Below are 1,153,433 nucleotides of genomic sequence, written 5' to 3'. Positions count from 1 at the left end.
AAGATTCTTCTTCTTTTCCTTCTTCCTCTTCCTCTTCCTTTTCCTCTTCCTCTTCCTCTCCTTCTCCTTCTTCTTCATTCTTCTTCTTCATTCTTCTTCTTCATTTTTGTTTTGTTTGGGTTTGGGGTTTTCTTTTAAATTTGTTTTTTATTTAAAGGGAAGGTTGCAAGGGGAGAGGACAGATGCAAGGAGATGGGGAGATAAGTGGGATGGGAATGCATGATGTGAAATCCACAAAGAATCAATAAAAGCAAAAAAAATTAAAGCTACATGTGCATATATAACTATTATATATATATATAATGTACACATGTCTTAGGGTTTCTATTGCTGTGACAAAACACCATGACCAAAAAGCAAGTTGGAGAGGAAAAGGTTTATTTAGTTTACCCTTCTACAGCACTATTTTTCATGGAGAAATTCAAAATAGGAATTCAAGCAGGGCAGGGACCTGGAGTCAGGAGCTGATGCAGAGGCTATGGAGGAGTGCTGCTTACTGATTTGCTCCCCATGGCTTGTTCAGCCTGCTTTCTTATAAACCCAGGACCACCAGCCCAGGGATGGCACCCCTAACAGTGGGTTGGGCCCTCTCCTTCTAATCACTTAAGAAAATGCCCTAAATTTTATGGAGGCATTTTCTCATTTTAGAGTCCCTCATTTTGGATGACTCTAGCTTGTGTCAAATTGACATAAAACTAGCCAGGACAGCACATATATAGTATAATATGTACAGTAATATAACCTTAATACCTCTGTGAGTTTTTCCTAAATACAAAATAATATTATTCTGCATCTTATTATGTCCATAATCCCTAACACAATTGTATCATACATGATCAGTATGTGCTGATGGAAACCTACTGATTGCCTGTCGTACATGACTATTGAGTTATTTTACCATTCAGCTTCATTTGTAGTCTTTAGGACAGTTGCCTTTCACCTTGAACTTCTGACTCCTGATCACCAATCAGAACACTGTATCATATCACAAGAATAATAATGATACATTGCCTAATAACAAAAATAATTATAGAAACAATAAAAGGAGATAATAATTGAGAATTAAGGAAGATTTCAATTTTTGTTACTTGGGGTTTCTACAGTGGTCTGGGCTTTGTGAAATACAGAGAATTTTACTGATGTATGTATAGGATATAGGACTCACCTATATACACATTCAATACAACTGTCCAAATAGTCTATCAATGTAATGCCTTCTATTCAGCAAAATATTTAACTCAGGAACACCAAAAGAGAATGGGCCTTTGCTCCTTAAGACAATATACAACTTGTATGTAATCAAGAATCTGGATATTTTTACTTCACTGTCATAGAGTATCAACGGTTGCCAGAGAACTCATTAAATTGAAGGCAAAATCCCACTGATTAGAATTTTAGCTAACATTTCAACATACTCCCCTGTGGAATGCAATTAAGGAGCAGTAATAATGAGCCACAATTTATCTCAATATAAAGACTTCTGGCTCTTATTAAAAAAACAGCTATTAAAGAGTGAGAACAAGAGCTTTCTTCTTAACAATTAATATTTACTAAGTCTCCAGGGCTGAAATGACCTCAGACTTGTTCTTCAAGTCTACATTCACAGCTGCAGTTTTTTCTCATTACTATAGCAACCACAGGAATGCAAGCATTGTACTTCCTTCTCTATCCAAAACACATAAAGTTGGGCAAAGTAGCAACAACCACCAGGAGAAGATAAATACCTTAAAAATTATCATAATTAAGAATTTGTATTTATGCAAGTATTTTGAAAGCACATCTGACTTCAGAGTGCTTAGATCACTCAACTATGGCAAAATGCACATTCATTCAAGTTTATTGAATCAAGATTCATTAGTTTCACTTACAAAGACTTTCTACAAAGAAATCTGAAATGGACTAGCTTTGTCTCTTTGTCTAAACAAATGGTTGAAAATAGATCTCCTCATTTAGGTTACAGAGAACCATACTGCATAAAATAATACCTTATTTATCCCCAAAGGGAACTAGAAAATGGCCAAAATATAATGTTAATGGCTTGATTCCCAATTTTGTTATTTATACTTCAAAACTATAGTAATAACAAAGACATTCCATCATGATTATGCCCATATCTTTAGTCTAAGTTAATTTTAATGTAACACTAGCATGGAATTTTGTAAAGAACTCAGTAGATATTGTTAATGTCTAACTCCCATTCTATAGGTCTGTGGTTAGAACTCAGGGTCATGGCCTGACTTAGCTACATAGAGTGAATTTTCAGGTAAAATATCTGTGGCATTCTTCATTATAAATGTAATAGTGTTGGGTTGGAGGCACAAGTACATCAATAGTGTTGTTTGATATAGTATGCATATTTGGAGAAGGGGGAATTTTGAGTATTGCACTCTATAATCTTTACAGACTTTTTCCTACAAGGAACTAGTATAAGGTAAAGTAATAGGAAATGTGAAGGATACATAAATACATAGATTGATCTTCTTTCTAATAAACTAGGTTTCTTTTAGTGCTTATTGTTGTTTTAAATGTCAAAGTGAGATAGTACTGCATTTTTTGAAGAAATACATATTGAGTTCACCAGTTTTTTTAAGCTTTAGGATTCTTCCTTAGAGGACAGGGCACTCCACCAATCTGTAGAATGTGCTGATGCATCTCTGTGAGCAGATGTACTGACAGCAAAGTGAATGCACACAGTACAAGCCCCCCTTTACCTGGAGCAGCTTCAGAGCAGCTTCTGTTTATCTCATTTAAATCACATTTTGCTCACCAGTACAGAGAGAAGTATTGAGCATTAGCCTACCTTGGGAAGGGTCTGGGCCATCACTCCCAGGAGTTCAGATGACTGTGAATTGCAGGAAAGTTTATCTTCAGCAAGTCGGTGACAGATTTAGAAGACTTGCTAAGCAAAGGACAGCAGTGAGGGGACTATAAAGCAGAAAGGCTGATGATCTGAACCAGGAAAGAAGTGGAATGGAAAAGTCACAGTAAGATAACAGGAATCAATTATTGAGATATTTAAGAGGAAGATGAGCAAGTACAACAACAATCAGAAGATAAGCATGAAGCTTCTGACTGGAGGACTGTGAGGGGCAAAACACACTGACTCATATAAAAACTTCTAAATTTGTCCACAAAATCACATGTGTATCAGCTTTTCTGCTTTGAAACAACCTCCATGCACTATGCTTTATGTCTATCTTCAGATCACATTTGTGAACTTAAAAGACAGTCTTTGCTGATCTTCATCTCCAGATTTTAACAGAAAACTATTATTCATGCAAAATTACTATTAAGTACCTTTCAATGTTTTTGAGTTTGTAAAAAATAAAGACTTTAAATATTTTGTGATTGATTTTTTTTTATCCTTTCATCCTCAAAACCTTCCTCAGGAAGAAAAAAGTCATATTATAAGGAACAACACAACAACACCAGCTTTGACTGTTAAGCAAAGGACAGCAATCCTGTTATCTCACAGCCATACTGCTGTGGGATGGTGTGTATGTCAAATTGCTCTGATTGGTCAATAAATAAAACATTGACTGGCCAGTGGCCAGGCAGGAAGTATAGGCGGGACTAACAGAGAGGAGAAAAGAAAGAACAGGAAGGCAGAAGGAGTCACTGCCAGCCACCACCATGACAAACAGCATGTGAAGATGCCAGTAAGCCACGAGTCATGTGGCAAGGTATAGATTTATAGAAATGGATTAATTTAAGCTATAGGAACAGTTAGCAAGAAGCCTGCCATGGTCATACAGTTTGTAAGCAATAGAAGTCTCTGTGTTTACTTGGTTGAGTCTGAGCGGCTGTGGGACTGGCAGGTGACAAAGATTTGTCCTGACTGTGGGCCAGGCAGGAAAACTCTAGCTACACCATACCTTAGGGGGAATTGTTGAGACCAAGACTGGAAAAAGCACAGGGACAAATAGTCAAACCAATGGAAACACATGAACTATGAACCAATAGCTGAGGAGCCCCCAACTGAATCAGGCCCTCTGGATAAGTGAGACAGTTGATTAGTTTGATTGGTTTGGGAGGCACCCAGGCAGTGGGACCAGGACCTGTCCTCAGTGCATGAGCTGGCTGTTTAGAGCCAGAGGCTTATGCAGGGACACTTTGCTCAGCCTGGGTGAAGGGAGGAGGGGACTGGACCAGTCAGGACTGAATCTACCAGGTGGAACTCAATCCCTAGGGGAGTCTTTGCCCTGGAGGAGATGGGAATAGGGGGTGGGCTGGGGGGAAGGTGGTGGCGGAGGAGGGGGGAGAACAAGGGAATCCATGGCTGATATGTAAAATTAAATTAAATTATAAAATTTAAAAAATAAATAAAAAACATTTCTCACTTCTAATAAATTCATTTATATGTCTGGCTTCCTAAGAAAATAACTGTAGTTTCAGAACTTTATATAATTACAATTATATAACTATTTTCCAATGTGCTACCAGACAAGATAATCCATAATCTTATTATCTCATTGTCGGTAGTGGATAGGCATGAAAATTATATATTAGAAGGTACATGTTATATTTTACTTCTCACTTTGTAACCCAATATTATGTGTTGACGATTTATTCAGTGTGTATGCCATGGGTTCCATTGCTTCCAACTCTCATGTTATGGAGCCCACACCCACTATGTTGCTTGTTTATGACTCTCCTGTCATACTCCAGAGGCCACAGTCACTATATTTCTTGTATATTTTGCTCCTGTCAGAGAAGCTTCAACCCCCACCAAGAGCAACACTTTGAGAAGCAGACTCAGCTTTTCTACCATGTGTAAGATGACTTTTGAGAGCTGTGTTATCTACACTTCCACTGGCAGTGCAAAAAGCAGCATCTCTGCCAGACCTCAGTATTTCTGCCAACATTCTGCATGTTAATTGGATGAACTAAAGTTGTATTGATATCTTGAGCATCTCTTGCATTAACAGTGAGTTTGAGTTTCATTTTAAATACTAAAATGCTAGTTAGCTTTCCGTTGTTATAGTCTTGTAATATAAACTAATCTATGTTTAAAAATTACAAAACATATTTTATGCTGATAGTTGAGTGGTTCAGTATTTGGCTATGTAAATAAAACACCTGCCTGCAGATAACCGTATAACATTACTACTTTTGTTTATCTTGATTTAAGCTAACAGTTATGACATTATTTATTGGAAATCTCACATTGAACTAATTACATTTCCTGAGAACTTACATGAGGCAAAAATTTAGACAAATCTACATGAAGAGTGATTGAAAGTGCCCCAAGTTTTTTTCCAGTAAGAGAGTAATGAAGCAAATTCTAGCAGAAGACTGTGGTAGAGTATAATGCTATGCAAAAGTTATATAATTTTCAGCATTTGTATAATAACTCATTTATGAAATATTAATCAAATGCTTATAGAACAGATAATACCAACTAGTTGCAGGGAATCCAGACAGTCATGCCATGCTCTACACAAAGAGTTCATTGTTTAGCTCATAAAAGCATACATGAACAATAATCACAGGTTACTTGTCTACTGTATATATATATATATATATATATATATATATATATATATATATATATATATATATGCTGTTGGAGTGAAAACAAAACCTCTACAAGGAAAGGGAGAGTATGTTGGAGAAGGTTCTAATAGTAAACTGTAGGGATAAACACTTAACAGTTTCCCCAGTGGGGTAGAAGGAAAAATGTGGAAGAGCAATGACATACAGAAGAGTATAGCTTGTTGAGAGAAGACCCGCTGTGTTTTACGGGTACACCTTGGGTAGATACATCTTGGTGGAGTGAGATTGAAGATTGCAGTAGGAGGAACAGAGACTCTGGATGCTGAGTATAAATGTATAAAAGGATCAGCAGCCCAGATATCACACCTTGAGATAAAATCTGGGAATACCATGTAAATCATATGGACCGGCTTTGTTGAAGAGTGTAAAGTGAGGAACCAATGTCCTATTTTATGTTTACAATGATTTGTCTAGATGTATGTAGTAAAAAAAAAAAACAGTAATTTAAGTATAAAGGCTAGTTGTGCTGCTATGAAAATTATCCAGGCCTCAACTAAAAAAGATATATTTACAGGAAATAAAATGTATACAAAATTGTAATAATATGATGATTCGAAGAGCACCCCACAGTGTTAAAATTTTCAAATACAAAGTTGCATGAACTCTTACAATTGTTTTCAGAATATAATAGTCTCTGTTTTTATGGAGTCTGAGTGTCATGAACAAGGAAAACAGAAAACTAGCAGAATGGGTATACAAGTCACTCGATTTTTTTCACATCTATAATCTCCAAACCAATAAATAAGTTATATGTTACAGACACCATCTATGATCTGAAGGCTAAAGTCCTAACAAAATTGAGCCTTTCTCTTTGGACAGTTTGCATAAAGGAGGTATGGCATAGAATAGGCAATGATGTATATGAGATAGTCTGATGGGACAGAATCAAGCTTGCTGGCATATTCAGAGTTGTGTGAAGCACTGTAGAGCCATAGGTCAAAGCAAAATGAAAACCATTTAAGAGTGGCACAGCCTGAGGATCGGTGTGTTTCCTCATAGTCGTTGGATGTTGTTTTCATGGCTCATTTACAGTATGAGAGCCTGACGGCAGATAAGGAAGCGGAACTAGGCAGCAAGCACAGTGACCATGACTCAGGACAGCTATCGCTTCCTGCTCACAAAACTCAGAAGTAAATGTACAAATTGCAAAGACATAGATGTAGAATTTTCTTGGATTTAGAATTCAGTATTTAATAACCAATGCTAATAATAAAATATTAAGAAGTAGGTGAGTTAGATCAGATAATACTCTTTTCTCTAAATTACAAACAAGTTGAATTGGACTGAATTGCCAATGTAGGAAACACCAAATTAAACTGAGTTTTAGAAAACACATAAATATATTTTTTATAATGCATGATGACATATGATCTCCAAAGTGGTCAAGTCAATTAAAAAGATTTTTTGCTTATTAAAGATGAATATGAAGATTTGTGGTTTAGGGAATTAGGATAAGGAATGGTTATAAGTACTGCCTGGGAGAGCAAGCTATTTGATTTGTTATTGATTTCACTGCCTAAGTTTTGTTATCGACAATATAACACATTGATCATTATTAACCTGGCTATATCTGAATCTGAGAGGTAATATCTTTGTGCTTTTGATGAGACTGTGTTGATACTGGAAAGAGATATCTGAAACTAGAAAGTTCACATCTCTGTTCTACCTCTCTTCAACTGTGTGTGCTTGATCACACCATGTAACAGCTCAGAAATCCTAAAACCTCAGAAAACTTTACATAAAGTTATTGTGGTGTTTAAATAAGGTAAAATGTCCCAGTATTTGAAAAACAATAAAATTCCATATAAACATCAAGTATTTATCACAGTAGGTATAATTTTAGAAAACATTGTTAAACTCTAATCAAAACCAAAGTAGAGCTAAGTAAAAAAGACAGAAGAGGAGAAGGAGGAGGAAGAGGAAGATCTTGCCCAGAATCAGACTCTGCTTTCACTAACTCGTCACCTCATAATATCTATTTCAAAATTCTTTTGAGATGTAGAATCATAGTTGATGGACTCTAACTGAACACAATCCAGGACCTTGAAATAAGCAAAAAGTTACGGTTTTTCAAATAGTACAGGGAAATGTAATCTTTAAAGAATACATTTTTTTTTTTAAATCTTCATGCTCACAATCCTCACATCACTTCTGTGTCTTCTTGAATTAGGTGAGCAATTCGATCCTCTTCTTAAAGGAAACATGAACAGTTCAATGGCTGATACAAGATCGCACTGGCAGCAGTGCTTAGAGGTTCCGGCTCAGAATCCAGTCTGCATTTGCTGTCACCCACAAACCTGTCAGGTGGCCATGGAATCAGATCAAACCTTCGCATCAGCCTGCGTGTGCCGTTGGTCCTTCATCTTCTGTCTGCACTTCCACAGCACTGTAGTAGACGGACCTGATGGCTTAAAGCCAGTCCACGGTTCTCCCAGGACCACTTCCACACCTTGAGAGACACAAGCCACATCTCTAAAGCCTCAGTGAGAAAGTCCATGTGAAGATAAGGATAAATACAGTACTTGGAAACACAATGTGGAGAATTCTTAGAAGCTGCTTCTTACGGCACAGATCACCCTGGGAAGGGGAGGTGTTAGAGGTGACACCAATTACTTCCTTGAGTTCTCCTGGGACAAGACTATTTCAGGAAGAAATACATTTCCTTTTTATTAAATTTCCAGACAGCATGAGAAATAACAGGTTTCTTTATGGCATTTTCATGCATATATCATTGTACCTTGTTCTTATACACCCTCTACTGCATACTCCCACCTGTGGCCACTTCTACTCTTTTCCCAAATAGTTTCCCTTTGACACACACACACACACACACACACACACACACACACACACACATGCACGCACGCACGCACACATGCACACATACATAAACACAGACAGAGATAGAGTACACTCCCTGTTCTTCTTTGATGTTATATGTGTGTATATACACATGTGTACATATATGTATATATATCTACATCACATATCAGAGAGAATGTGCTGTGTGTCTTTAAAAAATCGACCTTATTTTGCTTAGCATGATGATCTTCATCAAAGGCTGGAACAAATGGCACCGTGTTTTCTCTGTGGCTGATTACACTTCATTGTGCTGGTCTAGTACATTAAGATAAAAACCGTTCTCCATAATGGTTGTGTCAGTCCGGCTACTGTGGTGTCAAAGTGAAACGATAATCACGGCACCATCAACCCCTTTTCAGGACACCGTGTTTACTGTGTCATTGTAGTGTCCGCTGACTTTTATATATTAACTCATGGTGCCTATACAGTCAGGTTCAAAAGGTGACTGGTATTTCACCCCACTGTTACTGTCAGGTAAACAACAATATCATATAGAGTTAAAACCACTTCCTTTACAGACACTCAAGAAAGATAAGAGATCATCATCTCTTCTAGCACAGTTCAGTGGTTTTAGCAATAAGAAGATATGCTGAGCAACAATAGCTGTGAGTCAGATAAAAGGAAAACCATCTCCCAAGTAATACTTATGTTAATGTTGGGGTCTAGAGAAAACAAGCTAGGACTGGACCTCAGGCAAGCCAAGTACATTCTACGGCTGGGCTGCAGCTTCAGCCCAGATGTGCCTGTGTATCTTTTCTCTGTCTAAACTGAGTGAGGTCAACACAATCCCACTAACTCAGTGCAAAAGACCTTGGTAACAGTGGGTTTTTTAATATTAGTAGAATCACTCACAGTGAAAAAAAAAATCTGTTTCCACAATTTGCAGTTATTTGTGACATAGCAAACAGCCAGGAGAAACACAGACACAACGCTACACACATGCATTTGAGTAGCTGCAGATGTAAACACAGCACTTTACAATGAGAATGGGACATTAGTTCAGAGAACAGAGTAGGGCATGGATCTGAGATGTAGGAAAGAGTGAAGACTCTAATCACTACGGGGGTCAGAGGGGATCTTAAATGTCCAGGTGCTCCATCAATATTCTAAGTGGGCAGATAACAAACATTTTATTTTGTTCTTAACTTAAAACTGAAGTCTGACTCTTCAAGATGAATTGCACTCATACTATTTAGCATTCTCAAGCCTTTCATCACATTTATCATGTGATTCTGTCATTTTGTCTCCATGAGTTGCTAGGGAAAAGACTTTTCCAACCAGTTGTAATTAGCCAAGAATATGTCTACTATGTCCAAGGCCCAAAAAGGACAGAGCCAGGAGCAACCCTGCTACAAAAGGTTGTCATTGTACCAACACACACTTCTCACTTATATCCTAAGCACAGCATAGAAAAGGAGTATGATGTACCAACCTCATAGCCTTTTACTAAGAAATACTCATCTATCACAACATAAAAAGCAGAGATCTATCTGAATTCTGAAGCAAATTTAATGTTTAAAGAACTTATAGACTAAATCTACAACAGCACCCAACTCTAATAGCGTTATAACTTCAGTTCTTTTTAATTTCATACAGATATGCTAATTAGAAAGAAGGGACACAGCAAAGTTTGTCTATTGGACTAACCAATTAGGATAGGAGAATAAAAATGATTTTAAACAGTAATTATGGTGCTCTCTCTAGTCACTAATGACTATCTGAATAAATGACTGCATAAATCCAGTTATTTGATTTCATTAAATATCTGCTTCATAAAGCTAAATGCAGGTGAAGCACATTACTGCTGTCAGGTAAAGTGAGATGAAATGTTAAGCTCCTTAGGGAATAGGAAACAGCAGAGCCAGGTTTTCACACTTAAACAACTCAGTACGACTGTGTCTATAGAGTAAGTATCTGGCTGCAGTTGTGTATCATTTAAAAGGCCCTCGAGTTTCCTTCCTGGCTCCCTTCTCACCTCCCAGTGTTAAAGCACATTTCCTGACACAGCTCTGATGGCGCCAGCTCCTGTCAATGAAGGGTAGAAACGAGAACCTTGACACAACAGCCACCAGCAACTCCCCATGGACCACCACTCCTTGGAGCCCGTAACTCTAGGAGGAAGCATCTTGTTGGTCCACTGCCTCTGTGGTTGGTTCTACATCGTTTTCCAGCAATAGACTCTTTGTGGGAATTTAAAAGACTCTAAATAAACCATGCAATTTGTCTCCACTCTTGGTGGAATTTAGTTTTGGAGCATAAAATTATTTCCTGAGATTATCAAGCACAAAGCCTTCAAATAATTATTTTCTAACATTCTTGTAATTAATCAGTGACTGGAAACTTAAGAAAATTCACATACAATGGAATTATCTCACCCGAAAGTATGATTCTTAGTGGAATCTTAAAAATGAAAGGCTACTCAATAGAAAATAAAAATATGATTAATATTAACAATGAAAAGAAATTATTTTAACTTTCTACTCTATTTAGCATAATCAGTGTTCACTTATTTATGGCAACTAGTCATAAGTACTTGATATTATCCTTCATAGTAGTAGGATTCATTCATACTAACCTGGACATCTATATATCGATAACAGCTGTGAAAACAAAGAAAAGAATATATATATATATATATATATATATAATTTTTATATATTTATTTATTATATTACCTTATTGCTACTTTATCGGTAATAATTATATACATATGAAGAGAGAGAGAGAGCAGATAGTCACTCTTAGGAGACATTGCTTGGAAAAATAATACTACATCAAAAAAGAACTCTATGAAGAAAACTCTGCCTTTTTGTTCACTGTGAAATCTGAAATGGCAAAATCTATGGAAGATGCTATCAATCAAATTATTAAGGAATGAAAAAATTCAGTGATAAATGTGATCATTCATAGTTTAACTCCCTATAGAATTAACAATACATACATACTCAAGTGCCCTGCTACAAAGAAGCCACCTTCATCTAGGGTTTTAAGCATTTATGTGACATAGAATATTTTCTCCCAGGAGAGAAGTTATTACTATTTAAAGGAATCTAACTGCTTGGAAAGGTACTTTTAGAAACTAAAATTTGGAAATATTCATGCTGCCTTAGGTGATGCGAGTCAGAATATATAGCCTCATATCCTCGAACTCAAGTCCATGAGGCTACAGATATATGTGTAACTCATAGTGAAAGACCAACAAAGATGCTATATTTTAAACTACATTCAAACAAACACATAGATTTTATATTATTTATCACTATTACTTCTATAATAGTATAATATACTAATGATAGCTATTGTATTTTAATGTTATAATGTGTCAAAATATGTTAATTCTGTGACTTCATGTTATGATGTATGTAATACATAAAAATATTATAAAAAATTTGAAATTTTGACAAGGACAAGAATCAGTTGTAATAAAGCTAAACACAAAAACAAATGTAAGTAGAACACATTTTTTAAAAATATACCTTTGTACAAGATTATAATACATAAAATATTTGAAAATAAAATTGTTTTCTGAATATTTTCTCAATATTCTACTGTATGAAAATAGCTTAGACATAAGTTTATTTGAATGGATATGTTCTCACATTCAAATAAAGATGTCTTGCTCTTGATTTTGTAGAAACAAACATCAATTAATACTAATCTCTATTCTCAAGAGGATAAAAAATTCTTTGCTCATATTATACATAATATTGTTCCAAAACCTAATTCAGAATATTTCACACAGTCTCAATAACATTCACAAACTGGTACAACATCATTATTAAAATATATGATACATATTTAGAGAACAACATGACAATTTTTGAATTTTCTTACCCTTTCCAAAAAATAGTGTATGAAATCCTTCAAGTGGAGATGGAGTATGGAAGAATGGAAGTCAGGACTTTATTGTTTTTTGAGGAGGGTCTCACTATGTAGCCCTGACTGGCTTGGAACTCTCTATTGTAGACCAGGAAATCTGCAACCTCAGATCCAGATGCCTTTGCCTCTGGAGTGCCGGAATTAAAGGCATGCACGACCACACTAGGTTAGTGGAAGTATTATATAGTGATCTGTATGAAATTCTTCAGGTGAGAACGTCAATATGAGAGTACAGAGAGCTGAAGGTTCTTTAAAAGTTTCATAGTTTATATCATGAAGACTATACCAAGAAGATTCATTCTCGACTCTGTAGCCAATCATGAAGAGTGGCACATTCTGACCCTCACTCTATGTAATCACTATGCAGCTAGGTAGGCAGACAATATGGGCAGCACTTGGTACCAAACACACCAAAGAAAGTCAGTGTAGAATAATGGGTGTCTTATGATTTTCTGCAGTACTTACTAAGAAACAATACAACTTGCCTAGAAATGGTATTTTTCGAAATCAAGAAATATTAGAGCTTTTATCATAGTAGAGATGGTTTTCTGAAAAGATAAACAAGACCCATGGTGGTGGGGGTGAGTAAATGAGGATAGAAAAAAATTTGGGAACACACAGGAAGTATAAATATCTGTATAGTACCAACACTACACATTTCTGTTACCCATAACCTAGCTTACCCTTATCTAGTTTCAACAGCTCCTGGATTAAGTGACATGAAATCTTTAGTATTTCACCTACAAATTATTATATAAAATATATAGATTAACAGCATAGAAAATCATTATTGTTTACACCAGTATCATCACTTAAGCACATCACTGCCATACAGTCCTGAATTACACTCAGGTATTAGTTTTCAGATGTGTGGGCTGTATGAATTCTACCTCATCTCCATAATCATATTTGAGGGCCCAGAGCCAACCACAGAAGTTGTTACAATCCTTAGAAAATATGCATTGGCTGCAGTGTTTCTGCCACCATGTGATATGCATAAAACACCTTGACTGGTTAAGGAAGAGAAGCCGGAGTTACAAGCAAGCAGGTAACGACATGAACAAACTTGTCTTCACCCAGTAAACTATTAGGGCAGGAGCTGAATGGAGGATCTGTTTCCTTGAGACCATTTCTGCCATTGAGCACCCTGTCCTCTTCAGACACTTGCTGAATGAAGCATTAGCAGTAGCTACAAGGATTGCATTGTTTCAACCCAAACCTGTTCTACACTTTGATTCATATATCACACGTGCTCTGTTTCTTACATTTCTGTTTTCACACCCACTACTTAAGTGCAAAGGGATTTGAAGACAAGCATCTTGGTCCCTAACTTTCAGCTGCTCTGGCTGTATTGATTGTGGAAGTTATGCAACATGTGGAAAATAGAATCAAGATTAAGGAGATCATATTTCTGTTTTATTCCCTGTGATAAAGTGCACTTCACCGAGTAACAGTTCCTGGGAACACTCCTTTTGGGTAGGGCATTCAGCTTTCCTAGCAGTCCTTTAACCTGGCAGATAAAAAAGAAAGGAAAGATTGTTCAAAGGAAAGCAAAGAGAGCACAGCAAGAATAAGTCACTGTGACAGAAAAGAAACCAATGAGCATTTCTCCATATTGTGAAAAATTTTAAATGAGGTCAATTGTAATGACTCTACAGATGTTTATTCCTAATGAATTTTCTGAAATATAAAAATATCATGAAGATATGATACATGATTGCATGATTTGCTTTGTGGAATTTTAAAACATATATACAGTCCAATATTGAATGCTGAAATTTTCAGTAGTTATATTTCCTAGTGATTTAGGATTATTAAATATAAATTTAAGAGATAATGCTAGTGAGTCCTGTCTCTTCCTACTAATTCATGTTTTATAAATGAACATAAGTAATTCCTGATCCAATAAATGAACAAATAGGTAACAGATGTTCAACTCCCTGTCTGTAGAGCTACATTTAAAATAATAGAACTAATTTTACAGTGTAGAGGACTCTATGGAATACAACTAGATCCTTTTATATAGAAATCAGGTAATGCTGGAAAATATTACAAGCTTGTTCAGTACTGCATAGTAGTAACAATTCTGAAGCTCAGAAATCCTGATCCAAGTCCACACTTTTGGCAATTTAGTTAAAGAACCAATTTACCAGGATGTGCTACTGCTCCTACATCTCTCTTCTAGAAGTAACTCTCCCACACTCTCCAGAGAGTCTGAAAAGAAGATGTTTGTTTTTCTTAAAAGAGATCTTAATACCTTTTATTGTGACACAGCACAAAGGCCTTTCTCCTGTTTTCTTGGTAACTACCATGGAGCATGTCAGGGAATCAGTAACAGCTGGTCTTTGATAGTGCTACAATGGGAGACAAGGGTAACATTGTATAAGCATGACAGGGTGACAGAGCCACAACTCAAGTCACATTTATGAAAGAAAAATGAGAATGATTATTGGTGACAGAGGGGAATCATGTCTAAAATGTAAGAAGCACATAATAAATGTCCTTACATAAATTAAGAAGGAAGGCATAACTAGCAACAAGGTATTGGGGAAAATTATAAAGGCCACTCCACGTAGTTAAAAGGAAGATTTATTTAGTGGATGACTTACAAATGAAGGAATGGATAGGTCGCGGGGGTCTGGGGAAGTCGTATAGCAATCCAGCGGTGTTCTCTGGAGCTCTGCACAATCAATCTCCACCATCCAGGGTCCAGGCGCAGAGAGCGCGCCCAGAGCCAGCGCTTGCCCATCCAGCTCTCAGGTTTCCAGCACCTCCCCTCGCCCCGCCTTGTAGGCGTGACAGTTGCCAGAGTCTCAATGGGGGTTGGAGCTTCCAGATCCAAGCTGGAATGGCTACCCACTACATCTCCCCCTTTTTGTCTAAATAAGAAGGTTCTAAACTAATACAAGACTATATACAAAGGAATGGTTATCAAATATTGTCCAGAAATAATGAGGGATAATGACCTAGATAAGATGTAACTACAACCAATGCAAACAATATCAAGCAAGAAACACATTCTAAAATCCAGAGAAGTATAGAGCATAGGTAAACGGCATGTTATAAAGATCATTCAAAGGTGTCCTATCCTAAAGAACCTGAATCTAATACTTAATATGTTCTATCTAAGATATTATATATACTAAGTTGTAACTATAACTGCTAGTCTTCAATCCCATCAAAGACCTGAGAAGGAACATAATGGTACTTGAGAAATGGTGGACGGATGGAAGCAACTTCGGGAGTCTTGCAAGAGTAGACCAAGACAGCTGGCAGCCTGGACAGTCACCTAATGTTTCTCAGCATTGTTGGTGCATTCAAATTGGCTACAGGCCTAGAGTATCTGACAGACCATTTTCAGAAGCAGGATTTCTGAAAGACCATCTTACCCTGTCTTGGCAGAGTACAGTGGTCACTTTCCTTGTGTCCCACTTGTCCAGAAAGGACAGCATTGCATTTGTACTGTCAGCCATCAAGGCAAGGGCAGTTCTTTGCCCCGTAGGCCATTTTGTGCCAAAAAGACAAACTTCCAAATGGAAATGTCTTAGAAGCCCAACATTCTCTCGGGATCAATTGGTGCAGCCAGGAGCAATTGTGCCTCACGTCAACAGAATTCTAAGTTATTTAAATGTCATATTCTCTAGGTCTATGAAGTGTTTGAAGATTACCTGTCCATCTGACCTATGTATCTGTAAATCTAGATAACCTAACTAACGTAACTATAGAGATGACAGGCATAGGCGACTATAAATCTATAAATCTTATCTACCAAAATAACCTAAGGACTAAGGCTTCACGTAAATAAGGTAAACAGTCTATAAGCAAATGTATGGTGAAGAACGATGACTTCAAAATTGTGACAATACACAAGATATTTATAACAGAGGTAGGAATATATAGTGCGATATGCAATATGACAATAATCTTAAATATATCTCAATATACCAAATATCCTAACAGAAGTAGAATATATATAAAGTATGACAGATATAAATTTACATTTGTATCAATATAAAAATGTTTCAAATAAGAGTAGAAATATATGTACATTATAACAAATATAGTTCTGTATTTGTATCAATATACAAATTATCTTAAACAGGAGTATAAAAATAGTTTACATTTGTATCAACATATAAGAATCTGTAACAGTACAAATTACAGTGCAAATTGTCTAAGGTTGCTATTTTACCAAGTTTGTTTACTAGTATATACAATGATTTACCATCATATCTTATACCTATCCGTTCCATTTCTTCCGCCCCCCCTTTTTTTTTTACAATACTGAGTTAATATTTTCTTCAACCCCCAACCCTACAACCGTCATCCATAACCCTGAGAATTATGAAACCTAAGGGAGAAGGGGCGTCGTTTTCTTAGAATTGCTTCCTGCCGTTTAGGGGGTGATGTTATCTCTGTTGGGTACTATGAGAAAGCTCAGATAGTTAAATCTCAGTTAGACTAACTGTAGGTTCTGCAGCAAGTTTTAGAGTAATGGGTAAGATTGTCTGAAATTCTGGCAAGAAGTGTAGTATGATGATGATTACCATGGCATCATTCTGGATTGGGTAGAGTTGTTGTTGGGGCCCCATCTTCCTTCTGGTGACTTCTGAGATTGCTATTGGAAAAACTTATTTGTTATCAAAAATGGGAGGTTTGGATTTAAAGAGGACATAGCATGTAAGAAAGGATTCTGAGAAATCAAGAGTAAGCATGGAGAGAATTAGAATTTAGAAGACAATGGTCCCTTTTTATTGGTTTCCTTCTGTCTCACACCAGAGGGCTCTTCTGATATGGGACTGAAGAATCTCTTAAACTTTTCTTTTAGCAATATGCTTGGGTTTAGAGAAGGAGTGAGCCAATTCCATCTCCAAAGCCAGCTTGGCTATAATTGAATTGGAACCACAACTTTTCTAGATTGATAGAGAGAAAGATGTTAGACAGTGAGATTTTACCATGTGTAGATTGGTACCAATAGATTCTTCCTTTCTGCTGTAAACATCCGGATATCCAAGGCCTTATGAGTTTTGGAAGATGGGTATTTCCATTATCCTGGAAAGACAAAAACAGAACCCTACCCCACCCTTTGATTGTTAAATTTTTCTTACAACTTGTAGAGATGTCACATTGGTGGATGATCTTTTACTTCTCTTCATCAAAGGGTTTTTCCTGTTCGAATCGGATTTTTATTAATTTTGTTGGTATCCATAGCTTTTCTTCTCCTGCAGAAACAAAGGCAAAACCCCTTCCCCAACGTAGAACATATCCAGGTTTCCATTCTGAGGTCAGCACATCCTTGAAATAAACTGGTTGGTTTAGCTCAGGAGTTTTGTCTATCGTCCAATGTCTCTCCGCAGCTGTTGTTCCTTTCTCATTAGCATTGAGAAAATTCAAGGTTAATAAAGCACTATGCAGTCTATTTCTAGAAGTCATTGTTACCTGTTGCTGTTTATTTAGCATATCCTTTAAAGTTCGATTGGATCTCTCTATGACTGCTTGGCCTGTGGGATTGTGTGGTATACCTGTAACATGCTTTATATTATAATAAGCAAAGAACTGTCTCATTTTATTGGAGACATATGCTGGGGCATTGTCTGTCTTAATTTGTACAGGTATTCCCATGATGGCCATAACTTCTAACAGGTGTGTAATCACAGAATCAGCCTTTTCAGAACTCATAGGAGTTGCCCATTGAAATCCTGAATAGGTGTCAATGGTATGATGTACATACTTTAATCTTCCAAATTCTGCAAAATGAAACACATCCATCTGCCAAATTTCATTTCTTTGTATACCTTTTGGATTACTCCCTGCAGGTAATGGAGTTTGGTTATAGATGGAACAAGTAGGACATTTTTTCACAATATCCTTAGCCTGTTGCCAAGTGATGGAGAAATCCTTCTTCAAACCTTTGCTATTTACATGGTGTTTCTTATGACATTCTGAAGCTTCTAGCACATTACCTATTAGTAACTGATCAATCTCATCATTACCTTGTGCTAAAGGTCCTGGTAGACCTGTATGGGATCTGATATGTGTTATATATATAGGATGTTCCCTTTTTCTGATGATTTCCTGCAATTGTATGAATAATGAAGTTAATTCTGTATTATCAGGAATAAATTCAGCAGTTTCAATATGTAAAACAACTCTCTCTGCATATTGAGAGTCAGTGACTATATTGAGGGGTTCTGTGAAGTCCATCAGTACCATAAGAATGGCATACAGTTCTGCCTTTTGTACAGAGCTATATGGACTTTGTACCACTTTACTTAAGTCTCCTGATTTATATCCTGCTTTCCCTGATTTATTTGCAACAGTGTAGAATGTGAGGACTCCAGAAATTGGCTTTTGTCGTACAATGTGAGGAAGGACCCATTCAGTCTTCTTTATGAATTCTATTCTCTTGCTTTTGGGATAGTGGTTGTTAATCTCTCCCAAAAAGTTACTGCAGGCTCTCTGCCAGTATTCATTATCTTTCCATAGTGATGAAATTTCCTCATTAGTTAATGGTACTACAATTTCTGCTGGGTCCATTCCTGTCAATTGGCGAAGTCTTAATTTACCCTTTTGAATCAAATCAGAGATCTTTTCTATATAAGTCTTTAATTTCTTATTTGGTTTACGCGGTAGGAATATCCATTCCAATATAATATCTTCCCTCTGCATCAAAATACCTGTTGGGGAATGTCTGGAAGGGAATATGACAAGAATGCATTTAAGTTCTGGATCCACACGATCCACATGTGCTTCTCGAATTGTCTTTTCTACTAGAGCCAATTCCTTCTCAGCTTCGGCTGATAATTCTCTTGGACTATTTAATTCTTTGTCCCCTTCTAGAGTATTAGCCAAATTTTTTAGTCCATCTTTGGGTATTCCCATGATACCCAGTAAGTTGGAAATGCTTCCTAATAACTTTTGAAAATCATTAAGAGTCTTCAATCTATCTCTTCTTAGTTGTACCTTTTGGGGTCTAATTTTTTGTAGCTCTATCTTATATCCTAAGTAATTAATAGAATCTCCTCTTTGTATTTTTTCAGGAGCAATTTGCAGTCCCCAGCGAGGCAAAACTTTTTTTTACTTCTTCAAACATGCTTTCTAATGTATCTAACTTTGGATCAGCTAATAGGATATCATCCATATAGTGATAAATTATGGATTGTGGAAACTTTACACGAATTATCTCTAATGGTTTCTGCACAAAGTATTGACACAAAGTAGGGCTGTTTAACATTCCCCTGTGGGAGGACCTTCCATTGATATCTCTTGACTGGCTGAGAATTATTATAATTAGGTACTGTGAAGGCAAATTTTTCTCTATCATTTTCCTGTAAGGGTATGGTAAAGAAACAGTCTTTTAAGTCAATAACTATTATAGGCCATTCTTTTGGTAGCATAGAGGGCAAGGGGATCCCAGTCTGTAGGGAGCCCATTGGCTGAATTACTTTATTAATAGCTCTCAGATCTGTCAGCATTCTCCAATTACCAGATTTTTTTTAATAACAAATACAGGAGAATTCCAAGGGCTGGTAGATTCTTCAATGTGTTGAGCATTTAACTGCTCTTGAACCAGCTGTTCTAAAGCTTGTAGCTTCTCTTTTGTCAAAGGCCATTGTCCAACCCAGACAGGTTTATTAGTTAGCCATTTTAAAGGTAAGGCAGTTGGTACTTCTGAGAGTTCAACAACAGTCGTGCTCTGTTTGTGAACAGCCTGAATGGTTGGTGACTGATTTTTATAGCATGTTATGATATTATTCCTAGAAACATGCATTGGTCTGTATTCCTTTTCTGAAAGTGTAGGAATTTTAATCTGTGTATTCCACTGTTGTAACAGATCTCGGCCCCAAAGATTTACTGCTACATTTGCTACATATGGCTTCAGCCTTCCTCTCTGTCCTTCTGGCCCTATGCATTCAACCCATCTCGAACTCTGTTTTATCTGAGATAGGGTGCCAATCCCTAACAGTTGGACATCTACCTCTTGAAGAGGCCAATTCGGATGCCATGATTTTGGTGTAATTATAGTCACATCTGCACCTGTGTCTACCAGGCCCTCCAGAACCAGGCCATTAATTCGAATTCTAAGCTTTGGTCTTTGTTCATTTATGGAAGTCTGCCAAAATATTTGTTTTACGGTGTTCTTTGTAAACTGTGATCCATCTATCAAAGCTGTTTTATCATCCATTGCAGTATCGGTTTTTACATTAAGCATTGGTTTATTCAGTTGTCCTGGAGAGGAATTTCTTCCACAGTGGCTGGGAATGTTCGTACTACATTTGATTTGGGGGCCTGCAAGAGGCCCCCTGAGGCGTTTCCCGCCAGTAAAGGGTTGCCTCGTATATCTATTTTTGATCTGCACTCATTGGTCCAATGTTGGCCTTTGCCACACCTTCTACATAATCCAGGAGGTGGTTGGGGTCTCCTGTTTAGGCTATTCCTAGAAGGAGTATTACTTCTAGGAGTATCCCACGTACAGTTTTTACTTATATGCCCTGGTGTACCACACTTAAAACATTTGGTAACACGGGGCCTTCTTTCACCTCTGGGATTTGTCTCTCCTATCCAAGCCTCATTACTGTAGTTAAGAGACTGAACACCATTAGTGTACTGAATCCATTCTTCCAAAGGAGCTGATCTGATCTTTAGTGGTGTAAGTATTCTTCTGCATTCTGCATTAGCATTGTCGAATGCCAAGGACTCAGTTAATACTTTTCTTAATTCTTTATCTGATATAGCTTTTGTTATAGCCGTGTTCAGCCTTTGTAAAAAATCAGTGAAAGATTCATGTGGTCCCTGAAATATCTTTGTGTATACCTCAGTTGGTTTTCCAGGTTCTGGAATTTTTTCCCAAGCATTTAGAGCTGCTGTACGGCATAGGGATATTGTATGCTCATCATAAGTGGCTTGTACATTCCTGTCAGCAAAACATCCCTCACCAAGTATTTGATCTTGGGAGATCACAAAACCTCTGAGTTTACCTTGTTGTTCTAAATTTTTTGCCTCTTCTCTCAACCAGCTCTTCCACTGTAGCTGCTGGCTATATTCTAGAACAGCTGAAATTAACTGATGCCAGTCATCTGGGATGATTCTATGTGAGGTAGACCATGAATTTAACATCTGTTTTATGTATGTGGAATGTATCCCATACGTAACTACTGCTTCCTTTATATTTTTAAAGTCCCTTGTTGAAATTGGTTGTAATGTATATGTCATATATGGCTCGGGGTGTGTGTCATCTGCTGGCTTCTCATGGACGATAACAGGATAAGCCATTGTATGAGAGCTGTTTGGAGATGTTACAACCTCTATGGTCTTGACCTTCTGCTTATTAGTTCCCTTGTCATGTTTACTGAGAGTTTCTTCTAGGGCTTGCAAACGAGCACCTAGGGTCTGTTCTAGGGAGTGAACCTCCTCTCTTGCAAGGGACTCCAGATTTCTCATGGAATCATAGACATTTTTATTTTCCTCAGAAGCACATGATTCCATGGACCTTATCTTATCAATTAATGATAATCTTTCTTCCTTATGCAATGTCTGAGTAGCCATAACTTCACTCTGGAGAGTTAGTGTTCTATCCATTAGATATTCATATTTATTATCAATAAAATCAATTTTGGGTACAAGCCTGTTTTGTAAATCCTGATTAGCAGATTCTAGAGAAAGAATCTTTTCCTGTAAGCCTTCATTACTATCTTTTAAAGCAGATTCCAGAAAGAGAATCTTTTTCTGTAAGCCTTCATTGCTATCTTTGAAAGCAGATTCTAGAAAGAGATTCTTTCTCTGTAAGTCTTCATTGCTATCTCTTAAAGCAGATTCCAGAAAGAGAATCTTTTTCTGTAAGCCTTCATTGCTATCTTTGAAAGCAGATTCCAGAAAGAGAATCTCTTTCTGTAAGTCTTCCTTGCCATCTCTTAAAGCAGATTCCAGAAAGAGAATCTTTCTCTGTAAGCCCTCACTGCTATCTTTGAAGGCAGATTCCAGAAAGAGATTCTTCTTCTGTAAGTCTTCATTGCCATCTCTTTTTTTTTTTTTTTTTTTTTTTTTTTTGGTTTTTCGAGACAGGGTTTCTCTGTGTAGCTTTGCGCCTTTCCTGGAACTCACTTGGTAGCCCAGGCTGGCCTCGAACTCATAGAGATCCGCCTGGCTCTGCCTCCCAAGTGCTGGGATTAAAGGCGTGCGCCACCACCGCCCGGCCTTCATTGCCATCTCTTAAAGCAGATTCCAGAAAGATAATCTTTTTCTGTAAGCCCTCACTGCTATCTTTGAAGGCAGATTCCAGAAAGAGACTCTTTCTCTGTAAGTCTTCATTGCTATCTTTTAAAGCAGATTCCAAAAAGCGAATCTCTTTCTGTAAGCCTTCATTGCTATCTTTGAAGGCAGATTCCAGGAAGAGAATCTTTTTCTATAAGCCCTCATTGCTATCTTTGAAGGCAGATTCCAGAAAGAGATTCTTTTTCTGTAAGCCTTCATTGCTATCTTTTAAAGCAGATTCCAGAAAGAGAATCTTTTTCTGTAAGCCTTCATTGCTATCTTTGAAAGCAGATTCCAGAAAGAGATTCTTTTTCTGTAAGTCTTCATTGCTATCTTTTAAAGCAGATTCCAGAAAGAGAATCCTTTTCTGTAAGCCTTCATTGCTATCTTTGAAAGCAGATTCCAGAAAGAGATTCTTTTTCTGTAAGTCTTCATTGCTATCTTTTAAAGCAGATTCCAGAAAGAGATTCTTTTTCTGTAAGTCTTCATTGCTATCTTTTAAAGCCTGTATCAGTCCCAATAATGACTCATCTTTGTTCTTATTAAAGCAGTGTTTGAACACTGTGTGAATTATTACGATGAATGCCAAAATGGTACAGGCCAAATATGCCTGAGGAAGGTCATATATTTCCAGGAGAATGTCATTCATCATACAGGCAAAAAGGTTTTTAAATTCTTGTGAGGTAATGTTGTCAGCCATATTACAAGAATTACTCAAAATTTGTTAGTCAATTTTAAGATGTAAAATTATCAAGTACTTTTACTTGAAATAAAATGCTGGTTTGCTTATCTTACCTTTCTGTGGTATGGGGGGTGTAGTAGCGCTTTTCAACCAGCAGGCGGTGCTGGTACAGCTCCAAAGCAGGGCCTGCTGGCGACCTTGGCTGGCGGCAGCTGGAGACAGATGGCGGGATGGCCGGGAGCCGGGTGCGGATACCTCACTCGCAGCAGTTTTTCACTGGTCTCGGGGCTAAGCTAGGGAGCTGAGACCGGACTAGCTGCTCCCCTTTTCGGGAATGGACTGGTTATATGGAACTTTGCAGGCGGGTTTAGGTACCCGCCAGCCGGGGAACAGGCTGAGAGCAGGAGCCGCCCAGACCTTTGGAATTTGACCCACGTGGGCGCCAGATATTGGGGAAAATTATAAAGGCCACTCCACGTAGTTAAAAGGAAGATTTATTTAGTGGATGACTTACAAATGAAGGAATGGATAGGTCGCGGGGGTCTGGGGAAGTCGTATAGCAATCCAGCGGTGTTCTCTGGAGCTCTGCACAATCAATCTCCACCATCCAGGGTCCAGGCGCAGAGAGCGAGCCCAGAGCCAGTGCTTGCCCATCCAGCTCTCAGGTTTCCAGCACCTCCCCTCGCCCCGCCTCGTAGGCGTGACAGTTGCCAGAGTCTCAATGGGGGCTGGAGCTTCCAGATCCAAGCTGGAATGGCTACCCACTACAACAAGGTAAATATGTAGATTCTTGACCACCTTTTTTGATCTTCCCACCCTGATTTGCACTTCTTTAACAATACTTCCCACCCCACTAATTATCACCTGTCCATCATCCTACTCTGCTCTCCTGAAACGTGGCTTAGTGTTATGATCTTCATTCACTTACACTCATGATTATCCTTCTGAAATTTGTTTGTTTGATAATTTCATACATGTATATACTGTGTGTGGTGATATTTTGTTTGTGCTCTAACAAATAAAGCTTGCCTGGAGATCAGAGTAGGGAGCTAGCCACTAGAGGCCAGGCAGTGGTGGCCCACACCTTCATAGCACTTGTGATCTCATGCCTTTGATCCAAGTACTTGGGAGGCACAGGCCTTTAATCCCAGCACTTGGGAGGAAACAGCAAGAGATGTGTCTGGGTGGAGAGAGGAAGGGATAAGGCAGGTGGAGACAGGAGCTCGGCCCCTTTCATTCTGAGTATTCCTAGAGGTAAGAAGTCTTCCTAGTGATTGGCTGCTCTGCTTCTCTGATCTTTCAGCTTTCACCTTGATATCTGACTCTGGGTTTTTATTATTAAGACCAATTAGAACTCATACTACAACTATGCTTTGATCAAGTGTCCTTCTCAAGTTCCTCTCCTATACCCATCCACAACTTTTTCCTCCTAACTTTATTCACTTAATTTTTAACCCCCCTGAATCCGCTTAGTGATGCATGCTTGTAGAATCATTTACTGGAGGATATGAAGCCTCTCTTGCATCACATTTCTGAAAAGAGCTGGTTCCTGCTCTACCAGTAGCCAGCTATTGACAACAGCTTCCCAACTAGGGGTGGATCTTCCTGAAACTTGCACACCCATGCCAAAATTTTGGATGACTTGATCTTCAGGTTTTGAGTTTGTAGTAATACCTGCTCCTTACAAAATATTTTAAACTCTATCAAAAATCCCAAGGAGTCTAAAAGAAAGACTATTAAAGTAAAAAAATTATCTTTAAAACTAATTACTATTGTGTAGATGGGATTTAATGTCTAAAACATATTGCCTTTAACATAATATAAATTCTACATAGAAATTCATTGAAATCTTCAAGAAGTAAGGCTAAGTCCTTGCTTGTGTGACTCATGGAATCTTTAAAGCATTTTCTAGACACTGCAATTAAAGATATCACCAGTGCTTTCAAGCCATGGGTAATTACCATTTGGCAGAGTGGCAATACCACCACTCTTAAGTGGTAAAAACCTGACTTCAGAGAGAAGCCAACTGAGAGCTTTAAGGATGTGTCTGGAAGGATGCTGTAATCCCAGGGCAACATGACTCAAACAAGCAACGCTGTCATGATTTTGGTCTCTTGAACTATTAAAACATATTTCTAAATGAATTTCAACATTGCTCAGAAAAATCAAATACAGCATGTTGTCTCTTGGCATGTCACACCAGGGAAACCCGGAACTCAGAGCAGCCTCTGTAGCTACACAGTAGGACAATGATGAGACAACCATGACACCAGGGCCTCCTGGACAATGTGTGCCTTAGAAGACATGAACAGACACCAATACCCATGTCTCTCTTGTAAATACTGACTAGAGACCCTGTGCAGTCTTCCTAGCCAATTCAGGTTTATTATTTAATTAAAGAGACATCTATTGCTGCTGGGACATTTGTATTAATTTATATACATCTTTTTATAATTGTATTTGTGGAAGAAAGCAACTAATAAAAAGAGAATAATAGAACATTTACTAAAGGGTCACAATAAACCCCATTACTCCGTATACTAACCTAAATAGTTAGAAATATATAATTATGCTTGATAAAAAACACATTTAAGTTCAAAGAAATTTTACTCCTGTCATTTGCCAAAAGCTAAAATAATTTAGTAAGAGAGACACATTTTTCTTTATACAGAATGGCATACACAATTGGAGAGAAATAATTGTTATTCCATGTGCAAAATGTCTTTACATATTTAAAACAAAAGAGCATAATTTTCACTGGAAAATAATCTAACTAAAAAAATGAAGAGATAATCTAATTACAAATATAATTTATAGAATTAAGTGACTTCCCACAAAGTAGTCACTGTTTGAATCCTTGACAGGTATCCTGTATCAAGGGGCTCCAAACTGGGTTTTGTGTAGTCTCACAAATAGTCAGACTATAACTTTCTTGTAAACAGACACAGAAAAGCATCTGAATCCTACCTAAAAATACCAAACACACATTTGACATACATGCTCTGGCGAATGAAAATAATTTAAACCATATTTCTATGGAGGAATACATAAACTCAAAAGACTTATAACAGTGCCCAAGAAACCACTATAATGCAAGCATGGGGTGTGATGTTCAGCTTAACATCATAGTACAAATATCTAAGACAATCTACTTAGCAGAGGGAAAAATCACTTTCGCTCCAAGGTATTTGGTGTATTTGTTTGCTGTTTCTGGACCTGTGATGAGGCAGCACCTCATGGTAAGAAGTGCACAATGGAGTAAAGCTGCCCACATCGTGGTGATTAAGAAGCTAAGAAAGAAAAAAGAATGAGTTGGATGGGTCATACTAATATACTATTCCCCAAAGATGTACTTCCTTCAACTAGGCTTCATCTCCTGAAGTTTCCAACACTTTCCAAGAGTGTCATCAGCAAGGGACTGGGACCTCAACATGTGAGTCTGAGGGGTAGGGCACTTCGGATCCAGTTCATAACACTGGATTTTCCATGACTTTGCTGTAATTACATAAGACATTCAAACATCAGGTAGAAAAACAATTGCAACCCTTATACAATCTCTATTTTATACCCCTCAGTATGTGAGAGCCAGGTACAAAGTCAGACCACTGACAAAGTGAAAAGAATCCATAGAATCAAGACAACACAATGGGCTAGAGAGCTGGTGCAGCAGTTATAAATGTTTGCTGATCCTTAGAGGACTCAGATGCCTAACTTCAACTACAGGAGCTCCAGCACCCACTTCTGGCCTCCATGGACGCCTGTAAACACATGACATACATACTCAAAGAGACACATGAATAAAAATAAATCTTTAAGAAAAAAGAAATCTTTTGTTCACCCATATCCAATCCCCCAATCTCTCCCCAGCTCTGCAGCAGAACTCCCGTAGCAGACTTCCTTCTCACCATCCCCATCTACTATGGATTCTACAAATCTTCCTTTTCTAATTTTACACACACACACACACACACACACACACACACACACACACACACACACTGCTTTGTCCAGCCTCTAACCTCAGTAGATACCCCCCCCCCCCGGCTAACCAATGGGCAATCTCACCCAGAGCAACAAGTAAGCTGAGCGCAGATCCACGTTCTCCATTTGCTCCTCCAATTCCAACCCAACCCAGTCTCATCCCCAGCTCTGTTGCAGAAAACTTGCTGCTGTCTCCCATTCCTATCTGACCCCATTCCCAACAGATCACAAAGCTCTTTTTCCCCAGCCTTCCTTCCCTCAACTCATCCTACCACCACACTCTCCAATACCAGCAGGCATTAACTAATCAGGTGAGCAGGACAGCAAAACAGAGGAGCCAGCTGAAGACCGTCACCACTAACGCCTGCCCTCCAAGGCAGATCCCCGTCTCACCCCTAGCACTGCAACAGAATGCTAGCTGCAGCCTTTCTTGTCCTCCCTCGGTCTGCATCTCCTGTAGATCCCATGGGCCGTGCCCGGGCTCACTTGATGTTTTATCCCAGCCCCCAGCTCCAGCGGGCACTCCCTACTAATACAAGAGATGGAAGGGAAAATCTCCAGCATTAAAGATATAATAGAAGAAATAGATACATTGGTCAAAACTAATATTAAATCTAAAAAGTTCCAAAAATTTCAGGAAATCTAGAACACAATGAAAAGACTAAAGCTAATAATCATAGCAATAGAGTAAGAAGAAGAATCCCAACTCTAAAGACCAGAAAATATATCAATAAATAAAATCATAGAAGAAAATGTTCCTAACCTAAAGGAGATGCCTATAAAGGTACAAGAAGCATACAGAACACAAAATAGATTAGACCCAAAAAGAAATTCCCCTTTATACATAATAATCAAAACATTAAATGTGGATAACAAATAAATCATATTAAAAGCTGCAAGAGAAAATGATAAATGTAACCTATAAAGGCAGATCTAACTGGCTTTGCAGTGAGGACTCTAAAAGCCAGAAGAGCCTGTACAGATATGCTGCAGACTCTAAGAGATCACAGATGCCAGCCCAGACTACTATATCCACGAAAACATTCAATCACCATGGATGTAAATAAGATATTTCATGATAAAGCCAAATTTAAACAATATCTATCTACAAATTCAGTCTTACAGAAGGTGATAGAAGGAAAACTCCAACCCAAGGAGGTTAATTATACCAATAAAAACACATGAAATAATAAAATTCTCAGACCAGCAAAATCAAAAAAAGGGAAACATACACACATACACACATACCACCACCAACAACAACAACAACAAAATAACAAGAATTAACAATCGTTGGACATTGATGTCTCTCAATATCAATGGACTCAATTCTCAAATAAAAAGAGACAGATTAACAGAATAGATTGAAAAACAGAATCCATCTTTATGCTCTATCCAAGAAATACATGTCAATATCAAGAACAGACATTACCTCAAGGTAAAGGGTTGGAAAAAGATATTCCAAGAAAATGAACCTAAGAAGTAAGCTGATGTAGCCATTTTAGTATCTAACAAAATAGATTTCAAACCAAAACTAATAAATGAGACAGGGAAGGACTCTACATGCTCTTCAAAAAAAAATCTATAAGCCCACCCTGCACCAATTGGGAACAGGTAAGACTTCATCTCTGGACTGGGAAGACCAGGTCCAGAGCCCCTAGGCCCCGGGTGCACATCCTGTGTCCCTCCCCCAAGTCAATGGAGCCCCAGGGACCTGCCAGCTGCCTCTTCCCCCACCACTCACCAAGAAAACAGATCCCACTCTGCACCAATTGGGAATAGCTGTTTCCTGAGACAGAGCCCACTGGTGCCCATTGGACTAAGAGGTGGAAGAGAGAATCTCTGGCATTGAAGATATAATAGAGGAAATAGATTCATCAGTCAAAGAAAACACTAAAGCCAAAAAAGTCATAACATAAAACCTCCAGGATATTTGGGACACCATGAAAAGAACAAATCTAAGAATAATAGGGATAGAAGAAGGGAGAAAAACACCAACTCAAAGGCACAGAAAATATATTCAACAAAATCATGGAAGAAAACTTCCCAACCTAAAGAAGGAAATGCCTATGAAGATACAAGAAGCTTACAGAACACCAAATAGACTAGATTGAAAAAAGTCCCCCTCCCCACATGATAATAAAACCACTAAACATTCAGAATACAGAAAAATATTAAGAGCTGCAAAGGAAAAGGGTCAAATAGCATATAAAGGCAGACCCATCAAAATAACACCTGAACTCTCAGTGGAGACTCTGAAAGCCAGAAGGTCCTGGACAGACATAATACAGACACTAAGAGATCATGGCTGTCAACCAAGGCTATCATATCCAGCAAAATGCTCAATTGCCATAAACAGAGTAAACAAAATATTCCATGATAAAACCAGATTTAAACAATACCTATCCCCAAATTCAGTGCTACAGAAAGCACTAGAAGGAAAAATCCAACCTAAAGAAGTTAGATACACCCATGAAAACACAGGCAATAGATAACCCCACACCAACAAAAACCAAACAAGGGAAACACATAACACTACCACCAAAAAATAACAGGAATTAACAATTACTGGTCATTAACATCCACTAATATCAATGCTCTAAATTTGCCTAATTAGATACTGAAAAACCTTTGACAGAATCCAACACCCTTTCATGATAAAGGTCCTAGAGAGATCAGGAATAAAAGGAACATACTTAAACATGTTAAAGGCAATTTACAGCAAGCCAACAGCCAACATCAAATTAAATGGAGAGAAACTCAAAAAGATTCCACTAAAATCAGGAACTAAGCAAAGCTGTCCACTCTCTCCATATTTATTCAATATAGTACTTAAAGTTCTAACTAGAGCAATAAGACAACAAAAGGAGATCAAAGGGATAGAAATTGGAAAGGAAGAAGTCAAACTTTTACTATTTGCAGATGATATGATAGTGTACATAAGTAATCCCAAAAATTATACCAGGAAACGTCTATAGTGGATAAACTCCTTCAGTAATGTGGCATGATACAAGATTATCTAAAAAAATTAATAGCCCTCCTATATACAAATGATAAAAGGGCTGAGAAAGGAATCAGAGAAACATTACCCTTATAAAAGCCACAAATAATATAAAATACCTTGGGGTAACTCTAACTAAGCAAGTGAAGAACCTATATGATAAGAACTTAAAGTCTCTGAAGAAAGAAATTGAAGAAGATATCAGAAAATGGAAAGATATCCCATGCTCATGGCTTGGTAGGATTAACATAGTAAAAATGGCAATCTTATCAAAAGCAGTCCACAGATTCACTGCAATCCCCATCAAAATCCCAACACAATTTTGCGTCTTGGAAAGACAATACTCAACTTCATATGGAAAGACAAAAAACCCAGGATAGCTGAAACAGTCCTGTACAATAAAACAACCTCTGGAGGCATCAAGATCCCTGACTTCAAGCTCCACTATAGAGGTACCGTAATAAAAACAGCTTAGTACTGGCATAAAATCTGACATGTGGACCAATAGGACCAAATTGAAGACACTGACATTAATCCCCCAGGTATGAACACCTAATTTTTGACAAAGAAGCCAAAACTGTACAATGGAAAAAAGAAAGCATCTTCAACAAATGGTGCTGGCATAACTGGATGTCAAAATGTAGAATGCTCCAAATAGATCCATATCTGTCACTGTGTACAAAACATAAGTCCAAGTGGATCAAAGACCTCAACACAAATCCAGTTGCACTGAACCTGATAGAAGAGAAAGTAGGAAGTAGTCTTGAACACATTGACACTGGAGATCATTCCCTAAATATAACACCAGTAGCACAGACACTGACAGCAACAATTAATAAATGGACCTCTTAAAATTGAGAAGCTTTTTTAGGGCAAAGGACATGGTCAATAAAATAAAACAATAGCCTACAAGAATGGGAAAAGATCTTCAACAACCCTACATCTGACAGAGGGCTGATCTCCAAAATATATAAAGAACTCAAGAAACTGGACTTCAAAATACCTAAAATCAAATTTAAAAATTGGCTACAGAGCTAAACAGAGAATTCTCAACAGAAGAATCTCAAATGGCCAAAAAACCTTTAAGGAATTGCTCAACATCCTTAGTCATCTGGGAAATGCAAATCAAAACGATTTTGAGATAACATCTTACACCTGTCAGAATGGCTAAGATCAAAAACTCCTAAGAAAGCTTATGTTGGAGAGGATGTGGAGCAAGGGGAACACTCCTACACTGTTTGGTAGGAATGCAAACTTGTATAGCCACTTTGGAAATCAGTATGTGGTTTCTCAGAAAAGTGGGAATCAATTTTCCTCAAGACCCAGCTACACCACTCTTGGGCATATACCCAAGGAATGCTTAATCATACCACAAGGACACATACTCCACTATGTTCATAGCAGCATTACTTGTAATAGCCAGAATCGGAAAATAATCAAACGAACTGAAGAATGGATAAAGAAAATGTGGTACATATGCACAATGGAATACTACTCGAAAGAGAAAAACAATAGCATCATGAAATTTGCAGGCAAATGGATGGAACTAGAAAATATCATTCTGAGTGAGGTAACCCAGACTCAGAAGGACAAACATGGTATATACTCACTCATAGGAGGATACTAGATGTAAAGCAAAGGATAACCATATTGCAATCCACAGCTCCAGGGAGGCTAGCTAGTAAGGAGGACCCTAGGAAGGATGCATGGATCACCCAGCAAAGGAGAAATAGATGAGATCTACATGAGCAAACTTGGGTTGGGGTTGGGGGTAATAGAGGGCAAGGGACGGGGGATGAGAACATAGGGAAATGGGAAGTTTGAACTGGAACAGGGACAGAATGGGAGAGCAAGGAAAGAGATAAATGAAGACTTCATGGAAATAGGGAGAAACAGGGTGCTAGGGAAGTTCCCAGGAATCCACAAGGATGACCCCACCATAGACTACTGCAGTTGTTAAGAAGGTGCCTGAGCTGGCCTACTCTGATGATCAAATGTCTGAATACCCTAACTGTCATCATAGAGCCTTCATCCAGTTACTGAGGAAAGCAGATGCAGAGATCCATGGCTGGATGCCAGGCCAAGCTCTAGAAGTCCAATCAATGAGAGAGAGGAGGGATTCTATGAGCAAGGGACATTGAGACCATGATGGGGAAAAGTACAGAGACAACTAGTCAAACTAATAGAAATGCATGAACTGTGAATCAATAGCTGAGGAGCCCCCATGGTACTGGACTAGGCCCTGTGGATAGACAAGACAGTTGTTTAGCTTTAACTGTTTGGGGGGCCCCCAGTCAGTGGGATTGGGACCTGTTTCTAGTGCATGAGCCGGCTTTTTGGAGCCTAGTGCCTATGGTGAGACACTTTGTGCAGCCTTGGTGCAGGGAAGAAGGGCTTCGACCTGCCTCAATTGAATGTACCAGGCTCTGCTGACTCCCCATAAGAGACCTTGCCTTGGTGGAGGTGGGAATAGTGGGGATGGGTTTGGGGGGAAGTCTGAGGGGTGGGAGGAGGGAAGACAGAGGAATCTGTGGTTGGTATGTAAAATGAATAGAAAATTTCTTAATTAAAAAAAAAGAAAGAAAAATCTACTCAAATGATATTTCAATTTTTGACATCTATGCCTCATACACAAGGGCACCCAAATTTGTAAAAGAAACACTAGTATAGCTTAAATCATATATTGACCCCCACAGATTGATAGTGGGAGACTTCAACACCCCACTTTGAAGAATGGAAATGTCATCCAGATAGAAACTGAACAGAGAAATACTGGAGCTTACAGACATCATAACCCAAACCAAATTAACCTAACAGATATTTACAGAACATGTCACCCAAATGGAAAATAATATACCTTCTTCTCTGCACCTTATACTCAGACACAAAGCAAGTCTCAACAGATACAAGAAAACTGTACTTGCACCCTGTCAGACCACCATGGAATAAAGCTGGGTGTCAATAGCAACAAAAACAACAGACAAACTCATGGAAACTGAACAAATCTCTACCTGAATGAAAAAAATGGATCGACAGAAATAAAGAAATAAATTTAAGACCTTCAAGAATTTTTGGAAAATGAATACACAGCATAACCAAACTTAAGGACACATGAAAGCAGTTTTCAGAGGCAAGTTCATAGTACTAAGTGCCTTCATAAAGAAATTGGAAAGATCTCATACTGTGAACTTAGTAACACATCTGAAAACTCTAGAACAGAAAGAAGTAAGCAGACTCAAGATGAGTAGACAGCAAAAAATAATCAACTTGGGACTGAAATTGATGAAATAGAAACAGAGAACAATAAAAAAGAAACAATGAAACAAAGTTGGTTCTTTGAAAAACAAGGTAGACAAATCTTTACCCAAATTAATTAAAAGGTAGAGGAGGAATATTCAAATTAACAAAATCAGAACTGGAAAGGGGGAGGCATAACAAGAGACATAGAAGAAATCCAGAGAATTATAGGGATATACTTTAAAAACTTGTGCTACACCAAATTGGGTGATCCCTGTGTCTTTCTTAGGGTCCTCTTTACTAGGTAGCCCCCAGGGGAGTCCTTGCCCTGGAGGAGGTGGGAATGGGGGGTGGATTGGGGGGAGGGGGGAGGAGGGAGGACAGGGGAATCCGTGGCTGATATGTAAAAAATTAATTATTATTTATAAAATTAAAAAAAACAAATTGGAAAAATCTAAAATAAGTGGATAATTTTCTCAATAGGTATCACTTTCCAAAGTTAAATCAAGATCAAATGAACGATTCAAAGAGACCTACAGCCCACAGTTAAATAGAAGTGATCAATAAAAGTCTCCCAACCAAAAAAAGCTCAAAGCCAGACAGTTTTAACACAGAATTCTACCACATTTTGCAAAGAAGAGTTACTGCCAGTACTCCTCAAATTGTTCTACAAAATAGAAACAGAAGGGACATTGTCCAATTTATTTCATGAGGTTATAGTTACCCCATGCCCAAACCACATGAAGACTCAACAAAATAATAGAATTACAGACCAATTTTTCTTATGAACATAGATGCAAAAAAACCCAAAAATTCAATAAGATACTTGCAAACAGAATTTTAGAACACATCAAAAAGATCGTTCTACATGATCATGATCAAGTAGAAATTCAAAAATGGTTCAATACATATAAATCAATAAATGTAATCCACCATGCAAACAAACTGAAAAAAATCTCACATAATCAACTCATTAGATGCAGAAAAGGACTTTGAAAACTCCAACACCCCTTTATGTTGAAAGTCCTGGAGATATTAGGGATAAAGGGACTTTTCTCAGCATAATAAAGGGAATTTACAGCAATCCCATAGCCAGCATTAACTAGAAGGGGGAGAAACTCAAAGAAATTTCAATAAAACCAGAAACAAAACAAAGTTGTCCAGTCTCTCCATATCTACAAACTACAGTACTTCAAGTCTTTGCTTGAACAATAAGACAACTGAGCAAGATCAAAGAAATCTGAACTGGAAAGAAAGAAGTCAAAGTATCTTTATTTGCAGATGATATGATAGTATACATAAATGACTTTAAAATTTCTACCTGGGATCTCCTACACCTGATAAACAACTTTCAGCACAGTAGCTGGACTCAAAATTAACTTGAAAAAATCAGCAGCCCTACTATATGCAAATGACAAATGAATGAGAAAGAAATCAGGGAAACAACACCTCAATATTATTTGAGAGCCTCAAATAATAGAAAATACCTTGCTATAACTCTAACAGAGCAAGTGAAAGATCTGTATGATAAAAACTTCCAGTCTTTAAAAAAAATTGAAGAAGATATCAGAAGATAGAAAGATTACCCATGCTCATGGATTATCAGGATTAGCATAGTAAAAATAGCCATCTTACCAAAAGCAGTATACAGATTCCATGAAATCTCCATCAAAATTCTAATATAATTCTGCACAGACCTTGTAAGTACAATTTATATGGAAAAATTTTTTAAAAAAAGGAAATCTAAAACAATCCTGAGCAATAAAATAACTACCAGAAGTCTCCTCATTCCTGATTTCAACTAGTAATGCAGATTTTACTACTATGCTATAGTAATAAAAACCAAATGGTATTGGCTTAAAAATAGACATGTTGATCAATGGAGTAGAGTTGAAGACCCAGACATAAATCTACATACAAATAGACACCTGAATATTGATTTTTAAAAAAAGCCAGCATCTTTGACCAATGGTGCTGAACAGAGTGGATGGCTCCATGTAGAAGAACACAAATAGATCTATTATCTATCAACCTACACAAAACTCAAGTCCAAGTGGATCAAAGACCTCAACATAAAACCAGATACACTGAACCTGACAGAAGAGAAAGTAGGAAATAGTTTTGAACACATTAGCACAGGAGACTACTCCCTGAACAGAACATCAATAGCACAGGCACTAAGATCAACAATTTGATAAATGAGATCTCATGAAACTGAAAACCTGCTGTAAGGCAAAGGACACCATCAATAGGACAGAGCACCAGTGCATAGAATGGGAAAAGATTTGTACCAACTCCATATCCGATAGAGGACTAACTAATATCCAAAATATATGAGGAACTCAAGAAACTAGTTATCAAAAAAACCCAAATAATTCTATCTAAAAATGGAATGCATATTTAAATAGAATTCTCAATAGAGGAAACTCAAATGTTTGAGACATACTTAAAGAAATGTTCAACATCCTTAGCCATCAGAATAATGCAAATCAAAATGACTTTGACATTCCACCTTATACCTGTCAGAATGGCTAAGATCAATTAACACAAGTGACAACTCATCCTAGCAAGAATATAGAATAAGGGAACACTCATCTCTTGCTTGTGAGAGTGGAAAATTTTATAGCCACATGTCAGTCAACAGAAAACATGTCAGTCCTCAGAAAGTTGGGAAACGATCTACCTCAAGACCCGGCTACACCACTCTTGGGCATATACTCAAAGGATGCTCCATTCTACCACGAGGACATTTTCTCAATCTTGTTCATAATCACCAGAAACTAGAAACAATCTAGATGTCCCTCAACTGAAAAGTGGATAAAGAAAACGTGGTACATTTACAGAAAGGAGTATTATTCAGCCTTTAAAAAAATGACATTGTGAAATTTGCAGAAAAACTGATCAAAATAGGAAAAAAAATCATCCTGAGTGGAGTAACTCAGGCCTGTAAAGGCAAATATGGTATGTGCTCCCTTATAAGTGGATATTAGCCATTAAGTCAATGATAACCAAACTACAGCCCATAGACCTGGAGAAGCAAGGTATAGAGAAATGGTCTATGAGGGACACATGTATCTCCCTGGGAGGGGAAAACAGAATAGATTTTATGGGTGGACTGGGGGCCGAGAAAGGGAAGATCACATGGAAGAGAGAGGGGATATAGGGTAGAATGGGAGAACACAAGGAGAGATGACTGGAATTGTGGGGCATTTGAGGAATGATATGGAAATCTAGTGCAGTGAAACCTTCCTAAAATATATGAAAGTGATACTAATGAGGTCTCCTAAGAACAGGAGATGTAGAGTCCCAACTGGCCATCTCTTGTCATCAAACAAGGCTTCCAGTAGTGGGACTGGGTTGCATTCAATTGAGCTGTTGGTCAAGAGGGTTCCATGGCAATCCCCAAACACCCCAGGCTGTGGATAAGTCAATGGGTTTCTCTCAGCAAGCCAACAGCATCCCCATTGCTCAGGACAGCACCCACATAACCCATTAAATATAGAGAAGTCCAGCTGGTTCCTACATGGAACCTTCACTGCTATGTTAGAGTGCCTTGGGTTCAGGAAGGTACTCTTCAGGCTTCCAAAAAAGGAAGGTAAACACCAACTCAGCCACAAAACCTTGGACCTACAATCTCTCCTGTCTACAATATATTCTAGGGCAAAGGTGGCACAGAACTCAAGGGGGTAGTCAGCTAACGTCAGATTTAACGTAAAGCCCATTCCACACGATAGAAAGCACACACAACAGAGACTAGACAGCCCAGAGACCTAGGGGAAAACAAATACAATGGACTGTAGCTAGAGTTTTCCTGCCTTGCCCACAGTCAGGACAAATCTTTATCACCCGCCAGTCCCACAGCTGCTCAGACCTGACCAAGTAAACACAGAGACTTATATTGCTTACAAACTATATGGCCATGGCAGGTTTCTTGCTAACTGTTCTTATAGCTTAAATTAATTCATTTCCATAAATCTATACCTTGCCATGTGGCTCGTGGCTTACTGGCGTCTTCACATGCTTCTTGTCATGGCAGCGGCTGGCAGTGTCTCCCTCTGTCTTCCTGTTCCCTCCTTTCTCCTCTCTGTTAGTCCCACCTATACTTTCTGCCTGGCCACTGGCCAATCAGTGTTCTATTTATTGACCAATCAGAGCATTTGACATACAGACCTTAAAAAAATTATCAATAAAATGACTCCTAATGATATTCTTCTATATTCATACATTTGTGCCTTATTCAGTCATCATCAGATAAGCTTCCTCCTGCAGCAGACAGGAACAGATGCAGAGACCCACAGCAAGACATTTATACAGAGAGAGAGAGAGAGAGAGAGAGAGAGAGAGAGAGAGAGAGAGAGAGAGAGAGAGCTTAGAATACCAGTTCTAAATGAAATGTCTTCATCAAGTCCTTCCCCTCAGAATTCAGGGAACCCCACAGAAGAGGAGGCAGAAAAGTGTAAGATGACCCCAGGAGAACAAGACTCTCTGAGTCAACTAAGCAGCGCGCATCTGAACTCACAAAGACTGAAACAGTAAACACAGGGCCTGCATTGGTCTGTACCAGGTCCTCCACATAATACATACTATAGCTTTTAGCTTAGTGTTTTATGGGACTCCTGAGGGTTGGAACAAGCGGGTCTCTGATTTTTGTTCCAGATCTTGGAACTCTTTTCCTTATGTTGTGTTGCTTTGTCACACTTTAATATGATGGCGTTTGCTTTGTCTTATCACTTATTTTGTCATGTTTGGTTGTTATGTCTCAGAAACCTATTCTTTTCTAGTGAGAGACAGAAAGAAAGCAGATTCAGAGGGAAAGGAAGGTAGGAAAAATTGGGAGGACTAGAGCGAGAGGAAATACTAATCAGGATACACTGTATGAGGAAAGGATCTATTTTTAGTAAAGTGAAAACAGAAATCACAAGGGCTTCATTTTTATTTATGCATAAAATACTTTTACATACTTAAATAACATGGCATAATTTTCCTTTGAAAATGATCTAATAGAAAACAAGAAGTGATCCCCTACAACAAAGGTTTCAAAGGTCTTATATGATTTCACACCCTCCATTTTAATTTGCAAAAAAAAAATACGTTACTCGCCTTGGTGCAGACCCAGAGTCCTCTGCTTCCCCTTTGAGCATTTCCTTCTAGCTGACTTCCACTCCTTTGAGACTCGCTGCCCATCCACAGAACCACTGTCTCCCAGAGACCCATAGCCACCACTCTGACTGGGACCCAGAGAGGCTACTTCTATCCCCCTTCCCCTGCTCCATTCATGTCTCTCCAGACTACTCTTAGACCTCCTATTGCTTGCTGGCCTGTGCCTTCCTCCTAGCCCACCTTCATCCCTTCGGGACTTAGCCCCAAGGTCCTCCCGTATCTTCCTACCATACCTGTCAGCCTGTCGTTCTGGTCCATATCCATGGCTTTTTTTTCCCACTTCCTGCTGTCCTGCTAAACTACTCTGGGATTCACAGCCTCCACACTTGGCCGAGACCCACAACCACTCACTTCCAGGTCACCACACTTGGCTAGGACTGAGCAACAGCAACTAAATTATAGAATAGCCACCCATCAAAGGCAAGACAAGATATCTATACCAAGAAACATCTTAAACATTATAACTCCAGATGCCTAGATTCCACTACAAAAACACAAACACAAACAACTGAGACAATATGCCTCCTAAAGAATCCAGGAACTCGGTTGTAATAGGCCCAGAGAAAAGGAATTTAGGTGAAACACAAGACAGGAAATTAAAAATAGCAATTATGAATATATTAAAAGACAAACAGGATATGAATAAATGCCTTTATGAAGATCATAAAAATACAAACAGTTGAATGAAATAATGAAAATCATTCAAGGAATGAAGTAATTTAACAAAGAAATAGAATCATTAAACAAAAGCCAAACTGAAATAAAAATAAAAATTCAGAAATTCAAACAAGAAGATCAGAGGTAAGTCTCTCCAGCAGATTAAGAGACAAGGAAGAAATAATCTCTTGTCTTGAAGACAAAGTAGAAAAAAATAACTGAGTCAAATAAATGTGAAATCTAAAAAATATATATCCAGGCACAAAACACCCAGGAAATCTGGGACACTGAAAAGATCAAACCTGTGAATAATGGGCATAGGGGAAGGAAAAACCTGGGTCAAAGGCACGGAGAAAATTTTTAACAAAATCATAAAAAAAAATTTCCTCATCAAAAAAATAGATGCCCATTGAGATATGAGGTAAAACACCAAATAGACAGAACCAGAAAAACAACTTCCCACAACACCTAATAGTTAAAACACTAATGTACAGAACAAAGAAAGGATATTAAAAGCTTCAAGGGGAAAGGACCAAGTCACATATAAAGGCAGGTCCATTAGAATAACACCTGACTTTCCAATGGAGACTCTGAAAGCCAGAAGGCCTAGGTGGATATTCCACAGTATCCTAAGAGACCACATATGTTACCCCGGACTGCTATACCCAGAAAAACTATAAAACACAATCAACAGAGGGGAAAAAAACATTCCACACTTTACACAAATGTAAGCAAATTCTGTCCACCAATCTAGCTCTACGGAAGGCACTAGAAGGAAAACTTCAGTCTGAAGAGAAGCGTAACTACACTCAAGAGGACATAAGGAGTAAATAATCCTAGAACAATTAATCAAAGTGGGGAAGAAAGACCACCACAGCAGAATAACATGAATTAACAAATACTGCTCAATAACAACTCTAAATATTAATTATCTTAACTTCCCAATGAAAAAGACACAGATAGTAGATTACATTATAAAACAGGACCTATCTTTCTACTGTATCCAAGAAACACACCTCACCATAAAAGACAGATACCACATCAGGGCTAAAGGGTGAAAAAGGTGTCCCAAGCACAGGGGACCCAGAAGCAAGGCAGCATAGTTATTTTCATATATGACACAGTAGACTTCAAACCAAACTAACCAGAAGAGATAGGGATAGGTACTACGTACTAATCAAAGAAGAAAATCCATCAAGAACATAGTACAATTCGAAGCATACATGCACAAAACACAAAGGAATTCAATTTCATGAAAGAAACACTACTTCAGCTAAAATTACATACTGACTCTAACACATTCATAGTAGGTGACTTCAGCACCCTACACTTACAAATAGATGGATTATCCAGAGGGAGTTAAATAATATTATAAATCAAATGGCCCTAGCAGACATCTACAGAATATGTCATCTAAGCAATAAAGAATACACCTTTTTTCTCATCAGCCCATGAAACTTTCTCCAAAATTGACCACATACTAGGATATAATGCAAGTCTCAACAGGTAGAGAAAAACTGAAATAACATCCTGTACCATATCTGACCACTATGGGCAAAAGCTGGATATCAAAAATAACAGAAACAGCAGAAAGTATACAAACTCACAAAAGCTGAACAACTCAATTCTGAATGAAATGAAGTCCAGTCTGAAATCGAGAAGGAAATTGAGAATGTTTTAGAATATAATAAAATGAAAACACAAACCGATGGGACACAATGGAGGTCATTCTAAGAGCACAGTTCAGATCTGGAGAAATGGCTCAGCTAACAACCAAAACTGTAAGAGGAGAATTCACAGCACTATGTGGCCACACGAAAAAACTGGAGAGATTCCATACTACCAACTTAGTAACACTCGAAAGCTCTAGGGAAAAAAAAGAAGTAATATCCAAACAGTATAGACCAGAAGAAATAATAAAACTCAGGGCTGAAATCAATGAAGTGGAAACATAAAAAAAATACAATGATTCAATGAAATTAAGATCTGGTTTAATATTTAAGATTGATAAACCTTTCGCTAATTTAACCAAAAGTTGGAGAGAGAAGATTTAAATCAATGAAATTATGGATGAAATGGAAGACATTACAATAGATGCCAAGGAAATTTGGAGACTCATAAGCACACACTTTAAAAATCTGTATTTCACCAAAATGGAACACTTTAAAAATATGGGTTAATTTCTTGACGTACATAGTCTATCAAAGTTAAATCAATAGATCCTGATCCCCTGGTGCATGAGCTGTGTTTCTAGAGCCTATTATCTAGGGTCGGACGCCTTGCTCAGCCTTGATGCAGCAGGGAGGGAGTTGGACCTGCCTCAACTGACTGTACCAGGCTTTGCTGACTCCCCATGGGAGGCCTTACCGTTTTGAACGAGGGGTGAGTTGGTGTATGGGGGGGTCTGGGAGGGAGCAGGAGGAGGGATGAGAAAGGAATCTGTGGTTGGTAGGTAAAATGAATAAAAAATTTCTTAAATAAATTTTTAAAAAGAAAAGCAAAAAAATTAAATCAACATGAAATTAACAATTTCACAATCCCTAGTGAATTAGAGGCAATAACTAAAAATCTGCCTCCCAAAAGAAGCCCAGAGCCGGATAGATTCAGTGCACAATTCTACCTCCTGTAAAGAACTAATGTCCATATTCCTCAAATTACTCTGCAAAATAGAAACTGAAGAAATGTTTTCTGATTCTTTTTGTGAAACAAATATCCTGATGTCAAACTATATAAGGACTCAACAGAATAGAAAATTATGGACAAATATCCCTTATGAACATAGATGCAAAAGTATCAATAAAATGCTTTGAAACTGAATTTAAAAACATATCAGAAAAGATTATCCACCATGTCAAGTGGACTTCATCTCAGAGATGCAGAGATTGTTCAATACATGTGAATCAATCAACGTAATCTAGCACATAACAGATTAAAAGACAAAAAAAAATGATCATCTCATTGGATGCAGAAATACTTTGCCTTTGATAAAAATCTAATATCCTTTCATGATAAAAAGCCCTAGAGGGACTAGGAATACAGGGTATACCTCACCATAATAAAGACAACTCAGAGCAAGCCCACAGCCAACCCTTCTCCAATTATTACAAGGTATTTCCAAGGCTACTTGTTACTCTCCATAACCTGGTAATAAGGCCCTATTGCTGAAGACACAACTTACTTACGTCATTGAACAAGGGAAAATTGAGCTGGTGCCAAACTAGGAGTTACACCCTTACTGGCCAGCATTCAAGCTGCTTGAAGGTACTTTACATACTATTGACAGAAAAATGTAATCATTGATATCACCCAGCTAAAAACCCTTCCACCTAAAAGACCTATAACAGCAACCTGTCTTCAAGACACCCTGTTGCACAATACAATATTGGCACATATGTTATGGGACTAAACACCATTGTTTTTAATTGGATTTAATGCCTACATGAGCTAGAACCCAGACATAATAGCGCTAAAGTGGCCAACAGCCTTATATGAGATAAGTCATGAGCCCTAGGGGAAAATCTAGTACTATCATTCTGGTAAAGAAGCATAGCAATAAAACAACTCCTGTTGACATGTTGTCATACCCATATATCAGTGTATCACTTAGACCTCATTACAGAAGCTTTTTCTTGCAGTAGGTGGTAATTAACACAGAGATTTGCAAGAAGTCAATGTGCAGAGAATGAGAGACTTTGGAGCACACAGCCCTAAATGGGATATCTTCATCAAACCCTCCCCTTAAGGCCCAGGGATCTATGTGGAGGAGGAAGCTGAAAAATTGCTAAGAGCAAGAGGTGGTGAATGACTCCAAGGAAATAGTATCTTCAAGATAAACAGTGTGGGTTGATACACATATGGATTCACAGAGACTATGAGAACATGCATAAGACTTGCAAAAGTTCAAATCAAATACCAGCACTGAGGTGTAGTTCTTATAGTGATAATGTCCTCCATAGGCTTAAGCCCTTGGTTTCCAGTTGGTAGAACTCTTTGGGAAGTATTAGGGGGTATGGCCTTGTTGGAAGAGGTGTGGCCTTCTTGGAAAGGCTGTGCCATTGAGTAGGCTTTGAGGTTTCAAAATCCCCTGCCCTTTCCACTTACCACTCTCTCTCTCAGTCTCTCTCTTTCTCTCTCTCCACCTCTGTCTCTGTCTCTCTATCTCTCCTTTTCCTTTTTTTAATCTATCTCTATACCTATTTATCTCTATATTTATCTCTTCTGTCCCCTTTCCATTCATCTCTATCTCTATCCACCTCTATCTCTCCTCTCCCTTTTCTATCTATCTCTATCTCTACTCATCTCTACCTCTACTATCTGTCTTACCTTTATGGATCAGAATTAATCTCTCAGATGGTTTATGTGCATGTCTGACTGTCTGCTTCCAATCCTCCTGTCATGATGGTGATAGACACTACTACTCTCTGGAACTACGAGTCCCAAATTCAATTATTTTCTACAGGTTGCCTTGTTTGTGACATTTCTTCACAGCAATAGAAAAGTAACTAAGACAGCAATGCAAGTGCAAACAAAGTCCTACCCCTTACCAAGAACCTATTTGCAATTGGTAACCTCTGGGAAAGGGGGAAAATCAGGTTTTTTCCAATAGGGTACCACTGGGTATATCAGTCACACTCAAGGGCAGGCCTCATTTCAAGGAAGAGTTGCGCCAACACTAAATGGACTTCATGTTTTTATGAACTTTTGTTTGTTTGGGTATTTTTGACATATTGGTTTTTATGTTTTGTTTTTGTTTTTCTTTGTGAGAGAGATAAAGAGAGGGAAAACAAAGCTGGGGTGGGTAGGGTGGTGGGGAGTATCTGGCAGACGTTGTGGAAGGATAAATAACATGATCACAATATGTAGTATGAAAAAATTAAATCAAAATTTAAAGGGATATGTATCTTGCTGTATTATGTCTGTTATTTTCATGTACAAAATTATGATTTTGTGATTTAATAATACTTAATTTATGTAATACTGTGTTTTATATTTTTTTACTCTTCTACATAGAAAATACAGTTTATATTTTCTTGTGAGTGTGCTAGCATTATCTATATAACAAAGGTTATACATTTACCTCACAGCAATAAGCAGTTAGACCCCAACTTTGCCCTCATAAAGAATGATGCCTTTTGTTTGGCCATAATCCCTAAAAGGATACCTTTAACCAGAGGCTACCTGCTTTGTCCCTGCTAAGCATCACTGTGTGGCCTAAACCAATAGATAGAACAATTTTTAAAGGCAATGTTTAAATTGCACCTCAATCCTAGCAGGTACATAATATGCAGGTGTAAAGACAGTCTGAAGGCGGATGGCTAATATTTCATCATTGATAAGCTCTATGATGCTGCACTTACTTTTATAAGACTCCTTGATACATTGTTCTAGAATAACAGTTTCAATGCTTTTAGGAAAAGCCCCACCCTTTCTTACTTGTTTCTTTCCTCCTCCGAGTCTTTTTGTCCTGTGGTCTTTGTGTCATCACTCAGTGAGATTCCTGATCTTGTTTCATCTTTTACCTACAACCTTTTTACTAGCTTTCATCTGTATTTACAATGAGGATAAAGTAGAACTGTGGAAATAAAGTGAAAATCCATGCTGATACAAAGATCACCATGTCTACGGAAACTTTGAATGTACTAGAATGGTTTCCTTTATTTTAGACTTTTCAAACACCAAGAAATCCCAGGTCTTCATGTAGGACGGAAGAGTAGGATGAACTCCAGAGTGTGGCATGGAGCAACTGAAGCAATGACAGAGTTGATGCAGAAAACAGATGAGTGTCCCCAACCCCTCAAGCCCTACAAAGAGTAACTTCAGTTTTGATGAAATAACATCTTGAACTTACAATATGAAATGAAAATATACTGACAAGATTGACACATATTAGGAACAATACAAAATGCATCTTGATTTAATAAAGAACTTAGATCTATTTAGCTATGCCAAATTGACATGTATCGACAAAGTGAGCTCTGGTTTCCTTGTACTACAGTTTAGATGCGTTAAAAATTTAAGTAGATCTCACACTTTAATCAATTTGTCATATTTTTCTAGTTTAAGATTACTGCTACTTTTGTGCATAGACAAAAGACATTGAAGTTAAGAGTATTGTATATACTTAAATTTTTAATAAATTTAGAACTGTGAAAATAATTTTTCTATACTTTCTCTCCTTTTTATCCTTCATCTCTTCAAATAATGAGAATACTGTAGGTGATTATTGTTTACACGATTTGCTTCAAACTTAAGGCCTAGAAACAAAATCTGATCATCAATTATAGCATGTATCTACATTAATACACATACATAAAGGTGACTGATATATGTGCATCTATGTGCATGTTGTGATTCCTCATACCCTAAAGCATTCTCAGCTTTCTGGTAGCATGTGTGTGTTAATAGAGAAAATTCCTCTATTAAAAATCATTTCTGAAAATAATCACACTTGGGCTGAATTAGAATACTGAAATTTACTACAAAGAATTTCCTTTTACTGTTTCGGCTTTCAATTTTCTGTATTTGTTTCAGAATAGGCTCAATTTTTCATGAGCAGCATGGTGGTTACAAACATGATCACACCTACAGACACAATAATGTGTTTTGTGATTCTTGCTTGCCATGTCATGTTGCTGCACAAGCAACCAGAAGTTACTACTGTCACTAGAAAAACCACAAGACCTGGAATCATGCCCTCTGTGGCTGCTGCAGAATGAGTTCTGGTATCTATTCTCTTTCAGACACTCATTCATGACCCAGCCCTTGAGCCCGGCCTTGATGTAATGTGATGACCACAAAGAAGAAAACAAGGTTCCCAAATGAATGTCCTCCCATGTTCACAAGCTGACATCTCTCCAGTTATTCGAGTTCAGTATTCACACTGGGATAATCTCACATGCCTCTGACATGCCACACACACTCTCTGAGAGGTTGATAATCGAAAGGTGCCAGGTACCCCCTTCACTGAGTAGGCTCTGCCAGCCCCCTCAAAATTGCCATGTTATATTATATAATACTTCCTTAGCCAGATTCTGAGGATTCTACAGGCTGTAGTTTGATCTTAAAACACACGCGCACGCACACACACACACACACACACACACACACACAACTGGAGGATATTAAGTGGTATAAACTGCCTTAGCCAGAAATCCCTGATTTGACTGCCCTTTGAAGTTTGTATCTGAAACTTTTTGATGTCTTAATATTATTTTAGAAATTGTAGGGGAAAGTTGACTTTGTAAATCATTTTAGGATTGCAAAAATGACATTATGATGATGAATGGCACAAGGCTTTTTTAAAGTTTCCCTGAATATTAAATTAATCATAAACCAAGGCTGTCTAACATTAGTTCCTGATAACGCAGAGGTCTTGTGGCCTGCCAGACGCTCTAGGAAACCAAAATACTCCATCTGCATTATGAGCACCTTGCCACATCTGCAATTCTCTTATACAATAAAGTCTTGTTCTTTTGTTGCAAAATTGCCCTGGTTCATTTTTTTTATTATTAATTTAAACCATGTGGGTAAAGGGTAATCCAGTAAGCCATAGGATTTCAGATCAGAGCCTTCATACAATCTCATGTAACATCAAACATCTGGATATTTAGATGAACAGGAATGAAGTTTCTAAAAAATGTCAGGAACTAAAGCATTGTCTGAATGAATCAATTTTAATTGTATATGAATCCATTCATGTTCAGTATATTTTCTTTGTCTGTTTCTTTTAAATAATAGCCATTCCCATTTTAAAATTTTAAAAACTTCATTTAAGAAAAAAACACATAACAAAATAGTTTTAATTAACAACTAAAGATAATAATGATATGAGTTGCTTTAGTAACCTACAATCAGTTTTACAGTGTGACTAGAGAATGGTTTAACAGCCTATGAAAACACAACAGGAACAACCGGTTTTCTCCCAGCAACAAGTTATGTGGTTGGCTGTCTACCGTACAGCCTTGCCCCAAAATATTTGCCTTTCAACCCAGTCTGTGGATTTGAACATGTGTGTGTGTGTGTGTGTGTGTGTGTGTGCACGCATGTGTGCATGGACATGAACGTATAGTTATTAAACAGCAAATTATTTCCCTTTGGTGTTTTTCATTTAATTATTTGTTCATTTGGGGGCATGGGGTTTTTTGTTTTGCTTGTTTGTTACTAATTCTTGAACTATTTCTAACCCTGTTTCCATAAAAGCTTTAGGAGAAAGATGTCATGATGACAGACAATTGGAAAAATAATTTACCTTGTTCAATTTTATGTTCTCAGATACCTAACACTTGCAAATAGTAAATAACATAATGAAAATACAGTTCCTTGCTAAAGAATCTTGCTTCTCTGTGATTTAAGGAGCATTTGGAGAAACAGAACGCTCTCCAGAAACTTCACAGACAAAAGCTGGTCATTTTTACTAAATGAAATGTTCACTAGGTGAACACTGTTTAGAATTAAAGTGACATTAAGAACAGTCAATATATCTAGAAGGACTAAAAGGAGGAACACAGTGAGTGCATGCAAGACAAAAAAAAATGTTATAGTTGGCTTATTGAATCATACAAAGCTCTACTACAGTCCAAAGCAATTTATTCCCGAGCAATTATTCTTAGAGAGCTGTCTGAGTGTGTGTTGTTTGTACTCTGTAATCCAGATGCAGTGTATTTTACTGCAGATGCCAGGTGTAGACATTCAAAAGTAAAAATCTTGAGATCAAAGAAACAAAGGCTGATCCTGTTGAAATGTTTAGCCACAACTCACTCATATGACTGGAAACTTTACATTTCATGAGGTGCTTACATACTTTGTTGTTAAAACTATTTATTACCTTTGAAAATAGGTCACCTTCCTCTTCAGAATATGATAGAGTGTGATGTGGTCTTAACTTGTGTTAAGGGAGCATCCATGTTTTCAATGAAAATTTGATTATTCTGGCTTAAAAATTGTTTTAAGGTGAAAGTATTGCTTTAGAAAGAGGTAACTAAAATTCATAATATTTGCTGTCAAGTTGAGCGGCATGAAAACACAAAGGCTAAAGGTAAGTGACAGAGGACAAAATACCTATATATAAAATTAATTGTTAGGGGAGATAGAAGCCCTGCTGTCCGTTTGACAGCCGTGGTAACATCAGTGGAGCTGACCACCTGACAACAGGCACCTCTGCAATCATTGTTTATAAACATTTACCAAGGATCTTCTGAATTCCAAGCAACCCACACACCAATGAGAAAGCAGCGCCTTCCCACAAACTGTTTATAATCTACTGGAGGACACAGAGGCTCTCAGGCACTAACTGGAGGGAAGTACAGCTAGCTGCAGAAGCATTAAAGAAAAGGGTGTCTGCTCCAGCAGAATGAAGAGATATGTTCAGGGAGGGAAAAGAAACCAAGGAGGAAAGGGAACAGCCTGAATCAGAGGAGGAGAACGAGGTGAGGAGGTAAGCCTGATAGATTTCCAGATTAAGGAAGGAGAGTAAACATGTTACCTACACACAGGAAGTGAGGACTTGCAGGCAAACAATGGCATGGGCTAAATACTAAATCAAAACTACTCCAGATTATGAAGTGGTTTTCTCTTTTCTCGTCTTTGCTATTCCAAAGGAAATACTATTTCAGTTGGATCCATGCTTTCAATTACTGATCTAGGAATTCCTCAGGACTTTTCTCATCATCTAAGCAATGGTCCATACTACACTGTTATGTTCTTTGAAAATGTGGCTATCCTCTAGTAAAAAAAAAAAAAAAGTAGTGCACAGTAAATGTTCAAGATCAGTGTTCCAATGTTTACTACTTTACAAGAACTCTAGAACTTACAAATAGCAACAAGGAAGGATTGATATTCGAGTAGGTCTTTCACCTGACTGAAATTTATTCATTCAAAAGTGGTGGACCTGTGGACTTACTCCTTTTGTCAACAATCTTCCTCCCTCCTGCTACGTTTTATGTTCTGAATCAGTTATACTGTATGATAATGGTCATATTTATTTAATGAGCTAAGCATATGGTATCAGCTAGGCATTCCCTTGAGTTTTTCACACACTTATTCATCATAATAAGGAGTCAAGTAATGGTGGTCATCGTCACCTTCATTACTTCATAGGGTCAGTGGTATAGGTAAATTGCCTGAGATCTCGAGCCTTAAAGGCCTGGCTCAAAAGTTCAAGAGTATGGCTCTTGAAAGCATATGAACAGCACCAATAAATTTTTCTCATAACACACACAGTTCCAAGGAGAGATGAGAAAAGACTGCTTTAAAAAACAAAAACAAAAACAGGTCTGTATGGTCTCTCAAAGAGATGCTGAAAGTTCTCTGAAGAATGGTCAAAGAATTCTTGGGAAATGAACCCTTTAGCTTTTTGGAGCTGAATCATGTTCAGAATAATGACATTTTCCCCTGGTTGCAAACACATTTGATTTTTTATTCTTCCTGGGGTTCTTTAGCTAATATATCACTGCAATAATCTAATGCATCAATATTTAACACACTGTGTCTCTGCTTCTTCCTGATTTTTCTCCTAATTATTACAGATAGAAAGAAGCTATGCTTAGGAAAAGGAGGGCATGCTACCGACACATTTTATGTTAGCATAACTCCTGTACATTGTACAACCTTGAACTACAATTTAGAGATCAAGTGTTTATGTCATTAAATGTTGTGTATACTCAGATTTAAAACAAGAATTCATTGTCTTGTACATTCTACAGGTTGATGAACACAGCCAACTAGCTCTTATTTAGAGTCTCACAGTCACATAACTGAGGCCATATGATCATGGAAAGGCTTCTTTACCTATGTGGCTGTTGCCTATGCTAAAATAGCTGTAACTGAGATAGACTGACAAGCCATCCCTCTGCCTAAGTTGTTCTCCACATGACTGGCCTGGTCTAGCATGTCCTTCCACCTTAGCACGGTCAGGATTCTAATATAAAGGTTCCCAAACTGAGAGCTGCCATTCCTGAAAGGTGAATGAAAAGTAAAGATGGTATGGGGTGTACTGATGTCACATTGTTATATTCTGCTGGTCAAAGAAGTTGCAAGCTCATTTAGCTTGCAGTGGAGCACACAACTTATCGCTCAAGGAAAAGAACGTCAAATAATTTCTGGTGATCTTTAATCTACCATGCTAAGATTTAGGCTTGGAGGAAAGACAACCTTTTTTTTTTTTTTTGAGGGAAAAGATGTTTGACTTTCCAAATTTCTAAATGTAAAGCATAGTGAAACTCAATGGGCTTGATAATTATGCATTAAAAATAATTTGCAATCATTATAAATTTACATTTTAATAAGCCTACACGTAGTACATCATATTGACTGGTACCCAAGTGTGCTTATTGTTCATGGTAGCCACTGACTGGAAATATAATGGGTGATGTTATTTATGGATAATTTCAACAACCCTTTTGAATTGTCCAAGATGGCAAAATTCGTGATTATAGGGCAGAAGATGACAATTCTTTCATAGTGCTAAAAACATCTCTAAAGCAAAAAGTTATGACAGACTTTACAGCTGGTCATGTGGTATTTTCAAATGACTTTATAATGATAGCAATGATTTTCATATACTTTATGACACATTTTTTTCTTTCCATAAGTATTTTTTAATGACTATTAAGAAGTACTTGATATTCACAGAGAATTTAAACTACACTATAATGGCTTGATTCACTCCATTAGTAAGTCTGTGGAAAAATCAGTAGCACCTTAATTTGGGATTAAAAGACTTCTTCCTTTGACATTTAATTTAAATTTCAAGGGGAAAACAAAGGATATCAGTCTTCGAAGTTACATATATAAATGTAGACAATCCCCAATACAGCATTTACAGACCTCCAATGAAGACTGAAGTTCCTAAGTGCAAGGGAGTTGTACAGGATTGTTTATGATAGTGCAGTGTTAGAAACTGGTGTATCACTAGGGAAAAAGATGGAATGTGAGTGTGCAATGGGAAAATTCAATATCCTATAAATCTAATGATAAGTAGAAAAAATCTAATGAATAACTGGTTCTATACCCAAACATATGTTTTAAAAGAATTAATCAAAAATGAAAATGGAACAAATTATCATGAAACCCCAAATCTGTTCCTGTCACATGCTGTTTATTATAGTTGTTGCAGATTTGCAAATGAGAGTCTCAAGATGTAGGGATGTAGTTCAGTTGTAGGGGACTTGCCCAGCATGAGCAGTGCTCTAGATTCAATACTATTATAAAATAAAATTCTTATTGGAAAAATTATACTGCAATGTGAATTTGGTGCACATTCAGCATTTAAGTAAATTTAGTAATATTTAGTTGTTAAAATTGGGGGTCAATGAAGACTGATCCAGCTAGTGAGTTTGGAGTGCAAGGTGATTTTTAAAGAATATCTGGGCAGAGGAAGATACCCCAAATATACAGAAGCAATGAACCTTGGCAGACATAGATGTTCTGCCAGGCACACTGACCTTCATACTCCCCTCTCTGGACCAAAACAACTGCTTGATTTCAAACTCAATCACCAGATGTGGGCTGCTAAAGAAGGAATGTGGTATCAGCTAAAATGGGTCTCGATGATGTCACATACCCTGGAGGAGCTAAGGGCTTAAGGCTCTCTGTTGATAATGTTTCCCCAAACTGAGTAACAAAATCTCCTGAAAATGGATTCTAAATGGTGCTTTTCTGTGTCTAACACAAATAAATAAAAATACAAACACAGATGCACATAGATATTCGTGTTTACATCAATATGGTGCTATCCATACAAGAAGAAACACACGGCATTATGCTCAGGTTTTCTTTTACTGCTTAACAAAATTCACCAAAATTTGGCAGTTAAAAAAAATTTTGTTCATTAGAATGCAATTTAATCTGTTCTGTAAAAGGATAGATAGTCTTTGTTTCATCAAACCTAATAGTACTCATTTCTTAATTATGTTAATTACTTGCTTTCTTGATATATATATATATATATACATACATACATACATACATATATTTGTATTTTATATTTTAGATATTAACCTTTCAGATGTCTAGTTGGTTAAAAAAAATCTTATCCCATTATGTAGGTTGCTGCTTTGTCTAAATGACAATATCCTTTGATATACAGATGATTTTCAGTTTCACGAGGCCTCTGTTATTAATTGGTGATCTGTGTTGATGGTATTCTTCAGAAAGTCTTTTCCTGTGCCAATAAGTTCAAGGTTATTCTCCACTTTCTCTTCTATCAAGTTTAATATCTCTGGTGTTTTATGATGAGGTCTTTAATCCATTTGGAGCTGAGTTTTTGCAGGGTAATAAGTATAGATCTATTTGAATTCTTCTACATGCAGACAACAATTTGACAAGCACCAATTGTTGAAGATACTGTCTTTTTTTCCAGAGTGCATTTCCAGTTTCTTTATAAAAAATATCAGGTGTCCATAGGTCTGTAAATTTATATCTGGGTCATTGATATAAGTTGATGTTGCCTTTTGTGCCAAAACCATGCTGTTTTTATTAATAGAGCTCTGTCCTACAGTTTGAAATTAGGACCAAAGCAAGAACCAAACCCAGCTGGGAAACCTCCAAACTCTGCATCTTCATGTCTGATGTCAAAGCATGCTTAAGATCTCCATCTCTTTTCAGCTCTGTTCACTGTAACACACTTCTTTCTCTTGAGCTGGTTCTACTCCCTGTTTGCAGCTTTCCTCAGCAGGTATCCCATGAATCTGACATCTCCAACATTTTGGGTCTCAATGCAATCCAGGCTTCAACTTCACAGCTTACTGCAATGGCCTCTCTAGGCCTCCATGCAGGGACACCCCTGACATATGCCTGGCCTCAGTGGCTTTCCTTAGTTGTGAAGGGAAATTCCATAGTCCCTTTCTTCTATTCTTGACTATAAATCCAGAACCACATCGCTGAAGCAGCCAAGTTCTGCTGCTTGCAGGGGCTGGAACATGGCTCCATTGTTCAATTACATCTTCACCAACCTTCCATTTTCCATGGTTTCCTTCACTATCTTAGCTTGGCCGACCTGGAACTCACTCTGTAGACCAAGCTGGCTTCAACCTCAGATATCTGCCAGCCTCTGCTTTCTGAATGCTGGAATTAAAGGCAAGCATCACTGCTGTGGATATTGCTCTATAAAAATAAAACACTGATGGCCAGTGACCAGGCAGGAAGTAGGTTGCCAGGCAGGAGGTAGGTGGGACAAGGAGAGAGGAGAATTCTGGGAAGCAGAAGGCTGAGAGGGGAGACACTGCAGCCACCGCCAGGAGAAGCAGCATGTAAAGACACCGGTAAGCCACCAGCCACGTGGCAAGGTATAGATTTATAAAAATGGGTTAATTTAAGATAAAAGAACAGTTATCAAGAAGCCTGCCATGGCCATAGAGTTTATAAATGATATAAGTATCTGAGTGATTATTTTATATGTGGATTGTGGGACTGCGGGGCTTGGGGAACCTGGAGAGAAGCCCTCCAGCAACACATCACCGCATCCAGCCCCAAGCCTTTAAAAAATTCCTTTTAACAAATTGGAAGCTAAGCTGGGTGGGGTCTTTCCCAGAGGTCACTACTTCCTTTATTCCACTTCACGTCAAGCTTTTCATTAGTCTGTTTATCTCTTTGAACACATGACTTCACTCCATTTCACTCCTGGGGCTTCTTTTCTCCTCCAGTTGTGTATTTTGTATTTGTCCTTGCTCAGCTTGCTCCTTTTTGTTATGGATCTGCATAAGACTGTCTACTAATAGCTGCCCAACATAGTCAGTGCTAGGTTGTTTGGAAATGTCCTCTGCAAAAGCCATTAATCCATAGCTCTTTAGCTTTAAGTGCATTTTTTTGAACAAAGGCAAAAAGCAGCCACATTATCAAAAGAACACATACTAACCACATATCTAGACCACATACTAACATTCTTCTCCTCTGAAACCTCTGGAGCCAGAGCCCTACAGTTCAAGTCACCCTCAGCACCACTGTCTACCTTGTGCCTACTGCTGTGGTCCATTATGCCCCACTTAAGCATTCAACTGCTTTTCTAATCCCAAATCCCAGTGCATTCCATATTTCTCCTAACAAAGGCATGGTCAGGCCTATCACAGCAATTCCCTAGTTCCTGGTACTAACTTCTGTCTTAGTTAGGGTTTCTATTGCTGTGAAGAAACACTATGACAAAGGAAAACATTTAATTGGGGCTGGCTTACATTTCAGAGGTTTAGTCCATTATCATCATGGCAGGAAACATGGCCAGTGCAAGCAGATGTGGTGCTGGAGAAGGAGAGTTCAACATCTGGATCTACAGGCAGAAGAGAAGAGAACTATTAGGACTGGCTTGAGCTTCTGAGACCTCAAAGCCCACCCCCTGGTGACACACTTCCTCCAAAAAGGCCACACCTACTCCAACAAGGCCACACCTACTCCAACAAGGCCACACCTACTCCAACAAGGCCACACCTACTCCAACAATGTGACTCCCTATGAGTCTATGGTGGGCATTTTCATTCAGACCATTACACTTGAGTTTGGTGCATACATTTTAAGAATTGCCATGTCCTTTGATGGACTTTTCTTTTGAGGAGCATGTAGTGTCCTTCCCTATCTCTTTTAATTAGTTTTGGTTTAAGTCTATTTTGTCAGATATTAAAATGGTTACACCAGCTTGCTTCTTGATCCATTTTCTTGGAATATCTTTTCAACCTTTTGCCTGACATGATGTTCAATGGAAAGATGTGTTTCTTAGATGCAGCCAAAGGATGGATCCAGTTTGTCTTTCATTGGAGATTAGAGACCATTGAAGTTGAGTGATATGAATGAGCAATGCTTGTTGATTCCTGTTACTTAGTTGTTGTGTGGGGGGTGGGGGTGGGGAGGTTGTCATGTGTGTTTCCCATCTTTTGATTTGTTAGTTTTGTTCCTAGATTTGCTTTAGTTTCTCTCCATTGAAGTCTATGTTGGCTATGGGCTTGCTAGTAATTGCCTTCATTATGTTGAGGTGTTGCCTCCCTGATATCTCCAGGACTTTTATCATTAAGGGGTGTTAGATTTTGCCAAAGGTCTTTTTTGCATCTAATGAGATGGTTATGTGGTTTTATCTTTCAGTTTGTTTACATGGTGGATTGCATTTATGGATTTGTATATGTTTTGTGGATATACTTAACTTCTTCAGATTGATGTTTTCCTTCAAGTGGCCTCTGTGGGGCTAGATTTGTAGATAAATATTGCTTAAATTTGGTTTTATCATAGACTGTATTTTCTCCACCTACTGTGACTAAGGGTTTTGCTGGCTATAATAGTCTGGGCTGGTCTTTGTGGCCTCAAAGTCTGCAGCACATCCATACAGCCCCTTCTGGCTTTTAAAGACTCCATTTAGAAGTCAGGTGTTAATCTAATAGATCTGTCTTCATATGTTCCTTGCTCTTTTCCCCTTATGGCTTTAAATAGTCTTCCTTTGTTGTGTATATTTAGTGTTTTGAACATTATATGCCAAGCAAAATTTCTTTTCTAGTTCAATCTATTTACTCTGTATGTTTCTTGTACATTGATAGGTATCTCCTTTAGGTCAGAAATTTTCTCCTATGATTTTTTGGAAAATATTTTCTGTGCCTTTAACCTGGCTTTCTTCTTTAGTCTTTTCATCGTGTCCCAGATTTCCTGGGTGTTTAATACCTGTAAATTTTAAATATAACATTTTCTTTAACCAAGGTAACCATTTCTTCTGTCATGTCTTCAGTGCCTGAGATTCTCTCTTCTACCTCTTACACTCTGTTGGTGATGCTTGCCTCTGAGGTTCCTGCTTGAGTTCCTAAATTTTCATTGTCAGATTTCCTTCAGTTTGGGTTTTCTTTATTGATTCTATTTCCACTTGCAGGTATTGAGCTGTTTTATTCATTTTCCTCCACTGTTTGTTCATATTTTCATAAATTTCTTTCAGGTCTTTATTCATTTCCTCTTTAAAGAACCCTATCGTATTGCTAAAGGCTAGTTTAAGCTCTTTCCCAGGGCCTTCTGTGGTAGAGTTTCTGGATTACTTTCTCCTCAGCCTTATTATTCTATGATATATCTGTCTTCAATTTATTTCCTCTGAGTTCTAAAATCCCCATCAAGAGTCATTGATCATCCTGAGAAACACCCAGCCACAACTACCCACAATCCCTTTCACTAATTATTTTGTGCTATTTAGTGACTGTGGATCATGTGAGGTTGGCAACCTTTCTGCCAACCATGGGCTGAAATCACTAACTTTCCTTTTCAGGAGAACTCCTTCCAAACTTACCTTGCTTTGGCTCATTTCTCCCTAGCCTGGGATACTTTTTAGAGTTCTTTATGTATTGTCATAGTTAGCACTTTACATCTGTCATTTTCCCCCTTAAACACCCCCTTTTAAATCATTGTGTGATTTCCATCTCCTAGTTGGATTCAGAATATGTCACATTATAAATACAGAAGTAATTTAATTCCATACTTCGCTTGCAAGTCACTTCCATTAGACGATTTTTCTTTACAGCATGTACCTAGAGGAGGGAGGGATAGGGAAGGATAGAGAGGATATGGGGAAGGAAAAAAAAAACAGCTGGGCGGTGGTGGCGCACACTTTAATCCCAGCACTTGCACTCGGGAGGCAGAGCCAGGCGGATCTCTGTGAGTTCGAGGCCAGCCTGGGCTACCAAGTGAGTCCCAGGAAAGGCGCAAAGCTACACAGAGAAACCCTGTCTCAAAAAACCAAAAAAAAAAAAAAAAAAAAAAAAAAAAACACCAAAAACAGAGATCAAAGTTGATTATGTTTAAGTAAAATTACAAATAAAAAATTAGCTCAAGCTATATTGTTTGTAATAGCCAAAACCTGGAAACAACCTAGATGCCCTTCAACTGAAGAATGGATAAATAAATTGTGGCACATATACACAATGGAATACTACTCAGCAGAGAAAAACAATGACATCATGAGGTTTGCAGGCAAATGGATGGATCTAGAAAAAACATCCTGAGTGAGGTAACCCAGACTCAGAAAGACAAATATGGTATGTACTCACTCATAGGAAGATGCTAGATGTGGAACAAGGATGACTGGACTGCTACTTACATCACCAGGGAGGCTACCTGGAAAACAGGACCCCAAGAAAGACACGGGTATAACCCAATGATGGAGAAATGGATGAGATCTACATGAACAGCCTGGACATGAGTGAGAGCAATGAAGGGCAAGGGTCGAGGGAAAGAGAGCGGGAGATCCTAGCTGGATCAAGAAAAGAGAGGGAGAACAAGGAATAGGAGACCATGGTAAATGAAGACCACATGAGAAGGGGAGGAAGCAGAGAGCTAGGGAGGCCCACGGAGATCCACAAAGATACCCCCGCAAAAGACTGCTGGCAATGGTGGAGAGACAGCCGGGACTGACCTACTCTGGTGATGGGATGGCCAAACACCCTGATAGTTGTACCATAAACCCCATCCAAGGACTGAGGAATCTGGATGCAGACATCCACGGCTGGGCCCCTGGTGGAGCGCTGGGAGTCTAATTAGTGAGAAAGAGGAGGGTTTATATGAACGAGAATTGTTGAAGCCAAGGTTGGATAAAGCACAGGGACAAATAAGCAAATGAATGGAAGCACATGAACTATGAACCACAGGCTGAAGGACCCCCAACTGGATCAGGCCCTCTGAATGGGTGAGACAGTGGATTGGCTTGATCTGTTTGGGAGGCATCTGGGCGGTGGTGCCTGGTCCTGGGCTCGTTGCATGAGTTGGCTGTTTGAATCCTGGGACTTATGCAGGGACGCTTGGCTCGGTCTGGGAGGGGGGGACTGGACCTGCCTGGACTGAGTCTATCAGATCGATTCTGGTCCTCGGGGGAGACCTTGATCTGGAGGAGGTGGGAATGGGGGGTGTGCTGGGCGGGGGGGGGGGGGGGGGGAGAGCAGGGGAATCTGTGGCTATTATGTGGAAATGAATGGTGTTGTAAAATAAAAAAATAATAAAATAAAGAAAAAAAGAAAAACAAACAAACAACAACAAAAAATTAACTCAAGCTAAAAAAAATTCAAAACAAACAAACAAACCAGATAAATTGATAGTTCAAAATGACCCTGAAATACAACTCTTTCTACTGACAGCAGGATTCTAGAAAAAAATCTTGAAGAATCTTTGTCTCATTTACAGATAGTTTAAGTCCAAACCATATCCATAGAAAACAGTAGTGAAGAAGAGGCTTATCAGATAAAACACAAAATCTAAACTGAACTGGGAGACCTTAGAACAGAACAGATACATTTGGGAAAGACCAGTATAATGCTGAGAGTAGCACCAACTTGTGCAATTAAGTCATTAAAATATTTAATATTTGAAAAGTATTTTTTGTGCTTCTTACTAACGAAAACTGCTTACTCATCTAGATTTTAAGCAGTAAAAGTGAACACAGCCTAACCCGTGAAATGAAGCCATGTTTTGCTGTGGTAATTTGGTTGTATGTAGGTAAAGCTATTCAACCCACTGCTTCTAAAGCTCTAGGGCTGGACAGATGACTCAGTCCTTAAGAACACTTGCTGCTCTGAAAGAGGATCTGGGGTCAGTTCCCAGCACCTTTATGCCCACAATGGTCCCTAACTCCAGTTCCAAGGGATCTGATAGCCTCTTCTGGTTTTCATGGATGCTGCACATATGTGGTACTTATAAATACATACAGGCAAAACACTCATACACATAAAATATTTTTAATTAAAAACAAAAAAGCACTGCTTAGGAAATTATCAGTGATCATACATTATTAATAACTCCCCACCAAACTGCTGACAGACTGCTAGTTAGAAAGGCAGTAACTAGCACTGTCTAGTTATAATAACACTGATTTCATAGTTGGTGCAAAACATATCTATTACTATGTCCTAGTTTTTAAAAATCCAATTAATTTTGGTATATCTGGCATAAATACCTAGCTATTTAAAGATTTTTCTCCACCATAATAGAATAATCTGTCTAATAGTAGAGATATATTTTTTAAAAATCCATTATCAAAAACAAAGTTTAGTGAACAGCAAATTCACAGCAGTTCTAAAGTATAAACAAGTGCTTTCCAACTCTAATTTCAGGCATACAAGGGCCAGAATATTAAGCCATCAAAAAATAATTCATGGGAAAACTGCTGATTCCATGTACTTTGGACAAAATATAGCCCTAAAAATATTTTTCAGAATATTTTTTAGTATTGTATAACTACTTGAGTTATGTGGTTTTCATGTTTTTTCATCTATTTACTAAACCATTGGTACTATATTTAATTGCCCACCACACAGGGGGGCTTTCCAAGCTCCCAAATTCATAGAACCACATTAAATTCTATTGAAGATTAGGGTGAAGCTTGCATGAGGTTACCTCCTCATAACATGAAAACAAGACTTTTTTAAAAAAAAACTGTTCAGTGTGTGTGTTCTATTCAAAATTGTATTTATATAAACTTTCATAAAATTATTGCCTAAAGTCTTTGCCAGAGCTAGCAGAAGCAGTTGCGACAATGGCAAACCAGGTCTCGAGCAGTTCTGCTTGTTCTGGCCATGCACGATTAGAGCACCTTACAGAGCATGCCCAGAGACCCACGTGACAGACTGTGAGCGTGGACTGCAGAAGAGCACCGTTGGATCACAGACTAATTCTCAGCTGATAGCAATGCCTGAGGTTTGGGGGATCTCAAGTCTGTCTCTAAAGAACTCAGATCCTGAAACACCTCTGTTAAGGATTCCCAATCATCTTGCCACGGTATACAGAATTGTGCTTTTCATCGACTCAAGATTCTCAAACAGTGCTTAATAACTTCAGTAGTGCTCGTTCTCTCTCTCTCTCTCTCTCTCTCTCTCTCTCTCTCTCTCTCTCTCTCTCTCTCTCTCTCTCTCTCTCTCTTACTTTCTTTTCATTTACTCAATGTATCTTTCATATAATGTATGTTGATCCCATTCATTTCCCCATCCCTTCACATCTGCCCACCACTCCTGTACCCCCACCCCTCCAAATAAGGCAAAAAAAATAAATAAATAAATAAGATAAAAAAAAGAAGAAAATTAAAAATCTCATCATGGAAGCTACAGTGTGACACAGTGGGTCATGTGGTAAACTCCTTTGCACATATGTCTTTACTTACAAGTGTTCAACGCAAAGAGTCATTGGTCTGGTTCTAGGCCTCTGGTTTCTGTTACACCATCCACACTAGGCCCTCACTGGGACTCCTCCTGGATATCCTGTTGCTGTCCTGTGTTGTAGAGTTCCTGCAGCTTTGGGTCTGCAGGTCAGGTCACTTCACATGCTCCGGCAGATCACAGATGGGGTGGATACTGGGGTGGGCCAACACATAATCTTGGTTCTAGGCCTGGGCAGGTACAGGGTTGGTCCGCCTGCCATTGCTCCCCTGTCCTCACCACCAGGGGGAGCTCTTCACCACTGCCCTGACTAATTCACCCCTGCAGCAGTGAGAAAGGGGCGGGGCCAGTTCTGCTTTCACGCCCTCAGTCTGCTCTACCCCACCTACACCATCAGCATCAGTGTTGCCCAGGTGAGGTTCAGGAGCCACTCTCCGGAGTGCTGCAGCTGGTGAAGGGCAGGAACAGCCCTCCTGCTCTTATGACCGCAGGGCCAGCTCTTCCATCTGCCTCAGGCATTGATGCATGGGAAGGGGGTATCTCTCCCCAGTCAATGCTGCCGTAAGACAGATGAGCAATGGAGACGGTTCTTCCATGCTCACGGATTTGGAGCTGGTCACTCACACCTTCGCTAACTGAGTTGGCTCTATTGTGCTGCCCTGGTGAGGTGCTGGGCCTGTTCTTCTGATTGTTACAGCCCAGCCGGTGGAGGTCAGGGACAATTCTCCCACTCCTATCACCACAGGGTCAGCTCTCCCATCTGCCTCAGGCATTGACAGGTGTAGAGGGTAAGGGCATCTCTTCCAAGCCTATGTCTCCATACGGCAGATGAGAGGTGGGGCAGGTCTCCAAGCTCAGACCTTCAGGGTTCACTCATCCACTCTTAGCCAACAGGATTGCCTCTACTGATGTTGCCCAAGCGAGATGCAGGGCCGGTTCTCCCAAGTGTTGCAGCTGGAGGGCGGTGGGCAGAGACAGCTCTCCAGCTCTTGTGGCCTCAGGGCCTGTTCTCCCATATACCTCAGGCATTGATGGACAGGACGGGGAAGGCATCCCCCCCAACATGCCACCACAAGACAGATGAGAAATGGGGACAGCGCTGTCATACTCACAATCTCGGGGCTGGCTCACCCACAGCTCCGCTGACAGGATTGGCTCTATTGTGCTGCCCAGGCGAGGTCAAGGGCCCGGTCTCCCAGTGCTGCATCCCAAGGGAAGCGGGGATAGTGCTCCATTCTGTAACCCCAGGGTCACCTCTCCCACCTGCCTTAATGGGCGGGGAGAATGCCTCCCCAGCCCATGCCACCATATGGCCCATGAGGGGAGGGGCTCGGTCTCCCAAGCTCATGTTCTCAGGGCTGGCTCACCTCTGCCCTTGTCAGCAGGGTCTGCTCTGCTGTGCTGCCCAGATGAAGCGCAGGGCTAGCTTTCCTGAGTGTTGCAGCTGGAGGTGGTAGGGGCAAAGGGGGGGGCATCTTTTCTTCCTCCCCACCACCTCACTGCATCCAGGAGAAGTGGGACCAGCCATGCCTCTCTTACTCTCGGGCTGCTCTATTGCACCCATCTACAGGGTCAGCGCTACTGTGGTGCCTGGGTGAGGCGCACAGCCTGTTCTCCCGAGTGCTGCAGCTGATGAGGGGTTGGGTCAGGTCCCCCACCTGCTGCAGGAGGCAAGGAGGGAGGGGAGGAGGACATCTTTCCCTCACTCATGCCACCACTTGGGATTTGAGAGGGGTGTGACCCGCTCTTCCATTCCCATGCCCTCAGGGCCACTTTGCCCATACCCCTGCACACTCTATTGTGTGCATAGCTCTATTATGCTGCCCAGGTAAGGTGTAGGACCCTCTCTCCTGAGTGCTTGAACCAGTGAGGGGTGGGACCATTTCTCTCTAGTGTTGTAGCCAGTGGAGTCAGAACATCTGTATAACCCTACCCCCTAGGCTTTTTGGTGGTACAAGGGACCCAGGGACATCAAGAGACAGTGGCTGTGTCAAGCCAGGAACCTAGACGTGGGTCCCCGCAGCAGCCCTGGCTTAGACATCACCTTGGATAGCAATCGAACCAGTCACCTCAGCCTGCTCTCTTCTTCTCTCATCTCTTCAGATATGCCTCTATCTATATACCATTCTGTTCATTCTGTTTCTCTCTCTCTCTCTCTCTCTCTCTCTCTCTCTCTCTCTCTCTCTCTCTCTCTCTCTCTCTCTCTCTCTCACCGCATTATACCTCTGCTCACTGTAATAATACCCATCTGCTGGTCCTGCATGGTACTGGATGGGTTAGTGTTTTCTCCTTGGAGCGAGAGTGGACCACCCCAGGCCTGGGTGGGGGTCTCCATGTCCTGCTTAGGTGGCCATGATTCAGGGCTGGGCCATGCTTCCTCGTCATAAAGAGATCATTATAGTGCCCAGCAGCCGGGCTCTTGGTTGGTGCTGAGGTGCTGCTGGAGTCCTGTGGAGGGTTTGGGCTAAAACCCTTGGACCACAGTTGGCTGCACTCTACCTGCCCTGTCTGCATGGCGTGGGGCTGAGGCTAATGCCGCTCTTAAAAATAAAAAGCAAATTTTATTCAGGTATAACATATTTGATAAATAATACACATTTAAATACAGTTTAATAAAATCTATACAAATTATACTTGAAAATAATATCGACAATAAAAAGAAAAGCATATCAGCCAACAATTTTCTTGGGCTACTCCAGAATTCTTTCTCAAGCATATAACCCATTTACCCACCACTGGCCTGATTTCACTCACTATAGGTTAATTTGCATTTTCTAGAGCTGTAATTAAGTGAATAAATATGTTCATTCTCATTTTCATCTGTTTTTTTTTGTTTTTTTTGGGGGGGGTGTTGTCCTTGGTATAATTTGAGACTTTCTATGTGCATCGGAAGTTCCTTCCTTTGTTAGTGGTGAGTACCATTCCATTGTTTAGATATCCTACATACGGCTATTGATAGGTGTTGAGTTGTATTTAAATTGGAGCTACTATAAGCAAATCTACCATGAACATTTGTGATCAGCTTTCATCCCTTGTAAGGAAACTTTCCTAGTCTTTGTTTGATTTGTATACATACTTTTGAAGAACAAAAATTTCATTTTTTATTTTTATTCTTGTCTCATGTATTGCATCCTCACTGCAGTTTTTCTCCCCTCCTCTCTCAGTTTATCCCCAGATTCCCCTTTCCTCCAGATCCGTTCCTCCTCCTTTCCCTTCAGAAAAGGGCAGGCCTCCCAGGAATATCAACCAAACATGGCATAACAAGTTACAATAGGACTAGGTACATACACTCATTTTAAGGCTGAACAAAGCCACCCAGTAGGAGGAAAGGGGTCTGAAAAGTAGGCAAAAGAGTCAGAGACAGGCCCCTCTGCCACTGTTAGCAAAACTACAGGACAGTGAAGCTACACAACCATAACATATTCAGAGGACATAGCACAGGCCCATATGTGCTTCCTGATTGTCACTTCAGTCTCTGTGAGCCACTATGAGCTCTGGTTAGTTGATTCTGTGGCTTTTCTCATGATGTCCTTGACCCCTCAACTCCTACAATCCTTCCTCATCCTCTCCCACTGGATTCCCTGAGCACCATCTAATGTTTGACTGTAGGTCTCTGCATCAGCTCCCCTTAGTTGCTGGATGAAGTCTCTCTGAAAGTGATTGTTAGGCTCCCAGCTAGGAGTATAGTAGACTATCATAAGGAATCATTTAATTGACTTTCTATTTATTTATTTATTTATTTATTTATTTATTTATTTATTTATTTATTTGCCTGTCATATTTGTTTTTATCCTAGGTCTCTAGGCTATCCAATTTCTGGTCCCTGGCCTTCCAAGCAGTGTCAGGCTTGGGCTTCCTCTAGGGTCATAGGTCTCAATTTGGAACCAATTTTCTGAGAAACTGCCATATTGATTTCTATAGTGGCTGTACAAGTTTGCACTCCCACCAGCAGTGGAGGAGTGTTCCTCTTGTTCCACATCCTCTCCAGCATGAAATGTCACTTGTGTTTTTTGCCTTAGCCATTGTGACAGGTATGAGATGGAATCTCAGAGTCGTTTTGATTTGTATTTCCCTGATGGCTAAGGATGAAGTATTTCTCAGCTGTCTTAGGGTTTCTATTGCTGTGAAGAGACATTATGACCATGGCAATTCTTACAAAGGAAAACATTTAATTGGGGTGGTTCACTTACAGTTCAGAGGTTCAGTCCATTATTATCATGATGGGACATGGCAGCATGCAGGCAGTCATGGAACTGGAGAAGGATCTTACATCTTACAGGCAACAAGAAATCAACTGAGACACTGGGCAGCGTTCTGAGCATAGGAAACCTCAAGCCTGCGCCCACAGTGAGACACTTTCTCCAGCAAGGCCATACACATCTTGATTTGCAGGCAACAGGAAGTGAACTAAGACACTGGATATAGCTTGAGCATATATGAGACTTCAAAGCCCACCTCTGTAATGACACATTTCCTCCAACAAGGCCATGTACCTACTCCAACAAAGCCACATTTCCTGATAGTTCCACTCCCTGTGAGGTTATGGGAGCCAATAACATTCAAACTACCACATTCTACTCCCTGGTCCCTGTATGTTCCTAACAGCATCATAATGAAAAATGCATTTGGTCCAATTTCAAAAGTCCCCATACTCTATCACAGTCTCAATAATGTTTAAATGTCCAAAATTCATAGTTCATGTGTTTCCATTCGTTTGGCTATTTGTCTCTGTGCTTTTTCCAACCTTGGTCTCTACAATTCTCGCTCATACAAACCCTCCTCTTTTTCGCCAATTGGACTCCTGGAGCTCCACCTGGGGCCTGGCCGTGGATATCTGCATCCAGTTCCCTCAGTCATTGGATGGGGTTTTTAGCACAACAATTAGGGCGTTTGGCCATCCTATCACCAGAGTAGGTCAGCTCAGGCTGTCTCTTGACCATTGCCAGTAGTCTATTGTGGAGGTATCCTTGTGAATTTCTATGGACCGCTCTAGCACTTTGCTTCTTCCTATTCTCATGTGGTCTCCATTTACCATGGTCTCTTATTCCTTGTTCTCCCCCTCTGTTCTTGATCCAGCTGGGATCTCCAGCTCCCCCAAGTTCTCTTTCCCTCGACCCTTGCCCTTCATTACCCCCACTCACGTCCAAGCTGTTCATGTAGATCTCATCCATTTCTCCATCATTGGGTTATACCCGTGTCTTTCTTGGGGTCCTGTTTTCCAGGTAGCCTCCCTGGTGATGTAAGTAGCAGTCCAGTCATCCTTGTTCCACATCTAGTATCCTCCTATGAGTGAGTACATACCATGTTTGTCTTTCTGAGTCTGGGTTACCTCACTCAGGATGAATTTTTCTAGATCCATCCATTTGCCTGCAAACCTCATGATGTCATTGTTTTTCTCTGCTGAGTAGTATTCCATTGTGTATATGTACCACATTTTATGAACCAATGGCTGAGGGGCCCCCAGCTGGATCAGGCCCTCTGGATAATTGAGACAGTTGATTATCCTGATCTGCTTGGGAGGCATCCAGGCAGTGGGACCGGGACCTGTCCTCAGTGCATGTGCTGGCTGTTTGGAACCTGGGCCTTATACAAGGACACTTGGCTCAGCCTGGGAGGAGGGGACTGGACCTGCCTGGACTGAATCTACCAAGTTGAACTCAATCCTCAGGGGAATCTTTGCCATGGAGGAGATGGGAATGAAGGGTGGGCTGGGGGAAGGAGAGGGGGTGGGAGGGGGAATCTATGTATGATATGTAAAATTAAATTATAAAATAATTTTTTTTAGAGTCCAAAAATTCAAAGTCTGTTCTGAGATTCAGACAATCTGTAATCACCTAGAAAATCAAAATCAAAAAACAGGTCACATACTTCCAACATATAATAGCACAAAATATCCATTACCATTCCAAAATGCTCTTCAGATTTCTAACTCCTTTCAGTTTTGTTGACTGCAACTCAATTCTTTCTCTTGAACTGGTTTCACTCCATAGTAGCAGATCTCCGCTATAGGTATCCTATGGCTCTGGAATCCCCAACATTTTGAGGTCTCCAAAGCAATACAGGCTTCACCTTCAGAGCTCCACACAATGACCTCTCTAGGCCTCCATTCAGGCAAACCCCAGATGCATGCCTAGTTCATTGCTTTCCTTAGTAGTAAAAGCAAATTCCATAACCCCTTTCTCCTATCATTAAAGCCAGTGCCATGTTTTAAAAGCTACTAAGTTTTGCTGCTTTCTTGGTCTGGAACATAGCGCCCTCTTTCAGTTACATCACCAACTTTCTTTTTTCCACATTTTCATTCACTGCCTAAGTTTGGATGTCCTGAAACTGAATCTGTAGACTGGGCTAGCCTCAGACTCGGAGATCTGCCAGCCTCTGCCTCTGGAGTGCTAGAATTAAAGGTGTGCACCACCACACCTGGCTCTAAGTCTTTCCTTAATTCCTTTCACAATTGGAAACTTCTTGGGTGGGGTCTTGTCCTATGGTCACCACTCCCCTTATTCATTTATTAATCTGTTTTTCTCCTTGAACATAAGACTTAGTGCTAATCCACTTCCTGGTATTCCCTTTCTCCTCAAAGTTTACATTTTTTATTTTTCCTTGCTTGGTTTACCCCTCTTCACTATAAATCTTCATTAGAGTTACCACTAATAACCACAACTCAGAGTCTCTACTAGGAGACTCTGCCAATGGAATTAATCCAAAATTTACTCTGCCAATGGAATTAATCCAAAACTCTTCAGTTTAGCCTCAGGCAGACTCTTCAGACAAGGGCAAAATACAGCCACATTCCTCACCAAAATATCACAAGAACAATCTCTAGGCAACATGTTACAATTCTTCTCCTCTGAAAACTCTTGATCTGGGCCCCCATAGTGCATCAAATCACATTCAGCACCACTGTCTTCCATGTTCCCATTAGTATGGACCATTATGCAGCACTTAAAGCATTCAACGTTCAACTGCTTTTTTAATTCACAGTCTCAAAGTCCATATTCCTTCAAACAAAAGCAGGGTCAGGCTTATCACAGAAATATCCTTGTTCCTGGTGCAAACTTCTAGAGTTTCTGTTGGTGTGAAGAGACACCATGAGCATGGCAACTCTTATAAAGGAAACCATTTAATGGAGTGGCTTATAGTTTCAGAGGCTTAGTCCATTATCATCATGGTGGGATCATGGCAGTGTGCAGGCAGAGATGGTGCAGGAGAAGGAGCTGAGAGTCCTACATCTTGATTCTCAGGTAACAGAAAGTGAACTGAGACACTGAAATTGGCTTGAGTACATATGAGACCTCAAAAATCCACCTCCGTATTTCCTCCAATACAGCCATACCTACACCAAGAAAGCCAAACCTCCTAATAGCTTATGGGGACCAATTTTATTCGAACTACCACATCAATATTTATGACTCTCCTGTTGAGAATTCTCTGTTTTAAATTGTGCCCAATTTTTTTTAGTTGGATTATTTGTGTGAGACCAAAATGAGCCATCTTAGAAATAAGACCAAAATGCTTTCACCCTAAAACTAAGGCCTAAGATTTCTCCTTTTAGGTATAGGCCATGAGTTACTGGAATAGGTCATGAGTTACTAAAACCAGTCAGTTCAGATTCCAGAAACCAGGAAATGTAAAAGTACAGAGTCACAAGGTAGTAACAAGGTAATGACTACCTGACTATGAAATGTCCTCTCGGGCCGGACGGTGGTGGCTCACGCCTTTAATCCCAGCACTCGGGAGGCAGAGGCAGGTGGATCTCTGTGAGTTCGAGGCCAGCCTGGGCTGCCAAGTGAGTCCCAGGAAAGGCGCAAAGCTACACAGAGAAACCCTGTCTCGAAAAACCAAAAAAAAAAAAAAAAAAGAAAAGAAAAAAAAAAAAAGAAAAGAAAAGAAAAAAAAGAAAAGAAAAGAAAAAGAAATGTCCTCTCCCTGGTTTCCAGGATAACTGACCATAAAAATGTCTCATTGGCTGTCCCCACAACTGAGGGCAGCCAATGAGAAATGGTGGCTGGTAACCAACCACTCCCTTAGAAGTAAGATTAAGCCATGATTTCTAGGGAGTCCCTAGAAGCGAGCCAATCAGAATTGTACTCATACTAGCACCCCTAAATGATGTAACCTTGTGGCTTTTGCCTTTAAAAACTGAGCTTGCAGAGAGACGGACACTTCCTCCAGCCTCCACTGCATTGGATCTGTTGGACGAAGTCCCTGCCTAGGCTTGTATTGCTCTTTTAGATATCCCAAATTAAACCTTGCTTTTGCATTCCAGCATGCTTGTCTTTGGTGGTCTCTCTGGGGGTCGCAATCTGGGCACAATAATTTGGTTTCTTGATGTCTAGTTTCCTGAGTTCTTTATATATTTTGGATATTAGTCCTGTGTCAGATGTGGGGTTGGTGAGGACCTTTCCCCATTCTTCAGGCTGTCGCTTTGTCTGGTTTATGGTGCCCTTGGCATTACACAAGTGTGTTAGTTTCATGAGGTCCCATTTATTGTCGATCTTAGTGTCTGAATTATCAGTATTTTGTTTAGGAAGTTGTCTCCTGCACCAATAAATTCAAGGCTATTCCCCACATTCTCTTATCTTTCAGATTTAGTATATCTCATTTTATGTTGAGGTCTTTGATCCACTTGGACTTGAGTTTTGTTCAGGATTGACAAATATAGAGCTATTTGCAATTTTTTTTTATTATTTCCTGCCAATATCATGCAGTTTTTATTACTAGAGATCTGTAGTAGAGCTTGAAATCAAAGATGTTGATACCTCCAGAAGTTCTTTTATTTTACAGGATTATTTTAGCTATACTTTTTTTTGTTTGTTTTTTCATATGAAGTTGAGTTTTGTTTTTTCAAGGTCTGTAAAGAATTGTGTTGGGACTTTGGTAGGGATTGCATTGAATCTGTAGAGATTCCTTTTGACAAGATGGCCATTTTTACTATCTTAATCCTACTGATCCATGAACATGGGAGATCTTTACATCTTCTGATATCTTGTTTAATTTCTTTCTTCACAAAAATTGAAGTTCTTGTCATACAAGACTTTCACTTGCTTGGTTAGAGTTACCTCAAGATATTATTGTGACTATTATGAAGGGTGTTGTTTCCCTGATTTCTTTCTCAGCCAGTTTATCATTTGTATATAGGAGGGCTACTGATATTTTTGAGTTAATCTTATATCCAGACACTTTGCTGAAAGTTTTTTTATCAGATGTACAGGATCCCTGGTAGAATTTTTGGAGTTGCTGTGAATACTATCATATGTGAATAATGATAATTTGACTTCTTCTTATCCAATTTATATTCTTTTGATCTCCTTTAGTTGTCTTATTGCTCTAGCTAGAACTTCAAATACTATATTGAATAAATATGGAGAGAGTGGGCAACCTTGTCTTGTTCTTCAGTTTAGTGGAATTGCTTTGAGTTCCTCTCGAATTAATTTGATGTTGGCTATTGGAATGCTGTATATTGCTTTTATTGTGTTTCTTGCATCCCTGATCTCTCCAAGACTTTTATTGTGAAGGAGTGTTGAATTTTGCCAAAGCCTTTTCAGCATCCAATAACATGATCATGTGGTTTTGTTTTCAATTTTTCTATGTCTTGGATTACAGATTTTTTTTAGATATTGAAGCATTCCTGATTCTCTGGGATGAAGCCTATTTGGTTATGGTGGATGATTTTTTTTTTATATGTTCTTGGTTTGTGAGTGTTTTATTGAATTTTTTTGCATCAATGTTCATGAGGAAAATTAGTTTTTAATTTGCTAACTTTGTTGCATCTTTGTGTGGTTTGGGGGTATCAGGACGACTGTGGCCACTTAAAATGAATTTAGCAATATTCCTTCTGTTTCTATGTTGTGGAATAATTTGAGGAATATTGGTATTAGCTCTTCTTTGAAAGTCTAGTACAATTCTTCACTAAAACTCTCAGTCCCTGAGCATTTTTTGGTTGGGAGATTTTAATGACTGCTTCTATTTTCTTAATGGTGGCAGGTCTATTTAAATTGTTTATCTGACCTTAATTTAACTTTGTTAAATGGTATTTATCAAGAAAATTGTCCATTTTTTGAGATTTTCCAGTTTTGTGGTGTGTATGTTTTTGAAGTATATCCAGTTTTCTGGATTTCTTCAGTGTCTGTTCATATGTTCCTCCTTTTTCATTTATGATTTTGTTAATTTAGATATTATCTCTCTGTCTTTTAGTTAGTTTGGATAAGGGTCTGTCTATCTTGTTGATTTTTTCTAAGAATCAACTCTTGGTTTCATTGATTCTTTTTTTTTTTTTCCTGGTTTTTCGAGACAGGATTTCTCTGTGTAGCTTTGCACCTTTTTTCCTGGAACTCACTTGGTAGCCCAGGCTGGCCTTGAACTCACAGAGCTCTGCCTGGCTCTGTCTCCCAAGTGCTGGGATTAAAGGCGTGTGCCACCACCACCTGGCCTATCATTGATTCTTTGTATTGTTCTTTTTCTTTCTTTTTTATTGATCTTAGCCCTCAGTTTGATAATTTCTTGCCATCTACTCCTCTTGGTTGTGCTTGCTTCTTTGTGTTCCTGAAATTTTAGGAGTGCTGTTAAGTTGTTAGTAGATCTCTCCAATTTCTTTATGAATGCACTTAGTGCTATGACCTTTCCTCTTAGCGTTGCTTCCATTGAGTCCAATAAGTTTGGGTATGTTTTGCATTTGTTTTCATTGAATTCTAGGTAGTCTTTAATTTCTTTCTTTATTTCTACCTTGACCTGGATGTTTTGTGTCAGGAAATTTTTAGGTTTAATATTTTCTTTGATCAATGTAAACATTTCTTGTACTGTATCTTCAACACCTGAGAGTCTCTCTTCCATCTCTTGTATTCTGATGGTGATGTTTGTGTCTGTAGTCCCTGTTTGCTTACCTAAAGTTTTCATTTCCAGAATTCTCTTCATTTGTTATTTCTTCAATGCTTCTATTTCCACTTTCAGGTCTTAAACAGTTTTATTTGTTTCCTTTAACTCCTTGTTTATGTTTTCCTAGATTTCTTTAAGGGATTTATTCATTTCTGTTTTAAGGATCTCAACCATCTTCACAAAGTTCATTTTAAGGTCTTTTTCTTGTGCTTCTGCTGTGTTGAAATATTTGGGGCTTGCTGTAGTAGAACAGCTGGATTCTGGTGGTGATATATTGCCCTGGCTGTTGCTGATTGTGTTCTTATACTGGCCTCTAGGCAACTGGTTTTGGGGTGTTTATAGGTCTAGGTGTTTATTTGTGAATTTGTCTTTGTTGGATGGGTATTTTGTTCCTGGGGTTCTGTTCTATCTCTGGTCTTCTGGTTGTTGTGCCCTTTAGTTGAGCAAGGGGTCTCCCCTCGAGTTGGGGCCTGGACTTCTGGCAGCAGTCCTGACCTCAGGCAGAGCAGGGAGTCTCTCCTCCATGTTTGGGGCTGGGGCACAGAGACTGGGAGTATGCAGGTCTGAGAGCGGGCAGACACTGAGAGAGTGGGAGAGTGGGGGAGTTTGGCAGGCAGGCAGCCTACTGAGACTTCAAGTATTCTGTATGGTCTCTGAACCCCAAATATTTTGAGCCTCTACAATGCTCTTACATAGTTTATGATACCTTAACTACATTATTTTGATTTTTGTCTATATGAAACAAACAATTTTACTACAGTTATATTATTATTTCAAATATGTTCATTGTTTGAGAATTTCACATATGTATGTATTTTGATCAAATTAACCCCTACTCCCTTCCCAACAACTCCCAGAACCCCCCAATCGTGTCTCCTTCCCAACTTCATGCCATTTCTTCACAGTCCACTAAGTCCAGTCAATGCTATCCTTATGTATATTCTTGTAGGTTATCCACATGTCTTCATGCCCTTATGTGCACTCATGTAGGCTATCTACATGGACAACCTAATTAGGGCCACTTCCCTGAAAAAAAAAATCTGACTTTTTCTATTCTGGAAACCTTCACCTGCCAAAGCTCCTCAACTAGGGGTGGGGCTGCAGGAGCTCCTCCCTGTCTGTGCTGAGTTTCTGAATGGCTTGATCTCATGTAGGGCTTGTGCAGGCAGGTGCCAGAGCCTTTTAAGTTCACGGATACAATGAATCTGTCTTGTGTGGTGATATTTTATTTGTGCTGAAATGTGATATTTTATTTGTGCTTTAATAAATAAAGCTTGCCTGGAGATCAGAGGAAATAGCAAGCCATTTTAAGTAAACAAAGAAGTCAGGCAGCTGTAGCACACACCTTTTTGTTTTAATAAAAGAAAGTATTTAATTGAGCATATGGTTTCAGAGAGTTAGAGTCCATGATGGCAGAGCAAAGGCTGAGAGCTCCCATCTTTTACCTGAAAATAAGAGACAGAGGGCACATTGGGAGTGGCATGAGTCTTTTGAAACCTCAAAGCTCACCCCCACTGACATGCATTTTCCAAGAAGGCAGTACCTCCCAACCCCTCCCAAACAGTTCCACCAACTGGGGACGAAGTACTCAAAGATATGAGCCTGTGGGGGACATTTCCACGAATCCACCACATCCAGCATGGTCCTCATAACCTGACTTGAAAGAAATACTCTGCATTTTTGTGGGATGTGCATCCAAAAGCAGACGTGAGATCTGTTCAGCATTAGAAGATACACAAGGAATTTAACTTTCATTCCTTTCTCATCGTGGGACTCTAGGAAATAAAAGGATGGCATCTATATCTCCTCAGTTTCATCATGTTTATGTCGCAGGGGTTGAAGCTGTGTGGTGTAGATGAGCCTGGCAGTAAGGTAGGTGGGACTGTTAGTTCTCAGTGAAAATCCATTTCTCTCCAGGTGTCTCTGATGAGCAGGACCTCCCCTCCCTAATACTCTTGGATCAGAACTAGTGCTGATTTTGAGTGTGGCAAGATCCACCCGGGTGTTTTACATTTGTTTAATTAAGGAACATGTGTGGGCTGGGGAATTAAATGAAAATATTTGCAAACCTGTGTTTCTTTGTGCTAATAGAGTCTGTGGCTGGTGACTAGCCTCTCTCTCTCTCTCTCTCTCTCTCTCTCTCTCTCTCTCTCTCTCTCTCTCCCTCTCTCTCTGTGTGTGTGTGTGTGTGTCAAAGTGTGGCTCCGAGTGTCTCTTCTCTTTCTGACTGTATCGGTGCCTTTGTGAGCAGCTCCTAAGAGACGCTCTGTGTATTATCCCTGCTCCCATGCTAGAAGAAACAGTGGTCAGATTGCTTTTGAATCATTTCAAAAAGAAATGAATGAAAGTTAAATTCCTTGTGTATCTTCTAATGCTGAACGGATGTACACACTCTTAATCCTATCACTTGGCATGCAGGATCTCTGTGTGTTCAAGGCCACACTGGAAACAGAGCCAGGTATGGTGGTACATGCCCTCAATTCCAAAACTAGTCAACCATGGAGGTCTGTAGTTCTGTACAGACAGACAGGAAGTGATAGAGCTATGTAGAAAGAGGAAGTGATGTAGCTGAATGGAGAGAGCAAATTAGATGACAGAACAGCCAGAAAGTAGCTCGCATTTTGGAAGCTGCAGAGTTGGTGAGGTAAGGTGGGCTGGTGGCTTTCCCTATTTCCCTGTTCTCTCTAAGGCTTTCACCCCTACATTTGGCTCCATATTTTTTAATAAGACCATTTAGAAATTCACTTACAGTCTTGTCTAAAATATACTATTCTGACACAGTCCTCCTTAGCTTCTGACTCTTACAATATTTTTACCTCCTCTTCCAAAATGTTTCCTGAGCCATGTGGAGAGTGTGTGATACAGATGTCTCATTTAGAGCTGAGCATTCCTCAGTAATTCTCTGCATTCTGAGCATCTGTGTCATTCTGTATTAACTGACATCTGCTGCAAAAAAGGAGGGCATCCTTAATAAGGAAGATCTATAAAATTTTTATTAGATTTAGTATTTTAACTACACAAACTCTCTTTGTGTATTGATTTGTATCCTAATCTGTTTGAATAGTACTTTCATGACAACAAAGTTATCCACATGTCAAGCAAGTGACCATCTTAATGGGCTTTGACAATGAGGGCAACACTAGAGTAGATGGGTTGTGTGCTTCCCTGCCTTTCCTGCATAGTCTTTACAAGCTCAGCTCTGTGACTGAGGAAACATACTGTGTGTGCTGCAATTTGAGGGTAGGGTTTTGAATACTTAGTTCAGAAATTGTACTATATAAACTCACACTGAGTTTTTCCTCTTTCTATAAATATCTTTGATCTACTACATAAATATTTGATAGACAAGCAAGGTTAAAATTGCCGTATTCAAGGAAGATTTAGAACAAAGTAAATCCTGAAATATATTGCTTTGTCTATAAAATACAAATTAATTGTTAGAATCTTTAAAAACTACTTGTTATATTTTCCCCAATGTTTTGTGTGTGTTATATTTTTGTATGTCTATGCATGCTCACATGTGTGTAGGTGCAGGTATATGAGCAGATGTCTGAGGTTGATAGTGAGTGTCTTCCTCTATCATTCTCTACCTACAGGGTCTCTTGTTGAACTGAGAGATCACCATTCAGGCTGGTCTGGTAGCCAGTTTGATCTAGGGATTCCTGATTCATCCTCCCAAAGGCCAGGATTACAGGAAAGCCTCCTCATCCACACAGTATTTATGTGGACACTCGAGAGCTGAACTGTAGTTTTCATAATTGTATAGCAAGGATTTTGCCAATGAGCCATATCTCCAGTCTAAACTTACTGTCTTAAAATGTATATTTATGTTTACATTTGCATTAAACCGTCTCTGCCATTTTAGTGTGTCTAACATCTTATAACTTGGCCTTTAAAAAAATGAAATTACAATGTAAAAACTACATAGAATAAAAAGTAAATTTTATTAATAAAATAAGAAAGATCTTTTTTAAAAAGGAAAAGGAAATTGACCATATAAATAGCAATTCAGCATCACAGCATCTGTAAGGAACTTCAAGAGGTGAAAGATTGTAATTAACCAAACCAATCTGCCAATAATAATCCAAGGAGCTACTTCCACATCAGCTAGCCATGGGGAGTAAGGCAGATCAAACAAGGGGACTAGAATCTTAAATATAGGTAGGAAAAATACAGTCAAGTTTGAAGTATTGGGAGAAACTCAAGTTTGGGAGACTGGATGCATGTGTGAGATATTAACAAACAGGCAGGAGATTCCAGAGCAGTTGCACTGATCCAGCCCTGTGGATCCAGCCACCCTAACTTCTAAAGAGTCTTCAAATCAACAATGGATGGGGCAGCCAATGTAGATGGAAGTGATTTACTCGGATTTGGATCTTAGAAGTGTATTAAATCACAAAGGAATGTGTGGAAAGAGGTCAGCCTCTAAGGTGTAGAAAACAAAAAGTTATCAAACAGCTTGAGCAAATAAGATGACAGGACACCTAATGTGAAAGGAGCAGAGGAAACTTAGCTTAAACCTTAGAATTTTCTCGTGGCATGTAGCATGCTTGAGAATGTGTGCCTGACAGTGACCATCCTTCAGGGCACACACACACACACACACACACACACACACTTCCTCCATGATAATGGTCTGTGTCCATGGTACTAACCAGTATGGAGATGCTGTAATCCTCAAATGACAGCTATGCAAAACCACAGAGAGGCTAAAGACAGTAGCAGAATAACCCAAATCCCTGTCCAAAAGCTGGTGATTCCAAAAGCAGGAAACAGTCAGGCAGTCTTGCCCTTCAAAGCTGTTGGTTCTGGTAGAGCCAGCATTTTTAAGCTTAAGTAAATCACTTAGGTTTAGACGAAATAATAGAGGATAGAAATAAATCTAAATAATATCTTTGCCATCAATACCTAAGCTTCTTTAACAAAAAATATTGGATGAACCTAATTTGCAATATTATTCACTGAAGTTGATAGTTTCCAAAGAAAATGAGAATAAAATTCAAATTTTAAAAGGCTTCCAAAATGGTTGAAGAATTATCATGCAAGGCTCTGTGCTGATACCACAAAGATGACATGTTTTCAAGAAAGCAGTGTTGGGGACCAAACCCTAGAGGTGTGGTTGAACTCTGACTCAACCATTTGGAGTCTCACTTGAAAAATGGGAAACTGGGTGACTATTTCATTTTATTGAGGCATCAAATCAGAAAATGCATGCCATACACATTTAGAACATAGCAAGTCAGTAGTACCTGTTACCTTTATTACTACTGTGTCAGTCTTGGGTAGGTCCCAAAGGAGAAGAAAGTTGATCATCAAGTATAATTCTGATTACAGTTTCCAAAAAACCTGTTTACTCAGTGCCTACTAGGTGTTGGCAAATAATCTGAAAACTAAAGATAAACCATCCAAATTAATTCATAATCCCTTCAAATGAAACATTTTTGTCCACCATCTCCAATGAAACTTTTATCATATATATTATTATATCTAGCAGGGACTGTCTGGCTCCACAAATGGCCCAGGATGAGGTTCTTGATGTCTGCCATGTATGGAGTCAACTTCCCAAATCTCATTCAGTAACTCAGTCTGAACACTCCTAGCTACAACTCTTTTAGCTCAGATACCAAATATCAAATCAAGAATGTCGGAGAGTTTAGGGCAATAGGAATAGCAGGATGGAGCCGGGAGGTGGTGGCACATGCCTTTAATCCCAGCACTCGGGAGGCAGAGCCAGGCGGATCTCTGTGAGTTCGAGGCCAGCCTGGGCTACCAAGTGAGTTCCAGGAAAGGCGCAAAGCTACGCAGAGAAACCCTGTCTCGAAAAACCAAAAAAAAAAAAAAAAAAAAGGAATAGCAGGATGGTAACTTGTGTAAAAGACAAAGATGAAAGATTGATCTGGGAAAAGCTTAAGACCTTAATCACAAAATCTGATAGCTGTGAAAGGAGATAGAGGCCTGGTCAGGATGAAATAAGAAGAGCCCCAGACTATGATACAAAGTCGGGGGTGGAGGGGAACCTCAACATAAACCATGGGGAAATGTCTATAGAGAAGTTCCTCAGTGAGCAGAAAGGGTCAGGTACTGTGGTGCTATTTTGTGTACACTCTAACAAATAAAGCTTGCCTAAAAATCAGAGGGCAAAGCCAGCCATTAGTCAGCCATAGAAGCCAGGCAGTGGTGGCACACACCTTTAATCCCAGCACATGAGAGGCAGAGGCAGATGGATCTCTGTGACTTCAAGGTGACCCTGGGCTACACAAGATTGATCCAGTCTAAAAGAGAAACAGGGCCAGGCAGTGGTGTCATACACCTTTAATCCCAGCACTTGGGATCTCAAACCTTTAATCCAGCACAGGAAGTGATATGGCTCGTTGGAGAAAGGAATATAAGGCAGGAAGAAAAAGGAGCTGAGTCTCTTTCAGGCTGAGGATTTGGTAGAGGTAAGAAATGTTTCTAGTAGCTGGGTGCTCTACTTCTCTGATCTTTCAGCCTTTACCCTGATATCTGGCTCCGGGTTTTTATTAAGACCAAATAGGATTCGTGCTACAAGGTCCTAGTACTCTAATGCTCTAGGGATGTAGTGAAGACCACTGCCTTGGCTTGTATGGTATATGGGCTTAACTGCAGTAGAGATAGCTTAATGTAATTATTGAAGTTGAAAAAGAAATCCAAGACATTTAATTCCATGGCTAACATTTGGAGTTCAAACTGTGCTGAAGGAATCTCAAAGTTAAGAAGTAAATATGTTTTGTGTCTAGTCATTTATGAGCTCTGGAAAAATTAAAACAAAGTAAGGATATCTAGGAACAGGAAACAGAGGAAAAAGAGTGCTTAGTTTAAGGCAGTAAGGAGACTTCTTATCTATTACAGAGTGATCCTCTGGTGATCTGTGATTATCAAGACACTTAAAGGACGTGATGAAATCATCCATGTGAGTATCTGGGGTAACGTTATCACAGTCAGATATGGAAAGGTAACTGAGGAAGATAAACCAACTCGGCCACAGAGGGGTGAAGAAGGAGACTAATAAGTTCTTATATGCTAAAAGCATAGGGAAAAAAATAACAACATAGAACAGGAAGGCATTGTGCCTAGTAAGAGTAAGTCTGGCACAAGCTAAAAAATACTGTGTGTTCTCTCTTGTATGTGGAAACTAAAATATTAAACTTAAAGAAGTAGGAATAGTGTAGTTGTATCTGCACCTGTACAAGGTGTCTAGGAGGGAGGATTGGGGAGAGGACGGACAATGGGCGGCCAGGTAAGTTTGGTAAGAAGGGCTGCTTTTCATGTTCTACAGTCAGCATGAACTGTGGTTTTGTAGAGGATACCTGTTCTATCTATGAACTTGAAGCACCGCCCTAGAGATGTAGCAGGTAACTGTCCCATCTACTTATGACACTGAAGTAACTGCCCTGGGCCGTGGCTCAGGGCCACCCTTAAGACCCGAGATGCACTTAGGCCGCTCTTTTTGCTCCCTTGTGGGACTTGGTTGCAGGGACATTGTCAGGCGGAAGAACAGCATGGGACTGTGCCTCACCTTTCCAGGACCCTGTGACAATTCCTGTGTTCTGTCTTGTGAGTTCTCCTTTCTTAATAAATCCCTTTGCCCTTTGAAAAAGGAAAGAAAGGAAGGGAGGGAGGGAAAGAGGGAGGGAGGGATGGAGGAAGGAAGGAAGGAAGGAAGGAAGGAAGGAAGGAAGGAAGGAAGGAAGGAAGGAAGGAAGGAAGGAAGGAAGGAAGGAAGCATCCAAAGTGATACACTTACTTAGTCTCTATTTGGCTGTCTAATACCCATACTAAACTCATGATGTTCAAAACTGACCTTATCTTTACCCTCTCTGAAAACTGCCCCTTCCTGAGACCCCAGAACTTGAGATCATCTCTGACCCCTCTTCTTTCCTTCACACTCCACATACATCCATGTTCTTTAGAACACATACTGAACACAGCCATCCAACGTCACTACAACTCCCCACACCCTGAAAAGCCGTGGCAGCTCTGCAGATTTCCGTATTCCCTCTGTCTTGTTCAGTTTCTCTATATATTTGCTTAACGGAAAAAAAAAAAAGCATTCTTAAGTTCCATCTTGTTTAAAGTCAAACTCAAGGTCCTTAAATGACAGAAAGGCCTGTCATAGAACAATGTTGTCTTTCATCACACCAAACTCAGCCCCTGCCCCTCCTTCCTTCACCCTCTTGTTTCTGGGGCAGTACATCCCATGATATTCCTCCAACATCCGAGTCAGCCCACACCTGTCTTCTTGTCTCTGTGTCAGTCCTCCTGCCAATGAGGTTGTTCCTAGATCTGCAACTGAACCAAGTTCATAACTGCCTTCAAGTATTTATTCAAATACTGCTATTTTCCTTAATAACCTCTTAAGAGTAGTAAGGTGCCTCCAACTTTCCAGTGCTCCCCAACAATCCCTTCACCTTAATATTTTGCATAGCTCTTCCCACCCTCAGTATTACACAGAAAACTTTCAATAAGTTTCTTCTCCTGTTCAGTGACTCACATTTTGAGATCCATGCCATGGGGATCCAGCACAACATTAGCATTCAATAAACCTTTTAACTGGATACTGTATTATTAAGTGTACTGCATAGTACATTTAGACTATAACAGGATAATATGTTACCTATTCTGTTACATATTGATACAAAAATTATGTTAATATTTGATTGACTACAATATTTTTAATTTTATTTTTTATTAAGTAGTTATATCTTCAAACACATTAGGTTAAAGCAAATGAAACTATCCAATTTTTGTCTAAAAGTGAATCAAAGTGGGCAGTTTCATATGTTTTAACTTAATTCTAATATTTTTCCTGTATCATAAATAGTACAATAGTAAAACTCTTTGAAATGTATTAAGTTACAAAATCACACAGCATTTAATCTACAAATGTACAAAAATATTTAACTTTAAAGATGAACACAAGAGCTATAAATTTTATTACAAAGGAAAGTCACTATTAAAAAATAATGTAAAAAAATACAGTATAGGAAATGAGAAAAATGGAAATTATTTGAGGGTACTGGTTTATAGCAACCTGGGGGATATTTTTTTCCTTCACACTTCTCTAATTTCCACATTTTCAAACAGTGAAGAATTTGGATAGGGTTCAATCAATAACTAAGTACTAATATAGTTGAAAGTTTGGAAAAGATTTATCCCAAAGGCTAACAGAAATAGCTTTATTGCATGTGAAGAAGAAAAGCCTGAGGCAAATAATGTGAGAACTTATTTGAAGCCATTTCAGATGATGCATTACAAAGACGTCAGAAGCCTGTCTGTTTAAACTTTCAATCAGTTGCTCCTGATGTTTCGTTTGTTTGCTTGGTGCTGATTCAAAGTAGAACATGTCCAAACAGTCTACTTCTAGCCTACTGCTTCTGGCCTACTCTAGAGGAACTCTGTCCTGGTCTCCTGTTACCCCACCCTCCCCTAGGGGAAGTGTCAGGAAACACCCTGATGCCCACTTCCATACATGTGCACCTTCGTGGATGTACTGCTGAAGCTTCCCTACAGTGGCAGAATCGAGTCATCGTGGCAGAGGCTGCACAGGCTGCAAAGCCAGTGTCTGGTCCTTTTCAGGAATTATTTCCACACTCCCATAAAGTGAAGTTCCATCTAGATGGCTAATTCTAGCTCAGAAAGACACCCACACCCTGTCTGGAGACAGAGGAAAAAGAAAAAAGGCCATGTACGGGGACCTGTGGAACCACTTCCATGGTACACACCATGACTCCTCACCTTTTACTGACATGAAGGGAAGGAACCAGAAATGTGCTGACCTCAGACATAGAGATAAATCCATTTCCAGAAGGCAGTGGCTTTAGTGGACCGTGGGGAAAATGAGCAATGTTCGCTGTGATTAGCCACAGCAAAAGCAGGTGGTGTTGGTGGAAGGAGGAAGCCCCACACAGCCGCCCAGGTCACTAAGTTTAGACAAATGAGACAGCGAGGTTTTTGAGACTGAGAAGCACTTCACAAAGCAGCTGGCTTTAGGACTGAGCCTACTCTTTTCTGACTCCTAGTTATCTGTAAGACAGTCGGAACTCTGTAACACTAATAGACTAAGAAGCAAATCATTAGACTCTGCATTTGTAGTCAGCGGCTGAAAAATGGTTGTGCATCTCTCCTGTGCAGTTTCCTCTTCTGGTCTGTACACCTCCAAAATCTGACAGAAGCTGCAGATTCAGCTGTTCTGAGCTCACTGTGCTCCTCCTCCAAGCCTCTCTTCCTGTGCTCTACCTATGTAAACAGAAAGAAAACCGACCCTGGACAGTTCCACATTCGACTTATATTTCTAACTTCCCTGTCTTAAACCTACATATTAGGTATGTCAGGGAATACAAACACAGGCTTACCACCTGACAAGAGGGAGCAAACCTAGGCCACTGTCAAATGTTGTATACAAAGATCTAGAGAATTCACCTATGTTGGTCATCTTTATGCTACTGTAAAAAAACGCCTGAGACAATTAACTTACACAAAATAATGGTTTAGAACTGAGGTTGTGCAACACAATGTGGAGCAAATGATAGAAAAAGTTTGCCCATCTCATGTTCAATAATGAAAAAAAAAAAGAAAGAAAGAAAGAGATGGGGCCCACCATGAATCCACTTCAAGGCCACATACCTAATGACCTAAAACTTTCCATAAGCTCTTAAATTTTCTACCTCTTAAAATTTCTACTACCTCTCAAAAGTACCAAGCCGGAGAAGAATCTTACATACATGAGTCTTTAGGACTGCGCAGACCCAGACCACAGCAGCAGCCAGGCTTGTGGATGTGCATCAGTCTGTTGCACTCTTGTTTCCATGTTAAGAGGTGGCAAAAAGAGACTGTGTGGCCTAGAAAACCTAAATTCCTCCCCACTGAGGACAAATCTCGCCAATTCTTCAACAGCGGCATAGTAAGGAAGCTTTGCATGATTTGAACTTACATCATATTGGGGGGTCTTGCCAACAGCTAGAGAAGACGGAACGTTGCAGAGCTGACCCCAACACCTTAGTCACCAGACACGCCTCTAGTCTGAAATTCTTAAGAATGCCGTCCTTGTTTCCTGTAGCTGATCACCAAGCACACATGGAGGAAAAGAGCATAGATCTGGATGCTATGTAACACAGGATTCCAGTGAAATTAAAGAGGAGGTCAATCTGCCCTCTGCTCAGCTTCTTACCTGGAGCATTAGATTCACAGACAGGAAGTGGAGTGGTGATTGTCAGAGCTTAGGGCTAGGAAGGAATGTAAAACTGTTTAATGGATGTAGTTATTTTCATTTTTCAAGATAAAGAGTTCTGGAAATGGTGGTGATAAGATATTTAACACCATTGAGCCACACTCCTGAAAATGTGTGACTTGTTTAATTGTATGTTTTGTTTATGTAACTATTACAAACACTGGGAGGATATAGACATTTTTAAATATAACCACAAAAGCAGTTCTTTCTTTTTAGAAAGAAAAAATGAAACACAACAAGGAAGGAAAAGAAGGTCATAGAATTGTGAGAGGATTTTTGCAGTATCTGACAAAGAACACATTAAAATTGACTTTAAAAATAAACAAAAGTAAATAAAGAAGGAGGAAGTTAAAAAGCAGCAATGAAACACCACCCCCACCACAAAAGCCAAACAGGTACTTTGTGCATGAAGCCAAGTAAGCAACAGGGGTGTTCAGCTGTGTCCATCACCAGAAACATGCGATCCAGCTACAGTGTACTGTTCAGACACATCTTCCAATGAGTTTAACTAAAAAAAAGAAATGGAAAAAATTGATGTTACCATGATGAGACTTGAATTCCAATAACCAGTGACAGTATCAATTGTTACAACTGTTTTAGCACACTAACTTACCAATAACTGCTGAGGCTGTCCTTACCACAATCTCTTGGCTTTTAAGTGTATGACAGATAGGAATAACTAAGTATACTAATAGAAGATGAATAACAGCATCCATCTCACTGCTATTGATAATAACTTGGAAATGAATACTTAACACCCAACATACCATATGTCCACTAACAGTAGAAACCATAAATGATGGAATGTTCATACAACTAAATACCATTCATCAATAAGAACAATATACATGAATTTCCGAATAAATAATGTACAGAATATAATTTGTTTTTATTTAACATTCTACATTTAGCTAAATTAATCTCACAAGTCAGACACTCATACTCAAAGTCATTAGTGGTTAGACTGAGGCACAAGACTGTAGAAGAGACCTTTCAAAATGCTTGTAATATCCTGTGTGCCTTGAGTACTTCTGACACAGGTGCCTTCATTTGGTAAATAATGAATGCATTTCCCTTTACACTGTCTGGAACTATAATAAAGTAACTTTATTTTGTCATTCAGACACTGTTTTCATGAGTATGTTCACTTCCTAAAAAGTAATTAGCATATACATATATAGTTCATTAATTTTTAAGGCATGTCTTCTAAACTTCAGAGCAAGCTTATTTTAAATATAACTAGCTAGAATATAACTAGGAATGTTATATAATACATATTATATAACTAGAATACTCTATTTATATATAATTAGATAATATAAAATATTACTAGAATGTAAATATAAACTACATAAAATATAACTAGAAAAATATATAAACATGTCTACCTATAAATCAGTCATAGCCACAGTGATACAAATTTGAAATTGAATAGAAAGGGGCATACAACTCTTCTCCATGACAGCTAGGAAATACAGCTTTTAGAACATTCTCCTGGCATCAGGACAAATGTTTCCCTTTGTCCTATTTCTTGTCATTTGACTATTTATCAAGTGAACAACACTTAGAAATATAAGGGAATATAAAAAAAAGAGGGAGGGAGAATTTGTACCAGTTTCAGAGAACTCTGTATTTACTTTAGCCCTTGGAGATTGTTTTAAATCTATTTTTCTTTACTTGCCATTTTAAAAGCCTCTCTAGCCCCCTTGAGATTATTGTTCAAGTAGCTTGGTCACTTTAATTTCGCTTTGATACTGAATTTACAAAAATAGTACAAATAAAATGTTTACTAGAGATGCTCAATAAAGATAAGTTGTGTACATAAACAAAACTGACTCATTTTCATGTTGACTCCTTAAGCAGTCTGAGCTAAGCTTCCAGCAGTACTTATATAGATTTTAAAACGATATTCACTTTACTCCAAGAACCCAGATAAGTCAGCCTAGTAAATTTAGATTCTTTTCAGCAACAGTCAGGGTGTTTTATTTCATGTTTCTTTATTAACTTTAAAGTCTTGAATAAAAGAGAAATACTCTTTCCTCTGGGATGAACTATTTTAAATCACTCAGCCTTTTATTAATTCACAGTCTGCTGTGCAAATTTACTGTTGGTCACATATCCACAAAGTCTCTAAAAGTATTTCAAAGTAAGCAGGAAAAGCCCATTGTGTCTATTTGTACACTTTATATTTGTATATATAAAAAACTCAGTCACTATAACATGTTCAGATACTAATTGTATCCGCATGATTAGAGTCTCACAAGATAAATGAGTGTGTCATAAACCAAGAGTTTCACTTGAGTTTGGATTGATAAAATGAAAAATATATTAAACTGTTGCTTTAAATATATATATGGCTTTCCAAATTTCTAGCATTTTAATTCTAGTGTTTCAGCCCAGTGTTGGATATTATATGATTTTTGAAATAGTCATTCTCTTGACTAAAGAATTTTAGTGAAAAAGTCTCCTTGGAGTTGCATACGGCTTTGGATTTCTGTATCATTACATTTAAGTAGAATTTTTTGTTATATTTCTGTTTTTGCTTAGGGACTGACTCATTCTTGGGTCATATATGATTACTATAAGAAAACTCATAGACAATAAAAGGTCAGTAACAAATTTGCACAGATATTTAATAACATGCTAAGTAAAGCAGGGATCAGAAGAATGTAATTGTCAATATGAAACTCATTTCTCTCATTTACTAATTCCTTAACCACTGTTGTATTTCTATGTCTTCTCCTCCTTCTGGGTCTCATGTATCTCTAACTGGCTTCCAGCTCACTATGCAGCTGAGGATGATCTTGGACTTCTAATTCCCCTGCTTCCACCCCTCATATGCTAGTGTTTTAGCTTTGGACCACCACATCCAGTTTATGTGGTGCTGGGAATCAAGCCCAGGGATTCCTATGTACGAGAGAAGCTCCCTAGCACCTGAGCTACACACTTTGTCCCGATGTTTTCTTCTTCATTCATTCTTTTAGTAGAATAGGAATAAACCAAGTAGGCAATCATAACAAAAACCCTTTTCCCATTAGCATGTCTCAGGGGAACTTACATTCTTACCAGGATTATCACAATATCAGTAAAGGAATGAAGAGTAAATTCAAACAAGAGAAGAGGGAAATCTATTAAAGAAGGACACTTTGAAGTAGAGCCTGGATCTGGGGATCAAAGAAAACAAACAAAAATAATTAAAGATTATGCTGCATTTTAAAAACGTATTTTAAATGCTATATAGGGGCGTAAGACCTGGGAATACTGAGAAAGTAGCATGTAGTGGCCCTATACATGTAATATACTAACATTTAAACCATGATAAGCATGTTATCTCTTTAAGAATTTGTTTACTTTTTGTGGTGGAAACTGAAAACTTTTCTTTTAATATTGCTGTTGTCTATAATCCCCCTGCTGTGCACACTAGAAACTCTAGCTTTGGTTACAGCCTGGGAAGTGAGGCAGGAGCAGAAGTGTGCTGGTTGGAAATGGGTGGATCTGGGAGCTGTCCAATGTACCGAGTAAAAAAATGTACCCTTTAAAAAGAACCTAAGTCATTCCCGATTCTCTCTGAAATCAGACAGTCTCCATTTACATATTTCCTGCTGTTTCTTCTGATCTACCTTTGAAATTGTTTTTCAGTGTGGGTGTTTTCACAGATCTCTACACTGCCTGATTAACTACAGCCATCAGTAAACCAAAAATTGGACAATAGGCTTTCCGTGTGAAGACTCGGGATACACATAAATCAGTAAAATTTCATTCATAGTATATCAAATTTACAATCTCCTCTATTTCCGTGGGTAGCCTCTAACTTCCCCGTAAGAAGAATTCAGTAAGGTATAGCTTTCCCTCTTAGACTTTACTGCAGATGCCAGCCAAAGAGGAGTCGCACAGATCAAAGTGTTGGATTTTTCTTTGTTCAAGAACAAATACTTGATTGGCAATTTGAAAGTCCGAAGACTGGCTCCTCAGGAGAGGGTTAGCTGTTCTCTGGATTATTGAAGCTAAATCGTATTTTTCAAAGGAAGCTTGTGGGTTCAGGAGGAAGGAGGACAATACAACGGACGGGCGAATGGTGTTGCTTTGTCCCTTAAGGAGTAATATACAGTAAAAGCATATGCATAAATGTCCCGAGTCTCCATTTTTTATTTCATTATCGCCATAACCTTTTCCCTCAACTGTAGAGGATAAGGCCAGGGAGAGTAAAGTCAAGTATCTCAATTGTCAGGCTGATTGTGTCCAATCCGACTTTAGAAGTCAGGGTCTGTAACCAGGCAGTGAGTTGTTTGCAATGCCCTAGAAGGAGAAAAAACACCGGTTCCAACAGAGACACTGGGGAATGCGCTCGGGCCCCCTGGCCATGATTACTTAAGCTAATGGAAGGTCTTGCCTTTCAGCAGCCGCTGCACTGAGATACCAGACAAACAGCTTCCCTCGACCCCTGACTGGAAGGGCCCCTCTTCTGGACATCATTAAAAGCGCATGCACTTGTTTCACATCCATTGGCAAATGGCGGCAAGATTCAGGACTCCTACCCTGAAGCCAAGGAGAAACCATCCCAGTGGAAAGATTTGGGCTTTGAAGTTCCAAACCGAAATTAAAGACCTACATGGGATAAGGAACCAGGAGAACATTGGTTGGATACAGGGATGAGAGCAGATACACAAAAGCACAGCAGGTAAGAACTGAGGGTTGCTGCCAAGAAGGAACAGCCCTGCCTGGTGCTGCAGGGGCAAAGCGCTCTTAGAACCTGAAAGCCAGTTGCCTTGAGCCTTCCATGAGTGCTCAAGCTTGTCATCTCCTATCAGCTTTCGGAAAAGGGACGTTGCCCTCGCCTTCCCTCTCCCTGAGAGTAATCCTTTCGGCTTGGTTATAAATACTAATGTCTCCCGGTGTTTGGTGATGTTGCGCCGCAGAAGGAGCCAAGGCCATTAAGAAGCCTCATCCGCAGCTGTACCCTTCCTTCCTGCACGAAAATCGATGACAGACACTGAGCGATGGCCACCTATCCTGAGCGCTGCTTGGACGCTACCATGCTGAACTTTGTCGCAGATCTCTCTTTGGCCTCTCCGAGACACCCTCTTCTCTGCGACTTCCCACCTGGGGTCCCTTTTGGGGACCGAACATTGGGGTTTAGAGAAAGAAGACCCAGGAGGCTGTCGCAATTTGAGGAAACAGACCAGGAGGAAGAGGTGGGCGAAGTGGTCTATGAGGACCGGGAGGAGGACGAAGAGGAGGGAGAGGGACGCGAGAGAGTAGTTTCCTTGCTGGGCCGCCCCAAAAGGAAAAGGATCATCACCTACGCCCAGCGCCAGGCCGCCAACATTCGGGAAAGGAAGAGGATGTTCAACCTGAACGAGGCCTTCGACCGATTGCGCAGGAAGGTGCCCACCTTCGCTTACGAGAAGAGGCTGTCTAGGATCGAGACCCTCCGCTTGGCCATTGTCTATATTTCCTTCATGACGGAGCTCCTGCAGAGCAGCGAGAAAAAGGAGGCCGGCTAAGCGTGGAGGGGAGAGCCGAAGAGGACCCCCCCCCCTTGCTTGGAGGGGAGCGTTTGAAGGGCAGAGGGACTGCTGGCCTTCTGAGTCTGGGGTTGAGATAGTTAAATTCGCACTCGTGGCAGCTCTGCAGCCAATTTTTGGGAATCACGCACAACCATAGGGTACATCTGAGAAAGTTGGGAGTCCGGCTGTCAAGGTGCTAGAGCTTCTGCTTGGAGCGGGCGGGAAACTGGTCTGCTCCTCCAAGGACCTTTTCTGAGCTTCCCTAGAGATCTCTCCTCCTTGCTCCTTTCAGAAGTAGAGATAATAAAACAGAACTTTTTCTCATGCACGATTTGTTGCTGCCCCGTCGCCATCTCCAGCAGGAGCTTCACTGTGGCCAGTGAGGGTGAGCTCACCTCAAGCCAGACCCCGGAGCGGCCTCCCTGGGTTCTGAAAACTCGGAGGGGGCTCAATACTCTCAGACTAGTTAGGGGGAGGGGGAGGCAGAAGGGACGGGAGTGTAGTAGGGAGTAAGGGCACTAGACCAATTCACAAAATGCAACCTCTGAGAAGGGTCGCTCTCTCTCCCTAATTGCCTCCTCCCCAACCCCGGGTGCGGTCAGGCGAACCCGACTCTCTTGTCACAAGGCAGAGTGTCTCAAGAGTTAAAAGCAAGCCATTCAGTGAAAATCGCCAAGCTGCCGTTTGCTCAGAATTAAACCCTTTTCCTTGGGCTCCTGCTCGGGGTGGGAGAGGTGGGGGAGGGATCCTCCGGCTGGGTGCACTTCCCACGCTCGGCGGCCTTGGGGTTAGCGCTTCTAACAGTCTCCAAGGGGAAAGCGCCAGAGTAACCCTGCACGCCTGAAAAACAGTCTTAAACCGTGGGTAGGAAAGTTTCTTTCAGTCTTTAAGCCGTCTAGGGACTATTGGGAAGGCAAACAGCCAAAAGGAGAGACGCGTTTTAATGCTTTGAAAATGCCTGCAGGTGGAGGTGAAATTGAAACCGGTTTGTTCTGGGAAGCTACCTTCCCGGACCCTCTGTTATTCCACAGTTCTTCCTTCAGAGTGACTTGGTAGCACGGGAAGCTGGGTCTTTATGACAGATGTGAGTAGGTGAAGAAAGGAACATAGGAGCTGGAGCACATAATTGTCAATCCATTCACTCCAGTGAAATCCCAAGGGAAAAAATGCCTGGTTTCACCCCACAATTATGCACGAGCAAAATGAAGTCATAACAAGCTTGCACAGTGCAATGCTCTGTCATACTCGAATACTAATAACATGGGAATCTTATATATGCTCATCCTAGAGAAATTGCAAAATGTAGGTTTTAAAAACTTAAAAATGAAATGGACATTTAAATGAGCCCCCACTGCTAATGCTACTAGACTCTTCATCTATTTCTTTCTGTTCTTTTATTTCCTACGCAGTTAGAAATTCAATATATGTAACAAATACGGGATACTCTGGACATTGATTCTTCTCAGAATTATGGAATGAGCACTTCATTCACTTTAAATACTAGAGGGGATTTCCATTACTGTATATTACTGCCATGCCAATGTATCATAATATAATCTCATTCCTCTACAGATGGCTAGCTCAGCACTTCCTTTTTTTCAAAAATGGTAGCATTGCAAACAGTGTTCTTATAAATGTCTTCTCTGTTATAATCACCTGGTGTTAGACACTTACAGTCCCTACAGTTCACAAATGTAGAATTCCTCCCTGGCTCTGTCAGTTGACAAATGGTATCAAGGAACTTCTAAATGGAAGGCCATTTCACCTACACTGCAAGGAGCACCTCCTGTTAGCACCCAGAATATTTTTTCCCAAGCGAGCTTGTCATTCTTTTAATAGTACATTTAATTCTCTTTGATTCTCATGGTGGTTATATACGCGTCTAAAGAAAGCTTACTACACGTTACTGAGGTTGATATTAAGGCTCAAGTATTTTTGAGCACTTACATAAACTCAAGCACAAAGCCATACAAAGCTACCAAATGTAAACTAACTGCACTCATTTTACCTTTGAGATAAGTACTGGCATCCCTGGAGTCTATATGACAGAAAACAGCCTTAAATTGTTACTGATGCTATATGAATAGGATGAGAAATAGACTGACTGATCGTATATGTCAGTAAATCATAACCATTTCAATATTATTCTATTTTAGTGAATAGTAATTGCTTCATTGTTGCTTTTTTCATTTTGTTTCAATGCACTCCATATTTTTTTTAGCTGAATATACTTGAAAAGTTATCTTCTGGGCTTCCAAGAATGATTGAACAAGGCTTGAAAGGCAAGAAGTCCAGACACGGATATTAATTCACATTTAGAATTACATGGATAATGGAGATGTAGCTAGGAATAGATTAAAAATTCTGCAAAAGACCTTTAAAAATAGAATATATAAATTTAGCATCAATGTGTGGCTAATATCATTGATACTATATTATGAAATATAATCTACTAAGTAGTAGTACAACTTTTTAGACACATGTAACATAGTATTGCATATATTGTGTATTTATATGCAGTTAAGTGTTATTCATGCTGAAATCTTCCTTCTATTTCTTCCCCTGGGACTAGGTAAGATCTGCAATTAGCCCCTTTTCCCAATAGCCTTTTAACTATGTCTTTCCACCAGGTATTTTCTACCTCTGCTATGAGAATGTTAGAATACACTGAAAAGAGAAAAACTATAAATAGCTAAGCCAAATATTAACAAAACCAGGGAGGGTAGTTTTTCTAATGCTCTAGAACCTTTATTAAAATGAACTGAGTCAAAAGGCTGAGGTAATAGCTAGTACTAGAGTGCTTGCCTAGAACATACAAGGCCCTGGGTTTGATTCCCAGCAGTTCTAAAATGAAATGAGTCTTGAAAATGACTTTATATCACATTTATAAAGTAATGTTCTTAAGTTCCTCTTTGTAATGTTTTCATTACCAAGGCTAGTGCATGTTTTAAGATACTTTTGTAATTACTCATTTTAATATATGAAAGGAAACTAGCTAGTTATTTCTCAACTCATCATACAGTATTGCTCATATGATCTACTGGGTTAATAAATACCCATACTTAACTATTCTTTGTTTAATCAAATGTTGACTTTTTTTTTACAGATCATGTGGATGGGTTCAAAATTGAAGAGCCCTTAGAATATTATTCATTCAGGTCCTTCTGGGGAACAAAGTTTTTTTATATAAAGTCTGAGGCTGGAGAGATAGTCCAGTGGTTAAGAACACTGTCTGATACTCAGAAAGCCCAGTTCCATTCCCAGTACCCACATGGTGATTCACAACTGGAGGTCCAGTTCCAGCGAACCTGACACCCTCTTCTGGCCTCCATGGACACTGCATGCACACGATGCACAGACAGAACATCCATACACATAAAGTAATACAACAAATAAATAGAAATAAAATCTACAAGTGTTGAATAAGTAAAAAGATATACAGAATTCAAATTTTATATGTTGTTAAAAAATTTTAATTCCAGAGGAAGGGGGAAATTCTATGTAGTGTAAATGCCATCAACACCATTGGGTCTTAATGAGTACAGTCAACCATCACACTTCACTTAATCATTTCCACTATTCTAACACTCTCTGCTATGATCATAGCAAACACATGCTATTCCTATGTAGAATTTCTCTTCAGAAGTAAATGGTACCAAGGAACTTCTAAATGGAAAGCCATTTCTCATTATTACTAAAAAAAAATTACATCTATTACTTAAACTGTTACATTTTATAAGTATTTGCTTTGTAGATTTCTACATGCCCTCAAAGGAAATGTCTTTCAAAACATTTTCATAATCACTATGCTGATGATATGGTTTAAACCCTTGTAATGATCACATACTCTGAGAAATGGAACGACTTAATCGTAATATCAAATCATCCTTAGATATATGACAAAATTATCCATAGCCCAACATTAAAACCAATGTGCCACCATGTGTGGACACTCTAAATGTCCAAACAATGTGCTCTTATTTTGGTTTTCTCTGTGTATGATATTTACAGCCAATGTACTTTCAACAAAAATTTCATTGATATGTTATGGACACACAGTATGTCAAAACTGCTTTATTTTTATTACCTACATCAACATTAATAAAATATCATAGGACATTGGATCTTAATAACTCCTACTAACTTAAAAGGGCCTAATGGTGTCAGTTCTAAAATACTGCAATGATCGGTTTTTTAAATCTTAAAGTTATTTAATCATTTCAAATCTAAATATCATTTTAGATGTTACTTGGAGGCAATTTATTCATATACTCTCTACAGACTAAAAACTGACTTTTGGTCTCAAGCTCAGTTCTCCATGAATATCAGATTACTATTAGTATTCAGACATGTTAACCATAAAAAGATCTAAATGAAATCATATTTGAAAGACATAATTAGGCTTTCCAAGAAAAGTAAAAATAATCAAGAGGCTTTTCCATCAACAGAGAAATGTTCAGGCTGAGCAGCCTTACTGTTCGCTACCCAACTCAAAGGCAGATTCTGGCAAAATTAGCACTAAAAATCAAACCAAATATTCAACTATTATGCACAGCCTGTGCATGAACATACAGTTCAGACCATTGCACTGGTGTCTATTGTCATATATGTCAGCATTTCCATTAAGAAAAATACTTCATAGAAAGTTTATAATGAAGTTCTAAAAAAACTGAGATTCAATTTAATAAGCAAAATCTTAAGACACCTTTTCTTCTAATGACAGATCTTCAAGAGGAACTTCAAATGCAATGAAGCCACAGCTACATTTTACATACGTTGCTTCACAATGTACCTACATGTTAAAATGCATAGGAGCCACTCAAAAATATAAATTAGATCACTATTTTATTTTTACCAAATAGATATAGCAGAAACTTATTAAATGTTAACTACTCCACAGATGGTTTAAAGTCGAGACTATTTTGTTAAATAATATTTGTTAATGCTTTTTCTAGATATCTATAGCTTGGATCACATTCATTCAGTGTTTCTTGATCTTTGCCAGTATTTTAAGGGAATTCAGACCCACATCTGGACAGCACCATCTCTTCCTGTGAATACTGGATTTTAAAAAAAATGGTTACAGAACAGGAATCAGCAGTTCTGACCATTTTGTTTTGACTTTGGGGTTTCTCTGAATCTGAAGCACAAAACCAAATGTGGGGGAGGAGGAGATGGAAAGGAATGAAGCAGAGCAAAGTGGCAGGGATAAAATAGCAGAGGGGTGGAAGAACTTCAAGTCTCTGCAAATGGAAGCCAGTACGTTTCCACAATATTCTAAATGACACCCAGTTTTTCTGTGTCTGTGATATATTCCTTAACAGAGCATATGAAAATACAAAGAGAGTGTGACTCGTAATCTTAACACGGCTTATCGTTCATATTTAGTAAGACCTCAATTTAACAAAAGGTAATTAATATTTAAAAGTTGGTGGAGTCAAAATTTGACAGATATGGCATGATGGAAATGAACCTATAAAAATCCTCATGTCTGACTAGTGTGATGTGTTTTTTCAAAGCACCGTCCACATACCTTCTCTCAATCAACCTTCACAGTTGGACTGCCACAAGATCTAAGGTCTCTCGATTAAATTGAACCATCATTGTACCATCTTGAATATTCCTTCTACCCATCATTGAAAACAGCAGGATACTAGATTTAAACCCCCCCCCCCAAAAAAAAACCTGATGGCTACACATAAGCACCACATCGCTTTGAAAGATATTGCTGTCAAAGATCAAAAGAACCTTGACATGTTCTGTGGATGACAAATTATACAAAAGGCTGGTATGGTCTGGCTCCCTCAAAGGCCACATTTTACAACCTTCTATTTAGGGCTCTGTGAAGGAGATTTCCACCTGCAACCAACAAGTGTAAATGACCTCAATGCAGCTGTTATGGACAGGGTTTTCTTTTTTATGATTTCCAGTCTTCAAAAGGGGAAAAATCCCTATGAGGATATGGAAATGGATCAAACAACTGGTGAAGGGTGAAGTCAAGAATATCAGGCAAACACGTCCAAGTGAAGCGATGAATCACCGTGCCATTGTACCACAGGTAACACTGGGGCTTCTTCCAATGGTACTAAAATCTTAATCGATATTTGTGATGGGTCAGATTTTTGAGTTAGATGATTATATTGATTCTCACAGTGTTTGGATAATGCATGTTCTAAACACTGTGTTGAGTTCCTTATATAACTATTTAAAGGTCACAGAGTAATATTAGAATGTAGATAGTATTGTTTATTGAATGCTAAGGAAACACAGAACAAAGGAGTTTAACAATTTTTTCTAGTTCAATCATCTACTAAAAAGTAAAGCCAAGGTTTCAAAGATTTCAGTGACCAAATAGGAGGGACTGAGTTTACGAGGAAAGGGTGAGATTATCCTTATAATTAAGCAGAGCTGCCAGGGCAAAAATAATATTCTGTTTTTATGCATTGTCCTGGAAACCTACAGTTACTTCAAAATTGAAATTTTCAAAAATGTAATTATTACTCTAGCATCCTTTTACCTTGTAACTACAATAAAAATGTAAATACTCAATTTTAAGAAATCATTCACAAATACCTTAAACATGCTTTTTTTCCCTGTAATTGTTCAAGTGTTTCATGAATATGAGCTGTTACTTTGTTACATTTAGTATGAACCCCGAAATAACCATTGGGATATCCTTGTACAGCAAAACACCGAGTGTCTGTTTCTGCATTTTTTTCATCTGAGATGATTTGCTTGCTACAGACACATTCTGAAATACAGCGTCGAAAAGCATTGGTGCATCTTGGTCCTGATCCTGAGATCTACCTTGTTCTATAAAGAGAAGCATAAACACAACATTATTTAAAGAAAGGGGAGAGACAGTACAAAGAACTTACTGCTTTGCTCATACAAAGTAAATATTTAGTCAATACTGCTATTCTGCTGCTCTGCTTTTCTAAGATAAGGTGAGAGTCATCTAAATACCACAGCAATTTGTGTCCAATTAAACTATTAACATGATGACATTCTAAGTGTAGAAACTTTGATGCAGTGCTTGACATATAAAATCATAATCTGTGGTCCCTAGGAAAGCTATTGTAAACCTTACACTCCTAAAATTATCTCTAAGATTTGTATACAGGAGTTTTTATGTGAAAAATAGAACATTCATACATCACAGGACTGTGACAGTTGAATTGTGATACTTTCGGGAATCTTTTAGAAACATCATCTGGAAGTGGTGCTGCTAATGATCATTGAGGAAAGTGGGTTTTCCAGTGCCAACCACTTACATGCCCCTGTTACAAACTGATAACAAAATCTCAAAACTGAAACCCGCTCCATGCAGCCCACTGGAAACAGGAGTAGTATTGCTATGTTTTGCTTTAGGTTTTTGAGATGCTGAAGTGGCACCCTTCGTCTTTTTTTTAAGAAAGGACTGGGGATTTACAGGTCAGAGACCTCACTTTGAAGCATCATGAGGGGAACATGGGTCCCAAATCACATCCTTGGCCATCCTGTGTCACATTTGCTGTTTATAGTGTTTTTAATTCTAATGTCATGATTCTGTGTTCATTCACATAGACCTTTGCATCCTGACATGAATTCTGAAAAAAAGAAGTTGCTTGTACTCTTTAGCTCCTTTTCAAGCTGAGTAACAGCCTTTATTTTTCTTTAAAATAAGGTTGACTTTAACTTATAAATAATCTTTCAACATTTAAAAATGGGAAACTATTTTAGATGTAGCATTTTATATAATAATTTGCCAAGAAAGAAGAATTTTAAGTATCCTGTTCCTCCAAAATCTTTGATTCATCCCCATTTGTCACATTTGAGGGCTGATGATAAATAGCCTTCTGAAATATGGTAATACTTTCCGGACAGAAAACATACCAGTTTCAGATATCCGAATGATGGATACATAGTTTTGGCCAAAGAATTGTTGTGACTCTACTTAATAAGCGTGTGACAAGTAGTGGTTTTGTTCACTGAAGACATTATCGAACATGCCTCATCATCTCTTTCATCACCATTCATTTACCTGATCTCACCAAAGCCCATCAAAATTGGAGCATATGAGCTCAGTTATCATATATGTATTATATGATACCGCTTTCCTTCAGAATAACAGGACCACAAATTAAATATCATACCCTTTATTATTATACTACATTTCATCAAATATAATGAACTGCTACTAAAGTTAACATGAAACAGGCTGAAAAATGCCCCAGACTCAAAAACATTATACAAAACAACAAAAATCTCTCCAAATTGCATCCACATGAAACTATGCACCATATCTCAGTTCAAACCTCAGAGAGTGTTTACCCTGAACACTCTCAGGTTTCTGTTTATTAATTCAAACCCATGATCCATTGTATGGTTTACACATGTTAATATGCATATGACCAAAACACATTTCCACCAGAATACCTTCATATATATTTCAGAATGTATCGTGAATATTTTACTCCTAACTAAAACCTCTAAAAAATTTGTTTTCCTTCCTTTCCCACAAAATTTTGGTAGCTCCTGTCTATTTTATTGCTGGTATCTTTTTCTTGAAACTTTAGTTGTGTTAATGATTATTATTGAAGGTTTCCATCTTTTGTCACAGAGTAGGTTTTTAAGCTAGTGCCCATGTCTTTTCATATATTAAAAACAGTCATAGGAACACTGTAGTTCTTCCCCAAGTGGCCCCACACAAGTGTATCAGCCTGAATATAATTACTAAGACCAGCAACTCAGACAGTGGTAGAAAAGAAGGCGTCTGGAATTGCAATCCGGGAAACCTACAGAACACTCATTGATTAGATGAGGGTCATTGGCTCAATGAGAAAAACAGAATTTTCCCTGGGAGCACAACTCCTTCCTCTTGAAGATATTCAAGAGTTGCTGCAATTCAGGCAATTTCCATGTCAAGAAAGGGGTTTGAAAGGATTCATGAACACTTAATAAACCTTGGCTCTGATCAGGAAGACATAGGCAGTATTTTACAATATTATAAAATTTTGTCGATTCTTACAGCTTCCTGTAAAATTTCACTTGCAAAAATTGAACCTATAGAACTCGGAATACGAATGCCTCAGGATTTGATTACAAAATATGTAACAGTATTGTTTACAATAAAATAGAAAAAATAACCTAGATGTCTAAATTGTGAGATCTTATTTAAAACATACAGTTCTTAAAAGTATAAATACATAACAACAACTTGTTCTACAGATAGTAGAGTAAATAATAATAAAATATTGTATAAAGCAAGATGTAAAACATGATTTTATTTCAGTTTCATCTAGGATGTTATGCATATATATATACTTGTATTTATAAATATACCAGAGGGGGTATTATTTTGTGCTTATTTGCATTTACATGTTTACTATATTGCTTTTGTAACCAGAAAACTCTAACACAATTTGTGAGTAGCATTCTTAGTTTGAAGAGCAGAACTGAGAAGAATTTCTGCTTCTTAATTCTAAAACCTGTTAATTCAGTATTTAAAATTCTGAGCTAACGGATTCTGCAACATTCTTCTGTGGCCCCTGGAAAAGAGGCAGCTCTTCTACATTCTGGAGCCTCTGATCACTGCCCATGTACTGCTGCAAGGACGTTCACGATCTTGCTTCCAGCAGCTGAGTTTAGCTTAACAGATCTTTTAAAAACTATTTTATGCTAAAGAAAACTGTATTCTTTGGGCAAAGACTAATTCTCATTTTCAAATGTGCCTTCAATAAAATATATGTTCTAATGGTTCTCCCCCAGAAAGATTGTTGAAATTAGGAAGATAAGGGTTAAATTCAGTATTAAACAAGTGTTCACATTTTTTTAAAGAATAAGAATTTATGAATACACCCTTTAGTTCTAATGATATTGAAAAGGAAAATTTAGCTAAAATGTGAGGGGACTTCCTTTTAAAACATAGCTGAGTTCACCCACTACTTACACACACACACACACACACACACACACACACACACACACACACAGAGAGAGAGAGAGGAGAGAGAGAGAGAGAGAGACATATTCAAAATAACTGTCAATAATCTATACTGATATTGAGTCATTTATTAGTCAAGAATGTACTTACCATTTCAAATAAAACTCCATATTTTTAAACAATCCTCTAGGTTTGGTTCCTATTAGACCCGAGGAAACTACAGTGATTGGGAAGCAGGAACAGCTATATGAAAAGTGGGTAACACTCAACATTTATTTTTTTTAAAGGATATGCTAGTCTCTGGAAATATAAGCTCCCAAAGCTTTACATATTCATATTCACTTTTTTACATGCATATTTACTTTCATGTAATTTGCATATTCACTATTTGAAATTTTTTGCCATATACCAAAAGCCAACCTCCCCACACGTTTCTAATGTAATTTATAAATATTTAAAATGTGCACTGCTTTTAATAAGTTTTATTGTTTTTAACACGTGACATTTTATCCCCATTAGCAGTAACAGATGTCTAATGCATTAAAAAGGAAAATCCTGCACACGTGTTGAAATAGTGGACTTTACTGAAAGGAAAAAGCATGTGCTTTGATTTATATTAGTCAAAATTTAGATACTGTACTTGGTGCTATTTCAGGAAATGAAAAGGTGAGGAAACAGTTATATGCCAGTTAGAGCAAAAGTCTCTATAGAAAAAAAAGTCTAAGCGTGAGCCACTTGAGCAAAATTAATGCCTAGAATATGGTCATATTAACCCCAAGAGAGCTAATTCCAACAAAACAAAACTGACCATTGATAAATGCAAGTCACATAGTATTTATAATTCTACTTTGGTTTTCCATCAATTGAACATTCGGGGGAAATTTGAAAAGATCACAGGGGAAAAAAGACTGTTTACTCACTGTTCTCAGTGAGACTCCATTTTTTTTCACTATTGATTAACAGGAGCACAAAGGGCAAATTGAAAAATAATGCAGGACTATGAATATAACTCAGTGATAGAATCCTTGTCTATCATGCATGAGACCCTGATTTCAATCCCAGTATTTTAATAAATGAATAAATAAATGAATAAATAAATGAATAAATAAATGAATAAATAAATAAATAAATAAATAAATAAGAACTTTAAAAAGACAGCAATACAACCATGTTTGTTTCCTTGGGTGATTTTATGCCTCCACTTCCATACTTGCCTTCTCTTCTGCTGACTCCTCATGGCATTGCTGTGAACTTCCTGCAATGTCCCGTTATACACAGTGTAGAAATAGAGTCCCCAAGCCATGGGATAACAATTATGTCACTGGACAACTCTAAGTACTGAAGTCTGAGTTATGTCATTCAAATATCCCAGATGTACTGAGAAGGATATTAACACATATACATCACAGATAAACAATTTCCAATCAGTTAAAAAGAGTTTAAGCAGTTGTGAAGCCAGACTTTTAACAAGACTGTCTCTTGTTCATGTTCATGCCATGGACAGAGAGGTTTGCGCCTAATCTTCATGAAGATGGCTGTGGAGTCATTGTTCAGAAGGCCTGACTGATGTGCAATCACAAGGCCAAAGCATAAGCTCCTTTGTAAAATGGCTGTCAGTACCTTTGATTTGACCAGAGAATATTTGATTCTATCTTATATAACATATAATGCATATCGTGTTTCCTGTCTCATTTTAGCTACACTGGTATTGTTTCATGTTCACACAGTGAGACAAAATAACTTTTGAATGGAAATTGGGATATTGTCTTAAATGCTTCAAAAGCGTGTGTGTGTGTGTGTGTGTGTGTGTGTGTGTGTGTGTAATATACATGCATCCTACCACCTGGTGTTATAATGAGATATTCAGTCTTCAGATTTTCTTTCAGGTGATGCATCTCATTAAAGTCCCTGCTTCATAATATCCTGTCAGCTAAAGACCCTGTTTCAGACACTTATCATATTCATGATGCTTGAAACATGAGGGGGAGAGGGGAATAAATCACTCTTTGTTCAGTTTTCATTCCGTTTTCCAGCCCAGACCTACCCTACTACCATTATACTGGATCTCAAAATCTATGTCCCACTAGTCACCGCTACTCTTAGGACTTTTTATCCTCCCACCTCCACTTTATTATCTTGTTCTTGAACAAAATTAAAATCAGGTTGAGATGAATTCTCAAGGTAAAACTTAACATGAAAACAAGGAAAATTCTTATGTAAAGACATTTGCTTTGTCATCTCAACAAAAGCAGAACACAATCTGTGGGTTAAACACTGTTCATAGTCATGTACAATGCTTTTACAAGAAATGCTTGCTAAATTACATTGTCACCACCAAGGATACCGAATCCAGAGGTGCTAAGAGCTCTGGATAGGAGAGTGATATGGAGGGACTGTGGAAACCCCTGACTGACAGGAATGGTGCTTCTCACAGGGTCATAATTAATTTATGAGCAAATGGATCAAATGACAAAATGAATATAATTCTCTGATTTATGGCATTTAATTCAGAAATAGAAGTTCTTTCAACAAACTTATAACCATTGGAATAATTTGCAAGCAACATGTGATTTACAACATTTTCTTTATCAGCCTGAAGTATGGCATTGTACCACTGGTTTTATGAATATTCTTTAAAGTACTTCAGTCTTTCATAAATTAACATTTCCTTATTACCCTAAACAAATTGTTACAATTTAGCTATAATTTATTCTGTTAATACCTCTGTATCATTAGTAATTGGAGCATTGTAGGTTTATTTGTTATTTATTTATTAATAATATAAGTAGCTACATGTAACAATATAAAAAAGTCATATAAATTTCTTGTGATTTCTTTTATCCCTACTCCCATTCCATCTCCTTTTTCCTAAAAAACAGGTTTTTTTTTTTCTTGTTAATGCTGACATGGCCATTTGAGTTCACTGCATTTCACATGTGACCATATAAAATCAGAAGTTTTTTTCCCCAAGATTCTTTCCTCCTGTAAAAAACATGCAAATTGAATGCTTTCTACAGAAATTATACAAAAAGAAAACATGAAGATATACTGTAGCTCAGCTTAGGAAAGTTATTGGGCTACATAAATGTCTCCTTTGGGAAAGAGGGGTTGACAAAATGATCAAGAAGGTGAACAATTTCCTGACTTCCCTTTCTCAAGTCAAATGTTCATGGTCATTCTTATGGGTAGCCCCAAACTAAACAAGCACATAAATGTCATGGTGAGGAGAGAGTGAAAAGGAGCAGTAAGGCAGGCTCGGTTTACATTTAAATTGGGCTGGATCATATTGAGTTTTCTTGCTCTGTTCAGCATCCAATTCTTGTGCTAACTTTCATTACCAATTTAATAAACATCTATCAAATATTTATTGGATGGTTACTGTAGACTTGGCTCTGTTCTCAACAGTATTCTAGCTTGGTTAAGAATCTTGGCCTATGAGGAGCTCCAAGTAGAGTAGAAGCTATACATTTAACCGATTTCTGTAGATGCTGAACAGGAGATGATGGATAATTAGTCATTTGAGTTATGGGAATAGAAGAAATACAGTTAACATGTAAGTTCTGCATTACTTTGAATGACTATTAACTGAGACAATCATAAAAATCAACAACAATAGATTGGATAAAATGGCCCCGTAGCTATTATAAGACGCAGACTAAGTACAGACAAAGGACTAAATCCTAGATTCAGAGCCCAAAGGCAAAGGGCCTGCTGCTCAGTTTACTAGCCAAAACTGCTAGTTATCTACCGGTACTACTTCCCTCTTTTTCTTTGAGAACTAGAACCTGCAGAAGTGGTGGTTGATGTTAGTCACCCCTCCAGTACTATAACAAAGAAACACCAAAAATGACGCACTTATGCATCTAGCTAGAAAGGTCACGTTGAAACTGGCATGGGGAAGGAGGTGTTATACACAATGCCTTTCCCCCCTGCGGTGTGCCGCACACCCCAATTCATTTCTGTACCCTAGGTTTACCTCACAAAGCACTGTTCTAATGCTTCAGAGGGTGACAGCAATCTAATGATATAAAATAGTGACAAATTTAACTTACCGCAATCATGTATGTAGTGATTTTTCTCTCCTTGGCAACACAGATCTAGATTATTACTGCTGAACTGTCACTGATGGTGACTGGATGCCTTATTGTTACACCCAGCCTCCAATTGGGGCAGGAAAGCTTTCCAGCTGAGTGTATTTTCCATTTAAGGTTTTTGAGGGCTTAGTGGTTCTCTCGAGAGAATATCACTTCATTTACAACCTAACTGATCATATTTTTTTATCAACTTCCAGATTATAAGAATCTCAATTTCCCTCTCAACAGCTTTACATTTCTCAGCTTAAAAAATATATTTGCTGAAGATCATCAAAAGAATATATATTGTCTGAGATGTTAAAAGACTACAAAGCATTTAACCATACACCACCAGAGAGAAAATTTCCTTTCATGAATTTTTCTCAGTAAATCATTTTACCTACATAAATGAAAGTATGTTTTAAAAAAGAACAACTCTGTAAAATAATTTGATATGTATTTTATCAAATTAAAGCTATCCCTCAGATATTTGGTGTTTCTTCCCTCATGAACCTAAGTTAAAAAAAAAAACTTTCAATTCACATGTCAGTAATAATTGGGCTTCCTCTGGTCAATGTGTGTGTACATGTGAGTATGTGCATGTGTTATTCATGTTTGTGTTTCCTTAGAAACACCATCACTCTTCTTTCCCTATCATTTCCAGAACAAAGTATTAGCACATGTTGGGAAAAAACAATGCCTTTCTTGACCATATTTTCATATCCACATGTACTGCATTTCATTTTTTTCACCCTAATTTCCTCCCTTGTCCCCATTCTCCCATCTCGCTGATCCTCTTCCTCTTCCCAAGTAACCCCTCTTCTAATTTCATGCCTTTAAAAAAAATCTAGATGCTGGGCTGGAGAGATGGCTCAGCCGTTAAAGGCTAGGCTCACAACCAAAAAAAATCTAGATGCTACCTATGACAGAAGACGTGGAGTATTTGTCTTTATGGATCTGGCTCATTTCATTTTACCCAATGATTTCTATCAGTTTTATCGGATAATAATATATTCTGATTATTTATATGGGGATAATACTCCATTGTATGTATGCAGCATTTTCTTTACTCATTGGTGGCACCTAAGTTAATTCCATAGCCTCACTACAGTGAATGGTGTTTGAATAAACATGGATATGCAATGGTGTCTTTGCAGTGTGATGAATCAGATGCCTTTATATAATATACCCAGAAATGGTATCACGGAATCATACACCAGTTACATTGGAATAGAGGTGGAGGCACCTCCATTCTGATTTCCATAGTGGCACCACATTTACATTTTCATTAAAGAAGTACAGACGACATTTTCTCCTGATGACCTCAATAGCACTTTCAGGAATAATTTTGAAGATTAAATCAAATCAAGTTTGTGAAGAGCTTTGTGAAATCTAAAGCATGACAGAGTATCTGTGCTCTTGTCTGTCTTTATTTTCTACAGTGGAACTGTGTTTTGTGAAATCCACCTGAATTTATATGCCATGTTTTGTCCAGTCTTTTCTCAGATTCTCAGCATGTAACACTTTTAGATAGAAAGTGGGGGGGGGGCACAGTGTTTGCTTCCCCATGTCCTTGCCAGTACTTTTTTGTTTTGCTTTTGTTTTCTTTATGACAGGAATGTTGATCTGGGTAACAAAGAATCTCAGCATAGTTTTGATTTTTGCTCCCCTGATGATTAAGTTGTTTTGCATAATGGCCCTAAATTCCATTCTTATTAAGGAGGTCCAAAAGAACCTTTTCCCTTTTGAATTTTTTCTATTCAGTTTGTTTCCTTATGTATGTATCATTTGTTATTTTGGTGTTTAGTTGCTTAGATTGTGCATCATGTCAGTGTGTAGCTGTCCACTCTTCACTCCCATTCTGCCGGCTGTCTCACTGCTCTGCTGGGTTCCTTTGCTGTGGAGAAACTTTATAATTCCATGCAATCTCACTTGTCAATTCCTGCTATTATTTGCTTAGCTACTGAAGTTCTTTTCAGAAAGGCATTGCCTACCTACATCTAGATCGTCAAGTATCTCTCTGTTTTCCTCCAGTAGTTGAAAAGTTTCCGGTCTTACCTGAAATTCTTTGAGCTGTTTGGAATTGGTTTTCCTATGATGTGAGAGAGGGGATCTGGTTTCATTCTTCCACATGTGGACTTCCAGTCTTACCTGCAGCATCTGTTAAAGAAGCTGTCCTTTTTCCTATGTATGCTCTTAACCTCTTTGTTGAGAATCAGATGGCAGTAGCTGCATGGATTTGTTTCCGGTCCTCTGTTCTATTCCTTGATCAATCCATCTATTTCTGTGCTCAACCATGCTGATTATGTTATCATATTTCAGTAGTGTATTTGATGACAGGTATTAGGATGCTTGAAGCTTTGCTCTTTTTGTCCGGGATTTCTTTAACTATTCAGGGTCTGTTATATTTCTGTATGGATTTTAGGTTTGTTTTTCTATGTCTATGATCTATGCCATTGAAAACTTGATAGGAATTGTTCTGAACATCGAAACTGCTTTGGTCAGTACAGCCATTTCCACAGTATTAGCTTTGGTGATCTGTGAAAACCCATCTCCTAGAGCTTTCTCTTTCTTTCTTTTGTCTTCACTGTGTGGGTCTCTCACCTCCTTGGTTGGGTTTGTCTGTCCTTCTATTTTGACAGTATGAGAATAGGATTGTTTTCCTGGCTTTGTTTATTTCATTTGTTAAAGTAATTTTTATTTTAAATGTTTCTGTGTTTTGCCTGAATGTATGTCTAGTCATCGAGTGCACATCTGGTGCGTATGAAGTTCAGAAGATGCCATCAGATGCCCTAGTATCACAAAAGGTTGTAAGATGTCACTGGAGTGTGAGAAATCCAACCCATGTCCTCTAGAAGAGTAACAAGTGCTCTTAACTGCTGAACCATCTCTCCAGTCCCAAGTATTTATTTATTTTACCTGTATGTGTGTGTGTGTGTGTGTGTGTGTGTGTGTGTGTGTGTGTGTGTGTGTGTGTGTGTGTGTGCCTATGTGTATATATGTATATCACATGTAACAGAGGCCCAAAAGGTTAGCAGAGTGTATCAGATCCCTTGTAACTGGTATTATACACAATTGTGAGCTACCATGCAGGTTCTGGGACCCAAATCTAGGTCTTTTGCAGAAGCAGAAAGTGCTTTACTTTCTGAACTCTCCTTTTTTTTTGGCTTTGGTTTCTTGAGACAGAGTCTCACTGTGTAGCTCTGACTGGCTGGCAACATACTGCACTGATGAAGCTAGCCCCAAATTCACAGTGATCCACCTACCTTTACCTCCCAAGTGCTGGAATTAAATGCATATACCACCACACCCAACCTAATATTTTTACTAGGTATACCCCTTGTTGGTATACAGAGAAGTTATTAGAGTTTGTTATCTTGATCGCCAAATTTCCTCATCAAGTCTGAAAGTTTTCTTATTGACATCTTAGGATATTTTAAGTACAGAATCCTATCACATGGAAATAAATCCTAACAATGATTAAGAATATAAAAATCACTATATATTTGCCCACATTTTCTATTAGATGTCTTAGGGTCAACATCTGATTTATCAGTACAAAATATAAAGGCAATTGTATGCATATTTTGCTGCAAATACAGCTAAGTCTTTACGAGTGTGTTTTCTTTCTTGGTTAACCTTACTTTAAATACACATCTTCCTGATAATTTCCTTCTTCAACCCAGAGAAGTTAAGTACACAATTAAAAGAAAATATTTTATATGATCTTTCTAAAGATGCCTTGTTTTCTTTGTATTTAGTGTCATTTTTAACAATTAGTGAGATTTTAATTTCTATGTTTATCTCACTGCTCATCACAGTCCTTGGAAGTGTTTTCCTTGATGCTAGAAAAATGCCTTTGAATTTTTTAAAGTTTGTTCCTTTCCCATTTGTTACTGATGCAGTACTGTGTAGTCTTGGCTGGGGCACAACACTGTGATACAACATCCATTTAGCATTTGCTCTGAGAACATCTAAGTTGCTTGATTTTCTTTCTTTACAGGCAGTTTTCTCTATTCGGATGTCTTTAGAATAATTAATCTTTAATGGTATTGAGATCATGTGTGGCTATAGATCTGCTTTCACCATCTTGACCCAGGGTGCTGCACAGTCTTCTATTTCATGAATGCTGCTGCAGTTCTAACTTTGAATAACTTTTTCTATTATATTTTTTATTATTATTACTTCTCAGTTTGTTCTTGTTTGCTCTTAGGAAAATAAATTTTCTCTAATTTCATGACTATTACACTGCCTAAAATTATACCCTCTCCATTAACTCCTATGACCTTCTCTGCATAATTTTTCCACAGTAGGAATCAGAGTACTCCAGTATTCTCAGCCCTCATTTTTTCTTCTAACAAGTCACTCCCATGACACTCTCCCAGTTGCATAGCTTAAAATGCTATTTCTATGCTAATGAATTCCAAATTTTCTCTAGTCCAGACCTCTCTCACAAACTTCAGACTCATATGTCCAACTGCCTGCCCAGCAATTCCACTTGGATTTCTAGCTGACAACTCAAATTTAACATGTCTGAAATTGAAATCTCTCCCTGAAATGCATTCCATCCACAGCGTTCTCTATCATGGTAGTTGCCAGCTCCTCACTTTCTATTGCTCGGATCTAAAGTCCTGAGTTTCCTTTGATTCTTCTCCCTCACGTGGTTTATCTTTAGTGGATCCTATTGGCTCTGACTTCAAAATATACCGAGAGTCGAACCAAATTTGGAAAAACTCCAATTCTACCACTGCCACTCAAGTTCAAGTCGAAATCATTTCTCACCTAGATTATAACAATGGCCTCCTAACCTGGATCATTGTTCTCACAAGAGGAAACTCATACCTGTCACAGAAGTGGTCTGGTTACTACATCAGCATTATTTTTGTTACACTAAACTGTTGTGGTCTACCACATATTCGGGGGCTCTGAAACTTCTGAAGGAGTGACATCTTCATATTATGTTCAGAATGGACTGCCCCTTAGATGATCACGATCCTGAGAAACCAAAAAGAGCAGAATTGGTGTTTTAGGGCTTAAAGAACTGCTCTCTTACTCTAGTGACCAAAGCCTCTAAAGCGGATGCTTCACTTAGGATTGCTTCCAATGTTTACTGCTTTTTTGTTGTACACAGTATAAGGTTGTTTTTTGCGTGTGTGTTTGGTTGGTTGGTTTTAACTACACAGTTGAAAAGACTTTCTTCCTTTTCTACCCCACAGCCAACGACTTTAGCTTCTTCTCTGCAAAGAACATGATGGATTGATAGACTGTTCACTCTTTATTGTAGTTCTTTTTCTCCTCCACAGTATTTTCCCTCTGAGATATCTTTCTAGTGCTATGACACAAAATATAGTACTGTCCTAGTCATTCGTGACAAAAAAAAAAAAAAATGAATGAGCATGGCCAGATGTTTTTTCCTGAGTCACTCAGAACGCAGATAAGGAACACTTTCAAAGTTAATGTCATTAAATTGGGAAGAAAATTCTTACATGAATGGAAGTTAAAATTGCTATGGAAGTTGCTTCTCACCATTGTGGACATCTCGTTTTCCTAGTCTACATTGTATATGATGCCTAGTCCCTGGAGAGATGACTCTCTAAGCATAACTACATTTAAATAGGCTCATTATAGTAAAACAAAGAAACTACTGACTAGTGCTTTGCTCTTAGTTCACATCTGATAGTGAAATCAAAGCGTATCCTGTATTTGAGAGGGACATCTGAAAGCTCTAATATCTTTCTTTCTTTTTTTTCCTGGTGTATACTGAAGACTAGTTGAGACCTTCAGCCTTGTGGAGTGAATAGCAACTGAATTCTTTTATTATTGTTATTATTTAAAAAATTTTTTTTTCCTTTTACATACCAACCCCTGTTCTGCCTCCCTCTTGTTTTCCAGCTCCCCATGAAAGCTCTAATATCTTTCAATCAACACAAATAAAAACACTGAGACAAGACACCGAGTTCTTATTTGCTCACTATCTCACTGCCCTCTGTTTAGAATAAATTCCATAACTCACGTAAACAAACAGCTTCAGTCACACTAAGTAAACAGTGCTGCGAGGCCTGAACGGACCCGAGGCCTGGGGACGCTTGTAACCTTCCTTATCCACTTTCTCCCCTGCTTCTTAGTCTGACATCTCCGGTAGTTTAGACCATCTCAGCCTCCTTCAGTAGCCCAGAGACTCTCATCTCCAGAGTAATGTGTCATGTGATTTAATTAAATCATGTGGGCTGGAGATAGAATGCAGCACTTACTGTTTGCCTAGAATACACAGGCCCTTGGTTCAATCCCCAGGACAGAAAAACAACAACAAAACAAGAAAGCAACCCCAAACAAAACAAAACTTAATTCACTCATGGTCTAGAGACCCCCGAGGTTTACCACACCAAGCATTCTTTATATTTAGATGAGAATACTAGACTGAGAAAAAGCAGCACCATGTTAGTAAGTTACCAGTGATAGATTTAAGGCATGGGCCACGGAGAGAAACCTCCTTCTGCCCCAATTCAAGCTGCTTCATTGCCTATTTTACTCATGTCTGGCACAAAACTTTAAGCTCATCTGGCCAAAAGCAGTGTCCACAACTTGAAGAAAGCTAGTTATCATTAATTTGAAAAATGCTTTCAGGTTCCAGATGTGGACAAGTCATAGAGTTAGAAACAGTCATTACAAAACGTCCTATGCAGACAAGATATTTGTGAAATCTTTCAAGTGAAATTAGCATTTCTCAAATCATCCAATTGTTTCATCTTGCATCCGGAGGAATGATATGTTGAATCTCACCACACCCAAACTCAGTTCCAGTCCTATCCAACCATCCATGAGAAAACATGGATGCACAGGTCCTGCTTCATATCTACCCATCCCTCAAAACTAAAGCTGTCTTTCAAGAAGACTGAAGTGTTTGCTTACTACACTATTTATGAATAGCAGTTTCTGCTAGAGAAGGCACACAGGATGAGTGATAAAATTGAATACAGAAACAAGAAGCTTGAAGAACATCTTAAGCAGTGGGAGCTAGGGGCTGGGGGTACGCAAAGAAGGAAGGGAGAGGAAGACCAAGGGGCATCAAATAGTCATCAGCTCATAGCAAACCTTTATTGAAGAGGAACTCGTATAAGCACAGGGTCACAGAGTCTTGTAGGGCCATGTCAAGCCCCAGCTGTAGGTAAGCTTGTCTACCTTGTCTCTGCAGAGCAACATTAGCTTTAGTCACACCTCATGGTTGCTTACCCTCCACTTTGGACCTCTGGAAAGGCTGATAAAGAGAAGATAGAGGCAAAGCCACACATATGGTCGTGTAGTCCTTTCTGCCCACAGCCTACCCTAGAATACTCATTAACCATGCTGTAGGTCCCCCTTCATGCTGTATGTTTCAAACTGACTCAATAAGCCATGTGTCACGCCATTTGTATTTCAGTTTGGTCTCTGAGCTTTTCTTTACCTTTCTGGGAAAGACTTCCTAGGGCGACCGCTAGCACATGAAGGAAATTTCCAAGTGCACAAATCACCCTTATCACCTCAGTACAGGCTCAGGCCTCTTTCTTGGCACTCTTTGCAAATACATATCAGAACCCTTTTACTTCCTCATTTGCATAAAATACATTTTATTTTCCATTGTTCTGTGGCTTGCTTGATGTCATGGATTAAATCTTCTAAGAGTATCTAGCATAACTAGAGTCATCAACAGTTACAGAAGAACCAACACCAACACTGCAGTGAATTGGTGCCAGTGGGAACCAGAATCCACGTCTAGCATGTACCTTTAAGAGAACGAGAACCTGACAATGTCTGATGTCATCCAGTAGACTGAATGGGAATAAGCCTCATCTATTAAGCTCTGTCTAGGAAGGTGAAGCTACTGAGCCCCATTCACTACCAGAAGAAATATCCAGCTTTCCCTTATAGTAGTGTCGGTCCAATGGAAAATAACCAAGGACCTAGGGTTCTAAGCAACTGCTATGGGCATTCTAAAATTATATCATGGTTAATAGCATTTTCAATGAAATAATGACATCAGTATTCACCCAAAAGAAATGTGTCCTGAGGTTCAGTAGTGACAACATATTAACAAGTTCATTCTAATATAAGAGAAACCATACCCAGTAGATGAACGTCACCAATAATTAAAAGTTTTATATCCTTTCAACCTGTCTTTATTATGTCTTCAACAATGATTGGGATTTTTATTTAACTAAGTGGCTCTACCAAAGATAAGAAAATACTTGAAACAATACCTTTGAACAAATACAAGTCTACTTTAATAATACTGGTGTTCTACTATATCAAAGTATCAATTCTTTCCTTGTTCTTTGGCCTTTTGCACTCCCCTTCCACATGGAAGCTTTGGTCTGTTTCTCTTCATTTTTCTTTTTCCTTTGTCCAGATGTCATTCTACCTCCGCTTTCCAGATTCTGTACCATCTACCTGGATTTCTTCCTTATTCTTCTTATTTGCTTTCCTCTTCTCTTTTTCTCTTATTTTCTAGATCTTTGTTCCATTGCTCAGTGCCCAGAGCAGAGTATCAGTAATATTATGAGGCATGTATCTGTAGAAAACACAAATACAAAGGAAGAATTTAACAGTGACCAACTCAGGATTCCCCAGCCCTGATGTCATCGAAACACACCAAAATGATGCAATTCTTAAAAAAAAAAAAATCAAGAGGCATTCATTTTAAATTACAAAATAATCAAACTGCTATAAAAACCTTCAAAGACTTGGCTTCTCTCTGTCCTCCCAAGGTATTTTTAAACTTACAACCCTCTTGTCTCCACTTCCTAAGTGCAAGAATTATAGATGTGTGTCACTCATCTGGTTTCAAGTCCTCTTCAGAGAGGGGAGGGGAAAATAGGAGGAACAATCTTCAGCCAAATATTGTGTATAATCATTTTGAAGAAGTATAGACAGTGAATATCCTAAGTAATCCTACAATCTCTGCAAAATAATTTTATTTAACACGTGCATTCAAACATATTTGACAAATTATAAAAACAGTTTTAACGTACCTTCCTATGTGAAGACATTGCAAATGCCCAGATTCAGTCAGGGGAAAGTTCTGTTGAGACAGTATTTCACTATGTTCAGTGCTGGCCTAGCATCCGCCGCGGAGCTCATACAGGCTTGAATTCTAAGCAATCCTACTGTCTGAGCCTGGAAAGTGTTGGAATTTTAAACACACACCAACACTCCCAGATAAGAATCTTGAAATGCTCATGTGATTCTTAAAACCCCCTTTTTTGTTATTAAACATTACTCTAAAATAGAAGTCATCAAGAGTTTTGCACAAATTCTGTCAAATATGAACATTTTTCCTTAACTACAACATTAGGCTTTCAAATTTGTCATAAATATATAATTTCCTCCAAGTTTCACATAAGGGGGAAATAGTTAAAAAAAAAAAACCCAAATGTTGGAGATTAGCTTATTTTTATGCTTTTAAAAATCAATAAAAGTGACACAGAAAAACTAGACATCTCTAAAATGACATTCACTAATTGCTATTTTTGCTATCTTGTTACTCTTTCTTCTTCTGTAAACTTCTTTTTAGGCAAAGTTCCTAGGAAATTGTGTCCTCTTGTGGTCACTGGCAAAAACAACATGTTTTCTTCAGGAAGAATCAAATCAAATAATGTGAATGGGATTTAAGGGTTCAGAAAAAGCCATCTGTAGGTGGGGGAATCCCCGGAGAGAAGAAAGGTAAAAGTTATGGATAGCCAAAAAAGGAAAGCTAAGCTGGAAAAACAGTAGAAATTGTCCGATTTCTACTTGAATTGCTGAACATCAGATGGCTTAAGATATTTAAATAGTACACAGCAGGACTGGATCATGTGAAATGTACCGATGAGGTCTGTCTTTCATGGGGGGTTTTCTTCAGTTATGAGAGCAATTTGAAAATAACTAGGGAGTTAGGGAGTGTGTATTTCAGTCAGGTCCATCGGCAGTGAGGGCAGTGAGATGTGATACCAACTCTCCAAGCTGCACTTACCACTTTTTAGAATAAAATAAAGTCAAGGGGGGAATGTAGGACGCTTATCCTTTTGCCTTGCTCTTGCCCTTTCCAGAGTATACAAGTCTTAATCTCATCCTCATCTCAAATGCAGAATGTCAGATATTCTAATGATTAACTGATTTCCATTTTTATTTGCTCATTTAAGGAGTCCTTCAGTTTCTTTTTCCTTTTAATTTTTTGTCCTTACTTCTGGATTGAAACATTTACACTGTATAACTTTAGTTCAGTATTATTAAAGGAATTCAGAAAGATAAAAGCGATTCAGATTCACGAACTAGAATATCCGCAGAGGGTCAAATATGCTCAAACATCACCAAGGCTGCCTGCAAACCAGGAGTGATCTGAGTCACTGGTGCTGATGTAGACTTTATATAACACTGCAATGAAATTATCTCTTTGTAACACCAAACTGGGAAATCCTGTAGAATGTCCAAAATTAGATGAAATCTAAGATGCACAACCTTGTCTGAGACCTGTTCAACTGCAGCCTTCTAACACGACCCCCCCCCCTTCTGCAGGAGGGTCCTGTGTTTCACCTAAGCCATTCAAAGACCCAGTAACTTGTCATCTGAAGACCTAGGAGAGTCTTTGTGGAGTAGAAAGCTTTTGTACAAACCCAACTCTAAAGCCTACCAGCTCGCTAACAATTTTTACAGTGTGTTTCCTTTCCTGGTCTCAAAGTATTTGTAACTGACTGCTAAGAAAATGTCAGTGCACAATGAAAGTGTAAGAATAATTACAGAAACACTGTGTGTGCCCAGCATGAGATTTTTCTTTTTCTCATTGCTTTCTTTTTATAAGCACTGCTCAGGAAGAACTGCAAACATGCCAGGTTTGTAGCCCGAAAGCAAAGCTCCTCGTGAATTCTCCAAGAGCACAAGGCATTTGTTTTCAGTGAACGTTGTTTAGGGGATCTTTCCTGCTTCCGAAGTAGACAAAGTGAGTTAGATCCTAATTAACCTATCATTTCCCAGTCCCCAGCTGATGTCACATTGACAGAAGCCTTAAAGGGGAAGATGTCAAACTGTTGTACTTAAAAGACCAAAATCGGGTTTTGAAAATAAAGGGAACTCTCTGATGTGAAGCTGAAACACTGTGCAAATCACAATCACGGTCACGTCGATGAGATAGCCAGAATTGTATCAGACTTGTGGGCAAATAGAGAAGGGCTCAGCTCTACCAAGCAATGGCGTTAAGGAAACTGACAAGGAGCTGCATGCAACAGACAAGGCTTGTCACTTTTGCACAGCCCACATTATCAAGGCTAGATACTGCTGAGCTAACTCACTTGGGAATGTACCACCACCGTTTGCTCAAAATGTAAATCTCAGCACCACTTAACAAGTACTTCCATCCCCCACACCTCAGAAAGCGTTTAAGAGGAATTTCTACTCAGAATTAAAATGATTCGTTGTGATCCTGTTCAAAAGCTCCCAAGCTGGAGATGGCTCTGGTTAGATCATTCATTTCAAATGCTTTTTAAGCACTCTGGTTTCAAGAGCTTTCCCTAAGCGCTGAGGAGGGTGTGTGGGGGGGGGGGCGGGGGGCAACATTGCAACGCCAGGACTAACTTGCAGATTGGAAGCCTTGCACTTGCTAATGACCCTGGCTAGGCAGAGGTGTGAACTGTTTCTCCTCACCTAGTCCAACCCTTCTCCTCAACATTTCCGCTCTCTAAAGTAGCCTCCCCCACTTCGCGTCCTCCCTCAGCATCTTCCTTGGCCGTGTCCCCAAGGGAAGAAAAGGTTCCTATCATTCGTTCTCTTTGTATTATTTTTAATACTCAGCTAAAGGAAAAATAGCTTTTGAGACTGATATTAATAAAGGGAAAATCGAGATAGCTAAAATGGAAAGTTCTCGAGATTTCCGCAGCCACCTTCTAAAAGATAATTGCGGGATACTCTACAATTCATTTTTAGAAAGCAGAACGCTTGATAGGGAATGAGGCAGAATTTCTGCCATGTTTTGTTTCCAAGAGATAAATTCTTGTCGGTGAAAGATGCAAATACAAGGGTGCAGGAGTGGCTTTATTTTGAGAAGAATTGGCTACGAGCTATTAAAATTAAGTGGAGGTCAAGTAGAATCTGGTTCTCAGCCAGGCTGTCATTTTAAAATATGGCAGCAGCGGGCGGGGCGGTCCAGTTGGCACGCTGTGGTCATTGTCTCTGGGTATCAGTACAACGGTGCAGGGCAACCCCAGAGAGGGCTCCACTCTGGTGAAAGCGCAGTCAGGTTTACTGTGCTGGAAGAGGTAGCTCTCCCCACAAAGGCCGAGCCGAGTACCAGCCCCAGGCATTCCACACCCCAGCGTTTCCGAGACCCAGCTGAGAGCTTCAGCAGGACGCAGCCACGTGGCCTGCCCTGCCTCGCAAGGGCTTCGGCCTCCAGCTTCTCAGGAAGTCGCTGGCCGCGACCTTTGGTCCAACTCAGAGAGGGGCGCTTGCTGAGCTAGCATTTCCCCAGGGGATTGACCCGGGAAGTAGGGGCTGGGAGCCTGGGCCAGGACCTCAGCCTGTGAGCCGCTAGGAGCTCGAGGCTCTCCTCTCCGCGACTGTAAACTCTGACCCTGAACTCTGGCTACTTACAGCCTTAGGTCCCAGATTGTCTTTTTGAATAGTAAGAGATCATCTTGAACCGACCCCCTAACCCCTCATCCTTGGGGGCGTGGGGGGAAAAGTCCTGCAGGCTTCTCTCTGATAGCCGCTCCCCTTCTTGCTCATCAATCTCTCAGCTTGCAGTTTGCCAGAATCCTCTTTGGAGCCCTTGGGTTTTTCACGGTATTAGGTAGAAATGCTTGCATCGCCAAACATGGCTGAATGGTCAGAATGCATCTGAGTCACTGAGAGCATAACTACTCACGCGACCTGCTAGGAAGACGACCTGGGATGGGCCACTCGGACCAAGCAGCCCTGTAAATGATACTGAGTTCCCCGTACACACACCTTAACATTTTATGCACTGACTACCCAAGGTTACTACTCGGGGCCTCATCTGGGAGTCCCGGCGATGAAACGTCACAGAGTCCTCCACCTTGGGCTCCAGCGTGGGGCACTGGGGCCAACACGAAGGCAGCTCTACCCTCCCCTTGCTTGGCTCTCTTCCTAAGGAAGAGGCTTGTCTCTGTGGCGGAATGAACTTCAGCCTCGGCCCAGCACCTTTCGAGGCTCAGTCTTTTGAGAGCAGGGGAACTTTAGACTGGGTCACCATAGCAGGAAAGGGGAGCCCAGCTGTTTCTCCGGGAGGGGTGAGACGGCAGGCCGGGACACAGATCCACAGTCCCCGCGCGCGGTGTGGCCACGTCTTCGGCACCGCCCTCGACCTCGGGGCCTGGCAGCCGCGGTGACTCCCGGGGGACTAGGGGTTTCCTCTACCTGACCATTGGATAGGCTCAGCGGTTGACACTTACTTTTGCCACCCAGCCTGCGCCCCAGCCACCCCCAGCAGGCCCCAAGGACTCTGAGAGATCCCGGGCGGGATGAGACATCACCCAGTGCGTCGAAGCCGCTGGCCACTGCTGCTGTCACAGCCACCTCCCCCCACGGGGCACTGGGTGGGGGGACAGCGTCCGGGACAGGCCCCTCCGCCGGTCTGCGGGGCTGCGTTCGGCTGCGGGGGCGCTGGGGGCGCTGGGCGCGCGCTCGGACGCGGAAGGAAATCGCCCCGCATCGCCTCCAGCGGAGGGGGAGAGCTTGCGGGGCGGGGGAGGCGGGCGCAGGGGCCGGCCGCCCGGGCCAGGTCGGTTTTGAATGGTTCGGAGGACGAATTGTTAGACCCCGAGGAAGGGGGGCCGGGCCGGGGGAGGGGGCTGGAAAGCGGAAACTTTCCTATAAAACTTCGAAAAGTCCCTCCTCCCCACGTCAGGCCAATGACACCGCTGCCCCCAAACTTTCCGCCCGCACGGAGGTATAAGAGCCGCCAAGCCCGCAGCCCGCGCCCAACTCCCAGACACCTCGCGGGCTCGCCAGCACCGGCACCGGCTGCGCCAGGCCGAGCAGGGCGCGCGTGCGGCCGTCGGGCGCCTTCTTTTTGGACCTCGGGGCCCTCCACACCGTCCCCTCCCCCGCCCGCCTCCCTCCCCGCCTCCTCCCCGCGGAGGTTCCCCCCATCCCTCCTCCCTGCGTCCTCCGGGCGGCCCGGGCCGGCGCCGAGCGCGGGGAAGCTGGCGGGCTAAGGCGCCCCGCTCCTCTGCTCTTCCCCTCCTCCCGGCTCCGCGAGGCCGCACGTCGCCGCCCGCGAGATGATGCAGGACGTGTCCAGCTCGCCCGTCTCGCCGGCCGACGACAGCCTGAGCAACAGCGAGGAGGAGCCGGACCGGCAGCAGCCGGCGAGCGGCAAGCGCGGGGCTCGCAAGCGGCGCAGCAGTCGGCGCAGCGCGGGCGGCAGCGCGGGGCCCGGCGGGGCCGCGGGCGGGGGCGTCGGAGGCGGCGACGAGCCGGGCAGCCCGGCCCAGGGCAAGCGCGGCAAGAAATCTGCGGGCGGCGGCGGCGGCGGTGGCGGCGGCGCGGGCGGCGGCGGCGGCAGCAGCAGCGGGGGCGGGAGCCCGCAGTCGTACGAGGAGCTGCAGACGCAGCGGGTCATGGCCAACGTGCGGGAGCGCCAGCGCACGCAGTCGCTGAACGAGGCGTTCGCAGCGCTGCGCAAGATCATCCCCACGCTGCCCTCGGACAAGCTGAGCAAGATTCAGACCCTCAAACTGGCGGCCAGGTACATCGACTTCCTGTACCAGGTCCTGCAGAGCGACGAGCTGGACTCCAAGATGGCAAGCTGCAGCTATGTAGCCCACGAGCGGCTCAGCTACGCCTTCTCGGTCTGGAGGATGGAGGGGGCCTGGTCCATGTCTGCATCCCACTAGCAGGCGGAGCTCCCCACCCCCTCGGCAGGCCGGAGACCTAGGTAAGGACCCCCTCGGGGTCGCTCGGGCCAGGCCTGGGCTCCCTGGCCACCGCGCCGCCGCGCTGGGTGACCCCACTCTCCTCGCTGCCCTCCACCTAGCCAGGCACCGCCACCCCATCCCACCCGTGTCCCTGGCAGGTAGTTCAGTCCCCACTGGGGAAACAGGTCCGAGTCGGGGAGGGGTGAGCGTGTGCGGGAGTGTGCGTAACAGAAGACTGAGAAGCCGAGCGGGCCTTGTGCCCAGAGCTAGCCCTCCCCCTTTCTTTCGTCTTTAAAATTCCCTTCTTCTTAAAACAAATGTTTCCAAATTCCACCCCCTCCTTTCCGCCCACCCACTTCCTCTTGCCCTTGGGCTGAAATCCTTCCAGGTTGTTCAGCGAAAATTCTCGCTGGTAGTGATAACAAGGCTCAGTGGTCTTAGAGAACAGCCAGAGACATACACAATAACCAACTTTCCCCTTCTGGGTTTTTGCAGATGTCATTGTTTCCAGAGAAGGAGAAAATGGACAGTCTAGAGAACTCTGGAGCTGGATAACTAAAAATAAATCTATATGACAGAGATTTTCTTGGAAATTAGAAGAGCAGAGCCCAGATGCAAAAGAATCAGGGCGTGGGGCACACTTTTAAAAGAGAAAGCCAGACAGGCCGGTGGACCGAGATTCCCAGAGGCAGCGGCACCAGCCTCACACCTCTGCATTCTGATAGAAGTCTGAACCGTTGTTGTTTGTGACCCCCCCACCTTTTGACGAAGAATGTTTTATTTTTTTTCATGCATGCATTCTCAAGAGGTCGTGCCAGTCAGCCACTGAGAGGAAAGGCATCATTGTGGACTTTCTCCATTTTAAAATGGTAACAATCAGAGGAATTTTAACAACACCTTTAGAAATAAAAACGCTGGGATCAAACTGGCCTACAAAACCACAGTCAGTGAATTCCTTAAAAAAAAAAATTACTTCCTCTGAGGGAAAAGAAAAACATAAAATACAAAAGACAACATTCTATTTATTTATTGATGACCCATGGTAAAATGCAAATAGATCCGGTGTCTAAATGCATTCATATTTTTATGACTGTTTTGTAAAATATCTTTTGTATATTATTTTTCTGCAATAAATAAATATGATTGAAAAATTTTAAGAACTTTAAAGTTTGGTCTATATTTTTAAAACTCAGAATGAAGTTGGTGGTAAATACTTGTTTGTTTAACTCTAGGGATATCCAGGAGGGAGTGGGGGCGCTAATATAAACAAAGGAGTGAAAACCTCAAATAAACCAGCTACCGACAGAGACAGCCATGCTATTTAAGGGACAGCTCTATTATTATTACAGCTTGGCCTTCAGCGGGGTTCACTGCCTCTCCACCTCATAGGTTGAACTGAACAGATTTGCTATCACGTACCTCTTGCTTACAGTCTGAACTAAAGCATTCAGATAAGCAATGTGAAAGCAGTATTATTTTCTTGTTACTATGCATTTTTGTCCTTCCCTTTATTTCCGTGAAGATTCCTAAAAAGGCTTATTTCCGTGAAAGGCCAGTGTGTTAATGAGAACAATACATACATTTTATATATTATATTTCAAATGTGTAGAAAATTTTAATTCAGAGGGAGATCGTTGTGTGATTTATTTACCTCTTGAGTGAATGAATGATTCCCAGTGCTATGTTGATTAAAAAAGAAGAGGGTTTGCTATATTAATATTATCCCCCTGGGAAACATGCTCCTGATATGTACGTAAAGAAAATGCAACTGAGCAGTAAAAATAAATACTCAAATCTGGGGTATCCTTGGGAATCACTGGAACAATTATAATTGTTAAATGCTACAACTCTTCAGTCAGTACCATGTCCACACACACACATACACACACCTGAAGCTCTGTAAAATGAGGACAAATAGCGCTGGATTTTTATTTCATTCAGGATTTTCTGGGACAAAAACTCAGTTGTTTTTTTTTTTTTTTTAAACAACTAAAATAGTGATTTTTAAGAGTTGCCTTTAAATTTTCATCAGCTTAACAAGTCATATGTAAGTAGGGGTGTTTTCAAGCTGGGAATTATTGGTGCCTAATTCACAAACTAATTCAAATAAGCTAATGTCTCCAAATAGGTTGCATTTACTTAGCTCAGGTAGAGATTGTTTTATTGCCTGGAGGTTTTTCTTTCCCTCTTCATACAGCATTCCCAAATGCTAACACAACAGCATTATAAATGAATTATTATGAATATTTTAGAAACATAATAAGGAACCTGTAGCATTGAGTTATATTAAAATATTAGTAAAAGCATAGAGAGCTACTGGTTTTTACTTTTCTATTCTGTTTTTAAATTTTTGGTTATCATTTACCTTATAGTGAAAAGAAAAGGCAATTTTGTGTGGTATATCTGTGGGGTGTCTGTGGATTGTATGTGTTTAAGCTAAAGTATCCTAAAAGGATGGGGGAGAAGACCAAGATGGCAGATCCCTCTTGCATGAGTCATCCCATCATGTCCATTTTCCAGATGCTTTTGAGGGAACTTCCATGTTCACTAGCCTGGTCTGATTATTGATGTTTCTTGAAGGACACCAGGATGGAAGTCACGTCATGACTGAGAAGGTAAATGCTATCCTAACTCTGGGTATATAAGCTAGACACTTCAGAAAAGAGTGTTTTACATTCTCTTCTGCATCTCCACTTCTTTTTCATAGAAAGAAACTGGGAAAGGCAGTCATCATATTGACACTCAGTAATAGAAAAATGAAGATAATATTTTCTCCTGGGTTTTCATAAAATAGACAAACTTTTTAAAAAGCTCATAAGTAACTTTATTTAAGTGAGGCAACTTGGTGGTGGAAATTGTTACCTGGAATGTAATTTCTAGCTTGCAAGGTTATGTCTATAATCTCACCTCCACTGATGGGACATAAAATGCCCCACTCTTCATAGTGGAAATGACTTACTTGTTCCCCTCCCCGTTAGTCTCATTTTATTCCAGTGCTTTATTTTAGTTACCTTTGTTTAAAGTACATGCTGGATAGATTACCCGTTTCATGGTTTCATCACGGAGACGCTAAATCTTATCATGCAGTGTCCCTGGACTCCTGTCTTTGTCCCCAACCACAATGCTTTGGCTAGGAGGAAGAACTGGGTTAAATGGTCTTCCATCTGAAGAACTGAGTTTGTTTTTACCGTGAAGATAGTTGTTTTGTCTTGTGTTTAACTTCCTCTAATTGATAAGCCTTTGATAACAGCAGCAAGTGTGCTCATGCACACGTTTCTGGGTCCCGTGCGTGTGTGTACCATTAAGCAATGCACAGATAATCCAGGCACCAGGCACCGTTGCAGATCCCTACCCAGAGTGCAACACATTAATAAAATAACCTCAAATAGAAACGCACACAACCTGTGTCCTTTCTTCCTACATTCAAGATTGGCACACGCTTCCTGCCCCTGGGGTCTTTGGGCTCATACTCATAAGGGAGCTTTTTAAGGGACATTTGGCCTCTTACAAAAAAGTCGAGCATTTTGCACATTCCACGGTTTGGCAAAGTCAGAACTAGTTATTTTCTCTAGACCAGTATCAAGTTCTTCTCAGGCATATGATTTCACTTGAAGTCCTGCCCAGGAATCCTTCAAAGTGAGCATTTGTCCCGCTCTCATGATGTCAGGCGGTTTTCCCTGCATCTGTAATTTGAAGAAAAACAAACAAACCCGCGGGGGGACAAACGCCACGGAAACCCAAACAGAGCTCCGTGGGGAACGAGGGTCTCACCTGCGCGGGGTGCACCCGAGGGGCAGCTACGAGGCTCCCCTGCCTGGGTGGCAGTCCATGCTGTGGAGAGTGTCAATGTCGCTGCTCTGGGATGCCAGGGACCCATGCTCGGGGCCTCTCCCTGGCCGCTGCCAGGGGCCGCCGCGCCAAGTGTCAGCGGTAGCACGGCTAAGCGGCTATAGACACAGGCAAAGGCCCAACCTCAAATTCCCAAAGACAGGCCCGCATTAGTGACAAACTGGGGGTCGGGAAGGGAATCCCCAGGGGCCACTTTTCCAGAAATTTCTGTTAATGTGTCATAAGGAGTGCCCCACCCCCAGCTCCAGCGAAAGTGGAAGGAAAGAGCTCCCGACAATGGAAGAAGTCGGCTTTTTCCTGATTCTTAATAGCGACAACTGCACTATTTCTCAGACCATCTTTGGAAAGTGAGCATCGGAAATACAAACAGAAGGATTAATTTTCTGTGTTGAGAGGGCAGCAAAAAGCAGACCTAGTAAACCGGGTACTGTGTGCGTTTTTTACATTCTCTTTTGTTTCGAGGCCTAAGACGCAACCCCACTTAATGTTCATAGCAATCAAAGCACGCTTCCTTTGAAGAAGGTGTGTAATTGGAGTTTGAGGCATGTATGGAATTCCCAGATGTCTATAAAGTAAGAAGGAGCCTGTGGCAGGTCGCTGGAAGGTGGGACGAGTTACAATCACTGGGACACGAGGGGGAACTGCTTTATTTTCTGTCCCTCGATAAAGGCCGGAGAGGGAAGGGTCGGGATGTGAGCCTCGTATATACTTCGCATCTTCTTGTATAAAGTCATAGCAACACGGCAAAAAGCACATGGTCAGAAAACCTCAAGGAAAACACTCAATTACAGTGGGGATTTCGTGGGCGCCCTGCAAGGAGTCATTTGGGGTGTGCTGCAGCGAGGGCCTTCGGTGGCTTCTTCATTGTTTATGTGGACTATTTTCTTTCCTTCTTTTCCCTCTTACCCAAACTGGCAACTGTGTCGTCGTTTTTGCTACATGTGATTTAGGCTGAAGCCAGAGGATCAAAACTTCAGACTAGAAAAGGCAACAGCAGTGCTAAAAGCATTCCTTCCAGAAGGCAGCCTTCCTGGGGGAGGAGAGCTTGGGAGCGAAACGAGAAATAACGTTTCTGTAAACCATGCGGCCTAAAGGTCTACCGGATAGAGGGAATGCAGAAAAGACACCAGCATCCGTTACCCTTTTTCTGGTCCTGTGGAGGAATGTGAAGAGGAGTGAGATCGGGCTGACGAGGCTGAATGCGAGTGTGAATGTTGCTTACAAGGCAGGTTTTGTTTTGTTGTTTTGTTTTGGGTCTGTTGCCGGAATCGAAATAAAACTTTTCTCCCTGGGTTCAAGGAGTTCCCTCAGCAACCTGCAGGGTGGAGCCCCAGGCGCGGGGACCTTTGGGCGTGCTGAAGAAGTGGGCTTTGGCAAAGCCTGGCACCCAGAGGGGGCATTTGGCATTTTGACTGGGGGCTGGAGCAAGGGGAGCAGCTAGAACAAAGGAGAGCAAGGAAAGGCTCTTCTAAGGCAGAGGGGAAGGGACTCGCTGGGGAAGCCAGTGTGACAAGTGGAGAGTTGAGCAGGTACCTGAGGAAGTTTATCTTGCCCAGATGTTAAGGCTTTTATGAAATGTCACGTGAAGAGAACAGATGTGCAAGTTGCAAGTGGAGCCACGCCCTTAAACACAAGGAAGGCTTGCAAGGGAATCCAGGCATAAATCCACAACCTCCTTTTTCTCTCTTAAATACTCACAGAAATCGAAGGCTCATCCTAACAGCATCTCCCTGGAGTCACGTCTCTTCCCTGCCCAGCAAGGCCTTTGTTTCTCTCAGCAGTCCTGTGTCCCTGCCGCACATCCCCACCTCCCATGTTTCTCTCCCTGCTTCTCTGCATTTGATCCTGAGGAGAGTATCGGGTCTCGGTTTGGAAAGCTGAAACTAATCAATTGCCTATTTGAAGGGGTAGAGAGCGATAAGAAGAGAGCAGGAATGCCAGATTTGACAGACCCCAAACCTCCAAGATGCTTGCGTGGGCTGAAAGATGAGCGGGTGATCCCTCCCTCCTGGGGCTGAGAACCACTGCTCTGGGGACCCCTGAGTCCATAGGGAAGGGCGTTTACCAAGATAACGCCCGCTTTGATTGAAAAGGGACCCCCCCCCAAGACTTGTACGCATAAGACACTTTTCCCTATCTGAGAGGGTAGCTTGGCCTATAAACAAAATTAAAATGAAATAACAGTTACCCAGTTTGGGAAATGAGTATGATTTCCTTTTCTGTGCTTAAGAGGGATGTTCATGGAGGGCCTTGTTAATGCTAACGTGTGGGCAGGCAGGCCAGGATCGCCACACATAATAAGAGTTTAAATGTTTGCTGCCCATACAGTAAAAGTGTTTAGTAAAGTAACTGCACTGTGGCTCTTCTTGTAAATGCAACACTGTCCCCAGATCTTTCTTACATCCATATTGCATCTGTCTTACTCACTACACAGCCTTCCGCCGGCCTCTATGCTTTAAACTAAACTTAAGAAGTTAGAGTATTTTCATCTGTAATATTAAATCCAAGTTTACTGCCAGGGTTTATCTTATTCTTGGAGTTTCTTGAGAGAGAGAGAGAGAGAGAGAGAGAGAGAGAGAGAGAGAGAGAGAGAGAGAGAGAGGGAGAGAATGAGTACATTCAAAGTGATGCCATTAACATTAAAGGGTAGCCAAAAATTTGAATACCCAGAACCAGATAAACAGGCAGATCCTCTGTAGCATTTAGTCTCGATATACTTCAGCGTTATCTAAGCCTGATTTGTATCATAACATCTATCCCCAGCCCCCAAACACCCTGGATGCTGACCCTGTAGCCAGATCCTGCCCCTTTGGATTTGCCTGGTCTTCCAGGAATCATTAGATTGGACCCCTTTACCTCAAGTGTACAACTTTCTTTGGGGGGCTTCCAGGTCTCCATTTTCTAAAACCCATCACCATACACCACAGTCTACATTTCCTCTCTCCCTTTCCATTCTTTCCATTCTGCTTCCCTTCTTTCTCCTTCCTTCCTTCCTCCCTTCCATTTTTCCTCTTCAACTTAACACAAAATTCTGGGGCTACTGTTGAGAGCAGAGACCATTTCCCTACTGCAAATTTAGCAGCAAGATGAGATCTTTAGAGTTCGTGGGTGCACCCCTGAGGCAGCGTGGTGCTCCACTCCTGGGGGCAGTCCTGCCTTCCCTAACAGTACTCCTTCAAACGTTCTTGTAAATCCCATTTGTACTTTGAAGGGAATTTCTGCTAGCCTTCTTGCTTCGTTCCACCCCTGACTTCTCCTGCCACTCTCCATCATCACACACCTTTTAAAACTTCTGAGTTTTGTAGCACAGAAAAGAGACCCAGGATGGAGGAGAATCCTTCCTCTTCCTTCTTTCTCTGCAGACTGAGTGAAATTTAAAACACATCTCATAGATCAGTTTTCCTCCTCTGATGTTAGGCACAGTCCACGACCCGGATTTTCAAATAGCCAGGCAGGAGTCTGCAATATTTAATCCAGCCAGCTATTAAATGTCTTCAGGCTAAATCAGGAACACAAGAAAGAATCCTTACCGGGATAATGATACCAAGACCAGTTGGGGGGAGGGAGGGGGAGGGGCACGTAAGGGGCAGACAACCCCAGGGATATCTTTGACTTGAAAAATCCTGTTTTTAGAACTCCTGTCAGAATAATAACAAATCTAAGAAACATGAAAGAAACCTCTTTGTTCCAGGATATGGTTTTAATGAACTACTACAAAACACACACACACACACACACACACACACACACACACACACACACGCACACACAGAGTGCTTCAGAGACTCCGCTTTTCCTTTACCTATTAGGGACTAGGAGGGTCGGTAATGTGATCCGGTCCCTTTTCCTGCCGCCCCCTTCTTCCCCCAATTAAGCCAAAACGGTTGTTCTGAGGAGTCCTGGCCGGCGCACAGAGCTGCTTTCCACATCCCAGCTCCTGCCCCAGTGCTCACCGTCTCTGCGAAGCCAGGCCTAGTGAGACCGGGCCTCCAGGGTCTCTCCTTCTTACGAAGGCAGACCCCTTCACCTGGAAGCCAACTCTCCTGGTATCGACCAGGGGCAATTCTTAGAAATGCAACAAATGTACTACCAGGCAGATGGTGCTCCCCAACCCCTCCTGCCACGGCTCCCCACTGACCTGGCCCAAGGGTTTGTGTTGATTTAAACCTTCGGGAGGAATTGCTGCTAAGACAGCAAACGGGTTGGGGGGAGGGGAGTAAAGCCAGGAGGCCTGGCTGGAGCTCACCAGAAAAAAATGCAACAACATTTGCGGCGGTGGGGGTGGGGTGGGGTAGGGAACCTTTTAGACGGCAAGGACTAAGCATTTTGGCAGCCGCATCTGTCATTTGTAGTAGTGGATAGATAAAACCATCCCTGATCAAAGAGGTCCGTTCATAAATCACCCCTAAGAAATGGATTGTGAGGAGCAAAAGACACGTGTCCAATAATCTCGACCCCGGAGTAGGCTCCCCGCCACGCGGTTCCCGCCGCCCCTTCCCTTGGTTTCCCGGTGCTTTGGCTCCCAGCTGGGAATGGGGGCGCTCTCCTTCCTGGCCCTCCCCGCCCCAACCCCGCCGCCCCCTAGCCTCCGCCTCACAAATTCTCCGGGACCAGCCAGGTTCGGGTTCGAGATTTCCATATGATCTTGACTCTGGACTGACCACGCAAACATCAGGGCAAAGCCGACGGAGTCTTTATTTAACTCTGAGGAGACGAGAGAGTTGGTCTCTCAAAATCGAAGATATTTCGCTTTCAGGTCCTGTCCTTCGATTCTTCTTTCAACCCTTTTCATGGTTGTTACCCCACCGCTACCCCAACCTCATTGATCTTTATTCCCAGAGAAGGCAAATCTGCCAAGTGTTCTGGGCAAAGGATGCGCGGAGGGGAGAGTTCAGTGGGAGCTGAAAGGGGCCGGACGTGTGCTGCCATCCGGAATATTTGGGTTTGGAGGCTCAGTGTTTAGCTCGCAACTCAGCCGCCTCCCTAGCGCACTAGGAGTAATCTCTGTCTTCCACACTTTCCAAGGCCGGGACTGTCGGGCCAGCACCTGCTTCCTCTGGTTGACACAGAGCAAGCAGGAAAAGGCGAAGGTCCAGTTCGTGCGCTGAGCACCCGGCTAGTTGTTGAAGGACTCCGGGAACGCGTGAGGGGAGGGCTGAGAGGCTGCTGCTGCCTCGGTCCCCAAAACGGTTGGCCAAGCTAACGGACTTCGTGAATCTGTGCGCAGGGTTTACAGCAACAGATGCCCCTGGCTTTTCTCCTGGCTTCAGCGTCCTGTAGATAACCGAGATTTTGCATATAATAGGTGTTTATGGTTCTGGAAACTGCTCTTTGATCTAGGATTTGAGGGGTGGAGTGTCTGAAGGGTCTCTAGACGCTTGTCTGATTTGAATGCTTTTCAGGATGATTTATGGCAAAAGGCTCATTTCTGACACTTCCAGATGCCAACACTCTTTCTGACTTGCCAGAAAGGGCTAGGAAACCTGCTGCCAATGGCCATTCTCAGAGGTACCTAGACCTAAGGCTCCTTCTTGCCTCTCATCCCAAACTTACAGTGTTCTCTGGTCACCTAAGGAGGCCGATTGCCTTCCCTGCCTTCTGGGAGTGGGGTGTGATCTGAGATAGCTAAACTATGGCGTGAAACGAAGCACCCGCCTGCGAAGTTAGGCTTCCGCAGTAAGTCTATTTTGTGCAATTAGCCACCAGCTCCCCGCCCAGTTGGTGGTTTGGCGTTAATGCGATTTGACCGCCCCCCCCCCATGTGAAGTAGGGCAAAAATAAACCCTCCACTGGGACCCCTGGCAGTTTCAGCCTCCTGCCTTGGTCTCAGGCCGGAGGCAGAGTGGTTCGAGGTCCTGGTTCCCGCGGGGCGGGGAACCGGCAGCGTTCAGAAGCTGCTCAGACTTGAGGTAGGGGGGAGGCGATGTCTTTCGGAAAGCTCCCTGCAGGCTCGGTACAGCGAAGTGAGGCCAGGAAAAATAACCCTAGCGACTCATTTACTGCAAACTGCACGGTGAGGTTGGAAAGCTGGAATGCGCACCGCGGCAGGGGGGCAGGTCAGACGTAGCGGACTGTTGCGCGATTTTAGGGGACCCCTAGGGCCAGCGGAGCTGAGTAAGTGCTGAAGGCATTTGTCAACTGGAAGCCAAAGGTGGGCCCGACCCTTAGTAGCCTCCAGTGGATGCCTTTCTCTGTGGAGATACGTTTCCCACTAATTTATTCTGTGTAACAGACAGGGATGGTGAGGGGGTCTCACTCCTTTCCAAGGACAAAGAGGCAAAGTACGGAAGGAATGAACCTTGCAGGCTCGCCTGAGGCTTGAGAGCTGGTACTGCTGGTGGTGTCTGCTGATAGAGAAGTTTACCGGAGAGGTGCTGTGTGCCTTAGAGTCTTCCAAAACGGGAGTCTACCCTCTGGGGGAATCTGTCCCATTGGGGACCGGGATATCTGCAGCATTTGGGGAGAATCTCACTAGTTGGGGCAAATGGCACTATTTGTGGGAATCCATACTGTGTTAGGGAATCTGCACTATTTGGGGAACAATACCTATTTGGTCACCTTGGGTGTGGTCTTCAATCCTCCTTTCAATATTAGTGATTTGAAGGTTTGTGGGTTGTAATCTTAAGTGGAAAAAAGAGGGTTCGTATCCTGGGTGACAGAGAATATATTAATTAATTCATCTGTCCTGATTGGAGAAACTCAATTATAGGCCAAAATTGCATGTTGACCAGTTCCTCCTATCCCTCCAAGAGCAACTGGAGAATTGTTCAAAAAAATCATTGCTCAAAAAATCATTGCCTCTATTTTTAGAGTTTATTTAGTACATCAAAAGATCTAGCTCACATCTTGTCATATATATACATACATATATACATACATATATATATGAATATATATACATACATGTATGTATATATATTCAAGAGCACGGACTCTTAAAAAAAGCACTTTGCCGACTTCAAACCTATCAAATGTTTAACAGCTGAAGGATATTCATCTTTCGGAGGCTTGCCAAAATGTCAATAAAAATTTAATTATTTCTGAAACATATGGGAGTACTTACAAGACCCAAAAATGTGATACCAAGTATTGATATTAAGAGGAAACTGTATGATACACTTTCATATTTTCTGGTCAATACTTTATATCCCTGAAAGATTCTACAAGCCACAGACATATTTATTTTTCCTGACGAGGTCTCCAAAAACATCATGAAAGACAGGTTGGTGACTATCGAGGTCACCTGTGTTTTCTGTGAGAAGAAACCAGAGTGGCATTCTTATATATTTGCTGTTTGTTTTCTGTAGCAACCTCTCTACAAAGTCTATAACAGCAAAGATCATGTTGCTGTAGAAGAAGGGACGGTGTCCATGGCTATAGTCATTGTGACCAGCTAACATGAATTGCCATCCAAAATGCTCTATCTAAATATTCTCCCTAATCTATAATTTTGTCTGGCTGCAAGATGAAAGTACATCAACAGGTGACCTTTAACTGGCTGTAATGAACAAGACTGATGTGTGCCTTTGGATAAAGGCAAAACTTGAGTAATCTTTTTTTTTTTTTTTTGATAAACTACTTCCATTTAAAGGCTGCTGCTTTCCAGAAGACCCTCGAGATTCAAAGCAAAACTTAATAACAATACTTGGAGCTCTGGGACCATCCCTCTGAAGTCCTGAGAGTTGGTCTGACTTTCTTGTTGCCGTTTCCAGCTCTCCCTGGAGTTCTCCAAAGTTGCTTGAGTCTTGGTTATCTTCACCCAGAAAAGGCAGGTTCCAGAAGCAATACTGCTCTGGTGGTGCCGCTTTGCACACCTTCTTGGTAGATTTCAATAGGCTCTCAACCATTGGAATAATGTTTCTGTTTCCCTCAGTTTTTAGATGCATTTAACTGAACAATTTAATCTACTGGAAGGACTCAAAACACAAGTGTTAGAGGCATTTCCCTAGAATGTTACTCTTTCCTCTACTCAGACATGCAGTTTTCGGATTTTAAGAGAGATAGTAAGCTCCAGACATCACCTATACCAGAATAACCAGAGAAGCTATTCCCCAAGGCTCACACTTTGTCTTCTACTGTTAAGTTTTAGGTAAACAGAGCAGATAACAGGATCCTGACTGTCTTTTAATGAATGAAACTGGAAACTACTCCTCAAATCTACTCAACAACTGGCAAGTGGCAAACAAAATATAGAAATTCCGTCTTTTCATTCATACAGAATAAAACAAGTGTCTTTACTGAAGTTAAAATTTGTCTTGTAACATTTTGAATAGATGCAAGTTTCTGGGTACTCTATCTTTATTTTGACTTTCATGATTTTTTGACACCCAAGCTTCACTTGTAGAAAGGTGTCCTGAGACCATTACTTTTGCATTAATAAGCATGGGTGCCACTAAAAATGCTCTTACGTATCAAGAGTAGTGGGAAAAGGATGACATCACCAATATGTGCAGAAAGTGCTGGGCAGACTATCTGGGAGCTCATTTTGCCCTGTGGAGTAATTAAGGAAAGGGGCAGAACCCAAGAAGTGTGATCTGAAGTGGATTTTCCTATCCCATGCAAAGGATCCAGAGACCTTTTCTGTCTGTGCCCTGAGTACAGTTCTTAAATTCATCATGCTCCTCTGGTGGTTTTTGAGTTACAATTACAAAGAACACTGTATAATGATATTTTAAGTAGCACAGAAAGATCGCACCCTAAGTGAGAAGTGAATGAAGCTGGTAAAGCATGTGGTCATCGATAACTCTCACTTACTCTAGCAATATGACTTGCTCATTTATCAGATGGTCCAAAAAGAATTTTCAATTTTTTTTTTAAATCAACAGAAGCATTTTCAAAATATTTGCTCATCCCCAGGAAGTTTTCTCCAAGTGTCAGGCTGCATGGGTGGCCGTTGTGACTGCTTTTAGCTAAATGCACTAGTACTCAGTCGACAAGCATTTCCTAGAGGCTTTACTAAGGTCTAGGGCTGTGCTGCATTGGCCATGTAACAGTAAAATGAGAGACTTCTCACTGCCAACCTCATGCCACCTGAGCTCTGAATGGAATCACCTGCCACGGCCACTTTACTTGTTTTTTTATGATATTTTGGAATGGTGCAGAAAATTAGGGACCTGCTATTCCTAGAATCTCAGAGGAGACAATCAAAGCATTTTTGCCTCAGCATGCTGAGAATGTGTACTCCGTGTGTCAGTGGAAGCCCCAAAGCTCTTCTGCATTTATTGTTATTTTTTCTCATCAGTCTGTGCCAGCATCCCACAGACTGATACCCACTACTGACCCATAGGCTTCTCTGATAGAGGCATGCCCAGTTCTCTGAGACAATTCCAGCACCCTGCCCAATCAGCTCCAGTACCTGGTGCTTCTGAACATCTGAACTAACAGTATCTTTATTCTAACAGAAGGTCCCAAGACAGAGAGGCCATAATCCACATCTACGGGGACAGAAAGTCAAAGCATTGAAATTTCTAATACCTCTGTGTCCAACACATTACATTCTTGTGTTAGTCCCAAATTTATGTTTATAATGAAGACCCAAGTAAGCACAAGTGACGTTTCAAAAGATATTATTAAAGCACAATGACTCAAACATTTGTTTTCCCTTAAACATTTTATGTTTTAAAACAGTTATGAAGCCCATAGCTGTCACTTGCCTACAAGATCTCTTTGTTCAGATAAGTAAAGGGATATGTTTGGAGAACTCGTGGCTTAACCTGCAGTTGAGCATTAATTTCCATCCCTTGGCAAAAAACTATCCCCAGTCAGTGAGCATCACTTGCAATCATATGTGGAGCCTTCGCACCCTAAAAGCAGTAACAGTTTATATATATATATATATATATATATATATATATATATATATATACACACACACACATATATGTGTGTGTGTGTTAGCTTATTTTCAGAGCATTTTAATGTCTGTCAAAATGATTTTATTTGATTGTTTTGTGTTTTTTTTCGTTGTTTTGTTTTTTAGCTCTAAATAAACTCTCCACATGTGCTTCAAGACTAGCCCTGATCAACCTGCTTAGAGGATTCCACCCTTCCCCTGGATCAACCATTTAGAGATTTGTGTTCTCTATTCCTGTGCTGTAAACATCCAGCATGGCTTTGTCACCTTCTAGAGTAACTTAATTGCCCGTAACTAAACAGTGCATGTCGATCAATAATTGTGAACAACCCAAATTTCAAGTTATTTATTGAATATATGCCCATGCTATTCCAAAGCCAAGAGTGGTGGTTTAGAGGCCATAATGTAATTAATTGTGGATTGAAAAGAAGTATTCTGAAGAGAGTTTCAGTTTGGTATGACTAGTATGAATGGAGAAAGCTGCTTCTCCACCTCGACTTCTGCTCTCCCTCTTGACTCTAGAGATGTGGTGAATGTGCGTAATTTAAGGCAGGTGGTCCACATAGTGGGCTGACCACAGAGGATGAGAGAGTGTGCATTTGATACCCTGACGGCTGCTCTTTAATAGACTTTAAATAGATCTGACTATTATTTGGCTTTTGGCTATAACATTTATTTTCACTTTCTTTCAAAGGCTTTTCTCTTTCATTTTGTCATTTTCCACACACTGAAATGTAACCCTGGTCCAATAAGACCAAACAGAGGATTTATCTATATTGTCATCAAGCTAAATGCAAATGAAATATCAAAGGGGAGCAGAAGGCACCACTATATTTGGATCTTGAATGCTGACAGAAAATGCATGCATTTTTCTTTGCCTAGGTAATAATAACACGTTATTTTTATATAAAGCCTTTCATCTGAGAATCTCAAAGTCCTTCGAGGTGTCATTTGGGTCTGGCGTTCTTCAGGGAGACCACCTTGATGTTGGATGTGGTTTCTCAGCAGAGCTGCACTTGGCACTGCGTATCCAGAGGTCCAAGGGCATTGGGTGTTTCTTGAATTGATCAAACAAATGATAGTTATGATCTTTTCAAACAGCACTTAGAGGAAGATGGGTGGCAGAGGTGATTATTGAATTTGCAGGTGGAACAGGTGTGACAGGGCAGGGTTAAGTGACTCACCTGAGGGCACACAGTGGAGCCTTTGTCTGGACTACAAATAGGAGCCCATGCAGCAGACCCTCAGCCTGTGCCTGTTCCTGATACCCTGCCTACCTGTGTCTTCTCCTTTCCAGCTCATCACTCAGAGAGGAGGTGGAGTTGGCATCTGAGTTAAAGGTTTCACCACAAGGGAGAAAAGAGCAAAATTTTAGGAAATATGCAAGATTAATAAATGTATTATACTGAGCCTAAATTAAAATAAGGATACAGTGTGAATATAAAAGAGGTAATGTAGATTTTAAGTTCCATCCCTGAAAACTAAGGGAGTACTTGCTTTGGATGGTGTTAGGGTTTTGTTGTCCTTGTTTGATTGCTTTGGTTTTTGGAGACAGAGTCTTGCTATGTAGCCCTGGCAGGTGTGGAACTCATGTATATCTGACTGAACTCAAATTTGGGGGTGATCCTCTGATTCTGCTTTCTGAAATCTAGAATTATAGGTGTACACCAGCCACACTCAGCTGAAAATATTTATTGATATAAAGCAAGAAGCAAAGACACAGTATTCTGTTACTGTCATACATAATCATCAAAATTTTAAAATTAATTTATACATTTATGTTAATAATTTTAATTTATACACATTATAATTATCTTACACTTTGCTGCATTTTGTTTTGCCTCATTACTTCAACATCATGGTTGTCAGGATGAAGAACTCTGAAGTCTGGCCTGTTTCTTCTTGGCATCATTATCATTATGTGATTAACTGTTAATTGGTGTTTCATAATTTGGGGTTATTCCACTTAACATTTATGGCTTAATATACTCCTGGGACAACACATCATGATCTACATTTAATTTTAAAATTCATGGAGAAGCTTGGGCCAGGGATCTCTACTTTTAAATATAAGACAGCTCTAATACTTTATTCCAGTGAGAATAGTTAATAGAAGGAATATGTATACTTTTCATTAAGAAGGCTTCAAACAGAAGGAGACTAGATTTCATCTGAGAATAATTATATATTTGAAAGAAAAATATTGAACAAAAATATTTGTTTTTCTTTTCATTTCCTTTATTTTGTATTTAATTCAAGCTTTTGTATTTGAATTCATCTTTCATAGTAAATAATTGTTACATGCGGCCAGAAACAAAACTCTTGAACAATATTAACATGATACATACTGACACTGCATTCCATCACTCTTATAGTCGCTTTTCAAAAGGAGACACCCTAGATGTGTGTCTTCTAATTTTCTAAGATCAGGAATTCTTGGGGCCAAGTGATGTGATTTAGGTTAAGAGAAAGCCCTCCACATAGCACATTAATTTCACCATGTCTGGAACAGAAATCTCAGCATGATATGCCATGTTCTTTATCTGTGCATACCATCTGAGTCCCAAGCTCGATTTTGATCAGCCCCAGAAGAAATGTGCATAAACAAGCAAGAGTAATGATGAAAACAGCTTAAGATCTTGATCATCTCACTCTGTCTGGACTTGAGAGTTTAGAGTCTGCATTGCATTTGGTGCCCTTAGTCCCCCTCGTCCTCAAAGTCTTCCTTGCTTTGTGCTTCCTCTACACATGGGCAGACTTTGAGAAAAGTGATGAGCAGTTCAGTTAGCAAGGAAACTAAGGAAAGATGGTTAGGAATGTTTCTTTATTAGGAAATCTATGGGTTTGCTTTTCTGTTTCTTCTAGGCAGTAGTCAGACCTGCCTTTTGGATTGGCATCTCTATTCCTGTTTTGAACTTATAAGATATTCTTACATTATTCATTTTTCTATAAACAAGAAATTCCATTTCTGATGTGTAGTTGAGTCAGTTTAGGGTATTAAAAGGAGAAGTCTCTTCCTCTGCCTCGTATTACTGTGTCACTTAGCATATAACTGAAGTGATCTGGGTATCAGGTTATCTGTAAATGAGGAATGGATGTATCACTGATATTTTCCCTCTGTCATTCCATGATCTAATAACTTTGGTTATCCTTCAATAAAGTGCAATATAAAATATTTTAGAGATATGTTTCTCTGTGATTTGACAAACTTTAAATTTATAAAATCAATTAAAATGTTGATTTTTTTTTTCAAATGCTAGCTTAAAAGTTGTAAATTGAAGGGCTATTTAAAATTCTCCAAACTCTGAACCTACAGTCACTGTAGTTAAAATTAGGGGTTAAAAACTCGAGATAAGAGTAAATACAAAAATGGCTATAAATCAATCCCATCTCCCTGATATTAAAAGTCATTTTGCTAAGAGTTTCACTTTTCTATTTTTCTTGAAAAGAAAGTTGCTAATAACTTGAACCAGTAAGTTAAAGTGTTTCTTAATTCATCCTCAGGATGCCTTAGCCAATGAATATTAATCTCCTTCACAGCTGACCCTCATGTTATATGTCTTGAGAGCCGGCAAGCACGTACATTTACATAACAATTAGCGTTCTCCCCATTGATGATAGAATGGTAGGTACAGGGATGACTGTATTCGTCCCCATCTTCACCACAGTGCCTTATTTTCACATCTGGTATCAAAGTTAGGGTCTAAAACTTAAACTTTTCTTAGGATTCGTGTTCTGCAGTGTTTCTACTTCTTGTTTTGTTTTGTGGTCACTAACCACAAAGAAATTTGTCTTTTTTTACGAACACTGGAAATAATTTACTGGTTTTAGAAATATTAAACCGCAAGGAAAAAAAAAAGTTTGAGAAACATTACGGGTCTGCCGTAGCCCTCCAAAAGCCAGGAAATTGAGAGTTAACGCAGAGGCTCTGATCTAACTGTGTCTCAGTGAGTTAACAGCCCCTGTAGAATGACAGCTTGTGCCTAGTCCACAGACATGGAAACTTAAAAATCAGCATTGTGTTGTCATAGTGATGTGGCAGCGGGCACCTATGGCTATGACAGTTTATCGGAGACATTAGTATTTATGTTTACTTACTGTAGAATAACATATGAGCATCTCCCCCTGCCCAAGTTTATTACGTAGATAAGGTTTGCAAGTTCAAAGTTGGTTAACATAACAAGTTTATTTTACTTTGAGGCATAGATGTAGTCAATGGTCAGATTTGACAAAAATGAGATTCTCAAATGAGGTTTTAGTGATAGTCTTTTGAATAATTTATGCTCCTGGCATATGGAAGAAACAATGCTTTTCCTCGATTTACTTTACTAGTCACACTGAAAAGGCCAGAAGAGAACTCAAAAAACTAAAATCCCCATGTGTTTCTAACACAGAAGACAAACCTTTATTGGCAGTAGAGGATGCACTTCAATGCTGCTTTTCAAAAACCATCTTACGCGTTGCTCATATAGAAACCATAATTCTAAAAGCAGTCAAGAAAGAAAATCTCTGCTAATAAAATCATTTAGTCAGAATTTCTATTATCTTGTATTGAGTTTACTTAAAATTATGCCGTTTTTAACTGGTGCCAAAGTAAAGAAGGAGCTATTTCACCTTGCTATATAATAAAGATATGGTTTGTGAAGATTTGGGGCATGTCAGTGTTCACATATGGCATCCTACCAGGTTTAGAAATCTGAAATGTCTAATTTGAAATCTTTAATTAAATTGAATCTAATTTTACATAGACAAAAAATCCACACACATATAACATTACATATTTTTCCTTAAGAACTTAGCATTGTTATTTCTGTTCTAATAATTACTATGTAGTATAGAAAATATATATTGAATTTTAATAGGAATATTTATATTTAAATCATTTTACTTTTAAATAAGTTATTCAGTATATTATTATAATTAAGTTAAATTTGTATCAGAATATCTTTCTGAATTGAATTTAATCCTTTATATCTCTTTAATTTGTAAAACTAAAAATATTGAAATTATTTGATTTATAGACATATTTTTGAGAGTACTTAACTGTGTCACCACAACAAGATAAAGTGCAATATTAAAATAATTGCTTTTGAACTGGAATTTTATGAACTGAACTGTGACTGTTAGTTGATGGATGCTGTATCATGTCATTTGGAATGCACTGTTTCCTTTGGTGTGAAAAAAGAGAGAGGTGACAATTTCCATATGGACCAGTTACACATGTAACCAGAAAACCAAATTTAGGAAGTCACAAATAGACTGCTTTTAACTTAAATAAAAGAAAAATAACTTTTGTTTGGGATCACTTTACCTTCCCAAATATATATGTTTTATTTTAAAAAGAGCTCTGTCTGCTTCAAAAGCAAACTAATCATGAAAATTAGGCATATTAGATTGTTGTACTTAAGAAATACCCATTTGAAACATACAGTTGTATTTATTGAAAACTAATAACTTGCTTGGATGCACTAGTAATTTCAGAAAACAGCAAAATAAGAAGCATGTAATAATCTATTAGCTATCAGTTGAGATTGTTATAGGTAATAAAGGATTAGGTCTTTGTATCATAGAAATATTTTTCATCTGTCTTAGCAACTAAAAATGTAGTTTTCTATGCTTTAATATAGAAATGTTTAAAATGTTGGTGGATAAATATACATATTCATATACAATGAAGTATTTCCAGATTCTAGAGCTAAATTACAATTTCTCACATTACATATTCCGAATCTCAGGTTGATAGGGTTAATGTTATATGTGTGATACAATTATTAAGCCTATAATGCCCACCCCTTTACCCCACTACATGGACATCACATTACCAAGGACAGAAAAGAGTACAGGACCCAAAGATGTCATTAACACACTTCTAATACTTTAACTATAGTTGCTTGAAAAGGGCCTCTTGACCAATAAGGAGTCTGTTTTTCTATTCTGAACTGAAAGATCATTTGACACATTTACATAGCAAACTTAGTCAGTGTTTGGAAATGCTTTGTAGTGGCCAAAAGCTGTGCATTTCCTTCTGTTGACCTGATTCTTTTCTTCAAATAAAGCAAATTAATAGAAGATGCATCACGCAGGATCACTGCAGATGTGCACACTCTGCAGAGCTAATTGCTTTTATTTTGCACAGTCCAATCCTGCACATGCTTTAATTTACATTTGCCTGAGTTAGCTTTTCAGTGAATTAGCGGCACTCTGCCACACACTGGATAGTAATGTGCTTGCATCACCCGATTATCTCAGATACATTATTGCTTTCAATCCATGCTCCTAATTTCCTTCCCACCCACACCCATCCCTTCCTCTCTTTGGAAGGCTGATTTGTGTTAAGAAGGGACCACCAAGCCATTAACTCTAGGACATAACCAGCATTATGTGTGGAGGATGAAGCTCATGGTCATATCACATTAGCTCTTCCTCTTGCACTATCCTGGTTTCTCCTAGTGCTTTCAAGAGGCAATAACTTCAAATACCTCGCATGGAAATGATAAACTGCCTGTTGTGCCTTTTCTTTGAAGGCGTTCTCCTGCGGAGTATCATATTTAAATAAATTGCCATTGAGTTTAGCAAGCAGCACAATCATGCCCATTGAGGTAGAGTCTTTTGATCATATTTGGTAATGCAATCAAGGATCACATGAGGATTCTCTAACAGGCTAGCCTTGCTGTGTGCTAAATAGGCGACAGGAGAGAGGGCATTAATTGCCCTGAATCCCATTGACATAACAAAGCACACCTGTGTTCCATATACTCTGGCCCCTAAGGCAACGGTTATATATACCACCAAAGAAATTCTTTTCAGTTGATTGATCAGTAATTTCATAACAACTATTCAATTTTTAAAATGCAGGTATACTCTTGTTAAAAACAAAGAGAAATGTACATAGGTACACATCATTGTTGTACTTTTATGCAAGGGAATGCTCTAAATGGGACAGGAACCATAACCTCTTTGCTACCATCTCCACCATTGGTCTCCCTTTTTTCATCCCTACTTAAGGAAACAATAGCTGCCTATCTACTGAAACAATTTTCTTGAGGATCATAGCAGATAATAGTTAAGAAGATCCTTGAAAACAAAGCTTTCAGAGCACCTTAAGAAGAACTGTTCTTACCAACTGAGTGGGTGTGTGCAGCACACACTCCACATGAACAGTGAAGAGGAGTCGGCCTCATCGTATCTTGGCAAGTGTTCTTGTGGCGTAAGTCCTGCTGAAAAAGAATCAAGCTTCGGTATCTTTCATCTATCAGAAATACAGGGTTGCTAGTGGGGACTTGCCTGCTAAAAATTAACTGAGGAAGCGTGGGGACAATATTGAGCTCCAGCAGATGGGTTCAGAGAGAAGCAACAGATGTGGAAGAGGGGGCTTGTGAAGAATTTCCTGCTCTACAGTCCAGCATTCCGACTTTCTGTTCCACTCCGAAATATGAATGAGACAGCTAACTGATGGCATCCTGAATCATTTCCTGCTGGCAGACACTTTGATGACCTCTTACCCTGCCTAGCCCCTGTCATCCATTTTTGATAATTCAAGAAAGTGAAAGAAAAATTTAAAAATGGAGAAAGCAACTAATAAAGATTTCTTTTCAATCTCTAGCTCCACCAGTTTGTGGAAATGTCGTTTCCTCCAGAATGATTCAACTTAGAACATTGCTCTTCCATGGAGAGGAGCTGTGGAAGACTAGTTCCAGGCAGATTCCTTGATCGTCTGTCAAAAGGACAAAGAACCAGGGGAGCTGGGCACAGAAAGCACATCTTTGCTTCTAGGCTGAGGGTGGTGACTCAAGTTATCGAATGTTAAACAGTGATTATTATCTACACATCCTTACTATGAACAGAATATTATATCATATATATAGATAGATGCCTATATCTCTATCCCTTAAATGGTGTGAAATATGTAACCTCCATTTTACAAATAAGATAATGAAGGTTAGAAATATTTGACTCATTTACCCAGAATTCCCCATCGTTAGTTGACAAACTCAAATGTTCAGTCCGGGTCTGTCCAGTTGAAAGCAATATGACCCCATTCCTACCCAGAGCCGTAGTCAACATGGCCCCTATAACGGAGTTGGGTAAACCAAGTAAACTGCACCCTGAGAGCATTGGTATGTATTCCACTAGAAAAATTATCAAAATTCCACTCTTCTTAAAGTGGAACAGAACAATAAGCATTTGTTCTAAATACAGCATGTGTAATGAGAAACTGGGTGGTATTTTTTAAAAGGAAAGAAAAGTTAGTCTTTGCTCAACTGTTTTTCTCATAACCTGACTTCAACTGACCTTAATAATCAGGACAATGAGGAAAACTTCACAAGGCCCATGAGTCAGCCCTTCCAGATTCTCTGTGTCAGCAAACAGCCTGGCAGCACAGTGACAGCAGTTTCACACGGTGCATCTTTGACTGTTTATTTCAAGGGAGGCAGAAGGAAGAAAGGCTGCCTGCTTTGTTATGCATTCAAGAACAGTTAAAAGTCTTTATCCCCAGGGGCTGCTGGGCAGTTTTTGGCTTGGTGCCCACATTGTTAAAACTATGTTTGTTCTCAAGTCTCTAGAAGGAGTTTTTAATATTTTAAATATTCGTGTTTCTTCATGTTCCTTCTCTATTCTCTAGAGAAATTGTTTAAATCATTTGATTGATCTATTTTTAGGGAACAACTCAGTTGTAACTCATTAGCAGAGAGACTTGCTTTCTTTGAGCTTTCCAGTACTTTCTGTAGGATCTGTTATTCGTGTTCATATAATTTCTATCAATTCACAGTCCCAGTCTCACCTGATGCTTAAAAATGCCTCATGAATTAAACAGTTTGTACATTACTGAGAGCCTTTCTTTTCAGCTGCAACATAATAAATTTGAAAAATAAGCTAATCATTGTTCTTTTCTCTTTATAGTCAATTTTAGTTATTGAATTTTAATGTTGGAGTTTATGATTCTTATTGTACACAGAAGGCTATAAACGGTTGGTGAACTGACCTGGCATGCAGGCTGTGTGCCTTGTTTCACTCTGACACCCACTTTCACTGTAGGCATGGTTTCCTTGGGACAGCTAAGTCGTGTGCTGTTATGGAAGGAATCAATCCTTCTGCAGTTTTGGCACTTGCTAAGGGCATTTTTAGCAGAAGATATACATGTAAAAGAGATAACCTAGTTCTGCAATGAATTCTGTTGTTTTATTAACTAGTCTTATTGTGTTCCCTATTATCTAACCTCTGAAAATGAGACGACCACCTTTTGCTTTTATTGAAAAGAAGGGACACCGTTTATCTGAACTATTTCACTAAGTTCTTTCCCAGGCACATTCAAAGGTACAAAGTGCATGCGCGCGCATGTATTGTGTGTGGTAGGTGTGTGTGTGTATGGTAAGTGCATGTGTGAGTGTGAGTGAGTGTGTGTGTGTGTGTGTGTGTGTGTGCGTGTGTGTGTGGTGAGTGTGTGTGTGTGTGTGGTGAGTGTTACAAGATTGGAACTGTAAATAACGTTGGTTCTCTGGGATGAATGATTTTCTTCTTTGGCTCTACCCTTTTACTTGGTACTTCTGACTTAACATGTGATGATGCATTTCAAACACCCGGGGACTCAGGGTAGCTGCTCCTCAAATAAGAAAGGATGTAGTTGATTCTGATTTAATAATAGTTGGAAGGTTTGTATTAGGTCAGAAGGGAGCTTGCCTGGACCACCTCCTTTACATTTAGGGACAAGCAGGAACCTGTTTGTTTCCACTGTTGCTGCTTCAGGTTGTGGTGAGTGTGTGAATTTTAAGTTACTGAATTCTCCAGGATTTTTAGGCTTATAAAATATAAACCCTTATACTTAGGAGCAAATCAGTCTCTGGTTTGACTTAAGAATCTTGGCAAGTTTTAACAAATGTTTTGTAATTGTTAACATGAAGTAAAGACGTAGAGGAAGAGAAAAATAGAAGGCTTTGGAATACATGGTGCGTGTCACTCATTTCAAGCCGGGACACTTTTGTTGGCTGGCAACATTCCTGGTACGTTTGTACATTGACTCCACACTGTAGGCCCAGTCAGGAGAAGCCCTTCCAGTGACTGTCCTTCTGCCCGGCTGGGCAGTGCCCGTGCGCCCCCGCTTCTCTCCCTGCAAGTGCCCCGACACTGCAGATTCGTGCGAAGCATGCTTTGGGTGCTATGATTGCTTTACATACGGCCCAGACTCCAGGCATTTGAACTCGCTATCTCACTCATCAGTGTCACATGTAATCTGTTTCATCACTCAAATCACAGGAAGCAATATGTTCCGCATTTTTACAAAACGTAGGACTCCCCTGCAATTCCCGAGATCTGAGTTTAGAACTGGAAATGAACCTTTCCATAACTAAGTTAAAACTAATGTTGTCAAGCACAGCATCATGATTCAGAGGGAAAAGAGAAAAACATCCGACCAACATCCAGCAAAGAAAAGATTTATCAGCCCGCTTCGTCGTCAAATGCCTCCTTAGGAACCACATTGTTGAATCACATGTCAATGAATCAGAAACAGGGATAACTAACCTGAGTCTTAAAGGGAGACACATTTGACCGTTTATTCATTCATGTTTTGTAGATCTTGTTAGATTCTGTAGTGATATGTTGAAAAGCCGGATTTTTTCTTTTCTTTTTTACAGTTTTATGGAGAAATGGTTTACATACCTTAGAGTTCACTCCTTTAAAAATGTACAAGTCAGTGGTTTGTAGTGTATTATCAGTCAGTCTCAGAAGAGCTTCGTTGTCTCAAAGCCAAATCTTATACCATTTAACTATCAACTTCTGTAATTCAATTACAGGTGTCAGTCTGACTGGATTTCCTCGATAGTGAGTAAAGCATTACTTCTGGGTATGTCTATGAGGGTTCCAGAGGAGATCCACACAGGCATTTGTGACCTGAGCGAGGAAAATAAGTCTTCCCTGAGAGCATTACCATCCCAAAGGCTGGGGACCCTGACAGAACAGCCAGGCAAATTAAAAGGAGAATATACTCTTATATAGTATCCCCCATTTCCATCTGAATATCCTGCGGTAGCCCTGAAAAATCAGAACTTGAGAACAGCGGGTCTCTGGATTGGCTCCTGCTCCAGCCATGCCCTGTGCCTCCTCCAAGAAGACTTACACCATCGGCTATCGGCTGTCCTTGTTCTCAGACTTCCTCACTCAGAGCCACATTACTGACTTTGTGCCTTTCAGACTGTGCAAGGCCTATCTTGAAATTTCCTATAGTAAATAACCTCTGTCTGTCCATCTAACCACCTGCTTTCTGCATTTTGACATAGAACCCTAATACACACTCATGTCTCTGTTCTTCCCAACAATAAGCATCAATGCCTATTTTGATTATTACTCACAAATGGAATTGGAGAGAGGGAGAGAGAGAGAGAGAGAGAGAGAGAGAGAGAGAGAGAGAGAGAGAGAGAGAGAGAGAGAGAGAGAGGAAAGCATTGCAAGGTTGGGACTGTAAATAATGTTGGTTCACTAGAGATGAGCGGTTTTCATCCAGTGTTCTTTGGCAGGTCTCCTCACAGCGTGTTTCCAGCTCTGTCAGTGCCCCAGTGTGTTTCCAGCTCCGTCAGTGCCCCAGTGTGCGAGGTCCTGCACTGTTTGTATGCCCATCGCTTGGGTGGACCATCGTTTGCTCCTTCCTTCAGTCGGTGCTACTCAGCCGTCCCGGCAGTGCTGCGGCCAACATCTGTGACCTGTGCTTTTAGCCCTCCTGGGTGTATGCTTAGGCGTGGGATGACTGAGTCAGATAACCTCTCTATGTGTAACAATGAGAGAACCTGCTAGAGCGTCTCTCAAAGTGGCATACGAGGGTTCCATCCCTGCTCATCTCCTTACTAATTTTTTTAATGTGACTTTTTCTATCAATTCTAGTAGCTATGAAGTGGTTGAATATGCAGTTGGTGGCCTATGAAATAAAGCCAGATTTCTAATCTTTACTGACTTTGTGTCATTGGAGAAACGTGTTCAAATCCCTCAGCCATTTTTCAGCTATGCCACTTGCCCTATTGTTGGGTTGTATGTCTCCGCATGTGTTCTAGATGTCAATCTCTAAGCACTATGTCCAAAAACAGGAGCAGGTGGCCTAGATTGCACATGAATGTTTTTTTCTAGTTCTCTGTTTCTTTCTCTTGTCTTTATAACATCTTTTAACGTATGAAAGTTATTAATTTGGAGCAAATATAATCCATCTCTATTTTGTTGTTAACACTTTTGATATTACATATTATAATAATTACAAATTTAAGGAAAATTTACTCATAAAACTTGATTTAAAAGCTTTTTTTTTGGGGGGGGGGTTATGAGACAGGGTTTCTCTACGTAGCTTTGTGCCTTTCCTGGATCTCACTTTGTAGACCAGGCTGTCCTTGAACTCACAAGGATCTGCCTGCCTCTGCCTCCTGAGTGCTGGGATTAAAGGCGTGAGCCGCCGCCGCCGCTGCCGCCGCCACCGCCGCCACCACCACTACCACCCGGCCTGATTAAAAAGCTTTATTCTAGCTCTGATACTAAATGGCATTTCCTCCATTTTGAGTTACATTTTACATATGGTATGAGGTGTAGACCTACAGTTCACATGCAGCTATCAGGTTGTGCCAGCACAAATTGTCTAGTAATTATTATTTCCCTATCAAGTGACCTTGAAACTCTTGAAAACAAGTTGACCACAGCCAACCTCATTCTACACTCGCAGGTTGACTCATTTGATCAATATGTTTATACTTAAAGCAACATCACACTGTCTTGATTAAATGCTTTGAGCAAATGTGAGTCTTACCCTTTTGATCTTGTTTTCAAGATTCTTTTGTCTGCTCAAGCTTCTTGACAAACATTGCTGAAAGAAATTAAAGTATATTTAGTAAATGGGGGAAATCTCATATACTTCTCAGTGATGTACAGATTTTTGTGAATAAGTTGTTAGAACCCTAGATGGCTTCTTGGTAGGAATTAACAAGATGATTATAAAATCTCTATGGAAATTTTGGGAAGCACAATAGACAAAATAACCTTAGTTGCTTGACATGGTGTGGATTCTAATTGCACACACACACACACACACACACACACACACACACACACACACCAAGAAGAATTTGAGGTGATTGATAGCATCCTACTAACACTAGGTCTGAATTATATAATGCCACAAACTCAAGTTGCCCAAGCATGGTATCTTCTGTGGATGAAACTATAGTCAAAACTGAAATGTTCTAGGAAGTCTTGGATTTATTTTTTTCTGGCTTTTGTTTTGAATAGGATAAGAAAAGTCATACAAAATGTGAAATTTACCTTTTGGTTTCATGGAGTAGCAGAGGAGGAAGGTAAGAGTATACTTTGTGGTTTTTTTTTTTTAACTTTACCTATGTTATCTCTTAAATAGTTATACAACTTATAGCATCTATGAAATATAATTGTTTTGATATCACTTTTTCTGGAAGGATTGTCTCCTGGAAAGATTTATTTTTATAAAACCATAATAAATCACAGGTGGTCCGAAATTGTGTGGAATATTACAAAGACTTTCAATACTAATTATTAACTGGGTGGATTGTTCTGAATTAACAGATGTTATGAATCCCTGGATTTTATTCAAAGGACACCATTTGTGAAATGCTAGGAGCTGCTGCTTCTTTCTCCTCCTACTCCTTCTTCTTTTACCACTTCTAGTAATCTTAATTATTTCCACAAAGAAGTCAAGTAACTCTCCATGAAATGAATTGTACTTATTTTTAGTGTTCATATCACAAGAAGCACAAATGATCTGCTCAGCCTTCAATTTAGGTAAAAATAATACTAAAGGTGATTTAGTAGGCAGGAAAAATAGGTAAACTAAGAAGACATTGGGGATTCTGTAAGCAAGGAAGACAGTCAGACAGAATGGTTAATAGGTAGCTTTACAAAGAGTGAGATGATCTTACCATGATGTGTGCAGCCAGCAACTGGAGAAGTCCATAACTGAGATCAATAGAATATAAAAATGTGAGTTTATGAATAGAATGGAGTGACCACTTGGACAGTCAGAGTGTATGAGAAGGTTAGGGAGGTATGAACTTGAGACTCAGTTTTCCTAAATACCTAACGTGTGTTTGACAACATCAGTGGGAGCCTAAAGGATCAATGCAAAATATAGAACACACAATTGTTCTTTTTCATATTGTGACTATAACAGTGCTTATTCTTGGAAGGAAGCAAGAAATCAGTATCTTACTCCTTCTATATGACTTATTAAAACAGTAAGCCAATAGCCAGCAGAATAGTACAGTAGTCTATATTTTAAGTCTATTTTAAAGATGAAGAAAACAAAATTTCACAAATCTGAATAAAGTGGCTTATTCTAACATATGAGCAGTTATATTAATCCACTTTCTTTGGTGGCAGATGACAAAAATTGGAAGATCAAAGATTTTAGTTTCTGGCAAGAAAGAACAGCCCCATTCCTGCCTCACTGCTATGGACAAGCAGAGAACTGTAAAAAGTACAAGAAGCATTCATTGTCAGATACTGTCCAGAGTCAGGGCAAGACTGTGGTCTTCAGAAAGCTAAATAAACAAAAGGAGCCTTATGGCAGTTCCAGCATTCTGACTGAAGGGATTCAGGATCTTGGGACAGGGACGTGGTACCCACAAGGGGCACAGTCCTCTTGCTGATTATAGGGAGAAGGGAACTAGTGTCTGCATGGGATGTCTGCTGTTGTGGGCAATTACTAAACTGTGCGTATGACATGACAATGAAGTCAGGCTAAGCAGCAATTCCTAGAGATAGCAGAGGAGGAAGAATATTTGAGTCCCGTCTAACCAGGGAGGGAAGGCCTGTTGAGCATCTGGGGATTCAGTAGTAAATATTATAAACAAGTAAAGATAAACTAGATGTTGAGTAAAAAGTATGACAGAGTCTCACTGATATAATTTAATACTAATATTTGAAGCTGATGTGAAGGTTATTCTATTACCAATAAAATTATAGTTCAACACTACATAAAGGAAGAGTGTGTTCATCAGTGAAACAGCATTTGCAATGGGAGGGGAAAGTAGAAGCACACAGCTGTAAATATTTTACTTTCCATGTGCTCCGTTACAACACGACTTGAAGACGGATGACAATATGTTAAAGATGTCTATTGTAAACTCTTGAGCAACTGTTGAAAAAAATCAAAGAAAGCAAAACCAAGGAGGTATTGCTAATGAGCCAAACACACAGATTATTTTTAAAGCTGAAAGATAATTGAAAACAAATTAGGAAATAAAAATGAATGAATAAAAGATAAAATGAGAAGAGATGATGGGTGCAAGTCCCACCGTACAGGTAGTTACGTTCACTAGAGATATTCCCTCTTCAAACAACCAGACTCTGAGCTTCAGCTAAATACACGAGAGCCAACTGTGTGTTCACTCTAAGAAACTTCCAGTAAAGCCTCCATGGACCAGGGTCTTGCCTGTTAACATTTAGTCTTTTAGCCTTCATTGTTACCTTCATATTGTTAATACACAATTTTATGAAATATATATATATATATATATATATATATATATATATATATATATATATATATAATTCAGTAGAAAATTGGCATTTAAATTAATTAGTAAGTACTTCCGATGAGCTCCTGGAAATCAATAAGTCTACCATTTCCTTCTTAATCTTTAATTAGTGTGTATTTGTTGTACATAGTGTTAGGTGTCTATAATTTTTTGAAGTATATCAAGTTGTTTGAGCATGTTCACCCCACCCAACCATTTCTTCCTTTTTGCCCTCCCAATTTTCCTATCCACTTTTTATTCAGTTCACTTACCTTCGTCCCCCTTCTTGTCTCTCTCTGTTACACACACATGTGCAGACATATGCACACACACACACACACACACACACACACACACACACACACACACCATAATGTGCTCTCTAGATATTTCTATTTTCTAGCAAAGAACATAGTGTAATTCTTTCTTATGGTAGAGGATGTCTCCATTCTGTATATGTGCTATGTTCTCTTTATCCATTTATCTGTTGATAAATATCTATAGGGTTCCATTACTTGGCTGTTGTGAACAGTGCTCCAATAAACATGGACATGCAGGTATCCACATGAATATGTTACCTTCAGGCATGTACCTGGGACTGGTTTATCTGGGTCATATATTCGTTACATTTTCTTTTTCTTTTCTTTTCTTTTTTCTTTTTTTTTGAGGAGACACCATGCTGATTTCTAGAGTGACTGGGCCAATTTACACTCCCATTTGTGTGTAAAATGTTTCCCTCTATTTCACATCCTCCCAGAAACTGTTATTTGTTTTCTTAACTGTAGCTGTTCTAGTTGAGGTGAGAAAGAATCTTAATAGAGCTTTAGTTCACATTTCCCTGATGGCTAAGGATGCTGAACATTCTTGTGATATGTTTATTGGCATTTGTACTTAATTTTTGAAAATTGTTGAAAAGCCGTACAAGTTGAAGAAAATGGGCCTTTATAGTGGAGTTTTAGGTTAACTTATATAGATGTCAGGAACTTAATTCCTCTAGTGTCCTTGTGTTCTCATCTCCATTGTCAATTTTGTGCTTCAGTCCTGCTCAGACAGCCTGTGCCTTGCAGCTAATGTATCTGTTACCCACCATCTTGCATGGTGTAGGGTAGAATGGGGGAAATTAAGTGTGCTGTTCCCCCTGCAATGGACTTGTGCACCTGAGCAATGATGTCATGGGACTCTCTCAGTGGCATCTCCGTCTTCTAGGCATCTCCTTAGGCAAAACAAGAAGTAAATGGGGTGATAGAGTGGTGAGATGCCTTTCTCTCAGTCAGAAAGAGAGTAGGACTCTTTTATATTCAGAGTGTGTTTCACAAAGGTTACTATTAACCTTCTCTGCCAGAGTCGCAGGGGATGCAGAGACCTTTCTCTGCTTTCAACTGTGAAAATATGGTAGGGCTCCTGGGACTAAGCCCACAAAAATGATAGGATGCCCTAAGACTCTGGTTCCCACGATTTCTCACCCTCATGCTTCACCATATTCAGACCCTAGCAATGCATCCATCTTGTCACTGAAGTTTGACCAGAAGTTCATGCTCCAATAGCTTCTGTTTCTGATATGGATATACTGGCTGTGACTTCTGTGTTTTAACAGATTTAGTTGGATGCTTTACTTTTAGACCACAGTTCTACAGTGAGTCCAGGAAAAGTCACTGATTTTCAATGTGTTCACTTTATTTTTCTTTGTTTTAAAGGCAGGAATGATGATTTACAGTCTCTTTGCATATTAAATTTTTTGCAGTTATTATAGTCTTTAGTTATAAAATTACTATTTGATTCATCTCCTTTCACTGCATATATTTTTACCTATAATATGGTTCAAAGATATGTGCAATTGTTTCTATGATGAGTAGCTTAAAACATTTGGTTCCAACACCTCTTACTTTGGGGTTCAGTTTTCTTGTTAAGTTTGAGATACCCTGATTCTTTGCATGACAATGGAGAAGTGACTGAAACCTGAATATTTTGGTTCCATTATGTTATAAAAGTCAGAATTTTATTTAACCTTGTGTGTTTTTTAAAAGATAGTTTATTGGTATTTGTATGATTGTTTTGCCTGCATGCACATTTGTGCACCACATGCATGCAGTGGCTATGGAGGCTAGAAGAGGGTGTCAGAGTCCCTAAAACTGGAGTTACAGACCTTTGTGAGTTGCCATGTGGGTGCTAGACCTCACACTTAGGTCCTCTGGAAGAGCAGCCAGTGCTCTTAGCCACCAAGCCACCTCTGCAGCCCATATCTTGTGTAACAGTGAGCCTCCTGTATTGCAGCTCATCAGGAAAGGAGGGACCTCATCATCACTACCAAACGTAATGGAAATCAGGGCTTCACTTGCTTACTATTGATGGTAATCTCAGAGATAGAAGGTCCACACAGATTGCAGCTACAGTGACGCGGCATCGCTTGGTGCCTTGTGTCACTGACTTAATTGCCTTTCTCGTATATACAACACCCAGACTTTTCAATTATTTAATTTACCCCCAAACAAATGTTGCTAACTTGATCTGACCCTGAGGACATGAAATCAGGAGAACTGGCCCCACCCCTTGCTCATCCCTGCAATGGGTGAACTTGCCAAGGCAATTCAGAAGAGCTCACCCTGGTGGTGAGGTAAGGAAGAGCTGGTGGGCTGACCAACCCTGCAACTACCCAGACCCCAGAACCAGGGTTAAGGGTTGGCCCACCCAAATATCTCCTCCATCTGTGATCTGCTGGAGCAGGTGAACAGGCCGGTCCTGCAGATCCAAAGCTCCAGGATCTCCATGACACAGAGCAACAGCAGGACATCCAGGAAGAGTCCCAGTGAGGGCCCAGCCTCGATAGTGTAGCAGAAACCAGAGGCCTCGAACCAGACCAATGACTGTAAAGAACACTTGCAAGCAAAAATGTATGGATAAAAGGGTTTACTGTGTGACTCACTGTGTCATACTACAGCTTCCATGACGAGATCCCTCTCTTTCTTTCTATTTTTCTCTTAAATTTTATGGGAGGGGGTGCTACAGGGACAAGAAACGAATGGGATTGAGAAGCACAATGTGAAAAACACAAAGAATATATAAAAAGAAAGTTAAAAAAGTTTCTGATTTACTTATGAATTCAAAAAGACCACAATAACAGAAGGTATTATGAGAAATAACAAAAAGGTATTATGAGAAAATTATATTCTTATTATCCATGAACACAGATCCAAAAATCCTTTATAAAGTATTAGTAGATTGGTGTATAGAAATAGTAATACATCACTAAGAACTGTAAAGTTAATTTTATGTTTGAAAAAAATTAATCAATATACTTTGTGTTGTAAGTAGATATCTCCAAAAATCAATATGATTTTCTCAGACTATACCCCCCAAAATCCATTTGAGAAAATTAAATGTTGTTCAATATATATTATAAAAAAAACCTTCAACAAAGTGGCTATAGGAACTCCTTCAACCTTATAATAGTGTGTTACCAAGTTGTAGCGAATGTTCTGGTCACTTTTCCACTGCTGTGATAGGCACCGTGGTCACAGCAGTCGACAGAAGGAATGGTTTGCTGGACTTACAGCTCCAGGGGGATAAGCAGCGGTACGCCAGCGGATGTGGCAGCGAGCAGCAGACATGGCAGCTGCAGCACACGCTGAGGGCTTGCATCTTGAACCACAAGCAGGAACCAGAAGGAGCACCCTGGGCATAGCTTGAGTCCTTCGTCTCTCAAAGCCCACCTCCATTGACTTCTCTCCTCCAGCAAGGCCGCATCTCCTAAGCCTCCACCCACAGTACCACTAACTGGGGACCAAGCATGCAAATGTCCAGGATTATGGGGGACATCTCATTCAAACCACCACAGGAAACAAGCAGCGATCTCTGCTTTCAGTAATGCCATCCAAGGTTATACCCAATGTCTTAGAGACTGAAAAACACAAGAGAATGAAGCAGGACGTATCATTTAGAATAAAAGATTATCACTGAATAAATTAACAAGTCACAGACTGAAAGAAAATATTGCAGGCACATATAGATAAGGCATATATATTTAGAATGCAAATAACTTGTATACTTAGTAATAAAAAGTCAACACAAATTGGAAAGAAGTTGAACACATTTACAAAAGATTTGCAAATCTTGAAATTCATAAAAGGAAGTTTGTTAGTTACCAAGAAAATAAATACAAGTTAAAACTCCAACAAAACACTTCACTTATTCACTAAAATGACAGAATTTGAGATGTACTTTTATGTTTTTATTTTACTTTGAGAATTTCATATATATATATACATATATACTCTGATCATATTTACCCAACTCTCCCCGTGAAGCTCCTCCCAGTCCACCAGACCACATTGCTCTCCCAACTTTGTCATCCTTTTAAATTAACATTTTAAATAATCCACTAAGTCCAATTAGTGCTTTCTGCATGTACATGGGTGTAGGGCCATTCACAGGAGCCATTTTCCTGAAGAAAACTGATTCTCCCTCCCTCAATGTCCATAATCTGGCAATAGGTCCTTAGCTAAGGATGGGGCCTTGTGGGTTCCTACCCCATCTACCTGGGAACTTGGATGGTTTGATTTTGTGATGGTCTTGTTCAGACAATGGCCTGCTGTGAGTTCTGGAGTCTCATGGACATGCTATGTCCAGAAGATGGGGATTCCAAGCAGTTCTCTCCGACCTCTGGCTCTTACAATCTTTCCTCCCCCTCCTCCATGATGTTCTCTGAGGCTTGAGGAGAGGGGATGCAGAGGAATGGAGCACAGTTGCCACATTTAGGACTGTGCACTCCACCATTGCTCATTCTCTGTACTTTGATCAGTTGTGAGTCTATATAACCTCTCATCCACTGAAAAAAAGAAGCTTCTCTGATGAGAGCTGAAAACTGTAGTACTACGGTTTGCAATGATAGCATGCAGTAGATAATATTAAAAACCCCTAATATTCATATATGGGAAAGCGTAGACACATCTCAACTCCAATTGTACTGGCTAGTTTTATGTCAACTTGACACAAGCTACAGTCATCAGAAGAGGGAGTCTCAATTGAGGAAATGTCTCCATGAGATCTGGCTGTAGGCAGGCCTGTAGGGCATTTTCTTAATCAGTGATTGATATAGGAGGGCCCAATCTATTGTGGGTGATGCCATTCCTGGGCTGGTGGTCCTGAGTTCCATTAGAAAGCAGGCTAAGCAAGCCATGAGGAATAAGCCTGGGGAAACAAGCCTAAGTAGCACCCTTCCATGGTCTCTGCATTAGCTCCTGCCTCCAGTGTAGAAGTAACCGTCTTTTAAAATAAGAAACACAAAGCCAATGCAGAGATGAAAGCCAAGAGGTCAGAGCAATAGCTAAGAACTAAAAACCTTACCCTTCACTGCCGCTGTTGTCCTACCTCTCTGAAAGAGAGCTACTTCCTGTATGTTTGTCTTTATAAAGACTTTCTGTTCTGCCTTCTCATTGGTTGTAAACCCAACCACATGACCGCCTCATCACTGCCTGTTTGTACAGACCTCCAGGTCTTCTATGGTTGGTATTGAGATTAAAGGCATGTGTCTCCACTGCTGGCTGTATTCTTGAACACACAGAGATCTGCCTAGTTCTGCCTACCAAGTGCTGGGATTAAAGGTGTGCACCACCACAGCCCAGTTTCTGTGATGGCTTTCTATTAGCTCTGACCCCCGGACAACTTTATTTATTAACATACAAATCACATTTTAGTACAAATAAAATATCACCATATTTCCCCTTTTGTATTTTAATAAAAAGAAAAAAGGAATAGGTTATAACTAACATAAGAAAAACTATATACAAAAGAACAATAACTATATACCATATATACAAGTAACAAATACCTAAACAATGTCTAGTCCATTTGTATTTGACAAATTCAGATAAAATAATTCCATTATCTATCCTATTTTGGTAAGTCCAAAATGTACCTAATTCTATCCTAACTAATCTTCAACTATAATTAACTAATCTTCAACTCCCTCAGAGACCCAAGAAGGAAATAATATTACCTAATAAAAAATAAAAACAGGAAGTGCATGCAAGCAAATTCCAAAAAAATTGTGAGTTGACAGAAACAACCAGCTGCCTGGACAGTCACTGAGGTTTCTCCGCAGTGCTGGGGCATCATCTTCAGCCTATATGCTTAGTGTATCTGACAGACTCATTTGTGAAGTAGGATGTACACAAGGTCAATAGTTCGATCTCACATTGAGTGAGAGCAGTCCATGTACCAGAAACACCTGAATTCCACTAGTGTCATGTCATGATTCAGTATTTTAAATTCTGGAAATTGTTGATTTTTTTTAATTCAGCTATCCATTCTTCTTGGCTATGTGTGTGTGTGGCTTCATCTCAGCATCCCATTTTTCTCCATATCCTTCTATTAACTGCCAGTCTAATATTGAGAGGTGTGAGCTTAGTTACTCTTCAAGAATAACTGTTTCAGTTGCTGTTCCATTACACATCAGAAGCCATCGGCCCACTGCCTGTTCAGCTGCCTTCGAAGAAAAGGGCACTGTACCTTTTCTGGATTGCTTCAGGGATGGTGCCATATTGTCCTGGCCTCAGAAGATGCCTTTTGATAAAGCCACAACCACACTTGTTTTGGCAAGAATCTGTAGTCCTTTGTTTCACATCCTGTCTGTCCATTTTGTCCTGTTGTCAGCAGTTGATTCTAGGATACTTTGTTGTCCAGTGGCTAACTTTTGCCAATGAAAGTTAACTCCATATGCAGTTTCTTCAATGCCCATATTTTCTCTGAAGTGGATTGGTACTGCCAGGAGCTGACATGTCTCATAGTTATGACAAAAAAGAAAAATTTTCTAAGTTATTAAAACATTTTAAATGCCATATTCCGTAGATCTCTGAAGGGTTTGAAGATGACCTGTCTAACTAAAATATATCTGCTCAATCTTGAAAACATATTTAATATGACTACAAGTTCTATTGTAATGTCTAACTACTAACTTTCATTTCTTTTTATCCTAATATTTGGTAATAATAACATTCAAGAATCAGCAATTTGCATTACATTGTTAAATGAATGGTATAAGTACAATATCTTGAACAAGATTAAAAATATGTATGGCATTTTCTAACAATATCAATCTCAATATATATATTTTGTATACAATATAAAAAAATCCAATCCAATGTAAAGTATTTAAAACTAGTAATTGTCTTTTTCTTTCTTTTTTCTTTTTTTTTTAAAAACAAGAACCTTAAATCTAATCCCCTTTGCTTAGCCCTTTCCTAACCCTTGACAGCAACTTGTAACCAACCCCCCTAAACAATGAAAATTATCCCACACTCAAAACCCATTAAAAAGACCAAAAAACCACCCACCCCACATCATCTCTTTGGGAATGTGGGCGTCATATTCTTAAAATTGCTTCCTGCTGGTTATGGGCGAAGTTATCTTTTTCCTGAAAGAAAAAATGATGTAGCAGGAATCTTAAAGAATCTTATTAATTAAAAAATCAAACCGGGGTCAGTTATTGGGGTGAAATGCTGGATGGTCAGAGAGATAGAACAAGCCACAGCTAACCTCACCTCGCCAAATCCCTTGCTGGTCTTGTTTCCTCAGACTGGAAGCCTCTGTGTCTTCATATCCTAATGGCACTCAGATGAACTGTGCTGCTCAAAACCTAAAAGCTTAACCAGCCAAATGCTTCTAGTTTCTGGTCCTCACGCCTTATATACCTGTATGCTTTCTACCACCACTCCCTGGGATTAAAGGCTCACTTTCTGGGATTAAAGGTGTGAGTCACCATGCTTGGCTGTATCCTTGAACACATGGATTTCTGCCTCTGGAATGCTAGGATTAAAGGCATGTGCTACCACTGCCTAACTTCTATGTTCAATATAGTGGCTGTTCTGTCTCTGACCCCAGATAAGTTTATTAGGGTGCACAATATTTTGGGGAACATAATACCACCACACTCCAGGCTCCTGCTCTGCCCTCACTGATTTTGATGATGAACTGTTATATGGAATTATGAGCAAAATAAACACTTTCCTCCCCATATTGCTTTTGGTCATGGTGCTTCATCACAGCAATAGTAACCCTTACTAGGACACCAATATTTTACCAAAAGAAGTGAGGCCCATTCATCAAATGCTGGAGCAGGCAAAGCTAACCTAATTTGACAAACAAAAGTAAGAAAGAACGAAAGAATACCAAACCCAACAGTGGTTACTAGAGCTTTGGGAAGGAGTTATTGAGTATAATGGAACATGAGTGATTTTTTTGTTTGATGGAAATATTCTATGCCTTGATTATAAAGTTGATCAAATGACTGAGTATATTTATCAGAATGTGGAGTCTAACACTTGGAAAAGCTACATTTTGTCATGCATGATTAAATTATATCTCAACAAACTTGATTAAAAAAACCCAGCAACTTTAAAAATAAATTATCATGATGTATATATAGATAGAATGAAAAATATTCATTGTTGCAAAATATAATAACAATTGATTAATATCTTGGTAAAATTGTATAAGTAAAATTGCTCATTTTTGATAACATCTGATATAATGATATAATACTTTGTATTCAAATAAGTTATTTTGCGACAATTATTTTATAGCAATGTTCAATATGGTGTGATTATGATCTTAAATTTAGAGTAAATAAAATAGAAATTCCTTTGAGTTGTTAAAGGATAAATTTCATGGATGTATTAAATACCTGGTTAGTTGAACATGCCTGGTATATTTTCATGTTATTTTTGAAAGTTGTTTTGAATTTGGATGTGCTAAAAATTAAAAATGAATTTCCTGAGTTGCTTTTCTCTCCAGCACTGGAGAACATAAAGTCTTCCAATGTGAAGCAAACAGGAAACTTTTCGGAATTATCTTTTCAAGATGACAAAATTTATTGTTTAATTTTTTTGTGGAGATTTCATTGGGTAGACATTGCTTAAGAGCTATTCCACTGCCAACTGTCACTTCTTGATATTACTTTCTTTCCTCCCCACCCCTTTAAAAATCTTAGTCGATAGTCAGTATGGAGAGCAGTTTCTGTTTATCTTTCACATTGTGGCATGAAGTTCCTGCCTGTGGGGAGAGTTCTCTAGACTGTCACTACAAAGAATAAATTTAAATAAAAGTCAGGGTTGGAACTGATGAAAACACCCAGAACAAATGAAAGACAATACTTTAAACATATTGAAGTGTTCAAATATTGTCTTTAGTATTATTGGAGAAGAAGGCATTATAAAGAACATGAAATATCACATGAGAGTTTTAGAAGGAGGATACCATTTCCTTTGAGTCACTATAGCTTCAGAGACCTTTAAGTATTATTATTTACATATGAAATGCTACTTACTATAGAAGGAAAGGATAGTGAATGAAAACATCACAGATCTTCTGAGGATGCATGGTACTTTTCAGTAAAAAAGTCAAAATCAAAAAGAAGATGTACACACCAGTAATAAGCACTATTCTCCAGGCGTTTGTCCTTTGCCTGTCAATGTGGCCTGCAAATGGGCTGTCTGTGCCTAGTCTCCTACTGTCGGGCACCAGAGCTGACACTGTTAATCACTGGCCAAATCAAGGGTGTCAAACACAAAATGAAAAGTCCAGAAAGTACTCAGTGCTTTGCTATTATTTTGCCTAGAATGGTTGGACCTATCGGGAAAGAATTCCTAGTTTATTCATGAGTACATGAGCATCCACTCTGGCTGTTGAATAGAATATTAATTCCTATGCTGATGATTGAATATCCATTGTAATTCCATGCAAGTGTCCATCTGGATGCATTCACTTTCAGGTGTAAACATTCAGTAATAGCCTGTTTCTCTGATGATTTAATAGTGGAATTAATTGTAATGCTTATCAACAACATGAACAGCAAAATGTGAGCTACATGTACGGTAGCAGGAGATGGTAGAAAAATTATGGTTCATGAAATACAAATCACAGTTCTTTTTTACTCATATCATTAACTTTGTGCAAAATAACCTCAGTAACTTTTATCTTCTTTGTAGTTTATTCTCATCACAACTGCATAAAGTGATAGATGGATGATACCAATTTGAAAGTATTCAAGTTTTGGGGGTGATAGTGTACACCTTTATTCTGAGCACTTGGGAGGCAGAGGCAGGTGGATTTCTGTGAGTTTGAGGCCACCCTGAAATACATAGCAAGTTCCAGGCCAGCCAGAACTATACAGTGAGACTTTCTCTATAAAAAAGGACAGGAAAACAGGTATAAATGAAGTCATTATCTGCTATACCTCCTCAGGTATCAGGTTCTTCGTGTTTCTAAAATAAATCATTCTCTTGGAGATTTTAGATGAAACTATTATGAAATATAACAAAGAGAAGATATGCAATTGGATGGGGATAATTAATCTAGAGCAAAGCACAGTGAGTCAATTAGAAAGTGACTTCATTTGTTTGAAGAGAGTGTTTAAAACATAATGATGTCCATGTTTAACATTAACAGAAAGTGAACTGAAAATTTAAATGGTTTTTTGATTACTCACCACTTTGACTAATCTAAAACCTCCTTCTTCCTCTCATGTGGACAATCAAGAGTTTCCCTGGATTACATGACTGTGACCTTGAGCACAGAAATAGATTAACATGATGATATTTAAGAGACTGTATTGTACATGTCATAAACAAGGAGTAGCATAAATGGAGGGGAAACATGTGACCTGTACAGTATAGGAAAAACAAGAATAGTTGCTGATAGAATTAATGAGCTAGGATTTAGGCTATACATACAGATGTTTGATAGTTCTCTTTAATATATGTTGTTTGGAAAGGCACTTTGTTTTGGATAATCTAGATATGACATACTCAGTGAACTCAAATCTAGCTTGCAGAAAATTCAAAGTGGAATAAGCCATTCTGACCGTGTGTGTGTGTGTGTGTGTGTATGTGTGTGTGTGTGTGTGTGTGCGCGCGTGCTTGATATATATATATACACACACACACACACACACACACACACACACACACATATATATATATATACACATATATATTAACACACATATCTATGTACATAAAACCTTATGACTCAAAAACTAAGCAGCCAGGATTCTTCTGTTAGCTTTGTCACTGTGTAGATAACTCATTTTGTCACTCAAGATTTTGGTGTCTTTGTCTAAAAATAAACTGAGTCACACAAATGTTCTTTCCTCTTCCGATCTTATCACAAGCTTCGGTCACCTTGTCGTTTGCAGGTAGGGAATAAGAGAATCCCATGAAGGCAGGAATATAGACCCCAGTATAATCATATAGACTTTAAAGAAATCTGGGATTACATACAAAATAATTTATAGATTACAATGTCTCCACTAACGTTTGGATGCATCTGAGAGTAGAGCCAGTGTTTACCAGCTTTCACCTCCACAGTGTGCTGCCTTGTGCCTGTGATGGTCTGGGAAGAAGCCACAGAGAGCAAACATGTCTTGCTCGTCCTGATTTATGCTACTCCTATTTATTTGGCTAAATGAATTGAACCTTTTCCAAGGCTATGATGGATGAGAAAGGCTTTAGAAGATGCATCTTCACATTTTTCAAACCCTAGAAATGATCGAGTTTCTTTAGGGAATACACACAATAGCGAAATAACTGTGAATAACCTTACCCTGAACATTATTAAATAATTTTGGACAGGGGCCACATTCAAGCAGGAGCCACTGGCCCAACCTGAGCCTGAACTGGTGATGGACATGACACAGCCAAGCAGGAGCATGAGATTCTGACCCTGGCCCTCAGTGGATCTCTAGCCAAGCCAACACTATGCAGCCAGAGTGGACAGAACACAGCCAAAGGCACCAACCAGGAGCCCTCCCATGGCACTGGAGATTGGGCACTATAGTGATCTCCTTGTGGTGAGGAACCATGGCCCAGCCCTACATCACAGCCACCTAAGTGAGACAGAGAGACCCACACTCAGGCCTGGGGCTTCCCACCCTGACCACCCAGTACCTTGCAGCACCAGCCAGTAGGCTACTATTGGAGTGAGTAGAGGTACAGTATGACATCTTATAGGAGAGAGGAGGAAGGGAGGGAGGAAAGGAGAGAGAGAGAGACAGAGAGAGAGAGAGAGAGAGAGAGAGAGAGAGAGAGAGAGAGAGAGAGAGAGAGAGAATGGTTCAGGGTTCAGGTCCTGTGGACAGAGACACATCTGAAGAGACGAGAGAGGAATGGAGCAGGCTGAGATGGTGAGGGAGCTGACCTCTTGACCAGTGGCAACACACTGGAAAGCAAGCCCTGCACTTTGTCTGGGCACCCCAGCAGAGATGACCCTGTTGATGGGAGCCCAGGTGAGCCAACCTTGAGAACATGATCGTGGGAGACCTAGCCCCACCCCTAATTTGCCACATAGTGACATGGGCTGGGGAGAGATGCCCTCACCAACCCCCTCACTCCTCTACCCGCCCCAGCATCCCATCAATGCCTGGGGCAGGTGGGAGAGCTGGTCCTGTGGTCATAAGAACCGGAGAACTGTCTCTGACCCTCACCAGCTGCAACACTTGGGAGAGCAGGCCCTGCACATGGCCAGAACAGCACAACAGAGCCAACTCTGTCAGTGCAGGTGAGGGTGAGCAGAAGAAGTGAGCATGGGAGATCTGTCTCCATTTCTCATCCGTCTTGTGGTGGCATAGACTAGGAAAAGGAGCTCCTCCTCCCATCAATGCCTAAGGCAGGTGGGAGATCTGGCCTTGAGGTCACAGGCACAGGAGAGTTGTTCCTGCCTCCCACCAGCTGCAGCACTCGGGAGAGCAGGCTCTGCACCTTCTCTGGGCAGCACAATAGAGCCAACCCTGTTGGTGGAGATGTGGGTGAGTTAGCCCCAAAGTAGTAAAAAAGGGATAGCTGTCCCCATCACTCATCAGCATCTGGGGCAGGTGGGAGAGCTGGCCCTGTGATCATAAGAGTAGGAGAACTGTCCCTGACCCCGCTCTGTACCTCATCAGAGTGGCACAATGGAGCCAACCCTGTTAGCACAGGTATGAGTGAGTATGGGACACCATCTGCCTTGTGGTGGTACCGGTAAAGGACAGTTGCCCCCACCCCTGCCCATAAATGTCTGAGGCAGGTGGGAGAGCAGGCCCTGTGGTCAGAGGTGTGGGAGAGCCATCTCTGATCCCCACTGGCTGCTACACTCTGGAGAGCTGGCCCAGCACCCCCCCCACCCCCAGGGCAGCACAGTAGAGTCAACACAGATGTAGGTGAGCCAGCCCAAAAATTGTGACCATGGGAGAGCTGTCCCCATTTCTCATCTGGTGGATCAACCCTACAGCTGCCCAGGCCCAGACCCAGGGTTAGGACTTGGCCTGCCCCAACATCCACCTCATCAATGATCTACTGGAGCACATGAACAGATTGACCTGCAGACTCAAAGCTGCAGGATCTCCACAACACAGGGCAGCAGCAAGACATCCAGGAAGAGTCCTATTAGAGGTCCAGCATCAAATGTGTATTGGAGACCAGGGGCTTCTAATCAGACCCATAGCTCTTTGCAATGAACACTTGCAAGTAAAGATGTATGGGCAAATGGGGTATCTGGCATGACTTCTTAGGTCACAGTGCAGCTTCTATGACAAGATTTTTAAGTCTTTCCTTTTTTAAATTTAGTTTTTTCCTTTTTTTTCCTCTTGAATTTTATTTTATTGGGGGGAGGGCATGGTACAGGAGTGGATGGCAGATGTGAAGGGATGGGAACGAATGGGATCAGGATACATGATGTGAAAAACACATAGAATAATACAAAAAAGTAATTTTGGCAAAATTCTAAGAAAAGATCATAAGATAATTTTATCATTCATATCTTATCATGCAGCCAGAATTAAAAAAAATACAGTCACTTTAAAAAATTTTATTATAGAGTCACATAATAATGTTCTTCATCATTAAATAGAATATATCAATATTACATGTGATGATAGCATTCTTTTAAAAGTACATTTTATTATTTGAGAATTTCATACACATAAAGAATGCATTTTGATCACATTCACTCCCCACTCCTCAATTTAACTCCTCCTAGATTCTCTCCCACCCACCCACATTTTATTTCATCTTTTGAAAAAATAACCCACTTAGTCCAGTTTCAACTGCCTCCATACTCATGGGTGTGGGACCATCAGCTAGAGGATGGTCAACTTGCCAGGGGCCATACCCTTAAAGGAAAAGAAGTCTCGCTTTCCCAGAAGCAGTCAACTGTCAATAGCTCCTTATCTAGAGGTTGAACTTGTAAGTCCCTCCCTATCTGTGCTACAACACTGACTCACTTGATCTTGTACAGGCAGCCACAACACTTGGGAGATCACCAGTGCAGTCCTGTTATATCTAGAAGACATTGTTTCACTCAGGTCCACCTCAATTTCTAGTTTTTACAGTTTTTCCACCACCTCTTCCATGATGGTCTCTGAGCCATTGGAGGAAGGAGTTTTTGTAGTTGAGCACTAACCTGACATTTATTTCATTTATTTTCTGTATTTTGACCATTTGTGAGTTCCCATATTAACCACTGTCCACTGCATGGAGCTACTTCTCTAATGAGATCTGAGAGCAGCACTAACGTATTGGTCTAGGGATACAAACTTAGAGGGAGTTTGATATTATGTCCATTTAGCAAAACAATAGTAGTAGGTTTTATTTTTGAGTGTATGAGTTTCCCAACCATGGTTCTTAACTACATTTATAGTATCAGACATGTTTTTTTTTTTTTTTCCAGTGAGATGGGTCTTAATCCAATCAAAAGCAGAGTGTTACCTTCCTAACATTATGGCACCATTGCATCCATGAGCAAATTTACCCATGCTGCTTATTGTCAACTCATGGAGTCCACGGTGTGTAGGACTGCTGATGACTTTTCTCTTCAAGCAACCTAAATGACACCTTCTGTGCCTGGGAATGCCAGCAAGCAGGGAGGAAGCTCCCTGGTCAGGATCAAGTGGACTTTTTCATGTACAGTGGCCAAGTGTGTGGTATCTTCAGCCATATTGGATTCTGAAGTTAAACCTTTGTAATTTGAGTGGTTAACTTGGAGTATCTATAGAATACAATAAACTAGAAAAGGACCACTGGTTGGGGACAGGGAAGAAAGATCTTAAGGGTAAAGGTACAGAAGAGCATGATGATATGAAAGATAAAGGCTAACAATGGGGAAAGAGGTTTAAGTGGGAGAGGGATGGGGAAGGGGGAAAATAACACAAAAGAATATTTTTAAAAGCCATGCAGAAATCTACTGTTTTGTGGGCTCTATATATGTTTATATAAAAAGTTTAATTGAAGTCACCCAAAATAGGGAACAATGCTCTCTCTCCCCACAGCCATAGGCTGCCAAATAACAATCCCAGTGTCCCAGAGACCCCCAAAACAATACAGGCTATTGCTATTGCTCTTGGCTCCCTACTAGATCTTGATGGCAAGACAACACCAATCTGTATTTCCTTTATTTCTTGGGAGTTCAAGTCTGAGATCTTTGGCTTCATTTTTATACCTTTTAGTTTGTGGCAATACTTTTATACAATCTGTAGTTTTTTTTCTTACACTGTTGATGCCATTTTTCAGAATAAAGAAATATGAAAAATATTTTGCTTCTTTTTTGTTTAAATTTAGGGTTTTCTTATTCACTAGATAATTATTATATATTGGCACATAGCTTCTTTGTCAAAATATATACACATAGACACATTTTATAAAGAAAATCTAAATAAAGAATAGTATTGCATGGCTTATGAGATTAAAAATCCTATGTCCTGGGGATAATTGACTCTTCTCATTTTCTGGCTCAGATGATAAGTGACCCTCCCCAGTACTTAAATGGAAACTTCAGAGATGTGAAATGTTAACTAAAATCCAAGCCTCTACCTTCTGACTTGGAATTGTGGTCTACAGAGTACATCCAGTGGCACTGTCCATATAGCCTAACACGAGTTTGGAAATCAAGAGAAATGGATATTCACTTCTTAGACCTTATGGGAGCACATGCTTCCTGCCTGTCAGCAGGCAACCTCCACAGCTCAGCCCCTTCATGGTTTACTTTAGCTACAGATAATTGCTTGGCCTGACGTCACACTTTGTCAGGCACATGGCATCTAATGGCTGGTACAGGTGGGATTAGAAAAGATTGTCCATTTCAGGTCCAGTTACACAATTCTGAGACCTCACTGTGGCAGTGGCCAAAGGTTTGTAGAACCTGCATTTAGACTTCCCAGTTTCTTACTGCCTCATCCCAGTCCTTTATATAGGTCTTAATCCCTAAAAACCTTATCTCAGCTTCTGCTTCCAGAGAACCCAATCTTCAAAAGCATAATACGAGTGTGCTGATGCTCTGGGTGTCTCCGTTGCTCTTTCACTCTGATGGTTTCTTCATTTGTATTTAAAGGTTTCTGTTAGACACAGTGTAGAGTATCTTGAGATGCTATTCTTTGTCCTTTAACACGTTTGACAAATCTTATGTTCTAAGGCCAGAAGTTTGGTTGTACAGCATCATTATCAGAATCTCACTTTAGAGGACTTGTATATAAGTTGTACTTTTGATTAAATCACTCTAAAAATTACTTAATCTTTTTTTTTGTGAGATGGAGTCTCATATAGCCCAGGCTAGTTGTGGACTGTGTATGTAGACAAAATAGCTGTGGATTATGTGGCTGTGATGGATTTGAAATCCTAATCCTTCTGTCCTATGTTCTTAAGTGCTGGGATTACACATGTCTGCCACCATGATCAGCTTTTACTCACTTTACAGAGAGGAGTTTTACTATATTTAAGGGTTAGAGCTACACAGTCTTTTGCTTAACATTCTAAAGAATCTGGAATGAAGCTACCTGTATATCCAGGGCCTTGCACATCCTAAGCAAATATTCTGCATTGGAAGAGCTGTACCTCTAGCCCTCATTCAACTATAAAGTAGAACAGAAAGATACAAATATCAATTACAAGAAAATAATCTTTAAAATTAGAGAGAAAGAAACCAATGTAGGATATAAAATACAAAATTGGCATTGAAATATATCCAAATGTATAAAGTGGATTAAAGATCTCTATCTTACATTTTCTATTGCTATGATGAAACACTATGACCAAAGCAACTCAGGGAAGACAGGGCTTATCTCAGTGACACTTCCAGGTAACAATCCATCAATGAGGGAAGTCAGAGAACTCAAGCACAGCAGGAGACTGGAGGTGGGAACTGGGGAGGAACCACGTAGGGATGCTCATAACAGCTTGCCACAGCTTGCTCAGCCTGCCTTCTTATAGAACCAAGGAACACCAGCTGTGGGGTGGCACCACGCACAATGGGATATGCCCACCCAACATCAATTATCAATCAAGTAAGTACACTCTTCAGGCTTGCCCACAGACTCATCTGGTTGGGGGCATTTCCTCAATTAAGATTCCCTTTTGTCAAATGAATCTAGCTGGTGTAAAATAGACATAAAACTAGCCAGGATAAGACAGAAGAAAATGCACAACTACATTAGAAAATTACAATTCACTTTTCTCAGTAATTTATAAAAAATTTGAACAATAATATATCACCTTTAGTATAATGCTCATGTATAGAACTCTGTGTAGTAAAAGAAAGATAGTTTTCATACTCATTTGGGAAAATAAAAATAACTTTCAAAAATAATTATTGGATCATAATGAAATTAATTTAGACAAATTCAAAAGAAGTTTTAAAAATTTGAAATGAGACATATCATTAATAAATCAGGCATTAAAGGGGATATATAGAAAAAGAGAAATATTTATAAATAAACATGGTGAACTTTTATGTATCAAAACTTGTGGGATTCCAGTAGTGAACTGTACTTTAAATTTTTTGTAATAAATTAAAGAAGAATAAAGTCAAAGTTAGTGAGTTGTGTATGAGGTAGGAGGTCCAGGGAAAACCACAGAACCTTCTCAAGGAAAATACAAATACGTTGAACATAAGAATTAAATGAAATAGTAGATAACAGCAAGTTATTGACTGTGAACCAGTTGTCTGCTTTTATAAGTAAAGTTTTACTGATATACAGTCCCACACATAGCTGATTTTATGCTATAATATCAATGTTTAGAGACCACATGGTTTGCACAAACATCTAATCCTTTATAGAAATGTAAATGACTATGATTCAGAAATATGAAGAAATATACTTTAATCTCTGAAATGGCTAATAATTATTAAACTTTTAGAGAGACTAGTAGAAAATTAGATAAGGCATAGATAAAGATTATTAGAAATAATAATATATAAACAATGATAGTATGAGACTATTATGAAGAAGTAATATCATTAAATTTGAAAAATTAAGATTGAAGAAAGCTCTAGGAAAGTATAAATAATTTAACATATACCTATAGTCTGGACAAGTATGAAAAAAAAAACTGAGCTTGTAGTTAATTTCTCCCATGTAGAAAGTACTAAGTCCAGATGTGTTTCACAAGTAATTTCCTGTGAATAATTAAGATACAATACAGTATCTAAACAATTTTGTATACATTATTCCAGAGTAGAAATAAACAGAAAACGCTGTTTACCTTCTTTTTAAAATGTTTTTCTTTACACATTTATTTATTTCAATTATGTGTGTGTTTTGGGTAAGAGCAGGGTGAATGCAGTGCCCTCCAAGACCAGAAGAAGATGACGACAGACCCCATGGAGCTGGAATTCTAGGTGGTGTGAGTGTTGGGAAGCAAACTTAGGCACTCAACAAGAGGAGCATGTGTTCTTAACTGCTGTGCCATTGTAGCTGAAAGTTTTGTCTGGTCCTGCCTGGCTCCCACAGCCCCACAGTTCCATAGTCCCACAGCCGTTCAGACCCAAGTAAACACACAGAGGCTTATTTAATTATAACTGCATGGCCAAGGCTCAAGCCTTTTTCTAGCTAGTTCTTATATCTTAAACTAGCCCATAACTAATAATCTATGTATCGCCACATGTTCCATGGCTTTACCTGGGTCCCATTACATGTTGCTCCTTGGGTAGCTTGCTGGTGTCTCTCTTCTCCTTCTTCCTGTCTCTCTCTGCCTGCCTCTAAGCTGCCTCGCCATAGGCCAAATGGCTTTATTTATCAACCAATCAGAGCAACACATATTCTCAGCATACAGAAAGACATTCCCCCATCACTTCCCCTTTTCTGTCTAAACAAAATTAAAGTTTTATTTTAATATAGTAAAATTACATATAATAAAACAGTTATCAAGCAAGAATTACAGTTACAGTATCTAGTCTTCTGTATTTTGTAAAATTAAAGAAAATATTTTATCATCTATATTTGTGAGTCTAAGGTTTCAAATCTAATTTATCTTTTATCATAACCGAGGAAAATTGCAATTATAACAATCTAGTCTTCAACTACATCAAAGACCCCAGAAGGATATATTACCTAAATAAACAGGAAATGCATTGTAAGCAACTTCTAAAATTCTGGAAATGACAGAGATAGTTGCCTGTCTAGACAGACATCCAAAGTTCCTCTGCAATGTTGGGGCATCCATCTTCAGCCAATAAATAGGCTATGAGGTTTTTAATGGCTTCTCTGTGTGTCCTGTAGAATGTCTGGCAGTTTCTTCTGCAAAGCAGGAACCTGAAGGACCATCTCACCTTGCAAAGTTCGGTAGTCACCTTCCTGTGGCTCCTGCATGTCCAGTCGATACAACATTTTGTCAAGCAGTCCAGGCAAGAACAGTTTCTTACCCAAATGGCTATTTTTGTCAAGAAGAAGATAAAGTCCATATGGAGTGTCTTCGACACCCATCTTTCTCTTTGAAGTAAATGGATGCTGCCAGAAGCAGACGTGTATCATTGTCCAGAAAAATTTAAGTTTTTAAAACATTTTAAATGCTATATTCTGTATGTCTTTGAAGTGTTTGAAGATTACCTACCTAACTGAAATTTATCTATGTATACCCAGAAAACTTAACATGACTATAAGTTTGACTATCATAGAAGACTAATTATAATCTGTATTTCTTAATTATCCACTTCAATTTCAAATAACCTGCACAAACATAATACCTTAAACAAGAGTAGAAATATACATGCAGTATAACAAAATTAACTTTAAATTTTTATCAGTAAACTAAAATCCATAGCAATACAAAACATTCCAAATAAGTTGTTGCTCTTTAAACGTAGATTCAATAATCTACCCTTTTATTCTATCATATCTATATCCTCTATTTCTATATCATATCCTTCTTTCTTCTTTTAGAAAGATATTGACTATGATCAATAACAACTTGTAACCAACAACCTAAACAAAGACACATATCCATAATCCATTTTTTGGGAGTGTGGGCGCAGTTTTCTAGGCTACTTCCTGGTAATAAAGGGCACTGTTTTCTTATGGGGATCCTGAGAAAATTAAGAATTATGGTCCAGTCATGAATGGATTAGTCTGTGAGGCTGCATTGTCTGGGACAGTTGTCTTGAAACCATTTTGGATGTTGGATCATCTGGGTCATGATGTCATCAGAGACATTTCAGGGAGTCTTGGCTGGTCAAACCATATTAGCCTGGAAGCAATCCACAGGTTCTCATCCTCTGTGGAATCAAAAGTAGAACCTCTTTTCCAAAGCAACCTATCCTTAGACATAAATTTTGAAATCGAGATACCTTTAAAATATACATTTTGATTTAACTCAGCAGTTTTTACAATCAAATGTCTCTCTGCAGTTAAAAATCCCAAAGACAATATAATCCAGACTCTCTGTGTAATATCCATCTTTACGTGTCTTATTTTTTACATTACCTTTACTGTACCTTTAAAGACTTTATTTTTTAAAAAAACTATTTCTTTATATAACTGTCAATATTCATTTTCTTCTCTCTTCCAAGCCTATGTGCATTTTTACACACACTGTAAACCATTTAAAGTCTTATTCCAACTGAATCTGCCTTATTGTGAATCTACTGCTTTAAACTGCAGTGGTTAGTACTGAGGCAGCAGCCTTGGATGTTGGCTTCACTCATCTCAGCTTTTCAACATGGTGGAGATAATTCACCACCAGCTCTGGGAGCCATGCTCTCTGCTGACTCTCAAAACAGCATGTAGCCCAGAAACAACTCCTTCTTCTTCTTCTTCTTCTTCTTCTTCTTCTTCTTCTTCTTCTTCTTCTTCTTCTTCTTCTTCTTCTTCTTCTTCTTCTTCTTCTTCCTCTTCTTCTTCCTTCTTCTTCCTCCTCCTCCTCCTCCTCCTTCTTCTTCTTCTTCCTTCTTCTTCTTCTTCTTCCTCCTCCTCCTCCTCCTCCTCCTCCTCCTCCTCCTCCTCCTCCTTCTTCTTCTTCGTCTGTACTAGCAAAGGCTAAATCCACCACGCAGCATGTGTGGCTTGAAGAAACCTCTGTGTAACTTGGCGGGAATCCACCATGCTGTAGCTCCAGCCCACATGCCCCGAACCCACCACAGCCAGCGGACACATCATTGTACCTAGGCCCACCATGAGCAACATGAACTAGGAAGGTGCTCTTAGCTACATTTATAATCTCTTCTTAAGCTCTCTCAGGTTTTAGGTGGAAACCTTTGCCACCACATGTGGCCACCATTTGTAGTTGGAAGATTTCCTGTGTTCTGGCCATCCTTCACCTTCTTAAGGAAATCAAAGAAGTATTTACCCAATATAAATCAGAATACATGAACAGTAAATTACGAGCAAGTCCACTTGGTAAATTTAAAATACTAGCAAAATTCATGCATACAAAGGTAATCTGAGGTAGAATGTAACATTAAAATCAGTTACATGGAAGAATGCAGGAGGCCTTCTGTCAGAGCCGCTTCTCTTTACAGCAAACACCGGTTAATAGAAAGACTCAGAACTGGTCAAAGCACTGAGAAAAGGTGAGTATGGACCAACTAGCTCTAAGCAGGACATGTTTGTCAACTTTCTGGGGTTCAGAGAATATTGCAACAAGAGGGAGAAGACAGTATAAGAGCCAGAGACTGGGGACGAATGCTGCAAACAGGCTCTTCTGGAGATGACAGAGCCATTGTGTCCATGAACTCACTTTAGCCATGGTTACCTGTACAAAGCCTACAGAAGACTGAACTCATCACTACCTCATCATGCAGGGGAAGGAGATCTTGAATCCAGGGCCTCACTGAGGGACCATGTGCAGTTAATAGATATTAGGAGGATAGCCATCTTCATCAGTGGAATATCCACTGATAACTTACCCTTATTCTACTAAAAACCCCACTCATGCAGTTAGCCATAATTAAACTCAGCATATCACACAGGCACAAAAGATTTCAAACCAGGAGGGAGACGTTTTAGGAAGGAGGGTTTCAATAGAAAAATAAGATAGATAATAGAAAGATATAGGATACGAGAATGACCAAACTTCATCATATACACACATGAAACTATCAAAGAGTAAAAATATTAACAACATTTTTAAAAGAAAGTGAGTTGCTAGCAATTGTATTAATACATGACAACAGAAAACCCAGATCATGTAAATAGATGGATGGGTTGGTTAATTTGGTGTGTCAACTTGACTGGGCTATAAGTTACCAAGACACTTGTCAACCCTTCTTGGAATGTCTATGAATTGTATTTAACACTTATAAACTTAATAAAGCATATTGCTCTGTGTTTTGTGGAAGATCCTCTTTTATTCTCTGGAAAGGTCTCACCCTTCTTCAAATAAGAATGAACTCTCCTGTTTACAGCCTATGAACTGAAATATAACCTTTTAGTGTCTAATGAAATTCAAACTGAGGCATGGCTTTTGCATATTTGGGCTTTTCAACCTCCATCCATGTGAGCAAACTTCTTAAAACAAATGCCTCTGTACATGGAGAGATTATTTATATACACATTGTTTTATTCACAATAATAAAACATCTGCGGGCAGCTCTAAGGTCTATGAGTTTGAGAATGGATTCATGGGATACATTCACACACTGGTAAAATACTTAACAGCCCAAACAAATGAATTCTTCAAACATAAAAGTATTTGTATGGATCTCTAATAACAGTTTAGTAAGTGTCTCAAATAGTAGCACTTTGATTATTTAAATAAAAGACTAAATATATAATTAATAAAATATACTTTTAAAGGATTATATGTAGGTACTCTAAAATTATTCTTAAAAACTAAAACAAGGGGAGAATAAAACATAATTAAGGAAAAAATTTATATAGAGGGAGTCAGGAAATCAGGAAATAATGTAAGTCACACAGGTTACATGAGGCATTTTTTAAGATGCCAGTATTTTTAAAGACTTGAAAAATTTGTGAGTATGTATGTATATGTACTCATGTGTGTGGGTGCTCACATAGGTCAAGAAAGGTTATAGGATTCTTGGAACTGGAGTTACAAGAAGCTCTGAACCACCCAATTTCAGTGTTGGAAATGGAATTTGGTTTTTCTGGAAGAGCAGTGTCTTAGTCAATGTTCTGATCCTGTGAAGACACCAGGACCATTGGCAACACTTATAAAAGAAAGCATTTAACTGGGTCTTGCTCACAGTTTAGAGGTTTAGTCCATTATGATTATGGTGGGGAACAGGGAGGCATACAGGCAGACATGGTGCTGGAGAGTAGTTGGGAGTTCTACATCTGGATCTGCAGGCTGCAGGCAGAGAGAGAGAGAGAGAGAGAGAGAGAGAGAGAGAGAGAGAGAGAGAGAGAGAGAGAGAGAGAGAGAGAGAGAGAGAATGTGCCCTGGACTCAGCTTGATCTTTTGATCTTTTGAAACCACAAGGAAGCCCACCCCCAGTACATTTCCTCCAACAAGGCAGTACCCCCTAATGCCACTCCCTGGTGACCAAGCATTCAAATCTATGAACCATTCTAAGTCAAAGCACCACAAGCAGCAAGCACTCTTAGATACTGGGCAAATATGTGCATCATTCTAGTACCCAATATCTTAATTTAGTTTAGGGTCTGGATTTAACATGGAGAAGCTTATGAGTGTTAACTGTCCAAATAAACGCAGACTATAAAATATTAAAGATGTATTATAAATCATAATTATGGAGAGAGTCTATGTTGTGTCAGGGACTATGGGGGTGGATTTCCCGAGGAAGGGGAAATAGAATATATAGTTATGGAAAGACAGGCAAGGGACTGAAGAGGGAGGATTGAATGGAGAGGCAGATGGAATGAAGGGAATATGGGGAGGAACAACTAAATAAGGGCCATTTGAGGGGCAATATGGAAACCTACTACTGTAGAAGATTCCTAAAATGTATACACATATGAAAGAAGTCTGAATGGAGTCACCAAATATCAGGGGAGACAATGCCCCAACTAGAAATCTTTCACCATTACTTGAGTTTTTAATGAATAACAAATTAAAATATTTAAGAGAAATATGATTTTAGAATAATCATAATGACAGTAGGTACACCACTATCAACCAAACATTAATATCCACAATTAGGATGTTAATTATTATTCCTGGATCTTTCTTTATTAAGATGTGTAAAAACCAATTCTGAGAAAGAACTACAGTTCAGTATGAAGTGGTGTTAAATCCATATTCTGTGTACTTCCTTCTTATATCTTCCCATCACAGCTTTTCTCCAGCCTCCTCCCTTTGCTCCCCTTCTCTTCATCATGTGGGGCTGATGGGCACCTTGACTAACTCTTGCTTCTTACCTACATACCTTGGGCCTTTTTCTCTTGGGGTTTTCATCCAGTTGTCTGGCTCATAATTGTATCCATATTTTGTAACTCTAAGTTCTGTGGACCTAACTGAAATCTTCCTCTGAAAGTCCAGATTCAGAGTTCAAGCTGTCTCTGCACATCTGCACACATCTGTACATCGACACATCTATACACATATATCTACTGGCCGTTTCCAGAGACCAGCTGAAGGATATGCACTTACGTCCTTCTCCATCTAATTTAACAGTGACTAACTCATATTTCTTCTCAGCTCCTATGCTTTGGCTTCAGCATTTGGACACCATGCTCGAATGCTACCTCCCTCCCACTAGACTTCCCATCTAAGAGGAAAGGCGTATGGTTCTGATTTCACAGTTTGCACAGAATCTCTTCTTCTCTGCCATCCTGACCTAAACAACCACCTGGGTCAGCAGCTTTGTTGCCAAGCTGATCTCCATGTTTCTAATATTTTCTCCTAAAATCTGTTCCCAACTAATTATGCTAAAGGATCCTTTGAAAGTGTAAGTCACTTTCATTGCTCTCATCCCCTATCCCCTACCCTCTATTCATCCCTCACCCCCAGTCTACTCAGGAGATCTCATCTCTTTCCCCTTCCTAGGGCAATCAATGTATCCCTATTAGAGTCCTCCTTATTTCCTTCTCTAGAGCTGTGAGTTATAGTCTGATTATCTTTTGCTTTACATCTAGTATCCTCCTATGAGTGAGTACATACCCCGTTTGTCTTTCTTTCTGAGTCTGGGTTACCTCACTCAGGATGATTTTTTCTAATTCCATCCATTTGCCTGCAGATTTCATGATATCATTTTTTTTTTCCATTGTGTATTCATTCCACATTTTCCTCATCTATTCTTCGGTTGAGGGGCATCTAGTCTAGGTTGTTTCCACATTCTGGCTATTACCAATAATACTGCTATGAATAGAGTTGAGCAAATGTCCTTGTGGGATGATTGAGCATTCCTTGGGTATATGCCCAAGTGTGGTGCCATTGGATCTTGATGTGGTATTGTATTCCCCCCAAATATTGTCCATGCTAATAAACTTATCTGGGGTCAGAGACAGAGCAGCTACAATATTAAACATAAAGGATAGGCACTGATAGCACACGCCTTTAATCCTAGCATTCCAGGGGCAGAAATCCATGTGTTCAAGAATACAGACAGGCATGGTGACTCATCACGCCTTTAATCCCAGAAAGCAAGCCTTTAATCCCAGAGAGTGGTGGTAGAAAGCATACAGGTATATAAGGCGTGAGGACCAGAAACTAGAAGCATTTGGCTGGTTACGCATTTGGCTGGTTAAGCATTCAGGCTTTTGAGCAGCAATTTAGCTGAGGACTCAGAGGCCTCCAGTCTGAGGAGACATGACCAGTTGAGGATATGGCGAGGTAAGGTAGCTGTGGCTTGTTCTATCTCTCTGATCTACCAGCATTGACCCCAATAACTGGCCTCGGGTTTGATTTCATTAATAAGAACTTTTAAGATTCATGCTACATCTTGAGGTAGCTTGATTCCCAATTTTCTGAGGAAACTGTCATACTGATTTACAAAGTGGCTATACAAGTTTGCACTCCCACCAACAGTAAGGAGTATTTCCCTTGTTCCACATCCTCTCCAGCATCAGTGTTTTTGATCCTAGCTTTCCTGACAGGTGTAAGATGGTATCTCAGAGTCATTTTGGTTCGCATTTCCCTGATGACTAAGGATGCTGAGCAATTTCTTAAATGTCTTTGTGCCATTTGAGATTCTTCTGTTGAGAATTCTTTGTTTAGCTATGTAGCTCATTTTTAAATTGGATTGTTTGGTATTTTGATGTCTAGTTTCTTGAGTTCTTTATATATTTTGGAGATCAGCCCTCTGTCAGATATGGGGTTGGTAAAGATCTTTCCCCATTCTGTAGGCTCTTGTTTTGTCTTATCACCATGCCCTTTGCCTTATAGAAGCTTCTCAGTTTCAAGAGGTCCAATTTATTAATTGTTGCTCTCAAGCTCTCAGTGTCTGTGCTACTGGTGTTATATTTAAGAAGTGGTCTCCTACGCCAATGTGTTCAAGGCTACTTCCTGCTTTCTTTTCTATCAGGTTCAGTGTAACTTGATTTATGTTGAGGTCTTTGATCCACTTGGACTTGAGTTTTCTTGAAGGAGGGAGACATCATGGGGATAGGGAGAAACCTGGTGCTATGGAAGTTTCTAGGAATCCACAAGAATGACTCCAGCTTAGACTATTAGAAATAGTGGAGAGGGTGCCTGAATTGGCCTACCCTGGTATTCAGATTGGTGAATACCTTAACTGTCATAGAGTCATCATCCAGAAACTGGTGAAAACAGATGCAGAGATTCACAGCCAAGCACCAGGCCTTCAGTCAAAGAGAGGGAAGAAGGATTCTATGAGCAAGGGGCATCAAGATCATGTGGCAGATACAACCGAACCAAGCTCATAGAAACTCATGAACTTTAGACCAACAGCTGTGGAGGCTGCATGGGCCTGGATATGCCCTCTGCATAAGTGAGACAGTTATGTAGCTTGGTCTGTTTGAGGGAACTGTTTTGTTTTGTTTTGTTTTGTTTGAGCACATTACCTATGGTGGGACACCTTGCACAGCCTTGATACAGACAGGAGGGGCTTGGACCTGCCTCAGCTGAATGTACCAGGCTCTGCTGAGTTCCCATGAGAGGCCTTACCTTTCTGGAGGAGGGGGTTGGGGGGTGGGCTGCAGGGGAAGGCTTGAGGAGAGCAGGAGGAGGAATGAGAGGAGGATCTGTGGTTGGTATGTAAAATGAATGAAAAATTTCTTAATAAAAAAAAAAGAAAATGTAAGTCAGAGAAGAGTGCCTTACAACTGAAGGCTCTGGAGCAGATTCCTTCTCCATTAAGGTACAAATGAAGTCCTTGCAAAGATGCAAAAGCCTTTTATCCTCTGGGCCCTTCTCCATCCTCACTCCTCTCTCTTGCTCCAGCTGGGCTTCCTGCCTGTTGTTCTTCAAACAATATCAAACTGTCTTTGCAGCATCTGTATGACTCTTTATCAAGAATTTGCTTGGCTAACACCTTCATTTCTTTAAGTCTTTGCTCAAATTTTGTGTTGGACTCTGTATTTATCAATGGGGGACAAATATTAAGTATTTAGTAAATTTACAAACCATTTTGTGATTCTTTGGTAACTTGAAAATGACTATGGTAGAAGTATTTATAGCACAACATAAGATCTCCTTTGTTATTCATTTGAAATTCCAGTGTTCAAATTCTGCCTGCTTCCTTCCTGATGCTCTTCATTATTCTCCATCTTTCCTTTCCCTGTTTTTCCCATGTTTTATCAAATTACACTGGGTAACTTATTTATTATCTTCACTATTTATCAGACAACTCTGCATATAGAAAATAAGGTTTAGTAGGATAAGGGATTTTGAATTAACCCAAGATTCTACCTAGTACATACTAAACATTCAATGAATGTAAAAAAAAAAAGGAGAGGTATTATAAATCTACAATACTAATATATTATATATTACTATGACATAAGTACTAAGTAAAACAAATAACAAGTAACAGTGTTTTTACATCAGTAACTAACTTACTTGAGTTGACAAATAATGGAGTGAGTGATACAGATAATAATTTCAAATTTGGAATAATGGCAAAAATTATTTTTAGCAAGAAATGCTCACTAATTGTAAGTAGTTGAGAAGTATTGAGATTGTTTCACAAAGACAATATTACTAATAAAATTGTCAAATTTCCCAAAACTCTAAATAAACAATGTAATGTATACTTAAATGATTATTCCATACATAGACTTATGTACTTAGTTCATAGTGGCATACATATAATAAAACTAACCTTTTAACAACTATATTTTATTTGTTATTTATATATCCTTTAAAGCAAATGATTTTCAACACCTGTAAGCTTTCTTGGTTTTAACTATTCCAGATTTAGAGACTACTAGGATTAAAATAAAACCAATTGTTTCATTACTTCATTGCTGGGGTTTTCAGAAGCAAAGACAGGAACAGATGTAATGTTCAATGTAGAGAATTTCATGTAGAGGCTGCTGAATGTGTGTGTGTGTGTGTGTGTGTGTGTGTGTGTGTGTGTGTGTGTGTGTGTGTACATATCTGAAAATTCCATAAATTTCAACAATCCATCCTCAGTAGTCCTCAGTTTCAATTTGTCTAGGTTACACACCTTAGTATTGTCTCTCAGTGTCTTCAACAGGTCATTTAGCTTTTAAATGACTGTGGGCATGTAGATATGACTAAGAAAATGAAAAGTGTAAAAGGCTGGTGAAATCCATATGTACTTTTAAAAGGACAAAAGAAATAACAACAATCCGTCTATATTACTATTTCTTGACTGAATGTCATTAAGATTTTTCTAAGCTAGTAGAAGTGACTTTTCTTTGAAGTATACTTATAAATGTTCCCTATTTGTCTTGTGTATGCTCCTTCCTGAAAGTATAGATTAAAGTCTTTTAATCTGTAATTTTAGGTGTCCTAAAGCAGCACATTATACTCACTTAAATGACTAACATTTCTGTACCTACAAATGAGAAAGCAAGCACACTAAACTTACCCACTTTGCTTGAATCCACACTCATGTCTTCTTCAATGTCAGGCTTGGGGATTTTTAAGCATTCAAATTAACATTTCCTTGTCGAATTTGTTTATATAAGCTAAGAGTTTTACACAAAAGTGAAATGGCAAGATGATCTTTGAAGACAACAGACATATATGAATGTACCTAGCTCTAACTTCTAGATGTAGTAGGAAGATAGTCCTGGCCTGCCAGTGGTCAAGACAAATGTCTCTCACTCACATTCTCCAAGTAAACACACAGAGGCTTATATTAATTGTAACTGCATGGTCATTAGCTCAGGCTTATTACTGACTAGCTCTTACACTTAATTTAATGGATAATTCTTAACTGTTTAGCCACATGACTTGGTACTTTTTCTCAGTTCTGCCTTGTCATCTTGCTTCCTCTGTGTCTGGCTGGAGACTCCTGACTCAGCCTTCCTCTCCCCAGAATTCTCCTTGTCTGCTTATCCCACTTATACTTCCTGCCTGGCTACTGACCAATCAGCATTTTATTTATCAACCAATCAAAGCAACACACATTCACAGCATAAAGAACGACATTCCACAGCACTTCCCCTTTTCTGTCTAATCAAAAAGGAAGGTTTTAACTTTAACATAGCAAAATTACATATAACAAAACAGTTATCACGTAAGAATTACAGTTATAATATCTAGTCTATTTGTATTTGGCAAAATTAAAGAAAATATTCTATCTATCCTACATTTGTGAGTCTAAAGTTCCATATCTAAGTTATCTTTTACCATAATCAAGGAAAATTATAACTATCGATTCTTCAACTATATCAAAGAACTCAGAAGGATATAATATTACCTAAGTAAACAGGAAGAGCATTGTAAGCAACTTCCAAAAATAAAATGACAGAGACAGCTGCCTGCCTGGACAACTGATGGGAATGTCTTTCTGTATGCTCTGAAGTAGTCTAGAAAACTATACCCACGTTTCCAAAAAATGGATTCTGAATGTTTGTCTTTGTTTAGGTTGTAGATTACAAATTGTTATTGGTCATAGTCAATATATTTCTAAAGAAAAAAGGGGGATATGATACAGATATGATAGGATGAAAGGATAGATTATTGAACCTACTTTTAAAGAGCAAGAACTTGTTTAAAATGTTTTACATTGCTACAGATTTTAGTTTATTACAAATTTAAAGTTAATTTTGTTATACTGTATGTATATTTCTACTCTTGTTTAAGGTATTATGCTTATGTAACTCATTTAGATTGTAATGGATAATTAAGAAATACAGATTAGCCGGGCGGTGGTGGCGCACGCCTTTAATCCCAGCACTAGGGAGGCAGAGGCAGGCGGATCTCTGTGAGTTTGAGGCCAGCCTGGACTACCAAGTGAATCCCAGGAAAGGCACAAAACTACACAGAGAAACCCTGTCTCAAAAAACCAAAAAAAAAAAAAAAAAAAAAAAAAAGAAATACAGATTAATAATTAATCTTCTATGATAGTCAAACTTATTGTCATGTTAGCTAAGGTTTCTAGGTATACATAAATATATTTAAATTAGGTAGGTAATCTTCAAACACTTCAAAGACCTACAAAATACAGCATTGAAAATGTTTTAAAAACTTAGACTTTCTGGACAGTGAGACATGTCTGCTCCTGGCAGCACCCATTTACTTCAAAGAGAAAGATGGGCATCGAAGACACTCCATATGGACTTTATCTTCTTGGCAAAATAACCATTTGGGCAAGAAACTGTTCTTGCCTGGACTACTTGACAAAATGTTGTATCGACTGGACATGCAGGACCCATAGGAAGGTGACCACTGAACTTTGCAAGGTGAGATGGTCCTTCAGGTTCCTGCTTTGCAGAAGAAACTGCCAGACATTCTACAGGACACACAGAGAAGCGATTAAAAACCTAATGGCCTATTGGCTGAAGATGGATGCCCCAACATTGCAGAGGAACTTTGGATGTCTGTCCAGACAGGCAACTATCTCTGTTATTTCCAGAATTTTGGAAGTTGCTTACAATGCATTTCCTGTTTATTTAGGTAATATATCCTTCTGGGGTCTTTGATGTAGTTGAAGACTAGTAGTTATAATTACAATTTTCCTTGGTTATGATAAAAGATAAATTAGGTTTAAAACTTTAGACTCACAAATATAGGATAGATGATAGAATGTTTTCTTTAATTTTGCAAAATACAAAATAGACTAGATATTGTAACTGTGATTCTTACTTGATAACTGTTTTGTTATATGTAATTTTACTGTGTTAAAGTTAAAACCTTCCTTTTTGATTAGATAGAAAAGGGGAAGTGCTGTGGAATGTCGTTCTGTATGCTGTGAATGTGTGTTGCTCTTACTGTTTGATAAATAAAGCTGTTTGGCCAATGGTGAGGCAGAATAAGGTTGGGTGGGACATTCTAAAGAGAGAGAGAAGAAGGAGAAGGACAGAGCAGAGGAGACACTGCCAGCTGCCACCAGAAGAAACAAAATGTAAAGTACCTGTAAGCCACAAGCTACATGGCAAAGTATAGATTTATAGAAATGGGTTAATTTAAGATGTAAGAGCTAGCTAGCGAGAAGCCTGAGCCATTAGTCCATATAGTTTAAAAATAATATAAGCCTCTGTGTGTTCATTTGGATCTGAGCAGATGCAGGCCCAAGCAGGATTAGAGAAAACTACAGCTTCATCTAGATCCTTTGAAATCCAGTGAGATCTCAGAAGTCTGTCAGGAATCTTAAACATGTCTCTCAGCATGGTTTTGCTTTCTTAGCTTTCCTAAATATAGAGACACCCCCCCCATTGTTATGTTCTTGGCCTATCACAGTCATTTTGAGAAAATCCTCCAGATGAATAAAGTCAATCCCAGTGTGTAAGGAGATTCACACCTACCAGGTCATTACTCAGAAGTAAAATGGAATAGTTAGGGATAAAGAAGCACATTTTTCATATATTCTCCCATATACCAAACATTAGTGGGTTATACTCTGCATAAAACTTCACTCCAGGAGTTTGTTTACAGAATTCTGCAGCTGAAAATTCTTCCTTTGATTACTCAATATCTTTCCTGCCAGCATTACTATGGACTCACATTCTAGATATTTATTGCTCTAAAGTGTATCACAAAATCTTAAATCCAGCCACTATCCTGGGATCTACAGGATGTTTCATGACTTAAATAGGTATGCCTCATTGTTAGAAGTTATTGCTTTGACCTTTCTTTGCTCTGTATCCTAAGGCAATGAGTCTAGCCTACGACTTAGGCTGAAGGACATAAAGTTTGTTGGTGCCCATGAGCAGGGTCAGCAAGTATGTTTAGCAGTTTGTGGATTTGGAGTGTGATAAATATATCAACATCATGCCTCTGTTGTAGGTCATTTTCTGAGAATGATCAATTAGCAGCCAAATCTGCTGAAAAAAAGTGAGAACACATCTGCTATAGCTTAAATGACTACCCTTCCTGACACTGCCAACCTTGTAACATAAACAAATAACAATTCTAGGTGGCTTAGAGTTGATGCTCACCAACTGTGTCAGGGACACAGGCTCCATCTGCATCCTTTGGACATTACCATTATTCCCATGTTTTTTCATTTTCATGCTTCTCATTTCTTGGTTATACATAGGTGGTATATCAGCAAGGATTATGTCCACATACTGGGCAAGAATAATGAAAAAAAATGCAGAGACTTGTGCTGGCTATTTTTTCCCTTTTATTGAAGTCCAGCATAGCTGAATCACTTTCTTCTATCTTCTGCCACAAGCCTAATTCCAACGAATGAGACCTGACCAGAGAAAATGAGAGAGTCAGAAAAACATTGAGACAAACTCTCTTGCTGCAAGTACCAGTCTCTGAGGTCAAAATACTGACCTCAATTGGTCAATATCCAAACAACCTCAGTTAACAAAGAACAGTGTTGGATATTGTGCAGGCAGTTAAGGGATGTTTTTTCTTTACAGACATGCTTGATTCCTCTCGAATCATTAATAGCACATAGCCAATGGCACATAAAGGCAATACATAAGGTACCACAGTGATTGGATGGAAACATACTTCAAGCTTTACCTTCATCAGCTACTTGATTTTGAGGTATGATGGAATATAGATAACACACAAACATTGATAACTTGATATAAATGAAGTATAATATCAAGATTTTGGCTTTGGCTCTCAGTTCTGGCATCTTTGAGCTATGGGACTCTCAGGAATGTTAACTAGAGCTCAGTGTTCTCATTTGTGGAGCGGGAACATTGTAATGTACTGAAAGGACCTGTGCCATGGTATGATTGTAAAGATTAGGAGCTTTAGGAGCTAAGCACAGAACCTGGCATTTTAAAATGCCCTATAAATGTTTGTAATTGGTTTTTCTCACTCTTTATTACCATGGCTATGTCCAGGCTGAATAGATGACTAAAACAACCTCAATTTATTAAATGTGTTGTATGTAAAGTGAAAGGAGTGAGAAGCCATAGCATGTCCTGTTAAGAAAGTCTGTCTTTAGTTAAAATAGTAGTTAAATTTAAAAAATGACCCCACAGCTCATCTGTCATATAATCATGGACCTTGGGAGCCAGTCAACAGACATTTCCAATAAATTTGAGACTTTATAGGAATGAAGACTATTTCAGGAAATTTTGCAAAAGCAGAGGGAAATAGTTCTTCTCACAAATGTTGTCAAACAAGTGCACTTAAAAATTAAATGTGAAAGCAAAATCCTACAGATAAATCTGTATTGATACAATTATAAACTATTGTCTCTAAAGACAGGGCCATTTCTCTCTCTCTCTCTCTCTCTCTCTCTCTCTCTCTCTCTCTCTCTCTCTCTCTCTCTGTGTGTGTGTTGAGAGACTTTGTATATATATACAAGTACACTCATGTGTGTGTACCCATGTGAAAACATGTGGAAATGTCTTCCTGTATTATTTAACACCTTCCTGTTTGAGACAGGACCTCCTATTGAAACCAAAGCTTTGTTTTTCAGTACCTGTAGCCACACCCAGCTTTTATGGGGGTACAGGGATTTGAACTCATATCCTGTTCCTTTCATAACAAGCACTCTTACCCACAGCCATTTCCCCAGCCCTGATGGAGTTTATTTCTAATGATGGTTTTAGGCAGTCATGTTATAGCAGACCCCTACCTTTAGCTCAGTTTTTTTGAAAGGTCAGCCACCATCTCATTTCTAAGTTAACATATTCAAGAGCTCAGTAGTATCCACCCCGCATTAAAGCAAATCACAGAACTATTCACAGATGTAAGATTAAAAGCAAAAGGATTGTTTAAAGAGCCAAAAGAGTTCTGAGTTATATTCAGAGAGCCATGTAGTGATTTGAGTTGAGTGACATGTGATGTATCTTGTCTAAGTTCTTTATCTTTTTCTTATGTTCCACTTTTTTTATTATATAATAGTGTTGGCACTGTAGCTCAGTGGCAGGGTACTTTTTTTGCATGACTGACGTCACCTATTTAATGCCCAGCAATGTAAAAATTAGTTTGGAAAACATGATAAAATAACCCTCCAATTAAACATACCATATTATAGGAATTTTATTCATTAACACACACACACACACACACACACACACACACACACACACACACACACACTATTGGAACAAGAGCTTAAAACAACCAGGAGGTCATCATATAGCAAAATTTGTGAATACCCTTTATGAATAAAATACCATGTAAAACATATTTTATTTTTAAACCAATATTAGGTAGTCTCTATTTGAGGCTAAAAGGTAAAGTCTGCTGAATTTTTCTAAAAAATTTCCAGGGGAGTATAAGGAGAAAACATTTGAAGGTCCAGAACACTGAAAGGATAGAAGAGAACTTGCTGGAATTTTATTAAAACTAGAAAAAAATCTAATTTGTAGATGGAATTTCCTGTCCCAGCAGCCCACTCCCAAATTAACACACAGAGACTCAATATTAATTACAAATGCTTGGCCAATAGCTCAGGCTTGTTACTACTAATTCTTACATTTAAATTAACTCATATTTTGTATCTATGCTTTGCCACATGGCTTGGTACCTTTTTTCAGTACAACATGCTCATCCTGCTTCTCACTGTATCTGCCACTGATTTCCCATTATTTTCAGTTTGGCTTTCCCACCTAATTTTGTGCTGTTCAGCTATTGGCCAGTCAGCTTCTTTATTAAACCAATCACAGCAATGAATCTTCACAGTGTACAAAAGGATTATTCCATAGCACTAATTATTATACATGAGGGAAGATATGTGCATATTGTGGCATGACTTTACTGCATCCATTACTTAGCACAATCACATATCTTTATATAAATTATATTCTTCACATAATCCACAACACTCATGTAATTCCTGCTATCCCCAACTGGAAATCTTTCAACTTCTTGCCTTTTCTGTATGAGTGTTTCCAAGTCATACACATATTTTTGATGCCATATTACTAGTTTATTTTATCAAGAGAAGTTATTACCACTTTATTGACATCATCTCTCTTCAATTTCAACCTATCTAAACCATATTTGCAAATCTTTTTTGGGTAAAGAATGACAGCATTTAGGATAACTTTAGTCAAAAGTTGGTCTTCAAATCCCTTCCACATCCAGCAGTTACTGCTTTCCCTACACAGAACCCTGAAATCAATCAGTTCTGTCAACCCATGCCTGTCCAGCATCCTGTTCCCAGTTTCTTCATTTCACCATCATGCTAAAGCTGATTTTTTCCTTATTTGTGTTAATAATTCTTATTGACTTCATAAGCTATAGATTATCTTTATCTTCCCTATGAGGTTTTAAACATTTTTTTAAAATTTATATTGGATTGTCATAGCTTAAGCACAAATTAGCTTTGCTCTAGATACCATGCAAGGCATTCAGTTTTGAAATGATAGTTGATAGCTGCCTGGTGGCCGAAAGTTGTAATCCTACTTACAGAATTTTGAACAAGATAAAAAATACAATATTCAAGGAGAGTTTAATGATTTATCAGATTTTCAGTCATACATAATTATTTTCAGATACTTGCTTACTATTAATATTGCATTAATATTGTATACATTTAATAAATGTGGGGTTTTCAATCAATTCTTAGTACTAGGGCTTAGTTGGTGTGGTAGGGATCCTGTACTGAATATTGATAGTCACCCCATACTGACATAAATAATTAAAGTTTTGATGGTTTGGAAAGATGGCTCAGTGGTTCAGAGAACTAACTACTGTTCCAGAGAGTCTAGGTTCAGAACCCATGTGACATCTCACAGCCACCTACCTGTAAGTTTAGTTACTCAAGACCTGACACCTTCTCTTGGTCTCAGAATACATACAGGCAAAATATCCATACCAAAAAAACCCCTAAAAATAATAAAAATTTTAAAATAAATATAAAGATTTGATTTACTTGGTTTTTTTTTGTTTTATTTAACATTTTTTACTTAAATATCATACTGCATTTCTTCCAGGAAATTTAAGGTTTGTCAACACTCTATGTGAATACCTTTTAACAAGTGTACGGGACATGGCAATTCAAATTCCGCAAGAGTCATGCACACTGAGCGGAGATGGGGTGTGTTTAAATATCCTCCCCATCATTCCTGTTCCTTACCAATGCCTTCTTACAAAGGCAAAGTATCTTTTTCAGATTTTTGTCTTGAGATTTCTGTTGTGCTTTTCTTTTTTTAATTTTATTTATTTATTTTATTTTACAATACTATTCAGTTCTACATAATAGCCACAGATTCCCTTGTTCTCCCCCTTTCTGGCCCCCTCCCCTTCCCCCCAGCCCACCCCCCATTCCCACCACCTCCAGATCAAGGCCACCCCCGAGGACTGAGATCGACCTGATAGACTCAGTCCAGGCAGGTCCAGTCCCCTCCTCCCAGATTGAGCCAAGTGTCCCTGTATAAGTCCCAGGTTTCAAACAGCTATCTCATGCAGCGAGCCCAGGACCTGGTACCACTGCCTAGATGCCTCCCAAACATATCAAGCCAATCAACTGTCTCACCTATTCAGAGGGCCTGATCCAGTTGGGGGCCCCTCAGCCTTTGGTTCATAGTTCATGTGTTTCCATTCATTTGGTTATTTGTCCCTGTGCTTTATCCAACCTTGGTTTCAACAATTCTCGCTCATATAAACCCTCCTCTTTCTCGCTAATTAGACTCCCAGCGTTCCACCCGGGGCCTAGCCGTGGATGTCTGCATCCAGATTCTTTAGTCCTTGGATGGGGTTTCTGGCACAACTATTAGGGTGTTTGGCCATCCCATCACCAGAGTAGGTCAGTCCCTGCTGTCGCTCGGCCATTGCCAGCAGTCTTTTGTGGGAGTATCTTTGTGGATTTCTGTGTGTTGCTGGAGGGCTTCTCTCCAGGTTCCCCAAGCCCCGCAGTCCCACAATCCACTTATAAAATAATTACTCAGACGATTATATCACTTATAAACTGTATGGCCGTGGCAGGCTTCTTGCTAACTGTTCATTTATCTTAAATTAACCCATTTTTATAAATCTATACCTTGCCACATGGCTGGTGGCTTACCAGAGTCTTTACATGTTGCTTGTCCTGGCGGTGGCTGCAGTGTCTCTCCCCTCAGCCTTCCGCTTCCCAGAATTCTCCTCTCTCCTTGTCCCACCTACATCCTGCCTGGCCACCTACTTCCTGCCTGGTCACTGGCCATCAGTGTTTTATTTATGTAGAATGATATCCACAGCATTTCCCCTTTTCTTTTTTTTTTTAAAAGGGTTTTAACTTTAACATGGTAAAATTACATATAACAAAACAATTATCGAGCAAGAATTACAGTTACAATATTAAAGAAGATGTCCTATCTATCTTATATTTGTGAATTTAAGGTTTTATATCTAACTTATCTTTTAACATAACTGAGGAAATTACAACTATCTAGTTTTCAACCACATCAAAGACCTGAGAAGGAACATAATGGTACCTGAGAAATGGTAGATGGATGCAAGCAACTTTCGGGAATCTTGCAAGAGTAGACCAAGACAGCTGGCAGCCTGGACAGTCACCTAATGTTTCTCAGCATTGTTGGTGCATTCAAATTGGCTACAGGCCTAGAGTATCTGACAGACCATTTTCAGAAGCAGGAATTCTGAGAGACCATCTTACCCTGTCTTGGCAGAGTACAGTGGTCGCTTTCCTTGTGCCCCGCTTGTCCAGAAAGGACAGCATTGCATTTGTACTGTCAGCCATCAAGGCAAGAGCAATTCTTTGCCCAGTAGGCCATTTTGTGCCAAGAAGACAAACTTCCAAATTGAAATGTCTTAGAAGCCCAACATTCTCTCGGGATCAATTGGTGCAGCCAGGAGCAATTGTGTCTCACGTCAACAGAATTCTAAGTTATTTAAATGTCATATTCTCTAGGTCTATGAAGTGTTTGAAGATTACCTATCTATCTGAAATATATCTATGTATACCTAGAAGACTTAACTAACATGGCTACAAATATAATTATCATAGATGACTAATTATTAATCTATTTTTAATTATCCATTACAATTTTAAATGAGTTAAACATAATACCTCAAACAAGAATAGTATAACAAAATTAACTTCAAGTTTGTATCTATGAACTAAAATTTATACCAATGTAAAACATTTTAAACATAAACTAAAATCTATACCAATGTAAAACATTTTAAACAAGTTGTTCTTTAAAAGTAGGTTCATTAATCTACCCTTTTATCTTGTCATCTCTATATCCTCCTATATATCTATATCACATTCCCTTTTCTTTTTTAGAAAGAGATCACATTTATAATCAACCTGTTTTAAATAAAAATTTTTTTTTCTCTGTCCCACACCAGAGGGCTCTTCTGATTTGGGACACAAAATCCTATTAACCATTTTTTTTAAGCAGTATGTCTGGGTTTAGAGGGGGAGTGAGGCAATTCCACCTCTAAAGCCAGCTTGGTATATTTGGGAATTTGGGCGTAGCATCTCTTACTACTTCCTGCTGGAGGGGGGCACTGTATCTTATGGGGACGCAAAGAAAATTTTAGGCCTATGGGGTAGTCCGTGAGGCTGTATTGTGTGAACCAGTTGCCTTGAAACAGTTCTGGATGTTGGATCATCTGGGCCATGGTGTCATCGGAGACCTTTCAGGGGGTCTTGGCTGGTGAAACCTGATGTATCTTAATCTGGAACAAATCCACAGCCTCTGGCTTTCTGTGGAAACAAAAGCAGAACCTCTTTTCCAAAGTAACATATCCTTAAATCCAAATTTTGAAGTCAAGGTACCTTTAAAATGTACATTTTGGCATAAGTAAACAGCTTTTACAATTAAATGTTTTTCTTTAGTTACGAATATCAAAGACAACATAATCCAGATTTTATGTGTGATAGCCATCTTTACGTGGCTTATTACCTTCACTGTTTTTTTTAAACACTTTATTTTTAGATACTATTTGTTTATATAACGGTATATATTTTTTTCTTTTAAGCCTATGTACATTATAAACTATTTCATCTGAATCAGTCTTATTGCGAACCTATTGCTTTAAACTGTAGCCTTTTAAGCCTGAAAAGGCACTGTGGCTGCTGGCTCCGCCCACTTCAGCTTCCCAACATGGTGGCGGTGGTACGTTTTCCGCCAGCTCTGGGAGCCATCAATTCTCAGAAATAGTGGGTCTAAGCTTTTATCAAAGCAGCGTTTAGCCCAGAAACCTTTTTTTTTTTTTTTTTTTTTTTTTTAGATACTAGTAAAGACTAAATCTACCACACAGCTTAGTGCCGCTGGCAGACGCCTCATTTCCGCCATACTGCCGGTCAAACACACACGCCAGGAACCTGCCAGTGTTCAAACCCGCGTTTTGCGGCGTCTAGCTGCCTGTATGAGACAAGAAGCAGGAACCTGTTTTTGGCTCTGTTTAGAATTGGTTATTATATATTTTCAGGTTTAAGGTGGAAACTCAAGCCGTTGGGCGCCATTTGTTGCTGGAGGGCTTCTCTCCAGGTTCCCCAAGCCCCGCAGTCCCACAATCCACTTATAAAATAATTACTCAGACGATTATATCACTTATAAACTGTATGGCCGTGGCAGGCTTCTTGCTAACTGTTCATTTATCTTAAATTAACCCATTTTTATAAATCTATACCTTGCCACATGGCTGGTGGCTTACCAGAGTCTTTACATGTTGCTTGTCCTGGCGGTGGCTGCAGTGTCTCTCCCCTCAGCCTTCCGCTTCCCAGAATTCTCCTCTCTCCTTGTCCCACCTACTTCCTGCCTGGCCACCTACTTCCTGCCTCTTCACTGGCCATCAGTGTTTTATTTATATAGAATGATATCCACAGCATCTGTGGGCCTCTTTAGCACTTTGTTTCTTCCTTTTCTCATGTGGTCTTCATTTACCATGGTCACCTATTCCTTGTTCTCCCTCTCTGTTCTTGATCCAGGTGGGATCTCAAACTCTCCTTCCCTCGACCCTCGCCCTTCATTGCTCCCACTCATGTCCAGGCTGTTCATGTAGATCTCATCCATTTCTCTGTTATTGGGTGATCCCCGTGTCTTTCTTGAGGTCCTGTTTTCCAGGTAGCCTCACTGGTGATGTGAGTAGCAGTCCAGGCATCCTTGTTCAACATCTAGTATCCTCCTATGAGTGAGTACATACCATATTTGTCTTTCTGAGTCTGGGTTACCTCACTCAGGATGATTTTTTCTAGACCCATCCATTTGCCTGCAAACCTCATGATGTCATTGTTTTTCTCTGCCAATGGAATCGAATTGAAGACCCTGACATTAACCCACACACCTATGAACATATAATTTTTGACAAAGAAGCCAAAAGTGTACAATGGAAAAAAGAAAGCATCTTCAACAAATGGTGCTGGCATAACTGGATATCAACATGTAGAAGGCTGCAAATAGATCCATATCTGTCACCGTGCACAAAACTTAAGTCCAAGTGGATCAAGGACCTCAACATAAATCCAGCTACTCTGAACCTGCTAGAAGAGAAAATAGGAAGGAGTCTTGAATGCATTGGCATAGGAGATCACTTCCTAAATATAACACCAGTAGCATAGGCACTGAGAGAAACAATCAATCAATGGGACCTCTTGAAACTGAGAAGCTTTTGTAGAGCAAAGGATACAGTCAACAAGGCAAAGCGACAGCCTACAGAATGGGAAAAGATCTTCACCAACCCCACATCTGACAGAGGACTGATATCCAGAATATATAAGGAACTCAAGAAATTAGACATCAAAACGACCAACAGTCCAATTAAGAAATGGGCTATAGAACTAAACAGAGAATTCTCAACAGAGGAAACTCAAATGGCTGAAAGACATTTAAGGAATTGCTCAACATCCCTAATCATCAGGGAAATGCAAATCAAAACAACTCTGAGATACCACCTTACACCTGTCAGAATGGCTAAGATCAAAAACACTGAGAACACTTTATGCTGGAGAGGATGTGGAACTCAGGGAACTCTCCTCCACTTCTGGTGGGAATGCAAGCTTGTACAACCACTTTGGAAATCAATATGGCGCTTTCTTAGAAAATTGGGAATCAATCTCCCCCAAGATCCAGCTATACCACTCTTGGGCATATACCCAAGAAATGCTCAATCATACCACAAGAGCACTTGCTCAGCTATGTTTATATCAGCATTGTTTGTAATTGCCAAAACCTGGAAACAACCTAGATGCCCTTCAACTGAAGAATGGATAAATAAATTGTGGCACATATACACAATGGAATACCACTGTGCTTTTCTTAAATGAATAACTTTTTTGAAAACCTACTTTTAAATAGAAATATGTATCACCTGCTCTGGTAATATGCCTGTCTGTCACATCCAGGCAGTCACAGTGCTGTTAGTCCTGGGGATTGAGACCTGATGTATTGTGTAACCTACAAATATCTGCGACATTTTCAATAAGGTCAGGCTCCTTAAGATGATGAGCATGCTTTATTTCCACTCCAGGGTGCTATCTGTTTCAGAGGAAGGGCCAATTGACCTTTGGCCAGCCATATAAGAAGTCCCACGTGGAAACTTCAGTTCACGAGGACTGTTTTCTAGTGCCTTTTACACTGGGCTTTTAGGGCAGCACTCAGGCCAGACTGTACTCAGCATTATTTGGCTCACAGCAATCACAACTATCAAGTTAACATTCCAGACAGCACTTCCTTCGAGAGGCAGGAAGGCTCCCTGTGTCAACTGTCAAGCGAAGAAACCTTTTGTAGTTAAGCCCCCAACTAATGGGCAGTGGTCTTCTCTTAGTCACATATTTGTCTGTTCACTGTTTCTGAGAACTTGGGAAAATGACCTGCTGCTTTTCACTGAGGTCTTCTTTGAGAGAAATCCATACCTTCTTCTTATCCTGTGTGAACAGATGGAAGTGAGGGTTGTCTTTCTATGATAGTTTTTCTAGAGTTTGGTGAAGTTCAGCAGGAAGATACAAATTCCAGTTTCTAACAGGAGAGAAAGGTATACCTTGTGTCACAGGGACACAGTTTCTGCAGTAGATGCAAAGGAGGAGCATATTTTATATTTTTTCTTCTCTTCCATAATATTTTATGATCTACTTGTGACTTTCTTTCAATAGTCCTTATACAATTTTTACCTTGAAAATTCTGCTTGCTCACATAATACTGCAGATAGGTATGTTTTCATTGGATGTATGGCTTTTCCTAAAGATATTTGCAGTGTTGTTATAGTATACACAATTTTCTTTGTGGAAATGCACATATCCTATGTGGCTGAGCACACGCTGGGACAAAGCGCTGGTGGCTCTGAGTTTAGGAACTGCTTTGACATAGAGGACTGTATGAATTATCAGCCTTGCCCCGTAGACTCTCAGGATCACACCCAATGGGGAAACTTCATCCAGAGAAACAATGGGGCAAAACAAAAGTGTTTAGAGTGTGGTGAGACACTGAACATAGAATCCAGATCTTCTTAGCACTTCCCACCAGGTCTGCTAGCCACATCATTATGGACTGCTGCTTTATTTATGTTCCCAATACCATTTTTAATGATCCTCGCAATGTTTACAAACATTTTGTGTAGGATAATGGTACAACAATTATATTCCATGAGGAGTACAAAAAAAAAAATTGGTTTTCACCTTTTGAACTCTCAGTTCGACACCTTAAAATGTTGAATGTGTTTAGGAAAGTCAAGTTATAACTTGAGCAGATATTATGTTAGTAAGTTACATGCAGATGAGTTTTTCCAGGTCACATACCTACAGTTCCCCACTGCCTTAAGAGTTTTCTAATTTCAAACATTTTTGAAAAGTTTCAGTAAAACATACAATTTCAATTTTCCAAAATATATGCAACATAAAATTTAATTTCATAAATTTAATACTGTACATATACTGTTTGATGGCATGAAATGTATTTAGGTTGTTATGCAACCATTATTACCGTTCATCTCTAGGTTTTTTCATTTCTCCCGATTGAACTTCTTTATGCATTCTACTTTAACTTCTTCTTATAGCTCTTGGCAACAGTATTTCCACTTTTGTCTCTGTGAGGTTGGCTACTCTACAAATCACTCACACATTCAATTATACCGTATGCATCTTTTTGTGACTGGCTTACTTAATTAGGCTTAATATCATTAGGAAGCATCTATATCTAGTACATGTCAAAATGTTATTCCTTATAAGTCATTTTTCATTCCTTGTAGAAGCCGAATAATAATCCACTGCATATATCTACCACTTTTTATTTACTCATTCTTCTGCCTATGAACACTCTGGTTTATATATATTAGCTACTATGCATAAGAAAGATGCTATGAACATTGTTATATGACGTCTTTGAAATAACTTTATTGAACTTGTTTCCTACATATAAGAAGTGCACTCTGATTACTATTACACCACAACCTCCCTTCTGTCCCTAATATACACAGACCCTCGCTACAAGGTCCTTTCTCACATTTACATCCTTTTGGTTTTGTTTTCTTTTTTTCAAGATTGTGCTTTCAGATGTTTTAGGTCTATATCCAAAAGTGGATATCATCGAGTGTTTTTCACTGGCTCCCCAAGGCTTTATTCCTATCAATGCACAAGGCTTCCAGTCCCTACCCACTTCTTGTCATTACTTAATACTTTCTACTTTGAGGTTTTTGTTTTCAGCAATAGCTGCCCTAATACCTGCAAAGTGATTTCTTATTGTGGTGTTGATTTGCTTTGCTTAGATGGATACTAATGATGAATTTCTTTACATGTGTATCTTGGCCATTTTTACACTTTATTTGAAGAAGTATGTGTTTAATTAAGCTCTGTGCCCATTTTTAAAACAGGTTCTCTATTAATTTTTGCATTTGCTGCATGGACTTGTAGAAATCTCTACATTTGGGAATATTAATTCCTTATCAGATATTAACAGGACACAGGCTTTCAACTACGACTAATTTCAGCAGTCCCTAAACCACTGTGTTATACCAGTCAGAGTGAGGGGTTATGGTGGTCTGTGTTGACTAATGGAGATTTAGCTCATCTCCTCCTCATAGTGATTCATAAATTGAATGAATATACTCTAGTATAGACAGAAGGTTTCTCTGGTCCCGCCCAGCCTCACGGTCCTGCAGCTGCTTATAAAATAATCACTCCACCAGCCCCAGCTCCCATCTGGCCCAGAACTCTCATCCGGATCAGAGGTGAGTGTCTGGGGTCATACCCAGGGAGGCCTGCCCCTAGCTTCCATCCCTGGGCACCAGCCTTTCCCAGGGAAGATCAGCCCAACTTGGCCCCAGTTGCCAGCCAGTGGGCAGGGATCCCGCAGGAAGGTTCTTCTCCAAGACCCTCCCCCAAGTGGACCCTGCAATCTACACACCCTGACCCCACACCCATCTGCCCAAGATCTCCACCACTTCCTGAGACCAGCACCCAGCTCCCATCTCGCCCAGAGCTCCCATCTGGCCCAGAGAGCCCCCATCCAGCCCAGAGAGCTCCCATCTGGCCCAGAGAGCTCCCATGAGGCCCAGAGAGCTCCAATCTAGCTCAGAGAGCTCCCACCCAGCCCAGAGAAAGAGAGAGCTCTCATTGGACAAAGAGCCGTCATTGGACCAAGAGTAAATTCAGGAGACAGGGAATCTGCCAGCCCTGATTAGAACAAGAGTGGCTTTCTGAGAAGTAGAATCTGCCACCTCTCATTGGACCAAGAGAGGCTTCCTGAAATGCCGAATCTGTAAGCTCTGACTGGACCAAGAGCCCTGATAAGACCAAGAATGAATCCACAGGGAGATGGGCAGATGTCAAGGCAGAAATACATACAACAACATAAAGAGCAATACAGCATCACCAGAACCTACCCCTCCCCCAACAGCAAGACCTGAACATCACAAAGTGAAGAAGCAGAAGAAAGCAACCTTAAGAATAGCATCATGAAGATGCTAGAGGCTTTTAAAGAAAAAAAAATGAAAATTGAAATTGAGGAAAAGATAAACAAAGAAGTGGATGAAATCAATAAGGAAAATGAAAAATCAAACAAAAAATGGGAAGAACTCTATAAAAAAAACTAGAAGAAAAGACAAATAAAGCAGAAGAAAACAATAAATCTCTTAAAGAAAATCATGGAAAAAGCAATGAAACAGGTAAGGGAAACAGTTCGAGACCTGGAAAGGGAAATAGAAACAATGAAGAAGACACAAACAGAGGGAATGCTGAAAATAGAAAATCTGAGTAAACAAACAGGAAACACAGATGCAGGCATAACTGCATAACCAACAGAATACAAGAGATGGAAGAGAGAATCTCTAATGTAGAGGATACAATAGAGGAAATGGATTCATCAGTCAAAGAAAATACTAATGCCAAAAAAAAAATATAACACAAAATGTCCAAGAAATCTGGGACACGATGAAAAGACCAAACCTACGAATAATAGGGACAGAGGAGGAGAAGAATACCAACTCAAAGGCACAGAAAATATATTCAACAAGATCTTAGAAGAAAACTCTCCCAACTGAAAGAAGGAAATACCTATGAAGATACAAGAAGCCTATAGAACACCAAACAGACTAGACCCCCCCAAAAGTCCCCTTGCCACATAATAATTAAACAACTAAATGTACAGAATGAAGAAAGAATATTAGGAGCAGCAAAGGAAAAAGGCCAAGTGACTTATAAAGGGAAACCCATCAGAATAACACCTGATTTCTCAATGGAGATTTTGAAAGCCAGAAGGACCTGGACAGATGTAATGCAGACACTGAAAGACCATGGATGCCAGCCTAGACTAATATACCCAGAAAAACTTTCAATCATCATAGACGGAGTGAACAAGATGTTCCAAGACAAAGCCAGATTTAAACAATACTTATTCACAAACCCAGCCCTGCAAAGCACTGAAAGGAAAATTCCAACCTAAGGAAGTCAGATACACCCATGAAAACACAGGGAGATATAACAACTAACACTGAGGAAATCTAGAAAATCATCAGATCATACTTCAAAAACATCTACTCCACAAAAACTAGAAAATCTAAAAGAAATGGATAATTTTCTGGATAGGTACCACATACCTAAGTTAAATCAAGACCAGATAAACTATTTAAATAGTCCAATAACCCCTAAGGAAATAGTAAAAGTCATTAAAAGTCTCCCAACCAAAAAAAAAAAAAAAAACCCAGGACCAGATGGTTTCAGTGCAGAATTCTATCAGATCTTCAAAGAAGAGTTAATACCAATACTCTTTAAATTATTTCACACAATAGAAACAGAAGAAACATTACCAAACTCCTTCTATGAGGCTACAATTATCCTGATTCAAGCCAAACAAAGATACAACAAAGAAAGAGAACTACAGACCAATCTCCCTCATGAACATTCATGCAAAAATACTCAATAAAATACTGGCAAACAGACTCCAAGAACACATCAAAACAATTATCCACCATGATCAAGTAGGTTTCATCCCAGGGATGCAAGGGTGGTTCAACATACAAATGTCTGACAATGGAATACACCATATAAACAAACTGAAAGAAAAAAACCACATGATCATCTCACTAGAAGCTGAAAAGGCATTTGACAAAATCCAACATCCCTTCATGATAAAGGTCTTGGAGAGATCAGGAATACAGGGAACATGCCTAAACATAATAAAGGCAATGTATAGCAAGCCAACAGCCAACATCAAATTAAATGGAGAGAAACTTAAAGCGATTCCACTAAAATCAGGAACAAGGCAAGGGTGTCCCCTCTCCTCATACTTATTCAATATAGTACTTGAAGTTCTAGCCAGAGTAATAAGACAACAAAAGGAGATCAAGGGGATACAAATTGGAAAGGAAGAAGTCAAACTTTCACTATTTGCAGATGACATGATAGTATACATGAGTGAACCCAAAAATTCAACCAAGAAACTCATACAGCTTATAAACACCTTCAGCAACATAGCAGGATACAAGATTAACTAAAAAAAATCAGTAGCCCTCCTATATACATTTGGCAAACAGGCTGAGTAGGAAATCAGAGATACATCACCCTTTACAATAGCCACAAAGGATATAAAATACCTTGGGGGTAACTCTAACTAAGCAAGTGAAGGACCTATATGACAAGAACTTTAAGTCCCTGAAAAAAGAAATTGAAGAAGATATCAGAAAATGGAAAGATCTCCCATGCTCATGGATAGGCAGGATTAACATAGTAAAAATGGCAATCTTACCAAAAGCAATCTACAGATTCAATGCAATCCCCATCAAATCCCAACACAATTCTTTACAGACCTCAAAAGAACAATACTCAACTTCATGTGGAAAAACAAAAACCCAAGATAGCCAAAAGAATCCTGTACAATAAAATAACCTCTGGAGGCATCACAATCTCTGACCTCAAGCTCTACTATAGAGCTACAGTAATAAAAACAGCTTGGTACTGGCATAAATACTCACATGTGGACCAATGGAATTGAATTGAAGACCCTGATTAATCTGCACACCTATGAACACTTAATTTTTGACAAAGAAGCCAAAAGTGTACAATGGAAGAAAGAAAGCATCTTCAACAAATGGTGCTGGCATAACTGGATGTCAACATGTAGAAGGCTCCAAATAGATGCATATCTGTCACCATGCACAAAACTTAAGTCCAAGTGGGTCAAAGACTTCAACATAAATCCAGTTACTCGGAACTGCATAGAAGAGAAAGTAGAAAGTAGTCTTGAATGCATTGGCACTGGAGATCCTAAATATAACACCAGTAGCACAGACACTGAGAGAAACAATCAATCAATGGGACCTCTTGAAACTGAGAAGCTTTTGTAGAGCAAAGGACATGGTCAACAAGACAAAGCGACAACCTACAGAATGGGAAAAGATCTTCACCCCACATCTGACAGAGGGCTAATCTCCAGAATATATAAAGAACTCAAGAAATTAGACATCAAAATGCCCAACAGTCCAATTAAGAAATGGGCTATAGCACTAAACAGAGAATTCTTAACAGAGGAAACTCAAATGGCTGAAAGACATTTAAGGAATTGCTCAACATCCCTAATCACCAGGGAAATGCAAATCAAAACAACCTTACCCCCCTTCAGAATGGCTTAGATCAAAAACCCTGAAGACACCTTATGCTGGAGAAGGATGTGGAGCAAGGAGATCTCTCCTCCACTGTTGGTTGGAATGCAAGCTTGTACAGCCACTTTGGAAATCAATATGGCGCTTTCTTAGAAAATTTGGAATCAATCTCCCCCCAAGACCCGTCTATACCACTCTTGGGCATATACCCAGGGAATGCTCAATCATACCACAAGGGCACTTGCTCAGCTATGTGCATAGAAGCATTATTTGTAATAGCCAGAACCTGGAAACAACCTAGATACCCTTCAACTGAAGAATGGATAAATAAAATGTGGTACATATACACAATGAAGTACTACTCAGCAGAGAAAAACAATGACATCATGAGATTTGCAGGTAAATGGATGGATCTAGAAAAAATCATCCTGAATGAGGTAATGCAGACTCAGAAAGATGAACATGGTATGCACTCACTCATAGGTGGATACTAGATGTAAAATAAAGAATGACTAGACTGCTATTCACAACTCCAGGGAGGCTACCTAGAAAACAGGACCCTAAGAAAGACACAGGGATCACCAAATGACAGAGAAATGGATGAGATCTACATGAGCAAACCAGGCATGAGGGGAGGTAATGAAGGGCAAGGGTTGAGGGAAATAGAGATTAGGGGAGTGGAAGATTCCAGCTGGATCAAGAACAGAGAGATAGAGAGAGAGAGAGAACAAGGAAAGAGAGACCATGATAAATGAAGACCCCATGGGAATAGAAAGAAGCAAAGTGCTAGAGAGGTCCCCAGAAATCCACCAAGATACCTCCACAATAGACTACTGGCAGTGGTCGAGAGAAAGCCCGAACTGACCTACTCTGGTGATGGGATGGCCAAACACCCTAAATGTCGTGCTAGAAACCCAATCCAATAACTGATGGAAGCTGATGCTGAGATCCACGGCCAGGCCCCAGGTAGAGCTCTGGGAGTCCAATCATCGAGAAAGAGGAGGGACTGTATGAGTGAGAGTTGTTGAGACCATGGTTGAAAAAAGCACAGGGACAAATAGCCTAACTAGTGGAAACACTTGAACTATGAACCAATAGCTGAGGAGCCCCTAACTGGATCAGGCCCTCTGGATAAGTGAGACAGTTAATTAGCTTGAACTGTTTGGGAGGCCCCCATGCAGTGGGACCAGGACCTGTCCTTAGTGCATGAGCTGGCTGTTTGGAGTCAGAGGCCTATGCAGGGACACTTTGCTCAGCCTGGGTGAAGGGAGGAGGGGTCTGGACCTGCCTCAACTGAATCTACCAGGCTGAGCTGAATCCCCAGGAAAGTCCTTGCCCTGGAGGAGATCGGAATGGGGGGTGGGTTGGGGAGAGGCCAGGGGTAGGGTAGGAGGAAGGAGGACAGGGGAATCTGTGGCTGATATGTAAAATTAAACTAAATTATAAAATAAAAAATAAAACATTACTTAAAAAAATAATCTCTCAAAGGCTTAATATTATTTACAAACTGTGTGGCCTGTTGCAGCCTTCTTACTAGCTAGCTCTATCATCTTAAATTAACCCGTTTCTATTTATCTATGTTTTGCCATGTGGCCATGGCATTACTGGTCTGTTGGCATCTTGTTTCTCCTTGGGTGGTGGCTAGTCATCTCCTCCTACTCTCCTTTCTTCTTTCTGTATCTTTGCTTGGATTTTTTGCCTTCCTCTAAGCTGCCTTGCCATAGGCCAAAACAGCTTTATTTATTAGCCAATGGGAACAACACATATTCACAGCATACAGAAAGACATCCCACAGTACTCAAGAGCTGACCAAACCTTGATATTTTTTTCCTGATTTGTGGAGTGCATGATATGGAGAGAGAGGCATATGAAATCTCAGGAACTGTACCCACCTCCAAGGGTGGAGTGCGCACTATGCTGTATTCCTCGAGGAATACCAAGACCTGAAAGATGCAGAGGTAGTGACTCCCAGTGGAAGATAGACAGTGGGTTATTTTAACCTCAATTAGGTGGTGACTCCAACTACACCCACTAAAACAAATGTGGCCACACTGGTTGAGCACACAAATTTATCTCTTAATTTGGTATGTATCTATTGACGTATCTTTCTTCCAATAAAGAAAGACCTCCTTAAGTTGTCTTTCAGCCAACAAGGCAAGTAATACACACTTCAGTAGTACATGAACTCTCTAGTTTTACCTCGTAATTTATATTGTAAGCTTTTTGACTATCTTTTGTTTCTGTAATCTATCATATTGATCCGTTACATGATAATGATATATATTCATTGGTTCTACACAGCACTACATAGATGCTAACTAAATCTATCAGGATTGCAATGAGATAGAGAGAAAAATAAATCTAGTGAAAATTCAGAGCTTTGTATCTCAGTGAAATTCCTGAGAATTGAGTGAGATGGGACGAGTAGCAGCTCCAATGTGATTAACAGTCTCATAAGAAAAGGGGAAATACTAGAACTTTCTGCTACTCCTTCATGCAAAGAAACAGCAGGATCATAGCCATTTGTAATTCAGCAAGGGGATGCCCACTGTAACTTGGCCAGGATGACAACTTACTAGCTCTATGGCTATGATAAATACACGTCTATCTGACATTTAAGTCAGCCAGTTGATGGCATTTTATAACAGCAGTTGAACAGATTTGAGATACCACTTTTGTCTTCAGTGTATGTAATAGTGGGGAGGTGGGCATGTGTAAATACACCAGGGAATAAGGCTTCCCTTCCCATATCCACACCAGCATTTGATGTCATTTGTTTGTTTGTTTTTGTTTTTTATTTTAGCCATTCTGATTGGTGTAAGATGAAATCTCAAAGTATGTTTTAATTTGCATTTTCCTAATAACTAAGGACATTAAAAAAAATAAAAAATATTTTCAGCTACTTACACTTTATTTTTGAGAACTCTCTGTTTAATGCCACCCCCTTTTAATTGTTTTGTTCTTGATATTTAATTGATTTAATTCTTTGTGTATTCTGGGTCCTAATCCTTTGTTAGACATACAGCTGGTAAAGTTGTTCTTTTTTTCCATTCTGTAGGCTGCTTCTGAACTCAATGATAATGTCTTTTGCTGTTCATATGATTTTATTTGTCAATTGTTGGTCTTAATTCCCAGGCATTGCTAGTGAGAGTGCAAATAGGTACAAACAGTCTGGAAGTCAGCTAGGAGAGTCTTCAAAAGCAGGAAATAGATCTAGGACATGATGTAGTCATAATAGTCTTGAGTATATACCCAAAGAACCTTATATTGTTCTACAGAGATGCTCTTTCATGATCACTGCAGCTCCATTTACACAATCAGAAAATGGAAAAGTCTATATGTCCATCAAATGGTGTATGTAAAATGAAAATGTATATTTATACAATGGAATATTTAGTTGTTAAGAAAAACGAAGTTATGAAGTTCACAGAAAAATGAAGGGATTAGGAAACAGTCATCAGAAGTGAGATAATGCAGACCCAGAAAAACAAAATGGCATCTCTTCTCTCAAATGTGGATGCAGCTTTGGTTATTTAAATATGTGCATTTGATTTAGAATGCCCATAGATATTTAAAAACAAGCAAGAGGCCATAGGGAAAGAGTGGATCTTCCGAGAGGGGAGAATACAAGGCTATAAAGCAGTCTGGGGAGAGAGGGAACAGTATAGCAGGAAGGATTAAATGGAGCAGAAGATAGGAAGACAGGGGAGGGATAACTAACCACTAAAGATCTTTTGAAAAAGCCATATGGAAACTAAACACAGTAGAGACTTCCTAAAATATAAACATATAAATACAAAGATACATACATCTGTATATAAATAGTTTTAATGTAGTTACTTTACAATAGTGGTGACAGGGACAATACCACAACTAAACACTGCATATTTGTGCCATAAATATGTACAAATCAAGCTGGAAGCTTCTTCCCTCCTGGTTAGCTTTCAAAATGCTGGAAAGTATCTACACATGTTACTGGAAGAGAAAAGTAATGAGTCTCACTCAGTTGTGAATCCTGGGAGGTACAATAATAAATGACATGAAAAGATATACCCCTGGTAGGGTGGCATGGATATTATGGGATGACCCAACCACTTTCTGATAAAATCTAAGGCCCAGTCCATCAGATGGAACCTATTACTGGCACCACTTTGGGGAGAATAGATAGGTAGTAGACCACAGGAGAGAACCTAAAACTGTTATTCTGCTAAGTGGATATACTTTTAAAACAACTCCTAATGACTTAGGGCTATACCCATACATCAGTGCATCCCTCAGCCCTCATCAGAGATGCTTCTGCTTGCAGTAGATGGCAATTAACACACAGACCCTCAACTGATCAACATGGAAATAATAAGTGGCTGAAGAAGGCTTAGCTCTAAATGGTACATTTATATCACACACTTTCCCAAGCCTCAGGGATCTTTGCCAAAAAGGGCCAGAAGGAATGGAGGAGCTTCAGGTGGTGCAGAACTGAAAGGAGACAGTAGTTTCTGGGCATGCCAAGGCAGATGCATGTATGAACTCATAGCAACTGTGACACAAACACAAGACAAAAATCTCAGCAGATGATGCAGGGCGAGAGCATTAATAACTACCACTGGGTAGCTAGTGGCATTTGATAGCTGCTGGGAGAAGAAGAGCCAGTTTTTCTCTGATGATGTGATCCTGGTAGGTCAACTGCATTCCAGGCCAGGCTCTACTACCAGGAAAACGTGGGCAACACATATTTGCTTGATGTGTTTAAAAAAAAACAATGAAGAAGGAAACTTAAAGTTCGGTAGGTAGGAAGCTGAGGCTGGCTGTGGGATGAGTTTCAGGAGGGAGTGAATATTATCAAAACAAATTGTTGAAATTCTCAATGACTTAATAAAATATTATTTTCATCTTAAATAAAACACCACATTTCCGAACACACTTTGTTAGGCACTCACTTGCCTTCTGTAAGTCTTTGATTGTTCTTTAGAACAACTATCAAGTTGTCTTCATCCATCTGCTGTTGTTTATTTCGTATGTGTGTAACAATTTCCTAAAACACCTTTCTCTACCAAGCTTATGTGACTTTCCCCCAAATTTAAAATGTTCATTTTTAGAAATAAGTGGATGATGCATAATAATTCTGTATGGTCCAATGTAAATCCAATTCTTTACCCGGAACTTCAGTCAAACATTTAATGAATACACTTGACAAATCCCAGAAATATAACTTTATGGAAATGTTTAATTTCTGCCAGTTCGTTGATTTGACTCCACATACAAGTATATTCAGTCTGGTATCCTGAAGTGTGTGTGGTAATGCCAAGTTTTATGCCTAAGTCTCTGTACTAACCATGCATATAGAAACATTCTTAAGTAATTATAAAAGACGATATTTTAACAAACATGTTATTCATATGTAACAAGTGCATTATTTCCTTGTGCCCAAAATGCAAAGTTGCAAATTACATCCAGGAACTCATCAAATCTGCTAGATGAATTATGTAATTCAATTTGGCAAAATTTTTGCACACAGCACAAATAGTTTTCTTTGGTTTTCTTGGATTCTGTTCTAAGAAGGAGGTAGCTGGAAAAAAAGTGAAAAATTACAGGATATGATTCATAAAAATCCCACATCTTTTTTGTGTGCTTGTACATTCTTTTTTGAGGGGAAATATTTTTGTCCCACAGCAATGATTCTTCTTCTTTTCCATGAATTCATTTAGTCAAAAAAGATATCCATACACAATCTATACATAACATTAAAAAAAAAAAGAATAGCTAGAAAGAGTGGAGGATGCAAGGCATTTGACAGATCGAACATGCAGAGTATTCATTAAATCTCATTTTCAGCAGAACGGAATGTGAAGCCTAAACTTTAACATGGCCACAGTACGTAACTCCGAGCAAAGGAAGGAAACCTCAGCTGCGTGTTCCTGCCAAGCTTTGGCCCGAATCCTCTACTCTCCAGCAAGGAGTGGGTAACTGTTTTCCTGTCGAAACTGGAGGAAGAAGAAAGTGGTGTCCATGTAATCGCACCCTCCTTTCTGAGCTTCAGACCAGAAGCACTGTCGCCACCCTTCCTTTCCTTCGCTGCCCACAGGAAGATCAAGCTCCCCTTCTCCATCCCCCAAAGGAAGTCGACCCAAAGGATGCCATACACATCAAATAATTAGGAATCCAATCTCGGCATTTGCTTAGCTTTTGAGTTTCTGACCCTTGGTCTCTCTCTGAACCTCTTTTCACTTCGGGTTTATGAAGAACTGTTTAGAAAAGGCTCTTCATCACCCAGTTAGAGGGACTCTCTTAGTGGGTCAAGGAACAGTTTCAGAAGCTAGGGTACAGTTTTAGTGCTTATGATGAGTTCACCAACTATCAGAGATAAAGAGATTCACAGAAATCAGGTATTCAATCCTCTAATTCCTTGGAATGAGACTCAGGTCATATGTTTCTACAACATCTTTCAAGTTCTGGGATCACAGATGTGTACTACTCCACCACATCTAATGCAATCATTTGCTTTAGAAAACATTTTAAATCCCATAAAGGTTCAACACACAAAAAAGGTCAAATCTGCTCACTGACAAGAGATGTAAAGAACTGGGGTTGGGGGGATAGATTATATCAAAAGCAACAATAATTAATGTATTAACTACTTTTGTGGTGCTATAATCAGAATTACCTAACAGAAAAAAAAAAACTTATGGGGGATTTATTTTGGCACATGATTTTAGAGATTTCAGTCCATCATAGTGGGGAAGACATGATCATGCGGCTCAGTTCACAGCAGTGGGAGTCTGAAGGGCTGGGTGTGTGTGTGTTCATCTCACAGTGAACCAATAAGCAGAGAAAGGAACCTTATAAAGACCATAGTGACCTACTTCCACCAACAAGGCCTCATTTCCTGCGGGTTCTTTGCCCTCCCCACATACACATCAAGGCTGTAGGGGACATTTTAGACTCAACTCATGATGATAAGACAATTACAGATTTCATAAGCTAGTCTTCCTTTCCTCCATATGTGTCTTTGAGTTTGGACTCTGTCTTCCAGGCTTGAGAGCAAGTGCCATATCATTGATTTGATTAATTGATATTATTGTCACAAGTAAAGTATATTAACAATCACCTATCAGTTCCTCTGGAAAAGTAGCTAGTGCTCTTAGCCACTGAACTATCTCTTCAGAACTAATAGTAATACATTTTTAAATGAAATAAAGGTTTAGAAACAACATGAAACTACTGTGATAGGTAAAGATGAAACATGAGATAAAACAGAGCATGGAAGAATTAGTACATATGAAGGTTCTTGTATTCCACAACGTAGGGTAGAGATATGTAATTGAGACAATTGACTTTGACATTGAGGCTGCATTTCAGTAGCACGAGTAACCACTGCAACAGTTGGAAATATTACACACACTTTTCTTAACAACAGATGTAGATGTTTGAACTATCAAATCATTAAAGAGGAAACAAGTAGAAAAAACATTAGAATATGATTCAATAATGGACTTACCAAATGTCAGTGAGGCTGCTAGAGAAATCGGCTTGGGAATAGGAGGGCCAGATTCCAGGGCCTGCATTCTCTTCTCTGAAGATCCTCTGCCAATACATCGACCACACTTGAACATCTTGGGGCATAAATAAGATTGCTATCTGTGGCTGTATTTAAGATTGTTTTTAGGGTCAAATAGCTCAACAGATAAGATGTTTGTTCCATAAGCAGGTAGCCCTAACTTTAGATTCCAAGAAAAGCTGGGAGCGATGGTGTGCACTTGCAACCTTGGTGCTAGTGAGGGAGGCTGGAGGATATATTTGCTGTGACTGGTGTAATAAAAAGCTGAATGGCCAGCAGGTAGGCAGGAGGTATAGGCAGGATTTCTGGGGAGAAAAGAAAGAGGAGGAGAAATATAGATGCACTGGAAATGCCAGGAGACACAGAGAGGAAAGAGGAGGTGCAAGATGAAAGAGAGGTAACACCATGTGACAGGACATAGATTAATATAAATGGGTAAATTTAAGTTATAAGAACTAGTTGGGACAAGTCTAAGCTAAAGGCTAAGCTTTCATAGTTAATAAGAAGTCTCTGGGTGAGCTGATGGCTAGAGAAAATCTGACTACATTTTTTTGTGTGTGTATGTGTGTGCACCCACATACATATATAGATATATGATGTATATGTATATTCATGTTTATATGAATTTATTAAGTCAATTTATGTTGAAATAGCACAATAGCTGAATCACACCTGGAGTCGGGGTGGGCTGAAAACCGGGTAGTTTCTCGGTCCTTGAGGCAGAGTGCTCCGCAGTTCAGGGACTGGCACATTGCTGGTCCTTCACCAGGGAGGCCAGCCATGCTGCAGTTGTCTGGCCCACAAGGCTGCTGTATCCACAATCCCAATCTGGCATTGAACATTGGGAAGATACCTGGAGAGCCACTGGTCCTTAGTCCAAAATGGAAGCTGGGACATGCCTGCGCTGATGTAAGCAGAGGAGAGGGGAACAATAGTGTAAATCAACTCCCAGCTGGCAAACGCGAAGCCAAATAATCTTCCTTTTTCATCTGGGATACTACCAAAAAGGGCCACCTAGTCCAGGCCGTCCTCATGAATCTGTCAAAACAATCAAGAGAGTTCTCCAGGCGAAGCTCCCTATTCAAGTGATCGTAATCTGTGTCAAATTAACCTTAAAATTGACCATAACAATACTTGAAGTCAAGCTCTGGACTCCATACATATGTGGGCAAGTGTGGCCACATATACACCACATACATGCAAAATATTGTTTAGGTTTTAAACAGCTAACTTACGTTGATCTCAGCACAGGGAACAACTATTTTGTTTAGAAAGCAGTAATCATGCTGATATGAACATAGCTGAGCAAGTGCTCTTGTGGTATGACTGAGCATTTCTTGGGTATATGCCCAGGAGTGGTATAGCTGGATCTTGGGGGAGATTGATTCCCAATTTTCTAAGAAAGTGCCATATTGATTTCCAAAGTGGTTATACAAGCTTGCATTCCCACCAGCAGTGGAGGAGAGTTCCCTGAGTTCCACATCCTCTCCAGCATAAAGTGTCTTCAGTGTTTTTGATCTTAGCCACTCTGACAGGCATAATGTGGTATCTCAGAGTTGTTTTGATTTGCATTTCCCTGATGATTAGGGATGTTGAGCAATTCCTTAAATGTCTTTCAGCCATTTGAGTTTCCTCTGTTGAGAATTCTCTGTTTAGCCAAAACCTGGAAACAACCTAGATGCCCTTCAACTGAAGAATGGATAAAAAAATTGTGGCACATATACACAATGGAATACTACTCAGCAGAGAAAAACAATGACATCATGAGGTTTGCGGGCAAATGGATGGATGTAGAAAAAATTATCCTGAGTGAGGTAACCCAGACTCAGAAAGACAAATATGGTATATACTCACTCATAGGAGGATGCTAGATGTGGAACAAGGATGACTGGACTGCTACTCACATCACCAGTGAGGCTACCTGGAAAACGGGACCCCAAGAAAGACATGGAGAAATGGATGAGATCTACATGTACAGCCTGGACATGAGTGGGAGCAATGAAGGGCAAGGGTCGAGGGAAAGAGAGCGGGAGATCCCACCTGGATCAAGAACAGAGAGGGAGAACAAGGAATAGGAGACCATGGTAAATGAAGACCACATGAGAAAAGGAAGAAACAAAGAGCTAAAGAGGCCCACAGAAATCCACAAAGATATCCCCACAAAAGACTGCTGGCAATGGCTGAGAGACAGCCGGGACTGACCTACTCTGGTGATGGGATGGCCAAACACCCTAATTGTTGTGCCATAAACCCCATCCAAGGACTGAGGAATCTGGATGCAGACATCTACGGGTAGGCCCCGGGTGGAGCACTGGGAGTCTAATTAGTGAGAAAGAGGAGGGTTTATATGAGCAAGAATTGTTGAGACCAAGGTTGGATAAAGCACAGGGACAAATAGCCAAATGAATGGAAACACATGAACTATGAACCAAAGGCTGAGGGGCCCCCAACTGGATCAGGCCCTCTGAATAGGTGAGACAGTTGATTGGCTTGATATGTTTGGGAGGCATCTAGGCAGTGGTACCAGGTCCTGGGCTCGCTGCATGAGATAGCTGTTTGAAACCTGGGACTTATGCAGGGACACTTGGCTCAATCTGGGAGGAGGGGACTGGACCTGCCTGGACTGAGTCTATCAGGTCGATCCCAGTCCTTGGGGGAGACCTTGATCTGGAGGAGGTAGGTATGGGGGGTGGACTGGGGGGAAGGGGAGGGGGGCAGGAAGGGAGAGAACAAGGGAATCTGTGGCTATTATGTAGGACTGAATAGTATTGTAAAATAAAATAAAATAAAAGAAAGCAGTAATCATGCAAAAAATACAATCTATGACATTTTTATACAGGTATATTGTAATTTATGCATTTGTCCCTTACCAACCTTTATACTGGCCTCTGTCAGCTGGTGTCTTGTGTTTTCCAAATAATTCCCTTCTCCTTTTATGTACCCTGTACACACACACACACACACACACACACACACACACACACACACACACACACACACACTCGGCAGGGGGGCTGTTTTATGATCACATTCAGGCTTGTTTTCTCATCACAACCCTTAGTTCCTCCCATTTTCCTGAAAAATGACACATTTTTGTTATTCATCCATAAACCACATGTTCTCTATCCATTTATCTGTTGGCTGGCACATCTAGGCTGGTGCTGTGTTTTGCCTACTGTGAACAGCGTGGCAGGAAGCATGAATGTGCATGCCCCTCTATGGACTGCTGACAGACTCCCTTGGGTATGTACTCATGGGATGTGTGAATCGTATGGTTGTTCTTCTTTTTAACCTTTTGTGAGGAATCTCCACACTTCTTTCTACAATGTCTGCTGCTTTGCACCCCTGCAGCAGTGAGTATAGTGTCTTCCCCTCATACCCTCGTCAGGACTCAATGTCACTTACTTTGCCGATGATAGCCCTATTGACTAGGGTATTAAAGAATCCTAATGTTAATGCAGTTTGAATTTCTATTTTCCTAATATTGGATGTTTTTTCATGTATTTTTTTGTTCATTTGCACTTATTTTTTCTTTTGAGAATTGCCTGTTTAATGAATTTACCCACTCACAGATTTTTATTTTGCTGTTTAACATTTTTAATTATAGATCTCTTGCTAGAAATTTCCTGTTATATTTACAGTTAGTAAATGATTCCCCATTCTATAGCTCATGTCTTCTTTTGCTGTTCAGAACTGCAATTACAGTTGACATCAACTGCGGTTACTTACTGAGCTGCTGGAAGACTTTTCCGAATGCCTCTGCTTATCCCTGCACTGCATTTTCCTGATACTTCCTTCTAGCAGTTTTAATCTTGCAGGTCTTAGTATTTTTTATCCAAACAGATTGTTATAAAGGGTGGAGGGTAGGGATATAGCCTCATTCTTTCACATGTGGGTATCTTATTTTCTACCACCATTTCTTAAAGAAGTTGTCTTCACTCCAATATATGTGTTTGATATCTCAAAATGTGATGATTAGAGCTATGGGGGTTAATTTCTGGGCCCTTTTCTCCATTTATCTACAAGTCTGTCTGATGTATGTGTGTGTGTGTGTGCGCGTGCGTGCGTGCGTGCGTGTGTGTGTGTGTGTGTGTGTGTGTGTGTGTGTGTGCCAGTTATCTCTTGTATGACTTTTCCTGGGGTGAGATGTACACATGTCTGTTTATTCAAAATAGGACAACAATGATAGGCAAAATAAAGGTTTCACCAAACTTCATTTTTGAAGTATTTTTTACATGGGGCTAGCAAGATCACTGAAATTGTCCCACTATGCTCAGTCCAAGCTAGTATCACCTGGTCTTGTAATTCAGCACCATAGGGGATACATTTAAAGAGTTAATAAAATCCAATATAGCACAAAAATATCTCAACTGTATCAAAAGAACCATGTTGATGGAAGATACTACTACACCATCTGGCCTGCATTGTTCTATAGTCATTTTCTATAACTCATCTTATCTTCAAATCGTAGGACCGTGTTACAGGCTGCTTGCTCTACGTCTCCCCAGTCCTGGAGGGCTCAACAGGGACAGCTGGCACTCTTACTGCTCCTTGGGAAAAAGGGGGTGGTCAGTCCATACTCTTGCTTTCTCTACCTGCCACTGGAGCTAGTTTTTCATCTAGCAGGCTCTGAGGCAGCACTGTCCCTCTCTATCAACCACGCCTGGCTGCTGAAAAGACTGCGGACTGGACAAATGATCTCTGACTGTGGATGGATAGAGAGTCACTCTTCTTTAGGGAACTGGTCACTGTAAGGGATGTATTCGCTTGTGGTTGGCCCCATATGCGCGAGCATATGGGTCACACTAATTGGGCTCAGGGAGTATTGAAAACCACCACCAACAAAGGTTCTGGGTCTTGGACCCAGGTCACCAGGCTCGAATAGAAATGCTGGTACCTGTTGAATCACCTCTTGATGAACCATCTCCAAATTCCCCAACTGAATCTCAGGCTTGAGACCTGTGGACTTGTTCTGTGCTAAGTACTGACCCCCAGTTTCTTTTGAAACCAATGTCACTTGATTTACCGTGTGGAAAAGTTTTAAACTCCTTCTCTCTGTAGGGAAGCCAGGAGGACTGGTTCCTCCTCCTTGCTGCATTACTTGTTCTTATTTACAATTTTTTAAAATTAGTTCTTTGAGAAGTCTGAACAATGCATTTTTGATTATATTCAACCCTCTCCCAATTTCTTCCATCTCCTTCACCTTCTCTATATAATTTACTTTTTGTCATCACACACACACACACACACACACACACACACACACACACCACACACACACACACACACACCACACGTACCAAGACAAACTGGAGCTGCCTATTTCTATGTGTGACCTTCCACTGGAGCGTAGAGCGATGACCAGAAGCTGTCCTCCTATGGAAAACTGATTCTTCCTCTCCCAGCAACTATCAATTGCTAAGAGTGCCTTGACTGGAGTGGGACTGCCAGCCACTTCCCCCCTTCAAGCTGGGGTCTGCTCTGGCTCGAGCTCGTGCAGATCTGGGGCATGCAGTCACAACTGCTGCATTTTCATGTGTGCGGTTATCTCGCTGTGCCCAGATGACTCAGTTTCCTCGTAATGACCACCATTTTCATCTCTTCCACACTTCCTGCCCCCTGTTTAAGTAACCCTTGAGCTTTATGAGGGTGTGTGTGACATACATGTCTCACTAAGGCCGAGAATTCTGCAGTCTCTCATTCTCTGTGCCAGTTGTGGGTCACTGTGCTAACCACCACATTTTTATGGTTATAATTTATGGGTATAATAAGTCATCAGGGTTCTATTAAATCTATGTTAACTCATTTAGCACAGTGTTACTAGTTAGCTCTCCCATAGGGCTTATGACCGGTTTAGCCACAGGTTCTTCTCTCAACAGTGATGCCTGGTATGGGTTTCATCTTATAGAGCAAAATTTAAATCTAACCAGAAATGTTTGGTTACTCCCTTGATATTCATGCCTCTATAGTACTAGTGGGGATATTTTCCAGGCCAGTCATTGTTGTAGCTCACAGGGTTCATTGCTGCATAAAAGTGATGACTTGTTTTCCCCTGCACTAGTCCGTGTCCCACATTTCAGTCCTATAAAGTGATCCAGTAGAGACAGATTTTCCAGGTTAGTACTAGCTTGGAATCTCCAAATAATATGACTTGAGTATGTGAGGCCTTCAGCAATAGGCTTTTACTGTCAAGCTCTGAAGGGTAACCATTGGTATTGGCAATTGCCTGTTACCACAACACAGTCCAAGTATAGAGTACTGTGAGAAGAATTCTGAGTGTCTGTGAGAAAACGAGGCATGAGTCTTGTGACCTCAGTTTCATCAAAACACAGAATTGTTCTTGGAGTGTCCTTCCGTGCCCATCCCAGGGGTATCAGACAGGAGTGAGTTTCCTTCAGGTTATTCATTACACCAACTCTTGTTATTTGTTTATCTGCCACCATGCAAAGACATGTTCCTGCCGCTTGACTGACACACGTGGCCAGCCCCCTGATTGTACACTTTACTCCCCTGACTGCTCTTAACTTTTAGAGTAAAAAATTGTCTGATGCTCTGAATAAAGTTGACTATTGCATGAGACTTTAGTCGGCCTCATTTATTGCCTCCATTCTCCCAGGTCCCACTGTCTCTGAAGCAGTGACAGCCTGAAATGTTTGGTTGGGAAGCTATGGAACTTCATTGGCCAATAATTCCAAAAGAAGTAACCCATTCCTGGGACTGGGCTTTGTGATTTGTTAGCCTCTAGTGTCTTAGTAGGGGTAGTGTCACCCTATTATAGGATAATGCTATATTAACTGTTTATATACATGTGGGGTGTGTGTGTGTGTGTGTGTGTGTCCTTTTTCTCTGTATTTTGCAACCCTATAATCTATTTTGTGATTTTTGATGCTCTTGCTCTCTTCAGTATGTTTCATCTTTTGTTTCTAGACTTATCTTAGTCCAGGCATTTACATAGAAGTTGCAGAAATATGTACTAATTGAAAAATAAATGGTTTTTTGGCTGTGTGTGACTTATGGTTTGAACTTAAGTCTAGTGAAAAAGATTAACATGTACAAAGCCATACAGAAATAAGGATAAAACTGGTTAAATATAAATTAGATTTCACAGGGGATTTAAAATATTAAACTTGTGATATCATTTCCATGGCACAGAAACAACCTCTAAAAGCAACCTGTTGGCTGAGGATGTTGCAGGCTATGCCTGTTGAGGATCTGATAAAAGAAAAAAATAACTATCTCATACCAAGATCATTATTTTAAAGAGTAAATGATACTGGAAGTTGTACTGTATTAAGTGAAGTAAAGTTGATCTGGTTGTTATAGAATTTAATTATTGTAATCTGACCCAACCAAAACTATAATCACACCCTTTGAAAAAACAGAACAAAACAAATTGCTAGAATTAGAAGCTCTTTCTAAGGTCACTAATCTTTCTCATGCTCAACATTAATTTCTTTTGTATCATTTATTTTGTTTTGTTTCTATTGTTGTAAATATTCAACCCACAGCCTTGTGAATGTTAGGAAAGCAGTCTATTACTGAGCTACCTCTCCAACTCTTTCTAGGAATTATAAACTTTCCATCAAATGTTTATCTTTGTATACATTAAAATGTGTGTGTTTGTAGGTCATTAAACCAGAAAGATGATCGTGTGAAGGGCAGAAGAAATCCTAATGGAGGTACGAAATGAGGTAAGAAATAATGGAAGGAAGGAAGGAAGGAAGGAAGGAAGGAAGGAAGGAAGGAAGGAAGGAAGGAAGGAAGGAGGGAAGGAAGGAAACAAGTAGGAAAGAGTCAGGCAGTAGGGAAGGGACTTATTTAGAACAAAGTATAATGATTCATATGTATGAAGACACTGTGATGAAACTCAATACATTGTATGCTAAACTACAAACAAAAAGAAAAATACATTTTAAAACTGAATTTAATTAAAAAGAATTTCAAATGAGTTTCATTTGTCATTTAAGTTTTGATGTGCAGATATTTTCTATTACTCGCCTAGCAATATTAAAAATTTAATACTTTAAATGAGAAAACAAGGGGAATGTTAAGTGTCAATTACTCCTACTTTATTTTATTTTTGCAATGAATAGTCAAGACAAAACATGAATAGCAAGGAAGAAAAAATAAACATAATGCACTAAAATGTGCATTCTTAAAAATGATCTCATTTGACATGGATATACAATTGGGAATAAATCATAAATACAATGTTACCATGTTAAAATATTCACTTTTTATTATGTCACTAAAGGATTCACTGTGATCACATCTTAAAAATTTAAACTTTATTTTTTTAACTTTCTTTTTATCTATTCTTTGTGCCCTTTACACCATGCTCTCAATCTCTTTCCTGCCATGCCCCAGATTAAAACAACAACAAAAAATCAAGGAACAAAAGGGTGGAAAGGGGAAATTTCATCATGAAAGCTAAAGTGTGACACAATGGGTTTTAATTTTAAACTAATTAGTTTTTGCAAAATGATTAAAGGAGACACGTAAGTGGGCTCATGCTATATTTTACTATTATACTGCATACTCTTTCAATATGGAGATCAATCTGGTTTCTTAGTTTTTAGATATACTGAGAACTTAAATCTTTTTTCTTCTTTTTAATTCTGCTTCCTACAGTTCAAAAAAGAAAATTTCTTGGTCTCTTCTCCTGAATCTTGTGTCCGTATTCTTAAGCACTTGCCAAAAGAATTTTCTTTTTTCAAAATAATTACTAAGATATATATGGACTGATTTGTTTGTGACCAACCAGGAGAGCAGAAAAAATTTGTCCCCTTGGTATCACAATTCATGGGGAAATGACAATGTTTGGAAGCACTTTGTGTTCACCAACACTAAATGACACAGATACAACAGTGCTGAGTAGTGAAAGACATGTTTTAAGCTTGTATTTTCAATTACAACCACTCACCGGTGAACAGGACATTCCAGCCTACTTTTCCACTTACCCTTCACTTTTTCAGTTGGCCTCTTTCACCACAGAAACTTAAAAGAAACAAAGGATCATGAAGTAACACTTGCCATTTGACAAATCTGATTAAGACAAAGGTGTTTACCATTGAAATCAACTCTACTCACACACTCCAACTCAAGTTTACATTTTGTTAGACAAAATACGCCTATCTTTTCCCAGAAGGAACCCAAACCATTGTCCATTGGAAACATTTATGTTTTAAAATGTTAAATATTGCAGGGGGTTTTAAAATACAAAAATAAGTGTTGGTCTTGGACTAGATTTCAAAAGATTTGGAGTATGTGTTCCAAAGACAATTTAGAGTTCCTGTCTCAATTAAAGTAAGATTTTTGTATATGGTAAGAAATAACTGTTTTGTAAATTACTATGCTAACCTAGCCATGACGACCAGCTCCATTTAACTCCAGAGTTTAATAAAACCCCAGGTTAGCGGAGGCTGCCCATACAGTCCACGCTAAAGGTTAGGCATAGATTGTTAGTTGAAGTGTACTTAGTGCACCACCTTTTATGGGTAGTAGATGTCATTTGGGAAGAACACTGACTTTTTAAAGCTAGACAGATGTATGCATCTCTTCCTGACTATAATGATAGTGAGCGTGTTAAATTTATTCTCATCTGTAAATAGTCCATACAAGTAAATAGTGATACAAGACTTGTGTGAGAATTCTAGTATAACACTCTGTAGAGAATTGTGCATTTGACAGGTTTTATTGCTCTTTATTCTGACAAGCAAACTACAGTCAAATCAGTAACTGTAACTTGTTGTTTGAGACAGGTTCTCTCAGGTTGACTTGAAACTCACTATACAGCCAGGTTGGCCTTGAACTTGTGGCAACCTTCTTGTTGCAGCCTCCAAAGTTCCGGGACTACAGGCATGCACTAACAAGTCAACTTGTAACTTTGTTTTGATTGATAATTTTTTTCAGTTGTTAATTCTCATTTCATCCCAAGAGATACTTTTTAATTAAAAAAGATTCATTTTTATTTTATATTTGTGAGTATATTACCTGCATGTATATATACCACGTGTGTGCCAGGTGCCTGTAAAGGCAAGAAGAGGTTATCAGATCCCCTGGAACTCAAGTTACCGATAGTTGTGAGCTGCCATGTGGGTCTTGGGAAATGAACCCTGGTCTTCTGCAAGAGCAGTCAGTGCTTCTAACTCTGGTCATCTCTTTGGCCTCAAATATCTACAGTTTTGAAAAGTAGAATAGTGTATATCGTCCTACCTCACAATTTATACTTGTTTATCACAAAATATCTGTCATGTGTTTGTGATACAGAGTCTAAGGGCAGGCACATAGGATGTAGAAACTTTAGGACACAATTATTTCAAATAGCTTTTATTCACATAGGGCTACAGGAAAATCTAATCAGTAAAAAACACAAGACAAAAAGGGCATCGTTATTCTTTTTAAGGAGTAGTAACACTAACAACATCAACAATCCTTTGGGGCATGATACTGTGTTTCCAAATGCAAAAGAATAAGAAGCAGAGAGAAGGTGAACACTTGGAAAGCATGTTCAACAATGGTGCTGTTTTTAGCTATGACACCTTTATTAGGTATTACCTTGCACATCTGGGAACACATCACTGGCAGAACAAATTCATGTTTGGCAATGTATACTTTTCTTTGCAGTTCTGGGTGACAGATTTTGATGAAAGCCAAAAAATTAAGGGCAAAACTACTTGGTCACAGAGGACAACCAACTGATCTTATTACAGTAACAGATACAAGACCACAATACAAAAGACACATTCACATTACAGGAATGAACCAGAAAGTCCACAGTATCTGCACTCACTCCAATAATCATGGTCTAGCATTCAACCAAAAAGAGTAATAAATTATATATATATATATACCCAATTGAGTTATAATATCAGGATGTTTGTTTTGAATGACACAGATTGCCAACAAAAAGGTCACCAATTTTTGACAGCACACTTGATAAACCCTGCCATCACTGAAAGGGCAATTTCATCTCACCCAGCTCGTGGGAGGTCTGCACAGAGTCATCCAAAAAGAGTCTGAGAATCTTACAACTTAGCAAGCGATAAAGAACTTTTTCCTTTCTAAAAATAACCTTTTCATACACACAGAATTCTCTTCAGATTATAAAACTTTCAATTCTTTTGTGATTTTTGTTATTCCATTTCTACTAAATGTTAGTTAATAAAGAGCTCAATCCAGATATGACTTTATCATTGATACAAAGTGCCATCTTCTTGAAAGGGCAAAGGACCTGGCCACAGTATCCCTGAAGACAATTAACCATATACATGTGGCACTGTAATGTGCCCTAATGTGCTTAAGGACCAAATAGGAAAATTAAAAGCAGTCCATTTCTTATTTAATATGTCAGGCTTTTTTATTGCCAAAATATGTAATCCCTTAGGTTCTCCTTTGCCATTTTTACTTCAGGTGGTCATGTGTACTTCTTGGTTTGTCTCGTGTGTCTTCCAAAGGGCATGGAGAGTGTGCACAATCTTCCCTGTGTGACAACGAACATCACTCAGTTGATCGGAGCAAAAATGGTGGAAGATATTTGACACAAAAATAAAGTGCTGCATTAATAAAATAAAGTGGCAAGCCCCGGGTACAGACTAAACCCAAGCTTGGGTATCATTTTGGGTAAAGCTAGGTAAGTCGGGTGTCTCTAGATAAGGAATAAGTAAAAAAAAACACAATCAAGATTATAGACTAGGTTTAGAAAAAGTGCATGAAGGCACATAAGCCAAGTGGGATCTCAGAAGAGAAACTTGCAGGGTAGCCTCTGCTTAGGGAACATAGAGTAGAGAGGATTCACAATTATTCTGATTGTTTAAATATGCCAAATTTGTATTGGCAGGCAAGCAAGGGGGAAAGGAAATAATTGGTTAGAAATACTGGCACTGTACAGTGTATTATGTATTTTCTAAATGTTCTAGTTTGAGACTTAAGACAGTTTTAGAAATTATAACCACTCTAATACCTTATCATAGAGATAAAGTCCAATTAGCCTTAGATCAATGGTCTAAGATGGGTCTGATGGAGTTACTCTCAACATACTTATTAATAATGGACACACTCATTCCTTTATATATTTCACAAGAGCTGGTAGGGATGTTGTAAGTGGCATGTATATGTACTGTGACTGGTCTGGAGAATGGAAATCCTATGGTCTTGGTATATAACAGGAACACAGAAGGGCTGATGGTGAGTGTGACCACAGCCATGGCCAGCTTTGCAAATAACGGAAAGCCTTTGTTCTCTGCCTCAGATAATCTGTTTTTCATTTCTTTTGGAGGTAAATGGCGTCTTTTTGGAAGTAGTACAGCAGACAGGTCATTCGTGCTCCTCTCTCTCTCTCTCTCTCTCTCTCTCTCTCTCTCTCTCTCTCTCTCTCTCTCTCTCTCTCTCTCTCTCAGCAAGCACATGATTTCATTTCCAAAAGCAGGAACAGAACGTTAAGACAGATAAGACTAGAAAAGACAATGTCACACTTGACAGAATTCCAAGCTCAGAATGAATAATTTTTATGAGAGAAAATTTTGGCTTCTTTTTGGGATTAGATTTCAACACTTGTGTCCACTGAAACAAATAGAGAAAAAATTTTGAAGAGAGAAATAGTAAAAAAAAAATTAAATAAATAAATTAATTTTTTTTTTAAAAAAAAAGCTTAAAAGTGCTGAATGGAGAGTTTTCTTCTAGCTGCCTCTCAGGACCATTCTCCGTTACTCCCCTAGGGAGTCTGTAAAGATATCAGTAAATTTACAAAGCTTCATGATTGACCTCTAGAAATAAAACAGGTCTGAACTATTGGGAGAGGCTAGTCCCATATTTTTTGAAATCTTTGTGGGAGGAAATGGCCCGTTTTCCAGGCTCCTGGGTCTTCAGTTAGATGAATGAAAATGGGCCTAATGGGTCACAGTTGACACCGAAGGCGCCATTTCTGTTCCGAGGACTGTAGATGGAAATGTCATTTGTGGGAGTTTTTAGACAAATACATCTATTATCTCCAAAATCTGAGCTCTCTCCCCAGTATGGATAATTTAAACTAGACTAAAATATTTAGAAATATTTCTCCTCCAATATTTTTCCCCATTTGCTAGTCAGTAGTAACAAAGCCTAAATTTCCATTAATATTCATACTTGCCAATTCCTTATTAGGGTTGCTTCATTCAGTTGAAAATAAAACATGAAATTATGTAGAAAACAAAATTGATTACAACATTTCTCTTTGTTACTGTCATTTAAACTCAGTATTTTTAGTCATATATTTCTCAAAAATCATTATTTTATTTCAACGTGTGTGTGTGTGTGTGTGTGTGTGTGTGTGTGTGTGTGTGTGTGTGTGTGTTGTTAGACTGTGAGGGAATTCATGGAGTCATCTTTCAAAGGGTGGGTCAGAATGAGACCCATGAGCCATAATGCTTTTCCATTAGCTTGTCAATGGGGACCATTGGGAACAATAAAAACTAAATGTGTGGGTGAAGAAAACTATACCAGTTGAACTACTTGTTTAAAAGTGCTGGTCAGCTCCAGAAGAAATGTTGGTATTTTCTGCCCTTTGGGGCCACACTTCATCTTTAAGGGTGCATGTAATCAGGTGCAGTATCACTCAGCTCTTCACGACTAAGCTCAGCTGCAATCATTCCCCACCAGGGTTTATCTGTCTTTCCTGAGATTCTAATAATTTGCATTGCAATCAGTTAGGTGTGCTGTCACATGGTGGAAAGGAAGTGCATGATTAACTCTTTCAATAAGTATTTTAAAAATCTAAATTGCACAGAGATGTCCTAGTGATTCGGCTTCACCAGACTGACAAGTCACCTCAGGAGGTCATGTTATCGCAGGAACATCAGTGAATTGGTATACTTGTGTGACCTTGTTTTGTCTCATTAGCCAGCATCTAATATATATTCTCAAGGATAGGGAAGTGTAACTCTGAAGTTGATTTTAAAGCTTCACAACTATATAGCTTTTTGAAGTATGGTAACTTTCCCCCTTTTTAAAGTGAGAAGGTCTTTTGTAAGCTTTTAAGCCTTTGGTTTTCTTTAAGTAAATTTCCTCAATTACAAAAAAAGAGAGGAAGAAAAGAAAAAAGAGCTAGCAAATATAATTGGCATGAATTTCTCTAAAACATCAAGAAAATGGAATTTACAAAGAAATTTATTACAATTATGAGTCTAGATTGACTTAACCCTTATGCAATGAAAGTAATTTTTACCTAATACTGAGTTACATTCAATTTCAGATTTCCTATTTCAAAGGGTATCTCAAATTTCTAAAATGTTAAACCAAGTACCAAGCCATTTTTGTATATATAATAAAAGTCTTTAAAATTAAAATGGTAATCCTAAAAAAAACCAAGTGCATGAAAAATGTGGTCTGAGTGTCTAACAAAGGGGAGTTATGTAATTCTACGTGAGTGAGATCTTTCATCTTTGATTTACAGGTTGGAGTCCTCCCTAACTAAAACCACATTGTTCCATGGCTTTCATATCTCGGCCTTCTCTAAAACCTTGTTTTAATTAAGGTCTCTTTCAGATTTCTGAATAAAAGCATGACAATCTTCACTTATGGCTTTAATATATCCTTTGAGTTAGGAAAATATATAAAAAGAAACATCAATGTTCAAAAGCATTGTCAGATACTAAATATGTGAGGTATTTTACCTCACTGTCTTTAGGTGTTGGAGTTACACATTGAAACACAGTTTTCAGAGGCAGCAGCTAACTTGCTTATATTTTACTTAGTAAGCTGTTTTTAATCTCAGAAATAATTGTCCTTTATTTTGAACCTTTGCTAGAAAGACTACCTGTGCAAAGGTTAAATGCTGTGTTAGTTCCTATGGGAAGGCACGACTCCTAGTTAGCCCCATGCAAAGGGACTCCAGATCATTGTCATCTTTGTTGATGTATTTCTACAATCTGGAAAACTTGGTGGCATCACTTAAGCCATATGCACTAAAATAGTTTCACAGAAGAATCAGATAACAAAAAGTGGGTGAATCTGAAAAGTAAATAATGTAAATCAAATACTAAAATCCCCTGAGTATCAGGGAGGTTTGTAATTTTTCTAAAAGAAGGAGGGAGTAGTGGGACCAAGAAAGAAAGCTGAGAAAAGGTGTGCTAGGTAGATCAGGAGCAGACTACAGTACTTGAGAAGTTGTGTGCTTTTCACAGCCTGCACATCCCAAGGGATGCACCTCCAGAGCCACTGTCCTCAAGATGGAGTTGCATGGGGGTGGAGAGACTTCACTCCCAGACAAAACTGCAAGTCCCTATCCTGTGAGAACTTGAAACAGATGTAAAATTCCAACAAGGTGCCCCACTGCACACTGTAGGCACAGTGTGCAAGTTCCTTTGGACTGTCAGATCCATTGTGATTTTTTTCCACTAGAACAAAGCCTCATCCCAGCTCCATCTTGAACTCTTACCAGAAAGGATGGAAGTATGTTAGAACAAAGACAAAAACAAAAACAAAAAAAAAGAAAGAAAGAAAGAAAAGAAAGAGAAAAAAACCCAAAACAAAACAAAAGAAAAAAATCCCTCAAACCCACAGAAATCTGTCTGTAATTCCCATCCACTCATAGCTGGAAAGAAACCCTGTAAACAATTTAAGTCTACTTGACAGTAAACTACACAATAAAACACTGATCATAATGTCAGGAATGAATATGTCTCAGGTTCTGCCTCGAATTTCACTGGCTGTCACAGCTTCTGAAATGGACAGTACCTAGCACTGTATTGAAGATTTCTAGCTCACACCGTGTCTGCCTGCGAGTGGGTCACCAGCATAAAAGCATGCTGGACGCAGATTCTTCCAATCCTGGTTACTGTAACTTTAGAATCACAGTGGTTACATTTCAGGAATCTGTAATACCCTTTCAAGTCCATCCAAAGAAGAAGTGAAGCTGCTGTTCAGAATTCTGTGCCCAGTGTTTATGTTCCATCAAACCGTGCCACCCAGGCAGCAGACATGGCTGAGGGTGCTGGGGTTGGGGGGGATACACAATGATGTCACACACAGGAAATATCAGGGGAGACTTGGCACTTCACAGGGCTGGGTCCTCTTCCATGGGCTCACCAGCCGTTCTGTAAAAATAAACAGGCAATCAGAATACGGCACAAGAGTACACAATGGCATTGTAGACTTTCATGCACAATCAAAGCTGATTTTTCAGCTCTCTCACATGTTTATTTGTGTCATTCAGTTATCCATAAATAGAGTTTCTTTCCTAGGCAGTATAAACAAATGTCAAGTGGAAAAACATTTTAGATCCAGGCAATCATTGGAAATGTTCCTGTTTATATTAAAACATGTCAGAATATTTTATAACTCTAGATTCCAAAATGTACATGTTTTGTGTCTTGGACAGTCCAATAATTTATTGAAAAAATTAGCTATGATATCCTATTTTAGGAACAATGCAGTGATTTCTGGAACCATTTTTGCTAAGGAGAGTGAAGGATTCAGCTAGCTTCTGGAGCAGGCTCATCCAGGCTCTGGGTTTTGCTTCTGTTTTTTTCATAACTGGATTGGCCTTCTGCCGGAGGCATTCAAATCAAATTCTGAATTTGATTAGCAAATCACTGCTACAGACCTAACATTTTTATAAGAAACGCACTATGGTAGTATATAAATCGTTCGTATTCAGCATTATAAGTGGTGTTCTGCTCAGCTCAAAAACCAAAGCTAATTGCTTGAAAATTATACTTGAGAGTTAACCTTAATTTAGTAACACACTGAAAGTGTTTTAAGGCAGACTTTTACAATGATTTTTAATTCAGTCTAACGTACAAATTGTAGCAAAAATCTTAATACATTAGGTAGTTGGGTTGTCTTGGGAAGTTGAGGGATTTGAGATGCTGGGATGATTGAGGTTGAGTCTGAACTCTGCAGGCTAAAAATGTAGTGACTGCTTACTACAGCAGTAGGCTCTGTGAAGCCCAGCGTCAGGTATGAACCATGAGGAGACAGAAGCTCCTGACAGGGTTAGTGAAGAAAAAAGTAGTAATAATGACAAAGAAGGGTGTACAAACGACAAACACTGGAATACGCTGGATCCATTCCTTCATTATCTGTCATGTACATAGAATTATGTCAAGTGACACTTAAAGGCAGTGTTGTGCTTATGTTGCCAGTAGGGGCACAATACACAGGCTGCAACTCTCTCCAGGGGACAGCACAATGGGTAGATAGATGATTTTCACTTCGTGGTGTCTACTTGAGCCATTCTGTAATGGATCACTTTCATATGAGAAACCTTAGCACGCAGGATGTGCAGCAATTGTGGAGACAAGCAGGCTAGATAGGCATGCTGTTTTACAGGCTTAAAAGGAAGAGAGCCAAGATTCCAATTAACCTTCAATTAAAGTGATTCTTAGTCAATGTAGCATTTTTTAATAATAAATTAAAAACACAAAATACATTGTCTTGGAATTACAATAGAAAGATTTTAACATATCTTTTAGAAAATGAAGAGTAAAAATATTAGGCATTCATTACTCAACGTTGTCTAAAATGCAGAGTCCTAAAAGATTCCATGAGTAGTAATTTTTTAAAAAAAGGAAAAAAGAAAGAAAGAAAAAAGTATTTCTTAGGAATGTCCAAGAATGTTCAAAATATAGGAATGAAGGATGTATTTAGGCTTCATCTATTAAAGAGAAAAACAATTAAGATGATTCATAGTTAAGATTTGTCTCTAATCATATTGATCAGTGTTTGAAAAAGAAAAATCAAATTTAAGAAAACACTTTCATTTAAAAAATTACATATAAATATACAAACTTATTTATATCTGATAATATGTGGATCAAAACTTGAAGAAAAAGCTAATGGACACCAAATCATCCCATTTCTAACCTAAAGCCACCACAGAATAATCTTTCCAGACACAGGCATCCCAGAATCAGTGTGACTGGAATTCCACAGAAACGACCCAGTCATCAGATGTGAAGGATGCTTGCTGACTCTTGGTGGAGGAACATGCATTCTCCACAGGCACAAAGGAGGCTTTGACTTCTCTCTTGAAACATATGCGGGTAGAATATAAAACTGTCTATTCCAAGAGTCCTGTCCCTGTGTTCTCTATAGAATCACTATAACTCTATGGAATCTCTACAGCATCTCAGCTAACTCAAGCCAAGCAAGTGAAAGACCTGTATGACAAGAAGTTCAAGTCTTTGCAGAAAGAAATTAAAAAATGGAGTACAGATCTAAACAGAATTCTCAACAGAGAAATCTCAAATGGCTGAGAAACACTTAAAGAAATGTTCAACATCCTTAGTCATCGAGGAAATGCAAATCAAAAGGACTCTGAGATTCCATTTTACACTTGTCAGAATGGCTAACATCAAACACTGATGACAGCTTATGTTGGAGAAGATGTGGAGCAAGGGGAACACTCCACTACTTGTGGGAGTGCAAACTTGTACAGCCACTTTGGAAATCAATGTGGTGGTTTATCAGAATATTGGGAATTGATCTACCTCAAGACCTAGCACTACCTCTCTTGGACAAATAGCCAAAGGGTGTTCCATTCTACCACAAGGACACTTGCTCAACTATGTCCATAGTAACTTTATTTATAATAGCTAGAAACTGAAAACACCCTAGATGTTCATCACCCACAGAATGGATAAAGAAAATGTGGTACATTTACACAATGGAGTAATACTCAGCAGTTAAAAAAAATAACATCATGAAAATTGCAGTCAAATGGATGGAACTAGAGAAATTCACCTTGAGTAAGGTAATCCAGATCTAGAAAGACAAGCATGGTATGTACTTACTTATAAGTGGATGTGGTAGTTTGAATGTAATTGTTGTTATTGGTCCCCATAAGCTCATAGGGAGTGGCACTATAAGGAGGTGTGGCCTTGTTGGAGTAGGTGTGGCCTTGCTGAAGGAAGTTTGTCACAGTGAGGGTGGGCTTTGAGGTCTCCTATGCTTAAGCTATGCCCAATATGGACACAGACTCTTTCTCCTGCCTGTGGATCAAGATGTAGAATTCTCAGCTCCTTCTCCAGCACAATGTCTGCCTGCAGGCTGCCATGTCCCACCATGATGATAACCATCTAAACCTCTGAACCTATAAACCACCTCAATTAAATGTTTTCCTTTATAAGAGTTGCCATGGCCATGGTGTGGCTTTACAGCAATAGAAACCCTAATTAAGACAGTGGATATTATCTTGGAAGTAAAGGATAATCATGCTATAATTCACAGACCTAGAAAGGCTAAGTAACAAGGAGGGCCCAAGGAAGGGATGCATGAATCTCCCTGGGAAGGATAAATAGAATTGATATCACAGGTGGACTGGGGGTGGGTGGAGATGGGAACATGAGGGATCAGATGAGGGGAGGATGGGGGGAGAGAGTGCAAGAGGAGGCAACTAGAAGTGGGGAGAACTTCAGGGATGAGGTAGAAAACTAGTGCAATGAAAACTCCCAGGAATCTATGAGTGAACCCACCTAAGACTCCTACTAATAGGGGATACGGAGCTTGAATCAGCCTTCTCCTGTTACCAGGCAAGACTTTCAGTAGAGGAATCGGGACACCAAACCAGCCACAAAATCATTGACCTGCAATTTGTCCCGCATGCAAGATGTGCTGGGATAAAAGTGGCACAGTCCTGTGGGAGTGGCCAGCCAATGACTGGTCCAGCCTGAGACCCATGCTACCAGAAAAGCGCGTGCCAGATACTGCATGGAGAACCAGGGATCAGAGGCTGGATAGCCCAGAGACCTAGGATAGAACCAAAAATGACTGGAAAAAAAAAAGACAATGAAATGAGTCTTAATGATACTTGGTCATACTTGTACATTGAAACCTAGCATAATCATCCACCAGAGAGGTTTCATCTGATGGAAACAAATGCAAAGATTCCCAGTTAAACATTAGGAATATCTTAGGGAATCCTGAGAAAGATGGCCAGGAAGTATTGTAGGAGCCGGAGGGGTCAAGGACACCACAAGAAAACCCACAGAATTGACTAACCTGGACTGATAGGGGCTTACAGAGACTGAACCAACAATCAATGCACCTGTATGGCTCTCACCTAGGTCCTCTGTACATATGTTCTATGTTATGGCTGTGTAGCCTGGTGTTTTTGTGGGACTTCTAACAGTAGGACTGGGAGCTGTCTCTCTTCTGATTGCTCTTGGGACCCTTTTCCTCATACTGGGATTGCCTTGTGCAGCCTTAATATGAGAAGTCTTACTCCAAATTGTTATGCCTTGTTTGTTTGATATTCCTGGAAGGCCTGCCATTTTATGAAGGGAAATGGAGGAAGGGTGGATCTTGGGGAGAGGGAGGTGGGGGGGGGGAAACAGAGGAGAGAAAGCAGGGCAAGCTGTGGTCAGAATGTAATATGTGAGAGAAGAATAAATAAATAAAAATAAAATAAATTGAACTACACCCGCACACATATTACCAAGGTAATCGAGAAAGATAGCAAGAAAGAAAAACCACACAGAGTTGCATACATATGCAATCTACCTACCTCACAAAACTCCTCAGTTCTGTGGAGTTCACACAGATTTTCTGTTTTAAAAGGTGTGTGTGTGTGTGTGTGTGTGTGTGTGTGTGTGTGTGTGTGTGTTCATCCATGTGAAGGTCAAGTCAACTTTCTTGAGTCAGTTTTCTCAGTGTTATGGATATGGAAGTCTTGTCGGGCTTGGCCAGAAGGGACTGTTGTTTCTAGTCCCTCACGTTACCCAGTTCTACCTCACATCACTTCTTCCTTTTATTCCCTTTTATTGTTAATTCTACAACACAGCAAACTCTTTTTACTCTTTTAACTGATAAGAATTATCGCCGGGCAGTGGTGGCGCACGCCTTTAATCCTAGCACTCGGGAGGCAGAGCCAGGTGGATCTCTGTGAGTTCGAGGCCAGCCTGGGCTACCAAGTGAGCTCCAGGAAAGGCGCAAAGCTACGCAGAGAAACCCTGTCTCGAAAAAACCAAAACCAAAAAAAAAAAAAAAAAAAAAAAAAAAAAAAAAAAAGAATTATCATCTAAATTACTCTACTGCTCTTTAAAAAATAGCAAAAGCAGAAAGTGGGGTAAGGAGAAAGAGAGACATTGAGTAATGGTGATACAGTCTGTGCTTTGAAAAAAGGAAGTTCTTGAAATGGATGAAAGATTATGTTTCTGTTGTTCACACTCCTGTATGGCACATTTAAAAACCATTAACATGGTAATTTTACTTTCAGCATAAAAAATCAAAATTGTAGCAGTTTGATCCATATTAGCCCAATATTGGATACAAGCCAAGCACCAATCCACAGGTAAGTGGATAAACAAATTAGGATATGTTAATATACTTGGTCTAATTAGTAATTACAAATGGGCAGAATACTGACTGTGAGAGACATAGACAGATGTCAAAAGTATTATGCTTAGTGCAGTGAGGGAAGCCAGATTACCAACCAATATGTAGCATACAATTCCATTTAAATGAAATTTAAGAATGAGCAGATGAATGGGTGGTGTTAAAAGGTGGTTGTGCCTTTAGCGGGGCTGATGTTGACTGAGAAAGTGGACCAGGGCTTTGTGGAGTGGTTTACATGTTCTCCATTGAGCTCACTGTGGGTGTTGCTTACTTGAGAGCGGTGTAGGTGAATAGCACCACGAGTGCAGTTACCACAGGAAAGGTGTGTTCTAGTGAAAAACGAATGAGGTAAGCAGAGTTCAAAGAGAAGAAAGTTTTCAGAGAGAAGCGGGGACCTCAGGGGAGGGAAAATCACATGGAATTTGTTCAGAGACAGAAGCACAGAGGCTTTCAGCAGAGTGCGACAGGGCTTGTTCTTACAGCTGGCTTTTTCGTTTGGTTGGTTTTGGTTTTGGTTTTTTTTTTTTTTTTTGGTTTTTCGAGACAGGGTTTCTCTGTGTAGCTTTGCGCCTTTCCTGGAGCTCACTTGGTAGCCCAGGCTGGCCTCGAACTCACAGAGATCCGCCTGGCTCTGCCTCCCGAGTGCTGGGATTAAAGGCGTGCGCCACCAACGCCCGGCTTGGTTTTGGTTTTTTGAGACAGGATTTCTTTTCTCTGTGTAGCTCTGGCTGTCCTGGAACTCACTCTGTAGCAGAGGCTAGCCTTGACTCACAGAGATCTGCATGCCTCTGCCTCCCGAGTGCTGGGATTAAAGACGTGCACCACCAGCACCCTGGCTGCAGTTCTGTTTCGTTTTTCTATTTTATTTTATTTTATTTTATTTTATTTTATTTTATTTTATTTTATTTTATTTTATTTTTATTTTTATTTTTATTTTACACACCAACCAAAGTTCCCCTTCTTTCCCCTCCTCCCTCTATCCACCCCCCAACTCCCCATCTACTCCTCAGATAGGCTAAGGCCTCCCATGGGGAGTCAACAAAATCTGGTACATCAAGTTGAGGCAGGACCAAACCTGCATCAAGGCTGAGCAAAGTGTCCCACCATAGGGAGTGGGCTCCCAACAGCATTTTCATGCACCAGGGATAAATCCTGGTCCCACATGTACAGCTCTATTTTTTAAAATGGCTTCCTGGTTACAGAATAGAAAAATGATCAGAACAGAGATTTGAGAATAAGGAAAGGCTATTAATATTTGAATAAAAGATTAAAGTAGGTTGTCATGTGTATTTGTAGTACAGATGTGGGGAAAAAAACATGCGAGTTATTGCCTCTATCTTGAATGTCACTCACATAAGCCTTTTCCCACAAAAATTCTTGCTTGATTTCCGTCAGAAGGACTTTGGTGACTGAAGAAATGTAAAGGAGATATGACCTGCTACCGGCTCTCAAGACACAGGATGAAGCTCTGAGCTCCTAGACGACGGGGAAAGGGGACAGATTCCTCCCTGGAACATCCCCAAAGGAAGGAAGCCTACCAACATGAGCTGAAACCCACACCAGGATTGGACCTACAGAATCTCCATCTTGGTTTAAGTAGTTAATTTTTAATATTTTTTTAAATAGAAGCAGTAGAAGACTGCAAAGTAAGTTGGTGACCTTGGCTGTGAGCACTTTGTTAGGCATGTGGGAAATAAATTAAAGGTGTCTAAGGATTGAATGGATGTGATGTTCCTCCTGCTCATTCTACACATCAGACAGCAGTCCTGTAACTACCTGCTCAACTTCCATTTTCCCCTTTGCCCTTAAATGCAGTTCTGTTAAATATGACTCTTGAATTACTCTAACTCTCCATTCACAAAGATATTTCATACACTATCCCTACTATATTTTCTTAGCTAAACCATCTTTACGATGTAAGACTAATACAGAGTTGGGCTCGCCAACATGCTCTCAAAATGGGGATTGCCAACTTATACCAAGAAAAAGTGCAATATTTATTTCCTTTGAAGTCATAGCAAATAGAGAGACCAGTATCATCCAGGTACCACTATGAAATGCTTTAGTATTTTAAAGGTGTTTGTCTTCCAAAAATACTCTTTTGCTTATTCAGGAAATTATATAAAATATATAATATTTGTACGCTTTTGGAGATGGGTTAGCTAACTACACAATATGTAATAAAGTCAACTTACTACTAAGTGGTTATTCAGTGTTGATCTCCTGGTTTTTAACCAAGAATAGTAGAGTATTATATAGAATACACAGATGTCTAGGTATTGTTTCTATATTCTTACAGGTCACTGGATCATGAACAACTTCTTAGGGGAAGAATAAGTACAGTAGAATAAAATAAAACTGAAGGGAATAGTCTGATGCAACCCATATTGGGAACTTCCTGTGTATCAGGTGTTTGGGCTGTGTTCTTCACATATGTCCTTTAATTTCATGTTCATAAGAATCAGCTGCCCTCTCCTAGAGCCAAGTCTTTCTTCCCAGAGCAGTGAGGATCAGAATGATCAGGAAGAAGAAATGGGACACTAAGCTCTTGAGGCATCCCTGTCTCCTCAGAGTTCTATTTAATTTTGTCACCTTTCAATAAATTAAATGCTATTTTATAACGAATGTAGACAGGCCACTACAGGATCATTGAATGTATCAGGTCAGCTTTCACCCCTGCTCTGAGACTGTATTTTGTACTGAAAACACATAACGTAGGTGTTCCAAGAAGATGAGAGGCAGAAGGACATGTGCAAGGACCTTACCCCTTTTCACTAGGAAACTTCCAGATCTGAGCCAGCTTTTCAGCTAATGCTTTGTTGACACTGAGAGAAAATTAAAAGTGAAATTATTTTGGAATGTTAGCCTACTTAGATAAACCAGTGCTTAAAATAATGCTGCACAGAGTAACACCAGAGAGTTGCACAATTTGTAAGTCAATTCCTAGCAGCCATAGACACATACTCTCAATGTCCAGGAAATTTGAACAACCATGTTTCTTTGTGTGTTAGATATGAACATGCATTAAAATGGCATATGCTTTTATACAAGTCATCATATTCAGAAAAACAGTACCAAGGTCCTAAGGCTCTGTGGATTAACTATTCAAAATGAAGACCTGAGATTTTAGTAAGCTCTCTGCTTATGATACCTTATCTTCCCAAAAAGGTAGCTATTCCACAAACTCCAAGCCTCTGAAGCAAATCTTTCTGCAAGCTTTAAAGATGATACAAAGGCTTGAAACCACCTCTTTTTTGAGAAAAGACACCAAAAGCCAAAAAGTTAAATGATTAAGGACATAAGAGATGTATTCAGATAATCAAACATGATTCACCCTTCTGTAGACAGCTCAGAATGATATGGGAACATTTAACTTTCACTTTTTGTTTCCTACTGAAAAAGGAAAGGACTTAGCAAAGAAGTCTGGAGTGCCAGTGTGCTCCTAATCCTTAATGGTTGGTCATCCTGAAGTCACAGGCGCAGACTGGCCTTTCCTCTAGGAGGAAATTGAAGTCTGCTACCAACTTTCCCAAAATGAAAGCTCAGAGGCACAAACAGCTACAAACGCACAGCACAAATCTTCCAGGAATGCTGTCCTAACAAACAAGATAGAAACAAACACTACAGCCTGCCTCTAAACAATCCGCTGTCTATAACCAGTCTATACTCTTAGTTTCCTCTGACTCCCTCATGTGGGCATGCTCTAGGGTTTGTTTTCCTCTTTCTGCTGATCCACCCGTCACTCCCTTCCCTTTAAGTCCTTTACCACCGAAAAATTACACGTGACTGTGGTATATTTGGGAACGATCCCTAGCATGAGTTCCCACTGGCCAGTCTTTCCCTAGCACTGTGTTCTTCGAGGCCCATCAGTGTGGTCATAAAAATGAAATGACTGTTACCCCACCCCCATTCAAGAAAACGAACAGAAAATACTTAAAATGGTTCTTAGCCAGGAGCATTTTATCCCTTATTCACTAGTGGTAAATGAGTCAGATATGAGTTGGCCAGGAAAAGGGCCGCCTTACCCAGAATCTGAGCATGAAATGAGTCATCTCACTCCAAACACCAATATATCCTCCAAAATAACTGGCAAGAATTTCCTATAAAAAGAATTTGCTTTTGCTCTTTCCATCCATTTAACTCTGATTTTTTTTTTCTAATTTTTCAATTTCCTGTGTGATTACAATATTGCATTCACAACAAAGGCCCAGGGGCCTCGCCTTTATCTTTGCCTGCTGTGCCGGGGGACCATTCTGATAGCAACCCCTGGGTCAATCTCTTGCTTTCTCTCCACCCCCACCCATCCATTCTCCATCATCCCTTTCATGAAAGTCATATGCAGTTTAACTAAAACACAGGCTCTGTTTCTAGAAGATTTTTGTCTGCCCTTTTGTTGAAGGAAATAAAAAAAAACCACAGAAAATAGTTCAAGTCAAACCATTTTTTCCCCTCAAGAATGAAACAATCACAATTGGTATAATCTGTCTAAAAAAAGATAAATAGACATGAAACCAGGCTTCCACTCAGCCTGTTCATCAAGACACTGCTATTCACATTCCCTACATGCCATCAGCGGAAGATTAGAGTCACTGGGAACTGAAGCTGGGTTAATTCTTACAGATTATCAGGAGCCAAGCACATGATTTACCACAGAATAAGCAAATACGATTGTAGAGGCAGCTCCTGCCAAGGGGCTGAGATTTTTATATCGGTTGGGGTTCACAACATCTCGTATTATTGTTAATTATTCCAAGCTCTGCAATTTCATGGGCAGAATTACTTAGAATTCACTTTACCCAGGGTGGAATTCACCTCATTTTTCTGTATTAAATGGATTCTAAAGAATAGCTTTGCTCTTTTATATCCAACACTAACAGATGTTAGTTTCCTCAGTTTTATGGCCCTCAGATGACAGACAGCTAACTGGTTTTGGCCTTGGGAATAATTGCAACACCTTTGGATTATGAACTTGGTTCAGTTCTTAGCTGGGAACAGCAGGGGGCTAGTTCATAATATCAAAGATGTAAAATACGTTTTCCCCCTTTCTCCAGATACTGCAAGAAAATGTCTTCTAATTCAGTAACACACAAGTACTCTCCCCATTGATAATTTTCTCCTAAACTGGTTAGAGCAAGAGAAAACAGAGGCAGAAAGATGAAATCTCTTATTCAGTTTATCAACTGTTTAGGCCTAAACAAGATGTTAAATCCATTAAATTGGGAGTATCCAGCTAAGGTAAGAAAGCCAGAACCGCTCACATTCTCGTGTTTGGCAAGTGGAAGGCTCTGTGTAATGTTACTGATCCAGAGAGTGGAAGCTCCTTCTCAGAAGCAAGACCCAGAGCTTCTGCTGAGTCTGGAGTGACATATGCCCAGAGAGATGTGACCTTGCAGTCCTCTATGGAAAGCCCAGTAGAGCCGGTCACAGTGGACTATAAAGACATATTGAATGTAGTGTTTTCATCAGGATAAGGAAATGGGCAGGAAAATGTACAAACTGACAATGGTTTCTTAAAGGGTAAACAAGCAAGCATAACCTGAGGCTAGCATGACCCGCCCCACCCCAGTCTAGATACATATGAAGAGAAATGAGAACACTTTTCTTGTGTAATAGAGAATAAAACCAGGCTCATTTTTCCTACTCTTTCATGCACACTTGTATCTCCTTGGCAAGCATCTTCCATCTTTATCCATTTAGACTCAAGGAGACTCACGTATGTATGCAATTGCTGGCCCCTGACCAGCATCCCATGCAGCTTCACCTTCCTCTGCTCCCTTTGTTATATCAGAAATTTCAAATGATGAGAGGAAGAAAGAGAACATCTGGGAAAACAGAGATAAGGAGGGGAAGAAGTTAAGTCCCCAAGCAGCTCTTTCCACAGTGATCGGCACTAAATTACCCAACAAGGAATGATTCTTCTCACCATCTATCTCACATTCTCTCTTTCCCTGTGAGTTCTGTGCTCCAGACCTGCTTTTCCCAGGAAGAATGAAACAATTGAGTTCTCCACAGCCTATAAGCATATACTCTGCCATCCGTCGCTTTGGAGAAAACAGATGGAGGAAGTAGAAAAGACAGGTGAAGAAGAAGCAGGAAGAAAGTTCCAGAATGCCAGCAATGAGTCTGGACATTACTGAACACGTGATTCCCCCATACTGGGTCCATACCTGCCATCTTCCTGAGCAAATGGCTGTTCCACATCTACTGTCAGAGAGGCTAGTGCAGAAACGGTCTCTGACTCCTCTTGCAGTTGAGAACCAGGCAGAGTACAGCCCCTCGTAAAAGCCACCACCTTGATCGACTTCCAGTACTTGCCTAGAAAAAAAAAATCCACATGTTTTGTAGGAATTTTAGTTAGATCAATAGTAATCACAGTATGATTACAGGTTCAAGTCCTTTTGCTATTCAGTTGTAATTTGGTTTCTGAACTGCTGTGATTAAGTCCTTTTTGGGGGAATCTAAGGATGCCAAGTTGTGAAGTACTCATGTTCCGAAGCCAAGATCTCTGCCTTGCTTGGAAAGCAATAGAGCAAGGAATAATCCATGCTCTAACAGGCTTGCTCACAGACTGACAGATGTCCCTACAACTGAAAAGCAAACCCTAGGCATTGTGCCCTTTGGGAAAGCCTCAAGAGACCCAGGTAGAAGTCCTCTGGAGAAAAATGAATGAAACAGCAATGTTAAAAGTCGCTACTTGAACCAACTTGCTTTTTAAAAATGAAGTTGGAATACTGAAGAAAAAGAAAACCCGGAGATGCCAGCATGAATTGAACGGCATCTTTGCCAGAACAATCAGGTTTGTTAGTCCTGGATGTTCTTTCGTTCTCAACCCCAGGGTGTGTACTAGAACAATAATTGATTTAAAACTTTAATATATGCACTGGCTGATGTTGGAATTCGTCCATATGTCATACTGATCTTTCTTCTTTCCTCCTTTCCCTCTTTCCTTCCTTCCTTCCTTCCTTCCTTCCTTCCTTCCTTCCTTCCTTCCTTCTTTCTTTCTTTCTTTCTTTCTTTCTTTCTTTCCTTCTTTCTTCTCTTCCTTTTTGCTTTTTTGGCACATAAGAAGAATGGGAGGAAAGTGGGTTGTTTCTTGTAGAAATGTCAATTGGAGAAATATCCTAGAGCAGAGGCAAAGGTTTTATAGCCACTAAGACTCGTTTTATTGTATTTATTTATGTTTTTAATTGTTAGTTGTTGAGTGGTCTCAAAGACTATTTCTAGACTCTGACAAGTCTGTGCAGTTTCAAACTCTCTCTGTGGGCTCACCAACAAGGAAGGAATTTGGCATGCCAAGAGTATGCTTATTTTAAAACGAAGTATTGCTTGAAAGCAGAAGGCAGATCTACACTGAACAGCAAAGTAAAATCACATCCCTGGGTCCAGGTTTTAGCCATTTTTATCTTGTGTGTAACTCTTATTAGGACTTTGTCCTTTCCAGCTCTAACATATAAGAGAAGAGTCAGTCTGTCCATCCATTCTTTCACCAGCACGATCTTCAGATGTAGGTGCCCACTACCACTACCCTTACCGTCATCACAATTCTGACTATAGTCTAGGACTCTCAAAGCTTTCAAATTTTACCAGAAAATAAGTATGCCAATGAACTCCCAAACCTTTTTGAAAATTAATGCTGCACCAGATTTTACTGACTTCACGAAAGGGATGACCCTGTTGAGGAGCTCTATTAGTTGATAATATCAGTTCTGTAAGGTAAAAGCCTCAGAGATCTCAGAGAAGAGAGGAGTAGCATAACTTCTTATGGTGATGGCAACATAAGAGAAAGTTGCTAGGGGCAAAAATGATGCTTGAAAAACAAGCAAAAACCAATCAAACTAAAATGGAAGGAGGCACAATGCCAAGTGCCCCCGGCAGAGGAAACAGTATGTTGCATGGGTTCTGACAGCTCTGTGGCTCATTGAGGACCATCGACTGCTGGGCACAAGTATGACACAGGGTGAACCTGGAGTGCAGTTTGGTAGGCAGAGGCTAGTTATCATGCAGTTTTGAATCAGAGAGAGAGAGGAAAGTTTTCTTTTTAAAAGTTTGCTCTGGAGAGACCACAAAAAAACAGATTGACAGGTGATATGAGTGGAAACAGAAGACCAACTTCATATCTTGCCTAAGTAGAGGTAGAAAGGATGCCTGTCTAAAGTTGAAGAAGCTTTGGAATAAGACTGAGGAGACAGACAGGGGCTCAGGAAGGGGTATGTCTGGGCTTGTTCTTCAGCATCCCTACTGTCTTTCAACTTTGAAAGTTATTCCGATTAACAGTTCCATTCTAAGTCTTAAACTTTTCTAGATAACAATGCTGTTATTATCTCACCCAAGTCAGAATTATATACTCCACCACCAAGTAGATAGATCTGTATCAGGCCTCAGGAGGTATCATTATCAAGCATTGTTTTAGCACAGGATATCCATGAACCTAGTGCTCTACACATTTACTTGTAGACATATGGCATATTTACAGCATCCATAGGCTTGGCTTCCCTTGCCAAGCACTGCATATGTTTCCTCAAGAAGAGAAGTCTTGACCATAAAAGAAACAGATGTATTTGTATCTTCCAGATGATGAGGAAAGACAACATGAATTATAGGTAACAACTTTTAAGGGGAACGGCTAACAGTGATGGTCCTTCAAATGTTACTACATGTGTATGAGTATCAGGAAAGCCTTAAATTGGTGAAGGCTTTTTAAGATATAATTTAACATGTATAAAATATACTGCAAAGTTAAGATTAAAGTTTGACTTTTATCCAAATATATGACTTACTCATTCAGAAATAACCCAAAACTTTAAGTTCAATCTAGGCAAAGACTATCAAAACAAAGAAATAGTCAACATTAGTAATACAATGATAGGCCACTATCTGTCTTCATAAAAAAGAAAAATTTAAATGGAGGCAGGTACAACCCAGACTGTGAAATATATAGTCAGCTCAAACCTTGTAATTTATGGATTATGTTTTCACATGACATGTAGATTTTTTTCTTTTCAGAAACAGATGTGCAAAAAAAATCATATCTAATGGCTTGGCAGTGATAATATCATTAGCATATAAAAGAAATGATCCAAGATTTGTTATTGGAGTTCTTAGGGACTGCTATTCATAAAGTAAAATAGTAGTAACTTGCCACTACTAGGGTGTCTCTCCTATGGCAATAAAACTGGCAGAGAAGATGGGTTCTCCATTAAAACTGCACGAACACCATCTCTCTTCAGTCATGTCCTTTATCCTCACTCATTTTTCCACCATGTAAATTTTCCCACTTTTCAGCACTTTTTAAAAGAAAAGAACTATTTACCCTTCATCATTCTGCATTTTTGTTTTATCTGGCAAAGGGAGAGTGAAGAATGAATCTACAATAAAAGCACAAAGTAGATAGTGGAATACAGCCAGACCAGAGCGGGAGGTGCGAAGTGTAGACAGTTTTCCTGGGTCAGAGAGGATGCCAGGAAGGGTCTTACAGGGATTGTCAGGCTGGAGGCAGAACTAGATTACTCTTTTGAATGGCCAATTAGAATAAACAGGAAGCTTTTGACTTATGGAGATTTGGGATGGAAATCACCCACTGACCTTGAAGTTTCTCCTTTCAGAGCCCACTGTCAGTTTGAAACTTCTGGCCCTGCCAAAGCTCTCCTTCACCATTGTGTTAGAAACCTTGGAGCTACTCAGTCAGAGATTTATAGATTTCCCTTTCTTGCCATTTGATGAGACCCCTTCACCTTTACACACCACGTTCTCCAGGTGGAAGACTAGCACTGACTTCCAACCACATCCACACTCGGGAGTTGTGATAGGCCCAGACCCATGCAGCTTCTTCTATTTGCAAGTTCTCTATAACTTCTTTTTTTTTCTTTTCCAAGACAGGGTTTCTCTGTGTAGTTTTACGCCTTTCCTGGATCTCACTTTGTAGACCATGCAGGCCTCCAACTCACAGAGATCTGCCTGCCTCTGCCTCCTGAGTGCTGGGATTAAAGGCTTGCTTCACCACCGCCTGGCTTCTCTTCTTTAATATTTGCTAAAGTCCACTTGTTATAGATAAATGGAGAATTTTATGAATATCCAAAATATTGCATAGATATAAAAATAAAGATACTCTTAAAATTTGACATATGATTCGATTCGTGTGTTTCCATTCATTTGGCTATTTGTCCCTGTGCTTTATCCAACCTTGGTTTCAACAATTCTTGCTCATATAAACCCTCCTCTTTCTCGCTAATTAGACTCCCAGCGTTCCACCCAGGGCCTAGCCGTGGATCTCTGCATCCAGATTCCTCAGTCCTTGGATGGGGTTTCTGGCACAACTATTAGGGTGTTTGGCCATCCTATCACCATCACCAGAATAGGTCAGTTCCAGCTGTCTCTTGACCATTGTCAGCAGTCTTTTGTGGGGGTATCTTTGTGGATTTCTGCGGGCCTCTTTAGCACTTTGTTTCTTCCTTTTCTCATGTGGTTTTCATTTACCATGGTCTCCTATTCCTTGTTCTCCCTCTCTGTTCTTGATCCAGCTGGGATCTCCCGCTCTCTTTCCCTATGAACCAAAGGCTGAGGGGCCCCCAACTGGATCAGGCCCTCTGAATAGGTGAGACAGTTGATTGGCTTGATCTGTTTGGGAGGCATCTAGGCATTGGTACCAGGTCCTGGGCTCATTGCATGAGTTAGCTGTTTGAAACCTGGGACTTATGCAGGGACGCTTGGCTCAATCTGGGAGGAGGGGACTAGACCTGCCTGGACTGAGTCTACCAGGTCGATCTCAGTCCTCGGGGGAGGCTTTGCCCTGGAGGAGGTAGGAATAGGGGGTGGGCTGGGGGGAATGGGAGGGGGGCAGAAAGGGGGAGAACAAGGGAATCCGTGACTGTTATGTAGAACTGAATGGTATTGTAAAATAAAATAAAAGGAAAAAAATTTGACATATGAATTGAGTGACCGGTTAATGTTTTCATACAAATTGGAACAAGTTCACCATTAGTGGGGCAATTTTTGAAGCTAAGCAGGGCTATAATAAAAATCCTATTTCATGGCTCTAAATATTTGTTGGCGAGTAAATTATTTTTTATCTGAAAGACCAATAAAGTAGTGTTATTCAAATTCTATTTTGACAGCTAAAATTCATTTTATGAAATAAAACTTATGTAAGTCATATATATCGAAGCACAATAACCAATTTCTTTATATTGACAGTCTGAATATTAACAAATAACATGAGCAAAATGTGGTACTTCAAATGAGAAATGGTTGAATAGACTGTGTATTTGAACAGATGCTGTGGACAGTGGTGCCATGGTTACAGATGCTGTGGACAGTGGTGCCATGGTTACAGATGCTGTGGAGAATGGTGCCATGGTTACAGATGCTGTGGACAGTGGTGCCATGGTTACAGATGCTGTGGAGAATGGTGCCATGGTTACAGATGCTGTGGACAGTGGTGCCATGGTTACAGATGCTGTGGAGAATGGTGCAATGGTTTATCAAGAGTTTATAATAAAGTTTCCATAAGATCAATAAATCCCACCCCAGGTATTTACTCCAAGGAAATTAAAACTGTGCCTACACCAAATCTGCATGTGAATATTCATGAAATTTTATATAGAGTTGCCTGAACTAAAAATGATCCTGATGTTTCACATTAGGGAAATGGATAAGTAAACTGTGGTTTATCCAGACAACAGACACTACTCAACAATAAAATAAGTAAACTAGTGATACAATCAGAAGGGGTTTGGGTTTTGAATGGATTTTGCCAAGTAAAACAAACCAGGCTCCAACAGACACATATTTTTATTATTCCATTTATATATCTTGCTGGGAAAGCTGAAACTGTAGACTAGAGAAAAAGTTAATGGTTCCCATGAATTGATAGTGATGGAGGAGATGACTGTACATAGGCAAGACTGGGGAGATTTTCACAGAGACAAGCTGAGTTCCACCAGGATGGCTCCATCTCTCTCTGTGTGTATTTAGGTGCAAGGCCACCTGCTTTGTCACTCAAACTGTGTTTGGAAGTTAGCAAATGTCAACATCCTGTCCTCAATAACACTCCTAGTTGAACATTTTGTTTTAAAATCAGGATCTGGAATTCAGTAGAATAATCTCCATCATGCATTACTGTGTGATCAATTATCTGTTTGCCTACAACTGTCCAGATCAGTGTTTGGGAACATTGAATACAAAAATACATAAAATACAGTTTTCACTCCACACAGATATAAAGAAAATCCATGTTGGTGGAGATATGATTCTATACATTTCCAGGTAATAATTATGTATATTTATAGTCATACAACTATTCATCAATAAAAATAAAATTTACGGTTTATAAATTTCTGAAAATAACTAAGGTGTGGGGAAACCCCAAATGGAAGACAAATGATAAATAATGAGAATAATTGTATCATAAAATCTTAACATTTGCATGCTGAAAGGAGGAGAGTAAAGAGCTAACCTAAATAATTAAAAAATTAGTTTTGACTAGATGATATAAGGCTAGTAACACAAAGACTAGTCTCTTGTTTGCATCTGCTTCAGGTGGTATGGATTAGCAACTTTGAGACTGTTTCATGGGCATATGAGTTAAAGATAAGTAAATATATGATAGATGATGAGAGACATATTGCTCACTTTTAGGAGAAGATATAATAAATAAGGAAAGGTAGAAGGCCAGAATGAACCCTGCAGTGTTGGGTTTGTGTCAGAGGTATTGGTAGGAAATATGTTCTACAAACACATATATTTGGCCCCAGTCATTGAGAAAGTGTGGAAGCAATGGTGCCCCAGTAGCAAGGAGAAGTACCTCAGTTTCCAAATACATTTTACTTGGAAAGGTCCAGAGCTCCTTGGAGATGAATGTAAATCCAGGATAGAGGCAGTATAATGATGACTCTCAGTGTCAAACTGAAATTTGATATCGTGACCCCACATTTCCTTCAATATTGTTTTAAGAGTATTTCTGGATGAGACTAATATTTGATAAAGTAGACTCAATAATCCCCAATGTGAGTGTTTATGGAGAACACAAGGCTAACTAGGGAAGTTCTATCTGTCTCTGAGTGGGGACATCACTCTCCCACATCTGTCTTTGGACTTTATCTGGAACTCACACCAGTGAGTCTTCTAGTTCTCTGGCCTACAGACTCAGCTCAAGACTTTTACCAATTCTCCTGGCTCTTCATTTTGGCAAAACGATGTTTTGGGGATCCCATGTCTCCACAAAAGTAGAACAGACTGCTATTTTTCCTCTGGAGAACTTAGACTAATACAGGCAGGAAAACTAAACTAGCATGATGAGTTCTGACTAGTCTGCAAAAAGTAGGTTGACACCCAAAGCAGATGGACCTAGGTCATGGGAACCAGTCTGAAGGAATGCTCTTCTAAAGAGACAGAGAGCTAAACTGATTTGAGTTGAGGGGATAATATTATATTGTAACCCAGAGAATAAATAGCTATGGATTTAGTAAAAATTAGTTTTTAAATAGAGTGGTATAAATGTTACTAGTGACTAGATATGATGGCATCGGTGCTGGGGTGGTTCTGTCTAGGGATGTAGGAATAAGACAATAGAAATAACTAGTGTAGAACATTGGGAGGAATTATATAGTGTGTGATTGTTGCTGGAAGAATGGCTGTAAGAACACAGAATGGCGACTACTGTTTATTCTAAGCAAGGTTTGTTGCTGACATTTGAGAAATGTGAAGGGAGGTCAGAAACAAGGAGAATGAAGTTGGAAAAGGTTGTTTGAAAGGCAGAGAAGACTGACCTGAGACACACCAGGATTGTAATGGGCCCATTTGAGTTCCATGATCAGAAATGTACAACTCAACCTCTGTGCTTTGCATCGTATCTTGCGGACCTGTTTGTTTGGGTCTAGTGTTGCAAATAGTTATTTGTAGACTTTACCCTGAGTTTACATATTCTTAGATTATTAACAGAGATGGGCAGGACTGTGGCAATGAGGATTGAAAAGCAGAAATTCGACTAATTTTAAATATTATTTCATTACTTGTAAATGCAGAACTCTGCAAAGGAGAGAACTGGATGGTGAGTGAGAAGAAAAGAGGATTTAAAAACTAGAAAAGAACCCAGAGACCTCCTTGTGTATGTCAAGCATGGTAGGCATATGGCTAATACAGTCATGCATCTATCCTTGCAGGGACGGGTTGGCAAGGCCAGTTTATAATTCAGTTTTCATCCTTCCCTCACATCTGCTAAGACAATAACAGATGCTCATCTGCTGTCCAGGCTCCTCTTGATTTCTTTCTTATTCTTTATTTCTGTGTTTGTCTTTTGAAAGAAAAAAAGAAGGGAGAGCCATATTATTATTTCAGTAAAGTTTTATGCAAGACTGAAGGTGAATGACCATTCTTCATCCATTGTTACTATTATACCCTGCATATTTAACCCTAAAAATAATCTCTTTTCTTCTGCCTATTCTCCCTAGTGGTACATGCCCTTGTACCAATAAAAACCAATAAAATTTGGATTTTATTCATTTCTCTAAATAGGTTATTTATTTATTTGTTTGTTTGTTTGTTCATTTATAAAGTCCATATTTTGTTGACCCAGTTTTTCTATACACTGAAGATTTAAGTTAGGGATACTTTTCTCCAGAAAGGAAGTTCACTGGCCTCTTCTTGAACCTAAGAGTTAAATAACAAAAACTTCTTTAAGACCCATCAAACTTCTATGCTGACTTTCAGGCAGGTCTTCAGCACATGTGTGCATACCAGGCTCCAGCATGCACTTCTGGATCTTACTCTTCCTGTTGATGTCACTGCTCACTGCTCCTTAGGACATTTCAACTTACTTTTCTCCATTCTGTTTCTCCATTCTGTTTCTCCACATCTTAGTGAGCTCAGTAATATGATAAAATTCATTTTTTGTACATACACTAAATCTCTTTGCTTTTAGGTGGGGCCTGTTGAAATTTCTGTCCAGCTGCATCTAAAACAGGAAGTTGGTGAGATTCTGACTTTACTTAGTAAATAGGGTGGAGACAGAGATACCTAGATAAAAAGGAAATGGACTTTGACATCACAGCCCTATAGAGGAGCAAAGTCTTAGTTTTCCTGTTTCCCTTTGAAAATACCTTCAGCAACAACATACCTGGCCTTGTGAGGTCTCCAGTAGCCATGGATGGTTTGCATTGCAGAGGTATGGGGGAACCAGACAAAATATATGCAAATACACAGCAAGTGTTCTTCCCCTAAGCTTGGCCTCAGCTTATGGGGCTCTGCAGGTGTAAGAAACTCACCTGCTGGGTGGCATTTAGGATGCTCTCCTTCCCAGAGCACTCCTACTGCCCAAGAGCTTTCAGGCTCAGACAATGAAATACTTATTTATTACTTTGGTTTGATTAGTTTTGGCTTGGAAGAAAAATGAATGAAAACTTTGTAACTGCAGATGCAATTGGAAAAAATAAATTAACTAACCAAGCAAAATCTCTAAGGAGATGGGAGTTTTTTGCTTTTATTTGGGTGTATTTTAGAGTTGGGGCTCCTCCACACAAGAGTCAGAGTTTTAGTGTTTCAAGAAAATGGCTAATTAGAAATTCAGAATCAACCCTGAAAGAGTCATGTGTACACATTTGACTTGGCTGTGATACAAGTGAGGGGTGGTGGGGTTAATAGTGGGAGAATGCCTAGTGCTGCTTTTCTTCACTGAAGGTCTGCCTGGCTCAGGGCGCTAACATCAAGGCCTCTGACTAAAGCCAAAGGCTCCATGACAAATCACAGCTCACACCTGACAACAGGGCAGAGACTTGAAATTCTGCCAACCCTTGCATTTTTTTCTGATTAGAGTTGTTTTACAAGTTTACAAGGGGCTCTAGAGTGGACTCAGAGCTCTGTGGCTCCTTGGAATTTGGCACTGGGCTTCCAGACCAGACTATGGTTCAACCTCAATTAGTCTGGACAACTAAAATTCCAGTTTTTAAATCAAATTGATTTTTTCCCCTTAAGTATTTCACCTTTGAAACAGATGGGAAAATGGGGAAAAGACACATGGAAAGCACAGCAGGAGTGAGTTTACTGGTGAACTGCCAGAACCCAGTGGCTCGGTGGGAAGACCTGGAGCAGATCTGATGGGTTTATGAGCTTGCTCTCCCTACTCATTAGCTGTATGGCCCAATGGAACTTAAGTAACCTGATGTCCCTCAATTTCCCTAAAGTGGCCATGAGAATAGACTCTCTTTATTGAGTTGTTGGGAAAAGTTAAAACTGTTAATCGATATTAGTTAAGAGTCTGAAGATATAGCACATTGTAGACAATTAGCACTTATTGATTGATGTTTGGATATTCATTAATAGCTTACAGCATTTGTCTTGTATGAATAATTCCATTCAGTGGCCCTCTGTAACTTCACAGTAGAACATAGATGCTGAGAACAAAGCTGACATTTCGCCAACACTCAAGATTCTTAGCAAAACTTGTTCTGAAGTCCAATTTTCTTATTTCCTTCCAAACCTCTTTTTCTTTATTGACTTCAGTTTCACAAGGCAAATAATTTTATTTTCCATTTTCAAAAATCAGAAAACTGCTTGGGATGTCTTTCTGTATGCTGTGAATATGTCACTCTGATTGACTGATAAATAAAACACTCATTGGCCAGTAGCCAGGCAGGAAGTATAGTAGAGGTGGGATAAGTGAAGAGGAGAATTCTGGGAAGTGGAAAGCTGAGTCAGGCGACACTGACAGCTGCCACCACCATGAGAAGTAAGATGTAAAGTACTGGTAAGACACAGCCACATGGCAACTTATAGATTAATAGAAATGGGTTAATTTAAGATATAAGAACTAGATAGCAAGAAGCCTGCCACGGCCATACAGTTTATAAGTAATACAAGACTCTGTGTGTTTACTTGGGTCTGAGTGGTTGCAGGCCCCAGCAGGACCAAACCCTGGTCCTCTGGAAGATCAACTAATGCTCCTAACCCTTGTCCAACCTGTCTAGCTCCCACAATGATCTTCTAAATGGAGGCCTGATGATACTTCATTCTTGCTTGAAGCCAAACAATTCATTTTTGGAAGTAAAAAGTCCCTTTCTGATACTGTACCCTCTTACACTTGCCCCTGGATCTCAGTGGGATGGAAATGGAGGAGAGAGAAAAAGAAAGATCAGAAAAAGAAAATCAAAGTGAAATAGTATGGGACAAAAACTCAGAGGAAAATTTGAGTTTGTGTGGGCATGTGGGTATGTACTCAAGTCAACTACAAGATGACTAAGTACATGTTGAAATATAGAGAAAATGGCACTTTTAACTGTGTGCATGGGCCCTTGAGGTAAAATATTAAGTAATTTCTCTCACATCAAGAGTCCTATGCAAATTCCTTGTAGATGAGAAGCTATCTGGATTTTCCCCTGGTCTGTCTGATCTAAATGCCTCTTCCTGGTGGTGGAAGAAGTACAGTATCTCAGGAATGGGAGTGGGCAGCTGGAACTGCATTGCAGATGAATGAAGAGAGTGGTTGTTACTTTCACAGCAAGTCTTATTCTAATTTAAATAGCCATTTTCATTCATCACTATCCAGATCTCTTTCACACTAAGAGACCTGCATGGCTCATATTCCGACCATTCATTCTCATGCAAGATCATCAGTGTTTATCTTGTTTTGCCAACTGGTTAACTCCTATAGGAAATAGAGTATGAATAAAATCACTAAAACTAGCCTTCCTTCATCTTTGTTTATTTATTAATGTCAGTGTTTTCTTCAAAGGATAGTTTTCAGAACTAGAGGTTGGCCCAGGATAAGAAAGAAAACAGAAAAAAGAGAAAAGGGAAAGAAAAACAAAAAACAGTAAGAGCAAGAGGAAGTAGGAGACATTCACTCAATAACACACATGCCAAGCAGAGGGCAGCAGCAGTCATGAGGGAGAGCAGGCATCAAACTTGTCTCTTCATAGGAAAGTCTGTTTTCATTCTTATTTTCATAAAATAAGGAGGAGTGTACTTGAGGCTTGTTTTCCACACTGTATCCAAGTACATTGCATCATTCGCCCATGTCAAAGGAAAGCATCTCCTTTTTCAAACTGGCTTAAAAGTTGGGTATACTCAGAGAACTCTATACGTATTTGTCATCCCTGAGCAATATTCCACAAGTGTGTTTTTAAAACAATAGTAATTAATGTCTTAGTTACTTTCTGTTGTTGTGATAAGATTCCATAACTGAGGCAACTTATGGAAAAAAGAGTTTATTCAGACTTGTGGTTTTAAAAGGTGGCTCAATGAACGTCACAGCAGGGGGCATGGCAGCAGGCAGGCATGGCACTGGAGCAGTCGCTGAGAACTCACATCTCATCCACAAGGACGAGGTGGGGAGAAAGAGCTAACTGGAAATGGCATGGGCTTTTGAAACCTTTTAACCCCCAGTGACACAGCTCTTCCAACAAGCTCACACCCCCAACCCTTCCCAAACATTTCCACTGACTGAGACCAAGCATTCAAACACATCTGCCTATGCGGGGCAGTCTCATTCAGACCAAAGCAGCAAGATATACATGTAGGAGACATGGAGGTTTATCTTCTTTCTATGTGATGCATTTGACAAGAACATAGGATGAAACTGCAAAGACTGTTTCTTCCTCATTTTGACTTAGGTTATCATTTTGCACTAGTTGGAAAAATAAAGAATTCTAAAAAAAAATAAATTATACAACAAAAGAAAATCCTTATAGTGGAAAGAAGACAAAAGTGAGGTTCCGGTGAGAAATTTCCACATTTCCTGTATAATTTTGCTCCTTATCCCCTTGCCCCTCTCTCCCTGACTGCCAGTAGCACCAATTTAGAAAGCAGCGTGGTGGTGCTTGCTTCCCTGTTCATTCTGAAAGCTGAGAAAGTGGTTTGCTCAATGGTCATATGGCTTGGGAACAGAAGAGAGGATTATAGAGGGATCCATATCATTTTAAAGTTTGCCACTTGGTGTTTTTCAACTTGTCAGCTCCAAACCACTACTAGATGGTTGCAGCAATTTAAAAAAAAAAAAATTCTCAAATCTTTGGGCACACATATGCTTTCTTGATCTTAAAATCAAAAGATACTATGATTATCACATAGGAGGTCTACAAAGTTGGTTGTCATTTATAAAGTATATTTTCACTAAAAATTTAAATGAAGGGAAACCATGTCTCTGTATTTAAACCTCTCATATTTTGAGGTTTCACACATGAAAATCAGTATCATTTGTTACATGTTTTTAGAACTTAAAATTTTACTCTTTCAAGCTGAATCACTTTAATTTTATGAAAAACTCAGTTCATGGTTCTTCCACCCTAGTCTCAGTGAAGCTGATACCATGGACCAGCACTGGTATAAGAAGAATGGCTAGAAGATCTTGCTTCCTACCATGGGATGCAGAAGCGTGGGGAACATCAGGGTCACATGGAAACTCTGAGCTGTAAGCATGGGTTGTAGGAAAAAATGCACACACATGAGGGCCCTTCTTCCTGCTCTGGGCTGGCACTTCCCTGGCAACACTTGTTGCTGATTACTGCTGTGCCATGAAGTCCTAGACTCAGCTGTGAAAAGCATCTCTTCTAAGATTAGCAGGGGAAATGGCAGCACAAAAAAGTAGTTTTGTGTCTTCCTAGAAGAACTGACTCCTCCTTGTGGGCTGTGAAGTGGGAAGAAACATGCTCTCGTGTGGATTTTTGCTCTTCTTAAATCCTCTGGATCAAGGATGCTTGGCAGGTATACTTACATTAAGCTAACTTTAAAAAAGCAATCTAGTCTAAATGATAAGGAAATAGGAGCCGGGCGTGGTGGCGCACGCCTTTGATCCCAGCACTTGGGAGGTAGAGGCAGGTGGATCTCTGTGAGTTCGAGGCCAGCCTGGGCTACCAAGTGAGCTCCAGGAAAGGCACAAAGTTACACAGAGAAACCCTGTCTCGAAAAAACCAAAAAAAAAGAAAAAAGAAAAAAAAGAAAAAAAAAAGAAATAGGACAAAAGATTATTAACTTATTTTAAAATATTTACAAAGCACCTATGCATGCCAGTCACTGTACAAAAGTTTCAGCAATTAAGAGAAAACAAGCAAAAATATCAGTAGAACAACTTGTGGTGTGAAAAGATGTAAAACTAAATGAGCACATGTTATAGGGCTTCCTCTTTAAGACTGAATACTATTCCGTTGTCTCTATATATCACATTTCTTTATCCATTCTTCCACTGATAGACACTCAGGTTTTATTCTGAATAGTGTTGTGATGAACGGTAAATGTTAATATTTTTAGATATTTTTAAAAAATATTTTTTAAAATATCCAGAAGATGACTAAAATAATCTGTTAATTTTACTTTCAACTTTTAAAGGAAAAATAAAACTTTTAAAAATATATTGTTTGCCATACACTCCCACTTCTTCAAATAGACAGTTGATCCCTATATACAATTCATTATCATGAGATGTAAGTAGCCTGTAATATATCAGGATGGGGGTTGCTCCACCTGCCAGGAAAAATGACTGCCCTTCTGAATCCTTATAAAGCTTTTCTCTTGAGCTGCATGAGAAATCTAAGCAAGAATAGGACCATAGGGATGATCCTGCTGCAAAATACAAAAAGGCATGTGTCCAGGCAGTGGGCCAATGCTAATCACAGCGTCCAGCACCTGCATACCCTCAGCTGGGGGGCTCAGTTCTCAAGAAGAAATTCACAGAAGGCCTGTCAGCACCTTGCTGTGTGTCTGGGGACAGAACTCTCTAGGAACGTGCCTGAATGTTTCCCACATGGTAAGGCCTACTTTCCAACATTTACATAGCTCTGAACTGCAGCACAGAAGAATCCTTCAGAACCTGGGCTAGGAGGTGGGCTAAAACTCAAACACCTCCTTGAGCTGAAAGGGGGCCCCTGTGGTGCTCAAAGGCACCTATGGAGAAGAATACACTTGTTAAAGAAAGGCTACTTTTAGGGTCCACTTCCTAGGCGTGAAGTCTGTGGACTCAGAAGGATCCCTTACTTGGAGCACTTTTCTGCTGTGGACTCAAAATTCTTAGCAACATTCTAACAAGGAAGGGATCATGTGTTTCATGGTTTTTTTTTTTTTTTTAATCCCAAAGCTATGCAGCCAGGTTTGACTATTTTCCATGTAGAACCAGATTGGAAAGCCTGATCAAGGTTCTAGAGTCATCCAGGGCACTTAGCTTGGAAAAGTGTGTTTGGATCAAGGAGAAGGAAAGGAAAGAATACACCATATTTTGTAAGAGAACTGAGTATTGTGTATCAAACTCGAAGCCCATCCTTTTAATTTCCCCAGTTAGTACGAAGTTTCAGACTCTAAAATACACACTTTATCTGTTGGTCCATGGGCATTCCTCATTCTCTTCTCATTCCTTTAGTTTGAAAGAGCAGCCTAAAAGACACACACAGTTAGAACCGATAGAAATGCAGCACAGTGTGAGAGCCAGTGTGGAGGGACCAAGTCTGTGCTGGCTTTTACTTCTCCCCATGCTAAGACGTCACCTCCAGACTTGGTTACTACCTCATTCCAACACCGTTCACTCCCACTAAACCATGATTTAATTCCAGTGTGGATGATACTTCTATTACTCTTATTTTTATCATCAGAATTTTGTCAATGGAACTGGTTATGTTACTTGTTATGTTACTTGAAAGGCACAGGGGAAAATGTGGGCCTCTTATTAAAAATGCTAAGAATTCTAAGGCAGCAACAGCAAGAATACTGACATAAACATGGGCCATTCCAAGAATGGAGTCTACATGACCCGAGGCCAAAGGGCCATGAAGCCTAATTCTCTCTGGCCAGATTGTGAAATACACCCTTTCTTTTTATTTATTTTTTCATTTACTTTACACACCCACCACAATTTCCCCTCCCTCCTCTCCTCCTATTCTCCCTTTTCCTCCTACCCACCACTCCACTCCTCCTCCATCTTCATTCAGAAAGTGGCAGGTCTCCCATGGGAGTCAACAAAGCATGGCACATCAATTTGAGGAAGGACCAAGCTCCTCCCCTGCATCAAGGCTGGGCAAGGCAACCCAGCTTGGGGATTGGATTCCCCAAAGCCAGTTCATGTGCCAGGGACAGATCCTGATCCCACTGCTACACAGCTGTCACCACATGCAGAGGGCCTAGGCTAGTCCCGTGCAGGCTCCCTAGCTGTCGGTCTAGGGTCTGTGAGCTCCCACTAGCTCAGGTCAGCTGTCTCTGTGGGTTCCCCTGTCATGACCTTGACCCCTGCCCTGGCAAGCTCTGGGAGTCCTGTTGAAGAGAGAGAGGAAAGACTGTACACCCTTTCCTTAAGCAACAACTATCTGGCTTGGCCTAAGACTAAGAACAGCTCCCATGAAGCCAGGGCTGAGTTAATCTTCCTGGACTTGCATGTTATTAGGTAGTAAGAATTCATTAATAAATCCAGGCTGAATAGGTGAGAGGGCAGACCATGAGCTCTTCACTAAGAGCTGATGCAAGCATTGGTTCATTATAGCAGAAGACTGGTTCCAGAAGCAGCTCCTCAGGTCTACCTCCTCTTGAGTCTAAGCTTGACATCGCAAGCCTCTTCTTTGTTGAAGAAAGAAGCTTCCCCTTTGCCATGACCTCAGTGCCTCCAGAGAGCCCTGAGCTGGAGTTAGACATTTTAGACTCCTTCACCAACTGGAAGGTAAAATCCCTGAAGCCAGAGACTCTTCCACCACTGTTCTCCTCTTCTTTGTCTTCCTTCTCCTCTTCCTCTCTCCCCTCTCCTTTTTCCTGAACTTTATGGCTGACCAACTCATAACAAAGCCATTCTTAAATGCATGTTGTAGTGTCAGTGTTATACTATGAAGATACACAGGGAGAATTTTGTACGAACACTCTGAGTATAATGGCCAAAGTCCTTAGAAAAAGAAAACTACACACATGAAGCCTGAGCCCTCTTTATACCGCCAATATCCTGTACAGGGACTTTGGATAAGATCTGGATGAGCAGGAGACGCCTGTCAGAGATCACCCAAAGAGTCCCTCTAAGTGACCTGGGGTGGCATTCACATGACCCTCCTTATCTTCTCTCAAAACAAGAGTCAGACATGAGCAAGCTTTTTTACCAGAGCAGATGAGCATCCCCAAGCTTGTCTTTGGAGGCAGCCAACTCCAGTACTTTAGCTTTATCCCAGTAACTTTCCTCTCTAGTATTTAAACATTTATTTTTCTGTTCTCTGAAAATATTTGAAATTCATCACTTTGAAATTCATTCCACAGTTACATGTAGTCAATAAGATTTAGTAAATACCTATAGCACACATTCCAGGCATGTGTGAGATTTCAGTGAAGGTTTGTGTATGATATTCCTGGTACCAAAAGAATGGTAATACAACACCACTAACACCCTCATCTCCTGGTCGCTGCTGTGCAAGAGAAGACCAACTCTAAGATATGGCAAAGGTTTTTCAGTAGTGTGGAAACATGCATCCATGGAAAATTGGCAAAGCTACGGGCTTCCGTGATGATCCTTAGAACTCACTTTTGCAATTTGGCATTTGTCTTTGTGTTAACCTTCCTGTTAATCTATAGTGGGGAATGTTGATGTCTATGAAGGTAACTGCCTAATAAAAAGACCATCTTACCATGTTTGCCAAAGTAGGACTTTCTCATAATGAGACTTTCTCATTAATTTTCCTTCTATGCCAAATGTAAAGCTAGGGCACGATTGCCAAGTCCGAACACATTTAGGAGATGACTTACTCCTAGTTAAAACCACTACACAGTCTACACAGTCACAGTTTCTAAATTTAGTTAGTTGCTCTAGGTCAGTGCTTGGTGTTTGAAACAATCTTAAGTACGTAGAAAGTATGAGAAAAACAAGATTCTAAGTCTAGATTCTGAGTTATGACACCAGTGCAAGATAAGACTATCACAGGCAGTAAATCAAGACATTTCAATAAAATATATGTGCAAATTAAAATGATTATGTTTCTCTGTGCTTTAATTCACAATATAATCCCAATAAACGTGACCTAGTTAAGGATGAAAAAGAAACTGAAGACGTACTTTGGATTTCAGTGATCCTCTGTAAAGAAGCAGCAGCATTCGTGTTTGGGATCTGGTGGAGGACATCTTCCTCAAGAGGGCCCAGCTGCAAGAACAGGAGGAAGAACATGGGCAGAACATGACTTAACAGTGAGTAGCAAGGAGCAAAGCATGTGAACAAGCTCATCCTCAGGAACCTGCTCCAAGAACTGCTTAACATTTTGCTGACATCAGGTCCCTAAGTGTAGTCAGCTATATTTTGTGTCCATATGATTAAATTCCAAGGAGCTTTTCTATTGGTCACAAGATTAATGCATGAAGGCCCCGAAGCAGGTGCACATCTGTGTGTCAGTCATTTAAAATCTGAGTTATTTGTGTAATTTTTTTGTAGCTTTCTCACAAACCAAATTCCATCATGAGGGTCTCTGCAGCTGGGGCCAGCGAGCAAACTCTCAGGGAAGTTTCATCAGAGTGGACAGTCTATTATTTGTGTTTCAGCAGTGCTTTTACGTGTAATCGTCTTAAACACTAAACACTTCCTGGTGGATAGTCATGAGGCATTTTTTCTTATTCGTTGAATAAAGTAGTAGTAGAAGCTAGAGGTAAAAAAAATAACACAGTTCCACTTAACATGAACTTTATTGAAAACCACGCTCATGTCAGCCTCAAGCATGGGATAAATTCCTTCCGTGCAAATCTATCATGATCTTCTGGAATTACACTGATTTTTCATGGAGGAATTCAGCAAACATTGCAAGAAATGCATCAGAGCTTCTGATAATTTATTGAGTATCTCTGTTAGAACCAAGTCTGGTGACACAGATCCTAGACACATGGTGATGAATGTACCGTGGGGTAGGGTAGTCGCAAAGAAAATAACCATCTAGTCTTGGGAACCCAGAAAGCAAGCAAACAATAGTTGTGAGACAATGAGTCCTAAAACAGCTGTTTTCCTAGAAAACTTCAAGTTAATAGCCTCACATAAGAAGTGGTGGTTAAATAGAGTGGCATGAATGACCAGGACCTGCTGTCAACAGAGGACCAAAGCACACTCATCCAAGTTTCTTCATCTGGAGGAAAAACTAAAAAAAAAAACCTAAGGAATTATAAATTTCCACAGCATATGTGAGTGAATCTCACCCCCAGGGTCTCTTGGAGTTGATTATTCTATACTTCAATCATGGGATTGAAAACAATAGCACCTTTCTTCCAGATGCCACAGGATAACAGAGTAGCTCGGGGATATTTATACATGAGTAAATTCACTAAATATAACTTTGTAGAGTGTTTTTCTTAGCTGCCAAAGAAAAAGCTTTAAAACAACAAAAGGTCTGTATGCAATACAGTTTAGTAAGAGGAAAAACACCACTGTACCAACTCAATGTCAATGAAAGGTTGTGAAAGCTTAAACACTTAAACTTAGCTAAAGTCATTTTTTAAAAAATCAGTACTTCAGATTGTGTCTTTAAGAATATGTCATCCTGGTGATGCCCTCTTGTCTCAGAGGCAGACTGAACCATAAGCGCAGGCTTCTTGGAAAATGTTTTCTGAAGTATGACAGGGTTGAGAGAGACACTTTTCTCATACACAAACCTTCCTCCCACTCACATCTTTCTCAGGACCTAGAGGGAAATCAGTTCTAATAGCAATAAAATATTTTGGAACACTGCTTCACGTTAGAATGTATGCATAAGATTGACAGTCAGTTCTTTCAAAAAAAAAATTCCTTGTGACTTCAGATTAAAAAACATGCTGACAAACTGATGGTGTTGGATACTGGAGAGAAAACTAGAGGCAGATCACAAATGCAAAAACCCCAATTTTGTAACTGGAGCACACTGAGGTCTGTGGGCTTGTTTTTAAGTCCTGGGTAATATAGAAAGTATATGTGGTTCAGCATGTTGAGAATGAAAACACAAACACATCTAAACCCACAATTTAGAGTTTTCAGTGTGATGGATAAAGTTGTGCCTACTTCTAAAAGCAACTCAGAGAATTAAGGAAATTAAATTGATCATTTAAGCCTCTCAAACCATTTCCCTACATGTTTTAGGTGAATGTCATTTGAGGGTTTAACCTTCAGTAAATTGCCCCAATTTGTTTCATTTTGAGTGTGTACACACAGACAGGGCTGGATTCAGAGCATTCTCAATGTGGGCTCTTTATTTTCCATCAAGTAGCAGTGCAGAGAAGGCAATGGGCAGTAGTCTTTCCACTGGCAAAAAAGCAGGCAGCATTTACGGGCTGTTTTCCTAAAATTAAAAACTTGTATGAAGAGACCAAAGAATTGAAGTGAAGGGATGTGTGTGTGTGTGTGTGTGTGTGTGTGTGTGTGTTTTCTCTTTTTAGAGAATTTGTTGACTTAATCACTCAGAATTATGGGTAACAAAACCATCACATTGAAGTATCTACTTGATAAATATTGATGAGTACTGGTCATTATTAGTAATGTAATAACTAAGTAATGAAATAATACTAAGTAAATAGTCATTTTTAATAAGTTTAGAGCAAATATGAGAATACATGGTAAAGCTATATTAGGTATTTAGTTTGGCCAATAAGATGTAGCAACAACATTGGCTGTTGAGACCAGTTAGAATTACTAAGAGATAAAAAAGAAATCTAAGCACACAGAGTGCTTTTGCATACAAAGGGTTACAGTAAGATAAGGCAGATCCAGATATGAGAACTCTTACATGCCCATCATTCTGTCTGCTGAGAAACTCCATTAAATAAAGATAATTTTCATGATGTTATTAAGATAAATTATATAAGTTGAATGTAACCCATGGACACAAAAAGCTAACAAATGATCATTTTTTCTACATGTAAAATATAATCATAACCATTTCTTACTCTGATTTAGGCTCTGTGATAGAGAAACTTATTCTTCATATCTTCTACATAAAATCAAGGTGTTGTTCTACATAACAACTTCAGATGCTTGTTCAGTGTCACCTGTCACGTGATTTCCAAGGACTGCAGCGATTTTAAAACACCAGCTAGAGACAATTACTAGTGGGAGAGGGAGACTTAGAGGCCAGGAATTTGAGAGGTGGTGGAGAAAGACTGGGAGAACGTGGGAAGGGTGGGAGAGAAGACTGGGGAAATGATGTAGTCATATTTTAATTAAAAATAAATTAATAGAAAAGAAAATTCAAAAATATTTTAAAAGCAGTAGCAGGAATACAAATAGAATGAGATTTGTTTTAAACTATAAAAATTAAATTTTAGCTTAATTTGGGACAAATATGTGGTGATATATTGTGTACCCTAATAAACCTTGCCTGAGGATCACAGGACAGAGCCAGCGACTAGATTAGACATAGAGGCCAGACAGTGGTGGCACACACCCTTAATCCTATCACTCAGGAGGCAGAGATCCATCTGGACCTCTGTGAGTTCAAGGCCACACTGGAATCAGAGCCAGGCAGTGGTGGCTCACACCTTTAATCCCAGTGCTGGGAAGCACATAAACCTTCAATTCCAGGAAGTGACAACAGGGTGGAGAAACGTATATAAGGCATGAGGAAATAGGAACTCAACAGTTCAGCTGAGACCCTTTTGTGTGAAGATTCAGAGGATTTCAGTCAGAGGATTCGTGGAATTAGTGGGGTAAGAGTTGGTGGCTGTGGCTTGCTCTGTTTCTCTGATCTTTTAGCCTTCACCTTGATATCTGGCTCTGGGTTTTTTATTAAAAGTCCATCTAAGATTGGAACAACACAAATGAAATCTTCACCATGTGTAATACTGAATACATAGATATAGGTAGACACTTGCTAATGTGTCCAAAAGTGTTTAAAGTTTTAATGTTTAGGTTCATGCATTGAATTATTCTAGGTATTTGGTATATTTTATGATATGTTTATAAATTATCTATGTGTGTATATTTATTATTAATTAATTGATTGATTTTTTTTTGGACAGGGTCTCAACAAAACTCAGATTGACATTGGATTCATGATTCTTCTACATTCATCTCCCAACTGTTGGCAGTATAGGTTTGTGCCACCATACTCAGAAGTAAATTTATTTTAAAGAGATTTTGGAGTTAATGTTAGCTTTCAGAGACTTCTAAAGATAATTCAGAATTTTCACAATATGGAAGCACTCATCCAGGTTCTCCTCATTTTAGGTAGTTGTAGAAAATCTGCATAGACTTCAACTTTATTCCCTATTCTATTCTTGATATAAAGAGATATAGTTGATTTTTACCAACTTTTCAAATAAATTTTAAATTTTCATAGATTTTAGTTGAATTTTAATTGACTATTAATCTTGCTAAACAAGTATTAAACATACGTTAATGAAAATAATTTAATGGATTCTCTGCATATACAACCATATATAATAGTAAGATGCTCCTCATTCCTCTCTAATCTGTACAGTCATCTTGTTATCTCATTGTACTGTCTAATACCCACATTGTAATGTTGAAATGAAGAGTGAGAGTATCGGATATTTTTTATTTCAGAGAAAAAATTTTATATTCCACCATTGAAACACAACTCAAAAAAAGTCCTTATCTATCAAATATAGTATATTTGAAAATAAACTATAGTGGTCTCCTAAAAATTCTCTTTTATGAAATATAAAACCATAAAATTGTAAAGAATGAATGGGCTTTAGTTGTGTACAATGACAGAGAGTACCCCCACAAGCAGATATTCAGAAATGGACATCAGATACAAAAGTATATATATATATATATATATATATATATATATATATATATATATATATTTCCTCTTTATAAAGTTTACAGATTATGGTGTTAGAAATCAGAAAATCAGTTACTTTCAGAAAGCAGCCAATGGGTACCAACCAGTAGGAACTTAGATTCTCTTGACGGACTAATGGCTACACATGTGATATCCTTGTAATGCTTCCTTGGATTGTTCATATTTGCGCAAATTTCTGTGTGTGTTTTATATTTTCTACTTAAAAACAACTTTGGAAATGTTGAAATTTCTTTCACATACTGAATAACGGAAAAGATCTCTGACACAGGCAAGTGGGGACAGAGACTGGGCCTTCAGACCATGCGTGTTTCACTGTGTGATGATGCCCCTTAGAAACAAAGTGAGAATGTCTTGCTGTTACAGTGCTCTGTTCTTAGATACAGGCCATAAGTTCACTGGCAAAGAAAACTGAAAGTCCGCCTACAACAGTCAAATAACTCAGATGCTATCCAAAAAGTGTTTAGTTGTAAGGATCAAAGGGATTGTGAAAGAATATGGTGGCCAAGACCAAGAGGGAAAGGAGGCAAGGAAACCCACTTGACCTTCTACGATGACAACTATTTATTATCAATTCCCTGGTGAGGAGGGATTGATACTTAAAACCCTACTCTCATCTAAATAATTGCCCAAGAATGACTACAATTAGTTGTATATGTTTAATTTGATTGCATAAGCAAGTCTGGTTATAATTTTATCCATACTGTGAATCATGAGCCAGTCATTCCTAAAATATCCATTGTTATTAGTTCGAGGTCACTAACATTCTTCACCAGATAGAGTTGGAGGGGCAGAATCAGAGTGGATTGTGTTGACAATCAAGTCACTAGGCTGAGGTTATTGCTCTTATGCTTGTCTCTTGCCTCTGCATGGACAGTGAAGGATGATATCAACACAGCACTAAAGAAACAACTCTGAACAGCAGCAGAGGACGAGCAGTCTTTTAGGAGTGAGTAGGACCAAGATGGAAAGGCACAGTTGTGGCTGTTCAGTTTTGATGCCAGGAGTGCTCTTCCACATAACAGGAAGCAGCAGAGGACTAAGACTCATGGTGGCAAATTTTTGTGTTCTTTTCTTTTTTCTCATTTTTTATTTTTAAAGGTTTTGCTAGGTAGCGCAGGGTAGTCTCAAACTTGTGATAATTCTCTTGCCCTGTTTCCTGATTACAGAGTTCATAGGCACTAGGCACTATAATATACTATACTATACTATATTAGTTTCATTGAAAAGATTTACACAAAGATCTGTTTCCCATCTCACACCAGTGATATGCTGGTAGCATTCACTACTGAGATGCTTCCTATGGCAAGTGATGACAGCTGTGGGGTGAATATTCACCGTGACCTGTTTCAACCTGGCTCTGAGATGCTGCCGAGCCCACAGTGGAGGTAAGCTACCCACAGCTGGTCTTGAGGACCTGCCAGGGTATGGCTGCAGCAGCACTGAGGAGGCACATGGACAGACTGAGCAAAATTGCTCCTATGAGATGCTTTCGTCAGCAGCTGAGCTTCTACCGCCTCTAAGTCTTGCGTTGGTCACCTCCTCTGCTGTTCTCATTGCAGTGATTGTCATGTTACTCCATTGAAAACTTCCATACTCTTCATAGTATTGACGGTACTCTGTTTCACTTGCCCAGACATATTGCCTACTTTACTCCTCTCCACTTGGGCTTTCCACTATCAGAAACAAAGCAACGACATCCAGCCAGAGCCACCTGCAGTTCCAAGGAGCCTCACTGTCCTCATTTATGTTTTCATATTATATAACGTATCTTTTCCTTAGATACTAACTTGTCAAAGTCTTACTTTGTACCCAAGATCAAGGTTAAATGCTACTTCTTTGTAAAAATACTCCTGCATTCTGATTGATAAAACAAATATCCCCACACTGCACTCCTAGGATCTTTAACAATATCCTCATTACTCTTGCTTGCCATAGAACTTTTCGTCACACAATAGATGCCCAATACACAGCAACATAATGGATGGACAGATAGAAACATTCTATCATGTTTGCTTCTTTATAAAAAATTATTTCTTTCTTTTATTGGTAACTATAATCCATGATGTGGTCAAGGTCACAATCTATATTTCTTTTAACTCTATCCGAACAGCCCTGACAGAAATAACTCAGATGATTTGCAAGTAGTTTTGAGTTATCTGGATCATGAAGCATTTCCTGAAGCAGATGGTTTGACTTCTCATACTCATCACTGAATATAAGAAATCAGCCTCACAGGTCATATCTATACTGGAAAGAATATTCAAAAAATATGTTTCCAAAACAATTTTACTCCCTTTAGGTTCTCCATACAACTACTTTTGGAGTAGACAGGTATCAAAATCTAAAGGAAGACTGGGGTAAAATGTCATTTTGGCATATCATAAACTTTCTTTCATCCCTCATCCTCTACTCCTGAATCCTAACTACTTAGAATACTGTAAGCGTTCCCAGATTCACACTAATTCCCCAGGGGACCAAGCCTCAGTCATACATAATCTAAAAGATGAAAAAGATAGCAAAACAATGTCTCTATGTAAAATTCAATGCAAACACTCTTCGTCCCACAAGTGAACAACTTGGACAACAGTATCCCAAGGGTTCACCTCGGGGGTGTCTGTCAACACACACCAGGAATCAGTTAAAGAGTTTTTTTTCCCCAGCATCTTTAGAGCACAAAGTCATCTTTAAAAACAGACAGTCTCCACGTTCAGCCACAGTCTGTGGAATCCCAGTCCAAAACAAAAAAAAAAAAAAAAAAAAGAGCTGGGGAACTTTAGGAGAGACAGTAGGAAGGAGAGGAGAAGGGGAGGAAAGGAAACACAGAGGGAGTGGGGTAAAAAGAAGAAAGGATGGAGGGGAGTGATAAAGCAAGGGGGAACCAAAAAAGATTTTTAAAAAATGGAAAGAAACCAGAAATCAAGCATTTAATGAGTAAGGGCAGTCCAGAGGCTGCAATACCACCTTAACAGCTTCCATAGCTGTGAAAATACAAGTCTACCTTTCAAAAATCCTCCTTTCTTTCTACAAGCTTGAACCCATTTTTATTCTTGTTGGGTCTGTGACCTTTGCAATCTCATGTTCTCAACACATGACTCAAACTTTCTGCTCCTGTCTGCTCTTCTTTTCTTTTCTCACTAGAAAGTGTGTTTTCAGATTGGATTCCATAAGGATGGGAAATTCCTAAAGCTTTTCTCACCTCTAAAGAAGATTCCCTTCAGAGGAAGCAACCCGAGGTGCTACTAATTGGCTTTGCAGAATAGTCATTGAATGTGGCCTTAAAGAAACTGTATGTTTGCTAAGCCAGCTCCAATACAGATGACCAAAATAAAAGTCTCCAGGGACTTCACATGTGTTCCTGTCACTAAATCTTAAACTCACGTGGCAGTTCACAGTACTGTACCTGATGCTTTTCCAATCAATGTCAGGATTTGTCTCATTTAGGTATTTAATTTCTCAAATTCCAAGTTAGAGTTTTTAAGGGCTTCAGTGAAAATGTTAAAAAATAGTCATCATAATTTGATTGAACTGATAAACTCCAGTTCTACACTTGGCCAAGAATAAATTAAAAATAAAAACTTCTAGTATGATTTCAAAAAAATCAGTCTCTTCCCGGAATTTCCTGTACCATGCTCAGGTTAGTTTCAACCCAATGGTATATTATTTTGACCGATCTTGTACTTATTTCTTAAAAGAACAGTTAGATGTTTCGCTAAGTAGATCATTTTAATGCTGAAAATGTTTAAAAAGAAGAAAATTCCTGTTTAAGGTGCAATGTTTAGACAGCATTTTTAAAAATAGTGGGTTTTGGTACCCATCTATGTGTCTACAGAACATGCAGCCAATGGTGCCTGCTGATCCTACAATTCTTTGGGGTTATGAAATTTATATTATTTTGCTAATAATGAGTTAGAAGAAGAAACAGCATTTTTCTATATTGACAGGCCTGGCCAAGACCAACAAGAAAAAGAAATAGCAATAGCATTTAAAAAACTGGGAAATTGTTTATGAATTCTAATCCCCTACACATGAATAAATACATCTGACGAAGTCCAGAGGCCCTCACAGAGGCCCTCTTGACCTTTCTAATTTGAGCTCAATTGCATGCTCATGGTTGGGAAGCTAGGTGGTTCTGTCAGTGTTTTAAGCTCCAGCTTCACTACATTTTGTTATTTGTAGAAGTGAAATCCCAGATAATAAGTCATAATTGCTCTCTATTAATCACCCGCAAGGGGGGTTGGAGGGAAATTGGGATTTTTAAATTGCAGTAATTGGTATCTGAAAGATGTCGTTTTTATTTTCTTATCCACAGATTACCACATAAAACTGCTGTGGAAATTGCATGTGGGTATTTTGGTTAAATGGTGAGGTATAGGCAATATGCCTTATATATGTATTTTTTTCCTGCAGGAATGAAATTTAAAACTTGAATGTGGTTGCAATGACTTTTGACCTGGAAAAAGTACCCAAAGGCAGGCATTGGATTATAAATTATATTGTCAATGAAAGTGAGAACTCTTTGTTTCTTGAGTTGTTTCAAGCATTACACTTTCATTTCCTCTTTCCGAATGAATTATAATGTACAGCACACTTATATTTTTCTTCCACTTTTCATTTTAAAAACTCCCATTTCTCTTTGCTTTGTTCTTCTGGGTGTAGAAAGATCTGCTGCAACAAAAGTTACCTTTCAGTGTTCAATATACCAACTACATCTGTCATTCCTAAAGTATTGTGTAGGAAATCTATACTCCTGTCTGCATCTCCAGAATCTTTAGCAGGAAGAAAAACTGAGACAATGAGATGAAACTCCCCTTTCTTTAGATTAGGATGAATAAATTTTAGGTTTTGCTTATTCAATTGAAGACAGCCAGTCAAAGGAGACAAGATGTTAATTAATTATTATAATTGCAAGATAAACCTTACCAAAAGGTAGCCAGAGAATTAAAGTCAGTTAAATAATCAATATATCCCCCAAATAATCTTGGTTATTACCACCTGGGTTGTCTTTATTCACAATTTCCTCACCCCTGCAGACTGACTAAGACTAGTGAATGATGCTTTTATCCTCCATGTCACAGCCCGGTCTCCTTAAGATATAAGGTCACCAGAGAGATTATGCCATCTTCACTGGAGATGCTCTTTGGAAGTGAGATTTCAGTGGAAAAAAGACTCATCTTAATTATGTCATTGAAGGAGCCGCTAGATCTGTAGTTTCCTTCCAGGTACTTGGAAATGTAGTTTGCTTATGTTGCTGGGTAAAGTTTCTTTCTAGGCAGGACAATCATCTGCGAAGCCAGGATGCCCAGCTTATCCTGGTTTTCTGGTGTAAGCCACCATTCCGCTTAACTAAAACACTTTCAAAGTCTTTAAGCTTACAAAAGTGATTAAAGGCCATACACAACTGGTCCAAAATGTTATCTGGTAGGCAAGCAGAGCATGTTACAATGAATCCCCCAAAGTAGATACAGCATTTTGACACTCCTTTGGTGCTGCCCCCAAATAATCCCACATTGTGTTTAGCATTATTAGTTTACAACAATCACAGAAAGACTGTATTTTTAATCATTGATACTGTGAATGATGTGTGAAGTGGAAGAGTTGTGGTTGCTGATCACTAAGTTGTTACAGTCTCCTAGCTCCTTGCCAGGGTGCTGATCACTAAGTTGTCACAGTCTCCTAGCTCCTTGCCAGGGTGCTGATCATTAAGTTGTTACAGTCTCCTAGCTCCTTGCCAGGGGGTTTTAGACAGTGCTGTCTAAAGTTATATAACAGTGGCAGGCAGACACTCGTGCTGCAATTATCCTTTCAAATTAAAAAATATATGTACGTATTCAATAAATATGCAAACTAATCATGTTGTAGCACTTCAGATTCATATGATAATGACAGCAGCAAAAGTTTTGCACTCAGTGTACAGAAGGAAAGGTACAATTTTCCACAAATTTATATGCAATATCCTAAGTTTTTGTTAAAAAACATGAAAGGTAGGTTTCAAAAACAATTTTATGAATAAGAAAAGATATCTTTCCAGTTCAAGTTCACAAGAGAAAGGTAAAATACTCTCCCGAACTAAAAAAGAAAACCAAAAACTAACTCCTTAAACTGCCATACATTCAGTATAAAAACCTAAGGAACTTGATGATTCTAACCAATACATACCAGCATTGAAACAGTTGCTGAGCTTCAATGAATTGACCTGAAATCTTGTCCCGACCTAGACCCAAATGTCAAGTGACTGGACATGAAGTCTGTGGAGTGATGAACAATCTGCACTGCAACTTAGATGTGCGTTGTGGACCTTTCATCCTTTGGATTCAAGTTCCAGTCTTAGATCCCATGCAGTGTAGCTGCAGGGCAACAGTAGAGTCCTCAACCTTGAGGAGATTCCTCATCACTCTCAGGAAGATAGGACACTATCTTTACCTTAGCAAAAAAACATTCTCAAATGATGATGAAAAAAAAAAAGCTTAAGGATGTTTTTGAAATGGCTTTATTTTTCTGACTTAGCAATCCTACAGAAAACCTCAAAAACTTTAAAGATTTTAATCTCATGTTGAATGAGTTGATGTTCATTTGATTTGGTCAACAGACAAAACATTCTTCTTTCCAAGCATTTTCACTACTCAGTTTTCGGCTGTGTAAATAATTTGATTGGTGGGAATGCTTTGTGGATACACTACCTGGGAAGACAATACAGCATGTCACATCAAAGCACAGAAACTTCTAGTGGCAACATCCTTCATGGTGAAAGCTATGTAGAATTTCTACTTTCTCTCAGTTTAAATAATAAAATGTACATGCATGCATCCTCTCTCTTTCACCCCCACATTGTGTACTATTCGTCTTTACCTCATTTCCTAGAAGGGCATTTATGCAGGCTTCAGACGCATCACAGATGGCTGTCAGATCATGTCCTCCTTCTAGAGCCAATGCTACGCGTCCATCAGCCAATGTCATCAGCTGCTTCGTCAAATGACCAAAGCCTACCATAATAAAAACAGAACATTTCAAAGTATTAAATCAAGTAAAAGTACTAGCACATAACAGTGAGTGGGCATTTATTCTGTTAGAGTAATTTCTCAGCATTTTCTAGTGCTGCTTCATTTAACACCCATATTATTAGCTCAGTGTTTCAGACAAGTGCATGAAAGCCCAAGATCCCACATATAAGAAATACTACAAGACTTGCATTCTCTCACCAATCTACAGCAAAGTCTCACCTAACAGGATTTGTAACCACTTGATGACAAACTTCAAGATGCTGTACGTGTAAATCAGTGGTAGAGTGCTTGATTAGGATGTAGATGGCCCTACATTCCCTTCCCTAGAAATGTGCACACACACACACACACACACACACACACACACACACACACACACACACACAGAACTAATGTTAATGAGGTAAACTATTCCATTTGTTTACCCTGTGCTTCTTGTCTCCATCATTGATCCTAATTATAAAAGGAAAGTTTGTAAAGAGCACTACTATTATGTATGATTCAATTTTTATAGTCTTTTGTTATAAAATATTTGATAAATGCAAAAACATATAAATAACATCTATACATTAATAGGCTACAAGCGAATTCATAGCAATCTCACTGCTTTCTTAAGGAAAATATGCTAGCACTTCTGGCAAAAACTGGTATGTGCTGTTCTGCAATAGCATCAGTTCCGTTCCATGTGGGAGTCAGGAGTCTGAGTTAGCGTTTAAATTCTATTGGTTTTCTTTGTTTAATTTGCTTTCCTTTAAACCTTACAAAAGCAGCTTCACATGTGTGCAACTTGTTCTCCTCACGCATCGGGTTTTCTCAACTCTGCCGATGCGTGGAGCTACAGTTCTTTGCTGTATAGTAGGCCAACTCAAGTCTAGAGGATTTACTTGCCCACTTTTCTATCTATAGATATTTGATGTTGTTGTTACAAAACTTTTAGCTTTTGTTGTTGTTGTTGTTGTTGTTGCAAAAAGTGTTGCCGAGAATATCCTTATGAAAGTCTTCTGGTGCACATATGTGAGAATGGAATAAAATTGTGAGTTAAAATCCATTAAGTAATGCCAGATTACTTCCAAAGACCCATCAGCAGCCCCCACACTTAGAAGCAGTACACATGAGGATTCCAGTTCTGTTCTTCCACAACCTTGCCAGACTTTGGTGGGATTTGCTAAGCAGGTGGATGAACAATGCCTTATTATTATGGTTTTATTCTGTATAAGGGAAGAGCTTTCTGTTTCTAGTTTCAGTTGAAGTTACTATTAAATTGTTGTAGAATTTGGTTAAATTGTTCCTCTACATGGACTGAGTTTTTTCCTTCAATTTGGGAATATTATGAGTTAGAATGCATTCACCAGTATTTCTAATGTTAAGCCATCTTTGTACCTAGGGCATAAAATAAGCTTTCTTCTGATGCATTATTTTTTTTTTTGCTCAATTCATCTAACCAATATTTTCTCAGGATTTTCTATGTATGTTCACAAATGGGGCTAATATTTGATTTTCTATTCTCGTGTTGATTTTGATGAAATGTGGTATAGTTAGAGCTCTGTCTTCATTATCTGACCCAGAATGTTGGATAAGTATTTCCTCTAGGCTTTGAATTCTCTATGACAAAGGTTTTTGACTATTGATTCAATTTTTGGAGGATTATAGGACTATTCATGCTATGTATTCTTCAATGATATGTTTCTAGGAATTCATTCTATTATTTATATGCTCAAATTTATTGAAAAATTATGTATTTTAATCTTTTATCATTTCCAACTCCAATGAGATGTATATAAACTTTATCACCAATATCTCTTAAATTCCTTCATATTTTCCAGTTTGATTTCTGTGCTATATTTTCTCTCTTTACATAGTTTTTTTTCCTTCAAAACTATCTTTCAAACTTTCTTTTCATAAATTTCTAACCCATTGTTTAGGACCATTGTTAACTTTAAGTGACTGTATTGTTTAATTGCAGCATTTCTATTTGTTTATATTTCATATTTCCCAAGTATTTTTGTCGATTCTTGTCCTATGCTTGTGACTTTTATGCATCCGTTGTATTTCCAGCAGGCTTCACTTATTACATCTTATAAGTCCTTCCAGTTGAGCTGGCTCTTTACATTCTGTGTCGATTCATCTCCACGGTTCCTTTAAGTTTCCTGTTTCTGTTTTGTTTTCTTTTGTTTTTATTTTTTGTCTCTCAAGCTCACATACAGTTTATAGAAGAGAAATCTTTGAAGCCTGGTGCAATGGACTGTGTCTGTGGCCACACCCCCACTTTCCTGGAGTTGGCATGTTGGAATCCTAACTGCCTCAGGGAGGGTATCCACAGGTGGGCCTTTTGGTAATTAGGTGATAACCTTGTGAATGAGATTAGGGCCTTTAAAAAAGGGAACCCCAAAGAGTACTCAAACCATTTGTTTGGTTTTGTTTTTTCCTTTCTTTCTCTGGCCCATGAGGCTACTAGAAGTTGTAAGCATGGAACCATTCACTAGAACTAACCTTGCTGGACTTCTGCCACAGGCTTGATGGTGGTGAGGAAAGCTTTGGCTGTTTCAGACTTAACTAGGACACCTAATTGAATGCAGTCTGTCTTTCAAGCCCAGCAGAGTGTAGTTTGGTTTCTTCTGCTAAATGTTTAAGATGCTGTCATCTAGATTCATTTTACCATCTCCAATTGCAGGGTTGGTTCTGCATATTCACCATAAATATGGATTGGATAGCTTGATCACATCCATAAACTTGATTTTTTTCCACCTCTTTCCTTTCTCTTTCCTTTTAGCTTCCTTTTCTTCTCTTCACAATGATAAATCAAACAGGCTTGCCATTTTTCAGCAGCACTTTCTTCTTTTGAGTTGACCTTTTGTTGTTGTTCTTGGTCTTCAGTCAGATCCCCCCCGCCATTATAGGATCATGCTTTAACTGCTCTAGCAGGCAAGAAACAATGTTCAGAAAACGAAGATTTTGAGATGGATACTCTAAAATAACCAACATCTATAATATCTGTTCAACTTCCTTCATCTTTCCATATGCCATCAATAAATCTAGAAGTATTTTTTTATATTTACCTTAATGTTTTAAGATATTTTAATGCCAGAGTACTTGAAGACACCTACTTTTTCATATTGCCAAATTGGAACATTCTTCTTCAATTTTTTTAACTCATCATATCATATAAACTTGTCCAATTGCAGGAATAATTGCATAGTAAATACATAAAAATAAAATAATTGCTTCAGCACAATATTTTATTTTTAGGTTTTCTGAACTTACAGACGGAATGCTTAATTTTAAAACAAATACATTTTAAATAATTAATAAATTTTATTTTTCAGAGTAGTTTGGAAGTTACAAAGAACAGGAAGTAGATTGTAGTCCATATCCTTTTCCTATTACTAGTTTACATTAGTATTTTACATTTTCTATAATTTCTAAGTTAATAATGATGCATTATTATGAACTGAAGTCTACACTCATGCTTCATACTCTATGTTGTACAAGTGCATGGAGTTTGACAAATGCAGAGTGACATGTGTCCACCATCATAGTACCACAAGAAACAGTTATGACTGCCCTAAGACTCCATGTGCTCAACCTCTCCAGCCTTCTTTCTGCTCAGTTCTTGTCAATCAATGGTCTTCTCGCTCTTCAGTTTTGTCATCTACTTGATGTCTTCATGAACTCAAATTTTAATTTATTTTATGAGTCTTTCTAAATCAGAGAACACATGATTCCTTGTCCTCTTATTTATATAGCACACATTGAAAACACTTGTACGTATCTGCACTTATCAAAGATTGACACTGCAAGAATAAATTTGCACACAGAAATGCATGCTCTAAAGACATGCCTGAGCTTCTTTCCATCTAACGCTTGCTTTTCTCTGAAGTATCACAGTGTCACTCATGAAAAGGAATCCCCAGAATCTAGTCGGTAGAACAAAGCTTGAATGATGCAATGGTCAAGTGGTAAGAACATGAACTGAAGCAAAGTTGCTTCCATGTGAGAACAAAAAACATATTGAACAATATCGTCTTAAGTTTTGGAATGAATTGAGGTACTCACCCAATAAACAAGTTCAGGGTTTTCCACTGAGATCCAGCATTTGATCTTAGCTATGAGCCCTATGAGATGGTTTCCTCACTACTGTCCTAAAGCACTGTGATGTCAATCTTAACCACTTAACTACTATTTGGGTGGAAGTCAAAATTGTCACTTTCTAAATGTCCCGTATTCTTAAATGGTTGGTAAAAATTATTTTTAACAGTACATGAAAAACAAGTAAAAATGGCTTTCTAGCTTTTCGGTGCCTCTCACTTCCTGTGGAGCTGCTGATTATTTTACACGGAATACTTAAGACTGAGATGGATGAGAGTGAGCTCCATCTTGTTACCCAATGAGTAGGAAAGGAGAATAGATATTCAGAAAACAAGTGATACAAGGTGCCCAGAAGTGCCCTTTGCTCCAATCAATATCAATAGCATGTAGTAGTTCATTTCATTGTAGGAAACAAAGTATCCCAGACAAGGTCACAGTTAATTGTACTGTTAAGTATTCTAAAAAGCTTCTTCTGTAACTTAACCAGGGCTATAGTGACCATTTTCATAACAGAATTCAAAAACAAACCCATGCACTACGTATTTCATACTGAATGCTCTTAGAAATCAGGAATGCAATGATGAAACACCCATCCAGCACATCAAACTGGATGCATTTCTCCAGCAGAGGCAGAGGAGTCCTGGATTGATTCAAGTTTAGTTTTACCTTTGAGAATAAAAGAAACATCTCATAAAATGCCAAATTTAGATGGGATAGTAAAAAGTCATAGGAAACAGTGGAATGAAGCTAATCTTTGATCTCAGTCCAAATTCCTCCTTCTTTTACCTACAGGCTTTTTTTCCACTCACATGCTGCCCATGTGACCCCTGGAGTCAGAGATGGCGGCAGCTGAACATGCTTGGTTAAGTGTGGACAAAACACCAAGTACAGCAAAGAAATTAAGGTTTACAAATCCCCTTTCTAATCTAAGTCAGCAGTTCAGGAAGAAGCGCCCAGTCTTATTATTCCAAGTTCTTCTGCGTTCATTTCTGCTGTGCACACATGAAGCATTAAAATGCCAGCTGAACAGTGTAATGGCAAGACACTGCTTTTCAGGATAAGACAGTTTCAGTAGAAGGAAAGCCTGGGTTCGTGTCTATGCGTCTGATCAATTGGAGGCTCGGTACCTAGGTTTAAAAACCATCAACGCAATTTTCATGCCAACATGCTACTTCTAGATTCACAAATAACACAAAAAGCCTTCCTCACTTTTCACAGCCTCAGGGAAGAAACAGTGCCCTGTGTATGAGGTCTGGTGGGTTGAGTGCTACAGTGAAGAAACTTGTCTTCATAACACAAGGTATAGTGGGCTCAAGTCAGCATGGACCGCAGAGATGGACTGGAGTCCCAAACGGACCTGGCATTTCGGAAGCGTGGATCCAGAACTGCAGAACTGAGGGAGTAACAACCCTGTGGACAAGCCCAAGTATTGATGCCAAGTGACTGGAAACCACCCTCGACAGCTCCCCTGTTACTTACAGTTTCTACTGTTGAATTCAGTGAGAAATATAGTACATGCATGCCTCTCTCTCTCTCTCTCTCTCTCTCCTCTCTCTCTCTCTCTCTCTCTGTGTGTGTGTGTGTGTGTGTGTGTGTATTTTCCAAGACAAATTTTCCATTATTTCTTTTGAGGTAATCTTATAGACTAAGGCATTATTCAATACTGCCATGACTATAGTATTTAAAAAAATACTATGCTATATATTAGATTATAGCACTATACTGACTGTATACATTATAGGCTGCATGTATCCTGGTTGTTGTTGTTTTTTTTAAAGAAAGAAATTACATAGCATCAAATTATAAATGCCAGAGTGAAGGTACAATGAAACAAAGCATTACTCTTGCTAACCAAACACATCTGAATTAGTTATCACTCATCATTGACAGAATACCTGACAGAATAACATTAAAGGAAGGAGCATTTACTCTGACTCATGATCCATCACAGCCTACAGCCAGGTTAGTAGGACTGGCTTACACAAGGCAGCTGTTTATGTGTGTAGACTGTCAGGAAGCGGACGATTCTTGCTATAAGGCTAGCTCACCTACCATCATTTAGCTCTGCTCCCATTGCCTATGTCTGCCCACCAGGGTCTGTGTCCAATATGTCCCACAACCTCCCCAAACAATGTCATATGCTGGGGACCAAGCATTCAAATTCATGAACCTGTGGGAGACACTTCTCATTCCATCTTTAACAGCTGAACTGGAAAACTATAGAAACCCAGACAAGACTACTGCAGAGATCTAGAGAAGCATTTGTAATTTAAAATCCTATTCTATTCTGTTGATTTAGTAGGAGAAAACGCATTTTTTTCTTCTGAAAACGTATCATATGAGCTGTAGATAGGGAAAACCTTTGAATTATCAATTTCAGGGAGATTTCCTGACATGCTATGACTTTTTCGCTTTGCCAAAAAAGTCATTTTGTGTTAGCATTCTTAGGAGTTCAGAAAAGTTGCATGAAATGGAAAGTTTCTCTTAGAGATCTCAAAGATTAAACCTTATATGCATAATTAATATAAGCTTAGTCATAAGATATCAAACAAGTCACCTCTCCAATTGGCACAACTCAAAGACTTCACTTGAAGGCTTCCAGATCATTCTCAAAGAGTAGAGGTAACAAGAGGAAATAGCTACAACTAGTTTTATTTTAATTTTTTAACAGAAAATCATTTTGAAAACCAAAATCAGTACATTAATAGAAAATCATTTGACAAATGGTAAAATAATAAATGTCATTGTATAGCAATGTAATATATGAAAAGCATGCCATGTGTTATTATATATTATATAAGTATTTGGCTTTCATTTAATAAATAAGCTAAATAAACAACATCAATAGAGTAACTTTATATAATAAGAAACCCACAGTTCCATCAACCAGTGATAATCAATTCTGCTTTTATATATTTCACTGTTGTTTACTTCATAAATAAAAGACAACCATGTTAGATTTTTTAAATTTTAGACATGTTAAAATGTCACTATAGTGAAAACATGCCTCACATCCTCAATGTCAATTTAAATGCATTAACATACCAGCCAATTATGTTTTTATATATTTTTTATTATTGTTAGGTTTTATATCAGATTAAAAGGACATTTATATCTTGTATAATAAAAACAGCCATTCTATGGTGATTCCTGAGTTGTTGTGTATTGTTAGGGATAGGTTTCTGTTCTGATTAGTTACCTCTCTTTTTAAACTAGAACATGGCACAGCTATAAAGGCTGAAGCATTTCAAGCAAAATAAGAACGGCATGCAGTCAGCATTTTTAAGCCTGATTCTTTAAGAACCTATGTTTGGTGATGTCTGTTGTAAACAACTTAAATATTCTTGTGAGAATTCAGAGGTGTCCAAGAGCCTCCCCGAAAGTTTGTTTTTAATATGAAATTGCAAATGGTGCTGGAAGTCTCTATGGGAGCTGAACCTGAGGGAACTCTACCACAGGCTGAAGATGGAATTCTCTCCAATCTGCAACTTAGTTTCCATTTCTTTCTTGCCATAACACAGATATGGTCGAGAATCACCAGATGAATCCCAAGGAAACCTACCTGTGCCATGACTGATTTGATTAACACAGAAACAATGACACAATGTTATTGCTTACACAAGTCACCTCACTTGTATTTGCTGACTTCCGTCTTCCATTCACTACAGGTCATCCTTAGGCGTTGTTTTCTGTGTCTCTTCTACAAATATACCAAGGAGAAAATCCAAACCAGAAGTGCTACCACAGCCAACCTTCCCCATGCCCACTCTGCCATCCATCGGGGGCTCTAGAGTGAAAGTCAGCAGTAGTGGGGGTCTCCTGAAATATTTGCACCTATTATCTTGTGGTTCCTATCGTTTTTGTGACTCTTTTTTGCACAGCTAAATGACGCAATATCAGTGTGTTCATTTAGTAACAGATTAGTTTCACTGGGGCCTGAATGTTTGTAAAGACCTCATTGTATATTCCATATAGAAAAGATCAAAGAAGTAAAATACTCTTGCCAAAATTGATTTGAAATTTAATGTTGCACATCAACTGTCATAGTCTCTATAGTTTTATCTGGAACAATTACTGAGGAATGTTTCTATAGTGAAGTCTAATTATAAAAACTGTAGCCTTTTCCCTCTCTAAGCCCATTGGTCATTAAGCTACCATGTCGTTTTTCAGAAAAACACAGTCAAAATGCAGTTGAGAGAGAAGCTGGGTAGCATGTGGCAGTCTCGTGTACTGCGAGGCTCTCAAGCAGGACTTCAAAGCAGAATCTGATTGTGCAGATGGGAGGAATGCGTGCCACAAAAATACCTTTTTAAGACTCACGGTGCTGTAATTCATATGGTAGGCACTTGTGATTCGTTCCTGATGATGTTGGGATCATTTAACTCACAAAACCATTGTCGCTACCATAAAATCCTTTCATCTGTAGCCAAAAAGTTCTATTTCATGTAAATGAAAAAAATTTCATTAAAGTATCACCTTAATAATGGGAAAAGATATATATTTTTTCTGGTCATGTTTAAAATGCAAATCTATGGACATATACTGAAGATTCATTTCATGTTAAGATCTTTACTTATTTGATGTCTCAGGACTCTTTCCAAGATCATTGAAACCGGAAATCAATTTTAGAAGAAGTATGGAGATTATTATCATTAAATCTTTCAGCTGGCTTACTCCAAGCTGCCCTATAAATATTACATATGTTTTAAAGAAGGTATTTCAGATACAGTAAAAATTCTTTTACTCTTCTAGTTGGTGATGCTCTGTGAAGCAAATAAGTTTCCATTCTTAGTACCTTTGGAAAGAAAATGAATATTTGGACTAGATTTTAAGCAAAGTCTGAAACAATGAAATATTCCACTGTTTTATTTCTGAACAATAAAAATTAATACTTTTCTTCTCAAGAATAAGAATAGTGGGAAAGGTTGAGTGACATTTTTACTGCACACCAACCCATCCACCCATGATCTAAATATGTCACTTGCCAATTACTGTAGTAATAGCTACTGAAGTCTTTAGTTTTTCACATAAATCTGATAGGTCACGTGGCACATGATGACACAAATTCTGCTTCAGACTCAGTGGTCTCACTCACAGACATAACGAAATTGTGTTCATTCTGGTTCACAGGTTTGAAATGAGCATGTAATCAGCAGACTCTACAAAGTTAGACGCGGGCTGTATAAGGCAAAGCCTGAAAGAGTAGGTCCCTGGTGTCTGAGCTTTTCTGTTTCATTACAGCATTGCAGGTTTAACTGAGGGCCTCTCCCATGCTGTGTAAGCATTCCATCACTGAGATACATCCAACGGCCTTTCACTTCTAATGATGAGTTGTTAACTTGGTAATTTCAGATTTAGAAATCAAGATTATGTATTACCCAGTTTCTCATTTTAAGAGTGAGAAAACCAGGCACTAAGAGTCAATGATGAAGGCAAGCAGCAGCAGCAGAACTCGAGTTGGATCCGGATCTCCAGGGAGCACAATTCTCACTGTCCCTTTCAACAACATTTACATTAATACTGGCCACGTTCTCAGCTAAGACTTCCATCTCAAAGATGGTCTCTCTCTCTGTGTGTGTGTCTCTCTCTGTATTTATCCCTTCTTCTTCCTCCTTTTCCTCCTCTTCTCTGTTTACAAATTGTTTCCTTGCTGTGTTAAGTACAAACAAAACAGGACACAGAAGCATTTGAACTCAATTTCCATTAAAATATGCAAGTACAAAACCAGTAAAGGAAAAAAAAATCCCTAGAAAACCCTACTAGATGTTGACTTTTGCCAAACCCCAATTGCAACTTAATTTGTCAATCACTAGTTTTTACTTCTGTTTCCAATAATTAATCAAATGCATGGGGTCGATCCTTGCGTTGATGCCCCTGTACATAATGCCCCTGTACATAATCAAGTGACATTGAGCAAAACCAGATCATGTTAAGCAATGCCATTTCAGTAGTTTGAATGGCTCAAATGGAAATGGCAACTCCTGAATTTATCTCTAAGAATAACCATGATGTTACTAGGGTTCTGGCTTCCAGGAACCAAAAATATTGGAGTCTTGTCCACAGACAAATATCAGTTGACATAGAGAAAATTAGTATCACAGAATAAATGAAGGGACATAAGTCTCAATAGAGAAAGTAAGCGCATACAGAGGACACATGGAGGCAGCATTACATTTGTAAGCCTTTGCTTAAGTTTCCATGTCTAACATGACAGTAGTTATGCTGCTTGGTTCATCTGAGATGACACATGCAACATGTCTCACTGAGCTCGTGGCACCAGGGCAGGATCAATAACTAGTATTGGTTTATCCAAGCCATGGACTCATTTATGGTTCAAAGCACTGCTAGACAAATAGGTTATATCTTCTAGATAGCATCATTATCTTAATTTATTAAGGGATTCTTTTTGTAAACGTAGCTCTAAGATCACTCAGGCCAGTATAGGATCACATACATTCCATACCCAGAGAACAATGTAGGGAATGTATCGATAAACTTGGTAAGTAGACACCTGCATTTCCAGACAGTGCTCTTTGAACATTACTTTGCAAAGATAAATTGCCAAAATCTGAGCAATATTCTCAAATGCAGTGTGGAATTTGGTCAGAGTAGGTGCTCAGTATAGTTTATTGATAGCTGCTCATTTGGAGTGTGCTTATACAAGCCCACACAATTTCATTTCTATTACACACTGTAGTAGGCAGATCTATGGAGTATCCCCAGTGATGCTGATTTTGGGCATCATATGTAAACAGCATGAGTTGTTGATTCAGGGAATGGCAAAAGATTTTTCTGTTGAGCTGGAGAATAGCAAAGAGCTGCTTGAGAGGCACTGTTGATGGTGAAGTGAAGGATACTCTGACAATGCAACCATTTTAACCAAAATCTCACTAACCAGTCACAGAAGAGGAAATTTAAGAGATTTGAAGCATAAAAATGCATGGAGAAGGATCTGAAAATCGAGGAAAACATGTGGAAGGAATGTGGGTGGCTTCTAGCCAGCATGGGGACTTCAGATTTGTACCTACCATGGACTGAGTTTTGCCCAGCAACCTGAGCTCAGAAGAGGATTCTTCCCTGGAGGCTTTTGATTACAGTCTAGCCTGGCTGGATATCGAGTTTGTGAGACCCAGGGCTGAGAACATAGTTGAGTCTGTATAGACTCCTGATCGACAGAACTTTGAGATAAGAAATGTAAGCACTGAATTTCCAAACTTCTTTCACTGTACTAGAGGCTAAGAAACACCAGATCTCCCACTGTACTTCATGAAATAAGTTGTTGGGAATATAGAGAAACAGCAATAAAGGTAGCTCTAATACTGAGTGACGCTAAAATGTTTGTCCTGTACAAGTCCTTGGCTTTATAAACACACTTCTTTCATCCAGTCTTCATGCTGACCTCATGAGGCAGTTATGAAAAACACTGTATGTGGTTTTCTATGGAGGAGCAAATGAAGAGTAGAGGGAGCATTAGAAGTTTCTCAGATTCACAGAAATGGAATGCAGAACAGGGGTTCACGTCAAGCTTTCTGACTTTAGAATCTCAGGTCTTCACTATTGAACAGTCTTCCTCTTTGAAATGAAAAGTGAAAATAGCCCCTAAATATTTAAACACACACACACTCATCATTTTAATTTTCACTTGGAATGAGATAGAGTAACCACTGCCTGAACTGATTAACGGTTGGCTCTGTGGAAGTGAACTACTGGAAGAAAATACAATTGTGATGTTTTCTGTTGTGAAAAGATTCTCTGAAAAGTCATTGCCCCTCTCCCCAGCTTCTCCATGTCTCTGAACCAGGCCAATATCTATGGGTTACTTTGTGATAAAGAACACAGCACATTACTCCCGGATAAGTATCAGTTCATGGAGAAGAGGAGACCATTGTCAAGCCTAGAAACATATTGGTTTCTGAGCTCTCCCAAGGCTCTGCTAAAGAGACATCCTCACTGCAGCAGGGTGCATGCTGCAAAACCTTTCTAACCAATACACCTTGTTCTTGATGAGATTTCAGAAGGCTAAGATGGCATGTAAAGTAGAAAACCCTGGATTTTGTAGCAGGAAAGTCTAGGCTTAGTATACAGCACAGTGAGTTCAACACTTTAACTGCTTCTCACATTTTCAGGATCAAGTTCAAGTCCTTCAAGACACATCTTCATCTCCTCTTCCCACATTCCACCACACCCACTCTTAATTTGCACATAGCCACTATGTAGTTTGTTGAAAATATTTTCGTTAACTTGTAGCCCATACTTTGAGCTTCTACTTATGAATCTCCCATCCATCTTCAAATTAAATTATAACCAATTTCCTGTCCTCTCTGTGAAATCTTCACACCCATGTCTTTTCTTTATAGTTCTTAATGTGTCTACCACTCATGAGTTTTAAACCCCTGGAATTTGAGACCAAATCTTAGTACCTACCACAGGGCTGGGCAAGCACAACATAGTGACTAAACCATTAAGCATTGGCTGACTGTGCAATGATGGCTAATGTTTCTATGGAGTTCATGACAGGATAGCTACTCTACTAACAATTTTGCAATGTGTGTTTGCAAAATTTTGCAAACTGGAGTATTTTGCAAATACTCATTTTAGAGTTAAAAAAACCCAAGAAGTTAAGCGTGTTGTTTAAGAGGAAACAGCAAAGGTAGGAGCTGAAGTCGTGGACTCTGGTAGCACTACTTTAACTACAGCTCCCATTTTGTCATTCAGGATCCATAATTACCTCTCTCTCTCTCTCTCTCTCTCTCTCTCTCTCTCTCTCTCTCTCTCTCTCTCTCTCTCTGTGTGTGTGTTTAGAAAAAAGTAAATAAACTAAAAATAATGAAAACAGCATACTCTTTTGGTATGCCTGTTATAAGATATATTCTTTTGTGTTTGTGTGAGTTATATGTGTGATTGTGTTATGTACATGTGTCCAGATTAATGTGGTGTGCAGGTACATGTGTGCAATGGTGTATATGTGTATATGGTGCATGGGGATAGAGTCGGAGGCCAACCTTGAGTGTCATTCTCCAGGAGCTGTTTGTCTGTTTATTTATTTACTATTTTTGAGACAAGGTCTCTCACTGGCATGGACCTCACTAGATAGAGGCAAGACTGGCTTTCCAGAGAGCCTTGGTGTCTGCCTGCTTCCTCCCTCCCAGAACCGTGACACTAATTCTATGCCACCACATCTGACTTTTGAAAAAAAACATTGTTGATTCTGAGGGTCAAACAAAGGTCTTCTTACAAGCATTTTAATGATAAAGGTATCTTTACAGCCCTATTTTCTATAAGAATATTTTTTAAAAGATACTGTTGAAATGTAAGTAAAAAAAATCTTTCTCAGGGATTGAGCATGGGGAATGAAGGATAAAAAGTATTTAAGGAAGAAATTTAAACCAAAGAAACACAATATCCCAAAGAGAAAAATCAAACCTTTCTTGTCTCAGACTGTTAGTAACATAAGCCCGTAACACAAGGAATTCCATTGATTTTGTTTCACGTAGAGTGAAAAGTAGAACACTATGTTTTCGAAGGGACTCAGTCCAACAATTGTGAGGATTCCATTCACAGAAGGAATGTTTGTTGAGTACTGACTGTGTGCACCAGTAAATGTGCTGGGCAATGATAATTCACCAGGTCAAGGAAAGAAAGTACTTGTGCCATCATTGTTTACAAGCTAAAGTTTGTCAGAGGCAACAGGCACCGTGTTACATTATCTTATCTAAGCAACACATAACTGACCAACCAGAGAATAAGAAATACGAAAGGTCATTCATCCTACCAGCCAGGTCAGTCTGGCCAGACTGTGGTAACATTTTTCAGTTGTCCACAAGACTTTCCATCAAGTCACTTTACTAAATCCAGAGGCTGCTAGATTCGAAGTGCCAGTCTTTTCTGACTAAAACTCCTTATACATCCATGACTAGACCATCCTTGTGCCTGCTTTCAATTACACTAATAGTCATTGAGAAACAACCCACTTGGAGTATTTTGTATTTTTTGTTTGATATACCACCCCACTCCCTCAAAATCCTCTCATTGTTTTCGAACTAACCTTCGGATCTAAGTTTACATTCCAACTCCAGCACTGCATTCATTCATGGCAGTACCCCCAAACTCAGCTCACAGAGTGCCCCTTGCAATGGACTATTCACAACAATGTATCTATTAGTCTGCTCTAGTCTTCCTGTGGTTACTGAACAATACTCACTTTAAAAGATATTTCCTGTTTTCAACCCATGTAGTATATAACATATAATGTCAAAATTATTTATTCTTTCCTTTGAAAGATGCATCATTGAAAATGTCACTGTTGGGTCTCAACACACATGTTCTTAATGGACAGGTGATAATTCATCTTCGGAATGTCAGGTAAGTATCAGCTCTGTTATTAAGGTTTGGGGAATGGTAGTAAAAAAAAGCTAAGTTATTCCCTCTATACCATATGGAGATGTATGTCTCTTTGCCAAAAGCATTCTTTGGAATTGCATTTCCCAAATGACCTTGGTTTTTAATTTCAATACCCAAATACCTGATTTTAAAAGATAAGTATCTACCCTTGAGGCAAAACTGATGATTTCTTATTTTTTCTTCCTTAAAAAGCAGCTTAGGAACCCTCTAAATTGTAGGTTTCAAGCAACCATTTAATTTAGATTAAATTAGACAGCAATTGTATGTTAAATAAATATGAAATAGCCCTGGATATTTTTTAAAGATCAAGAACTCTGTAATATATAGGCTACTATTACATATTCGTTATTGCTAATTTAAAAAATAAATAACCATTTAATTGAAATACTTAAGGAACATTTGCAAAGGAAAGCACAACACTTAGCAAGCCTTGAGAGAATGTAATAAGCCCAACAAAGTCGTTATAAAAACAAAGCTCAGTAGAGTCCCGAACAGAGTAGAAAATGTGCCATGTAAACACGGCCAGAATTCTTCCTACAGCATCTTTATAAATGCTCGGTTCATCCTTTCCATGTGAACAAAGTAAAGGCTTTGCTTCTAATATTGATTATCCAAGTGATTTTGTTCTGTTTTAGGCTGTTTCTCTTTGTCCTTTTTTTTTTTTTTTTTTCCCGAGACAGGGTTTCTCTGTGTAGTTTTGCGCCTTTCCTGGGACTCACTTGGTAGCCCAGGGTGGCCTCGAACTCACAGAGATCCGCCTGGCTCTGCCTCCCGAGTGCTGGGATTAAAGGCGTGCGCCACCACCGCCCGGCCCTTTTTTTCTTTTTGCATAAAAATAATGATACCTGAAACAGGAAGTCCCTCTAATACACTTTATACATCAGATGTTTTAACATAACTATCATAATTTGAAGAAGTGTAAATATTGCCAAGCACATTCTGCCAGGCCTTTAGTTCACACTGCTTTATGCTTTTCCAAGTTAGAGGTATAAATGTGAAAATAACTCATTCTAGTGGTGTAACACCTCAGCTACGGCTTCTTTGTGAATAAAGCCCAGGCTCCAACTTTTGTTACATAAGATGCCATAAAACTTGCACAAGGTTAACAGACAAAGTATTTCATGAAGTAAGGCAACATTGCATCTCAAATACTTCAAAACATTTAGGGCTCTGAAAGACGATGGAGCTATAGAATGAATGTTCAGAGAATGTAGAAGAGGGTCCAGTTCAGGATGCTTAGATCAAAGATAAAAGTTGTCAGGACTTCAATGACTAGCTGGGTATGTCCTGGAATAAATAAAGAAGCATGATCTGCTAGCCATTCTAGAATCACTGGAACAAGGAAGTCATGAATAGAGTAATGAGATTAGGCAATTGATTTTCAAACCAAAACTGCCCCCAGATGCTCTAGGCTGGAAGTCAGGCTGAAGTATACCAGGATGAGTAGCTGTTGACACTGCTGCTTGAGAATGTCAGCTCAGATTTTCAAACATACTTAAAATTTCATAGACTGGCTATTAGCAGACATATCTAGAAGATGGAAAATGTTGGGAATTTATTAAGGTGTGATTATCAACATTTTTTAATCAAACCAAAAGGACAATAGTTATTGGAAACAAAAATGACAAGCGGATGTTTAAAATTGTCTAATTAGTCATAAATGATGTCAGAAATTTAAAGTGACTCTTACAGGAATTTAGCTTTTATCATAACTATTACATCTCAAGAATTATGTAACTCTTCATCATCATTCTCAATGTCAGACAAATTCATTAAAGAAAAATTATTTTTCTTAAGAGACACCCAGCTGTGCTCCACCAGCTGCTTAAACTCTCCCAAGACATTTGTCGATTGTTATTTCCTAAAAATTGTTAGCTGCTAGAAAAGATTATTTTCTCTGCTTGCTGACCTTCAGCCACAGAATCAGAATAGAGCCACGACTGGTATTGAGTAACACTGATGAACAATTACAAAGTATACAATCTACTGAATTCTAAGGGTGAAGCAGGGTTCTCAGACCAGCTAGATAATTGGACCTGTCAATTTTCCCCTTAAGGTTTCTTTTTGTTTTGTTTTCTCAAGGAATCAAAGACAAGCATTGGACTAAATCAGTATTTCTTAAAGTGAGGTTAACCTCTTGATTAATCAAAATCACATGGCAGTGTCTTAAAAATACAGTTTTGAACACCATCCCAGACCAAGTAAAATTTGAATTCAAATCTCTGAGAGAACCAGAATACATCTAAAATGTATCCTGCGGAGGCCAGCTCCTTCTGCATTGCACACAGCTTGAAGAGTCATCTGACTTTTGAAGGCTTCTAGACATGACATCTGGGCTCAGTTTTTGCTATCTCTGTAGTAGTCAAGAATGCAAGCTACCTAAGAAAGAATCCAGAAAACTCCAAACAGAACTAACCCAGCTTCGTTTTATTAATAAGATATGTAGGCGTTACAATGATAACAGCAGAGGGTACTGCACCTGCCTATTGGGATTTCCCACACCAGCTGTATGCCAGCCTCCCTTAGCTCCTCCCTTCTTCTTCCCTCTTAAGCCCATGAACTCTGTATTCTCAAGTGCCCCTGGCACAGCTCATCTGTGTGAATAGGTCATTGTTATCCAGAAGCTTTGGACTTGAGGGCTTCATCCTAATAGTGAAATTTCTATGTATAAGAATCATAGAAAATTATCAGAGTTCTGTATCTGTATGTTAACCTGGAGTAGTACGAACCTGTCTTTTTCTGTTAGGGAGACTCCTCCTGATTCTTGCCTTCCACAAATTATGTATTGAAGGAAATAATTTATTCATATTTAAGACAAAACTTGCTTACTATGTTAGCTAGTCTTGTTGTGAATTATGAAAAGTACAATGCTGGTAGGCAGATAACCTTCCTTTAACTGTAAATAAATAGTTTTAAGATAATGGCCATCAAGCCGGGCGGTGGTGGCGCATGCCTTTAATCCCAGCACTCGGGAGGCAGAGCCAGGTGGATCTTTGTGAGTTCGAGGCCAGCCTGGGCTACCAAGTGAGTTCCAGAAAAGGCGCAAAGCTACACAGAGAAACCCTGTCTCGAAAAACCAAAAAAAAAAAAAAAAAAGATAATGGCCATCTATTTCCTATAAACAATGACTCCAAAGAGCTCAAATGCCTTTGTGTTTTTAAAATGTACATTTTTTCTATAATAACATTGAAATTTCTTGATTATCAGGCCTTTAATCATAATTTATCTTTTAACTAAAGTATTTGTTGATGAAACTTCTATGTTGCAGTTACGTGTTTTCTACCTTAGACTTAAACAGGCAGATAATCTGAATAGAGGCATGGGACAAGGTCAACGAGGAGGATGCAGGCTGTGTAAGACCAGCCAGAGAAGTGCATTACCAAGCTGCTTAAAAAAAATAAGTCGCTGGGATAAAACCAAAGTTTATTACAAGAAAAAGGAAGTCTGTTTTGTTTTTTGTTTTGTTTTTGAGACAGGGTTTCTCCATATAACAGACTTAGCTATCCTGCAACTCACTCTGTAGACCAGGCTGGCCTCGAACTCACAGGGATTCACCTGCCTCTGCCTCACAAGTACAGGGATTAAAGGCATTTACCACCATCACCTGGCCTGGTTATTCTTAATACACAAGGGAATGAGTGTATTCAGGATAAATCACTATTGGATTTAGTTGCTTCAACAAAATCCTTTGAATTGATAGAAGTTTTGTTTCTAGACTCAAGAACAGAGGTGGCGGCACTTCCAAAGACGTATAGCCAAGGTGGCGGTGTGTGGCACACACTCCAGGATGCATTCAGCCTTTAGTGGAGCAGGCACGGGTAATGAGCATGATGAAACAGTAGTAGCATGCTTATTTGGTGGCTCAAATTAAGGACAAATTTCAGTGATTGCTTCAAAAAGCCTCCAGTTCTTTTAAAGATTGTTTAATTTATTATTGTGTGTATATGTGCATCACATGTATGCATGAGAGTAGGCACGCATGTGCCGTGGTGTGCATGTGGAGGTCAGACGACAATTGTCAGGAATCATTCCATCTCTTCCGTCCTGGGATCCAGGCATCTGATGCAGGACGCTAGGCCTGCCTGGAAAACACTTTTACCCGCTTGCCCATTTTTTCCAGGCCAACCTTTGTGCTCCACTTCACTAAGGCAAACAATGAACCCGTCAACTTCTCCCACATTCCTTTCCTAGGCTTGTCTTCAGTCACACAGTACCAGGAGAAAATTTCTTTGTAGACCCACTATCAGGAGTGGCCAAACTTTTGGGTTACATTCATAGTAATTCTGGGACGCATGCAGCCTGCGGGTTGTAGGCTGGATACATCAATAACAAGACTCTAAACATATATAAGGAGTGCACTATCCATTATAATTTTATCCATTTCCTCAGTTTCTGCCAGTGACATCCTTATATCTTGCTTACAAAGCTAGTGACAAAAGAGTGAGGTTAGACTACTTGACCAATAAGCTATTGCTGTCAAATGGACTCTGTAAATAAACAGCTGAGACTTTGGGAGTCGGAAGTCCAACTCTTTCCCTACCGTCATTGACATCAAGTACATATTCTTTAAAATCTCCGAATCTCCAATTTTATTCAGTAGGTGGAGAAATAATATTTGAGGATTAGAGTGAATGCCCGGACAGCACCAGCTGGTAGCACTATGCCAGGGTACAGGAAATGCCAGGGAAACATAGGATCGCTTCTTTTACTCTTTCTGTCTCTGTCAGCCTCTCCTGTTCTTATTACCTATGGTCAGTTTACCATTCAAGACAGCTCTGGCTGGGCATCTTGGCACTTGCAAGGCTGGGATGGGATGGCTGCAAGTTTGAGCCTGTTTTAAGAAAGCCTGAACTGTAGAACGAAATGTCCAAAAATTAAAAGAAAAAATTTCCAGACTCCAAAAACCAAAATAGAAGGAAAAAAGAAAGGGAGGGACAGAGGGAGGAGGGAGGAGGGAGGGGAGGAGGGAGGGAGGAGGGGAGGAGGGAGGGAGGAGGGGAGGAGGGAGGGAGGGAAGGCAGGAAGAATTACCTCTGCTGCCTTCCCCAGCCACTGGCCACTGTATTCAGATGCATTTCTCTTGGCACTCCATACTCTGCTAGCAAATTTACTTTAATAAGATGCTGTCTTTTCTATTACATAGTTCAGTTATTATTTTTAATTTAACTGTAGGATTCCCGTTTGTAGCATACTAGCCAGCAAGGCAGCGTAGTCAGAGCTAGTGAAACTTGTGATGCCTGTTTGTCTCCTCACAATGACATCCAGAGAGACATCTGGATCAGATGGTACCAGTGCAGGAATCTGAGTTCTTTCTCATAATGGATTGCACCATCCTGACTATGCCTGGGTTGGGAGATCATCACTCTGGTGTCTCTTTGTTCTTTCCTGAGGAACATAGGAAGATTTTGTGTGGGCACGCTGTGAAGGCATTCCTGCTAACTTTTACTCCTTTCTCTTCAACTTAGATGCTTACAGAACAGGGAGTGTGAACACTGCATGTATCATCTGCACTTGGACATGATATACTCTCACAATATAATTTAGCATTAACCAACATGGAGTCTACCCCACACTTGGGGAAGTGTCTCAAAGTCCGGAAATAAACATTCTGGGATGCTCTGCAGGCCAGATGTGCAGGCTGTTAGATGGCATTGTGGGAGAAAAGAGAATGAACCCAAGCCGTTAAACTTAGAATATTCCCAGAGCGGCTTGCTTTCTTCCCCTGCTCTTTGCAAAGTTGCAGCACAAAGTTCTTTACCCGCTGCTGGCTATTTATCCACATTCTGTTAATATTGATTAAAACAGGAAGCCTGGAGTATGTTTCAGATCAATGATGTGACACAAAGGTAGCATCTTGCAGCTAAACACAGGTATTTATGAATGTGTCCCTCCCTGAAGTCCAGGAACTTCTCTCTTCTCCTGCAGCCACATCTCACAATTCACCTCAGCTTCACCCCACATTTACTAATTGTAGTTTTGTTCACAAACTGCACTGGCACCGTGAGATTCTGTGTCCTTCCTAACTTGGTCATTTGGAAGACTAAGAAATCTCTGTAGATGACAAGAAAGCTATTTTCCAGTGATGAGCCTGACTTACTCGAAAAACAGCGCTGTGGGTCAAACTCTGATCACCCTCCTCCATGCGCCAAGAAACGACTGCCACATTTCTGGCTAGTGACTGACGGTTCATATTCACGCTGGTGCACTTTCAAACACAAACCATCCCCAGCCCGGCTTTGTTCTTTTTGAGATGTCTGTTTCCATCATCCTAAGAAAATGCAAGAACAGTCGAATGCAGGTGTGTGGGCGTGGCCTAACAACTAAGGTTCATTTCTTTTTTTCTTTCTTTTCTTTTTTTCTGTTTTTTGGAGGGGAGATCTGTTTTAAAGGACAGAAAAAATCACAAAGGCTGATCCCAAAGCTTTGACATACTCTAGCTGTCTGGCATTCCTTCTAAAGTCTATGAGAATTTTGCACTACGAAGAGCCTGGACCCTAATTGCTAAATGATGAAATATCCACAAAAAAATAAACTTAAAGTTAACTCAGGAGTAGGGAGAGACCTAAATGCAGAAAAAGTGATTTTGTTGTTGTTGTTGTTGTTGTTGTTATTGTTATTGGAAAAAATAGGAGTTTAAACAGCACATTTATTTCGTTTTAATTTCTGGGCTGTCAGACATCAGCTCTGGAGCCTTGATTCAGAACACATGCGGGGCCCCTTTGAAGTTCTGCTTGCTCTTTAAAAATTTTTTTTAACAATGGCAGAAAGATATAAAGAAATTAAACTGCAGCATAATCATAAAACAGAACCTCTGGGCTCCTGATGTACAAATTGTCCTTTTCTCCAGGTTTCCCAGTCTTTGTTTGCAGTCTTATTATGAAACATAACTTTAATACATTTTTCTCTCCCTCAGCTTAATATTCATCTACTGCCTCAAAAGCCAGGCATTTTACTTTTATTTTATTCAACTGAAAAGAAAAGCTTATTATGTCTTTTTAAAGCAAGATGGGAATAGGAAAATCCAGAAAAATTTACTAAATGGTGTCTTTTATATTTTTTTAATAAAAGCCATAGAAATATTATGTTTAGCTTTTAAAGTATCCAAATTCTCTCGGTATAAGGACAAAAATGTGAAGAATTTTGAATCAGGCCAAAGAAAATGTCTATCTGGCTTTCGTGTTCTAATGATAAAAGCTTCAGATTTCAACAGTACTTAATGAAAGTGTGCCCACATTTGCACATTTAAAGCACATAACCCCATATATGCATGTTTACATAATGTAAACTGGGTGAATATTGATCATCAGTTTATACACACACCTGATAGATCTAAATGTGTGTGGGGGCTTAAACACCCAACCCATCATTTTCATCCTCTAGCATTACCTAGAATCTCTTGTAGGCTTTGTTATTTTTTTTTTTTTGAAGCAATTGTTTGTAACCATTCCAAATGCTATTATACTTTGTTCAACCTCTTTCCCTTTTGATAGTGAAATTCCTATACCAGAGGTTCCTTTTGTCTCCTACATTCTAAGTGAGCATTTCTGAAAACACTATTCCCCAATAGATCATCCTCCAGTGCAGCTATCATGGCCACTTGTCACCTTTACTGTTAAGTTCCACTCTACGGCCAATGTGAGCTGTGATGTTGAAATAACTATACACAGCACTGTTCTGCCCAGGATGTCTCAACTGACCCTTTAGAACTGACCGCTGAACTGTTAGAAATTTTTTTATACCAGGTATATTACAACCATCACTAAATATTATATTGCATAAGCTAGAAGTTTACAGATTATATTTAAAAGGGCATTACAAAACCCCAAACTCATCACTTCTTGATTGTAGGAGTATATTTACTATTATTTATGCTCTTGGGTTATTTGTGTTTATTGTGTCCATGTGGAGGAAATTCTGGCTTTGTCATTGTACATTACTTCTAAACTAACGCCAGTTACTTGTGCGTTGGCAGCTGGGCACTGGCTGGGTGCGTATCCATCTATCTGTGATGACAGAGACAAGAACTTACTTCTCACAGTTTAGGAGAATGGCAAGTCCAAGATGAAGATGCTGAGGTCTGCTGTGTAGAGACGCTCCATTTTCTGGCTCATGGTGACAAATCCTTCTGCCGCCTTCGCACAGAAAGAGCAAGGCAGCTCGTGGGGAACTCTTTTACATCAGGGTACCAGCTCTATTTCCGAGGGCCCTCTGTCCTTTGTTCTTTCATCTGTCTAAGGCTCTACCTTTCAGTATTTGTCATTAGGTTTTAACATGTCAGTTTTTGAGACACACAAATACTCACACCACTTTCTTTCCTTTTTTTTCCTTATCACTGGAAGAATTGATTTTAAATTGTTTACCTGCACCAATCATTTACTAAAGTCTACCACATCCAAAATATTTAGAAGAGCGCATCTATAGCTCACAGTGATCATCTTATTTTAATGTCATCACCTGGGTACTTCAAGTAAGAGCTGCAGATAAAATTTATTTCCATTTGCATCCTTTCTGGCAGATATGAAATAGGCTCACTTAGATGCACTGGACTCTTTCCACTTGCTGCAGCTTGACGCCACTCAACTTGTCCAGTTGCACATCTTTCTTTACTCCCTTCACTGCCAGTCAACACAAGGTCTTTCTTTTCAAAGTCTCGTTTTTCTCATCTTCTATGATCTTAATTTCTCTTTTACCAAGGATAAAGTTGTATTTTCACATCTCTGAAAACCACCTCTCATAGCTTTAATGAAAACATACATAACTGTGTGACGTCAGCAGTAATTGGGAAAACTAACATAACATTCTTCCTCCGTCTGGCACAAGATCAGCTAGCTACATGTGGTCCACGTATAACAGGAACAAAATTATACCTATTATCTTCTTTGAGTAAACTGAGGATTTTCATGTCATGACCCTAGAATTTGGGACTGGTGTCTAGAAGGGTGGTGTCAAGCATGTTATACAGCCTAATCCCATGAGCATTAAATAATCATCACATGGACTGGCAACCTCCTACCATTCTACTTAAATAACAGCCTCCATCTAAAAATGAAAAATATTGTTATGCCAAGTGTTTCGATGATGTTATTTTGATGTGAGTGACTATCTTGAATACAAACAGACTTTAGACATAATAAATTAATACATGTTTCTCTGGAAGGGATTGGATCTAGACAAGATCTAGATAAGAACTGCAGGAAGTCTGAACATGGACAACAGCTATGTGTTGAAAAGATTGAATTTGTACATTTTTTCATAGTCTTTGGTCTAGTCCTTAAGATGGCTAGATTCCTATCATGCTCAAAAGAGACACACACAATTTTAAGGAGAGAAAATATGCATTTGTCGGTATCTCTGAACAATACTTACTACTGAAAACTCAATTTTAGCTTTCCTTTTGTTTTAAGACAGGGCGTTACCCCATGGACCAGAAGGGTCTTAAACTCTCTAAAATCCTTTTGCCTTGCAATTAAAGACCTATAGTGTTCTGCCTGGCTCTAGGCAAGTGGTTCTTGGCCTGTGGATCACAACCTCTTTGGAGGTCAACTGACATTTTCACAGGGGTCACATACCAGATATCCTGCACATCAAATATTTGCATTATGATTCATAACAGTAGCAAAATTAGAGTTGTGAAGTTGCAACAAAATAATTTTATGGTTGGAAGTCACCCACAACATGAAAAACTGGAGTCAAGAGTCAAAGCATTAGGAAGGCTGAGAACCACTGGTCTAGACAGTATTCTAATAATTAAGGTTTAGTGTTATTTGTGGTACAGGAGTAAAGAAATTACTAAGCATATTTTCTAAAATCTGCTATAGCATTTTCTGGATACATGAGCATAACTTTCATGAGCTGTAATTGTATAATAGCTCTACTTTAAGTCTCCTTGGGTTGAACACAAGCCTGTGAGAGTGCAACTCCCACGCCATAGAAGAGAACTTTAGTAGTCGCTAGAATTGTTACTATCAATACCGTATACCTCATTTCTCTTGTCAGACTAAGACATGAGCAGTGTTTCTGAGTCTCCACCTTACTGACATTTAAGACCAGACACTGTGTTGCTGTGGAGAAGTGACCATGCATTGTGAAGTCTCCACTCCGTGCCCTTCTCCTCCCACTGTGTCCCAGGAGCACCCTCTAGTTGCAACAGTCACAATCTTCCCAGAGCTTGTTGCCAAATAACCCTGGCGTCCACAATTTACCTGTAGCTGAGAACCACCCAACAGGACTAATTTTCAAGAAAATGTTAATTTGATACACAATAACTTTTCATGTTTCCTTTAAATCAAAGAAGAAAAATATGATAATATTTTCTCTACTTACTGTGCATTTATAGTTCTCACATTTTAAAGCATTACCTCATGTGATTATCATTAAAAATCCATGAATATGGGGTTTTATGTTCATTTTCACAGATAAAAAAAAACTAAGCATAAGAAAGGAAATTAATTTCTCAAAGATTACAAGGCTATAATGATCTAAGGCTGATATTTAAACAACATATACAATGCAAAGTTAAGCTATGACTATATAAAGGTACCATAAATATTGAGTTTTTTATTCTGTATGTTATCTTTACTTTAAGAATATTAAAATATGCCTTTAATCCCAGCACTCGGGAGGCAGAGGCAGGTGAATCTCTGTGAGTTCCAGACCAGCCTGTTCTACAGAGTGAGTTCCAGGACAGGCTCCAAAACTACACAGAGAAGCCCTGTCTCAAACACACACACACACACACACACACACACACACACACACACACACACACACACACACACAAGAATATTAATCCCAAGAATCTATTTATGAAGCACCAGCATTCTAAAGTGGTTTCTGTATAAAGTTTTTCTGTATAAAGTGTTTCTGTAAAAAGACAATATAATCAACTGGCTCCTATCCTTTAAGATAAAATAGAACAGCAAAGGTCAGAGCAAACAATATACAATTAAACATGCTGTGCACATACAGTAAAATACACGGTGTGGTAAAGCACAACTGTGAACTTGATTGTAATCAATCCCATGGAAGTTTCCCTGAGCACATATCTTCCAGGTTGATGGTCATGTGATGACACTAAACATGACTAGACCCTATCCCCCTCGATACCATTACTCTACTGATGTTTCACTACTCTCCTAAGAGTGTGATGGGCTGTAAGAATGCCACATGCAGTTTTCTTGTTCTGCTGTGCTGAATTCTGGGGTGATCTGGTTGCATATCACTGGGCAGCATAACACAGGATTGTTCGTCCACGAAAGGCTTTTTTCCAAAGTGAATGTCATAATAACATCATAACTGGATTCTGCTGGGTTTTTCCAGGTTGTGAGAGAACGTACCCCTCATTAAGTTTTCTCTATCTAATAACATTACAAAAGGTATAAAGTGTCCTTATTCACAACCAGGAGTGAAAGTCAGTGACGTAATGAACACTTCCAGTGTACACTAATTTCCAATTGACAAATAGTAACTGAACGTGTTTAGGCAACAGGGAGTATAATGTGACCATTCAATGAACTCTTAGTGTGACGGTGGTTCTGACAACAGTCAACTGAATATTTCCAAATAGCTAGTAAAGAAGAATCTAAATGTTCCCTACCAAACAAAACAACAACAGCAACAAAAACTCGGTTTATGTCAGCAACTCTGACCTGAACTTTTATGTATTACATCATAATATTATGTATTATAATATCAACAGAAGCTGCTCCTCCCATCCAGCTGAGCACCTTGTGTTTGTTTACCATGCTATCTCCATCCTCCACACCATCCCAGGCTCTGGGAACCATTTCTCTCTTATCTACTTATTTGAGGTGAAGTTTTTAGCTCCCAAACATAAGTGAGAACATGTAGAATTTTTCTCCCTGTGCTTCACTTACATTTTCCATCCATATTGCTGCAAAGTACAAAATTAGCTCTGTTTTCACAGTTGGATAAATTCTACTGTGTTTACATACCACATTTTCTTTATCATTTCACCAATGGAAATCTGGAGTAACAAAATATTGAAACATATCCTAGCATCATGGCGTGTGCGTTCCCTTCCACTCTCTTCAAACAAACCTTCCACACTTCGGCTTCTGCACTTTGGAATTCCCGTTGTTGCTTGTGCAGCGACAGAGACACTTGGCCGTTATCCTGCACACTGTTCTGTTGTGCCTGGCAAACTTTTTCCCAATCACGACCTTCTAGTAAGTTAGATGAAAGCTTCCTTCTTCCTCTGCCCTGGAATGATTGTTTTTCCATTTTTAAAATTATGAAGAAAAAATGCATCTCCATGCTCTGAATGGATCACAGTGCTGTAAGACAGGTCCTGGTGGAATTCGGTTGACTTTTTATTGAAACTGTGTATAACTGTGCCTCTTGTGATTTCCAAGATGCTAAATGCACATTCCATGGTTCCCTCCTTTCTCGTGAAAATGCTCTTAATATGAAGAGAAAATATCTTCCTAACATCCTATGTCCTCTCTTTTCCCAAGTTTACATATAAACTCTCCTATTTCGGGGTCATAAATTCCTAGGTTGTCCTTGCTCCAAGTGAAAGTTTTCATGAACTTAAAAACTTTTGTAAAGATGCAGTGTAGTTGTGGTCGTATTAGCTATACTTTCCTCATTACTACCTACAGCCCTTCAAGTTCACTATATGTATCCACTGAAGAGTGGGAAGAGTACAAGTTTTGGCAGTCAACATGAAGAAGCTGAGTGCCAACAGGTTAGTTACCTCTAGCTGTTTGTAAACCGAGGCCGAAAAATGAGACCTTAAGAAGCATCTGGACACGGTGGGAGCTGTGAAGCAACAGGCAGATGGGGCTTCCTTCTCGGTGCTTGTATCTGTTATTTTTCCTATTTTGCCTCCTTTTCACCACCAGGAGGAAATCCTATTTAGAACTGAACATCCTTGGATCATTTTTCTTTGCCAGTTCATACATTTGTAGCAAGGAATAAAACTGTATTTTCTTCATAACTTAAACTACATTTATAAAATTACATCTAAAAGCTACTTGGGAGTCAAAAATTACATCCAGTGGCTATCTCTACTAAGACAAACAATTACACATGAAAAAAAAATCACCATAATTCAGGATGGTGAAAGATGAACTATGGCTACAGAAGGAGGCCCAGGAGGCTGAGTGACAGGCCGACCAAATGGCTGATCTTAAAAAGCCAATGGCAGAGTGCTTCACCATTGGGAGCTTCATGCCTCATTCATTTATGATGGGAGCCTTTTCAACCTCATATTAAGTTATTAAGACTTCCACAAGCAGTATGTCAGTTTCTTCATAAAAATGAGAAAGAAGAAAAAAATTCAGATTATACTTTTATATTACAGTTGGTTTTCCTCAAGGTATGAATGAGATTATAGCCCTCTCTTGAGTGGCTGACAAGATATAGTAAAGGGCTCCCATTTGCTTATGTTAAATGTCTAGCAAGTGAGATGCTCAAATAATCGAAATTCCGGTGCAATATTTTAAGGATCAATGGATTTTAGAACAAAATCATTCCTGCTACACATTTGCAAATACATTTTAACCCCTACCAGGGTGAAGACCACATCTTCCATAATGATACTTTCTTCTGACAGTGTGCTGACATCATACACACAAGGTGTGCTTTTGTTTGGTAGCTACATTGGCTGTTTATTCTTTTGAAATTCATTAGGTATGTGAAGAAAAGTAGATATTTTGTAATCATGTTCTAATTTTATTATATGGATACATAAAGTAGAGAAGTCACTGCTTTAGTAAATTCCTACTACTTCACCCCAAATTATAAATTATAGATATGCATGTTTTTATCTTGGTATTTTTAAAGCTTGTGCTTGTTCCAATTGTTAGGTGTTTGGCGAAAGATAGGAATTTTTCTTTCTGCAATTACGATCATTGAAACTATAGACATTCACCAGAATCTCTGATCCCAGCAGGAGCCGACACTGTTCTGGTAATAGAGCCTTGGCCAGTTGTATGAAGGTCATGTAGAGGTGAACAGAATATGAAGTATCTGGCTCCAATTCCTTTTGGAACTTTAAAGAGACTCCAGATTAATAAAATGGAGAGATGGAGAAAGAGACGGTAAACCTGACTACGAAGCTCTCTAGCCAGACAAGCCCAATGGTACATTCTTGACTGATGGTAGCTGACAGTGATGGAGAAGAAGGCTGAGGAATGGAAGCTTTGTTTTATCAGTCAAGAGAATAAATGAAAACATTTGGCAGGAAGATAACTAAAAACATGGGAATAAATACTTGGCCAATGGATGAAAGTAAGAAAGCCCTGTTATGTTCTTTGCGGATATGAAAACTCAGCCTTTCCATGGTCAAATCCTGGCAGCCAGTGAGATAATGACAAGGAAGTAAAGGAGCTGAATACAGCAACTCAATGGTTGTTCTCAGAAAGTGCAAGGCAGGAAATTCCAGCATAGATCTACTTAACACTGGCCAGAAGAACATGAAACAAAGAAGTTAGGGAAGGTGAAAACGGACTAAAAGTTGAAGGACAATTGCTGACTGATGTTGCTCTAACATGTACCATACTAGGATACCATGGAAAGTACTTTCTTTTGATTACATGTAATTGTTTATGTGTACACATGTACATGTCACAGAGCATGTGTGAAGGTCAGAGGACAACTTGCTGGAGACGCTGTCTCCTTCCATCCTGTGGATCACAGAGATTGTGTCACTAGGCCTGATGACAAATGCCTTTGCCCACTGAGCCACCTCACAGCTCGCCCTGCAAGTATTGTGCATAGTAGGAAGAAGAAGCAGAGTTGTTCTATCTTTACAGAAATGAGGAGACTCGTGATTTGAGAAAGTGACAACTGCCTAGAGTAATGTCACTAATAAAAGGGTCCAGTCTTGGTATAGCTGCCGCCAGGCTAGCGTGACGTCAGTCCTCCGCGTCCCTCTCCTCACACGCTGATCCATACACCTTTCCTCTGACTGCAACAAGAACACGTAAATTGTTTGCAAAGTCCTCATGCAAGAAAATGCTGGAGTATATTTGCTCAAATTTCCCTAACAACGGGATCACGTTTTATTTTATCAGACCGACCGACCTTTCCTCTAAGACCTGGACATTTTCTGTGCAGCGTTCTGTTTAACTCTGAGCTCGGCACCACCTGTAAATCAGGGTTCCCTTACCAGTGATCACACTCCTGAGAAACGCTCAAAGGAATGAGACTAGGGGGAGTTCTGGAATCAAAGGCTTCTGTATCCAGGGCAGAGGCACATTTAATTATCAGCAGTGTGAAATTTCCTGCTCCCAACATTTTCTAAGCCTTGGACACTAAAATTGAAAAGCAATGTGCTTCTTTTGTTTCTGTGTAGATTTGATTACTTGGCAAAGTGGTTACATTCTAGAAAACAGAAGGCAGTGCTTGACTGAAGTAAGCATATTTGTATTTGTTTCTACAGTTCACTCCATCACTGCCCCTGCCCACGTCAGTTGCTGGAGCTGCTCACAGGCAATTCTATTAGAAATGAAACATTGTCAGAGGGGGTTCTCAAAAAGTGCTTTATCTTCATTATATTGAAAATTCGATTCCAAATGAAATCTTTGGGGAAATCTTTTTACTGAAACAGTTTTCTTTCATAGTTTTCTTTCAAACGCGGGGAAGTTTTCCTGCCAAAACCTCATTTCTCTCTTTCTTTTTGGCTAAAGGCAACCTTCTGCAGACTTTGTTTCTCCCCACCCCTTGGTGGGGCTCACCATGATGACTCTCATAAGGACAAGGCAGAGGGGCTTTGCCCTAATCCATATCCGAATGAGCTGGCCTGGGGCAGGGGGTGCTTCGTGAGCATTCCATTAAACTGTTCTTAAAGCCCTCACTGAGTTGAGAGCCTTAAGAGAGGGCAGCAGCCTCTCCCCACCAGGCCAACATTCCACTTTTTAGTCAACCTCCAGGAACACAGTTGGGAACACAGAGGATCCTCCCAGATTAGTTCCAGAGGCCTGGCCCTCCAGGGGCTCTCACCTTGAGTCTCTTTATTGCATAGCTCGGTACTGCCGAAGCTGAAGTCCCCACACAAACTGGAGCAATTTCTCGTGTAACATTCTTCTGCCACTTCATATGGTTATTGAAAGAACAGCGAGAAGCAAAGCAGGTGAGATCAGACAAACTGTGATGAAATTGAATCCGGCACCGAGGAACATGACCCCTCCCACACACACCAGGAGAGAATGGAAGAGAAGGGCAGGAAGGCATAGACGCAGGTCTGAACCTTAGCACTAAATTCAAAATATTTGCTTGATATGTGGAACCTCATTTTTATGATTATTATGAAAGCAATCTTATCAAAGGTGCACAAAAATGGCCAACACAAAACAAGTTGGTGGAAATATAGTATATTCTTGGTCATGCTATCATAGCAAGTGAAAAGGAATCTGACAGTCAAGTGACTAATTCGGTCATTTTCCTTGATTACAGATACTAGTTTGTTGGGGGTGTGGTGTACCTACAAGGCAAAAACAGCCTTTCTAAAAACAAACTGTTGTAAAACCTCTGCTACACTGCATGTTCAATAGTCTGATATCAGGCCTTGCTTTTTTTTTTTTTTTTTTTTTTTTACTAACGCCAATAATACATTCAAATAACAGGGCTTCGGAAAAAGAACATTTTTATTTTTTAACTTTGGGATATTTTAATTCTGTCCCAGCAGAGAACAGAATATATTGTTCACAGGCTCACAGAGGGAAACACATACACATTATGTACACATGTGTGTGTAGGGCATCTGATCTGTCGTGGTATTGGAGCACTGGGAATTATACACTTGTGGAGAATCTCTGCCGGTTTTTATTAGATGATCATGATTAATGTCACAGAACTTAAGCAATCTTTGAAAAGAAGTCAGAATGTGCCACAAAAATTCACTTGATTGTGCCAGTGGGAATATTTCCTAACATAGTCCTAAACTTCAAAAACAGTATAAGCATGTGAACCGAGTGAGGGCGGACCCATCTATTTCTTCCCAAGTACATTTAATTTATTCAACAGAAAAATGTTGGGAAAGTTGTGGCTCTCATTAGCATGAGAAAAGAGCGTCTGGAGGTGTCTATGCTCTGGCCCATCCACATGCTGATTTTCCCAGGCAGGGTGGTATTCCTGTTTCCTATGGCTTCATGTCACTAGTCTGCAGCTCAGATTGTAACTCCAAGATGTTATCTCTTGGCTGCTCAGATAAACAGCCCATTATGTTTTTATGGTGGGCAGTTCTGAATCCTCAGAGGATTAGAAGATACTGACTAGAGTTTGTGGCTCCCTGCTGGACTATCAAGGGGTCCATGGAATCTTGTCCGGACTATGTCTCTAAGCAAACACCTCTCTCATAATGGTATTCGCACCCTGCCTTCTTGGCCATGGACTTCAAACACTGAGGGCCAGAAAGGCAATACCCTTTAATATAACAGAGCTAGCCGAGTGGGGACAGACAGGGCAAAGGTAAGGCGTCTCGAGGTTGGCATTTGTGTGTTTAGCCACATGGGGTGATTGGGGCCATCTGTTCCTCAGTTAGCTAATGTGCTTCCAATACACCATCCCAGGATTCCACACCATCCCAGGATCAAGAACACTTCATGCTGACTGGGGCAAGCTCTCCCGATCAGAGTGATGCAAGTTTTGTTAGTTTACATTTGATCTCTAAAGAAAGAAAGGATATGTAGGTAATTGAGTATGATATATATATATATATATAAAATATATATACACTCTATATATATAGTGTGTGTGTGACAGAGAGAGAGAGAGAGAGAGAGAGAGAGAGAGAGAGAGAGAGAGAGAGAGAGAGAGAGAGAGAGAAAGAGAGAGAGAGAGAGGAGTTAGGAAATTGGGTCTGAACTTGAAAGTATGACAAAGCAACCCAGCTATAACCTTTTGTTTATAACCCTTTGTACAGAAGAAATCTCCCTGGAAAACTGTGCAGACAAAGTTTTTTATTTTTTGAGCAGTTTATTATTTGTTAGTTAGAGAAACACTGTTTGAGAGTCATGGACAAAAGAATGCCTTTCTCTCGTTTTCAGGCCATCGTGTGTGTACTATACACTCTTTCAAAGAAATCTCACTTCAAAGAGTATATGTTTTCAAACTTTGAAGTTTGGAAATAAGAACTAGAAGCTTGATTTTTCTTTTTTCTTAACATTTTCATGCTTAAGATAAAGTTAGCTCTTGTGTTTCAGGTCATGAAAAATAAATTGTTAAAATTAGTTATAATTAATGTGGATATCTGTCTTTATCCATACAGCACGTTAAAGAACAAGCTACATCAAATTATTAATGGCTTACACCATGATAAGAGAAATTTTCCCACTGAACTTATGCCATGTATTCTGTAAGCAAGGTAGTCATCATGGCTTCCAAAGGAATAATTAAAACACTATTAATTTTAATTTGGCAAAACACAAAGATTAAACTTTGTATCTACCGGATCCTATGAAAAAATTTAAAGTTTGGTGCCGGTGGGATGACTCAGAGGCTAAAGGCACTGATCACCAACCTGAGACCTGAGCTGGATCCGTAGGAACCACATGGTGAAAAGAGAGAATGAATTCTAGCAAGATGTATAGCAACCTCCACACTGTCAGATTCGTGAGTCTCAGCACAAGTCATGGAAAAGAGTGGAACAGGGCGCACGTTCAGATTAGGGGAGAGTCGGTGACTTTCACGGGAACTGGTGCTGGCAGGAACTGGAACCCCGGGGGAGTTCACTCAGTGGAACCTACAGCTCTTTGCTTCAGTTCAGCCTAAACTCTGCACAGGGCACAGGAAGGGTCGTCTATTGATGGGACATCCAATTAGCATTTTGATTGTAAGGGAGAAAAATCTCTATCTCATCCAAAAGTTATGTTTTCAATCAGTGAAACCATAGCAAATATATTCTGAGATTAAAACATGTTTTTTCATTAATAACCGTTTACTTTGTGGGAATTCCAAACCCAAAGCCATACTTTGGAAACGTTCCCCACAAAATAACTTACTAACACAGCAATCTTCATATTTCTTGGAATAATGATCTTTTTTTAATTAAAATTAATTTTACCAGCTTCATAAAAACCAAAATTGTACATATTAGTGGGGTACCATGTGCTTTTTAAATAGATGCACACATTATGCAGTGTTTATAGTAGGTCAACTCTATCTCCGCAAACACTGAACTGTTTCAAAATCCTTTCATCTCACTCTGAACCCCACAGCTCATGGTTGTTGCCTGTGGTCTCCCTGCTGTGCATGAGCACGTTAGAACTTCTTGCACCATCTACCATCAGTTGGCCTTTCTACATTCCCACACCCTTCCTATTCATACCAACCTCTAGCCCCCTGAATTCTACTCTTAACCTCACAAGTGCAACTGTTTAGACTCAATGTGTAAATGAAGTCACATAGTAGTTGTCTTTTGTGCCTGGTTTATTTCACTTAACATGATCTACACTTCTATTTTACTCTCTTTTATCCTTCAAATGTCGAGAATCTGAATTGCAATGTAAGGTCATTGAGAAGGTGTGGATGGATTGGCAGGTAGAAACAGACACATGCATATGTACGTGCATAGAAGTACACAACCACTCTCTCGGTGAGAATCTGCCTCTCTCAACATTTCTTATAATAGCTCAATCTGTTTTCTTGTCAAGAAGCTTCCTCAGAAAAAAATACACCTTTTACTATGTTTCGCATGCCTAAAACATTACTCACACAGTTCACTTATTATTCTCACTGAACATACTATGTACTTGCAGAATCTGTTCTTTTGTTTCTTTTGACAAAGTGCCACTTTTTTTTAAGTTCTACTCAAGCAACCTTGTTGATGATGCCTTCCTCAACCAGGAAAACTGGCATGCTTTTTGTTGCAATTGGGTACATGTTTCTGTTAATAGGTTATGTGCTTTTCATGTGCTGAAGAACCAACAAATGCTTTAAGTGAAATTAAGAACTAGTCTCACTGAGAAATGTCTAAAGCAGCACACTGTAAGGGCAATAGCTGTGTAGAGATGCATGCTCCAGAGGAACAGTTCCCTTAGCAGCATGCACCAGGCAAGCTTTCCTAGTTCCTGTACATATGTGAATATTTGCTATTCTCCTTCTTTGTTTCTGGAAAAACTGACTAGGCAAAGCAGTAACTGGAATGGTGGGCACGGGCTTTTGAAATCATTGCACAGTGCACGTGCCCTTGTACACAGACCCTTTGCTAAAATCAAGGAAACAATGCTTTAAAACCAAAAATTTTACCAGGCCAAATGAATAAGGAAAATATAGCATTTGTTTTTTAATCAATTTCAGCATTTAATTATACCCATTGAACACATATAACAACTAGCAAATAAAAATTGAAATGAGACTAATTCTAAATGTACGGAGAATGATAGCCCACCATTCACCTCATTACACTGCCCAGTCAGACAGCCTAACCAGACCCCTTTCTAGAATAGCAAGGTCAAACTCAATTTGACTGTCAAATTTGATTATTCTGTTTTCTGCCGATGAGGGAGGCATGGGGCAATTAAAGAGCAGCAGCTACATATTGTGGCCTTTAAACAGTTTGTTGGTGAGGTATCCATAGATGTTAGGAATCGTGTTATGAACACATTCTCTTCCAACTATATACTAATACAGAGGGAAAGGGTGAAGTCCTAGCAAAACACAGGTTCCCTCTGATCCTTGAGTATTATTCAATAAGTCATCATTTGGGAGGCATTCTTGCCTTTCATCCAGTGACAGCCAAGTTCCCTTTATATAAGCATGTACATGACATATTTTCACATTTGTTTATCATACTGCTGTAAATAAATGTGCAGGAAACTGCACTACACCCATTTTAGAACTAGTTAGTCAGGCAATGTTTTCCCACAATTAACTTTAATGGAAAATGTTAGTAGAAAGATGATTCAAAAAATTACAAAATGGTTGAAGGTCATGATTTTAAACTTGAGGAATTTAAAATTTTTAGATTGAAAAGCATCTGGTAGTCAAACTGAATGAAGTCTTTAGAAGGTTACTGTCTCTAGAGATAACTCAAAACCCCTTCTTTTTCCTTCTTTTGTCCTGGGAACTGAGGATGAATTTTCAGCATTAGACAGATTAGAGTTTATCTCTCTTTCCTTTTCATGTTTCTGTTGATGCCCTTCGTAGAGAAAGTCTCAATAACAGAACTTGCAATTTTACAGTGCTGGGCTTAGCCCATGCTCTCCTTTCTCCTACAAGCCACAGGTCTTCAGGAGTGGCACACGACGAATATTCACCATCACTAACAGAATGGTTCTCATATAGGAAGATTTTTATACCTAAAAGTAAAACCTTAAGACACACTGGGAAGTGATTTGTCTGCCTCAGGAGTTTATTGTACTTGGTCTGATTCATGAGGGAGACCAAAGAAAGCCACGGAGGGCGGGCGTCTGGGCAGTTTTAGCAGCACAAGTGAAACACAACACCCAACAGGATGTCTCTGTTCCCTTTGAACTTGAGGCTTCCCATAGACCAACGCTACTGATTCTTTGTTAGTTATGTGGTGCCCGACATCCAGGGCACTTAGTGGAGATAAGCTCCTACCTTGTGCTTTTAAGGGTGATGGAGAACAAATCCTGCCTGACCTGACTGAGTGCTTTATCAAAGTCATTGTAAACCTTGGGGAAATAGACACATTTTGCTTGGGTCTCAAAGCAGTTTGTCCTTTTTTTTTTCCTGATTTTTTTTCCCTATGATTGAATGTTAATAAATCTTCACCCCAGGAAACAGAGATTTTACCCATTTGTATGTCAAGACTAATTGGGATTTTAGGAATCGTATTACAAATGAATTCTTAAATAGGGGTTATAAATGCACCCCATTTGTTCATTTATTCTGGAAAAAAATATGTGAAATAAGCTTTAAATTTAAACATCAAAACTAATAATATAATAATTATATATTATAATATATAATAATATAATAATAACTCAGATGGGATACAAACTTACTATTCAGCCTCCCAGGGGAAAGAAGACCCGAGGTCCTGCTGGAGCAGAGGGAACGTGCTGACCTGCTGTTTTCTGATATTAAATTCGAATGTCAATTAGTTGTAGCTCATCAAAACTGTCCCACTTCATGAAGCGATGAGACTCACTGAGATAGCTAGCATCCTTCACTCTTCGTCACTGGCCGATCTCTCTAGTTTCTGTGCTGCATGGCTACAGTTATCCCAGGAACCACACCCCACAACCCACAGCCTGTCATTTCTCAGATGCTCCTCACTTCCTCCCTTTCTTCAGTCAAGTTAAAACTCACGATTCCTCACCTAAGTGGTTCCTCTTCCGGGCTTTCTTGTTCCTGGTTGCATCCAACCCTACCTAGTAGGCACCAAGGCCCTTTGCTGAATGCGGCTGTGGCAATTACATTACTATTCTGACTGCAGACTGTTAGGTGATGTTCATGAAATTTACATTGGCCCTTGGAATTGTTCCAAGACATTTTTCTCTAGTGGATTCCCTTCTCCAACCTCCTGAGTAATCATGAATATCTTCCCTCTTCAAAACTTTAAAATTCTCTCTCCACTTTAGTTCACAATGATCACTTTCTTATTTACTGAGGAAGAACCTAATCAGAAACATACTCCGTCCATTGTCAACCACTGTGTCCACCACAGACAGGCTGCCATCTGGACCAAGTGCTCTGCATTTTCCACTGTTAGTATAGATAAAGTTGCCCACATCCATGGCCAAAGTTTCCATCTTTAAGAGTAGCTCTTGCGACCCTCACATGTTCAAGGGCAATTCTACAGCCATTTTCTTCTGTTCTCATAGCAGCATCAGTTTTCCTTTTATAGTAGGTCACAACAAGCATTCTGTAAATACGTTGTTATTTAACTAATATTACTTTTTAAAACACTCATTGGACCACTCAGCTCCCTCTGCTCATTGCTCCGTGTACCTGCTCCCTCCACAGCAAAATTCCTCAGAACAATCCAGTTGTGCAGTCTACTATTCTATTCTACAATGATCTCTTGTAACTAGGCTTTCCCCACCAAACAGCATACCATTGTGGTCAGCAGTGGCTTTCCTGTTAGGAAGTTTAATGATCAATTCTCATGGTACCAGATCCATCAACAACTCTTGACAGAACTCCTTTACACAATACCTGCTTCTGCTGGGTGGCCGGAGAGTACAGGCAGGGTAGTGAGCCCCGGTGCTTTGTGTGGGCTCCTCCTCAGAGCATTGTTGTTAATGTAGGACTTCCTGAAGCCTCCACCCCTAAGTCTCTTCTTAGTCTTCACATGGCCCCTAGGTCATCTCAGCAGGGCTTATAACTTTAAGCTTTTGGCTTCATGTCTATCCTGAAGTCAAAATGTATCCAATTGCCTTCTTGATATATCCACTTGGATATCCAAAGAACATCTTAGATCTGACATTTTCAAAGATCAACACCTGATCATCAGATTCAATCTGATTCCACACTTCTTCCTGATTCAGTCATCAGCAGCTCCTTCCTGAGCAGTACATGGCCCAGTCCTGAAGTGAGCATTTACTCTCTCCAAGCCCAGGGGGGTTGGTCCAGTCCTACTCAGTCACCTTTACAGCAAACCCGGGCAGATCTTCTCCACACTCTTAACCCTTTCCTCTGTCACTCCACCTCATGCTTGTTCCCAGGGCCCTCAGTCACGGTTGGTCTCCGCGGCTCTCTGCTCTTGCCTTTCCCTAAGTCTGGATCCTAAGTCTGGAAGGATCTTCCCATGATGATTCCAGCTTCTTGCCTCATCATCTCCAGCTTTGCATGCAGATGCCATCTGTGAATGAAGCCATCTCTGATCACCTCTTATAAAATTAGGAATCTCACTTCTGTAATATAAGCTGCCCTATTCTTGCTTTAGTCTTGTTAACAGAACAGCTTTCACTGAACTCCTTTTGTTCATTCTGTTTAGGGTTTAATCATTAGACTTCTCCAAAAGAACTCTCTTCAATAATGCAAACTGTTCTGCATCTGTGATTTCTAATATGGTAGCAGATACATGGCTATCAAGCATTTGAAATCATTTGTTTTAATTTAAATGTGCACATGTGGCCAATATAAGCTTCATTCAAGCATAGCCTTTTAATTTTTATTTTCAGACTGATGTAACTCCGCATCTACCAGTTCTTCAGGCATACAGGAGATACCCACTGCATATCTGTGGAAGGACTTACTCATTTTCTTTTCTTTTTTTTTTTCTGGTTTGATTCACTCAAACATCATCACAAACAGTGGTATTTAGGTGATAAAGGAAGTCCAGTTTGCAATTAACTCCTCATCCTAAATCCCATTATACAAATGCCAACTGCAAAGCTATCCAAGTTGTGGCTCTGAAGTGAGAGGTTTTCAGTCCACGTTTACAGTTGCAGCTTTTCCTCTGCTTCCTCCCACCTCCACTACCACTGTGAAAAGAAAGGCAGGAATACAGAGGCCTGGCACTGGAGACAAAGTGTGGGAGTCTCTTCTGCACTACCCCAATCACATAGGTAACAAAGCAATAATTGTATTGTTGTTTTCATCTTTTCGCCCAGAGTCACTACCCCAATCCCGTAGGTAACAAAACGATAATGTTGTTGTTGTTTCAATCTTTTTACCCACTTGAAACTCTGTGTTGACATTCAACACTCAACTTCAGAAAAAAAAGGGGGGAGTAGATAAGAGGAGCATGAAGTGCAGTCAGGACACAGGAGAATAGCAATGGTGTTTAAAATCAACAACGACAGTCTGACGTGAACAGGCTTCTTAACCTCATTCATCTGATGAGCCCTAATCAGGCGAAGAGAAGCTATGAACAGCAGGAAAGTCGCTCTGGGGCTGGAATCCCCATCTGTCTGTTAAGATGAAAGTTTCTTCAGCCATCCTGGGCCACTGTAATAGCCCTGTATGGGCAGTTCAAAATCTGATGACCCTTCCTTGGTCTTCTAAACCTTCTGAATCAACACCCTGGCCCCGACATGGGCCATGACATCACATGGTAAGTAAGCGCTTGACCACTGAGCAAACCTCCAGCTCTCTTGTTACTTTTTTAAATTTTGTAACAGTCTCTCAGTTGTTGACTTTGAACTCACTCAGTGGTGTAAGCAGCCTTGGGATTTGTAGTTCTTATGTCTCAGCCTCCAGAGTAACTGTTTACAGGCCTGCATCACTAAGTCGGGGTGGACTTCTGACTGCGCTATCATTCTCCTTCTCCACATTATTTGCCCTTTATTAGCCTTTACTAAGTCACTGAGAGAGAGAAGATGCTAAGAGCAAATTGGTGCTCAGGGACCAAGTTACCTCTGTATGATTTTGTAAGTGTCAGGGCCTAGGTTCTTCGAGGGGGGTGGGGGGTGGGGGGGTGGATTTATGCTCCCTATATACAAGATGTCACTCTGGGACAGAGGAGTATCAGTGGAAATATGAGAGAGAGAGAGAGAGAGAGAGAGAGAGAGAGAGAGAGAGAGAGAGAGAGAGAGAAGGAGGAGGAGGAGGAGGAGGAGGAGGAGGAGGAGGAGGAGGAGGAGGAGGAGGAGGAGGAGGAGGAGGAGGAGGAAAGAGAATGCTGGCTCCCTTGTGTGTAAGGTCTACTTTGTCCTGTGAACATAAATAAAAAAGACATTCTACTTACAGTCCCTAGCTGCTCCTGCCTCTGGCCGTTTCTTATCATTTTATACTTCTGTTTCCTCCTTTGTAAATGGGGATCATAGTAAAACTGCTAATCTGATGGCCTTGTTAAAAAGAGGTGGATTGAGGAGTGAGTTGTGTTTACTCTTGATTAGAAGCCTTTATGATCAGCCCTTGTGTCCCCTGCTCCTCTAGAGAGGGAATTTCACCATGCTGCATTAACCAACCAAACACTTCTTTCCCTCTGAAGATGACCAGATGGGTTCTTCAAACAGGTAGATCCTTGGTGTCTCAAGAAAACTGAAAAGAACAATATCTATGATTTCTTAATCCTTAACACCAAAGGGCATGCTCATCTAATTTCCTTCATTTTTACTTTCTTTCTTTTTTTTTTCTTTCTGAGACTGGGTTTTATTGTGTAGCCCTGGATTATCTGAACTGGCTAAGCCATGTAGGCAGCCTGGCCTTCAACTTGCTGTGATCTGCCTCTCCTTGCCCAGGCTTAGAGGCAAGGATGATACAAACAGAGTTACTGTTCTTATCCTCTCTTCACTACATAGGGGTCATCAAACAGATCCCTGGAAGAACCCACATACCCAGAGGCAGTGTTCCCGCCTCCCAGGACCCCTCCATGTTGTCACAGCACCAGAGTCTGTTTTACATGCAGGTATCTCTAGGGCCAGACTAGACAAATAGATGTAGCTCATGGAGTTTTTCCATTTCTAGGGGATGAATGTTCTAAACATTTGGTGATCGATTCTGTTGGCCTGAAAAGTTGGTTGAAATTACCTTTCTACTTGCCAAATACCTGAGAGCACCCCTGGAGGCAGGGACAGCGGGAGCTGGACCAGAACCACTGGAAGGAAGAGAAGCCAGACTCCCCAGAATCCTTAGGCTATTACACTGGCCTGGTACTGACACTCTGTGAAGTCTGGTACTCAGTGATTTACTCAAGTGCCTGCAGTGGTGTCTTTCCCTAATTGCTGAGCTCATTTTGCACCCTAGTGCCAAATAGTCCCCCAGAGACTACTGAGTAAAACAACAGGCAAAGTTCCAGTGACCATCACAGATCCTTAATGAAATGCAGCTTTTAAAAGCAGACGACCTTCCTGGAACGGCCCCAAGGAGCCGGACACTCCCGTTTCTTTAGGCACTTCGTGGGTCTGTCAGTAACTGAAATAGCTTCATTTAATAAAAGATTCCTCTGCTGGCTACTTAGGCAATGAAGTGTTTTAGGGACTCTCCTGTGTGCCTTATTTAGATAATTGTACCGGAGCAAAGAGGAGACTATTGTATAGACAGTGCTATGGGGATACTTTAGACTAGAAATCTGAACATCTGAGAAAGCTGCTTATGGTAGATCCAGAAAACAGCAAACAAGTGAACAGAGCTAGCAACCTACTCTGAACCTGAGATAAGAGACTCAAAAGGGCCCACTGGATGTGGCAGAGTACAAGAATGTGCTAAGAAAGGCAGATCAGAGAGACTCACTGAAATACCACCGGGTCAGAGCAGGGAGCAGGTTGACTAAACACAGTAAATCCTGCCCGGTTACTGGGGTCTGACTGTGCTGCTGTGTGATCTCTGCCTGTCTGTTACTGCTTCCGTCAATCCTTCCATTTTTCTCCTTTCAACCTTCATTTAAAATTGTACCACAATTCTGCCAAAGAGAAATTCACATATGTATGCACATACAAATAAAATCTCCTTGAAAGACTCCAGTAAATGTCCTTACTTTATAGTTTCAGAAAGCCGCTTTGGAAAAGTTCATGAATTATGTTGGCCAGAGCATAATCCCATTCTCAGCGGCATGGTTCCTCTCTTTTATTCCTTGTTTTTATCTCAAGCAGCTCCGAGAGGCTTGTTTCCCCTACATGGAAAACTTTGGCATGTCTGTAGCCATGTTTATGAAGTGAGGAAGTCTGCTGTACGCAGGGCCTATCACTAGGCTGTACTGTTTGTATGTGCTTGTCCAGCTAGACTGATCCCCTCTTTTGCAAAATTCTGAGAGAGCTATGCCATGGACAGACAAAGGCGTCCAAACACAGCAAACTCAGGTCGTTCAGGCATCAGTCAACAGTTGTTAATTACTTCTGATTTCCCCTATAAGTTATTTTGAAGAATTTAAAAATTGGATAAGTGGGGCATGAGAAGTTGCTCACTGGTAGGACACTTGCTCAGCATGTCCAGTCACTGGCTTCTAATAGGTTGATTTCAATACACAAATGTGTTCAGCATGGTAGCACATGTCTCTCATTGCAGCTACTTACATGGCTGAGGCAGTAAACTGCAAGGTTGAATCCCACTGGGCTACACAGTGAGTACAAGACCCACTTGACCAACTTAGCAAATCCATCTCTCAAAAGAAGGTCTCTTATTCAAATCCGAAAGTAGAGCTACATGACAGAACACTCGCTTAGCTTCTAAAACACTGGGTTCTCTTCCCAGTACAGTAGAAACAAACCAAAACAACCCAACACACAGGCTTGGACTTCGATGACTCTGTTGTGATGCAGGCTGCTGTGCCTGTGTTACCCTTGTTATGACCCAGATCCAAAGCACTCTTGAGGCACATGAAAGTGTCCAGACTGTTTAACAATGGCCAATGTTTGTTGAGTGCTTGCTAAATGGCACCTTTCCAGACTGACACTTCTCGATGGGATGTCTTATCTAATCTCCACAAATCTATGCAATAAATAGTTTTATTTGTATGTGAGGAAATTCAAGTGACTAAGTAAGGCTCACGAAAAGGCAAAGCACTTTGTGTAAGGTCACACAATTGGAAAACCATCAGAAGCAAGTCCTAGAAAAATGACTCACTGGAGCCTGCTTTAAGAAATTAACTAATCAGTTTAAAGCCAACCTGGTCTACAGAGGGAATTCTAGACCATCCAGAACTACACAGTGAGACCCTGTCTAAAAAAAAATATTAGTAATGCATTTCAGCTAAGAAGAAAGTCAGGAGAAAGGGCTCTGGATTGGAGGAGCTCCCTGGGTAGACGTGATGTAAGCCCGCTCTTCTGTGGCATAGCAAACCTTGCCAGCCTAATGAAGGGAGAGCAGAAGAGGGAGCCTGGGGTGGACTGAGGAGGTTTGATGTGGTAAGAAGTGTGGAGTGCATGTTGTTGCAGGAAAAGAATATGAAGCTGTGTATGTGTGTGTGTGGGGGGGTGCTCAGTTGTGGGTCATCAGTGGACAGTAACACAGCTTTGAAAGTAAGTATTTTATCCTGTTGAGAACTTTTACCAAAGCAGAGTGAAGAAAAGTGTAGCCATTAAAGACCATATGTACGGATTATACTATTCAATATGTCAAAATGCAAGCTTTGTAATAAAACACATGTTACAGACTTCAGCATTCTTATCCTAAACGTTTCCGTTTTGCTTTCATTATTAACATTATAGCTACTTTACACAAACAATACCTATATGCTAAGAAATCCCACACATTGAGACGTGATACTGAGGGAAATAAGAATTTATATTCCTTCTGAGATGATCTAGTAATAAAGTCCTTAGAGGGTGAATCTGAAAGATGGAATAAGCAATTGTAAAAGAGGCCTTGGATTTTATGTCCGTATCCATTATTTCTCTAGGTTCCCTATGAGAATGGATTTCACTGGTTCTAATAGAAATAAATTGCATTAATCCACGGGATTGAGTGATAGCTCTGATTTGTGGTAAAACTTGGAAGTACTCAGCTTTTTTGGCTAGCTTGCACTGCTTTGTAATCTCTCCTTCGTGTCTGGGCTTGTGCTGATTCTTTTTTTTTTTTTTGGTTTTTCGAGACAGGGTTTCTCTGTGTAGCTTTGCGCCTTTCCTGGAACTCGCTTTGGAGACCAAGCTGGCCTCGAACTCACAGAGATCCGCCTGGCTCTGCCTCCCGAGTGCTGGGATTAAAGGCGTGCGCCACCACCGCCCGGCTTGTGCTGATTCTTGAAGTGGGTGAAACATCAATAAAGTGTTCATGAACTTCCACACTGACAGTGTTAATTTTGGTGGAAGTGATGGTGACAAATTTCTGGTAAGTTCTGCACATAGGAACTCAAGCAAGAGGAAAGCCCCAGCAGATAGCGGGCTGCTATTGAGTGGCCTCAGAAAAGCCCCAGGCAGGACAATGGGACAGTCCCAGTGCACACGAGCTCTCCGGTTCCTCATATGCTGACTGCCTGGCTTTGCTCAGTGCCTCACCAGTTCTCAGTGACTGTCCTCACTAAGATCATATCTAGGTTAGGTAACTGGAGACCTGGCACCTCCATTCTTGTCCCTTCCTCCTGTGTGCGGCCTTTGGAGCACACAGCAAACTGGAAGCACAAACTGGGATCACCTGTGGATCCCTCTGTGGAAGACCAGTCAGCTGCGGAGCTGACATTTCTTCTGTTTTTTAGATTTGAGGATTCTCTTTTTCAGCGTGGTCCTGGCATGCTTGGCTTTAGGCTTTTCTTCTTGTCTGAGAGCTCAGGCCTCTCAGTTGTCATCTTGCAAAATGATAGAGAGCAATGTCTTGCCTTTCTTGAGCAATGCAGACTATCTCATAACTTTTCATATTGTGTATTAAGATGCACCCAGTTCTAAGTGCAGAGAAAGCTCATTTCTACAGAGTTCTTTGTGCAAGGGGATCAAAAGATCAAGCGCAGTGTACGGTATTCGGCCCAGTAATGGTTTGGGTTTTGTGAGCCAAAAGATACAGAAACGATTCTTGATTTGAACTTTGATGGGGAATCTTTGGACAGAGTAGTTTAACTATCTAGCATTCTCAGAATCATGACAGTGGCTGGCATGAGAATTGCCACAGTTCCCAGTGATGTATCTGTGGCCACCGATCCCAGCATTAGAAGTGACGAACTGAAAGAGTCTGTTGGGCAGACCTAGGGAGAGGAAGTTCCCCTCATTAAGAATAGTTACAAGTAAGTGTTTCAAATATTTTTGCATATTTTCAAATACTGAAATGTCTTCAACATTTTGATAATGTAGTATCAGCTTTCCTATAGGATTATGAAAGGACCTTGACACATGAATTCTGACCTTAACTTCTTTTTTTTTATTATTATTATTATTATTTTACAACACCATTCAGTTCAACATAATAGCCACAGAATCCCCTGATCTCCCCCTCTCGCCCACCCCTCCCCCCAGCCCACCCCCCATTCCCACCTCCTCCAGATCAAGGTCTCCCCCGAGGACCGGGGTTGACCTGATGTGGAACAAGGATGACTAGACTGCTACTCACATCACCAGTGAGGCTACCTGGAAAACGGGACCCCAAAAAAAGACACGGAGAAATGAACGAGATCTACATGAATAGCCTGGTCATGAGTGGGAACAATGAAGGGCGACAGTCGAGGGAAAGAGTGGGAGATCCTAGCTGGATCAAGAAAAGAGAGGGAGAACAAGGAATAGGAGACCATGGTAAATGAAGACCACATGAGAAGGTGAGAAGGGGAGGAAGCAGAGAGCTAGGGAGGCCCACGAAGATCCACAAAGATACCCCCTCAAAAGATTGCTGGCAATGGTCGCGAGACGGCAGGAACTGACCAACTCTGGTGATGGGATGGCCAGACACCCAGATAGTGGTGCCATAAACCCCATCCAAGGACTGAGGAATCTGAAGGCAGACATCCACGGCTGGGCCCCTGGTGGAGCACTGGGAGTCTAATTAGTGAGTAAGAAGAGGGTTTATATGAGCGAGAATTGTTGAAGCCAAGGTTGGATAAAGCACCGGGACAAATAACCAAATGAATGGAAGCACAGGATCTATGAACCAAAGGCTGAGGGGCCCCCAACTGGATCAGGCCCCCTGAACGGGTGAGACAGTCATTTGGCTTGATCTGTTTGGGAGGCAGCTGTGCATTGGTGCCAGGTCCTGGGCTCGTTGCATGAGTTGGCTGTTTGAATCCTGGGACTTATGCAGGGACACTTGGCTCGGTCTGGGAGGGGGGAATGGACCTGCCTGGACTGACCTTAACTTCTATGCATGGAAATAAAAGGATCCCAAAATTGAGTGTGCTTAAAATCATTCATCTCTCAGCATCCCAAGAGTGTCACATTTGAATTTTCTCAAACCCTTATCTCACAGATACTTAAATTGGCTATTTTGTGTTAATTCTAGTTGAGAAAACAGAAATGAAAACACAGGAGAGTGAGGTTTTTAATCAATTAGGCCCAACTGCAGACCATTGAACTGCAGACCCACGTCCTTTCTCTCTGTGAGGAGCACATTGGTACTCAAAGCACGTCCTCCGGTCCAAGAGCATCAGCAGTGCCTGGGAACGTGGGAATTCTCCATCCTGAGTGAGAAATTCTGGGACAGGATAGTAAACTGTCCACGAAAGGCAGATGCCTGCTAGTCTGAAAACCCCTATACCAATTCATAGAAGCTCTAGCCCATGAGACCATTGAGAAGAAAATGTCCTTTGGGTGCAAAGAACCCATTCATTCCTGATAACTTCCTTGATTACTCAAGAGCTGCACCGGTTGGCTGGTAATTCTTGGTCACATAGTTACAACTCACTGACATATTACTGACACCGTCCTATGACATCACTTATCAAACTGCCAGACTGATTCTTTGGGTACTGATCCAGTTTGTAAAAGGAAATAGAAGCAGTTATAATGCTTCAATATGGAGTATTTTCCAAAGGGTCTTGGATTGAAGACTTAGTTTCCAATAGAGTGTTGGGGGAGGGAGTTTTAGGGAAGTGATTGGATCATAAAAAACAATGATGTAAGCAATTAATTAATTTATTAGTGGACTCATAAGTGAATGGACTATGGGGCATACAGAGAATTAAGCCTGGCTGGAGAAGCGGAGCACTGGGAATGGTCTCCAGGGACATCTTTCCCCGGCACCTTTCTCCTGGTCTCTCTCTAAAGCAGGATGAACACAAGCGTTTGTGCTCTGCTGTGCCTCCACAACATTCTGTTTCTCCACATACCTGCAGTAACTCTGCACATAAACATGCACTGAAATCTCGAAAACACCTCATTTTGTGGGTACTTGTCACAGTGATGGAGAAAGATTAACAGTGAAGCCAATCATTTTACTGATAGTAATCATCAAAATAAAGAGTTACAGCCCTTTCTTATGGAACTTTTGAGAAAAGGAGGAACAAATTTTGTCTGAGCTAGTAACAAACTCATAGTAAAACATATATCAATAAATTCCCCAATAATATTATTACTTTCAATTTTCTTCAAAATTGAATCAATAGGAATCTGAAAAGGAAGTATAAAATTAATATCTAAGCTATAGTTTTAGCATGGCTTTTGGCTGAGATTTTAAAAAGTATCTCAAAGAATAAAATATTGTACTGCATTTAATATAAGATACCATTGATCATGACACAAAATAATCATAATCATTTTATATGCCATGCTATCAAAAATAAGAATACATTGCTGGTCTGACACTGAATGCCACTGAATGTAAATGGTATCCCAATTTCAGACATGGTAAAGTATGAAAAAAGCACACATTAATATTAATGAAATATTATATACATTTGAGTATAGATTGCAGTTGGAAACTCCTTCAGGGTGAACTCTGCTTATGCATTTTCTTTTCATAAACAATGCTAATATGGCCTCAGTTACGGTAATTTTGGTCTTTAACGCTAAGCAACATCATCATAGGCTAAGGATGGTTTTATGACACCAGTAACTAAACATTACAGGCAGAAAATACTCCTCTATAACCTGGTTTTTGAACTGTTATATAGTGTAAGGGAACAGGCAATTGAGGAGAAGTCAAGAAAAATAAGATGAAACACAGGGAATTCATTCACTTGAGTAAATCTTTTGGTTGTCATAACAAAATTATTCACAAATTTAAGATATGCTAGTTTTATGCTGATATTTTCCTTAATTAGCTACATTGTTTATTTACATCTGTTCTTCTTACATGTAAGTGGATTGTGCTGCATACATTTAAAAATGTCGTATAACTGCACTTCCATGTCTTTGCAGGGGATTGTGCCTTTGTTTGAGAATTTAACCATGAGATCCTGCTGCACAGCAGTGTTGAACCAAACACCAAAGTCTGACATCTTATTGCAGAAAACTCCATGTTAACCAGGGAGCACTACCTGCAAACTGGTGTCTTAGCAAAGCAGCTTTTCTGATGTGGAGAATTCATTCAAATAAGAAACTCATTATTGTGAAGATTTTATTTCATTTTCTATATTTTCACAATTCTGAATAAAGTTATAGATTGGAGATATTTTTAGTAACCCTCTAAACCTAGTGGAAAATACATGAAGCTGGAAATAAAGAGACATGAGATCAGGTTATGTTTTGTTGTTCTTTGGCAACATAACTTTCACAAGGCACTTAACTTTTCTAAAATTAGAAATGTAAATGACTGTTAAATTCTTGTTTAAAGATTCCAGGGAAATAAAATCTAAGGCTATAATAATGATAATGATAATAATAATAACATAAAATAAAAAGGTGTGCTTTAAGCTTATTATCTTATCTAATCATAAAAAATGAAATTAGGTAATTCAGAGAGTCATTAAGCACAGTTCCTTGCACAAACATTCAGCGATTCCTAGCAGGCATTTTGTTGTAGCATCAGTAATGACCACACTACCAAAATGAAATGAGTGTTCTTGCTTTAGTCATGAAATGATCTTTAAGAATTTGTGGTCATCTGAGTGCCCAGGGGCATTGACTTTGGATTATTTTTTTCATTTCTTTTTTTTTTTTTGTATAGTTTGTTGGTTTTCTATGGATGTATTATGGATTTTTTTGATAACTGGAAACTACAATTTCATTGTCTTTATTTATCAGTCCTCACATTTTTTCTGCATTCCTTAGGATTTTATATACACAGAAGTATATCTTCTGCAAACAGAGAATTTATCTGTCTCCTTTCTCATACAGATGGCCAATGTTTCTTTTTCCTGTCTCCTGATTAGTCTTTCCAGTTCTAGGTTGAACAGAAATGTTAAATGTGGCATCCTCATTTTTTTTCCTGTCTTAAAGGGAAGGCCTTTAGCTTTTCACCATTGTATATGAATTTATCTGAGTTGTTGAGTTTGTATGGTTTTGTTTTGTTTTTACCATAAAAGAAATGCATTTTTGGCATCTAGTGAGGTGATCATATGGTTTTATCCTCTATTCTGTTAACATGGTGCATCACATTTATTTGACTGTATCGAACTACTTATGCATCTGTAGATAAACCCTACTTCACCATGGTGAAACATCTTTTTAATATGCTATTGACTTGAACTCCAAATGTTTGACTCAGGCTTTTTTTCCTGTTTCTTGACTGTGTTTAGATAGTTCAGTTGTTAAAAATGCAGAACAGTAAAGAATTTGTTCTGTATCATATTAAAATGTCAAGAGTAGATTTCCTTTCTCAGTATAGCAAAACAAAATGCAAAGTATTTAAGTAGGCAAGGACTAATGTATCCTTACCACAAAGAAATAATTGTTTATTTTCTTTTAAAGGCATGATATCTGTCCAATTGCCCCTAGATTTATCACAAAGCAGTCATACACACAGATAAGGAAATGTGAGATTCAGGCACTTCTCTTGTTTAACTTACTTTTGTTTTGTTTGATTTTCTTTCTTGGACACAGTGTCTCATGTATCCAAGTCTGTCCTCTAACTCAGCATGTAACCTGGGGTGATCCTGCCCTTCTGACCCTCTTCCCTCTACTCTGAGAGCTGGGTCCATAAGTATGGACTTCCATGCCTCGATTCTAAGGATTGAACCTAGGGTCTTGTGCATGTTAGGGAAGTACTCTAGCAAAAGAGCTGTATTCAGCAACTACAATGATTCACAATTGAACCAATAACCACCTACTATTTATCTAGAACCTTGAACTGCTTTCTGGGACTTCTCACTATTCTACTACATTGTTTATAGGAACTTACACCATCTACAAGGAAACTATAATATCTGTGTTGTGTATTTGGTCTTCCTATAGAGTACTTAAATGACAAGATTTAATTTTATGTTTAGAATGTTTGAAATGAGGTCAAAAATAAAATCAAAGATTATAAACTTACAGCAGTAAGTTATTTATTCTTTTTAGATAATATTGCTCTTGATCCTCACTAAACTGTTTTACTAGTTAAGAAACAACTTATCTAGACATAATGGAATATGCTTATAATGACAGGTTATGTAGAAGGGTCACATATTTCAGTCCAGCATGGCACAAAGGATCCTATCACACCACACACACACAAACACACACACACACACAGACAAACACACACACACACACACACACACACACACACACACACACACACACAGCTCCTCTGTAGTAATTATTCATGTTTAATTAAAGTTTAATATTTACAGAACTGAATAATCTTCTAGTCCTGTTTCTCCCAGTAAGGGTGAAAATGAATCTTTTGTGCTAATTAGAATCTAGCAGGTGCTAATAACTGGAGTAGGCATGTTGTCTAAGGACAAGAGTTACAAGGAAATCATAACTTCTTCCTTTAATTACTAGAGCTTTTTTTCAATACTTTTCACAAGAGAAACCATTTAAAAGTCACAACTGAAGAATAATTTTTAGAACTACAAGTTTGTGTTAATTAAAATATTGTGAGAGATATGTATCTGTGGTTCAAAACAAAAAGGAGGTGGTAGTGATCAGAATAACATTGAAAACATAATAAATTCCTCCTTGACAGAGCAGCAAATAGAGTAGATGTACACCATCAGCCTCACTCCTTTAAACGCGAGTGTAGACAATGTGCCAGACACTGGGCTGGTATCTGACAACAGTGTGTGGAATCGTACAAAGCAAGCTTCTTCTCAAGATAGCTTGGTGGTGGGAAGCTTTGGAGAGTCAATGCTGATCCCTTTCCTCCAGGTTTTCTTGTTGTTGTGTTTGTTCTTATTTTTAAGACAGGTTCTCACTATGTAACCCTGGCTTATCACTATGTAGCCCAGGCTGGCCTCAAGCTCATCTGAGACCCTCCAGCCTCTGCTTCCAGAGTGCTGATATTTTAACAGCAAGTACCACCACACAAGCTTGTTTCCTTGAAGTTTTACCCTAATATAAAGGAACACAACAGAGAAGTTTGGGGTCAGGTTAACCCTTCAGGAAGTGTTGGTATTAACTGTTACAGACATCGTTCTCTCCATCCTTGTTGCCCAGGGGCTGACATTCTGTCTTTAGAAGTCATGACACAGATTCCTTAGTTACAGATAACTAATAAGACCCAACTGGTGGATAGACTTTTCTCAGAGACGAAAATGCACTTTCCTTTAGAAAAAAAGGAAGAATCATGCAATAAAGAAATCACATAAGTAAATGCAATCAGAATCTTTATACATTTTAAGTAATGAGAAGAAAATCAGAGATTTAAAAAATGGACAATTTAAGATAGATATAGGACCACTGGGGAGAAAGATGCAGTAAAAAGGGAGTCAATTGCACCATAATGTATTTGTTCTGGCTCAGTCTGTCTTCAGCTCTGGATTTGTAAAGTGCATAGATGGAGGGCACTCTAAACTTTGGCCATCCTCATGCATATTGGTACCAAGATACAGCACACACAGACATTACGGGCAGAGGAGATGGCCAACACAGTCATCCCAAACAAATTTGTTTTCTTTGCACTTATTTGCTGTTTGGATTAGTACTCAACTTTTTTTTAGAGATTTATTCTTAAAGGGAAAACTAATAAGGAAACATTTGTTCTTCCTTATTGAACTGAAAATAATTCACATTAGCTAATGAGTCCATTTAAGCAGGTGCTTGTCTAAAACCATACTTTCTCCCTACCATATCCACATTCCTAGTAGTAGGGAGGAGATTTACAAACAGTAGAAAAGTAGCTCTCAATATGAGGAACAGTAGGAAAGCAATTATCTAAGATATGTTACATGATTTTTCCTTTAAAAATTAAATAAATAGAAGTAATGCTGCATTATCTGGGAAAATTGTCTCTATCTCAGGAACTACAGAATGTTATTAAAGTAAAACTTGTATATGGTTTTAGAATAATATACATTTTATCAGACATGTCCATCATTTTTTCCAAAGGAAAAAGATTCTTATCTATATGGCATAAGCAATAAGCCTATAGGGATTCACTGGAACACAACAAGGAAATCAGAGAACATGCACATATATAAGAAATAGAAAAGCGTGTTTGTTGTGCGAGTGAATTTGAACTAAAGAGCTTTTGTCTTCTGAGGTGATAATATCACAAAGCCAGGAACCCTGTGATGTAAAAAGTCAATTTTATTCTAGGACATGGATGGAACTGTTGTTGCCATGGTAATCTTCCTAAACTATAACAGGAAGACAACTAGATGCAAACCAGAATATTTAGAAAGGTAAATGGATACTTTCAAGGTCACATTGGTTCTGGGCTTAGGGCAGAACTTGCTTATTAGGTTGGAACTTAATCTGGGCCTTGAATTTAAAGAAGAACAAAATTTCTAAATAAATATTTAAAATGTTTTCAACTTTAGCACAAACAAAACCTGACATTTATGTTGTAGTTTCATAGCTAAGACAAAAATGTGAAGAAAGAGGAGAGAAGAAAACAGCAGTTTAGGAATCACCTTGATTGAAAATCACCTCTCTGTTTTTAGGCTGAAATGTTTGTCATAGAACCAGCCTTTCTTTCTTCTTTTAAAGTCAGACAGCTATTTAGATGTTTAAAATGAACAAAATCCATTGTTGTTTTAACTTGATCTTTCTTTTCCTTTCAAAAATATAAAATAAAATACTGTAAAAACTCAATTTGATGTGCCAAGGAAGTAAATTTTCAGATGTCTGAAATGACAGTATCCTCAAATCGCTCTCAGATCAAATCATCCAATGTTTTATTTGGAGCAAGAATGAGTATCACCAAAATTGAAAAAGTTTAGTAGAACATTTGTTTTCATATAGTTTAGTTACAATTTCCTTTAGATTTGTACCCCATTTTCAACTTTGTGTTGGGACTCTCCACACTTGCAGGATGACTTCTGGCATGGAGCACTGAGATCTCAATTTTAATCGCCTGTCTGTCAAATTGAAGAGAAATGCATCTGCCTGGAGCATGCCAGCGGAGAACCACTGGGGAGTCTCTAGAAGGGTGAGCAGCAATCCCAGGTCCTACCCAGTTAGGGTGGTGATGTCTGTGGCCAAAGTAGCAACACCCTGCAGCCTCCCTGAGATGATGCATGTGGTTGTTCAGAAGTGGGTGCTGGTGTTCATGTTATCACAGACAATTTTTTTGGGTCTTTGACCCCAATGTGACCTTTTGAATGCACATTCCAATGCTCTATTCTTTTGTATATAATGACATGATTTTTTTCCTTGGTGAAGAAAAATCCAGTACATAGCTCATTCCATTTCAACTAAGAACAAATCCATAAACACTTTATTGTAATCCCAGTTATGAAATCTGTGACCTGTTCAGAACAGCTTCTCCCACACTCTGCATTCTAAGATCCTCTCTCCTCATTATGAATCTTCCTTTTAAATGGCCAAGTGTTGACCGAAGAGTAGTTATTAATACCTGATAACGCCCTGTGTGGCAGCTTCTTTTAGGCAATAAACACTAACAAGGAAGTACATAATCTCTTGAGTAGAAAAGGGTCCAGGAAGAGACAGATTTGCCAGGACTAGGACTGATGAAGGGATGGCAGGACTATTTTAGAGTCAAATATATTTGGGGATAGAAAACAATAAATTATCTCCTATATAAATACAAATACATTGGTAGATTTGCAATACCAAAGATTTCATTGCCTGTGCTTGATAAAGCTGGGGTCTGAGGTCACCACATTAACAGCTCAGTGCCCGGGATGAGCATGCTACTATAGGGAAGATGCAGAAATGTAAGAGGTGGGATCTAGTGGGAGGTTTCGGGTCATGGATGTGCTCCTGAAAAGAGCTATACCATTCTAGTATTCTGCCTTCTCTTTTGTCGCCACCAATGAGATGAAGAGTTGTACTCCGCCACTTACTTCTCACCATAATGTGTGGCTTCATTACAGGTTCTTGAACAACAGCCCCACTGGCCATAAACTCAAAAACTGTCAGTGCCAACAAACCTTCCCCATTGTATAAGTTGATCATCTCAGCTCTTTTATTATAGCACCAGAAAGCTGACTGGCGTTACTGAAGCCAAAGGTGTTAGAACAATGTTTCCTGTGCCTATAACCAAAAGAGACCACATCACTATCATCTTTGATTCTACTTTTCAGTGTGACATTTGAGATTTGAAACTCATTTGTCCAAAATTTAACACAAAGATTAGTCCCTTCTACTTTTGAGAGATGGACATATTGAACATCTACCTCTTGGCAAGGAGAAAGGCTCAAAGACTAATGTTCCCCAACTCCTGAAGGAGCTGTGTGGATTTCAGGAAAAGGGTCACCTTTCCCAGATTTTTGTATTTCTCTCCATGTGTTTTGTATTATTTGGGTTTTTCTTTATTTTGGGGTAAAACTTTACTTTTCTTTATTTAAAGTAAACCAGTCACCAACCTTGACTCAAATGAGGTTTATGTACAGTGGAAAGACTGACTTTTATTTGAGGTGAGTTCCATGAGAAACATCACGAGAAGAATCATAAAGAATGCAAGACTATGCCTCTGTATTCAATCTTACCACAGCTATGCATTATCTATTTTTTATTGTTTCTGTGGGTTTGCCTGTTTTAATATGTTTTCGATAGACAACAAGGCACCAAGAGCCCTGGGTAAATAATAGATGTTAAAAATAGCCATTACCTAACAATGTTACTGGAATAATTAGAGTGCAGAAATGCTCTCACATGAGCAGCCAACTAAAAACAAAGGTTGGCATGAAGCTGATTCTTTGGTTCTTTTCAAATTAATACAGCAAACTCATTCCAAACTCATCTCTCCCACTTAAAACTGCTTGAGTTGTTTTCCCCTTGTTTGCCTTCAACTCCCCCAAAGCACACAACGCTGCATGCCGCCCTCTGCGCAGTTTTACTGTCTTTTGTTGTTTATTAGGGACGCACAGTGCCAATGGATATTGATGTGCACGCACTATACAGATGCTTCGCTTTCATACTTAGAGTAAGGAAATTGTTCTTATAGTCATGGAGTCATATTCTTCCAATGCAATAAAACACAAAATTCATTTCTTTTCTGGGTAGCTGGCTGATGTGGAACACAGCCAGGAAGTGTGTCCTTGCAACCCAACACAAGACCAGCACACCAGGACCCTTCAGATTGCTGTAGCACGGTGGAGCCTGTATTTGAACCAGGAAGCATATTAACATTATTGCCAAATAGCTATTTCTAGCCCATGTACAATGGAATAAAACAACAACTACATTCTTCTTGCAAAAAGCCCAGTAGCTTCTCTAGACTTAGGACTTCTTGGATCAGTTAATACATTGTAAAGAGAAGCCATATCAATTAACTCTTTAAATGAAGACTATGACTCCTAAAATGCATGAAGGTCCCGACATGTCCACCGTCCACCACAGGAAATCATTTTGCTTTCATTCAATGAAAATTTCCACAGAGATAGGAAACTGACAGAGCTATAACTACTATGCCAATCATTTTCAAACACTCCCCAAAGTTGACTGAACTCATGCAAAAAGTATTGTGTATCTTAAAGAACTAAATGGTGTGTGATGTCATAGCATTTCATGAAGTCTTGAAAGAGATACTTGCATTTTGCTGTCACTTTGTAACCCCCTAGGGGAGGGGTGTGGCCTTCCAATGCATCAAATCCAGCAGAAACCAGGACCATGTCTGGATCAAATTCTTTGGCCACAGGCATCACGACAGTCCTGTGTGGTGAAAAGGCAACAGTCACTAATGGGAAAGCTGGGTATCTGTAAAAACTGCTTAGTAAAAATGACTTGGCACAGCTACAGTCACTTCCCAAGAAAAGAAGGAGAAGGAAATGCTAACTGCGTCAAAAGCTTATCATTTCCTTCATGTATGAACACTGTTGTTTTCACATCCCAACACAGTCTTTTTCCTTTCATCTTTTTTTCTCCAGATTGAAAACCACCATACTCTGCAGGTACATTCTACAGCCTGTCACAGTAGAGTGCATCTGTACTGTTTTATTCCATTGCCTATAAAAAAGAAAGCCCCACTTTTTCCAAAGGAGACTAATGTTCTACAGGAGAACTGAAGCTTTAGGGAGAGGCTAGCTTGCTCTAGTTGGTAAGAAATTGGTATAAATTTGAACTATAAATTTCTTTTGGGAAAAAGTTTGCTTTCCCAACTTAAAAATTATATTTAAAAATATTTGTCATGGTAGGGGGTGACTCTTGCAAAGGAAAAACACAAAATTCCCTTAATAGAATCCAGATTATAATGTTAAGTGAGTCCAAGGCCAGACACACCAGGAATGTGGCAGTCTTGTCTCTGGCAGCAGCCTGGGCCAGCCCCACTTAGACACATCAGCACTCACCTCTCAGCCTCCTTGGGGCTCCGAACCTTCCCATCCCTGTTAGTTTTGAGAGAAAATGTCTGCAGGATCTCAGAAAAAAAATTTATGAGGGCTTCAAGCTCAGAGCTTCAAGCCCATCATAAAAATTCAAATACCAAAGACTATTTATTAAAACAAGGAAACAGCTCACTGTTATGAATTTTACTAGGAAGACTTCTGTCTGTGAGAAGAAACTGAAGCAAGTGTTCCAGGAGTAATCCTTCAGTAGAAAACTAATTAGGCTCTTTGAGTTTTCTTCAAACACTTTAGATTTTCACAATGATCACATACCTTCATGTAAAGAAATTTTGAATGAATGTCAGAAACAGAAAGTTGAAATTAGAAAATAACTGAGTGAAACTTATCATAGATACATAAATCAACTCAACACTTTTTCTGATAACTCTTCTGCTAGCATAAAATGCCAGCCATCAAGCTTCCAAACATATGTATACATTAGATTTCCACAGCAGCTCTCTCAGCAGCTAGAAAACCTCTAAGCCTGAATTACTCACTAATGAAACTAAGAAAACTATACTACCACTCACTATGCATAGCTTGCTTATGGTTTTTCTTCAATAATGTTATGAATCTTTAGTACAGATCCATGATCTGAAGAGATACAAGATTCTTTCAACAGTATTAGCTCTGACATTGTCATTTGCATAGAAATATCATGTATAATCAATCATTCACTGATATTCATGAATGAAATGCCCATGTGTTATTGAGATATTGGAATACTCTCTCAAATAATCCAGAATATTTTCTAAAGATCCTCTCTTTATTTTGGTGGGTACTAGATACTTTCTAGCAAACAACTGTAAAACAATCAACACATTCCCTGTGCCAATCATTTCTAAATTTGCAAACAATGGGTTTTCGATCAAGCTCCATCGTAGGGAACTCAATCTATGCAGGTGAATTTACTCCAAAAATAATAAAACAACAGGAAAGTTTTTGGGAAAAAAAAATCTACCACACATCCCAGTAAGCTTTAGATGTAAGCTTGTCATAGCCTGGAGACAGCAGAGAGAAAAGCCTTGATGGAGGAATTTCCTAGATTGGCCTAGGGGCATGTCTATGGGGACTGTCTTGATTATTAATTAGTGTAGGATGACCCAGTCCCCATCGATGGCACCATCTCTAGGCAAATGGTCCTGGGGTTGAGCAATCCAGCCAGCAAGCAGCATTCTTCCACAGTTCCTGCGGCACTCCCTTGGCCAGAGGAAACACGACACAAAGAGTCGGCAAGCCTGCCTTCTGATTCCTGCCATGACTTTCCTGAGGAAGGACAGTGGCCTGAAAGTCTAAGATGAAATAAAGCCTTTTCTCTCCAAGTTGTTTTGATCGTGGTGTTTGTTACACCAAAGGAAGGGAACTAGAACACCACATTTTCTAGTAGAATTTCCCTTTCAAAGCACACATTCTTAAAACCCGGGTTCCTCTTCACAGCAATCCTTACCTTTAAAAACGATGCATTGTTAGAATTTTGTCCAGATGGCAATTGTTTGCTGAATAAACTAGCTGTGTGTGACTATAGAAAGTTTGTATGATGTTCTAATACAAAATATTCTGCAATTTTTTTTTTGTTAAACTAGACAACTATATGGCAACAACTGCTTATAAATAAACACTGGTGATGTTTTGTTCATTGACTTCATCTAATATACATTGTCTACTTTGTTGCAAATACTGCCTTGGCTAAAGCTTGTTCAGTTTCAAACTGAACCTTAATTATTTTCATATGTTGACATAAACTCTTCTTTGCCTACATCTCAAAAACATTTAGAATTAATATTCCCCAGATCTTATTATTTTGGCAAATTAAAAAAAATATATTCTGTGTGCACAAGTGTTTTGTGGGCAAATACATCTGGTCATCTCTACATGCCTGGTGCCCAGAGGCCAGAAGAGGGCATTGCATCCCATGGGACCGGATGATTGTGAGACACTATGTTTATGCTGGGACTAGAACCCAGGTCCTCTGAAACAGCGGCTAATGCTCTCAACCGCTGAGCCACTCTTCCAGCCCCAGACCTGTTAACTTTTAAAGAGACATCACAGAAATCTTTGAGCTCTTTTATTTATGTTGGCATGGATCTAGAATATCCACTACAGCCTGAGTCTCCTTTGCAAAACTCATATTGGGATTAAATACCATTGCTACAGTATGGATCATTGCCATTGCTGTGGGAGTGAGCTCCTGAGGCAAGGATGAGTCTGCCACACTTCCTCTCTGTCCTATGCCTGTTTGTCCTTCAACCACGTTATGACACTGCATGGTGGTCCATACCAAACACCAGCACCACAATCCTGGACTTTGTAGCCTCTATAACTGTTTTCCAAATAAATCTATGTTCTGTATCAATTATCTAGCTTTAGATAATCTGTTACAGCACGTAAAATAGACTAGGACCATGTATGAGAGACCAAAAGACTGTTATGAAAATACTAAGTAGAAAAGCAGTATAATTTTTCTTGAACAAATTCCTCCAAGGCATTCGTAGGATTTGTTGTTAAAGAAAAAAGCAAAACACGCATGTTTGCTTAGGTTATCATGCACTTCCTAATAACCATGACACCCTGATAGCAAAAACCTGTGATTGAACAGCTAGTGTTCTATTGTCAGTCTCTGATAAAAGAGTACAGAGGTCCTTGAAAAGTGATCGACTCTAGAACATTATCACCAGAAATACAAAGTAACTCAGGAGCACTGTATGGTGGCAAAGACATAGTCAGATGGGATGAGGATGTGCTCACCAGGCATATGGACTAAAGCAGAAAAGCCAGGGATGGTTGAAATTGGAACAATTCCAGAAACACAGAAAGTGATGCTAACAGAGGATTATAACCCATAAAATCAGATAAGTATCCATGAATTAATAGTATAACAGAGATATAACTTAACAGAGAGAAAACAGCTCTTCCAACAGAATAAACTATCAACTGACGATTGTCCAAGAATCCAAGAACTTAAGGAAAGAGAAAATCACAATTTGAATAAGATGAAAAATAACAGAAGGAAGCAAGATTTACAGATGCTATGTGTTTGTCACATCAGGAGACACAAGATACACACAAAAACTTTACTATTGTGAAAACTTCTGAAACTCCAATAATCTTTCAAAATACAAAGTATCAGATAAGAAGTGTTACCAACTTAACAATGGGAATGTTATCAGCAAACAGACTTTTCATTTTTTTCTTTTTAAAAATGACTCACTTGTTTATTTTACTTGTGTATAGATGTACTTGCACAAGCTTGTGCGCTCCACACACATGCAGTACGCAATGAAGACAAAAGAGAGTGTTGGAATCTCTGAAACTGGAGTTACAGACGCTTGTGAGCCACCATGCAGGCACTGGCAAGGCTGGTTCACTTGTGAGAGCAGCCAGTGCTCTTAACCACTGAGCCACGTCTCCAGCCCAGCCAACAGATTTTTAAACAAATTTTGAGCAGAGAGAACTTAGGAACCAACAAGGAAAATGAGCTAGAAAAGGAAGCTACTGCCCAGAATTCAATATAGAAGGAACTAGAGAAGAGATGAGGGATATTTGTCCCAGGAAACCCTCAGTAAGGAAACAGGTCCAGTGGAAGCAGAATGCAGAACTGAAAACAAGATATTAAAGAAATGTGACCAGCAAAGACCACTAGAAGATGCCCAAACATCCTAACAGCCTCTCTTCCTGCTAACAGCCAGACTAAACATTCGAATGGTCTCCTCCTTACTGACAAGTATGTGTGGACAAAGCCTAAACTCTTCATGTGGTGTTGGTGACCTCCAAATATAGTTCTCTTTGTTTTGTCCTAAGGGCATTCAGAGACCACTAGCCCCCTTCCAAAACGTTAATCCTAAAGGAGAGCTTGGAGGGGTTAAACATACTAGCTGATTCAGACTCTCATTTGACTTATTTATGTACTCATTAAGAAAACTGACACCATCTACTGCCTTCTTAAATATCAATGGAGAATAAGAGAATTCCCTCACTCATGAGAAGACCAAAGAGTATAGAAAAAACATTAAAATAAACATATAAACAACTGGAAAAGCTGGGGCAGTGGTGGCACAAGCCTTTAATCCCAGTACTCTGGAGGCAAAGACAGGAAGATCTCTATGAATTCCAGGCCAGTCTAGTCTACAGAGCAAGTTCCGGGACAGCGTGAGCTGTTGTTACACAGAGAAACTCTGTCTCAAAATAAATAAATAAATAAATAAATAAATAAAACCAACTGGAAAAAAACAGATATAGTTCAGGCAATAAATATATTCTCAAACATAGTATATATAAATTAATATATCATATGCAAAGCCATACAATATATGCAATATATATAATAAAATACATTATATTTTATGTATTTAAATATATTTTTATATGTGGATATATATTTAAATATAAATGCATATATATTTCAGTGTATATATACGTATGAACATAGATAGAGAGATAGAGAGATAGAGAGATAGAGAGATAGAGAGATAGAGAGATAGAGAGATAGAGAGATAGAGAGATAGAGAGATAGAGAGATAGAGAGATAGATAGATAGATAGATAGATAGATAGATAGATAGATAGATAGATAGATAGATAGATAGATAGATTTCCCTATGTACCTCAGGCTGGTCTGGAACTCATGATGTATATCATTTAGTTTTCTCAGTGCCATGACCAAACACCTAACAATAAACAATTTAAAAGATGGATTGTATATCTTAGCTCACAGATGGAAGATGTAATCCACTATAGCAAGAATGCATGAGGACAGCATCTTGAGGCATCTTGCTCACATCTGTGAAAATTAAGAGGAAAGACTATTCAGGAAGCCAGGCTAGGCCATAAACCCAAGGCCAGACAGCTAGAGATCCACTTCCTCAAGCTAAACCAGATCTCCAAAGAGCTGGTTGAGGCAGTAACACTGGTGTGCTCCATTTACCTTCTTAAAAATCAGCCTTCCTCTTCCTTCCCTCCCTACGTATCTCCAGGTATGACCCATGCAAAAGAGAGAGCATTGTTAGTAAAGGAAGACGTGGCACACTCTCATTCATACCTACCTATGCATGCACACTCGGACACATATGCACATGCACGTGCATGCACACACACAGACACACACACACACACAGAAACACACACACTTCTCAGGCTGTAGAGCTGAGCGTATTTCTTCTTTAAAGCCAGAACGGTGTTCCTTGAGTTGGTGTGTGTCAAATGAGTGGGTGGTGTCTTTCACTCACCACTCGGCATGTGCCACAGGAAATTATTAATGGGGTTCAGCTTAAAAACAGTGCTTCACCTGACTCACTGTCGGTGTAGCCAATGGGTTGGCTTTGACCTGACAGGAACTCATCCCAGAGGTCTGAATCTAACTAAGGAATCACATACTCCTAAGCCATTGCTCCAGTCTCCTGGGAAGATATTCCTAGCATTCTGCTCTGTGTTCCGTATTTACTGTCTGGACACCTGGTCCCTGTCTCCCTGTACCTCTGGCTTCTATGTGGAACTGAGGATTCCCACTCAGGTCCTCACACAAACCTTCCGGGTCCTTTCGTTCACTGAGCCATCTGTGCCACTCCAGTTTCAAAGCATCTGAATCCATAGACATGAATTAATCCCAAATACTGCTTTATTCTTTGAGAAGCCATTTATTCAACTCTGTTCTGGGGGAAGCATTGGGGTAGATGGAAGCTTGGGACAGAAAGGAGTTGAAAATCTGCCCTTAAGGAGATTGCAGATTATAGGAAGGCAAGTGGAAAATATGTCTTTGTAGTATTATAAGTTAAGCCTCAAACATATACAGTGTGCCCAGAGATACATGAGGCAGAGTAACCAGGAGGAACAAAACAGGAAGAAGAAAGCCCAGCAGAAATAAAGAATGAATGTAGACATTAGTGGAGAAGGTTGACAGGAAACAACAAGCAAACAAAACCTAAAGCAAGGAAGACACTCGGGGGAGCATGCAAGAGTGTAGCTGTGGACACGGAGAAAGGCGTGGGGAGTGGGAAGAGTGCTGAGCGTGGACTACAGGGCAGCAATGGCAGAGAAGGACGAAAGCAAACAGATCTAAGCCTCTGCCTGCTGTTCAGGAGGAATATGGCAGTCCCTTGTGAGGCAGCCATGGTTGTACCTCCCCACAAATTTGGAATCCATTGCTTCAAATCTCATGGAAAGATATCCCCAGTAGGGTTCTCTTCTCTGCTTCGTCCAGACACATGGTCTGTATCTCCCTTGACAATCAATGTCCTCTCACCTGAGCTCTTCAGAAGCTGAAGAGTGTGTGACTGCAGGAATGCATGCCACTCACGTCTTTCAAGTAATGAATTTTTACCACCCATCTATGTCATCAGCCAGGTTCACAGACAGTCTGGACCTCTCGACTTCATAGACTTCACATCTTAATTGAGAAGAAGGAGTTTATGAGCAACCAAGCAGTCTATAGCCTTACTACCCTGAAGACACCTCATTTTATCGGAAGAAGCAGGATCTAGGGTGAAACATAAATTATGCAGGAGGCCACAGGAGTGACTGATACAGGTTTAGACTGACTGATACTGACAGTGCATGAAGTGATGAAGGTCATGTGCAGTTAGAGGGAAGAACAGCTGCCAGATGGGAGAGCATGTGCAAATGTCCTGAGAGGGGCTTGGATGTACTCGGAGACTCGTGAGCTGTTACTGTGGTTGACTCACAATGTTAACAGACAGTGGAAGACTGTTGGAAATGGCCAATCAGATAACTGATAATGAAGCCAGGGCAGCTGGAGCACTAGAGACCATTGCAGTGCTCTGAGTTTAATTCTCAGTAAATGAGAAGACCCTGAAAGACTGGAGAGGGCTATGCCATGTTCTGATTTATGTCACCTCAAACAATGGATTTCAGTCTCCTGCATGACTGATTAAAAATGTCATATTATAGTCATGCATATGTGAATTATAGGTGAAAATCATGTCTACATTTTTCTGTATGTGTAATTGTAGGTCATGGCTTAAAGGCATCAGATTATGAATTAAACTGTTCCAAATGGTACAAGGGGTTCTGTTCTTTTATGCTTTTTTTTTTAAAACAAAACAAAGTACACATGATATTATGTACATTTCCCTTCCTGTACCCGTATTTGTACATGAAGTACAAGGGACAACATTCCCCTGGAAAGCTATTCATAATAGTCTACTCTTGGACTGGCAGAGAACAGCACTGATTCACACCCAGACAGCTGCTTGAGACATTCCCAACATCTCTATCACTTTTGGACCACTGTGAAAGTGCTAAAGGGCATCTGTGTGTGTGTGTGTGTGTGAGGGGGATCTATGCTGGGGTCACTGAGCACAGCCCATAAGGTTGGTGTTCACAATCAGTTACACAAGCCCTGACTTCCATCCTATTTGTAGTCTCATCTTGCATCTCATTGTATAACCACCACAAACACAGACACACACATCCTAAATATACCCCCACAACACACACACACACACACCAAATACACACACCTCCCTAAACACATAGTTGATGCCCTCTCAAGCACACACTATACCTACCCTCTACTTAGTGCACACACACTCAATATATGTACCCTAAATGTCACCCAACAATCCCTTGCACATCTACATGCTTAGCACACATTCTTTTTGCATATACATACTCTTGGGTATGTACCAATATACCAGTTCCAAACAGATACCTACAGAGCACACATATATACCAAATACACAGAGATGCCCAATGTATACATATAAATATGCCCAACGCCCCAACAGTCACACCCCAACTGCCCCCCCATAACAAGCACAAGCATGTTCTAACATTAATTCCCAACACACAAACACCCAGAGTATGTGTAAACTCACACATATGTACCACACACCTGATTTTTTCTCTCAACTTGTAAGTCATGTTAGTTCTTTTCTAACTTCCTTTCTATCTTATGCAACTCTCACTTTTCACGCTTTCACCCATAACCAATGCATCAAGAGATTTCATTGTCTACACTTTAAAAATACCTCTAGAAACTTCCCCTCCCCAGGACCGCTCACCCCAGATGTAGTTAGCATCATCGTTGCCTCTTGTGGACAGCAGCAGGCCAGAGCAGCATGTTTTATCACATCCCCATCATCTCCCTCAGGAAAAAGCAAGTTTTTAATGCCCTACGAGTCCCTGGACAGAGAAGTTGTTCAACACATCTTTGACTCTGTCTTCCTATTCTTTGCCAGGACACTAATCACAAATATGCCTGACTCACTCTGGCCAAAGGAGTGTTTTAATAACCTAAATATTTTTGTGGTAATATGTACGTATCATAAAATATGACACTTGACTGTGTTAAAGGGCATGATTCAATGGCATTAAACACACTGTTATGCAACAACCATTTAGTTCCAGAACATTTCTTGTTCCCAAGCAAACACTGCATGAGTCAAACATTTGTTTAATAAGTTCCCACCCCCCACCCCACTTTGTGACTGGCATTCCCCTTTGCTGTCTATGAACACAATGGCATCTCTGATGTAAAGGTAGTACATTCATTTCATTTCATCCTTCTGGATTAAGGCTTCTTGCCACACCTCTCTCTTCCCTCCCTTCCATTCTTCTTTTCTTGTTTTTTTCCACTATGGCGAGGACACTCACTGTTAAAGTCACCTTCTCAGTGAGAACTGGAACATGCAGTCCTACCCTTTGCAGCTGCAGTATTTTACACTGGTCTTTAGAAGTTATTCACCTTGTCCAGCTGAAATGCATCCCCTTTGAACATCTCCTCCACCCTGTTGCTGGCCCCTGACACTCACCGTTATGTGTTCTGGTGTTGTTAGACTAGCTTAGCTACTCCGTCCAAGTAAAAGTCTGCAAATTTGTCCTTCTGTGGCTTGCCTATTACACTTAATAATCTTTCTTCAAGGTTCTGCATTGTCAATGATGGGTGTGTCATGAGGCACATGCGGAGGTCAAAGGACAGCCTCTGACGTTAGTTTTCACCTCCAAATTCTTGAGATGGTCTGTTTGCTCTTTTTCTGTTCCATACAACAGAGTAAGTAACCTACAAGCTGCCAAGGATTTTTTTTTTAAATCTACCTCCCATCTCTTGGTAGAAATATGAGAACTGCAGGTACTAGTGCTGTGCATTGGCTTTTACATGGGTTCTAGAGATTTGAACTTGGGTCCTCAGGCTTGTGCAGAAAGTGCTTTACCCAATGAGTCATGTTCCCAGGACCCCCGGATTTCTTTATAAAGTCTCAATAATATCCCATTGGATATAAGTCTCACTGTCTTTTTCATCTATCTATCTATTTAAAGATAATTAGGTTGCTTGCTATGAAGAGCTGGGGCTCTGCACACCAGCAGTGAGAACACCAAACGGCGCTGACATGCTGTCCTCCAAGATTGAATGCCTTGTTTTACTCTCCTCCATACCACTCACTTCCCCAAGTGACATGCTATCTATCTATCTATCTATCTATCTATCTATCTATCTATCTATCTATCTATCTATCTATCATCTATCTATCTATCATCTATCTATCTATCTATCTATCTATCTATCTATCTATCTATCATCTATCTATCATCTATCTATCTATCTATCATCTATCTATCATCTATCTATCTATCTATCTATCTATTATGATGTTCATGATTTATTTCTGCTTCCTTTACTCACTTCAAGATCTAGTTCATCACAGACAAATGGCTAATTCTTAGTCACCAAAAACCCATTTAACACATGTGAAACATTCAATAAATAGTCACTGAACAAAATCTCAAATGAAATTCCTTCTGTCGTGTTTGGGTTCTTTTTTCATTTATTTCAGCTGAAGTTTTCTTGATTTCTCACTGTTCCTCGGGCAAGATATGTCACAGAGACATTTGTAATATGTATACAAATACATGGCTGATTTAGTGAAGGCCATTGCCTTTTCTTACGGTGTCACTGGATTCCAACATTTATTTTGCTATAAAAATCAGAATTGTAAAGCTCTACAGAAACAAAGCCAGAGTAGGAATGACAGCTGTGGGGATGCATAAATGCTCACTCTCGTCATGTTATCTGTAAATTGCACTAAGGGGGAGCGACACCAGTAGTCTCACAGCTTCTAATTCTTGTATGCTGCATTTTCTAGATCAGCACCACTTCAGTGTTTAACAACAGCAAAATACATGTATTGTTGTATTATCACTGTGTTTACCTATGTTAATCAGACAAAAGATTCTTTATAGATAAGCAGTCATATAATTTTGCTCAACTTTCTACACTCAAGTATAAAATTTTACAGAGAGCTGGCATCATGTTTCATTCAGGAGAATACCAAATATGTTACTGTAAATATAATAATATTGTACTCGCTGACAATATCCTAGAGCCAGAGAAATACTGTTGAGAAAGTATTTATCTTTCATTCATCATCTGGGAGGAATATTAACTAATATTTCTGAATTAGTCAAAGTTATTGACTACATGGCACATTTTGGGCAGGTAAAACCCTTAATCATTTCAGCCTACAGAATGGGAAAAGATCTTCACAAACCCCACATCTGACAGAGGACTGATATCCAGAATATATAAGGAACTCAATAAATTAGACATCAAAACGACCAACAGTCCAATTGAGAAATGGGCTTTGGAACTAAACAGATAATTCTCAACAGAGGAAATTCAAATGGCTGAAAGACATTTAAGGAATTGCTCAACATCCCTAATCATCAGGGAAATGCAAATCAAAACAACTCTGAGATACCACCTTACACCTGTCAGAATGGCTAAGATCAAAAACACTGAAGACACTTTATGCTGGAGAGGATGTGGAACTAGGGGAACTCTCCTCCACTGCTGGTGGGAATGTAAGCTTGTACAACCACTTTGGAAATCAATATGGCACTTTCTTAGAAAATTGGGAATCAGTCTCCCCCAAGATCCAGCTATACCACTCTTGGGCATATACCCAAGAAATGCTCAATCATACCACAAGAGCACTTGCTCAGCTATGTTTATATCAGCATTGTTTGTAATAGCCAAAACCTGGAAACAACCTAGATGCCCTTCAACTGAAGAATGGATAAATAAATTGTGGCACATATAAACAATGGAATACTACTCAGCAGAGAAAAACAATGACATCATGAGGTTTGCAGGCAAATGGATGGATCTAGAAAAAATCATCCTGAGTGAGGTAACCCAGACTCAGAAAGACAAATATGGTATGTACTCACTCATAGGAGGATACTAGATGTGGAACAAGGATGACTAGACTGCTACCCACATCACCAGTGAGGCTACCTGGAAAACAGGACCCCAAGAAAGACATGGAGATCACCCAATGATGGAGAAATGGATGAGATCTACATGAACAGCCTGGACATGAGTAGGGGTAATGAAGGGTGAGGATCGAGGGAAAGAGAGCTTGGGAGAGTGGGAGATCCCAGCTGAATCAAGAACAGAGAGGGAGAACAAGGAATAGGAGACCATGGTAAATGAAGACCACATGAGAAAAGGAAGAAACAAAGTGCTAGAGAGGCCCACAGAAATCCACAAAGATACCCCCACAAAAGACTGCTGGCAATGGTCGAGAGACAGCTGGGACTGACCTACTCTGGTGATGGGATGGCCAAACACCCTAATAGTTGTGCCAGAAACTCCATCCAAGGACTGAGGAATCTGGATGCAGAGATCCACGGCTAGGCCCCGGGTGGAGCGCTGGGAGTCTAATTAGTGAGAAAGAGGAGGGTTTATATGAGCGAGAACTGTTGAAACCAAGGTTGAATAAAGCACAGGGACAAATAGCCAAATGAATGGAAACACATGAACTATGAACCAAAGGCTGAGGGGCCCCCAACTGGATCAGGCTCTCTGAATGGGTGAGACAGTTGATTGGCTTGATCTGTTTAGGAGACATCTAGGCAGTGGTACCAGGTCCTGGGCTCATTGCATGAGTTAACTGTTTGAAACCTGGGGCTTATGCAGGGATGCTTGGCTCAATCTGGGAGGAGGGGACTGGACCTGTCTGGACTGAGTCTATCAGGTCGATCTCAGTCCTCAGGGGAGACCTTGATCTGGAGGAGGTGGGAATGGGAGGTGGGCTGGGGGAAAGGGGAGGCGGGCAGGAAGGGAGAGAACAAGGGAATCTGTGGCTGTTATGTAGAACTGAATAGTATTGTAAAATAAAATAAAATAAAATAAAAGCAAAAAAAAGAAGCTGTGAGACACGCTGATCTTAGAGTTTCCAGCAGTCCTATAAGAGTTAATATTGAAATAAACTTTCTTTTGCTGAGAAATGTATAATCTAAAGCATTTCAATACACATGTAGATATAAACTATTTGTGCTGTGTATTTCCCTTTCCAGGCATTATTGAAGAAAAGCACATAAACATCATGTACTTTAATATGCCAAAAACATAGCAGTAATTTTTCAACAGTGCTTCTTAAGAAGTATTTTGTTATGATTCCAAATGTGGGCCCAGTAACTTAGAGATGGTCTTACACAAATAGTTTTGTAAGCATTCCTAAATCAATTGTTCAAATCTGTAAAGGCAAAGACTGGAGAGGAATGGGGATCCATCCTGTGTTCTTACACAATCCACTTAAAACAGCTTGAGTCCTCAGTCACAGTTGGTGAACATGACAGGTGAGGGCCAAGGGTTTTGACCATTTTTAGTTCAATTCCTTATTTTTTAAGAGAAATTGATTGATTGATTATATGTGGATGGGTGTTTTGTCTACATTCATGTCTGTATATTATATATTTCTAGTGCCCTCAGAGGTTTTACATCTGCAATTACAGGTGGATGTAAGCCACCATTTGAGTATTGGGAATTAAACCACAGTCCTCTGGCAGAATAGCTAGTGTGCTTGATCACTGAGCCATTCGGCAGCCCCTAGATTTAGTCTTAAATGGCATAAAAAATGTAAGATGCCTCTAGAAAAAATATTTACAGAAATCAAAATGAAAATTTCAAGTTTATTCCCTTAAATAAATATCAAATATAAGGCAAGGGAGAAACCATGGGTATGTTCACAAAAGAACAGAGGCTACCTGACATGGGCAAGACCAGAGTCCACATGACATGGGTAAGAAGAGAGTTCACATGACATGGACAAGAACAGAGTTCACATGACATGGACAAGAACAGAGTCCACATGACATGGACAAGAACAGGGTTTATATGACATGGACAAGAACAGAGTCCACATGACATGGAGAGAACAAGCTGCAATGACATGTATCTTTGCAAATCTTTGCTTATTTCCATTTCTATAGCAACATGATGACTATAAAGCCCAGCTGTAAAGAACAGAAATTAAAACAGAAATGACAGTGAAAACTTCTTAACTGAAATAGCAGAGTACTGTTCAGAAAACCTAAAAAATCTGATTGATTGTTTGTTTGTTGAAATGGGGCTCACACAGGAAAAGTGTCTACTGTAGCAGAGTTTCTTTACAGGGAGACAATGAGATGACTGTGACACGTGAACTTTGGAAACTTAATTATGTGCCCATTTCTTGTTATTACTTTCTTTATCCAAAAAATCCCTACAGAGATTTTACTACCATCCAATTGGTCATAGGATTTCTCTGCCTTTGGTGGGTGCAATGTGGGGCTTAGTACACTTATTGCATTTCCCATCACCCCAAGAACAGCGCAGAACATTCTTTTGTAAAGTTTCAAATAGGCCTCTTTTTAGTCTTTCCACAAGTGATTGCATTCCATAAAGTATTATTACATGAAGCCAAAGACCCTGGCTAAAAATTAAACTCAGGATTTCAATAAAATTCTCTCTCTCTCTCTCTCTCTCTCTCTCTCTCTTTCTCTCTCTCTCTCTCTCGTTAGCCTTTATATTTTTTCTTAAAGAAAAAACTTTGTAGACAGAAAAAGAAGGAAAAAGAAAGGTCAGACTTTGCTTTAAGTAAATGTTCTGTGGTTTACAGAATTCACAAAATAAATTATGGCATGACATCCTTTTCAAGGAACTGTTTGTGTCTTTGGAAAAAGTGTGTATTATTTTTGGTGAACTCTACCTTTTGATGTGGCCTTTCTGAGGGAGGCAGCATCATCAGGTTTTTAAAAAAATGGAATAACAATGTGGGATGAACAAGACAAAAGGCAACCTCATTTAGTAACTAAAATCCTTCTTGTTCCCTGAGGCACAGCCAGAAAGACAGCAAGAAAGAAGACAAAACTTGAGGCCTGCCTGGAGGTCTGAAGTTCAGAGAAAGGCTGCACCCTCAGTCTGGAGACCAGGCCAAGACCAGAGGCCTTGGACTTCACACATAGCTAAAATGGCCAGGGGGATAGAATTAGTATCCGCAGTAAAGAAATGGTTCGTTTTTGATGAGGGTTAGTTCTAGCAACAAGAAGCTTATCAGTAACTTTGAATGGTGCTATGTGGCAGGCATGGAATTTTGCAGTCAGTATAGTCTTTCCAATATTGTCATAGCCTCAGAAGACTAGGAATCATGTGTTTCATTTGAAAATATGCATTTAATTCAACTATATAGGTGAATAAATTGTGAATATATGTGAAGAAAATTATATGTAAGGAAACTGAAACTATTATAAGGCTAAAGCATTTGGTTAATTTAATCAATTATCTGGTTGGATTTTGATTCAAACCCAGATTTATATTAATGCAATGGTTGTATATTCTGAAATGTGATGATTTCACTGACTTTTGACTGAATTTCTGGATGAAAATGTAATGCTTCTACATGATGGGACTCGGGGAGGCTGGGAAGGCATGTGTTCCTAATTAAGCACTTCAGTGCTTCTACAAGGGTAGGTGTGCAGTTTCCTACTTCCTGGGAGACAGCAGCCATGAAGGCCCAATTTATTCTGAGGTACAATAATTAAGAGTTTTCCATAATGCTGGGGTAAAGTAGTTGATGTTTATTCTTTTTAAGATTTTTTTTATTATTGTGTGTGTGTGTGTATATGTGTGCATGTGTGCATGTGTGCGTGTGTGCGTGCGTGCGTGTGTGTGTGCGTGTGTGCGTGTGTGTGTGTGTGTGTGTGTGTGTGTGTGTGTGTTTATGTGCCCACAAGTACTGGGGTCCTCAGAGCCCAGAGATATTGGATTCCCTGGAGCTGTAGTTATAGATAGTTGTGAGGTGCCCAATGTGCATTCTTGGGTCCTTTGAAAAGTCAGTAAACAGGTGTTTTAAGCCACTGAGACATCTCTCTTGCCCCTGATATTTACTATTTTGGGAAAATATAGAAATATTAGTAAGACTACAGATTGCTAATTGGTTTCCTACAAAAAAAAATTTCTAAATACACTTGATCACTCTAGATATAAAAGTTATTATTCATTATTTTAACAAATATTTAGATGTGTGGCTTTCAATATCTATTTTCAGATTTTAAAAACTGGATGCTATAGTTGTTCAATGGTGTCATGTAAAATAACCAGTCAAGCAGCCGCAGAACACGAGGCCGCAGTGGACAGAGAGCCGAGCTAATTTTCCTGTGTGTGCCTGCTCCAGTCTCAGGAAAGCCTCACATCAATACAAACAAGGAGGACTGGGAAGGCGGCTCGGTCAGCAGAGCACTTGCTGTGCTAACATGAACACGAGTTAAAGCTCTGTGTGGTGACACACATCTGGAACCTCAGTGCCGGGGAGGCAGACACAGGTAGACAGATCCACATCTGGAACCTCGGTGCCGGGGAGGCAGACACAGGTAGACAGATCCACATCTGCAACCTCGGTGCCGGGGAGGCAGACACAGGTAGACAGATCCACATCTGCAACCTCGGTGCCGGCCGGGGAAGCAGACAGAGATCCCCAGAGCCAATGTCACGCCACATGACTGGTGAGCTCCAGGGTCAATGAGAGCCTCTGTGTCAGAAAATAAGGAGGAAAGCAACAGAGGAAGAGACCTGAGCACTGGCCTCATGCACACCCACATGCACGTGTGTATGACACACACAGACGCGCACACCCATACTCACTCATTCACCCACACACCCATGCACTCACACACTCAAGCACAAGATTTCATTTGCTTTAAAATTTTCACAAGAAGCAGAGTAATCAAAGCCAACTTTGACAAGTTTGTCTTATTCATAGATGTTTGTTTATTGGTGAGTGTGTCCCCAAACACTCCTCACACATCTCACTGAATCTCAACGCCAGTGTATGAAGTGCAGGATTTCATTGATTAAGGAAGACTGCCGTATTCTGGAAGTTTACATGACATTTAAGAAACAAACTTGAAAACAACTTTTTTCCAGTGCAATGTGGTATCTTCTCACTCACATTTCCATAGATGTCACTGTTTCCAGTTCAGAAGGGTAATCACTTTAAGAAACAGAGCTACACATGCAGACACAGAGAAGGAAGTTACCGATTTTCCTCAGAGAATGGAGAACAGGCTTCCCAGATAAAACAACAATTTGAATTGTCTGTTTAAACAATGGCTTAGAAGGTTTCAAATTTTTCAAATCACAATTAACAAAACAGCGCACTTTTCACCCCCTGAACCAGTACACAGACATACAGACACATGTGTCTGTGCACATACACACACATGTACAGACATGATTTGTGAAACAATATTTATACTCTTGTCTTTTCTATTACTCCCTAATACATTCTATTAATAATATCAGACTTGACCCATTAAATTGACTTTAAAAGGTGATGAGCTTTTAATGAGTTTCAAGTCATAGCTAAAGAAAACATGACTTTAAAGGAAGAAAAGCAACCACCTACTGAAAGAAAGTAATTACAGACAAACAGAAGAAATATTTCAATCATGGAATTACTGAAGCTCTGAAGGATAGAGGAAATGGTAAGTTTAGGTGGAAATGAATCATGACAGTGAAGGGTGAAGAGTTGGAAACTGGATTGAAGAAAAAGAAAAGAAAAGAAATCAAAACTGATGATGGGGAAGATATGGGAGTGGATTGTGAATGCAGGTCATGTCCTTCCATGAGTTCCAGAGCAGGTTGACAGTGACCCAAGGAAGTTCTGTAATCCGGGGAACAGAAGGTCACCTTCATTTCAACAAAGACAGCAGTGTGGATGGAAAAGAAGAATACACTAACACAGTCAGGAGGAAAAGTCATGAAGTCCTCAGACAAGACTAGATCACTTGGAATGGGCAGAAACGGACAATTTCAAGCATTGTTCCCAGGAAGAGATTCAAGGTCAGATATCCAGGGAGAAAAATCCCAGTAAAACAAGGAGAAAAAAAGAAAGGTGAATGTTGAGGAATATTATTTTAAGGTGTATTACTTTTGTTTATGTTGCATTTGTGAAGCTGTGTTACTTTGTCTGTCTAAAACACCTGATGGTCTAATAAAGAGCTGAACAGCCAATAGTGAGGCAGGCAGAAGAATAGGTGGGGCTGGCAGGCAGAGAGAATAAATTGAAGAAGAAATCTGAGAGAAGAAGGAAGAGCAAGAGAACAAGAAGAGGAGGATACTAGGGGCCAGCTACCTGGCCAGCAATGGAGTAAGAGTAAAGGTAAGATTGCAGAAGTAAGAAAAGGAAAAGGCCCAGAGGCAAAAGGTAGACTGGGATAATTTAAGAAAAGCAAGCAAGAAACAAGCAAAGCTAAGGCCAGGCATTTATAATTAAGAACAAGACTCCGTTTGTGATTTATTTGAGAGTTGGGTGGTGGGTCCCCAAAGAACAAAGACCCAAAAGAGTAAAAGAGTAAAAAGCAACCAACAACAGGTGCAGATGGAAAAATACACAAATTATTTCCATCTCCCAAGTGGAAAACATTTATTTCAACAAAGTCATGGGGCTGGAGGAATGGGTCAACAGTTAAGAGCACATACTGCTTTTGCAGAGAACCCAGCACCCATGTGGGGTGGTTTACAAACATCTGTAATTCCAGCTCTGGGAGATCCAGTGTCTCCTGCCCTCAGCAGGCACCCACACTCAGACTCCAACAGATACACACACACACACACACACACACACACACACACACACACACACACACCACAACACACACACAGAGGGGGAGGGAGAGAATTAAAAATAAATCTTTTTAAAGTCATTTATTTAAGTGATTTTTCTGAAGAAGTCAAGTCATTCTTTCAAATTACAGTTACAAGTGGACATCACCAGGTTTGCATGATTGACTATTAAATATTTGAAAAAGTATTCAATTTATTAGTAACAAGAGAAATATAAATTACCCTAAAAGAATATTCCAATATTCATTTACCCACTGCTTAAGATTAAGAACTTCAATATTTGATACTGGTAAAGAAGAATTGAAATTAGTATGCATATATACATTACTGGTAAGATCACATTTTTGTGATCTTTTGGAAATCAAATGGACCATTCACACCAAGAAACTTAAAAAGGTTATCACAATTGTTGACCAAATACTTAAATTGGAAATTATTTCTTTGGGGTGGATATGGGGGGAATTTAGATGATAAAGAACTTGCATCTGCTCAGTATTCCAAGTAGTGGGGATTGGAGAACATTTGACATGCCCACCAATAAGTAAACCACAACATGAAGCTAGTGTGAAGCATTTCATTTGGCTGAAGTGACAGGGAGCTTTGTTCTCATACTTTGATAAAATATGTTGAAAAAACAATCAATGACCGAAAGATGTATTAATTTTGATTTTAAAATTCAGGAATCAAAACAAAGGTAAAACATAAAGGAAATGCCAGAAATTGTAGAGTTATAAGTAACTTTTTATTTTTTAATCTTTTCTGTATTTGTCATCTGTTTACTAATGATTATGAGCACAACCTTTGAAATTTGATGTAGTAAAAAATAATTATTAAAGATAAAATTATAGTCATTTATCCATTATTCACAAATGACTAGAAATTCCTTTTTAAAATTTCATGTATGGATATTTTACCTACATGTATACACATACCTGGTGCCCACAGGGGCCAAAAGAGGGCATTAGATCCCTGGGACTAGAGTTACAGACTGTTGTGAGCTGACATGTGAGCATTAGGAATTGAATCAAGGTCCTCTGGTATAACAGACAGTGCTCTTAACCACTGAGCCACCTCTCCAGGCCCCCAAAAATTCTTTTGTAGTTCTTTTTCATTGAAAGGGGTGAAAAAACATGACCTCCAAAAGTTTGGGAGAGTACATGAGTTTCCCAAAGATAAAAAGGCAAAATAAAACCTATTTTCAAACTCTAAACTTTTATTAAATTATTGTATACCATTATTCCAGCACTACCTTTTCCAGCAATGACAGGATTGGAATAGTCCAAATGATGTACAGACAAGGACAAAGTATTTTTTTAATTGCATTTCTATCCTGAACCAACAGTCAAGATACCAAAACTCTTCAAAGAACTACAATTTAATATTTCACAGGAAAATATAATTTACATTAAGGTTGAATGTTTATCAAATTTATAAATACATTATCTACATGAAAACATTCTAATTATATTCATCTTAATATCATTATGCTATCTTTTACATGTGATGTTTTATTATCTTTCCATTTTCTGTACTGTAAGGATATCCTTTTTTGTAGGCCATATTTGAAGTATTAACCCATCTGTTAAGGTTTGAACATATACAGGCTCCTGTGTTGTATGCTAGAGTCTCATCTGGTGCAACTATTTTGCAAAGTGGCTAAGGCCCTAGGAGGCAGAACACAGCTGAAGGGAGTGGGTCACTTGGAAAGTATCTTTGAACATTTTGGTTGGTTCCTAGTCCCTCACTCTCTGCCTCATGACTGTCATGGTGTCAAAGCCACTGCCCCATGCTTCCACAGACACAATGTTCTCTACTCTATCACCCATCCAGCACCAACAGAGCCAAGACTGTGGGCCAAAACACTGGAATCCTGGAGCCAAAAGAAAACTTCCTATGTGAATCGTTGCTGTCAGGTTCTCTGAGTTATGAAAAGCCTAACACATCTTTTGCTACTTTTGTCGAATCCCTAGACATAAAGAAAGAGTGAGACAGAACCTTGTACACTAGCTACCAAGGAACAGAAGAACCCAAAGGAGAAATAGTAAAACCAATGAACCTTTTGAGCACAGACCCATAAAGATGAGGCAAGGTAAGGACTCAGGAGGCATTTAAATACCAGGCAACAGTGAGAATAGGAAGATAGTAACAAGCCACTGGTGACCAGACTGTGGTGCTGGAGATGGCATAATGCCTAAATAACCAGGGAGAGCAAGCTCTTCTCAATCATGTGTGTTTATGGCCCATGGTGTATGCGTAATATCCCATCCATCTGCATCCCAGTGAGTTCCACAAAAGCAAGCGGCAGATACTTTCTCAACCAAGTTCAGCTGTATCCTGAAGAAGAGGGCTCTCTAGATGTAGCCCCTTGGAGACATGCCTTCCGGAGCCTCTGTCACCATATAATAGTTATAACCAAGGATACAGGTGGTACCGTAGGTGTAGGCCCTAGTCTAAGAGCTCTCTGCAAATAAGTTAATTGTATTGCACAGTGAGTCCTAAAGATATTTCCATCCAGGCTTCCTATTTTGCATATCTGAAACACTGAGTTGGTCAGTTTAAGTGACTTGAACCACACTGTACAGGGACCGGAGGGCCTAAGTTTTGAATCCAGGCAGTCTAGGTCCCAAGCTCACACAATTTAGGTAATTACACAATCTGTTTAAGAGTGTGACAACCCAGAAAATCAGTTTTCTAATTAGAAATGGTTTACACCTGAATTTGAATTAGATCTGATATATTGTTCACATTACTCAGAATTATGATAATAGAAAACAACTGATTAAATCACTGTTCTAATTTCAGAGATAAATGCACACGATAAATCCATTTCCTGCATTTACAGCACAAAGTACTAAGCTGCAATCAAGAGAGGGTGGTAGGTTGTTAGTAAAATGTAGGCTTCTTTTTGTCTACGTCAAGTTCAATATAAGAAAAAAATAAGAATATGTTCACATTGTTTCTATGAAAATCATGTCAATACTTTTCTTTGTTAGTAATTGTAGCACCAGAGGGAAACCAAGTGGGAAGTCCAGCTGCCCATTGCAATGATTTTAGCTTTCAAACATATTCTGATATCCAGGGTTATTTTAGAGACTGAACCCACAATTTAAAGTTATTCATAGTTTCTTGGGACTTAGGAGACTTTATCTTCAACCTTTGCTGCAATATCTCTCCTGAGCAAAATATGAGTACCTTCTTTTAAAATATATATCTTGAGGGAAGAACAGGACTCCACCTCATTACCAAAGCCCTGCTCTGAAGATACCACAGACGTTCTGTCTGTGTGCAGAGTAGCACCATTCCCGCTAATATGACATGTGTTGGGTCCTTTGTAATTAGACATTTCTCCTAGGGCTGTCACGGACAGCAGAATCACTCTGTTTTGAAATGCGTATAATTATTTTGCCCCTCACGTTTCTCTGCATGAATTCAAGGAAAACAGTAGTGAAGAGGAGTTATGGAAGGAGTGTCTCCATTACCACAAAGGTCTCTGGGTACCTTCAAAACTGGAAATAGAAACAAGTGGGCAGTGGCATCAGCTACCTCTGGTTTAGCAACATGACCTGGATTTGGTTAAGGATCACTTCTTTTTGACTTTTCAGAATTTTGTCCTATTCAAGGGACACAGTTGACAGGATGGCGAGCAAGAAACTAAAGAACGAGCAACCACAGCTTAATGAAATTTAACACACTGAGAAGTGGTGAAACCACAAGCCACTGGAGAAGAGCTCTGGCTGCGACATCTAAGTGTAGCAGGTATTTGGGCTGGAAGCAGAACTTGCACAGGAAAGCAGAGATGTGATTACAGGGATGGCCTTGAGCAAAAGGATGCTCAATGTGGTAGAAACAAGAACAGAACTATCATTGAGCCAGGATGAAAAACTTGCAATATTATCTTGAATAGTGAAAGATGTACATTTATGCTGTGTTCACAGAGGAAAGACAGTCATCGATCAATTAATCAAGCTTTAAAGTCCCCTCTATGAAATAACACAGTGGCAAGAGAGAGAGAGAGAGAGAGAGAGAGAGAGAGAGAGAGAGAGAGAGAGAGAGAGAGAGAGAGAACACATACCCATGCTGCTTTCAGGAGTTTGCATTTAGAAAATGTGATCAAACCTAAGGAGGCTTGACTGGACACCTCCCAGCCGATGTATACAGTAGGAATCTATCACCCCCTGGCTGCAGGGTGGATATAGTGTCCGTCTGCTTTTGGAGAGTAGAACCAGGGCTTAAAGGATCCATTCTATCTAAGGCCTCCTACCTCTGAAATACACTGCTAATAAGTTAGCCATCAAGTACACTTGTTTTGTCAATATGCTATAGAATTATTATTTGAAACCTTGGTGATATTCAAATACTTAACAATGATAGTACAAGGCACTGCCATTTTGGAGAGTTTCCAAATTTGAAATAATGTCACTAATTGTGACCTGCAATCAATAACAAAAGCCTTTACATTTTGTTCATTTTGTTGTTTGTTTTCTTGTTATCATGACATTTTTATTTTTAACAGGATCACACTGTAGCTCAGGCTACAGTGGAACGCACCACTTATCCCCAAAATGCCCTTAATTTCCAGCAATCCTCGTGCCTCAGCCTCCCAAGTGCGTGGATGGCAGATGTAAGCAGCCATGTTTGCTTCCTTATCCATTTTTAAAAGCACACTTTGATCATTTACTCTTCTTTTAGACTTTTTATATTTTCTATGCTCAATTCTTCCTTAACTTCCTTAACCCCAATATCTGGCTCTGGGCTTTTTATTAATAAGATCTTTTAAGATTCATCTAGCACCCAATTTGATATGGGACAGAAAAAAAAAATAAGGGACTAGTCTATTACCACTAATCTTATAATTCTTTGGTTCTATTTTGTCTCTTTAAAACTTTTCTTAAGGTATGAATTTTATATCAAAATTTATAGGATTTATATGTATATATAAACTTTTATTATGATATTAATGGTCATATAGAGTACTAATTAATTCTAGAAAAAAGGCTTCATTTAGCTGCCTGTAAATGTTTTTGTGTTTGAGTCTCTATCAGTTTTCTGCAGGGAATCATGTCAATGCCTAACAGCAAATTTGAAGTCTCTAAAAAGATAATGGGGCCCGAAAATGACGATTCCATCAGGATGATGATAATACCACTAAGCTGACAAACACCACCCAAAGATCGGCTTTGGACTGCAAACTACTCAGGACAATTTTGAGATGTCTAGTTGAGATGATCCAGCCTCACAGACTACTCAAGCAAGAACTTGAGACAAGTCCTGCATTTTTGCATTATGCAGAGACTGGACAACAAATGATACAGCTACCTCTCATAGGACTTGACAATTAACTCAAAAATTTTCTTTTCAGGATCCCCTAAAGATGCCTTTGCCCCCAGACAGCAGGAAGCAATTTTAAGGACACAACGCCCACATTCCCAAGAGTTGGGGTGGGTGGTTCTTGGTCTTTCAATAGGTTCTGGATAATTGTCATTGTTTAGGATGTGGTTGTTTACAAGTTGTTATTGTTAATGGTCAGGAAAAAGGCTAAACCAAGGAGATTAGATTTAAGGTTCTTGTTTGAAAAGAAAAAAGAAAAAAGAGGATTTATATAAAAGGTGGATTATTAAATCTGCTCTGAAAAAAAAGATATAGAAATGATGGATAAATGATAGATTATTGAATCTACTCTGAAAAGCAAATAGAGAGAATATAGATATGATAAGATAAAAAGGTAGATTATTGAATTTACTTTTAGAAATTTCAAATATTTTGCATTGGATTGAATTTTTGTATACTGTATGCAAATTTTGTATATGGATACAAATTTGAGATTAATTTTATTAAATATATTATACATATATTTCTAATCTTGCTCAAGGTATTGTATCTATACAGTTCATTTAACAATGTAATGCAATTTTCTAATCCTTGAAAGTTATTATTACCAACTAATTAGAATATAAAGAAATGAAAGTTAGTCATTACAATTGAACTTGTAGTCATATTAGGTATGTTTTCAAGGTCAAACAGAGATATATATTTAGATAGACAGGTCATCTTCAGATACTTCAGAGATCTGCAAAATATGGCATTTAAGTTGTTTTAATAACATTGTTTTTTTTTCCTTTTTTTTTTATGACTTTGAGACATGTCTGCTTCTCACAGCACCAATCTCCTTCAGAGTAGATGATGGGCAATGAAGAAACTCCATAAAGAGTTTGCTTTCACTATGGCAAAAGTTAGCCACTGGGCAAGAAAGTGCCCTTGCATCTACTGCTGACAGTATGCTGTCCAAAATGGACAAGCAGGACATAAAACAAAGGTCTGCTGATCCTTGTCAAGACAAGGTGGGAAATCTCTTTAGAAAAACCCACTTCACAGATGAGTCTGTCAGATATGCTAGGCATGTAGGCCACAGATGGATGCCCCAACGTTGCAGAGGAACCCTGGGTGACTGTCCAGCCAGCCAGCTGTTTCTGTCATTTCTCACATTTTTGGAAGTCCCTTGTTTGCACTTCTTCCTTACTCAGTTAATATTATTTCCTTCTCAGGTCTCTGAGGGAGTTAAAGATTAGATAGTTATAGTTATAGTTTTCCTTGTTAAGAAATTCAGAAAAAAAAACTCACTAAAGAGGTGTAAAGTGTATAAGTTTGAAAGACATCAAAAGATAGTTTTGGTAATGCAAATTTAGATACAATCCTTTGGATTCACAAAGATAGGATAGATGATGGAATATTTTCTCTGAATTTGTCAAATACAAATGGACTAGACATTGTTGATATATTTATAGCCTGTATATATTGTATATAGTTATTGTACTTATTGTATATAGTTTTTCTTATATTAGGTATAACTTTTTTTAATTTTAGACAAAAAAAGAGGAAATGTGGTGATATTTTATTTGTGCTCTAATAAATAAAGCTTGCATGGAGAACAGAGGAAAAAGCCAGCCACTACATTAAACATAGAAGTCAGACAGTGGTAGATTCATCCAGATCTCTGTGAGTTCAAGGCCACAGTGGAAACAGATCCAGCCATGGTGGCACAGGCCTTTAATCTCAGTGCTAGTTAACCATCGAGGTCTGGAGGTCTAGACAGACAGACAGGAAGTGATAGAGCTGGGCAGAGAGAGGAAGTGAGATGGAAGGACACAGAAAAGACATAGGTGTGGGTATACAGGAAGTAGATCTCTTTGGAGGCTGAGGAGTTGGTGAGGTGAGGTTGGCTGTGGCTTGTCCTATTCCTCTGATCTCTCAGTTTTCACCCCAACATGTGGCTCCCGGTTTTGGGTTTTTTTTTTATTAATAAGACCATTTAGCAATTCATCTTACAATTTAGACTCAGCATTTTACTATCACTTCCCACACAGTCATCTGAAGTATCTCCACATTTCCATTGACTCTGCCTCTGTTCCTCTTTCTGTATTCAGCAGTGCTCTTATTTTTCATACTGTAAATTATGCCACAGCCCTGGAACAACTTAAATGAGCAGCAGCATCAGAATCACTGTCCCTGCCAGGGCCCCCAAGAGCCATTAGCCATTAGATCCTTACTATTGACACCAACACACACACACACACACACACACACACACACACACACACACACACACTCTCATACACACTCACACACTCACACACACACTCACACACACATACACACACTCTCACACACACACACACACTCACACACACATACATGTTTTGGTAAATATATATGTATATATATTTATATATATGCATCTATGTGTGTGTGTGTTTACAGCTAATGCTAATAATGTCAACTGGACTATAAACATGTCTTAGAAAGACCTTAGAAAGGTATTGAAAAAGACCCTTTTTTATTAACCTGACCTGCTTATTCGCAGTAATGGCCAACTGCACCACATTAGGAAATTTCTGAAACTTTCCTGGTGAGCTATACTCACATAGCAACAGGCAGATAGACTTTAGAAGATATAGCTTATTTTTTTAAATCTTGTCTTCTTAAAACTGGCCACTATTTTCTGATACCAGAGGAGTTTTGACCATGCATCGTGTCTAGAAAGTAAATTAGATGCTTCTTGTCTGACTCTAGTTTCACAAACTGAATAAATTATAATTCAATCAGTTATGATTATTTTTTGTCTAGTAATTTTTACCAGATAGATAACTTCTGAGAACACTGACAATCAACTTGTTTTTGTAAAAAATTGATTCATTTGGCTAATTCAATTTCATAGAATTTAATTGCATGAACATGTTCTGTAGGGACAGACCACTACTGCCCACTAGAAGAGTCTATAGGTTGACAAGTTTTCTGCTGTTTTGTCAGTCCATTAAAAGACTAGCTCTTCATTAATGAAAAGGAAATGATAAACAATGGGCATTAATTCTAAATCATAAAAAATTTAAAGGGGTATTTTAAAGGTAAGGTGGTACATGTTTTATTTTCAACATAGTAAGGAAGTATTTAGTAAGAGATCTTAGCATTAGACTTATAAAGGTGCTCTGAATTTTGGATCATGACTTGAGGAATGTGGTGGTTTGAATGTAATTGGCTCCCAGAGACTCACACTATTAGGAGGTGTGGCCTTGTTGGAGTGGGTGTGGTTTTGTTGGAGGAAGTGTGTCACAGAGGGTGGGCTTTGAGGTCTCAGAAGCTCTAGTCAGGCCTCGTGTGTCTCAGTCTCTTCCTGCTGCCTCCAATCCATATGTAGAACCCTTGGCTTCTTCTCCAGCACCATGTCTGCCTGCATGCCACCATGCTTCCTCCCATGATGATAATGGACTAAACCTCTGAACCTGTAATCTAGCCCCAATTAAATGTTTTCTTGGTCATGGTGTATTTGCATGGCCTTGGTCATGTTTCAGCTTCATGGTAATAGAAACCCTAACAAGACAAGGAGGAAGTCAAACTTTAAAAAGCCAGATGAAATGACATTTGACACCATCACAGGCCAGCTATGTTGGTGATGATTGTCAGTGTCAGAACCTTCAGCTACTAATCTCAAGTGGCCACTTAGAACTTCCAGAATTTATAAGAAACCCCCAAACTCATATTTTCCCTACCTGCAAATTTATTCTGGTATTTAGTGGAGTCTCCCATTTATTTTAATAAACAGAGTTATGCAAAAGTCTAGGACATATTTATTTAATGTTTTTAAAGGAGTCTAATATGTCAAAGGTATTTTCTCTGTTTCATTTCATTAGCATAAGTCACTCTGGCTAAGATGAAACACCCTACACATGATCTGCACTAAAGCAACTCTGCCCTCTAGGAGGGAAGTTAGCCACTCCAGCTAAGGGCTAGTTTTAGCCCAGGCTTGGAATGTGTTCACAAACAGGTACAGACATTTCATACTAGAGCTGATAAAAACCTGAGTACTCCCACAGAAGCACTACTTATTCTCCTATTCCAATATTGATTTTTTTCCTTTTGTTTGGATTGCTTTCATTATTTTGCTGGTTGGTCCTTTTGTGTTTATTTTATACACACACACACACACACACACACACACACACACACACATATGTATATATCTGCATGGATACCACACCCACATGATATGCAAACCATAATATATACTAGAAAGAGAAAAACCTCTTTTACTTTGAGCTCCTCAGCATGAGCCCTCACAAGGAAATGCATCCCAGTTGTAATTTTATTTTAAGAATATTCCTCCTGGGAACAGTTTAAGAAACTTTCTTCTCTTGCATCACTTCCTGGTTCCCATCAAGACCTAGAATAACTATTTATTTTATCAAAGGCTCATTATCCAGTATGTTGTACATTGTTTTATGTCAATTAATGGCAGAACAAGTCAGGAAGGCTACATGAACTCAAGTATATTTATCATAAAACCAATGAAGCTTCATTGTCAAAATCCCTCACTCCCAAAGGCCTTTTCCAAGTCACGTTACCTGTCTTTTTGTCTTTGTTTTTCTACACTTCCACATGGTAGAGGCCTAAATATCAGGTTGAGTGCCTGAGCAGGAATGATAACACTGCATTAACTGAAATCCTTCTTCCTTGACTTCTCAGGATCCTTTGCATACCAGCAAAAGGAAGCACACATCTAAGGCTGGGATGAGCAGACTTTTATGAGTTAGCACTCCATGCTTGGTTTGTCCTCTGCCTCCAATAGGACTACTGCACACTTATGTGCTTTCCATTCAACACAGATAACCACAGCATGGGTCACTCATTCCTAAGGCACTTTTTATGTAAATTCATTCTCAGGAAAATACACCTCTTCAAAACACCAAAGGCTCAACTGAGATGCTGACTAAGGCGTCACAACAGAGTGATTTATTTTGTACCCTCAGTGCCATGTCAGGAAACCTCTGTCTGGGAGATGGGTCTCCAATAACTTTAGCCTCCACGGTGTTTCCTCCACAAGCATGTACCTGCATGAAAGGGAAGACGCCATTGCTCAGTGGCTAGTTTCACATTTGAAAAGAGGAAGACGGTCTAATGAATCTAAGCATTCGGGAAACCAACTCTGGGCTGATGTTCCTTAAAGTAAAGAAAGTGGAAAATGGTTTCATTTCATAAACACATTTAAAAAGACAAAAGTAATTACAGGCATTTGATGTTAATGAAATTTTAACAAGTTGATTGGATGATGTAATAGAAGTCATTTCAATGACCAACATTTCAGAAAAATTACATCATATAAATTTAGGTCTTAACCTTTCATGTGTACACTTTGAAAATTAAAAATGCAGTTTAGTGGGAAGGCAAAGAAAGGATGGAATTACTAATGGATAATGCTAAAGCTGAATAGCAAGGGAAGCCGAGGGGCAGGTGCTGCAGCCCAGATGTTCCTGGGGAAGCTGGTAAGGGGGAATCGGAAGTATGTCCCTTAATTCATATTTTGAAATCTTCTCCCCTAACGGGGCGGTTTAATAAGATGGCGGCCTTCGAAGGTGACTAGCTGATGAGGCTGCAGCTTTTAGGAAGGGAAATAGTTCTTTGATGCAAGAGCCACAGAGAGGTAGGTACCTAGCCCCTTAGACCGAGCAAAGACTCAGCGGGATAGCAGAGCACAAAAACGACCCTTACCAGAACCAGAATTTGCTGGAATCTTGATCTTGGACATCATAGTCTTCAGAACTGTGAGAGATTAATTTTTGTTTCTTGTAAGCCACCCACTCTGTGATATTGTATTACACCAATCTCAAGAGTTGGAGGTGGGGATGGACTAGTTTTCTACTTTGAATGAATGATGAAGGCACACAGACACGCTTGTTTTCATCATGGCATTAATTCCCATGTGCTCTTGAGAGCGGTCCTTCCCAAACCTAAGGTTATTGGTGATGGACAAAGGGTAAGATACAAGGGTTTTAAACTTTCAGGAGACACACATGTTCTCAGTGTTCTGGGTCCAGACAAGCTCATGAAAATCCCTGAAAGAAAGCTTTCTATGGATCTGCTTACAGGGAAAACCTGTCCTTCTATGATCAGTTTGGCTGTACTCGAACAGGAAGCACAGGAGTCTGCATGGCACACACGTACACCTTACAATCACATTGCAAGTTCCCAGGCACAGCCCTCAGGAGAGTAACGGGACCCAGTGTCACCAAAGAAACCTGCATTTGTTGTGCCACCAGGAGGAGGGATTGCTTTTCTCCGTTGCCTTTTAACCTACAAAGTGACACAAAGACCACGTGTCACAATGCCGTCTCACCGCTCTGAACACTGTAGTGTGAATGATGTTTCTTTGTTTGTTTTTCACGTATATAGTTCGTCCTCTAGGCATGTGCTGGGGCCACTGGTGCTTTCGCAGTCGAATGGATGTGCTGTAAGGAAAGCACACGGAATCTGCCGACTCAGTGCTTTGATAGTCACAGGATCTTTTGAATAAATACGTGTCAACCACAGCTGTGGTTTAATAAAGCTCAGAACATCTGTATATCTAGAAATACTATCTTTTAGAATAAAATGCCGCTAACACTCCATGTACCCAGAGGATCTACTGCCAAAGCCATGTTCCTTTCTAGTCAGGGAGAGGGATGGAGTCTAACATTTACTGTCTCACCAGGGCCTGTGTTCTGTTGCTATCATTCAAAATACTCATAAGGCAAGTGTCACTTGACACATCTTCTCATTAACTCACAAACAATTCTTTCTTTCCCTTCACAAAATATTGTAATACATGAAAAAATGAAGCTTTAAAACTTTGTAAATCCATAAATGGATCTACTCATAAAACCAATTATATGTTCACACCATAATCAGTTGCAAAAGTTCTAAAAGAACCAATCCATATTTTTAATATGATGTATCTGATCAAAAACACACATGGGAGATATGTGTCTATATTTAAGCTGAAATTAAATATACACAGAGACTGCAAAAAAGACACCAATTTGCTATAATTTTGAATGGCAGTAACTTGACCCTAAGAAAATTCACTGGGTGATTTCACAGGGATAGCAAAGGAAACCAACCCGCTCTTCTCTCCCTTCACTTGCTGATTTTGCTTTTCCTTCATCTTCATGAGAGTATTTTATCTAAGAACTGCTTAGACACAATCCTCAAGACATGAAGAGATCACCCACAAAACATGGTTTCTCAAATGACCTACTTATATGAGAATGCAGTACTATATACTGAGACTCATATATTTATTTTTCCATTAGATAGTAAGATTCTCATAGGTAGATTAACTTTACTTTTATATCACATTTATTGAATTAATGATGAACTACCTAAAACATTCACCATATTTCTACCTGTCTACCAGGAATTTAAGCAACACTGTGTTTGGTGGAATGTTAGTCTCAAATTAATTTATTGGTACTTTAAAGCGGAAAGCTGAGAACATCTGGGAGCCCAATTATTAAATAATTTGAGGAAATAATTCATAAAAGTTTGTGCAGTGATAGATATTTTGAAAAGAGTTTTTTCTACTAGACTTTTTCATTGTTGAGAAACATGTATTAACATTCCTTAAATCTAATGTTTTGCTAATACAGCTTGGGAAACAATTTCATTGATCTATCAGAGTACAATTATTAGCGGCTATTCAGTGCAGAAGTCTTTTGGCATCCCTCTTACTCTACCTAGGCTGACATTTTAAACAATAGGAAGTCCTGAAAGCAAGGTATGAGGAACTGGCATGGCATGCTCAGGGTGCTAGGTTCTGTTGAGGACCGTCTTCTTGGACTGCAAACATGCACTTCCCAGATCTTTTGTTGGTGTGTGAGTGACAGAACAAGCTCTCTTGTTCCTTACAGTTCCTCACAAGGGCACTAATGGAACCAGTGTAGGAATCAGTGTAATGGAATCACCCTTAGAACCACATCTAGGCCCTACTCACCATTCAAAGGTCCCATCTCCAAGTACCATCATGCTGGGTATTAGGGCTCAACATATGAATGGGGGTGACACAAGCATTCAGTCTATAAGAATTCCTAATGAAAAATAAATTAATATTTCAACTGAGCTGAGTAAACCATGGCTCTTCCCTTTTCTGATCCAAGCTGATGTCATGTTAATGACTGGAAAATTCTGGGAAGGCTCACTTTCATTTCTCTATGAAAAGAGAGAGGCTGGAGAACAGGTCTCAGTTTTGTCTTCCCAATCCTGTTGTTCTCTGACTGTTTACTGTGGACCTCGCATCAGTTGTACACTGCCCTCCTAGAGAGCTCCCGTCTTGCACACCTTAAGCACTGAATACTCAGAAAGAGGGATGAATTGTCCACAGGGTCACATTATTAGAACACACTAATCAGGTTTACTTAAATAATGCAAAAATACTTAGTTATTTCTTTCATAAATACCTACATCTGAGGGTATAACTTACACATTTGCTACTCACAGACAGGATAAATAGGGCAGGGAACGGTTGGGGAGTGCATGTCCTGTTGCTTTCATAGCACAAGCAAATTTCTGAGAGAGCTAAGAATTGCATAACTCTTTATTCACTCAGATGCAAAATCTATCCTTTCCAACTGGATTACAAAAGGAATAGCCACAAGGCTGGAGAGTGTGGGTCCCTGTCACTTCTCAGCTGATCCCTGAAATGAAACTTCCATGTTTTTGTGTTTGGGGAGCATTCCATTTTGTACAACCTCTTTGTGAGAGATTCTGGAAGTGGGCATTTAATTTTGTAGGCTCTCCTGAGGGGTCTTTATTCCTCAGGGTGTCAGGATAACTCTCAGCACAGGAGGGTTCCGCACTCATTTCTACTTCAAAGGTGAATTAATAATAATCCTCCTTATTATAGAATTCTACCAGACCCGCTGGAGTGATGATTAATTGGGAGGCATTGACAGTTTTTGTTTTTCATTTTATTTTTTTCATTATATGGTGTGCAGTCATTTTAGCCCCTAAATATAACTTTTCTTTCTGGTGGGGAGTGGGAAGAGGCACAGTGAAAATGTTTAGAGAAGTAATCATTTGCTTAAAAAATGGAAATTGGGCTTCTGTGTTGTGAGGAATGTATGTACATAACACTGAAATCTAACACTGGTAAACGATCTGAGTACCTCAAAGTGAAGTTGCTGCCTTCCTACAGTGGCCTTTAACCCTGCCCTTTCCTCCAATCTGAGAAGAGCTGATGTTGATGGAACATATAATGGCCCTTTCCTGTGCAGTAAAGTCAGCAATAAAGCTTAGTAATTAAGGGTACCAGGGAGGCCCAGCCCAGCAGGCTAGTGGTGTGGCGAACACTTTTAGAACTTCAAACAATATCAAAGTCACTGAGAAACGGGCCTAGCGCAGTTCTGGTTTGAATTAAGCCTCACTTCCACACGCACTTTTCAAATCCAAGCTCAAACAAGAAAGCCAAGGCCTTCTGGATTTCATTAGAGCCAATTATCTTATCTGTTTCATCTCAGGCCTGACCCTAAGGCTGGCAAACAGCTATTCAGTGCATTTGTGTGGTTGTTTGAGAAAGCCTCCAGTCAGCCAATGGCCCCAGGACCTGCTAATTAAAACACCGTTGCCCCTGCCTCCAGTGATTAAATATTTTCAAGCTTTTGTAAATAATTTTTCCATTCTTTGCCCCAAGCCTCAAAGGTCCAATACATGCAGTAATTTATTTAGTTTGTCAGAGAATACTGTTGGAAATAGGGTCATAATGGGACCTTTGGAAACTTTTATACGTCTTCGTACTTCTGAAAGTGACAGTTTATAAACCAGCCCAATGTGTATACTGTTTCTGATGTAATTATGTCCTAATGGCCTTTCTCCTTTTGAAGTGATATAGTGTATAACAGGCTTACATTTTGTCAATAATCATATTTCCTCAAATGTCTACTTGATATCTAGAGTCAGAATTTAATGAGATCATTTAGGTCCTAGAAATTGTACCGAGGTACTTTGGCTTTATTTATTTATTTATTTTTTTTTCTGGAAGCTGGGTACCAGACCCAGATTAGCTTTGGAAGAAGACAGCTAAACAAGGAAAATGACTTTTGCTTGCTGTCTGTGAGGACCTGGTAGGGAACAAATCCTAAGAAATCCCCAAGTGAAAAATGTGGCAGTGCAGTTTCAAGAAGGGGAATATTCGGAGAGAAGAAGCTTAGGGATTAGAACCACTGAATTCAAACCACTTCCCGGGCCTAAGGCGTGCTGGGAATAACCCGAGCAGAAAACACTTCCTTGCAATGGGGTTATGAAGAGACAGAGGACGCCAGAACCTATCCGTGATGCTCGGATAGACATGAGACAGGAACGGCCTGGTAAATGCTCCAAGAAGCTCACATCCTCGTTTGCCTGCCCTGACCCCAGGGCCATGTGCCCTGAAGTGTATGTGACTGGAAACAACTCCTAGAACAAAGGCAGACAGAGCAGATGAACACATACAGACACCCGTCTTGCCTCCTGGCTAGGGCACAGTCATACTCACGCACGGCTCTTCCAGCCAATCCAGGCACCTTTTATTAGAGGGAAATAAAAATGCAGAGTTTTGTTTGTTGTTGTTGTTGCTCTTTTTGAAGTATTACAAGAAGAAATTTCAGCTCATTAGCTGCGTCCAGTGTGCATTAAACACACCCATGAAAAAGAACTCTTACACTGAACAGTTCAGCCTCTGTTGTTCCTAGAGTGACACTTTGGTCTGACTCTAAATAATAGGCTTTTAATAAAAACATTCACCAAAGGCAAACAATTAAACAATACATAAAGCACCAGGGGGCAACCTTGTGGTTCAGCTCCAGTTAGAAGCCCTTCCAAAGGAGAGCATGTGGGCATTTTATAAGAAACAATACACTTCTCCAAAGATTACGAAACAAGAAAATTTAAAGTTGGGCCATGTAAGTGCTTCTTGACCCAGGATTTTGTGTTTGCCCTTGACAATGGGATGATGCCGTCCTTATCTTGTAACTTTTCAAGCGGTGGACTGTACTGAATTTTACATATTGTCGCTATTTTATAACAAAGACAAGCTATTGAAACTGGTACTGCAAATTAAGCAAAACCTTCATATCAATTAAATATTTTCATTGGATTATGCATATAATTATTTGATTTTTACATCTTAAAAAAACTCAGCCAAATGGAATATATTAACATTCTTTGGGCAGACTCCAGTTCTCTGAGTAGTTTGGGAATTAATATGTTATTTAAAGAAGTCAAGACAACTCATCCCTGCCTTTTCCACCTGCTGGGAACCGAATGTAATTATGTTTGACGGAGGGTCAGCAGCCATTGCATTTCTGAAATGGAATTTTCATTTTATAATTTCTGGACTACAAAGTGTTAAAGTAGCAGAACTGTGTCTGGAGAGGGGACTGGCATGTATGAAAAAACAGTGTGAGTGGAGCAACTCGGTATCTAAAAGACAGGGTCCCAACAGGAAGTACGGAAGAGAGAACAGACTTTGAACACATGCCTAGTTTATTCCATCTCAGATCTTGAATAAGCCTCACTTCATGGCTTTGACTTTGGCTCTGTTTCATTAAAATGCTCATTTGTTTCTGAGACTCAGTCTACTTCAGTAACTTCAATATTGCTATTATTTCACAAAGCTCTAAGAAAAAAAATTCACATCCTACGGCAGTCGACATTTTGATTTTAAGTGCAATAATACATATCTCTATAATGGAGAAGATAATATATGAATACATTTTGAAAGCAAAATATCCCCAAATTGAGATGTGGATAGATCTAAAATTCTGCTGTGCTTCAAGACAGACTCAATCATTAATCTTCCCTCATGGTTTCCATATTATGAAATATGAGCTACTATGGTAAGAATGCTTTTTTTTTTAACCATCTTTCTCCTGCATTTTATAAGCTCTCTGTCCTCCTTGTGGCTTTACATCAATTCTGTTCTTCAGAAGATATTTAGACACCAGTACCCAGTTCTGCTGTGCCCACAAGAAAGATGGGCAGATTTATACCAGATACAGGGATAAGCCTTTGCCTTCCAGAAGGTGCCAGAGGAGTTTAAATACCTACGTAAATGAGAACAGATGTTGATTTGCAAGTTTCATCTATATGCTTATATATTATATATAAGAGATGGAAAACTGATTCTACCATCCGGGTGTTTGGTGCCCTGTGAATACTGGAACTGTCCCTGAAGGCTCTGCCACCACATCATCTGTGAGCCTCAACCCTGTGCTTGAGACTTAGGAGAAGCAGAATTTTCATGCGTATGATTTCTCCACTGGAGGAAGTCAATGAGTAAATTCTCCATAGTAAATCATAATATTTATTTAGTTCTCACAAAAGGAATACAGATTTATATTCACAGTATATTGAAATGGTCCATTTTTCCCACATTACTTATCATCTCAATAAATCTAGTTTTGGCAAACTTCAGATGTAAAATCATGGAATGAGAAAAGAATTTTCTTCAGTTAAAAAACAAAATAAAACAAAACAAAAAACCCCAGCCACACTAAAACCCAAAAACATTGAACTCTGGGAGCTGTTGGCTGAGGAACAGGGTGAGTGAGTTTTGTTTGGGCCAGAGCTTTCCCTTGTCAGTAAATGCAGTAAAATCTTAGAACTCTGAAAAAGCAAGAGAGAACAAGAGTGAAACTTTAAAATTTCTCAAAAATATTTATCTTCCATTCTGGATAGATCACAAACAACTGTATAATAGTGAGATCATTTAAACTAGTAGTCCAACGGATCTGTTATTTCTAGCCTGGAAACTTTGCAATAATATTTTGTGGACTGGATTGTGATGTCTTGGTGTCTCAGGGAACTCCACATACACTGGGAAGATTTTGTGAAAGGTGGGAGCTTTGTAATTCAGTTTTTCATTTTAAAAATGAAAACACCATTTCTAAGCACACAACTGACCTCTGTCTTAAGAGGTACTGCTAAGGAAACATGTTAGTTAAATACAGCCATTCTTTAGCTACCCTTTATTGTTCAGAAAATTGTTTAATTACTAAACAAATTCATGGAAATTTTAGGTTTTAGAATTCATTTAGGGCAAAGGAAAACATCTTCTTAAGATTTTAATAGTTTACTGACCCTTTAAAATAATTTTTAAAAGTAAATTATAGCATTTGAATTACTTTAAGAAGCTGTCCACTGAAGATATCATTCATTTCAAAACTACAGGACTTTAAGGTATTTCCTGGACTCTGTTAACTTGAGCTCCATACTGTCTAATAATATCATATCTCTTTGATGCTCAGCTCAAAAATCAAGTTTGCAAGCTTCCTGAGGAAGACAGGTGTGTATAAGATCAATTTTCTCTCAGGGTCAAAGAGCAGAAATTCTAAGGGTATCTAGAGACACACACCTATAGAAATTGTAATTTTTTGATGAAAATTGGTACAATATGTTGCACAGATGAGAAAAAATGCTCTTATGTTTATTCCCAGAGCAAAAGAGCAGATAGAGCTGACAACTTGCTAAAATTTACTCGTGTGGATTTTGTGACCAGTTTTGATCAAATTCCTTGAAATATCTCAACATTCTGAATATAGAGAACAGAATATGGATAATAAATAAAACTGTAGCTTACAACAGCCATAAATTTATACATATTGGTTTCTATTGAAATAAAATATTAATAGATGAAAGTCATTACTGCTTTGTTCTCAGGATTGATTGACAAGTTCAGATTTGAGGCCCACATCGTATTTATTAGCCAAGTCTTTCAGAAAGAGAAAATGTGGGCTTGATTTGTAAGCTATGATAAATGGTCTGGGAAAGAAGGTAGCAAGGCCAATTTGATATGTACAGTATTTCATATTGGCAAATTGTTTCAAGAAATTTTATCCTCATTCCTAAAATGTCTTGGGCATCCTTGAGAAAGAACGTACTATCTTAAGTATAATATATTTATTGTCACTGATGATGGAGGATCCATTCTGAGCCCAGGCAGCAGCAACCACAGCTCTCAGAAACAAAACAAGACCCCCAAATCATTTGAGAATGAGCTTCAAATGACAGCAAGTCATTCTTTCTTTCGAAATGAGGTCTAAAAGTTCATTTTTTCCTACTAAAATTTAATTTGCTTTAGGTCTTGTGATATGTCTCTTATTTAAAAATCTAACTACATATATGAGCAGAATATGTTTCTTTAAATAAACATGAAAAAGTTCTATTGTAAATAAAAGCCTTGTGATCAGGAAGGATGAAGTTCACAGGGGTCTAGTTTGAATCAATAAACTCTTACTATATCAAATGGACAGAAGCTCCTTAGAGATATGACAGAGAGGAAGTCAAAGTCTAAGAAATACTTTTCAATTTCAAAATGTTGCTATTGTTGAGGTGCCCAAGTGTTTGAAAACACAACCTCACTACATTATTATTTTGTCACCTGTACTCTAGTCAGAGTACACAGGCTAATAAGTATTGTCTCAAATGACCCCAAGAGTATTGCCATCAGAGTGTTGACCACCATTTAGAAGCATGTGATATCAAGAGACCTGGAGAGCTTAAAGAGGCTTGGTGTCTTCAATGGAAAACAATAGCATTTTAAAAAGCACCAAGGATTTTGAAAACAAACAAATACCAAATTTTATAAACTCAATGCATGCTCTGGATTGCTATTATTATCATTATATTCTTCTTGTCCCACTGGTATTGTTTTCTTTTCAATTTCACATTAAATTATATTAAAATAAGAACAATATCCCTAGAACAATATTTACTTAGTTATCCTTACCAATGTGGGGCAACTAAGCATTTAAGCATTTATGAATGGTCTTATTTAATTTCTTAGAAGAAAATAGCCTTTCTTTAGTATGAAAACATAACAAGGGATTCTAGAAATATTCTTCTAAAATTAATTATAAAATGATAATGTGCTTGATCAAGTAACAGTGTAAGAAAATAAGATGTACTTATTAATGTTCCTGCTCTAAATGATCTGCTGTTGATCTGTGGCAAAAACAATCATGCGAGGCAAACCATCATTCAGTAGTTGTCAGAAGAGTATGTGTTAGTAAAACCCCATTCCATTCTTATAACCAGTAGAGAAACAAACATCACTTCTATTTTGAAGAATTTGAGAGACAGAATTGAGAATTTGAATGAGGAGCTGAGAGTGTTTACTGCAGGCTTACAGTAGTAAATTTAAACTTGATTATGAAGTAAGCAGATAAGTACGACCTGAAGACAGAAGGAAGAGACAGAGGGTGATGGGACCACTCTCTCGTCCTCCAGGGCTTGACTGTTTTAGCTTTAGTTGACTGTATAAGCTTTAGTTGCTTATATAGCCAAAGATGGTTAGCAAAGTCTACTACATGAAGCACAACACATTTTGGTGAAACAGGTATTTTATAAGTCAATAAAATGGGGGAAAGTGGTGTTTTCAATAATACTATCAAGATCTATAACTTAAATTTTTATTTCTAGAAAAGATAACCCTAAAATCTCCCTCTCAGCACACTGAGAAGCCTCAGTCAGGTCTGATTATTCTGAGTTGATTTTGCCTTGAGATGACTTTCTCTGTACAGCTCATGTTACAGACATTTGTCTTTTGGAAAGTTTCATCAGTGGCAAATACTCATGAAAGTAGCTACAGAATATAATGCAGTGACTTGGCGTTTATTTCTTAAAAATCAGGACACATTCCCACAATGCAGACTGACAGCCCCATGACCCTTGTTCAGAGACTCACATTTTGAGGGCTGGCATCATCTTCACTCGGAATCTCTGGGAGCTTGATCCTGTAGAAACTGAAATTTGTGGGAGCTTATGTGCCCTATATCTCTTTGATAAAATAGTGTGCTGTTTGTGTACAACCTGTGCTTATCTGTCTATATATTTTAAATTAATCAATCAATGAATTTTATAGTAGCAGGTATCAAACCCTGGGATATACATGATAAGCTATATCCCTAGCTTCCTACCATACTGTAAACTCTACAACACTATACTGCTTAAAGAATAAGACAAGAAAAAAGTTTCTAAATATATTCTGTACAGTTGCTTTCAAATATTGTTCACTTACTACTAAGTCCATGGATGTGGACCACGTGGACAGGGAAGGGACTCCACTGTGGTTCTCTTTTGAAAGTAAATAGAGGGCATAGATGGAGGTAAATATGAAAGGAAGGTAAAATAATAAAAATGATTCTGAAAAAGGCATAAAAATCATACAATTAATCACACAATTAAAAATTACTTATAATATATGAAGTTTTGTATATATATATATATATATATATTATCGATCATATAATATAATATATAACAATAATTTTATATATAATTATTTTGCAATGAACTTTTCTCATCATGGCTGACAATGCTACCTCCAAGAGCTGAAACCACCTAATAGAAACCCAAGACCAGACATGAGAAGCCCTCTTTAGACAGTCACGGCTGTCCAAGGAACTCTCAAAACACACAGCCTATTGCTGTTGCCCTTAGTTGCCCTCTGAGGTAGAAGGTAAGTCTCTACTGTTGGAGATGCCATGCACTTCAGAAACAGGGCCCAGAGACCTCTGAGCTGAAACTGACATGAATCCCCCTTCCCTAGGATTTCCATAGTACCAGAAAGTGATGCCAACTTCCTAAGGAGGGAGGCAACCAACAGACCTACCCCATTATGATGTCTATGATCCACCTCGACAGCGAGCATGGCATGCTAACCTGAGACGGCAGCAGTGGCACACACACCTCAGTGGCAACCAACAACTCCCTACTAGGACTTGTGACCTTTTCAAAACTATGGAAACCATGCCTAGTAACGGAAATCTAGCCGACCAGACAGGGCTAATGGAGAAACTACAGGCATCACTGCTAAACCATCATAATCCCCCACTGTGTTCACATGAAACACCCTTCTCTTTGAAACAGATGGAAACCACAAGAGATAACTACAACCAATAAAAATGCAGAGCTATGGAGCCCAGTCCCAACAGCTACACCTACAAAGCATTTCCTCACCTAAGGCTCAGGGACCATTGCAAAAGAAGGGGCAGAAAGATTTAAGAGTCATAGGAAAGGGCATGTGACATTGTGTCTCCTAGTAATGTCAGAAGCTACATCCATAAAGTCTCAACAATATGACTGCTCAAACAGAACTTAACGAGGATGACACGAATGGACACACCAAACTGGATGGAGAAAGCTCATGTGACCTCAACCCTACATAATAGGCAGCCAAGGAACACTGATAATAGGAGAAATAGTCTTCTCCAGGAAATAGTACTCCAATTGGTTATCCAATAATAAATGGTCCACCCTGGAAATATATGTGAGTAACAGTATATAGACTAAATAGGTTATACTTAGGAATCTATATGCATGTGATAACAATTAGTGAATTAATAAAGAGGCGTGAGTCTGAAGGAGAATAAAGAAGGGCACATGAGAGGGTTTGGGTGGAGGAAAGAGCTAAGGAGAGATGATACAATTATTTTATAATCTCAAAAATAAGACATTTTAAAAGGCTACCTAAGAATTGTCACTTGCTAGGCATTGGTGGTACACACCTTTAATCCCAGCACTCAGGAGGCAGATCCAGGCAGATCTCTACAAGTTCAAGGCCAGCCTGGTCTACAGAGCAAGATTTAGGACAGGCACCAAAACTATACAGAGAAACCCTGTCTCGAAAAACCAAAAAAAAAAAAAAAAAGTCACTCATTCATCCAGTAAAATAGGCAGATGATTTCAAGACTGCCACCATCTTCTTTTTGTACTGAAAATTGTTACAGGGAAAGAAACTATGTGGAGATATTTTCGTCATTAGATATAACTAGAAGTGTAGCACATAGACTTCATTAGCCCACTAAAAACAAACAATAGCAATTGTAGCAATAAGATAATCAGTTTAATAACAATCACTCAAAGAATTATACATTTTAAATTAATGGGCCTGTTGCTCATAAGGCACTGTAAAGAATTTAGGATCACTGGAGTGATGTCTTCAATGACTGAGCAGACAGTGTTTAGCAGGCACCCTGACATCTGTTGAATAAAGAGAAGGCATCAGGCATTCTCTCAGCAAGTGAAAGGATGTTCAGAGTTACCGGTAGCCTTTTCAAATGTGTCCGGCTCATTTAAAGCATCTTGTGACGCTCCTCTTAGCGTCCTCACTTTGCCTCTGCTCTGACTCCGTCAGCCAGTATCATGGATGAAGTCTTCACCACACAGTCACCATTTCTGGGTAGGTGGGGCAGCAGAGGGCACATGAAAATCTTACATTTTGGCAATATTGATGTGCCTTATCACTCCTCAGTATTTTAGGGCATAAGAGAGTAGCAATGTGGTAAAGCAAAAAAGGCTTAGAGGTTAGAGCCAAAATCTAACTTCAGATCACGGCTCCTCCAGCTAGTGTACTGTGACTTATACTCAGAATTTTAATTAGCCCCAATGCTTATAAAGTTTCTAAACTAGGACCTGGCATATAAGACCTCATTATAAATAGCCATAATTGCCTTATAAATGGTAACCTTGGAAACATCTCTTAGTTGAACATAAAATATATTTAATATTATTGAATATTTTCTGAAATTCTTATGAAAAACCATAATTTTAGTCTTTAATTATCCAGAGATGAATGGTAAGTGCTTGTAATCAATAGCAAATCATCTATAATAATTTAGCTACTTCATTTTTAAAATGGAGTTCACAGTAAACATGAAAACACTTGTCTGCCTACAATTTTCATCTTGTCATAGAAAAATAACATAACAGAAATCAGAGTTAAATACATTGAAATTTTGATGCAATCCATCATGTTATTCTGAATACTTTCACTGAGAATGAGGCTTTCCTTTCAAAGATACTTATAACAGCCAAGAAAAAATGAAAAATTAAGAAAAGAGAAAATACACTGATTACCTGTTTCCCTGCCTCCTCCATCTACACTCAAACATGCATACCTGAAACATTGGCCAGTTAAATGCAGGGGAAAAATGGTTGTTTTGAGGGTGAACTATTGTTACTTTTATTTATTATTCATAAGCCTGTCACTGTAACAAAACACCTGAAGTAATCCAATGAAAAGGGAAACGCTTTCTCTGATCCAGGGATTCAGAGGTTCCCATCCATGGTGAGCTGGAACTGTACTGGTGCAGAGCATTGTGACTGAGAACAAGAAGGAAACTGCTGACTTCACAGGGACCAGGAGGCACCAAGAAAGAAAGGAAGAGCATATCATGACTTCAACAGCACACCCACATGGCCTAACACCTAGTGGGCTCCATCCATCTCCTACAGTTTCTCTACTTTCCAATAGCACCCTTACTATGGGAACAAGTTTTAAACCACACAAGCCTGTAAAGTACACTTCAAAAATAAAGCAATATGCTTAGGTGAGAATATTACATTTAAAAGTAATTCATGAGACTGAGGAGACCAGAATTCAGATCTTACCTGAAAGCCAAGCAAACATGGTAGCCTTCCTGTAATCCTATCACTAAGAAACTGGGTATCCTCAGAGCAATCTGGCTAGCTAAATGAGATAATCTGTAAGCTCTTGGTCTATCAGAGGCCCATCTCAGTAAATAAAGTAGAGAGTCTCATTATCAAGATACCTGTTGTCACCGGGCAGTGGTGGCACACGCCTTTAATCCCAGCACTTGGAAGGCAGAGGCAGGCGTATCTCTGTGAGTTCAAGGTCAGCCTGGGCTACAGAGTGAGTTCCAGGAAAGGCTAGCAATGCTACACAGAGAAACCCTGTCTCGAAGAAACAAAACAAAAAACAAAAACAACAACAAAAGATACCTGTTCTTAGTCAGCCTCTGGTTTTGACACATAGCAGTACACATGCACAGACTAGTACCCATATACATGTGAAAATACAGATACATCATGCCACATATAAATGTAATAATATGTTTTATTATATTAATTATATAATAATATTATATACATGAAATAATAATTATTACATGTATATGTGGCATGCATATGCATTATTATTATTATTTCTGGAGTCCATATGACTTAAATGCAAAATTTATGAATGCCAATGGATTAGATAGCTAGCTAGCTAGCTAGCTAGATAGATAGATAGATAGACAGATAGATGATAGATAGGTAGATAGATAGATAGACAGATAGATGATACATAGGTAGGTAGATAGATAGACAGACAGACAGACAGACAGACAGATAGATAGATAGATAGATAGGTTGATAGATAGATGATAGAAAGTGTCTTACTTTTCTATTGCTCTGATTAATTGCCATAACCAAGGTAACTTAGAATGGAAAGTATTTAAATGGGCTTATAGTTTCAGAAGATTAGAGTTCATGATGTTATGCATGGTGGTAGCAACAGCTGATAGTTTACATATTGATCCCCAAGTAGGAGGTCATGAAAGCTAACTAAAAGGAATGAATCTTTAAAAACCTCCAATCCCACCCCTAGTGACATACTTACTCTAGCAAGGGCACACCTCCTAATCCTCCACAACCAGACACCAGCCAGAGACCAAGTACCTATAGAGGCCATTCTCATTCAAACATTCACTTTCCCTTCTCTGGCTTGCATAGACCTGTGGCCATATCATAATGCAATATGCATCTAGTCCAAACTCAAAAGTCTTCACACATCTGTCTCAACAGTATCTAAAAGTACATCAAGGCAATTTCTTGTTACTCCTTGGACATTAAAAAGCAAATTACATACTTCCAACATGCAATGGCACATAATAAACATTATCACTTCAAAAGGAAGGAAGAGCAGCATAGTGAGGAAATACTGGATTAAAGCAAGACCAAAGCTCAAGGCAAATACCAGTTCCTGCAGCTCCATGTCCAAAGTCAAAGGGCTTAGATCACTCTGCCCTTCCAGCTTTGCTGCCAAAAACACACTTCTGTCTTTTGGGCTCTTTCTACTTGTATTCTGCTCTGCTTAGCAGATATCGTAAGGCTCTGACATCTCTAACATATTGGAGTCTCCAACACATCCTAGGTTTCACTTTCACAGTTTCATGCAATGGCTTCTCCAGGACCTTTATTTTCTCAGGGCCTTCATTCAGGGACTGCCCTGCAACACATGGCCTGGCCTCAGAGGTGCTCCTAAACTGTGGAGGAAGGCTCTACAATCTGTGTATCCTTGACGACTCTGAAGCCAGAACCAAAGAGAGAATGCTGTCAAGTTGGTATTCTGGCTTGGAATGAGCCCCCTTGAATCACATTTGTAAAAGCTTTTCTTTGTTGTAGTTTCTAGGAATTTAGAAAATCCCTTAGGCCTTTTCCTTTCACAAGTTGAAAGTTTCCTGGGTGGGGTTTCGCCCTGAGAGCTCTCACTCCTCCCTTTATTCCATTCTGTATACGGCTTCTCCTTAACCTCATCTCTTTTGGCCCAAGCCTTGGCTCCAATATTAATCCCTAATTCTCTTTTCTTCTTCAAATGGTACATTTTGTGTTTCTTTTTGTCTTACTTGTTCATTTTCATTGTAGATCTGTATATGAGTGATTACTAATAACCATGTGACAGAGTCAGCATTAGGCTGTCTTGAAATTTCCACCAAAAAAATTAGTTCATTGATTTTTAATTTAACCCCAGGCAAATTCTTAGGACAAAGGCAGAATAACTACATTCTTTACACTCTTGCCCAGCTGCTGTTGAAGTCCTTACTTCCCTCTGAAGGCCCTGGAGTGGGGCTTCCACAGTCCATAGTTCTTATTGCTGTCCTCCAGGCTCCTAATAGGCAGCCCATCAAGCCCTGTTTATAGCACTCAACATCTTTTCTATTCTGAAGTACCAAAGTCTTTCACAGTCATCCAGAAAATTACAAGGTCACAGCAACCCTGTACCAACTTCTTAGCTATTTTTCTATTTCTGTGGTAAAACACCATGATCAAGGTAACTTATAAAAGTTTAATTGAATTGACAACTTCAGAGCATTAGAGTCCTTGATGGTGGAGCAAAAGCATGGTGGCAGGAGTTCACATATCCACAAGGAGGAGGCCAAGAGAGCTATCTCAAAAGGGTATGAGTCTTTTGAAACTTCAAAGCTCACCCCAAATGACAAACCTCCTCCACCAAGGACACTCCTCTGACACTAACTGGAAACCAAGTATTCAAACTTTTCAGCCTGTTGGGGCCATTCTTGTTCAAACCACCACAGACAGCCAAACAAAGTCATAGAGCAGGGCCAAAGTCTTTATGAATTACAATCCATTCACCTTCTACAAACGTCCCTTCCTGCCCTTGAGTAACAATGACAGACCATTTCATGTGTCCACACCATTCATGAAGTCTTTTCACTCTGACTAATGTGGATCTACCTTCACCCTCACGTGGGCAATTTCCTTTTCCCACAGCAAATTTCCACTCATACTTAAAAGGCTGAACAGTTCAGTCTTCCCTGACCTTTCAGGGAGAGTCAGCCTCTCTGCCTAAGCCATGTGGGCACCACAACAGTTACACTCTGCTTCTCTAATAATGCCTGTAGCCCTGAACTCCAAGCACCACAGTCCATGCATAAAGTGTGCTTAAGAAATATTTTTGAATGAATTGCTTACTTTCTTGACTCATTCAAAACAAATTTACAAGTATTTCCAGGCATAAACATTAAAAAATAGCCATGACAGATTTTCAACTAATAATAGTTTTCACTTAACTCTTATAGTTTAAAATATGGTTCTTAAATAACTATGAATATTATGCAGAATAGTTTTTAATTCCTGCAGTAGTATACAAGGCCACTTGTGTAATTAAGCTCAGGTAACAATGAACTGGGGAGTTGATAACAATTTACTAATATAACTTGCCCACTTCCAAGCAAACATAGTACCTTTCTGGATTCACTTACTGTTTCAATCACGAAATAAAAAAGTACACTTAATATCTGTTTTTATATTATTAAATGAAATTATGTTCAAAGGAAACAAACTCATCTACCCTTCACGTGATGTGAGTATAAATAGGAACAAAATATAAATTGCCCTTTACCACTGTGCATGCAAGGTTCATTTCTACATAGAGCTGATAATTGAATGTGTATTATGAAACCACATTAACTTTATATGTTATATATGTTAATGTCATTAACATATACAGTTATTTATATATGTTATTTATGTCATATCTTTTTATTGTTTATATTTTTATATGTTAATAATATTAACATCTACAAAGTCCTTAGAGTTCCTTTAAGATGATAATTACTCCTAAATAATATTTTAAACTTGATGCTAATTAAAGCAAAATTTTTTCAAATACAGCCTAAGTTTATAGTAAATAAAATTGTTCCTACTTTTGCTTCTCTAAGTGCTGTAGACACTTTTGTGTATATATTTTTCCCAAAGTGTGCATCAAAAATGTGGGTAGAATTTTCCTTTGTGTACCAAATACCAAGTCAAGCATTGCTATTTTACAAGTAGCTACTTTTTTTATCTGTTCTGTGGACCTTTTTTCTAACATGTGACATTTCAATGAGAAAAGGAAAAATGCGTGACAGAGAAGACAGGAACTCGCCAGTGTCGCTTACTGGAACTTTCCCTGGAATTCCTCTTTGCTCAGCCATATTAGAGAGGACTTCTCTTTTGGGGAATTTATAAATGGCAAATTTCAGAACTATAAATACCTCTCATGTTTGTTTTCATACAGTTGTTTGGGTTTTGCTGTTAACTAAACAAAACAGTGAGGAAGCTGTGCATCACCAGTGAGTTAAACCTCGGGGTCTTGCAAGCTGAAGCTCACATGGGGATGATGTGTGATTTCTCCTTAGACAAACCTTTCCAAAGAACTTGGTTTGTTTTGTTTTTAATTCTAGAAAAGAAATGCTTCTTTTAAAATTTCACAGAGGCGGGGGAAGGAATGGAGGGGGCAGAGAGACAGAGACAGAGAGATAGAACATGTGTGAGATATAGACAGAACACAACATTTTGTTGTTTGAGTTCATTGTCAGTCTTTGCTTAGTAAAAACACAAGTGGCAGAATTCACTCCTAAATTAGCTGAAAACAAACAATTGGCTAATATTTTAAAGTGAGCAGGAAATAAACAAAAGTCTTTTGCTATCAGATGGGATATCCCAGGCCAATATTCTGAGAATTCCAAAGGGATTTTAGCTTGGGAAATGCTGCTCTACAAAATTATGTAGGTATTAAAGGTCTTCTCAGAGCATTCACTATGTGAATGTCTATTGTAAAACCACTTTACCTATTATAACAGGCAGAAGTTTCCAGACAAAGTCAGTTAATAACAAACTTTCTCCCTTTGCTGTGGGAGGGAAACACAGTCACTGGTCCATATACCTCTATAAACACAGCTAGTTCTTGATGAGCCTCGTTTCCTTATGCGTATCTCCACATGGCTTTGTGGAGAATTCACATTTCTCTTTTTTCACGTGTGGTATTTTTTAATGTGACACTTTCAGAGAGAAAGAAGTACCAACCTGAAGGCTTCGAGGTACTCAGCATCTCCCATAGGGGGGTCAAGGCCACCTGTCCAGGCAATGTTTATGTTGTAGCCTTCTCCCAGGCCTATTCCAACCTGGGAACAGAAAAACACACCGCTGTGGATAGAGAAGGGAGGAAAGGGAAGAAACAAAAAGTGGGAAACAAGCACATGGGAGCCCTTGCAACGAACATCAAACACGGCGTCAAATCAGCTCCGCTTGACAGCTAGCGCTCTGGGTTACGCACTTGTTCTGCACGGGTTCTTGGTCCTGTGGGACAAGTGGGTAATCTGGTGTAATTTAAAACACCAGCAAAGGACAAGAAAATTAGGGGTAATCACGCAACGCAATTACCTGCGAGATACAAGTAAAAGCAGGGCTCTAAAGAAATAAACCGAACCTCATTCGGGGCTCCGCTGCCGGGGAAAAAGTTCCCTTCATCATAGCGATGGAGTGAAATGTACAGGACGCTGGGGTCAGCATAAAAGGCCTGCTGTGTACCGTTTCCATGGTGAACATCCTACAGGGAAAAGAAAACAGATGACAAACACCGGCACATCTGACTCTGGAGACGGCTCTCCCCGTTTCTGGTTCCCCCTCTTCCTACCCCACCCTCTTCTCATTTTCTGTCTTTTCACTCGTCTTTCCCTTTCTCCCTTTCAGCCTACTTCTACACCACCCCTTTACTTCCTGAACTTTCGGGCAAATTACCCTTTAATGCTCTCATTTTTTTAAAAACTGGCTTCTAAAAACCAGGAAACCACAGCGAGCATGCCCTGGAGACTCCAGATGAGCAGTCACTGAGAAAGCCCAGTCCTTCGGTACAATTAGATATTTATACATCGGCGCTTTGTACTCTCTGCCTCAGTGATGGAATCCTGCATCCTGTTTTATAGAGGAATTTTATGACTTATTAACTGCCAACAGTTCATAACCCCTCAGGCTTAATTAACTAGCCTCATTGGCCTCTGGAAAAAAAAAAAAAGACTAATGTTTAAACTACAAACTAGTCTTTTTCAGGAGGATCTATGGGTTACAGAGCATTTTCACAATTCTTGACAGAACACTAAACCTTACGTGTATGCCTTGATTTGCCAAGTCCCACCATTAAGGTCAAAGGCTTTGCAACCAGCTGAATAAATTGGCTTTCTTGAAGCATTCAGTTCAGTTAGCAACCCCTCAGCAGCTAGAGTCACTTCAAAAAGGATGCCAGATGGGAAAAGGACTTCACACTACATTTTGCTAAAATCACGACAACAGGAGTAGAAGCAACAGGGCCATGAGCTCGTTAACTGTTAAGTCATTTGGGCCAAGGCAGGAAGATGGCACGGGGAGTCACACAACCCAGTCCAGTCGTCTCATAGATACTGACTGTATCATGGCCTCGTCCCAGCTTCCTTCCTCGTCTTTCTGTCTTTCCCACACCTCTCCAACTTCCTGTCCGCCCCGCCCCCCTCAAAATCCTATTATCAATGAATGAGTAGATATTTTTTTGGACATTTGCAGATGATAATGATTCAAATTTTGATGGTTCTTCTACTTTTAATATAGATAAATGTCACAAATGACATTACTAATGGAAACAATAAAAGGAGTAACGTTTTTAAAATATCTTTATTAAAACAAATTCAGGTATTAAGGACTTCAGTTAATGCACTCAATACCTCCTGAGGAAAAAGAATGCTGACCTACATATTTTATGCAGAGAAGTATTATTGTTACATTATTCACTTACATAGTTATAAAGAGCTTTGTTACCTTGTAGCTATTTAAGTACATTGGGCTTTATTTTATATCAGTAAGATTTACACTGTTTTAAACAATGATTCCTACCTCTGTTAAGTGAACACACTATTAAACACCTTGGATTAATTAAAAATTATATAGGACACATGTTATATCTCTACTCTAAAAATAAGACAACTGATACTTAAAGAGTTTCCATAATTACTAAGAATCTCTAGACAGTAAGTACTTTGTGAAACTGGTTCTTGAATCCACTCATTACCGCCAATGCAAAGCTAAATTATAATCTTATTTTTCTAATACTTGTAGCAAGCTTATGAAGTGAATTTTTTTGGAAACTAATTATCCTCCTTGATGTTGACAGAACCTTTTTCTTCTCCAATCTCCAGCCCCCAATTCCACTAGACACTTCCAAAGCCTCCTTGATGCTGAAAACCTCCACTGAGCTTGCTATCCTTGGGTATACATATGGTAATCCCGCTGTGCTTTGCATATCACACTTAACCAAAAGAATCATACTACTCAGGCAGATAGATAAGAATCATCTCAGAAATTTGCTCTAGCCAAACACAAATGCATCAGAAAAAAATATATATAACTTGCTGAAAATATATTAATTACTAGATTTCTGAATATTCAAAAGAAAGGGAAAGATAGTAAAATTGTTTTTTATGTTAAAAAGGAAACAATTTAAGCCACAATGTATTTTATACTAGCTACTACTAATCTAGAATATGTTTAAAAAACAAACAAAACCAAAATAACTCTAAAGAAAACAACAGTAGGATCATCCCTGCTTCCCTCCAGGAGCAATAGTCAGGATTGTAAGACAAACTTTGTTCTGGATATAAGAGTCCAGAGGTGGAAAAGCAGAGAAAAACACTGCTTTGACTATTATTACTTCTTTAGTGACATTGGAAAAGTTTATTTAAGAAGAAGGGGGATGAAAAAGGACACTTTTTCCCTGGTACAAAGTCATCTGCTCTTCAAAACTGAGGTGCTTGTTAGTGCACACACTGTAAGAAATGCATCTTGTTCACAGCAAAAGAAAGAACAAACCTCGTATACATTATTTATAAAAATACACAAATTCATCCTAATCCTTGAGCAATGCTGGATTCTGTATTTATTTGCCAAGTCCTTAGAGATAACTATGGACACATGCAATCTGTGTGGGATAATGACTTAGAGTATAGGGTTGAGAGTGCCTTCTGATACTTAACTCCAGTCTCCATGTCACAAAACATTTAAACTAATGACTGTTCAGGAACTATCTGAACTTGCTTCTCCATGGCAACAAATATATATCAGACTAAGAAATAAACTTACTTGTGCCTATGAGACATTACCATAAAAATGTAATGAATTATCAAAGCCTTAAGATAGATATTGAATCTAAAATGTACTTAGAACTATGAAAAATGCATATCAATATTCTACTGGTTAAAGAATATACTATAAAAAGAGATTCATTATAATAATTTAGAACCTATATATTTTATTCTTATCTAAAAATGGCTTTGAATAAATCATTCATTCTGCCAGTTAATATTATCCTTCATAATTATTTATTACATGGAGACAAAGGTCTAAATATTTTTGATCAACAATGGAATTTCCTAAAATATAAGGATATTTGAAGTAACCTTTGTGTTATAAAGAAAAAAAAAAGAAGAACTTAAGGAGAATTGTGATCTTTCCAAATTGCCTTCTAGGTCACATTACCTAAAGTCTGTATGATTCAAGCAAGAAAGCCTACCCCATGGACGTGCTACTAACCAGAACACAATACTGTGCTCTTGCAAGTGGAAAGGCAAATAAACCTACTTCCTTTCCATAGTGATCAGCATATCAGAGAGAGAAAGAAAAGACTTCATAAATAATTGAAATCACACTTGCTTAACATGTAAAACACCTCTGAATTAGGCCCTAGCCCAAAGAGAAGGGGAGTTGCAACTATGGCTTTATATTTACTTCGATATAAAAATATCCAAACTAGCTATTAGACAATAGAGTAAGACTATTTTTAAGGGCCCCAGAGCCTCTGTGGCTAGTGAAGGGATGAAGATGTTTTCCCACTGAAGAATCTCCATCATTTCACTGTAACTTGCAGAGCAGACCTATGGGCCAGGGGGAATGGGTGTCTCCATATCTGGGGCCTGTGAAAACTTCCTTCTCAGTCGCTGGAAGAAACAGGAATTTCCTCAAAGTACCCTGCAACTGCATAGCTTGGAACACTAGAAAGTAAGAATGTTTGGGCTGGTGGTGAGCTCAGCGGCCACCCTCTGGACAGGACTTCATACACTGAGAGGATCTCAAACAAAAACTTCTCATCTGTGGGAGCCTGTTGGGAAAGGAGTATCCTTTATATGAATTGGATAATGAAGTAAATCACAATCAATCAAAGGTCAGCAGCTTATAGGAAACTGACTCTTAGAGCTACCAAGTTAATCAATTTACAAATCAAGTCAGATTATCTCTATAGTGAGATCCAAGGACTATACAGCTCAATAGATATCTATACAGTTAGAATAGCCTGTAATTCTAAAGAACACAGCTAACCAATCACCTTGCCCACCCCCAAAATTTCTGGATCTTCATTTGCCATTTTTTTTCTCCAAAATTTTGGGCTTATCTCTCTAACCTCATACTTACAAAAATACAAGAATACTGATTTTTAGAAATGTGCTATATTAAAATGCATGTAAATTATTAATTACTTAAAAGATCATTTTGAATGTATTTGAGAAAACAGGTATGATGTCTTCATTCACGCAAAGTTACAACAACTCTGCAGTGTTATATCTCTAGCCTTCAACACAGCCCGTTTAACAGTGAACTATGACCTACTTTGAAACGTAAACATGTTTGGAAAATACACGGAAAATTAGAATTCAACATTTTTCACATGAAAATGCCCTCAGAAAAGCCACAATATGAAAAATATCTATTGTAACCAAGCAATAGAAGTGTTTGTCAATCTTCCATTTTGTAAATTCTTCATTTTCATGTAACTATTTTACATGACTTTGTTAGTGGTCTCTCCACCACCCTTTGGGGGTGCCCACTTAACTAAATCTGAGGGCTGAAGTTTGATGTCATGACTTCCAATAAGATTTAATTATGAGTGCAGATATGAACAAGATTTAAACTATTAAGTCTTGCACTTCAAAAAAACCTCTAGCATTTTTTTGCCTTTAAATCTTTTATCACCTGCAAAAATTAATTAAGTGCAGATGCAGCAGGTTTGGCTTGGATGCCAGGGTTCATTTCCTGTCTATGCTTTGTCAGACAACCTATTACACCTCCTGGTGAAGTGCAGGCAAACTGGAAAGGAGGCTCATAAATCACCATTGGCTTTCCCTCGCCCTTTCCTGGGTTGGTCCTTTCTGGATGGGGCAGATCTCCAGCTCATTATTCATGAATACATTTTAGACAACCTGCCAAGTGTCATCTGCATTTAAACGAACCATTTGTTAAACAAATTATAACTATTGTGTAAGAATGCTTCGTGCTAAAATGCAAGATCAATCAATGCTTCTGACCTTTAATCACTCAGGGTTCCTGCAGGCAGTCATCCCAAACTGGCATCTGAGACCTGAGATCTTTTCACAAAGAATGACATGTTGACTTGTTTTAGTAATACCAGTGTTGCACAACAAGGGACACGATTGCTAACCAGGGGAAGTGGCCAATTGGTTACCAAGGCAACAGCACTCCTTCCAGCACATCTGACTATTTAAAATCTATATTCTGTAGGGAAAAGTAAATTCAGGTTCTGTTGGGTCATTTTAACTGTGGAAGTATCAATTCATTTAAGGATCATAAAAGTTGCCCTGATCTGCGCCTTCTTCTCATTAAATTGCAGTTAACACCATGAAAGTGAAACGTGAATGTTTATGGTTTCAGAACTGCAATCCTGAGTTTAATGAGTTTCCACATTCAAAGGAAACACACCCTTCAGTTGTTTGCAAGTGCTAAAAGCAAGACAACCTTACAGAGAAACACGCATCCACTCCCTTTTATCTAGAGTGACTGAAAATGCAGCCCTGGCCAGGAATACATACCAGATCTACAATCAATATCTTGCTTATATTTAGTTGGTCTCTCAAGTATCTGGCGGTAATTGCAACTGAATTAAAAAAGCAGAACCCCCTGCGGAATAGAGAAGAACAGAGAAATAAGAAGGCAAATCATCCAGGAAAACCATTATAAATAATGTTCAGAGCATTTTTTTTTAATGCTATATGATCTCTGAAGCCATAAATCTGCTTCTGGGAGTACCTCTCGAGAGTTTTCGGTCCATCTGTTAACAATCAGAGGCTTCAAAAACATGCCCAGGGCAGGTGACTGCCAGGAACCATGGCACTTGAAGATGGCAGTGGGTCCTGGTACTTACATGGCTGCAGATTCTTCAGCATGATGGCCTGGGGGCCTCACAACAGCAAACCCATTCTGGAAGCACAAGACAGGTTTTCAATAGCAGGGATAATGACACTGATTAGGTCTCTGCAGCTTACACAGCATCACAGACACACAAAGAAGACTGATGTCTCTTAGACACACCCAAGCTTGTCTCCTTACCCTTATCACCATGTGACAGAGTCAACTGAGACAACATTTAGGATCACATTTGCTCAGATCCTGTCTCAAACAGACCCACACTGAGCCAGAAGAACAGACAGTTGGGAGTTATATGTAACTGGCAGACAATCATCTCAACTCTTAGACTCACACAACTCATTTGCAAAAACAACCTCTTATTTTCTAACATCAACATCCTACAGAGAGAAAAATTCAGTCTTGGTGCAGGTTTGGGTCAAAGTTTGGAAAGATGGGGGAAGATCCAAAGGGAAAATTCCTGACCTGGGTCCCCTCGATGGTTATTTCCACTCCAGTGTCAGCAAAATGATAAATTTACACTTGCACACGCACATAGACACAAAAGAAACCCCAGAAAGGTGAAAAAGAGAACAATGGAAAGCCCATATTTCTTCCAGTCTATAAATTTAGCTTGGATGACTGCCAAGGCTTGTGAGTTTATTGGATTCCCTAAGTCAATTTCTAGCCCAAGTTCTGGAATTTTATAAAGAATTCCAGAGCTGAGCAGCAGTTAGATATAGCTATGATCAAGAAATGCCTTAACCTCCAGGTTAGCGGAAATGCATCACAGAAAGCTGAAGAGACTCCAGCATGAGGGCAGGAGCTATAAATCCTTGGAAAGCCATGCGCTTAGGAATGATGGTTTGTCTGATACAAAAAAAAATCGTTTATCACACAGTTCACACCACTTTTCACTTAACTATGATTCAAGGAGCATGATCCAAAAAGAATATTTCCTTAACACACAGTCCATAACTTCTGAAATAATTTTAATATGCCTCAATAACTTTCCTTCTAAATCTTTACCTGAAATCATAAAGGTATCAAAACATCATCCTATCTTGACCTTCATGCATATGATCACTCTTTGTTATGATAATTTATATTCGATGGGTAAATTTACTATATATTTGGTGAGTGCATATAATAATGATTTTAGAGACGAATTAGAAATTGCAATCATTTAAAGGTATCTTTCTGTGATTGGAAATGCCACCCTCAGTACAACTTTATCATGAAGTGGGACCTTAACATGGCAACTTTTTCATGAGGGCTTTTTCCTCGTGTGCAGATTCATGCTGTAGTTGAGGAGTGGGTTAGAGATTCACAGAGTGAGTTGCTGATAAAAAGGATCAGTTAGAATGATTTTTCCCTCTCTCTTGCCTTTTCCTTATGTTGTGACTGAGAATTACAAGGTGACCATGTGCGAGCAAGGTTGCATGGCCTTGTATTATTTATGTATTCATCTATAGTATTTGTTATGGCAGCAGAAAATGGACTAAGAAGCTAAATTATATTTCACTAATTAAATTCTAGGGATGATGATAAACTCATCTCCCTCCCTTTTCCTTAAATCACTCATACTTTCTCCAGCCTTTATTATAGAAAAAGAAACTGTTAATGAATAATACAAAGTAATAAACACTGAAATTTTAAGATTAGTGGAGAATTCTGAAGAGATCATGATAAACTCAAGAAAAATCACTGAATAAAGAAATGAAGATAAGGCATGGTAAACATAACCCACGTGCACAGCGCCCTCCACAGGCACTGTTTGAACTGTTTGAATGCCTCCGTCCCTCTTCCAGCCAAACTTCTGAACAAGGTTCGCCCTTCGCTTTATTTCTGCAGTAACTACCACCACTCTTTTGCCAGTTCAATAAAAACTGCTTCGTGAGTAAAGGGCATATTTACATAGTACAAAGAAAAAAACAGCCGATGACCAATATGTACTGAACATTATTATTAATCAAATAAAAACAGATGGAAGGCCCAGTGGTAAGCCATGTGTTGCCATTTCCATTGTATGCTATAAAGGAGTTTTGCATTCATATGATGCTTGTAGAAGATGGACATAAACCTTCTGTAAAATAACCTTCCTGCATCTATGTAGAACTTTTGGAAAGCATCTACACTCTGTATTATTAGAGTGCTCTCCCGACACAGCTTTAACTGTGTCTACAAGCTACTGTGTAAAAGGTCATATTTAATTTACAATGATAAAAACTGCCAATTACCTAAATAATAAGCTAACTCTATAAAATGATAAATAAATTATGGCTCAGTTAGCCATGCGATATTAATATTGGCTACCTACTTTGAAGATTCACTTGGATACCTTAAGGGCACTTCTAGTCATTTATTCAGACATCAATCTACTGATTTCCCAATCTCCTTCACATGGCAATGACACATGGTCCCTCCATTAGCTTAAGTCAGAGGCCAATGAATTCTCTCTCCTGGCTCCTTCTCCATCCTTCCTCCATTTCAGTTAAGTTCACGGCCAATTGCTGAAGGTATCATTTTGAAAAATGACTCAAATTTATTCTCTTCATCTTATGTCCAGTCCGTTTGTTTTGCTGTGTTATGTTGCAGGACCTTGCACCCGGGCAACAAGCACTTTTGCAAGAAGCCGTACACTCAGCCCTTCCTTCAGGCTTTGCCTTTGTAGGAGTTATCTTGCAGTATTCATGCAATCCATTCAGTATCCTGATCTCTCCACTTTCTGATGCTTGCCGTCAGTAAATTTGTATTGTGTTTACACTCTTCCTTTTAGACTGTCATGAGGGACTGACCGCATCAACTTCATGATTTCTATGAGAAGTAAGCATCTACTTGCCCAGATGAACCTTGACCTCATCTCTCATTTCTAGTTCATTGACCTTATTTAATTTTGCAGCTCAGAATTTATCAACTGCCATGATTGGTTTCCTCTTTTTTTTTTTTTTTTTTTTTTTTTTTTTTTTGGTTTTTCGAGACAGGGTTTTTCTGTGTAGCTTTGCACCTTTCCTGGAACTCACTCTGTAGGCCAGGCTGGCCTCAAACTCACAGAGATCTTCCTGCTTCTGCCTCTGGAGTGCTGGGATTAAAGGCGTGCACCACCACTGCCCGGCTGCTCAGTTTCCTTTTATCCTGCTCAGATTCTCGAGCCATCACTACATTTACATCTTCTCACACACCGTCACCCTGCCCTTCCTCCGAGCTCTGGCAGGACTTTGGTCAGGGCCCTCACCCTTAAAGATGTCTCCCTACAGATTCCACACAGCCTTTCCTCGGCACTCACAGTACATAACTCTGGTGTCCTTTTTCTTCATCAAAGTGCCCTATTGGGTTAAGGCCCTAAGAACCTCTTATAATCTTTATCACTGACTTATAACCTTATGTCCAGTGACTGGGAGCTAAATTTTCAATACACAATCTCTGAAGAGGCACAAACCTTCAGTCCTTTACACATTTTCCATCATGTGGTCCCTTCCCTTCTTATGTACTCACACAAAATTACAAGTCTGATAAGATACAACTCACACCTGCTCTATCCCTGCATCTATCGAAGAACACATAAAAGCCAGATGTCTGGTTGTCCTTTACAGTTATAATCTTAAACCCCAAGTACATTCCTCAGGATGGCTAGAAACCACCCCACATTCCTTTATCAATGAACCAACTGTCCATGACTTTCATGAGTCATTCTAGCTTTTCCTTTTTCTTCAAATTTCCAATAACCCCTTGCTAACTCCTTAACTTCTGCTGAAAAGTTGTTATTTCACTTAGGAAAAAAAGCAACTAGAATAACATTTCCACATACTCCAAGAGAAAAATGTATTCGCTGACTCTCAGAGTCCTTGCTGCAGACTTGTCTATCCTTTCTCCCCCGACACCTTTCCAGGCACAGCTGACTACAGCACTCCTTCCCCTCTCTATATCATCTTTTTCTCTTTTTTCTCTTCTACTACAGCATTTGCGATCAGAGCAAATGTTGCACTCCTCTTAAAGAAAAGAAACAGAAACTTAGTGGCCATTGTGATGCCATCAGGAGATAAGACTTTAAAGAGGGAATTCGTCTTGAAGGCTCCTCCTCCCTTTTAAAGGGGATTCAAGTCCCACTTACAGAGGCTGCTGCAGTCTCTGCCTTACTTGCTCTCCCTTCCTGCATCTTGGAAGCAGAAGCAGTTCAACTCAAGGATCACATCAGCCCCCATCTTGACTTGAGCCTCCTCAAAGGTGAGAGGCCAGTCCACTCTTTCTGAGCTATGCAGCTGGTGGAATCTTACTTTAGCACAAACAGAGGAAGGTGTTCTCACAGTTGTGCCAGGCTCACCATCTCATTCATAATGAAGCGCCTCTTTGGGTGATGACTGGATGTACTTGCTTTGATCGTTTTTGATTATTGCGATTTGGATACATCATGTTCATGCTCACCAACACATCTGCTTTCTGCTTGTCACTTTGTTCTCTAGTCTGATGTGACGTTAGCTGCACAGCAAGAGGCCAGTAAAGAAATGAGCTGTGGAATGCTCAGTGGTACAGAAGTGCCTCATTTGTTTCTCCAGTCTGGCCTTGGTTTCAAGCTCTTTACTCTCACAAGTATTTGCACTCCAGCTTTTTGCAGGTCACCATTAGACCTGCTACGAGAAGTCACTTTTTAGGGTAGATTTCCTCAGAAATGCATGAAATATTTCATGCCTTATAATAAATAAAATCTATGTGTTGCAGTTTCAATGTGAAATGTATCTCACAGGCACATGTGCTGAATATTTGGGTCCTAGTTGGTGGATCTATTTTACGATGCAGTAGAAACAAAGGCGGAGAGCTTAGCTGGAAGGAGGCCACTTGAAGGGCATGCCTGGTCGCTGACTCCTTCCACTGTCTTCTTCTCCATTCCTGGCCGCTATGAGTGTAGGAGACTTCCTGAGTCCAGCGCTTCTCTCATGATACTCTTCCTTACCATATTCTAGAAAAATGGAGCCAGAGACTCCTTGGACTGAGCCATCAATAACCATGTGACAAATAAAACACTAAATTTAAAACAAATTGTTCTTTTCAGTTATTGTCAAAATGACAAAAAGATGATGAACACAATTTGGTTTGATGAAGTAGGCCGGGATGACTTCAAGTGATAACATTACAGAAATCTGTAGATACTCTGAACTTCTAGACAAGTAATTCATTTACTATTTATCTATATCCCTTTATGTCTGGCAAAAAAGGATTTACTGTATATCATACTATAAAACAAGATTTCTATAGATTCTAGATCTATACCACTTCAATTAATATTTTCCTAGTTGTCTTTACTACTTTATTGTGTTTTTAAATCAATAATATACTAGTCATAAAGAATAGCTATAAGAATGAGCACAACCAACCATGTTGATAAAATACTGATATCTCAACATTTCTGAGAGGCAGAGGCAGGAAGTCTGTGGTCAGTCTGGGATACATAGTAAAATCCTGTCTGCACACAAAGAAAGAAGAATGAAAGAAAGAGAGACAGAGACAGAGAGGTCTGTGAGGAAAGAGGAAGAGGAGGGAAGGAAAGAAGGAAGGGGATATATATATATATATGACAACAAAAGATGCATTGATTTGTTCTTTTCTACTGCTGAGGCCAGGATAAGAGATGATGACTTTGGCTTTGTGAAAAGTAACCAGTTATTCGAATTTTGGAGCACATAACGCTTCTAGTTATTCCTTTCCCCTTTAATCTGTATTTAGATGGCAATAGTAAGAAAATAGAAATGTTTATCCATAAAATGTTTATTTATTCTTATTTTAGCCAATGGAACTGCTCTTTAACTCACATTTTATTCGATGTTGTGAAGACCGAGTCATTAATCTGAGTGAATTCACACGACAGCACTTTTCTGTGGACTCAGGTCAACTTTGTGGTGCTAACATTTTCATTCGAATAATCCAATCTTTCTCTTTTCCAGTTTCAAATTCTCTGCAGTTTTGAATGTGACTAACCAGAGAGCTTTTAGAATATTTTATCACCATCAACAGTAATTGTTTACATTTTAAGTTCTGAGTATGTGCCTGTTTTGTTTTTGGAGTTTCAATTAGTGTAAAGGGCACATCTCAGTTAAAGAAGAGAAATGATGTGTGTTTTGGTGTCATTATGTGTAGAAATATAATTGACTGTCCTGTAGAGCCAGATGACATTTATAATATTGCCTAAATATAAAAGTGGATTTGAGGAAAAGTATTCTAATCATTTTAGACTAGCCTATTTTTACAATTGATGAAATCTATATTTTTCTGGACAAATTTACCAAAATGTCAAGTTTATTTTTGTGTTCTTCACATGCAGAGTGAAATTTTTCAAGGCAAATAAAGAGAAGGCAGTTAAAAAAATTACTGAAACCACTTTAAATATTCATTTCTTACTTCACATAAAGCTAAGTCTATTGCTATGGTAACAGTAGGCACAGAAATTTAGAAGGTACAAAATTATCTGACTATTTTATTTGTATTGCTTATAACCATTGTCCCAAGAACAGTGGGAATGCACATTTCTATTTACCTGACACCCCTGTAACCAACTATGTAGTCTATGAGTGACAAAATACCACTCAGAATTTCCACACATGCTGAGAAACATAGGGTTCAAAATCATGGAAAATAAGGGCCCCATGATCACTGACGAGAGTGACATTGGGGGAACACACTATGTATTACATTTAGCTGATGCAATATCCAACAGAAAAGTGCATGTTATTATTTATGCACACTGTAAGAAAAACTGAAGCAATGAACCAACCCTTAAGCTAACACCACCTATAACACCGACAAGTCTCACAGGTCAGCCATTTCTATTCTTTACTCTAGATTAAAGTAAAAGTAAAATGAAGAGAGTAGAAAGTGAATGTCACCTTCACAATATGAAAACATGACATGATGGTTGCACGTCATTTTTTATATGTCCCTAATCAAATTTAAGATTTTTTTGATTAATTGTTCTCTATATAGCTATATTTTGAGGACACTGCAATACGTTTTCTGCATAGCATTAACCACAGACAACCCAGATATTGACTGAGCACTTCAGACCAGCTGATTCAAATTTGGTTTTCAGAAGTACTATTTCAACATACTGCTAATTTAGAGCTTGGTCATTATCTCCTGATCTTAAGCATCATTACTGAAGTATTTCTAAATGGATGAAAATATCAGTGCTCAGTGAAAGAGTGTGCGTCCAAACCAAGCACAGCACGGAAAAGTTTTGCAGCACAAATTTCCAAGTAACATAGATGTGATGGTTGAATTATTACCTCCAATGCATTGGCTGAACTGGAAATTCATATTGCCACGCTTGATGTGGCTGGAATAGTTCACTGGAAGCCACAATCCCAGCTAAGCCAAAGAGATGCAGACTGAAACAAATGACTTTGCAACTCATTCTTTACCTTTGTAGAGGTTGTAGGAGGGCTTTATTTCTTTCCAGAGAGCTAGTTTGGGATATTCAAACCCATTCTGATATTCAATGATAACTATACTTATCCAATATGTCTATGAATAAACCATCTGATTCTGTTTAAACAAATAAACAATAAAGAATTGGCTTGAATCAGTCATCCCTTCACTGTATAATACTATGCCATAATGGTCCATGTTTTCTTTCCTCATATTATCTTGACCATAAGTACCCTTTCCAAATTCTCAATTGTTTTTCATATATGCAAAAAAAATTTGATAATGATGTGTGTGTGTTTGTGTGTGTGAGAGAGAGACAGAGACAGAGAACAGGGAGAAGGGGAAGGAAGGCTGGGACTATTTTAAAGTTTTCTTATAATACCCAAAGCTTTAAAAATATTTTATTTATTTATTTATTTATTTATTTATTTATTTATTTATTATTTATTTTTTATTTTTTATTTATTTTGTGTGTGTGTGTGTGTGTGTGTGTGTGTGTGTGTGTGTGTGTGTGTGAGTTGCCTGCATGTATGGATATGCACCACATGCATGTCTGGTTCCACCAGAGGCCAGAAGATGGAATCAGATTCTAGGCAACTGGAGTTATATATAGATGGTTGCATCCTGATATGTGAATGCGGGGAACAAACCCTAGGTATTCTGTAGGAGCAGCAAGCCCTCTTAACCACTGGGCCATTTCCAGCCTCTAGAGTTTGTTTTTGAAAACATAATGTAGGGCTGGAGAACTGGCTCAGTGTTTCAGAGCACTTATTCTTGTAGAAGGTCAGGGACCAGGGTTCAATTCTGACAAATAACCATTGGTAACCCCAGTTCCAAGGGACTTGATGCCCTCTTCTGGCATCCATGGGCACAGGCACGCACATGGTACATATACATACATTTGAGCAAAACATGCATACGTGTAAAATAAAATAAATATTAAAAAATTAAACTATAATCTGTTAGGTCCTATTGGGGTCTTTTATTCTTTCATTTAAGAGGTGGTTGGCAGTTGTATTTATTATTATTTAGTTTAGACTAAATAACACTGAGAATCACATTGCATCATGCACATTAAGTACTTGAATAAGGCCAAAAATATCAATCACAATTCTTGTGGAAAGCCTGTGCTAGGTCATTTGAATTCCTTTATCTGTGTTCCCATCCAAAATGGCACTTGTGGTACTAAGATAGTGCCATAACATTTCATTCAATGACCCAGATATACATGGGACTCTTTTAAGGTGAAAATCCTTCAGTGGCAATTAAAGTGTTGCTGTTGCTACCACTGCATGGTAAGGTTTTGGGGCCAAGATCATACACGAATATTGAAGGAAACCCTCCCTTTCTCTTATCACTCTCCAATACTTCATTTGGGGAGTTACACCATCAGAGACCTACTCAGGGATAGACAGATGAGTTGTCCCCTCTTCAGTCCTGTCTCATTTCTTCCTACATCCACAGTCACCTTGTAAGAGTGAGTGCAAGTCAATCAGATTCTACTTTTCAGGAGTAACTCATGCATAGCCACGTGGCTGAGGAGTTGCTAAGTAACCTACAATCTAAAGTTGACATTTGTGAAAATGGTTCTGCTCATCACTTACTCAACATGCCTCATATCACCCCCATCAAAATCCTTGTTCAGTACCAACTATGGGCCCTGGACTCATCCTGAGCTCCTTCTGTTTATCTGTGCTAATTTCTGCTGTGAAATATGGCTCCATGTTGATTATATTGCAATGGCAATTCAATTCTGGGATATTAATTTCTACCTAGAGTAATAAAATTAATTTTCATTTACTAAAGATCAAAAATGTTCAGCTTTCTCTAACATACAAATCTTTATGAAAAAGGGAGGCCCTCTGGTCAGTAGAAATTACCTAACAACATCCAAACCATTTATAAATTTTACATCCAAATTAGCAAATCATAGTCAACTTTCTGGATTGTCTTCTACTGTACTTCAGCAGACTGTATAATATTTTGGAATATATTAGTACAGCACTTAAACCAGCTAACTTAGCCTTCAGAAGGACTTTCTAAAATGACTAGTTTAGCTTAGAATCAAAGCTGTGAGTCTAAAACCTTTGAAGGAAGTAAAACATCAGAGAGAGTGAGAGAGACAGAGAGAGAGAGAGAGAGAGACACAGAGAGAGAGAGAGACAGAGACAGAGAGAGACAGAGAGAGACAGAGAGAGACTGTCCTAAGCATACTAGAATCTGGAAAGTTAAGGGAGGTGGGGAGAGTTGCCAAGAAAACAATAAGGGACATGTGGGAATCGCATTTTGTTTCAGAGTAAGCTCAAGGGAGCCAGGAAAACAGGAGCATGACATTAGCAGTTTAACTCATGGAGGACCCCAAAGCACACGCACAGATGGCAGCCCTTCTCCCTGAAGAATCTAGAAGGAAGAAGCTGTTGACAGCATTGGAAAGCAGGGTTAGGAGAGGCTGGCATCTGTGGTCTTTGATGCCCACGGCCTTGAGCCTGGCAGTACTGTGGCTACGCAAGGATGAAACACACTCAGGAAAATCAGGCTTCTGGTAAGGAGACAAGGAATCTGATGATGCTCGTGTTACATGTAATTTAAGTTGAGCCTTTTCGAAAATAATAACAATGGATCCACTATGAAGAAGGTCTTGGGAGGGAGGAAGTCATCAGGATGTGGATCTTGGTAAGGCAATAATAACCTACCGAAAGCAATTTGTTTAGTTTATCAATCAGTGGTTGAATTTGACTTGTGGCCCAGCAATTCAATTGCTGGATTTTCTTGAAACATGACTGTTTCTTGGACCACATTAACCAAAAACTATCAGGTATTTTTAATCATGTAAATAGAGCCACATTATGAAAAACTTCAAGGAAAAAAATGAATTAGGGCAAGGTAATTTTGCTGTATTTTTTTTCAGAAGTTGGATTTTTTTTTTTTATAAAGAATGAGGAACATAGCCTTTTATAAAAGTAACAAAACAAAATAATAGTGTTGACTAAGTTGTGAGCAAAGATTATGCTGGGTAAAAAGGATGATAATCACAAAATGTCACAAAACCAGATCTCGGTTGTCACTGTATTCCTGTGTACTACAGTAAATTTGTATTCAGTCTACAGTCCTCCTGCTATTTTTGATATCATTTTTATACAAAAATTTTTTATTATACAAAAGTTTTTGGTAAATTTAATGAAATTTCAGTATCTTATTTCTGGTACTAACACATGTATCTCCTTTGAGTGGATGACTTTCATTTTGGCCCTGGATTGCTTCTTACATTGGATTCTAATTATCTGTGAACACACCCTATAGGAAGAATAGCTACCAACAAGCAAGTCTGAACAATTAGTTAAAGTTAGGCAATTAAATAAAAATTTCAGCCATAGAATTTAAATCTTATAATATTATGTAATAGTGGTTATGGTTAAAGAACACCAAGTGAATTTTCATTTTACATGGAGTTTATATGTATATGTGATTGAGTCTGTGCTTGTGTGTGAAATTTACCACCATATAAAATTTCAAAGGTGCAAAATACTTACATTTTCTGAGTGAGTAGGATATGTACAATTCATATATTGGCATAAAAACAATTTCTTTTGCAGAAACTGAAACAAAACTGCAAGGAAACACCTGCAATATATATAATCAGTAGGTATCAAATTTAATACTATCACAAACAAAATAAATGAATTACTTGGAACATATATTTATAGGATGTTACTTGTTCTATGTTTTAAGTACTGAAAATAAAACAAAGCACTAGAAAGCTATGTATATAAATGCTGAATTTGATACTAGAATTTGTGTTGCAATTCTTTCCCAACTAAGTTATTTTTCAAGTCTCATTAAGGCTTTTTTTGGTCAAAAAATCCAGCAGTTTTTATTACTACCAGAAACAAAACAGGAAGAGAAAAGCAGGCAGTTGCTGGTGTTTGACTCTTTCCAGCACCAGGGTCATAGAATGCATGCATCGCGTTGGGGGAGATCTTATACTGACTTCATGGAGATAGGCTTTTTAGAATAAATTTATTTATTAATTTACTTATTTTACATCTCAGCTGCTGTTTCCCCTCCCTCCTCTCCTCTCAGCCCCTTCCCCTGACTCCCTTCTGTTCCTACCTCCCAATCCACTTCTCCTCATTTCTGTTTAGGGAAGGGCAGGTCTCCCATGGATATCAACAAAACATGGCATATCAAGTTGCAGTAAGACTAAGCACCTCCCCATGTATTAAGGCTGGGCAAGTTGACCCAGTATGAGGAATAGAGTCCCAAAAGTCAGTCAGTTAAAGAACCAGAGACAGCCCCTGTTCCCACTGTTAAGAGTCACACAAGAACTCCAAACTACACCACTGTAACAAATGTAGAGTGCCTAGGTCAGTGCAGTCCCATGCAGGCTCCCTGGTTGTTGGTTCAGTCTCTGTGAATCCCTATGAGTCCAAGTTAATTGATTGTGTGAGTTTCCTTGTGGTGTCCTCGACCCCTCTGGCTCCTACACTCCTTTCTCCTCTTCTGCAGGGTTCCCCGAACTCCTCTGTTTGGCTGTGGGTATGCATCTGTGTCCATCAGTTGCTGGATGGTGCCTCTCTGATGGCAATTGGGCTAGGCACTAATCTGGTCATGTATCCACCATTGCTAGGAGTCTAAGGTGGGGTCATCCTTGAAGAGTCCGTCCTTGGCCAGGTTTTTACCTGACCCCAAAATGCATGCCTTTTCCAGGCCTCTTTCAGTACTCTCCCCTTCCATCCCCCTCCCTTCACGTTCCCATCCACACCTGCCCTCAGACCACTCATGAAATCTCTTTTTCCTAACAATGCAAAGTAGGTGTCAGTGAGAAAACTTGTGCTTGATTTAGGAGAATTTGGCCTTTGATAGTCTCCAGTAAGATACAACAAATTTTCTTCACTATGAGTTAAATCACAGCCAAGTCAGAAGTCAGTTGAAGAGGCTGGGAATGAGCACATCCGACAACCACAGAGTAAACAGTGAAAACTCCAGTGAAACACTGGCTGTGAGAAGAGCAGATGGGTAGGAGGACAGTCTGGGAGGAGCCCAGCTGTACAGCCAGCTGATGGTCTGGAGCATCAGGCAGACTTGCCATTTACGTCACTGCCACCGAGATCTAGTAAATGTCCATAACTTTGTCAGTTCTCGGAGAGGTAAGCCAGCCAATGATAGCTTGCTGACCAACTTTCAGAACAAGGCAGAGCACCTGCTAGGTACAGGCAGACATGAGGAGGCCCTGAGGATACATCTACTCACAGATCACCCATGGGAGTGGAGGCTGCTCCTGTTCTGAGATACTGTGACAGATGCTCACAAGCAGCCATGCAGGCATTATCTTAGTAATGTGTTTGTTTATTCTTTCATTTGGACTAAGGAATCGAAGAAGAGAAAATTAAACATGTTTCCATCCTAATCATTAATATGTGTCTGTTCCTGCTCTCCTCTCCTTTCTCTCCTCTCCACCTTTCTCCCCCTTACAATGCATCATAAGAAACTGAAACATTTCAAAAACTTTAGGTGTGTAAGGAATATGGATAACTCAGTGTATCTATAATCAATGTAAAACTCAAATATATGATAAAGTAATACAACATATAACAGGAATTAAAGAGAATTTCATCATTATAATTTGCAATAACTATGAAAAGTTTAAGTTACAGGCAATAGTTTTTTGACCCTAGAAGAATTAATTACATATGAGTTATAAAAGACAGTTTGGGGTTGCTCAATTATGAAGGAACTGAATAACAGAATTCTAGTAACTCTGCACTGAAGAAGATGTCAGGAAGGAAAGAAGACACTATTTTTAATACATCAAAATTTATAAAATGTAGCTAAAGCAGTATTAAAAAAGAACCACAGCCCTAAAATATCTTTATTGAAAAAAAAAACCTACAATCTACAAACTTAGATTCTTCAAATGCTGAAAAACAATCACATGGAACTCAACATAAGTAGAAAAAAGAAAACACTGAAGATCTAACCAATGAAATAGAACAGAGAATTAACAAAGAATACTCACAAAGCAGAAGCTGTTGCTTTGAAACCATCTCTGACTATCACAATTAGGAAGGGGAGCACTAACACTCAGTCAACAGTCAAAATTTTAATGTCCTTCAAAAAACGTCTTTCTTACACATGTTTAACTAAGACACGGGGTTTTCTCCCCTAGGCAATTTCCCATGTAAAATATTCACTTATGCCCAAGATATTGTTGGAAAGGTTTCTTGGTAATGGTTTTATTCATGAGAGATCCAAACAGAAATTAATCAATAGACTGGGTAATATTCAGTCAGTACAATACTGAGCAATGACTGCTAACAAGCTCCTAATATATGCAGCTACATGGGTGCATTACTATAACGCTGTGCTAGGAAAGAGAAGTCACAGTGAAAATATTAGAAGTTTGTTTCTCTCTATATATTCTTTTAAAGATTTATTTATTTATTATGTATACAGTGTTCTGCCTACATGCCAGAGGGCATCAGGTTTCATTACAGATGGCTGTCAACCACCATGTGGGTGCTGGGAATTTAACTCAGGACCTCTGGAAAAGCAGCCAGTGCTTTTAACCGCTGAGCCATCACTCCAGCCCTTGTTTTTATATAATTATACCTACATTTTTATTGTAGTTGACACATATGTGAAGCTTTATACCATAAAAAAAGAAAACCAAGTTGTGATGAGAAAAATTAGATGTACAGTTGTCTAGACCTTGAGGGAATTTTTGGGGGATATTTTGATATTTTACAACATGTTATATAGCTAGATATAGCATTTTCTAAAAAGACATATTATCTTGGCTTGATTTCTGTTGTTGTGATAAAAACACTGACCAAAAGCAACTTGGGAGGAAAGGGTTTACTTGGCTTACACATCCAGTCATATCCATCAATGAGGAAGGTCAAGGCAGAAACCTAGAGAAAGGAACTGAATCAGAGGCCATGGAGGAACTCAATGTTTGGCTCCCATGGCTTGCTCAGCTTGCATTCTTATACAACCCAGGCCCACAGGCCAGGGCTAGCATCACCCACAGGCCAGGGCTAGCATCACCCACAGGTCTGAGCTAGCATCACCCACAGGTCTGAGCTAGCATCACCCACAGGCCAGGGCTAGCATCACCTACAGGTCTGGGCTAGCATCACCCACAGGCCAGGGCTAGCATCACCCACAGGCTAGGGCTAGCATCACCCACAGGTCTGGGCTCCTCCACATCCATCATCAATTAAGAAATGTTCTGCAGACATGGCCACAGGCAAATTTAATGAAAGCAATTCTTTAATTGAGGTTTTGTCTTCCAAAGTGACTCCAGTTTGTATCAAAGTGACAAAAACAAACCATCACACATACCATATGTAATTCTATCCAACATGTATTATACCCCAGCATGCATTATACTGACTAAAAGAATTGTTATCTACTTAGGAAAAATTAAATGATTACTAAACTGCTTCTATCTGAAGGAGTCTACCTTGAATTGGGGATGACTGACTATAGTTAAACATTTTTTGTCACTATTATGGAGAAATCAAACTGATATTTACTTGGAAGTTCATTCCTACTGGCTAATTCCCATAGTGCTATTAATTCTATGTATGTTACTGAGCGGTCTTATCACAGGGTTTCAAACCTTGTGGGCTATAACAACAACTGGCCTGACAAGGATGCCCACTGGTTCAATGCTGGCATGAATGTTATGGGTGTAACCAAATAGTTTCAGATTGCATTTAAGGCCTGCTCCATAAGAAGGACCCATGCACACAGGGAGAAGTGACTAAAACACTCTAGGCCTATTGGCTGAAGATGGATGCCCCAGCATTACAGAGGAACTGTGGATGACTGTCCAGGCAGGCAGCTGTCTCTGTCATTTCTAGATTTTTGGAAGTTGCTTACAATGTACTTCCTGTTTACTTAGGTAATATTATATCCTTCTGAGGTCTTTGATGTAGTTGAAGACCAGAGAGTTATAATTATAGTTTTCTTTAGTCATGATAAAAGATAAATTAGATATAAAACTTTAGACTCATAAATATAGGATAGGTAGAATATTTACTTTCACTTTGCCAAATACAGACTAGATATTGCAACTGTAATTCTTGCTTAATAGCTGTTTCGTTATATGTAATTTTACTAAATTAAAGTTAAAACCTTCCTTTTTGGTTAGACAGAAAAGGGGAAGTGTTGTGGGATAACTTTCTGCATGCTGTGAATTTGTGTTGCTCTGATTGGTTGATAAATAAAGCTGCATTGACCTATGGCAGGACAGGATGAATCCAGGTGGGAAAATCCAAGAGGGATAGGAGGAAGAGAAAGCAGAGGCAGGGAGATGCCAGCCCACCGGCCAGGGAGCAGCATGCAATGGCACACAGGTAAAGCCACAGAACACATGGTAACATATAGATTAACAGAATGGGCTGAGTTTAGTTATAAGAGCTAGCTATACCTGACCATACAGTTTGAAAAAGAAAAAAAAAAAAAGGACTCATGCCTGATACTATTAATTGAGTCAAATCTCCATGGCTGGATAGGTCGTGGGAGCTAAGGGAGAACCCAATACCTTTATTCTGTTAAATTGGCATAGTATTATTCTGCTCCTAAAGCATGTATCTCTATACCCATAGTTGTGTGCATCTTTTAGCTGCAGAGAATCAGGGACTGGGGAGTGTTCAGCTCTCAGTGGGACATCTATATCATACCTGACTCTCCAAAGCTCAGGACTCATCATGGAAGAGGGGATGGGAAGGTTGTAAGATCCAGAGGTGGTGGATATTTGCAGTAAAACAGTCTTTGCTGGACATGACAGGGTTGTGTGGTCCACATGAACTCACAGTGGCTATGACTGTATGCACAAGACCTACACAATATCAAGCCAGATAGAATCTCAGCATGGATTGGGGAGGAACTCATGAACTCTCACGCCAGTCTGAGGATCTACTAGCAGCTAATGGCTGCTGAGGGAGGGGCAGTTTTCTCCAAGCATGTGGCCCCTCTGTGAGGCTACCCATGCTCCCACAGCTAGTCCTGCACCCATGTACATACAGGTAGTTAACTTTTCCTGGCCTGTGATTTGTTACACTTCTCAAAAATAAAAATTTTGTTATACTATTTTTGTTATGAAAAAATAAAATTTTATTTTGTTTAATGTACAATTAATCAATTTCAAATATCAGAGTCATATATGTGAAATATTTATGTAACTCAAAATAAAAAGTTTTCTCTTGTGTTTTTAAAAAACAAAATAGAGACATCAAAGACAAGAAAATATGAAGAAATCATCTCTGAAGAAACTTCTAAAACCAATCAGGAAGAAAAAACCCAAGAACAGAGGGCTTAAGGGGTTCATTAATCAAAACGGTGGAGGCAGCCACGTGCCTGACAACTGTCTTTGCTCCGGCCGGAGAGAACAGACTTTGCCATATGACCTAACTCCCATCTTGATTAAAAGTAACCACATGACTTAAGCCAACCCAGGAAAAACAATTCCTCTTATCTGGGAGGCCCAAACCAGGTGATTCTTCTATCATTTTTGATCACAGTAACAAGCCTCCCCCTTATCAGCCTCAGCCCACAGTCCCTCATCTTCCTCTCCAGCCTCTCTGGTTTCCCTTTCTCCCATCTCAGCAACAGGCTGTCCATCCAGTCAGGTATGAGGGAATCCCAGACCAGGACCTGAGTGGAATTATAATATCCCAGGGGCATCCTCGCTAAGGATCAATTCGTAACTTGTCTTCTGGCTGGTCTTCACAAAGCCACCCTTAAGGTGGTAAATTATGAAAAAAATCCAAGAGGTCATGCAGGACAAACATGAACATCCAACTCAATTCCTAGACTGCCTCACAAAGGCCTCTTCAATATACCAGTCTAGATTCTCAGTCCACAGATGAAAACAACTCCTTATGGCCATCTTCTTCTCTCAGAGTTTGCCTGAATTTAGGGCCAAACTTAAACATTCAGAGAAAGGACCCCTGCCTCCACAGGCAGAGTCTGTGCTGTGGCCTTTAAGATGCACCGTGGGAGAGATGAGAAAGCAGAAAACAAGGATGCCTGGTGCTGGCCAAAGCCTGTCCACTTGCCATAGCAATTGCCCAGGCTCCCAAAGCCCCAGACCCTCCGTGTCCCTGTGTCAAGTGTGATCAGGAGGGTCACAGGCCTGGGCCTATCCAGATACTTATAAACCACCCAGACTATGTCCAAAGGGCCATCAAGAAGGGCATTGGGGTGTTGACTGCCCCCATGTCCCTCAAGGCATGGGGACATCATGCCCAGGTGGCCCTTCAGCTAACTTCTTAGATCTGGCCATGTGTGACTGAGAGGGCTCGGGCTCCCTGGGCCTGATCACCGCCGTGTCTCACTGGGAGTCTCAGGTAGACACCACAGTGTCAGGGCGGTCCATCCCTCTCCTTCTGGACACTGGAACCGTCTACTTAGTTCTGATGGAATTTTAGGGACCCACATCTTCTTGTTCCCCTATTGTCAGGGTAGGGTGACAGCTTTACCAGCCTCATCAAAAACCACCAAGTATATCACCCTCTAAGGTCCAGCTATCTACTCCTCAGTTACTTATCTGGGATGAGCTATCACTACAATTCACAAGGCCATTACCCTGGATAGAAAACACTTAATTCAGTCACTCACAGTCCTGACCACCCAGGACAAAATTCTGTCCTTCCTAGGGATGGCCAATCTTCTTATGCTCTTGCATTCCTTCCTTGAGATGGCTCTTGGCCTCTCACATGAACCCCTTCTTTATGTGGGGGCCCACAGAGTCCTTATTCAAGGTCAGAGAATCTAAGCTTGCTTTAACCAGCAGGGCTGCATAATAGGATGATTTGGCCAGGGGCATAGTTACTAGATGTTTTGAAGGATCTACACTGTGTTGTACGTTGTGCTTTGATCTTGATAGAAGGAGGTTTTTTGCCTCTCCCCTTGGCAGTGTATAACAGGCCTATTAGAATAAAGGACGAGGCATCTGGGTATTGACCCAGGGCCCTCCCGATGCCATCCTAAGTCTCTGTCTTTCTCTCTGTCTCCGCCTATATTTCTTTCTCATACTTCCTCATTCCTCTCTCCTCCCTGCAAGAACCAGTCAACAGGTCAGAGCTGGACTCCAACACTTATACCCATTACTAAGCTATTTCATTAGCTTCAGTAGGTCCTTTTCCAGGCTCCAGCTCTACATCTTCTAGACCTTACTCACTCCTTCTCTCTCTGGGTTACCTCAAAAGAAAGATATGCCCTCAGGATCCTGGGTTACCAACTAGGACATTCCTTTACACCCTCTGCATACTTATCAAAAAATCAGAATATACTGTCCAAGGATGGGCACCTTGCCCATGTGCTCTAGCTGCAGCTGAACTTTTATACGCAGATAAAAAGGTTAGCCTTTGGGTCACCCACCGATGTCTTCTCTCTTCACCACCTGTCCCATCTCATAACACACAGGGGTCTCCAAACACCACCTCCTCCCAGAGGTGCTCCACCTGCTCCTCTTTCAGGTAGCATTGGTAGAGGATCCTACACTTAACTTTCAACCATGCCCACATCGCAACATTTCAAGCTGACTCAAGCTGCTGATCTGACCCTCCTAAGGTATGTTCAGATCATTTGTTTTTGTTGGCTTCTGCAACCCACCAAATTTGATTCTGGAATCCACCTCTTCAGTCTATTCTTTTCTCCACCTTAACGAACCATCCATCTCTCCTCACCTACTCAGTCAGTGTCCTCTCTTCTGCCTATGTCCTTATGGGCTGCCTGCAACATATCCCTTCTATACCTTTTTGGTCACCTGCCAAGTGGACATCTCTCTACTGTGCCCTTTGGGAAGCCAACCTCATAGGCATACTCCCTGCAATGCCCTTCAGAGCCCCACCAAGTGGGCAGTTCTATCTACTAAGACACTTACACCTCTTCAGCTATTTTCTCCTCTACCTGCACTAACCACTAATCTCTCCCCTTGTACTCAGCGTCACCACAGAGCTCCCTGCTTAGTTTACTTTTACTATGAAAGCCATGCCAGGAAGCTTCCTCTTGCCCTACCAGGTCCCCATCAGGTGGAAACGGACTCCTCTCCTCTGTGATTTGGGACATTTCCCTCCGACAAGTCTCTCACTCCACTTGGGGATGCCTTGGATTAAAATTCTTGTTACCATGACACTTACTCCCTCTGCTTCCTCATGGCTCCTCTCTGCTCCTTCCGGAACTCCCTCACCTCCCCCAGGAGTTGCCTCCACGATCGAGGTCCTGCCACCTTTCTTTGTCTCATTTGCCGTAGAGCTGTCTATCCTACCTCTCCTAGTGGCCTCCGGGGCCTGTATGTATATTTTCTTTGCCTCCCCGAAGGAGCTGCCTGCTAAGTCCTGCAGCTTCCTCGAGCCCTCCGGGGCCTCTGTGACCTTGCCCTCCTGCCTCACAGCTCCATTCTGAAGTCTCTCCGCGTCTCTATGCTCTCCTGGGCTTCTCTCTCGCCTCTCAGTTCCCACTTGGAGCTTATAGAAACTCCCTCCAGCAGAGTTCATCTTGCAGCCTTCCCTCTCTTCCTTCACTGACTTGGGTTTTATTAAAACCTCACTCTGTTGCTACAAACAGCGTGGCCTCAGTACAGTTCAATGACCTAAACTGACATTTTGATTTTCAGTGGTAGCAACTTCTGCCACTGCACAAACGGATGATCTGAACACCTTTCATAGCTAAACTTGCTCTCTCCTCCTCTATTTTTTCCTAACTATACACTTCCTGGTTACCTCTTACATATGAAGACCCTCCACCTCTAACTAATAGTCTGTCCTAACAGAGTAGGGACATTGCTCTATATCAGATTGTTAGAGGCCCATTCTCTTCCCTCATCTCTCTCTCCTTCACTGGAGCTTACCCCCATGCCTATTTTCTCTATTTCTGTGTGGTAATTCCTGTTCTGAAAACAAAAAGCATAAAAACAGGGTTCATGATAAGATTTTAAAAAATGCTTGTTTAATAAGGTATTAAAGCCGTACCTCCATGTACTCATACAATGATGTACCTCATGCTGGTAGCCGAACTTTGTAATGTAAGAATCACTTATGTTGTATTAGTTTTAAAGGGACATGAAGGGGTCATGGAAAGAAATTGAGACTTGGCACTGTGTGGCAGGACTGAAGTCCCTAAAGAGAGCCCAGGAGAGGTAGTTGGTGAAAGTTTCAGTAAGTTCTGAGGGTCTAAGAAAATGTATAAAAGTCTGAGGATACAAATGCTTAAGAAATTCTGAAGGTATAAGAAAAAGTTTTAAGGTATGTAAATGAAAGTTCTGAAGATATAAGAAAATGATTACAGGTAATGAAAAATGTTTCAGATTTCTTTTCCCCTCTGCTATTGCTATGTTAAGATTCCAAAGGTTCAGGAAATCTATACTTAATGGTTCTACCAGATCATCCTTACCCTCCAGGGCCAAAGAGATTCACTGTCCACTATAGCTACAAAATCCTGGAGGATTAGATTCACTCACAGCAGAAAGGGGTGATCTTTGTCTCTTCTTCATGGAGGAATGTTGCTCCTATGTCAACCAGTCAGGTGTAGTAAAAGACAAGATCTGACAACTCCAGTTGATCTCCAAACACAAAAGAAACAGCTGGATGCCTCTGGCTAGTAGCTCATTGACCATCCAGTATGAAATAGGATACTACCCTTCTTTTTTTTAAATTTAATTTAATTTTATTTTACAATATAATTTAGTTCTACATATCAGCCGATTCCCTTGTTCTCCCCCCTCCCGCCCCCCTCCCCTTTTCCCCAGCCCACCTCTCATTCCCATCTCCTCCCAGGTAAAGACTCCCCTGAGGATTGAGATGAACCTGGTAGACTCAATCCAGGCAGGTCCAGTCCCCTCCTCCCAGGCTGAGCCAAGTATCCCTGCATAAGCCCCAGGTTTCAAACAGCCAACTCATGCAATGAGCACAGGACCCGGTCCCACTGCCTGGATGCCTCCCAAACAAATCAAGCCAATCAACTGTCTCACCTATTCAGAGGGCCTGATCCAGTTGGGGGCCCCTCAGCCATTGGTTCATAGTTCATGAGTTTCCATTCGTTTGGCTATTTGTTCCTGTGCTTTATCCAACCTTGGTCTCAACAATTCTTGCTCATATAAACCCTCCTCTTTCTTACCAATTGGACTCCTGGAACTCTACCTGGGGCCTAGCTTGTACAACCACTTTGGAAATCAATATGGCGCTTTCTTAGAAAATTGGGAATCAATTTCCCCCAAGATCCAGCTATACCTCTCTTGGGCATATAACCAAGGAATGCTCAATCATACCACAAGGGCACTTGCTCAGCTATGTTCATATCAGCATTGTTTGTAATAGCCAGAACCTGGAAACAACCTAGATGCCCTTCAACTGAAGAATGGATAAATAAATTGTGGCACATATACACAATGGAATACTACTCAGCAGAGAAAAACAATGACATCATGAGGTTTGCAGGCAAATGGATGGAACTAGAAAAAATCATCCTGAGTGAGGTAACCCAGACTCAGAAAGACAAACATGGTATGTACTCACTCATAGGAGGATACTAGATGTGGAACAAGGATGACTGGACTGCTACTCACATCACCAGGGAGGCTAACTGGAAAACAGGACCCCAAGAAAGACACGGGGATCTCCCAATGATGGAGAAATGTATGAGATCTACATGAACAACCTGGACATGAGTGGGGGTAGTGAAGGGCGAGGGTTGAGGGAAAGAGAACTTTGGGGAGCAGGAGATCCCAGATAGATCAAGAACAGAGAGGGAGAACAAGGAATAGGAGAACATGGTAAATGGATACTACCCTTCTAAACACCCTTTCTTCTTTTTTTGTTGTTTATTTGTTTGTTTGTTTGTTTGTTTGTTTGTTGAGACAGGGTTTCTCTTTGTAGCTTTGCACCTTTTTTGGAACTCACTCTGTAGCCCAGGCTGGCCTCGAACTCACAGAGATCTGCCTGCCTCTGCCTCCCAAGTGCTGAGATTAAAGGCATGCGCCACCACTGCCTGGCTTTCTCCTCTTCTTAATCCTATTAATCAAGCCCTGCCTTATAAACTTCTTGTCTAGATTTCTTCAACAATAGATTCAAAAGATTGCTGACCAGACTTTTAGTCAGTTGCTGTTACAGGATTCCCAGCCCCCACTGCAGAGTCAGAGGCCTGCAGCTTCCCGTTATATGCTGATGGTGAAGGTCAAGTTTGCCCAAAGGACTCAGACATCCCCATTCAACAGGAAGTGGATACATTGCCCCCTTTCCCATGACCTTATTAATAATAAACTAAAAAGGAGGGAATGTAACCTTGAGCCACATGAGTGGCCAGGTTCCTCCCCCAAGGACCTCCAACTTGGAGGTTCCACCCACAGGACACTCTAACTACCCTAACTGCTGGACCCAGGCCCCTCCTACCCTACAGAGTAAAAAGCCCAATCTCTGATCGTGAAATCCTACCAATTTCTACCCCAGAAAGCTTCACCCTGAAAAGTTCTGCCCCCTCCCCAAAGGCTCTACATAAGCCCTCTGTCCTGTTCAGTTCTCTGCTGTTTCTCACCTGTGCAGAGGCAGCCACCCTCCTGGTTTTTTCCCTCCTGATAAATCTCTTGTGTGCGTTTTGTTGTGTGGTGTGACTTTGTGGTATTCCTTGGCTCCCGACTGCCAGGATAACTTCCCATCCAAGCTGCATTGCTTACAGTGGTGAGGGAGGAAGGGAACCCCCACCTAGCCAGCCAGATCAGTGGCATCAGCCCTCAGTCAATAGGATGAGAATTGTCATACATCCCAGCTCCTTTCTGAAGGGAAACAGAGGAGCAGTGCATCTGGAGAAGAGAGGAGGCTGGGGCGGGGGGGAGTGGAGGGAGGAGAGGCTGCAGGCAGGATGTATTGCATGAGAGAATAAATAAAAAGAAGGGGGAAAAAGAAAATAAAATTGAACTTTTAAAACAGTTCATGGCATGTATCATTTAAAGATGGCATCTCTGGACATTAGGCCCACCTCTCTGGGGGTGAAGGAGTTAGTACAGTTGATAATTGTTTTGTTTGGTGGGTTTCCTTTTGTTTTGTTTTTGAACTTCTTGCTTTATGTCCTGGCTTCTACTTTGTTAGCTCGGTGGCCAGGCAATGCTTCAGCCTTTGTGGGATCATCACATGTGTGTAAGTGTGTTTGTGCACATACTCAGTAACTATTCGGGCAGCTCACCTTGGCCTTCACTTCCTGCTTGAGCAGAGTCTCAAAATTGCCTTGAGCTGAGAGTTGATGGTCTCTAGGTCTTTCCTGAGCTTGAACACAGCCCTGGGTTCACACAACCACAGCCTGTCATGTGTGTAGCCTGCTGCCGATGGTTTACCTTGCCATTGTCCATCAGCGCACATGAAGCTTTCTGATGGCCTCTTAGTTTTCCAATAAATGCTTTTGAGAGCAAGCTTTAACACTGGGTGATTCCCATGTGAGTTTAAACAGAGATAGCCTCATGTCTGGAACTTACAGGAAAGAGTCAGATAGAACACATAAAGACAACTCGCTGGCAATCAGGTTCTGATGGACTCCATCCTCATTACACCTGTGAAGACTGCCAATTTCCTGGTCTTGTTGAGCATGCGTGCTTTTGTGTGTTAGGAATGCAGTAGCAATGGGAAGGCAAGATGGCAGTGGGTTATCTTAGACCACAAACCTCACTGTTCCCATTAAGACTCAGTGACTATGCTTCTGAAACAGGCTTCTGGAGTTGATGTAAACCTTTTGCTAATTTCTAGGGTTTTGAAAGAAATCAACCTGATAAATTTTGCTGATTTTGTCATTGCCATGGTAGAGGGAAGAATTTACAGACTTCAAAGTGTTGCTTTTCACTAATATTATTTTAGCAGATTACTTTGGAATTCTACTTGGCATTACCTACTAAAATTTATTATGTGGCTAGCCTAGTAACTGGACATTCTTGTAATGCATAGTTAAAAAGGGAGCATGTTCAAGTGTTCATGCAGTATTCTTCAAAGAGCAAATGCTGGCAATAACAAAAACACTTAACAGAAGAATGAACTGACTATTTTTGTCCTACAAAGGAATATTTCATTACTCTAAAAATGAGTGAGTTATAGATACATATTCATAGGCACACATTTTTATGGCATGATTTTAAGTTGAAGAAAACTATAGGAGAATACATCAATACTATTCTATTTTTTATAAAGACTAAAATGTTTTAAACTATAAAAATAAGTAAATGAGTAATTTAAAAAATTGCAGTAAATGGTTATGCCTGGTTCAAAAAGTTAGGATTGAGGTGCCTCTGGGTGCACATTAGTTTGATCAGCATATTGTTCAGATGAACAGATCATAGATAGTTTGATATTTTACTGCCTTTTGAATTTAGAAGTACTTTTTTGTCTTTTAAAGATTTATTTACTTTTACTTTATGTGTATGAGTGTTTTACCTATATATTTGTATTACATTACATGCCTGTCTGATTTCCTCAGGGGTCCAAAGAGGGCATCAGATCTCCTGAAACTAGAGAAACAGGTGGTTGTAAGATTCCAGGTTGGGGCTGGGAACCAAACCCAGACCCTTTTAAAGAGCAGTTGTTGGTCTTAACTACTAAGCCATTTCTCCAGCCCTATCTTGTCTTTTCATATGTATCAAGTAATTCTAGCAATAAAAAAGAGGACTTGGGCCACCTACCTGTGCTACACAAAGGCTCTGATGAACCAGTTGGAAGAAAACAGAAGGTTGTGAATTTTATAGACTTTACTAACTGTGTACAGAATCTAAAATGATTGGTTGAAATCTTTAAGGCAGTAAACTACCAAGAGTGTTTGCTTCAAGAGGACTCAGTGAGCATGAGGGGCACACTCCAAGCAAACCAACCTCAGTAGTTACTCAAAGAAAGTTATCATAGCAACATAACATTGCAATATGCATTCAAACATGAGAGAAATTATCTGCCACACGATCAGATATTTTGTCTTTTTACTGTCATTTCTAAATAAATTATCCAGGCTGTTCAAGCATGTGTAGCATTTTCAAAGTATCAGCAAAGTAAATTACTACAGGAATTATTAAGAGATACTTACTGGGAATTTATTTAATGAGGTGAACAAATATTAACTGTGAGAGATATTTCTATATTCCAAGTATACTTCCTATAATGCCCTATAGAAATTCATTTTGAAGTAATCTTCTGGTACACCAAAAATTCCAACATTTTTAGAGTGTTTGTCCATTGGTACCAGAAACCTATTTGGGGATCTGTAGATTTGAGGAATTATACGTGTATATGTTGTGTGTTGTTAAAAACCCAGAAAGCTTTGAAACGTCTCATAATTTCCACTCTGCTCTGCTGATTATTTCCATTCTGTACTAAAAATATACCAGTTTACAGCTATAGTTTGCTGCACATGTTCTATTTAAATGTCAGCTTGGAGCCCTTCCCTTTTCTAATTCTTCTGGTTCATTAGCTTCTCCAGGCAAAAAAGGACAGAACCTCTTAGAAGTGAGGAAGACAAGCAAGGTCAAAGGCAGCTTTAAGGTCGACCCAGGTTACTTTGTCCTTGTTGTTTTTCTTCTTTAGTGTTTTCTAATCAGCTTTCTATCCTTTGCAATCCACTGGTCTCCCTCCAGCTCATCTCAGTTCCTTACATACCCAGCCCCACTATTCTTAAAGAAAGCTCTTAATTCTTTTTATATTTTCCAAGATAAATTAGCACTATCTTAAAAGTAATATTATACTACACCAGTGGTATTTCATTAAAGTTTAGACTTTCTAAGAAAATGGGCAAAATGTGTGAGAACTGAATACAGATGACAGAAAATGACCAAAAAAATTGTGGGTTTTTTAATTCTTTTTTTTTTTCCTTTTGGTATTTATTACCATGGTATTGCTTACCAATGTCCTAAATTAAGCCTCCCCATTTCCTTCTTGGATCAGAATGAAATGAACCCATAAGCCATGAGCAACAATGTTCTTAGTAGGCTGGACAATTACAGCTGTGACAGGTGACATGAAGTGACCTTCTGCTTGACTAGGGGCTCACAACTGTGGCTCTAGCTTAGTATTTTTAATTCTCATTATGTCAACAAACCATTTTTGGTTTCTGCATTTCCAGTGTGATCTCCCAGTCCCCAAATCAGTACCCATCAGGGGTTCATTTGTGGCTGTCAGCATGGAATCAGTTCCTATCATGGTCCTGTCTAGCTTGGATTTTCTTTTTTTCTATTTTCCTTGACAATCAGAAGGATAACTCCAGAATATGAAATGTTCACCAAAGCAAGGTGAAGAGACTTGGAATGCTTACTTATTTTGTATACTGAGGTACACAATGGAGACTCAACTCTGCTTTCTCATCTGCAAACAGCTCAGTGTCAATGTCAACACTGTGGACAACTTCAAACCTCTTCAGACCTGCTTGATGGTAGGTCAGGAACCCAGCTCAGAGGAGTTCCGTCATGTTCCCAGTGCCTTTTCTTTACCTTCTTTACTTTTTCTAAAACCATGCCTGCTGACTGTTTAGCAAAGAGGAGAAAAAGCATCTGTGGGAATTCTTGTTCTTAACATAAATAGGCCTTGTTAGCACAGCTGGCGGTCAGTGTGTCCTTAGTACACTGTGTTGACACTTCATTTGTAACTGCCCATTTGAAATGACTACCTGCTAAAAATGGAATTAAGTTTTTATTTCATTTTCTTCATTCATAAATTTGTGAATTTTGCACAGCCCAGGTAAGGACAGTCATGATTTTCTTGACTGTATGCATTCTAATTAAGAAGGCTTCTAAATTATCAATATGTCTAAACCTAAAAGCAATTAGGAATCAAGAATGCTAACATAAAAATTCCCTTTGACATCAGGTGTGGGTATGGAAACAACACAACATTAAAAATTGGAATATGTAGCCAGGATATTATTGCTTGCCACTTGAATCCTTTTGAAAACAAGATCCTCAAATATTCTTTAAATACATCCGCTTATCATAATACATGATGCCACTCAAATAAGAGTAATTATCCTGAAGGAATACAGGGGACAGCAAAGCCTGTCTAGAAAGCTGAATCCCTCTGACCTTTTAATTTATCTTTTGCAAAGATAAAGCCTGAAAATTAACCACTACATTCATTAATAGCCCCATTAATCCCCCAGATGAGCAGTTATGTCCCTAGGCTAAGTCTGGTCAAATGCACACAGGCATTTCTTTAAAAACAACAAAACCCTATAACCTACCGCATCCAAAGCTTATTTCTATAAATTCTGACTGCTGAGAAAGACGACACCACAGTTTTCAGTGCCACCCTATATTTTAAATCACAAGACTCAGGTATAATTTGAATAAAAATTCATTTAACATTAAGAAAAACAATTCTATTTAGATTTTATCTTAGATTTACAAAACTCACAGTGCATATGTTACTGGTCATAACACATTTCCCTCAAGCCTCACAATTGCTAAAAATACCAGATCAATCACCATTGCAGATCACATTATGAAGTGTGTGAACTAGTGCATTAAAAAACTTTGTTAGCACCAACATAGTTTATTGGGGGAGCTACATTCAAGACACACATGGCATACCTTTAAATAGCACTGTTAAAATACCAAATAAAATGTCAATGTCTGTCAGGTCTCTGGCTTTTATAAATTGTTTAGACTGGAAACGTTGGGGTTTGGACATTGTTCTTTTCATACGATGTAGAAAAGAAGAGACCATAAAAAGAAAAGAACAATAAAGCATAGCTCATTTTTGAAGTTCCTTCATGGAAAAACATACTCTGGTTCATTACCCTCCCAATCAACAATTTCCTCCCAATCCTTCCGTCTGTGTTGACTTTTTCCCCCTCCTCGCTCTGGGTGGTATCCTGAGCTTACACATACTACACAGCAACTGTGGTTTTTAAGTCACTTCAAAAGAGAATGTTGGGACAGCATCACAGATTTTACACACACACACACACACACACACACACACACACACGCACGCACGCACGCACGCACGCACGCACGCACGCACACGCACACGCTCACGCGCACGCGCACGCGCACACGCACATGCAAAGCACATGGTATTTTTAACATGGACCAAGGTTTTGCTCACCATGTCTATGGTCTTACAAATATACCAGTATGCTCTGACTACAGAACACACCGGAGAGGAGGAAGGCCCTTCAGGCAGGACAGTAACTACCTACTTACAGGGGAGTTCTGCTCACACCTCAGTGGCCATCTCCTTGCCCCCTCCCTCCATCTCTTCCCTTTATTAACACACTACGCCCACCACCCCACCCCCAAACAACAACATCCCTGTTTCGGCTTCTCCTCTGGATTTCCCACACTTAATGCAACCCAGACCTCACCTTCAGCTCTCCTGAGGCCACTTTGGAAGCCAGCTCAATGACACAGCCAACAGCCATGCGTGCAGCACCGGACGAGTGCAGCTCATTCCAAACGGTGTCACTGTCCACCTGAGCAAACAGTCAGCAGGGTCCAAAGAAGGAGAGAAAAGGAAAAGAGAAGAGAAGGGTGAGAAGGGGGTGGGGTGGGGGAGGGGAGAAGAAAGAGAAAACAAATCTCTGAGGAATGGCTGGCAGGCTAACGCCTATGTACAATAACATTAGTCTTCAGTCCTGGCCAGCTGAAAAGGCCTTCTGGACCTGGCTTTGCAATAGACTTTTCTCTGCACTGAATTCTCCAATGGAAACACATTCCTGCCATGCCTCACTGCCATTCTCTGTTTAGATTTCTCATTACAAACAGCATTACATAGGCCGGATCTGGCTTAGGTACAGGCCTGCTAAAATCCAGGCCCCAGCAGTAGGTAGAGCGAAAACCAAAAGCACTTAGTTAGACATAAAAATCGGATTTGCAAGTGCTGGAGGGAGAAAATGCCATTCTGACTGCAGGTTTATCAGGAGCCAATACCACTCTGATTGCAGGTTTATCCGGGTCCAAAGACAAGGTTTAGGCAGGTAGCAGTAAGAAGCAGTAACCATGGGCTCAGCCCCAAGAATGGAAGGGAATTGTGGACCTCACACTTAGAAGTTAGAGAGATTTGGTTTACACAGGAGAGACTTCATTCTTCTAGCACAGGTGCCCTTTTGAGACTGGTTTCAGTGCACGCTGGTTCTGCACTAGAGCAGCATCATGGAGGCATGGCTTAGCACTTGTTTAGAAAATGCCCTTGGTCCTTTTCCACAGACACAATTAGAATAGATATGTTAAGAATATTAAATGTGCAGTAGTAGTGGTTTTAATTATAATGTGTGTTACATGTGGTTATGTATAAACTAGTTCAAAATATTGAAATGTCAGCATCAATTGACAGGCAGCTCTGATCTCAGATCTCAGAGTGTGTAAATCATATGAAGTGTTAAGAAATGAGATTAAATGTTTGTGAATGTAAATATCAAGTCTTTGCAGATGGGCCAAAGAGAGGATTTCCTGGGCAAAACAAGCTTTTGCTTCAAAAAAATTGAGAATAAATCTAAGGTCCAGTCATATAGGAAAATAAAATAAATAAAAAATGAAGCATATTTACAAAATACTAATTGGTTTCCAGAGTAATGTCATATCTGTTCTTTCATCACATAGCCATTATTGACTTAAATTATGGCAAGTTGTCAATAGAACAAATAACAAAATCATATTGTTCTCAAGAAGTATTGGGCACATAGGTGTTCAATGGACACTTGAGATTCTTCAACCTATCCAAACAACTGTGACCCCCAAGTTGTCAATGAGGAATAAAAAAAAAAATCATGAAAAACTATATAACTATGCAGATAAACATAAATATACACACAGAAAATAAGGTCATCTAAACAGGATGACTGTGAAGAGAGAAGCTTTTAAAGCCAGTCTGTTAGGGAGACATCATAACCTTATTATTAAATCTGAGTTACACTAATTAAATTCTGTGACCTGATTTGCTTATCCATGAAACTATCTTGAGTATCATCTGATAGCTCAGAGGTTAACAACACATACTGTTCTTCCAGAGGATCTGAGTTTGGTTTCCGGTAACCACATGGCACATATTCACACAAACAAACCCACAAAGACATATTAAAAAATTAATCTAGAATACCATCTGCATATGACTGCTCCAAGGCCGACTAAGGAGGTAATAAGCAAAGGGTGGTTGCTCTTATTTCAGCCACTGTGACACCTGTACACCAGGCACAACTGAGCACGTGGAAGTGCTGCATGGACCGATGTTGACTGTGTGTCATGTAGTTTATAATCAGTGTTACATCACCACACACCTACTGCTGTCATAGCTCAGTCTAGATGAATGAGCGCTGGAACTGAGAAGTTAAATAAAGGTATATCACTGAATCCAAAAGGGCCAATCTAGACTGAATTACCACATAGCTTCTAAGCACCTTGTTTGTTAAATTTGGAATAAGCATTACTTATTTCTATATATTCTTACAGCACTTGGAAATTTCCTTCTAAAAATGTTAAATACTCCATCAGGTTAGAAATATTAGCTGTTTCTGGGTGGTGGTGGCAGCACACACATTTAATCCAGTCCTCGGCAAGTAGAGGCAGGCAGATCTCTGTGAGTTCGAGGCCAGCCTGGTCTACAGAGTGAGTTCCAGGACAGCTAGAGCTACACAGAGAAACCCTATCTCAAAAAACAAAAACAAACAAACAAAAAAAGGAAAGAATTATTATCTGTTCTTTCAAATGGGAACAATGTTGGATTAGCCATAAGACTAAAAGGCTTTAGGTTACCACATATATTTTCGTGTGAAATCCACCTACCTGTTCACACCCCTTCTGCTTCCTGGAAGTATTTTGTATTGATAAATAATCTGTGTCTATACAATTAGTGTTGGTGCATACAATAGTAGTGGTGACAGCTTGATTTCAATTTAGCTAACATCTGTCTTGCACCTAATATGAGTTGTAATTTGGGGATTTTTTTAGTAAAGACAGGGTTATTGTTCTCAAAGCGTGGTCAATGGCTTCTTGAGATTTTATGACTTATATCCAAAGTTTTGCTTATCTCAAATACATCCTTTTTTAGTGATCTATGATATTTCTCACTCATTCATTTATTTATACTAAGTATATAGGACATTTATGTAAGAACTACTTGAACGTCTGTTTTATGTACAGTTTATAATTAAGTGGTAAAAATGAACAATTTTTGCACATATAATCTGATGACTGACTTCTGGATTTATGAGTAGGTTTCTTTTACTCAGTGATTTGACTGTGACAACACATCACAGGCTGGGGAACTTACGTGGTTCAAGTACATTGCCAGCTAGTTTTTGCCTTGCAGCTGGCTTTCTGGGATGTTCTCACACAGCTGTCCCATGTATTCAGGTTCCAATGCTTAGAAGGCCACCTGTCCTATCAGGTGAAGAACCCATTTTTCTAATTTCATTTACTCTTAATTATTTTCTAAATGCTTATTACTATCATTACTATTATGGGTTTTGGATTCACCATATTAATTTTGAAAGAATTTTAGGGATAGCTCTATCCCAAAAGTTTGTTCATGAATCAATTTGCAAACACATTCCCATGACATCATGGTTCCAAACGGTGTTTCAGCTATGAAACACATCTCACACGTATTTCCACATCTTACAAGATCTCCCAGAGAATAATTAGATACTCTGGTGGCCACATTAGCTAGTTAGCGAGATCTTGATGGCATTAGTAACACATGCAAGACAGATCCTTAAAAGCAGAACCTCTGAACTTTAAAGTTATTGTTTTTCTTTCCATGCATATGAACGTCTTTATTCATCCACCAATCCACTTATTGATGAGTATGTGTTTGTGCATATGTGTGTGTGTGGTATGTGTGAATGTGTACGGTATGCATGTATTAGGGGTAGCAGTACAAGTGCCAAAAGGGAGATTAGGCTTAATAAGGAGAAAATGCAAAGACACAGACATTCAGAAAAGAATCAGCACCACGTGCATATAGATTTTAAAAAATTATGTCAAAGGAAGATTGTTTTCTAATTCCTCTACATATGGAAATTTTGCTTTTTTGTCCCATATCATCTATGTGAACAGGTTCTGTTCCCTACTTTCCAAAATGATAGCTCAAAGAATGGACTCTTTCTACCTGTGACTGCCTGACACCTAGCTTGCTGCTTAGATGGTGTATAGAAAATTATGGGAGGAAGAAGATCTTAAAAACTGTCCCTTCTGGTCCTGGAAGATTAGACACAGGCAGACATAAGGGTATAATGGAGACAGCAAATCAGGGAGCAGCCTGGGAACAAACAAGGCAGCCACATAAGTGACCAGGGAAGTTAACAACGTGGTTAAAGAGTAAAGACTCAGCATTCACGTTCGGCACTTACGGTGAGTCTAGAATGAACTTCAGGTACCACTTGATGAGGAGCCTATAGAGTAAGGTCAAAAGTCAACCAAGGGTCACATTCATGTGTCTCCTATAGAGTGGGAATGGTGAGTCTAGAATGAACTTCAGGTACCACTTGATGAGGAGCCTATAGAGTAAGGTCAAAAGTCAACCAAGGGTCACATTCATGTGTCTCCTATAGAGTGGGAATGGGAGCGCGAAATGCCTAGAATCAACTAAGGCTATACTGCAAGAGAGTCTACAGAATCAACTAACTACAAGTTATTCCACATGGAGTCCATGACAGCAGCTCAGGAGACCCTAAGTGAGCTGAGCTGAGGTTGCTGAGCCCCAGTGGTCAAAATTCCAGGTTGTAGACAAGTCAGAAACCAGGGATCAGTCCACAGGTGGCACAGTTACAAAGTCAGGAGACCAGGAACAATCAGGTTGCATAAGGAACCAGATTGCCATGGAAACCTGAATGTTCAGAGAACAGCATAAGGATTCAAGTCTCCATCCTTTCTCAGGCACCCGAATGTCACCTCTGGAGAAAAATCCAAGAGAGTGAGCTGTTGCTTGAATAGGCTTAAACCAATCATACATGGGTCTTAAAAAGATAGAATTTTTATCTGAAAGGAGAGGTTAAAAATAGAAGAGACTGATGTATTATTAATTGGGGAGATCAGTGTAACTGGGAGAAAAAGGGGAAATGTCCACTGGGCACTGTTGAGGGAACATAAGGTCTTCTGTTTACTTTCCTTTTATTTTGTTTATTATTTTGAGGTACAGTCTTGCTATGGGTGTTGTGATGATGTGGGAGTCACAAATCACCTGCTTCAGCCTCCCAAGTACTGGGTTTAGAGGTGTTTAATGCCTAGCTTTAGCTGTGTGATCTTATTATTATCACTGTTAATTTTGTATCATTGTGTATTGAATACCCATGCTCAGCAAGTGCTTTACCACTGAGCTACATCCTCAACCTTTATCTCATTTTCAAGGACAGAAAACTACTTGGTTAGATCCCAGGAGAAAATATTTGTCCCAGGTTCTGAACACAGTCTCTAAAGGCTATTCTATTATAGTGTTCTATTATTATTCTATGTACTATATTATTATTATTATTATTATTATATTATACTATGTCCATTATAGATATATTCTAATGTATCTATATATTATTAAAGACAAGAGGGTATAATTGTATATTACAGCAAACAGAACAATACCCAAATTAACATCCTCCCAATTCCCCTGTAGTATTTACCAAGATTTCTTTTGTAGGTCATTTTAATAAACAATGTTTTCACCATTGACATATTTCCTTGAGTCATCTCACTATGTAGACGAGGCTGAGACCCATCGACATGCCTCGGCCCCCACGTGCTAGGACTAAAGGAATATGCCACCGCCCAGCAGCCCATCCTAATTCACATTGCTCTTCACAGGTATTTATCACAGCAATAGGAAAGAAACAAAGAGACTTGCTGAGAAAGGATAGTATTATACTTTGGGGTGAGGGTCCTTTGACCTTGACGCAGGAGGAAGGCTTAGGAAGCACCAATACAATGGCAACATCCATCCTGGAGATACGTCTGTTTAGTGGTATAGAGAGGAAGAAGGTTGTAAGGCAAACTATGGCTTAGCAGGCCACAAGATTGTCCCTTGTGTTATAGTAAAAGAAATACTTAAGTAAAAACTACAACAGGCAAAACACTTACTCCTTCTAAAACGTGAGGATGAAGTAGAGACTGCTGGCATCAGTTTTTAAGCATGTACACTGAATAGAAGGAGAGGTCATTCTCTCTACTTCTCCATGGGCCTCAAGCTAAAAGTGCGCAGAAGAAAAGTGTCAAGAAACAGAGTTGCACGCACTCACTCATTACAGCAGTGTGAGGGTAAAGGGAAAGGCAGGAGTGCGGGATGGATGGAGAGTCCTGCATCCAACCTGGGCAGGAGTGCGGGATGGATGGAGAGTCCTGCATCCAACCTGGGCAGGAGTGTGGGACAGATGGAGAGTCCTGCATCCAACCTGGGCAGAAGTGCAGGACAGATGGAGAGTCCTGCATCCAACCTGGGCAGGAGTGCAGGATGCATGGAAAGTCTTGTATCTAACCTGGGCAGGAGTGCAGGATGGATAGAAAGGCCTGCATCCAACCTGGGCAGTAGTGTGGTTTGGATGGAAAGTCCTCCATGCAACCCAGATGCATGCTTCATGTCTGATAGTACCTGAAACTCTTAAATAAGCAGGAGAGTGGTGTCTCTAAGGAATTTCTAGTAGAGAAAAAGTAAACGCCAGTAAAGGACTAAACTGCTTTAAGAAACAGCCCCAAGCCAGGCGTGGTGTCCCTCACCTCTAATCTCTGCACTGGAGGAGAGAAGACGGAAGGATAGTGTGAGCTCAAGGCTGCCAAGCCAGAGGTTGAATGAAACTCAGCCTCCAGATGGGGTGGTGGGGAGCTCGGCAGTTAGGAGCACTGACAGCTCTTCCAGAGGACCCAGGTACAATTCCCAATACCCATGTGGCAGCTCACATCTGTCTGTAACTCCAGTCCCTGGGAAATTCATGCACCAGCATACCAGGAATGCACATGGTGCATAGACATATACATGAAAGCAAAATATCCATAAAATAACCATATATGTTATACATTATATATTATGCATCTGATAAATAATAAAATGAGCTACTACATCTCAAAATACAATGCATACATGTATACATGTGTACATATATACATGCATACATGCACACATAAACAAACAAACCCAGCCACTCCCTAGTATTATCCATATCTGGAAGAATAGCATGTCCCAGTCTTTGTCTGACAGTTAAGGAAATGTAGGATTAGAGGCTGGAGGACTGCAGAAAACTTCCCTAAGGAACCTGGAGAGTTGACGCATATCTCATTCACTCACAACACAGCAGAACACAATCCAGCAAATACATAATAGAAAACCAGTATGGATTGTTTATATTTTTAGCAGTACTTTTATATTCTCCTCCTCTGGAGTTCTTTGGTTTCTACTATTTGAAGTAAAGATGTCACTAATCATGGTACAAAGCCTTTCAGCCACAAGAGTGGTCTGTCTGAAAGGCAGGTTGGTACAATGGTGGCACAAAGTGTGTGTGAGTAACCAAACATCTGACTTGACTTAAGGCCAGTCTATGAGATGGGAACCAAACCCACCAAGAGCCTAATTCTCGATAGGCCAGGAACCAAGCCGAAAAGCAAGCACTACTGTTCCTCTAAAGAAATGCAGCAACAGAACGATTCCTAAGAACATTCTTCAGTACTCATTGGTCAGTGCCTTGCCCAGCCATCATCAGAGAAGCTTCCTCCTATGGAACATGAGAACAGACACAGAGCCCCACAGTCAGACATATGCAGAGAGTGAAAGACATTAGAATGCTCAGCCCCAAAAGGGATGCCTCCATCCCTCCCCTCAGGGCTCAGGAAACTTGGAGGAGAAGGAGGAGGAGGAGGTTGAAGGAGTGTAATAGGCAAAGGGGATGGAGGACGCCAGGAAATCAAGGCTTTCCAGACACCACAGGGCTGGAGCGGATACGAACTCACACAAGTTGTGGATGGTGCACGGGGCCTGCATGGGTGTGCACCAGATGGGGTGTGCACCAGATGGGGTGTGCACCAGATGGGGTGTGCACCAGATGGGGTGTGCACCAGGTGGGGTGTGCACCAGGTGGGGTGTGCACCAGGTGGGTTGTGTACCAGATGGGGTGTGCACCAGATGGGGTGTGCACCAGATGGGGTGTGCACCAGATGGGGTGTGCACCAGATGGAGTGTGCACCAGATGGGGTGTGCACCAGATGGGGTGTGCACCAGATGGGGTGTGCACCAGGTGGGGTGTGCACCAGATGGAGTGTGCACCAGATGGGGTGTGCACCAGATGGGGTGTGCATCAGGTGGGGTGTGCACCAGGTGGGGTGTGCACCAGACGGGGTGTGCACCAGATGGGGTGTGCACCAGATGGAGTGTGTACCAGATGGGGTGTGCACCAGGTGGGGTGTGCACCAGATGGAGTGTGCACAGATGGGGTGTGCACCAGATGGGGTGTGCACCAGATGGGGTGTGCACCAGATGGGTTGTGTACCAGGTGGAGTGTGCACCAGGTGGGGTGTGCACCAGATGGGGTGTGCACCAGATGGGGTGTGCACCAGATGGGGTGAGTACCTGATGGGGTGTGCACCAGATGGGGTGTGCACCAGATGGGGTGAGTACCAGATGGGGTGTGCACCAGATGGGGTGTGCACCAGATGGGGTGTGCACCAGATGGGGTGTGCACCAGATGGGGCCCTAGAGCCGAAAGCACAAATAGACACTCTCCAGCCTCAGTCCCTAACCTAGCAGCCATTTCCAATTGACAACTGCTTGAAAAGAAAAAATATAGTTTTCTACAGAGGAGTGTCCCTGGGTACAATGTGAGGTTGGCCCCACGCCCAGCAGTAGTTGACCAACACAAAATGAACTCTATGATAGTTTTGGAGGTTTCATGGTTCCTAATGCTTTGTCTGGGCTTTGTTTGTTTTAACCTTACAGGTCTTTTACTTATATATTATGGTTTCTGATTTTGTGTTTTGTGGGATTTCTGTGTGAGCAAATGCATGTGCCTCTGCATTTGGATGTGTTTCTTGTGCTTTTTCTTTGGCTCTCTTTTCCCCTGTTTATTTGTTTGTTTTTAATTGTTTGATTGTTTCTTAAAGAGAGCAAGAGTGTAAATTTGGGTGGGTGGGGAGGTAGGGAGGTCTGGGAGGAGTGAGGGGAGGGGAAACCATGATTAGAATATATTGCATGAAAAAAATCTAGTTTCAACTTCAAAAAAAGAATTCTCATTGGAGGAAAAGTAGTACAAAGCTATCATGATAACTTCATACTTAAGGACACTTTTTTTTTTTAACCAAACCTAGGATATGAATTTGGCCCCTGGAACTCCCATGGTAAAAGCAAGGAACCAACACAATGAAAGATTGTCTCCTGATGTCTACACATGGGCCATGCATGCATATCTAACCACCCCCCTCCCCCCCTCCCCCGCCCCCGCACACACACACAACACACACAAATAAACGAATATACATAATAAAAAAATAAAGTATCACTTGCTCCCAAATCAGTGATGCTGAGCTAGAGGGGCCCTTCTCTGGCAACACAAAGGCATATGGACAGGGTGCTGCATTCCCCACAACAGCAACTAGAAACATGAAACCCAACACACAGTCTTCCTCCAGGAAGTCACTAGTACAGTACATGCTTCATAGAGTAAGCTCTTTCCTAGGTCACTATATTTTCAGTTTTTTAGGAAGCCCCACTTCTACCTCACAAAATGCAAGGCTGACAGCAATTCCATCCATCATGGACCAGCTGAGGACTATGTGTCCTAACCTCCTATCTAAGCCCCTTCCAGCCTCTTCTTTTCAGATAGGGATCCAAAACACATGCTACTAATTCCATCTACTCTTGACAAGTGCTTTTGGCCTGTCCCCTCCATCTCTAGGCAGGGAGCATAGACTATGCTCACCAACTCCATCCATCCCCTCAAGGGGCACCAGGTCTATCATAGCAACTCCACCTACTCCAACTGCCTGAGGACCACATGGCTAGCACTTGGCTTGTAACCTCTCTTGTCTCTTCTCTTCAGGTAGGGGTCTTGACCTCCCATGACCAACTCCTCCAGCATCCATTGCCTGAGGAAAAGTCCTAAGTCCTTTCTCCAGTCTCCTGAAAATCATCTGTGAGAGTCTTCTAATTCTACAAAAGGTCAGGTCCTGGGCTTAGAAACCACATTTAGCTTGGGATGAGGTGAAACTATTACCCATGTAAAACACGAACACTGAGTTGCCCAAAGACTGAGCCCTAAGCCCAATACAGCTAGTCTACCACCTGACAAGTTGTGGTAATAAGAAACAGAGCTTCAAACATCTACTCAAAGTAGAGACAAGAGTTCCATGCCAAGAAACACTACCAATAACCTAGCTCCAGAATGCCTAGGAATAATAACAAATGCAGACATGAATAACCAAAGCAATAATGTTTTCCCAAAAATCAGTACTCAAATAGTAATGTTTTCTGAGAAAAGCTACTTAAATGGTATACAAAAACAACAATTTTAAAATAACAACATACATGATCAAGAACCTAAAAGAGGTAATGAATATGCTAGAATGAAAACTGTGAATATAAAAATAGCTGAATGAAATAATAAAAACAATTCAAGACATGAAAATAGAATTTATACAAAGATAAAATATTTTTTAAAAGTCAAAATGAAATAATACTTCAAGTGAAAAATTTAAGAACTTGATCAAATTTTTAAAAAAAGCCTTAAAAATAGACTGAATAAAGTGGAAAAGAGAATTTCATGTTATGAAGACAAGCTAGAGGAGCCTGATCAATCAAAGAAAATGTCAGTCCCTTCCAAAATATCCAAGGGAATACCCAGGAACTCTAGGATGCTATAGAAAGACAAAACTCAAAACAATAGGTGTAGGAGGAGAAGGAGGAAGAGGAGCAGGAGGAGGAGCATTTGAAGGCAAAAAAAAAAAATCTTTACAAATTTACCAAAAAAAAAAAAATCATAGAAAAAACTTGCCCAATCTAAGAAAAGAAATCCTTACCAAGTGTCAAGATGTATACAGAACACCAAAAGACAAGACTGAAAAAGGAACTTCTTAAGTTGTAAAATAGTCAGAACACTAAATACATGGAACAAAGACAGGATCGTGAAAGCTGTGGGAACAAAGAACAAGTTACATGAAATGGAAAACCCATCATAATAACAGCTGGTTTTCAATGGAGATTATGAAAGTCACGAGGCATTGACCAATGCACTACAAGTTACAAAAGACTGTAGCTGACAGTCCAGGCTACTGCACCCAGGAAAACTGCAAGTCACAACTGAAAGGGAGAGGAACAACTTCCATGACATGAACATATTAAAAGAATTTATGATCACTATGCTAGCTCTATAGAAGACACTGGAATCTTAAGTCTGAAAAAAATTAAACATACCCAAGAAGGCACAAGAAAGAAAGAAATAATTTTATTATATTGGATCAAAAGAAGTATAACAAAATACCACAGAGCAATAAAATAACGAACAATATACATTGTTCAATAGTAAATCTTAGTATTAATGGTCTCAGTTCCCCAATAAAGAGGCACAGACTAATGAACTGGATCAGAAAACAGGATCCACCTCTTTACCACCTCAATGAAACATGACCAGTGGTAGGCACACGGCTTTACTGTGAAAGAATGGAAAGGAGTATTCCAACCAAATGGAAATGATTCAGCAATCTCTCTGGAACTCACACTCTGACACCAATGAGCACAGAAGAAAGACATGTTCACTGGTGGACAGATAGCTCCTGAAAAATGTTGGTCTCAAGTCCAGTTTGCATTATCCTTTTATATTCCAAAAGCACAAGGTGGAGAGAGCAAACAGGCATGTGAAGATTCCCAGGAGCATGTGTAGTGGTTAGCACAGGCGCTTTTGCTTTTCAAAGGCATATGCTGCAGCTGAGAGGTGCAAGTTTTTGTGGTCAGGTCAGAACCTATTGTATTTCCACTGGTTTCCCAGGTCATTATGTTCCAAAATAATGCTTGGCAATAAGTAGTACAAGTAGTGCTTTAAATAAATTACTAAATGAATCAATAAGTCAGTATTTCAAAATTGTGTATGTGTGTGTGTTTTACCTTATAACTAAGAAACAAGCAGATATAGCTACTTTAATATCTGACAAAATAGACTTTAAATAAAACTGACCAGAAGAGTTAAGAAAGGATACTTAATTGTCACCAAAGGAAAAAACCAACCAGAAGATATCACAATCATAAACACATATGCACTGAAGCAGGAGAACCCAGTCTCATAAAAGAAGCACTATTACGCTTTAAAAACACAGACAAAGCTTATCACAACAAGAATGGGAGGTTTCAATACCAAACTCTCATTAATGAATATGTCATCTGGGAATAAAACTAAGTAGAGAAACTCTGGAGTTAAATGACATCATAAATCAAGTAGATTTAGCAGATATCTATAGAACATTCCACCCTAAAACTGAAGGATATCCATACTTGTCAGAAATCCAGAGAATTTTCTCCAAAATAGATTACATATTAGAACACAAAGCAAGTCTCAATATAAAAAAAAAAGTTGAAATCATGTCTTGCATCCTATCTAACCAGCATGGAATAAATGTGCATCAGCAAATGCAGAGATGACAGAAAGTCCACAGACTCATCAAAGCTGAACAACACACCGCTGAATCAAAACTGGCAAAGAAAAAACCAAGGGGGAAACTTGAAAATTCATAGGATTGAACTAAAATGAAAACACAACATGTCAAAATCTGTGGGACACCGTGAAGGAAGTCCTAAGAGGAAAGTATGTAGCACTATGTGCCAACATGAAATATTGTAACATATCTCAAATTAACAACTTAATGATACACATGAAGGCCTTAGAATAACAAGAAAAACCAACAACCCAGAAGTACATGGGAAGAAATAATTAAAATCAGGGCCGAAATTAATAAAACAGCAATGAAAAAATTACAAAGAATTGATAAAACAAAGACTTGGTTATTTGAAAAGATCAACAAGATTGACAAATCTTTACTTTAACTGAAAGAGGATTCAAATGAATAAAATTGGAGATAAGGCAGAGATTACAATGGACACTGGAGAAACTCAGAGAATCAAAGGACATACCTTAAAAAATAAAAACCCTATAATCCATCAAACCAGAAACTCTAAAAGAAACTGATTAACTTTTAGATATATGCACTATGCTAATGTTAAATCCAGATGAAGAAAATAATTGAAGTAGACTCATGATACCTAGTTAAATAGAAACAGTAATTAATTTTAAAGAGCCCAGCGCCAGATGGATTCAGTACAAAATTCTACCAGACCTTCAAAGAAGACCATCAACAGTTCTCAAATTATTCTACAAGACAGAAATGGAAAGAGCAGTTCCAAGTTCCATATGACACTGATATTAAAAGCAAGCAAAATCAACACCAACAAAAAATAAAGAAAGTAAGCAGTAGATCAATATTTCTGATGAACACAGATACAAAAATTTTTAGTAGTATACTTATAAGCTAAATTCAAGAACACAACAGAAAGATTATCTACTGTGATCAAGTCAGCTTGATCCTAGAGGTGCATAGATGGTTCAACATATATAAATCTGTAAACACAAATCACCACATAAATAGACTAGAGGACAGAAACCACATAATCATTTCATTAGATGTAGAAAAAGCTTTTGACAAAAATCCAACATGCATTCATGCATGGTAGAAGTCTTGGAGAGATTAGGAATGCAGGGGACATATCTCAACATAAAAAGGCAACATACAGGAAGTACACAGCCAACATCATCATAAATGAAGAAAAATTGAGAGCGTTTTTTGCTAAAATCATGACCCAAACCAGGATATCCATGCTCCTTCTCATGTTCAATCTGAAATTTTAACTAAAGTGAAAAGACAAGTAAAGGAAATAAAGTGGATACAAATAAGAAAGGAAGAGATAAACCTACTTTTATTTCCTGATGATATGATTCTATTCATAACAGGCCCAGAAGACTCTGCCAGAAAATTCCTACACCTGACAAATATATTTAGCAAAAGTATCATGATAAAAAATTAACATACAAAAAGTGGTGGTCTCTTTATATATAAATGGTAACACACTTAAAAAGAAACCAAAGAAACAAAACCATTTAAAAACATCTCAAAATATTTTAGAATAACTACAACAAAGGAAATAAAAATATTTGTACAATGAACACTTTTTAAACACTGAACAAAAAGAAAATTGAAGAAGGTACTACAAGATGAAAAGAACTCACATGCTCATGGATTGGTAAGATTAATTTTATGAAAATGGCCACACTATCAAAAACAATCTAGACAATGCAATCTCCATCACAATTCCAATACAATCCTTTATAGAAATTAATTTTAAAAATCTTAAATTTTACTTGGAAATACAAAAGACTCAGGATGGCCAAACAATCTCAAAAACAACCATAAAAACAACAACAAAACTACTGAAGGTGTCACCATCCCAGACGTCAAGCTATACTTTGGAGCAATAGTAATACAAACAGCATGGCACCAACATTAAAACAGACTCAGTAATCGGTGGAATAGAATTGATGACCCATATATGAATCCACACCCCTACCCAAAGAGTCCAACAATACACATGGGTGAAGATAATATTTTCAGCGGATGGTGCTGACCAAACTAGAGAACATCATTTTCTAATGAAATCCAATCTTTATCTCTATCCCTGCACAATCTCAACTCCAATGGATCAAGGAGTGGATTGCTGTGGATATCACTCTATATAAATAAAACACTGATGGCCAGTGACCAGGCAGGAAGTATAGGTGGGACAAAGAGAGAGGAGAATTGGGGAAACAGGAAGAAGGGGGAGAGACACTGCAGCCACCGCCAGGACAAGCAGCATATAAAGATGCCGGTAAGCCACCAGCCATGCGGCAAGGTATAGATTTATAAAAATGGGTTAATTTAAGATATAAGAACAGTTAGCAAGAAGCCTGCCACGGCCATACAGTTTATAAATAATATAAGCGTCTGAGTGATTATTTTATACGTGGATTGTGGGACTGCAGGGCTTGGTGGAGCCTGAAGAGAAGCCCTCCAGCAACAGTGGATATCTGAGCCTATGTTTAAAATCATCTGCAGAGGAAAGTACTTTCTCAAGAGGATCCCAACATTGCAGGCAAGAAGATCAAAATTAATGGCACTTCATTAAACTAAATTGTTTTTATAGCGCAAAGAACACCATCACTTGAGAGATGAAGAACTTCAAATTTTACCAGCCATGAATATAACACAGGATTAATATCTAAAATGTACAAAGACTTCAAAAAACTAAACATCAAGAAAAAAACAACTCAATTAAAAATGGGGCGTAGAACAAAACAGTTCTTGAAAGATGAAATACAAGTTGGGTGGTGGCTCAAATCTTTAACATCAGCATCTGGGAGGCAGAGGCAGATGGATCTTTGAGTTTGAGGCCAGCCTGGTCTAGAGAGTGAGTCCCAAGATAGCTAGGGCCACACAGAGAAACCCTGTATCAAAAAGAATTTTTTTAAAAAAAGATGAAATGCAAATGGCTGAGAAACATCTTTAAAATGTACAACATCCTTAACCATTAAGGAAATGCAAATTAAAACTAATTTGAAACTTCATCTTACTCCACTTAAAACAGCTAATATTAAAACAAAAACAAAAACCACAGAACAAAATATCCCTGCTCACCCCCCAAAAACAATGTCAAATGTTCACTATTGGTGGGAGTCTAGACTGTTGTATCCATTATGGAAATTAGTGTGGAAGCTCCTCAAAAAGCTAGAAATATATCTACCACATGATACATCTATTCCACCTTTGGTCATACACCCAAAGGACTCAAAATCCTACTATAGAGACACCTGCTCATCCATTTTCATGGCTATTCTGTTCACAATAGCCAGAAAATAGAAAAAGAATAGGTATTCGACTGATGACTGGATAATAAATATGTAGTATATTTACACAATGGAATAATATTTAGCTACTACAAAAAATGAAATTATGGAGTTCCCAGATAAACAGATGGACCTGGAATCAATAAATACCTCTTATGAGGTAACCCAGACTCAGAAAAATAATCATCACATCTTTTCTCTCATTTGTGGATGTCAGCTTTGAATCTTCAGATTTGTGTGTTTTGTTTACAATACCCATAGAGGTCAGCAAATTACTAAAGAGACCTGGGGAGAGGTGTTTTGAGGAGGGGAGACTGAGGGACATTGGGAGGGGCAGGCATTCAGAGGAGGGGAGACTGAACTCACTGGGAGCATGGCTAGTAGTGCATGACTGTAAAGAAGAAAAGAGAAAGGAAAGCTGAGGTAGAGGGCTTGGCCAGGGGGTTCCACCAGGAAGAGAAAACTACTTTGATTTTCTGATTCCTTTTTTTTTTTTCAATTAATTTTTTCATTTATTTTACATTTGACTGCAGGCAATTTCTCCTCCCTCCTTTCCCTCTGTTCCCCTCCCCTCCCCCCTCCTAGTTTTTGTTCAGAAAGGGGCAGGCCTCCCCTGGCATATCAAGCTGAGGCAGTATCAAGCTCTTCCCCTGAATCAAGTCTGGGTAAGCCAAGGGAGTATGGGGAATAGGTTCCCAAAAGGCAGCTCAAGCGTTAGGCACAAGCCCTTGATCCCGCTGCTAGGAGTCCCACAAACAGACCATATTATGCAACTGCCACCCTTATGTAGAGGACCCAGGTTGGTCCCTTGAAAGCTCCCTAGATGTCAGTTCAGCATCTGTGAGCTCCTATGAGCTCAGGTTAGTTGTTTCTGTGGGTTCCATTGTGATGACCTTGACCCCTCTGGCTCATATAACTCTTCTTCCCTCTCTTCAACAGGACTCCTGGAGTCTGGCTCAGTTCTTGGCTGTGGATCTCTTCATCTGCTTCCATCAGTGCTGGATGAAGGCTCTCTGATGACAATTATGGTGGTTACCAGTCTGATTATAGGAGAGGACCAGTTCAAGCACCCTCTCTACTATTGCTAGGAGTATTAGCTGGGGTCATCCTTGTTACCTAACCTCTGGGGCTGTGGATTGTATCCTAGTTATCCTTTGCTTTATAGCAAACATCCACTTAAGAGTAAGTACATACTGTGTTTGTCTTTTTGGATCTGGGTTACCTCACTCAGGATGACTTTTTTTCTAGTTCTATTCATTTGCCTGCAAATTTCATGATGTTGTGATTGTTGTTTAAACATTTGCTTCTCACTGTGACTTTTATTTAGGAATAACAGTGCTGAGATATCTGCCACAGCCAGGCTGGTTCCACGGGCATCACTTACTCTCAGGGTGAGGATGAGTGATCTCAAATCAGAAGGTGTCCATGTTCTGTCTAAAAGGGTAGTGGCTATTGAAAGGATGGCATGGTATTTCTTTAGTAGTCTTAGCTGCTACACTGTTAGATGCAACATTTTAATTATTGATATTGATAAGAATTAACTTTTAAAAAATTCCAGGCTGAGCTAAACTAAACCTATCTGTGCTAAATATTTGTGCTGTTTATTTATAGTCAGCTATTCATTGGTTTGTTTACTTCACAATGCTGTGGACAGAACCCAGAATACAGTACATGCTGGGCAAATCCTCTACCACCTAGGTATCACCCCAAAACTTAGAATGCCACACTTTTACACCAAGTTTAAAAGTTCTAAAGCAGCGAAGGCAAAACCATGGCTCAGATGAATTGACTGGACTGCTTCCCGTGTAGCCAAGCTTAACCCAGGAGACTCCTCAGGGTAGGGCATTTGAGGAACTGACCTCCGAGTGCAGGAGGTATACTCATGATTTCAGCCTCCGTGTTAGGCTGTCACTGGAGAACAGTGTGTTCGACAGAATAAAAGATAATTAGGGTTTTATTCTGTTTTGTCATCCACCTCATCCTTAGTGATTAAAAATTATTATCTTTTATAAAAGTATTACTGTATAACAGATGGGAAATATAATATGAACAAATACATGTCTCTCAAGATGTAATAATTTGAGAAGACTTAATTTCACAGAAAAAGGACTTTCTTCCCAAACTGAACAAACAAAGAATCTTATTTGAGTATAACGGACACAAAACAAGGCAAAGCAAGATTATAAGAAATGTACTATAAGTATTTATATTTTTAAGTTAATTTTTGTTTTGTTTTGTTTTTCAATACAGGGTTTCTCTGTGTAGCTTTGCGCCTTTCCTGGATGTAGACCAGGCTGGCCTTGAACTCACAAAGATCCCCCTGCCTCTGCCTCCCGAGTGCTGGGATTAAAGGCGTGCGCCACCACTGCCCAGCATTGAGTTAATCTTAAGATGGCTACTTTACTAAATTGTATAAAAGAGAATGGCTACTAACACTATGTGTCATAGCATATGAAGAATTTGTATCTAGATGTTTCCAGATCCCTAGGACTTGAAGAAATTATGAACTTTAAATATACTTTTGGAGATAATTTCAGGGAGTCCTCCTTATTCCCTTCTAGTGGTGGCCTTCCTAAGAGCACCCTCCACATAGAACAAGCAGACTTTAGGGACTGTATTGACATGAATGGTAGGCACCTTAAGGACCAACCCTCCCATTCTCAAATTACTTAAACTTTGGCAAGTTCATTAAATGATTGAAGCTCCAAGAAAAATGGCGAAGACACCACCTCCTTCATAATGTTGTCGTTACGTTTAAATTCATCAGAGCACACAGTGTGCTTCAGAAAGTGTGATGGAATGCAGCAACAATAAGTACTCAGTAAACATTAACACAAAAAAGAAAGTGAGAGTTAGCAAGAAAAGAAAGGAAGGAAGGAAGGGAGGGAGGGAGGGAGGGAGGGAGGGAGGAAGGAAGGAAGGAAGGAAGGAAGGAAGGAAGGAAGGAAGGAAGGAAGGAAGGAAGGAAGGAAGGAAGGAAGGAGAGCAGGAAGGAAGGAAAGGAAGAGAAGAGAAAAGTAAAAGCTCAGGGCTTTAGTTCTAACATTACTTTCTGTTTAGCAGTACATCAAAGGACAGGAGTCATCTGTGAAGATGCTGGAAGCCAGAAACCACCTCCAATCAGAAAGCTCCATGTTTGAGCAACATATGGATCTAGTTCAGCTGGAGTTTCCTGAATGAATGTGGCCTTTGCAGGCTTTCCAAGCACATTGAGCAGCGCTCCATCATTGGCACTGGAAACAAAGCTAATGGTCTGCAAAGCCACACATGATAGAGATTAAGCTACCTGTCCTGAATGGATGTGATGGTATTTAAACTGCAAAGGGAATGACTTAGAGGAAAAGGAATTTAGGCACCGGTCTCCTTTGTAGAATCTAAATGTGGCTTGTTGATTTCTTTTGGAAATATTTCCAGAGTTAAATATAATACTACTGTGCCCATTAAGAAAACGAGTTTCCTATGAGATGGGCATGTGGCGCTTGATTGCTGCTCCAATGCCTTGACCATTTCACCCTGCACGCTGGGTAATGAACCCCCTCTCTTGGCACTAAGCAGTTTACTGAGCCTTTGCTGTTGTTCTGGGCTCCCAGGGCCATAGGCATGTCTGGAGAATTGAGTTTAAGCTTAAATAATGATCAGATGCCCTTTGGAACCCACTGACAGACACCAGACTCAACAACAAAGCCGGGCTTCATCATCACAGCAAAGAGTCTGCCTTGGGAGGCATGTTACAGAACAGCTAGCTGCAAATGAAATTAAGCATCTTTTAAATTTTTCCATTCTCCCAGGTAGCATTATTCTTTTAAAACAGCTATCTATTATGAGTCAATTATATCTACATAGAGCATTTTGGTTTGGTAATATAGAAAATAGATCCAATGTTTTTAGATTGTTAGAGTAATTCTTACTTTGTTTAACATATAAAATATTGTTTTTATTTTTTTTTTGACTAGCTTATTCTGTTTTAGGCCCTATATATTGAGTAAACTGATAGCTACAAGTCAAATTTCTTTCTTTCTTTTCTTTTTTTTTTACTAAAAATATTTTGTTTCATTTAAAGGGTATTTGAGAATATTATTATTTTTCTATTCTGAACCTTTCACTCTTAGAGAGAGATCCAGAAATGCTAACCCTTTGTTTCTGGCTATGAAGACAGAAGCGGGGGGAATAGAGAGTTCACAGAGAGGCAGATCTAACTTCTTAGCAGACTCAGTGTACAATAAGTCAAATGTATCATCCCAAAAATAGCTTTGGCCAGCATCTCACAAGTCAGTGGTAACGCTGTGGTACCTCCTAAGTGCTGGGTTTTTATCCATTTTAACACTATGAAGTACATGATTAGTTTCTGTTGCAAAAGAAGAAACTGAGTTTTAAGGAGATTAGGCAACTTGAACAAAGCTAGCTAATAAATAGCTGGGAGTTTTACCTATGTCTGCCTTGGTCAACGTATTTTTTGAGTCGTGTCCTCTTCCCCCACATTGAAGTCCCTATGTGTTTGCATTTGAAAATAAGTTCTTTAAAAGTTCTATAAGGTTAGATGTATTATAAGGGTGTATTACAAAGTGACTTGTTCTAACCATAATATCTTCAGGACTAGACACATAATAGAGAAGTAATCAATTCTGTTAAAATGAACTAATGAGCGTGAACAGTGATCCTATACTCATACTTTTCTGGTCAGGTTTTCACTGTAGCCGAAAACCTACAGTGTATTATCAAAAGTCTCCCTCCCCCCCCATGTTCAGGTCCTGTGGCACATTGTAGTTTAGGGAAGAGCTCCTCTCTCTTCTTCGGTTAGTGCGATCTGGGACTTCAGTTTTCACTTGCCCATGCGTTAGGCTTCACTGAACCACCTCCACCACACAGCACCCACATATCGGGACACCATGGTCACGGGTCTCCCTTGACTTCCATTGAAATTTCTCTCTCTGGTATCTGTTTTCCAAAAGGAGACAGACTGTCTAGAGCACAAGTCAAATCCCTCCCAGTAATGAGCTAATGGGGGTCTGCTCTCTCATCTCTGAAGAAGAAAAAAAGTATCTTTATAAAATCTTAACTTCAAATACAGGTAAGGCCATGCCCTCTGTGATACCCAGGACAGACAAGTGTTCACATCTCACTTTGCTTCTTCGGCAAAGGACCTAGCCCTAGAGAAGTTAAATGGTGTTCAGGCTTGTATTCTTCAGTATCCTGACACTCACAGAAGGGACCCTGCTTGGGTAGCACAGACATTACTGGAACACATTGTGAGGCATGCAGACTGTCTGGCCCTACCCAGTCCTCACTGTGAAGTTGGAGATACACCTGAAGCTGTGGTAATCAAGGCGTAGGATCCAAATTCAGTAAGTAGTAATTCAAGGCCCCTCATGCTTCCGTGTCCTCATTGGCGTTTCTGAAGATAAAGCCTCAGGCTGTTGTCCTAGATCAGCTTTCTCACAGTGTCACATTTGACCCTCGGGACAGTCATGGAATAAGGGAGGCTCTGCTGAACTCTATTGAGTAGAGGAAGAAACTGAAACTTGGATCCTTAATTGGCAGAGCCTTTGTATCCCCAGCTTTTCATAACAGCAGATTGGAAGAGCACATCTTAAAATCATTGGACTCTTCAGGACCCACTGTGCAGTGTCTGCCTCACTTTAAAACCCTGTGAGACCTCTCTACTTCAAAGTGACTGTCATTGATTTCCTCCTGGGGGACGGTGCTGGGAGTGTTAATTCTGGGCTAAGGACCTAATGTATTCCTCACTGTACTCTTCTTCAATCATATCTACAGCCTGTAATGATGTGTATTCTCTCTCCTCACATGATATAACACAGAAGTGTACATATTCATGTCATGTTCTGTTGAAACCCCGAGACGCTTGAAATAGAGCTGAGATGGATTTATGATGACAATGGGTGGACAAACCCACATATGTTCCTTCTTTTCTTCAACACTAGGAGGAAGACATGATTGACAGCTCATTCCCTTTGGATCACTTATAGCATATAATGCCCACACCTTAGCTTCTTTAGTCATGGTGAGATGAAAAATAAACAGAGCAGCTATGGGGAAGACCTTCAGGTTCCCAGTGAAAGCATGGGTATGATGAATGAGCACTTGGCTGATATTCCACATGGAAAGGAGTCGTGAACTACTGTCACCACTGGGAGACAAGGGGAATGCTGACAGCCTCACCACTCAACCACAAACCATGCCCAGGATGACTAACTGCTTTCTGGAAGTCCCACGGACCTTCCTGTGTGATTTCTAGTTACTCTTCATCTTCAGAAAAATATCCCTTTACTCTTTACTTGCCAGAAATAAAGGACAGAGTGTATTTGTTTAGGCAGTGGGGCTGCATCTTGACACTCAAAGGATCCTTACTAGCAGATACTGATGGACTCACAAGTATGTCAAACATTATATGGATTCTTGTAGGTTAAGAGGGCCAGGCCAGCTATCTGCACATCCCTGTTATTGTTATGCATAGTTTCAGTGAAGTACTTGTCTGTCCTGTTAAGACTGACTTAGAAACAGAGCCAAGAAACATCATTTTATAATCTTCTTATTGTTTTATTTCATCTGATGTATATATCACGTAAGAAATACTTCATAATATGCTAATCCTGTATTCAACAGATGGCAAATGTTACAGCCCTGTTTTTACAGAGAGCAGCTTAATAAAATTAAGCTGACTCAGTAGGTGTATGGAATGAGATTTCCTCTGCATCATCTCAGAGTTTTAGTCCAAGGCATAGATTTCTCAATGATAGGCTGTATACAGACATGCAATTCTTTTTAACCCCAACTGATGATGCATAGATTTAGTACTTCATAGTAGTTTAATAAAGAAGAAAATGCTCTTGGCAAAAGAAGAAATTGTGCCTTTTCTTGTGACTTGGGATATTTTCATTCAAGATAGGACCGTTGACAGCCATATGAGGTTAAAATTACGGCAAAGTATGAGTGCACAATATTGGGGTCCAGAGCTAAGAAGTCAGCCCACCTCTATTCCAACAACCTCTATTTGTGTGAATCAAGTACGTGGCCTCTCTGAACGTTAGTTTCTCTTTTTATAAGATACAAAGTCTTTGTTGCATCTTCAGGAAGGAGGTGCCTGTGACTATTGTGAAGACGAAATAGATGGAAGCTTCCCTACATAACTGCCATTTTCTTCTGTGAGGCTGCGAATCATCCCACTTTTTCAAGCACTACTATGACATGCTTCATTGGCTTCTCTGTGGACTCACCTCTAAAGCATCTTATCTACCCCAATTATTGATGGATAGTATCAGCACCAAAATCAGTCCTCTGGGCACAGTTCAGGCCAATGCTTTTTAGACAGAACAAAATTCTACATGCCTCACTGAGACTAAAGCCTGGCATATAACAGCACAAAGCATTTCTAAAATACAGACACCAGCATTTGTGTTCCATGGTATATGTTCCTATAATATAAAATTCGACTTAAAAATGGAGAAGTCAGGAGCTGGATCAATGGCTGGATCAAGTTAGAGCACTTGCTGTCCTCGAGGAGGACCTGGGCTCAGTTCCCAGCACTCATTTTGGGTGGGTCATAAACCCCTGTAACTCCAGTCTCAGGTGATCCCACATCCTCTTCTGTTCTCCACAGAGCCAATCACGCATGTGGTACACATACATGTATACAGGCACACACACATAAAAATAAATAAATCTTTATGTTAAAAACTGAGATGTTATTCCTTGGGCCATACCTAATGAAACTGGCTTCACGTTTCTCTGGTTCTTGCAGCTCAGATATAAACAAGGAGGAAAAGAGACAAGACAAATGAGACCAAAGCATAGCAAATGCCAGGTAGCAAGCCACAAACATACACACGAAAATGTCAGGAACTCCGCATCAGACCTAAAAATGGGCAGATATTAGAGGACAGTGTACAACGTCAGCTTGACAACTTAAATAAGAAAGTATATACAGATAACAGCCTCAGAGAGTGGGACCCGACGCACATTCTCAGACACTGGGGTTACTCCCACAGACACTATTCAGCCCAGATACCGCTTGTAAGTCCTAGACCTCTGAATGTCTAGATGAGTGTGTTTGCACCTACACTCTTCCTGATATTCCTGGCCAGATCTTTAGAGATCTTAGGATTTCAAGGTGTGCTCATCACTCCTTCAAACTGGCCTGCCACTCCAAAATCCAGATGTTGAAAGGAAGCCCAGCTACTCTGAGTTCTGGACAAAACAAGCCCACCACAGTGGTCCATGACTTCACAGTGAGGATGGGATGGCTCCCTCAGAAGTCTGGGTAGCTGTGACCCTTGCCTCACCTGCTGAGTTCTCGTTGCTCCTATACTACCTCAGTAGAACTCTCCATTCTCCAGACTCCTCTTCAAGTCAGTCACTAAAACACTCTGGGACCTTAGTCCAGCGCTCATGTTTTCTATTCCAATCCTGAAAAGGCAGCGCTTTCCCACTCTACTCCATTCAGCATGCCAGCCATGCAAGGCTCCACACTGTTGTTTACTTTTCTGCATAACATTAATCACAGACACACACACACACACACACACTCATACAATATGTACACACACAGACACACTCACACACTTTCACACAATACACATATACCCACACACACTCACACACAGAGACACATACACACACACTCACATGATACACATATCCACATACACTCACACAATACACACACACACACACACACACACACACACACACACACACACACTTAAACTCATATATACCATCATTGGATTCCCTCCCTCACTAGTGTTTAAGTTGGATTAGGATTATTTTTCATTTTGTTTAAGATTTTAAGAGAAAAACAATATCTCATTTTATATTAACTAAAACAGAAGGTTTGTTTCGCTAAAAATTGGTGAACATGGCCGGGCTTTGGTGGCGCACGCCTTTAATCCCAGCACTCGGGAGGCAGAGGCAGGCAGGTCTCTGTGAGTTTGAGGCCAGCCTGGGCTACCAAGTGAGTTCCAGGAAAGGCGCAAAGCTACACAAGAGAAACCGTGTCTCGAAAAAAAAAAAACAAAAAAAAAAAAACAAAAAACAAAAATATTGGTGAACAGAACAAAGCAGACCAAGCAGACCAGATCAGCTGCTCTCGGGGTGTGGTGACAGACAGACCAGATCACAGCCCATCACTGTTATCTACTGGAGTTTAGTTTGTTACAAGGTGGGGTTTCGTCTCTGAAATTCTTAGAGATAGAAGTATGACAAAGGAAAACTGTGAATGTGATATTTTCACATCCACATGGAAAGGATGAGCTGGGACTCAGTTTACAACAGAGCAAGCTGTCACAGGATTTCTGTCATTTGAACAGTTGCACTTCCTTTGTTTACTCTTCATTTCTAGTTGGCCTTTCATTTTTCTTGGGAGTTAGATAGAAGTGGCAATCAGATGTTTTCATGTTTAAATATATGTATACAGTCAGTATGTTTTAGTTTTCTGAGTTTTTATTTCATGGCACCATATGTGGTTTTTAACTAATTAATTAATTAAATGTGTATGAATGTTTTGCCCGTGTGTATGTAAATGCACCACATGAATGCATCAGATTTCCTGGCTGGAGTTACAAATGGTTGTGAGCCACCAGGTGGGTGCTGGGACTCCAAATCAAGTTCTAGACAACAGTCTTTGTCCTTAACTACAGATCCATCTCTCCAGCAGCGCACTATATGTGTTTCAGTTTATATTAAAGTTAAAATTCATCGAATCAATTTGCCTGCAGCAATTGCAGAGTTTACAGCTAAGTTGTCTTTGGTCTCAATATTTATAAATTTTCAACATTTACAGTAAATACTCGGTAATGTTATGTTGTCAGTACCCACCACTATTATACAACTGAGTATACACAATTATCATACTTTATATAATACTAGAAACTTCCTGAATAATAATTTTTGCTATATTTTTTAAGTCAAGGGCAACATGAGCTTTTAGTAGAATTCACAACATGAAATAAGACTAAACAGTTTCAGTATGACAGTCTTACCAATTTTACTTTTGCAGGTGTCATGGGTATCCTGCTAGAATCATTTGTACCAAGTGTAAAAATAATGCAAATCCAAATGCCATTAGGCAGAGGACAAGGAAAAGAGATATGACAAAGCATGACAAGTCTTCTTGTGCTGTGGGGAGGGTGCTGATGTTGGTTGGATGCAGAGATGGAGGGAGTACACAGAGTTAAATTCAGCTCAAGCTCCAGCTGCAAGCCAGCTTTGAGCTGTGTGTTAATCTAAGGGGAATGAACATTCTCGTATTTACTCCACTTAAGCAGCAGATGCTACCCTGCTTCTCTTTCTGCTGATATAGTAAAAGGCATTGTGCCTGGAGGGTCATGGGGTGGAAATAATATGTGATGAGATAGACTTATGATAAAAGAGGCTCCTCAGTCAAAATCACAACTCAAAGAACAGCCACATGTTTGGCATGCTTAAACATTAGGTGCTGTAGGGGGTTGGGAGAGGAAAAGCTCTCTCCCAAATGACAACAGGTTGGTGCAAGTGTCAGTAATACGGAGTGTCATCATGGCCCAAACAGTTATGTCAGGCTGCCTCGCCGGTTTCCCTGCATTCATACCTCTTCACTACACACACCTCACACAAACATCCGCTGCAGAGTGCTCAGCGTTCTCAGGGTCTAGCTCACGACTGTTTGCATAGCCATCTTTCTGCTTTTCTACTTTGGAAGTCCACTCAGCTGTACGCCACAGTACATTCAACCAAACCAGGCCACCACAGGTCCTGAAGAAGAGAAAACGTTGTTCTGTCTCCTTAGTCTTGGCAATCCTGGGCCTTTTCCTGTCCTCCACTCACGTCTGACAGCACACACTATACTTCTGATACACTAGTGCTGTGTGGAAGAGGATGATTCTAAATAACAGATCAATCCCATTCCTGACTGAATCTCTCATTACATTAGATTTAACTGTATGTCCATATATTTTTGTCAATAAACTATTCTTTAGTATTACACAATAGAAAAGAAAATTCAGAGCAACCCTTCAGATGGCTTGCCATGGAACTTTGTTCAGAGCTATTAGGGGTAATAAAGGTAGTGAAATACCAGTGCAGCGTGGTAAGTAGACACAACGAAGCTACTCATGTGGTGCAGAATGTTAGTTTTCACGAGAGTTCCTGTTTGTTTGTAATGCCTGTGGTCATATATATGTAAATAGACATAGACGTAAATTTGCTTATGTGAGGGAAGAGCATACATATCAGCTCTGAGAGGAAGAAAGAAAATTTACAATATTTCATCCAAACCTGCCTTCTGTACACTGAGTATTATTAGCATGTAACTGAAATGTCTGCAGGAAACCTCAGACCAATTGAAATGAGCCTTCAACCAATCACTCAACACACACAATCATTTTTCTTCCCTCTTCCCATCCCTAAGTAAGTAAGTAAATAAATATAATGAAATAAAAGTGACATCCATAAACCCTGCAAGTGTGTGAGATCCAGGTGCCATCATATAGAACACAGACAAAAATAAAGTTGGTAATAAAAGCTGTATTGGTGCTCCAGGGTCAGAAGCCTGCTGCTGGGGATGGGGTCTTGGTTTAATCTCACAGTGCCTCATTTCCTGGCCCATCCAGGACAGGCAAGTCAGGCACAGATTTTGTCTGTGCATTGTGCAGTTTCTCACAAGGTCTGGGTACTTGCTCAGCCTCTTCCCAGCTCCTCCTCTTCACGTCAAGACTGAAGCTGCCCAGTGGCCAGCCTTCTCTTCTGCATCTTGGCACAGGGGGCTGGTCTAGTGGAGGATAAAAGTGGAATTCTCTGCTGTCTACAGGGCTCTCCCCAGGGAACAGAGCATGAAACCCAAACTTATATAAAATCATATCCTGTTTGCAAATACCATATTCCCTCCGCTTCTCACTAATCGGGTCCCATAAACCCCAGCACAGCTTGAGAGTCCATTCCTCATCTAAACAAATGCCATAAGCCTCTTTATACTTTTACAACCATGTCAAAAAATAATATTGCCTGCCAATAGTGATGTGATTGGAGTTGCCTCCTCTGAGCCATAAAAGAAGCGCAGAGTCTGTTATCAATTTCTCTAAGTGTACCGGGGGAATTATGGGTCGATTCAGTTCCAAGTTATAAATGACAACTCAAAAGCCACAGAAGCGTTTGAAGCTGGGAGCTGATGACGACATTATCATAAAAGCCTGCTCGTCCTTGCGTTTGTGGTTTTTTTTTTTTTTTTTCTTTCCTTTTGGCCTATCAAGTGAAGAGGGTAAAATAAGGCTGAGAAATGACTTCAAGATTTCTTCACACAGCAGTAGGTCAGATGGCCAGGAAAATAATCACTATTTTTAGTGATGTACCCCGAGGAGAGAGAACTAACATGGTCTTACCTGGGCTATTGTTTCCGGAGTCTCCTAACGATCTCTTTCACTATACAATGGCCAGGGCTCAGAGTTGGCAAAATGCTCTTTCCAATGGTGGGTTCTCTTGCAGTGGCATTACTTCATAATTAGAAATGAGTCATGCCCTAGTAACTAAGAAAATGAGACACCAACACAAAGAAGTTTGGAAGCCCGACACTGTCGCTCCAAACGTTCTGGAGAGGACATTTTAAAGGATCCTAAACGCTGCTTGTCCATGAGTTGCCTGACCAAGAATCCGATTACCGCAAGCAATTCTAGGGGAAAATCTAATAAGAAGCAGAGGTTTTCTGATTTCATAATGTCCCAGGTCATCTCCTCAAAAGCCAATTAATCCATCAGCATTCAGTAGCTGTACATTAAACCCAGAGAGAATGAAGCTCTATGTTCAAAGCAATGACAGTTTACATTAAGGATTGGAAATCACAGAGTACTTTTGAATGGAAGGCAATGGGTCTATCTTAGATAATTTGAACCAGAGGAGTGTTTTAAGACAAAAGCAATTACCAAATGATTCCAAACCTCCATGGTGCATCCATAACTCTAACCTGGACTACTCCCGAGTTCATACTGGCTGCCTCTTGTTATGTTATGTCTGTGGTTGTCCTGAAGCTGAAAATATAGGCTGGTTCAAATCCAAAGGACCCAGAGTTCTTCCTAGGGCTGTATCCAAACTAAAAATCTAAGGAAGCAAGATGGCTCAGGTATGGTCAAGAATATGACTTGGTTCGTTTAAATAACAATAATAATTAATAATAATAATTATAGGCCCAAGATGGCTCATTAGGTAAAAACACTTTTGGGAAACCCTGATGACCTAAATTTAAGCTCCAGAATTGATAGTGAAAGGAGAGAATTAAGTCCCCAAACTTTTGCTGACTTCCACAACCCTATCTTGGGTGCTCCACAACTCATATACACATAAATAACAGACAAAAATTTAAATATAACTGCACAAACACACAAAACTACTGAACCATATAAGTTTGCCATAGTATCATCAAGTTAAAAGCCTGGCTCTGCTATATGTGTGCTCACATGCATACTCACGCGCACGCGCGCACACACACACACACACACACACACACACACACACACACACACACACATTTACCTGGGCCTACCCAGGAGACAGAGGAAAATGTGATAATGAAGTGTCTTTCTCAAGTCCTCTTTAGCCTTCTCCGGCGCTAGGAAGGCTGCCTGACCCTCGTGTCCTCCTACCTCTGCCCGTACACCATCACCCTCCAGCACTGCTGCCGCCATCCTGACCAGGGCCACGTCCAGGATAATAATGAGGAGGTTCTCTGTGGTCCAGTGTGCTTCCTGCTGGGTATACAGAGCCAGCAGGAGCAGTTACTGCTCATTCTTTAGGTACTTAGAGAGTTACTGAAGTCGTTCGAGCTGAAGATTAAGTTAACTTGGTACGGGTTTAGTGGGATGCACTCTTTCTCCTAGAACAGCCCCTCGGGATAGTAGAACATACTGGCAAAGGCAATGAGAGCAGTTTCAAAGTCATTTATCCTCTGCTTTTCAGTTGTCCAGCAAGCTCCCAGCACCACAGGGAGTTTGCCACAACTAAAGTGGGATGATGACTGTTTTGTGTCAAGGATTAAACAGCAAAAGTCGGTGGTGAGCTGTTAAGAAAGGGGCCACATCAGGTACCGTGAGGCTGGAGGGTGGAGTTCAGAGTCAGCGGCCATCTGTTAATGATGAAGCCCACGGAAGAATCCGAAAAGCTGCTCCACGGCATCTGCATGGGAGTGTGCACATCAGTACTTCTAGCCCTTCACCACCGGCCGTGTGATTGATTTTAAAAACTTCACGTCACTTCTCCAGAAACTCTCACCCTCCACACAGGGTGTCATTAATAATTACTGTGTATGGGCTAGAAAGACAACTGGGTTACTAAGAGCACTTGCTGCTGAGGACCTGGGTTCAATTCCCAGCACCCACAAGGTGGCTCACAACTGTATGTTACTCCAGTTCCAAAGGACCTGATGCTTTCTTTGGCCTTTTCGGGTACTAGGCATGCATGTGGTGATAGTCATGTGTGCGGGGACAACAACCATATACACTGTTAAAAATGACTTCTACATTTTCCTGGCTTCCCAAAACTCAGTTGTGATAAACTGTCCAGTCCAAATGGATATTGATTAGTGTTGGCATTTTATTTCCAGAGAGGCAAGATTGAGGAACAAGAAGTGATTCCTAAGCTAGGCATCATTAAAATCAAAACATAAACAGAAAAATATGGAAATTTTCTATATAAGACTTAGCAAAGAATTGTCAAAAACGTGATTTTTTTTTCTCTCTCTCTCTCTTCAAAATCTACCGATTTTACTTGATTTAAATGCCTTAGTTCCCTGGAAACCTGACCTAGAGTTATTCTGTCCCGACATGACTTGGCACTTTCTGTTTCAGAATGAAGGTTTGTTACTGGTAAAGATTAACTTTAAATAGATTGCAGGCTATAGGGTTTGTTCTAATCATCCACAAAAATGTAGACATTTTTCTTCATGTGTTGCTTCATCTGAACAAATCTGTCCTTGAAATGTGGTATAAATAATCCTGGGTCAAAAGTCTTTGTTAATTATTGAAGACAAAAACAACCTCAAGGGGCTCACACTATGTCCCATCATGCAAAGCACTTTGTGTGACTTGTATTTTCACCACCAATATAATGTATGTGCAGAGCTGGTGAAATTCTACAGAGAATGGAGTCCTGCTGCAAAATCACTTAAAAGTCTCTCCTGGGAATGTCTAACCAAGCTGCTCTCAGGGAATGTGTGTCTTGTCACACAACTTGAATGGAAAGGCCTCTCATTTGGTATAATTCTATGTTGTCATCATCTCGAAATCCATAAATCTGTTTTGAACAGGAAGCTCGGGATTTGGCAACAAGCTCAGAGGGTCACATAGCCCTTTCTGCAAGGCAATCCTCAGAAATCAAGGGAGAGTTTTTATAAGTTCATGTAATTTTAAAAGCAGTAACAAATTTATACTTACCCCAAGTCCACCACAAGGCAATGAGGAAAAGAACTTTCGAGAATCATCACCTGCACAGTGTGAAGATAAGAAACACAAACATTGTAAATGGACAGTTCTTACTCTTTGAGTATTTATCAACATATAGTATGCCATATGTATTCCTTATTAGAAAACTAATGAAAATTTAGACCAATCAGAGTTAATTTTCAGAACACACTGCTTGTTTATACATGCATACAGAACAAACTCAAAGCAAACAAAAACAGAAAACACACACACACACACACACACACACACACACACACACACACGGAATTGGTTAACTCACATGAACAAGCACATGTAAATAAAACTTGGCTTAAAAATTTGCTTTTTTATGGTACAAAAATTCTTCAAATCATGATTCCCAAGGGGCCTTTTGCTGTCCCAAGTGAAGATGCTGGCCTGAGCATCAGCTAAAACTCCTCCCTACTTCTTTGCCTTAGACAGTTCCCCAAGATGTACTTGACCTCCATGCCCTCTGACTCTCCTTTGCATAAGCCCTCGTTGGGTGGGACACTGAGTTCAGGTTTAAGGCAAATGCAGGGTAGGGGTGTACAATGGCCTGCCCAGCCCATTTTACCTTCAGGGCATTGGGAAATACACTCTGCATTCCTCAGAAAGAAAACAATTTTGGTTTTGGTTTTTGTTTTTTATATAGAATCTCATTATGTATTGCTGCCTGGTGCAACTCACTCTGTAGCCCAAGTTGCCCTTGAACTCCCAGCAATCCCCCTGCTCCAGTCTCTAAAGAGTTAAACCACCACAATAAGCTCAAAAGAATTTTAAAACTAATGCAGCAATACTGTTCATTATCATTTTAAAAATTACAACTTATGGAAAGGAACTCTGTGATCTACCGAGTTTATTTTCCAATAGGGTAGATGGTTCAAACCACAAGGTTTATAAAAATATGCACTGTCATTTAAAAAGTTTAAATACAGTACTAGGTGGTAGTGGAACTCACCTTTAATCCCAGCACTCAGGAGGCAGAGCCAGGCATATCTCTGTGAGTTCGAGGCCAGCCTAGTCTACAGAGCGAGATCCAGGAAAGGCACCAAAACTATAGGGAGAAACCCTGTCTTAAAAAATTTTTAAAAAAAGTTCAAATATAGTTTCTAAAATGTCAGTCAATCCTTTCTATTAATTTATTATTTTATTTGTATGTTTTTGGTCAGGATATATGTATGGGCACCACCTGTGTGCTTAGGATCCCCTGGAACTGGAGTTACCAGTAGTCATGAGACATCATGTGGGTGCTGGGAATCTAAACTGGGTTTTCTGCAAGAGTGGCCAGTACTCTAACCACTTAGCAACCCCTCCAGAACCAAGAACTTAGTCCTAGAAATGTATGTGTATATTTACATATCTCAGTCTACCTAAGGTTTAAGTAAGATCAAGTACATCAGAGGCCTCTCCATTGTTTGCAAATTTTTAAAAACATAACACAATAATAAGGATAATATCATTTGGGGGATGTCTATTGGTATAAACACAAACAATGTCAAATTTAACATATATCCTGAAATATTAATTGTGATTATTTCCTGGAATTAAGGTAGGGTGCTCAGTATCATTGGTGGAACCAGATACAAACTTCCACCTCACCTATGCTCCACTGATGATCAATGAAAAGCCAATTAAAATTGAAAAGAGGTTTGTGGTTTAAGTCTAAAGAGACTGTATTGTCACAGAAGAAAGCTTATTTTAAAAGCAATAAATTTTTATGAGTTGATTTTTAATATAACCACTGACATGGAAAACTATAGAGAAAACTCATGCATAAATGAAAACATCCAAGTAGGTAGAGATACTCCCTCTTAATAAACAAAAAATTGAGTTGTAGCTCAATGACAGAGCATTTGCCTGGAATGCACAAAGCCTTGGGTTGATATAATAGTACTACAATTGGAATACTGGCACCAGTAAATGACACTTGAAAACAAAACACTATAGGAAACTTAGGGACAGGAAACAGACTCTTGAAATCTGTTCTCTGATCACAGTGCCATTGCACAAAATTACTGACACATGAACAAGTGAGCGCGCACACACAAATAAATCAATAAATACTTCTGCATAACACTGCAGAAGGGTAATTTTTTTTAATATTGTTATTATTAACAAGGGGATTGATGTATCCCTGAGTATTTTGCAAGAGTAGATCCATATCTCAAATGTGAATTAAAAACATTTTTAATATCTGAACTCATTATCTATGAGCAAGTAATAGAGGTAAAGAAACTGTTGTAATGCAATAAAGTACTTTAAAGAAGTTATGTAAAAATTCATTAAACTCTAAGGTAATAAGGGAAATAAATGTATTTAATGATGTTTAAACCTTATTTAGTTATATGATAATAAAAATGAAATAAGTAATTGATAATTTTAATTTAGTTGTGTGAAAGAAATTTACTTTACTTACTGAAATTATCGCTTAATAGCACTATATTAACTTATCTGTGGACTAAAATCTGAAAGCCAGGAGGTAATCGAAAATAGCAATAATAATGGGTGATACCTTAATGCCAGAGAAAATCTTCTACTAGAAACTAGTGAAGGTAATATTTTCAAAGTATCATCATATAAGGCCCAGAGTATCTAAGTAGATAAATGGGTATCACAATAAAATCTAATTATTTTGTAACCCATAGATGTCTTTTAAGATATAAAGACTGGTCAGTCTGGTCATATTGAATTTTTATTTAAATCTTCCTTCTAATCCTAAAACATAATCATCCAGAGCCTAGTATCAATTTTGAGTTAGAAGTGATGCCTCCCTTTTTTTTTTTTTTGGAAGGATTGGGAAGTCCAAAAGTTGCAAGGGACTGAACAGGATGGATGAAGTAGACAGAGCATCTTGAGTCTGAGTTTCTACAAACAGAATAGCATCATTCCAGTCTATTTGAAACAAAAAAAATTACAAGCTACAATAATGCAAATTCCACAAAATATCTAATGCAACCTTTTAAGAGAACCTGGTAATCTACTGAGAGCTGGAACTGAAGAAGATCAGCTGTACTTTTCATTCTCCAGACAAGCTCAAGGAGTTCTGAGTGCTCAATGTTGACCATAGTGGCTGACCCAAAGGCTTCAGAGAATGTAGCAGCCCTGTGCTTCCTGAACTAGGATAGCCCATACTGAAAATGTCGCCTTGATCAACATAGTTATCTGCAATTCATAAATAAAAGTATAATGTTGTCCAAGTTCAAAACTCACTTCATTAATTAATGTCTTTGTTCTTCAGGTGTGGGATGGTGGTTCCTAAGGAGGACTGCATACATCAATTCGTGCTCACTAATGTTTACAGCCTGAGCAATCCTCGTCGGTTCCAATGAAGCCCCAGAGCAGGTAGTTTAATGACTACCGTGATTACACTCTGGAGCATATTTTCTAAAAATAGGGAAGGTGAAGCTTCTACCTTTATCAAATTAAAAGATAGACATGTCTCTGCTTAAATACTTGAATAGTGTGTCTGTATGTTCAAAGTATGATTTTACCCAAATACAAAGACCTAGATATGGTGGCAGGCTCTTGAGATGCTGAGCGGGGAGAACCATGAGCTCAAAGCCAAACTGAGCTACATACACAGAACCAAGAAAAAGAACCACGAAAAATTATTTAAACTATAGATATTTAAATTGACTTATTTGTATTTGTGTGTGTGTGTTATACATGAATTTAGCTGTACTAAATAAATTGCTTACCAGAACCAACTTTGAGCAATATTCTAAAAACTGAAGAATTTCTTTATTTTCTTTCTGCTTAGTTCTCCCAAACTGCCAGCTCTGTCCTGATCCACACACAGGCAGGGGCACAGACTCACTAGTAAAGGCGTGTACTCATTAGAGAGACTTGCCACTCATTTCAGAAGGCTTGGGATGTGTGCATAACTACTTACCTCTCTTTACTGATTTCAATGATGGTTCCTATATGCAGCATACACTTGCTCTAAACTACTAAGGGCCAGTTACCATAAGTTATTTTCAAATAATGTTGAATTAGGTAAGAGAATTTGATAATTTAAGATTGATTCAATAGATTCCTTCAAAGAAAAGAGGTAAGTTTAAAATGTTTATTTTAAGTTAAATCTGTAAAATGCAATTATTTCAGCATGTGTTTCCAAGTTAGGTATTGTTATTCAATTATAAGAGGTTATCAATAAAATAGAACTTTCTACTACTGTTTTGCACTAATATTTTCCAAAAATATTATTTCAAGTATCCATATTAAATCTTGTTGCTTAAATTTTATTTTAAAATATGATAAAGATTTTAAAAAATCATCTGTTTCATTGAAACAAATTATAATAATTAGTTTCCTACTTGCAGCATTTATTGTAATATTTGGTTTTCAGAAGTACAGCATATATTTAATGGATTAATTAAGACCTACAGTTTTCATTTAAATAAGGTACTCTGTTGTCTCCATGTGTTGAGCTCAGAAATAAGAAGTGCAAGATAGAAAACAAAAGATAAGGGTAAAAGAAATTTTCATAAAGGATGTAAAAAGGTCTTATGATCTTTCCATTTAAAAAGATGAGCAAACAAATTTGGTAACTCAAATATTTCTACATGTGAAAACATACCATATAACTGAGGCTCAAATAAAAGTTGGTTTAAAACTAAGCATTACACACTCTGCAGTGCCATTTTGTAATGCAGACTTCTCCTGATCTGCATTGGCTTCTATCTTACTCAACTCACTCCAGGCAGCAACTGCTGGAAAAATGGATTTTTTTTTTTTTTTTTTGTCACACTGCTTGCCAAGTGTTCTGAGCTGACACCAGCATTGACTAATGACAGTGCTGGAATGTGCTGTTCTCAGGAGAGTGGAGGCCTGAACAGACCTAGGAGTGTCCTGGAGTCCAGCTTCTGCCCGTCCAGGGGGCTGGTGCCATACAACAGTGAGTGATGTTCAGAATGAACAAGCTGTATTTCCTCCAGGCTGGCTTTTCGACCTTGAATTCTCTGAAAGAAAACAACAACAACTTACAGTCCTCCACTGGCAGCACTCAGAAGAAATGAGATCTCGAGTCACATTTAAGATGATTAATAACCGGCTCAGATTCATCATGCAAGAATGTGACATAGATTTTCTTGGTAAAGTACCATAATAAAAATTGGAAAATGAGCAGATGCAAGATTCAGATAAATAGGCATCTGATGACATAAAGGTTATTCCTTTCTGGCATAAAAATAAACTTTTACCAAAGAAATTAGCAATTGACTCTTCTTTATAAAAGTGTCTGCTTAAGAACAAAGAGAGGGTACTGCTTGTATAATAAGCAAATTTATTAGTCTCTGTGTTACACTGGCCTGAAGAGGAAGCGGGAAGGCAGATGAGATTAACACCACAAAAGTTGACTGCATTGGATTTTCAACATCACAATCATGACAATTATTTCATGCATGTGCCCCTCGTGGTAGCTGTACTCTAGACCAACATTTCTCAAAGTGCACCCAAAGGATACATACAGCTCAGGGTCTGATTATCAGTGGTCTGTACTGAGTCAGTGTAGAAATTTGTAGTTAATATTTAGAAACTTACAAAACAATTTGACAGCATTTGTGTGTGTGTGTTTCAAATCTAACAAAATTTTGTATGTCCTCAACTTCTATTTTAGTCTTAAAATAATTCATTTAATGTATTTTATAAAAGTATTCACTGGTGACAGGCTTACAATTAAACAAAAGCAAATGCTGCTGATAATTTGAACAATCTAGACCGACTCAATGTTTTATACTCAGGCTCCTGAGAAAATTTCACTCATTTTAACAAAGAACTGAGCTCATAATTGTCCAAACTATGCATTATATTAAGTCTCAATTAGCCAACATGTGGTCTTCCCGGCTACATTCCTTGGTTAGTATGTCCTTGAACATGATAAAGGTCGTTCTGACGTACGGTGTTAATTCACCTCCACTTCTGAAAACTGCTGTGCTTCCTAAAACTACACAGACAACATTAAGGCTACACGTGACCACAAGCAAGTAGTGAGTTAACACTGAGGCACAGAACTTTGGTGAGATTCAAAAAGAATCTGTTCTTCCATGCTGCAGAGGAAGAAAGAAGCATCAGGTAAATTGGAAGAGCATCTCCCTAGGGACCAGGACAAGCCCACCCTCAGCCTCCTGGGTGTAAGGGGATGAGGCTGTAGGCAGGCCAGTCAGTGTTGGTACATGGTTCACTGAGAGGGCAGACTGGAGAAACGCTGCATAGTGACCCTCACATTTTACTATGCAGGAGGCATGGCTGTGCTTGTCATTAAAATAGATGATCAGGTCACAGTTAAAGAGGAATGGCAGGGGCCACAGAGGAAGGGAAGGATGGGAAGCAGAAGGCTCTCAAGACCACCTTCACGTCCCACATAAGCAAGCAAATACTTCGGGAATTTTCTTTGCCATAACATTGAAGTTCCCTGTTCTTGATACGATCATTCAGCATTATGTAAATCCAGTTTATAGTTCTAGAAAACTATACTTTAGAAGGATATACTTTAGAGAAATTATTCCTAAGTAAGATGAGAATTCTAATATGAAAGATTAAGAAAAATTTGGTAATGATCAGACTCTGCTCTGATCAAGTAACAAGCATCCCATAGAAGTCAGTGAATGGCTGGTAAACAAGAGATTTGGAAATGTTTATGAATGACCAAGATGACAAAATAATTAGAACAACTAGTAAAAGGTAAAATGAGTAAGAGAAAGTTGAAAGTCAGGAGCTCAGAGATTAAGTTAAACTAAAAGATTTCAGAGGAGGAAAGTCCCCCATTGAAATCCTGGTAACTCCATGGTTTGGGTCATCTAAAACTAGAATGAGCAGAGGTCAGGAAACAGGCAGAGAGCCAATCCTAGTCACATGATAATGGCCACTTAGAAAGGAGGTAGCAGCCTTTCATAGACACATATGATATATGCGGATACAGTGAAGCACCAACACATTAAATAATGTCAACTGTTTCTATTGTTTTTAGATTATTGGAGACTGAACCCAAGACCTGTATACTAGGCAAGCACTCTACCACCGAGCTCCATCCACAGCACTCTTTGTACACTATATTTTGAGCCTAGCTCTTACTAAACTGCTTAGCATGGCCTTGAACTTGCAAAACTCTTGCCTCAGCCTGGGATTACAGGATGCACTACCAGGCCATGCTAACAATGTCAATTCTATAGCTGATATTTAGACTAATGTTTTGAATATTATACTATCCTAAACCCTTATCATGTTCCTCCCTCTCCTTTCCTATTAAGACTTTCTCAGGTCTACACTGAATTTTGCCTATGGTATAAAATGAAACATCATCAATAGTGTTTTTATAGCTAGTCAAATACATGTTCATACTATACACTCCATGCTTGCCTCAAATATTTTTCTTATTCTTCAGTGATTCAAATGGCACTCTATTTGAATGCCCAGCCATGTGCCAAACAAAAATCTATAACAGGATTCAGGATTAATAGTAGTAGTAGTAGACAGTCACTGGTAGTAGACGGTTACTCAAGGGATGACAATCATAAAAGGCTGCCTACTGAATTGTACTTGGGTCAGACTGAGGCAGTAAGGAAGTAGCCATGCAGTTCTACATGACTTATTTTGAGTATCTACTTCTATCTCATAATCTATCCTTGCTTCATTATTAAAATGTACGACTATTTCTATTTTCATTTTGATAACTCAATAGACACAAACATTGCATCTATCATCTATCTATCTATCTATCTATCTATCTATCTATCTATCTATCTATCTATCTATCTATCTATCTCTTTATCATCTATCTACATTGTTTGAAAAATAATTGTATCCAATATAAGGAAGTAACCATTCTTTTCCTGTGTTGTTTGTTATTTGAGACAGGATCTCAGCCTGACCCCCAAGTCACCATCCTCCTGCCTCAGCTTCTTGGGTTCTGGGGACACAGACAGGAAGAACTGATTTCTTGCCAATCGCCTTTGCTTTTGTAGCTGCTAGAGAGAAAGCAGCAGAAGCCAGTCACTGACAGGCCTCTCCCCTCCAGAAGAACGAGGAGAAAGCATGGTGTGAGACTTTTGTCTTCCCGTGGGAACTCAGACAGCTGAGCTAAGAGACCCTCGACTGCAAATGTGCTCTTTCTCAGCACCATTGGTGTGGCTCTGGCTCACCCTCTCTTACCTCTGCCTTGCACTAGTCACATTCATCTTTCCTCACACAGATATCTAATATTTCTCATTTTAATTTAGTCTTTCACTTGTTTAGGCTTAACTATAGTTATTTTTATCTCATTCCTTCTCCTTCTATTTCCCGTGTGCCCTTTATTCTTCATTTTTCCCTCAAGATGCTACCAAGAGTCAAAGGTCAAGAGCATAATGAATCACAAAATGGGACAAAGTGCTCTGTTCATCTTAATTTAGGGAGATGGTTTCCATTCTCAGAAATAACAATTCTGAAGGATGGTTATGTAAACTCATCTATGATATTCTGACCCAAAGTATTTTTGAGAATTCTGAGCATATTGGGGCATTTAATACATTTAAAAGATATGGTTTATCTGGGGAGCTCCTCTGTGTTACCCAAATACAGGCCTTGGATCTTTGTCTATAGAGGCAGACAATAAGTACTTATATCTCTTCTAATGTCTTCTTAGTAAGAAACACTGTGGGGTAACCTGTGTTTATTCCTCTTTTATCATTCTTTGTGTCTTGCCTTCAATCAATGTCCACTGAAAATTACGAAGGAGCCAAGGCTTAATGAGTACTTGCCCTGTGACGATGTGTATGCTCAGATCAACACAGATCCAAGATGGTTTCCATTCAGATTGGAAGTTAGACTAAAGTCATGTAAAATTACTATATCATTGAGTCTCACAATGCACCGTGGTTCTTTCCTAAAGAAATAGTCTTTCTGAAATAAAGCCCCTTAATGCAACATGATTATAGAAAGAATGTTCTGAACATGATCTACAAAGTCATACTGTGACAGGATAAAACATGGCCTGCCCACACCCACCCACACACGGAGCACACACACGGTATAGATTCATGTTTTTTTTTTTTCTGCCAAGGAACAGAGAAAAAAGGAAACAGTCTATTCCTTCCTCTCTTGTGTTCAAAGCCTGGATTGAGGCCAGTGTCCTAATCAGTTCTCATTGGCCCTGGAGGAATCAGAACCTTTTGTAAAATATAATAAAGGGCATAAAATCATGATAAAATGCATGAAAAAGCAGTGCCTTTGGTTAGGGAACTAGAAATAATTTGGCAGAACAGATGGATTGCATTGGTTTGGTATTATTGAGGACATGAAAGGGCTCATTCTGTGGCGGTTCCAAACGAAGAGAAAATGTCCAACTTAAATTTGACAAGTCAAAGTACCTGCCTTTACTGGGGAGAGGGGAACTCCATTTTCTTTAATCATTTTCAAAGTAGTGACATATTAGGCAAAACTGTCTACTGAAGTGTCTCAATTTCTAAGATTTCCTCCATTATTTGTAAGTAGAAGGATGTGTTTATATGTTTTTCCCCCTCAGAAATCCACAGAGCTGCAGTCAGAGTGTATGTGGGGGATGGACAATAAGTAACTAATTATTACCAAAGTTGCCTTCTGCAGCATATGCGATATTTAACAGCTTGAGCATGCTCCATTGATTATTCTTCATACACCGTTTTCTCGGGATACAGAAAAGCAGGCTCTCGTGACTCACGCACAAGTGTATCTCTTAGCATTGCAGGCTGCAATCAAATGTCTAACTATTACATACAAGACTGTCTGTAAGTCCCTCAGCTCCATCACCCCTTCACGTACAGTTCTTCACCGTTTTCCTCAGAATTGAGAATGCCGAGTGAGGTAAGGAAGCAGGCACTGAGCAAGCATCCATGCAGGTCTGTGGTTCTTTCTACTGGCCACAGGGGAACAGAGCAGATTGTAATTAGGAGCCCGATTTCCAGCCCTAACTCTCCCAAGTCATACAGCAGAATAGCTACCCATGAGGCATCTCCATTGCCCTTTGTTTCTTTATGTAGAAAACAAAGGTTTGAATAAACTATTTTAAAGTTTACACTCAGCATTCAATGATAAGATCCTGTGTGAAAACAATAAAACGTATGCATTTAAAACTTAAAACACACTTCACTGTGGTTTATGAATTTGCCTTGAGGAAGAAAATGCAATTTCAATGAATGTATGTTACTGTGTTTGAGGCAAGAGAGAGGCCTCAGGAGGATTTTTCACAGGTATCTATCCCTTCCTGAAGCCAATGTTTACAGGTATAATCACAACTGAGAAAAGGAATCGTTTTTCAGAGCTGGTGGGATGGTTCAGTGGGTGAGGGTACTTGCTATCAGGCCTGATAACCTGGGACCCACATGGTAGAGGGGAGAACCTCCTCCAATGTCACCTCTGCCTTCCTCCCCAACCCCACACATAATGAATAAATACATTTAAAAAGAGTGTTTTTAAAATATGTATTCTTATACTGTGAGGGCTTCAAGTAACTTTTCTCCCAGTTTTTTGTTTTTTTTTTTAACTTATGGGATCATGTAACCTGTTTTTGTGTTCTTTTTGGGTGCTGCAGATTGGACTCACTAGATGGGCATGTTCTCTCTGAGTAATGATCCCTTTGTGTCTCCAGTAAATCCTTATAACTATAACTCTCTCATTTCTATATACATGATCCAATAGCTTAGGTCAAGAACTGTGCCAGAGAACAATGTGCTCTTCTCACTAACAGATACTGGAGTAACCAACATTTGGGATGACAAAAGATGGAAGAAGGGCAGGAAGTTCTTTCCTGTCTTCTTCAACTTGCCTTAATATTATTTAATTCAGTAATTATAATTCAATTACAATATTTTTAAATGTTCTAAAACCCTTTAGAGAACTGGCAAACCCCATTTTACTATAAATGTCTTCAGAAGTAATGAACATATATGGTTTATGTGTTTAATTTTTATTTATATCAAGTTTAAATGATTATGTTCACCTGAAAATAAAGGGAATCCCAAACTATGATCCCTTGCATTAACTGTTCAATATTCATAATTTTATGAAGCAGAATCTCATAATTACTTTTTAATTATAAATGATTTAGAAGTTTGGCTTAAAAAATGTTTTTAAGCAGTGATCATGCATATAACAAAGTTTTTTTGATGAATACTTTGTGTTGTTTGTACACTGAAGCTTTTAAAAACCTAAAAGCTATATAACTATTCATTTTTAATTTTGGACACAATGTTGCTGTTCAAGCAGCCCTGCCTCAACTTCCAGGTACATGCTGAAGGACAAGTTTTCCTGTTTCCTTTTGATTTTTGTTTTTGTTTTCTCAGACTAATACTTACTGTTTTGCAGACTTTTTAAAATTTGAAATCCTTGTTATAAGCTGCAAGTGACTTTTGTGATTATCTATGAGGGCCTAGTGTACTATGAGATACAAATGCTTCTTGAAACAAGGCCTCACTCTCCCCTACCTTACACAGCACAACCAGCTCATCTGCTCTCTTTCCAAACACCATATTCTTAAGAAACAATTCATGAGCCTCCTGGCTGGAGTTGGCGACTGCTCTGTGCTTGCCAACAAGGCACAAACATATTAGAAAAGATTCGTGCAAACTAAACAACACAGTAAGCTGCTATGTGCTGCCACCTAGTTAGAGTGCGTGCTCTATAAAACGAATGTTTAATTGGGTTTCCATTTACCAGCAGTCTCTGTGCTTTGCAGTCTTGATGTCAAAAAAGCCTGTGTATTCCCGAACTTTCTCCAGAGAAACTTATTTCCCTATATGGGTTTGAAAAAAGTATTTTAAGTTCAGTTTTGTGTTCAGGGAAGTGTGCTAGAGGTCCTGTCCCCAAGCTGCAGGGCCATCTTATGATTTCCCACTAAACTTGGTCTCTGCTTGAGAAGTCCCAGAAGGGGCAACAGTAGCTTGGTTATGTCCCAGAATTGTTTGGTAATTACTTTGTGTTGGCACTTGAATAAAAGAGTTAAACATTTCAGCACAGTGTGCTGCTTAGGTTTTTTTCCTTATGAATTAAGCAAAACAAAGTTATTCAATATTAGTCACAAGGAGGCAATGCAAATTCCACATAATATGTAATCCAACAAAAGCATTATAAAATGTTATTATTCTCAAAACAAATGTGAGAGCAAGCAAATGTCTGTGGGTGGTTTGGTGGGGCTGGGAGTTATGGAAGCTTCTGGAAAACAACTACAAGTGCATTTCTAACAGATGATGGGTTAATCTGCAATTTTTTTCCCCACTGAAGAGTACATTCTTCTATTCAGGAGCACACATACTTTGGAAACCAGGCTACCTAATCAAAAGAGTTTATTTCTGTAGAGGACTCTAAATGACCCCTCTGGATCCATTTTTCATGGTGACCCAAAAAGTTGCTGGCTTTGTTTTTTGTTCCCAAGAGAATCACTAACTTAAGTATGAATGATTCAGTAGGGGAAAACATTAAATGGTATTGGCATGGAGGACTACTAACCGCCTCAGCCTTTTAAAAACAGTGCCACACCATGCCAAAAGAGGTTATCCCATGTAACCACCGTGTTCTAATGTAATAAGGACTTGTATTTTCTCTGGCACTAATCAGGCCTAGTCAGCAGAGCCAAATCACACTATAGTTCCCAAACTAACAGCAATGTGTTTACCACAACATCCTTGAGAGTTAAGTCTACTTGGAAGCCAAGAACATATATCTCAGATGAACTCCATGGCAATTCTGATTTCATACAATACTAAAGATGGAAGCAATCTGAGCAAATATCCTACCTAACACCTTCATGTAGACACAAAAGATCCAATAATCAGTGAGGTTAGATGATGTAAGGTGATTAAAGGCAGAATCAAGGTTAAATATAAAAGTGACCAATCATGTCTGAGGAATTTATTTTGGTTAATTAATAAAACAAACATTTGCTTTGTAGATCACTTATTTGTTTAGAAAGAAATAATCCTTTTAATAATTTAAAATGATGCTTTTTCTATGATACAATTGTTACTTCATAAGTATAAAATCCTAGTCTGTAAGCTGCTCATCGGCAGAATGGAGGTCTTTTGCCCTGGGTGAATTGAACTTCAATACAAGATGAAACCAGAGGAACAGGAAGGGGAGCAGGTTACTCAACACAAGGTCTGGGATGTTGTCTCCTTGCTCTAATGCACAGCATCCCCTGCTCTTCTCTTGTTCCTTGAGTGGGACCTCTGGAGCTGTAAAAACAGTGGAGACAGGTGGCCACAGTCTGGATCACCTTCCTTTCCTGAGCCTACTCATCAAGAATCTTAATAATCACAGAAATGTACAACTAGTGATTTAAACCCTATTAAGACTTGGTAATTATGTATGTGTTTGTATGAACATTTGATCAGGGTCTGTCTCCTTAGCTTCCTCCTAACAGAGGTATCTAGGAAACCTAAATGCTTGATAAACACCAATGAACAGGTGCATCACAGTTGCCAAGACATGGTGGTAACTCGGGCACATATGAGCCATACAATTTTTTTGTCCTTAATCCAGGCATGCAGAGTAAAAAACACTGGGGTTGGAGATTAGATGTGTTTGAACATTCCCTAGAGGTTTTTTTTTTTTTAACATAAACTAATATTTAAGATTTCTTTTTTTGTAAACTCATGTTGATTTCTAATCATAGATATTCATAATGACCTGGAAAGAAAATAGTATCTCCAAAGTATAATTTTTATGATCTAGACAGTAGGAATGGATATGTTGGCATAACACATCTTAGTCCTAGTTAGTTAATTGCCCTTTTCTATGAAAATGAATATATTTTGTCTCTTATGAACAAGTGATTTCATGAGAGGACATTGTTCAGATTGCTAAGGGCACAAACATAACCTCCTATCAGACCCAGGACTCAACCCATGAGGAAGCAGCCCACAAGGACTATACTCCTGCTAGTTCTCATGGATTAGGACCTGGATAAGGAGCTCAGGTGTAACTTCTGTAGCACCCCGCCCCCTTACTCTTTAGAAATAATGCATTTGGTTCTCTTTACTTAAATCTATAATGTGGCTTATTACATAGTCACAACCTCCAGGGCTGCAACCCAACCACTCTGTGGGAGTGAGTAAGTTAGCTCTGGTGGCCAGTTTCCTCACTGCTTCTGACTCTGTTAGAATCAGGTCCAGGAGCAATGACCAGGAAGCGTTTGAGGGTCGGATATCACACAACATCCTCAAACAACACCACTTCCTTCTCTTTCCAGCCCAGGGTCCTACCCCCCCCCCCCCCCATATAATGCTGTGCTTTGTTTCTGTTCTGTTTTCTTTAATTGCTACGGTTTTGTTTTTGTTTTTGAGAATTGAAATCTTCAACATAGTTTAGTATGAGATAGAAAGTTTAGAATCCTTGCAAAAGGTTTAATACATTGATACATTCATATAAAGAATTAGCTTGTTTAAAAAGAATTTAAAGAAACCCAGGAAGAACATGTACTGTTACAAGTGTATTTAGTAATGAAGTGGCTCAGGAGAGTCCTAGATAATGGTGTAGATGCCACTATGTTTACATGGACTGAATTTCTTTGAAGTAATCTGTTTTTTTTTTCTAATTATTCTTCTAGTTAAATAAATTGGGAAGAAAAGCACAGGTCCTGAAACATTATTGGGTCTATGTTTTACTCTATATAGAAGAAAATGTCTCCAGGAAAAAGCATTGAATTTGTTTCCTGAAATTTCTAAAACCTTATTTTGAATATTTCCAAAAATCATCCAAAACAGAGTATTCTACATTCTGAAGTGCATAGAAGTGAGTGTTGTTTTTTTTAAATGGCTTTATAAGTTAAATTTAGGTGGAAAATTATAAAATCAAAGAGCAAATAAACTCATCTGGGCAGTCACTTCTTCACTTAAATGCCCATGGCTGTGTTGTGCTATGATTTAAAAGGAGGGGTGGTCTATGTGCATTACTAAGAAGCCTTGACAAGACATCTGTGCTCAGTCTACATTAAGAGCTGATCCAAACCAGTGAGGGTGGTGCTCACCTCTAATTGGGAGACAGTGTGTATTAGTTCCCGTTCTGTTGCTGTGGTAAAACACTCTGACTAAAGGCAGCTCAGGGGAAGAAAGGATTTATTTTGGCTTATAGTTCCAAAGAGGTAGAGTCCATCATGGCAGGGCAGGCATAGCAGAGTAAGGGAAAGCCTGGCAGCTAGATGGTCACGTTTAATTCAACACAAGAAGCAGAGGGAGAGAAAACCCTGAAAGCCTTCCCCTACTGATGTACTTTCTCCAGCAAGGCTCCACCTACAAAATGTTACATAACATCTTCAAACAGCACCATATATGGGAGCCAAGTGTTCACGTCCACAAGGCTTTTGGGGGCAGTCCTCATTACAACCACCACACTGAGGCAGGAGGATTAACACTTTGTGCCTAGACTAAGTAAAAAAACAAAACAAAACAAACAAAAACAAGCAAACAAACAAAGAACTAATTCCCTGACCTCAGCTTTCACTTGTGTTATCTGTTCACTTAGGGGTCACCTGTGACAAGGATGCCCACTGCTTATTTAGAGAGGCTAGAATAAACCTGACCTCTTCTTATCAACTTTTTTGTTGTAGCATTTCATTCTGTGGCTTGCATCAAATCAGGCAGGGTTGTATAACCTCAATTTGTATGGTTTGAAACAATACAGTTATATTTTTGAGGGACTGAAAAGGAAGATTGGCCAGAAAAGAATGATCACTTGAAATACTAGAAAATTTTAAGGTCAGTGGGAACCATACTACATTCCTTTCATTCCACATTGCAATTCTTCTTATAAGCAGTCTTCAGGCAATAAATCCCAGGAACACCACTACCAGATAATGCGTTCAAGTCAATGATCGGCCCGTGCTAATGTCCCTGGGAAGAAGCCAGCTGCTACAGGGCACACCAAAGACCTGCATGCAGAAAACATGTAAACAGCAGTGCCTAGGCTGACAAAGGACCAAGAAATCACCAAGCAGGAAAATATTTTCAGCAGATTCAAAGGTGCATCATTCAGGCTCACATGAATAAAAGCATTTGTCCCTTAAGATCAGCCTATAGAAAAAAAAAAAAAAACACATCTCCTCATTCTCCTACTTCATCTGTTCCATAAGGGATATTTGCAAGACCAGTTTGGCCCTGGAATCACATTATCCAAAACCATGAAATCTTCAAACATAACTCTGAAATTAACCAAAGACTATGAAAGCCTTTTGCCAAATAATATGGATGTCAATGGCAAAAGATGAATAATAGTCCTTTACTCAGGAAAGGAGGAATAAATCCAGATCATTTTCTTTCACCTTGCCTGTTTTAGGTGAAGGACCCATTTAATCAAAAGTAGAAACTTTTTTTCTGTTTTTTTTTTTTTTTGTTTGTTTGTTTGTTTGTTTGTTTTTGAGACAAGATTTCTTATGTAGTCCTTACTGTCCTGGAACTTGCTCTGTAGACCAGGCTGGCCTCAAACTCACAGAGATCTGTATGCCTCTGCCTTTTGAATGCTGGGATTAAAGGTGTGTGCCACCACTGCCTGGCTGTAGAAACTTTTAATATGAAAAATGTTTGATAATTACATCATAAACATACAGGTAATCTTGTGATGCCAGCACTGTCCACACTATTCTGATGTGCTCAATCACAACCTCAATTGCTAATGAACTGTTAGGCATTACCAATGCTTTTATGCTAAAAGATTAGTACTTTTACATCACAGTATATATTGTTCAACTAATTAAGCTTTAACATGAATAAACAATGCATAATAAACAAAGAGAAGGAAAGGATCAGACAATGTTAAGTCACAGCATCAAACACAGTCAACTGCATTTGGCCAAGGGCACTCTGCTTCAGAATATCTCTCTATGCATCTACATTTCTACACATATGTATCTAACTATCTGTCTTATTATTGTTGCTACTATTTTATTTAACTCTCTTTCCTCTTCTTCTTTCCATGCTAGGAATTAAAGGTTCTAAGACTAAAGTATGTCCCCAGTCCTCTTTTTACTTTTAAAATTATGAGGTAGGTTTTGTCTAAGTTACCTATTCTGGCTTTGAATTCACTCAATAACTAAAACAATGCTTAAATTTGTGATTCTCCTGTTTCAGGCCTTGGAATAAGTGAGGTCTAGCTACAGATTTACTTCAAACTAACTTGAATTTGAGTGGTAATTTTGTTGACTGCATTTTGGGTAGCTAAAAATAATATACTATTATGAGTTTTCAAAGATATGCTTGGGGTCAATATCAATATGTAAATTATAAATGACTAACATAATCAACACTGAAAAAACATTGTCTTAGAACTTATATGTCATGCAGATATCCAGGTACAATTTCCGTGTAACTTGAAACTCCTAACATTGTTTCTTGTTCAGGTTGGAGAGAGGTCAGTGAAGAGTATGTCCTGTTCTTAGACAGCCCCAGGCTTGGTTGCCAACAGGTGGCTCACAGCCACCTACAACTCCCGTTACAGGAGATCCAATGCTTCCGGTTTCTGCTGGCATCTGAATGCCCATGGTGTGTATGTACTCATGCAGCACAGACACCCACATACACAAAATATATAATAACAATACTCATAAATCTTAAAATAATTGTTATTTTATTGAAGTATAGTGATTTTAATATATTCTTAATAGATTAGTGTTTGCAGACCATAGTTATAATCAAATAAATGCTATTTATCTCCCCAGACAGCACCCCCAGAAAATGAGAACTGTGCTGAATCCCTTCATTGATCCACACAGAAGCACAAACTCCCCACTCCAACATGGTGGATGCTATTTGTCCTGTGAGACTTGTCCTGCCAATGTTTGGTATATGTCTAGAACACAATGTAAACAGCAAAAAACCAAAACAAAACAAAACTTCTTAATCAAGAAATGCTAAAACAAAGCAATAAAATATATGGAAAATATTTTTTCTTTGAAAAATATCTCAAACTCAAATATAAAATGCTACTGAATTTTAGACAAAATGGAAACTTCAAATGAATAAATCAAACAGGTGTTAGTTGTTTATTTTGTAAATTTTATATGAATCTTTTGGAATTATTATCATTTTTCTTTTTAACCTCTGAAAGCCTAAAGAAACAAACTTTTTAAATGGGCATGGGGCTTACCACTAATTTAAAAATATAAGCCTAAAGGAATATTGGTAAAATTAATAATATTCAAACCTACCACAAAATTAGAAAGGTATCAATTAGTCATTTCAATAAAACAGAGAGACTTGTTCCAGTGAGAACTGTCAATCTTTAACACCTACTCACATCCAGTAGGCAGAACAAGCAAGGACCCGAGTTGCAAGCATAGCTCAAAACAATGAATGACACTTGCTAGTATTGATACTTTGCAAAGGGTTTTCAATGCCTATTTGCAATAATTATGCTATACTTCATTTATCACAGTAAAGTTGTAGAACACACTGTGTGTTTGTGATAAAACAGCCACTCTGTCCATTAAACATTGAGAACCTACTATGCATCCAGGCCATAGACAACTGGAAGTTCTGGGCCACTTGTGACTCTGACACATCATCAATCAGGGTTTGCCCTGCATGGTTAACATTTTTCTACTACCACTCAAATGAATACTAGCCCTCTTTACATGATTTATTTAAGTAAGTAAAAGAGTGTGGCCAATTCAGGATTACCTCACATTTATTTAGCAGCCCGGTTTCTTGTAGCCGTGACCAGATGCTCTGTATCCGCCCAGCGTGCTCAGGGTGGGTGGTAGAATTGCCACAGATGCACTGGTGTTTCAGCATCAGGGGGTCATAGGCAATTCCTTGGAGATAAAGAAAACACAATCAAAGGAGGCATCGTAGAAGGTTTTGCTCTGCATTATCAGATAGAGTAAGTAGTGTGAAGCTGTTCTCAAGACCATGTGTCAGCTATTCAACCTTGTGTGTCTGAAAACGTATGCAAAACATCTACCATGGATGGACCAGTACTCAAGTCTTAGTTCAATAAATATGTAAGGTGATATGTAAGTATGTATATACACACATATATTGTCACATGAATAATGCAGTCTTATCAGTATTTCAAACAATTCAAATAATCGTGAACTCCTCTAGGCAGATCATTCACTTCAATATGGGTTCTAATTTTGTCAGTGAAGTTATGAAGTAAACAGTTTTAAAATCTTGAAATGACTTTATGAGTAAACTTGAGTTTCACTTTAGGGTTATTTCTTGGAATAAGCTGGAGGATTTCCAGTGTCTTCCCTAGTCAGTTTAGCATTCCATCAAAGTTGTTCCACAAGCTCCTTTGCTTCCTTATGCCTCTATTGTAACATTTGCCAAAATACAAGAAACACGCCTTGTGGAAAGCAGACGAAGTCCTGAGCAAATACGTATTGTTGACTGGAGCACAGCCATGTCAAGGACCCTATGCCTCAGACTCATGGGAATGGCAAGGCTTTCCCTACGTCTGGCTCAGAAGAATGGCAAAACCTTCTGCTCTAAATCTATATGTTACAAAAGATTTGCCTATAGTGAAAACCAATTTATACAGAAACTATCAGGCACAGCTTTCTCTTCCAGTGTGGACTACAACCTGAAACTTGGAGAATTTCTCATGGCCTGACAAGAAGCTTTTCTATCATCATGTCTCCCTTGACATTTTAGTCAGTGATGTCAGTGGGGAGCAGATGAAGTCCTGAGGGAATGCATGTCATTGGCAAGAGCACAGTCACATCAAGGTTCCCAGCACCTCAGTCACATGGAATGTCAAGGCCTGGCCCAGGTATTCCTATCGACAAACGGTTGGCCTTCAGCTAAACCCAGTGTGTGTAGACAGTATGACTGCAGCTTCCTCATCCTGGATGTCTGCAGAAACTATCAATATTACCCTCCTCCAGGATAACTGCAACCTGAGACTGCACCCCTACAGAGAGACCTTCTACCAAGACTAGCTAGCCACCTCCTCACTCAGCTGTGTACAGTGACCTCACTTCCTGCTCATTTGCATATAATAACTCACTTCCTTGTTTGGCTGTCTACAATAAACCCACCTCCTCCTTCAGTGCCATATAACAAATATGCTGAGTTCCTGGGCTGCTGGTACATCTCCATCAGAGCACACAGCCTACCCAATCCAGTTTAGCTACACCTGTGTCTGTGTGTTTGTCCTTTCTTCATTCCCTCATAGAACCTGTTGGGTCAAGTCCAAAGCTGTACAGGTCAAATCAAGTCCAAAGCCATGCAATGCCAACTGTAGACATTATGATTGTGAAACTCTTGTTGGGTTTCTTTTAAAAACGAGTATCAATTATAATGCCTTCACTACAGATTTCATAGATAATGAAGTTCAGCACATATTCAGAATTTAGTATATGTGATGTTTTAGTTATACCCTATGGTGGGAAAATTTGTCGAAAAATGTTGTTAGTGAAACATAATATAGGATTTTGGTGGGGCAAGAGATAATGTGATTTGTAAAACTGTCTCTTATAAGAAATTGTTTAGCTGATCAAACATCTTCCAATCAATGATAGCTCAAGTACATTCAAGGTGATGGTGGATCAAGTACCTATGATAAGAAGTTAAAGAACAATAATAAAAACTATTCAGTAACTTTTTAATGCCAGCCTTTGACTTTATTTTCTCTTGGACCTACATTATCATATAAAGAGATATTACTGAAGATGGGAAAATATTTCCCTTTGAGTGTGCTAAAATCATGCAGAAGAATGACATCTGCATCTTGAAACCATATGGTAAAAATTATGTCTGTCAGGAAATATTGTTTTACTCTTCCAAATAATATCCATTCTTAAGACTCACTGACTTCAAAACCCACTGCTCTGCCTGTTCCTGATCTCCTGGAACTTTTCTCAGCCTGGATCTCTCTTCCTAGCTGCTGAGCACACGCTTATCTATCTGAATGCCCAAATCTCCCCTTGAATGCCTCGTGGTTTTCCTAAATGCAAATGGCTCTGATTTTCAATTCTTGATCTTAAACCACACTCTGTGCTCTTCAGTTTTACAAGGGACTACCAGATCCTCTATTGCTCACACCAGAAACCTTGCTGTCCCCTTGATATTCCTAGACTCCAAAGGCCTGTCTGTTTTCCCTCCCGAACAGATCTTGAATCACTCACTTCTTATCTCCGTGGCTCAAACCATACACAATCCACAGTCCTATCCTCTCTAATCTGGACTCACAAGATAACTGGGAACCAGCTACTTGATTGTCCTTGTCTCAGTCGCCACACCATAGCAGCCGCTTTGCTCACAGACCCGGCTTCCCTGATGAGAGTGACATTCCATCAGTGCAGCAGAGATAAGTCCCTTCCCTCCTCTGTAGTTCTCTGTTCACGGGGCCTCTCTTAGGTTTCTGTGTCTACAACAAAGGCTTTTCTTACATTCCTCACAAAGGTCATAACCCACCAGCTTGAGCTCTCCCTACATGCTGTTCCTCGATGCCCAGGTCCTTCCTCCTCTGCCTAACTCCCCCTCTCAGCTGGCTCACTCCATTTTTTTCTTCAAGGTTCAGTGTTAATGACACCTACCCAACAAAATGCCACCTGAGATCTAAATCAGATCCCTCTACCAGTATGTCTGACCTCTCAGCTTTCTCTATGCTCTGGGGACTCCTTCAGAACACTGATGAAAAGGACATAATACCATAGTTTTGTCAACTTTATCTTTTCTTCACTAGACAGTAAGATTTACAGAAGAACAGGCTATAGTTTACTATTTTAAAAACTTTTGAATTCCCCAGTTTCTGCAGCCATGTTTGGAATAAAGCAGGGCCTCCAGAGTATGCTGGGATGAGTGAGTGAAAAGCATAGGTGAGGAAACTCAGGAATGCGGGGTCAGCATTCTGTGATCCAGCCTTCCTTGATGAACTCAGCCAGCAGATCTGCTTGGACTCTAGGTGCTTAAGTAGCCTTCACTGATATACTGCCCGTTGCCTTATACCCCTATGTCTCAGCCAAAATGCATTTCTTTTACCTCATTTTATATTTGTATAAAACATTTTGCACGATTTCACTGTTTTCATTTTGTAGAAAATCCAACATGAGTGAATATTCTTAAATAAAGTAAAAGGAAGATGTCAGAAAGGGCAGACAAGAAACAAGGCAGGCAGCAAGGCAGGGTGACAGGAAATCACAAAGTGCACTGTGTGTCTTGGTGATCATCCTTATCAAAGTGATTTATGGGTTGCATTACTTAATCAAAGCTGTTTAATAAATTTTCAACTTCTGCTGCATACTACAACAAATAATAAAACAATATAGAAATGAGAAGTATAATATCTGCCTCATTAAAATATATCCTTTAAGAGCACAAAATATAATTATGTTACTTAACTGTTTCTATTTTTCTTTATAAATCTAAGCCCATTTAGATAATAAATTTCCCCTTTTTAAATTTTTTACAACACACACTGTCAAGAAAACTAAAATTAGGAAACAAGCCCTGGTAGCTACAAAGTCTTGCCTTGTATCTGGAGATTGTAACACAAAGTTCAGGAGCTCTTGAAAAGGCATTTAAATTTAAGGGGAGATAAATAAACTCTGGAACCCAGAGTTTCACTGACGCATCTTAATGATGTATCAATGAGGTGCTAACAGGTCTCCTGTAAGGTGAGACATCAGCCTGTCCTTCTCCGTCCTTTTCCTCTCTCTTTTTGTTTTCCCAGAAGCAGAGACGCAGAGGGCGGGGAAGCAGCCTGCTCCCTCCCTGAGAACCACATGGAACTGACTTTTGTTTTACACCTTCTGCCCTGCTGGTTAGCAGCTGTCACATAAACCCAAGGACCCAGCTTTTTCATGAAAAATGTTTACGCAAAATAGTCTTTGAAACCTTTACCTGTGCTTTAAACCTCAGAAGTAAGCTTTCTACAACACAGACACCTCCTCACACGTGTGCGCGCGCACACACACACACACACACACACACACACATACTACACACATATACACACACCACATATATATACATGCAATACACACAACCACACATACACACACACCACATATACACACATGCTACACAAAACACACATACACACACACTACACACATACAGACAGACACACATACATACACACTACACATGCACACACACACTACACACATACAGACAGACACACATACATACACACTACACATGCACACACACACTATACACATATACACACACCATATATATATACATACAATACACACAACCACACATATACACACACTACACACACACCACACATACACACATGCTACACACAACACACATACACACACACTACACACATACAGACAAACACACATACATACACACTACACATGCACACCCACACAGATAAGTTTGGATGTTTTAGATAAGTTTGGACTGTGTTTTCTGTGGCTTTCAGCTTAGTAAATGTGATGATGTATTTGAAGCAGCAAGTCTTAGTCAGGGTTTCCATTGCTGTGAAGAGACACCATGGCCACAGCAACTCCTATAAAGGAAAACATTTAATGGGGGCTGGTTTACAGTTTCGGAGGTTCAGTCCATCCTGGCGGGGAGCATGGTATGGCATGCAGACAGATGTGGTGCTGGAGCTGAGAGTCCTTACATCTTGACTCAGAGGCAACAGGAAGTGGACTGACTCACTGCACAGTATCCTGAGCATATGAGACCTCAAAGCCTGACACCATAGTGACACACTTCCTCCAACAAGGCCATACTCACGCCAACAAAGCCGCACCTTCTAATAGTGCCACTCCCTATGAGATTATGAGGGCCAATTACACTCAAACCACCACAGCTGTCTTTCCTGTTCTTAACCATTACACAGCTAAGTGACTTTTTAGTCCAGGGAATCTGCTCATGTCTACAGTAGTCTGTCTAGTTAAGACCCAGTTTAGTTAAGCTGAGTCCTCAGGGTCAATTAAGAAATTTGAGTCTAGACAAAAAAAAAACTTTAGACAAAGAATTACTAATTTGATTCCAAATTCCTGTCATTCAGTTTCTTATTTCACTTATGGTATCTGCCTGGAGACTCACACCTTCTCAGGACATCTGTTACCAGCATTAATAAATAGCATTTATTAAGCACACTCTCGGGCCAAGAGCTAGCAGAGTGCAAGGCAGCTCACAGCATCTCTACTTAAAAACGTGCATTTGTAAATAATTTTCCAATGTGTATCATACTCCAGCAGTTTCATTTTATCACATTTAACCTATGATCTAGTAATAAAAATCAGACAGCCACAAAATGGTAACATGAAATGCACTTTTCAAACTATGTGCGATAGTGATGACAGAGGCTGTGAAGTTAGAGATCTTTTAAAAATAACAGTAAAAACAGTTTAAAGACAAAATGAAGCAGTAGGATTACTAAACTGGGTTGAAAGGACCTCAGTGGGTCTTCTAATACATCCAATCCACAATGATTTGAAGACCTGCTGTAAAAAAAAAACAAACAAACAAACAAAAAAAAACAACGGTGCCTTTAAACAGAAAGTGTCCAAATGTTGTCCTTGTTCTTATCTCTGAAGCAAGCAATAGAATACTATTTACATATCAATTAGGTTGTATTAGGGATTGTATGCAATCTAGAGATGGTTTAAACAAAGGATGCACACATGCAAATGCACTCCTTTGCATATCAGAGGCTCCTGCATCTTTAGGGTCTGGAGCCATCTCCCCTGGGCATTCAGAAAGACTAGTTTGTACAAGTGTCTTTCCTGACAACCTGTAGGCAGGCATCCTCTAGTTGTGATTCTCTCTATTCCTAACGCAGTCTAGCCACAGGGCTTATTTGCCTTGATTTATTTGATTTCCCATATCTCCTACACTATTCAGAATGTCCCCTCCATCATATCGTTATATCTTTTCTTGGGAACACATAAATCAAGTACCAAGTTATTTAAAATTTTTGATTTTATTTTATGTATATGAGTATTTTGCCCACATGTATGTGTGTACACCACATGTGTACTTGGTATCCATAGAGGTCAGAAAGCACTGAATCCCCTGGAGCTGGAGCTGTGGATGGTTGTGAGTCACCCTTTGGGTGTTGGAAAATAAAAGCTGGTCTTCTGCAAGAGCAAAATGTGCTCTTAACTGTGTAGCTATTTTTCCAGCCATGTAATATTTAATTATTTGTAGAATTTAATGTGTCAAGTTAGCAAATGATGTGATACCCCAAACTGACTTTCAGAAGAATTGGTAAATTGTGTCTTTTTGCTAGTTAAGATCTTTTTTATGATTCGCAATTTATGTTTTCATCTTCACTAAAATGATATTATCAAAGTATCAGATGGAAAAACTGGATTGAAGAATTCTACCACAGGCTTCTGAACTAACTGTACAAAAGCCTGTTACTGTGTAGGAACTGAATTAAATGCTGACATTCAACTACAGAGCCAAGAAAGACAGTTAACCAGCATGTAAGCTGGCAAAAAGGGAAGCCACATGTACCACAGATCTGCTAGGAAAATGGGAAGATTTTTCTATATTCAAGAATGAGTGAGAAGATCAAAAACAACACAGACAGAGGGAGAGGGAGGGAGAGAGAAAAGAGGGGAGAGGAAGGGAGAGAGAGAGAGAAGGGGGCAGAGGGAGGGAGAGACAGAGAGACTGTCTGTGACATTACTAGAAAAACTGCACCAGCAGCTGGTCGTGCTCCCCAGCTCAGTGGTCATTATTTACTACAGACTGAAAAACAGTATTTTAAAAACTGCTTTGGCATCTTCAAAGTCTAAAATCATCGTTCTAAGAAACTAAGTGCTGAGCAGAGGGCAGAGGTCAATGAAGTTAGAAGATGGGGTGAACGAGAAGAAAGTGGACATAAGTAGGGGCTGCAAGGGAAGCAAAGAACAAAGAATAAAGTTGATGCTGGAGGCAGCAAACATAGATCTGTATTTTATAAAATCATCCCAGTGCCATTGGATACAAGCATGAGAAGTCTATGGAGTATAAAGAAAAAAGACAAAAAAAAAAAAAAAAAAACCAAACAAACACATAGTTACAGAAAATATTAAGTTAAGAGAAAAAAAATAACTGAACCAAACACTGGGATGAGCCAGTGTTTTACAAATATTGTGACTTTTGGAATTACACAAATTGTAAATTTTACAAATTTGTAAAAATTTGTAACTATTTTCATGACTTTTACAAATATCAGTTTAGTTTCAGTACCATGATTCTCTTTCAAATTCAACTCTAGCTAACATGGTAGTGGTATAAAGAGATAATTTATCAGCATGGGTTAGGGCCTGTATGTAAGACATAGGAAGAGGACTGTCGGGCACCGAATGGTCTGGGAGAAAGGCCAATCTAATACGTTATGATGGTTCATCGCAGTGAATCCATTCAGGTAAATCCGCAGCTAGCATCCTCTAGTGGATGTACTCTGTGAGCCATGGCCGAGCCTAATCTCTAGTTGAGCAGAAGACATGATTTTAGCAGAAAAATGAATAAATTTCCCTTTGCCAAATGACTGGCACCTCAGACACAATACACAATTCCTAGTCTTCAAGTGGAAAAGCTCCTGTAACTTTTACACTACAGCCAACTATGACATAACCTTCTTTGGAGGTGGTGGCAGCCTGGCTTTACCAGACACACCCCATCACCACAGCAGTAACAGGAGCTCATATCCTTCTGGTTGGTCCCACAGACAGCTTGACCTGGGCTCTCCACAGGCCATAGGCTATGGCTGCTCTTGGGCTTTGTGACTGAGTCCATTTAGTTCCCAGAGGAAGTTGCTGAGAGTTCACTTTCTCCATGGAATGCCTTTTCTTTATTTTTATTTATTGTGGTTTTGTTTTGATGTTACTTTGTAGAAAGGAGGCTATGAGTCAGTTAGCCTGTGAGAATAAATATTTATAATAAAAATCTGAATGGCAATCCTTAAACATTACATGTGTTCCAACCCAGGGGCCTCTGGGCCCTGGGACTGAAGTGCATGGTGTCTTCAGCAACTTATCTTCCACTTTCAAGGTACCAGATGGCACCTTTCAAAGGAGGGAAGCAACAACAGTCCTATCCAGCTATGCTGTGATGAATCCCAACCATGGAAAGCACGCGCAATCACCCCCAAAGGAGCACTTACATTGGCGGTGACCAATGGCTCTCTAACGGTACTTAAGACCTGCTCAACAAGAGGGAGATCATGCACAGTCATGGGAAGCTAGCCAACTCTGCAGGACTAGTAAAGGCATGGACCTTGGAAGATAACCTACAACCTCCACTTTACTAAACCTGCATAATCCCTAACTACGTTCTAAATACTTTTCCTTGTACTCACAAATAAGTGTGGTCTTGATCTGGCATAAAACAAAACATTCCCAAAGGATACATCCAAGATACAATCCCCGCACCTAAGGCTTGGGGAGCATGACAGAAGAGGGGCCAGAAAGACTGTAAGAGCTACAGAAATGAGGACTCTGCTGTGAGATGCTTTCCCCTGGGAATATCAGAGGCTGCATGTATGAAGTCTCACCAACATGACTGCCTAAACCTGAGCTGAACAAAGACAATAGCAATAGACATCTTAACATGAATGGGGAAAATCCCAGGAGCCTCACTCCTACACAAAGAACTACAGACAATGAAGGGATCCTGAGAGTAGGAGAAATAGTCTCTGATCCTACCCCTGGAAGAGGACAACCAATTGACTGTGCAATATCAAATAGTTAGCCTTGAAGACATACATATAAGTAATATTATATAGACCAGTCAGGTTGTATTTATATATGCAGGAAAAAATATATGTGTGTGTGTAGGAATATACATGTATATGTGTGTATGTATATATATATATATGTGCATTTATATGTGTGTATATATATTTATGTATGTAGGGATATATATATATTCCTACACATATAAATACATAGAAAGTTATATACCCATCTGTGAATGTATCACAAGAATGAACGTTATGTTTACATATGCATTTTTCTGTACATATGCACATATCAATCTATATATGCCTATGTATATTGCCTCAGGGTCAGGGAAGAGTTATTACACAAAATATTTATTTTAAAAAACTTCAAAAAGTATTATTTTTCCACAATAAGAATTTAAGTTTGAAGTTGTAGTGTTTTTAATTTGAAAGACAATAACTAGGCTCTTCTTTACTCATGAATACATAATGAGATACCCATCATTCTTGAACAGAACAATAATTACTAAATAACTTCCCCTTCCAGTGTTTTCAATCTGAACTACTGAATCCATAATTGCGTACTCTGCAATTATTATTTGCTGACTGAACTAATTGCCAAGTAAACACAAATCTCTATGTTTTATAAAAGAGAACTTTGGCCGGGCGGTGGTGGCGCACGCCTTTAATCCCAGCACTCGGGAGGCAGAGCCAGGCGGATCTCTGTGAGTTCGAGGCCAGCCTGGGCTACCAAGTGAGCTACAGGAAAGGCGCAAAGCTACACAGAGAAACCCTGTCTCGAAAAACCAAAAAAAAAAAAAAAATAAAAAAAAAAAAAAATAAAAGAGAACTTTGTATAATCTTTCAATTTGATAAGAAATTGTCTCATAAAATCCATTAAATACGAAAGGGTCTTAAATTTATTCCATATTAATTTTTGGAATATGTGCTCTGATAAATATTAGGCTATTGACATGATGAGAAAGAAACAAATGGTCTGAAATGGTTCAGTCTTCCATTTGCATGGCCAGATTTTAGCTATGCATGCTCACATTATCATGTGTGCAGTCCTGTTTTCCTCTGGACTTTTCTGGAAGTTACACACCCTGACTATTTGGACATACTGTTTTCTCAAACTTATAGGACCTCTCTAAGATTCAAGGATCCTGCTTCTTTAAGGAACATGTGGAGTCAGAGAAAGATGAGCTTGTGAGGAAAGGGCCACTCCTCTAAGTCAAGGTGGAGCAATGTCTACAAGGTTGAGGAAAGGACCTCTCCTCTAAGTCAAGGCAGAGCAATGTCTACAAGGTTACAACAGCAGCCAGCAATGCACATACCAACAATGACATTAAATAAGTAGCTAAGCACACTTTTCAATCAAGGAGATTTCTTCAGTTGGTGGCATTGCAGTGGGGCAGTTATCACTATGTAGTCTATTAAGGATAAATACAAGCCACTTGCATGAAAAGGGTATTCAGCATGCAGTTACTAAGACTACTGCTTTTGCCAGGTTAAAGAAGTGTTTCAGAGCTGAAGAGATGACTCTGTGGTTAAGAGAACTCCTTATTCTTGCTGAGAACCTGAGTTTGGTTCCCAATAACCACAAGGCTGCTCATAACTACTAACTCCAGTTCCAGGAGGAAGAACTCTGGCTTCTGCAGGCACCAGGCATGCATGTGGTACACACACACAAGCACACACATACACACACAAAACCATACACACACATACACACACATAACACACACACATGCACACATAAACACACATACATATAAACACACACATACAAACACAGATATACACATGCACAAACATACACACACAAACACACACACACTAACACAGACACACACACACACACACCATACATTCACATGGAGAGGTAGGCATAAAACACTAATACACATGAAATAAAAACAAACAAATATGGAAAAAAGAAGTATTACTGTATATATTAGACATCCTGGTTTTGAGCAAAATTTTTCTAGACTTGGGGAGAGGTAGCACAGGCGTGATGGATCCCACAGGTTTCTGCTGACACTGGATTGCAGGTGTGGGCTTTGTGGGATCTCTAGGCAGGTTTTCCAGTGCTACAGGAAGTAGGGGATCTGGTCAGAAGCCACTGATGTGGAAAAGGAAATATGCCCAAACTGTAACAACTAGTACGAAATGTTGCTGTCTTGTGACATAATTGGTTATCCAATTAGCTCCTATATATACTCTTAAAAGATGTCTGTCACCAGTTAATTAATCTGGCCAATGCATTAATTGATTAATATGAAAAGTAAAAAAAAAAATGATAAATCATATCAAGGGCTGGGAACATGATTCCCGAAAAAGACAGTTTAGTGTTTTCAGGCTAAAAGGTTTGCATGAGGTGATAGATGCCCCCAGACCAAGCTCTGAATCCTGAAAAACAATTTGAAAATGAATCAGAGAGCCGACTGGAGCCTGGGGACATATGCATAAACTCTCCTTGCTGTCCCCATGCTGTGGCTCTCTTAGAGCCTCACTGGTTTCATTTGCTCAGTCACAGTGGATAGCACTGTATGGTCCACACCCTGTTGTTGCCTTGTGTTTCAGACCTGACCTTGTTCTGGACTTACAATTACATGCTTGTTTTGTCTGTAGCCAGGCTCTTAAATATCAAAACGGCTGGAGGCAAAGAAGATGTTGGTCAGAAAGCCCACCCAGAGGTACCATAATGAATGGACAAGCAACTAACATACATACATTCAAGCACGGCTTGCCTTGCTACCCTTGACTCCCAGGAGTCGTTTGTGTGGGAAGTCAGAAAAAAACACGGAAGCAAAACGGCAAGAAACCAACGAGGAAAAGATACTCTTCAGAGCCAAATGAGGAAGCCAAGCATCATAAATTTCCTTGTGGCCAATCTCAGGGAAGGTAAGAGTCTGAGGCACACTGCTGAAGAATGTGGTAGGGAGTTTATTTCCAAGGGGGATCCATGCACCTGTTGATGAATTTTCCAGGCTCTTGAATGATAACAATTTATGAGGCTATTAATACTAAGCCCAAGATTTATCAGATGTGCTGTTTGTCTTGTGGCCAACATAACCTCATAAAATTTGAGTTGCATTGAGTTAAAATGGAGCATTCTGCTATTGGAGTTATTCCGAGCATTTAAATCGGCTAATCCTACAAGAACTGCACATTTCTCCTGCCTATTAAAGGGTCTTTAGGGATTCCTACCAGTGGAAGAGGCAGGCTGTCGGGGACGGTCTGCTGTTGGGTGCAGTAACATGGAAGCTGCAGGGGAAGAGTGGGTCCTGGAGAGGAGTCCATGCTTCTCTAATCCATCGACGCCAGCCAGCTGAGCCTGGTGCGCTGCAAGTCCGTGTGCGTGTGAGGACTCCAGCAAGGAAGGCTGTCAAGGAAAGGGCAAAAGAGAACGAAATGTGAGCCCAGATTCGAGGAAGACATTGAGAGCAACATGTCAACAAATTAAGATCATCAGGCCAGGGGCATCAACAGTGGGAGGGAAAGGAACAGAAAACAGCAGCAGCAGCAGCAGCAAAGTAGAGAGATGGGGAGAAGAAACAAGATCCAGTCAATCGCAATAAACCCATTCTACAGATGTTTGCACACCGGCAGTCATCCCCGATGTCTAGCTAGGAAGGAGGTGACGCAGGATGAACTGATTCAAACCGCCTGTTGAACCAATTGAAGGAAACAGATCTTTAGCCCCAGTAACAACATCCACTCACTGGTTGCCTTCTTTAATACCAATGTTTTGAACTCAGCCCTAGAAGGGACTCACATAAAAGGAAGAACCACTCAGCTGCTGTTAAACTGCCTAGGAGGCTTGATTGTGAACACTCTGCCCTGAATTAACTTCACTAATACTGTGAGGGAAATTTCTGAGCACTTCTGAAATTACCAGGTAACTGACTATATTTTGACACCTTTCAGTTTTCATACCATGGTGGAGGACGACAGAGTGTGAAGAGGAGAATATCAGTGCTATAAAATCCTGAGTGAAATTCTTGGATGTATCCTCAGTGATTATCATTTTTTTAAGATTTTTTTTTTTGAGACAGGGTTTCTCTGTGTAGCTTTGCGCCTTTCCTGGAACTCACTCTGTAGCCCAGGCTGGCCTCGAACTCACAGAGATTCGCCTGCCTCTGCCTCTCAAGTGCTGGGATTAAAGGCGTGCACCACTGCAGCCCAGCTAATTATCATTATTTTTATCATTATGCAGTCAGAAGACCAACTTTTAGAAGCTTTGGGATGATTTATTAGTCAATTTTCTGTGGCCAAGGACAGTCTGCAAAACACAGACAGACAACAGACAGTCTGCAAAACATAGACAGACAGAGGGCACTCTGAAAACACAGACAACAAACAGTCTACAAAACACAGACAGCCAATTTACTCATTGAAAGTGCAGTGACCATTGTATGTCACCAGTGGCAGGAATTCATATGTTTTCTGATATTTTTATATGTCTCTTTCCAAAGAGACATGAAAAATAGATGAACAGTGCCATATACTTCAATATTTAACTACTCACCATGTTTAAGAATATGTAACCAAAAGTTTAATGAAGTTTATAAAACACAAGCATAAGTTGCATAAATTTGAAAATGTGCATACTCTTTGGCTTTGACTTCCTGTTTTAGGATGTGATACAAATGCCATATCCTCTCAGTAAATGTCTGCCTTTACCTTCCTGTTGGTTCGGGTGTCTTCTACACCCAAGGTAAGTCAGTCTGTCATGTACCTCTTGAATTCCCAGCATGAGACTTGACAAATCCCAACCACAAAACCACTCACTGGGAAAGTTCACAACAGCTGTGTTCCATTCACACTGTGTAATATTATCTAATTGTCACTTTGGATATGATCTGAATTAACGATACTTATATAAGCTACAATGATGAGTAGTTATAACTGTTTATAGTTACAAATGTGTGTGAAGATTTCTGGATTTAGAACAATTTAAATATTCTATAAAATTAACTTTCAAATAGGTTGTAGTGAAGTCTGAGGATGCAGCTCAGTTGATAGAGTGATTACCTACCATGCTAGCTCTGGATTCAACTCCTAGACTGCCTGACTGAGGTATGGTGGTGACAGTACTCCGGAATTCAAAGCAGGAGAGCCTGGAGTTCACATTCATCCTTGGCTACATAGCAAGTTCAAGGCCAGTCTGAGATACACCACAAAAAGTTAGGTTATAATTAATGTGTGAAATGTTACTTCTGTTTGTCCTATAGAAAAATCAGTCCACCCATGGATGGATGGCATCTGTCATACATTCTGTCTTTGGATGGGATGGCTTGCTCCATGACAGAGTTCTAACTTTAATAGCTTTAACACCTTTACAAGAGTCTAACTCTCCTGTTTTCTTATGTTACTGTGTTCAATGACCCAAGGCTACAGCTGTGAGAATATAGACTACCCTCTCCTAGAATATAAAATTCTGGTGAAGGCCAAATCATAAGTCTGACTTCTAAGGTTTTCCAACAAGAATCTTAAATGCATGAGTAAATATTGGCCTGAATGTTTGTAATGTCCCTCTTCTCGTGTCTATTCAAGGCCCCTCTAAATCAAGGCCAATGATTCTGAACTAGTATCCTTCTTCACCATCCACTTTGGGAGGAATTTTCTCCCAAGCCTGCTGTAAGCTGAGAGTAAACAAGGAACTGCTGCGAGACAAGTAAACCTGAAGAATCTCCTCAGCCTGCCATTCTGTCCTCTTTGATGGGAAGACATTTTCAGGCTTATATCATCTTTTCCTGTCCTAGGATCTAACTAAAATAGTGTCTGGTGTACATAGATACCATACCAGGCCTGCCTGACAACCATTATGAGTACTTTAAACTATCCAGGCCAGGTTTCTTCTTCCAAAAAAAAATTCTAAAATTGAATTTTAAACTTCTATGGGGTTCACATTTGTGCATTAGCATTATATGCACCTTGTATCTGATTAAGAAATTAAAATTTAAGGTGTTTTGTGGGTTCCTAGAAGTTTCATGAGTTCTGGTACCATGATCATTATGTCTAATGGGTTGTTGCTTCTGATAATTCATATTTCTGCCTTTCTGTAACAAATCTTTACACACAACTATGAGACTCCACACATCATTTTTGAACAGTATCAGTAAATGCTCTGTCTCTTTCTGTTAAAGTCCTGTCACACCTGGACTCCTTCTTTCCATATTCCTGTCAGTTTTCTACATATTCAAGTTAACAGCCTGCACTCACCATTTCTCAGCTCATGATTGATACCTGGTATTTTGCTAGTGTGTTAAGCTACATAATATCATACAAATATAATGAGTACTGTATGAGGAAAAGTTAAGGTGCTTTGAAACTGATAGGAATATAAAGAAGCTGATGAAACTGATACAGAAAGTTTCAGGAACTTTCGTCTTAAGAAAGTAACATTCAAATTAAAATGTGAAGGATAAGTGAAGAAAATGGGCAGCTCTGTGAAAAGCTCATGAATGCACGTATGTACATGGATGTGTGTGCTTGTATGTGCGTGTGTGTGCGTGTGTGTGTGTGTGTGTGTGTGTGTGTGTGTGTGTGTGTGTGTGTGTTTGGATGTGCAAATGTGTGTGATCCATTCTATATGCTACCACCAGATTTAAAAAACCACTAGATACAACCCTTCTGCTGATGCATTTTCTATAACATTTGATTTCCTGGATTTTCTAAAAGCTAAAATGCCATTCCGAATTGAGACTATACAGCAAGTATTTAGAAGTCAAAGACCACATTTTTCTTTCAACATCATAACTATATGATGGGGCATAGCTACTGTAAAGACTATGTGAACAAAACTACCATCATCTTTCTTTTTAACACAGTGACTGTAGCTAGAGTTTTCCTGCCTGGCCCACAGTCAGGACAAATGTCTGTCACCTGCCAGTCCTACAGCTGCTCTGACCCAACCAAGTAAACACAGAGACTTATATTGCTTACAAACTGTATGGCTGTGGCAGGCTTCTTGCTAACTGTTCTTATAGCATAAATTAATCCATTTCCATAAATCTATACCTTGCCACATAGCTTGTGGCTTACCAGCATCTTCACATGCTGCTTGTCATGGTGGCGGCTGGCAGTGACTCCCTCCTCTGCCTTCCACTTCCCAGAATTCTCTATGTTGGTCCCACCTATACTTCCTGCCTGGCCACTGGCCAATCAGTGTTTTATTTATTGACCAATCAGAGCAATTTAACATACAGACCATCCCACAGCAGTGCACATTTTTGCTTTCTGTGAGCTTCAGAGAAACTCTAAATAAAACTTTAAAGGTTCATAGTTTGCTAATTTATAACTATGATGTAAGTGGTTTGTCTTAATATAAAACTTTCCAACCCAACTAGCAAACACCAACTTATCGAGTGTCCACCATTATGAATATGCAGTGCAGTGAAGAGGTAAACAGTCTGCGTGATCATAGTTACATGTACTGTGCGTTCCCTGACGTCTGACATTTACTCAGAAGCTCTGCTATGCTGTTCAGGTAGCAGCGTGAATAACCATCACTGCTGAGTTTGCAGATTGTCACCTGGAGTTTCAGCATCTTGCTTTTATCAAATTCCACACAAATATGAACTTTGCCTGTTACTAATTCCCAGGCAATGTTTCATTTTAATACACAATAGATATGAATATGTTGGCTAATTAAATCATTAAAAAAGAGGTACATAACCATCTTCAAAATCTCACAATGACAACAGTGTAAAACAAGAACAAATGTGATACACAATCAGAAAGTATAATACAGCCTGGGGATATCTGAAAAGTTTATGAGCAGTGGTGTCCAGGCCAAATAGTACACAATTCTTGGGGACAGAGACACATATACCCAGTTAACTCAGAGCTATGTTTTAATTGGTACTTTTATGTGTTTTCCAAGTTTCCTGCCCATCACATCTATGAAGTTTTTAATTAATAAAAATGTTTGCTGTTCACTCTTTCAGGTGTTCCCTTAGGGCAGATACATCTCCAATGGACCAACAACTCGACAGTCAGCTAGATTCAAATTGCCACACAAAATAGAACTGTAAGAGGAGAAACGGTTGACCACCTTAAGAAATCACGCACTAAAATCAATTTCTTTTACAATGAATCATGGCTTCTAATGTATAGGGAGGGGTGTGACAATCCAGGAAGCAACTAATTATTACAATTGTTCATTGATAAAAAGCTCAGATCTTTGGGTAGAAAAATGACACTGAAATTTTTCCTACTCCTAAAATTGGCTGAAGTGTTTCATGTAGTTTTTAAAATTTGAAAATAATGAAAGAGAATTTTATTTGTTGTTTTATGTTGCAGTTTTGAGTATAAAAGGACATATTCTTTTCTTTTATCTTCAGAAAATTAAATGCCAAATAGTTCAGAATCTAAAGATTTTTAAAAACTTTACATGTAACCAAATTGGCATTTCATGTATTAGCATGTATCATGTTGAAGTATCATAATCATACCCCTCAAAATCACTTTTGAGGAAAAAAATAACATAAATAGGCTGAACAAGGTCTACTGTCTTTTAAGGCTATTGAATTAGTTATGCATGACAAATTTGCCTCTATAGAATGTAGTCTGTGTAGGATCATCACCTACCCCCCTCCCATTGATGGAACCTCTCAGATAACTTTCATGGAAGTTATGATGTATCCATTTTATAAAGTCCTTCGTATTACCACATGAATATTAACATGTGTGGCTTCACCATTTAGACTCAGGAGACACTGGCTTTGCTGTCTGAAAACAGGTAACTCATTGAAGCTCTAGCAAAACTAGCCATGGCTAAGCAGCTTAGGGCTAGTGATTTAGTCAGCTGTGGCTTGTAGCAGGTACTGTACTGCACAGGACAGGGAGTGTAGCTTGCTAGCAGGTACTGTGTGTAATGGCTGTGGAGGGCAGGAAGTCCACTGTAGGAGGTCGACTAGCTTGCTAGCATGTACTGTATGCCAATGGCTGCTTAGGGCAGGAAAACTCAAGACTGTTTCTGTGCTGGTGCCTTTTGTTTGGTGCCACTGTGCTTTCCTTGTTTATTGCTACTTTGATGAAACCTGTTTTATGGCCTCCAGATTTTAAGTATCATCTCAGTGCTTGCATCATTTTTTGTCACGTGGGTGGTCACCCATGGCTGTTATCAATGTTAGAGCTTTAGCTCCAGCAAATAATAAAAGTCGTCTACCTGGGTTTCCACTTTATATTCTACTTCTAAAGTAATTTCTGAGATGAACACCTTCTTCCATTTTTAGTGTTAGGTGAATTGAATTTCCCCTTTGGCTCACAGTGTTTTGAACTTCAGAAATATTGCTATCATAAAAAAAAGTAGAATGGCAAATACCCCTAAAGGTTATCATAAAAGATGTCAGGTGCATTTGCATACTTAAAGCCTTTGTATTATTCAGGATGGGCATATAAATCTTGGTTAGTTTTAGTCCTTGTGAAGTTAAACATGCATGTTAATAATTTGCAAGTCATTATTTAATAAATAGAAACAATATGCATACTTTAAGGTAAATAAGGAAAAAACTTTAAGAAGAAAAAACAAGAAACTATCTGAAAATAAATGGAGAGAAACATAAAACATTGAAATAGTTCTGCAAATACAAACCATAAACTGAGATGCTAGAAAAAAAATCTCAAATTCTTAGCAAGCACAGCTGATGTGAATGCACTCAGTCACCAGCTCAATGACAGAGCAGCCAAACTGCTTTGGCTAACTATATTAAAGGCAATGTTTTACAAAGGAATAGAAGGCAAATATCAGCATAAAACAGAAGCAAATCCTTATGTAGCCATTTTTTTTTTCTGTAAAAAGGACAAAACAGATATTAGGGAGAAAATATCAGAGACAAGAGTATTATATCTTTAAAATAATATAAATATTTAATTAACAAAAACAATTTCTAAACTCCAAGGAGCCCTATAATGTGGACTTAAAATTACAAAACAAATTGGCAGGGCTACTTAGAGTCAACTGCAAAATCCACATGCAGAAGAATTTTGTAGTAAATTTTTTTTTTTTTTTTTTTTTTTTTTTTTTTGGTTTTTCGACACAGGGTTTCTCTGTGTAGCTTTGCGCCTTTCCTGGAGCTCACTTGGTAGCCCAGGCTGGCCTCGAACTAACAGAGATCCGCCTGGCTCTGCCTCCCGAGTGCTGGGATTAAAGGCGTGCGCCACCACCGCCCGGCCCGAATTTTGTAGTAAATTTATCACAAAGTGAAGTTAAATGAGATTTTAACAAAATCACTAAAACTTGGTTAATTTTCAACCAGTAAACACATCCTTTCAGGCACAGCACTCATGAGTCATAGCCAAATTGACCACTACAATAAAGCAAGTACCAGTACACTTCGGATTAACATCCACAATGTATACTAGTCAGCCATACAAAGGAGCGGAATTCGGGCATGGCCATAGAAAGGAGAGACCATAGAGAAAGTGTGATAAGTGAAACAAGCAAGGCACAAAAACAAATACCATGTGATGCCACTTATCTGAACACATGGACTGCACTGCAGAGGTGGTTTACAAATTGTCAGGTGAACAAGGAATGTCTGTAAAGGCAAAATCTGGTGAGCTCATGGAGAAAGGACACTTTGGACCTCTCCTAATTTTACATGCAAAAAATAACAGAAAGTGGTTAAACATAAAGGCACATTGCTTCAAATTTAAGAAAAGTTGTTGATATTGCCATTCTGAACTTGAAAAAAGAAAGGAACCCCCAAATTTTTTATTTATTATGAACTAGAAAAACAAAAATCAGAGATAATTGTAAATATTTACATAACAAAATATAATGAAAATTTTAGTGTCTACAACATAATTCCTAAAAACAAAGAGAAGAAAATAGACAGACATTGTGAATAGGAAACTCCCAAAGAAGGAAAATTTCAATGATTCAACAAGTGTGTACACAGAAATAACCAGAGCTAAGCAAGAAAACCCACATTAAAACTGTCATGAGACACTATTTTACACCCTTGAAATGGATCAGAAATGTAGAAGTTGGACATCAGCAACTGTCAGTGAAAGCAGAAAGCGAGATGAGTGCACAGATGCATGGAATAAATGGTTTCAAACATTGTAAGGGCAATTCCCTAACATGTATCCAAATGAAGAAAGAACACTAACTACAGTAAAGGTGAGTGAGGAAGAGTAACCAATCAATAGACATAAAACAAACTGCTGAAGCTTTAAATCATGGAAATCAACACATATACAAGCATGTATAAATATAAGAGTAAGTAAAAATGAATAATACTAATATAATCAAAATAAAAAGAAATGTGTGGGAAAGAGCCCCAGAGCATTCACAAGAGGAGGAATGTAAAGTGTGTGCATTAGGGCAGGAGATACACAGGAAATTTTCATGGTATCTGTATTTTGTTTTATTTCTCTAGCTGGGAGTTATGGGTGTTCATTATCCACATACATATATTTAAAAATCTTTTCCACTTGTGAATGCATTTTAGTAAACTTTACATTTTTTGTCAGCATTTTATGCATATGTGTGTTTTGCTTGCATGAGTGTCTGTGGACCACTTCTGTGCAGTGCTTGAGGCCGGAAAATGTTAGATCCCTGGGAACTGGAGTTACAGGTGGTTGTGAGGCTACATGTGGGTGCTGGGAATAGACCTAGGTCCTCTGGGGAGCAGCCAATGCTGTTAACCACTGAGCCATCTCCACACCAAGCTTTAAATGTTTAATAAGCACTTTAGGGGAGACAGCTGGAGTGTACTCACCTACCCCTCCATTGAGAACCAAAGCAGCAGGTGACAAATCACAGGAGAACAGCAGAACATGGCACCCGAGACTACAGTGCAGCAAGAGAACAAATATCTTGGCCCCCACTGCCTGGTTACCATCACAACAGGGAATATGGAGTCTCTTCACTGCAGGCATAAAAGTGAAGGAGCATCTGAGAAAACTCAATCGCATGTTAGTGGGGAGCCTCACTGACAGGCTTGCAGCCTGACTAGGTAAGTGGCCTGGACCTTCTCCCAACAAACCCAAGGTTGGTGTAGACAGGAGCCACCTTAGAACAGACATAGATTGGAGGCAGAGGGTTTTGTGGCTGGGCATGTCCAGGTTTCTCTTTCCATAGCCTGCAGAGTACTTTCTCTTGCCAAAGAGACTAGAATGCAGGGATGAAGACTCCATGCAGGCATTTGCTCAACCTCTCTATGTTCAAGGACCTAAGCAGAAGTTATCCTTGGCAATGCGATCCCACTGTCAGTTTTCATAGAGTGACCTTATGTTCTAGCATCAGCCTGGGTTGTTTCTCCACAGCACATCCTCAGCTAACAACTCAACCAAATGTAATCCAGTCCCAGAACTGGTTCACTCTCTCTATTCTGCAGCCCTAGGAGTCCTCACTAAGCTCACGCTCATAGATTCCAGGGAGTTTCCACTGCACTAGGTCCCTCTGGCCCCCAATACCTAAAATCTGTCTTGCCTGCAAGATGTGCTGGCAAGATGTGACGGCAAACTTGTGGGAGTCTCCAAACAGTGCTTGGTTTAAATGGAGTTAGCTGTTACAGAATATTATTTTAAGGTGTGTTACGTTTGTTTATGTGTTGCATTCTTTTATGTTGCATTTGTTTAACTCTGTGAAGCTGTGTTACTTTGCCTGTCCAAAACACCTGATGGTCTAATAAAGAACTGAATGGCCAATGGTGAGGCAGGAGAAAGGATAGGAATGGCTGGCAGGCAGAGAGAATAAATGGAAGGAGAAATCTGGGTGGAAAGAGAGAAAGAGCAAGAGAAGGAGTAGCAAGAAAGGAAGGGGCCAGATACCCAGTCACTCAGCCAGCCATGGAGTAAGAGTGAAAGTAAGATTTACAGAAGAAAGAAAAGGAAAAAGCCCCAAGGCAAAAGGTAGATGGGATAATTTAAAGTTAAGAAAAACTGGCAAGAAACAAGCCAAGCTAAGGCCAGGCATTTATAATTAAGAATAAGCCCCCATGTGTGATATATTTGGGACCTGGGTGGTGGACACCCCCCCAAAGATCCTGAAGAGTTAAACAACCAACTGCAGGGCAGGAAAGATGGTAGGAGTCAGAGGGGATGCAGGACACCGGGAGAACATGGCCCTCAGAATCAATTAATCAGGGCTCATATGGGTTCACAGCGACTGAAGCAACAAGAATGGGGCCTGCATGGGTCTGTACCAGACCTGCTGCATATATGTTAGTTTGATTTTCTTGTGAGACTCCTAACAGTGGGAGCAGGGCTGTCTCTGACTCTTTTGTCTACTCTTAAGACTCTTTTCCTCCAGTTAGGTTATCTTGACCAGTCTCAACATGAGGGCTATTGCCCTGTCTAATTATGTCTTGTTTTGTTATGTTTGGCTGTTTTCTCTTGGAGGCCTGCTGTTTTCTGAAGAGGAAAGAGGTGGAGGGGGCTAGGAGGAGTACAGGGAGGGTTGGGATGTATTGTATGAAAGAAGAATCTGTTTTCAATAATTATAACAAAGAATGGGCATAATTTCTAAAGTTGAACTGCTATGGGGTCAGAAATCCATGATGGTTTCCATTCTGGGACCCTAGAGATGCTCCCCTGCACTGGGTAGGCAAGCTGCTATCCTGCGAACTAAAAATATAACAGAGTAAGTGTGGCATGAACTCAAGGAACACACTGCTGTTTGGGGGACATTATTGCCATGTGGATAGAGTGTTATCCTCCAGGACTGAATAACTGGGGAGCTTGCAGGGCTGTGGCTGGTGAGTATGGTTTCAGGATGGTTAGAGAGAAACTTTGCCAAGACATCAACTGCACTCACCCCTCTTCCACCTCACTGGCTCTAGTAGATGCTCTTTTCTCCTCCATAGTCCTGGCTATCATTACATCCCAGGTACACACAGGTATGTGGATCCAAGGTGGTGCTTCCAGCTGGGCAAGCCCACAGCTGCAAGAGAGCAGACTGCCACAGCTCCTGTGTCCACGGCCACTTTAAAAGCTCATCTATATCTATTGCACCTGTCTCCTTCTAAGTCTCCGGGGCTATTGTGGAAGAAAGAGTAGAAAGACTATGTGGCAGGAAGCAGATGACTACAAGGAAAGAAAGGTTTTCCAGCCACAGCAGAGCAGTTGCACAGATGAACTCACAGATGATGTGACACTGTGCACAAGATCTGAGGATACTCGAGCTAGACAGAATCCCTGCACAGAGGTGGGGAGTGGGGACAATTCTAGTCAAGGAGCTAATGGTAATTGCTAGCTACTGGAAACAGGAGGGTTAGTTTTCTTAAGGGGTGTGGCCCCTGGTAGGTCCAATATGTATTAGTGGATAGTCACACAACTCAGCAGCACTAATGGGACTCCATGGGCTTATAAAAAAAGAGGACATAAAGCTGAGTGGTTTTGGAATAGAGGGTAGATCTGGAAGGAGAAGGAGAAAGGAATGAAAGTATATAAAATACAGTGCATTCTCAAGGAACTAATAAAAATATTTTAAAACCTCATGTAGATATAAGAGAATATAAATAAAACCAAGCATTAATTATATGAGTGTGTTTGAAAGAAAATGACAGGATTGACACTTTTAGATGGTGTGGCCTTGTTGGAGGAAGTGTGTCACTGTGGGAGCAGGCTTTAAGGTCTATTGCACAAGCTTTCGACTTCTGTTGCCTGCAAGATGTAGGACTCTCAGCTACTCCAGCACCACACCTGCCTGCATGCCGCCATGACTGAAGGCATTTTTTTGCATTATGACATGACTATAAACCTTTGGGGGCTTGGAAGTGGAATGTGGTAGTTTGAAAAAAAATGGCCCCCAAAGGGAGTGGCACTATTTCAGAGTTGGAGGAAGTGTGTCACTGTGGGGGTGGGCTTTGAGGTCTCTTTTGCACAAGCTTCCCTCAGTGTGACTTTCAGCTGACTTCCTGTTGCCTGCAAGATGTAGGACTCTCAGCGATTCCAGCACCACATCTGCCTGCATGCCGCCATGCTCCCTGTCATGATGATAATGGACTGAACCTCTGAAACTGTAAGCAAACAACCCCAATTAAATGTGTTCTTTATAAAAGTTGTTGTGGTCATGGAGTCTTTTCACAACAATAGAAACCCTAATTAAGACAGAGTATGAAAAAAAAAAACAGGGATGGATACTAGAAAAGAGCAAGGCATATTTTGGAATATGTTCAATAATTATAAATTTTAAATTGTTGCAGTATGGTTTTTCCCTTTGCATATAACATAATCATCCCACAGCCATCTTAGAGTAGAGATTATCTCAACCAGGCTCTTATCAAAATGTAATAAACAGGACAGTATATAGTTGGGCTACAGTAATGATAACACTCCCTACTTGAAGCAGAAAGGGAGAGTGAGTCACAGGACCCTTAATGGGATGTCAGTCATCTCCTTTCTATGCTCATGGCTTCAAGAAATCTTGGAAGATGCAAGAGTACAGAGGAAGTGGAAAGGTAACTGGGAGGAGGACTCCAGCTTCCATGAGGTCTTCCTTCTTGATGAGGCCAGATTTTGGGTGATGCCGTTATTTCAAGGTCACTCACAATCCTCCAGCTCCTCTCATTCTCTGTAAGTGAGCCCAATAAACTCACTGCTTTGGTCAGTTGGACTTCCATGTAATCCTTACTGTAATATATGGTCAGTACCTTATTGAAGTGAACACATTTCCTCACACTTCTGTATTCCGAGTAGTCCTTAGTGTGATGTGTGCTCAGTGCCTTATTGAAGTGAACACATTTGTCCACACTTCTCCAAGGAAAGCTAACATAAAGCAGTGAAAACAAATCATTTGAAAGCACAACAGACTGGATAAAATGGAAATAGGGATGTTAGACCTTGAAAACAGATCTGAGAAATGATATTTGACACAGATAGAATTAAAGAAAGAACAAAACTGCATTCAATATTTTTGGGACACTGCCAAATGATCAACTGTCTATAATACTGCTATCTCTTAAGGTGAGGGGAAAAAGGAGTCAGAGACCTACTCAAAAATAATAGAGAATGTTTTGTATTATGGACAAATCCTGACCATCTGAATATAGGAAGCTTGTAGAACAACAAACAGACATGGCCAGAATTATTATCCTGATCTCAGCATGTTATACTTAAACTGCCAAAGTATAGAACAGAGTTAGAAGTTTTAAATGTGAACTAAACTAGTACCAAGTCATATTTAAGCCCCAACCCATGTCACTAACAGATTTCCCCCTAGAAATTCCATAGGCTATGATAACATGGAAAAATGTATCTACAATTCATAAAGAAATTGACTGCAACTTTGATTATTTTACCAAGCAAGGTTATCCCTCATAATCAAAGGAATCATGAAAACCTTCCAATATAAGGTAAAATCTGTGGAAAGAAAATGAGTTTATAAGACCACTCTTTCCAAAGCTAATTAAGGAAGTCCTGCCTCTAAAAGTAAAAGTAAACAGCATTACAATATGAAGTAAATATATGGCTCTCACTAGAAGATTATATTTACATAGCAGAAATAGAAAAGAACCAAACCAGTACACCATTAAACTCCAAAGAAGAATAAGAGAGGAAGACACAAACAAGCAATGTTCAAAATTCCTAGAAGGAAATCAATGAAATGGCAGGTTTCCATTCAATCCTTTCATTAATAACACTGAATATAAATGGTCTTAGTTCTCTAATTTAAAGGTATAGACTGAGTTGATCATGTTGATATGTGCCAGGAATCTCTGCACTCAGGGACCAAGAAGGAAGATTATGAGTTTAAGGCCAACCTAGGCTATAGTAAGAACCTGTATCAAAACAAACAAACAAAATAACCCTGCCCTCCACCCAAATAGCAATAACAACAACAAAAAGTGAAAAAGATACTGGCTACGAATTTAAAAATATGACCCAACAATATGCTATCTACAAGAAATTAGCCTCATTGATAAAGACAAGCAGATTGAAAGTGAAAGGTTATAAAATTAATATTTTAACTGATAAATTGCTAATGTAAGCAAAGAAAGCTATGGATACACTCGACAAAACAGATTTTACTAGACAATTCTTACCAATGGCAGAACACTTAGAACAAAATTAAGTGAAGAGACATCAAAGTTAAATCAAATTATAGATCAATACTATACTCAACACATATTTATAAAAATATCTAGCAGTTGACGAATACATATTCTTTTTATGAACACATGAAATGTCCTGTAGAATGGACTATATACAAGACTGCAAAACAAGTCTTAACAATATTTAAAAGATGAAATCATATTATGTATTCTTCTGATCACATGGGAGGAAACTGAAATCCAACAAGAGAAACTTTAGAAAGTACATAAATACATGACAACTAAAAATTGAACAATTTCTCAGTCACTTAAGAAATAAGGAGGAGAATTAAACATTTCTTGAAACAAATACATTTAGGAATACAACCTACAAAAGCTTGTGGATATAAAAAGGAGCATGTGGGTGATGTTTATAGAAATGAGTAGGTAGTACAGAAAAAGATTTTAAAAACCAATATAATGACGTACTTCAAAGACAGAAAAATGTACCAAATGTTAAATTATTAAAGGAGAAGAATTAATACAGATTAGAGTGGAAACTAATAAAACAGATTCTAAAATTAACACAAAGATTCATTAGAACAGGGAATTGATTTCTTGATGCAAAAATACTTATAAATCCTTAGTAAGAGTAAGTGCAAATAAATTAGAGGGGAAAAAGGGACTTGGCAAGGGCTGCCATATTCTAAGTTTTGTTGGGATTATTATGAAAATTTATATACTAACAAATTGGAAAATGTAGATTAAGTGGACAAAGTTCTGGATACATTAGAATAATTGAAACTGAACAAGAGAATATGGAAAGCTATTGTTAGTACAGTGATTAGATAAGTAAGAGTCTTTCAATAATATACAGCTCAGCACTATGGTTCATGCTGAATTTTATCAAATTTTATATAATTTATTAAGTCCTAAAAAGTAATTAAAGAAGATATCAAAAAACTCTAATTGCTTTCATTCCAAGAGTGGCTCAACACATGCAAATAAACCAACAGAACATCACATACATAGGATGAAGGAGGAAAGTTATGGACATCTTAACAGATACAGCAGAAAGCATTTGGTAAAATACAATATCCCTTCATAATAAGAGCCATGAAAAACGTAAGGGACACAAGGATCACACCTCAAAGGAAGCTATATATGAGACACACAGTGAATTCCATGGTGAACAGAGGAAAACTGAAAGCATTGTCTCTAACACAGAAAAAAGAGTTAGAAGACTAGGGTGTCTACTCTTTCCATTCTTAATTCAATACTAGAAGCTGTAGCCAGAGTAACTGGGCAAAGAAAAGAAATAAAAAGTTTATGAGTAGAGGAGGAGCGAGTCAAATTATCACCATTGACACATGAGATGACTGAATCCATAAATACCTCTAAACTCAATAAAAGAAGAATAAAATCAACACAAAACTCAGTAAAGTATCAGGACACAAGTTGGCATTCAAAAGACCTGTAGTTTTTCTGTAGACCACCAGTGAATTGAACGAGAGATCTTTAAATTGATTCCATTCACAACAGCCACACAGACATAGGCACAGGTACAGAGCTAGGAATGAGGCAAATAAATAAGTGAAGGACTTTTATAATAACAGATACATAGCAGAAATGGAATGAATTACAAAGACACTATTGAGAGATATAAAACATCCTCTTAAGATAGAATGATTAATATTGTTAAAGTGTTTATAACCCCTCCAAGTCATCTATACATTCACTACAGTCCCCATCAAAGTTCTAATGACATTCTTCACAGAAATACAAAACACTGCCAAAAATTCACATGGAAGCAAAAATCTCAAACAGCCGATGCAATATTGAGCAAAACTCATCAAAGCTAGAAACTTCATATTACTTCAAGACATAACAGAGTCAAGACAGCACAATGCTGATATAAAAATAGATGTGTAGATCAATGGAACAAAATAGAGAATTCAGGAAAAAACCAACATACTACAGCCATGGAGTTGTCAAGAGTGTTGGCAAACATTCACTGGACAGAGGACAGTCATTTCATTTAATGGTTCCGGGCAAACTGGATTTTCATATGAAAAATATTGAAACAACCTTTGTCTCTCATGGTGTACAAAAATCAACACAAAGTGGACAAAATACATCAAAACTGAAGCTTGGAAAGCACAAGCAGAAAATAGAGGGTGGGGAAATTCAATTTATTGTCACAGAGAACAACTTCCTGATAGGATGGCAGAAGTATGACATAGACAAAATAGAATGACATCAATTTAACGCTTCTGAACAGAAGAGCAGTCAAAAGCATGATGAAGCAATGTGTAAAATGGGAGAATATATTTGCCATCTATTGCCTTGACATGGGGTTAGCATTCATATTATGTGAATAATTTAAAATATTTAATTTTAAAAATCAAGGTAAAATGGACAAATAACCTAGATAGATTCTCTGTAACAGAAGGCACGCTAATGGCCAATGAAATACTTTCATTGCTCCTTAGCCAAATTAGAAGTTGAAATTAAAACTACAATGAGATACCATCGTACCAAGTTGGGCTGGTATTAGAGAAAATTAGTGCTGTGAGAATATAGAGAGCACAAAACTGCAACATTTGATGTGAATGTACTTAGTAAAATCATTATGTACTACAACAGGAAGGTGCCTGAAAAAGTCCAAAATAGAATTACCACAGTAGATATCCACTGCTGAGTAGATACTCAAAAGAAATGAGGGGATGCCTATGTGACCCTGTTGACTGTAGCAATGCTCACAACAAAGCTATGCAATCAGTCTAGGTGCCCAGTAAGAGATGAATGGACATAAATAATGTACAACAGAATAGTATTCATCAAAAAAGAATGTTATTCTGTCACTTGCTGAACAGTGGATAGAACTGGGGTAACTATAATGCTGTCAGAAGAAACATAGGAGTAATAACTTTTCTTATCTATAAAACAAAAGACACAAGGAAAAAGACCATGGATGCATTAGCCATCATCAAAGTTAAAAGCTTTTCTGAGTCAAAAGATACTAAAAAGTAAGGGAAATGTTAAACCAGAAGGCAGAGACAATATGTAGATCATGTGACATGCAAGCTGTACCTAGAATGTAGAGTAGTCTTACAGCATTAGAGTAGTTAATGGAAGACAGTCTGATTTAAAAGTGAGGGAACTAGCCGGGCGGTGGTGGCGCACGCCTTTAATCCCAGCACTCGGGAGGCAGAGCCAGGTGGATCTCTGTGAGTTCGAGGCCAGCCTGGACTACCAAGTGAGTCCCAGGAAAGGCACAAAGCTACACAGAGAAACCCTGTCTCGAAAAACCAAAAAAAAAAAAAAAAAAGTGAGGGAACTGTCTAAGAGACCCTGTTTTACACATAATGAGCACAGGAAAAGATGATCAACATTGACAGCAATGAGACTTTTCTAAACCAAAACTAAAGAGGATGAAGGATTACGTGAACTAGAGCAGTTTATTGTAAAGGAATACAAGCAAGCGCTGGGTAAGATGCAGAAAGATTGGAAAACATTGCTGATGAGAATGTAAGGGGGTGAGCCTTATTAAGTTGCTCAGAGAGTTAAAACACAAAGGTACCCTATGACTCGGGAATTTCAAAGGTGTGCATAAATTGGCAGCAGCATACTTTGCACAAAACTCACAGGAGGGTTGGTTCATACTGGCACAATTCATGACAGTCTACAGTAAAAACAACTCAAACACCCATCAAATCATGAGTTGATAAATAAGCACTACATGGAATGCTGTTGTGCACCCATGAGAAAGCAAGAGGCATGGATGGACAGACAGCTCAGTGTGGCTGAACCTTGAACATGTGAAAGTAAAAGAAGACAGTAGAAGAAACCACATCTCATACTACCAAGATGGCTCAACCATCACCCACATCAAAGCTAGGCATGAGGAGGCCTATCTGTAACTCTAGTTCTGTGGGAGAGGTCATAGGTGGATCCCCAGAGTTTGCTAACCGCCCAGTCAAGCCAATCAGTGTGTTCCAGACTCAATGGCACACCCTGTCTCAAAGTATAACAAGGAGAGTTGCATAAGAAAACACCTGTTGACCTCTGGAACATAAATACATATCCACACATGCACACACACACACAAACAGAGAGAAAGAGAGAGGAAGGAATGGAGGGAGGGAGGGGAGGAAGGAGAGGGAGGAGAGAGAGAGTGCCAAGAGGTAAAATTTTGTATATCCAATATCCTCATGTTGAACTCACCAGGAATCTATAGTGGACAGTTTACAAGGCAAGCTCATGGACCACAGAACATTCCATGGCTCCCAGCTGTAGCATCTCACAGGATCCTTGGGAATTGGGTTCAGCAGTGGCCAGTACTTGTAAGCATGCATGGGAGGGTTGTGAGTGGTGTCCTAACCCTGCAACTGGCCTGCTGTGAGCCAAACCTACTTAACCACATTGTGCCTCCACACAATAGTGTTGGTAAAATTTACTCCCAGTCACAGAGAGTTCATAAGCAACTCCTGCACACTAGGAAGTATGCCCAGATACAAGAATTTCCTGAGGGAAATTATATCTAATTTGTTTGCATTGTGCATTTTCATCCCATAAGGATAGTTGGTTTAGAAACGTTTAAGATTCAGCCACTTTGGAGCACTCTTGGAAAGTGACCCCTTTAAATCAAGAGAAACTTCACTTCATTACTAAACACAAAAGAAACCACAGTCAAACTTTGAAATTAAATCAGTGAGTAGTCCACAAAGACCAGTTTCTATCACAATAGAAATGGTCTTTTTAAAATCCAAGTTATATTTTTTTTTCTTCAATTGCTTTTCAGTTCTGTTTTTATAGTTGCCTGTAGGAAAAAAAATGTTCAAGAAAGCAGATTGAAGTTATTTTAATTATGTAACAACCCAGAGGAAGATGAAATTGTACAATGGCCTAGACGAACATCTTCTGTCTGGTCGGTAGCCAATGGACAGGGAAGGCTGAACAATAGAGCTGGGCCTAGAAATAATAGCCTGGAGATAAAGGGAAAAGCTAAGTCTGGCTTGAGGATGATGAATCTCCTGAGTGTTTCCTTTATTCCTCCCTTAGATAATTGGAGTCCAGATATAAAATAAATCATAATGAGAGAGAAGACAAGCAATATAAATCATTGTTTCGTGGGACACATGGATTGGATAGATTTATATTTAATAGATGTTCTCAGCCTAGGATTTCTGGAGGAATTCTAGTGGATTTTAAACTCCTGAAATTATATGCAAATTGTGATAGTGTTCATCAGTGAGTTTTTTTGGTAGGCAGTCCAGAACTTTCATCAAGGAAAAAATTAATTTTAAAAGTAATATTACGAGTTGACATTCTAAGAAAAAAATAAATAAATGGCTGTAAAAAAAAAAAGGCCACCAATCACAACTTTTAGTTCTCTCTGTTGATCTAACAGTTTTGAGGCAGATAGTAGCTTGTGCTGGATTTTTGGAAGCATGGGGGTTTAGACTTACAGTTGGGTAGAGAGTATGAATAATACTCTAAAGACCTTTTCAGTAAGAGAAAGTATTGAACACAACTTAGGGGAGTTCACAGATATTTTGCCACTGGTTTCTAAATATAAATATTAGTGTGCAAGTTACCAAACATGAAAAACTCAAAAATATATTTGCCTTTTATTAATATTCACCCTTCCTCCCGCAGCACACATACATCAAGGCAAGGCATGCTGTCTGTCCCTCCTGTTATGAACTAGAGACACTCTCAGACAGCATGCACTGAAATGTTAGGCTCACAACCATAGGAGACAGAGGAGCATCTGACTGCATGAACTCTGGCATCTCCCTAAAATGGAGCAATTGCTTCCTAAAACTGACAGGATTTTTCAGGAAGTGCTCACTTTAGCCCACAGGATAGAAACAGTAAATTAAACACAACATTGTCATGGTATATGTGAAAACTGCTTATTTATTTCATAATTAGATATTGAAGAAAATTACTCTGATACATTTGTTGACATGAATGTAACCATATATTTCAAAACAGTTATTTGTTTTTTTGAAAGTAAGTCTCTATAAAATATTTCCTCAAACTTAAATGTCTCAGGTAAGACATTTGTAATTTGAAAAAGTTGTGTCATTATTGCTTGACTTTAGTGGGATTAATTGGGTGATCCTATTTCTACACTAAGGCTCCATGTTAGAGACTAGCCAATAACAGCGGTGAACACTGCTTCTCTGTAGATGTTAATCGTCCAGCTAGGAGGAACAAGTGCCGCTGAGCAAAGTGCTATGAAAGAGACAGACTGGTACAATTGAAAAGCCATCCAGGAAAGCACTGTAGAAGAAGAAGATGGAGGACTATGAGACAAATGATAAGGATGTGGATTTGGATTAACAATCAGTTAGGGGAAGATGCCCCTGAAGAGGACAGAAGATGAGGCTACTAGGAGTCCTGCACCCTAAGCAGCATAGAATGAATGCAGATTTCTCAGCTACTCCATGGCTGCTGATGCTCAAGATTTTTAGCATTGCTCACTTCTTGTTGAATACACCTAATTTGAATGCCAAGAACATCTTCCAGGTTTTAGGGTCTAGAGACTGGCCACATGGAGTGGACAAGAACAGATATGGATTTTGAACCAATCACAATAGTAGAATAATAAATAAGTCACACTGTGAAGCCATAATTTGCATTGGCTAGGTATTCTTCTTCAGAGATTAGTGGCTTTTTTTGCAAAAAGACTTACCTGAAAAGTGCTGTTCAGAGTCTTTATGTCTCCATATAGGATAATAAATTCATCACTAATACTATATTATTCTTGATATGAAACTATTATGCTAAGAGCACAGTTCAAATCAAACATAGGGCACATCAGTCAACAGTGTGCAGATGAAATTGTTCATAGCCATCATTAGTCATTTTTTTTTCATTTCAGTCTACCCTCCTAAGTGTGTGTAGGAGTTACTACCCACTAGACAGGCATTGCAGACTGAAGTTTCCAAACCATGACAAACTAACAGCCTCTGCCAGGGGACTCAAGTCCTGCTGTCAGGAGTGGTGTCAAGTGCTCTTAGCTCTTGAGCCATCTTGCAGGCCACTGTATAGGAGTATGAACTCCTCCCTGACAACAAGGAGACTCACTGACTATGTACATTTAAGTAGGACTTAGGCCACTCAACTTAGCTAAATCAGGATTTGAAAACTGGTTGTATGTAAGACTGGCCAGTGGACTGATGGGGAGCCACACTCCCTCCATCCAACCACCTGCCTTCTGCAACCACTGAATATTTGCATGACTATGTAGGAGTCGGATTGGGTTTGGTTGACTGCTGAAGGAGAAAGGATGAATTCTGATGCAAAATAAGAGAAGAGATGTGCCGTGGGATGGTCTGTATGTTAAATCTGTTGCTCTGATTGGTCAATAAATAAAACACTGATTGGCCAGTGGCTAGGCAGGAAGTATAGGTGGGACTAACAGAGAGGAGAAAAGAAAGAACAGGAAGGCGGAAGGAGTCACTGCCAGGCGTCACTATGACAAGCAGCATGTGAAGATGCTGGTAAGCCATGAGCCATGTGGCAAGGTATAGATTTATGGAAATGGATTAATTTAAGCTATAAGAACAGTTAGCAAGAAGCCTGCCACGGCCATACAGTTTGTAAGCAATATAAGTCTCTATATTTACTTGGTTGGGTCTGAGCGGCTGTGGGACTGGCGGGTGACAAAGATTTGTCCTGACTGTGAGCCAGGTAGGAAAACTCTAGCTACAGAGATGGGAAAAGTAGGGAATGAAGAAGAGCAAAGACACCTGCCCCCTGTGGAGGCCCAGTGAACCTTCAAACACACCGTGTCTTGGGACAGAATGTGGAAGAGCTGTTTGGATGCTTTGTTTGCTTTTGATGAGATATTAAGCACACGTGCTATTCTTCTGGCAAATGGAACAGAATGTGAAGCAGGGTATCTTTTTAATTTTTAGTCCAGTAGAAAATATTTGTACGGATTTAAGAGTACCCAGGACTACTTGGCTCTCACGGATGTAGCAGTCTGAGAACCTGGGAGTCCCACATGGCAGTGTCAATGGCTGTAGCCCATTGAGCCCCAGGTGGTGGTGGCTCTCTAGTGGGCACAGATTTATTCTGAATGCATGAGACTTCCCTAGGGAATACTCAACAGTATCCATGGGGCACGAAATCATTCTAGCTTACTGCCAGGCACTATCTTTCACGACATTCTTCCTGTAGAAGATGGGCATCAATCACAACACAAACCACTGTGATTAGGAATAAAGCCAGAGAGTTGGAGAGATGGTGAGGAGGCACCCCAGTCAGCCAGGTGGCAGGGTAGCAGCCAGCCAGCCCAGGTGGTGGCAGGCTGCAGGTGGAGCAGGAGACTTCAGAGAAAGAATTATCATTTCCCGAGGGAGAGAAGTGCTTTCCATGTGGCCAGAGAAGAGCAGGGCCACCAAGAAGGAAGGCACTAACATTCCCCTTCCCACAGGTATCTCACTTTCTGAATTTGCAAATTTCCCAAAACAGTGCATATGGCACAGACGTTTTTGTCGAAATTCAGATAAGACAATCTATTTAAAATATTTAACATAGTGTGAGGTACATACTAACCACTCAGACATACTAACATTATTCCTATGCATTTTAAACTAAAACAAAACATTACATTTAGGAAGTCTTCTTTGTACTCGATAAAACTTTGAAATTCAGGATGAAACTTGAGGTTGTTACTTTAAAATTCACACTTATTTGCATTTGCAAATGTTCACATATGTACAATTATAATCCTTATCATTGACTGGTAAAGCAATAAAATAAATTTTCTGCATGGAGTGCTCTTTCTTTTCTGTGCTCATCTGTGTTCCTTGTTAGGGGCAGAACATGTGAGATACTGCTTTGCCTGGCTGATCCAAGAGCATTTCATGTACTTTCACCTCTGAGATGTTAATGTCAACTATATGCTAGATGAACAGACTAAGAGAGACACTGTCCCAACTATGCTAAATGTTGATAAACTATGAGCATTCTATTTGAACTTGCATTATACATGATCATTTTTACTAGAATGTACAGATGAGTATATAACATGTACACACATATATCTATACATTAGTGTGTATGTATGGATACATTGCAGATGCATAATATCAGCATATTAGTCATGTTAAATTAAGGTTAAATTAGAAATTAAGATATTTAAACATTTGAGTAGAAATAGAAGCAATTGAAGATAAAACACTAACAAACTAGTCACAGGTCGTCAAAATCATTATTTTCCAACACTCCTGTGTCTCGTTGGGCCATTAGAGAACCTTCATTCAAGCCTTGGGAAAAATGGGACCTTGGAGGTGAAAGGTGCCTGCACAGTTATAGGATAATCACTTAAATTCATGTACATTTAATTTTAACCCCATAAGAGAGAAGCATGTGACAGTTTGATAACCATCTTACACAAACGTATGTTATATTTTCTAATCAACATTTGTTCAGTATTCAAATGAAATGATAATCCTTGAGTTTTAACTCAATTTAGTATGTTAGAAAATTTTAATACTTTTGAGGCCAGCCTGATCTATAGAGTGAGTTCTAGGATAGCCAGAGCTGCTACACAGAGAAACTCTGTTTCAATCAATAAATAAAAAAGAAAAATGTTAATAATGTTAATACTGGTTATAAAAATGCTTTGTAAACAGATACCATTTACCATTTTTACCATTGAGAAAACTAAGTTTAAAAAGTGACTTGTCAAAATAGTGAGCAGTTCAACATCTCCAAGGGAACAAGTTCTGGAACCTTCATGTTTATTTAGAAGTTTGTTTAATACCCATAGTGTTTCAGAATAACATAGTTTCCCTTTGTAACCACACCAACCTACATCAAAATCCAAGAATTTTCAAACCTCTTTTATAGAGTGATATAGTATTTGACTATAAGCTGGGCACATTCTCCTGAATATGTAATTATTTCTAAGTACTTATGATATCTAATATGGAAAGAGTTGTGACATTATAATCCTTATGTAATAGTGATAGAAAATTGTTCAGTACAGACAATTATTTTTAATAAATTTGATTGAAAGTTGTTTAAATGCATAGTGAGAAATGCACAGATATGGAGGACTGGAAATATATACAGAGAGTATGTTTAGTTGTGTATGTGTGTAAAGGGATACAGAAATAAGATAAATTGAAAACACACAGATGACTAGATCTTTAGTGTTGCTATCTCGTGACCATATTAATGAAGGTGTTCTGGAGACACCGGCTGACTCTCTTTCTCACCAGCACCCATTCACAGAGCAGACCCACACATTAAAGTTCCTGTGCTCCTCTTTGCCTTGCTTGGGGTGTAGACCTCATGTGACTTCCATTCCCTGAGCAAGCTCTAGCTTGTTTGAGTTCCTCCAAGAATACACACTAATGCAACCTCTACTTTCTCCTGTGAGGCATGGGAACAGTTTTTCCGAAGTTTCGTAGGCAGAAGGCCCCTGGGACTAGTTAGGTTGCTTCTGTAAAATCTACAACCTTAGGATCAGCCTCACTACTTTTCCCTGCCTATTTTTCAAATAATATTACAACACACTGGTAGAACAAATCCATAAGGCTACAGAAACTCATGACTTTGATTTAAAATTCAGTCTCCAGCCTAAGCTGACCTTCCAAGGCAGTTAGGCAGTCTAGTGTCCCTAGTCTCTTTCCTCTGTCTTTCTCCCTAGCAGCCCTTCCACATTGCATCATTGTCTATAAACCCTTAACCCCACTCAGCAAATGACCTCACCTTCTACTTCACAAAGGAAATGGGGCCAACTGACAGCAACTCCCTCCACTTCCCGCCCTCTCCTCTACACTCTTATCAGCAGCCCCATCCATCCTTACCTCTTGTCCTCATTTTTCAGTTGAAGTGATCTCTCTCTTCGTAGTCAACACTAATCCCACCACCTGTGATCTGGATCCCATCCCTCCCACTTCCCAAGGGAGGTGCTTCATCAATCACTGTGCTCCTGGATCCTCAACCTCAGATAGTATAGCACACACACACACACACACACACACACACACACACACACACACACACACACACACACACTGCTTTCCTTTCTCTGTGTACACTTCAAGTTCTTGCCAACTTTCTCTGTTCTTTCTCAGCCAAACATTTTTTTAAACCTTTTCTTCTTGTTTAACAAGCAATGTGTTCTCATTTTAGAACATGACTTAAATTTTCAAGGAAAAAAGGAGCAGTTGTATATAGTATCAGTGACACAAGGGTGACAATTGTTAATAGCATATAGATTAGTGCTTCAATTTGTGTCTTTATGTACGAAAAACACGAGGTATCATACTGCAAAAGTGTGTGTATCTTGGATTTTTTACATAACACTGATTAACTTTTCCTATCCATTATCATATCTATTATTTTTAAATATGCTTGTTAGTTATTATTTCAATATACTTGTAAACTTTAAATACTTCATTGAACTTTCAGGCTACTTACCGATTCTTCTCTATAAATAATCACTATCATATTTCCTGAAGACAGTTCCATACTTGTCACCCCCCCTTCCTCCTCTGCCCGGCTCAGCCCTTCTCCCAGCACTCCCAAGCATGCCTTCGCTGCAGATTTCTCAAGTTAAAGTTACCAGTGCGCCCACAAAAACGTTGGCTCTTTTCCTTCTGTTTGTTTTGCCCTACTCAGACTTGTTTGTTTTTGCCTTACTTTTTAAAATTTCATTATTATTCCTTAGATGCCTGTTCTCTGAAGAGGTGGAAAGGGTGTGGATAGGATGAGAGGGAATAAGGAAGAATCTAGAGGGAGTTAGAGTAGAAACTATAATCAGAATACATTGTATGATAAGAAAAAAGATCTATTTTCAATAAAAGAAAAACAAAACAAACAGACAAACAAAAAACAAAGTTACCAGCGACCTCTTTCCCAAGACTAAAGACATTTTCCTGTGTTTGTCTAGCTCATGTTCTCTAGATTATTGGCATGGGTAGTGATTCCCAAACTCACTTTTCTGTCATCTGGCTCCTCCTTCTTAGCCTCTGTCAGCTCTCCCTCCTGGGCTTACAGCTCCACCCTCACTCTAGGCATTCTTTTTGTGCTTTTCTCCCTGGGGGTGACCAATATCTCATGTTTTACTCACATCCTGCTGGTTCCCAAGCTGCATACTCAGTCTATGAGCTGCTCCCAGGGGCATCTCCACATGTCAGTCAATACTATGAATTGTTTTCCTTCTGTAACTCACCATAGCATCCTATACCTCCTCTGTCACGGCCTGACTTGATCTCCTTATTCCAGATTTCTCTGCCTCCGTACTTCTCGTCTTCTAAGCGACTTCTTTGTGTGGACTCTGTATTCTTGGTCTATGTGTAGTACAGAATGTGGAGCAGCACCCTCACCACTACCCACTAGATGCCACTAGCAACCCACCTTACTGTGATAATTGAAGGTGTCTTCGGCTACTGCTGAATGTTCCCTGGGGACAAAGTCTTCTCACGTAAGACTGCTGTGTTAAATGTGAATCTTGCCTAGGCAGGGCCTGTGTGTTCATGGCTTTTGTTCAGCATCCAATCTTGTATACTAGAATAAATTATGACAAGGAAATGGGCAAATGTAAAGTAAACTTAAAGAAAACAAAAATTTGTGGGAACAAGTTATTGTTTTATAAAAATATTCAGTTTTTACTGAGAATTTTATTTATTTACTTATTTATTTTGAAACAGTGTCTCTGTGTGTAGCCTTCCTGGCTCTGCCTCCTAAGCACTGGGATTGCAGGCTATTGTCAACGTGAGCGAATCTGTTTCTTGTAGGTCTGTGGTAGATAAGAAGTCATTAACATAAAAGAGTTTCAGTTTTGAGGTTGTGAACAGAATCGGGCTGTTTCTATAGCTCAAACGCTACAGGGCAGTAGTTCTCAACCTTCCCTAATGCTGTGACCCTTTGACACACTTCCTCATGTTATGGTGACCCCCACCCAACCATGAAATTATTTTGTTGCTGCTTCATAACTGTAATTTTGCTACTGTTATGAATTTGTGATGTAAATATCCATGTTTTCCAATGGTCTTAGGCAGCCCCTGTGAAAGGGCCATCTAACCTCCAAAGGGGTGGGACCCACGGATTGAGAATCACTGCCTAAGTCTTCAGTCATGCAAGCCAACCCAAAAATCAATGACAGTATTCCTTTCAGTCTTAGCATGACTTTAGCTATGGAATATGATCATGTTTTGCTCCAATGAAAATTTTATCAAAATGTATAGTGAACTAAAGTATTTTCATTAGTTAAATTCTGTTTGTAAGCATGGACCAAATAATTCTTGGATTATGTATGTTCAAATAATCACTGGACATACCATGCACACATTTAGATGAGCAGATATGAGTGAGTGGGTAGAATCAGGTTCCATATTCTAACCAGGTTGGGTGGGAGGGGGCAGGCTTTGTACCACAAGTGGCATCTGACATTGTTTAGAGGTATGTTTATTGTCCACACAGATGACAAGTCTAGGAAAAGTCTGTTACTGTGATCTCATAGGCAGAGGGCAGGGGTGCTGCTGAAATACTACCATACCCAGGAAAGCTTCCTAAGATTATTAATGGGCTGACATTCTGGAATGCCAATAGCGGCAAGGTTGGGCAGCTCTCTAACCCATGTTTATAGATCCACAGTACGAATCAGTATGCTAAAGGATCTCGGTGCCCCTAGTTCAATCAATCAATCCTCATTAAGATCTTTAAACACATCTCCCTGGATTTTTTTACCATGAACCTTGAAAATATATTAAATATACTAGAAAGACAGGAAAATAAAGAACACATTACAAATAACTTTATGTGTCTCTTTTTATTATTTAATGTGATTACTAGAAACTTAAAATCACACATGTGGCTCACATATTTTTGTTTGACCATACTAGTCTATGGCATCTCTTCATATCATAAAACAAAGTTGTTGTTGTTGTTTTATCGAGACAGGGTTTCTCTGTGTAGCTTTGCACCTTTCCTGGATCTTGCTCTGTAGACCAGGCTGGCCTCAAACTCACAAAGATCCACCTGCCTCTGCCTCCCAAGTGCTGGAATTAAAGGTGTGCACCACCACCGCCCGGCCAAAACAAAGTATTTCAGTTTCTAATCTCCTATGAGATCTCCTAACATCCACTTTACCAGGTAGCCTTTGGTGTTTTATTGATCTTTCCTTTGTATACTAATGGTTAACTTTTCACAGAAATTCAAATCACTGGTGTATGGCAAACCCCTGACTTCATCCTTGCTTCAAACTCTTTTCATATGTGGCAGGGGTAGGCACAATCTGGTGTCTCCTCCCCCTCGCCCAGAGTCCTAGGATCATAGACCCCATACTGTCACACCCAACTCTACAAACCCTACTGTCACAGTATACATCACTGAAAGGAACAGGCTATCGAAATTAAAGCAGAGGAGAATGCCACTTGAAAATGCCCACACTCATGAGTCTGCTCATTGATGTGAATGTTTCTGACATTTGAGGAAATTTCAGACATAAATTCAGTTAGCTGGTTAGAAACAGTTCTTCCATCCCGGAGAGGAAAAGTCGACTGCAACACAGGCTTTCTGCAGTACAGGAAGAATGCTAGTACTTGGAGGCACACAAGGAGGACACTAACACGTCCAGTTGTCTAAGCAAGTGGAGTCCGGAATGAATGAGCTGTGGAGGAAGAAGTGTCCGCAACTACAGACAGAACTTTTTCCGTGTTCGCCCTTGATGATCACTCAGCCACTTCCCATTGCGGTTTGCAGGTTGCAGATAGAGTGCCTGGCCATCACTGGGTCCTAAGCACACCAAGGACACTGACGCCGTGACAGTGAAGGAGGCAGGTTTCTGTGCTACAATTGTGTTCTACATCTCCCCTGCTCTGCGAGCCCTGGAGTGGCAGGAATGCCAGATTCCTCAGGCAGGACAAGGTCAGGGCTTGGCCTAGGAGCCAGTGGTGGGAGCATACAAAAGGAAGTGGCTAAAATTAGTAAGGACTGAATGTGTGCCTGTGTTGTAGAGAAAATGGAGAAAGCAAGCAACCCAGAGCAGCATACTGGCTTTGTTCTGGAGCAGGAGGAATGTGCCACTGCCCATGTGCTGGAGGAAAGGACAGGGGGCACAGCCCGGTTTCCCCCTTTTGTTGTCAGACATTTTTATTGATTTCTCTCCATTATTTTTTCTCTCCAACTATCCCAATTTGAAATCATTTGCAAATATGCCATAATAGTTCATGCATTCAGCACCCAAATCTCATGGACAATATTTAAAAAAAGGACTGTAAATATCTTGGTTTGTGTACTTGATAAAAAGGCAGAGAGGGAGATAGAAATAAGACCTGGGTTATCAGTCACAGATGACTGTTTCCTTCAGGGCCAGTTATTAACGTGCCCATGTGGAAGTACAGCAACCAGATTTACCCACATGGATACTTTTGATGTGTTTAATTTAATTCTAACCATTAATTATCTGAGGGACTGTGCTTCTGATACATGAGCATCCAGAACGATTGGGTGGAAATAGGAAGTTGGGGACATAATTTCATTACAGCTTGCAAAATTCCATAATACTTTTCAATTGTGGCTTCCTCTGAGCTCCTGTTCAGAAATTAAACCCAAAACATTGACTTATATATGGTAAAACACTAGAAAAATCAAAATTATGTTACTGCTTTAAGGAAAAAATTCTAATAATAGCAACTTGTCTTTGATTAAATTTGGAGAATTTGAGGAAAGAATACAGTGAAAAAAGTTTTAAAGAAGAAATCATTGAAACAGGTATTATTTACCATAACATAGCATTTTCTTGAATCATTGTCACATCATAATGTAGTAAATTTGGGGTCCAAATGATAAATGTGGATTAAAATATCTGTCATTAGGAGGCAAAAGCCTGGGTTTCCTGTGGGAAGGGAGAAGTAAAGGAAGCCGCTTGTCTAACTAGCATTGACTGACGTCAGGCCAGACCCTGCCAAATGCAAAGGCAGAACCATAGTTTTGGTTATCAAGAATAAAACACAGGCAGAAATTTTTGATGAACCAGTATGAAATATGAATTCTCATTGTTAGTGGGCTTGCCCTTGACTCTGATGGGTTACTGCACAGGATTCCTGGCTGCCACTTAACAAGTGGGGACATTATGCAGACTCACCCTCTCTCCACCTCACCTCTTTATTCCTAATTAGCCAGTCCCTGGGTTCTCTCAGTATAGCATTTAGGCTGTCTGAATGTGTTTCTGATTTTGATCCACTGACAAATTAAGCCATGTCCTGTTTAGTGTGAATTCAAATTGATTTCTAGAGCTGGTATGTTGTCACAGGCTGTAGCCTTGGACTCCAGCACTGGGACATTCACAGAGAGTCACCGCCTCACTACCACTTCCTGAGGACGCTACTGGCCATGGTGTGTCCATGATCTCACTGCAGGCTTGGTTCTCTGCTTTCTCATTATGACCTCCAAGGGGCTTTCGCTGGGAACCAAACGAATCACTTGAGGCAAAACAATCTAGTTGTCAGGATGCTGGGGAAAGTGCCAGGTCTCCAAAATAGACAACATGGAAACCAGGAGAGGGAAACAGCCTTGAGAAGATGGGTCTGGTACTTGAAGTGTCAACATCCTAGTCTTTTAACATGGGCCAGCAGCCTGGAGATCAAGCTGGCCAACGCTCTTGTTCTTCCTTGGCTGCCTACAGCCAAGTGTGTTGCCCAGCATACTAGTAGTAGTTGAGTCTAACAGTAAGAAAATGAATGAATGAGGGAGGAAGGGAGCAGCTAACACTTATTGAGACTGCCCATCAGTATTGCTACTTCAACTTAACCCATGGCATTGCTATAGAAACAGAAAATTGGAGGATTTTGTTCAAGGTTTTAACCCATGCCTGCCTCCAAAATGCATGCTCCTTCCTGCCCACTTCTCCACATAGATTCGTGGGGAACCACACATCAGTACTGTGTACACATGAAAATCTAGAAGGTCTTTGAAAAGTCAATGGAGCTTTCTTATCTATTTCACCAATGCACCAGCTCCAATCCTGTCAGAAGCTTGTGTCCACAATTACACCAAGCCTGTCTCTGCATGATCTTAAGACAAGTCATCTCTTATTCTGGTTTAAAACTACAATTTTGAAATAGTAGAAGGATAAACTCAACATACCATGTTACACATCTAAGAACTACCAATAAAAATCCTCAATCGACAAACCGAATTGAATCTGAAAATAAGGGTCAGTTCAGTCCTGGTTGGTTTAGTGTGTGATATTCAGTTATGATAAATTGTTTTTGTCTTAAGCAAATGTCACAACATAATTTTTATTGTGAAAATATGCAAACAGGACTGATGAACATATGACCGTACAGAGACCATGACAACTGTCACGTTCAGACCAGATGGAGTTCTAGTGCTGAAATGGGCAGTGGACACAGGGTTCCACTCTTCACCAAGAAGCTATTTGAAACTGTTAACTGTTGGCAAAGAGAAAATTACTTTTCTCCAATGGTGTGTCATTGCACATATCAACCACACTCACAGCAGGCTTATGTTCCGGAGTAGTTGGCCAACACAAAACTAACTCCATTTTATTTTGTGAGCATTTTTAATTCATTTTTTTGAGTGAGCCTTTATTTTTCTTATTGTTTTTGTTGTTGTTGTTTCGATTTTCTTTTCTTTGGAAAGAGAGAACATGAAATTGGCCAGGTAGGGAGATGGTGAGGATCTGGGGATAGTTGGGGTAGGGGAAATATGATCAAGATATAGTGTATGAAAAAAAATATTTTTCAAAAGATGTCTTTTTCGGTTTGCCAGATCTCATTTTTGTAAAGCATTTGGATGCACTATTCTCCTAAATATCTCTGAGTGTTTGGGATGATGGCCAAAACTGCAGGGAAGTCTAATTATCTCAGTCATTTTCTTGTGCTTTGTTTTTGGCTAAAGTGGAGGAAAAACGCTGTGCTTGGTTTGTTTCATGAACAAGTTTCAATATATTCACATTTATTGATCCTAGTATTAATTCAAAGGAAACATAAATTCAATAGTCATGCCGTAATTTAGTATGGTTTTCTATATAACTAAACTGTGTTTCAGAAATTAGGGAGACGCTGGTAGTGTAATTGTGGCAGGAAGGGCCTGTGTGGCCACCTAAGGATTCACTTCTTATATCAGCTTTAAGCTCTGCCAGGTGAGGTGCCTTAAGCAATGCGACAATGGCTGGAGTGATGATGGACGTGGAGACTGGAAAGCATGGGGGCCAACTGGGCTGATTGTGGTTTGTGGCCAAAAGACCTTGTGCCACACCATGTACACATAGCCACCCAGAGGATGAGCAGTCGGACAGACAGAAGCCAGCCTTCCCATACATGTGAAGGAAGGTCATCCAGAGCTGGCAAGTCAAAATGAGCAAATCATCATCCAATGCACGAAGAAGGACACATGTTCACAGTTCTCAGCTCGGACACATAGCATGGTTTGCTACAGAACAGAAGCTAACCAACTCAGCATTGTCCCTATAAAACTGCATGTGCAAATCTAGCTAAACTACAGAGTGATTGAGAGCTGTTACTAACACACACAGGTGAGGTACAGCCTCACCGGTGAGCAACATGGTGAGCAGATTGGCTACTTGCTACTTTCAGGAAATTCTAATAGAGTGTATATTCCATTAGCGTTTTCACATGAAAGGCTGTGGGGTCAATGAGGGCTTCAGGGTGTCACTGAAGACAGTGCACATAAAACAGCTTGTTTTTGAGGTGCTAGAATATGTCACATCAACCTAAAGTCTTCAAATGCTGCCCCTTAACCAACACACACATCCTGTTTGTATAAGAGAACATTCCAAATTTGCAAACTTTCACAAAAGCTACTTCTCTGGAAAGGAACCATTTTTAAAAGGAATTTTCATACGTTTCAGTGCTATGACATGCTTGCCTATTGTTCCATAATTATCATCCATGAGTTAAAAAAATATTCAATAATATGAAAAATAATAAAATAGAAGTAGTCATGGCTGCTATGGACAACTGTACATTTAATATGAATTTGATTTTTTAAGTATTCACCATACTTTATATAAAGTAAGAATGGCTAAAGAAAGTGTACTGAAATAGAAAAGAGTTTAATTTTTCTCTAAGTTGAATCTTCAGTGCAATTAACACATATAATAAAATGAGCCAGCACAAACTGGAATGAATAGAAAATATAATGATATATAGTAATAGGCTGGAAATAGACTATGGAAAAACATCAAGAAATTTGAACCAAATTATTAATAGTAGACATTATCAGTTGTGAGTGGCTATTCTTTACAGCAGTAAAAGTATGTCCAGAATTCGTATAGATGGATAGAACTACCTAACACACATGCTCTACTAAACCGTGTACATGTTTTTGCACACCGATTTATATACATGCTCACACACCCCTGTACTGCTTTCAGGTCCCGAGTCTCACTAGCATTACAGGCTATTTCTATGTATCTACCCACTGCTGGCTCCCTACACTGTTATAAGAGTCTACAAAAGAGAGAAGGTAAGAAATTGCTTTAAATCACCAGAATGTTTGGAAATACTATTGACTGCCAATGTACTAAGTCAGTGCCTTGGAAACACAGTCATGCAACACATTACTACTACTTACAATTAAGTAGACAAAACCAGAGGGGAGTCAGGCATGTGGGTCTTGATGGTTCCCAGTTAACTGACAAAGGCACAAAGTGCATTAGGATTCCGGAGTCACTGCTGTGGCATGCTTTAATGTGTGCGTCTGAGGTGTTGTACAGTAACAGATTATGAAGATGATCTTCATATGTGCACTGCCAAAAAATAATTTTTCTGACCTGTCGCAGACTTTTGAGTCTTACTACTTGATGGTGTACCTATTCATGCTGAATATTTTGCAAACAAAGTGTGAGTTGCATTTTTAACTAATGTGATGTGAGAACAATGTTTTTAAGAGAAAAAATACAAAGAAATCAGAGTGGCCTTCTCCTTGAATGTTATATCCACCTATTACTGACTACTGTGACCTTTCTGGGAAAAGTCACTTCCATTGGACAGGGTAGTGGCCGCAAGGCACCAAAACACCACTCAGAGTAATTCCTTACAGATGACAGGAACTGGAAGTTTCAAGGGGAAAAATGAAAGCCATTCACTCTTCCAATGACACAGTCCTTTGATACCACAAAGCCATTTGGGCTGAGAGCTCCGAGGTCAGGAAGGCACATAAAGATTGGTGATTAGAGAATACTATATCAGCAAAGTGTGGCAAGCTATTAAAAGAAACTATAGCTTTTATGATTGTGTGGCTGAGCCTCCCCGGGGCTATTTGTATTAGATATTGAGTTAAGCATAACTTATTTAGCCCTAGCATTCCAGAAAACATTTTGATGTCAGCTACTGCAGGAAAGTAAACACAAAGCAAAGGAGGAAACAGAGCTGATCTCAAACAGATAAAAATGGAGTAATTTAATTTTCTGAACTCGGGCGTTTTAGAGCATTAAGAATGAGGAATTTTAGAATGGTCCTTTCAACTTGAAAACTAAAGTTTACTTAGGCATTTGGTGGAGGGGGAGAGAGGTAGCACAGGGCTGATGTAAGCGATTCATTGAACTTATATTTAATTCTGATCAAAAACTGTGTTTAGTAAAACATCCCCAGTGCTCTGCTCTGTGCCCCCGATAGCAGGGAGTCCCCCTTTTCTTCCTATGACCTAAAGATAACATAATTTTTGTCTATGCATTTTTGCTAGAGGATATAATTTTAGCACTGCTCCTAACACCATGGATTCATGAGGCGTTTGGGGTTCACAAAACACTTCTACAATTATCATTAAAATTCTTTTAAGACAAAGCTTCCCCATTGACAACAACAACAAAAATATCTCAGTAGGGAACCTCAACCAGAATGTTTATGTTCTTCCGCAGAAGCTGAGGGGGGCACTGGAATTCTGAACTCCTGCTTTCAAGATACCGGAGCAAAATTTCTTCACAGGTCCTATTTTCTCAGTCAAGTTCTGTGACTCATGGGAAGAACATGCGTCATGACAGGACACCAGGGACACCAGTGTCTAAAATAATTAATTGCAGAATACAGTAGCAAAATAGGTGAATAAGAGTTGAAAGATATTGGAGACATGTTTTGTCTAAGTTACTAAAAATTAGCAAAAGGAAGAAACATTTACTATCTTGGCAAACCAGCACCGTAATTTCCAGAGAGTTAAAAAAAAAGCAACCGTGTCTGTCTCTGGGTGGCGGGATTAGGCTGATTTTTTTACCATTTTTGATAGTTGTCTGACTTTACCAAATTTTCTAACAAGGTTATGCACCCTTACTGATTAAAATGAAAAAGAATGAAATACGTGCTGCATCTGACCAAATGTAAAGACGGCTGGCGACCCTGTCTCCACAGGTTCAGCCTTGCCTGGGTAAGCACCCAGAGTGTACCGCATCAGCCAGGGATGCGACTACAGGAGCAGCAGCAGAAGACCTCCCAGGTGTGATCTCACACACATCTGCAGGCAGATGTCACTCCCAGATCAATCATAACTTACATTTGCATTTTGACTAATAAATGGAATCTTCCAGTTCCTTTTAAAATTTATTTCTCCTTAAAACTGTATTTATGCTTGCTTGTGGAAGAAAAGATCACTCCAACTAGTACATTTGTAATCACATTTCTAACCCATCGCTAACAATATTAAACGTCCATACTATAACTGCTAACGTTCATGTCAAAGGTTTGCTCACTATTCTGTTACCTTTAAATTGAAACTGTCATAAATCTTTTTACTCAAGTAATGAAAAGAATTACTGCAAGCTATTGTTGTTATTATATGTTTATAGGGTATAATAGAGTTTATCATGTACTAAATATTACATATATCTAAATAATCATATATAGCTATGTAATATATACAAACATATAATTATGAAACTATAATAAAGTTTTGTAACCTCTGATAGTTTTTTAAGATAACCTAATTATAATTTTATAGCCAATCTACTTCATTTAGTTGGAAGTAAAAATCTGCTAGGATAAAGAAGCTGCCATTTTGGGACACCATAAATGAATTCAGCTAAAATCACTCTACGGCTGAAAATATAAAGGATAAAGGTGACCTTAAAAGAAAAAAAGGTTCTATAATATTTAACCATGTTTATAGGGTGGAGTAGTGTGGCAACAAAAGGTAGTATGAATTTTACCTTTTCAAACAATGTGATACCAGTTCAGATGCTCTGAGTACAATAGTCATGTGTGCAATATTTACAGTGAATATGTTGCCCTCTGAGTGTGGTACAGTCATACTGTTGGCAATTATATGTTGTCAATTATACATGACTGCAGTACAGACATAATGTTGGCAGTATAAATGAAAGTATGAGAGAAAACTCAAAAACATAATGACCCTTCAAAACACCCTTTGAGTTTTATTTGCTTTTTGTCTTTGAAGACAGAGCTTGCTATGTAGCCCTGGCTAGCTTGGTATGCACCTTGTATATGCCCAGGGATCTCACTTGCAGCAATTCTCCTGCCTCCGCCCACCAAATGCTGAGATTATAGGCATGAGCCACCATGCCCAGCTCCATTTGTTGTTCTGGTTGTGGTTAAAGTTCAGGTAAGGATAAGTTCTTGTTGGACAGTTATGACACTCATTCACTTTAAGCTTAGAATGCTAAAGAACACTGACCTGACATGAAGGTCAAGATTCATCCTGTATCTCTAAACTTCCTACATTCCATTGGCAATGTCTGAAAGAACCAGAGAGATTGCCATCAACTCTTCTTTCTTACCAAGTCCTTCCTGCTGGTAACAGATTGCTTTTATGCTTTTTAATCAATCTCCCAAAACACTGGACAAATAAATGCTATGTCAGGCAACACAGGCTTTTGCCGCAATTTGGTGTTATAATTATTTAAATTAACTGCATAACAAAAGGTAGGGAGATACAAGACTCTCGTGTGATTCAAAGTCTGTATCTATACAGCATCTCATGCACAAAGCCCAGCACCCCTGTACAAACACGCGTTTCTCTTCTAACTTGAGTGGTTGAGCCGCGCTTACCAAAGGTGTACTGCTGCTGGTGTCATCATTTGCCCTGTCACATGGGAACCTTGTTTGGTTTCAACACTCTTTCTCCCGGTCATCTTGGTCTAGAGATACAGTCGCAAGAAGGCTCAACATGTGTAACTTCATTGACTTAGAATAACTATGAAGCAATACTTATCTTGCCAATTCCAAACATCAATCTTTCAACTAAATGCAATCTGACTTTCTTAGAAGAAGCACCAAGAAAACTTAGTTTTTACATATTTTAATGGTGTTGCCTCTGTGCTTATGCAAGTTAGGGTAAACAAGGAGTAGTCAGGAAAAAAAAATCCAAAAACATTTTCCCTTAGTAATACTTCTAAATAACAAAGAAATTCTCCCAAACATTTGCCCTCTTTGAAGATAAGATTCCATTTGCATAAACTGGAGGGCCTCTTCAATGTAACTTGCGTTATCTTGACTCCAAAATGACTTATGTCAAGATCAAGGAAACCAATCAGGGCAGATACACTCCAGGACACCTTAGAAACATAAATCAGCCCACCCTCTCACTCTGAGTCTTGATCCACCAATGGGATCTGTGAATCTCTGTTCTGAAACAGGAGGCCAAGTTCCATCATTGTGGCACTGATTCTCTTTCCTCAGAAGTCCCTCATTTTTGTAAGTAACTGGGATCCCCAGAACCAGTTATCTCGTGGGCTAATGAAGGCTGGAGATAAACCAGTTCCTGACCATTTGATGCCCTCTGAACACTCCCAGGACACCAGCCCTATTGAGTCATTTATCTCATTACGTTAAGAGAGAACATTAACCCTGGAGAAAATGAGATAGCCCCTTGGGTGTTGGATAATGTGGTATGGGTTTTCTTGTGAGAAGAGAGACAAAGAAAGAAGGGAAAATCATCCCATTCATTAAATCATCTGTGACAATTAACCCTTCATCTACCACAGCCATTCCTCCCTCTGCAGGGGCACTTTGGCCCCCAAGGTCTGCCCACTGTAGCCCTCATTGGCCCATTCTTTAAACGATGCAACAGGTCTACCTGCTCATCACAGGTGTGGGTGGATGGGAAACATCATCACTGGCTGCTATGCTCACTTGTAAAACACAAATATGAGAACTATGATTTATTACAGCACTAGCAATTCAATATGCTTTGGTTGGACTTCGTGTGTGCAATGGGTTACCAACATTCCAGGCTGTTTTGCTTTAGTTGGCTACCAGTTTACAACCCTCAATTTCATTCTCTGAATCTGTGTTTAAAACAATTTAACTACACTTTGATTCTGTTTGGAAAAGTAGTTATGCGTTCCCCTCACCGATGCACAGTAACATATGTACTGTGGTTTGTAAAATGTCATTTTAAGGCAAATGACAAGATGCAAATGACTCACTTAGTGATTCTTTAACTTTACACATACTATTGACTAGAGTAGGTATCAGAGGCTGGGTTACTTCTAGAGCACATGAAGCTGGTCTTTTGAATAAAGACATTCAAGGGTTTTAGAATCCCAGTGTCTGCAGCACTCAGCCTGCCTGCTCTGACAGCATCCCCTGCTGGGCGGTGCTTCAGGGTGTTCTGTGGCTGGGCCAGAGCAGTCTCTCAGTCTCTCTCTCTCTCTCTCTCTCTCTCTCTCTCTCTCTCTCTCTCTCTCTCTCTCTCTCTCTCTCTCTCTTGCTCTCTCTCGCTCTCTCGCTTCCTCCCTAGTAAGATGAGATGAGAACTTTTCACTTTTCTTTTTAAAAGTAAAGTATGTCCCTTTTTCCTAATGTTGAATATTTAGTTGAAGCAGGCATACTACATACCTCATTTGAAATGAATTGTTTCTCTTAAAATAACAACAGTGTCATGCTCACTCAATAATTTAGCTAAAAATCATAACTTTATTCTGCCATCCATGGAGATCTACTGTAAATGTAATTAGTAAACATCTTTAGTTTTAGCAAATACTACTCAAAACCAAATGAAATTCTGGGAAGAGGCTGCTATGCAGGAAACAGAAATACGCCCAAAGTATCTTTGTGTACTTGTCCATCTGTCCTTGTAATTCATATGGGTCAAAGGATGGTATCATCTTAATTTATTGTTTTCTGTGTGTCCTAGGACATTAAATGACTCCCAATCAATTAAATTTGCATAATTAACTATTTAATACATAAATGCTTATGTTATGCAAATTTTATCATAGTAAAATTGTAGGAGTAAAACCACATTAAATATATAAAACAGTACCGCATACAATGTCATATGGAAAATGCACTTGTCACTAGCTACTGGATATGACTGACTTTTAATTCAGATGTGACTATAATATAGGATTTTATCCCCAACAAAGGGCAAAGCAGCAGCCAAAGCATTAATGGTCAGTACCCAAGCAATGCATTTTCCTCCTTAGGGGTAAGTATAAATGAGGACTTTATAAACCCACTAGTGAAGGACACCAGCCTGGAGCTGGAGAGATGGCCCAGCAGCTGAGAGTACTTCTTGTTTGGCAGAGGATCCAGGTCTGATTCTCACGACACACAGGACAACTCTAACCACCCATAGTGACAGTTCCATTGGACCCAACAGGCATTCATGAGGTGCACATACATGCATGCACATTAAGTGAAACAGATAAATCTAAAAAAATAAAAATAAAAGAAAGATAGTAGCCTGTATGTTCTCTAAACTTTAAACACCATTTAAGTATGAGATGCAGCCATACCACTCAAACAAGGTACATATACTAACCAGATGTCCATTAGTTTATTGTGGCCCACACAATATCTTTAAAGAGAGATCAGCAAGAAACATCAACTTATTCCAAGATAAATGGGCTTAGACCCAAGTCATAAACCACACAAAAGACAACGAATATGTTGTTTATTCTTCAATTTTGTTACCTAAAGACTAAAATATGGGAAAATCAAAGCTCATTACCAATGTCGTTGATCAGTGTTTAAAAAATTTTGTTTCACAAAAGAATAACATTTAAAGCAGTAACTTGTTATTTTATATTATTTCTATTTTTGGTATTAAGTCAAGCCATGCACAAGCCTCTTTGGTGCAGGACTTCCCCAAGCAGGATTTACTGGAGTGCACTGGATGTCTCTACAACAGTGGTTCTCAACCTGTGGGTCATGACCTCTTTAGGGGGTCAAATGACCCTTTCACATGGGTCACCTAAGACCATTGGAAAACACAGATATTTACAATACAATTCATAACAGAAACAAAATTACAGTTATGAAGTAGCAATGAAATAATTTTATGGTTGGGTCACCCCAAAATGAGGAACTGCATTAAAGGGTCACAGCATTAGGATGGTTGAGAACCACTGCTCTACAAGATTCAAATATAGCACAAATTCATCAAAATTTTTCTAAAATTCATCAGACCAGAGAATATCTCTCTGAGTGATGTTTCAAGATACAGTTTAGAAAATTCATTCTTATTTTTTCCATCCTCTCTCCTGGTATGCTTAGAGATGTCCCACTCCTTTCCATATACAGTGAGCCAATTGAGCATTGACTCTGCACATGGATCAAATGTGCTTCCTGTGCTCAATCTCACTCACTAGGTCCTTGAAGGCAGGTGTTATCAACCCATCTCATCAATGAAGAACTCCCATGTCTGCTTAAGGCTCAGCACAAAGGATGTGGCCAAGACGGGCTCAAATACGGGCACTCTTCCTCCCACGTCTGCACATTTTCTGATGCTGTGCCGTGTGAACTGTTCATTTGGGGACATTCTTTGGTGGCTCTTCTGTTATGACTAAGTCATGTGACAGAATCAGGATCAGCCTGGACTCCTTTGCACTGGCAAGACTGATGGTTTGACCTTTGACCTGTAGCCTATTGGGAAAACTGAATTCTATGTAGTGTGCAAAAGTTCTCCTTGATGCTAGGTTAATTTATAATTTAATTCACACTTAAGAGCATCCTTTAAAACAGAGACTAGTACTGAGAATGTATAAATCTTACATAATTCAAATCTCCTGTAGTCTTCAGTACTAAAATAAATACAGAATAAACAGGAATGACACAAGTAGCTCACAAACCACCAAAAATGAAAGGTTTGGCAAAACATTTAAATTTATGGATCATCAGTCAGCATGTATTAGACATATTAAACACTTTTATTGCTGGGAGTTTTTTTTTCTTTCCTAATTTGGAAGTAAAAGGAGGCCTGTTGCTTTTGAGAGAGGGTTTTTCTGTATAGTCTAGGCTGGCCACCTCAAACCTGCCATCCCCCTGCTTTGATCTCATGAGTGATGTGAGTACAAGTGTGTGACACTATACTCAGCTCCAGAGAGTGAGGTTGGAGTGCGATAATTGATCTCAGTGGTTTTTTCATGCTTTATATTTCCTAAATATGCTGTCTTACTTCTCTCTGTCAGTAATCATACAAGTCCTTGTTACAGATAGAAAGGACTTTCTATGTGTGCGTATCACTAATCAAATGAAATTAGCATTGATTCAGAAGTCTCTCCAGGATAGGAGAATGTCAAAGGAATCATTCAGATGCAAACATGCATTAATGAATACCTAATGACACTGTGACTGTCCCTTGTAATTCCTAGTGGTGAACCTAGTCACATGATATGAGATCATACAGAATTAGTATGCCTTCTCCTCCGAGTATATAGGCCCAACCCCTAAAGTACACTAAGTGAGTCTGTTATCTAACTGTAGCTATCTGGCAATGAGAAGCAAGGCACACAACTGAAATATTTTAGCTACATGTTCTCCATTAGTTTGCAAAGTTAGGTACTTCATTCTCTTGTTTCATCTTTCAGAGCACTTTTACTTGAATAATTAGAGTTTTTATCTTCTTTGGGAAGATATTAGTGAATTATACTTACCTACCTCTCATCTCTCCATAAACAAACAAACAAACAAACAAACAAACAAACAAATAAATGCACATTTTAAAAAGTAGTACTTCAGCTGGGCAGTGGTGGCACACGCCTTAAATCCCAGCACTTGGGAGGCAGAGCCAGGCGGATCTCTGTGAGTTTGAGGCCAGCCTGCTCTACAGAGTAAGATCCAGGATAGGCACCAAAACTACACAGAGAAACCCTGTCTCAAAAAACCAAAAAAAAAAAAAATAAAAAAGTGCTTTGTCTCTCCATTTTCTCAGCATCAATCTGCAAAGCAGACTCAAAACTTTCCAGGTTCTGTAAGAACAAAAGTAAAAGCCCCTTAACCCTCCTGTCATATAATCTGTGCAGTCGTAGAATATTATTCACAAATATTTGAGTTTAGTAAGTACAGATCACTGCCTAAGCATCCTGACACAATTGCCAGAAACTTCATGATGTCCCTCAAAGGCACTTTAATGCACTTTGCTTTACATCCAGCCTTTGAGAATATGAAGCATGAATAAAAAGGCCCTCAGTTACTATCAGAAAGGGGGACTTTTGCAACAAAGGCTGAAAAACAGGCAGCAATATAGTGTGTGGGGGGTTTGAATTGGATCATCAGCCATGATGTCACATTGTTCAGTGCCCACATCTTTACCTTTCTCAAGAAACCTCTCATTGCAAAAAACACAACTGATTGACATTGTTAAATCTTAATTCAGGGTATAAAACTACCCATGGAAACACTTTACCCATGGAAACACGTCTTATACACATCATAATGAAAAAGATTTCCTCCTTTACTTGATATGTGTAAGAACATGATTTCTTTTCTAAATGCAGTTTGGAGAATTTGCATTAGTTCCTCTGTCTACATACATTTGACAAGTACATTGGAAGTGCTCACTTTGAGCTCTTCATAGCCACAGAAGAAACACACCACCAATCTGATACAATATCCTGTTTAAATCAATAGGAGAATGGGCTGTCCTGGTCTCAATGACCATAAACACAACATGAGCCATAAATTTGTCATGCAGGTCCCTAGTCCTTATTGCACAAATAGCGAGAAGCAGATCTGCCATAAAGCCAGGCAGTGGCAGAAGTGTGGTCCTACACGTTCCATTCTGCAGGCTCTCACTGTCTGTGAAGAGAATGCCCTGGGTCAAGATAAGCTTTTGCCCACTCCCGAAATATTCCTACGGAGCCTCCACTACACACCTTAGCAACAGTTACCACCACAGCCCAGCCACTGCTTTGCTACTTATTTACATCTGTTTCACAAGACATAATGGTTGCCAGAGTACATGAAATATCTGCCATGTCCTGCAATAGACTCATTAGTAGTCTCTCAGGGATATAGCACTGGGAGAGAAAAAAAGTGTTATTTTAGATTTCATTTTAATTTTCAGAAAATAAACTTCATAAAAATCCAAATTGTGTGTTTCTTTTTGGCTGAACTCTGACAATCTATGCTACTTTTGTTTATGTTACTGTCAATGTAAATCTTTTGGGAACTTAATAGCTTTAATTTAAATGACAGAATGCAAATTTAGATGCACTAAGGCTAAATTTTTAAGTTTTAAGCAAGCAATAGTTGAAGCCTCCATTCAGTCAAACTTCCTTTCCTTTTTTTTTTAATCAGATTGGGTGATGTTTTAATCTGTGTCACTGGGAAATGAGTGTGCCGTTAGCTAACAAGAGCCCAAGTGTCTCCCGAAGAGGTATTTACTTGTCTTAACCTTTCTTGGCCACCATTAGGGTCCCTGTCATTTTGACTTCCTTTCAGCCAGTGACCTCTGCCCTGCTCCAATTTAAAGATAAACTAAAAGGCATTTCCCTTGAATTGGTGCTTCTGCTGGTTTTCAAGGGAGCGGTAAGATGCAGTTGTCTAGCCTATTACTGCCTATCTGAAAGGATGAGTTAGATAACTGAGTATTAAAGAAGCAGGTTTAGGAAGAAGTAAACAGGAATAGCTGATGTGCCAGCTCTAAAGAAATTCTGTATCAAAACAGGAATGGAAAATGATTACAGATGATAAACCAGGAACTTTTCACAAGCCAGTTTTTTTTTTTTTACCAGCTATATTCAGAATATTCCTAAAATGTTTTATTAAAAGTATGGCTAGAATTGCAGTCAAGCAATGCTTTGTACATTATTTATAACAATTTGAGTGGAAATATTAAAAGAGCATTCATTATTTCACATGTAACAGAGACTGTCCCTATGTCCATAGTCAAAGAGATAAAGGCAGACAGACTCACAGCTAACACCATAGCATTGTCCCCTTATCTTTCTCTGCTGTCCAAGAATTGATGGTCACTGCATTGATTTGCAATCCTATTTTTATTCCCCTTTTTGATAAATGAGAGAATAAGTAATAGAGTAATATCCAACTGGTGATTACAAAATTAGTCTCAATAGAACACACACTTATAAATGCATCCATGTCCAAATAAGTTGATACATGATATTGTCACTTTTTCATTTATTAATGTCTCAAAGCTGCTTCTCAGTTCCCAAGGTTTAAGTTGCTTATAAGGTGAAATCTGAGAGCCAGCTCATACATTACCATATCACATTATGAAATACCATGAAATAAGGGCATCCAGCAAGACTATGGTGGATAACATAGATATTGTATTAGGTGAAGTCTGAGACTGTATTTATTAGACAAGACCACACTTCATCACAGAGTTGGGGTATGGCTTTCTCTCACAGAAAAAAAAATAGAATGTGACTTCTAGCTGGTCATGAAACCCTGAAGACATGCAAGAATTCCCTTTTCCTTCCCTTTATGAATTACACTTCATTTTGAATCAGGCTAGCCAGGGTCATTAATTAACCTTCGAGGGCCTCAGGTCATCCCCTTGATATCTTCTCTACATATAAACAAAACATTCCATAGCGAATATCAAAGTTTACTGAATGCTAACTGTGCTGCAGAAATAGTTGTTGTATTTATTATATTTATGAAAGTGCATAGAGTAGTGAAGAATGAAAGATTACAAAAGAATATGAAGACTATAAAATGTACCATGACTTTGTTATTTTGAATAGCACAAATGCAACTCAGCCCATGGAAGGTCTACAAAGGCACTGATTATAACTTGAATCTCTCTTAAATTAATTTGCGACTTTGCAAGCAAATATATGTAAAGGAAACCAGGATGGTCAGGGAGGTGCATAGGCTTATCAAGGCAGACACTACTGAACCAGTTGTATGCACACTATCTCTGAATGAATAGTTTATTTCCTAGGAAATATGGATTAGAAATTACATTAGCAAAGCTAATTTAAAACTTGTGATAACACTGGAGAATACATCACTACTCACTTTTAATATTTACATGAGATCATGGTATTTTTGGAAATACAACTTTTAACAGCTATAAAAATATAAACTTTTATTATATATTCTTTTACCTGTTTAGGTAATATATACTTATAAATGTGACTTATCTTCTCACTGGTAGATTACAAGCTGTTACAGTCAGATAGAATAATGCTTGGCATTCAAAATAATGCCCACCCATTCAAGATGTGTGATCAGCAATTACAAATGATTTATATGAACTTAGAATGATTTCATGGGGATGTGAACCTAAAATACAAAGGTTTATAGTCATCATTTTAACAACTGTTCTAGCGTGACTGGGATAGCAGAAGGGGATTTTGGTAAAGTGACAAATAGGTTTAAGACATACAAAATATGGGAAATTTAGGTCAAGTTACATGTTTACAGTTGTGTTTATTTTATATACTAAGAGATAAAAGTGATGATCAAATATTTAGATAAAGATCTTTACACGAAGTAAAGTCTGCATTCAAGAGTTGGGGATTCCCTGAGTGACACTTTTCAGTCCTTTTAATGACCACTAGATGTATGGGTTGTGAACCACAGTCAAGAGAATGATTAAACAGAAGAAACAGGCAGGGCTTCTGCCGTGAAGCCTTTTCTACAAGAGCGAGCACACACCATTCAGGGTAATAGGAGTGAGCAAGAGATGGCTGGTTGGAAGCTCTGAAGTTGATGGACATGTACTCTGAATTCAGATCCACTCGGCATGAATCTGAGAATGTCTTGCCATTACAGGGAACCACCAGGGAGCCTCACAGCAGCCTCTCCACCTCTGGATTTGGGCTGCAGAGGAAACATGACCTCTGCCATTGCTTCCGTGGTTGACTCTATGCAGGGGCATAGGTCTCTGTAACCAGCCGCCCAGAACTCTCCATTTTGTTTTTCAGTTGTAAATAAAGGCTAATGAAAACTGATATACATAAATTATTTGGCACTGTGATTGCTGATTAGTTCTCAATACACACCTCCTTTTACTGTGGTTTGTTTTCTTCAATTATTGAACATGTCCGCCATTAATAAAAATTTTTCATTCTGGGCTATTTTTGGTAGTGCTCTTTGTGAAAATGTAAATGCTGGCACACGCTGACTATTTTTACATATATTTTATGACTAATTTAGTTGGTTTATTTTCATTGCTGAAAATATCAGAAAGTCTGTCAGAAGAGAATATGCTTCTCCATCTCCTTCCCTTCAGAAGAGAATCTATTTGCCAATTCTAGTTCAAAAATAGTAAATCAGCATTTACTTGACATTTTAAAAAACATTCAACAAAGCCTTTTCATTTTAACCATTTGGAATTTTGAGGGGAATCATATTTGGATAAGAGTGGGGAGAGAGAGGGAGAAGGGAGGGAGAAAGGGAGGGAGAGAGACAGACAGACAGACAGAGAGATATGTTTTCTTCATACTACGATAACCATTAAACACTGGTTTGTCTGCTTGACAGCTGCACATTAGCTGTGGATAAATACTGCTTATATCTATCAGGCTGGGTAAGTAAAATATAACAGTTTCAAAGTAACTTTCAATTCTTAAATGAAGAAGTCTAGGAACCAATACCCAGAATACCTAGAAATCTATTATGTGGCCATGAACTAGACCAAACTGTTTCTCTTGACCCTCACTTTCCCAACTCACAGGCCAGGCCCAGTGAGGAGGCAGATGTCCTCAGGAGGCTTACACAAGGCTGCAGATTCAGAGCTTGCAGACACCCTCAGGAGGCTCACATGGGGCTGCAGGTGCAGGGCATGCAGACACCCTCAGGAAGCTCACATGGGGCTGCAAATGCAGAGCATGCAGACACCCTCAGGAGCCTCACACAGGGCTGCAGGTGCAGAGCATGCAGACACCCTCAGGAGCCTCACACAGGGCTGCAGGTGCAGGGCATTCAGACGCCCTCAGGAGGCTCACACTGCACCTATGACCACCTGCATACATCTGTGTACTTGTACACATGCAGGCACACACGCACTCATGCAGGCACGCTCATATGCATGCACACACGCATGCGGAGGGATTACCAATCATCACAAAACAAACAAAAAGCTATTATATTGATGTAATCTATTTCTTAGTTGTCCAGGAGTCATTAGGGGACATGAAGCTGTAGAGTAGGAACCCAAATATCCTTTTTACTTAAAGCTTTGAGGGGGACCATGGAGCTGTCAAGTCTGCTAACCTCTGGTCTAGCATAACCACTGGAGAGAATAAGACACTGTGTGTGGGTTGTGACCACAGTTCAGCAACTTCGAAGCTACAAGACCTTTGTCAATAACTATAGAAAGTTTTGTTTTTCACATATGTAATTCCCCCATGTGATGGTCAAAATGATACTGCATTTTTTTTTTATGTTTTCCAGGCTTTTTCTTTAATAGACCATTTTTCTGGGTGGTCACATGGCCATCTTAGTTATTTATGATATTCTTCAGACGTTTTGAAAGAAGTTTCAGTACTGGACTGTTGTTCAGTGCATATTTATTAAGCTTGACTATGCTAAATTGGTTTATTGGACTAAACTCAATAAGAGTAGATGAAGGACACTGGAAAGGTGATAAAGAGTCATGCATTCATAACTGTATGTGAAACAGAACTTTGTGATGTTATACAAAAAACGTGGATCTGTGTTTGGGTCCATTCTCTTAATTTACAAGTCTATTGATTTATAAGGACTATTGCCACAGCTCCACATTTCCAGAGATTGATTTGGAAATTTATAACTTTCTTCATAGGTATTAGTTGTTTTGTAAAATATAATAAGGTTATACAAAGTTTGTATTTTTTAGTAGAATAAAGTTGTATCATTTAAAATCTTTATTCTAAGACTTAAGTTAACACATTTTTTCCTTTAAAAGTTCTTAGGATGACCTCTGTCAACTCTCACCTCTTCATTAATTTCAGTTCAAGCTTTAGTCATGTTACACTTTGTATTTTCAACAAAATATTAACACCAAAAAACATACATTAAAAATTACTTCTATCTCCCATAAGTATATATTTGCAAGAGTAAATGTGCTTCCCAGTATTTAAGTTAGAACAATCATTTCTACAATATTTCCAATAAAAGGAATTTTCTTAAATGGATACTCACTTCTCAAATCAACATGTGGTGGTGCTGTTGCTGTGGCTGTGTGTGGAAGTGGTCATGCTGTTGTTGATAATAATGTTGCGGTTCTTGGTGGTGGTGATGGTGGTGCTTGTGGACAAGTTACTGCCTTAGGGAAGTGGCTGTTTTTCTCACTACGTCACTCCACACAGAGTTTCTAAGATAAGGTATGCATCTTTAGATCTATTTCTTTTCAAATATTCATAAATTTATAGCCTTGTCATATGATTAAATATAAGTTTAAAAGTTTGAAGATGGGGTCTACTTTGATGTGGAAAGAAATTTTAAATACTGGGAACAACTTGTGAGTTGACTAGAGGAGCTGATTGCTGTCATTTACATTGAACAAAACAAAGCACACATCTTCTTACAAGAACAAAAGAAAGTAAAGCATTTTCTTCTTTAGCAATAAATTCATTGAAAGATTTAGAGATGCAACAAGACAAAGATTTCACTAAAATATAAAAAACCAGAACCCACAAAAGGAGTCTTGAATTAAAACAGCAGTATACTAGCTAAGCCAGGGTCACAGCAATACAATGGCTATTTAAGTGTCTACTAAGAGAGAAGTTAGGGACACACGCTCCAAGATTTTCAGACTAGAAAACTCAGATGCTCTCAACTTCATTAAACCAGTGAGAGCATTGGCTCTTTCTCAGGATGCTCTGTATTTCATTTTCACTTCCCAAAGGCCAAAATGTCTTTTTTCCCCCCAAAACAAGACAAAAGTCAAATGGTAAAACTGCAAAGATCTGGCTAAACAAACAGTTGGAATTTCAGTGGTTTTATCTGCAGCATCACCAGCCTTGCAACAAAGCCAAGATATTGTCCATCTCTTTGACAGACAAAGAGCCTCAGAGGTCCAGAGTGACATGCCCGAAGGCTGGCATGTGATTGGGCTAATTAAATTAAATAGCAGGAAACAGCTTTTCCACATGCCACTGCCTGGCCACACACAAACTGTAACAGTAAATCTCTTATGTTAGTGATGGGGAAAGTGTAACTATTAAAAAAATATACAGTATCAACACACCATCCAAGAATTAAAAGTCATTTATTCACATAAGTTCCCTGAACTTTGCTTGGATGCCAAAGTCTAAGAACTTCCTAAGCTACTTCAGAGCCAACCAAAAATCTTTAATTAAAGGGGATGGAAAAGAATCCCTTTCCCAATGTTTACTAACAGTAGAGGCCAGTATCCCAAGTATTCTAAAACATACTAATACACGAAATAAAATAGAAACATTGTTACTTTTGAATTGCAGTTAAATGGTTATTTTCCTACCATTTTTGCATTCTCTCTTTTCTTTACCTCACTGGAGATTGAGAGATTAAGATAAAAGAGTTACTAGTCTTTGGAAACTTTGGAGAAACTCTACATTCTTGACTCTTGTAGTCCTCACAGAACAGAGTAATTAGCTCTGAATCCTCTCAGTTCTAGGCTTTTATACAAGACCACATCATTTTAAACACACACATACTTTGATGTTTCTAGAATAATATGTATACATTGACAGGTACCGCCCAATTTTATAAATCAGAGTTTTTCACTTTCGATGATTTCTAACATTAAGAATCTTATTACAAGACCCCACTTTGTCAGTCTGGATGAAGAAGCCAGTGAGTAAGCATTGTAAAAGACATTCAAGGAAAAGAACCCGTCTAAAGGGATCACGAATCCCAAGACTGAAAGGGAATTTTAACTTGAAGAAACAGACAATGCATAATCATCATAGATCATGATTTTCTCACTTACATGAACACATTAAATGTATATGGTGAAAGTCTATATTCTGCATGAGTGATAGTGTGTATAATTTGTCTTTCTGCGCCTGGCTTGCTTCACATGGTGATCTCCAGAGTCATCAAAATTGTCCCAAAAGGCAAGATTTCCCCACTTTTTTATAGAGCTGTAATACCCACGGTGCATTTGCACCGCCTGCTTTGTTCATTTATCTGTTGATGGACACAGATGCAGAGCCTCTAGCTGGTCTATTGCAAACAATGTCACAGTGAACTTATCATTACCCACTGACTCAATGTCTGCCAGTACTCAGTGGTGGGACTGTCCGACCATTGAACAGTTCTTCCAATACTCTGTAGTGTCTTCACACTGTTTTCCATAATGGCTGTGATGGCTGACACATATGTATACTCAGTGTGTTAGGGCTCCTTTGATGCATATCCTCTCCAGTCCCTATCTTTTTCACTCTCGTAGGTGTCATTTTAGAACATGTGAGAGGATATCTCATTGTAATGCTCATTGGATTTCTCTGATGACTACTGACATCATTGCATACACATGTTATCATTTAGCTATTGTCCTTTGGGAAATTACTACTCAAGTGCTTTATTCATTTAAAAACCAATTTATTATGGTCTTGCTATTGACATGTTTGATTTCTTACAAATTTTGAATCATCTTTACCAGATGATACACTTTATGAATATTTTTCTCCTAGTCTGTAGTGGCATTCTTTGTTGAGTGCCTCCTTTGTCATGCAGTAGCTTTCCAGTGTCACATGATCTACCTGTCTGTTTTCTGTCATTAAAGCCTTAGCCAGGAGTTGATTGCCTATATTAATATTATGGCATTTTTCCCCAGGGGTTTTTCTTTAGTGATTCATAGTTTGGTGTATTATATTTAAATAATCCATTTTAGCTGATGTTTTGTGTAAAGTATTCCTGAGTACACAGGGGTCAAATTTCATTCTTCTGCATGTGGTAATCCAGTTTTTCTAGCAACATTTGCTGGAAAAGGTGCCTTTTTTCCAAAGCATTCTTGTAGAAAATCAATGGACTTTTTTGTAGGTCTCTAACCTGTTCCATTGTCTCAGTGCCTTATTGCCAGTATGATACTGCTGGCTTACTCTAGCTTTCAAAGTGGAATCCTAAAAGCTGATCTTACAGAAGTAAAAAGTCATAGGCCAATTATTTAAACTGAAATTCAAATGGGTTTTTGAAAATTAGGTAATATTATTGTTTATATTGGCCTTATTACATGAAACTACAGAGTAAATATCATTGAAAATGAATGGAGGTCACCATGCCCACATATCCTCTGTTGGTTTGCATACATATAAGTGAAGGTCAATAGCTGATCTTCCATATTGATGTATGAAATAAACACTTGAATATAAAATGGCCAAAATCTAATAAATTCAAAGCCTAGCAGAAAATGGCCAAATTGCAGAAAACCAAGAAACTGAAAACTGAAGTGGCACAGTAAGAATACACAACATGACCTTAAGAGCTACTATATGGCAACAGAAACCATGAGTCGGTAGTGTCAATATGGATACAGAGGTGTATGAAAAACAACAGAGTTTAGACATTTGCTCACACACTATATTCAATTAATTTCTTAAAAGCACCACAACAATTAAAGTAACAAAGATAATATTTGAAAAAGATGCTGAAATTTTAGATATCTAGATGTAGTGATGAACTTAAATTTATCTCCGTATCACACAATCAAACACTCTAAATGTAAGGCTAGGTGGCGGTATCACACACCTTTAATCCAAGCACTCGGGAGGCAGAGCCAGGCTGATATCTGTGAGTTCGAGGCCAGCCTAGTCTACAGAGCAAGATCCAGTACAGGCACCAAAACTACACAGAGAAAATCTGTCTTGAAAAACAAAAATAAAGAAAACACCCCTAAATTTAAAAGCATACTAGAAAAAATAAGTGTTTTCTAGAAGGAGAATGGGAAGAATTTGACACATCAAAATGGAATCAGTGCTCCTCTGAATGCAAGACAAGATATGGGGTAGATGAAAATATTTGTCAAGGCATGGAAGTAGGAGAATAATCAAAAACATGTATTATTCTCTGAGCCAAGAATAAAAGGATACACCAATGAAAAGTCTGCAATATGATTGAACTAATTACTCACAGGCACATGAATTGTCAAAGAACACATTTAAAGATGATAAAAAACATGAGCTGTCAGGGAGATGCAAGTTAAGACACAAGAACCTATTAGTATCAGTAAGATATTGTACGTATCAATCAATACCGCAATGCCCAGTATCAATGAGGAGGCAGAGTGACAGAACTATACTTTGTGGATGAAATGCAGATTAATAGCCAATTACAAGAAGTCTGTTAAGCTTTTATATAGCAAAGCATATATTCAACTCAACTCAACAATTCCACTTATATATATTATTATCAAAGGCAAAACCCCAGTGTCTACACAAAGGTCTGCCTAATATCCATGAAGTTTCAATCGTAACAGTCCATCTGCACACACCACTCATAATATCTGAGATACATCAGTGCAAAGGAACACTATCCAGGAACTAAAAAGTCAGGATGTCAGAAATATTTTTGTCTGAATGAAAAATATCCAGAATGAAAGTATCACAGATGTTTTTTAAAAATTTCAATTTACTTATAAAAATTAAAAACAATGAACAGTAACATAGACAATCAATAATTGCCTGGATCTGGGCAGATTGTGAGAATGGGAAGTTGATTTTAAGTTAATAGAGAGGAAATTCTTTGGAGTGATATAAATACTGTGCATCTAGAATGTAAAACAATATATATATATATATATATATATATATATATATATTTGTCAAAATATACAATAGTGGATTTTGTAACCTATATTTTGAAAAGTAATTTTAAAACTCAGTAAAAATGATGGTTTAGTGACCAAAGAATGAACTTCATTAAAAATAATTCAAATTATCATGGAACACCAATCAATATGAGAAATTGGCAGTTCTGAATTCCAGAACTACTTTCTGGGGAGAAACCTTTAGCAGCTTCTATACAGTGGCAGATCCAGGTGCAGTGAGCATACAGGTCACTGCACACAGAAAGTGAAGCCAAGTCTAGCACACGGGGAATGAAAGTCAAAAGCAACAGAATCAGGTTGTATGTATTGATGTTTGTCAGACAATAATGTAAAAAAGCAAAAACCAAAATTTTAAAAATAAGTACTTCAGAAAACAATGTTAAAAGCATTTTACTTCACATAATATAAAAGTGAAAGGAAAAAAAAGATGTGTAGTGGTCAACAGACATCAACAACACTCATATAGGACACTGAAAGGATGGGTCAGAGAAACATGTTCTCTATGTTGAATGAAATTAACAGAAGCTATTGAAATTCATGAAGTAAATTCTCTATGGTCAAGAAACCATAAAATATATCATTACATGCCCTTTTATCATTTACCTAACTGAGAACAGGCAGAATATTCTCAGAACGTTTGACAGAAAACAGACACAGAATGAAGTTGGAAATGTTGACCTGAGCCCCAGCAATGGGCAAGTAGAAGCAAGAGGAGAAAGGGGCTCAAAGTCATTCTCTTATACACTGCGAGTTCAAGGTCAGCCTGCTATACTCCAGAATCTGTATCAAAAGGAAAAACCCTCTGTCAGATGTGGGGTTGGTGAAGATCTTTTCCCATTCTGTAGGGTGCCATTTTTTCTTCTTTACCATGTCCTTTGTCTTACATAAGCTTCTTAGTTTTAGGAGGTCCCATTTATTAATCATTGCTCTCAGGGTCTGTGCTACTGGTGTTACATTTAGAAAGTGGTCCCCTGTGACTGATTTCCAAAATATGTAAAAAACCCAAGAAACTAGACATCAAAATACCAAATAATCCAAATACAACATGGGGTGCAGATCTAAACAGAGAATTTTCAACAAAAGAATCTCAAATGATGGAAAGACATTTAAGGTAGTGGTCAACATCCTTAGCCATCAGGGAAATGCAAATCAAAACAACACTGAGATACCATCTTACACCTCTCAGAATTGCTAAGATCAAAAACACTGATGACAGTTTATGTTGAAGAGGATGTGGAGTAAGGGGAACACTCCTCTACTGCTGGTGGGAGTGCAAACTTGTAAAGCCACTCTGGAAATCAATATGGTGGTTTCTTAGAAAACTGGGAACCGACCTACCTCAAGACCCAGCAATACCATTCTTGGGCATATACCCAAAAGATGTTGCATTCTACCACAAGGGCACATGCTCAACTATGTTCATAGCAGCATTATTCATAATATCCAGAACTGGAAATAACCTAGATAACCCATAGCTGAAGAATGGATAAAGAAAATGTGATACATTTACATATACAATGGAGTATTACTCAGCTCTAAAAAGTAATGACATCATGAAATTTGCAGGGAAATGGATGGAACTAGAAAAAAATCATCCTGAGTGAGGTAACCCAGGCTCAGAAGGACAAACACGATATATACTCACTCATAAGTGAATATTAGAAACAAAGCAAAGGATAACCGGGCTACAATCCACAACCCCAGAGAAGTGAGATAGAGGAGGATCCTAAAAAGGACATGTAAGGATTGGCCCAGGAAGGGGAAAGGATTAAGATCTCCTCGGAAACTGGGAGGGGGATCAGAGGGGAGGAGATGAGGGGGTGAGAATATGAGGGATCGAGATGACTGACTTTGGGGAGGGTGAGAGAGCAATGAAAGAGATATCTTGACAGAGTGAGCCAGTGTGGGGTTAGGGAGAAACCTAGTGCTAGGGAAATCCCTAGAAATCTATAAAGATGTTCCCAGTTAAGACTCCTAGCAATGGTGGAGAGGGTGCTTGAACTAGCCTTCCCCTGCACTGAGGTTGGTGTCTACCCTAATTGTCATCATAGAACCTACATCCAGTGACTGATGGAAGCAGATGCAGAGACCCACAGCCAAGCACTTGGCCAAGATCCTGGGGTTCAGTTGAAGAGAGGGAGAAGGGTTTATAGGAATAAGGGGGGTCAACATTATGATGGGAAAAACCACATAGACAGCTGACCAGAGCTAGTGGGAGTTCACAGACTCTGGACTGATAGCATGCGAGCCTGCATGAGACCAAACTAGGCACTCTGAATTTGGGTAACAGTTGTGTGACTTGATCTGTTTGTGGGGCCCCTGGCAGTGGGACCAGGACTATGCCAAGTACAGGCTTTTTGGAGCCCATTCCCTATGGTCGGATGCCTTGCTCAGCCTTGATGCAGGGGGGGGGCCTTAGTCCTGCCCCAACATGGTAGCCAGCCTGTGGCGACTACCCAATGGAGGCCTTACCCTCTATGAGGAGTGGATAGGGGGTGGAATAAGGGAGGTGGGGGGGAAGGAGAAAGGGAGGAAGGGGAAACTGGGGTTGGTAAGTAAAATAAAAAAAATTAAAAAAAATATAGAAAACTCCCAACCAAACATAGCATCACAGTATCACTTGTTTGTGGTAACAGCAAAGAGGCAGGGCACCACGCAGATCTGAAGGTGAGCCTCCTGCTAACTGCCAGGCAACCGCAGTTTGGAGGGCTTTGCTTGCCGACTTGCTCAAAGGGATCTATTCTGTAATTTCTATAAAAATACAGCAGCTGATCACATTTAACAAATGAGTAGTATGGCGGCCTTGGGATGGTTAAATAAATTTCTTCACGTGCAGTTGCTATGAGGTAATGGGTTGCAGTTGGAACTCTTTTAGGCTAACTATACATTCAACAATAGACTCACCTAGAGGTTATAACTATGAAGTTTTTTCATGTGCGGATCTCATAGAATACAAAGAACCATTGTTCAAGGATTGATTCATACATTGTAAAATGACCATCTCAGCTTTTATGTTTGGCAATAGTTTACTTAGACAAAAATTAGCTTTATATACTCTGAAAAAATATTACTTGTCCTTTTCTAAAATGTCAATTTTTCAGAAATTCTAAGTAGACTATACAAAAATTAAGAAGTTAATTAAGAAGCCATGACTATTATGAAATAGTGTTTTATCTAAATATGTATACAAAATATTATGATACATATTAAAACACAAAATTTATAAAATCAAGTAATACATGAATGCTATTAACCAAGAAATTCATGAAATAAAAAACCCTATCATTTACTAGTCATGAAAATAAAAATGAATTGTAGCTATATCTAATAGAGCTGGCTTACAGAAATCATTAACAATGAGATACAGCTCAAGTAACAGTCTAGTGGAAAGGATCTGTGTCACACAGTAAATAAAAACAAGCAAGTAAAACAACATGGAAAATGTAGCCATTATCATGTAGATTAAGTGGAATGAAAACCAACAATTGTTCAAATGAAATTAATGGGACAGTTCACAGGTTGCAAGTGGTACAGGAACCACAAAGAACTCAGGATATTTCCTTTGAATCAAATGAGAAGAATGTATAATAACAGAGAAGAGAGGTATAAAAAAACGAATTACTCAGAAAAGAGTATGGAACTCATTCCAAGAGGGTTAGAGTTCAAATGAGTTAGAGAACTCAGAGATCCCATACAAAAGAAAAACAGGATTTAGGAAAGGAAGCCTAAGCTTCCAAGACAGGAATGAAAACTTGAAGAAACCCTGCTGACTAGAGCCCCATCCCCACGGAAAATGTTCTATGCAGCCTGCATTCCAATAACATTTTAGACTGGGAAATAAATGTATCAAGTCAGAGTGTGAGGTTGAAATATGAGAATGAGAATGATGAAACAAGAATTTGCTGTAGAGAACATGAAATGGTATCTTACATTGTTAATTCAATTGGTACATCAAATGCAAAGGGAACTATTATCACGATACAAGCTTGAATTTCTTTCGGCATGAATTAGGGTAGTGACTGAGGAGTGAAGAGCCAAGGGTGAAAAGACGTGGTGGTTTGAAAGTTGAGAAACAAAGACCAACAACTACTTAGAAGAGAGGGCCACCAAGATAATTAAAGGACAATCTATCTATTCTGGTGTCCAAATGGTGGGTTCTTCCACTGCTGAATAATTAGTTAAGAAGCAGGAGGAGAAGGAAGAGGAGGAGGAGGAGGAGGAGGAGGAGGAGGAGGAGGAGAAGCAGAAGCATATTTTGTCATTTTCTCATCTTTGAGATGAGAAAGGCATTATCAGTCCTTACAAATAATAATGGAAATGGATAGAGACTTTGAGTTGTCCTTAAGGTAAAGGAGAAAGATCTCTAACTTTTAACCATTCATATATCCTAGAGCTCTACTGTCTGCTTCAGTCCAAGTGTGATGGGGAGATGTTGGCATGACATCTGTTCATTCAGGTTTTACAATTCACATTTCCAAAATTCTGGGATGAGTTCTATCCAGTACCAAAATAGAAACTGAAATGAGGATGGCTTAGTGTAGAAACATATTCAGTGTATGATTCTTTTATTTGCATAAGCATACTTATTATGTAATTCATGTATGTAGATAAATACAAATAGCATGAACCATACATGAAAACAACATAATCTTGACTGTTAGATTAGCTATATTGAAACGAGAAAAAAATGAATAATTTTAGTGATGTTATATGATCCAATATAATTAAACATTTTTATTTCAATATGTAATCAATAAGCATGATTTTAATACTAATACATATTTTGCTATGTCTTTGAAAGGCTGACCATACTTTGTCCTTTGGAAACATTCTGTTTCTAGTCAGACACATGTTAAATGCTCAGTAGCTATATGTGGGTACCCAATTTAACAGTGAAATTTTTCAAATCTTTCTAAAAATTCTATTAACAGAATCAGGAAAACCAAAGAAAAGATGCAAGTGTTAACACAACATGAAAATTTTAGTGTAAATTAGACAAAGGTAAATGTGAGTAACCAAAGTAGGACTTTATACCTATGGAGAAAATTAGCTGACTCATTTTGAAAGGACTCCTCCATGAAGTATTCATTATAAAAAGATAACTTATTTCCTTTCTCCCAGTTAATATCTAATATAAATATCAAGATGGCAGCAGCTGTGTGCGTCCTTACAAGACAAAACGAAGAGGCAAACTACATCAAACGACAGAAAACGAAGAGAGCCATTAGAGGATGGCAGGAAAGCAAGAGTTAAATCCACCAAGAGTTAAATGGGGGAGGGAGGCGATGCGGGAGGAGAGCGCCCCACACTTAGGAAGAGCTGCTTATGAATCATGAGTCCAGCACTGCTGCTGGCACAGGCTGGACTCCAGCACTCTGGAGGCCGAGGTGGGAGGATTCTAAATGCAGGCTGGGGTAGACAGCAATAGCCTGTCTAAAATATCAAAACTCTGGAATGTATAAGAGAAAATAATTTTAGTAATCATATGTAGAACTCAGAACAACCCATAGGCAAAAACTGCATGTTTCAAAATGTGTAGAAGGAAATATACAAGTAAATCTTTGTGATTTTGTGTCAGAAATTGGTTTCTTAAATGACATCTAAAGCATAAACAACAATAGGAAATAAAGAGGGACTGGATTTCAATAAGATTAAAAGTGTTTGATAATCAAAGTACATTATAAAGGAAATTATAAAGAAATTCACTGAATAGAGCAATATTTTAATTTGAATTACATTCACTTATTAACCCTCAAGGTCAATACAAAAGGACAATTTTAAAACAGTGAGTATGTGAATAGGCATTTTGTGAGGACGTTCCTCCAATGGAAAATAAGCAAATGAAAAAGTTGTTCATGATCATCAGCCCAGGGTGAAGTAGAAATCAATTAAAGAATTGGAGCACTTCCCAGCTCTCATCTCAGCCCATAGCTCAGATGGTAAAGTGCTTCCATTGCAAACTAGTGGATCTGAACGGGACACCAGAACCCACACAAGGAAGCTGGGGATGGCAGCAGATACCCTTTACCTCAGTGCTGGGCAGGCAGAGGCAGCAGGGTACTTGGTAAGTTTCAGGTTCAGTAAGAGACCCTGCCTCAAAGAACAAGGTGGAGCACTCTGAGGTACAGTACAAGTGTGCATGACACACACACTCAAACAAGAGAGGGCAGGAACAGCATGTGTTGGAGAGGAAGGAGAATTAGGGAACACAGAACCTGCTGGTAGAAAGCCGTATGGCTTAGGGTTAGGAAAAAGAGATTATTACTCCTTCAAAAGGTAAAGCTGCCATGTGACTCACTATTGCTGGAGACAAATAAGAACATATGTTAGCAGAAACAAAACTCGTATATGGATGTTCATAGCATCATTATTATAGAAACAATCCAGGCTCCCATATCTGCTGATTGATAAATATAGTATATAATTTCTGTAATCAAATAGCACTGCAGGTCAGTAAGTAATGAGCTACTGATATATGTCAGTGTGGACATTTCAGGACCAGGACTTTGGGCACCGTGTGGCCTATTGTCCCTGACTTCTCTCCTTTCACAAAACATTTCCATCCTTGGAGTTCTAGTAATTCATTACTTCTTGTACCCGAAGCATTGTGTAAAAGGGAAGAAGCAGGGAACAAGAGGTCATGCAGTGTCTAGGTTCATAGACATGAAATATCTATACTGGCAAATCAAATCCAGTAAGCTGTGGTCAAATACAGCTATAAAGATAAGCTAAGAAAGGATTTAAATTAGCAGGGGTATGTTGTGGGACATTTGTTCACACTGTGTGAAGATGGATCACTGTGATTGGTTTAATGAAGAGATGAATGGCCAATTGCTAGGCAGGAAGAGGACAGGCAGGACTTCCGGGAGAGGAACTTGGGCTGAGTCTAGGCATGTGAGAAACAACAGCAAGACACTGAGGGTGACCACACACGGATTGGAAGAAAGGTAAAAAGCCTTGTGCAGAACATAGAAAATAAAAGCAGGTTAAGTTATTAGAACTAGTTGGGAACAAGCCTAAGCGAAAGGCCATGTTTTCATGATGAATAACAAGTCCCCATGGCATTATGGGGGCTGGAGGGCCAAGAAAGTCCAACTACAGAGATAAATAGAAATTATTTAAATTAGTGGAGATAAATAGATAAAAGAACAAACACTATTAAATAACAGCAGTGAATGCAGTTTGAATAATCTGCAGCTGAGTCACATATAGAAGACAATGAGAAAAATACACAAGAAATGAGACATTATATTCTAAGAAATATCAACCTTCAGAATCAGATGATTTGTGGTTAAAGCCATGATAATCAGACCATGTATCAGGAGCTTGTCTGGGACCTCCATGATCTCCAAAACTGATTGGGAGTTGGACTGTCCTCAAGGGCCTACATGACTCATTTGGGTTCCAGAACATGAGATCTAGGCAATGGGATCAGAACTGGGGAATGAGATTGGAGTCTAAATTTCCCCAGAAAGGTTTTTATAGACCTTTTAACTAGACAACCCTCTTGGAAGTCTAGAACCCTGGAAATGTTCCTATTTGCGTCTTTCACATTTTATCAAACCACTTTTGGTCAACGTGATTATCAATGCAGCCTCAGCATTTCAGAGGATAAGAGACGGTGTTTGCTTACGCACTGGACTGTATTTTAGCTCCAAAAGATGGCCAGAAGTGCCGACAGACAGCCTAACTTGACTGAAGTTGGCATGGTTTCTTTTGCTGTGACAAACACCACAACCAAAAGTGACTTGGAGAGGAAAGGGACTTGTGTGTTTCGGTCCACCATCCAGGGAAGCCAAGGCAGAAGCTCAAACCGAGGTTCAAACAGAAACCACAGAGAAATGCTGCTCCTCGGCTTGCTCCTCCACACCTGTTGAGCTAGCTTTCCTATACAACCCACTGCTGACAGGGGACCAGGCTTTTCTGCATCACCTAGCCATTAAGACCATGCCTCACAGATTCACCCACTGTCCAGCTGAGATTCCTTCAGATAGCTCTGGGCTGTGACAAGTTGACAGCTGAAACCAGCTGGGAGGCATTCCTTCCTCTCCAGCATGTACCCCAAGTGAACACAGTGTTTCAGTCCATCCCAGCACTGCCTCGAGTCAGAAAGAAGAGGCACACACATTTTCAAGATGAAACATGGATAAACATATCACGGGCACAAAATTCTCATCTATGAATTAGGAAAATATTCGACATTTGTCATTTACAGTAATGATTTAAAGAACTGATTCAAATCAGTTACTATTAATGGAAAAGGGGAGATCTAGGCAGAGGGAGACAAGACTTGTGGAAGCAGCTGAATACGGTGGGTGGGAGTGAGCAACTTGGATATATAAAAGGCATCCGCACACACAGCGGGGAGTCAGGGCTGAGGATGCAGACTCCAGTGCCAGAATGCCTGGGCTCACATTAAAGGTAGACTGATTTTGCCAGGAGTGCTCTATGCGATACCCACATCAAATGGTTGTGGTAAGGACTAAATTTGATAGGTACAGGTAGATTGACGAGGTTAACAGATTTAAGGTGCTTGCAACTACACTTTATGCATCTTAGTAGGTTTGCCATAGTTAAAAGCAAAATCCATTTCATAAAAGAGATACAAAAATATTGCATTGTCTAAACAGTTGCTAAGACTCCAGGAAGTTATTATGCTGGGAAGCACTTATACGAATAGAAACATGTTAAAATTTAAACACAGTCTTAGCTGGACTCAAAAGGCGCATTCTGAGTTTTCCTGATATTTGTCTACATTCTTTGATTCACCCCACCTGTGCACCCCTCTTCAATGGATGTGGAGAAGTTAATAATAAAGTGAGTAATAATGCCCAAGTCCTCCTGTACCTCTGAGTTCTTCACTGCATCTGGTTACAATTACAGACTTAAATCATGTATTCATTTAATCCTTAGTTGTATACCTCGCTTTATCCATACACAATTATTTAGAACTACATGCTCCAATTATTGAGAAAAGACGTTGCTTATGCTATTAATATCTATATGAATCAGGTACTAGATTTTAAAATATGTTGTACTTGAAGTCCTGCTTAACACTTTTTGGCAAACACAAGTATGATGAAAACAAAACTTCTTAAAGACTTCTGCTTTCTATGAAAAGTAGTCATGTAGGCTTCAGTTACTACCTTCACCAATGCCAACAGAATGATATCTCATGTAATATTACTGCAGTACCATTCTGACTCATAGAAACACTAACTTGCATGATAGTATTAGAGAATAGATTAAATGAACCAGAGGCCATTTAAAAAAAAATCACATGTAACCCTTTTAATAAAACACATAGTAGCACATTCTGAAGTTCAGACAGGAAGTTCTGCTGGCAACAGACCAGAAGAGGAATGAGCTGGACACTCCGGGACTGGCTCACATCACCGCACACTAAACCTTAGTGCACATGAAAGCTTTCTTTATCTGGCTCGCTCTTCTTCACACATTACAATACCTGCCACACATTACAATACCTGGACTCATTTAACTACTCTTTTCTCTTCACATTTATTCACTGTCACTTTTATCTGTGGTTCAGAATCTTGTGGTAATAGACTTGATTATTAAGATACTTGTAAAAAGATTCATTTTAATGTTTACTGAGAACTTGTTATATTCAAGGGAGTATATTTAGCTTATTTTAAAATTCTTAATTACTTTTATTTGTGTGTGCATGTGTGTGTGTTTGTGTGTGTGCGTGTGTGTTTGTGTGCGTGTGTGTGTATGTGTGTATGTGCGCGCACGTGTGTGCGTGTGTGTGCGTGTGCGTGTGCATGTGTGTGTGTGTGTGTGTGTGTGTGTGTGTGTACATGCCACAGCTGATGTGCAGTTAGAGGACAGTCTGGGGAAGTCAGTTCTTTCCTTGCACCATGTGGGGCCTGGGAATCAGAGTCATGTTGTTAGGCTTCGTAGCAGATGCCTGTAGCTAATGTTGAGCTCTTGACAGACCATGTTAAAGTTTTAAAATAATTTTTAAGTTGAATAGCATTAGGGACTATTTATATTTTTTTATATTTAGAGGATGACATTTTAACTTAAATACCAAAGAGGATAACACATCCTTAAAAAGGCCACACTAGAAAATGGAGCATGCAACCGATTTTTACGTATGTCTGCTGGTTGATAATGGCTGATATAAATAGTTCAATATTGTTAATGTTTTATGTTATTTTAAATGGTATTAGAAGCAACTTCTCAAAATATCTTCATTTTCTTATTTCAACAAAAAATGGAAATAGATTTTGTATATGCGATCTAATGCACAGTTTTCAAATTCGATTAAATATATCAAATTTACACAAAGCCAAATGTATGAAAAGGGATCTTTTAAAAAAAACTTTATTTGAGAAAGGAAGAGACTTATAACAGAAGGCAAGAAGGGAAACATACAAACAATATATTTACAACACAAAACAAGATATCACCTCCAAGGGTGTAAATCATAATAAATACAGTAGATCTTAGAAGAGACATTTATCAGTTAATTCTAAGGTTAGTTATGTCCAGCTTTTCATTTTACTGGTTCCAGGTAGTTTCTTGACTAAATTCAAAGACTATCAAATTCAAACAATTACGTCCACCAAACGTACTGATGAAGTTCTCTCAAATGACATTATAAAAAATAGTTTTTTTTGTTTGTGATCACATATCTTTGAAGTAATATTATACAAAAGTCTGCTCAGCCACGTGTTCCTCCCCAAATAAAATGTGTTTTAAAAGATGCACTATCCCTTTTTATGAGATTGAAAAAGGAATTTGAAGAAAATGAATATTTATGAGATGGAAAAATATACAATTTTATCTTAGGCATGCCATATTTTTAATGCAAAACAAGTGACAGAATTCATTTTAATATGGAGGAATAGATTAATCCAAACACAGTGATGACAGGGAGAATTACCTATTAGAAAGAGTTGTCAAATTATCAGAAGGACTTTCATTATGTGGAAAAACTTTTAACTTTCTAACTCTAGTTATGTTAATTTAATTCAAATGGAGACTTTTTAAAAAAGGATAATGTATCTTTAGCAGAAACATTTTAAAAGAAATATAGTTTTAAATGTCACAGCAAAATGTAAACAACACGTGCTAATAACATACAGTTGAACAATGTCTATATTTGGCAAAAGTGCTATGTCTCCTTGAAACAGGATACTACACCTTAAAATACCATGGATCAAGAAATATAAATATTTTAATAGAAAAAAAAAGCTCAAAAGCTCAGGAAGATTCTAGGTCAATTTGGATTATCCATATTAAAGGGGTCTCAATACAGCATACGTTTAACTAGCTTAACAAAAGTAAACCCATAAAAGAAGGCAAACATATCAAAAGGGAATATGAAGGAAATGTTCTGGCAAATAGCTTCCGTAAGGGCTTTCCTATTTGTGGTGTGATTTTCCTAGACAATAAATCAATTCATAGAACACCCTTGAAAAACAGAAAGAGTAGAACACTATCCTTGGATTCTTTTTCCTACATTCCCCAATACATGAATCACTTGGACTTCCTGTTTCCACAAGACATTTCCTGTCCCTTCCCAGAATTGCTTTTCTGTAGAACAGCAGGAACCTGACAAAGAGCTGACTTAAATAAACATTATCTCTGTTGCCTTCAAAGTTGTTTGTATTTTTATAGCATCAAAGGACATAGTCCTTGTGGAGGTGTGTCACATACAAGCAGATTCTTCTGTAAAACCTAACATTCAGATTTTTTTTTTGTCAAAATGATATGGTATATACCATGGAACTGTATGCAAGAGATTCTAATGATATCAAGTATAAACATGAGTCACCCTCTTGTAAAACTGGTTTTAATCTGATATCAGGTGGTAATCATACTACATTTTCTGCAGCTGTGCATACATCACAGCATCTGCTTGGACCACAGGGCTGCACATTACTTCTCACCAACATTTGCATCAGGTCCATTTGATCCTTTTCAGTACACAGCGTCAGTAAATTACACAAGGTTTAAGAAATGTGCAATGCTGTGTCAGACATAATGTAATGTTCAAAACAGAACCTCAGTGTGTGCCTCGACTTAAAACACATGAACTGATAAGACTTTCAGTTGTATTCTACACAATAACCTAGAGCTCCTGGCATGGGAACCACATTTCTACTTAACAAAAAAAGAGAGGAAAAGGGGGCGGGGGGCAGACTACCTTCAACAGTGTTCAAGACTATGGTATGATACAGTATGTACAGTTGTATGAAAAATGAATTCTATATGTTAAAAAACATCATATCTAACAGAATGCTTCATTGATCAGGCTGGGAGACTATATTCTGTACTCACAGACCTCAGCAGATAACACTAAAAACAACGAGTTCATTTTCCCTAGAAGGAACTGTTGTATCGGGCTTTGAGATGGATTTAAAGCCTATTAATTACCTGGATATTATATAGCATAATTTTAGTGTAACAGGTATTTTTTTTTTAACCAGTGAAGGTTCAATAAAACCTTGATACCCATACCCATCCAGAGATCAGTATAGAGTGATCTTTATATAGGAAAAAAAAATCATTTTACCTGTTTTAGAATTCTTAAACACTAAAATCAGAGATATGTGCTGATAGGAAATGATAACCATTCACCGAAATCTGCAACACATTTATGTTCAAATAATGACTTTAATTACAAATCCTGGAGCTAAATCTTTGCCTATTACCTGTTGCATAAAAGCAGCCTGCTCCCCACATTCCATTTCCTGAATCTGAGCATCTTCATCGCTGTCCACTGGTTCCTCTTTGACCTTCACAGCCCCAACGTGTCCCAGTGTGTCATCCACACAAGCACTGCTGCTGCTCCGAGTGCTGATGTCGCTAGAGGTTGCTCTGTCTTCCATGGACTGGTCCCCTTGCAGCTCCTCCTCTGCTTCCTCCAGGTGGCTGCCTGGTTGCTTCAGTTGTTCAATAGATTTCGAAAGCAGCTAGAAGAGAGTGTTCAGGGGTTCAAAAGTCAATAGTCCTTGATGTAACAGATTCAAGTTATACTCTCATTTTAAATAACTCAACTTGAGCTAGAAAATGCTGGAAACATTATGGGGGAAAGGTAAATAAACCATGTCCATGGAAGCTACAAAACTTTCACAAGGACATATTTCACAAGGCTACTTAACATAAATCAATCGAAAATAATACTTTTCTCAAGAAAGGATGAAGTTAGTATAGAAGCTCTTCAAATTCACATTTTAGCAAATCTTATCTGCTAGAAAATCTCCAACATAAATGTTAGTAGTGCTTTATAACTAATTTTCTACTACCCAGATGATCAAACCATAACAGCAATTCAGAAATAAAATTCTAAAATACAGAAATATTCATTGTGGAATTCTAAAGTTTGAAAAGGTCAATAATCTTTACCATTTTGGAAGGGCATAATATTTTATGAGTGGACCCAAACAGTTAATTAAGAAGTAAACAAGGAATTAGATTACAAATGAAATATTATTTAGATACTTTAGTTGTTTGGCTAAGTCAATACATGTGTAATTAGTTTGCCAATCATCCTAGTTAGCAGCATATGTATAATGTAGCCACAGAAAAAAAAACTATACTTTTTATAAAATTTTACTTTAAGTCATATTCATATATAACTAGGTTTAAAAATCTAAACATGTTTGAATGTTTGAATAAAAAATTCCTCAAACTTTGAAGGGCAATCTCTTTAGATGTCATGTGGTCCATCCATCTCAAGCAGCCCTGAACATGATGACGCAACCCTTAAATCTGACTGGTTGGATGTATATTGGGAGTTTTCATTATTTTTTTCAACAATTATTTATGAAGTGCCAATTATGTTGAAGCCCCTGCTAATGACCGGAAAATTTGGCATGCCTTCTTTCTACAAGCCAGGTACATTATAAAGGAGTAAGACAGTTAAATTTTGATCTCACTTTTATGTGTCAAACATTTTATTTTTATATATAACAAAAACCTTAAAGAATAAGCTCTGGGTGTGATAATAGCACCGTGAATATGCAGGTGGGCATGGGAGTGAGTGAGATGGCTTGAAGCTTTGCTGGGAAGGTGTTCTGTTTGGGATGAAGGCTGAAAAGGAGGTGGGTACACTGAAAATATTTTGTAAAAACTGTCATAGCTCACACTATATTTTGGTGGAGAATAAGAATATACAGAAATGAGCTATAATACGATAAGACCCACATATCTCCAAGCCCAGCAGAGATGATCAAGCCAAGAAAATATATACCAATTAAAAACCTTATCAAAATGAAGAAAGAAAATGTCAATATCCATGTCCTTTGTGATGACAACTTAATTTCTATTGTTCCTGGGTAGTCAGCATAAGGAGAAAATTCAGCCCATCATGCTTAAACATCTTCAAGTGCATTTTAGAAAACTATTTTCTGTACAATTGTCCTAGTCCTGAACACTAATCAGCAGTTCCTGTCTTAAATACATAATTGTTTGCACACTGCTGAGAGTTTGGAGAATAGACACTGCAATAGCTTTGAATTCTGGCTACGTAACTGTGGGAACACATGTCCTGCAGTTTGGGGAGAAAGAACATGCAGGACCATAGAAAATGAGAAAAAAAAGTAAAAAAAAAAGTCATTTTTCAGTGGGAACTGGAGTTAAGAAAACTATTCTCCAGAGAGATGACAGCAGGCAGGTCTGTTGTAATCATCGCCATCACTTACCCTGGACTACATAGCCAAGATATACTAGAGGAGTTTCATGAGGAGAAAAGACTGACTTGAGAAAAGGAGAAGACAGCTCAAAGGGCCTTCAAAGGAAATATTTACAAGAAGACGACTGACGTTGTCTTCTGAACAGAAGCTCAATGAACCATGGAAAATCTCCTCTTGATACCACAGTTTCACTGGAGAATGGGAGATGCGGGCCTGTCAGGAAATGCTGAAAAAGGGGACCAAAGGCACTGGCCAAGCAGAACCTCATACAGGTGTTTAAACAACATTGCCAGTAACAGCTTCACGTGGATAACAGATAAAAAATAACAATGCATATGGGGTTCGTGGCCAAGGGAAGTGGCAGCCACTTGTAAGAGTCTGGCTGCACAGTCCACACCACAGATGTTACGGCAAAGGTCCCTGCTCAATGGAGGGTGATTCTGAGCAGCTTCCTGGGCCCACTCCCTTCTCATGGGTCCTTCTCAGAATGTCCCTAGGGAAGCCCTTCCTCAACAACACTCCGGTGTCCTCTCAGTCGAATTCCCGCTGCTATCACTTGCCTCAGTTGCTTGCTTCCTGCCTTGCAGGACCAAGTTCAGCCTGAACGGCTTTTGACTCCCATGCTCTCTTCAGTATGTGTTGTAATGGACATGTGCTATAGTGTGGCTTTCTCGTCTGCACACAAACACCCCATTGAATTCCTCTGTCTCCCCAGTTAATCAGCTCCAACCCTTGTCCCTGGCTCACCACAGTGCCTCTCTTCTCAGATCTTTCTCTTCTCTTCTCTTCTTGCTGGTACTTTTGCTTGTTATTTCACTCAGAAAATACAAGCACCCAAAGAACATCTCCAGACTCTTTACAGGCTGGGACAACAGTGTTCTTGCTGCTACAATTAACAGGACATTTGTTCCCTATCTCAGCCAAGCCCTTGACTTGTGTCCTGGACTCCAGTATCTGGTATCTTCCACTCTCATTATAATTTTCCCCTCTTCTCTGGGCTATTCTTACTGTATGTTTTCAGTGACACCATCCATCTGACAGAAGAACCTCGCCTTCCACCATGTACAGCTCCCTTCACAACAGAACTTGAATTCCCTCTTTGTTATCACTTTTCTTTCTTCATTCACTTTAAAATCTATGTCAATTAGGTTTTCATCCAAACCATTTGACTCACATCTTTCTTGTTGAGCTCAATAATTACAGCAAGAGGTAAATTCAGGTGGGCATTGTAAGAAATATTTTTTAAAATTTTCATTTATGATGTATGTGTTTGTCATTACATGTTGTGGAATAGTAGTTGAAGATGTGTTACATTTGTTTATGCTGTGGAACATTTGTTTAATGATGCAAAGATGTGTTGCATTCTTTTATGTTGCATTTGTTTAACTCTGTGAAGCTTTGTTACTTTGCCTGTCTAAAACATGTGATTGGTCTGATAAAAAGCTGGACAGCCAATAGCTAGGCAGGAGAGGAAAAATAGGTGGGGCTGGTAGGTAGAGGGAATAGATACGAAGAGATGAAATCTGGGACAACAAAAGGAGAAGGAGAGAGGACATCAGGACCAGCCACCAAGCTACACAGCAAGCCATGGAGTAAGAAGTAAAGAAAGGTATAGAGAACAGAGAAAGATAAAAGCCCAGAGACAAAAGGTAGATGGGATAATTTAAGAAAAGCTGGCTAGAAACAAGTCAAGCTAAGGCTGGGTGTTTATAACAAGTCTTTGTGTAATTATTTAGGAGCTGGGTGGTGGCCCCCCAAAGAGTAAAAGAGTTAAAAAAAAAAACCCACAATGATGAGCATGGCATACGCATGGGTGACTATAGAAGGCACTGGGCTGGGTCCTTTGGAGCTGGAGCCACACATGTATGTGAGGTGGCCAAGCATGGCACAGGTGCTGGAAACTGAGCCTGGGTCCTCTGGAAGAATACCACCTACTGTCAACCACTGAGTCATCTCTCTCCTACCTGCCCGCACCCCCACCTCCATGGCCATTTAAACAGGAGATTAACAGGTGCCAGGGAAGGTAGAGTGATGAAGTCAAATGAGATGAAAATAACACCACCTTGGAAAGGAAGACGCTGTGCTCACTAGTGCTGGAGAACAGTATTATTTACTAGAATAGAATTTCTCATCACTGCTAAGTATGTTAAAGTAAACTCAGATATGACTCTGAGTGTTCAGAGAACATAATATGTACTTTTAACAGAAAATTATCTGAAATTTGACCTTTTAATATGTTTATAAGATCATGGAAACCCCTAGAGATCACCTCATCTAGTCCAGGAATCCAATTGACTTAGTCTTTACAAATCCACTGACAACGACACACACATGGCATTGGAGCTACACTGTTCAGTGTGCAGCTGACAAACAACACTGCTTGTTACAGGGAGGCCCTGACTTCATCTCTTCTTCTGCGGGATGAGCAGGAAGAGACGGTTAAAAGTGCTCAGAGTGAATGACGCTGCCGTTACTCGGTCATAGTCACATGGCAAATGGTCTTTTTCCCAGACCAGAATTCCACCAGGGTTTGTAAAATAAATGCTTCCTGACAGAACAGCAGTTTATGAGTGGAAATCATATATGTACGAAATGTTGGAGTTGAAAAATGCTAATCACATCCCCAAACTCTTATTTTATGAAGAAGGAATCTCTACTCAAAAGAAACAGTGCCATCCCCATGAACATAAAGGGAGAATTTGTGACTTTAAAAGAGAATGTTTTATGTTCTTCCTGTCTGCATTCTCTTCTAAAGCGGTGGCGTTGTGATGGCAGCTGAGCAGTGTAAACAGTCCACTGGCTCTGGTCACTCCAAACACACATCTAACACTTTCCCAAGAGCACTTAGCTAGAAAATATCTAAAAGGCATCATAAACTTTCCAGTAGCACCAAGATAATCTCTATTCCATCCACCCAAATAGTCATTCGCCTGAGTTTTCTCACTGAGTAAGCACCAACACCCGACTCCATGAACTATGAACTTAAACTTTACCGTGTCTCCCTTGCATTTCCATTGCAGCAGTTAACAAGCCCACAGCCATCTCAACGTGGACCTTGTGTGCTGACACAGTTCTCCATCCCCTCTGCCACTCCTGTAGTGGTAAGCGTTATCACTTTCCCCTGAGCTATGATGCTCAACTCTGGCTTTCTTTTAGTAATGAATCTTTTCAACATTGCAGCTCCAATAATCATTTCCGAGTATGTTAGGTAACATCAGTTCTCAACATAGAACTGTCAGATAGCTTCCCACCGTGTTTACAATAACATCCAAATCTCCACAAGTGTTTCATGAACTGGCCCACATTATTTCTTGCAGTGCATTGTAAACTACCATTTCTGGGCTCTAGATACCCTGGGCTCTGCCCATCTTGTAAACATGAATATGCTATGCTGGCTCTTTGATGAGACCTTGACAGAATCTGTCCTTTTTACCTCCTCACAACTACATGCTTGATCTGGTTCCTTAAAGAATTTAATTGTATTACCATTTCACTAATATATATATATTACAAGCTCATATTATGGTCCTGCATTATGTTGTTATTTTTGTTTCTTACTGGAATTCAAATGTCACCAATCACAGGGTGGATGTCTTTCACCATTTTATAACCAAGCACCTCATACACTGCATGGCTCCTAGCTGGAGCACCACAAATATCTGCAAACTTAATGCTTAGTAGCAAAACTTCCAAACTTTCATCCTCAGACTACGGTGTCAAGTACGGTGTGCCTGATGAATGTCTTCCACTTTTTCATCTGAGGAATGCAGGTGCTCTCTGAGAACATTTATGACACATAATCAGACAAAGGGGACATCTTGAAGCCAGTTTCATGAGATATAAATGTATAGAGGGGGTTAACTTTCATTTCTTATTTTAGTTTAGGTATCTGACTGAAGCTGTTTTCATTTAAACACTCACATTTGCCAGAGTGGAAAAATTAGCAATTAACATCAGCAAGGAAAATCTACAAACAAAGTCACAGAGAAATTCTGCCTGCCAGTTTTGACTTATTTCAGATTTTTAAAATGAACAGTTACTTCGTACTATTTGTAAGTATTCAGATTATGCTGTTTTCTATGTGTTTTTGAACTCCAAATACAACCATTACGAAGACGGTACAGCTAACCCTTTCTAATTTGCACTGCCGCTGAGTGGCCACAGATGTGGTGAGATGTCTGCTTACTCTCAGTGGGGTGGCAGGGTCTCTCTTTAGTTGAACATCTGGAGGTGATCCCCCAGCAAAGTCAGCCTGTTGCCTTGCTGGCTAGAGAACAGGAGATGAAACATCTGTGTGACAGATAAATGCACGAGCCTGTGTGAATCTCTGCCGAGTCCCCATCTGTAAAACACTGTGTGCTGTCCATCTGATACCAGGTGAGTCACTCTGGTGGGGACTCCAGCTGAGATGAAGACAGAGGCTACACAGCATCTCTTCTCCCTCTAACCTGTGTTCTTGCTCATCTGTCACTGGGCCCCTAAGTCTTCCTAAGCCATTGTTCAGATTCTGAGAAGCCACAGCAGTTCATGACCATACTGGGATGCGGTCACCCATGACAGACACATGCTCACATAAGTATTCTTCCAAGAACTATGGCAAATGGTCCAAATAGTTTGTCTTCAAGTAAGGAATTCAACTAAACTCTTTGATTTTTATCTATACCTCCCAGGGTTAGACGCAATCCATAGTTTCAGTGTTTTACATTTTATGACAAAATCACATAATCTATCGATACATGCTATAAATTCATTAAATACTGTTTGAAAATTGTATTGCTAATTTCATCATATTAACACATTAAGCTCATTGCTATGAAAGTTACATTGCTTGGTTCCAATGCTATAAATCCAGTACCAGTATGAGTGCTTTTCATTATAATAGCTAAAATTCTATAATTTAAATACTCCCAACAAAATCCTTCATTTGCTCACAAAAATCTTCATTTAAGAACCATGAACTAAAAATGGTCTTAAGGAATAAACCTACTTTTGATTACTGACGGCTTTCTGACACTGTGGACAAACTAGCAAGCATGGGTGTCTTGATGCAACTGTTCTATAAAACAACACTCAAGCAGCTCATCATTTAAAAAAAATCTGTCTCAAATTTTAAGACAGATTTTACTCAGTGCAAGCCTGTCTTTTCCCCCCATTTTCTTTTAAATAAATGTAATATTCTTCTTTTGGAAAATAAGACCTTTCCCTTAAGCTCCAAGGAAACTAGACTTAAAAATAATGATAAAATTCTGTCTCAATTCACAAATAGATTAGGTATGTACCAACTGTTCTCAAAAACAACATGCAGAACTTGGAGGACTTTCAAACCAAGAGGTCTACTTAGAGAGGAACGCTGTCCGCAAGCCAGAAGACGTTGTGCCATTTCGCTTCTGTGTCCCTCTTAGAGAAATGATCACTGGAGCCAGAGTGAAGGACAAGAGGACAGCATCTCTGAATACTCGTTCACTGCTGACGTAACTCCAGACTGCCATACAGCCTTTCTTATTGAGATGCACATTAATCTGAAGTCTAAGTAGATTTGGATAAATTCACCTTTATCTTTTTAATGATTATCCAGACAGTGCCTGCAATGAGGACAGCTGGCGCTCAGAACTTCTTAACGTTTCAGTGACTAGTCCCTTCTGGAAAGAAGATTTCCAGTTAGCTACTTTTGAGTAAATTGTCCATCTGGTCTTTCATTCCTTCAACCATTAATTTATTAAGCATTAACTGTGAGGACCTGGGAAGACACTGGTCAGTGAGCCAAGCTCTCAGAGCTGAGTGGGGACATGGACAGAAGAAGCGGCAATGGGATTTAGTATGTCAAAAACCGAGGAGGAAGGACAGTTTAGACTGAAGCTCCGCAGTGGGGAAGGTCGAGTTGAGCTGGATCACGGTGACAAGATCATCTCCAGAGAAGACCAAGAGGACATACAGACCATGTGACAGTCACCTTAGAGGATCTAATTTGAGAGGTAAAGACAGATACAAGACTGAACTTTCAGGAAACACCGTCTTTAGCAGAAGAGTAGATTTCTTAAGAGTTTTTCTTTAGAACACTAGCTGTCCTCCACGCCTTTTTTTATAATAATACTGTCATTTTATATCCATTAATATAGTATTGGAGTTTATCCTTCATAATCTCTTTTCCAATATTCAGCTGGTAAAACATTTAACACATTTTCTCCTTTCACTCTTTAGGAGAAAAGGTAAAATGCACATTGGGAAGTAGCAATTTAATTTCTATGCTTGGTGGCGTTGCGGGGTTCTCGGTACAGACAGCAGCTCGATGCCACTGTTTTCTGATCACTCCCCACCTCCCTTCCTCACTCTCTCGCCATCTCCATGCTCATCAACCCTTCCCTCCTGGAAACTAGAAACAGTAGGCACTGTTTAAGATGGAGCCGCAAACCCTGAGTGGTGGTGATCGAAGGCAGAGGGACGAACAGTAAGCCTGCAACTTTATTTCTCTGGCGAATGACCCAAATGTAGACTTTATTTGGAATTTTTCTATTTTCAAATGTGACCAGAAGTTGGGAGTCCTAAGACACTAAGCATGCCCACACAGACAGCTCACAACCTGGGTCCCGCACTGTAGGCTGATGCTTTATGATCCTGAAAGTAATTCCTGGAGCATTCTATAGGGTAAACCAGTTAGTGCTTTTGTTTTTATGCTCTCAAAAAAATTCCTGTGCTTGTGATATGTCTTATTTCTATCCTTGGTTAAAAAAAGGATGACTTTGCCAGGAGGGGGAATAGAAACTGGCCACAGAGGAATGGAAGAAGGGAAATTGGGGGAATCATTCTATGCAACACTTGTGGTGATTGTATGACAATATACATCTGTCAAAACTCACTGAAGTGTGTAGCAAAAAATATGTTTTACTGTGTGGAAATTACACTTCAATAAAAATCTTGATCTCCAACCATAACATTGTTCTAAAGAGGAAACAAAGCCTGCTTCGTGATGAGCACACACGCACAGGAGGAGCTGAAGCAGAACATGGTGGTTTGGTTTACAGGAAAGGATGGATAGTGAGGCAAGCGGTGTAATGTGTGCAGTGGAAACGTTCTACAACTTCCAGACAACCATTGTATTGACCTAATAAGGAAAACAGAACTATAATGCTGTCTAAGAATACACATGCTGTGGTTAGCACAGGGATTGTCATGTTTATAAAGCTCTGTCATGAACATCCTCTCAAGCCATCCTCCTCTCTAAGCCTCTGAAATTTGTTCATTAGAGAATGATCAGACACAGTGTTGAATACTCTGACTAAAGTTGCAGAACTAACAAATAATTACATGAGGTTTCAGAAATGTCCCTCAGAGGGACCATTAATTGTCCTCAGTTTTGCAGTTCATGTGGGTTCTGTGTTTTACATGACCATCTTCGTTTGTAGTTAACAGTGTACAGGTCTATGGGACATTCAAGGAAAAGAACATACTTTCCTTCCTTTTATTGACACTCTTAGCATAATAGTGGTAAGTGGGCCAAATCTCTTGTGGGGCATCATTAGTTCTTCTGTGCTAGCACTGACTTTGTAGAATTGAGGTTCTATAGCTGGATATACAATCGATAGCAAGAGGATGATGGGACCTGCAGGTTGTGGGGTTGCAGATCTGGGTAAGACTCATCCTAGAGCATCAAGAACATTCTAGAACAGATGACATTTTAGGATCCTATGATCTCTTAGGCTTGAACTAACATTTATAGAAAGAGCTGAGGCATGAAGAAAGTATGGAACTAAATTTGAGGACTTAAAAGTTACTCAAACCCTAAGAAAGAAACTGCTGTATACTTGCGGTTCTCAGTTCTACAGATCACTTAAGCTATATCAAAAATTCCTTATCTAGACGTAATTATTTCAGTCTGTCAAATGGAACTATTTGTCAAAGTTGAGAAACAACCAAATTATTCAGCATTGCTTTCCCTTTGAACTGCCTGGAATCCACATGTGCCACACCATTCACATGGCTTCTGTCCCCAGACAATTTTCTTTCCCCTGGCTGCTTACCTCATAGTACTATTCAGCTATTTTTTTATTATTCAATAAAAGTGCCTCTGAGTATATTAATGTGTAGATTGGAAAATAAAGGCTGAGGTCTCTCCCCTTGATGCCACAGCTATGAAAGCAACACCGGAGATGTTTATGAAGACTAGACATTAATCCACTGAAATGGTCATTTAGTTTCATTTCCAAACACAAGATTTCATCATATCTAATAATAAAGCAACAAGCAATTTTCTGTATATTATAAACCATCAAGTTGTAATTATATAGTGAAATGCTTTTATATAAATTTTCCATGGTGATGCAAGCTGGTTTTGTAGCAGAAGTGGATTTTTCTTTTTAAAGCACACTACATACCTACAAGGATCTATTTATGTTGGCCTAATCATGTCAAAACAGAATCTATTTAAGAGAAAAGTCAAAGTTTCTTTTATAAACCTCAATAGATAGATAAATAATCGAGGAGGCTTTTTACTGTAATAAAAACTGCTTTCAATGTGTGCTAATGTTTTTGAAGCCACTATGCATCTAATGGGTAAAATGTAATCCTAAATTGGTGATTAAAAGACTCTGCGTGGAAACAAGCTGTCAGACGGATGGGGAGAAATGAATCCTGACAAGAGAAATGCCTACTTTCCTAAATGAAAGGACTGTTCAAGTTTCTACTCATCAGGTTCTTAAGACTTACAACAAGGCATTTTCCAATCACCCATAGAAGAGATGCCAACATTTGCATTTCAGTAGATCACGATGAAGTCAGTAAACTTTCAGCTTTGGGCTTGCTCAGAAGTCCTGGGAGAAGACAGTCTGTCCAGCATAAAACATAGCCATGTGGCAGCATGCAAGAAAGAAGCAAAATGTGACCTGTCTGCAGCTAGGCTCAGCACTACATGCACATGTACGGTGAGCCATTTGCAAGCCTTGCTCCAGCAAGACATCTGAAAGCCCCAATGCCAAGGCCACCTATGAGGACTGCCACGCAAGTGAGTACCTGGATGGAAGGCAATGCCAGGAAGATGGAAGCGGTGTGGGGACAGGAGTTCTTCATCCTGGCGAGTCAAATGCAATACAAAAGCACAGGGTGACCTTGCTTTTTAAGATGCTTTTCTGCTTTGCTTTTAAATGTGAGTTTGGTAGCTTTGTAACATGAAACAGGAAGAGCCTTTTATCTGCTTATTGATAAGAAGGTGACTGGAATCACTGACACAATAGTTGAGAACAGACTCCAGCTCTGTGGACAGGAAGTACTGTCAACTTGCTCACATTGATGAAATCCCTGGAAACGGAACATTCTTGGTGGTTTTGTAAAGTAAGTTGTTAAAGTTCAATGGATAATGCATAGAAAGATGCTGGTACAGCAAATTCAGCTCATAGTAGACATTGTATGTGAGATGGGGCTTGTGGTACTTAAGTAATACACTTGGGGATCAGACAGTGGGGAGATGCTGGCCACAGGAAAGAAGTGGAAAAGTGCACTAAGATGAAAAGGCTCAGCACGCAGAGCTGAGATGGCTGCTGAACTTAATTATACTTCAAAACCAAATCTCATAAGTAAATCAGAAATAGGATTATACTTATTAGAATAAACCTAAGGTGAAGTATAGATTTGTTTCTGAATATGAAACTATGGCTTCATAAACAGTAAAATTTTAAGATATAGATGTCTATAAGATTGTTGTTCTTCAAAGTAGCTTTGGCAAATACATGCTGTTTCCAATAACACAAATAGTAATCCTATATTAGCACTCAGTTCAGGAAGGGAATACACACATGTGCTATGTTTGTATGTGACTACTGACATGAAAGATATACTCTTAGGTTTCTGAGTATTGACTGGGGACAGGGAATGGTTATAAATCATTAGGGAGTATGGAGGATATGTAACATTGATTCATACAATTAATTAAAAGGAATTAATGAAACATATACTACTTGAATTGAGGGCTACAGTCTCTTCCAGAATGTTAAAAAAACCCTCTATTTGCTCAGGTTTAGAGTTGAGCAGAACTGTATTTTGCCCTGCATGTCAGAATAGAACATTTCCCTGTCTTAATAAGGCAACACAGAACATCTGTTTGGCCTTAAACTTACTGGTCTTGTATTAGACACATTTTAATTATGATAAAATAGCACTCATGTCAAAATGCCTAAATATCATGGTAATAAATAATAAATACTTATATCTAGACTGAACCTTGACATACATGAGATATCACCTCTTGAATTATATATGTTTTTTAAAAAATGTGTTGGCTGATATCCAGGCATAGGAATGGGTAAGATAGTTAATACAGAGCCAGTAAGAAAGAAAAAGAAAAAAACAAAAAAAAAAATAAAAAGGAAGATTATAAACACAAAATAATCAAGAGGTAAGTAAACAAACCTCAAATATTATTTCCTCAAAGAAGTTCAATTTCTGTCCTCTCACCTTCTGTCCTGACGCTGAACACACCGCATCAGTGTGTGAGCTCATCTTCTCCTTCCTTCCCTGAGCACAGGGTACAGATTATTAGAAGTGTCTACCCAAGGTCAATAGTGACCTGCCAAGTGAGTACAGGTATATGGTCATGTGTGTCAAATACGTATTAAAACTTCAGACCAAGTCCATTTCGTGGGATGAATGTTTAAAAAGTAAATATTAGGGAATGTATGAAAATTGCAGTTATAGCTGAAACTCTTGGGCATGAGTCAATGTTACTTTATTAAAGCTACCAGAGAATAGGAGGACAGGGGCTGTGAGTTATCTGTGTTAAAGTACTCAACTCAAATGCCTAAAGGACACTCTGGAAAACAACACCCCACAGGGACAGGACTGTAAATGTGCGCTTTTATTAAACTATGTTTAAAAAAATCATCAATATGGGCAAGTGATGTTATGTGTTTTCTTTTAACTCAATCATAGTTTATTTTCCTGGGGGTAAAACTGTCAATATTTAAACTCAAAATTGCCTCAGAAAAAAAAATTTCCCATGTCCTACTACTCTTCTTTGGGGTGGGAGCATTGTCTTCTATATTTCTGTGAAATTTTCATTTTGAGAACTCTTTTTGCTTTCCAATAGGGAAACAAAACACACTGGCGAAAGCAACTGCCTTGTTTTGGTTTTAGAATAAAGGAACTGGTTTTGTTTGTTTGTTTGTTTTGTTTTTCTAAGGTTCACCAAAATGTAAGGCATCATAGTATCAACATACAATATACTGGCAATAAAAATGCACAATTTTGTTTTTGAAAAATGTCAAAAACAAATAAATGTTATAAGATATGATTTCTGCACGATTAAGCATCTCAAAACACCTTCTGTGGAAATAGAGTATTCAAACTCATGAACAGAGTGGTAAATCATTGTGAATGAGTTTCCTTTCTGACCTAGATCTATCCTTTCTTTCAAGATACCCTCATTATTTGCTGTCAGACACTACAATAAAAATGTTGTATTTCTGCTCACCTTGTGAGCATTTAAATCATAGCTATAAGAGGCAAATAATCCTGGAAGGAACAAACACCCCATGTGAATGGCATTGAAATTGAAACAACAAGTAGTTAAATTGTCAGAGTGGGATTAATAACACGTGTATTATATATTTCTTAAGTTCTTCAATATTCAGTGAAAAACATTGTACCAAAAACATAAAGTAGAGGTTTTCTTCTAAACTTCCTAATGCAATTCAAATATATCATTGAAGGCCAACTATGTAACCAGATACTAGCTTAGAAATAGCCTTATTTTTAAAATACTGAATAAACTTATTTATATATTTAATTTAGTTTGTATTTATGTTTGTTTGTATGGGTGTGGATATGCACATGCCATAGGACGCACATGGAAGCCACAGAACAACTTGTAAGAGTCTGTTCTCTGCTTCTACCATGTGGGTCCTAGGATCAAACTCAGGCCATCAGATGTGATGGCACACACATTTAAATGGATCATTTGACAGTTCTGATGCCCTTATTTTTAACTATGTTCTTATTTCATATTTTTCTCTAAGTCCTCAAGGTGAAAAAAGCACTATAAAATGCTAAGAGACTTAGAGGAAAATATATTTTTAAGCATGCCATTTGCACACCTACGTTTTCACATATGCTTCTTTCTTGTTATGACTACTCATGAGTGAGGACCATGATTTTATGATGCCAGCTATTGCTCCAGTTGGAATGGATTACATCAAGGTTCATCCATGATAATAAAAAATGACAAAAGTTTCTGCACTTATTTCTTACTAATAATTATTCTGAGGAAATGGACAGGACACACATACATATATTATTATACAGAAATTTAGTAACTCTTGGCATCTGAGTCACGGCACTAACCCCGTAAAAAGTAAATATATATCCTCATCACCTTGGCAGAAGGGTGAACAGTGGTAGTAACTCACTTCTTTATGGCTCTATTGGAAACACCTCAAAATACAATACAGGTCCAATATTTTTTTAATATGATTCTTCTCCATTTCCTTAGACAATTGAGGACAGCTAAAATATTTTCACAATCTAGAGAACATCCAGTGTGCATATGCCACTTGACTAAACATATGGAATATATATTTGGAGAAGAGCCAACTGGAGAACTGCTCGAACAATCCAAACGCCCAAGCTGAGAGGAGCTAACACACAGGGGTCAGCATGCACTTTGAAGTTCTCTGGCCTTCATTTTACCCAATTAAGACAGGATTTAATAATCAAACCACTGTATAAACGTCTACCTCAGAGTAAAGGTTTGTTTCTAATTTGGGGGAGAATTCTTAACAGATTCCAAGGAATCAGCCCCACATAGGAAAGGCTGCTGATAAGATTCGCTTTGCCTGTTGCCTGAATACAAATGCCTGCTTTTCATCTTAGTTTGATTCTGAGACTGAGCTTAGCATCCGCCTGTCAAATCTCTAGTGTGATACAAAAGAGAAAAAAGTGCCATTAGCATCCCATCTGAAACATTGGCAATTCTGGGTCAGAAAGTAAATTCTAAAATGTTCTAAAGGAATTCATAAAAAAAGATGTGATTTCAAAGGGGCATACTTACTCAATTTATCAACAGCAAAATATATATCCAGGTACTTTGATAAATGTGAAAATGAATGCCAGCAAAGTATTAGCATGGTCCAATTTTATAAAGTTTGCTTATAAGTTTTATAAGCAAACCTAACTTCAAGTCAAAGGTTATGAGGCCCAAACACAGGATTCCCACTCTTTCAGCCCACATAAATTTCTTGCAATGGGCATATTTTAAAAAAGAATATGTAGTCATTGTAAGCTGTTCTGGAATGCCACAAAACAAATGAACCTCACTCTACCACTAAGGAGTAAACCTGTGCAATCAAGCTAATGAACAATGCAACAGGCAGAGAAGGGAGTTCATTACTTCCTGAAGAAACCGATCTGATAAAAATGAAGTTAACAAACTTAGAAAAATGCTATAGCAATCGAATGACTCAGAAAAAGTCTATACAGTGGCTCACAGCCTTCCTTATGCTGTGGCCCTTTAATACAGTTCCTCATGTTTTGGTGACCCCCCAAGCATAAAATTATTTCATTGCTACTTCATAACTGTAATTCTGCAACTGCGAGGTATTGTATTGTAAATATCTGTGTTTTTCAATTGTCTTAGAAGAGCCCTGTGAAAGGGTCCTTCAGCCCCTTAAGGGGTTGCAACCCACAGGTTGAGAACCATTGGCCTACAGGCTCTAGTAAAACAGGGCTGTGAAGAGCTCAATTCCACCTCAGTATCCCAACCCACTCACAGGACACTGTCTTCAAAAAGCCAGGGCTAGGCTGGACCAGTTCATTTTTAGTATTGCTCAGTGCTGCTCAGGACTCTTCAGTGCAAGCTCCTTTCATGACTCTGTCCTTGAGCGGGGGTGTGGGGAGAGGGGGGGGGTTGGAGGAGCAAGAAGAAGAGACTATTTTCAGGGTAGCTTGCAGGAGGGCCAGCATGAAAGGAAGATCCCACTTTTCCCACCATGAGGAGGACATAAAGGACAATGACGCCATAGACACCCACAACAAAACTCACTTTGTTGTGCTTGTGTTTTACATCACAACAAAGCATTTCCTAAGCTGAGCTGTACATCTATTTACAGCAGACAATAACACCTTTAGGACATGCATGTATGTCACAGAGAACAATAGAGAGATTGGGATCAGACCCTACAAATTCACAGAACATTCGATCCTGTGCTGTCAGATACGATCATACTGCAACCCACTGGTTTTTTTTGTTTTTGTTTTTTTGTAGTTGGTTGAGCGGTACAGACCATCACTGTTTCAGCCCAAATCAAGGTACTGGGAAGAAATTACCAGAAGTTTCAGTGAAACTGTTTCAAATGGTTTTTGGAATGAAGTGGGCATACTGAAAAATAAACACGACCGAGATGGAAACATGTTGCTAAGAAATACCATGCTGGCTTACACTGTCCTGTCTGCCAGCACCTGAGCAGCCTTTAGAACTTGTCAACCCACACATTTACCCTGCATCACAAGTGAGGCTTCATACAACAGGACTTATGTACCTGTGAATTAAAACAAAAGCCTGTTTAATCATAAAACTTATTGTTAAGCCATGATCTCAATATTACTTCGACTGTCCTGTGAACATAAAAATGGTGAAAATAGTGATACTGTGATCCCGACCTTCAACCCAGATGTTTAGGCAAGAATGGCAATCTTTGCATTTTTTTGCAATCCCAACATCCCCTCATTCCCAGCAAAGAGAACCCTGACTTGGAAACCAGTGCTTTTAATATTCAACTTTGCTTCATGCCTTACTTTGTTCATGTGGATCTGCTGCTGGTATTGTTTCTGCTTCTCCAGGAACTGCTGGTGTTGCTGCTGAATGACCAGCTGAGCCAGCGTGCTCTGAGGCAACGGTGCGGACTGGGTTCGGTTCAGGGGTCGGTGACGGGGTAATTTGTGGGTACCTCTAACACCTGGTGAAATTCTTTCTTTTGTCGCCAAAGGAGACTGAGGGTGCAAGGGAACTCCACCTGAAAAACAAAATGTGTGTGTGAGAGTGAGTGTGTTTACACATTTACATGTAAACCAAGATGCACTGATAGACAATTTTAAGAGACGAAAAGAAGCATCTGCCAGACAACTGAAGAAGGGTAGGCTGGATGCTGGAAGGCCTGAGTGCAAAGCCTTGGCCAGGCTTATGTCTGTGCAGCAGAAGCATCGACCAGCAATGCAGTTTGCTATACCCAAAGGTTCCCTCCCCGCTCCACCCTACAGATCGGGAACACGTAATGATCATAGCTCCTCCCACAGTGCCAAGTGTTTGGCACGTGTACAACAACAGGAACCATCCTTGCAGTTTTGAGTTAGAGAACTGCCACATAGTCCTAACAGGACCCGAAAACGATGTCATCATTAATTACCAGCCACAAGGAGCTTTTGCTGCCTCATCTGTTCCTTCAGCAGCAGGTGCTGCAGGAGCGCTTGGTGGCTGCTGCCGTGCTTCCCTTCCATGGCTGCGTGAGCGTGGCTGGAGGACGCTGCAAGGCCACTGCCATACTGGCCAGGCAGAGGAACGCCTTGCCTAAGCATCTGTGTCTCAGACTTCTGCTTTTCTTTGAGTGAATTGGAAGCCTGGGCCAAGAAAGAATCGAAATGTTAATCCTCCTTATTCCTGTGCCACACCGGGACTCTAGTCAGCAGGGGACTTTCCTATGCCCAGTGTGTATGGTGAGGAAAATGCATTATATTGTACCCTTTACACTAAAAGAATTAACAACATAGACAACTGAGGCACTGGAAACAGTTTAGCAACTGGGTATTCAGTACTGAGCCTAACGGAAATTTGTGTTACAAATTAAAAATGAGAGTAAACACAAACTTTCAGCTACACAGGGAAAACAATATTCGATGCTTTTTGTTGTATATCCTGGTGATAATGGTTATATAAATAACAAAATATACTTCACAATTTCTTAGCGAGTATCTAAGTGTTCTCTCCAAAGAAAAGTATGGAAGAAAATGCTTATGTTAATTAGCTTATCTCATTACATTATACAGATCAAAACACCATGTTACAAAACATAAATACATGCAATTTTTATACATTAGCTTAATAAAAAGTTGAAATGAATTTCAAGCTTCATAAGTGGAAGCTGTCTTCTAAATACTTTAAAGTGCACTGACTAAGTAAAAGGTATGTTGGAAAGTTAAATTGATTCAAATAGAGGCTATCATGTGGGTGAAGATAAGGCAGTCTATATAATTCTAGAATTTCAAGAAAAAAAAATATATGTTCTTACAATAGCTCTTCTTTTTCATGAAGCTATAAGTTTCAAACATTTAAGTTTAAAATGAAATTCTCTCACTCTGTGAAAGCTGGTACAAATACACAAGAATTTGATTTAAATATATATTTTCTATTAATTCATAACAGATCCCTACATCTCTGAATATTAAAAATGACAACCCAGATACTTTTGTGTAATAAAGTAAACTACATATGAAATCAGATATCAAATAAAAGTGTTATTAAGAACTTGAAAGGCATGGTAACACAGTAATGAAGCCATAATAATTACATCATCAAGAGCAATAATGAATTATCCTATTCAAAAAATTTAATGAATGGTGGTCATTTTGGTATTACAAAAGCAGAAGTCTAATACCTCAAAATTATGTGGCATGTTTCTTTTCAAAACTTATGTTTCATCTTTCAAAATTGCTGTGCACCAGGGAGGCAAAACAATTTTCAGTGATGGAGAAATTGAAGGACGAAGAGGTAAACGGTTTGTCTGAGTCACAGAGCAGGTCAATCCATGTTTAATATATAAATGATGCCCAGCCCAGCATCTTTCCTTAAAGTCTTCCACTATGCAGTGGGGGAAGGGCATATTAGAGCTCCTTCTGCGGGGGAAAGACTATGATTGAGAAATTCATTGTGAAGGCTTCATCCACACCAAAATAGAAACAAAGAAAAATTAAACTAATTCAAACCACACTAGTTTATTCATCCAATGGCACCAAACGGTATTGCCATTGAAACATAAAACAGTCAGCCTTTAGTACGGGTCCTTTGGGAAAATGTTTCTTTGACCACATTAAAAGTGGTGGTACATGGGCCAGGCAGTGGTGGCGCATGCCTTTAATCCCAGCAGTAGGGAGGCAGAGCCAGGCAGATCTCTGTGAGTTCCAGGCCAGCCTGGTCTGCAGAGCTGGCACCAAAACTACACAGAGAAACCCTGTCTCAAAAAAAAAAAAGGGGTGGTGGTGGTGGTGGTGGTGGTGCATGTGTGAGCTAGCAAGAGGCAGTGGCTAAGGGCACAGAAATGGTGACATCAAAGTGTCTGTTGGTATCTCATGAAAGTGTGTGGGTTGGTATTTATATAACATTAAAATAAATGACAGAGGAATAAAAACAAGTTTAGTAAGTGGTGATTTAGTTTCTCATGTCTCATTTCTACTTCCATTTTACATACCTTTAGAAGCAATTGTTTACAGATCTTTGGAATTTCAAGAGTGTATCTGATTCAAGATTTTCATGCTTTCCTCTGTAACCCTTAGATTATAGAGATCACATCCTAAATCTCTCTTCCATTCACAAATCGTATATGGTTATGGATGATATTGTATTCTATTAATATTCCAAATGGAATAAAATTTTAGATCTAATACAAATGTTTATCTCAAAGATACATGTGACTCTGTCATACTGAACGAAGGAGAAGACTTGTCCTCATGAGTGCTCACACGGAGCCAAGGGTTAGAACTGCTTTTACCTTCAGCATCTAGCATCTGAGTTCTAGGTATGTACAGTTTGATTTACTAACATCTGCAGTGAATTACCCCGTGTGAAGCTGATAAACATTTTGTAACAAGTAAAATGTATATTATTTTAGAGACTATGTATAAAATTATTATTTTTATCCTCTGTTATACTGGGATAGTAACTCCTCCTGAAGATCAATTTCAGTTGTCAAGATTTTTAAACTAAGTAATTCTCTTGAAGTCTCCTGAGAATAGCAAAATGTTGTTCTTAGGGATCGTTTCCAGATATGTATCCTTCACCGCAGAATCAGTGACTTCCCCAAATAAAGTCACTCCCAGAATCGATTCTACAAACATGTGCTGGTGTGATTCACAGGCAGACCACTCAGCTCTGGCCTGGGGATACTTGCATTTGTCACTCACTCACTGGGTCTGTGACCTTGAGCTTTTAAACTCCCCAGCCTCAGCTTCCTCATCTGTAAATGTGGACCATAATCTCCCCTTCACAGGAGGGATGCTGGAACCACAAAACTATGCACGTGAAGACATTAAATATTTCTACATTAGAAATCATCACCCAAGTGAGATATTTGTAAATGAACCTGTGAACCAATTCTGTGATTTGAAACTAAACTGAGTGCCTTTAATCAAAGAGCAAATAGCAAACCATGCAGGGGATGCAGGGTTCTCATGTCCAAATACACAAGACATAAAAGTGAGTTCATGTATAAAGTGTCATTTGGGCTGGTTTAGGCTGAGGCCACCAGGACTCACACTGAGTGGGGACGGCACTGCGGGAAGTCCCAGAGTGATATTAGGCAGGGAGGGGGAGGTGTAGAGACTTAGCAGGTTCATGGAATCTTCGTGAATTAGAATGCGCTGCTGTGGAACCAGTTGCTGTTGAAAAAAAAAAAAGAGAAAAGGAAATTCTTAAAATCTTAGAAATTCATCAGTTTTCTTGGTAAATGTTCAAATTTCAAAAAGCAGTTTCTACATTACCATAGTGAAGAAAGACTCTAGCACTTACTGCTAGTTTCTATATAATGCTTACGCAATACAGTATAAAATTTAAATGATTTTTTTATCAGTTATAAAATATGGTGAAAGAATTTCTGTTTTCATTGTGAAAATTCCTTTGAAAATCTGGCTTTCTGGAATATAATTAATATGTTTGTCATATATCAGAAAAATACAAGAATCACAGTTGGTGATGAATGCATATTTATAAACCTCCTCATACAGGAAAAATAACTTCATAAAATAGTCATACTTTGACCATCGTTTTATGCCATTCCTTCTGAGAGGAAATTCATAGGAGATTAAGCAACACCAAAATACTTCTATATTAATCACATTTTAATATAAAATTATCAACAAACTGTGAGTGGTGCTATTTTACATCATATATTTTCAAAACTAAATTTAAAAATGTTACAGGATCTTTATTTGACAATAATATGCATTTATACTGAAATAAATTCAACATTTTGGCATCCCAGTACTTTTTATAACAAATACATTTTTAATCCAGCACTAGGAGATGTGTGTTCCCACATGTGGCTTACTCTGGTTGCTAAACTTACATCTTCTGTTTAACTCTTGCTTCCCTCCCAGAACTTTTATACAATAAGAGTTACAAAGGTCTTATTAGACTGGGGAACTCTGGCCTGATATGGTTCCCAAGGGTACAACATCCTGAAAAAGAATACTCCATGTAACAGTATGACACAGTGACTGCTTTCTTCCCAAACAAAAAGCATATGGGACTCCAATAATAGACCACCTCCAAGAGGGATATTGCACACACGGGCTTTGACTAAAGTAAATATAATAACTTGTCAAGCATGTTTGGGGGAGCTGTAGATTTTCCCCAGGACGAACCTGGGATATCAATTAACAAGGGAAAATATCATGTGCTAATACAATGCAACCTCAGAATGTCACTGAAGTGTGATGCACCAGGACAACACAGGATGTTATTCCAGAACGTTATCTCAATCATACAACTGTTTGGAGATGAGTCTCAGCCTTAACATAATACAAGAGAAGCTTAGCACAGGGTTTTCCCAGTGCAGCCTGGATCTCTAATTCAGGCTGTGTTTCTTCTTAAAAGAACATGTCAGTTATTCATGCATGAAAATTGTGTGTTATGTTGAACTATTAATGCTCCATTGAGTTTATATGGTGAAATTAAAGATGCCTAAATCCCTAAAGCATGAAGATTATTGGGAAAGATTTTTATATTATAATGTATGAGATTAGAATTTTATTTTAGGAGCTTTTGATAATAGTTGCATTTTTGCTGAAAGTAAAATAGCAAGTGACTATTTTGTTTATAAAATGGACTTTGAAATCAGTTTTAGTATATAATATATGCATGGCCCACAAAAGATACAAAGAAGTAAAAATGTTTTCTTAGCTTCCTGTCAGCTAATACTCTTTTAAAACAAAGGAATAGCCCTCTTATCTATATTCATAGAAGAGAAAAAATGTGGAGAAATAGGAACTTTAATTAAGAACTACCATTCAAAGCTGTAACTGTTTCCTATAGTAGCAGCATGACAGTAACTGTGAGAGGCGAATCCACAGGACTCAGAGATGAAGTTCTCTCTCTAACTGGGATGACTTCTGTATACCCTCCTAACCCAAACACAAAGACAACACACTTGGATGAAAACTGATTTCTTTTCAGAGATGCTGATGGAAGCAGCTGGCAGGCACCTCACACTGGCTTTCGCTAATGTCGAAGGATTTGTTGATACTTCTTCACTGGGATTGCAGGCTCCAGAAATTTAATATAAAGACTGTGTGACTCCATCTCTCATGGTGGTGTATTCATTTTCAGTATCTATCAAGTACCAAGCCCCGGAGATTAGCATCTTCTTCACTGACACCCCCAGACTCCCTCATCGTTCAGGAAAGGAGACTGAGCCAGTAAGTGCAGAGGTGTGGTCACCCTGGGAGCAGGGACAGCTCTAAGACCATCCAAATCTGTGGCTGCCACCTGCCCCCCATGGAGGCAAGAGAAACAAGAAAGACTGGCATTACATTTGAGAAAATCCCTAAGGCATATGAAGAGAAGCCAAGGAAAGAACTTCTTAAGAAGACAGCCCTGGCCATCTTACAAATGGAAGGAGCCAAACCATGGCAGACACTGCCTCAGGTTCTCTGGAATTCAAGGACTATTCTCTATCCCCATGTTCATGGGTACAGTTGGTCCTTCTCACAGACAGGAGCATCATATGTGGCGTGGGCACTGCTTGTCTCTCTCAACTGCAAATAGGGCATTACACACAGGGTTTATGGAGGTTTCTAGGTCAGATCATGCATCCTAGAACCAGACAACTGTTTGTCTTTTTTGAGCACAGCTTCCCTCAACTAGGGTTTTGAGAGGAAGGGTCTCTCTGTTATGGGTCAATGTGTCTTAATAAAATCTGGACAGATGGTGCAGAGCCATTTGCCTAGACAATGAGTGATCCTGGCCTGTGCTCTCACAGGCTGTGGTGCTCCCCACCTCACTGACCTGTGCTCTCACAGGCTGTGGTGCTCTCACAGGCTGTGGTGCTCTCACAGGCTGTGGTGCTCCCACCTCAGCACTGACCTGTGCTCTCAAAGGCTAGCATGCTCCCACCTCAGCTGTGACAAATACACACAGATTCACAGGAAAACACGGAAGTTTTCTAGAAGATAGTTTTAGGAAGCCCATCCTTGGTGCTATATTGCTGAGATGTCAACATGTCACAGCTTAGAACACTGGAAAGATGGCTTTACATAAAACATTTCCACAACTGGACACTTGCACGGTAGGCAAATGAACTAGAAGCATTACATGCACGGCTACCACGCAGCCTTTACGAAGCACTGATGGTAGCTCATCAGTGCTGAGCAGTGGCGTTAGGTGCACCTCTGCTCCTCACACGCTAGTCAGTTGCTAAGGAAAGGAGAGCAAACATCAAGGCCTGTTAGAATCATTGTCACTACATTAAGGTTAGAACATTTGAATGGCACCAAGGAAGATGTTAATGTAAATGCAGGCTGTCATTGGTAACTGGTAATTCTCTAGGACCATATTATAGGATGAGCCTGGAGCAGAGGGGAGGCGGTGCGGGGGGGGGGGTGGATAGTCACATTTTAGTAAGATCTTTCAAAGCTGCATTTCACTTGTCTTCTCACTTTCATGTTAATTGGAAGAAGGTCTTATGGATAAATAAAGTACACATAGAACAAAAAGTAAATGACCCTCAAAGGAGATATTTATTTAGCCATTGACATTAAGAAACTATTGATTTAAAGAAATGGAATCCAGTCTTTCCCACAACAGGGCCGAGAAACGTGAGAAAATGCTCATGATTGGTGCTGTGGATGGAGGAACTAAATGGGATGTAATGACAGGTACCGTACTTTGGCCAACAATTCAGAAATATAAATCATAACTATAGCACACATTGTGGACCTGGGGACTCCTCTCCTGGAAAGGGGAACTTCAAGAACATCTCTCCCAAATCTGTCAGGATGGCTGCATCTGCTCTCTGTAGCATATCTTGCTGAGGCGTAGGGCTGGGTAGATAAAATGGAGCAGCGGGCACCATGGACTTCTATAGTGATTAAAAGCATTCATAAGCTATGACTGGATCTAAAAACACACAGTCAGTGATAGAGTAAGAAACGAAATGAGGTGAATAACACTGTGCCACTATAGTCTCTAAAATTCACAACACACAAAATATAAGTTCAGACTCTGTAAGAAAAAACACAGAGAAAACCACAGAAACATCACTGTCCTGAGGGAAACATAGAAGGGAGAGAAGAAAAGGAGGGAGGGGAGGAGGGAGGGAAGGAAGGAGGGTGACGGGGGGGGGCAGAAAATAAATGCCCTTCTTACTAATACCTCGGACTTAGAAACAAATATGTAATATCTGCCTACTTCTGATAATCTTACAAAAAGTGAACAAAGGAGGCTTAGTTTACTGGATATTCAAAACTATAATAGGTCAGAGAATCAGAAAAAGAAATATAGACCTTAGGTAAGAGATGTGGACTAGTTAAAAAAAATGTTTATCGTGAGCATTTCATATCTGAGCTCTGCCATGTGTGGGCTGTGGGTGAGGACAGGCACCTACCTTCCCCAGAACACAGGTCCTACAGCCCAAGACAGAGAAGCTCTAATTACCATCTCAGGTAGCATCCGTGTCCAGCAGAATGGCCTATAGGAAGACATACTTACGCCAATTGACTTTGACATAAAGTGGTAGACTATTTAAAAACAAGACAGCCACATTTTAAAAAATCCCCAATGACCTAATATTTGCCAATGGCTTTAACAGTATTTTTCAAGATCGTATTTCTTTTCTTAAGCTTAATTCAGAAAAATGAGATATAAAGTTCCACATGATAAAAAAGAATTATTTTTAAAAAGTAAAACTCTCCAAGTTTTAATATTTCACTTTACATTGAAGATCATATTACTGTAAAATGTGAGATAAAAATTTTGAGGGTAAAAATAACCATATTTTTATTAAATTTTCTCTCTCTCTCTCTCTCTCTCTCTCTCTCTCTCTCTCTCTCTCTCTCTCTTTCCCCTCTCAAAAAAGTACCCAAAAGTAAAAGCAAATGAAAATAAAAGCAAACAAACAAACCAAGACAAGAAATACCAAAACAAAATCAACAAAGAGCCTACAAAGAAAACATGGAGTCTATGTTGTATTGGCCAACATTTCCTGGGCACAAGGCCTGCCTTGGAATGTGGTTGGTATATGCAGTGGCACTCCACTGGTGAAAACTAGAAGTTGGAATTTTAATTTTATTTATGAGTATGTGTGTGCATATGCACATATTGGTATGGGTACCCAGGGGACCAGAATAAGGCATCAGATTCCCCAGAGCTGGGGTTATGAGCGGTTGTGTGCCACCCAACAAGGATTCCGGGAATTGAACTTGGGTCCTTTGGAAAAAGAGCAAGTGCTGCTGAGGTGCTGAGAGTCCTGCAAACTTGCTCTCTAACTTTGTATTTCTATTTTATTAAAGACCTTGCCTTGCAATATTGGCTCATGTGATTATTGTGTCATAACTTCTTTTCCAAGTGGGGGACAAGTTTTAATTGCTGCCATATGAACCATCGCTCTGAGGTACCCACGTAAATAAAACGGCACAGCAAATGTCACGGCAACTGTTGCAAAACAACAGGCAGATGAATCATGTGAGGCTGGAGCATCACAAAAGCAATTTCCGGTGATCTTAGAACAGTTAGCCTTATTATTAGAAGTATTTTTAAAAAAATCATTTGGTTCTGCTGGAAACTAAAGAAAAAAATAACAGCAGACATAGTCACTAATGTTAAACTAGAAATAAACTAGAACTTGGCTACTGCTAAGCTGGCTATCAAATCAATCGGCTGGATCTAGCGTCATGGTGCTGACAGCCATGGAAGGGTATTGGAACCCACAGGCCCACAGAATTAACAATCCAAGTGGCTCGATGGCTAAAGACATCTCTGAAGGGAGTTGGAAACAGAAACGCTTGAGGTTTTAGTTCCCAACCAAGTTTACAGAGGAGTAAAGTGAGTAGCTCCAACAGTCTGCATTCTGGGACTGAGAATATGTAAAAAATAGAAGAAATGGAACAGAAGTGGTCAGAGCAGATGGAGACGCATTCTCATATGAGGGCTGCTGGCCTGAAGACAAACAACTTAATGAGTTTTCCCCATGAATAGTCCACGCTGACGATAACAACAAAAATGAACTTTTTTCAAATTTCACAATGTACAACCTGCCTTGCAAACAGTGACTCCTTTCAACAAAGCAGCAGGAAACAGTACTGCCACCTTTTAATCAATCGGGAATCTGAGGGTTAAGAGAAGTTTGGCAACTTGATCAGTAGTTGGTTTTGTAGCAATGCCCAAGCCCAGCCTTCAAACAGAATCCTTAGCCATCCACTGTCCTCTGGTGCATCCTGAGTTGCAACCACAAGCACATTCTCATCCAACTCCCGCCTCTGCCTCATCTAAATCAGGTAGCATTTGCAACTTACATGATAGAAAACAGAAATAGGCTCAAGAACTTTAGGTGTCCCTTTTCCAATTTTCTCAGCAGTGAATGCAAATAGAATCCCATTCATTTATGTGTGGTCTGAAAGAATTAGGTGACATTATTTTCTACTTACAGGCCATGGTACACAGAGACATTCACACCCATGCCATATTTTTTAAATTGGTGACTGGGATTGGTCTAGGGCCTTTTGTGTGCTAGGCAAGGACTACACCACTAAGAGACACACTCAACTCTCATTTTCTTTTTCCTTTTTCCTATTGAGACAGGTTTTCACAATGTTGCATAGGCTGGCCTCAGCTCACTTTGTACCCCAGGCAGACTGTGAACTTGAGATACTCTTTTAAGATGTAACCCACCTGCATTATTTGATGAAAGCGGAATATTTTGTAAATGGTGAATTACACAACTGAGGGTCTTAGCATCTAATAGTGTAAATAATTTTGATCTCAAAATTTCTGTTGCTATGAAATCATATTCTATTATTAATCTTAGGGGGTAACTGTAAAAATCACACAGGGAATTCTAAGTGCCAGCACACTTGCCTGTGTCCAGTTTCTCTAGGTGGTAACAGCTAGGATGTAATTTGTTGATAGTCTGCCTAACTTCTGCTGCCTTCTTACCGATCCAAAGTGGATCACACTACAGAGCTCTGTGAATGTGATGCAGAAGAAAACACATGTTAGCCATCAGGGCTGCTTTTTTGTTTCTGGGCCACAGAAAGGCTGCCCATCAGTGCATGAAGGTCTGCCCACCTGGCCTTTTGGAGCACAGTTCAGGCACACAATTAATTCATTATGAGGTAAGTCATTGCTTGCTTTTGAACTAGCCTTGCCAGCGTTGGAGGTGAATGTCCTGCCACTGACCTGGAGAAATCCCTCTACCCTTTAAACTCCTTTAAATCACATTTCCTTCTGGTTTGTTTTGTTTTTCTTCTTTGACTGGTGGGGGTGGGAAGAAAGATTTGTAGTGATGGAATATGTTCAACAGTTAGCTGAAAACCTAGGATACCCAGACCTAATTTGTGAGAATGAAAGATTAAGGAATACAAAATGGATTAAAATAAGTAAAATGCCTTAATTCGCACTCTCCATTCTCTGTCTCTGTGCAAGTAGTATACAGCTCCACACATATATAGCTACATGTTTAGAACTCAGGCTAGGCAATCTAGAAAATTCAGTAGGTTCCAAATAGCCAGAAGAGAAAAACCTTCCATTCCTCCATTTTGTTTTTACTAATATTTCTTCTTGGTTTTTATTCTGTTTGAACAGAGTAGTGAATAGATGCATTTACAAGAAAAGCTAAGGATGTCTTCTCTGGTACCTCTCAAACCACAGTTTCTTTGTCCTCCCTCTGAACTGTAATCAAATCCCACAGCTTGTCCTCGCTCTTCTACAACCCTTTACTAAACACGCTCAGACAAATATTACAACTCTTTCTGCATCTAATAAAATGCAAGCATGATGCTAATGAGCCAAAGGCGAGGCACTGAGGCCACATCTCTGGGAATTATCAACGCTGCTGAATGTGGTGTCATGTGCTGTCATTTTTCAAGGGTACAAACAGCCCTAGGAATGATCAGAACCTAACCCTTACATATTTATGTGGTTACCGAGAATAACATTATTCAAATGAAAGTGGAAATATAAAACTTACTTATTTACTTACTATTTGTGACGCATTTGCTCTTCTCTTGTAAATAATTAAAGGGTTATAGAAAAAAAATCACTCAACATGAGGATGTAACCTAAACACCTGAAAGTCCTACTTACATGTGTGATCACAGTATTCATAGAATATCCTATCTCGCATCATTTTATTTTGGAAAGTATAATGAAAAAGAGGTAGAGAGTGACGAGATAGTAAGACACAGGAAACGTATGGAAGCCTTAGAGATTAGTGTAAAGGTCTGAATTGAGGCTAGCCTTCAGGTACCTGGGATGCTCATGAGTGAGGGCCTTTATCTTTTTTCCTCATGCTCTCTGGCAAACAGTAGAAGTTTTAGAAGACCATGTTCTAATCTGAGGAAGAGTCACATCTGCTCTGTCAGGCACCTGGGTCCGCACATCTGGAGGCACCGGAAGTCAAAAGGCAGTGTGCGGCTGTGATTTCTGCTGTACCCCCTCACAGACTAGCTCATGAGGACCCTTCTTAGACAGAGGATGTGCTACTGTTGGGGTGAGGTGATCTTCCACACAGGCCCTGGCAATCCCTGCGTTTAGCCGTGAGACTCTGTGCTTAGCATATCCTCACCCAGCACTGGGCTTCTCTTCTCTCTTGAGCTTTACGAGTTTATGTGAAACCAAAGGTCGTGAGAAGTCTGTCAGGCCTTAAACAAAAGTGACTCCCTGGGCCTATCAGAGACATCCTCCATTTCCACTATGTTTTTTTAACTTTCACCTAATGACTTCATAAAGTCTAGTGGTTCGTGTGTGTGTACATATGTGTTTGTGAAATGTATGAGATCGTAGAGTAATGGAACTCTTGACTGGAGGACATTCTGTCAGTGAGGGTGACGTTTGAAATTGTTGGGTTCTGTCAAGAGACAGTGCAGTGACTCCCCTGCAGCAGGAGTGTTCGGTACAGTGTGGATGACCCAATGGCAGGAACACTGCAGCTGTAACGCAGAGACTGACAGATTTGATCACTGTCTCCGAATCTCAAATACTAAGACTGTAAAATACGAAGGGACACTCAAGTAACAGGTGTGAGAAGGAATCACAGCAACTCTGTCTGCACAGAGGATGTGTAGGAAAGAGGTAGCATGGTGCATAGAAGGAAAAAATTATGCCTTCAGTCTATGGTCAGTCTGTTCAAAAGAGTTCCATTAACATGGATATTCAGACTGCTACCTCGGCACAGTCTAATGCAGAAGGCACACTGACTCTTGTTGACAATCACTTTCTTCTTAGCATCCTGTCACTGACCACAACAAATGATAATATTTTAAAGCAATCTTCAAAACTATGTCAGTTTCAGTAATGGAGTTCCCATTTTTATTCATCTTGATATGCATATCCTTAGGTAAAATACAATCACATAGTCAATACTAAATAAATGTTTGCTCAGTGAATCTCCAGCTCTCTCAGTCATAATACAGACATCAGTTGTTTGCTATTATACTTCAGGTCAAATGAACGAAACCCACCTTGGTAGTAGTTAGTGTGAAAGGCTTACATGGGCTTGGTTTGCTTATTTATGGGTGTACTCCTATTAGAGAAACCAGTACCCATGCAGGATTACAGATCTTTACATCCTTGAGCAGTACAGACTGAGCACAGCTGAGGAGGTAGGAACATTGGCTTGCATTTCAGTATTTTCCCAACATGGGTGGTCATCAAAACATCTATAAATATAATCAAGTTCATTCAAATCCACACATAAAACTATAATCAATGTAAGTGATCCACACAGTAAGAAAGATACCTAGTTTTATTTCACAACAGGAAATACTTGGGCTCTGTTTATAGATCTATCATGTCTGAAAGTGAGGAGGCCTGGACTCAGGGACCACTCTGTATCAGTTTCCAGAAGTAGATGAAGGGGGGGAGGGTGCTTACCTCAGGGTGAGGTGTGGGAGGCAAACCTGAAGCCTCATTTTCGGTAACACTTCCAGTGGGCCCATTGTTTGGCGAACTGGGACCGGACCCTGGAGAGCTGCTACTGACTGAGGATTCTGAAAAACATGGTGAAATACACAGGCACTTATGAACATCACACAAAGGTGAAATACACAGGCACTTATGAACATCACACAAAGATGAGTTGCGCTGGCTGTTTGCAACATGCAGGACCAAGCATGGCCGGGGAACAGCAAGCATAACACAAAAAGAGGAAATGTTTGGAATGTTTCTAAAGCTTCCCATTTCTTCTCCTGCTTTGCTTTCAACTGTCTACAGTTGGTATTAACAGTCTCTATCAGACATACAACTATAAAAGGACACAGAAGCCACTGATGAAAAAGGAAATAAGAAAGGCATAGTCTTTTACTTGCTCTCATACTATCATAGAAGTATACAGTTATAGAGATAATACATTTGCAGATGGGGTAAAAGCCAGTTGTCAACACATCGCAGAAATCCATGGCAAGGAGCCTTGATGCTGAACTATACATTGATCTTTATTTGATACACTAAGCATATATCTTATTATAATACATGCCAGTCAAATCATAGAAACATAAATAAAAACCAAAAGTCTCCACATTGCATTGATGGCTTTATAAAATGTCAGTTGACTTTAATTTTACCCCGCTGAATTTCTGGAAGTTGCCAAATTTAGTAATGTAAATATTTAAATATCAATTAACAAGAAATTCCTTGTGGCAAAAGTTTGAAAACAATATATACAAAATTCATATGGACCTCAACATGCAAAGAAACTGAAAATTCTAATTCCTAGAAATATGGCAGCAGAAGTCATTGTATTAAATGTTGGAAAATTGTCCATTGATTAGTTAGTCCTTGCCATCCCTTTGCAGTCACTTTGAGTACTTTCTAAGTGTCTCCTCTCTATCACATTAAGTCTGTTCTGCTCAATGTCGCTGCCTCACACTCGTCAGAGACGGAGGGATGGGACTCATTCCCACCGCATATTTTCTTTCTACACTGGGACTGTGCTCTGCTGACCAAATTCTTCTTGGCTTTTCAGAGCTACGGCATTTCATTCCTCTCTCCTTTCCAGCGACAACACATTTATTCTTACCCACAATCCTACCCTACCCTTCACTGCTTTTGTCCACCAGTTCCTCAAAACCCCCATTGCCCTTCTAGCCTGAGACTGCCCAGCTCTTCGGATGTCCCCTCACCTGACAGAATGGTAGCAGGGCTTGAATAGAACTGTTCTCTCAAGGCCAGCTCATTCTCTCCTGCCATGGTTTACTCACTGTCAACTGCAACCTTTCTTTCAAATGCCACTAAAGTTTAAGGCTTTTGACAGAATAGTCCCAGACTGCCAGTCCTTCTTCCTTTACACCCATTTCTCTGTCTCTCTCTCCTGTCAGTCTCCGCGCACAGACATGCAATTTGTTTGCAGCTGAACCTCCTCGGTCTCTTTGCTCCCATGTTGTTATCCTTGGGCACACTACTTTCATACACATAGTATTTCTTGTGTAACTCTCACAAATTTTAGTCTGACTTCCTTTGAAATGCTGGATTTTTAAATATTTATTTTGTTTTTACTTATATGTGTGTGTGTGTGTGTGTGTGTGTGTGTGTGTGTGTGTGTCCGTGTCCGTGTCCTTAGTGAGGTCAGGAGAAGGTGTCAAGTACCCCCAAGCTAGCATTACAGTCATTTGTGAGCTGTTCCAAGTGGGTGTTAGAAACAAAACTCAGGTCCTCTAGAAGAGCAGCAAGTCCTCCAGGCAGCATTTGGGGCATGTTTAATCCAGGTCCTCTAGAAAAGCAGCAAGTCCTCCAGGCAGAATTTCGGCATGTTTAATCCAGGTCCTCTAGAAGAGCAGCAAGTCCTTCAGGCAGCATTTTGGGCATGTTTAATCCCCAGATACATGTGTATAGCTCACGCCGTATTTTAATATGGAGTGTTTCCTGCTGTGTCTGTATTGTCTCCATCCTCAGAGTCACCCTCTCTTCTTCACCCAAACCACTTGGCCTTTCCTCCTCTTCTTCAGCGCATCTTGTAGATGTCTGACTACTGCCATTCCAGTTTAACTTTTGTGTCTTCTCTTAAACTATGGCATAAACTCTTATTACTCAGAGTCACTAGAGTAATCTTTGAAGATTGTCTTTAACATTCTTCCCAGAAAAGTTCTACGGAATGTTTTCACTGTTTGTTCCCACTCTTGCCCTTTCTGCTGTCAGTCAAGCGAAGTCATTCACTCTCTGTACAAACACACACTTCCCAACATCCTGCTGTTCACACTCCTTTTCTTCTAATCACCTCACTCACTCGCTTCACTAATCCCACCTGGAAATTTAGTTAGATACGATCTTCTTCCCTCCCCATTGATCGGGAGCCCACAAATCCCAAACAGTGTTTTCCTGACCTCCATCAACATAACTTTGAACTTTGAACTCTCTCCACTAAGTCCTGCCTTGCTCTACATTACAGTGCAATTAGAAGAACGGGGAATCGTGGTTGAGCTCTGGTCCTGACACTGGCTTATTACGGCACTGGAATAAACTATTGGCACTACAAAATGCTCTGTCTCATATGTTCACTGCCTTTCTGTTCATATATATTTTTATCACATTTTGATTAATCTGGTTGTTCTCAACATTGCCTTTATTGTGTACCTTCTTTCCATCTTATTGTGTATTTTTTCTTTGAAACAGGGCCACACCATCCAGCCCAGGCTGGCCCAAATTCCTGACCATCCTCTCTGCTTCCTAGTGCTTGCATTATAGGCATGCGTTACCACAGCCACATAGCTTTTTTCTTTTTAAGATTAATTTATTATGTATACAGTGCTCTGTCTACACATATGCACACATATGCCTGCAGGCCAGAAGAGGGCACCAGATCTCATTACAGATGGTTGTGAGCCACCATGTGGTTGTTGTGACTTGAACTCAGGACCTCTGGAGGAGCAGTCAGTGTTCTTAACCTATGAGCCATTCCATCTCTCCTTTTAAGAGCATTTTTTTTAAATGCACTTAAAAAATTCTTACAGGCGCTTCTTTTCCTGGTTCTTATGTTACCAGGATGGCTGTGATTTCTCACTAATATTTCATTTCCATACTTTTAAAAACACTATATTCTGAAACCCTCTTCTCTCTTTACCATCTTAAGTTATCTTACATATTTTATGTGATATTAAAATGAAAGTGTTTTGTTATATAGAAACCCCTGTGATTGTAGCATATTAACTACTGTACCAGGGCCCTACACCACAAACAGCTTAGGACCTGAGAGCAAGTACTGAGTGCTTTTGTGGATACACTGGGCAAACCTGGGGGAACGGAAGCCTTTGGAACTGTCCTTGAAGAATAATAAACCTCTGGGGAACAGGAGCAGCAGAGAAAGGAGACGGAAGACCACAGCAGGCATGGAGCTGAGTCAGTGCAGAACGTTTTAAAAGAAGACAACCGATTGAAGGAAGAGAGGCAGAACATACTTGGACTTGAAAATGTGTGGAATGGCAATTTGCTCTTACACACTAACAATGAAGAGGAGAAAGAGAAAAAAGAGCAGACGCTTCAACCTGCACAGGGAAAGAGAAAAAGAGAAGATTCTGGCAGAGATGCAGTCTAGCTGCTATGGCACTGTGTGGCTCCCACTGGGCTCTGAAAACACTGGCTATCCCATTAGAGGGAAGTCCACCGGGAATGGGAACGGGACCGCTGGCTATCCTGTTAGATGATGGACGTCCACCGGAACGGGAAGGGGACCGCTGGCTATCCCGTTAGATGATGGACGTCCACTGGGAACGGGAAGGGGACCACTGGCTATCCCGTTAGATGATGGACGTCCACCGGGAATGGGAAGGGGACCGCTGGCTATCCCGTTAGATGATGGACGTCCACCGGGAATGGGAAGGGGACCGCTGGCTATCCCGTTAGATGATGGACGTCCACCGGGAACAGGAAGGGGACCGCTGGCTATCCCGTTAGATGATGGACGTCCACCGGGAACGGGAAGGGGACCGCTGGCTATCCCGTTAGATGATGGACGTCCACCGGGAATGGGAAGGGGACTGCTGGCTATCCTGTTAGATGATAGACGTCCACCGGGAATGGGAAGGGACCGCTGGCTATCCCGTTAGATGATGGACGTCCACCGGGAACGGGAAGGGGACCGCTGGCTATCCCGTTAGATGATGGACGTCCACCGGGAACGGGAAGGGGACCACTGGCTATCCCATTAGAGGGAAGTCCACCGGGAACGGGAAGGGGACCACTGGCTATCCCGTTAGATGATGGACGTCCACCGGGAACGGGAAGGGGACCGCTGGCTATCCCGTTAGATGATGGACGTCCACCGGGAACAGGAAGGGGACCGCTGGCTATCCCGTTAGATGATGGACGTCCACCGGGAACGGGAAGGGGACCGCTGGCTATCCCGTTAGATGATGGACGTCCACCGGGAACGGGAAGGGGACCGCTGGCTATCCCGTTAGATGATGGACGTCCACCGGGAACGGGAAGGGGACCGCTGGCTATCCCGTTAGATGATGGACGTCCACCGGGAACGGGAGGGGACCGCTGGCTATCCCGCTAGTGATGGACGTCCACCGGGAACGGGAAGGGGACCGCTGGCTATCCCGTTAGATGGACATCCACTGGGAACAGGGAAGGGGACCAGCTGCAGACACCAGTGTGCGGAAGTTCAGATCCTCCAAATACATTTAGACTCAGTGGAAAATACTAGTTTGAAATAAAAAGTAACAATCAAAATGTTCATTAAAATATCTGCCAGCATCCGCTCATAGGCTAGAAGTGTATAAAAGTTGTATCCACACAAGGCAGGCATGTTTCACATCATTCCTGAGATGAAAAGGATGAATTTTTATCTCATAAAATTAAGAAAACAAATCTATATTTCAAACTTAGAATTTAATTACTATAAACTTGTGATTATATCGATATTAAAAACAATTATTGTTCATTTCTTCAAAATTTCTCATCCTCAAAGAAACAGTTTTCAAAATACAATCATCAAATACTATTTTTACTTAACAATACCAATCGTTTGTGACTAGAGAGGAGGCTGAGATGTGTTTTACAAACTGAAATAATCTGTCACTTTTAATCTGCAGTGATTTACCTAACTTCTCCTCTTTCAGACTCTTGCCTTTCCTCTCTGAACTGGCTCTGACTAAAGGAGAGATAGGAAACCCATTATTTGAAAAACGTGAAGGGTGCGATGTGATCTGAGAGCGACTGCTTACACCGGAAGAGTCACACAGTTCCTTAGGAAAGAGAACAGAGCTTCCGACCAGAACCTCTGTCCCCTGCATATGTCCAGCACAATGCATCCCTCTGAGCACCCAGTAAATGATGGTCGGTCTTATTCTGTGTAGCCCTTCGAGTTCCTGTATCCTTGGGAAGCCATAGCCAGCATTATTGTGGCTAGCCTTTTAGGCTCTTGTATTCTTAGGTACTTCTCTAATTTCAAACAGGTACAAATGGGACGACGGAGGGGTTTGTAAGCCATCAGGTTGAATTTCCTAACCTGCTCACCCCACTTCTAACCAGGCAGTTGAAAAAATGTGAACTCTTCCATTTGAGACCAGTGAAAACGAGTCTTTTCCCCTTCATAAAAAGCAGTATTTCCCCCTCCTGCCATGAGTCCCAGACCACTAGTAAACACATAAAGTCATTTATGAGTTCTGTAAATTTGTTGAAAAGTCAAGGATTTTGTGTTCCACGTAGTTTAATTTTCCCAGATGTATTTCCTACATTCATGTCTGAGTAGGGGGAGGGACACGCTCTTCTTGAAACTCCCTCTGCTCATTTCTGATCAGATTTCATCAAAAGTTAGAGTCCAGTGGTTGGCATTTCCCAGTCGGACTGCCCCTCTCTAGAGAACAGGGCAAGCATTGGTGTGGCTTAGCCTTGATCGACACATAGGTGGCTTCCACCCTCCATCTCCTACATTGCACAGCTGGTGAACACATAGCAAGGTTTACTGAACTATTTGTGAGTTTTCAAAGATATTGCCTTTCAAGAAATAGTTCTCAAAATAAGTTTTGTTAATGCGCAGACATATTTACTCTAAACTTAAAATGGAATTCCTGTGACCAGCAGGTGTTAGTGTGTGACTACCCAATCCTCAATTACCTGTCACCTCAAACACTCGCTTCTTGAATGAAGTGACAATATTTCCATCCTTCCGCCTGAGTAAGGGGCTGCTTCTCCTCTCTGCCACTTTCTGTTTTAACCTGGACCGCACCTTCAGGTTGGGCTCTGAGGCTGGGAATTGAGACAAAGAAAATAGATAAAAATTAAAAAATAAAGAGCCAAATTCTCCTGTGTCTAAACTTAAAAAAAAAAATCAAATAAATAAGAAAGCCTAACTTCTCCTGGTCCATTCTTCTCAAATGAAAAACCCAACCATATAAATAAGGTGTCGACTCTACATTAATCAAACAGACGAATATAGTAGTTATTTTATAAAATAAGTTCTGTTGTTCTCAACACGAATGTGAAATGGAAGCAAAAACACTTTCCTACTTAACTTTTATCTAGCACAATTGTAATTGTTAATGGGAGGTTTAATCAGTAATTACTGGTAGGTCTGAGTAAGATTTATTATACTTCACTGCCTGGCCTCTTAATTCTCTCAAGACTGAAATTCAATAACCACTAAAACAGTAATTTAATGTGAGGTTGGAGACTCTGACCTGACCCTGGTAATAGGAAGACACCTCCGCAGAACATAATTTACGTCTAATTCTGACTCCTGAAATATTTCTCTGTCAGTAGTTTCTAACCTAAAACTCTGGGAAAACATGCTCAACACAGTAACACAACATGAACTGGTGCCACTGTGAGTAACCCTTTCCATGTCCTCAGCAGCCAGTCCGGAGAAAAGAAGTTGACCAAGGTAGAATTGACGTTTGAAGTTAGTGTATATGTTTGAAAACACAAACTCACATCACCCATATGTATATTACTATTTCTTTGCCTACATTATTCCAAGTAGCAAATCTATATGGTTATCATTTATTGTATTTTTAAATAATTATGTTAGAAAAATGCAAGCAATGGGTCCCAACTTGTTATAGTCGAAGTCCATTATCTATGATAATGATGGTGGTGGTGGTGTGATCACAAGGCTGTTTCTGATGACAACTGACATTATAGGTTATTTTCTATGTTGCAATACTATCCTAAGTGTTTTATCAATACTAACTTGCTTACACATAAAACATGCATATGGTATTTATGCTATCTGTAATGTTATAGTATTGATGTGGAAGTTAAACTACAGAGGGTAAGTAACTTGTCCAATGTCACAGAGGCAATGGGATGAAGCCAGGCCTGTGCCCAGGCACCCTGCCCTGTCCTAAACATGCTAGATACTCCTCTTTTCCTTACAGTGGACTGTCATAAAAATTAGAAGATAGCTTTTGTAAAGTGCCAGTGATTGCCCACACTGGACACAGTGTTCCTGAAGCTTCTGATAAATGAACATCTTTCCTTTGAAAGAACAGTAGCAGTAGAGCTCAGAGCACAGAGCGCCCCCACCACTACAAGGCATGAATTGTCTATATTTCTTTGTTTTCTTGTTCTCTTCCCTGCAGCCTAAACTGCTTAAACAGGGAACTACTGCATTTTTCAGATATAAAAATAAGCAAACTCTTTTCTTGTTTTGTTGTGTAATTTATATTGTGCTTGAAAATATTGACATCATATAAAAGGACTTTGAGTCTCCAATATTTACTCTATGGACAACTTTTCTGTTTTGCCTATCACCTACTCAGAAAAAAACAGATTTCTTCTTTTCAGGCTGAGATCTACTCACAACTTTTGGTGAAACATAATGGACTAAACACTGGCTGTCAAGAGGGAACAAAGGCACCAGCTTGTCACTTCATGAGGCAGTGGAGGGAGACAGAGGGTGCTTATTGGTGGTCTCAGCTTTGTACATCCTGCCTTCCCTTCCTCACTGACTGTCACTGATCCATGACTTTAGAACTAAAGGATCAATTGTTCCTTCTCCTTCAGCCCTGTGAATGGCTTCTTGATGTGGCCATTTTCTGGGTGTATCTGCAACCCTTTAACCCTGATCTTTCCCCTACAAACAGCATGGCAAATCAGCAATAATGCTAATGATAATATGGTCCATAAGCCCTTTCTCCCTTTTCTCATTCACCCATCCCTTCCTTGGCATCGGTGACTTAATCTGATTAATAGACTCCTTTATCAGTTTCAGTTTATAGAGAATTGAATGCAATATTGTCTCCTATAAGATAAGACATTGGTTCTAAACCAGAGAAGGTATGTCCCCAAAGACATGTGGCAATATTTGAGACATCATTGGTCATCAGTATGAGAAGATGATACCATCATTAGCATGCAGGAGTCATGGGTACATCCAGTCATCCCACAATTCATGGGGTTCCCTTAATGACAAGGAACCATCTAGGCTCAAAGGTCAGTAGTGTAAGACCCAAGAGGGGTAATGAGTAAGTGGTAGCTGTCAGTAATTGTACCACTATGAAATGAGTGAAGCAGATGATAAGGACTATGGGAGATGACCAAAGAGGATGTGGAAAAGTTGGTCAAGAAAGGAAAGGCAATCAAAAGTTGAGGAGCCTTGCAAATTAATTTATCCTTGGAAATTGTTTATTAAATGTTTTAATGCTACCAATATTTCTATCTAAGTTTTTTACTGACAGGTTATAACTATGTGTATTTACTGGGTAGGATATGATGATTTTGAACCTTCATGTTACATATTGATCAATTCAGAAAGATTCAGTTATCCCTCATCTCAAGCACATGGTTTCTTTGGGATGAGAACATTCAAAAATCTTCTCTGCCAGCTATTTTGAATTATACAATATAATGCTATTAATTATAATCACTCTTTTTGTAGCAGAACACCAACAGATAACCCTCCTACCCTGCTGTGACTTTGTATTCATTGTCCTCCAGAATTCCTGGTAACAAGGATTCCACTGTCTATTCTACTAGGTCAGATACTTCAGGTTTCATACAGCAATAATTATGCAAATGCCACTGATATTTATAAGGAAAGCAAACCTAGCCAACTTCTTTTGGTTGGAGGAGATGTAATATCATCATATTTCAAAAGGAATTTGATGCCCTATGTATATATTTTTAATCTTTGTAAATCTAGAAAATACATGACTTTCCAAAAACTAGAAAGTATGAATACACTACAAACTGTACCATAAACTTACTTTTTAAAAAATCTGTAATACAATCTTCAGGAGGAAAGGTCTATTCAATGGTTCTAGCAAAGGCTTCTGTCTGGATCTCAGTAATTTTAAGTCACCAGAGAGAGTATCTCAGTGGTGAGCAAGAGAATATAACGTCAGGCAGCTCTCAGGCAAGTCTTTGCAGAACTCGACACACTGTTCAAAACTGATACAAACACCTAGACAAGGGGATTAACGAGCAGCTGCTACTTTCCCTAGAGTTACTTTCACTTTCAATGCTCTGTACTCCCTAGGGGCTGAAGATTACCATGTTATTCACATGCTAATCCTAAGAGATCAGAGGAGATGACTAATTTTGCAGAATATCTACTTCTATATGAATGTGCTCCCTGGCTAGTTGCACTAATCACCTTCTCATCTTTACTCCACATGTATCCTCTATATCTCAATGAAAAAAACAGATGACCTAATTTTTAGTATATGGACCATTTGAATGTGTCTGCCTGCTAAGACAAAAACCTTGCATCAAAAATGATGTGCAAGGTCCTGGGGCTGGAAATAAAAGAACGTTAGCAGAATGGGACCTTTTTTTAAAATGTCATTTCAAAGTGAAAAGAACAAGAGTCAGCACACACATCTGAATAATGTTCATGAATGAAAGGCATTTTAAATCTTTATTCTCCTACTCATCTCAATGGTGCAGAATATACCAAAGGAGGTTGTGTATAAAAATAAAAATGAGAAAATTAGTAATAAAGTTCAGTCCTAGAAGCATAGGTTTATAAGTCAGAAATCCCAAGCACAGCTACCAGGCTCAGGCTTGGCAACACTAGGAAACTGGCATGTGTGACAGGATAGTTAAGGATGACCCAGGGAAAATCATGATTTGCAAGAGTACATATGCATACAAACCCCCAGGAAATCTTCTGGGGGCATGTGCAGGACTCTGACACAAACAGACCAGAAACAAACTCCAATGTTAACTCTTTCATGTGCTAATTCTAATCATGGGAGAGTAGATTAATCTCAGCAAATTATTTAACCATCTATGAAAGAGAAGTAACAATATTGTTCATCATACATCTGGGCAAAAGACTGAGAAGTGGTTCTCTCTGAATGTCTCATGGCCTATGTAAGAGTAACGAAATTATACTGAAATAAAGCACAACCAGTAAAATGAAAATATAAGAAGAGAGATGCATGCCTACAACTGGTAGACTCCTGAGCTTAACGCAACACTATCTATTAAAATGCAGTCAGGAGGCTGGGCAGTGGTGGCAGCTGGTAGCTGTGCCTGGGATTTCTGACTTGTAAACCTATGCTTCTAGGACTGAACTTTATTACTAATTTTCTCATTTTTATTTTTATACACAACCTCCCTTGGTATATTCTGCACCATTGAGATGAGTAGGAGAATAAAGATTTAAAATGCCTTTTATTCATGAACATTATTCAGATGTGTGTGCTGACTCTTGTTCTTTTCACTTTGAAAAGAACAAATCCCAGCACTCGGGAGGCAGAGCCAGGTGGATCTCTGTGAGTTCGAGGCCAGCCTGGGCTACCAAGTGAGTTCCAGGAAAGGCGCAAAGCTACACAGAGAAACCCTGTCTCAAAAAAAAAAAAAAAAAAAAAAAAAAAAACCAAAAAAAAAATGCAGTCAGGATGTACAGTAAATAAAAAAGTTAAATAAAAACAGTAAAAACAATAATCCATTTCTGGACTTTCATTATTATTTAAAATACTTTTATTATTAACTGACCACATATTTTCTTTGCCTTTTTTTGCAAAGTATAAATCCTACTTATTATTTCTTTCTGAAATATATAACTATCCACTGAGAATTATTACCTACTATGTGCATTTTATTGTAGTTGACTTTTTTTTTTTTTTTTTTTTGGTTTTTCGAGACAGGGTTTCTCTGTGTAGCTTTGTGCCTTTCCTGGCACTCACTTGGTAGCCCAGGCTGGCCTCGAACTCATAGAGATCCACCTGGCTCTGCCTCCCGAGTGCTGGGATTAAAGGCGTGCACCACCACCGCCCAGCCGTAGTTGACTTTTAAGGAATTAAAATATTATTTTATTTTGTATGTATAGGTGTTTTGTCTGCATACTTATCTGGGCACTACCATGAACGACTGGCCTATAGATGTCAGAAGAAGGAACTGAGACCCTCAGAACCAGAGAACCAGATGATTGTGAACCACCATGTGGATGTTGGGACTAAGTTTTCTGTAAGCACGGACTGCATTCTTATCTGGTGAGCCATCTCTCCAGTCCTCACATCATGTTTAATCCTAGGCTATGAATGTTCTTTACATTAATAATCTTGACATAAATATTAAATATCATACACACATACTTCATAGAATGCAGAATATCTCCATTAGGAATGATCACAAGAAAAAAGGGGCAATTGAGTTAAAAATATCACTTACGTGAATATCTTAAATAAAGTTTCCTTCAAAGTATTCATTAGGGTGATTATTAGCCAAGATTAAGTACTAGATTACCAAATATTTCTTATGATAATTAGTCTGTGCCATGAATGTTGAGCTTTCTGATCACAGGTGATTGTACCAACTTCAGATCCTTTCTATGGTATGATGCCTTCTTGCTGATACCCTGGGTACCTGTCAGCTTAGGAGCATCACCTCTCCCCTTTCTGGATTGTTCTTGGCATTCCCTACCTGTAGGCTGCCTTAGTCACTCGTGTTTCTAGCCCTCTGTCACTTGACAGTGGATACTCTGTCATGCGTGCACTCTGTGTCCTGGGGTAGTTCCTGCCAAGTCATTCTTCTCACGTATGCTCAGGTCCTACATGTCTCATCAATATAGACCACTGCTATGAAAGACACTGGAGAGGCCTAGAGTCTTCTCTAACCCACTAATCAAAAGACATTAGATCAGCAGGCATGGGGGTAAACTCTTGTAATCCCAGTGCTTGGGAGACACAGGAAGGAGGACAAAGAGCTTAAGAAAAGCCTAAGGCTACAGAGAAAGACCCTGACTGGAAAAAAAAAAAATGGTGCAAGTTACTGTAGTTACAAGTTCCACCCGGTGGTTGTGGTGCACACCTTTAATCCCAACACTCAGGAGGCCTTTAATCTCAGCACTCCAGAGGCAGAGGCAGGTGGATCTCTGTGAGTTCAAGGCCAGTTTGGTCTACAGAGTAAGTTCCAGGAGAGCCAGGGCTACACAGAGAAACTCTGTCTTGAAAAATTAAAGAAAAAAGCCCATAATTAGGCAAGCAATATGAATCTTTGAAAGTGGTATTCAGTATTATGCAGGAAGAGCATTTCACTTGTAACTCTCTTGGTTTGGATAATATGAATCTTTAATGTTATGAGTCAGAGTTTCTGCATTATGATATTATTTCTAATTCTAACCATTTAAAATATGAAATTCATATGTAAATTTCTTTAAAATCATTTGGGGGAAGTCTGACTTCCAATAACTAGCCATGTTTGTGGTAATATGTGAGTGGCATTTCCTATACAATTCCTCTTTGAGAAATTCTGTAGTACATGTCTTTCTGTTCTCTTATTGCAAATATACGAACAATGTCTGCTTTTTAACAGAGAATTATTCCTTTTCAAAATCTGTTGATAAACCTTACTAACAATTTATGATGAGTCTTCTGAAGTGTTCATTTTATAATATTTATTGCAGTCTTCTGATTATGCAAATCATATGTATTTTGGATGTTTAAAATGGACCAATTAACATACTCTGATAACATATTTCTTTTGTGTTTGTATGTAAAAAAATTATGAAAATGAGAATCAAATTATGCATGTGATTTTGTTTATGTAACATATTAGCTGTCCTGAATATATTCTTTAACACACTCCCATTTACTCAGCTTTTCATTTAAAAATCTGACACAGGTAGATGATCATGTATTTGCCTACAACTTAAATTACTCATAAGGACCTACAAGATGTAAATGGTGTGAGGATATTTGTTATACTGTGTTATTTAAGGAATAACAATAAGGAAGATAGTCTACACATCAGTATGGAGGCAGATGGATGAATCTGAGGAAACCCAGGGTGTAGATAGCTGCCTGAATGCTATACTACATAGTAAAGGGTAAATTAAAGGTAAAGGTGAATTTAAGCTTGCTAGGAGACTCTCTTGGCTTAAAGTGGACCCGCAGTTGTCACACAGTTTTTCTCTACAACTTATAGAGAACCAGTGCGTGTCAGATGACATGGCTTGAGAAAAAGTAAGACTAGTCGCTGTTGTCTTTGAGGGCGGAGTCTACATCAGAAACTATAGGCAGAAACTATTCAGAAGCTGGAAAATGAGGTAAAACGTGTCCACTGGAGACTCCACACAGGAACACAGTCCTATTGACATGATGCCAGCCCTGGGACACTCGTTCTGACATCTAGAACTGTTAGATAATAATGTGTTCTCTTACCATTTAAGTTTACAGTAACCGTGGTATGAAACCCACTAGCAGCCAGTCATGCTAAGTCCAGCATTCCAAGTCAGGCACTGCTTTAGAAGTCTGGTGACTGGAGAATACTGGCTCTCAGTGGGTCTGGTTTTACTGTGCTGTGTATTTATTGTCTTATTTTTAAGTAAAAGTAGGATCGTAAGAGAATTATTAATGACATACCCAATGCTTAGCAGAAAGATAACAATTTACTTAAAATTACTACTTATCATTTTAAAGTATTTGACTTTCTACAAAGAGAAAATGGTTTATTAGTATGTTTGCTTATCCACAAAATTTTTCTTTTTAATCATTATGTGGGAGTTCTATAGAGTATAAATTAAGAATAACTTATTTTAACTTTAAAATACTAATAATACTTTTTAAATAACTAATTAAGCATGAAAAGCAAACAACTTCCAAAACTTGAGTAGAAATATTTTTATGTTTTCCTTTTAGAGATTCCATCTGCAACATTAAATTATTATATTAAGTTAAATATTATAAAATGATAAGTAGTAATTTTAAGTAAATTGTTATCTGTTTGCTAAGCACTGGGTGTGTCATTAACATTTCTCTTACTATCCTACTTTTTTACTTAAAAATAACCAATAAATACACAAGCCACATACTCTATAGTGATGCCTACTTTTAAAAACAATTTCCCTTTCTGGTTCAATGTAAATAAAAAAGGAGAGAGAATCAGCTTAAATTTCTAATTAGTCTTAAAATATAGTTAATTAAAATTGTTTTTGTTCTTATATAAGATCTTTATGGTATGTGACATAATCCCAGTCTCTTACAATTTAATCAGCTAAATATAAAATACAACCTTCCATCTGGTAAATCAATTTAATAGGCATAATCGTGCCCCACATAACTCAATAAGACACCGAGGAAAACCACTGAACTGATATCTCTTTTGCTTAGGAAGAGAATCATTCAGAATCTTAGCACAGTTTCCCTTTCGAAAGTGAAAGCCAACAGGGAGGCGTCACGCTTCTTCCCGGGAGTTTCCCATGGGAAACTCTGCAGCGAAGAGGAAGCCTGTGCCATCACCCGCCAAGCACGCCATCATACTAACGTGGCTTTAACTGGAACATGGTACTTGGCAGCTAAAACTTTTAATTAGAGATGTGGTTTGAACAGATTTTTGCTGAGTTTATGTACTGCAGGGCCTCAAAGAGCAAGGTTGTTTTTCTAACAGTTCTTCCCTTTCAGGTGGTGTAAATACTGCGCTTTTCTGAGGGGTAGAAAAAAGAGAATGTCACTGTCATTGAGACTTCATTTTGTTGGCTTTAATTAGGTTTACCATTTCTTCATGAGTAGTAGATATCAGACAACAAGAAGAATGATGTACCTACAAATGTTTATTGAGCATTTGTTCTGTGCAAATTCATCCTGTGATTATGGAAGGAAAAATGAAGACTGAGAAAGGTGGTCAGTTCTAAAAGGAAAAAAAAATCAGGTGACAGAAAAACTACGAACCTGGACAAGGAGAGGGAGGAGATGGAACCAAGGCAAGGCCAATGATCAAGCTTGTATGGCTTAAGGAGGAGCAGTAAAAGAATAAAACCAAGAGGATGAAGCATGGGGGCCAAGATGGGACAGTCTGCTTCAAAACTGTTAAGACCACATGTTTGCAGAGCATCTCAGAAGGACCAACCCAGGTCTACAACAGGTGTAAGATTTTAAAAATGTCACAATAGCTTAGTGACGAATACTGATTAACAAGCATGAGACTCTGAGTTCAACCACAACACAGAAAAAAAAAAATAAGTCAGTGGTATCTAAAGTTGTGGATAGAGATTTCATATTATGACTTAAAAGGAAAGAAATTGAGGCCATTTTGATCAGTCTTCATTTTTAGGTGTAAAGGCTAGGCTAATCACCATCAGAGACAGAAATTGGAAGGAAAAGAACCAAACTAGAAGCAGTTGGTAAAGAAAGCTCCGTGAACACCCCAGGGCTTGTAAGAGCCAAAGATTGGGACCTACTGCTGTCAGTCAATATCTTATGGAACCTTCTGAGCCCACACCAGTGTGGTTACCTGCTTAAGATCTGCACAAGGTAAAGCCAATCAACGTTCCAGCATGGATGGGGGAGGGCCACACGAGGCCCCACACAAGCACAGAGAAACTGGCTGTTAATGTGAAGAGGATGGAGAGTTATTCAGCTGTTGTTGTTGTTGTTGTTTCCCATGTGGTTTCTGGTTAGTTGTCCACACTCTAGTAGATGGTCCTATACTCATGAGCATGGGAGCACTAACTGAATTTGGTTGGTTTAAGGAGTGAAAAATGACATGTAGTTAGGAGGGGATATGTTGGGGGTCAGGAGGAGTTGCAGTAGGAACATGGGGTGGATATGATCAAAACACATTGCATACATTACGAAATGAAGACTATCAGAAAAATTAAAGAACTGTCAGAAAACAGGGCTAAACTGTAGGCACCCCGTGCTTCCCAGGTTTCCGCTGTGAGATGCATTAGTGAAAACAGAAATAGCAGGAGGAAGTAGAGCCTGTAAGACAGACAGAGATGGTCAATGAAGTCAGAGCCTAAGAGACAAACTAAAAGAAGCCTGAGAATGCTGGAAACACACAATCAAACAAACACACAAACCAAAACATAATGATTTGGAGATGCTGGAAGTGCTGGGAGTCCTTTTAGAATACCGAGCTGGATATAAATTTGATAACATCATCAACTAGCAAAGGGACTTGGAATAATGCTGAATAAACATTATTTTGAATGCACTCATGCCGGCAAGGGTACAACAACCTCCAGGTTTGATACCAAAAGCAAGAAGACAAACTTACAGCCTTTAGGAGAGTGTTTGGAAGTTTTACTAAAGAAGTATGCCAACCAGATGGCTGTGAAGATGCTCATAGTGATTAGGGGAATGGATAAGTAGAGTCTCTTGGAATCAGAATCTGAGCAACTGGGAGCTAAAGACTATCTCTTTTCTATGTTCTCAACATAGCCACAGCTTCTGGTGCTGCCATGTGCTGAATGAAAAGTTTGCTTTCCTTTCCATGGTCTCCTCTCTTATTCAGAAAATAACTGAATAGGCCAACTGCTTGAATTAGAAGATCAATCAGTAATGAAACTCTAGGAAGAGAAACAAAACAAGGACAGATCAAATGGTACTTTCAGTCTCTGGCAATCTCCATTATGCGAGGAAGGAGAAACCAACTCATGGTCACTAGGAAGATGGATAGCGCCTGAGACTCTGTGGCAGTTTGAATGCATTTGGCCCCCTAGAAGCTCATAAAGAGTGGCACTATTAGGAAGTGTGGTCTTATTGGAGAAGGCTGGATGACACATGCCTTTAATCCAGACCTTGAGGCTGGAGGGCACACCTTTAATTTGGGCCACATCTTCTGCTGGAAGTGTGTCACTGTTGGGGCTTTGAGGTCTTTCTCTCAAGCTTCACTCAGTGTGACAAGGTCAGTTGACTTCCTGTTGCCTCTGAGTCAAGGTGTAGGACTCTTAGCCTCAGCACCACATCTGCATGCATGCTGCCATGCTCCCTGCCATGGTGGACTGAACCTCTGAACTGTAAGCTAGCCACCACAATTAAAGGTTTCCTTTATAGGAGTTGCCATGGTCATGGTGTCTCCTCAGAGCAGTAGGAAACACTAAGACAGCTTCTAAGCGCTATTCATTCTCACCTCCATTTCCTCTCTGACTATATGTAAAATATATACAATACCTTGGACTATGCACTCCAGTATAATTTCTAAAATAAGATTGAACCAGGATAAAGTCTCAACTCATAACATGGGAAATTTGCAAACTCATAAGCTCACTGTGTACACAAACTTCCTGAACTTTGTCTTTTAAATTCTGAGAAAAATAGATAGATAGTTAGATGATAGATGATAGATAGATAGATAGATAGATAGATAGATAGATAGATAGATAGATAGATAGATATCTTCTTTCCTAATTTGGATCCCTGATAGTTGGCCTAGTTGCATGTACCATCCCTTATCTCTATCTCTTTCTCTCCTCATAATCTTCTAGGCAGTTTATAAAATCAATGTGTGTGTTGTAATAAGTAGGCATAACATTTCTTCAAGAAAGTGAATATTATTCTAGCAATAAATCCTAGGAGAAGTCATTTTCCATGCATGTATAGGTAACTTTAATGAAAACATAATATTTATGTTTACTGAAGTTTAAAAACTTCAGTAAAAGCTGGATAATTACTCTTCATATTTTTAAGGCTATGTTGTAGACGAATCACAATACATTTTAGGAAACTTCTCCATGGAATCTTGAAACACATAAAATATGTTTACTCTTTATACATTCACAAGTCTATCAATTCCCCTGAAGAAGTCTAACAGATTTTGAAATAGCCTTTTTGTAGATAGAAAATTCAAACATATTTTGGTGCTATTTTATTTCTGTAGTGCTTCATATTATGTCACAGATCAACAAATTAGTTTGTATATTCATGTATGGCAAACAAATTGGATAATCTAGCTTTAAGTAAAAATGTTTTATTTTTCGAATAGTTCATTTGAAAAAAGTTAAATATTTAGATGTAGAAAGAACATAGCACTTTGTGGCTTTAAATGATGTCCTTTGCATAGAAAGTATCTGTTTCATTGGCTTTTCAATGATTAGGTCAAACTCTCATGCTATTTTAATATATTTTGAACATTATGTATGATTGCACTGAATTTAGTTTGTAAATGGTACAAGTTAAATGGCTTTGGCTTTCTGCTTGTGTGATAATGGACACAATGTGGCACCTTAATTGTAGCAAACCTCCCTTTCCCAGTGATACTAAGTAGCGGATATTTTTTTTAAAGTCCCAAAGAATGAGAAGCTGGGATTCAAAGTGACACTTGCTGTCTTCAGGGCCACATTGCATCTACTGCTCTAGTAAATAAAGACAAGACTGAAATGGGACACTACATCCCTGCACTGTCCCTGTGACTATAAGCTAGCAAGAACAATGAGATATGTGTGTGGGTTATTGTATGGGGTCATCAGGCTATGTAGGCAGGTGTACTGTTTTGTACAAAGAGAAAAGTGTTGTCTCCTCCTATCACATACATGTATCTGTCCATTAACCTATTATATTATCTTCCTTAAATTTGATTTTTTTTTATGTGACTGAATAGCACATTAAAACAAGCTTTCATTTTCTTGCTATTTCATACTGTGGAGAAACACAATTCTTGAAGGTAAAAACACCATCATAATCACTGTGCTTGATGTTCCACCGGACAGACTACTTGTTCTTTATTACCTAACCACAGTTTACACCATGAAAGTCACAGAGCCTTTCACAGGGGAATATAGTATTTGTTTCACAGGCCATATACAATGGCGAAACGAAAAACTTAATATGACTCAGTTATATTCTTAACATTTAAAAAGTAAATAAAATCTATATTTTGCACCAATTAGAGAATTGTACATATTTATGTCATGCATTAGTTGGTTATGGAAAAATGTTTTTTGGAATAAGACAGCTGCATCACATAAAAATAATATTAGCTCCATTGTTGAGAGCACAAAAATAAAACAAAATCTGGCCACTGGAGAAGGAATATGTTAGGAGGGATAGTATGTGTTTGGGAATATCCGGGGGGGGGGGGCAAGTGAAAACCGGGGTGCTGAACTGCAAGGCTGCAACAGCGGTGCTGGGCGTGGGGATGGAGGAAGCAGCAGCACAGAGAATACCTAGGGATTCTGTATTTGAAGAATGAGCAGTCAATGGAGATCTGAAGAAACCCACTGAGGAAAAGCCCAGCGTGGAGTTACCAGGCTCATAACTACTCATCAGAAGAAAGAATGCTGGCCAGCCTTTCACTCAGTGAAGGTTATATTCAAGAAGTATGCAAACTCTACCCAGACATCTGGAATGAATGCCTCCCTCTACTCCTGATGCAATCAATTCTATCATAAAAGTGACTGATTCTAGGTTGCACATGAGCCAAGATGTTCAAGTATGCTGGGAATTTTCCAGAAACACTAAGAAAAGTAATATTTGCTTTTGTCTACTTAATGTGTGAAGAGGTAAGCCTGGGGCTTTGGGTCTCCTTGTCACTATTTAGACAGCATTTTTATGCAAGAAACCCAGTAGGACTCAGAACAGTCCCCACATACGTCTAATAACACTTGAATACAATGGATTCATAACATCATGTGAGTATCTGAACACAAGGAAGATTCAATAAAATGACTAGACTCCCATTTGAGCCGAACTACTTTTTATTTACTTTTTGCTCTTTAAATATTAGAGAGTCCTGAAGAAGTCTGTTCAGAGATTATTTATGGGTGACCTAATAAGAAGGTGTCCATCCTAGCGGACAAAGTTTACTGTGATGCTTAGTGACTCTGAGTGTTTGAAGTGACAGACAGCCATGCCACAGCTCTGCTTGCCTTGGCCAGTTCTTGTGCTGTATTAAAGGACAGTCACTAGCCACAAGTGGCTATTTAAATTACCTTAAAGTAGAAAAAAATTCAGTTCCACATAATGCTAGCTCCATTTCCAGTGTCAAGTGCTAAGTGTCTGCACTTAGCTTTTAGCTACTGAATTGGGCAATAATACATGCAGAACTTTTCTGTGACCATTAAAATTTTGCTGGGCAGTGTGGATCTGTACTTTTCTTAAGTAACTATATAGACACAGCTTCAGCTTTCCAAAAAATTCTCCATGACTATTACTAGTATGTGAGAAACTATAACATATACACAATAAAACCAAAATATTAGGAATAAAGTAACATAAATGTTATATTGAAAAATGCAAGCATCTTGTGTCTTCTTAGCTAGGTTTTCAAGTGGTTTAGACTGTTGCTTTTATCCAAAAAATGCTGGGAATATGAAGGACCTGGGAATATGAAGGACTATCTCAGTAAGGAGGGTAGTTCATATGCAACTAACTCAGCCTTCAATCAGCCTGTCAGGATTCTCCTGCATGCATCTCACCATCAAGAATAGATGCTCCTCAATGGCAAGCCTTCTGCTGCAAAACTCCTTCCTTCATCCTCAGGAGTGTGCCCAGCACAAAGGGCTTGTCATGGAATGAGGGTGTAACAAGCACACTCAAGGACATTTCTAAAGACATCAAATTGGAAAGAAAAAGATAAAGGCAATCTGATATCTTAGAATTGATAGATAACTGCTAATGTTTACTAAAAGAAATGATAATGGCCTGAGACTACAGATACAAGGAGCTCAGTAGCATGAGAGTTATGGAAGAATGAGTAAAAAATGAAGACAAATAACTAAGGACCAAACCAGTCTGTAACAGGAGAAGCTGGGGGATCTGCAGAAAGACAAGGACCCTTGAGGAAGAATCCTATATGCCTTAATAAGCTGCTGTTATGCTAAAACACTGAGAAGGAAGAAGCCACTTGTACACATAGGCAATATTATCATGCCAGATTTTCTGCCATAAGGGATACTTTCATTTCAAAGGAACCAGAGAGTGAGATAAAGATGTAAAGATAATAGCATCATAAATATTTCATCATTTGTTTAATTCCATTTTTTGATATATTAACTAGCTATGTCTAAAGAAAAATAAGTGCATATACTTGTATGGAATATTTCCTGAGGATTTCAGGTTCTATAATTGTGAATTTTACAACCATTCTCCTGACTTTACAACAGATGGCTAAACACTTTAAAAGTCTTAATTATTATTTTTTGCCAATTTCTCATTCCAATCTTATCTAAGATGTCCTGCCTGCTTTTAATTGTGCATTTTATGGGAGTTGAAAAGTATTTCATTACACTTTGCAAGAGTGAATATTATACTGAATATGAGATAAGATTATACAATAGCAATCATTTACCTTTCACCTATGAAATGTTTAATTAACACTTTCTTCTCATAATCTTCATTAAAGAAAATAATGCATTTCCTTCTTTAATATCATTGGTCTATTTTTATCTACATGAAAATTCTGAAATTTAAAACACTTCAGTGTTCACAAGATTTAGTGACAAGGTTAAGAAAAGAAATGCCGCCGGGCGGTGGTGGCGCACGCCTTTAATCCCAGCACTCGGGAGGCAGAGCCAGGCGGATCTCTGTGAGTTCGAGGCCAGCCTGGGCCACCAAGTGAGTTCCAGGAAAGGCGCAAAGCTACACAGAGAAACCCTGTCTCGAAAACACAAAAAAAAAAAAAAAAAAAAAAAAAAAAAAAAAAAAAAAAGAAAAGAAATGCCATCCAAATTCCTTTAAACTCTGTCCTAGCATTAATAATTCCTTTCACTAACATTGCATCATTATTCTCAGTAACTTATATTGCAACATGTATATTGAGAATGCCATGTGTCAGGCACCACACACAGGGCTTTCATTGCGAATAATAGCCCTGCCATAATGGATGACTGAAAAGAACTGACGCAATGAGGTGCAGAGGCTACACAGCACTAAGCTCAGCAGAGCTCTCAGCCACGTCCACCTGGAGTCAAGCCACATTATTTCCATATCTTGTCTCTCTAGTCTATATTGGCTTTTTTCCATTCATTTCCTCTTCAATGAAGTAAGCTGACTTAGACATTCAACATTCTTACAAGACTGATGAATTATTCCACAGTTCACAATTGGTGCTGATATCAAACTCTAATTACCTACTGTACTAATTACATATGTAATTAGTAAGACCAGCTTCTCATTTATTGAACTATGAATTTTAATTTATTGTAGCCACTGAGTCTAATACAATCATACTTAATTTTTTGGGTTAAATACTCTTAGTAACATTATTTTCTATAATGATTTCTATGATTCTAAAGTGAAAATTCATAGATTATAAATTTATATTCTTCATTTATCACAGGTAATCTTACTACTCAAAACTGATTAAAATATTGTAGTATCTTATACCTTAATAATTAATCAAATATTAAATGCAGTTGCCTTGTATTAATTAAATCTTATTTTCAAAGTACCTGAGATTTCTGATGATTGGATAGTAAAAAACTGATTTCAGTTTTCTGACCATATCAGAAGGTCATGAATTCATTATTACAAGAAAAATAAGACAAATTCAGTCCTTCGAATTCCAATGTGTTATCCTCTGTTCCAGCCCAGTATGTGGCCACACTTCTTTTTCGGTGTGGCCACAACAAATGGACTGTTGATTCCGCCAGTTAGGAGAGAGTAAGTGACACCTAAATGGGTACAGAATGAAAACATCTGCACCCGACACTTCCATCAGGACTCCAGCTCAGGAAGACTCGGTTAGAGTCGAGGGAGCTGGGAGACGGAGGCTAGAAACATTTACTTTTTCCCATCAAGGTCTCGATGTCCCTTGCTCACAGAATCCCTCCTCTCTCTCATTAATTGGACTCCTGGAGCTCAGTCTGGCATCTGGCCATGGAGTTCTGCATCTGCTTCCATGAGTCCCTGGATGAGGGCTCTATGATCTGCTTCCATGAGTCCCTGGATGAGGGCTCTATGATGACAGTTAGGGTATATTCACCCATCTGACCACTGGTGTTCAGGCACCCTCTCAACCACTGCCAGTAGTCTATGGTGGGGTCATCCTTGTGGATTCCTGGGAACTCCCCTAGCACTCTGTTTCTTCCTATTCCCATGATACCATTTATCATGGTATCTCTTTCCTTGCTCTCCCATCAAGACCATGATTGGAAAAAGTACAGAGACAACTAGCCAAATTAGTGGAAATGCATGAACTGTGGACCAATAGCTGAGGAGACCACATGGTACTGGACTAGGCCCTCTGGATAAGCGAGACAGTTCTTTAGCTAGAACTGTTTAGGGGGCCCCCAGGCAGTGCGATCAGGACCTGTCCCTAGTGCATGAGCTGGCTTTTTGGAGCCTAGTGCCTATGGTGAGACACTTTGTGCAGCCTGGTGCAGGGAGGGGGGGCTTGGACCTGCCTCAACTGAGTGCACCAGGTTCTGCTGACTCCCCATGGGAGACCTTGCCTTGGAGGAGGTGGGAATGGGGGGTGGGTTGTGGGGGGGAGGCTGGGAGGCAGGAGGAGGGAGGCCAGGGGAATCTGTGGTTGATATGTAAAATGAATAGAAAATTTCTTAATAAAAAAAAAGAAGAAAGAAAAAAGAAACATTTAGTGGAATCCCAAGATAATAGGAAAATTTGGAGGTGGATAACATAGAAACCAGAGAAAACTGAATTCTCTGGCAAATACAGTTTTAGTAAATTGTTTTTAAAAGAGGTCAGCTCCAGCTAAATGCACATACACATCCACACCAAAAGCATAAATATAGAATTTTATTTTTCATTCTATCATTTCTGCTTTCAACAAAATTATAGCAGCCAAAGAACATGACAGACACAGCTTGAAGAATCAACACAAACACTCTTAGACTTAGAGGCAACACACTTTGGAACCACTGGACAGTGAACAAATAACTACAAGTAATGTATTAGAAGCTCTAATGGAAGAGCAGAAGGTTCGTTTACCCAGAAACATGGAAAACTCAAAGAAGGGATGAAAAGGTAATCTTGGACAGTCAGATGGCCCAGCAGGTGTAGGTGCTCAAAGCTAAGTCTAAAGACTAGAGTTTGATTTCCAAGACACACATGGTAGAAAGAGATAATCAACTCCTACAAGTTGTCCCCTGATCTGCACACATGCACACATGTGCATACATGCTTGCACATGTGCACATAGCCATAGAGAGACACAAACAAATAAAACATAATACATTAAAAAAGGGAATAAGCTCATCAGTAGGCAAGACTATGCAGAAGAGAATGATCTTGGTACATTTAAACAGTAGCTCCCCTTCCCCAAAAAACATTTAAAAAATGAAATCGAAAACCTTCAATTTGTGGGGCAAAAGGAAGGTATAATCTATGCCTAGTGAGCATATCAATATAATTAGAGAGAGACAGGGAACAGAAAAAATTATTTAATTTATTAATAAACAGATAATAATTAGTAGTAGTAGCTGGTATGTGTATATGTGTGTGTGTGTGTGTGTGTGTGTGTGTGTGTGTGTGTGTGTGTGTGTGTGTGTGTGTCTAGGCATATTCATGCCATGGCACACATGTGGAAATCAGAGAACAGCTTTCAGGAGTTACCCTTCTCCATGGGTTCCAGGGACATAACACAGGGTGTCAGGCTTGAGCGCTTTTACCTGCTGAGCTATGTCACCAGCCCCAGAAGAATTTGAAGTTACAGTGAATGGAAATTATCCAAAATTAATGACAGACACTGGTTCTCAAATACAGAAATTCAGACAACATGGAGCTGTATAAATATCCCAAGTCAACAAGTACCCTTAATCATGTACAAAATCAAAGATCTTTAGACAGGTTTTAAAAAAACTGTAGGGAAGTGGCAAAGAGAGAACATTTTATATATGGGTTTAAAGGATAAGAGTTACATTAAGTTTCCTGCCAGGAATCATGAAATCAAGAAAAGAATGTTGTAGTGAAGTGTTTAAAGTCCAGAAATCTGAACTTGGTAAAGCCACCCTTCAAGCATGAAGTAAAAATAAAGGCAAACAACTAAGGAAATTTTTACAAATAGACCTGCCTGAATAAAAGAAATCCTTTATCAAGCAGGAAAGGACTACAGTTATAAGCTGAGATCTGTGTCATATAAGGTGAAATAAAAGACTTTATTTTTACTATTATTATCATTACTCTTATTATTATTATTAGCTGACCTAAGCAAAAGGAAAATTACTTGTGTTTATGGATAGTAAATCATTATTAAGATGAAAATTCTTTCCAACTTGATTTATATATTCAACACAATCATAGATCTAATCCCATAAATTTAATTATAGGATATAAGCAAATACATTCTATTGTACACATGGGAAGACAGAAGGATCAAAATTAGACAATATGATACTGAAGAAGAACTGAAATTCTGACATCACCTAACTTTAAGAATTGCTAGGAAGCTTTAATAGTTAAGAAAATGTGGTATTGGCAAAGTAATAGGCAGACTGGTGAATAGAACCAAGTCCATTAGTAAAGCATACCGACAGTTGACCAAACCAAGGAAATGCATTAGAAAATGGCTGATAGGAGGGGAGCAATGACTAGTCCTACCAGCTCAGACACCTATGAACTACAACAATGACCAGAATGGCACTAGAACCCTAAGGGTGTAGAAGTAGCAGAATTACCTTGGTGGCAACCAACAGCTCTCTACTGGAAATAAAACCTGATCAGTAAGTTTGGTACTGAAAACCTAGCTACCTACCCAGGGCTCAGGAAGTCATGATTTTAGAGGAGAGCCTATAACCACTGCTTCACTAAACCAGTGCAATAAACTACATTTTAAATGTGTGTCCTTATACCCACAGATAAGTATAGCTCTCACCCAATATCAAGGAATCTCCTTCTTGAAACAGATTAAGACCATTACAGAAAACCACAACCAATCAAAATGCAGAGTTATGGAGCCCAGTCCCAATGGATACATCTACAAAACACCCACACATCTAAGGCTCAGGGATCATTGTGGAAGAGAGGAGGGAAACACTGTAAAAGTACAAGGTTCCAGAAGTTTTCTGTGAGACGTGTCTTCTAGTAATGTCAGAAGCTACACCATAATGTCTCACCAACATTACTGCCCAACACAAGTACAACAACAGTGAACATGGTAAGCAGGTAAGGGGAAGACTAGGAAACAAGACAAAGATGTTCACTCTCTCCACACTCATGCATTGTATAGCTTGAAGTGTTAACTCAAACAAGGACCACTGAAGATCACAGCGGTACAAACAGGAAAGACAGAAGTTAAAGGACCTTCGTGACATTGTGTGAGTGAGAATGGCCCCAGAGGTTCATATGTTTGAATTATTGATCCCAATAGGAGGAGATGTTTGGGAAGCATTAGGAGGTGTGGTCTTGTTGGAGGAGGTGTGCCGTAGGGGGCAGGCTTTAAGATTTCAAAAGACTCCTGCTATATTCTCAGAGTGCTCTTTCTGCCTCCTGCTTGCTGATCAAGGTCTGAGCTCTCAGATGTCCCTGCCACCATGCTTTTGTTCCACCATCACGGACTCTGATGCTCTGGAACTGTAAGCCCAATTAAACACTTCCTCTTATAAGTTTTCTTCATTTTAGTGTTTTCTACTGTAATAGAAACCTTAACTAATATACTATATTTGCAGATGATTTAATTTTACTCATTAAAGACCCTACTAGGAAATGTCTACAGCTGATAAGCCATTTCAGCAAAGTAGCAAAATACAAAATCAACACACAAAAATCAGTATCCTACCTATATACAAAGGACAAACATAATGAGAGAGAAATCAGTGAAATATGTGGATATTAGCTTTTACACTTTAAATTATGTGTATTTCATATAGAATACCTTATAACAATCTGCCTGGAAACTATGTCCCTTGGTGCCAGAGTCACATATATGTTAGAGAAGTAACCAATCACTTTTTAATTGGATTTAAGCTCCCTCCATGAGATGGAACCTTTACCTGATAGGTTATAGGTTATAGGCTAATGAAGCCCCAAACCTGAGATTAGATAAATCATAAACCTTATGGAAAAACCTATTACTGTTCTACTAAATGAACATAGCAATAAAATAATTCCTGATAACACACCACTATACCCATAAATCATGCATTGCTCATCCTTCATCAGAGAAGTCTCTTCTTCCAGTAGAGGGCAATTAACACAGGGACTCACAACAGAACAGTATGCAGAGAGTGAGAGACTTTGAGGGATCAACTGAGTGTGGTGTGTTTATCACACCTCTGCCATGAAGGCCCACAGATCCTTATGGAAGAGTGCAGATAGACTGTAAGAGCAAAAGGTGGCAGACACTTTTAAGGAATCAGTTTTCTAGACACAGCAGGGCTGGAACACATATAACTCAAAGGGACTGTGACAGTGTGCACAAGACTTGCATAAGCTCAAGCCAGACAAGAGCCCCGCAGGGAGGAGGGGAAGTGGGCACAAAGTCCCACCCACAGACAAGGAGTTCTTTGAAAATAATAACTGCTATAGGAGGAAAATTCAGTTTTCTTCCATGAAATGACACTGGCATATTAACCATATCCCAGGACATGCCCCACTCTCATGGGCAGTTAGCCAACATCAATCCAGCTCCATGGTTTTTAGTGGCTTATTTTTTTTTCAGAGAGAGAGAGGGAGAGAGAGGGAGAGAGAGAGAGAGAGAGAGAGAGAGAGAGAGAGAGAGAGAGAGAGAGAGAGAGAGAGAACGAGAATGAAGTTAGGTGGGAGGTGTGATGGATGGTGTGATCTGGAAGGAGTTGGGATTAAAAAAATATGATAAAAATATACTGAATGAAATTCTCAAGAACAATAGAAGCAAGCAAACCAAAAAAAAAGCAATACACACACAAACATGCACACACATACACACATGCACACACACACAAACATACACACATCTACACACAAACATACACACACACATACATACAATACACAAACACATACACACACATAAACACACATACATGCACACACGCACACACACACACACACACACACACACACACACAAAGAAAATGAGGTCAAGAAAGAGGCTAAAATATTAATTTGCTTTAAATACTGATCAGATCTAGGACACTCTATCCTCTAACTTTAAGTTCACGAGTGAACTCACTGTAGAGCAGCTTTAGAAAGCAAATACAGAGAACGTTCCACCACGAGAGTGAGGTTTGAAAGACACAGCTCTTCGCTGAGATGAGTGCTTGGAGATGTTGTTAAGGAGATCAGAGGGCCCTGTGTACTTTATGAAGCAAGTGCTTTAGAAAGTGAACAAACTGAAACAGACCCACTTATCAATAGCATTGTTATGAATTTTTTAAAGTGGATGATAGTTTTTGTTTGTTTGTTCGTGTCTGAAACAGCTTGATGGCCAAACTGGGCACTCACTTGCAAAAGACTGAATCTAAACAAAGACATCAACAATCTTCTTAGCATTAACTCAAAATGGATTATAATCCTAAGTGTTAGGTATGAGACATAAAATTTCAAATAGTATAAAATAGATGTTCCTGTGTTTAACAATACTTTATAATACAACGCTAAAAGCATTATCCATGAAAAAAATATAATGATAAGTTTAATTTTATTAAACTGTGAGTGTTCTGTTCAGTGAAAGGCATGAGGAATAGAAGTAAGACCCATCACATGTGGGGAAAATAACTGGACACCCTTCTCAGAATTCTGCTCAACTAAATTGGAAACATCACAGAAAATCTTATAGCTCTATTCACAACCATCCAAACTTCAAAACAATCATAATAACTTCAGCAGGTAAATAGAAAAATCAACTGTGGTTCATGAATACAAAGAAATGTTATTCATTGGTAATATCTGATTATCTTCTTTTCATGAAAAAACAGAGTAAGATTAAATGTATAATGCTATAACAGCCATTCTTGGTTGTCAACTTGACTACATATGGAATTAACTAAAAATCCAAAAGGCTGGGCACACCTTTGGTGATTTTTTTCTTAAATCATTTGAAGCAGGAGGATCCACTGCTAATCTGAATATTTAAGGTAGGAAGATGCACCTTTAATATAAATCTTTGAGCTGGGAAGATACACCTTTAATTGGGGCCACACCTGCGGCTGGCAGCCTACATACAGGACATGGAAGAAAGATGCTCTCCCTCTTTTTTTTTTTCCTGTTTGTTCTCACCCTTGCTCACAAGTCCACTCCTTAACTGGCATTAGAGCCCATTTCTCCAGGATTCTGGTGTATAATGAAGATTAGCTGAGACATCCAGTCTCATGGACTGAACAACTGCTGGATTCTTGGACCTTCTTCTGTTCATAGGCAGCCATTGTTAGATTAGCTGTACCATAGCTTTTAATAATTCTAATACATTCCTTTTCTAGATATATAGAGAGATTATATAAGTTCTGTTACTCCAGAGAACCCTAACTAGTAAAAATGCCAAGGAAATGAAGCCATTGTGAAATGGCCACATCTTGCACGAGTCTATCTATGTGACATTATTGGACAAAATCCAACTACACGGAAAAAATTACAGATTCATTCATTTATATTTTGTGAATGAGTGTTTTTCCTGTAAGTATGTGTGTTTTTGTCATGTCATGTGCATGCCTGCCTCCTATGGATGCCAGAGGATGGCACTGGATCCTCATGGAACTGGAGATACAGATGATTGTGAACCATCATATGTTGGGAGGAACTGAATTCAAGTTTTCTGCAAGAATAGCAAGTGAGCCATGTCTCCAGCCCAAGAAAAAAATGAAATGAACTACTACATACTCATTTTAGGGTTGGTAGGAATAGGTGAGAAACAGCATTTTAAAGGCAATTATACAATTCTGTGTAAAGTTATAATAACAGACAGCTAACATCTCATTATCATACACTAAACTTCTGTGGGTATCGCTCTGTATAAATAAAACACTGATTGGCCAGTAGCCAGGCAGGAAGTATAGGCGGGACTAGCAGAGAGGAAAACTGAGAGAACAGGAAGGCGGAGAAGAGGAGACTGCAGCCACCGCCAGGACAAGGAAGATGTAAGGTACCAGTAAGCCATGAGCCACATGGCAAAGTATACATTAATAGAAATGGGCTGAACATAAGAGTAAGAGCTAGACAATGATAGGTCTGAGCTAATGGCCAAGCAGTGTAAATAATATAAGTGTCTGTATGTTTATTTTGTAAGTGGGCTAAGGGACTGCCGGGACTGGGTGGGACCTGGAAAGAAGCTCTCCAGCTACACTGAACTACAGGTTAACTACAGACCATATTAATCATAACGTATTGACAGTGGCTGAGGGGAGGAGCAGTGGCTCAGAGGCTGAAGTACTTCTGAGGCAAGTGTGAGGTCTGTAGTTTGTATCCTCCACACTCGAGTAAATGTCAGATAGGCATGAGAGTACCTATAATCCCAGTGGCAGGCAGTGACAGGGGAGTGCCTAGAGAAGCTGCCTAGCTAGAGGAGTGGATTTGAGGAGTTACAGGTTCATCAACAGACCTGGTTAAAAAAGAAAGTGAATAGCAATGAAGGGATACACTCAATGTCAACCTCTGGTCTCCACACACATGAATGCACACACACACACACACACACACACACACACACACACACACACACACGCCCACAAGCATGCAAACACATATTACAAGCACATCACTTTTACATGCACACACAGATAGGCTGATACTATAAGACACTGGTAATGGAATCAATCTAGGTATGATGTGCTATTTCCTCAATCTGTAAGTCAAAAACTATTCTAAAAACTAAGTTTATTGATTAAAAACAAGTCAAGTAAAAATACAAACACAGCACAGATCTCCCTATATGGTAAAGACTTGAAATAACTAACCATGATGCTTCTGTTAGACATCATGCCAAGTTCTGAAATGCCGAGAAATATGCAAAACTATAGGGAGGAAGACAAGAAGGAGGTAGAGACAGGGAGAGGGAAAGGGGGAAGGGAGTGATTTTAAGACCTTTTAAGGAAATATTCTTTTGTTAACTTTGAATTACAATGCCTTGACTAGGTCACTGAGGTTCTACATCCTGACTGCCGTCTGCTGCATCAGGAGATTTACCAAGCTCTACATCTCAATCGTCTCTTTTCCAATTTATTCCAAGTGGAAAATGCCATTGGCCTTCTACAGCCTTAACTTATGTTTGGATCCCTTCCATCTTTGAGTCATATTCTAGTGTTTCTGACCATTAAAGTGAGTGTTTCAGTAGGGCTGCTACAGTCTTATTAGCCAAAGCCAAGCTTTATATGGCTTGTGCACTTTAAGAGGTTAATATACCCTGCCAGCTTGCTTTGTTCAGAGGTATTAAGTGGAAAGATTATAACATTCAAAGAAAGGCAAAGTTCACTGGGTAAGACCTCGATAATATAATAGAGTATAAAACCTCTAGAAATTTTTGTCATAATATTTTATGAAACATATGCACATACTCAGTGGAACAGAGTCCAAATTAAATGGTTTTGAAGGTCAGTTCAAAGTCAGCATGCATGTAATATCTCTGTGAGAAATATGCAATCTTTTGAAAGTGCCAAGCCCCAGAAGCTTCCTACTTTATTATCAATCCAGTGGTGTGTTGTAGGAGAGGGAAGTGTGCTGTAGAAGAGGGGGAGGGGGGAGGAAATCTAGCCCTATAGCAATAACACTATTCTCAGCCAAAGCATATTCCAAATGTCCCCATAAACTAACTCTTGTGCTATGGAACAAAGAAATCTTCGTGAGAGGGATCCTTTAAGTATGGGCAAAAATATGTGCTGTGGGATAGTCTGTATGTCAAATTGCTCTGATTGGTCAATAAATAAAACACTGATTGGCCAGTGGCCAGGCAGGAAGTAGGTGGGACAAGGAGAGAGGAGAATTCTGGGAAGTGGAAGGCGGAGGCAGAGAGACACTGCCAGCTGCCATGACCAGCATCAGCATGTGAAGATGCCGGTAAGCCACCAGCCACGTGGCAAGGTATAGATTTATGGAAATGGATTAATTTAAGCTGTAAGAACAGTTAGCAAGAAGCTTGCCACAGCCATACAGTTTGTAAGCAATATAAGTCTCTGTGTTTACTTGGTTGGGTCTGAGCGGCTGTGGGACTGGTGGGTGACAGAGATTTGCCCTGACTGTGGGCAAGGCAGGAAAACTCTAGCTACAAATATGTTATTCCCAACTTCAAAGCTAGTCACACATAGCCATATAGAGATGACTCAGTGATTAAGAGCATTGGCTGGTCCTTCAAAGGACCCAGGTTCAATTCCCAGTACTACATGGCAGCTAACAACTGTCTGTATCCAGTTCCAGGGGTTCAACACCTTCACACAGTCATGCATGCAAAACACTAATGCACATAAAATAAAAATAAATTATTTTTTAAAAGAAAGCAAATGGACCTTATTAGCTAAAACAGATTGGGGGGGGGCAACACTGATCCTCCCAAACGGAGGGAAGCAAGGGTCCACTTTGCATAGAAATTTCAGATTCCTGTGAGAATCGAAGGCTTCTATAGCTCGATGTACCTGGGTTGTCCATGTCTGAAGACAGGTGTCCAGAAAGCTCAGAGAGCTTCCAAATTGTTCTCCCTGCTGAAGGGACATCCCGGGACTCTATTTCAAGCCACGAAGACTTTTCTTACTCAGTTTTATTCTCTAAACCTTACTAATAAATACAATTCAATAAACAGTAGGGGTAAAAGAAATAAACATTGCATAGTATTCGATGAAGCTCAAAAGACAGAAGCGACCGATTTAACAAGTTCCTTTAAGTCTGGGAGTAACATTCAAGTAGACAGCAGAAGTTGAAAATCTGGCTGTAATGACAAAGCCTGACTGTATTGGCTGTCCTGGTACTTCTCCTCGATGATCTATGGCAATTCTCTAGATTCAGTTCAATGTGATGTAACTTTATAATACGAAAATTTCCTTAAGCACTTTCCCCAATCACCACTTACATTTTATCATGGCAAAATTTTATTGTTTACATGTTTCAAAGTGACATTCTAGTAGGTGGAATATTACAAATGCTGAAGTCTTAGTCAATAATTGAAATTTTTCAATGATCTATGAAAGACAAAGATGAGCCTTAATTTTCTCACAACATAATTGGCATATAACAAATGGATATATGTCTGGATATTGGAGAGTTCTGCCTATTTGTAATTAATGAAGAGCATCTCTAAGTATTTTTATATGTAGAAAACTTCTGTGGTTTATTACATCACACTTTTCTTAATCAGACATTGGGAACTGAACAAGGAATGTTCTGAAAACCTAGTGATATCAAAGTATTAACAGTGGTTCAAGAACTTTATTGCTGCAATGTTTGCTTTTGCAGATCAGCAGCCTGATACTTTGTAAATATTAGATTTTTAGCAGAAAATAAACACATTTCAAATATCAGGCAGCTATAGAAAATATACCATTAGACAGGCCATGGATTTTCACATGTACTATCACATAAAGAGGCAGAGGAAACTTTTTACATATGTGCCCACATTCAGATCAGGGATCATAACATGCACGTTGAACATTATTGTGGTTGTGTTGTGGATTGGGAATTTCAATGAGAATAAATTAACAGCTTGTTATTCATTCTTCTCATGGGAAAAACCAAACTGTTCTCATGGAAACAGGAGGATCTAAAGCACCAACTTTTTAGTACTCCTTAGCTGTTTTTTTTTTTTTTTTTTTTTAATTTCTTTGTGGATGCTTGGGGGTCCAGATGCCCCTTCTCTCGAGGGCACTCTCAGCTCAAAGTGAGTGTGTAGTCTCAGTGTAAGAGGACAGTCCGGGCCACATGCTCAGAAGACACGGGTCTTTTGAATACATCACTTGTTTGGAGCCTTCTGCTACAAGAAGACTGACTGGTCTTTCCTTCTCCTGACTTCTTGGGTTATTTCATGACAGGCCCTTCCCTGACTATGGAAACGTTCACAGAATTTTTTGTCAATAGCTCCTACACATGCCATTAAATATTGAGGCTGTTAGTCCCACACACTTTATGAAGCAATTTTCACAAAACAAACCCCAAGGTTTAGAAGTATGTAAAGCCTCGATCTTTTCTTTACCTTCTTTTGTCCTAGAGAACTTCAATTAAAGAAAGATAAGGTAATATGTGGGTAGTAACGTAAAATTCAGATGCAATACATGAAGCTCAGCCATTCTTTCCTTTACATTGGATCCTATTGAAGCATTCAATTATATCTAACATCTAGAAACATAAAAATCTCTAGCCTATAAAAATAAAAAGGCACTGATTGCCTTGGGAAGCTTAAGCACCCTTTTCCTGCATCTGGGACCATATAAAGTGAATGAAAGGTAATAAATTCTTATTCACGATTGATTTTATTTTTAAATCTTCATTATGCCATAGGTAAATTATCTGACAGAAATTAGTTTCACCATGTGTTTTTTCAATCTACATCCATTTTAATTACTCAAAATTGCTTAGAAAATGAATATAATTATTTGAAATCACCACTCTGTGGATTTTATACACAAATGACAGAGATGTAACACCCCAATAAGACTTGAGTAAAATACAATAGATTCAGCTATCTATGAATACCTGTTTGGAAGCTGTGGGTGTAAGCATTTTAAATCTTTTTAAAAGCTGCAGTTTCTAAATATTGAAAGCTTTCGAGCAGAATATACACAAATCTTGTTATCTATTATTTAAATGTATTGATTATAGTGGGAAGAGTATATACATATTAAATATCACTTGTCAGTGACATTCAAAGGGAACATAAAATTGGAAAAGAAATATATATGACTTAGAGAGATGATACTGTCCATTAAATTCTAACTAAAACTTCACCATGACACTCCCCAAGCAAGTTTTTCTGGAAGTTCCTATGGGTGCAGTTGTGTATCCTCACACGTGGATTAATAGGAACATATTTTCACTGAGGTCAGTAGTCTAGAGAACACTAGGGAACTAACTTACTCAGAAGGAAGCATGATGTTCACTACATAGACATTTGAAGTTTTAAAATTAAAAACTATTGTTGGACAGAATATCCTTATCAGACATGTTTAAATGATTAAAGAAAGGAGACAACAGGAAATATTTCTTTAAAATGAAAAAGTTGTATTTTTCTGAGGAATGACATCCCTATTTTCCTTTATCCTAACATTTATTGCTAATCAAAATAAGATAAACTTCTCAATCTTACAAAAATACCTTAACTACGCAGTGAATGGACTCGTGCAGAAATGGGGAGAATGGAGTCACATGTCTATCTCTGCGCCTCTGCACTTGCACAGGAGCTTCTGCACGCACGAGTTTGTGCACACGTCTGTTTCAGCAGCCTGTGACTGTAGGGCGCACTACCTATACTTCAGATTCCTCAACTTCCGTCCGGAAGTGAGTAACACAAACGGGGGGTGGGCCATGAAAAAGTCCGTGTTTCTCCTTGCTATGCCAACTTACCAGTTTTTCTCAAGGGGAAATCGTCCTTGGCATCCTGGGCTCCTGGTAATGTGTACTTGTAAGATGGAGATGTTCCACTAAGAGGTGGAGAGCTTTGATCCAGTGATGTGTGGTGGGCAGCCCTAAAAAAATAAAGAAGGTTAATACTGATGCTTGACTTCAGTGCATGTTAGTCAGAAGCAATCAGTTGCACAGGCTGTCCATGTGTCCCAGCTGCATTTATGTCCTTCCTCCTTAGTGAATGCAAACGACAGTCTCATGCATTCAAGTGCAGTGCAGGAAGTAGAGAATGATGCATGATTCCTAGCAATGACCACTTCAATCGCATGGGAAATTTCACTTCATTAGAAGAACTGAAATTGTTATACTAAAAAAAAAAAAAAAAAAAAAAAAAAAAAGCTACCAATTGCCAATTGGACCCTTTGGAGTCACCATTATAGAACAACCATGGTGGAAGGGAACAGAACATGTCCAAAGTTCTTGTCACTGCCAGATAGCACAGCCAAATGCATGAGGAGGCTCTTTGTACTGAGCAGGGTACAGTGCCAAGGGCCTTAGAGGCCTGACGCTCACAGTCAACCTTAACATGCAGGATAGAAAGCACATTCCTCTTCAATAGAAAACTAACTTCTGAAATATTTTCTCTTTCTGGAATGGCTATATTGAAAAAGAAGCAATTGTGCTACTGAAGAAGAATTTAGAGGACTGAACTCAGACTACCCAGTGTATACAAGCATCACAATTATCAGATATAATGGAGAGAATGCCCAGGATGCAGGGCCACTGCCACACAGACTGTTCTACTACAAGTCTTTATTTGAAAAATACAATCTCAACAATTAACTTATTTAAGGTCATTTCACATACTTCTAACTGGTGAAAAGCATCAAAATGTGTCATTATGCACTTTTTATAGAGAAGTAAACTGATTCTTTGAGAATTCAAGGAAATCTCCCAGAGCCACATAGCTAATTCCTAAAATTAATGATTTATGGTTAGCTGGAATTATATTCCATATAAACAAGAAAAGATCACTACTGATATGAGGAGCCATGTCTAACATACTCAAGGGAACAGCTGAAGAATTTTCAGCAGATAAATTATTTGCTAATAGTTGTTTCTCATTAAAAAATTGTTATTTTTTTCTTAAAATGTTTTAACTTAGAAAGCACTATGAATCAATCACATACTCTGCAGATAATTTTAGGAAACAAAGTTATATTTCTTTCAGAATACTTTATTATACTGACTGGTTTCTCAGATAAACTGATAAACACATAGGACACAATTGTTCAAATGTCTAAGTTTTTTTTGTACTCTGCCTGATACCTCAGTTTTGGGAAAAGAAGAGGGTGTATACCTATAAACAGACTTCAAAGTATAGTAACTTTTCTGCAAAACTCTGGGGATGCTTCTAAATTCTATAAATAGTTAGGATATACTTCCTGTCCTTGATGTGAGAGATGAAAAATATACACATAAAGTCTTAAGGCCATTCAACAAACACATTTATGAGAGAAATGAACCCATTATCTTCTATCCTATTATCAAATGTGGTTTATCAATCTAGTCTTTGATCTGATTCTGAAAACAATCATTCCTATCTCACAGCAAAAAGAAGAGTGTTTTGGGAATATCTCTGTTGGACCTGGGAAGCACGGTCCCAGGAAGGAGCCAGCAGCACTGTGCATCTTGTCTTCAGGTTGTATCTCAGAAACCAAGTCATTATTCACTGGGGGGAAAGAAGTCAGGTACAGCCAGGCGGTGGCGCACGCCTTTAATCCCAGCACTCGGGAGGCAGAGGCAGGTGGATCTCTGTGAGTTCAAGGCCAGCCTGGGCTACAGAGTGAGTTCCAGGAAAGGTGCAAAGCTACACAGAGAAATCCTGTCTCGAAAAACCAAAAAAAAAAAAATGAGGTACAATGGGAGAGGCTAAAGGAGTCACTGAGGGCTTAGGTTTGTTTATTTATCTTCCTCCCTGCCTTTCACTTTTCTGTCTTCCTTTTGAAAAGACCAGAAATCACCTGAATTTCTCAAAATAGCTCTCTGGTTTCTATTTTATATTAAGCCAAGTGAAACAAAAGTAAGCCACAATCTGCTAAACATTCACAAATTCTGCACAGATATCAGAGGTACTATCTGAGGATTAAACCATCTCTGGGTTCCACCCAGATGCCAGTTACTCATTCAACAAAGAAGATAATGCACTCCCTGCCTTCAGTGATGCATGCTAATGCTATGTACTTCGTTATATTTTTTCTCAGGACCTTCCCAGTAACTCCAAAGGCAGGTGCTGTGGTCCTTTGTGTAGAGAGAAAAAAAAAAGCTATTCCTTAGAGATTTCCAGGAACTTCTCATGGGCCATGCAGGCCTGAGAAGCGGCAGGACTCGGGATTTCTGCCCAGGTCAGCATAAGGTAGAACCTGTGTGCTCTTTACCCTCAGGATGAAAACAGCTAAACACAGAACATACGTGTACCAGAGCTTGGGATGGCGGCTCACGGAATGATTCTTTCCATTGGTTGGAGTGTCTTTTGTTGCTGATTTACTCAACAGGAATTCTTGAAGCTTCTGCTTTACCTCTGTGCTTGCCACTGCCCCTGAAACACACACAGGGAAACAGACCGCCTGTGATTACTTCCTCCCACCACTCAAGAATACTCAACAACAGTTATGAGGAAATATCACTGGCCACAGCATATGGAGTTTTCCTATTAAAAAATAAAAATAAAACAGAACCTACAATGGCTTTAGAAAATGACAGAGTCCTGTTCTGTAACTGTTACTTACATTAAAAATCTTCAAAATACCTTCAATGAGTTCTTTGATCATTTTTATAGGAACAAAATTCCTAAAACTACCATCCATTCATCTTTAAGTTTAAAAAGAAAATTGCTGAGGGTTGGGGACTTAATGGTACAATGCTTGCCTAGTATTTGTGAGGCCCTATGTTCAATCCACAATAGACAAAAAAAAATAGGAATAAAACTCTAGTTTTTAATTTTATTTTTTTTAAATCAAGAATCTCGGGGAGTGTTGTAGATTATTACAATACATTAAAATGATCACTTCTGAGTTTCTTGTTAAAAAATTCAACATTGTTTTAAAATTCATTTGATTATTAAGCACATACATTCTGTTGATAATTTCAGTTCAAATCACCACACTTTAAACTTTGCAAAGACCTGAGTTTGAACTGACTGGATAGAGGGCAATTATTTGGATCTGTCTCCCTCTTGTGGACCATGATTTTGCAAATGTTCTGCCTTGTGTTTAAAAACAACAAAAGGGAAGGAGGCACATTATGGTGTTCAGAATGTGGACTGCTTGGGCAGGAAGAGAGAAGAAATGAAAACATGTAGACATAACTTTATTACCGAACAGGGAGTCTTAACATTCAATCACTTTAGTGTGATGGTATTTTCAAAGTCCAAAGAACAAGCCTGTGTCTTTGGCAATGCTGTTCATTTCTCATTATGCTCTGCAGAGCTGATAGGAGAGGGCAGTTTAGTCTACAAGTTATTCTTTTAACTAGACAAGGACAGCTTGGGCAGGCTTATTTCCATGATTTATCGGTTCCTGGAGGTTCGGGGAGAGAGTGCGTCCGTTACCCTGGAGCCTCTTACTTTCTCGTCCTCTATCTTTGCCTCTGAGAGGAGGAAGCTGCTGCTCTCTGCGATGCCTCTCTACTTCCTGTTCTTGCCTCTGCTGCTCCAGTTTCTGCTCCTTTTCTAGGAGTTCTTGCTGTTGTTTTATGGCTAGAAGTTCCTGTTGCAACTTGCGAGAAGAGAAAGACATGAGAGTGTGCAATTTCTTTAAGCTTCAAAGTCATCACTCACTGCCCCAAATTGCAATGTTTTAACTTTTGGAACTTGATAGTATTTAGTTTGTGCTTCAACCACCTTGTTATGATTGAAATATAAAGACAGGAAACTAAATGGTTTTGATATCTACAACAAGTAAGCTTTCAGATAATTTCATTATTTGTGTATCCCTATCAAAAATTATTACCAAATCCACTAAGGTCATGTGAATGCTGTTGACTTGAACCTTCAGTTTCTTTCCCTGTGTGTCTACAAAACATAGGAACATGCAAAGGCAGAGACAGCCCAATGTCTATTTCACAAATTCTCTCACACTCGAAATAGACAATCAGTTCTTATCCTGAGATACAGTGTAAAACTGCCATGGATCGGACAGCATTGGGGTCACTTTGGGGAAAGCCTGCCCGAAACAGTACAAACACTGACTACCCACTTGGCAGAGAAAGTTCTTGTTAAAGTGAGGTGACCTACACATCTATATACTTCTCTAGAAGATGGTAGGAAGTTCAGAACTGTCATCTAACACAGGAAAACTTCTAGATTAGAGGCACAGATCCAAAAGAAGTCACTTCCACAAACTGTACTTCCATGCATTCACATCTAGTTTTCTGAATCCTCTGAATTTACTTCAAACCATACATAACAAAAAGATGAAGCTATTTGTTATGGCATTTTAAGGTATCAATTTCCTTTTAGTTGGAGAAATACATATATCGGAAAAAAAGCAAATGTATCACTGAAGAACAAGTCTCTCAAGTCCTACTTAGCCTCTGGCATTGCCAGGTCTGAGATCTGACAAGATACTAAAGCTATTCAGAACCTCAGTTCATTATAAGAAAGACAATAACGTCTCTCACAGATCATATACATAATTCATGTGAAATTTAGGTTTTAGTTTTGAGTGATATCATTTCAATTATTACTATTTATTGTTTAATAACTAAAGCATAATTTATCCTTTTGAATATTAGTTATCTAAAAACCTGTATTTTATAGCAAATAATGGAACAAAAATTCAAAGCTCTGTGGAATGTTATCAGGACCTTCTTGCTGGAGCAACAAGAGGGCCATTTTTTTATATTAAGTATGACAGCCTTACCGAATCTAAAGCATATGGTTAGGAGTATTTCTGTTTATTCTCCATATTATATTTTAATATCTTGGTGCTTTGTTTTTATATACCATCCAGTTGATGGATGTTCTCAAATATATCACTGTTACTTAGGAACCCATAATTATGTTTAAATTCTGTTACAATGTCAATTCTATATCAATATCAAGACTGGTCAAATTGATTCAATACTTTATCCAAAACTTCAATGAAATCGAACTATAATTCCTTCTAGAAATGGAAAAGCATACACATTTATTACCATAGTCACTACTTACAACAAAGATTATGGGAATGGGGTATGTCTAAAAAAATTAAAAAGAAGTAAAACTTAACTTGTTTTAGCCTGAGTGAGCCATGATGACTTAGGAGCTTTTTGGACAGACTAGTGAAGACAATACAATTTTGAGCACCTATATTCTAGTCACAATCTGTGTGGCTTTGCAGAGTTACACCATTTCTCTCTACTTCAGTTGGCTAGGTAGAAACTTGGAGACTAGAATAGAAGGCAGCAGGTGCTGACTGCAAGAAGAACCAGAGTTCAAAAGCTAATGCCATTAAATCATGATGTACTGTCTTCCTCATGCAAATAAATCTAAATCAATGTTACCCATAAGGCAGTGACAAAGTAAAATAAAAAAGTTAAGGGAGTATATAACTTCCTAATCTTTAAAAGAAGATGTAAGCACATCTTCAGCCTCTAACAAAAGTATGCACTATGTAGGGAAACCATCTTTTTAAAGCTACAGTTCCCTTTTAACCATCTCATGATTCTGACTATCACAAGTGCCTCTTTTCCAGGTGCCAATCAACCTGCCATATTATTTTGTTTGTGCCACAGAAGTAGTTACCTACTTGCTACTCTTAGGTTCTGAGTGGTCAAATGATAAATTACTCACAAGTGACTTTAGCAGTAACAATGGCACCAAATATTAATGAAAAGAAATCGAAAACCAGACAATGAAAGTAGCTTATCATCATGGCTTGGTACTCAGGGAAAGCGATTCAAACACAAAAGAAAATGAGCCATATAGTTATTCAGATCTTGAAGCATAGGGATGAATGTAAATCTTACTCATGCCTCATGGCCCTGTTAACATGCCTGGAAGGACCAGGAAAAGCAACCTAGACCTGGTTCAAGGGTCAAAGTGAAATAACACTTTGGCATTTATTCAAAAATAAATGTACAAACTCAGTGAAGGTCACTCATATTTAAAATATAGGCCTGAGATAACAATGTCACTGGGGATATACACATAAAGTCCTTCATTCTTATTTTAAATGTAATCATAGAGCAACACTATGAAAGTCTTCAGTAAACTTCACTAGTAAAGGAAAGAGACTATATTTTATATTTGTCATTGAAGAGCCTTTTATGCAAATAATATATCTTGCAGAACAAGAAAAATGGGGAATAAAATAGCACATTTATCTTCTTAGACATTGTAATTTAGTGTTATAATTTAGTTATCTATATTAATGCCATATTTATATATTTGTACTTGACATACAAGAGATTACATGACTAAAATATAGTATAGTAAGATATAACAAAATGCATAATTCTATTGATTATTACCCTTAAGTCATCTTTGAAGGAGTTGATTATAAAATAAAATTTTATTATAAATATTTTGTGCTTTTGCCGGGCAGTGGTGGCGCACGCCTTTAATCCCAGCACTTGGGAGGCAGAGGCAGGCGGATCTTTGTGAGTTCGAGGCCAGCCTGGGCTACCAAGTGAGTTCCAGGAAAGGCACAAAGCTACACAGAGAAACCCTGTCTCGAAAAACAAAAAAACAAAAAAAAAATTGTGCTTTTAATAATATCTATTTTATTGAACCAAAACATCCTTGTGCTTTCTTACAATTTGACTCACTTTGCAGCCCAGGTTATTTCCAAGTTTAGATCTTCCCCTTTCCAATTCCCAAGTTTTGAGATGAGGAACATGTGCCACCATTCCCTGCAAGATCTCTATTGATAAATATCCTTGCCAATTATTAAAATAAACAAACAAACAAAAAACTAGTAAAGCTACAGTGATATTTTCTAGTGAATACACCAAAGAAGAAAAAAGTAATTCGGCACATATACAATCACCAGATGTCAGCAAAAATTCTGAGCTATTGTTATATTTCCCCTGACATAACAGTCTATAAAAACATTAAAATATTTATCCAGTTTTTGCACATAAAAATCCCTTTGCCCGGTGGTGGTGGTGCACGCTCTTAATCCCAGCACTCAGGAGGCAGAGGCAGGTGGATCTTTGTGAGTTCGAGGCCAGCCTGATCTACAGAGTGAGATCCAGGAAAGGTGCAAAGCTACACAGAGAAACCCTGTTTTGAAAAACAAACAAACAAAAATCCCTTCAAGTTTTCATTATATTATTATATTTTTATTTTGATTATATGCCATATGATATCCTTCCTATAAGGAACAACTTGTCTTGCCCTAGACTGAGAACCAACCAAACAGCAGAAGAGGGCTGTTTCTATTCACACGATGAATTTACCCTTCCCGATAAATCCTGCACATAGCTTTATTAGCAGCATAACCTGGGCCTTTCAGGGCTCGTAGTTCTTGGTGGTGACTACAGGGGGAAAGGGAACATACAGCAGAGGGTATACATGAGAATGGCAAGTTCCTGTCTCTCCAGGTGAGTCTGTGAGGTAAAAGGTAGGCGTGGCAGAGCTCTTCCAACAGCCAAGCAAGTGCTTATCAGGTACTTACCCAAGTTTCCAACTAGTACAACCACAATTTCCTTCAAGCCACACATCCATGTCTTAATCATCACCCCATCAGTGCTCGCATGGGCTGGCCTCCTGCCCGCATCGTGGTGCAGGCGCCCTGACTGAGAAGGTCAGAGACAAAGATACATTTGCTACCTTGATGTGCTCCTGAAGCTGCGCCTGGTGCTGCCGTGTCAGATTCTCGTGCTGCTTCTGAAACTCTGCTATTAGGAGCTGCTTCTGGATCTGTTGCTGCTGTTGGATGAGAAGCAGCTCTTGCTGCAGTTGCTTCTCACGGACGACAGGATCCACCACGGGCATCATCATCCTGAGGTCTGTCCTGAGGTCTAACGGTGAGATGGGCTCCAGGCCCATAGGAACCTCTGATTTCACATCCACTGGAGACACAGGAAAGAAGACAGAGAGCAGGGACAGAGGTTTGGAAATTAGCACACCGACTTGTAAACGAACAGAGAACACTATCCTCTACAGCACACGTGAGCACATGCATAAAGGAAGAGCAAATCATGCTTTGCACTGATGTAAAATTTGTGTTCTACATAAGTTTCGGTAAAGGGTTAATTTTCACTCAGTAACATGTATTCTGCTCTGAATCTTTCTACAGTTGTCTGTTTTCAAACAGATGGATTCAACTACTGGTATCAAAAATCATTCATAAATTTATTAGACTAGACCACTTCACAAACGTAAGCCAAGGAAGACCAAGAAATGCAAGATGAAGGAAAGATGTCATACAAAAAGGGAACTTCTGTCACAACTCAATTCATGGACTTATAAAAAGTTTTATAATCAAGGATAGAAGATGAGTTCTACCTTAAGTTAAGCAGGCAATGCAATACATCTGCATCACCATCAGACCTAGGGAAGAAACGGGGACAATCTACATCCAAATCCAGATAACGGTGATTAACCAGAACAACGGGCCAAGTCTACACATGAAGAAGTGAGAGCGGCCGATGCCTAAGTGCTGGTTTTTAAATAGTAATCATTTAAATCGTGGAAACCTCATTCTTAAAATAATCAAGAGGGAAGGAGAATGAGGGAACTTCAAGTAAACATTCGATCAAACCACCAAAGGGGGAAAATCTGATGACCCAAGTGTAACTATGGGAGACTATATTTAAATTTATGAAAATTGAATTTGATAATATATGTGAAGTGTCTAGCACAATTTGAGTAGATAAGCATGCTGCCCCCTGAAAGAAAATTTTAAGCAGGAAAACCATAGCCCGAGAAACTCTCCAGATGGTGGTTGTTTATGACTAATGTCTACTCCGATTGGTCAGTGCCCAAGCCAAACTGATGGTTAAATATTCTGAGGAATACATCTACCTGGAGGAATCAGGGAAATTTTATAATTATATGAAACAGGTCAAGTTAAAGACAATGGCTCTTTTGGAAGCTGGGGTTATACCTCTTTAAAATTAGTGAACCACTACTTAGCTCTAACACCCAGCAGAGACAGAAATAACCAGAAATTTTAATTGCAAAAATATTTAAAATACTTTAACTTTCTGAGAAGCCTAGGAAAATGGTTCAGTAAGTCAACCAGGACATGCAAGGTGCCAGTTTCAACCTCTATTCTGAAACCCAGTGCTTGTTACAATTCCCCTACTTGCATAAGCCTGCGAATGCTGGTATCTCCACCAAGCCTCAGCCCCATCACCAGGAACGAGAGATGATCATAGGAACAGTAATTAAAGGCTCATATGAGGACAGTCACTCAGAGTATGTACAGCATACCTTTTAGTAAAAATTTCTGGTTTTCTCTTTTATATAAAAATAGAAATTTTCTGTACACTAAAATAATTCACTAATAATGATTGGCTAGCAGATCAGAACCATATAAGCAACTCTTGAAACAAAATGCTGATTTCTATAAATATTAGAAAATAAAAACAATTCAGCAACTAAAAATCACCTTCACTGGTAAATAAAGAAACCATTAATAAAATGAAACATCACTATGTAGTTCCTAAGAATCACATATATATGCATATATACATGAGCATGCATAGATATCTGCTGCATAATGCCCGTTTTATAAGGTAAGAACATGACTAAATTAATTATTGAAAGTGGAACTTCCAATTGGTATAAAATTGCCAAAAATCAATCTACAATTTGAACCATGAGGTATTAAACATTTCTATCATTTGATTCAGGTTTGGCACCTCTGGAAGTAAGTCACACAGAAACAATCCTAAGGAGAAAAAGGTTCAATGCTGTGTTGTAATCTGGAGATTTTTATTATTAATATCATAGTCACCAACTAGAAGAACACCTAAATAAACCATGTCATATCCATTTTATTGAAAAAAAAAAGTAGTCATTGGCTGGGGAGAGTGGTCAGTTGATAAATTCTTTCCTTATAAGCATGAGGACACTATTTCAATCCCTGGAACCTACATTAAAAAAAAAAAAAAAACAGTTGAGAATGGTGTTGCATGCCTGTAATCCTAGTCCTGGGAAGGTGAAGACAGGGAGATAGATCCTTGAGGCTCACTGACCAGCCAGCCAAGACTGCTTGGTGAGTTCAGGCCAGTGCAGATACTGCTGTAACTAAGGAATGATACCCAAGGTTGTCTTCCGGCCTCCACAAGTATGTGCATGTATGTGTATATGCCATCACAGATGTATGAACATGCACACCCATGCACACATACATGCGCAAAAACATATGAATCCCTAAAAATTAAAATCATTAAAAAATCAGTAATAAACTGGCAATTACACTATGATAACCAAATGACATAAATATTTATTGAGCCCCTTAAATATTAGACATCATTCTAACTGTTGAGCCTCAGGATTTGAGAGCAAGAAAAGACAAAATATCTAGCCATAACCATGCATGTACACACACACACACACACACACACACACTTCTCAGTTACACTAGTCCATAGGTTCTGATGCAAAGAGTGGCATGGAGGACAGACGACAGCAGTACTTTGGGTGAGAATCTGCGTGACCTTGACTCTACTTGTCTCAGCTTTCTATATCTCTTAAATTATTAGAAATACTCAATACTTTTACATGTTCCACATCTACATAGGTTTGAAGATCCCAGATTGGGAATTATCAAGTTTGTATTCTATGCAGATTTATGATTTATTTTCAGGGCTTAAAGGAAAACTCCCAGTTTTCCTGTTTAGAGATGCCAGGCCTCACATATGAATGCTTATGAGTGCCAATCACCCTATACTACATGCATATATGAGCACAATCATGCAGACTGGAATCAATCTTCCTTTACCAATGTTGGCTATTTTTCAACGTGTAGATCTGAAGTTTGAACTATCAATACTGCATGTAGCAACTTAATGATGATCAGAAAATGATTTATTAATAAACTATGGTTTGACAGACAATGACTTTTTATGACATTACCCTTGTTCAAACAAATAGATGAATTGTGACAAGTTTGAAAACAAGATGGTTGCCTAGGTCTCTTAGCTGTAATGGGCAATGCAGAACTTCTAGTCAAGACTGTGGAGTGATGTGAGAGTTTGAACATTAACTCAGAATTTTCATGAATCCAGCCTAAACTAATGTTGTTAACAATATACTTCATTTTTATCTTTAACAGGCCAAACTATAGTCCTCAGTGTTGTTCATGACAATCTTAATAAGCAAAGGTCAGAATCTTACCCTATAAACACAAAATATAAAATAATTCAAAAGACCCTTGAGCTTTCTTTATTGTTCATAAACTATAAACGTCAAACCCTTAAAATTACTCAAATAAACAAACAAGAAAAAAGATAAGGAATAAAATCCCACAGTGCTCTGTAACAGCCATCGCAAACCTCAAAGGGTAATTTGACTTCTTAACCTGCTATCCCAACAGAAATGACTGTGTCTAACTGCGTGCCTTTGTTCACAGCCTAATCACTAAATTGTGAAAAATCACCCTCAGCTTACAAAAACTGCCCTTGATTATAAATAATTGCCCAAGACTGAGAAAAAGCGGCAGGCAAGATCCCAGTCTTTCATCCAATTTATTCAGCAGTGATCCACATTCCATTTGTCTAGACTAAATATAGCAGCGTTTATACAAGAAATCAATAGTGCTTGCAGAGAGGAGGACAGAGGCATGAATATTTCATCAAACGTGGAAAGAAGCGGCAATCAGCAGAGTCAGGCTCTGGCTGGGTCATCTTTGGCCTGCTGGGTTCATCCTGCTACTTGGACAACAGCTCATCTCTCTTATTCACACTTGCATCACCGCCATGCTTCCTATTTTTAGCAGCCATTGCATTGTGGGTGACAAAGACGCTTCTTAGTCCACAAGCAACGTTGGATTTTTCTGACATCTTTGCTGACAGGCTAGGGAGTTTCCCAGGAAGAAAAATATAAAGACAAGACCAGGGTGAGTTTCAACAGGTGACAGTCACCTTTGTGCACAGAATATGAAAGAAAGGGCACTGTGGATATCTACTGTATTTTTACCAGAAATAATCAGTTTACTAGGAAAATGTAACCATCTTTTTTTTTTAATTAGTGGATAAATAGAATTTCCTCTGTTTATGTTGCTTGTTTGGGAACACACACAGTTCTTCAAAGATTATTCAGAAGTGGTTGTCAGTGACTCAAGTTAGAAGGAGACTGAAGACAACAAATACTAATATTAATGTTAGTTATCAATGAATTGTAGTTTCTTTTCCCTAACAAACTCCAACCCCAGACACAAGTGAGAAAAAGCCATGACAAAACTAGTTTTATTTGGACTTTTCCTTTCTGAGATTATAAATACATTCAATGAGCTGAAGAAACAGCTCCATGGTTAAGAGCATACGCTAATCTTCCAAAAAACCCTGGTTCAAATCCCAGCACCTTCATAATGACTAACAACCACCTGTAACTCCAGTTCCAGTGGATCTGGCAAATTCTTCTGGCATTCACAGGTACTGCCTGCTTGTGTTTCATAGACATACATTCAGACAAACGTATGGTAAAATGATAAAAACAAATAAATCTTTAAAATAAAATAGAAAAAAATCAAATATATATATATATATTGGATTTTTAAAATGTTCATCTGGAATATTTCCACACATATATTATCTGGTCTTAATTATGTCATAAAAACTTATTACTTCTTTGTTTATAAACTTGTTACTTTGATAGCTTCTATCATGTTAACCAACAGTTGCATTTTCTCAAAATAATTTTCAGTTTCTACAGTAGTTGTAAATGAAAAACTTCTCATTTCAAAAGCAAAACAAAATCCTAGCTTGTGTGTGTGTGTGTGTGTGTGTGTGCGCGCGCATGCATGTGTGTTTGTGTGTGTACATGCATGCATTTGTATTTGTGTGTATGTGTGTGTTTTAATACTTATAGTTGTTTAAGCATCATATAAATCTGGTTAATTAAACTTCTGGGAAAAATACATTCTTCTATCAATACCTGGGCCAGGGCCACAGCTGATTCCTAGTGCTAAAGCCAAACCCAGCAGCCATAAATCTTTCTTAGTTCTTTGTTTGTGAGGTTGTTAGTTAAGGACAAGAGAACATGAGCAGTCTTCCCGTGTTTCAAAGCAGGACTCTGGTTGTGCCTCTATCCAGTGCCTCCATGGAAAAATCCAATCATTTTCAAAATTTTCAAGTGAATGATCTTGTAAACGGAAACATTTGACCTTAGGATTTTGTCACTGTGGCTGAAGACTTAGTTTAAAACCTCAGTTTTGCACACAAAATATTACATAGCCATTCTCACAGCCAATTTGTTTGGGTCAATGAGTAACTTAATTTTTATATTCCAAGTACTACAGAAATCAGAGCTGTGTCTGTCGGTATCAGTTAATATGCATAATTACAGAGGTCCAAACTCAGGACACAGGTTAACAAGGCTGGCCAGAGCCAGCATTAAATTAGGGTCCTTATGCTCCAGAATGATTGCCCATAAATTCCTAGCAAGTGGACATATGAACTGAAATGTCTAGATTTGAGAAGAAGGAAAGGTTGTTTTGACCACTTATGGCTCTTCTGCTCCTCCTCCACACACAGGCCTGTGAGAGAGTGGACACACTGTCTGTCTCCTGGGAAAGAACACCCTCTCTGCTCTTTACAGCTGCAACACTACCCCATTAAATAAGTCCACAATATCACTAGCTTGAGGTGTGGGGAAGATTTGTGGAACACTGCTTCAGTGGCAAGAACAGGACTTCCTAAAGGACAGCCCAGAACGATAGCCTGAGTAGACATTTCACCCACTAATCTTCATACTTGTCTCTTTTGGTTTCCGGTTTCAGTCTCTGCATGGCACATTGGCTCTATTAAAACACATGAACACAATGCTGAGAGCTGTGACAACCCTAGCTTATCAAGGAGGGCTGAGATCATCATGTCTATGTTATAATGTTTTGGCTTATTGTTTTTGCACTTTTTTTTTTGCAGCCAAATACAAATTGATAAGGAATAACATACAAAAGTGGGACCCAGCACCAATTAGGATGTTATTGGGTTGAAAATCACTGTGTATTGAACTCTGTATGTGTGCACACAATTCTTCTTACCTTTCTGCATAGACATTAAAGATCATGAGGACTGGGTAAAAGATACTATTTTCTTTATCCTAAACACTCACCTCATGAATAATATAGCAGCTCTACCCTGAAGAATCTTGGAGATTTTGCTCTGGTACACACCTGCCTCTGGAGGGTTCTAGGATCTTAGTTTTACCATTCCTTTCTCCCATTGTATATGTTGATTATCTTACACATAGTTAGACTTTATCTTTCAGTTTGTTTTACTCCTGAAAATGAATCTGGCCTTGGAGCCCTGGCTTAGGACTATGTGGTGATGTACTGAACATGAACAGTGCAGGTGCCTACATTCCTTACTAGGGAACAGAGCCTCCAAGCTGTCTACAGAACATAGCTACTGAGGAGAAGGTCAGAAAACAGAAATCTGGGCTTGCTCTTGATTGGTGAAGGGCCAAGGATGCACAAAAGAGAACTTCATCCTTGGGACTCAACCGTTTCTTTCTTCTAGGAAAGGAAGATGGAAATTTAGCCAATATGACTGCTCAGTGTCACTGGCTGGAAAGGCGGTTCTACTGTTCAGGAAAAAACAAGAAAAAAGTCAGTTCTTTATGCTCTTTAGATGTCACCATCTGGATCAGTGTTCCAAAGGCTTCAGTGTTCCAAAGGTTCTCAGCCTTCAGAAGCCACATCTTGCCTAGGAAAGAGGCCGACCTCTGGGAACCTGGCTGTCTTTAGTCTGCAAGCAGGACTGGGCTGGTTCCTCCAAAGCTTTTTAGTGAGTGGTTTTTATTTTCTTCCAGTGCATCTTTGTGCTATGATTGGATGTTCTTAAGTACTTCTTGTTCAACAAAATTCATCATCGCCAGCTTTCACACCTCTTTCTGGGTTTAACTCCCACTACCACTTCCAGAAGCTGACCCACAGATCATAACATTGCTTTAAACTGTTTCCTAGCCTGACATCCTCCTTTCTCATCGGTCTAGTTCAGCAAACTTGCTTTTGGAGTATATTCTAGTCTTCTGCTAAATACAAGGGCAATAAAAACAAGAAGTATGGTGTGGCCTGCACCCATTGCCAGACTTCACAATGAGGTTCATATGAGGCGGGCTTGGGCAGAATGGGCAAGGTGGTTAAGTTCTGCGAACAGGAGGAGGCATCGATGGGCACATGACTGCAGCAAGCATAGCAAGCTAGTCTATCAGGAGGCGTAAACAGGACTAAATTAACTACCCCTTGTCCTCTCCTGTGAGTACTGACATCTGATGCTTTAAAGGAGAGGAAAGGACCAAAATGGGGTATGCATGATGGGAGTGGCAAGCGTGGGGTGACAGAAGAAAAGGGTCTCCCTCCACACAGCCACCTTCCCCTTCTTTATTCTTCCAGGTCTCTGTCAGACTCGCGAATGGAGACTCTGGGGAACAGGAAGGACTCTGGGTAAACAGGGGTGAGTACTGAGGCTTCTGCTTTCTCCCATTCCAGATAACGCAGTTTCAATCACCTTGACATTTCCTTCTCTGCCACCTCTCCTCATGTGGTAGGAAACAAGACTGATGTTTACATTTCCTCTCCTTTTGTTATTCCTTCCTTCTACTGGGTTGGTTGGACCTCACCACAGGCCTTGCCTGAGGACTGTTTGCTCTGGTGCTGTGTCCCAGTCCCTTTTCTCAGGACTACACAGCAGCACCAGCTCCTAAGTTCTTTTCTCTTTAATTCTCTTGGTTTTTTTCTCCAGGGTCCTCCTTGGAGATCTCATTTGTTTGCTATGTGAACACTGGTTCCTACGATGGCTCTAGTGGCAGCACTATCCACCTCACTGTCCGGTCCTCACTTCCTCTGCACCCCTCCTTTCAAAACTGCACCCTGAAGAAGCAGCCTGTGACTGCTGCTCTCATCTGCCAACCATATTTAATCCCAGGAACAAATGACTCTCCATCACTAGTACCAGTCTCACTAACACAGCCCCTTCTCACTGCCCTGGAGCACCCCTGGGGAGCCTTGGCTTCAGCTACAAGGACAAGGAGAGAGCTAAGTGTATGCTTCGAATGAATGAATTAATTAATGAGTGAATGAATGAATGAGAAGATGAAATGCACATCAGAACCGTGGGAATAGAAACATGTGCATAGCTGTGCGGCTATGGTCACAAATGCCAATGCACCCTGTGAAAATTCCAAAGCAAAAATTTATTGGATTTTGATCATTTGAATTCCAGATTATACCAACTCTTTGCTTAAATTATTAGCAAGTGAATAAAATCAATTATCAGACAAAAACAAGTATTCAGAAACAATCTCAAAAGGTTTCAAGGTGTCACTTTGCATTTTCTAGATTTTATATCTCTAAAACTTGTGACAATCCTCAAACTGAGGCAGGCGAACACAAAGTATACCTTACCATTTCTCCAGTTTGCCTCCATAGAGCTATCAAGTATAGGTTATATCCTGAGTTACCTAAACAGTAATGCCTAACTCAAGACCCAGAGTATATTAGAAAATTACCCAAAAGTGGCACAGAGTAAACTGAATTCATTTTTATTTTCAACTTGAAAGAAGTGAATATATATATATATGTATGTATTAAAAAACCATCTTAAATTTATCTAATCAAAATTCTTTGAAATTTTGCCCACGATAATCACCAGTTGATATTTTCAGTGCCTAAAGATGCTGTGCTATGTGCTTGTTACAGGAGTCTCTCCTTTAATATTTTTAGTCTCAGAGGAAATTTTCTATGGAAAATTAAATTAATAAGTTGGAATATGCCTAATACCAAAACAAATAATTTAGGGAAATAGTAATATCCTTTCTTTGACAACAATCTTGCCCAAATTTCATTTTAGAAATATAGATATCACTAGCTTATTGTCTACTATTAGTTTTTATAATTTAACCATCAAGAAATAAAAAGGACAATTAACTTATCAAACATTAAAAGGACAATTTTCATAAGAATCCTGTAAATTAGTTTGTCCAGAGAGGTACAACTCTCGCTCACAGTGGTTGTGATCAAGTCATGAATGTCTTTACTCTCTCAAAGTGCACTACTACATGGCATAAATGCAAAGAAAATAAATTCAAAAGGCAATCTTGGCTTTGATTTACTGTTCTCTTATTTCCCAGGGGTCTGGACAGGAAACAAAAATAACCACAAATGACTAAAATATCAGTAGTCCTTGAAATATCAACATTTAAGCTAAAGCAGGCTAACTTTTTAATCAAAGGCTTTGCTATTTTGATTTACTTAATTCAAACTCCCTCTCTGCAAATATGCTTTTGAATTAAGCAGTCATAACAAACCATAACACAAACATGAATTGCCAACTAATTTGTAGAGCACACTTAGTTCTGTCTATGAAAAAAACACAGCTTCCAACTCAAAGAGAATGAGAGATAGTTTATTCTAGAGTCAAACTTGAGTGACCACGGCCTGAGAACACAGGTTGGGGTTACCCCAAATTCCATGTTCTAATGTGGAAGCAGTTTCATGAAGTTTTTATAGTAACAAAACAAAAAGCCGTGAATTGAGGCACTTTTAAATACAGTGTTGGAATCACCAGAGAGGCAGTTACAGCAAGAGAGGCAACTCTCCTATTGGCCTCAGATGCTATCTGATGACAATCTTAGCCTTTTGGTTGGTGGAAGCTGGTGCCCTGCTAAGCTAATAGAGTCCCAAAGAGGTTTGTCTATTGGTGACAGGATGTCAGTTATGATACAGAGGTGAGCTATTCAGGGTCTAAAGCTAGCACAGGATAAGGAAATTACCTACAACTTACCAATTTCTCTACTGCACTTCTTAACAGTCTGTGTAGACACACTTCTTTTTGGGTCTAAAGTTTTGCCATGCTTGTTAGTCTCTTATTAGCTGAGAACTGAATAAAAGCTTCACTGAGCTCCTTGTACTATGGGAAAAAAATCGGGCCTGTTTATGTCATTTTTAAAGTAACAGGAACTAAGAAACTAATCTACAGAACTTTGTAATTTGTATAAAAATTTAATCTGATATAAAGGCACCAGCAAATGAAACCCAGAGGAGGCAGGAAATTTTAGTCTTTTAAATGGATAACAAAAGTATTAATTTGAAAGAGTGCTTTATTCAATTAAACTCAAATTTCTTCAAATGAGATTGGGAATAAGATGACTTCCCAAACAAAATCAAAAATCAAACAAACAAACAAACAAACAAAACCTGTAACCAGAGTGAGACAAACTCCTCTTTATTCATGTGTCTTTGCAAGTTATATTTTCAGTTATAGACTGACATTTGCAAGTAGCTAAAAAAAATCTTCCCCATGGAAACCTGATATTAGATGCATAAGATACCCTGGTAAGGACAGAACCTGGTGCATTTTATGGCAAAAATACAACTTGATAGACATGGCTGGTAAATGTCTCTTAGCAGATAGCGTCCCTCGTACCACACCATGAACAAACTACACTTGCTTGTTCCACAAGTAAACTCATTCAGAGTGTATTTTCATCCTATCAGAAAACCTCATTCTTGGCCTGGTAAAGAGTATGCTGTACAAATATAAGTACCTGGGTTCAGTCACCAAGACCCAAATAACAAGGCTGGGTGTAATACTGTGCACTTTCAACCCCAGGGCTGCAGATGTAGAGATAGTCACGTCCCTGATGCTCAAAGGTCAGACAGCTTAGCCTAACTGGCAAGCATCAGAACAGTTTCAAGACCTTGTCTCAAAAAAAAAAAAAGGTAGATGGTGCATAAGGAGTCACATCAAAGGCGGTCTTCTTGCTTCCCCATGTGTGCACACATACATGAGCATGTGAATGCCCCACATGAGTCTACTTACTCAGACACATACACACAGAAAATGCACACCAGGAAATAACACATATTTTAGAAGAATATAAGTGAGTGCTATCATCAAACAAAAACAAAACCCTGCTTAGAGACAATTACTTTGAACTAGTAAAAAATAACCCAGTATATTCTCCAGATTTCAACTAAATTTAAGACAACATATACTAAAATGTTCAAGACACTATGGAGATTGAAAGTAGAACTGCTGTGGACTACATCATCCTTCGTTTCAGATTCGAACCAGAAGTCTGTCCCGTGTCTGAGCTGTACTCATGCATTCCTACAGAACGGAAACAGGAAGTCAACCTAAACTCTCAGGAATGTCTGTAATGTTTCTCTACTCATCTGCATACTTTCTTCCAATAAAGCCTTGCGACCAATTGCAGCCGATAAAACCAACACGAGTGCATCTATTGGGGATACACGAGGAGAAAGGAAGTCCTGTCCACTCACTTCCGCCTCCGTCCTTTCCCTCTGGCTATCCGGCTTGGGCATATTCTACATTTATTTTGCTAAATTCAAACCAGGGATAATTTATGCTACTGCTCATTCAAATAACCTAAAAATGTAATCTTATAAGAATAATAATTATGGAATTTAAAAAAATAACCGCGTGCTTGCAATTTATATAAAAATAAGGATTAAAGCAAAACAATCCTCTAATGTTGTGAAATTCAAACTCGGCCAAGCCATGTCACTGCCTCACGGTGGCACCACTTCTGCTAGTAAACAGAAACATCACTACCTTTGTCAGGAAGCTCACTGGACGTGAGTTTGGACTGGCCTACTCTGGTGACCGGCCTAGCAAATAACCTAGCTGTCATCATAGAGCCTTTGTCCAGTGGCTGATGGAGACAGATGCAGAGATCCACAGCCAGGCACCAGGCTGAGCTCTGGGAATCCAACTGATGAGAGAGAGGAGGGATTCTGCAGGCGGGGGACATCGAGATCATGATGGGAGGACGTGCAGAGATGACCAGCCACACTAGTGGAAGGCCGTGAACTGTGGACTGGTGGCTGTGGAGCCCCCATGGGACTGGACTAGGCCCTCTGGATACGGAAGACGGGTGTTTGGCTCGAACTTTTTGGGGGACACCCAGGCAGGGGCATCAGAATCTGTCCCTGGTCTATGGGCAGGCTTCTGAAATCCGGTGCCTGTGGTGTGATGCCTTGCACAGCCTGGGTGCAGTGGTGAAGGGGCTTGGACCTGCCTAGGCTCAGTGTGCTGGGCTCTGCTGACCCCCCATGGGAGACCTTGATTTGCGGGATGTGGGGATGCGGGGTGGCTTGGGAAAGAGGACTGGGGGGTGGGAGGAGGGAGGACAAAGGAGGGAGGAGAAGGGATTTGTGGAGGGTATGTGGAGTGAATAGAAAAATTTTTAATAAAGAAAAATGAAAAAAAGAAAGAAAAAATTTAAAAATGTGAATATTAATAAAACCTAGCTTCTCTAGGCTGCTTCCAAGTTTGCCTTCTAAACTTGGGCAAGGATAATGTAAAAAGTCATGATGATGGGGAGAGTTGGTTTTCTTTATATTATGGCACCCATGCAACATACTTACAATGTTCCATACACAGCTTTGAGTGTGTTACAAAAGGAATGCTCATCTGTTCTTTATGATAGCATGAAGCTGTGCTTTCCTGCAACCTGTCCAACAATGTGAAATTCCTTCACAGATAAGCGAAACATCAGCCATCAAGCAATGTGGCCAAGGGCACAGGTACCAAGATGTAAAGCAGGAATTAAACACTCACCACCTGTTTCTGAAACCTTGGTCCTTACAACTCCATTCTGAGTCCTCTCCTGCTCTACAGAAAGAGTATCCCTTTGCATTTACAGCCCTTGAGGTAAGCACTAATGTAGTGCGTCTGAAAACTTCTTGTTAAAGTATTGCCTCTCTTTATTTTTAGAGGTGAAAGAAAGCTTTTGCTTGTACCTGCCAACGTATTCCATAGAGAGTTGTGTTCTTAAATACATCTCTGCATATTTTGACACATTTGTATATTTTCAGGTAGGCTTCACACATCTTTCTTGGCATGTATATTTTAATGCTCTTTTAAAGAAATAATTCTGTACTTAAGAAATCCAAATATAGTACTTCACCCTTTATTTTAGCTTTTATAGAGCTAACTTTTATATTTTCTGTGGCATCTTACCAATTTCTCTGTAGAGTCAGTGTCTTATCATCTCCAGCCTGATCCATGGACTTAGAGGTAAAGCCTGTCTCAGGAGGACGCCATCTTTGCTACCTCTAACCAAACTGGACTGGTTCAGAGGCAGAAGGAAGGATCCTGATTACTGTAAACAATGCTGATGAGGCCTGAGTGTATTACTCATAAATTTCAGGGTTTTCTTTTTAACTGAAGCAAGTAGTAACAAAAAAATTAGTGAAACATCTGTTTTTTTTTTTTGTTTTTTTTTTTTTTTGACAGCATGAGAAAGGATTTGACAGGATAGTCTTTAGTGGCAGATTATTTTCTTATTCTAATTTTTTGTTTCTCTTCAATACTTCCTGTGTTCTACAAGTGAGAGAATTACGGGCCATAAAGAGACATAACTCAATAGATAAAGAGGAAGATCAACCAAAAAATGCCTAAAGCTGTCAAAAACTGACTTTTCAAATATATAAGTATAAGCCGGGCGGTGGTGGCGCACGCCTTTAATCCCAGCACTCGGGAGGCAGAGGCAGGCGGATCTTTGTGAGTTCGAGGCCAGCCTGGGCTACCAAGTGAGTTCCAGGAAAGGCGCAAAGCTACACAGAGAAACCCTGTCTCGAAAAACCAAAAAAAAAAAAAAAAAATATATAAGTATAGATCTGTTCATCAAGTAAAGATAACCATATTTGGCAAAAGAAACTGAAATAATACTTCATGTGGCTTCTCTTTAATTAAACTGTGTTTAAAAGTTTTTATTTCTGGGAGATCTCATAGTATCTGTTTATAGAACTAGCCAGTGTGGAGAGACTGCATAAAATGCATCTGAATATTTCAACAAAGCCCAGATTCAGACCAGGGTGATTGGTCTGAATCTGAAGTAGAAATTTAGCACCCATACATCTATATGAAATTACAGAAAACACTAATGTGGAATAGAACTCTGCAGGGCAGGAGCTGGTCCAAGAGACAAGTCCAGTCTCCTTGATTCTGTTGGAAGCCTCTATCAGTGAGACTGCACTTTACTTTATACGTGTTCTTGTATGTGCGGGCACAGTGTGTGTGTGATGCATAAGGGGGTCAGAGGTGAATCTCTGGTGCTGTTTCTCAGGCCCAATTTACCTGGGTTTGTTTGCTTGCTTGCTTAAAAATAACTTTTAATATTTCATGTGTATGGGTATTTTGCCTGAATGAATGCCTGTGCCTGTTGCCTGTAGAGGCCAGAAGATGGCATGAGATACCCTGGAACTGGTGTTACAGAAAGTTGTGAGCCAATGGATGGATCCTGGGAATTGAACCCAGGTCCTCTAGAAGAGCACCCAGTACTCCTAACCTCTGAGAGGTCTCTCTAGCTCCCATCTTGGTATTTTTTTTTTTTGAGGCAGAATTTCTCACTGGACTTGGGGCTTGATTAGGATGGGCTGACTGGCCAGGGAGACTTGGGGATCTGTTTGTCTTGATCTCTCCACTTCTGGAATTACAAGCACTTCTCATGATGACCCACATGGGTTCTGGGGATAAAATGCAGGCCTTCCTAAGTAGTTGGGAAAATTGAGAGATAGACAGAGAGAGAGATAGAGACAGAGAGACAGACAGAGACAGAGAGAAATAGCATCTATTTCATAACACAAAAATTATGTAAAATGCAGGTTTTGTTTATAAATAAAGTTTTACTGCAACACAGCCAGTCACATTCATTTATGTAGAGAGTCAGAATTGAATGTTACAGGGTCCGTATGACCTTCTAAAATGAAAACATTTACCACCTACCTTGACAGTCAAAGCTTAAAGGGAATCCACAGTGAATTTTCATTCTGACACTCTGAAATTCCCTAGTACTTTCAGATTTTCATACTACCGATGTACTTCGCTGGTATAATGACGAAAGTTAAGCATTATCATGGTTTATTTTTATCCTGAATGATATACAATTAGCAAGAAATATGCTAACAATGAAATCTGTGTACAAGAAGCTCTGGGAATTGTCATTGTTAGTGCATTAATTCCAGACTTTGGTGCTTGCTCTCCACTCAGGCACTTAGCTAGGAACTAACATCGAGAGACTCATAGCATTTAAAATGGCACATTTATCCTGAGCACCAGCACTGAGTTATTACATCATTTTCCCAATGGACACAGGAAGTCTCACCATTCAATTTTAATTTTATTTCAAATATACAGGAGAATGATGAGCAACAACAGGGCAGAGTAACTTGGCCCATGTCACTTTTACCTGTAATCCACTCATGTGTGTATCGATGTGGCTGGCAGGAGGCACACACATGCTGGCACATGTACAGCCATTTTGGGTAGACGGCTGTCTCCTTCCACCTTTGGGGGGTAAACATTTTTAACTGCTGAGCCATCTTACTGGCCCTACATTTGTTGTTGCTGTTTTGTTTTGTTTTCTGAGCTAGGGTTTCTCTGTGTAACAGACCTGGCTGTCCTGCAACTCACCTGTCTCCAAGTGCTAGGATTAAAGGTGTGTGCCACCAATACCCAGCTTCTACATTACTTTTTAAATGCTATTTTACTTCTTTTTAAAACTTGGTAAATGTTAATTTAGTAAAGTTCTAAGGAAAGACACTATGTAAGGATCCATACTACAGATTCAGTTTTGTTTTCCTAATATAACTCTTTTCAATGAAGTAGGATAATCAGTTTTACAAAAAGCTTTGTGTAGAACAAATACTCATTAACTTAAAATTTTCTTTAATAAAAAACAGCTAAAAACCACTTCATTCATGGAGAGTAACTGCATTGTTTTAATTTTCTTTAACTGTGATCATATAATTCTTAATTTGAAAGAGTACAGATTCTAAACTGTGGATGTAAAGCATGATTTTCAAAACATGCCTTAATATTTTGTGTAACAAGTAAGTTCTCAGGCTGCTTAGTGTCCTATTGGAGGCATCCCAATCATGTTGTGGATGTTGTAGAAAATATATGGAAGCCTTTGGACTTGGAGTGGTTTGACTAAAGGATATGGTTAGCAATCTATTTCCTGTGAATTTGGGTTACATTAATTTAAAACTACAATATCTGAGCCGGGCGGTGGTGGCGCACGCCTTTAATCCCAGCACTCGGGAGGCAGAGGCAGGCGGATCTCTGTGAGTTCGAGGCCAGCCTGGTCTCCAAAGCGAGTTCCAGGAAAGGCGCAAAGCTACACAGAGAAACCCTGTCTCGAAAAACCAAAAAAAAAAAAAAAAAAAAAAAACTACAATATCTGGAAGAATATTTGGTTAACTATTTTTCCATCCACTGTTACACTATTTTGTTTGAGACAACAAAGTTTTTATACAAACACCAAGTTTACGAGCATACATGCTACATAGTTAATGTATCCTCCTGTCTTAGTTAGGATTTTAGTGCTGTGATAAATTACCGTGATGAAAATCACCTTAGAAAGGACAGGGATTATTTCAGTTTCAGTTCCATATTGCAGTCCATCACTGAGGGAAGTTGGGACATCAAGAATACAAGGTGGAGGCAGGAGCTGATACAGAGGCCATGGAGGCGTGCTTCTTGATGCCTTGCTCCTCATGCCTTGCTCAGCCTGCTTCTTTAGCCCCAGAACCACCAGCCCAGGGATAGCATGGTCCACAATGAGCTAGATCCTTACACATCCATCAATCAATCAAGAAAATTTATCACAGGACAATCTGGCAGTGGCATTTTCTCAATGGAGGCTCTGTCTTTGAAAAGAGCTCTAGCCTGTGTCAGGTTGATACAACTGGTCAGCACACTCTTGCACACAATCACCAAAAAGGACAAACCACTTACAGAAGCCTGCTTTTGAATGAGTTTTACAAAGAAGTAGCAGGAAACTAAATAATGTTGTGTATACTGGGCATTTAAATTTTTGTTTCTGGTGTCTAGGTCAATTTAGTGTATACTAAGTGTTTTAACGCACATTAGAGTTTTAAGGAACCTTCACAAGGTACTCAGTGCTGCAGTGGATACAGAAGTAGCTTTACGGTGATAGGCATACTACCAATCTCTGCAGACTTTTTTGTCTCAAACAAAATAGTGTAACAGTGGATGGAAAAATAGTTAACCAAATATTCTTCCAGATATTGTAGTTTTAAATTAATGTAACCCAAATTCACAGGAAATAGATTGCTAACCATAGTCTTTAGTCAAACCACTCCAAGTCCAAAGGCTTCCATATATTTTCTACAACATCCACAACATGATTGGGATGCCTCCAGTAGGACACTAAGCAGCCTGAGAACTTACTTGTTACACAAAATATTAAGACCCATGTTTTGAAAATCACGTTTTACATTCACAGTTTAGAATCTGTACTCTTTAAAATTAAAAATGACATGATCACAGTTAAAGAAAATGAAAACAATGCAGTTACTCTCCATCCTAACAGATAGTTTTCAGGCTTCTCAGCCCGTGGCATACTGAAGAAGTATGAAACCAGGATTCTTTGTGATTCCCCAGTTAAGTAAGAAACTTCAACCAGTCATATTCACCCTGTCTCCATGTTGGATCAGTCCAATTGGGTTGACTCCTCCCAAGGCAAATTTAGCACAATGCAGGATATATTCAGAACTTTCTGTTTATGGAGCAGGTGGGATTGTCACAGCAGATGTGACCACAGCTTAAATGACCACAGCCTGTCTAGGAAGACGCCTTTTTCTGCAAAGACCCAGAAACACGGAACAAACGCATGACCTAAGGGATGAGATGACATCTCTACCACCAGCTACATTTCTCCTCTGTGCAGCTCAGCTTCAGGACTAAGTGTGCAAGCCCAGCTACCAACAGGACTAAGTGTGCAAGCCCAGCTACCAACAGGACTAAGTGTGCAAGCCCAGCTACCAACAGGACTAAGTGTGTAAGCCCAGCTACCAACGGGAATAAGTGTGCAAGCCCAGCTACCAACAGGAATAAGTGTGCAAGCCCAGCTACCAACGGGAATAAGTGTGCAAGCCCAGCTACCAACAGGAATAAGTGTGCAAGCCCAGCTACCAACAGGAATAAGTGTGCAAGCCCAGCTACCAACAGGAATAAGTGTGCAAGCCCAGCTTCCAACTTTAATGTGTGGAAACATTTTTCCTTTTTTCCTCAATCTTTTTCTTTGTGTTTCTTTCTCTCTCAAGAAGACATCAATCAGCCTCTCTATCAACCTCCTTTGAAATTACTGGCTAATCCCCAACATCTTGTCAGCAGTTCTCTTAATTACTAGCTATATGTCACTGTTTTGTCCATGGACTGAGGCCTATCATGACAGAAAAAAAAAAAAAAAAAAAAAACATGGGAGTCTATAGTTTTAGTCTTGATCCTTTTAATTCTGAGTCCTTGGTTCCACGTGGATAAAACAGCTTAAGTAAAGAACTGAAGTTGTGATTAGCAAGTCTCTCTTTAGAGCCAAGGCTATTTCTCCCCCTCTAAAAAAGTTATGTGTATTATCATATGTGTACTGTTTCGTGTTTAAGGTTTTGTCTGAAATTATATCTTATGAGGGGTGTTCACTGTTGCCACCACTGACTTCTGTGGATAAAACAACAATCAGTGCTGACCTGGAAGACGAGGAGTGGTCCTAGGTAATGACAAAAGGACCCCACCCACCGTGTAAGGAATGGTGGAGAATGAGTCTCACAGTCCTCAGGTAATACGATATTTAATTAACAATTGTGCTAGCATCGACTTGACCTGAGATATAAAACTCAATTCTAGTCAAAACAGTTTTATTCCTTGACTGTGGTGTTTGGAAACTGCTTATGAAAGCTTCCGTTATGAACAGCAACACACTACTTTTCATCTCTCTGTTGGAGTGAAAATATATCTTTTTCTGAAAGAGTTGATTCCTCAGGAAAGTAAAATGCACAAAAATATCTACTTTTTATACTTCATTACTTATAAAAAACAGAATAACTAATTTAATATGTTATACCATAGAACAATATAAGACACAATTAGAGAAAACAACAACAACATTATTCTGATCCCATTAAATGTGATGGATTTAATGACAGCAGATCCATCACTTAGGAAAGAAATACAGAATTGCAAAGGTGTCACTGAAAACAAATTATCCACATTATAATTATGTAAATATTTCCTGTTTTGATTAATATAGAAGATTCTATTACTCCCAAAGGCTTATATAAATTTATAGACACATCACCAATTTGTTCTTATTATTTCAGTTTCACTGCTTCCAAAATGCACCTATGTTTGTTTGTTGGCTGAAGTAGTGAGAATCCTGCTGTTTTCTGCAGACATACCTCACACTGTCCAAGGACAGCTATCGAGTCCTATTCAGTAATGGAAGGGATGCTCTCTCATTTGGCTGCAAGTCAATGTTGCTCTTCTCATCCCCACTGTTCTGGACATATGCTGGCCCCACTAACAATGGCAAACACAGCAAGCTGTCCCTAGTAAGACACTGATGAAGTCATCTGCAAGTAAGACTAGTTTGGGTATGAAGATGCTAAGAAAATAATATTCAAGGATAATCTCCCTTTGGAAATATTTAGTCTCCCAATTTTAAATTTTATGATTAATAAGCCAGGGGGTACTTTTCAAAGATACATTTGTTCAGTCAATACTTGTGCATTTTAGATGTAGAAGAGACTTAGCCATAACTCACAAACACTATTAAAAATGGTATGGGAACATAGAAAAATGAAAACTCAAAGATGAATTTATAATAATGTTCTGGAGGGAGGCACTTCCTAATATTTCCATGACAAAAAAATAGTACAACTTAAAAATGTAAATGCTGGTAGTATTTCAATAAATTAGATTAATAAATATTAGTACAGACATGGCATCTACCCTAGAAGGAAGAGGAGCAGAGACAAAATGGTTACCACAAGTACATGCTACAACACAGCTGAGAGCTTGAGGCATTTTTAAGGTACAATCACGAGGATGGCAAAGGAGAAAATTAAAAATAAAATCTCCCTTAAAATTGAATAATTTTAATTTAAAGGAGCATGTTACAGCAATATTAAAGGTTCCATTATAATTAAAACCAGAAGATGAGCTAACTTTTTTTTCCTTAAGGAAAAATAAAAGTATATAAGTAAAAAACTACTTTCTGGGTTCTCACAAAGTTTTGAACTGTATACAACTCTATTATAAACCATTTTCAAATTTCCAGAATCTTTGATCAGTATATGTAATCAAACTAAAATCAGGTAAATAAGACATGACCTGTGTTAGGCAGAAAAAAACTCTTTTATACAAAAGTTTAGCCAAAGAGGTATAACTTCTGTCTATTTAAATTTAAAAAAAAATAGTGTGGAAAGAAATGAAGGGGTTATAAACTAACTTAAATATATCTCATGTTCACAAATAAAATACTTTTACTAAGACAAGAATATTCCCCAAATCAAGCCACAGATTGTGTGTAATATACCCAGTTTTCATCTACTGCCTCTTCAGAATTCACAAGTTGATTTTAAAATTCATGTGGAGAAGAGTGGAAAGCAGAGTAGCCAAATAACCTCAAAGAGAAGAGTAATTCAGCAGCCACGCAGGTCCTGCTGTCAGAACTCAGCACCACGGGAAGAGCTGAGGAAAGGAAGGGCCATAGGGCTGAGGACCACAGGGGAATAGGTCTTGGCAATGGAGAAAACCTTTTATATTTACAGACAACTGACTTCAGACATCAGTGTTAACAATTCAGTATAGACAGTGAAGTCAAATAAATGTATGCATAAAAAATTAACTCAAATAAACCATGTATCAAAATGTTCAGAACTGTAACTCTCAAGTTCAGAAGACAACACAAGAACAAATTCACAAAACCAAAAACTCAGGAAAACATAGGAAATAGATGCATTTCACTACAACAGAATTAACAGACGTTGCTGAATATAAAACCAGCAGTCCACAGAATGGAAGACAATAATTTTATGTCATGCATCTGTCTATCAAGTGCACATAAAATAAACTCATACAAGTCAACAACAAAATGCAAACAACTCAATTAAAAAATAAGAAACAGACTTAAGAGGACAATTTCCATATAAAAGAATAATAAACACTTTAAAAATGTTCAGCATTATTAGACTTCAGAAAAATAAACATAAAAACAATAATAAAATACCACTGTATATACATTACCATGTAATATAGAAAGCACATATTATAACAAATGCTGTCCAGTACTTACTTCCAAACAAGTTCTTCCAAGGTATACATAGAGAAACAAAAATATATCCATACACCAAGAAAAAATTGCACATGGTGTAAATATATACCTAAAACCTACAAAATGTAAATGTTTATATAACAAGCCAATATTAGAATCATCTAAACATCTACCAGCTGGTAAAGGGATAAATAAAACGGCAAATGCATAGAAGAAAATAATATAGATAACTAATAAAAATGAACAAAGTATTTATTTGTGTTATAATAAAGATGACCCTTAAAAACATTTACCAAGTGAGTGAAACAAATCTATAAGGAAGTTCATATATCATGATTCCATTCCTTTCAAATGTTGACAGCAGGCAAATATGCGGGCATAAAAAGTGTTTTGGTGACTGCACACAAGATGTGTTGGGGTACAGGTGGCGCAGGAATTGTGGGAGTGGCCAGTGGCCAATCAATGATTGGTCCACCATGAGACCCATACCATGAGAGGAAGCTCAACTCGGACACTGCTGGGAGCACCAGGACCCAGAGGCAGGGCAGCCCAGAGAACTGCATTAGAACCAAACATGACTAGCATTTAAAAAAAAAAAAGCCAATGAAATGATTCCTAATGATATTCTGCTATACTCATAGATTGTTGTCTAGCCCAATGGTCATTAGAGAGGCTTCATCCAGCAACTGAAGGAAACAGATGCAGAGACCCACAGCCAGACAAACATTAGGCAGAGCTCAGGAAATCCCATAGAAGAGGAAGAGGAAGGATTATGGGAGCCAGAGGGGCTAAGGAAGCCCACAGAATCAACTAACCTGGACTCAAAGGGGCTCACAAAGACTGAACAGACAACCAGGGGCCTACATGGGCCTAACCTAGGCCCTCTGCATATATGTTATGGTTGTGTAACTTGGTCTTCTTGTGGAACTCCTTACAGTGGGATCAGGAGCTGTCTCTGACTCTGTTACCTGCTTTTGGGACCCTTTCCTCCTACTGGGTTGCCTCATTCACCTTGATAGAAGAGGAGGTGCCTAGACCCATTGCAAATTGATATACCATAGCTGGCTGATGTACATTGGTGGCCTGCCTTTTTTTTGAAGAGAAACAGGAGGAGTGGAAGGTGGTAGGGTGGAGGGGAGACTGGGAGGAGAGGAGGGAGGGGAAACTGTGGTCAGGGTGTAAAAACAAATAAAGAGATGATGTCTAAGCACAATCTAACTGTGGTGTGTGAACCACAGCCCTTTGTATCACCCTCTGCCTCTCCTTAACAAGGTCTTTCCCTTAACCTACGAATGTGCCCTCCCTGTCTATAGGGACGCTGACCCATGTGGTAACCACAATTTCCATAAGATCAAAATATTCCACAGCCCATCACTTCACTTCCCTCCCCTCTTGCAATACAGACTACATCCTCAGAAAGGTGGCTTAACATGTACATTCACTCATTCCACATTGACAAAGGGCCTACAATGTGCCAACCATTGTACTGAGTTCAGAAACACAGAACATAAACATCCAACTGCATCAAAGTAAGGAAGTGCTAGGTCGGAGAAACACAAAGCACCCTGGCACACTGCACAAGAGGGCTGTGGAGCTGGCTACACCCAGGACACCAAGCCGCTGTCCAAAGACACACAAAGAGGGCAGGGAGCCGAGGGGCTAGTGCTGGCTATGTAAGGACACACAGGCTAATCCTGCCACTGTTGATCGCTTGAGATCTGCTCTTCTTATTTCTTACAACTCTTTGAGGTGTTCTAGAATCTCCACACTGACACATAACATATATGTAAAGATGTGTCAGGTTAATCTGACACCAGTCTGAAAATTAAATTTTAATCCATTAATCAAATGAACCTTCTGAAAATATTAAAAAGAACATTAAAATAAAATGTGCACCTCTTGGAAAGGGAGCACTAATTAAGTTTCCAGAGTAAAGGAAAGTATACTCATCACTATGCATTCTCCGCTATGTTCAGACATCTATCCTGTTGTGGATTACCTACTCAGGTGATGAGTAATCAGTCTAAAGAAGTATAGGAAGAATCTCAGATTTGGGTCAACTTGATTTATCTTTGGAAGCTGAGCTTATATTTATGAAATGCGGGCAGGATTACTTCTACTAACATGTAAATATAAACACCAGACCTTAGAAAATGATGGCAAAAGACATCAGGTAGATGACACTTATTTTGGAAAACTATGGTTACAAAGCTGGATAGTTGTTAGCTGGTGACAAGTACTTCCACATCCCGACCAGCTGTGCAGAACAGGGAAGAAATAACTGAGAACTGTGCAGACCATGGGCTGCTCAACGCTCCTATTATGAAAGGGATGCAAAGAAAGTAGCCAAGGGCTCTGAGAAAGGCAATAGAGGCTTTCCTGAGTTTCAGTGTGTCCCACGACTCCCCTTTCCCCTTGGTGTACTGAGAGATGAGCTTGTCCCTCATCTTCACATCAGTGGAAAGGGCTTCAAAGTATAATTAGAGAGACCGACATGTTTAGACTGCTTTCTGACTCAACTTGAGAAATTCAAAGGGTGAATAACAAAGGCATGGACGAACCCACTTGGGAAAGGATGCTTTAGCTAAGAAGATATCTAACGTCTATGTCATGGGACCTGTATTGGGGCCAGCAGCCAAAGAAAACGGGACAAATAGCCTGGGACTATCGTAGGATTTGACCATGTAGGACACGTAGGATGATGGAGCAACTTTAGCAGGAACTGTACCTGTCTGTGGGTTAATAATGGTTAGCATGATGAGGAGAACCTACAGTCCCATAGAACAGGAAATTGTAAGTGGGTGTACAATGAGAGGTACCCACCAGACAAAAAAACTAGCTAATCATTGGTCCAAAGCAGGCAACACCTTGCCCCAGTAATGCACTTCCTGCCTCTGTACTGGGTTTCCCGCCTTCACCATTAGAGGAACTGGACTGACTGGAGAGCAGGGACCAGGCAGGAAAGCACAGGAAACAACGTGGCTGGCCATGGTAACCCACACAGCAGACCTCAGCCAGAAAGCGGACGACACCTTTTCACTTTGAATCAAGTTTACCTCTTACACTGAGAACTACTGTCATGAAATGTTCTAAAGCCAATGTAGCTTGAAGATGTTTATTTGTTAATGTGTCAGACAAGACATAGGGCCCTCAGTTCACCCCCAGTGGAGGGCCTGGCTGTCCCCACAGTAATAGCTGGAGTGAGCAGAGGTGAAAGAAATTAAAGTTGGCTTGCTCATAACATCCTACCAAAACCACATAATTGATATAAAAGTTACAATAGTTGTTATGAGTAACAAAGTAGTCCAAAGAGAGAAGAATCGTGGGTCCCATCTTAGTGTGTGAGAATTCAGTGAAACAGCAACACACAAGGCCAACACAACCTTAGCTTCTGTGTCCATACCGTACGGTGTGGAGATTTAGGGGAAGGTACTGGAAAGAGCCATGCTCTGTGACTGCGAGAGGACGCTGGCCGCATAAACGTCCTGGGACTTCATCCCTGTCACACCTTCCCCTTCTCTGAAGTTCCTACATAGCCTGTGAGAGCATTGTGAATAACTGGAAATAAGCTATCAGAATAAAATCTGTGTTTACTTGATTTTTGGATTAGGAAAAAGAATGTGTTTTCTGAAGCTTCTTAAAGTGAAACCTTTAAAATATAAGAAGAATAGCTACGAATAATGATTGATCTGCAAGGATGGCTGAGTACACGAAGCTCTCCAGGGCTCCATTTTTAATGAAAAGAAAAGCCTTCTGTATTGAAGCCTGAAGCCTACCAAACATACAAACATCCCTTAAACAGCTTTTAAAAATGTTATACCACTGGTGCTTGTTTATTCTGGTCTCATATATTGTGAAAAACTTATAAATGCTGGATTCTTTCAAGTTCAGCAGCTGGTGGGCTCACTTGTAAAAAGAAATATAATTGTAACTAAATGATGAAATTCAACTAAATATTTACTAAGCCCCTAAAATACAAAAAGCCCAATGTAAAACAACAATTAGCATGTGAATAAATAAAATTTTTATATTCTTGTTTTACATTACAAAAGTAACAGTATGCTTGTGGCAAAGCATTTCAATGGGATAAGAAACAAAAGAAAGTCAGGCTTTGTCCTTCTCACTTGGAGCCTCAGGTGTGTCTCTTGGAGTCCCTGCTTATTTGTTCTGTGTTTTCTTCATGTGTATAGTAATATGCTGCTTCTGTGTTTTATGTATTATATACAAGAGGAATGCCAACACAAAATTATGCACTGGCCAGGCACTTTACTTTCATTTATATATATATGTAATAAAGAAAATTGAGAAAGAAATTAACTTAAAATACACCAGGAAGAGTCATGTTAGATATAAAGAAAAACTCATCATTATTTTAAAAGTAACAAACTATGGGATAAGAATATGAAAACTTTCACAGAGCCTCCTTTGATCTATATCTGTAAATCAGTATCTCACAGAGAATAGACATAAAATGTTAAATTAACAGGAATCTAAAATAGTTTCTCCTAATTTCAAAATAGCCATAATCATATTTATTGTTAAAGTAGCTGGGAATTTGAGCATAGAATCTTCTCTTAGCTTAAATTAAAATGCTATAGATTGCTTAAGCATCCTTTTTGGGTCTAGTGGATTCCTCAGTGAACCATCTGATTTTCTCATGAGATCTTATCCAGAAATTCTAAATAAACAGCAATATCAATAGCTTTTCTAATGCACCACACAGAAAACAAACTTTTAGAAAGATTGCCTAAGCCATGAGTAATTTAGCCCATCTTCCTTAAAGCCATTCAAAAATCTATCTCATCTTCTATGGAATTATGAATTATTACCGAAAGTTTAACCGACACATGAAAGTGTGTGGGGAAACAGTGAGAGACAGAAGTTTCACTGAGTTAAATATCAGCAGAGGTGACAGTAAGATTTAAGATGTTCAGTTTACTTCCAGGGAAACGCTTTTCCATATGCGGAGTTTGGCTGCTGACGTCCAAGCAGGAATGAGGCAGAAATCAGGGAATCTAATTAAAGATCAAGAGAACATCTGGAAAGCCAGCGAATATTATCTAGACAGGAAGATGCTCTGGCCTTTTTCAACGCACTATTTATTTATTTTATGGATATGTGTGTATTGGGGGTGTGTGTCATGGCTTGAAGGTAGAGATCAGGTGAGGGTGTGTGAGTCAGTTCTGTCCTCCCACAGTGTAGACCCCAGGGACAGAAGTCAGTTCCTCAAGCTTGGCTGTAAGTGTCTTTACCAGCTGAGGTTTTGTGGTAGACCATTTTGGATTTTTGGTGACATAGTTATCATTAGGATCATGCTGTGGTTGTCACATAGTTTGATGTTCTTAAACGTCATAAGCCCAACTATAAAAAAATTTGCAATTTTGGGCTTTTTCTCCTTTATATTTCTTTTCAGTGAGTCCCTAGTTTATCTCAGCACATAAGCATAGATTGAAGAGTAATGAAAGGTTTAATGTAAAGTAACACCAATGAATCCAGCTGCCTTTGCCTACTCTGTGTTGCTATGACAAAATACCTGAGCCCGAGCTATTTGAAAATTCAGGTGCTTTACTTTTGGCTCACAGTTCTGGAGACTGCAAAGTAAACACTCATGTAGCCACGTGTGTCAGGGGCCGCATGCTGGGTCCTAGCACAGCAGACGGCATTGCATACGGGTTAAATGTGTGACAGTGTCCGGCAGCACCGGCAGGTTGGTGTGGCCTCACTGTGCTGCTCTCCCTGTAACTGATAATCGGTCCTTTAGGCATGGTGTCACTCCTTCCTCAAGTCCCGCCTCCAGGACTTCCCATGGCCCATGCTTCCTAGAGGTCCTACCAACTCCCGGTACCATCACGACACAAACTCCAGACTACTACTTTCATGCTCGAGTCACATAAATGTTAACTACTGTTTTCATCTACAAGAAATCCAAAGATTCTTGCTATAGTTACAGAAGACATAACATGACCCCACCCTAGGAGTCTAGCCCAGAACAGTAATTATATTTCAATACAGCCATGATTTGAGGAGGAAGCTTTCTGAAAACCTGCAAGAATAACCTGCAATTTCAGAACAGAGGAGCTTTTATTACAGAATTTTTCCCCTGCCTTTCTTTTGTCTTTCTATCTTTCCTTTTGTCTTTCTTCCCCTTCCTTCCTACCTTTCTCCCTTTATTAATTTCTTTCTTTCTTTTTTTCTTTTTTCTTCCTTCCTTCCTTCCTTTCTCTCTTTCTCTCTCTCTCTTTCTTTCTTTCCTTCTTTCTCTTTCATTGTTTCCTTCTTTTCTTTTCAAAGATAGGATCTTAGGCAGCCTGTAGACAGGGAGGAACACACTACCTCTGCAGTCCAGTATGATCCTGATCTACTTACCCTTCAGCCTTCCCCTCTCAAGAGCTGGAATTACAGCAAGTTCTACCATGGCTGAATTTACACACACACACACACACACACACACACACACACACACACACACACACACACACATATATATACAGGATTTTATATAGCCTAGGCTGGCCTCAAACTTACTCCACAGCTAAGGCTTGTCTTGAACTTCTGACCCTCCTGTTGCCACCTTTCAAATGCAGATATTATAGAAGCATACCACACCTGGCTACAAAACTTTCGATGACATATGATTTCTCTAATTAAAAAGTCACTGTATTTTTATAACAGAAATTACAAGAAAAAGAAAACAACATGATTTTATCATCTATAAACAATCTGAGATTCATATTTGAATTCTACATACAATGAGATCAACAAATGCAAGACATTTCTCATCTTGATCTTTTCAGTATTATAACACACCTATCACCATGCTAAAAACATCCTCAACTGCTGTCTATATACTTAATGAAATAGTCTAAGATATAAACTAATAATGATTAATTTAACAATGTTTTTAATAAAAGACATTTAAACTTTTTTCAGCTTGTTATACTTAAGCATCCCTCAGGTTCAAACCTACATAATATGTTAGGCAAAATTGGGAAATGCAAATAAAAATCAGAAAATGTAATCAACAATTGGATCTTTTTCCCTAAAGTATCTGTATGCATAAGTTTGATTGTGTATATAATAGAATGAGATACTATTAAAAGTACTTCATGTATTAAAATTATTTTCTATTACTTTCAGTGTCAACAATATCCACCGTCATCGTCTCATCTAAAGGACATAAAAGACTATGACACAATTCCACTTAGTTGCCCCAAATTAGCCATTAGAACAGTTTGTCAATAATTAGCAATGGTTCCAACTTTAGTATCAGACTTATGGAAGACTTTCCAATCTTTTGCCACAAGTAACACTGCTGAAATGGAGCTTTCTGTGTGTAAGGCATTTTCTATAATTAGAATTGTTTCCTTAGGAGAGGTTCCCAGAAATGGAATCAATGAATCAAATGCCATGAACTTGTAAATCTCTTGATACCTACTGCCAAATGACTTTCCAAAAGCATCGGACCAAATTACATTTCCAGCAGCAGAGCATGAGAAAGTTTTGAGAAAATGAGTAACTTTAAACATTAAAAGAGACTTTTGAACACAATTTTAACTTAATGTCAAGAAACAATGAAACCACAGAACTTCGTGTGCATATATCACTTATCTGCCAAATTAAGGTCAGTTGGCTAAACATGTTCTGTACACAGGGAATTGAACTGGTTGCTTGTTGAGGTTTGAACATAACATGTCCCTCACTGTGTCGTGTTTTTGAACACTTGGTCTCCAGGTGATGTGGTTGTTCGGAGGTTGTGGAATCTTTGGGATATAGAGACTAGCTGGTTGCCATAGGCTGTTGGGAGTGGTCCTTAAGGGTTATAACTGGAAACAACATTTCCAGCTAGATCTCCATGTTTTCTGATTGTCAAAGATGTCAGAAGCTGCTGCATGAAGCTCTCAAAGACATGGAGCTGTTCCATCATGTCATCCTTTCCAAAATGGATTAAACATCCAGAGCCATGAGCCCAAATAAGTCCTTCCTCACATATGTCGTTTCTGTCAGTTTCTCTACCACAGAAATGAGAAAAGTAACTAATATAATAAGGAAGAACACTTAACCTGGAGCTGTAAGAGATGATTCTAACAGGATATAGACATAATGATACATACCCATGATTCATAAGAACAATGGTAAGGATCATCTAACCCAGTCCAGGAAGAAAGTTCACAAAGTATTCTTAGAAACAGTAAAGTTTACCCCGAGAATTAAATAGAAGTTATGAGGGAAAGGAAAGGATGAGGACACCACCAGAAGACAATCAAAGCAGAAAGGTCAGTATGTGTCCTGCATTCCTTGAGGACAAAAAGTAATTCATGCATCTGTTACCCTTGCTGTACCTAGAACACAGAGATGCTGTGTGTATTATAAACTTACAGTGGGCCTCACTTGGATTAACAGGAAAATTAGTGAGATTTAAAGTCAGCACAATTCGAAGAGCTCTTCAGTGACTCTCTTATCGGTACTGATCATACATCAGTCACCACAGGCACTGCTAGGAAATGCCAAGCCTGCAGCTTCCAGCTGAAGATGCAAAACCGAGACCACTCACCTATCTAACCATTGACGCTGAGGGAGCGATCAGCTCCCGTTCCCTCGCTGGCCACAGTGGGGAAAGTCTTAGAGACAGTCAAAATCCATGAAGACTTCTTTTTAAATAACTGTAATTCAAATGTCCTAACCTGTGGTCACCTGGAACCAGTGATCACCTGGAATCAAAGCATATACTTCTGAAGATTAAGACTGAGCTCACTGTGGAAAGTGCAGGGGGAAAAATAAGATAAGTTCTCACAGTGCAGCTTGTTCTCAATTGTTTGATTTGACTTTTTGAAGTCTCCAGCATGAATTGCCTTTAAAAGTTTCTTCTTAAAACAAAATTGCTATCATTTATTTTTTACTGAATTTTTACACATCATTAAAGCACAGCCATTTAGCCTTTAAGACAACCATACTGTTCTTAGGGAAAAAGGCATCCCCTAAACATAGGATTTTTAAGATTTTTATTTTACAATAAAACAGGCCACAGGCAAATAAACACAGTTCTGAGTTAAAAGGAGCAGGAGCATTAGGTTTCAGAATTATCGTAAAACAGGAAGGTTGTGAGGGTGTAACAGAGGATGAAAGCAGTCCTGGCCCTGGAGGCTTCCTGCTGGCTGCTGGCTTAGGCCATGCCAAAGCACACAATGCTTTGCAGAGTGTGTGTGTGCACATGCACACACACACACACACACACACACACACACACACACAAAGGTGCACACTCACAGCACTTGGTCCATGGTTTTGTGGCTCAAATTATTTTCTTCAAAAGGTCTAGTTCAGAAGTGAAAGACAAAATGAAAGGTTCAGAGGGTTAATTCAGTCAGTCTTGACTCTAACTTGCTTCCAAAACACTTGGATTACAAAAGGGTTTTTAAGCTTGTGCATATTCATACTTTCTACTGAGAGAAAGTCATCTGGGAGCGTCATCTCCCTGGATGATGACTCCCTGAATGATGACTCTACATGTTACACACACTTTCATGCCCAGAACAGCTCACTCCTCCAGAGGTGCTAATTGAATTTCTCTCTGAACAATTCATTTAAAACAGTTTTTTAGAGAAAGACTAAATCCTGACGTTGGGAAATAAATATGGCTCAGGGTATCCAGCGTGGTAAAGAAAATGCATGGTGTGGTAAATAAAGAATGCCATATCCACAGGTACAGCCACATTCCCAAGGAAGAAGTGCAAGAAGTATGACCATGGGGGAAGCGGTAGGCTTTGCAGAGACCTCGGTCATTCCTCTCTTCCTCACAAGGCAGGCGCAGCTCCTGCTAAGCCTGAGCAGTCACTGCACAAAGGGAAGCTGTGTGTATTCAGCTCTGTTCTCAGCAGGCTGCATGCACTGGAGTTTAGGATATTTTTTCTCTCTCTTTCTTTTAGGCTTTTCTTTTTTCTTTTCTCACTTCGATGCGCTACGTTGTGGCCACTGTGGAGCCTGCAAATTAGGTGACAACACAGAATCCTGCATTCCAGAACAGACAAGAAACAACTGACATGCACACGGACTATGTAAATCAACTCCGGATATCTCAAAGGTTCAAAGAAAAGGAAACCTGAATATCTTGATCATTTTGCCGGATCTTAAGAGTCCTTTACTTATAATTTATGTTTTTACCTGTCATCTTACATGTACTGTTATATAACTACTTGATGTCTTTGAATAAAATATATGGAAATATTAAATTAGAAGTATAAACTTTCATATTAGTCATGACCTAACACAAATTCTTATGTAATTTTAATCAGAATTATCACAAAGGATTATTTGATAATTCCAGCAAATACTCAGTCTTTTCATATGCCCATATACAAAAGAAAATAAAGCAAAATCATATACTTTCTACAATACGCTGACAAGGACAAACATGATTATGATAAAGATCAGAAGATTCTTCTCCTCATGACACAACAATGCACAGGAGACATCTGCATTCAGTGCCCTGTGATGAGTGGGGCGGCATCTCAGCCACACCCACACCATCACCTGCTGCACACAGCTGACCAAAGAGACAGACAATCCCCACACAAAAATGATTAACCCAGTTAAAAAAATCTGAAGCAATGTTGGTTCTCTGAAACTTAAGCAACAAAACAAGTACTTTCTCTCAGCAAACCAAATTCTGAACAAAAAGTGACCTTGTTTGTCAAGTACAAAAAATAGTATAAAGATCAAGAGGCACAACAGACTATCAAATCCTATCCCGTCGACTTGCATCGATGCTAAGCCATGTGGTTAGCTGCTGGGTGCTTCCGGCAGTGTCCTTTGCTTGGTCAGGAGGACAGACACACATGTTTCCTCTACCTTAGTGGCTGCTCTTCCTTGGTCTGTGTCTCTGTCTCTCTCTCCCCAGATCTCTTAATTCTGCTGCTCCTGGGCTCACTCCTCAGGCCTCATCTCTATCTAATGTCACATTCTCCCCAAGCTCAGCCTTGTTCAGATGCACCATAGTTTCTTAAGCTATTAGCCCATTCTTGGAGAGATTCTGGGTGTTTCCTGTCAGACAATCATCAATAGTGATACAGTGAACTAATGCATATTGTTTGTGTATGTGGACTTAAGTTTTGATATCTGTTGGCTAAATTCCCAGGTATGTATCTACTGAATGAAATGGAAAATGTATTTTATATTTCTTAACATAGAGCAAAATGTCCCCAGAATGGCAGTATCATTTTACATTCCCACCAACAAGGTATGAGTAACCAATTTCTCTGAATGATACCCTGAATTTGGTATTGTCATTATTATTATTTTTTTACTTTTAGCTGTTCTAATTACTATTTCATATGCTGTTGTCATCCACCTGAAAACTAAGGGTGTTAAACATCTTTTCCTATACTTGTTCACATTTCATATACCCTCTGTAGTGAACTGCCTCAATGTTTTAACGTTTCCTTATTGTCCTGTTTATTCATTTTACTGTTGACTTTTGAGAGTTTATTTATACCTTATCCAGTTAACTGTTGAATGTACAGTTGGTGAAAATGTGGCTTCTGTCCATAGACAAGGTTACATTGAGACTGGCATGCACCTACTAAAGGAGTAAACCCAAAAGCTTATTATACAACAAGTGCCAATATCATTAAACAATGGAAAAAATAGCTATTGTTGTTTCTTCCTTAGCTTGTCAACATCTACATATTCTCTATTTCACCTCTATTACAAATTTAAGTAAAAACCCAATAGCCTCAAATATATATATTCTGTTATTTGTATACACTCAGTATACAGATCCATATAGCATACATTACTATAGGTCAATAACATAGGCCTCTCCTACACTCTTCTGTTTATATGAATGGAACTACAGCCTCTGGGCTTCTTATCCTCTTTACAACAGGCAGAATAGTGACCAATAGATTTCCTTTTAGTATGTTTCTGAGATTCAACTATAATCTTTATTTACTGAAAACCAAACTAACTTCCTTATTATATGTGACTTTGCCTTTTTGTTGTTGTTTTGTTTTTCAAGACAGGGTTTCTCTGTATAGTCTTGACTGTCCTGGGACTCACTCTGTAGACCAGGCTGGCCTTGAACTCAACGATCCTCCCAGCTCTGGGATTAAGGGTGTGCACCACCCACCTCCAGGCTTGTGGCATTGCTTTTGAAAGGGGTTTTACATTTCATCAATTCTTTGTCATAAAATGATCCTGTCTTAGCAACATTTAATGCTTACAAGTGAGGTTCAAGCCACTCTGTTTTTCCTAAATACGTTTTCAAGTTAGGATTATGTCTGTCGCATTGCTGATGACCACCAGTTTACAAATATCACTCTGTCACTGCTTCACAGTCAAGCAAGGGAAGTAGCTCACACAGGCTTCCCCTGTAGACTGAAGAAACAGCAGAAGGGCTGGGAAGGCATTGGACGAACACAGAGAAAACAATGGAGGCAAGGTAGCCCAGAGTCTGGCACCTTCTATTACCTCTAGGAGAGGCGGGAGTATAGTATTTGAGAACATAGGTACTGGCCATGTAACACAGACTAAAACACCTGAAAAGCTTCCCAATGGATCATCTTCACCACATAGAAAGCTGGAGCTGTGAGAATGGATCTGGAAAAATGGAGAAAGCCTAGTTAGCTAAAGAATATGGAGTCAGTATAGATGCTGAGCCATGGTATGAGGGGTGTCCTAGAGCTAGAAGCAAGAGTGGGTTTGGGGCCAGCAAAAGAATTTCTATGCGTACCCTTCAATCTTCATTCAGCATTTCCCATTAGCTAAACCTAACAAAGACCCAGGAAAGTGCCTGGAGGGAATATTTTCTAGAATCCACCATTTGCAAAGCCAAGCAGGTCAGAGGAGGAGATGTGCAGAGTCACCAGCCCAACTGTGGTCAGGGAAAGACAAATCGAACAGATTTCATTAGAGGACTGTGTCTTAGCTGCTCTAGTAAAAGAGCTAGTCAAAGTTAAAACTACTGTAAAAATTTAGCTTTACTGATTGCAACTGAATATTATCTATGACAACTATAACTATAATACTATATATGTTATATTATCTATAACTATAATGCTAAGATATATAACTATAATGCTAAGATCTCAAATTCTTAATTCATTATATAACTATAATGCTATTATAGTTTGTAAATCCAGAGGACACACACTGGATAGAAACTTCACCATGAACATGGTCCAGTGGGAGAAGATGGAGTCCACAATGACTCAGCAATGCCTCAACTCTTACCCCATGGAGTGCTTCTGTCTATAGACATGGCAGACTCACTGATGAACATCCATCCTCTATCATTAAGAAGAACGTACCTACAACATAAAGCATGAACAAACCAAAACACTTGTCCTTTAAGTGGCAATATGCTATATAAGCTTCATCCTGGCTGAGAAAGTCTAATAGAACACTAAGAGGCTGAGAAAATGGAAAAATAATGAGCCAGAAAGGCTGAAATGGAAAGGCAAAGTAAAGTTTCCTGAGCACTCCTCTGATGTCAGGTACTTAGTGGTACAAAGCCTGAGCCTCAGGATAACAAGGAGGGTTTTTATTACAAGGTCACAACTGACAAGACCAAGAAGCAAAGACACCCATGGAATACAGAGGCTGTTGATTCCTCGCCCAAAGCTAACTTTCCTCACTGTACCAGGAATGCTTGGACCAGTGTTTTTCCCAAAATCTTGTTCTTATACTAAAAGGATTTATTTTTTACTTAGATGAAATAGAAATAGAATGACAAATCTAAGGAGAATATCTCTTTCTAGCCTCTGTGTCGTCACTGGGTGAGGGTATGTGGTGCTTGGCAAAAGGGGGTAGGAAGGAGAGCAGCCAACATTTAAGAGATACTCAAATTGTTCCCCCTCACACACTTGCTCAGAGGATTACAGTTTTGTCAACACACATAAGTGAGAATAGGTATTTATTTATACTGCTTAAAAAATAAGCTAGTGTATCAGACTACAAGGTAAATTTCAAATAGTAAACTCAAGAACTTTTAACCCAGAGACCCATACACCAAACAAGGAAAAGATCCAAGGTTTATGGTCCAGCCTTATCTACCCTGCATCGTAGGTTTAGAGACTCAGTGGGGTGGTAGAGATGTTCACCCTTTCCTGTCACCACCTTGATATTACAGCACATGCGCCTCTTTTGTTCACTCACCCCATAGTCTCAGTAGATTTATTAAATTTTTGGAGTGTCCCTCAGTTCCACAGGACATTTGCGGGGCATTGTACACTTCATAGTATCACATTTGGATGGGGTTCTGTGGAGTGCTTGAGATATGAAGTACTGAGAAAGAATCTCAAGGACCTGAGCTCTAGTTTAATAGTTCCAAAGTTTATCTTTTGTGGAGTCATTAGTAGTTCAGCAATTTTACTGCTACAATAAGGCAAAAGAAATATTCTATTGGTTCACTTTCTTGAGCTGTCAATTACAAAAGACTGAACTATCTGCAAGCTTACAAGTTAACACCTCTAGACATTTCTTACTGGTTTTCATAAGATAGTTGATTTTTGTGACATCAGCACAGCAAAAAATCCCAGTTTTGCCAAGATATGATATGATGAATAGGCAGAAAGAAAGCTAATGTTGAAACAAGGAACCGTCTTGGGCTGTGCTGTCATGTGTTGATAAAGCTTTGAAGTTCACCATAGCATCTTTAGGTCTACCCTGAGATGTCTAAGTACATGGTCTGGGAACTATGAGGACAGGATTCCTCAACATTGGCACCACTAACATATTAAACCAGAAAAAAACTTTTGTTGCAGGAAGCTGCCCTAAACTTTGCAGCATCGTGTCTATGCATTATAATTCCAAGAACATAGCTACTTCCCCAGTCACCCAACAAAACATTTCTCCACACACTGCTATGAATGCAAGATCACTGTAACTTGCTATTCAGAGGTTTAATGGGAGAAACAGGTACATAAATGAAAATATGCCAAGCAAATGAATCATTGCTATAACAGAGCTAGCTAGCAGGTATCCTGCTTCTTGAACTATGTTTCCCTGCTTGACTATCTCATTCTCTTCTGACCCCTTATTTTACTAACAATCAGTACTTCTTTGTTAGATTCTCTGTTCATTATTTAAATGATGGCATCGCCCAGAGATCAGATGTCTGGCTGGATTTCTTCACAGTCTGTGCCACCAGACAGATGGTTGAATCCATACCATAACTTCAAGATTAAATGCTGATGATGCCTACATACACACCTCTGTTCTAAACTTCTCTTAGATCTTAGATAAGCCTAAAAATCTTTACACTGATGTCTACTTGGCACCTCACACCTAACAGAGCCCCAAGCATATTTTCATTACTAAACATCCTTTATCCAATATTCACATATCAGTAAATAATAAAATCTATCAAACCCAGACTCAGACCTCAAGTTATCCTAAAAGTTCTGTTTCTCTTCAAGCATTCAACATTGTCAACTCCTTCAAAATATCTCTCAAATTGAATAACTGCTTCTCCTGACCAGTGTGTCATCTACATCCATGACACGAGCATCCCTCAGCTAAAGTACTGCTATAGCTCTGACTGTCTGATTCTGACACTTGCTACTGGAATTCCTTCTTAATGGAGCAGAAAGAAGACAGTCTGTTTGTTTTGAACATAATCAATTAAATTACGGCACTCGCATGCTTAACATTACACTTCAAGTGAAAGGTGAGCTTCTTTGCAAAAGTTTTGAGGGCCTGCACTCTGATCTCTGGATGTGCCCCTCCAGTCTCATTTCTTGAGCTCTTCTGTGAACCCCAGCTGCAGCTGCTCATTCTCTTTTCCTGGAATGTAGTAAGTTGTAGGAACCTGTGAGTGAATGAAGTCCTGAGAAAATGCATGCTATTGACGTGGACAAGGTCATTTCAGGGACCCCAATACTTCAAACCCATGGGAGCCTTCAGAAGTGAGGCTCAGAAGGCTGGCAAAGATTTCTTCTCAGTGTGCAAATGCTATTAGTGTGTACAGAAAATGTCCAATGTAGCTTTCTATCCCCCAATGTTTATGGTCTGACAACTCCTCTCCTATTGAGGTTACTCCTACTGAGATCAACTAAAGGTGTATCCTTGTTCAGTTGTACACCATGAACCTTTCTTCTTTATCTGTATATAATAACCCACCTCTTTTTTTCCAGCTGCATGCAATAACCCTGCCTCCTTGTTCAACTCTATATATTAAACAAGCTGGGCTTCCAGCATTCTGTGGCTTCTCCATCAAAACGCCACCCTCTCTACCCAATCCCATCTTTTCTGTGTATGTGTGTCTGTATGTCATTTCTTTATTCCTTTGATGCCCCTAGTCAGGGTTCTGGAACCCAAGCCATGCAAGGATGTGGCACTGAGGAAGGTCTGGACTTTTATACATGCAGTTTCTTATGCCTAAAATAACCTTCAGATATGAATGCTATCAGCTCACTTACTGCACTGAGGTTCCTGAACAAAACCACTTCTAATGGTAAATTTAATTTAAAGTTTCTTTTTAAAGAAATACTATATTTTTCTCACTAGGATGAAGACCCAATGAGAACAGAAAACTTGGATATTTCATTCACTAAAACAGTATATAGCAAGCACTTAATATAGCGTGTAGAATTTGTAGGTAGCTCAACTCACTTAATTTGAATAAAATAAATGTCAGAATAGATAGGCATATGTGTGAATAAAGGGAGGGAAGAAAGGAAGGAAGGGAGGGAGGGAGGGAGGGAGGGAGGAAGTCTGGTGCTGTAGGACACAAAATGGTGAGGGGTGCAATGTGAAAGAGGTGAGGGTTAGAGACTGCTTCCTAGGGAAGGAAATCCTTTATCTTGGTCTTGAGAAAAAAAGAGCAGAAGGAAAAATTCCAGCTGGATACAACTTTGCTGCATCAAAGATTAGGTGGGCAAGAAACAAGTCCAGTTGAGAAAGCCCTAAGAGGTCAGAAGAGCGCAGTAGAGGAGGTGGGGTGCACTGCGTAGTAGTCCTTGGCCTTTGACTCTTGACATAGCGCCCTTGCAGTTCACAAATAAAGAGTTCTATTCTACCGTAATATGTTAAAATCAATGTGAGGGTGAAGGATGTAGAAACCTAGAAACTAAATGACCAGATAAAAAGATGGGATTGTCACTCAACTTTGGAGGGTATCTTATCATATGTGCATGCTCCTGCCCACCTGCATCTCCAAAGTGTCAGACATATGTTGAAGCAAGAAATACCAAGGCCAGAATATTCCCTCAAATTATTAAATGTCTTTTGAAAACATGCATGTACAATATGTGGCATCAATGTGCCGTGAGTTTTATTCCATATTTCCGCCATTGCTGAGATTTTAGGGTGCTTCTAATTTTGCCATCATAAGAAGCAGTGACAGCAAGGCACTCTACATGGTACTTTATTAATTTTTGAGTACATCACTCCCTCAGGATAAATTTCAGAGCGATATCACTCTGTGAAAGCTCACAAATGCTTTCTAGCTTTAAATCATGCATTAATGATCTTCCAGAAAGAACCTGGCCATTCACTCTTTCCACCAGTAATACATTAGCCTATTTGCCATGTTCTTTCAGTATTGTGTTTCATATTTCATACTTCAATATTTTAAACAGTATATCATTAATTGATTTCATATTTTATTATTTATAGTGAAATTCAACTTTGTTTTATGTGCTTACTATTATTTGCTAATCTTTTTTTAATTGTCTCATATATTTTTAGCAAGAATTTTTCTGTTATGAATATCACTAACATTTAATAGTACTAGTTTCTCTTGCAAATATTGGTTAATATCAGCCCACTCTGATCAAAGAGTTCTACACATATTAGCTCATTTAATCTTTAAAACAGTCTTATAAATAATTAATACTCATTTTACATAAGTTTCACTATTATCTAAAGAGAGGGGTAATGTTTGCTCAGATATACAGTTTGGTACATCTGCCAGAAAATAGCCAAAAGGAGGTGTGTTTCATGTTGTACCCACTATCTATCTGGAGTTCGTTCTTCCAAGCCTGAGAACATATCGTCAGTTCTTCCCGTATGAAGATGGTTCTTTTTCCCAGGATCCTTCTGGCAATTCCTGGAGGCGTCTGTTAGTCATCTCTCCAGGAAGGGGAAGTGGTGCTGTAGGCATGAGGTGGGAATGGAGGCCAGGGAAGCTGCTGAACAGTCTATGCTGTGGGGCGACACCCTGCCCCAAAGCATTGGCCAGGATAAGAATATGAATGGCTGGGGGACTTGCAAACATTGAGTTAAGCGGATATACACTCGCTGTGTAGAGTTTGGATCTCAGAAGTGCTGCCGATGCCAGAGAGAAAGATTGGGTATAAACAATATGGAGTCACTGTGAACATATGCTGTTCTCTAAAGCCCCACTCACTGGCAGCTCGATATCAGATTTATTATTAAGTTTTGCTGAATTAAAAAGACTACACCATATGAACACTTAGACACATAGAATTCATTTTCAAAGGACCCGTGTTTTTTAGTAATTGTATAGGGAAATTAGACTCTTGTTTTTGTTCCAACAAAAATATTTCATAACAAAATCCATATAATTTATAATGTTTGCCACCAAAATGCTTGCAAGCAAGTGGGGGGTCATTAAAGACATAGCAGAGAATTATTTTGGACAATTTGTGCCATTCTAGCAATAAAAGTATAAAATTTTTAAAAAGTATGCCATGGGCTACAAACATTGCTCCCAACCTTCAATAACTTCAGCGCCAGGTGATCTGAGGACCTCTTCAGATCTCAGGTCTGGCCTACCAGACACATGGTGCGCAGACATAACATTCTGACACTGCATCAGAGAAGTAAGTCGGAAAAGGTGTGTGGGGATGACAAGTAAGATTGTCACCCTGCCACCGAGTCATTGGCTCCCACCCCACCTTGAGAGATGGACACTGCCTGGAGGAGAGGCATGGCAGAGAGGGATATGATGGTTCAGTCTCATCAGGAAGTTAAGTATGACCTTCACCTCTCTGGAATCTTAGAAGCATATCAGGCTGCCAAGGTCACATTGTGCTGGCAGGCAGCAAAGAGGGATCAGTCCACGCGCAGGTGCAAGGAGCAGGTGTCAACCTAAGGGCACAGCAAAGGCTATCTGCCTCAAGAAAGGAGAGGCTGTGGTAGCCATCTGCTTTAAAGGGTTTCTAAAATGAGGATTTACAGGGTACTGAAACATTTTATTTTTATTCCATGTGGAAAAGTTTAATGACCATCACTATAGATCCAGAATTTAGTGGGGTAGGATTCATGTTCTGGAGCTAGAAACCTAGGTTTAAATCCTGTCTCATTACATTTGCTAGTGACAAAGATTAGGCCCATTGAGTTTGGTGACCCTGTTTCTTTATTCTAAAATGGGGGATATACTATAGCTCTCTCTTAGAGTTCCTGGAAGGAGCATACAGAATAAGTCATGTAGTCTTTGCAGTCAGGTTCACCAATAGTTAATACTCATCAATATTAGGCATTTCAAAATAAGTTTAAACAAAAAACCGTACCTTTAAACGTCAATCTTTCTTCCTTCCCTAAATGTTACAGTCACAGATCAGGCAAGGACTCTGCTTCTAAGTTCTTTGTAGCTCCTTTTTAAAAAACTCCTCACTCGCCCTGAACTTGCATTATCAAAATTTAATTTTTAAAATACTGACTTGGTCTTGAATGACTATATAAATAGTTCAGTGCTGTTTAGCTTCCATGCCAGGATTTTTCACAGTGCCTTTTAAAAAGCATATGACACCCTGTCTCTGCTCAAGGGTTTCTTTGAGCACCTGGATCATATCAAATATTGTCGACTTCTGAGCTTAGCTCACAAGACATCATTTGGATCTTATTAATATTTACTAAGCAAAAGAATAAGAATACTAAGTATGGTTTGTTGATCGATAACAGTCGCACATAAGAAAGCCCCATTCTATACTTTCTACAAACTTTAATTTTACTTTTGACTTATCTATTAAAGGTACTTTATTCTTCCCATCCACTTTTTTCCCTGTATGGAGTATTATTTTTAAAACAGACAAGCTGTAAAATTGACTTCTTGAGTGTACAGGTCTACACATTTCAAAACAGAATACATTTATAAAATCGTAACTTTAACCAAAAGACAAACTCTCCCTTCACCTCCAAATTCCCTACCCCACCCTCACCTCATCACAGGTACAAGCCTTAGGACACACTGGTATGTGCTTGGACACTGTACACATTTTTTTTTTCAGCTTAAACAAAAAACTTCTTTGAGGGGAATAAATTGGAATTTTAGGTAAATGTCCAACATAGCACTTTGTACTTTACAGTGAGTCTCCTAATGTTAGCATCTTACTGAAACTGTCAGAACTAGAAATTGCACTGTCATAAAACTGTTTACTAACTTACAGATTTTATTCGGAGTCACAGGATTTTTCACTCCTTCAGGAGACACTCTGGGTCCAGTGTGCACCTGCTTGCCAGAGCTTTGCTTCTCTATATCGGTTTTGCCAGCCTTGGTTTACAATGCCCTTTGTGCTTTGTGAAGGTTTTCCCTCGAGGATTTTGAAGAGTTTTGCTAAGTTGGAGTTTGTGTGCTTGTTTCTTCATGATGGGACTCAAGAAGGGAAGTTTGAACAGGAAAGGGCTGAGGGCAAGTGCCCATCTTGTCGTACCAACGCAAGCACTAAGGACGCACGGGTCTAAGGATGCACAGGTCCGGGTCACCTGCTCAAGCAGCTTCTGCCCCCTTCCTTACCACAGCATGGCGACTTTCCCTTTTCTGTGCGCCAGCCACTAGAAGCGTGTGACTGATTTACAAGTACTATTATGACCGTCCCACTGAAAGCAGAATTTATCTGCAGCCTGAGCACAGGAAAGTCCTCAGGAGAAAGGTGTTTTCCATCCACCACAGCGCGTGTGAGACAAGACATCATTCTGATCCCATGTGGGGACCGAAGCTCAAGCGGGTTTAGTAGCTGTCACTTAGTAAGGGACAGGAACAGTTTTCAAGCCCATGGGTATCTAAGCCACAAACACATGCAAATGTATGCTCTTTCCTCCCAGACTGTCCTTTCGCTAACCTCAAAACAAATGTCAACAGAAATGAAGCATTAAATTCCTGTCGCTGAGTCTAAGTATTCAATTTACATATATCCCCTTTAATATAACAATGCACTTGAAGTAGTGTGCTTATTTATGAAGGATGTGGCTGAGCCATGTGAATAGTAGGAACAGGCAAGATCAGCCATTACTGGGGATTCCAGACAGCACAGACAAACATCTCCAAGATGGGAGACAGGATGGAATGAAAAGTGAGATTCCCATGAGAAGACAAAAGAAAATGCAGAGCTGGAGGGTGAACTTAGAGGCTAAATGCCAGGAGGGAAAAAGGGCAGAGATGTGTCAGAAAATGATAAGATCCGTGTTGCCATCTATTCACATAACCATCTATGAGAGGCTTACTGCAGAATAAGAACCTGACTTATTTAACACAGAACAAAGCAGGGGTGGTACCAGGGGCAAAGAACACTCTATGAGGACTGTGGATAGATGACGAGCGGCCCATTGACCCAGGGCTTAAGGAGGGCAGTCCACCTCGCTGCTCTGTGGCTGGCGCCGAGAGGCTCAAGTTAAAGAACTGGGCCTTTATAAGACTTACAGGGCCCATGGCCAGAGGCCACCCCGAGGCGAGTCCCATTGCCATTGCCTCAGCTTCTTCCTCCTGTAAAACTTAAGTCAGCTGGGTTTGAACTACCCTCACAAGGTCCTGGTTCTGAAAGATGTCCCAGGGCTTCCATCCGTATGGCTACTTCAGCTTTATTTCATCCTCTCTGTAACGTTTTAAATTCTGTTTTTGCATTTTTCACTTTTATACAGGGTTTTGATATTGATCCTGATGTTAATATGAATTTTTAAATTTCTTGATTTTGATATCTATAAACATAAATCCACCTTCTTATGGCCTTTTAGTGAGTATGTGATTTTATTGTAGACTTGGGTATGATGAGCACAACCAAATACTGAAATAATGACCAAGGACAAGGACAAGTGACCCACTGTCTCCTCAGTCTTCCAACTCCCTCAAGCCTGCTTCCTCACCCGTGCCTCACCAATGGGGCCGTTGTATGCTCCCTCTTCTAACTCCTCTGTGGAGAGCCGAGGAGGCCCTTAGCAAGTGAAGTCCTGAGCAATGTGTATTGTGACATGAGCATGGCCTGCCAATGACTCTGAGTCCAATTGCCCCATCATAAAGGGGCAAAGCCATTAACCATATAGGCCAGGATGGAAAAGCTTTCCTTGAGAATCTAAATATGAGTGCTTATGGATGATTGATCAGTGTGTGCAAATACTAGTAACTGTAGCTTCCTCCTGGATGCTTACAGCCTGACACTGTCCATCTACAGGCACCTTCTACTTAGACCAGCAAACAGCTCCCTATGTGCCTTACCTAACAAACACACCGAGGCATCAGGTTCTGACAGCCATACTGAAAGACGAGCCCGCCTGACCCTACACACACTATGTGTATATGGTGTCTGTCCTCTCATCCTTCCCTCACCCTCCCTAGTTAGGGTATCAGGACCCAAGCTGGAAGGCCCAAGGCACGTCACCAAGCCTGGTCCCTCACTCCTGTCTCATTCTTCATCATTTATTTCCATTCCTTTAGCAACACTGCAACAACAACAACAACCACAACCCCCCCCCACACACACACAAGTTCAATTCTCGTGGCAGAACTTCCACAACTCTTCCTCCTGCCTCACATTTTCCCCCTTTGTTGCCTTCACCACTTTTAGTTACAAAATGAGAAATGCAGAGGAGGCACATGAAGGCAAATGTTTACTCAAGTTAAGTAAAAAGGTTTTCTCCATGGTCATCCCTTTAATTAAATTGCTTTGACTGAGGCAAACAAACTTGTTCTGTGTTTCACATGATGTTGGGAGGGTTAGGAGAATCTGGAAACCCATTAGCAATGAGGTCATGCTAGACAGTTGTTTTCAGGTAAGGAGGTACTCAACACATTAACATATACACAGTACTTTGTACAACCACTTGGATATGCAGCCTTTCTTGGTTGTTGGGAGATTTTATAGTCTATAGGCATAGTAACTATGATTAACTTTATTAATACCTCCACAACCATACCACCATAAATTTACTGAGGTTTAGGCAGGGCTTTGGCTGAACACTATTAAGCTAATGATTCTTATTGCCTCAAAACACTTTAACCCTCACACATGTGCTTTCATTATCACAATAGCATTTTGGATGCCCAGAATTGTAATCAGATGAATCATTCAATATGGCTTAAATTTCCACATAAATAAAGGTCAAATGCTGGGACTGCAATATATTAGCTATTTTAAGTACAAATCTTTCTTGAACATACACATAATTCCTAAATTCTAAAACAGAATGTATGGAATATAAAAATATTTTCTCACTGACTGTAGGCCATCCTGAAAAGTGAGTACTTTATACTTTTTTGTACCTACAAATATATGAATGCTTCCCAAATCAAAATAGTTCTTTCTTAGTTTACATTCTCCTATGCCAAGTTATAAAAATGTAAATGTTTATTTGGGAGCTGATTCCGAGAAACATGAGTCTAAAGTAGAGAAATGAGAGAACCCAGGAAGGCGGGTAAGAAAGCAAGCATGTTCCCAGAATGCAGAGCTGGAGTGCCATCATTCTGGTACCCTCTGCTCAGCACCTTATGAAGAACTCCTAGGTATCACCAGTGTCAAGAGAATGAAACAGGATCAGCTCCTGACAGTTGTGGAAGCAGGCTTCTTTCAGGTAGCATTCATACTCTTCTTATTTTTAACGTGTAAGGCCAATGGTCTCCGTCTTTCCATACAGAGGGAGCCCTAAGGCAGGGAAATCGATGCCCACAAGAGCTCCTCCCTCAGAAAAACTCTAAATGACATGATCTTGAACGTCTGGCAAGGCATCTAAAGCTTCTGCTAGAATTCTCTGCTGAGAATTTCAGCTTCCGCTTATCATTTCTTCTTGATGACCCCTTGTCTGTGGCTAACCATCCCTTCTTTTCCTTTGCTTCATTTGCCAAGTTCGAAGTAGTTGGAACGTAAATTTCAAAAGTGGTATTTGATCAGCACAGTCATAACATAGGAAGAAAGGCTTGTTTGCTTAGTGGGTGTACAGGCTCATCCCGGAGGGACATTGGTCAACTCAATGCAATGTGGTTTCAAACAGGTTTCCAATACATCTGGTGTTGTGGCATTTGCTACTCATGAAAAGAGACTGGGTAGCTGAGCTGAGGATAGATGAGCTATCACCAGAGAAGTGAGTATGTGTGGATATGAATACTCAAAATATCCATCACAAATTTTAATGTCATCACATCATCATTAAAATCATAGCTGCAAATATACCAACTCCATAACAATGGGTTTCCTTGATAGTCAGTTCTGGAAATCTTAGGAAGGCTCTGATATTACTGTCTGAAAACACTTGGTGTCATAAAAACAACCATCACATTGAGATTAATTCAGGAGAAATTAAAATTCAATATTAAACAATTTCAATTTTTTGAAATAAAGCTATACATTTAAAAGATCTATTTTATATTTCTCTTTTGAAATCAACAATATTCTAACAAAACAAAAAAATTTATATTTCATCATACATCAACTTTTTAAAAAATATCCTTTGTTTGCACTGAAATTAATGTATATATATAATCATATAGGAAATCCTTTGATATATATATATATATATATATCCAACATCAAAAGTGCTGCCAGAGCCAGAGAGGGGCAAGATATTAAGCCATGCTTATATAAGTACATGGCGGCAAAGAGTCCTTTATTTCCTTCCTTTTCATTTTCTTACTTAAAAGAAATCCATTACTGTCCCTATTAAAGGCTGTCAAAATGCAATGTAAATGCTATGTATTAAATTTGATTTTATTATCAACAGAGTAAAAGGATACGTTTTTAGAAGTTATTTTTAAATATAACGTTTTTGGAACAGGCATTTCTTATTTGGTTCTTAACTGCAAATACACTAGCACATCAGAAAAAAGTGGATAAAAAAGAATCATTTAACAATTTCCTGTAGTTTATGTTCAGGTTTAAATTCTTATTTTTCCTAACTAACATGGTAATTTGAGTTAACCACGTTTGCTAAAGAGTAGACAGACATGTTGTTTGTGGTTAGCTTGGGTTTACTCCATTCTAAGCCACTTAGCTAGTCACACCCCAACTACCTAAAAGCCAGGAAAGAGCATCACTGTGCTCAAATTACTGATGCTAGCAACTCTCTGTCCAATAACAATAATTGTGAAAATGATTTTGATACCATGTAGTCAGTAGACAATAGTTTGAGTTAATAAATCTAATATCATATAAAACTATAGAAATTATCATTCTAAGCATAAGATATTGTTTAGACTAGATAGTTAGGGAGTAGGAGAAGGGAGCAAATCACTTTTTTTTAAAACATTTCTATACTGATGAGTGTCTGTGTCTGTGTGTGTTTATGTGTGTGTGAGCGTGTATGTATTACTAACACTTTTTAGTGTTACATGTACATTCATATATATATATATATACATATACACAAAGTACATGCAACTTGACATTGGGGGAAACCCTCAGAAGCCTGGGGAAGCCCAATGTTGAGTTCACCATGCATGAGCAATACCCTATTTCTAAACTTTAAATAAAGTAAAAGGTCAATGAATATAAAAAAGGAAACTTCATACCCTCTCAAGGACTTTTCAAAAAGAGTTTCCTCTTTTTTTCTAGAATGTTTTACATAAGCTAAAATTGCTGTCATCTCACAAGATGGACTGTCAGTATACATTGTTGGTCAGATATGTCATTGTCCCATCACTAAAAGTGGCTTCCAGGCCGGTAGCACTGAACACTGACTATGGGATGGAGTGGTCATGATGTTGATTGGCTTCACAGACGCAAACATCCCAATCTTGGGAGCAACATTGTCAGGGTATTAATAATGATATATTCAGTAGAATAAACATTATCTCAGTCATACTATTCTTAGAGTACTAAATAGATCATTTTAAAAAATGAGTAAAAAGTAAGTCAGTGTTTAATAAATTACTGTGATAAACAGAGAAAATTCCTGGCTTTTTTGATTCATATTAATAGATATCATGAGAAATAATGATATACCTCCAACAATAGAAATCAAGAAAAATTTATAAATTATTGGTGAACCTCATTAGTTCAAGAAATTTCCTCAACAATTTAAGAATGCCTTCACTCTAAAAACAACTAAAGAAATAAATTGGAAAAATTAAGCCTGTGTAAGAACTACCTTAAGTAAGTTATACTATGATATAAATAAGCATACAAGTTATCAGTCTCTCCCTAAGTTATACTATGATATAAATAAGCACACAGATTAGCAGGTCTCTTTCTAAGTTATACTATGATATAAATAAGCACACAAGCTATCAGTCTCTTCCTAAGTTTGACTATGATATAAATAAGCACACAGATTATCAGTCTCTTCCTAAGTTAGACTATCATATAAATCAGCACACAGGTTAGCAGGTCTCTTCCTGGTTATACCAACATCATTACAGGAAGTGTCTCAACTTCCTTTAACAGCCAAACCCTAAGAGCTGATTTTTCTACTGGCTTCAGTCCCACATGACTTCTACCTTGTCAACAGTTAGGGCTAGTCATCTCAAAGTATCACTTCCACCGAACTAAGTGCTTGAGGGAAACAACATGGAACGAACCACCGTGTTCTCATTCTGGTGTGAATCCTCCCTGGTGGCCCTTTGTCTTGTCCAGTTTTCCACTATTTTCTGAGTTCCCTTCATTGACCATGCCTAGGAGAGCTTCAGAAAGGCCAAGAAAGGGAAGAAACACAAAGGAACCAAGAGGGGTCTACCCTGGAAGGTCACCTTAAAGGCTCTCTGCTGTTGCTCAAAAGGTCTCTCTGGTAATTTCCTCTTTCCCATAATGAATTTTCTTCTGAGGTAGAGAAATTTTCTGCTCTCTGTTATTCTGTTTAGAGTCTGAGGCCCTGTTATATTAAGACATATAAGACACTGGAATTTACATTCATACAAAGGTTTGAGAATCTAGACTGACGTGATAGGAGGACAAAGCCATCTCACAGACACTGAGAGGATGCTGATGACCGGGAGGGCTGTAGTTTCAGGGATTTCACTTCTAGAGTTTCTCTGTAAGAATGTGTGGTTCCCAGGACACATCCTCTCCTGGACAAGGAAGCATGAGAAAGAAAGGAAACAGAGAGGCCGGAGCAGTGTCGTTACCCAATAACCTCTCACACTGAAACATGACCGTCGTGTTCCTGTACGACGTCTCATTCTCACCTCTTCAGCTCTGCTGACTTGTCTATCGCGAGCATCCAGTCCATGATGAGTGTGCATGGGCCGACAAAACTATATTACTTTTAGAAATGCTTTCTTAAAATACAATTTTTATTTGTGAAATATATAATGAGTTTGTGAGGTAAATATTTTATTAAAGATGTGGGAAGTTAGTACAGAGGCAAGAAGACTGACTTAATCTTAAGAAAGTACTTCCTGGAAAATAAATAAATTTTCATTCAAATTTTTTGAGGAAAGTCTTCATGGAAAAATAATCTGAAAAGAGAGTTATAATTTATCAATTTATCCTTGTATTAGTCTTATGACTAAAAATATATTAAAAATTTCCACCATTCAAATACCTCATGTATAAATTAGAACAGGAAATTCATAAATTAGTTACATATAATTTTATACATCTTCTAAAAAATTATCAAAACTAATTGCTAACTTACAATTAAATATTACCTTAATTTTAGAATGTCTTAAATTTTGAATGTTAACATGAAAAATTGAGTATTTTTTTCAGCATTAGCACACATTAATAACTACCATATAAACAATATTTACTTCAAATTATTTACTTTTGAATCTAATTTTGTGACACAACTAAGAAATTCTCCTATGTTTCTCAACTATGAATTTCTCAATGTTTAATCTTTCAGCAATAGCAACTTATTTAATCTTGAAATAACTGAGGCAATTTTTGAATATTCAATTTTAAGTAAAATTTTGCAAAGCATGGTAGCTTTTATTCTCTATCTTTTTTCTCAAGAATAAGTACATGATGTAGTTTTAATGGATAAAAGGGAAACTTCAGAGCTACCACCACTCACTAATCTATTCTTCTAACAGTATTTTAAAAAAATTAGTCCAAGATTCAGGGCCATATCAAGGATCATACAGAAATGACATTTCATTATTAAATTCATCTTAATGTGTATTTAACCTCTGAAACCTTCTAACTTCTCATTCTTCTAAAACTCCATCCTTTTGTCTATTCAGTCATTGTATGTTGTACGTTTTATTGTCACAGTTTCTAGAATATAGAATATTGCTCTGCAGTATGGCTTGCCTTTCTTTCAAAGGAACCTACACTGTGTTTAATATTGACTAGACAGACCAGTTTTTTAGAGTTCACCTAAGACCCTGCTGCCTTTGAGTTAGTTACTAGCCTCCATGCTCATGGTTGACCCTGAGCATCCTGTTCTCTGGGCTGTACTTCAGGGTATTGTTAAAATCAAGTGGAGGGTTTTTTTTTTTATTATTTCTTTTAAGTCTTATAGGCAATCCTGAGCCATAGATCCTTTGTACTACAAATAGAATCAGTACAGTTAATTGAAGGTTTCCCACTGCTGCCTAGAGTGAGCGATGGAGGCAGGTGAATTTCAGTTGGTTCTTACAATGCACAGCCAAAGGCAGCTTTAATTTCCTTTGGCAGCCTTATGAGATTAACTGTGATAATATGTTTGGTGACATAGTGTGATCAATTGGATTTCCCACCTCTCATATCTGTTGAATCACAGCTACCAGAGTCTGAATCTTCCGAAGTGGGCAACAGAACACTAACACAGTGTCAGTTCAAGCATGGCCACAAAGTGCTCAGCTGTTCAAAAAATACACGTTTATAATTGTTCAGAAACGGCAAGTGTGGTGGTGATGAAGATGTAATGGGATATTTTGTAGTGTTCAAAACGTGCTGCTTTTGGGGTTAGGTATGATAAGCAGCAAGACTCAGACTCATAAAGCCAATGACTCAGGACACAATTCTCAGACAGAGTCACTTAAAACACCACTGTAGAGTTTTAAACAGATATGATAGATCTACAAATTCCATATGCCTATGAAACCACTCTAAAACGACTTCACGAAACTTTCCCATGTAGATCGTTTCTTGAGGGAAGTCATTCTTTACGTACCCCCCTCCCATAGTAACTGTACTAGTTATATATCATGTTATGATGAAATACCCTGATCAAATCAACATTAAAGGAAGGGGGTTTTAGGCTCACAGTTCCAAGACTCAGTCCATCATGGCAGGAAAGTCATGGTGGCAGGCACTGGAGGCCCTGGTCACACTGCATCTGGGGCACAGCTCACTGTCATCTTTTTACTCAGCTGACGACCTCAGACTATGAAATGGTGCTGCCCGTATTTAGGGTAGGCCTTCTAACCTGTCTTGACCTAATCTAGATAATCTCATGCAGACATGTCCAGATATTTGTTTCCTGGTGATTATAAACCAAAAAAAAAAAAGGATATAACTCCTCAAAGTGACATGAATTGAAGGCCAATGGGTATGAAATATACGGCTCAGACATTCTCCTCTGTTCTCTAAGACCAGAGCTGGCAGGAAACAAGTCTTATGTTCAGAATGACCCTATTGTAATCAAAGTATTTGTTATATGCCAAGTTTCACTAGTATTTCTGATTATTAATGATATCTTTTATTATATGTAAAGAACAGGAAAATTGAAATTCATAAAAATGGTAGCTTCAGAAAACAACTGGGCTTCTAAAATATTTAAAATGAACATTATGACATGTATAAATGAGAGTGAATAAATTACTAACAAATGCAGGTAAATTAAATTATACAAAGGATACTCAAACTCACTAATTTTAAATATTTATGCTACATGCTTACAACAAAAGATTAAGAAATTTCAATTAGAAAAGGAACCAAAGAAACAAAGTCTTTCTAGTATTTTAGTTACTTTAAAATGTTTATTCCAATAAGATTTTATCATCAGTAATTATTTTTAAAAGTCACTAATGTTATTTGTTTTAGTGTTCCATCTGGTCTCTGCCTGAAGCATTACATGTTTTTTCAGTTGTCAACACATTTTTTTCTGAAATTAATTTTTTAAATAATTAGTTTTATTTCCTCTACAAATGATTATGAGAGCCCATTATTATGACATGCAAATCTATGAGGCTTTATTGATTTAGACTGACTTATTGACATTTTTCTAGTTTGTAATCAATTATGCACTAAAAGAATATTAAGTTTGTACAATCATTAAATCCTAAGACGATGCAGAGTCATGTAAGACTTCTTGGGTGGTGTTTTAAATCATTACATTTTAAGAGCAGCTGTCCTGTGGTATACATTCCTTTCAAGTATTTACAGGTCTTTCTATCTCATATAACAGAGGAACTAAGTTTTATTACCATCTTCTTCTACTCCAATTTCACATCTATCCCGTTTATACCTTAATTGATCTTGAGGCGACAATATTCTATCAGGAGGAGTTGTAGTACACATCTACTAACTTCAAATTATCCCTTGTCTCTTTGGTATCTAGAAAAGCGATGTAAGAGAAAATACATACCCTTATCCTCTTAACTTTCTGTCTCTCCTAAATTTGAAAATCATTTTCTGTTTTGTGAATAGTTTTTACTAATTTTATAATCATAGCTTTAGGCTTACTCTCATGAAGTCACAACACAGAGCATGTGCCTACCCAGAATCCAACCTTTGTTCAGGCTGTACACTGGCCTTTGCTTAGCAAGCTACTAGCAATCTCAGAACAAAAGTCCCACCAATTCAGATCTAATGGAAGACCACATCACAAAGTGGATGAATGCTGCAATTTCACTCCCTTACATCAAAGATGGACAAAAAAATTGCAACTGAATAGTAATTCTAATTTTGATCCATGCAGTTCATGTTTGGGTGTACAGAACCATGCTAAGGAGATGAAACTGCTCCCCGAAGTATCAAGGAAAGAGCAGTTAGCAGCACTATCAGCTGCCTCACACTGGTCCGGGTGTGTGCAGTCTATCAGCATGTCCAGAGGCCTTTGTGCTTGAGTGTGCCCACTCCGAGAACAGCTAGCCTCAGCTGTGCCGCACTCTCCTTACTCCATGCTCTTGTTGCTGCTTTCCTTTTCTCTCTAGCTCTTCCTTTGTGAAAATTAGCCAAGAGTCCCCACCAAACTCTACCTCCACCTCATCCAATCCAGATGGATAGCAAAATAAGCAAAGGAAGAAAAAAGACTTAATCTCAAAAGTATTAACTGAGTAATCATCCAGTCTGTTTCTTCTGCAATTACTCATCTTGGAGATCTTCCTTCAGCCCCTTGCTAATAACCTCAGCTTCACAAAAGCATCTGTTTGGACCACTTGTTATTACAACTACACATTATAGTTATTTACTTTTGACACAAGTACTCCCAGTCCCAACTCACACAAAGGAAAATACAATAGACTTCATGCTCAGGGAGGGCAAGGTCACAAGGCTGTCCTCTTTCCTCATTTAAACATCTATATATGGCCCATAGCATGCACCCAAAGACGTCTGCTGAGTGGATGAACACTGGTACCACTTCTCTCCCTGCACTAATACAAGGCTGCTCTGAGTTAGTCTAGATTTGTTCTTTACCTCTTGCCTCAATTCCTGTGTTTTCTATTTCTGGTCCTTCCCATTTTCCCTCTCATTATGCTCTCACTGTTCCTGCACCTCGGGCATTCATAGTTAACAGTTAACACTATGTGATAATTGCATAACCTATTTTAAGGAGTCTTCCATCTTTAACACCATAGCCCCAGTTACATTTCCAAGAAGTATTTCTGATCATACAGCTCTCCTGCTGAAAATTCTTCAGAGGTTCACAATCACCATCTCTCTATGGAACTAAAGGTCATGAATCATTTGTCCCATGCCTGGTTTTCAGCTTCATCATCAACATTATAGACTGCCTTCCCAATGCCCACAGGCATGCTGAACTTGCCTTCATTTGTGTCTTTTGAACAGCTTCCCAGAACTTTTCAACCATGTCTACTCTACAGGTGACACCTTCTGCTACATTGCTTTTTTCCTCAGCTCTAGACTGTGTGCTTCTGGAATCAAGGTATTACATCAGTCGATTTGATCAGCTAAGATGGCTATCCATAACTGCCAGTTAATGAAGTAACTGAGCCGCATTTCTTTACTTATAAAATGATAACACCACCTACAAAGAAGGTCCTCAGGAGAGACAGATGAAATCTCATACATTTCAAGTTCACAGGAATTGGTGCATCATCAATTAAGATCACTACTCCTTGTAAAGACACATCTTTGGCCCCAGTTCCAATACCATGCCTATGAGCTCCCAAGCAAAATTACAAGGATCAAGAAATATGAGAGGTACGGTTTGTTTATTACATGATTTTTTAAACACTACCCTGTTTCTCCTTTCAGTATCATCTTATGCTTTGGAATGCAATTGAAAAGAAACTAAGATGCTATGTCCTGTCCAGGCATAGGCCTGGGAAGACCTGACAGTTACCCTCACAATCAAGGAAACTGAAAATATCGTGGTAGCTGGGATGGGTGTATTAGTATTAGAAGTATATACAGTATATACTTTGTTAGAAATGTATATAGTGTTCACTCAATGTATACCACATTAGAAGTATATACAGTATATACACAGTGTATACCCTGTCAGTGTATACAGTGTTAGATGTGTATACAGTGTACACACAGTGTATATCATTTTAGAAGATCTTGGCTCTTCAGAGGTTCTTAGCCTGGTACTATAGCCCTAGAACCTTCCTCTTCTTTATCCTGCTGCTGCTACACCTTTCGTCCCCTTATCTAATGATGCATTTACTAATCAGGTACCTTCTGACTTACAATCTTTCAGAGTGTGTGGCTGTTACTTCTGAATGGCCCCAAGTGGGTTTTTTGTACTTGGCAGAGCCACCACAGCCATTCACAGAGAGGCAATCTCTCTATAAATGAACAGATTCCCACACGTAGGCTGTAATATATGCATAACACATTTCTCGTGGTGTTAATTTTGGTCTAACATCCTCCTGATGGTCTTGATTACCTTGGAGACTCACATCCTGCCTTCTGTGTGTCTGTGGTTGTTAGTCACTTCTGCCGAGTTGTCTCACCACCATTTCTCAAGAACGATAACACAAGAGACAATGTTTCAATAACTGATTTGTTTTCAACAAATGTTCACTGGAATGCCTGTTTAACCACACTGTGGTGAGGTTAGGAAAATTTAACTCTCATGTGAAAACAGAAAAATTCTATAAAGATCTAACTAGCTTTATATTAAACATAACCAGGACCATTTCAGAATGTCAATCAAAAGCTTTCAGTAGTTGAATGCTTTTTTTGTTTTTTTTTTCTTTTTTTTAAGTATACAAGTGTAATATGAATACCCTAACACAGATCACCTCCAATTGGCTTCATTCTCTTTGTCCTAATAATTGGGCATCCTAGACTATTGTTCATGGTCACATTTCTATGACTGCAATTCAAACAGTGAACGTGAAGTGTAAGTATCCCGAGAAAGTAATTGCATACAAATAAACATGTAGAGCTAACAGAGGGAGAGATGCTGTTTGGGATCACACATGGACAATGAAGCGTGATAGACACCAATGATTTTTAATTGGGATCATCAGAGGCTTTCTCAGCTTCGCCTATTTTATTCATGGTGTGTTAATCAAAAGGACGCTGGGCACAGATTCTCAGTAAATGATCTCTGCTGTGACAAATATCAAGGCATCTGGTTATGTCAGATATCTCCCTTGGGGAATTAAATGAAACAAGCAATGTTTCTGTTCTTAAAAATCTGTGTTCTGGTAGATAGGATCCAACAAAGACTTCAACATCTCATCTAACTTTTACAATGCCATGTTTCCAAAAAGAAATTATATTACATTTGTCCATTCAAAATGCAAAAAGAAAGACATCCAAGAATGAGATTTCCAGCAGAATGCAATTTTAAAGACACGATTTTCTCCGTTACTGGAGATAGCGAGCATTTAAAAGCCTGTTCTTTCATAATTGGATTCCAGATCATTATTTTTTGCCAAAACGAAAGGTTTTCTGCATTCTTAAAATAATTAGGCAAGACTTCAAATCAAATTATCCAATTTCAAAGCTCTATTTTCCTCTCTAAATCTCCTGTTAGAGGCCCGTGATGACTAAGCTGTGTGCCATTCTCTGGCTTTATTAGGGGAATGTTCTAAGTCCTTCACTTTCTGTGTAATCAGAACTATAATTTCTTCAGGTTATTTTAAGAACTAGCTATGGCTAAAGCAGGAAACTCAGTTTTATTCTGAGCTGTAGACATGTCGACACAGCAGAGCAGGGCCCCAGCTTCCTGCACTATCTTCTTTCAGAAACCCTCTCACCTCAGGTCAGAGCAAGGCTCTAGGCTAGCTCCACCCCACTCTGCATATCCAGTAACTCCTTCCAAGACATGGGGGTAGTAGAGCTGTCATTTTAGAAAACGTGTGCTGGCATGACATTACAAATGAAGAGCTTCTTTACCCAGAGCACTGTCCTTACTAACTTCTACTTGAAAGTCATCTTCAACAGAAGGACATTGGAAGTCCAGGTGCCAGAACCATTTGATAAAAAAAAAAAAAAAAAAAAAAAGCAGAACAGAAAGCTCTAACTACATATGCCTGCTTAGTTTATCATCCGCCCTTGGAATTTTGTGACTTAATTAACCAGCTCTACTTAAACAAGCTGGTTGCCTCTAATTATGCTGATTTCTTTGCTGTGCTTTAATGTAATATTAACAGGGAGTTCTGAAAGTAACAGGCAATTTGGTTTTTTTTTTTCTAATTGTGAATTACACAAAAGTTATGTGCAAAAGGTGAGTTTTAGAATGACAAGAAAAACACGGCATCATTACTTTAGTAACTTGATCTCCATCAAAAAAGGCCAAGATAGATATTGATGTTTTGCTTAATGGTGAAGTTAATGGTTATTGACATTGCTTATTAATTTTAATGACCAACATTGCAGAGTATGGCTTATGGAAGCTTGCCTCGATATGCTTAATACTTACATTGCTTTTTCATTGTACTGCATAATAGTTAAGATAATATGCTGGTGTAAAACTTCTTGTGCATCCTTGCATATACATCTGCATAGCAATTAAGAGGGATCACTAGGTCACAGGTTATGTACCTCCTGGATTTGGATAGTACTTCCAACTTTTATTCTTCTAAAATGTCTACATCATGATCTTTCCCTGATGCAAAAGCTGCCCTTCCATACAAGCTCAAATGGCAGGGAGTATCATGTTCTTTTACCCTCACTGAGATGGTAGAAGGACAACTCACTCACATTCTTATGATCCCAGAGACAGACTGTTTGCTCATGTTTTCTGTTTCCCCTGTGACTGTCCTTCTGCAGCCTTTGACTACTTTTTTAGTAGGTTACCGGAAATTCTCACTGAGTTAGGTTGACGTTGAGACTTAGGATACAGATTTCTTGAGCATTTCTTGTCCGTCAGGCAGTAGAAAACAGAAGCAGAATTTGTCACTTGATTTCCCTTTTCTACTTCCCTCGTCTAGAACTGCTCTGGCTTTGCTAAGAAGAGTGGGGATGCTCTAATCCACAAGTCTTTAGAAGAAACAGACCTATTTTTCTACGGCAAAATATCTCAACTTATTTTAATAGAACACATTTAAAAATTTATGATGATGTGTTTTGCTTTAATGGTAGTTTTTATTTAACCTTTGAGAATTTCACACAATGTAATTTGATCATATCTACCCCCTCAATTAATCTCAGACTCTTCCCCCAACATATCCTCATCTCAACTGTATATCCTTTTCTTTTACAGCTGTTTCATTTTGTTTTATATCCTACTGAATCTAATTAGTGCTGACAATGTGCACATGGGTATCCTTGACCAACTTATCAGCATCCACATCCCCAGAGCAAAATGGCTCTTCCTCTGACCAGCATCTATCATCTGTCAGTAACTCTTCAGCTTGCCATGGAGCCTTTGTCAGCCCCTTCCCTATCCAGGCTGGAATGTTGCCTGGCTTGATCTTGTGGAGGTCTTGTAAGAGTAAATAAAGCTATTGTGATTTCATGGTACTATCACCATGCGATGTCTAGAATACAGTATTTCATAGTATTGTTCCCTAACGATCTCCCTGACTGCTGCCCACTGCACTAGATGTAACTGTCATCTCACTGACTGCTACCCACTGCACTAGCTGTAACTGTCATCTCCCTGACTGCTACCCACTGCACTAGCTGCAACTGTCATCTCACTGACTGCTGTCCACTGCACTAGCTGTAACTATCATCTCACTGACTGCAGTCCACTGCACTAGCTGTAACAATCATCTCACTGACTGCTGCCCACTGGACTAGCTGTAACTATCATCTCACTGACTGCTGCCCACTGCACTAGCTGTAACTATCATCTCACTGACTGCTGTCCACTGCACTAGCTGTTACCATCATCTCCCTGACTGCTGTCCACTGGACTAGCTGTAACCATCATCTCACTGACTGCTGCCCACTGCACTAGCTGTAACTGTCATCTCCCTGACTGCTGTCCACTGGACTAGCTGTAACTGTCATCTCCCTGACTGCTGCCCACTGCACTAGCTGTAACTGTCATCTCCCTGACTGCTGCCCACTGCACTAGCTTTATCATCTCACTGACCACTGTCCACTGTGAAAGGAGCTACTCTCAGCAAGGCTGAGAGTGGCAGCTTCTATCTCTTGTGGACCTCCCACACCCTACATCAATGTACTTTACCTTGGGTCAGCTCTCACTGAGCGTATTTTTCATAATTTTCATTCATATTTTTCCTTTACCTTTGAATTTCCAAGCTTCATTATTTTTTTCAATATTGTAAGGGCCTATTGCTAAAGATACCACATAGACTAAGTCATGGGACATGTAAAAGTTAAGTTGGTAATGGCCATGAAGCTTCCCTCCTTCTACCTAGCTTTCATAGCACTGGAAAGTTCTATGTAGGCTGCTGGGAGGAAAGAATAAACAGTAGGTTTATCCAGCTATGTACCCTGGGAGCTGTAATAGTGCCTGGCATGGCAAGATATGCCCACGTGTGCAGTAGTGGTGTCAGGGCTATGGGGTAACAGCTGCTTTCTGAATAAATTTAAAGCCTGCTCTACAGGAGGAAACATATGCCAGGTGCTATAAATCTAGCCCAGAACCCATAGACAGGGGTTCACATACCTCAAGGGTGAGCCAACTACTATATCCTGCCAAATGGACACAGTATCTAACTGCTCCCCAAACTCACATCTTTCTATAGTTTAATGCATAATCTTTCCATAGACAAAGTAACTCTCAGACCACATCAGAAAATTTCCTTTGTGCAGTTGGCAGTGGTTAGCACAGATGTCACAACTGGTCAACATGCAGAGAACAAACGTCAGTGGAGTGTTCAGTCACAAGGGGACATTTATAGATCACCCCACAAGGCCCTGTGAACATGGCTGAAGAGGGGACAAAAAGATTTTAAGAGCCAGAGTTCAAGGAGCTGTGTAACGAAACATACATTTTGAACACGACAGGACAGGATGTCGTTTCACTAATTTAGAGGAATTTTCCTAAACTAGTTAGAAACACCCTGTTTCTAAGGATGCGCACAGGCTAAAGATGTACATTGTGACAACAATCCAGTGTGTCATGCATGTGGACCTAGGTCCAATCCTCTGGAAAGAGAAAGAAAGAGGAGCAGGGAGGGGCTCACTGTGAAGTACTAACGAACATTGCTGAGCACGCCAGTTACTGCACTGGGACGCAGTGGTCCCTGCAGGGTCTTTTATGCTTGACAATCAACTCTTCTGAGTTTAGATATATGTTGTTGCTGTTCTGTCTCTGCTCTCTCAATACTGCTGTTATTGTTAAAGGGAGGTAAATTTGGAGGAGGATATTTTTTCTCACCTGATATTATCTAACTCAATGAATTATGATTTAAGCCAAGTCAAGCACCCTCTCCTGTTTGTGTTCTGTCTTTTTAGAATCTCATGTATATGAATGCAAATAATCTTTCCAAAGGTAACCTTTTATATTTGCCATGATCAAAAATTCTTTGAGAACTGCACAGAATTGATGAACATCTAAAACATGTAGTGACACTTAGCCATATTATTCATTTGCAGACTAACTCACAGGATTCACAGACTACCTAGAATGTCCACGCAGGGACCTGTGGACTCTGGATTGCTTTCTGGCTTACTTTTAAAGAGATTCTTGGGGCTGGAGAGATGCTTCAGAAGTTAAGAGCACTGACTGCTCTTTCAAAGGACCTGGGCTTGATTCCCAGCACCCTCATTGTGGCTTACAACCATCTGTGCCTCCAGATCCAAAGGATCTGATGCCCTTTCTGGTATCTGCAGCACCAGGCACTAATGTGGTGGGTAACATACATACATACAAGAAAACACCCACATGTACGTACACAAAAAAGATTAAATTCAAAGAAAGAAAGGAGGGAGAGAGGGAAGGAGGGAGAGGGAAGAAGGGAGAGAGGGAAGGAGGGAGAGGGAAGGAGGGAGAGGAGGAGAGAGGGAAGGAGGGAGAGAGGGAAGGAGGGAGAGGGAAGAAGGGAGAGAGGGAAGGAGGGAGAGGGAAGGAGGGAGAGGAGGAGAGAGGGAAGGAGGGAGAGGAGGAGAGAGGGAAGGAGGGAGAGGGAAGAAGGGAGGGGGAGGAGGGAGAGGGAAGGAGGGAGGGGAGGAGTAAGGGAAGGAAGGAAGGAAAGAAGAGAAAAGAGATTCCCAAATATCTGAATAATCTGCAGATCTGAGAATTGTTACACCATTTCTACTATGAAATGCAGTTGATCAAGAATTGCTGAGGTCTCAAAATCATAACAAATAATGGCATTTCAAATACTTGATCAAAAACTACACAGAACATGTAATTATTTGACTTTGGTGAAAAAAACTCATAAGATTAATTATATATACATGGAAGTAAATGCACTAGGTAAAGAAAATGAAGAAACGGTTGTATTTTTAAGCCAAAAACATTAAAACCAAAGCAAAGAACCAAACAACACTGTGTGTCATCCAGCAGCACTGCCATCCCAGCCACTCATTTAGACGTGTGGTTAAGAGTCCCCCAGTGTCCCGGGAAGACTCTCTTGTCCTGGCATCACAATCCTGGCAGAAACACTGGGGTGAGAATGGAAATACAGAGGCCTTAAAGCCCCTTTGTTATGGTCTCCAGCCTATGGTGCACTAGTCCATGGTGAACATGGATGCCTGAGGAGAAGCTGTGGCCAAAGGGGAGTGGAGCAGGGATGGCGTAGGTAATGACTTATGGAACAGCTCATTCTTTTGATGTGTAAGAGAAATGTGGCAGCGGCCATGCTAGACTCTGAAGGTACAAAAGATGAGGCGGGTCAGGAGGAAATAAACCCCAGGCATGCGTGCCTCTCCCTAACTGGCCCTTCTTTCTTTCTCGGGTGATACCCAGTCTTACCAGGAGCAAGGAGTTAGGCGTTCCATGAATGCCAGGTGGAAAGAAAGCAACAGGTAAATAAAACATGCTTAGAACCCAATGCCTAATGTGTTCTCTGAATTCTCACGGTCTGTGGAAACAGAGTGAAGCGGCCAGTTGTGGAAGGAGGGAGAAACGTGGGCAGACTCTGTTAAAAAGCTTCAGGCTTTATAAGCACTTGGTGCCTTCATTTCAGAACCTTTTTGATTGTGTTTGTCTTCACACTAGAAAGTGATTTTTCTATATGTGTGGTCCCTAGTTGTGAGCCAAGGAACCAGGCTTCAGACCAAATATGCATGTTTAGAGTGTGAAAAAAAAAAAGACATTCAGAGAACACAGACAAAATTGTTTTGTTTTGTTTTTCATAGAAACTTCAGGTCAGAAATCAATCTTTAAATCCTTCCTGCCAGATGTCTGATAATTCATCTGAAGAAGACACATGCATTATTTTCTCAGAAGAGGAACTCACCACGCATGCTCTACAGGCTCCCCTCTGAAGAGAAGGAAGCATGAAGGGCGGAGCTTCCCTGAAAGTGTATTCAGGAAGACTGGAGTGGGGCTGTGAGGTAAGGACTCGGATGGACGTGACTGATAACCTCAGACATCCAGGATAAAGACTGCAAATGTGGATGCATACTGACCAGACTACATTTTTAATGGATGTGAACTTAACTGAATTTATTTTAAGGAGAAGAAATGCATTTTAAGGTTCTCTTAATAAAAACTCTATGAATAAAAGGGTTAAGCCTACTCACTTGTTTTATATTCTAACTGTACTATGCATAATCAATTAGGATGACAGATTGTGGCCCACTGTTAAGAGGGCTGCAAGTAAGATAAAGTGTTTCAAATGATAAGAACAAAACCATTTTTGTCTAATCAAAACAGCCAAGAAATAACTTCAGTGCTACTGGAGGATCTCTATGTTTGAAATATGATCTAGTTAATATTCATAAAAATAATTATGTCATACGAAATACTATCATAAAGATTTTCTTCAATTTTTTAAATAAAAAGGTAGTGCTTTAAAAAGTGCATAAAGTGCCTTTATGTATCCTATGTTCAGAAAATGCAGTATAAAAGGCCTGGGCCATTTAAAGGTCAAGAACATATGTAGAGCAGAAATTTGTTCATTTGTCCATTTACTCACTCATTTTATACGAGTCATTTATTAGGTGTTGAATAGTCTTCTAGATCTTAAACTTGCTTAGTTGAACTTTGAGTAGCTTAATTAATATTGAAACTTTACATCTGGTGCTAATGAATTCTTCAGGAAGACATCCTCAACTTTCTCCAAAATTTATTCTCATGGAGGGCTTGGGAGACAATTTAGTCAGTAAATCATTTGCCTGGCAACCATGTGGCCTGACTTTGATGCTTAGAAAAAATCCAGGCAAGGTGTTACACTTGTATTTCCAGGAGCAGGGAACTGGGACCAACCTAGTCTACTCAGAGAGCTACATCTCAGTCAGAGACCCTGTCTCAAAATACAAACTGGACAATGTTGAGAAATGACAGCTGAAGTTAAACTCTGGTCTCTATACATATGTGCACACACACAAGGACCCACATAAACGTGCAGCACATGTGTACATAGGCACAGACAAACAAAACAATCTCAATAATAATGAATTTCCATCGTTCTGTTAACTGGCTACAATCCTGGTCTAAGATACTGTAGTGTGGAATGTCCGATCATCTAGACCTCCATCTTCTGTGCTTGGAAGCTAACATTCAGCCCTAGATCCACATCACATCTCACACTCTGGGAGTTAGAAATCTTTGCAAACTGGCTACCCAAGTAGCTAAAAAAAATTTCATTCTCAGAATACTGAATATTTGTGAATGACTGATGTGTTTTTGGCAAAGAAATGAATACTTCACTGAAGCACACTATATTCAGCAGTGAGCTACACTTAACATATGAAAGAAAAATTTCCATGCATTACATTTCAAAAGATTGGAAAGGAAAAGAAGGAAAAAAAACTCTTGTTATCTTGATTGCAACATGTAGCCTTGGCATCATCTAAATACCATCCATAGCTCTTGTAAAGCCCAATAAAAATGACTTTAAAACCAATATAATCTCCCTATTTTAAATTTTAAAGATAACGATAAACTGAAACTCAGGAAAGTTATGAATAAAATATTCCTAAGGAAATGTGTCATACTCATCCCGAAATTTTGTTGTTACAAAAATTATTTCAATAAAATAATTTGGGAGAAAGACAAGATAGCTAAAAATAATTTCTTATCTATTCAGCAACTGATTTTGAATTGTTGTAATTTATAATATTATATTCAGTAACACTATTTATTTGACATGTTTCTTTACAATAATATCTATTAGGATGCTATTAAATTAAAAATTTTTTTGTGTTGTAGGTCCAAACTGAGTTTCAATGCTTAGTAGTGAAAGCAATTCTCAGTGAAAACTCAAAGTTCAAATATAGTTATTATAATTATATTTTCCAAACACAGATAGGAAGATGTGAATTCTTATAAGAAAACCTTAAACTTGTAAAAACCATATGGTAATCTTCATTACTAAAATGGGAATAAAATAATGAATTGTAATATATAAGAATTTAGCACATAGATTTCTACTTCCAATTATATCTATATCCAATTATATCTTAGAATTACATGGTTATTGCTATAAAGATAGAAAAATAACTAAATCAATATACAGGTATTATAGATGTACACTGATGTATTAACACTAACACACACAAGCATCCAGGTTCCATTTAATAAGATTTCCATCAATAATAAGCAATAAAGTGACAATAGACTCAAAACTGTGATAGAACTGAAGAATCCCTATCACCTAGTACTTTTTACAATATTCTGTTTTTTAACACAAAAAGATTTAGATACACAAATACTAACCATCACCCTACAGTTGCTTGTAACACTTGGATTAGAAGTAGTACAATGTACAGGCTTCTGGGAAATAAGCAAAAGCCTAGGCGTGTAGAAGTCTACACCATCTAGATTTGCATAACCATACTCTGTCAGGCCTAGACGACTATAATCACCTAGTGACACATTCCTCGGTGTGAATCTTTATTGTGTGACACAAGACTGTTTATATATAAGGAGAAGTCTACTCTGATTGCTACCAAACTACACTGGGTAAGCTACAACAACCACTGAAAGGTTCTTTGTTTACCAGTGTGACCACAAAGCTTTTATGAAAATGCAAGGTGTTCAAAACTAAAACACAGGCTTAGACAAAGCACAGGCTTCAGAATTTCAGTATTTTTCAGATAACCCAGAGTTACTCAGGTGTTACTAAAAAAATCAAGAGTCTCATACACACATCTGCCTGCTTGACTCAGGGTTGCTGTCAAAGTACAAGCAAAGGTACACAGCCTTGTCTCACGATCTATTTTAGGTAGGTTAAAAAGCCAAATCCTGAGGCTGGGGAGGTAGCTCAGGTGGCAATGCTTGCCTTGCATCTGAGGATCCCTACCTGAACTTCCAGAATGCACGTGGAAAAGCTACCTGCAATCATGCAGGCCTCTGACCCCAGCTTTGGGCAAGTGCAAACAGGAGGAGCCCTGGAGCTTCCTAGGCAACCAGTTTAGAGAGTCAGCTAGCTCCAGGATCAGGAGGAGACATGGCATCAAAAAGTACGGTGAAGACAAATTAAAGAGGACACCAGTGTCAACCTCTGCTCTCCATATACACAAGAATACACAAATGAACAAGTGCATACACACACACACACACACACACACAGCACATACATGAACATGCACACGGACACATACACCAAATTGTTAACATTTTTATAGGTATCAGAGACCAAATGAACAACCATGGTTTACAGATGCCAAGAAAAGAGACATCCATTGTAGTGGGTAGCTATTGACCTGGAAGTACTACTCCCTTTTAGGCTTCCGGTAACTGTCACACCTACGAGGCAGGGCCGAGAGAGGAGCCCTGAAGACCTGAGATCCGGATGTGCCGGCTCTCTTGCTTCCTGGATCCCGGACACTGGAGGTAGGCCGAGCAGAGCTCTTCAGAGAACACCGCTGGACTGTGCCACACCTTTCCCAGACCCTGTTACCTATCCCTTTACCTGTAAGTTACCCCACAAAATAAACCTCCCTTTGAACTATGTGGAGTTGCCTTGATACTTCCAGCAATAATCCATTTATTACTTGCCATCTCAGAGAGCAGAGCAAATTCTGGCCCCACACTCCTTGGAATCCCTTTCGGTTTTGTTGAAAATGCAGCCACACAGGCCTGCTCTCTGAGAATACCTACATATGGATTTGGGCCCTTGGTGTTGGCTTTTCCCTGACCTTGTATGGCTGGGCTCTCTAGATGTCATGTCTACTTTGATATCTATAGATACAATTCAGTGACTACCACCGGTGAAGCTTTAAGGCATAAATACTCATGTTTCTTCCTGGCTTCCATGGCTAGTCTTACACTTTACTTGATGATGTTTGTGAATCTTACTCTTTTCTGTGAGTTAGTCTCAAACAACGTTTGTAACCGAGTAAGCAGTGTACGTACCACGCACCTCTCTTCCCTACGTCAGTTCTCCTAAACCAGAATTGTTCCCTTCCTTCCCATACCTCCCAACACTCAAGAAGAACGTACTGGAAAGACATCAATCAGTTTTGTCATTGTTTTAGGTTATAACCTGTGCAACTGTACAGCTCTTATATTCCAAAAATAAATATTTGAGTACATTGATGATTATGAATATACAAACTAAAATATTAATCACTCCAAAACCATTTTATTGAGTCTATCCTGTTTGCATTGTATGGGCTGTGAACATGGTCAAATACAGTCATTAAAATAGCTCCCTCCATTTCTTACAATCCATTCAACCATGCCTTCACTTAAACCAATAATGATTAATACACTTTTACATCACTTGAAATCTAACCTTTCATTTTGCCTTTTTTCATACACTGCCATCTGTCCACACTAAGTACTATGCTGAGCCTGAGAACCAACATGACATGTTTCCTAATAGATCTTGTGAGGATTTTTACTGAGATTGTACTGACATAATTCCATAAAGCACAGAAGAAATTAAAACAATGCTATTTTTAAGGTAGAGAATTTAATGGCTTGGAAAGTTAGTATAGAAGTGATACTTTCTATGGTCTAATATCACTCACCATGACTGTTGTATTATTATACATCAAACATTCATGTTTTCAAATTAGCCATTTTATAGTTATGAGATTAGTAGATTAATTTTTGAATAAGTAACATTTAAAAATACAGCCTTTCTATTCATAAACACAGTACCTCTCAAATTTGATCATGCTCTCTTCTATGACTATCAATAAATTTGTATGCCTTTTAGAAGTTTCTATTGTTACCATATTGCTGTTAGTATCTCTGGCATTTTATTTTGCGTTTTATTTTGGTGCAAAGCAATCATTCCCATTTTTTAATGTAGTAGAGTACTGATCATGTAGCAAGCAATGAGCTCAACTCCTCATTAGTTCCGTTAGCTTCTCTTCCTTTCAAATTCCTTTTGATTTTTATTAAGTATACATGTCTTGGAATGTTGACTAGGACACACAGAGAAAACATTCCTATGTTAAAGGGATTTTAGTGTTTTGGTTGTTGTTGTTTTTGTTTGTTTGTTTTTTATCTGTATGGGTGTCATTTTGTTATGTATATCTGCATATCACTTATGTGCCTGGTGTCTACTGAAGCCAGAAGAGGGTGTCCAGTCACTTGGAACTGGACTTACAATTGGTTGTGAGCTGCAATGTGGGTGCTGGGAATCAAACCCAAGTCCTCTGGAAGAGCTGCCAGTGCTCTCATCCATGGGGCGATCTCTCCAGCCTCAGTGTGTGTTTTGCTGTTAACACGAGACACAGGATCAATGGGATTGGAGCACCAACACTTACTTTCCCCTTCTATTTTTAGTTTGTAACAGGTTTACTAGGACAAGGTAATGAATTTTTTGAATGCTTTTATATAAGGTGATCACATTATTTTTTTCCTACCCAATCTAGAAAAGGAGCAGCATTCACTGGCAGACCTTTTCTTCAGTCATCACTACATTCCCAGAGTTGTCTCTCCCTGGAAATACACAAATGGCAAATGCTGTGTGGAAACTGGTCAAGTCCACCACTAGTCAGAGAAATCCATGTAAATACAGTAATGCTGTAGCATTTTCTGTCACTCAATTTGGCAAAACTAGCTAAAGTCTGATGCTATCCAGTGTTGGCAGGGATGTGAGGAAGCTAATCCCACATACATGACTGCTTAAATACAAAGGTACTTTCTGCTCTGTGCTGGGTCAGTGTCCAGGGAAGTTGGATGGACAGTGGATAATTAAATGAAAGATGTCTCTCTGTCTACAAAACAACTTAGTATGCTTCCTAGTCATCTAAAATTGAATTCTCATAGGATCATTGATCTTTATAGGCCAATGATGTGGAAAATTTTCCATTTAGGATGGGATCCCAGATAGTGAACCACACAGCACTGTTTCTTTATATTTAAGTACCAGGTGTTTGAGACTTATTTTTCTTCTTACAGTATAAGTTCAAGTAAGTTGGATACTCAGATAATTTTTTCTAACATCTCATATCAATGTTTCAGGAAATGAAACAAATGGGTAGTTCTAATGAGCTAAGTTGATAACACCTCAAATTAAAAAGCCCCAGGAAGCTGATTAAAGAAATTCTTCCTCTTTTATTTATCACAAAGGGATGAGAAACTTCCAAATCAAATAGCAGACAGCCCTTGATTTACCTCATCCCAATCCAAACATTATATCAGTTCAAGTCCTACCTGGGAATCATAAAGGTGAGAAAACACAGTTTCAGTATTCACAGTCCCTAAAAGGATGTCCAGGACATACATACTTCACCTGAGGTCTGCTCAGCCGACCTCAACACCTGTGTTGCAAAACTCCTTCCTTAGTCCACACTTGATGCTGTAAACTAACTCAGTTTTATGTATTTATGTGAACATGGCTCTGATTTAAGACGAAATCAAAGCAAAAGGATGACCATAAAGATTGTATCCTTCCCAGCTGATGGCGCTCCTTCCCTTCGGCACTACTCTCCCTTACACTGTATTATTTCATTTCTCTCTTTAAATTGCTTCTCTTAGAAACTGGTATCTGTTTTTACTACCTCATGATGTGAATTCCTTCTGACATTTTACTTTAGATTGTATTTTAAAATGACTGACACCCTTGCCAGTCTGTTTGCTTATTAAACTGTTTATATAAAGAACGTCGTTTCCTGCCTGATTGTTAAGAATAGGGCCAATTAAAAAATAACTGACTAAATGTGGGTGAGCTCTATTCTAAACAGCACTTTTAATGAAAGAATTATTTGAAATTGATACTATTAACAGAAAAATCCATTAACCTCTAAGTTTTTCTACATAAAAATATTGAAAGAAAAAAGTAGTAAATATGATCCTAGATCATATTTAACTACATAAGCATACACCTGTGATCATTTCCACAACAAAATTTATTCTTTTACTTGGATAAAAAGTATGCATTCATATTCAGGCATTCTTAAATTAGCTATTTCACACTTTGCATTTTGAATGCAGAAACATATCTTAGGAAATTTCAATTGGCATTATTCATTGAAAAACCAAATTAAATAAGCATATTTCCAATTTCATTTTATTCAGAACTGAAACATTTAAATGAATATGGTGTGTGCGCGCATGTGTGTGTGTGTGTGTGTGTGTGTGTGTGTGTGTGTGTGTGAGTATGTGTTCAGATATTGAAGGATTTTTGTTTTGTTTTGTTAAAGCTAGGGTCTCATTAAGTAGGCTTTCATGGAATAGGAATTGCTATGTAGAATAGGCTGGCCTAGAACTCAGAGATCTGCCTGTTTCTGCCTCCCTAGTTCTGGGATTAAAGATATGTACCACCATACCTTAATCAAGGTCATTCTTAATTAATATTCTATAATAAATGATGAAAAACCCTAACTTCCAAAATATCTATATTTTTCAAATTGAGGGACACCAAGAAATTATTTTAGATACAAGATAAGAAATATTGTTTTTAATTATGAAATTTATCAGAACAGACTTGAAATAGTATTGTTCTCTCCAGTCACTCATTCATTCACCAAAAACAGTCCCAAGGAACGTTCCAGGCTAGGTACTGAAGGGTATAAAAAATTGAAAGAAAACACAATTCTCTTCTTCTCAGAGTTTTTAATAAAACTAAATAGGGTATGGGGACAGATGTGCATTAAAATGTTACAATGTAAAACAGAAAGGAAATGTTTGCAGAGGCTAATAAAGGACTAAGGAGGTGAAAAAAGCAAGAAATCTACATGAAGGGATAATCAGGGTCACAGGAGGAAGAGGGAAATGATGGCTGTGTCAGGTACTGGAAACTTTTAATAAGATTTGTAAGGAGTAAGATTTTCCACCAATGAAAAGAAAAGTTACAGCTGGGACTGAAAAGAAAGCATTTCAGAAAAAGGAAATGTCTGTCTGTCTGTCTGTCTGCCCGTGTGCGCACGTGCTACCTATCTATACTGACCAATAACACATCATCATCAACAAAAACACCCTTTAAAATACAACTGCAAGTACTACTAAATACTGATTGAATGAGACAAGTGTTTATGGAGTAAGTCAAGTGACATGAACTGTCTTCCTCAAACTCCCCTATGAACCCACAAGCAATGCTGTCCAGGACTTTGTCTCAGTCCCGGTCTCTTGAAGCTGGAGAAGAGTGGAGCTGAGAACCTTGCCCTGGTTCTCACCTACAGGCTGATGCAGGCTTGCTCAGTTCCTCCAAGGCAGAAGTAAATAAACTAAAATAGCTCCCGAGCACTTCCTGCCCTGCTCCCCTGCCTTCATTTCATTTGACCTAGCCCAACTGGAATGCCGAGGGAAAACCCCATGAGGTATCACGCATGTGAGATAATGTGTCAGAACCTCAGAAATGTCTGTCTAGTGTGCATATCTATCACTGTTCCCCATTTGCAAGAAATCATAACATGTAAGGGAAATAGCTCTTTGTGTTCACTCATGGCTACCTCCATTTTAAATACATCTGTCACCTCCAAAAAATATTCCCTAGGTCAACTATTGTAATAATTTGTCACAAATCTAGCTGCATGCCAACAGAATGAAGACTGTGTACTCTAAGAGCTAGAGGTGGTGCCTGACTACAAGACAGTGATCGCTTCTGAGTACAGCAGGGACCAGGACAAATGAGCTCCAGTAGCTGTGACGGCAGCACAGTAAGCCCCAGCCGGACCAAAGCCAGTACAGAAAGGGGGTTAGGCGTGAAATTCCACCCCATCCAAGGAACTAGTAGCAATTGTTAGCTGCTGAGGATAAAGAGAGACAGTATTTTCTAAGAGCGTAGCTCCTGTGAAGTCGACCATACTTCAGTGGAAATCCATACATACAAAAAATAGCACAAATAGACTTGATAGAGGAAAACAAGCATACAGTTTGGTGGGAAAGGAGGGGCGTTAAATATGACCAAAGCCTATTTTATAACATTCTCAGAGAACAAATGAAGAGTAAAAACCAAGAAACAAGGAAAGGCAAGGGCTCAGCAGGTCACTGTCATCCCCAGAGCACAGCTTTTGTCCTTGTCTCATGAGCTGTCTTTGGTGAACGGAGAAAATCTTGGATAGCAGCCTTTCTTGGCCCCCTGGCCTACCTACAACTAAAAACTTCCTCATCCCTTCCCAATGGCAGGGGTACCTGGAGCTTGACGCCGTGTGTGTCCTCTGGGGAGGGACTACTAGCTCGCACGTGCTTAGCTTTCAAAGATTTCCTACTGGAAAACAAAATGAGTAACTACTTCAGTGTGCTGTGTGTACACAAATACACATATATGTAAGGCAAACAGGCACTATAGCACTCACGTAGAGTTCAGAAAACAATGTATGGGAGTCACTAATCTCTTCTACCCCATGAGTCCTAGAGTTCCAATGCAGGCCAACAGGCTTTGTGGGAAGAACAGTATCCACTTGAAACATCTTGCCCAATCTCAGCTTCTTGGAATATATTTTCGTTCCTGTATATTTCTTGTTGTTCATTTTGTTATTACTTTGCAAATTACTAATGGCCAGTGGATATTTTCATGTTGGATACAATCACAAAATACATTTTTAAAGAAAACGAGATAGTGTTTATAATAAATATTATTCAGCTTATAAGTATGATGGTAAATTTTTTGTCAACCTGTACAGAGGGAACCGCTATTGAGAAATTACCTCCATCTGATTGGCTTGTGGACATGTTTGTGGCACATTTCTTGATTGTTCATTGATGTAGGAGTGCTCCTCCCACATGAGTAGAACCATTTCTAGGCAAGTGGACCTAGACTACATGAGAAAGTTATGTGAGCAGCCAGGGGAACATGGCAGTCAAAGCAGCCTTCCTCCCCAGTCTGTGCTTTGGCTCCTCCCTCCAGGCTGAGGTCCTGCCCTGCCTTCCCAAGATGATGGAATGTAACCTGTGAGCCAAATAAACCCTTTCCTCCCTAACGTGAGTGATCATAATCATGTCTATTCCTCAAGATTCCTATGTTACCATTCTTAAGCACTGTGACTCATGAAACAGATTAACATATTTTAATATCTTCATCATCTAGCAATGAGTTAGTTTAAATTAAGAACATAAAAATGCAAATTTAACAGATGAAAATCACATTTCTAATTTGAGAACAAAGTATCAATTACTCAGATCTGAATTAAGCAAATAGTTGATATAAATTGTGAAATGTCTCAAATGCAAAACTACTTGTTTTATTGCATTTGAAAGTTACTGGTTCATTAAATTAGTTATACCAGAACTTTATTCTTACACTGTTCATACAAAAATTTATATTTATGTAGTCCTCATTCTCTTAAATAAGCAATTTAAATCAATACAGCTTATCTCTTGTGGCTCTACTTTATATAATGTTGCAATAAAGTTGAAAATACAGATAACATTTTATAGGTACCATAATTTACTATTGCATAATATAAATACACATTCATTTACACTCATTGTTTATATTAATTGTGCCTTTAACATAGCATTCAATTATACTTCACTTCTTAACCCAGTCTCCAGGGTTTTAGAAATTAATCTAGTAGAGAAACTGAAAAGAATTTTAGATTTTCTAATTCAAAATGGATTAATTTTTAAATAACAGTCATTTTTGCAGAGTTAATGAATGTGTGTGCACACAGATGTCCATGCATGTGCATGTATGTGCATGTGTGTGTGTGCACACATGTGTGTGCATGTTTGTGTATGTGTGCTTGTGTGTGTGTGTGTGCGCGCACTTGTGTGTATATAATACTTTGTTCACAGGAAGGGTCAAGAGCCCTGAGGAGTCTGTTCACATGAGTGATATTAACACCAAACAGAGAGCTTAGCAATGTCTGTTCTAAAAATAAACCGTGTGTGTCTTGTTGTCATCATCAACCAGAGGCTCTGTGCTCTGTGACAGAAAGCATCAAGGCTGTCTCTTTGCCTTCCTACAAGCATTACACACTGAGACCCAAAGCTTTCTCCTGTCCCCCAAGGTGGCAGAGATAAAAAGAACTCTGCAGCCACAGAAGCTCGCGTTTCAGCAGCAGTATTGCCCCTTAAGCAGAGTTATCATGTTGTTTGACAGCAGGAAGGGATATGTGGTTTCACTTGAATGTTATTCTTCTTTATTTAAACTACTAGAAATAACCCAAAAATGACAGAATGCTCTTTCTATAAATAATCATTCCAGTGTAGAGTTATATTAGGAGGTAACTCAGATGGCATGATAACGCCTAACAGGCTAATCTTAGACCTGCAATGCCATCAGATAGAAATACCCAGGCTAAGAATAACGGACCCAAAGGACTCAGCTTGTTAAGGAGAGCACTGACAGGCAGGCATCTGCAGGTTCTGTGCATTTAATGATCTCCTGAAAGGGTCTTCCCCCAGGAAGGCAATAAACTACGTTGGTTCTTAACATGATAATCAATAATGCCTTCAAATTTTATTGATTCAGAAAGCTCACAGAAGATTCTCATAGCAAATGAAACTTTTAAAAAGTTGTTAGAAATCAGATAGTTGTTTTTTTTCACAATTTGTTCAGCATCTAATTTCTAATATTAAGATTAAACCACCTATGCAACACACAATAACATTTAATGAAGGAAAAATCTAACTCAAGATAAAGTAAATTATATGATCATGGTAGCATGAAAATGCATTCAACTTCATTGAAGGAGCCCAAATTGGAGACCTAAATCTATATCTCTATGTCTATATTTATATACATATAGACGGATGACAGATAGATACAGATATTAAGTGAAATTTGAATTTTGGTAGCCAAATCTTTATTTTAACTCAATAATTTCATGTTACAAATTAAAATCAGCATTTGAATGGATCCCATGATTCTAAGTAAAGATAAGGGTGAGCATAATTCAGACTTCGGTAAAAGGAAATGAACGCCATAGTGTTAGTAATCCAAAAATGACCTTCCACTGTTAGAATACACCAGTATCAACATGTTGGTGTGTAGAATGGCTAATTCTCTCTCAATAGCATTTGTGACATACTGAGAAACAGATGTAAAATGCACTGGGATGGTGGTTTTGCCCAAGACCCTTGGCGCAGAACCCTGGAGGTTCCCTTATCTCTTCACAGTGATGAGTCATGTTGACTCCTTCCAATTTTAACTATCTAACACTGAGAACGTAATCCAGAATGGCTTTTAAGATGTTGCCTATTTCTACCCTGAAGCTACATTTTTTGCATCAAGCAGATAGGACTGAAATTACCCTCTAATAAATATTTTTCTTTTTGGGAAAAGTGGCAGGAGTGAGAGAAAACTAAACTCTGCCATTTTCCCCCAAGGGACCATAAGGGTCTTCCTTACCTCTAAACTGATTTCCTCAGAAGTAAACTATGAAGAGGACTGCACACCTCATTAAACTGTGAGGTAAAAGACAAAGCAACAGCCAGTATAAAGACACATAAAACCATAGCTGTTATATCAATAAGAACTCAAATGTGAGGAAAAAAATATCACTGACCCCTCGATAGCAACAAACTAGAAAATCGAGGTGGAATATGAACTTTTGAGCACAAAACATGAGCACAGTGGCGGGGAGTGACAAGTTTGAATTCAAAAGATATGCTTGAGGGCTGTCACGGTGGTTCAGTGGTTAGAGTGGTTGCTACTCAGGCATGGCAGAGTTCCATCTCTAGAGGTCACAGGAATGGAGAAAACAGAATTCCAAGTCTTGTCTTCTGACCTCCACACTAGTGTCATGGCACATGTGGAACCACACACCACACACACAAAATCAACTAAAATCAATCGGAATTCTGTCTGCAATCTGATGTTAAAAGCTTTGTGAAGATTGAAGTCCAACCCATTGAATTTGCCAGTTCATCTCCTGCTAGTCCCCTAGGTGGTGGCTCCCTGAAAGCTTCCTGGGAAAATATGTATTTTAGTAAAGCAAGAATTCACAAACCATAATGTCACTTAATGAATTTTTGTTGTTGTTGTTTGTTTTGTTTTTAACTTTGGGTTTGTTTTTCTATTTTAATTTGGATTGTTTGAACTTTAATTTTAAGTTTCAAATTTTGAATCAACTTCCTGTCACTCTCTGTATCTGAACTATGTTTGGAATGCCATGCTTTACACACTCATCAAAATTTACCTCAAGCAAACTGAAAATAGCATCCTCATGGTGGCAACAGGGTCGATCATGAACAAAAATTATGAAGTTGGAATTTTCTCAAAGAAGTGGTAGGCCAGGAGGAAAGGGAGGAAAATAGCATTGTGGGTGCTTCCAAACTTCAGCATGCAAAACATTCAATCATATGCAAATGACTAGCTATACTCTGTGGTTTAGCAAATTTCTTTCTTCCCTAAAAGGAGTTTTTTGAATTTAGTTATTAGGTATTTTTAAAACTTTGTGCATAAAAGACCCATGATTTGCCTTACTATGGACGAGTTATCAATACGATAATGAGTGGAAAATAAATTCTTATAAAAAAAGTAAGAATTGCCTAGAATTTGGTTCATTAACTACAGAAGCTTAAATTATGAAAATATTTGAGACAGTGGTTAAATGTTTAAATTAAATTTGATTGATGCAAGTGTGTTAGGTGATGAAACTCATCTAAGAACATGGGTGTTTAGTGACCTTCTCCTTCCTTACTGCAAATCTCCTGTAATTCTTGGTAGCCAAGACTCCCTGTACACCACACACCACACACACCACACACCACACACCACACACACCCTAGCAATTCAGTGTCCCCTCAAGATCAGGTAAAAGCTTGACAGAGCCACGCAAAATGGGATGCAGAATGTTTGCCAACCTAGCTATAAGTTTTTATCTTTTGTTTTGTTTGAGACAGGGTCTCACTCTGTAGGTCTGGAACTCACTATATAAGGCAAGTTGGCTTTCTAAGGGCCATGTCTCTGTGCATGAGCTATATTTTTCTTAAAGATTTTAAAGGACATTTTCATGGGCTTTTATCTCAATTGAATTATTTTCAATATATCACAATTCAGAAGAAAATCCAGTTATTCTGAAACATAAACATGTTCATGATTCTCAAAACGCAGTAATTATGAGAACCTGTTGGCAAAGTTACTGTTTGTTAAAGATCATCTTTCATACTCTAAAAACAACCCTGTATCTTTCTTTTGTTTTCCTGAGAATTAAAGCCAAATACTTTGCCTAACCTAGAAAAATTCTCTACCATTAAATTACATCCCAGACATACAATTCTTTTATGCTGAAGTGTCTCTGAAGTTTTTATATCCATCAGAACCAGTGTTGAGGGAATACACTATTCAGGTTCATAAATAAATGCTTATAATGCATCATATAACAATGTTGTGTTTCCTCCTCAAAAACAGTGATTTACAATCAGAGCAGAGCCAGTTTCCCTCCACAAGTGTGTGCCTCAGTCTCCCACTGGGCTCTAACAATGTGCAGTATCAGCGAGGCCACGAAGAAATCCAAATCACGTTAAACAGATATTATGTCATGAAAATAAATCTGCACTACTATTCAATGAACTATGAGAAGCATAGCTCATTCATATACTAAAATGCTTATAGTTCTAAACCTAAAAATAAATTTGGAAAGAAGATATTTTCTATCACCAACATATGCACCATGGCAAAACCTGGTGGAGTCCAGCTAGTCCCCATTCTTCTGTGGCTTTTTCCTCCCAGCAGAAACCTTAACTAGGGCCAAGTCTGCTTCCTTCAGGGTTTATGCTTAGCCTATATTCTACTCAACAACTGGATGAAAAATATGCAGATGATGCCACATGGCCAATAAATTATAACAGATGACTATTGAAGAAGTTCTTGGTGATATTCTTGTTAAATAAATTGTTTGTTAAATAAAATCAGACATAAGGAGGGCTCACACATGTAATACCAACATACAAGAGGCTAAGGACGCAGGAACTTGGATTCTAAGCCTGTCTGAGCTACATAGAAAGAACTTGTCTCAAACCTGGAAAGGGGAGGAGGAGACAGAGAGAGACAGGGATCAATGGTGTGGGCTGAAGAGATGGTTTAGAGGCTGAAGTTCAAATGTGAGAACATTAATTCAGATACCAAGAAACCACATAAAGCTGGGCACAACAGAATCTCACAGCTATAACCCCAGTGTTCATACAGTGATCCAGGAGGTGGAGCTAGGACAGTCCATGGACACTCATAGAGCAGTCTGTCAGGTGTACATACGGCAAACAACAAAGAACCCCTGTCTCAAACAAGGGGAAAGACTGACAGAAAGACAACCTCCTCCTCCCTCTTCCTCTTCTTCCTCCTCTTCCTTTCTTCTTCTTCTGAAACAGGATATCACTATGTAGCCCTGGCTGTCCTGGAACTAACTGTGAAGACCAGGCTGGTTTGAACTCACAGAGATCTGTCTGCCGCTGCCTCCAAGTGCCGAAATTAAAGGTGCATGCATGCCCCTACTCCCAGTTTCTTCTTTGCTTTCTAATATTGAATATTGGGTCAGTTTGATATGATTCCCTGAGTCCCACTGAGTTCTTTCTTCCCAGCTGCGACCTTAGCCTGTAGTTGCCTATCTAAAACCCTGAAGAACTGTTTCTGGTTCAATAGCCCAATGAGACTTTCTAAAGCAGTTGCATCAAATTTCCCAAAAGATGAGGAACTCTTTCAACCTGCAGTATTTTTATTATTTTTTTCAATGATCTTTTCTTGCTTCATTTTTGCAATATATACATATACATAACACACAGTTTTGAAATATTAACTTCTGGGGCGCAAACAGCCATTTCAATTGTTGACCCTTGTTTGTCATTCAACCGTGTTAACGTTTCTCTACGTACATTAGCCCACTTCCCTTTTGCAAACCTTTCCCCTGTCAATTTCTTGCATTAATGGTGAATTTTGTTCTATAATTATCATGCGTTTGTCATTCTCAGGTGATCTCATTGGGACACAAATCTCCCTTTCCATCTCATTCTATAGTTTAACCAATCTCATCTTTGAGGTATTGTTTTGTGGAATTTATGCTCTTACCAAGGTGTACAGTTTCCAGGAAGTATTCTTTAGACCATATCATTGGCTCAAAAATTTGAAATTTTTCTTTTTGGTGCAACCCTAAGATCAGTTGGGCAGGAACTCCCTGTTAAGAAGCTCATCTAGGGCATTACTTGAAGGCCTGTGCCTCTCTAGAGCGGCCAGGCAGGAGTCCTTCCCCAGTTCACCAGCTTTGCTTGCATAATTTCTTCTCCTATGCCTTGTTCATGTGGGAGAAGAAGGATACCCTAAAATGCTGAGATTATCACTCAGTTTGCTACTCTCCAGATTTGAGAATACTGGAATTCTTAGGAACTTGTTAGCTCACCAGTAAAATTCTAAGAGTCTTCCTTGGCTAGTTACTGGAGGCATGCCCCATATCATTTTGTGTGTGTGTGGTTACTGTTGAATGCCATGTCTAGTGGGTTATGTTTGTTTACCAGCTTATACCTTTATGGGGCCCACTTCAGTAGCCACCAGTGGTCAGGAACTATGTCTGCAGTACATCTTCCCATCTATTGTCTCCAAATTCAAAATCATTGTTTAGAATACTTTTTAAATTCAGAATTTTGCATTCTTTCAGACATCCGAGGGCTTTGTATGTTCTTAGTGAATGCACACATTTCTCATTACATTACCTGCATGACCCTCAGAAACATGACACCCTTACTATGCCCCTGCTACCAGCAGCCTTACTTATGAATCATTTTATTTTTTAGTCCCATCAAATATTCCAACTGATAATAGACTCAAAGGTGAGATGGCATGAGTTAGAAAATAGCAATTATAGGTCATACAAGAAGTGATTCTTACACAATGGTAGCTTTCACAGATATCCTCATAGTTAGAGTCTACCTTTCAATAGACACAGTTGACTATTGGATCCAGAATAGTACATTCCCTCAATAAAACACACCAAGAGACAATAGACTCTGGAAAGGTGAAGACACGTCTTAATTTAAAAAAAAAAAAAAAAACAAAAACCTCAAAATTCATGCTTAAATGTTTTTTATAATCATTAAAAATCAGACTACATAGTGATTTTTCTTTATCTTAATTATATCGGACAGCAATTCCTTCATAAATTGTCCAACCCTGAGTGGGCATCCCCGCTGTCCAACATGGCAGGCAATGTGCCTGGCAACAGGAAAATACCCCTCACTGTGCCAACTCCTGCTGACAGACCTGAGTCAATATTTGTCCGTGGTCCAAACACACCACAAAAGTAGATGGAGATGCACCTGGCAACATTTGTCACCTTTAATGGATTTCAAAATTCAATATTGCAGAATACTTTAAACTAAGACATTAGCAGACCATGTGATACATGCTGACCATTTAACTTCTACTTAATGTTTAGCCTGACCATCATTAGGAAAATATGCAATTATATATAGCAGTTGCAACCCAATGACCTATAAGTTCTCTGCATAAAAATAATATACTTTAATACATAAGATTTAATATAACAATAGCAACAACAAATACTATCTTGAGACATTGCTATTACAACTGCATGATAAAACTAACTTTTAAAAATAACTAAATTCAATAAGTATCTATCAGAGTTTCACAGTTTGAGCACATACTCCCCAGCCTCTTTGTGATTATTATGTTATGAGAAGTTTCACAGAACACACACATACGAACCTACTCTGATACATAGTCATAATTCACACAAGGAAAAGATTTCATTCTTATGAAAGAAAGATACTCAAAGAAATATCAGATTTGTAAGGAAATTAACAAAACTTGATTATGGAACAAAAATATATTTCCTCATGGGCTATCCAACTATTCTGGATTGTTTGGCAAGACGGGAGAACTGTGTTTGTCCACTTGAAATAGTACCAACATCCACAACACTTTGCAGATGTGGCTACACGTGTGAACCCCATGGGAATGCCTAGAGACCAGTGGATGCACGTTATCTGTGATTATGTGAGGATGAGCAGGTCAGCGCACAACTAGCTGGCATCAGGCCCACGAACAGGAGTCCTCAGACAGCCCCTCCCCCTCCCAGCACTGCCGCGGCGGCGGTCCTATTGGCCAGTCCCTAGACACTTCTGATCCTGGAAGCAAAACCGGGTCAGTGGTCCAAGAGAGATGAAAGCAAGATCTGTAACTCTATCAAGACAAACACATCTCTAATTTAGTAATGAGTCCAAAGGAAAAGAAAATAATCTGCCGAAGGCTCACCAGTACCAACCAACCATCTACTCTCTAATTCTACCACTGTGGGTCTAAGTTTGCTGAGGGTACAACAGCTGAGGTGATTTGCAAACCAATTAAAAGAGAAGCATCAGGGGCAGAATCCAAGCTTTGTGTCTTGGAAAAATGTGCTTGGTTTCTCTGTGATACGGAAACAGCGCTTCAGAAATAAAATGCATAAAAAGATTGGGCAAATGAAATTTAAAGTTTATGCTTATCAAGCAAAATAAAATACCATAGTGCTTCATAAGAAGGATGTAATTAATGTTCTTTCTAACTTTTACAAACAAGAACAACTTCCCTGTTTGTACCAGACAGACTGCTGGGCCAACACGGAGCTACATCACTCCTCTTCATTTATAGCTGGTGCCTGGATACTGCCGCAGGTGGGACTAGCAGCAAGGCAATCTCAAGGCGTCTAGTTTGCAAACCTTGTTATGTTGCATACTAATCTTTCAATGTCAGGTAAATGAGGTTTGGGATTTGAGTCAAGTTGTATGATTATCAAAATCATGGAAAAAGGGCAACTCTTGAAAACACACTTGTGGCTGGCCCAGTGTCAGCTAAAAGTTGTTACTTGCAAGACGTGACTGTGTTTCTATTTTCTCAAAGAAATATGACATTGTACACAGAGATGAAGACTAAAAGGGTATTGTGGTACTGAAGAGATAGTTGAAACAGTTATTTCTAATGTGTTCAGTGATACTTCTTCACAAATGCGATGCTAGGTACACAGTTGTAGCCCAGGCACACCTGCTGGCTCCTCCCTGAGCCCTTGTCCACTTCAACCCAGAATGACAATAAACCACGGATGTTCTGGCAAGTTCACTTTTGTTAAATAGAGACCGCTCATGAATATGATTTCTGTGACATTGGTGTAGAATGCAAGATTTTATAAAACTGACATTTCATTAGGATTCCATAAAAAGACTGGGTAAACAGAGGGTCTGAAAACCATCTCACTGAGCAGAGCTTCACACAGAACTGGCTTTAAACAGGACCCACAGATGGGAATGTGTGCAGGCACCGACGCCAACTTCATGCCAACCTGTGGAATATTCCTTCCCCACTGAAGTGTACTAAGTAAGGGCTGTTTTATATGACAGCATTATTGAGGATCTAGGCAGTGATCTGGAATGAAGATGAAGCCCACAGTGGGACACAGAAGCACCAAGGAGGAACTCTAAACCAGTTTAGCCTACAGCATTGGGAGAAGGGCAGGAGCAGGGTGACAAAAGCCTTATGAACTAGTTAACTAGAAAACAAGTAACAAAGAGCAGTAATTAAAGTCGATCGGACTGCCTGGAGAGGATGTACTTTTAATAGAAGTAACTGAGAAGTGGTCAGACCCGTCTCCCCTCAGGACAGCTCTGAGAGCTCAAACGCGTCAGAACAACTACCAACTAGAATTTGACAAAGCATTGCACCTGCTTCTAACACCTCTCTCTCTCTCTCTCTCTCTCTCTCTCTCTCTCTCTCTCTCTCTCTCTCTCTCTCTCTCTCTTTCTCTCTCTCTCTCTCTCTGTGGCTGTATGCATGCATGCATGAGTGTGTGTGCCACAACACCTGCCCGGCAATGCTAGACTCCCAAGTGTTTGGGGATAAATTAAAATAAGCATCTGGAAATAATTCTATTTCATCCAAAACAGATTTACTTCAAGCTTGAGAGAAAAAGCCACATTAGGGAAAGAATAAAACTACCTGAGAACTCCTTAGACACACACTTCAGAAGGTAGGTCTATAAATAGTTGTGCTGTGTATGCACCCTGAAAACATAAAATCATCTGGCTGGCTGAAGAAGCCCCACCATGAACTTATAGTCCCACTAGCATATGTTTACAGTCAGCACAGGTCTCCTTCTCTAGTTGCCCTTTTACTTAAGTCTTCTTGCATCAGCAATACTTTGCGATTTCATTCAGAAGCAGCCTTCCCTAGACACACTTAGAACATGCAGGGGAAGGGTAGAAGGAAGGATCTAAGTTAAACCTTTCAATAGCACCAAGGAGAAAAACATCAACATCACACCGAAAAAGCAATCCCTTAAGCAAGCTGCTTTCCTTTCATTTCCCTACCAGCCTGCCCTCCAGCCTTTTCGAAAGGAAAACAAACATGCCAGCTATAAAAGAGATCATACCTGAGCTGATCATACTGTGCATTCTTTGCTGAGCCAAGAGCTGCTCCCGTCCGGCCACTCCATCTGAGGAAACACAGGAGTCACTCTCGTAAATTGTCTGCAGCATACTCCAGTCACTCTTACTTCAGCTCCATGAAAGATTCATCACTGCTCGGTGCTCTGGTCCCAGGAGCTGCCCTGACTGGTCCTCCCTCCTCCCCAAGGAGAAACAGCAAGCAAGCGGAGGATCAACTTCCACAATGATTTCCTTTCTGCTCAGATGGACATACCCTTTAAAAAAAAAAAAAAAAAAAGACCTGGGCTTTTCCCCCTCCAGTTACCAACCTGTGTGCAAAGCAGAAGGAGCAGAGTGGATGCTGTAGCTCGCTGGAGTTTTAGGTTATCCTGGAAACTAAAAGCAGGTGGGCAACAGGAATGTGCTTCGGGGTTATTTCTTTGTAAGAATAAGTAGAAAAATATTAACTCTACCCATGGAGGGCAGAAAGAAAGAAAACAATTAAACCTGGCATCTAGCTCCCTGGACTTCTAGGGTTTCAAGGAGAGATCCTCATCCTGCAAGTGGCTCCAGAGGGTGTCCTACGATCTGTCTGTGCCTCTCTCCCTTCCCTGTCTCAGTCTCTCTCAGCTCAAGTTGGCTAAAGCTAGTGATAATCCATTTGCATATGAATCAACAACAGCATGGCCCACAGGCACAGAAATAGAACAATGGTCGGCCTGAGCCAAAAATAGGTCAAGCATGGCCGAGTGATTGGAGCCTGCATTAATGCATTTAAAAATACCCCAGCAAAGCCAGCTGTCCAGCCTCTATCTTTTAAACCATAATTCTCTATTGCAGGGCCTTAAAAGCAATTAACTCTTTCCTTCCTCAACTTGCTTTCCATGCTGAGTTTTCATGCTGGCATCTCACCCCCAAAGAAAGGAAATCAAGAAAAAAGAAGAATCCTAACCCAGAGAGGGAGAATGCACACACATTTCATTTCATTTTATTTCTGTAGTATGTGTTTTTGGAAGAGAGAGCAGAGAAGTGCAGAGCTGTATTGGCTCTAAAATAACACTGGAAGCTTTTGCTCATAATGTGGTTTCTGCCTCACCCACGCACAGCAATCCTGGTGTTCTATTTTGGTTGCCTGTTTCTCTGGCTACACTGCAGTTGGCTGGAGGACTAGAAGCTTTTCTTCCTTCGAGTTTCAGCACTGACAGGAGATTTAGCAGAGGGTAGTTTCTGAAAACAAGCACACCCCAGAATAAAAATTTTATGAAGGTTTGGCTTGTTGTTGTTTTTAGCTTTATTTATTTTGTCCATTTCACAAGTCCTAATGTTATCTTAGACCACCTATCAATATTCTTGCCTCCAGCTCCTGCTATACTTAAAACAAAAACCAAACTATAGCTTAGAACTGCAATATTTTCCTCTCTTGGTCCTCAGGCCATGTCTACTACCTATAAAAGAAGACTGTTGATACTTTTTTATGTGCAAAGGATAAGTGAATATCTGTACCTATAAATCAGTCAATCAATATATTCACTACCCAAAGTACAAATGGCCAGTGCCTATTTAAACCTTGGATGGCTGAAATATATACCACAGTTTTGTATAAAAATAACATGTCAATAGTGTTTCAGGCCAACACACATTACAGACTTTACCTGTAAGGTAAATGAGATGCACAGCCTCTCAAAAAGGCTTAATAGTCTCTGGCATACATTTATAATAATGAGTCCTCTGCAAAAAAATAAATTCAGCATCCTGAGATGGGACACCCATTAGCATCTAATCAGTTCCAAGGATAAATATGAAAGTGATACCCCTCATCATGAAGTTCTTCTTCCTTGTCTAAGGGACTTAGCACTAGCATCAGCAGGGACAGGTACAGGAAAAGTCCCCAAACCAATCAGCAGGGAGAGGAATCTCATCACAGCCAGGCTGTGGGAACTAGGAAAAACAAAGCCAGCTACACAAAATAAATTAGGGCAATAATGGCTGGATTCTTTTCCCTGTGTAGATTAATTTCTATCTATTACTCCTCTTCCAGAGAAGGCATTATTTGGACAGCTAACTGACAAACGTGTTAAAACACTTTTTTTTTTAAATGTCCTTGGATTTAAGCAAAACAACAAAACCTTAATGTTTCTATCAGTGGGAAATATGTTTCATATTTCCCTTTTTAAAATATGCATGTATAAAATTCAAGAGATGGAAATACTGCCATCTAATAGGGATGCAAACTTGAGTGGCTATTATAAAGGGTTCTGACCCTTTAGACTTGGTGGAAATGGACTGTCCACAATGGCTCTATGGGAGCTGCTTCCTTCACATGAGCTGCTCCTCCAATGGGCAGCTGCTTCCTTCACATGAGCTGCTCCTCCAATGGGCAGCTTCGTGGAGGGATGTAATACCTTCCTATTATTATTGTTTCCTTCTTTGAATATTTATTCTATAGTGTTTTGCACTATAGGATATGTCTCCTTTTATTACTAAGGTTCCATCAGAAAACCTTTTAGACATCCATTCACAGAAATTGTAAAATGATTTTTTATTTATAGTTAAAACTTTTTTGTAAAGTACTTATAAATATGAAACATCACACATGAGATGAGCCAGACACTCTTAATGAACTTCCATACAGTTAGAGCAGCTTTCTGAAGTTGTGGAGCCTTACATTGGATCTTACACTTCTACTATTAATTATATTTTTGTGGATTCATCCAACACACACCAAAACAAACAAAAAAAAACACGTGAAAAATTAATGACAATTAAAGGTAGAAAAACAATTGATTAAGCTTTATATTGGTTTCATTATTCCCTGTCTGTTGTGAGAATTCTGACATTTGGTCCAATAACTGACTGAGTAGAGCAGTGGGTCCAGTGGGTGTAGATGTAACCAACCGTCTTATTAAATAAGAAACATAGAACCAATGCAAAGAAGAAAGCCAAGAGGTCAAAGCTAAGAGCTAAAACCTTACCCTTCCTCCTGCGGTGGTCCTACATCTCCGAGCCAGACCTAATTCCTGTGTGTCTGTCTTTTTATAGTGTTTCTGTTCTGCCTTCTCATTGGTTGTAAACCCAACCACATGACCGCCTCATCATGGTTTGTCTGTATAGACCTCCAGGTTTTCTATTGATTGGTATTGTGATTAAAGGCAGGTGTATCCAATGCTGGCTGTATCCCTGAACACACAGAGAATTACCTAGCTCTGCCTACCTACTGCTGGGATTACAAGCGTACGCCACCTCTGCCCTGCTTTCCTATAGCTTGCTAATAGCTCTGACCCCTGGGCAACTTTATTTATTAACATACAAATAACATTTGAATACAAATAAAATATCACCAAGTGGGCATGGTCTTCTCTGAAGAGAAGACCCCTTAAGAACCTTCGGAGAAGGATGTCTCTCTCTCTCTCTCTCTCTCTCTCTCTCTCTCTCTCTCTCTCTCTCTCTCTCTCTCTCTCTCTCTCTCGTAGTCAGAGCAGGCCACAAGCCACAAAGAAGTGTGGCTTGCAGTTTGGTTCCCGTCTCCTTTGGGCAGAACAGCAGGACAATGACAGCTGCATCAGCAGCGGCGTCAACCTTGTTTTGTGTCGTGAGTGTATCTTATTGATTTCACCTGTTAATAAGCCTGACCTGATCCCAGAACTCTGTATCTCACTATACCTGTCCATGATTTAATGTGTGCACCTAGATTTAATCCTTCTTCACCACCTACTATTACTCTTTTATGTTTCTTCTTTCTACATGTTATAATTTAACCACTTGGACATTTGTTTACATATGTACATATTTGTGATAGGCTAGATATGCATAAGAGAAAAAAATGTTCTTTTTCTTTCTGATATTATATGACCTCAATTCAGATCAATTAGTACTTTTTTTTTTTTTTTTTGACACAGGATTTCTCTGTGTAGCTTTGCTCCTTTCCTGGAAATCACTCTGTAGCCCAGGCTAGCCTCGAATTCACAGAGATCTGCCTGCCTCTGCCTCTTGAGTGCTGGGATTAAAGGCGTGCACCACTGCTGCCTGGCATCAATTAGTACATTTTAAGTTCATGCATTTTTCTATAATTTAGTGTTTCACTTCTTTAGAGCTGAATAGTATTCCATTTTATATATGAACTTGACTTTTATTACCTGTGCACTGGTTGATAGGTAACTAGGTTGGGTCCATTTCCTTGCTATAGTGGATAAAGCAGCAATCATCATGGGGCACAGATATCTCTATGGTAGGGCCCAGAGTTCTCGGGTGTACGTCAAGTAGAACAGCTGGATCTGGGCCACCTGCTAGTTTTGTTTTTAGTTTTTGAGGAATCGCCAAATTGATTTCCAAAATGGTTGCATTGATTCGCACTCCCACCAACAGTTCCTTTCTTTAAACAATCTTTCTAGTGTTGGTCAGATTTTTTGATGAACACCATTCTGGACACAGTGAGGTAGTATCTTAAAATCATTTCAACTTGCATTTCCTTGATGGCTAAGTATATTAAACACCTAAAAAAAATGTGTTTCTTCTTTTGAAAACTGTCTCTTCCATTCATTAGTCTACTTGTTGGTTGGCAGTTGTAGTTCCTTGATACCTAATTTCTGCAAATCTTTTTAAAATTCTGCATCTAGCCCTTCTGTCTGGTGGATAGCTAGAATATTTTCTCCCATTTTGTGGATGTTTTCCCTCTAATAATATTTTCCTGTGCTGTGCACAAATTTTCTTTATGAAGAATTGAAAAATATTTCACATAGGCAGAGTTGAAAAGACTAGTCCACAGATGGGAGGAATTCTGCGCCAACCAAACACCTGTAGACAGGTGTTATCTATACTCTATAAAGAATTCCAAATGTCAAGTACCAATAAGGCAATTGGCCAATCATTAAATGAACTAATACACTTATAAATAGTTCTCAAAGGAAGAAATAAATTCAGGTAATAAATAGTCAAAAACATCCTTAGGCCTCAGGAAAATACAAATGAAAATTGCTTTGATTGCATCTTATCTCAATCAAGATGGATGCCATCTAGATGACAAGTGTCAACAATGCTAATAAGATGTTTAGACAAAGGAGACCTCACACACCTCAGGTGGGAAACAAAACTAGTGCAGCCAGTGTGGAAACGACTGTGGAGTTTCCTGAACAAACTACAACCAGGGCTGTCATTGGAACTCTTACAATACTGCTGCTGTGTATCCAGAGGACTACAGGCCAGCACCAGGTACAGTCACGTTCATTACTGCATTATCTGGATATAGGATCTGCCCAGAGGTCCATCAATATATGAATAGATTAAAAGATAATGGGGTACATGTGGACAATAGAATTTATTTGGTTATAAATAATGAAATTATGGTATTTTCAAGAAAGTATATGGATCTGGATATAATCATGCTAGACTCAGACAAATATTTCTCATATGGGAAGTGTTGATTTAAATGTATGTGTGTAGCCGGGCGGTGGTGGCGCACTCCTTTAATCCCAGCACTTGGGAGGCAGAGCCAGGCGGATCTCTGTGAGTTCGAGGCCAGCCTAGACTACCAAGTGAGTCCCAGGAAAGGCGCAAAGCTACACAGAGAAACCCTGTCTCGAAAAACCAAAAAAAAAAAAAAAAAAAAAAAAAAAAAAAAAAAAAAAAAAAATGTATGTGTGTATTTATGTAAAACATACATATATGCATATGTATATAGAGGGCATCAAAATAGAAAGGAAATGTGAGACAGGAAGATGGTATCTAAAGAACAGGGGGCAAAGAGAGGAAGAGGGCAAGAGGATACACATTATATATTGTATACATCATAAAAGCAGGGGGAAGGATGGGGAGAGGAAAGGAAACCCCAAGGGATGAAGGGAGGGCAGGAGAGGGGTGAATGGGAAGAAAGTTTGATGATCTATGTGAAAATGTCTCAGTGAAACAAACTTCTCTGCTAACCAATGCTTCCTGTCCACCCATCACCGCTGCTTTCTCTTCCTGTGTCTCTGTAACGGAACCATTGGTTCTAAAGAGAGCTGAGTCAGGCAGCCCAGGTAACTACCTGCACATCTCTAGCATTCATGTTCTCCAGTTACACTATCTTCTCACTCACCAAAATGATATAAATATGTTACTTCATATTTTCAGAATAAAGTTAAAATGAATTAATGGTTAAAATAAAATAATTGTCTAATTTTTTCAGGATGTTTTTTAACAGAATACACAAAAATTGTGGAAAAATATGTAAGACAAATAACACAATCATAATATTGGCATAATAGATGCCTACACATCTTTCGTCACTTCGTGTTTAATCACACCCACAGACCACAATCGACAAAACACATCTCTAAGCTTTTTATAAGCAAAAATAGAATAAAACTCCAGAATAGCAAGTAATTATCCTATTTCTCCAAGGTTCCAGGAAACAGCTGTCCAATGTGTCTTTAGTTGGACCACATTTTATATCTCACCTCTACAGAATGTATTAATTCAACCTTCTTCATTAGCAGCCCTGCCTCCCATGTAAGTCTTGACAACAAAAAATTATTTTGGTGTGGAATATATTGGGCCTATTATATTAGAAAAATAAGCATCATCAAAACTATTACCCTGGAAACTGAGCACCAGGGTTTCATACCAAAAAACTCAACAGTAAGAAATTGAATGTCTCACATCATCTCAAAAATGCTGGTAAAGAAATGTAGCAAAGTTTTTTTTACAGCTATTCATGAGACCAGTTTTATTGATTTTGGGAGGCAGAAATTTTCTTTTACAATAATCTTAACACACTAGTGTAAAAATCACAGTGAAAGGATGATCTTAAAAATCTCAATATAATAAATTTAATTTAATTGAGTAAGTTATTTTGAAATTGAATTATGCATCACATTTTACTTTCAGATAGATTTTTAAAAGTAAAATAAGAGCACACAGTTTAGGTTCCCAAACTAATGGAGAATAGGCATTGAATCCTAGTGTTAAATGTTTTTCAAAAATTGTGACAATTGCAAAACTTTTATGAAGTGCATGAGAAGAACAATGTGTCTTTCCAAAGCTGGACCAGTACTGAAGACACTTCTCAACAGTAGAGTGTGCCCAAGGCTCTGGGTTCTATATCCAGCACTGTAAGATATGAATAAAAATAACCTATACAGACATACCCTCAGACCTCTAGTCATTATGGTCGTTTCTCAAATCTGTCTTACTGACAGCTGAAGTTCTCACTCTCAGCAGGCAAATGCAGTATGATCTTTTTTTCTAGAAGAATAGAGATAGAGTCTACAGGTGAGCAGGCATTTATGGAGAATTCTTTGATCCAAGGTTCTAAGTTTTAAAACTCACTTCCCTAAAATACTAACTTTTGTTTTTTTTAAGAATTCCATGGATTTCTGGGTGATGTCTGATATCCTCCATCTACTTAGCCATTCATGGTCATTTCCGTCCATTTCAACTTCATGTTTTTCAAACTAGTGCCACCAGCAACAGCTCCTTTGTGATCAATGGGTTTCTATTCTCAGCTTTCTCAGGAACAAGGTGGAGGGGGTACCATGTATTTTTGTTTATAAATTAGTTTATGTATCTGAGTTTTTTTTCCTGGAAGAAAAGCATCAGTTCTTAGTAAAGAAGGGACAGTATATTTATACTGATTGCTCCCAACTTGGAGGAACTGCTTGCCAATAGGCACTGCACTCCTGGACCTCTGGCCAACAGGCACTGTACTCCTGGACCTATTAGCTGGTAAAGAGTTAAGCAGACTCATCTGCAATGAAATTATGGAGATACTGTCCCATACGAAATAATTTGTAAAAATCAATAATAACAAAAGCTTCAAGACCACTGAGCCTCGATTTGATATCTTGTTTCCTCTAATGCTTCCTTTCAAATAGCATATTGATCTATGACTTAGTCAGATTTTACAGTGAATCAGGATCAACTCAGAACTTGTTAGAAATGAAACTTATTGGGTCTGGAAGAAACCTGTATTTTAAGTAGCTTTCCAGTTGAATCTGAGGCATAATAAAGTTTGAGACCAAGGAGATTAGATCATCTTCCCAAAGCAGTAATTACATTGCTAAAAATATGGATTGGATGATAAAATATCTTTTTAGTGCAATATCAATTTAGCAAGCATTATTACAAAATAATTAAAATAGCTAGTGTTGTTAATATGCAACATGTAAAGGCTAGGAAGAATGTTCAGAAGAGGTTCTTTACTGCTGGAAAATGAGGCCAGCACCACCCAAATCAGATGAGGAACACCTGTGCACTGGTCTTCCCCATGAGCAACCTGTTTGGAATTAGATTTTCTGTGTTTCAATGTTTCAAATGAGTCACTGTATTCAGCTCTAAACAGCACAGGAAGATAAATAGATATGGCCATGCAAATCCTGGAATTAAAGGACAAAGTAAAATTCAAGTTTAAAAACAAAATTCATTCACTCTGATATTGAATAATCACAGATGTATGTGGGAATGACAGCCTGTACTTTCATAGAATTTTCAGTTTTAGAAGAAATGCAGTTACAAATACTTTTTAATTTTTAAGAAATCTCTTGATTTTTGTCCAAGCATTGCTATGGGAATAACCCTCTTGCACACTGTAAAGATTTGTTACTGGAATTGGCTTAATAAAACACTGATTGACCCATAGCCAGGTAGAAAATATATGCGGGGCAACAAAACTAAGGATGATGGGAGGGAGAAGGGCAGAGTAAGGGTCCTCTGCCAGACAAGAGGGAACAAGATGGGAATGTCATACCGAGAAAAGGTGCCGAGCCACATGATGATGAACAGACTAATAGAAATGGGTTAATTTAAATGTAAGAGCTAATCAGTAATAAGCCTGAGCTATTGTCCATGCATTTATAATTAATATAAACCTCTGATTATTTTGAAGTAGCTGTGGGACAGGGTGGAAAAGAAAGAAACTTCTGTTTACATACTCTGCCCACAAGGCCTGGTGACACATAGTCTGTAAGGACAGCACTTGGGAGACAGAGACAGGAAGATCACTACAAGTTTGAGGCTAGCCCAGTCTATGTAAAAAACTCTAGGCTAGCCTGGAATACATGAGACCTTGGCTTAAACTAAAAACAAACAAACAAAAAGCCCTATAGATCTTATTTCAATTTTCTGTTGATTTTAATATCAGGGATTCTAAATGAGAAACCTTGTAGGGTTATTAAAAAAAATCATAAAAATTCTATAGTGCTGGCTGATGGACATTCAATAGGTGAGAGCTATTACTTTAATACTGCTATAAATATTCTTCTAGGGAACTAAATTCAAGGTATTAAAATATTTGAAAAGCTGTTACTCATCTATGTTTCAAATAAACTGAAGAAATTCTTAAGGAAAGTTAAATAATTGGTTAATCAATTAGCTGTTTACTTTTGGTCATTAGACTCCATCTGTCAATCTGAAAATGTGCTCTATTTTGCTGCCTCTGGTTCCACTGACACTGAGCACAATGTTTGTACATACCTTCCTGCCCAAGAAATATTACCATAATGAATAAGTAATGGTTGATCTAGGGTGATTCCCCATTATACAACTTAGAATATTTCATTGCCATAAATTTTTTCATAGTTTCTTATTAAAACATCAATTTAGCAATAAATAAATCCCAATCAAAAGCTAAACACATAGCTGCAATTATAATCATTCTAATTCAGTTCAGGGTTATTGAACTTTCCCCTGACTCACTTCCCTTGCCTTGTTATTATCCATAAAATATTAGAAGTGTTCTTCCAAGGTCTTCTGAAGGTGTCTAGAATCATCTAGTAGACCTTGAGTGAACAAAGTAATGCTATGTCCTTCTTGTGAGGCATTTGAATCATATTGACACTCAGAAATTAATGTAAAATGCATCTGTGGTTCCCAGTTTACAATAATGGATTATAATGGATTAACATTTGTACCAATGACAGAGTTTTAAGGAAAGTCTTATTACCAATTGCTTTGGCTAGTACTTCACATTTAATGGTTTGTAGGTTTGAGACAGGGTCTCATTACATAGGCCAGGCTTGTCTTGTCTTGCATCTGTTATCCACCTGCCTCTTTAATGCCATACCACTATGCCTGGTTCGAGTATTCTACTTTAATTGATGAATTTTACTGAATCTATCACCTCTACTTAACGTTCTGAGCGCAATGCATCATAACTTTTCATCCTTTCAAGTGGAGGGAACATACAACAATTGTTTGTACCATTTTTATATGTACTGTCTTTCTGACTCTAAAATAAACATCACACGTGGAAAACTAAACAAGTTAACACCACTTTCTATTAGTACCTATGTAACACAGGCCTGGACATAGATGTCAGTACATATCAGCCAGGAATCATGCTTGCATTTTATATCTATGATAGTCAGTTTTAATTGCCCACCTGATACAATCTAGAATCACTTGGGAAGACAGTCACAATAAGGAGCTGTAGGAATATGGTTGACTTGTGGACATGCCTGTAAAAGATCTTTTGATGGGGTTGACTGAGTTGAAACAATCTGACATGAAGGTGGGCAGCACCAATGTGTGGGCTGGAGTGTGGACTGTATGAGAACGGTGAAGAACCACGCACAGACACAAGCACACACACACACACACACACACACACGCCTTCATTTTTCTCTCTGCTCTTAACTGTGGATGTGACAAGCTGCTCCAAGTTCCTGTGCCCTTGACTCTCCTGCCATGATGGGATGTAACCTGGAATTATGAGCTAAAAGCAGCTCTTTCCTCCCTAAGCTGTTCTCATCAGAGTGTCCTATCACAGTTGCAGGAAACAGAACTAAAAGACCCATGGCTTATAAGGTTCATGCTAATGAGCATCTCTACTGAACAGTATCTACTCTGAAGTTTAAAGTAATCCAATAAACTATCTCATGCTGGCTGAACTCTGGATGGACAGGGCAGCTATGATATCATAAGCACTCAACAGGAACCTCAATTTTAACACAGACAGGGTTATGAAAATAAAAATCCTAGAAGTCTACTCAAGTGTCACTCACATTCTGATCTTCAATGCTTGGTATGAATTAAGAGTGTAATTAATTCTATAAAATAAGTCTGCCCCTTCTGTAGCTATGTTCTTAAAACTTGCCAGCTTAGAAATAAAGGTTTTGAAATCCAAAAATGTATTCAGTCATATAGAGTCCGGAGAAGTGCCACAATTGAGAACTGAGAGCAAACTTATTTGAAGATAATATAAAAACAGCAGATATCAAAAATCCAACACAGAGCTTTCATATCATTGCTGACCATGATAAACAAGTTGATTTTCACCTCTTCATACCACAACCTATCATCCAGTTAAATCAAGAGCATTCTAAAGTCTCTGCCTCTAAAATTAGCAGTATTTTAAAGTTATGATTAAATTCTGACTTAAGAATTCACTTAGTTGTATGCCACCTAACAAATTTAAGAAAGAGTAAAGACCCAAAACATACTTATTTTTGACAGATTGAAAACATTTATAGCAATGGCACATAAATGTAAATAATAACATCGGCCATATCACTAAGTGTTATGGAATAATGAACATGGGAATTTTTAGAATAGAGAAATGATTACAAAGACCATTCATGTTCTGACCACAGTGTGACTTGGCAGCAAGGTCCATTTCTTCTCAAATGCCATACAGAAGATAGAGTATGCTGGTGTTCCTTACGCCATTCCTCATTCTTCCAAATCTTTCACATATTGTTCTTATAATATAATCCATGATCCTCTTCCATTTTTCCCAATTTGGTGAACCCTTTTTCATTTTATAAGTATATAATATCCTTCTTTTGTTTTTAAGATGCATTTGCATAAAAATCATTTGTGTTCCTATTAATTGATTTATGCTCATATTTACCTAGTAGATAATTCTCTGCATACTTCTGAAAGATTTCTCCCTTTTATCCAGTCAAAAATTTCTCTTACATTTGATAAACTACAAAAAAGAGACTTCAGTTTTTGATAGCTGGCCATCTTCTCCACAGAGAAGCCTTCCATAGCATGAGTGATCATGAATGAGAATACCCAAATTCACTCTCCAACCATGACAAAAATCACAGGTATCCAAACAGTTTAGTTACATATATGATTTTGTACTACATCATCAAGACAAGAATAAAAATGGCATTCACTTATGTACCATCCATTACCCAGAGGGCAATCAGCACTCAGCACATGTGAGGTCCAACACCTTTCCCATCACCTCTTCCCTGTTACTGGAGAGCTTCTCTCCAGGTCCCACCCAGCCCCCGCAGTCCTGGAGCCCACTTATACAATAAACACACAGACGCTTATATTATTTAAACTGTTTGGCCTAATGGCTCAGGCTTCTAGCTAGCTGTTTTATATCTTAAATTAACCCGTTTCTATTCATCTATAAGTTGCCACATACCGCGTGGCTTACTGGTATCTCAACATCTTCTCATGGCAGCAGCTGGCAGCATCTCTCTGCCTCAGCCTTCCACTTCCCAGAATTCTCCTCTCTCTGTGTCACGCCTATACTTCCTGCATGGCTACTGACCAATCAGCATTTTATTTATCAATCAATCATCCACAGCACTTCCCACTCCACCTACCACTACTCTTCCCCTAATTTCATCTCAGATGTGGTTTTTACCTCCTCAGAGAAGTTCACTTTCCACACTTAATACCATCATCACCTGGTCATCAATGTGGTGATTCTACAATATACAATGCTGTTCAGTACAGTACCAGAACCACTGCAAGATGATTAAAAACTCTATAAAACCATGAAAATTTCCTCAGATTAAACTGAGTACTCAGAAATATATTAAGGAGGATTTGTCTAAAATATTTACATTTCTACATTGAAACTTTTTAAAAACAAAATGGGATTTTAGAGATTCTAAGAATTGTTCCTATGTTCTTAGGGATCCCTAGGCCTCTGAAACACACAACATGGGTCCCATTAACATTCTTCTAGAGGATACACTGATGTGGTTCATCTAAGCCATAAAAGCTATGATAAAACAGAATTCCAACTTAGAATCTCCTTGACTTTGCAGCTTTAAAGAAACCCTACTTGGCCAAAGCCTTTTGAAAGAGGGTAATGTGCTCATGTAGCTTCTAGATCAAAAGGACGTATTCAGAATGCTGTAGGAGCCTTTGCTTTAGAGATTAATTTAAAGTTGATTCATGAGAACCACTTCATTTCCTTTTAAATATTTTCCATTTTTTCTTTTATATTTGAGATCATAGTTACATCACTTCCCCCTTCCTTTTCCTCCCTCCAAATCCTCCACAACCCTCCCTTGCTCTCCTTCAAATTCATAGCCTCCTTTTTCATTAATCGTTGTTGCATGCATATGTGTGTGTATGTGCATGTGCATGTATTTGTGTGTGTGTGTGTGTGTGTGTGTGTGTGTGTGTGTGTGTGTGTGTGTATACATATATTTCTAAACACAACCTGCTCAGTTTGTAGAGTGTTCCTTGTATGGATGTTTGGGGCTGACCATTCACTCCTGTTCCATCCCAGGAGGACTGCTCTCCTGCTCTCAGCCTTTCTTAGGTGGTAACCTGTGCTTCTCTGTGTAGGGTTGAGGCCTTGTGGGCTTTCCCGCGTCCACCCTGACATTACATAACTTCTCAATCCATGTTGTGGGTTCTGTGCAGCACACTTTTATTTGATTTCTGCTTATTATCCATGGTAAATTAGTTATGAGAGGTACATATATTCTCATCTTATAAATGGGAATGTCAACATCTAGTTTGCAGTGTGGCGTTAATGTGTAGAAATGCCAACTATGAAGTCTTTAGATTGTGACAAGTACATAATAATTCTCATTTTTAACAGTATTGACAGACAAATTAAGAACTGCATGACTGAGGATGAAGAGATGCTCAGTGCTTAAGAGCACACACTGCTCTTGCAGAGGACCCAAGTTCTGGTTCCCAGCACCCATGTCAGGCAGCTCACTGCCTGCAACTCTACACATATCTAATCCAATGCCACTGGCCTTTGAGGACACCTGCACTTCTGCGTACATATCCCTACACACACACACACACACACACACACACACACACACACACACACACACACACACAAATAAAAGTCAAAGCTTAAACATGCTGTGTGACTGGGGTCCTACATAAGTCCTCTTTCTAAGGTCAGCTTAAACCATCACCAAGCAGAATCTGAAGATTTCCAATTTCCTCACTTTCCTATAGGAAAAGAAACACAAAGTCTAGTTAGTGCTGTGGCCTTCCAGGCTGCTGAACAATCGTTCAGTACACAGCAACATGCTAGCCCTACCTACAGAAGAGGCTGTGTGCTTGGTATTTTGTAAAGCTGACCTAATGTTTGAATGTGCAAGAGAGACTGGTAACCATACTGATATGGAATAAGACTTCCACAGGCGACACGAGATTACATCTGTGTTTGCCATTTAATCACAACCTAGGAATATCTCAGTACACAATGTGCTCTCCCGGCTAATATTTGTTTTATCTCAGACAGCAGGGACACAATTTAAAAATCAATATGCTAACATTAGCCATTTCACCTGAAGTTGTAGCAATCTGGTTTCTAAGGAACTAGAAATTGTCTTTTTATTTGGGCCACACCTGCAGGGGATTCTCAGCAGTGCTGTTTTAAGTAGAATGCACAGACCTAGGAGGAGGAGGAGCTGTTTGTTTTGTGTTCCCTTTTAAATATTTTTTAGTCAATTGAGGATTTCATAAACCAGTACTGTATTTACTTCCTTTCCCACTCTTCCCTTCCCCTATAACTCCTCTGTGTACCCTAACTCCCTCTCAAATTCATGACCTCCCCTTTAATTATTGTTTTACACACACACACACACACACACACACACACACACACACACACACACACACTTTACTGCACCTTTTGCTTCTCTTACATGTGTTTCGGGCTGATCACTTGGGATGGGATAACCTCTCAGGGAGGCTGTCCCTGGAAAACCTGATGTTTTCCTCTTCCAGCAGCCATTCATTGTCCACAGCTCATCATCTAGGGGTGGGGTCTTCTGAACTCCCCATGTCATGCTGGCCTGCTGACCAGTGCAGTCTTGTTTAGGCAGCTATATTGTTGAAATATCATGCATACAGCTTCCCTGTGACATCTAGAAGACACTAGCAAGCAGCAAGCACCCTGGGCCTCTGGCTCTTACACACCCTCCTATGATTTTACCTGGGTCTTGGGTACAGAGGTTCTACTGTAGACAGATCTGTTGGGGCTGAGCACCTCACGGTCAGTTGCTCTTGCATTTTGACCAATTGTGGTTCTCTGTAATAGTCTCCATCTGTTTCAAAAATCCTTCTTAAATGAGAGAGGGATAAAATATTTATCCTTATACTCACAGATGAGTATAGCTTTCACCCCCTCATCAAATTTGATTATTTTAAATTTCAAACTTTACCTAGACTAAAATTTACTACTTGTTCATTATTTAAATTATACCTATTGGCGTAGTGGCTTGAGAAACCTCAAGCCTAGCCAAAAACAAACAAACCAAACCAAAACAACAACAAAACAAAACAAAACTAAAATGAACCAATTAAGATGTTGAATGCTGTTTGAGAATCTACAGTCCTAAATGTCATTCCATTTATAAACAGGAGAAACCACTAGTAGAACACACCATTCAGAATCCTTGGGACTTGATCTCATTTAAATACACACTCCACTGAAAGCAATCATATACCCAGCATTATATGAAAACAATTAAAATTTAAATGAATACAGATGCTGAGAAATGAGAACCCATTAAGACCATCATAGTACTGACTAGTGGCTGACTGATTTTCACAGTCTAGTACATATAACCATATTGTTAATATGTTTGGGGGGAAACTAAAGTACCCACTTCTCTATATTCAAATTAATCATGAGTCATTATAACACTCCGAAGAGGGAGATTTATGAAATAGGACATACTGGCCTCCAGACATTCAAATATATATGATTCAAATGTAAGCCACCTTGTAGTTTATTAACTCATATGAAATGATTTTTTTATCATCTCTTCAAGCATCTGAGTTCAAAAGAAACTTCTAGGTATTGTATGAGGCACCCAATAACACATTTAGGCTATGGGAGACCAAGACTCTGCTCCTTAAAGGAAACTAAGAGTTTCATTTATAAAACTTCCCAACACTATTCAATAGTTTACTGTAGTTAAAATATGTTTTCTATCCCCAAAGGAAGACCTAAGTAATTCAAGTCCATTATTTAGAGTTTCTGAACACCATGAAGGAGAGGATAGGTCCATAACAATAAGTGTATACAACTAAAACAATAATCATATTCCAGTCAAAATTCATAGGTACAGGTTTACCTGTACCTGGATAATATATAGGACCATAGAGTGGCTAACACACTGTTCAAAATCTACATTACTTTGCAGCCATACCAGGGTCATCACCACAATAACCATGACAGCATCATTATTAATTTACATTTACATGTAAATTTACCATTTACAGCTTCTTAGTTAGAGAAGTAAGTTACTTTTCTTAATCCTTAACCTACCACATACATTCAATACCAACCCCAAATCAGTAGTACAGCTTGGCCAGAGGCTGAATTAATGTGCCATACAATAGAGAACACCTGTGAGTGCAGAGACCCCTGAGGGAAGCTGGCTCTGCGCGAGGGAGGCTGCATCTCTGGTGGGCTTTAAAGAGTCCATAGCTCAGGTCACCCGGCAGGTGCACTCACTGTGAGAGGTGACTGGGTTAAGGTGCTGGGTTATAGTTTATTAACACATCCTAATTAGTTCCTGCTGGCAATGTGGCAACACAGTGAAGGATCTCTCCTTTCCCATTCTATATTTTACTATATTTTAGTAATATTCTATATTTTACTATATTTTAGTAATATTCTATATTTTACTATATTTTGATGTTTTTCATAGAGTATGAACTGACATTAAACAGCTTTGATTTCATATTCAACAATAGCAGTTGACTTAGTTTTTGTTACAGAGCATATCTTTTAAAAAAATTGGACTAAATTTCTAAAAACTCCCTTTATTTGTTCCCTTCCTTTCCCAGGCGGGACAAATGGCAGGTGTCTGATTTACTCACCATGCCTTTAAAACCCTCTTCCAGTTCCAGCTCTTAAATATCTGTCTTTCTGACCAGCCCACCCATCCTTCCCCCAAAATGTCCAGTAAATCAGGAGTTAATGGAGAGAAGGCAGAGAAAGTTAGATATTCCTCCTTGGGATCAGGTTGCCTGGATACAGAATTGTCCATCCTACTGACTCTGATTACATTTGAATTTCCACTTCTTCTATGTTAGAAACAGGGTAGTGTGTGTCCAGGAGGAACCTGAGGGTGTGACCTTGAGTCTGATCATAATTTTCTGACGTGGAAAGTCATCCTCATTCCATTTGGCTATAGCTCTCGTTAATACTGGCAGTGCTTGGCGGCCTTTGTTTCACAGCGCTGGATCTGAAAGTGCAGGTGTCCGTGCCTTGGACGGGTTCGGTCCTGATAAACCCACCGTAAATTGGAGACACTGGAGTGGAAAGCGCACTCAGCACCCTAATCTATTCAGCTGCTGGTGAACACACCAAGCAGCATTGGTCTGATACCTTTGTAGTCATGTGGCTAGCTGGGAACTGAGAGTCTGAGGCTGCTCAGTGCTGCGAACGTATCTTACACATATTGCTAGTCAGGAAAGGACAGATATTCAAAATTCAAAATATATTTTTTTTATTAAACACAAACTATTTTCACACCACCATGAAGTAAAATCATAAGTTAAACTATGAGTTGAGAACTATCTACAATAGCTACTTAATTAGTTCAGTTTAAACCTATACTCAAAATCAATTTGCTTTTATTTCACACAAAATGTTAAAAAGCCAGTTGTCAATAAGGTAGAGAAAAAATAGGGAGGAAGAAAGCATGTTGCTGGAAACAGGCAATCTTCCAGGAAAAAAAAAAAGATGAATTCATAAAATAAAGAAAAAGAGAGGCTAAAATTAGCAGATTTTATCTCTCTAAACCTTGCTTGAACTCTAGGATAATTGAATGTTGGAACACAAAGTCCTACTTTCACACTTCAATGTTATATAACAATATGCCTTTAACATTATATAATATTAAAATATTAATAAAGATAACTGATAGATGGTTAAATTGGGGTTCCCCCATTTAGGAAGTCAAAAAGAAAGAAAATATTAAAATTTTGTGTCTGGTTAGAAAATAAATATTGAATATTACTATTTTCCTAACCTCAACAACCAAATCAAAAATATTGCGCTGAACAGAAAACTGCCGAGGAAAGTCAAGACAGTTTTGAAGCTATCAGCCCTCATGGGTTCGTGGTGAAGTTCCAGATACAGAGAAAGTATTCTGACTCAGAAACACCCAGGTGAGAGGGCAAGCAGACCAGCAAAAAGTAGGCAAACATACCTAAACATACACAAACATATATATGTATAACAGAATGGTTACAGCAGAGTGTGGGGCTCATTGTGAAAAATGAGATGATAGGCTCTCGACCAGCCTGGTCTACAGAGTGAGTCCCAGGACAGCCAGGGCTGTTACACAGAGAAACCCTGTCTCGAAAAACAAAACCAAAAATTATTGTGTTAAACTACCTATATAGTGAAAATAACAATTTGAATATATATCTGAATTTCAACTATATCCAAGAACAATTTTCAAAAGTTTTAGTGGGGAAAGTATAGAGAAGTATACTTATATCCTCAGACAGTTTTAAATGAAACGGAACACAATTCATCAAAGAATAGATTGGTAAAGATGATATAAGCATAGAATTTTATGTAAAGACATCTTTGAAAAGACAAACAATAACTAATGACAAATAAGGAGAAAATGTTTATAGTACATGTTTCAATTCACAATTAGCATTCAGAATGCATGTTAATAATAATGTTTGCAAGCACACTGAGCAAGATACAGCCAGCATCAAAGAGGTCCAAACATCTCAGGATGTCCTGACCAGGAAACGGTAGTATCCCTCCCATGCTTCAAACATGTTCACTAGTCTTCTTTAAGAAACAAAAGAATTCCGCCAAAGTGAGATACCATTTTATATGCATGGGGAAGCAAAAGTGGAAAGTAATGATGGTACCAGGTATTTGTAAAAATGTTGACTAATAGGGTTTTTTATACGTTTTTTACAAATACTTTCTCTTCTCAAGAAATTTCCATTTGAAGTGGCAACATTTTGCATTTTCTAAGACAGCTAAAGATTCTGGGTAAAATCCTCAACTGAGTCCTGGCTGAGTTCACCTTCCTCTTTTCTTTCTGGCTTAATTTAAACTAAATATATTCTTTTCAAGAGTTTCTCATTGTGATTCTGCTACCAACAATGAAAAATTGCTATGGAACTTGAAATAAAAGTTGACTTTAAAATGAAGTGATGTAACATAAAAGGAATGTACTAATGAGCACCTCATCATCTCAATAATGCTGCACAAAATTAGTAAATGCACAAATTGCACTTAAAAGCGCGGCTTCTTCTCTAAAGATGATTATCGCTTTAAGAAATGCTTTGTGTCTGTTTATAGCCCTCAGGCAATCAGAGTGTGTACTGATCTCTGTGTTCTGGTGTCAAAAGAAAGACTTGTAAAGCTCAGCCACAGTCATGAGAGGCAAACACCTTTTAACCTAAAAATGAAAGTACTGGAACTACTCTAAAATACAACACGAAACAGTACTGGCAGGTAGACCAAAAGTAACTATAGTTGTGGAGGTTTATTATTAGATCAAAGGAAATCTATGGATTCTCTAAAGGTCTCTTGATTTCTGCAAACATATGTAATATACATAATTTTCAAATAATGTGACATTTACAAATTGACACAATAATGGATTCCAAGAACTTCACTGCTGTGGGATATTCTGTATGTCCTGTGGGAGCCCGTTCTTAGGTTCCTCGTGGCTTTACCCAGCAGGTCTGCATAGAGGATGATTAGGACCAGGGGCCTGAGTGCAGGTGTCTGAGATGGTCTGCACTTGGCTGTGCTGGGGGGATGGTCTGTATGTCAAATTGCTCTGATTGGTCAATAAATAAAACACTGATTGGCCAGTGGCTAGGCAGGAAGTATAGGCGGGACTAACAGAGAGGAGAAAAGAAAGAACAGGAAGGCAGGAGTCACTGCCAGCCGCCACCTTGACAAGCAGCATGAAAAGATACTGGTAAGCCACAAGCCGCATGGCAGGGTATAGATTTGTGGAAATGGATTAATTTAAGCTATAAGAACAGTTAGCAAGAAGCCTGCCACGGCCATACAGTTTGTAACCAATATAAGTTTCTGTGTTTGCTTGGTTGGGTCTGAGCGGCTGTGGGACTGGCAAGTGACAAAGATTTGTCCTGACTGTGGGCCAGGCAGGAAAACTCGAGCTACACTTCACTTGTAATACAAGTCAGGTAGGAAGCTCTTCACCTGTTCCAAGTTTCAAAGACTCAAGACACTGTAGGAAATGTGATCAAAAATTAAGTTTGAGACTACCTTAAAATGCTTTAAGTTATACAAATATATTTTACTAATAAAGAAAAATTTTATTTCCAAAAACACAATTTGAACTTAATTTACTAAATTCTCCCATTTCAGTTATAATTTGTCAACATTTTGGTGGGTTCTGAATTAAATACACAGATACAACTTATTATGTATATAATTACTTAACACACACACACACACACACACACACATAATTTCCTTCCCTGTGTGCCTTGGCTTGGAAATATTGATTCTGGGTACTGGGCTTCTCTGGGAGGCCTCTGAGCTATTTACTATATTTATGAATCTGATAGGTCTTAGCGGTCAAGTCAGGTCTTGGGGACTACCTGCATTTCCTTTCTCAGTCCTTCTGGACTAAGCTGAGTGAAAAATCATGTAATAGAATTCTGATTAGTCTTACTTGGCTGTAGTATAACTATGGAGATTAATCTATTAAATTAAAAATCCACCCACAGTGTGTTGTTTCGCTTGAAGCCAGAGAAAGCGCGGGAGCCAAGACATGGCTGTCAGTGCCCACCGGAGCGTCACAGCAGAGAAGGTGTGCTGTTACAGAGGCAGGTGAATTCCTGGAACTATAAACTGGAACTGTCATTTTCAAAAGCAGCACCCTGCTTTCCAAGGACTTATTAGGTGAATCCTTTGAAACTTAATTGGTATGATTCATGAGTTCTCCTGGAACAAAACTCAAACAACACTCGACAAATAATACAGATTACCTCACCAGACATTGCTTTTCTGGGTGGGAACACAAAGTTGGAGCCAGTACTTAACTGCTCATGACAATAACTCTGTTTTTAAATATCTGTGTGGTTAGAAAATAAAAGATAAAACCAAAGAGACCACTGTTAAGATGACTGGGAGAAGGACTAGGGGGAGAAAAACACAAGGGTTTCCAGATCGAGCTTTGCTAGGACCAGCCCTCTGCTTTTCCTCTCCAGGGCTTCCATACTCTCAAATACTCACCAATGACTAAAAGTAAGCAGCTAAATTTGCCATTGAGAAATGCAACAAAGTTCAGAAATGTAATCAAGAGGTGACATTTGAGGTCATCCTGTGGTGGTAATGTCACATCAGCGTCTCTGGGGACATATTTATCAGCTACCTTAGCCTCCTGCTATTGAACTTTCAAACCACCTAACTAACTAGCTATGAATCAAATTTATGTCTGCATCCTTCTTCTAATCTGCATTTGCTGCTCAGGGGTCATGAAGACCTGGTCCCTTAAAGCAACACTTTCCATTATGAGTATTCATCTTATACTTGGTTTGACTCAGTCTCTTTGGGAATTGCCGATGTTAACTGACCAAGGCAATGCTGCCCTACAGGGAATAGTTGAAGTCATTCTTTACACATGATTTCTAAGACAAGTGTGTTGTTTAAATAGAACACCTCCCATTTTTACAAAGATAAAAAAGGCATGGTTTGAATGTTGTTTGATACTCAACATGTTAAAAATCATGTTGAGATTTGCCACTGAAACAATAAAACCTTTGAAGATGGCACTTCCTTGAAATGTCATTAATGCTCCACTGTCCTGAAACAATGGATGCTGTTATTGGGGTAGTGGGCAGGCCATCATGACAATGGTTCCTGATAAGGGTGAGTTCAGCCTGATGATGTCCTCTGTCCTAATTGTCATTTTATGACACAAGACAAAGGTGCCAGGTGCCAGCATTTAGGTTTTGGACTTGGGCTCTGGAGCTGAGCTTAGTGTTTTTTGTTTTCTTTTCTTTTTAATTTTTTTTGACACAGTGTTTCTCTGTGTAGTCCTAGCTGCCCTGGAACTCTCCTTATAAACCAGACTGGCTTCAAACTCACAGAGATCTGCCTGCCTCCATCTCTAGAGTACTGATTTTAAATTATCCACTCTTCAGTGTTGGGATACAGATGAGGAACATACCAAGACAACATCCAAAATCAAAATGTCAAAGCTCAAGCCTAGACAGAAATCTTGCTTCCAAGACCTGCACTAACTGAAGGAGACTGAAAATATAGTAAGAGCTCTGACTTGTAAATACATACTTAGGCTTCAAGAGAAAGTGTCCAACCTCTGCTATAGAAAACACACAGCAAAAACGGCCCCAATACTTCCCTTGTGCAATAGAACATGCCTCACTTTAATTTTAAGACCACACAGAGCTACATGTTACAGTAAATGATGCTGAAATTGCTTTGGGATGCTCTGGAATATGAGCTACTTTAGAGGATTTTACTGATATTTGGCTGTTTATAGCTGATATTCACAGAAGTTAGTCATTCCAGAAGAAAATTCCTCTTCGATGAACAAAGCGCTTTTGTGCTTCTGGTAAAACATGACTCCACTAAGGCAATTAGCTGTTTTAAAAATAAACTAATTCATTTTGGAGATGTGATGTATAATTATGCAGCTGCATGGACCATGGACTGGGAAGGCATGGTGACTGGCTGGGGCATTAGTAAAATTAGGAGAAAAGTCAAAAGCACCTCCATGCTGAGGGTCCCCTCACTGCGTCACTATCCTGTCATCACGGTCACATTGCTGAGGCTACAGAACAAACTTGTTCCCTTCATCATGAATGTTGATAATAAGCACAGGCCATATCCAGGACAGAGGAGGTAGATCCTCCAACAACAGCAAGAGCAAAGCATGCAAGCACATCCTTGTTTTTACAAAGCTCGGCATCCTGTGTATTCTTGTTTCTTAAATCATCAGAAAATATGAAAGAAACAAATGGATTTGAGTGAGAACAAGGAATTACATCAGAAGGGTGGCAGGTAGGAAAAGAAAGGGAGTTATGTAGCTATATTTTAATTTCAAAAAACTTTAGAGACGATTAAGACATCTTCGGGAACACATGACTGAAAATCATATTCACTCATTGCACAGATGAGCAATTCTCACCACATTAAGAAACAATTTGAAGTCACGACTCTTTGTACAGACAAGTTTATGTGAAGGGCCGGGAAACTGAACACAATGGAACTCTTCTGTTTTCTCAGATTTTAGTTAAAGCAATGACCTCTGTGTTTATCAGGCCTGGACATTAAAACTTCCAGATCCTTCCTAGTTTTGTTGGGGAAGAGCTCTCCTTGATCCCCACTGGTTCCATGTGCAGCCTGTGCAGTGAACAGCACAGTAAGTCCGTACCCTGTGACGCAGCGCTTTACACTCTGAAGACACAGTGACTGTCCTCAGTCATATAATATAGTCCCCGGAAGGGAAGAGAACGACATGCTGACCACATGTCTTCCAGGCATTTCCTCCTTCTTCTCCCCTCCCCTCCCTCCTCCCTCCTCACTCCATCCCATCTTCCATCCTTCCTTTCGTTTCTCCTCTTTCTCCCTAGTCTCCCCCCCCCACTCTCCCTGTCCTCCCTCCTGAGTGGTTTCTTATTTACTTTTCCTTTATTATGTATTCCAGTCTGCTTCCATAGGTAGTTTTAAATTTCAGTGTTATTGTGCCTTCGACGTTCTGGCTTTTATCGTGGCATTATTAAGTAGTCCCCTAGTATCCTGAAAACAAAGAATATGAATTTCAATTTGAGATAAACACATAAAATAATCATTATCTATCTCAAACATGCTTTTATATTATCTAGGAATGTTAAGTTTTATTAAAATGTGGTAATGAATCTGCCCTACTCCCCAAAGGAAGAAATAATAGTTCTAATATAATAAGATATACAAATAAAGGAATATATTAAAAATAAATGGTTTTAAAATGCTTCCCCTGGATTCATTTTCATGCATTCAAAAATCAGACATAAACTTTGTGGCTTCAACCTCAATTCTCTGAGTCTCTGATTTTACCTGCTGGTGAAGAACACCCTAGGCATGAGTCTCCCAGGGACAAGGGAAGCCACAGGGGCAGCTATAGAAAATACCTGGGATGATAAATCAGGAGGCAGGCTCCTTTAAATGGTGTATGATTCTGTTATCTAATTTAAAACATAAATGACTCAACAGTAGTACAAAGAACCCACAAATCCAATACCTTCTGCTACACTTAGCCATTAATGCTTTGCTACATTATATGGCTAGTTTTTAGTTTGATTTAATGAAACAAATACAAAGAATATTTATGGATAGACACACAGGGAACATAGAAGGAGCCAGATATGGAGCTACTATAAGATGCCACTTCCTCCCTCCCTTTCTTCATGGATAGTCTTCAGAAATAAAGACAAGAATGATGAAATACAGGGTCCTGACAGGTTAAGAACTAATGATTTGATTTACACATTTTAAAAAATGCTACTAAAACCATAAACTTGCACAGGAGCCTCAGTGTACATGGCTATACAGAAGAAAGTTCCTTTTAGAGCAGTGGTTGTCAACCTTTCTAATGCTGTGACCCTTTAATACAGCTTTTCATGTGATGGTGGCCCCCAACCATAAAACTATTTGGTTGCTACTTCATAACTGTAATTTTGCTACTGCTATGAATCATAATATAAATATCTGATATACAACTCAACAGGGTCGTGACCCACAGGTTGAGAACAATTATTTTAGCATCTACATCAAGAGGTCAGAAAGATTGGATTCTGAGGTATTTTAAGAATTCTTAATATCATTCCATTGCTAAGTTGACCCACCAGCATAAAACTTCAAGAAAAAATTTAAACAAGGCTTAAGTTAATGAGAAGTAAACCAAATGCAGACCAATAAACAATAAAGTATGCTCCAAGAAGAGATGTTGGGGCAAAAATAAAGTCCATGCTGTGAAAGACAATTCAACAGGTCTTTTACATATAACTTTAACATTGTCAAAATAATCCTAACTATACTGTTAGAGTCTATTTTACTAACTTAGAATATGGATTGGAGTTTGCCATCCATTCTGAGAAATGCAGTCACTGGCCTACGTCAGCACAAATGTACACTTGGGTTACATGTGCACACTTCTTAGAGAAGAAAGATCATCTTACTGAGATTTCTTTTTAGGCTGGTATGTAGATAGATATGGTTGACTTCACAAAATAAAATGTCAAGTGTTCTAAAAGCGTAAACAAAAAAGTTGCCCCTGCGTTAATGTTAAAGGAACGTCTGTGTCAAGGTTCCCTCACATCCACCAACGTTACCCCACTCCAGCCTCAGGAACCCACTCTTCAGCTCTCTGAACCAGCTAGCACTGACACCGAGAATGGCCACCTGACAGAGTGAATATAAAAGTAGCTGCGAATTCCAACAACTTTCTTTGAATTGGAGTCAAGTAGTGTTAGAGATCCCATCTGTATTTGTCTGAGATTCAGTTATCTTAGCTCCCCCAAATGGCAAAGGTACCGACTGCTAAGCTTTGTTCTTTCTAGATTACATAACATCATAAATCAAATGGACCTAGCAAAACATCCCTTCCAAAAGCTACAGTTGGCACATTATTCTCATCACTCTATGGAACTTCAGAAACAGATTATATATTAGGATGCAAAGCTAATCATAGCAAATTTAGAAAAATTAAAGTAATTCCTCATATCCTAGAGTCACATAGAAATAAAATTATAAATCAACAGCAAGAGAAGTGCAGAACATATACAAGCTCATTAAACAACACAGCATTGAATGATGTCATTGAAGAAATTAAGAAGGCTGTGCATTGTGAGCCACACTTTAAATACCAGCACTTGGGAGACAGAAGCAGGCAGATCTCTGAGTTTGTGCTCTGCCTAGGCTATACAGTGTCTTCCAAGTCAGCCAAGGTTACATATTTAAGACACTGTCTCACCTCCCACTGAAGGAAATAAAAGAATTCCTGGAATCAAATGATAATGACATTATACTGTGGGAAAACTTTTAGAAGACAATGAAAATAGTGTTAAGAGGGAGGATCACAGTCCTAAGTGCCTATAACTTAAACATATACCTTAAGACCTTGGACAGAAGGTCATACGAAGAAGCCAGCCCCCTCCACTATATATATATATATATATATATATATATATATATATATATATATATAATCTTTCTGACTTTCTATAGCTCAAAACAGACCAGCTTGTCTGCCTCTCTAGACCGCTGTGCATCAAAGATGATTAGAAAATTGCCAGGTAGCTTTAACTTACCACCTAGTACACACTGTGCTATCCATGGGACAGAACAGAGACAAGATGGCTGTTTTCATGTGTCCTGCATTCTAACGGAAGTTACAATGTATATTGACAGACAGCTACTGTAGGGAGCAGCAGGCTTTCTCCAAATCACAGCGTCATCGAGACTTATTACTAGTTATGAATGCTTGGCCTTACTTTAGGCTTGTTTCTGGCTAGCTTTTTAAACTTAAACTAACCTGTTCTCTTCATCTTAATTGTGCCTCAGGGCTTTTTACCTTTTTTTCATTCTGCATGTTCTACTTTCCTGCTTCCTCTGTGGCTGGCTGGCTGGCCCCTGGTGTCTCTGTTTCCTTTCTCCCCCTCCACCCCCAGCCTAGATTCTTCCTCCTACTTAACTCTTCCTGCCCAGCAGCCCTACCTATCCTTCTACTGCCTAACTATTGGCTGTTCAGCTTTTTATTCGACCAATCATGTGCCTTAGGCAGACAAAGAGAAACAAATGCAACACATCTTCACATAGTTAAAGTTCCACAACACTAGGGAGACCCTAGAAAGCAATCAGTGCAGCTGCGAACATACTGCCTGGTGGGGAACACAGTGACTCGGGACATAAGGACCATCCAGGAAGAGCAGTGCTGTTGAAATCTGAAAGGTGTGAAGGATTCAGCTGCCTAAAATGAAAAATCTCATTCACAGAAAGCAGAGCCCCTTCCCATTTGACATCTGCAACAGAAGGCAGGCCAATGGACTGCATCAGAGACAGCAGCAGATGGGAGAGAGATGCAAGGGACTTTCAGGAAACACTGAAGTCAGAGCCTGCCATCTTGTAGACCAAACGACAGGAAAAAGCAGAGTTCTCCAGGGCCTTGGTTATGTGAGGGATGGGGCAATAAATGGCGAAAAAGACCATTCTCTCTTTCTAAGGGGTCTGACTGTGAGGAGCAGGCCCAGTGCCATGCTTGGCAATGTGTATTCAGCTGGCATGAGCCTAAGGTGAGATGGTTGGAGGAAATAGTGTAAACATTATCTTTACCATTGGATTTAAAACTTGCCAGTGATGAACTTATTTTGGAAGTAGGAAAAGATAGATATTACATATGAATATAAACTGAGGAAAAATGTAATTCAAATAAAATCTTCCACTAACACCAGCGAAGGCAAGGTTCCAATGGACACAATCAGGTTTAGAGAAGGTCTGTAATGGATAAAAAACAGAGACATTCCCAGAACCTGCTATGAAGAGGCACTGACAGGGACCTCCTGGGGTCACCATTCTACTTGACATTAGTGGTAGAATTTTAAATATGTAAAAAGGTTTTGGAAAACCAGCACATAAAGCATCATTCCAGAATCGTACATACCCCAAGTTAGCAGGGCTAAATTGGCCAGGTCTTCCAAGCACTGTAAGAACCTCAGATTTTCTTTCCACAGGCATAATTACATGATGACATCCCTCACCCAGTAGGTAACTAAAGCATTTGTTCTTAGTTGTCAACCACAATCCCTTTTGAGGAATTAAACCTGGCATATGGCACAGATTGTATGGAGGCATGTGAGTAAGAAGGTGGTACTGTAGAGAGACAGTCAAGGGTACTGAAGCTAAGATGTTCCCTGATGCACTTTACTAACAGACACGCTTTAAGATGGCTACCTTGATTTTTGCTAATAATAGCCCAAAGATCCTCAGCAATTCAATCATCAACACTTAGGACATATTGCGTTGGATCCACAAATGGTCTAACAATACAAATAACAGCAAGGTTTAAACCCCAAATGACCAAAGCACTGGAATACTGGATGAAAAGCTAAAGACAAGATGGCAGAAATGGGGTGGCAGTGGGCATTGCCTACGATTTAGTGGTCTGGAGATCAAATACAGGAATAATCATGTCATTTAGATTCAGAGCATCATAGTTTGCTGAGTGAGAACATGTGAAAGTGCTTTTATTCACTACAGAATACTTCCCTGAATCACTACCCTACTCAGACATGGCCCTTGATGATAAATACATATCAATAACCTTGATCTCTTAGAGTTTTCATTTTCAACTTTAGCATAAGACAAATGTTCCCTTCATGCTTTCGCTGTCAGCTAATTGAATAAATGATCTATCTGGTAAGAGTATTATCACAGAATTCAGAGGAAGAACTCCAGCTAGACAGAGAGCCCTCAGGAGCCAATTTCTGCCTAGGTTATCCCTGCAGATAAATGATGCAGGAGCCCTCAACCCAAGCATGAGTAATAGCAGGCACAGTGTGGTGACAGTTTCGTGCTAAAAGTTTACCCCTAGATCTGACTGGGAGGGAGCAGAAATGGCTTTCCAGTCTAAGTGAATGTAGTAAGTCAGAATGTGGGCAAACTGGGGCAAAGTCAATCCCTGTCTACTTTTCTCTATAAAATGTAATTGGAATGCAGCCACACCCATTGTTTACATTTTGTGTATAGTTGTACTCTGCTAAAACGCAGAGCTGGATCACTGTGACAGAGACCATATGGCCTTATATACACAAAATATTTACTCTGGCAATTTATATAGAATTTGGTCCACAGCTGCTTTAATTGATTTTTGTGTGCAAGCTGGCTCATGTCTATAATGAAAGTTTTCTTTACCTTTGCATTTTAGTAATTTAAGATAGAAGAGTTTTATTCAATGTTTAGAAAATAAAAATTCTACAATTGGCTAAACATATAAAAATACATACAAGGAAAACTGAGATTACCATTGTAAATGATAGTAGCTTAAAATAAACAGACCCTTTCCTTCTCAAGTTTAAAGAAATGAGTTATTTCAGAAGCCATGGAGGTTTTGGCCTGACATTCATCTTCATACTACTTTTTCTACACTATTACTAAACACAAGAAGACATAGTGATGTGATTTTGGTATCAAAAGTGATATTATCCAAAGTCCATAACATCTATTATTAAGAGTAAGAAGGATTTGTCTTTAAAACCTGATATCCACTCACTAAACTGAACTAGATGTAGAAAAGAATGGTAAGGCATTCTGTATAGTTAGAGCAATCAAGATCCTACCTACTCCTTAGTAGGAACATAGAATGCTAATACATTGAATGAGGGAGAAGTATTAAGTATGTTCTTACAGAGGTCTTATTTGTGGGAACTTTGTGAATTGCTCCCATTCACAAAAGACATTGGCTGTGTGAGTTGTTACTATTGAACACCTACACAATTTCTCTGGCTCTTCTAAGCTTCAGTTACATGCGTTGCTGTTTAAGATGTACTCCTTTTTTCCTTTGTTAATATGAGGTCAACCCACTGTTTCCAAAAATAACACATATTTCTGTGTTTCCCAGAAGTGGCCTATATAGATATGACATTTAATTCTGCTCTTTGATTGATGAGATTGGTGTTTGATAGTGAATAACATTGAGAGTTGCCAAATTTGAGCAAGAAAATACACTGTTGTGTCCCAGATAGAAAGGGGCAAAAAGTTACAAATGAGCATCTAATGTTTCTCTTGCAGCTCATACACATACAAAGAAAAACACCACAAGCAGGTATGCCAGCTTCAGGCAGAAAATAGCTGATTCCCATAAAGTATGACTGAGTCACACTGACCAATAAAGAAAATGAAATTTAGAGGCAATCATAACTATGCTTGGGTCTGCATCAGTGTAGAGAAGCAGACTATACAACACAACAGAATGGAAAGATGACTAAGAAACATAAATAAGAGTCTGGAATGAGACACATGCCCGGGGTAACAATAGTTTCATCTTTTTAAACACAAGTGTGAAAACACAGAGATATTATTTTTCTAAATTAATTATTATATTATGTTTGGATTCTATACAGTAATCTGAAGGCTCAAAGAACATGGAGAAGAACTAGGTGTTGAGAAATTAAAGGCAATTCAGAACTCACTCAATACTAAACTGTAACCATGCTATTTTATTATTTTTGGGCTTCTATTCATGCATGCACACATGCATTGATTTTGCATAAATATTGATATCTTCCAGGTGCCAGTATTTCATTAAAATAAAAATAGAATGGTAGTTTGAAAACTAAACATAGCTATGATTATAATAATGGTAAGTGGGTTAAATACTGGGGGTATTTAGTAAGATCTAGGGGTAATCTTTTAGCATGAAACTGTCATCACACTGTGCCTACTATTACTCATGTTTGGGTTTGAGGGCACCTGCAGGGATAACCTAGGCAGAGGGCTACTTCAGAGAGGGTTAACAGACTGGAATGAAAAATTAAATCCTTTAATGCATAGAGGATGAAAATAAACCAGCAACCAGTCACTACAGAAAATCAGGAGAACTAATAGTCAAACTATAGGAATTATTTAAACAAGTAAAAAAAATAAATACAGAAACTGAAATGGAAAAACTTAAATTCACAACAGAGCTGATCATTAAAACCAAAGGAATATGCGAGAAAGTAGTGTTTTCTGTTTAAAAAATGGAAATTTTAAATGAAAGTGAAAAATTCTTAGAAGAGCCAATACAGATAATCTTTTAGCCCTACAACCAATAAATTTGAATTCATAACAAACGAATTTCCCCATGACCCAGATAATATGAGTAAACCATACTTACTCATGTACCTAAGCCAACAGGGTAACAAATGTAAAAAAGAAAACAAAAACGTAAGAATGAAGAACACATCATATTTCTTTTAATTATAGAACTTTAAAGGAAATCTTCAATTAAAACCAAGATGATTCATGTATTAGTGTGGTTAAAATTACCATCTTACACCTGTCAGAATGGCTAAGATCAAAAACACTGATGACAGCTTATATCAAAGAGGATATGGAGTAAGGGGAGCACTCCTCTACTGCTGGTGGGAGTACAATCTTATACAGCCACTTTGGAAATTAGTATGGCAGTTTGTCAGGAAACGGGGAATCAATCTACCTCAAGACCCAGCTATACCAGTCTCGGGCATATATGCAAAAGATGCTCAATCATAACACAACATCACTTGCTCAACTATGTTTATACCACCATTATTCATAATAACCAGAATCTGGAAACAACCTAGATGCTCCTCAACCAAAGAATGGATAAAAAAAAAAAAAACATGCAGCACATTTACACAATGGAATATTACTCAGTGGTTAAAAAAATGATATCATGAAATTTGTAGGCCAATGGATAGAACTAGAAAAAAATCATCCTGAGTGAGGTAACCCAGACCCAGAAAGACAAACATGGTATGTACTCACTCATAAGTGGATATTAGATGTAAAGCAATGTGGATACAATCCACAGCCCCAGAGAAGCTAGGTAACAAGGAGCACCCTAAGAGGGATATATGGATTTACCCAGGAAGGAGAAATAGACGAGATCTCCTGGGTAAACTAGGAGCAGGGCAGGGAGGTTAAGGGGAGGGGAGGGGAATGGGAACATGATAGATCTGGATGGTTGAGTTGGAAGCAGGAGAGAGCAGGGAGTAATGAAAGAGATATCTTGATAGAAGGGTCCATTTGGGGTTTAGGGAGAAACCTGGTGCTATGGAAACTCCCAGGAATCCACAAGAATGACCCCAGCTAAGACTCCTAGCAATAGTGGAGAGGGAGCCTAAGCTGGCCTTCTGTTGTAATCAGATTGTTGACTGCCCCAATTATTATCAAAGAGCCTTCATTCAGTAACTGATGGAAGCAGATGCAGAGATCCACAGCCAAGCACTGGGCTGAGCTCTGGAAGTCCTGTTGAAGAGAGGGAGGGGGGACTATATGAGCAAGAGGAGTCAAGATCAGGATGGGAAAACCCACAGAAACATCTGACTTGAGCTCATGGGAGCTCACAGACTCTGGACCAAAAGCTAGGGAGCCTGCATGGGACTGACCTAGGCCCTCTGCATGTGGGTGGCAGTTATATAGCTTGGTCTATTTGTGGGGACTTTAGCAGTGGGATCAGAACCTGTCCCTGGTACATGAGCTGTCTTTTGGGAACCTATTCCTCATGCTGAGATGCCTTGCCCAGTCTTGTTGCAGGATAGCAGCTTGGTCCTGCCTCAACTTGATGTGCCATGATTTGTTGACTTCCATGGGATACCTGCCCCCTTCTAAATGGAGGAGGATAGGATGGAAGGGGTGAAGGGGATGTGGGGGAGGGAACGGGAAGAGAGGAGGGAGGAGAAACTGTCGTTGGTATGTAAAATAAATGAAAAAAATTAATAAAAAGAGAGAAAAAATTAAAAAGACTGGGCATACTAAGTAATGAGGATATGAGGAGACTATGAGTCTCATACATTGTGGGTAGAGCTCTGACAAAGCAAACTAGGACATGGTCATGGACTGGATACTATGCAGCAGTGAAAACCAACAGGCTAAAATTATAAAGAGCATCATGCACAATGCAACAACCACACCTTGGAGTGAAAGGCCAATGACTGAAGAATGTGTATGATTGAGTGGTATTTATTTAAGTACAAAAGGGGGCAAAATGGGGGCTGGAGCAAAGGCTTCACACTCAACAGTGTTCAATGCTCTTACAGAGGCCTCATCAGTTTTCATCATTGTGTTGGTTGGGTAGGTCACAAGTACCTCACCTCCAGCTCCAGGGCATGCCATGTACTACTTTGGCCTCCAGAGGCACCCTACCACCACCACACATGGACACAAGGTTGGGTGGTACAAAACCCACACACATATACACAAATCAAACAAATTTTTTTATAAATATGCAGAATGAAATGGCATTAATAGATTGCAGAGGTTATCATGGGGGGGGGGGGGGAAGTGTTAGTCATAAGAAGAGCAAGTTCATGAATTTGTTAACTGTGTGACTTTTAACTAGATTAAAAGGAAAAAACAGTTCTAAATTTAAAAGCATTTTTTCTTTAAGAAAATAATATTGTGAACCTACATGTGAGTAATATATAAAGTTATATCAACAGCAGACGAGAACAGGAAGCCTGAAGGTGAGAAGGAAGATAATGACTAAAACATGTTAACACTACACACTTCAAACTCAAGTTAAAGGGAGAAATTCCATAGCTTTAAATTGCTAATTTTAGGAGCTGGTGTGATGGCTCAATGGTTAGAAGTCCTCACTGCTCTTAATGTTCATGCAGAAGACCTGAGTTCAATTCCAGCATCCATATCCAAAGGCTAGAAACTGCCTGTAACTCCAGATCCATGGGTTACCTCCACCCTCTGTCCACACACACATGCACAGAATTACAAAGAGCAAATATGGTAAGAAATAAATCAATTCCTAATTTAGTACCTATGAGAATGATGTACCCTGGAGACAGAGGTAGACAATACAATCCCCAACAAAGTGTTGACTTCAGTACAAACTTACCAGCCAAAATATGATGAATTTTTAAAAGCAGGTACTTTGTTTAATGTCAAATTAAATGTTATTTTCATATAATAAAAAATAGGAGTCCAATTAGCAGGATGGGAATAGCACAATACTGCTGGATATAAAATCAAGTGTAGATGCTAGACACTAGTTGACAATTTTATAAACATTTTGGTAAAAGCTAGATTTAAGCAAAACCTTATTAACAGTTTGCTGAATTTAAAATTAGTTTCCTGAATATCTGAAAATTCTTTAATTTTGTAGAAAGGATTTTCTTTAAAATTCCTATTTTGTCACCTTCACTTAATCTAAAACTACTAACAACCACTTCAGCATCCATAACACATTTCTACATTTAAATTTCATACCTTCATAGTAGGACAATTTATGTAAAAAAATCTGGCTACATATTCTAAAATTCAATATAGCCTCAGGTTCCAGCAGTTGGAGAATTATGCTAGGGTCCAAATTTTTCTGATTGCAAAGTCCATGAGCAACTGAGGTAAGTATATGTATGTCTATATACACATGTGTACAGAAATGATTTTGCTACATTTAATTTGACTTTGTTATTCTTTCTACAGTAAATACTTCTCCACCACAATAATTTAATTTACTTTTGTTTTTTTCATTTGCCCTCTTTCCCCAGAACCACTGTTCATTTTTACCACTCTATGAAACAGACATATTCACAAATGTTAGTCACAGAACATTTCTTTGTTTTTATAAATTTTTCTATTCAACTTAGTTTAAAGGGAAACATTATAAATCTTTCCTTCCCAATATTTTCTATTTGGAGTCCAAAACAAAAATCCTTCTTGGATACTACACAATAAATGTGAGAAGTCCCAAAGTACAGTGACCTGTGATGCCATCCACCACAGCTGGTCCAAGCCATTATTCTGCAACGTTTTACCCAACTGAACAAACAATTCTTTATCCTACCCTAAGACCAAATTCATCCATTACCAAAGACTCTAATTTCTCCTACAGTTCGGCAAATGTTAAACCACAGCAAAAACTCAGAAGATTGTGTAATTGCCACCAATGTGCTGAGGGGCTAGCATCAAAGCACTGAGCTTTTGTACAAGTGTGACCACTGGAAGCAAATGTAAGCTGACTTCCCGAATCACTTTACATTCCTTTTATCTACAGCAATGTGAAAACCAGACCTGAAAGATGCTCAAATAGAAAATGGCACAGATGCACACCCTTCTCACACATGAGAACCAACAAACAGAAGAGGAAATTTCCTTTTTTTTTTTTTTTTTTTTTTTTTTTTTTGCGGCACACCATCCTCAGAGAACTGTACTGGGCTTTAGCTGGGTCCTTCATCCTCACATTCACAAATGTTAAATTGTAATTTGGTTACTAGCAAAATGAAATCATCATCCTGAGCCCCTGGCAAGGAGCAAACATTGGAGGTGGAGAGCTGTTTTCTCCGGTTGCCATTAGTTAATTATAGTCAGTAAATGAGCTTTTCCTACGACTAACAAATGGCCTCCCCAAGGAAAAGGCTCCTACAGAAATAGTAATGGAAAAATAGCTATTGGAGCATTTGTACTATAAATTCTGTTTTATTTATTTGCACATTTTCACAGGTAAGTTTTTTCATTCTTTTTATTGTGACAGAATTTTGCCCATTTTGCTATTAAATTACCATATCTTTTAAAAATAAAATATATCGGGGAAGAAAAGAGTTCATTTTCACTATCTGACTTACCTAGTAAAATAGTATCATGCTTTGGGTAACCTGGGCTAAAAGGAAGACGAAATCTAGAGAGCTGACTTCAGAGAATAAGGGAGAGCAGGGACAGAGCTTCGGGGTCCCAAGGCTTCATCTAAGTCATCCCAGGGCTTACATGGTTGGTGACCCTGCTTCCAGTCAGACAACTTTTCACAACTACCTATTGGTCTATTTCCCATGGCAAAACTAGGTCAAGCAGGCCTTGGAAAACACCGATGCTAACCACAGCACTGCTCAGTAACTTGGAAAAGGAGTCAGGCCACCCCAGCTCAGTTCAATGCCAAAGACACCAAAGGAACAGAGATCTGATTCTGCTAGAGTCTACAGCAGCCACAGGGCAGCACCCAACGTGATGGTCTGTATGGGAATTGTTGAAGTAGAAAAGCCAGGATAAAAAGGAAAATATCTCCTCCATGGGGTTAGAACTCATCAAAGGAGCTACCACTTTCAGATCTGTTTTTGTTACTGCTGTGGCAGAGTTCATGAGCTCAACATATTAATTTAAGGTCATGGCTAGCTAAATGATAAAGAATGTTTTTATATAGAAGTGTTCTCTCATGACCTTTAACTGTGGTGTAGATGACTGCAATGGGGAATCAAAACTCAATCACCAGAATACAGTAACACCAGCTATGAACTTTGAAGTCAATCCAAACTTTGTGAGTCAGAACCCAACCCTTAAAAGGAGAGTGTGCCTTACTTCCTTCGGAAAGAACTGCAAGGGTACTAAGAATAAACATGGCTTAGTTAGTTCTGGTTTCAACACCAAATGATCTGAATTCTATATTTATTGGTATATCTTGGAGGTCACATAATTAGGGTGCTTTCTCACAGTTTCCTAGTAACCATTTTCTTTCATAAACATTAGGCATATTTCACATATGTTCACCCAAGTTGCTAAGCCTAAACGAGCTTTCCTTGCTCCTTACAGACAATTCTGCCTACTTTAGGTTTTCATTTCATTATGTTCATTACTTCATTTTTAGCCAAGAATTGTGGTCAAATGTTCACATTTTAACTACCAGTGCACAGACACTGTCGGGGTGACTGGCTCTCTGGAAAACAGAATCCTTCTCTGGAGCACATTGCCAGAGTTGTCTGCACAGTGACACCTACTTTTTGACAATGGGGCAGCAATGTCACAAATGTGGTTGAGTCCTGACTTTTAAGAGAATACTATGCAACAAGAAGACCATAGCTAGCAAGTTTCTCAGTGCCATGATGTGCATTTGAACAGATACATGATCACTTAAAGCTACACACTGAAGATGGCTTCCAAGGGCAGAGATGCAGGTGGTATGTGGCAGAATAAAACCTATTCAGTGGGAAGAAAACACTACTTTACAGTGCTTCCCACAGGAAAATCTGATTTCAAATACAAGGAAGCCCGCTTAGCAATTCTTTTGATCAATTTTTTTAAAAAAGCTCTATTCAAATTTACTTTTTAAAAACTCAGTAATGCCTCAACAGAGATGTCAAATTCAGTGGATATGAAAGAAAATTAATTAGAGCAGATTTTGTAGCATATAATTATAACACTACTAATGTCCATATGCAGAAAACAACTCATCTGTAAATATGATGGGTCATCTACAGAGACAGGCAAGAATTAACCAGAAAAAAAACCACTTCATTAAAAGTCTAAGATTGGCATATTCATAATTCTGCTTCTTAGCTGATATGTTTGCTGCAAAGCAGGTTCCCGATCAGTTCTAACAACTCTAATTCATCCTAAATTAAGGACTCGGACAGCAGAGCCTGACAAGACAAATGCTAAGTTCACTCAGTCAAGGTATACACAGCTTCCAGGGCTGGAAAGAGCCCCGTCCCTTCTTCTTGCTCACTAGAAGAGGGTGAGGTGTGGATGTGTAAGGCAGCAAGAACCTGAGATGCAGTGAGCCTGAGAGGAATTCTGAGCAGGGCAGGCTTGTTTTCCTACTAGGCTTGGCGTGGGCACTTGTTCCACCTCAACAGGTGCTGCCACCTCACAACCTAAAGCTGATCTGACCTCAGGGCCTCCATATCTGTGAGTCTGTCCCTTTTTTGGGTGGGGAGGTGGTTTAGAGACAGGGTTTCTCTGTGTAACTTTGGAGCCTGTCCTGGAAGTCACTCTGTAGCCCACGCTGGCCTCAAACTCACAGAGATCCACGTGCCTCTGCCTCCCAAGTGCTGGGATTAAAGATATGCGCCACCACCGCCCGGCCTGTCCCTTCTTACTAGCCATCATTACATCATTTTTCAAAACTCTGAACCACAGTAGTCCTGAATGGCATGTTACTCCATATTTAAATTAGACTCTTAAATACAGCTTTGAAAATTATAAAATCTTTTCTGACAAAAGCCTGTTACCCATCCCTCTGAAGTAAGTATGCAAAGGGTTGCTGCTGGCTTCAAAGACAGAGAAGGGAAAACACGTAGAGAATACCTGAAGTGAAATACAGCACAGAGTCTTTGTTGTTGTTGTTGTTGTTGTTGTTTGATTGTTTTGGCTTTTTCAAGGTAGGCTCTCACTATGTAGCTCTGAGTGTCCAGGAACTCACTCTGTAAATCAGGCATTGAACTCACAGAGATCCTCCTGCCTCTGTCTCCCAAGTGTTGAAATTAAAGGTGTACACCACCATGCCTACCTAGCAACCAAATCTTAAATTTAGTGTAATACTGTTCATAAGCTCATTTTGTCAAATCTTCCATCAACGTTCATCAGGTCCACAAATCTCATGACTAAAAATGGTAACTATTTAAAAACTTAAAGACGAAGCTTGAACCAACACAGCAAGCAGATTAACGCAGTAGAATGAAACTAGCTTTACCAAACATGTTCTGATTCCACCCAATAACAAATACTAATGTGGAAGAAGTGTCAGATTCATTTACTCAGAGCCATAATACTTTCATTCTAAGCAGAAATGATATACGGAATATTGCTGTGTATTTCACTAGCAGGTTTATTCTCCCCACAGGTAGAAAATCTCCTCATTTTAGAAAAAAAATATCCTGATTTTTTTTAACTTGTCTCTTGGTTTCCATGTTTTATGGTTATAGACCCAGCAACACTGAAACCAGCTGCTGACGGCAGAAAGGTCTGGAACAGCCAGAACACACTTTTAAAGGAGTTTCCGAATTCTCAGCCATCTGATAAGTGCAGAAAGGAGAGAGGAAGCCCCTGAGTGCTTTTAAATAATTTGTGGTGGAGATTCATCACCTAAGTTTAGAAGCTTAATTTGTGGCCCAATTGTGCTGTGAATCCGTGTAATCAGGTGACAGCCGCCATCACCCAGCCTTCTTGCAGGCTTTAGGCTAGACAACCGAATCTGTGTATAGAGCCATCTTTACAGAAAGAGTATAAGAAAAACCAACTATGTATGATATATATTTTAATTTTTTGATTATTACGGGAACCGATTTGTCCACCAGATCCTCATTAAGAATTTCCTCTTGATTAGCAGCAATGCTAGTTTGCTTCCATGTGTTTCAATGCTCTGATTGCCCTGGGAAATGGGAAAGGGGCCAATGACATCACAGGCATGTATATGTGTGGTTCAAATTTTACAGGAGCTGATATATTAGGCAAGCATCACCTTAAACTTAAAGTTTTAAGTCACCTCTTCATTTATTTGTCTGATTATACTGGCACTGAGGAATGTTGTTTCTTAAAACAAACAAGATGACTCAGGGCCTTTTCTCTGCATTTACCTCCCATGTTCTTAATTCAGTTTATTATCCAAATATAGCATTTTGAATAAAGCAAATAAATACTCAGCTTAGAACAACAGAGGAAGAGAAGGACAAACCCAGAGAACAGACAGTGAAGTATGGGTGATCTGTGTGCTCGGAGCAACTTGTTAGAGAACAGCCAAGAAGACAGTCGGCCAAACATCTCCATTTCCAGGTAAAAGAAAACCATAGTTTAAATGTGCGTTCTTAGCACAAACCAAGCTCCACCATGAAAATTAATCTATAATGTTCTGCTTCATACAGTTACAGATAGTGATAGCCCAGTGATGAGAATACAGAACTGTTAAATAAAACTTTGTATAATAGTCAATTATCACATGCCACTATTTCAGGATAAATGCTGAAAATAACAGCTGCATAATAAAGTAGAAGGTAATTTTGTTCCTTTAGGAAATTAATAAAGCAAATTTCCTATTACTCACAGATTCCAAATTTAGTGAGACATAAGTAAAAGAATAAGACTTATTTTTTCTTATAATTATATTTCAGCTGTTTTTTGGAGTATATTATACTGTATTTACTGCAACAAAGAGATTTGGAGATTAAAAAAATACCCATAAATACCTGCATTTGGTGGCCAATACCATTGGCTTTGCAAATTTCATCAATTTAAAATACTCCAGCTACATTAACCTGACGTGGATGATAAAGATTATTAACCTTATAGGGATTTTGAGGTAATTAACCTTACATGGATGATGGAGATGACACTTGACCCATATTTTACCAAGCACAAGTTTATGTTTGCAAATTGGGTGGTATTATTCAAAAATAAAATACTATTACTGTAAAATGTCCTAGAGACAAAATTAGAGTGACCTACCTAAAAATAGAAGGTTAATTATATTACCCATGCAGAACTACAAGTCATCAAATTGTTAATTTTTATGATTTTTTTGATCTTGAAAATCTAAAAAAACACTGTAAATTTCTAGATTTTTCATATGATTAATCACTGTAACAGACAAACCATAAATAACTGTTACTACATTTAAACTAGCTTTTAATGATTTTATAATTATACTTTAGGAAATTGTACCAAATCTGTAATCATTGATGAAACATATTATACTTTCTAAACGGCATTTTCCGATTAGATGAGATTCTCAGTGTATAATTCCAAGAATACCTTCATACTTTCTAAGTAATTTTGCACCTGAGTTGAGAAGGAACAGCTCCGCACAGGTACTGAGGCCCTACAGCTCCACTGAAAGCCAGGGTAAAGGCGGGCACTGGATCTGCTCTACACAGTGTTCTTGGGTTCTTAGTACCCAGGGGAGCATCATCCGTTTCCCTCCACCAGGCTCTAGTCTCCTGCTTGTGCAACATCAACTTTAACTGACATTTAGTTAATACAGAAGATAATGAGTTTCCTTCCATTCCTATGCTCTACACAGACATCACTTTGTCCATCCTTATTCCTTCCACCCTGCCCTTCCTTCTTCCCAGTCTTCCCCATCCACTCCCTCGCCATCTGCTGTCCTTTCAGATTCTGCAGGACATAACTGTCCTTGGAAAGGGATGACGAAGAAGAAAATAAACTCAACAACACCTCTTAGAAATTCTTTTGCCACTAAAATAAAAACAGATTACAGAATAGTCACTGCTCTTCTAGCATACAGACAGCCATCACTGATCAACCCACACCCCATCATGTAAGTCAATCTCAAAGAAATCTTCTTTTACAGCCATGTATATATCCTGTTGGTTCTCTTCCTCTGGAGGGTTCTGCTGGAGCAAAGGGCATAGGGGAATGCATGGTAGTTATTTTCAGTCAATAAAACCCTATGCAATAGAGAATATTTAATATTTAGAAAAGAGCAGTAACCAATTGATAGATAAAACAATAGAAAGTATAACTATAGCTTTTGCTATAAAAAGGATAAAAATATATATTGAAGGTATAAATTAGAAATTTTCATTAGCTGAGATATTATAAAGAAAATATTAATTAATGAAGTAGTTGTTTAATAATTAGTAATAATTAATTATTAATATAATAATATAGAATTCTAATAAATATATACCACATTATATATAGTGAATATATCATAATAATACATAATTGAGTAAAATTTCATTTAAGCCGGGGGTAGGGTAGAATCACACTAAACAGAAAAATAAATTTAAATATATTTTTAATAAAATTTTAAGTTATTTTTACAACTATGGGCTACTGATAATAAAATCAGAATGGATGGAATTACCTTTTTTATTGAGGGGGTGCCAAGGCAGAAAAGTTTTATTTACACAAACTTTTATTTGAATATATATTCAGAAAAATGCATTAAACATAGGTTTAGATCTTAGTATATAAATATAAGCAAACACACCAAAGCAGATCAAGGAAGTGTGTTGTAGATTATTTTAAGGTGTTATTTTTGTTTATGTTGCAGTTGTTTAACTCTGTGAAGCTGTGTTACTGTGCCTGTCTAAAACACCTGATGGTCTAATAAAGAGCTGAACAGCCAATAGCAAATCAGGAGAAAGGACAGGTGGGGCTGGCAGGCAGAGAGAGTAAATAGGAGGAGAAATCTGGGAGGAGAAAAAAGAAAAGAGATGGAGGAGTGACGAAAGAGGGAGCCGGAGGAGGGGGAGGACTCAGGGGCAGCCACCCAGCTACACAGCAAGCCACGGAGTAAGAATAAGATTTACAGAAGTAAGAGAATGGGAAAAGCCCAGAAGCAAAAGGTAGATGGGATAATTTAAGTTTAAGAAAAGCTGGCTAGAAACTAAGCCAAGCTAAGGCCAGGCATTCATAAGTAATAATAAGCTTTCTTGAGTAAATTATTTGGGAGCTGGGAGGCAGGCCTCTCCAAAAAAGAACAAAAACAAAGAACAACAGAAGTGTTAGCCACTGATGCCGGGAGAAAACAGTCAGTACCCTACAAGATGGAGGCACAGGAAAGGGTTTCTGAACAGGAAATTCACTCCATTCACCCAGGAACTAACACCAACAACTGGCTACACATCTGAACAGAGGATTGATGTCCAGAATATATAAAGAATAAAAAAACCCTTACAGTTAAAAAAACAACAGACGACCCAGTTTAAAATGTGCTATGTATATAAATAGACAGTTCTCAAAATAAGAAATAAAAATGACAAAGAAATAACTTTAAAAGTGTTCAATATCCAAATAGGGAAATGCAGATTAAAACTACTTTAGATTTCATCTTACCCCTGTCAGAATGACTAAGTTAAAAAAAAAAAACCCAACATCAAATGTTGGTGAGGATATAGGAAAAGAAGAACTTTTCTTCACTGTTAGCAGGGTTGCAAGTTTGTACAACCACTCTACATCATCCTCAAAAGGCCAGAAATAAATCTACCATATGACTCAGCATATACCCAAAGGGCCCAACATCTTATTTCACAGATATTCGCTCAGCCACGTTCATTGCTGCTCAGTTTACAATAGCTAGGAAGAGGAAATGTCTTCAACTGATCTAAATGTCTACAACTGATCAATGATGGTAAAAATTAAAATGTGGTACATACACACAATGGAGAATTTGCATTCATATTAAACAATACATTTGCAGTTAAATGTATAATTAGAACATACTATAATGAGTGAGGGTCCGGATCTTTAAATGTGAGTACACAACCTGAAATAACCCCAGAAAGCAGCAAAGTAAGAAGGGGCCCTGTGGGGGGATAGTAGGACAAAGGTGGTATGAAGAAGGAAACAGAAATAAACAGAAAGAAGGGACCTTATCTGGAGAGTCTGGACAGGGAAAACACTGAGGGAGAAGGAGAGAGATGGCATAAGGAATTCTAAGGATGACTGGAAATGCCACAGGAAAACAATATTTGTGTTTACTTTAAACCATTCATAATATATAAGTAAACGTGTATATGTATATATATATATATATATATATATATATATATATATATATATATATTTAAAGGAGTTACGACACTTGAGGTGATATTGCCACCTCAAGAGCCATAAACACTGAGCATCCCAGAAAAATATTCCCAAGGGAACAATACTGGTACTTATTTCTTGGTAGAACCCACCTAATTTGACTTAAGACCCACTCCATAGGAGGGAATTCATGCTGGTTGCTGTAAATCAAGCTAACTCCCCACAGCTGGTGAAGCCGTGGACCCCAGCAGAGAACTACTGCTGTATGTCCTGAGCCAGTCTGACTCCCAACTGCATGCTCAGGTCCTAGCCCATCTCCACAGGGTCGCGTAGCTCACATGCCTCGTCAAAGGATTTTGCAGTAGCAGGAAGCTATCACAGAATACTTCCCGGCACCAGACTCTCCTCCAGACCGTTATCGTAAATGTGGATTTTTTCCATCAATCTACAGAATCCATTTTTATGGAAGGTGTCACATGGATTTTACAAAGAGTTTTGATGCAATCATGTCTGACCCGTGTGTATTTAGCTTACTTTGTTCCTCAAAGAGATTGTGGTATGCTTTGTTGTGTTTGTTGGACTGAGAAATCACCACAAGAATAGTTTTCACCAGATTGTGTTGTCTTTAAATAAATCTAAAACCACTCAAGGTTTGAGCTACCCCTGGCCACCAAGTTGTGTCACCCTGGGACCCCAGGCCATCGAACTCTGTCACCCTGGGATCCCTGGCCACCAAGCTCTGTCACCCTGGGACCCCTGGCCACCAAGCTCTGTCACCCTGGGACCCCTGGTCACCAAACTCTGTCATCCTGGGATCCCTGGCCACCAAGCTGTGTCACACTGGGCTGCTCTTGTGCCTCCTTATGTCTCCATTCTGCTGCCCATAAAGGCTGCAGAGACCACAAAAATGCCCATGTAATAGGACCCAGTAGAACATTTTTGACAATCAGTATGACAGATTCCATAAAATTTAGACTAGTGTTTGTAGATGCATGACATAGTTAATTATAAAATACTTGCTACGATATCTGCTTTAGATAATAAATTATTGTTTTATAGAGCACAAATATCAGATATAGCTCTGTCTATGAATATCAGACAGAGTTATGTCTGATATTCATCAAATCACCTTAACTTTATAATTTAAATTTGCACATCTGATTTACTCCAATACCTACCTTTACATATTTCAAATTCTAGACTACACACAGTGAAGGAGATGATAGAAATGAGTTTATTTCTGTTTTCATCTCACTGGGGCTAAAACGCCAACCAGTCTGCATCACTAGCTATGTTTGATACATCTTAATCATATCTGTTACATGGGTAAAATTAAATTACTTTACCACTGAAATTTTAAAAAATAGTAAAAAATCTTAATAGCAAAGACCATCATTTTATCACATGATATAGGAAGTGTTCTGTGGGATGCAGAAATCACATTAAAAATGGACATTTTATTTATATATAGTTATTTTAGGTGTCAATATATCTCATCATAAATCATCCTAACCCCAGATTTTCATATTCATATTACTGACTCACATATAGAATCAGATTATTTAACAAGCCACTGATACCAGAGAAACAGGATCAGAAACTCTTCCCATCACTTTAAATATAGCAGTAGTCTTATATTTTTGGTAGGGCTGAAAAAAACTACTAGCATGTCTATTCAACACTTACTCAAATATTTAGAACTTTTAAAAATGCAAAGCTCACATGACCACAAGTATATGTATGTATACATAATATGTATACATACATATACATACATATTCTTATGGATATATACACATATATATATATATTCTTTCCCTTGGAATTTTATAGGAAGTATGGGAAATAAAAAGGTGAAGACAAGTAAATATCCAATGTTAGGGTTGTACCTACATTGCGGATAATGTGTAATTGTTAAAATAGATTCACAACATTTACAGCTTTATTAGTAAGGGCTTTCCTGAATAGTTCACTGAATTATTATAAAGCATCTTGCATAAGGATCCATGTATCTGATACATACATAGCTACTCTCACAATATAGGTAAGTGAATTTGTATAGCTATAAACACAGTGAAAAGAGTTTAGAAAATTTTAAAACAGTGATTTCTCCCAGAAGTATTAATAGAGACAAAAGAGAGCTTTAAATCTAGTAAATTTACTCATGATAACAATATACATTATTTCTGTAATTTAAAAATCGAGAATATTTACATGGTTTTCACAAGAAATGGGCAAAGAGTCAAAGAGAAGATCTGAGTTCATACTATATCCCTGACATTTCTTCTTGTAGAATCTTTGCTAAATGTATTCTTTTTTTCTTTATTTAAGCCTGCCCCTTTTGGCATATGAAAGAACAGTGCTCAATGGTAATGAATGGCTGGCTTAAAGAGATGATATCATACACATCCACCTAGCAAACCATGACTGTAATCAGAAGATGCTGAAGACTATTTTTGGTCTTGTTCTGAGTCCAAACTCAATGCACTTTTCTAATGTTAGGAGAACTGTGTATCTGGGGTGAGGGGCAACAAAGGGAAGTGTCCATCCAACAGAATGTCAGTGTCTTTGAACATCATCCTCTTGGCTGGCCAGGTGAAAGAGGCCTCTGCCAGCCATGCTCTTCTTAAACAGAGACTTAAGCTTTTCAAATGAGTCTACTTGTTCCATAGAAAGGTTTTCTTTGCTCAAACTGTGTTCTTTAAGAAGCAAATAAGCCTTGCAACCAGAGGGTTCAGGCACATATCAAGATGGATTCCATTTGTAGAGGGTTTTATTCAAAAAGTCAAACTAAAATTTCTTTCTTCCTCTTTGCATTACTTTCCAGGACTTAATGAAAAGGTCGAAGCATATTGAGGATATTTCCAAATATTGCTGTCAACTGTCTCTTGCTGATTTAAATAAGCATACATACAGGAGGTGTTTATCCCAGCAAGCAACAGTTTCTCCAACATGCTTTCCATTGTTGACTGGAAACAGCCCTGCTTTGGGCACTGGGGAAGAGACGGGTATGCCTAAAGCTCACAGGAAGACAAACACTGATGCTGATGGACAACATCAGATTGAAATTGTATGAAAACTGGCCCAGAAAGTTCGGTGAATACTAATTTTTACCATACTGTACTTCTTTCAATGGCAGAAACAGTGTGACACAGTTCCAAGGGAAACTTGTCCTCTATACACGTTAGTGTTAATTATGTGTATCGTGATGATTTGGGCAAATTGTTTGTAAGCAGAAAATCAGTAACTCTTCAAAATGCATAGTTGAATAACACTATCATATAGAAAAGAATATAAACATACAAAGAATGTAACTCATTCAAAAATAACCTGCAGTAGAAAACAATGAAGCATTCATTTTAAAAGGTACAATAAGTCAATGTAATTGAATTTATACCACTGCTTATAGTTGTGATTGAACTAATGAAACTAATTTTACTTTCATGATTAGTAAAATCTGATTATTGCTGATTGAATGCATAATCTGCTGCATGATTTTTGGCCTCAGAAAAAAAATGCATAATTCTCTTTTCTGCTACTATGAATTTGTCTACCATTGATACATCAAAAAGTCTCCTGCCTTCCTATAATCCATAAATAAGCAATAGATGAGACCTTGTCAGGTTAGAAGTGATTAAGGGGTCTTGGCACACTTTCAGTTTGAGAAACACATGTGTAGCCGGTACATTCAGCACTGAGGATTAATTAGTTATGTATTCTGGAGGAAATTTAGTCATTAAATGGAAGAGAACAGTAAGATAATGTTTTCTATTTTTAGTTCATACAAATTAAAAGGATGGAAATCATATTATGATAAAGATTATAAATAGCACTTGATGCTAATGAGCAAAAAGGAATTAACAAAACAGTTCTTAGAGAAATGACAATAGACTAGTGGCTTCAGTTCCTGGTGTGTACAATTTAAATTGTGGAGCCAAATAATTCCTATCGCATTGGCACGGATTCATCTGTGTACTAATGCCTCCTTTGGCATGGCAAAGCCTCAAGAACTATGAACCTGCAAGGAAAAAACAGATCCTGGCAACATCAAATATCAGACTCCTTTGTAACTAGGATACCACCATCTCATCCCATATGCTGAAGAAGAGAACATGCTTGGAAACACAATTGGGGAATATGATGTCTGGAAGATGCAATATGCCATCTAGCTTTCTCCTTTTATTCATAAGACACATCACTCACTATATAGAAAATATACATGAAGACTTCGATTCATTACTTTTCTTCATTATTGCTATTAATAGTAACTCTATTAACAGTGGGAACATAGAACTTTTTCTATAGATGGATACAGATAGCTATGTAATACCTATATACACATGTACACAAAACCACAGCATTTCTGTACATGTATATAAACTCTATTCAAAACATGTCCAAACATCTGAGTTCCATTTTATAATTGACAAGTTTTGCTCTGCTAGTTAACACAAAGAGTTAAAACAGCTAGCTTTAATATAAAGGCACACACACACACATACACACACACACACACACACACACACAACACACAGTGTGTGTATGTATACACTAGCATATATTCGGTGTTGAGGATTTCCTCGATCACTACCTGCAAGACTGTCATTATGAGAGGAGAATACTCTCTGTAGAATGTTCCATGTTTAACATATACAAATGCAGGGACGAAAGCAGAAAGCATAGCCAGCACTCACTTCCTGGTTACTTGGTCCTATCTCCAACCATGAGAATATGTTCCTGTCCATCATATGTGACCAGTTTTCAATCTGGAACTTGGGGGAGGTAAGTCTCCTGATTCAATGGTCTTTTTTGGTTTAGTTTTCTGTCATGAAGAACACAGTTGGAGCAGATCATGAAATCTTTTCCACAGATCATTTCACAATAGTGCCATATCTGACCCTAAAGTATAACTTAACTTCTGCCCATGGGAATGCATACACACACACACATGCACACACACACACGCACACACACATGTTTTGCTTTTTGTGGTGGGGATTCTGCGTTGGTAGGATTTTCTTGTTTTCTCTGAGATAAATTCTTTCTTGCCCAATCAGGCCTCAAATCAAACCTCAGGCCTCACTCACCAAAAGATGGTAAGACCACAGCCATGTACCACCATATGTTGTGTGATATTCTGATCACATTCTGACAATAAAGTTTGCTTTGAATCAGAGGGCGGAGCTAGCTACTCTCTGACCAAAATTAACCACAAAGGTTTTGGAGTACTGAAGACAGACAGGAAGTAGGGCGGGGCTTAGAGTGGATTTCTGTCCTTTTTGGACGGAGGGATGGAAGAGACAGGAAATCACTGGTCGCTTGTCTACCACTTCTCTAACCATTCACGCTGTTACCCCAATATCTGACTCCTGATTTTTTATTGATAAAGAATAATATAGATAAATGCAACAACCATCCATGGAATTTTTTCAAGGAAAAACTCAGTTAATTAAACATTTCAAGAAAAGCATCACCTTCGTGCACCAGGCCTGTCTGTCACTGCTGAGATTCTCTTTCAAGTCTGTGGAACATGATTTGCATCATGATAGAACCTGGTACAAATTCCGTGTTTGTTCAGGAGAGACAATTCAGACACCAGGAACTAATCAGTTAGCACCTGGATGCCTGGCCCTTCCACTGGAGCCGACTCTCCAAACACATCCCTGTGAATCCTCACGTTGCACCACGGCCGCCTTCACTTAGTGGGAGTTTGTGGCTGGGCAGGGCTGACTGCTTTGGGGATGTGGACAAACTTGATGCTAATTAACCAGTCAGTGTCTTCCCTGTCAGAACACTGAACACCCTAGAGAGAAAAGATGCAGCTTCCCCACGGTTCTACAGCTTAAAGCATTGCAAACAGATGTTGCAAGGAAGGAGGATGGGGTAAACTCTAAAGGGTGAACCCTGTTTCAGAGAGAGGTCAGTTCAAATGACTTAGAAACAATTCCAGGGGTTCAGATGATACAGGTTCTCAGGTTTCCGCTGAAAATCCAATTCTGAGCCCTCTAATGAGATGAGAGAAGTGCACAGATACATTAAGCAAAGGAGGGAAGAATGAGTGATATAAGAGAACAAATCTCAGGGGTCAAGAAAGTGACTTTTGGAATTTAGAGTAAAGGGATATTTAGTATAGCTATTCTCACGGATTACTTATTTCCAAGCAGTAAGGTAAATCTTAAAACTATATGAAGTAATGTATATTGTAGTAATGGTGAAATGAAACAGAGGGGAAAGACTGTAATTCTACATTCTTACTATGTTTTAATCCCACAATCGATACAGAGATAGAGAATGTTAAACGCTAACAGGAAAGAGATCCTATGTATAACGTTAGCACTGCGGAAGAAACATTCACGGTCATGTGCAGTCTTGAGATTGCTCCAACTTTCATGGGTCTTCACACTGGGAACTGAAAATCTGTGAGCATCAGTTTCTTTCCACATGTCAATCATCCTTCTCTCCAAGTTCCTCTCTACATAGAAGACAGACTAGAGAAGAGACTCCTATGGAATTTTCACTCTTGCGTTTTGTGTTTCTGAAATAGAACACTTTAGTTTCACCAAAAACAGGTAAATATTGAAAAAGACTTTTAGAATTAAGCATAATTTTCAGTCTATGCTTATGAAGCACATAGAAAATAAAAGCTAAGCTAAATCACAGACTATGACTTCCACCCAAGGGTTGCACCCTCTGTAAAAAGACTAGGTTTTAAATATATGTGTATGCATTGAACTTCACACTTATTTATAAATATAACATGATAGCAGTGCCCTGTAGAAATTGTTAAGAAGTTCCTAACACTTTATGCTAAGCATTTTACACAATACATCACACATATACACTGATACATCATATAACATATATTTTATTTTATATTCTGATATTATATTTAGCAAATGTATCATATAGCACATTTCACTTAACTATACATCCTGGACATCTTCCATGCCTAGACACATTTCCCTCATTTTAATGTATAGATAAACATAATTTAACCTTTCCCTAGTTTTATGTGGTTATAAGTAAAAGCCTACACATATTAGTTTGTACAAAAGCAACAAAATATTTACTATGATAACTTGATCCTAAAGCAGTGGTTCTCAACCTGTGGGTTGTGACCCCTTTGGGGGTTGCAGATCAGATATCGTGCATATCAGATATTTACATTATAATCTGTAAAAGTAGCAAAATTACAGTAGCAATGAAATAATTTTATGGTTGAGGGTCACCACAACATGAGGAACTGTATTAGGAAGGTTGCAGGGTTAGGAAGGCTGAGAACTACTGATCTCAAGAGTCAACTCTCTAGCAAAGAGAGTTTTTATATAAATATAGCAAAGGTATATTTATACTTTTTAATGAAAAAAATGATACTAAAAATGTTTCTACTAGGATATTAGTATCCTGAAATTGCTAGTCCATCACCAACACTTAATCACACAAATCTTGAAAATTTTTACTAGTTCTAATGGTAAGCAAAATATCATACATAATTTTTTGATTACGCTAAAAGATATTCCATATGTTTATTTATCCTTTTGACTTTCTTCTACAGATTGTGTTTGCATATTTTTAATCTGTATTTATATTAAATACAGTGATTTATGGGAACTCTACAAATAATTCATAAACATATAATACATATTGACATATTTACCCAGTAGACAATATTTGTATGTGTGTATACCTGTTATCTGTCTATGTATAACATGTAAAATTAATGCCTATCTTCTTTATCGTGTTCAGTATGCATTTGGTTGGTAGAAATGTCTACAGCATAGATGACAGATGAGTACCCAGAGATGCAAAGGTTCTAAATGAGTTGTTCATGGTCATACAGATGGCCTCTGGTGACTTCCATAGGTTTCAATGTCTCTAAATATAATTCAAACAAATCATAGCAGCAAAACTGGCATATCATATTTTTGGCAGATTTTACCTTACTGTTCTTGAATATATCATATGAATATAGACATGTGTACATGTGCACATATACATAATCTCAAAATACTTTTACCTTTATACATAAAAAATACTAGTTTCTACTAACCATTTCAGCTCAAAGGACATGAAATTGAGTTAAAAATCAACTTCAATTGAAATGAGCTCAATAAAACTGATACTGTGCATTGAAGATACACAGCTTTATACCATAAGCAAACTCTTCAGACAGAGTTCAGGAGAAACCCTCTTTCCTCCTACTGCACACTGGCTGCACGTTCCAGTGCAGGAGAAACCCTCTTTCCTCTCACTGCACACTGGCTGTACACTCCAATGCAGGAGAAACCCTCTTTCCTCCCACTGCACACTGGCTGCACGCTCCAGTGCAGGAGAAACCCTCTTTCCTCCCACTGCACACTGGCTGTACACTCCAGTGCAGGAGAAACTCCCTTTCCTCCCACTGCACACTGGCTGCACGCTCCAGTGCAGGAGAAACCCTCTTTCCTCCCACTGCACACTGGCTGCACGCTCTAGTGCAGGAGAAACCCTCTTTCCTCCCACTGCACACTGGCTGCATGCTCCAGTGCAGGAGAAACCCTCTTTCCTCCCATTGCACACTGGCTGCATGCTCCAGTGCAGGAAAAACCCTCTTTCCTCCTACTGCACACTGGCTGCATGTTCCAGTGCAGGAGAAACCCTCTTTCCTCCCACTGCACACTGGCTGTATGCCCCAGTGCAGGAGAAACCCTCTTTCCTCCGACTGTGCACTGGCTGCACGCTCCAGTGCAGGAGAAACCCTCTTTCCTCCCACTGCACACTGGCTGCATGCTCCAGTGCAGAAGAAACCCTGTTTCCTCCCACTGCACACTGGCTGCATGCTCCAGTGCAGGAGAAACCCTCTTTCCTCCCACTGCACACTGGCTGCACGCTCCAGTGCAGGAGAAACCCTCTTTCCTCCTACTATATACTGGCTGCACACTCTAGTGCAGGAGAAACTCCCTTTCCTCCCACTGCACACTGGCTGCATGCTCCAGTGCAGGAGAAACCCTCTTTCCTCCCGCTGCACACTGGCTGCATACTCGAGTGCAGGACCAGCTTTCCTCACACTGCAAGCTGGCTGCACACTCTAGAGAACAAGTTGCTAATATACATGTTATTCTTAACAGTATGTTCTGTTTTAGGCATCAATTATTGACAGTGAATACAGCTGGAGTCTCATGGTCAGAAAGCCCACTGTTAATACCACAACAAATATAGAACTTATCTATCTACAATTTCCCCTTAAAAAATAAACAATGATAAAGCACATGCAAATTTTATCAACTGACTACTAGAACACATGATAATTTAACTAGAAATTGTGTTTCACAGTACAAGCCTATTATTTAAAGCAACTTTTAGGGGGGAATTTTACTGAGTTTTCAATTTAAAAGGTAAAACCATTCATATGGGATTCTAAAAGTTTTACACACTTTCCCTTGCAAATAAGTTAAATTGAATATTTATTATGAATGTAAAACACTGTACAGTGCTCCATGACTATCCTACCATTTAAATTATTTAGACAGATGGGTTCAAAAAATCAATCTATCAGAAATTAGAGTGGAAATAAAGCTACATATAGATTTTTAAGTGAAAACAGAACTAAGGAATTATTTCTCATTTATCTTATAATTATAAAGTGTTCCTCATAAGATATCCATTGTCATAATTATGGATTATTTCCATTTAGATGACTGCAAAAAGTCTAGACAGAACACTGAACAATATCTTTTGCTTATATAATTTATTTGAGGTATAAATCTCTTCAAAACACCATTTAAATAAAATTTTAATGAACAACTTCTTAGTGGTTTAGTTCTAGTAGAGTTTATCAAACTACTTTTTCTCATATATCATCTCAAATAACTTCTAAGAAAGCATTCAGGGTCAATCAATGTAAGTATTACACATCTATTGCTATTAGTGTAGTGAAAATATTGCTTATTCGATTTTAGTTGCTGTAGTCGCTATAACCACAGACTTTGGTTCTCCATCAAGATCTTTTCATCAATGTTCCAAGCACAGAAGGTATTCAGAAAGTCAACTGGATCACATTTCCTGATTCTAGGTGCAGATGAAAATTTCAGCACACAAAGGCACTTTATCAAAGTTTCCAAACTTAAGGCACGTGCCTCATCAGGATTGTAATGAAAAATATATGTTCAGTACCTGCCACACAAGACCCTCATTTTGGGCTCTGAAAATCAAAGGGTAAACAAGTTAAAATATACTGTTATTTCTCTCATTGGTTCATTTTTTCAAAAAATTACAGACAAATGTGATGGCTGTTAAACACTGAAGCACTGACCTAATGGAAGAGGTGAGGGAGTAGACAGCAGGTGCATAGAGCTGGAAGAAAATGCTTTCCAAGGAAAGAGAATTTAATAGGCTCACTGGACCAAAATCCTGCTAGCTCAGACCTGAAGCCTAGTGGCTGATCAGTGTTCCTTGACTAGGTAAGTGGGCAGTGCTTCAACTCCCCCATGGACAAAGAAAACAAGAACTGATAGATTTAGAAACACATAATAAGATGTCTCACACAAATAGGCCAAAACAGCTGAGATAAGGCACAAAGGCATGCAAACATGTTTTATTCAAAATCCTTCAAAAAGAACTTAAGCAAGAGAGGCTGTAGGAAGGATGAGGATGAACAGTTAAAAGGGACACACTAAAAATTCCCAGTTTAGTATGCAGGCAGTAAATGTTCTTTCCACATTTATCAATTCTCAGTAAATGCTTGATAAACAAATTGACTGGATAACTTTCCTCAAAACAGAGAAATTAATGCTATAGCATGAAGACATGTAGGTCATTCAGTGTTCATTCATGATTTTGAGTACTATACAGAGCTAAAACCAGTATATAATTCCTTTGTTCATCATACAGCAGATGTACTTTTTCATCAGGCATCTTGGGATAGCAATAAAGTACATCAGCACTGATACATTGGGAATATTTAACCCACTTGTTTAAAAGGCTATATAGAGCTATCTTATTTGGAATTTCTGCAGAGTTCACAGGGATATTAGAGATATAATGTACACATTCAACACATTCATAAAATTAAAACAGCTTTTGGTTATGTAGCAAAATTGATTTGCAGATAAATAAATGATAACATTATAAACACATGGCAAGGCTCCTCAATTCTCCTAGCTTGATCAAGGTTGAAGATCTGAGAAAAGGGATCCCCAAAACCCTTTCAATTCGATACTCTCATAGAAGTAATCATTTTTATGATTATAATATCAAAAAATTAACTTTCCTTTTTCCATATGAAGCTCCTTGCATTGAGAAGCAATTTCTAAAATATTGTGGCATCAGTGTCTTAGTTACTGTGAGAAGAGATATTGACCAAGGCAATTTATGAAGTAAAACTTTTAATTGGGTGGGGGGAGCTTACAGTTTCTAGGAATTAGTCCATGAATATCACGGCAAGTGTCATTGTGGCAGACAGGCAGACAGGTAGGTGTGGTGCTAGAGCAGTAGGTGAGAGCTCACATTTTGATCCAAAATTTTCAGGCAAAGAGAGAGGAAGGGGTAAGCATGGGCTTTTGTAACATCAAAGCCCTCCCTAATTGACACACCTATTCAACAAGGCCATGCCTACTACACAAAGGCCATGCCTCCTAAAGCCTCCTAAACAGTTCCACTGACTAAGGACCAAGGATTCAAATATATGAGCCTATTGGGGCCATTCTCATTCAAACCACCATAATTAGAAAGCCAGTGTACTGGGGTAGGGTCAGGATGGGCTGGGACTGGACAGGACAGCACTGGCTAGGATAGTAGGACATGGCAAAGCATTACTGAGTATGATATGGGATGGTAGGACAAGCCTAAGCTAGGATAGACTGGAATACATCAGCATGAGAGGTTTATAATGAAAAGTTGCTGCTGTGGGATGTCTTTCTGTTACACTTTGAATATGTATTGCTCTGATTGGTTGATAAATAAAGCTTCATTGACCTATGGCAGGGCAGGATGGAACCAGGTGGGAAAACCCAATAGTGAAAGGAGAAAACAGAGCAAGGGGAGACGCCAAACTGCCAAGGAGCAACATGTAATGGGACACAGGTAAAGCCACAGAACACGTGACAATACATAGATCAATAGTTATGGGTTGAGTTAAGTTGTAAGTTAGCAAGACGCCCGAGCCAATAGGCCATAGAATTTGCAATTAATATTAGGCCTCTGGGTGATGATTTTACAGCTGGCTGTGGAACCATGGAGCTGGGCAGGACTGGAGAAACTTCCGGCTACACTTTGCTCCCAGTGCGTGTAAATATGCAAATTTACAACTATTTTAATTACTTTTAAAAATATAGGCTATGTCCTATAGCTTGAGAAACACATGTATGAGAACAAGTTATACTTCTAAATTCAGATTGGATCAGTTTCCAAGCTCAACCTGGCTTTGTGTACTTTGGCAAACTAACCTCCTGGAATCTTCAATATGCTCCACCTAATAAAACTCATAAATTTCAGATTTTAAATTAACTAATGTGTGAAATATCTATAGGAGTTTCTGACACCCATGCAACATTAAAAAGTAATTAGTATTATTTTTATAATTGTTGCCCTCTAGTAAATGTTAGATATATGTAACTGATATGAATTATTTTTCACCTTTTAATTAAACACTGAAAAGAAGGAGGAGGAGGAGGAGGAGGAGGAGGAGGAGGAGGAATCAAGTCTTTCAAGATTATTTCATATCATCAGCACTCTGACTCAACTGGAAGTGTATCTAAACAGCATAGGAATTCCATGACTTGGGTCAGAGAAATTTCTAGTCTTTTCCTCTCCCATGTTTAAACCTCATGCTTTGCACTCATTTTTGACTTGCAACAACATGGAAAAGTTATATCAAACATGTGTCATTTATATTCCTCTTTGGCTTTATTGCCAAAATTACAGGCTAAAGAGAAGTTTAAAATTCATATCCACACACATTGCCTAACTTTCCCTAGCCATCTACAATAAAGGACTTTAAATAAAGCCCCTTATCTGGTGGAAAGTAATTTTACTACCAAAGAATGGATGTGTGGTAACACATTTATAATCAACAAGACATTAAATACTTTAATTTTGAGACTTGATGATGAACAATAAAGAACAATGCACAAGGGGGAATTCTTATTCATTTATTAATTAATTTGTTCCAGGCAGTGCAGAGTACTTAATAAATTCTTGTTTCTAAGAAGGCAATGTTCTAGTACTAGATACCACAGGTCCAGAGTAATTTCCCTGCCTTGCTGACATTCATGAGCTAATAGGGGGAAGACTCTGTGAGCAACTGGACAAGTACATACCATAAGGGATGCTATAAGGGAATGAGGATAGCAGGGAAAAGAAGATATGGATGGGAAATTTTGCTACTTTATATATCATGAAAACCTTTGAAGATGGGATGGTTGAGTATATATCTAAAGACAGATGGCACAGAGCCACACAAACATCTGGAAGGTCAAGTCCTGAAGTACTGGGAGCTCAGGCAAGCCCTGGGACTCTATGCTTGGCACGACACCAGTATTGGGGTATGAACCAGAGTTCAGTGACACACAGAGTTTAGTTGGCTGGGAGCCATTTCTGCTTTATCCTGAGGAAGATCAGACACTCCTAGAACAATGGTTCTCAACCTTCCTAATCCTGTAACACTTTAATATAGTCCTCATGTTGTGGTGACTTCCAATCATAAAATTATTTTCATTGCTACTTCATAACTGTAATTTTGCTACTGTTAAGAATCATAATGTAAATATATAATATACAAGATATCTGATATGTGACCCCTGTGAAAGGGTCATTTGACCCCCAAAGGGGTCATGACCCACAGGTCGAGAACAACTGTTCTAGAAGGTTCTGCATAAAGGATAGACAAAGGTATGAGACATGAAATTCTCAATGCTCACTCAACCTTCAAATTTAGAATAAATCTGATCATCAATTACTCCACAATCTTAAGAATACTTGTATTTTGTTTCTCATACTCTAGAAATGTGAAGGACTGCCTTTTTGGAATTTATATCTTCATTTCCCTGATTATGAGTGATATTAAGCATCTTTTCAAAACACTAGTGATCTTTGGTATTTCTCCTTTTTAGAAGCTCATTTTAAACTGTTGTTGTTGTTTTGTTTTACTATTTTATTATGAAAGAGCCTTATATATTTTAGAAATTAACTCCTTATCTATTAGCATATGTTTTGTAAGTATGTTGTCTTTCTATTCTGTGGGCTGTGTTTTTCACTTTGTTATTTTCTTTGCTGAATGGAAGCATCTCAGGTTGCTTGACACTGTTGCTATCACAACTACATGTCATGACTACATATTTCCCTTAAATCTTATCAAAAGATTCAAAAATCCCACTTACTGGTATTTATCCAAAAGAATTGAGGAGCTCAATGTCCACTGACAGATGAGCAGCTATGAAAATGTAGTTTCCACACACAACTGAGTAACTGAGCTCTTAAGATATCCTGCACTGGCAACAGTAGGGAGAACACTGAATTTTGTTAAGTAAAATACAAAGCCATAGAAGGACAAATGCTTTATGATTTCACTTACATGATGCAGCTCAAATAGTCCAAGGCATACAAGCAATAAGCAGAATAGTGGTTCCCATGTCCAGGTTGAGGAGGGGAAAAGACAGGAAGCTGGTAACAAAATTCAGTCATAAAAAGTGACTCATTTCTGGAGAACATTTGTACTACACTGTGTCCATGTTTCATACACCTATAAAATCTGCTATACAGATAGGCACCATGTTAAGACCATTACCATAAAAAAAAGTGTATTACAGGAAGGAAGAAAGAAATGAAGGAAGGGAGGGAGCAAGGAAGGAAGGAGGGAAGGGAGGAAGGAAGGGAGGAAGGAAGGAAGGGAGGGAGGGAGGGAGGGAGGGAGGGAGGGAGGGAGGAAGGAAGGAAGGAAGGAAGGAAGGAAGGAAGGAAGGAAGGAAGGAAGGAAGGAAGGAAGGAAGGAAGGAAGGAAATCATGACCAGGGAATGATGGAACAGAGTGGAAGTTTAAGGAAAATAATGAGAAAAATTAGAGTCTCGCAACAATTCAGGAAGGTCAGAGTCAGCAGCTGAGGTGGACAGACTTGGTAGTAGGTTAATTGTGGAACAGGAGAAGAAAGAAAGGCTGCCCATGCTAGTAGCTATAAAAACTGAAACTCCAAAAAGAATGAAATAGTAAAGTAGTGGATAAGGAAACAAACAAATAAAATGTGCAAATATGTGCAAATGTCTGCACTTCAGGAACATGGAGTAAATACTGCTCTGTAGCAAGGAGCTTCTGTGAATAAAATGAGGCTCTGGGTATGAGGAAGGCCCCATAGTTCTTTAAGGGTTTAATTTGCACCATGAATTCTGAAATGAGAAAAACTGAGCCTTCAATTTGAAATAATAAGTCAGCCATTAAAGGCATAGCATAGTAGGATGTTGTCCCGCCAGCAACCATTGGTTGTTACTCTGCAGCAGCTAATGTCAGCCAGGCAATCAAGGTAATTGTTGAAGGATCAAAGCGTTGAGCTCCTACGGAGAAGCAAGTGCACATGCCGCCAATATTTCATCATTGAGAGGTGCTTTCCTTCTTTTCCTAATATGAAAGCTATAAAAGGGAGGGGAAACAGCCCCTGAAAGTGCTATTGTTAAGACCAAAAACTAATTAGTCATTGCTTCCCAAAGTGTTATGTGAAATGTCTCCAGAAATAATGGTCTGGTCTCTCCAATTTTATAGGTTTGCTGAGTCTAGTGTTCTCTGGAATTTCCTGTTTTCCTTGGTAGGGAAGATTGAGTAAACTTTACAAGTCATCTTGAATAACAAAAACCTTTCAATAAAGGCAATCATTTGTGGAATCATAAAGTATACAACTAGACTAGAAGGAAGGATGAGAGGGTAAATGAAAGTCTCAATACTGTACATGAGGTTGACTGGATTTTTTTAATTTGTTCCTGCAGTGGTAATTTTCTACTTTGAAGATGCACAATGAAAATCTCATATTTGTTTTAGTGCATAAATGAACACACAGATCATGGCCTAATGTGATGTAACTAATAATCATAAATAATTTATGTCCAGTGTAAATTATGTAGATACAGACAGATAGAGGTTGGCGGCATTGTAATTGAGTGTATGATATTAAGTTCTCTGCTTCTCACTAATATTTAAAAGTTGCATTAACATCTGTGCAAATCCCACTTCATAAGAGGAAATGCCCTTGGTGAACTGGCCTTTAGAGGGAGAGAGAATGCCAGGTGTGTTCTGCTTGACAGCTAATGTCAGAAATCCCCATGAACAAAAGGTGATCAACATACAGCACAAGATTTCTATTCTAAAACTCTTGACATCTGCCAATCATTTCTCTGGAATTATTCCACTTCATTTAGTTATGTGTGGCTTATAATTAGACCTGAATTAATCAGAAGAAACATGAGATCAAAACTGAATACAAATAATGAGTCTGCATTTCTGTAACTGTCTATCCACACATCACTGTGCTAATATATGGATGAGTCTGCTCATCACTGACAGCAAATACTCAGTCATGAACACAGGGGAACATTTTTTCTGTTGTAGGCCCCTCCCCAATTTAAAACACGCCAGCTCTACAGAAGTAGTGTTGTATTTGAATCCATCACATGGGATATAATTAGTCTAATTTAAACCTGAACTGTTTTAAGGCATATGATGACCTCAGCTATACACAAAGGTGACAAAGACAGTGTTGAAAAGACGTGCAATCTATTCCAGAAAGAACACAAACCTTGACAGAGCTTGCCAGGGAGAAATTTCCTTTCAATGTTTTCTACTAATGTAATGTACAATGAATTTTCCAATGTTAACTGTGCAGAAACACAGCTGCCTGGCACTGCCTGCTTCCTGCCAAGTGCTGATAATTTAGCATTAACTGGAGAAGGGCAGTCCTCCTCTACAGCCACACGTGGACCCCATGAAATAATAAAGGTGCCGTGATGATAGTCTGAAAACCCCGGATTCAGTTTAGTTGACAAGATTCATCAATGGCACGTGAGGAAGCGGCCCTTCCTTACCATGTCACCTGCCCACCTGGCTCGGGATGGGGAAGTGGCCCATTTATGCCACCTTCAGCTCGGAGGCTGTTTTACCTCTCAGGGTGGTATAAGCACTTGCTCAATAACTTTAGCTCCCACCCAATTTTCAAAACATAGTCACTGTGATGCCTCTCGGATGCACTGGCATCTGACAACTATTTTTCATCTACTTCAATAGAATTTGCAATAAGTTTATTTAAAAATTTTTTAAGTTTCTTGTACACAATTCTGTAGTCAGTCTAAAACTCCTGTATAAGTAATTCTCGTGAAATACAAGGCTCAAATTTATGAGGCTATTTTATGACAAGAGAAGAACTTCTACTGTTAGAGATTAAAATTCCTAATAAAAATATTCTCAGGAACTTCCTTAGATAATGCAGAAATATTGTTGCTACAAAATAAGTACTAAAACAGCAATGTGAACCCAAGACAACAAATAGAACACTCTGAATTATAAAACCACATGATGTGCTATTGTTGCTTTGTTTAATTATTGAAGGCTCAGAGAGGGGGAAAATCTCCTGAGATTTTTTTTGATGACTTATTACAAGTACATCAAAATCATATATCTAGGAAGGAAAACTAAAAATGCTGCATGTTTTACACTTCTGAGAATCTGCCATTGTAAAGGAGTAAAGAAAAGAACTCTGAAAAATGAAACTTTTATATAACAAGATGTATCAGTGAACATCAAACCTCACAACTCTAGAATTTATGTTGGCCTTTGACTTTCTCTCCATATTTTGTATTACAAATATTTACATAAGAGAAAAGTATTAGTACTTGGGCATTTTAAGACATGACTACAATAATAAAATGCAAAACTGAGAAGTTTATAATTCTTAAAATGTTTTAAGCAAATTATTTATTATTTTTTAAATGCAAAGGAATGGAAAATAAACTATGTTTCAAAATAGTTTTCCAGTCACTGTGGTAAGATATGCCTACCTCCTCCATTTAATTATCATGCCAACTTGATCAAAAGTATAATTATTCTCGTTACATAAATGAGGAAATGAGACCCCAAGAATTTAAATAAATTGCCCAATGCCCACAGTAAGGAAGTGGCTTGATTGCTATGTGAACTCAAATCCAACTGTTTTCAGGTTCTTTTAGCTTTATCGTGGAGAAGAGATTTTACAAAATGAAAAAAAAAGTTGACCATCAAGGAAATATCATAAACATTTGGGAACTGACTAACTCACCTGAGAATGGGGGTTTTTATTGTTAGATAAAAAAAATCATGTAAAGCATGGAATATTATATCTAGTCTCCAAATACTCCAAATACCAAGCAATAACTCCTTTTCTCATTGTAAGTGTGCATAGCTCCTCCAGCCAATGAGTGGGCCTGTCTCTGTCCCTGTGGATCTGGGCTGGCCTTTGTTATCCTTTGTCTCACATAAATGGTATGAGCACAATTCTTCTTTTCAAGTCAAATTACTGACAGATTTAGCCTTCTCATATCTCCTGCCTCTACTACCTTGGGGTTCATCCTCTTTGTAGGAATGACAGGGAGCAGGGAAGGCAATATAGAACTAGATGCCACCTTGAACTTGCTAACCCGGCTTCAGCTAAATGCCATGGGATGAAAGAAACATGCAGGCCACAGTGCAGAACTATGAACAAATAATGGCTGTTTTTAAACACTACATTTTGGGAGTAAATTTTTATAAACTTAACAAAAATGAAATACTGGTCAGATCACATAAGGCACTACTGCAAGAAGCTTGTATTTTATGAATAAAGTCCTCTTCTCATATAATATCTAGTACCTAGAATCTAAACTTTCTTAATACCATCCAAGAAAAGATACAAACTCATTCTACCAAAAAAAGTACAAAGGAATACAGCTATGGTATAAAAAATGTCACATAAATATATTTCCAAAAGAAAATGAAAATGAGGACTCACTGAAATTTGACTATGCAAAAGAATACTGAGCTATTAAAATTTAAACATCAATTTAAATATTCAGTTTAAAAGGTAGGGGGTAGTTAAGACCTAAGAATGATCTGCAGAACCCACATCTGCAAACAGCCAGGTGTTGAACAGGTGGGGACTGGCGGGTTGCCTTGGGCTTCATAGACAGCCATTCTAGCTGACTTGGTGAACTGTAGGCCAGTGAAAGATCCTGTCCCAAGAGTAAGGGGGGGGGCAGAAGAGAAGGGAAGAGAAGAATTGAGGGGAGGGGAGGAGAGGGGAGAGAAAGAGAAGTGGAGGGGAGAGGAAGGAAGGAGAAGGGAGGGGAGGGAAGGGAGGGAGGAGACAGTGCCTGAGGAATCACACCCAAGGGTATACTCTGTCTTCTACATACATGTATTTACATGTATGTCCATGCATATACATGGACACACATGCATACAAAAAAGTACATGTATTTTAAAATAAAAAGAAAATATGCCTGTTCTAAATATACTTTAATGTTCCAGATAACTAAAATGTAAAAACCACAATCTCAACCACCAAAATCTATCTTGATAAAATGACTTCTAATAGAATACTGCTCTTCGTAGCTATTAGCTCCACAGACCCATGTGCTCATAACACTTATGCTTCATATCCAACTGCTTAGATCTTGAGTTTTAAGGACCAACCTTAAAACTCCATCCTTAAGCTCAGGGTTGTGGAGAAACAGGAGAATTATAAACACAAACTTAAGATAGGAAATGAATGCAGAGAAGAGAAAAACAACCTTTGCCCTAGTCCCTTCTAAGGTCTGCGGTGGTGTGTGTGTGTGTGTGTGTGTGTGTGTGTGTGTGTGTGTGTGTGTGTCCCCTTTTCTTTTGAGAGAGCAAGAAGCTAACGGCAGGTTGGACGGTGGCCCACTGCCACTTCTTTCTCGGAGACCAAACCCCACAGCGAGTCCTTCCTTTCCCATGACCTCTTGCTGCCAGACTTCTGCTGCCTCTCCCCACAGGCCTGCTTTCTCCCGCCTTTGAAGATTTGTTTTATGAAAGCAATGTCTCACTCTTGCCTGCCAGAGTGCTCTTCAGAGACCACCGCTAGTAGCCCATTGATAGAAACTGGGCAGACTGAAGAAATTCAGATTTCGGGCTCTGTATAAGTATTTACTAGTGATAAATTTATAATTTGCTCATTTCTCCATCCAGCCCATCTCACTGGCCCATTCTGTCTCCTGAAGCCATAGCTTTGCTAGCTATTATTTCCCAATGGCTTCTTTTTTCTAGTCCTTTCTACACAAAGATCACAACCCATGTTTCCTCTCCTCAGGTGATAAAGGACTAGAAAAAAAAATTAAGCAAGACAGAGTTCCTGAGAAGCATGAGAAGGGTTCACAGACTCTCCTCATAGTTATCAGGGAGAAGAGGGGTCGTGTATATGGAGGGAGGGTAAACTAAATGAGGCATAAGCACACAGATGTGAGAACGTGGAAAGTGAGTGCAGCTGAAAAAATGATGTCTACATTTAAATACACCGAGAAAACACACGGACCTCAGTAGCCACCAAAGATAGAGAGACAGACATAACGACAAGCTGTCAGTCACAGGAAACAGGCCCAAAGCAGTGACAAGAAGCTAGACCAGGAAGCAACATGACTCTCTGAGTTTGGGCCACGACTCATTCTCCACAGACAACACCAGCCTGTGCTTCAGGATGTAGTGCTGTCCTTACAAGAGGCTGTTTTCACTCAGGCCCCTCATTAATCTTGTACATTCACCCTGCATCTAATCACGTGGCTAGCTGAGGTTAAGTGTCTGTTCATGGGGAGCTAAATGCTTGCTTATGAGGTAAGCTCACTCATCCATGACACTGAACTATCAAGAAGGCAGTGAAGAAATCACTTAGGAAATTACACCCTGAAATTTCCCTCTACAGATATGTCATCGGTCTCCTGGCTTCAAAGCTACTTCATTTGAGAAAGGTCCCTGCATCTTTCCAGATAGGAAAAACACCCTACCCCCTCTCCTGATCTCTCTGTCTCTCTCTCTCCCCCCTCCTGCTTCTCTCCTCTCACTTTCTCTTCTGCTGCTCTGGTTCTCTCCTAACAAGGAAAAGGCTTTTTTCTTTCACCTTCCTTCTTCTTTAAAAGAAATATTATATTTTCTCATTTTAACATGTTTTAAGATAAATGATTAGGAAGAAATTGCTTTGAAATTTACTCTTTTCTTGTATAACAAGTTTCAAATTAAATTGTTTAGTTGAATTAGTCTAAGTATGAGATATGATTATGAGAACATCAAATAATCAATTAGCTGAGGCAGCCTTTCTATAGTAACCTTACAAAACAGACTTCATTCAGAATGAAGTTGATGGGTAAGGGCATGTGGAAACTGAGGACAGAGTGATTTAAAGAGCACTGGGAAGACAAGCCAAGGGTTAGGTCTGGGTGACGTGCTACACAAGTATCCATATCCTCACCTTCAGTCTGTCTTTTCATTAGCTGTGACCTCGGGCTGCACTGTTCATCCCATGACAGCCGTCTTGGGCCACACCGTCTGAAACAGTCTCCTCCATGACAGCCATCTTGGGCCACACAATCTGACACTGTCTCCTAGCATACTTCATTGCTTCATTGTGTTTTTCTTTCTTCTGAGCACTCTGACTACCTGAGATGTCCTTATTTCTTTTACTCACCTTGTATTTAACCTCCCTCCAACTAATACCTGAGACCTAACTGGAGTCTCCCTTCTCACCTGAGTCTTGTGATGATGTGAATTTTGCAGTGGTTGGATACTTAGTAACAACTGGTAGAGTCAGTGAAAAATAAACAAGAAATCAATGACACTCCCAAAAATGCTCATTGGTCCTGGGGCATGGACTTTATGAGTTATTAGTGTGACCAGTCTCCATCAAGCAGAAATTAAACTATGGCCAATGCAAGGCTGTCGCCCAAACCATAAATAATGGAGGTACTCTGCTCATTGTTGGACTATGTCAGGGCCTGTACGTCAAACCCAGAGTGTTTCACACGACTTTACTCTTACAGATGGGGTGAGCCTGTAAAGCTTTGATGCCATTAGCTCTAGCAATCACAAAGGGTAACCCAAGAGAAGACTGTGATTTCTGCAATCAGAACAACTACGCAAAGCACCCCCAGTACTGGCCCTCAAACTCAGACTCCACATCAACAGTCCAGAAAGATAAACAAATCATCCCAAGTAATCAGACTCTGCTCGAATCCCAAGTGCAGGAAAACTGCATTTAGGAAGAGAACATTCATGCTTGCCTGGTCTTAAAACAATTCCAGTCACTTATTATCTTCTCTGCTTTATGGGTTTTGTTTATCTCAGTATAGCATTGTCTCTGTCCAAAGCATGTCTGTATAACAACAGAATGTTTCCTTCGTTACAACAGCCTATTGTCATGGTGCCGATGCCTGAGGCTGTAATGTACAGGTGCAGGTACTAAGATTCAGGAGTAACCACCACCTGAAAGCTGTACCCTTCCCCAGTACAGGACCAGGTCTCAGAAACCTTTTACAGCAATGGTGTAGGCTTGTAATTTTAATGAACATACCCACTGGCATATCCTTGCAGCTATTTTCACAAAGAACCCAGAACACTTTGATAAAAAAAAAATGGAAAGATTTTAAGAGATCTTAGCAAAATAAAAGATTTATAAAAAACAAAATAGGTCACACCATTCTGGTGGATTGCCTGCTTCTTTTGATTCCCAACAGTCTTCAGAAGTCTAAAAGGTTCATTCTAATGAGAATGTAATTTATCATTTTCCTCTCTAAATAAAAGCTCAGAATAATAATGTGAGAATATACAAAGCACAGAATAGAGTCATTTCCCAACCTTGGAGATTCTGAAGGCTGTCAGTGCTCAAAGTGAGAAATACTAATCTCATCTTTCCACCTGGAGGCATCCACACACAGGCTGACGTAAGCCTCAAATGTCAACTTTAGGGTGACCTTCACTGGGCACAGTGAGTTCTTACTGACCACTGTGAGACTCAGTTTCATGATGAACAAAACAGGGGTGTTTTTGAATGATACATTTCTTAGGTAAATAATTAGCACATGCACCATCATCATCATCGCATGAGAAAGTCATATGGTATTAGATTTTCTAGCACACTTCTTTATGTAAAATTTTGTAATCATGTTCCTTTTGAAGATCTCTTAAAGTTTTAATTCTGGAATACTCTGAAGTGTTTATATATGATTTGTGGATTTCAAGTGTGAAGTACTCAAGTCTCCTGCTTCCTGCTAAGCTGCTTCCAGAGATTCTACTGGAGCCATTTCTCCATGCATGATGCTGGTAGGCTGCAGTTTCCATGCTCAGCTGACAGGCTGCAGTTTCCATGCTCAGTTGACAGGCTGCAGTTTCCATGCTCAGCTGACAGGCTGCAGTTGACATGCTCAGTTGACAGGCTGCAGTTGACATGCTCAGTTGACAGGCTGCAGTTGACATGCTCAGATGACAGGCTGCAGTTTCCATGCTCAGTTGACAGGCTGCAGTTTCCATGCTCAGCTGACAGGCTGCAGTTTCCATGCTCAGCTGACAGGCTGCAGTTGACATGCTCAGTTGACAGGCTGCAGTTTCCATGCTCAGCTGACAGGCTGCAGTTGACATGCTCAGTTGACAGGCTGCAGTTTCCATGCTCAGCTGACAGGCTGCAGTTGACATGCTCAGTTGACAGGCTGCAGTTTCCATGCTCAGCTGACAGGCTGCAGTTTCCATGCTCAGTTGACAGGCTGCAGTTGACATGCTCAGTTGACAGGCTGCAGTTGACATGCTCAGTTGACAGGCTGCAGTTGACATGCTCAGTTGACAGGCTGCAGTTTCCATGCTCAGTTGACAGGCTGCAGTTGACATGCTCAGTTGACAGGCTGCAGTTTCCATGTTCAGCTGACAGGCTGCAGTTGACATGCTCAGTTGACAGGCTGCAGTTGACATGCTCAGTTGACAGGCTGCAGTTGACATGCTCAGTTGACAGGCTGTGGTTGACATGCTTCGTGGTTTAGTGCATGTTTTCTCTACCGACTAGAATGGCCAAGGGGCTGATATTCACATAGTTCATCTCAGTTTTAGGGAGACTCGACATGTGAAAACATTGAAATATTTCCACTTTAACAGGAAGCCACTGCTTAGCACTGTACACCCATTCACTTCAGCTGCACCCATAAGTCACTCAGGCCCTAATCCTCAGGCTGTACTGCCCGCACACCTTGGCCCAGGAGCAATCAAAGCCAAGCAGTCACTCACAATGAAAGACTTCTGGGATTTTACACAGAGCCACACTAACACTTGAATCCCTTTGGTTTGTTCATCTCTCATAACAACGATGAAAGAAACAATTTACGTTCATAAGAGAATGCTGAGTCAGCTTTTGCTTCTCTCCATTGAGTTCTTCATATAAGATGCCCATTTCCTTAGTCACTTTATTTACTCCCCCAAAGGCTCTGTGCCTAGCATGAACAAGTTTTTCTTTATGAAAGAGAAATGTCGATGCTTTAATACACTGTTGTGTTATTTATAATACAGCATGTTCACGTGTTCAGTAAAGAACAGACGAAAGGAAAAGAAGATGCAAAAGCAATCAAGGTCCGTTTTTCTCCTTACAGTTTGTTTGCCACAAATGACTCCATTCCAGGTGCACATCATCACTAACGCTGCTGACCAGTTTAAAACAGCATAAACTACAGAACAGCGCATACAACTTTGGAGTTGACTGAGATAAACAGTCTGAAGACTGAGTTTTCTACAGTCAGAACAAAAAAAAAAAAACTGGAAGATGAGAAAGAGCTGAGAAGGACAGCAAAGGAACAAGAAGTAGTTATTTTCCCAGTGTTTGTTCTTTTATAAGCATTATATGTTATAAAGGTCACGACGTTATTATCAAATACTAGAGAGCAAAATATTTCCTTTACCCAAACAAAAATAATCTGAAAGTTTTGCTTAGGACAGATATATTTCAATTTTTCACTTAAATACATTTAAAAAGTGAAGACCAATTAACCAAGTCTCACAGATGTCTGAGTATTTTAATATCTTCATCACAGCATTCTGGCTATGGCTTCCCAGCTTTAAAACATCATTCATGTACTTGTAATTTCTTCCCTCTGGCCTCCTAATTTCCGCTTGATTGAAGGCACTCCTGTGTGGTCTCAGCTGAAGGGAGTTTATTAGGCTTTCACTTGGCTCTTTTATCACAGTTACATATCTAATTCAAGGAGAGAGATCAGCTACCGAAGAATGCTAGCTACGCTAAAAGCCACAGGTAGCACTGACGTGGAAGTCACCACTTAACAACCCAAACCCCTCTTTAGGGCAGGCTGCGTGCTCAGCACAAGATGGCTGAGAGAAAACAAACTCGATGGCATCATTGGAGGTCCCTTGACTCATAATGTCATGTCAGCGCTTCTTTGGTTTTTAATTTTGACTTACATTTGTTTTATTTTTATTTACATACATTTTTTCTCTCTTTTGACCCTACAGGTCCTCTGCATGTATAATACGCTTCCAATTTAGTGTTTTTATGGGATTCCCAAGTGTGTGAATGAGTGGGTCTGTGCATCTGTATGTTTCACATGCCTTTGCTTGGTCCCTTTTCCTTCTCTTTATTCTGTCTTATTCCAATGTATTAGTTTTTATTTTGTCTTATTTTATTTTACCTTATTATTATCCTTTAGAAACCTGCTTGTTCTCTAATGAGAGACAGAAAGGGGGGTCAATCTGGTTGGGAGGGGGTTGGGAGGGGACCAGGAGGGGTATCAGGATGTATTAATGGGAGGTAAATAAAAAGCTATTTCCAATAAAAGGAAAATATAAACTCCAAAGTAAAATAAAAACATATTTTCTACATTAAAACCATTACATTTATATAAAAACAGCAAACAGTATATACTGTAAAAAGCTCTGCAATTTGTAATTGCTGCCATCTTAATTGGAAGTGAAGGTGTTCCGGACAGTGTTGGGTGGTTTGGAGTGGTGGTATGAGAACATAGGTTGCATCTGCAGTATCTGTTGGTGTCCAGTAGTCGTGTGAACACGTGTTGCATGTGTAGTATCTGTTGGTAGTGGATGATGGTGTGAACACAAGCTACACGTTTAGAACCAAGTCTGCAGTATAGTTGTGCAGCGCAACTTGGCCAAACACTGCAAGAAACATCTAGGACTCACTATGCATTAAACTGTGAATAAAATTTTGGTTGTGGATTCAGAATCCTTTTGGTATTGTTCAATATTTCATGACTCATATATCCAATTACACAAAACCTAGATGAGGTTACAACCTAAAGTTTAAGAAGGTAGGATATTAGATTCCTGTAAGAGTAATTGATGGAAATCCATAACTTTAAAGCACAGAGCACAAGTCCAGCCACAGCAGCAGCAGCAATCACCATCACTTCCATTACAGCAAGATGCAACACCTTCCCTTCCCGAAACCCTGGCCTTGTCGCCTCCTCTGGTTAGAGTCCAGCTTTCCCTTAGGCCATGTTCTTCAGCAGCTTCATAGACAAACTGAGAAATTGAATACTCTTTGCTTATTTGAGCTTAGAAAAAAAAAGGATGCATGGGAAGATATATCCATACTGCATATTTTTAAATAACTGTTTTTCCTAGCTAGAGGCCTAAAATCAATATGAAAAAAGTAGGTCCCATAAACTGTATGGGCTGCCTTGCATCATTCCCTAAGGTAAGTGTCGCCAGCCCTACGTAGATCCACCGACTATTCAGGCTGGAACTATTATTAGCACCTCTGAAACACTGAGTGCCAAGCCTGTGCTACAAACTGCTCCCTTGCTGAGCAGCTTAGCACCCTTTCATTCGCCATGAAAGAGTCGCCAAAAGTATACTTTGACTCCCAAATACTTCCGGGACTGGATTATAATACCGTGAAAGCTAGTTACTTTTTTTTTCACATAATGCCTATAAAATCAAATTAGTGTCACATTCTCTTCACCCAAACTGTGAGTCTTTTGTGGAGCTTATATTTATTCCATTTTTTTCTAGGACAATTTTCATGCTAAGACTTTTATATGGAAAATTCAGTTGGGAACCTCTAGTTCCAATCTGTTGTAGTCTATCAGAACAAATAATCTACCATTCTTCTTTGATGAATCAATATTTTTTGTCTACAATTTTGAATTAGTTCTTTGAGGAGCAATTGCAATTACTGAAACAATATTTTCTTAAAGAAAAAGTAAAGTAGAGGTAACATGCAAAGACTCTTCATGGATGCTTATTGTATGCAGTTTCACACATCTGAAAATGAGATGTTTAAGCTAAACTAATTTTATAAGTCATGAATTGATTCATAAGTCATTTTGTGATACCTTAGTATATAATGTATATACATATGTATTAGCATATATATATATATAAAAGTGTATGCATGTATATTAATACAAACAAATGTAGGAATGTATAAATATAAATGAACATGGGCATATGTATAAATGTTGAGCATATATGTATGTATTAAACCATATGTATGTATAATGTTGTATTGTATTAATATATACATATCTGTAAATGTCATTTATGTATATTAATTTAAACATGTTTAAACAGTGTGCATGTACATATACTACCATGTAGATCTGTACAAATAGTGTGTATATGTCTGTGTATTAACACATGCAAATGTATAAACATTAGCATATACATATATTCCCATTAGCAGGGACATAAGTATAAATAGTATGTTTATATATTAATATAGACATGTGTGAATATTGATGTGTACATATTTATAAATGGTGGGTATATGAATGTATATTAACATGTACATGTGTATCGATGGTGTATGTATGTATGCATAGTAACACGGGCACATATACAATGGTGTGTGTGTGTGTGTGTGTGTGTGTGTGTGTGTGTGTGTGTGTGTGTGTATACAAGTATAACACTCAAAAAGATACTTGGAATTTTGTGTGTCCCTGGTCAGCAAAGATTTGGAGACATTCAAAGCTCCAGTAGCACTGTGTGCCCAGGTCCACTGCTCCTTTTTGCAGCACTGCCCAGCCTCAGAGGCCTGGGCCTCAGCTTCCACACAGCAAGTTGCCCATCCTTCCTCCTCTTCATTCCTGGCTCCTATGTACGGGACGCTTCCTCATTCAGATTATAGGCAACCAGTTCAAAGTCTTTTTAAACAATGAGTTTGAAGATTATTTATTTTCTTGGGATCATGAAAAACATGGATATATTACCTTCAAACTAATTCACCATATGCTTACCATGGGAATAAAGAAATGAAATTAAAGTACTCAAAAGTCCTATTTGAAGATTACAGCTTAACATTAAGAGAAGGGAATAGAAGTCTTCTCCCATAAAGAAGAAGCTAAAAAGCATGTTGAATTTAAAGTTGTAAAAAAAAAGAACTATTACTCATTTTCCTTCTCTTAATTAAAACTAATTCATTTTAACGTCTCTCTATGCTACAATTAGCCATAGCCCTAATTACAAAGAGCTCCTTCTAAGGTGGAGAGGGTGGCTAATCCAGTGCTCTGAAAACCACTTGTAAAACATAGAAAAATACAGCGTTTAGTGAACTGTAATCATATCACTTCCCCCCAAACTGAGTTACTTATGTGGCATATACCACTAGCCACAGTATGCATTTACATTTCCAGATGAAAAGATAAACTCCAAAAAGGAAATGTGCTAACACTTAAATATGACATAAGCGTAATTAAGCAAATTCTACCTTCTGAAGGAAGCATAAAAAGTCAGATTTACAGCATTTTATGTGGCAGAAGCACTGTTTATACAAGGCAGCTTGTGCAAGTCGGAAGGTGTATGCAGACGGTCACTAAATCCTTAGTCTCACAAAGGTAACACTGGGCCAATTATAGTTTTTACGCTTCTGTCTATAAGCATTATACTGTCCCCATTTCTATGAAAAAGAGACCCATAGTTGAGATCCATAAAGATTCCCTAATCAGCTTATATTGTGCAAGAGTATTAAAGTCTCCATTTCCACAACAGGCACATGAAATACACACTTTTATGATATATTACTAGCATAGGAACTTACATCTCTCTGCCCTTGAACCACCTGCAAATTTTAATAGTCATGTATCACCAGGGTACCAGAAACTCATAAAGTTTAACCTGCCAATTAACAAGCAGGTAAAGTTTCAGCCCTGTGCCATGAGACATAGTCAGCAAAACTTAAAAAAAAATTCTTGAATTTTTTTTGCAAGGCAGTGGAATTCTAGGACTGATACTTTAGCAAACTGTAGGAAGTAAAAGCTGATAAATGCTGTTGAAATTTATGTCTTTATGGAGGGCATAAAGTTAGTGAGAATATGGAAGTCTAAAAATGGATATGATGATCTCCACAAAGCTGCTGCCTGGAGGATCTCACCGGTAGTGGGTGCTCCTCCTTCGGCATCTGCATGCACATCTCTCAGAGGTGTGATCTATATCTGTACCAGGTTCTTTTTAGTAAGAGCTTGCACTGGAAACCACAATTTTATTAGGATCATATGTAAATATCCAGTTCCATAATCCCAAAGGTGGGGCCCATAAAAACATAGGAATCTAAAGAAACCATGCAAGAAAGAAAAAGCTTCCTAATTATTTTTCTGTAACAATAGCAGTGTCTATAAGGACATTCCAATCGGGTGACTTCAGGGTATGCAAGTTTCATAAATGGCCTATTAGTGTCAAGGCTCATGAACTCAGCCCCAGCCCAGCTCAGAATACCATGAACTACTGCCATGTTGAAGAACTGGTTATTTTTTTCTAAACTTACAGTACTAGGTGGAATATTTTCTTTTTCCAGCACTTCCTTTATAGGAACTGGTCTCCTGGGGGGAATTAAAAGATTTATGACAGAAAGAAAGGTAGTGGGAGTATTATCGTAGAACTGCTTCGGGTATGGCTAAGAATGTCTAAATTACTCATTTGCTCCATCTTATTGACCATAACTCTGTAACTCAAGAACTATAGATTATATATAAAAGAATTCGATGCTGGATCCACATATGTGATAATCCAATAGGTATAACAATAAAGCTGTGTCTTCAATATTTACTGATTTTAATATAACTCATTTTACATCATATTTGTGAACTAATTAGAATTTTTACACATTGACTGCCAATATTGTACCAGGCATAACTTTGTTGTGTCTATATACATCATCTCATTTAGTCTCCCCAGTCATTCCATGACAGAATTATAAAAGCGGAAGGCAACATGATTTGTCCATTGACAACTGAGTGGAGCCAGAACTCAAAGTCACTCTGTTAGACTGTAAAGCATTTTTACTTTATCTGTATCCAAAGAAATAATCCAGTCTCAAAGGATCTCCACCCTACCTAAAGACAGAACCTGGAAATCTGGGCAGAAGAAAATACAACTGGATTTCCTTTAATAACAGGCATGGCAGCTTCCACTTTCCTAAGGGTCTCCAGAGCACACACACAGTCTGCACTGAATCTGAAAAGGGTTCTTCAGACTTACTGTTGCACTATCAGTGGACACATCCCAGTGCTTAAGCATTCATCTCATAAATGCTTTGAAAACTGTCAAGGATCCTAATGCCTGCCATGCCCTGAGTAACTACACACCCTCTGTGAGAGAATGGGCCCCAGGAGGGCTTGACTGTGTGTCTTGCCAGAGAGTTTCTCTCACAAACTGACCAATCTCCTGATCCTATTGCTCATTTAGACACTGCTGCGCTATTTTCCCAAACTCACCTCACATTTGTTACCTGTGACATCACGACAGTGTCATGGGGCATGCAAGGTTTAAATGTACACTGTGATCTGGCCCTGTTGGACAACTGATCCTACTGCCGGGGTGTTCAAAGTATACCTTTCTTTGGCAGAGTGGAAATGATTCTTCAGTTTAAAAAACAAAACCCAAACAGAACCAAAATGTTTTCTTCTAGAAACAGAACAAACAATTCAGTAAGTGGATCTGTAAAACCTGAAGATTAGGAAAGTTGATGACCTTCAAAGAGACAAAAAGGGAACTGAGGTCTGGAGTAAAAGAATAAACGATCCCCCCCCCTTAGATATTGGGAGATACAGAAAGGACTAAGTACATTAAGACCAGGGGAGTTCACAGACAACACAAGCTGACTCTGCATTTCCTGCCTTACCTTTAACTGCTCACAGATATGCACTTGTACAGCTGCTTTCTAACAGTGCTGGGGTTGATCCCTGGGCCTTGCAAGTGCATGCTTGTAGTGGGTAGCTGTTCTAGCTATGACCTTGAAGCACTGTCCCTAGTGAGGCAGCAGGTAACTACTACACCTACCTATGACCTTGAAGTACATGCCCCTGGGGCGTGGCCTCTTGGGACCCTAAGCCCTGGGATGCAGGTACGCAGCTCCTTCGTGGCTTGGATGCTGAAATTGACCAGGCAGATCTCAGACCAAGCAGATCAGCATGGGACATAGCTCGGCTTTCCTGGACCCTATGATAAATCTGCTGTGCTGTAGTGAGTTAACCCCTAATAAATTCCTTTGCTCATTAAATAGACTCCATGAATTTCTCGCATTACATGCTCAGGCAAGTCCTTTGCTATTGGTGTCTCCACCCTTTAGTGAATACAGTTGAATGACTACTTTTATTGCATATAACTAGATTGTCTCTTTTACCTAAGACTTCTCTGACATTTTTGTGGCAAGAGATTTCAGGTAATGATTTAGGAAGCACATTATGGATATTAATTTATTGTTATGTGTACACCTGATTTTATTTTTAATATTTATTTATATTTTATGTATGTTAATGTTTGCCTGCATACACACACACACACACACACACACACATATATATATATATATATATATATATATATATATATATATAGTGCCACTTTGGATCCTCTAAGAACTAGAGTTACAAGTGGCTATGAGCTGTCATGGGGGTGGCTGGGAACCAAACCCCGGTCCTCTGCAAGAACAAATACTCTTTATTAATGATCCATCTTTCTACCCCCCATAATTTTATTTTTAATAGCCTTGTAAATAAAGAAAGATAATCAAAAAGTTTAGTCATAAGAGAAACGTATATGCATATGATGTGGAATAATGCTTTTGTACACTGGTTTAATAAAACACTGCTTGACCAGTAGCCAGGCAGGAAGTATAGGCAGGATAAGCAGACAAGGAGAATTCTGGGAAGAAGAAGGCTGAGTCAGGAGACGCCAGCCTGCTATCCAGGTAGCAGCATGTAATGGCACATAGGTAAAGCCACAGAACACATGGCAACATATAGATTAACAAAAACGGGCTGAGTTTAAGTGTAAGTGCTAGTCAGTCGTAAGCTAATGGCTGAGCAGTTTTAATTAATATAATCCTCTGTGTGTTTACTTGGGTCTGCGCAGCTGTGGGACTGGGCAGGACACAGGAAAACTTATATATATATATATATATATATATATATATATATATATATATATATATATATTCTAAATTAGGTATCTAAAAAAGTTACATGTAAAACTATTTTTACCAAAAAGGGAAAATGTTGCTCTTATAAAAATGTTTGTATAAGACTGTAGAACAATTGTATTTACTATACTCACAATAATGGACTTTAAGTCATACAGTAAGAATGAACTTTTTTTTTATGAGACTCTTGCTATGTCAGGGTACAGCACTATCAATATTTTAAAGACAGTTTTCTCAGAATCATTTCTTAACTCTTTAGATACCATCACAGTTCTACTTTCATATTTTAAAACTTATTCACAACTTGCAACTGACTGAGAATGATTTTTCTGAAAACATCAGTAGACAGGTTTTGCTGAGGAAGCCGTGAATGAGGTGAGCTTTGAATTCTGCCATAGCAGAGGAGGAGGCTGCTAAGCATCCATGCCTGCCCCAGCCAGCAAGTGTGGAATATGGAAGCTGTCCCCCAGCTGAGAGTGTAGAATATGGAAGCTACCCTCAGATGACTGGCAGTACCTGACTCAATGCCATAACTTTCATTTGCTGATTATGCCAGAAGTTAAAGTACTGAAGAAAATGCTTCAGTTCAGGAGTTAAATTTGAAGGTGAGATTAAATTACTGTTGAAATCATAAATGAACAATTCCAGTGTGTATATGCTAGCAATATTGCCATATGTCTTTCTCTATATTTTCTCACATAAAAAAATTGTTCTGCAATTTCAATTTTTTTCTTTCTTTTTATTCAGGCCTCAAACTTTCATTAATGTTTTAGGGAGATAACCACAGAATCTGGATATTGTATTTCCAAGAAGACAGCTAGAGATGCCAGTGTGGGAGAAAAGGGAAGAGAAGGGCGACCACTTGCATTCTACTTTCCCTTTGAGAAGGAACATGTGCAAAAAATGAGAGATGTGGCTGAGGAGAAACATCTGTGGAAAAACGCCCATCAGGAATCAACAGCGACAGTTAAACATGGCAGAGGAGGACCCGGCAACTGTAAGTACGTTAGTGTATGGCTAGGTAAGAATCGGGGTGAGAAACAGGCCTGAAGTAGCTATTTCAGAAAGTTTCAGGCTCTGACCTTCGAGGGAAGCCATGTATGAAATTTACCTCACTGAGCACGCGTCACTGGCACCTTCATTCCAAGTGTGCGAAGGGGAGACGTGAACTCCACAGTGTTTGCAATGGCAGTGCACGGGGCAGACCCTGGTCACCACGTGTAGAATAGATGTTTAAATTTCATAATAAAAAGAAATATAGGAAACGGATGGGGGAACAGTTAAAAAAATGACTAAATCTGTTCTTCCTTCTGTCAATGAACTGTTATTGATAAAATCATATTACCTTGGCATTCTATAATCATGATGACATTTTACCAGAAAACTCATTGACTTTCATTACTATTTTGGATATGTTTCTAATTGAAATAAAATTGCAAATTTATCAATATCTTTCTATGTAAGTACATACTTCACTCTATTTACACACTTGAGTGGGAAATTTAAATGTGTATGTACATACACTCAATATCATTCACTGCTTCAAACTTGTAAATAAAGAAATTTTCTATCAACTTCTCAAAATGCAATCATATGTACAGTAAGAATTGAGATGTAAACATATTTCCCAAAGCCACTAATTTACTATGAAGGAAAGACTTTAAGGACCAACCTCACTCTTTTCTCACAGCAATTCTCTGATTGCATTTGCTTAAGCCACAAGCCAGCATTTTACATAATCACTCAGTTTAAAACATCAGATTTCCTGTGGATGTCTTTAGACTTGGTATGTTGCCCTGAATTTTCCCTCTAAAAGTTAAAATAATATGTATGGCTGTATATTAACTTTGTTCTCAGAAGGGCAGCTTTACCAAGGAGAGCTTTGCGATCAAAATTCTTCCTGAACTGGTCCTTCTCCACTCCAGCTCATCCTTTGTCCAACCCAATCTCAAATTTTGTTCTGAGAAGGCCAAGTCTCTCTACTCACCACAGTATCCTATGACTCTGTAGTACCATTTCTCACTCCTTTCTTAGCCTGGACTCTTCTTTGCCCTGCCTGGGATCCATTTCGGCTTCTGTCATTTCCTTGTCTTTTTGTCTAAGACACCTCTCTTCGCACTCAAGTCTTTCCCTCCCCACACACACAGACTCCTTCATACCATCTGCATTCTACTTCCTCTGTCCCTTAAAATCCACACTCTGTGGCCCCTTCTTACTTTTGTGGTATCCTTATTTGCTTCCAGGGAAATGATTAGAACAAAAACAACTTGAAGAGAAAAGGTTTTACTTCATCTCACACTTCACAGTCCATCAGGAGAGGCGACAACAGGAGAGCAGAGGCAGGAACTGAAGCAGAGTCCAGGAGGAACACTGCTTACTCTCTTTGCTCTTCGTGGTTTGCTCAGTCTGTGTTCCTGGACAGCCAAGAACCACCTCCCCAGGGTTATCATTGCCCACAGTGGGCAGGGCTGTGCCACATCAATTATGAATAAAGAAAAAGCCCCCACAGACATGCTCATAGGCCAATCTGATGGAGATAGTTCCTCAATTGAGGTTACCTCCTCCAGGGTGACTCTAGTTTATGTCACATTGATAAAAACTAACCAGACATAGCTTCTACAGGTGCTCCAAGTTAAACACACAGGTCTAAAGACCCAAAGCTAGCATCTATGTACGAGAGAGAAGATGCAACATTTGTCTTTCTGGGCCCAGGTTAACTCATTCTCTATGATTACTTCCAGTTCCAGCCATTTACTAAAAATTTCATTACTCTTTGTAGCTGAATATAATGCAGGCTTTATTTGCACAACACAATCTCTAGTTCATGAAGAGAATCATCAAGGATCACTAGCCTTCATTTTCCAGACCTCCAGTGAATGCTTCCATTGTGTTTCTTGCTCTTCCTCACTCCTGAGTGAGTGGAGCCCTTGTTCAACTCCGTCTTTGCAACTTGACTTATAATTTCTCTCTAAAATCTTGCCATGGATTTCCATTTTTCCCGTCACTTGTCAGCATCGTCTCCCGAGTGATAAACTGCCTGTTTCTCTCTTGCTACTATTACAGATGCCATTCACAGTTCCTGGACACAGTTCAGAGGATTATCACTTGTATAAACATATACCATTAGATCTCTGGTGGAGAGAATGGTTTCTATCCACAGCTTCTCCAGCACCATGCTTCTATGAGTCCATATCCCTCCTTAATACCCATCTCCAGTGTCAGAAGTAGAGTAAGGCCCTGCTCCCTGTCCAGTGCTAGCCTTAGCAAGAGCACAGCCGTGGAGCAGAAGTATGTGGGTAATTTCATATATTTCCAACTGGAGGACACAAAAGTCCCCCCTACACATCTACATAGTGCAAGTCATTGTTTCTTAAAAGTAAAACTGAAGTGGAGAGAAGAAAAGGGGTCTTTTGGCTATTCCTCTCAAAGACCTTACAACTGTTACCCATTTCAATGTCATCGAAGACATGGTTTCAAAGTTGGATATTACTCTTTCCTTTAATATCATCTCCATTTCTCCAAGATTAACTACAACTTTCCACATCCCTGGGGTGTTCTTTGGAGCTCTGAATGGAACAAAGCCTCTGCAGCAATGCCCTGGGCACCTTCTATGTAGACACTTACATTCTCCATCCTTGCAATTGTCTGAGTAAGTAAAGAAAGAAATATCTTTGTGCTGACTAGGAGCAGAGCAGCCAGCTACTCTGGTGCTCTGGCACTTTATGCAACCCCGCCCACAATTTCTTTCCTGGAGACTGGTCTGTGAACATCCTTGAGAAACATGAGAGCTATGATGATTCTGTTTTGCTTTGCAAGACATTACTTTGCACATTACTGAACCTCAAGGAAAGATACCTGAGTTTTCAGAATTAGAATGTTCTCCTGATTCTCCTTGGACTAATGTGATGCTTGGGGGAAAGGGAACTTGCCAAGGAGCACGTGTACTTGAGTGACACACACTCTCCTTGTTGCTATGACATGCTCCACTTTGCTCACATTTATTCCTTCCTATGAGGCACCCTTGTCAACAACAAATGGAAGTTCAATTTTATTGTATTTTAAACAATGAGTATCGTTTGTATCAAAACTTTATATCTAAATTTAGCTAGAAATTTCCATATGCTTTGGCTCATTCCTCAGAAGGTTCTGTCGCACTGGAAGTCAACAAGAACACAACATTTCACCGTGTTCCTCTTTGTGACTCTGGGAATTAGGCTTTCCCTTGTACACTTGGTACAGGAGGGCTTTTCAGTTGCTCCATCTTGTTTGATTCAGTACCACCTGATAAAAAGCTTAGAGAAATTAGCTTTGCCACACACCACTGACCTACGGAGTCATTTTTCAGCTTCATGAACAAGTCCAAAGAAGAGGAAATTATGTTTTATTAAGCAGGTACTAAAAAGGAAAGCCTTTTTATAAGGGTTGCTCACTCCTTTCCACCAAGAGCAGTGTGTAAAGGAAAACAAATCCAACTGCAATAACTTTGCCCACAGGCAGTTTTATTAAAATCTATAAGGTGAAATTTCTAATACAATCAAATCATCATAAAATATGTTAGGCATTTATGGTAAATACAACTATTATTGTACACCTTTCTCCTGTGACACCACCCCTGGGAGAAAGAGATTTGTATGTTTCAGGAATGAGCCTTTTGTAAGGTGCATTTGGGCCCCTCTAGCTCGGGTCAAGCTGCGTTTTTCATTATAAACCTTTTTCAGGGGTTTATTGCCTTGTCACAAAAATCTGCTTGGGGCTGAATATAGCATATAGAGTCTCAGCTCAACAAATGTTCTCTGCAAAAATGTGTCAGGATTGGGTAAACAGTTCAGGAACCTTTAAATGATATAATCATGGCTGAAGCCTAGCGTGAAGGATCCAGTGAGCTAACCCAGGTCAAATATTTTGTGGAGCCAAGACCCACACCTACAGTCCTACACCTTCAGATGACTAACTGAGGATCAGCAAAGTCTAACAATGTTTCCAGGCAAAGAATCTGGCCAGTATGTTGAGTTCTTAAAAGAAGGAGGAGGAGGAGGAGGAGGAGGAGGAGGAGGAGGAGGAGGAGGAGGAGGAGGAGGAGGAGGAGAAGAAGAAGAAGAAGAAGAAGAAGAAGAAGAAGAAGAAGAAGAAGAAGAAAATTCTATGCTTAAGGCAACACTTTCTGAGATTTAAAGTAAAAAGTTTTCAAAGAACAAAATCTTTTATCAGTATTTACACAGAAAATACTTTCTTTCTTCCTTAGAAATATGAAAACAAATCTGAATCGATCAAAAACCATCCAGGAGTCATTACTGTTTAATGTTAATCTGTGTCATTTTTTGGAGCACTATTGTGAATAGTTTTTGCTTACTTTAAAATATTGTATGTAGAAAAAAAGAAAACAGTGCCCTAAAGTAGCTGGAGAGAACAGTCCTAAACTGAAGCAACCACGGATGTCTTCCAGGATTAGATTTAGGAATGACGTGTGCCAAACTGGAATACATTTTTCTTATAATAAACCTGGAATTTAAGATGCTTATTGTATAATCTTGGAAAAATAGTAAGGGACCCACAGTAGATTTCAGACTCCTCACTATAGGCAATGAAGTTCCAGTCACAAATGCCAGAATCCCTTCCAGGTCCCCGTTCTGCCAATTAAAATTCCAAATATTAGTACACTTTAATGTACTGAATGAACATAATGATCACCACTAATCAGATGCCTGTATTTTTATTTTAAGGTATAATTTTGGGGCTGGAGAGAGTTCCATGGTTAAATGTACTTGCTACTCTTGTATAGGGCTGGGGTCAGATTTTATCGTCTGTATTGGATGGCCCACAGCTACCTTAACTCCAGGTCCAAGTTACTGGACAGCTTCCCATGGCCTCCACAAGCACTTTCAGGCATTGTGAAATTACATCTATATCTATGTTTGTATACATATATAGATTAATGTATATGTATATATACGCAGGTATATATATATACACACACACAAAGATATACACACAAAAATTAAAAGTAAAATAAATCTTTTTAAAAATTAAATATGTACATGGATATGGTTATGTGCACACGTAAGTCCAGAAGACAGTTTTGGATCCCCAGGAGCTAGATTTACAGGCAATTGTAAGCCTCCCAAAACAGATTATGGGACCTGAACTCAAGTCCTCTGTAAGAGCAGCCCATAATCTTTACCACTGAACATTCTCTCCAGCTCCTGGACAGCTGGGATTTTAAAACTTGCTTTTCATAAAATAATGTGAAAAACAGAGACACGATCTCTGAAGAATGACAGTCAACGGTAAAAATGAGAACCCTAAACTCTGTTTTCTGAGAAAATTTACAAGGTCAGAAAAGGCTTCAAGTAGAAAAGTAGGAGCAACTAAAAAGTGTAAGAAACGTTCTAGATGTGAATTGTGAGGTGGAAAGAGGGGTATGCAGCAGTTTCTCTTTTGTCCAAGGCACTTTGTGTATTAATAACTTGTTTCTATATGATCATGCTATCTTATGCAGTGAGGTGAGTCCATTCTGTTTCCTCAGTAGAGTACCTGCTAATTGTTTCATCGTCCTTATAGTATGTGCATGTGTGTGTAGGTGTTTGTGTTTACGTGTCCGTGTGTATGTGTGTGTATGTGTATGTGTGTGTGTGTATGTGTGCGTGCACACGTTTATGTGCAAGCATCATCAGTCTCCACCCCTACACTGTAAATTCTGCATAAGTGAGGACTTTTGTATCTTATTCAAACTTATGCTCAGCGCCACAGCCTGCATATTTCCTGGCACACTGTGTCTTTTAGTAGAAATATGGAAACAATCAGGGAAGGGATGGAGAAAGAAGGGAGAGATGTAGGGAAGGGAACCATGAGTGAAAAAGGGAGAGAGGGAGAAGGACAGACAGAGATGTTGAGAGAAATGCTGGGCAAAGCCTGTCACAAGCAGGAGACACTGCACAACTAGAAATCGTATGAAGATCTGATTGTCCCCACTTCCTTAATGCGATACAAAGTGATCTTTAAAATGCTATGACTTCTGGGCAACTGAGTGAGTTCCAGGAAAGGGGCAAAACTACACAGAGAAACCCTGTATTGAAAAATAGATAGATAGATAGATAGATAGATAGATAGATAGATAGATAGATAGATAGATAGATAGATAGATAGATAAAATGCTATGGTTTATCATTAGGGCAGAATCCACTACTAGACAAATGCACTGTTATTGAAAAGAAACATAACCAAGCTTCTACACAGAAGAGCTGTGTTAACTGTAACAGTGTCAGTGAGAGAGCTGTTGAGACAGAATTTTAAAAGTCAGATGCTATCTCTGCAATAGAGTGATAGTCTGGGTGGTTAAACTGGTTAAAAGATTCTAGTCTGCATTGACAATGTTAAGTTTCTAATACATGGAATGTATCACTTACATAATCACAAGCAAGATCAAAGAAACCCAGTTTCTGGGAGTGGGAAAGCATAGTTGAGTGTGCCATCCCTAATAAAACTCTCTCTCCAAAGATAGCAGGGATTGTATTATTGTCTTTTGAATTTTCAGTTGCTAAAAACAGAAATGTGAAAAAAATCTCAATCTACAGACTCAAAATGTCCACCAACCTTCTTATTTGCACATCCTTCCCAATGGGCAGTACTGTGCACATCCAGCCCGAACAAGTAAACTGACTCTACTTGATATTTATGAAATGTTCTCACACACTATCTTCTTGAATTCTTAAATCCCCATAGGGCTAATGTGCCCTGCTTCTGGGCTAAGTTATGCACATCACACTGCTAAAGGTGGAAATTTAACTCATAGTCTGAACTACTTCAGTTATCATGAACTGTTCAGTTGATCACATCCGTCTTCAAACCAGAAAGAAAGTTCGTCACTGTTGTCTCGATGTGATACATCTGAATATCACTCTTCCTTTGGCTGAGAGGCAAGCACAGGATGACTGTCAGTTTAAATCTACATTGTAATATTGCTATTACAGTTACATTACAGTTTTTCTATAAATCATATCAACCATCATGTTTGCCAGAATAATGTTGACTATTTTAACATTTGTTACCTAATTGACTTAAAGTTTCATTTTAAAATTATGTTAACTAAAAATAAGCTTCATATTCAAGTAATAAATACATGAGTAAGCCTGCTGGTGGCCTGCAGAGTGTCCTTGGATATAAGAAACGATGTATCCATATACACTGAAGCTGTACCTTGCTGTCCTGTAAACAGTAGCCTTGCTACAGCTTGCAATGCAGGAGACGCACAGGATAGAGCTCGTAAAGAATTTCTTTAAAATTTTTTATTCTATGTATTTACTTTTGTATTAAGTGTCCATGTGTGCCTGTGTGTGTACATGCAGGTGCTGTGGTGTGTTTTCTCAGATAGAGGTACAGTCTGCGGACGTCATCCCATTGTTTTCACCATGTAGGTTCAGGGGATTGAAGTCAGGTCATCAGGCTGGCACAAGAGTCTCACCCTAAGCCATGACACTGACCCCAAACAAGGGTTTTCTAAAGGAAATTTGGTGTGCTGTAATAGTGCTACACATGGATGAACTTTAGAAATGACTTGTGTCACTTTCCATAGTCAACACACACACACACACACACACACACACACACACACATACACACAAATGTGTGCAGCACACACACCAACATACATAAACTCATGCATTCACATATGCCAGGGCCTATTTCCCTGACACTAATGAACCTGAATTCTCAAAACTGGGTTCCAGTATTTGTACTGATAATTCCATATGGGAGTGTGGTCAAGATTAGGCTATTGTTGTAAAATATATAATTTGTTTCCTCTAAAAATATTTTGAAAAGAATTTTTAGAGTTATTTCTTTTCATTTTGTTTGAATATTTGCCTACATTTTTGTATGTGTACCATATGAGTGATTGGTGCCTGTGGAGACCAGAAGAGGGCATCAGATCCCCTGGAGCAATCATAAGACACCATCTCTGGTTCTCTGCAAGAGCAGTAAGTACTCTTAACTGCTGAGCCATCTTTCCAGACACTTAAAAATAGTGCTTTATTACATTATATGAAAACAACAGTGAGCAGCATCTCTATGGATTACGGCCTTCACTGTCCCTTAGGATTTAACAATCCCATTGCTGTCGGTAAGCACCACCTTTCAACACTCCACACTGTTTAATTTGTTGAAAACAATGAGACACCCACAGAGTATTAGAAATAAAACTGGAGTCCCCACCTCTGAGTGTCCCTTAGCAAAATGGGTATGCCTGAGATGGGCAGCTGTGTCCTAAGTATTGAAGGTCCCTTATGGAGGGGATGATTATTTAAAGGCTTGAGTACACAGAAACCTGACACATCCATTTTAATGGGGTGGGAGAGTGCTGTTTATTTAGTTCCTGAAACCCATCCTAAATTTGGCTTCATGGAACCAAAAAAGTCTAGCTTTAAATTAACAGACAGCCTTCTGCTGTCCAAAGGACAACTTGAACATCACAGAGATGTGTGTTGAGATAGAAATAAAAATAACTCACATTAAACTCCAGTCACTCTATGAACTCCACGTGCCACAAGGCCTGTAGGAAAGTTTCACTGAAATAATTTCCCATGGCCAAGAAATGGAAGACCAAAGCAATTTCACATAAAAAGAGAAAGCAAGCATCTCTACAGGAGCTTGAAGCATCCAAGAGTGTACATGATGCTGTCAGAGGCTGCCTCGGAAGGAGACCCAGGGGCCTCTAGGTGGGGGCTGTAGGTTCTCTCTCTCTACTCTGCACTCTAAGCAAGAATTTAGTACCAAGTGTTTGCCCAACAGTCCTGAACACAGTTCGGCCAAACTCCCCTCATCCTTTCTTTTAACAACCTAATTTAAAGCTTCGGGACGTTTGAAATATCTGAATGACTAGCAGAATATCCTGGGCCACACTCCTGAAGCAAGCCCTTAGCGTTCTGCCATATTTGCTTCAAATCTCCTTTGTTTCTTCTTCTTTACCATCAAACTGCTTCTAGAAACTTCGCTTAGCCTAGCGGGCCAACATCACTTCTCCTGCAGAACACCACGTTCCTAATTCTAATTCGGAGCAGTCTCACAGACGCTGGTTTTCACAAGGGTTTGGTACATTCTTGTGGAGTTCCCTGGTTCGCTCGCTCTGTCCTTGTGTTGAGCTCATTTCTTTAGAGCTCAGTCACCTTTGGGTGTTTCTGTCATCTTGAGGCAACATTATCCAAAACAAGAACAACTTCTCTGCCCAGTTTTTCATATTGTGTCATCTTAATATTTTTCAAAGTGGCTGATAGGTTCACTTCCCTATCAATAGTATCTGCACGCACCTCTATACTTCCTGATTGTTTTTTTTTTTTTTAACGAATCTTGGCAGAATTGGGGGTACTTTAAGTAATCTTCTCAATTACTCTGCTGATCATACCCAATGCTACATTCAGCATCAATTTTGAGGGGCTTTTGAACCGCCGAGTGAGCTATTGAGTCTAAGCCCAACAAATAAACAGGTTATGAAGCACAGACATTCAGTGCTTCTCTGACCATCTTTTGCTTCTTTCTGGGCTACATTATATCCACCTGAGCCCTGTCAAGTACTAAGTGAGACATGAGGTCCTCTACAGAAAAAAAAGTACACAGACACTGCTGATAAAGAGAAAAATCCACAAATGTCAACAATAAAGTGACAGGGACTCTGACTCATGGGAGTCTGCTCCTATCCTGGAGAAAGTTCCATCATCTGGACTGCAGGAATCGAAGAGAGTGAGGATTAAGCTATTAAAAACAGTGACAATGGCACTAGTCTCCATTTGACAACTACTGGCACATATTTAACCAAGATTAGCAGGACACAAAGAATCCAAGTGGGGTGGGGATGGGAAGGGGCAAGAAGAAAGAGACAGAAATCAGGACAGAGAACACACAAGCATCACTGGACACTCACAGCAGCTTATCTGCAGGTCATCGTAACACTGCTAGCGTGCCAGGGAGTCCATGATCAACATAGATAGATCGTAGTTCACTGAGCGCATAGCTTGTAAATTGGGGTTCTGAGATCTGAGTGCAAATCTGTGCAGCTCTAAAAACTGTTCTTTTCACTTTATTTGGTCAAATTTGCTCTAAAACATACAAGTTTAGTCATGAGAACCAGAAAGTCACTTGATGTAGAGGAGCATTCTGAGTTGGGGAGGTACAGTGAGGAAACCATGACAACCACTGTTGTACAGACTGGAGGCTCTTTTCCTGCCAGCTGTGCTCTGTGTACTTACGCGTGTAAATCCTGGCACACTGAGAACAACCCCATGAGGGAACATACCTACTGCCCACATTTGACTGAAGTTGGAGAGGAGAGAGTTTGAAAACCTTGCCCAAGGTGATTGATGCAGTGGGTGTCAGATCTTGGCTTTTAGCCAAGCAGGTACCATACCAGGGTTGCTACTGTCAGTAGGTGAGAATATTGGAAAACAGAACAATTTGGAAACTCTTTGGGGTTACCAAGTGCAGCCCACTGTTTGCAAGTGCAGCTTTTGGGAATACTGTGCTGAAAGTACTAATGTGGTCCAGGAGTAAAATGATTACATTTTTACCTAGTGAAGAATAAACCTTGGTCAACATTTCCAGTTTGTGGCAGGGACTTCTGGAAATTTTAAAATGTACCACTATCCAATTGTAGATTATTAAGACCAGCCAACAGAGCAAAAGGTTTTCTAATTTTCTTTGATCAAGAATGAAGGTTTCTAAGATTTTATTTTTAATTTTAAAACAGGTATGCATGTATACATGTGCCTATGACTGCAGGTGTCCTCAGAGGCCAGAGGCATAGGATCCTAGAGTTAGGGCCACAGGTGGCTTCGAGTCACCCCATGTAAATGCTGGGAACTGAACTCAGATCCTCTGCAAGATCAGTAAGTGCTGTCAATCACCAAGCCACCTCACCAATCCCTTCAAAGACCCTTTAAAGATCCATTTTTATTAACCCTCTCTGCTCCTTTATTTAAAAAATAGATTTTTTATAAAATATTTGCGTCTTTCATAATATCATAAGACATTGGTGACAATACCATAGTGTCTTTTTCATCTTTTGGTTCCTTGTTATCTAATCATTAAGCCCACTTGGCTATTCATCCCTCTGACATATAGAAATTCCTTCCCATCATGCTGCAGCCAATGAAAGCTTTTCTCCTAGGTCATACAGTCCTCACCGGTGGACTGTGGACAACAGTATTACTTGCCATTCCAGATTTCCTATGCAGAGTGATCCAGCACTCCTCCAGATGCTATCTGCCTCCTAGTGCATGGGATATTGTCGTGCTGGGTCACTTTGAAGGCACGTGCTGAAGATTTATCACCTACCATCAAGATGGGTCCCTGAAGGACAGCACAGAACAGAGCTGGTATGCGAGCCCGATTCATGTCATGACAGCACTCTTACACAAATGGAAGAAAATGCTTCACTGTGAGTATCCACTGACTAGTCTGTGTTCCACTGTCCCAGCCAGCTCAGCTTAAGCAAGAAACTGTGCTGACAGTGTCTGAGGAGATGGGACGGCAACAAAAGACCAGGTTATTTTTAATGTTGGTTGGGTGAACAGAATCTGACAGCAAGAAAAGAGACACTCCAAGCTGGAAAGCTGGCAATCTATGGCAAAAGAAAACATTCCATGCAACTGAAATCCACAATTATTCAAGTGCCTAGCCACACTTCAACTCCAAGGAACGTACACAGAAGACAGTAACACTTTCATGTATTGCTGGTTCCTTACTGCCTTTTACAATGACATTAAAAATAGAGATTCCAGGCTGGGCAGTGGTGGCGCACGCCTTTAATCCAAGCACTTGGGAGGCAGAGCCAGGCAGATCTCTGTGAGTTCGAGGCCAGCCTGGGCTACCAAGTGAGTTCCAGGAAAGGCACAAAGCTACACAGAGAAACCCTGTCTCGAAAAAACCAAAAAAAAAAAAAAAATAGAGATTCCAGAGAAAATTTAAGTAGTTTACCAAATGAAATGTAAAGATCTAATATAAGTCTAGAGAGGTTGGATTTTGAGAGCCCATACTTTATTCACAAACAGCAAAAACATATAAAATTATGAAAGGCTTTAAGCAGCAAAAACCCATTAAAAGTTCCCTGGATGAACAAAAGGCCTTAGCCCCATGAAGAAAATCCATCAGAGAAAGTGTATCTCTGGCCCTCCTATGCTTGAGATGGCATTAAGAGGGCCTCTACCAACAGAGAGAGCAGGAGAGACAGACAGGAGACAGAAAATTCACAACCTGAAGAAAAGTGCTCAGAATGTCGTACACTTTGTTCTAGGGCACATGGACCTGCATGATGTAATAGAACCCACTAAAAATCTGAGAAATTGGAGCTATAAAAAAAACAAGGATGCCATGCCAGAGAAGCAAGCTGCCCTATCAGAACATTGCCTGTGCTCCTGCCTTCCATTCTGTGGTCCTTAAAGGCTAAACACAACAATATTGGGGCTCCCAACCTCCTCTGAACGGAAGGGGGCTCACGAAGCCAGGAAGCCCCAAGATGAGCCTTTCTACCTACTTCAAATCCTCCAGGAGGATGCTGGGGAGACTTTCCCCATGGTTGTGTAGTGCTTTGTAAGAAAAATATAAAAAATTTTTTTCAAGGGACACTTTAAGGCTAAATGTGCTTTTATAGATAATATATTATTATTAGATTATCTTACAGAAAAATATAGCAGGCAATTTATAGACAGAATATCAATATTGTTTTTGTAATGTAAGTCATACAATTAAGTGATACAGACTCCTCTCCTGAACAAGATGAATTCACATATATACTATGATATCTTCTAATATTACTACAAGAATTTGAAACAAAAATTTCATCAACACTTTAAATAACAAAAACATTCTGTTACTGAAATCTAATATGATAAAAAGCCATTTTCTTAATTTTATCTATGGCCTATTTTGATATACAAGTAAATTATTAGTTGCTTTAGAATAATGAGATAATTCATTAATTACAAATAAGCAGTCTACTAACTCTTTTGTATCTATATAAAACTTAGCAAAGCAAATCATTATGCCAGTGTTGGAATATTTTATTCAATGGCCTATGCCCATACCAACAATTACTATTTAATCATTTATTTTGCCACTTAAAGGAAAGAGTTTTTTCAAAGCTCACACTGTCTTTGTTATTTCTAAAATCCTAAAGATAAGCAATTCTCCTCCATCACTGGCCTGGCAAGAGTGTGGTTTCAGTTGGAGTTTCTCTGCGTGCAGCCCACCTCCTTCTTCATTCTCTGTGAGTAGTCAAAATAGCAGAGTATCACTTTTGGAGTGACATGGCATTTCAGGAAAAGCCCACACGACAACTGTTGGAAATAGTCTCTGCAAGTTTCTAACTGAGAAATAAAACACAGGCAGCAATTTGGAGAAATCTTTAATTGTACTCAGATTCTATAACAGGAGAAAAGAATAAGACGTGGGAATTAAGAAAAACGGGCAGGGTTATAGAGCCTGCAGTTTACTGAGCACCTTCTATGCACAAGGCCTCCCTCTTGGCTCCAATAGAAACAAATCCAGGTAGGGCAGTGAGGAAGAGTTCGGATGCAAAGGGGTTTCCATGCTCCATCATCTATGGAAACAGAGCAGGGCTGGAGATAGTTAAAATGGGAGCTGTTGGAAGCAAAGACAGAGACATGCAAGGGAAACTTTCTTCTTAGGGTTTCTTTTATTCCTGGAAGCTTCACAGACCCCTCATGATCTATCAGCAGATCTAGTGAGATCTGTGATTAAAAACATGCATAAAAGGCCATGCACACAAGAGATGCAATGACCTGAAAGACTGCCATGCTGCTGTACCAGGGAAAGAAAGACAGACAGGGAAAGAAGAGAGTGGAGCCAGAGGGAGACTCCCGCTAAGGCCCACAGTACATTTGGCCATGTGGTGTATCTCAAGACACTAGCACTAAATTCCATGACTGGAACTCGGATAAAAGGCTGAAAAGGGTTTTAAAAGGCATTAGAGGGTTTCCTTCAGCCTGGCTGGAGGACTGGAGGCAGGAGGCTTAAACAAAGAATATGAGCGTGCTCCTTTCCAGCTATGACTTCATTACAATAGGTGGTTTGGGGGCAGCGCACGGGGTGTGTGTGTGTGTGTGTGTGTGTGTGTGTGTGTGTGTGTGTGCACTGTTTGTGTAATGTGTGTGCATTTGTATGTACTGTACATGTGTTCGTGTGTGATATGTGTGTGATGTGTGCATTTGTATGCACTGTACATGTGTTCGTGTGTGATATGTGTGTGTGCAGTGTGTGTGTATCTGCATGTGTTCGTGTGTGTATGTGTAGTCTTGTCCAGGACACTGTGTGCCTGTAGATGTCATGGTACAACCTGAGGTGTTGGCCCTCATCTTCTACCTTGTTTGAGACAGGGTCTCTTGTCCACTGATATGTATGCCAGGGTAGCTGCCCCACAAGCTCTTCTTGTCTGTGCCTCCTGTCTCCTAGGAGGGCTATGCTGGGATCGCAGATACTTATAACTGCTGTGTCCATGTTCCAGTGATCCAAACTGAGATCACCAGGCTCCATGGGAAGCCTTTTGTCCACAATCAGTCATTTTTAATGCTCTTACTAACTAGGCAACACCAAAGAGTCTAAAGGCCCACCTAATATAATGTAATGTTAAACGTGATATTCTGCTTTTTATTTCCATTCCTCCAGCAGCTGAGCAAGTTCAAGGTGAAACTGACCTGGGTCTCAAGTTAGGACTTGGATTCACCACTGCAAAGGTATTAACTGACAAACAGAAGACCTCATGCAAAATGAAAAAAAAAATTTAATGAGATTTACAATGCAGTTCGTTAAAATTCAGACAGTAATGAAAAGTGTCAAACTTTAGTCAATGAAAAATAGAAATCTAATGAGGTGAGGAGTGGAGAATTATCCTCAAGAATAAGGAACTCAAATGGGGAACCAGCAGGTGGATGATGCTGATGGCAGGTGAATGCTGTGGCCAGGTTGAGTAGGGATGGCAAGAGAACATAGAGAATGTCTACACAAGGCACCTGCTACCACACATATGCAAGCTACGAGTTCAGTCTGGAGGAAAGTTCCCTGGACAATCTAAGCTAGGCTACTCAAGCAGGAAGAATTTCTTGAGGTGGGCGAGTTAAAGGCAGATATATCAAGGAACCAGAACCATGGTAACCAGGGGCAAAGAAACCAGCTATCATTATCTGAATGTGAATGCTACCCGTTTGCTGTAACAAAGGGCACATGAAATAGTACCAATGGCTTCAAAGGGGGCCGTGGGCTGCACAGAGTATAACTTGTTCTTATAAGCTGTGGGGACAACACCACAGACTTAGAGAGGGAAGGGGCTCAGCAGGCCTGTGTACAGGAATACCTTCCCCAGCTTTGGAGTACATACATGTACAATGATGACATGCTGGACCCCATCTCCAGTCCTGACCAATGCAAGGACCAGAGACTTTTCTGGGTCAGGTTTCTCTGTGCAGTGATGTATTAACTGTCACACAGCTTATAGTAATTTTAATAATATTACAATAAAATTATCAACAAGCAGTTATGATGGAGCAATGCCCTAAATATAACTATGGCCCTTTGTTCTTTTTGAATTTTTTTAGCATTTAGTTGGGTGTTTTCAAGTAAGCTCTCCTGTGAACAGGAGCAGGGAAAGGTCCCAAACTTAGACAAAGAACAATACGTCCTATCAGCAGTGATGTACCAAACATAAATGCATGCAAGCTTATTTCAGTTGGCTAACTAGTTCAAACTGAAACTCAAACCTGGCTGCATCCAGCAGCACACTGACACAAACGTGGTCAGCTCTCAAAGGGAGAGTGCTGGCCTGACAGGAGTTACAACACCAACCTGGTGTCACGAAGAGTCTGAAACACTTGTGCATTTGAGGACTTCCCCTTTCTTACCTGGAGAGGTTGTATACAGGTTTGATTCTATCACCTTGTCTCCTTCTGGCAGTAAGGTACCTGAGACACAGAGTGAAGGTTCAGAATGGCTTCAATACTAGGATACAGAAGGAAGCTTGTTTTCTTTTTCCAACACTAACACCACAGGAACTCACAGGAATGTGAGTTTGCAGAAAAAGTATGGAAGGATTATGCCTAAGTGTGTGCTCACATTTGCAAAAGGTAAAGCATGCTCTCACCGTCTAAAGCATCAGCAGAGATGGAATCGCTCTTTTACGGAGCTGAGTGGGAGATAACAGGGAAGGTCCTGGGAACAGACATAGGAAGGAGACACTGGGACACAGGCCTGGGGGTTATCAACGGAGACTTCAATCCACGCTTGATGCTGGCCTACGGCTCACACAGCCCTTGGCTTCCACTGGTAACTATGCACTTTCAACCTAGTGATCTCTGGACAGTCCTTCATTCTCACTGAACCCCAAGTTCCTAATGTCTGAAAGGATAATTTTATTACATAGCTTAGAAGAGTACTGACAAAATTCAAAATGTATATTATTTTGTATGTTTACTCCAGAATCCTGATATATATTCCTTTCTAAAAAATCTTCATTACAGAAAATAAAATAGCCCATAATTTCCTATATTTTAATGAATAACTATAAATGTTTTATTTAATTTATTTGGTATTTATATATGCCTTATATATACAAATATTTTACAAAATATTTTACAAAATATTGTGTTTTTTTTCTTAAAGTCCAGAATGCTTTAAAAGTCCTAAAATGTAGTTATTTCATCTCTCAGATGTTTTCCTACCAAGTTTTCCTGCGCCATCCTGTGAAAAAGTTCATCTAGACGTTGATGTCAACTAAGTGGCGTCTCACCCCAGCCTCCTTCCTGCTCCCTGTTTTCACATCCAACCCTGCAATCATCTGGAATTTATTTTATTATGCAATACAAAGTAAAGAATGAACTCATTTTTCCTCAAAGTTAGCCAGCTTTTCCACAGCTTGCTGAACCATTCAGCAATGAATGTCCACCATGAAGATGAGATGGGAACAGGTAACAAATGTGCCACCAATGTCCAATCGCTGTGCTGCTCAGTCTCTGGGCTTTCTAGCAGCCTTAGGATAGACAGTTCACTGTCTTGTAGCTGTCAGGATACCATTATATTTGTTTTCTTAACCTAAAATTTGTGAACATTCTCTAATGCTTTTTATGGCAGATGCAGATTACATTCACTTTACAAGTTTCTTATTGGACTTTGTTACACAGTTGCTTTATGGCAGTGAATTTATATGTAAAAATAGTGAAAGAAGCCGGGCGGTGGTGGTGAATGCCTTTAATCCCAGCACTCAGGAGGCAGAGCCAGGTGGATCTTCATGAGTTCAAGGCCAGCCTGGGCTACAGAGTGAGTTCTAGGAAAGGTGCAAAGCTACACAGAAAACTCTGTCTCGAAAAAACAAAAACAAAACAAACAAAATAGTGAAAGCAATGGCACCCTTACTATAATGAACCCTCAGAACCAGACATGGAAACTACTTCATTTTGTCACAATTTCTTTAAAATAATTATTTGTGTTTGTATGTATTCCTATGCATATATATGTATATATACATTATATATAGAGAGATTTTCATTGTATGTTCAATGTATTTTTGCTACATTTGTTCCCATATATTTTATTTTCTGTGATCATGAACATAGAGACTTGATGATTACATTTTCTAAATGGCTATTTCATGACTATTCTCTTTCAGCTACATTTTGTAACCTCCTAGCAAGACTTCATCTGTGCCATTTCTACTTTTCCTGGGTAGACAATGACACTATGTCTGAAGTAATTAGTTTGTCATCTGAAATCATGTTCACTAGTTTTCATACCGTCTTCCTCCACTTGATGCACTCTGGGTGATACATTCCACAGGAACATGCTACTGGATCTCCAGTACCCAAGATAGTGCTTGCCACATGGTAGATGTCCAGTCAATCATTGATGAATCACTCTCTTGCTTAAAATGAGGTCTTCCAAAATAATAGCAATGTCCTCTTCATATTTCTAAGAGTTTATGTTTCAAATGTGTGTATTCTCCCTTTACACTTGATGGAGTAGGATAGTTTTTCCTTTTTCTCCCCCACTCTTTTTAACTGCATTTATTAATGGCAATGCTAGTTCATAATTACATTTGATTGATTTTTAATTGTTCATGAAAAAATAACTTGCTACTTATAAAAAATCATGTTCTATAACAATTTTTATTTTTTTTCTTTTGTGTCTATTTGGACATAAAATTTAATTTGGAAAAAAATCTCTGAATGGAGATTCTAATCTATTTCAGGGAAATAACAACCAGATTTACAGGGTTCCAGACCCCACCAAGATGCTAACAGCAACACTGTTCAAAGAAAGCTTCATTCACCCACAAGTTTGTATTTAACCTCAGGGATCTACTGGATTAAGTCCTTTCATGACTATTTTATAAACCTTAGTCAGTAGAACATGAGACTCTTAATCTCAAGCAGTGGGTTTGAGCTCCACTTTGGGTGCTTGGAGAAGCATTTATCTGATTATTCTCTATCAATTAAAAACTCAGAGTCAGATATCAGGGTAAGAACCTAAATGATCAGAGAAGAGTGGAGAAACAATCAATGATCTCTCTCTCTCTGTGTCTCTCTCTGTGTCTCTCTCTGTCTCTCTGTCTCTGTCTCTGCCTCTCTCTGTCTCTCTGTGTGTCTCTCTGTGTGTGTCTCTCTGTGTCTCTCTGTGTCTCTCTCTGTGTCTCTCTCTGTCTCTCTCTCTGTCTCTGTCTCTCTCTCTCTCTCTCTCTCTCTCTCTCTCTCTCTCTCTCTCTCTCTCTCTCTCTCTCTCCTTCTCTTGTTCCTTGATCCAAAAGGGCTGAGACCCTCTCTAAGCCTCACCCTACTGCTTCTTGTGTCTCTCTGTCCTCAGTCCTCCAAAACCTCTACTGCTAATTTTCATCAGCTAGTAGTTAGCTCCGCAACTCGGATTCAAAGCAAACTTAATTGGAAGTCTTGGAAGTGCCAAAATGCAATAAAAATATCACACAACACACAATAGATGAATATATACATGAAAAATAACACGCAAAACACTGATGTATTTCTAATGTTAAATGCATTAGCAAATCTGACAAAAGAGACTTATTATGCATATGTGTTTTCCTAAAATGTAATCTTCAGCCTCTTTTTCCTAATCTATTAATTTATGTCTACTTTTTTATTTTAAAAACCATCTCCTTCATAGTCTTTCAGGAACATTATCTCAATTTGATTATTCAGTTTTTTTCTTTTCCCTTAATAAAAAAGAACCATGGGTCTGGAGTTTGCCTATTAATTATACTTTTGTTAGGTGCCACACATACTTTATCCTATTGCTGCCACTACTTCCTTAATTGTCAGTAATTATAGTTTTGATTTTCTTTTGATCCAAAATTTAGAAAAGTGGTTTTCGTTCTATGTCTTTAATAATTTCCTGATTTAAAGCTTCATTATTAATTTTCACTGTAGTGCTTTGTGGTCAGATATTATAAACTATGCCCTTTCTAGCTAGAAATAGTTATTTAACCACATAACTATGTCCTCCAATTTTCTCCATGTCATTTGTCAGAGACATAGAATAATTATGTTCCCAGCACAATTAATCTTCCTTTGTAAAAAAGCTGTGCTTTATAAATACAAAGAGGCAGTTTCCCAGAACTCACGGATGCTAGAAGCAGAGAAACTTGTATTTCTTCCTCTGGACACAAACTGATTGCTCTGTCTCTGTCTCTGTCTCTCTCTCTCTGTCTCTCTCTCTCTCTCTCTCTCTCTCTCCTGATTATGATACCAAACACATCTGTAAATAATGAGATTGCCTAAAAAGAAAGAAAGAAAGAAAGAAAGAAAGAAGGAAGGAAGGAAGGAAGGAAGGAAGGAAGGAAGGAAGGAAGGAAGGAAGGAAGGAAGGAAGGAGAAAGTCTAAGAGAAGCCTATAGACTGTCACAAGGAGTTCCCTAGATGATAAGAGCTCATGTGTAAAGATCCCAGATTCTCCAGCATAAACTCAGACAGAACCATAATATGTATCACTACACAGCCAAGGCTGGCCTGGAACTCCCTCTGCAGCCCAGGCTGGCCTCAAACTCCCTGTTTTCTACCCGCTGTCTCTAGTGCTAGGATGACACGTCTGCACCACCATGCTGAGGGGGTTTGCTCCTTGCATCCCCATGAGGACCTTCCCTGTGCTAGGACATTGAGGACAGCTGTATTAGGAGCAAAGGACTAGAGTCACTGCTGCATCCTTCCTCCCTGCAGCCTTGGTTTCTGCTGATTCACGTAGCCCTGGACATTTTCACAACAGATGAAGTCTCTTCATTGCAACTGAACCCTGATGCTGCTAAACTTGATGATTTTTATTTAATTGACTTTTGTTGCATAAAATATTCAAACTGTGTTTCCCATGGATGTTTCTTCAAATTATTTATAATAAGAATATTTTTCTTAAATTTTCTTTGTTATATCATCTGAAGTATCTCATTTTAACCTACTGACCTTGTATCATTTAATGTATATTTGAAAACTCATTACTGAATTTAACATTGCCCCACTACTTTGTTTTATTTGTGGACCAGAGCCTCAGGCTCAGGGTAAGACTAAAACGATGAGCTTACTCCTTCTACACCAGACAGAGGGATGCAAGAGGGATTCCACTCCCACCAGGTGAGATTTCCAGGAAGTGTAAATGGTAGGCCCATCAGTAATGTGCTTGTGGAGCTGGGATGCCATCCCATGCATCCTTCACATCTGCACAGGGAGGTCAGGAAGCAGCGCTCTCATTGGTACTTAGCAAGACTGTGACACAAGCCCTGGAAAATCACAAGGAAGATGTCATCCTTGGGTGAAACAGACAGATATGGAAGGGAAAGAGCCACCATTCTGGAGAGAGACTCGGAAAGACACTGTGACCTAAAGGTAATGTGTTTGATCTTGAAGACCTGCCTGTGAAGTCATACAGGTATGTGTGTCAACACAACATAACCAATGGTCCATCAGTTCCTACCTCGGTTCAATTTTTTATGTAGGACAGAAGGCCAGAATAGCACAATATGTTAAAAGACCCATGAAAAACTAGTACTGATTTCCCTTAAAAAGACACTCATGGGGCAAGGAGCATGCTGTAGAGATGGTTCAGTGTTTAAGGACATTGGCTGTTCTTCCACAGGACTCAGGTTGGATTCTCAACACCCATCTAGTGCCTTACAATGATCTGTAATGCCAGTCTCAAGGGATCTGGACAATTCTGGCCTCCCTGTGTATAAGGCACTATCTAATACACATGCTTACATGTAGGCAAAATATCCCTGAACATATTTTTAAATGCTAAAAAAGTAATAATTGTTTTCATTAGGACAAAGAGTGGCTCCCCACAAACATGAATCTGAGACCTATTTGCCACACCAGTGAATCTTAGTCATTTGTTCTATTACCAAATAATAGAAACAAAATTGCAACACTAGTCTAAAGGAATGTGGCCACAGTTTTAATCTGCACAAGAACCAATATAGACTAGGATTGTTCAGAAGCAACTCAGCTTTTGCATTTTTTTCTGTTAAATATATTTTCTTCTCTTCATACCATCGAACATTCACAGAAAACTTTCTAAAGTCTTACTGACCTAGTATCATTTATAAATCATGACATTTCAAATTTCAACACTTTCATCTCAATTAGGACCACCTTTTTTGGTGGTAATAATAATAATAATAATAATAATAATAATAATAATAATAATAATAATGGCCTTAAGATAGGAAGTCAGAGAACACGCTTTGGTTTTATTTCAGTAGGTTCTCAGTAAAATCGATACACCTAGTGTATCAACCACCAATTGTAGCTTTAAGTAAAGTTGAAGGGAAGGTTCCATGTGCAGTTCTACAAGAAGCAAAGTCCAGCGGCCGCTGCTTTTCGTTTCCGTTGCTCAGACACTGAGGGGAAGCCATTTCATTTTGTTTAGTTCCAGATTATGCTTTTATAAGATGTAAATATTTACCTCAAAACAAAACTTATGCATATATATAAGCATTTATGTACTTGTGAATACATGAGCATAAATGAAAGTGCATCTATTATTAGTTGTATGTATGCACACTTTTTAAATATGTTGTTTATCATTTTTAATTATGGGGGGGTTTGAGGGGGTTGCTGCATATGAGTGCAGTGCCCACGGAGGCCAGAAGAGGGCATCAGATCCACAGGAGCTGCAGTTAGAGGCAGTTGTGAGCCTTTAGACAAGGGTATGGGGAACCAAACTCAGGACCAAGGCCCTCCCCCATGAGTCAAGGGCAACCAAGGCGTTTGACCAAAGGTAATGCACTCCAGAAAGCCAGCTCACATACCAGGGATAAATCCTGGTACCACTGCCAGGGGCCCCTCAAACAGACTAAGCTACACAACTGTCACTTATATGCAGAGGGCCTAGTCCAGTCCCATGCAGGTTCCACAGCTGTTGATCTAAAGTTCGTGAGTTCCAATGAGCTTGGTTCAGTTGTCGCTATAGATTTCCCCATCATGATCTTGACTCCCTTGCTCATAGAATCCCTCTTCCCTCTCTTCAGCTGGACTTCTGGAGCTCAGCCTGGTGCTTGGCTGTGGATCTCTGCTTCCATAAGTTAATGGGTAAAGACTCTATGATGACAGTTAGCATATTGACCAATCTCATTACCAGGGTATCCCATGGGAGGCCTTACCCTTTTGCAGGAGGGGATGGTGGGGGGAGGCTGGGGAGGATCAGAAGGAGGGATGAGAGGGCGATCTGTGGTTGGTATGTCAAATGAATAAAAAAAATTAATTAAAAAAAAAAGAACAGTATGCATTCTTACAGTGAGCTAGCTCTCTAGGCCTCTGTGTGCATATATATACTTTACTATAGTACACATAAAACAATTAAATTACTAAAATTTGATTTGGGTGGTTAAACAGTTCCCCCCTAATTATTTTTAATGTATATTTAATCCATTCTCAGCTATTTTTATAAACCATTATTATCAAATGTTTATACCATAAGATTATCAGCAATGAATTAAAATGAAATATTTAAGAATTTACATAAATATACAAAAGTGCATAATTTGCTGGTTAGAAAATATATGAACAAATACATAAACAGAAATATAAGAATGTACCCAATTATTCAATCTCTTGGAAGGTAAGCTGTGGAGTTTTTTATGCCGACAGAAAACGGCTTGCTTTGCCCTTGGCATAGTAAGAATCCTTTGACATGTCACCTGCTAGTGACTTTGATCTAAGTAAGAGCACGGCTGCTTGCTAGTCCTTGTCCCCTCACACGGGCTCCGCCACAAAGTGGCGCCTAATTTAGCTCTGTGCCTCTCTATTAAGCTTTAGTTTTCTGATGCCTCAAAACCCCTTGAGCTTCCACTTTGCTGACAAATCATTGAAAACTCTCCGATTTTCAGGTCACCAGATTTACTAGTTTCATCCCACCTGCTGAGGAATGGGAGAATGCTGTTCTGGAATGAAAGCTAAGTAGTTTTCAAGGTGTAGACGCAACCACTTTCATGTCCCCTTGTCTATTTAAAGGACCACATTTCTAAAGAACAAAAGGAAAAATAACTTTAAAATCCTTTTATTTAAATAACTCACTCTGGATTTTTAAATCATTTTGTGTGATTCCATCCTTAATGGGTCATTATTATATTGTTATAATCTTCAGGACAGAAAACACAAGAGACAGATCAGCAAAGCTGTTTGATATACATTCACAGTCTGCAGGATTTATGGGAAAGCATAGACTATGCTTGACCTCTGGGGGCTAATACTTCAATTCCAAATCATACCTAGCACAGCAGCTCTGCTTGGCTAAGGAGATCCTAAGAGCTGCACTGAAACCATCTTCAGCTTCCACGAATCAGTGGACACACACAGATGTCGACAAAAAGGACGCTTTCCATTCCTCAAGGGAAAAAAATAAGACCTCCTCCAAAAGAACATAGCTACTGTGGTTAATAAACACTCCTTGATGATAAAACACCTATAGCACTTGTGAACACCCCAATGTCTGCATGTTGATATCCTAACCCCAATGTGACCACCACAAATGTCCTTATGTTGACATTCTGACCCCAATGTGATAGTGTTAAATAAAAAAAAAAAATGCCACCAACTATGACTCAGGAAGCAGGTCCTCATTATCACTCAAACATGCATGGTCTCCAAACACTTATGTCCATACTCTAGAACTGTAATTCCTTCAGTAGAAAAGAAATACACTTAAAGGTGTTCAATTGGAGCAGACTGGGCTAGGATACTTGTTTTCTAAGTAGGATACTTGTTTTCTAAGTACAAAAGCATATGCTTACTGGTGAATTAAAACTGATTCTCACGTACAGGTCAGGGATGCTCAAAGTACTGAGCCGTGCTTCCCAAGTTTTTTCAACTGACTCTTAGTCCTGGCATCTGACAATTCCCTTTACTTTACACAAAGACAAAAGAACATCACATAAACCTTTGGGTAAGGACTGAAGGGCAGTATCAATAGAGCAGCAGGATTATTTAATGGATGCCAACCTGTCAAAGCAATATAAAGAAACAATAATTCAATAACAACAGGAAATGAAAATATGTATTAACTTAGGCTGCCAGCAGTTCCGATATATCAAAGATGACAAATTAAAGCATTGTAAATATGAACCATGAAAATGTGTATACGCTTTCTACATAATTAAAATGATGGGTCAGAAAAGATTAGTGACATCTTAGAATATGTCTGTCCTGTATACTGAACTATTACAAATGCACAGATTTCAAATCTTATTTAGAAGAAAGATTACCTCTTCTTCTACATTGTACTTATTTTGACCAATTTAATAATACTTTGATTCATTTAATAAGTAAGCATAAAATCTATTTCTTTTCTTCCATGGTGTCTGAAGCCCCAAGTCATGAGTGTCACACTCTACCTTTGACACTCAGTGTCTTCTCATACTGCCCACTCCCTCTCAAGGACCAGCTTCTTCTCAGGCTCATTCCTAGTCCTTCCCTGCTGTGTCCCCACAACCACGCAGGTCTATCTTCAGGACAGTCAGAGATGTCTCTCAGCCTCGCCTAATTTAAAGTCACAGTCTATAAACAATAACAATAATTAAAACCTTTGTTTAAATGGTCCCTAGTCTACATTTACACACACAACTATTACACAGAAACAGAAAGAATACAATAATTTTATTTATTTCTCCATAAACATGGTTCCATTTCTGTGGTAGTCTGAATAAGAAAAGCCCGCATAGGTTCATATAAGTATGGCCTTGTAGGAGGAAGTGCATCACTGGAGGTGGTCTTTGAGGTTTCAGAAGCCCATGCCTGGCCCAGTTCCTTTCTTTGCTTAAGGATCAGGATATAGCTCTTAGCTAAGATGCTAGGGTCACATGCTCCACGATGACAATGGGCTAACCCTCTGAAACTATAAGCAAGCCTCTGATTAAATATTTCCTTTTATAAGAGCTGCCTTGATCATGGGGTCTCTTCATAGCAATAGAACACTGAGTAGGATAATTTCTTCACAAAAATCAGGAAAATAATGTCTTTCACATATGAATGACTGTATGTCAGCATGCTGGGTGATAAGAATAAAGCCAAGGAGCTATGGAGGGGTCTGAACTTCATGACTCTAAGGAATAGACCCAATGTGAATGCAGTCAGGACAGGGTGTGAGTCAGGGTTCAAAGGAGAGAGCAAGTGCATTTTATTCAATCCTCACCCAGAAGCCACCATGCAGAGGTACATCAAGATCAGCTTGTCCAGGGGAAAGTGAATAGGAACAGAAACACTGTTAAAATACCTGCTGTATCCCACGAGGATTATATGGCATCTCATCTGTTCTCAGAAACAACTTTATGAAACAGGGTTTCCTTATGCTGATTTCCAGAAGAGGAAAGTAAACCTCTAAAGGGTAAAACAGCCTGTGCAGGGCTGAATATCTAATAGTGGAGACCAGAGAGAGCTAAAACTGAACTTGAATGTCTGTCTTCTTCACAATGCTGCTCTCTCCTACCCCTGCATCTGCCACCAAGGCAGCATGAAGTGTGTTTGTACCTCTCACTACCCTCTCTGTATGTGATATACTGTGCACACATACTTATGCACATATATATACCAAATGGAATAGACAACATATGATAAGGTCATATACATATATGTATATTATACCATTTAATAAATGAACATTCATTCAAAATCAAGCAAATAAATGTGACACGGAAATTAGCACATGTTAATACTATTCTGTTATTTTAATTATATAATTATATATAAAATTATTAGTATATATAAAATATACTCACTCTATTCTAAAGTTTTATATTATCAGTTATTATTATCTGCAATTATTTTATAAGTACACAAGTTAAATACTTATATAACACTTTTCACATTTTAAAAATACCATGTGTCAATTACAAAAAACATTTGATTGACAAGTAAAAGTCTATATTTTTAGTCCGATTAACTTAAAGGCTAGAAAAACAATATTACAAAATTTTGTTACAAAACAAATTTGAAGGACGGCTGGGAAGTGTCAGCAATTAGCAAAGAGGGGTTGCCTGAGAGTTGGGGCTGTGGTGTGCTCCTCTCAGTGGTCTTCGGGGTCACCCGACTACACAGCGAAGCAGGACCCCAGTTCCAGCTTGTGTACCTCACGTCCTGCTGTGAGATCTGTGAGCTGCTATGAGATGCATTAAATTTGAAAAATGTCTTCAGTATTCAAAAAGAAGTTTACCCATGTTTCTAAGTGGCCTAGACAGAAAGTTTAGCATAACCAGTGCTATTTCACTGTTAAGATGCTCCAGATGCATTTATCTTACATTACAATAGTTCTGGACAGTAGGCACTGCTACTATTCCTCACCTTACACATAAGTAAACTGAGGCACAGGGGTGGAAGCTATCATTTTTATATAATACCTATAAGGAGGCAGCACAGAGATGATTCCATTTTAAAGGGCTGCAGTCCCAGTACAAACACCTGAGTTCAGGTCTCAGCACACATAAAACCTAGGCGCCAGCAGGCATCTGTCACCCAGTGCTGGAGAAAGCAGGCCGAGTGTCCCTCACTGGCATGCAATTTAGCCAAATCTGGACATTCCAGTTTCAGTGAGAGACCTTGTCTCCTAAAGTAACGTGGAACATGACTGAGGGAAACACTGGAAGTCAACCTCTGACTTATTCATACATGTGCACACATATGCACATGCACCTACATGAAAATGTGCATATACATACAAAAATACTATAGGTTTCATTAAATTTTTTTCTGAAAATATAAATAATGTACGTAAGTAATAGAAATTCAATAAAGGAACAAACATTTTCATACTACTCTACCAAATGTATTGTATTTGTTAGTCCTCAGGAGTAGTACAACATCAGGTTAAAAAGAAAAAAAAAACACATAATGCTTGACCTCAATTACCTAGGTTTTGAACAAGCATTATATAAATAACTTTGTTGTTAGAAAATTCCCAGTTTATTAAGACTACTGCTTTGGATAGATACAATAGGGCTTCTGCATACTGGTTTACCTATACAAAACATTTTGTCTTCTTATGGTCCAAAGTAGCTCACTACTATCAAGGCCACTCACTTCATTAAATATAATCAAGCCTACTGGAACAGCCCAGTAGATCAAGGATGACCTTTCCTGCCAATGTTTGTACATTGTATATTAGACAAGATCTACTCTAAGACCAGAATGGTCTCGGGTTTTTAAATGTCCAAGAAATAATTACAGCAATGTCTCTTCTGTCCTAGCTTTCTTGCTGTTGCTGTGATACAGTGTTAACTAAAAGCAACATGAGGAAGAAAAGCTCTATCTGGCTTACTGGTTATCATTCATTATGGAGGTAAGCCAAAGCAAGAAATCAAGGTAGGAACCTGGAGTCGGGAACTGCAGCAGAGACCACGGAGCTATGCCAATTGCTGGCCTCCTGGCTTACTTGGGCACTATTCTTAGAGAGCCTGAGCCTATTGGCCTAGAGATCATACCACCCACAGTGGGCTGAGCCTTTATCAATTAGCAATTGAGAAAATGTCCTACAGGCATGGCTGCAGGCTAGTTCGATAAAAGCAGTCCCTCAATGGAGGGTCCCTCTTACATAAAGGTGAAAAAACCTAACAACTGCACTCTCTAAAATTTCTACCACAGTGTCCTTAAGCATTCAGGGATGGTCCTCACAGTAGGAGGGGGTGTCTATACTAAACAAGTCAAATTCCAATCAGAATTGCTATTAACATGGGGTAATCGACAGCAAAGAAGAAACCAAGACCTGAAAAGCTGACTAGTGTTGCCTCCTACGCCTCTGCTGTTGTTCATCCACCCACCCATCGCCTTGCCTTGCCTGTCTTGGTTCTCAATCTGTTTTTCTGGATAGGTGGATCATTAGTGTTGACCTAATTCCTTCTGTCTAGAAGCTGATATCCCTGTTCAATATTACTGTTCAATTCCCTGGGCTCAGCATCTTTCAATTTTGCCCACATATTGGGATCACAAGTGAAACTTTAAAAATCCCTCACCCACAGGCTGCCTCAAAGGCCATATCAGAATTCACTGAACGTGACTTACTTTACTAGTTGAGCTCATTCAGATCCCTCAAACACTTGGGTTTCAGCGAGAAAACAACAGAACAAGGAGAAAATGGGGTAGCTGCTGGCTGTGGTTCACATTCAATTCAAAGGATGCCCAAGTCTACACAGGACCTACTCCTCTCTCCAGAAGCTGGGATGCAGCAACAAGAGAACCTCGAATCTGCAGACTAAGGCCAGGCTTACAGCTAATGTCAAATCCTAGCTGAATTCTCCTTTTGTTATTACAAGTTCAATCAGGATGAATCAAGGAAGCCATAGTTGTAATATCCTGTGAGTAGAAATTGATTCTGAGTTCTTAAACTATTTCATAGACCTCACAGAACAAATAAAAACATCTAATGCCATGATTATTTTAAAAGAGATGAGAAATGGGAGAACAGATAACTGTGACAGAACACAGCAATTAATAATGCCTCTATTCGCTGCTGTTCTGCCTATATAAACATTCTACTGTTTGTTGCTGAATCGTTAATCTTTTCTAATGTGCGAATTATAACAGGCATCCAAAATATCAATAGATTTGCTAGCATATAGTACAAAACTAGAATCAATGAGGCAAATCATACAAATGCATGAAGATACTTCATCACAAGCATTAATTTAGTTAGCATCGTTAATCAGAATTTTAAGAGAAAAAAATGGATTTTTAAATTTTTTATTTAATATTCTTCCTATGAATATTAATTTTAAAAGTGAGCAAGCATGATAGATATATTCTATAAGAAAAACTAAACTAAATAAAATATAATCCTCCATGCCAAAACATTCACTTTAAAGTTTATGGAGAGAAAATCATTCTCATGCCTACATATCATTGAGCTGAAATCCATGCCTGGATTATTGCTGTAGAACAGCGGGCAAGGTTTATTTAGGAAATTTCATGCCGAGCTTCTGAAGTATTCACCCTACCCCTTTCCACGCATAATTCAATATAAACACTTTTCTTCTGACAGACATTTTGAAAGATCAAAGTGTAGAACAAAGGCAAAGAGTGACATGAAGCCCAAGCTCAGGATCATTGAGATGAATGGATGGATTAGCCAGGAAATTCGTGGTGACACCTCGGTCCTGCACAAGAGGTTCTGTTTATGTGATTACAGTTGCAGTACTTCAGAGATCCAAACCTCCACATAGCCATTCTCCTCTGTACCCCATCAGGAGACCCGCAATATTTCAACAAGTCCATACATCAATGCCAATCAGTGCAATTCACCTGACATCTCATTATTGGCTCTCAGCAACTGGATGTCATCTAGAGGAGGACAATAGTTCATTATGCACAACAGCATGGACCAAATGTGTCAAACAAAATCCAGAATACGACCAGCAAGGGCTAGACAAAAGTCAAATAAAATAAACTGGCTGTTGTGGAATGCCCCACTCCTAGAGTACGTGGTCTAACTGCTTCACACGTATGATTTAAAGACATGTTAGCAGCAGCACTGTGCGGCTAAACAAAACAATACGGCGCACTTGAGCTACAGAATCAGATCAGGAGTGAAGCTCTAACGACCTGGACTGCTCTGATACCGTTCAGGTTCACGAGCCTCAGTTCACTATTTCAGCAGTTCCCGGCCACTCTCTAAATTAATGTTTTCAGCAGTGCCGTGCACCATCATGTTGGTCTTAGAATATGGCAAAACATCAGAATCCTGGCCAGGGTTACTCCTTTCACTGCTAGCTTGCAGGGATATGCAATTAATTACAGTCTAGATTTATGGGATTCTAACAAGAACCACACCGACTGGCTGGCTAGTGACTACAAGGTAAACCACTGGGGGCTGGAAGAAACTATAGGAATAGACTCACAATGGTTTATAGGAATAAATTTATTTTTTAATAACTTATACTCAAGTCTAAAAAAATTCATAGCCTTCCTTAGAGTATCATTATCTCTGCTCACAATTTATGTTTAGCAATAAAAATAAAAAAACTGAAAAAGTAAATCAGTCTTTAAAAATCTAAAAAAACCTCTTGAATATGATTTAAACATACAAAACAAACTATTGCCTAATAGTTTTGGCCTAATAGTGGCCAAAATTGGCCTCATAATTCCTTCCGATCCCATGAGGTTCTAAATTGTCTCTGTGGAGCAGCAGTTACCTGGTACAAACAGTCCCATCTCTGATGGTTCAGGGAAGGCAAAGAGTGGGAAACCTCCACCTGTTCCCGTAAGGACCACAGGGCCCTTCCATGAGCTGACTCACCTCAAGATGCTTCACATCAATTAGAAACTGAAGGAGGAAGTCAGCGGACAGCACACAGCGAGCTCACGGTAAAGTACCCTGCACTTCTAGGTCAGGACACTAACTTGGAAATATTCACGAGAGAAGAGGAAGGGTCAAAAGAAAACTGGAGAGCGAGAGGAAAGCGGAAGAAGTAAAGAGGCCATGGGGACCAGAATGCTCTCAGCTGACGTTCAGAAAAGGTGGTGTGTGTGTTAATACAGCAGTTAAAATAGTGCTGTAGAAAATAACGGCGGGAGGTGTTAGTTACTTTTTGGTGGGATTCACTAAAAGAGAACTTTCAAGGTGTAAAAATGTGTTTCTATCACAAGCAATCCAATGTTTTGCTGTCATGGAGACAGAACATGCTCTTACAGAATTCTTGAGCAACTCGGACTTTTATTGCACTTCTAACTTGGGAAGTCAGGGAGAGATACACCATGATCTAGCTAAATGGGGGAGGACATTTGACACTGAAACACAAAGGCGGCCGGTACAGAGCAAGGAGGGAGTGTTTTAAAAGCCCCAAATACCCCAGATAGAAATTGTGTGAAAGCACTAAGTCAAGTGGTAGGTTTCAGGGGATGAAAAATGGGCTTAGCAGATTTTTAAACTAACAACAGATGGAATAAAAGGGTAATCTATAATCACTATGTCTGGATACCTGCAGCAATTTTGTCAACGACATATTCAAGTGTAAAGCTGCATGGCTAGTTCATCAGTTCCACAGCCCCTTCTCTGCGTGGTGACACCTTGGAGAGGCACTTTGCTAGTTGAGCTGGCCACTGGTTGTACAAAACTTTTCTGTCTACCTGAGTGAGTATCTGAAACCTAGACATGTCGATTATTCTACTCTTTGGAATTCAGTGGCTCCTCAGGAAACTCGGGGAAGGGGTGAATCTGCATGCCAGCACAATGGGATAAAAGAGAAAGATGTAAAATTAAACAAATGCTGTCCATTCACAAATAAACTGGAAAGAAATTCTCCCCAATAATGAAGCACTGCTTAATAAAACGGTGTGCGCCGGGCGGTGGTGGCGCACGCCTTTAATCCCAGCACTCGGGAGGCAGAGCCAGGCGGATCTCTGTGAGTTCGAGGCCAGCCTGGACTACCAAGTGAGTTCCAGGAAAAGGCGCAAAGCTACACAGAGAAACCCTGTCTCAAAAAACCAAAAAAAAAAAAAAAATAAAATAAAATAAAAAAATAAAACGGTGTGCTTGGTTTCATAAATCAGAAGTGTGTGTGAAAGGCAAAGCGTTCATCACTGGAACCACCCAAGTCCGGACATAGGCAGGGGAGCTGCTGCAGATCACTGCTTAGTCAGTGGCATGTGACTGATGGAACACAGAAGGAAATGGGATCCCCAGCTTGTGTTCCACACAAAGGCACCCCAGCAGGATGAAGAGGCAAAGAACACTAACGCTAGGCTGCTCCTGTCTTAAGAGAAAATAAAGAAGGACGATTTCATGATCTTTCACTAAGACTTTTAACTGGCTAGTAAAAAATAAATTTTAAACTCAAATATTGTAAAGTTTTCATCTATGAAAAGACAAGGAAAGGGAGATTTGTTTATAACCTGGGGAAGAATATTGGTGATATAAATTCCCAGGCTAACATCAGATTATTTAATAACTTCTACAAGTGAAAGAACCCCAAAGAAAAACAAACATATCAAAAAGGAGCCCAAGCTCACACTGAGGAGGTGCAAAGGAAGATCACAGGAGCATTTTGTAGATGACAAAGAGCAAGTCAGCTGAACACGTAGGTATTGAGGAAGAACGGAGTGAGGAGCCCACATGCTGCTGGGAGGGATATAAACTTGTTTCAACTAGTGAAAAATAATTTTCAGCCATGAAATGGAAGATGCACACACCCTATGATTCCTAATTCCATTTCTAATGTAGCCTAGAAAAGGCTAATTATGCTCGAAAAGAGTACTGACCTTATAGCAACAATCTACAGTAATGTCATACACACAGAAAACTGCGTGAGCATATGACTTATTCAAGTAATGAAATAGGAAAGTGCAGGAAACATGAACAAATCCCATAAAATGATCTGAATGGATTTAGAAATATGACAATCAGTGAAAAAAGCAAGTTTCAAAAGAGGCATGTGTTACCATGCTATATCAACAAGCCCCCAAACAAACACAATCAAACTGAAGATGGCCTCTTCAATTTTAACACAACCATAATCTCTAATATTATACATTATATATACATATAAAATATGCATATCTACTGTTTGGTTTACAGGATTCATTTTTTTTAACTTACCTTTATTTCTTTCACATTTCAGTGAAATACATTATTAAAAATACAGTGTCCTTCTTTTGAAAGATAGAATTGGTGGTTCTGGGTCATGTTCTTGCTAATATGGACATCAGGGGGACCACCTGAAACTGTTCATCCCAGCCTGGTGGCCCTGAGCAGTTCGGTCCCTTTGTGTGTGTTATGGCCTTGGCCCCTCTAAGCATTTGACTTTGTCTCTAAAAAAGATAGTCAGTGCTAAATGTTAAGAATTGTGTACTTATAAAACTAGCCAATTTTAGATTTCTTATGACTTCCTTAATCCAAACCATTTTATATATTTCTCAAATTAAAATGAATGATGTACATACTATGTAAACATGAGTAACTATAAATAAGCCTTATTTTAAACAAAAATAGGAGAATATTGAAGCTGCAACCTGAAAATTGAATATGAGTTAGGTGAATGAATATCTATGACCCTTTCTTTTCAAATTAAGTTGTAAGTAAAACATGGAAAACGGTCTTGTAGTGAGAGCCTGATTGACCAGTCAGATGCTGTCATTTGTCGGCGTCATATATCCCGGGAATTCCTTTTTTAAATTTTTTGCAGTTGTTCATTGTGTGTGTATATGCACAAAGGTAAATATGCCACAGTGTGTGGAGGTCAAGGCACAGCTTGTGGGTTCTCTCTGTCCTCACAGAGGTTCTGGGGATAGAACTCAGGAGGGGTCATCTGGCCAGCTCTATACTTGAGTTCTGGTGTTGGAAGCAGCCCTGCATGGGATTCAAGTCACTCAATGTGGGAGCGGGGGACAGACTGGCAACAATAAGAACTCTGAATTCATAGTGATCAAAATAAATTTGCAATCACAGGAATCCAGGTGATTCCGGCTCCCTTCCTCACAGAACACATCATGCCCACTTTGCACAGCACATATCATCTCAGCACGCAGTGCCATGACAATGGCCTGAGGCGCCCTGGCCCAGCTGTGAGGCACGGTATAGAAAATGCAGAGTTTTTACTCTACAGAGGAAGGATTCTGCTCTTAGAGGATCAGAACTGTTCAGTTACAGAAAACAAAGACTCCTTAACATTTTCCTGCTGTGATTCCTCAGCATGTAAGTATCAAATTAGTAGATCATTGAGTTGTACTATATTAGGTTGTCTGGTTTTAGAAATTTGAGTTATTGACTTGAGTTTCATTTTTAAAAAAATCATTAAATAAAATTTGACTTGGGATTCAGACAAGATTTGCACCAGTTTCCAAAATGGTTCTAAATGTTCTTCTACTGTTTTGTATACTGATTTCTGTGAAGCCACGTGCTCAGCACAGACCATCAGTGAGTCAACTGGAGATGCTCAAGATTTAATTCCTCATGTGAAAATAACCAAGCACATCTGGCTCACTAGTGTGCAAATCTCCCTTATTTGTTAATAAAGTTTAATGCATAGCAAGGTGTTATTATAAAACAAATTTCTTCCTGATTTATTGTCAATATATTTGATGTACATCTAGTCTATATTCCCATAAAGCCAATGTTGTGTAAAAACATCTCAGGTGAAAAGGGGTTCTAAGTGTTAAAGAAGTTAAGCACGCGCCTGTAAAGCTCGTGTCCCCAAGAAGGTTCTGGGTAAGTGTACCTGAGCAACTGGGACCATGAAGAGCAGTTGCTAGAGTTCACTGGTTAGTCTGAAGCATGAACTTCTGTTGAAGAAAATTCTGCATCTTACATACCAGGCCAATTGTTAGGACCCAGAACCTTGATTCCCAAGGTCCTGGCTGTGTCTTTCCATTGTTTGTTTCTCAAACACACAGGATGCTTGAAGCTGAGGACAGACTGTATGTGTGATGAAATGTCCACCTCTGTGAGTCACCAGGAAAGGACCTGTGGCATTTAGAATGAGACTCATGTGGCCTTGCAGAGGGTCATGTTTGCTCAGCCTCACCTTCTAATGTCATGGAAAACAAGGGAGGCTGACTGGATGAGGAGTGAGGACAGAATCAGAGTGAGTGTCGGAACAGCAACACAAACAACTGACTCTAAGTCGTTTGCTCTGAGAGAAGACCTTGGTTCTTTTATTTTATTAATGGAAAAGAAAAAAATGCTCCAAACAACATGAAAGGGAGAAAAACATAACCAGCTAGTCCCCAGCCATCATCATTTGGAAGATTTTGGAAGGTTCTCATTGTTTCTAGGTTAAAGGCAAAGCTGTGATAGAGGAAAGGGTCAGCTACAACCCACCCTGTGACATAATGAAGAAGTAGCAGGACTTTGACTCAACCCCCAGGCTGTGCATTCTTCCTAATTAGCACATTATTTACAGAATATAAAATTGTTCAAATTCAGACTTTATTTAACAGTGCATATAAAAAAAATGGACCCAGTAGTCCAGCCATTCAAACAGGAGTTCATGACTGCCCTTCCTTTGATAGCTTTCCAATATTTTTAAGCTAAGTGTACTCAAAAGGGATCAAACCATAGAGGGGAAATGATGGGCTACCACTTCGTGCTCTTCTCAGTGCTTTACCCAGGGATTTTCTACAATGCCAGCAGATCCTTTTTCACCTTGGATGGCAGAGATGGGCATGCACCACTACCCTTTCCTGGTCACCAATGTCAGGAACTAAATAAGCACAGCTTTGTTCTCTGCCAGTCTTCTCAACCTGTGGGTCAACACTATCAGAAAGCATCATTTCCTACAGTCTTAGGAACTGAGACACTGCCCATAGCAAAATTATAGTTATGAAGTAGCAACAAAAATAATTGTATGCTTGGGGGTTACCACACCAGGAGGAACTGTATTAAAGGATCACAGCATTCCAGGTGGTCCTAGGCATCCATCTCAATGAAATATTCTATGCAGCAACTGTCAAACTGACTGGATGCCAAATCTCCGAGTTATTTACCAGTCTAGTTCTGCAGCTCTTGTCTTAGTAGTTACAAACCTATGCAAACACCAGTTGCCAACAAGACCCCACATTGCTCACTCCTTGCAACAGCCCTGTAGTCTACAAAACTTCTCATTAGCACACATTTGCCATCCCTCTGACTGGCTACAAACTCCCTCTTTGCACTTCTCTAAGAAGACACGTTCTTCTAAAACTTGCTAGACACCAGTGTTTTTGAAGACCCCTCTGGACAACCTAGCACTTGGTGCGTCATACTCGATGTTTTACAACCCTTCACCCACTGCAACCCTTAGATTGCACTTACAGAGTGTCATCTGACTTCTTTCCTCCCCCGTAGCTTTTCAGTTTCTTGAAAGAGTCACTAATCCCGGTTTCCTGCTCGCCCCTCGTGTGTGCCCGTCCTCCCCTTAAGACCTAGGGGGCAAATTTGAAGGCTCACCCAGACGCCATCTAATTTTCCTACTCTGTTGTTCCTCTAGTTCATGATCAGGCCTTCTCAAGCTTAAATGGGAACCTTGTTTGAATGAAGATTTAGATTCCTTGAGTGTTTCTGGGGCCTGTTGAAAGATAGCCAGGCTGCTGATCTGCAGGCCACACTAAGTGGAGCAAGGCTCGGGATAAAACACTACTGTGGAGTCATTGCTCTATTTTATCTTCCCAACAGCTCACCCTGGTTCCTTCCATTTTCTCCCTTCCTACATCAGTGATTTCTCCTCCTTTGCTTTAATTCCTTTCCATCTATCTATCTATCTATCTATCTATCTATCTATCTATCTATCTATCTATCTATCTAATTATTATTAAGAAATTTTCTATTCATTTTACACATCAACCACAGATCCCCCTCTCCTCCCTCCTCCCGCCCACAAGCCTTCCCCCCCTAACCCACTCCCCATTCCCACCTCTTCCAAGGCAAGGTCTCCCATAAGGAGTCAGAAGATCCTGGTACATTCAGTTGAAGCAGAGACCAGGTCTTAACAGAGGGTCCAGACTGGCCCGTGACTCTCAATCTTCCTGCCTCAGCCTGTCAAATGGTGGAATTCCACACCTGTGGCAACCATGTTGCAGCTGTTTTATTTTCTGATTTCTCTGTTTTCTTTCTTCTTGCTGATGTTGCTTTTGTGCTATTTCTTTAGAATTTCTAATATTAATGCAAGTAATAGTTTAACCTTCTATCACATTCTATTCACCTCATTTTATCTCACTTAATCTTTACTGGAGAAGATTAAGAGTTTAAAGGTCTCATCATCAAAAAGGCAAAGCTAGTTTACAGCAGGAACTCTCCCCAAGGAATTCAACTAGGAAGGCTAGGATCTTGACCTTGGCCATCCTGCCTCACATCAAGAAACCATGAACAAATTAGTGATCCCAACCTTGCATTTTGAAAAGAAATGAACAGATGTGTGGCAAAGATGAAGAAAAGATGCACGAAGAGGGTTTAAAGACTACTGATGGCAATTTAATATAAAATTAGATAAGTGAGCAGATTACAAGATAATCTGATACAGCCATCTATTCAAAACAAAATTTAACTTGAGTATGTTTAGAAAAAGTCATACTTAGAAAAAATATTTAGGGAACTTCACCAAGCAAAGCCAATTATGGGGCCACGTCAGTCACTGGCCCAGCTGATAAAATGTGATACCTTTTGCATTAGAATAAAGAAGTCAGATTCTCTAGACCAGTGGCTCTCAACTTGTAGGCTTCAACTCCTTTGGGGTCAAATGACCCATTCACAGGGGTCACCTAAGACCTTCAGAAAACACAGATATTTACATTACAATTCATAATAGTAGCAAAAGTGTAGTTACAAAGTAGCAGCAAAAATAATTTTATGGTTGATGGTCACCACAATACGAGGAACTGTATTAAAGGGTGGCAGCGTTAGGAAGGTGGAGAAGCACCGATCTAGGCAATCATCAATCACACAGAAGAGAAGACACCTGTAAATACCATCTTCTAGCTACATTCATACTTTCCTCCCTGCTCAATCTATTAGTCTTCTTTAATTACTCCTTGGAACATGGCACTTTTGATGGGCAAATTAGAAGCAGAAAATGTCTCCATTTTGTAAATAGGAAGCAGATGGGCTGATTTGGCCGTACTTAGTGAATCAGTAACAGCACGTGAAAATCCAGCCTAGGTTGAATCACTGATTTATCAGCATCCAGAGTCCCGAATGAAAACTCAGGGGAAAAAAAATGTCCCTTGTAAGAACAGGAGTTACCATTTATCTACATTTCCTTTCCTTCCTTCCTTCCTTCCTTCCTTCCTTCCTTCCTTCCTTCCTTCCTTCCTTCCTTCCTTTCTCTCTCAAGTTCTACAAAATTAATAAAAATGTGCCAGTTTTCTTCTATGATTAAATTTCTTTTAAAACACATAATTACTTAGCAATCTTGCCTACTAATACAATCCCTTCAGAAGTGCATGAAATAAGAGACTAGGAAGTCACAAGAGATAGACTCTTCATTTGGCATTAAGAAAAAATAAGGAAGGAAATTACGTGAAAACCCACTGTGGAGAAAATAAAAGTCCCGAATTAAAGGCTTTAAGAAAACTACCTTATTAAACTCTATCCTTCTTTAAGAGAGATAAATAGAATTAATTATAATTAAAGGTTGTAATTCCTTCTGTAATGTGTTTTTCTTGTCATAAATATTCTTTAATCAATTCGGAATGCAAACTTGCTTATTAGCTAGTTCACTGCTTTAATGAGCTTTTATCAGCACATGTCTAAAAGCACCTCTGGGTACGTGAGCCAATCAGGGATACATTCCTGCTTTCTCCCCACGTATTCAACATGCTTGATAATTTTCAGGCATAATTTTTTTTTACTGCTAGAAAGATACAAACTAAATGTAATAAATTATGTTCTGTGACCTTGAATAAACAGGCTGGAATATTTACTCCTCAGGATTTTCCTGACTTCAAATACAAAATTCAGGAACAAATCTGGCTAAAAGTTAAATTCTGCATGAATTTTAAATTTCATTTAATAAATCTCCAACAGGATAAGCTGACATCCCATGTGAAATGATAATGACGACAGAATGGACCAGTTTCACATCAACTTTTGCTCATCTTTGGGAAAAGAAGCAACTGGGCATTTACACTCACAGTGTCATAACGTCTATCTGTGCAATCAATATTGAATCGATTTTTCAAAAACACCCTCCAACTTCTACCAAATTCAGAATGCATACCATGATTTTTGATGATTGGTCCATCTACATTACCAAGAGCTTATATTCCCAAGATATCAAGATGGGTAATTTTTTTAATCAAGGTTCTTTTATATGCATACTATTAAGATACATCGCTTTCCTCTGAGACGTGCAGAGAAAGTCGGGTCACGACACATGGTGGGGACAAAGGGCTCCTTCCATGTCTGCAGTTGTGTGGTGAGACTTGGAAATGATGCCAGGAACATGATAAATGCTGAGAGTCCACATGGTCAAGTACGAAATGCTAGATCATTTGCAGCCTAACAGCTCATTCTGTTCTCCTCCAAACAATCCATATTCAGTGAGGAGAGCTATGGCTCACAGGAGGATTGGAGAATGCGCTGCTCCTCTGTGTCTTCCCTGGGACAGCGCCTTAGGAGCTGCAAAGGCACTAGGGTTAGCCTGAGCTGGTGGCCTGTGCTGACTCAGCACTTGTCCTTGAACCAAGACATTCCAGGAGGGGTGGGGGGAGCTGGCACAGAGAGCAGGGAAGAAATGAGGAGGACCTGAAGGACAGAGCAGCTCAGCCCCTGACAGATGGTCTCTAGAGCATATCAGGACTACACTGGCCTTCTGCCAAAGTATTCCTCTAGCTCTCCCTGCAATAAAGGAAACAGTACATTAAAGAGCTTTGTCGACTATGGACAATTTGGAAAATCACACATTGGAAATAGCACTGCCATATGAATTAGAGTCAAGGCCTTTTCTTTAAAAAGTAGTATTAACCATTTCAACAGGAAGGAGCCTGTGGCAGAATCATGAATGTATTGAGTCCATGTTTCTAAAGTGGGAGAAATGAATACTTCTTTTGGTTTCTCTGCTGAAATAAACTGAATGTAATTATGCACCAAATATAAGAGTGTGAATGTTTAAGCTAAAATTGAATTTAAAAGTTTGAAGTTCTTCCTGATGGGAGAAGGGGGTGATGCTGCTTGAACAGAAATCAGCACGTACTCGAGATGTTTTGAAGAGACAGTTCTGATCTGGGTTGTGAGTAGGTAAAGAAAGTGGGCAATGCCTGGAAAACCCAGTTGATTTCCTTCCTAAGATTAACCAAGGGAAGGAATAAATCTAAGTTTTAGAAACTTATATTTCTAAATAATATTCTGCAAATTATACTATAGTCATAAACTGGGAAACATGGAGACCAAGAACTAGGGTGTGCATGAAGGGGATTTTTCAAACTAAAACATTATCTCATGTTTATCAGAGGAGAATGCTATTGTGTTACAGGAAACAGACTATTTTGGAATGAGCTTTACAAACTAAAAAATGAGCCTATAAGTGTGGCAGGTTACAAACTGATCCATGAAAAAGCACCAATTCTACTGCCGGTTACTAGTGCCAAGGCCAACCTATCGATGAAGAATTCTGAGGAGAGATGGTGGGGGGACAGCTCACTGACTAAGCATGTGCCACACAAGCACAAGGACAGGAACTGCATCCCCAGAGCCTCAATAAAATGCCATGACGTCTTACAAGACAGGGGACACCAGAGCAAGCTGACGAGCACACCTGCATCTGTGAGCTATAGCTTCGATTGAGAGACCCTGCCTCAATCAGTAAGGTGTGAGAGCAACTGAGGCTGGCTCCAGAAATCAGTCTTGAGCTACTGTGTATGTGCACACCCCCATGCTTGTGCCAACACAAGTACAAACATGCACATGCACACATGAAAATGGAAAAAGAACAAGATGAATATAAGCAAAGACATAATCTACCATGACTGTAAGTAAGGAAGCCTGGTTAAATTATCCTAGCCCTTGAACAGTAAACTCTTACTGGTACAGAACAATATAAAAATAAAAATGCTTATTATTGTGTAATAATTGAAATGAGTGATAAACTGTCATGGGAACCAAAGGAAACTAAAAACAGAAAGAAATTAAACTTTGAGGGAAGAATATAGAAGACTTCAAAGAGAAGAGGACATTCATAAGACCTTGGGAGACATAAAGCATTTACTACATCATGGTGGCAGTGGAGGGTAAGGGATGGTTTTTTCTATTATAAATGGGGGTCTTTAGGAAACTTTTAACTAAAGAGATGTTTTATGAAGTGTGGGAAGTAAGAATAGCAGTGTTAATTCTGTGTTTTCTACAGCAGGGAAAGTAAAACAAATAAAGCAAAAAAGCTGAAAACCCAGCAATGAAGACAACCAGAACATCACCATCTAAAGAAGTAAGATGGCAGCCAAAAAAAATGTAAGAAAAAGGAGGGTGCATTTTCTTCCAAAACAGTGGAAATTCACTGAAAAGAAGGAATACTTGTGGAATAGACGTCCAGGAAAGCATTTAACCTCCAAGCTCGAATTACAATTGAGCCCAAGCAAATATAAGGATTTCCTTAAAACAATCTAACAAAAACAAGAGGACAGCAAGTAAGGAAGCAATTGAAAGGACTCTGAGACAAAGAGACTGCAATGTTCTAATGCTGGGGGAGGGGCACTAGCAGGAGCCCTGTCCAAAAGATCCTCAGCAGGGGGGGAAGAAATCATAGGGAACCCTGGTACACCTCTGGAGACAGAGCAGGAACGGAAGAATCATAGGGAACCCCTGGTCCATGACTGGAGACAGAGCAGGACGGGAAGAATCATAGGGAACCCCTGGTCCACCACTGTAGATGGAGCAGATACTGGGTGCATGCCCACATCCACCACTGCAGACGGAGCGGGTGCTGGGTGCATGCCCACATCCACCACTGCAGACAGAGCAGGTGCAGGGTGCATGCCCACATCCACCACTACACACGGAATAGGTGTTTGGTGTATGCCCACATTCACCACTGCAGACGGAGCGGGTGCTGGGAGCGTGCCCACATCTACCACTGCAGATGGAGCAGGTGCTGGGTGCATGCCCACATCCACCACTGCAGACGGAGCGGGTGCTGGGTGCATGCCTACACTCTACTTTCCTATGATTTTGAATTTTTCCTTAAGTTTTAGAAAACACAAATGACAGCTGAGGAGATGCAAGTGCTCAGGAGAGGATAAAAAGAGTAACCACTCTGCTTTGGGGTACTCTAGTGTGGGACAACAGTTACAGGCTCCTCCTCTTCCCCTTTCAGCACCCCACTTGCAGAAAAGTCACTAATAATGCAGTCACAGAGCCATGTGGTTTCAAGCATCAACACTGTAATTTATTAGCTGTTGTCCTTGGGAAAAATCACTTAATTGGACATGTCCTTGACATGAATTTTATGGACATTATTTCCTCCAGTCTTCATACTATTCTTATGGCATGATGGTAGGTCTCAATCTCCCTGTTTTTGAGGAACAGTGGGGAACATGTGTAAACTCAAGTCACAGCTGGAAAATGTCTAGCCAGGTCTGCTGGTTCCACAGCAAGAGTTACTAACTGATAAGCAGGGAGAATAACTGACTGTACAGTGTGCTACCCGAGCCCCTCTGCTAGCTTCCTGAGCATGACTGCCACATTCTGAAGGGAGTGACTTCCGTAACTCTTACTCCACACATGAACTTCGCCGGGTAGAGACTGATGAGGTTGAAAACAATTGCCACTCGGTGCCAATCAAGGGGTACCCTTCCCAATACAGATCTAAGTTCATTGTCTTCAATTTTACAAACTGAAAGCAACCCCAAAGTATTCTGACGTGACTGCAGGAGAAACCCCACACACAGGTGCTTTCAGCTAGCTTGCAACTTCCATGGCAACCAATAAGGGTTCTTTCTCTCTTATTCTACCAGTAGTGAGGAGGGTGTGACGACAGATGCCTGTGCCTAAGATAGTAAATCCCACATCCACTAAGAAGTGCATTAATGTCACTGCCGCTGGCACCAACAGCCTCTGGTAACTGATCTTATGGGATATTTGAGCAACACAAGGATAACAACTTCTATGTGCCAAATACTGACTTAAGTGATTTGCATACAATGACTGTTAACCATACCATTGATCTCTAAGAGGCAGATGAATTTACTTCCCTACTATGCAGAGAAGAAAACCAAGGCACAAGGGGATTAAATAACACACTAATATTTAGAAAGTAAGTTTCAGAGCAAGGATTCAAAACCAGGAAGGCCATCTCCAAGGTGTAAACCTCCCACATCTGTGGACATGCCTTCCTAACTTAGAAACACATAGAAGAGGTTGATAACTGTGTGCAGTTTGACAACCCTGGTCCTTCAGAAGGGCTGCAATTGGCAGGTAATAATTTTGCTTTTACCTCTGCATGTCATATCAACCCCTTCAGCAGAAAGGAATCCCGTGTGGTAGTTATAATATCCCAAAGTGTTTTCAACTTACTTTTACTTATATCAAGATGAACCCTATGTACTTCAAAAGTAATCTAGCAGTATTCACAAATATGTAAGTCTACAGTATTTTAAAACATCACCAAATATTTCAGGTATTCATAAATGTAAACATGCATGCATTTGGGTGGGAAAATGTGCATTCAAAAATGTATGAATTAGGGGCTGGAGTGGTGGCTCAGGGGTTAAGAGCATGTAAATGCTTTCAAAGTATCCAACTGTGGTTCCCAGAACACACATTGGGCAGCACACAATCATCTCCAGCTCCAAGGAGACACTGTGTCTCTGGTCTCTGTGGTCATCTCCACTCATGTGTACATACCCACAGGAACACAAACACATAATGTAAAAACAAGACTTCTAAAAATTATGAATCACCTCAATGATTTAAAACGAAGTCCATTTGCATAAAACAAGAAACATGAGATACTAATGCTTCCAAAAGTACCTTAAACTAACCCAATAATCATTGATGAAATTGTACTAAACAAACTTACACCTTTAAGGAAAACATAATTTTCCTTTTACTCCTCCTTCAGTGAATTTAATACACTACTTTGTATTACTTAATTACATCATAAATTCAGCTACAACAATGATTTTGTGAGATTTATTTTTATTTTCCACTGTGTGCACGCGCGCGTGTGTGCGTGTGCGTGTGCGTGTGCGTGTGTGTGTGTGTGTGTGTGTGTGTGAGAGAGAGAGAGAGAGAGAGAGAGAGAGAGAGAGAGAGAGAGAGAGAGATATCTGTGTGCAGATGCCTACAGAAGCCAGAAGAGGGTGTTGGATCTCCTGGAGCTGGAGTTATATACAGTTGTGAGCTGTCTGCTGTGTGTACTATGAGCCAAACCTGGGTCCTCTAGAAGAATAGAAAATCCTGTTAGCCCCTGAGCCTTTTCACCAGATCTCATCAAGAACTTGTTTTTTTCAATCTACATTACAACAACCTTCTAAATTTTCCTGTATTCACTTGAGACCTTCCCCAATCAGTTTTCTATAGAACAATAAGAATGATCCTGTCAAGAACTAAGTTGGGTGATGTTACTCTTTTTCTTTGGGCTTTTCAAGCTATCAACACCATACCTAGAAACAAACCAAAGCTGCTCATAGAGATGCCGTCCAGGCTCATTATCTCTGCAGCCATAGCACTCCATCGCTCACAGGGAGACATCTCAATATCTGATCAGTTCTCATTATGCCAGGTCTTTCTTCATCCAATGCTTTTCATACTCCTTCATCACTCAAGAGAACTTTGTGTTCTATCTTTTATATGGTAAGGTCACCAAAAATCTCCTTTGCCAAAACTCATTATTGACTCCCTAGCTTAAAGTCAGCCAAGAGCTATACTTCCTGTCTTTATTTTAGAAATGATTCTGACCCATAACTACAGGTCATTTTTGTATGTATATATTTTTTGTTTTTCCTATCATCTATATAGGTTGTATCCTACATGAGCGGGAACTGTGGGGAATAGCCTTGAAAGCATTGGCACAGGAGACAACTTTCTGAACAGAACACAGATAGTTCCAGCATTAAGACTGACAATAAATGGGGCCTCATGAAACTGAAAACCTTCTGTAAGGCAAAGGACACCATCAATTGGACAAAGCAGCAGCCTACAGAATGGGAAAATATTTACCAACTCCACATCTGATAGAGGACTAATATCCAAAATATATAAATAACTCAAGAAACTAGACACACACACAAAAAAAAATCCAATTAAGAAATGGGCTAAAGACCTAAACAGGACTCTCAACAGAGAAATCTCAAATGGCTGAGACACACTTAAAGAATGTTCAACATCCTCAGCCACCAGGGAAATACAAATCAAGACTACTTTGGGATTCTATCTTATACCTGTCAGAATGGCTATGATAGGTAACACCAGTGGCAGCTCATGCTGGCAAGGAGAACGCTCCTTCCTTCATTGCTGGTGGGAGTACAAATATATCCAGCCATGGTGGAAATCAATATGGTGGTTCCTTGGAAATTTGGAATCTATCTATCTCAAGATCCAGCTATACCACTCTTGGGCATATACCTAGAGGGAAATCCATCCGACCACAAGGACACTTGCTCAACCATTTTCATCGTGGCTTTATTCACAATATACAGAAAGTGGAAACAACAGAAGACTGGATAAAGAAAATGTGGTATATTTACACAATGGTGTATTACTCGGCTGTTTAAAAATAATGAAACTTGCAGGCAAATGGGTGGAATTAGAAAAGATCACCTTGAGTGAGGTAACCCCGACTCAGAAATATAAATATGGAATGTATTTTATGGTGATATTTTATTTCTGCCGAAATGTGATTTTATTTGTATGTTAATAAATAAAAGTGCCTGCAAGCCATAGCAGAAGTCTGGCAGTGGTAGCACACACCCTTAGTCCTAATCACATGAAAGGCAGATTTCTGTGTGTTCAAGGACACCACCAGCATGGAGACACATGCCTTTAATCTCAATACCAACCATAGAGACCTGAAGGTCTGCATAGACAGGCAATGATGAGGAGGTCATGTGGTTGGGTCTACACCAATGAGAAGGCAGAACAGAAAGTCAATAAAAAGACAGACATACAGGAAGTAGGTCTCTTTCTCAGGAGAAAGACAGCAGCGGCAGTGGGTGATAAGAAGGTGGTCTTGGTCTCAGCTCTTAGCTACTGCTCTCTGACCTCTAGGGCTTTTAACTAGGAATGATGCCTAGTGGGTGGGACACTCACCTTCCCGCAGAAGCATCAAGACATGATACCCAGTCTTGCCTAGTGGAATTGAAGCTCCTCTTTCTCATACTTTAAAATTCTAGTTTGTGTCAGGCAGTGGTGGTGCACATCTTTAATCCCAGCACTCAGGAGGCAGAGACAGGCAGATTTCTGTGAGTTCAAGGCCAGCCTGGTCTACATAGCAAGTTCTAGGACAAGCACCAAAGTTACAGTGAAACCCTGTCTCAAAAAAACATTCTACTTTGTATTCTCAGTGTTGATAATAAGTCTTGAAGAAGCTTGAAGAACCTTGAAGAAGCTCAGTAAATTCCTCTAGAACCTGCCAGTGCTTTTCTTTCACTCTTAAACCTAACACTACCTAGCCAGCCTTTCCATTTCTGAAAGATTGGTTGTCTACTCTTTAAGCCATACAGTCTATGATATTTTGATATGACAAACTGAAAGAAAAATTTGAAGCATGATTGAGAAAGTATATTATGTAAAGTTTATATTGCAAATCTTTCATAATTCCAGTGATAAATATGTGATTTTTTTCTGTGTCTGGGTAATGTCTCTATTTTTGGTAATTTGAGTAATAAAATATGTACAGAAGGCAAAAAATTATATGTTGAAATCTAATCTCAAGGCAATGAGTTTAGGAGATGGAAACCATTGGAAGATGCTAAGGCCAAAGTGTGAATCTCTCATGAGTACAATTAGCATCCTTCTGAAAGAGACCCTGGTGAAGTAGATAACTCCTTCCATCAAATAAAGGGGAAGTAGAAGCATTGTCTATGGACCAGAAGTCCTGAACCAGGCAGTGAGTTCTCTGATAATTTCATCTTAGAGGTTCCAGCCTCCAGAGCTAGAAGGCATGAATTAGTGTTCTTTATACTTTTAAAAACTTGCATGCAACTCCTCTCTAGGGCTAATGGCAACTCTATGCATATATATTTTCTTTTTACAAAAGTGTGTCAAGAAAAGCAAATGGGATACTAAAGCCCAATTTCATGTGTCAGCAGGATTGGCTCCTCTGAGGAATTCTCCTCCTGGTAGGTTGTGGCCTGGCGGGAAACCCAAATAAATCTTTTCCTAAAATAATAATTAATAAATAAATAAATAAATAAATAAATAAATAAACAAACAAACAAACTTACAAAACTTGCACAGTTCTTCAGGGCCTTCATGTCTGAAGAAATTCTGGCCCTTTTCTGTTCTGGGCAGAGTATAGATCTCACAATGTAATTTCATAAACTTTTATTATTTCAGGGATGCTTATCACAGCTTCTCCAGATTCCCATCTCCCCTGTGTACAAACATTGTCATATGCTTTAACTGGCTACTCTCTTGACCTAAGTACCAAGCTTCACTTGGACATGTCATGGGTGTCCAAGTGCAAACACCCCCACTTCCCCATGCAGAGAGGCCAAAGGACATTTGCAGAGCATAAACATCTGCGTGAAGGAGCGCAGCTAAGTTAGGGAGGAGAGAGTCACTCTGCCTGTCTCCGCCAAGCTCCTCCCCGCAAAGGGACTCAGGTGGAACCCTTAAGCCAGGGGCTGCTCAGGTGTCTGCAAGAGAGAACTTCAGAGCATTCAGGCTCCTTCCTATCAAAACACATGTGCTGCTCTCTAGAGGCTGCAAGAAGAATGACATGATCCAAAAAGGGAAGAGGGCTGCTGAAAGGCTGATCCTCAATGCTTTTCTTACTATGTTCAGTGTTAAACTGAAAATTTGAAATGTAAGTAAACACTTTAGGAGGGATTTCTGAACTTGATGCCAACAATAACTGTCTGAAAACAAGGTTATAGATCATTTCTAGTTATTTTATATGCACTTTAAAAGTTTATTGATATATACTTGTAAATTTAGCCAATTAAATGTTTTAATTAAGTTAATTTAATTAAATACTATACTTAAACCAGATTGTGTAACTGTCACCACAATCCACATTCAACACAATTCAACTACTTCAATAAAATCTCCTGTGCCTATTTCAGTCCCAAGCCCTGGAACCACAAACCTATTCTGTACCTCTATAGATACGATTCATAGCTCATGTTTAAATATAAAAGCCTGGAACCAAACAAATCAAAACATAACCATCAAGACGTACATCTCCTTCAAAATGTCTTACCTGGATCAATGTGACTAAATGGGATTCAGTCCCCTTACTAAACCAAGATTCTGGGGATGTTCTGGTAACCCAGTTCCTAGGGTCTCATGCTGTATATTTTAACCTTCTGAAGATTTGAGGCTGATGATGTATATGTAGCCAATATCTCTGAGAAAATCATCTGTCAGTACCCTTTCAGCATAGTTTCCAACAATCCAGAGCAAACTAAAGCTTCACTTTTGAAGGCTTGGGAAGAATTCATAATAGGTGTTCTAAATAGGACAGCTAGATCACCTCTCCAAAGCTCAGAGAACATTGCCAAAGGTGACAGACATAATGCATGAGTCAGAGGATGGGGGAGTGTGTGACAAATCGATGTCTCCTGGACACGACCTAGCGACTGCATTCATTAATTCGCTACAATTGAGGCCACCTGAACAAGGCTTGCACAAGACAGGGCCTGTCCACATTTCATCATGGACTATTGTGTGTTACCGCCTTATGTTGGGAGGGTTGTCATTTTCTTCACTGGTGTAGCTGCTGATACGTTGCTCTTGCTCCAGTAAATGACCCCCGCCCACCCATGCTCAGTAAGAAACTGTAATTAAATACAGTGAGGCACACACAAAAATAACAAGTGAAGCGGAGGGTGAGGCGTCATTGGGAAAGGTGGTTTCACAGTAAGAGGGAGGGGAACGAAGCAGGGGAGGGTGGGATAAAAATAAACATTTCATGTAAATGTATGAAGCTGTTAAGGAATGGAAACTTTAAAAGAAGTCATGGTTTTAATACTTACTTTCATTGGTCATGAGAAATTCATTTTTATTGAAAATAGATTTTTCTCTCATACAATACATCCCAATCACAGTTTCCCCTCCCTCCATTCCTCCTAGCCCTCCCTCCCCTTCCCTCTCGCCCAGATCCAACCTCCCTCCATTTCCTCAAGTGATGACAGCCGAACAGAACAAAAGAAGACACAACAAGACAAGGAAAGCCTTCCTACCAAGACTGGCTAAGGCAGCCCGACAGGAGAAAAAGAGGCCCCCAAGATGCAAAAGAGTCAAAGAAACCCCCACTCCCACTGTTAGGAACCTCACAAAAACACCAGGCTAAGAGCCATACCATATATGCAGAGGAGAGCTGGTACAGACCCATGCATTTCACCTTAACAATTTTTAATACTAAATCATTCCTTTTACTACCCACGAGCTAGTCTCTGCTTTGAATTTGTCAAGATCATTCTAGTCCTAGAGATATTACCTAGACATGGGAACTCTGATGAAAATGGAGATCTCCCAGGAACCCAGATTCTTGTGAGATTAACACCAGGGCTTGCAAGTTCTCCGTTGCGGTTGGACACTGGCTCTGAAATGTGTTATTACCCTGGGCAGTTCCAGGGCACCCAACTGACTTCCTCATGGAGGAAATGCGACATATGTAAGTGCCGAGGTCGACACTTGGCTCACAGCCCGCAGTGGCTGTCTGTAGTCCAGACCATCTAAGAGTTATTATTCCAAGGATAATCACTATCATTTCTGTCTAAGAAGACTGGACCCATGACTTGCTGTAGAACAGCTGAGAAAGAACAGAGATTTTTTTTTCATCAATTTATAGTTATTTGTATCATGTGCCCTTTGCAGCTTCATGGCCAATGTGAGGTCCAGTTTATTTCCAGACCTAAAGACCAAGCCAGGAAGATTTCAAATGCTGGACTCGAAGAGGAAAACAAAGTTGCATCAGAGTTTTTGTTCCATGGATGTGCTGAGCTTCTGAGGCTGTCTCCACTGCCTTGGGGACACTTCCAGTGGGGCAGGAGACTGCCTCTCAAGAGCTCAGACTATAGAGGACATGAAATCACAGCAAGGCAGAGGGGTAGCCAGTTAGGGTCTAGACTAGAAAAATAAATCAAATCAAACAAGAAAGCAAAAATGGTGCGGTATTAATGATTTGACTTTTAGGTCTCTCTTTTTTTTTTTTTTAAGTTTTAAAGCACTGTTAGTTTGGGAACAGTGTGTATCTTTGTGAACCAAAAACATTGTAATTAATGTAAGTAGGTCCACTGATTCACATCAACCAGTCTGGAAAAGCCCAGATCCACACCGTAATTGCAATTAATGCTTCTCTCTTTCAAGCATCATGGAGCAGTTTAATAAACACCAAACTTGTGTTCATTTAAACCAAATATTAAAACCAAACTTTTTCCTAGGTGGTAAAGCTTGTCTGCATATTTCATTATTACAAAATGGTTGCCTTTAGTCCATAAACTACAAGGTCACGGCAAGGTCACAATGAAGTGGCGAATGTAATAAGTGAGAGGAAAAGTAACGTGAGCTCATATTTAACGTGACTTCTCACCAGTGAAGTCAATGAATGTCCTTTGTACACGGTACACTGACTAGTGCCAGTTGAAAATGGGCTTTTTATTTAAATTATTCATCAAAACTGTTTTATAGCAAAATTTTAAAATATTTTCTTTATAGTGTTTTTTTTATCGTCGTATAATATACAATCCAGGCTTTGCTACGTACAAATGTGAAATTTAATTTAAAGGCAAAAGCCATTCTTGATTTAGTGTGTACATCCACTAACAATGGAATAAAAGAATGCAAAGTGGGTCATATTCAGATCATGAAGAAAACACTAAAATAAACAGGAAGAAGAAATGAAACCCCACACTCTATGTAATTTTAAAGAGCATGCCCCTTCGCTATGAAGGCATGGGAACCAAATGCCTGAGATCACAGTTTTAAAAGTGCTGGGCCGGCCCCTTTCCTATCTGCTTGGGCAGAAACCAGCTTGAAATATTGCTAATCAACGTATGTTGACTTCTGTGTGGGATTCAGTCATATGCTGTTGGGACCCCAGATGCATCAAGTAATGTCATCAATTTCCTTGAATTAACTGGTAAAGAGTTCATTTGCTCTTTGGGAATAGAAGGCTGTGGCAGCGGCTTCAGGGTCACTCCGCAGCAAGAATAGGCATTGTTAACTTTATCCTCGGCGGCCCAGAGCAGGGAAAAGAGCCACTTACTAAACATTCTTTAATTCTTTTTGGTTTAATAAGACTACATCATGATTTAGGGCTGAAAAACATATTTGTTTTGCTTACAAAAAAAGAGGTCTTTCATAACGTCCACACTTGTGATTCGTAGAGCTGTAAGATCTGAGGCTACCCTTTATACAATTTCCTTGTTGAAATTGCTCAGCCTTTGGGGGCCTGGGCAGAGGGAGAGAGCCTAGAGATACTTTACTCCCCAAACGTTAATATATCTCAGGTCTTACTGTTGTAAAAAGGCATCTTTGTAGGATGATATTGACGAAAACAACTATCATATAGGGTCACGTATTGCTAATTAAGCATCATCCTTCCTTCAGTTTGATTACATAAAGACTTGGTTTTGTAATACAATAGCATGTGAAGGTCAGTATGGTTACAGGAGAAACTTTAGATGCTATAACAAATCCAATAGCTATCAGGATTATTTGTTCATAAAAGTGATGTATTTCGCAAAACATATTTCCTGATTTGTTAAGGTCAGGGAGATATTTTGCTGGCTACAGGGCTGACCTTCTACAAGACTCTGAATAGGCTTAGCCTCAACTTTCCTACAATATGCAGGGGGTTATTTTTGAAGAAGACAGAAACAAAAGCAAGGATTGTGAGGGTGAAATACAAAAGTAACTAGACCAAGCAAAGGGAGACCTGTTCACCAGCTTCTCCACTTGATAAACGAATCCACTTTCTAAGCAGTGCTTTGAAGTCCAGTTCCCCAACACAGCACACCAGCAAGAAGAGCCTTGACATGGACCTTCACATTCCCTTTTGAGTACTTAAGGCAGGGGATGACTCACATCTTACAAGGCCAAGAATCTTTAAAATGAATTTCTGGGAAGTTTGAGGGAGCAGACGCTCCAACAACAATTGTGGTACTGTACTGCCCTCCAGAGGGGACTCCTTGGCAAATACTCACAATCCATGAATGACAGGGACCACGGGAATGTGTGCAGTAGTCTTCCCTGCGACTCTGTCCTTCCACCTCACACATCTGAAGACACAGTCTGTGAGTCGCTGCTCTCAGCACCGAGTACCATGTCTTAGATCAGCTGTCTCCTGCTGCCTCAGTTATGTTTGCTGCAGCTTTCACTACATGCTGAATATTAATTATTTCTGTCGGAAGCCTTTTTTATTCATGCATATTTTTCAAAGAAATCACACTAAACACATAGCCAAAGGCAGCCTTGACGGGCTGAGACTCTTCGGAGATGACTTACAGGCACACAGAGGACAGCTAGAAACAGAATATTCTTCTGTCTAATTATGTTGTCATCACCTAACTGAAATTTGAAGTGTGCCCATGGCTACTGTGAGAAAAACAACTCATCTTGAACTTTCCTCTTCTTCCATTATGGAACCCATTTCTACTCTGTCCAGCATGCGACCTCAAAGAGGGATGGTTTTGATGACTTGTCAATTCCCATTTACTCAACATCAGTTCCAAACTGCAAAGAGTTAAGACAGACCTGATGATGTCTCATAGAACTGTGGTTACCGTTGCACCCACGTGACCAAGTCAACCCTCAGGAATGAAGAGCATTCACTTATGAACGTTAAACTTTGACAAATATTTATGCAGGGCTTTGCAAATATTAATTCAATTATCACATCTATGAGACTGATACTATCACTATCACCCACCTTTGGGACAGATGAGTCACAAACAGGTTAATTCAGAATCATAGAGCTGGGATATGATGGAGCTGAGATCTAAATTCAATTTGGCTTCAGTCTTACTTCTTAACTTTAACTTTTATTATGTTAACCAATATATAGATACCATGCCTTCCAAACTATAAAGATCATTTATAAGATTTAAATGAAGCTAATATTTATGTTATATCTTTTTATAGTCCATAACATACAAAAATATTAGAACTTTCATAGACCTTGAAAATGCTGTAAATGGGAATGAACTATAAAATAATTTTATGATAATTTGAAAATATTTACTGTCATTAATTTTTAAGAAAAAAACAACAAAAAATGGAAACAACAAAAAGGTGGCTCAGTGGTTAGGAGCACTTGTTGTTTTTGAAAGGACCTGGGTTTGGTTCTCAGCACCCTTGAGGTAGCTCACAAACACCTGTAACTTCAGTACCAGTGGATCCAGCACCCTCTTCTGACCACCATGGGCACCAGGCATGCACTTATATACACTTATATACCAGGCATGCACTTATATACACTTATATACCAGGCATGCACTTATATATACTTATATACCAGGCATGCACTTATATACATGCAGTCAAAACACTCATACATACAAAAACTAAATTCTACCAAAATATTTAATTTCTTAAGATCATAAAAATAAAATTTATAACAAAAATATCAGCCGCAGACTTGTTCCTTAAATATCAAAGAACTTAGTAAACATCAAGGAACTTATCTGTTGCCCATATATCAAGCCATCAGTTTTAAAGTAAATAATTATGATGATGCATCTGTCAACAAGGGAAAGAGGAAGATAGCATCATTGGTGACTAAAACCCGTGATGAAGAAAATGAAAGTTGACAGGAGACATTAGATGGAAACACAGAGGCACCATTATAAACATTGTCACATAAAGGACATGGAGTACAAAATGTATTTCAGGCTGCACTGGGAAAACAATGTTCTTGCATCAAGCACCGGAGGGCCTGCTAGCCAGGTGGCTGGGTTCAAACACCAGAAGGCCCCTGGGAAGGCAGTCGGTAACTACAAAGCTAATGTGGTCAATGCCCGGTGTCGTTATGGGGATTAGACAGGGGTCACACTCCACAGCAGCACCTGCACAACTATGACATAAGCTTCCAGCCGACATAAATCATACTCCCTGTGTTTTTAAAGCAAATAATAAAATAGTTGTTCCATGTCTCTTGACCTTTATTTCTGGGAAACTCGGATTTTTCCCTTTTTGCTTTGGAATGTGCACACCACCCCAGTGCAACAACTTAAAACCCCCATCACAGAGCACGTGCATAAAAAGCTACCTCCTCCTCTCCAAAGCAATGCACACCTTAAATATCACTAACTTATTATGTTGCAAAGTAGCTTAACATGAGGCAGAAAGGCAGAAAAAAAGAGACCTAAAGGAAACCAAAGGTCTAATATTGATGGAGACATGTGGCTGACCAGCTGAAGATTGAGAAAAAGATACCAGGGCTTTCCACCAAGAGCTGCTAAAGGTTACTTAGCAAAAATGTAAGAAACATGGTGTAATTAAATTAAAGCTATACTTTCCCCCAACCCTGTTTTTCAAATCAGTTTTAACCTGACATAAGATTTGGTGAAATGAAAAGATGAGGCAGAAAATCACCCTGAAGTCACTGAATTAAAGACATGTACTATAATTACAGACATCTATAAATCCAATTTGCCATACAGGCAAAACGCAGTATTAATGAAATAACTGGGGGACGCCTCTGGAGACACACTGTGAACATGACCCTGTGTATGCTATAGCTTCTTCTCAGAGCAGCAGTTACCAAGCCTGCTCTGTAGGAAGCATTCTATCTGCATTCTAAGACTCATCCTCACACACACTCTAGTTCCCCAGAATCTCAGGGAAGATCAAGAGAGCTGCACACAGTATTAATAATGAATGTCAGCTTAGTAGAAAGAAAATGATCTTTAAAAACCACTTTTACTCTAAATATTCCATTTAGAGAAACGTTTTATCTTTTGCATAGTGATATTCCTGTTGGTACAAAGATGAAACATTATTGAGTCAATAATTTGGTTATAAATGGAGTTAATTCAGACAATAGTAGGAATTACCAAAAAAATCACATATAAAGTTTTGATGCTATAAAAGTTATAAAATTGCTAATATATAAACTATGTCACCTAATTCAAGGCTTAATATTCAAAATTTACTGAGCTCCAGCTGTGCGGTTGGTAGTGGGCATATAGCAGAAAACGTGAACAAAGCCACTGTTTTAGAACATATGTTAAGATAGTGGAAACAAGGTAAAGTTAACAACTCAAAAGTGATGACCACATCAATTGAGAGTAAAAGCAGCGAAGGGCAGGGACAGATCTATGCACATAGACCATGAGCCAGCAGGGGGCAGTACTGTGCACATAGACCATGAGCCAGCAGGGGGCAGTACTGTGCACCTAGACCATGAGCCAGCAGGGGGCAGTACTGTGCACATAGACCATGAGCCAGCAGGGGGCAGTACTGTGCACATAGACCATGAGCCAGCAGGGGGCAGTACTGTGCACATAGACCATGAGCCAGCAGGGGGCAGTACTGTGCACATAGACTATGAGCCAGCAGGGGGCAGTAGTGTGCACATAGACCATGAGCCAGCAGGGGGCAGTAGTGTGCACATAGACCATGAGCCAGCAGGGGGCAGTACTGTGCACATAGACTATGAGCCAGCAGGGGGCAGTAGTGTGCACATAGACCATGAGCCAGCAGGGGGCAGTAGTGTGCACATAGACCATGAGCCAGCAGGGGGCAGTACTGTGCACATGGACACATAAACCACCATTGGATGTATCCTCTTTGATGCAGTAACACAGAACTGCTGTTTTAACAAGTAACCCAGGAGGTTCTCCTCAGGAAACTTGGAGAATCAGTAGATGTGAATGCACTGTGCCTTTTTTCTAGCTCACTACCTCTCCCAATTCTCTCTTTTAGAATGAGAAAGTAAGAATGTTTGACCCCTTGACCCCTCACTTGCTTTAAAATCTCATACTCTGTGTCCTACTTTGCAAAGAAAGAGAGAATTTTGAATTACCAATTTTAAAAATGTGGCAGTGAATCAACTTTGTCTAGACCACTGGTTCTCAACCTGTGCATTGCAACCCCTTTGGGGGTGAATGACTCACAGGGGTCACCTAAGACCATCAGAAATCAGATATTTATATGACTATTCATAACAGTAGCAAAATCACAGTTATAAAGTGGGAATTAAAATAATTTTATGGTGGGGGTCACGACAACATGTGGAACTGTATTAAAGGGTCACAGCATCAGGAAAGTTGAGAACTACTGGTATAGATCCAAGTATATTTGAACAGAATAAGAATAAGCATACTTCACATGGAAGCTGTTGTATTTAGTTTTATTTTTCCATTACTGAGAGTTCATGTGAATGTCTAAGGAAGGATGCTTAGAGACAGAATGTCACTATAATGGACTTATAAAATAACCCCTTGCTAACCACCCTCAAAAAGTCGTGTTCAGATTTTCATAACATCAGGACATTTCACTTAATATTTTATTTCTTAGCAACTGAGCAAAAAGTGTGACTGATGAATGTTCATTTTCTGTTCCTTTCTGGGAAGAGTGGGAACATAGACTTCATTTGGAAAGTTTTTAAAATTTTTTAAAATACCCACGGCTGTACATTCTGGCAATTGCTGAGGAGAGCAGAGACTTGGTCGTGCAGGTACCGAGGACTGGGCTGCATTACCACTTTGAGTTACTACGTTAAGTTTGTGTTCTATATAGAAGTACTGTAAAATATTTAGTCAGTATGATACAGCCAACAGATACAAGCCATGTGCATATAACACATCTGCCCACGGAATGATGTTAACATGATGTTAGAGGGACCCTGTTATGATTGTGTCACAAGATCTTCTCATGGATGTCCATGTACTGGTCCAATATGTTACTATAACAAAGCAGCTAAGACAAATGATAAAAAAGCTAACAGTTCTGAGGGGTCCTGTCTAAGGGAGATCTGCTGGGGAACGGTCCTTTTGACACTATGAATATGTATTACGATCACCCCAGATTCTCGGTCCTGTGGGGAGGGAGAGAGCATGGGATGCAGCAAACTGCTCACATCAGGGGCCGCAGCCCGGAGTGTGAGAGACAGTGGTGCTACTGCCCTCTGGGCACTGCACCCACGTGGCCTGAGAACCTTCCACCTCTCACCCCATCCTCTGACGCCATTTGGGGAGGCCAAGTCATGTCCTAATGGGTGGCACACAAGCAAACCACAACAGCCCATAAATTAACAAAGATTAGGGAGATTATTTGAGAAACAGCAAGCAAAGCTGGGTGGCAGACTAGGGAAAAAACAAAACAAAACAAACAAAACAAACAAAAAACTGACTCACAGCTTTGGGGTCCAAGATAACAATAGGAAACTTAAACTTACTCTAGCTCTGAGATTTCAAAGTTAGCTGGTGAGAGACAGTGTCCTTTTCAAATGCAGACAGCAAAATCAATATCAATTCCATTAACTATTGTTAACAAGCAATATTCTGAAGATTTCAGATAAGACTGTTTGAGAGCCTGTCAAATGTACTATTTCTAGGTAGGAAAGTTATTTTAATGACAACAAAAGAACAATGTGAAAGTGTGACTCTTGTCTTCAAACTAAAAAAGGGGATCATCATGAGATATCCACATCCATCCTTTAATTCAATTTAATGGTAAAAAAGAAAAGAAAAAAATGAGAGATAGAAGTTTACACTTCAAATAAATGCAAAACTATAAAAGTTGAAATAGAAACTGACAATTTTTGAGATTTAAATAACTCAAATTCTTGTATGCAGAAGCAGCCACAAAAATGTAGTGATGAGTACCCCTTGTCTCTAAGCATTGTCAAATTAAATGTATTTTGAAATCGTCTAGCTAATGTATTTCCCTCATCAAACTATCAGTTTCAAACATTTTATGGATTCTTTTTCAATGCAAACATTTTGGTTTCCTTTTTTTGTAACACAATTACTGCTATTTTAGGAGAATGGAAGAAACTTTCTTCATTATAGACAAGAACGTAACTTTTTTTAGCAAATGATTTGTAATTAAACCAATTACATTTAGTATTCAAAAACTCAAGAATGTTTCTTCTATACCCTAAATTAGCATCGGTCTACTCTAGTCTCCCCGGGCAAACTTTTAGAGAAAAACAACTTCCTGAAAACTGAAACATCTACCTTGAAACACAGGAGACGGAACATAAACACTACAGCCCGTGGATCCTCTTGAGAAATAAGTGAAAGATGCCCTGGAAGAGGCTCGGCACGGATTCATGGCAAGAGCCACCAGGGGGAGTAAAATCCTCAAAACAGGTGAAGACAGAAAAGGCTGGCACCAAGCAGGAAGGAAGGTGGTTAAGACAAGTAACAGTCCCTCTGTAGGAGACAGGTAGTCAGACTCCCCAGGACCTTAGCCCAAGAGGAAATAGGAACTGGCTGCATCCATCTTATGAAGAACATATCCACCTCTTTCTGTGAAACATCCCAGAGCATAGTAAACCAAGAGGCATTTCTTTGTTAAGCCAGTAACTTGGGGAATGGAAACAGGGCTCGTTTTTTACCTTCTATTGCCTAAGGAACTGTTTAGTCAGAAGGTAAACATGCAGTGAGCACCAAATTAACAAATTTGCTGCTTTCCTTCCTTATGCTTTCTTATTTCACAGGACTATGGACTGACTGCAGTATCTTGGGCTTGCCGGGGATGGGCTCTGCCATGCTACAGCCCCGAGCCTAAATGAGCAATGTTTTGATTCTGCTGTGCGATGACCTATTATGGATGGCCTCTGAATCGGACATCGTTCTAATGCATGAGAGGAAAGAAGGATTAACCTGATCTGCATGAATTAACAACTTCCAAACACAGGAAGGAGACATTTCTGAGAATAAAGAAACCAGCAGAAAACATTCAGCAACAGACTGAAATGCATTCCCTGTATATAATGCTTCATTTCAACATTTTACATGCATTCTACAAGAAGTGAAGTTAGAGAATGAATAGGGTCTACAAGGAGGAAATTCTGACTTTGAGAAGCACTTTGCAGGTGGGAGAATTACCTATGCATCTAATCAAAGCACTACTGCCCACCTCTCTAGAACATAGGTACCAACTAACAGGCTCCCTGACTGCTTCGCTCAGACATGGAGGCCTGGGACCCAGATCTTCTCCTTATTCCACATGACACAAATGTGAGGGTCCACACAAGCCAGCGCAATCATGTCTTGAGTTATGCGAAGCCTAGCAAGTGACCCTCTTGACCGTTCACCTTTGCCAACAACCTCAGTTCCTCACAAATTGTCCTCATCAACTGGCAGATGTTGGTGAAATAAACTTTCAAATGTTCATAAGAGTTTTGCTCAAAATTCTTCAGCTGGGCTGTGAACACTGAATGTGATAAACATTCCCAGGAACAATCACCAAAATTCCCAGCTGGAGCTGTGCCCTTTGCTCAGTTCCAGAATGCACCAGCTTATCTGTACTTTGAACAAATTGTAAATTTTTTTTTTTTTTTTTTTTTTTTTTTTTTTTGGTTTTTCGAGACAGGGTTTCTCTGTGTAGCTTTGCGCCTTTTCCTGGAACTCACTTGGTAGTCCAGGCTGGCCTCGAACTCACAGAGATCCGCCTGCCTCTGCCTCCCGAGTGCTGGGATTAAAGGCGTGCGCCACCACCGCCCGGCTACAAATTGTAAATTTTAACTATGATTTTTTTTCTGCCAAAACAAAGGCTCAAATTATGTGGCTCCTAACATCCCTGGAAACTTTACAATGGTCATTTGGGATGTGTGGTGATATATTGAGCACCCTAATAAAACTTACCTGGGAACGAGAGGACATTGCCAGCCACTAGTTTAGACACAGGGGCCAGACAGTGGTGGCACACACCTTTAATCCTAGCATTCGGGAGGCAGAGATTCATCCGGATCTCTGCGAGTTCACAGCCACATTGGGAATAGAGCCAAGCGTGGTGACACATGCCTTTAATCCCAGCACTAGTTAACCATGGAGTTCTGGAGGTCTGTACAGATAGACAGGAAGTGATAGAGTTGGGCAGAAAGAGGAAGTGATGTAGCTGGGTGGAGAGAGGAAGAAAGATGGCAGAACAGAAAGGTATATAAGGCGTGAGTACACAGGAAGTAGCTCTCTTTTGAAGGAGGATTTCTTAGAGGGAAGAACTAGTGGCTTGCTCTCTGTCTCTCTGATTTTTCAGCTTTTACCCCAATATCTGGCTCTGGGTTTTTTATTAAGACCATTTAGCGATTCGTGTTACAGGGATGCAAAGATAAATGCACTAGAACCAACAGGACGGTGGATTAACCTTGTTTACTGTGGTACTTCTAACCCTACTTAAACCATTTCTGGCGGCAACATGCAACCACAAGTCTCCCAAAATACTGGCAACCATGTTTATGAACCTGGGTATTTTCAGTAGATTTTTTTCCTACTTTACCTCATCTTTGGTTCAAATGCCTGGTAGATTATAGTGACTTATAGGCAAGTTACAAGAGATGGTAGCAAGAAAGTCCTTAACTAACTTCTTCTATATAATAACAGCTCTGTGACTGCCTTGTCACTCATGAGCCCACTAGCCATCACATCTCTGCATCCTCAGAGACTCCTGGGCAGCATCAGATGCTCTCTGACTTGGCCTCCTATAGGATGGGAACTCGCTACACTCCTTCCTATTCAAAGATATTCTGGTGCAACCGTTCTAGAAGACACACAGGAACTGTCAGGACCCAACACAACAGTGAACTGAAGAAGTAAGGCTGCTCTGGGCTGTTTTCAGACTACATTAGATTGTTTATCATGTTAGTATGCTCATGAAGGTATACACGGTTTTTCACTTTTAATAAAATAATATTATGATTCATTTTTTGTGGAAAAAAAACCTACATAAAAATGCTAACTTACTGGGGAGAAATTTTCCTGTAAGGAAAAAGAGATTAGTATAGATGAAATATATGCTAAAATATTTTTTCCTTGAACTGAATTTAAAAAAATGTAGAGAGAGCAAAAGAACTACAAAAAAATAAAGTAGAAATTAATTTCTTTTTTATATTTTGCTGGATTTAAAAAAATAAACATGTTCTACTTTATTTGAATTTAAATAGAGTTTTTAAGAAAAATATTGATACATAAAATTATAGCTATCATGAGGTATATCATGATATTTTGGTGAATTATCTATAGTATAAAGTTCAAATCTGTTTAAATATACTCAACACCTCAAAAGTGCTTTACATCATTATGGTAAAACGTTCAGTTCCTTTTTCCTAGATTTCTGAAGTGAACAGCACATTACAGTTATGATCAGCAAAACCCATCTGTATGAGTACCTGGGACATCCTGCTCCTACCTAACTGAGAACCAGCACTTGCTGAGCCCACTCATCTTTTAAAATGAATGCAGGTTCCAGTGTAACTGTGAAGTAAGGAGCAACTCTTAAATACTCCAGAGGGACAGAGCAGGGTTAAACACACCAGGCACCCAGGAAGGTTGCGTCACATAGTGATACTCTGTTTCAAAAATAAATGGAGAAATAAATAAAACAGAAATATTAACAACAAAAAATAATTGCTTTCTTTCTATAAAGACACATGGTCTTTCTCTTGTTTAGTATAAACACTTAGACTATTGAACAGAAACAAATTCAAGGAAGCACACATGCATTTTGAAGTAAGAAAGTTCTTCATTTTATCCCCCAAAATATTGATAACAAACTACATTAAGAATAGATGAGCTGTTATATATTCATTCAGTGCTTTATAGTGTCATTGAAATCTGAAATGAAAGAAAACACAACTATGATTTGTATTTTATAGATGAGAAAATAGAGGGATGGAGATGAAACTAACTTTCCTGATATGGAGGAAAATGGCATTTAGAACATTATTCTTACAATACAAAAATGACTAAGAGTCAGGAGTATCTACTGTCTGCATGGTACCATTTACCTGATTTTATTTTCTACTGTAAACAACAGAAAAATTATTTGAAATAAAGTTTTAAGACAATATATTATAGAATATTATTTTAATGTGTGTTACTTTTGTTTATGCTGCATTTGTTTAACTCTGTGAAACTGTGATACTTTGCCTGTCTAAAACACCTGATGGTCTAATAAAGAGCTTAATGGCCAATAGTGAGGTAGAAGAAATGATAGGCAGGGCTGGCAGGCAGAGAGAATGAATAGGAGAAATCTGGGAGGAGAAAAAAAGAGAAGAAGCAAGAGAAAGAGGAGGATATCAGGGGCCAGCCACCTAGCCACTCAGCCTCACAGCAAGCCATGGAGCAAGAAATAATGAAAGGTGTACAGGAATAGAGAGAGAAAAAGTCCAAAGGCGAAAGATAGGCAGGAATAATTTAAGAAAAGCTGGCAAGAAATAAGCCAAGCTAAGGTCGAGCATTTATAATTAAGAATAAGCCACTGTGTGTGATTTATTTGGGAGCTGGGTGGCAGCTGCCCTAAAAGAGAAAAAAATAACCACACAGAGGACATGGGCTACATAAACACATTTGCCATTATCTATGGCATGTACAGGGAAGCCCACAAATTTTTCCAGTTTGAAACATTGCTCAGCAAGTGGGAATGTTGATTAGGGTAGAACTCTGAAGACTCGTGGAATCAGAGAGACAAGAGACTGATGATGGGGAGGCGTTCGGAGGAGACCAGAACAAAGCCTAAGCATCAGTCAACAAAAGCAGTTCCAGATCAGCATGAGTGGCAGAGACATCCCAGGCAGAATTCCCAGAGGAGGCTGGCACAACAGTGCCTGAGGGACCTGGACATCACACAGAGCCGTGTCCACCACTGAGAGGAAAAGCTCAGGACCCTAAGGTGGGAGTGGAATAAACCGACGGGTTTCCCTTGGCACAAGCAATAAGCTGGGACAGATGTCAATTCCTCCTGCCTAACAGGAATCAGAGGAGAAAAGTTGGTGGCCATGAAGCATCAGCAGCTAAGAAGGTCAACCTTGTATTATTCTAAATATAATTTTTTAAAATTTACCAGTCATGAAAGAAGCAGGAAATTATGACTCCAAAAAAGGAAGAAGGAAAAAAAAGAAAGAAACATCAAAACAGGTCCCAACACAGAGGTGCTAGAATTAACTGGAAAAAATTAAACATTTAAATAGTGATGTAAGTATATCCTGTTGGTTCAAAAATAAAGTAGTGAAATGAATGGTATTAAAGAGAACCAAGGAAAATTTCTAAAGATAGAAACTGTAATGTGTCAGGTGGAAAATACGTTGGACAAAACAGCTGTTAGATGGGGGGGGGCAGGGAACAGCGGTGAAGACAGCAGCAGAAACCACCCACGGCAGCAAGGAGGGGAGTCGAGGTCTTAAACCGCAAAGGGAGCTTTGATGGTATATGAAAACATCTCAAGGCACACAGCAGACATGCATTGGGAGCCCCTGAGAGGTACGAAGCGCCGGTTAGGTAACCGGCACCCGCGGTGGCTCACAACCAGCTGTAAGGCCAGCTCCAGGGCTTCTGACATTTTCTGGGCTCTACAGAAACTGTACATACACAGTATACAGGCATACTGGCTGGTAAAATATCCACACATATGAAATAAAATATTTAAAACATTAAAAGGTCAGAAATATTTTAAGAAAAAAAATGGTCAAACTCTAAATTTTAATGAAATTCTTAGCCCAAACCTGTAATAATGTACATAAAATTTATAATTAAAGCAACAATAAAATTTATGACATCAGCAAAAAATTGGAGAAATCCAAGTGTAGTTTTGGCAAAGTTCTCATACTAGGACAGATGCATGACCACATCACTGAAGGATACACAGTAGTAAGTTAAAGAAGGACAGTGACTCTCCTAAAGTAACAACAGAACCGGCTGTGGCTGCACACCAAGAGAAGATTCAATGAAATCATTTAAAAGAACTAGTATGAAGGAGTAAGTCAGTTGGTGAGATAATTCTAGAACCTGAGTTTGATCCCCACAACCCATGTCAAAAGCGGGGTATGGTGGTGGTGTGCGCTTATATTCACAGCAACTGCAGGAATAGCTGGATCCTTGGGAACTGCTGGACCATAGCCTTCCCCACCCAATGAGTTCCAGGCCAAGGAATGGTCCTGTTCTAAAAAAACAAAGTGGAAAATATGCAAAGAATGACACATGAAGCTGTTCTCTGTCCTTCACACACATGCATATGCATGCATACATGTGCACCTATGTACAAACCACATGAGAGTGTGTGAACACATGCAAGAACACACACACACAGGATAAGACTTTAGGAAATAGAGCATCAAAGAAGGTAATTGGGTGATTGTAATTAAAGCATGTTATATGCATGTATGAAAATGTCACAATGAAACAAATTATTTTGTACAGTTAATATATGTTAATAAAATTGTTTTAAAGATAACCCAAAATAAGGTACAAAAGTAAAAAGTGAAGACAGACTAATTTATTTCCTAGGACAACTAGGAAATAAATTTGAGCCTAACCATATAAGAGAAACACACTAAATGTAAGTAGTCTATCTATTCCAACTAAAAGGCAGAGCCTGCCATAGTTGACTTAAAAAAACTACAAGATATTTAAAATATTTACTATAACTATAATAACATAGATGTGTTAAAATGAAAATAAAGTAGACGATACAAAAGCTAATACCAATCTACAGAAAATCTGAGACAAAATAGATTCTGAAGCAACTAATATTTGTAAAGATAAAGACTGCCATTCCCTAGTGAGAAAGTGGCCAGTTTATGAAGAGGACATAGCAACCCTAAATATTTATGCATTCAATAAAATTTTTAAAAAACTAATAGACTGAAAAGGAGAAATAAACCTCATTTGTAGAAGATTTCAGTAGCTTCAATAGTTGAAAGAGAAACAGTATACAGAAAACCAGCAAAGACATACAAGAGCTGAATGGTACCATCTCAGACATTTATACATATTTCAAGAACAATGCAAATTCTTTGAAGAGCACATGGATTATTTATTTATGATTATGGTTTTATATACTATATCACATGCTATAAAATAAATTTAGAAAGGATTTAATCATACAACTGATTTCTTATGACCCCCCCCCCTGCACCCAGAAGTCATTTACACAAAGACATATGGTAAAATCTTGAAACTGTTAGGGAGGAAAGCGAAATACCTTTAAATATCTGTAGATCAGAAACAAATCAAAAGAAAAATTAGAAATAATTTTGTTTCATAATATTTATTTGTATTTTTATGAATGTAAGGTATATGATATGGTGTTCTGACACATGCACAGTGATATAGTTAATGGAGTCAAGTGGACATGATGGTCAGTTCACTGCTGCTGTTTCTCTTTACTATTTTAAAAGCATTTTAACCTGAGTTGGAATGAAAACATAGCCTATAAAAATTAATGAATAGCAGTTAAGACACTAATTTTAGACAGTGCCTTAAGTCAACTACTACCTTAAGAAATGGAAAAGAGTGAGAAAAAAAAACACAGCAAGTTGAAATAAGGTAGTGGTGAAGATGGGAACAGAAATGGATGAAATAGAATAGAGAGACAAATAGAGAAAATCAGTGAAACCCACAGCTGATTATCTGAGGAAATTCTAACAAAGTCCCTGCCAGACAATCATGAAAAAGGAAAAGACAAACTATCATATTAAGGCTAGGATTCATGGAGCCAAGTGTAGTAATGAACTCTAATCCCAGCATCCCAGTGGTGAAGACAGGTGGGTCTTTGTGAGTTTGAAGTCAGCCTGGTCTACAACAGACCAGAGATTCACAGTGAGTCCCTACCTCAAAAATGAATGGAAGTCATGACATCACTTCAGAGTTTAGAGACAGTCAAAATCTCTTTCAAGACAGTTGCCAATAGCTCTATGCCTATACATTTGAAAATGTATAGGAAATGAGTAATTCCATAAAAACAACAAACTACCAAAATCAAGAAGAAATAACTGTGGCTAATATCATATTATATGATATATGATTTGGTAAATTTAGAATTAAACTACTTGGATTTGTAATTTAAAGCCTCCCCTAAAGAAAGCGCCAGGCTAAGATGCAGCTTACTGTCAAAACCCTCAAAACACTAAAGAAAATATCACCAGCTTGGAATGGCTGTTCATGCAGGTCATGCTAGTTCTCAGGAGACAGTGGCATTGTTGGAAGGTCAAAGCAAACCTGGGCTACACATTAAGTTCCAGGCCATTCTGGGTTACAGAGTGATATACTAGCTCACAAAGTAAGAAAAAAAATCACAAAACAATGTCTGCTGTGGATATCACTCTGTACGCTGTGAATGTGTTGCTTTGATTGGCCAGTAGCCAGGCAGGAAGTATAGGTGGGACAAAGAGAGAGGAGAATTCTGGGAACAGGAAGGCTGAGTCAGGAGTCACCAGCCAAACACAGAGGAAGCAAGATGTAAAAGTACCAGTAAGCCACAAGCCACATAGCAACTTAAAGATTAATAGAAATGGGTTAATTTAAGATATAAGAACTAGATAGCAAGAAGCCTGCCACAGCCATACAGTTTATAAGTAATATAAGTCTCTGTGTTTACTTGAGTCTGAGCAGCTGCAGGAGCCGGGTGGACACAGGAAAACTCCAGCTACACAATGTCAGTTATGTGTATGAATATATGTGTATACAGAAAATTATGTGTGTAAAATATACAGAAAATTCAAGGGAAAGGAATCTTTTCCCAATTTATTCTATGAGATCAGTATTGTACTGATAGATATCAAAAGAAAACTGTAGATCAATATTCACCAAAGAGAAGTCTGTAGTATACAAAAAGTATTATATGCCTTCTTCAAAAGTAAAACTAATTCTAAAAGAGCAAAGTTAGTTCATCATCCAAAACTCAGTTTTACAAAGGCTATAATAATCCCCTGACATGAACAGAGCAGAAGATAAATCCTCAAGCTACATGAACACAGATGCAAAATTTGGATAGAGACCACAGCAAGGGCTATTCATTCAGTCCTGTCAGCAAAATTCTACTCAGCACCTACTGTATACCTACTCTTCCATCTACAGAAACGCTTCAATGAAAGACTCAGTCCTTTACCATTGTGGAGATTGTGACTTTCTGTGATTTTCCACAGCAATGAAGCCATCATTTCTTACTTTGGTAGCTCGTTCTTAGAATAGAAAGGGCATTCTCTCCAACACCGACTTTGCCAACATAGTAGAATGTTACTGAATATTTGATTGATTATATCGCTTCCCTTCTTGTCATCACAAATCTCTGTGTATTCTATTTCTACTTCTAGCTCTGAATTGCCCATATGTAATGCTATTCTATTTCCCTTTAGCAGAATAAATGTGCTTCACTCTGTTGTAACTCTTCACTATAGAACATTGGTGAGAAGAAACGAGGCCCTATTGTTATGTATGTATATATTTTTATGCAGGTGGATGTACGAGTGTGTGCATTTGTGTGGACGCCAGGAGTTTACACTGATTATGGTTCTCAGTCATTCTTCATGTTATTTCTGGACTGGTTGGCCAGTAAGTCTCGGGTATTTGTCTGCTTCTGCCTCCCCAGTGTGTGAATTAAAAGCACCAGTGCCTAGGCTTACGTTTTTACATATGTGCCAGCTAAACTCTGGTGCCTGTGCTTACACAGCAAGCATCTTACTAACTGGGTCATCTCCCCCGGCCCTCATGCCCTATCACTGATTGCTTTATATGAGTGCATTTTCACATTGATTCTCTTACTTCATTCTTAGAATCCTGTGAGCTCACCAGAGAGGACAACCTTGTCTTTATTTTACAGATGAGAAATTGAGGTCCAGAAAGACTAAGGGTTTTACCCATGATTCACAGCAACTTAATTTCTGCACAAAGGTATTTTTTTCCATTACCTTTAAGCTTCAGAATGAGATCACTGCATAAAGCTAAAATGTCTTTCTTGAATGTAGTGGCACATGCAAGTGATTTCCTAACAGACCCATTCAAATACACTCAACGATAAAAGACTTCCAAATATGGTGCCTAAGCTTTTGACAATAGTTGTTCAGCTAATTAAAGAATGTACTTAATGCCAGTCCAACACATTCAGTAAAAGATCAAATCAACCATAGTGAGCTACTGCCCTTTAAAGGAAAGCTGCCTCTTTAGAGAAATAGGGAACTTGGTTCTAAAATATATAAAATTCCTGATAGTTCAACAGAGTTGTTTTATAAAGACTAAATCCTCCTTCCTGAGGAATTTTCTTGATGTGTTATATAGGAATTAAAAATGGGCTGCTTTTTAGACATACCATGGAACACTGCAGTTAACTTACCCATGAGAAATAATCATCCTACTCAAATTGTTTAACAGAAACTAAGTCAAAACACTTAAAGTCTATTTTGGAGAGTATTTTTTAAACCCAATTTTAGAAGAACCACCTTTACACAGTCAGAAGAAATGAAGAAAGGTTTTCCTCTGCTATAAATAAAATGCAGAAGCACACAAAAGGGAGGGTCGGAATGTTGTTGACTTGATGTTGCTCTTGTAAATGAAAATGATTCTAGAGTAAACTATTTACAGGTTCCCAAATGACCGTAACTCTTTAGAAAATAATCTCACTCTGTCTCTATTTCTAAAATAAATTATATTTATTATAAAATAATGCCGTCAAACCTATCTGACAGAGCACTGAAACTCGGTCCCGATGCACGCGGACGGCTCATTTCACTTTCATTATGCAGTTTTTTATTTTGGTGATTATAAAATATTCCCTGACAAAATTAGTTTAGTTACAAACTCGGGCATGTAAATTTCACACAGCTACCATTTTTTCTGACACACTGTCAGAATGTCACAGTTTTTAAATAATGACAGTACGTGGCATGCCACCACTACTACTTTTTTAAGAGATGCCTCCTTAGGAACTTAATGTTCGAAAAAACTGCAATGGAGAGGCAACACAGTTTGTCACCATTTCAGATATGAAACTTACATCTCATGACACCCTCAAGTTGAAGGATATGAGATCAAAACAGAAATAATGGTTAAGTCTGATCGAGATGGCTAGATTGGCAATCGGATTTCTACCAATCTTACTCCTTAAAACATAATGAGAAAACAAAGTTTGCTATTTACAAATATGAATGACTATGTACAACAGGTTCCACTCACAGCGCTTTGTCTACTGGTATTTGTACCTCTGAACTTCCTTTGAGTCGGTGTTTAAATGTGAAAGCATGAAAGTAGATAAAAGGGAGGGGCTGGAGAGACAGTTCAGTGTTTAAGAGCACTGCTACCTGCCAGAGGACCCAGCTTTGCTTCCCTGAAGCCACAGGAGTTTCAGGGCAACAGAAGCAGTCTCCTGGCCTCCTGTGGGTACAGGGCATGTTCATGGTACACATATACACTCACAGGGAAGACACTCACAGCCATACTATTTTAAAATCCTTAGAAGATATGAAAATAGATGATATGAACTACACAACATCTCATGGAGCAGCACACAGGGCCAGATCAAGTGTGAATAGTAACAATAAGACTATGTAGACCTAATGCAACACATGCTATGGGCTATTGTTCTATTTTATTTTCCCTCTGTTTTAGATGTTTATTCTCATTATTGTGGGGGGGGGAGTGGATGTGCATGCCCTCATTTGTGAGGGTACCTGCTGGCCAGGGTGCACACATGCAGGCTCGAAGTCAGCCTTCCTTTTTGTTTGAGCCAGGGTCCCTCCGGCTTCATCATCACACATTATACTAGGTCAACTGGAGCTTGAGCTTCGAAGCGAGTCTCCTCCTTCACCTCGAGTCTCACCCTCTGAGTGCTGAGATTACAGCATGTGCTACCGTGCCAAGGTTTTGTGAATGTGTTTCAGGGATCTGGACTCAGGTTGTCAGCCTTGCATTGTAAGCGTGTTTACCCACAGAGCCGTCTCCTCCACCGAGGTCTTTCTACTTTCCAGTGGAGACATCTCAGAAGCACCAGGGGTGACAGTGCTTGCCTTGAGCCCTTCATCTCATAAGCAATTGAGTGAAAGTTTGATTTCATTTTCACTATAAAAGTTAAGTCTGTAACTTGCTTAGGGATATTATTTTAAAGTAAGTATTCTTGTAATTATATAATTTATATTATTAGCATCACATCATGAGCCGAAAGGAAAGTATAAAAAAAAATGAGCCACCTGCAAATGTTTGTGATGAAATGCTCTTTGAACTGTACTATGTCTCATTTTGCTGAATCTTTTTTCTATTCTATGGATTAATTTCCCAAGCATACAATCCTCCCAGGCTTTACCACGATCCCTTCCATACATCACTTTGCTGACAGGAAGAGTGTGACTTGGATCATTGATTGTACAGTAGGCTTTGTGGCTGCTTTTTTCCTGCCTGCTGCTGCTTCTCTGTACACAAAACATCCTAAGCATCCTTAGAAAGAGAGCCAACGGCCATTTATCCCCACCATGTGAGAATGGGGCTGCTTGCACCAGTGACCTTTCTAGTGCTTGTCATACATTTGTTTGTTTTACTTTGGGGGATGCATGCTATGGCATGTATATGGATTATCTGCTAAACTCCCTGTATTTTTCAAATGAAGATGACTAATTCTCACCATGTCTCTTCCACGCTACAGTAGAATTTGGGAAATTATGGCCAAGAAAATCAGAACCATAGCTACCTGGTGTTGAAGGGTAGCAGTGCCTCTCCCTAAGTCAGAACCCTGATGAACCTGGAGTAGGCTTGGATCATGGCAGCAGGAATTCCAGGAGAAGCCAAGAGACAGCAACTCTGTGTTATAGTCCTGGGTACAGAAGAAGCCCCAGATTGGAACCAAGGGTTGTTGTGACAAAGATTGCAAGCTAAGAATGGAGTCAGCCACAGAGCCAGACAATGAGGCAAGATCGCCGCAGCATGCTGAAGGCAGAGAAAAACAAACCACAGAAGATAAGCCAGTGCCTTCTTGTTTAATTGACATATTTTTCACCTCCTGCAGCTTTTCCTGCAGTTTTAGACTGTCTTCTGTTCCTGGAATTAAATGTATTTCTTCTGAGATCCTGTTTTGTTTTGTTTTGTGTTTTGTTTTTTGTTTCTTCTTCCTCTTTTCAAGATTTTAATTTTCTCCTCAGAATTGGTTGGAAGTTATCCTGAAAGATAGTTGGCAAGTAGCAAATAGACAGATGACTCTCGTCCCTGGATACAGACACTTACGTACCCAGCTATTATTTATAAACACACCATTCTTCAGACTCAGCTTCCTGTATCCCTAGCATTCCAAAGTCTCAAAATCCTATAGGTTAATTTCTTCAGATGACCAGCACGTGCCCTGCTGGACTAGAAGGGTTGTCACACAGCGTGTAGGTGGGTAAGTGGGCGGGGCTAACTCCTGTTCTGGGACTTTGTTTACAATCATTGTTACCATCCTGTATCATGTGACTCCACCTGTCTGCAATTAGCCTCTCTCCCTGCTACTTTTCTGCTGAAGGCTTAGGCTTCTAGTCTTCGTCATAACTCAAGTTTCTGGAAGTAATGGAGATAAATGTATGTTTCTATTAACACCTGGGAAATCATTTGATACTTTGAAGAAATGACTAATGGCAATAATCTTTAATTCATTAAATATATGATGTTCCTTTAGGGCAGCAAGAATGCCTTGGGCATTCCCCACTGAATCTGACACAGACTGAGATACATCTTGTTGTATACTAAAAGGTTATATTATTTCTATTATATTAATATTTCCCCAGGGATTTTATGAGGCTTTGTTTATATTGTCATACATTTCATCCATCTCTGGTGTGAATTTAACCCCTTTGATCTACTTCTGTGGCTGGTTATTAATGAATTGGCTGGATTCTCGAAGTACAAGTGAATTATTCCTAAGACATTACTCAATTTAACTTGCTATTTTATGCTTATCCTTTTTGTCTACACATTTATAATAGAAGCTGATCAGTGGAAATTGTTTCTGATGTAACATACTCTGGCAGTGTTTTACTTCATACTGACAGCCTTGGTGAAGACATCTTCACATGTTGAGCTGGCACCTCAGCCTTTGTTTATTTGAGACAAAGTCTTACTTTGTAGCTTAGTCAACCTGGAATTCACTACATAACTTAAACTGGCCCCAAGCTAACAGCTATCCTTCTGTCTCAGGCTCCTAGAGGCAGGAGCCACCATGTCCAGTCTGAGAAGAAATTCCAAAATAACCATTTGTCAAGCTTTTTTTCATTAAAAAACACTTAATTCTCTACCCCAGAATTAAGTAGTTAGCCATCAAATGCAGTTTTCCCTGCCACCAAATATAGTGTGTCAGATTATAATTTCTGCGTTCACTAAAATGATTCTTTATACATTTTATAAAATAATTGTACTCTATACTGCTAATTGGATCTATAAATCCAGTTTCTATTCATTATTTTTAAGAAACAGCTCCTACATATATGAACTCCACTTTTAAAATTTTAATAATTTTATGACATTTTATTTATTTGGGGGAGGTGTGCTACACACACATGTAGGGGTCAGAAAATTGTTGGAGTCTGTTCTCTCCTTCCACTATGGATGTCCCAGGAATTGAACATAGGTTTTTAGGGTTGGTGGTAAGTGCCTTTATCCACTAAGCCATCTCAACAGCCACTGATTTCCACTTTTAACTGACTCATCGTGAAATTTTATTTTTATTGCATCACATTGCCTTTAATAGTGCAGTATGCCCAAATTTTATACTTTATTTAAACCTTTATTTTGTAAAAGTGTACAAGCTCATAGTGAAAAAGATTAATACTGTATATTTGCAATGAATACAGCTTTGGTTGGATCTCACAAGAATTTTTTTTTCCTGAACAGCATTGTGAACAGTTCTAATTTTTCTCTGAACCAATAGTTTTCAAAGTCTTATTATGTTCAGGTAGTCATTTGGTTTTTGTTACTTTTTTGGTTAATTTCTTGTTTTATTGCATTGTGATCAGATAATATGGAATATGTAGGAGACATGTAAATTAATGCCTATCAAGTTTGGCAACCAAACATGGCATGATACAAACATACAAAATTGATTTAACACAAATGGCTTCTTGCAAGCAGTAAATTCTCTATAAGAAACTTTAAAAAGTTTGTCTCCTCACAATGCAATATTTTTGATCAAAGGTTCTCTACCTGTGAAATGAAGTCAGATCATTCCATTCTTAGTGGTACAAGGGGCACACTGATTTCTCTGCATTACCAAAACTAGTAACTCCCATTCCACTGAAAGTGAAAACCGTTAACCTCCTCTAGTGTCAACAAAGACAGACTGGAGTGAGCAGCGGGATCCAGTCATCTAAATAACCATCTTCACTGACTCAGGATCAAATCCTCAGAGCCCAATGTCTGAACAACTGTCCACATCTTATGCCAGTGTCTTCAAATTTGAGGGGTATAAAACAACATGGAAACAGTGAAAGATTTCTGAATGCAAAACTATAAAAAATTAAGCAAAATCAAATGCATACTGAATCTGACTTTCTTCTTCCTTTTGGGTTTGTTGTTGTTGGTTTTGTTTTTCAAAGCAGGGTTTCTCTTTGTAGCCTTGGCTGTCCTGGAACTCTCTCTGTAGACCAGGCTGGCTTCAAACTCTGTCTGCCTTTGTCCCTCAAGTGTTGGGATGAAAGGCGTGTGCCACCACACCTAATTGAATCTGAGACTCTGTAACCTGTTAGAACTTCAGTGCAGCCTTGGTTCTACCACAACCATTAGTCGGCGTGCTCCAAGTGCGGCTCATGCCACATAACGCTTCCAGGCTCAACTGGAAGCACCCTGGCTAGAATTCCAGACTACCAATGGCAAGGAGTCTGCTGCTTCCATTTCCACACAAAGTTTATAGAACACAAACACTTTTAATATTTTCCTACCCCCACTTCTCAGCGTGTATCAAATTAGTATAGCTTTGGACTGTATTGTGCTATAATGCTTGATTTTAAAAATTGCTCTTTGTCTTCTTAACTTTCGCTTCATTGAAACACTTCAATCAAATTCAGTTTGGAATTAGGACAGAATTTCCAACAGTTTTTGAAACATATTTATGCCATTTTTAGTATATATTTATGCAAAATACCCTTCTGAGCATTGATAAATATAAAAGCAAAACCTCTACCAACTCTGACAAAACCACTGCTCCAGGTCCTGCAGTATCAGACATTCAGCCAAGATTTAATTCTTTCTGTGTAAGTGAACAAGCATATTCATCTCATTAGTGTGCAATTTGCATTCATCACTAACAAATGGTAAATCCTTATACCAGAGAATTGTTTTTAAAATAAGTCTACTTATGATTTGCTACCAGCAAATGTTTGATTTGTATAGTTAGTTTATATATATATATATATATATATATATATATATATATATATATATAATCCGGGGGAAAGGTCATATAAAATTTCTTGGATGAAAATTGAGTTATACACGGAAAGAGTTTAAGAAAGCCACAGCGTAGCCAGGACAGAGACAAGTCCCTGGATCCTGGTCCTGCTGGCTCCTCCCTGGCTTCCCGCTCTTCCACCAGACAAACTACTGAACACATGAATATTTGTTAGCTGTATGAAGAAAGCTGTATTCCAGACGAGAGTCAATGGTCAAGCAACTAGAGGGGCCCTTTTGTTTGATGTTAGAGAAATTAGAAAGAAGGGGAGGGAGGAGAAGAGGGAGGGAGAGAAAAAGAGAGAGAGAAGAGAGAAGTTGCCATTTAAGCAAAGCTCCCAGTCCCAGGTCTAGAACAGCTGAGCATTTTCTGTTAGGAGGACACAGAAATCACCATGGCAATGGCTCCATAGGCCACAGGTCACCACAGAACATTCATTGGCCAATCTTATTGCCACCAGAATGTTTAGGCTCTCATTATTTTTTAATATTTAAGCAAAAACGTGTATAATTTTTTTCTTCCTTTTACAGAACCAATTTCATGTTTTTTTCTTCCTTTTCCAGAACCAATTTCAGTCAGTATTGCAAAGAACAGATAACATTGGTTTAAGCAATTAAATGCACAGGTGACTGGCAAGTGTAGTTCTGGGAGGTACAATGGCCCTGGAGACACAGGAGGTAGAGTGACCCTGGAGACATGGGAGGTACAGTGACCCTAAGACATGGAGGTACAGTGACCCTGGAGACACAGGAGGTAGAGTGACCCTGGAGACATGGAGGTACAGTGACCCTGGAGACATGGGAGGTACAGTGACCCTGGAGACACAGGAGGTACAGTGACCCTGGAGACATGGAGGTACAGTGACCCTGGAGACACGGGAGGTACAGTGACCCTGGAGACATGGAGGTACAGTGACCCTGGAGACATGGAGGTACAGTGACCCTGGAGACATGGAGGTACAGTGACCCTGGAGACACAGGAGGTATAGTGACTCTGGAGACATGAGAGGTACAGTGACCCTGGAGACATGGAGGTACAGTGACCCTGGAGACACAGGAGGTACAGTGACCCTGGAGACATGGAGGTACAGTGACCCTGGAGACATGGAGATACAGTGACCCTGGAGACATGGAGGTACAGTGACCCTGGAGACACAGGAGGTACAGTGACCCTGGAGACATGGAGGTACAGTGGCCCTGGAGACACAGGAGGTAGAATGAGCCTGATATCTGGAGGTACAGTGAGCCCAGGTTCTGCAGATACAGTGAGCCTGGGGTCTGCAGGTACAGTGAGCTGGGGTCTGCAGGTGCAGTGAGCCCCGGGTCTGCAGGTACAGTGAGCCCTGGGTCTGGAGGTGCAGTGAGCTGAGGATCTGGAGGTGCAGTGAGGCGGGGGTCCGGGAGGTGCAGTGAGCCGGGGGTCCAGTGCCTGTTTTATCACCTTGCTTCTGACTAAGCATCACGAAGGATGCTTCCCTACAGTTCCTATCCCAAGAAGACTGTGCAATTGATGACCCCCATGGCACTGCGCTCATTGCTTGTGATTCTGAATATTTTAATGATATGCTTTGAAATGCCAGGCAATTCTTTTGATAATCTATTTATATCATCCAGCAATGCTAGATAATGAGATACATCACTTAAAAAAGTATTATCAGCTGGGCGGCAGTGGTGCACACCTTTAATCCCAGCACTGGGGAGGCAGAGCCAGGCATACCTCTGTGAGTTCGAGGCCAGCCTAGTCTACAGAGTGAGTTCCAAGACAGGTTCCAAAGCTACACAGAGAAACCCTGTCTCGAAAAAAAGAAGAAGGAGAAGAAGAAGAAGAAGAAGAAGAAGAAGAAGAAGAGGAGGAGGAGGAGGAGGAGGAGGAGGAGGAGGAGGAGGGGGGGGGGGGAGGAGGAGGAGGAGGAGGAGGAGGAGGAGGAGGAGGAGGAGGAGGAAGAAGAAGAAGAAGAAGAAGAAGAAGAAGAAGAAGAAGAAGAAGAAGAAGAAGAAGAAGAAGAAGAAGAAGAAGAAGAAGAAGAAGAAGAAGAAGAAGAAAGTATTTATTGTTACTGACCCTTGCAAACTGGTTCTTCAAACACTAGATCCATTCTGTGCTTCTTTGGTAGGTAATTAAAATTGATAAAATTAAGAAAAAACATGAAACATTTTTATTACATTCTGCAAGCAATGCTTCAGGATCAAAAGTCTCACCTCACCCCTCACTGAAGGAAAGTACTGCTATACTCTTCAGCTCCATTTATTTTGGTCTGAGGTTATTAGAGACATCTTAAATTTTAATTGAAAACACATTTACTTAAAATAAGCTAACCACACATCACCTTTTCATTTGATTAAAAAGATCAGCTTCCTGTTATGCTGGTAGAATGAGAAGTTAATAACAAAAGTAAAAGATAATTAGGTATGGATATTCAAAATAGATGGGATCCAGAAACGTATGACATGCTTGATTAGTGGACTAGAATTAAACAGCTCATCTGAATACGGCTGATGGGACAATAAAAACGGCAACTCAGAACTTCATCAAGGCAGAGCTCTGTAACTCTCCACTTCGCTTTGGGAGCCATGAGCATGCGTGGCCTTTGAGTTTGTCCTGTCTGCTTATGGTTACGGCAACAAAGAAGTCTGTTCTGAATTTGTCAGCTGGAGCTGTTATGTCTGGGAAAACTTCCCTGGTCTTAGATCTCCCGAATTCTCTCAGGGTTATTTGCCTCACTTTAGCCAACCGGGAGTCCACGGGACTGAAGCTGCTGGGCTGCCATTTTTTTCAGGCTAGTCTGCCTACATGCCCCAATTTGCATAACTTTATTGTTTTGTGGATTCCAAGCTTGTGAATTTATTACCAAGGCACCTGCCAGTGTTTCTGTACTTACGGAACTGTCAGCAGTTTCTATTTTGGGGCTTTAAGTTTTCTACAAAAATTCACTCTGGGTTGAGTTTTGGCATGTGTTATAGGGTTACAAACCAAAAGTGAATTATTTTTAGAAGACGGGAGGGAACAGAGGGGAAATAGTTCTTTCTTTTCTGCTTGAGGTATATAAATGTGAAATAAAGCCCAGAAGTTGGTGGTTACAGAAGGATCCTCAGACATTAATTCTCTTTCGTTTTTTCTGAAATTCATGGATTTTCAACCCATTAGCCTACACTGCAGACTAATATCCTGTAAAAGTGTGGAAAAATATTAAAATTATATTTTCTTTTTACAGACAAGATACGTTGTGTGCACATTAATTTTAATAATGAAACACCAATTTGAGTAAAACAATCCACTTACCAAAGAGCAGACAAGACCCAACCACCAGATTCAGATCCTGACTAACTTATGGCCTCCAAGTGTCTAAAAAATATGTTCCCCACCCCACCCCCACACGCTCACTGTCAACACAAAGAGTCACATTTATTTAGAAGGTTTATCCCCAGAATCTTCAAAATCTAAATCTTTATTTTGGATGCATAAAATGGATAAGATTATCTAAAAATTTCAAAAATCATACTGAAAATTATTATCATCCCTAAACATGAAGGTATATAGGTCTGGTCTGGTATCACATCTCCATATTATCCTCATACAGGAAAAAGACACACGTGTAGAGTCTGAGGCAATAAAATGTCCTGATTTCAAAAAAGTATCATGCATATAACACATATACTATTTCTAATGCAAACGCATTAAAGCTGGTTGAGCTGAGTATCAACTAATTGCTCACAAGCGTCTTAAGTACTTCGTGAGGCTAGGCATGGACATGGGAAGCTGGGCGAGAAAGATCAAGTAATATCGGGGTAGTAAGAGCATGTTCTTCTTTTTAATTTTCATAATTTTATATTATAGTATAAAAGATAACAGCCACAGATTTCCTTGTTCTCCCCTTCCTGCCCCCCTCCCCTTCCCCCCAGCCCACCCTCCCTTCCCACCACCTCCAGATCAAGGCCACCCCCGAGAACTGAGATCGACCCGATAGACTCAGTCCAGGCAGGTCCAGTCCCCTCCTCCCAGACTGAGCCAAGCGTCCCTGCATAAGCCCCAGGTTTCAAACAGCTATCTCATGCAGCGAGCCCAGGACCTGGTACCACTGCCTAGATGCCTCCCAAACAGATCAAGCCAATCAACTGTCTCACCTATTCAGAGGGCCCGATCCAGTTGGGGACCCCTCAGCCTTTGGTTCATAGTTCATGTGTTTCCATTCATTTGGTTATTTGTCCCTGTGCTTTATCCAACCTTGGTTTCAACAATTCGCGCTCATATAAACCCTCCTCTTTCTCACTAATTAGACTCCCAGCGCTCCACCCGGGGCCTAGCCATGGATGTCTGCATCCAGATTCCTCAGTACTTGGATGGAGTTTCTGGCACAACTATTAGGGTGTTTGGCCATCCCATCACCAGAGTAGGTCAGTCTCGGGTGTCTCTCGGCCTTTGCCAGCAGTCTTTTGTGGGGGTATGTTTGTGGATTTCTGTGGGCCTCTTTAGCACTTTGTTTCTTCCTTTTCTCATGTGGTCTTCATTTACCATGGTCTCCTATTCCTTGTTCTCCCTCTCTGTTCTTGATCCAGGTGGGATCTCCCGCTCTCTTTCCCTTGATCCTCGCCGTTCATTGCTCCCACTCATGTCCAGGCTGTTCATGTAGATCTCATCCATTTCTTCGTCATTGGGTGATCCCCGTGTCTTTCTTGGGGTCCTGTTTTCCAGGTAGCCTCACTGGTGATGTGAGTAGCAGTCCAGTCATCCTTGTTCCACATCTAGTATCCTCCTATGAGTGAGTACATACCAAAACCTGGAAACAACCTAGATGCCCTTCAACTGAAGAATGGATAAATAAATTGTGGCACATATACACAATGGAATACTACTCAGCAGAGAAAAACAATGACATCATGAGGTTTGCAGGCAAATGGATGGATCTAGAAAAAAATCATCCTGAGTGAGGTAACCCAGACTCAGAGAGCATGTTCTTCTTTTTAAAAATACTTTACTTGTATTTATTTTTAAATCACATTTTATTGTTTGAGAATTTTATACATACATATGCATAAGATATTTTCAACAGATGTCAACTCCCAATCCCTCCTATCCACCTGACCCCCATCACCAGATTTTTTTATCCTGCAAACTTCATTTGCTTTGTTTTTAAATGCACTGGATCCACATAGTGTTGCCTGTGTGTGTGTGTGTGTGTGTGTGTGTGTGTGTGTGTGTGTGTGTGCGCGCGCGCAGCACAGAGCTACAGGACCATCAATTAGAGAATAGGTAACCTCTTCCAGTTCATATCCTTGAAAAACTGACTCCTGCTGGACTAGCAGCCATCAATTGCCAATCGTTCCTCAGTTAGGGGAACTATTGAGAACCCTCCGTCTATGCTGGAATTGTAGCTGACTTGATCTTGTGCATGTCATATGATGCAGCCACAGCCACTGACTTCATATGTACAAAGGCACTGTCATGCCCAGCAAATACAGTTTCACCGCAGATGTCCAGTGTCTCTGGGTCTTGTCATTTTTCTCCCCTGCAATGATTCCTAAGCCTTGAAAAAAGTTGTGATGAAATACAGCTTCCATTCAGAGTCGAATGCAACAGCCTCTCATTCTCTGTAAGTTGACCATTTGTGGTCTCTGTAGCAATCATAATCCATTGCAAAAAGAAGCTTCTCTGATGAGGTTGAGAGATAAACTATCTCTCACAATAAAAGTTAGAACTTAAGGGGACAGTTTATTGCTATGTCCATTAAGTAGCTAACAGCATGCATATAAAAATGGATAAAAGAGAAGTTTTCAAGCCAGGCGGTAGTGGCGCACGCCTTTAATCCCAGCACTCAGGAGGCAGAGACAGGCGGATTTCTGTGAGTTCGAGGCCAGCCTGGGCTACCAAGGAAAGGTGTAAAGCTACTCCGAGAAACCTTGTCTCAAAAGAGAGAGAGAGAGAGAGAGAGAGAGAGAGAGAGAGAGAGAGAGAGAGAGAGTGTTTTCAAAGACAGAATCTATAAGCGTAATGAATGTGGAGTATATCCTGGCCCATCGTGTCAGGAATATGGGTACTGCTTTATAACAGGAGTATCAGACCAGTGTCACCCAGCATGTGACCCTGCAATGCACTCTTAAACCCATGTTCCCCGAGTGCTGTAATTCTAATCTGGTTCACTGCAGAGCGGGTTCCAGTGCATCGGCACCGGGTCAGTTTCTACAACCATCCCAAATACCCACTTAGAAGTGAAAAGGCCCACATACCAATGCACTTGAGTGTTGACATACATGTCATATAAAGCTTGCCCGTGTAGATAATGGAAGCCTGGCACTGCTGAGTGCTAATCCCAACATGCTAACCAAGTGTTGGCTTTTATTGCTAAGCTCTGGGCCCAGGACCTGCAAGTCCAGTCTCCACACGTTTCAGGCCCTTCTTAATAAACACACATGGAAAGGCAAAGACACCCTGGAATGGCCCTGGCCTTCAGCCACTTCTCCTAATAGCAACCTTAAGTTACACAGCAGTATTCTCTCCAGTTTCAATAGGAACTAAACTTCAAAGAGAATAATAGGCACGACTTATATTTTCATGATTTCATTTTATTTTAATGAACATCAAAAAATTTTTAAAAAGCTAGACCACAGGGCTCTAAACAATATCTCATCCCCACTCTAATGTCTCCTGGTTATAATTATGTCCTGAATAAATATTTTTAAACAGGTTTATATTTTCCTATTTTCTCACTACCAATTGCTAAAAGAACATGCTAACCCCAAAGTAGTAAATTAATGTTATTTTACTTTGCAACAATGAAAAAGGGATAACTATCAACAGATGATTAAAATAACAAACAAGTTGCTTACTAATTAAAATCAAGGAACATGGTAAGTTTAGTGTTAGTTAGGAAACAGGAAATCATTTCTGAGAGACTTGGACACATTTGTTTTTTCTGTTTATCCAACTTGACAGTACAGGTTCTTGGAGTTTACCTTTAATTTTCTGGTTATTAATAATTTTAATTAGCTTTTCCATATTTATGCAATGGTATAAAAACAAGTTCCTCAGAAATACGTGTTTTCCTTTTAGCTCTCCTTGTTTCTCAGGTATAAACATTAGCACTCCAAGAAGTGCCAGCATCCCGTTTCCCTCTGCAGTTACTCTAATTAGTGTAACAATTCAAATTTGGGCTGAGCCTTAGGTGATCAAATGCGATCACCGTACTGTAGATCAAAAATGCCAAAGATCAGCAACTGTGTACAGTTTAAAGTAAAGTTTCCTGAAAAGGATTGCTTCAGTAAAACATTAGCTTATATCTCATGAGACACTTAGGTTATCAGATTAAATCTAACATAAAGTCATAGCTGCATATCATAAAACATTTATTTCCATAAAAATTAGTATTTATAATATTTAATTTCCCAGGTTACCTGATATGAAAAAGACAAGTAAAGTAAATATACAATAGGTAACATATAACAGTTCTACCAAAAATCAGTGCAAGCCAGGCATGGCGGAACTCGCCTAAGATTTCAGCTACTTGGGAAGTAATTCTTAAAATCTGCAACGGTAAACTTAACAAGATGAAATTAATACTATTAAAAGGAAAATAACTGATGTCAATGTTCACTCATAATGTCACTAGGGAAAATTACACAGCATGTTTTTGTTTTATCCATTACTTATGTATTGGAAACATAGGGTTTTTCCTTCCCAAAGTTCTCAGCAGAAGACATGTAGGTAACTAGCATTTCCACTCCCGGTTTTGTCTTAAGCTGGACTGCTGTGTAGTATGACTGCTCAGGGGCTTAAAACTATTGCGTCATTTTTATTCTTTTTGCTGCTTTTATGGAGACAGAGGGTTCAACATGCATTTATGGCTCATCTGTGACTTATACACGTGAACAAATATAGTTCTTTACTCTGATATATAATAAGCAATGTAGCTTATAGCTTATGAAGGTAATAGAAACAAAAATATTTTTTGTAAAGTTAAAAGTTGTTGGTTTTATCAGTCATAAAAGGAACTTGTACTGCTTGATATCTGGGCTTAAAACAAGGTATGTTTTACTCTGGTGAGAACATCTCATGCCATTTATCACTGTGCACCATATCATAGTATGTCAGGAAATACTAAAGTGGGTTTAGAGACCTCTGTGCTCCATAAAATCAAGAGTTATTCCACACTCATCATTTTGTGTTTTACATCAATGCTTTTCAGGCTTAATGTGCACAGGACTCAGCTGGGATCTTGTTAGACTGTAAGTTGTTCAGCTGTTCAGGGACACAGACTGAGACATTGCAGTTCTGACCAAACATAAGGTTCTGCGGACTCTGCTGATCAAGACAGCACTGTGAGAAGCAGAGGTCTGTAGCACCCAACTAAAGCTGCTGAAATATTGGAAGTGATTTCCATTTGCATTGAGAGAATGCCTAGTAGATTTGTAGATGGCTGATGCTATTAGATTCCTACAAGATGCCAAGTACAGTTAATAATTCTCAAAGAGCTTAAGACGCCGGGCTTCCCTGAGCACCCCAGGTGTGTGTGCATCCTACAAGCAGAGCAGCTGTTGTGTGGCAGTGGGACATCCTTACATCCCTGCCAGACATCAAAGCATGAAGAGGTTGGCCCTGGTCTACCCACTATTGGTACCCAGCACCTAGAACATAAGAGCTCTTAAGAGGCACCTTGTTCAGGTCTGGGAACATCTGTCTGCTCACAGCCTTTTTGTAAAACTCCAGAGTCTTAAGATGCTCAAGAGCATCACCCACTCTGAGCCCCACAGGGCATAGTGAGGGCTTGACTTTCACCCTAAGTGAGGTGAGGACCCTCAGGGAAGTTTTGGCAATATCTCTCCAGATGGTGTATTGAGAAGGGTCCGTAGACATCAGGGGCAGAATCAAGAGCTGGCTATGAAATCATAAACCATAGCAATAACATGGCTAAGAAAGAGCAGGGGCCTGGACCATGGTCCTAGCATTAGAGATGATGATAACCTGTCAGAGGTCACATGCAAGTGGCACAGTAAAGCCAGTAAGAATTGAAAACAACTGCATTTAGAGTCTGGGAAACTGAAATGTATCAGAGATAAGTGAGGTTTGGGGCCCTCCCAACTAGAAGAGTAAGATGTCTGCTTACTAACCTAAGGATGGCTTCAGAGACAGCAGTAAACGGGTGACATTTTCCCAGTAAATGAACCATCCCTAAGGTCAAGGCTATATAAGAAAGAATGTGCCTTACAGCGGTGGAATTATTCTCCATCATGCTCTCCTTCCTTCCTCTCCTCTGGTGCTACCCCCAAACTCTCCCCAGTCTCTCAGTAGCCCTATCTATACTGGGTCTTTCCCCCTGAGAGGGATGTGTTTCTGTGTCCTCCTCCACCCTGAGAGCTTACCTGCTATTATCGTCCTTCTCTCCGTTAGCGCTGGCATTGGCCCCCAACCCTGCTCTCCATCCCTGCTCCCTGTGTGCTTTCTCCTCTAAGACACTTCCACACCAGTGCTCCTCACCAGCAGCAATCGTCATTGGCCACACCTAATTCTATTACTATCTTTACAGCTTAACTGTTCAAAGTAAACAATATTGTTAAGTATCAAGGGCTGCAGTATAGCAAAAAATAACATATTCTCATTAAGTAAACCTCGTACTTAGAAGTTAATTACTTCTAACTAACAAACAAATTACTGGTAAATATTCCATCATATTAATACCAAATAACTTGGAAGGTTAGCCCCTGTGGTATGTGATGTGATCTCTCTCTCTCTCTCTCTCTCTCTCTCTCTCTCTCTCTCTCTCTCTCTCTCTCTCTGTGTGTGTGTGTGTGTGTGTGTGTGTGTCACACACACACACACACACACACACACACACACACACACACACACCAGCCACTCTGTACTAGTTTATGATCATAAAGTTAGATGCAATGCTCTTTCCTCCAAATCAAAAGCAACTTCTCTCCTGTGCCCTGTCTGTGACAGTGAAATCAGCTGCGGGATCTGAATTGTGATGCATACATTAGAGCCATGAAGTACTGCACTGAGGATCGTTTTGATCATGCCACTGCACAGCTGAACAGTATTTACTGATAAATGATACTTTTGTACATATTATTGTCAGAAAACAACTCGAAGATGAGCAGCTTGCAAGCTACACATTTTTCTCTCTTGAATTCCGTTTATTATTATTTGTGTATAATATGGAGAGTCATGCATATGTGACAGGACATGGACAGAGGGCAGAGGACAACTCTGGAGTCAGTTCTTTCGTTCATCTGTGGGTTCAGGTTCTCGGGCTAACGTGGCAAGCACACGCTTCACCCCCATCCTCCTCCACAGCACAAGATATACATTTCTTACACTAAAAATCTAAAACCTAAAAGGAATTTCCACTTAAGAAAGACACAAAATAAAAATTCACCAACTTTAAATGTCAAGGAGCTCTTTGAAAACGAGGCTAATACATATTGAAAAACAGAAATATTTCAATGTCTGCCCTACTTTTTATATAAGTACCAAGTGAAATATTCACAGCTATTTTTAAAAAAGTTGCCACTCTCCAATTTAAAAGGAATGAGTATCAAAATTTCTACGGTTCTATTGTGCACCAGGGTGCACTTTGTGTGGCCCTACTATATAATTTTACGGAATTGACTTGTCTGGGAACAATAACTTTATAAAGCAATTGTACATGCACTATCTAAATCAAACCAAAATGAGCCCTCAGAAAGGACAGTAAGACACACTCCTCCAGAACTCACCAATATGGGCCAATTCTGAACTAAATTAAACAGCCAGTTTCTGATTTACCCTTACTCTTATAATTTTAAAAGCACACAGATGAACTGCCTCACAAAGGTTACACAATGACTTTAGCTAAATTGAGCATCTTCAGCAACATGTAGGCACATCGCCTGCATAGAATGGACTCCTTGGTAGTGAGTTTATCCTTTTCCTACAAGCCATATTTTACCTTCACACAGTATGTGGTACATTTACAATATTTAAGACACAAATCAGAGCTGGGTGTGGAGATTCACACCTGCAATCCCAGCACGAGGGAAGTGGGGCAGGAGGATTGCTATGAATTCTAGATCAGTCTGCCTGGGCAATAGAAAAAGACCAGACTCAGTTGTAACAACAGCAACAAAACTCCCAGAAGTGAGGCAGGTGTGGAACTGGTAAGGGAGGCAACTGATGGTGAACGAAGAGGGCTAGGCTCCAGACAGGGAGGCTTCTGGAACCGGCATCAGAGAAGTGGAGCGAAGAGGAGGGTGGAAGCGGAGAACTAGGAAAGGTCCATGCAAACGCCAAGCACAGTTTCCCTCCCCACCACCACCTGCACTCACGTCACATCTGACTCCAGCTATTCAAAAGCTCGAAGCTTCTATAGACGTCCCCTAATTCATACCAAAGATGGGTATGCCTTGGTATGGATAGAGAAAATATTTGAATACAATGGAATTGCCTGTCCTATAAAATGCAATTTCTCTGGCTCAACTTGAGAGAAATATTTGTCAATACCAATTTTCTCCTTAAATATCCCACTTCTCCTCTCATCCCAATCATGACTTAAATCAATATGCCAAGAAACTGAAATGTTTCTCCACAGACCTCACAGCACTGCCTGAGTTCCCGTAGTTACCCACTGTAAAACCAGGTGGACATCTATTTCCCCACAACACCTTTTGGCTAATTTGTAGTAGTAAGGGATGCCAGGAGGGACAAAAATCAATCTAGCTACACACTCAGAACCCACCAAAATATACCTCCCTCTTTTCCTCCTCGTATACCAAGGAACAATGAAATAATAAAATTGACTCAGCAGAAAGGAGAACAGGGAGACCCATGGTTGGTGGATTTTTTTTTTTTTAGAGTAAATCTGAAGTTTGCCAAATTCACAAGTCCTCTGCTGCTGATTAGCTGATGTGACTGACAATAAGGGACACCTGAAAGAGCCATCAGTCCCAGTCCTGCCGCAGGGGGAGGAGGGGGGGTGGGGGAGGCCGTGCAAAGGGTCCTACACCCATAGGCATAATTACTGTCCTGAAATACAAGACCTCAAATCATTGCAGTGAAACTCCCCCATTAGCTGATAGTTTTAGTAAAATGTCCAAGCCTATGAAGCCCTTACTGGCTGATTTAACAAGCCACAGAGTTCACAGAAGGGGTCAGAGCAAAAGCATGGTCAGGGGCTGATCAACCCAAATCAGTCTCATAAACTGATAAAGGGGACTGGGCAGCTGTCTCTGGAAGTAGTTTGGACAGCCACTGGACAGGTGAATGCATCTGCATGGCCTGAAGACCTTTTCCTTGGGGGTATGACAGTGAGTCTCCTGAAGCCAGGCCACCCACCCAGGGCGTCCATGCTTAAACAACATGGGCTGGCAAGACAAGGGAAACTATTCACTCCCTTGATAATCAGTTCTCAAGTAATGTTAAGATTTTGCTTTAAACATTGATCATCAACAATAAAATCCTACTACAACAATAAAGGAGACTGTGTGAAAACTAAATTATTCAGTTTGTGCTTCAAAGGAAAGAAAACAAAATACTGGGAAGGTCGAGACAGTGTGTCATGATGACGAGTGTGCCCATGATGACAAGTGTGCCACGATGACGAGTGTGCCACGATGACGAGTGTGCCACGATGACGAGTGTGCCCATGATGACGAGTGTGCCCATGATGACGAGTGTGCCCATGATGACGAGTGTGCCATGATGACTGGTGTGCCATGATGACGAGTGTGCCATGATGACGAGTGTACCATGATGACAAGTGTGCCATGATGACGAGTGTGCCCATGATGACGAGTGTGCCAATATGACTAGTGTGCCCATGATGACGAGTGTGCCCATGATGACGAGTATGCCATGATGACGAGTGTGCCCATGATGACAAGTGTGCCACAATGACGAGTGTGCCCATGATGACGAGTGTGCCCATGATGACGAGTGTGCCCATGATGACGAGTGTACCACAATGACGAGTGTGCCCATGATGACGAGTGTGCCAATATGACTAGTGTGCCCATGATGACGAGTGTGCCCATCATGACAAGGCTATTACTATAAAAAGTCATAAAGAAACTTCAAAACCCTCAACTGTGATCTGATACTCGTCAGGGCTCTAGCTAGCAAATAATTCTTTATGCTTTCGGAGCTGGAGGGGCTAAAATTGTTTTGAGGAACAGAGGCCAGAGAGAGGCCTTTTAAAAGTCAGACTTCTCCACTTTTTTGCCCGAGTTAAATGCAAGCAGTGAACGGGTGAGTTTTAAAAGTCAAATAAAGAAGTAAGTTTAGCAAACACATTTACAACGGTGATTCCAATAATCATGGGAACTCACAAAATTTAGACTTTGCAAGAATAAGCAGATTTGTTTGGTTTATTTTTAAATTTTATAGGCATCAACAAATAACATAGTTTCCAAATATTTTATTTGATCTGCTTTTTTTTTTTAATCTGGCTGAGAATGTGCTTAAAACATTCACAAGTTTCCATTTTATTGGTTGCTAGATGAGCTTTTATTTGAGGATACATTATGCCTACTTTTAAACTGTGATTCTGGTTTTATAGTTTATGGTTACATGCATAAATACAAAAAGAAGGAACTGAGAGGCAATTTTCGAAGTTTTACTAAAGCTCAAACTACTGTTCACCACCACTAGCAATTACTCAAGTCAGTAATCCACAATGATAAGGAAAGACCAAAATAATAAACACAATACAAAATTCCAATGCTTTTAGATATATTATTGGTTTGTTTGTTTATACGTGAGTTTGTGATGGGAAACCACGAGGGAGTCACAGTGCATGTGTAGAGGTCAGAGGTCAACTTTGAGAACTTGGTTCTCTCCTTCAGGTTCCATGGACCAAACTCTAAACATCAGGCTTCACTTGCCGGCCATCTAGCTGGCCCCTACCCTGTATTTTGAAAATGAACAGAATGAAATGGAAAGACTTAACCTGTGGCTGTGCTCATGAGCACTCAAGGAATGCTGCTGCTGTGCTTTGTAAATCCTGGGCAATAGAGATGCCAAGCAGGGCAGTCTGGAATGTGCTTGACCTTCTGCATGTCCAGCATCTTCCCTATAGTGACACTGCTCCTGCTGATCCAAGGGTAGGCTTGATGTAGCAAAAGTCTACAGTAGACATGCACTGAACCAGGAATGAGCTTTTCATCTGTCTATCATCCCCACCTATCACATAAGAAAATAGCAAGAGGGAGAGAATTCATCCAACTAGAAAAAGCCAAACCAAAGTATGAGCTGCAGTCCCCTCGAAGCCAAAGCCCTGACCTGTCAATACTAATAACCTGTCTTCTTCTCTCAAGAAAATAACCCATTATTACCAGAAAGAACTACTTACTACCAAGCCACTTATTCAGGAGGGATGCATTCGAATCAGCCACAGAGCAGGTTAAAAGTCCAGATGATTAGACCCCTCCCTCTCCCCCCACATAATTCTTTTTTCTATGAATGTGGTGGAAGTTGAATATTCTATATAGTTTCGCCATCTCCACAGGTGACACTGAGACTCTTCATTTGCTATAATGTCCGAATCAGAAACCCGCAGCAGTAAATGCCTCCTGCAATCCACTTGTTACTGGAACTGACACATCAGAGGTGTGGCTGATCAAGCATCATTTTTAGAAGGTTGAATGTGTACCTGTCACTTCTGACTGGGTTCAAGCACACAAAGTGTATGTTCCCATTAACATTGTGGTGAGCCAGAGTCCTGCTACCATTCTGCCATATTTCATGAAGGGCTGCAGTCTAAGTTATGGCAGCATAACAGACGTTCATATGGCAAAGCTTCCCCTGGAAATTTCCTAAGAAGCGAGGAATTCAGGGTGAGGTGGCCTCTGCTGTGCTGCTCTTTCTTTGGTGCTATTCTGAAAGCAGGAACACATAATCAGAGGAGCGCAAACAGGTGCATCAGCCCCAGGACCACTGTCCTGCTCTCCACTGCGTGTAGCAGGCTTCATCCCCCCACTGATACTTTGACAGACACATTGTTAAGTAGACTACTTCACAGGACATTTACACCCAGTCCCTCCTTCAGGACGGGCCAAGGACAGTCAGGAAACAAAACAAACCTTCTAAATTGCAGGACAGAGTGAAGCACCATCTGCTAGCCCCAGTAGACCCTGCAGCCTGAGCAGCAAACTCAAAGGTGGCCGAGACTCTTCACCGTTCTTCGCATAGCTGGAAGCAGTGGATGCATTGATAGTTATCAGAGATTCAGCAGCAAGGCAGCCTGCCCCCAGTGAAAGGCAAAGCAATTACCAAAGCCTCCTTCAAGAAAGATATGGGAGAGTCATGGTTCTACCTTGTTGTCAGTATGGGAAAGGATTCCATATTCCTTCAAAGTTTATCCTCTCACAGCTTTAAAATTCTATTTTAAGATCCATGGTTCTGTTTGCATAGTGGTGGGTGCCTATAACCCAGTTTTCATAAGGCTGGGGCAAACAGATCCTAACTTCAAAGCTGTACTGCATAGAGCAAAAGCCTCTCTCAAATTCATACAATCAAGTTTATCAGACATCAATTCAACATATTTAATTTCAGAAATTTCTACTGAACATACAGAAAGAACAATGCTCCAAGGATCGTAAGTTTGCTTTTTAGAAGAATAATTGGAAAACTATAGCCTTTTATGACTTCAATCAAGAAAATCTGTCTGAAGGGAATAGAGGACACAATGACATGAACAGGAATGTTTCAGTATGGGGGTGTCTATTAAAGCTGCCTTATTGCAAACTGGCATAATGCAGCACAAACTTGTGTACAATGAACTTCTTCCCAGTGAGAAACCACTGAGGGTTGTGCTTCTTAATTTTTATGTACACATTTGTTATTTACCAAATAGTCCTATAGTAAATTCAAAGTTATCAGTGAAAATAGTCTGCCACTCCAACATGTAAGAGAACTTGCTGGTGGAAGCACTTCTTCAATGGTTTGTGTAGCATTTGTTTCTCTGGATATGGTCTTTTGACCACTGGCATCTTCTGAGAGCTTCTGGGAAACAAGGAGCTCAGGTTGCATCCTGTCCAGGTAGATGACAGTCTGCATCTGGACAAGGTTCCCATGGGTACTTTACAGTTTGAGAAACACTGCTGTCAGTGTCGTGTGGCTAGGTACTCTATACCTGCTTTTAAATTTAATCTTCACAACAACACTGCAAGCAAGATATTGTCTCTTTGTCATTAGCACTTTATGCCTAAAGAAACAATGTCTGTAATAACTTTCCAAAGTTCACATAAAGAGCTGGTGATGTAGCTCAGTAAAAAAGCCCTCGTCTAGCATTCACAAGGCCCTGGGTACAATCTCCAGAAACACACAGAAACACAGACACACATGCAAACATGCACACACACACACACACACACACACACACACACACACACACACACACACATAAAGGTCATGTAAGCAAAACACAAGAGGCCCAAGTCCAGATCTGTAACAAATAACAATCCAAAGTACTTGCCTCTGCTGTCTTAACACACAATCTTCAGAGTACACGGACAAATGTCAGAGCCTGTGAAAGTCAGTGCCTATCAAATAAATCTGTATTTTAAGAAAAAAAGCCTCATTGTGGCTTTATTTATAGTAGCCAGAAACTGAAACAACCTACATGTTCCTCAAATGAAGAATGGATAAAGAAAAATATGGTATATTTATACAACAGAGTATTAGTCAGCTGTTAGAAAAAAAATGATATCATGAAATCTTCAGGCAGATGGATAGAACAGAATAGCTCATCCTGAGCGAGGTAACCCAGACACAGAAAAACAAGTGTGGTATGTATTCTCTTATAAGCAGATATTAGGTATTAAATACAGGATAATCACACTAGTGAAGGTAAACAAAACCAGGCTGTGATGCGGACACAGCCTTGTACTCCAGAGCACAAAGGACTCCTTTCCCATGTCGCCCGCCCTCTCCTGATCTCACTTTCTAACCTAAGTTTCTATAGAGCTGTCACCTGGGAAATGTCCAACATCATTTGGCAAAGAAATGTTTTACCCTGTAAAGAAGGAGAATTAGAGGATGGTTTAAAAGAGAATAAAGATGGTTTCAAAGTCAGAATTTCTGGTTTGCATGCCAGCCACCTGGTTAAATTGGGAAAAGTATTGATTCTGTCCACTTAGATTAACTTTAATTTTATATATAATCAAATTGCGGATTCTAATTAACCATTGTAGATCTCTGAAATTCATCTAAAAATACATCAAATAGTTTTTTTGTAAAATTTTCCAAGTGAAGATGATTGTCATTCAACTTGATTTGTTATTTTCTATTTTACCACAAAATCTTGACCACAACAGGAGAAATTGAGGCTGTGTAGTAAGTAAAATGCACGTCACATGACTGAGCTAACAAAGCAAGCACCGCATTCTCATTAGGGTGTGATATTATTCCAGTGGTTTATAAAATATTCAGGACTATCATTTTTGAATTAAATTGTTGGCATGTGTAATAATTTTCTACCTAACACATCATACATTATAAAAGAATTTGCATATATTAAAATCAAAATAATCCGAAGTTCACTCCTGTTGACAAGGCTACCCAGCCTCCATCCCTGAGGCTAGATTACTGATACCTGAATCACTGGCTGAAGCTCTTCACTGAATGTTGAACAGGGGAAAATGAATCACGTGTTTTGACCTGAGTCTTAATAATTCAGAGTGTCAGCTCATAAGTCTCCTGACAGGGAAATGTCACATTCTACAACCAGAAACCAGAGAGTCTGCATCGGTACCTTTCAGATTTGTTGACACGGAGCTGCAATTTTGTTAGCCCCTTGCAAGCGTGAATATAACTGGGTCAGAAAAACAGAGCACAACCAGATGACTTATCCACAAATGCCTATCAACGTCCCACTTGACTGTGCTAGCCCATTTTCCATATAATGGACAATCACCAATACTAGCTACATTTTTCTTGAAGTAAAAACATGCTTAAGAGATGCATGAGTGACAGAAAATACTGGTGGTAAAGAATTATTTTTCTCTGTAAAACTGAACTGATCATCAGAAGAACTACCTTCAAAGAACTGGACAAAGAAACAGAAAACCACACATTTAAGAAAACACATGTCTCACATCTAGGATTCCAAAACTCCATGGATTACAAGAACACAGACCTGAAAAATTTTAATGGCTGTGCATAGTAAAGCAGATGGACCTTTAACAGCACAAAACTATTTTTCTCCTTCAGAAATACACCATCAAAGTCCCTAATCAACCCATTAAACTGTTAGCAAATTGCATTTTTGAACTCTTTAAAGGGGTCCACTTCAGTCTTCCAAGAAAAAATTGTCTAGGGCAAGATACAAAGATTTCTTGCCATGATTACCATTTCAAAACTAAAAATAGCTGTCCGAGAAAATTGACATCAAACAGCTCTTGTCACACATCTGACCTAATTCAACAATCTCATTTCAATCAATCCAGGCTGAAGATTCGCTTCCAGGCTTAAAACTTCTGCTCAGAATGAGAGACCACACAGAGGACTGATGACTTTGAGCACAATTTACATCTAAAATATCCAGGTATACAAATAATAGAAACTGCTTAATGCCTGCTAACAGAAAGCCTGTTAGGTTAATTTTAGAAAATTCATACAATGAAATATTATATAGCTGTGAAGAAGACCTCTGAGAAGAAAAAGAAAGGCACAAAAATGGGTTGTAATGTGTTAATATTTGCACATACACTCACAGACACATGAAGCGCCACATTCTGGAACTACACAAGAATGACAAAAGGGTGGCTGACTCTGAGAAGACAGTAACAGACAAGGCAAAGGGCTGGGACCCAGTACATTTGTACCACTGCTCTCCTGCCTTTGAACTCCATATCTGTATACCTAATATGCATTTTCAAGTCAAATTGAATAGTCCTAGGGAAGGAAAAATGTTGGTGTTTGCTGTGGGATGTTCTGTATGTCCTGTGGGAGCCCATTCTCAGGTTCTTTGTGGCGTTACCCAGCAGGTCCGTATAGAGGATGATTAGGACCATGGGCCTGAGTGCAGGTGTTTGAGATGGTCTGCACTTGGCTGTGCTGGGGGATGGTCTGTATGTCAAGTTGCTCTGATTGGTTAATAAATAAAACCTGATCGGCCGTGGCTAGGCAGGATAAAAGGACAGAAAGGCAGAAGGAGACGCTGCAGCCGCCGCAATGACCAGAGAGGCTGCAGCCGCCGCAATGACCAGAAAGGCTGCAGCCGCCGCAATGACCAGAGAGGCTGCAGCCGCCGCAATGACCAGAGACGCTGCAGCCGCCGCAATGACCAGAGAGGCTGCAGCCGCCGCCATGACCAGCAGCATGTGAAGACGCCAGTAAGCCACCAGCCACATGGCAAGGTATAGATGTATGGAAATGGATCAATTTAAGATAAAAGCACAGTTAGCAAGATAAGGACAGTTAGCAGGAAGCCTGCCACGGCCATACGGTTTGAAAGCAATATAAGTGTCTGTGTTTACTTGGTTGGGTCTGAGCGGCTGTGGGACTGGCAGGTGACAGAGGTTTGTCCTGACTGTGGGCGAGGCGGAAAAATCAAGCTACAGGTGTTGTTATTAATGCACAGCCATGCTTGCTGTCCTTCATATTGAGCAGTGTGCCCAAGGAGACATGAATACCCCCAGGCCATTGTACCTTCCCATCATCCCCTCATATCCTGGAAGCTTCTCATTACAAAGGTAGAGTTTCAGGGTTGGGCATGAAGTTTTTCCCCAGCTATTCCTTGAATTGTCTCAAGTAAATTTTCCCTGGTAGTGCCAAGTGGGGACTTTGAGGGCAAATGCCATTTCCCTTCCAAATCTGCCCTCTATTGTCCCCTTTACAAAAACCTTCTCTGAACAAATACACATTCTAAGTAAGAGACTAAGCTGTATAAGAGCAGCACCAAGGCCAGTGTCTAGGCTACGTCCTCCTACCCTACCTCCTGGTCCTGGTCCCTAGGCCTTCTATATAGAAATTGATAGTCACAACACTGCCCCTCTCCTTAGATAAAGAGTTCACCAATCTTGACAGCACTGGGATCCAAAGGCTCTGGCCCAGCAAGACAGAATACACAGTTACCATTGAAGCCCATGGAAGCCTGTGGTTGAGTCTGAACCCTGGGTTGGCCAGTCACTTATGAATGTGCATACCCTTTCTGAGCAGACTTTCATTTCTGTAAATATGGACAATGACGCCCCCTGTCTGTGGCAGGCTCATCCTGCACTTTCCGTTCAGAAAGCAGGTGTGGAATGAAGTCCATTAGCTAAATCCCACATGTTCTTTTTATTGAAAGGAAACGTTAAAAAACTGAAGAGAAATAGAAAAAATATATAAATTATAAGACAACATAAAAGCAGATCTGTGATTTTCTCCCCACTTATATATATAGTACAAATGCAAGGGAAGAATATATCATTTTCACTAGAGATCACATTAAAAGTTGTAGTTATAAGTTGACTGTGAGAACAAAATGTATTAATTCAATGTAAAATTAACTGCCCTTAATACACTGCCTGGCACTAAGCATCTCCTCAAAACATTAAGTGCATAATTCTGGTTATAATAACATTAATCAATTGATATCTTTGTCTCCATCATGCCTCTCCAGAAGTAAATGAACAAAATCAATATGTAATTAGTGTAAAAATATGATACTAAAATGCAGATCTTATTAAAGTTTACTTAATTATATAAAAAATATCCACAGGTATAATTGTCAGCATTTTATTGAAGAAGTTTCTTCAAAACACCAGAAAGAGATAAACACAGTAGAATTACATAACATGGTTAGCTAGAAGACACCAAGGCTTGGCTTGCTCTCTCTCTCTCTCTCTCTCTCTCTCTCTCTCTCTCTCTCTCTCTCCCTCCCTCCCTCCCTCCCTCCCTCCCTCCCTCCCTCCCTCCCTCCCTCCCTCCCTCCCTCCCTCCCTGACATGTTAATAAAGAACCTTGAGAAAATATCAACTTCCCTTTCCTCTGATTCTACATTTGCACAGAGCCCTGTTTGAGTTCTGAGTTCTCTGTCGGGCCTTCAGGAAATGTTATCACTGGACAAGGGGTCACTCTAAGGGTTGGCTGTGCTCTGTGAGAAGATAAAATCCTAAAGCTGAGTACACGTTTATCACTTGTATTGCTGGCATTTCGCTGTAATTTGGAAAGCAACGCTGGCATTGGTAGTTTAATCAGCATGAGACTGCTGCGGACACACAGACCAGCTATTATTTTGGTGACTCTACACAATGTCAGGCCACTACATGACTAGAATAATGAAAACACTCTGACAAAAGACTCGGGCCATCTTGGGTCCTCCTCCAAAGAAAGACCCACGCAGGTCGTTTACTCACAGCCTGATGCAAATCGGTGCCAGGGTAAAGCACTATCAAGGCTTCTGTAGTTAAAACAGCCTAGAAACCACGTGCAGCAATTCCTTCAAGTCCCTCTTCTCTGAAGAAGGCGGGTGTGGTGTTTACAAAGTCTCCCTATGGCCAAGAGAGCTAAAGGGGCCTTGCTAAAACCCATGTGATGTGGGTTCACCTATGTCTGATTCACAAGGCCTAGAAGACATACATCTAGCAAGTTCCCGGGAGCACTCATGCTGGGCAGTGCTGGTCTGAGGATGACACTGAATGGCTCTTCCGGTCAGGCCCCCGCAGCACATCTGTGTAACGAAAAGGCAAAAAATGCCTGGGTTTTTGTTGTTGTTGTTTTGTTGCTGATCCTTCATAATGAACTTGAAGTTTGCCTAAATCTATGAAAATGCATTCTAAAAGACCCTAGACATTGGGGCAGGTAGATCCAAGCCTTGGCCTCACAGAGGTACCAAGTTCTGGTTACTTTGCTATTGGTTGTTGTATTAAGGCCACTCCACATAGTTCAAAGGGAGGTTTATTTTGTGGGGTAACTCACAAGTGAAGGGATAGGTAACAGGGTCTGGGAGTGGTATGGCACAGTCTGGCGGTGTTCTCTGGAGAACTCTGCTTGGTCTACCTCCAGCGTCCAGGATCCAGGAACCAAGAGAGCTGGCACATCGGATCTCGGGTCTTCAGGGGTCCTGTCTCGGCCACACCTTGTAGGTGGGGCAGTTACTGAAGCCCCAGTGGGGGTAGTACTTCCAGGTCAAAGCTGGAACAGCTGCCCATTGCACTTTGCCACAGAGTGAACCATACAGCAGGGCCCTCAGAGGCTTGTGAAGTTTTAGTGCAGCAGATCCTTCTAGAACTTCTTTAGGTTCTGTTTGCTTACAGAACAATAAGTGTTCCCTGTTTGGAAATAGTCCCCAAATGTTCCCTCTTGCTTAAATCGCATGAATTCTTAGCATACACAACACACATATTGTAATCTCTGACTGAATGGAGGCCTTGCTCCTCTCAGGGAGAATGGAAGGATGTTATTTCGGGGAACAGCGAGAGTACCTTTACCAATTTTTTTCTAAGTTGCAAAATACTGCAATAAAGTACTGCTCAAGTCAGACTGAAACAATTTTCCCATCTGTCAAAATATTTTAAATAGCATCAAGCTGGTATTACTTAGTCAAAACACTTCATCAGAGACGGAATCTAAATTTAAATAGGCAGTTCCTCGAACTGTGTAAGTAAGGTGAACGAACTGTGGTCGAGGCCATGCAGCTCTGGGATAACCTACAAGGTCTCATTAAAGAGACCTTGGAGGAAATGGGTGTTAAGCCAAGAGTACATATATTCTGGGCAAAGAAAAATAAATCTTGCAGAACAGGCTAAACACTGCATTGTGCTTGAACTGATGCACTTCAATTCTTCCCAAATGCTATAAACCACTGAAGCTTTACGAAGTTTCTGAACCATTTTCGTAAACTTTCAAGTATAAAGGAAGGGGGAGGGGTGATTTATAGACAGGTCCAGAGATCATAACAACACCTGCAGGAGCTGAGTTCATGGTAATTCCTCACCAGCCATGGCACCCTGCGTGTGTTCCTGAACCCTCTGGGTTTACTCCTACATGGGTTCACATAGCTGAGATCTGCCTTATATAGTGGCCCTGAGGATGACATCAGAGGACACTGGGAGGGTTCTGTTTCTGCCTTTGTGTTCATCCAAGAACACTCTCATTAATTCCCAGAGTTTCAGTTTATGTTAAGAGACAGCATAATGAGGGAAGGTAATGACTCTCCATTTTTGATACATGTGCATATTATACATATAATATATATAATGAATGTATGACAATCCATACACTTTCAGATTTTAAATATTCTCTACTTGTTTTGCTATGAATCTGTCACAAGGATTAGCAGGGCATCTTCTCTGGGTAGGACAGACATATCTGACATGCTTCCATAAAGAACTGTATTACCAATCTTCTGAAGATGTCAAAGCTTTCTTCAGCTTTTAGAGACCATTAAAACCTAATACAGTGACATCTCCCATCATCTCCAGAGAAACACAGGGTTTGGCCCAGTCCTGAACCTAGAATAGTGCAGCTCTCAGACCTCAAAGGACAGTGGTTAATATAAAAACTTTCAAGTGCTCAAAGTGCAGAGAGTGAGTTACTTCCGAGGGCTCAGACACAAATGGAACATGTATATCACACTCCCTCCTCAAGGCCCAGGGATCATCTCATAAGAAGGAGGTAGTAAGATGATGTGAGATGGAAGTCAGGGAAGACCAAAAAGAGAAAATGCCTCTGAACACAACTGGAATGCCACCTTCATGAACTCAAAGCAGCTGTGCTTTCCTGTATAACATCAGGCCAGTCAGCCTTCCCACATGGAGTAGGAATGAGTTCATAAGCCCCCATCCCTTAACTAAGGTGCTATGGACAGGTAATGGCTTCCCAGGATGGGAGAATTAGTTCTCTTTAAGATATGGCTCCTCTGAGAGACACAACTAGGAAGCTGTTATAGCTCCGTTTTAGAATCTTTTTTTAAAGCATTCTCAGGTTTTTGGTGGAAACTCTTGCCCCATATTGGGCGCCATTTGTAGCTGAAAGTTTTCCTGCATCTCGCTGAGTTGGCAGCCGCTCAAATAAACACACAGAGGCTGATATTAATTACTGCTTGGCCATTAGCTCAGACTTCCTACTGACTAGCTCTTACACGTAAACTCAGCCCATTTCTGTTAATCTATATGTCGCCACGTTGTCTGTGGCCTTACCTGTGTGCCATTACATGCTGCTCCCTGGATGGCGGACTGGCATCCCCTGACTCAGCCTTCCTCTTCCCAGAATTCTTCTTGTCTGCTTATCTCACCTATACTTCCAGCCTGGCTACTGGCCAATCAGAGCAACACATATTCACAGCATACAGAACATCCCACAGCATACTGTGACTTGAGATGCCACCTGAGGCCATGTTAGTGCTGCTGGTCCATGCTGCTGCCCCAGGCTGTAAAGAAGCCTGAGATTCATGGAGACACATGCAGTCCATGTCACTGCTTCCTTGGTGATGTCTTTAGGTTTAGCAGCTTTGAGGCACTGAGCTGAAGTGAGTGACATGTGCAATCACCTAAGGCCATGATGAGTTTGTGGCCCATGCAGCCATTGAGGGCCATGAATGGGCCAGTGGTCTTGATATAGTCTAGGGCCGTATTGATATCTATGACCTGTGTCACCACCAATGCCCAAGCAGACGCCTGTGGTCCAGGCTGCTGCCTGAAGTCATGTTAATATTGGTGTGGGAGGGAGAGCCAGCCCACCCCACAGGTGGCAGCCACACAGCAGCCCTATAATGCTATGGGAGCTGAAGAGCTGGCCCCACCCCTCGGTGGGTGTTTCATGGCAGCGCCAACGATACCTTGGGTGTGGAAGAGCGGGCACACTGAAGGAGAGCTGGTCTCACATCCCACAGGCCCACAGCACAGTCAGGGTGACAGAGACGACATCACAGATGCTGGAGAGCTGGCCCCACCCCTCCCTGGGCCACAGCACAGTGGTGCAGGTGGCGGCTGGGACAAGAGAGCTGGCTCTGACCACCACAGGGCTCTCCTCAGTTGATGGTTTCTGGCATGGATGATGAAAGAGAATGACTCGTCTTCCCTTAGGGGGCTGACCACTAGGAATTTGACCAAACCCCAGTGAATATATGGACCATGCAAAAAGGACTGCTTTTTTGGAGGGGTCAGGGGGAGGAGGGTGGACATGGAGGACAAGGAGGTGAGTGTAATTGGGTAGCCTTCAACTGGTTTTCAAAATTATCCTATTGAAATGTTTCAGTTGATTATGTATCTTGACTAAATTTACAAATATACTTGTTTATTCAAAGAAACAAAAAGAATCTACTCTATCTCATTGATACACTTTAATTAGAATGCAAAGTTTGCCAAACCAAGTATACACAGATTATTTCCAAACACCAGAGGCAAAATGTTATTGTTTTAACCTTGTTTCTTTCATAGTTTTATGGGTTTGTTTAACCAAGTGAAAAACTGTTTGTGTCAGGAAAAAAAAAAGTTAAACTTAGGACTGGAGAGCAGACTCAGTGTGTAAAAGCCTTGCTGTGCAGGTATGAGGACCTGAGTTCAGACCCTCAACACCCACACCAAAGGCAGACACAGTCATCTCATTTCACATAGAGATGTTGCTCTGAGGTGCTCAGGTTTCCATGGCCCCTGCTAGAGCAACCCTGGCTCCCCTGAGTACAGCCATCATACGTTTGCAATACCAGACACGCAGTTAGGATGTCTGTTATACAGAATTCAGAACAGAAAACATTTACCACTCTCCCATGTCCCAAGTTTCACGGGCACTGTTCTAAAGCTAGCTATCTCAAGACTGACAGCGCTAGGGTTACTGATCAGAGATGAAAACCTTCCAGGACTAGCTCCAGACTTTGGAGAAGTCATTTAAAGCAATTATTCCTGAGCGTGCACATCAATAAAGTCCTGATAATAATTCTCAACTTACTACTTGGTTGTGAGCAATAAATGACAGAATGTAAAAAGACCTCAACCAAGTACCTGCTGTATTGTAAATTCAGAACTATTAAGCTCTTTCACAATCTCAAAAAATAAAAGAAGACGTAATAAACAAGGGCACAGAGGCATGCAGAGTCAAATATAATTCCCTAATTGCTAAAGATGGGCAGAGCTGAAGTCAACAAAATTCTGTGTATCAGTTGGGATTTAACTTAAATGGCCACTAACATCGAAGCAGACAACACAGCATCGCAGGTTGGCAGTGGCTTCACCAGCCAAGCTTCTCTACAATCCCTGAGCTGGAGTGTGACTGTCCACATCCCTAACCAGCATTGGTTAAGGCAACATCAAAACTGTCTGGGGTTCCAGGAAGTCAGCAGTCAACAGAGTCTTAGCGCACAGATGCAGAGGTGACCGTCACGCCTAAGGACAGCTTCAGGGCCACACATACATGAGATAGAGTCCTAACATAGACGTTCCTACTTGCCTAGCCATATGCTAATCTACAACTCCATTTCCATGGGGCAATGAGAAGCAGATTTGGCAGGTACATAACAACTCTTCTGTACACTTCAATCTTTGCTTTACAACATAAAAATATAAGGTTTCATTCTATGACCACCCTTTTGTCCTCTCATAATGATAGCTCCTGCTACGCTACCTGGTCACCCCACTAAATCATTACATCAGCTCATGTTCTTAGCCCATCTATGATAAACCAGTTTTTTAATAGCTTCAGAATGATATTCTATATCCATAAAAATCCTATGCTTTAAAGAAAAATCATGGACTGACCAATTAATAACAACATAGACAGTATTATATAATATTATTTATCTAAGTATTAACAATTCCTAACCAACAAATAATACAGAGCACAGTATCATGATCTAAAGTCCCTTCAATTTTCTCAATAAAATGACACAAAAAAACTACATATGCCAAGAGACTCCCATGAAGCAATGATTAGGAACAACACAGATGCTCAAACATCACAAGTGGCAATGAGGTGCATAAAGTCACAGCCTGACCCAAGAGTGCAGACAGACAGTGATCCAGGAGTATCATAATTATGCAAATATGTTCCACCCACTGGCTGTACAAACTTGGGCTCTGAATGTGAACATCCACCAAAGGAGAGCAGGAACTGATCCCGGGGACTCTGCTCACACTGGAGAACTGTTACTGCCACTTCAAAAGTGACAGTCCCAGCACTGTGAGGGGAGGTGGGCACAAGCTGCCGTCCCTAACCCAGACGCTATCTCAATTGATAACCACTGGCAAAGGGAAAGCACTCTTAAGGGCAGGCCCCATGCCCAGCAGTGGATGCCAACATAAAACAAATTCAGTGGTACTTTGGAAGACTTCCGTCTCAGGATGTTTCGTCTGGGCTGGGTTTGTTTGGTTAGTTTTGTTTTTGTTTTCTCCTTACAGGTCTCTTGCTTTGACATTACAGATTCTGATTTTGTGTTTTGCAGGATTTCTGTGTGTGCAAATGTGTCGGTTTCTTGTGCTTCCTCTTCGGCTTTTTTCCATTGTTTGTTTCTTTCACCCTGTTCTAGTTTGTTTGTCTTTATTTTTATCATTTTTAGCAGTTGATTTGTTTGCTAATGGGGGGTGAGGATATGGGTGGGTAGGAAAATGGGGAGGATCTGGGAGGAGATGGGCGAGGGGAAACTATGATCAGAATATATTGTTTGAATAAAATTTAATATAAACTAAAAGGAAAAATGCAGCAAAGTCTTTAACACAGTGTTATTTAGGTGAGCCATGGGCTTTTTCAGATGCACAAGTGCAGAAATGACCAAACTCAATCATATATTCAAAATTCGTTTTTCATACATCGATATACGCTGATGGTGGTAGAAGGGGACGATGAAAACACACATGGGGGCACCTGGTCATCTGAGAGCATGGAAATAACACAACGTTTCCCACTGCACCATTTACTCACCTCCTTATTAAACATGAGTGTCTGCTGGGAAAGGAGTGGGGACTGGTGTTTCTCAGTAAGGGCACAAAAGACGGTGGTGCATTCCTCCGGTAATGTGTGTGTGTGTGTGTGTACATATATATACATATGTATATATATATATATATGTATATATTGTACATTTATGTCAATTCATACAATCGTATAAATGGGAGTCAATGTTTTAGTCTCCATTTCTGCATTTAAAAACCCATATCACAATATGAAATAAGTATTAAGCTATTCACTTTCCCAGTGGGTTACTAAATAATACTTAAATTAGTCTCTGAAATAAAATAGGGGATTATAACCACTTTATGCAAGGAAAATTTGGTACATGGGTCTATCTATGTGCATACACATGTGTGTATATATGTATGTGTGTGTATGCACACATATGGGGTGTATGTAGAGATTTCTCTTTTGCTATAATTATTTTAAAACTAGGTTTAAAAAGATAAGTTCAGAGACCCACATCCCAGAACAATTAATCTTCAACAAAATTGCCAATATAATTTGGAGAAGTGATCACTTTTTATATGAATGTTCACATAAGCTTTCTCCATAATAACTCCAGACTGGAGATAACCCAAACCTGTCAATAGATTCATTGATAAGCAAGGGGTAGAAATTGCATGGAAGGTACTAAAATAACTATACTAAAGAGAAGTCAGGCCCTCCACACATATGCTATTTCTACTTATCAAAATTTCTAGAAAATATAAACTCATAGCAACAAAAACCAGGTAACTGTCAGACCTGCAGAGATAGCTCAGAAGTGAAGAGTATGTGTTGTGCAAGCCTGAGGGTGGGCGCTTGAATCCCCACACCCACTAATAAGCTGGGCATCCTCCTACACAGGCCTGTGACCCCAGTGTGTACACCTCACACACACAGAGAGAGAGAGAGAGAGAGAGAGAGAGAGAGAGAGAGAGAGAGAGAGAGAGAGAGAGTTATAAAACAACTGTTTTATAATAAAAGAAAAGCCCAAGTACCATGTTTAAATTAATATGTTCTATTTATGCAGAAGCCACTGAGGAATACTGCTTGCTGGCTTGCTCCTTAACTTGCTCGACTTGCTTCTTACACAACCTGCCCAGGATGGCACCACCTGTAGGTAGGCCCTCCCACGTCAATCACTAGTCAAAAAAAAAAAAAAATGCCTAGGAGCATGTCCACAGGCCAGTCTGATGGAGGCAGTTCCTCAGTGAAGTTTCCTCTTCTCAGGTGACTCTAGTTTGTATCAGTGAAGTTAATGTTGATGAAGTTAGTTAATGAAGACTAACCAGCATGTCTGTTTACAAAGGGGGATCTTACTGTAATTGTACTTGTTTCTTTATTTGATAGTAGTTTTCTTAAAATGGTTTAGGATGAATGGTGAAAGCTCTCCTCTAAAAAACCAGGATCCATGCTGTCAGGCTTTGCAAGAGACATTTTATAAACCATAAAATAATCGTTCTGGGAAAAACTTTGTAACAACTGCATATGTGAAATCACCATAATCTTCCAAGTTATGTGGAGCAGTTCTTTTCTAGCAAGCACAAAAGCTTTCTCTACTTTTAGTATAAGGAATATAAGAAATAATTGAAGTTGTGTAGAGTTCAAGAACTTTAACTTCATATTTGTTAATATAATTACTTTTATTTACATATGGAGACATTTCCAGACTGAAAACTGAATTGGCTTATTAGGAGCTAGGAATATAGATCATTGGCATGGTGCTTACTCAGTATGCATGTGGCCTTGGGTTCAATCTACATGACTAAAGAGAAGTAAGTAGATAGATAGATAGATAGATGATAGATAGATAGATAGATAGATAGATAGATAGATAGATAGATAGATAGACAGACAGATAGATTATAGTGGGTAGCCATTCCAGCTTTGGTCTGGAAGTTCCAACCCCCATTGAGGCTTCAGTAACTATCACACCTACAAGACAGGACCAAGAGAGGGCCCTGAAAGCCCAAGATCTGGATGCACCACCTTCTCTTGGTTCCCAGACCCTGGACGCTGGAGGTAGACTAAGCAGAGTTCTCCAGAGAACACCACAGGACTGCACTGCATCTTTCCCAGACCCTGTGACCTACCTATCCCTTCATTTGTAAGTTACACCACTAAATAAACCTCCCCTTTAACTACATGAAGTGGCCTTAATAATTTCACCAATATCTGGTGCCCAATGTGGGGCAAATTCCAAAGGCCTGGGTGGCTCCTGCCCTCAGCTTCCTCCCCGGCTGGCGGGTACCTAAACCTGCCTACAAAGTTCCATATAACCATGGAACGCCTACATGGTTCCATTCCTGAAAAAGGGAGCAGCTAGTCCAGTCTCAGTTCCCTAGCTTAGCCCCCAGACCAGCAAAAAACCTGGTGACTGAGGCATTCCCCTCCTCCCTGAGTACTGGCTCCCCGCTGTCTTGGCTCCTACCTTCAGCTGCCACCAGCCAAGGTTGCCAGCAGACCCTGTTTTGGAGCTGTACCAACACCTCCCAATGGCTGAAAAGTGCTACTACATCTCCCCCTTTTATATTGATACAAATATAAAACTATATTTGTTATAATGTACATATATTTCTACTCTTATTTGAAATATTTGTATATTGATACAAATGTAAATTTATATCTGTCATACTTTATGTATGTTCTACTTCTGTTTAGGATATTCTGTATATTGATATATATTTAAGATTATTGTCATATTGCATATTGCATTATATATTCCTACCTCTGTTATAAATATCTTGTGTATTGTCACAATTTTGAAGTCATCGATCTTTACCATACATTTGCTTATAGACTGTTTACCTTGTTTACATGAAGCCTTAGTCCTTAGGTTATTTCGGTAGATAAGACTTATAGATTTATAGTCACCTATGCTTTTCATCTTATAGTTACATTAGTTAAGTTATCCAGATTTACAGATACATAGGTCAGATGGACAGGTAATCTTCAAACACTTCATAGACCTAGAGAATATGGCATTGAAATAACTTAAAATTCTGTTGACATGAGACACAATTGCTCCTGGCAGCACCAATTTGATCCTGACAGAATGTTGGGCTTCTAAGACATTTCCATTTGGAAGTTTGTCTTCTTGGCACAAAATGGCCTACTGGGCAAAGATCTGCCCTTGCCTCGACTGCTGACAGTATGAATGCTGTTCTTTCTGAACAAGCGGGACACAAGGAAAGCGACCACTGTACTCTGCCAAGACAGGGTAAGATGGTCTTTCAGAATTCCTACTTCTGAAAATGGTCTGTCAGATACTCTGGGCCTATAGCCAATTTGAATGCACCAACAATGCTAAGAAACATTAGGTGACTGTCCAGGCTGCCAGCTGTCTCGGTCTTCTCTTACAAGATTCCCAAAAGTTGCTTACATCCATCTACCATTTCTCAGGTACCATTATATTCCTTCTCAGGTCTTTGATGGGACTAAAGACTAGCAGTTATAGTCACAACTTTGTGTGTGTGTGTGTGTGTGTGTGTGTGTGTGTGTGTGTGTGTGTACAAAGTATCTTAGATAGAACATTTCTTTAGGATAGGACAACTTTTGGAATGATCTTTGTAACATACCATTTACCTACGCTCTAGACTTCTCTGGATTTTAGTATGTGTTTCTTGCTTGATATTGTTCACATTGATTGTAGTTCCATCTTATGTAGGTCATTATCCCTCATTACTCCTGGACAATATTTGATAACCATTCCTTTGTATATAGTCTTGTATTAGTTTAGAACCTTCTTATTTAGACAAAAAGGGAGAGATGTAGTGGGTAGTGATTCCAGCTTTGGTCTGGAAGTTCCAACCCCCATTGAGGCTTCAATAATTATAACGCCTATAAAGTGGGGCCAGGAGAGGGCCCTGAAAACCCAAGATCCGGATGTGCCACCTTCTCTTGGTTCCCTGACCTGGACACTGGAGGTAGACTGAGCAAAGTTCTCCAGAGAACACCACGGGACTGCGCTATGTCTTTCCCAGACCCTGTGACCTACCTATCCCTTCATTTGTAAGTTACGCCACTAAATAAACCTCCCTTTTAACTACGTGGAGTGGCCTTAATAATTTCACCAATAATAGATTGATAGATGATAGATAATAGATAGATGGATAGATAGATGGATAGATAGATAGATAGATAGATAGATAGATAGATAGATAGATAGATAGATAGATAGATAGATAAATTTCGTATGTCCATATACTTTTTATGTTTTCAGAGAACATTTCATACATTCTTAAACATATCAAGTGGCATACACTTCACTTTTAAAATATCCTTCTATTCACTGTCACTTCTTTAAGGTGGTAAATCAAAGACAACCCCATATTTACAGCTTCAGCAAGAGTGGAACTGATTAAAGACATATCTCAGCCTTCACACTCTTTGGAAAAGCCCGTGTGTGCAGAGAGAGACAGCTGTAGGTGGTGAAAGATGTGAATTCTGAGGGAGATGTCTGAGTTGCCAGGAACTTGTTACTGTCTAGAGGCTTTGAGTTGATTAAACAAGAGAAAATGAAGGGAGTCACAGAGAGATTAACACCAAGCCTAGGCCATGAAGCTCAGCCTTCCCCAGGACAAAATACTGCTGAGTGGAAGAGCCTGACCTTTGTGCAGCTTGGACCTTTCTGGCAAAACACCATGTGGTGCAATGGGAGCAGATGCACTGGAAGTGGCCTCACCAGCGGAGTGTGGTTCATTACACAGAATTAAAACTGAAGCAAAGTCAATAGGAAAAGACATGTTAGCTCTTGGGATGTGATGGGTCCATTATGCTTCTTGATGACATATATTACCCAAAGGCACTTACAAAACTGAGGAAACATGTTAAATTGGGGATTATCAGAACATGTCTTAAGTAGGTCAAATTTTGAAGCAAAAATGACTTCAAATGTTATACAGCAATTCACACACACACACACACACACACACACACACACACACACACAGAACAAAGGGGGAAAATACTCTTAGGGAGCTATATTGCCAAGGTGCTAGTTACTTTTTAAAATAATTTTTTAACTCTTCTTTTGCATAAACATCAATGCAGCACTTTAAGATGCAGTCATACACCTGAGGGTTTCTGCCCTTTCACTGTGTCTCAACTTCAATAACAGGCTGGATATTAATCACACAAATATCATTATTCATTTGGAAACTAGAAAAGTTGGTTCCAAAAATGCTTTAATCTAACTTAATATTTTCAGCTGAGAGAGTCTATCCTAATCCTAATTCGAAATATAAAATATTCTTGTCTAATTGTTGAAATCTTCATTTTGTGACAATTACAAAATCCTAATATCATACTTTAAGCAAAATGTCTTGATTTTCTCATAGATAAGTCTGTTATTACAGATATACCATTTGTTTTCATGATTTCATATGGGATAATTAAGACAACAACCAATGGTAGGATGTGTGTGACAGTGGCCTATGTACCAATGTGGTCACAATAAGCACTATCTTGAGGATAAAATTGAGCACAGCTTAATTTTTAAATATCAGCTACATTAAAACTAAACACTCATTTTTGAGAAAAACATAAAATAAGAATACAGAAATATGGGCCTAATATATCTAAAACCATTTATGAATTTGAGTGTGGATCACGGAAGTATTTGTGGAAATGATACCACCCGTTCCACTTCATCTGCCATGTTACCTGAGGAGTCCACCAGAAGGCCCCACACTAGGTTCAGGCAATGAGGTGCCCACTGAAGCTGCCATCTGGGAGTGAATACATTAGACCAATAATAGCACATTGTGAATTACTGCTAATAATACAGATGACACATTTGCATTAGTAACTAGTGGGACTCTAGAAAAGGAAACATTGGAACAGAGCTCTAAATGGGGTCCAAGAGAGGAGCAGAGTGTAGCCCTCATCAGAAAGACGTCATCAGGTGGGAAGCAGGCTCAGGATATCAAATGGAGGTGCTCAAGAGGGGAAAGTTATTTAAGTAAGTTTATATATTGAGCTCCATTAACTCTTCCTTTCATGAATGGGAAGATTTAGAACCAAGAACAAAAATGACAAGATCAGGAAACAGACTTCTCTCACATCACAGTTATACCAAGCACTGGTGTGACTTTGACATCAGGACAATACCTTGCATGAAGTCCTACCATGATTCCAGTCCATCATTATATATATACATGCATATTTATCATGACAGAACCCCCAGCCTAATGTGAACGCTAGGCTACTACTATGGGGGTGTGTATTGTAATGACAATTCCTACCTTGGGGATGAGTTTCAAGGGACATTTTTTATAATTATTCAATCAAACACACTAGCTACATCAAGAATTTTATAATAAAATGAAAAAATAGGGAATGGAAGATCTTTCTACATTTTAAGAAAATGAATCTAATAAGTTTTAAAATTATTTTTACTACAGAAACTTCCCTAATATTCACTACAAAACAGGAACTAACTATCCATAAAATGTGCAGTTCCCATGTAAGATGTCTCACAGCTGTCAGGTGAAGCACCGCCCTCTATTTATAACCAGTTAGGTGAATCCTGTTGAAAATTAATCCTAGGGAATTAGCTCATGTGTTTATTGATGACTTTCACTTACTGATTTCTCAAAGAAGGATCAAAAAGAAAACCAAATTGAAAGAACACTTTGTGGGACCAAGAGATTGTTGTCGAAGTATCTGCCTTGCAAACACAAAGGACCTGAGTTCAATCACCAGACCATGTTTTAAAAATGCTTGGCATGTTGGCTTCTGTTCAGGGAGGCAAGACAGGTAGATCACTAGTGTCCACTGGCATGCCAGCCTAACTTACTTGGTGAACTCAAAGTCAGTTAGAACCTCTTCTCAAATTAAAGTGGACTGCCCCAAGCACTAACATGCTTCGGTTCCCACAACTCTGCATATGTGTGCACACATGCATGAGCATGTGCATACACACAGAGAAAGAGAGGTAAGAGACAGACAGACAGACATCACTTTACACTATGAAAACCTGTAGATAGACCATGGAAAGGTCATTAAGATCTCCCACTCCTGTATACACAGCTTCTGAGGATGATCTACCACCCCAATGCCTTACACTGGCACCGAGTAGATATGTGCCATATTCTGTGTCTGGACTACTCAGCCCTGGCACTGCAGGCATTGGCGGCCAAATATTCTGAGGGAGCAGAAAGCTGCCATACACATTGTAGGATGCTCCTCGACATCTCTGGCCTTAGCTAGCAAATGCCAATAACATACCTCTTCCCTGTTTTGTGACAATCAAAATAGCCTCGGCCACTGTCAAATGTGTCCCAGGGGACATAACTGAACAGTCTGTATCTGGCAGCCTTGACATGTGGAAATGCAGTTATGAAGAACGTGCTGGCTACAAGGGTTTTCTACTTTGGGGAAGTAAATCTAGGACAACATAAACAGTTTACTTTTGTTTCCTTGAATATCATGCACTTTATGAAAATAGAAATAAAAGTATAAATATGCCACTTAAGGAATCATTATGGCTCTTTCTTGTACTCACATCTTCATGCAGTTAGTCAGTCATAAAATTCTTAGTTTATCCAAACAATACAATTGTAAAGGACCTGCATGTTCTGCCTATTTACTTCATGGCAACGAGATTCTTGTGAACAATCCCTTTATGGCTCTTGAAAGCATATTAGTTCTTTATGCAAAGTAGGTAGCTATTCCTTGTCCTGACTGTGCTTTCTCTCAGTTTCCTCTGCAGTCACAGCTTTCGGATTTCACTTTTATCTGGCCATTATTTATCCTGATTGGCTGCTTCTTCACTACTTATCTGATAAGTTTTGGGAGTTTCCAGAGTTGAGCTTGGGGCTCTTGGCATTTCTTGTAATGTACCATTTCCCTGGGTGATCATCTCTCTGACTTCACGGACCATGTCAGCTGCCATATCTCCTTGAAAGTTTCAAAAGCATTTCATGTGACTGCCTCAGTCTGCTCTGATTTACACCATCTCTGATGTGTGTTTCACATGAAGTCCTAACTGACACTCCCTTGCTCATTTCCCCTGGCAGTTCTTTATCATATCATACTTGTAATGGGAGGGTTTTCACTGCCACTGTCCTTGATGTTCCACTCAGTCCAGACCACTGTCATTTCTGAACTAGGCTACAGATTCCTAATGCGTTTCTGCACAGCAACTCTTACGCCTCATGAATCTATTCTTTCCTCTAACTCATTCTGAGTGTGTAAACTTTTCAATTCCTTCTAGCTGCACTTGGGCAATTTGCAGCTCCTAACATAACCCACGAGCCTTTGCACAATCCAGACTCTGCCAATACCTGTAAGTAACTCCCCCTTTTACACTCTCAACTGCGCTGACCTCTTCTTCTGTTTCTCGTCATACTTTAACAAAACATTTTATTTCTAAACGACAGTGACACAAAAACATGGAGAAATATTTTAAATTGTGATGTAAAATCAAGATTGGGAACACGAGTGCCCCAGTGCTCGATAATCCAGTGGGTGACCAAGCCCTTCAAAAATTACGTGAACACACAACAAAATAGGCACTGATAAGCAGAATGGCACTTCTGTCTCTAAACGCAGAAGGCTGAGCAGCTTCCAAGCCTGGAGCTAGTTTACACACTGTGAATTATGCATTCTTCTGAGATAAAGACACTGTAGATAAAAAAATAAAAGGAGAGAAAGCAGACGAAAGAGCAATTGCAGAAGATGGTTCACAGTTGGCAGAACGAGGGAGCCTGTGCTTGCTCCAGGTTCTGAGGGATGCTCAAAGTCCCCTATTCCACCCCACTTATTCTTCAGTCTCTCCCCTCCCTCCCTCCCCTCCAGTCTATCTCCCTCCCTCTCCTTTTCCCCTCCCCCTCCATCTCCCTCCCCTCCCCTCCATCTCCCTACTTGCTTCCCTTGTCCCCCCAAAAGGGGCTTTCTCTGTGAAAAAAAGATTTCAAAATCCTTCTAGCAGTCACAAAGACAAAGCACGCCTGAGTTTATCAAGTTGACAAAAGTTCTTTGGACAATGATAGAAAAAATAAGGAAAAATGGAAGAGTGTATGTTATACCGGGTAGTCTGATAAAAGACAAGTCATCATTTTATACATTTGCATTTTCAGCTCCCATCCCAAGGTACTCCCTTTCAGTAAAGGGGAGGGGGAAATGAAAGCAATGTTGCTTTGTTGGAGGGAAAATTTTCTCCGAAGTTATGAAATTCACCTCTCCCTTCATTTGCACGTTCAGTCCTCATTTTGCAGTTGCAGCAGTAATCTAGAAGAAAAGCAGTGAAAACCAACGCCAGGTTCCCAAACTGTCCGACTGTGCTCGGCCCAGTTCTCTCCAGTGCCTTCCCCAAGACCCAGCTGGTTGCTATTCCTCTGGTCATCATCAGTGCTTACCATTTGTTTTACAGCGGCGCTCGCTGCATGTTCTACAGACTAACTTAGATGAATGTCACCCTCCCTCTGCACAAACTCAAGTGAGACAAATGGCCACGAAACAGCACCTACCACTGAGGCATGGCTAATCTACTGCAAGAACACTTCTGGTTTCCCCTCTTGGCTCAAAACTTATTTCGCTACAGTGGCGCCTCTGCCACACCAGTCTTCGTTATTTGTCAGGGTCTGTGACACATTTCCAGACTGTAATTAGGCAGTATAAAAATTCACTCTGGGAAAAAATTATTGTCAGAAGAAAGTCTTTTCCATGCACTTCATGCTAAAAGATTACTGATAATTCTCTCATTCAGGAACACTAAGAGCAGAACCTTGCATGCGATCTGACCGTACATATTTGAAACAACGTATTTTTTTTATAGGCAAATGCTCTAAGTTGTGAAATCAGACAGACATGGAAAAAAATCTGCTGTGTCTAACTAATCATAAACAAGTTACTTCATCTCCCGGTGTATATAAAGACATTTACAATGAGTATCAGAGAGAGATATTAGAGGTATCAAACCAGAACAATCCCACAGTGCAGTGTCAGCCTATCCTATCCGCACAATACATGCCTGATAAAGAGTGAAAGGTACATAGAACACCCACACCTCCCAGTTTATTACCAGCCCCAGCATTCCATCTCTGTCATTCCAACTGAAAAGAGTTATTTTGTCAGTCTGCAGTACCAGAAGAAAACCTGGGCAGCCTGGAGACACTTCCTCAAGGCAAAGAAAAGAGAAAAAAAGCTAAGCTAGAGGCAGAGTCCCGGGGAAAGCAGCGCCCTTCATTCCTAGTACATCCCTCCCGACAGGGGTCAGAAGGCCCAGGAAGGTGTGCCTGCACTCCAGTCTGCCATCCCTGGCTCTGGGAGTTTGCACAGATCTCTGCTGCCTCTCCTCCTGTAGGAGATGAGCAAGGCAAGCTCTGAGTGCTCATCTTCAGACAGCTGGAGGGAGAGGGCTATGGCAAGAGGAAGTATTCTTAGGGCCCAGACCAAGACTTCTCGTGGAAATGTTGTTCGTGTGCCTCTATCAAATAATTAGAAGGTGAATAACCTTCAAAACAGCGAAGCATGCAGACACAGACCCAACCTCACCTCACTGTAATAATTTCGGGTAACAGCGTGTGGGACCACCACCTTGTTTCAGCAGCTTTCCCTGGCTGTTTGCCCTCTCCCTTGGGAGACGGGTATTATTGTCTTCATTTGAGGTGAGGAAACTCAGGCATGAAAACTTAAAAACTTCTCAGGCACACCATCCATAATGAAACCAAAACTTTGCTGAAATAGGTCAAGTCCCAGAAAATATCATCTTATGTCCCATCCCCACTCACTCATTCACTAGACCTCAGAAGTCTACATTCTCATCAGTCATCGTTCAATCCTCTACCCTAACGGTCTCCAAAATTGAAAATAATGATTTGGCCTGACCATTTAGGGAATTTTAGGCCTCTCTCATTTAATGCTTACAAGGAACAAATTTCAAAATACCACAACCCCACAACACCAAAGTGGGGGCACACTACAGTGGACACAGGAAACAACACAGGAGTTGGACAGTGGGCATGAGGAACCACGTGCTATGCACTGCACGTTCATTTGACACTATCAAAGAGATGAAAGCAATGGAACATTTCAACCCAAAAAGGAGGTAACTGAAGACCTTCGGCTGCTTCAGGTCCGAGGCACATCAGGCTCTGTAGGTGATGCCTCTGATGGCCAGAGTGGGATCCAGATATGATAACACATAAGCTTCCTAATGGAAGCTTTCACTCTAGAACTGTCTCCCAATCTGGAGCAGTAGAGACTTCCCCAGAGCTGAATTCTCACTCACTTCTGTCACTGCTGTTGATCAGAATCCCTTTAGTTTCCCTCATTACAGATTTATCTTCCCACAGCCTACAGATTATTAAAGACTATTTGCAAAGGGAAGCTTAGAGACACCCAGCAGGATACCCTTTTGACGGTTCGCTGAAAAACTTAAAGAAACTCACCCGTTGTGTTGTGCATGCCCTCTCTGCCAAAGTGTGCTGTGGTTTCGAAAACGAGCCCAGTCCTTCTGAGTTTTTCTGTGTCCGTTATGATATTAAAGAGCCACAAGGAAGGGAAGTGGTTAGGCAACTTGCTAATTTTGTCATCATCCCCCCACCCCCGACACACACACCCCTTAAACAGTGCCTGACGCTACAGAAATCAGTGTTTCAGTCTCTTTCCCTGCCACAGCACGGCCAGGAGCAGAGGGAGGGACGCTATCTGGTTTGTAGCACAAGACACTCAATGAATGAACATCTTATTACTATTAATAAGAAGCCCCATAGATGCCAGAAAGCAGTGATTCAACAAAATGAAGAGGAGGAAAGAGAATGGCTGTCAGCTCGTACTCCAGCAAACGCGGCATGGGTGGGAAGGAGGTGATTTTACTGCAATCAGAGGACGTGTGGGAAGTGGCTGGTGTTTCATTTGTTGATAAATTATTCTGCCCTGGAATGGAGCCAGTTTACCGGATATAGAAACTTCCACAACTTGGGGCCCTGGCTCAAACCACTCTTCCTCTGGAGCTTAGTAATTAACAGACAGGACAAAGTAGAAAATGTGTGCCTCTGGATAAGGGAAAATTAAACACTCTGGAGGGGCAGCTAGGAACTGTGTCCTAGAAGGAAAATTCTGTAAGAAATGAGCAGAAAATACATAGCCAGAGATGGATTTTAATGAAATAAAATGCTTTTGATGTTTCTACCCAACTCTGAAAGACTACAAGAAGTATAAAACACTGTCACCCCAGAGCCCTACATCAGGCAATTTCCTGAGCTACTTAAATGGCTGGTATTTGAACTAAACCTGAAGTGTTCACTTTGAAGTCTATTTCCCACCATAGCTAAGGATTATGGAATTAGAAGAAGAGAAGGTCTGAAAAACCAAATCATCCGGAAGGCTCATTAACCCCTTGCCATAGTTTGACTGAGAATGCATTTCCTCAGAGAAGTTTTGACAGATTATAATCACATGAAATGACAATGTCAAAAATCCCGCGCTGAGGCAGCCGAGGAAAGGAGTTCTTACCCCCACCCTTCCTACTCTTCCTCAACTCAGTATTTCTAACCAAATAAACAAGGAAAAGAAGTAAACAGCATGGAGACTACTGCATCCATTCATTTCCCACTACATAAGCCCGTTTTCTACTTAGATCACGTAAGTGAAATGTCAGCAGCGCCCTAGTCTGGGATCCCACATACCTTGTCTTCTGAGAAGGAACAACAGTAAAATTCTGAGGACCCCATCCCAACTCCCCATCTATACTTGTCAGGGTTTAAGGTGGAAAGAAATTCCTAAGACCTCCACACGTGCCCAGCACGACCATGTGGCGTCTGTTCCTCTCACCATATGCATGCTCCCTTATCTCTTCCTCTTTCTAATCCTTCCCAACCTCCTCAGACTACCAGGGTCTGCAGGAACAGAGCCCCTTCTAGAAGCTTCCTTCCAAAATGCCTGCTCATCCCTGTCCGAGACCTTATACAATCCTCTCTGTCCAGGCATAAATTATTTCCATGTGACATCTTCCTAGAAGACTGAGGCCTCTTCAGGGTAGAGGACTGCCCTTGATGCCCACCGAGAGCCAGCTTTAAACTTTAAAAGAAATCAAAGCTCTACTTACAAATAAGTGTTTTGAGAAACCTCTTCATGCTCCTAAAATGAAACCCATAGATTATACAATCACGAACTACATAGTGTAATTTAAATATATATATATATATATTAGAACGCTTTCAGGAATAAGTAAACACTGAAGAATTCTTCAGGTGCTTGACCTATCACCAAAGAGTAAGCTGTATTGAAGTAAAAAGAAGCCAGTTCTTGCAAAAAGGTGAGAAACTAAAAAGCTGGAAGGTTTTGACATTGCTTAGATATTAGAACAAAAAGCAGCAGGACTCAAATAATGAGCAATAAAACAGAGCTATAGGTACATGATAAAATACATGGAAAATACGGTCAACGGAAGTCCACAGAGCAGTCAAGATAAACCACGGACTATAGGGGGACTGGGATGATGGCTCAGCTGTTAAGAGCTCTGCCTGCTTTCCCAGAGGACCTGTTCAATGCCAGCACTCACAGGGCAGCTCACAACTGTCTCTAACTCCAGTCCAGGGAGACCTGTTGCCCTCTTCTGGCCTCAGTAGGCACCAGACATAAGCATGTTACACAGATATACATGCAGACAAAACACCCATAAACATATAAACAAATAAATATGGACTATAAAAGTAAGCATGGAGAATTTTTTTCATAACAGGTTCTGAGAACTGTTGCTCATTCGTAAAGACTGTAAAGAAGTCTTGGCTTTCTTTCTTTATATATTGAACTAGGGCACTACAAGCACACAGATAAAGCTGTGATATGCTGATTACTCAAGCACCATCAGCAAAACTGGGGTCAGTGATATGGTTGTCAAATCAGTGGAGAATCCATAGCAAACCTTCAAACAAGAAAATAGGACCATTACCTGGAATTATATGGTTGCCATTGTCCTTAGGTTGCCCTAAGAAATTCATTCTCTTTTCAAACCCTTTAAACCTGAGATCCTGCAAAATCATCAAGAGTGAAGGAGGCCCGGTGGTGGTGCATGCCTTTAATCCCACTCTGGAGGCAGAGGCAGGTAGATCTCTGTGAGTTTGAGGCCAGCCTGGTCTACAGAGCGAGATTCAGGACAGGCACCAAAGCTACACAGAGAAACACTGTCTCAAAAAAAAAAAAAAAAAAAAACCACCAAAAAATAGTGAAGGAGACCAGGAAAGTTAGAGGATGATGAAGGGCATGTGTGCCAGCTATCAAGCTCCCCTGTGAGGATTGTGAGGATACAGGGAAAGGTGGATTGTAGTGGGTAGCCATTCCAGCTTGGATCTGGAAGTTCCAACCCCCATTGATACTCTGGCAACTGTCACGCCTACGAGGCGGGGCCAGGGGAGGCACCTGGAGACCGGAGAGCTGGATGGGCCAGCTCTCTCTCTGTGCACTCTCTCTGTGCCAGGACGCTGAACAGTGAAGGTGGACTGTGCAGAGCTCCGGAGAACACCGCTGGACGGCGATACACCTTCCCCAGACCCTGCGACCTACCTTTCACTTAATTTGTGAGTTACGCCATTAAATAAATATCCTTTTAACTATGTGGAGTGGCCAAAATAATTTCTCCAGTAGTGGATCCCAGCAGCAAAGACTTTCTTGTCTTGTAAACCCCTGTATTCTATGGTAGATTAATTTTTTTTTCTCAGCAGATTGAGGCTTCTTCATGCTATAAAAAGTTTGTCTTCAGCCTGGCAGGATCTTTTTATGTATTTATTTATTTATTTATTTATTTATTTATTTATTTATTTATTTATTTATTTATTTATTTATTTTTCCTTATTAAGAAATTTTCTACTCACTCCTCATGCTATCCACAGAACCCCCTCCTCCCTCCTCCCACCTCCCAGCCCTCTTTCCCAAGCCACCCCGCATCCCTACATCCCCCAAATCGAGGTCTCCCATGGGGAGTCAGCAGAGCCCAGCTCACTGAGCCTAGGCAGGTCCAAGTCCCTTCCCACTGCACCAAGGCTGTGCAAGGTGTCACACCACAGGCACCGGATTTCCAGAAGCCTGCCCATGCACCAGGGACAGATCCCGATCCCCCTGCCTGGGTGCCCCCCAAACAGTTTGAGCCAAACAACCGTCTTCCATGTCCAGAGGGCCTAGTCCAGTTCCATGGGGGCTCCACAGCCACCAGTCCACAGTTCATGGGTTTCCACTAGTGTGGCCGGTCATCTCTGCACATCCTCCCATCATCATCTCGACATCCCTTGCCTGCAGTATCTCTCCTCTTTCTCATCAGTTGGATTCCCGGAACTCAGCCTGGTGCCTGGCAGTGGATCTTTGTATCTGCCTCCATCTGGCCTGACAGGATCTTTAACCTATGTACTGACTCTTCAATTGAAAAATATGTTCAACAATAAAATGAGTAATATCAAGGCTGTGGAGAGAGCTATTTCGGAGCCCGGGGACCTGATTTTGATCCACAGGAGTCACATTTGAAAAGTAAAATAAAAAAGGAAGGTTGGGACAATGGTACAGGTTTATAAACAGCACTGAGGATACTGTGACAGGCAGATCCGTGGAGCCAACTAGCCTAAAGTATCTGGCAAGTTCCAAGCTAGCAAGAGACTGTCTCAAAAACAATGTGGCTAGCATCTGAAGGACAATACTTAACACTGAGCTCTGCCATCCATGTGCATGCAATATGTGTCCCTGCACACACACACACACACACACACACACACACACACACACACACACACTATAAAAGATATCTGCCTATTACTCACTATAACAAGCAGATGACCACACACTGTGATCTTATTGTGTAAAAACTATATAAAAATTATATTTTTAAAAGGATTCTAAAGTCCCAACCATCATGTTTACAGGAAATCTCTATTAATATATTGTTTCCCATCTTCTTTTCACCTTTCAGTATACTCTAACTTTTCAAACTTAATTCTTAAGGTTTTAATTAAGAATTAAGCAACAAAGTACATTTTGAGTTAAGAACTAAAGAGAAGGGAGGTATAAAATTTCTTTGAATACATTTATAAGCGACCACAGTTAAAATGAACAAACAATATTCTTCTCAAATATTCATCTATGCTGTGTTTCAAATACAGACGAAAGACCAGTGAAGCTCCCAGCCAATAAGAAGAGGTTCACGTCCAAGGAGAAACATCCATTGCCTATGTTTCCTAACTTACTACTTCATGTACATTATCAGGTAACCAAAGCCTATACAAGTGTAAAAATTCCACAGACAACACTAAAATAATTGTGTTTTTAAAACAAAACCATTAAAAAACTGAAAAAATAAAATTCCCTATGAGCTAATAATGATGGTAGCAATAATAAGTATTAACATTATGACAATGAAGTTAGCCTTTACAATGAAGATGTTTTGGAAATTTAATTACTTTTTTCCTATTTACTAATTTAATAGTAGAAGCTGAGTCATGTTTGAGTTCAATTAAGTTGGTTTATTAACTTCCTCTAAAGCTAAAAGAATGCTGCAGAAAACATCTCTTATAAAACAGTCTTATCCTTTTCTCTACAAAAATCTTGAACCATACTTTATTTCTGTTAAAAACCTTTCCCCAAAACTGAAATTTTAATTAGAAATGTGACAAAACTGATCATCACAGGTACCAAACATGACATCATAAGAAAAGCCTACACCTTTAAAATTCACATGTAACAAAGACATTTAAAATGCATAATCAATAGATACTTCAAATTCTATAATGACTATTGATTTTTTTTCAATTTGGAAATGTGTACACTTAGAAAAATGGAACACTAAGATAACTGTATGGAATGATGGTGTAACTTGGAAGAGTGCTTTGTGCTTTTCCTCAAGGAGTAGAAATGTACAGGGTACTGATTTTGAAAGGAAATTGCCCCATTCTTGTCTTAAGTTATATGGTGACTGTTGCTTAGATTTTTAAAAATGTTCTCAAGTTTATTCACTTCAATTCTGCAGGACCAAAAGATTATACAGTTAATGAACTAAATCTTTCAGTTATATCTTTCAATTTTGACTTTCAGATATCTGCTGGTTGGGAATTCAATACTGTTGGGGAACCCAGAGTAAACAACAAAAACACAAGTTGCCCCGCACAAGAATAGACCCGAAAGTCTCAAAAGTGCAAGCATCCTATATTGTATGTCCTCCTTAGGAAGACAACTCAAGCATCCTACTGCATATCCTCCTTAGGAAGACAACATGGATTTAGTCTCCTAGAAATGCTTAGACATTTGAGTGAAAACATATATTGAGGTGATTATACCGAGCCAAGAGCTTGCTTACTGACATGCGTTTTTAAAACAAAAGCATTAAAAAACTGGAAAAATTTTAATTTGAACACTGACATGTGTTCAAGTTAAAAAATGGTCATTGAAATAAAATATCTCCAGTTACTTCATGTGTACATGTGTGTATGTGAGTGTACACTGAGTGTGTGTACACTCCCCAGTAAGCATAACACATAATATTCAACTCCAAAGGTAATCTACACATGAAAATTCTGAAAGATGTTCACTTTTGTTTATCAACTGATGCTAAGATGCTGATAGCAAACATGATGTGAAATACACAGCCAGTGGGAGACTTGATGGCTCAGCTTTCCTAGAAGTAAAATTGTAGAACTATATGAAATCTGTGAAAGAGTTCTTACTCTTTGAAGTGACTCTATTTCTAGGGAAAAAATCAAGAGAAAACAGAAATAAAAGACATAACAAGTGACTGAAGCAGCTGAACACCATCACACTGTTAGTTTGCCATCACACTGTTAGTTCAGAGTGCCACCGGACAGCGGCAAGTAGTCACTATGTTGCCCATAGACCTGGTAACAAAAGACATAATGTTGTTGTTACATGATGAACACTGGCTTCTATCCATTGTAACACTGCAAGATTCTAAGAACATAGAATTTGTTTGTAGTGCAATGTTAAGAATGGGAAAGGATACAAAAGCACATGTGTAGCACCTCAGAGTACAAATATGCATGTGCTGTGCACACCCTCCAAACCCCCACATTTAATAGGACACAAACAAAAAGACAGCTTGAAATATGAAGGCTGTGTCCTTTGGACTCATGTATTTTAGTCATTTTTACTTTGACTTTGTGGGTTTCTAATTTTCTCCTTAATAAAAAACAAAGCCTCTCTGATGAGTCAGAAGATTTGAGTAAAATAATCTCATGTTCATATAGAAATCACTGTCTTCTACTCTTCTTGTTACTAATGTATCTTATTACCTGTAACCATGGGATGTTAAAGATCACATCTAATTTACCATAAGTTAGTAATAAAAATTCTCATGGAACAATAGTAAACACAAGTATTGTGTTTAAATTAAAAGAAGGGGAAAATTTTACCAACAGATCTTATAATATGAGAAACTTGAGAATTTTCAGTTATTTAACTATCACAACCACGGGGGGTGGGAGGGATTAAGTTTTCTTACAGGGGGTTGAAAGATAGATTTCACTAGTGGCAAATGGAGCACCAGAGTTGATTACCATTTATGCTTATCACACTGTCAGTGTCTAACACTACACAAAGCTATTGCTTTTGGAATCCAGATAGTTCATCCATGATGGTCTTAGAAGTACAACTTACGTAGCAAGGGTGGGAGCAAAGCAGATTCTGTAGCCCTGGTGTGAGTCTGGGAGGTCGCACAGGAGCTGGGGAGAACCAGGGATAGCACAAAACAAATGTCCAACTGAGCCTGTGTTCTGTGAACTAAAAGTCAAGACACAAGGTCCAAAGCTAAGAAACCAAGTAAGTCTGAGTTTGTCCTCTGTGTCAGTGTGGAATGAAAGCCAAATCCTTTGTGAATGCATAGACCCGTGTTTATTTTTAGATAGCATATTTATTCTATTTTTATACAGCATACTTCATAGTTATTCACTTCTAAAGGGGAAGTTTTAATTATACAAATGATATGCAGCAATAATATCCAATAATAAAAACACCTCATACAAGAACAACAGTGAAACTTGCCCCATTGGTGACTACCTACCTCAAAAGTCACGAGTAACAGCTTTCACACCTCCCTGGTTGATTTCTTTCTCTTTACCTTTTCTTGTTGTCAATGATGAGGTTTTGTTTTATTTAAAGACAGGGTCTTGCTCTGAAACTCAATATGACCTCAGACAGCAATTCTCATGCCTCTGCCTCTAAGTGTTGGCTTTATACACAAGCCACCATGTCTCCTCCAATGTCTCTATTCAGTTACAAACACACATGCAGTACTTATGAAAATGAAGGTCATGCCAATCAGCTGAATTATTTAACTAGTGACAAGAAGACTAACTGGCCCAGACAGTATAACTCGCACAGTGATGTTCTTTCTCATCTTTCTGGGAACTCGCTCTGTAGACTAGGCTGGCCTCGAACTCACCGAGATCTGCCTGCCTCTGCCTCTGAGTGCTGGGACTGAAGGCATGTGCTACCACTGCCCAATGATGGTTTTAATTTCTTAACACTACACTGTCCTGGGTACCACAGGGATCTGCCTAAAATGATCTACAATACACTACTACCCACAAACAATAGAGTCAGGAATGTTAATAAAATTTCTTATTTTTTTTTCCATTTACAAAATGGGGCTTTACTATAGAGAAATGCACTAAATAAGAGTAGTTATATAATGGCCTTTATACTATTACTAGTATATTGTAAATGGTCAAACAGTGATAAAAATCAATTATAATCATTAGTAACAAACAGTATTTAAAGTGTTCTCTTTATATTAAATATACCCAGTTACTGTGTTTTCTCATGTGTGCATGCATGTGTGTGTGTGTGTGTGTGCACATATGCATGCATGTGCGTGTGCATGTGCATGTGTGCATGTGTGTTCAGGTGTGTACATTGCACAAGAATGTGTGATCTTCTGTGATAATGTATGTGTGTTTCTTTAAATATTTTCTCATGGTATCTGTGAGCTCATTCTGGACCCCTTTCTAAAGAGCATTACTATATGGTTTTTAAAATCCTTCTAAGATCCATAATCCTATTGAATCAGGAATAAAAACGTGTGCTTAGTTTCAGGCAAACAATTGTTCAACAGAAGCCCCTTCAGTTTTTAATTACTCCCTCTTTCCTCTCCAAGTTCACTGCTATTCTCTGATTTTGAATCTTGAAAGCCAGTCAGGGCACATTATTTATGTTACATTCAATAGGGAGAAAGAGAAGAAAGGCATCTTATTCAGGACACTAACACTAACCTTGAAATGTTATTTTCCGAACATTTGTTCTGCTCACTGAGCAAATTTTAGTCTTCAAGTCAGATGTCTAAATACAGTGCTTAAGCTCTGCCTAAAGGCTAAAAATACAGACTTCTGCACAAGGTGATGGTTACAAAAGAAGGTGTTTAGAATATGGTTCAATAGGAGTTAAGGTAATTGAACCTCACCTGTACAGTTCAGCTGGAAGAATTCCTCATCTACACCAAAGCTTTGGAGTCAAATCTTAACTATTATTCTCTGAAATACATTTTACTTCAAAGGAGAATCAATTAAAGAAGTGGTTTTCTGGAACTCGCCACCAGGTCCTCGGTTTGATCACTTGGAGCCTGGAAGTCATGGAATTCATTGTTGATCACTCTCTCTTAAGGAGAGTAACTACAAAAGCAGGCTCAAAAGCATACTCAGTCTGTGGTCTGCACAGGCAGGCTGGCTGCAAAGCCATGCGATAATTGTCTCTCCTTGAGAAAAATCTATGAACAGAAGTCAAAGAAGTTTTGATGACCAGTATTGCCAAATAAAGCCAAGCTGTCACATAGAAACCCCACCTTGTGCGGAGAAACATGTCATCGCCTGACTGTGTCAGAATAATTGCCTTGTCACTTTGTTCCTTGGGTATGCCCACCTCCAAAGCACAGAACCAAGAAGGTAGAAAGCATCCTGCAATGGATAACCCTGACTTTCCCTGGGGCTGTGCTCTAGTGAATTGTGCCTGACAAAGAAAACAGCTGTACAGAGAAGTCATAACAACTGTTTATTTTCCCAGTCTTCCTCTAAATGCACACTGCACATGTCCCCTACTGCTGCCCTGTCCTCTTGAATGCTTTATTTAAGTGCCAGGAAGTGTAACTGACAGGGTACTTCCTTCGCAATATGTGCTGAATGAAGAGCTACACTCTCACTTCTGCTTTCATTCGATCTTTAACTTTGCAATGATTTTTAAGGGTTATCCACATTATTTCCTTCAGGCTCTTAGAATTCCCCTTTCAGCACTCAGAATTTCCCCTTTTATTAGGCTGTGTAGGATGTAAGTGAGATACAGAACCACAAGGCTCTAAAATAATCTCATGAAACAATATTCGACCAATTTATACAAAGCACATGAGTTAACACTTGTGAAACATGTTTCTAGGAAATACTTTTTGTTAAAGGAGCAAATGTGAATCTGTGTGTGTATGTGTGTGTTGGATATGTAAATTTTGACCAACTTTTTATATCACCCTCATCATAATGTCACTGTGACAAAATCAAAACTAAAATCTTTCCTAATTATTTCATTCACTGTTATTCTATAATAATCAGAACTATCAAGACATTTGCTCTTTAGTAAGAACAAGAGTAAAACTGCTGACCTGAAATCTAGGCAGTGAGTTGAAGTAACTAGGAGGGAAATTTGTACGCCTGAAGAAGATTCTGTTGACAGTGCTGTATCAAGTGCATTGAATAAAAAGGGTTTGGGTAATTTGAACACTCATTTGTGGATAGGAAGTAGAGTGCCTCGCATGGAGATTTAGTTGTGTTTCACAGAAGGGTGGATTAAATTCCTGTACATGCCAACACCCAAGTTCAACACATTTCAAGTTTATTTTTATAATGACAAGAGGGGTTTTAAAGGACCCAGAACTCCCACACTCCTGTGTCTGAGTACCTAGACTCTGGTCTGCAGAGTCCCCACATCCACAGCAGAGGCTCAACAGGAAAACAAAACAAACAAACAAACAAACAAAACCCCAGGGCTTTTCTTTCTTTAATTACTAAACACCTCTCTGTATCTTTCAAAATGACTTTATTAAATTGATAGGAAATGCATAAAAGATTATATATCTTTTCATGTGCACATATTCACAGTATCCCTGGACATTTATTTCAGCATGGAAATTTTTTGATATTTTAAAGTCAATTTGTAGGTGGGTGGAAGCTGAAGAAATAACTACATCTTATAGAGTTTTAAACACTTTACCATGTTTCACAAAGAACATGTCTAAACTGAGATAGATATATGTAGATAAATATGTGGTCCCTGAAGACCCTAGACCACAGACATTCTAGGGGAAAGCCTGTATTATATTACACACAAGATGCTATTTCCTTGTTGTGAATTATTGGTGCTACTGTGGAAACAGCACAATAAAGAAATCTGCTGCACTGTAAGCTATTTATATTATTTAACTTCTTCTTAGGGACTACTTCCTCTACTAAATTCTTTGTGAATTTAACAAAGTGATCCACTCAATAACTTTTTCAAAATGTCAGCTCATTACGAAAAAAAGAAACTCATCTTTGAATTTTTCAGTCAAAGATTCTGGACACAAAGCTAACTTCTTAAAATAATTTTATGTTATACTGAATACCCAGTTTATAGATCATAGGGTCCAACTACCCAATCATCTTTTGCTATGGGATGCCCACTACACGTGCATAACTGGCCTATCAGTAATTCCATCTCTAGTTTCATAAAGCTTAAAAATGGAGTCAAGTATAGACATTCATGTGAAATCCTGAAAAAGCAGGTTTGCGGTGACCTTTAGCGTCTACCAATGGACTGTGACTTCTTTTCCAAGCCTATGTCTTGTCTTAAGTTGTTGCATTAAAACAGATGGAACAGCATATTGAACTATACAGCTATTCACTTACTTATTCAACATATATTTATGTGAGAATATGCCTATACTCTTCACAGTACAAGACACATGCTTGTGAATAAAGCTAACAAACATCCTAGGGCATTTCTAGAATGATTCAAGACAGACAATAGAGAGCACACCCAGGGCAGAATGACAGGAATGTAGAAAACAGAGAGCACCACATACAAAGGAAACATGGAATGGAATCCTGTACTTTTAAATAATGTGGCAATGGCTGGGTTCAGGAAGAAGCTGACTTCCGAGAAAAAAAAAATTGAAGAAATTTAATCTCTTATAAACAGAATAAAAGCAACCCACAGGCTGATGGAAAAGGCAAAGTGTTTCCTGGGAGCTCCTGAGTGTGGTGATATTGTGTTCCCCAAAATATTGTGCATCCTAATAAATTTATCTGGGGTCAGAGAAGAGAACAGCCACTAGATACAGAGGCCAGAAAATGGTGGCACACACACCTTTAATCCTAGCATTCTGAAGGCAGATATCTGTCCGGATCTGTGTGAGTTCAAAGCCACACTGGAAACAGCCAGGCATAGTGACACACTCCTTTAATCCCAGAAAGTGATGGCAGAAAGCAGAAAGGTATATAAGATGTGAATACCAGGAACTAGAGTCTGTTAAGGCTTTTGAGTGGCAGTTCAGCTGAGATTCATTCCAGAAGAGGACTCAGAGGCATACAGTTTGAGGAAACAGGATCAGCTGAGGAACTGGTGAGGTGAGGAAGCTATGGCTTGTTCTGCTTCTTTGATCTTCTAGCATTCACCCCAATACCTGGCTTCAGGTTTGATTTTATTAATAAAACCTTTTCAGATTTTTGCTACACTTGAGTAAGGCCACAAAATATTTTAGAGCCTAGTGGGACAGAAGCCATTCAAATATAGGGACAGTTTCTGGGATAAGGTGGGTCCAGCATAGGTACCACAGCACAGTGTCATGGGGGTCATTATAGGGCTCTGGATTTTCCTGCTGAAAATAGAGAACAACTGTGGGCTTTGAGCACAGTAACATTCTGACTGATTTTTTAACAGGTACATATGGACTCTGCTTGAGAACAGGTAGTGTGAAGTGTGTTGCTGGGTAGAAACTTAAAACCCAGCAAAAAGACTATTTCAAATTCAGGCAAAAATTTTTTTGTGTCATTAGTCTGTAAAGTGACAGGAACATTTAGAAACTGGCAATGTACATTTTAAAGGTTGTTGTTTTTGTCGGTGAGTGTGTGTGTGTGTGTGTGTGTGTGTGTGTGTGTGTGTGTGTGTGTGCGCTCACATATAGAAGCTACAGAAAAGTATCAGGCGCCCTGTGTTTCACTCTCATCCCATATCCTTTGAAGCAGAGCCTGTTCCTAACCCCGAAGTTCCTGAACCTTCAGCTTCACGCTCCACCCCCACTGTGGCTGGCGTTACAGGTGTGAAGTGGACACTGGGTGCTGGGCTTTGGTTCTCATGCTTGTGAAGAAAGCACCCCTAACCACTGAGCCATCCCTCCACTCACACAGGCTGTGTTTTAAGGGAAGAAATGAGAAGACTTTCTGACTGGTGAAATTTGAATATGAAGGAAAGATAATACTCATGACCTTTACACTTCCAACCTGAGCAAATAACGAGGTGGACCACCAGCAAAACAAGAAATAAAAGCAAGATTTCGGCCCCACTCCCATCTAGTCCATAAACTAGTCTGTCATTCTGAAGCATGTCCGTCTACATTTCACATGCTTATAATTTTCAAGAATGCATAGCAGTGTTGTACATTTTCAACTTTATAGGAACAAAAATGTATACTTTTCTGCAAATTTGGGGGGGTGTTTTGTTTTGTTTTCAAGACAAGGATTCTCTGTGTAGCTTTAGAGCCTATCCTGGAACTCACTCTGTAGACCAGGCTGGCCTCAAATTCACAGAGATCCACCTGGCTCTGTCTTCCGAGTGCTGGGATTAGAGGTGTGTGCCACCAACACCTGGAACTTTTGTGTAAATTTTTAAAAAATATTTTTGAGATAGACTTATCTATGATACTATATGTAGCCCTAATTCAGTATCAAAGACATAATTTTCCATGAAACAAAAGTACCATAAATCATTTATCTATATTTCATACTGAACAAATATTTTCTACATACTTCTTTCTTATCTCCATAACAAAAAGATATAACATCTATCTCTAGAGAATACACCTTCCAATGGAGTTGCTGGTCATCAAATGAGGACTTGTCTGTGAACATGTATAAATCAGCTCTCCCAAGGCCATGGGTTTGCACCCCCTCAGTATCATCAAATGCCCTGATGCTCCACAACTGCACCAGACCTCGGAGCTGAACATTATGCACCTGTCCGTATGATGGGGGCATGAAACCATGTATCACTGCAGATTTAGTGTGTAATTCCTAGTTATTATTTTTGTAACTCATTTCAACACACTGACTATTCCTATTCTGTTTTCTAATGAATCTCATACACAAATACATGCATATGTTTATATGTAACTATATTTGATATTTAAATGCTTTTGTCAGTTTATAATATTTACTTACAGTTATTCATTACTTTATTTGACACTAGTACTTTAAAACTTTTTGTTTAGAAAATTGTCTCAGGAACAGAGAGACAGCTCAGCAGTTAAGAGTACGTGCTGCTCTTGTAGAAGACTCAGCTTTAGACCCCAGCATCTACACAGCAGTCTACAATAGTCCCTAACTTCAGTTCTAAGGGATCTGGTGACCTTCTGGCCTCCATGGACACTAGGCATGCACACAGTCTACATACATGCATGCAGGCAAAATATCCATACACATAAAACTAAATCCCTTTTTAAAATTGTCTCTGTTGTATTAATGATATACTCTCTTTTGTATTTTTATCTTAAGCCCTTAATCTACCTAGAACTATTTTTGTATTTTTATAAAGGATACAATTTCAATGTTTTCCTGTCATCACTTTATCAAATAACTTATGCTTTTCTTGGTGATCAAGATGCAACCTCCATTATATACTCTAATATATATTCCTATCTGTGGCTTCATTCCTTCTGGGCCCATCCATGGTCTATCTTGCTATACACAATATACTATTGTGTTACTTTCCTCATGACGGTAACAAAATACCTAAAAATGGAAGGTAAGAAAGGAAGGGTTGTTCCAACTCATCATTTCAGAGTCCTTCCCATCATGATGAGGCAACCATGGCACCTGGTACCTGAAGTAGCTGGTGAGACAGCTGGATGTTGATGCTCTATTTGGTCTCTTCTTTTTATTCAGTGTGGGACCTAGCGCATAGGAAGGCTCACGACCTCATGACCACAGTGGGCCTCCCTTACCAGTTACCCCTTTTGGGAAGCACATCAGAGGTCTGTTGCACACAATGGCCAATCATGTTGACACTAGAGACCAACGACCCCAACTCTATCACAGCATTTCAAGAAGCCTGGCAACCTGAAAAAACCACTCTTCTGTTTTACTCGTTCCCCTCATAATTATTTCTTTCTCCAAGCCTTTTACAATCCTACATAAAATTGAGAAGTTGCTTGGTGAATTACATAAAACTTTTGTCACGGTCTTGATGAATCCACTGTCCAATTTCATGAAAATTAACGATTTCTTACCTTGGCTACTTCACCCCGCAAAGTTGATACCTGAGTTCATTTATTTAAATCTTCTTCAATGGCTTTGATTAAGGGTCATTTTTATCCTTGGATAATTTCTTATAATTACATTTATTCTTAGTTTTTTTTTCATTTTTTTGTGTCTATTGTTAGTGATCTCTTCAGTAATGACTTTTAAGTCTGCAGATGCATCTTCTTTATCTTTGCATACATACCTCATCATACATTTTACATTTAGCATTCCCTATATGAATATTGATTATGAATAAATGAATGACATATTGCCTAATCTTGTTCGTGAAATATTGTGACATTTAAATGAGAAATAAAATTTCATAATGATGGTTAAGTATAAACATACTACTGGCGATTATTTCATTTTACTTTCAATGTGCTAAAATTAGTATGTGAAAAAATGAATTCAAGAATTACCCACAATTTTGAAGACTCATTTAAAGAGGAACTATCTAAAGAAGAGGAAGAAAAATTGGCTGAAGTCAGTATTTGGGGCAATGGTAAGAATAAAACACTTCGGTGGAAGAATATTTTATAAACATGTTTTTCAAAGTCAGACTTATAATTAAAGATACATTATCTAAATGTATTGTAGAAACAACCCTAGTCCCACTGACTCTTTCTTGAAAGAGTTTTGTTAGAATGTATTATTTTTTCTCTTTTAAAATTTACTGTTTTGAGTGTTTCATACATGTATATAATATTCTTTGGTCAAACTCATCCTATTCCTTCCACTCTAATCCTCCCCATTACACCCCCATAGTGTCTCCCCACCTTAATGTACTATTTTTTAATGCACTAAGTCCAATGGTGCTGCCACTGTGTGCAGGAGTGTAGGACCACCCACTGCAGCATGGAATTAGGGTGCATGATGTGAAATTCTCAAAAAAATCAATAAAGAAATTATGTTTAAAAATGTTACAAAAGATTTAAAATAATTACCCAAAATGGTTAATTTATAAATTATTTTTGGCCTTTGTAGTTTAAAATGTGCAAAATTAAATTTCAAATAAGAATATAAAATGATTTAAATGGTTTCCTATTATTTTTATTTAATTTCTCAAAAAGACCAAAGGAAACAAAAGAATCTTCTTAATAATTTCTTAAAAGGTGAACATAATTATTTTGCTAAAAAAAGCACTAAAATCAACAATTCAGCATTTCCACCTTATTTAACTAAAGTAATGTATGTATACATGAATATATATATATGTATATGTATATATTTTTACTAAAAGCAGATCATTATACAAGTTCATAGCCCATTTTTTATTTTTAAAAATATGATTTAAAGTGTCAAACATAGAACAAGCTTCATTTTTCCTAGAAAAACTGCACTACATGAACTTGGCCATTTATATGTCATGGAGCATTCAGATATTTTTCTGGACTTTGCTCCTTTTAGTAAAACAATATAGAACCTTAAGATTCTCTTCCTGTGCTCCCAATCCATGGAAAATCAATGGCAGGCAAAAGGTAATAGATAAATAACAAATTGTTTGTGTTTCATCCTTCTTTTACTTCTTCAAACATTTCTTGAGATCTAAGAGAGTGTCTGTTTCTCTGAAGTCTCATTCTTTTTATTTCTGAAGCATTTACTGACATGCAATCAGAGGTGGATTCTCTGATAACCAATGAGGATGAAGAGATTAATGATAACCCTTATCACTTGCTGGGGGTTCACAGTGGTCCTCAGGAAGACTGATGTTTCCCTTCCCTTCCAGGGGACAGGTAACAACCAAAGACATATTTAGTTGCCATAGCAATGTAGGTGAGTAAGCTGCTGCATCTGGAAGGTAGAGATGAGGAATATGACTGGACATCCACAATGCATGTGAAAGTTCCTCACAACAAGGAGTTTTCTAGCACAAGCATCATTAATAGCAAGGCTAAGGAACTTTGGTCTAGTTCTTTTGTGGGCTTTCCACATTTCTACAAAATCAAAGTCTTTTCATAATATCTAGTAAGTTACAAGAACACCAACAAATACAGAGCAGCTAACATAGACTCCAGGCAACCAAAAGGCCAGCAAAGGAGACAATTCCAATTTTGTTCATCACATTTCAAACACAGTGATGTCACATACCATCAAATGAGCTTTAAACTGGAGCATGCAATTCAGACTCGAGTGTAGTTTCTTGTATGCTCTTTTAAAGCCTCATTTGTTAGGACTTTCTCAGGAAGGAAATGAAAACAAGGTATTTTTAACTACTTGCTCAATTGCCTAGAAAATTGCCTCTTAAAACATGTAAACACCCACTTCTCATTTTTTTCAAAGACCTAGAGTAGAAAATGATATAAATCTTTGGAGTTCCTTGATAAGAAAACATAAAAATTTGAAGTTTGGATAGTTTTTTATATGCACACATGCATTCATATATATTCAATGTGCATTATATATGTATATATGAATTCAAGACATGTAATCATATACTTGCTACAAGCCCTACAGCGGCAACTTCTCTGAAATTCTCCAAGATTTTATTTTCACAGACTCCACAAGCCCTCAAAGGGCAGGAGTCACAACATAGTACCAGAAACATATGCAATGACTTTTTCAGTTATAAATGCATATTTCTCAGCAGAAGCATCCTGTTTGTGTGATGCTGTACAAAATGAGGTTGCACAATTACTTTAGTCTTCTTTTTATTCAAAGACCCATAGCACAGCTGAAGGCAATAAAAGCTATCCAATTGTTTTCTTACTGTGTGGATCTGGAATAAATGGTCCAGTTCTAGATAATAATTTGTTCTTTTGTTTGATCACTTCTTTTCAAGTCCTTATCAGTTTACTCAGAAGAATCAGAGTATCCCATCAATATGTACCTCATGACATAAAACATCAAACACCAACTGCCCCCCCATTACTGACAAAGCACTTGTCTGAAAAAATAAACATTTCAAAATGCATCACTGCTTTTAATCAGGATAATGAATACCATTAAGAAAACCACAACCACCCTACCCACGAAAGCAAATCATTTAGGGCCAATATCTTTCCAGTGGTTTGTTTTTCTCTTTAAGTTTTAATTAAAATTCACTAAATTTAAAAATTGAGGTGCTTAAGCTTAAGAATGGACTTTTAGCAACAAAGTTTTTAAAACTTTAATTCTGGTGGACTCTCTTTTTGAAAATTCTTCTACCAAGCTGGAAATACAATTCATGAACTCAAATATCTAGAAAATTAGAGGCAAATTTTAGTTAATTAACAGTTTTATTAAGCAAATCTCATATGCCAAATGTTATAAGTATATGATAGATAAGTTATATATATATATATATATATATAAATAAAACCAACTGAAGAAATTTATACATATATCAATAAGACATGGGTTCCAGTAACAAGGCTTCTTAGAAAATAACTGAACCAAACCCAAAATAATTTATATTTTGGAAGAATTTTGTAAAATATTTTTACCTTGTGTCTGAGAATTGTGAATATCATTATAGGTCTAGTGTTTTTATTACCTCTACTAAATAAGTGAATTATCAAGAAAATAGGAATGGATCTGGAAGTACACATCCTAAAATATCCCAGTGATTGTGCAGTGTGACATCATTTCAAATTAATTACATCAAACAAGATGCTCAGCATTCCAGCAAGTCTAAACAAAGAGAAAGTAATAGTATTTATGTGATATACATATATATCCATTTACTGCTTCATTGCTATGTACATAGTTATGTAAAAGATGGAGTCATGACCATAAAATATTTCTAGTTGAATTGCACCAGCCCCACCACTAACAACATACCCAACGGAAGTAGATAATACACAGAGGGACTTCTCCCTTGTGTCCACTGCAACACTGTTCACAACAGCTAGAACACAGAGTCAGCTGAGTGCCCTTCCACTGGTTAAATGGTGGAGAAAGCACAGTGTAGACACACAGAGCAAAACTCCCCAGCCTTCCAAAGGAAGTGCTGCCATTTGTCACAGCGCAGATCCAGCTGGGGAATCTTAGTTACAGGAAGTCAGTCAGACACAGCACTGCCTGATCTCGTTCACATGTGGACTCTAAAGCAGATTAATTCTTAAGAATTAACAGTAGAATGTTGGCCACCATGGGCAGGGGTTAGAGGGGGAGTGGAAAGATATAATCAAAGTATACATAATATCATGTTATCGAGAAATACATTTAATAGATCCTTAGCTTTAAGTAATAACCAAATTAAGCTCTTGAAAACTAAGAGTCAATTTCAGTGTTTACATCACAAAATAGTTAATGAAGTTATGTATATATTATCTCAGTTCATCATATTCTGCATGTTATAAATAATAAATATAACTTTTATTTGTCAATAAAGATAAATATGAACTAATACTTCTTAACTGCTCTATCATAACCATCATTTGGACATGAACCTGGTTATTAAAAACAGGATTTAGAACACACAAGCTATAGACCAGTCTCTTTGGACTTGACACTATGATAATTTTTGGTTTATTTTTCTTTGCATGGATCAATAACACACAACTCAGGTTAAAACTTAGATGCATAATTCTGACCGTTTTACTATTTGGTTCCATTTTTCTATCACTGAGAATGGTGAACAATATTCTGAGCATGACTTTCTCTGCACTGCTTTCCATGGTTTCTCAAGAACAAAGCCTTTTCTCTATATAACAAACACCTGTCCTTTTAACAAAAAAATCAATGGCCCCAAAATAGTCAAAGATCTCATAAATGCCCATGTACTCTACTCTTTCGTCTGGTTAGAACTGGGTAGCTCCCTTATGAATATCATGAAATAAAGCTCTAGTTGTCAGACAGCCTGGCACATGGGCCCTTGGTCTCTGTTATTTTCATGACATTGAGGTGTTATTTTCACCATGCTTTTCATGTGGCAGCAATGTCTGTGCAGGTGAGCACGCAGTGGTCTATAAATCTGCTGGAGCCTTACAAGAGTCTAGGCAGTGGTGCCACACTGTATTAACAATCCTTGCATTCCTCCAAGCCATATCTCACATTAGAGAGAAAGCTATAGCAAACTTTACTTACTAATGCCCATGATAAGGCAGTATGAATTAATTGTAGTAAAACAATTATGTGATGTTTTATGTAATGAAATGGGCCCTACACATAAAATCTACCGAGTCCACCACATGTGTGGCCAGTGTCTGTCTTAAGGAAAAGGACATCTGCAGCTTTTAAGCCAAACTAGCTCCCAACAGAAAAACAAAAAACCTTTTTTTATTTGAAATATTGATTAATCAAACACAAATATTTGGCAGACTTTATGAAAAATGTACCAAATGTGCCTGTCACAGCAAGAAAAAAAACAGAGTATTTATTTTTAGTGATAAAATTAGAAATTTGAAGTGAAAAATTAAATTTTGAGAATTACATTGGCCACCATGTTATTTTCACAACACTCACAATCTTTTAATGAGACGAATGTTACAATTGCTGTAGATTTGTGAAATGGAACATAATGAGGTGCATGGGCATTTGGAAAATCCCTGTAATTCTGGTGCAGCTATGTATTCTCAAATAGTCAGGCATGGTGTCCAAAGGGTGGAAGAGACAGGTAGATTTAAATGTAAAAGACTACAAAAAAATTGAAAATTATCATTCCCTTTCAGTCAAATTTCACACTACAGCCATACTTTAGGAAATTACCACTTAATTTGGGTTTAATATTAAAGAGTATATTTAAGTGTCTCTGATAGGCCTTAAAATACACTAATCCATTTACTGTTTCAGACAGAATGAAGAAGCCTATAGTCATAAGTCCCGTGGTCCAGACAAATCTCTCTCACCCATAATCCTGCAGCCACTCAAACCCAAGTAAACACACAGAGGCTTACATTACTTACAAACTGTATGGCTATGGCAAGCTTCTTGCTAGCTCACTCTTATATCTTAAATTAACCCATTTCTATTACTCTGTTTTGCCACATGTTCCAGGGCTTTACCAGTCTGCTGGCATGTTGCTTCTCCTTTGGCAGTGGCTGGCATCTCCCTGACTCTGCCTTTCTTCTTTCCTGTCTCTCTCCTTGGATTTCTAGCCTGCCTCTAAGCTGTCTTGCCATAGGCCAAAGCAGCTTATTTATAACCAATAGGAACAACATATATTCACAGCATACAGAAAGACATTTCCCAGCAGAAGCCAATGTGAAAATCAAACTGCCTTTTATTAACTTAAACATTACTGTAATTTTCATAATGTAAGCAATGCTATTCTCATTCACATTTTAAAAAGCTACATTATGCAAAAGTGACATTTACATTAATATACATGTGTTGTTTCCACTTGACTACCATGGCTGTCATTCAGTAGATAGCATGTTTGGTCTGACACTTGGTGTTCAGCCCCATACACACTGGGCATAGTGGTACATGCATGCTATTCCAACCCTGGGTAGATAGAGGCAGAAAAATCAGAAACTCAAGATGAGCCTCAGTAGCCCAAGACACATGAAATTCCATTACAGAAGTCTAGTTGGAAAAACATATAACAAACATGGCATATATTGGAATGTATTGAAAAGCATGGGGAAAAAAAAAACTGTCAAGATAAAGGAGCCTTCATAGACTCTTCTGAACCCAAGTCTAATTGCTGATTTTTACTAACCATGTGTTTTGTCAGGAAAAAAAAAACTACTTAAAAGCTCAGACAACATTGTTCCTTGGTGGTTATTTTGAAATTTTTAAGCAAATGTCTAATCTCCAAGCTTGACATTCGGAAATGAAAGATGCACAATCAGATGGCATGAATATTGCTTTTAGCAAAATTTCTGTGTATATCAAGATACATTCTTTGTCTCCCTATCAATAATCATGGATATTAAAGTAACTGCTAAGGAATCAGCTCAACCACCCAATATTATCCTCACTCTGAAGACACAGGTAAGCTTTTTCTACCTGTGTAGAAAAAGGATCTAAATGTTCATGAACATACATGGACAACACTAAATCAAATCCACAACTTGTAATAAAAAAAAGCCCTACTGTTCTCCAGTTCTCTATTCATTATCCTTAGAGAAACTTAGCAACTGTCTTGACAGCATTAAAACATAAAACAAAATAAAAATGGACTGTGTAATAATAGCACCGAGATGAAGACTTAATTTTTCCAAAAATAGCTAAATTCCTAAATTCAGTTACACAAATAACTTATTTCTACAACTTAAAATTTTGTCTAACACTTAAATTTGAAATAGGAGTTTTGAGATGTCAGTGGATAGTAAAGTTAATTAATCCCCATAAGAACTACAGCTCATATAGCAGATTCACAGGCAAGACTGTCTTAACAGCAACAACCCATTCTAATACAAATATCTACAAATTAATCAGTAAGTGAATCAATAGCCTATGGATCTCTGACCTTTCATAATGAATATACATAGATTAATTTTAACAAGCTAAAATCTCCCATATCTAATGAAATAGTAACAAAGTACTGCCATTAAGCAATCAATCATATAATAATTTATAGACCATTATTTGTCTATAATATCTAAATTAACTTATCAATTTGTATATGTATGTTTATCAAGCTTTATTTTCCTTTAACACACTGATTTTTTTAGGGATAAGCCCTTCATTTCCATTATTTTTTATTTCCTTCAGTTTCAGATTTTTAATTTCATTATTTTGTGGTTTGATAATATTCTGTGTATAACCTTGGTCCTTTTCAATATATTGAAACTTATTTTATGATATAGAATATATATAGTCCTTATGTACTGAAGAGTATGTGCCTACTACACAATGTGCTATGTAAGTGCAGTCATCCCAGTCTTCACAGGTTACTGATATATCATTTTACATTCCACTTTTCACCAATTTGTGCTTCTGAATCTAGCATGTATCTCTAATGCACAGAACACAGAAATCTGATACATTCTAATCTATTGTTCCAATATCTTCCTTTTAAAAGAATTATTTATTTATTATCATTGTGTGTGTGCTCACATGATGTGTGTGTGTGTGTGTGTGTGTGTGTGTGTGTGTGTCCATATGTGGAGATCAAAGGACAACTTTATGAAGTTGGTTGTCCCTTTGTCTTCATGGTAGCTGAAGTTACTATTTTCAGATGCAGGCTAGCTCAGTTGGTAAAGCATGGGACTCTTAATACCAGGGGTGTAGGTTCAAGCCCCATGTTGGGTGCCATTTGTAGCTGAAGTTTTCCTGTGTTCCTCCCAATCTGTAGCCACTCAGACCCCAGTAAACACACAGAGGCTTATATTAATTAAAACTGCTCAGCCATTAGCTCAGGCCTACTACAGACTAGCTCTTACACTTAAACTCGACCCATTTCTGTTAATCTATATGTTGCATGTGTTCTGTGGCTTTAACTATGTGCCATTACATGCTGTTGCAGGCTGGCATCTTCTGACTCAGTCTTCCTCTTCCCAGAATTCTCCTTGTCTGCTTATCCTGCCTATACTTCCTGCCTGGCTACTGGCCAATCAGTGTTTTATTAAACCAGTGTACAAAGGCATTATCCCACAGCACTTCATATCTTTACAGGGTTCCAGGGGGTTGAACTCATGTGGCCAGGTTTAGGCAACAAGCACCTTTACCCACTGAGCCATTTTATTTGTCCCCAATATCTGTTTTTAATTAGAATATCTAGTAGATTTATAATGAATAAATTACAGGTAAGTTAAAACTTCTATCTGCCATTTTGTTTGTGTTTTATAGCTGTTACTTTAGTATTGTGCAATTACCATCTGATTTTGTGTGAGATATTTTGCAGTGAATCATTTTAATTCTTTGGTCACTTCTGTTAATGTGTGTTTTTGTTATTTAAGGAAGAATTTCAATTTCTTGTGATTAAAATTACCATCTCACTTTAATAACAATATATATTAGATTAACACCAACTATTTTAATAGCATAAAACCTTTGCCTTTACATAGCTCCATCCCTTACCCATCCTCTCTGTTCATATTTTTATACAATTTGCCTCTTTATCTACTATATCATATTCTTTTTATACTTATTCATTAGCCAGTACACATGGTTTCATAGTTATTACTTGAAACATTTTTTTCATTTTCTTATCTTTTACAGGAAAATGATATATGTGTGGGGTGTGTGTGTGGATGTGTGTATTTATGGTATGTATATATGTATGTGTCTGTGCATATTCTTCATGAGAGGGTATACATGCCACAGCACACATGTTTAGGTCAGAGGGTAACTTGCCCCCTTGTTGAAAGTAGGGTCCCCTTGCTATTCTTCTGTTATGTTCAAAGGGAGCTAGCCTGTGAGCTTCATGGATTCCCATGTCTGCCACCCATCTCTCCCCACAGGAGCACTGATTACAGTTCACAGTTACTAAGCCAAGTTTCACACAAGTTCTGGAGATTTGAACTCAGGTCCCATGATTGCTCAGCCAGTTCTTTTCCCACTGAGCCACCTTCCCAGCCTGCATTTATATTTTAAATGAGGCTAGAGGAAAAAAAGCACTAGAAGCAAACAAAAATATCATCTTCCATATTTACTCACAAGTTACATTCATCAGTGTTCTTTATTTTTTCAAATGTATTTAATCCTGATGGACTTTCTTTAGGACATCTTATAGAATGATCAGCTAGTTAAAATTCTCCCCAATTTTGTCTACTTATAATGTCTTGGTTTCCCTTTGATTCTGAAGTATTTTGTTAAAAGGAACTTTTGGTTGACCGTCTTTCAGCACTGTGAATGTGTCAGCCCACTACCTTCTGGGCTAGAGGGAGGTCAGCTGTCATTCTGACTGGGAAACCTAGCATGAGAGGAGTCACATCTCTGGATGCCTTCAAGACTAAGTCCTTAGTTTTGTTGCTGTGCTGTGTTGTGTTGTGTGATATTTGTGTGTGTGTGTTCTGACAAATAAAGCTTTCCTGTAGATCAGAGACCAGAACTAGCCACTAGTTAACCATAGAGGCCAGGCAGTGGTGGCACACACCTTTAATCCCAGGATTTGGGAGTTTCATGTATTTAATCCCAGCAAAATCAGAAGGTGGAGACAGGAATATAAGGTGGATGGAGACAGGATCATGGGCCCCTTTGGTCTGAAGATTTGTAGAGGTAAGAAGTCTCTAGTGACTGCTGCTCTGCTTCCCTGATCTTTCAGGTTATTTCCTTGATATCTGACTCCTGGTTTTAATTGGTAAAACTAACAGATTCATGCTTCATTGTTGTTTGGAGTTTTTTTGTTTTGTTTTGTTTTTATGCTTCATCAACTTGAATAAGATATTTATAACTAGGTTTTCTTTCAATTTGTCTGAATTGAAGATTATGAAACTTTGTGGATATGTAGAATAATGCTTTTAATCATAAATGGGGTAAGTTTTGCCAGTCACAAGTACATGCCAGTACATGAGGGGGGGGCGTAGCAGGAGGGTCAGGAGTTAAAGGGAAGTGGGAAGGTCAGGAGTTAAAGGGGGTTGCCAGGGTCAGAAGTTAAAGGGGAGTTTGGAGGGTCACGAATTAGTGGGGGTGGGAGGGTCATGAGTTAAAGGTGGGGTGGGAAGGTCAGGAGTTTAAGGGGAGGGGAAGTGGAAGGGTTAGGAGTTGAGGGAGAGGGGAGGTGGAAAGGTCAGGAATTGAAGGCCAATCTTGCTTTTCTGAAAATCTGTCTCTAAAAACTAAACAAAAAAGTTAAGGGTTTTCTTGAGCGATTTCTCCTGATGCTTTTCCCCCTCCTCTCTTATTCCCATGCTGCTGCACTGAAGATGCACATGGGTCTTTGCGGCTCTATTCCGATTTTCACTATTTTACCTCTCTACTGTTTAGACTGAACAATTTCCATCTGACCAAAAGCCTACTGCGTTTTTTCTACTGTGACCTCAAGTCTTCTGTTGAATCCCACATAGCACACTTTTCATTCTAATTATTAGACTTTTAAATTGTATAATTCATAGTTTTTATAATTGCATATTTTAATCCATGTGGTACATTTGGTAATACAATATGTTCTTCTTTAGATTTTTTAGAATAACCATTAACCATTAAATTAATATGTTAAAATAAATTAAAAGAAAATATGCATTTAGTCATATTAGTTTAATTTCAGAAGATAAACATCTACAATGCACACATAAAATGAGTGTCCTCATTTGCTTGAAAAATAAAAACATAGAACCCTAAGGGAATGCACCTTTGGTTTCATTTGCTCTTAGCAGTATTAACAGAGAAATAAAAGGAAGTATCTTTTTGGTAGAAGTGGTGAGAAATGCTGGCTATCCAAATCTGGGCTTGATTTCCTCATAAACCACTTGCTTTGCTGCTCTGTATTGAATCTCAAATGCAGAAAACAAAGCCCATTTTGTAGTGAGAAGAAAGGTCCCCTTCTTATTGGTACAAAACTGTTGGTGGACCCACATTCTTTCCTAGAGGACACTGAACCAGTGGGGTGAGCTAGGATACAAGCCTTGAGGTCCTTTAGCACCTATTCCTAAATATGTGGGGAAAGGTTCCTGTAGATCTGTCTTCAGAAGATTAAGGGATCCAATTAGGACAAATTTGTTAAGTCAAAAGCAATTGTAAAGCTGCTGACATGTCTATCATGTTGTAGAGCTACATCATCTAAGGCTGGTTCAGGTGATGTAACATCATCAGCTCCTTGTCTTCTCTGTACAGGGATGATCAGGCCCCTATGGCTTCCCCAGTGTAAGCCAGACTATTCCACCACAGTCTGCAGGATAAGAGCACCATAATAGTCCAACTCTGCTCATTTTGCATATTCATGCTCTTTGAAAATAAATGATCTGCTCACCATTTCCTCCTGGTTATCCCTTTACTCTTATTCTTGAGAAGTAAGCACCATTTAAAAAAAAGTATAAATCCTAGACCTACCCTTGTCAGCTCCACAACTTCACATAAATTAATTCTTTGTGAATTTATCTCCCAAGTATAAATAAATAAAAGCTCCCAAGATTGTTGCGCTGGCTAAACGTAACAATGGTGCTTTTTGAAACTCTAAAACCATTGCACATCACAGAATTCATTCCAAACACTAGCCTTCTCAGTATCAGTGTTATAAATGCTCAGCAGCATTGTTAAATACATATCGGTATTCTTTTTAAATGGACTTATACCATCTGAGGTGATGAAGCCTCTCCTAAAAGCTATAATACTATTTAACAAAAATTCTAGTGCCAAGAATGGAAAATCTCCACCTCAGGGCTATTGCCATTGCCTTGGTTTACCTTCCAGAACTTGAAGGTAAGCCCCTATTGCTAAAGATACCACAGATTTTAAGGACAAGACTTGGAGAAACTGAGCTGGAATTGGCCTGAATCCTACTCCCTGAGGACTGGCTCTCTTAATACTCAAAGGTGCTTAAGCGTCACTTTTATCTTACAGTTAACAGCTGACTAATTGGAATTTAAGGCACACTTAATAGGGGAGAATCCATGCCTGAAACTGTAAACAGCCAATTGCCCATGGCTGAAGAGGTCATGGACTTGAGAGGAGACTCTACTACTGCCATCTCCCTCATCGGCATAATTTCTAACAGTATTATGAACACTTATTTTATAGCCACAAGTCAGGGTAGCTATTCCCAACATCAAAAAGCTCGTTTGGCATCAGACGGGGATATTACAGAGATTCACAACTGGTCAAATGAAGAGGATAAAAGACTGTGAGGTAACTGACTCCAACTTAAACATGTATAAAGAAATCCTGCCTAAAGTTCATATATTACAGAAAGACTGTAAGCACCAGAAGCCCAGCACACTTTTAATTTACTGACTAATAATTATTTTGTAAAAATTTAGGTTCCAAAAATCACAGCTGTCATTCCTTATGGATGGCAACTAATTGTTTTACAACAATGCCTGGAAACACTCTCTGGAAAGGTCGGAAAGGCCCTTCCTTAACTCCCTGACAGGACATCCGGTTCCATCATCTCATTTATTGTGGGTGGGGCTATGTTGCTTTGGTTTCCATTGCTGTGCTAAAACACTCTGACCAAAATCAACCTGGAGAGGGAAGGGCTTATTTCACCCTACAGGTCACAGCCCATTGAGTAAAACCAAAGCAGTGGCTTCAAGCAGGGGCTTGAAGAAGAAACCAACAGGAAATGCTACTTTGCCTCGCCCTAGACTTGTATTCCAGCCCAGGCCAAGTTGCCTAGGGATGGTACAACTCACAGTGGACCGGACCCTCCCATGTCGACTAACAATCAAGAAAATGCTCCACAGACATGCCCACGGGCCCATCTGATGGAGACAGCTCTTCAGCTCTGGCCAACTAGGTATATCAAGCTGACACCCAAGATTAGCCATTCCCATTTTTTCCATCAGCTCCTCTGAAATCCAGTCACAACTCCAAACTACAAGGTTTATTTCCCATGCTATTTATCTGATACTTCCCAAATGCTATGCAGTGCTATCATATTTTCTGTGTCCTTCACCCCATCTAACACCACACTTTCCACACAGGCAGCATCAATATTACCTCTTCGTCGTTATGTAAGCACTATCACCTTTGTGCAAGAGTCTACAATAAGTGGCACTGTATAATAATTCCAGACACCAAACAGAGCTCCAAGAAATAACCTAAATGTCTAGAGCAAGTAAAATTAGCCACTGTGCTACTAGAAAAGGTAAGCTCTACATATACTGGGTAGTAACATTTCTGGGGCATTGACCACAGTCATGCTGTCGCTCAGATTTTTTTTTTAAATGTGCTTTTAATGTTTTCTGGGAATTGCACTGCATTCTGAAAACTCATCATCCTCCCATTAAGAGTGTCCAGAAAGCTGGGTTTTTAAACTTATCTATGGTCTGTCAACAACTGGTGTTCTACACTGAATACTTTCTCACTATTTTTATTCATCTAATTCTTTACGCAAAGCTAAGGGCTTCTTCATCATACTTTATCTTGCTTCATACCCTGCTCCCTGCTTCCAGTACTACTCACGGACAACACACTGATAAAATCTTCTCGTCCTCCAGCAATCAATAGAGATGTTACTTTGTCATTATTCTGCTACTTGGCCTAAAAGGAATCTCATTCACATTCATACTGTGTTAACAGTTTCCTGCCCCTTATAAAATACTGCTTTGACTACATTTTCTTTTGTATTAGATATCTGAAAACTAGTAAACTGTCCATAACAGAAGTTGGAGTTGCTTTTTTGCCAATATTTTGAAAACATCTATTTTTTTACTTCCTAAAATGACTTTGCCTTAAACTGTGTATTTAATAAATGTATTAATCATCACCAATTTATGAAAAGACAGAAGAGCATTTGTTTGTCCTAATAAGCAAGATGCTTTTAATCACACTCACTATCTATGTGTGTGTGCACATACACATAAAGCACATAAAATTCATAACTGTTCAAAAATAGATTGCATATATAAGATGTTTAGTCAATGCTTCACTCTCTATGACTCACAGCACGGCTTTCCTACACAGACATGTAAGAGCTCTCGTAGTGTGTGACTCCACACAATAGTACTCGACTAGCAATGCTGCAATTAATAAAGTACTTAAATTTATAGAGAAGTGAGGGGCGCTCCAAACTGCAGAATTCAAATTAGGTTGAATGTGTAATTAAATATGCTATAAAATTTCTCCTTAGAACACTTATTTTATTTGTTAAAGAACATATGTTCTTCCTCAAAATAACTTGCTATTTTTGAGCTATTACTCAGCCACACACTTCCAACAAGCAGCAAAGGTTACCTCAGATAAACCTTGATTTTACAATATTTGAAAATTTTTCTATGCTACTCGGTGCCAAGTGAAAACTCATGAGTCATAGGTGAATGACAGAAGTAGCCTCAGAGCTAGATTTTCCTTAATGCAGCCAGCCTGAAATAAAATTACTTTAGTAATTAATAATTTATCACCATCCCACATTTATGATTTTGTTAGCATCACAGCAAAGATGAATGCCAATACCAGTTTTATTTCCATTTTTCACAGGCACATTCAAATCTTGGGGAAGATAAATGAAAGGCTCACGGAAACACAGCTAGTTAATAGTCACATTCAGATAGTTAAACACACATGATCTCTGTCTTTCCATTTGAACTGTCCTTGGTCAGGAGTATCTTTAAAAACAGGTTCTTCCAAACCTGCCACCTAATGTGATATGTCCTCCTTCTTTTCATGTGTTTATCCCTATTTATTTCATCCATGAACATTATTCTGGCTTGGAAACTTCTGGAGCAAATGTAAGTAGAAAGTGTTAAGTCAATTCGCCATGTCTGAACACTGTGGTAAAGACAATGATCAGTGTTCCCAAGTCAGTTCGCCATGTCTGAACACTGTGGTAAAGGCAGTGATGGGTGTTTCCAAAGCCTATTTGTTTTACCTCCCCAGAGCAAAGGCCTAAATTACATTTTCTTGGCTCCCTTAACATTGTTCATTTATGTCAAAAAAAAAAAAGTTGGTAAAAAGTGGAAGCTAGTACCACAAATATTCACTACAAATATATCATTGTGTGGTCTCCATAGTTTCTCCATCGTTGGCAGACTGGATGTAAAGGATCTGCTGGTGACATCCTTGTTAGTGAAATGAAAGAAGTTAGGATTCTAAATGGCTGTGCTGAACAAAAGCTCCCACACCTGCCCCATTAGCAGAAGCAAAATGGCAACAGCCAATCAAGATTTGGGCTTAAAGCTCAGGGGACACCACAGAAAGTGTTGCCAGAATGTAAGAGCCAGAGGACGGGTGCTGTAAGAAGCTGTCTTCTGGACATCACATGGTTACCACACTCACGAACGCACAGCATCTGTGACCTCCCACACAAGACCAAACCAGTCACTTTTCCAACATGGATGAAGGAGGGGCTCAGGAGGCCCCACCCTAGCCAAGACTACTGGCAGGTGATTGGTTCTAGGGAAAGATGAAACATTTTTCCTTAGGGGTACAGCCTCATGTAAGTTTCCCATGTTCCAGAAGGTATTCCACACCCATGTATTTAAGGGCAACACTAATTGGACTCAGTGGGTTGTGGAGCTGAAGATTTCCTGTGTCCCACCTGGCCTGTGATCATGACAAATCTCTCTCACCCGCCAGTCCTGCAGCCACTTGGACCCAAGTAAACACACAGAGGCTTATATTAATTAAAACTGCTCAGCCATTAGCTCAGGCCTACTACTGACTAGCTCTTACATTTAAACTCAGCCCATTTCTGTTATTCTGTATCTTGCCACATGTTCTGTGGCTTTACCCATGTGCCATTACATGCTGCTGCCTGGATGGCGGGCTGGTATCTCCTGACTCAGCCTTTCTCTTTCCAGAATTCTCTTTGTCTGTTTATCCTGCCTATACTTCCTGCCTGGCTACTGGCCAATCAGCTTTTTGTTTATCAACCAATCAGAGCAACACATTCACAGCATACAGAACATCCCACAGCAGAGCTGACATAAATATTTTTAAAGGACATGAATTTGTAAGAGGAACATGTTGACAGGGTCTGAGAGCAGCTGGAAGGGGGCAATTGGGGACAAATGATTAAAATAAATTGTATACCTCTATGACATTCTGAAAGAATAAATAAATAGTACATAGTTTTAAAATAGCATGTCTTAATATTGTTTGATTCCTTCCCACTTCTGATTCCACTCTATCTATCTCACAAGATAAACTTTTCAATTCATTTCAATAGGAAGAATGTGGAGCTCCCTATGACTCCCATTAGATCATTATTTACTTGAGAAGTGAAAATATATATATTTATTTATTTATTTATTGGATTCCTCTGGATCCTCAGATAAAAATCTTAAAATTAGCAGACAGATTCATAATGGGTTGAGTGCGTATTTAAAAATATTTATAACATCTCATCTTAATTTCCTCCCTGTGGAGGAAACATGACATTTGTTTTTAATGATTAGTATGTAAGGCAGCTATGGGAAAACAGAAGGACAATAAAACCAAGCTGGAGACTATAAGAAATGCGGACAGGGGAAGGAAGGAGGGTGAGGAGGTAACAGAGGACGTAATTATGGTCAAAAAATGTGTAGGTATGAAAATGGCAGAATGAAACCCCTGTGCACAGCAAAGGTCAACGAGTATTTTCAGTCTATGTTAAAAACCTCAGGTACATAACTACCACATTAATTTGTGGGTTCTCTTTCTCAGAAAAGTAAAAAAAATATATATTAACAAGGAAGTATTAATTTAATGAATTAGGTAGCAGCAGATGACAACAAACACTGATCTGCTCATTTGACGGGACTTTAATTAAATCACTTTCTTCTTGTAAAACTACACACTTAAAAACAAACACTTAGGAGAATTGTTATGACAATAAGGCATATTCTATTTTTTAAATCATTTTTCTTGTTTAGAAAGCATTTTTAAATAGAAAAAAACTAAATGCTAAAAACATGTTGAGAGTTTTCCAATGGAATTTAGAGTAGCAAATATAAAAGCAATTGCTTCAGAAGTTGCCTTGTGGTGCTAGGAACAGGGAGCCTGAACCTAACCAAATGGGCATGTTACCACCAGAAAAATAAAGGCCTGTTTGATTCAAGTACAAAGCAGCTTCCATTTCCAGTCTCAATCACCACAAAACAATGAGGACCTTCATATATTTGCTTGAGTAATCCAAACAACTTTGAGTAAATGTTGATTGAGTGACTGAATAAATGAATTGAATGAGTGAACCTAGCTCTCATCTGTGACTCACAGAATCTACTAGAATGCTGGGCCATGTCAGGTGAAATACTGTTCCTATCCCATAGACTGGTGAAAAGGCTTTTCCAGAGCACTTCTGTCAGCGGCCTGCTTCTCTCTATTTCTGCCTCTCTGATCTTACTCATCAGGACTTGGGGGCAACTGGCCTTGCTTTACTTTCTGGTTGAGGCTGTGTAGCAGTTATCAACAAAAGCATAGGATTACACACTAGCTCTCGTTCGGAGGAAGTGGACATGAGTCAAATGGCCAGAACATATTGTAGATGATAATGAAGCAAAAAAAAATGCCAATAACTGAAAGCTTAGTGGACTAAGCTTCCTATGAAAATGCTGTAGTTCAGAAGTTACTCTGAAGGCTACCAAAAGAGAAACATAAACACCAACATGGCCACAAACCTTTGATCTACAATCTGTCCTGCCTGCAAAACATGCTAGACCAATGGTGGCACAAACCTTGTGGGAGTCACTAACCAATGTCCCATTGGATGTAAGGCCCACTCCACCAGATGGAACCCATACATGGCACTGCCTGGTGACCAAGAACCACAGACCATAGCCCAAGGACCTAGGGCAAAACCAAGTACTACTGGTTAAAAAAAAGTAACAACAAAATTAGTCTTAATGATATTCTGATCTCATAGATCATATAATAATACTCATAGATCAGTCCTTATTCAGTCATTATCAGAAAAGCTTCCTCCTGCAGCAGTTGGAAACAGAGACCCACCCCAGACACTACATGGAGAAATAGACCTTGGACCACACAGCTCTAGGTGGGATGTCACTACCAAATCCTTTACCTACTGAAAGAAGAGGCAGAAAGTATATGAGAGTCAGACAGGATGAAGGATACCAAGAGAACAGGTCATCTAAATCAACTGAGCAAAGCTCATAGGAACTCACAAAGATTTCAACAGCAAGCACAGGGCCGCCGTGGGTCTGCACCAGGTCCACTGCACGGATATTGTAACTTTAAGCTCAGTGTTTTTATGGGACTCCTGGGTGTGTGAATGAGTGGGTCTCTGATTCCTGTGACTGCTCCTTGGCTTCTTTTCCTTTTGTTTGTTTACCTTGTCCAACTTCTAGGTAATGGATTTTGATTTGTCTTATTATATCTTATTTTGTTATGTTTTGCTCTTATTTCTCAGAAGCCTGTTCTTTTGTAATGAGAGGAAAAAAGGGAGTTGATTCAATGGGAGGGGAGGTAGGGAGGAACTTGGAGGAATAGAGGGAAGGGAAACTGTAGTCAGGATGTACTGTATGAGGAAAGGATCTATTTTAATAAAAGGGAGAAAAATAAAATAAAATTACACATTAAAAAAAAGAAAATGCTGTACTGACTAAACACAAGGACACTTCATTATACATGTGTTTTGTTTGTTTGTTTGTTTATTTGTTTGTTTTTCAGATACCTGCCTCTCACATTCCAACACTGTGAGAGTAAAAAACTGTTAAAACCAAATCTATCTGTAAAACTCCTATCAATGATTACAAACCATTTGCTACTTCATAAGTACTTGCACACAGGAAAATGTTAAATGTACTTCACCTCAGCAACTTTTGAATCCCATTTGTGATTAAAAAATTAAAGTCATCAATTAGTACATTCAATTAGTAAATCTGCAATGATTTTCTTAATCTATGATATTTTTAAATTTTAATTATTCCAGACACAACTTTATTAGCTAAGCTATACATAATACATTTTTATGTTCCTAATAAATTAAACATTGTAAAGGCCTTAAAATAAGCATTGCATATAATTTTCTGTTTTTCCAAGAAACTGCAAGTAAATGCTATTCAAATATTCTCCTTGTGATTTCAAAACTTTCCAAAATTCAAGTAGTCCAAATTTTCTTAGCTTTTGCAGAAACAGTACTATAGGCTAGCCTATAGATATATGGGGAAAAAAACTTACATTTTTCATTCTCACAGTTCCCAAAAGCTAATACTGAGGGTAACCTCAGTGTACTTACATGTGCTTTTGAGAGAAAGAAAGCCCTTGCCATGTGGGTTCCCTCCCAGACAGACCATAAACAAAACTTTGCTTTGGAAAGTCAATACCTATAACGTGCTGGGCTTGGGCCTGGGCTTGAGAGTGGAGGAGCAAAGGTTTCTACTGGAAATAGCCCCATCTCTTGGGACCGAGGGTATTCTAGTGGTTTCCGGATATAGAAAAGACAGAGTTTGCAACTAGAGTGTGTCAGAAGCAAGAAGCCAATGGCTAGTGCACACTTGTAAGTGACAATACCACAAGGGGATGCCTGTTGGCAGCCTGGGAGGAAGGAAGAGTTAGTGCTAAGCATTAAAGCTTTGAAGGATGAAGCAAACTGTTTCCAGCTGTCCCAGGGAAGGACCCGCTGCCAGCAAGCACAGCTATCCCCATCAAATCGGCCCCACATGCCTGAAAGATCCAGTATGAGCTGGAAACACCCTCCATTATCTAGAGCTGAGTATGCCTGTGTGTGTGTGTGTGTGTGTGTGTGTGTGTGTGTGTGTGTGTGTGCTGTGTATGTACATATATATATATATATATATATCCAATATTCATGTATGGTGTGCATATGTGTTCATTTATATGTATATAATCAGTGTGTGGTGGTGAGTGTGCTGTGTATGCACACATATACATTCAATACACACATGTTGCATATATGTCTTCATATATATGCATATATTCACTGATTCAGTGTGTGTGTGTGTGTGTGTGTGTGTGTGTGTGTGTGTGTGTGTGTGTAAAAAGGAGGGATTCCCTCAAGACTAAGTTACTTTCAAGTCAATCCAGCACACAGAAGATATTTTAGCCCTTTCAACACCTTATTAAGCAATTCTGATCTGTCAGCTCAGAGAAATAGGAAACAGTATGTCAGCTGTCTGTAACTGCTGTTATAACTGATGTCGTCTTTTCCACCTAGTAAGAAGTGGAGTGATTTAAAAGGAGATGAATGGAAATCTGTTTGCATTTTGCAGTAGTTTAATAGTTTTCTAGAAAAATACCATACATCATTTCAGCTGCCAACTTTCCTAGGAATGGAATGTTTGTTTGTGTTTTGGGTCTTCAAAATTTTTGCCCCTACTACAAGAATTCCAATTTCTGCAGCATACAAAGAACACCAGCAGCCCCAGGTACCAGCCCCCAGTACCAGACTCTGGCACCAGCCCCTGGGTACCAGCCCCAGCACCAGCCCCCAGCACCAGCCACTCCCCCACCCCCACCCCCATCCCCACCCCCCACCCCCGGCACCAGCCCCTCATCCTCCTGCACAGTTTGATTTTCTCTTACCCTTGCTCAGCTATTTGCTAGTCCATATTCAGGAAGTTACTCATTTATTTTAAAAATTTACTTTTAATCCCTTGCCTCAAAAAGGGAAATGTCTTCCTGTCATGCTGGGCTATTCAGCAACAATCTATTTCCCTCCACTGGATAAACTCAGCCTTCCCCCATAGTTTATCTGCTCTGGAAGCTGGATTCCTGCCTCATAAAATAGTACAACAGTACTATTACCACATAATCATTATCATTACCTCACCCTCCGCCACAGAGCCTTCGAATCCTGAACATCTCGCCTCCCTAATCTTGCTGCATCTATCCTCTCCTGCTGTGAAGCTGGTATCTACCATTTTCACAGAAGCTTAAAGTAATCACAAATAGAAAACATAAAAAATATGTTTTAACTAAGTTGTATCTTATTGATACCATTGTATTACATGGGGACTTTAAATAGTTCCATATCCCATTCCAAAACCCAAACACACATACAGGTGACAATGGGACAGAGAGATCTCAGCCTAGATCCACTTTCTTTCTTCAGCCTTACCTTTCTGCTATTTCCCATATCACCTAAGTGAGATTCAGTTTTACAGTCTTGAGCTGGGATGGCTCAGTTAGGCACAGAAGTCTCCCAGCCTCAGTGGGTTTTAGGAACAGCATAGCCACATTACTAAGACCTTCCACGATATCAGTATCATTGTTGTGTTATTAGACCTCCTCCACAGCCACAACAGTAGCAGATGGGGTGATAAGCAAGGAAAGGACTTTTTTGACCACTTTGGAAAGAATCCACCACTACTGCGAATATACAACCCATTTTTCCAAAGCTGAAAAAGGAAGGCATTAGACTGTGTCCTCACAACCAGAGGGGAATTACAGAAAGCATCACAGCATCACCAGTGAACTCGAACCACACAATAGCTCACCACTTTTTCTTTATAGCCTGAGAATGTCTGTGACTATGTAGCCAGGTAGTCCTGCATCACTGTGCCCAGCTTTATGTGGTGATGGGATGAAACCCAGGTCTTCCTCTATGCTAGGCAAGCGCTTCACAATGACCGAGTTCTATCCAGCCTAGGTTCAAACTTTTCCTTGAATACTTTCCCACTTAGTGTTTCCTTTCAACACTAATAATACAGAAGATTACAAAATACACATAAAAGGGTCAATTAGCAAATAAAAGTGGGAGTACTAAAAAAGAAGGAAAATTATAATCACCAACATCTTACACACTCTCATAGTCAGCTCGTCTTTTGGTGACGAGGCCGCTATATCTTTTCATGTGCAAATGGCTAAAACAAAATATTTGTTTCTCAGGAAATTTAGTCATTTAGCATATATTGTCTTGTGCTACTTCACACATTAAACAATACAGCAAGAAAGTCTGCCAATAAACATAATTCAAATCAAAGTATTTTTCAAATGAGCTTCTACCATTCTAAGAGAATATAACAAACCAAAAGGCTCACAAAAATAGAATGATAGTGACTGAGGAAACAACAGAAAAAATTAAGGTAAAGTCAGAAAGTGAGAATAATGAGAAGACACACAAGGATAGAGAGGAGTGTGTAGTGATTAGCACACAAGTCAAGTATACCTTTATTCTGGTATCAGTATAATTAGTACTGCTCTAATATCCAAGAATAAAAGAATAAGGTAAATATATGTTAAAACTGACTCCAAAGGAAATGAAAAATGTACTGAGGTAAATATTACAGATGTACAAATATACATTATTAGATTAATTCATCACAAGGGATGGGATTCAATTGTCTATCTTTAGCTTTTAAATCCTAAACTTTTTAAATCTAAACTTTGTTTAGAACAAAACAATTGACCTCTTGCTTCATCCAGTAACTTTGGGCTTGGAGTATCCCATCAAGTTCTACAAAATAGAATAAGGGTTAGTGATAGAAATATGTTGCCTTTAAGTCACACAACTTCAACTCCTCATCTAGTGGCTCTATCAGAAGCAGCACTGTGCGCTCAGCACCTCTTCAGATAACTACAGCTAATGGAGAGAAACAGTGATAAGAAAATTCCAAGTCAGAGTCCCTTGTTTTGAGGAACAGCCAGTGGTTACCCCTGACTCACTATTAACTATAGAAATAAAATAAGGTCCCTAAGGACTTGATGCCCATGGCTCATCCTAGACATTGGCAGCAAGATGTTCAAATGCCATAATCAATTTCCTGCCATTCCTCAAGATCCCAGGAGGTTACAGTAATTCAACAACGGAAGTAGTCAAATTCCAGTTAAGCCTGTGCTCTTCCTTGAGCCCTTCCCATGATTGTACAGCCTATAACAGCTGTGCATTGACATGTTCAATGTTGCTGGCACTGTCAGCCATGACAGGGATGCAGCAGGTGATTCAGTATAAAAAATGCCAAAGTTTGGCATGCAGTGATGGTTTAGACAGAGATCCAGAAAGCTTGTAGATAAAGTATACTCCATTATTACTAACACAAGCTTTGAAGGGATGCTGACATTAGTGTCTTAAGTCATTGATAAAATAGAAAACCACTGTTTCTCTAATTTCTGGTCTAACTGTGACACCACCGTGCTCTTCTGCATCCAGTGAAAATAAGCAGACAAAAACGAGAGCAGAGTGCAAAAAAGCAGAAGGGAGGTTCTAGTTCACCTTGCAGACCCAGCTGGAAACATACCAGAACAACAGAAGATCAGGAAGATCAGGAACAACACGGGAAGGGGACTTAACACGAAGGAGAGACGCCGTCTGTGTGTTTAACCATGGGAAGGCTAGAAAACCAAGCCATGGCCATACTGGGGCATTTCCCAGAAGGAGTATATGACCTTAGCAGGTCACATTTTCTCATCTGAGAAGAGAAATGTGCTCTGAATTTTCAGTATAAATATGTGCAGTTGTAATTAATGAGCTAGAACTAAAGGAACACACATGAAAAACAAAATGGTTTGAGGCCAAGTATCCATTCTTTGAAGTTGCCATGTTCTAGATATGGTCTTATACCCTCTAAACCCAAATCACCATGGGACACACAGTATTTTTAATTGAACATTATTTGCAGTTACAAATGCAGGAAATAGCCAAGCATTTTTAAAATAACTATTCCTAAAACATTTGCTTTAGATACTTCACAGGTTTTATTACCTTCATCAAGTGTCAACCTTAAAGGTCTCCTCTGACATTCAAGGAGATCAGGCTAACTACATACACAGATTTTTAGAAATGCTGGGATCTGCTAGCTTGGATAAGGTCCAAATAATCCAGAAAACCATGCACCATACCACATAGGAAAGGCAGGTTGTACAAAGATTGCTTCCCCAAGCATGTCACTCTGTACAATGCTCCTTTCAATGTGATTTGTCTTTATTTACCTTGGAACTCGTACCCGGTGTTAGGACAACAGGATGCTGACAGTCCAGGAGGGAGTCACAGTTCTCCAAAGGCATTCCCACTCTCCACTGGCAGCTGAATACATTTGAAGCTAAGCCCATTTTTGTTCAGCTATAGAAAGAGTCTTCCAGGTCTTTGCTAAAATGTATTCCTATATTTCTTCCCTATCATCTGAAATGTTTTTGAAGAAAATCAAAGGTACATCTAAAATAGAAGTCTATTTTTAACTTCTTTTTTACCACTTGAAAAGAACAGGCTTGTCGATGATCTATGGGTGAAGGGAAGAAACTAAGGTGGTCAGGAAGGCAGCCCAGTGTTTTCACCAAATCCTTGGCCAGCTTTTAGGTACACCACAAGGAAACCCACGGCCCCTGCAGACTAGGCCTCCCCGGCTCTAGCCTCTGTTAGCTCTCCCGGGAGCTGCATCATTACTTGGCGCTTCCCTTTCAAGTGGGGACATCAGACAAGAAGGGGCCGAGTGTCCCCCTTCTCCCTTTGTGAGTCAGGGATGTTCAACAAGAACCAGATCAAACGGGTGTCCTCTTATTTGTAACGGCAGCTTACTCAATCCAATATCAGAAAGATGTACCCTTCTGTTTGCACACTCCCTCTGTTCTTCCCTAGCATATCACAGATGCCCTGCTGCCTTTGTATTTTCAGCAGTATCTTTCAGAGAAAACCAAATTGTCACATTTGACACTTGGACATTTTGAGATCTTCTAGACGATTTCCAACTCTAAGTGGAAAGCCAGTAAAAAATCTTTAAAATACACTTAAAATGCCCATTAGCGGAAGAAAGATTGCACGTGGGGTTCCAAATCGACAGGAAAAACAACTTCTAAGTATTATCAATTTGGGCTGAGTACCTAAGGCAATGTTCCACAGAAGCCAGTGACTTGCCTCCAGAGTCTGTTCCCCACCTCCCTAATAGGCCTGGGAGCTACAGACAATTAATTATTAGATTATGTAACTCCCACTGTTAAAAGTTAGCAGAGCATTCTACAGTTTTACTTCAAGTGTGATGCTTTGCAGCTTGGGGTGCAATTTCATCAGCTCTCTCATCTGCATCTTTGTGCTACTTAAGCCTGGCTTCCCAGGGTTTCTCTTTAATTGGCTCAGCCTTCTTCTGCCCTCAATCAGCCTGGCTTTATTCCTGGTTCTCAGTTAAGATGACTCTGAAAACTGTGGTATCAAACTTTCACAGGAGTGCGAGGGATCTTCACCCATCCAAACTCTCCATACAGAAAGGTCTGTTCTGACTAGTGAAGACAGGTCATACGCTTCTGGAGTCATCACTACTAGACTACCAAAGCACCACACCCTATAGTCATTTTAAGATATCATGGAAGGGAACCAACTGACCAGAATCATTGCAAACATGTAGCCACTCCATTTACTTATTGATAACAGCAACTAAGCCATCTACCCCCAAAGGATTTTGATAAGAAATAAATGAAATAGTAGGTGATATGGTGCTCTGGAAACAAATTTTATAGGAACTCGAAACTATTATTGGTAGCTTCAAGGCCTAGTCCTGATCTATGGTTTCCATAGGGTTTGTCATCACCGCTTCGTGTGTGGTCCCTAGAATGCTGGTGTGCCGGTGGCACAAACCTGAAGTGTTCGGGCCTACAGCAAGGTAAATAGTTCATTGAGGTATTGCCTTAGAAGATGTAAACACTAGTTTCTTAGGGTGAGTTAGGTCTTGTCAGGGCAGTCACTAGGAAAAGCAGACAAGCCATATAATTAGCCCCTTCTGCATGTGGCCAATCATGTTCTGCTTCTCCATCTTGCTGTGACCAGCCTAGGGACCCATCTTAATTTTCTTTCTGTGGCTCTGATAAAATACTCTAAAAAAAGTAACTTAAGGGAGAAAGGGTTTATTTTAGTTCAAAGCTCAAGATACAGTCCCTAATGGCAGAGAAGTTAAGGCAGCTGGGACTTGAAGCAGATGGCCACAGCAAGTCCACATTCAAGAGCAGACATCGGTGAACATATGTGTATACCTGTTGAGTCTCCACCTCTGTTTATGCAGCCTAGGATCCCAGTCAGGAAATGATTTAGGGTCTTCAGACCTCAATTAATATAATCAAGTCCTCCATATATACATAGTCATGCCCACAGGATAAGCTTTTAGACGATTCTAGATTTTGTTAATATGCAGGACCCTTCACCAGAGATGGATTATGGAGCCCCCCCAAACCTAATTTCATCCTCAAAAAGTGAATTAAACCACTGTTTTTAGAAGGAATCCAACCTTAGATGTCTTGTTACATAAACTTAAAATGGAATAATACAATTGTAGATGTAAAACACCCCTCGGACTTGGTGTTTTAGTATTAAAAAACTGATTAAAACATGAGCTTATATGACCAAGTTCATTGTTCTTAGTTTTCTGAAATGTCTCTGTGAAAACAGTACAAAGGAATCACTGGAAGTCCAGAAGACATGCTGATTCAAGGGCTAGAGAGTTGGCTCAGAAGTTAAAAGCACTGATCTCTCTTCCAGACAACCTGGTTTCAATTCCCAGCACTCCCATGTTAGCTCACATTTACCTCAACAGCTTTAACTCCAGTTCCAATGGATCCAATGCCCTCTTCTGGCTTCTAAAAGTACTAAGAATGCATGGGGTACAGACACATAGGCAAGTAAAACACCCACACAAATAAATCTCAATATTTAAAAAATAAAAATAAATGTCAACTGAATAGCCTATAAGGTTTTGAGAAAGAATCAAAGGCTGTCCGTCTAATGACGTCACTCAACTTAGCCATCTGCTATTAACAATGACTTGCCATATTGACAGAGGACAGTCTGCCACCCCAAGGTTTCAACTGCTGCCTTTGGGGAAAGAACATGAATGGGCATTTTTACGCAGCCCACAAGTTACTCTTGGACGTTTGCCCTGTTATCAACTGCTTGACGTACCTGCATTCCTCTGACCAGCTCTAACGCTACGCTCATTCCAACTGATGAAACTGACACTTGTCTAGTCCTCATCAGTGATGTCAGCAGAGTCTTAATCGCCCCCTTTGGTGCTTTGTTTTCTCCTCTTTCGAGGTATCTTAAAATAATTATTTTCTTTCTTACTAATCTAATCAATCATATGTCTTTGTGTCCCTTTATCATCTCAGCATGAGCTTAACCAGTGTTTATGCAGGAATCACCTCACCTCACAAATTCTCTATTCCATTCCACATGTGGCAACATTAATTTTCCTATGGTATCACTCGATTACTCCAAATAATCAATACCTAGGGCCAGGCCAAGTTTTAAATTATACACTAAATGTCTTTTTTTTTTTTTTTAATTTAAGTCAGTCCATAGGAAGATGTTTCCAAGCACTAATAAACTGCAGCTGGTAATCTGGCAGTGTCAGTAATATGTAACTGATATTTTTAAATTAGCAAGAGATCCTTAAAACACCCTTAAAATAGTTTTTAATCATGCTCTCTACAAATGTCATGTACATGGGGTAAAAGAAAATAATTCCCATCAACTCTGCACCTTCCCTAGACGTCCCAGCACAGGGGATCTGGGACCAACTGCACTGGCCCCAAAAGCATAGATGACGCCAATGGGTGTCATTGGTTAAGTGAATCAGTAGAGTGGCTAAGTTTGTGGGACATGAACTTTCAATCTAAAGGATGGAAAAGTCATATGCCACCTAGAATGAACTGATCATCCTAGCTAAATACCATGATATGCTACAGCAAGTTGAGTAAGTACAATCAAGGCAAGGAAGTAACAACCATGGGGTTGGGAATCACTGTTCCAAAACCAAGGGGAATCTGCATGGGCTGTCATGTCCCAGCCTGCCATTCCAATGGCTTTGCTTTCCCACCTTGAAAGCCGCACATAGAAAGTCTTAAATCAGTCAGGGTTTCCAACTGTCACCATGGTACACGAGATGCTAAGGTCTTTTTATTAATCTATTTGGTACATCCCAGAACAAAATTCCAAGAGCATTCAATGTGTACACAGAACATTCTATTTTAGAGACAGAGATGTCACTCAGTTGGTAAAGTGTTATCCTGGCAGGCCCAGAGCCCTGGGATGTATCCTCAGTCCCTCACAAACTGGGCATTGCAATGTGATACACACGTATAATCCCAACACACACTTGGGAGACAACACAAGAAAATCAGGAGTTCAAAGTCAGCTTCAGCTATGTAATGAGGTTGGGGATAGACTGGGTTTTATGAGACTCTGTCAAAGAATGAAAAGAGGAAAAAGGGAGAAGAGAAGGGAGGGAATACAAGGAGGAAGGGAGGGTGGGAGGGAAGGAGAAAATTCTTCATAAATTCTGTTTTAGAAGCCACAAAGCCAGGTGTGTATGTAGTGTAACTGCCTTAATTTCCTTTAACTGAGCTTAATTTCTACCATAAACCCCCAATTAATAGCAGACAACTTAATTGAGTCTCTTCAAATAAGTGCAATCAAATTAGTGATTACTCAGTTATTTCTGATTTGGAATCTATCAACTTGGAATGAGACAAGCAAGTCTTCCTCAGATCTCACAGTCTTCTTAAGATCTGGAGGTGAGGGAAACATTTAGGGATTCAGATTGACAGGGAGTGTTTGTTGGTTAAAGATCACTCAGCACATCCCACATGTTCTGCTGTGTCAAGTGTGTGAGAGCCTACAAATTTGCATGTCTAACATTTTCTCAGGATATGACAGCCATTTGAAGGCTATGCGATGCACTGGTCCGAATTCAGAACTTATGTAGGTGATTTCACATCTTCGTTAGTTTTCTTCTTGTCTCTGAATTATCTCCCTTCAGCTGAAATTTCTCTGTCTGACAATAAAATGGCTCCTAATGAAAGTGTAATGAAGACCTAACCTGTTTCAACTCAGTGTCTCACAGTACATAGCACAAGTATATGTGAGGCTATCAAAGTGTCTCAACGAGTGTATCAGCATCATCTCCCACACCATGTTACCTTAGCACTACACACAGAACTCTTGCTGGCTGCAAGTTGTAGCTGGTTAAATAGCAATGACCACTGTAGACATTAAAAAAGATAAGACTTGAACAAGCATTGAAAAGTCAGGAATGGTTTTTTGGTTTTTGTTTTGTTGTTGTTGTTATTGTTTGGTTTTTGTTTGTTTGGTCTCTTAAAAACCATATGACCTTAGAGAATGCCTTTGAATGTACCAGATCTAGACTTTCTCACCTACAGTATGAGACTGATATTATCTTTCCTGGCCTGGGATCGCACAGACTAGCCAAAGGACTCAAATATAATGTAATATATTTTGCTTTGAGCAAAAGACCTGATATGACATGCACATTTCCCATCTGCCTAAGAAGCGAGGCATTCACAGGTTCTGGATCTGTGAGGTTTTTCTGGGATGAACACTGACAGGGTCGATTCTTGCAGTCACTGGCTGCACAGACTCATAGGTCACAAAGGCTAACCGGAACAACTGAGTCCATCCCTTCCAAACCTCATGTCCAGGGACCGTAGGTTGGTTTGAAGTGAACAAGGGAAGGATATCCAAGCTTGTGTGCGCTTTGTTTTCAGAGACCTGGTTGTTCAAACAGGAACCATCAGACCACTGCTGACAGCACAAACTCAGTCTAATGTCAGCATCTGATAGCAAGAGAAAACACAGCTCTTTTCTCCCATTTACGCTTCACAAATACCTTACTACTTAAACAAAATACACCAAACTACATCTTAATGCTGCTTTACCAAGGGCACTCCTTTCCCTGTGGGAGTGCTTTTCCATCTAAAATTGGGGCTGGGGTTTTTGAGTGCATTCTTTTTCCTCAGTGCACTCTCTCACTCTCAATCTTAATAAAGTATCAGATGCTCTACCTCCCATCCCCTCAAAACAAAAAAGAATCAAGTTATATGTTGACAATGTAAATTTCAGGACTCTGCTCCTAAGATGCTGAACAAATGTTCTCGGTAAAATATGAAGAGGGACAATTTTTCTTCCAATCCCTAAAGAGAACTCAAACAGGTAATACCAAGCTCACACATGTACCTAAAGATTATAACTATAAACCCCATGTCATACATTTCACAAGGCAGAGTCTTGGTGCCACCCCCCCCTAAGCCCTGACCCTCTATCAGAACCTATCATCTGATAAGCATTCGACTATTAATCCACAAAAAGTAGAACCGGCTGATTTAGAACAGCACTTTGGAGTTTTCTCACAGTTTTCTATGTTGGTCTTAGAAAAATTAGTCAAATTCTATGACTCAGTTTTCTAATATGCAAAATAACAACATTTTTTTATAAAAATACTAGGTATGAGGAGCTGGAGAGATGGCCTGGTGGTTAGGGCACACGCTGCTCCTACAGAGGGCCAGGGTTGATTTCTAACACCCATGTCAGTGGCTCACAAATGCCTACCGTTTCAGCTCCACAGCATCTGATTCCCTTCCTGGCCTCCATGGATACTCGTGCTCATATGCACATACCCACACACATATGAACACATAATTAAAGTTAAAATAAGAAGCAGTGGATATAATGCTAAGTGCACAAGCAGTCACATGTTGACTGATTTTTATTAATGATATTACTTAAGTCGTGAGTAGATAAAGTATTGAATGAAGAAAACTTTCAGGAATCTGTGGTGGTTTAAATGAAAAATGTCTCCCGTGAGCCCCAGTATTTAAATATGTGATCCCAGTTGGCACTGCTGTTTGAGGAGACGTGGGGATTTGGCCTTGCTGAAGGAAGTGCGTCATTGTGGCAGACGAGGAGAGATTAAACCCTCCCGCTACTTTTTGCTCTCTCTGCTCATATTTGAGTTTGAAGACGCAAGTGTGTAGCCATGATTGTTCTCCGTGATGAACTCATACCTCTGGAACTGTAAGTTGCCTTGTGTCTTAGTGAGAGTTTCCATTGCTGCAATCAAACACCATGACCAAAAGGCAAGTCGGAAAAGAAGGGGGTCTGTCTTACACTTCAGCATTGCTGTTCATCACTGAAGGAAGTCAGGACAGGAACTCAAACAGGGCAGGATCCCAGAGGCTGGAACTGATGCAGAGACCATGGAGGGGTGCTGCTTACTGACTTGCTTCCCATGGCCTTCAACTCACCTTCTTCTATAACCCAGGACCAGCATCTCAGGTATGGCCCCACCCACCATGGAGTGGGGCCTGACCCATTGATCACTACAGCTGGCTCTCACGGAGGCATTTTCCTCTGCTGAGTTTTCTTCCTCTCTGATGACTCTAGCTTGTGCCAAGGTGACACACAAAACCACCCAGTACACCTTGGCTATGTTGTTTTCTTCACAGCAACAGAAAAATAACCAATAACGCAGCACTCAAGCTGTATTCTTAGTTTGGACCCGCTGTCCCCAGCACAGGCTTAAAGAGTGGTATGCTACAATGCCTGGACATTGCCTCATTGATAAAAGAACTGTCTGAACGGGACAAAGCTCTTGCTTTTTATTTTCTTACAACAGTAAAATTCTGACACAGACCACCCAGCTAGAAAGAATAGAGAGTCAACAAAGATAAAAGGTTATAAATTATAAAAGAAATCTGTATTAATGTCAATGATTGCGATATAGATCTGTGAATGAAATTGATGCCAATCATTATGAAATGAATCAGATGAAAACTTTTGCCTACTTTTAAGGTTTTTTGGTCTTTTATTTTTGGCCATACAACCTGAGAGCTTTCTAATATGATTACTGAGAGGAGGATATACAATAGATTCCATAGCCTTTCACATGAGCAGTCTTAGAAATTATTTGAAGGGAACATTCTTACAGTAACTCAGGACAAGTATTCAGTGAAATCTTGCAAAAAGTGGCAAGGAAGGGGGCTCTAGAGAGAAAGATGAAGGTCTGTGTCACATTCTCCCACAGGCTATGGGCTGATGCTAAGCATTTTGGTTAAAGCAATTTTATTGTAGTCAGAAAAGTCCTTCTGCACAAAAATAACTTGTTTTATAAATTAGCTGTCAGGTCCTTGGAGAAGCCAACCATGAACAATTTGTTGTTGGTTATATTTCCATTATTGTCACTATTTTAATCCATAGTTTCATGATTAATGGTTTTCTAAGAAAATTTGTTTGAAGGATAAAGAATGAAATCCGTTAAATGAAGTTCGACCTGACAAGATTCATTTCTCTTGGGTTCTCATCAGTACAGCGATTGCCGTGGCATAATTAATGGTCCAAAAGATGAAACAGGACTTCTATTCTGTCATGTCTCTTCTATTTAAGTCTTCAAAAATGAAAAATAATGAGAAAAGGTGTAAAACAAATTGCTTGATATGCCAAGGAGCAGAATAATCCCATTAAAGTAATTAGAAGTTCATTTCAAATTATGAACTACTGCTGTCTTATTGGAGGGAAAGCTTACTCTAGGTGACCTCTTGGTGTCTGTGGGCCCCACTTATGATATAATCATAGACATGTTGGAAAGCACATACTCTCTGAACATTTTTAAGAAGCCTCTTGGCACACTGAGAGACAGAATAAGAGGCTTTAGAGTATCAAGACTACAAAATTTATACTTCTAAGATGGCTTATTTCTCTATTTTACTTCATATGTATCTAAAAGAAGAGCTCAGAATATATAACTATTGTGAGAATACACTTCTAGAAATCATGTTTCCAAGTACAAAGGACTGGAAAAGTGATCTGGCAGCAGGCATTAGATTTCTCACTATGTACAAAATATGAATTAAATGGCTTTGTGACCAACTGAGTCAATGACATACATCTCTGAGCAAAAATATATATATATTATTTCAATCCAGTGTGCTTTGATATAATCTGCTTTTGAGTAACACAAGAAACCACAAGAAAGTATTTTGCTAATAACATAAGGAACAGAGAGATTCAAGGGTTAATTAGAATCCATGACTCCAGGGACCTCAGAGTCTAGTGGAAAATACAGACATGGATAGAAATAACTGAGATAAGGGAGAAATTTAACGTGCTCAAGTGAGCCAAGGGAGGAAGTCATTAGATCCAACCAGGGTAACATACAGTTCTACTAGCAAGGTGGCAATAAGAAGTCTGTGGTTTTGTAAGACATGGAAGTTTGGGGTAGCGGCTAAATGTCTTTCTTAGGAAGAGTTAGGGATGAGAATAACAAGAGGAGAAAAAACAATGAAGAGAGCCCTAGCAATCCCAGGCTCCAACTCCACCGGAGCACTAGGAGTTTTGGGGTTTGGATTCTCCAGCTCTACAACTGATGCACCATAAGCACTCAACATAAACTGGGTAAAAGAAAACTACCCCAACTGCAACAGATACTTAAGTGCAAGATTCTACCTGGAAAATTACTAGCACTTTAAATATGGAAATGTACACTAAGCCTCATTTCATATTTGCTTGGATGTCACATGTAATAATTAAGATCAGCAAACAGTACAAATTACTTCACCCTTAGTGCTGATCATCTCACAGCACCAATCATTTCATCTTCAATACTGATCACGTCACCTTCAATGCCAATCACGTCACCTTCAGTACCTATAACTTCATCTCAGTGAAAACTCACTTACTTTTGTTTTGCTTCTACAGAAATCTTATCTAGTTTTTCAGAATGTGTCTGTTCATGTGTTCAGGTAGGATTTCATGTGTTTCTATCAATTTTAATAATTCAACATCACATTTTATATTAAAAATAATATGTTCTTATGCTAAGATGAAATAGTACTTCAATGGTTATATAAAATGATAGTTGAATTGGCAAACCCCCTGAAGGAGGTACATCACCAGAGCTAAAGTAGTCAAAATATCACCAAAGCTAAGGTAGTTAAAAAATCTACGTATGTGTTTCCTTCTGTATCCACATCTCTTGATCCCTTTCCCTTAACTCTCATACAACAGGCTCTGACTATTTATCCACCCTGGAAGAATGGCTGTTCTTCTTATCCCACTTTAGGCAGTATTTATTAATACTTACAAGTATTTGTGAGCTCTACAAATGAAAATGTCTTTATTCCTAATAACGAAAGGGGTTTTTTCATGTTAAAGGACCTCCAAATGCCTGTGCTGTCTACCAAGCCTATGTATCTCTCTGGCTTTTAGGTGGTGTAAACACTAGCTTAAATGTCACCCTTCCTTGAGACAGAACCCCATGTGGGTCGAGGGGACAGCTCAGCTGCCCTTTGCCTACCTAGCCTGTCTCCCAACGAACATGCCGTGGAAAACCCTGCACAATGGCCATGTCTGCCCTGCTTGAAGAAAAAAATCCAATTTGTGTCTTGGGAAGAGAATCACAAAGCATAGTCTGCATAAACCAGACTGCTTCCTAATTCTTCTGGGATGCTGGAAACTTCAGGGAATACAGGAGCAGATGTTGTATCTTCTGGGAAGAACTACATCACCCAGAAGAGGGCTGCCTGCCAGCAGGTCCCTTCCCTCGGTACTTGCTCCCAATGGAGTCTTCTTTCCCACGTTTCAGCCAAAGTCCAACCCTCCTCCACTTTAACCTTAACTGCATAATATTTTGCTTAAGACTGAGCTAGTTTTTTTTTTTTTTACAATTTGAAATGTCTGTAATACACTGTCATTTATCTGGGATCTTTTCTTTTGCTTCCTAGATGATTTTTTTTCTGATGTTCTAAAGTCTCCAGCAAATGATTACATTGTTAGAATGTTTCAACTTCATTAGCAGCTCCATTACTACAGGCAGTAAATAAATCTGGTGAGAACAGACTTTTAAAATCAGTGTTTTAGAGCTTTAGGTATCTACGCATTTTATGTCTGACATAAGAGATTTAAGATGGTTTAAAATTAAAAACATTAAAGTCCATTAACACAGCAGAGAAAATCCAAGCCAAATAGGAATGAAGAAGAAACTATCAAAAAACACAAACTGAGGGAAATTACCTCATTTGAGGACAAAGCTTAACTCTGATAGCTTCTGTTTCTTAATCAAAGAAATGCAATGGACCATTTAAGATAATCATCTTTATTATGGAGCTGACATCAAAGGATTTACCATTCCAGAAGTAACAAAGTCAAAGTTCTTTAATGGCAGGTTTCTTAAACCTTTCAAAGGTATCTTTGAGGGCAGGTGGCTGTGTGCAAGTCCTGGCAGGACAGTACACCCCAAGTTCTAGATGACCCCATACTTGTTTAAATGTTGCAGCAGCTCTTTTGAAACTACTAATAGTTCTTAATTCCTAATAATTCTTATTTTCATCATCAACAAGGCTATTACATAGAGTATCTAAGGTATATTTGTTTTCAAACTTTACAAATTCAGTAGGCATACAGAATTATACTGATAGTCACATGGGAAAAAAGACTCCCTTCCATTTTATGTTGTCAAGAACATGTCTAAACATGTTTTTAAACTACTTTAATGATCTTAACACTGTTCACATTCTGGGATTGGTAGGGTTTAACTTAACTTTACTATTTGGTAGGTATAAGGCATTGAGGAAGTTATTTTGCCTTCACTATCTGTGTCTCGGATTCTTTGTAAAGTTTTGATTGTAGTTTGTTTGTTTGTTTTCACTAGAAAGTTGTAACAAAAATTAAGTAAATAATAACATGAAAAATGCTCAGGCTACATCTAGACACCTTGCAAACATTAGCTGTTGCTGCCATCATTCATCATTGTCATCATATAAAACTGTTCTTAGGGATGAATATTCTTCTGCTTGTGTCTGCTAGCTATCTAATCACCTCAATGATAGCCCTGGTAGGAGGGATCCTTCCTAATCAAAGGTGATTTAAACACTAGTAGTGAGTACTATCTGATTCTTTTTAAACAGGTCCCAAGTTTCATTTAATTCTGGCACTGCCTGACATTGTCTACACAGCTAGTTCTTTGATCAGCCCCTAATTCCTTGTTTAGGGTATTTCTCCTTTGGCAGTGTAATATTTTCAGACCATTTACCTATGTTTTTCTGAGCAGATAATCCACCACCATTATGCATATTGTGCAGGTACTCATCTCCACTCATATCAGCCCTAAATATTTTGAACACTAAACTTTAGTAAAAACAGATTATTTTGAGAGAAGAGAAAACATCATTATTTCACTCTGTTTATTATGGCACCCTGCTCAGAAACAACATATTTATTTTGATGGCTTTTAGATAGTCAGATTTCTTAGCTGTGAAATCTTTAAACGTGCTTCTGGTTTCAAACCAGTTACTTGGTCAGATAAAGTCTGACTTGCTCACACTGAACAGCCTCTCTGAATGCTTTTTTTTTTTGTCATTTTTCACGTGAATTGTATTATCTTAAGAAACAAATCTTCCAAGGTATTCACAAACAAGTAAAATAGTCTCAGATGGTATTTTAAGTAAATTTTACTTAGAACTATTAGAATTACTTCTTCCTAATTCCCTACCAAGATGGACATCTAGCCAATTTGTTTTATTTTCTTTTCAAGTTTCGGACATAGTTGGGAAACATTTTCCCTGTACTCACTCAAAAAATAAAACAGACCTGACAGGTGTTATTCGCATGAGTGCTGAAACATCTCTGCACATAAAAACACAAGGAGCTGCTATCAGCAATATCAGGAACAGCATTGAAGCTGCAGATGGGACTTGCTGGAAGGCAATTAGACCCAGAATCCCTCTGTTCTATCTTAGCCACTACAGTTTTCCAATCATGGCATAAAGGCACAAGGAAAAGAGCACTGGGATGGATGTCTCAACTTCTCTTCAGCATGGAATGAAGTAGGAAGCTGGATGAGTTGATGGGTTGTTACTACACCACCTGTAACAAACATGGGAATTTCAAAGAAAGCAAAGTTTTCCCTAAGAGTGCTACATTTGAAGTCATTTTAATATAAGTAGGTTCATGGGTGGTAGTTATAGCTCAGTGGGTAAACATGTGCCATGCACAGTGAGAACCTGAGTTTAAATCCCCAGAAAATATGTAAGAGCTGAGTGTGGTAACATCTGTGTGTAATCCCAGTACCTCCACTGAGGAGATGGGCATAAGAGACAGGACACTAGAAGTGGGTGGGCCAGCGAGGTTTGCATGTGCAACAGAAGAACAACAAGGAAGAGACAAAGAAGGTAGAAAGTGAGAGTCAATGCACACACACACACACACACACACACACACACACACACACACACGTAGCTAGAGTTTTCCTGCCGTGCCCACATTCAGAACAAATCTTTGTCACCCACCAGTCCCACAGCCGCTCAGACCCAACCAAGTAAACACAGAAACTTATATTGCTTACAAACTGTATGGCCATGACAGGCTTCTTGCTAACTATTCTTATATCTTATATTAATCCATTCTATAAATCTATACCTTGCCACGTGGCTCGTGGCTTACCGGCATCTTCACATGATGCTTATCATGGCGGTGGCTGGCAGTGACTCCTTCCGCCTTCCTGTTCTTTCTTTTCTCCTCTCTGTTAGTCCCGCCTATACTTCCTGCCTAGCCACTGGCCAATCAGTGTTTTATTTATTGACCAATCAGAGTAATTTGACATACAGACCATCCCACAGCACTTCCCCTTTTCTTTTTTTTTTTTAAAAAAAGGAAGGTTTTAACCTTAACATAGTAAAATTACATATAATTTGGGAATTTGGGCGTAGCTTCTCTTATTATTTCCTGCTGGAGGGGGGCACTGTATCTTATGAGGACACAAAGAAAATTTTAGAATTATGGAGTAGTCCATGAGGCTGTATTGTCTGAGCCAGTTGCCTTCAAACCATTCTGGATGTTGAATCATCTGGGCCATGGTGTCATTGGAGACCTTTCAGGGAGTCTTGGCTGGTCAAACCTGATGTATCTTAATCTGGAACAAATCCATAGCCTCTGGCTTTCTGTGGAAACAAAAGCAGAGCCTCCTTTCCAAAGCAACATATCCTTACATCCAAATTTTGAAGTCAAGGTACCTTTAAAATATACATTTTGGCATAACTCAACAGCTTTTGCAATCAAATGTTTTTTTCAGTTACGAATATCAAAGAGAACATAATCCAAATTCTCTGTGTGGTAGCCATCTTTACGTGGCTTATATTTTATATTACCTTGAGCCTATTGCTTTAAACTGCAGCCTTCTAAGCCTGAAATGGAGCTGTGGCTGCTGGCTCCGCCTTCTTCAGCTTCGCAACATGGCAGTGGTACGTTTTCTGCCAGCTCTGGAAGCCATCAACTCTCAGAAATAGTGGGTCTATGCTTCTATCAAAGCAGTGTATGGCCCAGAAACCTCTTTCTTTTGTTTTGTATTAGCAAAGGCTAAATCCACCACACAGCTTAATATGCCACTTGCAGAGGCCTCATTCCCACCATACTGCAGGGCAAATGCACAGGCCAGGAACCTGCCATAGTAGCTCAAACATGCAGACTGCCACTAACTTGAGAGAAACAACTAGGAACTGTTTTTAGCTCCATTTTAGAATCTTTTTCTCAAGTTTTAGGTGGAAATTCTTGCCAACATGTTGGGTGCCATTTGTAGCTAGAGTTTTCCTGCCTTGCCCACATTCAGAACAAATCTTTGTCACCCGCCAGTCCCACAGCCGCTCAGACCCAACCAAGTAAACACAGTGACTTATATTGCTTACAAACTGTATGACTATGACAGGCTTCTTGCTAACTGTTCTTATATCTTATATTAATCCATTTCTATAAATCTATACCTTGTCATGTGGCTCGTGGCTTACTGGCATCTTCACATGCTGTTTGTCATGGCGGCAGCTGACAATGACTCCTTCCGCTTCCTGTTCTTTCTTTTCTCCTCTCTGTTAGTCCCGCCTATACTTCCTGCCTAGCCACTGGCCAATCAGTGTTTTATTTATTGACCAATCAGAGTAATTTGACATACAGACCATCCCACATCACACACACACACACACACTCACTGATATATATTAATATATATCAGCATTATCTATGCACACACACGTGCGCACTGATATATATTGATATGTATCAGTGTTATCTATGCACACACACATTGATATATATTGATATATATCAGTGTTATCTATGCACACACACACACACACACACACACACTGTGTGACTACACACAAACATAAAATATAACAACATACACCACCAATTCAGACTTTAGTGATGCAAGTTTACATGTGAGGCTAGAGATAGTTTACCTGAAAGTCCGTGAAGCTTAAGTACAGGGTCCTGCACCTGCCCTAGCACCTTCCAAAACTTTTCACTAATTTTGTGTTCCTTTTTCTAAACTAGGCTCCTTAATATTATGATAAACTGATAGTTCAGAAAACCTGGAGCCTCACCTACACAGGCCAACATATGCACTTTTGACTTCACACTCAGACTCCCATTAAGAATGACAGGCTAGCACAGCCATGTGCTGTTAGAAATGTCAGTCCCACGTTCTACCTAGCAGATTTATAAAAGCTGCTGGACTTGTTTGGAAGGCTGAAGTATCACCCTAGTCGGTCAGATTTTCTCAAGCTGAACTCACCATGGGCTTGGAGGCATATTACTTCCTCATTTTACAGTTTAAAGGCAGGAACAGATGAGTACACACAAGTCAGTGTCACCTTAGAAAAAAATGTTCATAAGAAAGTGTCTTAGTCAGGGTTTCTATTGCTATGAAGAGACACTAAGACCACAGCAACTCTTATAAAGAAAGCATTTAATTGTGGCTGGCTTATAGTTCAGAGGTCCAGTCCATTATCATCACAATGAGAAGCATGGCGGTGCATAGGCAAACATGGTGATGGAGAAGGAACTGGGAGTTCTGCAGGCAGCAGGAGTCTGGACCACACTGAGCATAGCGTAAGCATAGGAGACCTCACAGTCCACCCCCACAGTGACACACTTCCTCCAACAAGGCCACACCTACTCCAACAAGGCCACACTTCATAATAGTGCACTCCCTATAGGGGCCATTGTCTTTCAAACCAAGACATCTGTTCCTTGGTTCCAATAGGCTTGTAGCCATATCATTCACTCCAACTTCAAAAGTCCCCATGGTCTATAACAGTCTCAAATTTATTTAAAAGTCTAAAGTTCAAAGTCCTCCTGAGATTGATGCCATCTCTTAACTGTAATGCCTTGTAAAGCAAAATCAAAACACAGATCACATACTTCCAACATATAATGGCAATATATATATATATATATATATATATATATATATATATAAATTATCATACCAAAACATGAGGAATGGAGAATAGTGAGGAAATACTGGACCAAAGCAAGACCAAAAACCAACTGGGAAACTCCAAACTCTGCATCTTCATGTCTGATGTCAAAACACTATTCAGATCTCCAAATCCTTTCAGCTTTGTGGCTTGCAACATACTTCCTTCTCTTGGGCTTGTTCCACTCCCTCTTAGTAGCTCTCCCACAGCTCTGGTATCTCTAACATCTTGGGGTCTCCAAGGCAATCCAGGCTTTACCTTCATAGCTTCATGTAATGACTTTTCTATGCCTCCATTCAGGGATGCCTCTGACACATACCTGGCCTCAGAGGCTTTTCCTAGTCACAGAGGAAGATTCCATAATCCCTTTTTTCTATCCTTGACTCTAAAGCAAGAACCATGTGGCCAAAGCTGCCAAGTTCTGCTGTTTGCTGGAGCTGGAACATGGTCCCCTCATTCAATTACATTTTCACCAATTTTCTATTTTCATTGTTTTCCTTCAATGCCTAACCTTGGCTATCCTAAAGCTGGATCTGTAGACCAAGCTGACTTGGAGTGCTGAGATAAAAGGCATGTAGCACAGCCAGGCAGTGACCTTTAATCCCAGCACTCGGTAGGCAGAGACAGGCAGACCTCTGAGTTTGAGGCCAGCATAGTCTACAAAGCAATTTCCACAACAGCAGGGCTACCCCACACCTAACTCTACGTTTTTCTTTAATTCCATTTCACAAGTTGGAAACTTAGCTGGGTGGGATCTTGCCCTGAAGTCACCACTCCCTTTATTCCATTTCTTAGTCTGTTTATCTCCTTGAACACAGAATTTAGCTCTATCCCATTTCCTGGTGCTTCTTTTCTCTTCAAATTGTATATTTTGTATTTTTCCTTGCTCAGCTTGTTCCTTTTCATTATAGATCTTCATTAGAGTTAACACTAAAAACCACACAACAGAGTGTATACTAGACTGTTTTGAGATTTTCTTTGCCAAAGGAATTAATGCAAATCTCTTCAAGTTAGCCTTAGACAGATTCTTTAGACAAGGGCAAAAAGCAGTCACATTCTTCATTAAAATACCACAAAAACAATCTCTAGGTAACATACTAAAATTCTTCTCCAAAACCTCTTTGAGTCAGACCCCCAAAGTTCAAATCACCCTCAGCACTACTGTCTTCCATGATCCTACTACTCTGGCCCATTAAGCAGCTCTTAAAGCATTCCACTACTTTTCCAATCTAAACTCCCAAAGTTCAAATTCTACTACACACACACACACACACACACACACACACACACACACACACACAAAAAAAAAAAAAAAAAAAAAAAGGGTCAGGCCTATCAAAGCAATCTCCTAGTCCCTGGTACCAACTTCTGTCTTAGTTAGGGTTGCTATTGCTCTGAAGAGACACCATGAACACAATAACTTTTATAAAGGAAAATATTTAATGAAGGCTGACTTACAGTTTCAGGACTTTCCTATCATCATGATGGAAAGTCTGTGAATGCACAGGCAGACATGGTGCTGGAGAAGGAGCTGAGAGACCTACATCTTGATCTGCAGGCCATAGAAGGAGTCTGTATACCACACTGGGTGTAACTTGAGCACAGGAGACCTCAAAGCCTGCTACTACAGTGACACATTTTCTCCAACATGGCCACACTTACTTCAACAGGCCACACCTCTTAACAGTGCCACTCCCTCTGGGGGCCATTTTCTTTCAAACCACTACAGAAGGAAGCATGCTAAGAAGGCAGTCACTGAAGTGCCACATTCTAGAAGTAGAAGCTTGGCAGCATAGCTCACCCTACGCGAACATTCTAGACAATCTGCCTTGGAGGAAGGAAATGTAATTCGTCTATTTTCCTCTAGAACACTACCCTATAATATTACAAATTTCCTTTATAACCATGGCAGTAAACTGAGAATTGCTTTATAGGTAAAATTGTTCAGGAGTATGGTGTCAAAGACAATTCCAGTCAAATGAAATCTTACCACAAAACAAAGCTTTAGTTTCATCTTTATAAGTTTATTTGCTTTGCATGACAATGAAGTTATATACCTCTGAGGTAATTTTAATTTTCAGAATATCCCATGGCAACAATAAAAATAACAAAACCAAAAGAGAGCTAATAGCTTTTTGGAGCTTGTAGGAAATTGCTTCACTCTGTGAAAGTATCTGTGACTGCAAGTGTGCTAGTCAATGTTTGTAATACTTTTGCCACTAAATATTAACATTTCCACCAGAAAACATTTCCACAATGATTAGGAATTTCAAACTAAAGAAATCAAATCCTTCTGATGCCATTTCCAGGAACATGTACTTTGATTTCTTCTGAATAGAAATGCAAATAAATCTATTGAACACATATATACTCTAGAAAATTGTCACTAAGCTTAAACATAATTATTTTAGCACAAGGGGAAATGAATAAAAATGTATTAGCACAGTGGCTTAGAAAAAGAGGTGCTGATGCTCAAAGCATATAATCATCTGGTAAGCATTCACAGGCTACAGTTTCTAACCAAGAATACAAGCAAAAGTTCTCAAAATATTGGGAGAAATTTTCTAAAAGTTATAATACTACACAAAGGGCATAAAATAGTGTGACAATATTTCTAATAAATGAAAAATGTGAGCAGGCAGCAAGCTGCATTGTTAGCCGATATTTTGGGACCTTCAACTTAACAGCAAGAGATTATTTTTGCAGAAAAATTTCTCATCTCCATTTGGAAGAGTTCCGTGAGGTCTGGTCCCAAGCTCTTTACTTATACCTTGGAAGGTTCTTGATAACAAATTATCTTTCTAAATCTGCAGCCTTCAGATGGCTATGCAGTAGCAGCAGCTGAGGAGGGTTGGCTGGGTGTGTACTTAGATGTGATTACACAGCTGTAACCAGTTTATTTTTAATGGGAAGACGTCATCCTAAAAATGAACCTGAACTTCCCATTGTTCTTGTCATTGTTTGAGTCTGAAATAGTCCCTGAAGGTTCCTGCACTGAAGGCTCAGTACACAGCTGACAGATTTGTGATAACAACTGACTGGATCCTGAGGGCTCTGTCTGATCTCAGGATTTCTACAATGGCTTCATTAGGAGGTGGGGTTGGTTGGAGGAAGTAGATTACTGGGCTATGCCTGACATGGCCTTGTTCTACCCAGCCCTCTCCCTTGACCACTATTATGTGTGAACCTCTGCTCCCTCCTTCCTCTCATGGTAGTATTAGCCTCATTATGGCCAAGAAACAATAGGGCTGACCAAATATGGGGTGAAACCTGTAAAACCATGGACCAAGAGAGTATTTTTCCCTCCTTTGAATTGTTCCTCTGTTTGTCATGGCCAATAGAAAGTCTAACATTTTTTCCCATAAACCAGAATACATGTGCAACACAAACAGTCTCAGTAAACAGAGGCAGTAACCTTTTACCTTCTTTGACAACCCTGTAGGTAAATTTATTAAATAACTGCATTCATCAGAACACACACACACACACACACACACACACACACACACACTCAAGATTATGTACAGCTTCTATCAGAAGATGAAAAATCCAGTTAAATTTATAGGCATCCGGGCTTAATACAAATTCCCTCCGAGGTAAACACACGTCCTTTACATCTGTACTTATTTTCCCTTCAAGGCAAATTTTGCAGAACTACCCAGGTATCCTAAACTGCCCTTCCCATCAACAGGCTCCCTCGCATGATACTGACTGTTCTTTGTCTCTGGAGTTTAGCTTCCTCTCATGCTGTAGAAGGAATGATCTGTAAAACCCTTAATCTTTCTAATCACCATTCACTTGAATACGACTCACAACCTCACTGTTCACATTGCTTGGTCACTACCTCACAAATGAGTTAAAGATGAGACTAACAGATACTCCTGAAGTATAGTTGTCTTTCCTTCCCAATTCATCATGTGATTCATTAAGCATGACTTAACAGCTTACCAGATATACAGAATTTCTAAGTGTTCCACACATGGAAGATGTGTGAGGAGATCTCTCTGCTTGCCACAACTCCCTTCCCCAACCTATCCCTAGTACTTTAGCTTTAGGAACACTTCCACTAAGTCCTGAGGCCAGGTTAAGTACCACAGTACTTCATACTTCCTTTCTCCACCTTTGACACACCAGTGTTGTCAGATGTTAGAAGCTGGGAAATAGTTCTCCCAGTTCTGGGATTCAGTGCAGTCATCCTTGGATCTATGGAGATACTATGAATTATTCTCAGAATCCCTCCACAACCAAATACCAAAATCTGTAGCTATATCCTTCCATATACTTCAAATCATCAGGCATCATGCTAATACCGTGCTGTACTGCACCACTGTACTGTTTGGGAACAACTATGAGTCAGAATCTATAGACATATGTACAGATGTAATCATCACAGGCCTACTTTTGATCCTGTTGGTTGAGTATGCTAATATGGGACCCACAGAAACGAAAGGCCTATTGTGTTAAAAGGCCCACGTGTTATTTGATGCAACAATATCAGATTACAGGTCCTACTTTGTTATAGTTACCTCATCCTCCATACTTTTTAAACTAATTTCTCAATTTATTCAGATATCAGTCTCAAGAACACAAAGTAATTTTACTAGGAACTCTCAAGACTCCCACAGTACAGTTACACACTGTCTGGTGACAATGTTAGTCTCTGGAGGTCAGAAGAGCAGATATTAGTTTGGTTGTCTAATAGAGCCCTCCAAATGTCTTGCCAACAGTCAGTTCTTTATAAATGATATGTATTGAGTAATACATAAATAGATACCATGCTTTCATCATACCCAGTATTTTTTCATTAATACCACTAGTTAAGTTGTAGCTACTTGAAATAACCCATCTATCATTATCTTCATAAGTTTTAAAGTCTTGATACTATTAAGATCTACCTTGGACTTGTCTGTTAATAGCACTGTCAGTTTTTTAAATATATTTAGTCTTGATATCATTAAGATATTCCATGGACTTGTCTGTTGATGGCACTGTAATTTATTTAAATACATTTAGAATTGGAAACAAATTATCTAGCACATTAAGAGTTCTCAAATTTGCAGATCTCCTTCATCAATTACTTCACTGCAAAAATATTATACATTTAAAAAGTAGTTCAAAGAAAAAATATTTTAAATGTATCCTGCCTAGTGCATATAATAAACTACAGTGATGCTATACAGAATACATCAACATACCTGGAAGGAGGTAAGTTAGCATCTTAGAAAATAGAATATATGCTTAATGAATCACTTGATGAGTTGGAAAGGAAAGACAACTATACTTCAGGAGTATCCATTATTCTCATCTTCAACTTACAATTCTTAATGAGCATAAAGAACACATGTCAATATTCAATATTCTACATGGTTGTTAGCAAATTTTATTTTTTAATTATTTTCTGTTTAAACATACTTTTTAAAGTATTAATGCAGTCTTTAAAAATGACTTTATGTTTTATATCAAGCAATGTATTTACTCTTTCATGAGATGAATAAAATTGAAATTCTAAGAGAAAAATATAAATCCTATGTTTAAAAAAAAAAAAAACAGCCAGAGATGTTCCTTGTCCCTTGTAGCTAAGTGAGGTCTATCCACAACTTAATTTTTGTTGACTCAATTGTATTTAATAATGCGTGTATATGCATGAAACACAACAAACTCAGAGGATTTCTCTCTGGACTTAAAGGAATAACAATCAGTCTTTGACAATAATTCTACTGTGTAAAGCATGTTGAAGGACTATATATCAAGCATGTCCTTCTATATTTTTGACATAAAGAAAAATATTGCAAAAATAATTATAAATGAGGACCTGAATTGCACAAGACAGAAACAAAATGAACAAGAAGCAGAAGTCTTAGGGGAGGTATTTTTAAACAGGAGGTTTTGCAAGCTCCAAATTTAGCTTCATAAAAAGGGGTACTGCAAGTAAGTAGCATGTGGTCGCTCTGGCAGTCAGAGTGCAACTTCTCCCTTCACCTATATAAGGATATAATAAAGCTCAGAAACGCACAGAGCAGAACCCCTCCAGTTCTGTTTATTCATTTTCAGTCAGGTAGTAAAGTATCCTACTGTTCTGTAAAGAAATCTTCAAAATGGATGACTGAAATGGCCTGCTGAAGGCAAGTCAACAACTTCTTTATCTACTGAGTGGTTTAAAGGAAAAGGAGGATTTTGTTTTCTGTTTTGTTCTGCTTTTATTTTGCCAAGGATATTTGTATTAGTGAAATTTAGCACCTTTCAACTTCCTATGCAGTTTACTGGGGTTTTGTTTTGTGTTTCTAATTCAGTGTCCTTCGGGCTGACCTATTATCTACTCATCATCACTCTTTCGGTCCCTGCAGGCTTCCTCTGGCCAGCTTCCATTACTGTAATTATTCTCCAGTCTCCCAATTCTTTAGAAATTCAATTTCTGGTAAACTCTCTACTCACTTCTAATTCTACAGACTTTGATCATACTTTGCACGGAAAGGTCCCTCTTCTCTTGATGGTCTGAGACAGAGCAGTAATGAGAGGAACACTGGCAGGGAGCCTCCACACAGGATGTGCCCCTGTGGTCCTCCAACCCAAGACAACACCAAGCCCCTCCCACAACCTACACAAGGCTACAGCTCAGGCGAAGTCAAGCCCATGGATAGAAGTCAATCTACACTAACAATTTAAAAGTGGCCTTCTGTCTATTTCCATGGTGCTACATGACTGCCAGCATGCTTTCAGAGAACTGTGGTCCCTTAACAATGATTATGGCTCTAGATGTAATTTGAGATAACAAAGAGAAAACAAAACAAGCCAGCCAATAGCTATGAATCCCTTAATGTAAAGGAAAATGGACTTTAGATATTAACAACTGGTTTATTATTGTCTTTGACCATCAAGGCACATAAAACATTCCTCATTTTCTGAGAGCATAAACAAGAGGTCATGAATGACAAAAATATCCATATGGAAAGTTTGCTTCTTAAATATTGATGGCAATTAATAAATACCCACTATAAAGATAACATAAATTTAAATAAAATAATAATTGGAACAATTCATAAGTAATATAAGAATAAACAATAAAATGCTAAAACTCTAAAAGAAGTCAACGCTACAATATATTTAAAATGTGAACAAAGAGACATACCATTATATGCAGCGAAAGATCAATATTATAGGGGTAATAACTATACTATTAATAAGTGAAATTATAAACTTTAAAAAATTTAAAGGGAAATTTTTTTCAACTGGAGTTAATATATTGATTATAGAAGAAAACATTTCTTAGAATAGTCATTAGGAAATTTTAAGAAAAAAATAATGAGGAAGTCTTCCCTTCAAAAGCATAAAAAGTACTCTAAAACCAGTGCAATTTAAATAATGTGACACTAGATCAGTGTAACTTAGGCAATGTGATACCAGACAAGTATAACACAAGCACTGTGGTAAAGGAGAGAGATCTTTAAAGAATTTTAGAAACCCATGTATTGTAAATTAATGTATTGTAAGATTATAATGAGGCAAGTAAACTTCCTGTCAACTAATGACTAAGATTTTTTTTAAACAAAAATGTGGAAATGCTACAGATTTTGTTGCTTGTTTTCATAATCTTAGAGTTGTGGTGATATCCAACTCTTGATTCTGCAAGTAAATATGGAAGCCATAAACCAAAAGACCAGTATGTGAACATGAAGCTTTGGGTTAATGCAAACAGTTAGCATCACAATGTAGGTAAGGTACAAAGTACATAAATATTTATAACAGATATTTTAAATTATATACTTAATGATGTTGAAATTAATGGACAAACAAGCAATAAGAAACTGTCATCAACAAATAACAAACATGGGATATTTTCAACAGTAATAATTAAAGAAGTGCATTTCTATTTTTGTTTTCAGATGTGTTGGGAACATGTTTGTGTGGAGGGTGGGTATATGTTAGTTTGTGAGAACAAGGGTTATATTGTGGTTTCTATGTGGAGGGTGGGAGCATGTTTGTTTGGTGAACAGGGGTTGTATGTGTGATGTTTGTGTAGAGAGTGGGTACACATTAGTTGCTTGGGTAGGGGGCTGTGAGTATGTTTTGTGGAGGGTAGGAGGGTGTTTGGAGGGTGTATGCATGCAAATACACCATCTCTTTTTTTCTTATCTGACTATGAAAAAACTTTCTCATGCAATACTGATAAGGAAATAAAATTTAAAATTGTAAGATCTTCTAGAGAACAGTTCATATTTATGATGGTATGTGGAAATTTAAAATATGCATTGCTATTCCCTAAACAACTCTATTTGTATAAATCCAGCATAAAGAAGGAGAGAAACATGCAGCACACATACAAGAGGAATGTTATTGAACTGGCAAAACAAGTCAACAGCCTAAGAGGTAAATCTGTGATCCCTCAGGAACTGGTCAGCAGTTACCCAGTAAAATACCCCTAATAAAAAGCATGCTAAGTTAGGCAGAGCTCAGTGAATCCTGTGCAAGAGGAGGGGAGAGGATTATAGGAGTCAGTGGGGTCAAGGATACCACAAGAAACCCCACAAATGTACTAACTTGGGCTCATACGATCACACAGAGACTTAAACAACAACCAAGGAGCCTGCATGGGACTGACCTAGGCCCTCTGCATATATGTGACAGTAATGTAACTTGGTCTTCTTGTAGGACTCCTCCAGTGGGAGCAGGGCCTGTCTCTGACTCCATTGCCTGCTTTGGGGACTCTTTCCTCCCATTGGCTGCCTTGTCCAGCCTTAATAAAGAGGAGGGAGGGGAAAATGCAGTTGGAATGTGAAAAGAAAAAATAAACAAAAAAACATTTTAAAAAGTATGTTAAGTAATAGTCCACATAAGAAATGAACCACATTTACAAGATTAAATCTAAAATAATGGAATAAAGGCTATATGCAAAGGAAATATTCTAGGAGAATATATGTGTGTGTGTGTGTGTGTGTGTGTGTGTGTGTGTGTGTGTGTGTGTGTACATGACACATTAGTATATATCTGCACTACCTGGTCATCTGGTTGAGGGAGATTACAAGACACTTACACTTTTCCATACATACTTTTTAGCATTATCAGAGCACATTTAAATAAAAAAATAAAGATTTTCATTTAAAAAAATGAAGATTAAGAAACTTGTAATAATGACTTCTAGTTTCAGATGCTAACATAATGCTAACAGCTACCTGCCTTCTCAACAACACTTTGCTTAGTTTTAAATAAAGTCCTTGTCAAGGATTAATAGGTGCTTAAGAGTTAACTTCCCTTTTCAAAGAACTACAATTAAGAGCCACTTACAAAAGAATTCACAAGCATGTTTCCCAATTCAGAGTTTAACTTGTAAGTAACATCTCCATTAGTACTGGAAACCAAGAATTATAAACCGTATCAGGAAGAACACTAATTGAAATCTTAATAATGGGAATGGGACCATTTTAATTCAACTTTTGAGCATTTCTTTAACTTTGGAAACTAAGAAGCGCCCATACCATGTAACCCTTTTTAAAAGAAGAAACGTTATCTCTTACCTTTAATGGCATACTAACCTGTTTCTATCAGAAATTATAATTATATGAAATATTCATGACCATTGTAATGGAAACAAAACAAGACACGCTCATCAATGAAGAGTATTACAATGCTCCTGAAATTGGGGGTTTTGCATTTTGGGTGATTTTAACAGTTTTACTAAAGCAAGCTCTAATTATATTTAAACATGAAAGGTCACCACCAGCCTTAGCAAGGAATCTCACTTCCTCTGAGAGGAGGAACAGCTCCCTGACAAGATTTCATGTCTCTCACACAGGATCTTGTTGCTCCTCCAAGGGAGGCTCTCTTCCATTGCTAGAAAGAGAGGGCAGGCATTGCTGTCCTTCACTACCGCCCCTGTTTTCCTGCCAAATACGCATGTCCTTTAGCTGTGCTTCAGAAGCATCTGAGTAAATGAACAAATTCAATTTTACAGGTAAGAAAATAGATTAAAAGAGCCAAGGTTTAAAAACAAACAAACAAACAAAAAAGCTAGGACTGACTGTCAAACAAGGGCCTTCAAATTCCTAGATCATCAGACAGGGTGGGCAGCTCTAAGATCCCATCTAAATTCAGGGCCAAGCTGTCTTAGAAAGAGTGTTAGCAATGACAGAAACGGTGCACTGAGGCACGTGCTGCCAAAGTACAAAGCGAACCCGCTCCAAGCAGGGGCCACCCCATCACCAGGGACACTGAGGAAGCCTCTGGAACCCACTCCCAAGCAGGGGCCACTCCATCACCAGGGACACGGAGGAAGCCTCTGGAACCTGCTCCCAAGCAGAGGCCACCCCATCACCAGGGACACTGAGGAAGCCTCTGGAACCCGCTCCCAAGCAGAGGCCACCCCATCACCAGGGATACTGAGGAAGCGTCTATTATTTTCTTTGTACAAACAACTCTGAAAAATGCTTTGGGCCTTGGCAAATATTCTTCAGCACTCACCAAATACTGGCAGATGGCTGACAACAGGAGTTTTTGAAAAGAATCTTCTCCCTTTTGACTTACTGTTCTTGCAAATGTCCATCCAGTAAAATATAAGTAATGGAAATTTAGTAATCATCTCAGAAATTTGTCTGATATTTTGAAAGTATTTAGGTTTATGAATTTTTTTTATTACAAAGCACTTCTATTGTGTAGTAGATTCCAGTGGAAGATGTTTTCAATGACAGCAATATAACTCTTCTTTAAGGAGAATGAAATCTACCTGTAACATTAAGTAGGACAAAGACATACCTCTAAAATCAAGATAAACACTATGAAGAGTTAGGGCCGACACCACTAAAACAGTTCATCTTATTAAACTACAATCAGATGCTATATTCTCTGACATGATCTTCTTTAAAAAACTATATGGCACTTAGTATTGCTAGACTGGGTCAGTGTATATGAAGTACAGCACTGTCCTGTCAGGTCACTGACATGCATAAATTTGGTACAGTTTGTGGTTAATATTTTGGCAGTGTATATAAAGTCTTAAAATGTTTTTATATCTTGACCCCAATAGCAATTCTAGGAATTTATTTTAGGGAAACAGTACAAGTACTAAAAGAAATTATGGGCAAAGGACACAATTTATAGTAGTCAAGTACTTGAAAGAATCTAATTATAAAACAACATTAATAGATTGGCATAATAAATTGCCATGCCCACAAACTGCATACCAAGAAAACATATAAAAGCATTGTGTTTTAGAACAGTTTTATAGCATGGAAAGTATTTGTGATCTGCTGTTATGAAGGTGGGGGAAGAGCAGGCGGAGCCCCTGCACGTGGACCTTTCACATTCTTTTGTACGTGCACTGGCTGGTTTTCAGAATAGCCAACAATCATCAGCATCTTTCACTCATGCCTCTGTGCCACCATCTCCACTGGGATGTAGCCAGGGACAAGCCACCACTCCTGAGGGCTGTTCTTAAAGGCCAATGCAGCTTCTGCCTCCCTCTCCTGGATGACCCACTCTGAAAGGAGGAAGCAGTGCAGGCCCCGCAGGACAAAGAACTGAGGCTTCCAACTATGGCCAGTGAGGAACTGGGGCCTCCAATCAACAACCAAGCCAGCAAGCCAAGGATGCACATGGTTCCCTAACGCTACTCAACCTCCAGGAGGAGCACCAGCCTACATCTTGCTGTGTACACAGATGCTGTAACATTATGGTACTGATAGAAAACAGAGGGGAAGGAAGAGTGTCCAGGTAAGGGATGCCGCTGGAAAGCACTAGGGATCTGCAAAGCAATTAACACCCAGACTTCTAACTACTCCTCTCTTTTTAAGAAATAGGAAATGTTTTTGAAATTGTCTAAATGGATATTTGTATGACTGGCAAAAACAGCTTGTAATATGCCAGTGGAGCCCAAAGGCATTTGAGACATTTTCAGCAAAATACCCATCTCCTCTTCAAAAGGCCAAAGCCAGAGAGCTTCCCAAGGGATCAAAGGAATAAAAAGCTTCTCCTTAATCTACTGTATTTTCCATGCAATCACTAACTTCCAAAAGCCATGTGGTTCTGAGACCGCACCTTAAGCCTCATAGGAACCTCGCCTATTTTGTTGCTACATGCCTAGAGTTCTTTGAGGATAAAGACACTGTCACCTTTGAGATGCTCAACACTCACTTACATACCATCTGGTCAAAGGAAACTAACGATAAAGCCACTAAACCTTCATGATGTGGGAAGGAACAATGTTTCTCTCGTTAGCAAGAACAGACAAAGGCACCACAGATCATTCTTCACACATCATTTTCTCTCTCAATGCAGAACTTCAGCCATTAGTACCAAATTTTGTGTGTGTGTGTGTATGTGTGTGTGTACATGTGGAGAGAGAGAGAGAGAGAGAGAGAGAGAGAGAGAGAGAGAGAGAGAGAGAGAGAGAGAGAGAGAGAGAAGATAAGCCTTTTTGGTTCACTCTCACATAAATCTCTCCACATAAAAAAAGACTAAGCTTCTCTCTAAGGCATCTATAATTTAGCTCATCTCATATTAAGTTTTATTTTAAAATTGACCAAAACAGGTATTAGATTTCATACTCAAATGTAGATTTAAAGGGGCAGTTTTAAATTATTAAAAATAGGGCTAAGTTATTATTTCAATAGTGTACAATAGAATGGGGCTGAATAATATAACCCATACATTAGAAAATATGTTGTCTTTCCAGTCCTTTAATTATAAAAAGTGACCAATAATATCAACTCTTTGTCGATAAATAAACCCACTAGTAAACTGTAATCTATGAATCTAAACTTATCAGTTATCTTTCAGAAATAGCACTTTATAGTTTTACATGAAAATAGTATTAGCACTATACTCTTCCAAAACAGTGACAAATAAAATCTTTTCTGATCAGTTTGCTCTGGGTAGACAGAATCATAAAACACACTGTACTTGGAGAATCTGCTTTACTTCCTTCTGCCTGTGACACAATGAGCAGGCATGAGTTGTCACCGTGATCAACGAATCTCCGTATCAGTGTTGTGAATAAAGACTTAAACTATGGTTATCACATAGTGCACACCAGTCTCTCCAACTACTGCCCATCTCTGTGATAACTGACTTCATATTGGGAAAGCACAAAAAATGACATTTATCCTCTAATGTGAATTACTTTCAAAGCACATCAGTTCCAACATTAAGGAATTTGAGTGAGAGGCATCCACACCCTTTCACTTATCAACCTCAGCTGAAAATAAATTCAAAGAAGCCACACCATAAGTTCCTAGAAGCCCATGAGGCTAGACAGAGACACATATTTCCCTCTGGGAACTCAGTTCTGCTTAAGGCAGATGTCAAGTGTCATGGCATCCAGGATGGAATTAAGAATCATGAGTCAGAGAGTTAATAAAGCAGTGGCTTCAACCTCTGGCTGACACTTTCTGTATGATGTTGGATAATTATAATCTAAGACCACAAGTCCTCATCTGTAAAACAAGATAAAATACCTACTTTATACTGCTGTTATTCTGTTGTGGGTCCGTTGGACTACTGAATAAAGTGACTGTCACAGTTCCAGGCCCTATGGTGATAGTAAATAAACCCGTAGCTATTATTACAGTGGTGTTCAGATTCTAACATCACTGACTCTACAAATGAATGCCCTTTCTTCTTTAAAATTGGCAAGAAAAACAACTGCTGGGTGCTTGCTAAATTTACAATGCTGGAAGCCTTGGGACCCCATAGAAATTATGACACAAGAGGTCCTTCAGAGGTACTCAGCAATCTGTTACCCACGGCCAGGCCGACATCTCAGGGAAAAAAGTACACAGTGCTTCCGTGCTGGCATTGAGAGGATGGAACTTACAATGCTTGCCTAAGAAGTGGCTTTCCCGGTGAAAGACCTGCTGCTTTCACAGCTCTTAAAATGAGGCTGTGTTTAAGTTGAGCTCTTAGAGTGTGAAGAGCAGCAAGGTTTAGCTATACTGTTTTATCTAAACAGAGTGAGAGCTGCAGAGTTAAAATTCAGCCAATCAGTGCCTGTTTCAACCCTCGGTTGTTGGAAATCAGCCCTAGCTGCATCAGGCTACTCGTGATTATCCATTCTCAAGGAGCATAGTCATATATGTAAGACCCCAAGAGTACCATATCAATGCTGGACTATGAACAATCAGTGATCCCACGGTGCTCTCATTATTTACAGCAATTACATCTGTATAAAAGGCTGTAATTAACCAAAAAAAAAAAAAGGTTAAGCAAACAATGATAAATATGGAAAATGCCAGCCCATCATAGTATGACTAGGTTTTAGGGAGAACATGGGAGGTACTATTCAGAAACATGCCACCTCCTTACGTAAGTGTCCATCTTAAACCATGGCCGTCAGTACACAATGACTTTTGAACGGTACTCTGACCTGTACACAGATGCCTCTGAACCTGGAAAAGTATTTTTTGTTTTACTCTGCAGGAAACTAATAGCAAAATAAATTAACATTTTACTGGGGTTTTAATTGGAAGTGGCTGTTCTCAACAATATGTTTATCAAACAGTGTGACTGGCAAAATGTATTACTGTAGCTGTAGTTATCCAAATTACATGCTGTCTAAAGCAAAAAGGGCAAAAGCCATCTGGCTCATATAACTTGCATTTTCTAGACAGCCTGCAGCTGCTTCTGATTAAGCCACATCGCAGAACTCCAGGGATCTATTTTTAGCCATGGAAGCATATTTTTAGGACTCACACATGCAAGGCACAGGGCATTTACATTAATAAATGAAAACCACCTTCACTTAAGCAGAGGTTTATGTGACACTTTGCTCTGGTCTACAGCAGCACCCGAGGGGCTGCCATTGAACACAACCACCTGAACACCCAGTTTTCAGACCATGTGTCTCCCCTGCCAACTTCAGAACAGTCGGGGAAGACACAGAAAAGATGTATCCTCTCTGCATCACGACATAATCAAGAAAAGATACAACAAGAACTTACTCCCCTGTGCTAGGAGGCCAGCAGAGTTACTTGCCCATTTTACAGCTGCTGTTGGTAAAACAGTGAACAGTGTTACTAGGACCCAAGACCCTGTCTGTCTGCAGAGCCTAAGGTCTAACAAGGTTGTGCTTTTTCACCACAAACAAGGTTAAAATTATATTCTAAAATGTATTTTATCAAAAATTTTAATAATATATGAGGAGGTATCATGAGTTTTGATTGAGAAAGTGTATTAGAACACTCTAGAGCTGAGTCATAATCATAAAGATGATGGATCACAAACTTTTTTCTTCTAATTTAAGTTCCTAACATGGTTTTTTATCACCACTTGATAAAATCCTGACCCTCTGGTTGGGATGCAACATAACACTTGGGTGGCCACATGAAAGGATGCTGAAAACTGAAAATACTACAAAGGCACATCCATTCTAGCTCCTATAGGGCTTCTGTTCAAGGAAATACAGCAATGACCTGCTGTGCTCAATGCACAGCCTTCATCGCTCTGCCCGAGAGATCCTCACACCACTGCTCCTTGCCCACTAACCACAGTCTTCTGTCCCCAGGCTCTCTCTCCCTCTTCTTCCCCAGTTTGCTCCTGACTTCTTCATGAACTACACGCTCACCCCCTTGTGAGTGCTTCCCACACTTACCCCACTGTTCACTCTCTTCACATTGCATATTCACCATAAGAGAAGTACTCACCAGGGCTGTGCTTCATGTCCACAACTCAAGGTTGTGGCTTTTCAGAATTGAAAGTGCAAGTACTCTTTTGTAAGGATGTATTTATGTTATGTGTATGAGTGTTTTGTCTGCATGCATGTATGTGTTCCATGTGCATACCAGGTACCTATGGAGCCAGAAGAGGGCACTGGATTTTCTGTAACTGGACTCTCAGGCGGTTATAAGCCAATACAAAGGTGCTGGGAACCAGAGTCCCCTGTAATAGGAGTACATGCTCTTACCCACTAAGCCGTCCCTTTAGCTCCTGGTGATCCCTGCTTTAAACATTATCTGCATCTCTCCAGCTCTGCTACAAGCGCAGTCATCATGGAAGTCAGCTCTCACTTGCGTATTTTCATACGGTCAGATCTCAGCACTAGCCCAGCGTTCACGAGGGGTTGCTGAGCACGTGAGCATGACAGTCATTCTGTGAGGAAGCAGACCTAGAGTACTCGAAATCTCCATTCCTTTTCAGGTTAAAGCCTCCATTTGTCGCAGCATGGACTAAGACACCAGGGAATGCCTACGTAATTTTGGAAAGGGGACCACATCAAATAGTAACCATAGAATACTATGAGCACTTTAAAAAGGAGAACATGAGGCTATTGATGTTTCCATCAAAGTTAATCATTTTTATATGTAAGCACAAAAGTTCAAATGGTTGCAGATATGCTTGAAGTTGGACCTTCCTCAATGCACAGCATTGCAATGCTTCCAACCAGCACCAGAGCTAATCTACTAACTATGAATAAACAATGGAAATTGTAGAAGAATTTAACTAGCGTAAACTGGCCCATCATATATACTCTAGATTTTAAGGAGAAAAATGAAGTATAGATCATTATTTAATGCTCATCCTAGAAATTAATCACTAGCATACAATAACTTTTAAGTAGCATTCTGATTTAGAATCAAGGCTTAAAAACTATTTTTTAAGCTCTCATAGTCACATAAGATGGTTTATCAGGCTTCTTCCCACAAATAGAAAGAGCAGGAAGCCCAGCCCAACAGGAGCTCTAGGGAGATGCTTTGAAACAGATAAGATGCTGTTGAACACATGGTTGCTGATGGTGGGACTTCCAGATACTAATAACAGACTGACATTTTTCCTTTTTATTATTAGGCATCTTCCTTCCTCAGTTTTAATAACATGCTTTCAAATTTCCAGAGAACTTTGCACGTTGTGGCTGGTAACTACTTGAATGTATTTTAAGTAATTATGGTCGTATTTGCTATCAGGACTCCAAGGGGAATGCCATCCTGTTTAAAGATGTCAGGGAGTATCTCTTTCCTGTCCTTGACGTCATTGCCACATACTCTTTACAAAAAAAAAGACCTTCTGATGGTAAAACAGCTAATAATGAATGGCTGTCAAGTGTTCTCTCCCCAAGACTGTTATGGAGGATTAAGTGTTAAAATGATGATCTTGGTTATAAATAAAAGGTATTATTTCATTATAAATATATAAAAAGTATCATTCCCTTCCATAAAAGTCTTCTCTATGTTCACATTATAAGGGGGGAAAAGAACTATAAATAAATGCCCTACCTTAAGTATAAAGAACATGCCATATTAACTTTGAGTTCCCTGATATTGAAAATTTATATATCGTAGAATACAAAGAAGAAAAGGGAGCCGGGCGGTGGTGGTGCATGCCTTTAATCCCAGCACTCAGGAGGCAGAGCCAGGCAGATCTCTGTGAGTTTGAGGCCAGCCTGGTCTACAGAGTGAGTTCCAGGAAAGGTGCAAAGCTACACAGAGAAACCCTGTCTCGAAAAACCAAAAAAAGAAAAAAGAAAAGAAAAGGGAAAAGACTTTTTATTATGTATTTACATTGATTTCATGTAAATTTGTATACACATATAACACACCGCATGCTTGCGGAGGTCAGGGGATTGATTTTCAGAATTTTCAACCTTGGTAGTAGGTGCCTTTATCCACTTGACCAGCTCTCTGGCAGTGACTCAACTGGGTTACATTTGCCACCAGGAAAAACATATTTGTTAGCTGAGCTCTACCCAACAACCTTCAGTTCTAAAGATAAAATGTGGCTTGCTGTGGAATAATCCTTCCGTACACTGTGAATGTGTATTACTCTCATTGGTTAATAAAAAGCTGGCAGGCCGGTAGCCAGGCAGGAAGTATAGGTGGAAGAGCCAGACACAGAGGACTCTGGAAGGAGGAAAGGCAGAGTCAGGGAGACACCAGCCAGCTGCTGAGCAAGCAGAACATGTAGAAAATGAGGTAACAAGCCATGAGCCACGTGGCAGAGCATCAATAAGTACAAAATTATGAACTCACAAAGATAAGATAGATAATAGAGTATTTTCTCCAATTTGTCAAATACAAATGGAGTGGCTATTGTAACTGTAATTCTTACTTAATAGCTGTTTTGTTTTATATATATATATATATACATATAGTTTTACTATGTTAAAAAAAACCTTCATTTTTAATTAGACAAAAAGGGGGAAATACTGTGAAATAATCCTTTTGTACACTGTGAATATGTATTACTCTCATTGGTAGGCTGGTAGCCAGGCAGGAAGTACAGGTGGGACAGCCAGATACAGAGGACTCTGGGAAGAGGAAGCCAGAGTCAGGGGAGAGATATGAGCTAGCCTCTGAGGAAGCAGGATACGTAGAAAATGAGGTAACAAGCCATGAGTCACGTGGCAGAGTGTAAATAAAAAATATGGGTTAATTTAAGTTAGTTAGCAAGTAACAAGTCTGAGATATTGACCGATCTTTTCAAATTAATATAAGCCTCTGAGTGGCAATTTGGAAATGGCTGATGAGACAGGAAAACTCTACCTACAGTGGCTTAGATTTAAAATAGATTTAAAATTAAGGTGCAAGCCAATATACCCAATTTGTCTTAAACAAAACCTTCTTAGCTGAAATTCAATGCAAAAATTAACATATCCAAAATTTGTGATTACATTAATTGTAAACAATTCAATGAATTTGAGTTTGTGAAAAAATAGCAATCTCTTTATGAATGAAAGCCTTCTCCATTGTACAATAAATATTATCAACTCCATCATTACATCATGGTATTTACAGTCACAACAGGAAATGCATCCAAATAGCTCAACTGCATTAGGTACTCAACAGACATCTGATGAACATAACTTGATCTTAAAGTACTTCACTTTCTACACTACACTAGTATATACTGTTCACAACCATCCATAATAGTCAAAGGAGCAGTAATGCCAGCGTGAGAAAGAATTCCTTGTGGTGATATTTTAATTATGCTGAAATGTGATTTTATTTATATGTTAATAAATAAGGTTTGCCTGGAGATCAGAGGTGACATAGCCAGGTCACATAGCGAGCCATAAGCAGAGTCAGGCAGTGGCAGCACACGCCGTTAATCCAATCACATGGCAGGCAGAGTTTCTGTGTGGTCAAGGATATCGCCAAGCATGGTGACTTGAGCCTTTAATCCCAGTACCAACCATAGAGACCTGGAGATCTGTACAGACAGGCAGTGACAAGGAAGTCATGTAGCTGGGCTTAGAGCCAATGAGAAGGCAGAAAAGGATGTCAATAAAAACACAGGTTAGACAGGAAGCTCTCTCTGGGGAAGCGACTGTGGTGAGGTCGTAAGATAAGGTAGTCATGGTTCTTCGCTAGTTCTCTGATCTCTTTGACTATTACCTTTGTATTTGGCTCTGCATTTCTTATTTAATAAGACTGTTTAGAAATTCAACTACAGTTCATGTTGTTCTTCCTATAAAGACATAGTCCTCTGGTTTCATTGGGCTTCAATTATTCTGATTTCAACCTAAAGAAATTTGATCTGGTTCATCTCAAAATGGTGCACGGTCAACGGGAACTAGATCTGGTGTCAGTTCTTCAGTTCTAAGATCTGGTTCAGGTAACATTGGCAGTCTTAGAAGTAATAGAAAATTACATCTCACACAAGATTAATCAATAACCAAGAGAAAAGTGTGTGGTAAGTCAGAAGTGTTTTTCAAGAGGCATGGATGTAACAGAACTGACTTGGAGGACAAGAGCTGGACTTGGGCCCAAATCCAGCCCTGACAGGAATATGACCCAGACTGGTTTGTCCTGAAGCTTAGCATTCCCTTGTAGTAACTGGGAGCCATGAAGGACCTCGGCCAGCCATGGATTTGGTATTGGAGAACAATCTGTGACAAGACATGAGAACAGCTGGGGGCACAGCTCACTGAGGGGACGTGTGCCTGGCATGCGCACGGCCCTGGGTTGGCCACAGAGCCACCACACCACATCAACAAAAGATATGAAAAAGTCTGTTAAGTAAAAAGGTGACCAATAAAGGTTTGTTTATCCTGATATTAAAGTGAGCAGTGGGTCAATAACAGGCATGCTCCTACCGTACATGATCGCGTGTGTTCAGGGTAGCATGGCAATAGACTGATGCTGCCTCTCAGTGGTTTCAGCAATTTTTCTATACCTTGCCTGCAAGATGTATGCTGTCTTTCCCTCCACTTTCAAATAATCTTTACAGGTATTTAAAAGGCTGTATCAAAATAATCTACAAGCAAACTAGTTTTTAAAGGCGCCCATCCACTGTATTATAAGTACATCTAATGATGTATGCTCTATAAAAAGTCTGCATGCAACAAATTAGATTCACATAGCCATGGTATATGCAGTGAACAAGGATGCAACCTGAATTTTAAAAATAATGCACATATGAAAATCTAATAACAAACAAATAATCATAGGTACAAGTGTACGTAAGCACCTATATATACCTATGCCATAAATGCTAGAAAATTTAAGGTCAAAGGACATATGAATCTAGATAAAACAACCATATATTCCTTACAGTATTTTCTGTCTTCCAGTTATAGTTTTCTATTTAATTATCTCTTTCCTTGACAGCATACCTTTTCTTCTGTATGGATTTTCCCATTATTAAGTCAATGTGTTTTTATGGGTTACCTTAGAGCATTTCTGAATGAAGTAGTGCATGAAATACATGAGAAGCACTTGAACTCAATTTATTGCCAAGTCAATGCTTCTTCTACCCCTCAACTTGACCTGTACTTGGAAGACTAGAACTTACATCCCTAAAATAATTTCCACGTGTCTCTAGAAGACAAAATGCATCCTTCCAAAAAAAAAAAAAAGAAAAAAGAAAAAGAACAAGCATAAAGAAAGAAGGGAGGGAGTGATGAAGGAAGGACAGAAAGAAGGAAACTCCAAAGGGCTGTCCTGTGTGCGCCCTATTACTTTTCATGGTTCACACAGGAGACAAACTCCTCATTATTCTTTAATCTCTGTAACCACAAGAATAATCAAGTAACTGAAAGACTGAAATTCAAGGAATCTTTAAGAATACCCCGCACCCCACCCCACACATGCCTATCCTTCCTTTCTTCTAACAGGATCCTAGACACACACACACACACACACACACACACACACACAGAGACAGAGACAGAGACACAGAGAGACACAGAGAGAGAGAGACAGAGAGAATCCTATTCTTTCTTTCTTCTGACAGGATCCTAGCCAAAAGACATGTTCTTGTATATAAAAAGAATTACACAAGAGAAATTCCAAACACAACCTTCCCCTGGGAATTGGTGATTTACGTCATTGAGGTCCTGCTTGCTTCTGATCTAATTTACAACTAAAGAAAATTTTAAATAAACTAAACTGAAATAATAAGCTCTTTTGCACATCTATGAAGCAAGATTTAATCTCAGTGAATTCGAGGCCATCCTGGTCTACAAAGCGAGTTCCAGGACAGCCAGGACTGTTACACAGAGAAACCCTGTCTCAAAAAAGAGGAGGAGGAGGAGGAGGAGGAGGAGGAGGAGGAGGAGGAGGAGGAGCAAGACTTACACTCCCTCTATCAGGAGAATTCACAAACAATGACTACTTTATTCTATGTCACCGTGTTTCACAAAACTCCTTAACACCTTTTGTCCCCTCTTAATGCCAATTAAGAGCTGCAGTGACAGACACTCCAATCTACATAACAAAACCAATCAGCCACAGGTTCTAATAGCAATAAAATAGATTGTTTTCTATAATTTCAGTCAAGTCTTCATGAGAACATGACTTTGTTGGCACAAAAACTTCTCATTTGCCAATCACTGGTTTCAATAATCAAATCCCCAAAGTATAATGACTGAACATCACTGTTCAAAACTTAGACACCTCAGTGTTTGTGTCTCTGTGCACTACATGTGCACTAAGTCCAAAAAGTGTTGTCAGTGAACACCTGAATTCCTAACTCAATAAAAACAAATGCATGCACCAGTCTTCCCTGAATGGATCAAACCCTCAACAAAGGGCTTTGAAAAAAACAAACAAACAAACAAACAAACAAAAAACCTCAGGGCTTCAGAGATAGCTCAGAGGTTAAGAGCACTGGCTGTTCTTCCAAAGGTGCTGAGTTCAATTCCCAGCAACCACATGGTGGCTGAAAACCATCTGTAATGAAATCTAGTTCCCTCTTTGGGCCTGCAGGGATGCATGCAGGCAGAACACTGTATACATAATAAATAAATAAATCTTTTTTAAAAAAAAAAAAGAAAGAAGAAAGAAAAACTCAAATTAAATACACAGTTACTTTTAGACTCACAGAAAATATTGACAACCCGCATATGGTCATAGTTTCAAGTAGTTTTTCACATTGCCGAATACTAAAGAACTTGACTGGAAAATAAAAACATGGCCCTGGCAATAATTCTGAGTGAGAAGATTATATGCAAAAAACAAATGTCCTCACATTATTTTGTGGACAGAATAAAATACCAGCTAAAGTGACAATTGAGCTTTTATTAGCACTATAAAATACATAATGAGAACTCTGCTCTCTCTGGGCTGCCACAGCTCTTCGTCTCCCTGCCCTTCATGGGTTTGTGTTGCACTACAATCACAATTTTACACCTCTGTCTTTTCAGCAAGACTCTGACGGCCAGAAATGGGAAAATGAAGCCATTTTAATTTCTATATCCAAATATTTTCTGAGCCAAAAAATAGAAGCTTAATGATCTGTGGTGGAAGGACAGCTAAATCTACCAAATTGTGTGTGTGTGTCCACACATACACATATCATTAATAATTAAATGATTGTAATATTATTTTAATTATTAATGTATATATACAAACATTAATGGCATTAATAATTATCAATAATTAAATTAGTAGATATGTAATGTGAAATATATGAGTGAATATGAATATAATGCACTAAAATAACTATTTATATAAAAAATTCAACAGATAAAAACAAAATTCAAGACAAACTTGGAGAGGCAGAAAGAATAATATTTAATAAATGTTATAAATTAAAGGAAAATTGATCAAAATTTATATCATTTTATTACTATTAATTATTACTATATATTAGGCCAGTCATGATGATTTACACTTCTAATTCCAGCACTTGGTAGGTGGAGGCGGGAGGTGCACAAGTTCAAGGCCAGCCTTGGCTACACAGTGAGTTTGAGGCTAGCCTGAGCTATGTGAAACCCTGTCTCAAATTATCATCATCAATCTATCCCTGTATATTTACACATGTATGCATACACGCACATACAGACATTGTATGTGTATGAATGTGTATATATATAAAATTTAGCTATATATATATAATTTGGCTCTAAGGACCTGAGTGCAGGCTTAGTGAATAATGGCTGACCACCAAGTCTGAGAACCTGAAAGGAGAAAGCTGACTTCCTCTGATTTCATAAGTTTGCTGTATGGGGCACATATGTGCTCCCCACATATATACATACATAAATAAATATAATTTTTAAATACCTCACAACATAAAATAGAAACGAATATATTCTGACACAATGACAACTTTCTGATCATCAAGTCAATTGAGAAACAAGCTGTGTATTTTTAAACCATTGGGGCTTTAAGATTTTATATATTTTATTTTATATTGATTGTGCTTTGCCTGCATGTATGTGCACCATATGCATGCAGTAACCCTGGAGATCTGATCACCTGGAACTGGGGGTTATAGGTGATTGTGAGCTGTCATGTGGGTGCTTAGAATTGAACCTGGGTTTGATTTAACCATGAACCATCTCTCTAGCCCTCAAAAGATGTACATTTTTAACAGTTTAATCTTCCACATTAAGAAAAACAATATTCATGGGGAAAGAATTTAAGGCATATTATAAGAATATGTCTACTAAATAAATAGGATGATGGTGCCTTTTCTGTGTTTCACAGAGGGTATAAAAATGCTGATGAAGAAACAGAAAATAGAGAAGAAAAATCACAAAAGAGCACAGATATGCACAAGAGCTAGAAAATTAAAGGAACATAGAAGAAAAAAAATGAACATTAAAGCATTGTATTTATTGAAGCAATGCAAATTAAAACAGAAGTGGAGAACTACTTTATATTTATGAAACAAGTTGGAAACAATCTAAGAAACAATATATGACACTGCAAGTTCTTGAAAAGGCATGCTGCTGCCTCCAGCAATAAACTGAAACAGAGTGGATACTGTAGCCAAGAGAAAGCGCCCAAACGGAAGTTCATGGTTATGTAACTTAACAGTAGCGTTTCATTACGAATCTATTTCACTGTCTCCAAAAAACAAACAAACAAAAAAAAAAAAGAAGAAGAAGAATCTATCTCACAGCCAGGCAGTGGTGCACACCTTTAATCCCAGCACTCGGGAGGCAAAGGCAGGCGGATCTCTGTGAGTTTGAGGCCAGTCTGGTCTACAGAGTGAGTTCCAGGACAGCCAAGGCTACACAGAGAAACCTGTCTCAAAAATTAAAATAAAATAAAAAAAAATCTATTTCACAAGGGCCAAGCCTGGAGTCTGGTCAGCCACCTGAGATCATGTTGATGTCCGAGGACCATGCTGCTGCGGGGGCCATGCTGGTCTGGGGGACTAGTAACTGCCACATCGGGCCATGGAGAGATCGGAGACCAGGCTGATGCCTAGGGCCATATCTGGGTCCATGGCCCTGTTGGTGTGGGAATCTGGGGTAGTGTCCATGGCTCCTGTTACCACCAAAGGCTCCTCAGATGCTCAGGGTCTGGCCAGCCACCAGAGACCATGTTGGTGCCCGAGGGCCATGCTGCCACCAGGACCATACTGATCAGGGTAACCTGTGCTGCCACTGGGGCCATGGTGACGTCCGGGCCCAGCTGCTGCCTGCTGGAGGATGTTTGCTAGCTGGTAGAGGTTGAAGTCTACCTCAGCCTGGCAGCTTTCTCTAAGCTCTGTAATACAGAAGCTCCTCCCTCTCCAGCAAGGATCCCTACTCTGTACTTGCCCTTATCTGGAGAATGTCCCTAGACTGACTTTTTCGGAAAGCTTTCTCTAACCAGATGCCTGATTCATCTTTAGCTTGACCCCTGGCACGGGCCCTTACTTGTGCTAGGAGCTCTGCTATAGGACCCTACTGCCACTACTAAACCTTGTGACAGGAGTGTGCCACTTAGTGAAAATTAGGGTTTGTCCCCAGGCTCCCCAATCCTATCTATTCCTTACGCTCTGCAATCAAGCTGAGCTGATTCACCGACGTCTGTCTCCCGGAGGGCTCCCTCCCTTAGTGCTCGCGGGCTGTGTACAAAGCTTTCTGTTGCCCCTTCTCCTCTTCCCCCTCACAGACTGATGACTGACAGGCTGAGAGGGTAAAGGGGCCCCACAGCTGCCAAGGGCCATGTCTGCGACGGTGTGCGTGGCCTCCGTGTGACACAAGGGCTCACTGGAATCATGCTGTGGGGGGCCAGTGCCACCCTTCACTAGCCCTGGGGTACCTACCCCACCCCTGGCAGAGTGTGGATGCCAAGAAAATTTAAATTGTCAAACATATTTCTTTAGGCAGACAACATAATCCATTATTCTAATTATTTTCATGGTATTTGTATCACCAAGTAAACTGAAAAACAAACTTCAATAAAACTTTTATGTTCTCTATAACTTTTCCTCCAGTAATCCTTTCATGAAAAATGAGCCTCCCACATACACCACATACATACAAATGGGTACATTCTGTATTAGGGAATTTGTGGATATTATGCCCTGGTTATTCAGTTTTCTTTCATTTCTGACAGTACCCATTTTGTGCTTGTTGAGATCTGTCAATAACCGCCCTTTCGTTCCGAGAAACTGTGACAAAGTAAGTTTAGTGGCCAAATCAACAATATTGAAAACAATACATACAGCAGAAAAAAAATTTTCTAATTCCTCAAAGTATTTCTTACAAGCTACCAAAGAGCTCAGATTACTTCTTAAAACGAAAACATACAGTGCTGAGCCCAATACCCCGTGATGCTCAGTCCACCTTGAACATATAAGCAGGGGTGGGGTGGGGCTGGGCAGTAGGTCGGGAGTGTTTTCAGGGTGTGCAGGAGGCCCAGGACTTCACCTCAGTACCAGGAGAAGAGCTAAATAAAAGCAAAAGTCGGGCAATTTTAGTCTAGTGTTTCATTTCAGTCTACTTTCCCTAAATCATAGCATTCTGAACAAAACACTTGAAATCACAGAGGGACCTGAAGCCATTTAGCCAATTAGAAATTTGATGAGTGATTATTAGCTTCCCTTCACAAACACAGGAAAATGTTCCAGACATGGCTTCTAAAGTGATGCACATGAATTCATTCGTTTAACCCTCACAAGGGCGTTCGAGGTAAATATAGTAATTAGTATACACACTGCACAAATGAGCCAAAAGAAACAGCTGGAAGAAAGTTGGTAGCGTGTAGCCTGGTGACATAGGGTTGCAATCTCAACTACTAGTGAGACTAAGGCAGGGAGACCATGAATTCAAAGCCTCCTGGCTAGACTAGAGTGAGTTCAAGGCCACTCTGAGCAACTTAGTGAGATGTTGGCTCAAAATAAAAAGAGAGCTTGAGATTTAGCTGAATGGTAGAAGGCTTTCCTAACATGGGTTTAATATACAAAAAACACAGACATCTGAGTCAGTGTTAGAACGGAGAACTGAGTTTTGACCCAGGTATACACACCAGCATGTCACTAGTCCTTTCTAACCTCATGGATATCACCCCAGTTGAGCTGTGACTACTTCCATAGTATTTTCTGGTAGCATAGCAACTCTCAGTGTACACTATAAGATATGTGACATGCCCACTATACAAAACATTATGGTATTTCCAGAAAGACCAATCAAGCAGCCTTCTCAGAACTACCCATCTGAAAGACAATGATTTCTCTTCCACAATCTGCCAGTGTGAAATTCATTGTCAGTTTGTCTGAATGGCCTTCCACTCAAGAAGAGGCGATAAGCTTGCAAGACTCAGAACGTCAGGGAAACATTAGGCATCTGTAGAACATTGGAATTTAAATCACTAGTAATTTACCTCCGAATTAAGTCCAAGTGTCTGCACACAGGTGCACCATGATCTACAAGGCAGGAAATTCTAAGAGGGGAAAATTCCCTTAACAGGAAAGAAGTTTAAATAATCTCATGGCTGACATAAGTAAATATTTTGAAGAAGTTTAATGAAGAAAGTAAAGAAACAAGATAATCATTTTAAGGAATTCAGGAAATGTGAAATAGTGAGACTCAATAGAAACTACTTACAAAGGTCAACAAAAATCTCAAGAATCTTGTAATGTGGCATTTTATGAAATTCAAAGCCATGGTGGGGGGTGCTGAAAATAAGCTCATTCAAATCTGTGTGTGGAAAGCTGTGACTGTCCTGTTAAAATATAACGTGAGCACACTGGCAGGGCCTAACACTTAAAGACTGTAAACGAGGGGCGGGGACACAACACACAAGGACTTGTCCACCCTATTCCTCAAAATGTCAGCAGCAGAGCCTGGTTGGGAGGAGACAGAACTTCCTCCATTTTCCATTGCTATGAAGAAAGTATTTGGAGTGAATTTCTAATATGTCTTCTCTCATTACTAACTCCCTAATTCTCAATTTTACTCAACTGTAAATAATGAACTGCCAGGGCTGTTATTGGAACCTTTATTTTTGTTGTTGTTTGTTTGTTTGTTTGTTTTTTCAACTCCGCTCAGGAGGATAATGAGAAATAACTCATTAACTAGGGAAGAAGGATTATAAATGACACTGGCTTAGGAAAGCTAGTGGAAACAGAAATGAAAAGATGAGAAAAGAGAAAACCGAAGACAATCTCCACAAAGCAAGCAGCCTGGTGTCCTCAGAGTGGACCAGGGCTGCTTCATTTGACACTGTCAGCAAGAGACCGGGACAAGGCTATGGCTCCTGGGTTTCTCAGCAAAGCTACTGGAACAGTTTCTCCTTGGGACAGACTGAAGGTGGTCTGGGGCCAGAAACCTACAGTCCCCTATGACCAACCCCAAGTCGGAAGGTGACAGGAAGCCTCGCTCACCCTTGAATCCACTAAGTGATCTACAATACAGAATTACTGTCGTAAAGCTGTTTGGCTGATTCCTTCCTCATTCTAACTCATTTCTTAGCATCAAGGATTATAAACAGATGGATTAGTATACAACATTTTGAAGTCCTAACCAAATGTACAACTGGTTTCTCAAATTAATGTAAAATATAGGGAACTACCTTTTTTGTTTAAAAAAATTTTTAATTCATTTTACATACCAAGCAGAGACCCCCTCTCATCTCTCCTCCCACTCCCGCAGCCCCTGTCTAACCCCCTCCCCTGACACATCCCTCACCCCCTCCTCCAAAAGGTAAGTTCTCCCATGGGGGAACAGTGAAATCTGGTACATTCAGTTGAGGCAGGACCCAACCCCTCTCCCATGCCTCAAGGGTGAGCAAAGTGTCTGCTCATAGGTAATGGGATCCAGAAAGTCAGCTCATGTACCAGGGGTAGATCCTAATCATACTGCCAGGAGCCCCCCAAACAGACCAAGCTACACAACCATCTCCTGTATGCAGAGAGTCTGCTCTGGTCCCATGCAGGTTCCACAGCTGTCTGTCTAAAGTTCATGAGTTCCTACAAGCTTGGTTCAGTTGTCTCTAGATTTCCCCATAATGATCTTGACATCTTTGCATTTAAAAGCAGCAAGTCAAACTACCTAGACACAAAGTCTGAGACTTTAGGCAGTCTCAGAGGACAGATCTTTAGCAATCAAAATGGTCACCATACACACAATGTTGCAAGGTGTGTATGAATTCCAGTTGCAGGGAAACCCAAGGAAGTTGCCTGGTTCTCCTTATGTATAAAACAGAGGACCATACCTGTAGTAGGACAGGCCCATGGGGTCGAGGAAATTGGCTCAAACCAGTTGCCAAGGCATGGACATAATGTACTTCCTCATGAGCCAATATGGAGTCTGCATGAGGACCCAGCAACAGGTGCTGTCAGAGTTCCTGATTGTGCCAGCCAATGAGGGGTGACCACACAATGTCACCAGATCAGGACCCAGCCAGGTGCTAGGAGGAGGGTGTGTAAGGCCTTCCCTGTTACTGATTGAGTCTGCTGTTTGCCTTCCACCTGACTCCCAGTGTCTGTGTCATTGATGCTGTGCCTTCTCACCCCTCCCCCGAGGCAGCCATTAGGACCCAGCAACACATACTAAACCATGCCTTGGGTGCCATCAGTACTCTAGGTGCACTTCTGGGAAATTAACTGAGTCAGGTGGCTCTTTAAAGTGAAAAGCAAAACCTTTATCAGTGTAGCTGCAAGACTGAAGCCAACCTACCAAAAGCCAAGGGCTATCTCTCTTGGAAACATAAAAAGGCTGCTTATCTGCGCTAGCATGTGCATGTGTGTAATTAAAATACATTGTTAACCTCAGTGATAAGGTCAGAAGGAAGAAACAAACTACTCTGGCCTAATGAAGTAGTTTCTGCTTGTAAATTTTTAAACAGTTAAACTCTTAGAGGAATCATTAATAATATTGAACTTGTTAGCCCACATGAAAAATCCAGCTAAGTTTCCTCTTAGCTTACAAATCAGTTGTGATTTCTCGGGTTTATCTGGAGCTCAAGGAGATCCTATAAATAGATTAGGCCAAACTCCACAGAAAACACCAAGAAAAATTTGATCCAATACAAAAAGTACCAAAGTGTTCTACTGAGCCACAACCCATGAGTCAACATGAGGCTTCCCAAGCAAGATACAAGCTAGGAGCAGCCAGTGATCCAGTCAGAGCTCACACAGTGCTGAGAAAATTAAATCCAGCATTGCTCTACTTGGAGGTGCCTCTCTTTTATGCTGGAAACTTACTACTCAAAACCTGTTGGCTCAATTGCTGATCTAATTACATAAAAGGATCTCAATTATGCCTGAAAATTCATTACAAATTACAGGTAATCACACCAAACAGAACTAAAACTTTGGTGTATTTTTAAACAAATAAGTTGCTACAATGAGATAAGTACATTATTTCCACCAGACAGATAATTGTTTTCTTGTTCAATTGCATCACATGTGTGTATCCAGGTATAAAACACCGCTAAAGGAAAATTACTAAGAAGGGAAGCAGTCATTAGTGTGAGTTATAAATAGTGTAAAATTGTCAGAAAATTTTTATTAATGCTTTTTATTAGTCTGAGTGTGGAGACCCTTCTTTTTTAATGTTCTATTTGGTTTTGAAAGAAAGTATATTTACATGTATGTGTATATATATATAAATGTATACATAATACAACAGACCTAAGTGGTCACCTAGCCAACATGTTTACCTAAATGTCCCATACAGAAACATACACACAGCAAAAGTTATCTAAGGGTAAATTACTACACAAGAAACCCAGAAGTTTAGGAAATGTGGAAAATTAAAAATGAATAATTTTAAAACACATCACCTGGAAATAATATTTTTAGATATTACATTCTAGATATAGGAATTTTACCAGAAAGACATGCATTGGTTGTTGTTGTCCCCTGTCTAGACCCTGAGAGAATTTTTGGCCATTAATTGTCCTCAAACAAAGAGCTTCAAGCAAATAAAAGATGCATCCAATCACAACAGCAGCAGCAGCACCTTGATATTCAGGCAGATCATTTCAAATAGAAGCTGTACACTCTGCATAATCACAGAACAAAAACAACTATGGAGAACAGCCCTGACAGTTCAAAAGAAGCCCACTGTTATCAAAACTAGTATATAACCCATAGAGTTATCCTGGGGTTGTGAAAAGTCTGCTTCATAAAGACAATGCTGATTTTAACACTCATCATTAATTCATTCAAATTAAAGTTCATGACACCTTTTCTCCAACTGGTCAATGTGTCAACAACATTATGGTGGTTTGAATGACAATGGGACCCATAGGTTCATATATTTGAATGTTTTGTTCCCAGCTGGTGGAGCTGTTAGAGGAAAGATTAGAAGGCATGGCCTTGGAGATGGTTTCAAAATCCTCCCGCAGGTCCAGTCTCCCTCTCTGCCTAGAACTTTCAGATCAGGGTATAAACTCTCAGCTACTGCTCCAGCACTACGCTTGTCTGCCTTCCATGGACATGCTCATCATGGACTCACCCTCTGAAACAGCAAGCCAGCCCCCAATTAAATATTTTTCTAGTGAGCTGCCTTGGCCATGGTGTCTCTTTACAGCAGTAGAATGGTGATGAGACAAATATTATCAACATACATGTTAAAACTCTGAAAAACACAGAAGTCACATTTCTCCCCCAAACAATTTTGAAATCCACCATATCTCAAATCATATGATTAGAAAAAAAATGTTAAAGAGAATAGATTATAATTTAAGTATCACTTACAGGTCAAATAACAAAACTGATATTGAACATGGCCTGCACTGAAAGTGTGTTGTTCAGAGGAGAAAGCTTTTACATCAGTTAAAACTGAGTATCATGGACCTAAATAATGTCAATTTAAATCTATAAACATCTGAAGAGATGAGGTAGAATTTTGATGAAACATGTAGAACCTCTCAAAGCCTCCTCCCTTTTTCCTAGCATACGATGATTCCATGATAAGACTGTAGAAGTGAAAGACATATAATACTACTCATGAAAATACAATCCCTGACGGTGTTAACATTTACAGAGAAGTTTTCTGGTTTTCATACTTGTATTTACTTAAACTTCAAGCCAAAAATGCTTCTACACACGATGATAGGGAAGTTTTGACTTATTCAAAATATTTTGGTGAATATTAAAAACCAAAGCCTTTTTAAGATTAAAAGAATGGTTTGATATAAATGTTTATGTGTTTTCTGAATTTACTAAATAAAAGGTCGTTGTTGCAGCTTTGAAAAAATAATTTACCTTTAGATATTCTCCTAAAAGAAAATTACCTTAGCCTCTGTGGAGAGCAAAAAGAAATAAAATGTCCTATGAATTAAAATTTCAAGTTTCAATCTAGTTGTAAATGTCGGAGTAAGGAACTCCTAGTTCCTGCTTCAGATATCGTTGAACAGATTTTACCAAGTGGTTAATAAATGGGAAACTATGGAGAGTGCCTGGGTATTGAAAGCTGAGAAAGCAGATGTGCATCATCTCTGGCTTTGTGGAAGTTCCATTCTCCTACAGGAGGTTGGCACACCAGTGTCCAAGATGATGGGCACTAAACACCTCAGTGGGTATACGTTTGACCTCTGGCCCCGTGATCCCCATGGTGAAATCCAGACAAATCACAGACTTCCGTGTCTCCCTTTCTCCTATATAGACTTGTGTTGTCTTTTGACTCCTGCTCATGCACTTTTAGGTGAGTCCATGACATCACATCCAGCTGAGTCCACGCAAGCAACCTACCTCATTCCACTACAGCCATTTAAGGAAATGTCAGATCACCTCATAGTTAACATAACCAAAACCAACCACAATCTCCCTCAAAACAGAGAGCCTTTAATCTTTCACATGCCTATTAAAGTAGTTACTATATTCTCAAGTACTGTCTGAAAATTGAAGCTATTCTTTTGGCAAAAGTAGAATGCAACTTATTTGTTTAAAAAATCCTGAAGTCTTTAAAAATATTCTTCTTTTTATTTTTTTGAGATTATAATATAATTATATAATTTCTCCCTTCTGTTCCCCCCAAAGTCTTCCCATATACCCTTTCTTGCTCTCTTACTAATTCATGTCCTCTTTTTTCATTAATTATTGCTACATACATATATGTATCCTCACCTCCTGGGTTCTCATATCTAATCAAGCCCCTGTGTCCTCTGTATATTCCCCAGAGAAAAAGAGTCAAATATAAATATGTATAAGTTAGAGACATAAAGACAGAGAATTTATCACAAGGAATTAACATACATGATGCAGTCTAATAGTCAAAGGGCTGCTATACGACTACTGTCTTTGATTTCAAAAGTCACCAGGTAGAAGAAGCTTTTCCTATACAGTGAATTTTAGCCTTTCCTTCTATTCAGACAGTCAGTTAATTAGGAGGGGCTTGCTCATGTTGTAGAAGTCAATATCTTTTATTCAATCTATTGATTTAAATATCATCCGAAAACATTTGACAAGATATCTGAGAATCCCATGGGCCAGCAGAGACAAATATTAGCCCTCACACCATGGTTTTACTTTTCAAAAGTTTTTCATCTTTTTTTCCATTTTCATTTCTGCTTTGTCTGTTGTGATTCTATAATCTCTAATTTGTTCTAAGAAACAGATTAAAACCAGAAAATTACAAACAATTAAATGCACAGCCATAGAGCTGAGTCTCAATGGATACATCTACAAAACACTCCCACACCTAAGGCCAAGGGAACAGTATGTAAAAGGGGTCTGAAAGATCGCAAGAGCCAAAGAATCAGGGAGTTTGCTTAGACTATGTCTCCTAGTAACATCAGAAGCTGTCCCCATAAAGTATTATCTAAGTATGCGCCAAACAGGCATGCAAACATGACACCATCAGACATGCCAAAGTGGATGGGGAAAAGCCCACAGGCCTCAGCCTACACTAAGAACCACAGACAACTAAGAAATGCCCAGAGTGGGAGAAATAGTCTTCCCCAGGGAAGAGCACACCAATTGGTTATCCAATACCAAACCCTTAGCCCTGAAAACATACATACAAGTAACATTATACAGACTGAGCCAGTTATATTTAGAAACATATATGTATAGACATATATGCATGTAATAACAGTCAATGAGAAAAGGAGGCTATGAATTTGAAACAGAGCAAGGAAGGGTACATGGGAGGGTCTGGAGGGAGGAAGGAAATGGAGACATGCTATAATTATATTATAATCTCAAAAAGAAAAGAAAATAAAGATGTGAACCAGGAATTATCCTCACCCCTTCTTCATTGTTTAGCTCAGGCATTGCTGGTAAACTATAGCATATTTATGTTCAAGAATGCTGTTTTAACAATATGACTCATATTCTGATTACTAACTCAATGGCACATTACTCTGAATGACTCCAATTTTTTTGTTTTTCTTATATTGTTATGAACAGTACAGTCTTAGGTATCCTACTGATCTTTTCCTATTGTGTTGTTCTAATGCAATATTTACCTCATGGCCAGCTGCTGGTTTATATGTCTCCTTACAATGAACCTCTTGGCCACATTTGCTCTCTGTAAAACAGAGCGTTCTTTGCCCATCTCTGATCAACCACCTGCCTGGGTTTATCTCAACTATCACTTCCTATGGAAATCCCTTACTCCATTTTCAGACTTTTAATTTTCTAACCCTCACATTCACATACACTGTTATTCTTCATATACATATCTGCCTTGTTATAATTCTTTTGTTTGAAAATTCTTTTTTTGGGCCCTATCTTTCTCTACAGATTCTAAATGCACATCTCTGTTTATCCAGCTGAAAAATCCATCTGTGATGTGTAAGTCATTGTGTGCCATCTGAAGAAATGTAAAGTATGACAGAAAAGATAGCTAAATATTTAAAAATCATTGGGAATTTTATTACATGTTATAATATAAAGCAAAGCTCAAAGAGAATATAGAGACTGTAACATGGAAAGAAACTAAATTATACTTAGACAAACAGTAGGCCAAGAGATACATTTAATAGAAGATATATTTAGAATAACCAAGGCAAAGAACAGAGACAAGGAAAAACTCTATATGCATATTTAAGGTATTATAAAATATTTACACAGGATAGCAAACATATCAAGAGCAAAAACCAGAGCCCAAGTATAAGATGACTGAAAAGTAGGTGAGTTAATTCCATAGAGGAACCATGAAGTAATGCTGTGTAACAATCTTTGTACACTGTAAATATGTATTGCTCTCATTGTTAATAAAAAGCTAATTGGCTGATGGCTAGGCAGGATTTTGGGGGCAGAGAGAATGCTGGGAAGAAGGAGGGCAGAATCAACATGGGAAGTTCACAGATGAGGTAAACAATCCACAGGGCAGCACACAGATGAATAGAAATGGGTTAGTTTAGGTTGCAAGAGCTGGCTGGAGACAAGCCTAAGCTATTGAATGAGCATTTACAATTAATATGAAGTCTCCATGCTGTTTTTTTGGGAACTGGCAGGCAGAAAGGAAAACTCTATCTACACAGGACTCCAGAAACAAAAATGTTTGCTATGCTGTGCCTGTTTAACTCTACAAATGGAATGGAACCAAGAAGCGTGCATGGCTGGAACAAGCAGCTAAGCCACTTCCAAGAGTGTGAGAGTTGAAACCCCACAAAGTACAGGTAAGATTTGGTCTACTTACTTATGCTCATAAAGAACAAAATACCAACGTTTCAGAAGTCATTTACTGACAAATCTGAACACAGGTGACAGGAAAAGGCAATCTAAAGAGATAGGAGGTTGTTTATCTTTATTTGACCTTTGCCGACTAGCATGGTCCTAATTCAGAATTTACATTACAATGGCTGACAGTTTATACATCGTCTTTACAGAAGAATACCTGTTCTCTCCTCCTGTAAAGCACTGGACCCTTGGCCTGTAATTCAACATTGACACCTATACATTTTACTCAAGAAATATTAACATTTTTCATCACAGGAAGCCATTCCAGGCCATAAGCATGACAGACAATAGAAAGTATGTATGTCCTCTATAAAACTAAGTACTCTTTAAAAATCTTGCCAGCTTTTGAAGATCTGGCAATTCTCAATTCTTAGACTTATTTCAACCATAGACTTTTACAGAAGACTGTATAGCTTAGAGTTTGAGCTTCTACAGAGCAACCAGCTGCTCCTCAAATGTCTAATGTCCAGAAGAGCAGTCAGCTGCTCCTCAAACGTCTATTACAATTTTTCAGAGATTATGGAACATTCATTTAGAATTTCTCTGACAAATGGAGGATAAATTTTCAATGCCATATGCTTTTTCATATTGGCCATTTTAATGAACTATGACAGTTTATTTTGTATAAGAAATATAACTTAAAATAAAATATTTAAAAATAAACTTCAAGTTAATTAATTAATTAAAATAAATTGCCAACCAGCAAATCTTTTAATGCCAGGAAACCACCAAAATAAATTAAAAAGCAACATTCTTTTTCCTCCTATTACCTTAGTGGATGGTTTCCTGGAATTGTCTGTTTAAATAGACTATTAATTTCCATGCACAGCTGGAAATACTACATTGGCAAGCAGTGAAAATATCAAACACCCATAGATTAAATAAAAAATAGAACTAAAAATTTTTTTAAAAAAGGAAGAAAAGGAAAAAAGAGAACTTGCTAGTGCAATGGTCTTTGAGACTAGCTGTTTACCTGCTCATTTAATGTATGAATGCATGTTTTTTTATTAATTTTTATTTTCTTCAAACAATATATTCTGAACATATTTTTCTCCTCCTCAATTCTTCCCAGACCCCTACTCACCCATCTTTTAAAGTAGCAGTAATTGCACTATCTTTGGAGCCAGAGAAATACCTAGAGAGTTAGATAACTAAAGAAAGAGGTCTGCGGAGAGGAAGAGGCTCATGGTCCCCAGCAGAGATAGAGGGGCCTCCAATCTGCACAAGCATTCACTGCTAGGGTTTAGCCATCCATCCCATGAAATCCAGTCACCTTTGCTTTTGGTTTGGAATGATGGAGCAATTCTAGGATAAATAATGGTTACACAACAAAACGAATGTGTGCTATATCACTAGACTATATACTTGAAAGGGGTTAAGATGGTAAAATTTGACAGCTTAAACATTAATTCCCATAATATATAAAAACAAACTTAGAAATCAATAACAGAATCAAAAAACCTCAAAGAAAAATGAGCAAACATCACAAACAAAAATTCAAAATAGGTGCAAGAAACCCTACAAAGAAATGGGGCAATGTTCAAAACCAGAATAAAAACTGTATCCAGTCACATCAGAGGCTACACTCCTAAAGTCCCATCAACATGACTGCCCAAATGTGAGCTGAACAAGGATGGCAACAATGGACACACCAAAATGGACAGGGGAAAGCCCATGAGACCTTAGCCTATCCAAAGAACTATAGGCAACAGAAGAAATCTGAGAGTTGGGGACAGGGTCTTCCCAAAGGAAGAACACAACCAATTGGCTGCCCAGTGCCAAATGGTCAGCCTTGAAAACATATGCAAGTAACATTATATGCACTGAATGGTTATAGTCAGGAATATATATGTACTATGCATACATATACATATAATGAGAATTAATGAAAAAAGAAGCCATGCACTTGAACGAGAGCAGGAAGCAGCATATGTGAGGATTTGGCGGGATATAAGGGAGAGAAGATGTTATCATTATATTATAATCTCAAAACAAAAAAAATTTAAAGAATATAAGCAAAAATGATCACAAAATGATCCATTTAAATATCTTAGTGTCAAAGACCAAAAAAAAGTGGCGATTAAAATTTTTAAAGTACCATCTCCAGCTCCTCTGACAGATTGGACTCTTGTGCATCTGAGTCCTTGGCTTTTGAACTAACGGCACCCCTCTCTGTGTGGACAGCCATGTAGAAACAGACTCATAGAGACCTCTGGGAACCTTACTCTGCTGCTGCCACTCCCTGAGGCAATGAGTCACATGGCCCGTACTCAACTCATATGCAAACTAAGAGCACAGTAATAAAATTTGCACAAACCCCTTAGAAAGCAAAAAAAGAGGCAGAAACAGATCACTGCCTTCAGAAATGTCGAAATGATGAGCACACAAAAGGTAGGGCCTTTGATGAGAATAACAAAGCCATGGGTGGCATCTGGAAGGGGAGCCCATGCTCCCTTGAGCTGGTCCAGCTGTCTTGATTCTCAGATTGGAGGAGCTGACAGTGTATAGACAACCACAGGGGCAAAGTTCAATGTAAACCACTGTGTTATGAAAGCAAATATGGAAAAGGGTACTGAAGGTAAACTTTGCAGGCAATCAGTGCAGGGCTTCCTAAGGAGTTTAAGCTTGAATTTACAATATTGGGGACAAGTCTAGATGAAGAGCAACTGAGCTCTAAAGTGCATAAGGACTAAAAAGCAAAGGTCCACATTTCTTTGTCTTTGAGAAATAAAACACCTCAGACTTCAATAAATCTTATTGTTTATACCTCAGTGAGAAGACAGAAGTCAATTTAATTAGCAGAATAATCCATTCCCCAGAAAAGAAGTAGAGAGCTGAAGATAGCTGGAAAACAGTTCAGGAAACACTTCTGAACTGAGTTCACATGACACAAGTCATACATGGTCCTGAAGACCACCTGTTCATGAAAGTTACCAGGTTATTGTTCCAACTTCTACCTGGTTACAAATGAAAAACAACTCTCTTCGCATATACAAGGAGCTATAAATGTTCATTTCTTTTCAATTTGTTGTTACAATTTACCAACTGCCTAACCAACAGGGTGTTCAGAGACATGGTCAAGATGTATTTCACCAGAATCACCATCTTAATCCAGTCTCTAGTCACAAAAGTATAAGAATGTGAGCCAAGAGTGATGGTACCAACCTGGAATTTCAGCACTTGGGAGGATGAGGCAGGAAAAGCAGAAGCTCAAGGCCCATCCTTCATCTTAGGATAAGCATATACTTTAGCATGCTGCATTATAGTCTAGTTTATTCTATTGTTAAATTGTAACATAATACATTTATTTCATGTCCCACAAATAGTTTATGGCATGCACCTTACAAAACACTGGACACGCTCATTAAAATAAACCATTTAACCTAGAAGCAGTCTAAAGCTTGCCACCCTCCCAAACACTGCTGCCCGGACGGCTTTTCACAGCCCTTCTGAGTGAAATGACCCAGCTCCTTCACATTTGCCTGCCCTTCCTCCTCACACCACAGACTCTCCAGCTCTCTGTCTGTCAATGGGGCATAGAAATTCCTTTCCTAGGGTGCATGTTACTGCTGAATTTTACAATAAAGGTGGGTTCAAGTGTCTTGCAAAAAGAAAATTAAGTACCTAGTGAAGGAATTTTATTTACCCACATCAAAGTGCATTTGCATCTTTCTCAGTTATCTAAGAGCAAGGCAGAAGAGTATTAAATATTGGCAACATATGACATAAGTCCAGATTTTAATTAAGTGAAAGACACTTCAAACAAGTTGTAATTCTCCCTTTCAAATACTTGCTCTGTTTAAAAAAAAAAAAAAAAAAAAAAAAAGGCTTTCAAGTAGCCAGTTGTGGTGCGCACTGGAAGGGAAGGGTATGATAAAGAGGCAGAGGTGGAGGGTCACAAGAGAAAATCTGAGCTACAGATTTTCTGGGCTGGAGATATGGCTCTGGGGAACCCACCATTCTCCCATAGGAACCAGGTTCGATTTCCAGCACACACACAGAAGCTAAGAACTATCTGTAACAGGTAATTGTAACAAGTTCCAGGAGATCAGACACCCTCCTGGCATCTACAGGCACTGCACACACATGGTGCAAGACACACACACGGTACCCAAGCAAAACACTCATACACAGAATATAAACAAATGAAGAAATGAAGAAATAAAACCAGTATTGTCACTCTTAATAGTCTTTTGGGGGGGTTGGGTTTTTTTTTTTTTTTTTGAGACAGGGTTTCTCTGTGTAGCCCTGGCTGTCTTATAACTCACTTTGTAGCCCAGGCTGGCCTCGAACTCACAGAGATCCACCTGCCGCTGCCTCCCGAGTGCTGGGATTAAAGGCCTGCACCACCACTCCTCTTTAATCTCCTACCCTCTGCTTTGGCACACCCACCTCATCTTCAAGGCTGTGCAGAAGTACTGGCCAAAATCACTGTTTTTTCAGCTAAGCAGTTCTTTCTGATCACAACTGTTTTCTTTGGTGATCCATCACATTTTGGTGAAGGTCTTTGCTCACTTCTTCCTATCACAGCTCCAAAACCACATACCACACTACCCCATAAATGCAATACAGTCTTTCCACACCATGCTGATGACATCGTGTAGGCCTGGCAGCAGTTCCTAAAACCCTAACTCGAAACTTCAAACTTTACTTGATAAAAAATTTCCATGTGTACTTACATTATTCAAATGTTTTAATCACCTCATTCTATAACATGATAGGTAAACCTTCAAAGTTTTAAATGCTAAAAACACTTCAAATCAAAAGATCTAAGAGATACAAATGTCAGAACTTTAGGCCATTGCAATCCCATAATCAAAGCGTTCTGTGTAATTTATAACCTTGGCAAGACATATTTTTGTTTTTAATTTTTCAACTCGTAGTTCTAGAGGGAAGCAAGCGCCATGGTGTTCTCTTCCATCACCAGCTGACTGTGGTGGCTTCTCTCACTTTCTGTCATGAGGGGTTACATGAGATAAAGAACGATATTCACAGAGAGTTCTGTGGAGCTGTCTGAAGTCACTCTTTCAGGAATCTAACAACAGTGTAAGCACAGCTACATGATGCTATGTGGGTGATAACACTCGTGAGAAAAATCAACATGTTTTTATTACATAATTCCTCCCAGTGTTTGCCAGGTCTGCAATGATGATTTGATAAGTACATTTAACTTGTCACGTAGCTTTCCTTCACCCACACAGGTCAGAAATGACAGGCCTACAATTTAGTTCCTTCTCTGTTTCATAATCAGACTCATAGTGAAAGCCATATTGCACTATTTTCCCTATGAGCCTTCTCTGTGTGTGGGTGGGGTGGGGTGGGGGGTGTTTTGCTTTGTTTTGTTTGTGTTTTGTCTGAGTTTACTGTTTGCCTATTTGTAAAAATCATGATAAAGTTCTGTGTATGGGACGAGAGAGCTATAAATAGAGGCTAGAGATGAAAATGAACAGAAGACTGACTGGTCTTAGCACATCCTAAAGTCAGTGGCTACTTAGTGAGCCCTACACAGCACAGTACACTAGATACTGGGAACCAGGATGAAATGACAGTCTTCACCTGAGGTACTGGTACTAAGTTTAGAAAAGAAACTTAACACATAAAGGAACCGCCAGCTAGCTTTATAAGTATAATTCAAAATACATTTTCTCTCAGTTTCACTGGAAAATACACACCAATGTGAAAGAGAAGAAGGCTTTTAACAATGGCTGAGATCTAAAAGATAAAATATCCATGTGTCACAATGGGAAAAGACCGCAAGCTGCCCTAGATCGGATAACAGTGACAAAGACGGACTGAGGGAGACTCACATCTATGTAGCCTTGAAGGACACGATATCTGTGACCAAGGCCTCTCTCTTGGTCTATCTGTTCTTGGACTATCAAAACAGAGCCTTTCCAAGACCAGCTGCAACACACAACTTGCCTTCATGAAAGATGGCCAGCGCCTGTGTGCTGGGAAAACGAAGCCAGCTGTCTTGGTTTCTGTGGTGGTTTGCAAGAAAATGGCCCCAAGGAAGTGGCGCTGTTAGGAGGTGTGGCCTTGTTGGAGGAAGTGTGTCACTGTGGGGCAGGCTTTGAGGTCTCTTTTGCTCAAGCTTCCCTCAGTGTGACATGCAGACCACTGTCTGTTGCCTACAAACCAAGATGTAGGACACTCGGCCGCTTCTCCAGCTCCATGTCTGCCTGCACGCCACCATGTCACACCATGTTATTAATCGACAAAACCTCTGAAAAGGTAATCTACCCCAATTAAATGTTTTTCCTTCATAAGAGTTGCTATGGTCTTGGTGTTTCTTCACAGCAATAGAAATTCTAACTAACTTTCCTTTCTAGTCCCTGTGACAAAATACTTTAATGAAGACAGCTTAGGAGAGAAAGGGCTTGTTTTAGCTCTAATTCCAGGCTACAGCACATCTTTGTGAGGAGGCCAAGCTGGCTTGAACTGGAAACAGCTAGTCATATCACATCCACACCAAAGCAGAGAGAAATCAGTCAATGGAGGCGTGTCCAGAGACCAGGCCAACCCAGGAAATTCACTGCTGAGTCTCTCCCTAGATGAGTCTGGATTCAAGTTGACAAAAACAAACCATCAAACCAGTCAAGAGGCAGTGGAGCCGCTGATCTCACAGTCCAATACAACAGGACTGAGATTGTTTAAAAGTATTTCATAACACGTACAGAATTTAAAATGCTGTGTTCAAAGTGGTGTATTCATGTGAAAATATCCAAGTCTCATACTGTTAAGGTAAATCAACCTAGGATGGCAACACAATGTCATTCAACTTTCTGCTATGACGTGGTCAGTTCTGTCTGTGAGAGCCAAGGCTTCAGCCAAAGCTAAGAGCAGGCATCTACTCTTGTACAACATATGCAAAGCATTTAATCAACATGTTGTTGATTGACAGGCGGGTAGATGTGTGGATAGATGAAGGAAGGAATTAATATTCTCATTAGTTGCTCACATTCAAAATACATGGTTAAAAGGTGGCGCACACCTTTAATCCCAGCTCTCAGGAGGGAGGCAGGCAGATCTCTGTGAGTTTGAGGCCAGAATGGTCTACAGAGTGAGTTCCAGGACAGCCAGGACTACACAGAGAAATTTTGTCTCAAAAAAATTTATTTTAGGGATTTAAAATTACTTCCACACTTTCATATTGAACAACTACCTATATATGCTTCCAACCATAATTTGTGTAAAAGACAAAGGATTAAATAACCTGATTTTAAAAACAAAACAATTATGTATGAATATTTCAAATGTTAACACTCTCATTTCATAAAAATACTATTTTTGAAAGGGATTTGAGGGGAACAGAAATTCCTACAGAGAAAAACACATGGACACATGTAGTAGGATTATACCAGTGATTTAAAAGCAGCAATTTTACTTGTTAATAGTAAAAATTAGGAAGGATAAAAGAAAATGAGGAGAACGATGACCTTCATTTTTAGGCACAGCTTTTTTAAAGGTAAAAAAAATTACACAAAATTCTCCCACTCCATCTTGATTTTCTAGTTATAATTTTTCTCTTGTTTTATGTCACTAATGCCTTTTATCTCACAATATTGGGGGCCTTTTGTAAGCCAGCTTATATAATTTAGGACAAAGGAAAGCCGTATACACATATTTATATACATATCACTTAAATATATCTGCATACGTAATTATATATAATCACATGTCTTATCTATTTATCTACATGGATCATTTCAAAATCAGGCAATTCACATGTTGCTCAAATATTTATTCATACCTTAATACCACTATATGTGTCATATTATACCCACATAAAAATCTCTCTTACTCTGGCAAATGAGAAACAACCACTTTTCTGAAGCACTCACTTCATGGGTCATTAAGTTTGGGCGCTTGTTTGATAGTAACGTGAGAAATGGTGGCCAGAGAAAAATGACTACAACTAAATACCATGTCAGGTTGCTCTGGCATCTTCCACATGTGGTGGACTTGTGTTCAGAGCATTCTGGAGGATCACTGGGCGCATCATGCTCCACAAGTCCCTGTAAACCACCGGTGATTCAGGCTAAGCATCTTCAGGTGGGACATAGGAACTTGGTAGTGAGAAGCCTGAGAAGCACTGACTGTATGTGGGAAGCAGCACATTGCTGAGAAAGCTGGGAATGTGATTTTCCCAATGCCCTGGACACCGTAAGATGTCATCAGTACTGGTAATTACGGTAGATCCTAAGAAGCTACAAACAATTTGGGAGGAAGAATGATACTGAACATACAACACTACACATAACACTGAATGGAGGAGACAAGACTACTTGAGAGCCACTGTGAAAAGGAGTAGAATTTGGTGCCATTGTTTTGGCACAGTGGCTAAGAAAATATCTATGATGTTCAAAGAAAGAAGAAAGTAAAAGGCCCTTGAGTTTTCTACTGTGAATGTAAATGGGATAAAGTCAACTCTCTAGGAAAACAGAAGTCTGAATTATTAATAATACCTTGTAAAAACAAAAACAATTACACTTAATATGTTACAGTGTATTATTTTATTCATTTCCTAATCAGATACTTGAGGTAAGGAAATCAGTTGCTACATTATCATTTCCAATTTAAAGATAAGAAAACCTAGATTCAGAAAAGTTGAATGAGCTTTAGGCATGAATGGCAAGGCCTAGAACTTAAGGTCTTTGAAGCAAGTCTGCTGAGCTGTCCAGAGGCACCACTCCTCAGCCTAATTCACCCATCTCTTTCCCCTCTTTTGCTTCTACTCCAAGTGATTTTTTTAAAAAGTGGATGTGAATAATAGGGCTTGTGGTTTGGGAAAATCCCAAGAATAATGCCGCTTCTTCAAAACCTGATTATAATCAGAGTGACCCTCTTGTCACCAGGCAGGTGCCAGTGGCCAGCACTCCAGTCCTCCTGTTCTTTGCTAGCATCTACAGAAGTAGTTGGTTCAGAAGGAACAAGGCATTTTGCAAAAAGGAATGCATCTCATTTGTACCAGTTATGTGGTTCCTTATGGAGAAAACACACACCCAGAGTCACTGAATTTTTTATTTAGACAAGTGTCACATTTGTTCTACTGACTTTAAATTATTCATTTGTAAATTAATGTACAGTTCTAATTGAGAAATTAGAGTAACACTGGAGGGAAACTAGGCCATGGTTGAAAGTCAATAACATAAGAAAATGAGTGAGTTCAGAGATACAGAAAGGCTTTAAACAACTTGTAACAACTAATATCTGAGGTTAATTTGTCCCCTTCCAAAACAGAACTTAAGAGTGTGGTTTTCATAAACCATCAGAGAAGTCCATTTCCATCAGAAAGGGGTGTGTTATTTCCCAGATACCAGGATTCTTTGTTTTTTATTTGTTTGTTCTTGTTTTTTACTCTAGCTGCTCTTTTGTGCTTTCTTGGTACTCTCTTTAACAGTGGTCTGCAGCACTGGGGACAATGATCATCAACATGGCATCAACAACAGTCAAGTGGCATCAGGGACACAGAGATGGAAGACCTGCTTCAGGGTCTGTGTCCTCCCCATGACCACCCACCTCCCACCACTCCTGTTTCTCCAACTGGCTTCCTGCACAGTTCAAGCTGAGAAACCACCAACTTCTCCAATGTCATTCAAATAAATGTTAGGCTTTTTACCCATGGTGGATTGATGCCCATACTTTCACCATAAAATGACTCACTCTGAAAGCTTTTCATTACTAGGTAGTTTGACTTCCTTTGGTTTTCATCAGACACTTTTCTAAGATCCCCACTCATTGATCTTCCCAATAAAGTTAGGTGGGATGGAGTATGTAGGAAGACCACATCATGGATAGTGACTCACTGCAGTACTAGACAAACAACATAGACAAGACGCAAAGCAGAGCTAGCGCCACGGTCTCTTTTAAAAATGTAGGTATGGTGCTAATTTCATAATAGTTAAATCTATGAAATTCAAACAGAAAAGCTGTGATTCTAAAAAAACTACCACAAGAAATACAGTACTACATGATTTAATATATTTAAATATCATGGAGCTATTATAAAGCCCTCTTTATTCAATATCCTAAAATGTTTTAGTGATTATAGAGTCTAATTGTGGAACAATCTGGGACAAGAGAACAATACAAATCCCCAAAACCTACCTGGTTACAACAAGACATCACAACAACAAAGAATATAACTTCTATATCTGCAAGGTGATCATTTTAATTTGCCCAGTAATTTTCTTTTCCTGAGCTGAGAACCAAACCCAGGATCTTGCACTTTCTAGGCAAACACTCTATCACTGAACTAAATCCCCAACCCCTGCCTGGTTAATATAATATGTCTTCTAAGGCCTACTCATTGTTAGAATGGTAGGCTGAAATGAGCTTTCAGACATGCTCAGGTTGGAGTGGGAAAACTCCACTCAACAGTCAAGATGCTTCACAATTTACATTATTTGTCTTTTAGTATCTTAGCTCACCAACTGTTTAAAAATGACAAAAATAGTGACGAGCTCTGCAAACCTCCTATGCTCACGTTACCTCTCCACAGCCAGCCCTTCTTATGCTGTGGAAAAGATGGAGCAAGCCAGAAAAAATGGAAGCCAAGAAAGACCCAAGGATTTGAGATGGAACTGGGCTCAGAAAAACAAGCAACAGACGCTGAGACAATGTTTAGGTTTGTCTCTTTCAAGCTGTTGTAATTACTAAATATGTATAGTCTTAAGCACAGGTAGGAAAACTCAGAATTGAGAGACTGGTTCATTGCTTATTTAAATATTTGAGAATCTTTTTCAGGGTGTCATGCATTCTGTGACTGGCAGCCATGGGCTTGGGAAGACTTAAACAAAGACTCTGTCAATGTCCTTCACCCTTGCTGATTTTATCCTGAATTTGTCAGTTCCCTTCCTTACACTCCACTGTTGTCTGTCTTCCATCCAGTCACATTCCCTGGCTATTCCTCATCAACATCTTAAGTAAACCTTCTCATTCCCCTTACTGAAGCCTGTTCCTAATGCTTGCAGGATGGAAAGCTAGCATACAAATGAATGCAGTATTCATATTCATAGTTCCAATGTTTATAAATCTATCAGACGATCAGTTGTCAAACAAAATATATTCCACCCCCTACATCAGAAAAAATATACCTTCATTAATTACAAAGCAGGCCAGATTCTAATTTAGAGTTCTCAAATTCTTATGGCTCCATACCAACAAGCTGTGTCAAGAGAAAACCGGTATCCAGATTTGGGACCTTGATTCCCACTTGCAGCCTCAACTCACCAGCATCTCCAATGCCAGACCTCTGTAGATTTTCTCCCCACTATCCTCTCCTGATGGACACCTATTCAAACCTTATCTACCCATCAAGAGCACTTCAGAGGTTTCCCTCTCCAAATTCCCTTTGAGCTAGGTATGAGGATCCTATGAGGACCCAAACTGTGTCATTTCTGTGTGTTCATGGAAATTCCAGCATTCTGTCGTGCACACTCATCAGGACCTGTGTGCTTGCTCTCCACATCAGCTAGAGTACAAGTGCTCTACACTTCTGTGTCTTCATGGAAATTCCAGCATTCTGTCTTGCACACTCATCAGGACCTGTGTGCTTGCTCTCCACATCAGTTAGAGTACAAGTGATCTACATCCAATGCTACAACAATAAAAGACTCTTCCACTGGACTTTGACAAAAGGTCCGTGCTGTGCACATGTGAACGGGAACTGGCTAATGTTGATGTTGAAGCTGACCGTTGACAGGTTGATAGTAACTGTTAAGACTAAACATGCCTGGGAAGGTCTATGTTCTGTGTTTGCACTTCAAGTATGCCTTTAACTGAACTGAATTGGAACTGGGACACGTTTCTACACCACACTCCTTTACAAATACTTTGCAATTTACACGCTGAACACATCCCACAAGTACTGGAGCAATGCACAAGCCCTGAGCCCCAGAGTGGTTTGTGCTCTGGAACGCCAGAAGAGGAAACATACAAAGAACAGTTCAGCTCAGAATGCCCTGGTCTACCTTTCTCTCAGCATTTATTCTGTATGACAATTGGGCTGAGAGCATAAGGGCTTTACTAACGGCAGTGCAGGGAGCCAACTTCACCTAAAGCCTGGCACCATGTCTGCACATACCAGAAAGGCATGAAATAAAACTACAGAACAGCAATGTCTAAACAGAACTGAAAGGTAGCATAATGTTGAAAATTATTTCTGGTCTGGAGTTGATGAATAATGACCCTCATTCCTACCCAGAGATATCTTCATCTTATTGCTAGAACCTATTAGTACTGCCCCGAATGAACAAGAAGACAGGAAAAAAGAGACTTCACATAGGTGATTTAAGATCTTGAAATGGAAATGTATCCTTGTAAGGTAGCGGGAGATCTGACACACAGAGGAGAAGGCTGGAGTATGACAGCCAGAACCTGAGGAAGACAGCAGTCAGCAGAAGGCAGAACGGGCAAGGGATGGGTGCTCGCCCAGGCCCTCGGGACCACAGTCCTGCTGACACCTTCATTCCACCCCAGTGAAATTCATTTTGATGGAAAAATAATACATTTCGCTAATTTTAATCTCAATTAAGTGTTAACTTGGTACAGCAGCCCCCAGGAAATGAATAAAAGTTGGAACTGGTCTTCAAAGAGCTAACATAACTCAAAGAATACCCTAGAGTCAGTTGGGACAAAGCTGGTTCTCTGAGGGGCTGTCCAGCTCCTGTGGTGTTGCTGTTCCTCTGCAATGCTGCTGAAACACGTTTAGGATCCACAGAGCTCTGCAGTTCTCAGATATAAACACAGAAATGAAAACCACCTCATCTAGACCACAAGATCGAAAGTATGCTAGTGACATATCTGATTTATCACACATAAACACACACACATAGAAATGGCCAAAGTTTCTAATAAATGATCCAGAAAGATACTAAGGATGAATATTTTCATTAATCCCTGGATGATCAACAAACAACAGCAAACGTCCAAAGAGTAGATGCTGTGGATACGGGCTGCTCACCAGGAGTGCAGAAAGCATAAAAGCTCGATGAAAAGGTGAATCAAGGCAACTGTGCCACTCAGGACTGAGCACGGGACAGCAGGCGTATAACAAAAGGAGGGATGGAATCCTTCCGCCTGCTCAGAGGTGGGGAAATCTTGAGGCAATGACGAAGTGGAATACTGTGATGGAACCAGGAAGGTGACACCAGGCACTAATCTCCTCAGCAGAGACAGACCTATAAACACGGAATTTCCCCTGACATTCACAAAAGGGAGGTCCAGAACAAAGTTCGGGAGGGAGAAAGCACAACTATATATGAAGCCATCCTCAGCAAACATGACACTTCACTATTCATACAATTATACCTTTTATGTACCACAGGAGAAAATTCATGACTTATTTCCCAAATGAGGAAACTGGACAAAGGGAGATTTAGTGAGTAGCAGATAGGGGACTGGTGTTTCCAGAGCTCAGACTTAAGTCCTTGGACTTATATGAATAATCTTAAATACACATTTGCATAGCCTTTAATTAATAGCTAAACAGGTAAGAGAAAGAATGAACCCAAAGCAAAGAAAGGGGGTTTCTTTAGGCCCAATGAACATGAACACTTTTCTACTTAGGGGTAGAGAGTGGAAGACTGCAAGAAATACAAGGGCAGCTGAAGCAGAAAATGTCAAATCTTAGTGCTGAAGAACACACAATCACAACAGGATGTAGGCATTTCCTTAATGATCTTGAAGTTATAACAAGTAAAATAAACAATCTAGCCTTAACATGTCACTACTCCCTTAAGACGTCAGTTTTCCTTTGTAGTTGAAGAATTAGTCACTCATTTAGACTGGGGCAAGTCCCTGTGGATTCAGGGAGTTTGTGATCAACTAATGGGCTGTGGTGTTACTGGGAGCAGATATTGCTCCACAGGGGGCTGGACCATTGCATCATTCAGGGCTGGTGTGTGACAAACAAAGCCTACCCAAGAGGATCCCCACAGTTCTGAGAGGCACACTCCTGTTCCTGATCTGTAGCTGAAGGTTTTCCTGTGCTCACCCGGCACCAAGGTCCCACAGCCACTTATAAAATTTCTATGTCCTATCTGATCCTGTAACCACTCAGACCCAAGTAAACACACAGAAGTTTATATTAATTAAAACTGTTTGGCCATTAGTTCAGGCCTACCACTGACTAGCTCTTACACTTAAATTCAGCCCATTTCTGGTAATCTATATGTTGTCACATGTTCTGTGGCTTTACCTGTGTGCCATTACATGCTGCTCCTGACTCCGCCTTCCTGTTTCCAGAATTCTCCTTGTCTGTTAACCCCACCTATCCTGATTGTCTACTGGCCAATCAGCTTTTCATTTATCAACCAATCAGAGCAACACATATTCACAGCACACAAACCATCCCACAGCACCTCATATGATAGGATAAAAGGGTAGATTATTGAATCTACTTTTTTATCCTAGCATATCTATATCCTATATTTCTATATTGCTGATCCTCATTTTTAGATGCTTGCCACCATCTTCAGGAAAATGGACTTGCAGGGCAGACAGGAAAGAAACCAAATTTGATTAGATATATCCCATAGTAAGAGGTCACTTTCTCCATCAATTGGCATACTACAACATGGTCTACCAAAAAGTAAAAAGCACATTTTTAATGGAAATGCACAGAAAGTGTAAGGTTTTGTTAGTGTCTGTGAAGACTGCAATTATTTGTGTACTTATAAATTCATCATTTTAAACAATAAAATCTAAAATTTCATATAAGTTGAAAATTTGTCAGTTTTAAACTTTTTGCTATTTACTACTTGTCCTCAAAAGATAGCTCAGTTAATAAATGTCTTGTAAGCATGAGTTTGATCCCTAGAACACATGGTGAAAATACAAGACCAGGCATGATAGCATGTGCTTGCAGTCTCAGTGTTGGAGTGGCAGAAGCAGAGATCCATCCCTAGTGCTCACTGGCCTAACAGCCAGCCTAGACAAAGTCAAATTCCTGATCAGTGAGAGACTTAAGTGTCTTAAAAAGAAATAAAATTGGACAGCACCTGAGTAATGGCACCTGAGGTTGTCCTCTAGCATCTATAAACATACGTGTTCTCACACACACACACACACACACACACACACACACACACACACACACACTACAAGCATAGTTACTAATAATCAAAATTGTATTAATTTTTAAAGTTTGAATTATTAGGTCAAATTAAAAACTAACATAAAATAATACCCAATGAACAAGGGAAATTCCACAAAGGTTCTACCTCTAAATAAAGAGTTACAGATGATCAATGGTTGCTAAGAGAGAGACAGAGAATCGGCTTCCTCCTAGGATGAGGTCTCACATAAGTTTTCAAATCACAAATGGTCAACCCTAGACACATGTACACATAAACAAAGCTAAATGAACTCATAAGTTGAATATGCATGTATCTACAAACACACACACACACCAATAATAATAATAATCAAATAAAAGGTTATGAATCTAGGAGGGCAGGGACATGGGAGGAGCAGGAGGGGGCAGGAGTGATGTTGAACAACAGGAGATGGTCCTAACCCAGGGCACACAGTCAAGGGTAGGAGGCCCAGGAGCAAAGGCCGCTGAGTTTTAACTACTTCCACTTTCATACAAAAAGTGGCAGATTCTTGTTCAAACCTGGCCCTTTTGTTGGACTTTTGTCTCATAAATGGACTTTCCCAAGTGGGAATTTTAAACTTACTGCCATTTCAACATCCAATCAGATTCCTGCTTTCACTTAGATGGCCCAATCAGCAATATAGACCCTACCAAATCAGAGAGGGAGAAAGGAGGTGTGTGTGGAGTGTTATTTTTGCTTGGAATAAGCCTTGGCTGTGTTCTGTGATCATGAATTTCCTTTAACTTCTTATTCAGTGAAAAAAAAAAAAGCCCCATTAAAAGGCCCCTAGATTGCACATTGTAGATATGCATTCATATATGAAGTTCTCAAAAAATTAAATTAAAAAAGAAGCAATTCCAGCAGGTCCCAGATGTTAGGGTGGGTCAACCCAAGTCCCGGGTGTAGGCCTGGGTGGTTGCTGAGTTGATCAGTCTGGGCCACTGGGGCCACCTGCCTCCGGTGAGAGGGTGGAGCCAGCTCCCCTACACCAGTGCCATCAGAGTCAGTTCTCACTGGCTTGTGGTGAGGAGTGGGGCCATCTCTCCCAAGTGCAGGTGCCAGCACTCCCAAGAGGGTCAGGGCCATGGCCAGCTCTCTTGCTGCAGTGTGAACATATTGGACATACATCTGGAATCTCAATGACAAACCAAAGAAGTAACTACAATGACTCTGAATATTCTTCTTAGCAGATAAGGATTTTAGAAAAAAACCCAGAGCAGTTTCCAATGAAATTACAACACTAATAGGAAGAGGAAGTGCTCTTCAAAGCTAATTAGGTGTTAATTATGCAAGGAAAGTTGAGAAGCAGCCATCTACCTTAAAAGGAAAAAAGCCACAAAGTGACCCTGAAAACAACTTGAAACAATTTCATAGTTTCTCCATTTCCTGGAACCTTATGTAAGACTTTAAAGGAAAATACACCAAGCTTTTATCCATGAGGCACTTGTCTGAATATTAAAGTAACTCCAAAGTAATATGAATCAATGCTTAAGTGTTAGTGTACATTATAAGATTTAATGATTATAATTTTCATGGACAACATGACAACAATCAAATCCATAACATTTCCTCACCAAGTGGGAACTCAGAACATTGTCAATATATACAGAAAATACAGAAAGAACCAAGGGAATGAGAAAAACAGGGCATAAGATGTAATTGCAAATGAAGGCTGGGGCCAGGTATGTGCCTGGAAACCCTGCACTCAGGAGACAGAGGCAAATTATCTATTGCAAATTCAAGGACAGTCTATTCTATAGAGCAAGACCCAGAAAAGCCAGGGCTACTCCCCAACTCCCAGAAAATGAGGCAAAGCAAATGGAGGTTTAAACAGGCACGTGGATTTTGCTCCTAATAGAAAACGTTGGGCTTCCTCAGAGTTTACTAGCTTACAAACCATTTATTATTAGAGATCTTAGCTTCCTAGTAATAAATGAAGACACAGTTAATCATGAATGGAAAAGACTTCTATTCACTGATTCATATACACAAACCAAAAACAATATAAAAATTGAGTACACACAGGAAGCTGTAGAAAGAAAAGCATTGGAGGTTATTAGTAAAAGTTTGGGCTACCTTATATCCCCTTTGTATTCCCTTAAAATTACTACACTTTTTTAAGAGTGGGGGGGTGGAAAGGAGGAAGACAGGAGGGGTGTTTGGGGTGCCTTAAAGGCCAGCACTAGGCAATATAGAAGGGGGGAAACCATATAAATGTCCATATAATGCTGCTAACAAAAGGCTGCCCATGTATATTTTGCATAAGTACCAAAGTTTAACTCATGAAGCTTTAGATAATACCTAGTCAAGCACTGCTTTATAATTGTGTTCTTGGAAAAATTAATGTAAAACATTGACCACTGTATATTTGGCCTGGATTTTTAAGCTAGCAATCTAAGCTATGAAGGTGTACAAAAACAGGACTCCAATATGAAATAAAGAACAGACAGTAAAATCATGCATAGTAAGTTCAAAGTTCTTCTTCCTCAACATATATGCAACTACAATTTCAGATAGGCTGCTAGGATATTAATATATGAACTAAGGCCATATGAAATGTACATCAGAGGCCCAATGTCTACTTACTGAGGAGTTCCCACTAATAACTTAAATTTTCTGTTGGCTACATTAGGCATTGTCTAGTTAACATGATTCATAAGAAAATCTTACTTGGACAATGATTTAAAAGTGTAATAATTGATTCATCCTTACTTTAACATGTCTGTGCCCCTTTAAAAGGACCTTACTTACCTCTTCAATTGTTGGCTTAATTAAGAAAATATCATCACACCACAGTACATATTTGTGATACCTTATTCCCACTCATAAGCATCATACATTTTCAAGACACATAGAGGAGAGATGAGCTGGCTCTTTACCACATCCATTCCCTTCTTATAAGGGTACAGCTATACTACTCATTTCTCAGACTCTTTTGTAGTTAGGTATGCCAGGGGAATAAATTATACTCAATGGTATGTGAACAGAAGCACAGAGCCTGTTAAGGCAAGACATTCACCTCTTCCATTTCCCTTACATCATCTACACAGTAAAGTGCACAGCATCTTGAAACCATCTGTTAAGAAGAACAAGGAACCAGAGCTGCACTCGGCCTTGGACAACAACTAGAAAGGACACCCACCACTCAGTAATAAAGCATTTCTAGACTTCATATGACAAAGAAGTAACCTTGCCCTCTCTTTGAGCCACATTGCAAGGTTTGTTTGTAGTGTTATAACAGTCAAGACAATGAGCAATGTCTAAACTGTGAACTACCCCACACATGTGAACTGTGACTGGTAAAACTGAGAATAAATGTTCAAATACATTTACATGGAATAGTGTAGAGAAAGTCATGTCTCCTTGAACAGTCTAGAGAAAGGCATGTGTCTCACTGGACACGCTACAGAAGAAATGTGTCTCTCTACTAAAGGACAATCTCTTGGGAACTGGAAAATGAACAAAATGTTTGCTTCAAACTTAAACTTCAATTTAAGAAATTTTGACTTAGAAAAACAACAAATCGCTCATCAGTTAAGTTGAAGAAATATAATCCAAAATAATTAATAAATTTATAGCAGTTCTTCCGATGAATACTGCAAGCTGAGATGAAATCTTGTCACAGCACACGTCAACAGACTAATCTATTTTACTGTCTTGAAATATTTTTGAATACTATTTGGCTAAGAGCCTGAAGATGTTTTAGTTACTTGGTGCTTCATGTAATGGGATCTGACCGGCATCTCACTACAAGCAGGTTTTGTGTGCATCTAGGGAAGTATAACCTACTTGATTTGTGCTGTGATTCTATTTCATTAGCTTCCATTTTTATGGTAACATATTGGGAAAAAACTGGAGAAAAAAATACTCACTTGGACATTATGATATTTGTTTGCAGCTTTGTCCTGGTTTTAGCTTCCTACTTAATGACTAAACGGCCCCACAGTGGGTGATGCGCTGGAGTGAAAGTGGTGAATCATTAAAGAGTTCGTAAATTTTCAAAACAGGGGCAGGCCTTCTGGGTCCCATATGCTTCTAGAAAACTCAGTCTTGTGCTGTATTAATTGAACCGCGAAGCCTTTATTAGTTTCTTTTAAAAACGCTTGCAGCGAAGCTTTTATTAATGCTTGCCCTCGAATTGTTTATGCTACTTAGCATTTCCATAACAATTTATATTTCAAAGAACTTTTTGATCATTAGTTAAATCTATTCTACATTTCTATAAGGGAATGCAGCTGTTGAGCAAAATAGAGACACGAAGGGAATTTCCTGAACTAATTTTTGCCCAAGATTTGCCAATGAATAAATGAATAGAATATGAGAAGATGAACAGAAGACAGGCTTTTGTGTAGCTTTTACTTGAATAAATAAGCTTGTTCTCTCACTTGTTGCAGGTAGAATAGTTGTTGTGAGTATTTCCATAATGATGAGGAAGGGAGAATGAAATATGGTCATATAACAAACTCTATGAACTGATTGGTAAGGAGAGCTATGGCCATAGTACTTTAAAAAGCTACTGAGAAGCCCCAAAGTCACAGTTTTTCACAGTTCTAGAGATGTCATTATACATCGGCTCTGTGCTTAGAAAATTGCATGGATGCATTTTCTAGAAAATTACAACATTAAAATTATGTTTGTCAAAATTAAAGATCATGCCAAGATCATTTTAGGGTTGATGTACCCAATTATTTTATTCTTTAAACAATTCTAGCTCAAACACATTTTCTGAATTCTTGGGTATGTACTAAAAATCTGTTGTGTGGTAATACAGGTTTGAACTGCTCTTGAAGAAAAAAAACAAATGGATTCTGTAAGTGTCTTTTTGACCCATCTCTCACCTCGTAAAACTGGGATGGCCCAGAGAGCAGAGACCTGTAGGGCTGGGGTTTCCTCACAGAACATACCTCCTCTAGGTCTTCACGCACTAGCTGTTTCATCCAATTACCATCAGAGAGAGAAACTGCTGAATTGTAACGTTAGTAACAAAAGAAACTTACACAAGGTACAATTTAAAGATGTACTTTCTTTGCAATGCTGTCAGATGAGAAATCCTAGTGTTTTTAGACAAATTAAGAGTGAGAACCTTGCACTTGGCAATGCCCTGCATCTAACCCTTAGTCCTCTAGGGTTATACTGTAAAGCTCTTTGGAGGACACAAGCCTAGGAATCTGCATTTTGAACACAGGCCTACATGATTTCTTCTATCTGTTGTTTAGCGAATACAAAGTTATCTGAGCCTTTAATTTCTTCCCTTTGAAATTTGGCCATCCTTATAAAAGACACAAAATCTAGACTGCTGTCCAGAAGAAATAGGTTTATAGTCTTACACTAAAATACTTATGGCACTGAGTGGGCCAAGACTTTACTGTTCCTGTCTCTCCCTCCAAGAGTTTTATCCATAGACAGAATGTGTGTGTTAGTGAGCTGTGTCCCTGATAGGTAACATACTATGTAGCAAAAGGTAGGCACTCAGGAAGTGGTGAGTGGATGGACAGATATTGCAATTGCAGCCATCAGCTGAACACAGCAGAGACAGACTTCCCTCCATACTCCCCAGCGCCCAAAAGAATCCCCAAAATTCTAACTTTGAACATTATTGGGGTAGCAAGATTAAAATAAAAACCAACAAATGCTATATACAAAAAATCAGTACTTATTGTTTGACTGAATACATGATCAAGACAGTAATCATTTTCCTTGATATCAACTGTATTTGAGTATGGATAGAAAAATGTTTTGAGACTAGTGTCTATGCGTGGGGAAAATAAGAATTCACGCTACTACAGGACCAGTTTTCAAAACAAACATAAATAATCTCAAGACTATTAAAGAATTTTTGGAAGCACTGGAGTAAGTGTGTCTTTTCTGTCTTTGAACAGCCCTGAGAGCTGTTTATGGAAGAGAACAAAATAAATGGATGATGATTGCCTAAGTCCAATGCAATTCTGTTTGGAGTTTGAAAGAAAAATGTAAGAAAAACATTTTCTGATTGAAATGATTTCATTTTTATCTCACCAATGATATATGACTGGTTCTACAGTTAATCAGGATCTTTGTATAATGTCAAGCAGAACTACATATATGTTAAAAAAGAATATACAAGAAAATATTAGTGGACCTAAGATCAAATGAGCTCCCTTCATGGCTTCTTGTTTATCGATTTCTTTTTCACTTCTCTAATTGAACAATTGCCATAACTGGCAAGAATTTTTGCATTAAAATAGCGGCCTCAAAGGATATTTTCATACTATAATATCAATATCATAAGATCAATATTCTGTGGAGCAGGGTATGTTTACGCTAATTGCCAAATATTACCATGAGAAAAGGTATATTTCACCATGGAGGCTCTAAATTAAATATCTTTTGTAAACTATGTAATTTTGAAATATTAAATTTAAATTAAAATAAATACCCATATATTCAAATGTGACATAGATAATAAAGGTATTATTTTAAGTTCATCTCAATAGAAATGGTAATAATGCTAGCCTGTAACTGTAGTGAACAACACAGTTCACAGAACACACTTTATCAGGCTCTATGGGGATGAAGAAGAGAGAGGAGAAAGAACAAAAACTGAGACCTGCAATTCCAAGGCTTGGCCTGAATGCAGCATCCTTGCCAAAGGGAACTTGGAAAAACCAATTCTTGTCCCCCCCCCCCACAAAATGTATTAATTTTTTTAAATGTGTATAAGGCTTGTTTAAACAAACTAGATGACACAACCCCTATTATAAACACAGTTGTGATCAAAACTCTGGAGTGCCTTCACTGCCCCCTTCACAATCAAGTTAGAGTTCCCCATAATTCCCAGTCGAGAGCCCACGGGAGTAGAGAATGGCTGATGAGATGGGGACTTGAGAGCGAGCGGTTCATCCTGGTGCAGCACCCCAGAGGCCGGAAGCATTGGCAACAGGCTCCCCTTGATCAACTCTGGATGTAATATTACTTTGGCTTTGACCGAGAGAATGGAGTAAGTCAAATATATCGCCATGCCACAGAACACACGGAGATAAATACTCCTGTAACTCTAAAGCAGAAATTCTTTTACAGTCTATGTGACTAACATCTGGTAGTTGACCCTACTCCATCCTCTCAAAACTTGGATCATATTTGCTCTAAAAGCAACTCCCTGTTCCTGGTGGAATGGGTGTGGCCTGCCCTGATAACAGTACTTGAGCCACACATATCACTTTTCACTGGAAGTGAGATTAGTATTAAATATGTATATAGGAAACAGGACAAGGAGTAACCAAGGGTGGGGAGTAAAATATCCTTCCTGTGTGTCTAAGAGATGGAGGTGGAGTCAACACATACACTGACTCCCACATCTCACAGCATAACTTAAAAGCAAATAGAAAAACCGCAGGTATGAATTAAATTCTTGCATCATATTTAACATTTATAACTACAGAAAATTTAATCTGAACATTCTTTTAGAAACAGATGAATCAATGGCCAGTGCTCAGACAACAATGCAAATGAAATTGCTCAGAACGTAGACTGGGTTAATAGAGAATTCACTCTAGAATGTAAGACCCAAAATGTATTATGTTATTATTTAATCTTAATAAAGAAAAAAAATGTTCCTTGATGATTTCAGCTAGCTGCCTGATTCAAAGCAACACAAAGCAATCTCAGTTCACAAAGCATCGGGACTGACCTGGCTGCACCGGAGAGCTCATTGTGGGTATCAGCAGGGCTGATGGCTGAAGTTGCAGAGTCACAGGCTGCTCTCAGCTGACAGTGGCTGTCCAAGTGGGGATGGCAGAGGAGAAGCCTAGAGTGTAAGAAGAAAATCACACTGTGTAATACACAGACTATGAAGTCCCATGAAAACCAGGGAGCTGGCTGTAGGTCTCAGCTCAGCTACAACTTACTCGGGTCTTTGAGAGGCACATCAAGCTCTCATTTCTCTAACTGTCTAGCAACTGGGGTTAACACTTGAGTGCTGTGGTGTGTGTCTAGTATGTATATGGCCCTAGGTTTGATCCCCAGCACTGAAAGGGGGGGAAAGGCCAATGTCCACCTTGCTTGCAGCACAGGGATATTGTGAACATGAAGCAACAGGAATAAAAGGAACCTATGAGTGAAAAAGCCCTTCATGTGGCTTCCAACTTGCCATTTCATGACTGTTTCTATTCCTATAGAAACTGGAAATCAATTTGTAGGGGTCTGGATATAAATATCTCACTACATAGCATTTTTAGCTATTATTGTCAAATATTTACTGGTAGAAATAGAACCAGTTGGTAGGGGAAAATGAATGGCCTAAGAAAGCAACAAATGGGTCATAAACCATAGGAGTGACAAAAATCCCCATTACAGTCTCCACTTCTTGAAATCTTTTGCAATCACGTTCCTGCTAAAAGCAGTAAGAGCCACTCTTTCTAGGAGGACCACTAACAGGATGGACTCACTCCTTGAAGGGAATTTAAGGGGCTTTCTGCTTTGTGTCTGGATGCACTCCCACATCTAGGCACTTAGAGGAAAAGCTATTCATTCCAAGGACATTCATTTCCCTAACCATTTACTGGAAAGTCAAGCTTGAAAAACAAAACAAGAAACTTGAAGCTATCCTTAGTACGCATCTTACTAAAACAGACCTGACCTGCAGACCCTGGCGCTCTGAGAATCAGGTCTCTCTGCCTTCAGAAAACACAGCATATTTATTGAGACTAGTTCCCCCATCAGTATTTTGAAAGTGTTATTACTATTTTTGCAAGGAAGTATAAAGCTGGATATAAATACATATTTCTTTGAAGAACACCGCTAATGCTGTAAAGATCTCCAAATGGAAATCTGCACTGAGCTACTAAAGCAGTCTAGCAGGGTGGCAGGTCTGTGGAGACAGCTTTGCACTCTCTTCAGGGTTTGATAAGTACTAAGACTTAATAACATGAAAACTGGGCATTTTGGTAAATCCTTTTCAAAAGTAGACTGGTGTGTTCATTTTATCAGCACTATCAATAGGTTTGTGATTTCTCATCAGTAAGAAAGCAGCATCTCTACAAAAGGGTGGAAAATACAGAGCAAAACCCTTTGTTTTTATATAGAAAAACAGTCATTCTGACACTGACACCTTAATAAAAAGATCTCAGTATCATACTTACTGTATAATGTCACCTGCATAGCTCCTCAGAGTCACAAGCTACATTTAGACATAGTGCATCATCATGTTTGAGTAACTGTTACAAGAGCTAAATGAATAAATAATCTTAGGCCTCAGCCTTTACTCACCACCCCTGCCACTGCATCTTGCAGGTAAAATTCAAGATGGTTTCTGCTTCATAATTCAATAAAAATAAATAAAAGAGTAAGTTTTACTAGGATTTAAAATTATAAGCTATTTTAAATAAACAAATATGGCTTCATAATTTTGTCATTTTTGTATTTTTTAGAACGTAGCCTGAAACATTTCATAAATCTAAATACATTCCTGATTCACAGCAAAAGTCTGAGTTGGAGCTGTAAACAATCATCCTGAGTTAAGTAACCCGGACCCAGAAAGACAAATGTTGCATGGTTCTTCTCAAACATAGATGTTAGTTTTGAATCTTTACATATGGATGTTTTGTCCGGAATACCCACAGAGGTCGGGAAACCAGCAAGGATCCATAGAGGGGAGGCCTTTCAAGGGATGAGAGATGTGATGCAGTCGTACACGCATAGAAAGGGGAATAATGGAACCGAAGGGTTAAATAGGGGGTGGGGTGGAGAATAGAGGAGGGAGGGTGGCGAGGGATAACTAACAATACCATATCTACAAACACTTATACACACATACGTTTAAATGCAGCTACATTGCAAGAGGGAAGCGTTACCCCCACCAGACAACATAGGCTAACAAATAAACAGCCCTGTACAAAAACAAGACACCGCTTCTGGAGTTGTCAGCCAGTGGGGTCCCATGGACCCCCAAACATTAGAAACTATTAACATTTCTTTAACATGCCCCTGCCCCAGAACTTGACAGTAAAAACCTGTTGGCTGAAAACACTATATAATTGAGTTATAGAACATAGAGAAATAAAGTTGGTATTGACCTAGAAGTCTCATGCCTACTGGTTAGTCTTCATGGTCTAGAAGGTACTATGAATGCTACTTACTGGGAAGAAATAGTTGCCAGTCTTAGTCACCTGTGAACTCTGTGAGCTGCTGTAACAACTGGCCTGGCAGGGCATGTCCATTGGCACAACAGTGGCATTAATGTGGAAGTAACCACTTTCCACACTGAAGGCCCACTCCAAAAGATGGCACCCACACGTGGCACCATTACTGGGGTCAAGAACTTGTTGCTAGACAGGGCACAGGCCCCAAAGAAACACCTACTAGCATTGTTCTGCTAAATGAACACAGTACTAAGCCAACTCCTAACAACTTATTGCGAGTTCCATAGATTAGTAAATCTCAGCATTTGTCAGAAAAGGGCTTTTTTTTTGTTTGTTGTTTGTTTGTTTTTTGTTTTGTTGTTGTTGTTGTTGTTTGCAGTAGAAGGCAATCAGTACAGAGACCCACAACCAGTCAACATGAAGAGAGCAAATGACTTTGGAGTACAAATCCCTAAATGGGACATCTGTATCACGCCCCTCCCTGTGAGGCTCAAGGACCATGACGGAAGAGGGGGAGCAAACGCTCTAAGAGTCCGAGGTGGTGGGTGACTGCAGTGGAAGTGTTTTCTGGACACAGCAGGGAGGTGAGAAATGTGAATTCACAGCAGTTGTGACAGCATACACAGAATTCTGTGAGCTCAAGACAGACAGAATCCAAGCATGGGGCAGGGGGGTGGGTGTGACGTGCTCCCAGAGGTGGGGAGCTGCTGGCAACAACAAATGGCTGCTGGGGGAAGGAAAGTCGCTTTCTTTAAGGGTGTGACTCGTGTACGCCAACTACTTTCCAGGCAGGCCTCACACCCAAGAGTGAGTATTTGGGCAGCACACATTGGACTCAATTATTTATTTAAAAGAGGAAAGAGAGAGGGAGAGAGAAAGAGAGAACATGAAGTTTGATGGTGAGGGAGGTTGAGGGTGTTTCTGGGAGGAGTTGGGGAGTGAGGTGAACATGATCAAAATATATTGTATGAAATTATCAAATAATTATTGAACATGTTTTAAAAAATACCCAGAAGCTGAGCATGTGGCACATGCCTGTAGTCCCTGCACTTGAGAGGTAGATCAAGAATGCCATAAACTGAAGACAAACCTGAGCTACAGCAGGATTCTGGCTGAAAAGAAATATCAGCACTAGGTAAATAAATAAATAAATGACTAACAAATATCAAGCATCAGAAAGCCTTCAGAGACTAGGGAAATCTGTCTTTTCCCTCTTCACACTTTTAGTCTATGATATTTCTTTGTACATATGATAACTCATTTATTTACATATTCCTCGACTCACCAGATAACTTTCAAAAGCTTAACCTTGGTAACAACCTTCACTTATTTCCACAAAGAATATGCATAACAATGGTCTGCACTGGGCTGATCTGTGGCAAGTATATAACTATTGGGTTGTGATTTATAACTCAAGTAGAGAGTGGATCTGGCATAGGAACAAGAATCTGGCTTTGAAATATCAATGTTTTTGAAATTTAAACAACTCTCTTTGGCATTCAACCTTTTAAATAACTGCCTAATCATAACACATTTTCAAAACATTATAAATGCATTATTATTTGAATATTTTACCAGAAAACTTGAAGGCACTTCTGTGTTGCTGTGCATTAGTTTCCACTTACTGCACTTTCATTTCCAATAAGCCACATTAAGCTGAAGTTATCACTACAATTAGAACCTCGTACTGGAATATAGTCATTTAAAGAGGTCTCCTGTACTGCTTCAGGGAATGTTGGTCTGTGTGTGTGCAGTGATGCATGGTTGCTGCCATGATATGTGGTTGCCTCAGAGGCTGCTTGTGCCTCCTTCTCTTTGTGGCCAAAGAAGCCACAGATTACAACTGAATCTATACCTATCTATGTATTCAGTGTGTGCATGTGTATGTATTTGTGTGCATACAGCTGTGACTGAGTGCCTGTCTAGACTGGCTTGCCAGTAAACCCCAGGAGGGATGCTCTTTGTCTCTGTCACTATGCCTATGGTTGGTTGGTTGTTGTTTGTTTCTTTAATATGGGTGCTGGGAATCCCAATTCAAGCCCTCATGCTTACACTTTGCAAACTGGGCTATCTCCCCAGCTCCCAATCTGCACCATTTGGAGATAAAGTGGAAATGGAATTTTACATGATTTAAGAACGTTTTTATTTGCTTAGTAACACAAGGATTCGGTGGTCAATATCTATCAGTTAGGACAGGAAACTTGCTCTCAACTCTTCCCACACTTCTTTATCCAAATCCAATGCAAAGCAACAGACTAGAGCGGGGAAGCTCTCCTCCTGCCGTTTTCTCCTTCTTCTGATCAGAGTGGATTATAAATAAAAAATAAAAAAACTAGCCTCCAAAGGGGGAGATAACCAAGAAAAGAGAAAGATAACAGAACATAAATGCAAATTACCACAACATATAATATACATCTGGCTTCAATTAGTAGCTTTAATGAATTTGAACATTAGTCTGCAAAAACACATAGGTTTATATTGAAGAAAATTAATACAGTGTAAAAAAACCAAAGTTGCTATGACTCCTTTATCCCTTAAAATGGACACAGCAGGGGACAAGAGCCCGAGGGCAGGACACTTTAACACTCTGGTTTACTTGTGCCACTGGGAAGACAGGACACTGATACAATCTATTGCCTTGGCCCACATCACTGTCCTCTCCTATGATCTTTCCCTTGGTCTTTTAACCATCTGTTCATATGGTCAGGAACAATGATGCAAGTAGGCAGAGCTTTACCTTCACAAAGAACTTACACTTGGAGTGTGCACTCTGGCTTTCCATGGCCCTTTGGACACACTGAATAACCTGATATTCCTTCTTTAAAGATAAAGTCAAAGCTTAAAGAGTTTCAAGTATCTGCTCATAGGATATACCGGCAATAGAGGGGCAGGCCTTCTCACTCTTGTGAGTGTTGTCTTTGTGGCTCACAAGGAAGTGTCAGCCATCACCTTGAACGGTTTACCTAGTCATCACAGTTGGAGGAGTGAGCCACTGCTATGGTCTCCTATGCTAAAGAACCCTTTAGGGTTAAGTCTGTCCTGTTGGCAATAGGCGAGAGGGTGACTGAGCTGGCCTACTCCGGTGATCAGATGGGTGAACACCCTAACTGTCATCACAGAGCCTTCATCCAGTGACTGATGGAAGCCGAAGCAGAGATCCATAGTCAAGCGCCAGGTGGAGCTCCAGGAGTCCAATTGATGAGAGAGAGGAGGGATTCTATGAGCAAGGGACATCAAGATCATGATGGGAAAATGTATAGATGGCCAGCCAAACTAGTGGAAATGCATGAAGTGTGGATCAATAACTATGGAGCCCTCATGGTACTGGACTAGGCCCTCTGGATAGGTGAGACAGTTGTTTAGCTTAAACTGTTTAGGGGGCCCGCAGGCAGTGAGATCGGGATCTCTGGTACATGAGCTGGCTTTTTGGAGCCTGGTGCCTAGGGTGTGATACCTTGCGCAGCCTTGGTGCAGGGAGGAGGGTCCTAGACCTGCCTCAACTGAATGTACCAGGCTCTGCTGACTCACCATGGGAGACCTTGCCTTGGAGAAGGTGGCAATGGGGAGTGGGTTGCGGGAGAACGCTGGGCGGGGGGCAGGAAGAAGGAGGAGAAGAGAATGTGTGTTTAAGGACACAGTCAGCATGGAGACATATGCCTTTAATCTCAATACCAACCATAGAGATCTGGAGGTCTGTATAGATAGGCAGTGACGAGGAGGTCATGTGGTGCTGTGGGATGTTAATGTATGTCCTGTGGGAGCCCTTCTTGGGTTCCTTGTGGCGTTACCCAGCAGGTTTGCATAGAGGATGATTAGGACCATGGGCCTGAGTGCAGGTGTCTGAGATGGTCTGCACTTGGCTGTACTGGGGGATGGTCTGTATGTCAAGTTGCTCTGATTGGTCAATAAATAAAACCTGGTTGGTCGTGGCTAGGCAGGAAGTATAGGCGGGACTAACAGAGAGGAGAAATAAAAGAACAGGAAGGCAGGAGAGACTGCCAGCCACTGCCAGGACAAGCAGCATGTGAAGATGCTGGTAAGCCACGAGCCGCGTGGCAAGGTATAGATTTGTAGAAATGCGTTACTTTAAGATATAGGAACAGTTAACAGGAGGCCTGCCACGGCCATACAGTTTGTAAGCAATATAAGTCTCTGTGTTTGCTTGGTTGGGTCTGAGCGGCTGTGGGACTGGCGGGTGACAGAGATTTGTCCTGACTGTGGGCAAAGCAGGAAAACTCTAGCTACAATGTGGTTTACAACCAATGATAAGGCAGAACAGAAAGTCAATAAAAAGACAGACACACAGGAAGTAGGTCTCTTTCTCAGGGGAAGGACGGCAGAGGCTGGTAAACTAAAGGCTATTCGCTAGTGCTCTGACCTCTTGGGCTTTTAACTCTGTATTTGGCTCTGTGTTTCTTATTTAATAAGACCATTCAGAATTATATCTACAGGGGAATCTGTGGTTGGTGTGTAAAATAAATAGAAAATTCCTTAATAAAAAAATATTTAAAAAGATTGTCTATTACAAGAGATGCTAAGATGAACTCAAAATTTAGAACAAATGGCAACCTGGCATGTTGCAGCAGGACTCAAGTCTGACTTCATGCTGTCTGAATACTCTTCTACTCCTCTGGGGGTTTGCTATTTTCCAAGCATTGCATTACAGTTTTCTTTCTTTTTCTTGTTTAGTCATTTGGTTCTATTTTGGAACTATGCTACTAAAAAACCGGAATGTTTTTCCAACCTATGTTACCCACAACAACGACAATGGAAATCCTGTTTCTAAGTAACTCTAGTTTATCTTTCCCAGCCGGACAAGCCAACAGTGATGATCAAGTCCACTCAGCTGCAAGTCCTTTGCAGGGAGAGCCACCAGCCCTGCTTGCCCTGCGCAGTGGGCTTCATGGGTTGACTCGCATGGGCAAGTGTGCCATGTACAAAGTTTCTTGGGGCACTTAATCCACTGTACCAGTGCACTAGGCATAGAGAAGTAACTCAAAACTGCAGCCCTCCTTTCATATCACAGAACCTACTACTGCTGTAATTTCTCTAGAAAATTGCTTTTGGTGTGTAGGCCATCGCCGTCCCCCAGCACACTGTCATCCACTGTTGAAACCTGACATTCTACCTCATTTCTGTTTTCTGCATTTCTCAAACATAGTCATTAAAGTCAACGCGTAGAACTCTTAAAAATATTTATGTGCTTGAGAAATAGCTCAGTAGGTTAAACTCCTACTGCAAATGCAAGAGGACCAGAGTCCAGAGCCCAGCATGCACAGGAAAAGCCAGATGCATGTGGTAGCCTGCCTGGAATCTCTAGCGGACACAGGGAATCCCTGAGAGAAGCTGGCTAGCTGCACTAGCCAAATTGGCAAGCTCTGGATTCAGCAACAGATCCTGACTCAGTAAATAAAGTGGGAAATGACCAAGGAAGACACCTAAAACCAACCAAGGAAGACATCCTTGACTCTACATGGAAGTACACACACATGCATGTGCAGCAGCACACACACAAAGTCACACACACACACGCACACACACACACCTTTCCTATCACAGAGCATGTTGTCAAATTGTGTAATCCCAGTCCTTGAGAGTTTGAGGCAAGATACTCACAAATTTAAAGACTGTATGAGTTGTGCAATTAGATTTAGGCCAACATGAGCTACACAGAGAAAAAATCTTTTCATATCCATCCCCACCCTCTTCTCTTTCATATTAACTGATGCTGCAACACTCAGGCAATCCTTTGCTCTTACTTAGATTTTTGGTCTAGTCTTCTATCTTGTTTCCCTGCTTCCAGAAAATGTATGAATACATGAATAAATGAGTGAGTAAATTTGATGACACAAAACCTCAAGTGACATTTAAGTGCCTTCAAAAATCTAATCCTTTCCTCAGTCTCTTTCTTCTCCTCACATATAAAACCCTTGTCTCAAGGCCATCTGGCATTATTCCTAAAATGAAACCCAACTTTTTTTTTATATTTTAGCTGGGATAAAGACTTAACTATGTCAACTTCACAGCACAATTGAACATCTAGACCTCTTGGACCTAGAAGGGTGAAGGCAGTCACTGCAATGATGTCCACCTGCCAGAAGCCCACCATTTTCAACTACTATGGGGACCGAGGGCATCAGTCAACCAGAATGGACACCAGTTCGTGCAGTGTGGTTGTACTAAATGTGGGTGTACTAAAGCACATTAGCTGCTGGTCCTCATTATTCCCATAGAGATCATTCACATGCCCATGCTTCAACACCTCTCTCTGCAAAGGACACTGCTACCTTTACTCTCTTTCCTACCTTGAACTCTTTAAGGTCATGTGAACATGAGAATTCTTAGCCATCCCCAGTAAAGAATCCGATTCCTCACTGTTCCTCACCTACAGCCTCAGTGAGTCCTGTCAGACAGTAACAGTGCCTCCTGCATAGGGGCAGTGGTCCATCTGCCACGAGGCTGCTCTTCTGCTCACAGATTGTACGAGGGGAACCTCTCACTACCTGTATTTAGCACACAGTACAGGGCAAGTCCACAATTTTCTGTGAATACATGATGACAGGGAAAAATTTAAACCTATGAATCATTAGTTATCTGATTTAGGGCAAAATTATTTATTCAGTTTTTTAACACAAATTCTGGAGGACTAGAAAATAGTTCTTGATTTGATCAAAGATACAAATAATTAACTTAGAATCTGGGCCATCATACAAGAACAGTAAACCCTGATGGGTGGGTAGGCATCTCTCCCATGGGCTGAGATGTATAGATAGGCAGTGATGAGGAAGTCATGTGGATGGCTGCAGTTCTGAATTATTTCTCTATGCCTAGTACACTGGTACAGTGGGTTAAGTGCCCCAAGAAACTTTGTACACAGTAAGCCCTGATGGGTGGATAGGCATCTCTCCCGTGGCTGGGCGAGATGAAGGACGGTGGCTGAAAATTACCTATGAAATGTGTTGTACAAGACAGAGTCATTGCATGGGCTTTTCAATTGAAGTGATTTCTCTTATTGCTGGAAGAGCTCAGTGTGTTACCTTCCTTTCAACCTCCAATGTTTTTCCTCCTCAAGAAAAAATGCTTTGTTACTAGACAGGTTTTTACAAGCTCCAGTTTGTCTCCAAATAAAGCAGATATCACCAAGAGACTAGAGAATGGGAGACTGAGACTTGTCCCTTCCAAACTTGTCCTCCAACATTCCAAATGTTCTTATCATTGCTTGTGTTGTCTTGAGAAACAGAACACCAAGGAGTCTGGGGATTTTCAGCTTTGGGGACTGCCACCAACAAGAGCCACAGCAATGCTTCAGTCTATGACTTCCCTAAAGCCATAGCCCACACTCAGTACTTTGGACAACTCACACCAGGACAAACTTGGCAGACCAGCTCCTTTTAGCACATCGTCATCCCCGGTGTCTACAGGCTTATCTCTGCAAGACTATTGGCTTCACTATCCACCTGCATACTTCTAATTCACCATGAAACTCAGGTATGAGTGGGATGTGTTATGCAGCTCATATACACGCTCTATGCTTACATTTTACAAGCAAATAATAAGCCTCTTTCTAAGACTTTGGGAGAACAACTTAAACATGGCTACATTATGGGTGTAATATAGAGCAAGGAACACAGCTTGGGAGGTTAGTTATGCATATATTTTGCATATTTAAGATAGGATTCAGTAGTCTATACTATAAATATAACTCAATGGTAACATCTAAAAATACACAACATAATCAGAAATGGCCTGCTGGATATTTCATTTCAAAAGAAGAAATCCTGCCAACTGCAATACCTGCATTGATAAAAATAGATCTTTTTGTAGTAACCTGAGATTTTAAAACACCATATTTAGTCCTCGTGGTATCCAGTACCCAAATTATATGCTCAACAATCTCTATTATAATAAAAAATATAATTTTATCAAAAGATTTTTTTTTACTCCAAAATTTTTCTTGGATGATATTCAAAGGCCCCTATCTGTGACTTCCTTCCTTGGACAAGAAAGACTAAGCCATCACAAGCACCAAATTGAGTCACAATGACCAGAAACTGTAGGATGTATAGGTCCCTTTTCAGCTTTTCAGTCATGGCTAAGAGGCTGGACAGGGGTTGGGGACAGTACTTGATCTACCTGTAAATGCACAAGGGACAGAAGTCCAAAATAGAATGTGAAAAGGAAAGACAGTGGAAGTGAAGGAACTGGTAACAGCCAGCCTGTGAGGTCTGCTGCAGGAGGGCTTTGTACCTCATCCACTGTAACCTCTGCTGCAGAAGACTGCCCCATCCAGCCTGCCTGAAAGAACCGGCTCCCCAGGTCTACTCCCTGCCTTTCCTGTACAGAGGCACAGGCTATGATCAGCAAGCCAAATACAAAAGACCTTTACCCATCATTGTAATTTACAGTGGCATGGATCTCTTTTTCAAGCTCCAATACTGTATACATTATGGGGTGGGGTGATTCTGAGAGCTCTTTAATGCTGGGACCTATCCCCTAAAGCTCTGACAGTACCCACACAGTCTACACAGCAAAGGACCCGGCAAAATGTCCCACTAGCTGGGTGGGCTGGAAGTCAATTATCCCCTCTGAGCTCCAGTTGCTTAAACATGAATTATTTAACTTAGCAGGTCATGTTGAGGATTAGCAGAAATAATATGAAGTCACAGGTAAAGGGAAAGTTCTCAAATGATTAGCTATTATTAGCATTAGTATACAAATTGTCCTTTACTTCAAGCCAGATCCACTCTGAGAGCAGAGAGTGGCAGGGGGCACCTCCTGCTGTGGAGCACAGTTCTGCAGCACAGCGATTAATCATCTCCCTCTGCTAGAGTGACAAAGGGATCTAATTACCAAAGCCTTTTTCCTTGCTGTCTTTCTTCTAGAAGACAAATGTGTATTCTAAAGGAAAATACCGTGTTATCCTTTGCTTGTGAATATACCACGCTCACTTTAATCTTTCATTGATGTTACCTGCATTGTAAAAAACCACCTGAGTGTGGATGGGGGGTGGGGGGAACGTAAGTAAGCAACAGCTATCACACTGTAGGAATTTAAAGAAAAACGTGTAGTCTATTCCTCTCACATGGAGAGCTTTCCCCTTCCATGAAGAACTAGTCCTGCTCCTTCACAGATTACCCTGGGGATTTCAATACAGCCTCAGGCTTGTTATCTCAGCTACTTCTCTGTTGTGATAAGACTCCAGGACCAAGGCCACTTAGGGAGGGAAGAGTTTATTTGTGGGCTTACAGTTTCAGAGGGAGAGAGTTCATGAGCACCACAGGGAGCCGGGCAGCAGGCTGGCAGGTGGTCATGGTGCGAGAACAGCAGCTGAGAGCTCACATCCTCAGCCATGAGCGTGAGGCAGAGGAGTGCCACAAATCTTTTTAGCATCAAAGCCTGCCTCATCCAGCAAGCCCACACCCAATCCTTCCCAAACACTTCCAGCAACTGGAGACCAAGTATTTAATTATGGCAGCCTATGGAGATCATTCTCTGGAAATAGGTCTATGTCGGGGTAGACTCACTGATCATTTCACTCAATGCTCCCAGTGAGTGATCTATCTACTAGTGCTCCCAGTGAGTGCTCTATCTACTATTACTCAGTGCTCAATCTATTAGTGGTCCATCCAATTTTAAGGCAGCAACAACACACCTCCAGGCCTGGACAGTTACGCCCCTAAGATGAAGAAATGAAGTGCAATAACCACACATCATAGAAGGAAGCCACGATGGCCTCAAGCAGACTTTCTCAAGTAAGGCCCACTCTGTTGCTGATTTTATTTTACTCCTCATGCCCACATCTGAGACCTTGGAGGGAGGCTTTGCCAGGACATCTTCCAATTGAACAACCTTTACTTTGACACCTGCCCACAGAACCCAACTTAACCAATGAGCCAGACCAACCTCACTGTTCCATCTCCATCCTCTTGTCCATGTCCAGGCTACTGGAAGCCTACAGTGTAGCATATTTCTATCTCTCCCTGACTCTTTTCTTGCCTACACTTTCTGTTTTCTACAGAGACCTCCTGTGAACATGCACCAACAAATACCCAAATGTCCTGAGCGCACTAATGTATGACACATAAATCTTCATCTCAGAAATCTTCTCTGAACTTGACCCTAAAGGTAGTATAGACATTCCTGTCTTGCAAAGACATCATATTTACATTTTGACTAGGAGTAATTCAGGTTCAGACTTTGGAGCATAGTGAACCGTATTTATCACAGGAACAAGTGTTTAGCAGTGCTGGATCTAGCCTGTGCTCACAAGGTGTTTACTGTGATTGTCCCATACAGAGCTAAGGACTAAGCACTTGCCTCACAGATTTCACACCAGGGATTTCCCAGGCAGTGTTTTCAGAGGCCCCTGAAAATGCAGATTCTGGATTTATCCAAGACTTCTGAAATGAGAGTATATTTGGGATAAGTGCTCAGAAGCAAAGGAGTTTTTGTTTTGTTTTGCTTTGTTTTGAGCAAACTTCCATGGGATTACAACTAAACACCAGTATGATCATGACTAGAGAAACAACAAACACATCTGAAAAATGAGGAAGTACAATAACAAAACAGAAACCCAATGAAAAGCACACTTGGCTTTGGACTGACTGACCTTAATGCAAATTCCACCTCTGATTTCTCGGTTGCATGCTCACGGCCAAATGACTCTACCACTCTAATTTGCCCTAATAGTTACTTGCAGGGCCATTAGGAATGAATGACAGGATATTTAAAATACTTAGCACAGATTTCAATATTTATGTGATATCATTATGACAGTCTGGGTCTCTGTTTTGCAAACTGTCCCTACAATCACAAAATGCCAACACCCATTTTCTAAGGAATAGGACAGCACAAGCCTATCTGAATTTGGAGAATGAAGTTTTCATTGTGATTAAAAGTAAGAACAGAAACTTTATGGGAAAGCTGGCATACAGACTTAGAATGCTGATTTTATGTAAACATACATGGTTTGCAAAAATGACCTCCTTCTCCAAAGCCCACAAGCCTTATCTATCTGGATGATTTGTAAATAATTTCAAATGACAGTTTTAAAATTACCTAGATATGTCCTTCAACTATTTTGTTGAAAATTTGTGTTTTTGTATTCCTATATCATAAAGTATTTTCAAGGTCATCATTGTCTTCTACACTTGACGGCTCTCTCCTCTGGAAATGACCAAACTAGTCCTCAAAACTGTCTTAATATCTGTGCTAGTAAGAGTACTGTCATTGCAGAAACAGTAACAAACTCCTACACTGACTGTTTAAATTTACTATATGTAATTCATATGCAGAATAACAGTCTGACTTCCTTCCCGGGGGGAACGATCGTCGGGTCACTGTGCTGTCTGGGTAAACAGTGGCGGCAGCTTTTCCACCGTTTCCAGGGAGAACCATGTTAAAGATTGCCAGTAGAGACAGGGTGGTGTGAAGATTCACACACACACACACACACACACACAAACACACACCCGCTCTAGGAAACTAACTGGCACAAGAGAACATCAATAGCCTGATGATCCCCTAAGGAACACAGGCTAATCAATTAGGCTGACTCACTTCAGGTCAATCCTATTAATCATCATTATTTCTGTGAAGAATCAAAAGCAACAGACAGCCCATCTCAACAAATTTAAATGATAAAATCCAAGAAAGAAAGGTAACAACAATTACTGACTTAAATACCATATTAGAACTCCAAACATCAGCCCTAGTTCCACAAGGTATTTATTCCCTCTGTGTGAGAAAGGCTCCTTTGAAACTAAGAATCTGTACAGACCTGAGGAAACTAAAACAATTATCATTGAAGATGACATCTATTAATGTCAAATAGGAGAAGAGACAGAACCTTTGCTTCCATATTCTGCAGGGAAAGGATCTGCATATATATCTATATATATACGCATATATTAAAATAGATTGAGATAGATCAACACGTATAAATAGCTCAATGCAACATCTGTAGCAGTCCTTTGGAGTATATTAAAGTTCTTTCTGTTTATCAGGTTGGTAAATCATATCAACTCTTAGTTATTTAAATTACCAGTTGCCAGGCAACCACATCTTTGTCAACTGTCACTCACTTTTAAGTTCTTCTACAACACTCCTTTAAGGAAAAAGAAGTGAAAAAAATCTTGAGACACTTATTTTGGGCATCAGAAACGCACTTAATTTTATCCCTGAGCTCAAAGAGTTTATAACGACACAGGGAATCAAATCCTATGTGGAGGTGGAGGGCATGCCGTGGCTCAAGTTGTGGTATAGATGCAGAGAAGGTGAAGGATGTTGCTAGACTAAATTTCCTTCCAGAATGTAGTCCACAGCAGAAACACATTTGGGACTGACTGTCCGAAAGGACATGTGCACTCTGGGGCAGCCAGCCGATTCTCAACCACACTGCTGTCTAATTCCTGGTTACAATTCCCTCTCATCGGAAGAGTCACAATCGCAGTAGTCGGTGACTCCTCACTTCTTACTGTGCCTTTGTTCCTGGACAGTGAGGGACTAAGCAATTCATTTCCTTCCGGGGAGAATTTCTAGCATGATGTTTAATGTCTATGGCTATAAACCAGTAGCCATCATTTCACCCAGTCCCAGTAGCAGACCCCTTCCGCTCATGGGGCTGTGGATATGGCTCCATGGATAAAAGCAGTTGCCGTGGAAGCACAAAGGCTTGAGTTCAAATCCCCAGAGCCTGTGCGAAAACTGACTATGTAAGATGAGACTCTGTAACTCAGTAGTCCTACAGGAAGTTGGGAGGCAGACAGAAGGCCCTGGAATCTCATGGACCAGCTAGTCTGCCATGCTCCACAGAAACAACAAAGAGCCACTGCGTTATCAAGGTGGAAGGCAGGGCCAACATCTGAGGTCGTTTACTTGTCTTTACACCTGTATTTGTATGCAGGAAAATGCACACACACACCACACATCACACACACACACACACACACACACACACACACACCACACACATCACGCACACATACACACACAACACACACACACACCACACATCACACACACACCACACACACATACCACACATCACACACACAACACACACAAACACCACACATCACACACAACACACATCACAAACACACATCACACACACACACACACACACACACACCACACATCACACACACACACACACACACCACACACCACACACACACCACACATCACACACACACACACACCACACCACACATCACACACACATACACACACACACACCACACATCACACACACATACACACACACACACCACACATCACACACACACACCACACATCACACACACACACACACACACACACACACACACACACACACACACACACACAACTTCAGCTCAAGATAAGGCAGACTTCTCTGCAGTAGAGACAGCAGAATCCAGTATGTACAGCATTCCCTGTCAATACTGATGTATTGTCTTTGAGATCTGCCACTGTCTCTCTGGACATCAGTTTCAGACCAGATTAGATCATCTTCAAAGCTCTTTCTAGGAGCAATATTCCATAAACCCATAAATCTCTACAAAAGAGAGAGTTCTTAGCTAAAGTCTATAAAAAAAAAGCAAGATGAAACCCAATTAGTCGGGCATTTTTAGATTACCTCTCAAAAGATAAAAAAGTTTTTAGATAGAAATTATAAAACTATAATTTGCTCTGCTATACAAACATTTGATAAACAAAAATAAAATTTCATGACTTCAAATTAAAATTGGCAGACTTTGTCAACTTTGAAATTAAAATCTGTATGCCAAAATATCAACCCTTTAAAATTACAAAAAAAATCAATCAAGCTGGAAGAAACCACCACAACACACACACACACACACACACACACACACACACACACACACACACAAAAAAAAAAAAAAAAAACCAGAAAGAATGTATAACCAAATTGCTTAAAGAATATCTCACTGGGCGGTGGTGGCGCATGCCTTTAATCCCAGCACTCAAGAGGCAGGGGCAAGTGGATCTCTGTGAGTTCGAGGCCAGTCTGGGCTACAGAGTGAGTTCCAGGAAAGGCACCAAAGTGGCACAGAGAAATCCTGTCTCGGAAAAAAAAAAAAAAAAAAAAAGTCTCTAAATGAATAATAAAATGGAAGAAAACAAGAGCAAGTTGCAAATAGTAAAGGAAAGAAATAAATCATGAGCAAAAAGGAAACTTCTCCCCCAGTAATCATATGAAAAGCTGTTCAATGAGTGACCAAGTCACTCCTGTCAAATTGGGTGATGTTTTAAAATCTCCTAATCCCTTTGCTGGCAGGATGTGGAACCAATGAATTTCACATGCACTTCAGGGTGTTCATGTACCATTCGGAATAGCTGCGTGAATAATCCAGCTGACGTATAATGGTCTACATCCTATGGTAGGCAGGGTCATCTAGCTGATGTATGATGGCCTATATCCCAAGGTAGGCCGGGGAAGAAGGCCTTGTCCAGATGTTCTGACTTGATTCCTAGGGTCTGTGCATATGTTACCTACATGGCAAAGAAAAGTTAAGGTTGCAGGTGGAACTAAAGTTGCCAGTAAAATGGTTTCCAGATTAGGCTGGCCATTCTGAATTATTCAAGTTGAGAGTTTATTTGTTGACTTTTTTGAAATATGGTCTTACTCTGGTAGCTCTAGCTGGCCTAGCTTCCAAATGGTAGCCCAGGCTGCCTTCAAACTCACAGTAGTGCTCCTGGCTCAGCCCCCTGAGTATGGGGGTTATAATCATGAATCACCACACATGACATGATTTTTTTTTTGTCAATTTTTATTATTTACTTTGCTGTGTGTGCATATGTGTACCACAGCACATGTGGAGGCCAGAGGATTATTCTCAAGAGTCAGTTCTCTCCCACCACCTTGTGGGACCCAAGGTTGTCAGGCCTGCGGACAAGCACTGCTACCCACCGGGCACCTTCTCGGCCCAAGGATCTTGAGAGTATAAAAGGAACACAGAGATGAGTCAGGCAGGCCTGCAACTGTGCAGCAGTCAGACATGCATCACAACAGCTTCAGGATACTGGAGTGAGGCCAGAGTCCAGGGAAGAGGGCACACACTCCAACTGGGTAAGGCGAGGAAATGGATTCTCTCCTGGTGGTTCAGGAAAAAAATGGAAGGCCTGCCAGAACCACCACTTTAATTTTAACTCAATAAACTTCTCTCAGCAGCTACAGGACACTAGCAAATGTGCAGCAAATCTGCTCCTAGGGAAACTCTCGTGTGTCCTCTTGGGGAAGTCATAATACTCACAGTAAGACTACTAGAATCAGCAAGTTTGGAAACAACCTATATGCCTATGAAAAGCAGAATGAATATATAAAAACAAAGGAACTGGAACAACTGAATTATATATAACAATCAATAGAACAGGCCTACAGCTATATACTTCAACTCTTTTGTACTGACAACAAATTAAAGAATGAATCACATGTCATATAAAAGCATGCAGAATGATGTGCATGTTTGTAAAATGCAGAATGATGTGCATGTTTGTAAATAGTTTATAATTGCAGATGAAAGGAATGAGTGAGGTCTAGAGAGATGGATCAATGGTTTTAACTATGCAGTGTTCTTCCAGAAAGCCTGAGTTTAACTCTCAGGACCATGTCAGGCTTATAACTCCAACTCCACAGGAACCCAAGACCTTTGGGCACCACAGGTACCTTCACTCACATAACCCCAAACACACATACATAATTAAAAATATTAACAATAAATCTTCAATTTAAAAAAAGAATTAGTGAATAAGAATGATAAACATCAAGTTCAGAATAGTAGCTAACTCCAGAGTGAATAGATTATGTATAGAATGCTTCAAATATATATTTTATTACATTTATTTGTTTGTGAGTGTGTGTATGTGTGTGCGTGTGTTTATACACGTGTGTGAACACTCATGCCACAGTGTGTAGCAGTCAGAGGACAACTTTTGGAAGTCTGTTCTCTCTTTCCATCACATGGGTTCCAGGGACCGACTCAGGTTGTCTGGCTTGGTGGGCAGTGCCTTTGCCTTTACAGTGCTTCCCATCTCACTGGACTCAAGAACCCTAAATGGTTTCTTCCTAAGGGGAAAAGAGAGTTTTAAGGTAATGGAATAAGAAAAGTTGGTGAATGGGTTGGTATTTACTAAATTTAGTATTCACAATTTCTGTATCACTAAAATTTCTTATAATAAAAAAATAAACAACATATGTTAAATGGGTGTACTTTCCACGTGTCCACTGGCAAACAGGGAAACTGATTGCTCCCAAGTTCATAAAAATGATCTCACCCAAGAAAGTGTCCCCATTAACATGCCAATTAGAAAACAAAACTGCCCAAAGCAAAAAAAAAAAACCATAAATATCAAATTTTATAACTTTCCAAATCACAGTGAAGCAAGAAATCTTTATTTTTCCTTTTATATTAAGCAATTACATCTTAAGTCTAAAGAGTCAGAAAGTAATATACACTGAGAAGGACTTTTTCTGCCGTTCTCCAAAGAAGCCCAGCCAGGCATGGAGAGTTCTGCTTGGAACTGACCATTGTACAGATATTATCACCTTTTAGCAAAAAAGGAAGACAGCCTATTTAGAAATACCAGTGTTTAAATAAGTTAACTAGACAGAGTAACAGTCTACAGAGCCTTGCCAATCCCCACTAGGAAGGATAATAAAACTACTAACTAAAAGACACAGAGAAGAAAAATATCAATCTACTTTTTGTGGTTTAGTATTCTTCCCTTATCTCTATCAAAACTTAAGATTTCCTATTTTTTGGTGTCTGTGAAAGGCCCCAGAGAGTTTTGGAAATATCAGGATGTGACTGCTTTGTTTCTTGGCGAGATGATAAAAGTGAAGGGGCTCTCTCTCCATGGTGACTGCTCTCCCCCTGGACTGGAAGACGGTCCGGTCTCCAAGAACCACTAAGAGGATAAAATACTAGAAAAAACAAAACCAAGCACAAGAGGAATCTCAGAACAGTGTGTAACTTGAACAAGCACTTTGTTATGATCTATTCTTATTCAAATGAAGCTTCATCACTGCACCTAAACCAAGGGCCCCTTTTCCGTTAGGCTGGCAAAAGGGAATTAATTGTTTAGTTCAGGTGGCATACAACTTAACACCTGAGCCCCCAAAGGGCTGATCACAACACAAAAGGTGGGAATGAGAGCAGCCTTGAGAAAAGCAGGCTCCTTTGTCGTTTTTCTGACCAAGTCAAGCAAATATAATATGCCAGATAAATTAACATCTCAGTCAATGACTATGAATATTAAATATTAAGACATCATATTATGTCCGAAAGAAAATTACTATTTCAATTAATTTATGTACTATGGTATGAATGGACCAAGTGCTTAAGAATATCCCAGCCAGACACTTAGACTCACAGGTTATCATTTTAATGAATGCTTTATATTTGTGTAGAGCCCCACTATACTCAACACTACAGTCAGTGTCCTCCAAGGGACCCTTTGCTCCTTTTCTCTTCTTTCTGCTCCTTTTTCTCCAGCCAGTTGGTATAAGACACTCCAAGGCAAGGTCACAGTATTACCTGTTTGTTAAATGTCCCTTCTCCAGAAAAACGCCATTCTCTCCAGCCGCCTCTGCTAAGAACGTTTCTTGCTCTGGGTGGATCTTCTCCCATACAGGGGCTACCTCCAGTCTACCTTGGACAAGTTCCTTAAACTTAAAACAATATGGACTTCTGAAATTACCTAGACTGCTTCTCTTTCCTGAAGAGGAAATTTTCCACTCACCTCAGCTCGATGTCTCCTACCTAAACCCATTGCCTCTCAGAGAAACCACATCCAGACTTTCTCTGATAAAATACTTCTCTTTACAACATCTATTCACTTAGTTACTTCAGTCAGTCTTTAGGGAGAATGATAAGACTCCTCATTATGTCTGACAGTAATGTATTTGAATTCTAACATATTTCTTTCCAAGTTTAATTAAATATCGTCTGCTTATTTAAAATAAGGCTTTAGCCCTAAGACCTTTCATCCCATAATATGCATGTCCTTCACTACTGCTCCATGGTAACAGATGATTGGCATGCATCTTATCAATACAATGGTATTTTTGACATTGCACAACCTTAACAATACAGTCAAGTTAAAAACATAGGACTTCACACAATCTTTTCACATCACCTGCATTTATTAGTTCAAACTATTTATCTCCACATCTAATCTAATTCATTGTCATTGCCTCTTTGTACCTACCACCACAAGACTTATATTATGAAAGCAATGACATCTATCTATCTACCTCATATGAACCAGAAACAAATGGCAAAGATAGATAGCCTGGTTTTAATACCACTGACTGTTTAGATGAAATCCAGCAAAAGTAGTGCTTCTTCTGATGTCCACCTGACATAATTGTTCAGGATTATTTACTGACTTAAATTCTACACTGTCTACATATTGACCACAGACTGTAGAAACTTCACATAGATCAAACTAGTGTACACAGAGAATTCCCAGGGGTGCTGATGATAAGATGCATTCTAGAGGGAAACACACAAAGATTCTATTTGGAAAATATATTTGTAATAAGCATGAAGCCCTGCAAAGAACTTCTGTTTCATTTCTTAGTCCTTTGGAGACTTGAGACTTCAAACAAGTTAGGAGAAGAGTAGAGAACAGCAAAGCACAAATACTGCTGAAATAAGGGGGGAAAGGATGAGGCCGGGTGTTGGTGGCACACGCCTTTACTCCCAGCACTCGGGAGGCAGAGGCAGACAGATCTCTCTGAGTTTGAGGCCAGCCTGGTCTACAGAGCAAAATCCAGGACAGGCACCAAAACTACACAGAGAAAGCCTGTCTTAAAAAAAAAAAATTCTTGTCATATGACTGAGGAGAAGATGAAAAGGGGAGTTGCCAGGGTTATTGGAGATCTGAAACAATATGGTATCATTGGGTTAACATATAGAAAAACAAGAATAAGCTGATCTCAGGTGATACATATAATGGGAGAGGGCTCCACTACAGTAGGGAAGCTTGAGCAGGACACCACTGCATGGTTCCAAATAAAAGGGGAATTGGGGGGGGGATCCCAAAAACAGAGCTAGGGCTAGACCAGAGGAAATGAACCAGATGTACAAAGAGGTAGTATCCATCGTACCAGAGGAGGAGGCCCAGGACGGCCCCCAGGCTTCTGACATGTGAACACAAAGTGTCTTTAAGGACAGAAGGAAGAGTGAGGAATGGGAACAGCAAACGGAACAGATCTTCCCTTCCCACGAGCTCAGGGAGGAAAAACATCCAGGTTCACTGTTCTAAGAGCTAATACCACATCTCATCTTCTTTTAGCTTCCAGTTTCCTAAAAGAAACATGTACTACTAATAATCAGAAAGTTTCCTTACTCCCCCTTTTCAAAAACATGGGTTTTACTATACCGTTGCCACTGGAATGCCCCAGAGTTGGGAAAATCAGAACCATGTGTGGCAATATTGGACTTAGGGGAATTGGAGATTTCATATTTTTACATAAGGAAAGCCAGCAGTATGGCCTACATAGTGAGTTCCAGGACAACAAAAGGCTGCCCCCCCCAAAAAATGATGGAGCCCCACAAATGACACTTAATATCATCCTCTAAGCTCCCTCAGCACTCTTACACACACACATGCACCTCACAAAGCCAGCAGAAAGGGCAGTAACACCCCCAAGTGATCCATGTCATCCTGGTAGTTTTCTACAAATAAAGCTATCTGTCACATGGCACAGAATGTTTTGTGTAGCCTTTATTCTAATGTTAACTCATATCCAACCATATACCATACCATATCAATAGGCAAAGTAAATGGTACACTTACTTCCTACTAATCTTCACTTGATTACAGTGACAAATTATCTTATTTATACATTCACAATATTGGCAGTGTAATTTATTAAATAGATTCTGCCACCATTTTTCTAACAAACAGAACTTCTCATAAACCCTGCATTCTCGCCGGGCGGTGGTGGCGCACACCTTTAATCCCAGCACTTGGGAGGCAGAGCCAGGCGGATCTCTGTGAGTTCGAGGCCAGCCTGGGCTACAAAGTGAGTTCCAGGAAAGGCGCAAAGCTACACAGAGAAACCATGTCTCGAAAAACCAAAAAAAAAAAAAGAAAAAAAAAAAACCTGCATCCTCACAAGCAGACTGACCTCAAGCAACATAGAATTTTCTCCAAAATGTCTGAACGCAATCAAGTGCATGGGAAGGGGTTCACAGCTAGCACAGCTCATTTCCTTATTAGAAAATGATTCCTGGTATTTACTACTTGCTCATTAACAACAGCAATAAGTGTCCTAGAAAGGACCAAGTCATACTGGTCCTTCCCACTCAAAGCAGGGGACAGCTGAGGAAGTAACAGCGTCCATGCAGTAATGTGGATCTTATCCAAATAATGACACAAGGGCACTCCATGACTCCAGTAGTTAATCTCCAAACACCCGTTTTAACAGACAGCAGAACCTCAGGGAGGAATATGAATTGCTGATGTGGATGTGAAAGGGTGAGAAGCCCCTCAGAATTGCTCATAGTTGACATTATCTTTTATGGGTACAGTTTAATTGGGCCAAATTAAGACACTTCCATATATTTGCTTTTGACGATGTGTGAATATGAGTGCATGTGTGTGGGTGTGTATGCCGTGGTGTGCACATAGAAGCCACAGGACAACTTACTGGAGACAGTTCTCTTCTCCCACCATGTGGGTTTCTGGGATCAAACTCAAGTCATCTGGCTTGGTGACAATTGTCTTTATCTGCTGAGCCACCGTAATGAGCCCCCTAACTAAGACACATCTAACATCTGTATCTCTAAATTATGTTTACAGAGGTATGGGAATTGGGAGATACTTAAAAGATGAGCTCCATCTTCTCCAAGAAACCTGTGAATAGCATGGGCTGAGAGGTTGGGGTCCAGCAGGAATGCATGCATGCATGCTTGCTTTACAGGGTTACTTAGGGCCAATCATCCAAGTTCCAGTAGGAAGTGTTGACTCAATTAGGATTTAGGGAGATGTCCCAACACTATAAGGGATGAGAATCAATTCCATAAAGGATCTATGATTCCAGGAACTGATGTGTGTGCTAGATGTCATGCAATGCTTCACAAATGTGCTGGACTCCACACAATACTTGATGTGTATGCGACTCCATTCAATACTTGACATGAGTGCTAGACTCCAGGCAATTACTTAAGGCATGTGCTAGACTCTGGGAAATACTTAAGGTGTATGCTACAACCCCATGTGTTAGTTCAAATGTGTGCTAGACTCCACATAATAATACTTGATGCACATGCTAGACTGCATGTGAGTTGGGGTGTGATCAACTCTATGCATTGTTTGATGGGTGTGCTAGACTCCCTCACAATATTGCCCCTTGTGTTCCGAAACACTTTGTACTAAGATATGGAGGTGCACAGCAGATGAGCCAGTAAATAACATCCTGGAGCAGAAAGAAGACTGCGGTCCTTCCAGTAGGTGAAGAACGGGAGGACACGCCCCACTAGAAAGGGTGTAGAGACACAGAAAGAAGGAGCAAACAAGCCCCACCCCTCCCCCATGCTGTCGCCATGGAAAGCTCTGTAGTCAGTCCATCACAACACCCAAATGGGCTCTGAATGCATCAGCCGTTTACAAACTCATATGATGAACTAGACTGTTTCCTCAGCTACACAATATTCTGGCATCATGAAAATTTGCCCTATTTATTCAGAGATGCTCTGTCTCCCCTGGACGAGTATTCCTTTCTGAACACCTAAGTTTTGAAGTGTTTGCTTTGCAGAATTTCTTGCCCAAGCAGCAGCTTAGAAAGCAGAGCTCTCCTGCAGGCTCTGAGGGGCTTCTAAACTCCATGCACCTGGGATCAAAGGCAGGATTTTCAGATAATTTTAAACCTTTTCTAAGATGTTCTCAAAATGTTTAAGATTTTTTAAATTTATCACCAGACATAGAGGGAAAACCTTTTCAAATAGATAATTTTTTTGCCATCCTGAAGGTGCTTTTTTAGAAACCATAATCACCTCACTCAGATGTACTGAGACTAGCAAGGGAACAATACAGTTTCCTTTTGAAAGGACTCTGCAAATACTCATTACTGAACAACAGAAGCTGTACTGCAGCAGGGTCCTCAGCTCCATTTTAAATGCTCGGAGCCTGGTGCGGCTTCCTAGCTAATCGGGGCACACACTCCTCACTGGCTGAACGGGCTTGTTTTCATAGTGGCTGGCCTCGTCCAAACAAAAATGTTGTCCATTGAGAATTTAGCTTTATGAAGTGACAGGAAGTCAAACTCCATTGTAGCTGCTCCATTAAAAAAATAACAGCTTGAGTTCCCATTCAAAATGTGAATGACGTCTACATCAAATGTTGTGTCAGCATTGCTTGTAGGTAGGTGTTCTACTACTAAAGAATCATACAGAATAAGCAGGGTGTGTATGTCCTCAAGCGTGTGTGTGTGTGTGTGTGTGTGTGTGTGTGTGTGTGTGTGTGTGTGTGTATGTGTGTGGTGTGTTCTTGAACATATGTGTGCATGTGTGCATTCACATAGATGTATGTATATGTCTAATCTTCTTTGGTGGCAGAAGCATGTAAAATACTTTGTACTTGTCATTACATACCAAGAAATAGCTCACAAAACTGTTGTCGTTGTTTAAAGGATTTGATTATTGGCATGGCTAAATAAAGCTCTTCAATCATTAATTATCTAGACAAAATTACTAACAATTTCTCCTAAATAATATAAAATGTTGCAATTTCCTAATTCTGATTACTTGAGTTGGAACAATGGAATAAGAGATGGAATGACATCCAGATTTAGTCCAGGAGCAGTGGAAATTTTAACTTCGGAAGAAACTGGTATATATTTCATAAATTTTAGACTCAGGGAGAAAATATTATACAATAATGTATATGGTGTTAATTGTATAATTCTTTAAAAATACAAGAAAATACACAATGTTTGGTCTCTTTAGGCAATTCTAGTTTTTGCTTAAAGGATGAAGGCCATGTCCCTGTTACTGAGAATCTCTGAGCAGAGGACTGCTTTCCCATCAAAGATTCTCTCTTCCAGGTAAAAGCTCTGGATGCTTACAGACTTCATTTCAGTAAGGCTGGCTTTCATCTAGGCAGTGAGTAGCCTGGCTTTGGGGGAAGGACCTTGCATTCTGCCACTATCTTTCTCCGAAGGCTGGGCTGGCTGAGGCCTCAGGTTTCCACCCAGGGCTGTGCTGTTTTCCAGTGGGGACTGTAGTCAGTTACCATACATGTGCCTCCTTAAGACAACCAGGCCTATGCTTTTACAGACCTGGGGGGCTCACACCAGGCTACTCCCCATGTGTCCCTAAGGCCCCACTGCCTCTGGGGCCTCAGGAACAGCCCTCTGTTGTGTGACTTTTCCTGGGGACTTGAAGGAATGTCCATTCACCACAGATGACCCCAGCTTGTCGGGGTTCCTTACAGGAATGCCGGTGACTCAAAGGCAGCTACATCCCTGACAGGCCCCACCAGGCACGGGTGACTCGTGAGCGCTGCATCACCGACAGCTTCACCTTGGCACTCTTCTGTCTCCGGTACACTCTGGTACCTACCCCAGGACCATGCGTAATGGGCACAGTTATGTGACTAGGATCTCCTCTGAGGGTCTGGTGACCCACACCATCTCCTACAAGAGTCATCACAGCTATGCTGAGTCAAGATGGCAATGGTCGTGTTGTGCCTGGTAGACAGAGCTCCACTGTTACACCAGGTTTTGATCCCATGGTCAGACTTCCCTCTCCTCTTCTGTATCTGTCAAATGCCTTCCCACCTCCTTTGTTATATACATGGCTGTGTTCAGGGCACATTTGCATAATACGGAACAGTCTCCTAAGTTTGAGTCCCTTAATCACATCCACAAAATCCCTTTTGGTCCTAAAAGATGGCATTCTTCACACTTTCAAAGACTGGTGTGTGGGTTCACGTGGAGTTCCACTGCTGAACCCACTGTATGTGTCTCACACAACTTAACACACAAGAAAACACTAAAACCTGCCGATTTATTTCTGCCCATATCACACATAGTGAAGCAGTGTATGTGTGTGTGTGTGTGTGTGTGTGTGTGTGTGTGTGTGTGTGTGTGTGTGTTAAATAAAGCAGCATACATCCCAGTGACAGTTAAGAGGTTAAGAGCAAGGGATAAAATCAAATATAACAAATCAAGATTATAATGAAAGTGGCAAGAATATCTGGTGAAATGAAATATTTAATATTTCTAATCTTCATTCCCTAAAATATGTCATTAAAAACAATGTAACCCACTTTGTAGCCACATCTAGAAGTTTACTAGAACATCTAGGGAACAGACATTCTCCTGACATGTATTGGCTGGGATCTCCTGTTTCTCATAATAGAAATCACAATCTTAGGAAGTCATCAGTAGGTGATAAAGACAATCAAGGGCTATGTATTAAGAAAAACCAGATATACATCCCTGCCCTGTCCCTGGGTGAAGGGCTTCATGTAAGTATTTCTTTTTTCTTCCTCCTCAAACTTTTTCAAAACTATTCTTATTTTTAATTACGTGTATTTGTGTGGGTGCAGCCACATGGGTACAGCTGCTCCAAGACTCCAGAGGTTTCAGATTTCCCTGGAGTTACAGGCAATTGTAAGCTGTCTAATGTGGGAACTGGTTAGTTTCTGTCAACTTGACACAAACCTAGAACAACATCGGGAAAGGTATTCTCAATTGAGGAACTGCCTCCATCAGAATACCCTGTGATCGTGTCTTTTGGGTATTTTCCTGATTGTTCATTGTTACAGGAGGGCCCATCACACCCACATAGGCAGAATCAGGCAAGTAGCCTGAGCCGTATAAGAAAAGCAGCTGAATGTGAACCTGGAAGCAAGCCAGTAAGTAGCGTTCCTCAACAGTCTCTGATCCAGTCTCCTCCTGTGACTTCCTGCTCCGCTCCGACTCCCTCAGTGATGGTGTGTGACCTGGGAGTTGTAAAATAAACTCTTTCCTCTCCAAGTTGCTTTGATCATGGTGTTTATCACAGCAACAGAAAACAGACTAGAATAATGTAGGTGCTAGGAACTGGATTCGGGAAGTGTGCACTCTTAACTACTGGGTCAGCTCTCCCCCTCAATCTCTTACTGTGTAATATGAAAAACTTTCCTGAGCATTTCCCTGCCTAGCAAGATTCACAAAGAAATACCCTTGATTCTTTAATCCATTGGCTGTTGCTAGTTCACAGTAATACTCCCTTGCCTGCTACAAGTTCCTGGAGATGCTGCAGCCTGCCACACTCTGTTTGCTTGGCTCTCTCTAACATTGTACCTATGTGTGCCAAGAACCCAAATTTGTGCATGCATATATGCACATGAATGTGCGCTCTCACACACAAACACACACAACATATACACACTTACTCCTGAAAGCTCAGCATCATCATTCTGTGGCTCCCTTTCTCTCCCCATCATCTCCATCTATCAGAGAAACTAAGGGACTCTCTATCCTTTTCTACACTACCTTTTAAACACCTACCTCACCCTGAAGTCTTAACATCAATAAGAATGGAGCTTTTACTGGAATCAGACAGGCTAGTGAAGAACTAGTTCACAGTACCCCAGAATCCTCATCAAAAAAGTTTTCAGGGGAAAAAATTTTTTTCCCAAAACAGGACTTTTTATTTTTGTCAGTTTTTTAAGACCTCTTCTACCTTGTTATAATTTAAATTCTATTGGTGGTAACATTATTTAAAGAAAAAATATACATGAAATAACAGTACCGATTCTGACACACATTTCAAACTCAATATATTATTTCTATCATTGATGTTATTTCTACTACTATTAAGCTCTGGGAGTGAAATTAGATCCGTCAATATATATAAAAAAATCCAGTCAACATTCTTACTCTAAGAAAACTGTTGAAGTCAGAGCCACAGTTTGATTCAATACTGTATTCTAAGGGGCTGTCAGGCATAGAAACAAATGCCAATGAATTCCACTCTGAAAACAGTTTTGCATAGTTTTATTTTTAGATTCTCAAAACTGGCCTGATTCTCCTTTCCCTGGATGAAAAGAATTCCCTCTGAAATTTCTAATGTAGCAAACAAAGTTAGAAGAATATTTCTGGTCTCAGTCAACAATCCCTTAGATGTGGGTGGTAACAGGCATGGGTGAGGGTGAGCAGCGCTGATATGACTTAGAATCACGCCAGGGGCTTAAGGAAGAGACACTGTTTGCTATGCTGATAACTCACACGTGATCCTTTTGCCTCTTGAAGTCCTTGTAGCTAATTTTTACCTCTAAAAAAATTCATATGCACTTTCTACTGCTTCAAATAGAGTGGCACATGAGAATCCGATGCTGTCTTCAACCCACGAATTTTGGTAATGACAGGCATAAGTGCAGCTAAGGTGGAAGTTAGGCCCTAGCTATATTGGTCTTGATGGATCAGCGCTACAGAGAGGTTTTTAATGGTCACCCAATGGCTCATTTATTCCCTATAAATAATTTAATAATGCTTCTTAATTAAAATATACCATGACATTAATGAAAAGTAATTTGTTATCCAGCTGAATCACATAGAGAGTAGGCAATACTCAGCCACAGAGAATGGACTGAAATGTCAAGTTCCTCGCAAAGAGACCTGGACATTGGCACAGACCCACACCATGGGCACAAAGAAGAGTGTAGTGTCAGGAGCCAGCACATCACACCCCAGGAAACTTCCAACATGCTTATAATGATCCAGTTCCGTTATATGACGCTGGAGGTGAACCCCAACATCAAAGCCAAGTTTCCCTCTACTGGACTGCATGAGAAGCCGCACTGGAGCATTAAAGGAACGAATGGATGCATGGAGATGCGCATATGTGCACAGGCAGATGCACACATGTGTAGATACAGCTATCTCTTAAAGAATAACTTCAAGCAAGCAAACAAGAGAGTAAAATGTAACGCCACGGAAACGCAGCGTGCTTCCCATGGCAACTTCCAACAGTCAAGCGGCTCTTCCCAGCATAAGTGACATGAAAGCATTTACAGAAACATGTTGCCTTCCTTTTTTTTCTATAAAAAATCATTTTTCCATTTTATGTTTTTTGGTTATCTGTCTCAAGTGCCATTTTAAACCCAAAAATAACCAACAAAACTGTATCATTCAAGCCATTTAAAAGGGTGCTCACATGAACAATGCTAAAATAAAATATTCATATCTACTGAGTGATGTGTCCATCCTAAAAGAAAAAAATAAGACAGGGGATAATAACAAAAAGCTAGAGCTTATACACTTCTAAGTATAAGTTGATTCCAAATCTCCCCAACTAAGCCCCCAAGTGTCCCTAGATTGACAAGAAGTCATGCTGTTTCTCATCTCAGAGCTGTATGACAATTCTCAGATGTCATCCAGAACAACACTAGTGCTTAACTAAAAGCTTGGGATTATTTTCTTATGAGGCTGATGGAAGGGATGTACTGCTCTAATTTATTATGGAGTCTAGATATTTTCAAAGATTATAATAGTTTCTGTGACTGATCCTGTTTTTACTGGCATGCCTGGCACAAACCTGAGATATAAGCTATGTTTTACACCACAATTCATATCTCTGTTTTGTGTTAATTTCCAATGCAATGTGTGTCAGAAGCTAAAGATGGTGAAGTAAGGATGAGAAAGACAACCCAAAATGTGTTTTCAATGACAGACAACTGGCATAGCTGTTTCTACAGAGAACAGTTTCATCTATATGAGAGTCAGAAGGACCCACAAGTAATCCAGTTGATTTAATTCTGAGTTATCTTTAAAGAGTGTTAACATTAGAATGCTATGCAAAACAGGCCAAAGAGAAAAACAAGGTCTCTTACTCAGAGGGAAAGCGGGGTGCACTGGGATTCTAACATAAAGAAACAATCCCAGTTGAGAAGGATGTTCCTCACCATCACTCTCCCGTGATCCTCCCAGGAAAAGACCAACGTAGGACAGATATTTCATTCCACAGATAACAAAACCAAGGCCAGACAAGTCCAAAGAACTTAGTCAATGTCACTTATGTTTCCAAGTGAGTCTTTGAATGTTTCTTGAAAGGACATGTTGTATGTTTTGAAAATGATTCATTTCTTCTACTTAATTCAGAGAACAATTCTTTTTTGATCACCATAAGGAACAGGCTAAGAACTTCAATCACAATTTTTGAATATATTCAGAAATGACAAAATATTTTCCCTATTGTTCCCTCATATTGAAACAACTTTAGGAGCATTTCTAAACACCTGAATGTAGTTCTTTTTACTTCTACACTTAGCAATTTGGAGACCATTGTGGATTTGGAAGCTACTAATTGTTTAAAGAAAAAAGAAAGAATGTCAATGGGACACGTTGGCACACTGAAGGTAAGAAAAAGCACTTAATTGCTATGACTTGAGAGCAAAGAAAGAGAAGCAAATGAGCACGCAATACAGTTTTACAAAGAGGCATGTGAAGGTGTGAGGAAGGGAACGCATTCAACTCTGGGTCCCCCAAGTCTGTAATTACTACCTGGCCCAAAGAACAAGTGGTGAGTCTCCATAACCTATCTGTTGCCTTTAGTTAAAACAGCTCGGATACATTTGATGCCAGACACTTCCTTACCCAAAACAAAATGGAGAAAGGAGTTTCTTAAAATTGTGACTCAAATCATCAACCATTACAGCTATAGTTTCTAAATGTTTCAGTGGTCAGATTGCAAAGACCAAGGGTGAGTAATCAAAAGCAGCCCCCCTAAGTAGAGGGCAAGTGTCAGAAGTCCTTTGCAGGAGAAATTTCTCACTGCCTCATACAGGCAGAGCTTGTTCTCATTCCCCTCCCTGGATTGTTACATCAGTTTAGTTCCTTCTTTGATTAGGAGAGGGAGGTAGTGACGCTGGCCAAGGCTTTGACCCAGAACAGACATAGAATTTACTTCAGGTTTGACCCAACAGCACATGTGGAATTCCTACACAAATGGTCTCCTAAATCTAATTTTTGGCAGATTCTGGCTGCTAGCCAGCAACCAAGTAACTCTAACAGCTATCAATGAATCCACCAACACTTCAGAGTTCAGGTATTGAACATATAATTATTGTTGCTTCATTTTTAAAATGGTTCCACCTTCAAAAAATAGCTTTGGACTGGTTACTTGTCTTTTATACCTACCATCTCAAACTTATAAACACATCTTGTCTGCATCAGTTAGTTTTTCAATACTACAAAAGGTATCTAAGATAAATCGACTTAGAGGAGAATGCTTACTGGCTCACTTTCAGAGGTTTTGGCCTGTGGTCTCTTAGCCCAGTCACTCTGAGCCAGTGGCAAACACATCATCAAGGCAGTCTTTTCACTGTATGTGGCCAAGCAGCAGATGCAGACATGGAAAGTGGGTAGGAACATATTATTCTCTTCTAGAGCACATCACCAGTAACAGCTTCCTTCCTCTTGGCATACCTCTTAAGGCTCTACTATATCCACATAGTGCCACAAAATCCAACCAACAAACACTCTCCCGGTTGTCTCTTGTTTACTTGGGCATTGAAGTTTCCTAGAAAATGTCTACTCTAGATTACAAAAGCTCACTGGCCATTCCTCATAAAGGTAAAAGCAATCAGATTTCAATACCAGGCAAGAGAAAATGAAATCATGATCAGTAAAGATTTCCAAACACATAAATATCAAGAGAGGAAACTTTTTTATCACTGAGAGTTTTTACCTCTTTGTTGAGCAATTTGGAAACTGCTCTAAATTTGGAAGCTATGGATGGTACAGAACAAAACAAAAGAAGTATCATCACAGGGACAAGTGAGTCGATGAAAGAGATAAGTCCCTAATTTCAATGACTGTGGAGCAAAGAACAAGAAGAAAGTGAATATATGATATGGTTCCAAGTATACAAAATGGTTAGAACAGAGCTTGGTATGGTGATAAAGCCTGCAACCCTAGTAGTCAGGAGGTGGAAGCAAGAGAACCAGCAAGCAGTTTGCAGTTTAAGGCCAGCCTTAGCCACATAGCAATTTGAGGCCAGCATGGGCTACTTAACACCTCAAAATACATACATACATACATACATACATACATACATACATACATACATAAATGGCAGAACAGATCATTCTAAAAAACAAAAAAGTAGAATAGCAGTTGCCAATGGGTGGAGAGAGGAGAATATTCAAATATTAAAATGTCCATAGGCTGACCACCATTATGGTTATGGTCATAATACTCTCGAGAGTATACTAACGAAATCATGTAGTTTAAATGAGTGAATTGTATGATGTGAGAATTACAGCTCAGGAAAGCGATAAGACAAGCACATGATGGTAAATAGAGCACCAAGAAAAGCAAATGCAAGGGGTTATTTAGTAAGTGTATGAGGAATCCCACCCTCACCACCCCCAACGGCTCCCTCTCAAACCTCTTCTCATACCTCTGAGAGAACACAGCCTTTCCCACCTCAGTGAATTGGTATCCACCATGTAGTGAGGCCTGGTCTTCTTTACACCAAGTGTTTTGTTTTAGTTTGTTTTTTTCTCTCCAGTCAAGCCTTATCCATCCTCAATTGATTGCCCAGCTTAATTCTACCTCCTCAAAGAATTTAAATACATCCAGCCTACAAAAGGCAACACAGAGATTCCTCCTCTGAGCTCCGATTTTCTCCTTCCTAACAATTACTTCAGTGTTCAATTATATATTCATCTGTGTTTGCTTTTCAATTGCTTTCTCCTCCAGTGACTGCATTCCTTATGACAGTAAGAACTACATCTGTTTTGTGACCTCGGAAAGTTCAGAGAAAATGTATGGAAAAAGCATCCACTGGGTAAATAAGAAAATTAATAATTAACAACTAGACAACACAAGGAATGCATGGCATGACTTCAAAGTTAGAGATAATTTAATATGCAAAATGGATAAATGGGAGGTAAGACATTTTAATCAATATAACGAAGTCAAATGTCTCATCTTCTTTATTCTTAATCATCTTGTTAAAATTAGACAGAATCTTAAGTCAAATTAAAATGGTTAAATTTATGTGTACATGCTTTCAGTTACATTAGTTTAATAAAAATTCACTAAAAGGCTACTCATTAATGAGACTATTAGTGATAAAAAGATGAATAAAGCAAGTTCTTTTGGCAATGAACTTAGCCACTAGCATGCGATGAAAAGTCATGCTATTTCAATGCTAAAACTGTTTTTCTTTTAAGAAAAAAGAACAAAAGCAAATCTAGCTGGGCACGTGAAGAAGTGCTTCATGCAGTACATATGAGTTTAAAGCATTTCCAATCAAAACTTCAGTACTCAAAAAAATCTAGGCACTCAGTAAGGCTTGTGCAATACAGATTTTAGCTGCAAGGTCTTCTGCAATAGCCACACAAACAGCAAAGGAAAGAAACGGTGGGACTCAAGTCCCTGCCTTTCACAGCAACATTCTGCTCGACATTTCCTGAAGACGGGGACATGCTTTTCATTTGTTCTCTTGTTAAAATGAAATTCAAAGAGAGGAAAACAAACACATCATCTTTAGAAGATTACCTAGGAGTCTTGGTCTGTCCTGGTGGAATGGTAAGGGAAGAAGAAAAGGCAGGAAAGGAATGGGAGACAGAGCTTTAAGATAAAGAGGAGGGTAGGTAAGGGGAAGGGAAGGAAAGAGGATCAACTCTCAGATACGTCAATCATAAAGAATAAAGAAACATGGCACAAACAAAGGTTCGTTAGGCAGCTCTCACACATAACCCTGTAATGTAGGCAAAATGGGGTGTCAAATCCTCTCCTATCCCTTCTGTGTCTACTAGCTAATCTCAGAGTGCTACTGACTGCAGAGACCTTGGGAACACCCTGGAGCTACCATTTCTCTGTCCAGGGTCTACCCATGATTGACACGCTTCTAACCATCACTTACACATACTGTGTTCCAGAGTAGAAATTCTGAATTTCTCAACCTACAGTTGAGTCTCCCCAATGCTGCTGTAGCCAGTAACAGGGTGACTGAAATCAGAGACCATCCCTCTGCCTCCACTGTGCTTCACACACGGGAAAGCTGGGGTCCCTGGAGATTAGATATACTGTATCCATATTATCATCATTAGCACACTGCTTCTACTCACTGGCCCAAAATATTTGGGACCCTGTCATAGTTAGGGTTTCTATTGCTGTGACGGGACACCATAACCATGGCAATTCTTATAGAGGAAAAACAATTCCTTGGGCTGGCTTACATTTTCAGCAGTTAGTTCATTATCATCATGGTTGTGTACTGGCAGACAAGTGTACAAGTGTACAGTGCTGGAGCCAAGACTCCAGGCAACAGGAAGTAGACTGGGCATGACTTAAGCATATAGGAAACCTCAAAGCCCGCCTCCACAGTGACACATTTCCTCCAACAAAGCCACACCTACTCCAAGGTGGCCACACCTCCTAATAGTGCCACTCCCTCTGGGGGCCATTTTCTTTCAAACCACCACAGGCCCCAGTTAAATTCCCTATAATAACTATACAGTCAATGTTTGTTTTCATTATCTCCACTGGTTTTGCAGCCCAGAGTCTCAAGCATTTGGGGTAAAGAATTAAGTTTCCTACAGTTTGTCTCTGTGGAGTTAGCACTGGTCCGGACCCACCCATGGAGAAGCTAAGCTGGGTATATGGTTAGGTTCTCTGACGCAGGAAACTCTGACATCTGCGGCTGTATTCTGAGTGTACAAAATATGAAAAACTATTGTAGAAGCTTTACCTTTGGCTAAAATTGAAAATACAGCTCAAGAATGATTAGATCTCAACTGTACACTAGATTTTTATGAAGTATTCTGGCAATTTGTGTTATAAAATGCACAAAAAAATGCTTGTAAATTATGTACACAGGAATCAGAGCAAAAATAACAGTAACGATTAACAGTAAAATTTTAGGTGAAGTTTAAAATAGTTAATTCACAAAATGGGTTCTTTAAGGACCAGCACAGCATCAAAATATAGTAACTAAAATAATGGCTCAAAAATATTTCATTTTCTTTGCATGGGGTTTTAAGTTATGGGTTTGGACACTTATTTGCATTGATATTAACAGTTCATATTAAATAAATACATAATCTGCAAAATTTAGTACATGAAACTGTTAGCACTAATAAACAGGCTAATCGTAGTTATTTCACTATTAAATTAAACACTGGATATTTTGAACATCAGAAGGATTTAGGTTCTCAGTTAACAATCCTGAGCAACTAAACTTAAAATCCCAGAAGCAAAACCTAGGATTAGGCCAGAGCTAGTTAGTTCCCTGGGCAGCCTTAACACCTAGAGAAACCAGGAGACAGAAGGTAAAGAAGCAGGGACACCAGATTCTACAAGGAAAAAATAATAATACAGGATGCTTACTTTTGTTTTTGTTGTTGTTGTTGTTGTGTTTTGTTTTGTTATTTGAGACAGGGTCTCTCTGTAGAGTCCTGGCTGTCCTAGAACTCATTAAGTGGCCCAGATTGTCCTGACTGCTTTACCTCCAGAGCACTAGGAGTAAAGGTGTATCTCACCACACCCCGCAGGATGCTCACTTCACTTTAATTTCACAAAGAGGAGAAATAATTTGTTATAAATATTGCATGGGACATAGCTATACTCCAAAATTCTTGTTCTTGGGATGAAATTTAAATTTAACTGAGTTTCCTAAAACTCATCTGCCAACCAAGACTTACAGAGGGAGACAGCAGCATAGAGTCCCAAGTCACACACACTCTGATTCATAGCCTGGACCCAGTATGGACCCTGTACATGTTCTTCAAATGCTGAGATCCACTTGGAACCCAGAAAACTCATTACAAGACCAAAATTAGACAGTGTGAACCCATAGCTATTTATTTATCCTCTTGTGTTTAATAATTCTGTCTAAGGCTCACTTGAACTGGGAAGTCATTTTTATATTAGGATTATTAATTTTAATCTCAATTACTCTTCCCTGAACCCAGAAGATAGAAACAGTATTTAAAATCTTACTTTATAATTGAGCTGCTATTATCTCTAACTCAGACAGAAAACTCAGATTCATTTGCAAAAATGTCTACAGTTAATTGATAGACATCACCAGTAAACTCCTTAACCTCGGAAATCGACAATTTCCACAGAAAGATGGGGTTTTCTGTAGCCAATAAAATAAATTGAAAAATCTCCAGCCAACTGTAATAAACACAGAATTGAAAGCTAATAAAACACCACAGGGCATTTCAAGGTAACTCAGCAGGAGAGAGCTCACCAGTATAGATGTTTACAGATGGTGACTAAAGATATAATAATAATTAATCTGCTTTTGAACTAATGAACAAATCACATGCCTCCTGAAAATACAAAGCACAAAGCTCTTAGCTGCTAATTAAGTTCAGGAGTGGAGTAAACACTTGACTTGAAGTAAAGGATAAGGCTCATAAACAATAATATACAGCTGTCTGTGCCCTACTAGTCCAACTCGGAAGAAACAAGTGCCTTATTCAGAATGCAAGAGCTGACCCAGAGCTGGCACTCACCTGTGTGTGGGTTTTGGATCTTAACGAGATCCATGATCATTTGCTGCTGGATGTATTATACTTCCATAAGGAATTTTTGTAAAGGAATTACATTATATTATAAAGGAATTATATTAAAATATAGCATTTTAAAAATAATGAAATATTTAAATCATGTTCAACTTTAACTCAGAAAACAAAAAGTAAGTGCCAGAGTCTGTGTCCTTTGCATGTGTTTGGAGCAGCTGGTTACGTGAATAAGCACTCCTGTGCAGAGTGAACAGAATCAAATTCTTGTTCACAGACAACAGAAGAAGGAGATGGATGAGAGGAGGTAGACAAACAGATGAAAGACAGCCTGGCAGCTGGAACTGCAGCACAAGCCTACACTGACAGCAGCTTTCGTGGTGCTCGTAACTTAAGCGGGAGAAAATCAAAACATAAATACTTTATGATACATGAAAACTCTGACACTAAAGAAAATATAAGGAAGTTGTCCGAAGCCAAAGTGCTACTACAACACAGCCGTGGCCCCGCTTAGCCGTTATCTGTGACTGCTTTCCCCCTTCAAGACCAAAGCACTTACAGCACAGAACTCAGGTCCCAGAAAGCCTAAAATATCTCCTCTCTTGCTCAGAGTAAATGCTGTTAGAATGATAGCTTCTGAGATGGAGAAGACAGATGCTCCAGACTACAACCCTTCACTGTCTGCATGCCTCAAAGGGCTCCCATGCTTCACCTGGCTTCAATATATATCTTCTCTTGAAAACAGGGATTCGAAAGGATCCAGAAACTTGGATCACTTCTCTTTACCTGTATAAGCTTTCTCTGCCATCACCGCCTTCCCATTCCATCCTTTCTTCATGAGCCTGCAGACCTGCTGCCTTCACAGGCCCATTTCCTCTAGGCTTTGGGGCTCACCCGCACCCATGCTGTAGACAGAGCAGGGACGCATCCCTGTAGTAGGAATAGGAAGAGTGAAGACGGAGCATAGAGGATGGGCAGTGGCCTCGTTGACAGTATGTCCTAGCTGTCCCAGACACTGGTCTTCTGCCTCCTTCATCTGGCTGCGCCTAGATCTTCCTTCTACAAGACACACTGCCTTTATGCACCTATATCTTCCTCTATAAGTCTAAGAAAAAGTGGGGAAGGTGGAAATCTCCTTCCAGCCAACCCCCCTCAATTCCCCTTGCTTTCAGTAATATATTGCAACTAAGGCTTTATAGTGACCTGTCTCAAAAAAAAAATACTCTATATAGTTTTTTAAACTAAGAAAACAGATTCTACTCTTTAAGGGTTACAGAAATATGGAGGAAAAAATGTCATGACCTTGTCTGTTGTTCTAGAATAAGCGATGGAAATATGGAAACCTTGTAAGAAATAATAGTTGGGGGCAGGACAAACATATCAAACTCTTTGATTCTCAAAGGTAAAGAAAAGAAATGATATAAAGAAAAAGAGCCATAAATTTTCCTAGAGTCACACTATCAGAAGATCTAGCCAGCATACCATCCCTACTAGAAAATTCATACCTTCACCAGGTCCATAGATTCACACATGGAATTACTGAGAAACAATAGCTGGGGTGTCTGCTGAGGCGCCACTGTAGTGTCCTCTTTTGCTAAAATATGGCACTGCTTGTCATCAGGTAGGGCTCCAGACACATTGTGAATATATAAACCAAGCAATAAGTCAATCCAACCCGCTCATTATTTTATAGACTAGATTTCTAAACTGGAAATTATATGAGATTGTCAAAACCACAGAGCTGCAGAAAAACTAAAATGAAACAGATATTATGACCATGCCTCAGCCCCAGGCCACCACCCTATGGCAAAAGGAAGGTGGAGGACTTAGATAACACTCACCAGATAGCCTACCTTCTGCTTAGTCAATAGATTTTAAGTTACCTCTAACCACACTCAAGGAAGGCGGCCATCAGCTCACAGAAGATGAACTACAACTTTGTAAAACTCAAACAGTACTACCCTCAGACTATCTGCCCTCCCCAAAATCTGATTACATACCTGCTGATTTGTTCCAGGTAGGCTGTGAATAAGTGACTTCTAACATACATAAAGGGAAATAAGCATTTGGAGAAATAGTTCCTAATGAGGCCCCTCACTCTGTAATCTTTCGAAAATTCTCATATAAGGCTGTATTTTTTTTTTTGCCGTTTATAACTTTTATAACCATGATGCTATAACTATTTCAAAGAACCCAACAGAACACAAAGCCAAGGACATTGAATCCGGCTAAGCCATCTCTTCTAGACATATCAGATGAGAGAATAAACTCTTTATCAGGTTATGCAGCCTCTTGCTTTCATGGTAACTCTAATTTCCACACGAGGAGGAAGCCCTGTCCACTGTCAGAGCCTTCATCCAGGTCCTGGGAGACACAGGGAACAATTAGAAATAAAATACTGTCATTCTCATTTCCAAATAGGAAGAGGATCTCAAAACATCCAGTTTACCTTCATTCAAGCTCTTGTCTATTCCACGATAAACACTAAAAGCATTTTCCCAATAGAATTATTATGATATATGTTGTGTGGGCCCTATGATGATTTTAGAGCAGAAATTATACAATATGGTTTAAATAGGCTTTTGTGGGTTGGCCTGGAAACCTAACATTGTTACTATGGAAAATGTCTCAAACTCCACAAACAACTCTGTTTCCAGTGAACTTTGAATGCAACTATTTTAAATTGGGGGGTTGCATATTTATTTAGACTTAAAATATTCAAAGATGAAGTTATCAGGTACAAAATATTGCAGTCATGAGTCTAGCCTTACATTGATAACTGTCCCCCTGCCATCTTGGATACAATGGATCTGAATAGAAGAGGTTGCATCCTCTTGCAGTACTAGGCAATGATGTAAATTCAAAATTGAACAGCTACCAGATTCCACTTTAAATTCCTATTGAAGGTTGGAGTTACTTTACAAAGTAATTAGTATTAGGCTATATATATTAGAAAATAATCACTCGCTGTATCAAAATCTTCCATTGTCATACCTTTAGGGTCAGTGGGAAAATGTTCAAAGCAATGTATTAGTGGGTGGGTATGGAGGAGCCTCAACTAGTTAGCAAAAATCTTTGTGAATATGTAAGGTTGAATTCAAATCCTTAAATTTTTTAATTAAAAAAAAAATAGCTCCACTGCTGTCTTTCCTTCCAAACACAAAGGTCCATTTCTTCTTCTCCCTCCTGTTTCTCCTCCTGATGTTTTTGTTTTTATTTTTCAAGTGAGGGTCTTCCCGTGTGCTCATACTGGTTCGAGGGATCTTCAACCTACAGAACAGCTGAAACCGCAGGCCCACAAAAATCAAGGCAACTAGTGAGCTTCTCGTACCAATTCTAGCCACAGATTAGAATGTAATAAATAAGAAAACACTGTGGGAGCAGAGGCTAGTGAGGTTTTTTGTTCTTGTTTGGTTGGTGTTTTTCCCTTTTATTATCCAAGATGTAAAATTAAAATGAAAATACTATTATCGAAGGGCCCAGCTATATTGCAGCATTCACCTATCTTAGCATTCCCCAAGAAATGACCTGGAACCCAACAAGAGCCCAGTGTCCTTCCTTTGCATGCCACTGTCCCCCTGTAAGACACCCTCCATCCCCCAGACCCACTCCTCCTAACAGAAGGGAAGAACAAAGGTGTTTTTAAGCAATGTAACCAATATGCACCAGAAAGCATGTGTTATTTAATCCTCATAACCCTATTAAGTATCATTCTGATCTTAAAGAAGATGACAACTGCCCTCATAGAGACACATGTCAAAATTCTCCCCAAGCTGGTCACTGACAGCCAGAGTCTTTTCTACCGGCAAAAGTGCATACCATCTCCAAAGAGTCAATTCTAGCAGAATCTTTCAAGTGCTTGTGAAAATGCATCACCTTATCTCTTCCTTAAATAAAATGTTATGCTAGAATGCTATGGGGCTTTTAAATACTGTAGTTACTGTAACATATTTAAACTCTAATGAAACCATAGGTTTTGAAGTTGGCTTCTGGGGAACTGACATGTTGAAGAAACACAGAAATAGCTTTGCTTCATAAAAGGGTAAATATAATAACAAAAACAATCCCAGTTGAAATCAAAGGTTGGAATACTATAGAAAATTCCATTTTTAAAAATTAAGATCTTTTCACATTTTCTTTGTGAACTCCTAGCATTTAAAGTAGCCTACATTTCTCTCAATAATACATTTTCCCCCTGTGACATAAATTGCAAAGGTCAGTAAATACTTGTAAAAACAATGGTGACAGCGTAAGACAATAAGGCCCAGACCTCAGTGCTCATGCTTTGAAAATTAGCAGCGAGAAGCTGGGGCTTGTGTGTTTGGTTAACTTGACTGCCACTCTGAGCACATCTCTGTGTACTGCTCCCTGGGAACGCTCACTCTCCGGCGTTAATAAGCGTCCTCAGCTCCTCATAGACCAATGTTGTACATGCACATCTTCATGACCATCTTTGCCTCTCTCCGTTAAGTCTATGGGTTGACAGAGGGCACACCGGGTAAATCATGGAAGCAGCAGCTGTTACTCCAGGTGTTCGTCATTGACTGAAGCTGCTATCACTAATCCTCAGAAAGCCCCATGTCTGCACAGGTGAGACCTGGGAAAAAGTAAAGCCTGCACAGGGCAGCTCACTCCACTTTTCCAGTGTACAATTTCCAAAGTACATGACTTTAAAAGGTAGCTTCAATGAAAAAAATTAACATTATAGAAGAAAGAGTCTTGTCAATGTCCCTAAACTACACTTTTCATTCATAAAATGCACATTTTCAAATGAAGGCATTTAAATGAACTTTCCCCAGCACTAACATTCCATTAATCACATTGATCTTTCAGGCTTTATACCAAACAAGATAAATCAGTGGCCAAAGATGAAAACAAAGCAGGTTCTTTGTGGGGCTCGCCACACTTTTCTCCCCACAGAGCAAGCTGGCCTTTTTCAATAACATCTCTAGCGTCTGTTATACTTCAGGTTTAAAATGCCCCGACCACCTTACTGCCAGGAGAAAGCAAACTCTCATCCATAAGTGCCTACAAGGAGCCTCCAATTTCTCAACAACCAGAAAGCGCTACAAATTACTGCCATGCCCAAGAGAAGAGCAAATCAAATTGCTCTTGGAAGCTACAAAGAGAAGCAGAAACTAAAAGCTCTCATTCTTAATCTAAAAACAATGCATATGTATGAGCAACACTGAAGTCTAAATATATACTTTGTATTTCACCCACACTGCTTATGACTACAGAGTTTTGCCAAAAATATTACATTTAAGCATAATACCTCAACTTTTTGAAAATCTCCAAATCCCCTATTTCCTTCCCACTGCCTACCCCCACCCAAATATACTACTACAAACTTCTGGTAAAGGATAGAAAATCTTCTCTTGAAAATGAAGAAACTAATGTGGCCTAACAGAAAAGGTCTGGGCTTGGGCACTGTCCCTTCGTTTTAAAGGAAAGTGTTTATAGAGACTCTGGCCCTAATGAAATCCTAAAAGTAAAGAATTTACTTAATATTTCTGAAGCTTGGCTAGAACATGTACATAACCTCCTCTAGGACCAGTAAGTGTACTGAGAGATCCCATAAATCTGGGCCTCTCCGCTGCATTCTGGGCCACATAGTTCTTTTCTAAAGGTGTGATCTGTACATAGCAGGGCATGTAACAGCATCCATGGTTGCTACACACTGGATGCTAGCAGCACTTTTATCATAACCTCCTGTTATGATAACCCTAAGTCCTTGTCCCAAATGTTCCAAGGCAAAACTTTGCCATGTTGTACCTGGTGAATTATCGGGATAATAGAAGTGTGTAAGAAATGGTAGTCGAGATTATCATTGCCATTATCACTCCATGTGTACACTAGACATTGGTTATCAGATAAAATCTGTGATAGAGCCCACATTTCAAACTTTCTATGTACTACCTTTGAAAATGTTCATCACGACAAAGATGATATCTAATTTGCTTTTGTTTGTTATGATAAAACACTAGCCAAAGCCAACCTGGGGGAGGAAATGACTTTTTGGTTTATGCTTCTAGACTGTAGTCCATCCTCAGGGGAAATCAGGATAGGAATTCAAGCAGGAACCCGGAAGCAGGAACTGAAGCAGAGACCGTGGAGAGACACTACTTAATAGCTCATTCCCAGGCTGGTATACAACTTCCTTTCTTACACAGTACAGTCCCACATGACCAGGGATGGCACCACCCACAGTGGACTGGACCCTCCCAAATCAACTAGAAGTCAAGAGAATGCTCCCAAAGGCATACCCACAGGCCAATGTGATAAAGACAATCCCTCAACTGAGGTCCCCTCTTACCGATGTGTTAGCCATCCCAAAGGCAGGCATGACCTCTGACATTTGAATGAGACTCAATACAATACCTATGGCCTTTTGAGTGGAAACAGAATTTGAGAGAGACAAAACGAAATGTAAAAACTCACAGCTTTGACAGTTGAAGAAAGGATGGCCACAAAGCACCACTTTTGAGTCTCAATGTTAATTTGTAGCAAGACTGTGACAGAAATACAGACACACTTACTCCCAGTTCACCTAATACTTCACTCTGCCATGACAGGTATATTGGGAAGTTCCCTACTACACTGTCAGACTTTGCGGCGTCTACTCACTGTCCAGTGTGTTTTCACACTAAACCCCAGTGCTGGCTAAGCTTCTCACACTCTCTTCCTGTTTCCATCACTTTTCTGCCCAGGTCTTCAGAAGACTGACAGTTCTCTGGTTAGACGACAGAAGACAAATTTAACTGAGGCAAGGTTGGGAAGCAAGAAGCCTGTCTGTCTACTGTGCCATAACAAACATTTTCTATGGCAGTCATCCTCCATTGAGGTAAAACAGACAGCCTTTCATACCTTACTTAATCAACAGACAAGGCTTGGCCAGATCAATTCTGTCTCTAGATCCCACACATACATTACTGCCTCTTGTATTTCCTAAGAATCTTTATTGCTAACATGATGTGACATAGTAAGCACCCATCTTAAGTAAAGAGCATGGAATGGATTTATCAGCATTATGATTAAAGATGCATCATTATTCCTCCTACAGTTTTGTAACTTATGACTTATTAAAGACCCATGGTGAACATACAGTGTAAAGTGTATTACTGTGTTCTTGAATAAGAGAATAATCAACCAAAAAGTTAACCAAATCTTTTTTTTCTTTGCCCCCATTGTAGTAATTAAGGATACTGAGATCATCTTTATATCCATAGTCACAGCTGGGATCCTCATGCTGAACCTCATGGTCAAGCCTCGGCTACCCCCACTCAGCAAACGATTTCCTGGTTCCTGGTCTTACCTGTCTTGGCCACTGTTCTCTTTAAAATGAAGATGCTCCAAGTTTACCTTAACCTGACAAAAGACTCCATGTTGCTGTGGTACAGGAATATAAAAAAATTGGCTCATGAGGCAAAAAAGAGGAGAACTTGAAGGCTAGTGATGACCTCATTTTATCAAGCCATGGTCTTCAAGATGGAGAATCATAAATTTACCCATTTCAGTTTGCTTTAAATAATGCTGTTTAAATAGTGATGCTGTGACTATCACATAGTGAATGTCAATAATGACAAAATATCAACTTTCTCTATTATATCCTTTCATAATAAGGAGCTCCAAAAGCAAACTTGTCAATCAAGCTAGAAAATACAGTTTAGTTATATTTTTTACAATTAAAAAAGTTAGAGTATAATAAGAAGATACTTTTTTTTAAATTTGTGTGTATGCACATGAACTTGTGATTTTATGTGCATCATCACATGCATGTGGGTGCCCCTAGAGGCCAGAAGAGGGCATCCTGGCACTAGAGTTACAAGTGGTTGTGAACCAACCTACATGGTGCTGGAAGAGCAGCAAGTGCTCTTACCTGCCGACCCGTCTCTGCAGCCTCATAAAGAGAACTCTTAAGGAAATTGTGGGCTGTCTTAATCATAAAGAAATAGTAGTATTTTTCAGGCTCAAAGTTTTGGAAGCAATAAAGCAAGGAAAACTGCAAACTCACAGAGAATGCCCTAATTTGGCATTTCTTATCTATGAAACTGGGATAATAAGCCATCCCCCTAGGCTTCTTGTCAGTGATAAATGAAAGCATGCATGTGAAGCACCTCTGGGCCCGGGTCAGGCGAGGCCTCATAAAGGTTATTATTATATTGATATAATATTATTATTACTCAAAACAGTCCCAGAGCCTCCCTTCACTGCAATGGCCCAGAGATATTACATAACGTTACCATGCAAAATAATGAAGGCGGACACAGAACCCAGTGTCCCTGTGTCTCAAATATTAGCATGGGGAGAGCACAAAAATGTGAAATCACAGAGGAAATTCCCTTCAGCTATTGGTGACAGCAGCTGTCAGTCATTGCCCATGCTTACCTCTTGAATTAGTTTTCTGGGGCTACCATAGCAAAGGACCATAGATCAGGTGGCTTAAATCCTCAGCTGTTTACTTTCTCACAATTCTAGGATCTAGAAGTCTGACATGAAAGTGTCCAAAGGGCCACTCTTCCTCTGACGTTCTGGGTAGAATTCCCCCTTCCTCCCCCCAGCTTCTGGTGGTAGTCGTGAATGTCAGCATCCCTGACCAGGCCACAGTATTGCTCTGACCTCTGTTGGCACAGGACCGTCTCCCCTTGCATGGCAGTCTCTGTCCCTTCTTGTCTTTCAAGGATAACAGTCATAGCGGTATGTCCTATTCCCATGTGACCTCATCTTACGTTAATTATATCTACAAACACCTTTTTTTTTTTTTATTTCAAATGAGGTCTTAGCACCTGAGATTAGAGCTGGTGCACATCTTTTTGGAGTGGAGAAGAATCCCTCTCACCAGAAAACAGTTTATTTTGTTGTGGTTTCATTTGGCTTCTTTGGTCAGTCTTAAAGCTACAAATGTGACGTTCTTGAAATGCTATTCATGCTAACTGGCCAATTCAGAATGATTATAACAAAAAAGCAACTATGCCTACTTAACCATGTTTACTTCCCAAGCTCATTAGTGGTTCCATGTGGAGAGAAAAAATTTCCCACTCACTGTATCAAATTTAGCACATTTATTTAGTCTGAGTCAATGCCTGAAATATCCTTTCATACATTTAAGCCAATTTTCCCCAAGGTCATGTAGCAAGAAAGAAGGCACAGATCCTGCTCCTGTGAGACAATCACTATGAAGTATAGCGCTGAATTTTGTGCAAAAGAGGCAGGCTATGAAATGTGCCCAGAATTATGGAGAGTTGATTTTTTTATGTAATTATTTATTTTATTTAATTCACATTTGAACTAAAATCAAAGTGCTACTGATGTAGAGTGAATTGAAATTTTGAAAGAATGTTTCTATAAGGAGGTGGTATATATTCTGAGACTGAACAACAATCAATCACAGTTCAAGGTACAAAGGGGATGTGCAGTAGCTTCACCTAATATCCTTTAAGCAAGTGATAGTTGAAAAATAACATTTTTCAGCTTATTCTTATCAGAAGCATTAAATATGACTGTCTAGACAAGCACAGCCTTTCATCACTGCTGAGATTTTGTGTAAGAGTTTCCCATCTGGGAATTTTTCTAGTAGGTATTTAGTTAAGGGGATGGAAGCTGAGCTCAGTTTGTAAACACTTGTCTAGAATCCATGAAGGCCTGGGTTCACTCCCCAGCCCCACCTAACACCAGGCATGATGTGCATGCCTGGAACCGCAGTACTGGCAAGGTAGAGGCAGAAGGGTTAAAAGTCTCCCTCCGCTATACAGCATGTTTAAGGCCAGCCTAGCCTAAAGACTGTCTGCAAAAGAAAGATGGGGTGAAATTTTAGTTTATAGTAATAAAATAAAATTAAGAAAAAGTACCTAAAAATGAGCTAATCTAATCTGTGGTAAGATGTGCAGGAAACAAAGCACTCTATATCAAATTTTTCTTAACATACATCCAAAAACACGATCAAATTTGATCCAGTGGAGGAAAAATTGTTTCATAGCATGAACCCATTGAGACAGACACACAAAGTTTTTCCCAAATTTCAGAATTTGGATGACACTTTCTTGTTTGAAATAAATGGCATTTTATATAAGAAAGCTATATCAGCTGGGCAGTAGTGGCACACACCTTTAATCCCTTGTGAGGCAGAGCTAGGCAGATTTCTGTGAGTTCAAGGCCAGCCCGGTCTACAGAACAGATCCAGGTCAGGCACCAAAGGTACACAGAGAAACCCTGTCTGGGGGAAAAAAAAAGAAAGAAAGAAAGCTGTATCAAACATTGTAGTTGATACAATCAACAAAATCAAAATTGCAAGTAGTTCTGTTTAGGCAGTATGAGAGACTACCTGTGTTGCATCCACATATCAGCCCTGGAAACTGCGTGAACTTGAGACAGCCCAGAATGGCCCTCGGGTGCATAGCAGTGATGATGCTGTAGCAACACTGAGGACGTTAGTGACGAGGTTAAAGGACCATAATGCTCACACATGGCAGGTCAGCAAGGTGCCTGGCCTCAACACACAGCTGTTATGAAAGACTGTCCAGACAAGTAATAATATATTTGAATCATCAATGATCAACGTCGTTAACATCACACACACATACACACACACACACACACACACACACACACACACACACACACACACTGGATGTAACTTTTCAAATGAGTTAATAATTATTTTTAATTGTACTGAAAACTACCTCAGGTCCCTTAAAAATCCCTCCCATAAGTCTCTGGCAGTACATCAACAGGGAGAATTTCACTCTTTCCTAACATTTTAACAACAAAGAAGGCAAGCAGGCGTGTGTGGATATCAGGAGTTGACATTGCCTTCCTCAGTTACTCTCTCCACCTTATATTTTGAGATAGGATCTTCAAGCAAACCTTGAGTTTACTGATTTGCCTAGACTGCTGACCACAAAACCCCTGAGGTTCCTCTTCCCACACACCCCTCCAGTGCCACACATAGCTTCTTCTTCCTTTTCTTCACAGGGGTGCTATGGAGTGAATTCAGGCCCTCAGGCTTCTAGGTCAAGTTCTTTACTGACTGAACTAGCATTTCGAGCCTAATAATGTTGGAGTTATCTGGCCTCCTCATCTCACCCTGGCAGCCTTATGGAGTTTCAGATATTTGGTTGAAGACTTCAAGACTTTGGAAACCTGGTCCTTCATTCTGTAGTCATAGTTTCACAATGAGAATATTTCGTGCTCTACTCAGACAGCTGCCCCTTTGTCTGTTGTTTGGCTCTTGGTGGCAAGATGCCCCTTGTTGGTGTAAGCCGTGTTTAAGGTTGGAAAAGAGGGAAGGGTCAGATTTTTAAAAATTAATCAATTAATTATCCCAAAGATTCTTGTTACTAGGGTGACCAGTGACATCTAAGTAGAACTCTGCTGAAGAAATTTCTCTAGAGAACTTGCATTTGGTATTACACAGGGCACTCAGTGTCCAGTGCATCCTTACTCATTCCTCTTTTATCATCAGAGACAGCAAAGAAGTTAGTAGAGAACCAGCCAGCTAAAAGAATCTGCTGACGAGGACCATGGTCCCCAAGTCTGCCTACTCCTAACCTCTGCATTTCTGTGGTCAGCTTAAGGTTGCCTTCCCTGGAACGCACCGTTTCCCAGTCTGCATCTGCAGGCCAGGCAGAGGCTCTGGTGACTGCTGTTGAGACTTTAGTTTTGGGTGGGAAGACTTGACAACAATTCCTTTTGTACAAAAGACTTCATTCTTTGCAGTCAGTCTAGGTAGAAAAGTCCAGAAAAGACAAAACCCAGAACTTGCAGGCGCACGTGCACACACACACACACACACTAGCTACAATGACACACAAAGGAGAAGTTTCACACACATATTGAATTATCAACGTTCATATCTGCCATCATCACCTCAAGTATCTTCTTGTCTTGTTGGCTGTTTGAGACAGGATATTACTCTATAGCCCAGTCTGGCCTCAAATTGTGATCCTCCTGCCTCAGCATCTCAAGTGCTGGGATTACTGGTATGCTCCACAATGCTCAGCCTAATATGAATGTCTCTGAATATTTAGGGTAATTGTTTGATAAATAACTGAAGAAAATAGAACTGAAAAGATGAGAAATGTCAGAGTACTGTGCAAATTTAAAATAGTTTTGTATCTTATGGTTTCCAACTAAGCAAAAACAAAGACTATAAATTCTAATAATGGAAATTAAACAGAATATAACAACATAAGTAAAGTGTGATGCATTTCTGCATGTGTGTGTGATCATATGTCTCTGAGTGTGTATCTGTGTGTATGTGAGTGTGTGTGCGTGCATGAGTGTGTGTATAAGTGTGTATGTGAGTGTGTGTGTGTGTGTGTGTGTGTGTGTGTGCATGTGTGTGTGTTAAAAGCAAGAGCCCAAGTGGAAAAGTCATAAATTATAATGCTGAAAAAAATTCATGTTCCAAAATAGGACTTGTTTTCTTCAGCAGTCTGGATAACATTTTACCTTGTGTTCAAACTATCCATGCATGCAATGAATGCAGCTTAGTCAACCTCAAATTATACCCCACTTCTGATCATCTCATGGAAACTCAATCCGTGTCCATGGAAATGTAGCATCATGTTGTAAAGCTAAGTAAATGAAATAATACTTGGCATTTAAATGCAGGAGCCACCTTTAAATTGTCTCTCATTTTTATTTAAATATTTCAGCGTATGAAACAGGCTAAAAATATAATATTTCAGAGATTCAATCAGCATGAAAGCTGGCCCTGGTCAATCAGTGTTCACCTTTTCCTCTATGATTTATTCATAAGTGAACGGGTATCTTTCTGAAGTTGCTTCTCCTTCAGCTCCATCTGCCTATTTCATAAATCACAGTTCACTGCTGCAACTTCAGTGTACACAGACTGGAGCTGATCTCAGCTGAAGCTTATCGGTCCTCATCCTCTAGCAAATGGGTCTTTTCCATATGCGAGGTCACTTTCCCCACACGCACCTTCTACGTCATCTCCTCCCATCTCTTCTGCCACCTCTCCCAACGGTTACTCCCATTATTTCCGATAGTCTCTCACTTAGCAGGACTCCTCACTGGAAGACTATAAATCTATTCACGTACAAACATAACAATGTTCTTATGTCCTCTACATACATGTATAGTATCTAGGGGTCACACCCACCCCAGCCCTGAGCACCAGCTTTCTTGAAATAACCTACTTTGTCTCATCCTATACACACAGCCATTGTGTGCCAGTAAATAAATGGTAAGCTCTGGCTTTCACAGAAAAGTGTGTGTGTGTGTGTGTGTGTGTGTGTGTGTGTGTGTGTGTGTGTGTAAAAATATATATGTATATATTTTAATATAAATTGTGCTGATATAAAAGACATATAGCTCACAATTTGTAAATTATAAAATTCTCTCATTCATCAGTAATAGGAACACTTCTTTCTTGAGTTTAATAACACCTCACAAATACTAGAAGAATGTTTCCACCATGGTTTACTATGCACAGGATACTCTCTACCTGACATGGTCTAATTGTAGCCTACCTTCTTAATATGTCCTCTATTACTTTTTCATCTAGAAAACAAGAAAACAGAATCTATGGTTTAGAGCATGTATTTGTCAAGTGTTTGTAGATGTCTCTACTGTGGCTACCTTCAAGATTCCGAGGTGCAGTCAGTGAACAGAGACTAGAGAAGTACAGCCAGCCCTCCAGTCAACAGACACGATGACAGAAGATACAGCAAACCAGGAAAGCTGAGCTTTTAATATTCATTTTGACCTAATTGGTTTAATCATAAGGAAACATCACATGTAGCCATCCTGCTTCACTGTGCCTGCTCTTGCTGCTGGAACCCATATGGACCTGCAATTCTAAAACCAGGGAAGCATTTCTATTTATTTGATTTTACTACTTAGAAATATTCTCAGCCCTATCCTCTTCCTTTTCTACTAATCCTTTTTGACTAATCATAATCTAACTTCACGCATTCTCCTACTATTCTCCTTAAATATCTGTTATGTTTAGTCCCCTGCCCTGTTTACTGTGCCAACCCAGCTGGGGCAATGCCACCAAGGCCTCAGTGAGTGACCACTCTCCAGGAACTCCCCAGCCTCTCTCACTCAGTGGGACACACTGGCAGGCTGAGCCCCAATGCAGAATGCTAGCTGCCTTCTGTGTTAGTTCCCCATCTTACTTTCTTACTAATTAAGTAATTAGTTGGGTCATCATTTCGGTCTCTCTTTCCCACTAGGCTGTTTCACAGACATATGGAACATTCTGACTCTTTTTCTCATATTCTCAGAACCCAAATATTATCTGACAGAGTAGATGTTCTGGGAATAGATGAAGTCACTAATCAATAATTAGCAAGTATTTCAAACACAGCAAGCAAAGTACACAAGTAAATGTCCACCAAAAAGTGTTTTTCTCCCAAAGTCTAATAATAATGAAAGACATCAGGATCCAAACCTTACCCACGTGAGAGAATCTCAGGCTTCGTTCCCTGTACCACTCATAATCAGCCACCCATTACTACCTACGTACCTCCTTACTTACTGAGTGTCCTTCACGTCCATTCTGTCGCTGCTGTCACTGTGACGACCACCTCAGTTTGGGGTCACATTTGGCCAGACCATGCAATCGCCTCCAGAGCCCCTTAGTTCCTGTCTCTCCCCACTCCGAATTAACTGTACATTCTTACCAAAACAAACATAACAAAGACTGTGGAAACCTCTGTTTAATAATCTATTAAGGCTACTCTATTGACTATATAAACTCGGAGGTCTTCACTCCAGAATTTGTAAAACCTCTGCAGTCAGAACTCATCTCATTTGTCAGCCTTAAATGCTCTTCACTTTCCCATGCAAGGTCCACACTGGCCATGGTTACCCGGCCTCTGTCTGAGCTTTGGGCCTCACACCATCACTCCACCTTGACTAGCTTATCTTCCTCTTTTGAAATGGCTGTCACATTACATCCTAGATCCTTGTGCTGTCAAGGGTATTTCTGAACCTGCAGCAAGTCCTCCTCTGCACTTTCTTAACACTTTGTTCATTCCATCACTGTTCTTAGGCCCTGCAAGGGTTACTCCTTTGAAGCCATGTCTTCCCACAGGATTATAAGCATCTGCCAAGCAGAGACAATGCATGAGAAGAGGCTAAAGCTCCTTTCACTGCTAGGAAATGACAAAGCATTTGTCCTGCAGAGAAAGCGAGTATCTATGCGGCTGCTCTCCCTTTAATGCCACTCACCTTGAAAGTTAGCCACTTACTTTAATGATGACGACATAACTCCAAATACTTTTTTGAAATAAACTTTCTGAATTATCTAGTTGAATGTTTTCATACAGTATCTCAAGTAATAAAAAAAAAAATCTTTCTGACGAGGTCTAAGGCCTGAGGCCTAAGCAGAAAAGATACAAAGGGCAATGCAATGTAAAAAATGAAATATGTATAAGATCACATAATGGCTGACATGAAGATGTCCTCTAAACTACCTCATACGAATGTCTAAAGGGAGACTCTAAAGTCTACAAAAGTATTTTCTCAAAGGAAGTGCTGGGATCTGAAGCACGGCACCAGACCTTCAGCATTGAAGTGGCAATGATGTTTTGTTTTTTGATGCTATGGATGAAACCAGGCCTCACACAGCTAAACAAGTGTTCTGTCAACTAGCGACACCCTCAGCCCAATGCTACTACTTTTTAAAGACATTCACAACACTTCAAAGGGATTCATTCGGTGGTAGACCATTTTAATGCTGACATATAATTATTAGTAAATTTCTTGGTCCACTAGAAGTCAGAATTCTTGAAAAGTAGTGAACAGGTATTGTCTTAAAGGAGAAAGAAATTAGGAAATGAATAAATCTACTGCACAATATTAAACAAAGTAAATGTTTGTTTACTCACAGCCTTCTCAGAGTGGCCAACATCTCATTGTAACTCTCTATAAAGTCCATCTAGAGTACAAGGGTTTCTCAAATTCTTTTAACATTGTAATCCTTTACTCTTGTGATGTTGTGGAACTAATACATAAGTCTTGGGGAAGCTCATTTTACTTGGGGCTGGAAGCTTCTTCAGGAACCATGACTTACAATCCCAAACTACACCAGTAGAAAAACCAAAGAAGAGATTTTGATCTATTCTGATTACTTTCCTAACCTCTATGGTTTGGACATAGTTGTCTCTCAGAGGCTCATGAACTTGGTCTCCAGTGTAATGGAATTGAGACATGGTAAGTCTTTAAGACAAGGAGCTAGCAGAAGGCAGTTGAGTGATAAAGGCAATGTCCTTGTGCAGGGATTAATGAAGGAATGCACTTGTTCTTACACATGAGAGGTGATTGTTTGATAAGGAATGTCAAGTGACCCTGTCTAGACGTACCATCCAGAAGGTGGGATTCAGTCTGGAGGCTCACACCAGAATCTAACACATGTTATTTGGACTTTCCAACCACAAGAACAGTGAACCAAATACACTATAAATCACAGTCTGAAGAATTTGGTTACAGCATTCCAAATGGAGTGAGACAATGATTTACTGGAGTTATTCTTATATTATGTCCTTAAAACAAACTTACACTATAAACAGAACTAGAGTCCTCAAATTCAGTAAAGAGGCTAAGAAGGTTTCTGTGACCAGTCACAGACCACAGGGCTAGTTGACAATGGACAGGTCCGCAACCTCTCCTGGTCATCCCATGAGTCCAAACACTTCACCTGAATAGATTGGCCTGACACCTGTGTTTTCACCAGGGCTCTCCTCAGGCTCTCCTGGAATGCACTGTTTCTTCATAGGTCTCCCATTTCTACACGGCTAATTTCTACCTATTACTTCAAGGTTCATTTCATCTACTTTCCCTGGGCTGTCTTCACTGCTGACTGGCTAAAAATAACCATCCCTGTGGTACCTTTATTGCTTGCACAGAACTTAGAAATTCACTCTTACACACATTACCCAGAGACCAGATTCATGTTACCCAAAGCAGGAGCAGGCTTTGTACAGGTCAACATCCAGGGCAGAATAATTTGACTGTCCCATTTCTACATAGCATTCTCACCGTAAATTTGGGTAGGTATCTTAATAAGTTTGAAAGAATTCTTTAAGTCCTCAAAGTATTTTCAAGCATGTATCTAAGATGACATTCACATTTGAAAGAAAGGAAGACGTTATATGTACAAGGGAATCTGAACTTCACAAAGCTAAGTGCCCTCTACAAAAGATTGCCTTAGCCTGCTTGCTGCCTGGAACAGCACTTCACACAGTAGGTGCTTATCTGGGGCGGGGGGGGGGGGGGGGGGGGGGGGGGGGGGGAGTTCCTGAGAAAAGTTAACTTCAATTCTGGTCTTTTTCACACTTTAGCTCTCTTCCTACAAGGATCACTACCTGTATTTACAGTGGATTCTGTTGACGCCACCCACACCCCACGCCCACTACTGCTTGAATATATGCCCACAGGCTTCCAACTGCCAATGTATTCATTTCTTTGCCCAAAGGCTTTCTCTGGACTGCATTGCAGAATAAAAGCTCAGGGGATTTACATCCTCTAGAAGCAGTCCTCAACTAAAGAGTTTTACAGAACCAGTTTTACAGGAAAAAAAAAAAAAGACTCTAGGTCACTTGTTTCTGAGGGAGACAGCTCCCAAGTGTGGCTTCCCTAGCATCCCCAGAATTCCATTTCTCTTGTTCAGAGCCAGAGCTGATTTCATACACCATCTCCCTGACTCCTATTCTGAACCTCATGTTTACTTTGCCTTTTGCCTCTAAGAGAATGACCTGTGCTCGAATCTTTGCCGCAAACTCTAGTAACAGGACCCCAAAATAAATGTCATATGATAGAAATGAATTTCTCTCCATAAAAATACCAAAGGTAAAAAAGGAGTGCTTTATAAGCAAGTATAATTTCATTTTCCAAGAGAAAACATCAGTCATTATTTACCAATATACAGGAAACAAATCAAAGGTAGAATTAATGTTAAGATAAGAATTTTGACATAACGCTTTTCTGACATAAGAAAGAAACATTGTTTGGAAAAGCAAGGCACATTCAACACGATGTTGGGGAAGGTGCTGTTTTAACACCCACTTTATGCCTTAAATTTAACCTTTCTCGGGTCCTTAGATCTCTGACCTAACACTGCAAATGTAAAAGCTGTCCTACACAGCTGTATTGGATAGCCCTGAGGATATCCACTCATTTCAAAATTGGCCAAGTACTTTCCACAGAGAATTACTGGGAGGGGAGAGGGGAATTGTACAAATTAAAGGGGAAGGATGAGGAAAAGCTATCATGGGGAATTCTCAAACTAGATGGAGATGAGGAAAAAGACAGTTACTATTCATCATGATGTCCCAGTCAGGGTTACCATTGCTGTGATGAAACAGCATGACCAAAGCAACTGGAAGAGGAAGGGGTTTGTTTGGTTTATGCTTACATATCACCGTTCATCACTGAAGGAAGTCAGGGCAGGGACTCAAGCAGGTCAGAAACCTGGAGGCAGGAGCTGATGCAGAAGCCACGGAGAAGTACTGGTCACTGGCCTGCTCTTCATGGATTGCTCAGCCAAGGTTCTTATAGAACCTTCGACCTCCAGACAAGGAGTGGCCCCACCCATAGTGGGCTGGGCCCTCCCCATCAATCACTAATTAAGAGAATGCCTTACAGCCGGATCATAAGGAGGCATTTTCTCAATTGAGGTTCCCGCCTTTCAGACGACTCTAGCTTGTCATGTCAACATAAAACCAGCCAGCACAGGTGTCAAAGGACACCCTCCTAACCAAGATGGGGATGGGAAGAAAGACTGATATGAAGTCTCCTATAACATCACCTGGTTGTCTGCATTGAACCAGCCATATTTTAATTAAAACTTTAAAACTATGTGACATGAGACATACATAGATTGAAATCAAAGGATTTGCTTTCTAGATTTTCTGGCGGCAAGCTTTGGGTGAATACATCTTGGCTAATCTCTTCATTTCTATGTCATTCCCATTTGGTTTGGTTCTATTATCTACTTTATCAGTTATAATTCATATGTTTAGAAGTTTACCATTTAATCAATATAATCCAGTGGTTATTAATAATCACAGAGTTGATGCAACTATCAGTTCTACCTAATCTCACAGCCTTTCCATTGCCCCCCCCCAAAGAAATCCCAAATCCGCCGGCAATCACAGCCTGCTTCCCTCCACATGCCCCATTCATATGCACAGAATCACACAAAGCATGGTCTTAAAAGCCTGTTTCACACAGCATAACATTCATGATTCCCATCCACCACCAGCACTCCATTCCTATTTATTATGCACAATTATATGTTAATATGTAGATATAACACTTAAAATCTGTTCAAAGGTAGTAGATATTTGGACTATTTCTACTGTTTGCTATTATAGATGGCTGGAAACATTCATACATACATTTTTGTCCAAAAACCCCTTCTCTGTCCCTCCTCCTCCTCCTCCTTCTTCTTCTTTCTCCTCCCTTGATCCCTCCCCCTGTCCCCTATACTTCGGAGTAGTGCTGGGAGGTTATATAGTAGCTAGGTCTATATTTAACTTTTTGAGTAACTGTTTTAAAACTGTTTCTCAAATGACTGTGGCAAACATTATTTTCTGATATTAGAAAAGTCTCCCTGGATGTATAAAGTATAAAGGATGATTAAAAAACTCAGTTAAGGCAAGAGGCATTAAAGTCAGAATTCTACCACAAGGCAAGGCAGAAAGGTAAGACAATATGGTTACTGAAGACAGAAACAAAAATGGGAAGGTGGAATTGGAACTGGAAGAGGAAAAGACAAGGAAACACCCTTCAGAAAGATTGATTAAAAATTATTGCTGGAGAAAATAAATATGACAGACTTCAATTACATAAAATACAATTAGGGAAAACAAAATATGCAAGATGTAAGCAGCAGGGTATAATAGATAATTGAAACAAAAAAGCTAGAATCTAAAGGCTGCAGCTGTAACCACTCTGACCATAATGCTCAAAGAAATGTAGGTATCATGTAGTCAGACTTTCTCCTAGATCACAGAAATGAGACTTGTACTTAGCATATCCTGTTAATAAATATTACCAATTGGTTTAACATTTCTTTAAATTTGTGCACAATCATCAAAACATGTCTACACATGGTCGGTTTGTCACCTCCCTTACACAAGGGAAAGAGGAAAATTAGCCAAGAATCAAAGTCTGCCCACTCTACAGGGCTGGATTAAAGAGCATCCATGAAAGAGGGGAGGGGAGAGGCTGTAGAAGAAACTGGTCTCTGGGCTACGCCAGTGTCCAGGACAGCCATGTTCAGAGGAGACACCACAGACAGAGTGAAACAGCACAGGGAAGTATTTCACGCAGAAGACTAAAAGGAGACTTTGCTACTTAACAGCTAAGAAACACAGAACACAGAAAAATGGGAGCAATACTTTGTGACTGCAAGAAAATAAAATGGAGGGATAATTTAGCTCTCCCTCTCCTCCCAAACCTTGATTTCCTCCCCAGTCAGCATCAGGATTTTGTGACTTAAATTTGTATCTAAATTTCACAGAGAAAGGCCCCTGGATTTAACTGTATTAGCTGCCTTAGCTGATAAGACACTGATTTATTTTTTAAAAAAGGAGGGGGGCTCTTAAAAGTTTACATCTCTATGGTGCATAGCCACTTGGTGGTTTTTAATTTAATTACAAAAGGCAGCTATTAACATTTTTAAATGCAAACATGATGGTAACAGGACATATCGCTTTGACTCCAAGTGACAGACAGCCACAGTAACAGTTTAGATATGACTCCAATCTATTTTGATAATTCCACGGAAGGCAAAAGTCATCATCCTGGGCCCATGCCTTTGTAAAAAGCCTATTGCCCCACCATCCACCAGTTGCTGGCCTCCACAGCATGGTCCAAGTGCATATCCCCAAGTGCATATCCACCCTCCAGCAACAGGGAAAGGGAAAGGGATGACTCTGCATGTCTTTGCCCTTCAAGAACCTGGAAGTCCCATAAATCGCATCCATTTACATCTTATGCACAGAACTCTGCCATGGGCTGAAATTCCTACCTGCAAGAGAGGCTAACAGGTATCATCTTTAGCCTACAGAAGGTACTCTTCAGCCTGCATTTGAAGGCAATGAGGAAAAAATACTAAGAGACAACCTGTGGTCTCTCACCAGTGAGGTATTTTTCCATTTGAAATTCTGTGCTTAAAATTCTATAAATTATTTACATTATTGGTTCAGTTTTATAGGAGTATATAAATCTGGCCTAACCTTTACGCTCAAATATTGGAAACAGCAACATAACAACACCACAAGTTTTGGCATCACAGTGCTGATATTTATTTCAGTCCTGAAGAAAGTTAAAGTTAATTTAATTTCTTCTCACAAAATTATTTGCCTAAAGCACTCTAAAGCAGCTCTGGTCTTCTTGCCATGCTTAACAACCAGCTTTCAAACGACTACATTAAAAACTCAAATTACAAAATTAAAAATCATTGACATATTCCCACAGCATATGGAACTATACCACCTCAAAGATTCTCTTACATTCTCACAGTCAATTGTGCCCTTAATGCCAGAAAACTCTCAAAGTGGCAAGATGTGCTCACTATGGCAAGATATGCTCCTGAATTTTGTCGCTTTATTCTCATATTAGTTCACAGTGCTATATTTTATCACTCAAACATGTGAGTGGATTAAAAATAATGTAACTCAGTGGCACAAAGTTCACTGTTGCTGAACATATGAGCATTCTAGAGGCCGCTACATGAACTGTAGAACCCCCTAAACAAGATCCATAAAAGATGATCCTATTTAAAATACAGTAATACATAAGCTGTTTTATACTCATTCGCATATACAATGTTCAAAAGTATATTATTCAAAGCTACTTGGCTCCCATCGTTTTTTTAAATCATGGTATTTTTCTACAGTACTATGCTTTGTCTTAATTATATTTTTTTCTTATTCATTGTGGGTCACGTCATGGCATGCAAGTGGCAGTCAGAAGACCAAGTATGAGAAACAGTTCTCTCCTCTTACTACATAGATCCTGGGGGATCAAACTAAGGGGATCAGATTGGAGGCAAGACCTTTACCTGCAGAGCACACTTACCAGCTCCCAGAGCAGCAGAAGAGAAAGGTAACTACCAACCCAACAACAACTCCTGTTTTCTACAGCAGTAACATGTCTGCATGGCATGCTGGTCCAATAGGGGCGCAAAACGTTACGGGAGTAAACAATCACTTTCTGATTGGCTTTAAAGCCCACTCTACAAGATGAGACCCAGGCCTGGCCCTGCCTGGGTAGCCAAGTACCTGAGACTAGATAGGCCATGGGCTTAGGGGAAAACCAAATACTACTGCTCTGCTAAATAAACACAGCAATAAAGTGACTTCTAATGACACCCACACCTCACTCAGCCATCATCAGACAAGCTTCCTCTTGCAGTAGATGGAAAGTAAAACAGAGACCCACAACTGGACAATGTGCAAAGAGGGGGAGACTTGGGAACATTTAGCCTTACATGGGATTTCTTCATCAAAGCTCTTCCCTCAGAGCTCAGGGAACTATACTGAACAAGAGACAGAAATATTATAAGAGCCAGAGGGAATGGATGATACCAAGAAAACAGAGCTTCAAAAAACTCCAACACAACAGACGGACACGCACATGAACTCACAGAGACTGTGGCAGCATGCACAGGGCCTGCACTAGTTCAAACCAGCTGGGTGTCCCAGCACTGAGGGGGGAACTGGACACGAGCCTCTATCCTTAATCCAGAAGCCATCTCCAATTGACAACTGTTGAAAGAAAAAATTAGCTTCTCCAATGAAGTCTCACTGGATATAGTAACCACACTTAAGGGTTTGCTGAATCCATGCTCAGAGATGGCCAACACAAAACTAACTCAATGGGATTTTTGTAGACATTGCTTATCTCACATTGCTTTTTTTGGGCTTTTTGGTCTTACTAATTTTTTTTTGCTCATATATTATGGTTTTTTATTTTGTGTTTTATGGGTGTGTATATGCGGTTTTCTTGGTTTTTTAATTCTGGTTTGTTTGGGTTTTTTTAATGGGGTTTTTGCCTGTTTGTTTTCTAAAGAGAAAGAGAAAGAAAGGGCATGGAGTCGGGTGAGGTGGGGAAGTAGGGAGGAATTGGGAGAGGGGAAACCATGATCAGAATATATTGTATACAAAATTTTTTTCAGTGAAAAAGATAGTTTTTTTGTTTGCTTCTTGCTAGATTGCTTATGTTTTTTGGGTTGATGTAGTGAATTGAGATAAGGTCCTTTCAGAATAGACCAGGCTGGCTCCCACCTTAGTCTCCTCAGAAGTTAGGATTGCAAGCATCCACCAACATTATCCAGTTATTAAGAATAGTTCTGAATAGCAAGAGAGACTAGATCTGCCTTCTTGTTTGAGAAAAATTTAAATTGTGTACAAAGTATATACAACAATAGTTTTTAAGACATGGGATGCCAGGAAGTAATCCTTTAAAATTAAAAATAAATGAGATAAACCCTAAGAAAAGGGAAATTGAGTATATGAGACCCCTGACTTTGCCAGTTTATAGGCCCTAATCTAAGAAAGGAAAATTCTGGCTTAGCCTTTATTGTTTGTGTGTCTAGATAAGATGCATATGTTTAGAGTGAACATGAACATGTGTGTTCATGCCTGTAGAGGTCAGAGGTTGATACTGGGTTTCCTTCTCAATAGCTCTTCACCTGGATATTGAGCAGGGTCTCTCGTGTGAACTCAGAGCTCACCTATTCAGGCAGTCCAGCTGAGCAGGTGGTTCTGCCTCCTCAGTGTTGAGGTTATCAGCTGCCGCCATGCCTGCCTGGCATCTTCATGATGCTTGCCATCTGAGCTGTGCTCCTTGTCCTGTGGAGTGAGCTTTCCCCTCTGAGCATTTCCATGGCCCCGGGATAGAAAGCAAATATCTGTGTTTTTCAGTGACTACTTCAAAATCACAAATTCGCATAGATTTCAGATCTGCCAAGCTGTAGAAATTAAAACTATAGCCATTATTCCAAAATGCCACCATATTTGACTTTGAAAATATAATAGAAGCTGGATTTATGACATTTGTTTCCATAGACATAAAGTAGTAACTTCAAAGGACTATTGTAGTTAGCCAGCAGTCAGTACAGAAGCTGAGGAAGTGGCTTTTTTCCTGAACTTTGTAAACAGCCAACACTACTGCTTTGTGTAATACTAAAGTCAAATATTTATAGTCGTGTAGATAAATGCTAAAAATTAGGTCAGACAGGTACATAAGAGATTTTAAAATATATTTATAACAAACCCCTTATTTCCCAGCCACTGCAAATGAACACAGGCCCAAATACACAGCATCAGGACTTTCTAAGGGAAGTGTTTATCAGGGAGGTTTGGAGAGAAGGTAACAAAGCAGGGGTAGATTGTCCATCTTCAGAGGCTGGTGGAAGCAATAACAGTGTCAAAGCCTGACTGTGGATACGTGAGTCCAAATTCTATAGATCGCTGCTGAGGTTTTCTCTGGTTCCATGAACTCTATTCCCAAGGACATCTGCAAGTTCTCTCAGTGAGTGGTGCTGCTGAAATGGAAAAGAAAATGCAATGGAATTTGGGGGACGAGGTGATGGTGGGTTTCAAGATGAAAAACCAGTCCACACAAAACTGACTTAGGAGAGGGAGTGATTCATCCAGAAAGCATACTGTAGAGCCTTTTGTGTGTCTCATCATGAACAGAAATGCTGACGTACCACAGAGCTGTAGGGTGACTAAGCTGAGCTGGAGAAAGGTAAGCCTCTGCAGAAATCTGTACATTCACATTTCACCATCTAAGACAAGCATTAAAATGCCAACAGGAAATCAAAACTAGTAGAAATGTCTAATAGGTTGCTGCGTGTCAGCAGGGTTTGTCTCAGTTAATCTGCGTAGTTAGCCCCTAGAATAGACTCAGAGTATATGTAGGAATTAAATGAGACAATATATCTGCATAGGCAACACCAAGGCCAACATGTGTGTGAAGGGTGATAATCGAGTCTTGTTCTCACAGATCCGCAATCTGTGTGAAAGATACTGGTAATTCAACATAGGAAACCCCTGCCCTCAACAAGCCATTCCACGGTACTGATTTCATGCATTTTGGAAACACCTGTGAAACTCAAGATGGTTGTATTATTTATGTAGTAACTGAATTCTGATATGTTTCAATTCTTTTAAGGCTCCTCATTCCCCCCACACACAACAGAAAAAGGTCAAAGGGCAAGATGGACAAAGAAATCAATAGCAGATAAGAACTATCTAAAGATAGCATTTTTTTAAAATAACCAATTTTAAATATGTTCAGTATACCAGCAAACACAGTCCATAATCTCAAATACGGGCTAGCATGGCAAACAACAATGATGGTGGTAAGGATGATGGCAGAGGTGGTGGTGTTAGTGAAAGGAACACAGATGGTCCAAGTTTAAATGGCTTACTAGGAAAGAAGAAGATGAAAATGTAGAAACTAGCAGGTGTAAGAAAGCCCAGCTCACTAGAGAGAGATAAGAAGGGAGGGCGGGAGTGAGGAAGGGAGACACACACACACACACACACACACACACACACAGAGGGGGGGGGCAATAAAACCTAGTTTGGGTAAAGTGGTGAGTAAGGCCAGGCCTCCAGATTAAATAGGACATGATGAAGAAACAAATCAGATGGACAGATTGAGGGGTGACATGCAACATGGCTGGCCACTCGGGAAAAGAATGACAGCAACATGATGAAACAAGTTGCAGTCTTTGAAGTGCTACAGTATAGTACTTCTCACTTCTTCCATCTGCTAACAACAAAATCAAATAACGACCGCCTACCAGTCCAAAAATAAGTCACAGTTATCGAATAAAAGAGCAAATGATTATGAGACAAGGCATTATCATTGGGCATGCACTCTCCACCAACCAATGAGACCAGTGATTAAAACCAAGTGAAGTAAACTCAAGTCTCTGCCCCCCACTGGAGAGGGCACACTGCTGCTGCTCAGACACACATAGCGATGGTATTGGGAAGCACGCGCATAGACCTTCACAGGCAGAATGTTGGGAAACACGCATATAGACCTTCACAGGCAGAATGTTGGGAAGCACGTGCATAGACCTTCACAGGCAGAATGTTGGGAAACACGTGTATAGACCTTCACAGGCAGAATGTTGGGAAACACTTGTATAGACCTTCACAGGCAGAATGTTGGGAAGCACGCGTATAGACCTTCATAGGCAGAAGGCCCACAGCAGAGAGCGGATGCCCAGAACGGCAACAGGAGCAGTGCAGGAGGGAAGAGGTCTACAGAGCATGGACAAAGCCAGTTAGAACCTTTACTAAGCACTTCTCGAGTGTGAGTCAGTGTATTAACCATTAAGACAAAATAAGCCCTGCTCTTGTGGACTCACAGTGCAATAAGAAATAATAACATCTGAACAGCTGGTAGGTCAAACAACATTTTTTAGGCATCAGCTGTAACTAGTATACTCCATTCTGTGAAAGGCAATAAAAACTGGGCTCGCTCTCTGACCTCAAAGAGTTTCAGTCTAGTTGATGCCCCCAAAGGAAGGGCATGATGCAAAATGTGTTAATTTTGGTAAATTAAGCACAAATCCATGAGTCAGATGTGGAATTCTTTCTTCATTTTGGGTTTTTATTGAGATGTGACCTAGAGAGATGACTATAAATCTGTCTTCACTAACTTCTGAATGAGCACTTAAAAGAAGACAGTGCCACAGAGCAGGCATCCCACTGTTTCTGTCAGTGTTTGCAGTCACGCAAGACAAAGGCAGATCAAGTCTGGCCAGCCTGGGTGGCTCACACCTGCAATCGAAGCACAGAGGAGGATGGCTACAAGTTCAAGGCCATCTTGGACTACTTGGGTGAGTGGCAGGCCAGCCAGGGTGAGGCACTGTATCAAACCACACCACAGATGCCTGATCAGAGGAAAGGCGGGGTGAATTCAACACTGAAAAGCACTCTTGAAGGTCAGCATCCTGCACCCTGTGCTCAGCCATCACATCTCCACGTAGTCTCCACCCCAGCTACTCTTCATTCTGGCCATCTCTGAATGCACTTTGCTCATTGAGACAGAATCCAATATCTCCACAGTGTTAATCACATTTTTCAAAAGAACAACAGGAAAACTTACAGCATCTTCAGTGGATTTTGCATTTAAAACTAACATTTTTACTGGTGGAATTTCAGTCTCAGGCACATATGGAATCTGATTACCCTGAACCCGCAAACAGGGCCTGGAAGTTAATATCAGGTACTTATTTAAAAACTACTGTTGAAGGGATACTTTCTGCACTTTACACTGACGTGAAATACAGACCGGATTAAACAGAAACAGGATCTGAGGCTCCCCCTGCACCCCACACCCAACGCTGGCAAACTGGTTTCAATGGTCTGCATCTCTTGTCACACAGCTCCGTGCGCTCGCGCTCTCTCTCTCTCTCTCTCTCTCTCTCTCTCTCTCTCTCTCTCTCTCTCTCTCTCTCTCTTTCATCTTACCAGTTACCAGTTCTGTCGTGCACATTTAATATTTGTTCACTGAAACTGAGTTTGGGTTTTAATAATTCCTAAAATCTACAAACAAAAGCATTACATTTTATGTCACCACACACTTAACTGAAATGCTTAATAAAAATAATAATTAGTAGGCTGGACAAAATCAGCGCATTATTCCTGTGGCATTTTGTTTGAATAGCAAGTATAACCTCTGCCCTTCCCATCAAGGTATGGTCAGGGAGGGGTCATAGTTCTGGAGAGAGCCATGAGAAAGTACAGAGGCCACAAACACATGTGCAAATTGCCCAATACATTAAATATATGGCTACATTTCGAAAGTATGAGAATGCTGTGTTCCAGACCCTAAATAAATAAATAAATAAATAAATAAATGTAAAGAATTTCTTCATGCAGTAGCTTCTACCATGGGTTTTAAAAATTAATACTACAATTCAATTTCTAATCCTTCGAGAACCCCAGATGTCATTGTAAAATCGTATTAGGAATCTGGAGAAGAGTGAGGTGAGGAGAACCTGCTGTGACCAGAGGATTTGTCACAATAAAGATAGGTCACACATTGAGCCCATCAGCAAAGCAAAGCAGAGGGAGCTCAGCTTCCTAAGAGGGACACTCCTTCAGGGTGCAGTGCCCCAGCAAGGCCACAGAGGAGCAAAGGTCGGAATGGCTACAAAACAAGGACTTGACGTCTCTGCTCAGAACATGCACTGAGAAGGGAAACAGAGAACAAGCCATTCAGTCCTCTAATTGCAGGGGGGAAACTCAGCTCCTGACTGAGTGCTGCTTGCATGACATAATCCCAGGAAAGTGAGTGGTAGGACTGGCCTCGGAAATGCCCGCTCCAGAAACAAAACAGCTGGGTATTTTACATGTTGATTAATTCCCTCAGCCTGGCTGTTCCCAACTTTCTAAAATTCAAGCTGCGTGCTAACAGCAACAGTTTACCATGCAAAGGTACTCAGGCTAAGCTGGGTCTAGTCAGGGAACAAAACAGAGGCAAGCAGAGAGCGGAGGCTGTTAGAGTCCTATCTCTAAATAAAAAGCTACAACTCACAGAGAGAAACAAGTTTGTTTCAAGGGTTTCTGAATCCTACTTGGGATTAGGATATTGCTGTCTTCTCCAGTTTAGCTGAGAGTGATCCTCTTCGTAAACTGTAGTGTTCAACAAGCAAGGGTAGACACTTGGACCCAAGGGAAGCAATCACAGTGTCCCGCCTATCTGTCCTCCATGGAATGCTCCTGACCTAACACAGTCCAACCCGAGAATTTTCGTGGAATATTCAGTTTTAAATGTTTGTAGTTTGACTAAAATATTCAGGGAACTCTTAACAACTTCTCAAGTGTATTGGGGTACATAGCATCACTCTGTAAAATTAACAGAAATTAGATCAGATTTCTGGGGTCCCACACCAAGCTTGTATTTCACAGGGAAGCAGGAAGGGGATCTGGGCCAATGATTCTGATCAATGGAACAAGAGCCATTTAAAGGAGAGATTTAAGTACATAAAATAGAAGAAAGGGGCAGAATATCTATGAATAGAATTCGGAGGCACCACAGAGTAGAAAGGAGGGCCTAGTAATAGAAGAACAAAGAAAGAATGCCTCAATAGACTTTTCAAGTAGATCAAAACAGCGGCATCTGAAAAAGCTAAAGAAAGAACCCTATGGCCAAAGAGGTGGTGAGAATTCATAATGTCCCCTGATTTAACTTAATAGTAGAAATCTACATATGGAGAGAAAATGGACTCAGAGCTTTTGATTTTCACCAAAATGGAAAGTTCAAATAAAAATGAACAGCCTCCACCTCTGCTCACTTTTAGATCTAAGAGAGACCTATAATCCGTGCTTCCTGCTGGGAAAATAAAAGGAAGCATGATGCAGCGTCCGCTCTCACTCGAACCTTTGGCCAGCTAGCGTCTTCCAGTGTGCAGTTCTCTCAAGGTGAACGACGGACCCCAAGAGCAGTTCCAGTGGAGATACTTCAATGTGTGCATGAACAGCTTCCCCCGGAGACTGCACTGACTGCTGTGAGTACAGAATGTGAGCAGAGACTGTGGGCTCTGAAATCAGACCTGCATTCAATTTCTGATGCCTCCCATAGTCGAATGACCCTGGGCAAGGTAGTTAACCTTTCAAAGTCTCCCTTTCCCTGGGGATGGGGAAGGAAGTGGCAGAGGGGAAATGTGGACCAGGCTGCCAGAGTGGAGGTCTGGACTTGATCAAATTGTCTCAGAAAAGCGTTTAGAGAATAGGATGTGTTCTACAGGCCAAAGCTCCTATATAGCATCCTATTATCTTAGGGCCACAGATAGCACTGTGATTCTGAGTGGCCTTGAGTCTGTTTTCAGCAGACAGACTTTGGAAGGCCATGCTGTGGGGCTCCAAAATCATAGTGCTGGATCCTTGAAAGTAATGGTGGACCCAATCTCTTAAAAGCCTTCTGCATTTGAAACAACATTTAAGATGAATTAAATCAGTACTTAGGCTAATGCATGCTAGCAATGTAAGAAAATGTGCATTATGTTCTCACCATGATCATTCCACTGTGGAGCTTCACAACCAACACTATCCTAAACCCCCAAAGAGCTCTCTCCAAGGGACTTGCACAACTCCAGTCAGATAGCCTCAAGCTGGTCAAAAATTTAAACATTCTGTTAAACAATTGTTCATTCTTTAATTTTTTTTCTTTCTCTTTCCCTCAGCAGTAAAAATATGACATTCTTTTTGGCCATAATAACTGAAACACACACACATATATACATATACATATATGTATATATACACATACAGAGAATCCTCTCTTATGTGGCAAAGCATAACTCCCCTTACAAAAGCTGGGCAGCAGCACAAGTATCTCACAGGATCAGTTCTGAAATGGTATTTTGAGCTTTGCTCCTGAGGGAGTGGCTACTCAGCCAGGTCTACTCACTGTACTAGAGATTTATAAGCCAGACAATGTGGTAGACACATCCTAAGGTGACCTCCAGTGAGTCATGCCTTTGTTCAATGGTCTCCTTTAAATATAAGCAGAACCAACAGAATGTAGCAAAGGTGATGATGTCACTCTGCTGACTGCATTATATATTGGTTATACATGTAATTATATATAATATATATATATATATATATATATATATATATATATATATACTCTGTGTGTGTGTGTGTGTGTGTGTGTGTGTGTGTGTGTGTGTGTGTGTGTACAGGCTGGAGAGATGACTCTGGTTAAAACCAGAGGCTGTTCTTTCAGAGGAGCCAGGTTCAATTCCCAGAGCCCATATGGTAGCTCACAACTGTCTGTAACTCCAGTTCCAGGGGACCCAAAACCCTCACACAGACATGCATGCAGGCAAATCATCAATGCATACACAGTAAAAATAATTATTTGTAAAGATTAATATATACATGGAAAAGGCAAAGTAGCATACCATACCATATCATATCCTCTGTTCTACCCAAGTAGAGAAATGGAGACTCAGGAAGTAAGCTGCCATGTTGGGGATCCTTAGCAAAGGACTACACTACCAGGAGCTTCCAAGAGCTGAGAGAGGCTAATGCTGACAGCCAGAAAAAAATGGAAGCCTCAGTCCTACAGCTACAGGAAGACAATAATGCTAACAGTACAAGGGAAGTTGGAGGCTGATCATTCCCCCATCAAGCATCTGATGAAAATGCAGCCCTGACACAGAATTAGAGGGCCTCGTTGAGCTGTGTGGAATGTGGGTTGTTTTAAGCTGATAAATTCATTGCAATGAGTTACGCAGCAATAGCAAATGAAAACAATCAATATTCTCTAATAAATTTATTTAGTACTTAAATTAATTGACATTAGTGTTCATGACTAGCTACTAAATACTTTGAGTACTACATAATCTATCCAAACCTTACCTTTCTTGAAAATTCCACTTATCACTACTTCTCAGGAGCTGGTCCACACTCACCTCCTTCCTGCAACATCTTTTGTACAAATAAGAAGAAAGGACCATTTCTGGCAGCATCAGCATCTGCCTACTGCATCATACAACAGGTAAGAAATTTCCTCTCTTTGAAGCTATAAACCAAATTCATTACAGTCAACAGAAAATCATCAAATTTCTCCCTGTACTTTATATTGAAAATCATTTAGGTGAGCTTCTGTGAAGCACTCAATTAGAAGAAAGGCTAGTAAAAATATATTAACTTAACAGAAAGTGTCTGGGACTGTCTTCTTAGTTGAAAAAAAAAAACAAACCTAGAATTGTTTTCAACAAATATGTGTGAGCTTACATAAGACTTCATTTTCTACGAAACTGCAATGCTTTCCTCTGCGTCCTGGCTAATACATTTCATTTCTGAATCTAGCAGCACAATAGCACACATCTATCTATCACCCTGGCTGCTACAAGTCATGTGGGCAATTATCTTGAAAATCCTGTTGAGATTTGATAGAGGGAACACAGTAGAATGAAGAAAAAGATGGCCAAGTCACTGTGTGTTTTCTTTTAGTAACGTCTATTTATTAAGATGCAAAGTCAACACAGAATAAAAATGATGAGATTTTTCACAATCTTCAGACTGTAAGTTCTGTCAAAGCTTCAGACCTATGCGGGGAGCACACACCCTTGGTACATATCACATGATCCCTGACCAACATCTGGCTCTGGAGTGGGTGTTCCATTACTGACTTCTAGAATACTCTTCCTTCACAAAAGTCACATCAAGAGGTCTCTTGATGATGATTCTCAGGTTGACAAGTGAGCTGATAAACCCCAGGGAACGTTGATCAGAGAATTAAGAGTCTGAGGTTGATAAAGCAAGGCCAAAGGAAGTCAGAGCAAGACGTGGGCTATGGAGTGCCTGAGAGAATGTGTGCATATCTATGTTCAAACAGTGGTAGTCTCTGAGTTTTCCAACAGCAGGAATCCATCCATAGTGACTATACCAAGGGCCCCAAAAATCTATTCTACATGCAGCACTGAGGCTTGAGAGTCTAGGAACATACAAACCTCTGATATTGTCACAGCAGCTTGCTCTTGTGATTAACAAAATGATAAACACATATTGTCCTTGGTGTCACAAACTCACTAGTGTGTTAGCTTGGGTCTATCCATTTTCCTGCCATCCTCTTTCTAAAACCTAACTCTCATTTTTTTTTTTAGGAAATATCAAGAAATCTAAGAGTTACAACAACAACCTGGAAACAGTTATATGTATCTGTGAGTGTGTGTAATAAAATTAAGTATGCTATACTCACTGGAAGAAGGGCTTTAAGCAGTAAAGTCCCCACCAACTTAAGCGTAAATATAAAAAAGCCACATTTGGATGTAATCACAAAAAAAAAGTCCATAGCTTCACTATTCACTAATGAGAAGGTACAGATGCTGCATACAGAAGGATTTTATCATGTCCATATGTTTCTCAAATGACTCTCCTTGTTAGCTACTTCTCCATATCTCTATTTAAGAATAACATACACATTCCCCTCTGAGAGGGTGTAAAGTATAACATGTTGTTATGTTTAAACAATTCAAGAAAATCATCTTAATAAAAAATGAAGCCTGTATAAATTTAATAACCTTAGATGAATATATTAAGGTTATGAATTATGAATATCATTAAAGGAGTTCACTTTTTATCTTGTAGTTAGCCTTAAGATTTAAAATTCCTTAAATCCTCAGGGAGAAGCTAATCTATAGTGCTCACATGAGTGTACGTGTGTGTGTGTGTGTGTGTGTGTGTGTGTGTGTGTGTGTGTGCAGTAATTATGAAGAAAGTCTATAATAAAATAGTTTAGTCACAAACAGTAATAATCATAAAAATCACCTAAGTTTCAGAAGCATTATCATCAGTTTTACAGACAATGCTGTATATATGACAGTCTTGGGCCAATGTTAGTCTGAGTTTCCAATAAAGGCAGCTCAATGGGCTGAATTTCAGAGGGAGAGGAACAGGAAGATTGAAGCAAAAAGAAATCTGCTTCCTGTCTATACACTAGTACCTCATTGCAAACTCTTACCTTCCTCCTGCATGCCTAAACTGTCCACTCTATCGTGAGACCATCAACCCGGGAGCAAAGTGGGAATCACAACCCTCTCCCCATAGCTGGTAGCCCACCAAAGGTCAGGGCTCAGGATGCCAAGGCACATGTGCCTGTTTGCTAACTGGAACGTATCTAAGGACCTTAGCTTTGCCCCATGTGTGACAATGTTGACAGTACATGCTTCTCATCCTGATGTTTGCTCCATGCAGACAACATAGATGAGGGAAACGGATCGCTGTACCAGTAACTTACCTGTTCTTTCTGAAATACAATGTTGTTCGTAAGCATTTAAACACGAATAGTTTCCAGAACGCACATCAATGACTTGATGTCTGCGTGATTAAATTGATTCAAACTGGAACAGTGGTTTAAAAGGATAAGACAGACTATTTATCCTTGGTAAAAGGCAAATATATAAAACAACAAATTTTCAGTTTATATAATAAACATCCAAAGTACCAAAGAGCAGTTCAAAGGTATCCCTTTCCAAACATGATTTTTAAATTGCCCTCATTTATTAACTACAACTACTTCTGTGCTGTTACTAATTACAGGATTAAAAAGATTTCTGGGGCATCAGAAAATAACATCTAGACCTTTTCAAATGTCAAAAGACCTCAGGTTGTTTTTTCTGTAACATGGGTTCATGCGATCTTACTCCGTTTTCCTGGACTTCAATCATTCCTACAAGGTTTGGATTATGCTCGGAGGACTGGGAGTTCCTAATCACTACTCTATAAGCTGTCTTGGCCCACCAAAAATACTCAGTTGCATAAGCGGTATACCATTGGGGGAGGTGCTTAACTCTTCACTTCTTTTCTGGCATGAGCTAAACTTTTTAAGCCCTCTGTATCTCACTTCCATAATATGCCGAGTCGTGAGGTATGTGCATGTATCAATACCGCACTTCTCACGGGTTTCAAAATGCTACAGTTAATCTGAAAGTTCTCTTAGGGGAAACACACACACCTTCCTGACAGGGAAAACAAGCGTGACAGATTTTCCTGAAATGAGAGCATAGGAAACTCACTCACAGAGACTTCTTCAAGACCACATCCCATGAACTGCAAAGCCTCCGGTGCCTTGGATCTGCAGGGCAGCTCGGTCCCACTCTGTCTCACACAGAAACACAGGCCTCTGGCACCAGCGCCTCTCACTGCCGACAAGTGGGTGATGTTCTCAGAGCCAGCTACCAGCTAAGCAATCAGGGATCAGGGAACGCCCCCCTGTCCTCTCCGCATCCCATCCCCAATGCGACACCCCCAATTTACCTTAACAAGATTATGATCCATCACTCCCCTCCCCTGGGCGCTGCACTGCCTCTTCTCCCATCCTCCAGCCCGAACTTTTCTGCAGACCCAGTATTCTGATGTGCTGACTTGGAACTGAAGTGCCCCTCCAGACATCAAAGGTACCCCACTAAGTATTTCTCCCCTCAAGCAACACGTTGGCAGTACAAACTTTTCATCATGGCTTGGATCCGACAGGAATCGGGTGTGTGTTTTTTCGAGGGGGTCGAGGTAAAACCTGGGCAGCGACCCTCACCTCGGCTTGCCTAGCCGAATGTCAGGGTCTTCACCAAAAACACCACCCAGCACCCAACTTCTGACAATGGTACCCACCAAGCTCCGGGCTGCAAGATGCAAAGCAAGTGGCGTGGAAGTCCCGGCAGAGACGCTGCCAGCACAGGGAGCCCGACAGGGAAAGCCGCGGCGCACCCGGAGCACGCGTGGCCCCCAATTCCCAGGGCTTTCCCGGGCAGCACCAGACCCGGCTGCGGTGCCACTCACCTCCGCCCGCTCCCGCCGAGGCTGTGCGCCCTCCTCCGCCCCGCGTCGGCGACCCCCTAACTTCGCCCCCTTCTCCAAACAGCCATCTTCCGCAGCGCAGGAGGGAATGGCGAGGCAGGAGGCCGAGCGGGGAGGGAAAGTTGCCGGCGGGGCGCGGCGGGGCGCAGGCGGCGGGGGCGCGCGAGGCTGGGGCGCTGCGCGCCGTGCGGGAGGCGGGCGGCGGCGAGCTGCGCCGAGCGGGCGGCGCGCGGAGGACGGGCTAAAAATAGCGCGTGCTGGGGAGGGGCGCGAGGGGGACCGGGGTGGGAGGGAGACCGCGGGGCCCGGCCCGAGCCCCGGCGAGGCTGGGCGGGGCGGGCCGGGGAGGCGGCGGGGCCGCGGAGCCCGGCTGCAGGGACACCTGGGGGCGCGGCGCGGCGGGCGCGGGAAGGACACGCGCGGGCAGCAGGGGAGGGCCCTGGGGGGGAGATGGGGGAGCTGGGGGCTGCAGGATGAAGCTCCGGGACCGGGAAGCGGGGCTGAGGCGGAAGGCGCCAGGTGACAGGCGGACGGCCCCGGCCGGTGCGGAGGAGGAGCGCGGCCCCGGCCTCGCCCTGCTCGCCCTCCAGCCGCGGCCGCTCAGGTGCGAGCCGGGCCGACCGCGCAGACCGCAGGGAACCGAGCACCCGAGCGTCGCGGGGCCGTAGCTCCCGCGGCCCCACACCCGCCTGGCGCTTCACCAGCGGGAGAATTTTAAAGAAAATGCTCCTGTGTTTGGGTGTTGTGTTGCTGTTGTGGATGAAGGGCCAAATGGGAAATGTGAGGAAATACGGGATGGAAGTATGATTTAGGTTTGCCGCGTTTGAAGGCTGCACACAGAGAGAGTAGCATCGCTCTGGAACCCGCCCTGGCAGAAAGGAGACACTGGTGGGTTCGGGAATTGCCTAGAGGGCGTCTTCGGTGGTTAGTATTTTACCTTGGGGATTGAAAAAGAAATTACAGCTATAACTTGTCTATACTAGTATTCCTAATGTCTGTAAATCGCTTTATAAAGTAGGCAACACTGAATATTTTATAAAAAGGCTAATCCTGAATATATTTTTCTAACGCTAACAGCTGCTCACTCAAAAAAGGCTAATAATTATAATAATAAAACGGTGGTCTGAAGACCAATTAAAAACAAGTGTATACATGTCCGTTTATGATTTTCCTCTGTGTCGGCTAAAACACAACTAGCTCACAGATTGCACACACGCAAAGAACCAGAGAGACCTAACCCAGTGCCCTCGTTTTCAGCTCAGGGACCCAGGACCACGAGAGCAACACGATTTGTGCAAGATCTGGCAGTAGCGGTATTCTCTAAAACTGACTACCAATTCCATAAGGCCAGGACGACTTGAGGGCTGTACATCCTGTGTGCTGTAAGATGATTCAGCATTTGTCGTGGATTTAACTATGTGATAGCTAGATGTACCACCTCACTTTGCCCCAATCGTAAATTCATACTCCAGGAGTGGGAGGGGTCAACTGGCTCTATATCTGAAGAAGAAAAGAAAGGGGGTGAGGAGAGAGGGAAGGATGCAGAGTTGGGGCGGGGGTGGGGGGGAGTCGCTCTCCTAATGTTGTCTTCAGGTAGCTTGGCTTCATGTCCATGCTAGAAAGCCTGTTAAAGAGTCTTCACAGTGGGTCCACTGGGGTGAAACCACATTGGATGACCCATTTCAGAGATGCTTCTCCATCTAGGAGCCAGGTGCACATACCTAGTGACTTTTCACACCTTGTCTTTCAAAGTGGAGTCTTTTCTGAATTGTCAAGTGTCCTGGCGTTCTTTGTCTTTCAGTTTCTATTTGCTTACCAACCACCAACTCCAAAGAAACAATCCGATCATCTCTCAAGGACTTTCTAGAGAAGTGTGATTGAAATGCATAAATCTAAAAATTTCTAGGGGTTCAGTGGTCATATGAAATAGACCTCTGTGTAATAGTGTGGACAGGAGAATTTGAAATGAAATTTGCTCTTATATTTTGGGGAGATCGTTTTTTACTTTTGGTTACTTACATCTACCACATAATACATAGCACATAGCACATTTCTTCTTCACCATTCTAGTAGATACTTCAGGGCCAACTCAGAGAAAAAACTTGCTGGCTGCTACTGCTGATTCACATTTTAAGTTATAGTTTAACAGAAAATATTATAAATTCCTTTGAATAGTTCATGCTCTCTGTTCAAGCCTATATTATACTCTTTGTGATTCTATATTATTATTTTATTCTGGTTTCATTTTCTCCTCAACTGAGTTCTAGAAAGGCAGGATAATTCCTTTTTATTTCCAGTGTTTTTAATAGTCTTTATATTTTTTACAATATTTAACATTTATTATTTGAGATTTCATACATGCATATATGTATTTTGATCATATATACCCCCTTTCTCCTCCAACTCTTTCCAAATCCCCCATGTCCCTCCCAGTTCCATTCTATCCCTTTTCCTCTCTTGCATTCTTGCTTTTTTCTTTTTCTTTGTTTTTATATTTTAATTTTTATTTTCTTTTACATCCCAACCATAGTTTCCCCTCCCTCCTCTCCTCCCAATCCCTCTCCGCCCACCTTCTCTTTGTCCCCTCCATCCACTCCTCCTCCCTTTCCATCCAGGAAAGGGCAGTTCTCCCATGGATATCAACAAAACATGGCATATCAAGTTGCAATAAGACTAAGCACCTCCCTTATATTAGGCTGTGCAAGGCAATCCAGTGTGAGGAATAAGGTCCCAAAAGCCAGTAAAAGAGTCAGAGACATCCCTGCTCCCACTGTTAGGAGTCCCACAAGAGGACCAAACTATGTAACTGTCACATATATGCAGAGGGTATAGGTCAGTCCCATGCAGGCTTCCTGATTGTTGGTTCAGTCAGTGTCCATGAGCCCCTATGAGCCCAGGTTAGCTGATTCTGTGAGTTTTCTTGTATCCTTGACCCCACTGGCTCCTACAATTCTTCCTCTCCCTCTTCTGCAGGATTTCCTGAGCTCTGCCATCCATCAGTTGCTAAATTAAGCTTCTCTGATGACAATTGGACTAGACACCAATCCCAGCACATCCCATAGGCAGGACAGACTGTAGGTCGAAGGTTATGTGACTGTGTTGGTGTCCCAGTCCCTTCACTGGAAGTTCTGCCTGGTCTCAGGAGATGGCCAGTTCAGGCTTGGTATCCCCTATTGCTAGGAGACTTAGCTGTGGTCATCCTTGTAGATTCCTGGGAGTTTCCCTCTAGATTTCCGCCTCACCTGAAGTGCCCCCCTTTTCATTTGTCTCTTTCAGTACTTTCCCCTGCCACCCCCCAACCTTATCCCTCGTGTTCCAGTCCCCACCCACTCACTCCCTGTCCACCCATGAAATCTATTCAATTTCCCCTTCCCAGGGAGGTCTGAACATCCCACCATGAACCTTCCTTGTTACCTACTCTCTCTGGGTCTGTGGATTGTAGCATGGTTATCCTTTTCTTTACAGCTAATATCCACTTATAAGTGAGTACATACTATGTTTGTCCTTCTGGGTCTGGGTTACCTCACTGAGGATGATATTTTCTAGTTCCAACCATTTGCCTGCAAATTTCATGATGTCATTGTTTTTAACAGCTGAGTAATACTCCATTGTGTAAATGTGCCACATTTTCTTTATCCTTTCTCTAGTCGAGGGACATCTAGGTTGTTTCCAGGTTCTGGCTGATATGAATAAAGCTGCTATGAACATAGTTGAGCAAGTGTCCTAGTGGTAGGATGTAACTTCCTCTCAATATATGCCCAGGAGTGGTATATCAATTCTCAATTTTCTAAGAAACCACCATATTGATTTCCAAAGTGGCTGCACATATTTGCACTCCCGTCAGCAATGGCGTCTCCCTTGCTCCCCACCTTTCCAGCATGAGCTGTCATTTGTGATTTTATCTTAGCCATTCTGACAGGTGTAAGATGGAATCTCAGAGTCATTTTGATTTGCATTTCCCTGATGGCTAAGGATGTTGATCATTTGTTTAAGTGTTTCTTGGCCATTTGAGATTCTTCTGTTGAGAATTCTGTTTATATCTGTACTCCATTATAAAGTGAACTATTTGTTCTTTATGTCTAGTTTCTTGAGTTCTTTAGATATTTTGGAAATCTGTCTGATGTGGGTTCAGTGGCGTCTTTTCCCATTCTGTAGGCTGCCATTTTGACAGTGTCCTTTGACTAGGTTTTATTTTTAAAGAAAAGCTTTAGATTTGCAGAGAAAGCAAGTCTATTTTAGGTACTGAGCATCCCTGGTCCCCAAATCTGAAGTCTAAAACGTTTCTATATCCTAATATTTTGAGCTAACATAACATGAGAAGTAGAAAGTCTGATCTCATATAACTGGTTGTTGTCAAAACAGAGATACCATAAAAAATATTGAAATCAACTCAGACTATATGTTCAGGCACATTAAAACAAGTGGGTTTTGTGTTTAGATTGAGTCTCATCCTCTAGAAATATAATTATGTGAATATTTTAAAAACTCAAAAAAAAAAAAAAACAACTTCTGGTACCACCCATTTTGGATAAAGTATACTCAACCTGCATGAAGAATTCTAATGTGCCTTATCACATACAATATTAACTATCATGATCTGCTTTCATTAGCATAGTACATTTCCTATAATTAGCAAATGGGTAATCAGACATCAGTATGAACTTAGGACCATAGTGTGCCATATTTTGTTACTTTTTAATATAACTTCCCTTTCAGTTTAGAATCCCAGCTAGGATTCCAAGTTATATTAATCATGTCTCCTTAGGCTCCTCTTGGCCATTATAGTTTTTCAGATTTTCTTTGTTTTTAAAGCCATAACTTGAGAAATATTGGAGATATTTTATAGGTTGTCCTTCAATAGCTGGTGTTTTTCTAATGAGACTTGAGTTGGAACTTCTAAAGGTCCATTCTTTGATATTAAGTCAAGAGCATATTATAATAGTGTAATATATCACTGGAGTGTTGACGTCAATCTCTGTCTGGAATAGTATTTGTCTGCTTTCTCCTCCATAAACTTACTCTCTCCTCCCTCTTTATGTTCAATGCTCCTCTAGAGGAAGTCACAGTGTTCAACCCTGTGACTAGGACTAGGACTAGGAAGTAATATAGAATACAAGAATAGGATTTGACAGATTTTTTTTTCTATTAAAAAAATCTAATAGGATCCAGACAAAAGAAAGGAGGCAGAATAGGGGTCACTTTGTTTAGCACTCAGTTAAAACAAATCCCTTTGCTTAGGGGTAACGAGAGATGTGAGCATTAGACTTTGTCTCAAACACTAACACCAGGCTCCTGAGTAAAACCAGGCTTTAGGCAGGTCCCAGACTGAATCTCACGGATGATCTCTGGACAAGGCTTAAGGCTCCAAAAGAAAGAAACTGAACAAAAAAATCTATGTGATTTATGCAGCAGCATCAAAAGAGCAAATGCTTGATGTATAGGATTGAACAGAGGAAAGAAAATGGACCAGAAGGATTATTTAAAGAAATAACAACAGAAAACTTTTCACATATGTGGAGAGTGTATATTTCAACATTCTGGAAGATCAAAGTTCTCTAATCAGAGTCTATCAAAAACAAATCTATACGGTGATGGACTGTAATCTAGCTGTGAAAAGGTAACCACAAAGAATGAAGTATAGCTCAGTGCTAAAGCTTGTGCCTAGTGCATACAAAGTCCTAAGTTCAGTCCCCAACACCCAAACTCAAGGACAAAAAACTAAGACAAAAGGAAGATGCTGAAATCACAAAAAAGAAAAGATGTATATCACATGCATAAGTGCATGAGACTAATAATGGATTTTGGAGCACAAAATTATGAGGTGATAGAAAGTGGGGTGTCATATTGAATGTACTAGTGGATAAGAATGGCCACGGAAGAACATACACATGTATACACATACACATCAAATTTGTCACATGTATACAAAACTAATAAATATAGAAACTTCTTCACATTCCAATTTATATCAGAAAATTATATGAAAGTATAAAACTCACTGCTACAAGAACCACTGAATTAATTGGTATAAGTTCCATATCTTTAATGTGAATATTAAAGAGGAATCACTATCTTGAATTCTCAGGAGTGAATTTTAATGTGAACCTAATGTGATTTAGACTTTGGGGATCTTCATTTGTACAGCAGTTGAAGGCTAAGGATTCATAATTTAGGATCATTTTACTTACAATTATCCCAAATATATATAACATCAGGATCCTCCAAACCTGATTTTTTTCTCTAGGTATTACCAAATAAGAAAGGGTGGAAATTGTGAGCTGTAAAAACTCTAGGAATAAAGGACAGGACTCCCAGGGAGCAAGAACAGAGAATGAGAAAGGGAGCATCTTACTTCCCATGGTTCTTTCCAAGGAAGCCCTGAAATTTGGGTTTCCTCAACAGTTGGAAAACTGAGACATACTGTATGTCTAGTCTACAGCTCTTTGGAGAACACCTTGAGCAAAGAGCTGAGCCGTCTGATCCAAGAGATGACCAGCAAACAAAATAGATGTCTCCAAAACCACCGTAAAATTTTCCCATGGCTGGTGTTATCCAGAAAAACATTTAGACACAGTTGTAGTTTGTTTCATAAAAGTTTCAGTTTTCACTAAGCACTTTTTTTCCAGAAGTCATCTCATTTTCAAAATAATTTTCCTCAGGGTTGCTGCAAATACTTCCTCTGGGAGATTAACACACTATTTTCCTCAATTAATTTAATCTGTTCATAGGTCTGCAACAATGGACTCCTAGGGCTTAGGAATTCCCCGCTGCAGGGAAAGCGCTGTGCAGTTATAGAGGTGGTAATGGGACCCATTAAGGGTTTCATTCCTTTGCTGAACGTTCAATGGAAACTGGAAGATACACTGCCTCTATTTTAAACAATCTCTTTCTTTTAAAGTAATCTTTATTTGTTTGGGGGCAATGGGGGTACGTGCACCATGATAAATATATGGAAGTCAGAAGAAAACTAAAGGGAACTGGTTTTTCCCTTTCACTTGGTGAGTGCCTAAAATTAAACTCACATCATCAGGCTTAGAAGCAAGAGCCCTACCTGCCAAGCCATCTCACTGGCCCAGTAATCCCTCTCTTACACAAAAGTACGTGGAGCATGGTAATGTTTAGTCACAATTCATTGCTCATTTATAAAGTACTCCAAACTGTGATAGGTCACATGACAAATGAAGTGTTGTAACTATGTTCATATTAGTAGGCCATCAGCCAAGCTTTTGAATGATGAAACAACTAAAGAAAGACCTTCACACACAGATGTTTCAAGGTGAGTTTCATTTAACAGAACAAGTTTAATATCCATTTTAATAATATTTCATGTTAAGATGATATACATATCTTATATGTAATGAGCCAACATTGCAAGAAAATATTCAAATAAAAGTGTTTATATTTATTTACATGCTCTTAATAGGTAGATTAAAGTTCCTGCCAGATACTATCACAATATAAGTTTTGTAACAATTAAGTCAAAGGAAGAAAATTGAAGTGATGCATGTCATTTGTAGGTCTTCAGTGTGGTCTCTCTAATACTGCATTCCTTGTGATGCTAGAGTTGAACTCGGTGTTCATTTTTGAATTTGAGATGTTTGACATGTGAAAAATATATACAAATTTAAGTATGTCTGAATTTGAAGTACCTTTTCAAAGAAACTATTTTCAGCACCTCTAAGAGTTAATGCCTTCTAAGCTGTAAACAAAAACAAAAAAACAAAAAACAAAAACAACCTAAGAATTAAGGGCACATAATATGGTGATATTTTATTTGTGCTGAAATGTGATTTTGTTTGTATGTTAATAAATAAAGTTGCCTGGGGGGTCAGAGCTAAGAGCAAGCCATAGCAACAGTCAGGCAGTGATGCCACATGCCCTTAATCCGATCACATGGCAGGCAGAGTCTGTGTGTTCAAGGACATAGCCAGTTTGGAGACACACGCCTTTAATCTCAATACCAACCATAGAGACCTGGAGGTCTGTATAGACAGGCAGTGACAAGGACGTCATGTGGTTGAGTTTACAACCAATGAGAAGGCAAAACAGAAAGTAAATAAAAAGACAGACACACAGGATGTAGGCCTCTTTCTGAGGGGAAGGAAGGCAGCAGCAGTGGGTGGTAAGAAGGCTGTTTTAGTCTCAGCTCTTAGCTACTGCTCTGACCTCTTGGGCTTTTAACTCTGCATTTGGCTCTGTGTTTCTTATTTAATAAGACTGTTACATCTACATTTGGTGCCCAACGTGGCAGCACATGTATCCAGAAGGTGAATATTTTCCCAAAAATCTTAACCAGGTATCAGCCTTGTTTCACTGAACACTGAGAAAAAAAATGATCCTTATTTGCTAGGAAAGTTGAAAGTAATATTTATTGTATTTTATCTATTATTTCTTACAGTGCTAAAAATTGAACCTGAGACCTTGTAAGTTTTCTACCTCTGAGCTACATCCTTAGTGCAGTAAATATTTTCAACTCATTATTTATTTTCCCAGCCTCTATACTCAAGAAAGACAAGAAAAATAGATTTATAATGGATCTGAGAGCTATCCTACAATATCTTCTATCATTCCTAAAAATCAATTTCTCAGAAGTGATGAATTTATTAGCAAGATTTTGTTGCCAAACACTAAAGAGTGTGTTTTGTCCATGGAACCAACTAACCTGGGCTCATTGGGGTTCACAGAGACTGAACTGACAACCAGGGAGCCTGCATAGGACTGACCTAGACCCTCAGCATGTATGTTACAGTTATGTAACTTGGTCTTTGTGTGAAAGTAGGAGCAGTCTCTGATACTATTGCCTGCTTTGAGGACCCATTCCTCCTGGGTTGCCTCATCTAGCCTTAATAAATAAGTGCCTAGACTCACTGCAAGTTGATGGACAGCCTATCTATATCTGAAGAGAAACAGTAGAGGAATGAATGAGGTAGGGGTGGGAAGGGGGGACTGGGAAGAGGGGAAAGAGAGGATGGTTGGGATGTTTAATTTTTAAAAAGCGTGTTTTGGCCTGGGGAGAGAGCTCACTTAGTAAAGGGTTTGCTTGCCTGGCAAGCATACAGCCTGGTTAACCCCCCAGAACCCAGGGAGGCACAAAAGCAAAAACAAAAGCCAGGCATAATGGCACGCACTTGTAATCCCCATGATGGAGAGACAGAGACAAGCAGGCCTGTGCGGTTCACTGGACAGTCACTCAAACTTAAGTCAGCAAGCCCCAATCCAGTTGACACTTCTTCAAAGACCAAGGTCGATGTCACCTGAGGAGCGACCTTTCAGGTTGACTTCTGCCCTACAAATGTATAGAGATGAGGGTCGGGGACAGTGCAGGACAGATATATTTTGCTACAGAATGTCATAGATCTTAAGCAGTTCATTTACCAGATTTTAGCAAGTGCAACTAATTCAACTCAGTTTTACAAACAAGAAATTAAATCTAGGTTTAAATAACAGTCATGTTGTAGTTACTTCAGAGCTAGGAGCCTGTTCTGTCTTAATGTACACCTCTACACAGGCATCCCACTCTCCCTACAGTCTGGCCACTGCTCTGTTCTAATGCACATCTCTACAGAACACCCACCCTCTCCACAGGCTGGCCACTGTTGTGTCTTAATGCACACCTCTACAGAACACCCACCTGTTGCTGGAGAGCTTCTCTCCAGATCCCACCAAGCCCCGCAGTCCCTCAATCCACGTATAAAATAATCACTCAGGTGCTTATATTACTTATAAACTGTATGGCCATGGCAGGCTTCTTGCTAACTGTTCTTATATCTTAAATTGACCCATTTCTATAAATCTATACCTTGCCACGTGCCTGGTGTCTTACCGGCATCTTTACATGCTGCTTGTCCTGGTGGTGGCTGGCAGTGTCTCCCCTCCTTCTTCCTGTTTCCTCAGTTCTCCTCTCTCCTTGTCCCACCTATACTTCCTGCCTGGTCACTGGCCATCAGTGTTTTATTTATATAGAGCGATATCCACAGCACCCACCCTCTCCACAGTCTGACCACTGTTCTATTCTAGTGCACATCTCTACAGAACATCCCACCCTTATTGTTGGGTCCTAATGGCTCCCTCAGGGTAGTGGGTAAGAAGGCACAGGATCAATGACAGAAACACTGAGAGTCAGGTGAAAGGCAAACTGCAGACTCATTTATTCAACAATGGGGAAAGCCTTATATACCCTCCTCTCAGCACTGAGGTTGCATCCTGATCCAGTGACATTACGTGGGTCATCCCTCATTGAGTAGGCATGATCAGGACCTCTGACAGTACCTGTTGCTAGGCCCTCAGGCAGACTCCAGATTGACTCATCTCTCAGCCTCATAGGCCTTATCTTCCTAAATATCTATCCCTTTTTATTTATTATATGGGCACTCAGTGGGAGTCAGAGTTCTTTGCTCAGGCCTTGTTGACCCCACCTCAGGAAGGCTCAGCAACTGGACTGTGCCTGTCTTAGGTTGGCTTGCCTAATAAGCTCTTACCCATCATTGACAACCAGCTTCCAAGAACATCCATTTCTAGAGATTTGCCAGGGTGGAGAGGATTAGGCAGTAGCCTTTTGAATTTCAGAGAACCAGGCATGCATAACCTCCTGTGGAGGGCTATGAGCAGAATATCTAAGAACCACTAAAATCTGAAGAATTTCCTTAGTTGCTGCCTGCTGCTGTTGGATGTCCTGCAGGAGGCATATAAAGAGAATAAGGATTAACAGTATCACTCCACCAATCAAAGCATATGTGAGCATCCAGGAGGGATCAAATAGCTTTTAAAGTTGTCCTAGACCTTAGTTTAAAAATCTGTCTCCAGTGACATTGCCAGGACCCTGGTCATATTGAGATGAGATGATATTTGTTTGTGGAGCAGAGTGGAGTAATTAAGGAGGTGAAGCAAATTGCCTGGAAGCATGGATCACAGGCCAGTAGGGAGGGACATGTCCTTACTAATTCTATTTCTTAGGCATTGGACAAGAGAAAAAAAAAGGGTATTAGCAAAGGGCTTCCTTCACAGACCAGACACCCTCCAATTTTTTGGTAGTCAGCACCAGGTCCATAAAGAGCAGGCCTAGGGAAGAGTTAGTGGTAAATATCACGGGGAAATCAGGTGAGTTAATTGCCACTAGCAACAGAATGAGAGGCAAGGAAATGAGCGCCCATAGGGCCTTTGCTTTGAGGGAATACAAGGGACAATGGTGGTGAGTATGTACATTACCCATCCATGTTCCATTCTTCTTTGGTGGAGGCGGGTTGGTCCATGGTGGGATGCTCATCTCTTGTTGGGACCCATATTGGCATAGTTGCACTATGAGGAAACAACAAACATACCCTCTACCATGGGTCAGCAGGGGGCTGGTGGTTGCCATTGGAGGCAGATTGGGTCTTTCCATCTTACTATGAGTAGAAGTGTGCCCTGGGGCAGTCACACTGCAGATGGCCTGGTTTACTGAATCCCCAGAAAGATCTGTCTACTTGGGGGCCCTTGGGTGTATTGTTGGCAAGCTGTCTGCCCACAAGGAGGGCATCCAGGGAAGCAGTAAGGACAATGATGGGACTGTTATTGGGGTCAAGATCTCTTGTGGCCAGTACCCATTTGTGAATCTCCTCATTTCGGACTGCTGTGACCACATTGTGGGTGGGGGCATTAAGCCCTTCCCAAACCAATTGTTTAATATTTCCCTAGTGGGGCCCAGGTCTAGTCTCTATCCCACTGTCTCACTGACACATGTAAGAAAATCAGTAAAATGTTCCCCTGGCTGTTGAATAAGATTTTGGGAGTAAACTGAAGGGTCCCACAGGGTTCATGCTTTAAGAACCTTGAAGGCCAGGTCAGAAACTTGTTGGTAGTAGGCTTGATGGCCAATCTTTGCCTGATGAATGGGATGGACAACGTTACCTAATCCAGTGAGCATGTGAAAGGTCCCTGGAATGTTATTTAAGAGTTTAGTTCATGCTTGAACTTCTTGATCATCATAAGCCAATTTCCAGCTAAGAAAGATGGCCGGCTCCAGCACAGCTTTGAGCAGACTATACCAATCAAAGTAAGTCTGTAGTTGCATTGCCCATTGAGTGAGGACCTGTTCAAAGTAAGGTGAACCCGGGCCTGACTCACTAGCTGCTTTCTGGATAAGGGAGAGTTCAACTATGGGGGTGGGAATTCAAGGCTGGATAGCAGCAGTTGGACTCAGGTTAGCTAGATAAGCCTCTGCAGGCCTCCCAGTTATGAATGGGGCTGGCTGTGGGCAGTGAAGGGTATACAGTGGAGCAGAGGAGTGGTCAGCCTCTAAGGTAGGTAGGTCCTGGGGCAGATCACCCCACGGATACCCCAGCAGGGGAGTTGACACCGGCAGCAGAAGTGGTACCAGTGGAGAGCAGTGCATGGTATCTCAATGGCAGCTGCGTTCTCCTTGATAGATTTTGTGGGGCGCGAATTGTCTGCCTCCTCATCGGATGCCATAGAGAGGTCAGACATGGAAGAGGAGAAGGTGATGAAGAAATTACCCATGTTGTAGAGCAAGAGCAGGCAAGCAACAGGCAGAGAAAAGATGACAGTCAACAGGGATGGATACTTGTCAGAACTTTATGTCGTGTGCTTAGTGGGGGACTTCCATAGTTTTTTAGGCCATGGCTGTATGCCCATATGGTGTCTCTGGACAAGGGATGACATTCAGGAGCTGAGCCTTGGTTCCTTCTCCTGGGGGGTCAGCCCTTACGTGGAGGCATCAGGCAAACAGAAACAGAAAAAAAAATATGCCTTCCTAGCCAGACAGGCAGACAACCATGACAGATAACACAAAAGATGAAAAGAAAGGGAGGGGATCCCAATGTTTACCTGCCAAAGGGACTGACATCACAAAACACTGAGTGGCCTTCTCACTCAAACATGCCTTCTTGGGGGCACTGTCCAGCACCATGAACAAAGGGAGGGAGATGATCATAACCAGCACCAGGAAAGTGAAAGTTAACTATTTGTGCTGTAAACAGTGATAGCAAAAACAGACAAAAATCAAAATCCAGAAATTATAGCCACAACAGAAAAAAGGACCCTGACCCAGGTGAGCTCAAAACTCATGCCAGAAGTCCCACATTCAGGTACCAGATGTTGCTGGGTCCTAGCAGCTCCTCTGGGGGAGGGGTGAGAAAACACAGTATCAATGACACAGACACCAGGAGCCAGGGAAAAGGCAAACTGCAGACTTGTTTATTCAACAATAAGGAGATCCTCCTTGTTGCTCCTCCAGCACCCAGGCTGCATCCTGATCAGATGACATTGCGTAGTTGCCCTTCATTGGCTAGGTAGGCATGATCAGGACCTCTGACAGCACCTGTTGCTAAGCCCTGAGGCAGAATCCAGGTTGACTCATCTCTTGGTCTTATAGGCCTTATCTTCTTACACACCCTCTGCACAGTCGGACCGTGGCTCTGCTCTAATGCACACCTCTACAGAACACCGCACCTTCTCCACAGTCTGACCATGGCTCTGTTCTAATGCACACATCTACAGAACACCGCACCTTCTTCACAGTCTGACCATGGCTCTGTTCTAATGCACACCTCTACAGAACATCCCACCCTCCCCACAGTCTAGTCACACCCACTATGCCCATTTGGGTTAAGTTTTTGTTTTCTTTCAAGTTCTTAAAGAGAAAAAATGCTTCTCACCTTCCTACAACTTATTTTCATCTTCTGGTCCAAATTCCAAGCTCTTGATTTTCCCATACCTTTGCCATTTCATGGGTAAGTTTTATGCTGTCCCAGATCTATTGGCTTCTGAGACTTTTATTTGTGGACATTAGGGTCACTGAACATAACTTTCCTTCCCAAAAGAAAACCATAACTGACTACAAATTAGTATGTTCTCCTCTAGAGTTCTTCTGAGCCTGAGAAGATGTGATATGTTCATAAAACAATTTTGAGAAAAGTCTAATTTAGAAAAAACTCAGTCTCAGAATAATTCAATACAAAGTTGTTTTGCAATAGCTTTGATCATTAAAATCTTTAGACATATATTTCTACATATACTTGTAAAACCTATAAATTTTCTGAAGAAATATTTGTAAAAAATTAGTGTGTATTTTGCATAACATGAGTTATAGTTATTTCTAAGTTCTTTTTTTATTTGCATATAATTATAGAATATTTTCAAAATTCTAAACAATTTCTGTTATATTATTGTCTTGTTATGGTAAGTCATAATAATATTAGTTTATGTTTAAAATATAAAAACATCTAAGTTGAAAAATAGCAATAAAAACCTTTAAAATTTTTTATGTCATTGGCAAAACATTTTTAAAAAAATAAAATATCAATCACTGCTGCTTAAATTTACACAAATGGCCAGGTTGTTCAGAATGAGGAGTCAGTGAAGACGACCAGGGCAGAACAGAGTACAGGTGCCATGGATTTCTCCTAAGAATGGCACGGCTCAGAAGTCAGTACTCAAGATGGTCAGCTGATAAATTTTACTAATCGTGCTTCCCCAATATTTGTTTGTAAATGCTTGTGTCTTGCTTGCTTTTTACTTTTTATTAATTCTGGCACCCCTGACAATAGGATGATACACCCCCCTGCCCCCATATCCAGGATGTCTTCTCTCTTTAGTTAAACCTACTGGAAATGCCCTCATAGACATAGCTAGAGGAATATTTCAATTGTGGTTATAAATTTAGTCAAGTTGACAAAAATCAAGCATTCCACCCCTTAAAAGTTTTACTTTGACTTCATAATACAAAATAAATTCAGTTTGTCTCTGAAAGTACCCATAGTCCTTAACAATCCCACAATTGGATTGATGAAAAATCCAGTGTCTCTTCTAAGACACAAGACAATCTCTTAAGTGTAAGTGACTAAAAATTAAAAAAAAAAAAAACTAGTTACATACATCTATTATACAATGACACAGAAAAAGATATGTTCATTCTAACAGGAGAGAATAGGGGTATAGCAAGAAAAGCTGGAACTAGAGGAAAACAGGTACCCAGTAGGGCAAATACTAAATCCTGTGGCTCCATATCTAATATCTGGAGTTCTTGAGAGAATGTTCTTGACTCTAATAACCTTAAGCAGCCCCAATCCTCCATGTCTGCTGCTTACAAAGAAGGAAGCCTCTCTCTTAGGCTAGCTCCAACGCATTCCTTCAACTACCCATGGCAGATGGCTGGCAGTCCTGGCATCTCCAAAACCTTAGTCTTTACTGTAGCTTGGGTTTCATTGGTCCAGCCTCATGCATTGGCCCCTAGTGGCTTCCCAGTTGTTTTTCTCTTTACTCTTTTAGGGGGACTGCCACCCAGCTCCCAAATAAATCACACACAGAGGCTTATTCTTAATTATAAATGCCTGGTCTTAGCTTGGCTTGTTTCTAGCCAGCTTTCCTTAACTTGAATTATCCCCCCTACTTTTTACCTCTGGGCTCCCCTTTTCTTCTGTAATCTTACTTTCACAATCAATCTTACCCCATGGCTGGCCCCTTTTTTTGCTCCCCTCTCCTTGTTCTCTTGCTTTTTCTTCTTTTTTTTTCCTCTCATATTTTTCCTTCTATTTATTCCCTCTGCCTGCCAGCCTCTCCTATCCATTCTCTTGCCTTGCTATTGGCCATTCAGCTGTTTATTAGACCATCAGGTGTTTTAGACAAGCACAGCATCACAGAGTTAAACAAATGCAATATAAAAGAATGCAACACATCTTTGCATCATTAAATAAGTGTTCCACAGCATAAACAAATGTAATACACCTTAAAATAATATTCCACAACAACACTGGTTAACCACAGCTGTTTTCTGGAACCTTGTGGTAAGCTTCTATGACTCCTTACTCTTGAATCTTTTATGCCTGCAAAACCAATGCCACAAAGAACTATAGACAACTAAGGAATGGTAAGATTGAGAGAAATAGTCTTCACCAAGTAAGTGTCTTAATTAGGGTTCCTATTGCTGCAAAGAAAAACCATGACCAGGACAAATCTTATAAAGGAAAACATTTAATTGAGGTGATGCCTTACAGTTCAGAGGTTTAGTCCATTATCATCATGGAGGGCAGCATGGCAGTGTGCAGGCAGATATGGTGCTGGCTACACCTTGATCAGAAGGCAACAGGAAATGATCTGTGATGCTAGGAGAGCTTGAGCATAGGAGAACTCAAAGCCCATCCCCACAGTGACACACTTCCTCCAATAAGGCCACACCTGCTCCAAAAAGGCCACACTTCCTAATAGTGCCACTCCCTTTGGGGACCATTTTTTTTTAAACCACCACACCAGGAAGAACAAAGCAATTGGGTATTCAATAGCCCAAATGGTTAGCCCTAAAAACATATATACAAATATTAGGAGATTTATTAAGGCAACTCCACATAGTTAAAAGGAAGGTTTATTTGGGGGTTTTACTTACAACAAGTAAAGGGATAGGTTACAGGATCCAGGAGAGGTGAAGTGCCGTCCAGCAGTGTTCTCCGGAAAATTCTACTCGGTCTACCATCCAACGTCCAGGATTCCCAGGAACCAAGAGAGCCAGCACATCTGGATCTTGAGTCTTAAGGGCTCCTGTTTCAACCCCGCCTCAGGGGCAGGCCATAGCTAGGCATGACAGTTACTGGAAGCCTCACTGGGGGTAGGTCAAAGCTGGAACAGCTACCCACTACATACAAACATTATACAGACTGAGTAGGTTATATTTAGGAATATATATGTAATGCATGTAACAACAACCAATGATAATAGAGGGCATGAATTTGAAATAGAGCAAGCAGGGTATATGTGAGAGTATGGAGAGAAAGCAGGAAAGGGGGAAATGATGTGATTATATTATAATCTCAAAAATAAAATGCAAAATAGATAAAATGCAAACTTTTAAAATAAAAAAAAAATACCACATGGATGACACCACCATGTTCTACCACTACTTAAGATGTAGCCTGGCCAACTTGGACAAGAGATCAGAGGCCTATGGGTCATGACACTGGGGACACTTCCCTGGGCAGGTCTCTGAGTAGGGAACTGGTCAACAACATTCCCAGCTGAAGTTCTTTCCTTTCAAATGAAGTTTCATTTTCCCATGATGGAGCTTCGATGGCTGAGATTTCATCCTTGGAGAAAGTTTCCCATTGTCCCAGGGAACAGTGCAAGGTTCTCAGACAGCACTAATGTCTGCACTCTCCTCTTCCAGAATTCACGCTTGCCCACGCCCATCTCCTTGTCAAGTTTCACTTCTTTCTGCTTTTTCTTACTAGAGATTTGATCAAGTGCAAAGTAATGTCCATACCAGATTCAGAATGCCATGCCATTTTGAAATTTCTTCCACCAAAGAAATCACTTAAATTTTCAGGATAGGGGTGGAATGCATCCAGATTCTCTGCCAGAATGTAACACAAATGGCTTCTAGCTTAGTTTCCAAGGGAGTTAAGAGCCAGGTCTCCACTGTCCACCTTTTTCTTGACTTTCTGGTCTTCCAAACCTGTACCAGACTGACCTACTGAGTTATGCTTACATCATCCAAGAGCTCCTTTAGTCTACAGGGCTGGATCTCCTACCTGTCTACCAAAAACCCATTCCAAAGGCCGGTGGACCTCATTTCAGGTTTATCACAGCAACAACTCCTCAGTATCAGTTTTCTATATTAGCTAACTTAGTTAACTTTACTAGTATCAATTTTCTATATTAGCTACTTAGTTAACTTTACTAGTATCAGTTTTCTATATTAGCTACTTAGTTAACTTCACTAGTATCAATTTTCTATATTAGCTACTTAGTTAACTTCACTAATTAGTGTGATAAAATACCTGACTAGAAGTGACTGAGGGAAGAGAGACGTTTACTCTGCTTAGTACTTCACAGGTACCGGCCACTGTGGGAGGATGGTAGGACAACAGGAGATGGCTGGTCAGGAAGCAAAGGTGCTTTGCTCGCTTCTCCTCTGGAGTCAGCCACCGATGCCATTGGCATGTGTTAAGTGAGTTTGCCTTCCTCAATTAAAGATTTCTTGAAATTCACTCATAGATACACCTACATGGCAATTCTAAATCCATTCAAGATGATGAGGACGATTAACCATTACAATATTATAATTATATTAATTAACGATTTCTCATATAACTGACACTGGGGATGATGCTTGTATACAAATTATTCTAGGTCATTTTTATAACAACCCTGCAACTTTAGGTACTTATAATTGTCACCACTGAAGAACACTGAGTAAAGTTAATTACTGCCCAGGCCCCACAGCTAATGAATGAATAATGGAGCTTAATTCCGACACAGGCAGCCTGACTCCAGGGCCCGCTCCTAATCAAGGTGCTGAAGTTGCAACATAGAGTCCTATCGCACAGTTTTGAATGCAGAAGACAAGAGATTTAGTGTGGAGAAATATGAGAGAAACAAGGACGCTCATAACACTTTAGCATAAAGTCAGCAAGTCCTAGGAAGACTCATCTTCAGTAATCTTGATTACTTGCCGTCTCTTCGTCCTTTGCAATAGCAGAGAAGAGATAGAAAGAGCATTGAAAACAGTATTCCTGGGCAGCAAGGCCAAGGAAACCCATGAGGATAGTTTGAGACAGATTGTGTTTATAGAAGGAGAGCAGAGGTCAAGACCAAGGGGAACAAGGAAATTAACTTGGATGTGAATCTTTGGCCTTTCAGGACATGAACTACTTCTTCGTTGGGAGGTGTCTGTAGTCTAAACTACACCTATACACATTTTTCTTTAAAGTGTCTGTACTGAAGTGCAAACTTGAATCTGAATTTAGTGATACTTCCGTGTGTAAGCCATCTTCTGACTCACTCAGATGACACCATTTTACTAAATTCAAAGTTTAGTAGGTGTTTATTATTCTCATCAATAACAACCAAGAAGAATTATTTCGCCATGGTGATTGGTGTCATGATCACCATCTTCACGTCGGGCAGCATTTTCTTTACTTGCATAATCCCAGTATAATACCCTGGAGACAAATACACTGTTCTCAACCAGGAGGAAACTGAGGCTTGGAGGGGCGAGTGATGCAGAGTTCCGGGTTTTGATAGATGTTGACTGGTTGACTTCACCCTTTCTCTATAAACTCATCAATGGCCCTGCTCCCTCCCGCCTGTCTTCCCTTCCCCTCTCCAGGCTCAGCTTCCCAAACTCCTTTCTCAAGCCCTTCAGCATGAAAGTGTCCTGGATATCCTGAATATGCCTTTTAAATTCATCACATAAAATGTTGGCTATTTCCTTTCCTCCCTGGATTGGACTCATGATACATGAACAAGGGAGAAGTTTGTATTTAATTAAGATTTAAGTTGAGGGTGTGGGAGATGGTCAGCAGGCAAAGTGCCTGGCACACAAGCACTTCCCTGTATGGCAGGTAATTCCAGGCGTGGCCGCACCATCTGGAACCCCAGGGCTGGGGGTTACAGAGATAGACGCTGAGAGTCTGGTGCCCAGTCAATGTAGCCAAAACGGCACATTTCCAGCTCAATGAGTTCAAAACCTGCCTCATTCCCATTCAAAACCTGCCTCAAAAAATAAAGTGGAAAGTGATAGAGACAGACACTCAAGTCACCCTCCGGCCTCTAGACTTGCAGGGGTGCATGCAATTACAGAGACAGGAACACATACATTTAGTACACTCACATACAGAGAGACAACTTTCATTTACAGTAGCAGCATGAATTGTGTTATATGGTAAAATAACTCACCGTGAGTGAACAAATAGATGACTGAGTGGATCAAGAACTGAGCACATTATTAAATGTGTCACTTCTTTGTGGACTGTAGCCATAACTGTTCATGTATGCTCAGCCTTCATTATTGTGACTTTGTATTATTGGTAACTAGTAACCAGGTCACATTTTCAGTTTAATTTCAATGTAATTTCAGTTTCATAGTAATCAGGTCACAACTTCCATTTAGAGAAAGTTCTATCTACCCTCTCCGGGTCCATTCTCTTCCCAGTCTAGCTCTGGGCTCAGGGCTATTGTCTGCCCTGTGCATGGGCAGGGGTCCCTTGTCTGTATGATTAGGGTGGCATCTGGCCAGCAGAGAAATAGGGAAGAAAGGCCAGGACCTACTACTTAGAACCAATACTCAGCTCTCTTGCTAGTCCCCCGTTCAGCCCAAAGTCTCACAGCCAGTGCTCATGGGAGTTTGATAATTTGTCGCCAGGCCTCCAAGCTTTGGGCCTGGAGGTCTTAAGAACTTGGTACTATTGCTGCAAAAATACCAGAAGTTCTCCATCCCTAGGCACTTTGGCATTCAGTGTTGACCCCTTTCATCCTGCCAGCACCTCCACTAGTTAGTACTCAAACCCCCTTTGGTCCTAAGAAAGTGCCACCTGTTTTTCTGTTTAAACTGCAGTATAAGCTAGATTCTACTATAATAATCTTTATATCAGGCAACCGCAAAACGTGTGCAATGCAGCTGTCCTGCGACTGATTGAATCGTTGTTCCAGGGCACACCAGGAAGCTTCATCAAAGCCTGGAAGTCTAAGGCTTCCCAAGAACAAACACTGCAGTTCCCACCCAACTCAATTCAAGTATCTAGGCCATGTTTGTGTTCCTCCAAGCTTTAATCTCACCAGTAAGAAAAAAGTTCTTTCTCTCCCCGCTCCCTCCCTTCCTCCCTCTTCCCCTCCCCCTTCCACCCCATGTGTGTTTCAGTTATGTAACGTGGGTTGTCAAGGGGTGCATCCAATACTAATAGTATTGACATGATGAGCACTGGCCATTTTTACTTGTGACAGAAACACAGTCTTTCCATTGTGATGTGTTCCTAGAAGCTACATTAGAGAAGTGATATTCCTGCCCGCCTTAAAGAAGGTGGTCAACCCATCCAACCATGCAAATTTGGAACACCTTCGGAGACTAACAAAAGCATTCAGGTTGCCAGCTAAGCAGTATGTGTAAAGGAAAGAAAAAACATTTCATCTCATGTTCAGTTACTTCATTAGTGTGGCAGTTCACATTCAAACTAACAAACAGTTGAAAAGTATAATATAACTTTTAAAGAGGCCATTAATGACCATAAAAACATCAAAACCAACATGATACAGCCGATGCAATGATTGGAGGTTAGTCTAATAAGCAATAAGGAGATTGTTGAATTAATTATTAATGTATCAGTTTAGGTCTATATATTTCCTCATTATTCTCTCAACCTTGGTGTGCATTTTGAAATATTTAAAAAATAATGTCAACCCTGTAGCTCTTCAGGATGCATTTATCTTTATACCTTGAAAAAGAGCCTGACTAGAAAGTGAATGCAAGGCATTGTAAACACCCAACACCACTGATAGCATCTCTCTATTCCTAAAAAAGAGACTTTGAGCTCTTGTTCTGGAACAAAAATTTCTTAGTGATCAATCAAAGCTCTTGAAAAATAGCTCCAACAGCTACATTTGAAGGGTATGCATTGTTTTGCAATTAAAAAAAGTGCTACGCATTTAGAAGGTGTCTGGTAAATGTGCATCCTCTCCTCTCAGCTGCCGGATTGCTCAGCCTTGTCCACCAACACCCAAGGATGAAGAGCTACTTTCCCTAACTCTTTGACTTGCATAAGGAAGGCTCATTTTGTCATCTTTAAATATGAAATGTATCCATGATTTTAAAAATAAAGTACTTTAACGCCTGACAAAGACTGAGGTTAAAAAAAATAGGACATAGAAGATAGAAATTAATGTTAAGAAAATGCTCACTGGGGAAAATATTCTTTTCTTCTTGTTTTTCTGGCTTGGAAATTTTATAAGTAAAAAGCAACTATTTACCCAGAAAAGGCTAAAAATGTATAGGATAACATGGTATATTTTAAAATCCTCATATTGAAAATGCTATTTTAATGTATTTCATATGGAATTATAGAAATCCTCTTTACTCCTATCTCAAACTGATTTAAATTCAAAGTAGCCAAAATATTAATGCTACCCAGAATACTCTGGGGAATTAGTTTCAATATTTCATAGTTTTGACTTTTCTACAATTTCATGATAAAATTAGGATCTATAAAATGTTTAACTGTGTGGGCAACTTGGAGTTAAATATGGTGTAATGAACATATATTTATCTTAGCTTCTGAAATGACAAGGAAGCTTTTTCTTTAAAGCATACATCCACAAAGCAAAAGATTCAGGGGGAGGGGAATACAACCGCAAAGCAAAAGACTAGGGATGAGAATGACAGCATCACAAGTTTAGGGGCAGAAAATGAGATGGGTAAATGACAACTGACTTAGAAGACAAGCTGATGCTAAAACCAGAATTAAATCAACATGAAATCTGAGAACTGAAGCAACACATACGGGGAAAAGTGGAAGGGAAAAGCTGTGATCACTCAAGGCCACCTTTAACTGTCCTGCACATTTTAAATTCTCCACATCAAGACGGCACCAGTCTATGCAGACATCAATATCACTGACTGGGAATTTTCATTTGTTGTTTTGGGGAGGTGGGGTGGGGAAATGACTGAACTTGAATTACTGAATGACAGGGAAACTAAGAAGATACATCTGCAAATTGCATTGATGACCAGAGCAAATGCCAGGCCGACTTATAGGACCAAGGTCCACAAGCCATTGATGCTCAGATGTTGGAAACTGCCTCAATACCATCCTAGACATCATCTAGGTTGAGAGTAGAGTTTTCCTACAAGAAAAGGAAAAGGTACATTATGGAAGTTTATGAATGAAGATACTTATAGGGTAGGGAATATTGTGAAACTAAAAACTTGTGGGGCAGTGGTGGTGCACGCCTTTAATCCCAGCACTTGGGAGATAGAGGCAGTCGACTCTCTGAGTTAAGGCCAGTTTGGTCTACAGGGTGAGTTCCAGGACAGCAAGGACTACACAGAGAAACCCTGTCTCAAAAAAAACTAAAAAAGAAAAAAGGAAAGAAAGAAAGAGAAGAAAAGAAAAGAAAAAGTTCTGGGAGGTGTCTCTGGGGATTGCTTAAATCTTTATGAGTCTTTGCTGCTGTCTTTTGCACTTGGAGTTCAATCATGTTTAGTTGTAATAGCTTCACTTGCCTAACAATCTTCAGTTTCCTGCCATATCCTTGAAGCTTAGAGTGGGCAACCCACAGGAAGGAACGCTGTAGGGAGGCTACTGCTGGGAGAAAATGGCATCACAACAGTCCAGAAATAATGGTCAGCAGCCAACTGAGTCACAGAGGACCAAGAGATCTGGGCACCTCCAGAGGATGTGGGAGGAAATCGTATTCTCCTAGACTAGTCTAGGACACGGTGAGAGGGTATGTGGCAGGTGGTTTTTCCGGAGTTGTTCAGATGGACCTTGACGCACAGGCGGCTTACCAAGCACAACACTGGTGCCCAGGCCAGGAGGAAAAAGAAGCGTACAGCATTGAGCAGAGGCAGGCGTGGGGCTGAAGTACAACCGTAGCGATGTGCCTGAGCCCAGGGAGCTCTGAAACTGGGGTGACCCTTCCCCGTTGGCCCGGTTAGGAATGAGGGGCCTGAGCCACTTTTGACTTCAGTTTGACCATTTGGATTCAGGTTACCCAAGAAAGGGGCACGAATTTAGGCAAGGAGGAAAAGCCTTTTCATCAAGGTTTTCCTCGGCTCAGGGGTGTGAGCAGCACAACCATTATCCACAAATGTTAAAATGTAAAAACTATCAAATTATCCAATAATGCAGATTTATATGGCAGGGAAAGAGAACTTGAGAATAATTATATTAGCATGAATAAGTAATCAGATGGTAAAGATGAGTACAAAGATTGTGAAGATATGATCAGAATTTTCTTGGCATTTTATATTGCTCTTTATGCAAATATGACCAAATAAAAATAATACATTTTGAGCCTACTTTGTAGGCCCTATCCAAATGAGAACAAACGTGTATTGATTTAGAAAAGCTTTTCGTTAATAACTCTCACACTCACACACATGTGCATACATGTTTTACAAGATTTGCTTTGTTGGGTAGATACTTGAAGAAACATTTGCTAAGAATGGATGGTCATTTAAAGGCAAATAAATTACAAAAGGGTGTTACTATTGGCTCTTGAGAAAAGTGAATTTGGTTAAACACATGGAAAGGTTTGTCTTCCAAAGGATAGAGAGCATGTACCTTGGTATGTTTTCTGTGACTAACACAGAATACATGAGACTAGGTGATCTGCAGAGGGAAAAGTACAGTGATTTTGCTGACCGTTTGGAGGCTGGGGAGGCCCTACCCTCTGCTTGGCCTCTGTTGGTGACATCCTAAGGCCTCCAATTCACGACAGAAGACAGAAGGGCAAGCCAGCAACTGCCAGAGAGAGAAGACAAAGGGTGGAGTTTCTTAATAACAATAACCCACTCTTAGAATGAAGCCACTCACTTCATCTAAGAGCAAGAAGTTACTCAGGAATGAAGTCCATTCATGAAACCCCTGTCCCTATAACCCAAGCACCTCCCAATACAACACTGCCCAGCTCTGCCACCCTGGGAACAAACCATATTCAAATCATAGAGTAAACAAGTCCAAAACCAGGAAGTATGGAGCAAGTGAAGAAAAGAGATGTGACCTTTGGTGGAACTTGAAGAGAGGAGCAGCAAAGAAGAGCGCTAAGAGCGCTTAGCTGTGTCTGATGTCACTGTTATCTGTCTGACCCTCAGATCTCACTGATTCATTAGTGGAGCTGGGAGTTCTCCGGTCTGCACTGTATGAGTGTCATCCTCTGTGCTCGACACTAGCGAACTGCAACAGATGCATTTATAATGAGGGTGACAGCAAAGACAGAGGCAGACAGGACAGGAAATCCCAGGCTTACTGTAATCACTGAGCACATTTCTAGCATATCGAAGCGTCTGGAATGAAATATTTGTACGACTGTCATGAGCACTTGGGCACCCACCCAGGCACCTGAAATACAGCCCATATGTGGACAACTTCCAAATGTAAAGCCTTGCTCAGATCTCCCCTGTCTTCATTCAGTTTCTATTGCTGTGGTAAAACACCATGAGCAAAAGCAACTTAAAGGGAAAAAGAATTTTATTTCATCTTAAACTTCCAGGTAACAGTTAATTACTGAAGGAAACCAGGACAGGAATTTAAGCAAAGCAAGAACCTGGAGGCAGGAGCTGGTGGTGAGGCCATGGAGGAGTGCTGGTTACTGCCTTGTTCCCCATGGCTTTCTCAGCCTGATTTCTTATATACCCAGAACCACCTATACAGGGATGGCATCATCCATAATGGGCTGGACCCTCCTGTATCATCAGTCCCTAATTAAGAATTGTGGGGTGTTGGCTTGCAATGCTCACACCCAGCTGGTGATAGCACTGCTAGCTTACTGGAATTCTCTGATCTCTATTATGTCTTCCCTCCATTTCGCCACGTACAAACTCCACAACGTCCATGATCTCTATCCCCTTTGGTGTTACACACCTGGGTGCCTAGAACAACACTGAGCATGTAAAGGGTGTGCAATGAAACTGGACGAGTGAATGAGTTCAGTACATTAACCTTACACCGTGGATGCTTGAAGATGCTGATATCTTCATGGTGATCTTTATTTGCAGGATTTCATTATGTCTTGGTCTTCATATCTTATAATTTGCCTTTGCAAACAGGAGAGTTCATTTGTCTATTACACCTTCTGGTGCTTTTAATCCACCTTGCATCAAGTTGCTGTGGAGGCAAGCTACCTGCTGAGCATAATTTTACTGCGAGCACATGCAGGAGGCAATTATAAAAGACACTTGTGATACAAAGCCCCGAGTCCCAACCCTGCTTCTTCAGTGAATTCCTTGTGTAAACATGGGGCTGCACGGAACATTTTTAACAGAATGGAATTGTTTGAAGAAGGTAGAATGGAAAACTAAGTGGGTAGCTGAGAAAAAAAATACTGTAAGTCATAATTTGCCTTTCATAAATTCACACAAGTGAGAAATTCATCTAAAAATGGAAATTCTAAAACAATCAAAAAATGTGATGTTACAAACTAAATTTTTGTTTTTCTTTCTTTTCTTTTGTGTAAGTACCTTTCATTTCCTCTGATTTTATCACCCGAAAGGGACCATCTGTATTGGTAAATATGCTCCTGGGACACATCTGTCCTTTCATCTCCCATCAATCAGCAACACTCAATGGCTGTTCACTGTCAATACATTTAAGATACTGCAATTCATTTAAGATGAATTATGCAATACTGTTTTTGCTCTCCATATTTATCCATTTACAACCAGGAACAGTGGAATAGTAACCATACTCCTTTTATTTATCTTCCACTAAAGCTTAATTTGTAATTACTAGAAAAAGGCCACATTACTGTTTAGACTATTTGTTAAAAAAAAAAATTAAGCTTGTGAAAACTTCCTGAAAATATGGTAACTGGATATTCTGTTTTAGATCAGTATTTTCAAATACCTCAAGCATTAGAGAATACTCCTTAACTTAGGCGTATTGTCAGTGTTATTTAGAAGTCACTTTGACCTGTGCACTAAGAATAGCCAAAGATAACTAAATCAACATTCCTTTTAGACCTAGTTGTGGTACCTTCTTTAAAAGAGTAAGGAACTATGATACTTTAAAATCATGTGCAAGCTACATCAGAGCAATTTTTCTATACATACATGCCTGTGTATGTGTGTGCACACATGTGTGTATGTGCATGGTGTATGTATGGGTGGTCATGTATGTGCACATGCTGCTGTGGAGGTCAAAGGTCAATGTCAGGTGTCATTTCTCTATTACTCTACACCATATTTTTTTGAGGCAGGATCTCTCACTGAGCCTAGAGCTCATCAGTTGGCTACACTAACTAGCCAGCAAGGTGCAGAAATGCTGCTGCCTCCACCTCCCAGTGTTGGGGTCACAGAAGCACACCATACTGGATTGTTTAATGTAGGTGCTGGGGATCTGAACTCACGTACTTGTGAGGCAAACATTTTAACCACCGAGCCATCTCTCAGCCTTGGAGATCTTTTTCTGTACTTACAACAGCATTCTTATAACTGAAGTATATAAAAATGCAAGTGCTACTTTCATGGTAAGAAAAGAAAGATAGAGTATGAGGTAAAGGAAGGAAATACGGGGTGAGGGAAGTGATGAAAAGATGGGGGAAAGAGCGTCTGAAATGTATAATTCATAACCAGGGTCTGGGAATACAGGTCAATGGGAGCCTAAGTACCTAACATGGGAATGGGAATACGGGTCAATGGGAGCCTAAGTACCTAACATGGATAAGACACTGGGTTTGACCCCCCACCACTATAAAATTAAAATAAAACCTTTTCACTGTATGCCAACTCAAAAACTTGATTTAAGAATTAGAATAACTGTGGTGGTTTGAATGCACCTGGCCCCCATCACCTCACAGGGAGTGGCACTATGAGAAGGTGTGGCTTTGATAGGGTGGGTATGACCTTGTTAGAGGAAGTGTGTCAGGGTAGGGGGCAGGCTTTGAGGTTTCCTATGCTCAGGATGCTCCCCAGTGTCTCAGACTGCTTTCTGTTGACTTCAAGATATAGGACTCTCAGCTAATTCACCAGCTCCATGTCTGCCTGCACACCACTATGCTCCCTGCCATGATGATAATGGACTGGACCTCTGAAATGTAAGCGAGCCACCATAACTGAATGTTTTCCTTTACAAGAAATGCTGTAGTTATGGTATCTCTTCACAGCAATAGAAACTAACCCTAACTAAGACAATAACCAAAACCTATAATTGGTTAGGTGATAGGCTCAGGAGCAAACCTAATATCATTATCCTGCTAAATGGATGTAGTATTAAACTGGCCTCTAAGTTCTTACAGGTATACCCATAGAACATTGCATCTCTCAACTCTCATCAGAGAAGCTTCTTTTTGGGTTGATGGTGATTGATACAGAGACCCACAACTAACCAACATTCAGAGAATAAAAGACTATGGAGTGCTCATCTTTAAAAGGGACATCTATACCATACCCTTCCTCTAAGACTCAAGGATCATCTCAAAAGAGGGACAGAAAGATTGTCAGAGGCAGAGGTAGTGGACATCTGCAGTAAACTAGTATTTGCTGGACATAATAGGGCCATCGCATACATGAACTCACACTGGCTGGACTGCATACAGGAGCCCTGAATAAGTCTAGATAAAGCTAAACAAAATCTAAACTGGACAGGGGAGATTCATGAAGTCCCACGACTAGCTGAGGAGCTATTGACAACTGGTGGCTGCTGGGGGAGGGAGAGTAGGTCTTCTTCAGGGATGCAGGCTTTGTAAGGCTACCCATGCTCTAGTAGTTAGTTCTATATCCATTCACAAAAGAAAGAAAGAGAGGGGAAGGGGACCTATGAAGTTAGGAGAGAAAAGGAGTGGAGAGATAGTGGAGGAATTGGAGGGGAGGGAATGAGAAGTGGATTTGATTGAAACACTATATACATATATTTAGTGTTCATATATATATATATATATATATATATATATATATATATATATATATATTTCTCAAACAATAAATTTTAAAACTCTTTAAATATAATAAATTACTATATGCTTTAGTATTGTATTGGTGGTAACTTCAACCAACTGTGTTATAACTATTGACTATTCACCAGGACAATAAAAGTCTTCCTCAAACTGTTCCTATCTTCTTCAATTGATCCTCCAAATAAAGACATTTTGTGAATTTATTCCTAGTCTGGTAAGTTTTCCCAAATGAAACTATACAATTCCCATATTTTATATGCTCAGAGTGCTGGTTAGTTGTTTTTTATTGTTGTTGTTTTGGATTGTTGTGGTGATATTTTATTTGTGCTGAAATGTGATATTTTATTTGTATGTTAATAAATAAAGTTGCCTGGAGATCAGAGCCATAAGCAGAAGTCAGGCAGTGGTAGCCCACACCCTTAATCTGATCACATGGCAGGCAGAGTCTGTGTGTGGTCAAGGACACAGCCGAGCATGGTGATGCCTTTAATCCCAGTACCAACCATAGAGACCTGAAGGTCTGTATAGACAGGCAGAGACAAGGAAGTCATGTGGCTGGGCTTAGAGCCAGTGAGAAGGCAGAATAGGAAGGCAATAAAAACACAGGTCACACAGGACTCTCTCTGTGGAAGCTACTGCTGGTGGTAAGCTAGGGTTGGTTGTGGCTATTGCTCTGATCTCTTTGGCTATTACCTCTGTATTTGGCTTTGTGTTTCTTATTTAATAAGACTTTTTAGAAATTCATCTACAGGTTGTTGTTTTGGGGTTTTTTGGTCAACATAACACAGAGTTGCTGACGAAGAGCGAATAAGGAATCTCAATTGAAAAATTGTCTGTATCAGATTGACTGGTAGACATGTCTGTGTGGCATTTTCTTAATTAATACCTGATAGAGCCTAGACTACTGTGGGCAGTGTCTTTCTTGGGCAATTGAGGTATGTAAGAATGCAACTGATTAAGCTGTAGGAAGCAAGCAAGTAAGCAGTATTCTTCCATTCCTGCCTCCAGATTCCTTCTTTGCTGGAGTTCTTGCTTTGGCTTCCCTCAATGACAAATTAAATTGAGACATGTTAGCCAAGATTTCCTCCCCAATTTCCCTTTGGTTATGGTGTCTTATCATAACAATAGAAAGCAATCTTAGACATCCAGTTGAACATGCTACACAGAAATTTTTATCCAAGAAGATGAGTTTACTAGCTCAGCAAACATATCACAACCCCTCTGTGCTTGTGTCCTTACCTATAAAGCGAAGACATAAGAGGTAAATACACTTAATTGGTTTGAACATTAAATGACCATTGCCTGTGCTGATTACAGTTCCTGGAACAAAATAAATGCACAATAATGTTGGCACTAATTGATACTGCTATTGTTTTATGACTGGTGTGTGTGTGTGTGTGTGTGTGTGTGTGTGTGTGTGTGTGTGTGTATCTGTCTTCCAACAAGCCAACCATATTGCCAAGGATCATGGTGGCATGTGGGCCCACAGAGGTCTAGAGACTCCAGAAATGGTAACAAAGGAAAAGAATAGCCAATCACTACCCAGGAAATGAAGAGGAGACTCTAACAGTCAAGGTGAGATGAATCTGGGGTAAAGATGCCAATACTAGGAAAGACACTGACACTGAGTGTTTGCCGTGTGGCAGTTCGCGTGGCTCCCTGGTCTGCTTCTCATTTTAAAAGCGACATTGGATGAAGTGTTTGAGACCTGGTTTTGCTTCCTCCATACCGCCTCATCCTTCAGCTTTTCCGTTTCATTCTTGGTTCTTAACTTCTGGCTTGACTGTATCAAGAATGCATAAACTAATCTTTTATTCTTCAGCTTGCTAACTATGCTAACCTCCTCCTCAACTGGGGCAACCATCAGGGACACACCTGTCCAGCCTGCATACATAAAACCTAAAATATTGCCAGCACCAATGAGAGAACATTATAAAAACCAGTTTTGAAATTCTTGGTATTCACCCATGTTAGATTCTAGTTTGCAGCAGAAGCTCCATTTTGTCCCAGTCTGTCATTCTGACCTGTGCCGCTACCCGTAATTTCCTGAGGCTCCAGCACCCCAAGCCCCTGAGGCTAGGCTCCAGCACCCCAAGCCCCTGAGGAGGCTAGGCTCCAGCACCCCAAACCCCTAACCCAGGTGTAAAATCCCACTCCCTTCTGCTTGGCTGGCCCAGAGCCGGTCCGAACACAGAACTCCCTGATAGGCTGAAAGTGTGTCTTCATGGACAGTCCCCAACCACTTCTCCGCCATATACATTATGATTGGATGGGACTTAGGAGCTGTCTCTTTGTGGTTTTCCTGTTTAGCCCTTGCCTCAGGGATGTGGTTTGGAGCCTGGACCCTGATATCAGCTTTTCTAAATAAATTTTTGAGTTACTCAAACCCGGTCTTTCTTGGTGGATTATTCCCAGATTCTCGGCCCCTAACACTCAAAATGAATGACTGTATCTCTTCACAAAAAAGATGTAGGCAAATGATGATAACCGCTTCATTTACTGCCGCCTCAGCTGGACAACATCCTAAAGTTTGCAGAGCAATGATTGATACGTACTGTGGTACATCTACAACAGAATGCTACTGAACAATGGGAAGAGATCTAGGATTCATAGAGATACACAGATGAGTCTTAAGTGTATTTTGCTAAGTGCAAGAAACCAAACCCAAAAGCTACATATTATATACTGCCATTGTTGGGGTTTGCTGAAAGATGGAAAGCTTGGGGTACACAATGATTTTCATAGACTAGGAGTAGGAGAGTTACTACTAGAGAATTTTGGAAGATGATGCAAAAGTTCTGTATCATGTTTGTGGTGGTGGACACACCAAAACTGTAAAATTATATACAACAACAAAGGAACTTATATGCCACTTACAAAGGAACACTGCAGTTCTTCAGGACTCATAATAGCACAACTAATGCCACTTTGGAGCCCAATGAACCAAGATCACTGGAATTCAGAGGAGAGCCCTGGAAAGGGTCCCTTGAGAGGGGCTATATTTTTTTGAATTGAGGAACATAATCAACCCAGATGATGGAGCAGGGAGGGAGACAGAGAAATACAAAGATACCAGATTAATTCTGCTTTGACTCCTTCCACATCCAGAATCCAAAGGAAACCCGAGATATGTAATCTCCATGTGGCATTCTTGAAAGACATTAAAGGAGATGGAGAAGATTGCGAATATGAGTTTGGAAAGGCCAGGTAAAGACAGTTTCCCTCAGTACGGAGGCAGCAGAGTGAATAAATGTCTTTTCTCTTCTGCTGCATCTTCACTGGCCAAACACAGTCACAAGTCAGAAGAGAAGGGAACGGAGGGACCCGAGAACGTCACTTCCCCACACGTCCTGAATGAACTGCGGAAGCCGGAGATAAAGCAGCAGCTGCTGTGACGGTACCATGCTTGGCATCAACGATGTGAGTTACACTGAGGTGCTAGTCCTGCCATCACTAGCCTTGCAGGTGACTTGGGAAGACACACTAAGCAGTTACAGTCAATGCCTCCAAAGAAAAAACAGTAGAGTATGCTGGTCTGGGAACTCAGGACGAAACAACTGGACCCAGTAATCACAAAGCCAGTGGAGTGCATCAGAAGAACGCCAATGATGCCAACAGCACAGAGATGACTTCAGGAGCAAAAGAAGGCTAAAGGGGTAGGAAAAACGGAGAGAAATTGCTTAAAGACATTAATTAGCACACAAAAACAAGTGAGAGAAGGAACTCAATGAAAACTAACCTCAGAATCAATTAAAAAGAATTTGCTATCTTAATGTAACTACTGATTAGTGTGGATAGCTGCAAATACAGTTTGTAATCCTGTGAAATAAAAATGGAGGCCAGACAACAAATATCTATTCATTATATGCTAAGGAATTTAGGCATCAGCTTGAGTGTAATGTATTATGGGGATTAACAAAGCAACTCCACATAGTTAAAAAGGAGATTTATTTTGGGGTAACTTACAACCAGTAAAAGGGTTGGTTACAAGATCCAGGAGAGGTGAGGTGTAGTCCAGCAAGGTTCTATGAAGAACTCCATCTGCCATCCAGAATCCAGGATCACCAGGAACCAAGAGGGCCAGTACATCAGAATCTTGGGCCTTAAGGGCTCCCATCTCAGCCCTGCCCCAGGACACATCATTGGTAGGCATGGCAGTTATCAGAAACCTCAGTAGGGGTAGTACTTCCAGGTCAAAGCTGGAACAGCTACCCACTACAGTGATGAATGAGTTAAAAAAAAAATCAACATGAAAAAGTACGGTAGAGGAAATACAAAATGGGCCGAGGGGGAGACTTTATCCACAGCATCAATATCTTCAGAAAAATGTGAGAAGATAGGATCCCAATGTCTACTTCACTACTGTGGAGGTGGCGGAGGGAAGAAGGGACCTTTGGTTTCAAGAGAAAAGAAAGAAAGAAAGAAAGAAAGAAAGAAAGAAAGAAAGAAAGAAAGAAAGAAAGAAAGAAAGGAAGGAAGGAAGGAAGGAAGGAAGGAAGGAAGGAAGGAAGGAAGGAAGGAAGGAAGGAAGAAAGAAAGAAAGAAAAAGAAAGAAAGAAAGAAAGAAAGAAAGAAAGAAAGAAAGAAAGAAAGAAAGAAAGAAAGAAAGAAAGAAAGAAAGAAAGAAAAGAAAAGAAAAGAAAAAGGACAATTTAAAAGCAAAATCTACTTGTTTGGGCTGCAGATATGGCTCTACATTTAAGAGTACTTGCTGCTCTAGCAGAGGACACAAGTTAAGTTCCTGCCACTCACATCACATCAGGTGGCCTGTCACGACAGTTACAGGGGACCCGATATCCTCTTCAGGAATCTGCACATACACGCACATATATCTACACACAGACACAAACATATACATAAAAATAAAATGGATCTGTAAAAACCTGAAGATGAATATGGAGAAGAGGAAGGAGAAAAAGGAAAAGAAGGACAAGGAGAAAGAGGAGGAGGAAAAGCAAGAAGTCGCTGCAGCTGCTGTGTCTGATGGCAAATCGAGGTGAGTGCCGACGGAATCTGAAATGCATAAAACCAGTTACGTTTTTGCAGAGAAAAACAGAGTGAAGGGTCATTCTCCACCAGGGTTTGATTAGAGTGAAGTCATAATATTCGTACCATAAAGAATTCCTGGCACCTTATTATTAACATCTCTCTTTTGCATCATGAAAGATATTATTGCTGTAACATCCATGAGAGATCTGAAAACAAAAGCAGTCATTCAAACCTAAGGCTTTGTCTTCTCATGCAACCCCTGCTGGAAAAGGCACCCACATTGGGTGACAAAGTAAAACTTTTCCCAGAATCAAAGGAAGCATTTAGCTAGACAAAAGAAGTATATCTTCCTTCACAGCTGATGATAAAATGATGAATATGGAACAGAAGCTGGGCAACATCAGGTTCCGGAGCAAAAATTGAAGAATTTCATGCTTAAGAACTCCCTTCTTTTTCTAGGGTGGTAAGAAATTGTGCGTAACTCACCCCCTTCTCTCTCTCTCTTCTGAGATAAAAGGACAAGGATATAGTGATGCCAGAAAATCGATTTGTTTTTCTTTTTAGACGAATATTTCAGCATCACCGTGGCACCTGCATTAACATCAGTTAATAATCATTTTCTGGAGTGTTCGGTTCAATTTACATCTCTCGCCTCCTTGAAGGAAAAAATGTGAATAGTGAGGAAAGCTGTCAAATTTCTGATTACTGCCTGCTAATGTTATCACTTGCTGTTGTTCAACAATGTTCTGGTGAAAATATTACTACTAATGGGACAACACGCATATGCTCTTAGGGTAGAAATAATGCCGCCACATTCTGCTTGCTTACAAGCGAATTAACATTGAACTGAGGTGAAAAGTAATTCCCTGAATAAAGATTCCATAAAATGATCACTCTGAAGGCACAAATTTGACAGATGACTTCCAGCAACTTCAACTTGGACATGATTCTAAGTTACATCCGTTCTCACACTAGGTGTTACTGCTCACTGAAGGTAGCCAGTATTGTTCTTGGAGACCTATCTCCTACTTCCTGTAAAGCACATGTCAAATGTCACACATTCTCTGAAGACTCTGACAAGGGACTAAAGATGAAGCAGGGAGCCACCATGAACTTTACCTAGGAGAAACTTTCACCCAGACACCAGCTCCCTACCCAGTTGTTTTCCTTAAATGTAAACCAAATTTTAGAAAAGCATGTCACCAGTAATGACAGAATTGCAAATTTAAATTCTACAAGACTTTTAAGATATTTTGGATGAAAAGAAAGTGACAAAGATGAATAAATGCAAGAATTTTATAAGAAATACAAAATGGCTGGGCAAATGCCACAGAAAGTGCATAGTATTTATCAGAAGACTTAAGCTATTCCTCCAATGTTGAGCTTAGTGTGACTCTTAGGAGACGCCAAGGAGGCTCATGGATCAAGAGCACTGGATGCTCATCCAAAGAACCCAACTTTGATTACCAGCACCTATATGACAGTTCATGGCCATTGTAAGTCTAGACCCAGGACATCAGATGACCTCTTCTAGCTTCCACAAATAGCACACAAACACACATGCAAACAAAACAACCATGCACATAAAAAACCAAAATATTAAAACCAGTCTTTATTAATGGAGGAATGGACACTTAGAAAAGTTTAAATATGCCAGAACATTCAGCGCAATTCAATGTGGCTACTATGATTTTTTTTCAACTGATATGGTACCCTATGTAACTGTTCAAAAGAGTGAAGAGTAAGGGATATGTTAAAAAATGATATGTTAAAAATGTATTATGCAAAAAGGTAGGTTGCCAAAACTGTATATAATGTGGTGTGACACCAACATTGCATGTTTACATATATATTTATTTGTGTATATGCATACAACTTTGTTTAGATTCATGGGCCAAATTTTGGATGGATATTCATTGAATTTTCCTGCAGTTACTTCTCTGTGGTGGGTTACTATTGCTATACACACTTAGGGAATATTTGGAATTTCTACAACTACCATGAATTATTCATTTCATGAAAATAGGAAAGAAAGAAATACTCTTTTGGTTTTTAAAATGCATTGTAGGTGTTTTAAAGACTAGAGAAATTCTTATTAAATGCAAGAGCAGAATGTGATATTGCATATAAAATCAAATTTGTCAAAAATATGTAAAATGAGTACTGGGAGTTTGAATGACTAATTTTACTCATTCACATTTGTTTATATTTTCAAACATTCAATAGTTGTTTATTAATTTAAAATTAATACGAAATAAACTCCATAGAAAGTGTGAAACACCGTATAAAGTACTAGGAACTAATGTCTATCATTGAAATTCCTGCTAGAACATCTAGTATTCTCTATAACACAGCCATGTAATCCGATATGTTCGATAACACAACCATGTGATTTGGTGTGCTTTGTAACACAGCCATGTGATTTTCGGTCCATGTTGTTTGTGACAGGCATTTCCTGCCAACCATTAGTTTATTTCCTTTTGCAAAGGATCTTGAAAGCATTGGCATAATCTAAGGCTTCCAGATTTCTTAATTCTGAATCTGTTATGTGTTTGACCTAACCATATTTGAACAAATCAGTAGCAAAAGTCACTAAGCCTTAGGTGAAAGAATAACCAGTTACAAAATGTGTCATCGTCATAGTGGTAAATATAAAAGATAGATAGGTATGTTTCATGTTCAATGATTAAAAGGATGATGGCATTATGACTTAAAAAGTGTATTATACTGGAGCTGAGGATTCTAAGGACCATGAATGTATGAAGCACTTCAACTGGATGATATTTCATTAAAACGGAGGGAATATTCCATGTAGTCACCATGTACATTTACAGGATTAAAATTTAACACCTTACCACTTGTCTCTATAAAGAAACATCATTTGCATTTTGTAATAGACATAGTGCTTGTCTTGACCGGCATCCTGCATGGAGTTGGTAGGACGTGGACTTGTCAAATGCTGGTTTCTCAAGCTTTTAGTCTCTTGTTGATGACTCAGTATGTTTAAGATTAATGTCTTGCCTTTCGTTGACATTATGGAGGCAAGTGAGAGAGTTAGACTTCCTAAATGAAGGAATACTTGTTGCAGTGTCTTCTAATTGTATTTCATTTTCCACAGATTCATCAGATAAAATGGAAGTGCCGCCACACACTTAAAGAGGGAACTTACTGAGTTTAGCTGTTTTTTTCCCTCAAGAACAGGTATTAAATGAGGAAGAAAGAATCTAATTCTACATACATGAGCAATATTTTTTCTCAGTTAGTGGGGTACTTCTCCCTTCCCAGACTACAAATGTCATGTTCAGTTTGGTCTAATTGAAAGACTGTATAGAAAAATAATTTCCTCTAAGAAATTGTAAGAAACTTTAAATGTCATTCCTTCAAGAAAAAGTTCAGATTCTAGAAATTTCTTTAGGCTTAGTATTTTGGAAGAATAAAATCAGGAAGATGAAAATGCAAGGATTCTGGTTCAAGTTTAACATTCTCATTCAGCTTTTTAACTATACTGTCCTAGTCACAGGAACTCAGATTCACCTTTTCAACATAGTTACTATAAAGGAGATTAATTGTTCATCCCACATAACATCCCTTTGTTTCATGACTTATTAGCTTCTCCCTTAAGAAATCTCTTCCAAGACTCTTCTTCAAGTCACACAAAGGGAAGGGGGGCTGAGCTGGAGGACCAGTTAAAACTTAGACTTCTGGATTCACCCAGAATTGCCTTTCCATTTCACCTTCTGCCTGCCTCCAGGACAGTACAGGGAAGGTTCAGCCCCTCAGCCACTGGATATGTGCCCCTTCTCCACGACTACAGTAGTGTTGGGCATGCTTTCACTACCAGTTTCTAGAAACCAGCCAGTGAGTCCAACAACTCTACCATTGCCCTTGAGGGGAAGCTCACAGTCCATTATGTGAAGAACCAGGTCTGTTTTCTCCACATCTGCTCCAGTTGGGCCTGTCTGGGTTAGCTACATCTTAGCAGATATGCCCCATGTACCCACACATGCTGGGCTATGAACTTTGATTTTAGTTGAAATAAAAGGATGTAGAAAGGTAAATTACTGCCCTAAAATATAGCCAGGGTAAGAAGTTAAAGGTGAAGTCAAGAAAAGACTCACCCCAAAACTAAGTGTGCAGGCTCTGAAAAGAAGTCAAGCACAGGAGCAGACTGCAAAGCAAAGTGGGGTGAGGTCATGAGAGCGTTTGGCCGAGCAGGAATGACTAAAAGCTACAATCTTACTTCTTAGGCAGGAGTATTTTGGTGACTTGTGTCAACAGTTTATTTTCTGACTCTTTTTTAAAAAGTTATTTTGGTCACTTTAAATATACCACAGGCACATTTTTAAACTCTGAGATTGTGTTAACACCTGCAGCTTTGTCATTGTACAAAGCAAGTCACATGAAACGCTAAGTGGGAAGCTTAAATTAAGTCCTTCAAGAATAGCCTCATCTGGAAGGCGGTACTCTGGTGAGCTCTGGTGCTCCAGTGCGCCACTGTCACGCCGATCATTCTTCAGTTTGACTCCACCACAGACTCTTAAGGAAATGTGAAAGACAAGTATATCGCTTGTTGATCTTTCATCATAATGAATGTGTGTGATTCAGGAAGAAGCTAGCATGCCTCTTCCCTTCCATATTTATAACCCTAAACTAGATTTAATTCTAAGAATGATGCCTTAAATCAAGATTTGTACTGATTGTGTTTTCAGTACTGAGAATGGAAAACAGGGTCTGGCCCAAGCCAGACAATGCTACACTGCTCAGCAGCATCCTCAGCACTCATGTTGATTTTGAATTCGCCATCATAGGTTTGCTACACAACCTTCCCTTTTGTAAGAGCCCTGGATAATCTTAAATATTTTTCAAGTAGTGAGTGCTTACTTGGCCCTTTATCTACTGGGTACCAATTAAGTGCCGAAAGTTTGCATATGCTGCCTGACTTAATCTTCACAACTTCCTCCCCACAAGGAAGACCTCACTGTCCTCATTTCCAGACAAGTAAGCTGACTGTCAGCAAGTAAAATAACATAGCCTAGCTGCATAGCTCAGAAAGTGCTCCAGTAAGGGCCGAACTCGGTTTTGTCTAATTGCAAAACCCGTGTTTGTCCTCCATCGCATATTTCCTGGACACAGGAGATGACAGTGAGGATATGGATGGACCACCAAGGCAGCAATGGCGATATGCCTGGTTCTGCCTCCTGTAGTCAGTGCACAAACACAAGTAAACAAATCTCCCTGCAGAGAGGCGGAGATGAAGGTCTAGTTTTAAAGGATAAAACTTGACTTGATAGAGGAGTAAGCATACCCAAAGACAAACAAGAGCGAGTGTGCAGGTTGCTTTTATAGGCTTTCCAGTGAACTGGTAATGCATGAGTAAGCATGGAAATCAACACAACCTGAATCGGGTAGGTAATAAACAGAAAACCTCCTTCAGCTTTGCCATGATGAGAAGATAGAATAATCTCTCACTATTCTGAGTTTCCTTTGCTTGGTCATATGGCGAAATATGAATGTGATTCAAAAATCAAGTTCATTTGCTCAGTCACCAGCCTTCACTGGGCATTGTTTTATGCTACACACTACAGTTACAAGAATGAACAAAACACATTCTTATTCAGGATGCTCCTAGGATTGACACTGTGTCAACTTCTCATCCTCCATCCCAGCAACGTAATTCTGAGGACTGACCCTCATCATCAAAGGTAAAGTAAATCCATCTACCTTATAAGTGGTTGCTTACCATTTAAGCTGAACAGATTTCCAAATGTCCCTGAGACAGCTTGCTCATGGGTGGACCCATCCAATGTTTAAAAAAAATGATGGATGATTGGCACACCATTGTGTTCCATATATTGAGGCAGCCTTCAGATACAAACGCAAAATAGTGGAGTTTTTTTAAGGTGGAACAAATTGTTTGAACTGAGTATATAATGAGTGACCGTGTCAAATAGCTAGGAAATAAATGAAGCCTCATCTAGGAAGCGTGGCGTTGTTAAGACACTATCAGGAGAGAAATATTTCTCAGGGATTCCTATGAAGTTTGTATAATCAGATTCTATGAGTACAGATTTCATATCAGTGTGCAGAGAATTCCATGTGGTATAGTAAAAATGTTTTAAATACAGGAAAAATTCATGGAGGATAAAGTTTAAAAGCAAACTCTGGGGCTCTGAGATCTCTTTGTAGTTTTCCTTAAAACCTCTGTCTCTGCCAGATGAGTGAGGTTTTCTGTTTCAAAACTAGGATTAAACTGTGAAATGAATCCTCTAAAGAGGAATGGAAAATTTATTGATGCATCTGTGTGTTTCTATATGTTCTAGCTGTATATTTACACTAGATATACATACTTATGCTTATATACGCATACCCACGTATATACAAATAATACATAAAAACAAAACAGTGCATGTATATGCAATATATACCTACTTTTGACACTTGGAGTTTCCAGTAAAACTTCTAATTTGGAAAAAAAAAAATTAAAGCCAGGGCCAGTGAGGTGGCTTAGTGGGTAGAGTTGCTTGTTGTCATGCCCAATGAACCAGGTTTGACCCCTGGAACCCACAAGGTAGAGAGAACCGACATGTTCAAGTTATCCTCTAAGTTCCAGACCTGTGCACAACTCCCACACCCAAATAAATTAACGTCAAACATTGTACAGCCACATGTGTGCTTACAGCCGACAATCTTTTGTGCATTTCTTTACTCACTGGTGTTTTGGGTTGTTTCTACTTGGACAATGATTCTATCACTCAAGTCATAAATCCATCATGCCTCTAAGCACAGAATCATAGTCCCCATGTTATCATCTCCCCAGCTCTCCTGAGTCACTCGCTCACCCCGTAGGCTTTCCAAGTCTCCTTTTTCATGAATAGCTGCTATTAGGAAAGGCTCCAAACAACCTGCTCCCACTGAAGTTAAGTGCGGGGGAGACCTAATACCCACCTGCATTTCAACTCGGTTGAAAACTGCAGGAGCTTCCTGAAGCTAGCCAGACCCAGCACGCTAAAGAAATATCCAAGCTAAGGGGAAGGCCAGCGGAGGGGGAAGGGTGGGAACAAAGCAGAAAAGTTATAATTTACAGCTCAATCTTATATGAAATATAATGTATTATAAAGAAAAATATTGTCTTTAAACAAAATGCTGTGTGTGTTTTCACTATAATGCTGCATTGCAGAGGTTGAGAAATGTTTGTTTTTGCTAAAGTATTTCAAACTTACAAAAATGAAAGAGTCTAACTTACTTTACAGTACAAGAACCATTCAATGTCTGCTCACCAACTAGTACCTTCCATGGCTCTCTAATCTCAGCTTATGGCCATTATAAACCTGAAGATTTCAAACCTAGGAAGGATTCTAAAGTAGCTTGGCAAAAATGATTTCCTATCATCTCACTGAATATCAATATAGTTATATGTTTAAGTCTTTTTAAAGAGTGTCTTCTTTTAATTATTGATTTTTACTCACTTCATTTCATAAAAAGTATTAGTCTACAATGGATTGCAAATCAAAACAAAATTGTGACTTCACTCTGGTTAGATGGAGAAGTACACTATTAAACCAAAGTGATGTTATTCAAGAGTTATGTGTGTGCAAATCATCTATGGATTTTTTAGGAAACCAAGATTCTGGGCTGGAATGTAGCTCAGTTTTAGAGCTCTTGCCTGACACTCAACTGTGTTCAGTTCTCAAGACTGCACAAATAAAAATAAACAAACAAGTAAATGCAAAGATTCTATTTCAGTAGTTGAGGTCAGAAGCCAACACTGCTGCATTTCTACGAAACACTGTCACGAACTCTCAAATAGTGCCACGGCATCTTCTCATCTACCCATTTTGTATGCTCCTGAACCAAACTAGAATACTGAAGGAGCCCACACCAAGCGAATCCTTGCATGCTCAAGTTTGAAATGCACTCTCCTAGTAGTTATTGTAGGGGAAGAATAGCATTAATTAATAAACTCATGCTTGCAGTTTGGTAGAGTAGTGTACCTAGAATTTGGAGATGCCTCAACACTGGGTCATGGGATAATGGCACAGAATCAGCTACAATGTTTGATGGTCTTATTAATAATAATAAAAAAACAGATATTGTAGTAAATGCTGAAAGATCAGAGGCAAAGGAACAAGCCACTGCCATGTCTCACCTCACCAATTGCACAAATCCTCTGACTGAAATCCTCTGAGTCCTCACCCGAAAGGCTCCAGCTGAAAAAGCCTCTAGCTGAAAGGGACACTTCTGCTGAAAAGCCTTTAGTTCCTGTCTCCTCATATCTTATATACCTTACTCCACCCAGCCATCATTTCCTGGGATTAAAGGTGTGTGCCACCACTGCCTGGCTGTTTTCTCTCCTAGAATAAACCAATCTCACGTAGCCCAGGGTGGCCGTGAACTCACAGAGATTCAGATGGATCTCTGCCTCCCAAATGCTAGCCTGGTCTCTGTGTTTAATCTAGTGGCTTGTTCTGTTCTCTGATCTTCAGGTGTATTTTATTAGGGTACATGCTATATCACCACACACAACATGAATTGGTAGTGTGCAACTTCTCTAGCATGCCTAGTTTCACCTGCTTCCTGAATCATGAGCTTCTTCTTGTTTATCCTTAACATTCTGGAGGCCCATTCTGTGAGAGCATGTTTGGTTCCCTATCCTCAGAGTCTCATTTCTGAAATGGGTTTGCTTCATGCCTATGAGAGCATTTTGATCAGTGGGATGGGAGACATTTTGATCTGGGATCCCACAGATCCTTGGGGTGGAGTGTTCTGAGGTACGATATCTTTAAATAGCCCATCTCAATATCTCACCAGTTATTAGAATCAGTCACCTAGTAGCAACCGGTTTTTTTTCTGAGCTTGCTGCCCCTGGTGGCGAGGATGGGCAGGCAGTGTCACCAAACATATCCCGGCCTCCCAGCCTCATTTCACCTTCTCCTTCTCAAGTTGCCATGTGGTTGCACATTTCATTTTCTTCTCCTTTTTAACTTTTTATTGATTCTTCATGGATTTCACATCCTGCATCCTGATCCCATTCATCTGCATCATCCCTTTGCATCTGCCCTGTACTCTTGCAAACCCCTCCTCCCCCACCAAATAAAATAAAATTTTAAAGAAAAAAAAATTTTCATCGTGGAAGCTGTAGTGTGACACAGTGAACCACACAGTAAACCCGTTAGTCCATACATCTTCACTTGCAAGTGTTCATTGCAATGAGTCGTTGGTCTAGTCTGACTTATACTACACTATCAATGCTGGGCCCTCACTGAGAATCCTGTTGGATATCCTGTTGTTGCTCTGTGTCATGGAGATCCTGTTGCTTTGGATCTGTAGGACCAGGCCCTTCACATGCTCCAGCAGTTCACAGATGGGGTGGATGTTGGGGTTGGCCAACTCATAGCCCTGGTTCTGGACCTGGGTGGTAGCTGGGCTGGTCAGCCCAACGGCTTTCCCTCATCATCACCACCAGAGAGCGCTCTCCAGCATTGCTCTGCTAGATCACCCAACTGCAGGCAGCAAGGGGTGGGGCGGGCTCTCCTGTTCTCACCCCTCCTATAGGCTCATCCACACCGCCAGGGCCAGCTCTACTGCGTTGCCCAGACCGGGTGCAGGTCCTCTCCTAAGTGCTGCAGCCGGTGAGTGCGGGTCCCCTGACCTCATCAGCCATTGCGCACCAGCAGTCGCAGGGTGCAGGGGAGCTAGGGAGCAAGGTCAAGGTGAGCATGGTGGTTATGAATGATCCATGAGACGGAGTCAGAGGACAGCTCGTTTATTGAAGTAAAGATGCTAGCTTATATAGCTCAAGTCGGTTCGGGAGGGCGGGGGGAGGTGGACAGGAGTACAAGGGAGGAAATGCATGTAATTTGCATATGTGGACCTGATTGAAGACAGGCAAACATTACTGATGCACCAATTCAAATACCAAAGCATGGTGGGTGGAAGTCAGCGAGGAAGAGCTACAGCGGAGGCGGGGACTTTCCAAGCTTATCAGTTAGGTTAGCAGTCTGCCGGTCACATGACTTCTGAGGAGTCAGCTCAGGCAGAGAAACAGAGGCTTAACCGACTAACATGGCATGGCCTTTGTCTCTGTGGAGTTGAATACCTGATGTGGGCAAGGAGCCAACTCCTGCTGTGCTCTCTGAGAGCTGTCCAGGGCATGGGCAGTGCTCTGCATCCCTCATCCGGCCTGGGAGCCCACAGGTGATGGGCCGGGCCATCTGTCCTGATCTCATGCCCCTACGCCAGCTCTCCCACCTGCCGCAGGCGGCGATGGGTGAAGCGGGGAGGCACCTGTCCCTTGCTCATGCCACCACATGGCAGGTGAGGGGCGAGGCCAGCTCTCCCTCTCTCGTGCTCTATTGTGCTGCCCAGGCGAGGTTCAGGGCCTGCTCTTCCTAGTGCTATAGCGCCAGCGAGGGGCCAGGCCGACTCTGTGAGGCCCTATCCTCACAGCCTTAGGTCCTAACAGGAGCAATGACATTTACACAGACCATGGCTGCAAGAGGGCCCCAGACTCAGACATGGATGGCCCTTGGCCACAGCTCAGGACCGGATGGTACCATGACCCTGGGTGGCAAGCAGGTTACCCACACCAACCCTTTCCTCACCACCCTTGTCTCTCCAGACCCGCCTCTTTCCACGGGACATGATCCATTCTGCCTCTCTCTCCCACACCACACATATTTACTCACCACATGGTGCCTGACAGCCCATCCCACAGGCCTGTGGTTTGTTCTGCCAGGCTAAGGCAAGGAGCTTCAGGCAGGGCTGCACGTTTTCAACAAAATATTAGCATGTGAATCTTGACCTCTGACTCTGATTTATAGAGAACATGTGTTAACTAAAGTGAGTGTAAAATTATAATCTAAATAATTCTCCCCTAAGTTGGAAACAGGGTATCAAAGGTTTCTGGGTATTTTATGAGAGAAATTTCTGTCAATTCAACTTTTTAGTAAATTTGAAAAGTATTTGCATTCTTTTTGTGTTTAAAGGCACAACTAGAAATCAACATTTGATAAATACTATGCTCTGGTAATAAAAGACTAGGTAACAGAAGATGAAATAAATTTCCATGGGCTGTCAGTGAGTAGCTGAGGCGCATGGTTGGTACTTTGAGTCTCTGTGTGGCAGTGTCCTAAGACAATGCTGAACCTTTAAGAAGTAGGATACAGTGAGCTGTCCATAGGTGATGAGGTGTAGCCCCTCAAAAGGACTATGGTATGTTTCCTGGGATCCTCAGTTAATGCTGTTTTAACTTTATTTATTTAATTTTTAAAAAGAGGATAAAACGAGAACACTGGGCTGCTGAGATGGTTCAGCAGGTAAAGATTTTGGCTATGGTGCTTCCGACCTGTGTTCCATCCCTGGGACCCACATTGTACAAGGAGAGAAATGGTTCACATAGGTGCAGTTTACTTTTCTTTTTGATTTTTTGTTTTGTTTTTTACTTTTTGGGTGCCTACCACCAGACTCCCAAATAAATACAGGAGACCTGTTCTTACTTATAGTCTTACTTATAAATGCCCTGCCTTAGCTTGGTTTGTTTCTAGCCAGCTTTTCTATAACTTAAATTATCCTGTTTCTCTTTAGCTATGTTATGCCTCTAGGCTTTTTACATTCCTTTATTTTAAACATCTTTCTTTACTTCTTACTCCATGTGTGGCTGAGTGGCTGGACCCTGGTGTCCTCCTCTCCTCCTTTTCTCACTCCTCACTCTTCTCTCAAGTATAGATTTATCCTCCTATTCATTCTCTCTGCCTGGCAACCCTGCCTAGCCCTCTTCTGCCTAGCTATTGGCCATTCAGCTCTTTATTGGACCAATCAGGTGTTTTACACAGGCAAGGTAACACAGCTTCACAGAGTTAAACAAATGCAACATAAAAGAATGCAACATACCTTTGCATCATTAAACAAATATTCCAAAGCATAAACAAGTGTGATGCATCTTAAGCTAATATTCCACAACATTTCCCCCTTTTTGTATAAATAAAAAGAAAGGGTTTTAACTTTAACATAGTAAAACTATATAGCACAAAACAGTTATCAAGTAAGAATTACATTCACAATATTCAGTCCATTCACATTTAGCAAATTCAGAAAAAAAACTTTATTATCTGTTTTATATTAGTGATTCCAAAGTTCTATACCTAATTTACTTTCTATCATAACTAAGGAAAACTGTAACTCTATTTAGTCTTTAACTCCATCAAATACCCCAGAAGGATGTATTATTACCTAACAACAGAGACATCTGGCTACCTGGACAGTCACCCAAAGTTCCTCTGCAATGTTGTGGCATCCATATTCAGCCTATAGGCCAAGAATATCTGGTAGACTTTTCAGTGAAGTAGAAAATTTGAAGAACCATCCCACCTTGTACTGACAAAGTTCATCAGTTGCTTTCCTCTGTGTCCTGCAGAATGTCTGTCAGACTCTTCTACAAAGCAGGAATCTGAAAGAAATGTACTGCCATGTCTTGGCAAAGTTCAACAGCCTTTTTCCTTTGCACTGCACTGGTCCAGTCTATACAGCATACTGTCAGCAGTCAAGGCAAACTTGACTGCTGACTTGCCACATTGAAGGCAAACTCCATATGGAGTTTCTTTGATGCCCATCATCCTTTTAGGAAATAGATTGGTGCTGCCAGGAGCAGATATGTCACACTGTCATGAAAAACCTCAGGTTCTTAAACATCTTAAATACCATATTCTGTAGGTCTTTAAAGTGTTTGAAGATCATCTATCACATATCCATTTAACCTTGAAAACATACCTAATATGATGACAAGTTTGATTATTATAGGTTAACTACTAAACTCATTTTTAAACTATACATTGTATTTTTAAATGAGCTGCATAAGCACAATACTCCAAACAAGAGTGTATATATATATATATGTATATGTATATATATATGTATATATATATATATTACTATATTATATTATAATAAAAATAACTTATATAATATATATTTATAATATAACTTTATTATATTATAATAAAAAATAACTTTAAATTTGTATCAATATACCAAAATTCATGCCAAGGCAAAAAATATCTGAAATTAATAGTTGTCTTTTTATCCTGTATTCCTATATTCCCCTAAATGATAACAAACATCCATAACCCACCAAATAGCCAACAACCACCCACTCATTTCTTGGGAATGTGGGTGCTGTCTTCTCTAGACTGCTTCCTGTGGTCTGTGGGCAAAGGCATCTTTAGGGTTCCCCGAGAAAATTGAGATAATGGCCAAGTCCTGGGAAGACCAGCTATAATCTTTGTTTAACTATGTCACCTGTCAAGATTCAGGAGGTCTCCTCAAATCCATATCAACACTGAAGGAATCCATAGCCTCTCATTTATTGTGAAAATAAAAGCAAAACTTCATCCCTAAAGCCATGCATTTTTTGAGTTCCATTCTAAAGTGAAGGCATTCATAAACTATCCAGGCTGGTTTACCTCAACAGTCCCTCTTTCAGTCCCATGCCTCTCAGTGGTTGTCTTCTCTTATCAGCAACTAAAAATTCAAAACCAACACAATACTATATACGATCCAGACTCCCCGGGTATTTTCCATTGTTATGCGGCCTCTTTCTTTTATATTACTTTTACTCTGTCTTTAAAGACTTTATTACTTTTAACTATTTCTTTCTTGCTATGACTGTCTATACTCTTTCTCTTTTCTTAAGCCTACTCACATTTTGAAACACAATGGAACCTGTTTAGAGGTTTTTTTCCCATGTAGACCTCTTTTACTGCGTATCTCTATTTTTTTTTTCTGACCACATGTGCCCTTAAACTACTAAGTGGCATGGTTAGGACCTCTGCTGAAGAAGCTTTGGCAGCTGACTCCGTCTACTTTTTGGGTCGCTAAAAGCCAAACCTAAAGCTTATGGGCCTGGTCAGAGATAGGTAACCAAGAACTGCATTCAATCCCCCAGACCTGGAGTGTCAGTGCCCTGCACTACTGCAGGCATATTTTACTTAGTTTTTTGTTTCTACTTAGTGTGAGAAAGGCTGTTTAAATGCTCCACTGTGCAGCAGAGTTTCTTAAAGGAGCCGTACTTTTCCCCCAGCTTTCCCAGGCCCTAGGTGGATATCCCATTGATACATTAAAATGTAGGGGTTTTTGTTGTTGTTGTTTGTTTTTTTAATTCTTTGGCTGGCCACTACCCAGCTTCCAAATAAATACAAGACTTATTCTTACTTATGAATGCCTAGCCTTAGATTGGCTTGTTTCTAGCCAGTGTTTCTAACTTAAATTATCCCATTTCACTTTAGCTATGTTTTTCATCTGTGCTTTTTACCTTTATTTTATATATCTTTCTTTATTTCTTACTCCATGTGTGGCTGAGTGTCTGGACCCTGGCTTCCTCCTCTCCTCCTTTTCTCACACTTCAATCTTCTCTCAGGCCTAGATTTATCCTCTTATTTATTACTCTGCTGGGTAGCCCCATGCAGTGGGATGGTCTGTATGTCAAATCAGTTGCTCTGATTGGTCAATAAATAAAACACTGATTGGCCAGTGGCCAGGCAGGAGGAAGTATAGGCGGGACAAGGAGAGAGGAGAATTCTGGGAAGCAGAAGGCTGAGGCAGAGAGAAACTGCCAGCTGCCACCATGACAAGCAGCATGTGAAGATGCCGGTAAGCCACCAGCCACATGGCAAGGTATAGATTTATAGAAATGGATTAATTTAAGCTATAAGAACAGTTATCAAGAAGCCTGCCATGGCCATACAGTTTGTAAGCAATATAAGTCTCTGTGTTTACTTGGTTGGGTCTGAGTGGCTGTGGTCCTGAGTGTGGGCCAGGCAGGAAAACTCTAGCTACAGCCCCACCTATCTCTCCTCTCCCTAGCTATTGGCCATTCAGCTCTTTATTAGGCCAATCAGTCATTTTATGTAGGCAAAGTAACACAGCTTTACAGAGTTAAACAAATTCAACATAAAAGAATGCAACACATCTCTGTATCATTAAACAAATATTTCAGAGCATAAATGAACATAACATGTTAATATTTCACAGCACCTAGGTTGTCTTCTGACATACATACATACATACATACATACATGTAATTTTAATAAGAGAAAGAGTAGGGTGCTGAAGGAAATGGCTTAGAGGATAAAATATTTGCTGTTCAAGTATAAGAAGCAGAGTTTGCATTCCCAGTGCTCACATAAATGCCCCCCACCCACTTGTAATTCCAGTGCTTAGGATGCAATGACAGTGGATGCTAGAGCCATTTGAATAGCTACACTAGCTGATTAGTGAGAGGAGCTAATCAAGGAAGACTGTCAACATAAGCCTTAGGCCTTCATAACTTATCCACACATGTGCATGTGTACCCATGTACACACATACTTTCATATGTGTGCAAACATGCATGAACATCACATACATAAACACATGCAAAGGAATGGTTAAGTAAGCAAATAAAAAGAACTAGGCTGAGTTGGGCTATAATGTAGTGATATAGAGTACTCATGTGTGAGGCCCTGGGTTCAATCCCCAGCCTGGGAGGCTCTTCCAGGTACGGTTTACTGTTCTGCCATGTGATATCACCTCCTTTCAGACATCCCCATTATGAGGGTGCCATTGAGCCATGATGCACTGAACACAGGGGAATGCTGGCTTGAGCTAGCATCACAGCATTTGGATTTTCAGCATCTTGCAAAGTACTCAACTTCAGTATTTCTCTACGGTAATAAAAAATGAATGTGAAAGATCACTAGGCACAGGAGCCATTGTACTTCAAGCAACTGGTTGTTAACAGAGAGAGAGATTAATAGACTCCTAAAAAGTTAGAAATCACAGTATTCTACTTCTACATTTTGACAGATGAGCCCAGAATAAAGAAGAAATTGTTGGAACTAAAAAGATGAACGGGTGGGTGAGAATTGCAGTTCTCAGTATATGTACAGTTTACATATATAAATATACCCTTGTTGCTATTTTGTAATATCCAGAATCACACAATATTAGAGTGAGAAGAAACCGTTGCTATCACATAATATAGCATCTAAATTTGCATGGAAGATAACTGAAGACTTAAGCGAATGACTGACACACGAGAGTTCCTAGCACGTAAAAAAGGATGGAAATGAGAGCTGCGTATTCTCACACTCATGTCAGTAATTTCATGTGGCACTGTGGGATGGAAAAGCCTGTATAATGCAGACCCCAGAGTGACTGTTGAAAACCTTATAATAATAACCTCAAGAAACAGATTTTACTGTTAGCCCATTTTACATATGGGATCATTAAAACTGGGAAAAATCAAGTTATGCATGTTGATATTACATAAATGAGGTGAGAGTCAATCTGCCTGCACATTGCTCATTTGTGACTGTTATTTCACATTGCGGTCTCACTAGTCAGAGTGATGTCACAGGTGGCCCTGAGAGCACCAGGGTCAGACTGGGGTCAAGTCTGCAGCATCCTGGCTATGTGATTCCGGGAAAATTACTTCATGTCCCCATGCCTGACATGTCCTTTCCTGTGCTCTGCCTTACAGCCAGTATTTAAATACTCAATCAGCATGTTCTATTATTGCATAGTTGAGGAGCAAACTCAAGCTAAAGCAGACCTCTGGCCAGTTGTCCTAGACACAGAACATCAGCTTCTTCACTCTGGTTTCCCTACAGTCTCTATCTTTGGTTCTTCTGTGGTGAGAGGAAGATTTCCCAGAATTTCAAAGAAGCTCTCCTGCTGAGCTAGGCAGGCTTCCTCACATCTCCACACCAGAGCTTGTTTGGATAAGTCAGCCATTGCTTCTCCTAGGAGATAAGCAAAATTTTATAAAATGAAAAATATTAATATTGGAAGATGATTAGGAAAGATTGAGCATAAAGTCCATGTGCATGATCAGAAAGTCTGAATGACATTTCTAGCCTAGGAATGTTAGCCTAAGTTGCTGTTAGATCTAGCATCAAGACTAGGGTTGGGATTATTGTTAAGGTGGCCCAGACCAACACATCATCAAACTCTCTGTGGTTCATGCTGAGGTAACATTTAAAAATTCCCCAGGTGAGTTGAATGCACACCCCAGAATGAGAAGCATTGCTTGAGTGTTACTGAGTTAAAAGAGGTCCTATGGTTGAGTCTGGAAATCTGTATTTCAAGGAAGTGTAATGACTGGCTGCGCTGAAACTCGCTGGTCTAGAGCAGGCAACTCACCAATAAAATCTCTGACATCCATGTTTACAGTTTTGAAATCTAAAAAAGAAAAATCCACTAAGGGAGTTTTCAGGCATTAAACACATGGTAATATTTTGGATTCTAGTTTATGAAATTAAAAATAGCTTCTTGATTTTGCTCTGCACTGGTCTGTAAATGACATAGTAATTACAGTAAAAGAAGAGCTTGCATTGATATTTCCCTCTTCTGTTTTTATATGAAAACTGTGTGGAACTCAACCCTTATCATTCCAAAGAGATAGCACCAAAGTCACAGCCATGTGGCATGGAGGAAAGCAGCATTGATTAATGAGACTTCACAGACTTAGAAACAGGCACTAAATATTCATGAAATCCCAACAGTGCTTGCACGTAAGTTATAGCTCAGTGATCTGTAACTAGGTTATAGGGAAAATAATGATGTAAGCACATCCAAACACATGGAGCCTTCAAGGAGTTAAATTTCACTAACTTGGGTGTTAAGTTGTTCACTAATTTTTATTTTGAATCATAGATAAATTTTGATTAGTTGTTAATGGCTGGAGATAATCTGAAAGCTCCCAATGAAAAGGAAGGAAAGATTTAATTAACTAATCAAGAAGGTAAATGTGGAAAGGACATATTTCATGAAATTTTTCTCCACATTTTGTTAGTGTTAGAAATTGTGGCTGGAGCGATGGCTCAGTGCTAAGAGCACAGGCTGCTGCTGCAGAGGAGCAGGGTTTGATTCCCAGTCCCCACGTGGTGGCTCACAGCTCCAGTTCCAGGGCATCTGATGCCTCCTCCAACCTCTGCGGGCTCCTGCACATGCATGTGCTCAGCCACACATGTACACATGATTTTCTTTAATTAAAGGAAGAAATGAGAGGAACAGGCTGGAGAGATGGCTCAGTTCCTGCTCTCCCAGAGGACTGAATTCAGTTCCCAGCAACCTTGAGCAGCCTACAGCAGCTGTAACTCCAGCTCTAGGGGATTTAGTGGCCTCTCCTGGACTCTGTGCACACCTGCACACATGTGCACACAACACACACAAGTTAGAAATAAAAAGAAATTATTTTTAAAAGTGGTGGAGGCTCTAAAGACAAAGATACAAGTGAAAAAAGAATAAAAATTCTGTCATTCAGCAACTGACAGAATGCTGTAATGAAGAGAGAAAGTTAAAATAAGACTTTAGACCACACTTGATATTGAATCCTAAGTTCAAGAACCAGTATGGTAGACTAATAGTGATCAAAGGAATCTTAAATTTCATTGAGTTATCTTACTAATTCTGGTTCCATTTCCATAACATAATTGTCCCAATTTTATTTAGCTAATGACAGATTGCAGACTTCAAACAGATACCACGCAAACCTTACAGTGAAAAGGTTAGAGGCATCTCATTGATGAAATCTGATGGCTCAATTGAAGAGCTGTTTATTTCTTATAATTCACTTCTTAAAAGACATACTATTCGGTTAGTCATTGAAATGCATTCTTTTCATTCTTCTGCACTGTGTGTGTGTGTGTGTGTGCAGCTGTGTGTGTGGTTTTTAAAGTGTAACAAATAGCCATCGGCCTCGTGTAGCTCCAGAACACATCGTGCTGTTCTTTAGTAGTTGCTAACGAATTATCACAATTCATTAGCTCTCTCTCTCCTCTCTCTCTCTCTCTCTCTCTCTCTCTCTCTCTCTCTCTCTCTCTCTCTCGTGTGTGTGTATGTGTGTATGTGTATATGTGTGTGTATATGTGTGTGTGTGTGTGTGTGTGTGTGCATTGTTATATAAGGAGGGCATATAATTTTGAAAGGCTTTAATTTATTTGAATCTCAAATAAATGCCAGGAAATAATGTACCAACTCAAATGAAACATGTTTACAGTTCCCAAAGTGGCAAGTGAGGTGGTATGATGGTGAGATATGTGAATGGCAGCTAAGCACTAGGTGTGCGAGGTGTGCTCTCCTGATCAGACACAAGAGAATTCTTTAGACTCAATAAAAAAATAATAACAGAGCAGTAAAACTGATCAAAAGACTTAGAAATAGGATGAAAAGTGAAGGTCCTGATAAAAATAGAGGTCTTTAAAATAATGGTACTCAATGTACAAAGAAGGTCATGTCACCTGCTCTCAATCTTCACGGGGTATACAAACATGGACAGTGTTAAACTTCATCAGAAAAACAAGACACAAGAGAAATTCCTATATGACTCATATATTTAAAAGAAAATCATCAAAAAGATCCATGGAATTTGCTTCCCCAGAAATATTAAAATAAGGCATATGTTTTCTTGTTCTAAATATTTCAGTGATATTTTGCTGTGAGAAATAATTTACTATTATAAAATTACATCAAAGGGAGATTATGTTTATGAGTCATCATTTTTTTCTATAAAATATACAAAAATGTAAGACAAAAAAGAGCTCCAAGAATGAAATGCTAAAATACTCAAAAGATTTTGTGATTGGTAGTTTAAATTACCCTTAACCCTTGACTGGAAAAGGGGTACATCATCTTCTGCTGGTTAACCAATAATTTTCCACATGGTCTCATGAAGAAATGTATTCCTAGCTCATTCTATGGAGAGAGCCTGTTGCTATAAGGTTGCATTAAAATATCAAAATAAATATAAACATACCATGGGCCATGGAAGGAATAAAACTTTGTCCACTTGTGGACATAGTCTCCACACTCACTGGAAACCTACAGACACTCATTCATAGAAAGTATAGTGCAAATTCTAATTGGTCTTAATAAAAACCCAGAGTCAGATTTTGAGGTAAATGCTGAAAGATCAAAGAAGTAAAGTAGCTAGCCACGAGAGAGACTTCTTGCCTGTGCTGAATCCAAAGACCTTTTCACTTCTTCTCTCCACCCAGCCATATCACTTCCTGTTTCCTCCTCCCAAGTGCTGGGATTAAAAGTCTGTGCCTCCCAAGTACTGGAATCAAAGGCATGGGACCCCCAAGTGCTGGGATTAAAGGTATGTGCCACCACTACCTGGCCTCTAGTGGCTAGCTCTACAGATCTCCAGTCAAGCTTTGTTAGAGCACAAACAAAATATCACCACACTATTCATGAATACCATGTTGCTATGCCTCAGACCACATTGTCCTGCCTTCAGTTTTGTAGAGCATAACCCCACTGATTCATTCAACACTCTATCCTCACCTTGCCCTTCCAATAGTGACTGACCTAGGAAATCCACTGGAAAAGCTTCCCTCTCTCAAGATGGCAATTGAGCTACACTTGCCTGTTCCACCTCGCCATGACTGGCCCTCCAAGAGGAAGACTGTGGGGGTAAAGGTAAAGTCGACAGAGGTTCGGGTGTAGACTAGGACGTGGATGTCATTTTAGGAAACTGTTGACACCTATTTGTATTCTGTATGCAAAAATTATGCTCATGGACTAGTGAGATGGATGAGTAGGTCAAGGCACTTACTGCAAGACTGATGTCATGAGTTGGTCCCTAAGACCTGTATGGCAAAAAGAGAAAAATGATTCCCACAAACTGTCTGTCCTCTGACCTCCCCACTGTGCTGCAGAATGTCCGAGTATACACACACACACACACACACACACACACACACACACACACACACCACGTATAAAATAAATAAATAAATATATGAGTATATAAATACATAAATAAATGCAAATAATGTCCAAATCATGCTTATAATTGACATGTGATGCACATATATAAAGTTTGAAATGGTTTACATTTATTTTTACTTATTTCATCCTCACAATACTAATAGATTATTACTATTACAATTATTCATCTCATAAATGAGAAAATCATGGCAAAGGTTTGTGAAGAAAGGTGCTCAGCATTATCGGATACCAAACTACCCAGCCAGGATTCAAGTTCCATTGGACTGGTATGACCCTGATGCACATCCACAGCCCTACCTCACCCCTCTGCAGCTAACTTAAACTTGAAGGTCAGAAGTCAATTATTTCTGTACTACTCATACTTAGAAACGCCATTTACCACCATTTTTCTACATCTCCAACAGATACAACATTCTAAATTATTGAAAATAAAATGCTGCTTTAAAAAATACATAAATTTCAAGACAGAAAATATTACCACTCATAGACGTTCCTTTTCTCATGTCTACAGAAAGAATAAAGCAGATTGACACTAATAAGCTATTTCTTGTTTTCTCATTGTAGTTCATTTTGAATGAGAGCTCATGAATTGAATTGATAAGAAGTTATTAACATATAAGAATATGAAGCAGAGTGTATTTACACAAAAAGTGACTGTTGGTAAAGACAACTGCTAAAGTCAACAACAGTTACAAAGTAACATTTATTTTAAAGATGACTTTCCAGATGGTAGTGTGTACAGTGCACATTCATTGTATAAATTCAGTATATGTTAATGTAGGCCTGGAGTATACCATAAATCTAAATGTAACTTCATTTCTAAGGTGCTGTCAGTCAGAAGGGTTAGGATGGAACTTTGATGTCCTTTTCATTATCATCAAACAAACTTACAATACCTAATTATGTTGGTTAGTTTTATGCCAACTTGACACAAGCTACAGTCATCAGAGAGGAAGAAGCCTCAATTGAGGAAATGCCTCCATAAGACCAGGCTGTAGACAAGCCTGTAGGGCATTTTCTTAGTGATTATGTGGGATGATCCAGCTCATTGTGGGTGGTGCCGTCCCTGGACTGGTGGTCCTGGGTTCTATAATAAAGCAGGCTGAGCAAATTATGGCAGGCAAGGAAGTAAGCAGCACCCCTCCATGGCTTCTGCATCAGCTCCTGTCTCCAGGCTCCTGCCCTGCTTGGGTTTGTTGCCCTGACTTATTTCAATGATCAACAATGATTTGTAAGCAGATGCCAAATAAACCCTTCCCTCCCCAAGTTGCTTTTGGTCATGGTGTTTGATCATAGTAATAGTAACCCTAAGACACTGATCCTAAAAGCTAACCCATGTAAGCACTTTCTTATAGGATCTGAAACTACTACTTTCTATTACTTCAAACAAGATCCCATGGATTTATCCACTGTACTGTCTTTATTAAGCACCAGGACAGCCTTTACCATCAACCATCATCCAAGACAGTTTTTGCCAAGGCATGGATATTCAGCTAACTTCACAATTAAGGGAGGGGAATTGAGAAGAAAAGTTAGTGTGAACAAGCATATGAGCCCAAGCCTAGGATCCAAGTGCTTGGGAGAGAAAAGCAAGAGTCACCAGTTTGAAGACAACCTAGGTGCATGGACTCCTGGTCAAGGAAAGAAGGGGGAGATAAGGGTTAGAAAGGAGAGCAGGAGGAAAGACCACTTAAACTCCTAAACAGGCAATCGCCATTAAAATTGAAAAATATTTTTACCTAAACAAAAAGGAAATACTACAAAAATACTATATATAACATTTAGCTGAAAACAGTAATGAAAGCATGGAGTTCCAGTACCCTGGCACTCAAGTGACTGACACAATGGGATAGATAAGTCGAAGAATTCAAGATGAGCTGGGGGAAAGGAATAGAAGCTGTACAAAAAGAAACAAGTTTGCTGGGCATGACTGCTCGTTCCTGTAATCTCAGCATTCAGCTGGCTGAGGCAGGAGGATTCCCACCTAGTGCCAACAATGACACTAAAGACTGTAAACAAGACAACACCAAAGAAAATGCTATGGGAAGCATCCAGCCAATATATTTGGTTAGAAACACAAACCCCAGACACTTGCCCTGACATCCCAGCTAGAGTGCTGATTAGCAGCTCTGGGAATGGAGTCTATGAACCTGTGACCTACCCAGTCTTCCCAGTAGTCCTGATTTCTCTTATATTGTTGGATACACAAGCACCCTCAAACACACCACAGTTTTCATGTATGTGAATGGATAGCTATTTCAGTGCTTTTTTGGAAAAAATAATTATTATTAATAGATAGTCACTACTGAAGAGAAAAAAGGGTAAGCTTCATTTTCAATTTACTGTTTATTAACTGACCAGATATTACATAAATGCTGTGGGAGATTCCTTAGTTAATCTTTCTAGTAAGCATGTTGACCTGATCTTCCCAGTTCCCTGTTTTTCTGCCTTTCACAAAATAGGTTGTTTATTCCACCTAGAGGAGATAATCTGAAGAGCCACGGGAAGTTATTCACTTCCTTCATATATTTTCCAACAATGTACATCTCATGGATCAGAAGGTGTATGTAAATGATGCCAAGTTGATACCTCTGATTCTGATGACAAACACCAATCAGGGTTCTGCAGGTATACAGAAGTTGTTCAGTTGGATGAATTGAATGCAATGGATTTAATCAGGTCCCTAAGTAGCAGGGCAGCACCGAGTTGTTAAAGGCAAGGTGATCATAGTTATCGTACTAGACAGAACAGACAAGTCCCACCGCCAGTGACACACTTCTTCTAGGGAGGCTACCCCTTCTCCAACAAGGCCACACCTCATAATCCTTCTCAAATCATTCCCTGATGACTAACCATTCAAATATATGAGACTAAGGGGCCATTCCTGTTTAAACCACCACAGAGATATTTCTTCTTTGCCCTTCAAAGCATCAAAAAAGTATATTTTTTGTTTTGTTTTTGTTGTTATTATTGTTGTTTGAGATGGGATCTCATTCTGTGATCTTGGTTGGTCTGGAACTTGCTATGTTCAGCAGGCTGGCTTTGAACCCATAGAGATCCACCTAACTCTGTCTCCTGAGTACTACAAAAGTACATTTTTTAAAGAGATTTCAATAACATAAATGGAAGTTGTGTGTTCCTTAAAAAAGTTTCATTAACTTTTTGTTACTTGTATGAAACTGAGATTATACATGAAATAGCAAATATCAGCCCAGAATCTGCTTTGAAACACTCCAATTTTTTTCGCATAGCCATGAGGAAGAGATTTTATTATTTGCAATGTGGTAGTTGTGGAATCTCTTTACATATTGCTTTATCTGTCATTACCTTGGTACATCATTGAGCTCGTGGAATCTCATTGTTATTCCAGGATTATTACTTCATACTTGGATTGTTTGGTTCACCAGACTTTTAAAAGAAACTCCAAAGTACACTTCAGAAACACCTTCATGAGTCTAACACAACCCTCACAATCAAAGCCACGCTTCTGAATCACAGAATTTCCTCCTGCTCTCCTATTTGTTTCATTCTGCCTTATTTACCTAGCTGTTACCTACACATCCATTGTACAAGATGACAGACTTCCAGCAAAAAGCTTGATAAACACACACAGTTGTCAACTCCAATTGTAAACAACCACAAAACAAACTTTAAAGCATTTGTACTGAATGTAAATCTCAGTGCGAAACTGTTTCCTCCCAGTATTGTGGTTGATGATTATGAATCAAACCGACGAGGTAAGGCAGTCTTACAATAATGATCTGGAACTGTGAGTCAATGAGTAAGATTAAAGGCACAAAGAAAGTCTTCCTAATCAACAAGAAGATAACTGCTGGAAAGAAAAATATGTTCCTTGCTTGAAATTAACTGTCACACATTCCCAACCTACACAAAGCTGTCATAAAGGACATCTAAATCTGTCCTTGTTTGTAACATGTGTTGTGACAAGATTTGACAGTTTATCAAAGAACTATAATTGCCACCTAAACATCTAGCATTTTGTCAACTGTAAGTGTGTTTAGTGAAAGCATTTATTTAACTTAAAATACAACCATTTTCCTCGCTTTCTGAAATGACTGCTTGGATTTCTTTTCTCCTTAGCTGATCAAGCTGCATCAGAACTGTCTTTGAATTATTTATGTCAGAATTGTGAAGGGTAAAAAACCAAGCAGTGAAGCAAGAAACTATCATGAAGGAAATATATGTGTGTGTGTGTGTGTGTGTGTGTGTGTGTGTGTGTGTGTGTGTGTGTATAATAGATATGTGTATATATGTTTATATATATAATGGTTATTGACTCAAAAGACCTTCAAAATTCAACAATGCTCACAGACCTGTGGAGATATTTAAGTGCTCTTGTTTTGAGAAAGAGAAAGATACAGCCTTTTGTCCCTTTCATCATTCTCATTTCTAGAGCAATTTTCTAAGACGCAATACCTCCACAGAGAGAATGTGATCCAATATGTATTATTGCTACATGAACTTTTTTTTCCAGAAGCAGTCAATGATAAGTCTCTCTCAACCTACAGAACAAAGAGAATGTGAAATTCCAGTATGATCTATCCAAGTTAGAAAAATGTCAGACTAACCATCTATGACATCAGTGGCTCATTTCCTTCTGGAAATTTCAGAGGCTGGTTTCATATTTGTTCTTTGTTGTAGTTACTTGATAAGCAAGAAAATTTTATGCAAATATTTCTGCACACTTCCCCCCTCATCATTCTAATAAACTAGGGGGTGGGTGTAGCAGGAATCTTAGAGAGTCTTATTAATAAAATCAAACCTGAGCCAGGTATTGGGGTGAAATGCTGGATGATCAGAGAGACAGAACAAGTCACAGCTAACCACATCTGGCCAACTTCTCAGCTGGTCTTGTTTCCTCAGACTGGAAGCTTCTGTGTCCTCATCCCATGGCTCTCAGATGAACTGCTGCTCGAAAGCCTGAAGCTTAACTAGTTAAAAGCTTAACCAGCCAAATGCTTCTAGTTTCTGGTCCTCACGCCTTATATACCTTTCTGCTTTCTACCACAGCTCCCTGGGACTAAAGGCTTGCTTTCTGGGATTAAAGGCATGATGAGTCACTTTGCCTGGCCGTATCCTTGAACACATTGATTTCTGCCTCTGGAATGCTAGGATTAAATGTGTGTATCACTATGCCTGGCTGTTTCCAGTGTGGCCTTGAACTCACAGAGATCCTCTGGAGTGCTAGGATTAAAGGTGTGAGTGCCACCATTTTCTAGCCTTTGTATCTAGTTGCTGTTCTGTCTCTGACCCCAGATAAGTTTATTAGGGTGCACAATATTTTGGAGAACACAATACCACCACAGGTGGGGAGAAGGGCCTAGTGTGACAGACCACTAAAAGCTATACTTGGAAATGTAGGAAGCTCACATCCTAGAATACACTGAGCTGTGGTGAATCAGTAGTAAATCATGGGTAGCTTGTTTCTCCAGTCTTGGATTCCCTGGCTGTGAACTGGGATGTAAAATGACTGAATGATCTCTGAAGCCATTTCCATCTTTATATATTATGATTCTAGACAAATCTCTTGAATTATGAGGTATAGCAACAGCCAGATCAAAAATAACAGCAATATAAAAATGGCTTCTAGTTAACACCTCAAGAGAAATACAATCATCTATGAGTTTTAAATGTTTACATTAGCACTCAGTCCTATTTAGGTAATATTAAATCTATTTAAAAATCTGTTTTGTTTTTTATTAAAAACTGAAAATGTGTGTCATATTGAAAACACTAAAAGAAAAATCAGTTTAATTGAAGCTGCAAGTACTTTTTAGTGCTTCTAAATTGAGCTACAGGATTTTCTGTACAAATCACTGTATGTAGCTCATTTGGGATGAATTACATGGCACAGGTGTTTCTGTTGGATTTGTTTTTAAGGAAAGAACATGAATGAAGATTTGTGAACAGAAAGCAGTTGGCATGCATTGTCAATCACAAAGAATATGAACTGAAGAGAAAAGAAGGTATTTTAATGTCAAGGGATGTTCTTAGATCATTAGCATGCTATTTTGATGTAACATTTTAACATGGGCATTGTTAGTTGTTTACATGACTCTATAATAATATCTCATAAATATATAAAAATAAAACTTTATAACCAAGTAATGTTTCTCAGACTTCCTTGTAGAAAATAAATGTTTTAATACTTATTGACGATCACATGCTGGTCCCAGACTCTGTTTCTTTGAAGATCTAGGTTAGTTGCTATTTGCAACTCATCATCGTAAACCCAACAGAGTCGTCCAAGCCTTACACACTGTGGCATGGTGCTGCCATCTACAAACATGCTGAGCTACATTCACAGCTATGCCAGGATACATGTGGCCTGTGGGCTCAGATTTTGATACCTCTGCAAAAGGCAAAACAACTGACACGCAGGAATACTTATTTAATTAATACAACCCCACCATTATATAACCCGGAGGTACTTGCAAATACTCTGGAATGGATTCCCATTTACACCATTTTCCAACCTTTTGCCTTCTTATTCTGTTGAAGAAATGGACGAAACCACACTTTGCACATACCTCCTCCAGCCTGAAACTTTCTATTTAAACTTGTTTAAGAACCTTGCTTTGTGTTTCAGTATATTCAAATTTAAACATTCCCTGCAAGTTAATAATAAATAACAATGGGCCAGGCAGTGGCCCATGCCCTTAATTCCAGCACTCAGAAAGCAGAGGCAATCTATCTTTGAGTTTGAGGCCAGTTCTGATCAACAGGACTAGTTCCAGGACAGCCAGGGATATATCCCGAGAAAACCTTTCTGGGAAAAAATAAAACAAGAAAAATTAATAAGAATAATAATAACATTAGGAAAATTCCCATGCAGTTGGAAGTCTTCTTAATTTGAAAGTGTGCAGTAGGTGCCAACCAAGCCTTTGTTTTTTCGAAAGACTTGGGGTCAGGTTAGCACAGCCGTTATGGAAAGGTCAGTAACGGCTTCATAACCCCGCGCTGCGATGACCGGAGGCTATTAGGGTCTGTGGTCCCAGTTCCGTTCCAAGGCGGCATAGCCTGGAGCAGCTGAATCTAGGATCTCTGGCCAAGATGCCAAACATCAAAATCTTCAGCGGCAGCTCCCACCAGGACTTATCCCAGAAGATCACTGAGCGCCTGGGCCTAGAGCTCAGCAAGGTGGTAACTAAGAAATTCAGCAACCAGGAGACCTGCGTGGAAATCGGTGAGAGTGTGCGCGGAGAGGATGTCTACATCGTTCAGAGCGGTTGTGGCGAAATCAATGACAGTCTAATGGAACTATTGATCATGATCAATGCTTGCAAGATCGCTTCAGCCAGCCGGGTGACTGCCGTCATCCCGTGCTTCCCTTACGCCCGTCAGGATAAAAAGGATAAGAGCCGGGCTCCCATCTCTGCGAAGCTCATAGCAAATATGCTGTCTATAGCAGGTGCAGATCACATCATCACCATGGACCTACATGCTTCTCAGATTCAGGGCTTTTTCGACATCCCGGTAGACAATTTGTATGCAGAGCCAGCTGTCCTAAAGTGGATAAGGGAGAATATCTCTGAATGGAGGGACTGCACTATAGTCTCTCCTGATGCTGGGGGCGCCAAGAGGGTCACTTCCATCGCAGACCATTTGAATGTGGATTTTGCCTTGATTCACAAAGAACGGAAGAAAGCCAATGAAGTGGACCACATGGTTCTGGTGGGCGATGTGAAGGATCGGGTGGCCATCCTTGTGGATGACATGGCTGACACTTGTGGTACAATCTGCCACGCGGCGGACAAACTTCTCTCAGCAGGAGCCACCAGGGTTTACGCCATCCTGACTCACGGGATCTTTTCTGGCCCAGCCATTGCTCGCATCAATGGTGCAAGCTTTGAAGCAGTAGTGGTCACGAATACCATACCTCAGGAGGACAAGATGAAGCACTGCCCCAAAATCCAGGTGATTGACATCTCTATGATTCTTGCAGAAGCCATCCGGAGAACTCACAATGGAGAATCTGTTTCCTACCTGTTCAGTCATGTTCCTTTGTAACACAATGACATAAATTTTAAATGCAGTAAGATGAAATAAAAATAAACCCTGTTCATTATTTTGTCTCTGTGGTTGATTGAATGTTCAATAAGAGACCCAGTTGTGTCCACTGTAGCCTCAAGAGATAGGGGATTGCGGGGTTTCCTGCCTTGGTTTATTCTGACTTCTCCAACTGTGAGCTCCGAGGCTTTCACAAAGCCCCATTCCTGCCCGGTTTCTCATCTCCCAACATGTTGCATCAAACTATGTGAGGACACATCAGCCACAAATCCACTTGATCTATCCAACACAATCACATGCTGCAAGTTCACCAGGGCCTATGGGAAACTTCAGCAAGCACCCTGGGCACTCCTAGCCACTCTCCTGGATTCTAAATTCAAGGGAAGGCAAGAGCAGCTCCCAGGTTAAGCCAGCATTGGGATCTTCAGGTGTACACAGTGGAGTCTCCTTTCACTCGAGCTTTCTGTCCAGGTGCTGCCCTCTTCCTGGGCACATACGCAGCCGGGCTCAACTGTTCACAGCCTGTGGGAAGCAAGGTCTCCGGGAGGTGATCTGTAGTATCTGCAGTCGGTGTTTTGCTGTAGCTGCCTACCAACACCTTGGTAGAGCTCAGTTGGCATGCAGTGCCTTCGGGTCAGTTTCATCTTCGTCCACTGTGGTAGATTGGCCTGCCCAAAGACCTTGGTTCTGTATTTCAAGACGATGCTCTCGTGTCTTTTAAGGAAAGCCAGTGCAGAATCTGGGTGTGTACGGAAGTGGGTGGCTACAAAGATTGTGTGAAATTTCTCATCTCCAAGAAAATAGAGAAAAGCCTCAAGAATTTCTAAAGGTTGAAACAAAAACAAGATAGATTTAAAAAAGCAGTATTCAAATGGCTATTTGGCTTCTTGTATGAACTGCCAGAGAATAAGCAGGATAGAACAAAACATCTTTTTATTTCTAAAGAAGTAGTTTAAACCCAACTTCCTGTGTTCATTCTGATATGAAGATAGTACTACGGCAAATCTTTTTTAGTATTAAAAGATTAAGAAACTTTACCATTACGGTTCCTTCTAAAAAGTATTGCTTGAAGTTACTGAACTCTCAGCATTTGGGAAGCCGAGACAGGAGGACTGAGAGTTCAAGGTCTGTTTATGCTACATAGTGAGTGTCAGGCCAGACAGCCTGAGATACACAGTGAGACCCTATCTCATATACATTCATATATGTTATATAGCTCCATAGCCTAAAGCAATACCATCTATCAGTAGTAATAAAACCCCCATGCAAACTACAAAACATTTGCTAAGACATACAGAAATGTCTGAAATGAGTATACTAGAACCTGAGTGGGAAGGATGAAACTGCACTGACAGCTTCTTCAGATTATCTAGTTGTCATAAACCCAATGAAAATCCTTATAGGAGTTTTTAATAAACCAGACTTGACAAGCTTTTCTAAAGTTCATCTGGAAAAAAAGTGAGCAAAATTCATGAAGGATTTTTTGAGTGTGTTTTGTTACAGTATATTAACACATAAAGCTATAGTAGTGGAAACAGGACTGTACACACAATTCTGCAGAATTTAGATTCTCAGGACACACCCATGTATTCTTGCAGGAATTCCATGCACACGTGTTCCATTTAATGGAGCAACTGACTGTGTTAGCAGAAGGAAGCACCTAGTTGTATCATCTTTGGGATACTCATTCTCATGAGTCCCTGTGGAGGTGTTCTCCTGATCCCCTGCCTTGGCATCCACTCCTGCTGTCTACACAAATTCTCTGAAGTGGAGAATGAGCCTCTGGACATATTTTCATGGACTTTATCCAGCCGTTCATCTATCCAGACCATAGCAATGCATCTGATGAGCGTCTTCATGTGGTATCAATAACAGCTTAATACTATGATCCTTCTGTTTCCTTGAAGAAAATAAATAAATTCCTTGATCATGCATATGAACATATATAATATATACTACAGTGAAACTTCTACATTAAGACTGATAGTAAGACTGTTCCCCTGTTTAAATAAAGCTTGTCAATTTCATGCAACTAGTTATTTGAGACAAACTTCTCACAGAATACAAAGTAAATTAAGGCTATCAATTTGCATAGTAAATATTATGTATTTAAATACATCTAGTTGGTAGCTTGTTGGCTGCAAGTCTAGAGAACTAATGACTCAGGTCCCAATCTATGGTCATTCCACCCCGAGCATGCCCTGTCTTAGAAGCGGCTTTTGAATAGGGAATGTGTAAGGCTGGGAGGATTTTAGGGTCTGAACATGAATGACAAAGCTAGCCGGGCTAGAGAGATTTCTCAAAAATTAATAACACTTGTGGTTCTTGCAGAGGCCCTAAGTTCAGTTCCCAGCACCCAAATAGGAGCTCAAAATCTTCTGTAACTCCAGTTTCAGGAGACTGAATGTGCTCTTCTGGCCTCTTTGGGCACCCAGCACAGGCAAGGCAAAACACCCATATACATTAAAAAAAAGAAAGAAAATAAAAGAAAGGCTAGATTGCTTTGAAGTGGGTATGTGCATGTGTATATGTGCACGTGTGTGAATGAATGTATACAAATTTGTGTATATGTTGTATGTATGTGTATGAGTATATGGTATGTACGGTATGTGTATATGCATGTGTTTATGTGTGTGTGTATGTGGTGTGAATGTATATGTGTGTGTATTTGAGTACAAGTATGTACATGTATATGTGTATATGTGTGAGTTTGAGTGTGTGTGTGTGTGTGTGTGTGTGATAGAGAGTATGTGTGTATGTGTATATCACCATAAGCAGATTGCTAGCAAAAGATGAATATTAGATGTATTTCTGGTGAGGCTTCAAAACAAAATGGCAAACAGATTATTGTAAGCTAAAGGAATGTCTGCACTTGTAAAATGGCAGAAGAGTAGTTCTGCTCTGAACAGAAACAACCTGGAAGTGGTGAACTTGGACATTTTTGGCTTCAGAGATTCCAGCCTAAACACTGTAGATAGCGTCATTCCTCTGTGCTACTTACGAGAAAACAATAGAAAACAGTAGAAGTGTGGAAGGAACAACCCAGTAAAACAGAGCTGGGAGCCAGGAGCAATTACTTGGTAAGTTCTGAGCCTAGCTAGCCTTGCAAAAGATGCTAAAATGAAGAAATTCCTTATTGGTAAAGCATGCTCTGGACAGAGGCCCCAGGGCGTGCCTGGATAACCTTTTGCAAAAGAGATTAGGTATGTGACTCATGGGCACAATCAGCCTTCTCAGAGGAGGCAAGGGCAGACACTCAGAAGACAACAGAATGTTGGATACTCAGCTATTATGCTTCCACTGATTTTTTTCAAGTTGATAGAAAATTCCCTAATGAAGGATAAACCTAGCAATAATGAAATGTCTTAAATACCAACCTAAGGTTTTTCATTTACTCAAAAAAGCCCCGGGGCACTCTTGTAGGTTTTGTAATGTATTTCCAGTAGATGACCGATGCAATGGAAATTGTACATTTTGGGGGGACTGAGCAGCAATGAGCAAAGAGAATTGCCCTGGAAAGCATCTACAACTGAAAACCACAGCATCTTGGGTAGGTTGCCTTTTGAGAAATTAGATCTAAACAATATACATCTCTCATTCACAATAAAGATGCCTAATCCCAGATAGGGAGATGTTAGGCTGGGCCAACCCCAGGCTGGACTGTGAGTCTAGGTGGCAGTTGAGCTGGTTAGTGAAGTAACAATAACCACAGGATCTCCATGACTTGGGGGACCTCAGACACCCAAGCCGAGTTTTGGGGAGGATCCAGTGCAGATGGTGTACCAGAAACCAGAAGCCTTGGACCAGGCCAGTGACGCATTGAAATGAACACTTGGGAGTAAAGCTAACGGAGCACAGGGTTTCCTGGGTGTTGTCCTTCTATTTAATGGTTGCCGCCTTTTAAGCCACAGCTGTCCTAGCCAGCAACTGCAACTCCGCCACTGCCAGCAGCAGTCAGGCCACAAGAGGCACAGCCTGGGGGAATTCTGTTCCCTCAGGGTCCGACTCTTGCAAAGTTACAAAGGCAACTTAACTAAACCTCTCTCCCTCAAAGGAACTCAACATTCAAAGGTTAAGGTGGAATTCTGCTCTTCAGAGAGGTTGAATAGCAAGTAGCTCACCTCTTCTACTTGCTTGAGTGCTCCAAAAAGCCCTCCTGCTTCTCCTCAGCCCTCCTTATAAACCCTTCTCCACCTGGCTCCTCCCTACCACTTCCTGTCAGCTAGTTGCTGACTCAGCCTCCTGACTGCTGGTGAATTTTATTTAACCAAACACATCTTTTGCATCATTAAACAAATGTTCCAGATCATAAACAAAAGTAACACACCTTAAAATAATATTCTACAACAACCGAGTGACACACCATGGCTCCCAATGCCACCAGGATGAATGAAGAGGTATTGGAGAGGCGGAAAAGATGGAGGAATGCAGAGGTTTTATATGGTTGTTTTGTTTTGTTCTTTGGGGCTTTTGTTTGCTTTTCTTTTTGTTTTTATTTGTTTGCTAGCTTGTTTTAGTTTGGTTTGTTTTTTGGGTTTTTTTTTTTTTTTTATTTTTATTTGGAGGCCGCTGGAGGGGAAGATATGGAGGGACTGGGAGGTGAGCAGAATTGGGGCTCACGATGTGAAATTCTCAAAGATTCAATGAAGAAATTATGTTAAATAATAAAAAAGATGCCTAATTCCTAATCTCATTCACAATAAAGATGCCTGATCTCTATGCACCAAGGACTATCTACAGAAATTCAGTATGAGTGTAAATGTCGAAACAGACCTGACGTGTCTTTTATCAGATGACATGATTAATGGTGTTTTCTTCAGAGTGGCTTCATCAAGTGTTTGTTAACATGCTTCCCAAATCCTAATGATGTTTCAGAGATACAGTCAGATGATTATACCATGAGGCATCCTGCAAGAATTAGAAAAGATAAGGGCATGATTGAATGGTTTTAAATAATACATTTTGTCCAGATTAGTTATGCAACTAGTGACTTCTTCAGAAGCTATTGTACTCATTATTCTGTTTCCTTCTTTTCCAGGAAATCCATTAATTTAATTTTTCTTAAATTTATTCTTCTCTCATATATTATATGCCAACCACAGTTTCCTCTCCCTCTTCTCCTCTCAGCCCCCCTCCCAACTCCTCCTCTGTTTCCTTTTAGAAAAGGGCAGGCCTCCCAGGGACATCAACCAAACATGGCAATATCAAGTTGCAATAAGACTAGGCACCCCCCCCCCTTCATATCAAGGCTGGACTAGAAAACCCAATAGCAGGAAAGGGTCCCAAACGCAGGCAAAAGAGTCATAGACACACCCCTGCTACCAGCTAGGAGTCCCACAAGAAGACCAAGCTATACAGCCATAAAACCATAACATATATGCAGAGGACCTAGGTCAGACCCTGCAGGCTCTGGGATTGTCGCTTCAGTCTCTGTGAGCCCCTATGAGCCAGGTTAGTTCATTTGTGGGTTTTTTATGGTGTCCTTGAACCCTCTGGCTCCTATAAGCCTTCCTCCCTCTCTTCCACAGAAATCCATCAAATTTTAGTCCTGATTTATTTGTACATTTATTTAACTCATCATTTCATGCAAAGGAAAGAGATCTCTTTTTGCAACATTAAATGGTCTCTGGTTTGGAAATAAGCAATGACTAGTATCTGTTTTACAGACTGAAATTACGCATTTACTCCTTCTTGTTTCCTACTTGGCTTTTCTATTGAACAGCCCTACCTCTTAAAGAAAGACTAAGGAAATGGGTTCTGAGTACTTGGGGAATAGCAGGAGATGGCGGGTAGCTACTGCCAAGACTTTAAGGCAGAAGCATACATCTAGTCATAACTCTTTGTTGCTATGACAAAGTACCTGTGGTAACTTAAAGGAGGGAAGATTCAGATGTGTTCATCTGTGGTTGCTTAGATCCCATGTTTCTGGACCTCAGCAAAGCAAGATACCATGACGAGGGGAGGAGGAGAAAGAAAAAAGGGAAAGAGTGAGACAGCAAGAGAGAGACAGCATGAGCGTGGCAGAGTGATAGAATGAAAGCAAGAGAGAGAGTCCAGACACAAGATCTACCTCTGAAGCCATGCCCAGAGACCCACCTCCTCCAACCAGGCCGAATTTTCTAAACCTCCATTGAGCTATGAATTTATCACGGGGAAGCAATCCACTGGTGAATTTAGACCTCATGATCCAATCAGCTCTCAGGAAGCCACCCCCCACCCACCCACCCACACATACATCTGAACACTGTCACATTAAAGACAAAACCTAAAATACATGAGTCTTTGGGACCATTTCTTATCCATTTTACACACACACACACACACACACACACACACACACACACTCACTCACATGAGCAACAAGAAGACCTCTGTGGCTGAAGTAGAGCAAAAAGGAAAAAGGAAGAATGGTGGCATGCAGTCAGACCTCAGACTCAAGAAGGAACTGAGAGTTCTACATCTGGATCACAGGCAGCAGGAAGAGACTGAGGCACACTAGGCCTGGCTTGAGCTTCTGAGACCTCAAAGCCTGCCCCCAGTGACACATTTCCTCCATTAAAGCCACACCTACTCCAGCAAGGCCGCACCTCCTAATAGCTCCACTCCTTGTAAGTCTAGCATTCAAATACCTGAGTCTATGGGGGACCATTCCTATTTAAACCACCACAAAAACCAAATAGACCTCAAGTTTGTTGGAGGGTTTTTGAATATGATGATCCCTTTCACAGTATAGCTTTGTATGGACATGCATAGTTCATAAACTGTCCACCCCGTTAGGGATAGTTACAGCCACTTCTGTCCACTTCTGTCCATTTCTGCCTTGTGCTTTGTTAGCTGCTGGCCTTGGCTGTCTTCTAGCTGTTAGTCACTGACTAGCATCACAGCCTCTGACCTTGCAGGTATCTCAAGTGCTGTTAATTACACTAAACATCTTTGTTCTCACATTTATATAAGAGCATGTGGCTTTGCTGTTGACTCTATCACAGACATTAATATGTAGCTGCAGTCTTTCTTAATCACCTCATGTTCAGCTCCATGTCTATGGGGTGGTCTGAGTGCCCTCCTGAAACAGGTGGGTTTTGTTGATGCTATCTTTACTAAAGCTGCTATAATTAACTGCATTAGGAGCTAGAGAGATGGTTCAACAGTTAATAGTGCTTGCTGCTCTTTCAGAGGACCTAGGTGTTCAGCTCCCCAAACCTACATCAAGTGGCTTACTTATAACTACCTATAACTATAGTTCCTGGGGATCTGTTAGCCTCTTCTGGCCTCCACAATCACCCGAATGCATGTGGTATACACACATACATACAAAATAAAGTAAACAAATGAATCTTTTTGTTTGTTTTTGTTTTTGGAGACAGGGTTTCTCTGTGTAGTTTTGGTGCCTGTCCTGGAACTTGCTCTGTAGACCAGGCTGGCCTTGAACTCACAGAGATCCACCTGGCTCTGCCTCGGGGGTGCTGGGATTAAAGGTGTGCGCCACCACCTGGCTCTAAACAAATGAATCTTAAAAAAAAAAAAAGCTGGAAAGCTGGCTCTTAAAAGCACTGGCTGCTCTTCCAGAGGACCCAAGTTTGATTCCCAGCGCTCACAGGGAGGCTCACAGCAGCTCCAAGGGATTCAAAGCCCTTTTCTGGCCCCTGTAGGTACTGCACATATGTGGTCTACAGACATGCCTGCAGGCAAAACACACATGCACATAAACTAAAAAAAAGATAAATCTTTAAAAATTAAAAGTTAAAAATTGAAAATAGCTGCATGAGAAGCAAGAACATACAAAAGGACAACAGTGGCTTGCACACGCTCCTCAAGGCTTGGGAGGGGCATGCGGGATGCACCGGCCCAGAACCCGGTCCCTCTTCTTACCTGTCTAGTTTTGCAGTGGCACCCCCAATTACAAGCCTTCTTATTCATCTTCCTCAGCACTTCTTTTTGTCTTTTAATTTTTTTTATTTATATTCTTGGTGTTTTGCCTGTATGTTTGTAAGAAGGTGTCAGACCCCCTGGAACTTGAGTTGAGACACTTGTGAGCTGCCTCATGGGTGCTGGGAATTGAGCTGGAAGAGCAGCCAGTGTTCTTAACTGCTGAGCCATCTCTCCAGGCCCAGACTCTGCTGTCTTAAACATTAATCCAGTCTCCATTCTCACAGCAACATGTGAGCAATTTGTGGTTTTCACAAAGGGTTCTTTTGTTGTAGCATATTATTTTAAGGTGTGTTACTTTTGTTCATGCCCTGGAACGTTTGCTTAATGATGCAAAGATGTGTTTAATTAAACAAAATTCACCTGTGGTCAGGAGGCTGAGTCAGCAACTAGCTGATAGGAAGTGGTAGGGAGGAGTGTTGCTAGAGTTTTCCTGCCTTGCCCACAGTCAGGACAAATCTCTGTCACCCGCCAGTCCCACAGCCGCTCAGACCCAACCAAGTAAACACAGAGACTTATATTGCTTACAAACTGTATGGCCATGGCAGGCTTCTTGCTAACTGTGCTTATAGCTTAAATTAGTCCATTTCCATAAATCTATACCTTGCCACGTGGCTGGTGGCCCACCGGCATCTTCACATGCTGCTGGTCATGGCGGCATCTGGCAGTCAGTCCTTCTGCCTTCCTGTCCTTTTATTTCTCCTCTCTGTTAGTCCCGCCTATCCTTCCTGCCTAGCCACATCCGATCAGGTTTTATTTATTGATCAATCAGAACAACTTGACATACAGACCATCCCCCAGCACAGCCAAGTGCAGACCATCTCAGATACCTGCACTCAGGCCCATGGTCCTAATCATCCTCTATGCGGACCTGCTGGGTAACGCCACAAAGAACCCAAGAAGGGCTCCCACAGGACATACAGAACATCCCACAGCAGAGGAGCCAGGTGGAGAAGGGATTTTAAGGAGGAGTGAGGAGAAGCAGGAGGGCTGATGGGAATGTCATTCTGTATGCTGTGAATGTATTGCTCTGATTTGGTTGATAAATAAAATGCTGATTGGCCAGTAGCCAGGCAGGAAGTATAGGTGGGATAAGCAGAGAAGAGAATTCTGGGAAGAGGAAGGCTGAGTCGGGAGATGCTGCCAGCCACCGCCACCATGAGAAGCAAGATGTAGAGATACCAGTAAGCCACAAGCCATGTGGCAAGGTACAGATTTATAGAAATGGGTTAATTTAAGATGTAAGATCTAGCTAGCAAGAAGCCTGAGCCATTAGGCCATACAGTTTTAATTAGTATAAGCCTCTGTGTGTTCATCTGGGTCTGAGTGGCTGCAGGCCCGGGTGGGACTGGAGAAAATTCCAGCTGCAGAGGGCTTTTTGGACGACTCAAGCAAAGAGAGGAGGTGAGCTTCTTGCTTTTCAGCCTCTCTGAAGAGCAGAATTCCACCTTAACCTTTGAATGTTGAGTTCTTTAGAGGGACAGAGGTTTAGTTAAGTTGCCTTTGTAACTTTGCAAGAGTCGGACCCTGAGGGAACAGAATTCCCCCAGGCTGTGGCTCTTGTGGCCTGACTGCTGCTGGCAGTGGCGGAGTTGCAGTTGCTGGCTAGGACGGCTGTGACTTAAAAGGCGGCAACCATTTAAAAAAGGAGGACAACAGTTCTTCTCCCCAAGTAGCTACAGAAATTTGGCTCCTGCATCATTTTAATATTGCTATCTCGCCGGGCAGTGGTGGCACACGCCTTTAATCCCAGCACTCGGGAGGCAGAGCCAGGTGGATCTCTGTGAGTTCGAGGCCAGCCTGGGCTACCAAGTGAGATCCAGGAAAGGGGCAAAGCTACACAGAGAAACCCTGTCTCGGAAAACCAAAAAAAAAAAAAAAAAAAAAAAAAAAAAAAAATCTTGCTATCTCTCTGTATTACTTACAAGTTTATATGTCTTTGAACCTCTGATTTTTTTGTGTCCACAATTAAGACAAAAATATTCCATATCCATATTGTTGATTTAAACAAAGCTTTCTTGCCATTCTTAAGTTTAAAACTTTACTTTTTTTTCATTGGTGTATATTAATTGTGTGAAGGATGAGATTTCACTAAGACATTCACCTACATGAACAGAACATACTTCAGTCATATTCAGCCCCCAAGTACCTTTGTAATGGTCATTTCCCCTTAAATTTCATGTAAGCAAAACCTAGCTAGATACTTATCTTTCTGAGTCTGGTGTAGCTCAGTTAACATAATGATATCCAACTCTGACTACTTTTCTCCAGATAACATAATTCTATTCTTTATGGCAGAGTAAAACTTCCACTGTATGTATATTTCACAACTTTGCCTATCCAGTCATGTGCTGATGCACACCTACATTGATTGTTTGACCTGACTATTAGGATCCCATGGTGGTCAATGTATCAGGGCATTCATGTAGTACCTGGCCTTGATTCTTCTGAACACCCAGAAATAGTGTAGACAAAATATAGGACACCTCTATCTTAAGAATATGATATGAGTTTATTTAGTGATAATGTCAACATTATATAGAACAGCTCCAACTGTTTTGGTACATGATTTACACATGAAATAAACTCTACACTATTTTTCCTTTCCTTTCTGTGAAACATACATCCCTCAATTAACCAATTTACTTTAATGAATCTTTGCCTCTTGTTTCTCTATTTGGTAATAAAATTTGGAAAATATGGCATAAAATTTTTAAGAAATAACCTACATTTCTATTTATCCATTTTTAAATAGCTAGTAAATGTTTTAAAAAAAAGCAAAACCCTAAATTTTTTATGTATACAGATGTGTGTCACAGATTTTTACAGAAATCATGGAATCACAGTTGCAAGTTACATGGGATCCTCAATATCAGTAGTAGAATATATGGGCTTGTATGGTAAATGTTTAAATCAAGGTCCACTCTACAGATCAAGTTTCTAGTTCTGGGCATCTCTTAGCACTCTGACATGCCCCTTCACTGACCTTGAGACCAGGTTTTTCCTTTGATTCCATTCTTTTCCATATTCTCTCCCCAGAGTTCATGGGGTCATTCTTTCTCTCCCCACACCCCAACCTCCACCTCAGTGAGCAGCTCTCCCCTAGTCTTGGCTTTATCCTGATGAATTCCTATGTGTTGTCTAACAAAGCTTACCTATTATTTTTATTTGTTCCCCCACAAATCCTCACCTACACATTTCCTCCTACATGACATAATCCTGACAAGATAAATCTTCAAAGGCACCCTTTATTTATTTATTTTTTTTACTTTTATTTTGTACGTTTGAGTGTATGTCTGTGCACTTTGTGCATTCCTGGTTCCTGGGGAAGATAGAGAGGTATCAGTCCTCTGAGAACTGGAATTGCAGACTGTGTGAGCCACTGCAGGGAGCTGAGAACTGAACCTCAGTCCTCTGCAAGAGCAGCAAATACTCTTAAGTCACCTCTCCAGAACCCCAAGGACGCTCTTTTAATTTCATCTTTCTGATGCTAGAAGGCCCAATGCAAGTTAGGTATCCATTATCTAAAGTGTTTAATGTCAGAAATATTTTGGAGTTTAGAATGTTTCTTTTTTCAGATTTTACAATAGTTTCATACACACACACACACACACACACAGAGAGAGAGAGAGAGAGAGAAAGAGAGAGAGAGAGAGAGAGAGAGAGAGAGTGAAATATGCTAAAAATGGAACCCAAGTCTTAACATGCAATTTATGTATGTGTCATCTGTATATTTGTTGTATATACTTTCCTAGGGAGATTCAGTCAATGTCTACTTAACCCACAGAGGGAAAAGTAACAGACCAAAACAGCAACTTCACTACAAATAAATTCAGTGAACAAATGAACTTACTGAGATTACTTACAGGACTATGGGTGAAGGGCTACTTACAAGAACATGGATGACTCAAAAGCAGGTACATCACTGAGAAGCCCACTCCAGCATTGGGGACAGCTTACAAAAGCCATGGTCCTGGAGCTCTCTGAATAACATGTAGGCAGCTTGACAAAGTTTCCTTCAGGCTACTCAGCTGATAGAGGGAGGGGTTCCTCCCCCAGAAATTCTTCAGTGCTTCCACAATTTAGGGGAGGAGACTTGTGAGTCTTATTTGTTTCAGGAACTTCCTGAGACCAGTGAAGTATTTACTTCCTGAGCCTAGGAAAAAATAGAAAATTGTTAAGCAACCATTATATAGAATTTTATACAATAATTTTAATGTGCTTGAATTTTTGCTATAAACATTATGGAAGTCAGATGCAGAGTTTCCACTTTTAACATTATGTTAAAAGTTTTGGATTTGTGAGCATTGGAGTTCATATTTTTGGATTAAGGATAATCAGCCCATAATAGGTTCTTATTGTCTATTGTATTTAATAAGGTCTGCTTTGCATTTAAGAACTTCTAATAATCCAGCCAATCAAACTTCCCCATAATTCCCAATTTGGACTTGTTTTGTTCACAGGCCAAGTCCTCTTCTCATGTTGTTGCTTCTACACAACCCGTCTCAGGCTACGTCTTGTAAGACCGTCTAAGCATCAGAAATGAAGTGATCTGTCTGGGGTTGCAACTGAGCCAGTGTTTGGTCCAGGTGAATTGAGGCTGGTCAATAACCACCTCATGATCTTTCACTCAGGGAGATTTTTCTGGGCATTTACTTCTCTCTCTTCCTTTTCTTATTTCTCTTTTTCCTTTCTTTCTTTCTTTCTTTCTTTCTTTCTTTCTTTCTTTCTTCCTTTCTTTCTTTCTTTCTTTATTTGTTGTTGTTGTTGAAGAGAGTCTCTTACTATATAGCTCTGGCTGTCCTGATATTGACTATGTAGACCAGACTGGCCCCAAATTCATAGATCTACCTGTCTCTATCTCCCAAGTGGTTAGATTAAAGGCATGCACCACCCATGCTCAGTTTAGACATTTATTTTAAACATCAATTTTTATGGTATATGTTACAAACAGGCAGTGGAGACTTCAAGCAAGTGAGAGAGAGAGAGAGAGAGAGAGAGAGAGAGAGAGAGAGAGAGAGAGCAAGGCAGAGAGGGGTGCAGAGGGTATACCCTTTGCTACGACCCAATTGAGAATTAGATAGGGTAGGCACTATAACAGAGTTGAGCTTAGCATCATGGAATGTTGTAAATGTTTTACAGCCAGCTGTCAAGAACCCAAAAGTCCTGATTTTAGCATTGCAGATTTCCATGGAGTGAAAGCTCTCATTGTCAAACAGGCTGCCAGTGGAAAACCATTGGGAAAACAGCATGGCTAAGATGGGGAGAAGTCTACTCCAGCACAGCCTCTATGTACAAGGTAATGACAAGTGTATAGAGAATTTCCTTCAATTAACTTGCAGACTTGTAACTGCTTAGGTTATTCAGTTTGCTGAAGGGGCAATTAGCAAGTCTCTTCCTGAAAAGGGCTGAATTGTATTTATCAAAACAAGACAATGAAACAGTATTCCAGGAAGACTGAGTGGTAGTCTACAGTCTGTAGAAGCAAGCAACTAGTGTTGCAGAATACACAAAACATTTCCTGGCCTTCTTTCCTGATGATGAAATGATACCAGTTTTATAAATTACATTCATTCAAGGTTGAATTCCTATGCAGATTTTTAACATTTACTAAGACCTCCTACCACTATTCAAGACATTTTTAAAACGGTGGCTGTAGCTGTTTCAGTGGGTAACATGAGAACCTGAGTTCTGATCTCCAGCTTCCACATAACATCAGGTGTGTTGACACACAGCTGTAATAACAGAACTAGGGAGGCAGAGACAGGTGGCTCCCTGGCCGGCAGGTCTGGCCAAAAACAGTGTCGCACAATGTCAGCCTCTGGTCTCCACAGGTGTGTTCATAAGCAAGCACATGTATACTCACTCACACACACAGAATAAAAATAATCCTAATATTCAAGAAGACCCCTTCGTCCCTGTTTTTTCTGTTAGCCTTTTCTTCGGGGTTAGCCTTTTCTTCTGATGGGGGCCTTCAAAGATCTTTTCAAGAAACATTCTGATTTTCCTAACAACACCCATTTCCACACGACCAATTACAAACAGAAAAAGGAGCTGGGCGAGGGTGAGGGCAGGAGAGAGAGAGAGAGGAAGGGAGAGCCAAAACAGAGAAGGTGGTGGAGCATGTAACAAGACAAAGCTGCCTTCCCTTTGGGTGAGCGGAAAGAACAGCCCAGCTTTGAGAGTTTCAGGAAAGTTAAGGTTAGAAAACATGTAAGAATTTGATGGCTATGGGGCAGGCAAAAAGAATACAAACTGACCCAGCTAAAGGTTACAAGCCTAAATTCATATTAAAGCAATCTACTCAAAATAATTTTGGACAACTTTGATTTATTTAAATGAATAAAAACAAAATGTTAATTTATGGACATAATTCGGTCTGCTAATTAGTCATGCAGTGCGGTGTCGCCCTTCGACAGTTTATTTCCATCAGCAGAATTAATCACAGCAGAGCAGATGTAGTGGGGACAATCCAAGGTTAAAACAAATGATACAAAATAATGAACTAGAGCCCAGGATGATAACCTGGAGAAAGTCATGATTTAGTATTCTGCAGAGTCCTCTGGGATTGTACAGCCACTTTAAGTGAGCCTCTCTCCATTTCAACCAGATATCTCTGATTATAGTGATCTTTTACTTTGCATTAATTTTATCTGCCTTTGAAGGTAATGTAACTGTGATAAGAGCCAATTAGTTTTGCACCATCAAGAAACACAATGAAAGAAAACAAAGATAAAATTAACTGTCTAAATGAGACTACAAGGCAATCTCATCTTTGTGATTCTCTTGCAAGCCAGAGCACCATACGTTCAGCATCATAAACTGAAGGACGACTATAAGGATATGTGAGCTGGTTCAGATCCATGCTGTAATGAACACAGTTCTTCTCGAGTAACATTAGCCAGTAATTCAATGCTAACTTTCCACAGAACTTGAGAGCTGTATCTATGACTTACATTACAGACAGATACAGAAGCCACATACTGCACGGGAAAACAATTTGTTTCTTAACTTTTCTAATCTAGGAATTTGATTGTGGGGGAAACGAGCAGGAGAGTCTTCAGATGGACATCGTCTGATGTTTTCTGCCATCATCATTTCCCTGAGTGTTAGTAAATGCAGCAAGCTTCCCATGTTTCAGTGACAGTAGTACTACCAAAAGAAAACCATGTGGCAAGGCTAAACTTTTGCAGCACTTGGTTTTAGCTTGACCTCTGGTAAGACTTGGGTGCAAACAGTGAATCAGCAATCTAGGTGTGAGACCATGGCACACTACAACAGTCTAGGTGTGAGACCATGGCACACCACAACAGTCTAGGTGTGAGACCATGGCACACCACAACAGTCTAGGTGTGAGACCATGGCACACCACAACAGTCTAGGTGTGAGACCATGGCACACCACAACAGTCTAGGTGTGAGACCATGGCACACCACAACAGTCTAGGTGTGACATGATAGCACATCACAATAGTTGGTTTTCTTTCTTTTTACATTAAAAAAAGATAAATTGACTCTTAATAAAGGTTAGTTTTGAAGGTTTGGAAAATGATAATAATGTTTATTGGTTGTTTTGGGGGCTTTTCTTTGTTTATTTTGTAATAAAATGACACACACACACACACACTCATACAAAAGAATCAAAAAAAAAAAAGAAAAGAAAGGAGTCTGGGGACTTGGTTCAGTTGTTGAACAAAGAATTTGGTCTTCACCAAAAAAAATTGAATTTTAACTATTGACTATTTTGACTTTATAAGAAATCTGCAATGAAAAGTAAAATAAGAAAAGGCAAACACTGATCTTGACTACATGTATAACATCTGATGAATTCTCTGTGACTATAGCTTTAGTGGATGAAGAGAAATCAAACAGATGATTGCCATGGAGAGAGTAGAATGAACAAATGGTGTTAACTCATAGAAGAAGAAATAATGAGATAAAATAAACTGAGAGGGGGAAGAATCAAACTTAAGTAACACATAACAGTATGTTAAAACATACTATTCTCTCTCATCAAGGAGGAAAAGGAAATTAATGTACAATGCTTGTTAGGAAAGGGAACAGATTGTTAAGAGCCTGTTTGGAAGTTCTATCAGGGGAGTGAAGGTACTTGTGCACCCTTGACCTAATGATGATCCTTCTTCATCAGAGAAAGTGGTCCTCTTCCATTAAGTAGGTAGCATGGAGAGAAATGAGGGAGGAAGGTGTTTCAGTTAGGGTTTTATTGCTGTGAAGAGACACCATGATCAATGCAACACTTATAAGGGAAAACATTTCATTGGGACTGGCTTACAGTTCAGAGGTTCAGTCCATTATTGTCATAGCAGGAAGCAAGGCAGCATGCAGGCAGACTGGTGCTGGAGAAGGAGCTGAGAGTCCGACATCTAGAATGGCAGGCAGCAGGAAGAGAACTGGCTTGAGCTTCTGAGACCTCAAAGCCGGTCCCCAACAAAGCCACACTTCCCCCAACAAGGCCACACCTCCTAATAGTGCCTCTTGTTATGGACCAAACATTCAAACACATGAGTCTATGGGGACCATTCCTATTCAAACCACCACAGAAGGGGACATTGGTTTATCTAGCCACATCAGCAACATCAACCCTGGCAATCAGTGAGATGACAGATGTCACAGCCAGATCACCATCACATCCAGGAAAAGACTCTTCTATTGTTCACACAAGTGTAAACTGGTAGATTTTTTTTTAAAGTAGGTTGGGAAATATTCCTATTTCTTTTATCTAATCATTTTAATAGTTGACTTTGTCCTATGCAAGTAGGCAAAATTATGATAAGAAAAAAGCTTTGCTAAAAGAAAATTATAGATAGTGTTGTTTATAATAGTGAAATTGTAACAACTCCTTAAAAATACATCAACATGCATTAAATAAATGTGGGTCCAGTCATTGCCACTGTGCAACAGTTAGTTATGGTCCCCAAATATGTCTTGTGAAGAAAAAAATTGCAAATCTAAGACACATTCCATACCAGTTAAATCATACTTTGGGGGGAATTTCAAAACCCAAGACTGTACCAGTTAAACAATGGTAGGATGACCTATAGGCACTGTGATTTTTAAAAGACTAGTTAGGTACAATATACAAAATCCTTTAGTAATTATTGCATGAAAGGGATATAGAGGAATAGTTATGGCCATGGAAGGATGATCACAATATAATGCTTTATTTATTCATGAGTGGGATTGTTTTGTTTTGTATACAACACGTTCTCAGGCTATGGTTCAGGGTTGCCTCAAAATCATGACAATACTCCTTCTTCTGTTAAGATTACAGACTTAAGTCATCATCATGCCAACTATGTTAGGCTTTATAAACAAAGAAACAAACAAACAAACAAACAAACAAATCTTCTCCAAATAGAAGACAGTGTTAGTGAGGACATGGAAACATGCTACAAAAAGATGTGCCCTGGTTGAGATCCTTACTAAAGGGAGAACCTCAAGCCTCTGGTCACCAAAGCATTTGGGACAAGAATGGCTTCTGAACTATGACGATCCAGACTCTGAGATGGCTAGAAGCCACAGAAAGCTGGCCAAGCAGAAATTAAGCTAAGTAAGTCAGAATCTTCTTTGAGTAAAAACCATAGTTTCAAGTATTGAAGGAGTCAAGCAGCCGAAGGGATGCACAAAGAAAACTCAGAGAAAATGCCATGAGAAAATGGAATTAATGAAAAACAAACCAATAGTTAAAGTGGTGGAGGAGTCAACAGGTAAGAGTGGGCGAAGATTCAGCCGGAGAGAAGAGATGATTGAACAAGACATTCGAACTGAGGAAAGGTCCAAATGAGCTCCTAGGATGTGTCCTCCGTGAAGTTCTGATACCTGCAGAGTCTCTCCAGCACTTCTCTGGATCTGTAACATTCACCTGAGCCTGGTTTTTCGAGACAAGGTTTCTCTGTGTAACCCTGGCTGTCCTGGAACTTGCTCTATAGACCGGGATGGCCTCGAACTCACAGAGATCCGCCTGCCTCTGCCTCCTGAGTGCTGGGATTAAAGGTGTGCGCCACCACTGCCCAGCTCCTTCATGTTTTTAAAAATGTAATTTCCTGTGTCCTGATAACATGTGCACTGTCCTGTCCTGCTTGCCTAAGGCTTTTGTCCATTTTACCAAATGGAAGCCACAGCTCTTACCATGCCCCGCTTCCTAAGGCTACACTCCCCAGGCCAGACGCTAGCCAATGGGAATTCAAATTTATAGTATCTGTGAAATCTCTTTTAGTTAAGACACAATTTGGCTTTTTATTTTTTATAAAGAAAATGACAAATCTGTCTTTCCCTCTTTTGCTTGTCTCAAGTTTGAGTAGAAAGGACAATGTTAGAGATAAGTTAATGGGCTGATATTGTTTAAAAAAATAAGAAAAATAAGTTAGCTGGGTGATGGTGGTGGTGGTGGTGGTGGTGGTGGTGCATGCCTTTAATTTCAGCACTCAAGAGACAGAGGCAAACAGATTTCTGTGACTTTGAGGCCAGCCTGGTCTACACAGTGAGTTCCAGGACAGCCTGGGCTACGCGGAGAAAGAAACCCTGTCTTGAAAAACCAAATCCAAAAAAAAAAAAAAAAAAAAGAAGAAAAATATATTCACTAACATTTGCTAAAAATACTGATAGTTTTAAGTTTACAGTTTTCTTTCTTTTTTTTTTTTTTTTTTTTTTGAGACAGGGTTTCTCTCTGTGTAGCTTTGAGGCCTTTCCTGGAACGCACTCTGTAGCCCAGGCTGGCCTCGAACTCATAGAGATCCTCCTGGTTCTGAATCTCGAGTGCTGGGATTAAAGGCGTGCGCCACCATCGCCCAGCCTTACAGTATTTTTTGAATAAGAGTTCATTGGTGATAAAATTTCACTATTGATGTTTAATAGAATTTTAAGAAAAGCAGATGTTTAAGATAACATGACCAACTATTTCACATTAATCATCATAACTCAATGCATAAGATATTTAACCCCTAAGTTCCAGAAATAAATGAATTAACCAATGCCATATTATATTCACATTTATTTTCAGAGATTGCAAATAAAGGTGTAATTAATAAATACTATAAAAATAAATACTTCCAAACATAAAAGTACTGTATTAGAGTAAAAAGAATATTAACAAAATATGAAATATGAAACTAAGGAGGGAAAGAAAAAATATATACTTCTTGACTAAAACAGCCTTAAATTTTTTAAGTAAATGTATCAAATCACTAAATTGCTCTAGCTATATTTAAAAGCACCGTTAACAGTTTTAAATTAAATATTTTAATACTGTGGAAATGGCATGCTTTGTAACTATGAAACCCATGATAAAAAATTTAAACATTGACTGAAATTAGTAATGGGGTATATAAATTTTTCAAAACATTTTTAGGGAGTAGTGAAACAAAAAATTAAGACCCATATATAATGAAACACTTTACACTCTGGTGTTTATCATTTTCATGGCTGATCCTTGTTAAAGACATACAAAACATGAAAGATATACTGCTTACTAAATAAGTTACAGCATGATACATCACAGTTTAAAATCCAGAAGAAAATGATAAATTTTAATACATTAATTTGTTGTCATATCAATTATTTAAATGTACTAATGAGGCCATATTATAAACATCAAGGACTGAAATATTAATAAGATTATCTATATGTGGTACAATTATGAGTGATTTTGACTTTAGTTTATCTTTTTTCTTATTTGTACACTGTAAACTTTTATATTTATAGTATAGATAAAACTAAAATATCACTCTAAAAAGTATTTTTACCTAAGTGTCAATAACTTAGAAGAGGCAACAAAGAAAATCCTGCAGAGTTTTACTTTTGGTTGTAATTCTGAAGGTTAAGCCATGACAAATGCTACCATAAAGTCTTGCTTCTTGATCCTAAACTCAGCTATCTTTATCCAGAATCCTCGGGACATTTATTCTGAACAAGGAGTGCAGAATCAGACCCCTAATAGCAACACTACTACATCACTAGAGATATGCTGCATAAGTCTTTCTGAAAAGGGCCAATCAGCAGGAGACATATTTTACCCAGACATTTCCTTCATGGCCCTGAATTATAACTTACCTTAACTGAAAAACATAGAGGCTAGAGAATACAGAAATGGGAGTCAGCTTCCATTGTGCATTAAGTTTGAATTATTATTCTTCAAGGAGTTCTGAGGCTGTCCAGTGTGTATTAAATCTTGAACAAGTTTCAGATTTTGAGAACCGAACAGTAATTGGTTTGTAAAATCGGCTTAAGCATTTCCATCTGCACACATAAAATGTTGATTAATTTTCTTTCTAGCTATGTGGTGAGGCATAGTGATGCATTTTGACATTGAGCTCTTATCTGCAGTTATAGGACAGAAAAGTCATTACACTTTCCCTCTCTGTGAAGATATTTCTTGGTAATAATACTCTACACAAAAATAGTACCAGGTGATACTTGGCTAGCAGTCAAATGGATCTTGGCTTTGTCTATAATTGCAATTTTTAAAGGACTTAATTCTGAGCCCTGCTTGGTGGCACACACCTTTAATCCCAGCACTCGAGAGGCAGAGGCAGGAGAATCTCAGTGAGTTTGAGGCCAGCCTGGTCTTCAGAGTCAGTTCCAGGACAGCCAAAGATAAACAGAGAAACTCTCTCTCTCTCTCTCTCTCTCTCTCTCTCTCTCTCTCTCTCTCTCTCTCTCTCTCTCTCTCTCTCTCTCTCACACACACACACACACACACACACACAGGACTCAGTTCCACAAACACTTGATTTAATAGTCCGCTAATTCTAGTCCATCTCCCACAGTTTGGAAATATCCTGGCTAGAGGCTCCTGATGTCAATGCACTTCTCTTTCTCTTACCCACAGGTCCACCACTTCCCTTTAACATTTGGGGAAAAAATTGCAAGGTATGTAAATAAAAATGCTATGATAAGCAAAAAGAGAGTTTTATTTATTGTGGCTAGGGGTTGACTGAAATTGAAATTCAAATGCAAACTTATATAAAAGGCAAAACTGACCATCCTGGCTTGAATCAATGCTATAAATGGCAGCTCTTTCATCCTATGGCTTGTATCAGAATACTGAAGAAGGACACTAGTCAAGTTACATTTCATGTAGACACAGATGTTATTTCCCTACAAGTGGGACTAGTTAGAAATAGAAGCAGCTTAGAATAAATAGCAATGAAGACCCCTGGGGCTCCTTGAGATGCAGTCTTTTGGAGAGGAGAGACTTGAACTTGCCATTAAAATATACCCTATGTACTTGGTCTATTTTCCATTTAATGTGTAATTTCTTTGCCTCAAATACTGCAGAGTACTGCCTATTAATATATAAAATTCTCCGTTAAAACAGGCTTTTGTGCTAGATTTTGCTATTCTATCCTTCTTGATGGTACACTAGAATTGTTCAGAGATGACCTACAGAACTCTTGCCTGCTTCGTGTAGAGATCGACTATGAGTACAAGGATTCCATTCCTCCTCCTGGTAGTGTGTCAGAAACAAAACACTAGGACATCCTAATTCTAATACTAATACCAGTTGGGTGCTTGACATCTGGTGAGTTACTTAAACATCTTAATAGCAGTATCCGTGCCGAGTTGCTGTGAAGAACGTGAGGAGATACAGGAGTTTACTGACAACTCTAACACACAGTGTTCCCTGGAGAATGTAATTCTGATCCACCTCCTATTGGTTGAAATTTGCTGAAGATTTGCCGTGATAGGAGACTCTCTATACTGATAAGTAAAATTTCACTGCACACATGAAAACAATATATTGATGATCAAAATCACAGGTTTGGTCCTCTTTGGGCTGTCCTAATTTCCTTCTGTCACTGACAGGAAGCAGTGTGATGGAGGAAGGGGCTTATTTGGCTTTAATTTCAGCTGACTATTATTGGGGGGAAGTCAAGGCAGGAACAAAAGGAGCTAGTCACATCACATCCACACTCAAGAGCTGAGAGACACAAATGCATCCATGCTGCCTGCTTGCTTGCCGTTGGTCTCAGCTAGCTTCCCTCATTCATGTGGCTCAGGGTCCAGCCCACAAAATGGAGCTGTTCTCATTCAAGATCTGTCTTCCTACCTCAATTAACAATCAAGGCAATCCCCACAGGCACACCCACAGGCCAGCCTGATCTAGATAATTCTTCATTTGAGACTCCCTTTTTAGGTAATTCTAGGTTGTGACAAGTTGACGTTTAAGATTCACCAGCACAGTAATCAAATACCTGACCTCTACGGGGCAGATGCTTGATGACATCTCAGCGGTCAAGAAGCAGGGTAGGACAGGAGGTAGGGCAGGATACAAACCTTGGGTACCATTCTCCTTCCCAAGATATACTTCCTCCAGCTAGAGCCCCTCCTCCCAAAGGTCCAAAGCCTCCCAAAACAGCACGGCCACCCAGGTACTGAGTGTTGAAACACATGAGTCTATGGAGGACATTTTACATCCAAACCATGGCATACTGCATTCTGTGCTGTAGTTGATCTACTCATGCTCAGTATACTTACCTTACTAGTCCATTCACTTGATGGCACACTTAAATATTTTATAATGTCAATGCTACTTATCTTAAAAACTTTTAGTTGCTGTGTATTTATGTATTGCTGTGTACAATGTTGTTATATCAAATAAAATAGCAAGTCATAAGGAACTTAAAAGTATTTTACAAATATGATTTGCCTTGACTAAAAGTCTTCAAGTAAATGATGAAAAAATTCTCTGTCATGGATAGATTTGCTTTTGGGGAAGATCAAATTAATGAAGGCTTACCGCCAGGGAAAATTTATTAACAAAATCCCCCTGCACACACAGGATTAAGCACAAAGCAATTAATGGAAATTGAGTGTCACTCATTTGTGAGAGGGAAAAAGTATGATCTAATCATTCAAATGTTGTTATGACCCTTGTTTCCCCAGGCAATGACAACTTAGGAAGCAACCAAGCATAAGCAATAATTATATCAGTGGTCTGGCTAATTCTTATACAGAATTTTTCCTGGGATACAAAGTCTCTTTTGCTGGTGGAGAAATCATAAAAAGCAATTGATCAAATCATTTTCCTATGCAATGTTATTCTAGCAACTTCCACATACATATCAGAAAGGCAAGTAAATATAAAGAACAACTATTGGTTTTCTTTATCACCTTCTATCTTTGAAGAATTCATACTGACAGCATACCTTCACCGAATAAAGCACAGACTCAGGAAACAGAAGGGAAATTTACAGGCACTTTTCATGTTGGGAAGGTTCTAGCCCAACTCCCCTGGAACCGCTACCCCAAAGAGATAAAATCTCAGTGTAGTAAAATCTCTATTTAGCAGTTTGGCATCACCATGGAAACCTCTCCCCCTCAGTGACATAATGAGATGGTAATGCAAACAGCTGCCACATAATGAACCTAGGCACAAACAGAGGCCGAGCTACTCATGCCAAAAAGTGAATGGCAGGAGGGTCAGATAGATGGGGGCGGGCATGATCAATGAGCAACAAGAACGCCCCCCAGTGGGTGTTATGGGAAGGGGCGGACAGAACTGCCTAAAACTGTAATATTGAAGCTCTCAAGAGTTTGATTATTGCAAATTTCGATACTGAATCTGTGACATTCCCATGTAGTGGCGATGGGGTGTACAATAAGAGTTTTTATTATCTAGGTTCAACCTAATATTTCACATGACTAACACTTCATACTCAAAATGTGTGGCTTGGCAGATTAGGATTCTTTCTTCTACTGGGTCTCAAGGAACAACTGTAAGATAAGAGCAGTGTTAGGATGCCAGGAGGGTAGTTCCATTTTCAGAGAATGAGAGGATGTGATGCCTTCCTTTAAAGCACTCCCAAGTGGGTAGAAATTGCACCCTTCCCTTCAAGGATGATCTGAGTCCACAGATTGGAACTGGCTGATAGACTTGCATGCATAGAGCAAGAGAGACAATTAAAAACTGTCTTGCAGAGAAATCCACATTAAAAGACATGAATTCAGAAAGACTGGGCCAAGAGAAAGAAACAAGGCTTAGTATGAGGGAATCCGAGAAGTAACAAGGAAACTAGAATATGACAACATGGAATTTATATATGCATATGTGTGTATCAACTTTATATATCATTTATATGACAGTTGAATTTAACTTGAATATGTTTATCATATGTGCATACAGCATAGGTCCCACACATATACACAGACTTGGTCTAAATTCTCCCTATTTTGGTTTGACTCTTGAACTCCCTCAGAGGCATACAAGTTCAAGGGGTACACGAAAGCCCACCAGTTTTATAAAAGCGACAGGAGGAGCTGCCTAGAATTGCTGCCAACCTGGGGTGCTTCTGTGAAGTGGTGAGAGTGCACGGAGACAAGGCCGATGAGATGGAACTAGGTCACTGGAGTATACCCTAGGAGGGACACTGGGACCCAGGGCCCTCCTTTCTCTCTTTGCTTCCTAGCCACCATGAGGTGGGCAGTGGTCCTCTGCCACATGCTCCCACTGCCATGTTCTGCCTTGTCAAATTCCTGAAAGCAGCAGAGCCAACCATGGACTGAGGCTTTTGAAAAGATGAGTCAAATAAAGTTTCATTCATTGTGTTGACACATAACAGGGATTTCATCACTGTGATGGAGTGTGACACCCCCCTCACTTCAGGAGAGCATCACTCCTGCAAAATGAAGGCTTTTATGAGCTCAGGGAGCCCAGGATTGTGACAAAGCTAGTCATCAAAAAGTAAGCAGAGAATTATCCTACCCTAGATTTCGTCCATAGAGAAAGTGAACTTCCGTCCCAGAGGAAATACTTCAAAGGATAGCAGTAGCAAATACAAATATTTTTATCACTACATTATATAAGTGATGCTTGTTTGATATAAAAGTTTTACTTTGTGATTGCTGTGTACATATACACACAAGGAGAAAGCTTATATGTATACACAAAGGAGAAACAATATGAAGGAATAGTAAATTTTGGTTTATGTGAAGCAGGACTACTGAAGCTTTTGAAAACATGTTGATCAAAATCATTCTTTTTTTAATATATAACTTATTTTTATTTTATGTTCACTGGTGTTTTCCCTACATATATATCTGTGGGAAGGTGTCAGAAGCCCTGGAATTGGAGTTACATACATGTATGAGCTGCCATGTGAGTGCTAGAAATTGAACCCAGGTCCTCTGAAAGAGCAGCCAGGGATCTTAACCACAGTCATCTCTCCAGCCCCTCAAAAGCATTCTTATCCCACACATCTATGCATCTTTTCAAATGCCTATTGGGCTAGGCATTGTCATGCCTAGTGGAAGGGTGAGTCAGTAGAGCAGCAAACAGAAGAGATATGTGCTCTAGCCTCCTGGATCTCACAATCACGAGGATTGAGATGAGAGATGCTAAATACTCTTCCATGCAGCTTGGCTATGAAAGTGAACAGTGAAAGTGGCTGAAGGGAGGAGCCAACTAAATGGTTGATTGAATGAGATCATGAAGATTTGATCAGCTTCAGAGCCCATGAGAAAAGAGCAGGTAGAGAGAGGTTTAAAAATACAGAAGGTCTTGTTGAGCTGTGTTGATGAGACTTACGTTACAGCACACTTCCTGTGCCCCCTCTTCTACAATGACCTCTGAGCCTTTGCAGGAGCTGTGCTGTAAACGGACCAGGTGAGAAAAAGCAACCATGAGGACATCATTGGAAGCGACATCACGGAAGGGGAAAGCTTTCCCGACCTCAAGCCTAAACAACCCTCAATCCTACAGGCAACCAGGGACTGCGGAGAGCAAGTGGGGCGCTCTTTTGCAGGGAAGAGCCCTCCAGCTGGTTATCCAATGCCAAGTGTATATACACACAGGTAACATACAGATATAGCAGGCTTTATTTATGTATTCATGAATACATAAACATTTATAAATGAGTATATGTGTGTGTTTATGTATGCATGTGTGTGTGTATAACAACAATCAAGAGAAAAAGAGGCCATAAATTTTAGAGAGAGTGGTTATATGTGCATGGGAAGAGTTGGAGGAAGGAAAGAGAAGGTGGGAAGTGATGTAATTATACTAAACTTTTAAAAACTAAAAGTGTGTTATTTAAAACATACAGAAGGGCTAGACAGATGGCTCAGTGATTAAGAACATGTACTACTGGTGGGAACTATTGAACTTTAGACCAACAGCTGTGGAGCCTGTCTGGGGGCTGGACTAGGCCCTCTGCATATGGGAGACAGTTGTGTAGCTGGGTCTGTTTGAGGGGCCCCTGGCAGTAGGATCAGGATCTATCCCTGGTGCAAGAGCTGGCTTTTTGGAGCCCAGTGCCTATGGTGGGACACCTTGCACAGCCTTGATGCAGGGGGAGGTGCTTGCACCTGCCTCAACTGAATGTACCGGGGGCTCTGCTGACTCTCCATGGAAGGCCTTACCTTTTCAGAGGAGTGAATGGGGGATGGATTGGGTGGAGGGAAAGCTGAGGGAGAGAAAGTGGGAGGAGGGAAGAGAGGGGTATCTGCGGTTGGTATGTAAAATGAATAAAAAATTCTCTTGATAAAGAAAAAGTACATGTACTGATCTTGCAGAGGACCCAAGTTCCTACCACCCACATCACATCAGCTGTCTGACAACTACATGTATGTCCAGCTCCAAGGGGATCTGTACCTGCACTCACATGCACACACACACACACACACACACACACACACACACACACACACACTTAAAAACAATGAAAATTTTAAAACAGGTAAAAGAAGAAATGGTAAAGCAATAGAAGAAGACCAGAACATGTTACTGCTAATTCTCTCACACACATTAAGGGGTGGATAATGGAGTAAATAGTTCTCCTGCTTGCTAGCGTTTTCCTACAGATTCCTACAGAAGCTGGGACCACCTGCTGGAAGGACTGGAAGTTAGGATTCCCAGGAACTTTTAGGAAAGAACAGTAAAAGTTTGCAATAGTCTGTTAAGAAGTATACAAAGCACCTTAGTTGCTTAAATTCCTACCATAATGCCTCGGACCCATAACCTGGAACAAATGACTTCAAATCCTAAAGACCTTCACTGTTAAAATAAGGCTAGTAATAGTATGTGTCATGTGGCCATTGAAAAGGAAGATTAAGGACTGGAGAGATGGCTCAGTGGTTAAAAGCACTGGCTGTTCTTCCAGAGGTCTTGAATTCAATTCCCAGAAACCACATGGTGGCTCACAACCATCTGTAATGAGATCTGATGCCCTCTTCTGGCATAAAGATGTACATGCAGACAGCACACACACACACACACACACACACACACACACACACACACACACATATATATCACATAAATAAATAAATCTTAAAAAACTTAAAAAAAAGATTAAATAAGATAATGCTTAATAAATGTCTATAACAAAGATTCTTTTATAAAGATTATTATTTATAATGACTTACATAAAAGGACTGGCAGGTTACAAAGCTTTGGACATAATGTATATAAATACCAGACATTTTTATGGTGGAAGTAATGGTTCAGTAACATACTTGTGCGAGCATAAGCATCTGCTCTCAGGCCATCAACAGCTTTTAAAAAGCTGGGTGTGGAAACACACATCTATAATCCCAATGTTGGAGAGGTAGAGACAGAAGGATCCTGGAGGCTTGCTCCAAGACAATACAGTCAATAGATGAGCTCCAACTACAGTGGGAGACCCTGCTTCAAAAAACAAAGTGGAGAGTGATAGAAAACAGACACCCAACATCCACCTCCAGCCCCTGGAGGAACATACACATGCACAAGCACATATAGCTACACACACACACACACACACACACACACACACACACACACACACACTAAAAAGCAAATTTAAAGATTTTTAAACACAAAACAGTACTGACTTACCAAATGAGACAGTTGGAATGGGCTCATGCTATACAATCAGGAAATAGTTTGCAGCTGTGGTTTTAACTAGAAGAGCAGCAATAGACAAATTGTGAAATTGGTACAGAGCTGGGAGTCTTCAGTCATGAATATTCAATGACCCTTTGGAGGTGCTGCTGAGAGAGTTGTCATTCACTGTGAGATTTCATAGAGAGTAAGGGTAGTGGACAGTTGGGTGGCAGTGGCGGTATTAAGAGACAGCTAACATCCCTAAGAGGAGGGGAAGCAGAAAGGGAGCTAGGAGCCCCCTAAGAACTGGAGAGCAAGGGTGGTTTAAGATAGTGTGTAGCAAATCCTCCTAAGAACCCCAGGAGGGCTGTCCATCCAGAGGCAGTGTGCTCAGGCAACAGCCAAGAAAGGCTGAAAACTCCAAATGTCAACAAAACCTACCTGCTAGGCCTAATTCTCCTTTGTAGACCTCCTCTGGTGCCCTGCCTGCCCACTGTTTTGCAGGCTTCCTCAGATGGTTTCTGGGTTTTCTCCTTGGCCATTCAACACTGACTTTCAGCCTTTTCCAGTTGTCCAAGCTTTATACCCTACTGCAAGTGTCCTATTCTAGAATCCTTGTCTAGCCATTACCCTGTCTTGAGGTGCTGGTCTAACTCTTCATACTAGTTCTTAGAAATTTTTGCACAATGATTTTTCATCATATCCCCCTCTTCCTCCAACTCCTCCCAGATCCACCCTACTTCCCCACACACCCAACTTTGCATCCTCTCTCTTTTCTTTTTAAACCCATCATGTACAGGTGTGCTGCCCATATACTCTTGGGAATATGTCCTTCTCCTAGAATGCTTCAAGCCACCAGGGTCTCACCCTTATGGAAAACTAGTCTTCTTCTCCCAGCACCAATAGCTGTAGGTGGGAACTTGATGCCCACCTCTGCTCTCCATGTTGGCATTTGTCTAGCTTGAGCTCACTTTTGCAGTGCTTCTGCCTGCTGTGAGTCTGTCTGAGTGCTGTGAAGTTACATGTTCAACTGACCTGCCACACCCAGAAAACACTGTGTCCTGTGATCATCCTCTGCCTCCAGCTCTTAAAATCTTTCTGCGCCCTCTTCTAAAATGATGCCTGAGCCTTTGAAATAAAGCATGTGATATAGATGTCCCACTTGAGAATGAGCATTTTATATATTCTTGTACCCTGTCCTTTTGTCAGTTGTGAGTTTCTGTGTTAATTGCCATTTACTGCAAAAATAAGCTCCTCTGATGCAGTTGTATAGATGCACTGATCTGTGAGTATAATACGGCATTAGGAGTTGGCTTTAATACTGTACCTGTTTAGCAGAGTAATAATAGGAGATTCTTCCCTAGGGCCTATGACCTGTCTAGTCACAAATTCTTGGCCCCCAAACTGGTACCAAATATGGTGTTCAGCTTGTAGAGCTTTCTTTAAGTGGTTAGTTATTCCTGCAATGTTCATGCCGCCATTGCACTAGAAGGCACGTCTTCCCAGGCAGGTCACTGTTGTAGCTTGCAAAGTCCACAGCAAGACAAACTTAGCCATTACTTTTCTCCTCTGGTAGCATGCATACCACCTTCCAATACCACGGGAGCTAGCCAGTCATTTGAAGCTTCTAGGTGAGTATCAAGCTTGATTTCTCTGTGTTCTAGGATACAAGTATGTGATGTCTTCAGCAATAGGGTCTTATCATCAAGTCTGGAGGGTAACAAAGGACAATGACAATAGCCTATAATTTTTGGAGGAATCTAGAGGCCCTCAATAGCCAACAACTCCAAAAGAGGTAACCAATTCCTGACATTGGTTTAGTTATGTGTTAGCCTGTTGTATCTAGTAGGAGCATTGTTGTCTCATTATAGGGTAACTCCATTTATACTCTTTATGTAGGTTTATCTTTTAAGACACTTTTACAGCAATACATTTCCATATGCCTTTTTAGAAATGTCTTCAGTGTTAGTTATCCATACTTGTAATTCCTGCTTTACCCTGTCCTTCCAGGGCCCACCTCATTTATCCTTCTCATTCTATTATTCCCCTTTAACCTTTTATAGTAGTGTGTTCTGTCTCCCTTCACGGAAGTCCCACATACACAGACCCTTCCTAACTTCTTGACCTCTATAAACATTCAAATGGAATATTCTCTATCTATTCATCAGTTGATGGGCATCTAGGCTATTTCCATTTTCTGCATATTATGAATAGAGCAGCAATGGACATGGATATGGCTCTTTGGATATATACCTAAGAGTGGTATGGCTTGATCTTATGATAGATCTGTTTTCAACTTTTTGAGAAATCTTCTTATTGATTTCCATAATGACTACAACATCCCAGCAGCAGTGGATATGTGTTCCCCTTTCCTGCATCCTTGACAACATCTGGGTAAAATGAAATCTCAAAGTGGTTTTAAGCTGCATTTTCATGTTTAAGAATGCTGAACATTTTTTAAAGTGTTTCTCAGCCACTTCAGTTTAGTTCCATACCCCATTTTCGAATTGGGTTGTTTGTCTTTCTGATGGGTAGGGTTTTCTTAGTTTTTTGTTGTTGTTGGTTTGTGTGTGTGTGTGTGTGTGTGTGTGTGTGTGTGTGTGTGTGTGTGTGTGTGTGTATTCTAGGTACTAATCCGCTGAGAGATGTATTGCTGGCAAATATTTTTTTCTCATTCTGTAGGATGCTTCTTCATTCAAATGATGGTGCCCTTTGTTGTACAGAGCTTTTTAGTGTTCCTTTTACATAGAGGAGGGCGTAGGAACAGGACAAGTCCAATCATGCAACTTACAAATAAAAGCTTCCCAGGAGTTTGACACATTAGCCAGGCTCTTTGAGATTCTAATTGAACCATATATTTATGAAATGCAGAACAATATGAATAAGGAAAACTAGTGTGCAGGACACGGTGTGCCAGGCACTGTGCACAACATAATCTTATTTCTCATTCAAAAATACTGTATTTTATCCTTCATTTAAAGAATCCTATTTTTAAGGTGAAGTTTAAATCCTTTATGCATTTGTTTCTCCTGCTGATACTAAAACTGAAAAAAATTCTAAAATGAAAAGTTTTCATGATAGATGTTTGCTGTCACTACTGGGGCATTCCCCCCCCCCCCACACACACACCAACACACACACACACACACACACACACACACACACACACACACACAATGCCCATGGGTCAGTAAAAGGTGCAGAGAAAAAACACTCAGGGGACAGCATCTTCTTTGTTGCAGGTGACCAACCACTTATACAGTGGCAGTCTATTGGCTGGGATAGGTTAGCATGTTACTTCCTATTGGACAGTGAGTGCTCTTTTCACCAGGGTCTATGTGCAGAACAAGCACATAAAAGGAGGCTTGTCAGGCAGCCAGACTCTCCAGCAGGCCAGCTACCATCTACTCAGACCACTTCAGAATCCAATGTTGTGACTTCTGGGAATACCCAGGAGCATGGCATGCCATGCTTCTTATTTAGAAGTGCAATGTGGTGGTGCACACCTAGAGGCAGTGAGTTCGAGGCCAGCCTGGTCTATAGAGCTAGCTCTACGACAGCCAGGGCCACAGAGAGAAACCCTGCCTCGAAAAACTGAAACAGAAAAACAAACAACAACAACAAAAATCTTATAAACATAGTATTTCAGGTAGGCTGGCCGCCAGGTTGTACCTGTGTTTTCTTCTTCATGTGCTAAAGAGTTATCTGCTCGTGTATTTTATTTTTAAATCCCTTATAAAAATAAACCAGTACACACCATGCAAACGTGTTTGGACGTGAGTGTGTGAGGAAGCATTGTTTGGAATGGTGCAGCACCACTGTGTCTTTGCCATCTAAACTCTAACTTTGGCTATCTGTATAAAAAAGATACAAAGAAACACAGGTCATTTTCATTTTGTTTGTTTGTTTGTAGAACTGTTTTCCTTCAATCAAATCTATATCCTAAACAGCCTCAAAAAAAAAACGAAGAGTTCTGAACAGGCTCAATATTTGTGAACATTACACATTCAAGGAGGAATCATTCAGACTGAATTCTCCTCTGCATGATGGAAGCCAGCTTTGACAGAGAGCTATTGCTATGCTTAAGCGGATTACATTCTTCAAAAAAATTATGGCTAAAACATTCATCTTTATCTGTTCTCTTCTGCTTTATCCTATCGAGTTGATGAAACCAAGAATGATAAGATACACGGAAAACCTGGACCTCGAGCCATGATTTTATTCTGAAAACCAAACCTATTTTTAACAGATCCTGAGAGCCAGGAACTAATTTTTACACAAAATTATGCATTCATGAAAAAACTGTGAATGAATCTGTTGCCTGTTTAAAGAGCCTAAGTGGTGGAGTAAACTGCCACCTAGAGTTGAGACTGGAATTGGGCTCAAAACCGTCAGCCTGTCAGCCTACAGTCTCAGCCCTTCACTGTGGAGTCCGTTTGTCCTTTATCCAGAGAAGCTATGTCTCTACAGGTCTGAAGTTCCACCAAAGAGTAGGAGGCATACTGGACTATGAGAATCAAAACAATCTCTGGGGAAGTCTTTAAATATTTTAGCAAACAAAGACACTACACCAAAGGTCAAGTTCTTTAGAACGTTTCATGTTATAAATCATGTTCTCAATGCCCCACTCCTCCAGCCATACATAGCCTGTAGGTTTGGCTGTTTCTTACACTCACACCAGGGCCGGAGGCTTCTCTGCCATGATGGGACCACTGCCCAAACCTGAATGAACTAAGTGGTCTGGGCAGTTGATACCTAGGTTTCTCTAAAACCATACCTTTAGCTAAAGCCCTGAAATTAACAGAGTGACCAGAACAAAACCCACACGGCTTAACAAACATCGAATAGCTTCGTTTCCACCTTTTTTTTTTTTTTAAGCACATCACAGTGTGGAAATCTTCCTGCCTCTTACCTCCCACATGTCTCATGGACCCCACCTCACCTTTCTCTGGGCATATGGTGGTTTGGTTTCCAGATCAAGAGTATCTGAGCTGAGGATTTAGAAGTTAGCTACTTCCTGCCACTTTGATTACAGAATCCGGAGGTGTGCATGGTTGCTGCCTGAATAACCTTTTGCTCTGGCCCTGCACCTGGCTGATCTGCGTGCAGCCAGTGGGAGGAAAATCACTGTTGACTCTTTTTTGCCTCCTAGGATGACCTCACCTTCCTCAGGACTTGACTGCTTCCTCATTCTCAGGCTCTCCACCCACTGCTCATTAGGCCCATCCTCTTCCATAAAACCCTCTCCACGTTCCTTTCCCCTCATCTCCATTATTATCTTCACAGACCAGTGGCCAGCTGCCCGAGGACGAACTAGGCTTAACCTGAGTTTTTCTCTCCTCTATTTTAGTTAGGACACAAAAGAATGGACTTAATTATGGGAATTTCATACTCGTAAATCACTGCAGTCTGCACTTACTCATCCTCCTTACCCTGTCTGGTCTCCCCTCCCCTCTGGTCCTCCCTTCCTCACCTCAAATAGCCCCCACCTTGTTCTCATGTCATTTGTTTAAATCTATATCCTCCACTTGAGACGATACACGGTAAGTCTTTCTTTTCTAGCCTGCCTCCATTTCTCTTAACTTTCCCCAAGCACACTTCCACTGTGCTCATCTGTGATACTCCTGTATCCCAACTGCCTCCAAACTCAGCAGAACAGAGAAGCAGAGCAGGCTTCCTCCTTACCCCTAGATGTTTCTGCATGGCTACGCTGCATTCATTCACTCCTTACACTTGGATAAGTGTGCCTCATTTATTAAATTGGCTTGCCTAAAAGTGTCTCTTCATTCCCTCTTCACTGAGCTGGTTTTGTCTGTCTTACAGGATCTCATCCCCGCCCCCCGCCCCCCTTCCCCTCACCCCCCTGCACCCCACTACCTTTTAGGCACCATAGCTAATCCGAATAGCTTCCTGCCATTTATGATGGACTATTACAACCTGACATGGATACTTCCTGTGTGAGAGGCAGTATTCCACACACTTACAGTTCTGTGTCACTTCATCTTTTTGTTTTAATTCCCTGAGCAAGACATCATTCTTGTTTCTATCTTACAGATAAAGAAACCTGTGCACAGAGTTTGAGTGATTTCCCAAAGGAGCCCAGTCAGTGAGCAATGAGGTTGGAATTTGAACTCACAAATCCTCCATAGCTGACCAGGTGCCAAGCAATGCCGCCTCCCGGACTCTACAGTCATCCTAACAATTCTTTTCAGCCATCAATCTCAAAACAAAATGAAACCAGAAACAAAACAAAACAAAAAAGCAAACCTACATCTAGATTCTAGAAAATCCCTACCAAGGCTGCCGCAGTAACAAAGCACAGAGCACACAGACAGCATCATCATAAAGCTGAGAGATGCAGGAAGGCTGTGGATTAGACAATCTGGGATTTCAGGGCTGGGGAGATACGATCAGCAAGGAAAGCCAGCCAGCCTAGCCTAACTGGTGGGCTCCCAAGCAATGAGAAACCCTGTCTCAAAATACTAGGTGGATGGCTCTTGACGAATATCACCTAAGGTTGACTTTCTGTCCTCCACACATATGTCTGTGAATTTAAAAACCAAAGGAAAAGGAGAGACAGATACAGAGACAGACAGAGAGAGAGAGAGACAGAGAGAGAGAGCGTGAATGAATCCGGGGATTTAAATGAAGGCCCAGATTCCAGCACCTGTGGTGTGGTGTGGTTACTGGTGTGGTGTGGTGGGGTTACTGGTGTGGTGTGGTGTGGTTTCTGGTGTGGTGTGGTGTGGTGTGGTTACTGGTGTGGTGTGGTGGGGTTACTGGTGTGGTGTGGTGGGGTTTCTGGTGTGGTGTGGTGTGGTTACTGGTGTGGTGTGGTGTGGTGGGGTTACTGGT

The 1,153,433-nt window shown here is 39.6% G+C and overlaps 4 protein-coding genes across 13 annotated transcripts; 3 read left to right on the top strand and 1 right to left on the bottom strand.

Annotated features, from left to right (window-relative positions):
• Nucleotides 1-87,463: 87,463 nt before the first annotated feature.
• Nucleotides 87,464-87,970, top strand: Ferd3l (Fer3 like bHLH transcription factor). The gene has a single exon (XM_006998402.3). The coding sequence runs from the start codon at nt 87,464-87,466 to the stop codon at nt 87,968-87,970; it is 507 nt and encodes a 168-aa protein (XP_006998464.2).
• A 28,138-nt stretch (nt 87,971-116,108) lies between these two features.
• On the top strand, nt 116,109-118,013 carry Twist1 (twist family bHLH transcription factor 1). The gene is made up of 2 exons (XM_042260720.2): nt 116,109-116,873; nt 117,349-118,013. Exon 1 carries the CDS (start codon nt 116,218-116,220, stop codon nt 116,830-116,832), a length of 615 nt encoding a protein of 204 aa, XP_042116654.2. The 5' UTR covers nt 116,109-116,217; the 3' UTR covers nt 116,833-116,873; nt 117,349-118,013.
• Nucleotides 118,014-212,580: 94,567 nt separating this feature from the next.
• On the bottom strand, nt 212,581-1,056,804 carry Hdac9 (histone deacetylase 9). 10 transcript variants are annotated; one of them, XM_042260715.2, is made up of 27 exons: nt 1,056,657-1,056,804; nt 984,411-984,527; nt 680,922-680,984; nt 599,074-599,315; nt 594,883-595,033; nt 593,730-593,856; nt 591,258-591,379; nt 561,856-561,987; nt 555,676-555,791; nt 545,847-545,969; nt 542,729-542,939; nt 542,121-542,338; nt 525,366-525,626; nt 459,983-460,157; nt 447,811-447,944; nt 434,034-434,154; nt 429,164-429,213; nt 398,241-398,348; nt 369,520-369,575; nt 369,188-369,275; nt 363,775-363,894; nt 363,372-363,469; nt 314,975-315,093; nt 259,137-259,270; nt 247,570-247,654; nt 229,752-229,899; nt 212,581-218,342 (listed from the first exon to the last, which is right to left on the bottom strand). In XM_042260715.2, exons 2-27 carry the CDS (start codon nt 984,430-984,432, stop codon nt 218,303-218,305), a joined length of 3,264 nt encoding a protein of 1,087 aa, XP_042116649.2. In that variant the 5' UTR covers nt 984,433-984,527; nt 1,056,657-1,056,804; the 3' UTR covers nt 212,581-218,302. The 10 variants fall into 10 exon arrangements, with proteins under 10 accessions (XP_042116649.2, XP_015857950.2, XP_076406893.1 ...); XM_016002464.3 differs by lacking the exon at nt 1,056,657-1,056,804 and adding an exon at nt 1,056,489-1,056,650; XM_076550778.1 differs by lacking the exons at nt 984,411-984,527; nt 1,056,657-1,056,804 and adding an exon at nt 871,026-872,784.
• Nucleotides 1,056,805-1,117,561: 60,757 nt separating this feature from the next.
• On the top strand, nt 1,117,562-1,118,889 carry Prps1l1 (phosphoribosyl pyrophosphate synthetase 1 like 1). The gene has a single exon (XM_042260713.2). It carries the CDS (start codon nt 1,117,875-1,117,877, stop codon nt 1,118,829-1,118,831), a length of 957 nt encoding a protein of 318 aa, XP_042116647.2. The 5' UTR covers nt 1,117,562-1,117,874; the 3' UTR covers nt 1,118,832-1,118,889.
• Nucleotides 1,118,890-1,153,433: the final 34,544 nt, after the last annotated feature.

The sequence above is a fragment of the Peromyscus maniculatus genome, chromosome 14 (genome assembly GCF_049852395.1).
Source record: "Peromyscus maniculatus bairdii isolate BWxNUB_F1_BW_parent chromosome 14, HU_Pman_BW_mat_3.1, whole genome shotgun sequence".
Taxonomy (NCBI): domain Eukaryota; kingdom Metazoa; phylum Chordata; class Mammalia; order Rodentia; family Cricetidae; genus Peromyscus; species Peromyscus maniculatus.
The sequence above is the reverse complement of the archived record's forward strand: the minus strand, read 5'-3'. Positions and strand labels throughout refer to the sequence as shown.

Excerpts from the sequence above, each read along its gene's own strand:
- Ferd3l (XM_006998402.3), top strand. The coding sequence starts at position 87,464 with ATGGCCACCTATCCTGAGCGCTGCTTGGACGCTACCATGCTGAACTTT.
- Prps1l1 (XM_042260713.2), top strand. The coding sequence starts at position 1,117,875 with ATGCCAAACATCAAAATCTTCAGCGGCAGCTCCCACCAGGACTTATCC.
- Hdac9 (XM_042260715.2), bottom strand. The coding sequence starts at position 984,432 with ATGAGCTCTCCGGTGCAGCCAG. Across the intron at positions 363,895-369,187 it reads AGATATTGATTGTAGATCTG|GATGTTCACCATGGAAACGG; the intron begins GTATGTATTCCT and ends TTTTCCCTGTAG. Across the intron at positions 218,343-229,751 it reads TTTGCTCAGGAAGATGGCAG|AACGGCTGGTGAGCCCATGG; the intron begins GTATGGACCCAG and ends TTATTTTTACAG.
- Twist1 (XM_042260720.2), top strand. The coding sequence starts at position 116,218 with ATGATGCAGGACGTGTCCAGCTCGCCCGTCTCGCCGGCCGACGACAGC.